The sequence below is a fragment of the Falco cherrug genome, chromosome Z, assembly GCF_023634085.1.
Source record: "Falco cherrug isolate bFalChe1 chromosome Z, bFalChe1.pri, whole genome shotgun sequence".
NCBI classification, from domain to species: Eukaryota; Metazoa; Chordata; class Aves; order Falconiformes; family Falconidae; genus Falco; species Falco cherrug.
In genome coordinates this window covers 59894157-61014763 of record NC_073720.1, presented here as the reverse complement: position 1 = coordinate 61014763, position 1120607 = coordinate 59894157, and the positions used below count along the sequence as shown (strand labels likewise).

The window sequence follows — 1120607 nt, the reverse complement described above, 5'->3', positions numbered from 1 at the left end:
TCACCGCTTCCCTTTCTATGGAAATCCCCCCCCCCCAAGCTGTTAAAACTGTAATAACACACAAAAATTTGGCCAGTAAAGTTCACTATACTTTTGCAGGAGCCAAGAAGCTTAAACTGTCGCTAAGTTTGTCCATGTTTGGAGCTTATTCCAGTATCTTATTACAGTATCTACTTGTAGGGTTTGATTCTTCCTAACTTCTCCCTCCCTTTTTACCACTGGACAAAAAGTTGGGAGTGTTTGATTCCGTGTTTGAAAGGCAGTACAGGACTCCTTCAGCTACGGGGTATGGATGTCATGAGCTACTGTGGTGGGAGTTGCTCACAGCAGAGAAACCACGTCTTGTACATGGTGCACTACTGTGCATTTAAGATATTTTAATGCAGGGGAGTGAGAAAGAGGTCGAAGAGAAAAGCAGCTGAGCAGTGGGGGCAGTACAGGGAATAACCCAGGGAAGGACATAAAGGTAGGGGCTAGCCTGTAAATGGGAAGGGACTGACAACCAGGGAAAGCTAGGAATAAGAGATGAAGCTGGTTAGGGGGTAGAGTGACAGTGGAAGGGTGCAACGCAACACTCAGTGTCAGGCAATATAGAGGAAAGATCCCAATGGGTCTCCTACAGAATCTAGAGTAAAACCCAGGATCTTTGAAACCTGACATGACTGCCGTTCAGCAAAAGGCTGTGAACACAAAGATCTTACCATTTCACATTTGCTCTATTCCCCCTCTAGTGGCAGATCCCCACAGAAAATACAATGCTTCTTGGTGCATTTATTGTTTTGTTAGTGGAGTCCAGATACCTCTGTGAATCCAAAAAATCCACCTTTGCTGTGATTTACATAAGATGTCATTTTCAAATTTCCTTTTCTTAAGAGGGAAATTATATTTAAATCTAGCAAGCTAACACTAAGATTACAAAAAATATCCTCAGGATTTGGAATAGTATGATTATAGTTGACTCTGAAGCTTTTGTTCATCTTGTGCATGATCAAATAGATATTATTTTCCCTCTGTTTTTCATGAAATATTTACCTGTTTCATTGAACAGGGTAATGGGGTGCCTAGAGGGAAAAAACAGCATTCTGAACAAACCAGCCTGCTGCAGACCTTCTGTTACACTTGTTAAAAAAGTCAGAAACTGATGAATGAGACTAGTAGCACAGAGAGACAGTAGTGGTCAGGTGGCTAAGAGAACAAATGTTGCCACAATCACACCCTGTTCTCCTCTCTGTTAGAGGGTTTCTGGGTGATACTATGTCACATGAACTGAAATACCAACAGAAAGGTGGTAAGGGTCCTTTGCTTCCTGGATTCTGTCTCAAGACATGCGTAATCTAAATCACAGAAATATGCCAAAGCTGCATTTGCAGCTGAGGTCAATGAAAGCAATGACATTAGACCCTTCCTAAAAGGATCTTTTACACATAAAACCGTAATGTATGTAATCTATGATTTCTTAGAACATCACTGAACTGTAAAGAAATGAACTGTTCTGCTGTTGGTTCATTGTTTCAGTGGTGTATGTGGAGCAATATGAGAGGTCACAAGTTATGATTACAGTAAAACTGTATTTTGAATCATAATAGTTTCAGGGAGAGCAGTCTGAATAAACCAGGGGTCAAGTGGAGACTATATCTGGTCTTTTATTTTAAAACTGTGTCATAATGTACATTTGAGGGGGCAAATGCAGGTTACTTTAAAACTGTCATAATGTGTGTGTGGACCAATTCAGGTTTTCTAGGCAACATTGTGACATGTTCTTTTCCTATTCTTGTGGTCAGAGATTTTTTTTCAGGTGACACTTAAGTTTAGATACCGTTACTTGTTTAGATACATGCTCTGTTCTGTTGTAGTAGATACACTGTAGTATTCTAATGTTTAATAGCTGATAGATAGGATAAGGGACTCAGGTAATGTGGTCTAAGACAAACTTTTAATCCAGCATCAATAACTCTGGTATGGGTGGTATCAAAGACAAGAACTACAACATTTCCAGTTCTGGTTTGTTTGGGTTTATGGTGGTTTTCTGGTTTGGGGTTTGGTTGGGGGTTTTTTTTCATACATAATGTGAAATGGATATCAGTATGATGCAGTATTAAAACCTGTGCAGAGTTCTGATTCTCCTAGAGATGTAGTGCTTGTCCCCAAAAAATCATCTCAATTAGAATTCAGGTTTCTTTGTTAGATGCCTGAAATACACAGAGCAGGTAAGAAGTGTTAGCCTCAGAAGTAAGGCTCAAAACCTGGAGCTGTTCAAAGAACTCTCCTGTGCAGTCAACAGAAAACACTAAGGACAGTCATTTGTGTGAAACCCTGCCCTTTCCCAGGATTTAGGCATGTTGATAAGTGACTGGAAATGTATATTTTCATCTACTTGGGTTATGTAATTTTGAATTTTTCTTTTGAATATGGATGTTCATAGTTTATTTTTCAAAGATTGACTATTCCCACTTTTGTAGCGTGGAAAGTAGAAAATGGTGACACCACTTTTATAAACTAACCATGTTTACATAAAGCTGTACATACTTACTTCTGTCTGTAAGAAGCCATAAATAAATACATATCATACATATTTTTATATATGTGTGTAGTTCACATGTTATGTCAATATTATGTACATTTCAGTACTGGCAAGAATACAATGTTTGAACCTTGGTCTCCTTTTTCTCATGCCAGTAACCTGTGTGCTAGGCTACAATATAGAAGGTGGATATAGCAATATTTCCAACATAATTTGGTTTTTTCTTTTCCAGTTATGTGTACCCATTCAGGATTAAATGGGAACCTGAGCACTGAGGTTGGAAAAAACATCTGCAGAAGTATGGGACCAGAACTGTAGTCATATGAAGAAGTTTCATCTTAAATACAGATAAGTCTTAAGTCATGGGCAGCTGCTGAACGGACTTTTTATAGTTCTCGGTTTTGGATTTGGGCACCTAGAGTTTGTCTAATCCCTTTCTTAGGTCTCAAATTCTTTTTCTGGATCTAACCTCTACTAGAAAGCAGAGGAAACTAGTTTTTCAATAGTTATTTTCTTACTGACCAGGCTGATGGTATCTAAATTACGTTTTCCACTGCAGAGTATGGAAACCTTATCTCTGGCTGCTAGAGAAACTGTGCAGTCAAGTAAACTCTATATGTGAAGGGATCTACCACGCAAAAAAAGGCAGAAAATTTAGGAATATTACACAGGTAAAACCTTTACAACATTCTTAACTGCATGCTAACTCATAAGAATGGATAAAGATGTAATTCTTGTTGTTAATAATACTGTAAGAAAAAATCTGCAAAAGCTTTTACGGTCAAAAGTTTGTTTCCACACCAAGTCAATGAATATTAAATCAGAGGTTAAGAGATGTTATGTCTATTTTGAATTATACATAACTTCTGTAACTAATATATATATACACATCTAGTTCTTAGAGACAAATTATTTTTTTTAGGGTACTGTAAGCATATCATCATGATATAAAACCATTGTTGGATTGGATAATTGACCAATAGTTTTTTTGAAACTGTTATTTGAAACTTGTTTGAAGTTATTTGAAAACTGTAACTAGCCTCAGAAATTTTGTAGGAACAAAAGAATTTGGCAAACTTTGCATTTTGATCTTCAATAAACTGATTTTTCTTATTTGCTTATTGAATCAAATGCTTATACATTAATGTCCATCATTTGTAGCAACAGTTGAAATGTAAGAAGAGGAGACAGCTTCTTAAATCCATAGCATACTGTGTTTTATGGGCATTTGTATTTCTGAGTATGGTACAGAAGGGCTAAATAATTTTTAGTTAGCCTATGATAATTCTTATTGGAAATGGAAGTCAGTGTTGTTACACATTCAAAACCAGTTGTGGTTGTCCTAAAATTTTTATTTCTTCTGAAGTTCCCTTGTATACTAAGCTTTTTGTGAGTGCTTTTCAATAATACAAAAACAACTGAGGTAATAGCATATGCATATATGCATGATACTATAATGAGGAAAACCTGCAAGGTATAATAATTATGGACAGTACATTTTGATGTACAGATACAAGTGCATAACTGAGAAGAATTCACTTTTATCAAAATTTGTCCTCAAGACATGAGACCCTTCCTGCCTTCCTTTGCTTTTTTCCACTAATGTTTTGGGATTTAGATTTGGTACAGACATAAGGACAATTCTCAGTTTCATTTTCTTAAGCAGCTTACCTTGTCTGAACATACATTCCTTTTTCCTTTCCCACTTCAGTACCTCTTCAGGCTGTGGATACAGTAAACTGCATTTGACAAAGATGGAATCCTAAAACCACTTCTTTCCCAGACACATGAGAAGTGGTGGCTGGGAAACAGTAGGTGACAAAGCTACACAGATACTGACCAAGAACACATTGCTCAGAACATGCTTATACTGCCCATAAGGTCACTGGAAGGCAAGGGCAAAAATGAAGGTACTATGGGAGTGAAAGTTAGCTAAAGTATTGTGTGAGGGAAGAAAGGGAGTAAATTGGAAACACTGTAAAGAAGAAAAGCAGGAAAAGCAGGAAAAACAGAGGGAATATGAAGGAGGAGAGGACTATTGTGATCAGAGATGTTTAATATTTTAGATACAGCTATAGAAAAACTATCTACAGAAAACTAAAAAAAAAAAAATCCATTAGCTGTTCATGGAGGAGCTCAGTCGAGTTAGAATTATTGTGAGCTTCCTTCTCCCTTTTCTGTTATTTTTCCCCTCTCTTTCCTGTTCACTCTCCTTCCTCTTTCCCCTCCCCCTCTCCTTCCCCTTTTTAAACCAACAAGGCTTCACATTCCTGCCAGGCTATTTTTATTTGATATTTCCTCAATGTCAGTTAAATCACTTCTATTTAAATGCAAGTGAAAAATCAACCAGGAAACAGTTTAGCAGTGCCTCATTGCCTACTATTAGTATCATGTAGCAGTACTTGCCAGTCTTTGCATTTATTGAAGGTGTAAGGCTCCAGACTGCAAAAATCAATCAACTCTCCAAGCAGTCAGGTCATTCTTCTCTAAAATATTAGTAACTATTGAAGGAAAATAAGACATTGCTTTCATCTCCATTGAATTTCTTTGCTAGTTTGGGGTATATAACTTTTAAATATTGTGCTCAATAGTTTGATTGAATCAAGGACCAGGATCATGTAATTTTTAAATAAATCATTAGTGTGTATCTATATAGAGAGATACATTTAAACACTGATGGCTTTAGAATTAGACCTAGTATAGATATTGAAACACTGTATAACAGAATGGAGCATCAGGCAGTTCACAAAGCCTCTTGTATTTTCTGAAGTTAATTGCTGCAGAAATTTGATTTTTATAAGGTACTTGTGTATCTCTGGGTTTTTTGCTCCCTTACATACAGAATTTGCCTCCAGCTGCTTTTAGAGGGCATGTTTTTAAATACATGTTTACAGTTTCTGTCTTTATTTAATAACATCTTATTTAGAGAGGGAAAAATGGTGTGGTACTTCCTTGTTAAAATCAGAACGCTGAAACTGTATCTATGCAGAAAGTTAATGTAGAGGCTGCCAATCAATTCCTTCCATTACCCTGATAGTCTAAGTAACTCAATCATATTAATCTGTTATAGATTGCATTTAACTGCAAAAGCATAGAACAAAACAAATGCTAAATGCATGTCAATTAAGGTTCATAACTCTCTTTCAAATCTGTGGAAGACTTTTTATTTGTTTACAAAGAACAGTGCTGCCCATTCTTACAGGTCAAATTAGAAGTAGATGATCCCTCTCACCAAGTGCTGTCTGACAGCCTTTTCCAGGCTTTTTCATGAACCGTATGTCTCAACCTGTATAAAGGATATTTGTCTTAAGCACTGAGTTTTTCCTAATGGATGGCCAGTTTTCCCACTGACTTTAACAGAGCCCTTTTCTACTGGAGACCCTCAAACTGAACAGTCTTGCCTTAATTCTAGATAGGCTGAGTCAAACCAGCTGGGTTCTAGCAGACAGCTTCGCAACAAGTGTTAATTTAATTATCATGGCATGACAAAAATCTAAAAGTTACCTTCAGAGAGATAAAAGCAAGCTCTGACAAGCCACATGTTGTTAAGTATGGCTAAATATGTATAAACCCACAGGAAAGATTACTGAAGTTATTACAGAATAATAATATCCATTTTGTAACAAGGAATACTCAAATAAAAAATTAAAAACAAATTAAAAATATATTGGACAAACCTTTTCGTGATGAACCTAGTCATTACACAATGTATCAATGTATTTTTGCAAAATAAAAGAATGCCTTCTTTATTTGCTGAATGTTACTGGATATCTGGTTTTTATTTGTGTACTTAGTCATGTCTTTAATTATATGGACATTCTTTAAAAAAACAGAATAAAGACAAGAAAAAATGAACAATGTATCTGCTATACATGTATTTTATTCTCAAAAGCTGTTTCTTTCAGTGTCCAATACAAAGCAAAGATGGAGCACAGAGAGAAGTCTTTATTGTAAACAACACAGCACCGGATATAAGAATAAAGCATAAACTGAACTACGGAAATAAAATCTGAATGTTGTAGAAGAGAAGTTTGGGGGACCTTTTCCAGTGTCATTCAGTTCTCAAGAAAAACAGTGATCAACCAGAGCTATTATGTAATACTAGAATTACATCTCCAAAAGAGGTATAGTCAGTTTTCTGCATCTCCAAGTATCATAAATGTACTAAATACTCTCTCTAGAAAGCATAACAGGAATGCAGTATTTAATGAAACATAAGGAATATAGTAGTATCCTCATTCTCAGCATTATCCACAACTGGGAAAACATTCTGGGAAATGCATATGCTTAAGTGCAAACATAGTTTAAAGGGAATAAAGCAACAACTAAAGGGTGGAGATAAAGTTCTGCATTAGCAACATCAAAGTAAAGAGCAGTGTCTCAGATATGTTTTAAGATGTCACATGGAAATATCAATTTAGATTTTTAATTAACTAACATTTAATGAATATAAAAAAGCAAAGAGCAACAAAAATGTTCATCAGAGCAGCAAAGGTTTTACTTGGTAAAAAGGCCCATTACAAATGTAAAATTAGTACCATCTACTTCAGAAAGTCTGTTTTATCATTTTAAGTTTGGTAACAGAAATAAATGTAAATCAAGCTTAGCTTATGTTTTGCTGATGTATTCATTTAAAAGACAATCTTGACCATCTGACTTAGCCTCTAAAGTACAAAAAATTAGTAAAATATCAGACATCTATATTCATGTAAAGATTAAATGTATTGAAGACATGTTTCATTCTTTTTGAACTTTTACCTGGGGCAAAAAAGCTAATTGTTATGGAACCTCACTAATGCTTTCATGTATGTTTTGAATCCACAGGTATTAAACCATGTGCTGTAAGAAAGCAGCTGAGCACATCCACAGCTCTCTCCCACATTATACAGTAACAGCCTAAATAGTGAGGATGGTCCAGAAGTATATTTGGTAGTGAATATTTTGCTATGCTTTGGAGTGATGCCTTGGAATGTATGTGAGCATATGGGAATGTGTTAGTTCATGGCCCACCTTGATAGAAAATAACTGCTCATTTCTACAGAAGTTCTAGATCTTTATTTGAAGAGATAATTCACTGTAACTTCAAATGCAGACAGCCCTAGGAATATGTCAAATGTTTCTAACATTTGGTATACAAACTAATAAAATCACAGCATATATTTACAGCTTTACTTTTCTTGGAATAATATTCACAATATGGAACAAAATTTGCATATGTCTATTGTTGCTTACTGCCTATTGAAAATAAAGCTTCAAAACTGCAGGAAGAAACTATGTGTTTTTTCAGATGAGATTCTGGCTCTTATTTTTTCCTTTGATCCCTTTTCAGTTCGTCTGAAAAGTACATCATGAAAAGAACAATACTAATGAACTTCACCTTTTGAGAAGTATCTTTTTCTCTTGGTTGATACAGTTGACTATGGGCAAGAAGGTTGTGAAAAACTGTCCTTAATGTGTGAGGTTCTGTAGAAAGCAACCAAAAAAACCCGTGTAGGCACCCTGACTCTAAAAAGCCAATATGTTATTAAAAGAAGACAAACAAAAATGTACAAAAAGTAACAAATGTTACAGGAGTACAGATTTCGCTAGTTACATTCCTTCACATTAAACTAATCCTTTTTGCCTTCCTAAGTTTCCCTAAAGCCTCCTAAAATAGCTACCTTTGATGCTGCTAACACACATATCTCACAAATGTGCTAAAGATTAATTGTAACTGAACCAAGCCAATAATATGACACTAACCAAAGGGATGGACAGCATGTCTCCAGCTGCCCCAGCACCCCCTACAGAAGGGGAGTACTTTCCACAGTCCCTGGCTGCTGCTATAGGCTGTTTGGGGTTGAAGGAGGTCATGTCAGCCATACCATTGCTTAGCTGGTTGAGATATAAACAGAAGCTTTTGCAGTAAATGTGTGTGCATTTGTGTGTACACTACAAAGCAATGGACACTTAAGGAACAATAATGTAGAAAAAAAATGAACCTTTAACAAGATGGCATATCGCTATATGTTGGAAAACAGAAAGAATGGCCATTAACTTGTCAAGCACCTTGCAACTTCCTCCCACAAGTCTATTTTTGTGTTCAATTTGCCACATATCAAACTCCATCAGTAAGGAGGTAGACATACTAAGGGCTACTGGGCAGCAGTACCCCTGTGCAAGAGCTCTGTAGGATGTTGAAGTATTAACTGTAAAAAAACAACCCACCACCAGCACCAAACAAAACAAACAAATAAACCACCAGAAAAAAAGGTCTTTTTTATATGCTGTAACATATTGTAACAAGCTTATATGACCCTTGCAGTACATGACCTACATTGTCAGGAGGTGCAGCACTTGGTTGCATTATTCCACTACTTCATGTCACAATTTAGAAAGAAAAACAAAGAAAGATTTTAGCACTATTTATACAGTTCTGGTGAGGATGGCCCCACAGTTCCTGTGGGAGATGCATGAAGGAAGAATTTTGTAGCATGGTGTCCTACAGTTACAGCATTTGAGAGTTTTAGTTTGAAAGTGAAGAGGGAAAGGTAGGAGGAAAGAGAGAGGCTGTTTCTGTTGGCAGCAGAACAAATAAGCCTTAGTTTCTTACCATTTTCCTCCTTCTTTCATTTGCTGTAATTTAATAAAGGGCAAGCACCATTTTCCACAGTGGGGGCATTTATTACCCTGTCTTTCCCTTAGGAAGTCTTATGTATTTAAATAGCGATTAAAGTAACTGTGAACCTTCGCCATCAGAATGTCATTAATCAGACGTCTGTCTTTGACCTCACTGTCCATTTTTATTAATTCTGTAAGACCATAATATCTTTTTTATCATTGTTTTTCTGCAACATCTGATTCATGCTTGCTAGTGCTTTTAAAAGTTACAGAAGAGAGAGGACATATGAGCCTTTTTACTATAAAATCTTATTTTTCCTCATTAAATAAGAAATAGTGGAGAGATTTTTGAGAAAATATTGTTCTCTGTCATATAAAGATTTAATAATAACTGTAGTGCCTTCCGCCACCACAGTATAGAAGATTGGAAACAAATCCTAATAGAAATATATGCTACCAAGTACTCAAGTACTGCAACTATCCTCAACTCCAGTGGTCCTCAGTTATCAAATGGCATTAAACAGGAATCGCTAAGTAGTTACGATAACATCCTGACATTGTATCTTGGCTTTTCTGTTGATAATGTTGCATTTCTTCCGCCAATGGTTAATTAACAACTTAGCTCTTTCATCTCTTTCTTTCTACTGTGAGGAAAAATGTGTGAATGATGGGGAGGAAATTATCTCCCAATCTCCTCTCTGCTGGAGGCAACAGGGAGAGGATTGACTTCTATAGCTTTTTCTTCACAGCATGCTAACTGCATCACAAGATTCACATGCTTGTCAGCCTGACCATGTGTGCTTCATGACCACATTGCCAATGTCAGCAAGAGGCAAGACTCAATTGGCACTCGCTGTGGTGATGACAAGTAATACAGGTGTCTGATCTGTGTACAGAAATTCACACACTATCATTTTACTCTTATATTTGTAGAGACGGATTTAATTTGGTTGCTCATGCTCATCATCATAGAAGGAATCTGTTCAAGTCCACAAATGTCACTTCATCAAAGTCACATGCTGCAGGTATGGATCTTTTCCTTTGTAATTATTAGGACCAAGGTCTGCTTTTCAGAAGGGAAATCAGTTTTATAGAGTTTGTGTTTCACGACTTTGTTCATTTTCTTGCTAGAAGACAACAGCAGAAACCACGCACCTTGCTTAAGGGACAGAGAAAATGGAGATGCAAAAGCTTGTCCTTTATAATAGTGTAACAACTAAAAAGGAGCATATGAGCATGCATATATAGATCAGGTACAAGATCTATACAAAAACAGAGACCTCAACAATAGGTGGGACCACTTAAGGATATAAATTTAAGATGAACAAGCACTGGCTTAGAACTTTTCCATGAAGAAAAATAAAATTAAGACATTTTTATGAGGAGCTTGCTTAGTCCTTTAATGACAGTATGCTCATACAAGAGTATGTCTTGTATGGTAATGGTCTTGAAGACCCTGCTCAGTGTATACTGACAAAGGAGACTGCAGATTAGACAGGTGCAAGAAAATTCTATCTGGTGCGGTGGTTCTACTAGTTTATGCCTGCTGTGCTTTCAGGAAACCTAAAAAACCCATGGTGCCCCTCAGATGAAGCTTTGTTTTGATGTGTGTCAACCAGATAAGAAATAATTTAACTATATGGTAATAGTGAGAGAATGCATATTCAACAACACTTACAACATTTACAATCTTGAATGAGAACACTTTAGAAAGGATTCCTGGTTTGGGATAGAATTGCAGATAACCATTATGAGAATATTTACATTTATGCATTTAAACTGCACAGCAAAAACACAGGCTGAATTATGAAGTTCCATGGAGTACTTTTGTGCTTCCAGTTACACTAAAATGATGTATATTATGAACTGTGGCAATGGCTTTGTATTTGATGTGCAACTTATCGATGTCTTGCAAGCTAAAAACTCCCATCTATTTGCCATTGTTTAAATTCTTTGATGCCCAGGAAGTGCACACGTAACTTGATGAAAGCACATGATAATTTAATTTTCTGAATCATAGTGACAATACAAATAATCAGCATTTTTTTTTCTTCTTGGCATGTTTTATTAGATACAAATAACACAGCAAGACCATTCAGTTATTAATGTGAAAATTATGTATTACATAGAATTAGAGGCAATCTTGGAATTTAACTTTGGTTTAAAATCAAGTTCTTTATTAGGATTTAAAGTACGTTTAAACTGTTACTTCAGCTACATAAACACTAAACTAGAAGGTAAATATTTGAAAACTGCTTTATAGTTAGAAAATCAAGTGATATTAGTTTCTGGTTTTAGAAACCATAAACAATCTGCCACTATCATTTACTTAATCGTATAGCACTAGTCTTCCACAGGGTGAGTTGTGGCATTTACTGAATCTTCTTCAAATTTAGGATAAAGTGACTGGTGGATCTAGAATGATAATGAATTAGTGGTTTTGAAGTTCTTACCACCTAGCAGGAAGAACCTTTCTTGTTAATTTCATCATGAAAGAGTTGTTAGGGATATGCCTAAAAAAAGTTTCTTAGATGAGAAAATAAAGCTTTATTCCAGAACCAATTTCATAGTTAAGCTGAGGCAGCAAATCTCTGGCTAGATAATATATTTGCAGAACTATTCTCTTTCCCTGTTTTTTAAGACATCCTGCTTTATTTTTATGTCTTTTATTTCTACCAGTGCTAATGCTAACCAATACATTAATTGATATTTAAGGGTTAGCCTTTCCACCTTCACCTAATTTCAAAAGAGTGGTAATTAAAGTCTACTGAATCACAGCTCAGACAGGGTGGGAAGTCAGGCCTTTAACTTACCTAAGTTGTCACTAATTCTAACAGAGTCAGTCTTGCTGTTTACCTCATTCCTGAATTTACACCACCTGTCTTGTGCCACAGCATTAAAGGTCACCATGGTGCATGGTCAGTGCAATCAGGCAACCAATGAAGCTGATACTTAAGGAAACAAAAAATAACTTGTTTTGAGCCAGCTGGGTTCCTGAATCCAACTGTCTCTGCAGAAATACTTCTGCTGGCATAAGCAAGAGAACATAAGTTTATATTGGCTTAAGCTGAATATTAAATGCCACCTTTAATTGTAAAGCAGTTTAACTGGCAAATAAAGATAAATTTACTTCCAGTTCTAACCCAGGGATGCAGTGATCTGAATTTGAGTCTATCTGGATAGCATGTAACAGTCAAACATGCAAGACTGAAATTCATTACTGGGTTCTGGATTTGTGTGGTTACTCCTGACTAATGAAAAGCTATCAATAATTCTATTCTGTTGTATCCTGCCTCTGCAGAGCTAAGATACATTCTAGACAGCTTAAGCCTTTTGGGACAACTTTTGCAGAGTCAAAGAAGAAAACAATGTGAATTTTGAATTCAAACTGTCATAATGGATTAACAGAGCATTATATATTTCTGGAGTTGGATTATTTCTTTGAAAGAAATACAATATATTGTAAAGCATCCAGAATAAGTTACAGAAAGTTGAATATCATTGAATTGTTCTGATCACACAGGATTTCTGCACTTATGGAGTTTAGAAATCATCTGCCTAACTATTCAAAAAGTATAGAACTTAGTGAAGCTTAGTGAAACTAGATAATCTATCTAAAAACAGCTTGAGTTCTGGAATGGAATTAATTCATCGAAACATACTTGAAAAGCTACAGAATTCTGGTAGAAAAATAGAAACAGATTATTTCTTTTCTCACCTAGCAGTTGAGAGGGCAGTTCCTAACCTTGACCCTAGACCAAGTGTCTGAAAAGATATGTACAATATTTTTCTGAAAGTATCCAACTTGCAATAAAAAGAGGAAAATCTGACAAATCTTAAGAAAACTTTTTATAGAGTTTTAGAGCAGAAAACTGCTTTTAGAGTGATCTGTCAGTAAAAGTAAATTTCTGAAGTTTTATTACTGCTACCTGTTCTCAGGGACTAGATAAATCTTTAACAGAATTGGGGGCACGGAGAAGTTACTTTTAATTTGCTGAATGAAATAAGTTATTAAACTCTTTCTATTAAAAAAATAGCTGAACAATAATAACAAGTCAAGTCAGAGCCTTAAGTAGCATCTACAAGTCTATGCAGAGCCTTATGCTGCCTTACTTAGGCTCCTTTTAGTATGCAATTCAATAAACACCCATCAAAATATTAGTCTTCCTCCAAAGGAGGAAAAAAAAAAAAAGAAAACCTTTGAGCCAGATTTGGCTACAGATGGCATAGAGCTGTGACCGGAGCAATTTTCAATTGTTTGATTACTCCTGGTTTCAGCTGGGGTGCAGTTAAGTTCCTTCTCGGCAGCGGGTGCAGCTGTGCTGTGGCTGTGCTGTGCGAGCAATGCTGACAGCACACGGGTGGGTTTGGCTGTGCCCGGGTGGTGTCTATCCTCAGTCAGGGACTTCTCAGTGTCTCAGGCCCGGCCAGCGAGAGGGCTGGGGGGGCACGGGGAGCTGGGAGGGGACACAGCCGGGACAGCTGGCCTGGGCTGCCTGAAGGGATATTCCATACCATGGGACGTCACGCTGAGTATATAAACTGGGGGAAGAAGGAGGAAGGGGGGGACATGTGGCACTATGGCGTTTGTCTTCCCAAGTAACCGTTACGCGTGATGGAGCCCGGCTGTCCTGGGGATGGCTGAGCACCTGCCTGCCCATGGGAAGCGGTGAATTAATTCCCCATTCTGCTTTTCTTGTGTGTGTGGCTTTTGCTTTACTTACTAAATTGTTCTTATCTAAGCCCTCGAGTTTTACATTTCTTTCCAATTCTCCTCCCCAGCCCTCTGGGTGAGGGGGAGTGAACAAGTGACTGCCTGGGGCTTGGTTGCCGGCCGGGGTTAAACCATGACAACTGCCAAGTTCTGCAAAATGCCTGTTCAATCCTTGTAAATGAATAGAAGTTCATAGATTCCATAATCTTCTCTTCTTGGTTTCTTTTTTATAATGGAAGGCTTTGATGTGATTCAAAACCTAGACAAGTTAAGCAGAGGTCCTGTCACTCTTGGACTATTTTCTAACTAAAACACTACTTTACATTTAACATCAGTTCAGGAATAGATTTGTTTTTAGCCTTGTGAAATAACATTACTATTCAGTTACAGAAAGAATTTCACATGTATCTAGAAATGTATAAATATATATTTGTAAATGTTAGCAAAGGTAAGATACAGTCAGTGAAAGAATGTATACTGCAATAGCTATGTGGCAATTGGAAAGCTGTGCATTCAAATACAGTTTATCATTACAACTACTTTTTTTTAATGTTGATAATGGCAAGTGTGGCAGAAGTAAGATACTTTAGGGAATATCAACAAGTTGAAAAATAAATTCTTAAATAGATAAGAACATTATCAGTAGCTTTTAAAGAATAATTATTTTTTTATTGTTTTGTGGGCTTTTTCTGCATTACAGTCAGCCTGGACCTGTCTTTGCTCAGTAAGACTAAATGTCACAGGTATGTTACATTCCTCAGTGAATTATTTTAAATGTCATCATGTAATCACAGAACGGTTGGGGCTGGAAGGGACCTCTGGAGACCATCTAGCCCAAGCCCCTGCTAAAAGAGGTTCACCCAGAGCAGGATGCAAAGGACCATGTCCAGGCAGATTTACAATGTCTCCAGAGATGGAGATTCCACAACCTCTCTGGGCAGCCTGTTCCAGGGCTCTGGCACCCTCAAGATAAAGTTTTTCCTCACATTCAGAAGGAACTTCTTGTGTTGCAGTTTGTGCCCGTTGCCCCTTGTCCTGTCGCTGGGCTCCACTGAAAAGAGCCTGGCCCCGTCCCCCTGACGCCCACCCTTAAGGTGTTTGTGTGCATTGGTAAGATCCCCTCTCAGTCTGCTCTGCTCCAGGCCAAACAGCCCCAGCTCCCTCAGCCTCTCCGCATCAGGGAGATGCTCCAGTCCCCTCATCACCTTCGTAGCCCTCCGCTGGGCCCTCTCCAGTAGTTCCCTGTCTCTCCTGAACTGGGGAGCCCAGCACTGGGCACAGCACTCCAGATGTGCCCCACCAGGGCAGAGCAGAGGGGGAGGATCACCTCCCTCGGCCTGCTGGCCACGCTTCTCCTGATGCCCCCCAGGATCCCACCGGCCTTCGTGGCCACCAGGGCACACTGCTGGCCCACGGGCACCTTGCTGCCCACCAGCACTCCCAGGTCCTTCTCCGCAGAGCTGCCTTCCAGCAGGTCACCCCAGCCTGTGCTGGTGCCTGGGGCTGTCCCTCCCCAGGTGAAGGACCCTGCACTTGCCTTTGTTGAGCTCCGTGAGGTCCCTCTGCCCCAGCTCTCCTGACCAGGTCTCCCTGAATGGCAGCGCAGCCTCTGGTGCATCAGCCGCTCCTCCCGGTTCTGCACCATCAGCAACGTGCTGAGGGGACACCCTGCCCCTTCACCCAGGTCACTGGTGAACAAGCTGAACAGGACTGGGCCCAGCACTGACCCCTGGGGAGCACCGTGAGCCACAGGCCTCCAGCCAGGCTCTGCAGCGCTGATCACAACCCTCTGAGCTCTGCCACCAGCCAGTTCTCAGTCCACCCCCCATCCACTCACCTGACCCACACTGCCTGAGCTCACCTGTGAGGGAGTCACGGGAGACAGTGTCAAAAGCCTTGCTGAGGTCACGGTAAACAATATATACTTCTCTCCCCTCATCTAGGGGACAGCCAGTCATTCCATCACTCAAGGCTGTTAGGTTGGTCAGCCATGGTTTTCTTTTGGTGAATCCATGTTGACTGCTCCTAATAACCTTCTTTTCCTCCACTGACCTGTGGTTTCCTGGGTGCTCCCTCTTGCCCTTTGTGAAGAATGGAGTGACATTGGCTTTCGTCTAGTCCTCAGACACCTCTCCTGTCCTGCGGGACCTTTCAAAGATGAGGGAGAGCGGCTCAGCAATAACACCTGCCAGCTCCCTTCGGCACTTGGGGGTGCATCCCACCAAGGCCCCTCGATTTGTGGGTATCAGGTTTGCTTAAGTGACCTCTAACATGATCCTCAACCAAGGGAAAATCTTCCTTTCTCCAGACTTCCTTTCCTGCCTCCAGGGCCTGGGAAACCAGAGGGCTGGCCTGGGCAATGAAGGCTGAAGGAAAGAAGGCACTCAGTAACTCCACCTTCTGTGTGTCCTTCCTCACCAGGGCACCCACCCCATTCAGCAGCAGGCCCACATTTTCCCCAGTCATCCTTTTCCTACTGATGTACTTGAAGAAGCCCTTCTTGTCCTTGACATCCCTCACCAGATTTAATTCTGAATAGACCTTAGCCTTCCTCGTTGCCTCCCTACATGTTCTGACAACATCCTTGTATTCCTCCTAAGTGGCCTGTCCCTATTTCCACAATTCATAAACTCCTTTCTTCTGGTTTGTTTTTTTTTTTGCCAGAAGCAAATTGCTCATCCATGCAGGCCTCCTGCCCACCTTGCTTGATTTCATACTCATAGGGATGCACAAATCTTGAGCCTGGAGGAAGAGATACTTGAATATTAGCCAGTTTTCTTGGACCACCGTACTTTCTAGACCCCTGACCCAAGCAGGTCCTGGAAGAGACCAAAGTTAGCTCTCCTGAAGTCCACAGCTGCAGTCCTACTTATTGCCCTGCTTCCTTCACGCAGGATCCTGAACTCCACCCTCTCATGGTCACTGCAGCCAAGGCTGCCCCCAGCCTTCACATCCCCAACCAGTCCTTCTGTGTTTGTGAGTACAAGGTCCAGGAGCACACCTTGCCTTCTTGGTTTCTCCACCATCTGCACCACAAAGTTATCATCAATGCCCTGCTGGAACCTCCTGGGCTGTGTGTTCCCAGCTCTGCTGTCTTTCCAGCAGGTATCAGGGTGGCTGAAGTCCCCCATGAGAACCAGGGCCTGCGACTGTGAGGCTGCCTGCAACTGTCTGTAGAAGGGCTCATCAAGCTCCTCTCCCTGATCAGGTGGCCTGCAGCAAACACCCACAACGGTGTCCCCCGTGCTGGCCTGCCCCTTAATGCTTTACCCATAAGCTCTCGACTCGCTCTGCATCCACCCCCAGGCAGAGCTCGATACATTCCAGCTGCTCCCTCACATGAGGAGCAATTCCACCACCTCGCCCCGCTGGCCTGTCTTTCCTAAAAGGTACATAGCCACCCATGGCAGAGTTCCAGTCGTGCGAGCTGCCCCAGCGTGTCCCTGTAATTGCAACGAGATCATGGCCCTGCGACCACACACAGATCTCTGGTTCTTCCAGTTTATTCCCCAGGCTGTGTGCGCTGGGGTACAGGCAGTGCAGAGAGGTAATCCAGCACGCGGCTTTCCCAGGAGGGATGCAAGAAGATCCAGCATAGCCATGCCCACGCTTGAGGTGTCTGGCCTTCTGGTACTAATTTTAGGAGCTGGGGAACATATATCTTACAGCTTGCTTATGATTAAAATAAAACAAACAAAAGCAAACTATTTACCCATGACAGCTGGCACACTTGCTCAAGGTCTCAGCAGAATTAAAGGTTACGGAATCCAAATGATATTTCCCACTCTTACCATTGCACTGGTCATTACTGCAGTGATTTATCAATGACACTTTAATTCTTTTAGCACAATCTGTCTGTATGCATACAGTTCTTTAAATAATTCTCATGCATTTACCAGTTAATATAAAACTGGTCCTCAAACATAAGATAAGAGCTTTGTTAGTATATTTACGTTTATGCAATGCCTAAGCAGACAAAGAACGATATCTCAGTTTAAACATTTCTCCCTCAGCGAGGCAACAATACAGCTATTCCTGCAGAAGAAGCTTTGCTGGTCCAATGTTTTAATCCTGCTTCACAGGGCAAAGTGTAGTTGAAAGCCTGGCTGTCAATTCCCAGCACAGCTTTGTGGGAACAATGCCGGCTCCACCTCGCTTTTATGCTGTTATATTCTTCAGCAAAAATATTCTGTTTCCTTAAAACATTGTTATCCACATATCCTATTGGCAATACTGTGGGTTTTTTCTTCGTATGGGAGGTGGGGAAGCCCAGAGGTACAGCAGGACAGAGTCTACGCCAACTAAAGAGAAATTGAATGCACCAGATTTACCAAGATAAGCCTGAATATTCCTATTGAGATATGCTTTTTTAGGTATTCATCACTGACATGTTAAATTGGAGCGCTGGTACCTTTCTATTAGTAATAATGGACAATGGTCTGATCTGAACTGAGCGATGTCCTTAAAATGGAGCCCATGGGAGAGAATGTTAAAGCTGTAAATGCAAATGATGTTGAGAGCAAGAGTTAAACGCTTGGAAACATCTCTGGATACAGTAAAAAAGGAATTGGAATAGATGTGATGCAGAAGTGGCTGCTTCATGAATATAGACAGCTTATTTTCTCCAAAATCCTTTCTCCACCTTCTACTCAAAATGATAGCTGTATGTACTTTCTTGTTTGAACTTGGACATTTATTTTCATTATAACATGGTACTTGATAGCAGTCAAAAATGAGACATGTTTTGCAGACATGTTTGCTAAGTAGTTAAGGTTACACTGTAAAACTGAGTAGGAAGGACTGATCTTTAGTACTTAAAGAGATCTTGCATCTTGCAGCGCAAAAGACTTAAGTGTCAAGAGTGCTCTATTGATCAAACTATCAGCAGGCTTACAGCACAGCAGCCACTTGACAATAGAGAAAAAAATTACTTCTGTCCAGGTAATGTAAAACCCTTCAGCGGGTTTTCATTCTTCCTAGAAGTATACCTATAGTCTTGCTCTGGCAGAAGATAATAAGAACTGCTATGAATAAACTTACTGTCATTCGCAATTATGCTCTGTGCGGACTATTAAACAGCAGACAGCATGCTGGCAGAAGCCAGTCTCCTACATCCTGATAACCTGACTAAACTGTGTAAGAATTAAAGGCTGGCCATTAAACCTAAATGACTGACAGGTATCCATGCTAGTTCCACCACGTGTTAATCAGTGTGCCATTTTGCGCCAGGACATAAATGCAGCAGCTCGTTTGCTGGGGCTCTCTTTGGAGTCCCAGTTGCCCAGCTGTGACTGCTGCACAGATCCGCTTTCAGCTTTTCTCGTGTGTTCCCCACAGTCTGTCCCAGGACCTGCCTTGCAGTACTACACTAGTACGGTTACTGGCAGTTGAACTGGGTGCTGGGCATGCTCCTGCCTTGCCTTGGCTTTGGCTTTTACTTCTTGGCCTTGGTCTTTTGTGATTACAGTCCTTACTTCTAGTCCTTGTATTTGTCCTGGTCAGAGCAATTGCTGTGACAGTCCATGCTTGCTTATGATCTTTTAACATCTACTGCATACGCTGATAATCTTGCATATTAATACTCCCACTTTTTAAGTAATATTTTCTAGATAATTCTAGTTCAAGTAAAAAATGAAAGTATTTTCTTTGTTCTGAGACATGTAGCTGTCAAATTTTCCAAAGCAGTTATTCCTTTTCATATTGCATAATTTCATGTTCTGTGAAACCATCATTTTAAATCTTACCTTGTCCATGTAGCAAAATATTGGCATACCTCAGATTGTTTGACACCCACAAGGAAACTGAACACCTTACCATCAGCCTTGGAGCTAGAATGTCCTCTGGGCCTCACAAGTGTTATAAAATGCAACCATGCTGCAACGGCAGGACTATCCTAAGCATAAGGCATTTTTAGCCTTCCTTCATCTTCCAAAGATACAGGCCACAACCTATGCTGGGTCAGGTGATAGTTAAATGTTACTCTGAAAATGATGGTTGTCTTTCCTGATGCTGTCATTCTGCAAACAGAAAAGTACCTCTCACCCTCTCAATATATATGAGATAATTTCACTGATCAATACAGCATTCATGTTACTAGCAGCAAGACATGTTAAGAAAGATAAATGGCAGTAAAAAGAATGGAAACAGACAGATTTCTTGGAATTTTGCCCAAGTACTCTGGCATATTTTGTGGAGCTATGCTATACATTATACCAAGCCTAAAATATAGAGAAAGAACAACGCACAGGATACTGCATCACATGCTCTTCTATGAGACACAAGGAGGCCCTAGCCCAAAGCTATATATATTTTGCTATAGTCTTTTTCTACCAGGGCTACATGAATCTGGGAAAGGCAGCCAGCTTTGATTACACTCTATTAGAAGAACTCTTCTGGCTTCATTCTGTCTGCTGGTAAAACCTCCTAGACAGTAGACAAGCATTTCTTAGGCTGAAGTGCATGATCCAAGCAGCCCTGGAAAACGAACCTCTCTGGGAAAAAGAACGTAATTCTTCAATATTCTTGCCATTTTTCACCAGCATTAAAAATCTGTTGACAGAAGGGAAAAGATGAGACTATTAGAATATTGATACATTTCCTCCATATTTTCATGTGCTTTGCAACTTTCATTCTGGTAGTATGACAGCTAAATCATGCTATCTGATGAACCTAAACAGGTTGTGAGTTTATCTTAATAAAAATACTTCTGTTAAAAGCAAACCTATTTATCTAATTACTCAATGCCTAAAGAAGTTTCCAAGGAGGAATGCATTAACATAACTATCTTTCTAAAAAGTTGCTGTTTTGAATCAGCAAAAGTGTCATTTGAGGAAATTGATATAGTAAGAAAGTATGTACTCGTATTTAAGGTTTGGAGAGGCTGTAGAAACACAGGACTGTATCACATTTATGTTCAAAGACTAAGCAGAATCCAGTATGCCTGTACCTCCACTGCAGCAGAATAATTCGCTATTGATACTAGACTTCGGTGCCTCTGAATTCTGAAAACAAAGCTGTGCTTCAAAAAGTCAGCAGAAATGGCAATGTCTTGCAATTCAAGCTTTTGGATGTTATCCAACGCATTCACTTTACAACATGATAAATATTATCTTAGCGTACTGCATTGACCTGTGTTACTTTTGTATTTTTCGTAGCTCGTGCTTAATGAATTGCCTTTATCTCGCCCATCTGTTTTCTTTTTTTGTTCAGTTATCAAGTGCCATTTACCATGAGCGCAGATAATAAAGTAAGGCCCATTCAGTACTCTCTAAACAAGCTGGACTTCCACAGAGATGTGAAAGAGAGGTGTAACCTTTCATCAGATTTCATAGGTCTGAACTAAATAATACATGTGTTTGAGTAGCTGTTAGGCTCAACATAGAAAACTGCTACTCGCCTCCTGTTTTGATCATGTCCACTGAATAATGAAATGAAAACAAGAAAGGATTTAGCTATGGTTTTCTTTAAAATACATTCTTGCTAACAATACTTTTAGTATGGCTTATGCTGAATGTATTTTCTTCACACTGAATTTATTATGGGTAACATAAATTAGTACTTATTATATGAATGTAAACAGTGCTATGATTTTTTTCTTGTTTTTATGAATGGTACTATCATTTTGTCTAATACCTCATGCATTTATGGAATAAAGCACTCGTTTTTTGAAAAAAATGACATCACATATTAAATCTAAACACTCATGATTTAGAAATAATCTAGAACATCAGACTGGATACTAAAAGTATAAATTTCTTTAATTTTACTACAGTAAGCCTCTTGTGTATACCATTACTGGCAATGCTGGCTGTAGTAATTTGGTCATCTTGAGTCACTCAGACCATTCCAAGGGTTCTTTTCCACAGCAGTCCTAAGAGGACATGATCAGCAACTTGCTCATGCAGATCCCCTACAGAAATTAGCATAACAAAAGATAAAAGAAAATGTTTTGATTTTTTTTTCCCCTCTTAGAAGTCAGTTCTGTCAAATTATCTTCATCACCACATGTTTTTTCCAGGGTCTGGTTCAAAATCCAAACAAGAGCATGGGAATTTTTCAGAGGAAATTTTTTCAGACCTGTATTCCATTTGTTGCCTAATTCTCTTCTCTCTTTATCTGTGCCCTATTTTAGCACTAAAGAAGCTACGAGTTATATAGGCCAAGACAGATGTCTATCATGTATCTAATAAGAGTTTCAGTTCTGTTGGGCCTATTCTTTCCTAATAGGAAAAACAAGTACTGTTTAAAGCTAGTGGAAGAATGATGGAACAGCGCTTATTGAACAGTAAGAGATACATACAATTAGGATAGATCCGATTAGGTGTGCATGAATGGTGATGCTTGACACTTTCTTTTCACTATCAGGGGATTAATCTAGTTTCTGTGGGGTATAGCAAAAGCAATAGTTGTTATACCTATAGTTGTCATAAATGTTTTAAGGCTATGAAGTGTAGAGAAGACAACAAAATACACTTAAACCTTTATTAAACCCTAACCTTACCAAAACATCAATATATCCTAGAAGTTATTAAAAATTGATTAGGCTTACGATCTGAATCTCTCATATATGAGGCTTCCTATTCAGTGGAGGAAAAAACAGTGTGCAGGAAGGAAGGTGCCTTGGAGAGACAGAATGCCTATTTCTCCCTCTTCCCTGGAGGCTTGGTGCCTCTCCATCCAGAACCTGTGCTCAGATTTAACCTTCATTTTATTTATGCTTTGTGCTTACTTTCCCCCCATTTATATGCAGATCTCGTTCTAAAACTGTGAATTTCAGATTATTTTAAAATAGCCTTAGTTAATCCACTCTGTATTTTCATAAATGCAATAGCAATCTAAAGTATGCTGACATAATGTATTAAGTCTGAGGCTTTTGTATTACTAGCCTTCAGTTTATTCATAGAGCTGGTTTATATCTCTTGATATCATCCCATATCAGATTTGGTTTATCTTGCCTTTTCCCCTGGACATGTCCAGTACTTTTAGGAATATTTCCAAGAAGGTGAATGCCGTAGTCTACGGTAATAAACTTTTTTTTTTTTTCTGGCATTGATTTGGCATATTTCTAGTAATCTTTCTAAATAATTCACTGGCATAGTTCAGCAACTTCCAGGGAACATTTCCTTTCAATATTCCTGATGAGACCATACTATTTTTGCATTTTTGATCTACACTGTCTTCTGTCCCCCACATTCCGTCATTTCACACCAGGCAGGCTGTGCTTCAGCAGCTTGGTATTTACAGTCCACTGCAAAGCAGTCATTTTCTCAAAGACAGATATGTCAACAGCTGTGGACTATGGAAGCACATGGGAAGATAAGTCCTTTGTGTTCCTGAGAAGCTGGGCCAGGGTCAAGGCTATTCAGGTCTGTCTAATTCCCCATTTACTGGGCAGTTTCCAGATGAGTGGGACTGGTAGAGTTTCAGGGCATGCATAGACATACTAAAGAAAATCAAGAGGGCCTACGTCAACGTCCAGGGTCAGGACTGCACACCCATTTCAGCTCAGTGTCAATATCTGCATTGAGCCGTGCCAAACTAAATCCTTAGACAAAGGTACTGCGGAGTCTCCCAAATGATGAGAAAGATCTGGAAATCAAAGGACTGCACCTTAGGAGTCTCTTCTACTCCAAGGTACTATCTTCCACTGAGATCACATCAGCAATGGATGGAGGAACTGTTGCTGCCCATCATTGTTAGTACCCCCAGACCCAGAGGTGAATTCCAGTGCAGGGGCTCCTCTGATCAATGAGAACTGGGTCTTCAGAAATGAGAGTCTGAGAGCTCCTCTGCTCCTTGCCTCCCACAGCAACTGCAGGAGGCAGAAGCACCAGCTGCTGAGAGTTACCTTCTTAGCTGCCGGCTAGACCACACTGCAGGGTCCTGCCACCGCATCTCACCTAGTGCAGTCAAAGAAAACAGAACCACACATACTTGTCTGCCAAACAAGAATGACTCTGGCAAGCATTTTTATATGGCGATGTATGTGCGCACATACTAAATCTTCAGTCCTCCTCTGCTCTGCACCCTCCCAGTAGACAACATGGTAGCAGTCTTGGAAAGTGATACTGGATAGCACAAGATCCTTCACTCACATGTATTTCTGAAAACAACACAGAGCTGATAGGTTAAAAAATAAAAGGATTGATCTGATTTATATGGCACATGGACATGTATTCAGTGCAGTAGTTTTCTCTTCACTGTGGCCCCCTTTCACTGCTCAAGCCATTTTTCTTAGCCCAGGCTCAAGGGTACTATATACAAAACCAGCAGCCTTCTCCTCAGCCCAAAGCTGCTTATCACATCCCCAACATCTTCCCCATCTTCCAGACAACCCTATCCATGCCTGATGGCCCAGCATGCCAGTAAGGGAGCGTCCATGCCTGACCCAGTACTGTAGAACAATGTGGTCACCATGTAGCTCCTTAGCCATGACAGGGCCTGGATGCATGAGAAGTAGACACACACATCCCAGGAAGGACTTCTTCCAGTATCTACATTTAAGGCTTTCCTTGGATCCTAGTCTTCTAGTAGAACATGTTCATGGCAGCTAACATGGCACCCCACAACTCAGGTGAGGTGTGTTGGTATATTTTTGCAGTCTCACAGGTAGGGCAACAACAGGAACAGCATACAGTGACTGGAGCAACCCAGCCACAGCTGGGTTAATGTACCCCACCATACCTCTTACTCCTGGATCTACATGGGCAGCAGCATGGCAGGTTGCTGCCTACCCACTGTGAATCTGCATGATGCTGAGCAACGGCCATGTGCTGTGTGATAGCTTCAGGCAAGCTGGATGATGCAAAGGGCAGCTAATAAGCTAGCATACTCAGGTTTTTCTAAAAAACATATTCTGCTTTGCAGCCGTCCTTTAGCAGCACCAGCCAGATGATTGAGTCACTACAATACAAAACAGGCTCAGCAATGAGCACTGGGAGCCTCTCATGGCTCCACTCATTCTCTTCCTAGCCCCCTTGCCCACGCCTCTCTGCCTCTCTTCCTACAGTCTTGGCAGCAGCCTGTACGCAAGAGGCACATGTCGATCAGAAAGCATGGCCCAGAATAGCTCCTCTGCTGGGAAATACTGAGATTTTTTTGGACCATCCCATCCTTACACTGACCTTACTAGAGTCAGTGCTGCTGCGTGCTTCTGAGGGATGCGATACAACTGGGCTTCTGCTATCAAGCACGGTGAGTGTAAGAAGACCAGCCTGAGTGTCCATCCAAAGCTGGTCATTCTTTGCTATTGAAGTTTTATCATTTGTAATTCAATATTTAGATTATTTTTATGCCATTTTCATTTATTTTCTGCTTTAAATTAGCATATTTTTTAACATTTGTCTATGAAAGAAAATAAAATAAAAAGGTCAAATATTTATTTAAATTTTATGGTAACATAACTTTTAAGGAAGTATAAAAATGAAAATGAGTAACCTCAATATGACCATCCGCTGAAATTGAACTTTTTATTTCACCAGCCAATTAAGTTGTTGTTTTTCAGATTAGAGATGGATGTTTGTTAATTGTTTTTGCTTACTGTTATTTTGCCCTTATTCTGTGGGAAAGTGGCACCAAACTCTCAATGTGAATTCTTCCAACTTTATACTAAACCTTACATTATCCTTGGAAAAGTATGTAATTTTCTTATTTTAAAAGTGATTTGAATTTCAAAATTGATCTCTGATCTGCCACCTTTTTTTAGTGTTCTAATAAATCTGTAAAGGTGCTTTCTCAACATTGTTCTCCCCTTTTCCTTGAAAATATAAAGCTGCCAATTCATTAAGGTCCAATAGTTACATCTCAATGCTTTCTGCACTGAACCCACGTGCAGATCCATTCTATACACGTTCACCTGTTTGTCTTATTTTTGTAGGCAATTCATCAGGCCTGTTCCCACATATCCAAAACCTGTGATGGGCCACCATGTAACCAGCCTGGATTGTTTAGCCAAGTTGTGCATTGAAGCAAAATCTTAAGTTATGAAAGAAGACTTCACCTGGATTTATATGACTCGGAACACCTGCCACAACAAATCTGTGTTCTCATCTCCTATGTTTATCGAATAATCATCAACGTGCATGGCAAAGCTAACCAAACCAAAATGTTTCCTGAACATGGCAGATGAAAGAGCCTGCAAAAATTCACCCCGTTGCCTCTCCCTTACTTCTTCTTTCCCTTTACGTCTGTCACTACTGCAAATTCCTCCATCTCCACCAGCCACATAGATAGTGCCAGGCTGCTCCTCAGGGCCGGGGGATGCTCCCCTCGGGGCCAGCAGGGAGCAAGGCAGGCCACCAGGGCAGCCAGCAGCAGCCTCAGCCCAGAGCACCAGGCACCTCCATGGGTGCAGAAATTCCCACAGTTTCAGCAGAACTGGTTGGGTTATAAATGTTACTCTCTGCTCTGAGGATAAAAAGCAATTTTCATGAATTTTCTGCATGAAGCAGCAGAGTTAAAAGCTTTGTGTGCTCCTGTCCTACAGAGTTATAGCCAATTCCCTTAGTTAGAGCAGGTGTGCTGGGTCAGTTATTTCAGGATCGGGTCACAGAATGCACTAGTGCTATACACGTTCACCAAAAGCTGCTTGCCTCCAGTTTGCTGTCCAGCATCAGAAACAACAAATAAAATGTGGCAGGTACATTTTTATCTATCTTTATCACTAAATTTTGGAGCAGCCAAATACACAAATTAAACCTCTGTGAGAATCTGAGTGTGCATTAGCTATAGTATACTTCAGTTAGGAAATGGGACTTGCTTGGACTTCATATAATGTGTCTTTAAACCTTTTTTAGGCTTATGTTGTCAATACTATTCATGTTTTACAGCAGAGAGGGAGCAATAGCTGGAAGTAAACTCTTTCTATCTTGGCCAAACAAACGGCAACTGCCGTGGAATGGCATGAAGTACATTGGAGAAGCCTGACCACACAAACACAGAGTAAACACAAAGATAACAAAGGAAAACATCTTGGATTTTTTTTTTTTCTTTTAGAAAAGATTAATTTGGGTTTTCTCCTATATTTCTCCAAAGAATAACTTGTTTTCTTCTTTGACTATTTTTAAAACATTTCACTGCCTTTAAATAAACCAAAATATTTTAGTGTCTTCCATTAACACCAGAAACAAATTAAAAAGACTTACTTTATATTCTTGATTTAATTGAAATACGGCAGGGTTGAATTCAGATTATTTAAAAGAATTAATCACTTCCAATATTTTTAAATTTTGGCCTGGTTAAAAAACCAGAAAGCAGAAAGCAGAAAGACTTGAAGGCATTGTTTTAATGAAACTAAGCTTGTATTTCTATTTGTTTAAATCCCTGCCACTCTTCCAATTAAATTAAGAAGTACTGATTGACATAGAACATTTCTCATATTTAAAAATATCCAAGTTAGACAATATTAAAATGTTTTCTTGGATGAGTGGTGAGGAGATACGAAGGACAGACTGAACATTTCTTTCACAGATGGAAAGAAATGGCTCAGCTGTTCTGTTTTACTTAACAATTTAAATATGACTTGTCAACGGCCCAGCACGAACACTAATACTTGGCTCCCTTGTGCTAGAGAAGGTCTGGTTTTTTTATCAGGGAGTGCAACGTTGCCACGCATTCTCTGACACTGTACAACACTCATTTCATTTGTGCACACAGACTCTTGCACAGGGAAGCTGGAGAAGGGGCTGGGAGTGCAGTTCTCCTCTATGGCCTGGGGCAGTGGAATGAGTTTCTACAGGCAGCAGCATCTCCCACACCCTGCTCCTGGCTGCAGTCTCCCTCCTCTGGACTGGCCTGCTGCCAGCTCTAGCACTCATCAGCCCTGTGTGATGCCAATTCTGTTACGTAAACTGACAGAAAACAAACCTAACAGTGAATTGAATACCTTCCCACCTGGCTGGTGAGTTGAGTCTGCAAGAGGGACCAGAGCCCAAGCAAGGCAGAGAGGGAGAACCTGTGGCTGGGAAGATGGACATGGGATGCAAGGGCAGGACGAGGCAGAGGAAGCAGGATCTCCTCTTCTTAGATTGTTTCAACTGTTGTGTAACTCCACCCTGGGACACAGAACACTGGCTGCAAGGCAGCAGCATTTCTTCACGTTTGCTAAACAAATGAGTTATCCTCAGACCTTCTTTGTCATTGAAAGTTACACATATGAATCAAATATTCTTTAATAGGTCATTTGTAGCTGACACAGGTACTTGTGAATGGCAAAGTGAGACATGCTTCATGATTAGGACTCTGAAAAGTTACAATATAAATAATAATTGTGGTGGGCACAGTGGATTTCTTTTACATCACTGCCAAACACACAGCTTGCAGAGTCAGGACTGGCTCAGAAATTACGATGAGCAAACTAGAATTTTCTTTCCTTTTGCTAGATCCAGCTATTTAATCATCTTTGAAGGATCAAGCCCTTTATGCTGTTTTGAGAGCAAACCAATCTCTTGGCACCGTTGGAAGAGATTGCACAGTTTCAAATGAATCTGCAAATTGCTTCAATCGGTAAAAAAAAACCAAAACCCAATGGATAACTAAGCACTTAGATCTGATGTTTTCTTTTCATACATTGTTGTCAGTCTCATTTGTGAAAGAGGATTTTGACCTATGTTCCTCATTTGTTTTCAGAAGAACTGAAGAGACTTGAAAGTAAGCGTGTAAAATTGTCTGTTTATTCCAGATTCTGAAACTTGTATTATTTTAGCCCAAAGAAACTATGATTGTTTCTAGTGCTTTGTTTCATTATCTTACACTTCTCCATACTAATGGGCATGAGCTACTTTATCAGCCTCCAAGCCTTATCCAACCTGATAATTTTCAAGCGGTTGGCTCTCTCCTCTATTTAGTGGTCCCGCCCAATTTAGCGTTATCAGCAAATTTAGGCACTTTTGAAATCACATACTCCCTTCAAGGTCATTTATGTCCACAAAGAAACCTGCAATAAAAGAATACTAATAAGATAGAATAAAAGCAATGAAATTCACTTACAGCTGAAATGTACCTTGTATGTCCTACAAAACAGGGGTACAATGCAGTGCTTTATAAAGCTGATCTGGTGGCACTTTGGTGGTTAATTTAAAGAGGCGTATGGCACATTTCAGTCTTGTTTGTGATTTTCCTTCCTCTTATTGCTTTTTTTCATGACCTTTAACCTAGCCTTAGTAAAGCAATAATAAATTAATGTCATTTCCTGGCTGATTTTGAAGCAAGAACGCCTTTGGAAAGCCACCTTTTCGTAACAGCACACCACAGGGAGAACCCGATTATATAACTTGTGTATAATGACATCAAAAGCTTCAATTTTTTAAAAATACTTACTGTATCCACCTCCTCAATACAGTTCTTTCTCTTTCTTGTATGGTAGACCTGAAAGGGGAAAGGAGTGGAAATTAGCCAAGTTTCAGGGAGAAAAGGTCAAAACCAAAGGACAATCAGGGAGATACATGTTATTAAAGATGGATATCTCCACCTACTCCATGGTGTGCCACCATGTACAGGGAGCATCTTGAATAATGGTTCCCAAATTGAGCTAGGTTTCTATGGAAAAAGAGGTTTTCTACGCAGGGAACAGATGCCCAGAGAAACAGATAACATCTCACTCCTGAAGTGACTGGCCTGTTTGAGCTGTAGATGTCTTATGTGGTGTAAGCACTTAAAAAAATAGGTTTTGTGTTGAAAAATTATTCACTGAGAATAAATTTTACACCTAAATATCTGCTTTTAAAAGTAGCTTTTGGCAGAATTTCTTTTAGAACTGATGTCAACACACACACACACACACACAGACACAGCCCCCGAATTTAACTGTCCAGCTTTTAACTCTTGGAATTATTTTACCTGTTATTGATAGTGAAAATGAACTAAACACATTGCTTCTTGTCTACCACATCTTTTTCCAAATTATTACTTGCTTGCTAGCATTCCCTTCCTTTTCCATCTGTCTGCGAGCACGGGGACCCTCAGTCCCATACCTTAGCAGCAGCAGGGGTGTCCAGGCTGGGCAAAAGGGGTTTTCTGCAGACTTCTGCTGCCATCCTGCTCGGTGGCCACCAGCAGCTTCCTTCACTTCTCCTCAGTGACAGTTTCTCCCCAAGCCACCGCAGGGGTAACTGCCCTCACCACAAAGTGCCTTGAGATCAGTCGGTGAGACACATGAGCACTGGGTGTTCCTGTCGGAAGGAACAAATCAGAGCAAGTGATTCACACTTATGGTGTCTCCCTGTCCTGAACTGTTTATTTCACGTTGCTGGCAGGCAGCAGGTGCACCCGCCAGCGCTCCCCATTTCCCTCCCATGTGCAGTGCTGTACAGCCACCATGCAGCCCTGGGCAGGCTCTGTGCCCCCTTACGTGTCGGGCAGCCCGTGCCCATTCCCAGTGTGGTCAGAGTCCAGCCGCCCTCTGAAGTGCCTTTCAGACACGCATAGGACAACTACCAGAGCTCTGCTGCCTGCCTGAACTGCAACTCCAGTCTGCTGGACAGCCTCAAAGTTGCTGTCCACAAATACTGTGGACCTTTCTTTCACTGTGCATCCTCTTTAATTCAGTTTGTTCTACCTTCCTGTGTTGCATCCTGACTATTCTTGAATATGATGCTGTTCTTAAGCATGGAACCAAACACTTTAATGAAATATGGATAGCCTTTTTTTCACTAACTCAGCAAGAAAATTAAAGATTTCAAGCACAACAGTGAGACATCTTTTTCCCCTTTAGGATATCATAATGAATGTCTGTTAGCACATTACAGTGCTATATAACTTCCTGGTTTTCTGTTTCCCAAAAATTAAGATCACAGTGGACAGAAATTCCGTGTGGTTGCAATCACTTGCTAATGAGAAGTTTGAAACCGTGTACTACTTTAGATGGTGAACCATGTTTTTTACATTTTTCCTAAAATCCCAGATAAACTTAAATTAGATTTCCTAAGCATTATAGCTATCTTTTCAGGAAATAAATACTTTTTTTAAATTATTATTTTTATGTTTCATATATATTTTAAAATTAGTTTCATTCTATTCCTTTTTCCATTCTGCAGTTGAATCCTAAAGTACACATGTAATAGCCATGTTTCAAAACAAATAAATAAATGAATGCATTCATCATAATGACCTTCCATCCCAGGACATTTTTAGCTTTGAATTTATGATGTTTCTCTTATGGCACAGGAACATCATGAAAAAATAGTAAGGGACTTAAACTTTGCAGATATTCCTCAGCAAAAGTGTACTCAGATATTACCGCTGTATAGCACATGGCTTAGACAGCTGGAATCTGTCTGCCTACCCTCCCTCCTTCCATACACTTAAAAAATATCTGATATTCATATTCTAATTCAACAACTGTTGCTTCAAGATAGTCACTAAATAGATGTGTAATAAACATTAACCTATGCAACATTTTCTCCTGTACTCTCCAGTTACTCAAATTATACATATCAATTTTTAAAATTATTCAGCTTGTTCTTAGGTGCAGTAATTTGTTGAATCAATTTAGATTTAATTTCCTATTACAGTCCTATAAATCCTTGATGTGCTCTTTTGCCTTAGTGATATTGGCTCTGTGGAAACAATTCAGGGGCTTTAGACATTTTTCAATATTCATCACTTTAAACATGATTAAAATTTTTCCCTCATATTCTTATTTGTGAGACCTTAAATTTAGGCAATAACACATTTAGGGCTCAGAATATTGCTTTCATTTCAAATATTGATGCAGCTCATTCAGGGACCTCAAACAAGTGAGAAAGCATGAAACTCATTGTTCTCAGTATATTGCATGGCAGGCTTCTGTTGCTTTTGCATAATCAATTTTCTCTCACCATAAAAATAGTGAGAAAGCCATTTTTATAATGCTTTTAATTGTACAGTTGAATACTGTTAATCTTTCATCTTGATGGGTCACAATAAGAAGGAAGAGAACATTTTAATCCAAATACAATCTGTTTCCTGATCCCTTGAATTTCAGGCAGTTTGCTGTTCCCAAGAAAGCCCACACATTTCTCCTTTGGCTGGATGTCACTGTCCTGTGCAAGCTCTGTGAGGACGGAAATAGCAGTCTTTGCAGGCTGATAGAGTCCTAAGAGATGCAAGGATCAGGCTTGTGGATTCTGCCTCTCATAGCCGTAGTCTATAGATTCTGGCTGCACATATTCATAGAAGTATTTTAACAAATAGAAGATACGTTAACAAAGAAATGTGTGTTAACATGTAGAGACAGCTGTGGGAATGCTTGGAATTTTACCATATCATTGTGTGCGTATGCAGGAAGAGACATTAAACCACCAGAGCAGACTGTGCTGTCTAAATCATCTTCCCTCAGAAGACCATGAGCTAGATGGAGCCTTTTGTAGGTGGAATCCATCCCATAATTTACAATAGCGAATGCCTCCTCCTTTCTTCAGCAAGCCTGAGCCCTGACCCCTATATGCTTCAGTGCATGAAGTGAGAAAGCAGGAATGCATTCAGTCTGACCAGGATTGATTCTGCTAGGCTGCAGCTCGCCAATCATCTGAACCTTTAATTTGTTTTCTCATAAGTTCTTACTTTTCCTTTCCTGCTTCCTTTGAAGAACATGGAATATTGGTGATCTTAAAAAGTAGTTGTGTATGAATTCTCAAAAAAAAAAAATATCGTCTTTTGAAAAGTCAGATACTGCTCCTGACTTTACAGACATGCAAAAATCTAATCAGCAGTTTTGACAGCTCAAGGAAGGTAAGACTTTTCCCTAATTATATCTTAAGTTTAACTGATCGGTAAAGACAAGCACTGATTGAAGAGCTTATAAAGAATTCATAAACTTATTAAGAAAGATTATTATAAGCTTCTTTTTTCGTTCTTCTTTTTCTAATTGAGCACTTAAAATCCTCTAAGTGCTGTATAAACAGTAGGTAAGTGATCTTCATTTACCGCACTTCCCTGAACTACATCACCCCACTTCATGGGCTTAGAAACTCAGAAGTCCTATCTACATGAAGACAGGGATTTTTGATACAGGTTTTTTTATTTCCATTTTGAAAACCAAGAAAGATTTATTTCAAACCACAAGCACATCTAAGTATTACAGATTTTTCTAATTGCTTTTGAACTCATGGAGATTTTTGTTCTGCAAAATAGTCTGCTGAACTGAGTTCAAGTTGAATGAAGGGGGACTTCTAAACATTCATTCTGTGTGTGTGAAAACTGAGTATATATTCTGTCCTTTAGTTTTTTACCTTTCAGCTGTGTGCAATCCCACTTCTTGTTTTATGACAGATTGCTTCCTTTAAGTGCTTGTGATGCCAGAGCTTCAGCATCTCTAGGACCCTTGGTTCCTTCAGAGAATCCCAGTGGTTTGTGAGTTGTGACTTCTCTTTACAAAGTTGGGTTGCCTCTTCCTCAATGTGTCAGGTACACCCATGTGCCAATTATTTTTATTCTTTGACAACATTTCTGTTGATGCATCCCATATGAGTTATGCAGTTCAGATCTATGGCTTCCCAACTCTCTGCTGGAATCTTTTAAAAAGTTAGCATCACAGTAACTACTTTCCCATTCTCTGGTACACAGCCAATTTCAAGTAAGATACTACGCTGCATGGCTGGTAATTCCTAGTGTCCCTATGGAACCTGATAGGTCAATACTATATGGTCCTAGCAATCTGTTATTGTTTGGTTTAGTCCAGTTTACCAACGTGTTCTGTAATCTCATCTACCAGCCCTCTCCCTATCACTAGTTTTGCATGTTTCTCAAGTTGTTTTTTGACCTGTGTTATGTTCCTATCCTGGACTTAAAAGAACTCGTGATTCTGTCTGTTTCGTGCACTTCAATACATCATTACATCTGCTTTTCAGGCATGCAGGCTTTCTTACAGGATTCCTAAAGGGTTTGGGTTTTGGTTTTGTAAGAAGTGGTAAATGTTTGCTCTGTGCCTCTGTTAGGATGGCTTTTAATTGTCTGTGTCACAAAGGTGTTTTTTTCTGTCCTTGCTTAACAGACCTCATTTGTATGCAACTTTGAAATAAGCATGAGATTTTTTGCTTTTGTAGTTCCTGCAAAGAATATCAAGTGCCAGTGCCCTGTGATCGCTGTGACTTTGTGCAGTAAAATTATGAACAAGGTCTTGCACGCAAGGCCAGCCGAGGTGCTGCTTGTCCTCCAACTGCTGCACAATGCAGTCGTTTATGCTATCTAAGGATTTGGTCTCAGCTTCACGACCTGATAGGATATCTGTTCAAACTATGTGGGGGTAATTGCAGTCTCCCATTACCATTGTGTTTCCTTGCCCTCTCATTCTTTGTGCTGTCATTCAGGGTTCAATCACCTATCAAGCTTATTGTCATGTCCTTATTTCCACTCTGGGCAGGTTTATCAAGACCTGTGAGATGGATTGATGCCATGTTGGTGGCTGCAGGGCTGATACCTAGGCACAGCTTAACAGGGGCTGTCAGGAGGTGTTTTCAGAGTACTGCTTGTTGTTAGAAATACTGCTTTGTGAAGAAAACGGCCTGATAAAGGAGAGGGTGTGTAGCATGGAGAAGGAATAACTTTTCTAGCCAGACTGTCAAGTACGTGCTGTGCTGCTGTCCCTGTGGTGTTGCAATTGACTGTTGTTAACAATTGAGACTGTTATTTTAAAAGGCACATCTGGTGACCCCCCCTCTTGTGCACTGGTTTTGGTTTAGTAGTTTCATATTACTACTTCATTACTAAATACATGCATGCAAATTCATATTACACCATTTGAGAACTAACCATATTTTAAAAAAATCCTTTAAGGACCTGATGGGGACACAGTTTCAGCTGTATTAGCACTGCCCTGCAGAGACATGCACCTCCATGGCTGCCGTGGTTGGCTAACCAAGCTTCATCTCACAGCAGGTTGGCCAAGTCAGCCCGGTTCAGAAAGGACCGCTTCTAATTTTTAGAGCTGAAGAATTAGCACACTCGATATACTAGTTAATCACTATAATACCTTTTGATGTATGACATACAGACTAAGAATGTGCCCAACATATCATGTGATACATGTTTTATAAAATGTTAATAAATTACTGTCTATAAAAAAATCTGGTTAGCTTGTTTGTTTTACATACATAAATATATATTGCCCACCTATAGCATGCATTAAAATCTAGTCATTGAATTTTTGTTAATGTTTATAAACTGTACTTCAGTTTGCCTGCACATACTAACTAAAGCCATGACTGATCATATAAAATTAAAAAGCTGAAAATAAGCCTAAATTAAAAATACTTAATGATTGATACAAAATAAGCATGAAATAGTTTCTGTAACTCAATTGAATTTCAGTATGATTTTTTTACACCGAAATTCAGCTATATTAAATAGAAACTTGAATAAGAACTTAGTCTTCTTCCCCTGTATCTGCTATATTTTCGGGTGTGAACAACATTTACTAATAAAAATTTCTGATTAACAATATCCATCAAATATACAGCTTGCATTGTTAGGTACAGATGCAGACATAGATACGGACATAGATATAGATATGGATATAGATAGATATATAAAGTAAAATCTCATCTTTTTATTTCTTAAAAATTGACTAATAAGATCATCAAGTACTACCGATGTTACTAATAAGATGCCATAGCCTTAGTTACAATCCACATACACAGGTGTGTTCATATATATACTTCAAACCCATTCCAAGAATCATAAATTGGTCAAGGAACTGAACAATATTATTTATATCAGTATCTCAGCTTAGGGCCCCATACTTTCTTTCTGCTTGGGAAACACACATGGGTATTTCTGTGATTCCTTCATGAATTTTTTTTTAATTATATGGCAGCAGATGCATGCTTTACAGCTGATTTTTAACTAGAGACATGAAAAATTGATTTCTTAGTAAACAGTCTTGATTTACTTTTGAATGACTGTCCATGAATGATTTTCACATATTGAATTGCTTTTGCTTCTTTTTAAGTATTCTTTACACAGATGTTATGCAGAAGTATTCAAATCACTGTAATTTTATCAATTAAAAACAAAGCATTTGAGAGTCGAACTGTTTACTATAAAAATCTGAGGAACTATAAGATAACATGTTACATAAAAATAAATTTTCATACAAAATTTGAAACTGCCAAACCATATTACCTCTATGCAAAATCTATTATCTTAAATGCAGAAAAATGCTCCAGAAAACTAAAAAAAAGAGAAAGCAAATAAAATCAAACAGAAGACTAAGATAAAAAACATAATGTATGTGGATATGTTGTCTTACCCACTGTCTTTACAAGGAGAATGTATTTTTTGTATTTGTTTCTGAGTACATAAAAGGTGTTACATTGCAATGTAAAGCAATCATCTACTTTTCAGTTTTGATTTTTAATGTATTGCAATATTGAAATTTAGAACAGAAATAATGTAGTAATCCTGTGAAATCAATGTGCCTTTCTTAGGTTTTATGTCTTACTTCATAACGGATACAGCAAATTATTATTTCAGCAATGCTTTGTAAAGAGTAAAATCATAAAACCCATTATTTTGTAGTTGAAACTGAAATCCCCATTGACATATTTCTTGACTGAACGTACAGATTTAATGAAATTAAAGCCCTTGTTCATCAGCTTGTCCACCTAAATAGCCATTCTGTGTTTAAACATTAAATACATTTAAAGTAATGTTATGGATAACTAGGCTTGTGTCAGTATGATTTAAGGACTGCCTGTACTGCTGTCTCAGTTGGACTTATCTAGAATAATGTGCTTTATAACAGCTTTTTGTGTTGTACTAAGGGTCTACTGCACATACAATGGCAACAAAATCAAATAACATATTGATAATGAATATCCACAGTTAAGAGCACTGTATAGCTAAAATATCCTGACTAATTAGATACCCAAAGGACATGACACAGTGGAGATTTAAGCACATAATGAAAATACCAAAAAATCCCCTGGGCACTAAAAGAAGAGGGCAAATAGAAACAAGTGCTTCTTTGATGTATTTTGTAGCCAAACTAATGAAATCTACATGGCTGTATGTAGGGTTAGGTGACAATTTGGTTGGGTGGTGTATTTCTAATGGAACCAGAGTTTAAAATTGAAATCAGTACTTGTCTTCCTTTGTAGTTTGTAACCTTCCGCTCAAGAGAAAAGAAGTAACTGTGAAAATATCCAAAAGTGCCAGTGACACAGAATTTGCATCATGATCTTCAGCAAGTTTAAGAAAATTTTAACATACTTTTCTTTGCTCTGAAGAGGAGCTTTGTGAGGGTATCTATAAATAAATATTATTTAAACATTTTTAAACCAGTGTGCATGAAGGAAATACTATGGGTTAACATCATACTTTAGTTACAGAAAGATTTTAATGGGTCTCTAGCACAGTAAAGAAATGGCTCGCCAAAGGCAAAGTGCCCAAATAGCACATGGTTAATAATAGTGTACAGTACATTTACTTGGAGAAATTAAATGTATAATGCAGGATGTAGTTACTTAGTCAGTGTGGGGGAAAAGTAAACCATCTCTGAAAAGTCACCTGAGATCAAATACCTGCTGGTATTTTCACCTTACCCCGAAATGGAAGGGGAAGTTGGAAAGGGTCTTATGCCACACTGCCTGGCACCTGTGCTATAGGCAATTCAGAGGAGTTTTACTCCAGATTAACACTGGTCTGAGTGCCCAATAGTCATTGCGCTGCCAAAGCTGCTGCTGTGGCCTGCCTTTCTGGTTTAGCATCACCTGAAAGAAGCACATGCCTTCCGGGAACTGTGAACTAGAGCTTGTGGGGATGAGTAGAAGATTCACTTCAAAAGTGCGCACCTATCCCCACCCCAATATGCAGGTACAGCTACAGTGACCAGGCAGCAGAGGCTGTGTGGCAGACTGGGGACATGAAGAGCCCAGCCTCTGTGTTTCCCAGAGCTGTTCTGGCAATTGCTATGCCTCCAAAAGTCTCCACTTAACCAGAGCCTGTGGTATTTGCAACACTTCCCTTCTCAGCCATTCATTGAAAAATGCATGCTTCTCTTCAGTCCCTCATCTGAGTAATTACTGGTACCAGAAATGTATCCAGCTCTTAACTCTTAGCAATATGTGCCTGGCATTGCTAATTCCTAGAAAACTGTTGGGCACCATGCTGAGTGTCTGTACAAACAACCCCTATTAAAAAATCAGCACCTTGTTTTTTGCTGTTCACATTCTTCTGTAAGTCATCAGCCACCGCAAACTGAAAAATTGCAACTAGTACCTTCTTGCTGAATAGAAGTCAGGACAACATGTTTACCCTGTGGGAAAGCTAAGACCTGGCTTACTACCTGTGTTGAAAGCACATCCAAGCTGAGTTTAATTATAACAAATGCTATCGTAAGCTGCTTTGATGGGATCCAATCACCTTGCAAGTGGGAAGGTTCAGTAGACTGCTTACAACAGTGTAGAAAAATAACCTTTGAATTTTCCATATAGTAGGATGAAATATCTGTAATACCAACTAAGAAAATAGCCTTCCTTTGAAAAGCTGGATTGAGCTGTCAGCCAATATGTAAGTCATCTTAATAAACAACAAAAAGTTTGACTGAAAGGAACAACAAAGGCAAAAAGGAAAAGAAGACCAAGAAACAGTGAGATTTCATCATTCATCAAAGTCTTTTCAACTGTTTGACAAAGAGGCATGGACAGAAAATGAGCAGGAGATGGTAACACATTTGAGTTACCCTGTACTTCTAACCTTTTCCTTACTCTGTTTAAGAGTTCACTTCTGAAAGCAGAAAACATCTTTGATGTGTGTCTAGCCCAGGAGACAAACCAATTTCTTTGAGCACTTATTGCCCCCCACACTTGTAATGGCAAGAGCAGAACCTGTCAAGGAAAGATGCAGGGTGGAGGAACTTAAATCATTTTAATCATAATTTAAATCAGTAAGCAGGAAATCTTGCTTTAATGAACCTTATTATCTTGTTTATCATTAGTAATTTTTAGTTACTTTCACAAAGGAAGGTTGATTTTCATTAATCTGCTGAAAAAAACCACCATTGTACGGCTTGTTTATGGCTAATACAAAATTTACAGTAAGTATGACACTTTTTGCTCTCTGGAAGGATCTGTAATATTTGTCTAAGCAACTATACAATTTAACATTAAATTTATCTACATTTGAATGTTCTTGTTCTATTATTAGAAAAATATTCTCCTCTACTTCCCTGATGAATAGTATTTAACTTTTCTTTGTTTATGTCTGTACCTGTAGAAATTATAAAAATGTAGAAAATTAGATGGAATTCATAAAAGAAAACAACATAAAGTAATATTTTAAATTATTTTAGTAATGATTGGAACGACATCTTTAAGTAATCTAACTAAGATAACATAGATAGCTAATGTCCTAATAGTTTCTATTTTGAACTGATGTTAGGAAAACGAATTATTACATACAGTTAGTGGACTGAAGAAATTAATATTCCCATGAAGTTTTTTAAAACCAGCATGTCCTATCTTTTCACATTTTCATCATGTAGGTAAAGGGGAGGGGGGGCGGGGAAACCCTATCTACTTTTTAAATTCACTGTAGCTTTCATAATTGTGGAACTAGTCTTTTGGCTGAGCTATACAAATAAATTAAAATGAGAAAAGTATTTTCTCAGCATCATCAAAAAAACCCTGTTGATAAGCAGAAAACTCTGGGCCTGTGTACATATTACATTTCTGTCAGTTTAGGTACAGTGGAAAAGATTTTACTTGGTGTCTTGTCTGACTTTCTGTCTAATTTCAGAAATGGCTTTCTGTCTTACTCTTTTTCTGTTAAACCAATCTATGTCAAATCCTGCAAACAGATTTAAGTGTACTGGAAACCTGGATTGTTCAACAGCATAGAGTTCTGTTCTCCCACTATTCTGAACATTTAGAGACATTCTTACTGATGTTACAGAAAATGATGGCTGGTATGCCATCAGGAATGTTGTATCGTAAAGCAGAATATGTTCTCCATCATGCCCTTTTTGCTTTAATGTTATGTATCTACCTGAAAACCTGCAAGATGGTGATGTTGTAATGATTTCCTGTTCCCATATGTTTTACTTTAATAATAACTGTAGATTACCTGGTTTAACTATTTAATTTTAGAGACAACCAGGGAATATATAGCTTGATGTAGCATATAGAAAGGTGCATTAAAATGAATTATGTATTTTAAAGCCATAATAAATGAAGTAGCAAAAAAATTACTCAGGGAGTTGACCAGTGGCCCAGATCCCAAGCTGTACTACAGTATTTGTGCAAGATACAGCTTTGGTAAAGTGTCTCTGTGGCTGATTCCAACCAGTTTATTATTTAAAACGCACAGTGATTTGACTGCTTCTTACTTTGCACTTACTTTGCTCCATTATTAATGTAATGTGTCACCATACAGTACAAAGATCAGTTGCAAAGTTCAGTAGCCAATCTCTATGGCCAGCTTCCAAACTCTTGTAGTAACTCTTGTGTGTGGGCACAGCCGATATAATACAGTAGTTTTTCATTGCAAGGTGGGTTCTGCTCTCATCTGCCAGAAATTGAAAGCTGACCTGGTCATTTTCAAATGTCTTCTTGAGTCTCTGTTTCTCCAAAAAGTAAAAAGATATATTCTATGCATTTAGTTTGACAATGACAAGTAAGTAATCAGAAAAAGTCAATATGGATTTACCAAGGGAAAATCAAGCTTGATCAGCCTGACTGCTCTCTACAATGAAATGACTGACTATGTGGATGAGGGGAGAGTGGTAGATGTAAAATATCTTGAATTTAGGAAGGCTTTTGACCCTGCTTTCTACAGCATTTTTATTTGGAAGCTGAGTTGAGATAGACAAGACAAACAGACTGTTGGATGGACTGAAAACTGGCTGGACAACCAGAATCACATGCAAGTAATCACAAAATAGCTTGATATCAGGCTGGAATACCCACTTAGCCAGGCATCTGTACTGAGGTCTTAATTGTTTAGTAGCTTCATCAGTGACCAGGGTGACAAGACAACACATCAGCAGCAAATCTGTGGATAAGACAAAGAGGGAGTTGCTGGCACATCCAACAGTAGTGCTTCAGTCCAGAGCAACCCTGAGAAACTTAAGGATTGGACCAACAAAGGATTGGTTCTACCACAAGAAGGGCAAAAATCTGTACCTGGGACAGAATAATTCCTTTCATCAGCCAAGACTGGGAACCAACTGGCTGAGCATTAGCCCTGGTGGAAAGGACCTAGGGTTACAGCAGAGTATGTTCCAGCAGTACACCTCAATCACAAAAGCCAAACAATGTAGCTACACCCTGGAAGAGTCTGATCCAGCAGATTATTTCTTTCCACATGGCTAAGGTGAGGTTGCACCTCATATATGCACCAAAATGTCCAGTTTTGGGCCCCTTGTTCAAGCTGGTTGTTGAGAAACTGGAAGGAAACCCCTGGGGCTACCAAGATGGCTAATGGCGTACAGCACGTGCCATAGGAGGAGCAGGTAGGGAGAACAAGGTTGGTTTAGTCTGGCAAAGAGGAGGTTGAGAGGCAATGTAATACCTTTCTACAACTACCTGAACAGGTGTTTCAAAGGTGACAGAACCAAATTCTTCTCTGTGGAAGCAGAAAGAAAAACAAGGGGCAGCAGCCGCTGGTTTCAACTTGAATGTTCAGATTGGACATGAAGATTAACTTCTTCAGTAGGAGAGCAGTGCAGCACTGACAGGGGGTATCGGTATGCAGAGAGACTGTGGGAAGCCCATCATCGGAGAAAAACTCATCTGGACAGTCACAGCTGGCCCAGCTCTTCTGCTGCAATAGTACTGCTTTGAGGAGGAGCAGTTCCTTCCAAACAGCATTTCTGTGAGTCTGTGATTCCCCCAAACTCTGCTTTCTGCACTAAGTTCATTTGATGATGCAGATGAATAAAATCCTCCTCATTTATCTTTCCTTCTTTTTATGTGACAGGCTGGTGGGGACTATTATGGTTTTCAGTTTGCTTTCCATGAAATTTTTCAAACCAAAAATCTTAGGCTGATGAAGAAACAACTGAAAGTACCAGATCAGTTACTATAGCTAATATCACAGAACTAAAAATTGCATAATCCCAGGCAAAACATTGTGATCCTTGGCACAAGCTTTTATTTCGAAGAGCCAATGAATACCTGATAATATGCTTGTGAAATGTACTCATAAAAATGCAGTTGGATAAAGGGTTAGCTAGCTGCACATGCAAAACCCTGGCTGCAGTGGTGGGAAGAAGGTTATATAATTTGTAACCAGCTAAAATAGTTTGGAGTTGATTTGAAATTCATGGCTTTAACCACTGTATGGAAGAGAAATCCAGTTACACTGGATTGATGGCATTGTGACACTTGAAAGATATTGAGTTGCTTTATTCATAATTCAGATAAAGCCAAGACATCCTTCTGAAAACAAAATGGTGTCTGAATATACAGTGATTACCTATTGAAAAAAAAAGACTCTCTAGGCAAGTAATATATTTCCCTAAAGTATTTTATACCATTTAAGAGACTTTAATGTAAACTATTGTGTACTGATGTGTAATATTTGTAAAAAACTGTAGGATACCACAGTGTTCAGGGCCAGACATGATAAAATACCTATGTTCTGTTCCAGTAAGTTCTATTTTTCAGATCACAGAAAATCTGCAAAGAAAATCCTGTTGAGGGAAAACTGCAGTAGATGCTAAGAAGAGGAAAGCTATCAGTTTCTAATTCTGACCTTATTAATCAGCTGTGCACTGGAGCTGCACAGTGCACTGGCATTCATACATAATGAGAAATGGGGAAATTATTCTCAGCAGACACATGGCACAGGGAATGCTGGACTATTTTAAAAGCTCACTAATGAGGATCAGGGACTTTCAAGTCCCCTTGTAGAGTTTCTACTCTCATTTGTTTAATTGTGCTAGTTCTGAGTATGATGTACTTCCCACCCTCAGCTACCGTTTCACAAAGGCATGGGTAAACCCAGCCAGCACGGACCCTGACTTGGCCCATCTCACTGTTGTGTGTTTTTTAACTGAGTGAGCACATTCAAATCAGCAAAGAAAGAATCCTGCTTTAGGCTGACTTGCATTTGTACCTGCGTGCTAAGTATTCAGTGTATCTGGAGGAATATGTGAGCATCAAGAGATACATTCCTTTGATGATATTTTCAGGAACTCATCTGGACAGGTTCATGGATTTTTCTTTCAAGGGATCAGCTGTCTCAGCATAAAATCATGTAATGTGTGGCAAGCTACTTTCACATGGGAAAATGTTAATTGCCACCATCATTCACAGAGCTGAATATAGCTTACGGATAGATTTAATTTAAGCAGAAAGAACAAAAATGCCTTTTTATGTAATGACAACCACTAGGCCACATGGGAAACACGATGAGATGTACAGCATGTGATTGGGAATGACTGGGGAGAATTACAGGCAAAGGAATTCAGGCAGTAGTGTTCCAGGTGGAGCCGCAGCTGTTGCAAGTTGAAGCTGTGTAAAACTTGGCCTCACATGATGCCACAATGTTATTGTAAATAACATTAAATTACCAATATAAAGATAGGCTCCCACCTAAGCAACTTTAAACCCCCTTTCTAGGAGTACTGATTGCCCAAATGTGCATGAGCATCAGATTGGCAACAAAAGAAAGCATGAAAGACAGATTGCAGAGATGGACCTTTTTGTGTGTGGCTGTTTGCCTGTACTATGTTCAGGGAAAGGAGATTTTAGGTACATTTGATATAAACAAAAAATAACACCAAAAAAAATCTGATTTGCATAATCAGTTTCCCTTCTAGGGCGACATTTAAAGAGAATCAAACAAACTAAACATGCTAACAGACAAACACATGCTAAACAAATCTTTTAAAGTCAATAAAGTAGATGTTTCAAGTACTAGTTAATGAGTTTCTAATCACGGTAGATCTCAGGGTTGATATTCTTCCCAGACACATGCCTCTTTAAAAGAAATAAACAATTAAAAATATTGCACTGACTTAAGAGGATGTCTGATATTCAGTGGCTACCCGTGCTGCTGATTTGTTGCCCTCCTGGTTATCAGTTTGACATACATATTACACATAAGCCCATTTTGAATATCTGCCTATCAGCACTTAGTATTTAGTTCTCAATTTCCCTAGAGTGTTGCCTATTCACAAATGACTATTTAAAAGACAGTATTCTAAAAATAGATACCATGTTAGCACTCATCAGACCATAGGAATAACAACCTATTTCTGAGGTATGGCAGAAATAAGACCATGTTATTTTACTTTGAAAGGTGGAAAAGCCTATCCTAGTGATGACTATCTAGCCCCATCCAAGTTTTGTCATTTTTGACATGTAGCTAGTTTTAACTAAATGAAAGGATGCAACAATAATAGATAAACACTTTGGCTTTAAGTGTTACTTAAAATTTGGTGATCTTTTACAGAAAAACTGGTTTCGTAGGTATATACATATATATGCATACAAACATATATAAATTTGACAGTATAAAGCTGGCCTAAAGTTAAGATCAACAGAAGTAATAGTCCAGTCAAGTAACAGGGCCATGTCAAATTCTGATTACATAAATTATTCCAATATTATCTTTTACAAATATTTGTAGTCATAATGCTCTACATTTTACAATTCAGTTAAAATACAGTAAATCTAAAATTTCAGAAAACCTGGAAGAATGTTGTAAAGAAATCGCTATCTATGCCAGTAATGCCTCTGTGTCACTACCACTGCCAGTGCAGTGGGTTGGCCAGACCCAGTACCACCAGGAACATGAGAACAGGACATCCCAGCCCTCTCCAGGGCATGAGCTACACACACCACTGCCACTGAAATGCACAGACTGACTATATGATCCCAAAGAAAAGTTTCTGATAAAGGAATAGTGATGAGGCATTATTACCTCAGATATATGCATTAACAATGAAGCTATATTAGTAACAAAGTCAATCTTTTGCTCAAAATATAAACCATCATGATTGTGCATACATACATCATATATAGACACCAAGTTAATAGCTTTAAAATACTTTCAAAAAAAGAGTATCAGAACGGCTGGGAAATTATGAAAAGAGATCTAATGAACGCAATAGTGGCACAGATTTTTTATATTGCAGCCAAGAAATGTGTTAAAAATTAATAAAAAAGAAACCAGGTAATGTAATTAACTGAATTTTTTTTCAAGTAAATTAACAAAGTCTCTCACAATCAGATATTGAAGTCAGGAGATAAAAGACAAAATACTGACTTGGGCAAAAGCTAGGAAGGAAAAAGAAAAGCAAAAAATATAAAAGGGTACACTTCACAATGACAGCAAGATAAAAGCAGATCTGTGTTAAGTTTTGGTTTTGTTTAGTGTACAGAAAGCAAGGTAATATTGCTGTTTAGTTATGTCAAAAAAAAACCCCAAAAAAACCCCACAAGGAATTTCACAGGGACCCATGGAGTGGACTGGAAATGACAGTGGGAATTCAGTGATGATAAATGCAGCAGTAATGGAAGCTGAAGGGCAAAAATGAGCTACTTGTACATATTAAGTCTAAATTAAGTATACTAACTGACAGGGACATGAGCATTACTCTGGACAGCACTATAATGAGAAGCTGCAGATAGACAAAAGATACAAACAAATATGGTAAGTGGTGATAAGGAAAACTATAGAGAAATTATCTTCTGTCGAAAAGATTGGGGCAGATGCTTACTTGCACTACTTCTGGTAAATAAAAAAAAAAATTAAATAGTTTTTTATAAGCAGATAGATAAAAGGAAACATGAAAATTATTTAATCAAGTTCTGCATTTGTACTTTCAGTAATTTTCCTGAATAGTTGTTCATTTTCATTGGCTTATATAAGCATTAAAACACAGAACCTTTACACTTAGCTGCTTTCTTTCCTGAAAATTACAACTTATATCTATTATTATTTAAATAAACAGTTCTATAGTTTCATAGGTATTTGTTCACATTATTTTTTTCTTTTCATTATTCTAGAAAGTGTTCAATAGTTCATTTATGTTTATTACATTTTCATTTTCTTCATAATTTCTTTTTCTTAAAAATTACAGTCAGATGTTTTATTCTAAGTTTGAGTCAAACTATGTTTGGATTGAAATAGGAATTCAACTGGACTGTAACAAGAAGTATTTCAGATTAGTCTAAGAGCCAGTGGAAGCTGATGCAGTTTTGAAAAGAGAACATTAAATAAGGAGCAATAACTGGAATAAAGCAAATGTTAAACACATCTTCAAAAAGGCAAACAGAAGAAATTGGAATGGGACAGGACAGTCAGACTCACCATAGTATATGGATGTCTTTACATAGCAGTTCCTGGAAACCATTTCAAAGCATGAGAAGGACAGAAAGGTTATTGGGCACAGCCACTGTGGATTTATGCAGGGGAATTTACACTTTACCAGCCTGGTTTGTTCCTATGATGAAATGGCCAGTGCTATGTACAGCTGTCATTTATCTTGACTTTCTGTACAGTCTCCCATAGTATTTTACTAGCCAAACCACAGGCTGGGAGGGCCAAAAGGGAGCTCATGGAGATCAGCAAAGTGGCATGCTGGTATACATTCAGGATGTAATAGCCCAGTGCAACCCATGATGGGCTAGGGAGCAGAACTGCAGAAAACGAGCTGGAGGTCCTGGTGGGCAAACTGAACACGAGTCAGCAGCATGTCTTTGTGGCAAGAGCACAGCCACCCATCTTGTAGTCCCTGTTTTTCTTTCAGCATCTGGAAACAGAAAACCAGAATTCTGACTCCTTCAATTTCCAGACTTTTGAAGAACTACTTTTAAGGGGGGGGGGGGGGGGGGGGGGGGGGGGAGGAAAGTATTTACTCTGAAGTAGTTCACTGCACCAAAAGAACAGGCAAAATAAAAATATTTTCCACACATAAGGATTCAAAAAGATTTTATTTTTGTGTGAAACATATCCTCATCTGCTGCAGTGGAAATACTGAAAACAATATAGGTACACTAATATATCACACCAGGATATATTCATAAAGCTTGAGCTGACTAAAAAAGTCTAATGTTCCCTAGCTTTCTGATTCTGTATGTAGTTATTCAGCCTTTAATCTTTATATCTGAGGAAGGCCATAGATGTAGCACATAACTTGATTTATTACCTAAATTGTCAAGGTTATAGTAGTTTCAGGCCTTAACAATATTGTCATGTTTTTGCATTAATTTTAAATTGTTTCTTTAAGAAATGTATTTATTTAATTTAAATGAACATAATGGTAGTTATTTAGTCTACTTTCAGTGCATTTAATATCAAACAGGATATTGGAAAATTAGAGGGGATTAATCAGAGGGGCAAGGAGGATCAATACAGATACGCAAAAACTTTGATTTGAAGAGAAATTCAAACCACTTCTCTGCAAGGAGGGGAGGCATGGTTATAAGGTACTCAGCAGGCTGCCCTGCCCAGCTCCTGCCTTCATTTCCTCCTATGAAAAGGAGTGTCTGATGCTCTCCTCCCTTCTCTTGTCCACCAGTCTTGTCCGTGTATGCACCATCAGCCATGGTGCTGCCATTTTCCATACTTGGCTGTCATGACAGGGGAACACTAAGCCTTCCTCAGCACAGGGATAGCATATATTTTGTAGTTTCCCTGTTTCTGTTAGACTTTTTATCTTGTACCCAGTCTCACATGCCTTTCAGGACCAGTCATCACTCACCTGGTCACTCTGATCTTTGAGTGTGTCCTTCTCCTGCTGTGTGAAACTTGCGATCCAGACTCATAAGACTTACGACTTACAAGCCAATTCTAATCATTTATTTAAGAAACCAGCCACAGAGACCATCAATAGGATTATGATGAAATGAGTTTATGGCATCAGTTGCAAGATTTCCCAGGCTGAATCAGAAGCAAATGGTATCCAGTTTAGTGCCTTCTTGCTGTGAGACCGACACAAAACATAACCATCTGGACTTGACCACCAGAACAGGTGTTTTGTTATTGCTTTGTTCTGACAAATACCTTGGTGCTCTTACCGACAGTGTAAGAGTTACTTGTATTTCCTTTGAAATACTAAATCTGTACCTCTTGTCATATATCCATACTGTAGGAAAAGCACATTCTGAGACTACAGACTGCATGAAAGTGTTTAGGATTTGCTAGAGCATTTTGCTGTCAGTCAGCTAGTGTTTTTCTTTAATCAGGAAGCTTTAAATCATATTAACTATACTTGTAATCTCTGCAACCATTTTTCCATCATCACCCAACTGTGAAGGAAAGTATGAGTGAGACAAGCAGTAGTCATATTTTCTGCTGCAGGCTGCATTTTAAATAACATATAAATTAAAGAAATCTTGTTAGCAATTATATAATTCATTACGCTGCTTGTTCAGTCCTTTTTCCTCTTAACAGTGTCACGGAGGAACCACAATCGCATGTAGTTTGACTCAACCACCATGACAGCCTATCTGTTTTCCTGTTAGCCATATCAGTGAGTTAAAAACTGCAGTTCGAACACCCAATACTGTCTCTGAGACTGGCAAGCACTAGGTACGCCAATGCAAAAGAGCCTTCTAGTGAGCCTGTGTGAGATAAATTACCTCTTTGAAGGCTTCATCCTAATGTTTCATAGTCAGATGCTAGTTTAAACCTCAAAGAAAGATACTTTTAACCTTTGAAATGTTTCTTAGCAATATTTTCATAACTGTGCTGTAGTTATGTGCTGTACATACAGAAAAGTCGAAAACTTCTGTGCAGCCTTCACACCTTATGGAAGGGTCCTACCCTCTAATTACAGCACATTCACACAGCACTGTGCAGCACAGTATTGGAGTATCAGTGCTGTTGATGTACCTGCAACCCTATTTTGAAGCAAAGTCTACAGCTTGCAGTATCACATTGCATGAATATTCAGCTTTAAATTATTTTCATGAGACATACTGTTTTGTTCACTTTGCCGCTTCATACTTTGTCTGTAAGTTCACATTTCCCATCATAGAATGGAAAAGATATGCAAAGAAAGAGAGTAACGCCAAGGAGTAGAGGAAAATGTAGAATACTGAAAAGGTCACAACAGTATGGCACACTATTTTAATTCGTAAAATGTGAGACAGTCTAAATGCTTCCTGACACCTCATTCTAATGACAAATACTGTAATAAGAAACATAAATAGCACAAATTATTCCATTCACTTGACAAAGATTATAAAAACAGGAAGAGGTGCAAAATTAATCCATTCTTTTTGTATAATTGTATTCATGTAGAGGTCTTTAGACATATTATTTAGAATGAACAAATAACAAATCTAACTTAGCCATTGACTGTAATAAAAGAAAATGGGGAGAGATTTTCTTTAAACTGATTATTCCAATTTTTAAATAAAAAACATTAAGGAACAGGATTACTGTTAAATCGTTTTCCATTCATTTCACTATAACTTTTTTTCTGGTGTAGTGTGTTGTATTAACTTCTTTCTTTCCAGGAAAGGCTCCACTGGAGCAAGAATCGCATTTAACTCGAGAGGTCAAAATTGATCAGAATTTATTAATAGGTTTCTTGCTGTGGCTGCTAGCATGCTGCCAGACTGTTCTTCAGTATCCTGAATATGCTAGAAAACATTTTTATTTGTACCAAATTATGTTTTACCCAGTTTTGAAAACTGCATAGAGCAAGAGTTTTTGTTAATAACAAGGCTACCCTCAGTGTAATCCATTTCTCAGAGTGGGAGCTTTGCTAGCACAGCATACAGCAAGCAGGGACTACGTACTCTCAAGCAGCCCCATGACAGTAGCTGCTGGCACTGAACTGATTAAGAGCCCTCTAACAGTGCAGCTGAGGCTTGCCACAGCCACCTCTTTGACCTTGTTAGCTCCTGGCTGCATGAATATTGCAACTGTTTTAAGATGTTTTATCATGACCCTTGCTCATATGACAAAACTCTGGTGGCTGTGAACAGCCTGTCCATGTATATTTCATAGTCCTGGTGCTCAGGTGCTCCAGGCAGTCATGCCTGTACTGTTTGGGCAGCTATATTCCCTGAAGAACATACTAAGATCTGGGTGTCCTCGGGCCTCCCTTTGTGCAACATAAAAAGGGAAGGTTACTTGTGCCTGAAGACCAGCACAATTTTGAGAACTGTGTGCCTGCTCAGTGAACATTTAAAGACCATAAGGCTTGCTACCTCTCCAGAACTGCCAACACCTGAGTAACAGAAGGATCTTGTAGAGCTCTGCAGAGGATCACCTGCCTCTGTATCATTTCTATCCAGTGACAATGGATACCTCTGCTTGAGGATGGTGAACTTATGTATGTTAGTTCCAGACTCAAAGACATGTATCTACTCAAAAAAGTTTACCAAATACTTAACTGCTAGAGCTAAGAAATACTTGATAGCTTCACTGTCCTGGTTCCAGCTGGGGTGCAGTTAAGTTCCTTCTCGGCAGCGGGTGCAGCTGTGCTGTGGCTGTGCTGTGCGAGCAATGCTGACAGCACACGGGTGGGTTTGGCTGCGCCCGGGTGGTGTCTATCCTCAGTCAGGGACTTCTCAGTGTCTCAGGCCCGGCCAGCGAGAGGGCTGGGGGGGCACGGGGAGCTGGGAGGGGACACAGCCGGGACAGCTGGCCGGGGCTGCCCAAAGGGATATTCCACACCATGGGGCGTTGTGCTCAGTGTATAAACTTGGAGGCTTAGCTGGGGCCTGGGCATTGCTGCTCAGGGACTGGCTGGGCATCGGTCAGCAGGTGGTGAGCAGTTGTACTGCGCATCACTAGTTTTCCTTTCTCCCTTTCACTTTGGATTTTATCCTTTTCCCGAGCTTCCCATTATAACTGTTGTTATTATTGTTCTTTTCTTTTTATTCTGTTTAAATTATTAAATTGTTCTTACCTTTGAGTTTTACATTCCTTTACGATTCTCCTCCCCATCCCTCCAGGTGGACAGGACTGAGCAAGCAGGCATGGTGCCTGATTGCCAGCTGGGGTTAAACCTTGACAGCCCTTTTTGTGCCCCTTCAGGCCTCTGGCTGGCAAGGCCTGAGAAACAGAAAGCAGAAAGTTAACTCCACCCCAGCCGCAACCAGGACATTGAGTAACACTCTTTGCAACACTGGCAGGACTATTAGCGGTGACAGTTTACTGTCATCGTGCTTGTCCTCACCTTCTTCCCTGTGCACTGTGCAAGGTAGATGAACCAAAGTAAAAAGGAACCATAAAAGACTCAAACATCTTATCTGTTGTTCAGTATAACCAGGATAAAAGGAGGAGGGGACACAAAGCCCGTTCATATTGCTGGCTGAAGTTTTACAAGCTTGGGTCCAGAATGCATGTGAGTCCCAGGCTTATGATCTTTTCCCCAGACATATATTCCTTTTTTTATACTTTTTTCAGGCTGAGGAACAACACTCATTCTCTTTGATTCTTACATCGGTAAGCAGTTTTCATAAACCAGAATTCACTCCTCTCATTTTACAGTGTAAGGACATGGTTTTCCACCCTGACTGCTACAGGTTTAACTAATTTTGTGTTGTAAGCCATAGCACAAGCATAGCAAGGCTGTGGCTGTTAATACATTGATGTCTCTCACTCCAGGGCTATCACACACAATAAACAATAGAGTGAGGTTGCTGGATATTCCACATTATTCTTTATAGCAAAAAGTGAGCAAGGAAGAGCTGCTAAAGTTTCTCACAGGGATTCCCTGGGATGCAGGTACAGACCCTGTCCAACCACCTTCCATAGTGGAGCAATGGTCACTTAGAAGCCATGAAGAGTCACAGAATAACAAAATAATTCAGGGTGGGAGTTCAGGAATCCTCCAGTCCAACCCCCTGCTCAAAGCAGGGTCACCTGTGAGGTCAGAGCAGGTTGCTCAGGGCTTCATCCATTTGGGTCTTGGAAAGCTCAGGTCTTGAAAACAAGCGTAGAGAGTGCTTAACCTCTCTGGACAATATGTGCCACTGCTTGACTGTCCTCATGAGGAAAAAGTTTTTTACTTTTATCCAGTCTGAATCTCTGTTGCTGCCATTTGTGTCCGTTGTCTCTTGTCCTTCTGCCATACACTGTTGTGAAGATCCTGGCTCCGTCTCCTCAACAATCTCTTTGTAAGTATTGGTTGTTATTTGGTCCCAAAAAACCCCTTTCTCTTCTTGAGGCTGAACAAGGCCAGCTTCACTGCACTTGACCATTGTCTTTCTTGCATTTCCAGCCCCATAACTGCATACAGTACCTGCTAGTCTCAAGAGTGCTGAGTAGAAGGGGATGTTGGTTTCCCTCCATCTACTGATTTTGCTCTTGTCAATACAGTCCAATATGCTGATGTCCTGTATTGCTGCATGGGGTTCTTCCTTCCCAGGTGCAGGACTTTGCATGGAATTGCTGAATTTAATGACATTCCTGTTGGCCATTTCCTCCAGTCTGTACAGGTCTCCATTCAAAGGCAGCTTTGCAGTCCTATCTGTCTCCTCAACTCTCCTGCTTGTAGAGTATGAAACTCATACAGCTGGGGAAGCTGGCTGTTTTTACTACTGCAAATAACAGTGCTTTAAAGAGAGGCTCGTAACTCATGTGCTTTTCCACTTGATGAGGACTCATAAACTTGTTCAGAACACAGCATTCCCCCTACAGAATTGCATAAATTCTCCCCGCTCCTCTACACACATGACACAGAACCCAGTAAGTCACATTTTTATTAATCTATACGCATTGCAATTTGGTCAATAAAATAAACCTTCTCCTCATTTGTCAGTAAGGATTTAATATCAAGCACTTTGCACTACCATAACCTTAAAACTACAAGCCAGAATGTGAGCATAGGGAATAGACATACATTGTTTAATGGTTATTTATGTGAAGTATCTCATATAAATCAATGAAAGTATTCATGTAATTAAAGAGATTACAGTCTAGTTCTGGAATGCTGTTATATGTGCAAAATATTGCACACAAATTTTAAGGATATGTTACAAGTACTAAGGAAGTAATGAGATCTAAACTGTAATCATCCATTCCATTATACTTTGAAATTATTTTGATACAGAATACTTGGTTTTGTCTATTTTCTGAATTCATGTAATTTCAATTTGACACATTCAGTCTTTTGAAATGGGTAGGCTGGATCTCGGTATGGATTTCAAGTATCTTCCTAAGCAAGCCACAATAGTTTCAGGAAAGTGAACACATAAATATGCATATACCTTCAAAAACCCTATTTCACCACAATGTAGGAAAACCCACACCGTTTTGGAATGAAAACCCACATACCCAAAAGCGAAGACTTAGAAGATCTCTGAAGCACCAGTACCAATATTCTAGCTACAAAAACTAAATCAGACAAACAAAAGATAATCATCTTTCTTTGAAATGGGTGTTACACAAAATGATGCATAAATCCTTCATCTCCACCTCTACCTCCTGTTCCTCCTGAAACTCCATCATCATGGTGTCAGACCTCACAGTAGCTCCTTCATCACCCTGTCTCCAGAGCAGAGAGCAGGTGAGCTCCACCCGCTCTGAAAGTCCTGTTCTTTAACAGCTATAGCTCTCACTCTGACCACTGACGGTTTCTCCTTCTCTTCTAACACTCATTTCTTCTGCGTTTTAAGGATTCTTTTTTCACCACTTATCCTCACAAGCCTTAAAACCTCTTTCTGCTATGCTGCCTGCCATTTCTGCTCTTTTTGTTTTCTCCTGTGTTATTACAGCAGTGGCACAGCGCATGCACCCCCGAACAGCATTGGCAAGAATTGTTCTGCGTGTTAAGTGTGATGGGCTACAGCAACCAGCTCAGTCCCAGGAAACTCTGGCTCTGCTCAGCAGAGTCACTGGAGTGGTGACTAACAACTGTGCTTGAATCTGGAGAGAGAGCTTTGCGTTCACTTCTTACTGTTTTTTCTTAGAGAAGAAGATGACCACAGAAATTACTGGAAGGACAAGCCAGCAGACCCGGTGTCTCTGTGGAGCTAAGGAGGAGTAAAAGGAATGGCAGCTTTTGCTGCCTGACAGCCTTCAGCCAGAGCTCCTCTGGTGTTATCAGCCAGGACAGCACAGACTGCACAAGTCAGCAAAGAGAGAATATAGGAAAATTAGATATACTGAGAGGCTAGATGAAAAATAGCAGTACTATCTCTGTTTTCCTAATCTACAAGAATTTCTCAGACTTTCTTACGCAAACTCCAGCTGTGATTGTGTCCCTCTTCTGCTCCCCTTTTCTCCTTCCTCTGTCCTAAATGCTTGAACACAGTTGCTGTGAGAATGACCATTCTTTGTTATCTCAGAGTTACACTGGTATTTCAGTAGTTTCTGTCTTAATCCACCCAAGATATTAATTCCTAAATTTAAAGAGTTCATAGTATTGAAGGCAGATCGTTCTTATTTTGAGTAGTGTGCCACAGAGGACTTCCAGTCTCTACCACAACAAAGGCAAGTTTCCCCTTCTCATTTACAAAATGTTGCCTTTGATTTCCCCCATCCTGGCCCTGTCAGTTGAGAGCCATCTACTTCTATTTCCCTCACCTTGGTCTCCTCTTGGTTCTCCCATGACTATGCAGAACTACTCTTTCCTTTGTGATTTCTCTCATACGGTTTTTCCCTTTGCCACTTTGCCTTATTTAATCTTTCCCTCACCTCTCCATTCATATTCAAGTAATAAGGACTATGCTCACGTCCAGTTTTGTTACTTCCTCCTGACACTAATATTACTCTGTCAACTCAGTTACAAAATACTTACCTCTCTCTTTTATATTTTAACTTTCATTTCTTTCTAATCTATCACAACTTTTTGTTGTCGCTTTCTGCATGCACCAAAGACACTGTTGTCAGTTCTGCAAGGTTTTATCTTGCTATTACGCTTGTCTGGCAGAAGCATTTTATGAAATTTTGTATGAATGTCATTACACAAAAATAAATTTAATTGTTACATTTTGTCATTCATGCCTCAGTGGATGTGTCTTATGAAAAAAAACATATCTGAATTTCAAAGCCTTCACAGGATTAGGATTTTCAGGGTTTTTTAATGACATATTTTAAGCATTGCCTGAAATGGAGGAACTAAAAAAATCTGGCTAAAGGAATTACATATGTGTATAAAGTAACCCAATTGGGATAATATAAAATAAATTAGAGATAATCCAAATTAGTGAGAATTATTATTATAGTGAATTAATGAGTAGGCAAGGAAACTATGACTGGGAGTCATACAAATCATTTTCTGTCAACTGGTCCAGCAATCACTTAGCTCCATAATACTACAAAATGTTACACAAGAGCATTAAACAAATGGGTGTGCACATGGCTCTCTTGCACCTATATTAAAAGAATGGAAAGGCATAACAATGTATATACAATAAACCAAAAGACAGACAATCATAGGCAAATTTGAATGTATAAAGAAAAGCAGATGTTTAGTGGGATAACAGGAAAGATCTTCAGATCAGACCCACACTCTTCAGACATGTGGTATAAAGAGACCAAGACTGCCACAAACAGAAAGTCAGATAAGGATGCAGAAATAGCATACTTACAAAAAAATAATAATAACCCTTGAAAATTACTATAATGTCAGAAATATCTGTTTCAAAATGGGAATTTCTGCTATACTCAATTTTTAAAATACTGTGAATCAATGAACAAAAATAGAACCTCAAGAAGACATTGTGGTTCACACCCTGCTCTCTGGAGGTGGGAGAACAAGCAAAATGGCAAAACACCTCTCCAGAAGCAGAATGATTGCGAGTTGAAGTCTTGTGCTCTCTCACAGTTGCTCTCTCACATCAAGTGTTGCAGAGCATGTGCCTCACGGGATACGTCAATTGAAAAGCTTCAAGCCTGCTCAGTAAAATCACCCTGCCTTCTACAGCAAAATTTACATGAAGATTTCCTTCACATGTAGTAGATTCTTCTCTTGACTGCTTTGAGGGTCCCTCTGTATCGTATGTTGCAGCTCCATGAACTTTCTATGGAGCTGGAAGAAAAAGGAACATTTGTGTTCATTTGAAACGATCTATAAAAAGCAAATATTGTCTCTTTCTTTGGAAAGGGACTTTATAAATGAATACTCCACTATCTTATCTCCTCAGCACCCTGCCTCCTTCACCAGAGGGATGTGGTTCTTCCATACTAGAACAAGCAGCTCAAAAAGAATGATTCAATGTTTTTTGGTAAGAATCAGAATATGATTGTGTTACATTGTTCTCAAAACATTTCCTATTAATGGCTAGACCATATTATTTTATTTCTTCCTTTTGATCTCTCTCACCACCACCCTTGACAGAAACCCTATCTGGGTTAAAGTTTCTAGCCCTTTACTAAGTGCTGTAGCAAAGGACAGGAACTCCTGAAGCACAAAGACTTCCTCCCTACCAGAACCACAAAAGTCACAGGATGGTCTTACAAAAAGTGGAGTTCGTATTTTGTCGTTTGCAAAGTTACAGCACACACTTTTTATTTTTTCTTTTTTTTTTTTTTTTTTAACGAAATTTTGCCCTTTGCATCAAAGAAGTAATGACAAGACCATAGATGTAATATTCTTTCAGTGTGGAGTCTATCTTTATTAAATAAGGAGGAAATATACATGTAGCTTCAAATCAAAAAATATTCCCAAGACTGCTTAGAATTGCAGGGAAGCACCTGCCATCATTATCCCCAGATTTTTACTATGCCAACATGTTAATGGCTAACATCTCATCATAAGATATTTATCATGATCAGTTAGTGTGTTATGGAGCTATCTGTGCAATACACTTCACATATCAAACAGTGGATTCCAGGTAGCTGCTACAGGAAGACATTTGTATGTATGCCTAACTAGAGCTTACAATTTACGATTTTTTTAGAATGATTCATACTGTGGTTTCAGAGTCCGGGCTTTATATAAAACATACCTGTTAGTAATAAGCTGCCTTTGAGATACAATATAATAGCTTTTCCATTTTTAAACAGCTTCAGAAAAGGTTTCCTGAGTACTAAATGCTTCATTTAGTAGGGCAGAATTTACTCTTTGACTGAAATGACCGGTTGCTTAAATGTACTTTTCAACTGATGCATAACAGTGAAAGAAAATAAGCAAAACAGCTGTAAATGATCAAAAAGAAACATGTTTATGTATGATATCATTATGTAACTACCTGTTTTCACTGTAATAGCAAGCCAAATAGCATAGACCATCTGCATGCATAAAATATTTCCACCTACATGGTATGAGGCATTTATAGTCCTTACCGGACTCCTTTTTGATTTCAAATGTAAATACGATCTAACTGCTGCGCTTTCACTTGAATTTCAGTGAGGCTTTTGTCCTGAGCAGTTTGAGTTTACTGTCATTTCTTCTAAGTAAACATGTTGCAGGAAATTTTCTCTTTTATGATCACAAATACCCCACACATGGGAGCTAACAGCTTTTTGTATGCTTCAGCTGTTTCACAGATGAATAATGATAAGACTTAAGCCTATTCTTAGCATGTGTCTTGTAAAAGTCCACTAGAAAAGTACACCAGGAGGTTGTATACTGCTCGGCAATGATTTCCACATAGAGATGTAATGGAGGTGTCCCTCTTTGTGTAGAAAATATGTTCTTCACAAACCTACCTTTAGCCTTTGTGGGAGACAATGAGCTTTCTATTACAGTGAAAGAAGACAGAGATACCTGGTGAGGCACATTAACACTTTCAAGTTGCAGGGTCCAAACATTAAGTAATTTATACATGCCTAGTTACTCTTCACTGGTTAATAAAAGACTCAGTTGGTAAACTAGCTACTGTTTAAGTGTAGGAATGCAGAACTGTTGAGATGTGGAAGTCTTCAGGCTTGCACAGGAACAGTTCCATTATTTTCTCCAGTCTTCCTCTCTGCTATGGAATTGACTGTCAAGTATTTCTTATTCCCTTTGTGCCTGATGGAGTGTCTGTGTTAATGAAGTGCTTCATGTAGTCCATGTTGTTTACATTTCCTGAATATATTCAGTATTTTCCTTGATCTAAAGAAAGAAAGTGGTTATAGCCACTGAGCTGATAGTTATTTTCTAACAGATAGTTTAATCAGATTTTTGCACACCAGTGTAGTGTTACAGTAGCCCAGATGTGAAATCTGCAAGGGGCCATGCTTGTAAGAATGAGTCCTAGCCTGATTAAGAAGTGAAAGAAAAAAACATGGAAACATTTCTCCTGATCTAAGAGTTTGTAAAGATCTGTCTCACAAAGCCTGTCTCTTAGCTCTTTCCTTTCACATTATTTGAGTTCCAGTAGGAAACATGAAAGGTGTGTAAAAATAAAAAGGATTTGACCATATTCTTGCAAGTGCTGTCATCCACTATGTCCATCACATGGAGATGACAGCCTTCACACCATCTCCATGGGGCTGAAGGGTCTTTAGGCGTATCGGTAGGAACATACTAGGCAGACATAACCTTGATCCTAAAGCCAGTCCTCCCGCCTCCAGCAGCACTTATTCTTCTTTCCCTTTTTGGCAGAACTACAAGGCTAATTTTAAAGAGCCACTGTACTGTATCCTGTAATCATGAGAATTACCACAAAAAAGATGAGTAGAAAGTGGAGAGTTCAGCAACCTCTAAATGTGTGTTTCTGCGGGAAAAGGCTTTTGTTTCTGAAATAATCCTAAAGAATCAATTTTCAGCAGGTAGACATGTGGATACATATGTCAAAACTGGACAAGAATTATAGCCCTGAACAGACAAATCAATACCTACCAAGCAGGCATTTGTGCTCAAATGCCTACCAAGTGTGTGACATCTTCAGTCACTTATTTTGCAACTACTATTGTTTGTGTGCTTTTGTACATATATCCTTTGTTGACAGACTTCGAGACTGACCAACACTTTTAATCATAGTTCTACCTGACAGTTAAGAATGGTTTATTTCTGTTGTCTGCTCAAGCATATGAACAACAATCCCTCCCCAGGCATCTTCTTATCATATAAAAAGCAAAAGGATTGTTTTGTGTTTATAATTTCTGCAACATTAGTACAATTTCAGACAATTTATGAAAGCAGATCAGAGTGTAAAATCTTTATATAGTTTTAATAACTTTTTTATAATCTTTAAAGAATTAATTTACTTGCATACCTGTTTTTATGCACAGTATGCTCAGATCAGTGGTTCACTTCACAGTGAGCAGTGTACCTTAATGCACAAGCAGCTCTAGTGACTTTAATGAGGCTTCCCATCCAATGTAGTTCAGTGCAGCAAAACAAAAATGTCACAAGCTTGTACTACGCCTACAGTCATAAATTCATGATGGGGGTTTCTGAAAGTAATTGTAAACAAATAAAGGTGATCAGTCATAGTAGTCAACAACGGGAAAATATTTTTTAAAGGATAATTGTGTATCTACAAGTATGGAGTAAGGAAATAGAGGTACATTTTGGAAGAGTTTCAGCAGTTAGTGGCATACATGCAACTGGACCCTTTGGCATTTCAGATCCAGTCTTCTGAATGAGACTAACGATAAGAAGTCACCCGGAGAAAGCTTTCACTAATATAGGTCTCAGTAAGCTTGTCAAAAGGACATGGCCACCATGAGATGTGACCACACCTGCAATTTTGAGGAAGACTATGGAAGTGTGACAGTGCAACAAGGGATGGAGGCCTATTATTGCTCTTCTTGCAATGATTTATGTTACAAAAGTCTTCAGCAAGTCTAATTTTCCCCAGATTGAGATGAAACAGACTAATTAACTGCAGCTGTCTCCCTGAAGAGCTATCTGCTGTCTGGGCTGAGGTGAATTCAGAATTCAAACAGACTACGAGAACATAAAATGAGAGCAGTTATAATGAATGACCAAGTATCCTGTCCATTTAACCCTGTCTCCTACCTCAGGCCTACATCCTAGACTGAAATGTCTAGGGATAAAACAAGAGCAGGGCAATTGTGCAGTGGTAACTCCCAAGAAGAGGTCTTTGCATCCAGTGCTTTGCAGGTTAGGAAGGCAGGACCTTCCAGGGCATGAGGTGTTCTTCTCATGCAGAATCAAGCACTTGACATGTAGGAAATAAAGGCAATTTTTTCCAAATTTAATGTCATTAAAAAAAATTGAATTTTACTTTTAATAATTGTTATAAAATAACAAAAACTAAGGCATGACATCTTTCCACCTATCAAGAAAAGCTTTTTGTTTCCTACAGATTTTCTTTTACATAAGATGCATATCCTCAGGTAACCATCAGACACAGTGCTGAAAGATGCTGAGTTTCAAAACTGCCAGTAAGAGTCTCTAGTTTGTAAGTTTATGGTAAATCATAGCTTTAGATACACAAGGTCACAATCACCTCCATCATTGTGTCCTTGAAATCCCATGGATTAATTTAGCACTGATGTAGAGTGATTTTTAGAGGAGTTTACCCAGAGAGCAATTGCTTCATGTTGGATGACATATTAAAGTCCTTTACTGCTTCTGACAAATCACTTTGCTGCCAAAGCATTTGAAAAGTTCACAGCTCTTCTGTCTCCAAGGTACAGTATATTTATCATTCAATCCTTCACTGGAATTCAAGATATAAAAGTTCTTAAGGGTCATGTTCTAAAACATTATTATAAAATTATTCAGATTCTAAAAAGCTTGTAAGATTACTTCTGAAGCTATTTTTCAGTGTCTTTTCTGTAAACTAGAAGTAAACAATTTGATCAGGCAAATAGCTGAATCATGACTCAGAAGTCTTATGCCACATTACAGTTGACAAAGCAGCCAAAACACTTGAGTGTCAATGGGCAGTACAGACCCAGGTATGCATCTGTGCATCTCATGTACTCTCTGCATGCACACATATACATACACATTCATATATATATGTAAACATGCATAGCTATGCCTTTATGTGCATATATATTAGTACTGGAAATCTCTGACAGCACTTTTGTAAAAACTTTAGTTTAAACTATTTATTTCATTACCTGACCTGTTTAAAAAAAAAATAAAATAAAAAAAAAAAGAAGACAAAAAGCCCTGGCTGATTATCATCCAAGATTCAGGCAGTCCTATTTCCCTCAATTTTTATGAACTCTCAAGAAATATGCTTTTTAGAATACAAACGTAAAAATATACATGCACAGCTGCATGTTTCATATCTCTGTTAAAATAGTATGTCGTATTTCCGTAAATCAAGTTACTTTTCCATCAGCATATCAGAAGCTAAGGAGAAAAAATGAAGCCATATTGTAACAATTTTTTTAACTTCAGATCTACTTATTAGCCTTGTCTTCTTTCCAATCAGATTTGAAAATTGTTACAAGCAAGCTTAATTACCTTTGCAATAAAAGCAATTAATTTTCTTCAGAGACTTAACCGTAGTGTTCAAAATACCATTTTGAATCTATAACTGAGACTCATGCTGAAAATATTAGTAGGCCTATTCAAAGCATAGCATACATAAACGACAATGACTGATGGAGAACTGTCTAAGACAAAGTAGTCTTCATCCTTACTTGGACGTATTTCTAATATTATAGTCTATAAATGGAATAGCAGAAAAGGATGAAAAGCACACTGTTGCATTTTTTATTATGCTTGAGAAAATACTTTTTTTATATACAAACAGAAAACTCCTAAATGATTAAATAACCTCTTCAAAAAATAAGAAAATCAGATACTTCAATGGCTGATTATATCCAGTATTCATGTATTGTTGGCTACCATACATTCACAGATATAAGAAAAAAGCTGTGTTTTATAGAATTTGCACATGTGAGGATTTTCTAATGATCTAAGTAATCCTTGTAGACACAGTCATGTATGTGTGCATGCTCATACACACTCACACATGCACATGCAGTGTATCATCTTCCTCCTCCCCTCTGTGTTCCCCACATCTGCTCACACCAGCAAGGAACTCATTCCATGGACACAGATGCTAACAAATCAGTATAGGGAGTAGTTATAATCCAATTCCAAAAGGAATTCATTACTCATAACTGCAAGTTTATCTACCAGAAAGGTAATTGGTTATGTCACACACAGAGACTACCACTGGTAGAAGGTTAGCCTTGAGGACTTGTAGGAGCCTTGAGGACTTGCAGGATGATAAAAATGTGTCGTTCCTCATTGTAGCAATGTTGTCCATCTGCAGTACAAAATATGTCGTGTCACTTTTGTCACCCAGAATCTGTACTGTTTATCTTTTCAGATGGCACAATGGCTCACAAGTCTTGCAGGTCCCACAGCTTGAGAAGACTGCACTTTTCCACAGGATGCTTCAGAAGCTCCAGCATTTGTGTAAAAGCACTAACAAAAGCTCTGGCTACGAGCCTAAACCATGATGCATATTGATCAACCAGTCACACAATGTTACTGTCTTCTCTTCTTCCCTATGCCTAAAGCTGTTAAAAGTACCCAGGTTCTTCACTGACAGAAAGCAGAAGTACCCAGAAAAAAAACTGAAACCCTCGTTAGTGTAGTTTCCACCCTATGCGTGGGGTGGGGTGTGGGGGGAGAAGCAGAGAAGGGAAGGGGAAGCAGAAAGGAGTAAATATTTTCATTAAAATGACAAGTGCAGATCCAAACTTCTGTGCTATTTCCTCTCTTCCCTTCTGTAAACAGGAGAATCAAAAGCTTTCCACAGATGAGATGCAGCCTGGGGAAAGAGAATGGGAGTCTAGGACAGGAAGGCTCAGGGCAGCTGGAGAAGAGGGGTAGAGAGATCAGAGGTGGGAGTGGGAAAAAAACAATTCTACATGCAGGGCTCCTGGAATGGGGCCCGGCAGCAGTGAGACAGTAATGTGTCATTCACTCAAAATAATACAAATGCATAATAAATAAATAATGCATTATAAATGCATAATAAATAGTAGAATGGCAAATGCCTGCCACTGCCTACCAACACAGCCTTTGAATAAATGTAAAAGCAGTTTTGGGTTTTGGTTTTCATGGACTTTGAGTATTTTGTCAGATAAAGTTAGACCTTGAATCAGATTCTTATGGCAGATTTTCTAAAAAAAGCTCATGGGAAGTTTCAATAATGTGCTCATGTTTGCTCAGGCAGCTGCTAGATTTACTAGATCTTCATGTGCAAATATTTGAGTTCTGTGCACATTCATGGACACGTAGTCATACAAACTGACATTAAAATACATTAAAGTACAGAACAGGAACTATTAGCCACCAGGCTTTCGGTGTGCCACTAGGCATACTGCTATTCAGATTATGATTAATAATTGATAATAATGAAGAAAATAATAAGAAACTTAGCTTTTAGCAGAAACTGTTACTGTCAAACGAGAAAAACAAGAAGTGAGGGGCATGACACAACACCTCTGCTTTCCTTTAAATGACTATAGAATTAAAATATTGTGGAATAAGTTCTTCCAGGAATAGTCCAATAGAATGGGATTTTCTACAGAGAAGCAGACAGAAAAAAACTGTGGCTATGACTTTCTATAGTTTGCAACTGGAGCAATCACTCATGTAAGGTGCTTCTCTTACAGAAAACAGTGTACATACCTAGCTTGTTGGCTATTAAATGCAAGAGACCTGACGAGTTATAGATAGCTTGTTGGCTATTAAATGCAAGAGACCTGACGAGTTATAGATAGCTTGTTGGCTATTAAATGCAAGAGACCTGACGAGTTATAGAATGTATCTAGCTGAAACAGGGAGACCATTTTTACATCTGTGTTTCCTTTTTGAGCCTTTATTTCTTGTCTAACAGTAAAACTACCACAAGATATTTATTACTGTGGTTGGTTTTAGGTTTTGTTTTTGTTTTAAAATATGTTTACATGAAGTATAGGCTTTGTAATACAGTATTTTCTGAAATAATTAGGTTACTAGCTTTTGCATTATACAGGACTTTAAAACATAAGCTATGTGCAAATAATACTGTACTGACTAACCATATGAGACCTCTGTGGTTTGTAACAGATGTGTGACTGATAAACATAAAAATCTGCTGTGGTTTAACAGGTGGTTGATGGAATTGAATGTCTTGTTGGCCATCTGACTTTGAGACAGTTGGAGCCAATGAGTTGTTAAGGGTTAATCCAGGTTACAAGCACTTTGCATGTCCCACCAAGCACTTCGTTAAATACAGCAAGTCCTTTGGTTCAGAAATGAACTTCACAAAGGAAGCACCTCCACGGGGTGGATGGGCTGATAGGGACTTCACCACGGGCAATGTGCTCAGCAAACTAGGGGAAAAGTAATTCCAGCAGGGGCAGATCGCAACCACCAACTCATTGACCACCAGCTCAATAAAGCCCCCAGACCCAAAAGAAGTGGAGACTGAGCATGGGGACTACTTCACATGAGAAACAAGAGAACTATTTGACAAATTGGAAATGGAGTACTGAGCAATGAAGGAGTTGGGTAACTTGTAACCAATGAATGCTGCTGTCTTTGTATGCTAAACTGTATAAATAGTGTACAGTTTTGACAGTCAGGGAGCTGGGCATCTGTGGGTTACCACCTAGCTCCCTACTTTGTGCAAACCCGAAGAAAGCAATAAGGAACACCTTGACTTGGTGTGTGAATTGGCACTGTGCACCAGGTAACGAACCCACCGATGGGACAACAACATGGCCAGATGGCTTTATGATTCTCATGTTGGCCAATATTTAGAAACATGTCTCCAAACACAGTAAGTTGACAGGTTTTTGCTGCCCATGACAATATTAATGTCCTTATAATTTTTTAAGCTTTTTCATATGTCTGCGTAGATAGTGTCTGCCCAGTAATTGACTGCCATTAGATGCAGCAATAATTCTACAAACAAACAGTGCAAGTGTTCATCTGTGTCTTACAGGCACAGTACTCATAATTCAGCAAGTGTGCTTGAATGAGTTTTAAAGTCCCTGCGGACCAGAATGAGAAAAGGATTTTTGGGAGAGGTTACATCTCATATTATACTGATACTTTTGGAAAAAAGCAGGCTATCAGACATGCAATTCATTCTTCAAGTCTGAAGGAGAAAGGTCTGAAGGTTTCTCTTCAGGATTGGAACATTTGCTATGACTTCAAATGAAATCCTTCAAGCAGTCATAAAACCAGAAGGAAAAAAAAAAAAAAAAAGGAGGAGGTGGGGTAGGGGGTGGTGGGAAGGAGCTTGCTTATATAAGAGAGCAAATAAGTTTATTATTAACAGGGGAAAAGGTGTGATAGCCCTTAGTGTTTGAAAGACAAGGGGTGGCGAGAGAGGTCTTTGGTAGCAGAGCCCTGGTAAGGGCGAGTAATTAGCTGGTGATGGGTTTTGGGAGAAATTCTAATGCATCCTAAAACCAGAGTAAAAACTCTACTGAGCTGGTAATTTTCAGTCCAATAAAATCAGAACATTTTATTTTCTAGGCTATATTGACTCACTGGGTTCAGTGCACTGTTATAGTTCAGTGGCCCAGGACAAGAGTGTATTCCAGTACAGTTTTCTTCCCAACTTGTGGGAAATAAATTACTGTTTAACTTTCCCTCATGAAGCAGATTATCTTCCACAGTCCTACCTAGCGAGCTGTTTTCCCTACGTAACAAATAACAAGAACTCTTCCCACACCTACCCCTTTCTTCTCTGTACACCCATGGTTTCAGTTCAGATGGAAATTTTTCAACAAACTACCCCACTGTTTTCCTCTCAGGACCATCACTGAAATCTGATCTACTCCTTATTCAGCAAAGAAGTCCATATGAGGACTGAAGACTTTGTTAAGTGTCTCAGAGTAAACGTAGATCGGCTTGCTTATCTGGGCTCTCCTCAGCCATGTATATTATCACCAGAATCATCACTGTTTGTTTCTGTATTTTGGATTCACTGCCACTGACAGCTGTCCACAGAGAAAATGCCCAAATCCAGTGGCAGTTTCTCTTTTTAATTTGATTTACACCATTTTCAGTCAAAGTTGCAAAGTTTTCTAATTAGCATTTATGCTCTTCAGAGTGGGTGATATGTGTAGCTATTGCTTTTTATTGTGCCCACAGCTCATATAATTTAAAACAAGTTTTAATGTTGGGTTTTTTTGGTAGGAGGGTAGACAATACAGTGGGTAAATAAAACTTACTGAATAAGTAAAAGAAATTGGAATGAAGTCCTTCACAACGCTGCATAAGAGTCCTATTTCTGCAAAGCCCCTTTCTTGGCAAAGGACTTAAACACATTTAAATCCTACTGGCTTCAGTGACAGCTGAGTACATGTTTAAGTATTTTGCTGGTGGCTGGCCACCATATTCTGTACGTTGCAGAATCTAGCTTTTAGATAGATCTGCTGGGTGCAAGAGGGAATGGGGTGAGGGTGGTGGGGATATTAAAATATAGGATGTTGGCACCCATAATATTTTATTCCAGATGCAAAGAAGAAACATTCAAGAAATACACTTTTGAAAGTGAATACTAAACTTTAAAAGTTTATAGGAAACTTTGGAAATTTGTTTCTCATATTACCACTACAAGATAGCAGTGGTAGGAAAAAATAATTATTAATCTTTTAAGATGGTATATTACCAGATGTCCTTTCTCAACTATTCAATATCCATATGGCAGCCTTTCTTAAGTGTAAGTGTGTTTGTCCATATACAAAAGCAATATCCTCAGATATTCTGGGCTATCAAAACATGACAGAAAAATGAATGTGCCCTTTTCTGTGCTCTCTTCCCTTTAAATCTGCCTCCTCAAAATAGCAGATACTTCCAACTGTATATTCATGGACTGGCTTCGCAAGTTAATTACCAGTGTTCTGGATCATTGTAAATAAAACCTAAAGGCCAGCCCAATCTACTGAGCTCCTAGAAGAGCAATATTTTTATAATGTATGACATATCTAAATACACTGTGTAATTACAGAAAGTTTTCTGATGCAGTTTAGTTTTGGCTGGTTCTGTATTTGGTGAAAACCTCATATAATATAATGATGGAGTACATTAAATATATGTATGTAATTTGCAAAAATTCCAAAAAAGAGGAATATTTTGTATGAAGACAATAATGCCCACTACAATCATATTGCACTCAGGAACATGAAAGGAATGCTAGATTAAAAACACACTACCACATACATATATGTACCTAATTGAATAGATAAAAGCAAAGAAAAGCTGTGCAAGTTTTGATATATATTCTTGCTGCGATGACTATTTACCCATAAGTCAAATGAATCTGTAGTTCTTTCCTACAGACAACCTGGTCCAGACTGTTCCTTGTACAGCCCGCATCCTGCAGTCCAATGCGATTCTTAGTTGATTTATTTTCAGTTATGATCACAGATGGAGGCAGAAGCTGATTCCCTTGACTTTGAACAGTTTGATGTTCATTTGGAACATGAGAAAAAGCTAGTGATGCCATGATAATGCCAAGACAAGATTTTAAAATGCCGACAGACAGCTTTTCTGACTCACTGGGAAGTCTGCAGAGCCAGCACAGAGACTATGCAACACACTTAGTCTTAACTGTGCTTTCAACTCAGGTTGGCAAGCAATGCAAGATTAAGCAGAACAAGTGGCATCCAAAAAGAAAAACACACAGGTGATTATGCAAAGGCAAATCTCACTCAGCAGTGGTAATACTGCTGTCCTCCTGAGATTGTTGCTTCACCATTGTATACATAACAGATTCAAAACAAATAGCTGTTCTCCAGGAACTTGCAGGTTGAAAACAGCACGCAATGCATTGTAGAAACCCACAAACGAGGCAATGACTAAGGCACCTCTCAAAAGTATCTCCCCAAAAATATCTGTTGTAATGGCTCTCACAAATACTCCCAAAAAGAGATATTCCGAAATATGGAGCAGTGTTGAGCCAGTGATTACTGGCTTCTGCCACCTAACCACAATGTGCAGCTGCACATAATAATAGTGAAATTAATTTGATGTTTATCCATGGACGTTTATCCAATGTTTCCTGGAAAATATATGCATATTGCTTCAGAACAAATATGTGAATAACTGGTCAGTTTCCAAGCACGCAAGTTTTACAGCAGCAGTAACAACTTTGTTTATACAAAGGCAGCCTTAACCTCTGATGAAATACAATGTCTTCTATCAAAGGGAAGGGCTACACTGATATATTCTGTTGAACAAGGTAGAAAGGCGATGGCAGCAGTGACTGAAGCAATAAAGATCAATAAAAGTGACAGTACAATTCAGAAATGAACATGATTTTCTGGTAGAACAAAATGGTTTGCAATAGGCACTGTAAAATGTAATTGAAAGTTCAGTATATGCCTACATGAGGGGCTTAATTCTTTGGAAAACAGTACAGTTACTCTAAATGGCAATTCATATTTCAAAAGTACTTAAACTAATAATTGTTCGATTCTGATTATATAAAAATTCATGCTATATTTCAGAAGATTTAGGAAGTAATGAGTGTGGGTTTAAGAGAAACAGAAAGTAACAGCATTGTGGAAATCCTCATTATAGGTTAGCTTTTCTGAAAGCACATCAGTACACAATGATTAGGTACAAGCTGATTTTTCTGTTCTTATTATATACAACTACTTCTACAATGTTTACTCTCACTGCTCCACAACTAGTGCTAACACGGATGACAATAACACAAGATGGAGAAGCGCAGTTTCATTTAAGCAAACCATTTTCTGTTTTCTATCATCATGCTTCTATCAGTCTGGCAATTTACCCCAAGGAACAGCACAGCTAATTGATGCCATCATAATCTGAAGACCTATTAGCCTCCAAGCTTAATTGTATGTATTAGTACAACAAAGAGCAGAAATCGTTGACTTCTGAAAATCTGAAGGCAGAACAAAGGCTGACAAATAATGAAAACTGCTCAAAAATGATTAGGTGTTATTATAAATTGAAATCTATTCCGTCAATTGCAATGAACTGGTCATATAAAGCTTATTTCAAACAAGGTACGTGTCATACAAACAGTGAATCCTCTTTGTGCTATTCCTACTGTCAGAATTTAACAAGTGGGAACTCAAAATGAGAAAGGAGGTAGTGGAAGCATTAGTTGAAATTATGTTATTTAAATAAGGAATGAGGCTAATTCTCCCATGAGGACATAAAAAACAAGCCCTAAGGGATGAAGCTGCCTCCCGGCCTGGACCTCTGAGGGGCCAGAAGCAGGCAACTAGAGCAGGACAAGAGGGCAGCACCAAGCAGGGGTATTTCGCCAGCAGCCCCTCAGGAGCTGCCCACCTCTGCCCCGGATCGGCAGCAGCACTCCTCAGTCCAACAGCCACGTGGGGACTTCATACATACAGAGAGCACTGCAAAAAATGCCGCAGAGGCAGGAGGTATCTGCACACAGACACGATTTCTAGTGTATTTGCTTTATTTTACTAGAAAGAGAACATTAAAGACTAGGGCTTGGATTTTGTGAGTCAGATGTCTGGAAAACACATGGAACTTTATTCTCATACTGTGAACAGGCTCACACACATTCTGTAGAATGCTTTATCCTTTTTGTACTTACTAGGAACAAATTTCTGGTCAGTTTTGGTGAGGATGTTGATTATACCTGGCTGAGCTGCTCAGAGTCCTAGACAACTTTACCAAGTGTCAGAAGACTGAGGGTTTGTTCACAGATTCTCGCAGGTTTTCCCATTTATCCTTGCATAATGATACTCACATAATGACCCCAATCCTAGGTAATAGGGCACACCTGCTGAGATCACTAATGCAGCTTCTCAAAGGCAATTCAGTATGAAAGGAAGCTTTTGTAGGGTGTCTGCAGTATACAGTTTAATTATGTTAAGATTAGTTTACTGTCAACCTCACTGATAGTATTAATAGTCTGGCTATGTCAGCCTTACATTTGAATATCTATTTCATTTAACTTGTAGGCTCAGGGCAAAAGAATCAGGACCTTTCTAGGTAAATGGCATATTTCCAGCACAAGACTGGTCAATATATCTACTTGATAGCATAGTCATGGGAAAATGCAGGGGAGTGGAGTGTATCTGATTTAAATCTGGACAATACATAAGTTATCTAATTTTCATCTATACTAAGTCTGTAACTTGCTATTGTACTACTGTTCTTTGGCATAGGATTATAACCAGTCTATGAGGCTGGCAGCTTCACGCTCTCTCTTCATTCCTGTTGGACAGTATTCTGCTCTAAAAACACATGTCTCTCATAAGTGTCAGGAGAAAAGGTTTGCAGCAGGGAAGAAGAGACCCCCTTACTGCTAGTAATGCAGCCAGGTAAAAGCTGGGTTAGCTGTTTGTCCCAGGAATGGAGGACAGAATCCAGTTAACGTTATGCATTAACATCTTAAATGGCACATGGGATGACACAGGACAAGCAGAGAACACACTGACTGGGGTACCACCCAGAGCTGGTCTACAGGGTTTGTTAAGGTCACCAAAGCCAATGCAATCCTGTCCTTTGGAGGCATCACCTTCTGCTAGGATCAGTTCCCAAGGAGGCCAAAGTCCTTTAAAAGGTCTTAGTAGGGCTCTCTTCTTTTCTAAGCACAGCCTCAGGAAGAGGAGTGTATGTGTCATTGAGTTTACCCTATGCATTATCCCAAGACAATACACAGAAAATGATAAAAACCATGTTGGAAGAAAACACCTGAAGCCATGCTGCCATCTAGGTCCTCCGACTACCTGTTGCACAAGACGGCACACGTCCTCTCTTGTGTTCTGCTGCATAATGACACAATTTCAGCAGGTTTCCCACCCACCTATTCTTCTAACTACAGTAGCTTATACACAGAAAGAAAGGCATAAAATGTGTGTTTGTATCTTCTGAGGGGAAGAACAGAACTGCATATGAAACCAGAAGGAAACACCACAGCTCATTTCAAAACATGAGAGCTCTGAAGCAGGCTTTCAGGATTTGTCCTGGGTCGCACCAGGTATGTCACCTTTCAGTTCATCCAGGGTCAGGTAGCAAGTTAGGATCACCCTCAAAATCCTAGCTGTACATCAAGATACACACACACACTGTCCCACTTTAGGTGTATAAATCTTCTGTAACAGGGCTCTGGCACCTCAGTTCACCAGTCAGCACTGCAAAGGAGTTAAATGGACAGGTGACTTCCTCATCACACAGAACCCACTCACAGTGGTTTTTTTGTGGAAACATCCAAGAAACAGTGATTCATCTCCAAGTTCTATCATATGGGGCCTTGTTGGCCTGGGGAAACTATATACATTGTCAATGCTAGGGTGAATATTCTTAATGGCACAGGAGCACAAGGTTGTGAATTAGATAAAGCAACTGTTCAGCTGGAAAAGCTTATGAAAAAATACTAGTCTCTAGGCTCAGGCAAATAATTTGAAGAAACATACAACTGAGAAAGATGGAGAGTTTGCTGAAGATGCAGGCATTGTAATTTGAGGTTAATACATTTCCCAAGAGTCTGAGAGTGATTCTGACATTACAGAAGTTTTCAAGCTGTTAACATAATACAATATTTATAAAATATCTTTGAAATGTTTTAAAATGGGTGTTTGGAAACCTTGATGATTTAATGTATTTTATAATGACAGTGCAGTAATTACAAATTGTTTTGTTTCCACTGAAGGTTATGAATGATCAAGACCTAGAATGAAAAGCAATTTCACAGAATTTAAAAGGAAAAATTAGCTATATCCAACCTGTATTACTTCTCCTTCAGACCCTTTAAGACCAGACTCTAGTGCCTTGTGGAATTACTGAAATATTGTACTTTTCAAAATATATTTTCCTGGCCGTTCCAGAAGCAGCTTATAAAAGAAATCTGGAAACTTATCTAAGGCAGTAAAGCCCAGTTCTAAAGCGCTGGGCCGAAAAACACTGTTTTGTGAAAAGCCTGATCTGAAAAGTTGATACTGGTCAAGGCTTCATTAAATCAGCCACTGGCTAAGACAGAGAAAACAATCACTTTATTGAACAGGCAGGAGAAGGAGGAAAAATTTCTCCTGGTTATTGTGTACATGCATGCAATTATGTGATGTCATCCATGTAGGTAAATAAAATAATAAGGTAAATCAAAATATGGTTTTGGAACAGTCACTGGGGTCTCAAAAATGCTGAGAAACAGATTAAATCCATGCTTCCAGTGGATGTTCAGGTGCTTTTGTAAAATTAACATTATATATAAACACAAGTCAGTGTTTAAGTGCCAGATGGTTAATGAAGGCCAGCCAGGCAACTTCCATAATTCACAATAATGAGCATGGTAATGAGCCTGCATTATAAACTGAACAGCTGAGTGATATGTAGTGCCTACTTGAAGTAACAAAGCGTTCACAGTGTTTGATGTTAGTGAAAAATGTTGCATTTCCACAAAAAAATGACAAGGAACATAAGTGATAGATTTAGTTAAGTTGAATGAAAGGATCCTCAAAGTTTGTTACAGATAAATTTAATCACCATTAGTAGCAAGCAACTAGAATTAAAATGAAGTGACGCAAGTTTAAACATTAAATTAGTTCCTCTAATGTGTCCAATAATGAATGGCTTTTCCATTCCAGTGGCAACACAGACTCCTACAGGTTTTGGGGGGTTTCATTCTTATGAAAGTTAAGTTTGGTACAGCCATGATAGGGGTATATCTAGTTCTTGTCTGGGATAACGGGTTGATGCAATGATCTATTTACATGTTCAGTTACAAGATGATACCTGCAGATTAGTCCTATACTGGAAACAAATCATTCCCACTGTGGTCTCTGTGTGGTTACACTTTTTAAAAGAAAACAAAGTTTAACTCTTCTGCATGACAGGGACCAGTCTGGATCATAAATCATGTCTCAGATACTTAGGAGAGGTTGGGTAAAAGGTAATGCTAAGACACTGTCATGGGGAAGAAAAGTCTTGTGGTTTTGGATGAAAGCTGATGACTTGTGCAAGGTGGTTCCACTTCTTCCATTCATGGGTGGTCTCTGTTGGGACCTCTGTATTTTCCAGGTGTCAAAATGCTGCTGCTCTTCCTTAGACACAGGCTTTTGTCCTGTCAGACTATGCCTGAACAGCTGTTTTTATCTTTGCACCAGATGCCTTTACCTTGACCCTTCTTTTTTTTCAGCCTTTTAGCCTTCTCAAATGTGCAACTGATCTAACACATCTGTTTTGCGTTTCTTTCAGAGTAACTTTCAGAGTAGCAACACTGCAATAAAAGAAAGTTTGTTTCTTTGTTGTCTTCAGGATTTTAACATCTGTTTAACCAGTACTCACATCTTCATTTTCTGACTAACAGTTCATGTGACGTACCTCTTTAAGAAGGGATAAAATCACAAGGTGCTGGCATTTTCATCATTCTACATCACTATGTTAATAAACATAGGCTGAGCAGATCTAATTTTAAAAAAATATTTTTAAATCATTTTCAAAGCATTTATTCATGGAATAGCAAAAAAAAAAAAAAAAGATGAAAAAGGATCTGGACAAAGTCTTCTATTTGAGACACAGAAATGGGGACTTGGGTGTAAATTTTTTACTGGATTCGCTAACACTTTTATCATGGATTGAAATTCTTACTTTTTCAGCAAAATTCTTGCCCCACATATTCTTGATCACTTAAAGGCATTAATGTGCCTGTAATCAATCAGTTCATCATTTTCATATCAACAGCTTTCAGGGTCTATTTGGTCACTTCCTTACACCTTGTACAGCCATCATTCGGCTGGAGCCTGTTGATTTTTCTGGAGTCTGGAGATTTTTCTGCCGTCTGGGCTGGTGAGAAATATGTTTGATACCATTGTACTAGGAGGAGTCAGTTTGGAAATGAAACTGCTGGTGAAAAAGGCTAGTGACACTCCGCTTCTTCCAACAGCTCTGTAATCTATCTCCTTTTACTAGTCTACATCCTGCTTCTTACCCTTCTGTCTTGCCAAACAGATGCCATGACACTGCATTCTCAATAGAAAGCAGTTTAAAATATGCCTATATAAAAATATCACAGTTCTGCAAAGCCAGTTCTTTCATAATGAGTGTTCAATGTACCATTTTCATTCCTTTCACAGAAGGGTATCAAGATGCAAAGATTCTCCTTTAGCCTTATGCCCTGGATCAGATGCCTAGACAAAACCCCACTTGTTTTAAAGAAGCGTCAAAGAAAAAGCAGTGGAACAATGGGGTTTGTGCAACACATTTGATTTAGCCATACTGTTCTTAAATTTCCTTACTGCTTGTCATTATTATTATTAGGCACTTCAGGAGACCATTTTTTCTGTCTGCCTCATTAATCCTTTTCTTGTATTTTATATCCTATTTCAGTCATTTCTGTACATTATTGTATGCTGTTTGTATGTTCTTCTGCACAGCATGCCTTCTATCACCCAGCTTGTTTTCCTTTTGTTTCAAGCCATGTGGTTTCCCTGGATTCCTTTCTGGATGTTGGTTGCTTTGTTGTTTCTCAGCATTTCTACATGAGTCATTTCATTCTGGCTTTTGATTCTGTTGTTCAGGTTTGATATATATTTTAGATGCATTATAATCACAAAATAATTCTACTCTAAAATTGACGACTGCCATTATGATATAAATTTATTTACTTTTAATCTAGATGTACCAAGGAAATTTTGAATATTAGTAATATGAATTCAAGCATGATTTCATGAGGAGAGGACAATATTGTGCCAGTGGTTCTGTTAGTGCCAAAGTCTGTTTGTACAGACTCTGAAAATGCTTTTTCAGTATCTTCCATACACAAACAATTTAAATGGCATAAATCAAGTTTGATGACTGCAAGATTTCTATGGAAGCTAAAGAAAAATATTAATCTTCTGTGAGAGGAATAATGATTAATTACTAGTAAGATACAAACGTTTGGGACAACATGAGAGATGACTTCAAATCCTGGCCACAACAATCTACAAGATTTCAATAGCTGCCCAAGAAGCAGTCAGAGAAGGCTAACACATTTACTGGCCAAAATAGTCTGAAACTTCAGACAGAAATTTTTATCATAAATACTGGTGGGCTGGCTTTGCTTTTTTCCTTTACTGTACAACTGCCATTCCAACTTTCTCTTTTGCTATTTCTCACTCCTCCTTTTCTTCCTGTTCCCCTTTTCTTTTTGTCCTGAATGTTTCTTCTTCTGTCATTTCACTTCTCTGTATTGACTGTTACCCACATGTCTTTTACCCACTCTGTTTTCACTGCAAGGAGAAACCAAAAATGAACGCATTGTACAAGCATGGACATCTAAGACAACACCTTGAATCACAGAATCATAGCACCATAGACTCATAGAATCATTTAGGTTAGAAAAGACTTTTGAGATCGAGTCCGATCAAAAACGCAGAACTGCCGAGCCCACCATTAAACCATGTCCCTAGAGTACCACATCTACGCATTTTTTTAACACCTCCAGAGATGGTGATTCCACCACCTCCCTGGGCAGCCTGTTCCAATGCTTGACAAAACTTTCAGTGAAGAATTTTTCCTAACACCCAATCTAAACCTCCCCTGGCACAACTTGAGTTTGTTTCCTCTTGTCCTGTCACTTATTACTTGGGAGAAGGGACAAATTCCCACCAGCCTACAACCTTCTTTCAGGGAGTTGGAGAGAGTAATAAGGTCTACCCTGAATCTTCTCCAGACTAAACAACCCCAGTTCCCTCAGCCACCCCTCATAAGACTTGTTCTCTTCGACCCTTCGTCAGAGTCGTTGCCCTTCTCTGGACACGCTCCAGCCCCTCAATGTCCCCCTTGCAGTGAGGGGCCCAGACCTGAACACAGGGTTTGAGGGGCGGCCTCACCAGTGCCCAGGGCAGGGGGACGGTCACTGCCCTGGTCCTGCTGGCCACACTGCTGGGGACACAGGCCAGGGTGCTGCTGGCCGCCTGGGCCCCCTGGGCACACTGCTGGCTCCTGCCCAGCCGGCCGTCACCCAGCACCCCCAGGCCCTTTCCCACCAGGCCCTTTCCAGCCGCTCTGCCCCAGCCTGTAGCGCTGCGTGGGGCTGGTGTGACCCAAGGGCAGGACCCGGCACTGAGCCCTGCTGAACCTCATACAACTGGCCTGGGCCCATCGCTCCAGCCTGCCCAGGTCCCTCTGCAGAGCCTCCTGCCCTCAGGCAGGTCAGCACTCCCACCCACCTTGGTGTCACCTGAAAACTTACTGAGGATGCACTTGATCCACTCATCCAGATCCTTGATAAAGATACTAAATAGGCCTGGCCCATGTACCGAACCCTGGGGAACACCACTTGTGACTGGATGCCAGCTGGACGTAACTCCATTCACCACCACCCTTTGGGTTCAGCCATCCAGCCAGCTTTGCACCCACATAGAGCACACCCGTCCAAGCCATGAACAGCCGGGTTCTGCAGCACAATGCAGTGGGAGATGGTGTCAAAGGCTTTACTAAGGTCCAGGTAGACAACACCCACAGCTTTTCCCTCATCCAATAGGCAGGTCACCTTCTCATAGAAGGAGATCTGGTTCGTCAGGCAGGACCTGCCTTTCATAACCCCATGCTGGCTGGGCCTGATCTCCAGTTGTCCTGTACGTGCTGTGTGATGACACTCAAAGTGATCTGCTCCACAACCTTCCCTGGCACCAAGGTCAGGCTGACAGGCCTGTAGTTCCCCAGATCCTCCTTCCCACCCGTCCTGTAGATGAGCATCACACTGGCTAACCTCCAGGCTGCTGGGACCTCCCCAGTTAGCCAGGACTGTTGATAAATGATGGAGGGTGGCTTGGCGAGCTCCTCCACCAGATCCCTCAGGACCGTCAGGGGGATCCCATCCAGCACCATAGACTTTTGTACATCTAAGTGGAGGAGCAGGTCACTAACCTTCCTCCTGGATTGTGGGGACTTCATTCTGCCCTTCTTCATCCCTGTCTTCCAGATCAGGGGGCTGAGTACCCTGAAGATAACTGGTCTGACTGTTCAAGGCTGAGGCACAGAAGGCATTATGTATCTCAGCTTTCTCCTTATCCTTTGAGGCAATGTTCCCCACCACATCCAATAAAGGATGGAGATTATTCTTGGCCCTCCTTTTGTTTCTAATGTATTTGTAAAAACATTTTTTGTTACCCTTTACAGCAGTGGCCAGGCTGAGTTATAGCCAGGCTTTTCCCTCTCTGATCTTCACCCTGTATAATACAGTCCCCCAGAGCTGCCTGCCCCTTCTTCCAAAGGTGGGAAACTCTCCTTTTCCCCGTGAGTTCCAGCCAAACCTCTCTGTTCAGTCTTCTGCCCCACTGGCTCATCTTTTGGCGCATGGGGACGGCCTGCTCCTGTACCTTAAGACTGCCTTCTTGAGCAGTGTCCAGCCTTCCTGGACCCTTGGCCCTTCAGGGCTGTCTGCCAAGGGGCTCTGTCAACCAGGCTCCTAAACAGGCCAAAGTCAGCCCTCCAGAAGTCCAAGGTGGCAGTTCTGCTGAACGCCCTCCTCACTTCTCTGAGAATCAAAACCTCTATTGTCTCGTGACTGCTGTGCCCAAGATGTCCTCCAACCACCACATCACCCACCAGTCCTTCCCTGTTTATAAACACCAGGCCCAGTGGGGCATCTCCCCTGTGACCACTTTCAGAACAGGATCACTCAAATTTGTACTATTATGAACTATGTTCAGCATTATTTTTCTTCTGAGTTGTTTTTTAAATTGCCGGAATATACCTGTGTCATTTTCTGGTATACATGCATTTTTTCATTTAAATGGAATGATTTTATGCTGCATTGTAATTCTAATATAGGAACATATATAACTACAACTACTACTACTAAAGTCTTTATCTAATATATTTGATATATGCAGTATATGATACTTCATAAAATGTAAGATGTAAAATTGTAAAGAAACACAATTTACCTCATAGAATACAATATTAATGGTTCTGCTAGTGTTGTTACTATGTTTGTGTAATGTGTTTGGGGGTCCTGGTAACAGTGAGCTCTGTATAGATACAGAGCAAAGAAACTGCCTTTGTTTTGAAGAATTTGTAATATATTCATTTCATTCAGCGACACATATTCCACTGAAAAGTTACATGAAGTTTATATACTGAAGATGATTTATAAAAAAATAATATTTATACCAAATGACTACAGAAATATAATTTTTAAAGTGAAATTCAATGGGATTTAGGCTTTCCTGAAATTCAAGCTTTGTGATTATAAAATAGTATTTTATTAAATGTCTCAGTTATGAATCTAAAATGAGTTGTCATTATTGCTTTTCAGAGCTGTTTGTATAATCAACTTGTTTCTTCTGAGGGAAGTCAGGGATTAGCTATTTCTTCTTTAATGCCTTCCTGAATATTCTAACACACTTTCATTGAACATGCATTTTTCTTTACCTTCCAGAGATTTTTCCTCAGACTTCTGTCTGTGAGAAAGGGATAGGAGATCAGTATAACTGCCTCATAAGACACTGCTACTTTTTTGAAGAGCATTAATTACTGTATATATAATTTAAAACATTTTAAATTAATTGTGAAGGACAGGGGAAAATTAAAAATTGATTCAGAATACAAAGAGTTTCCTATGGTTGATTTGTGAAGGAGGAAAGCGGGGAAAAAGATTGTTTTCTGTCTTATAATGATTAGATAAAAAGCAAGAATAATTACCAGCTCAGTGGGTAGGCTGGTACAAAGGAAGAAACACTCATCAAGGAGTTGTTTTTTTCAGCTTTGGCAGATTGCACACATAAACACACACACACACACCCCTTGGTGAACTTTGCTATCCTGTAAAATCTAATGAATTATTTTCATGGCACATTTTGATGCATATTATTCCATATGATCAGTTGATGTCATTTCATTTTTTATACTGTCTAAGACTTAACTAATGACTGCAATTCAAATTATGGATAACAAGGTAGATATGGAAATGATGAGTGCATTTTTCCAAGTCTTTCCAGATTAAGCTTGTTACCAGCATGAAATACAATGATGATTCTATGAATAATTCTTAATGATCTTGAGTATAAAGTGTAGACCAATCTGTATAAACCCTAGCAAAATAAAGCTTCTGTTTCCCCACTTGGTATTCTTCAGTTTGTTCACATAAGACATTGCTTCTTTTATCAACTATTCATTCAAGTAAATTTCAGAGTAGTCCTAGGAGTTCTGTAAAACTAGTACAGAGTAAACACATTAATATTGGACAGTGTGCTATTTTATCCAAAATTGCTTGACGCACCTTACTTTGTTTGTCAAAATGCTCCAAAGGGTATCATATGCATTGCTCACAGGAAGAGGACCTTTAGAAAACCAGGTTACAGAAATCCAGACTTGGTATCCAAGACAGGAATGACCTAACACGCACTTGTCAAGTCAGGTAGTTAATTCATTAATGTGTATCTGTTGGGAGTCAAATTCTCCCATAAGTGTTGTACAGACTTCTAAGTCTGAATCCACAAAAATACTGTTTCCTGTGACCCCTAACAGCATAGTTTCCGAGGCTTCAACTGGTTATAATTCTTGTTTATGTAATGGGTATCACTACCTTTAAAATAAGAATAGGATATTTACAGAAATTAATAGTGGACATGTATCAGCAAGTACGGGAGAGGAGGAACAAGAAAATTTTTAAAGTACCCATTTTCTAGTCATTTCCTTCTAGCTTGGGTGCTGTAGATTCAAGGATTAATGTCAGGAGAGAAGAAACACCTACCAAAATTCAGGGTTCACATCACCCTGGTACCAGAGCATGCTTAGAAGATGTTTGCCTCCCCTCCCCCTTTATGTTCCCTGTCACTTAAACCAATACTTTCTTCTGGTACTGGGTGCAACATACACCAAAGACTGCACATACTCTTTTTTTCTTTTTTTGTTTATTTTTTGGGGGGGGGTGGTTTTTTTTGTTTTTTGTTGTGGGTTGTTTTTTTGGCTTTTTTTAGCCCCATAAAATCTTTCATATCCTGTAATGATTTAAGGAACAATGCTATTTGCTCACTAAACTATACAGTGTAACACACAGTTAGTAGACTGTCCATGCCTCCTTCAGTGAAAGATTAAAATTATATACCTGTTTTCTTTTTCATTGGTACCAATTTTAAATCCATCATGGGAGTATTACATGACATTTTACTGTTATTCTAGTTTGTTCTTCTCATTGATGCATACCCCCTACCTGGATTTAAACAGATCTTGAACCTTAGAAACACTCAGACCCAGCATGTATTATCAGGAAACATGCATCAGCTGAATTATTTCAAGATACAAATTTGTGTAAAAATAAAGGGTCTATGTGGCAGGGAAAAGAGATGGGTGGAAAGCATGACTGTAATCCTCAAGAAGATGATGAAAGTAAAAGATTTTCCCAAAACAGAAAGTATAAACTGTCTTCTGTCGACTCACCTAATCTATGTAAATTTGCAATGTGTTCAGCAAATTTGGTCACAGTAAAGAGGTTCAGTAAACATGGTCACAGTAAAGAGGGGTGTTCCATATATGGGAAAGGCAGTGCTCATCCAGATGCTGCAAAGCTATCTTTATTTGTGGCTCCTTTAGACTAAGAACAAAGCAGATTGCCTGCAACCATAGCTACTAGTTCAAATGTCAAATTTCTCTCTTAAATGTACTATGGAGGTGGCAGCAGCTGACAGGCAATCCTAGTGTAGAGGATAAGTGGATAATGGAAATTCCAGGAGAGATCCCTTGCAACAATTGAGGAAAGCCAAAGGTGAAAGAAATGCTAGTCACTTGGGTGTGAATGTTTGTGAATATTGCTACTACATTTTGCTGTGCTCAGTGCAAATTCAGTATTGTTTCTGTCATCTTCCTGTTTCCCTGCCAGAATACACGATTTTCTTTTTTTGCCTTTATTACTGCAAACGCAGACTACAGCAACACCACCACATGGAAATCTAATCCACTCAGCAAAAAAATAAGAAATGTAGCCAGGGATTCTCAGTTACTGCCTCACATCTAAATGCACAGAAATCCCACTATCTACCCAGGTAGAGTAGAAAGCTGTAAGCTTCCTTTACTTACGGTGATCCTGCACGAATACTCCTTCACAAGTCAGCATCAGTGCCTAGCGGACTTAAAACACATAGTTTTGAATAGGTTTAACTTTCGCTCTGTTTTATACTGCTTTTGTTTGGGATAATACTAATGAAGACCTCCCATTGCTTTGGAAGGTCATTTCTATTTCTGCAACTCACCTTTGAAGGAGCAAGTGAAGACATAGTTACTTTTTACGTAGGAGTAGCTACAGAAGAGAACAGAGGAAAATTCCAGAGAGAAGTCCTGCTGTGAAGCATAGAGGTAGGGCAGAATAGTTCAGTGAGAGAGCATCATATTTTTAAATTAAGTTCCTTGTTTAATGTGAGTTTTAACCATTGTCACACTGACAGCTGGGGTGCTGAATAAACTTTTTTGGGATATGGGCTAGCATTTGCATATGTATGTGCTTATGTGTAACTAACATAGTTTTTTTGAGATACATCACAATTTGCATTACTTTTTCTAAAGTGCTTGTGATACACCAGATGGAATAATTGTGTTTCTTTTATAAAGGATTATTTTAAAACCAGATCTAGTGCATACTTTATTTATAATTACAGAGAAAAGTAAGAAACAAGACATGAGGGAACTACATGAAATACTACTTTATTTTGCCAGAGTTCTTACATAACATTTCGCCTCTGAACAATTCCAGCTTACACGGACTAAAACCCTCTTTTTTCCATATCCCAGGCTGCATTATAACAAAGTCAGTATTTGTTATATGCATTATCATTTGAAATGGTCCTTTTTCACTGGAACTGCAATGCTCTGACAGTAGTATCAGCGTTTCAAAAGAAAACACAAGTACTCCTGCAGCAAATGGCTTAAGGAAAAAAAATGTAGTTCAAGAAAAATCTCCTTTAACTAAAGGAATGGTTTGGAGTACCATAGTCCACTTTAAATAGTCTTCTGGAAGGGAAAGTCAACCATATGAAGTTTGGCTTGTTTCAGATACCCAAGATGGCTCATACGAAGCTAGTCAGGACACCTCTTTAACACATCACAAAAATTGTATACATTAGCTTTGCTTAGAAGTTCATATAACTTGTCAAATATAGTAAGGCTATAAAGTCAGTTTGTTTACTGACATAAAAAAAAAATTGTTTTCCTTTTCAACACATTCAAATTGGTTATATATCATAAACATTTGAAAAACATACTTCACAACCTATCTACAAGCTGATGGGTCTCACTAGATGGAGTAACAAGAGACACAAGCGATTTGCTCTCCAGGTTTCATTCCTACAGACTTTTGGAATATGCTGATTAGGTGACAGATTGGTATGACAAAGACACATAAATAAAATCAACAAAGAAATCTCCCACCTTAGGGCACCATCTGATCTCCCTTCAACTCTGTGTGAAAGCAGTCAAAAGACTAAATTTAAAGTGTTATCACTGCCCTTTCCCCCATATCTTCCAAAGGCCTAAATAGTGCATACCCACCTACGTACACCTCTCTAAGTCACATAGCTAAAATTATGACAGTATTCCATGGGGTTTTTGATTTCTTTTTGCTTTTTTGTTTTATGGATTCTTTTTGCTAGGTTCTACATACTTTGAGATCTGCATCATCTTCACAAAAACCAAAGAGAAATAATCCTGTTGAAACTACTTTGCAAAGGCACCCTGAGAAAAGGAATGGCATTACTTAAAATTGCTCTAAAAACTTTTTGGAAAGCTAACAACTTTGTAAAGTATGATACCGCCCAGACCCTTTGCTTGATTAAATTAAACCTTTCCCAAATAATTTTCTTTTTATTAGAAGCATGACCTATGAATCATCATACAATTAAGATTTACAGTAGATTAGGGACAAGGTAAAGTTTGCATTTGTTGTAGGTTTACAAAAATTAGCATCCTACTTATGGTAAATGCACCTGTTTCGCACATGCTCCTTAAATTTTTGTAGTAATTCCCTCCAGTGAAATCAGTGCTGAGTCATAAGGACAGCACTATTCATGGATACAAACATCAAAACCAAGGTACCCCTTTTCAGCAGAAAATTGTAGATAATGCTTTTTCATTACTTCTCTCATCCTAGGTGTACCTATAATGCAAGCTCAACTTATTTAACAAAGCAAATATGAAGTCTTGAAACAAGTCCCATTAAACCCCCTCACAATATTAAAAGATACAGGGTTTACTTTGCAGAAATTATGCCAATGGCGACAGCTGTAAAAATCTACCATTCCTGATGGTGTTGTGATGCTGAGAATATGGATAACCTATTAGCTTGCGTGTCATGCCACTATTTCTGGGCAGAGCAGTATTATTCAGAAGGAATTAACTGTAAGTATACCAGTAGGGAGGGCATTTGCATGATGAAAGGAGTGCAGATGTCAGGAAAGACTTTTTAATGTTTTGGGAACCGAGAATTTGCTAGACCAAACCTGCAGCAAAACATGTGCAAGAACTGCAGCTGGTGAAGGCAGCACTGAATCTAAGATTATGATACCATGTAGCACAAAGTATCACCAAAATATAGGAAAAGCTTACAGTACTATTGTATTTTAAACAGTGTTCTTGTAAAGTGGTTTCCCATTTTCTGGGAAGGCCATTGTTTCATTTTGTTCCTCACTAGAATGCTTAGAAAATAACTTACCCTTGAAGGATCTCTGTGGAAAAACTTGCTACGTGATCCTGAGCAGACAGTCCTAGTTGAGATATTTAGTCAAGAGGACAAGTACAGATTTAACAGTCATGGTGAAATTAGGAACAAATCGTTAAGTTCTTAGGACAACACTCTGCAGCCTTCTGGACTCTTCATAACACCAACCCATCTGTCCCTTACTGATAGCAGTAATTCGCAGATCGTAGAGTATGACCTTTGGAATGGTGACAGTACTGGGCACCACAGCTGTTACCTAACTCCTGCTGCCAGTGACAAGGCCAGTCAACTCTTAGAAGATGTGGATGGTATGGAAGAGTTTTGATAGCTATGAAATAACAGAGTACAGTGGCAGACCCATCTGTCAGCCACTTTGTTAAACTGTTCCTCAGCCACAAAGTCCTGGCTGCTTGTGATTAACATGCTCTCTCTGTCTATTATCATTAAGGAGAGAATATTCCACAGTAAATATAGCAATGAAAGTCAGTATAAGGTATATATTGCAGAAAATAAATACTGTCTTTTACGTGAATGAATTATTCTATCAGATGGAATTGAGGGAGAAAGCAATTAGTGGCACTGACATAGGAAAATGAGATATGGCATACAATGCAGTTTGAAAGAAGGGAAGTTAGCAAGATACAGATGGCAGGAAACGCAAAAAAGAAAACATTGACATTAATGGCTTGCACAGTCTGCAAAGGAAAGAAGAAAGGAAGCAGGTTAAAAAATAGGGGAAAAAAAAGGAAATTATGATGGGGAGACAAATTAGGGGCTGTATCTGCAAAGTAAACTGCAGAAAATCTGTACAGATTTTTAAAAGAAAGACAGTTTTGAACTGGATTCTTAAAGGGCTGAGGAGTCATTTCAAGGTGATATGTTTCTATTCTTAGTCTGAATGGCAAGATTAGTTCTGCATGTAAGGAGATGACAGAGGAGTTACAAGGACGACAAAAGGGAATTAAAGGGAATGTATGGACAAACAGGTTAGACTATTTCAACAGTTTTGGACAGTACACTCAAACAGAGATACGTGCTGACAGCAGGGAAAAAAGCATAGTTTGGGATTCAGGACCCCATTGCTCTGAGAAGCAAGCAGGCAGCAGTCTCCTCAGAACCCTCCTTACTGTTGCAATACAGAATCTTTATAATTTTTTGGCATTATTTCCAAATGAAGCCAGCACACCAGCCAGCAGCAGAAACCAAGTAAGTTTTGCCAGCTACCCACACTACCTGCTAATTGCAAATGGGGCCTGTAATTATGAGAATGACAATTAATCAATCAAGATTCCAGTATTATTTAACAAACTCTGGGTTTAACAACCTATCTCTAGTTTAAAAATATATTTTGAGCATTGAAACAGAGTGGCAGAGTTAAAAATATTCTGAAGTAACACCCAATATTAGTGTGTACATTCTTATTCTACACAGCAGCCTCCACACTTCAGAATACAGATGTTTTCACCATGTGCTTACATCCTGCTAAGTGAAATGCTTTGAAGTATCCAGAAGTCAGTAAGTCAGAAAGCTGGAAACAGCATAAGTACTCACTGGCCTAAGGAAGAGTTACAGTTCTGATGCACTCATGATTTCTAGCCCTCTCTTACTTTTCAGAAGACTGAAGTTGTATTGTTGCTTGAATGACATTTACTGAGCTGAAGAATTACACACAAACTTCACTCTGCCTTAAAAAAACACCAGACAAAAATATTTTTGAAATAAACTCCTCTACAGTCTTTCCAAAAAGGACTTTCTCTCTGCGTGGACACACTAGATACTTATTTGCAGCTTCCTAGTTTACAGACTTCTCCGCTATTAACTTTTTGGCCTGTCAGCCATATGAATGTTGACCTCATGGACTGTTGCCTTTACGTGTTTTAAGCATATCTCTGGCTCCCACGGCAACTGCAGTAGTGGATTATCGCAAAGGCCTTAGAGATAAGGCGCAACATCATGCACTTCTGTTACTGACTTTGCTAGCTCAGCAGTACACATACCCATACAGCCAAACACTTCATGGACTGCCTCTCCAAGCTGCTTTTCAGTTATTGCAGACATGACCCATACAATAGTCACAAATTACCCAAACACTTAGTTCTTCAACAGCAGTTCTAGTTCCAATATAAACTGCTTGTGTTACATACTCCTGTGGTACACTAAGAGCTATTATCTGCATGTGTAATCGCCTTTATGTTGTGATATAGTATAAGTCGGCTGTCTGATACTGTATTCCTATCCTCTCTGGACAAAAAAAAGGCAGCTACGTCACTGTAGTGTCATGAAATTGCAGCATATTAAGCTATTTGTATCAAAACGTTTTTGCTGCTTTCCACATTCAGAAAAATATGGATTAAATTATATTTCCCAAATCCTACCCTTGAAGGAACCAAAGTAGTATATAAGCGTATCAAAAAATCATCATCATCATACCACTCCACCAAGTTTATAGACATGCATGTAACTGCTGCACAGCTGTCAGAGCCTGCCCACAACTTTCACTGCTTTCCTACTTGTGTGAAGTGTCCCTGCACACGATGTCCTTTGAAGGTGAATGCCAGGAACATAACTTTCTTCATTAATAGCTTATGTTCCCTGGCACTGTATCAGAATCTGAACTTCTAAAAACACAACAAGGGATTGTACTACAGCAAGGGAAAATTTCACTACTGCAAGAAGGAAATGTTTACAAATAAATGGCTCTTTTATAAAGAAAAGTGCTTTTTTTTAAAATTTATAAATACCCCATTATTTCAGAGTTCCTGAGTCTTGAGTCTTGACCTCTTCTCTTTCCTATTCAGAAGAGCCCTGCATCTTTTAGAAAGTCTCCTTTAGTAAACACTGCTGTTACCTAACACGGTGCACTGGGGAGCTGAGGTTTTTCTGCCTGCTGGTGGGGGCTCCCGCAGGGCCGTCCAGGCACAGAGGCCTCACGCAGGCACAGGGTTGCCCCCCAGGCACAGCCCCCTCCCCAGGCACAGGGCCCCCCCGAAGCACAGCCCCCCCCCCCAGGCACAGGGATCCCCCCCAGGTACAGGGATCCCCCCCCAGGCACAGGGATCCCCCCCCCCAGGCACAGGGATTCCCCCCCCCCAGGCACAGGGATTCCCCCCCCCCCCAGGCACAGGGATTCCCCCCCCCCCCAGGCACAGGGATTCCCCCCCCCCCCAGGCACAGGGATTCCCCCCCCCCCAGGCACAGGGATTCCCCCCCCCCCCAGGCACAGGGATTCCCCCCCCCCCCCAGGCACAGGGATTCCCCCCCCCCAGGCACAGGGATCCCCCCCCAGGCACAGCCCCGCCCCCCCCCCGGCACAGCTTCCCCCCTGGCACGGCCCGCGCACCGGCCGCCAGCCCGGCGCCCACGACACGGTGCCATCCCCGCACCCGTGGCCTCCCGTGTCGGGGGGCGCTTCAGGCCCCCCCGCCGAGGCCGGCCCGCCGCAGGTTCGCCCGCCGACGTGGGTGCCCTCCCCTCCCCGCCCCGCCCCTCCCTCGGAGAGGCCGCGGCCCCGCCCCGCCAGCGGCCCCCGCCGTCCTGCCGGGGGAAGGGGGGCGGGGCTGGCGGGTGCGCGCTCCGTCCGCAGAGCAGCGGCGCGGCGCCACCTGCCGGCTGGCGGGGCCGGGGCGTAAGGGAGCCGAGGAGAGCGGGCGCGCGCCCGCAGCTCGGCTCAATTCGGTTCTTTAGCTACAGATGTGACGCTGCTGGCAGCGCTCCCCGGGGAGGCTTTTCCTACCCTCACCGAACGCCCCTCCCGAGGTGAAAGGCGTCCCTTCCGCAGCCAGGGCCTCGGACGCCGGAGCGGGGCCGCCCGGCCCGCCCAGCGCAGAGGCTGCCCGCCCCCGGCCGGTGCGCGGCGGTGGCTGCGGCCGCGGCTGCGGGAACGCTCGGCGGGGCAAAGTTCAGAGCGGGAAAAACATCCTGGTAACCGGCTGCAGCGCCAGGCTGCGGCACCAGCGCCGGTTGTACATTCACCCACGCAGGTGCTGTTACCGGCGCAGTGGCTGGGCGCCCAGCAAGGGCTGGCTTACCTCCTGCCGTGCTCTACGGCTCTACCCTCCTGGAGCCGGGCCCATGTGCTGGCGTCCAGATGCGGTGGTTTGCTTCTGGAGCCGAAGGTGTCAACTGTTTTACATTGGCTACAGCTGCCTTCTCGATGAGAATTGGTGGCGGGGTCAGCCAGCATATGTTTTCCCTGCACCTCAGCATATGTTTTCACCTGCAACTCAAGTCCTAAGAGCTAGATCTGCTACTGAGCGTCTTCACCTTTGACCAAAACCTCCCAATTTTGTCCCCTTTAATAGCTGGGTGCTCTGGAGCATCGTGATGGCCCATAGGCTGTGTGAGACGCTTAGAGCTACCCTTTAGTATTAGCTTTCCTTCTTCCACATGGCAGGGATGAGGTGCATATGGACACTCTGCTGGAAACCCTGACATAGTTGGCTAACGGACCCATTAGAAAGCCGTGCAATCACCGCTTGGTCCTCTATAGATCTATGCTCTGAGAAGCTGGGGAGGGCAGACTTTCAGCATGATCACTGGCTCCAGTTTGAACTGGAGTCTGCAGGAGGCTAACTGACTGTTAGTGACATGTTGCCCCAATACATTGCATACTGAATTCTTTGGAAAATATCCTTCCATTTCTAAAATTTTATATTGAAAGCATGTGACCAGTTGCCAGCCAATATTCTTCTCTTGTATGGGGACAATTACTTTCCCCTGGCTCAGTACCTTCACATTGCAGCTATTTAGGGCTGGGACAAACATTTATGGTTTGCTTTGTCTGAAACGATAGAAAACATAAAACAGGTAAGTATTCACATTATGCTATGATGCCTGCATACTCATAAAAGCTAAAGAAGTGTTCCAGGTGTGTGTATGTTTTCAGATCAGAGATGCTTGAAAGTTATCTCTGTCTTAAAAATATCAGTTTTTCAGAATGAACACCTCCACAGAAATGTTTCCATTCAGGGAAAATAACTATTTAAAATGAATAAATAAGGTTGTGGTTTCATAAGGTAAAACTGTGAAATTCCACTTTGGAAAGCAGTGTTTAACTTTTTTCCTGTTTCAAAAGCATATAGTGTCATTTTCAAATATTGTATAAAAAAAACTCATAAAAGCTAGAAATATACATTGATTTGCAAACCATCCAGAATCTTCACTCGCTCACTTTTTTTACAGCTGTATAAGGTATTGGTGAAAGCATAGTTTTCAGAGTTTTTGCAGGCAGTGTAGATCACCAGGGTATCTTTGAGGAACTTCTGCTCAAGTGAATAGCACTCCATATGTAATTGTTTAGGTCTGCAAATTTTGTGAGACACATTGTTTTATTTTATTCTAACTCTCTTTGTAATAGTGGGCTTTATTTTTAAAGTGTTCATTTTGAATAATGAGCTTCTAAAATCTTCAAATTATCGACATAAAATAATGTTGCAATATTTTCCCTGATTTTAGCATAAGAGACAAGACTTGGGAAATTTTGCAAGTTTGCTTTCTGTGTGATTTCTTGGTTAGTTTCTTCTTAAAGTCTTCTTCTGAAGGCAGATAGCCAGACTAGTACCACCATATTTATTTTCTATTCTGATTTACGTATGGACAGTAGTATTTGATCTTATTCCTTAATGTTATCTCTGGGGCACAGAGACTGAATCCTGTCTCTTCAAATCTGTTCTGTGGTGCAGCTTCTTAATCTGAGCTCACTGATAGCTTTTCCATTCCTATGCATACGGTAGGTGGAAAATATTTGAACTTCTATGTTTTTAAAGGTACAATGGTTATTGGTACTCTTTTCGTCTTTGAAATTAGATGAGACATTGCTGCAGTGAAAACATTATTTCATTGTTTATTTTCTGGATGGTACATTAAAGTATGGTTATTGGGGAAATCAACACATTTTATTTGAAAGTGTACAGAAGCAGTAAAAAAAAGATGAAGTTGAGCATAATTTTGCATGTTACAGCAATTGTTTTAAGTGAGATAACTGTTTTGTATCCTTATTAACTGGCTTATTTTGAATAAGCAATCTAACTGGCCATGGATGATTATGAACTCAATAAGTAAATAAAATTCAGGCTGTGTATATATTCCACTTTCTTTGCCAGGAAACAAATTAGCTTGAAGCATGCAATAGAATAAACAAAACAGACTTGGCTTTTGCAGTATGATCTGTGAGGGCTGCAGAAGTTACACAGAACTTTCAAATTCTGCCAACAGTCTCCTGATGTTTTACATATAAAAGATACGAGCACATCTAGGAGTTTCTGGAGGACAGGGAAGTATCTAGCAATCAATAGTATAGTAGATTATCAACAACATAACTAGGTGCTTGATTGGAAGTAGGTCAATATGTATATCCAGTTCAATATTTTCAAGTTGTCCTACACAATGACTGTATAAAAATCAATTACTTTTTTCTCCAAGATTTAGCAAAATTGCCACCTGGTTTGCTAGTTACATCAATAAAATGTTACAGGTGCCGTTACTAAAACGGAATGAAGATAACTAGCAAGATAATTCCTATAATAACTTATAGACAGATTCTGGTTGGTAGAAAACCAATCTGTAGCAAATTAACTATGCCGTCCTATTTAATTTGGAAAGTTTAAATTCTGAAATTTCAGCTCTTCTGCTAATTATGTTGTTTGTATCATTTTAAATCCATTGTATTATGAAGAAAAGAACTGTCAGGTCTGGTCTCCTGTGGATGAAAGAGCATCCACATTGTGATGCTGAACAAACATGAGAATTATTCCACTGGACTGTGGACTGTGCTGCTGTTTTCAGTGAAGTCTGTCCTACTCACTGTCTTTGGAAAAACTCTGAGGCAGACAGACCAATAATCAGATTAATTAGCAACTGATACGCCTGTCTTAAGCTCGTTTGAAAATTTTAACCACAATATCTACAGATAAGATCACCATCAGTGTAATTATCATCTAAAGTAGGCTTACCCTCTTTGTTGAGCCAGGACCTATTTTGGTACATTTGATTATGCACATATTCAAAAAGTTCTTTATAGTACTCAAATTTAGTAAGGAAAATAATCCTGAATTAGTGAAAAATAGATTCAAATCTGTACAGAGTGATGTCACTGTACTGGCTAGGGATTCTTTAACTTCAGTAGCTGAAGATGAAAAACCCTCAGTTCACTGTACCAAAAGCAAAAAAAAAAATCAATCCTTTGTTGACACAAATACATACATCCTCACAAAAACCAGGCAGTTTTCAAAATAACAGTATTTGGTAGTAATTTCTGAACAGCTATTACATACAAGTGTTGGAAAGACATTCTTGCAACAGCTACACAACTAGTTTTTTTCCACTTTAGGACCAAGTCTTCACCCACAGAACCTACTAAATAAAAGAGTGCCTTAATGCATTAGATCTGCCTTCTCTCAAGTCAGATTTTTCATTATTACAGGAAAGGAAAAGGAGTGTCTTGAGCAGTTGTGTATTCAAGGGTGTCAATAAAAAGTCTGAAAGAATAATTTAGAACTTGGAAAAAAAATACAGAGCCCAAACTTTACTGTTAGTTATGCAAATACAACTACGAGGATCACACTGTCTTTGCCAGAAATGCAGTCAGGAGTAAAAATGCATCAACGTTGTCTATTCTTGAACATGCATCTCTGCACCTGAAAGTAGAATTTGGTCCATTACTCATAAATATATCTGACAGATGACCAATAGGCTAAGACAAATTCACCTTTCATGATGGTTTAAGCTAAAATTCTAGGCTGTGGGCTGAAGATCCTGAGACACCAGTGCGTTTTCCATTACAATTGCCTGAGAAAGGTAATCTTTTCTTCTCTGAGCTTCAGAATGGCAGTCTTTATCAGAGCAACAGAAATCTTTGCACTCTGAAAATTCAGAAGACACTTTTATTGAGCCTCTGAGGAGCTTTCCAAAAGTTTGATTCTTTCTCCTTTACTAGGCTAGGCTTTATTTTTGCATTTAATCATTACCATGATACCAAGAATGATAACACAGCAGACCTCTTATCTGGATCCTAACAGATTAAACTCATTATTTACCTCTAACGCTTTGAGATCCCTCTCTCAAGAAACACACAATTGCCAGCCTTAAACTCCAAAATGGTTTCTTTTTGCCAAAACAGTGTACCAAAATTGCATTAGGGCACAGCGAGGCCTGGCTGCTCTGCAAAGGTGAGCCAGAAGCCGAGTGTGACAGCAAATAGATGGAAACAGTGTCCCCTCTGGCAGCTTTGCAGGGGTCAGGATCAGGGCTGGAGATGATGGTCACAGCCAGATGCAGTCCAGCTATGTTCTGCAGCAGGTGTAAGGCTGAGCTGGGAAGCCCAGCCAGTTGGTCCAGGTCAGGGCCAGGCTGGGGCTGGTCCGGGACTTGGTGCAGACTAACTGTTGCACAGCTGTGGCACCAGTGGTAAAGCCACATATGGAACACCCCCCGGGGGAAAGGAGGGGCAAGTCTTTCTTCGCTGCACTGGTGAAGGAGCACACCCTAGACTCAGCCAGCTGAACTCCTTCACACTGCCAGCTAAACACAAGAAGGGGTTCACATTCACAGCCCTGACAAATTGGAATTTGTGCCAAAATTTGGAGATGTAGCATACATGCCTAGACATACACTGTGCTTCAGTCAGCTCCAGAGAACACTGACAGAGTTATTTCAGCTGCTCTGGGCTTTAGGATCAGAAATATTTTGTATTTCTATTCTGAAGAGCAAAAATTAACCATTTTGGAACAATTGTTAAGCTTTTCCAATGAAGATGGTTAGCTTACTTTAAATGCCAAAGAGTGCAAACTCTTGAGCTAGTGACTGAAACATTTTGCTGTGTATCTAAAAAGTGCTCCTAGTACCACTTCATTTCTTTGAGCTGACAAACTGAATCAATCACTGTGACAGTATTCCTTTCTCTTGGTGTGCTTGCAGGTTGCGGTGTCACTGTTTCTCTGTGTTACAATATCACACTGACACACCTGAGAAATTTGGTAGAGGAGATTAGTCTTGCCCAGTTAGAAGCTTGTACCTCACCCTTTCCTTGGATCTTTCATGCCTAGTTTTAGTGTGTTGCATGCCCATGCTGTAGCAAGTCAAAGTAACAGCTGTAACTGTTACAGTAGATGAAGAGCAAGTGTAAAAGCAATTAGTTCTCTTTTAACATTTTGTTTGTTTGTTTGTTTTTTAACAGGATGGAAGGAGTTGACTGCTTCTGTTTAAACATGCTGTTACTTTAGGAAGGAGGTACGGGGAGAGACTTCCACAGCCCCAAGTGCAAGAAATACAAGAACGAAGGGAGCTAGCAGCCTTTGACTTCTGTGTGCATAGATAGGCCTTCATGCATCTGTCTGAGTACCTTCCTGACAAAAACTGTTTTCATGACTAAAGCCCTTCAAATTTTAATCCTACTGTGTGCTGGGTTGATGAATAAACAAGGATTATGTTTTTATATTGATTGGGGGAGTCTCAGGTTTGTAGCTACAGCTAGTACAGTACCTATTTGTGTAATAGATTTTTGTGGACTATGATGGGGTCTTTGGGGAGGTGTTGTTCATGTTATTTTTCCTAATACAGAACCGTTCATTAGGATCTAAACTTTGAATCAACATATCACTGCTGAATGAATTGAATTAATCACAGATATTGCTAGGAATTTAAGTTATTATTATTCTTTTTTATTTAGAGAGTATTTTAGGACACAGAAAGATTGCATGCAGTACTTTGTTCATACTTTATAGCCCACGTACATCTTAGTACATTATTATGAGATAGAAATATGTGTGGAGTGTATTCAGTCTCTTTAATGCAACTTTAATTTCTTTGGTTGCCCTGGCAATTTTCTGGTAGTGAGGATTTCATTTACTACTCTGAGTTATCCTGCAAAGCTCAGTTTTTGCTAACCCATAACAACAGGCATTTTAGGAGGCCTGGGCAATAGGAACGTGGTTGAATCACTAATACATAGTATACAGGTGAGTAAATTCCCATCTAGCAGAGGACTGGAACAGGGTTCCTAGAGCGGTGGTCAATGCCCTATGCCTGACAGCGTTTAAGAGGCATTTGGACAGTGCCCTTCATAACATGCTTTAGCTTTTGGTCAGCCCTGAAGAGGTTGAGCAGTTGGACTAGATGATTGCTGTAGGTCCCTTCCAACTGAACTGCTCTTTTCAATGCTAAATAATTGCAGTATAGAAGATGCATTTATTGATCAGTAATTGCTATGATTAACAACCATATTTTACCAATAAAGCAACCTTTTAAATAACATTATTCTTTAATAACTCGGTTAATTATTCAGCCCAATTTCAGACTATAAGAGCAATTTTTTTATATCTTATAGTTGTGGTTTAGCATCTGGGTTGGTTATCTGGACAACATGACCTAGAATAAAATCATGTTCCATTTTTGGTTTGGTTTGGTTTTGGAGATGTAAAAAAGGTCTGAGATAGTAGATAGCTTGTTTGGAAGCTCACTAGGCTACGTTCTAGTGCCATCAATAACTGACGTTAGCTACAAGAAACAGGTATTATTTTTACTAAGCTAGTTTAAAATGTTTGTTTATTTGCAGTACTATTTCATTGATTTTGATACAGAAAGAAATCTTTTGTTACATAGAAATTGCCATACTGAGTCAAGACAAAACTTAGATATTTTTAAATCTTCTTTGCAGTAGTGACAGGAATCAAAGGACCTTGGGAAGCACTCTGAAATACAAGTTTAGGGAATAATCCAGTCATGCTGAAATAATCTTCTTAATCAATTAAAAATACTTTAAAATCTCAGATTATGAAGGATTTATAATCCACCTTTCCAAAACTGGTGGTTTGTGTTTATTATCTATTCTATTGTAAACTTACCTGTTGACATTATCTATGTAATCTGCAAAGTGTACCTGGTATATATCAGAACACTTGTTCTGAGTGGTAGTAACAAATAATATTACTTATGAATAATGCTACCTTGCATAAATATCACTTGGCTAATTTTAACATTTTCCAGCAAAATTATTTTAACTGATTTAAAATCTTCTGACTTAATTTTATTAAACAGAATGGTTTTCTTGTTCTTGAGTGGCAAGTGAATTTTAGCATGATGGGATTATATTATCTGTGTTTTAAACTGGAATTTACTATGCTTTCTTGATTTTACAACCATTTAAAATTTTGGGAGAAGATTTAATTTAGAGTTCTGTGTTGTTATTGATGTTTTTACAGCTTGTTGTGCTGTAATTTCAGAGTTTTGGGGATGCATCTACATAACTACATAAACAAATTACTTGTAGAGTATATACACAGTACTTCTCATACTTCTAAGACATTTTTGCTGTGCTGTGAAGTACACGTATCTCATTTGCTCAGAAATATCTAGAAATAACCTAATGTAAAACATTCCAAACATACAACAGTAACTCCAGTTGAAGCTACCATTCATGTACACTGTAGGAATACCAAACATTGGGGGCGGGGTGAGGGGGGAACTAAATTCTTGAAAACTACTGGACAAAACTTTTGGGCAAAAAATGAGATGTATCCAAGAAAATATACAGGCATGACAGTTTATGGTTTGCAGTGTAATTTTTTTACAGGAATCATGGTATTGTTTCTCATGTCTGCTGTTCAGTACACTGTCATAATTTTCTTTGAATTCCTCTGTGACAGTGTCTCCTGGTTTTGGCTGGGATGGAGTTAGTTTTCTTCCTAGGAGCTGGTACAGTGTTTTGTTTTAGATTTAGAATGAGAATAATGTTGACAACACACTGATGGTTTTAGTTGTTTAATTAAGTTAGCTAAGTAGTGTTTATACCAAGGCAAGGACTTTTCATTTTCTCGGGCCCTGCCAGAGAAAAGGTTGGGGCCAGACGAAGCTGGGAGGGGACACAGCCATATGATGTGCAATATATAAATCAGTAGGAGTTGGCCTGGAGAGGCCATGGATCGCTGCTTACAGACTGACTGGGTATCATTCAGTGTATAGTGAGCAATTGTACTGTACATCACTTTGAGTTTTTTTCCCCTTTAAGTTTTATTTCTCTTCCTCATTTTATCTCCCTTCTCATTACAACTATTGTTATTTTTAGTATTCTATTTTATTTTATTTCAATTAAACTGTTCTTATCTCAGCCCATGGGTTTTCCCTTTTTCCAGTTGTTCTTTCCATCCCACTTGGGATGTGGGGGGAGTCAGCAAGCAGCTGCATGTAACTTAATTGTCAGCTAGGATTAAACCATGACAGTCCTTTTTGGTGCCCAGCGTGGGGTATGGAGTGTTGAGATAACAACAGATCTGAATGTTAAAACAAATTTGATAGAAGCATTCATTGTATTGGTTTAATAGTTGGTGGTCACATTGTTGGTTTATTTGCTCTCAGAGTTGTTGCTCTTATTCTCAGAGTTCCATTTTATCACACCTTACTTGCAGCATGTGTTCACTATTTTGGTATTTATCACCCTTGGTACCTAGGCTGGGGTTCTTGTTTTGTTGTACTTTGTAATACTGGTTTGTGATATGATAGAGTTGTTGGTCATGAAACTAATCTTGTATGTACACTCAGCATTGCTGTCACCTCTGTACTTCAGCAGTAGTCTAATGAGAACTATTAATAATTACACCTTTTGCCTTTTCCCCCCAGTAAGCCAACGTATGGAAGAGATATCTTCTCACATCTTCCCCTTCCCCACCAGATTAATTACAGAAGTGTTTAAGAATTCTGAAAATTTTGGATATTCTTGGGATGTTGAAACCAGCATGATCCTTTTTCTAGGAATGCTGAATATGTTCTGGGTCTTGTTTAAGGTTAAACAACTATTTAAGTATACCATCCAGAGATTTTCCCCAAAGTTGGATAGTTATGAGTGGCAGGGGGTGTAGGATAGTATGGGCAAGTACCTAGGGCAGTGGGTGACTACAGTGTTTTGGAACTTCACCCCTGAACAAGTGCAGAATCTGGAGAAACTTGTAAAATATTTGGGAAAAGTATGCTGCAATGTGCTGGTGCCTAGCCCATGCCTACTGAGCCCTGTTCAACACCTCAAGTATACCCTCAAGGAGAAATCAAAGTGTCTGGATCTGCCAGCAAAGCAACAGACACCGTGGCTACTCCAACCCTGGTGACAGGCACTGCAGCTGAACCAGAGAACCAACCTGTCCTGGTATCAGTTGCTATATGCAAGAAGAAGCGGACACAAAAGATAGCTTGTTTAGTGAAGGAGGACAAAGCAAGGACATCGCAAAAACAGGAGGAAGAGGCAGAACATCTGCCTGATCCTTATCTCTAAGTGAGCTGCAGAATATGCAAAAAGATTTTAGCCATCATGCAGGTGAGTACAATATCACCTGGCTGCTTTGATGCTGGGATCACAGGGCTAGTAGCCGGAATTAGAGTAGGGAAGCCAAGTAGCTGTGACCACTTCCTAGGGAAGGGGGCATTGACAAGATGATTGGAAGAGTGACACAAGTCCTCAGCCTCTGGAGGCAACTCCTGTCAAGTGTGGAGGAAAGGCATCCTTTCAAGGAGGATGTTATATGTCACCCAGGCAATTGGACCTCCCTGGACAGAGGTATCCATGGAGGGTACCTGAGGGAATTAACCATGCTAGAGATGATTTATTATGATCCGAAAAACACGCAGTCACCCACAGATCCAAAGTCCAATGCACACAACCCATGTAGCAGAAATCTGTAGGGCACACCATTGCTGTATGCCAACTCATTGGCAGTAATGACCTGAAGAGATGAAGAGGCACCAATAGCAGATGAAGTGGCTCATCAACTCCAGCAGTATGAAGGAAATCTCTCTTCCTTCCTACAGACTTGTGTGTTGGCTGTGGAAAAAAATGTCTGAAAGGTGTGGAAAAATGTTCCATGAGTTTCAGCAACAAAAAGAGGATAGGTTCTACTCCCCACCTGCATGGACCTGTATCTCAGCTATGAACCGTAGAGTGTTCTTCCACTCAAGAGAGAGGATACAGAAGGTACACACCGCAGGGTAGCCTGTTGTTTTTCCTGTGGAATCATGAACAGGACATAAGGAAGTGTGATGGAAAATGTACCTTGACCCTAGAGGGACAGGTACACAAATGGCAAGGTAAACCAGTCAAAAATGGGGGTTCTTCCAGGAAAATTGCTGCTCCAGTCTGCAACGGGCAGTTCCCCAGACAGCATGGAAGTGCTGACCTTACTCCTGATCCTTTGGAAAGGAAATCTAATCTGTCTTTACAAGAAGTAAGTGGAGAATCCTATGACCAGGACTAGAGGAGCCCTGTCTCCAGCCAGGTGGAGGAGAGGGACAGCTGGGTTTGCTGGACTGTGTGGATCTGATGGCCTGGCACATCAGACCCACAGGAACATAAAGCTCTAGTAGATACTGGTGCACAGTGTACTTTAATGTCATCAAACTATGAAGAGTCAGAACCATTAATTTCTGGAGTGACAGGGGGATCCCAACAGCTAACTGTACTAGAGGCTGGAATAAACCTGACTGGGACTGAGTGGCAAAATCATCCCATTGTGACTGGCCTAGAGGCTCCATGCATCCTCGGCACAAAGTAACTCAGGAGAGGGTATTTCAAGGACTGAGAATGGTACGGGTGAGCTTTCAGTGTAGCTGCCTTGGAGATGGTGGAGATTAAGCAGCTGTCTACCTTGCCCGGTCTCTTGGAGAACCCTTCTCTTGTGGGGTTGCTGAAGGCTGAAGAACAACAGGTGCCAACTGCTACTGCAACAGTGCACTGGTGGCAATATCACACCAACCAAGACTCCCTGATTCCCATCCATAAGCTGATTCGTTGACTGGAGAGCCAACGAGTGATCAGCAGGACCCACTCACCCTTCAATAGCCCCATAAGGCCAGTGCAAAAGTCTAATGGAGAATGGAGACTAACAGTTGACTACCATGGCCTAAATGAAGTCACACCACTGCTGAGTGCTGCTGTACTGGACATGCTAGAACTTCAATATGAACTGGAGTCAAAGGCAGCCAAGTGTTATGCCACCACTGATATTGCTAATGCTTTTTTCTCAATCCCTTTGGCAGCAGAGTGCAGGGCACAGTTCACTTTCCCTTAGAGGGGCATCCAATACACCAGGAACTGACTGCCCCAGGGGTGGAAACAGGCAACCTACCATTTGCCATAGACTTATCCAGGCTGCGCTGGAGAAGGGTGAAGCTCCAGAACACCTGTAATACATTGATAATACCATCGTGTGCAGCAATACAGCAGAAGTTTTTGGGAAAGGGAAGAAAATAGTCCAAGTCTTCTGAAAGTGGGTTTTGCCATAAAAAAAACTAAGGTTGAGGGACCTGCCCAGGAGATCCCATGGTTAGAAATAAAACAAGACGGATGTCACCAGATCCTAATGGATGTTATCAACAGAATAGCAGCTATTTCCCAACCAACTAATAAGACAGAAACACAAGCTTTCTTAGGCATGGTGTTTTTGGAGAATGCACGGTCACAGTCTAACTGTAAGTCCTCTCTGTCAAGTGACCTGGAAGAAGAATGATTTCAAATGGATCCCTGAGCAACAACAAGCCTTTGACCAAATTAAACAGGAGATAGATCATCCCCTTGGGACAGTCCCAGACAGGGCAAGATGTAAAATATGTGCTCTACACCACAGCTGGGGAGGCTCAAGGTTGACCTCTAGGCTTTTGGAGCTGGGAGTATAAAGAATCAGAAGCTCACTATACTCCAACTGAAAAAGAGTTTTTGGCAGCTTATGAAGGGGTTTGAGCCGCTTTGGAAATGACTGTTACTGAAGCTCAGCTCCTCCTGGTCTCTTCTACACATCATGCAACTGACACTACATGGAGTAAGTGGGTCACTCTGACCACAGAAAGAGCTCAAATAGGAACCCCCACTTACCCAGGAATCTTGAAAATGGACATGGACTGGCCAGAAGGCAAAGATTTCGGAATGTCACCAGAGGAGGAGGTGACACATGCTGAAGAGGCCCCACTGTACAATAAATTACCAGAAAATGAGAAGCAATATGATGGGTTCTGCTGTATTGTAGGAAAGCACTGGAGATGGAAATTAGCTGTATGGAGTCCCCAACAACACATAGCAGAAACTGCTGAATGAGAAGGTGAATCAGGTTATTTTGCTAAGAGGTGAAAGCTATCCAGCTGGCTTTAAACATTTATGAATGAGAAAAATGGCCAATACTTTATCTCTATACTGATTCATGGATAGTGGCAAATGCCCTGTGGGGCTGGCTGCAGCAATGGAAACAGGTCAGCTGGCAGCACAGAGGTAAATCCACCTGCACTGCCACATTATGGCAATATGTCGCTGCCCAGGTGGAGAACCTGGTTATGAAGTTAATGTCACGTGAACGCTCATGTACCCAAGAGTCAGGCTGCTGAAGAACAGCAAAACATCCAACAGGTAAATCAGGCTGCTAAGATTGAAGTGGCTCAGGTAGATCTGGACTGGCAACATAAGGCTGAATTATTTATAGCTCACTGGGCTCATGACACTTCAGGCCATCAAGGAAGAGACGCAACATATAAATGGGCCTGTGATTTAGCAGTGAACTTGACCATGAACACTATTGCACAGGTTATCCATGAATGTGAAACATGTGCTGCAATTAAGCAAGCCAAGTAAGTGATTAAAGCTTCTGTAGTATGGCAGAGAAGTGGCTGAAATGCAAATTTGAGGAGGCCTGGCAGATTGCCTATATCGCACTCCCACAGACCTGCCAAGGCAAGCGCCGTGTGCTTACAATGGTGGAAGCAACCACTAGATGGCTAGAAAGATAAGATATCCTGTGTTACGTGCCACTGCCTGGAATTCTGTCCTGGGCCCTGAAAAGCAAGTCTCATGGTGACATGGTACCCCCAAAAGAACCGAGTCAGACAATGGGACTTATTTCTGAAACAACCTCATAGACGCTTGGGCCAAAAAGCATGGCAGCGAGTTGGTCTATCACATCCACTATCATGCACCAGCCTCTACAAAAACTGAACAATATGATGGACTGTTAAAGACTACACTGAGAGCAATGGGTGGCAGGACCTTCAAACACTGGCATACACACTTAGCAAAAACCACCTTGCTAGTCAACACTGAAGGATCTGGTAGTCAGGCTTGCCCTGCTCAATCAAAACTTTTACATACTGTAGAATGGGATAAAGTTCCTGTAGTGCACATAAAACGTGCTGGGGAAGATAGTTTGCCTCAGGCAAAGGCAAACCTATCCATGGGATTGCTTTTGCTCAAAGACCTGGGTGCACTTAGTGGGGAATGTAGGAGGATGGGAAGTCCAGTGTGTGCCTCAAGGGTATTTGATTTTGGGAGAGAATAACCAATAGTTTAAATCATATGATGTTAATTGCTACATAACACTGTATATTATCACTATATGGTGGCTATATGCCCATCACCCCACTGGACACCTCATGGCACCCATCTCTGCCAGTCCAGATTTAGGGATTGGAACCCAACTTCCTTCCAGCCACCACATTAATAGAAAATGAACTTTGATGAAACCAGACAAATGCAGTGGTAATGAAATCAGAACTGGCTTCAGCATGCAACAGTCCAATACCACATGCTATTTTTCCTACCCTGAAAGACTGTTATAACAGATGGAGCCAAAAATCATGGACTAAATTGACTCAATGGACATTTCATAGAGATGGCCCACTGACTAAGGGAAAGATACCTGTGTGTATATATCAAAAGACAAGAGAGTTGATGGTGTATTGAAAAGTGTGGGACCTGGACATGATGTAAATGGTATGGAATAAGGGGTGGATACAGTCCTAGGATAGTTAACTTTCTTCCTAGTAGCTGGTACAGTGTTGTGTTTTAGATTTCGTATGAGAATAATGTTGGTAAAACACTGATGATTTTAGTTGTTGCTAAGTAGTGCTTATACTAAGTCAAGGACTTTTCATTTTCTCAGGCCCTGCCAGGGAGAAGGCTGGAAGGGCACAGGACGCTGGGAGGCAAGGCAGCCAGGGCAGCTGACCTGAACTGGCCAAAGGGGTATTCCGTACCATATGACATTATGCTGAGTAAATAAACTGGGCAGAGTTGGATGGGGGAGGACTGTGGATCTCTGCTTGGGGACTGGCTGGGCATCTTTCAGCGGATGGTGAGCCATTGTTACGTGCATCACTTCGGTTTGGGTTTAGGTTGACTCCCTCCCCCTCACCTTGGGTTTTATTTCTCTTTCTGTTTTCATTATCTCCCTTTGCATTATTATTTTTATTATTATAATTATAATTATCATCATCATCATTATTATTACTACTACTACTACTACTATTATTATTATTATTATTATTAACTTTATACTTTATTTCAATTACTAAACTGTTCTTATCTCAACCCATGGAGTTTACCTTTCTCCAGTTTTCCTCCCCATCCCACCAGGGCAAGGAGGGTAGTGAGCAAGCGGCTGCATGTTACTTAGTTGCTGGCTAGGGCTAAACCACAACAGGGAGGATGAACTTGATCATCAAAAAATTACTCTCTTGTTATAAAACCTAATAATCTAGAGATGGAAAAAGAGGTGGCATTCCTTGATATAGTGGTGTTCTGTATGTTCTTACTGAGCACTTCATCAGTATGTGCAGCTACAGTTTGGCTTGCAAGAAAAAAGCTTGGTCTGAATACTATGAAGATTAAAAACATTACAAAATTCTAAATGCTCACATGTGGCTCACACGAAAATTTTTCTATTTATGCATTTTTTAGTCTTTTGAATACAATAAGAATTGTAGCATGGATGCATCAGTGATACTGAGGTGTCTTATGCAACAGCTTTAAATTAATTAGGAAGAAACTGTTAAACTTTTGGATCATGTCTTTACTGGAGTATAATCACCACCCAGCAAAGCAAGTTTTCAGGAAGAATTCACTCTTGCTCCCCAGCTGAGAATACAAACTCAAGATGTTTGTACAGAAGTAGTACTCTTCTATTCAGACTGAGATTTTCTGCCAAAACTTTTTGTATTTCCAGGGAGTAATGGATTGATGCACCATTAAGAGTATTCACAGGGGCTAATTTTAACCTTTGGTGCCTAATTTCTCCTGTTCCCTTTTATGCCAGTCTGTGGGTGTGTGGAGTGCATTCCACTGCCAGTGACTGGTTGCCAGCCAGATGTATCCCCATTCACTGCAACTGTTTGAGGTCTGCCCTTCAGCCAAGTCTTCACCCGGCGCACTGTGTACCTACTCATCTCACAGTTGGACAACTTGTCCAGAACTATGCTGTGAGGGACAGTATCAAAAGCCTTACTGAAACCTATAAAGATTACATCCACCACTACCCTTCATCACTAGGCAGGTGACCTTATCATAGGACCATATCAAATTAGTTAAACAGGAACCTTTGTGAACCCATGTTGACTGTGCCTAATGGTTGCATCATTCCTTCAATGCCTTTCAACAGTACCCAGTATAACCTTCTCCATAATTTTTCCAGGAACTGAGGTTAGACTAACAGGTCTGTAGTTCCCTGGGTCTTCCCTCATACCTTTTTTGTAAATTTGACTTAACATTGGCTGGTTGCCAGTCAGCAGGGGCCTCCCCAGACTCCCAAGACCTTTGTCAGATGATTGAGAAAGGTCCTGCCATAACATCAGCTATCTCTTTCAGTACTCTGGGATGAATCCCACTAGGCTCCATGGGCTTGTGAACATTCAGCTGATATAGCTGGTCCCTTACCACTTCATTGTGCACAAATGGAAAGTCACTGTTCCCACACTCATTGTCCTCTGAGTCCAGAGACTGGGCAGCCCAAGGTCTGTCAGTTTTATTAAAGGCTGAGATAAAAAAAAAAAAAACAACACTGAATGCCTACACTTTTTCTTCATCCCTATTAGTTGACCATCTTCAACATAGTTAGATTTCTCAAAGTTCTGCAAAAATTAGCAGCTATGTACAGGAGGAAGCAAGCAAAGTCAGCACTTCTGTTAAGCATGAACTCTATACAGTTAGCCATTGTCATGGTTTAACCCCGGCCGGCACCGAACACTACCAGCAACCAAGCCCCAGGCAGCCACTCACTCACCCCCCGCCACCTGGACAGGTGGGGAGGAGAATCAGAAAGGAATGTAAAACTGAATGGTTGAGATAAGAACAATTTAAACAGAATAAAGAGATAAGAACAATAGTAATAACAATAACAATTATATTCTATATAATAATAATAATAACAACAATTAGGATGGAAAGGTGGGGGAAAAGGGTAAAATCCAAAGGAAGGGGAAAGGAAAAAAAAACAAATGATGCACAGTACAACTGCTCACCACCCACTGACCGATGCCCAGCCAGTCCCTGAGCAATGATCCCCCCCAGCCAACCCTCCAAGTTTCTATACCAAGCATGACATCCCATGGTATGGGATGCCTCTTTGGCTGGTTCAGGTCACCTGTCCCGGCTGTGTCCCCTCCCAGGCTCTTGTGCCCCTCCAGCCCTCTCGCTGGCAAGACCCAAGAAACCGAAATGTCCTTGACTGGGTATAAGCATCACCCAGCAACAGCTAAAACATCAGTGCTGTTATCAACATTGTTCTCACATCAGAGCCAAAACACAGCACTGTACTAGCTACTAAGAAGAAAATTAACTCCATCCTGGCTGAAATCAGGACACCATCTATATGGTTTCCTGGCTAGCAGCTGGCATGCGTGTACTGGCTAAGCTATTAGCATGTAGAAAGCTAATAACCATCCACAGTATGCCCTGTTGCTTTTCTTGTTTAAAATGAAGGGACAAGAAAAGTAATTACAGGAAACATAGAAGGGCAGAATGGCCAAAGACTGAGAAATGAATGATAATGTAAGAAAGGAGGGAAGGACTTGTAAGGAAATGCTTGACCAGGGATTCTTGTCGCGGAGTGGCAGCAGGAGTATGGGACACATTCATTGAAATTGCATTTCGTTAGGTCCAGTGTTTGCTTGTTTTCTTCTTTGGGGGTTAAGTTGATTTTCAATTTTGTCATGTTTCAGCAAGCAGGTATTTGTGTTCATAAACGATTTGTTCCTAGCTGCTATGTTTAGTGTGTACCCCCAATATGGTAATGCTGGACAACTAAAAAAAAATTATTGTAGATGGAAGCAAGCTAGGGTACCATCATTTAACACTTCCTTTACCTCTTTTTTTTTTTCTTTTTTTTTTTTTTTCAAGAACTGACTGTATTGCTGGAACAGAGTGTAAGGATACTTACACTCACAAGAATGTTGAGCAATGTAAGTTTATGCTGGATATTGATAATGAGATATTCCCCTGAGGAATTACTAATATTAATAAAAATCAATATTAAAACTTTATAAAAATAGTAGTTGAAAACAGGTGAAGTTCATCACTGTAGACAATGAGCAGCATGCCCTCTCTGGCCTTGTTTTTGAATGGCATAGTCTGTGCTCTGCCTCCATCCCAAATGCTGAGACACTCCTGCTTTCTGCACGCACAGAACGCTGTGGAGCTTGTGCATGAGGCCATTATTTTTCTCCACTTTCCTTGCTCTGCCTGCCTGTTTCCTCTGTCAGGTAGATGCCTTTCTGCTTATCTACCTCTTTAGTACAACGTGTATTGCCCAATGTTGTGCGTAAATCTTTGTCCCACCACATGCCACCCTTTCCTGCTTCTCCTCAGCAAAACGCGGGAAGGCAGGATGGCGGGATGGCGGGATGGCGGGATGGCGGGATGGCGGGATGGCGGGATGGCGGGATGGTGTTCTGCCTGCCTGCACTGCTGCCTCCGCCAAACTCTGGCAAGTGACCGGCCCGGAGCTGAACTCACTCTGCGTGATGGAACGACGGATTTAAAAGGCCCACAGTAATTCATTGAGTAACAAACAACAAATAAAGGCCAAAAACACAAACTCCGCGCGGGAACCGCACTCCCGGTGAGCAGCCGAGCAGGCGGCCGGCACTGAGGAGGCGCGCCGCCCGCCACAGCGTCCCTGCCTCGGCTGCCCCGGGTGCTCGGGGCGAGCAGGTCAGCGGCCCTCCTGCCGCGGGACAGCACCGCAGCCGGTGCGGCCACGGCCTGCAGCTACACAGCCCCCACCCCGCCCGGGACACCGCCAGGCGGCAGCCGGGACACACGGTCCCCACGGGCCGGCCAGGCCCTGCTGGGCACTGGGGTCCCGTCCCGCCGCCCGCTCCCCACCGGCGCCCCGCCCCCGCCCCGCCCCTACGCAGGCAGCAGGGCGAACCCGCTGCCTCGGATCCCGCCCCCCAGCCGGGATTGGTCGCTGCCTCCTTCACCCTGTTTAAGTACTGGCCGCCGCGGGTCGCGGCGGGCAGCTTGGCGTGGTGGTGCAGGTAAGCGGGGGAACGGGGGAGCTGGGCTCGGGAGGAGTGAGTGCCGGCGGCCTGGCCTGAGCCCTATCTGGCGGCTGCGGGCCGAGCCTCAGCTAGCCTCGGCTCAAGCCCAGCGCTCTTCGCTCCTACATGGGGGAGGGCGGTAGCGGAGCCGGGCAGGGCCGAGCCGCCGCCGGCGGTCTTCCGCCCCCGGGGCGGTCGCTTGTCCCGCGGGCCGGTGGCCTCCCCTCAGGGACGGGCTTGCGGGTAGCCGCTCAGGTGGTGCCGCGACCGGGGTCGCGGGCCGCAGCCGGCGGGCCGAGGGGGAGCCGCGGTCCCCCTCGTCTCGCTCAGTGGGCTGTGGTGGCCCGGCGTGTGCCAGTGCGTGAGGGGCCGGGGCCGTCGGTGGGCGCGGGGAAGCCGGCGGGGCACCAGCTGCAGGGCAGGCACGGGCAGATGTTCGGGTCAAAGTTTTCTGGTTTGATTTCTTGTTGTGCGTCCCCCCTACCTCCCTCTTCCCCCCCCCCTTCCCATTGTGACAGTGTCTCGGTATCCCGGGGTGGATGGGGGACCCTGCTGCACGGTGTTGAGGCTGGAGAACTGTCAGTGGTGGCAAGTGTGGGCTCTCGGCCCGGTGCTGCAAGCCCCCGAGAGCAGCCCTGCCGGTGGGGTGGGTTCTTGCTGCGCTACCTCAGACAAAATATAAATGGGTGTGAGCAGGCTCAGTTCTAAAGTAAGCGACTTGATACTGCTTGCACTCAGTTATGAAGCGCTCATGCTGCCTGTTTGCTGGAGAACTGGTCTGAGCTAGCTGTGTGCATGGCCACCCCCCAAGTTCAGTTTCAGAAGGAATATGTCTTGGGCCTGGAATCCACACACTTGTTAAGGTGCATGAGGTAAAAGCATGCGTTTTCTTCCACATGAGTAGAAATACATTAACCTGTAGGTACAGTGCACAGGATAGGTGTTGCACCTGCATGAGAGCCTTCTTCAGGGTGCTTCCTGTGTGTGCTTTGATGTCACACCTTTAGCAGGTTCACTTGAACCGCTTGGCTTAGCTGTGCTGACTGCAGTGGAACTGAGTTCTCTCAAAAAAAACCGCACTGTAGATGTGCTTGACTGGATACTGTTGGTGAATTAACACTTTCTGAAGAATATACATTGGTTACATAGCATATGTGAAGCTGTGTGGTGCACAAAGGTATAAAAAGTTATTACAACTTGATGCTGGAAAGATCCAGTTAGTATCTTGGAGATGGCATTTAGGTCCTTTTTTTATACTCTTGACCTGTTTGGATACTTCTCTTGAGTGTAGTTCTTGATTTGCACTTTTCTGTGTACACAGTTACACAATTTAGTGGAATGATTTTTGATCAAAATTCTGTGATACTGTATCTAGAAAAAATAAACTACGTCCTGTAGTGATAAAGAGTGCTGTCAGACTTACTGTTCTCTCTTAATGCACAGATCAGGGGTCCTCAAACTACGGCCCACAGGCTGGATACGCCCCCCCAGGGTCCTCAATCCGGCCCCCGGTATTTACAGACCCCCCTTCCCCCCCCTCGGGGGTTGGGGGGGGGAAACCAAGCAGCCGCAGATGGCTGCCTGCCACTGCATCCGCGCCGGCCCCTGGTTAAAAGGTGTGAGGACCCCTGGCACAGATCATGAAGACTATATACTTTGTAGTTGTAAATTTCATTTAGGAGAAGTATGCATACATAAATCTGTGTAAGCAATATATGTAATAACAAACTTACTTGCTGCTGAGTCAGACTTGTACAGAATTGATTTCCTGCTATTAGTCACCCTTTAAAGAAAGGAAATGTCAGGAAAAAGTTGTTCAGAAAAATCATTATTTTGAAGTTGCATTAAAATACAGAATCAGGAAACTTGTGTGAAATATGTGTATTTTTTTAATGTCCTTTGCCAACTCACTGCATTGCAATGTAGTGTAAGTACTGTGGAAAAGTTCTTGACAGACCAAAACCTCATCAAAATAAGACGTACAAATTATCACCTTGTTAAGCTAGCTGTTCCCACAAAGATGTTTACTTATGCAAGCAGTTTAGCATAGCGAATGAAAAATACTGATATGGTGTATTGAGTTAATTCAGCAAATACTGTTCTGGGTTTTTGTAGCAAAAAGTTAAGCTGGCGTTGCTGTCACTTTTACATTGATGCTTGGTCTATTAGGAAGGCTTGAGTAAAACAAAGTATTACTGTGAACTACAATGGTAGAGGCCAGAATCCCATTGTACCGAGGACAATAGATTGATAAGGCAGACAGTCCCTGGCTTGTACTTTGCAGTGTAATAGTGTGTGTTTGGTGCCTGAGGTAATTAGACTTGTGGATGTAATTGAAGTTGTGAGCATAAAATTTACAGTTCAATAAAGGTTTATCCTAGTATTTCTGAATAATATTTTGAACAAACAAAGTATGTGGAGCAAATTTGTTCTAATGAATTTAATCACTGATATGTTAATGATCCCCCTGCATTCCTGTGAATAAGACTGTAAGTCTGATAAGAGTCCACTGCAGACTTATAATAATGCTTCAGCAGTCTTTTAACTATATGTTTAGTAGTGATTTGGATAGGTCTCAGAGGTCTACTTTGCATTCATTTCAACTGGCAAATGTATTTAAAAACTCCAGTTAGTATCTTGAAACAACGTTGAAGTTACAGAAATGGCTCTGAATGTGGGATAAATATAGGTAAACCCAAACCACTGGGGGAGGGGAATGGTAGCTAACAGCTAATGGTAGTTCAGAGCATTCGTCAAGAAGTGGTATTTTGGATTTCCTTAAAAGACACAGTAACCTGAGCTTGGGATGGTAGTTTCATCAGTGTTTTGGAACTTAAGCTTCTGTGGCTTTGATAGCCTGAATTTGAACAAAACACACTTCATCCTGCATATCACAGGAAAATCCTCAAGCACTTGGAGCAATGCTCTACAAGTTTAGTACAGGAGCAGCTATTTGAGTTGTTAAAGTGTAAATTATAGTAGATCTTGCAAGATACCTTGGTTGCCTTATAGGCCACACCTGGCTGGGTGCTCTTGTGGGCTATAACTTATTTACACAGGAAATGGAGGTAATTATTAAAGAGCTTTTTTGTAATGAGTGGAATACTCTGCAAGGATGACAGAATGGATGGCCATGTAAATTGCTAAATGCTTATCTGTCACAGTGGGAGGAAGTATTTAGAAACTTTGCTGCCAGTGGTGGTGTTAATAATTCTGAATAGTTTTAGCACAGCTTATCAAATTTGATTAATTTCATGTGGGATATTTTTATACTAGACCCTTATACAACATTTCAGGTAACTAAATATGGGACTATGGAAACAGAAAATTCCAGCTAGCACATGCGTCTGGGTCTTTTCATATATGTTTGCAATTGTTAAAACTTGACCTAAAAGTTCGTGGTTGTTCAGATGTCAAAATCCCCCGTGGTTTTTTATGTATTGCTGTAATATTGGCAATGTTTCTCTGTTAGGTCCTAAGCAGGGAAAAAAATCCAAGGTGATAACTGATTTGAGTACAAAATGATGCAATTAGTTGAATCTATAGAAGAGTAGAATACAGAGAAACAGTTCTGAGTGGGTTGTGGGTAAGTGCTCAGGAGCATAGTGATAATTAGTTATACTAAAATGCCCTACCTGGTCAGCTTGGTGTCAGAGGTAAAATTTCTGAAATGATTGAGAGACATTTCTGTAACCCTAATTACTTCAAAACAAAAGCAAAACTCACCTTCTGTTTTAGTGGCTCTGTAGTCAACTTTATTTAACTCTTTATCCCATGTTTTCTGAACAAGATATTTGTAGCTTGGTGACAGCTTAAAGTTGTGAGGTAAGATTTTTTTTTATCAGTTCTTAGCCAGGAATCTGTAACAATATTTTTGAGGGCTAAAAGTTTGCTCCTAGGTAAGGGATCTGTAACATCTTTCCAAGATGTTGATAAAGTGGTTGTTTTTGAAAGGAGATGACAAAAAATTAGTATTTGTAACATACACAGTAAAATAGATACCCCTCAGCCTCCCTAGGAAATCTAAGTGATATATTCCTACTGGTAGAAACATTTCCTTTGTTGTTTTCTTGTGGTGTTTCCAAGTGTCAGGGAAGTCTTCCTTGATGGCATTTAAGAGTGATCTTTTGTGAAGTACAGTAAAATCTAGGATTCTGCATGTAGTTTTAACAGCATTGATCAGGATGGAAGGATTACTTTTCAGGTCTTGTAGCCTTCACTGTAGTATAGCTCCATGTGTTGCTGTTTGCCAAAACAGAGGGAAGTATTGACTTGTGGTCCTCTTTAATCCTACACTGCCTGTCTGCTTAGCTGTATGTTGCCAATTATTAACCCTTTATTAATTTGCTCAGTTGTTTATTCCTACCTGACCATAATTTTCCTGTGCTTCTTTTTTTGAGAATGATCTCACTTTCTTCATGGGTATGTCAATCACTTCACATTGTTTCTAAATTTTAACTTTTGAAGGCCTAACTAACTTCAGGTGAGCTCTCCTGTCAGTTGGTTCAGAGGCTTTTCTTACACTTGCATGCAAGGTACAGGAATCCGTTTATGAAAGGAGGAGATTAAAGCAGTGAGTTTTTACTGTTCTTCAGGAAAAAAAATTACTTCCACCACTTTTGGTAGTGGATAAGGATCCACTACATGTTTTGGGTGAATTTTGCTTTATTAAAGACAGATATGTATTTTTGCACTGTTGTCTGTTATCTTACGTCTTTGGTCTTGTTTGCTGAATTTTATCTCTTTCATGTAAGAACTTCAAGTACCTGAACTTCCACCTTGGGATTCTCTTGTCATCTCTTATTTGCTGTTTTTATCAGGGAGAAAGAAAGCGACGGTTCTAACTTTGTAAATTATTTTGAGGTCATCTGCACTGACAAAAGTAAGTGAACCTTGTCTGCTTAAAGTATAGAAAACTTTTTGCATTTTGTTTAGTACTGGCTTCTATTAGTTGTCCTTCAGCTGTAGATGGAGGCTTCTTCCTTTAGAAAGTTTGTAATTGGAACTGAAATAAAAATGCAAAATGTCAAAGTGAAAGTCATAGGCAGAGGAAGGAGAAAGACAGACATGGAGTTTTGACACTTTTTCAGTGGATGAGTACCTCAAGTGGGAGGGAGAGGAGGCGGCAGACTCCCAGTACACCTTTTAGTAAAAACAGGGACTGGATTTCTGGATGTTTTCTGAAAGGCAGTGGGTTAAAATGGCTTTTCCATGCCCTTAGTTTAGTGCATGTATTTAAATACAACTTGATGTTTGGGAAGGAGAGGGATATGAAGGTTCAGATAATGATTAAAGCCCAAAATAGTGTTCTGTATAAACAGAATGCATTGCTACAGGGGCTACTGGCAAAGTTAGGCTTTTATGTTAAAGTTGTAATGCTAACTTTCCTTAAGGGACAGTGTGCCTTGCTCTTAGTTGGTTAGTACATGACACATACAGTCCTAATCTTGAAAAACCTTTAGTACTTCAGTCTTAATCTTCAGTCTCTCAAGTTGAGGTTTGATGTGGAATTCCTGCTGAAGCTATTCATCAGGATAAAAATTAGGAGAATAATTATAATGTTAAGCCAGAGATGGCAGTTGGTAGGATAGATTTCCATGTCCTATCTGTCAGAGTAGAGTCAAAGTCAAGGAAGTGATGCATTCAAACTATTTACAGTTTTGCATGAGAAAGTAAAGAACCAGGCTAAAATTGGAGTAAATCAGTGCAGATAAGCTGGAAATAATGCAGAGTTTGAGTATAATGTTGGATCAGCTAGATCATCAGAAGACACTGGAAAAACGGTGCTGGAATGGTTATAGATCAGTGCCCAGTCAAGAGTGGGCCCATGGCTCAGGGATGCAGGGGCTTTGGCAGCAGAGTTTGTGTAGTGTTTCCTCCTTCAAGCTGCTTGCATCTGGCTCGATTCTACTGCCTCAGCTGTGTACATGTAACTATTGGCTGTGCTTTAAAAAAAGAAGGCAGAATTAGACCCTTGAAGGGAGTTTGGTGAGGCTGAGTAAGTTCATGACACCAGTTTACAGCTTGACAGCCAACAGGTGTAACCACAGCTGAAGCTGCATCAGAGCAAGCCAGCCTAACTGTGGTTCCTTGGCTGAAGTGAACAGATGAGACATCTGTATGAGGGGATTCTGTGTACCTGTGCTGGGCGGAAGAGCCTGGATGGAAGAATAGGGACCATGCAGGATCCTGAACTCTAGGAGCATGTCTAAAGATAGAAATTAACTGTACCAAGATGGTAGTTTGTAGCAACTCATCCATTCAGACACCTTTACATGGGAGGCGTGACAGGGCTCTGCTTGTAAAAGGAGTTCTGGACTTGAAGCAGTCTTGTGTCTCTTATTCATGACTTCAGTAAATACTAATTGCCCTGGGAATATATCTAGTGCATTTCATTCCAAGTAAACATTTACATTTTCCTGTGTATACTTGAGTTTGCTATTGTTTGGATAGGGCCAGCATCTCTGGCAAAATGTCATGATTTGATAGCTGTGAATTGTATATGCTGATTATAGGAGGTCATTTATCGATATTAGGAGTATTCAGACAATGTCCAAAATACTAATCAACTTTTAGCCTGCATATTAACTAATACTTTGAAAAATGCAGAAATTGAACTATTTATATTTGTATGCCTTAATGTATTGTCATATTTCAGAACTGTATTTTTGCATTTATGGCATGAAATCAGTACAAACCTGCAAATTTGCAGGGAAATGAAGAATGGAAACTTCAGTATTGACGTGGATTGAATCTGCTATCACCCTTGTTGGTGTTCGTCCTCTGTTTTAGTATTTGAAGAGACTCAATCAGTATCGGTGTTTTGCAATGATATGGCTTTTGGGGGTCTTGTTTTAAAATGTGTGAGTGGAGGTGGATGCTAGTAGTGTTTTGTTTAACATAACAGTCACCCCTTGAAATTGCCTGAAAAGGTAATAAACATATATAATGTAGTCTAACACTGACACCATGGGTAATTGTATTCATCAGTAAGGAGAGGAAGAAAGTGCTTCAAATTTGTCTTCAGATCTCTTCTGTTGAGATAGAAAGCTTGTTTCTGAAGCAGCATTTTAGAGTTTGTAGACTAAATTGTTGATTACTAACCGTTTACATTTTAAGCACACATAACATGTTTCGTAAAACATCACCGAGTTTCGTACATTAAAATGCTACTAAATAGCTGAGAGATGGGTGTCTCTTTGGTCTTATCTGTATTTTGTCTTCCCAAAGAACAGTCTCTTACTACTCTTTGGTCTGATTTGATATTCCTTGGAGACTAGGATTTTGGCCCATGATAAAAATTGTAGGGGAAGGGTGCTCTGAAACTAAATCCCTTCCCTCCCTGTCAGCCCCGGGAACGCACAACCTTTGTCGTCTTGCCTCTTAACAGATAACTGTGCATTGCCACTGTGGTTTCCAGCCCTGCTGCTGCAGGGAGCACAGTCTGGTTCTGACGGCAGCTGCTGGCAGAGCTGAAAGCCTGTGCTGTAGCCTCCCTCTAGGGACAGGGCTGCAAGGCAGGTGGGTGGGGAGGGTGTATCTGGGTGAGGACAGCACAGGACAGAGAATGAGTGATCTGCCTTAAAAGTGTCAGTACCTAATTTTGGTACGGCATACACTCAGTGTCAGAAGACCACTTTTTATTGCTATCTTACTGTTGCTAGCATTGATTCTGGTTATATCAAAACTGATAGGATCAAGCTAGTAGTATAAGTATGAACATGTTGACACCGAGTTTGTGTGCACACTTAAGTTATGAGTTTAATTTGGAGTGACTTGACAAAAGTGTGAAGAGCCCAGCAGTGTTGTTGAAGTTCACAATTATAATTTTGATTAATATTTTAATTAGCTCTCTAAATAGTGTTAAATGCAGAATTATTTTTGTCATTACAGTGGGCAAAGTGACAATAAGCATTTCTTTTATTCACAAAGGTATTTGGATCTCTTTAGTTGCCTATGCTGTATTTGCAAAGTTAGACACACAGTGGAAAAAATACCTGATTAGTGTTTGCTGAAAGGATGCTTTGTACTACTGAGATTTCAGAGACCTAAACTGGTCAATCTGTTTGAAGGTGTAGTGAGCTGCTGTTGTAGTCACTAACAAAATAATCAGTTTCTGTAATCTGAGAGATCAAAAAAGTTTTGTTTTTTTTTAAAGTGAATTTAGTGGTAGGCCAGGCTACTTCCAGACTACTTCAGACAAAGCAAAGGAACAATACTAAGTAAAAGCATTGACATAGTGGATTCTATATCTTAAAGGAGGGTGCAAAATTACCAGGAAGGTTAATGAAAAGGCGATAATTAATACATGGAAAAGAAATACTGAAGCATATTCCAGTTTCCAGTGTACATGTAGCTGAGCTGATACTGCTTATGGAAATAAACACTACTGTATTCTCAAGTATCCTAGTGAGAAGCCTAAAGTCACTGCTAAACCAAAGAGTTTAAAGAAGGAGCTTTTAGATTAATAAATATGATGCTTTAGAAAAATGTTTAATGTTTCCTTATGGTATACTGGTTTCAGCTGGGATAGTTACATTTCTTCACAGAAGCTTGTATGGGGCTATGTTTTATATATTTTTGCTGAAAATAAGTGTTGATAACACAGGGATATTTTAGTACTAGTGCTTACTCAGAGCTAAAGCTGCCTCGGCTTTTCACACTGCCCTGTCAACAAGCAGGCAAGGGGGCACAGGAAGCTGGGAGGGGACACAGCCAGGACAGCTGACTGCAACTGACCAAAGGGGTACCCATAGCATATGATCTTGTGCTCAGCAATAAAATTGGTGGGGGGCAGTGTGTGTGTGAGCAGGAAAGGAAGTTCGCCAGGCTGCTGTTAATGTTGGAACTGTGGGCACTGGTGGGTTGCTGGTGAGTGATGTGAGTTTTTCATCATTCTTTTCTTGATTTTGTTTCTTTCCTCGTTATTCTGTTTTTTCCTCTTTAAAAAATATTAAACTGTCTTAATCTCAGCCCATGAGTTTACTCACTTCTACCCTTCTGTGTCTCTCCCCATCCCACTGAGTGGGGGGGCTGAGTTGAGTGACTCTGTAGTGCTTAGCTGCCTACAAGGGTTAGACCATGACATACGGCTTTCTGAGGTTTAGGCAAATTACAGATAGTGAAGATAAATTCTAACTGAATACTCATTGTTTTGAGTAGTAATTTGCCAGTGAATGTAGTTTACAGCTTGTGAGCATAATACAATATTTGAAGAATTTCTGTTAATCTGCCCACAGTGGCAAGAGAGGGAAATTGTGACAGTAATAAATTTTTCAAGAATTTGAAACAATATCTCTCCCTTTTTGGGATTATTCCATGCCTGCCTTCCATGAACTGAAATCGAATAATCTCTCTAGCATCCTGAGCAGTCTTGGTTACAAGATTGAAAATTCTCCATTCTAATTCAGATTTCTTCTCCTGGATGCTTTCAATATCTGCAGGAAGAGAGATGTGGAATATTGGTTAGAGACAAAGAATATTGGATAATACAGTTTAAAAGATAACATGACTATTTTTATGTGCAACTTTGAGTTGATGAGGGGTATGTCTTCATTATGTTTCAGAACTTGTTAGGTAAGGGAGAAGGTGTCAAGAATGTGACCTGGTTTTAAGTTTTGCCCATTTGACAGCCAAATGCATTCATATACTTCTGGGAGTAAATGCAATTTCTGCTTTAACACATCAGCTTAGAAAACAGTAGTTGTGTCAGTATTACATGCATTCCATTTTCAAACCTTGGATGTGAGATCCCATTCTTGCCTTGTGGAATAAAATGGTTTCCATAATTCATAGATGTAAAAAAAAAAAGCAGCTGAGTAGGATAAAGGAGATTTCTTTTTCCTTCTGTGTCAAGTGTGGTGGCATTGAGATCAGAATATGCATACCTGTTCAAGAATGCTGGGAAAAATCTGAGAGTGGAGAAAGTTACAAGTTATTAAAAGGTTGGAAAAAAAATACTACTTTAAGATATTTGAAGCTTACTTTATATGTCTTAACAAAAAAGAAAGCAAGCTAAATGCCTCCTGCAGCAGAAAATTACCCTCTCTTTGGTACGAAAAATACTTGGGAGGGCTTCCCCCCCTGCCCCCTCTTCCCATGCCACAGTCCTTATTTTGTTTTCACTTTGTGAGAGATGTAATAGGCTTAGGAGATGGCTGTGTGTGTGAGTGAATGATGCCAAGGAAATAAAATCGGACATAACAGGGTGAAGAGAAGATCAGGTAAATTTGTTGGAATAATTAACTGAAAATGTTCTTGTGAGGTTTCTAGGGTTATGTGAAGTATTTTTTTTTTTAGTAGAAGTTACAAAGCTCACTTGCCTTCTCCTTAAACTACAAAAATTGCTAGGTATGTAAAGGAAGCTCTTTACTATTTCAGCTCTTGGACAAAAGGAAAGGTTTTGTCAGGACTGCGTTAGTTAAACTGATTTCTTTAATCTATATGATTTTTTTATTGTTGCTTCTATGGGTTGGACTGTGCTCCAGCAAACTGATGCTGTGTAGATCACAGCAGTTCTGGGAGTCACGAGTAAGACCAGTGTGCCTGCTCCTGTGGCAGAAAATGTAGCCCTGTTCCGGAGTTGGGTGTATGCCACAACTGGTATCTTGCATCTGCGTGAACCGTGGCAATTTAAGTAGTGTAGATCTAGATCATGTAGTCCTTGATCCCAGGAAGCTGCTTCTCTTGTTTGTGTGCAGGATGTGAGGGAGTCAAGAGGATAGAGTACAACAAAAAGTAAGGGAGAGGAGAGGAAAGGGAGGTGTTTGGGTTTCAGTGGGCCGGGACTGGGATCCTGTTAGAGGACTTGGCATATAACTGAGCAGGAAACTCCTGTGGTTCCAAATCTGGCTTCGTAAATTAGAATGGTTTGAGGATTATATATAGGATTGTGGTCAGGGGGATGGATCATTTCTGAACACTCAAGTTACAGTACTTGGTTGTCAACACATGTATGCATGTGTCTATAGTTAACCTTGAACTTGGTGCTACTTCTGGGAGAATGGTGGGTTCTTTTGTGGGAAAGGACAAGTTGGTTATGCAAGTCAGATGGTTTGGGTCTAGATTCTGAGGCTTTATACGTTACAGCTTTTAGTTTGCTGGCTCTATGAAGTGGAGTCCTTAGTGCAGTATTTGTTGAAGTAAAGAGAAAGCATGCTACTCTGCATTGGTGGTTAAGGCAGTACATGGGAAAGGCTGGACCTACCTGTTTGTGCATTGTGTGTTTTAGGAGACACTCTCTCCTGTTTTTGTTTTTTAAATCCAGCTCTTGTAATCTAAAATGCTTTTCTGCTTTACGACAGCTGCTAATGAGCCTTTGAGGAATTCAGGTAACTGTGTAGTACCCTTTGGAAAGGATGGAGGTGTGTGTGTGTATAAACATCTTTAGCCTGAGAAGTGAGTAACTATCCAGTTTCCCGTACCTTGGTTATTTAGTCACTGGTGTTTTGCATCTGTAGGACTGATCAGTTTTGTAGAACTGGTGTCCTGTCAGGAGATACTGAGTGTGTATTGCTCCATCTTCTATTCAGCTCAGTTTAATACATCTTACATCACCTTACATGGTAAAAGAAAGAAGTCAGCTCTTCAGGGTGAGAAAGAGGACAAGCGAGGAAGACATCTATCTTCATCCCTGATGACCACCAAAGGGACCCTCAACATTAAGCATGCAGACACAAGGAAAGGAACACCTATGTCAAGAACTAATCTGAACAGCCATGCCATTTCCCGGTATAACAATGAATATGTATTAGCACAATGAGCATAAAAGGGAACATGTTGTTGTATAGGGTGTGCGTGTTGGTGGAGCGCAGACTCCCTGTGCACCCAGTGCTGTTTACTTGCCTTTTACCATTTATAATAAATACTGCTAAATTCAGATTGAGTTGTATCCTCATTTGTAACAGTCTGAAAGCAAAAGTGATTATTTTTCTTTTATTGGAACTTGCATTTTCTTCTGAGGCCCTGAATCTTACACCATCATTATACTACTCATGTCTGTCTGGTTTTGGTCTGTGGAGAAGATATGGCAGACAGTATTTGGGGGTTTTTCCCCCCAGAAATTTGTAGTGCAGATTGCTAGGGAAATGTTTCCAGAATTGCTATGTTGGCAATTGTAGACCCATTTCTTTTAGAATGTTATGTGGCTGAACATCTTAAGACTAGCTTCTACTGGAAGCTGTAGCTTACAATAGACAGCTTTCTTCTATTTGTTTCTTATATTAAAGCTCTTAAGGGATCATGTGTTTTTTTCTAAGAGTGCAGCCCCAAGAAAAAGATTTCATCATTTCCCCTTGGATTTTATTTTTTATGTTGGGTAGGCAGCAACAGTTAGTTTCCTGTATGTCAGTCCTAGCAAAATGACAGCTTCAACGGTGATGCCAGTTAAAAAAAAACACAAAAAACAAAACAAAGGAAAACCCCACCTCCTTGGACTCTGATAGTTGGTACATATGTGCAGTTATGTCTCTTAGGCAGTCCACATACTGCAACTACCAGCCTTACTAGTGGCTGTTCTACTTGAAGATGCATAAAATAACTGCTAACAAATGGAGTCTTTGCATATAGTTATCCTCTTACTAAGGATAGTGAAAAATGTTTCACAGCCAGGAAAGAAAAAAAAGCTTTCTTATTTTTCTGAAGTTCAGGAAACTGTATTAATGGTTGCAAACTTTATTTTTTTGGACTTCATCTCCTTTTCAGTTTGAGTTTCAAGAATAATAAAGCTACTTAATTCCATATCTAGTAAATATCAGGAGAGACTCAAAAGGACACAAAAAAAGGCACTGAACATCTGAAATGCTGAAATTCTAGTTGCATTTGTATAAACAGCCATTGGATGTGAAACCTTGTACTACTTATCCCATGTTTTCTTGGTAAAAGCATTAAGATCCATTAATATGGAATACTGCTGTAATAGTACGAGCCATATGTGGGCAATTGCTCTGCATGGCTGTACCTGTCTGGGACTTGAGACTTTTGTTTTAAGAGATATGATTTGGCTAATTGTACTTTTGCCTTTGCAGAGATCAGCTGAGTAGGAGAGGCTGAACTGTGCTGCATTACCTGAAGGCTTTTCCACTACAGTGCTTGCAAATGTTTTTTTTGCAAGCTGACATATGTGTTGTCAGAGCTATGTGCAGAAGTGAATCGCATTCAAAAAAGTCATATGACATCTGGACTATTTTTAATTTTTTTGTAAATCCCTGTTATTGATTACAAAACCTTCAAGATGGGGGCAAGACGACTGCTTGTCTTAGTGTAGATGAAATTTGTTACATGCTTTTATAACACGAGTGTCCAGAGCTCTTCACCGTCTTAATAATTGTACTGCTAGTGCAGCTCAAGACTTTTAAGAATTGGGAGATTCCTTGCGAGAGCAATCATATCAAAGAGTTGGGGAAGAGGGTATTCATAAGGACATTGTTGTCTAATGAATCTCTATCTTTTTCTTTCCTTCGTAATCTCATGTAGCAGTGTTAAGAAGATAACAGAATAGTCTGCCACAAACTCAAGAATGTACCGCACCACTACAGATAGTAATATGGAAGAAGATATGTCTACATCCACTTTAGATGATCACAAAGGTAAGAAAGTCTGCGAACAATTAGAATTGGAAGATGTTCAGAGAAAATTATTTATGTATGTGCATATCTTTGTGTATTTACCATTACAATGCAAACTGGGTTGCTTGGGAGTAGAGGAGGAGGGCATAGAGAAATGTGAAGGGAAGAGAATAGACAAATATCATGTGTAAAGTACATTTCATATGGCTTTACAGAATGAAACTTAACATGAAGGCAAATTAGTCTATTTTAGGCTGTTTAATTTCATCTGAAGAAGGGCATTCCTGAATGAGTTAATGTTTTCTAACTATCTAAATAATTTTGTCTTCAAATTACAAATCATGTTTGGAAGAGAATACCTATTCAAACCTTCTGTTTGGAACTTGGCTATAAAATACTTGATGTACCATGGACCAGTTTGCTGTCTCTGTCAGTGGGAATTAATTTAAGCCTACAAAATATTCTTAAAGGTTCTTTTTTTATTTGTGTATACCAGTCAGACCACTTCCTTTTCTTGTTCAATGAATATTGAATGTTAATATTTCCCAAAATGTCTCTTGTGAGTTCAACACCTGAACAATAATTTCATAAAGAAATAAAAACCTGCTGGCTGGATTAGAACATATTCCCATCTTCTTAACTGTATGAGGTTTTCTGATAAAAAGTGTCACATAGCCTCAGATCTTCCAAAGTGCTGAGTCCTGCACCTGGGTCACAACAAGCCCATGCAACACTACAGGCTTGGGGAAGACGGGCTAGAAAGCTGCCCTGGAGAAAAGGACCTAGGGGTGTTTTTGACAGCTGGCCAAATACGAGCCACCAGTGTGCCCAGGGCACCAAAAAGGCCAGCAGCACCCTGGCCTGTATCAGACACAGTGTGGCCAGCAGGACCAGGGCAGTGACCGTCCCCCTGCACTGGGCACTGGTGAGGCCGCCCCTCGAACCCTGTGTTCAGGTCTGGGCCCCTCACTGCAAGGGGGACATTGAGGGGCTGGAGCGTGTCCAGAGGCGGGCAGCGGGGCTGGGGAAGGGGCTGGGGCACAGGTCTGATGAGGAGTGGCTGAGGGGACTGGGGGTGTTTAGTCTGGAGAAGGGAAGCTCAGGGAGCTTCTTAGCACCCTCTACAACTACCTGAAAGGAAGTAGTAGACAGGTGGGAGTTGGTCTCTTCTTCCAGGTAACAAGTGATAGGACAGGAGGAAACAACCTCAAATTGCACTAGGGGAAATTAGATATTAAGAAACATTTCTTCACTGGGTGAAGAGTGGTCAAGCATTGGAATGAGCTGCACAAGGAAGTGGTTGTGCCGCCATCCCTGGAGGTGTTTAAAAGATGTATAGATGTGGCTTTTAGGGATATTGTTTAGTGGTGGGCTTGGCCATGTTAGATTAACAATTGGACTCGATGATCTTAAAGGTGTTTTCCAACCTAAATGACTCTATGATTTCTATAAAGTAACATTTTTCTTATCTTTCCTTTATAAGCTATTTTGTATCTGCTTTCTCCTAATTTTCTCCTTTTATAATAGCATAGAGCTAATGTAACTTTGTCATATGTCATTCATCTTGAAGACAGCTGTGTGTTGTAGATCATATCGAGGTAATTTTATTTTTTTTGTTACTTGAACATTTTCAGTTTTATATGCTTTATATACTTTATGTACTTATATCTAGTTAGCTTGTTTCCTGTAAGGCAGTGTTGACACTTGTAGAGATCTTCCTACTGTCTAATGCTACCAACTTTCTTGTTTCACTTACTCAGAAATAAACATGCTGTTATTTTATGGTTCATAATACACTCTAAATGGCCTATTTCTTATCTCCTTGTTCTTAATGCAGTTGCTTTGTATATAAATTCTGAGTGACTTATTTTTCTGTAGTAAGTCTAATAAAAAAATGCCATGCTTTATATACTTGGTCTTTTTCTGTATTACAGACTTTCAAATCTAGCTTTGAGAAATGTTTTGGATTGATTTAAGTAGGTTACTTTTTTCCACATTTGATACTTATTTTTTTTGGTGAGGCAGTACTACCTAAAATATACTACATGTTTCCTTACTAACTGGCTTGATATCTTGGATATATCTAAGCAACTGTGGAAGATGTGTAGAAGACTATATCCTTGGAAATAATAGAAATATGACTGGACATGGTCCTTGGTAACCTACTATAGGCGATTCTGAGCAAGAGCAGCAGACTGGATGATCTCCAGAGGGGCCTGCCTTCCAGTGTCAGCTGTTCAATTTTGTGAGGGAACTTGAAGACTTTAATTAGATAAAATGTAATGTTACAGTATTGCTTCCTGCAAGCCACACCTCTAGCGCTGAGAGGCACAGCTTTTAATTCAGTGGCATGAATTCAACAACCTAGGCAAGCTCTAGCTCTTTAGATGAGATACTTTTTTCTTTTTTTTCACTTTTAATCCTGCAACACTAGTTTTGCATGGTTCCTTACCTCTAGTTGCTTTTAAAATAACATGCCAGGGAATCACTTCAGTTAACCATAGTGTCTTTTTGGTCTTGTGGTTTAAGTTACCAAATGTCTAAATACAGACTCAAAAACTTCAGATATTCTCATCAAGCTATGCACGCCTTTGTATGTTCAAAAATAGTTTGGACTATTGCCTTGATTAGGAGTTTAAAAGTTACTTGAACTAAACATTAATTTTGTAGTAGCAGCACTATACATGTGTTTACCTAACTTCTGCTGCTGGGTTTGACATTTATTGTCCCTTTATGCAAGAGGTATTGAAATGTAATATAACCAAACAATTTGCAATGATGGTAACTCCTAACTTTAATTCCACATTCATCTCTACTATTTTCTTATGAGGAATTGCACTCACAGCTTCATATACAAAATATAGTGCTATTACTATGGAATTTATAGTAGCAATAGGTGGCTTACAGAGACACAATTTAGCCTGCTAATGAATGGATAGTCCGATTTTTAACTTATGGAAAGAAGTGTTGTAGCTTTTTAACTTTCCAAGAGTTGGTTTGGTTTTTTTTTTCAGATTTCCTGTTCTCATCTTAAAATTTCCTTTTTTGTAAACAATGTAAAAATGCTGCTTATAAACATGTTCCTTTTAAAACTTGGGGTTTTTTTGCTGTCACAGGCCGAGATGAAATTGTATCACTTAAGTCTGTTTTTTATATGCCTAGCTTATATAAATGAGAAGGTAAATATTTTAGTGAAAAATGACTGCATCTGGGTTAAATGTTTCTCTAATCAAATTGCACTGGAGTCCTAGTGGACTATCTTTTCTTTTTCATAAGCAGCTGTTCTAGACAAGAATATTTCAATTTTTTATTATTTCAATGTATTGTTTTTTACATCTTTCTCTGTAGGTTGCAGTCCATTGGATCAGGTTTCTTCTGGTTTATTAAATGAGTCTTTACCCCAAAATACTGGAAACCAAGAACCCAGTTCCCAAAACACATCAAGCCAAAATTCTGAAGTGAACACACCATCTTCTCCATTCTCTGGTCTGGAAGGCATCCAAATCTCAAACCTTACAGGTCCTTTTGAGAATTCTGTTGACCTTGGAAATTATGCATCTGGAGAGTGCAATAATTTGAATGGTCAGAATGGAATTGCTTTGGTAAATAATGGCTCCTCTCAGCCAGATAGCAATGATGGAGAGGAAGATGATGATGAAGACAGAGATTTGGCAAGTGAAATGGCAAGTTTATTTCAGCAAACCCTAGATAGAATACTTTCTAAGTTAGTAGAGGAGACTATGATTTTTTCTGAGTTAAAGTCCAGTTTATTCACTCTCTGCCACGGTGTTCCTGGAGGAAGTTATGAAGAAATAGAACCAATACCTTTAATGAGAGATTCTGGCACAGATCCAGGCCTGGCATGTCTAGACAACAAGACATCTAAATCTTCTGCTGATCATCAAGCTATACAGAATATATCAAGTAAACCAAGTGGTCCCAGTCACGAAACACAGGAGGTGCAGCAAATTGTGGAGGTATTAAACTATTTTTGGTGATATTATATCAGTGATGTTGTGGCATAAGTTTTTATTACTGAATCCTTTTTCAGCATAATCTGAAAAGTGGGAGAATCAGGAGAAGTGCATTCATGTTTTAGCTTGAACTTTCAGGTCTGCAAGTTTGAAAATAAATGTTGGAAGTTTTTAAAGTGATGTAGTCATTTAAAGTAAGTCATTGATCAGTGCTACTCCTTTTAGAACGTGTTTATTTCTTAAAGGAAAAAAGTAATTCTACCATCGTAAGCATACACCATTTAAATTATTTTAAAGAATGTTGCCAGATTCCCTACATAGCTATTCATACATAGCTTTCTTTTGCTATGGGTGAATTGGTACACCTTGTTTTTTGTTTTGGTTTTTTTTTTTTTTTTGCAAGAGTACAATTGGGTATCTGATTTTTTTTTTTATTCCTCAGTAGAAGACTTTTCTGTGTTTGCCAGGTCTGGATTCTGTGTTTTTAAAATAATAAAAAAAAAAAAAAAAAACAAATCACACAAGCAGAACAAGATAAAAGCTTGTTCTGATTACTTTCTGTCTCTAACTTTGGATAAACCAGAGTACTTGTTATCAAGAACTAGCAAGGTTATGATCTTTGTCTCTTCTGGTTTACATGATGTAAGTCACTGTCATAGTGAATATGGAGCTAGCTGAAATTCAGTTTGATCCAATGTGACAATTCTTGCACTGCCAGAAGTTTCCCCTGCAGGGTATTTGTCAAAATAAGAGTTAAATGATGGGTAGACATATCATATAGTGTTACAACAATTAAAGTGAATGTTTTGTGTGTGACAACTTTAGGGGCAGCAAGGGACAGTTAGACTACTAGCTCTTAGAGGTGAACAGAGCAGATACTATGTCATAGTCTGCTTGCAGACAAAATACCAAGGACTGTTTAAAATGCTTTCTAAAGCTGATAGTTGGTGGGACAATAATAGATACTTTTCTCATATGTGCAGAATTAATGATTGCATGAATAAACTTCATGGGGGGGTTTCCAAGGGGGTGGAAGCATTGTTCCCAGAAGTTGCCAGTCATTCCGTTTCCACATAACTTGCATCCCCCAAGGTATATGGGAGGTCGATATTACTTAAGATAGAGTACCATAGGGCCTTCTCCAGCTGTGTAGCATCTTGTTAGCATTACTCATCTGGAGACACTTCAGACCTGCCTATTCATGTGTAGGAAGTCTGTTGATATCCTTACTATGAAAGCAGTATTTTGTAGTTGTATAGAGAAAATGTCTTGTCTCTTTCATAGCTGCTGGTTCTCACTTCATCAAAAACCAGAACTACAGAAGCAGTTGACCTCGTCCTTTGACCAAAGCAAGAGGAACTGTTTAGAGAGGCAAAATTAATCCGTTTTTTTTTCTTTAATCTATATGTTAACACTTGAAGAGGAGACTGAGGTTGTTAGAGCTGAGTGTTTCTTTCTTATTACTGTGTAACAACACTTCCTTAGTTACTCTGTCGGGAGAAGTATGTGCAGTCTTCACAGGCTGACCTGTAAAAGCAATCCTATGGCTATAAGTGTGGCTGACTGAGAAGATGCTGTAATTCTGTTGGTGTCATCAGGAACTGGACTGTCATTGAACAGACTTGGCAAGCAGATATGAGTGCAAAGGTCAAAGGTAGTTATTCTCAAGAACTGTGGTACAGGTTGCTGTGGATCTTGGGCAAGAAGAAAGCATTTGTGCTTTAATTTTAGCACTTACATGTCTGAAACTTTACAGTGAGCACAGAAGTCTGGCATTATTGGAATTAGTCAGCAAAAAATGGTAACTGAGTAGTAAAAGGAACAACTATATTGACTGTAACGAAATGAACAATATGGGTTTTAAGTAAGAATTCTGACTATTTCCTCCACATATCAAGCAGAATATATAGAGTGCCTTTCTTTCCAGTGTGAAGATAGGTACTAAAATTTCTTCAGAAAATAAGAGCAAGGCTTACACAGTACTGTTCAATATTTCTCCGAGGCAATATTGCAAGTACTTTTGGAAGCTGAGAGAAAGTAAGCAGAAAAAGGCTCTATAATGTCTGTCTATTCAGAGTTAATTTTGTTTGCTGAGATCCTGTATAATGACCACATCAAGATGTAGACAGGATTAGGATATAATGTTTTCTGCTTTCTAGAAAACAGGACTTGCAGATGGCTAGTCCAGTGTAACCCAGTCAAGGACATGGTCACATTATATTTTATTAAGAGATTAAGATAGATTAGGGACTTGTGTTCTTGGAAGGACATTCAGAACAGCTTTTAAACACAACTTGCCTCATTGTCAGCCAACTGTAGATAAAGATGTCGAAATGTGTTCCACAGATTTGAAATAGTAAAATCTTTCACTGAAATATTAAGTATGTCATAGTATTACAAAGCCTTTTCCTTGCCTCTGGTACTATCATCACAGTGCTTACTTAGATACCCACACTGGAAAAGTTACTTCAGTTTGACTTTTGCATCACTAAAGTATTTTTTTTTAAAAATATTTTTTTTCCCGAAAATGCTGTACACTGCATTTTGGGTAAGATATTGCTGAAAATGTCTTTGCTTTCTGCTGTGAAATGCAATTTCTGATTTTTCAATTTATAATGTGTATAGGAAATGTTTGTAATATATGACTATTTTTGTTCTGTAGTTTTATTGCAACTGTATGTATGTATCAACTAGGGAGTTAGAGGTCACTGAGAGGTACCTTAGGTCAAGGTGATCAGGTTTGAGAGCTCTTTGAGGGAGGTGAGAACTGAAACTAGTTGTAGTCTTCATGATTGGTATCTTATGCTCCTCATCCCTCTCCCCAAGAGTAAAGGGAGTGATTTCATCAGTTCTTGACATAGTTGATCTTTTGGGGATCAGGGTTTGTTCTGGTTCTGCTAGGCATTTTGCTGCATGATGATTAGTTTCACCAGAAAACTTTCTGCTTGTTCTACAACTTCAGCTCTCACCTTCCCTCTTACTGCTTGCATGTGTTTTCATTCTGTTTGAATAACTATATCCCCGGCTGGTTTGCCACTTGGCAGTTAAATACTACACATGTATTTATATTTGTCTTTCTAACAGGCTACTTGTTGCCAGTTTTGCTATTTTAGTGTTATTTAGATCTGGCTTTAGAGCACACAGCTATTACTTAAATCTTGCTTAGTCTGGTTCTACCTTATGGGCGCAACGTGCCTGTGTTTTTGCTTCAAGTTTAAAAAGCAACCCATCTGCTTTCTGCACTAAGTATTTTTACACCAGGTGTTTTGTAATGGAGAAGTCTGCGTTTTGACTAGCTTTAGGTGTTATTCTGATTCGATGAACAGGTTGGATTGAGTTTAATTATAGCATCATTAATAACCTATCTAATGACTGTGACTTCCTCCAACTTGTTACTGATTTACTTAATGCACCTCCCTTAACTTTCCCCAAATTCTCTTATCTAAAATAGGACATTCATTAATCAGGTCTTTTTCACCTATAAAAACAATTAATTTTGAGAGTCTATTATAGCTCAAATCTTTCCAAAACTTCTCTATCCAGCAAACAAATTTACTGTAGCTGTGAAACACTTGAAAGGGATGTGACATGGTAATGCATTGAAAATTCAAGTGTATTTTAATTGGGGAGGGGAGGAGGAAATCCATCATAATTGTCCCATTTGGATGGGAAAAGTAGTGAATATATCTTATATAGAACACACCTATTTTTAATAAGACTCTGCAATCCTAAAATGTAATAACCTATGAGTGACTTTTTTTACTTCCATTTCTTTTAAGGAAAGTACTTAGCCAGGAGTGTTTGGTTTATAGCATTAGCAGTATAGTGACTTCATGTGTGAACATTTCCTGTGCTGATTCACTGATGTAAGGAGGTCAAACCCTCTAGGCTATAGCACTCTTTTTAGTAGTGTCCAGCATTTGGCTTATGGTACATGGAGTGGTAAACAGTTGCATAAGTAATAAGAGGAAGGAAATAAAGGTATCTGACAAAAGTTGTAAAATGGACACTACTTTGCTCTGCTTTCATTTTGAGGATGTGGTTTTAAGCATCAGATTCATTGTGAGGCTTTGTTGGTGATGCTTTTTTGTGTAGCTTTCAAAAGCAAACAATACAATGCTTTTGAAAACTGCTTTCTGTTTCACTACTCATACTAGATATAGACAGAGGTTAGACACATGTAATACTAATCCTTCTGTCTGGAGTCTTATCTAATTTTTCCAGCTGTGGTAGTTAATCTCAGTAAGCATAGTATTTTTTCCTACAAATTAATCTCAGATCGCTGCAGCTGTAGCAAAATACAAATGTAAGTTCTAAAATCACCTTTAAGGTGGTATTGTCTGCTGTAGCAGAATTGAATGTTTTTAAGCTGTTTAAATTGGAAGAGTGTACCTATGTTGTAGATGGACTTGCATACTGCACTAGGGATAACTGTCCCAGGACTTCCTGTAAATTACCAGATTTCTAAATACGAGCCTGCGTGGCAGTAGGAGCTGTAAATATGCCTGATAGTTCACGCTGATCTCTCTGTAATGAACACTTGACTGTAGGTGCAAACCTGCTAGTTTAGATCTATGGTGGGATGGTTGCCTGAGCTACCTTACCACTGTGATAAAACTCGGGGCATGTTTTCAGGCTGTAGCTCTAGTAACTTTCTCTGAAGTTCAAGAGGAGAGCCTGTTGAAGATGTTTGTGTATAATCCAATGTTTCTCTAGTATATTTTTGGTATTTTTAGTTAAGTGTGCCCCAAACATTACAAAAATGTCAGGTTATCTTAAACTTCTTACCAAGGGAGATTGATGGCTGTTAGAATGAATAATTGCCATGCTGATTAGCAAGCAGTTGTACTTCTACGGAATGAACTAGTCACACCCGTTATGAACTCAGTGCCTCTTGTGTTCTTGGCTCTTCAGTTTCATTTCATTCTGCTGTTCAAAGATGTCTATCTAGTAAATATCTTAAGGAATATAACCAATCTGAGTTCTGTGGTGTTTTTTTCTACTGGAGATCCTTTCAGTGTCTTATGGTGTTGAATGTATGATGTAAACATCAAATCTGCCTGCTGTAGCACTGGAGTCTTAAAGTTTGTATGGTGAAAAATCTAAGTTTCAAACAGGATGACTCCAGAGGACTATGTCTTAAGTGTTTCTCATCTGTATAATGACTTATGTGGATCCGGGGGTTTTGCTGAAAATTTACATTGGTATTGTAGCTGAGGTACTTAATATTTTTGTTTGTACCTGAGTAATTTAGTGGTTGAAGCCAGGAAACACATTAACGAGGCTTTTATTTCCAGAAAGTGAAATGTAATGACAGTTTTGTATTCCTAAGCTCTGTTACACTTTTTACTTGCTGCCTCTTCTGAAACTTCATAAAATAAATAAACATTCAGTAAATAATTAAGCTGTCCTGATACTTTTGAGAAGACTTAAACAAGCTGTTACTGTTTCAACCTTGTTTCATCTCATTAAAGTGGATGTACTATTAGTCTGATAGACATAACTTCCATTTATGAAAGTAATACTATTATAATTTGATTACTTTTCTTGCTTATTTGTTTTTATATGGAATGTTACATTTGTGAGTAAGAACTTGGTCTCTGCTCAACCTTTTCAGAGTCCTGTGGAAAATCTGCAGTCGTCTGAGGTTGAACTCTTTCTTCCACCAGCTGCCAAGGAAACCATAGATTGTTTGCCACATGTTGTCATCGCAAATAATGGTATGGAAGTTAGTTCTTAATTTTTTTCCATAAAATTTATAAGAACAAATAGCTTTCTATAATGCTGTAGATGAAATACTTAAACATGCTTAATCTGCAGCTGGCAATGTTGTTCTAAGAGGTTTTGAATCTTGAATGAAACTGAATATAACTTTAGTCAGTTTGGAAAACTAATTTTTACTGGAGTGTAATTCTATCTTGTAGTCATTAGTATATTAAGATACGTATTTTAATTTGAGCTCATCTTAGATGTAGAACAAGATGATAATAATAATGCTTTTTCTTGATCATGGGTACAGGTCAAGAGCAGTGTTGTGCTATCTGTTGCAAAGGATATGTGGAAGGTGAAATTGTAACGGAGCTCCCCTGTCATCATATGTTTCACAAAATTTGTATAATTCATTTCTTACAGAAGGTAAGTGCTACAGGATTGGTGGGGTGTTGTGTTTTTTTGAGTATTTGCGTTCTTCTGGGAAGAAGAGATTTAACTTCTTGAAAATGGGATGAAATATGAAGAAATAACTAGCTGTTAATTTTATGCATTATGGAACCAAATTTGAGTGCAAATGAGAAGTAATTTATACCTGTACTTGCCTAAAGGGCAACTTCTTGAATAGAGGGGGTACTTCTGTGAGGGAAAACATGGTCTGCTTTTAGTAAGAATGAAAGAGATGGTTAAGTCATAACTAGCTTTGGTATGAGAAAATCTTTCTGTACTCTTACCTTGAAGTAAAGAAAATGGGTTGTTTTCTCTGAGAAGAGCAAAGTAATCTGTTTTGTCAGAATGTCACCATTTATAGTGACAGTTGGTCACCGTAGGTTGGTGGGAGAACTACTGCAATGCTTCTAGATTAAGTTTAAAAAAACACCTTTGGTAAATCTATATTGTATTAGATATAATTTTCATAACTTGTAATTAGTTTCCTTCCAAATGTCTTCAAAAGGCTTATCATATTGAGGCTAGACTAAAAGAACTGTAATGACTCATTTGGTATTTTTTCCTTATACTTGCACTTTATGCATAGTATGAGGCTGGACTTGCTAGTTCTCAGTGAGCTTACAGTATAACACGTAATTTCCTCAAGAGGTAAAAAAGGAAGATTGAATCAGACTAGGGAAGTCAGATCAGAACACCTCTTTTTTTGTTGGGCGGTTTTTTTACCTCCATAATATTGATTACCATGTTGATATTGCTTGTATTACATGTCTTGCCTTTTTCTGTCAAAGTAAACTGCTCTTTGAAAACTACTGTTGCTGAAAATAGTTCCTGTTAGATTTGGATTGTACCTAGTTTGTTATCCTTGCCTCAGGAAAAAAATTCCCACCTGTAAAATCAATTATTTGAAGACAAACTTACAGCAGGTTCTCTGCATCTTCCATGTAACTGGTGCAAAAGCAAAACAAAAATTTCTGAGTTTGTTAGATGACTCTTAGCTCCAGGTAGCTATGCAGTCAAATTTGTCTTTGAGACAGTGCAGTTGTGAAGACATTAAATAGTTCATAAATAATAACCTTTAGATGTTTAATAGAATTTAATGCAAACTGTGCAAATGACCTGGGCTTTTTTCCTTTTTGTTTTTTTGTAGGTGGATACGTGCCCAGTTTTTCGTGTTGTGCTCGCACCTGTGCTTCCTGAAGCTGCTGCTGCTGTTCCCTCTCCATCTGATCCTAGCTCAGCATCTTCTGTTCACGGTGCCACAGGAGCTTCAAACTGAAATTAATCTTTGCCACCAAAGTAAAAATGTAGATTTCACCTGTTTAATTACAATGCAGAAATAATGATGTATAAAATATAATCTGTAAAATACTGTCTATATTTAGTTTAGAAAGGATTCAGGACTTTCTAAACTCTTTAGATTTACAATAATACTTTGAAAATTTCAGTGGAGAGGCATGTGCAGCCTTTCTTGATAGAATTTTTCTGGTAACTGTAATGTCTAAAGCTTGTATTATGATATATTTTTCCCAAAAAATAATTGTGGCACTTTGTTCAGGTTCCTGCTGCTTGTAAGTTATGCTTATCAAGTTGAAGAAATAAACTGAACTATTTGTTTCTATCAGTTATTGCCACTGAGTGATTTTGTAATTGATCTCGTATTTGTATCAAGTGTAAAGATGTTCTGTGATGCCAGCAGTTGCAGGACTTGATTTTACTGGAAACAAATTGTGTAATGGAACAATAATTCTTACCAGTCTATTCCATAATAATTTTTTCCTTATGTGAGGAATATTATTGAATTGCTGCTTTTGGTAGGGTTTTTTTTAGTAAGTACTAGCACCATTTTAAAGTTTGTGTCCTGAATAAGTATATAAACTACAGAACTTCAACACTTGAACTTCTGAGTTTCTGAGAAGTTAAAGCTGTAAGAGCTAGGCAGCTGGTCCCTTCAGTTTGCATTTAAATTCACTTCTACTAATTGGGTCTCCTGCATGTATGTATACCATCTCTCTTTTTAAGATATTTCTACTTATTGCCTTCTAATGCAGATGAAAGGTCCTTCTAACAAGGTGTCTGGAAAAGCATATGCTAGGTCATACTCAAAAGATACCAGTAGATGTGTTTATCAAAAAGTAGAAAGTAAAAAAAAAAATCCAAACCTTTGGATCATGTCCAAATGTTTGTGTTGATTATTTTTTCATAAATCAAAACAGATTGCTGTGCAGGTTCTGTAGTACCTGCTTTAAATATTAAGTTGTTTCGTTCATAGGGGCCTGGTTCTTGAAAAGGCCCTGCAAAGTATAATGTTTCTCTAGAAAAATTTCTCTTTGCTCAAAGAAAATATTCTAGGCATTTTCAAGTACAAACATTTAGCTGCAAAAGAATCTTATTTCCTCATCTTAGGTAAAACCTAGCATTGCACAAGAATGTGAGCCCAAATGTGGAACATTAACAAACAAGCTTATTTTTTTGTCTAATATACTATATGCACTAGTATATTGGAAGCATCTAACTTAACTACATGATATAAACTGAATTAATTTTAGTATTTTTGTAAAAACATTTATATTCCAAAGTTAAATGCTTTTTTTGCTTTAAAAGACTCAACAAAAACTTTAAATTTTTTTTTCTTCCTTTCAAATTATGGCAGGTTTTGAAAGGATAGATTACTTGTTACCTGTGTGCCTAACAGCTGAAACATTTTTTTTTTTTTCTTAACTGTCACCATTATAGCTATTTAAGATAGTGTGGAAAGAACCTTCCTTCAGGTCAAAGGAGAAGTTCCCTTAGTTTTTGTGCCTGTTTATGTTTTAGGATTTTTGTTAAGGTTACTTAGTGAGCTGTCTGATAACAGCCATGGCTCTGCAGACACCTTCCTTGTTACACAATGCAGAAAGCTCCTGTTTTCCTCTGTTTCCTTACTCTGTACTTGGTTAAATACTTGTGGAAAACCAGCCTTTTGGTTTTTCTATGGATGGAGTTGCAAAATGCAATTCTTCTTTCTTACAGAAATAACTGCTTACAGGTTATTTAGCTGTTTACATGTCCTATAGAAAGAGTTTGAATTAGAATGGTTTGGTTGGAAACTACCTTAAAGATCATGTTGTACTAACGCTGCCTGCCATGGGCAGGGATACCTTCCACGGAGCAACCTGGTCTAAAGGACAATCCAACCTGACTTGACACTCCAGGGGATGGAGCATCCATAGCTTTTCAGGGCAACCTGTTCCAGGGTCTTGCCATCCTCACAGTAAAGAATTTCTTTCCAATATCTAATCTAAATCTACCCTTTTTCAGCTTAAATCCATTCCCCTTTGTCCTACCACTACATGCCCCTGTAAAAAGTCCCTCTCCCGCTTCCCTGTAGGCCCCTTTAGGTGCTGGCAGGCTGCTGTAAGGTCTCCCAGAGCCTTCTCCTCTCCAGGCTGAACAACCCCAACTCTCACAGCCTGTCTTCATGGGAGAGGTGCTCCAGCCCTCTGATCATCTTTGGCCTCTTTCTAACAGGTCCATGTCCCTCTTATATTGGTGGCCCTAATGCTGAATGCGGTGCTGCAGGTGGGATCTCATGAGAGCAGAGTAGAGGGGGAGAATCACCTCCCTTAGCTGCCCACACTTCTTTTTGACGCAGCCCAGGATTCAATTGGCTTTCTGGGCTGCAGGTGCACATTGCTGGCTATTATTCAGTTTTTCATCAAATACCCGCAAGTCCATCTCTGCTGCACTGCTCTCAATCCACATACTGCCTAACCTCTGCCATGTTTGGGGTTGCAGTGACCCAGGTGCAGGACCTTGCACTTGGCTCTGTTGGACTTCATGAGGTTTTACATGGGCTCACCTCTCCAGCATGTCTGGGTCCCTCTGGATAGCATTCCTTCCTTCTAGAGTATCAGTGACACCATTTGGCTTGTTGTCATCTGTAGACTTGCTGTGGGTACACTCAACCCCCCTGTCCATGTCCCTGACAAAGATGTTAATACTGGTCCAAATACAGACCCCCCAAGGAACACCATCCATCACTCCACCCAGACATTGAGCTGTTGACAGCAACTCTTTGAGTGAAGCCATCTGGCCAATTCCTTATCTACAGAGTGGTCCATCCGTGAAATCCACATCTCTAGACAAGGACGTTACGTGGCACAGTATCAGATGCTTTGCACAAGCTCAGGCAGATGATCAGTTGCTCTTCCCTTATTCATCAATGCTATAACCTCATCACAGAAGGCCACCAAGTTTGTGAGGCACTGTTTGCCCTTAGCAAAGCCATGTTGGCTGTCACCAATCACTTTTCTGTTTTCCGTGTGCCTTAGTGTAGTTTCCAGGAGGATCTGTTCAATGATCTTGCTAGGCACAAAGGTGAGGCTGACTAGCCTGTTGTTCCCAGATCATCTTTTTTTTCCTTTTTTAAAAACAAGGGTTATGTTTCCCATTTTCCAGTTGATGGGAACTTCACTGTACTGCCACGACTTCTTAAACATGATGAATAGTGGCTTAGCAATTTCATCTACCAGTTCCCTCAGGATTCTCAGGTATACTTCATAAGGTCCTATGGATCTGTGCACATTTAGGTTTCTTAGGTGATCTTGAACCCATGCACCCTTCTCCTACAGTGGCTGATTCTTCATTCTTCCAGTCCCTGCCCGTAGATTCTGTGAATTGAGTGCTGTGGCCAGAGCACTTGCTGGTGAAGACAGAGGCAAAAATGTGTTGAGGTACCTCAGCCTCCTCTGTGTCTGCTGTAGCCAAGTCTGCTGTTTTGCCCACTGGGTGGGGACGGTTTCTTTCACCATCCTTTGTTGTCCTATGTACCTGAAGAAACCCTTGCTATTTTATCATGTCCCTAGCAAAGTTCAGCTCCAGCTGTGCTTTGGCTTTCCTGATCTCCTCCCTGCACTGCAGGCAATATCCCTACCATCTCCCCACGATGTGTATCCTTGCTTCCACTGCCCATGTGATTTGGTTTTGTGTTTTAATTTGACTGAGAAGTCTTGACTTAGCCAAGCTGGCCTCTTGCCTGACTTCTTGCATGTTGGGTTTGAGAGTTCTTGCACACCAAGATAAATGTCTTTAAATATGTATCAGCTCATTCACTTCTTTGCCTCTGAGAGTGGCTTCCCAAGGGATCCCATGCACTAGAACCCTAAACGAGGGGTCCTCAAACTATGGCCCATGGGCCAGATACACCCCCCCAGGGTCCTCATTCCGGCCCCTGGTATTTACAGACACACACACACACACACACCCTGCCCCTGCCGGGGGTTGGGGGGGGGAAACCAAGCAGCCGCAGATGGCTGCCTGCCACTGCATCCGCGCCGGCCCCTGGTTAAAAGGTGTGAGGACCCCTGCCCTAAACAGTCAAAAGCTTGCCCTTTTGAGGTTTAGGGTCCGGACTCTTAACTTTTACCTGTCCTTTACCCCTCAAGATTAAGAATGCCACCATTTCATGATCGCTGCTGCCCAAGCTACCTCCAGTCTTGACCTCTCCAATAAATTCTTCCACATTAGTGAACAACAGGTCCAGTGGTGTCTCTCTTCTGGTAGGTGTCTCCATCACTTAGATGAGGAAGCTGTCCTCAGTGCACTCCAGCAGTTACCTGGACTGCTTGCAATTCACCATGACACTTTTCCATGTGGGTCAGGTCCCCTATTAGGATCAGGGCCTGCAAGTCTGGTTGTTCCTACACTTGAAGAAAAAAACCTCTTCATTAATCTCATCTCCTTGATCAAGTAGCCTGTAGTAGACACCAACCACAGTTTCCTTTGTTAGCTTGAACTCTTAATTTTCACCCATAAGCTTTTTGACATTCACATTGCTGTTTTTCAAAGATAGCTTTGTGCAATCAATCCCATTTTTGGCATAGAGAGTATGCCCCACCTCTCCTTCCTTCTCTGTCCCTTCTGAATAGTTTATAGCCATCAGTCATAGCACTCCCATCGTGTGATTCATCCTATCAAGTTTCTGTGATAGCAATCAGGTCATACTTGTCTCATATTCTGGAAAGAGATTGGTACCATCTGGATTCTCTTGTGGTTTTTTAATCTCCAGTATGAGGTCAAGGCAAAATCACAAATCTGGCACCCTTTTGAGGCTGTTAATCCAACAACACTCAGGAACAGCTCTGCTCTGTGTTTGCTTTAAACATTTAATCCATTTCTGTGTTGGCTCTGCCAAGACATGGAACAACCTGTTGGGTCCAAGGTAGTTTAAGTTAATTCCTCAGGTTATTTCATGTGCTTCATCAGTCATGTCTGGTCTTGGTTTGGAGTGGAACTGTTCCATTGAAACTCTTGTTGCAGGCAGTTTATCATCTGCCTGAGTTCACCAGTTGTGACTATTTCAGAACTCTGCATCACTGATTCCACTTACCGCTTGACAGCGCGCTATTAGTTCTGGTGCTTGACAGACTCAGAGCCTTAGCATGTGGTGCTGCTTTGGCCCTAGCACTTCCCTTGAATTTTCATCCTCTATGTCTAAAGTAAATCTGTCACTGGCTTTGTGTGTGATGTCATTTCCCCTCAAAATAGAGTTTTAGTGCATCACTGGTCTGACTTTTAGCTTTCCAGGCTTGAATTCACTGATCATCAGATTGACTTTTTATACTATGGGAAATTATGTGCTCAATATGTAAGGACAGCCAACCATCAAAAAACCCCGCAAAACACCAAACAATCCAAACAAAGCACAAACCCGCCCACACCCCAAACAGAACCTCTCTCAACTTAGTAGCTACAGTGTGCAAAAAGCTAATAATCTTTTTCCATTTTGAACAAGTAGTCCATTTCTGCTGTGAGCATGCTGAAAATATTTTTTTTTCTGTTCCTTTAAACGTGTTCACTTTAATTTAATTGAGAGGTAGGTGATGAAGCTTGTAGGGACAGCCTTTAGGATGAATTGTTAAATCTGTAACTATTTCTCGGATTCTACCTTTTGTGTCCATTTTTAAAGATACAAAAACTCTCTTATTCTTTAGTTTGCATAAAGAATTGCAAAGTTGTATTGTACAAATATTAGGTGTTTAAACAATAGAATTCTTCTGAAGATGAAGATACAGTATGTTGTAGTAGTTTTTGAGGTATTTTTCCTGTGGAGGTTGTTTACCGGGTTTAAATTGGAATAATGAAAAATTGAAGAATGAAATACTGTCTCATGGGAGCAGGAAACTCATTATAACTTGTTGACGTGACAATATGATTTTATATTTGTGCTCTGTTTTGCAAAGCACAGAATTTTGTAAATTTCTTTGCTTTTTTTTTGATGGCACTAGCAAGACCTACTGAGTGATCCTTGTAACTTTGCTTTTTTCTGGTTTTTGACAGACCTCCCCTGGTTGGGAATTGCTGCTTTAAATTTGATTCCTGAAAACTGTTCTAATGCTTTGATAATACTGCTTGGTTTTCTGCATAAATACCCGGATGTATGCTCACAAAATTCAGTTTGTTTGCACTTGAAGAGAATATGAATACAAAATGGGACTGGCTGGGCCTGACAGCATTTGTCCAATACATGGCTTCCTCGAGTCATCCTAAGTTCACAGGGGTTTTTGTTATGGTGGCAAAGCGGGTTGGTGGAAGAGGAAGAAGATAGTACTCTGAGTAATGGGCAGATGCGTGAGATGAGAACAGGGAATCTGAGAGTGCTACGTGTTGAGGGCTGTCTTTTACACATCTGCTCCTACCCCCTTCCGCAAACCTCTTCCACCAGCTTCCAGTCTCACTCCAGGACCAGCAAGCAGGTGCCCTTTCCTTCCCCAGTACGATGGCATTCCATGAGTACAGCTTCTTCTGTTCGTTCCCCCATCGGTGACCCTGCGTTCCTTCTTTTGGCCAGTCAGCTGGCCTAGAAATAGAAAGAAAGGCAAAGACTGTGGGCTTTGGTTACAAACCTGGGATGCTGGTGGGGGTGAGTGGATGAGGAAAGCTCTAGAGGTCATCCCATATTGCTGTAGGTGGGAGCAGAGAGGGCTTTCAGAGGCATGGATCGCCTTCGTACCTTCCCCAGCCATACTCTGCTGCGGGGAGGCAGCAGTGAGGTTGCTCCAGCTCTCTGCCTGGCCTCAGCATAAGCAGAGCGAGCAAGCTGCTGCTTTTTGCCTCTGTGTGAGCTTGCTGTAGCAGGGTAGCTGCGTAAGCATGAAGCTAGCTCCGACAAAGACTCATTCCAGACTTTCAATGGCATATAGCAGTAATGGGCTGCTTGCTTAACGGAAACTCATTAGATTTTGTGGGAATGCCTGTGTCACCATTTCAATAAAGGAATTCAAAAATTACATTTAATCCATATGAATCACTGGAAACAGTTCAGCATCTTACAGATGGAATCAGAATTTGTAGGGCTTTAGTTTTTAACAATTGAGAAGATTTATTTATACCGTAATCTCCCAATAAGACACAGCTATTGCCACTGAATGAAGTATGCTGCTATCGCTGGCAGACTTGTGCTGGCTCAGAGAGCCAAGACGACGACTAGAACAAAAGTAAGTTTCCTCTTCGATTGCCTGGCTGCTCTTTTACCTTGAAAATACTTCTTTTCCCCTCCTTCTTTGTTGTTGAGGCAGAGGTAACAAGGTTTTGTGGAACACTGGGGTTATACAAAGAGAGCCTTCTTTAAACTGAGGCTTGATTGATTATGGAGGGAGGTTCAATTAGTGAATTGTAGAGCAGCTGACAAACACCAGTGGCTAAGGCTCTTTCTCCTGTGTTATACAGGAGACAAACAAGCTGACAGTCATCTCTGTGTAGACTTTGGATGCAGGAACCTGATGGCAAAGGTTAAATGACTGTTCAGCAGTCCTAAGTGTCCCTGACTGTTGCTACCTTGTCATTGAAATCCTGTCCAAACTAACCTAAACAAAAATTGGTACCTGGCAGAATCAAGGGAGTACAAGGCTTCAACATGAGCTCATGTCACATTCTTCACATACAGTGTAATAAATTACTAAAAGAAAAAGGCTTTTTTTTCCTGGTTTTGAATGCAAAATCTGTCAGATGATTTTAGCAGAGAGAGAAGAGGCTATTTTTCTGAGAAAATGATATATTTGGTATGGATGTGATTTCAATATACACTCCCAAAGCATATTTCCAGATGCATTATCTCTTGCTTTGACCTTGCAGTGACATCACTCCTGAAAAGGCCCACTGTGTTCTAGTGAATTTAAGATTATTGCCTTAAGTGGCACATTTTAAAGCAGCAACACCAGGGTTACACTTACTTTCTCAAAAAAACAAGTGTATGCAGCTGTAGGAACCTGTTCCACATTCTCTTTTTAATAGGGCGGTGCCTCCATGGTGATGGAGGAACTTTGTGAGCACATCTGAATTGATACTGTGAATTTAGTGCTATATGTATCCTGTTGTGAAAAATGTCAGACGGGAAAAGAAAACCAACCCCAGCTCAGCAATTTGAGTTTCATATTATCTGCATGTTTTTGGAATCCACACTCTTTTTCCCTGTATTTTGTGCTGTTGAGTGCTTTAGGATATTCACAATGGAAAACAGATAGGAAAATAGTAGGCCTTTTGTCAGTGTGGTGCACACATACGACTAAGATGCATACTTATTTAGGCAAGAGAAGGAATATCACTATGTGAAAAATAAACCTTTATTCTTTATAGGCTAATAAGCAAAATCTGATTACAGATCTTTGTTGTCCTAGAATTCCACATAATTGTGAGGTTTTTTTCAGTGTTAAGCCTGTCCGTAAGTAGACAATTACCTTGCTCTGAGCCATATATTATAAATAATATCAGGCAAAACAACTAAGGATGATTATTGATGAGTAAGTATAAGGATTTAATGATGTCTTGGGGCCAAAATGTAAAGGGCATGATTTTGATTTATACCAGAGTCACTTTGCCCTCCTGAGGCATAGGTGAAGACTTTCAAGAAGAAGTAAAGGAGAATTAGGTAACAAAAAGGAAGGATAGCGTAAACAGCATTATAGTTCAGCGTTTATTCAACAACCTTTAAACCAGTAAAAACAAGCCCTTATTTCAATTGTGAAGCAGAATCGTCTTCAGCTTGCCAGACAGGAGACTGCAAAAAGACCTCAAGGAAGTAAATTCAAATTAATATGGTGATGAGAATTATATGGTCCAAGTCAGGTTAAGTATTTTATGTCAGCTCTTCTAATTGAAAAGAAGCAAGGGCTACAATTTTACTGTTGTAACAGTGGCAGTACAGATTAATAATAGCTAGGGCCCAGTGGTTCTTTGATAGCTTTGCGATAGGAAAACCTGCTGAAATAAAAATTACAAGCCAAAATATTCCTTTGTTGTATATTGAGTACTATGACCTGCTAATGTAGAAGATCATCTCTGTCAATGTGTAGAAGAGCTTCCCTGTGTATGGGTGGAATTCCTTCCTCTTACTAAAAACAGAAACATGCAAAATGCTTTTCTAACATGGTTTTAATGCTGCAGTAGGAATATGTCAGCTGCAGAAACACTGACATAGACTTGAAAATGCTGTTTGCATATTCCAGGCAGTTTGGTAGTAGCTGAATCCTATTTTAAGGTGGTAACTTTCTATTTGTTAATAAAGGAAGATGTTGTTATTAGCAGTATTGTAAATAGGCTCCTCTTAAGCTACTGCAGCCAAATGCATTGGAGCTTGTATAGAACCAGTTCTGTACATATATATGCCATATCTTCATTATTTTACATGCCTGAATTACAAGCTGTGTAAGAAAGGAGAAATTTTTGCTTTAAAGATACATAAGTTTTAGTCCTCATTATTTACATTAAAGCTATGTTGGTGCATGAGACTGTCAGACCTTTTTTCTATCAGTATGAAAGATAACCATATGGACCAACGCAAAGCAACTATAAAATCACACAAAAAATTAGCAGAGCCTAAGCTAAGAGGTTGTTACTGAATAGTGAGCATTTGGAACATGGATTAATAGCATCATTTAAACAAAGAAGTGATGCAGAAGAACAGGCAATCTTCAGCAATGTTTGTCAGCAGCGTAATAGCCAGAGTCCACCTTCAGTTCTCTTTCTCCCTGTAAGACACCAAGTATCTTGCTTGGAGCTTTTTTTAACAAGTTTTGAATTCACTGGGTTTCTGAACTTTCAGTGACAAAATGCCTTTCAGGTCCTTTCACTCCATGAAGTTTTGTTCTGAAAGTAGAGAGCAGGGAAACAAGAAATGATAGCAGAGAAATTGTGGTCTTTTCGGTGAATCTAAGTGACTTACCTTACCAACCAAGACCAAATCCAGTTGTGAACGGGTGGGGAGGGATATCACACATCCGACGCAGATGGCTATATTCTTTCCCATCCTGCTACATTTTGAAGTTATCATCAAGGTAGTATCATCAGTTAACTTGCATTAATGTTCTGGTTGCCTTGTTATGCTGTGCTTTGGAGCATACTGGAGAGTGCTAGCTATTCCCAGCTCTAGAGTGCCAAAGAACAGAAAGAACATGTTACAGTGCACAGTAGCAGCTCATCAGAAAGATTTTAGACATTATTTCCTAAAGGAAAAAAAAAGGAGTATGTCAGTTCTGATGATTTCCAGATTTTCATAGGTTTTGCTGCATAATTTCAACACTCACTGAATAATCATAATCATCTGAATATTAAGAGAGAGTACTACAAGTCTAGATTTAAGTACAATACCTAAATATTTTTTTTTATATACATAAAAACCTGCCTTTAAACCTGAGACCACACCTATGTACAATGTACAGTGGAATTTCTAGTTTATATTAAAGCTTAGGAGTTGAGTTAGAAATGCCTTCAGGATTTTCATTATCTAAATGAAAATACATCAAATATTGATGAACTTCTTGAAACATTATGATCTGTTACTACACCATGTTAAAAAAAAAACCACTTTAAAAAGAAAAGTATATATTTATATTGACTTGAGTTAAAACTGATCTCATGCAGCTTCTAGCTATCATTCTTATTAACAAATATGATTTATGTCTTCCTGTATCACACAAATTAAGTTTTGATGAATATCTGATTCTTCAGATTCTTGCCCCTCTTCCGATGCATAAAATTCAAATCTATTTGCAGCCCCAGATGCAAAAGGCTATCGCTGTTATATGACACAGATCCTTATTCAGAGGAAAATTACTTTTTTTTTTCTGAGATGGAGTGATAAGAGAGCAAAAAAGTTGCTGAGTCTTTGTCTGTTTCCTTAAATCAGCAAGTCTTTTGTCCTCTGTATGTATGACTGATTCTGCAAAGCATGAGTATGACTTAGAATGGCAAAACTTGCTGAAAGATGTTGTAGAAGTTCAGTTTGAAAACAAAATACATATTCATGGCAAAGATTCTTATATGCCTGCAAGTTTTGCATTCTTTTCTCTGCTACTTAAAAAACTAATGAAGGGAGGATAGCGTTAGATGCTTAAGCGTTAGCCTTCCAGCCTTTAAATGTCTTCATCATGGCCTTATTATGTTTTCTTAACCATGACCACTATCATTACTAGCATTTTTTCTGAGAATCTGTCTAATATAATTGGGTAGTGATTTGTAGTTTGAAGTGGGCGAGCAAGAGGAAGTTAAAAGCTGTCCCTCAGCAACAAAATAAAGACTGCAAGTGTGGAAGGGAAAAAGAAAACTGGTAAATTTCTAGAAATTAAAATAACAATGTCACCACCAGTTTTGTGGCTGCTTTTCAGGCCATATTCCCACTGAAGTCAGTGAACTGAAGTCAAATACCTTTTTTTTTTTTTTTTTTTACAGCAGTATTATTCAGTGCCGAAGTATATCAGTCATTCTAAAAGTCTGAAGACATATGCTGTTCTTTTTCTTTAGCTACTCATAAAATTTTGTATTGTGGCTTTTATAATTTTTACCTAGTAAATTTGAGAACATTTGATAAAGCGTTAGGGATCATTGTTAGCAGTACTTTCAGGAAAGAAAAACATTTCATCTCCTAAATACTTGTATAAAATAGTGTAGGATTACACAAAACATGAGACTAGATCTGTGCAGCAACAGTGGATGGACTGCGGGAGACTGAAATGGCTGCAAAGTAAATATTTTACATAAACATGAGCAGTCTTTGCTTGCCAGCTGTCAGCATTTTCAGATTGCAGAATAGCAGTCATTTCGGCAGAGTTTTTAGGAAGGATGTGAAGGAGGACAAGGCAGAAGCTTTACAGATTTAGATCGGTAGCATTGCAGAAGCACTATTGTACAAGGAGGCATCTTGGTGCTGGAGACAGAAGTCTCTGGCACTGCACCCTAGTGCACTTTACAAGTATTTGCTGCTGCATTTTGTCTTGCAAAATATTTGATCTCAAAAGTCATACTGTTTTAAGTCTTAAGTCTGTTCTGTTTTAAGCCTTTTTTAAGTCATACTGTTTTAAGGAGAGCTGCCTGAGTTTGGAGTTCTGGCTTAGTCCCCTTAGCATACTTCTTTCTTTTGGTATCTGGAAGCAGATGGTTTGTGCACAAAGAACCTCAAAGGTGCCTTTATTGCTGCATGTTACCATCACAGACTCAGTGTGCATCATTATGGGATAATATTCTCCAACAGGTGGTCACAATATACTGCTTTTAAACTGTCGAAACCATGCTCTGAATGTGTTTGAGAACTGAACTAGCATTTCTTGAAGACAAGGAAGGATTATGAACTTGTCCTCGTTTTGGCCAGGATAATTTTCTCCCTAGTAGCTGGTACAGTGGTACAGTGCTGTGTTTTGGATTTGGTATTAGAATAATGTCGATAACATGCTGATGTTTTAGTAGTTGCTAAGTAGTCTTTACCCTAACTCAAGGACTTTCCAGTTTCCCATGCTCTGCCAGCGAGCAGGTGCACAAGAAGCCGGGAGGGAGCAGAGCCTTCTCGATCTCACCTCAAACACTGGCATGCTGACCCCAGCCTCATCTCTAAGGAGCTTGGTTTCATTCCCTTCACCCTTCAAATCTAGTTTAAAGCTCTGTCAATGAGCCCTGCTAACTCCTGATCTCCTTCATCTTGCTGTGTTTCTGAAATGGATTTTGTGTATGTGTTTATTCCACAGTGCTATAATTTCCATATTTTCAGAAGAGGCCTTACTCATTTGCATAACAGCGGGATCCTGAAATGGAAATCTAGGGCAGACAGAGGGCAAAATCAGGTATCATCTTGATTTCCCTACTGATTGGATAGTTTTTTCTACGCATTTTCCTTAATGCCGAAACTAACAATAGGCAATAATTTCATTGGGTGTCAAACAAACGAGGTTTTGCCTGGTCAGTCTGCCTCTGAAATAAGGATGATGTCTGCCAGCTGTATGTGTCTCAAAGACTGGATTAGTCATAGAGAATTTGGGTTTTTCCTCTAAAGTAAGTGACTTTGCCAATAATCTTTAATGGATTTTAATTTTTTTGATTTACCAAGTCATCTAAGTTAGTCAGCAAAGTCAGATTCTAATTCTGGTGAATCTCTGAAAGAATTACCATCTGTGGTTTGCAGTTCTGTAAGCAAATGGTAACCATGTAACAGCAAACATGCAACCACAGATAACACATGTGAAATTTGGTCTTCAAGAGATTTCAAAACCTCAGACATATGCACAACATACCCTTTGACAAGGTGCTTTTACAATCTGCTGCAAACTCAGTGTAATAGTTCCACAGTTTGCCTGCAAAGTCACTGAACAAAACCCACTGCTGCACCAAATTAAACAACAGGCACCAGAAACTAGTGCTGAATCCTCATCTGGAAAACATGCAATGGCCACAGGCCACATCATACCAATTCATACTCATTTATGAAAGCACAGAATCATCAGGAATAGAAAGAAACTGAGAAGACTCTTTAAAATTTGTTTTGCATATGAAAATCAGCATTTTAAACACAATGATGTAACATGAAAACATGTGGGGCAGTTGCATTTTCCTGCACAATAAACTTTGAAAAGAAGTTCCTGTTTTCTGTTTTACTATCAAGGTAACAGAATAAGTTACTAGAGCAAACCCAAAAAGGTCCTTACTAATGCTTCAGCACTGGTAAATCCTAAGTTCTTGCATACTTTGACTGAGAAAAATGTAGTTCACAATAAATTTGTGATCAAGCATGAGTTTAGTATTTGCTTGAAACAAGAATATAAGTATGTTTCAATGTGAGAAGCTATAAGCTTGAATTAGCTCTGTGCAGTTTTGGCATGTTGATTACAGTATTAAGAATGGAAATGTAAGAGACCTACTTTGTAATGAGTTTTGTTACACAGTAGTGAGCAATATTATTCGGTTTTGCTTTTAACTGTTGCTGCCAGTGTACTCACAGAAACAGTTTATGGGATTGGTGTGTGGTTAGGTTCCTGTGCTCCCTACTGCTTACACCACAGTTTATGCCTCAGCATGCATTCCCATTTGACTTAGTGAATCTTCTTTCCACCCACAGGATCATTCTTGCTTGGAGGACCTAGCAGTCCATACCTCCCTTTTAGCCCTTCCTTGAATTAGGATTGCTCAAAACAATCACATTTTTCCACCTCCGGTCTACTGTATTTCAGCTTTTTCCATGACTCGATTTGGACTAAATTAATCTCCTGTTAAGGTTGAATTCATGTTTGGTTTTGTTTTTTGGTTTGTGGGTTTGTTTTTTTTTTTTTACAGCAGTGTTTACCCTGGGCTAGTGTTTGTAAATTGGATCTGCACAGGCACCAGTACTTCCTTTTTTTTTTTTTTTTTTTTTTTTTCCAGCTAAACAGCTTGATCCAATTTCATACCACTCTAGCTAAAGTACACCAGGATGATAGTTCGTTGCAGCGGTCAGCTGCTGTCTGACAGTTTGATCCTATTCCAAGTTACAATGCAGGGAGTTTTGAATTGATGCTGTACTTTCGTTTCCTTTTATTCTCTTATGCACCACTGGCAATGTCATGTGCATCAACACTGTGTACAAGAGTGATGGGTTGCCAGTAAAAGAGGCTTTCTAAATGACACCATTTCAGTTGTCAATATATGAACCACTTGTGAATTTTTGTAGTCATTTTAGACATTATAGAATAGAAATAGTTTAAGAAATTTTGACATTAAAATATATACAAAGTATGTAGCAATTTACAAACTCACATACACTTAAATATGCACTGCTTTGTTAAGTCAGGGGTATAAAACAAGTTATTTGATATAAGCCCCTTTCTTTGCTCTTTAGGTCTGGGAGAGGACAAAACCTTTTCCTGCTTCTGTGACATCTGGGACAGAATGTTTCATCCTCTGTTTCGTTCTTATTTGTATCACTCAAGTACTGACTGGTTAACTGGGTCTGCACTTATGGAAATACCATACCACAAGTATTCCATTGTGTACAATGGGTGCCAAAAGAGAGGAAACAGTTCTTTTTTCCTCCCTGTTGAAAATCACATTCATCACTGCTTCAGAGTAACCTGTAGAGCAGGGATGCTGCAAGTCCTTGACAGGTTTTTAACTCAAGATTATTTTCAATTATTAATCCAATTATTTTATTACGCTTTTTCTGGGCAAATCTCATAATCTTTACCTTCATAGGTAAAAGCAATAAAATGAGGCTTACTTTAACAAGTAAAGCAACAGTGTTGGTCCTATAGGAGTTATAGTAGACTATACCAGCATTTCTACAAGAAATGACAGGTCATGCTCATCTAGAGTTTCATACACACAATCCAAAAGGCATATTTTTAGAGATATATAACATTCTGTTAAAGACTTTTGAGGTCTGTCCCTAGCATTATGACAAATTATGTCACCTGTTCCTGGAAGCCATTTTGAACTCATATCATTCCAATGTGTTGGGGTTTTTTATTATTTCTGAATACTTTCTTTTCTAGCAGATGCCTGATACCTATTTTCCTCCTAATTACTTCAGAACAAGATAATTTCAGAGGCATACGTTTAGAGGTGCATAAATTAATTCTTCAGAGCATCAACTTCTGCAACATTATCTTTAAGCCTCACCTAAAAGAGAACCAGCACTCTGGGAAGGGGATGGGAAGAGAAACCAGGGTTTTCTCTTTGATGTTTTGTGGTTCTTTTGACATTTTTATTCTTTAGTGCTTAAAAAAACTAAAATGTAGTACTGCTGGTGCCTGTTAGCATTATTTATGATGATAATGTAACATCAGCTAGAACGAAAACTGAAGACTGAAAAATGTGTCACTGAAGGTGTGCACTTAAATTAGCTTTAATACCAAAATATTCTTCTGTTCGGGCCTTCTTTTTCTGTAAGCCAAAACCATGTTTTCCCACATTTTTTTTCAGGAAAGGAAATTTGAAATTAAAAGTGGTGATGGAATCTTGCCCAGAGCTGAACATAGGTATGAGATGCTTAAGCCCAGGTAAATGAAGATGTCCTTCTACCTATTGTTCAATACAAAAATTCAATAGCTTGTTTAAAGTTGATTCTCCTTTCTGCATCCATGGATTTTTACCTCTACCATTCACCTTCTCATAACATCCCAGAGAAAAAAAAGGGCTGTGACAGTGATTGCTGGGAGGAAATACCAAGAAGGTTAGGAGGAAAAAAAATATCTCATAATAAACTGAGTACAATTTCTCTTTGGTATGAGGCAATTTAGAAACTGATCATGGAATCTGGAAAACATGATTGGATACAAATTCATCCTGTGCACTGGTATGTGTTTCCAAGTGTTGCATCCAGTGAGTGATGTAGGTGATATAATGATTCATGGTGAAATGTGCCAAATTTAACTGTATCTTTCACATTCCTTTCTCACATTATTATTATTTTGTATGTGACTGTAATATTCTTTTCATTGCATCTATGCCCATTTTTTGCTGCTTATATGTGGAAGTGTTTTCCCATGTAAAATGAAATTATTATTTTTTTTAATAGAGTACACATGAAAATACAAAATGTTTATTTTTGCTTACTGCAGCTTTGTTGTTGCCATTGATCTGGTTGGTCTTAGAAAAGAATTCAGATAAATTGTCCTTATATTTGTAATGAAATGAAAAAAACTGAACCAAATTCAGCTATGCATTAACTGCGTTGATTTCAGTCTGCTTCTTTAGTTTGTTTTGGTGTGCTGTGTCCAGGCAATGCACTGTGTATTTATGCACTAGACAAATAAGTCTTTGCAGGTGTAGGAGAGAGATCAGACTGTCTTTATCAGAAACAGTTGTGTGGTGAGCATCATCAAGAAAAGGAAGAAATCATTGTGCTGAAGTGTGTAAAACGTTTTTGCTGCAGGCAATGAAAATGAAAGACAGGCAGCACATACCTATTACATCTCTTGTAAAAGTGACAGAAAGTTAAATGCTTTCTATTAACCCTTCAGTTATTACCATGTTTCTGAGCACTCAGACATGTATGAGGTGAAAGTATTTTTGAGAGCAGAAGTGAACTCTCAGGAAAAATGGAAGGCGTAAGAGAGGGGGAACATGGGTATATTATTTTTCTTTTGCTGTCCTCTGACCTTCACATCTTTCCACTATACAGTTAGAGTGCAGCAATTGTCAATATTGGATTTTCTTATAAGGTTCCTGAAAATGCAATGCATTCTGGATTTGAAAAGTAGGTCTTATTAGTTTGGGGTAATATAGTATATATATATGTTGGGAGAAGGGTTCGCCGGAGTCAAGAAGTCGCTCAATATGAGTTATGCATCTTGCTCAACTTTATTAGTTTCTAACACAACTTATATAGAACCGATACACATGCATATTCGTAAAGCAAAAATATAATTGGTTAGTAGTCTCTAAGCGCGCGCGGTTCTCACACCCCTAATTATCATGACTAAATAAGCATTCTATCCATGTAGCTAATTGTGTTGCTGTGCTTCAGCCTTGTAGTTTGTTACTCCCTATTTTCCCATACCGGTCCCTATCTTTCTTGGCCCTGCACCTGCTTTCCCAGAGCTGTAGCTTGTTACAGCCACGGCCTGTTGGCACAACATAATTACTTGGTCTCAGGATTCAAGAATAGCTCAAGGCTGCCTTTCTTGTTAACTTCAGCACAGCAACTTCAGTACAGTTCTGATTACAGGCCTGTTCTAATACCAGGCCTGGACTGTGCAGATCTTCAGAGATTCTAAGGCCACGCTTCTGCAGCCATTCTTCTACATATATATATATAATATAGTATATTTCAGAAATAGTAAAAATATAATTTTCATATTAATCCTGATATAAATTATATCATCCTCAGCTTTGGATAGGTGGAGGGTCATTGGTCATGCTGCTGTAAAGGTGGAGAGGAAAGCATTGCTTTAATCTGTTGTCTTTCTTGTACGGAGGAGCCCAGAGCTGAATGCAGTACTTCAGATGAGATCTCACCAGCACAGAGTAGAGGGCCTTGTCCTGCTGGCCACCCTTTTTTCTATGCAGCCGATGATACAGTCAGCTTTCTGGGCTGTGAGCACACATTGCCGGTTCATGTCTAGTTTTTCATCCATCAAGATTCCCAAGTCCTTCTCCACAGGGCTGCTGTCAGTCTCTTCACCCCCTGGCCTGTATTGATACCAGGGATTGTCCCAACCCAGGTGCAGGACTTTGTCCTTGGCCTTCTTGAACCTTATGAGGTTTACATGGGCCCACTTCTTGAGCCTGTCCAGGTCCCTCTCAACGACATGCTATCCCTCAGGTGTGTCAACTGCACCACTCAGCTTGGTGTCATCTGCAAACTTGCTAAGGATGCACTCAATCACACTGTCTATGTCGACAATGAAGATATTAAACAGTGTTGTCCCAATGTGAGCCCCTGAGGGACACCCCTTGTCACTGATCTCCATCCAGACATTGAGCCATTGACTGCTACTCTCTGGATACAATCATCCAGCCAATTCCTCATCCACCAAACTGTCCATTCATCAAATCCATATCTATCCATTTTAGAAAGGATACTGTGGGGGTGGACACAGCTGTTCTCACTACTGCCAGCTCCTGGAAACAGGAAACAGAATACACCAGCAACAACAGAAACAGCCATACCTGAAAACACTGACAAATGGCATCATCCAGCGTGGGAGGACTTGTGCCTGTTGCGGTCATCACCGCTCTGACCTCAACGCTCAGTACTGTGTCTCACCAGCTTATTAACAGAAAATTGTTTGCAGGGAAGGTCTCATAAGGCAAGTTACAACAAAAACCACCCAGACCCATAATAAAGGCTTTGAAGAATACCAAAGGGCCATAAAAAAAGTCATTCAGTGGTCCCTTCCGAATCACATGCACACACACACACACACACACAGATGTACAAACACATCTAGCATTAGAGGGTCTTGTATTGACAAAATGCTATGTTTTTCTTTCTTTAAGATGAAATACAGATTAAATGACTTGCTGAGTTCAGCAGTTTCAGGTTGCTAACTATAAAGTGCTCTGCTTTTAAAAACAAAACAAATCTAGGAACCATGCTGCTTTTTTTGTGCCCCTCTTCCTCCCTTTTTTGTTTTCATAGCAGGTGCTGGAAAATAAACTCTTTTCCCCTGTCAATACTGAAGTTGCTACTTAATGCTACTGTCTGGCAATAATTTAACTTTAAAAAAATTCAACAAAAAAACCCAGCAACAGCAAAACCCAACAACTTTCTGCTGTAATTCCAGAGACTTTCACATGTTCATTTAACCTCCAAGTACAGAAGGAGTAATTACCATTAGGAAGGAAAAAAAAAAATCCACTCCTATTTTAATTAAAGAGATGCTATGTTTTTGCTGGAAATTATTTCAAGAGTTTGAATTAGATATGAAATTAATTTCTTTAGTAAAACCTATAAAAAATTATACCATTAATGTGAATACCTAAAAAGGAGGAAAACAATTTTTTTTGTTTGTTCTAAAACTTTGTTGAGAACTGAAATGTGTCTGGTTTCCCATATTACTAATGGTTGTTTTCAGATGTAACTCGCAGGTGCTGTAATGTGAGATCTACAGCAAATCTTCCCCTTAATCTCATGCCACCACCAGCTGGAAATTTCTAGTTATTTTCTTTTTAGGCTTTATCTTGCAGAGGACATGAGCTCTTGTCATTGTTTTGTCCTTTCAGAAATACAGTTCGCCAAAATATCTGGCATAACATTTGAAGTTTTGAGACACTGTTTGCTTATTTACAAAAGCTAGCCAAGCTTTTATTTATGGTTTAGAGATGGTTTAATGGTAAGCGCAGCAGAGGTGTCCCCACCAGGCCTCTGAGGAGCGCTCAGCAGTGACAGCTCTTTTGCCTCATAAATCAAACTCCTTAGCAGCCACTGCAGTTCATTTTTCCCCACATGAGAGTCTTCAGTCTGAAGCTGCTTTGTGCAATGACATGAACTGTCAGACAAACCTGGACTCTGACCCAGATGGTGTCTGTGTCCTTGCAGTAATGAATCCAGTGCATGTCACCTCAGTGCTTTTCTTGTCTGCCTACTTCATTGCTCTTGCCAATAACCTCTCAAAGCCCTGTGTGTTTGGCAGCTCTCACTACTCCACTGGACACCTGCAAGTTCCAGACAATCATCCTCTGTGTAGGAAGGAGTGAGGGAAAATCTGTGCTGCACGTACAACAGGTCCCACACAGCATGGGAAGTATTAAATTTCCTTCTTGAAAACTGTAGGCAGTTACATCCATACTTATCAGTTGCAAACCCTAATAGAAAAGCTAGCATGCTTTTGGTTTATTAGTGGTTAGAACACTGCAGAAAGGCCAGTGGGATACAATAATCCAGTAGCCAAGTGCACTTCTGAGATACTGTCATTCCAGTTTTAAACATAGGAGAACTGAGTTATAGAAGAAACCCTTTCCCCAAACCCATATACTGAATTTTGACAGAATCAGAATTAAAACATCCTAGTGATGTGAATAAGTTGTAAATAATATGGTCAAGTTTGTACTCATAAACCAATATTCATTTTAGTGCATAAATAAGCTTGTAATTGTATAGCAACAAAGGGGTTAAAATGTCTGAAAGATCATATAGACTGTTCTGGCAAGAAAGTTGCAAATCTCTGAAAGGGGAGCTGTCTTCCCTATCTGCAAAGCAAGCTGCCCTACCAAGGAGATAACGGGACGGCAGGATGGCCTTGAGTAAAATTGACAAGGAGTATTGTAAAAACCCTGGGAAAGATTTCTACAAGTCTGCCAACTCATCACTTTTGAGAACTAAGGTGAAAAGTACACCATGAGGAAGACCTACGGCCTTCCTCCCATAGACCACTGCCCACATTCTAAAGACCCCGGCCCACAATTTTTGGGAGAATCTGCGCAAGCGTGAAGGACTGATAAGCTAAGGTAGGACTGAAGCGAGGGTAGGCGGGTTCAGGTGATGAATATGTATAGGCGTTAATGGAATATTCATTGTTTCATTATATAAATATAAGATAATCTGCCCCTCTGGGTGTGTACGATTGGTGGAAGGATCCCCCGTACACCCGGCGCCGACAATAAAGAATACTTAATCACTAAGAAATTCTGAAGACGTTCTTTGAAACACTAGTCTTCATTCTCTCAAGTGTTGCTGCTCACTTTTATCTGCATCTTTTCTCCTTTCCACACTGCTGCAGATTTTCTTGGCTTTGTGCTCCTTATTGCTTATTCTTTGTCCCAAAGGTGCAAAAATGTGCTTTGTCCCTTCAATTATTGCCTCTCCTTCCTCCAGGTCCCTTACCTCCCACCTTGGATCAATTGACTCATTCCTATTTCCAGACTTCAGCACAATCAAAACTAATTATTATTGTACAGCTCCCTGTATGTTTTGGGCTGAAATTGTGACTTACTAGTAATGGTACATCTGAACTGACAGAGAAAACCAAAATACTTCACAAGCTGAAGGAAGATGATTAATTTTTAAATGGATCCCCATTTCATCCTGTCCAGATTGTTAGATCATATTTTTTCTACATTTTCTTTTCCAAGCTGGAGGTACTCTTGTTTAAACGCTTTTGTCCTCCTTTGTGGGGTAGGTGGTTTTTTTTTTTCCTTTTAAAAAAATTGTCTTAAAAACCAAAAAATCTATTGATGTCACTTAAAGGATAGTTTGAATCTCTTGAACAGGCATTGAAAAGCTTGTAGTGCAAAATGCTGGCTTTCACACTGCTAACATATGACATCCCATCCTTTCTAATGATTTCTGGTAATGGGAGTCCTAGGTGGCACAGAATAAACCTGCGATGCCAGAAACCTATTAACTAAGGACTTTTAACTCCAAAACAGTGCAATTGTTGAACTATTGAGAGCTAATGTAATATGTCTTGTGTTCAAAACTTGTGTGTGACTGATCAGCCTCTGGATGGCTTGTTCCACTAATGTTCTTGTCTAAAATCACACCTTGCTTTAAACGACTCCGATGGGCATGCTGGTAAATGGTAAAGCTGTACCTACCTCGTGGTACTTAGTAGTACACATTTTGATCAAATGCAGGAAATACATGATCTACAAAAAACTAAACCAAATGTTTCTTACAGGTCCAGCTGAAGTGCACCTTGGATCAGTGAGACACGTCTGCGTGTCTCAGGATACCAAACCAGTGTCTTGAAGCACAGGGTATTGGTTGCTGTTTCCAAAAAAAGCTTCCAGACTTGATTGACAAGACTTCATAGGATCTCTAAACTAAATGAGGGCTTTAAATGGTAATTTTCATGTGAGCAGTTGGGCAACTTACTAGAAGTAGCTTTGGGATCAGATAAAGTGTGTGGAATTGTCATGTCTGATTTTGTTTCTAATGCTGTCCTTCAGCCTAAGAACAACATACTGGCTTCAGGAAGAGAAGCATACTTTATCAGAAGTTAAACACAACAAATTTGTTTTGCATCTTGTTTTTTAAGGTGGATTTGAAGCCTTTTTGAGGATATAGATCCTCTTGTCTAAGCCCTTTAATATCCTTACTTGAACAACCTGCGGTATAAGACATCTGCCACAGTGACAGCACACCTTTCTTTTTTTTTTTTTTTTTGGGGGGGGGGGAGCCGGGGGAGGATAGTCATGCTGACATTAGTGCAGCTACTTACCAAGGAAATTTGTGGGGTATCTTAATTATTGTTTGGTTTGTATGAGGAATGGGAACAGAAGCTGGTCCTTGCATATGTAACAAGCACGATTGAATCCTGCCATGGACAACACCGCTATCTTTGTCTAACTTCTTCTCCACCCCACCCCCAAAAAAACCCTCATCAAAGTGGCCCAGACTTAGGCCTTGGTGACAAATGGTACTGTCCTTTACTTTGTACAGCTCATTTTGCAGTAGCAGCTTTTCTTTTCATCTACTTCCCAGCACACTTACTGCATAAAGACCTATAATATGCATGCAGAGGTTGTTTTCCGTAGCAGATCAGCAATAATGTCCTCCTACAGCAGAATTTTTCTTTTCCCCAGCATTCCAGTCAGCACCAAAACTCTATCAAAAGTTCATTGATTGAAGTTAAACTGCACCCTAGCAGCTGTGATGCTGTCAGTCATTACAGGCTGCCTAGGAGTGATGTTTAGCATAGAAATCCTCTGTACAGCCTCCCTGTGCAGTGCTCCAGCAGACCACCTGCTTGCTCTGACTAATGACGGAATAGCCTTCACTTGAGGATAAGTTGACAAAAACGATTTTTTAAAAGCAAGAAAATGAGCAAATGAGTTAGTTGATGCAGCAAGTTCTGAAACTGATGTGGCAAACCCTAGGTTACAAATAGTACTGAAATCCTAATGCAACACTTCAGACATGTGTCATTGGGTGATGTAAATGCAGCAAAGAGGCTGTTTTATTGTTCCTTTACAACCTAGGATCAATGGAAAACAAAAGTAGAGGACATCCATCACAGCCAGGGAAAACAGTAATACTGCATGAGGAAGAGGAAAAATTGTGCAGGAATATTTCTGTAAATAGCCTGTGCAGTGCAGTTCTCATGTATATGGATCAAATAATGATATAAAGAGACAATGCAAAAGAAAATCTGTGTTCACTAACTTGATCTTGCCCTCAGACAAACGGGTAACCCCTTATATATGTCCTGTCTTAACCATACTTCCTAAATATGCAACTACAACTTTTAAAATGGGATGCTGAACTCTAACACAGGTAAATCATGCTGGCCTTCCTTAATGCTTTGTCCTGCTGTAACAGTAGTAGTGCTGATGTGGCTAGAGCAAGGGACAGCAAAGATGTAGGACAGCAAAGATTCATAGAAACAGACAGGGCTATGTGTCCTTACAAGGTACAGCTCTACTTCAAAATGTTATTATGGACATTGAAAAGGTAGTATCACAAGATTAATCACAGATAATATTTATTATGGGATAAAGTTAAGAGGCTGTGCTTCTGGACATGCACTTTAACTTTCCCATCCTTCTAACCTTCCCTGGCTCCTCTTGGTTTAGTGCTCTGCCACACCTAAAACAGGAATGCATTTTGCTAGGTGAGCTAGCGGGAAACTATAGTTTTCAACCTTCCTTAAAGTTTTGCACTTTAAAATATTGGTCCTAAATCCTCCCTAGGATTGCTCATCGAGTTGCAGATCTAAAATTCAAGCTGGCTATAAATACAGTTGGAATACCTCTTCTTACACAGGAAACAATAGTTAGAGAAATTTGTTTTTAATTGGAACTTGTGCTGCACTTGGGAGGACATGTGCCCCTTGATTAATTTTGTAAGACAGGCAATGGGTTTGCCCAGGGTGCTCCTGTATATTTCTGGGGAAGAATTAGTACATTTGTCTGCATTGTACAGCAGGTATGTCCAGAATAAGGGATGCTTTCTGTTTCAGGGAGGGATGAAGGCTGTTTTTTGAATACTATGTTGGTTCCAAGTGATTGTTCCTCTGGTTGTTTTGTTTTCAAGCAAGCAGCGTTTTACTTGAGACACTTTTTTGTTTTCTTTACTGATCTGTTCTGTCCCTGCTGGAAAGTGGAATGCAGAAATGCATGGCCAGAAAAGAGAAAGTGGAGAGTGAATGGCAAGTAGCTTTCTCAACCAGAATACAAATAACTTGCTGAGCAAAATATTTGCATTGCTAACTTGCAAAAGTGAGGAGGTGAGAACTGAAATGTTCCAGGTAGCCATAACTGCCACTTTCTGATATGCCGATTTTGGCTGAGACAGTTGGTTTTCTTTACAGTAGCTGGTGTGGGCCTATGTTTTGGATTTGTGCTGGAAACAGTGTCAATAATACAGTGATGTTTTAGTCATTGCTGGGCAGTGCTTACACAGCATTAAGGCTTTTTCTGCTCCCCACCACCCCCACCCCCATCCCCATCCCACCCCCACCAGTGAGTGGGCTGGGGGTGCACAAAGACCTGGGAGGAGACAGAGGCAGGAGAGCTGATCCCAGCTGACCAGAGGAATATTCCATACCATATGGCTTCATGCTTAGCAGATAAAGCTGGGGGAGAAGAAGGAAGGAGGTGACGTTCAGAGTGATGGCATTTGTCTTCCCAAGTAACCATTACGTGTGATGGAGCCCGGCTGTCCTGGGGATGGCTGAGCACCTGCCTGCCCATGGGAAGCGGTGAATGAATTCCTTGTTCTGCTTTGCTTGTGTGCGTGGCTTTTGCTCTATCTATTAAACCATCTTTATCTCAACGCACAAATTTTCTCACTGTTACTCTTCTGATCCTCTCCCCCATCCCACCGGACGGGGAGTGAGCAAGTGGCTATGTGGGCTGAGCTGCCAGCTGGGGTTAAATCACAACACCTAAGGATGCTACAGAAGCAGGAAAAAGTGAAGCATGATCTGAAAAACATGTAGTGGGCTATGGAGAGAAGTTGGGAATGATTCAACAGCAGCAGACGATGCTTTTCTCTGGTTCAAATACAGAAAATAAATATCAACTGCTTTATTCCTTCTTTACATAAAATAAACCTTTATTGGATAGTTAGATTTTACTTCCTGTAACATTGATTTCAAGCCTTTGCTTCCCGGAAATACTTTCTTATGTTCTTAGAAGCATCATCCCAGAGAACAAACCAAGATTGCACAAAATTTATTTCAGCCTACTTATATTATGAATTTAACAACTCTTAATGTTTGCATCTTTCCCATTTTTTTTAATGTGTGGAATATTGTTTTCTTCCTATTTCAATATATAGCGATAGTGTCCCACTGTTCTGGATATTGTATGTATGCATGTAGATGTAACCTTCTCGATGAGCAGGCAGTGTTGGAGCAAACAAGCTGTTGAGGGTCCCAGGCAAAACACAGAGGTGGGAGAAGTTAATGTAAAAACAGTGTAAGAGCAAACAAGTTGCAAGGGCAAGTATACCATTCACTGCTAAGTTCATTACTGCTATTTACCAGGGGTAAAGAATAAACGAGGCTGATCTTATGTCATGTCTAAAAATGAACTTCAGCTGATCAAGTGTGTTTTGTTTGGTTTTTTTCCTTTTGAAGTTAATCTACCACTCTGCAGGACTTGTTGGTCTCTCTCCTTGGTTACTCAAACCTTTCTCAAAGGCCTATTGGCTTGAAATGTTCTCTGTTCCCTCCTTACCAGGAAATGTCTCTCAGTCTCTCCTGGAAATCTGTAGCAATAAAGCTGTTTAATTCCATGATTCCTGCTGGAGTCTTTGAGCCCCTGTGTCAGGCACTGGACACCTTTGGCTTTCAGTGGGGATGTTAAGTTCAACAGTGAATGAACTTTGCCCCATGCTACCGTAGCTGGACTGCAAGTTTTGTCTGTGTCAATCAGCTAACACAGTGCTAGATCACTTACACCTGTGTAACAGTGACTACAGTGCATTTTTTCTCCCTCTTTTCCCACCTGAACTGGGGTAGATATTTCCCTCTCCTTTTTCTCCCTCTTTGAACGTTCGTTTTTCTTCTCCCCTCTCCATTTCACTTGCCCTGGCTTCCACCTATCCTTGCTTTCTCCTTGACTAAACTTAATCTCAGGTACTATGTTCATTTTTGTTCTCTGAGAGAGCAGGCAAGAAGATTAAGTACTGTAGAAAGGGGTTTGAACACAGAATCTTAAAATCACACAAAGAATGGTTGGGGTTGGGGTTGGAAGGGATGCCTGGATAACATCCAGTCTAACCCCCTGCTAAAGCAGGTTCACCTGGAGCAGGTAGCACAGGATCACATCCAGCTGGCTTTTCAATGTCTCCAGAGAAGACCTAACAACCTCTCTGGGCAGCCTGCTCCAGCGCTCTGTCATCGCCAGTGTAAAGTTCTTTCTCATATTCAAATGGAACTTCTTGGGTTGCCCCTTGTCCTGTCGCTGGGCTCCACTGAAAAGAGCCTGGCCCCGTCCCCCTGACGCCCACCCTTAAGGTGTTTGTGTGCATTGGTAAGATCCCCTCTCAGTCTGCTCTGCTCCAGGCCAAACAGCCCCAGCTCCCTCAGCCTCTCTGCATCAGGGAGATGCTCCAGTCCCCTCATCACCTTCGTAGCCCTCCGCTGGGCCCTCTCCAGTAGTTCCCTGTCTCTCCTGAACTGGGGAGCCCAGCACTGGGCACAGCACTCCAGATGTGCCCCACCAGGGCAGAGCAGAGGGGGAGGATCACCTCCCTCGGCCTGCTGGCCACGCTTCTCCTGATGCCCCCCAGGATCCCACCGGCCTTCGTGGCCACCAGGGCACACTGCTGGCCCACGGGCACCTTGCTGCCCACCAGCACTCCCAGGTCCTTCTCCGCAGAGCTGCCTTCCAGCAGGTCACCCCAGCCTGTGCTGGTGCCTGGGGCTGTCCCTCCCCAGGGGCAGGACCCTGCACTTGCCTTTGTTGAGCTCCATGAGGTCCCTCTGCCCCAGCTCTCCTGACCAGGTCTCCCTGAATGGCAGCGCGGCCTCTGGTGCATCAGCCGCTCCTCCCGGTTCTGCACCATCAGCAACGTGCTGAGGGGACACCCTGCCCCTTCACCCAGGTCACTGGTGAACAAGCTGAACAGGACTGGGCCCAGCACTGACCCCTGGGGAGCACCGTGAGCCACAGGCCTCCAGCCAGGCTCTGCAGCGCTGATCACAACCCTCTGAGCTCTGCCACCAGCCAGTTCTCAGTCCACCCCCCATCCACTCACCTGACCCACACTGCCTGAGCTCACCTGTGAGGGAGTCACGGGAGACAGTGTCAAAGGCTGAGGTCAAGGCAGACAACATCCACCACCCTCCCCTTGTCTACCCAGCCAATCATTCCATCACATAAGGCTATCAGGTTGGTCAAGCATGGTTTTCCCTTGGTGAATGCATGCTGACTGCTCCTGATGACCTTTTTTTCCTCCACATGCTTTGAGATGACCTCCAGGATGAGCTGTTCCATCACTTCCCAGGGATGGAGGTGAGGCTGAATGGTCTGTAGTTTCCTGAGTGCTCCTTCTTGCCCTTTGTGAAGAATGGAGTGACATTGGCTTTCCTCTCATCCTCGGGCACCTCTCCTGTCAGATGATGAGGGAGATGAGGGAGAAGATGGTGAGAAGATGAGGGACAGTGGCTCAGCAACAACACCTGCCAGCTCCCTTGGCACTCAGGGCTGCATCCCATCAGGGCCCCTGGATCTGTGAGCATCAGGTTCGCCTAAATGATGCCTAGCGTGATCCTCCTTGACCAAGAGGAAGTCTTCCTTTCTCCAGTCTTCCTTTCTCCAGACTTCCTTACCTCCAGGGTCTGGGATTCCTGAGGGGTGGCCTTAGCAGTAAAGACCAAAGCAAAGAAGGCACTCAGTAACTCCGCCTTCTCTGTGTCCTTCCTCACCAGGGCACCCACCACATTCAGCAGCAGGCCCACATTTTTCCTAGTCATCCTTTTCCTGCTGATGTACTTGAAGAAGTCTTTCTTGTTGTCTTTGACCTCCTTCACCAGGTTTCATCCAAAGTGGACCTTAGCCTTTCTTGTTGCACCCCTGCATGTTCTGACATCTCTGTACCCCTCCCAAGTGGCCTATCCCCTTTTAGATATCCTGTAAACTTCCTTCTTTTGTTTGAGTTTTGCCAGAAGCTTCTTGCTCATCCATACAGGTCTCCTGCTCCCCTTGCTTGATTTCTTACTCAGAGGGATGCACCAATTGTGAGCTTGGAGGAAGAGATGCTTGAATATTAGCCAGTTTTCTTGGACCACCGTACTTTCTAGACCCCTGACCCAAGCAGGTCCTGGAAGAGACCAAAGTTAGCTCTCCTGAAGTCCACAGCTGCAGTCCTACTTATTGCCCTGCTTCCTTCATGCAGGATCCTGAACTCCACCCTCTCATGGTCACTGCAGCCAAGGCTGCCCCCAGCCTTCACATCCCCAACCAGTCCTTCTGTGTTTGTGAGTACAAGGTCCAGGAGCACACCTTGCCTTCTTGGTTTCTCCACCACATGCATCAAAAAGCTATCATCAATGCCCTGCTGGAACCTCCTGGGCTGTGTGTTCCCAGCTCTGCTGTCTTTCCAGTAGTATTGGGTGGCTGATAAGTATAAGGTGGCCCTCATAAGAACCAGGGCCTGCGACTGTGAGGCTGCCTGCAACTGTCTGTAGAAGGGCTCATCAAGCTCCTCTCCCTGATCAGGTGGCCTGCAGCAAACACCCACAACGGTGTCCCCCGTGCTGGCCTGCCCCTTAATGCTTTACCCATAAGCTCTCGACTCGCTCTGCATCCACCCCCAGGCAGAGCTCGATACATTCCAGCTGCTCCCTCACATGAGGAGCAATTCCACCACCTCGCCCCGCTGGCCTGTCTTTCCTAAAAGGTACGTAGCCACCCATGGCAGAGTTCCAGTCGTGCGAGCTGCCCCAGCGTGTCCCTGTAATTGCAACGAGATCATGGCCCTGCGACCACACACAGATCTCTGGTTCTTCCAGTTTATTCCCCAGGCTGTGTGCGCTGGGGTACAGGCAGTGCAGAGAGGTAATCCAGCACGCGGCTTTCCCAGGAGGGATGCAAGAAAATCCAGCGTAGCCATGCCCACGCTTGAGGTGTCTGGCCTTCTTGTCCTCATCTTGGGAGGCGGCTAAGGAACATGTATCGGTGCTCTGGTTGGCCTTGCGTGTTCCGTGGTTGGATGTGATGATATGATCAGTGACACTTTGGACCCCCCCGCCCCGAGTCCTTCAGTTTATAGCCCGCCTCACCCCGCTGGGAATGATGTACATTCTTTGCATCTGCTGACTACTTCAGTGTTCCCTTCGCAATAGCAGTGGCAAATCCAGATCTGTGGTAGCTCCTCTCCGTGCTGCTGTGTCAGTTTCTGCACTGTGCCCAGAATAAGACCATGAAAGCAAGAATGTGGCTTACACTGGAGAGGCAAGTGACAGATATCTTAGGGTAGGCTCTTGCTTGATTTCTGCTTTCTTTTCCCTCCCAACAAATATGCAGGAATTCTAGCCATTTTAATCCCAACCAGAAAAAAGCAATTGAAAGGTGTGAATCTAATTATTTTCTTGAATCAGTGTGAGTTTCTACAGGGGAAAAAAACTAACCTGGCAGGAACTGGGACTATGTGGTAGACATAGGACAAAACCATTGTTGCTTTGAGTTTTGGAGAAACTGTCAGCACGCCTTTCTAGAATACATGTGTTTCTTCAGTTTCTTCATATTGATCTTTCAGATAAATCAATAGTGACTTATGATAATTGGCACCTTGAAGGGTGACATGTTGTGCTAGAACACTTGAACATGTTTTCCTTTTTCTATGTTGTCAGTTGTACCCATAAATATAGACTAAGCAGAAATTCAGTGACTAGCATAATTTAATACATTCCAGACAATTTGTATTTTACAGTGCAAGAAACTGGATTTTCTTACATTCTTTTTCCCTGCCTTTGTTGCTTATTTTGGCTACTATATAGCCTCTGGCATTCCACAGCAGAAGTCCAAGGAAGATCAGTGCTGCACATTTGTCAGCCAGAGTATTTGGTAGTTCAATGGTCCGTAGATGTTTCTGTTACAAGCAGTGTTTCAGAAGGACCTCCAGGTGTAGCTGAGAAAGATGACTGTGCGGTGCACAGGAGTTCAGAGGACATTTCATTTGTTTCAGCACTTTTGAAGCATTGCATGTGTTTATAGCAAACCTTCTTGAGACTTTTGCATGTTTCATCATTTTCTTCTTTCAAAAGCTAGATGTTCTTTCAAAAACTGGATGGTAGATGTTAACAAGTATGCATATTGAAGTAATGCAGTACCCTAAAATACCACTCTGTTTTGCTGTGTGTCATGAGGAGGAAGAAGACTCGTTGGGAAGGAAGAAGCATGGCAGACAAAAAAGTAACTTTATTACAAAACACTGTTCCCGTTTTCCCACTGGGGAACAATTACCCTTGGGGAGTAACAAGGTCTTGCCCTGAACTGTTAAGAATTCCATTTCAATGGGTATGAAAATGTTTTTTGTGCATAAGATCTGTTTTAATCTGTTACGTGAGGTGTCTAAAGTCATATAAAATAATTCAGTTTTCAAAAAATACATAATGTGAAAGGAGGAAGTTTAGTTGTGGAAAAGCAAGGGAATTAAGCCAGACAGCTGAACTGCTGCTTTCACCAGCTTGCTCTTCTGTGTCCATTTAACCTGTAGAAGGGGAGTGGCTGAATGGCCATTCAGCTGGGTTTGCAGGAGGTGGCACCCCAGTCTCAATGTGAAGGACAGCAGGGAAGAAGGACCTGCCCTCGATCCTGTCCGCTGCTGTAGCTCCAATGCTACACACTTGGCATAGTTTTCAGGGAGCAGATGTTCAAGATAGCAGAAGCATTTATTCCTACAGCCTGTGCAATGTGTATATTGCAGAAATGTATTACCTACGTGGGCGCTTTAACTACTGTTCTCTGCTGTTCTTGATTGGTGGTTTAATGATGCTGGATCAAACCCTGACGAAGGAAAGTGGCCAGGGATGGAGAGAAGGAACTTTTTCAGACGAAAGGCAATATTAGCACAAAAATAAAAAAGAGTGAATTTGTCAATAGCTAGGAAGCACCTTCTAATCAGGGCACCAGGTTCAGAAACAAATTTCCAGTACGACTAGTAAGATGCTTGAGAGCAATTATTTTTTTAAGACAGATTTTGATCAGTTTATGAGCCAAACTAATGTTTCATTTATGTAGGAGCTTAAAGTCAGTGCCAGGAGTGCCCTGAATTTTTTTTTTTTCCTTTGTGCTTTCAGTGCAAAGGTTTTAAGACTGATGTGTCCTTTTAAAATTTCCAAACTATGCACATAATAATGTTTTGTTGGAGGGGATTGTTACAGTTTATATTTGGATTTGATTACAGTGCAGGTGGATATTTTATGACAGTGTTGATGGATATATTCTAACTGTGCAGGACTTGAAACCATGAACATAAGGACATGTCAATTTTCGTAATGAATACACTAAACACTATAAGCAGTGTTTAAACAAACACTCAAAAAGAATTTTAATTCCTTATCCATGGTAGCACTATCATAAGAGGACGGATGAAAGAGAGAAAGCACTGTGGTTTGGGTGTTGTTTTGTATTTTAATGTGGTTTTCTCAGTAGACCCTCTCTTGTCTCAGAAGCGTAAATTTGCTTTTTCAATTTGGTTGTGTGGGATCTGAGAGCTTTTCAATAGTGCTGAAGCAAGAAACGGATGTGAAAGTTAGCACTTGCTGATGGTATCCATATCCATTTTTAAAAAATTAAATTTAAAACTTCTGTGTCCTTTCTGCAGCATGGATATAGGAAGGAAGGGGTTTCCTGTTCACAAGGAAAATGGTTTCTGGTACCATTGCTAGATGCTGGGGCATATGGATAGGATGCATGCAGAATTACAGGAGTAGCGACAAATCAACTGTCTTGAAGGGTCCTTGCCAAATCAGACCCCTGGCTTGCCTGGTCTCTAAAAGGAGCCCGTAATATACTTGGCCAGGCTTGAAACCTGAACCTGAAGGCAGAAGAAGCATTGAAATAACTTGCCATCAACAGCCAGGCCAATGCCAGTGACAGCAAGGGACAGTCAAAGGTACCTGGAGACAAAAGACCACTCAGTTACTTTACTCTTGCAGTCACCAGATACACAGTGTTTGAGCACTCATTGCTGGTGTAAATGAGCCCTCTGCAATCCTCCTGACAGCTGCTTTACCGGTACCAGCGGCAGAGAGAGACACCAGCTGTGAGGCAGCCTGGCTAGGACTTCCTGCTAATGATACCTCTTTCACCTGAACCAGCTTGGTGACAGCATACTTTGAAGACCCACCCGAAGCCTCTGTAATTCCTGGATGCTACTGCATTTGAAGGTGGTACAAAATTTGCCCTTTCCAAAATTCAGAAACAATTAAACTTTAACTTTTTTTGTGTGTCTTTAGCTTGTAGCTTCAGAAAATGATTTTTTTTTCAAGATGGGAACTAGTCCATATTGATTTAACAGCGACACAGAAGCAATAACAAAGCTGCACCTTCCCTCTCGTTCCCCAGAGTATTTTTTAACACATCTCTGAATGAGAGCTGACTCAGGAAATCAAATGAAGTGCTCTCTTCAGATAAAACTTTGATCGTCATGAACAAGAAATTGAAAAATGGCAGGATGCAGAGGACACTTACTGTAAAACTTCTTCCCAGTTAAGTTTGCTTTTCTGCAACAGTTTCGCTACTCTTTGGAGCCCCAGTTTACTGAAGATGGAATTGGACATCTGTAAATCCACTCACAAGTTTTAAGAATGGGTGAGGGGTGTGTGTGAAGAGTGATGGATGAAGTGATGAGACTGTCTGGCAGAAGGTTGCCACCTTACTGCTCTGAGCCAGGGTGGCCCTGATGGGTGAGAGCTGGCTGCCTGCTAAGCCCACCTGCCCTGCAGGCTGTTTCTCCTTCAAGGGCCCTGGGCAGCCCTTGGGCAGAGGTCTAACTAGTGGAAGGCCAATAGTGGCAGGCCAAGCCCCCTGCCAGGGGCAACCCAAGGCAAAGGCTCTGCCATCAGTTCCCTTGATTTAGTGTGCACTGCTGGTCCAGTGGCATCACTGTTTGGTTGGATGCTGTTAATAACAGCACTGGTCATGCCTCGCTTAAATAAGACAGGAAGTATGAATTTACAGGGAAGATAATATTTTTTTTAGAAAACTTTCTTTTGTTGCACTTTTTTTTCCCCCATACAGATTAGCACCACTAAAGCACAGCTCAATCATCCGAGCCTGATTTAGAATGCTAGTGTTTGGACAGGAGGGTATTAGGGAAGCTCTGTCTCCTCTTGCTCACCTCTATTAATAATTTGCTCTATGCCTTTTTAAAAAACTGGATATGGAGCAAGGTGACAGCCGTGTTCTGTGTGAGTGGGATTTCTCTCAAACAGAAATAATAAGCTGTCACAGGGCTCAAACACTGTAGCAGAGACTGAAAGGAGTTTCAGGAGAAAATGCATATAAAATAAACAAACTTGGAGATTGAAGTGAAATCTCTTTCTGAGAGAAGCAGTGTGTGTGCTTTAGGAAAGAATAGACAAAAATTCTTGCATTTGAAGATTTAAATACTATTTTCTACTGAGTGTTCATGTATCTTTTGTAACACTAGGACAAGCAAGGAGGCAGTTGGGACAGAGAGGATTTATGGAAGCAGGGTGGGACATCAGTGCAACATTGCGCGAATACTTCCAGATGTCTTCTGTTGCAGGCTTTGAGAAGGACTGATCTTCAGGGAGCTGTGCTCAGGCACTGATACCTGCACCTACCCATCACCCCACCTACCCTCATGAAACTTAATTGCCTTCTGTTTTGGCTGTAGTATTCACTGAGCTCACAGGTAGCAATGAAAATTCTTCGATATATTGCCTACTATGTAATCAATAACAAGAAAATTCAACCTGCATGCAGTGACAAGGGGGAAAGAAAGAGGTATGGGAAGGGAATGAAAGGTAATGGCTGCAACACCCTGTGTCTCCTGTCCCCCCTGGCTGTGCTTACCTACAGGATGCCCACAGAAGAGAAATGCCAGATCGAATAATGTTTGCACAGAAACCAACTGTAACTCCCTTGGGCAGCACAGTTAGAATGCTGTTTGTCAACGGCATGTCTTGTGATTGTAGTTCTAATGAGAGCTCTGCTGACGTGCTTTTCATCTAGAAAAACCCTACATTTTCTTGTATTCACCCTCTGTGTTAAGACTGATTGTGAGGATTGCACTGAATTGTAGAATAATCTTTGCTAATGCATAAGTAATGCACTCTGACTTACCAAAAAACATTTACTTTTTTATTAGGAAAAATAAAGAAATGGTTCATAAAGACAGCAACTCAATACTGGTTTTCACTTTCATTTTAATGTTTTATTTCCTCTTACAATCATGTAAGTTGGTGAGTGCCTTCTTGGGGGAAAAAAAAAAAGTACAAATCAAGATGGCATCTTGATGCTTGTGTTAATATATAGATCTTCTCCTCAGAAGTCTGCCTGTATTGACCATCAGATCTTTTCCTCCTTTAATCAGCAAGAAGGCCTATTGTTCCTTTGGCACACATAGTAAGGCATACCACCCATCAAAGGTAACAGTACAGCTGACCTCCTGCATGCACAGGCAGGGTAGCCAGGAGTTTTTCTTGGGTGCTTAATTATGAGCTTCTTGATGTCCTTGGTGTGAAATGGGTCTGCTGCCTTGGAGGACAAGATGCCACATGTGGGTTTTCCTGCCCTCTGCCCTGCCATCCCTACCACACAGACCAGCTGTGCAGGCAGGAATCAGGTTTGAGTAGCAGCTCTTATGAGGCATCCTGTGGCTCACAGTCCTGTGCTCCTGTATGGCGTTCAGCTTGCCCATGCACTGTAGATTACTTAACCCTACCAGCTCTTTTTCTTTAGAGCTGTATTAGTGCCAGAGATGCCTGTCTATAGACTGTTATTAACAACAAAGTTGTATTTATGCCTTTGAAAGCTGGTGGCTGTTTTTTGCTCCTCAGCATTTGCATAGATGGGCAAATAAACAAAGGTAGGAACGTAATGGCTCCTTCTTCAAAACAAGTAAAAGCAGTAAGCATTGCAAATGTCTGAAAATTTAACATCTTTTTTGCTTTTTCTTCGTGTGAGTAGTTGCATTTACATAGCTGAAGAAGAATATGCGGGGCTACAAACTCTTATTCATGACACCAACCCCTTTGAGTGAAAATGATGAAAGAGCAGCTATTTTCAGAGTTTACTGGGAAGGTGAGGCTGATGTTACTTTTCAGGTTGTGCATAATGCCTCTTACTAGCTCGCACTAGTTTGCTCCCTAAGTATTAAAAACTAGTGCTGGCTATTTATCCTGCTTGTTTGTTAAAAAGAGGAATAAAAACCGTGCAGGAAACCATTTTGATCAGGAGTACTAGCCCTAGCCAGGCACCTGTCCCCAGGTTTCCCTAGCCATTGAATAATTCTGTCCTTTCTTCTGAGCACTTCTGTGCAGCTTGACAAGGTCCTGGCTTTGCTAGTGAGCCATTCCTTTTGGCACTACTGCCACAGCCGAGTCACTGTGACATGACCTGACCCAAATGGCACAGCAGATCAGCCTCTCGTGATTTTTCCACTTGACATGCAGTGTAGTGTCTATTCTTGGAGACAACAGTAAAAGACTAAGACTTGGAAATGTGTTTTCTGAAGTACAAATCGGTCTCCCTTGAGAAAACAACCTTGCTTTCAAAAGGGAGAATGTAAATAACTGCCTGCTCGCTGCGTATGGAGTGTCAGTGCCACATAAGTACCATAAAGACCTCCTCAATCCTAGATAACGGAGCATTTCTCCCGAGGCACAGCAGAAAATACAGTAAGAACAGGGTCATTCAAATGAGGCTGTGGTAATATTTTTGAGGGAATTTTACTTCCCACATGATGAAAATCTTTAAGTTTTAGCAACAGATTGGTTCTTGTTCACAGTTCCCTTTAAAAATACACTTTAAAACCAATTTCTTAGTAGGCATGAAATGAACTTGTTTAGAAATTTAGAAACAAAGTACTTCATGACATTTTTGTGAAGTCTAGATGTTAAAAAATTGGTAGATGATCTGAGAAAAGAAATGAAGCACAGTTGAATAATCAAGAAGCAGAACGCAGAAGTGAACGGGCTACCCAGTGCCGTGAGTACTTCTATGTTGCTCTCAGTATGAGGCAAATGAGACCGAAACATTGCCTGGGACGTGCAGAGCTGAGGTCTGAGAGGAGCAACTGCTAAACTCCATGTTTGAATCCTGTGCCCCTTGTCTTCATACCTAGGGCAACAAGAGGAAGAGAAGGGATGCTCAGAGCTAAAAAGCAGGCCCTTCTACCCCTGTTTGGCTCTGCCATCTGGGATGGCTGCCAGCTGGAGGGCAGGGTGGCAGCGATGATTGGTCACTGCCGGTTTGGGAACTGCCACCAGAACAGCTGCTGTGCTTGGTTGGGATTACAGCTGTAGGTATGTCAGTAGCATAAAGCTCTGTTTCCCAGCAGGTCTTGCCAGCTTTTGGCAACGGCCGAGATCCTTAACTACATTACGAGATGGCTGCTCAAGTGTTGGGGAGACCTGAAAAAGGCAGTGTTATTTCACACAGTGTTGCCATCTGTGGCCTCAGTGCTGGAAAGAGAACTAGGTGCCAAGATCTCTGCATGGTCTTCTTTGGCTTATATACAGATGTGATGTTCCAGGTCTTCACTGACTTCATCACACCCCACGCAGCGAAAAGAGGCAAGTCACAATATGAACAGTGATATGATAGGACTGTTGGGTGCTGTGTTTAATTTTGCATTTATCTAATATCAGAAGCTTGAAGTGCCCCAAAAAAGAGTCTATGCAGAGACGATTATTGGTGTTTTGCTGAACTCATTAAAAAGTGCAGGGACACAGCAGGCCTACAGCAATGTCATGAGCCTGTGTGCTGAATTCCTGCAGCACTCATGGAGCATGAAGCCTAGCAGTATTTCTATATGCTCCCACAGGTGCACTTGTTCTTCTAGCTTATGTTGTTGCTGAATATAGCCTACAGAGCCTCCATCACTCCTGTCACAACTCTCTCCTAAATGAAACCAACACTATCAGAAAAAACCAAACCCCACAGACATCTTTGTGCCAGCTCTGAGCACTGATACCACTCTCGTTCCCTTCATGCTGTCTTCCAAACATGTCTGGTAATAAAAACCCAAAAAGTAAATGCTACTGAAATCTAATCAGGCACAGGCAGGAGCCTCAGGAAAGGCTTCCTAGCATTTGGTGAGGGAAGGACAATATTTCCTAGGGGAAGGAGGGCAGCTGAAGTGAGATTTATTTAGACACTGTGTTGTCAGAAGTACATCTGAGTATGAATGTGCCACTGTAAAGAGGGTGGGTACACAATCTCTTAGTTTCCACATTTTCTTCCTTTTCATTCTGCTTGCTTTCTCTGCTTTGTGGGGAACCGCAGGAGGTGCAGGTATGACATGCCTGCCCATTTGAAGCATTACAGTAGCCCATGGGACCTCAGAAGACCTGTCACAGTGCAGCTTTTGCTGGAGGCTATATAATGGATGGGTTATCCTCAAAGGGAATATGAGAGTCACAAATCATTTCCACACAGGGACCTGAGAAATCACATTATAGACTGAAAGGCCAGTGGAAAGTCAAAAAAATGCCCTTGGGCCTGAGCAAAATTTTGTCCTGGATCACAGAGATCACCAAGTTTGCGGGAAATAGACGTGGCATTGGAATTTGTTTTTCTGCTCCTGCAGTGAAATTTTTTTTTCAATATAAAAATAAATGCAGTGCCATTTTGCCGACATTATCAATTTGTTGGGCCAGTAAAAGACCAAGGCCAAGCGCCCTGGAGTTATGGCTGTCACCACTGAAGGCTCCACAGGGTCTAGGCAGACTGATATTCATGATCTGCTTCTGACTTGTGTGCCTAACCATGGCCCATGTCTGGGAGCCACCTCCCAGAGGTGCTGCCTCTGCTGGTGTTTGGGCATGGGTACTGCATGTAGAAGTTTGGTCCTTTAGCAGAAAAATAGGCATTAGTTTCTTTTAACATGTGAAAGAAATGAGACTCTCTCTAAACAGAATGCCAGTCATCTTCTTAAGGCAGGGTATATGTGATTCATTATTCATTTTGGTGAAATGCAGAGTGCACCTTGCTGTGCAGGCCAGCTGCTCATTTATAAAATTGATTACACATTCTCTAAAGCCATCTCTAGGGAGCAGCTAAATTGCATTCATCGCCACCAAAGACTTTGGTATCCCTGTGGCTGAAGAATATTAATAATAACCAAGAATAAAAGAAAGACAGGCTATGCTCTGATTTTTGGTGTTTGTCAAATTTTGCTTGTCTCAGAAAGTTTTAGGGGAATGTTTCTGGAGTGCAAGCTGTTCTTAACCTCACAGCAGGAGCACCTGAAGATGTCTAGGAGAGTCAAGGCTACTTTTACCGTGAAAGAAGCATAATAATTTCCCTGCTTTAAATTTTTTTCCCCACAGTTCAGGTGCTTAGTTCAAGTAATAGAATATTGGATCCCTGATTCTGTTGCTTCCATCTGAGTTCACCAACAGCCCTATGAAGTGTCAAATGGAGACAGAGGGGAAGGACCATTCACCGTGCTTTATGTAACACACTTCCCTTTAGGTGTGGAGTCCCAGGGGTGGTGCAAGGAGATGTTGCCAGCAAGACTGAGAATGGTAGGCAGCACCTGACCCCAAGCTGCATTGGAAACCACGAAGCTGTCCATCTCAGGGTGCCAGGCGCTCATACCAGGTGCAGGGGCTTCCTCCCCTATCTGGCTGTGACTGCAGCTTTTGAGCAGGGTGTGCACATCACTTTTCTCTGATGAAATGGGAGGAGAAGGGCTCCTGCCCACCTGGCAGTGCTCTGAGCACCTCTGACACAGACCAGGCTCCTAGCCCCTCTTCCCATAAACATTAGGACTGACTGTTGAAATTGGGCTTGAAGAGGTGGATGGTGTGTTTGCAGGTAACTGTCAGGGCTTAAGAAGCCTTATGAACTGGTGGTGATAACACTGTATGAAAGGCAAGATCCAGCAGTCTAGTATTCTCTCCGTAATATCAAATAGCTGTGTGTAAAACTGCCCAAACTTCGGCTTTTCTGCAATTGTTTGGCATAATTTTATTCTGAAATGTACCCTTAGTAAACTACTTTCCCCCACCCCCCACCCCCAGTACAAGCTCCTGTAAACCAGTGATGAGCATCGGACTGCAAAGCAGATACTGCTTTTAAATGGATCCTGAAGAAACTGCAGAAAACATTAAAAGGCTTTTCTCTTTTCCTACTTGTAAATTCACTTAAATCTTGTATTTCACAGTGATCTTGTAATTAGAGGAGTTCTAGCAATAAACCTAATAATCCCTGAGTGACAGACTGTGGCATATGTTGCCTATACTTTCCAAAGCCATCTAGTCTCTGGTTTCCAGGAACTGCTTTCAGGTAGTGCCTTGCAGCTTAGAGGAGAGACGGACAGCTGTATGGATGTATGCAGGATGCTGGGTGGGAGCTGCCTAGGTCCAGGTCTGCATTGTGCAGGCTACTGATGGCTACAGACACTGGTTGTTGAAGTAGCAGATTGAGCCCTGCCAGGTGAAGACCCAGTGTTGCCTCCATGCTAGCCAAGTATCTTGCATGCTTTTCTGGATGAAGCCCATTTGAGTGCCTTGAAATGAGGCTCGATGCTTTCCCCCAGTTCAGTAGCAGCAGCTGGAATTGGGTCTGCAGGGGGTGGTGATGTTTTTTGCTCACAAGGCCTTGGTAAAGCTTCCCTTGCTGCTGTGGAGGTGCAGAAAAAAACAAGGTCACAGTTGCTGGGGAGGACTTTTCTCCCCACTTGCCTCCCCTGTTGTGAAAATAAAAGCTTCACAAGGCCAGAGGAGAGGAGTGTTTATGTCTGGGCTTCCAAAGAGGTATTTTGGTGTTCATGGGAGGACTGGTTAACCTTGAGGCCCAGTGAGCATCCCAGGAACATTTAGCATTTGTATGTTTTACTCCAATGACTGTTTAATATAAACACCTATGGGGTGCTTTCACTGGTAATCAACTGGCGCTGCCCTTATCCCTCCAGCCCTATCTGAGGAACAATGCTGCCCACCTGCTTCCTCCAACCAGCGTGTCTACAGCTCTTTCACAAGGAGAATTTCAGATCCATGGGGCTGGAGTGCGAAAGTGTGATTGCTGCTGTGAGCTCCACCCTGAGGAGCTTCACATGCACTGCCTCATATTTAACTTTTTTCCCTGTGCCCTATAGTGAGTGCCTGGCAACCAGAGGCTGGCACACCCTTTCGAAGGGACCAGCTTTCAAAAAAAAAAGAAAAGAAAGGTGAGGGCAAGTGTCGACAGCTCTGTTCCTGCCTGGCTTAGCTCAGCAAGTTTTAGAAGATCAAACAGTTTCAAAGGTTCCTTGCCCAGGGTATTTTTCTTTTTTTAAATATTTTATTTTAGTCTGTCAAGTGGTTACAAGGAGGAGGTTGTTGTGCCATACTCAGTCCCTGCTCTGCAGGCTGTTCGCTTACAAGTGTACTTGTTGGGGACGGGAGCTGGTGAGTTTTGGGGGTGTTGGTGGATAACACTCTACTGCTCAGCTCATTCAGGAAACCTCATAATTGGTTACCATAGTATGTTGATTTGCCAGAAAAATGCATTTGTTGTCCCAGAAGTCTCATATAAATTCCTGTATGAAGAGTGAATCATATACATCTGTTATGTGTGTTCTGTTGTGAATGTGAATGTGTTCCCATCAGATACAAGTTCAATGGAAATTATTTTCTGTCCTGGAATGCAAGGCAATCCTACTTTCCTGTAAAGGAAAAGTGGAGATGAAACATGCTAGTTTGTACAAATAACAATTGAATTTTTTTGTTTGAGACTGTTAAAAGCATCAGTTATACCTGAAATTTCAACTACTGTGGCAAAAGGCAGCTATGGCTGACAGCTTCAAAGCTGGCCAATTGCTTCTAATAGCAGGGGGTTTCCATGGTTTTCCTCCTTAAACTTTATTGGTGGTTAAAAAAATAACCAAGCATCCCAAGCTTGACAGAGCTGCTGAGTGTGAGGGAGAGCTGGCTGAAGTAGGTATCAGGCAGGAATGCTGCTGTACACATCACAGCAAGAAAGCAGAATAGTCTGTCTCTTACGGTAGTCTGTCTCTCTTCTGTAAGAAACCTTGCTGGGACAGCAAAGGGGACTGGTTGGGAAGCTCTCCTGTATTTAAAAACAAAAAGAGGTTTTGGGGTTGAGCCTGTTCTGGCTGATCCAAGCCTACCTGAAGTTTATGGGTCACCTGTTTGTGATGAAGTACTCTAAAAGTCTTCTAACCTGATGTGATGGAAGTGCTCGCTTGCTCCTCCTGCTTTTAATGTTCATGCCAAGAGAGGACTGAGAGAGGAGGAAGACATTGCCCTGGTGCACCCGCTGCAACTTGTGCTGAAAAGAGCTGCTCTGAAAACACACCGACTCCTGCAATGAGCACACTGAAAATATTCCTCACCTCTTATCCTGGGCTTTGTGTTGGTTTGATTTTAAGCCCACTGAACACTCCTGTGTGAAACAGGCTGGGATTTTTGCATCTTGGCAACTTTGTCCCCACATGTCCACAGCTGGGGAGAGATGTTGGTGGCCCCACAGTATGGGATGCCCAAGCCCTCATTCCACAATCAGGGGAGATTTCCTAAGGGGAAGGCCAGGAGCTAGCTAGTGGGTGACACTGGGCCACGTGTGTGGCAGCAGGAGAGAGAAGTCGTGGCCCTGGCTGTGTTTTGGATAAGGCTTGCTCAGGAGGTGTGCTCTGAGTACGCCTCTGAGGTTAGCCCTGATGGTGAGAGACACAGGGACATGTCTCATCTCAGAAGCTCTGGGAGGGCCCAAGAATGAAAGCCTGGATGGTGACCTGTACCTCCACTTGTGGAAGATCTGCATGTGGTAGACTGGGTAAGGTCAAATGCAATGACTAAATCTGCAAATTTGGATTTATATAAGAGCTTACTTCTGCTTCAAATGCAAAATCAAGCATTGAGGCTTCTCAGCAAGGAAGAAGTTTGGTTTCGGTCCCCATGTCAAGTAAAATTTAGTCTTTGCCTGTAGTTTAGACTATAACTGAGCCATATATGGGTAAAAACTTGGAATTGTCCCATTTACATCACTTGTTGATTGATGGTTTTGCACCTGTGTTTTATTGAATAGCCTTATTTTTGTGCTATGTGACTTATCGAGAGACTGACTTTCTGTCTTACCCCAGGCTTCAGGTGGATTTGACCACCCCTGCCTGCTCTACCACGTCCCACCCCCTGCGTCAGGTCTGGGGAAAGACAGAAAGTCAAGGTCTCAATACATCAGCGGCATAGCACAAAAATGGCCCCTGTTCAGGCCCAGACATCAAGAGACCTTACCCTCTGGGTCCATGACTATGAGTGAAATGGAAACTACCTGTTTAGCTTGTTCATATTAGAAGGTGCTCTAATTAGATCTAGCTAGACTGAGGTCACTGCATTTTTTTCGCTTTAAACTCAGGGTTATGGAGTATTGGAAAGGCTTTTTTGAACTTGCGGGGCTGTAAGTTTAGATGAGCAAGGGTCTTTAGGAGTCAAAATTTTTATGGAACAGCTTAGTATGTGTGGGCTTAACTTTACAGTGGCTGTGACTTCCATGTGTTAGTGTTAACAGGATGGGCTTTCATACCTATTGATTGCACAGATTAAATTTTAGTAATTGGATGATCATATTAATCCTTCTCTGTGCTTCTCTTCAGTGAGTTAAACTTAGCAATGTAAGCTTCTAAGAGGAAGCAGAAAAATATTTCCATATACTCCAGCTGTTGCTAATACAATCTCATTTTTCCTTCAGCTGTCAGAGAGCTAATACATCATGAGTTGAAAATGTGTGTCAAAGACTCATGCTTCTTTCCATTAAAGAACAGTCAAATGCCAGTCCAGTTTTTTGAGGATTCAAAGCTAGCTAGTATTTGATTTTATTCTTCCCTGCCTTCTCTTTGCAGCGTATTAGGTCATTGAAGGCTGTGGGAGCTTATGCATCAGAAAATTAGAGCACAGTGTCTCATTATTCTGTATTCTCAACACAGAGCTATTTCTCCAGTCCAGATGCACTTCTGCAGACTGTTCAGCAGCAGTGCTTTTAGTGTGGCAGACTTGCAAGAAACTGGGGGGGAATGGAGGAGGAGGTGAATACTGATGAAACTGCCTTGACGAAGGGCTCTGTGCATTGCAGGGTTAGTGGTTTGTGCACATGTCATTGACTTGTGTTTCCTCTGTGGTTGTCTGTACCATGTCCTTTGAGGTGAACGGTGTACAGCTGCAATTCAGACTCTATCAGTGATGTTACTGTTTTTTTGCATTTCTTATGATGAGAACATGATTTAAGGAGGACTGAAATCTAGCTGCAGAGTAGCCTCAGTGAATTTGTGTGAGGGAGACCACACAGTCCTTCAAAGCATTTTCGTATCAGACACTTACAATTTTGGCACTGCTGGAACTTCATACTCAGTGACCTGTGATGGTCTGATGTCCTCAGGCTCCACACTGAGCAAATGTGACTTATAGCAGGTTTCCTCAGACCTGTTTTATTTTGGAGGGTAGATCCACCAAACATCTTAAATATGGGAATAGTTGGCTTTCGAGCCCTCTATGGTCCTTGGCCCGAGTTAAGCTCCCAGAGTGTGGAGGTGGTGAAGACTTAGGTACCTAGGAGTAATATTCATGGAACTCAGCAGTCCCAGTGTGCCACTAAATTCAATATGCTGGAAAGGAAAAAATCAACTCCCAAAACCAACTCTCCCACTCTCTGCTCTTCCACTAACTTCCCCAAATCCCTTTCATCAGGCTGAAGGCAGGCACGCGCTTCTGCTTGGAGTCCTCAGCTGCGACCCTCTTCTGTGTTTCTGAGCAAGACTAATGTCTCTCCCTCATTTAACAAGAACAGTATTCCTGTCAAACTGCAAGGGAGGTTTTGTACCTGAACAGCAAAAGATTGTTGCCTGTAGTACATGGCTTTAAGAGCAAGGTACATCTGCCACTTGTAGAGAGAAAGAACTGCCCTAGGTTTGACATGCAAACATTGGGTGATTAGAAAATACTGGCTGGATGGAAGCACTGCTATCCAGCACTTCTTTGCCCAGACGCCTTCTGTGTAGAGTTTTGCCAGCTGTACAGTACCTACAAGGTCAGGAGTCACAAGTCAGCTAGGCAGGAAAATGCTGTGATCTGCATTTAAAGTGGTCCTTGGGTGCCTAATGTCCTCTGGGATCTTCTGAGAAGAAGTGTTACCAACTTAATTTTTTTAACTCCAAGTCTTTTAAATCTACTTCTGAACTGTAAAAAATGCAGGACTGCACACAGGCATCGATCACCTTCAAGACTCCTTTCTTTAGCCTCATTCCTAATTAACTGCTGTGACACTTCAAATGAGGAAATTTGATGACCCTGTGCTGCCCAATGTTTGGCAGTAGCAGATTTTCAAACAACATGTTTTTATTATTTGGAGGCCAGGCATCACTGAGCAGAACAGATTTACTTGCAGTAAGCTTTTCTAAAATTATCCTGCTAATAAATTAGTCTCTCAGCAGAATTGTACCAGAGTTATGTGCAACACGCTGTGTTGTCTTCTGTTTCAGTGCACACCAGTAAATTCAGGGGATGAGGTTTGGACTTGCACCTCTCCCATTCATGATTGCTGGGAAATGGTGGGGAAAACTCCTTCAAAGTGTTTATAAGAGGGAACAATATTTTAATAATAAAAAAGTGACCAAAATAACAGGTACCTCAGTGCCACTTATGAACCAGTGCCATAAAACTGATTCTTTGCTAATTCCCTCTTCAGTCAGGCACCAAGTCTTGCAAATCACAGTATTGTGCCAGCACGCAGTGTGCTTTATTGTGCCAGCATGCAGTGTGCTTAACACTGCGTGAGGGTGCAGGTACACAAAACCCTCTCTTTCTACCCACTACTGGGTGTTAAAACAAAGTGCATCTGCAGGGAGCATAAGGTTGTAGAAGAATTCTTTCAATAGGGTATTCATACTTTACATTACCCACGAGATCTCAAAAGATTCGTTTAAATTTTTTAAGGCATAATAATGCTGATTTTTTACCTCAGTCGTAATTTTGTTATCACAGTCTTTATATGAGAAGGGATTATGGAAATCAAAGAAATGGCATCCAAGCGTGGTGAAAATGGTGATTATTATGGAGCCTGGTTTCATTCAAAGTAAATCATAAAGTAGCTTTAAACAATCTGCTTTAAAATGCAATTTGTATTTAGAATGCATTATGATTTTTTTTTAATATAAAGGGAACAGAGCACTAGATAATCTAAAAGAAACAGTATCAAGCTTGGATATGTCTTTAGATTAACTGGAAAAACTTGTAGGTTTTGCTTTGCTGTTGGAGTATAGAATATGCGTGTTTGCTTTTCAGTGCCTAGCCTCCTAACAAAACTTTGCCTTGAAGAGAAATGTGTGGTGCAACATCCTCAGAACTGCAGAGCTCCAGCCGTGAAGTTCTCAGCCTGTTTCAACATGTCCTTTCCCTTTTGCCCACTAGGTTACTCCTTTCAATACCTCCTGAAATACAAAAGGTAAACAAAACTGACAGCCAAACTCTTAAGTGAGGATCCACAGATATTATCCCGAAGTTGTCAAAAAAAAAAAAAAAATTCATATAAGATTTCTTTTTCCCTCTGTGAAATTTTGAATTGTAGCTATTCCTGGTAAGATTGATCTTTTTCTTTGTGAAATGAGTATTTTGAATTGTAGCTACTCCTAAGAGCAATGCTGCTGGAGTCCATATTCCACTTGATTACAGAAGCAAGCGAATAAACACAACCTGTAAGTACCAAATAAAATGAGACATCTTGATACAAATATTTTACATTTATTGGAAGAGTACAGTAAAAAGGGGACTGCAGACTCATTAGTGGTAACTGGTCCATAAGAAAAGACAAAGGACTACTCGAGAAAGGTCTGCAGTTTACAAGAATACTGAAATTCTGTTTTGTAACAGCCTAGGAAAATAAAAAGTTAGCTTGAGTTCAGAAGTGTAACTTTAAAGTATATAAAAAATTGGCAAATAAATAAAGTTAAAATGCAGATCTATTTAAAATTATGAAGGACAGACAACCGGCAACTGTATTAAAAGTTATCATTTTCAGACTTGCTTAAACTCACAAGCGTTATTTCCTTTTTTTTTTTTTACATGTGTACTTTTGGGAAGATGCACCCATTTCCAGTGTTATGTATTACCGATCTGTTTCACAAATATATTATTTTTAAACAAGAAAGAGTATAAAAGGTGCTTTACCTGATATTAAACTTGCTGGTGCGTACTTTGGCACAAAAGTGAAGAGAAATCTAAACATGTTTGCAAACAGTATCTGTGCCCCACTCAAGGTTACTGGTGTCAAAAGTCTTGCATGTGCCAGCAGATCAGTGAACCGACCTTCCCTCCTTCCCCTACACACCTCCTCTGTCTCCAGCTGCCTACAATTACATAAAGGAAAAGTAACACATGCAACTGAAAAAACAGTAGTCTCACTAACCTTAATTGGAAGTTTCATCCCTGGAAGTAATTTGAACATGTATACAATTACACAGAAGGGACAAGACAGGTGTTTATTGTTGTCTTTCAGTCCTCAAAATTTCTTTGCCTGCCTTTTGTGTCCTCTGTGATGAGCCTGTATCGTGATTTTTTCCCTATTGCATGATTTTTAGCATCTCAGAGAAAACTAGGTTGGGAAGCTTGGTGGAAAAATCAACTTGTCCATTGATCAGATCAGATAACGATACAATGAACCGCACAAACAGTTACGTTTCTTCTAGTTGTCCTGTCTACTGAAGACTTTGAATCTGTGACACAACCAAGTAGGAGGTGGAAGGAAGGAAGGAAATAATGCAGACTCTCCCCACTGTAGATTGCATTTGTGCATTTTGTGACAAAGAAAAAAATGTCACTATTTCTCCTTATGCACTACAACTATAGGTGATTTAAGGAATTGGCCACGCTCAGAGATATAGCAAAATTCCACTCCCCAGTGCACTGTATTTATTAGTGACTTGTAGCAACCACAGGTGTATTATAAAGAGGGGCCACGCAGACTGCAAGACCTTCTCTATGGCATCCTGGCTACATGCGCTCTACCTATCAGAATTGCTGACAGCACCTGAACTGGCTATTTGAACTCAACAGTTCCCTTCCCTGATAAACTAGAGAGGAAGGAAGGTACCGTTCTACCTTCCTGTTGAGTTCTAGTCAACTGGAAACATTACTATGGACGAGATACCTTAAGCAAGGAAAACTATTGTGCTTACTGTATAACAGTTTTTAATTGAAACCATTACCTCAGTGATACTTGAAATGCATTACATCTTTGCAACTCATGACACCTAGTGAAAGATCAGTTCCCTGTAGACTTAGCAACGCTTATCTTCTGAATTTGCAAGTCTCAGCACTTCGTGGTGGTGGTGGTGATATAATTACCACTACAAGTAACTGTTGCATGATAAACAGAAGTCAAATTTCTAAAAGCAAAATGGATGACAATAATAAAATTAACACTGGAAAGGTCTGTTAAGAAGGAAGCTTACAACGAAGCTTTGCTGGAATTAAGTCACTGCTGTTAATTTTAAAGCCATTGTTTGTATCTGGGCTGACAGCAAAAGTCTTCCTTTTTCAAGGAGTGTATTTAGCTTTACATTGTTCCATAGTAGGCATGGCATGCTCTGTATTGTAAACTAGGCTGTCAGGAATGTTGTTTTTCTGATGTCTTTTGCAATGTGGACAATTCACAATATATTTAGGGGTTTTAACTTGATTAAAAATGTGATTTGAAAAGTGTGCATCACCTTGATTCATGGTCACTTCAATTTTCATACAAATCCATTGCCACAGTTATCAAGGTTTAAAGCACTACAGTATTTCTGAGTCAAACTAAAGCAGGGATATATTTGAACTTTTCTGTCACATCAGTAACTTTTTTGAAGTATGTGAAAGGGCACCATTTGCAGTATGTGGAGCCATAAAAATTAGTAAATGTCTGAGATGCAACAGGCCAGATCGTTACAGCAGAGCTCAGCTAGAACTGTAAGCCTACCGCAGCCTTTTATAAAGAGCAGAAATATTCTTTAAGAAATGAATCAAAAGATCAGTGAAGCTGTTTACATTTCAGTAATCCAAGGATTTTGTACTACTACTGCATTTAACAATTACAGAATTCTTTATATGTTGAGAAAGACTGTGCTGACTGTATTTAAAGACAGTAGTGTGGCTCTTTCTTTTGTTAGTGGTGGATGTTTCTGGCTCGTACTTTGAATGTGTGTAATCTAGAAGGAATTGCTGATCAATCTGATTTTTCTTTTAAAAAGCATACCTGCTTTAAATTGACAAAGGGTTTCAATGGAGAAGCGTGCGCTGCCTCTTACCATAATCGCAAAACTTGTTATGTACTCATCTATGAACATTTGTAGTTCTAAAATCAGACGGACAGTTTGAAATAGTAGCAATCTAGGAGCACTTTTTTCCAAGTCTTCTTTGCTGGTAGCAATATGAGTCCTAGGTTATCATACCTGTTCACAGGGCATATTTACCTATAAACACAAAGCCAGTTATTGCAAGTTTTATTTATAAAACATTCAGTTCTGGGACGGTAAAGGAAGAAAGACTGTAGTTCATGGCTCTTCTGTGTTTTCACTGTATGACCATAGTCAACTTTATTGAAGGGCTTTATCCATTTTTTGGAAGTATGGCTAACAGTTTTTGATTTAGAGAAGGCATCCATAACCAGATCTATACATGAACTACCCTCTCACAGCTGTAATCTGAAACAGCTGCAAAACAACAATGCATGTAGCTAGCAATCATCTAACTAGTCCTTCATCTCACAAAAAAACCCCAAACTATCTGGCAATTCTAAATTAAGTCCTGCCTAGATGACATCTGAGAAAATGGTGTTCTAAAGCAGCTAATAATATACAACTTCCTGAAAATTAAACAGCTCAGAATTAATACCCAAGTTCCATACCTGGACATACATTCCAGTTAGAATTTTATGTCAAAGAGGAGACAGATGGTCAAAAAGGGACATACGGGTAAATTACGGTTATGGGTGGAGATAGCATTCCCTTGGAAATAACAGTAAATATATCTATGACCATTCCCATTTTATAGATTAGTAGTAAGGCTGAAATACAGAAATTGCTTTTGCTTATTTGACAGAGAACCAAAACCAAGTTGGCTTCTAGAGTCAAAACTGTGAAATTTTGGGGGATTAGCTGCTGATTTGAAGACAGTATCTAGCTTCCAGCTCCTGTTCTATGGGATGCTTATTAGAACGAACACAATGACACTGATAACTGAATGTGGAAACTGAGGAAAATGTGGGAGCCACCAGGCAGAACTTGCTGAACTTTTCAATGAAAGAGTCTTCCCTTCCTTGGTCTAAAAGTAAAGTAGGGTGTTAGTAGTGCACTAATATGCAATTCTGAAAAGAGCTGGGAATCACAGGTGCATTATCTGACAATACTTGAAAGACTGTTGAGAATGACAAGTGAAAGAATTCTTCTGCTTCAACTTGGAGCTTTTGGATTGTTAAGTTCCACTCCCCCTGCCCCGGAAAGCTATCCTGACGGACTTCTACTACAAGAGTACAAAAAAATATTCTTTACTGAAGTTACTCTTAAAGAAGCTTGATAGGTTTCTGAGGTTGATGGATTTTTCTTGTAAGTTATTACTGATGACTGTTTAAGGACTGCTTTTTTTTACAGTAAATCTGCAGAAGGAAACTAGAAGAAAACATTTTTAATAGACTTGACGTTCCAAATTTAGCAGGTCACTCTTGAAAACTCACGGTTGTTTGGAACTTCAGGAATACTGGACGTGCCCTGTACTTTCTAATCACTAATTAAAATCCTGTACTCCTGAAAGTGAAGGACTGCATGAATATGATTCTAGGGAGAAAAAATATGTACCTTGGTTGGTAGTATGGGTATTCTTCCCTCCATATATCCTGACTTGCCTAGCAAGAATGCTTCCAATAATATCATGTCCTTCTGTGCTTTAAGAAAAAAATAAAATGGTGAACTCTTCTTTTAATAGCAAACTATTTTATGCTCAGTCATAAAAATATTACAAATCCAATTGCACTGGCATACAAGACATTTCTATTGCCTACAAACAAGACAGCTGTTAGAGGAAGCAGATTCTCTCAATTAGCCTCTTTCTTTTTATTCCATCTTTATAATACTATCATTATTTGTGACAACCAGCCGTTTTGAGAACTACTGCTCTTGAGTACCATGTTTGATGATCCTATTTATACACTAACTCATCTCTTCAAATATTGCACTGTCTCAAGTGCGTCAATGGCATTGCCATTGAGAGGATGTGAGACAGTGAGAATAATGGCAACAAGGCTAGTAGTTAATCACTATTGTTAATATCTGTGCAGCAGCACACTAGACAATCTGGGGAGCAGGGAGACATTTTTTAAATGCTTCTGAGAGTTGGTTACTCTGTAACCTCAGGAAAGTGTTTTTTCTTTAGTATCTTTACAATGGGTGCAAAAGGGATAACAAAAGAGTTACAAAAGATAAGAAATGGGTAACTTTATAGTTTTAGTGAAGTGCAGTAAGTTTTAGCAACGTGCTTGTAGAACTTGAGTAAGCATAACAAGTGGTCAAAGACACGGATGAAAAAATACTTCAGTGTGAAGAACCTAGTAATTCTTTGACCATTTTTCTGCTTCTCATCAGTAAGATCAGGCTTATTTTAGAAACTGCAGTTCTTACTGATAGCCTCCTGGTGATGTATGTTCCAATAAAAACTTCCAACAAAATTATTAGGCAACTCTGCAAAAACGCAGATTTTTGTTAAGAAGAAATGCAATATAACTGTAGTTGCTAAAAGAAAAACTAGTCCATTGGTTTCATGAGAAACTAATGAAAATGTACGTTTCAAAGAGAATGTCTTGGTGGGATGCTGACTTTAAAAGATTACACTTTGCTGAAGCAAGGTTTGTTTTCAGACAAGACATTTTTCACTATTTTACTTTCCATAAAATCGAAAAGCTTCAGAATCGTCATGTTTTCACCAACGATGGAACTCTGAAGCTAATATATGTACTTAATTTCCACTGAAAACAAACTAAGTATGCATTTTTTGCCCTCAAAACAATCTTTCTTAAAATGATGAATGCAATTTCTTGGAAAAGGATGAAAATAACAGATAACCTGTTGAATTCCATCTTGTGTAACAGTCTGAGATATTTCAACCTGACCCTTAATAGTACTCAGAGTTTCTCCCATTTAACAATGTAAAAAATTCAGGATTCCCTCAGGGTCCCCCTAGCTGGGACACTGCCAGGGTAAGAACCTACCCGAAACACCACACTTACAAAAGAGAGTAAGTTAACTATTTTGTAAGTTCTCTAGGATAAACACAGTACATGAGCCAAATGACCAGTGTCTGGCTAACCTATAAAGAATGCAAGACTAAGTCATCAAAAGTCCACAGAAAGCAGATATGGCAGCTTTGGTTCTTGAATACTGCATTTTTTCCTTTAAATTTTGTTGTATGGTAGGTTTGTCTGTGGGAAGTCTACAAAAACTTAAAACCCAATATCTGTATGTATGGATTCCACTTCCTAAACTGTGTAATTGCAATAATTACAAATGAGACATGATGAACAAGTTCTGCCAGAAAATGTCGAATCAATGATAAGAAAACAGTTTAAATAATTGAAGAAACATGTACATGTGTTTAAATTCATTCTGTAACTATAAACTCATTCTGGTATTCTCCCAGAGTTATTATTTTTTAACTAAACTGATGCTTACTTCAGGAATAATAATAAATTTTCTTGCTGCTTTAGAAATCCCATGTATTAAAAAGTCTCTAAATTTAAACGAAGTGTGATATGAATTACAATTTCAGAATAAAATATGAGTACAATTTTTATCTTTATGTGAGAGTCAGGATGGTGACTGGTTAATTAAGACAAATAAAACAGTATTTTATTTTATAAAAATAAAACAGTATTTCTTTGCTGTCAAGAGGGCACACAGCGAAGAAACAGTTAATCTCTTTCATAGAAGAAGAATATATTAACTCTCCAGAGAAGCTATGAATGCTGACAGAGGAGACACCTTTATCCTCACCTGCAGGTTTTAGCGATGCATACATAAGGACCTGCAGTTGGATGAGTCTTGAATTTTTCCAAACAATTGTGGAATGTTCTTTAAATCTTAGTACACTTGCATTTGCATTAGCTTACTAGCAAATTAAGGCACAAACTTTGTGAACTACTTAAAAGCATGCAAATGAACAAGAATGTTTCCCATTACTCTTGAAAAATATCTTTGGGCTACTTGGAAGTACAGAACTAAGTAAATATATCCAGTAAGCTTGTAAGGAAGTTTATGCCACCAAGTTTTCCAAGCACTACACCTTCATGGGTATGTATATGCTTCCTTAGCTCCAAGAAAAAAATGACTTAAGAAATGCAAGAAACACTCATCGTTCCCTATAGCTGGATGTCGACAGCTCCACCTCAAATTCAGGTGATGTGCTCCAGCATGATCATTCATTTTTTATTTGGACACTAACGCCAATGTAACAGACAAACTCTTCTAGACTACACATATTTTGGTCACACAGAGCCCTTAAACATTACCACTCAGTACTAATATAAATACACTTCAGAGGGCAAGAATATTGTGGACAAGAGAAAAGTCACCTTAACTTAAGAAGAAAAAATGTAATGTAGCCACTGACTTCACTACATCTCAATCCCACTTTAACAATAAAATACAGGGCTAATTAACATTCCAGATGCTGTGTTACTTACAGTCCCTGTTTGTTATTTCCATTAGCAGCAACTGGCATCCCTTGATCAAAAAACCTTTAGTTAAATCTTAGAAAAATTTTAAGCACCTTAACCTTGAGACTCAGACCAGGATACTTTAATTTGTTCCTGTTTCTGTGCAGAGCCCTAGAAAATAATTCCAGCTGCAAAGAGGACCCAGAGCCACCGTAGCGAACTGTGCCTTTACTCTCTCCCTTCTCTAGTTAGTTTTTATTCTTTCTGGCAGAGTATTTTATATATATATATATACACATATATGTATGTATGTATACACACATACAAGGCTTTTATTCCTTGTGGCATTTAAAACTTACTGGTCCCCAGACTTTTGAAATCTGACTGCAATGATTTAAAAAAGTTAGAATAGAAGGTTAGTATTTCTAGTCTGCCTTGCTCAGCCTGTCAGAGGCTTTGAACGTATTTCTTTATATTGGTTGCTTGAACAATTTCCTTACGCCATACAGAAGTAGTATTTTCCTTTGGACACTATGCACAGAATGTACCTTTGCTTAGCATAAACTTTTGTAGGCTACATCTGCATTCTGAGAATTATTACCAATTTAAGGAAAAAAATCAAGATCAAAAGCAAATCCAGCAATTCACATTCTTTAACTCCTCTAAGATCAATGATATATATCTGCTGCTATCATTAGCAACACTTTTTCTGTAGGCCTACTGCTTTTACATATTCTTTGGAAGGCAGACATCCTGGAGTATTTCTTAACATGTGCAGTAAAGACTTCGTATTGGGGTTTTTGTTTCTTAAATATAGGTCATTGTAAAGGACACATATTGCTGAATTCTGATGGCTTTGTAGGAAGAAAAGGCGTGGCTTAAGTAAATCACATCAGAAGTCAGAAATATTTACTACAGTATGGTAATAAATGCACAAGAAATTCAATTTTCTACAAAAGAAAATTCTGGATTTCACCATTCAGTAACCAGATTTGCATCCAGAATCTGACCTTCATCCTTAAATCAAAGTATCACTAAAAATATCAGTTGCAGAATGAATTTTAAAAACAGAAAAGTTTCTAGTTAAAATAGTTGTCAAAACTGTCTTCAGTTTTAAGGCCAACATGTATGACAGTCACCCCTTTAGAGTGCTGCTGGTGTTGACATACAGGGCAGGGACAGCAGAGTGAGAACACAGCTTAAAGTAGCAAACCTCTGAGAAATGTCACTAGTAGTTACTTCCCGTAAAACAGACAGAAGCCACAGTCCCTTATATCTATCCTATATGCTCTTCTATTTACATGTAACCTAAATGACAATATTACTGTGACTGGATATATAGCATTTTGCAGTATACGTCTTTAATGCAGGTGCAGACATCATTGAAGATGATACACATATATATAAACCCCAAATAATTTCAAAGTAACCCTAGAAGAATATTGCAAATAATGTTGTATAAATGCATAGTGTTTGAAGGGAAAAAATTATTTCACTGGAAAATAAAGTCCCACATATTGAGTTTGGCACTTGTGTATCACTATGTCACTTTTTTTTTGATTGAAGACAGCTCTTTCTGAATCTCACTGAATTTTGGCCGGTTTTCTGGTTTGTAGTCCCAGCACCTCTGCATTATTTTATATATTTCTTCTGGACATTTTTGTGGTGTTGACATTCGGTAGCCTGGTACACAAAAAAAAAGGGGGAAAATGTTTAGCATTGAAAACGGATGCATATTGACAAACCAAAAAGGAAACAAGTGAAGTTCAAGATCATTGCATTAAAAAAGATTTTCAGGGTATATGAGGAAAGCCTTCAATATATAACCTATACAAGACAGATAATGATTAAACTAATCAAAGCTCAGGTACCAATGGCATTTAGATTGGGCATGGTAAATTATCCGTATGCTTCTCACCCCTAAGGGTAGCAACCTGTGCAGGTTTGTTTCCTGTATCTTAAAAAGTAGCTACTCTTTAGGTTTTAATTGTGTTCTGCCACCCCCCGACCCCTGTCACCCCCACCCCCACCCCCCCCCCACCCCCCACCCCCCAGGAAATCAACAATAATGATGGGGGTATATTTCTTGGCTTTTTCAGGGTGGATCAAGTTTTATTCTCATGTCTCTTCCTTTTTTGGTCTCCTTAAGAAGTTCCCTTCCCACCTGCACTTTACCCATTTATTTTTCCTCCTCCCTGTTTTCTTAAATTTTATATTTTCCCATCATCTTAACTCTTATTATTCTGGGTTGCTTAGATAGGCAGTGGCCTTCCACACCTCTCTACTGCCATCAGCTGAAGGTGATCTCTGATTTGGTGATGAGCAGGAGAATGAACAATCAGTTAAATAAATTAGCAGCTAATTATTCAGAAGCCACAGATAAGTGGCTGTTTCAGCATATTATCCATACCCTGGGCCAAAGACAGGTACTCACAGCAATAAAGGCAACTTCCGAATGAGTCGGAAGTTGGCCAAACCACCAGGACAGCATGGATGAACAAGGAATTCCTAGACAAATTCAAACATAAACCAGGTAATGTGGGAGGAATACAGAAGCACTGTCTGTGCATCCAGGGATGAAGTTAAGAAAGCTAAATCCCAAATGGGATTGAATCTGGTCAGGAATGTCAAAGACAAGAAAAAGAATGTAGGTGACAAATGGAAGGTAAAATGTGGGCCCACTGCTGAATGATGTAAGGCACCTGGAGACAACTGCCGTGGAAAAGGCTGACATACTGAATGCCTTCTTTGCCTCAGCCTTAACCAGCAAGACCTGCCTTCAGGAATCCCAGGCCCCACAGACCAGGCAGAACATCTGCAGCAAGGAAGATGTAGGCTTGGTGGAAGAGGATCTGGTCAGGGAATACTTAAGCAAAAAGGATTTGCGTAAATCCAAGGACCCTGATGGGATGCACCCACAAGTGCTGAGGGAGTTGGCTGATGTCACTGCAAGGCCACTCTCAAGAATCTTCCATCCATCCTGGTGACTGGGAGAAGTGCCTGAAGACTGGAGTGAAGCAAATGCCACCCAGGGAACTGCACGCTGGTCAGCCACACCTTGAGTCGTGGTGACATGATGGAGCAGCTAATCCTGGAAATGATTTCCAGACACAAGGTCTTTTATGCCATGAAGGACAAGCAAGTCATCAGGAGTAGTCAGCACGCATTCACTAAGGGCAAGTTATGCCCGATCAGCTTGAGAAACTTCTGCAATGAAATGACTGCGCTGGTAGATGAGAAGACTTCAGTAAGGCTTGCAACACTGTCTCCAATAAAATCCTCAAAAAGACACTGTTCAGTTCTGGGCTGGATGAGCAGTATGGTGGATGAGCAGTGAGGTGGATTGAGAATGGGCTGAATGGCTGGTCCCAGAGGGAAGTGATCAGTAGCCCAGAGTCTGGTTGGAGGCTGGTAACTATTGGTGTACCCCAGGGGCCAATACTGGGTTCAATACTGTTTCACACCTTCAGTAATGATCGTGATAATGGGGCAGAGTGCACCTCAGCAAGTTTGCAGACGACACCAGACTGGAGGAGTGTCTGTACACCAGTGGGTCATGCCTTTCAGAGGGACCTGGACAGGCTGTAGAAATGGGCTGACACGAACCTCGTGCAGTTCAACAAAGGGAAGTGCAAAGTCCACCACCTGGGGAGGAACAACCCCAGGCACCAGTAGGTGCTGGGGGCCATGCAGATGGAAAGCAGCTTGGCAGAAGGGGGCCTGAGGATCCTGGTGGACACCAAGGGTTGAACATGCACCATCAATGTGGCCTTGCAGCAAAGAAGGCTAATTGTACCCCTGGCTGCATACGAAGTGTTGCCAGCGGGTTGACAGAGATGATCTGTCCCCTGTGTTCAGTTCTGGTGAGGCCACACCTGGAGTACTGTGTCCAGTGCTGCACTCCCCAGTACGAAAGAGTCATAGACATACTGGAGAGAATCCTATAAAGGGCCACCAATACGATGAAAGAATTGGAGCAACTCTCACATGAGGAAAGGCTGAGAGAGCTGGTGCTGTTCAGCCTGGAGAAGAGAAGGCTCAGCGGGATCTCACCAGTGTATATAAATACCTGCAGGGAGGGTGCAAAGACACAGCCAGGCTCTTTTCAGTGGTGCCCAGTGCCAGGGCCTGAGGCAATGGGCACCCAGGAAACACTGGAGGTCCCCTCTGAGCATCAGGAAACACTTGTGCACTCTGAGAGTGACAGAGCACTGGCACAGGTTGCCCACAGAGGTGGTAGTCTCCAACCTTGGAGATATGCAAGAGCTGTCTGGGAATGGCCCTGGGTACCTCTTTCTAGATGGCCCTGCTTGAACACTAGGGTCGAACCAGACGACCTCCAGAGGTCCTCACAGACCTCAGCCACTCTGTGACTCTGTTTACCACATGTAGCTCTCTTAGCAAACGACAGGCAGAGGGCAATAAAGCCAGCCGGCACATAGGACTCCACAGCTAAATGCAGCTCTGTGACTCCAGACTTTCTGCACAGGTCTCTGTATCTGTCTTGTAAAAACAGAGTATAAATGACACTGGCTCATACAAAAGGTAAGTCTTGGAAATGGGGGCTGGATTAATGTATGTAATGTAAAGGAGAATGACTGAGCTCTAGGACACTTACAGACAAAATAATATGAAACAATTTAAAAATCTTTTCATATACAAGGTTTCCTCTAGAAACCACTCCTTGAAAACAGTGACAGCAGCAAGCATTTTTTGTCATTAAAGTGAAGTGATTCTATATAGTTATTTAGAATTGAAATTATCTTGGTTTAAAGCAAGCATTCAAGTGACTAAATTCACTGAAGGCTCTAACTGATTAACTGAGATAAGATCAGGAAGAGAATCTGGAGTGTCTTAGCCGACTATCCTAATGAGAGAGCTATTACATACCATACCCCAAGAAAACAGGCTGGTAAAAGAAATTAAAACTCCATTTAAAGAAAAAAAAAGAAAAGGAATCACTGATGGTCCAGTGGGACTCTTTTCCCCACATATCTGAAAATGGATAAGCATACTTCTAAATCTTTGAATTTTATCAATTTCAAGAGCTTATTATTCTCAGTGGATTAAAACAGAATCTCGGTCCTGAAGTAGTACGACTTGTTTTTACAAGCACTCCTCTGCTGTAGAGAACACTGGATTTTTTGATTTGGCCTTTTAAGAAACTCTGATGGTCATCTACAGTGTGTGTAACAAATACTGGCAATCTGTATAAATCAGCAAACTAGTTGTCTTTTTTTTTTTTTTTTTTGTAAATAATTTAGCAGTTTTACTAGCTTAGAACCTGTTTATGAATTACACAGTAGTTCTCTGTATAGGAGGAACAGTTCTGAAATGCCACTATATATTTGATGCAAATAAATCAATAAATCCTGAAATCCTCTCACAGTTACTTGCTACTTTAAATAAAAGCCTTTTGATTATTCTGTAAAAGAAAAATGTGGCTTTCAGCGCTCAACTACCTTACCATTCTCCATCATAATTGCTAAATCTTTGTCTGAAATGCTTTAATAGAGAAGATGGAATGATACACATTTTTTCTTCTGGCTCTTTAGAATATTTATACCTGCATTAGCATAATCTTAAGTAATTCATTCTGGTCAAGCCCTTGCTTTGCACAGCAGTAAATCCCTCCTCTCCATCTCACCTTTTAGTTTTGCAACAAAGAAAGTCAGCATGCTTTAAGTCTTCTGTCCTTTAAGTCACTGGTCAGTATATTCCTTTTTTCAAGAAGCCTATATATCACACTACTCCTCCTAGATAGCTAGATTCAGCATTAAAAATGTCACAGTACTTTTGCTAAAGTTGCTGGATAATTCACGCATTATTTCTTTGCTGTTTTATACTGTATATACTACATCCTTATGAATCTATACAGGATTTCTTTCACTCCCTACGAGTAACTACCTTTCTCAACTTGTTCTCGTGCTTGTTGGTTGGTCATTCCAGGGTACGGACATACTCCTAAACTGAAGGTCTCCCACAAAAGGATTCCAAAGCTCCATACATCACTCTCAGATGTGTATCTTCCTAAGAAAAGGAGAGAAAAACCTCACCTTAATGCACAGAGAAATTAAAGTTTCAGGTAATTATGGCCCCAGATTTTCTGTAAAGGCAAGGTGTTATATTGGCAAGCTTTAAGCACCACAAATCTATAGCTACTAACAATACATTCTGCAGATATCACAGTCTCCTGCATTTCAAATGATAAACAAATTATCTTCCAGGTCAATACCTAGGAATAATATAAGCTAAGTTAAAGTTCTACTATTTGACGGACCTTACCATGTCAGTAATTTTTGATACAAATTAAGAATTTCTTTCATTCTTAACGCAATTTTTTTTCTCCTTTTAATATAAAAGGACAGAAAAATGTCAGGTGTGTCCCTCCCCTGTCCCGCCCCCGCCCCCCCCCCCCAACCCTTGTTTATAATCACTTTGAATTCAAAAGATACTTTTAAAAAAATTAACTTTCCCAGGTCCCTAAAATAGCATAGCATTGAGTACTCTGAGAGAAGTTACCATCAGCGTATTTTGCAACTGCAAAAAGAGCCTGGTTTTCATGCTTTGACAAACTGTTCTCTGGAAATGGAAGTATATTGCATCAACTTGTTTAATTTGGACCCTGAAGGATGGAAGCACCCATCATTTAAAGACAAAGAAAAAAAATCTGGCCTTCTGGTGCCCTTATCTTCAGCTGTGCTTCAGAGACAGCAAAACAGATAATTGATATTGTATTCCAAACCTCTTTGTGTAATGAAAGCTTTACGTTATGGGAGAAGGGGAGATCTTGCAGCAGATATTTCTATTGTCCCTGATGGATTCACATAATGAAGAATGGATTCATATCAGAAAGTTAAGGCTCCTAACCCTTTGCAGCAGGTTCGGTGAAAGTGGCAACTTAAAAATCCATTTTCAACATTTTTCATGAGTTTTTCTTCTGTACTATTACATTCTGTATGTCTTTATTCTTTAAAATATACATGTTTGTGAATGCATTGTTTGTTCATCTCTAATCATTAAACAAAGCAAACTAAGCCACCTTCTGACTGGAAAAAAGGAAAACACATGTAAATTATAGTGAAAGTTGGTGATATGACAACTGTTCCAATGTCAGAAAGTTCATTTTACTGTTAAACCAAGTATCACTTCCAGCTGTGCTACATTAGCTTGTGTACTTCATAGATGGCAATTATGGACATTCACCATGCTTTTTGTAGTAAGATTAGTTTTCTTGTCTATATATCAACTCTCTTCAGAGTCTGGCATCCAGTAATTTAACACTTTTCATTGAAATCACTCAGTAGATACAAGATAAGCCATTAGTTTTTTGTAAAGAAAGTACACGTTCTGCACAGTTAATTCTCTTTTCCACTATGGCATTATCAGGGCAAAAAAAAAAGGCCTGTTTATTCACAAAAAGACCTCTCCACACAATAATTGATTAACATGACAAACGACTCAAAATGTTGTACTGGAAAAACATACATACTAAATGTGCATTTAATTTTGAAAGAACAGGAATCAAAAATATCCTACACTTGGCCTAAGTAAGTAATTTCATTAGGAATTTTTCAAACATTTTTTTCCACTTACTGGAAGTGATGGAAATCATCTAGCTCCAAGCAAAAACAATGGGATGGGATGGCACCAAGCAGCACCCACTAAACCAAAGGTTCAATCTCCCACAAGTTCCAGTAGCATCAGCCTGTGACTTCAGATACAGCTCCCTAACCACTTCATCTCCCCCAACCTGTTTTCTAGACTTCACAACTTGTGTGTTTCTAATTTAAAATATTTTTGTGACTGCTATTAATTTGTAATATACAGTGAACCCAAAACTTCTAAGTAGTTTCTTATGCACTGTACCATTCATGCAATGGCCAAGTGACTCTACCCTTCATTTTCTTCCAAATCTTAAATGTTGCCATTGAGGAACAACATGGACAGTAGTTCCCAACAAGTTTTGAAATATTTCAATTTTTGTCCTATTTCACTGTGATATCCTTCAATACCTTCTGCCTTACTTACACAAATTAATGCAATATTTATGACCACATTATTAGGATGGTAAATGGTAAAAGACAAACCAATTATTTTTACTCACATCTTTCAAAGGAGTGGAAAAGATCATCCTTTCAAAACACACAGAAACCTTCTCCAACATTTTGAAAGTTGAATAATGCTGAACTCATTAACAAATATTTGAGAGAGCTTATTTTCCAAAAACTACAGAAAATCACTTAGGGCTGCTTGAATATGTATGCATTTTAGGAAACACAAAATAAATAGATGTTAATCAACTATCCTCTCTTGTACTATGCAGAAAAAAAGACTCAGAAGTACAAAGTGAAGGTGTTGTCACAACAGCCCGTTTACTGTTTAATGTAGTCCACTGGACTGCATATGGCTACAAAAGATAGGTTTCCATTATATATCAAATAAACTGTATGCGTTTCTGAAATAACAAAAATAAAAATTCAAACCACTGTTTATAGTGGAACAAACACCCAAACTAGAGAGGTTTGCTCCCCCGTGAACATTAGCAACAGTAACACATCTTAGAATGATTGATCATACAGGATCAACTATGTAACTAAATGTATTAGCCTACTAATCTAATTATGAGAGGAAATATTTTGCTATAAATCGTAAGTCACAAACTTAGGATTTCCAATGCATTCTTTTTTAAAAAAAGCTTTAAGACATGGCAGAAATATTTGTAGACACTTCAAATGAAGAATTTAAAACTATTTTTTTCTAAGTACTCAACTAAAGAACTGGGTGAAAGAACTACATCCAAAATGTCTCATTGTTCATTTAACACGCTGATTCTTCACAGCCCACTTTACTTAGAAGTTACTTTTCTAGTTTCATATAAGCTAAAAAACTAAATACAGCAGCTTCTGCTTCTGTTCTGGAACTATTACCAATGTGGTATGGACCACTTCCCTCAATCAGAAATAATATTTTTTTTCCCCCCAAGACAACAGCGTAGCAATATATAAAAATGGTAAAGAAAAGCTGCAGTTAAAAAAACATATAAATCAGTGACTATACTTTTCTCCAATGCAATGATTTATCTAACAGAGTTTTCTAGTATGTTGACACTTGCTACTTTTTTCAAAGAGGTGCTAGAATAATCACTGCCATAAGTAGGCAGAACTTGCCATTCATTTTGCTAACAATCATGATTTAGATGACTGCCTAGGTAGACTAGTAGGATGAATCAGCAATATAACCAAAACATTACTTCATTGCTGCACAATAGGAGTTTTGAGATTGCTGTCTTATTCTTTTTAAAGGAAAACAGTATTTTATGTATAACTTAAATAAGACTGAAATATTACTATTATTTTAAACATTATTGATTTGAACTGTGCACTAAGAATATGTATATATATGAACAAATATTGCTGACAGCGTAGTCCTGGTGCTCCTTATGCTACCTTTTTTTTTTTTTTTTTTTTTGGCAAGAAACTGGAGGTATGTCCTTACCATAGTTGAGAGCTTCTGGAGCAGTCCACTTGATAGGAATCTGCTTTAGGCCTGACGATGAGTACACGCCATCATCCTCTTGCCGGGACATTCCAAAATCGCTTATTTTCAAAATGTTGCTTTCACCTACCAAGCAGTTCCTTGCAGCCAGGTCTCTAAGTTAGAAGAAAAAATAAACCCCCATAATTTTGCACATTTGAAAGTACTTGAAGCCTTTTAAAATGGCTCCCCTCAGCCAAGATGGTGGCACTCTCAGAAAACATATTTAAGAAAGGGTAAAAAACGCTGCACAACAGTTTTGAAAAAGAGCAGTAAGGGAGTGAAAATAAAAGTGTGAGAAATAATCCTGTGAACACCAAGGTCAGTGAAGAAGTCAGGAGAACAGGTGCTGGAGATGATGGACGTGCTCCAGGTGCTGGGGCAGAGTCCTGCAGCCCGTGGAAGGACCTACACTGGAGCAGGGAAACAGTGTGAGGCGGAAGGAGCAGCAGAGAGGAGCTGTTACGGACTTACTGCAACCCCCATTCTGCATACCTCTGCAGCCCTTGGTGGGGAGGAGGTGGAAGAGTCAGGAATGGAGTGAAGGTGAGCCTTGGAAGAAGGGAGGGGTGGGGGAAAGGTATTTCAGGTTTTGTCTCCACTTTTCACCATTCAACTCCATTTTAATTCACAGCAAATTAAATTTGTGTTCCCTAAGTTCAGTCTTTTGCTGATTGTGAGTGATCTCCCTGTTTTTATGATGACCCACAAGACTTTCTGCCTTATTTTGTCCCCTGTCCTGAGAGTGAGAGAGCAGCTGGGTGGGTGTCTGGCAGCCAGCCAAATTCAGCTCACCACAACTGAACTCTCTGAGGTCCCAGAAATAAACCCATTGAATAACAAATAAGATTTTATGCAAAATGAAACAGAATTTGAAGAAGCACTCAAAAACATGTTCCTGTATTATGAAAGATGGTGAGAAACTAGAGAACTGGCTCCATTTTCTCTCTGCCCATCTTAGCATTAGTGTTTTCATCAAAAATAAAAAGCTACGCAATATTGCAGGAAAAGGAACTTTGGCTCAGTGATGGATGAGAAGATCAGAAAACCAACACACTTTCCCTCCCTCCATCTAAAACATGTTTTTTTTAGAAGACAGCCTGTAGTAATACCTGATAAAGGACCTACTGTGGTTTCTCTACAGCATACATTTGGAATAATAACACATGCTAATAATATATTATTAACATACCATAAGTATACCATGTTTTTTTTTCCACAATGTGTTAAAATACTACACAATAGGTATTATTATTCCCATCTTAATGCAGTAAAATACAGGGAATTCTTGAAAGGAGAAAAACGTTAAGCAACAGAATTAAATTTGTAACGTTATGAACATCATGGGCATAAACTAAATTTACTATGTTTGTTTTCAGCTTAAACAGCCAATATGCTCACAAAGAGCTTGTCTTACGTGAATATGCCAGAATAATTAAATTAGCTTTAATGTTTGGATTAGAGCTGTAGCATAGTTTTGGAGCAAGTCCCCTGAGCACTTAATGCACATTTATTGGTTCTGAAGAATGATTTTGGTGCATGCAAACTAGATTACTCGTGGAAGAAACTAACCTAGAACTCTGCCTACAGTGGGCACCGAGTTTGCTTCTACAGCTAACGCAGAAAGAAAGGTCTGAACCAATGACAAACAGTTTCAAACCCTATGGATGATGGGACTTTCATGACAAAGGACTGAACTATATTTAGTGTAAAGTAGAAGTTTTGAGCCATATATAGTGATGTTAAAGCTCATACATCTACAACTACTTTGATCAACTGATTCAAGTTCATATTGCACTACATTATTTGATGTATCGACAAACCCTGCATTTGAGCATAAATACTATAACTTGATTTAAGAATTTTAACCTGTGTGACTCATATAACTCTTCTGACACTAAGTACATTTATGGCTTTTGACCTTGATGCTACAATGATATAAATGCAGTTATTCCTGGAGTTAGAGAAGATGGACCACTTTAAACCAAGTCTGAAGTCACAGGCTCCAGCTGAAGATACGCACAAATGTATAAAACAGCTCAATATGCACTAGGTTACATAGCTTGATGTTAGCATGTGGCATCGTTTGGTGAAAATAAGACAGCTGCAAAACAAAACCAGATTTCTATTGCTTATACTAAAATCTGTAAAAAGTATCAGCATGAAACTTCAAGAATTTATGCCTCAGGTTCCAATCACACTTTAGTAATTACTATTATTATTATTTTTTACTCAGTTTAGTCTAGACGTTGTGACAGACGAACATCAGAGGTGGAAAAAGTAATGAGTGATATCTCAAGAAAATTTACAGTTAATTACAATCATGGAAAACTTCTTACCTGAGTCTGACCTAGCATTTAAACAGGTTCTGAATCAGTTCACATAATTTTTGTCTGTTTCGTATGTAGCAGTTTTCTTTTTCTTTCAGAGTCATCTAGTGGAAATGTTTTTCATCATTACTGAACATTTACAAAAACATTTGCATGAGAATCAAACTGGTATTTGAGACAGCTGGTAAAGATGGTGATACTATGTTTAGGATATACATAAATTAACACTACATGTCCTGAAACACCACAGATACACGAAGTCTGTGCTTCATGAAACAGTAGTTTTCAAGCTGTCTGTTGGCTGGTAGTGAATCACACAACGACACTGTTCAAGCTGCTGCGCTGCAGACAGGTGCCAAGGGAGGAATCATGGGCCAGTGGTTAGCTAATGACCCACAACTTGTGCGGGTGGACACAACTGTCATGTCCACCATCAATCTTTCCAGGCAAAGTGCTTCTTTATGTTTGTATCAGTTTTTATTAAAAAACAAAGCATTTTCATTGCCATCTTCCACAGAGTATCAGTGACATTTTATGAAACAGTGAGTGCCGAGCTATTAACAATAAGACAGAAAAGGATGCATTATGACAACTGAAATTACTAATAAAGGCATAATGACAACTGAAATTACTAATAAAGCTACAAATAGCAATGTAAATATAGTAGTGCTGGTTAGGCATCTCACAGTATTAATATCTTCTGCTTTTAGCTAAAACTCTTTAAATTCTTGAAGCTATATTACTGTGTATTACTTTTCAGACACTGTCTATCTCAATAAAGTCTTCTGAGCACTTAATATGTTTACTTCTGACTTAAGCAAATTTGCTTTTTTTTGTTTCTCATGTGTAAGATAGACTATTCCTCTCACTTATTTAGAAAATACTTCATATGAGAACTTTTCTTTCCCTTTTTCCTTCACTTCAGTCATAGTATTTTTAAAGAATTTTTGTAATCCTCCTCTCAGGCATGTAGGTTTTTTTTTCATGATTCTTGTGAGGAGTTGGTTCTTGGAGTACATAGAAACCAACAGTGTTTAGCAGATCCAGTGGTATTTAGAATGATGCTAAATCCTGCCAAAAGTTCTGTTACTTTGCACTTTTAATAACTTGCCATTCAGTGGGGTGAAACAATATGTTTACAATTTCATTCTCAGTGCTCCACCACCAGCCACTTCAGATTCTGCAGTTACATCCACTGTAGATGCATTTTTCAGGTTCTTTTTTTTTTCCCCCTGACCTCTTACTTGTAATTTCTTCACAGTGTCTATTTGACTTACATTTATTATTTGATTCCTCAGTCTTATAAATGTCATGATAGTTGGAGTATCTTGTTAGCATTCCTGCTGTCATTTCACATGTTTTGTATTCTCAGTGATTTGTTGCTGAATCTTCCAGATTTCCTTCTATATATTTGCATGCTTAAAACCATTTTAAAAAATATTGTCACACTGAAGCCTATACATTCACCAAGCTTTTTTTTATTTTATTCTGAGGGTCCGGCTAAGATCCTTCAATAGTTTTCAAGCAATTTCTTCAATAGTTTCTCCTCATGTCTAACAGCCTCTTTTAAAAGGATGTTCATATTTTTCATTCTTGATACAGAGAAAATTACCAAAAATACAATTTAGTCACTGTGATTTGTTATAGAATTTATACCCAGAATCTGAAAAGAAGGTATCAAGAAGTATTATTTCCATTGCTTTAAATTATTAACTAAAAGCTTTACTTCTAGAACCCTAACCAGGGTTCTAATTAATTTCAATTTGCTCCAGAAAAAAAGAAAGAGCTCTAGTATAATAGTATTAAGGGGCTTATAAAAAAGCCTTTACATCTTAACATTCCATATAAAATACACACAATGGGGGTTTCATTCAAGTATGTCTGATAGATGACATGAGTGAGGGAAAACAAGAAAATGTAAACATTTAGGCTGGTGACTGAAAACAACTACGAGAAGTCAGTATTACAGTTAACTTCAGTGTTAAATATTTCTAGTACATCATGACACTTTCTACATGGCTTTTTTTCCAAAAAACCTGTATCAACTTTGCTTTGCTTGTCTTCTTTCCCCTAAAAACCCACATATATTCTATTTCTTTTCCCTTCCTTCTCCTTAACGTTCCCTGAAGCCACCACCCTGGAGAAGTACAGATGTAATTACATGGAACTAGGTGTCTCTCTCTGCCTGGGACATTGTTTTTTTTCTCATATAGAATTTGCTACTTGTTGCAGTAATTCCATAAAATCAGCATTTTTCTTTAACATAGAAAACAAGAAAATATTCTTCATTTCACAACGTGAAAGCTGTACAAATTGGGCACAAATTACACTGAGCTGCTACCAAACAAGTTCATTAGCAAAAGAAAAGCTGACTCCCACTATTTAATACCAAGATTATGTAAGTGCTTAGTGCTGTTAGAAACAAAGCATCTTCCCTCCAACTACTACGGAATAAAAAATTAATATGTAAATTGGAATTTTCATTTTTAAGCACTGCTGTGCAGTCCCTATAAACACAAACAGGATGTTGACATTAAGATGGGTTGAATATGCTGAACCTACAAGACAGAGCTCATAAGGCTTTTGCTAAAAATCCAATAGCCAGTTAAAGTGGAAGTAGAGGCAATTTCTCTGTGCTGGCAGTTGTTACCACCTGGATTCATGTCTGTCTGTAAAGACATAAGCCTCATAAACTTTTCTCTAAGGACATTTTCATACCCCCTCCCTGCTTCCTTCCACCATCCCAAAAGAATTACACAGCAAGTAATACCTAGAATGTCAATGGAATTCCATCAATTAAAGCAAATCAAAACAAGATAGTAAACTCCTCATTACTAAACCAGTAGGACAGATTGCCTCACTGAACTAATTAGCCATTTTATATCCTCTCCCTGGATCATGCAGTTAAAACACTCTTAGGTGATAAAAGCAAGTAATTAATTAGTGAACAGAATCAGTTTGTCTCCTTTGCACTTTTAATTCAATGAAAATAGTCTATTACCTGATCAAACAGGTGGCAAGTCTAAAAGTGAAACAGTTGGTTTTTAGTGGACTGTAAGACACTACCTCTCCTTCCAACACCTGAGGTAATTTCCAGTGGTGTCTAAATCAAAACACACCTATTTCAGAACTTTCTTGAGACACATATACTGCTACCTTTGCTATATGTGGAGAACATAGCAAATAGTGTGTGTCTAATAATAAACTAGGAAAATATTAGAGGGTCAGAAGCACATCCTTCCATGCATTCTATGTTGTATTCCCCCCTTACAGTTTGTTTTACTCATTTCTTCATCTTATTTAGCTGTCACATTATGCATCCTAATGGAGCAATATTAACTACTATGCTAATGGTTTCTGAGTTCCTCATATAATGCAAGTGCATCTTTATCTAAAGCAGTGCTAGGAATCCAGAGAAAGTTCTAGTTAGATGCAGTAGTCATTTCTCAATAATGTCAGGTGTTCTGCTTGCTATCCATAGTTTTGGATATTGCTCAGTTCTCAGGCACAAAATGAGTAAAATTTCCCACCTCACAGCATTAGTGCCAATCAATTATTCCTTCTAAAGCACTTTGCAAATTTCTGATGAAGGTTGTAAAAATTTTGCAAAAAGAACTAAAAAAGAAAAAAAGCAACAAAAGAAACTCCAAATAAATATTCAGTAGGTGAACAAAAGCACAAAACCTAGCTTGTATCTAAAAATGCAGAGAACCTTTATTTCCTCCAGGGTAAAACATATCCTACATTCCAGAAATGGTCTGCATTGCCCTGTTCTCTCTCACTATCATGACAGTAAGAGCTCCCACACAAAATGCTTTGTAGCAATTTGGTGAACATATTCCTGTGAGCTAAGATTAGTAAGATCACATAAATTAAAAGACAAACTTCCAGTAGCAAAGGCCAAAGAAAACAGAAGAAAATAAAAAAGCCCAATAAAGCTTAAGCATCTAAAATATGTAATACACTATAACATTGTCTAACTAAAAATTGGTTGCTAAATTGGTAAACAAAGAATCTATTCATACATGTCAGATCTTTCCAAAGTAACAAACCTGTATTAAAATACAAAATATGCTCCTTAGATACTGGGAGGAGTTGCTAAGTTTTTAAAACTCCTTTAAGGATAAACACACTGTTGAGGATCCCAGAGTTCCTAATTCAAAATGCCAAACATCTATGGATTATTATTGTCATCCCCAACCTCAAAAAATATACTTGGTAACTGTTACGCTCCTGATTTTCTCTAAGTGCTTTGTTTAATATATGATAGATTGCAGCATGGGTCACAGTAGCAGATGACAGAAAGCTGCAGCACCAGAACTACAGTGGGACACAAATGTGCCCTTGGTTCACAAGGACAAATCATATTGCTTCAGCTGTTGAGGATTGCTCAGCTCAGTAAGGAACACACCACTTGCAGTGGACTTAACACAGTCCCACCCCAAAAACCTTAATCTATTTACATTCCCACAGCAAGTTTTTGAACAGGTGACAGCTGTCCTGGACGGTACAGCAAGAAGAAACTTCTTAATGAACTGCTGTACAGAAAAATACATTAACATTTTCTGTACCACAGTTTGTTATTGCAAATGCCTTCACATACATATACTTGAAAATAAAAATAAGATATAAAGTCAGATAAAAACTTTACTTGTTGTACAGTCATTTATGATGGACAAGTATAGTATAAGAATCAGTGGATTATAGTATGTTTTATAGTCTACAAATTAGTCAGTTACTAGTAAAACCCCACACAATTACAGTAAGGTATACCTTAACGTTGGTACAAATATTGGGCATACTAAGTTAGAGATACTATTTAATTATTTCTGTAGAGGAGTAGCAGAAATGACTTTAGGACTTTGAACAGGATACTTTCTCCAATATGCTTATTTCAGAGTCAAGCTTCCTGATCATGACAGAGGTCATCCACACCTCAAAGGGCATAAAGTGTCCCTTTGGAGGTACAAAAGTGAAGCACAAATGCTACATAATTTTATCACTTCTCACAGTATTAGTTCTGGTCTCCTAATACATGGTGTTTCACATAAGGAAGTCTAGTTTTAGAGTTGAATAACTGTGTTAAGTATGAATCTGAATGTTCATTCAAAAAGAAACCATCTAAGATGGATGACTAAAGAAGACACTAGAAATGAGCTCAGAGATAAAAGAGGAATAAAAAAGTAACCCAAGATTCCTGTTTTCTGAATGTTTTGCATGTTTAAGTGATGCAGTATTTTTTTATAAAAACAAGACTGGCAATTCTATATGGAAGATATTTGAGTTGATCCAGACTCCTTCTCTGAAGAGTGACAAGGTCACTCCTGCACCTTGGAACCTTCTCACTTGCCTCCTCTGGGTACATTTTTACTAGGACTTTTTTTCTGTCACACATTATATGGCACATGTCACCTACAGAGGTGATAAAGGAGGAAAATTAAGCAATTGTAAACTTACTGTAAAGCCAGAGGTGGCTCAAGGGACTACACAGATCTACTCTCACGTTACAAAACTTTTATCTTGAATTTTATTCAGGTAGAGTTACTATTTGTCTTCCATTTTCCTAGTAGGATAAGGTTTCTGTACCAGCTATTTTAAAAGAGATAAAAGATGGGCATAGCAGACAATGAGCAGCTCCCGAAGAGAATCAAAGCAGTAGACTATGAAGATGGAAATGAAGCAATAAATTGACACATCATTTATTCCTCCCACCTTTGTCCTATTTTCTGAGGTTTTCTTCACAATGCCCGGTTCTGGGACAGAAACATTCCTATGAGCAGCATCTAAAATTTGCATTGTTTCTCAACTTTTTTTGAATGTAATAGCTATTGTCTGTATTGTTTCTGAAGAAATATTTTGATGAAAATAGCATCAGTCACTTTAGTCTATAATAGTAGTCTTTGCATTGATATCCCTGTAGATTTTTATAACCCATTTTTCCTGTGCACTGCTGATTACATGTAATGTGCTGAGCAAGATGTAAGACTCATGAATGTCTAATTTTTTTTTCTTCTTGTACTTCATTTATAACTTGAAAGAAATGCTTGCAATTCAAATTCTTTTGTGTGCTGAGTTATTTCATTTGTTTGCCAGTTAAGCTTACCTTACCTTTGTCCAATGTGAATAACTTAACAGAGTACATTATTATTCCTTGCAATTTTGTACTAATACTCAACCTTCTGTATGTTGCTGTTTTTTCCTTTCTAAAGTTAGGGGAATCAAAGATTCACAAAACACACATTTTATAGCCATGAGAAAGCCCTTTACAAATTAAGTTTGTACAGCTGAAAAGTAACCTACCCAGCCTCTTCACTTGCTCATAAAGTAATGGTTTACACCATGAGAGTGAACTCTAGAAAAAAAATTACAAAAGCAATCCTAGCAACAGTCTTAATGAAAACTAGGGGTCTGGATTGTCCTCAGACTGGATGTGAAGTAGCTCTACAGAAAACCTAGCATTAGGCCAACTGCAAAGTGGAAAAAACCTTCCAGAAATTCCCAATGACAAGATACACAGAGGAGTAATACCACTGCTGCATTCCATGCAACCACTCCTAGGCTCCTGAAGTTTTTAATAGAAACATTACAGAACATTAGAAGCACAAATATGGATAAATTTATGATATGGATAACATTTTTAATATTTCTTAAAAATCTATCTGATATTAATTGAATAATAGGGCAAATTAAGTGTCCAAAAAGTAATTAACCAAGATGGATAATTATCCAAGACGGACCAGAATGTAAGTTCATGTTTTGCGCTCCAAGAAAGTTGTAGTGGACTTAATTCATGATCACAGATGTCTTCCATTTCCAAAATCAGTTATACAAGTAGACTGTACTATTCATAGTGAAGGAAATACTATTTTCTAGCAAAAATTTCAACAAGTACAGTATCATTCACAGAAGCAACTAAAATGAAACACAACAATAGAGCATATGATTGTACTAAAACCCCTATTTTTTGTGATACCATGGTGTTATTCAACCAGTGTGATAACACAAAACTTGCTGCAATAATTGTCCTTGCCCTTTTATACAAGGAGGATGCCACAATTTAGTTCTTAATTATGTATTCAGTTCTGACTTATCTCTTCCTTATTCTATTCTATAGTATAATGACAAACCAACATAGATTTCTCCATAAAGAGGCATTAAACATTGGTTTAACTTGTTTACAAACTTGGTAAAATCTGAAGAGGCAGACCAGACGTGGTCAAAGATCGTATTCACTTGTCCATTATACATCAGTGACAGAGAAACTTGCATGCTAATTTACAGAAAATGTCTAAATCAGAGTAGCTTCTAGCACTGACTTTCTCATGATTTTTTTTAGAAAATGAATTTTTTATTTTATTCAACAACGCCGTTTTTATTGTTAATACTATTATGTATTCTATTAAGTCTAAAAAACAGTTGAAGACTAATAATGAAAGCAAAGCATGAGAAGCACACAAAACCCACTTCAAGTGCTGAAGGAACCAAGAAATTCCTAAGCATAATTGTAATATAGGTCAGTCTTTTCCACCTTTGTCATTAGAATAAAATGAACAAGCACAATGGCATAGGTCTCGGTGAAAAGGAAATATTTTTAAATCTTTCTCTTCTCAGGTCAGAATGAAGTACTTCCAATTGGTGTATATCAAAGTTAATCTGAGGCAGGCAACAAGTTTAGCCACTATGCTGTTTCAACAGGTAACACCAGCAATGTTGTATTCTGGAATAGTTTGTTAGCTCCTTTAACTTAATTCTACTTGTGCTTCTACCAGCAGTCAGGCACGGATTAAGATTTTCAGAAGTTATAGGTAAGTATGGACTAAACGTCATGGGGTTTTAGTAGATAAAGTGTTATATAGGGACTAGATCCCAAGACACTGTATTTAAAAGTTTTTTAAACTAAAAAATGAAAAGTTAATAATCAGGTTACAAAGAAATGAAGCATCCAGCGTCACTAAGGTACAAGAGATTACATAGTTACGAAAATAATAAACAAGGGATAAGAAAGAAACCAAATAAATCAGGTCTGATTACAACTCAGGAGGGAAAGACAGCAGAGAAGTAGTAAAATCAAATAGTGCAAGACAAGAGGGTTATGTTGTTGTCTAAAGCTTTGTGCCTAGAATATGAAAAAAACCCTAACCTCTTAAATTATTAAGATGAAGTCATAAAGAAAACCAGTAACAATGAGTGAGAGAAGAATCAACCACCATTTAAAACAATTATTACACTGTGGGTGTTTCTTACTTAGGAAGGGAGAAATTTCAGCAGATGGCACAGGTAAGCATTCTTAACAATGGAAACCAGTTTGACAAAGATACATACTAATAGTTCACTAATTCATAATTTTCTAATTAGATTAAAAAACATTTTGTAATTTGTACTTTACAATATCTCTTTACTTTTAATCAAAGATTACAAGTAGATTAAACAAATGATTACTGGCATGTTTAGTATTCTAAAAACAGTCTGGTTTGTAGGTGTAATAAAAGAATCTAAAGCAAAGATGAATAAAAATGAAGATGAGTAGTAACTTACTAATTGTCCTAGACAGCCGAGGAAGATTTGCAGTTACCTTATAGAAATATGTAAAAGATTTTATACGGCTAATACGCTGTTGAGAATGACATACAGAAATTGAAAGAAATAAAATGACCTACTCATTTTCTATAAACTAACAAGTTAGGAAATAAATTGAACCTCTCTCCCTTTTTGCTGCTATTACTCAAAATCTACAATAGGTTTTCTACCCCAAAATAAAACATAAAAGTGGAAGAAAAAAACTGCACTTTTTTTTGGTCACAAGAGGAATCTTGTGATGGGATCTTGACAATTTTGGTGGGGTACCTGAAGTAGGAAATGTGGAAGAAATATGAGGTGACAGCGTGCTGATTATGGACCATGATTACATCTCATATTGTATCAGCAGATGTGACAGGACTGACATAGCTTTCAGAAACTAGAAGAACTCACAGCACATGCACATTCATCATGGTAAGATTTTATAGCTGGGAAGAGTCAAGGAATACGTGTTAATATGCCCAGGAACATTAAGGTCATCATCTACTAAACTCCATCCTATTTCTCACGTTAAAACTTCATGCTATCTCGTGAAGTCATCTGTTACAAGACTGCCCTTCCTGGAAAATACAGACTTATGTATTTAGAAGAAGCCGCTCTGCCTCTGGCTGTTATCTGCCTCTGTTGAAGCACGCTCACTCATGTATAGTGTTGGTGGTCAATGGAGCTGGCGTGCTCCTGTGTCCTCTGGGGACTCAAAAGTTTGTTGGAGGTGCAGGACACAATTTCCAGTGCTTAATTTACAGACAGGAATAGAATGAACTATTAGAAAACTATTGCAAAACTATGAATTTACTATACTTGGCTATTATTCTGAAATATTTCCACACACAAAACCATTCTAGCACTACACTGTAGATACACAAGATCCTTTTTGCTATTTAACATATTATGTTCATTTTAGCATTTTCTGTGAGCAAAGGTTATAAAATAACCAAAGTTTAGCTAATCATTTGCTAAACTACTAAAACTTTCCTGCATAAAGAGATGATGGGTACACAATTTCTTAAAAGATCAGAGGAACTGTTACAGTCCATGGCAATAGACTGAAATGGTCTGTTTGCATTTAGGAGCTTTGTTAATGATCTACAAGAAAAGTCAAATAGCAATTTAATTAAATTTCCAGCAGATATCAAATTAGGAGCTGCTTCACACAACAGTGAGGGCAAAGAAATTAAAAAAATGAAAGAAAGAAAGAAAGGATGAAGAAATGTCTGTGGGAAACAAAATTAGAATTGCCCTGTAACCTTAAATTAATATATTTTGAAAAATTAAGCCTAAATAGAGACATTCAGCAAAATAAAAATACTAATACGCAATCATGTGGAAAGAAAAGAGAAGCAAACAAGGCATTTGGATTAAAACAAGGACTTCGATTAAATACAAGTAATGGAATTAAACTGAGCATAGGAAAATAAAGTCTTATTACTTACTAGACTGTGAGAAAGCTGCTTAGGAAAATTCTATTTTATTAATGCAGTTACTTAAAAAACCAAAACCAGTTAACCAGGTGTACAGACCAATGTCAGTTTCAAAGAGTCAGACTAAATAAACTAATACCACTCTTTATTGATTTAAAATAAACATGTGAATTGTCATATGTCCTGGAAACTATTATTATATTATCAGGTATATAGCACACCAAAAAAAGGTGGCAGTCAAAATAGGAACGACCCCAAGAAACATTCATTTTCTGAATGAGGGCATTTGTTTATTTTACCATATATGAAAAGATGACTTTTTCAAGAAGTATATATTTTTCTTCCACTTATAACATGAATTCCCAGCATTGTAACATGAATTGCCAGCACCTCAAACCAAAACAGCTCTACAGATTTATTTTTACTGTAAATTTATTTCATTTTCAAGTAGAATGCACAGCAACTAGTATAAGCAAATTTAAGATGGCATTTTGGTATCTTATGATAAAATAAATCAGGTAACTGTTTGCTAGCTGCTAATTAATTGATAACTGGAGAGTGACATTTTTTGAAAAAAGCTTTTAAAATAAGTTTAATGGTGGGCAAAACAAACTTCAAATGCATTTAATGACACAAACTGCTCATTTCTGTACAGAAAAGTACTACAGATGTTGCCATCTGGGTAAGGTAGGTTCCTACAAAGTCATATGTCAGAATCTTAAATCTGCTACATTGCCTATACTATTTTCATCAAAGCCTGCATCCACTGCATCTTTACTGTAATTCAGTCCCTCTATTAAAATTACTGAGCTGATGTGAACTTTGCTGCTACTAAAAGCATGCCATTTATGAAATCTCAGCATAAATACTAAAAACTCTAGACAATTTGAAAAAAGCTGCTGAGCTATGTGGTTTTAATTTTGTGAATTTTCACTCTCAACTTGAATACTATACTGATCACAACCTGCAGAAAGTTCAATGGCGGTGTACTGATGATTTGTGCTTCAAAGTGTGCCATCCCATACACAGTCCTTGTAGCACAGCAGAGGCTGCCAAGACTTCAGCATGAGTTGCCCACAGCATTATTTGCAAGGAGGTGATGAAACAGGAACTAGAAAGATGGAGGTTTTATTTTGAATTATTTTGGATCTTAATCCAAGATATTTAATAACAAGGCATGTTTGGAAGGTCATTGATATTATAGGGCAAGAGACACATCTTAATGCTTAAAAGCTCCCACACAGACAGAGCTTTGGATGGTGGATGCAGTTCTCCAAGCCCCGGGCAGCAGGGAGCATCTGGGGCCTCTCACTGATGCTAAGAGCAATGGTCCTCTGTCCTACAGTGCTGTTGTGGAGCAGTTGTGCTGCAAAGTAGGAGTTACAGGAGGAAGTGAGTAGGCCAGGAAGCATCAGAAAAGATAAAAGGGAGACAGACAGAATCTTCTCTGAGACACAATATCTTAAAGAACTCCAGGTTCCAGCTGCAGCGGAGATGTAGGCAGCGTACACCCTTAGTACTAAGGTAAGACTCTGGAGAAGATGAAGCTCATGATTTCTGCCTCCAACAGGTACATTCCTGCCCTAACAACAAAATACGGTCACCACCCTCAAAGTGGAAGAGAAGCCAGATGTGCTTTCAAGTAAAGGATTTGGGCCACCTGACCCTAAACCACGCAAGACCACCAGGAAGAAGTGAGTGACTGTAATGGGGAAGTCCCTGCTGTGGGGACCAGAGGTACCCATCTGCTGACCTGAGCTATCATTGAGAGGTTTGCTGCCTGCAGGAGGCCTGATTCACGATGATGTGAACTGTCAAAGCTTGTTCAACACTGTTACTCCTTCTTCTTCCATGTGGCCATCTGTGATACTGCCATAGACTACCTGGAGAGTAGCATAGGTGACTGCAGAGCTCTGGGGCAGAAGTCAAGGGCATTGGGGCCCAGGTAGTGTCCTCAATCGTGCTGGTGAGGGAAAGCATATGGGGAGGACAGTACTGATAGTACACAGCAATAATTGACTGTGGAGCCAGAGTTGGCAGCCGAGTTTTGGGTTCTGTGACCATGGGACCGTGCCTACAGATCAGTGTTTGCTCGGGAGAGCTGGGTCCAGTTCACTAAGTGGGGTAAAGCTATGTTTAAGAATAGGATAGCTGACCTGGTAAGGAGAGCTTCTTAACTAGGAATAATGAAAGAGGCAGGGAGTCACCAGCAATGCTGTGAAGGAGTGAACAGGATGGATGAGGAAAGGGCGAGGGGTGACGGAACAGGATGAATGCCTTCTTTGCCTCAGCCTTAACCAGCAAGACCTGCCTTCAGGAATCCCAGGCCCCACAGACCAGGCAGATCATCTGCAGCAAGGAAGATGTAGGCTTGGTGGAAGAGGATCTGGTCAGGGAATACTTAAGCAAAAAGGATTTGCGTAAATCCAAGGACCCTGATGGGATGCACCCACAAGTGCTGAGGGAGTTGGCTGATGTCACTGCAAGGCCACTCTCAAGAATCTTCCATCCATCCTGGTGACTGGGAGAAGTGCCTGAAGACTGGAGTGAAGCAAATGCCACCCAGGGAACTGCACGCTGGTCAGCCACACCTTGAGTCGTGGTGACATGATGGAGCAGCTAATCCTGGAAATGATTTCCAGACACAAGGTCTTTTATGCCATGAAGGACAAGCAAGTCATCAGGAGTAGTCAGCACGCATTCACTAAGGGCAAGTTATGCCCGATCAGCTTGAGAAACTTCTGCAATGAAATGACTGCGCTGGTAGATGAGAAGACTTCAGTAAGGCTTGCAACACTGTCTCCAATAAAATCCTCAAAAAGACACTGTTCAGTTCTGGGCTGGATGAGCAGTATGGTGGATGAGCAGTGAGGTGGATTGAGAATGGGCTGAATGGCTGGTCCCAGAGGGAAGTGATCAGTAGCCCAGAGTCTGGTTGGAGGCTGGTAACTATTGGTGTACCCCAGGGGCCAATACTGGGTTCAATACTGTTTCACACCTTCAGTAATGATCGTGATAATGGGGCAGAGTGCACCTCAGCAAGTTTGCAATGGCTCTTTTCACCACGCAAAGCAGTAACTTCCTGTAAGTTCTGGCTGGCAGCAAATGTTCCTCTCCTCTACATGGCTTAGCTCTGTTGACTTTTTTTCCAATGCAAAAAGGTTATGTACTCCTGAACAGAGGACTTACAGAAGGAGGTAAGAAATTTTGGTCCTACCATTCCATACCATTCTATACCATTCTATATGCCTACATGAAGCACTTTCCCTTTCCTTTTCTCACAGATGGTTCTCGCTACAAAAACTGGCCATTGTCAAAGTGACCCAGACGACTGTTGGATTACTGAGCCTTCCTTTCCATGGTACACCTTGTAATCTTTTAATTATCTTTTCTTCTGTGGATTTTAAAACTTATAATCTCGTGGTGGGGGTGGTGTGTCCAGCTGGAAACCATGAGATCACTTCCATTGTCTATCTGCTGACATTAAAGGAAGCCTTTCCTGACTGCAGCTACCATGCTGCAAATGAAAAGATCTGGCGATTTCTTGCATTCCTACTTTTTAGTTTTACCCTTCTAGCCCCTTCTGGACTTTATAATCACATTACTGGTGAAAAGATTTGCCTACTTTTCCTGGAACTCTATCTTTGAAAAATGTTTAGCTACAGTATATGATATATTGAGGGGAAAGAAGGGTGATCAGCAGCTGTGGCTGCTCCATTGTAAAGTGTGTGGAATAGTCTTTGCAATACACAATTTCCACAGGACTAAAGTTATATGTCATTTGGATATGCAAGTCAACTGCAAGTTTGACTGCTTAAACTATCCTTGAGAGCTGGATTTAATGATGCAAACAACCCCCCAGGAAGAAACTGACCAGTCTCTAGCTCACTGCAGAGAAGTAAGTCTGAAAGGGATGAGGTTGGAATATGAACAAGTAATGATGCTGGCATTGTGAGCCAAACCTTCCTGCACATAAACAAAAACCAAATGTTTTGTGTATACAGTTAAAAACAGTCCTGTTTCTTAACTAGCCATTTCCTGTAAATATGAGACAGTGCAAAATCCTGGTTCTACTGAAGTTAACTAACTTAATCGAATTAGGAATTCAACCATTGTTTTTAAGCTGAATTTGTTCCAACGTTTCACTAGGTTTTTCCCAACTTTGTTTTCCTAAAAGCAGATATAGTGTCTTGGGAGAAATTCTGCAAAACTACTCTGTATATGAATTAACACAGGGGAGTGACACACAGAAAACCGGGCCCCAAGAACTGTCTTGGTGATAGGACAAAGTAAATTCCCTTTTTCCACAAAGAATAAATTACTAGCTTCCTTTAGAAGCACATAGTGGTTTTTAGCTGCAACCACAGCAACTATGGCAACTAGCTTCATAAGATAAATGCATTCTCCAGCTCTAAATGGAGGTCTTCCCTAACTTGGCTCATGTTTAATTTATGGACTCCCTCCCCATATATACACAAATCCAGACTCCAATCTTCAACTTCTGTTTTCAGAATATTTTTATTAGATCAACCAATAATCCGTTCATTTTACCTTTTGTATTCTTATCATAATGCAATTTGTTACCTTATTGGATAATTTAAACCAGGGGTCCTCACACTGTTTAACCAGGGGCCGGCGCGGATGCAGTGGCAGGCAGCCATCTGCGGCTGCTTGGTTTCCCCCCCCAAGCCCCGGTGGGTGGGGGCGGGGGGGTCTGTAAATACCGGGGGCCAGACTGAGGACCCTGGGGGGCGTATCCGGCCCGCGGGCTGTAGTTTGAGGACCCCTGATTTAAATCAAACTCTTATAATCCATTACATTTTTATTACTCAGCCTTCTCTATCAGTTTTGCCTATACTTCTGTTTTTTCCTGACTTACTACTTTATTTACCACTTTCTACTATCAATGTCTAGAGCTGCATGTAGTGTTCTGTTCAATGTATCTTTCTGCTCCCTCGCAAGCTGGCACATTTGTGCTTTTTTCTACCTGTTTCTAGTACTTGGATAACTATTGCACCTCCTTATCTCTGTAAAAGAGATAGGAGTGACACAATATACTAAATATGGAATTAATTTGTCTTGGATATATATATCAGAAAATAAAAGAAGCATATGATTAATCAGTGAAATGAAATTCAGTATTTAGGCCAGAATCATAGGGAAAATACCTGGAACAACATTTCAATGTTATTTTAAAAATATTGTCAGTAGCTGCAATTAGTAACTCTATGGAGATTTGAATTATGAAGGTCAAACAGGTACCTCTACATTAGCAAATAATTCAGTGCAAGAGAAGCAGATGAACAGACTGAAGTAGCTGGTGCTGAGTCTCCTCAGGTTTTGATTACATGCAGTTACAGAAGCTTACTTGGGATTAGATGCAGCCAGGTTTCACGTGCCAAACATGACGTTTGGCTTCCTCAGCTACAGGCTGCTTTAGGGAGCACCATTTTATCCTTTCCCTTATCCCTGATAATATCAGCAGCACATCAGTGACACATCAGAGCCCCTGCTATTACTGCTCACAGAAGACTCCCCATTATTTTTGCTTCTCCTCATAGCATTTTTGAGTTATGTCATTGCACCTGATGACTGTCCTACCTTCCAGCTCCAGGTCTAGACAACATCTGCTGCAAGGGGCTCAAAACACCAGTAGAGGTGAAATGTGTAGTTTTGAAGAATAGGTTAAAAATCTCATAGAAAAATACCGGCTCACGACCAAAACTAAAAGATCACAAAGTACTGTATCAGTTGCTATAAAATACTCTCCAAAAGGAAGATGAAGCACTTCAATTTAATAGCTACTTGATAGTCAAAATAAGCAACAACTGCCTGTTTAAGGAAAAAAGAGGTCTTTATATTTGACATAGAAAAATCTTCCATAACTCAGTCTTCCAGGAGTTCTGTCTGCCTGACTCTCTCTGAAGGTTACAATGCTCTATTGCAGTGGCAAAGATGGTTATTTACATACAAACAACTAGTTCCAATTTACAGCTGAAGCCCAGCTGTTTTACAGAAGAATAAAGTTAAACAAACCCTTAGAAATTAAAATACATTAATAAATAACTAGGATAAATAAATATACCTGTAACCACAGTAATATTATTTCACACTTGAGTTTAGCTAAAATAAGACAATAGCAGCATGAGAGATATTGTCATCTCAGTTCTGCTATCTGTTTATGATACCCAGAATTTCCATTCAGGAATATGATAATCCTTGACAATTTCAAGCTAGAGAGATATTAAACTCCTATCTATGACTAGTTTGTCATCTAAGCAGTTACTCTAGCTCCCATAAGGATTATTTGCAATATGAAAGGGAGGCAAGGGTGGTCTCAGTAAAACAAAATGAGGAAGGAGTGGGGCTTTGTGTTTTCATGTATGACCCTGCAAGGAGGGCAAAAAACTTGCCCAGATAATCATGTGCAAGAGAGGATGGTCCGTGCAAGCAATAATGAGAAGAAAGGATGGCTTCCTGAATGAGAAGTCAGGAAGGTCTATGATACCAAACAGGGAATGGATATGTTTGTAACCAACTAACTATTAAGAAGCAATATTCATAGCAGGAAAGCATTTATAAGCGTACTCATCATACTGATCTCCAAAATCCTGCCCAGAAATTACTCCAAAAGCAGAAAGCCTTTTGAATCAAGTATTTTTACTTACTCTGCCATACTATTTCTGTATATTTTTTTAGAACAGGGATTTGTCCCTTATTTCACTATTTTTATTTCCCAGAACCCATGAGACTTGATGAAGTATCTGACACACAGCTTTGCCAGGAGCTGCTTCTGTCAGGCTTGAGTGACTCGGCTTAGATCTGTGAACAACATAATACTGTAACATTGATTCAACAATTCTTACAGCTCCAGGTACCCTGATGATCTCTCTCAATCTTACAAATCAGTTAACATGCCAGTAAGGCTTTCTTCACTGCCTAGTGCCTTGCATAAGGGATTCTGAAATAGCCTTTAACAAAGAGTAAGTCCATACTTCAATCAATACTCACAGTGATATTAAAATGTTTCATAAAAGCACATCCCTGTACTATAATTCTGCCAAGCAAGATAGAAAGAGGCTGAAAACTACAGAGCAATGACAAAAAGTGAGAGAACATAACATGCACTTAGCTTACTGTATGTTTTATTTTACTCATTCTCAGCAACTGCGATTCCCTTAAAATGCATTTTACTTGTTCAGAATCTTTTTGTGAGCTGTACCTATCAGAACTGAATTTACCTTTGAACTGAGCCGAACATGCAAAACTTCACCTAAGTTTCTCTTGGCTTTACCAGAAAAATATCTTGATTCTCAGGGAAACATGAACAATAAGCTGGAAAACAGCATTTTCTTTGTTATCTTGTATACCATATATGATCATGCAGAAGTCATATATTCTCTAAAACATAATGCTTTTCAGCTGCACAAACTTCAAAACTAACTTCTTGCATGAAGGCACACTAAAACCCATTTTACATTCCTCCTTCATCTGTTTTTCACTATGTACACAGCCAACACCTACGCCAAATGTAATACTTCAGTAATAAAACTACAGCAATGTAAAGCTTGGAGGCACTTCTGAAAACTCTCCTGAGACAGTGGGAAGAATAAAGTAAGGCATATCGTCACTAGTATAATTTGAAAAAAAGAGTAGATAAACTTTTTGTCAAATCCAGAAAACGTGTAACCTAGCATGCATCTATAAATGCATACATATGTATGTATAAAAACTGGAAAAGGGAAATATGATTATTTTCCCCAGGAAAGCAATATGGGAATTTATTATTCATGAATATTTACATACAGCCTAAAAATTTTTATTAAAATGAAAGTAGTTTCCTGTCTGAGACAACTGGGGTACACTCCTCTTCGGAATGTCAAGAATCATTACCAGGAAGCCAACAGAATACTGAAGTAATACATGATATCTTAGCACAACATGTATTTCCTTTTCTAGAAACACTAATTTGAATTTTCTGCTATAAGAAATAAACCAGGATAAGTTCTACACCCTAAGGAAAACAGTGTACACGAAAGCATGCTTTGGCTTTACTAAACAAAAACCGACACACATCCTCTTCTGATCAATGACCTATGCTCAAAGAACCCTGCACCTCAGTTCTGAGGTGACTGGCATTTAGTTGACTACATTCTTCTTCTCCTCCCCAGTCCAGCTTCTGGTTTTGTCTTATCCTACCACCCAACCTATTGTTTATCATCTGCCACTAACACCTCCTTTACACATGAAATCTTGCAGACCATCTTTCTTTTCTGTACAGATTATCAAAAATACAGTTTAAAGATTCTGTGGAAACACCACCATTGATACAGTTCAGCCACAAACATGGTTTGCATCTCCTGGTTGTGAAGTATTTGGTATCTGACAAGGGTGTGTCTGAACAGCCTAAGCAGATTTAGTATGAAACTTTGAACTCCAGAATACAGTAAACAGAGAAGAATTACTGCTGTAGCTTCATGGCAATGACTACAACAATTTGTTGAATAATATGTATTGGAGGTATAGCAAAAGCAGTCATTATCATCCAAGGCCCTACTTCTTTTCCAGTTGAATTCAATGACATTTTTTTTGTTGCTTTCAGCATGGCAGCTACATTTAATAAACTTACATAAACATGCAACACTGGTTTTGCAGTGTCTCCTGCACTTAAACTTCATTCTGTGGGATCAACTAATTTTTCACTACGATTTAATAGTATAATTATTACTTCAAAGATGGCAAGCAAACCACTATTCCATTTAAAATAACTAGATAGCCAGTGATAACAGCAAATTAATTTACTACTAATTCATGGAATAAAAGGATCAGACTGTTAAAATTTGCAGCTTTTTATTTACTATTAAATTCCAGTGGGAGACTGGGACCCTTAATTGAATAATGATTTCCCTTAATATCTCTTGATACTTCAGATTCACACCTTACCGTTTCCTCTTAAGATACTATAACTAAAGCTACAGTGTTCTCCAAACTTCACTTGTAGATCCATTAAAAAAACACTGATTACAGAATAGATAAATACTTCAATAAAGTGGATAATGGAGCTATTCCTGAAAAAGTATGCAAATGTTTACATTGTTCAACATTGGGTTGCATTTTTCCTTTCCGGAAGACATTAGGGAATTTCAAAGTTATTTGCAAATTATGTCTTTCCCTACTTAAAGAAACTAGTATACACAAACTAGCAAAACCTGGAGAAACACTGATGTCTGATGGCATACTGGAACTTCTTCCTCTTAAAAGCCCAATAATAAGTCACAGAAATTAAAATTCTTGTTGACAGTAGTGAAAGCTAAGAGAACATGGAACAGTTAAAAATGAGTCTTTAACAGCTACAGACGCCCACCAGCAAGGTCTGCAAGAAGAAACAGCACTAGCAGAACACTGTGGATACCATAAGAAGAAAGAGCACTTGTAGTGGGCGGTTCTCTGTTAAGGGGCATGGAGGCAGCCATCTGCCGGCTGACAGGGAGTCGTGTCAGGTATGCTGCCTTCCCCGAGCTAAGGTCCACGGTGTTGTCAAGAAGGTACCACAACTTGTCAAACAGCATGGGATATCATCCAGTGCTACTCTTTCACATGGGCACCGATGACACTGCAAGCCACAACCCGGGCAGAATCAATGAAGACTATAAAGCAAGTAAAAAATTTTCATGCCCAAGTTTTTTTTTCCATTTTACCACTAAAAGGAATGGATGCAGCCAGAAATAGATGTATAATGCAAGCCAACTTCTGGCTTCATTGCTAGTGCCATCACGAGGGTTTGCGCTTCTGAGACAACAAGCAATTCTTTGACTATAGCATGTTAGGGAGGGGTGGGATCCATCCGTCTAGAAGAGGCAAGGGGATCTCTGGCAGCGGGCTGGCCAGCGGGGTGAGGCGGGCTATAAACTGAAGGACTCGGGGCGGGGGGGTCCAAAGTGTCACTGATCATATCATCACATCCAACCAGGGAACAAGCAAGGCCAACCAGAGCACCGATACATGTTCCTTAGCCGCCTCCCAAGATGAGGACAAGAAGGCCAGACACCTCAAGCGTGGGCATGGCTACGGTGGATCTTCTTGCATCCCTCCTGGGAAAGCCGCGTGCTGGATTACCTCTCTGCACTGCCTGTACCCCAGCGCACACAGCCTGGGGAATAAACTGGAAGAACCAGAGATCTGTGTGTGGTCGCAGGGCCATGATCTCGTTGCAATTACAGGGACACGCTGGGACAGCTCGCACGACTGGAACTCTGCCATGGGTGGCTATGTACCTTTTAGGAAAGACAGGCCAGCGGGGCGAGGTGGTGGAATTGCTCCTCATGTGAGGGAGCAGCTGGAATGTATCGAGCTCTGCCTGGGGGTGGATGCAGAGCGAGTCGAGAGCTTATGGGTAAAGCATTAAGGGGCAGGCCAGCACGGGGGACACCGTTGTGGGTGTTTGCTGCAGGCCACCTGATCAGGGAGAGGAGCTTGATGAGCCCTTCTACAGACAGTTGCAGGCAGCCTCACAGTCGCAGGCCCTGGTTCTTATGAGGGCCACCTTATACTTATCAGCCACCCAATACTACTGGAAAGACAGCAGAGCTGGGAACACACAGCCCAGGAGGTTCCAGCAGGGCATTGATGATAGCTTTTTGATGCATGTGGTGGAGAAACCAAGAAGGCAAGGTGTGCTCCTGGACCTTGTACTCACAAACACAGAAGGACTGGTTGGGGATGTGAAGGCTGGGGGCAGCCTTGGCTGCAGTGACCATGAGAGGGTGGAGTTCAGGATCCTGCGTGAAGGAAGCAGGGCAATAAGTAGGACTGCAGCTGTGGACTTCAGGAGAGCTAACTTTGGTCTCTTCCAGGACCTGCTTGGGTCAGGGGTCTAGAAAGTAGGGTGGTCCAAGAAAACTGGCTAATATTCAAGCATCTCTTCCTCCAAGCTCACAATTGGTGCATCCCTCTGAGTAAGAAATCAAGCAAGGGGAGCAGGAGACCTGTATGGATGAGCAAGAAGCTTCTGGCAAAACTCAAACAAAAGAAGGAAGTTTACAGGATATCTAAAAGGGGATAGGCCACTTGGGAGGGGTACAGAGATGTCAGAACATGCAGGGGTGCAACAAGAAAGGCTAAGGTCCACTTTGGATGAAACCTGGTGAAGGAGGTCAAAGACAACAAGAAAGACTTCTTCAAGTACATCAGCAGGAAAAGGATGACTAGGAAAAATGTGGGCCTGCTGCTGAATGTGGTGGGTGCCCTGGTGAGGAAGGACACAGAGAAGGCGGAGTTACTGAGTGCCTTCTTTGCTTTGGTCTTTACGGCTAAGGCCACCCCTCAGGAATCCCAGACCCTGGAGGTAAGGAAGTCTGGAGAAAGGAAGACTTCCTCTTGGTCAAGGAGGATCACGCTAGGCATCATTTAGGCGAACCTGATGCTCACAGATCCAGGGGCCCTGATGGGATGCAGCCCTGAGTGCCAAGGGAGCTGGCAGGTGTTATTGCTGAGCCACTGTCCCTCATCTTCTCACCATCTTCTCCCTCATCTCCCTCATCATCTGACAGGAGAGGTGCCCGAGGATGAGAGGAAAGCCAATGTCACTCCATTCTTCACAAAGGGCAAGAAGGAGCACTCAGGAAACTACAGACCATTCAGCCTCACCTCCATCCCTGGGAAGTGATGGAACAGCTCATCCTGGAGGTCATCTCAAAGCATGTGGAGGAAAAAAAGGTCATCAGGAGCAGTCAGCATGCATTCACCAAGGGAAAACCATGCTTGACCAACCTGATAGCCTTATGTGATGGAATGACTGGCTGGGTAGACGAGGGGAGGGTGGTGGATGTTGCCTGCCTTGACCTCAGCCTTTGACACTGTCTCCCGTGACTCCCTCACAGGTGAGCTCAGGCAGTGTGGGTCAGGTGAGTGGATGGGGGGTGGACTGAGAACTGGCTGGTGGCAGAGCTCAGAGGGTTGTGATCAGCGCTGCAGAGCCTGGCTGGAGGCCTGTGGCTCACGGTGCTCCCCAGGGGTCAGTGCTGGGCCCAGTCCTGTTCAGCTTGTTCACCAGTGACCTGGGTGAAGGGGCAGGGTGTCCCCTCAGCACGTTGCTGATGGTGCAGAACCGGGAGGAGCGGCTGATGCACCAGAGGCTGCGCTGCCATTCAGGGAGACCTGGTCAGGAGAGCTGGGGCAGAGGGACCTCATGGAGCTCAACAAAGGCAAGTGCAGGGTCCTGCCCCTGGGGAGGGACAGCCCCAGGCACCAGCACAGGCTGGGGTGACCTGCTGGAAGGCAGCTCTGCGGAGAAGGACCTGGGAGTGCTGGTGGGCAGCAAGGTGCCCGTGGGCCAGCAGTGTGCCCTGGTGGCCACGAAGGCCGGTGGGATCCTGGGGGGCATCAGGAGAAGCGTGGCCAGCAGGCCAAGGGAGGTGATCCTCCCCCTCTGCTCTGCCCTGGTGGGGCACATCTGGAGTGCTGTGCCCAGTGCTGGGCTCCCCAGTTCAGGAGAGACAGGGAACTACTGGAGAGGGCCCAGCAGAGGGCTACGAAGGTGATGAGGGGACTGGAGCATCTCCCTGATGAGGAGAGGCTGAGGGAGCTGGGGCTGTTTGGCCTGGAGCAGAGCAGACTGAGAGGGGATCTTACCAATGCACACAAACACCTTAAGGGTGGGCGTCAGGGGGACGGGGCCAGGCTCTTTTCAGTGGTGCCCAGCGACAGGACAAGGGGCGACGGGCACAAACTGCAACAGAAGACATTCCTTTTGAATGTGACTTTGAGGGTGACAGAGTGCTGGAACAGGCTGCCCAGAGAGGTTGTGGAGTCTCCTCTGAACACACTGAAAAAGCTGCCTGGACATGGTCCTGTGCACCTGGTTGTAGGTGAACCTGCTTTAGGAAGGGGTTGGACTAGGTGATCTCTAGAAGTCCCTTCTAATCTCAACCATTCTGTGATTCTGTGAATCTACTTATACTAAAATGAAGGTATGAGGTAGAAATATCTAGATGTTGTAGGCAAGAGTAACCTAATTAGTGGTGCGCTCATAGCAGAAGTATAATACTCTCTTTTCTCTGCTTGTTTGTTCATAAGGTATATAGGTATGTCCTTTGACAACAGTTCCAGAGTGCATGCTTTTATTGACCCTGTACAACGTAAGACAGAAAATTCACAGACTGTGAACTTAAAGTTTGTTATTTCTCTCTACAGTAGATGTCCCTAAACTTTTGACATTTACCATAGGAAGTAACTATATTTCATCCACTATTCTCCATTGCAATAGGACTATGAGAGTTTAGAGAGTATTATTCATACTATGCAGGAAAGCTATCTGACTTTATGATCACCACAATGACTTTCACAAGCACTGGCTGTATGTTATTTTTATCTTAGTTTCAGTATCCTGTACTCTAATTTTTTACTTTTCACTTCTTAATTAGAGACAGCCTGTTGCTCTCATGCAGTGAGTACATTTATTATTCTAAAAATATGTTAGTCAAATGATCTTGTCTGAATAATACTTGTAAATTCCTAATATTTATCAGCAAAAACTGGTATTGCAGTTAAATTAAAACAACTCTAACACAATACCATAAATGCTACAGCTTGTTAAGCAGAATGACAGAGTCTAAGAAAATTTGCTTATATTTCTTTCAATCCTATTTGATTTATTTCTAGCAAAGAATAGTCATTTTTAAAGAGAGAGTTTTCTATATTAGGGATATCTCATGAGAAAAGATACTCTGATTCAACTCCAGAAAGGCAAAAAAAGAAGTACTACCCATAATATGTATCTTCTGTAACAAGAAAAAAACCCCTAAGCCTCCTCTGAAATTTCTTATTAATTGTTTATAACTCAAGAATTTATTCTGACTTCTTACAATAAATATAATCCTTTTTATAATTAACTTTTGACACTTAAGTTTTCTCCCCCTGTCTATAAAACAATGTTTCCTAATGCAAGATCTTTATTTTGGTTTTACACACAAGAACAGGTGTCTCACAAGAATAAAACAGACACACTTCTAAAAGATCATGTAACTGTATGAATTCTATATAATATTTTACTATGTTATATCACAGTATTTTGAAGATATACTTTGTGTTGTCCTTTTGGACCCTCTAATGAGCCTTGGGACCCAAACACAAGTTCAGAGTTGCAGAAAGACCAACCATTATCTGAGATTTCCAGGAATGTATTCACTGTTCGTCGCTTGAACATGCAAAAGCATAAATACCAGCTAGCTAGTTGAACATATGTGCTTTACCTATGCTGTAAGAAGAACAAATAGTATTTCCTTCCTAAGAAATATTCCTTTAGCAAATCTTTTTCTCATTCACATCTTAGCCAATTATTCAGTAAAACCTGGAAGGGTAGGGACAATGTAAAGTTACCAGTTCTCAGAATAAGAAGCCCTGGTCCCTCAGAAAGTAAAGTAAGTTTAAAAAGTGGGTTTAGGTGAATTGTCTTTAGAAATGGTCTCCTAAAAATGGTACATTTCCTTCATTTTATATTTGTGTAGAACATGCGTTCCTCAGCAAGGATTCTCATGCTTTTCCTTTGTGAAGCTAAATCATCTTCCCATTCTGTGTGCCAGGAACCCAGTGCCACAGTCAGTCTCACTTCTTCCTCCAAATGACCGGGCAAATGCCTGGAGAGTCATCGTCTCCCATCTCTACACTACTCCTACTGCACCCGCCCCCCAAACAGTCCAATTACAGACCCTGTATCTCAGTAATTTGCAGTCATGTTATTGTTCAGGCATTGAGGTCCTTGAACGAGGAAAGCTGACCATTTCATTAGAACAAGGATGTACATTATATGGATGTAATTCTTTAAAATTAGTTAATACTGCAAAATATTTAATTTACAAATGAGCTTGGATACATACTAATACTTAGATTATTAATTCAATATTATTACTCTTATTTTCATTATGCACATCAGGTTACATTAGGTAAATTTTGGCCTGGCAGTGTGCCCACGCATGCACTGAACAGAAAAACCAAGCTATGACCTGCCCCCCTCTGACCCCAAGTAAGAAAACTTGAGTTAGTACCATGATCTTTCAAGAAAACAAGAATGTTTTTTGGTAGTGTAAAAAAAAAAGGTGTTTTCAACTACAGATACCACCTCTGGAAGGTTATTCATTTGAATGCAGATCAGTTCTGAAAGAGGAAAAGGATGTTCCCAGCTAAGTCATAGATAGTAACTGCCATCCAATATAAATCCAGTGAGTGTGATTTTTACTTTCCATGTGGCAAACAATGTGTTATGCTTTCTTTAATGAAAAGACAGAGCAGAGAGGCTAAGAAACTCAAGTGGCCATGGAAATGCTGAAATCTAAGGAAATCTTTGGCAGGACAGGACAAGACATCAGTTGGAGTGGGCTGGCAGGGGCAGTCTGAATGGAAACCTCGTTCTGCTCTCATCCCCAGCCAAATGATTTCATTTACCAAGGCTGCTGCATTAGTTTGTTTCAGAAGTACAAAACCTGTAAGTGTTAAATTAAGGTCTCTGGTTACATATAAGTTATACATAAATACATGAAACACTTCTGGTTCCTTAAAAAGGCAATACAGAGTCAGTCGATCAGAATGAAGAATTTACCTTCCAATGGCAAATCTAACCTCTAACTGCCAACTGAAAGATGAGAGCTACCAAACCAGAACGCAAAAATGGAACCTGTTATACATTTCTAGCTATTACGAAAAATAATACATTTTCAGCTTCCCATGTATTAGCAGTTACTGGTGAATTCTATCACCCCATATATTTTCATTACAATAGTCTATTGTCAATATGGAAGTTGCATTTTTTTTAAAATAACTGCATCTACAAAGTAATTCTGCAATAACATGCCAAACACTTTATCTATTACTACCTTTAGTTTAACTCTACATGACATTTTAAATCATCATCCTCGAAAAAGTGACATATTGAAATCTTAGAGGTCTGAAATAATTGGGTATTTTCCCCATTTTACAGGGAACACATATAGGATATTCAAGCACAAGCTGAACAGGGAGCACTACAGAAAGTTTACTGTAAAGGAAAATATCAACCTCGCTGAAACCTTTAACAGACACTTCAAAACACTGATATAAAGAACTGTCTTTGGCTGATCATACAGGATTACCCCGATGCCATTCAGCTGATAAAGTAGACTGTGTATTGGTTAGATATAAGATGAAGCCTAAAGGAAATTTCAATTAAAGAAGACAAAATGTTATAACTGCCTTACCAAAAGAAAAGTCAATCATGGAAAGAAAAAAGTTCATTCTTTTTTATTTATTTCATATGAAGAAACTTCACTTTGGCATTCTAAATAGAGAAGCAGCAGAATGTAATACCCTGCAGTAAACTGGCCTCTGGGAACTATTCATTATTAATATTAGTCTCAGAATGACCACAGTTAAGCAACTTTGTTTTGCACTTGTATGAATAGATGCTTTATAATTTAATATTTAAGAAGAAGAGTAGCAAATGGTAGAGATAATTGGTGCTGGAAATTCCCAGTGGCAAATAAAATCTGTCCTAATAGCAGCCATTAAGCTAACATGATGTAACATAAAAAACCACAATTTAAATACATATTTCCTATATACTGTGACCCCTGATGACTCTGGTAACAGGACTGCATCCAGCACAATTCAGAAGTACAGGAAAGACACCACTACTTCAGTCTATTTGAGATAGCATGGTATGTTGAGATTCACAGTAAACAAAAATGTATTCAGACATTTCTCATATCACACTCTGACCATCCAAATCCACGCATCTGTTACTCTAATTACAAGCCTTCTGCAGCTGTGGCAAACATAAATCCGAGCTAACTCATTTTTAATAGTGGTTGGGGTGAACTTCAAGTAAAGTACACAAGGGGAAGTGGTATCACCTCTACAACAAATACACGGAGTCTGCAAGGAAAAACTGTATTCCTCTCCCTTTCTAGATCTTTTGTTACTCTGCCATGCCAGAATTCAATAGCTTAGGGAAACAGGTAATAGATTAGAAGGAAGCTCAATTTTTATTCAGAAGCAGCTCTTCACCATAGATCACATCCACTTACATTACAGCATATTATTGATTCAATAATATCTCTTAATTTATTATAATGAATTTAAAGTATACAATATTAATAATATTTAATTTAATGAGTTTGGATACTTAAAACTTCCCCCCCCCCCGATTTTTCCTTAATACTTTCAGATCAGACTCATACAAGCTCATTAATGAAAAAATAATCAAGTTGCTCAAATAAGATTTCAGACAACCAGAAGCAGCAACTCAGAACTGATTCAGCTTTAATTGTAAATGCATTTTTCTAGGATCAAGCCACATTTACCAATGTGACAGTGGACAGTTTTTTTCTGTGACTGCAGAAAAAAACCCTTGAAAATCTATTTTTAAAAGCTGAAACCTGGTATATAATACTCTAATCTATTCCTATGTGACAAGCAGAGTGAAAACATAGCAGTGTTCACCTGTCTCTCCTCCTAGATGACAGCAGCTGAAGAGCACTGTATTAGTTAATTTAGGGTTGGAAATACCACATTTTGAAAAAACACAGTAGTGTGAAAACCATTAAAAAGAATTTCCTGGAGCATTTGAAAGCACTGACACATTTATATTGATTAATGTTATGGTCCAGCATGCTGTTTTAATAGCCACTGATGAAAAAAGGATCATTGTACCCTTGGAGTGCAGAGACTCCAGCAGAGAGTGCTGAAGACTCCAAGCACCTTGGTACAGCATTAGCAGAATGTCAGCAAACACTGCAGCATTATGATGGTTGCAGCATTTCCTTCTTGCATTAGAAGCAAGAGTGCCAAGCAGCACCGCTAGGGGAGCAGCACCACTGCTTTGGAAAGAGTCAACACTTCCTTGATTTGCTCAGCAACAACTAAGACTCCAATGAGCTGCTCCTTGAACTTAGGTTTTTTGGAAAGACTTAGCAGACAGATCCTTAGCTACCCACCAGTAAGCTGGGAGGAGGGCTTCTGCAGTCTTCCTGTACACTTGCCATCTGGATCGTATCTCCAAATAAACACTATGCATTTGTAACTGTTCTTCCATTAGTACTTCTTATCACCAATAGACCAAACAAAAAATAATCAATAACCTGTGTAAAACCTGCAATGCTATAACTGCACAGTATCTTTACAAACTAATAAAGTCAGCAGAAATACTTGTTTTAGTGTAAAAAACCTTATTAGTTTATAGGCAACATGGAAGGCTGCATAAAGCACTTCATGTCCATATTATGAAATAAAATCTTAATACATGGCACTGTGACATGCCAGTTAAATTGAAAGTTTGACTAAAAATTATTTTATAGATATGACAGAATAAATTTTGGTAGTTTTCTCTGTTTTTTTTAAACACTAACAACATACCTACTCATAAACAACAACGCTTATAAACTGGCCTACAGAAAGCAGCAGTTTTTCATCATTTGTTGTTTTAACTTTAAATAGAATGGAAACATTTCTAATATTTATATTGTAAAAAACATGCTTTGAAACATCATTTTATATAAAGCAGAGGCATAATATTACAAATAAGACCTGAAATTATGATTATTCATTACATTTAGGTGGTGTTTCAACTGTACTACTGACAATAATTCTCTGACTTACTTGTTGAAGCATGATGAACTATAATTATTAATGCAACCGTACAGAATTTTTTGATTCAGTAATAAATGATTAAACATTTTCTGTGAAAGAAAAGCTATAGAAATGGAATCTTGCATCACCACTTGATTTTATGCATTCAGTTCTGAATGAATCATAAAAAGCTCATTAATAATGACAAATTAATGCTTACACAATAACTTTAGTGAAACACTGACACTGGGAATGTTTATTAATTGACCACTTTCAAGATTCTAACTTTTATTATAGCTCTCTCCTAATACTGCATCTTCAAATTTGTTTAATCACAAAATGGTCTGGGTTGGAGGGGACCTTCAAAGACCACTCTACCATGGGCAGGGACATCTTTCACAAGGTCAGGCTGCTCAAAGCACCATGCAACCTGTTCTTGAACATGTCCAGGGATGGGGCATCCACAGCTTCTTTGGGCAACCTGTTCCAGAGTCTCGCCACCATCACCATAAAAAATCTCTTCCTTTCAGTTTAAAACTGTTGCCCCTTGTTCTGTCACTACAAGTCCTGGCAAGAAGATTCTCTCCATCTTTCTTGTAAGTTCCCTTCATACAGTGATAGGCCACAACAAAGTCTCTCTGGAGCCTTCACTTCTCCAGGCTAAACAACCCCAACTACCCCAGCCTTTCTTCACAGCAGAGGTGTTCCAGCCCTCTGATCATTTTTGTGGCCCTCCACTGGTCTCAATCCAGCAGATCCATGTATTTCTTGTACTGGGGACCCCAGAGATGAAAGCAGTACTCCAGGTCGGGTCTCATGAGAGTGGGCCAGAGTGGGAGAAGCCCTTCTCTCACCCTGATGGCCACCCTTTTTTTGACGCCGCCCAGGACAGGGCTGGCCGCCTGGGCTGCGAGCACACATTGGCAGGTCGTGTCCAATTTTTCATAAACCAGGATCCTCAAGTCCTCCTCTGCAGGAGTGCTCTCAATCCATTCATCACTCGGCCTGTCTTGATACTGGGCATTGCCATGACCCAAGTGCAGGACCTTGCACTTGGCCTTATTGGCCTCATGAGGCTTGTATTAAATTATTTTTTAAAAAATAAACTAGTTCTTAATGTATTTGTAAAAGCTCTTAAACAAGTAAACGTCAATCTACTCCTCAAGTAAAGCAGTTAAACCATTTGCAGAACACTATCAAGGAGCAGAGCAGCTAACTGAAAAAAAAAATAAATGCTAGTTTCAATTAGAATTATACACATATTACTTGTAGATAAAGGTACCACAAAAGTCTCCCCACAGTAATATTTTCAAGACCTAACTGTACCTTTGATTTTGAAAGGTTTTACGGACTACCAAATCACACAAACAGAGGAAATCCTACACATAATTGCTTCTCAATATTAAAATATTTTTCCAATTGAGTTCCACTATGATTTGAAATATTTTCATTACAAAACAATGGCGGTAAAGAGAAGGGAAAATAAAATAATCTATAGGTATGTCCAAATTCTCTGAATTGGGTAGTTGCAGCTTTTCTCCTACGCTTCCACAGAATCAGTCTGGAAACTAAACATAAATTATGGACAAATGCATTCATTCACATGCAAATAAAATACTGGGAAAGAAGACCACTCATAAATACTTACTGAACCAACTGAAATTATCACATCTCCATACTTATCTTGTGTTTCTAATTAACAGAAAAAAAATGGAACTACTTAAACAATAGCATATGGTAAAAATGAAATGCAAGAAACAATTCTTCAACCTCATGTTAATTAAATGGAGATGAAACGACTACATTCTTCTGTGTATGTTCAACCACTCTTTTTTTATTTCTTTTAACAATGTCTTTTCACACATCTTGGTTTTTGGTGGTTTTTTTTTCCCCCTTTAAGCCCACTCATTTCTGCTTTTTAAGCAGAACAAAGAGCGAGCAAAGAACAAGTGATATCTGGATGCTAGAAGAGATGAAAATGCAGATCAAATAATCACTCACATGCATTGAGCATTCTAAGTCTGACAGATTTTAACTTAATATTTGCACCTAATGAAACACCATAGCACACACAAAAATAGAAAACAAAGCACAGATAAGTTGTTGCACTGACCCCACCACTGAAAGGCTAAGTCAAAGTATGACTCAAATAGCAATTTCAGAAAGCCAGTACAGATTTAGCTTGACTTTTAAAACATAAAGACTAAATATTGCTAGTGGAGCTACAACTAAAAAGGGGCATTAAAAATAATTTTAATAAACTGCTGAGCAGCCTTTAGTTTCACATTAACATCAAGTCAAATGTACATGGTCCTAAATTATAGTCATCTAAACTACTAAAAAAGCATGAGGATTCTGAACAAATCTTTAAAACAACAAATAGAATACTGCAGAAAAACAACAGCATGAAGGTAAACAATTTTGGTTTGCTGCAACCTACATAATTGAAACTACTTCTAATTATATATTACTGATCCTTCTTAAGTAATAATAATCAAAGCCTACGGACTTCTTGACAAAGTAAAAAAACATTCCACTGCTTAGTGCATTTTCTATCTAGTCAATTTTCTTATCTCTTTTTGACTTGAGAACCACTTTCAGTTGATGACAAAAAAGAACAAGTTTATTGTTCTTTCAAAAAAACTACGATTCTCTTTACATCCATCTTCTTTCTACTATGAATTAAATTGTTCCATTCTAATCTACATGCTCTCAACATTAAATTTATTCATGAATAATTTGTCCTACCTGACCCAAAAAGGAGGGAACAAGGGCTCCCAAATTCCTTGTACAGACCATGCAGTCATATAGCTGGACTTTCCGTGCTTGCGTAAGGAGGGGCTGAAACTCCCGTGGGGTACTGAGTCCTGAACACCTAATTGCTGGCTTACAAAGCACCGGACAGTTTGACTTTTCCCTGCCAGCCTGTCATTCCCCTGTTTAGTGTACTTGCAGCACAGCACCAAGAGTGTTGGGCCCACTAGCATGCAACAGGTTCAAAGTACCCAGCAAGCAACAGATGCTCTGTGCTTCTGTGGCAGACCAGGATTCTAGACAAACGTATCTCCAGCCATTCCCCAGTGCCCAGAAATCCTGCTCAAACTCCTCAAACAGGGAACATCCCTAGAAAAAAATTGTGTGTGCTAATCCTACTAAAATACAGTTTAGCCTTTGGTAAAACACATTTTAAAACTGCATAAGCTACCTTCCTAGAGTAAGCATTTGGCAATTAACCTGTATTAGTAACACAAAAAAACCCCACCCAGAAGTCCCTCTGTGATTACTGCTAAAATCACTAAACTTGGTTGGTTGTTGTCCTGATTCAGAAAATTTCTTTATGTTTGCCCATCATATTCAGAAGAATTAGATTATAAATATTAAAAGCATATATTATGGCTAAACAGATAAAACTTAAAAACATCCTGAATATCCCAGAAAATCAGATTGGTAAAATAATACTGGAAATGTATATTTTGATTTATTAATCCATGTGTTTCATAAAATTAAGCAGTTTTCCTGAAGATACTGTTTGCTTGCTTGGTTGTACTTTATAACTGTGGTCTTCTTCAGAATAGCTTTACTAAAAATTTTGTTTCTACTTTTAAGGAAAGTGGTAGCTCTCTCTGACAACCTCCTGTGTCAAACTGTGATAATAATACTGCTATTAAAAAATTTTGTGAACATTTTGAAAGTTAAAAGGTAAACAGGGTGAAAGAAATTTTTCCCTACTAGTACCATAGTATGTGTAATCCAGGCTGTGCGTGTTGGCAACCCTATAGCACTAATAAAACACGTCAGATTACAGCTCTTTTTCCTGCTTGAGATCTCTATGAGACGTTTGTATTTTCTAACTGGAAACAAGGAAAAAATGAAATCTTCAGATGGTAAGACATTGCTACATATATCTCCTCTGTGAAATGTATTATCTGAATCACTATTAGCTTTGTAAACATACCTTAAGAATAGCTGTTCCCATTCACTGCTATCCACCAGCGCATCTTTCAGAGCTACAATGAAGCCACATTGTAATCTATATAGTCTATAGTAATTAGAACAGTACTAATCCACACAGATGAGCAGTGTTACCCTTTTCCCAGAATTAAAATTAAGAAAGGCGGGGGGGGGGGGGGGGGGGGGGGGGCGGGGCGGGGGGGGCGGGGGGAGAACAGTACTTCTACAAAAATAATAGTTTCTAAAATTATTTATATTTTGTAGGCATCACGCTATCATTTAATGAACAAATACTGTACTCTTTTTCAGTAATTGCCATTACCAACGAAGACATTACACAATACGGTTCTAATAAATTTTAGTTCTTCAGCTATTACTTTTCCCCTCGGTTTTATCTTCTAAGAACACAGGAGTTCTAAACAGGTACTTTTGATATAACATTGATCTGACAGTTGCAGAAATTATTAGGCACTAGACCTTTCAAGATGGTCGTGTAAATCACAAGTGCTGTTATTACTTGCTCTGATTTTTATGCCATTATTTTCTTGGTAAACAGAGCCAGGCTGAAAAAAATTCTACCATGACAGAATGCTTAATCCTATTTCTTTCCATGGTGCTTACAATACTTTTGTGGGATTTCCCAAAGGAGTACTCCATAGTTTTATATCGTGAGTTAGGTGGGGATTTTTTCCTCTCAGTGTTTCTTATGTATCATGATCTTGCAGAAGTGTTTAAATCAACCTGCGTTTCAGAAAAAAATTTCCAGGTTTTGGAAACAGCATAAGATTACTATTCTATTGAAGCTTCCTTAAATCTAGCTGAACACAAAAAAGAGACTTACAATAATACTGTAATATTTTATAAATAGGGTTTGAGCTTAATCCTGTTGGAAGAATGTTTTTAAAGACAGATCTACTTCCTGACATAATCACAACTGAGCAATTAACTGTTGATAAAAATCTAAAAGAAATACCTCTCAAGGCCTCCAGTAACAACATTCATCGGAACAGTGCTAAATCTGAAATGGGCTGATTATGTAAGTGAAGTGGCATACAGTTCACCTACAAATGTTCTACAACACAAAGCAGAAATCATCAATATTATAAATGAAACTTGTTCTTCATATTTTTTCTGTAAAGTGGATTATCATCATGTTTATGTCCCATATTTCAGCCACATCATTGTATCATTGTATATACTCTGTATATAGAGAAAAATAGGTGGAAATTAAATACATTCCCTTTGATAGAAACTGAATGTAAGCAGTGCCACAGCAGCCAAACTCAAGATGAAACAGCAAAAAAGAATGGTAGAAATAGAAATAACGTACCCCAAGAGCATAATGCCTGATAATCTTCTATAATTCAGAAAGAGCTGTCCAGGAAATTAGTATCTTAATATACAGAACTCTATAGTTTTCCTCCCTTTACTACCTGAGAAACCAGTGGATCTTGACAAAACACACTCCAAATGTATCTTAACTTCTCTGTCGGCCAGCCAAATACCTGTAAACTTCAGCCAGGATATAAGCCTCACAGATTGCTTTTTGCTGTGATTGTCATTGTATGAATTATGCTGCTATAATGCAAATTATTATGGAAAAAATCATTATGAACTTACATTAATAGCAATAAACTGTATAGATCAATAATGGAGTACTTATTTTTACCCAAATGAACAGGAACAGTTTTGAATTAGACAAGCAATAATGACCTCCTCTAAGAAAAAGTGTAGCCTTTTTGGTTTTTAAATTGTAGTCATCACTGATAATAGTAAGCACCATAAACACTTAAACAGCTAGCATTTTCAATGATCAAAATTACAATATTGAGAGAAAAAAAATCTTTCTTACCTATGTATACAATTTTTAGATTCTAGATATGCCATACCAGAAGCAGCATCTAATGAAAATTTCACCAACTGTTTGGTTTTTAGCTCATCCTTCTTTTTTCTTAAAAAGGACAGGAAATCACCTCCTACAAAAACAGAAAGATGGACAGTTAGACATGACGGATAGGATACTGACAATTAATCTCTCACTAGGGTTGAGAGGCCAAACAAAATACAGCTATCAGCTGTTCTCACCAACTCATCAGTTTGAGTTTAGCCTGAGAAAAAGGAAGGGACTCACCATTCAAAATGCAGTTTCTGTAACTTAGTAGGTGCTTAAAAGTGAAAACCGCACCACAGAAAACTGCACATATGTTTTTGATATACCCGAAATCTTCACCAGGGTACATTAGATACAGACTTACATGAGAATTTCTGACAAAAATGATTGATAGTTTGTGATAAATGTAACTCTAATCACAGACTGGTCGCTGTAGGGATTTAATAAAAACTGTGAATAAAGGTTAGTTGCTTTTAGTTACATGACAGTGACTTGATTTTTAATTGATTTGCAGTGCTGTTTCTCACGTTCTACACTGATGTGTTTGGAGGGCTAAGTGTTTTACTTCTTGGGCAATATTAACTGCACATTTGACACTAACAATTCAAGGCAAAAAACCATTACTGTGACTTCACAGTCTTCTGCCTGGGGGGAATAAAGTTGATGCCCTCTTGTCTGAGGAGGCGCAAGGGTCAGCATGAAGTATTTCTAAAAAGTAAACTGCATTTGCAAAAAAAAAAAAAAAAATCCTGAAAAATTGATTTAGGACAAAAATAATCAGGAGACACATTATACAAACACTGCAATGCCATGTTCTGATTGATATAACTGAATTAAAGATCTTTTTCTAAAAAAAGATTTTACTGTTCCAGTCAAAGGCAAAAAAATCATAGTGGAGCTTTCCACATCACACTACTTATTTGCTAGCGTACAGCCAGCCATTGCTCTGGTCTTTGATTCTTTTAACTTTGCACTGAATTCACTATAGAGATTCTCTCCTGCAAATAATGCACTGCTACACAATTTTATATACTGCCTTTCTTAGCAATATGAAAAGACACTATATATTAAAGGTTTCATATGGGATTTTCTTAGGAGGGTATTTCTATTTATATTTCATACTCTAAGAAATAAGAGACTATTAAAGAAAAAAAAGTCTGCTGTTAAGACATGTAACTGTAATACCTTTAAAATACTAAGTTGAAGTAACTGTAAAAAGGATTAACACCTTAACTGCCAACTGTTTTGTTTATTCATTTTGCCTGGGATCAGGCTTTTTTTAGTACAAATAATCTGGATATGATGGCTTTATAGGCTGACCGTTAATGAAAACTCTGAGATAATAAGCACCTGATAAACTGTAGATCAAAACAACTGTTACCATTTTGCTTGATTTCCTTTATTGTAAACCTGTAATACCACAGGAAAGCCAGAAAATGCTCTATTTTCACACAATCATGTAACACTCGGGCTTCCAGGGACCTCTGGGGATTCAAACTGCCTGCTCAAGCAGGGCCACTTAAAGCTGCTTGCCTAGGACCACGACCAGATGGTCCTGGTGAACATCTCCAAGGAGGGAGACCCCACAACCTCTCTGGGCAACCTGTGTCATCCTCACAGGGAAAATAAAGTGTTCCTTCATGTTCAGGAGGAACCTCCTGTGTTTCAGTGTCTGCCCGTTGCCCTGGCACTGGGCACACACTGAAAAGACCCTGGGTCTGTCTTCTTTGCACCCTCCCTTCAGGTATTTATATTCACTAGTAAGATCCTCCTAAGCCTTCTCTTCTTCAGGCTGAACAGTCCCAGCTCTTTCAGCTTTTCATCCAAGGAAAGATGCTCCAGTTCTTTTATCATCTTCGTGGCTCTTCATTGGGCTGTCTCCACTACATCCATGTCTGTCTTGTACTGGGGAGACCAGCACTGGACACAGTACTCCAGATGTGGCCTCACCAGAGCTGAACAGCAGGGAAGGATCACCTCTAATGCAGCCCAAGATACCATTCACCTTCTTTAGAGCAGTAACACACCACTGGTGGATGTTCACTCGATGCCCAACAGGACCTCCAGGTCCATTTCTGCCAAGTTGCTTTCCAGTTGGGCAAGCACCAGTATGTACTGGTGGCCTCTCAGGTGCTGGACTTTGAACTCCTTGTTGAACTGCACAAGGTTCCTGTCAGCCCATTTCTCCAGTCTGTCCAGGTGCCTCCAGATGGCAGCATGACCCTCTGGTTTATCAGTCCCTTCTCCCAGTTTGGTGTCATAAGCAAACGTGCTGAGGGTGCACTCTGCCCCGTTACCAAGATCATTAATGAAGATGTGAAACAGTATCAGACCCAGTACTGACTGCTGGGGTAGACCAGTAGCTACTAGCCTCCAATTTTCTTAATACTCTTGATTCCAAACAAACAGGTGAATAAAATTACTGATACGTTCTTCTTCAGTGACGAACAGCAGTTTTTAAAAAGCAGTGTACATAACAGCAAAACCCAGCCTGTTTTAAAGCCTATATGGTCTATTTTCAGTTTGTAAGAGTAACAAAGGGCTTGTATAAACCACGTAATACAAAACTACTGATCATGTAGGTGTTTAAAATCAGACTGCCAGAACAATTGTTAATGTGCAAGGATGAAAGCAAAGGTGAGTAATCTTTTTTACTCACAACACAGCAAATGCTCTCATGTTGGCCAACAAGAACCCCTCAGATGGGCAGGCAAATACTGCATCCTCAGCATCATCATACTATATCGTCTGCATCATCAACAGAGCCGCTGGCACACACAGAGCCCGTGATGCCCTTCGCTCCTAGGCTGGGTAACACAGAGATGAAAAATCCAGATCTGACTGGATGCCCTTGACTCTAAAGTCAGTTTGAAATACCATGTTTTACACACATTACATCTCCAAAGTTTGACAGGGTGAATATTGTGATACTGAATTTTAAAATTCTAATGAAATCTTAGAAGAATAGAATACTACTGTAAACTGGACTGGGTAATAATTGCCTTTCCTTTGATCTGAGAGGTTACTGACATCGTTTAGTAACAGGTAAAAAGTAGGTATTGCCAGAGAGAAGGAAGGTAAACACTACATTGAAATATGTGTCATTTCTTATAGATGTGAACAGAATTATTCTGGTTACAGCAGACAGATAACAATAATTCTTAAACAATTCCCCCCTCTAATACATACAAACAAGGTGATGAAAATTATTTTGTTTATATACTGAGAACTTACTGCTCTGTACATAGGAATAATCTTTTAATTCACAAGTATGATTATACGCCTTTATGAATGTGAAGTCTTTCAAACTTGACAAACTGTGGCATTATTTGAAGGAGAACAGTAAATCAAGGAAGCTTACAGGAAAAACATGTAAGTTCAACCTAAAAAAAAAAATTATCTTTAGCCACCAATGTTCCAATATTGAAGACTAAGAATTTCTAACAATTTACTGCAGGAAGAACTGAAATAAAGATAAGCGCAGTTTGATACACTGAAGGAAAAAAAAAAAAAGCCTTCTCACATAGCCATACTAAAAATGAATGAACATGTCCTAAGTAAGAAAGGTCTCTTTATAAAAGGTGTTATAACAGCATCAGTGTGAATCTAAATTCAAATTCCTCACAGTTTGTATAAATTCTTTGGAGAAATTAGTTACTTCTTTTCAAAATCAATAGTAAAAAATCTGTTCTCAACAGATTACTAAAGATAATAAGGTATCAAAAGAAAAGCTAACCATATCCAGTAAAACATTAGAAACAATACATGTTATGAATTTGTTTCTAACATGCACAGGCAGTCAGATTAAGACCCTAATTTTCATGACATCATATCTGAACAGGATTAAATGCTGCTGAGTTCCTTCCAACAGAGTATGCTGAAATTGCACAGCACAAACCTGTAACCTCCCAATATAATCAGACCATCAAGAACTGATTTAGACTTGCTGATTTTCAGTGTTTGGCATGTACTGTATGAAATTCCAGAGTTCTGAGCAAAACCAGCACTGTATACCTCAAGTTGCATAAAAGGTATTTTATGCCTATCATCAAAACACTGTTTTCATAGTATTATCTTGCCTCAGTCTCAATGGTGAAAAAGGTCATCAAAGGTGCATTTTTGCTAGTAGTTCTGTCTTCACTTGTATCCATCCTCACACAGAGATAACAAAAATGTCTTTTAAATACTCTATTCAATATTGACTTAAAAGCACTGTTTGTTGCAGACAAAATAAATGAGCAAACTGATACACATCTCATTCTGTACAAGATATGTAATTTTAGGTTAAATCTGATTATCCTTATCATTGTGACACCAACACAGACAAGTGTCTGTCCTTCAACTAACAGAATTATTCTCATTAGTAAATTCGGAGTTTAAATGTTCACTGTGGCCAATGTCTCAGCTACTCATCTTCACAGGAAAGCATCTGCATGAATACTTTCAAAGCTGAGTTAAGCGGATTTCACTACAAACCTTTCTGTGCAGAACTATGGCTATGTAATATCTTCATGTACTTCTTAAAACAAGTTTAAATATAAAAAGCCCTAATTCACTATTTGCAGCACATAGTGTCAGAGCATTATCTCCAATATAATAGCTGTTGGTAAATAAACAGACCAATTAGACTATGAAACATCTGAAACAAACCTAGCTACCTACGTAATAGTAAGTAATGCTTTCTCTTATATGTGGAATTTCTATTGTATTCTAGACAGCTACCTGTTTTCCAGTTAATGGCACACAACACTACCAGTAAATGAGGTCTGCTCCCACCACTCTAATAACTACAGAAATAACTAGACCATTACAGTATGATCACCAAGCAGAAATCAACTGCCTGTTTTGGGTTTACAGAAAGATAAATAACAGTACTGGAGTGTCTGCTTAATATAATAGAATTATTTTACTAAATAGATGACAAAATGTAGTACATAAGCAGAAGCTCCATGAGATCAGCCCGCTATTCGTGTATTTCACTGTGAATGTGAGCTATTTATCATTACATGCAGAAATTTTAAGAGTGAAAATACCACATATAGGTATCTCCTAGTGTTGGCCATACTTTATAGCATAAACTTTATGCTGTATGTTAAGTAGTATTTTATGGCAGTATCACTGTTCACTTAATGGTGCGCACAAAAGTAAGCTAGTGTTTTGCAAGACAGAAAAACACTACCTGTGATCTCTGAGAAGAAATCAAAATGCAAGAAACAGTAATGAAATATGTTAAATCAGTTTACAAAATAATTAATTATGGTAATCTTTGAATTTAGTGGAATTTATAAGAAATTATGAGTACATACTTCAGTGCTCTCCTGAGCTGGTGCCCAAAATGTTCTAGGCACTCCTGGCAGCATTCTAATAACCAGTATTGACACTGAACGTAATTAAAACATATTTTTGAAACTTTGGTGTGAAATCTCCCACTCATTGATATCTAGATATACAGACAGACATTGTTTATATATTACATCTCTATATAGCATCACACCATTTAAATGTTATGCATAATAATTATACAAATATTAACATATATGATAGTGTAATAGCAATTATTAATAATGAATGGAATTACACATATTATTATTCACATATAGGTTTTAATAAAGTGGGATAACTTCCTTTATTAATCAGCCTTGCTAAGCAGTAGTTTGTTTGGAGTCCACTTCACTCTTCTTAAATTTATACACACATTAATCATGTAGATACGGTATGCTTCTGGCCATACCACTTAATGGTCACTTAACACAGAGAAGATCCACGACTCAATATTCGTAATTGTTTTATAAGCTCTTATAATATTATTGAAATTACTTTTAACTGCTCCTGTATTTATAAATTTGATGATTCATATGATCAGTCTTCTGACTAACCTAAAAGATATTTAGAGCATCTTTATTGCCCAGTATCTTAATCCCACATACATCATCAACAAAAAAAACCCAAACACAGCTACTTAGAATTACGAATTTAAAATAGAAAACATGCATCTGCAGCAATTCTAGAAGACAGCTTTTTAACAAAGTAAGCAGTTGTTTGACAAACCATTAAAAATGTAAGAGTTTAGAAATGCTGAAGCACTCCTTTTCCTTTTGTGTGCCTTCACTTTCAACTAATGGATCATTTGTGTGGAGTGAAGTGCTTTCATTTTTTAAAAAACCTCTTACATAAGTAGTAACAGAAACTGTAAGTAAACCCAAGGTTTTTCAACTGCCTACAGAGTACTATTGTAAAATCCACTTAAAACATCATTCTTCCTGCTAAGCAAAGCAAATTAAAGTTGCTATAATCATGTAAGGTTTTGCCATACTAATGGCCAGTGGGATCCTGGGGGGTATCAGGAGAAGCGTGGCCAGCAGGCCGAGGGAGGTGATCCTCCCCCTCTGCTCTGCCCTGGTGGGGCACATCTGGAGTGCTGTGCCCAGTGCTGGGCTCCCCAGTTCAGGAGAGACAGGGAACTACTGGAGAGGGCCCAGCGGAGGGCTACGAAGGTGATGAGGGGACTGGAGCATCTCCCTGATGCGGAGAGGCTGAGGGAGCTGGGCTGTTTGGCCTGGAGCAGAGCAGACTGAGAGGGGATCTTACCAATGCACACAAACACCTTAAGGGTGGGCGTCAGGGGGACGGGGCCAGGCTCTTTTCAGTGGTGCCCAGCGACAGGACAAGGGGCAACGGGCACAAACTGCAACAGAAGACATTCCTTTTGAATGTGACTTTGAGGGTGACAGAGTGCTGGAACAGGCTGCCCAGAGAGGTTGTGGAGTCTCCTCTGAACACACTGAAAAAGCTGCCTGGACATGGTCCTGTGCACCTGGTTGTAGGTGAACCTGCTTTAGGAAGGGGTTGGACTAGGTGATCTCTAGAAGTTCCTTCCAACCCCAAGTATTCTGTGATTCTGTGATCCTGTGACTGATAATGGTCAGCAAACTTGCCTTAGACTTAAGGTGGATCAAAGAAGCTAGAGCGTGAAGCCAGTGATCCTACCATAAAAGCCTGTCCAAAAAATGAAGTCTGTCATTATCTGCCAAGAAGTAACCAGAAATCATAGTGAGACATCAACAGCCAGCATCTCCTGTCCTTTGTGCTGCATAAAATAACACTGCCTGGACTTACTTGTACTCGTGGTATTGTGGCTATTAGTATATAGGACTATAAATGGGTGGATAGAATCTACTTCGGAAGCTAACTAAAAGGGAGATAATCTTCCCCCGGGAAGACTTCCATGCAGTTTTGTTTCATTGATGCCTATAATTGGATTATGCTTAAAAAACAATAATCACTGGCCTTGAAAATTATTCCAGATTAGAAAGTCATGACAGTCTGTGTGAAACAGACCATACATGAAGAGCAGGGTTTTTTTAACCTAAAGAAAAACTATGAACATTTAAATACAGACACATAAAAAAATATTTTTACTTAAAGAGTTTCTGTAGGTAAAGCAAAAATAATAATGTGAAGGAATTCCAAAGAAATAAGACAGATATAGACATTGTTGTAGCTATCAAAACATCTGCTGATTTTTTGTATTGGGTTGTTTTTATTTAGTTTTCAAACAGATTTTCTAGTTTCATCTACTTGCTGATTTACTTTTGTACGATCCTGATATAAAATAAAGTATCATCAAAGCCTAAAATAATTGAAAAGATAAACATCAAACTCCAGTCTCAAAAGAATACTGTACAGTGAGGCTTTGGTCTTGTTTTATCAAATAGAGAAACTCTGAGCTGCAAGGAATTTTTAATCACCACTACCTACACCCCAACAAAGGAATCTGACTGTTCCCCCTCTTCTCTTTGTATCTTCACAGCTGGAAACCATGTAGCAAATAGAAGCCCACATCAACGTACAAGACTAAGAAGGGAAGGGGGGAAGAAGAAATGGGGTCTGTATGTGTATGTACATGTGTGTGTAGTACAAGAGGACTCGGGGTGAGATGATGAAGTTGGACTTATATATGGAAGAAGGAATCCACAGGGGGGTGTATGGTTCACAGGACGATGTGCCCAACAAGAGAGAAGATGGCAGAGGTTACAGAGAAGTAGAAACAACAAAAAATGGAAGCTGGAAGCTTATTTGGGTGCAGAAGGAAAGGATACAGTAAGAGACAAAACCTAAAGAAACAGACATGGATCATATTTCTGTGAAGAGAAGCTGTAGGGTAGACAAGAATACGGCTTTAGCAACAGCTGGGTATTGAATGAGACAACTTATTTGGCTAGGTAAAAAAAAGAAAAAAAAAAAGAAGAATTGCATGGAACAATCCAGACAGTCACTATCACTGGTAAAAATCTGCACCTTATCTCTAATTTGAATTTGTCTAGCATTTGAATGACCATTTGTTGTTGTTGCACTGACTTTTGACAGCATGCAGTAAAGATTCAGGATGTGTCTGCAAGACAGAACACAGATCTGAAATTTGGTGGCGAAAGTCAGCTACTGAAGGTGTACTATACAACCAATAAGGCAGATCATGCCGGACTTCATTAAGTATTCAGGGATCTCTAAAGAGAAGCAATTGGAAAAAATCGTGAAGATCTCTCTGCCTTCAGAAGCAGGAAATAGAAAAAAAAGACACCATACAAAGTAGAAAGCACAGCAGTTAAATCACATAACATAAAATTAAAAGTTAACATTTTTTTCAGCATCAATCAGCCTTCCAGCAGACTCTTTTTGCTAGAGGGACAGAGGCACTTCTGAAAGTTCTGCAAGATCAACTGTTGAAATAGTTGCATGAAGTTGTAACTGCACCATAGGATTACACATCTATCTTCAAAATGCCCTACTCTAGAACACACAGCTCATGAACATAAAAAGTTCCTACCTCTAAACTAAGTTCTCACTTCAGGGCAAATTAAAATTCAATTCAATTAAAATGAACATGAAGAAGGAGAAGAAAAAAACTGTGGCTTGAGATTGCTTTTAGTATCTTACAGATTACATTTATTTTGGTTTGTTTTTCCCTTAAACCTAGGAAGAGAAAAAAAAATCCAAAGTTTAAAGGGACTCCCCCAGTTTGTTTTTGATTACATGGGAGACTGCATGATAAATTAAGAGCAGATGAAAACACAATTAAGTGATCCTGAGTGTTTCAGTATATTAAACCCCCTTATTCTCAAAGCAGAAATACTATAAGGTCCATGATCACTAGGAGAGAAGTTGGGACCTTCCTAAGACAGGAAGATAACAGTGAGGAAGGGTACAAGAGAAGAGTATTCTAGTTTCTTCTTTTTCCATCTTTTTCCGTGAAAAGATGCTGAGTTCACTCTGGAAGGAGAAAAGAACAGGAAGCAGGTTTTAACAACTCCTTCACCATTTTCCTGATAATCTTCCCTACACCCCATCAAAATCCGGCATCCATTTGTCTCAGGTTATCAGCCTGGATGCCGGCCAGCTTACAGATAATGCTAGCGGTATTCCAGGCAGTCTCTCTGATCATCACCTAAATTTGCTAAAAATGAGCTGTTATGAAAACTCCTCATGCCCTGTGTGGCCTTAAGAGACAATGGCAAATTGTTCTTCTCCTGTTCTGAATACCAAAGCAGTTCCTCATAATTACTTCCCTTTCCTCAGTTTTAAGGTCAACAATGCAGGATTGAAGCGCAAAAAAACCAACTGGGAAAAGAGGCACAGAGCAAATTAAAATGAATACATTAACCCAGAAAATATGAGTAAAAAGCTCTATTTTTTAGATTTATGTGGCATCACAAAAAAATTACATACTTTCTTACATACTACAAACCATACTTCTACACAAGGTTCTGCTGTTCCTCATTTTGGAAGCCAGCCCTAACAAAGGCTTATCTATACTAGAAAATTCCTGTGGTGAAGGCTATAGACTACATTCAGAGTCTCAAATATACAGCAAACCTTACTGAACTGGTAGCCCACCTTTTCTACATTACTTTTCAGTCAGGCTAGCCAAGTCCATATGACAATACAAACTCATGGCGCTATACTAACATCAAGGATTTGGCAAATCTCAACATACCTGGTTTCTTTTCCCAAAATTCATTAGCAGTTCTCACTTTAACATCTTCTGTCTGTCTTAGGATAAACTGAATACTTAAAATGTATCACAACAGATTATTAAAAAGTTACTATACTGAGTTATGAAATAATGCATATTCACATTTTCAGATCAGAAGATATCAGAAAAAAACTCCGTCAAATACTACCTTTGCAACAAACCTTACCAAACTGTCTTAGCTGACATTTCATTATAAAGTAGTAAGAAGAAAAGGAAGAATAGTACAAAGAAAATAATTTATAGCAACATATGGGATCACCAGAGTTCTTTGTAATACTAACAGGTTCCATAACCTAATGTTTCCAAGCAGCACTTTTGAAAGGTATGAAAATCCTGGACAGTATACATCAACTTGAGAGTTGTACTCTACTTTTCCTGGAGTTCATCTGAATAATTTCTGCTCCTTCAATGCAGTATTTAAAATTCACTGCATGACACTGCAATTACAGTAAGATTTATTTCACTGTATTGTAAAATCAAACATGCCTTTTTGGCATGGACTTCTCATTAGCTATATGCTAACACAGCATCTCAAATCTGCTCTGGGGCAGTGGAGACAGAAGAAGAAACTGGCAAATACTGTTTTTCACTACTCAGTAGCCTCCCTGGAGTCAGAATCAGTAGGGAGAGTTTAGCCACTGTATTCTCCCCAGGTATTGGTAAAGCTTAGGTCATAAACCAAGTTTATAGGCTTCTTATCTGCACAACAGCTTACTATCAGAACACAGTCCTCCACTGGATGCATCCCACTTACTTTGCATATGCTATGCAGATGATAAGCAAATGCTCAGCAAATTAGATGGTGCAGCTCACTCTGCAGGGAACTGAAGTTACACTGAATGTGGATCTCACATCACATGCCCTCTGGCTCAAGACATCACACCACATGTTCAAGGAGCTGAGATTACCTGAACCTCTGTATCTAGAAACCAGCACATCTGACTTACTGCAAGTGCAGAGGGCATGCACATATACATTGTTCAGGGCTATCCTAAATTAAGAGTCCTAATAGAATGTGAAGAGCAGACACTAGCAATATGAAATCAGAAAATAAAAACAAAGGTCAGCACACAGCAAAAGAGAAATTGAAGTCCAACTTTTATTAGGAACACAAAATGCATAAAAAAAATCAGCATATAAATGCATGGGTGATGTACTCCTAAAATTTTCTTTCTTTTTAATAGTCTTAATATTTTCAAACTGATAACTATAGTTGTCACAGAGAAAGAGTTAGAACTACCAAAGAAAAAGAAGAAATCTCTATGGGAAGTTCTCCATTAACAAAACGTAATACAAAGATAATTTCCAAATAGAGTTGTTTTCTCAGTTCTTAGTCTACTAAAAAATTCACAGAAAAAACTATGCCACTGTAAAATACAGATTAATTTTTCTTATAGTAGCTGGGAAGCCACACAGCCACTTCAGCATTGGGCTCTTGTAAGGATCTGGGCATTAGTTCTTTTTAGTGAATATTTCAATGTCATTTAGGTAAAAAAGAATAAAACTAAGTATTTGCTAAGAGTGCTTTAAAGGTTATTACAGATTTATCTACTATGCAATCACAAATCAACATTTTAAAACCATCTGCTTTGCCAAATTGCTTTTTCACAGCAACTAGCTAGCATAACTTAAGCCTGCAAATAAGAATTTTCTATTGTTCTCTGGTAACGTATATATACATTTTTTATATATATATATAAAAAACATAAATACATAAAATGTTTATAAGAAAAAATATTAAGGACGCTTCAAATCAGTTTCAGTGGTTATCTTAGCAATTTTGGGAAGGTAGGGGAGGGAGTACAATTTGCTTGGAATTTCAAAAATTATTGATTTTTTTTCAGTAACTCTCATTATGAATTCCTGAATGGCAGTTTTATGTCACATCTCTTCTATACATGTAAACTTCCATGTATATATGAAGGACATTGTTGCTGCTACATACATTTTAGCTTCTGTTTATATATGACAGGGAGTACTCTAATTAGTTTATTTTTTATCAATTAGAAGAATAGTTTTTAGAAAGCAGTAATAGGTCTAAATTACAGAACATATAAATACTATCTGACACAAAATAGAAGCATATACCTCCCAAAAAACGCTCTTTAGAATACTGCTTGGGATTTTCTTATTTGTAGGTAGCCACTCTATCTTACTGAGATTTTTATTTGTGGCACGTATGCAAAAAAAAATAAAAAACAACTGCCATAATGTTCTCTCCTGTATTCAAAGAAACTAGTTCTTGTAAGTCTTTACTTGGGCAATAGTACCAGTTGCTTACCTGGAAAACAGAACTCAGCTCTTTAAAAAGTATTCCAGTAGGTTTTTTTCCTATATTAAAATGCACATTCCTTAAAATAAATTTTTAAAATGTAAGAAAGAAACTTACCTAGTAATGGCCATTGGGCATATTTTATTAGATAACTGTAAAACACATCTGTATTAAAGCATTTGTTATGATTTCTGAGTTCTCAGAAGCAACGCTCTTTCACCAATTTACTGGAGTCCCTCATCTTATACAAGAATCATGCATAGCTTAAATTTAAAAAAATCATTGACTCTTACTCATTTGTTTTCAATCTAGTAGATAAAGCATCCTAAATTCATGTCATCATCAATGGTACCATTAAAAAAAATATGGTTACAGTAACAAAAAAACCCCCAAGTTCTGTCATTCCTAGCCTTTTCCTTTCTCAATTTAAAGGACTGTTTTTTTCAATAGATATTGTCTGAGAAGCCAGAAGGACTGGAGTAACCTCACCCCAACCAAACACAGAAAAAGATGTCAATATTCTGCTTACAGGATGTTCCCCCCCTTCCCACCTGTAGAGGCTCTTGCAGAAAGACCTGCAGGACAAGACTGAGAACAGGCCTGGGCCTAACAACTGAGCCAATGGCAAGGAGATAGGATGTGTTTTTCCACATACTCATCCCTTAAAGAGATGTATATAATACACAAACACATCACATTAAGCTCTTTCCCTCATTTCTTGACAGGTGGTGGATTGTAAAAAAGATTAACACAGTCTTTCTGTACTGACGTCATCTACAATGGATTGACGCTGAGTGGACACATAACAGTGAGATCAGCACAGCCACCATCAAGTAAGTGAACAGTAAGTAAATTATGCTTCTTTTTCATTAATATATATAATTTCTCATCTACCTTTTCACTTTGGCTATATATCCATAACACAATTTGCTACCTTATTTAATATTTCAGTTAATCCCTCCGAAATCATTCATCTTGAAAAGCCTTTATTGATGTGATGGCTTTAGGACACATGCCACTTGTTATGTTGACACCCCCACCCCCCCTTCCCAGGAAAAGACATCTGCCTACAAAGGGTAATTGTCTTTGACAACTTGCTTTACTTCTCTGTTATCTGTTGGCAATGTCTGGGCTATTTTTGCATGTAACACTGGATGCACAGATGCTTCAATATGCATCTGCCACCTTTCTATTGTTTTCTCTGATGACTTTATCCAGATGCATAGTTTGTAATCCCATTTACATTTGCAACAAAGGAAAAAGATTTCTCTGCAGAGACAGTTTATGACAGAATCACTAACAAAGCAGCACATTTCTACATAAAGTGCCAAGTTTCAAAATAAGTTTTTAATACCTGAACAAATTAAGAATCTGAATTGAAATCTGAAACTGGAATGAAAAGCAGAATTAGCTGCTACTGAGCCACATGACAACAGTCTCAAAAGACACAGTAACTGTATAGCCTACATGTATCTGAGATATAAAAACAGTAGAAAAAGTGCAAACATTAAACTGAACTCAGAAAACACAGGAGAAACCCCACGTTCTACAGAGATGTTTCTAATTTTTTCCTCAGGGAAAAGACTGTCAGACATTTATTAATTACATGCCTTCTTAGCCATATACTTACAGAATACAGTTCTAAGCTAAACCATGCCATTTTAAAATGATTTTTTATTATTAAATAAAAAAAAATAGTTATTAAAAAGAATGTCAGAGTAAACTGCTTGAACACCTTCAAGCATTTAAGACAAAAGACAGACAAAGCACATACTGAGAAAGTTAAGTGTTAAATGCAGGTCAACAAGCCTACCACTATTCTTTCTTCAAAGGGCATCATTAAACACCAGATCAGTGCACTAATAATTTTGTTTTTGTAGGTAATTGCACCCAAACTCGCCATTAGAAAACAGAAAACCAGTAATGTCAGAGTCACTGCTTCCCTGAAGTGATCTAAGTGTTTTGTCTTTCCTGTGCTGACTTCTTCAGAGCTGGTATCCTTATGATTTCTAGCTGATTTGGTCAGTTTCATGGCATGCTAGCACAGGTGTAAAAGAATATGGAAATATGTGACGGCTTGAACACAGTACAGTCTTTCTGAGGTAAGGCATGCATGGAAGCTACCCAGAGGACTTACAGACCAGCAAAACAGGCTAAGAATTTAGAAGTTCCTTGCAAATGCAATGAGACAGAAGAATTTTGGATAGACTCGGACTGCAAAATATGCAGGAGAATCAGAGAAAGGTTCTCACTAATTCCTCCTTAAATTGTATTAGTATGTTTCAACTACTTGTCCTAGGCTCTGAAAACCCTGAACCAGGATGATGAAAGTATTAAAAGATTATGATTTGTTTTTATCTTCAGAGATGTCTGGAGAAGCTGATTACCAAAGTATTCCTTAAAACCAGGACACTGGTTTTAGTCTCCATTTTAATAAAGTTAATCACACGTACAAATAAAATAATCTAATATAATACAACCTAATTGAATAGAGGCAGAAAATTCCATTAGGTCAAATGTTTTTCATCAGTGCTCTTGTACTAAAGCCAGTACTCAAGAATTATAAACAATTTAAGTCTTCATGAATGAAATGGTTCTTAAAAAAGGTTACTGTATAATTTTGAAGACAAATCCAGTGATATATAAACCAAATACAGTGTTGCATATTAGGTGGTACAAGAGGCTACCAAATGCACACATCTTCCAGCTGCTGAAAAAATCAACAAAGAGGTAAAACTGCCCAAAATTGTTAATCATCCCAACAACCTGAAATTGTATCCAGCCATTATTGAATAATATGAACTCAAAATTCCAAAAATAAATCAAAAGCAACCCATAAACTGAACAACATATTTTGGTAAAGAAAAAACCTCTTATATTACCATTAGATGACTCAAATCTAAGTTATCAAAACCGAAACATTACCCAGCCACAATGTTTCTTTAAATACAACCATCTTAACATTCACTGCATAACTCTATTTTAAGGGAAGTACCATGTAGTATCTTGTCAGGAGGAAAATTAAGACACAGCTGAGATACCTTTCAGCAAATTATGTTGTCTTGAATGGCTACAGAAAAACTCACAACAGATTTGTGGAGCTCACTCCACTCCAAAGTTAGTAGAACCCAATATTTCCAACGATTCATAAAACAGGTGACTTTTGAGATCACATATATAAGAATGGAGAAAAAGAAAAATAAATGTATAAACCAATACATTTTATACTATGAAAACAATACCTATGAAAATATGCTGGGGAAAAAAAAAAGGAAAAGAAAATTACCTGGAACAAGTTCCATAACAATATAAATAGGTTGTCGTTGTGTGCAAACTCCTATAAGTTTTACAATATTAGGATGATCATACTGTTTGAGTATTCTGCAAAACACACAGGAAGTTTATTATATTAATATATGGTATTGTACAAACTGATTAAATATTATATGAAAATCTTTCAAACCCTTTATGTTATTTTAATGGAACATGTCATTACTGTTATCATAAAGAAAAAACCTCTACATGACAAATCAGTCATCATTCTGTTTGAGATGGAGGGCATACTGATTCACTAATAAATCAAGATTAAACACTATATTATTCTTATTATAATTTTACCATTTGTCTACATAATGTTTGTCTATATAACTGCAAAATGGACTGAGAGATTTGCAGTTTCTCAAGAAACTTTGTAATTAGAGAGCATTTCAGTGGTGGACAAGAAGCAGAGCTACATCAAAAAGGCATGCGCAGCATGTCTCTACACTTCCCTGCTGCACTTTTTAAAAGCACATTCATTCCAATTTTACTTGAACAGATTAATTAATATAGTAAGTTTTAGAAGAATATAAGGACAGCAATTTTAATTTTGGGAATTAAACAAAAACATTTACATCTTCTTACACAAGAGTCTAATAATATTTGGAGCCTAAACCAGCATGCTATGATTTATAAGGGAAATGAAGGGCAAAGAAGAATTCTGCAGAGTCCGTGTACCTTTTTTTTTTTTTTAAGTCAGAAACAATTTCCTGACTTAAAGCATCTCCTCTTTTTCCCTTTTTTTCCTGGGATCAAAAGTAAAATACTAACCTACCTGGTAAATACATATTTAGGGAGAAATAACACATATAATGTTTTTTCAGACTAACACTGCTCCAGTAGTGGCACACTGCTTAACAAATGAAAGATCTTTGCAGTTGCCAAGTTACAAGCTGCTTAAAATTATTCAATAGATATAGTGGTCTAACTTCATTCTCTAAATGTAGATAGTATCTTTTACTTTTCCACATTGGATCATACTAGTTTGGGAGTAAAAATGACAACAGATGAAGCTTTGTAGGAAGAGGAAGCAGGTTAATTTAAACACTTCTGAAGTTATCTCAACACACCCCTCTACTCTGAGGCCTCAGAACCTACCTATCCACATCAGCTATATTCAGAATACTTAACATATTGTGGCATGACTGTCATTTGAAAAATAAGTATGCAATCACATTCTGCCTGACACAGCACAAAATATCTCCACTGAAGTGAACTCTTCTTAGAAAAAGAGTATTACTAAATGGGGTCTATATATTAACCTAGCCACATTTGATCAGCTCTATTAGTCATGCATGTCAGATAGGATTTATGACTGGTATAATCACATTTAAATTAACAGCATCTTCCAGTCTTCTTATCCCAATCCTCATGGCACATCTCAGAAGTTTTAAATGGAAGCATTTACAACAACAAAAGTGTGTTTTATAGGCATAACTTGCTCTGCTGAAGAGATAGTTTCATCAAGTGCAGATGCTACTGCATTCACACATTAAAAATGCCTATGTTTCATTACCAGGGCAACAGTTGTGGAGTGTACTGAGGGGTAGAAAGGAAGCAAAAAGTTTGACTACTGCTTTGATGGTTTTGAAGGTCAGATTTTGTAAATCCATCTAGTAACAGACCTTGAAAAAAAACCCCAATAACAAGTATATATTTCGATTAAAATCAGAGAACCTACCTGGCTTCTGACAGAAATTTTATTTTCAGTTCCTGAGGAAGATCTTCTTTACAAGTTTTTACAGCAACAGGAGTTTTATCCTTTAATGTTCCCTTATACACCTCACCAAAATTACCCTGAAAACGAGGCAGGGGGCAGGAATCATTATAAGTAAACAAAATCTTCACAAATATCCAGAATAATAATGCAAACCGCTAATGTAACTGGTACAGAACCCTGAAACGTGTTTATGAAGGCAAATGAGGTTTTCTTCCAGTATCTGCCCCTAACATAATGTATTTCACACCGATGTAGTACTATTACATGGACACAGTGTATGAGTTCTACTTTGACCTTGCTGGAAACAGAAAAATACACATTAATTGTGTAATTACAGTTTTCTCACAAAACCTCTTAGTAACTTCTACAGTCAACAGACACTGATAGTAGTACCTTTTTTCCTTATTCTTACTCCTGCTCTCTTTCATTTTCACACTATGGTATTTTATATATATAGTTTCTAATTTGCAGTCTGTAAGAGACCAGAAAGTGATCTGTGAAACTAGGATAAACTACACCAAAATAAGATAAAAAATTCTCACATATCCAAGAAAGAAAAAAATGCAAAACAAGAAACCCAAACACATTCAATATTAGTTTTGATCATAAATTAAAACTGCTGCAAAAACCCACATTGTTGCATCTGCCCTGAAAAAGCTGTGTGATCCACATTTTTTTTCAAAGCTATGCTCGGCCCTACTCTGTAAGGCATGTGTGTGAGGCCTCAGATTTTTTAGGTCTTCAACAGCATAACTCCAGGTGGGGTAAGTTGTTTATTTTTTTAGCTTTCATAGAAGAAAACAGAAATAATGAAGACCACAGAATAATCTCCATCAGATGTATTTTTTTAATTAAATAAAAGCAAATGGAAAATAAAATTAGGACACAAATTGAAGGAAGAAGGAAAGTGTGGGTTATAGAACAAAACACTGGTATCAATGAAAAAAACCAAGATAAGAAAAAGAAGAAAACTGAAGATCTCACACTTTTAGCTGAGTTTTGTATTTCCCAAAGAATAAATACACCTCGATTTTAAATCTATGCCTGATAAATTTCCACATGAATTCCACTTCTGTGTCCTGGTATCTGGGGCTGCATGTGACTTCAAAAAATAGTAAATCTCTGCTAGAAATGTTTTCCTGTCTTTCCTGACTAATGAAGATGTCATTACATTATGCATTTGAATATGGTATTTTATTGCCAAAGGAAGAAGACAGACAAGGGGAAAAAAGAAACTCACAGATGGAAAAAAGATAATGTGCTGCTAGCAACAAGGTAAGAAATTTAGGCCTAAACGCAGCTTTCCAATACTTTATATACTCTAGGATGAGGAAGACATACCTGGCAAGCAAGGCCATAACCTATGATCTACAACAGCAATCTGCCTTTCTAAAATAGCACTTCTAGAGGCCAGGACACCACCTCTGATATCTAAAGTGGCATGAGGTACCCATAGGTGAGAAGCTGTGTCATTCCCAACACACTTTTCCTCAAGCCTTCTGGTCAGAAGTATTTCACAGTGAAAGCTGAACCAATGTTAAGGACTACTTCAGTATTGAAAATGGTTTTCTTCTTTATTGAAAAGATTTAATTATTGTGCATATAGATAGATAGACAGATAGATATAGATATGTTTTTTAATAAAACATGCTCCTTTCATACAGCTTTCATTTTGTGAGTTATTATAGAATTAATAGTAAATAAACAGACCATTTACTCCTGAGGTGAAGGAAAATCTTCGTCTTTTCTAAAGTTTGCATGGTCTTCTGCCTTAGGCTTTCATGGTTTTCCTCATCTTTTCCAGGACACTCAAGACTTATAGACCCTCAGGTTTCTCACTTCCATAGTGAACAGCTGTGTAGTTTATTTAATATTCTGTCATACACATGCTGATGGTCCTTTCATTTTTACCTTTTCTAGTCTGACTGTATTTTTAGAGAGGGATGCATAACAGATTTGTACTGTGTTCCAAGACAGTTTTTATCCTGTTCTGTATTTTTTAAAGAATGTATCCTTCTACAATCACTTTTAAGCATCAAGTTGTCTCCAATCAATGTTAAAAATGCTCTGTGCCAAAAACATGCAATGCACGTGTAAATTCAGTTTAGTAAACTAATCAATTTTCAGATTGCTTTAACTTTCTTTATTCATTAAAACTAATTCATATTTACTTTTTAGCATGACAAAGTTTTTTTTAATGCCTGAAACATCTTTATTTTTCTCCCCTGATACTATTCTGTTTAACAATGTGAAGCTGTCATGGTACATTATGTATTTTGTGCAGACACAAATGCTATGCAGACCCAGCTCTACCTACCAAGAAATAATATTTTTTGTCATCTCATTGCCAAAAAGATTTTATCCTGGATAACAGAATTTTCTGACAGTACTGAATTCCCCCATTTCTTGAACAGTTTATCAATTCTTTCAGTGTGTATCATAGTAAGAAGGCAATTATTGCTTTCACTTGTCTCCCCCTCATTTAAGCCTGTTTTTCAGTTTTCGGGAAATCTTTTGGAACACTGCATCCAAAGTGGCACTTGAAACTAACATAAAAATATTAGTTATATTATTAGCATATAAATAACTAATATAAGTGAGGTATGGGGCTTACCTGACTTTAAAGACTTATAGCTCCTAAGCAGTATTTGTGACATAAACTACACTACCAAAAACTTAATTTAATACATACATGATTGTGAAGTTACATTATATTCAATAAGTCATACAAAAGCAATGAAAATTTAACAAATACTGATTTAATAATCTTACTATATCAATTTTAATATAACTTTTATTTATATTAAATATAAATATAAAATATTTATGTTTTTATATTTTGCAGCATTTTTGGTAAGACTACGTGAAGTGAAACAGCCACATCACGCTTTATAGAAATCTAGTTAGCTTATGGAAAATATGTATGCTAGTTGAACACTTTCAGCACACACATTGTATCATTTACCAGTTAATGTGACATATTTATTTAAAGCACAATGCTGTATCTTGTGTATTTAAGAATTGATATAAAAATTGCATACCACAGTAATTTAAAAGATAAGACAAACAGGAAATATCTAGTCTTAATGATTAATATATATTTATTTAAATGTTGTTCAGCTTACTTCATTACTTACCTTGCCTAGTAGTTCTCCCAGTGTGACATCTTCATGATTGAGAACCCATTTCTTATCCTACCAAAAGAAAAGGAAAGAAGAATTTTAAGTCTGTGCAAATACGTAAGGTACAGTTTCTGTAAGATACGTCTCAGTAGAAGTGGAGCTAAAGAAGCATTATATTCAGACTGCTAAATAAAAAGCTTGCCAGGAAGTTTTAAATCTAAATGTTTACAAAACAGAGTTTAGAAAACTTGCTATACAATAAAATATTGAACTATACCATATAGCAAATTTCCATCACAAGTTTAAGCCTACAATATGACAGTATGTATGTAGATAGACCACTCTGCAATTTTTCACACAAGCTCTGGAAATGGTAACTAGCACCCTGTTTTTAAAGTTACTTGAGTCAAAATCAGAAAAGAAAACTTCATTTTAGTATATAGAATAATTTATTGCTGTATCAAAAAAAAATAATATTCTCCTCAGCATGTATGAAAAAGTACTGATTTTTCTACTTATTAACAAGACACGTATTTGCACCTCTTACATCTTCTGTGGTAGCTTGAAATATTACAGGCAACTGCTTGAAAAGACAACATAACAAATGCCAGTTAAAGTATCTCTTTGCTGCTGCTGACCAACACTGCAAATATTCTTCAACAGTCTAAAGACATATGAAAACAATTATAAACTTCTTGCTGCACAGATGTATTGAATAAACACTTCCTTAAAATGCTACAGTAGAGTATTTTAAGTCTAATCCATATTTACTATTTTTCCATTTTATTTCTCTGTTAGCACCTCATCTACTTATCACCTCACATTGTTAGTGCTTCTAATGTTAGTGGTAAGGTCCTAAGCATTCTTTATTACTAATGAAAAAGGCAAATATCTAAACAAGCTTAAGCCAAGTCATTAAACGATTTCTCATTTAAGCTCACAGAAAACCAAGCCAAACTGGTGGCTCTGAAGTACACCTAACATATATCAGATTACCAGGTTTTCTGGACCATGCAGGACCTGCAGTGATCCTGACCGGAATACTGTTGTAAACCAAAGTGTCGCTGATCCATACATCAGCTAACTGGAGTGAGCACAGGTCAGTGACGCGCTGCACAACCTCGGCATCAGGATGAACTCCACCAGCACACTGCAACGGAGCCTGCAGGGAGCTCCTGCTGGGGACCAGCCATTGCACCACCTGTGTGGCCTTGCCTTCATTTGCAAGTGCTCCAACAAGTTCTCATGTGGGCATCCTTTCTGTTTGCCAGTAGAAATAATGGACAGAGTTGTTTCCTTGTAAGGAAGTCCTGTTATAGCTTAAATGACCCAAATGTGAGAATCTCTGTTACAGGCAGGGAGTGCCTGGCATGCTGCATGTGGATCAGTGGCCCATTCAATCCTACACCCTCCAGGACTCCCACTGTCTAAAGGCATGCAAGATTGTCTACGCTATTCTCTCCTTACAATCTTAACTCTATAGATAGCATTTTGAATTATACCTTACAGACTCAGAGTGCCTCTCTTACCGGGATCGTAACAGTACCTCCTGGTGCAAAACGGGAGTTTTCCAATTCGTATAAGTACCTAACAGCAGGGTATGAAGAAAAGGGAGCCAGACTCTTCTCAGTGATGCTCAATGACAGGACATGAGGCAATGGGCACAAATTAGAAAACAGGAAAGTTGTTACAAACATAAGGAAACATGTTTAGTGTGAGGGTGGTCCAACACCAGAACAAGTTACTCAGAGAGACCTTGAAGTCTTCAGCTGTAGAGACACTCAAAACCAAACTGAACACAGTGCTGGCAAATCCACAGTAGCTGAACTACTACTGCCCGAGTTGAGGAGTTGGACTACACAATCTCAAGAATACCCTTCCAACCTAAATGAGCCTGTGATTCAAAGACAGAGAAAAATCTCCTGTAAGTAAACAGACAATAGAATCACAGAATGGTTTGGGTTGGAGGGGACCTCCAAAGATCATCTAGTCCAACCACTCGGCTGTGGGCAGGGACATCTTTCACAAGGTCAGGCTGCTCAAAGCACCATGCAACCTGATCTTGAACATGTCCAGGGATGGGGCATCCACAGCTTCTTTGGGCAACCTGTTCCAGAGTCTCGCCACCATCACCATAAAAAATCTCTTCCTTTCAGTTTAAAACTGTTGCCCCTTGTTCCGTCACTACAAGTCCTGGCAAGAAGATTCTCTCCATCTTTCTTGTAAGTTCCCTTCATACAGTGATAGGCCACAACAAAGTCTCTCTGGAGCCTTCACTTCTCCAGGCTAAACAACCCCAACTACCCCAGCCTTTCTTCACAGCAGAGGTGTTCCAGCCCTCTGATCATTTTTGTGGCCCTCCACTGGTCTCAATCCAGCAGATCCATGTATTTCTTGTACTGGGGACCCCAGAGATGAAAGCAGTACTCCAGGTCGGGTCTCATGAGAGTGGGCCAGAGTGGGAGAAGCCCTTCTCTCACCCTGATGGCCACCCTTTTTTTGACGCCACCCAGGACAGGGCTGGCCGCCTGGGCTGCGAGCACACATTGGCAGGTCGTGTCCAATTTTTCATAAACCAGGATCCTCAAGTCCTCCTCTGCAGGAGTGCTCTCAATCCATTCATCACTCGGCCTGTCTTGATACTGGGCATTGCCATGACCCAAGTGCAGGACCTTGCACTTGGCCTTGTCGAGTTCACAAGGTTCCCATGGGCCTTCCACTCAAGCCTGTCAAGGCCTCTCTAGATGGGATGCCTTCCCTCTAGTGTAACAATTGACTACTCAGCATGGCGTCAACTGCAAACTTGCTGCGGGTGCACTCAATCCCACTATGTCATTAATAACAATATTGAGCATTACCAGTCCCAATATGGACCTCTGAGGTACACCACTTGTTACTGATCTTTGCCTGCAGCCATCCAGCCTGTTCCTTACCCATCAAACAGTCCATCCACCAAACCCATCTCTCTCCAATTTAGCAACAAGGGTGTTGTGTGGGGAATTTGCTTTTTTGTTATAGGAGGAACTTGCCTGTAATATGCTATGTGAAGCCATGTTATATGCTGAGAACCAAGTATTACATAAATAAGAATTCTGCCAAATACTGAATCCTAACAGAAAGCATTGCAACAGTCAACATTGCCTTTAACATTATGCATAATTATTATTTTTTTAGTTATTAGTGAGACATGTAAACAATACGGGAAATTTTGACTCCCTAGGTAAGAAAGCCATTTTAAAAATCTATCTAATATATTTATATACTCATCCCTGCCATGGCTGAATTCTAGGTCACTATTACAGAACATTACGTATGACCAGGGTACAAAGCTTTACGAACAGCCTTTTCTGTAACATAAAGCTTGAGATCACCTTAAAAGAAGGTGTAATACATTATTTTTTTTTTCAAACTGTGAAAATCTTTCTTCCCCTTCAGATGGGGGCTAAACCTTTAACAAAACGTTCCCCACTGGCAGCACTGTGAATCCAAACTATTTCCTTTGACCTACACAAACCATAAAGTCTGCTGTCAACTCCTAAGGAAGGTGCAGGCTAGTACTGACTTCTGTTTCCCTGTTTTTGCAAGGAGAAAACCATTCAGCAGGTAATCCAGAGACGTTCTGGGTAACTGAAAGAATTAAAGGATTACAGAAGATTTATGCTGCACAGTGCACCTTGCTGGGAAGGTGGCAACTCATTACTAAGATCCACATTTGACTGAGTTGAATTTAGCAGAGGAAAAAAAAGGGCAGAGGGTGGTGGTGGTGGTGAGATCATTGCTGTTGCAATGTCTATGCTTTTTTCTTATGCATAACTTCATGAAATCACACAGACCATTGTTCTTGTAAACTGTGCTCAGTGCACATTCTAGAGACTCTTGAATACCTCTATTGAGCCAAACTTCCAGCACCCAACTCCTGTCAGCCCCTCACATGAATTCTTCTACCATACCACCATGCTCTGTAAAAGGGATCCATGCTTTGCCATTCATTTTCCCTGGGTGAGGTACTGGCAGCCTTGTGAGGAACTCTGCAATAACCATGAATTTATTTTTCTCCCATACATATTATTGATTAAAAATACTGCCTCACTGATCAGACATCATAAGTAATGTATTTCCTTCATCTCCTCTTCTCAATTTTGCTAAAAATCGTAAATATTCTGTTCGCTACAGATTTTCTAGATAATTTTTTCTGATTGGATGTCTCATTCAGAAGCTGTTACACTAGAAACAGGATGTGCTATCAGACTGCACATTTTCCTTTACCAGTAAGGCTCCAGTTTAAGAAAACAATTTACAAAGGAAGCTGTAAAGAAAAAACCCACACAATGACTACTTGGAGGTATTAACATAATAGTTCTTAACAATGAAATAAGTACTGCAAAACCCAACAAGTTATAGAATTAAAATTTAATGGATTTTTTTACCACTTAATTCCAAGGATTCAGTACTTCAGTGCATGATTTTTTGAAAATATTGACATATCATTGCAAAGGCTTGTTTATGAAGAAAAAATCTGACGCATAATCATTCAGAGGACTGATTAAAGAAAACAGCACCATCAACTGGAATCAAATGATCTGTTGAAGGATTTGTTATCACTGTATCAGGAAATTATACCAGTGTAATCCATTCATTACATTATCATGGTTCTGCCAGATTTTTCACAAAGAATTATTCAAAGTTTGATCAGCTTTGTTACTGAAGTTCTTGTGCTTGGTTTAGAAAGAAAAATCTTTATTGATGAATGTATTCAAATTGTGCTGCCCTGCTAGTATCAGTTTCACAAAGTATCAGTAAATGAATATTCATCTCAATGGTACATAAATTGACAGTTTGCTGCTTATAAAAGCTTTCTATGAATGGAAATCTTTAATTACTTTTGTAGGTATACACACTACATCTTAGATTTAGGTGACTCATCATACGTGTCACTTCTACGGCTACATGGGCTACATGGCTCAGACAGCAGACTGAAAAGGTGGCAGGTACTGCTTCAACAAGCTTTCTGCTGCTGGCTGGAATCGCTTCAGAACTGTTCTTTCACTTCTCATCAGGTAACACCTGCACAGACCTCAAAAGCAGACAGCTAAAGGAAGCGATGCAATCCTTGGCATACTGCACTCTTTTTGATTGCACTTCTCGCCGTTCATTTAGTCTTTTAACTTGTATTTGCAATGGAAACTGACACCAGGAACAGACAGACAACCCACATGAGATTTGCATAAGATATGTACTGTCACACAATTAACACAACAGAAACTGTACCCCAAAACTTCTAATTTCTCTCCCCTCACCCTCCTTTCCCTGCCTCTTATATAGCCTTCACTTTGTGTGCTATCATTGAGCTTTCGGATAAAGAGATGGCAGCTTTCATAGTACATCCTACTCCTTTGAAAACTAAACTAATTCACTTGAGGATACTTTTCGAAAGAGGAGAAAAAGTTCAGGTTGCTGCAGGACATTTAGTACTGTAACGCCTATGCAGAGAGAAGTACTTAAGCCCTAGCACTAGCTAAGCCTGTAATTTTCTCCTAAGACTGTAATTTCCTCCTAAGGTACATGACCCCTTATGCACTGAGAATAGAGGCTGGAAGCCTAACTCAGAGCTTTGTATTCTGTGACGGTAGTGAAGCACTTCCAACTATGGTCCCTAAGCCCCTCTGTGAATTTAACTCTGAACCTGCAGATGGTCCCTCTGTCCCGCAGCACTACTCAAGTTGAAGAAAGCATTTCAAATATAAGCATTAAGTTAAAAAAGCTGGAGCTTCACATACATTAGTTTTATCTAGTATCTTAAGGCACTTATGCAGTGATATAACCCCTGTTAAACTGCACCAAAGCGGTTTTCTCAGCAGACAGTAACAAAGAATCTAAGAGAAGAGATGCTGTCACCTACATCATACCAGTATACAATTCTGGCATTAAAAATGAAACTAACTCAATTTTCTATTTTTCAATGTGTTAGAAATCCATTTAAATATTGTTTCAAAACAAAGTGTCACTTGTCCACATAATTAACTTTAATTAATGAACTATAATATGAACAGTACTGCAAGGTGGATAGTAACAAGGACAAGCCTGTTCCTACTGCAACTATGTTGTCTCACCAATTCTGCTCAAATAGCAGAGTTATGTCATCATTCAATATTTTCATTGCTACCAATAATTAAATAGATCAATTAAGCACACAAAGGAATGGATGCATATTAGCATATCATAAGCAAAAGTTATAAATTAAGTCATGTCTTTTGTCTTTTTTCTGTTGGTTCATAAACTACATAATCTTCTGTAAGTGCTTAACACTGATCAGGAATAGAATGTAAGTATTTCTCCAGTTAAATGCTGTTACTCTACAGATTCATCATGCGTGAGAAAGATATTGAAAGTTACAAAAGGAATGTGACAGCAAAATGGGGAATAAAAATAATCTTTAGTGTAGGTATAGATAAATAGTCACTGTAATGCCCATCAGTCTAAATCACAGAAATTCTCACTTCAGTAGAGTTTCTTCTAAACCAAATAGAGCAAATCCATACATTTCCATACCTAATCATAAACTAAGCTGAATGACAGAGGACGGGACTCCTGTTAATGTCACTATTATTCCCCCAGAAAGAAGCTGCTTACGATGTAGCCCTCTTCTTGTAAAACTACTGTAAATTTTTACCTCGTGCTTGTTCACATTTTCCTGTTGTTAATTTTGGGCACTTTAGACAAATCCAGTTACAGAAATCAGTGCTTGAGCATATTTGGTTTTGCTTTATGATATACCTTATTTCCAAATGGTATTACTTAAGAAATCCAGAAACTTTACCAAATTCTCCTTTATTTATGTTTTCTGGTTTCCCCCAGGAGGGGAAACTGAATTACATGAATGCCATACTTCTCAGCCAAGCACAAAAACTGGTGTGGCTCAGCTCAGACAGAGCTTTAGTGCTTCTTAGGAGATAACCCTTTATCAGACATGAGGACATACTTGACAAAAGCACGCCTTTGAGATTCTCTATGGAAGAATGCCAGGGAAAAGACAAGACACCTAAAGGACAGGAAGGTACTGCCTCAAAGTGCCACTTCTTTGAAGGAAAGTGAAAGACACACAAGAACCCTACTGAGACTGCTCCCGTTAGTACATGGTTGTTTCCACAGCAGGCAAAGAGGTTCCTTCTTCCCTGGATGGGAAAGGTATTAATGTCTTCTGAAGCCACATCCTCCCACCTATTTTGTTCAATGGTATTACCACTCCCTGCTTATTCTCGTTAGTTACAGAGCAGCTGGAGCAGCAGTGTGTAGGTAGAGAGGGCTGGTTGCTCCCTGGAGCTAAGCAGCTGCAGGGGACCTCAGCTGCAGGAGCCAGCAGGGCTGAGGTTCTCCAGTCAGGACCCACCGTGCTGCCCTCAGTGACAGAGCAGGGCAGCCTGAGCAGTCAACCTCAAGTTCAGATCGGCCAAGTCTGTGGTGATAAAGCAGGTCTGGGGTCAAGCTGGGAGGTCAGCCTGTGGGTCAGGGTCAGAGGGAAGGCGAGTGAGAGGGACCAGCATCAGACACAGCCCCATGACCGAGGCGGTGCTGAGGTCAGTCCAGAAGCCAGCCAGGGGTCAGGGTCCCGGCGCAGATGAACAGGGTGCATGGCCAGGCACAGGCAGGGCTGTGAGGCAGCAGAGCTGGGCCTCCGGTGGGGCTGAGCAGTACAGCCTCAGCTGAAAGCGGCTCCCATGGGACAGGGTGCGACCCTGCCTGGGACCTTCTCCCCAAGGGGGTGAAGCCTCCAGCTGAGGTCTGGAAGGAGCAGCCCTCAGCAGCATTATTGTATGTTGGTCCTGAGCCCCAGCCAGGAGTGGAGATGCTCTCAGGGTCCTTACTGAGCCAGCTGTTTACTAGTAACACGTCTGGCATCCTATCACTGTATCTAACCTTTGGATATAATGCTAGATCTGATGGCCAAACACTGAGAAACAAGTCATCAACTAGGCAATTCACACAAGTGGCCTTGACACTGCCACCCTGCCCCAATGGTCAGGTACTAGCTAACAGTCACTATACTGAGGGTTTATATAAACAACAGTCCAGTACTGAAGTACCTTTCCAGACTTTCTGAGACTGTCCAGGATACTTGTTTGTTTTCAGCAAAGACAAGCATTTTCACAGAGGAGAGTTATTTCAAGAGTTAACTGTAACTCACAAAAAATTCAAACAAACCAGTAATTAAAGAAATAAAACCTACATCGGTGAAGAAGAATACTTCAAAAATAACCAGAATTTTCTCTTTTTATTTGTAAAATGAAGTATTCTGGATATGAGATGATGTTAGTTAAGTTTCATGGTTCCCTGGACCATGGTAAGCTTCAAGCCTTGACCAACCAGCAGGGAATCAGTTGTGCATTGTCCTTTCTTCAGCGGAGGTGCAGGTACTGGAGTTGCGTGCAAGGCCACAGAGGCCATAGTATGAACAGCAGATGACCACTGTACAAGATGCAACCTCATTTTTCTTTTTCTGACCTATGAGACTGAAATGTTATCACCATTACCCAAGATTTCTTCCAAACATAAGCTCAAGTCTGAAGCAGTTTTCCTCCTGCCTATCTCCCTTCATTAGCAGAAACCACATCAAAGAAATCACAAATTATTATGCCAGGAAGAAGGCTTACAAATTAGTTGCAGTGAATTATAACAGCTTTGAATAAAATGGAAAACATAACCCAGAACGAATACTTAGTGTTCAAATTCCCCTAGCATTATTTTTCTTTAATTTTTGTTAACAATTTCAATCATGAGGAACTCTTAAAATGGTACTTTTTCAAGTTAACAACTAGCAGTAAGGCAATTAGATACTAAACATTTTTAAAACAGACATTTTGGGAATTAGATACGAATTTATGGGCCTCAGCTTAAACACTTGGTTTTAAAAATCTTACCATTTCTAATAGAAGAAAAAGGGATAAAAAGAAAATTCTATCTGGGCTTGCGCTTAGAGTACCATCAAACAAAACCAAGACTCTTACCCAGAGTCCAAAGCAAGATTTGTAAAAGAGGAAGAGTAAGCAAATCTTGATCAGGTTCCATCACAGTATGAATTTAAATAAGACTTCTACATTATCATCACTGTTATTTACTTATCTCATGTTCCCTGCCACATTTACTCCAGCTAGTTCAGACCACATTAAAATCATAAAGCTAGATTCCATCACACTAATGAAGGCAGGATCTATAGCAAGTTCTGCCACTTGTTTTCCTCTTAAGAGTAGATATAATGAAAGCAAAAAAAGGCTAAAAGCCTCTAAAAATTGGAAACCTTAGCTGATTTAGGGAGCACCAAAATGACTCAACCAAAAGCAAAACAGATTGCTTTAAGAGAACTGAAAACCTAAGACTTCCCAACCTAAGAATCTATCTGAACAGAACATATGGAATTTACCAAAAGTCTAAATATTCCTTCCCTTTAACCCAACCCAGGAAATTCATCACCAGCATGACTCGAAAAAACCCATAAAATAAAGGGATATTGTCAGAATTTCATTAGCATGGTACATAAACATGCCCTATGCCTGTTTCTTCATGCTGTAAGCAGAAACAATGCATTCAGAGAAATATTTTGAAAAGTAGTATTTTGCTTTCCTTCTTCCAAATGAAACAGAAAATATCAATAGTATGAATTACCACAGTCAAGAGCAATTCTTCCACACAACAACAAAAAATGGAAAGTCAATCTTTAATTTTCAGTATTAAGAATAATTACAGTAAGATTCCTTTTAATGGTTAAGAAAACAACAATTGCAGATAATTTTTCATCATAACTTAATGCACCAGAGAAAAGAAAAAAAAAAAAAAAAGAAAGTAACAGGTGTGTACATGTGGATAGGGCCCATCAATGCAGAAATTTTTGACGCCACCTATGCCAGTAGATCTAATGTACATATCAATTTCATGAATCATAAACTGTGTGTTTCAGGTCCTACAGATTAAGCACAGAAATTAAGGTAGCTAGTGGAAAAGATTTTTCATAAGAACAAGTCTGTTCTACAAGAGGGGTTTTGAAAATCCCCACTGACAACTTCTTTAAAACTGTTTCAGATTACTCTGAAAATAAAGCTGTAAAAATTGTAATGGAAGCTGTTCTGCATTATTATCAGCACTGTATTAAGCCACACTGATGAAACCAATGTGAGCTGTAAAACAGAATAATAGTGCAGATAGGTATAGCTCCTTGAAAAAGGTACTATTTCATCTGACTTGTTATTGTTCATAAAAAACCACTGTGAATGTCAGCCTTTCTGCTGAACTAAATTCTAAATGGCCATAAACCAAGAGGGTAGAAGTGAGATTTGCAAAAGCTACTATGTAGTGTATAAACTGTAGAAGTGACCTCAGATTAACTGCACAGCTTTTCTGTGAACAGTCTTTCCTGAAGATCAATAGACAAAATGACTGTAGAAATCAACATACAAAATCTGTTTTCTTCACTTTTTTTTGGAAGGATGTGCAGCATTTCCCCAAGTTTATATTCTCTTATTCATCAAAGGACTAGAAAGATGCTGAGGATCTTTCAGGAAAAATACCAGAAATAAAAAAAAATAAAGGAGGAAAAAAACCCCAGCAAACTGAGAAGGAAGACACAGAATTTAAATTCCTTAAGCACAGGAAAAGGAAAGTCAAGTTTATGTCAAAACCATTGTATTTCAAACACATTAAAGAAAACTAGAGCATTCCTCTCTAGTTAATAAATTCAGCTCCCAAACCAAACTACTCTGAATTGCCTGTTAACCAGATATATGCAGAGAAATTATCTGCCCTTTATCAGATATGCCCTCCAAAACAGTGACAGTCTTCTGTACGCTGAAAGACAGAGCTGTGTGATAATGTAGTTTTTCATTTAGGCATTCTGTATGATTAAAAAAGAGAGGAATGCAAAAGCACAGTCATACTAAACAGGCATCAATAAATACACTCAAATGGTTAAAATCAGCTAGGATATTTTCCCATATGCACAAACAGTTTTACTTCCACCCATGTGCATGAAGAGGTATATACTGCTGGGGTTGTGGGACTACAGATGTATATAAAAATGTCCAAGAGAGTCTCCTTGAACTATGTAAGATACTTAGCCACATTAGTTTCATTCCAATTTAACTTTAAAACATCCAGCTGTTTCCAGTTAGCTGTTTTCTCTTCCCCAGGAGATAAAAAAAGTAACTGATTCTTTTGGCAATATCGACACACTAAGGTATACTCTCTGCAAGACTGCTCCTTTACGTAGCAAACAGTCCTTCCAAAACAATTTCTATATTACAGTGATTAGTATGCAATACCTTTCAAAGAGCTGCTATTTCCATATCACAGCTTCTACTAAATTACTATTTTGTTCAAAACAAAAGCCCAAGATCCTTCATCCTATCCCTTCCTAGCCACATCTGCTTATCTTGCATCGGCCTTCATGATCTTCAGATAACATGTTAAAACCACTGAAACGGACTAGAATTAACCTGGCAAAATTTCAAATACACTGTTATATTAGCTTACTTTGTGATTGAAAAAAAGCAAGAAAAAGGCAAAGCCACACAGAAAGGAAAAGAGAGTGAGAACACCCACCTCTCCCACACATACACACCTTGGTGGCACCAGCAATCTGTTCACTTGACTCAGCTATAACATGAAACTGCAGCTTTAATTTGTGAGACATTTTTCAGTGTGAATATCAGTAAGCTCCGCCTGCATTCCAAGCAAGACAGACAATGGCTTCTGATCAGAAGTCATACAACATTACATAAAAGCTAATAGTTTAAATGAAGCATGTTGCATTTTTTACATCAGATACACATTGCTCTTTTAACAAGATATTGCTAACTTCTCACACACCACTAACTGATTAGTCAGAACATCTATGGTGGCAGAAACAGCACCAGTCAGTGAAGGACACACAAAGGGAAGAAGTGGTACAGACATACCAAGTGGCTCCCCTAAATATTAGAAGCGTCAATTATTACTCATGTACTCTTCTGAATGCTGTACTTAGCATTTTTTTTTCTCACGTATTAATGACTTCAGCTTGATAAAATTTTCCTATATGGTCTATGGCAACCTACTCTTTGTTACACCTTACTCTATCTTCTGTGTCTTTCTAAACTCGTCTGAGAATTAATTATGCAGTGTCCTCAATGCGTCAGAACTCCTTTTGAACAAAGAGATCTATAATTAAGCAAACAAATTTACTGTTCATATTTTTTTAATTTAAAATATGAACACGGTGAGATAAGGAAAAACATCTATGTCTACAATTAAACTTCTTTAGCTTGCTTTTGTTACTTGGAAAGCACTGTAAGTCTACAAGTCTTTCTGCTGGTCATTCTGTAAAACACTTTAACTTGGAAAGAATCACCCCTTTTCACTTCATTCATATGTAGAAAAGAAATCCATTGAAAGCAGTGTTTCAACTTTCAGAAGCACATCACCCTCACAGACATCTAGCCCTTCAATGTGCCTTCACAGAACCACAGAATGGTTGAGGTCTGCAAGGACCTCTGGAGGTCATCTGGTCCAACCCCTGCAGGTATTTATATACATTGGTAAGATCACCTGAGCCTTCTCCAAGGCTAAACAGTCCCAGCTCTCTCAGCTTTTCCTTGTATGAGAGATGTTTCAGTCCCTTCACCACCTTGGTGACCCTTCATGGGACTCTCTCCAGTATGTCCACGTCTGTCTTGTATTGGGGAGACCAGCACTGGACACAGTACTCCAGATGTGGCCTCACCAGAGCTGAATAGAGGGGAAGGATCACCTCCCTCAACTTGCTGGCAGTACTTTGTTTAATGCAGCCCAGGATGCTGTCTTTTTTGACACAAGAGCATGTTGCTGGTGCATGTTCAACTTGATGCCCAACACGACCTCCAGGTCCATTTCTGCCAAGTTGCTTTCCAGTTGGGCAAGCTCCAGTATGTACTGGTGGCCAGGGCTGTTCTTCTCCAGGTGCTGGACTTCGAACTCCTTGTTGAACAGCACAAGGTTCCTGTCAGCCCATTTCTCCAGTCTGTCCAGGTGCCTCCAGATGGCAGCATGACCCTCTGGTTTATCAGTCCCTTCTCCCAGTTTGGTGTCATAAGCAAACGTGCTGAGGGTGCATTCTGCCCTATCATCTAGTGCATTAATGACTATGTTAAAACAGGATCAGACCCAGTACTGACCCCTGGGGTAGACCTGTAGTTACTGGCCTCCACCTAGAGCTTGTTACACTGAACTCCTCTCTCTGAGGGTGATCTCGGGCTTAGTAACCACAGTGGATACACTATGTAAACGACTGGCAACCTTTTTAGCACTGCAACTGACTGAAAGGGCAAAACTAGTAATAGCATTATGAACTGATTATGAGATCCAGGCGTTGCACCATATAGTACACTAAATACAGTATTTGCCATGCATGTAAGGCATTCTGAAGTCCTGTCTAAACTGGCCCCTGAACTCCTCCTTAATCAGCGCTTACATACCTCTCAAACAGACATCTTGAGTATTCAGACACTATTACACACATCCGATGCACACAGCTGATTCAAGACAAGCCCTGCCTCCCTTAGTGTGGGGCTGCTTCTGTGTGCATCCTTTGCTTCTCCACATCCGAAATGTCCAAAGACAATGGACTTCACCAAATCAGTTCAATTCTTCTGTGGCTTGATCTTGTAGAATAACATATCTGTGATACATGTGATGAAATGCCAAGAAACTTAAGTGCAAGCAATCCTTAAGGAGTAATTGTATTTTTGGCAGTAACTACAAGATAGCTTCTGGAGATTCACATATATCTGTACAAGCACTATGCCACTGTAGATACTGATGGAAAAGCTTGTTTTTTTTCATAAACAGTAGCTATTTATTTAAGTATTCAAGAGCAATTTCCAACTGAACTGCTCACTTTGAACTTGCAGTGCAACAGGTATAAAAATAAGCACTATGCTAACAACAACATTTACTAGTAGAAATTCTGGGGCTCTCCCATCCTTATAAATATATCACTTGCAGATTGCTTTTTGCTCTGTTGGAACGCCAGCAACCAAAGGCTGGGAAATAAAACTGAAAAAAGGAAAGTGTAGGTACCCAGCAACCCCTGACAAAGAACACGCGGAAGGTGAGGTGCACTCACACTGTATACAGAAGGACAGAAAAGCCCCACAGCTCGACCGTTCTAGGAAACTTCCGCATGCACAACAGACAGTACACTGACAAGAGCCTCAATTACTAGCAAGTAATTTCTCTCAGTATCAGATACAATCACCTTAAACTTCCAAAACTCATTAAGACTGTTTCTTTAAAACAGACTCTGTAAATCTATGGTAACATACGTACATTCTAGCACGTATACATACCATAATCAGAATAGTTGTGACAAGAATAAATTGTGCTTCTTAGAGTTTTTGTTGGAGGACTCCTGAGGTATTTTATGTACATCCATGACTTGCTCCACTTACTGTAATGTACCGCAGATAGGAACCCAACTCAAGGGAATCTTCTATCAAAAATGACCTGCCCTATGCCTAAAACCAATATGCACTAGAGGTACAGAATCAACTCTTTTAATGATGTTTTACACATTTACGCAAGATCATTGCACATCTGGAGTGGTTAATAACAGGACACACTCCTTTGCTTTAACACTCAGCTTCAGCTTGACCTACTTTTACCTTCCACACTTAAAGCTTCACATTTGGCTGCCTTGTGGAAAGAGACAGATATACACGGTACACATAGAGAAAACACCCTCCAAGCTTCATATACACTACCAATTATATTTTTATCACCAAAATGTTTATTTTATTAGTAAGCTTTAGATGTGTTTATTGTTGGTAGTCTGCATACGAAATCTAACTCAACAGTGAAGATATTTCATGATGCTTAAAACAGACAAGCCTTAAGTCCACCGCTCTTCTACACACAGACATGCAAAAGTGAAAACTATATATTCATCAGGTTTCCTTTCATGTATGTGAATAGAGAAGACAGTTTGCATCTGAAGAAGACAATGACATGCTAAAGGGCAGTGGTATATATTCACCAGCAACACCATGGAAGGTCTAGGTACACTAAAGTTTGCAGCTACAGAAAGAACAGGCATCTATTCTCTTATGCTCTCCTACTCAGGAAATCAGGAAAAAATAGCTTGCTGTGATGCCATCACTTTCCATGCAAGTTTCTTGTAAAGGGCTTTGATGGGAGTCCATGAACCACATGCACCATCCTACTATTCCATCAGAACACATGTGCTGGCACCAAAGCACTGCAGGGTCTTTTTATGATAGGGTGATCTTCCTGAGAGGAAGTATTACTTGCTCTGAATAGCACACTCTGTTTATGATACGGCTACTGGAATTGCTAGTCCAATTTATACCCAGAATTTTAGTCTGCAAGCCCCGTGACTATCACTATCCTACTCTTCCAATATATATTGGTGGAAACCTCAGGTACTTCTGAGATAATCTGTGAAGACACACCACGGCGAATTCCAAAGCAGACAACTACTATAGCAGACACATGATTTGCTCCAATTACATAAAGCTCCACACAAACTAATCTACACCTATGTGGGGATGTAGTCAGCATTTAATACTAAAAAAGTTCAATTTTAACAATGTCAACCTAAGCACTGATTCACTACAAGAAATAGTTTTAACAGCTCTAATAGCAGAAAAAACAACTGTTCAGCACTCTTCCTCTGCCCAAATAGAAACATGACAACATACTGTTTAAGTATTTGGCCATTTTGATGTTACAACATGGTAAGCTATTTCAGCACAAGTATTTACTTATTGATAAAACCTATACAGAATTACATTCTTGATTAAGAACAACAACCCCCCCAAAAAAAACCCCAAACTATAAATTTACATGTAACATTTGTAGCTAAATTACACTTCTTTTCTTTTAGTACATTTCAGTACCTACACGAAGTCATATACAAAGATGAAGGCATCTGGTATCAAAAAAGAATAGATGAGAAAGGCAATATACTTAATGACAAAGCAAATTGAAAGAATAAAATGGAATCAAAACTCGTATTATATTCCTTACTACCATCTCTGCCAACAATCCTGTTTTTCTTGTATCTTTTGGCCACATTACAAAAGGAAAACAAAAGCAAAAAGCCTAGTTGTTGTAGTATGTATGTCTTCAGCTGATCTATATAAAGAATCTGTCCATATTAATTATCGCTTCATCATCAGAATAAGAAACATTTCTTGGCCATTCTTTTGAGCCTCTAAATAAAAAGTTGTTTCAAAATTCTACGGAGTAATGCTTCTTCTTTTTCCCAGAATAACTTGCACAATGTGGACAATGAGTATGTAGATCATACCATTATACACCTAAGGTAAAACATACCTAAAGATAACACAACTATCTTGTTTTCCATCAAGAGAGGAAAAATGCCCAATGCACTTCTGCTGCAGTATCACCACAGAAAACATGACAGTCACTCTGATGACTACTTTAAAATGTACAGTAGCTTTTACTTGTAAGTCACAGAGAACTGTAACAGAGTTCCACCTTCCCTGCTGCCTCTTTACATTCCACTCCTTTTTACCATTTTGTTCCACTTAAACTAGTGGAGGCTAAAATAGTTGGAGGCAATCACAAGCTACTTCATACTACCTCATTGTGCATAACTATAATTCTACAACGGCATTTAAAGAGCACAGACTCTGATTCTTACACTCAATATACACTGTGTTTTTTGATCCATGACAGCCTACATTCAAGTTAGGTTTCATACTTGTCAGCCACATCCTATGAAAATATTGTAAACTCAAAACATTATTTCTATTAAAGTCACACTGACAGCACTAGTACAAACAAGAACAATACATTTAGAAGCCTACATGAAATCTGTAACACACAGTCTTCTAAAAAACAATTATTATAGAATGCTGGAATTACAAATCTGGAGATATTACTTCAGCAGAAAAACAATTTACTAGTGCAACCTATCCAATTCTAATAAAATTTTATTATTATGCCATATTAATGTCTGATTATAAAGCTTCTGATGATACTGGAAAGCCACACTGCAAAGTCCCAGTGTTTACAAATGTTCCACAAAAGTGTGACTTACAGCTGGAATACTACTGAACACAGTCAATCCTTTGATTTCAAAATGTGCCTACAAAATGTTAGTAATAAAATCTAGTAAATCTGAGTCTTTGCTGAAGGATAGTTTAATAGAAGTAGTTTATTTTCCTAGTTATAACTTTTTGTCAACACCTTCATCTGAAATCTTCCACTTAATATTTTTTCTTCCCCTTCTACCAACATAGTTTGTTATTAGAATCACAGAATCATAGAACCATTTCCCTTGGAAAAGACCTTTGAGACCATCAAGTCAAACTGTTAACCCAGAATTTTCAAGTCCATCACTAAACCATGTCCCTAAGTACCACATCTACGTATTTTCTGAACACCTCCAGAGATGGTGTTCAAACCACCATGTCCCTGGCAGCCTATTCCAATGCCTGAACACCCTCTCAGTGAAGAAATTTTTCCCTAATATCCAATCTAACCTCCCCTGGTGTAGCTTAAGGCCATTTCCTCTTGTCCTATCACTTGTTATCTGGAAGAAGTGACCTACCCCCACCTGTCTACAACCTTCTTTCAGGTAGCTGTAGAGAGCAGTAAGGTCCCCGAGTCCCCTTTTCTCCAGGCTAAACACCCCCAGTCCCCTCAGCCACTCCTCATCAGCCCTGTGCCCCAGCCCCTTCCCCAGCCCCGCTGCCCGTCTCTGGACACGCTCCAGCCCCTCAATGTCCCTCTTGCAGAGAGGGGCCCAGACCTGAACACAGGGTTCGAGGGGCGGCCTCAGCAGTGCCCAGGGCAGGGGGACGGTCACTGCCCTGGTCCTGCTGGCCACACTGCTGGGGACACAGGCCAGGGTGCTGCTGGCCGCCTGGGCCCTCTGGGCACACTGCTGGCTCCTGCCCAGCCGGCCGTCACCCAGCACCCCCAGGCCCTTTCCCACCAGGCCCTTTCCAGCCGCTCTGCCCCAGCCTGTAGCGCTGCGTGGGGCTGGTGTGACCCAAGGGCAGGACCCGGCACTGAGCCCTGCTGAACCTCACACAACTGGCCTGGGCCCATCGCTCCAGCCTGCCCAGGTCCCTCTGCAGAGCCTCCTGCCCTCAGGCAGGTCAGCACTCCCACCCACCTTGGTGTCACCTGAAAACTTACTGAGGATGCACTTGATCCACTCATCCAGATCCTTGATAAAGATACTAAATAGGCCTGGCCCATGTACCGAACCCTGGGGAACACCACTTGTGACTGGATGCCAGCTGGACGTAACTCCATTCACCACCACCCTTTGGGTTCAGCCATCCAGCCAGCTTTGCACCCACATAGAGCACACCCGTCCAAGCCATGAACAGCCGGGTTCTGCAGCACAATGCAGTGGGAGATGGTGTCAAAGGCTTTACTAAGGTCCAGGTAGACAACACCCACAGCTTTTCCCTCATCCAATAGGCAGGTCACCTTCTCATAGAAGGAGATCTGGTTCGTCAGGCAGGACCTGCCTTTCATAACCCCATGCTGGCTGGGTGCTGTGTGATGACACTCAAAGTGATCTGCTCCACAACCTTCCCCGGCACCAAGGTCAGGCTGACAGGCCTGTAGTTCCCCAGATCCTCCTTCCCACCCGTCTTGTAGATGGGCATCACACTGGCTAACCTCCAGTCTGCTGGGACCTCCCCAGTTAGCCAGGACTGTTGATAAATGATGGAGGGTGGCTTGGCGAGCTCCTCCACCAGATCCCTCAGGACCGTCGGGGGATCCCATCCAGCACCATAGACTTTTGTACATCTAAGTGGAGGAGCAGGTCACTAACTTTCCTCCTGAACTGTGGGGACTTCATTCTGCTCCTCCTCATCCCTGTCTTCCAGATCAGGGGGCTGAGTACCCTGAAGATAACTGGTCTGACTGTTCAAGGCTGAGGCAAAGAAGGCATTAAGTATCTCAGCCTTCTCCTCATCCTTTGAGGCAATGTTCCCCACCACATCCAATAAAGGATGGAGATTCTCCTTGGCCTTCTTTTTGTTTCTAATGTATTTGTAAAAACATTTTTTGTTACCCTTTACAGCAGTGGCCAGGCTGATTTCCCTCTGTGATCTTCACCCTGCATAACCCTGTGACACCCTTATAGTCCCCCAGAGCTGCCTGCCCCTTCTTCCAAAGGTGGGAAACTCTCCTTTTCCCCCTGAGTTCCAGCCAAAGCTCTCTGTTCAGCCAGGCCAGTCTTCTGCCCCACCGGCTCATCTTTTGGCACATGGGGACGGCCTGCTCCTGCACCTTAAGACTGCCTTCTTGAGCAGTGTCCAGCCTTCCTGGACCGTTGGCCCTTCAGGGCTGTCTGCCAAGGGGCTCTGTCAACCAGGCTCCTAAACAGGCCAAAGTCGGCCCTCCAGAAGTTCAAGGTAATGGTACTGCTGACCCCCCTCCTTACTTCTGTGAGAATCAAAAACTCTATCACCTCGTGATCGATGTGCCCAAGATGTCCTCCAACCACCACATCACCCACCAGTCCATCCCTGTTTGTCAACACCAGGCCCAGTGGGGCATCTCCCCTGGCTGGGCACTGACCAGCTGTGTTGGGAAGCTGTCTCCCACACACTCCATGGACTTCCAGGACTGTTTTCTCTCCACGAAGTTGTATTTCCAGTGGACATCTGGTAGGTTGAAGTCCTCCATGAGAACAAGGACTAGCGATCTTGAGACCTCTCTCAGATACCTGTAGAATGTTTTGTCTGCCTCTTCATCTTGGTTCGGTGATCTACAACAGACATCCACCAGGATATCTGCCTTGGCCCTCCCCCTAATTCTTACCCGTAAACATTCAACCTTGTTGTTACCACCATTAATCATGTTAACATCATTAAGGCAGTGGAGCTACCTCACCACCTCTCCTTCCTTGCCTATCCCTTCTGAAGTTTATAGCCATCCACTGCAGCACTCCAGTCATGCAGGTCATCCCACCATGTTTCCATGATGGTGACTATGTCATGGTCTCCCTGCTACACAGTGGTTTCCAGCTTCTCCTGTTTGTTGTTGCTCATGCTTCAGGCTCTGGCATAGGGGCACTTAAGCTGTGCCATCGATCTCAATCTTGCCTCCAACCTTGGCATGCTGTCCACAGGCCCATCTCTAGTCAGCTGGTTTTTATTCATTTTCCCATTCAGTAAAAATGGCTTGCTTCCGTCTTCTGCTTCATAAATTTTGGTTCTTTTTCCTGCTTCCTAGTGATTCAGTTGTCTTTGAGACAATTTCTTTCACTAAATTTGTACTCCACATAGCAATATGGCATTCTTTAATTTTTTATACGAATGTACAAAACCCATGAATTCACATGCACCCAAGGTGCTCATTTAATATTTGTAAGACAGAGATTCTTCTTGAAGAGATTGCTCAAAAATGACACTTTGCTAGCTGAAATGGAATTAATATACTTCACAAAGTACACTTTTTTCTAGGTTTGAGCATAAGCTAATGCTTAGAGCCTTTAAGAGTGTTATCTTCCAATTTTATTCTAAAAATGATCATGGAAAGAAATACCATGAAGACAAGACTGAACCAGAAACATTCATGGGAACGGATTTTTAATGCCATGGCCTTTAGAAAAAAAATACAGAAAACTTAAATCACTGGATATAAAACAAACTTTGTCACTCTTTTTTTCAGGTAGCCTTATGTGCCTCTGTTAATACATCATTTTTTTAAGGGATTTTTTTTTTTTTTTTTAGAAAATATCCTCTAAATTTTAAAAGCAGTCAAGCTACCTGAAATTATATGTAAGTTTGGTTCACTGCTTTGTTAGCACAAAAATAAAACTACTCTTTCTGCATTTTCTCATTCAGATAAAACGCCTTGACAAGTACAGGCCACCATTATGGAAGATGCATTCCTTTTGCTACCTGACAAATACTGCAACTCTCTCTGCTAAAAAGTCTTAAAAGCAAATCCTTTACTACCTCTAAATTATGGGGAAATAGGAACACAACCGAAATGCATCTCTAGTATTAAGATATGAAACTGTTACCAAATATCAATAGCTGCAGGCTTTTCTTCAGATTTCAGGATTGAACTAAAGAACTTACTGAAAATCTGCTTAAATTCTTCTTAAAAATATACTGTCAATTTCCCTAACATATGAATCACAGGCCTTCTGGATGACCATACTACCACTGAATGGCAAATAAGTGGCAAGAGATTCATTTCATGCTTACGCAAGAAACACAGTCATTTTCTACAAGTGTATATTTTACATACCATAAATCCTTACTTTTCATTGTGGATTCCAGTTTCTTAAAGAACAGATACATTTTAACAATTAAAAATGCATATATCAGACTTGAATCATGCTCATGAGAATTACAGCTTTGAGCCAAAAACAACACATGGAGACCATAACCACCAGGGGCTTCTCAGCATTCCCACCAGCCTGGCCAGATGCACAGGTACCACACAGGAAATTCACAGTGGGATCTTCTTTGGAGCTACAAAGCTAGCCCAGGTAAAATTGCACTAACTGAATCACTCACTGCTACAGCTTGCTTCTTTCTTTCAGCTGAGATTTCTGCTCCTAAAGAGCTCTCCTCGGTCAAACAAATGCAGGATGATCTTCCCAAAAGGTAGCACCATTACTGCAGTGCAGCTGTTTCCCTTTTCAGCATCTTCATTCTTTCCTGTCACCAGAAGAGCATCTTTAATTGAATGACAGTACTACACTGTGATAAACTTGAAAGTCTCCTTGCTACGTCTCTTTGCTTCTCTCAGCAGGCCTAGGAAGGCCTGTGAAAGTGAGGATATTCAGCAACCTCCTTCAATTCCTCCATGTTGGCCTTGCTGGCCTGAGAAACACACACTACCTGCACCACCAACATGCATATTACCTGCAACAGTGAACTTCAGCTTGTTTTTGCAAAATACAGCAAAACCAAACAAAACACATGCAAGGCCAAAACTAAGGGGAGCCAAAAACCAGGAAAACAACTTTTCCTTAGCTTTGCATGTGTAAGTGTATGTTAACTAATTTCTAAAGGAGCCAACGTTAGTTCTAGGATATTACTAAGAAGCTGAAACATGGGAGCCGATAGATCATTCATGCTTTCTATCTTTTAAAACTGAGCTCAAAGAATTCTAAATACAAACTACAGCTCAAATGGGTTCAGACACTGAAAAACTAGGGTCATGTCAGACTTTTATGAGTGCATTTTCATGAAAAAAACCTACCTTTACATTCTCACTTAAATTTATATTTCTTCATCATTTCTCCATGTCTAACTTATTAACATACTCATATCTTCCAAGACAGCATCAGAGCCACACAGAATTCTCATGTAATTTGCAAATTTATTCATCAATACTAGAACCCCTCCTACAAAATCAATCTTCTTTTTCTTTTTTAACACTTCATTCATCTCACTCAACATTATTTATGGTTCATAATTTTCCCATGTACAGAAGATGTTTGAAGCTGTATCACAGGCTTCTTTTTCACATCAAAATAGATCCACAAGATTTAAATGAAAGTTACTGGCAACAAATACATACCTAACTCAACTGACAAAGTAGCGGTTCGGTTTTTTTCATGAGCTCAGAATTTGAATTTACTACAGAGCATCCAAAGACTAGGACTACATTAGCACTAGTGAAATAGTGGCAGATCTCCAGAATGAAACAGTTGGTGCTGGGCACCTGAAACACACATCTGGGGGGAAGAGAATTACTTCAGACTAGATCTCTCCTGGTTCTTAAGACTGAACTCCCTCCCATCAGCAATTGTGCTTATTCCTATTTTGTTTCAGCTGAAAGGAGTAAAGTTTGAATCCTTGGTGACTGCTCGATGATGGAAGCATAGCATCCTAAGCGACACTAGGCAGATTTGCTGCAAAGGTGATTTTCTGATCCAAACAAAAACATTAGCACAGATATATCAAAATAAAAATAGCATTCCTTATTTCCTTAATGATTCTTTTTCCTAGTAGTCAAATGAAAGCATATCCACAACTTAATACAGATTTCTTAAATGTAAAAAATGTATTTCAGAATATTAAAAAACCTCCACAATGTAAGGTCAAACATGTCAGAAAGTTGAAGTATATTTAATATGGTTAAAACAGCATTTCTACTAATAAAGTCCTTGGGTATGCACTGAGGTTACTCAGGGGGCTTTACATACTAGTCACTCCATCAATAACAAACCGAAGAACGTAACATACATTTTTTCTAAAACATTATAAATAAATATGAGAGACTTTTCCATTAAAGACATCACTTGCAGATATCTTTTTAATGTCCTCACTTTTTCTAATTCAAATTCTATTATTACAGTATCATTGAAATTCCAAGCAGGCAGATTTGGTCTACATGAAATGGGGTATGGGACAGGCCTTTTGTGACATAATTAAGACTGCTCCTTTCAAAGGCAACGTCACAGAAGGTGAGCACGAATTTTACTAATATGGTAAAGGAGGATAAATGACTAAGGGAAGGATAGGAAGCAAAACCAAACTATGTAGTGTAATTTTTCTCCTGTGAAGTTCTCTGTCATATTTAACTTTCACTTTCTAAATAGGTTATTACAGGGACAGCAATTTGCACAAAAAGATTAAAGACTGCATGAAACGTCAAAGGCTGCTTTGCAGTTATAATACGAACATGAAAAACAGTCTTTGCAGATGTCAAATGAATTTTAAGGAAATGATCAAAGATATTCTGACAATAGCACATGATGCATAAAGTACCGCCAACACTAGGTGTCAGAGTGCATACGCTATTTCTGAAAATAACTTAAAATATCTCCACTTCCCCATATGGAAGCCAGACCTCCATGCAAATTAAAAAGAAAAGCTCACAACAATCTTTTTTGTTAGTTCTGTAATACTTTTTCCCAACAACTAGTTTTTATCAGATGGGAGAACTAAAATCACAAAATCGTAGCTCAGACCAAAAGGTATTACGAAACAATTTAAATATTTTTTTAAAAACTGCTCTAAAGCAATTTAAATCATCTAGCTAGCACCCTTTTAAATACTCTTACTTGGTTCAAATTGCTGATTGTGAAGCACTAAGTACACTGTACATTGGTTTCAGTTTAAACCAAGTGTAAGTAGCAATCAGACACTCATACTCTATCTCACAAATTCTTGAAAGCTTACATACAATGTACGTAATATGCATATTTAAAAACTCCTACACCATGAAGTTTCCTTTCACCCAATACTCTTCTTAGCACTAACAGTATTACCATGGACATCCCCTCCATTATTTCACGTAACGTATCAGACTGGAAGTTGCAAAGTTCATCAACCCTGAACGAACTAGACTTCAATATTAAGACTGATGCACACCAGCACAAAGTCAGTCATACAGTGAAATAAATGGAGCCTGTGTGACTCCATTTTATGGATAGATGCCTGTTACTTGCAGCACTTTGGGAAACCTGAGCAGTCAAAAGTACTTTTGAACTGCAGCTCAAATCACCTGCCCACTGGTTATAAAAATAGCATGATCCTAGAGGAAAAATTATTTCCACTAATTTTAGTTAATACTAAGACTAACTCAAGTCAACAAATCCAGAGGGGAATGGGCCCACCTCATCTTCTCCAAAAATAAGAAAAACACAAAAGTGACTGCACCCAGTGACAACAGAAAAGCTAAAAAGTCTGTTTCAAAAATTGTTCTCCATCACTTTGTAAGAAGGTTACGGTACAACTGAATGTAGTGGTAGGGGGATGGATTCAGGTCCTGGAAAGATGCACCGCACAGTCATACATGTCTACACGGTTATCATCAATGGATTTAGACTATTCCCTATGTGTATTTAACACCTCAAAGGCCATGAGATCAAGTACAGCCATGAAGAAATGATCAGGGAAGTCACTTGGTACCACATTTCTTCCACAGTATTGGTACTAGAAAAATTCTTTGACTATAGATAATTACATAAAACTACGCATAAATTAAAACTTCACTTTATTTTACAAAATTATAGCAAAATGAAACAAAATTTATGTTTTCCACCTTCTGTTTTCTTGTATAACCTTGGCAGAGAGCAACTAAGAATAAATTCTCTTATCATTTAGTGTGTAGTACCATACTGCACTATAGTTTTACATTTGCTAAATCAGGGCTGCTCTCACAGTGTGTACATTATAAAAAGGCAGAAAAAAACCCAGGAAACAGAAAAAGCATTAAACATTTAAAACAGATAGGGTACTGTAAAAGACAAAAATTTGCAAATAGATACAAAAAGATGTCAAGTTTGACAGCCCTTTATTTTTAAGGTTTATATCAAAATACAATTAATCACAAATCAAAAATAATATCTTATGCTTTCTCATATATTTTCTAACGCATTTAAGCATTATTTTATGTTTAATAAAGTGTCGATTTGGTAATCAGCAAGACATTAACCTAAAATATGAATTTACAAAGCCTCCTTCTTTAAATTTTAAAATTAGATAGAATAGGTCGGCACAGGTAGGTGCAAAAAAATCACATTTATTTTGAGAAAGGGTATATGCTTTTATTTCTCAGGATTATTAGCAGAAAACAACTAGGACCTTGGAGTAGGAAATTAACTCTGAAATACAAATTGTTATGCTTCCTAAAATTTTGTAGAACACAGAAGGTGCTTTACACATGCTTGAAACCAGTCTTTAAAAAAAAAATAAACAAATGGCTTACTCATAGTTAAAACACAAAGGTTTAAGTAGAAAAGAGTTGGCTCACAAACGAAATATCAACTAAGTAGATACTAACTGCAAAACTACTGGAAAAAGCCAAGGAGACTCTTAGGTTTTCTAAACAGTCATATAGTTTAATATTTTGATCCCTTTTGTTTCCCTCCTGAAAGACTTTCTGCAATAGCTTACTGATTAGAAAGAGAATTTTCATTTCAAATTTGCGATGACGCTGGAATGACAGTACCTTTTTCTGTGTCTGTAGAGCTTATTTCCGAGACACAAAGTACAGACAAAATGTTCTCAAAACTCTTCCAAATTTCTTCATCACAATGTTATGGGCGATGAACTACTACTTTCAATTACTGAGCAGTGAAATGCAAATGGAAAACCAAAAACATAAGTAGGATATTTTGTGAGATGCTGAATGCCGTTCTTTCAAGATAGTAACAGGATGGAACATTATTTTAAAGGAATGTGTTGCACAGAGCAGAAAAGGTTGAAAAAGCTCACAAAGTCACAAAATGAGCAAGAATGAAAAACCTTCTAAGAGTTATATAGGAACATATCTGAAATAAAAACACAAGCCCCACCCCCCCACCCCCCCCTTCTTTTCAAACAGAGTTCTTGGAATGTATGCATTACCTTAACAACAGGATTCAGCAGAACAACACCTGATTTCTTTGTAATAACTTGCTTTGTTGTGTAATGATGTTCTATGAGCTGAGGAATAGTTGGAAACCCAGTTCCTTCAAAACGATACTGATTCTGTATGGAGGTAAAAGGAAATAATTGTTTCTCTACAAGCAATATTACAAACAAGAAACTGCAAAAGAGCATCACCAAGCCTCCCTCACTACTAACAAAAGACATGTTCACCTTCACAGAATTAGATTTCTTTTCTGATCTGTTTAATAGGTTTTCTATTGACTTAAATGGAATGATAGGAAGATGACATATTAATAAATGCAAAATTACTGCTTCATTCATTAAATGCAACATGATAAAATAACTACCTATTTAAACTTAATTTAAAGAGATAGGACACAAACTTAAACTCTTGACATAATGAAATAAAAACATTAGAAATCAGAGGAAAGAACACTAACTTCCTAATTACTTAAATTTCTAAGAATTACAGAAAACAAACTAAAAATAAACATCTGACAATAAAATAAAGAGGAGATTAGTAACACCATCTTACTCAGATCTTACTGCATTTAGAATGCTTGTTAAAATTAATAAAACCCTGGCACAGAGTATAAGATGTGTGATTGGTCTTTAAGAAGGACTATATGCCAGGAGAGTCTACAGCAGCTAAAAACAAAGGCAGGTCATGCATATAATTCATAGAGAAGCTGAGGAAGACAAAATTCCTCCCCCCTCTGCTGCATGAATTTTGAACACAATGGAAACAATTAACTCTTTTAATATTTTCTTAGAAGTATGTAACATTTTCTTTAATAAAGACTGCTATGACATTTCATTCTTTCAGCTGTTAAGTGGAAAAATGTATTTTTATTGCTTATCTTTGCCCATACACTTGAAGGGGAAAAAAGCAGTAACAAAGTGTTTATTTCATCCTCCTGGATGTCATAAATTATACACTGCAGCTGACTGGGAAACAGGGTAAAGTCTTATGCCTATAGGAGACTGCATCTACAGGTAGGGAACTCAAGTCCACAACACAGGAACTGCCATAAGCTAGCCTGACAATGGCAATCATAAACAAGTACTACAATTAAAAAAACTCAAGCACAGCAGGTAAGTCAAGTTAATTTACACAACTAGGCAATGAAAACCTCTGCCCCTGGCATGAAAGCTTCTTTCTCTCTAGTCCCCAGGGTCAACTTCCTTGCATGATGCATCGTAAGTTTCTCTTCCTTTGGGGTTAAATCATTAACTTCCTGAAAGGTGTTACTGTTGTTAGTAAAGACAGCTTGGTCGTGTCACCTATTTTTAACATTCCTGGTTCTCTATCATAAAAATGTTTTTATAGTCTGTATATTTTCTGTTGTTTATTTTGTTAACTTCATTCACTTATTGAATAGTGACTCAGCTGTGATTGACTAACAGCACTAGTTTCCATTTGTTTCAGGTAAACTTCGTATTTCTGTGCTGATGATCCAAAAAACCTGATGTCCTAAGAATCTCCCTAGCACAATAACCAGTACTGCCTATTATTTCCTCACCCCAGACCCAGCCACGTGCCCATTTGCTACCATCTATGTATGACCTCCAGGGCAGACACTGTTCTTCGACTGTGTGTTCACACAGGACCCTGACCATTATTAAAATCACTAACAAACAATTTTAAAATAGCACAGCCTCAAATAAGCAGCAGTGAAAAACAGTAGCCTTGAGTACCAGCAGAGAATTTTGATGCTTAAAGCTGAACAATGAATTAATCACATGCATATTTTATTAAGATTAGCCTTTAAAATAACAGTAAAACCAGAGAGAAACATTTATGCAATTAAGGGGCCAATGTTAAAACAGACGCATGCCCCACTGCCCCTCAGTATTTGATTCGGAAGAAAATCTCTATACAGAGACGAAGTTTGGTTTCTATACGGTGCCTGTCAGAGATCCAACAGTGTGACTTGGCCACTCACAGGGACCTGATACCACATTGTTCATACCAATGTACACAAAGTTCTTGCACTAAATTCTCCTCAAACTTCCCTACCAAAATGTTTATGAATACAATCCCTCTTGTTACATGACCAAAATGGTCCCTCTGTCTACTCATTCCTTCTAAAAGCTTAATAAGCTTTTCTTCTTTTCACAATTGACACTTTTTCCACAACAAATGCAGAAAATTCACCCCTATACGAGTGCATAAGGAAGCCTGCATTTCTTTAAGAAAAATTTTTAACTTCCATGATTGTCAAGAAAATCTGCCACAAATGAATCCCAAGAGCAGATGAACATAATGCCCTATTACAATCAGACAGATCTAGTGAGCTGATGATGTTTGGACTGTCCAAGCTCTGCAATATTAAACAGTATCAGTCTTACATTTCAAATGTAATTCCTAAGAGATAGTAGTGAAAATATGGAAAGAAAGATAGCTTGCTAGATTTTTTTTTTCTTTTTTCTTTTTTTTCTTTTTTCTTTTCTTTGCGTGTGGAAAAAACAATATAAAAAAGACTCAGCTTACAGGTAAGCCTCAAAGTAATACTTAAAAAAACCCCAACCCTCTATTTTAACTCACTTGAAAGTCCAATCTACATTTTTTTTATATCTACTTGCCACATACAATGATATACACAAAATTGTTTCAGGCACACCAAGTATACAACGTGCATTTATTTCTGCTGGATCAGGATCAGAGAACTCCAAGCATCTTGTGTCTAGGCACAGGTGATTTTATTGCTCTTATTTTCTCATTCAGCACTCTGACACATCAAAATAGTTCAAGGTCATAAAATCAAAATAAAATAAACACTGACTTTGTGTAAAGGTTCACTTCTACAAGGAAAACTCTAGGTGAAAATCAATGAAAATTCCAGCTGGACAAGTGTCCATAGTCATCGATCCTACAGAAGCCTTCCAACTTCTATGAAGCTTGCAAAATATCACTGCCTCCAATTAAAAAGAAATAGACCACGTACACAATATTGACTTCCCGCAGGCATCCTGCATTAGCTGGAGTTTTAGACAAGGGAATTTCGTCAGTGTAAACACTCATAGGCGATTAGGTTTATGCATTTTTTTTGTATGTGGGAGATTTTATTATAGGAGACTGAAATACATTTTGGCAGCATCACTCAATCAAAACTGAGAATGATTTGCTGCTAATGTCATACTTCAAGAAGAATTTCTAGTATTGTTATGAGAACTGTTATATTTTGAATGAGTTTAAAATTCTGAAAGGTAAAACCAAAAATACATACATTTGAAACCCCAAGTAATACATTAAGAAGAATAAAAAGAAATACATTGGATAAAGGCATATAAAAATTAACATACTGTTTAAAATGACCGATTTTTCCTAAGTTAGAACAAGGGGATCAGTTCTGGTCCTCAGAATCATATATGCGTGCAACATCCACAAGCACTTGTGTTGTATTGAACAAAACAATATCCATAGGGCTAAAAAGAACATATGCATCTCTAGGGCAGCAGGGACTTCAATTCCCAACTGTATAGAGACCAACACAGATTATTTTCTTCTCTGTGAATGTTTCCATTTTTCAGAAGGAATCTTTACATTTGAATTAGAAGTAGCCTACTTAGCACCAACTATGAAAATGGGTTTAAAAATAAATACAGCTACATGCATAAATTAGTAGTAACAAGTTCTGGGTTTCAAAGCATTTACAAAAATATCTTGGTTTTTAAATATAAGATAAAATATGTTGAATAACTTCATACTTCATACTGTTCCTTTGTTTCCCAAAATGATCTTTTCCCCGATTTCCACACTGATGGAAATAATTCCAACAGCTTTCCTATTTTCATATAAAGGCAAAAGCCTTTTGCCATAGTAAATTATGTAGACCCTAAATTGTTTAGCTGGAATTATAAGCTTCCTAACTTTGAATATTCAGTACTGTATCAGAGACGTACATCAGCATATTGTATGATAAAGTGTCTCCGTTGTCCATCTGAAAACACAGAAAGGACATATTCACCAGGTTTCCCGTGGCTCTCTCGCACCAAGAAGTCTCCTTGCTGTTTTAACAGCTCCTGGGCTTCTATTCTTGGAATTGCACCATGATACCAGTCTTGCTCAGCCAATGGTTTCTCAGTGGTTGAAATTACATCAAAGAACTTGGGAAAAATATTGAAGAAAAATGTTACTATAACAGTACATTTTTAGAGTTCACTTTTACATGAAAAGCATGATAACAATAATTTCTGTTTCTCTAGCTAAATTATGTATTCCTATTAACAAACAAAATCAAAGCTTTTATATTCACACAGAAGACATACTGATCACCTTTTCTATTACCTAAAAACCTAATATATAAAAAGCAGCTTATGGAAATGTCCATAAACCATGTAATATTTTTCAATTAGCCTGCTACTTCTCCTAAGCCATACCAACCAACTCCTTCTTATGCATTCTAACGTGGTATTAACAGCAATTCAAAATGAACCATTTCTTTATCCAGACAGAAACTTCTCAGACATAAAAACTTAAGATATTGATTTATATAAAGTATTTCAAATGGATAAATTCTTTTCACAGGTTTTACGAATTGCCAATTACCAAATTTTACCGATTATACAATCTACCAATTACCAATCGCAAACCAATTACTAGCTCTATAAGACATTCTTCCTAGCATTTACACTGTAGCACAGAATATACACCTGGGTGTATGGTGCTTATGAACTTTAGCATAGAGTTTATGAAGGCACAAAGATTTTAAGAAATTCTTTTCATTGGCTATAACTGGAAGCTAATGAGTTTTAAGCTATAATCTCACATATTTAACAAGCTTACATTGTTTAAGCAAACACCAAGGAAAACTTCATACTTTGTTCAATGACCTCTTCAGATGTACTTGTATAGCTAGACAGATCTTACTTAAGCTGTGTGTCATGTTAATACCACAGCTCACAGAAATTCTCACCGCCAGAGTGGTAAAGCTCTGAACAAAACAACGTAGGGTTTACCCAATCATGAGTTAAACAGATATGTGGATGTGTCCCAGGCAAGCCTGCTGAACTGCATTTAGGTAACAGCCAAACACCCACACCTCAATTAAGCATGATCAAACAGATACAGACAAAGCATAGCATATGATTCTGAATTAACCTCTCCTACTGCTCTGCCCTGATAAAAAACCAAGTTTTTCTTTGTATCATCAATGACGATACCATATTTCCCCTAGGCAGATGGGGAAAGAGAACAGGAAACGCTCCACTGGTGCATGCAAGGGAAAAATTTGATGTGGTGCAGCTACGGACATGGTGGAGCCTATCCACACATTTATGGTCTTCCTGGGGAAACATTTAGGTTAAGATGACTTAGCTAGCCAAAAAACACTAGGAATAATCTCAGACTCTCAGAGTCTGAATGAGTAGATCCAAGAAAGGGCATCTACTCAAACTTCTTCTTTCCAAATATCTGTAATTCTTCAGCACTTTCATAGTAACATTTCCGGTATAAAAAAATGCTTTTCTCTGTGGATTCCTGGCTGCCTTTCTAAGTTATACCTCGAAAGGTCTAGTTTAGTCAAGGATCCTGATGGGAAACTGGAGAACTTATTTAAGAGCCTGACAGAGCTCATATTCTCAGACATCAGCACTGGGATCTAGAGCCCTGGGCCTGCATGAAGGATAATTTCAGACATGAGATTTTAGGCCAGCACTGTAACCAACAGACTCATCACTAGAAAGAGTGAGTATGCTCTATTACAGATTTTGCTCTATTACAGATTCAGAGCCAGGAAGGGCTATTTAAGAAATAACAACAGCCTGAACATAAAGTGCACAGTCAGAGTTTTTAGGAGCAAAAGATGTACCTCAAGGAACTGTGTTTATCAGCATAGTGAACTACTAAAAGCCCAAGATATTGTTTAGCCAGGCAGGCAGTCATTTATTTCAATCCTATCAACAGTTAAATAGATCTTAGATCAGAGCTGTCTACCACTGTTAAATGATGCTGTGTCATTCTCTTTCAGAAATTTCTAAAAGAAAAAACTAGCTTTCAAAATGTTAGATAATGTTACTTATTTGGACATTCGTTGTTCAAAGATGCCAAGTATGGCTTGTCAGAAAACCCAGAAAACTATGTTATCAAGAAATGTTAAGGGGTTCAGAGTAGCAAAGCCTTTGCCAGAAAAACACATTTTTACTTGAGAGGAAGTGTTTCTAAGGATAAAAGGCCAGTTCAGGGTCAATAAAATAGTTCATGGTTTTCACAAAGGAAGGTTAAAAAAATTTAAAAATCTGACTGGCAACTCATTTAGCTCACTTAAGAGGAAGCCACCAGATAATAACACCTGCCTATGTTTAGACTGGGTCAAGTTTGAGTCACTGTTCAGACAATCATGATCACTTCGCAGATTAAAACATCTTAAAACCCTTTATGACAGAGAAAGACAAGAACAAAGCATTTTAGACATGCCTAACTATGGCGTTGTTTATGACACTAACATCAAGTTTCCCCCTGCTTTTAAATATCATTAAACTATTATTTATTACTTTAGAAGAAAACAATGAAATTTCCACAAAGTATCCTCTGCTGGTTGTCTCCTACCTTACACTACCTTTAGTTTTTGTCATATACTATGAGGCAATCATAATCAAGGTGGTTTCTCTGATGAAACAAACAGTAATTATTCATGTTGTGAGTGTAAATAAAACAGCATTGTTTCTATGAACAAGTCTTCTAACTCATATTTTCTGTATGATACAATATTCACCCTGACTGGCTATGAAAGAAAACATAGCTGAAAGCCCACAATGAAACAGTACAAATGCAAGATATGTAATCATTTTAATATTGATTTCAACTCAGTTTACACCACTTAGTGCTAACGTTTCTACTGAATTGTATAGTTAGAATTAAATGGTTTGAATACAAGAAAGGTTCGTCTTTAAGGAAGATAGAGGGAAAAAAGCCACCCACACAAAATTAAATTCACAACTTGTTTCCTTAACCTCTACTGAGTTTAAATATCATCAAGCAACTTAACATAACTAATTGGATACCTGAAAGCACAGACTTGCATTCTAGGCCTCTGCGTTTTACAATTTCATGTATGGAATAAGTTCTCTTGCTCATTTATATGTATACAACTACAGAAGCACTTTCAACAGCTTAAATGAATAAATACTAAGATTTTTGTTGTTGATTTGACTGCAAGCCAAGAATAAAATAAATAATTAACAAAACCATACAAAAGGAAAGGAATTCACATTGCTAGATTTCTACTCTCCCTCTCAACCTTTCCTTTCACTTGCCTTTTCTTCCTTCAAGTTTCCCTTTATAGACTTATTTCGCTCATGGGTTATTGGGGGTGTCTGTGTGTTGCAGGGCGTGTGACTTTATATACTTCATCACACTTTTCCTTCTGTGAGGAAGGAAATGCCCTCATATACTTCATCATGCTCCTCATGGACCTAGTACTGTCCTCTACTTACTCTGAGCCCCCCTCTCCCTATTTTTCTTCAGCAGTTTTTCTTCAACAGTAAAACAATGTAGTCCCCAGCTGCCGGCCTTATTCAAGAGAAAAATGGAGCAAAGAGCAGTGTATTATTTCTAACTTCAAAAAATGAAATACTTTTCCTGTACTTAGGTGGTCAATGAAAAGAAAATTGTAATGGAAATGATATTTTACTTTGTGTACTTCCTTATTTCCACTTTAAGCAAACAAAACATTTTGTCAAGGTATTTTTCTTTCAGTGTAAAAGAGGGGCACAGACACGAGAGAGGAAGTAAAGCAATAAATTTAGGTTGATAATTTGAGACAATTCCCTATGGAATAACCTGTCTTTACCCTCAGTGTACCTGGCTCATTCCCACATGTTAATATACCCTGTGAAACCAATATTCATTCCACCTATTAGCCTATAAACAATAAAAAAAGTTATCCTATAAACAGTAACAGATTTCTGTGCCAAGCTCGAATTCCTCAGTGGCAAAAAAACTAAACAAAACAAACAAAAAAAACCAGGCAGAAGAGCAGAAGCTGGCATTCATGATGCAATGCATTCAGACTCCTCATTCGGTTCATTCATAGCACCGTCTTACAAGAAAGTTTTCCTTGTGTTTCCTCTCCTCATTTGATTAAATGCAGGTCTCTTGGTATTATAGAAAAGTGGCTTACATTTTGTCCAAGAGAAGCCACCTGAATCCCCAGCCTTGCTGTTTTCTCTTCCAGCTATACTTCTTCCCTGTATTAGCTTCTGCCTTCCCATTCCGAGAGCAGGTGAATCATTTAAGTGCCAACATGTAAGTAACAGTTAAACTGGTTGCTTTTGGAAGTACATGGTTTCTAGACAACTTTCTTCAAATGACATAGAAAAAAAAAATCTGTTTTCTGTAATTACACACAAAATTCAGCTTTTCTTGCCAATTAAATACGAAATGGTATTTTCAGAATAGCACCACATTTAATCCAGGACAGCCTCAACTTTCAAAGTTTCAATATACTTAAAATACATAATATGAAAATAGGTAGTTAACATTTCATTTTCAGAGGATCAATACTGATCATTTTCCTACTCTGCTCTGAGATCCCTTTTTGTATTGGTGTACTTAAAAAAATATATTTTTTTATTTATGTATGCATGTATGTTATTGCTATTATTTCATATAACATCTGCAATAATCACTTCGTATACTTTGTTGACGGGTAACAAGTATCAGTTTATACATTTAGTAATAAGCACGGTTATATAATTGTCACCAGGCAAAAGCTGAGCAGCTGACCACATTAACAGCCAACTACTAATCTGTGAAACAAGTTTAAGATGTATATGCACGGTTAGTTTTTCTAACACAGAATAAAGTGCTAAATCAGAACGCAAAGCAAAACTAAAAATTTATTGGATTATAAATTTTGACTTTGAAGCTTATTTAATTGATACATTATCAAGAGTACATGGGTGACCCAGCTTTTACCGTCTGCCTCAAATGACCCAATTCCAATCTTACTTCTCCCAAACATATTCCAAGGCTTCAGCAATACTACTTAGCATGTACCTGCACCCAGGTTTACATCAATTTCCACAGAAGTTTCCTAATAGTAACACAGTTTGGAATGAAAAATTAAAAATGAGCCACGATGTTATCATGTCTGCTGATCAATCAGAAAAGTGTTTTTGTAACATTATTTTAATGTAATTTTTGTCTATGTAGATGGAAATGCATGATGCTTCCGAAAAAACGATCCTACTTAAACTGTAAAAATAACAAAATGTAGTACAACACTGTGTTATTTATACTACTTACCGATGATGACCCCAACATGGATTTTGGAGACCTTATAATTCCAGCTATGGAATGACGTATAGTGTCAAATCTTGAGACTTTGTCCTTCTTGTCCTAGGAGAAAAAAGTGGCATCTCCAGTGAAAGCAAGCAAAGTGGTACGATAACTGAATTATTAGAGAATGTGGAATATAGACATAGATTTTATTTAAATAAAAGATCAGGACTGAGCCTCTACTGATACATACTAGTAAGTGTCAACATCAGTGGGATTAAGCTAAGTCACATAAATTAAACTGCTGACAAATTCTGTAATTCCTTAAATATTTTGTGCAATTATTTTAAGTATCACTATTGTTAAGTATAAATAGTACATAAACCCTTTTGTACCCTAAAAACAAAGGACATAACTTTCAGTTCTCCTGAAATACCTATTGTTTTAAAAGGACATGGATTTGAAACCATATAAAGATAAAAAGCCCACACAGTAAAACAAAAATACGTATGTACATCATCCTTAATATATGGGGTGGGTTTTTTCCTTTTATTAACATGTTCTTCTCTAACGATACACTACTTGTAAGTATTAGTACCAATCAATGCAAGTTACAGGAACCATTTGGTTTCTGGCACAACTGCAAACCACAGGCGCAGCCACTGCCTAGTTTTTAGATTCTGTAAGAAGAGAGCTCTAATCGGAATACTGAAACAGCCTTTAAGTGACTCTTGTTCAGCATAACTCAATGTAAATTCCAAGTGCCTATAACGTGATTTAGTCCAAAGACTGTGTATTTCTTTGTAAATTCCAAGTCCCTATAACTTGATTTAGTCCAAAGACTGTGTATTTCTTAATCAGCTCTCCAAATCAGTATCAGAGAATCTTTCAGAAAAGTACAAAAATCTATTTTACACACTGACAGTTATTGTTCATAAGACACCCTCCAAAACAGCCAATATATTTTAATGAGTATTTGCAATGTAATTAAACCTGAAGAAGAGACCAGATATTAACAACCTCATTCTAACTAGCTATAGGTTACCTAAACTGTAAGAAAATGATAATGGAGACAGACTACAACTGTTTGCTAGTGTTACAAAGGAAAAACACTTCCAAGTTTTGGAAATACACCCTTGACTGAAAAACTGAATATCTGATAATGTAATAAATGCAGCTTCGTTTAGTCTAGGACTTTTGAATAAGCAACAAAATCTATTCATTCTGTATACAGAATATAATACCAGTGTTTGAAAATACTCCAAAATAGTTTAGTTTACAGGATGTAGTAAAATAAATGTATTGTTTTGGTAGCAAAATTCTGTGATGTGCAATAATTTGTATGCTGTGAAAAAAAAGTGCAAAAACCAGTCAAACAGTCAAAACACTAATAAGGAATGTATTACTCACTGAAATACTCATTAACTATGTGCCCACTTACCCATCAATATATTTTCATTCCTTTTACCAGACTCAAGTAATATTGTATGCCAACTAATTGTCTTGTAATAAAAAACTCTGTGCTGAGTCCTGATCTTTGTTTTTATAATACTGATGAATTGAACTGGCGGGACAAAACCAAACCAAACCAACAAACAACAAAAAAAAATCTCATTAGCAATAGGGGGGTAGAGAGTCTAATTTTGCTTGCATGCTGGGTGTGGAATAATCTGCTCATTTCACACATCTCTTCAGAAATGATCCATGAGGTTTACCTGCAACTAAATGTATACTTCTATGACAGGAAAAAATAAATGACCAAAAGACGCATGAATTCCACTACACTTCCTCTAAACAAATTCAGAAGTTTTCTTTCTGGTTTACATTACTAGCACACTTATTTAATGACAACATCAAACTACAAGTAAGGTTCTACAGTCACTAGTTGCTCCTTATCAAAAAACGTTTTTAACAAGAGAGGGTTTTTTTTGACTCAAAATACCAGGAAGACTCATGGATGGGGACACCAGAGGACTCTGATAGGCACCACTGAATGATATATAAAGGTTAATAGCTGCATTATATAGAATAAGCATTAAAATGCAGATGTAACAGATAAACTTTGGCTTTGTTCAAAACGTAGCACATGCCCTACTCAAACTGCAATGCATTTACAAGCACTGTTCAGTATTTTCACAGCACCTTCCCCCTGACATACTGAAATGACTCTATAGCTTACAGCAATGAAGACTCATAATTTGTCTGCACAACAGGCATTATCAACCACATGACAAACACAACTGTAGCCTGTAACGAGTTTTACTCGTAAGTATTTTTAGGGCAACCTGAATAAAACTGAATAGCAGCGAAGTTGGTTTTTTACTGTTTTGTTGGGGTTTTTTTTGTCATTGCCCAGCTGTGTTTCACCTTAGAAGGACCCATTAGATCTTGCAGGAAACCAGTTTTCACTGAGAGTATGTATTCACCACTGTGAAGAGCTTTTTTCTTATATATTAGGTCTATTTTTTTTCCTAAACTAGTGTAAGAATAGAAACCAGCTTGGCCCATCTACATTTTTATACATATATATGTGTGTCTGTGTACAGTCTTATTACTTAATAAGTCATGGTGTTAATTGAAGCCTGCTTTCCAAAATAAAAAGAAATACACATCAGAGCTATTTTTCAATAATCTCCACCCTAGCCACATTAAATTTTGAATCTCTTAGCAAAGGATTCAGTAGATGAAAGGATTATCTCAGGATTTAGGTTATTTAAAGTTTCAGAAGGAGGCTAACAGAGAGCAGAAACTCTGTGTCCTCAGGAAGAAAAGTTCATTATAAATCCCCACCACACTCATTCCAACAAATATCAGACTTCTGACCAACAAGCACAACCATGCTGGCTATGTAGTCACCACAATACGCTTCAGACAAAACTTGTAAGACATGTTACTATTTGACTAACACATTTGAGAAGGACACTGGAAAAGAATTAGGAGTTCTGCATCATGGATGCTGTAGAGAGCATTCTGGAGTAATATGCCTGCTAGCATACACGATGCAGCTACTAATATGTATTGGCTCATTCAGTTTCATTTTGGTTTAAATGAATTACTTTCAGAGATACTAGCAAAATAGTAGTATAATTTGTCACTTCCTTTATTTTATACTATACCGAATGCATTCAAAAGAGAACTAATCTGTGTGCCATAGTATTTTATGCAATGACAGAATTACTGCAGAAGAAATTACCATTTACCATAAGAAGCTAGATATGTATGAAAATATATACTGTCATTAGAGAACAATTTTGATCTGTTTCTTTGACTGTGTTTAAATGTACCTGTGGCATGAGAACACATCATGAAAGGAATTATTAAAAGTGCATTGACTGATACTATCCTTTTAGGACTAGTCATATTTCTAATCACTGTCCAGAATAAATTAAAATTAATCTCCACCAGCCCTGGAACTGGCAAGTCATGAATTTTCTATCCAGTGGACAAGTACCCCTAGAAAAACTGTTGAAAATCAAACTACTTATCCTGGAATGGTGCAAGACTGATGAACTTCTACACAGAACACAAACAGCTGTTTTATGGGTGGGACTTTTTTATCATCCTCCTCTTTGGCATATCATGCAAAGCACTACTGCTTTTATTTCCAAACAATATAGAAAGGATTTACTAAGACAAATAACTCTTATTGAGAAACTGATTGACAGCAACCGCTTGTAACAATCAGGTTAAGAGTGTTCTGTCATACTCTGCTAGCAACTGGGTTTTGACACAGCAGTGTTACAATTCTTCTGCTACAAAACAAGGAATGCCAAAACCCTCTTCCCAGTTGTATACACCTCAGTCAGCCACTCTGGTTCCACTTCTCTTTTTCCTTCTTAATAGTCAAAACAATTACCTCAGCTCTTTTCAAGAAATGTCTCAGCAGAAAACAACCACTCTGGCCCTCTTCCATTTTTCTCTTCTGACAAGATGCAGAGGGAAAAAATTAAAGCATAAGAAGCCAAAAAGCAGCGCATGATTCAGGCCAGTTGAAAAATGCACGTGAAGCGCTCCCTATTTTGCTTGAGGATTTCCTCAGGTGCGTCTTTATATATACTAGAGAGCCGAGCTTCTGGTTTTGTGTGTTCACACTGGGGGATCTTGTGCAACATGAGGTCCTGTCTATTTTAGTGGATTTTCCATTAGAATTTATCCTCTTTGGTCATGCACTACAACTGTTATGGTCTAGTGGACAAAAATACTCCTTTTGCCAGACATACATAAGAGTTCTATCACTGGGCAAAATCACGGCAGATCTTAAGAGTGCATGAAAAAACACAATACACCCAGAAGTGTGAAAAAATCAAAATGACAAGCCATACGAATCATATTCACAATGGTCTTTTGAATGAATGTAAGCAAAAACAAAGCAACAGGGCAAAATATTTTGTTCAAATTGAACTGCATAATGTAAAAGCCCAGAAAAGCATTTTAGCTGTATAAATGCAGAAAAATGTATCTTAAATGTTATTACAAAAGAAAAATAATACATACTCCTTTTAGAAAAGCAAGGAGATAAGAAGCTGAAGAGAGATCCAAGATACAGATAAAGCACAACTAATGCTTCTGAGGAACAGGCAAATAGTAACACCAACTCTACTGATCAAAAGGTGGAAGATTACCAATAAGAGGGAGAATGGACAATACAGCAAATACTGAATACTGCTAAAAACACTATCCAGACATGTACCTATAGGTGGTATAAATAGGCCAATACTTGACCACCTAATGAATCAGATACAAGCCATAAGCATGGGTATAGAAGTTGAATTGGGGCTTGCACATAAAATTAAAGAACCTTCACAGGAAATTTAGAGGAAATAAGATGAGGACTTTTCAACTGAAAGAGAAAAAACTTTCAGAATAAAAGGAAATTTTAATTAGACGAACATAAACAGTAATACCTATAAGATAAGCATGATAGTACTGTTTCTGAGTATTCTGAGAATCCTCAGAGATTTTGATGAAAACAACTTCAGTACGGTACAAGAGCTCTAAGATAAAACCAGAAGGGAGGAATTCCTGCGAGTTACTGCAAATGATATGTTCAATGAACTTACAGATAACAAAGACATACCAGACAGTATCGGCCAGAGTAGTTAAGATGCTCTCCTTTTCGTCAAGTGAATGCTAGCTTCATTTCTAGTTTGAAAATACCATTTCCCTGATGAAAAAGGTGCCATAACAACACTCAGCTTAAGGCCTCAAATTTAGATAATGGGGAGAACAAAGAAAATTTTTGCTTTTAGAAGGCTATAGATGTCTGGCATGAGAACAGAGTTTATAAGCAAAAATTCTTCAAAGACACTTTAGAAAAATTAATTTTCTGAAAATGATCCTCTGCATTGGTCACTCTAGCACTGGAGATTAAAAGTTGTTTAGGAGAGGACTCAAAAAGCACAATAAACTTAAAGACTATGACTATCATAGTAACTCTGGCCTGGCTATTGATGAGTGGATATAATAACCACAAAGCATCTGTATGTCCGTTTTACAGGTTTTAGCACATATTAAAGGAGATGTAAATGCTGACATATATCAAAACCTGAACATACAGCAGAACATGCTGGATGTCCATGAAGTCTATGATTTGATTTCAGAAGTAAGACTAATGACATACCTCAAAAGGCTTTTTTTTTTTTTTCTCCCCTCCTGATCCATGACAGACCTGGGTATTTCAGAAAGACCACACGTAGAAAACAAGATAAATGTACTATTTTTACCAAACAAAAGAGGGTATTTAAAACTGTTAACATGGCACTCACACACAGAATGAGTTGCTGGCTGAATATGAGCTGATTACTTGCGCTCAGTAAATCATCTATGTTCAGAGGACATTCTCACGAATTATAATATGCATTTTCTTAGTCTGCTATGTAGATTACCTATAATTGGAAGCAGCACTGTGCAGAGCCATGAAGATGTAACATAGTTATTAAAATCAAAACAGCCAAAGTTAATAAAAATATCTTAAGTACACAGCGAAACCAACTGAACAAAACAGCCATTTAAAAATCATTTTGGTAAGATAACATTTTCTGTTTTAAACACAAGTAACACCTTCCAAAGCAGCAGAAATGATACATAATTGACGTACACAAATGGTAAAACACTACAGTGGATGTAAATTAATGTTCCACCTTCTGAATGGCAGAGGGTAGCCTGAAAAACAAGACTTACTGGTGTGAAATTTAAGAATAGCTATATTTTCTCAGACCAAAGATATAACCCAGGCCATGCCAGTGGCCTAATGGCCTGTAAGAAAGGGAGAAAGATAATTCTTCAGAGAGTATCTTTGTCCTCTGAAGATCTGGTGTATAAGATCTGCTGTATAAGACCTGCCTTAGTCTAAGATATGATATTTCTACATGCAGCAGTCATGGAAGGATTTTCCTTCCACATATTTTTTTAGCTGCTTCCTGAATCTATATAAACTAGTACAATCCATTGCTGTAGCAACCAGTTGCAAAACATAATTACATGTTTTTGAAGAACACATTTGTCTGCTTGCTTTGAATCATCTGTCTGTTGTGGTTATTTTATGGCCCCTACTTCTTGCTTCTGAAGACAGTGAACAACCATTATTTCCTATTTACTTTCTCCACACCACCCAATATCCAAGGCATTACACATATCTTCATCACATTCCCACTCAGTCTGCTTTTTCAAGTCTAAAAAGCCCAACCTACTTATTCACTAATTTTACAGAAGCTCTTCCACGTATCTGAGCATTATTTTGCCTTTCTGAATTCTCCTACATCAATTTTGTAATTCAGGGAGCTGAAAATAAAAAGTGGTTATGTGGAGCCAGACTCTTCTCAGTGGTACACAGCAAAGGACAAGCAGCAACAGCCAATTTCCATCAAGAATAATTACAGTTAGATACTGAAAAAAAAAATCACAATGAGGATGTTTATCAAATATTGAAACAGGCTGCCAAGAGAGATTTCCATCACTGGTGCTGCTAGAACCTCAACTGCAACAAGGCGTTGTGCAGCCTGATATAGTATCAAAGATGACCCTTCTCCAAGCAAGAAGTGGGACCAGATGGCCTCCCTGAGATCTCTTCCAATTTAAATTATCCTGCAGTCCTATGGCATTTGGGAAGCAGGTGCACATCAATTTATGATTTACAATTTACATCATAACAGTGATTAATGTTTTCCTCTCTATTGTCTGTTCCTTTTCTGAAAATTTCTAGTGTATTTTTTGGTGTTGATCACTAAGTAAATAGTGACCCGATATCTTCAGAACTTATACCTTATTTTGAGTGGTAAGTCAGGGTTCGCTACTGGTATATGTGAAATCAAGCACTGTTACTACAACCTGGTCTGCAGGAATGCAATTACACAATATGATACTAATATTAAAAAAGCCCAACTGTTAGAAATAATGTGCATAATTTATTTCTGCTCTTGTGATTACTTATATGCCTATGATTACTTACATACCAGAATCATGAAGGTGCAACACAGGCCAGACAGTAATTTTTTATTTGTTTACAGAAACAACAATAAGAGCATTATTTGGAGACAAAAACCTGAAAGCCTTTGGCAGATTTTACTTAGTAAAGCCTCAGATGTCAGTAACCATTCTGTATAAATAAGTTGATTCTAAAACAGGGGCATGAATACTATGATTGACCCTTTTCTTTCTTTTTGAATGACTATCAGAACAGGATGTACAGTTAGGTTGTCTGCACTATGTTTTCTGTTTAATTAGTTTCAGAGGACCAATTTCTCAAGCTACATATAAACTGTCAAGGAAATGTCACCTTAATCTTTGACATTATTGGTCAAATCTGCCAAACACACAAATATGTATTAAGAGGTCTTTAAGGAAGTAGAGTACCTCTTAATGGGGGCTAGCAATAATGTTTCCAGAGACATGGCACATTTTAATTATTATATACTAAACAGCCCTTTTATTTTTTAAAAAGATGGGAATTTGATTTCACCTAATTATCATCAAGAATGTCAACTGTGCTCTAGAGAAGATGACTGCACCTAACTAAGAAAACGTATGGCACCTAACCTGAAGCACTGAGATCCTATCCAATAGCCGGTTTTGTTGGAGGAAAAACTAGCCAGACAAAGGCTTTTGCAAGGCAGATAGAGAGGCCCCTGAAATTCAGTAAGGAGCTCCCACTTTGCTTAGTGAATGTATCTGTACACCACTAAATCCCAATACACCTCCATCCACTGATTGCACAATGATGCCAAATAATGGAGAATTGATTTCAGTAAAGGAAATTTAACAAACTTACTCAGACCTCTGAAAGCTTAGAGCCAAATTTAGAGTTAATAAAAAAGTTTAAATGCCATTACCTTACGTAACTGGGGAAACATGTAACAGGGAAAATTAAGACTTCTGTCCCACAAAAGCCCCAAGCTGGTTTGTAAATGTTCAGATATTAATTGTTTTAACTGATTTCAAGAATAGTTACTAATCAATAATTTTGTTATTAATGTACAAATACTTTACTAATTCTTACACTATCACTTTAATAGTTTCAAGTAATCAAAACTGATCAAATTTCAGTTTGTACAGCACCTGCTATAGCTGAAAGGGAAGTATCTGGTCATAACATGATCCTTCTTCTCCTTGGTTGTCATTGCCACATCACAGTAAGAGATCCCTGAACATACACAAAAGGGCTCTCTTGCTGTAATTCTGCATATGCTTATGAGGTTGCAATGAGAGAACATAAACCAGACATAACCGAGTGCTTCTAGCTGTACTGCAATACCTCATGTTCGCAAAAGCAAGAAAACCTACATCTTCTCACATCCTCTGGCAGCTCCCATCCAAAAATATACGATGATGAACTAGCTGCCAGTCAAACTCACCGTTTGCCAGGACATCTTGCTCAACGTTAAGGCATTGCGGCTGCTTGAGAAAATTAAGAATCACAACAAGCCAAAGAGCAGTGAATGAACTACTGCCACTGTTACAGGCAGGAAGTGACCAAAACTGAACCACAGCCAAAAACAAATGAGAGGCAGAAGTATATAAATGAATGGGAATGTATTACATTACTTCAAATACTCTCCTTGTTTCCAAACATTTTCATCTTCCTAAGCCAAATACAATTTTTAGTCTACAAACCAGCGTTTATGGTTTGGCAGTTACACATACTAACAACATCAGAATAAGCAATCAGTGAATCAGTGAGATTTCACGAATGTGACTTAAAATTTCAAGACTATTACTATAAATTTAAAAACAACATATAGCTCAAAATATGATAGAGAAAAAATTTTAAGAGATCACAAAACATGCAAAGCAAATTGACCATGAGGAAATTTTATATTTCCATCATCTAAACATTAAAATTTTTCAGATGGAAAGTACACACATTATTAGCTAGAAATATAAGTGTATCAACAAATTATTCAAAGTTAACAATTCTTAGCTGTATTTTTGATGCAAAGAGGCTAGTTTTATTCTGTACTTTATAAATTTTCACTTTAATACATTTTTACTTTATATACTTTTTACTGTATACATCCAGCTGAAATAGTTTCAGGTGTGTATGACTCAAATTCTACAGAAGAACAGAGAAATACAGTAACACTAGAACTGCTACCACAGAGTTGCAATCAAGACCAACACTACAGCTGTCATTTGAAACAATGAGGTCTTCAATGTGGAATATGTTTCAAAACTGGTTATATACATGCGCACACACACACACAAATTGACCTTGACACCCCTGTTTCAAGTTAAAAAAACAAAACCTGAGCTAGAAATAAAATTATTTCTAAGGTAACAGAAGAAATTTATTTCTTTTAAATACATACATATGTTCTGCTGCATTACTGTTATTTAGAAAATTAAACTCTATTTGACTAAATTGTGATAAAACAACAGATCAGTTTTCCTCCATTGAAGATGGACATTAGTGTAGACAATTCCAGAGTTCTTACATACTCATTTTTCCACAAAACGTACAAAGGCAGACAGTAGTCTTGACACTTGTTAACAAATGACAATATTCCATAATAGCACTTCCTTAATTGAATGGTAGAGTCTTAGGCGACCAATACATAGCTAACTTTTAAATAAGTTAACATCTAACTCTTCAAACTGATCAATATTACTTAAGGACTAACAGAACTTCATTACAAACACTGACCTAATAAAAGAGGTAGAGTCATTCATCCCTGCTGACCTATGTTCAAGAGAGCCATCAAAACAGGGCACTTCTAACACAGGTAAAATTTTGTAAAAGACAGTTACATGGGCTAATAACACAAAGCCACAGGTGAAGAACTCCTAGACTACATTTTGCATGAGGCATGAACAATTTTACAGTGCAGGTGGCTGAAGTACTGAACTATGCACACAGTGCATCACAATGAACTCAGCAGATTAAGCAGATATAAATACAACTTTCAGGCATTTTTATGTGAGAGTCCAGACTGTTGAACATAAAAGGTGTTGCACAAAATGGTCAAAACCCCTCAATTCCTAATAGTCTCTACAATGGTCAGTAGCTAAATTAAGAAAATTATGAAGATCACCCACAGGTACTGCAAGCATGCTGGTAAATCCCTGGAGAGCAGTGTACGTGCCAAAGAATGCCACCTGGAACTGGAAATTATATTTACTAACCACATACTTAAAGTAACAGCCATAGGTTTGCAAGAATTCTGTGTATACTTACATAACCTACAGACCGAGAAACAAACAGTTCCCCTTTTCTCATTACGAGGAAATACCTGTGTTCTGGTTATTTTAAAATTCCAGATAGGAAGCAAAGCCACATTTCAGTAAGTCATAAGCTATTAACTGTTTTCACAGAATCATAGAATCGTTAGGGTTAGAAGAGACCTCTGGACACCATCCAGTCCAATCCCTTGCTAAAGCAGGTTCACCTGGAGCAGGTAGCACAGGATCACATCCAGCTGGCTTTTCAATGTCTCTGGAGATTGAGACTCCACAATCTCTCTGGGCAGCGTGTTCCAGGGCTCTGTTATTCTTTATACTTCAGAAGGAATTTCAGATGTTGCAGTTTGTGCCCGTTGCCCCTTGTCCTGTCGCTGGGCACCACTGAAAAGAGCCTGGCCCCGTCCCCCTGACGCCCACCCTTAAGGTGTTTGTGTGCATTGGTAAGATCCCCTCTCAGTCTGCTCTGCTCCAGGCCAAACAGCCCCAGCTCCCTCAGCCTCTCCTCATCAGGGAGATGCTCCAGTCCCCTCACCACCTTCGTAGCCCTCCGCTGGGCCCTCTCCAGTAGTTCCCTGTCTCTCCTGAACTGGGGAGCCCAGCACTGGGCACAGCACTCCAGATGTGCCCCACCAGGGCAGAGCAGAGGGGGAGGATCACCTCCCTCGGCCTGCTGGCCACGCTTCTCCTGATGCCCCCCAGGATCCCACCGGCCTTCGTGGCCACCAGGGCACACTGCTGGCCCACGGGCACCTTGCTGCCCACCAGCACTCCCAGGTCCTTCTCCGCAGAGCTGCCTTCCAGCAGGTCACCCCAGCCTGTGCTGGTGCCTGGGGCTGTCCCTCCCCAGGGGCAGGACCCTGCACTTGCCTTTGTTGGGCTCCATGAGGTCCCTCTGCCCCAGCTCTCCTGACCAGGTCTCCCTGAATGGCAGCGCAGCCTCTGGTGCATCAGGTGCTCCTCCCGGTTTTGCATCAGCTCCTTCATCCAGGTCATTGATGACTAAATTGAACAAGAATCCCCCTTTTCAATCCCTTTTTCCTGATCTGCACAGGCAAATTTCCTCTGGTCCCACTGATTACAATGGCATCAGAATCCTGAAGAAAGATGACCTCATACAGGAAATCCATCTGGCAGTTTGTAGAGAGGGAATCAGCAGGCAGCAAAGAGAAAAATCAGTTACGAGCTACAAGCAGGTGAATTATTGCTGCCATGGAGGCTAGTCAAAAGATGTTCCAGAAAAATACAGGGAATACACAGCAAAGGTAAGCAGTCAATAAAATGGACAGTTTGGGGCTTGCCTGCTAGAAATACGAAAACAAAGTTTCACCTGTCATCAACTCAAGCAAAGGTTCCCTTCAAAAGAAGATTTTCTAAGGAGGACTGCATCTCTTTCAAGGTCAGCATTTTTTATCCAAAGAAGAAGACATGGATAGACAACTGAAGCAACTACTCAGATGATGTACCAGCTGCATAAAGAGAAAACTGAAGCTATGGGAGCAAGTAGTCTGTGCATCAGCCAACAAGGCAGAGTACTGTGCCAACTGGGGCTTATGCAGCCCAAAAGATATCCAAATACAGGATTTATAAACATAGCATGAACTGAATACAGCATGCTGTTAGCGACGATGCTTCGTATACTGGTAAATTACTTTAATTAGAATGCATTACTCAGTAACCGAAGGAATGACATAATCTTTCCAGATCTCATTAAATATATATTCAAAAAGCTGTAGTTCAGATTTGGTTGCTTTTTAGTCACAGATACACACTGTAATGTCTGCTAAAGAAATGTGTCTGACAAATCTAGTGGTGGAATCCAAATTTTCATCATTTAAGACCAATAAAGTCTGGTCCCTGGAAAACAATTAGAGGTACTGAAGCAACTATAGTCTGAAGAGCCAACAGCTGCTAAGGGGAAGGAACGAACAGAGAACAAGAACATCCTCGCTACATTGCATGACCTTGAAATCCACAAGTAACCGTAAATCCTTCCTGTGTTCACAAGACACCAAGAACTAAATAGTCCATAGCTGCAGACTCGCAGCCTGGAGGCAGGGACTAGCAACCCAACTTTGGCAGAGGTCCATGCCAACCTACAGAAGACAGTACTCCTTCAGGCTGGGGGGGGAACCCCTAAGTTTCCCCCTAACCTCAAAGGAAGTTCCTAGAGGCCCATGAAGAATCCAGTCTCCCCAGCCACCCACTACATGACAAGATGCATTGTCTGTAAGTCTATTATTACTGTTCTGACCAGTTTAAGGTAATGTTTGTTGGATTCTGCCTCCTCTATACTGTCACCCAAAAACTGGTATACAGTAATGAAGATCCCTCTTATGTCTCATTGACTGGCTCTAATTGACTCAGTGACTGGCTTTAACGATGCCACCTTGGCAAATGCTACGTCAAGAGACATAAAATAGCATTACACGTTATGTGCTCTGACAGGCTATAAAGCCTTTTTCTTCCCTCAATAAATAGCATTATTAAATATGGACTGGAGATTGTATTCTGTTCTGAAAATCTTATTGTGAAGGGATGCATTTGTTTTATCACAGCAAAACAAAGCTTCATGGAGTTAAAACCTGAACAGCTTCAGTCAGATTGGACACAACAGGATCTTACCCAAACCCACATTTAAATTAGCTGTATTAAAGAATAAAACTGATCCTTTCATAATCAGAAAAGGTTTTGTAGTACAACTAGATCCAAATTTGATCAGGTATTTCTGTTTGACAGCTAGCACAGTCAGGATGTGAAGTTTGGTTTTGGTTTTCACAGATCCCTGCATCAGTTTACTAACAGAATCAGCTTGCATGTTAATAAATAAAATGATAGAACAACTTTGTGACAGCTGCAACACACAACTTTAGCAGCATATCTGATGTAGGCTTAATGAGTAATCTTCGTAGGGTGCCAATCTAAAATTAAGCTTTTATTTCTATAAATAATACATAAGTCATAACTACTGGAAATATATTAGTATTTCTGTTCAGATCAGACATGTACAATACACAAATACCCCTTACTTTTAAGGGAGACAGCAAACCAACATAGTGTTAAGAAATTATCACACATTAAGTAAACACCACCACAAGTATCTGCCAATTTAAACAACAGAAGAACAAAAATGCAAATCCGATAAATAGGCAGTGTTCAAATCCTACTCTGAGTAAAGCCTATGGTCTACTGAACTCATGTCATGCCTCAGACCACAGCTGTGTATCTAATAAAAATGAACAAGACTATTCTGGAAATAGAGACATCAAGGAGGAAAGACTCAGTGTGCAAGTCTCAGTAATGGTACCAGAGAGTACACATTTCAATCCTAGCCAAGGTGAAGTTCATAAATTGCATCTAGCACCATGAGCTGAAATAAAGCAGGTAGCATTTCTCCTGCAGAATTACAAAAATACTCTGAGTTGTTATGCTTAGTGGTAAACAGAAGGAGTCTTTTCATGTGTTTCAGTCATTACTCATTAAAAGGGGACTCTCCAACAAAGGGATCTCTCCTCAAAATTCATCAGTAGTACCTATTAAGCATTCTCAAGCTGCTTTTAAAATCAAAGGTCAGTGTCCTCTGTTACAGAATAAACTTCTTTTGCAATCCCCCCAAAAAGAATTAATAATTTCCACAGATTATGGGTATAGTTATATATGACTCAATGCATCAACTTCTTCATAAGTATGCTGAGGAAAGTACCTAAAATGATATTTCAGCCATCTTGGCTGAAAGTGGTTATTTCCTCACTATTTTTTCTTACATATTATAAAGCTACATTTCATTATCACACTGTTCCTGAGACTCTTCAACATAAAGATCAAGTTGTAGATACAATGATCCATCTAAACAACGTTAATTTATGAACGACATATATATAAATCAAACAGACTTGAACAGATCAATCACACAAAAGCAGCAAGCATCTGAAGTGGGCCAAAATCCTCTAATACACAACCACAACTTCAGCCATTTCCACAAGGGCTCTCGGCACAGCTCTGCAAACTGCATTAGGGACCTTAAAACGGATGTTTCCCCAGCCAGAACAGCCACAGAAGAAAACAATTACATTTTTCAAAAAGCTACTTCACTGCCCCATACAAAAATTACCTGAAGACAAATCATCCCTCCATTAATGGTACTTATGTACGTGTCTCATATTACTGTAGCCTGGAACTTGCATCAATGGATCACTAAAACAAGCACAATTACACTGTAATGAGATCCTATTAGGTAGGAAATACTCGCAATTTCCACCTGCAGATTTCTCTTTTTGTCCCCCCACTAGAGATAACATCTCCCTCTTATACTATAACAGCAGCTAACTTTTACAGCAAAATAGTTAACACAAGAAATTTGAATTTATTTCAGCTGTTCTAAACCTTCGTTTTCCTCGAGGATTAGGGCTTCTCCTTTAGACTGATGAAAGACTTGTGTACCTAAAACAAGAAGTTACTTGTTTAACTTTTTTTTTTTTTAATCAGAACTCTCTGAATATATCTTCCATTGCTTAAAAATAATACAAAATTCACATCCTGTTTTAGTACAATGGTATGGTCACCTCAGTGTAATGTTTGCTCAGTCACATCAGCTTCTGCACTGCGACATTCTCTGCTCACTCAGAATGAATTCAGTATAACAATTGCCAAGTTCAACTGCTCTACTGAGCTGCTAGCAGAGAGGATGAAAACTTCACATTACCACAACACAAAAATGGTCAATGCTATCAAGTACCTCATTTTAGCCCCCCTCCCCAATATATTCAAGTTTCCCTTTCTCCCTCCTACCTACAGTTCTTTGTTTTCATTTTTATCAGTCAGTAAGTAAATGCCAAACGCAGGTTTCCAGACTGAGATAATTTCAGTTATGTTAGCCATTGTGAAAGTCTGCATTGTCACAAAGTTTTGGCTAAACTAAGTTAATTTAATTTAACAGGGGAATGACAGAAGTTTGTACTACATATAAACCCAAACATTGAGTGATTTTATTTCATCTTGGTACTTGAAGTCATGATCTATAAATAAGCAATTTGCAGATATAGTTCCTAATTCTTTAAATTCTCAAACTGTATCACCTGTATCCTGTATTTTTCTTCATTATATTATTTATGCTTTGATTTAGCACCCAACGCATCACCGTGGCAACATGCGTTAATAAAGGCAAGGCCCCAGCCCGATGGAAACACTCTCTCTCATAGAATTACACTGACACCGACAACCTGTAGAACAGCAGAATCATCTTGAAATTGTCAAGTTGGCTCCATTTTCTCACCTTCCCATTTAACTAACCTACAGAGCAACTAATTAGAGCAAGTAATTTAATTTGGTAAGCAAGTAAGCTTCTATCAGAATATTAATGTGAGGGTCCTGAGGGCACCAATAGGCTTCAGTAGCCCTGACTAGCCTCACCTGGAGACTCACAGCACCCCTGCCCATGTGCCCACTAGCCCCATTACAGTCCAGCCCTGGGACTGAGTCCCGGCCTAAGCTGTACCGTGGGTACCCCATCTCCAGCTTTGTATCTGGCCCTGCCTCCTATATGGATCCTTTATACATACATTGTAGCTTTCTCCAGTCCAGCGTTTGCTTCTGTGTCCTGGACAGACTTCGGACCCACATTATCACCTTGACTCCAGCCCTGTCTCTGACCCCTTTTCCTTTTGCTCCTGACTGGACTCCTAGTTGGACTCTGAACCTGATTCACTGCTCTGCTGCCTCTGGAGCTGCCCATGGACCCTATTAACATTTGGCTCTGCCACTGTGCTCAGACCCCGCAGGATAGTACCACATCAGTGAGGGCACTGCCCAGCCTTGGGTCACCCTCATCTCCTGGATCACTCCTCCTCTTTGAGCAGCTGGCCCTCACTGCACCCCAACAACATTTACAACTCATTTCCTATCGTATCTCCGAGTACTGCCTATGCAAGGAGATTATAAAGTGCAATCAAATCTCAAAGAAAGAAACTGAGGAGACTTTCTCCCCATAATTTGATTCACGTCTCACGAGTTCCTATGATATGCTGAGACAGGAAATACCTGTAATTTCATTTCTCTCAAAATGTCATGTTTATGAAACTTAAGAAAGCTGCCAAATGTTAATAAGTCAAATGAAATACCTGTTCCAAATGGTTTTAATAACTCCCTAAAATGGCTAATAGAAAAGTAATTATTTGACCAAGAACTATACTTGCTCAAGTAAATGCTGATTAGGAACCAAAGGACCAGTGAGGAGCACCTGGTAAAGAGGTGATCTAAATTCAGCATCTCACAGATGTAAGATTTGAACTTTTTTTCCCCAGAACAACCTTCTCTTCTTTCTCTCCAGCCAAGAGAATCATCATACAACCTGGAAAAGGACGTATCTTCGGGGGTTTTGATTTTTTCAGCAAATGTGTTTTATTAATGTTTTTTACTTTTATATATATGTATATAAAAATATATATATTTATTATGTTTTTTATTAAAGGCACTGAGTGAGACCAACAAAACTTAGAGGCAGGCAAGTCATTCTTATCTACTCTATCCTGAATTTGGGATTTTTAATTTTTTTTTAATTAGTTGTACAAAACTATAACCTACTTTCCAAACAATGAACTCTTGCTTTCTGCAATTAAGAAGCTTGGAAAAGAAAATAATTAAAAAAATTACTTTGCAGAAAAAATTTGCAGTAATTCCAGAAAACAAACCTGCTTTTGACCATACAATCTTACAGATCTGGAATGTTATTTGATTAAAAATATAAGTAATTCATCACAGTTCAATACTGCCCCAAAAGTAAAGGCCTTCAATCATTTCTCAAGAATGACACATTTCCATGCATCTTGGCTGTGATCCTTCAGGCTTTCTTTCTTCTTAGGATGAGAACATTAGTTTCAGAAACTCCTGGATATCTACTGTTATGTTCATGCAAAAGTCATTGCCTTTCTCATACGACCCTGACACATCAGCCAAATAAAGGTAAGTTTCTTGCGGACTGATTCTGTACCTCCCTAAAAAGAAGTTGAGATGAGCAATCCTGTATTTTTTTTTTTTACTGGATTACAATACCTATCACCTCTCACATGGGACTTCAGCTTTTCCTACCATTAAAGACTTCTTTGAGCCAAGAACTTCAAAGTGTCTCTTGCAAAGTGGGCTTCACATGTTTGGGTATTGATATCTAGTATAATTTATGGCTTAGGTTATCCAACACATCTACACGGGACTGGCAGAAATGAGTCACAGCTTGATGTCAGGCAGGATACCCTAAGCAACCTAAAAATGGCATTCATGCTGATATTCAGGCACCTGGTTCCCAAGTTAACCAGAAATGTTTTGCATCTATCTTACTGCAGGACGACCCAAAGAAAAAAAGTATCAGTGATATCTAAAACATGCTATTTCATTTACACCACTGTTAAAGATCACTGACAGAATAAAATAAAATGGAGAACAAAAAAATATCTGGTCTGTATCTTAAAGGTAGTGCTCCAAAAAATGGATTAGATTGCCATCCTGCTTTCTCAATCTGTACCAGGTAAGAGCTTCCCCACAGCAAAAAAGAGCAGAAGCTACAAACCAAACCATAAAATCATACACTGCAAAACTGGCAACAAATCACCAGTGGCACTACATTAAACCCATAAATTCTAATTCAAAGAAATATTTAATAGTAGATTTAAGAGTTTTGGAAGCGTAATAATTGCCTTTAAGAACAAGGGTATTTTTAACTAGCCACTTAAAAAATAAAAAAAGGAGAGAGATGATTTAAAGCAGCCAAATTCTATCACATTATTTACTGTGTGTTGCCTAGAAGCTATGAGAAGTTAATAATCACACTAATTCAGTCCCATTGCTACGAAAACGATGCAAGAAGCAAATGGTGTTAATTCTGGCAGAGAATTACTACCATCCTCCCAGCACAGAGACATTCCACCACATCCTGAAACATACAGTGGTTACCAGTATATGATTTCTGTTCAAAGAGAAACTTCTGGGTAAAGCTTTCCTAATTCACAGAGAAGATTTTCACTGAAATAACAAATCCCCAGTGGGTATGCAATGCTGCAACACTACTATGATGAAGTCTTCTTCCCCAAGGAAAACTGAAAGTTCTTGAAATATTTTTGGCAGTTCAAAAGAAGTATATATACTTATCTTAAGAACATAAACTCTCATTCATACAGAGAGGGTAAACCAATTCTGCACTTAAAATACTTGGAGTTTTGTTTACTCTGAACAAGCCACCTCCCTCAGTTCTTCTCAAAGTTCACTCACACTTCTAATTTTGTCTTTCCCAAAACTAGGTTACAGCTCAACACTTTTTGATAGATAATTGCTATACCTTAAGAAATACATAGTTTCTAAGCCTTAATCTATGAAAATATTACTGTCAAGTTAATCTTTCACTTGAAAAGTTTCTAGGCATGTTCACTGGAAAGAGGCTTGACAGTTTCATTGACCTCCCATCTTGTAAATTCTGGACCAGTCAGTAATAACTACATGGGACAAAATACGACTGAGTTTATCTGCCTGTCACCTTAGTATCTTCTTTTGGACTGTTCTTCCTCTGGAACATGTCTGTCAGGCAAGTAGGATTTACAAAGAGGAGGAACAAAAGGTAGAACATACACACTCTCAGAGCAAGAGCACAGTTCCTCCATGCTTCCTAGAAGCATCTGACATTTGAGTATTTTTGCTCCATGTCAAGTTCTGGCTGTAAGCCAGAAAAACAGGTCCCAGCCAGCAAGCTTGGAAAGTGGCCCAAAGCAAAGATCACTTGGTTGAGCTTCACCTGTCCAAGCATCCAACAAATACAACTGGTTATTTCCAAGTCTTTTATGAATTAATAGCCACAAATTCTACAACATGACTGCATTGGCAGTGTCTCCTCCACTGAGACAAAAGTAAGAGAATCAGCAAGGATACCAATGCTGTACTGACTTACTTCGGTCCTGTTTTTATTCATAAGAAACTTAAAATCTTGAAATAGTACAGTGGAAGTCTACAAGGTTTATAAACATATAAATCAAATAACTGTGAAGTGCTCTCCCACCACTTCCTAAGATATGTCCTCATATAATCTTACTTTTTTATAAATGTCATGAGCCATAAATTAGTAGAGAATTACTTACACGGACAGATAAACAAGGGAGCTGTCTGGCGATGCACTACAAAGCATAGGAATGCCTCAATTCCTCTGAGTCAGTAAGAAAAAAAACCAACGAATTTTATCTCTACCATCAAGCTTTCTGCTACTGCTGCAATGGGCTGTCACAGAAGCCGTTTCCCTGCATTTGTTCGAACAAAAGGATCCTATATAACCTGAGGCAGTATGGGAAAAGGAAACCCCCTAGACTGTGGGCACATTTCTCAGCAGCTTATGTTTCAGGGACTTACGATACATCATCTAAAATGCATTTAATGAAGCATCTTTAATCACATAACCAAGTCCTATAAATGCTCTTTCATATCTATGTAACTGACTTTAAAAAATTCAAAACATACATATTGGTTAAATTAGTCAATTATCATTTTAGTGATAATCCTGAAAACATTCGCCTCAAACCCAAACCTGCAGAGAAAGGCAAAACTATTGGTTTCTTGATCACAATATTAGAAGGAGCACTGAATCATGGATTCTAGGAAGCAGGAGTGGAAATATAAAGCATTCACATTAGGAAAATAAAAAGGCACTTTTAGAATTATTTACAAAAGTGAAACTGGCACTTTAGCACTGTTTTATGCATGACTTTTCCTTCCATAACCACTGAAAGCTTTTTAGCTTTTTTTTTCTTTACCACAATCACCACAATCTCTACCACAATTACCACAAAAGCTGGCTTATCTCACTTTTAAAGTAATCACTGAGAGCAGGATCTCTGACGGCTTTTAAGGAAGAATGACAAATAGCAAAATCAATTAGATATCCACTGAACTTTTGTGGTTTGGTTCTTTTTTTCGCTTTCGGGTAATTCTGCTACAACAGATAAAACCAGAATTCAGAAATGTAATATCTCTTACTAATATCCATTTTCTGTCACCCCTCTGTGTACAGTTTTAAGCATAGCACTACTCTCCACTGACTGTATAATGGTATTACGATGCTTTAGCTTCCTTCTGCCTTGTATACCTTTCACCAGTTCACGTTACCAGAGATATTACGGTTTCCTTCTTGATTCACCTGCACTCCAGTGCCTTCCACCCTGACACCCCAGCGAAACTGTAAGTCTTTGAAGGAGCATATAGAGAAAGAACAGTGACTTTGTACTGTTGCTCCATGGGCCGTACAGCTGCACAGCTCTTTTACTTGGTTTACATGCTGTGGAAGACATGCATTAGGGTCTTTCTACCTTACAGTTGCATTTCATTATTTGCAAAAAAATCCTCAAAAAAATCAAATCAAAACAAAACAATCATTTCATATTATTCTGATGTCCAATAAATGAGAACACACATTTTTCCCCCCACATTTCTGTGTCTCACATGCCTTTTTTAAACATATGTAAAGATGAAAAATTTTGATTATTCAGTGATAACTAATCTTCTGGCACTGAGCTCCACCTGCTGACAAGTCTTTCAAGTGTTGCACAGCCTGCATACTAAGTCTGTTTTATCAGTGGTTCCAGTATAATGCTGTAGTACACAAAATAAGTCTGTATGAAATATTTCTGTAGTGAGAAAAAAATATAGTTTTAAATACATATTCTTAAAAATAATGGGTTTGCACCTTTGTAGTGTTTGTTTTTACCATGTAAGGAAACAGGAGAAAATATGTTAAAGTGGCATACATATTTCACTGTATTATTGCTAAACAAAATTAATTACTATTTTATACTAACTGTATCTATTGCCAGGCTTAAGCATGCTGCAACAATTCTGTCACAACTTTCAAGTCAATACTGATACTGTAAACTTGAAGTCTTAGTATGAAATGAAAACTACCACCATTGTACTTAATTACCTGAGTAAATGTTTAACTGGTACTGCAATATTCCAAATATCCCCAATGTTGTTATTTCTAATCAGATCATTAGACATATAAAAGCTTTGTTGTTGTTGTTTCTGTTTTAATTATGTTGGACTATTGCCATGCTCCGTGAATCACATTAATAGCAAGAATACCATATGTATCTCAGGACAAATGGCAGGCCATACATCCATTGACTGAACACCTAAGCAGTGAAGAATTAGTTCAAGCTTCCAGTTACTGGCTAATTTTCACAAAGTGACATAAAATATATAATAATTTGGATACTAAAACATTTCAGGAAAAAAAAAGCAGCTGTTTTACAAGGAACAACTAGTTTCTTGTTTCCTTGTGCCTCCTTACTTTAATGTAAGTATAGAAGAAGTGAACTATGATTCTCTCAATTACATTGTAGATAGTATCATAAATGCGTAAGACTAAGGGGCTCAAAGACATTATTTTAAACTTGTAGCACCTTTAGCATCAAAATTACCTCTGCCTTGCATGGGTATTTCAGTAGGAAGTTATAAATGCTAGAAACAAAAAATATGCTTTGTTTTTCCACATATGATGCTAAAATTGTTAAAAACAAGGTTCAGAAATAGCCAAAAATGGAATTATTTTAACTACTTGCTATGACATCATGACTGAATAAAACAGAATCATGCAGCAATTTCCTTTTTTCTTAAAATGTGTACATGGACACCAACACACAGCTAACATTCTACAAACAATAAAATATATTGGCTGAACCAAACAATACTGAAGACGCTAACAAAATATGAAACTTTCTACAGTTAACAGAGGCAAAAATGAACAAAGAAACAAAGGAAGTTATAACACACACACAACATAACACTGTCTATAGAAATACATCAAACAGCATTCCAGAATTCAATTCTTTTTTAGTATTCTATTGTGATGTTACATAATGTTAAGAGATGGAAAACAAAAGAATTTGCAAACTATTCCACTATGAAATTGGCTATATTTATATGATAACATATAAATACTTAGAGAGACATGAAACTTTATGAAGTTGTTTTTACATCATATTTTTTATTTTAAATTAAAAAAAAAATCTACTTGTGACTGAACACATGAAAATTTACTTCATATGCATGCTCACAACACAAGTCAATTATGATTTTGTCATTCTTAGGAAAAGAATTTGTAAAACAAGTGTTTACTATGGATTTCTGAAGAAGGATGAATAACCACATTCAGATGTAGTATCAGACAATATTTAGATTACATTCTTTTAGATAAAGAGGAGAAACCTAAATAGATTTATAGCTGAAGAAACAATGATTCTCTTGAATGACACCAGGATGAGCAATCAGCAGTAAGAACATTTCATTTCTGATCATTTAGCAACTGTATAATTTTAAGGAGTTTTACTTAAAAAAAATCCTATTATAAAAATCAACAGGATGCTTATTTATACAAACAGCCCATCAGTGTATTATATTTTCATCCTGAGATGAAGTCAAGACTGTCCTCTCAAAGAACAGCAATCTGAAAAAGTTTTAATTTATACTGCATTGTATCTACTGCTTTTTAGTCAATTTTACTAGCACACAGTATCAACTTCATAAGTTAAACATAACTTAAGTGGTATTTGCCTGTCTTAAATAACTTAATCAAGTAAAATTAGCCAGCCTTTAAATCACATTCCTTTATTTTTTATGCTGCATACTGCTTATAAGACAAAATCCTCAGACGCCAAAATAGCAACATTTTTCTTACTCTCAACACATTTAATATATGCAACATAGATGCAATATTCTAGAAATCTCAGTATGTACCTCCTCCAGAAAAGAAAAAAAAAAAAAGATAAGCTTTCATAGATAAATTTTACTCCAAAAAATTAAGAGGTCAGAATTCTTCACTGTGTACTGTACATATATGCAAGGATTATTTTCTTTCACCCACTGAAACAGAGATTTGGACACCAGCAGACAGACTGTAGCAACCTTGAACAGAGGGAGAAGAATACCATTCTCTTGATTAGACTCATCACCTCAACTAACACTTACAGACTATATTCACTAGCACTACTACTGGATATTACATTAAATAACTAACAAGATAGCCCACCCCAAAAAGATTCCAAACTTTCACAATCATTACCCTGATCCTTCCTTTCTCCTCCATCTTTTTGTGCTTTATCAACGCCTCCTAGATCATGACAAGCATACAAGATTCGTAAAATAATGTTTTGTACCAGTGAATATTGCAACCACCCACTAGTGCCTTGTAAATATTAACCAGTTGTTGCCGAGGGGTTGGACCAGGTGACCTTTAAAGGTCCCTTCCAACCCAAACTATTTTATGAGTCTGTGAGTCTACAAGTAGTAGTGGAAGCAAGAGAATACTGACAATTAAGTATAACTATAGAATGGGAATGGAAGAAAAAACCAAACTTGGTTGCACAAATAGAGAAAACAAAAACATTCCTCTCAGAAACAACAATTTCATTATCATTTTACTGAGCTACTGCTCTGCAGTTCAAAAGAAATGGCAAGCTAAACCTCTACAGAAAAAAAGTCACAAGCATCTTGTATATGTCAAATTAATCCTTAAAAGCAAACATTACTGCTTGTCCCTTTAGTAAACAGGTACTGCTTATTGGCTTTTTCATGTCGCCTACTATCTCTACACATAGCTGCACTGAGAAAAGGAAGTCACACAAAATCTTAGCAAATTAAAGTACATGGGGGTCTCATCACAGCACAAAAAGTTCCTTGTGATTATTAAAAGCATGTAAACATTTAAAAGTAAGTTGCAAAGAAATGTGCATTTGTTTCTGTTTGAAGAAAAATGTAAATACAGTACATTCTCAATTACACGTGCAGTGATTCCAACACCTTTTACTGTTAGTTTCCTGTCTACAAGTGTCACTGTATTTCTTCAACACAGCCAATTAAATTACCAATTTCTACTTCTCAGTTATGTTTACTAAATCTATTTAAGGGTTTACACTATTGATGATAGAAAAGTTTAACAAGAATCTAGCATCAAGTGTACAAAAGGCCAAACCAAGTCCACAGACATACAAAGGGTGTCACAAGTTATAGCAACTTCAAAAAACATCACATAACTGAACTGTTTTTCTAAACAAGTCTCCACAAATGCAAAGTGAAGTTTATTCACTTCAGTCATCCCCGTGACTATCCCTGAGACTGATGTCAGGACTAAAGTACCACAGCAAGGCTGCACAATTCAGTAAAACAGGTGTAAAACTTACCATAGAAGTCACTGATCTAGCATCTTCTTCATAGTTCACTACAGGTGGTGGCTCCTTCCCATCATTCTCTTGGACCTTTTGTTGCAGTAGTTCTTTCTGGGCTGCAAATTTTGCCTCTGAGCATCTTAATTGCTGAACTGTTTGCTTAAGTTCTTCCAGTGCTTGCTTTTGGCTTAGCAAGAGTACAATACTACAGAGAAAAATAACCATTTCAAAATACACATGATTTAAAATACATTATTTGTTCCATAAACCTAAAAAAAACCCATGAAAATTCCTCAACAGAATTATTTGTTCAAAGGCATAAACACATGAAGCGAATCTAGAAAATCTTCAAAGCTACTAGACGATGCAAGCGAACATCTACTTTGCCATTCTCTTTTCAATCTATCACAAATATGATGTAATAAATATAGATGAAACTAATACTTTCATCCTGAATTTACACTAGGGTTCCCCATCCTTTAGAGAAGCAATACATTTTTAGATATTTATTTCCAGCGATGAGAAATCCACTGCAATCCACATAGTTGTTGTAATAATAATTTGCACTATTAAAATCACTTTATATCCAGTATAAATTCATCTGCCATCAAGTTAGAGGTATCTGTTGTCTCTTCTGAACTGAAAGGTCCCTACTGCTAAATATTTCTGGACTGCAGCGTACATTCTTCTTATGAAGCTAAATAAATTGAACTCTATGAGGAGTTAAAATCAATTTTTTCTTGTCTTCTGCATGTTTTTATGACTATTCTCTGAATACCTCTCATTCCTCTGAATGCTCCATGACAGACATAATTCAATTACTGAAGGACAAGCAGACCACTTAGACCATCTACAGGTACCTAGGTGACTCTATTATCCCCAAGAACTGCCAAAACTAAATAGGAACAGAAGCCATCTGAAAGACAGAACCATCCACAGTACAATATAGACACCTTTAAAGGCATGCAACTGGAGCCCAGTGACATGCAGTCTGTAAAGAGATGCAGAGTTGTCACCATCTGCAAGAACAGATGAAGGGGTAAAGGGACCTGGACTATTAAGAATGAGGACAGTATGAAGAAAAATCACAGTATTTTGTCACCCTGTATCTTCAGCATAATCCCTGGAAGACAGACCCTCCTGCAAGCCTTACCCTTGAAGAAAAAGTCATTGAGATTGTTCCTTCACAAACAGATGCTGAGCCAAATGACTATGCAAAGAGGTTCCAAAGTGATAAGGAACCATCTGTCATAAAATTCTCATTGGCAGGAAAAGATAAAAAATGTATCCCTATAGATGAGCATTGTAGTAAGTCACCAAAGAACAGAACTCCATACAATCAGCAGAATGATCATTCATGTAAAAAGGATAATATGATGTATGAAGACACAATTAGAGGACCTGAATCTGAGAACTGGCATGAGAATGCACATATTTAAAAGCATCACACAGAGAAATGAAAAATTATCCTGGCATTATCTTCAAGATAGTAATCTTTCATCTGGTCCTCATTATGAGAGAAAAAAATAGATCACCCTATGAAAATGATGGCCCTCCACCATCAGCTGGGCTTTGGTGAATACACATTGGCTAGAATGACAAGATCCCAAACACTGAATGGTTTCAACTTACCATGATCTGCGTGTAACAAGATAGACCGTGCAAGTTAAAAAGCATGAGCTATACTCTTTCCTGAACTGTGGCAAGATGGATTATTTTCTCATTTATTTGCCCAAACCCAACACAGAATGCTCCCCATTCCATCTATGCATGAGGAATTAGAACCTATAAAATTATTTGCCTATGGCTTGCATGAGTGCAAACTTCATAGTCCTTGTGGCTAGCAAGAGCTACTAGCAAGCTCACAGAGTGAGAACTTGTGTAATTAATCCTGGCAAGCAGAACCGTCCAAAGGTTGGGAAGTAGCAAAAATATGAACTGAACCAAAACCCAAATATTCAATATGCTATCATGTTGAAAGGGCAGATGGTATACTTGACATACACATATATAAATAAAGCATAATAAAAACACTCTTGTGTTGCAGGTGATGCTGTCATTTGAAGGTGATAAAGGCATATTGGTGCCAGCATAATAGTATAAAGACAGCTAAATACTGATGAGGAACACAAAATCAGAGGCCTGCAGATAACACTGCTGCACATGCCCTAACAAAAAGTGCAGTACCTGCTAAGATCCATTTGCAGTGTTGCCAGAATTAGAGACGGAGAAATGCTTTCAAGCCCCAACTCAGACTGCCACTGCCAAGTCAGTGAAAAAATCAGAACTCGTGATTCTGAAGCTGTGTCAGAAGGGATCAGCAAGACAGCTGAAGTCCAAACTGGTTCAAGTGAAGAGACAGAAAACATGATTTTGAAGACTTTTACCATCATTCCTCCCAGATAACGCAGAGATTTCTGCAGCACTGAAGGGCAAAGCTCAGTGCCTTGGGTGAAGTTCAACAATAACACAGGGTCTAGAGCTCTTGCATTTGGAGTGGATGTCCTCACTTTATTTCCTGACAACAGGCTGGCATTGCACCAACAGAATGACCTCTGGCTCAAGAGGCAAGCTTTCATTTATTGCTCAATTACTTTTTATATTTCACCTTGCCTTGCAGCACCGAGGCCAGTGCCATATGCTATGACAGCAATCAAGAACATGCAACAGTTGGATAGGATCTTCTAGGGAACATAAGTACATGCAAAAATATCCTGATCACTCTGCACTGCAGTGAAAAGGTGAAAATGGGGTCTGCTGCAGGAAGGCATAACCAATGACAAATCAGAACTGGGCTGAATTCAGGGAAACTCTTATCTTACAACTAGAAAACGAAGACAGATTTCATGCTTTTTAATGTGACTTACATGTATTGGTGCAATCTGAACTGAAATAATCTCCTCAGCATCTCCTACAGCATCAGTCAAAGGAGTAGAAAGAAACACAGGGATGATCTGATCTATTTTCAGAGAGAGGCAACTCGTAACAAAACAATCTGGAGGCAGGGGGTAAACCCACTAAAAAACACCACAAGACTCATCTAATTCACAGCTTATCCTTCAAATAACATTCAACAAGGAAGGTAGGTCAAGAATCAAAAAAAATGGAAAATATACTGTGAGCACCTTCAACAACAAAAGAACAGGAAAGCATCTAATCAAAACACTGATACCATATACACACATATAGTTCTGGATATGAATGAAATACTACCCAATGTATCGAGTGAAAAGATGCCTTCAAGACAGGATTACCTGAGGGCTTACATTCCAATTCACCGGTATCGTAAACTAATATTTATGACCAAGTTAGTAAGGCTATGACTGATTGCAACAAGATCACTACAGACAGAAGGTGTCTTTATCTGTTGTATTAACTTCAGTTTAGACTGGAATGTGAATATTTTTTCTAATCAGAGCTAGGAGAAAAGCTGAAGAACTTGCCCAAGAATGATACTTTATAATAATGTTTTATTTATGGCACTGTAAAACACTCATTAATCCCTTGCTTTCATTATTTAATACGCAGTACTACTAGGTACCAGATCTACATTTAGTTTGTAAAGCAAATGCAAAAAGAATGAACTCAGCCTGACAAGTTCCAAACACATTATGGCCTAAGAAAGAATAAATCTTGCACACGAAAAGCAGAAAAAGATTAGTGGAGGTTATTTCTTATTTAAGTCTTAGGAACTGCATTATAGACACTTTCCCCTCGAATTACTATATTTCGATATTTCATTTCAACTTACTCAGACTTCTTTTCACAAGTCTTAGAGGACTCTTCTATCTTTTTCTCCAGTTCCAACACAAGTTCCTCTTTGCTCAAAAGGGTTTGTTGTGTCTGAATCAGTTCTTCTATTACTGTTTTTAACCTGGAAGACATAGATTTCAGAAACCTACACTGTGAATATATAAACAGTAAATATTTGGGAACCTTTTTTTTTTTTTCCTGAAGATGAAAAGGAGCATTACTTTTTATCTTACTTAGTGCTTGGTGATCTTTTTTTGTGGATATACCTTTATATTATGCTATTAACCCATAAAACTACAGATCCCACACTAGCCTCTGTATACATACAAGGTTACAGAACGATCTGCTGCCTGCAGGCTCTCCGATCAAGATTATTTTTTTCCAGAATGTGTGATGAGTTCTTTGAATTAATGCTTTCCTAATTACACTGCTAAATTATGAGACACTTTACGAAAGATGAAAGACTTCCAGCTTCTACAGTACATAAATACACAGAATCAGTAGCTGGGCTATATTCACCTCTAGAAATAAAAATACAAATTGACACTTTACGTTGTAAGGGTGATCTGTATAATTAACTTTTTTAAAGCCATACAATCTTTGGTAACGGTTAATTCAAAGGAAAGATAAAACTTTTACAAGGACACTCAATACTAACAGAGAAGGGGTTACTGCACATTAACACTTTCCAATTATACTGGCAAGCATTACAACAGCCAAAAAGACAACAAATGCACAATACCATTTGTATTTTGAACAATGCAGATAAATAGCTCACACGATGCTGACTTCCAAAATACGTATTAAAATATATCTGTTGACTTCAAGCAATTGTTAAGCCAGGAGAACAATTTTTAAAAACTAACCCAATAAATATGTACCACATCTCCTTGGCATTCACCCACCCATCTTTAACTATCTTACTCTGCTTCCTCTGTATTTTCGAGGCCCATTTTTTAAAAAAAGTTATTGAAGTAAAGAGTTAAACAAAGGCAAAATACATATAGTACTTACCACTGCACAGATGTATTGCTCAAAATCATTCTAGATTAGGGAGTGGCACTGAAGGTCAACTGAGAGTAATTTACATGGATGCTAGACATCCAGGAGAACATGTTTCGTGTCCATATATACTAAACTAAATGATCTGATTCTAAACATTGAATTAGCTCTCTCCTCCCAGTCTAATTTATACAATGTTGATTACATATGTTCTTTATTCAGACAGTCCTGGATCTTATCTTGGATGACTTAGATTACTATAAAAAAGCCATCTAGTGAACGATAAAAGTTTATTTCCCAAATGAACAAGCATCTGCATGTGTTTATCTTGAGATAAGGGAAATACTTAAAACATTTCTCTCAAAGTAATATTCCCAAAGCTCCCTTCTTAACAAACATTTTTATTGGTTTTAGGCTAGTACAGTCTGTATGCTGAACTCAGAAATGATAATTTTCTTACACTGGGTCTTCAATTCACTATCAAATTTTTTCTTTCAAAACCTTCCTAAAAAATAACTACCAATTTTGTAACTACGGATACTGGTTTTTTGATCAGCTTTCTAATCAAAATTTTAATCAACATTGTATTGGCTTAACAATTGTTTTACAGGAAGCAGATGTTACATCTCATGATCAAGGACCAATATTCAAGAAATTAAAACTAAATTAAAAAGACTGTTCGTCACTGGAAGGTATGCGTGTATACATGCAGAAACAGCGTATTAAAATATTTTAACATTTCAAAAATATTAGCTTTAATATTGCAGCATCACATTGAAATAGAAAGTTGATGTAGTTCTCCCTCAAATTTCAGAGATACCTTAGGATGTTTGTATTTATCCTCATGAAAACAAAACAAAGCAACCATATACACACTAACTTGTCTCCTTGTATTCAACCACTATTGTTTGTTTTAAAAAATTTTATTCCAACTGGCTAGAACTGACATCTCTGCATCTGCCTTGTATCATCTTGGTTGTGGTTTGTCAGAGAGAGTTTCTGGTGGCCTTTTATTTGCCTCTTGGGTAAAATCAGTTTACAAAAGGGGTTTGATTCCTAACCAGTTAGTCACTATAATACTTGTAACCTTTCAACAACCACAGAATCCCAAATTGTCAGGTTTGAACAGCATGAAAACACATGTAAATGAGACAAAACCAAATCTAGAAAGCAGATACCTTCAGATTAGGATCGGCCACCTGGAAAGCTGCCTTTCATATTTCTTTAGTCATTAGCACCCTTCTGCATCAAATATCAATAAAAATAAATCCTTGTGCTTACAGAAGATTTTTTAAATTCATTTGGACATGAATTCATATGCCCACTGATCAACACCTACTTCATTCTTGGCTGCCTCCTCTCAGTTTTTAATGCATGCATCTTTGTAGCATAAACTTTTATTATGTTACACTTTTCAGACAATCTCAATATTAGTCAGTGACAGTCATCAACATTTATCAGGACAGACCACACTTCTCTCACTGCTTAGAAAGGTTAGCTAGTCAACATTGACTTTTAGATACCTCCCTCTGTCAACACTTTATTCACAAATACAAACTTACTGAAAAATGTACAAGTGAGCCAACTTTCTCATCATGTTTCCTTAATATGCATTTTATGAAACCCTTTAAATAATAATGTATGTACAGCTGACGTTTTTCCCTCACATACTTGATAAATTAACTGATTCAACCACAAATTACTGATTCCAAATCAATATACATCTTTGAATCTGTTAAAAGTCTGTGAAATAAATTCACTATGTGTACGGCATTTATTTTCTTTGGTAAATACTGAAGGTAGTCCTCCTCTGAAGAAACATAATGATGTAGTATTTTGAAGATCCAATGCCATGATCTCAATACTAAAGACCAACAGTCAAATTCCTATTATTTCGGCACATACAAAACAGGTTCTTAAAAAGTCATCATCTTGGATAAAGGATGTAATACACTTATCTTACTTGTGAATTTCTAGTTACGAACAGTAAATTGATGCAAGTATCTGTGGGGTGGTTTGGGCTGTTGTGGTTTTAAAGCAAGATTATAACACAATATATCTTAAATTCAGTTAACAAGGTATATAGCATAGGCAGTTATAAGAGAACTAAACAATTTTAAAAGGGCTCTCATCTGTGCTAAAAAGCAATTTTTAAAAAAGGACAAAAAGGATAAGAACAAACACTTTTTACAGTGCCAGGAGCTAGTGGAGCTTTGCAAAATTCTGCACTACTTAATATGTTCATAATAATCCAAATAAAAGAACAGTTTAATAAGTGACAAAGCATGTTGACTGCACAATGTTATTTGAGGTAAGGGGAAGGGGTTGAACATTAAGAATACAAAACTATTATTCCGGATCTTATGATACTCAATAACTGGACTGCCATTTAGAAGATTAATTTCAATGCATATTGAAATAGGTGAATACACAAGGGGAAAAACAATCCAAAGCTTAATTTATGTGGTGAATGGCTCTAAGTTGACCATTACCAATCAGAAATGAGATCTTGGAACTACAGTAGAGGTTTCTGTGAAAATACTGGCTAGATATATACCACGGTCGTCATAAAATCAAACAGAACAATTCTCTACGATTTGTTACAAACAAAGCAGAACAAGGATACAGTGAAACCTCAATATGCCTTTCTCTAAACCACATCTGGATTACCTGTGCAATTCTGGTCATTCATCTCAAGGACAATACAGTAAACATTCAAAAACCTGAAAACATTCAAATAAAGATGACAACCTTGATAAAGGATATTAGTAAGTTTTGTGAAAGGACTGACTAAAGCTAAAGATGGCTCTAAAAAAAAGATCACAGATGAGAAGTATGACATGGGTCTACAATATATGCAGAAAGGAATAGATTGTTCCTATTCTCTTCCAAAACAAGTGTTTAAGGCCCATAAAATTGAACTCAGATGTAGCAGGTTCACATAATGCAACATTAAACTATGGAATTCCTTGTCTGAAAATTCTGTGGACACCAGATACTTGTACATAATGAAACTCACTGGACAAACTCATGAAAGAAAAATACTTCTAAGGCTATTATAAACAAATACTACTTCTGTGTCAAAACATTTCTGAGCTGAAAAGTAGGGGAGGCTGAGAGACCTTCTGAGGAAACAGTATTGCACAATCATCCTGTTCTTGTTCTCCTCCCTAAACTCTTCCCCATTGTCTAATGTAATAGAGAAGAAAATCGGCCAGGTCAATCTTCGATCTGACCTAAAACAGTTAAAACTTTTTTGATTGGGGTCCCAAATCCATACCAGAAAAGTGAACACCTTAAAGACAGCAACACTTAAAAAGAGCTATTTGATTCCTGTTCCAAAAAGAGTATCACACCATAAAATTTCTCTCCCAAATTCACAAAAAAAATCAAAATAGGTGAATATAAGATTTGTAACACAACACATCAGAAATGTGTGTATGTAGGCAAATACGCAAACACACGTCTAAAACACAAATAAGCATTTCATCAGAATAATTTACTAGAAAAGCAGCATTTCATCTCTTTCACTTCGACACGCTGATGTCTTATTTCTAAACAATGGGATACAGAAAACAAGCCAAACAAGAAATTATTTCTCTTTTTGAAGAATGGATGGAAGAATCTTTGAAAAACTTCAACACTACATTGAAAAGAGGGATTCAGTACATGTATTTTTCCTGTTACTGTGCTGAAGTACACCTAGATGTACAACACTTACATAATTTAAGCAGGAATAATCTTGATTTAGTAATGATGCAGAATATATTACAAACAGAAACACATATAAAGGGAAGGAAGGGGCTTTATTTATCATGGGATCCTTTCATAAGAAAGATGCAGCTGCTTCAGGACTAAAGAGGAGTCTGATAAAGGATGCTGAAACTTCATATTAAGTAGGCTATTTCCATCCCTATTAAAGAATAAATTCACAAAACTAATCAGATTGCACAAGATGATTAATGACTTCAAAAAGGAATTACTAAAATCCAGAGATTCTGCCATGTTGAGAAAATACAGGGATTAGAATAATCTGCAGAAGATACTGCAGTGTGTTTACATTTAAAATACCTCACTGCTACTACAACTCCCTATGATTGTGGTTTTTCAGAAAAACCTACAAGAAATAAGGATGATAGTTTGATTAAGCAGATCAAAATTTTTAAAAAACCCACAACACACCACTGATACCTTATTTGGATCAGTTAAGCTTTTTAAAGGAAAAAAAACAACTTCAAATAAGTAAAACATAGTCTGAAATACAGTAGAGGCAACAAAAACATCACCAACCAATGAAATTTTCCTTTTCAAATTGTTATGATCAATGTAAAAAAAGATTACATGTACAATTAATAGTTGCAGTCTCACAAGTGACTGCATTGGACCATTTTCTGTCAAAAGTTGAGGCTGATAGCATAGTAAGAAAGAACATCTTAACCTCAGCAGGAGGTTTGTCTCCCAGAAACAAATTATTAAAGGTGAAGCTGGTAAAAGTAATGGAAATATTTAACTAGGCAATATATTAACAAAACACACAGAGAGGTAGTTTATCACTCTGAATAGCTAAAAGCTCCATGAAATGTAATACAACAGCTCCATCTGTGTTAGTCAGTTAATATATTTTAAAGGTTATAATAATGAAGAATTTCCTTTGGAAAATGAAAGCAAACAGTTACAAAATGAGTGAAATAAATATATTCATTAGAATTTTCTGCATGGCAATTTAAATCACTGACTACATTACTGTACCGTGGTTTAATCAAAATATTTCAGTATTTTTCCTAGAGTGCTGAATATGGAAAGACTTTTGGGAAGATGAATCAGTACGTTCCCAAGGAGGATTCATGATGGATTTGGGCCATTGAATAAATTAACTGGCAAGGAAAGGAATATATATTCAAAGTGCTGGTAAGTTTCTGGAGGGTGGGAGAGGAGTATTTTGTGCAAAGGAACAATAAAACCGGCATGGAAAATAGTCTATAGCATGAAAATATTATTATTACAAAACGGACTTTAAAAATGCAGACACAGCTATGAGATGATCTGAGTATACACATGTATAACAGCATTTCCAAAGGATGAAAGATTCGTAAAGACTTACGTGACTTGTAAACTTTCTGCTGTTAGATTATTCCACATGATCTCATTAGCTTGAAGGTTTTCATTTTCTTCTAATAAAGACGTATCAAACTCTATTTCTTGTTCAACAACTTCTGATGACCTAATTTAGTAAATAAATGTTGTATTTTCAACATTAACATCTTTGAGTAGACCATAAAGAAAATAAACCATTTTGAATTATTTTAATAACTATAATATAGTTAAATTTACATATGAAATAAAAGAAAAAGGAGCAACTAGATACATATTCTTTTTCCTTTGAATAAATAACAAAGTCTTAAAATCCTACCAGATACTAAAATAGCATACAGTTTTTTAAATCAAGATCACAGCATAAGCAAAGTTCTCAAGGGGTATCAATGTGAACGGGTCTACTCTTAGGTGATCCTGTTATAAACCTGCATGTGACAATTACCGATTCACACATAACACCAAAAAAGATAACGCAAGAAGTATTAGGACTGTTTCTGCATATACTAATACAAAGCAGCAGTTCAATAAATGGCAAACACCGTTTACTTTTAAAGTAAAAAACTTCCTTGCATTATCTGCATACCTTGTAGACTCAGGCACTGCTCAACCTGAAATAACTGCAGAGTACAGACAGGTAGCTAGAGTTCACTTTAAACCAGTATTTGCACAATAAATAAAGCAGAGAAACTTAGTTTAGCCCAGAACGCAAAATGCATCCAAATAAACAGTAGGTCAGCTCACACTGAATCTGGACTATCATGTGTAGTCTGCTGTCAGTATCAAATTATGGCTCTTCACATCTAACAACCATAACAGGAATTTTGTTCCTCTGAAGGCAGCCAAAGAGATGGATGATTAAAGAAACAATCAGGTTAAAAACCTGACTTTCAGCCAGTTTTCTGTACGTGCAAGTAGAACACTTTTCAAACTAGGATAAAGATTTACAAGTAACAATGTAAAAGGGACCAAACAGAAACAAATTGATCACTTAAGCACTGTTGCAGTGTAATGCAAGGTTTTCTCAAAAAGAAACATGAGCATGCACACTAAGATGAAAATGTGTACCTGTGAGTATCTATGAAGTCATTATACTCAGAGTTAGGATCTATCTGTTCAACTGAGGTCTGGATCTCTTTATGGACATTCACAATCTCTTCTGTTACAAGACTAGTGATCTGGCTATACTCATCCAAGATTCCTTTTCTAGAGAGGAAAAAAAATCATAGTGTATAACATGGCACTGAAGGCATAGATAGCATTGAAGATAGTTCAAAATTTCAATTTGCTGTTTCTATAAACTCTTGTTGCAACTGGCTAAGAAGGGAAAAAATAAGACAATATATTACTTGAAGAAATAACAGATCAGCTGCGGCCTTTTTCTTAGAAATTGGCTATGAGTCAGAAGTCTCTAAAACCATACTCCTTGTATTGATTTCAGTACCTCTATAAAGGGTAGCTGAACTCAAAACTGTTAGAGATTACAAGGAAGAGGACTGTATACAGTTCATTGATGACACTCTTTCTCACAAAGGACTTAACATGCACGTTATAACCTATACTAAGGCTTGTCATGTTCTGACTGGTAATTATATTCTGGCATAAAGCAAAACAAACCACAAAACAATGTGCATTTCCTATAAAATCTGAATTTCTTTATTGTTTTAGCTATCTTGGTCACTCAAGACAAAAACAGGCATAAATCACAAGTTAGCATGTATTTACAACAAGAAACAAAATCAAGCAAGAAGTTCCTGTAAGTAAATACAAGCAACCCAACCTTATCTTTACCTGCTTCTGAGAGTGGGAAAAACAAAGCTGGTAAGAGAATAGTAAAAGAATAGGTGATATTTTGCCACTGCTCTCAATTGCATCCAGTGACATATCCTCAGTATTCTCTTGAAGTTTCAGCTTTCCACAAATTACCTGCCAAATAATTTCCTATTTGATCTTTGACAAACTTGCTAGCATGCCAGGCTGTGAAGCACAGTAGGATTTCTTAAAATACTGATGAATTTTGGCCAGCCCACAAGGACACCCAGAGAAAAAAGTATCAACAGATTTTTCTTGGATAAGATCTGAAGTTACATTTACTCTGTAAGAAAAGTTACGTGATTGGATTTTTTCAATACTTCTTAGGAGGAGAAAACAGACAAGCAAAAGCATTAACTCTTGCTTTGCCCATGAACAACATGTGTGAAAAGGTTACAGAAAATAGTCCACAGTGTGATTAAAAGATAGACAAATATCAACTACAGCAATACCATATGGAAGAGAAAGGGAATCTACAACAATTAAAAAAAAATTCATTAGCAACATTAATCTACACTTCTTCAAGTTTACTGAACCAATTTATCTGCAAAATCAAGACAATTAAGGAAGTATGTTTCACACAGATGACCACACTGAGCTCTACACCTGTAATCACCACCTCTTTTTGTACACCAAAGGTACTACAAAGCAGCAATTTTCCAATCATTCAGATCTCACAAAATATGTCTATGTAGTGACAAGAGTATTTTTTTACAGATTTTTACTCCAGACAGCAAAGGTGAGCAGTTTAAATAGGTTCTTGTTCCATCATAAAATTCCTCAGTGAATTATCATATCTCAAAATTCTGAAAAATCACCTTAATTATAACACACAAATTTAACTGCAGCCTTTTGCTGTGATTTTACATACAAAATTAAGACAAAAAAGACCATACAGAGACTACTACGAAGATCTATTTGATTTAGATACCTGCACCAGAATCAAAGGAATTAGTATGATACTCCATAGGGCAGTTAATGGTGCCTGCACCACACAAGCATGTACAGCATGAAATCCCCAACTCTCCTTCACTTCCTGTGTGCTGAAGTCAAGATGAAAGTAGACTTCTTAGAAGGTAAGAAGATGAGTTAAAGAAGAGTGCCTCATATCTGAATGAACAATACCTACAAAAAACCAGTAAGTACCCTTTCATTTAGGCTAACACAGCAGAAAAAGATCTACAAAACGGACTCCCTAACCAACTCCCATTCTTCAGGGAAGACAAACAGGCAGCATGGTGATTACAAACCAGAAAAGAGGGCTTAAAGTCCTCATTGTCTGTTCTCCAAGATCATCAGCTTGCATGTCTTCTGTAATGATGTAAAAAAAGATCTTTCAGGAAAAAGGTAATTGTATTTTTAAGGTTGGATTCCTTACAGTGAGACCAAATTTACAGTGTTGTTACTTCTCACACACACACACGATTAACCATGCATCTGCCTGGCACTCCTCCATAATGACTTTCAAGACAGTCGGCCAATTTAAACCAAATTTGTTGTTGGTGGAATTTTGTAAAAACAAGACTATTGAAGAGGCAACAGACTTGCTGTAGTATACCAGCTGAAGGACAAAACATGAGCTCAGCTATAAACACTGCAGTTAATCTGTAAGATTTTAAAGTTTTATGAGAGGACGATGCCTTGCTAGAATGTTTAAGTAATCACTCAAAATTACTGTCTGTATTATTTGGATAGACTTTTGCCAATTGAAACATTAAAACATCTTTTTTCATTACCCCCGACACACAATTAGTTAACTAGTTTATTATTTTCAAATAATCCTACAATTTAGTTAGTATACTACACATATATAAAATTTCACAAGTTAAAAATATGTAAGAATACATCTTACAGGGCTTTAATCATTTCTTCTTGCATCTTCTGTAGTGAATCAAGTAACAGAGGAAGCGTAGTATCATAATACTGGTGCTGATGTAACTGTGCTCCTTTCAGTGCCAACACATACTGATTATGCAACATATGAAGCTTCATAGTGGCTTTATCACACCGATCTTTGGCTTTTTCAGTCTCTTTTCCTAAGAGAAAAAAAAAAAAGAAAAAATCATGCGGTGATTAAAAAATATACGACTTGTAGATGACACAAATCTAGCAGATTTACGGTAAACTTGCACCTTTTTCTACAGGAGTACGAAGAAGATAAAATCTGACCATTTTCACATCATTAGTAAGACCAAATATCTTGGTTTTCTAATTAGAAGACTAAATAAGAAAAAAACTGCTGTATTTTCTTTGAGCAGAAATGTGAGAATTCTTTATCTAAAAGTATATAGAAACCACTATCTCCACAAGTATAAAAATTATACAACTATTAAGAATAAAGAACAAAACTCATACACATGACTACCATAACGCTAACCTTTTATTTGTCTCATAGCAAAAAAAACCAAACTTTTTTTTTAGGAAGAAAGAGATTTTCTAGTAAGTCAGATCCATGACTGACTGAAAATCTGTCATTCATTGTGAGCAGTAATTCTACTGTTACGTATCATTCCAATATAGCATCAATGCAGTCTACATATGGGTAGTTAAAATCTCACACTATTACTCCTGTCCAAAATGGGCAGCTTCTCCACTACAATTTAACATCTCCTTATCACTGTAAGTATTATGATCAGGAAGCTGGATCCTCAGTCTCAGCTCTATACTACTAAGAGATTCAAAGTCCTCAAGTTCATGCTGACCAGTTGAGTGCCGAACCTGAGAGCTACAAGTCACCTGTTCTATTCCTTGCCACAGTAACTGCACAACTATGTGGCACACGTTTTTACAATTTTCAAAAAAACTCCGGTGACACATAACTTTGCAACTTCCTAGTACCATTCAGGTCTAGTGCTATGCTAGCTGAAAGCATTCTCCACCTCCCTGCCCCTTCACTCTCCAATGTAAATCTTCTTTGCTTTCATGTAAACCTTTACTTCATATGTGCCATGGGTATGAAAAATAGATTCTACCATTCTCTGCAATACATCTTTTACATATTAGATTACATACTCTCCTCTTCTGCCCGATCTTCTAAACTTCATACAAACAGACCTACAGGTCTTCCCTTCTAAGTCCTGTTGTCTTTTTGCAGTTGACTGGTTCACAATCTTACACAAGTGCAACTTCATTCAAAACTCAAAGCCAATGAGTAACTTTACATTCTAGATACCTCTAGCTCATTTGAGAGAGAGTGAGAGCTTTAATACCATACAAACATAGTATCACTCATTACTTTTGCTTTGGCATCTGATCCTGCCAAGTAATACTAATTTTTAGGACTCACCTCTCATTTTTTCCAATTATTTTTAACTCTACAGCTGCCCTCCCATGCACTTTCAATGCATTCAAGGCATAGTGATGCCTGGAAATTTAACAAAACACTGAAACACTGAAACACTACCCAAACCTAACTTCAACATATATCCTGCAATGTCCCATAGGATACATTATTCTGACAGGACCTCATTAATAACCATTCTCCAAGAAGCTTTATGCAAACATTTTTGCATGTCTACTAGAATATTTTCAACTTGATCATGTATTGCCCTTCCCATAAAAGAGTATGACGTTATTTTGACATGATTCCTTACTGAGACACATATGATCTTATTCACATCCTTGTTATCTTTTTGATATTTATGAACTGTCTTAATACTTTTTCAGGAACCTAAGGCATTGTAAATGAAACCTGTATCTGCAATAATGAAATGCAGATTCACAACTACCTCCACAAGTAAGCATACACTAACTAAAGCAATCTCCTTCAGACTGCTACATTTCTTATAATCTTAAAATAGTTAAAGTAATAAAAAAGATTGTCTTCTAACATTTCTACCACCTGTCACAGAGTAGTTTTGAAAAAATAAAAAGGAAGCATTCATAGCTAAGTGGCAGAACAAAGGCTTGAGAGCAGACCTTGAAAAGCTGAAGTTGTATCACATGAGGAATATACAAATGACTATGAACTGCAATGAATTAAAATACAGAAACACATTAAGGCACGTCAAAAAAAAGTTGAGGGAAAAACCTGTAAAACAGTAACAAATCCTCTTTCATATACCTTGGAGTCAAAAGGCTTGTCAGAAAATGTAAAGGACAGTCACTATACAAAAGGAGCTGGCAGGGGGAAAAAATAATTATTTTTGCATCTGTGTTCACCATGAAAAAACTTCAGAGATTTCCATGTCTCTCAATGAAAAAGTCAATGAATCTCTCCTCATGTGTCATTAAAAGAGGTCAGAGAATAAATGAAATAAAAAGAAATTGAGGACTGGATGGTGTTTAGCTTTAGAATTTTAAAGGAAATTGAGTAAGTTTTAGCTTAAATACAATTTTCAGTTTTTACAGGAGGAAGCAGGCACTCAGTGGAGTGCCCCAGAAATATTAGTTGGGTCCTCATATATGAGGTGATACAGATGATAATGAAGATGTTGTCTGAGGGGATCAAACAGGGGAACCAGATGGGAAGAACTGGGAAAAAAACCTTAAGATGTACTGATTAAATCACAAAATGGTAATCACAGCATGAATATTTATAGATGCATATGAGGAAAAAAATACTCAAGTTTAGTAATCTGTTGTGAGCTTACCAAATGCACTCAGGCATGAGATCTTAGGGTTACTATAGAAAGATCAATGGAAATGTTAACTCAGTGTCCAGCAGTCATCAGACAAGATGTTACTTAGCAAAGGGCTAGACAGCATTATTATGCCACTTATTAGATCCACATAAAACAGCATGCAATTTTTTCACCTCAAGGAAGATATACTCAAAATGAAAAAGGTTTAGAGAAGGGCATCAAGCATCACAAAGGTAGGAAACGCACAGTATCCTGAAGGAATAACTAAAATGAGGACTGCTGAAGCACAAGGAGACTGAGGAGCAACATACGAGAAGAGAAATACAGTTAATGGACCTTCCCAATCTCCTTCAATGTAACTGTAAGGCATTATATGGAAAGAGTATGTAATTTGTTAAAAACACAGGACATTCTTCCTCAACTAGCATGTAGCTGATCTGTAAAATCTTTTGGTGAAAGTTATTGTAAGCATGAAAAACTTGTGCAGTTTCATGGTGAATGGACATGTGTACACAAAAAGAATCCTGAAGAGCTACTAAGGCAGCACTTTTGACTCAGGAATTCCCTAGGTAACTATGAAGTTGAGACAGCTGTCTGTTTGTCCTTTCATATGGCTTTCTGGACATTTACTACCTCACCACTGTCAGCTACATTTTAAACAAGAATAATAAAAAATACTTTAAAAGGATATTATATCTGTCATTTAATTGAAAACAATCTCAACTGCTGACCTAATTTTATATGTGGAAGGAACATACTTCTTACACGATAGTTTAGCTAAATGAACAAAGTCAATCTGCACAACAAAGACAAAATCCATCTCCAGAGTTGCACCAGAGGAGTATTTCTCATTTAGGTATAAATGAAATAATCCATTTTAAAAACTTCTGTAAAACTGTTTTGGAGAGACAACAATCTCAACTCTTACTAAATTTTTTGCCAGAGATAACAGGTTTTGTCTCTGTGAAACAATCAAAACTCATATTTCACTGAAAGACTGGATTTTTTCTATTTCCTCAAAACATAAAAAATTAGCATTGTTTATTTCCAAATTAAATATAGCTCATTTGAAGGAAACAACAAAACCAAAAACCAAATCCTAACACATCACACCCAGAATAACATCCTGAAAGATTCTACCAAACATGTGCATGTCTCGACACCAATGTACCAATACAATGGGATGGTATACCATCCCATTTTCACATCTGCCTTGACTAAATTCCTTCCATATATATAAAATGCCAAACCAGAATACCTCAACTACTTTCAGAATAATTCTAAGTATCATATACACTCAGTTTCTAAACACAGTAGGCTACAGTGTCAACCTGGTCATCTGCAGACCAAGATGTAGACACTGTAATGTCTTTCTGGAGAAAGAGAGGCATGTGCATGTGAAGAAATAAAAGAAAGTGACTGAAGAGGGTTTGGAGGGGACTGCATTGCACAGGGGACACAGAGGACTGGGTTTGTATAGTGAGTGGATGAAAGAGGAGAAGACAAGGCAGCTGGAAGTCAAAGCTGGAAGCACCAAGTTTTGCTTGCCCTAGCCCATTCCCTTGGGAGATACACTGGCCAGGGAAAAAGGAAGAGGGAGACAATGTGGTAGCAGACAGAGGAATGCTGGATTATTTCTTGGGTTTATTGCATGTTTGGCCACTCCTACTCAAGTATGCCCTAGAGTACATAATCCAAAATTACCTCTATATGTCATAGTTTAAAGGCTTAAAAACTACAACTTCTCCATGCATGTATTTAAAATACATCCCCTATCGGCTTTCAGCTTACCAGAAACCAGCATATGTCAAACTATACCATGTACCAGCACGGGCTTCTGACCCACAAACCACAACAAAGAGTCTTCAACAGTTAAACTGAACACTTACACTAAAAATTATCAAAAACACATAACCAGAGATTTATCAATACTATTTCTCTTTCAGAAACCTCACTAATGGCTAAACTGTCCCATTTTCCCATCTGCCTCAAGGACTGAATTCTTTTGCTATACATTATTCCTCAGCAGAACACATTGACTAATTACAAAATAAATAAAATTATCATAAACACTCAATTTTTAAATACAGCTTTTGGATCTACCATTAATATAAGAAACACAGCTACAGTATTACTCCCATATTATAATTTATTTTTTAAAGCAGCAAAACACAGTAAGGCAGAGTACACGGTTGTTCTACATGTCAATTAGCACAGATGAAAACATCCAATTTTCTTTATCTGTATACCAAATTTTATAAATAGATCTAATTATAATTCTACTGCTATCAGTTGTTGACAAAACTGTTCAATGTTTATAGAAACCGTATATACAACGTCATGCCATAAACAGAATTATGCAGCTTGAAAAGCTAATTATGAAAGTTTGACATTTGCAAAGAAAAGGCTGGCATTCTTTTTAAAACATTCTAGAGAGTCAAGTACTTCAATTTCTAATAAAAACTTTTTTAAGATTTTACTACACACAGTATAACACAGCCATCCAGAAGAAAATATTTTAGGGTATTTTCTATTAAAAAGGTAGATTTGCTATTCCACAGTTCTTACAGTTATAAGTATTAGTCTCTTGTAGCCTAATATTCACCTAAAATGGAAGAACAGAAACTGCATAAGACAACGAGACCAAATGAGAAAAAATTAAGCTCATAATGTTCACTTCCTCTTTTTCTAAGTAAGTATCAATATACAGTACAAATGCCCCAAATAAAATTCACTTGCAGAAAATAAATATTGCAAATACAGAAAATTTTCATACATATGGTGGATTACAAAGAAATAATTATACTGAAGAGCTCAGCTTTTAACACCTTAGAACTTTCTCCAATTGGTAAAAAATTGTAAGTCAAAGCTTGTATTCCTTTATAGAATCACAGAATGGTTTGGGTTTGAAGGGACCTTAAAGATCACCTATTTCCAGCCCCACTGCCATGGGCAGGGACACCTTCCACTAGGCCAGGTTGCTCAAAGCCCCGTCCAGCCTGGCCTTCAACACTCCCAGGGATGGGGCATCCACAGCTGCTCTGGGAAACCTGTTCCAGGATCTCAACACCCTCACAGTAAAGAGTTTCTTCCTCATATCTAATCTAAATCTACCCTCTTTCAGCTTACATCCATTCCCTTGTCCTACCACTACATGCCCCTGCAAAAAGTCCCTCTCCCGCTTCCCTGTAGGCCCCTTTAGGTGCTGGCAGGCTGCTGTAAGGTCTCCCAGAGCCTTCTCCTCTCCAGGCTGAACAACCCCAACTCTCGCAGCCTGTCTTCATGGGAGAGGTGCTCCAGCCCTCGATCACCTTCATGGCCTTCTATGGACTCACTCCAGCAGGTCCAGGTTCCTCTTATGCTGGGGACTCCAGGTCTGAATGCAGCACTCCAGGTGGGCTCTCACGAAAGCAGAGTAGAGCGGGAGAATCACCTCCCCCAACCTGCTGGCCATGCTTGCTGTGATGCAGCCCAGGGTACAGTTGGCTTTCTGGGCTGCAAGTGCACATTGCCAGGCCATGCTGAACTTCTCATCCCAACAGCTGTACAAGTCCTTCTCCTCTGGGCTGCTCTCTGATACGTTCACTGTTTTAGTTACCATCAATTTCAATAAAATTTAACACTTGTCTTCAAATTTGCATTATAGATTTTGATGTTTTATTCAAACAGCAAAATTCTGACTCTGTGGAATACACAGAGTAAAGCACCCACTAATTTGCAGAGGACAAGGATCCACCTCCTGAAGGTTACCCGTAACATGATGTTTAAGACTCAAGTCAAGACTTGGTATAAGCTCAGCTGTTCAGATTTCAAATTCAGCTTCATGATAGCATAGATTAAAGAAATGACAAAGGCTTACAGCTACTGTTGTTTCGGCAACAGAAAATTCCAGTTCAGCTGTTTGAGTTACAGCCCCTCAGCTAAAACTTACATGCAAGTAAATGCCCCAAAGACGACATTATTTTCTCAAAAATCTGTTCTTTTCAAAGAGAAACAGCACACAGTGAAAATCTCAGGTTTGACTAACATGAAATACAAAGCTTTCCCCTCAAAATCAGAAGCTCAAACAAAAACATTTTAAATTGGTTAACTAGAGAAACATGTCACAAAGAATTCCAGAACTGAATGTAGTAATAAGTACTTCTTTATGTCTACACTATAGATCAGCTACTAGCAAAACAGCTCAACACTATACTTCAATGGATGCACACTACCTTGAGCCCTGAACTTCTGTTTCATTATACACGTAACAAATCAGCCTTTCAGCTCAGACAAAACCCTAATGATATCCCACTGTATAGAAAGATTGTATTTTTTTGTCTCGGTGTTGCTTTGCAACAATGGTAAGGAAAACTGTCTTCAAGACCTCCTGGAAGTATCAGCTATTAAGCTATTTGTTCTTAAGTTTGTTTTGGTTTTATTTGACTTGTTTCTTTGGGACCTTTGAGAACAAGAAAGAAGAAAAAAAGTTTCAAAGAATAAAAACTTGAGAAGATATAGAAGCTAACAACTTGTCAACATCTAAGCCTGTATTCATACTTGAGATGCTCTCCCAATTTTTTGCATCTTTAAGTCTTTGCTACAAATATCATAATTGCTCTTTAAGGAGACATAATAGAAATACTAAATAGTTTGTGAAAACAACATAAACCTGTCAGAGTTAGGCACGCTTTGGAATATCTCCAATTACAAATAATTTCTTGTCTAGTTTTCATAAATCTCAGAAAAAGTCTTTCCAGAGTCCACAGTTACAGTATTTCAAGACAGACTGCTTCTTGACTCTCACTCTTTGGAACTTTAGCAATACCAATAGGTATGACCTTCGGCCATTCTGAAGTGATGACAAAGTGTTCATAAAAGAGACAATGGAGATCATTGTAAAGGTTTAATTCACAACAGATGAACTGTTTAACTTTCTGGTTTTATAGGTCCTGGCATTTACCATGACATTGGATTCAGTGCACAGTGAATGCTGTCCCATGAAGAAACACTAATGAAGATGGTGTCCATCTGACAAAGGAGAATATAAATTTAATATGCAAGTCCAGGTTTTGACAACTAATTTAATTTAGTTTCAAAAGCATGCAAAGACACACCTGACATGACAATGGAGGGTTATATCCCCAACAGAAACACAGTGAGGAACCTTAGTGGAAACAGGAAAGCAGCAGAATTACAGGACAAAATGAAAATTTGAAGGGCAAATGGAAGAGATACACATGAGTAACGGGGGGGGGGGGGGGGGGGGGGGGGGGGGGGGGGAGCGGGGAAGAAAATCTTCATACATAAATACAACTGTGACTAACAATCCCAGAAAAACCTGAGAGGACAAGAACATGTCAAGAGTTCAATAACTGCCTCTGTAGTTCAGGAACAACAAAAAGCAAATCCACCTAAATTTCTGGGTATGGGTAAACACAGAGAAAACCAGGGGAGGAGATGCTACAATAAATGTGGGCACCAATGATACTGCCAGAGGAAACCTGGACAGTATCAAAAGTAACTACAGAGCTCTTGGGGCAGTTGTCAAGGTCATTGGGGCCCAAGTGGTGTCCTCCTTAATCCTATCACATTGTAAGTAGCTGCAGAGCTGGTGCTGGCAACAAGGTTTTGGGTTCTGCCACCATATGACCCCATTTGCAGACCACCACCTGCTTGGGAGATAGGAAGCACCTTAGTAAGCTGGGTAAAACTGTTTTTGGCAAGAGCATGCCTTACCTCATTGAGAGGGCTTTAAGCTAGGAACAACAGAGGAGGGAAAGAATGACCCACAGTCCTGAGGTAGCAATGGGTGAGACTGCTGATCAAAAGGCATGGTGTGATGTGATAGGAAGGTGTCACAAAGTAAAATAAATGAGGCTTGGATGGGGTCACCTCCAGCACCTGCACACAGGCAAGGAGGTTCCTCCTTGGCATCACTCCAAGGCATCACTGTGGAAAAATCTCCCCAGATTTTCTCCAGAAACTCAACATGCTGGGGTGCCATGCTTAAGTTCTTGTATACTACTGCATGCAGCACAGAATAAACATGATGAGCTAAGAGATCTGTGTGCTGTTGCAGGGCTACAATCTTGTCAGGATCACAGAGGTGTGGTGGGATGATTCCCATGACTGCAATGAAGAGATACAGGCTCTTGGGGAAAGACAAGCCAGGCAGACAAGGAGAAGGAGTTGCCCTTTATGTGAGACAGCAGCTGGAGCACATGGAGCTCTGCCTGGAGACGGAGGAGGAGCCAACTAACAGTTTATACATTAGGATTAAAGACAGGATAGCGAAGGTCCCAGGAAAAGCCAAGAAGCTTCATTTCAGAGTTGTTGGAACTCTCTGTATTGTAACCTCACTAGAGTACCATAGCATTTGATTTCAGAAAAGTTTAAAATGAAAAAAAAATTTAAAAAAAGGGGGGGGGGGGGGAAGGGAGGGAAAGCATCATGGCTTTTGCCTTTTTTTTTTTTGAGTGAAGTAACAATCCTCCTCTGAGAAAACATGCAAATCATCAGTGTATAGTAATGTTTCAGACAGAAAAAACATTTCACCCTTGGTTTGCTTTAGAATCTTTTATTTTTGTAAATAACAGCACTACAGTATAAAGCTGTCAATGCACATAGTGATCTATCAGACATTTCACAATGTTCATGATAGCAGTTTTTCAAACAATTTCCCAGAACTGCATTCATCTTTTCATCTATGTATTTTTCAGCATTTTCAGTAACTGAGGTAATTTCTGAGTATCTTGCTGTCTCCACATTTGTTTATCAGTAACAAACCTCCCATAAAGTCACTTCCTTATTTATTTCAACTCTGGAGACACAAATTTTCACAGAGCACTATTCCATTGTGCCTGGAAAAGAGTATTCCTTTATATTATTTGTTTCCATTATTGTACTGAACATATTCATTATACTCTGGAATAAGATGACTAAGTCTTTCAAATAGGTCTTCCTCTAACAATTTTTTTAAAGCAATAAAATACTATTACATTGGAGAATCATAAAGTTTGACTTAAATCTATTTACACAGATTGATAAGTGGTTTGAATACTAGTGGGACAACAGCATGATCTTTCTCTTAAGTGAATTTTGGTAAGGACTAAGCACGTCTTAAATTAAAGCAAATAATTTTAAAACCTACATATGACAGAAAAAAAAGACTACCCTTGCAGTGATGTATCAAGCCAATGTATCTACATATATTCAGGGTAACTGATTCACAATACTGAAGAATGTTAAACAATTTACAGTGAATTCCGGACAAAAATTTATTGCCTCCTGCTTTTGCAGGCAACCCTCTAAATTCTCCATTTTTTCTACTGAGCATTTCCTCATTGTTTGTTCTATTTCCCAAGCCTTCATCATTGAATAGGAAAAACAAAGCTCAAAGAACTTGCTTTATAATTGATTATTCTCTATTACGAATTTAATTAATTTTGGGAGCTTCCTGACCCAAGTTATCTGCTTAAACTCAGTAAGTATTACATATAATGTTAGGTATGTCTAAATAGCATAGGTGATTATTAAAGTTATTTCCTCATATGAAAGTTCTTATATAAACCACTACTGACACAACTTTCATCCAGTGACATGACTTCTGAAGTGTAATGTTTCCTGTGCTGAGCATGGCTTCATTTCCCCGAGACCAGAATAGAACAGACTATTTCATTTGGAAGGGGCGTACAACAACCACCCAGTCCAACTGCTTGAACAATTCAGGGCTGACTAAGAAGTTAAATCATGTTACTCAGGGCATTGTCCAAACGCCTCTCAAACACTGACAGGCATGGGGGCATCCACCACCTCTCCAGGAAGCCTCTTCCAGTGCTTGACCACCCTCTTTTCCTCATGTCCAGTGTGAACCTCCCCTGGCACAGCTTTGAGCCCTTCCCAGGTGACCTGTCACTGGGTCCCGGGGGGGAAGAGCTCAGCACCTCCTTCTCCCCTTCCCCTCCCCAGGCAGCTGCAGAGAGCAACGGGGTGGCCCCTCAGCCTCCTGGTCTCCAAACCAGACCACCCCAAAGCCCTCAGCCGCTCCTCACAGGACATGCCTTCCAGCCCTCCCCCCAGCGACGTTTCCCCTCTCTGGGCACATTCAAGGACCCTCACGCCCTTCTTACATGGTGGGGCCCAGCCCTGCACACAGTGCTCCAGGTGAGGCCGCAGCAGCGCCGGACACAGCGGGACAATCCCCTCTCCTGCCCGGCTGGCCGTGCTGTGCTGGGGGCACCCCAGGGTGCGGGCTGCCCTCCTGGCTGCCAGGGCTCACTGCTGACCCACGCTGAGCCTGCTGCCCACCAGCACCGCCAGCGCCCTCCCTGCAGGGATGCTCTCCAGGCACCCCTCTCCCAGTTTACACTTGTGCCCAGAAATCAGAAGACTTTAAAAATAATTTATACCAATCTACAATGTAGTTTATGCAAACTGCTGCAACTAAACTAGGACAGCTTTAACTGGTAGCTCTGTCTCAGGAAGCAAACTTGGAAATTAGCAAGTGACCAGCCTTATCATCACTCTCCAAATAAAGAGATGCAAATGCAGTGGTCTTAAATGACTTGGGTTTCACAAGACCAAAACCACAAAGATAAGAGAGAAGGTAGGATCTTGGCTTTTAATCTCCAAGGTCTTTTTTCCCTTTATGTCTTGCATTTCTTCAACAAATAAAATCACCCACTCTCTTCTCCACTCATTCCTGAGAAAGGTGTAAGAAGTTTTTTGCCAAACCTTATTTAACAAATTAATGACTGCAAATAACAAATAGTTGTCTCATGAGAAAAAACTATATGTATATACTTACAGAGTTCAAATTTGCAGAATACCAGACCTAAACTTGAGTTAAGAATTACTTCAATAAAGTATCTGCTTAACGTTAAGATGAACAAATAACATAGTATAAAAATAGTAAAAATTAAAGTGCTATCTTTTGAACTTTTGTCACATGCTTGAGCTAATAAGCACCCCTAGTAAATTCTTTCAGACCTATAAGTGCTGGTGTGTGAGGACTGAGGAGAGCACACCTTGGGGTTGCATGACCATGTTGAGTGGAAACAATATACCTAAGCTGGTCCCACATCCAGAAGAAGTCTCCAAGATCTCTTGACTCTGCACTCCCCACATTTTCTGCTCTAGAAGCTTTATTGTAAACAGAAAAAACAACTCCTAGCCCTTGCAAACAGCATTGGTAGTGTCTATGAGTTGAAATGCTTACAGCAGGTTATCAATCTGAATCCCATCCAGCCTGCTGATGTTTGTGAATAGGACAAATCAGTTCGGCCAGTGTTACTTGTTTTGCCTTAAGAATGTGAGAGTTACAGTCAAAAATAAACTCAACAAATACCCTACTAGGAGTCTCCCTAATCTCAGCAACAACTGAAGGTGACACATGCTTCCAGGAAATGTAGTAGTATAATCACAATTTTACAGGCATCTCAGAATGAACGCACCAGCCATCTAATAAAAGTATTTTCTGGCCACACAGCTATTACGAAGAATAGTAGAAGAATAATTTCATTTAGCAAAAGCTTTTTCAACAGCTTCCCTATTTATCATAGATACAGCTTATCCTGTCATGCAACTTCAGTATATACCACAGAAGACACCAGTTCTGAAGTACTAAATCGCAAGAGTCGCAGGGATAGGAAAATGTTCCTCCAGCAGATGCAATGCTGTATAATATTCTAGGTGTACTCGTAATATTTCTAATCTCTAAATCACAGTGTTGTCAGGGAATACAAAGCAACCTAGGGAACCGTGGTACAATATTCTTTGCTGCTGCTGTAGCAGCAGAAAATGAGATTATGACATTAAATACTTAGAATCAATATAGTTTTCCTGTAGCATTTACTGCAGATCCATTCTGTCACATAAAAATGTTGCAACATAGTTTCTACATTCAATCAGTAATTAACTAGTAACAAGAACACAATAAACACCTGTAACAGATGTATTTACATGAAAACCGTAATTTTTGCTAAAGATTACATTGTATTAAAATCCAGTATGAACCTCCCAAACACTGGCTCTATCCCATCTTGCAATATTAACTGTTATAAGAGCAACTATTTCACACTTAAACATCTAACACCAAGATCAGCTACAAAAATAGACTAAATTGTTAAGAATGAATGCTTTAGAATATTTTTTTTAATATAAGGCAAAGAGAAAATTATTGTTTATGATTTCATGTAGTCATTTCTTGACTTAATTTTTATATAGCAGTAAGTAGTGTTTAATAAGAAAATGAAAGATGAAAACATTCAAAACAAATATTCTGAAGTACATTTAAAGATGCCAAACTGCAGAAACAAAAATAATTGTGGAAATAGCAAACTTAAGTGGAAGCTGTTACTGATCCAATCAAATGAGAATAAAATTGTAATAAGATATTACGCTTGGTGTCTCCAACTGTTCTACAGTTTCCACTCTACCATTTTCCCTTTTTTTCTACAGTATCCACTTTACTCATTATTTATGAAACTTAAAAAGCTTTGTGACTTCTTCTTGAGCCAAACAATGTCTCTATCATTTGACATAACTGTTTTTTTAATGTGTTTTCCTAAGCAGCAACATCAACATGCCACAGTCTATTTACCTTGCTACTCAGCACTGTAAGCCCAGAGTTGTACACAATCTGTGTGTTATATTGGACTGCTGTTCTAAGAAGTTTACACCATTTTTTTCTCAGTATCACACACCCAAAAGATTTCAGAGAGCTGTCCATTTCATTATGGAAAAACAATCCAGTAAGTTTTTATCTTACATTTTGCTCCAATGACCCCAACATGCTCTAATGCCCCAATTTTGCAAAGGAGCATGCTGTGCATTCCCAGTACATACTGGTTTGGGGGGACTCTTGTACAAAGCTTCCTAATCCAGAACACTATTGGAATCAATGTTCATAGTCCCAGTTGCTTAAGTATGCCTCATTAGAGAGGTATTGAACTAGTTCAGCTTGCTGACTTTACCCCCTTCTCAGCTTACTTTCTCTCACCATACATTAAAAAAACATGAAGAATTAAGGTCTGGAAAAGAGGCAAAAAACTTATCAACCAGCTGAGTAACACCAACCAGACTGCCTGACACCTGGGGTCTCCATGCCCAGGAACAACTAACTAGGCTGCATTTGTGATTCCCATGGAAATCACTGGTCCAGACAGGAGCGGTAACACATAACTAAATGGGATAAAGCTTAGAACAAACAAGATACCTCAGCCACTTGTTATTGAGACAGCATACAGACACTGGCAGCCACAACAGGCAGTGCAATCCAGCCCAAGGACCAAGTGGCAGCCAAGGCTCAGTGGCACACGCTCTGCAACACATCTGCCCCACTGCTTCCCTGATGCCCAAGCAGAAGCAGTGCTAGCAGAGGGTCCCCCAGAACAGTTCCTGAGCCAGCATTTCAGACACTTTCATCTTTCTCCAAATCTGGAGAGCACAAAGCCTTCCATAATGAAGGCCTGCATCCTTCAGAAAACAGTTCCCCTTTCCTCACCACGGAACTACAAAATTCCCACTAACTGCCTACCCATTGCCTAACACAAACAAAATCTGTAGCTAACCAGTATCATTATTCAGCGTTTAACCCCTTATTCTTGTAACTCTTTCCACAGGTCCTCTTAGTGTTTTCAGCAAAAAGTGAAAACAGCTGTGACCTGCATTAGGGCATCAACATGTTAATTCAAAGTGACCATTTTGTTAGCTGGTAGAATATACAACACAGTAATTCAAGTGTATCTGAGAATACTTTGTGACTGCACGAAAACGTAAAACCAACTCAACTACTACTGCAGCTGATCATTTTCTACTGTTTGTAACTTTGCCAGACTTTACCCTTTTCAATTAATATCCTCTACTGTGTGTTTAGCCTAGAATTTAATACTACTTTTAATAACTCAACCAGAAAACAGGGCAATAATTCTCTTCCTAAACTAGAGAACCACTTGTATGTCTCTCACTAGCAGCTCTACTAAACTTACTAACTCAACAGAAGATGGCTTTGCTATCCCAAAAAAAAAGAAAACAAAAAAGTCACTAAATTTCAAAATCACTACACTGGCAAAACAGAGAAATTTGTAAGCCACTCCTTTGTGTGATTTCCATTCTTTCCATGCTGACGAACTTGTATGAGTACTGCAAAATTTACAGGTAATTCAGCATGCACAAGCCCATGGGCAAAGGCAAAGCAATATTTCCTAAAGAGCAGCTGTCTCCAGCTCCAGAAACACAGGACCAGGCACTATCACGGAGACTTGGTTTGCCAGAGTAACTTTGTTGAGAACAGCATCCTACAGAAGTGGACCAGGACTGGATCTTTTAAAACGTTTATTGCAGGAGCTGGTGTCCAAAGATTTTAAGTTACTGAAATAATGCCGAAATAATGAAACATTACAATTTTAAGACCTGCCTAACTTGTTCACTTCACAAACTAGTCTGACAGTTTGAGAGCTCAGGAACCCTATGAAAACACCATGGCTTTAAAAACTTCAAATAGCTCAGCTGACCTACAGCTGATATACAACTGTAGTAGTTCACCAACTACACAAATACCTGTAAACAAGAACATGGCCCAGGGTGTGACAAGGGAGAAGCAATTTTGCAATTTTCGGGAGAAAAACCTGCAACATTTTTCTAGAGGTCAGCGTTCATTAAAATAGGTACACACTAAGATGTTAGGGAAAGTGCAATTAAGTACAAATTGTAGTAAGACAAATACCAAACGGAAGTCTGTAAGAGAAGGTCAAGGAAAATCACAGCAGAAAGAAGTGTCCTAAAAACAGCTTGTGTTTTCTGAAGAAATATTAATGCAGTTAATCAGAACCACATCAAATCACAGCTGCTGACAGCCAAAACACTCTTTGATTTCAACAGGGAAATTTGGTGCTTCAGGAATGGAGAACGACCACAGCTGTAACAGGAAGACGGGATAAAAAGAACTTGCTAAGATCACAGCACCCTATTATATTTTCTGTGCTCTACACTGTATGTTCCCACATTAAGTAGTTACTTGGGAATAAACCAAGTAACCAAATTAAAGTTATATATAGAAAAACTGCTAGGGAACTGGACAAAATGACCAACTGAGTATATATTCACATTTTTAAGTGAGTACGAACATCAGTAAAAGATGCAAAAAGCTGAAGCTAAACAATGCTAAGCATAATATGCTGTTTTGTGGCTGTATTCACATATCAGCTTGGGCTCCAAATTTTAGACAAATTTGGAGAGAAACAATTTTTCTCTCAGCACTGATAGCTACTATATTGCACTGTGAATTACAGTAGGACAGTAACTGCCATTTTAGGCAGCGTTGTGGTTTAACCCCTGTGGATAACTGGCTAGCTGAAAAGGGTCACATAGACATAGTCCAGCTGGCTGGACAAAAATGCACATCGCTCTCAGCTTATCTGAAGTAAAGCAAAAATACACTGTCTTTGGCTGTTCTTGTTACACAGTAACAGGAAGATTTCGGTGGGAAAAGAACGTTGCAGGTGGGAACAGATAACTACAGAAGAGAAACTAGGGGCGGGCTTGATATTTAGGCAACTAACCAATAATGAGCTTAACTTTTGTAATATGTATGAGCTAATTATAACAAGGCATAAAAGGTGACTGTAAGGGACAATAAACGAAGTCTGCTGATCACTCATATTGAGTGACTGTGTCTTCCCTCCATCGTGACAAACCCCAGCCAGCAATTAAGTACCAGGTAGCTGCTCACTCGCTCACTCCCCCCTGCAGTGGGATGGGAAGGAGAATCACAGAAAGGTAAAACCCTAGTGGTTGAAATAAAGTTTTATAATTGAAATAAAATCAAAATAATCATCATCATAATAACAACAACAAAAAAGAGAGGGAGAGAGGAATAAAACCCATGGGAAAACAAACTCGAGTGATGCCCAGTACAAGTGCTCACCACCCACTGACCGATGCCCAGCCAGTTCCTCAGCAGTGACTGCTGGCCCCTCGGCCAGCCTCCCCTGGTTTATATACTGAGCATGATGCCTTATGTTTCGGAATATCTCTTTGACTAGTTTGGGCCAGCTGTCCTGGCTCTGCTCCCTCCCAGCTTCCTGTGCACCTCCTCACTGGCAGAGGACAGGAAACTGAAAAGTCTTTGACTTGGCATAAGCACTACCTAGCAACTACTAAACATGTGTGTTAATAGCATTACTTTCATACTAAACCCAAACCACAGAACTGTACCAGCTACTAAGAAGAAAATTAACTCTATCCCAGATGAAATCAGGACAAGGCAGTCACACAAAAACTTTAAAGATAGATTTTGGAATTATATTTATAAAATGCAATCCAATTAATTTTCACTAAAGAAAGAAAAAAATCTCAGAAAGGCACAGAAGAACAATTATTAATGGTATTTCAATACATCATAGAACAAAAGCTAACCTTTATCTAATCATTAGCACAATTCAACATGAATCAAAATCCATGCAGTTTGGACACACCATTCCACAAAAATCTTTAAAATATCTCAGTTTGCAAATGAATTCTTTACCTGTTTTGCTTAAGGTTGACAAAGGTCAGATCTGTTATACTAACTGTCAGGAACTGATGCTGATGCCACTGCATCAACCATAATAGGTCACAGGATGCAAGTAAGCTGCAGCTACAATGTAGATGAGACAGAGTTGCAACCCACTTACTACTACTAACAGTTCATTTGAACAATCTTACATTTCAAATACAAGAACTTAAAATGATTACCATTTACATTAAAATAAAGACTATCCTTTATTTTATGATTTTTAGAAAGAGTACAACCAAATTCATGGCACCACCACACATGATGACAATGAGCCTGTCACTTAAGATACTAAATGAGCTTTTATATTGCAATCAAGTTGCTCAAAGTAAAAACATCATCCTGTTTCACTGTAAGAGTTTTAGCAGGTTTGAAAAAGGCACTAATAAACAGATGAAATTAACACAAGTCAGTCATACCTTTAGCCACAGCTTCTTTATATTTTTCTTTGGCAGAATTTACTTCTTTTATTAGTTGTCTATAGCTAGATTTTAGTTTCTCTAGTTCTGTCTTTGTGACCTTTAAGAAAACAGAAATATAGAAAGTATTGAAAATATTTATCCTCAACATATAAAAAACCTCATAGCATTAGTGAAAAAGAATTAACAGGTTTTATTTTCCAAAATAAGGATGTTACCACTTTCCATTGGCTTAATAGGGATGGTGGATCTAAATAGGGTATTATTAACAAGATATTACACAGTGTAACACAATCAAAATCAATAAATGCACGGAATGAAATAAAGAGGCCTGAAACGGCAATCTTCATCCACATCAGTGTAATGAACAATGTTTAGGAAATCCAGCTAATTATAAACAGTATTCCACTCCAATGACAAGGGGGGGAAAAAAACCACACCAAAAATATGCTTAATGAATCATACTAGATGAGAATGTTCTATGCATAGGAAGGAAACTCTTTAGCATCTTTTAAAAAAATAAAAGGCAAGACAGAAGAATTTTTGGATATTACAGTTCATACAAAATGGCTTAGAAACAGCAACTGTGCATGAACCAATCCAGCTGTTTTAAGATTTAAATCCCTGAAAAGGCAAAGACAACAAAGTAAAAAAAACAACCACCAGGCCAACAAACAAACAAAAAAACCCCAAGCTACAGTGGAACACAGCACTGAAAAATCTTTTTACAGTGGAAGCAACTTCACTTTTTTGGTCAAAAAGTTTAAATAAAGTTGTCTCTTCTATACCCAACTTTCATTCACTGTGTGATAGAATTAGCACGCTGTTCAGAAATAAGTACAAGTCATGAATTTGCAAGCAAAACCCAAGAACAAACCAGTCACTACAATACCAAAAGGGTGGTATATATATTAAAGAAAAGCAAAAAACTCCAACAAAAAGAAAAATAACACTCATAAAGGAAATGGTTGCAGATAATAAATAAACTTAATTTAGTGGAAGTGCTGCCCTCAATGAATGTGCAGAAAAGGAAGTCTGTTCTAGAGAAAAACTGTTCCTCTTGCACTGTCATGAAGAAGGCTGCAGTTCAAAATTCTCCCTTTTTTCGTGAGGCAAGGCCCAGACACCACTACTTTGACCCACAAGAAAAACATCTGGAAACTTAATGGGATTCCTCGAAGAGCCAACAAGGTGCTATCTACAGTTTCTATTTCTGGTCCAACTGTGCAGAGATTTAATTTAAAGGCAGGAACTTTTCTCCACATCAATCCCATACTCTTACCTCATATTTCTTCATGCTTTAAATTATACTCACAATTCTTGCTATTATAGACCAAGAGAGGTGAGGAAGGAAAAAATATGACAAACTTATAAAGACATAGCAAGAAGTTGAGAAAAAGATGAAATTAGAAAGTAGTGAACATAATTAAGATATAAGTAACAAGGAACTGCTTCTCTTACAGAAAATGGAAAATAAAAGATAGGCAATTAATATTAAGAAACCTTTGCGGGAACTGCAAAATACATTTTACTGATTCATAGACACTGTTCTTCCAACAGACAAAAACAAAACCAAGAGCACCCCTGTCCCCAAATAACACCTAAGGAGCTAAGATGTTCAAGGATTCCCTCAAACCCATTTTTTTCTGTCAGAAAGTTTTGCCCATGTAACTGGCATAGTACTCTACTTTTTTTTCCTCAAATCCCATGACAGAAAAAATACCCAATATCTTAATAGCAATTGGAATAAATATGAGTTCCAGTACATTTGTGTAAAAGATATGGTATTTCACCGTTCTTAAGAATTTTACCAAAAAGACTCCTCACCATAGGGGTGTTTAGAATAAGAACGGATGATACATACGCATTTCATCTAAAACACTTTTTTTTACCGGCATATCATAAAGGTATGAACGGCACAGACACTAACCTCCATAAGGTCTGGACAATGTCTTGGGAAATAATAGGTATTTTGCTTCTGTGTGTAACAAAACCGAAATAATACCACGGAACATGACAAGTATTTTGAATTTCTGGGAACCATTCTCTAAGTGCTCCAGTTACATAAAACCTCTGAACAAACAATGTCAGCTAACAATGAAAGAACATATCATATCTAACCAGAACGCTATTCAAATGCTTCTTAGGAAAATCAGGAAGGGGGGAACAACAACAACCAACAATGCAAGCTTATCCATCAGGATGCATAATATTTGCATGGCCATGCCGCCTACAGTTAATTAAAATCAATATGATTTGTAACCGAACCTTTGGGGACTGCTCAATATGCACTGTATTTTTTTGAAAAGCCTTATTTTAGAAGACAGATTAATTACAGATTTTATTAGAGTTAACTTATTACCAGAAAAAAAATGTTTTACACAATCTCTTTTAAAAGTATACCTGAACTTCCAGCAGTCTCATTTCATCCAGCCTCTTTCTTGTGTTTCTTTCTTTCTTTATCCATTTCTCCAATTCTCTCTATATTTAATCTCTATTATTCCTTACATACGCTACCAGTTTTTCCTTTTCCTCCACCCTGACCATTTTCAGATGCACCAATCTGTAAGTGGTTCTAAGTGATTATCTGGCCTGGAAATGTTATGACAGCCTACTGACCATGCATCAAAAAGTATGTACTCCCCACAGTCAATACCTGGGAAAGATACCAAGACCCTAGAAAATTACAGAAGCATTCCTATTACAGCCAACATTTAACTTAATATATGTTTAGTTCTAGTTTAAAGTTCTTCTCACAACCAGCCCAAGAATCTTTTACTCATCTGTCCATGACATTTGCACTGTAGTACTCAGGTGTTACATTTTAATTACACTACTCCAAATCTCAAATTCTCTGCTGGAGGAAAGAAGAAACAGTGCTTTTCCTCCTCTCAGCAGACCTTTCAAACTATCAATCTGATTTTTGACATTCACCCTTAAACCTCCCCAGAGCACCTAAATGAAACTGTGATTTCTGTCAGCTTTACTGACTAGTTAAGCTTTACTTTCAAAATAAGCAGGACAACTGACATTAATAGAAAAAGCCCTGAAGAGCTCCATCTGCAGCCTTAATGTTTGGTTTACACTTGATTTATATTTTAGAACAGGGACTAGAATCCTGTCCCCATCCAAGAGCGTGAACTGTCAAGAGCAGGGGTCCTCACACTGTTTAACCAGGGGCCGGCGCGGATGCAGTGGCAGGCAGCCATCTGCGGCTGCTTGGTTTCCCCCTCCCAACCGCCAGTGGGGGGGGGCGGGGGGGTCTGTAAATACCGGGGGCCGGATTGAGGACCCTGGCGGGCTGTATCCGGCCCGCTGGCCGTAGTTTGAGGACCCCTGGTCAAGAGCATTCATTAACAAAAGTTTTCAGTGCTGTGGTCCCAGGGATGATGAGTGGAATGAGAACAGGAAAAGAGATGGAGTAGAGAAGCGTCATACACATTCATCCTCTACTGGAATAAGAGCATTTCTAGTGCTATCTGTCCATAGAAATTTATATATGAGAGTTTTCCATCTCTGCCTTGTCAGCTAGCCAGGGAGAAAAAATGTGGAGGAAGTAACTAACATTTGAACTAGGCATTCTACATATCACAAGTCACTACTTTTACCATAGAACAAACAAAACCAGAGGAACTAAAAAAAATCCACTCTCAACATATTGTTTTTAAACATATTAAACTGTAATAAATTTCTAAAGCACAGTTGAATAAAATACCTTGTACATCTCTGCTTCTATTTGTTGATGAACACCTACGAAACTCTTCTTAACTTGCTGCTTATCTTTGATCATCATTGTAAGCCTATGCAAAGGCCCGGAATTAAGATCTTCTGCATGTGTCTTCATTATTTTGCTCAGCTGTTCTGTTTGCTGTACCACGAGCAACCAAGACTATAAAAAAAAAAACACAGAACAGGAAAGGCCATTCTTACTCTGCCTTACAAATAACCAAATGATGAACACAAACTGTGGGAAAACATGCACCACTGTTTAAAACAAATCAGCAAAAACCCAAATTTTAAACTTACACAAATGCACTTGAGATCTTCCAAAATAACATTCGTCCCGCTACAGCAAAATCTACCTCAAACTTATTCATAAAATCATAAAGCATCAGAGACAAAAATACAGTATTGTATGCTCATCCTTCAGCACTGTCCTGCACTTCTGAACACGGATGAAAGCTTTACAGCCTTTTCTGATATACATCCCCAACACCACTGACAAGCATTTGTTCTGTTTCCCAGCCACAGTTACTCTGTTCAAGCTGACTTCTCTGTCCTTGTCTAAAAACCTCATAGTAATATGCATTTGAATGGTTACTCTTACTTTAAGAGGCTATCATTCGTCAGCTGCTTCACATAACTGACAGCATCAGTCAGGCCACCAGTATCAAGGCATAAATTGCTAACAGGTTAAGACACAAGCAGTTACTCATCTGTCATAGTAACCCAAAATCTTTCTGTACCCTTACATTAATAATTTCCTTGGCCATTTTGTCAGTCAGTTTTCAGGACAGCTTAATGTGCTGTGTGTGGCTTTGAATTTTGGTTAAGAACTGTAAGGTGAACAGATAATTCCAATGCACCACAGATACAAACATGAAATTAAATTTCTGTTCAAGTAAAAGCATTTGTTACCTTAAAGATCCCTGTCATGCTTTGTTGATGGGAACAGTATTGGATTCCTTAAAGATATCTCCCTGACATTGAATGCTATCCTGTATCTAAAAATTAGAATTATCAGGTATTGAAGGCAGCTAGTATGTTAGTTTTACCAGCATTTATCACACTGTTATTAAAGACAGAAATCCACCTTAGATTATTAAAACACAGAAAAATACTTCTTTTTTGGTAGCTTTGGGGTTTCCCTACATCTATGTATAAACATATTTACATAATATTTCCATCTCTACATGACAATGCTGCAACACAAACTAGATACAGAGGGAAACAAAAGACAGTTAACTCATGTATATATTAAACCACATCTGACTTTAGCTTGTGAACATCCCGCAGACTAGCATAGAACTATCTCAGGCTGCTTAAAGTGTGCTGCTGTAAAAGGTCATGGCCTAAAGCTTCCCAGCTATGGCTGAAAACTGTTGCACCTCTCCATTACAGAACACTTTTCAAATGACATCAGAAGCCATATTGCAAAGCTGCATAGGATAAAACCAGCACTAAACTGTCTGAGAATAGTGGGTCTTGTGCTTATAGAAGAGTTTATTAGAGTGCTCTCAGAGGTGAAAATGTAGTCAGAGTTCACCATTTTTTTAAGGTTGATTTATTACTGATGAGACAAGTACTGCTTCAATCAACCCGGAAAATCACAGCAAAATATTTATCAACAGGACAAGTACTCTGAAGACATATTTAAGCTTACAATTCACCAGATGAACCTAAATAAGCTAGAAACATAGTGAAAACTTCCCTTTCCATTTAAAAAAATCAGCTGCACGTTTTTTCATTCTTTACATCCCTCTTTCCACACTGAGTAAACATCGGTTAAGCAGGATTTCTGTGTTTTGTATGATTATATTTCATTGTTTTCAAATAGGGAAAGCTGAAGTGAAAAGCTATACTTGATGACAGGCTTGAAAAATTGAGATTTGCATGGGACCGAAAAGCATCTGGGTGGGGATAACAGAGAAGACAAAGCATTCTCTTTCACAGAAAATAACCATAATCCACCAAATGCAGTAAAATATAACATTGCTTGGCTTAACAGTATTTTTTAGACATATACACACACAGAAGAGCTGTTGAGAAACAATTTAAAATACTGCTTTTCCAGCATTAGCAGTGCTGCCGCTACACCTTCCAGCAAGTTTGCTGCCTCTGCATGAAAAAAATATAGGACAGGTTTCTCCAAATACCATTTCTCTCAAGGTGCTCACTCTTCCTGTACACTAAAAAAAAAAAAAACAAACCAAAAAAAACCCTAAAAACCAAACATAAAAGATTATACAGCTTGGTATTTGGTTTTGATGCCACATAGTACCAAAAATTTAATATACAGGTATTTTAAGTCTCAGGAGATGTAGGATACCAGTTTTATGTCCTGTAATATTTGGGTCATACTTTGATTCGGTAAAATTTCAGGCAGAGAGGAAAAAGCATTATAAAATAGTAAAGTAAATTAGAATGAGGTGAGTAAATTAATCAGTAATTCAGACATTTTAACTGCTAAAACCAATAAGACAATGTGTCACTACTCAACTTTAAAATCGTGACAGTGATATTTCAAGATAAGCCTACACAAAAGATCTGTCAGTAGCATCTCAATATTTTTGCTGTTATATTAAGATGTAGAGGCCACAGATATGGCTTGACAGAAAAATGGCACCTCCTTAAAAGGGGGGGGGGGGGAAGGGAAGAACAAAAATAATCCTGAAAGAACCATTTGACTGCCTGTGTCCAAAACAAGATTTCAAATTGTGACACACGTGCCTATCTTCAGCCCAAAAAGAATATGGTTCCAGTCAGTTCTTCAGCTTTTTAAAATGTATTTGCTCACAGGAAGTGGCCATCACTGACATGAACTGCTCTAGATTGAGCCAGCTACATGAAGGTTCTGATGCCAATGCTCCTTTACTGTTCTAGGCCTAAGGCGCTGTTTCATTGCCTAAAAAAACTGCAAACCAGTTTAGCTAGCATGTAAGAGCAATTCTAGTGAGGCAGCAGAAGCAAGAATTATTAGTCACATCACCAAAAATTCTATGCAAAACTCTGGGATCCAACAGTAGAAAGCTTGAAGAAAATACCTGACTTCTGCCAATCCTAGGCTAATGACAATGTCTTAATGTTTATTTACCAAAATCACCAGAATGTGGGGCAGCTGAAGCCTGATAGCTATAGCCCACAGCTTTCAAGTCATACATGCTGCCACTTTAGTGCAGTTTAAATACTGACAGCTGCACAAGATGCCATCACATTCCTAATGCTATGCCATAGCTAGTATTCAAACAGCCACCCCATAAGCCCACTACACAAAAACTTCTTTGTCTAAAATCTAGCTTGACCTAAAAAGGGTGTTTTCCTGCAGAGGGGAGATCAGGATTCATGCCAAACTGAAGGGAACGTGTAATCACTGCTACAGCAGAAGGCCCAAGAATTTGATAAGCCATTAAAACAGAACAATTTTCTGTAGTCAGGAAGGGATTCAAGTCAGGAATGAAGCTTACAAACAGGTGAAATAGGGAAGTCTGCTTCATCGGTACTCACACTGGACTTACTCTAAATCTGAAAATTAATAATCTGGGGGAAGGACAGCCTCACCTTTATAAAAAGTCAACACAATTATTTTAAATTGGATACAAAATAACTTCACAATTATGAGAAACATCCTGAATTAATGTTTTGTTTTTACAACACACACTGCAGTGCGAATAACAGCTGGAATGCTAGGCTTTGCCTTGGTTTCCTGGCATTTTTCTATTTCTGTCACAAATTCTATATAACATGAACAATAGTTCCTATTTAACTGTCTTAAAAGAAAAGCTTACTAGAGCATACACTATTTTCAAAACACTAAACAAAGCAGCAGGCTCAACCCAGGAACCTAAAATACTGAATTTTAGAATTCAGGATTGATTCTAGTTCAGTTATTATTTTCAAAGCAAGACTGGAGCTCAACTTCTACATTGTCCACTGAGGAACTAAAGGGAGCCTATTTTACTCTTCGGCAACAATAACTCTCAAGAAGCTGAATCAACAGGAATCCAACTCAAACTAAAACAAAAATAAATCCAGTGCTGCTACTTGCAAGAATATTCCAAATTCAAAATACTTCAGTCTTACCTTGGACACATTGCTGATATAATCCAATTGACACGTGCTCTCTTTATCTACTTGATTACAAAGATTCTGTAAAGTTGAGGCATACTCCTTATCGCTTTTTACTCGCATTACCATAAATTTCTTCACCGTTTCCAGCAGTCGTAGTTCCCAGTCTTGTAGTTTTAATAAAGCATCATGAGAATACTTCAGGTCACCTCCAAACCCCATCTTTTAAGGCACTATATACAGCACAGGGGAAAATGCAGGCTTCTCACCACATCTGAAAGCAGAAAAAGATTCCTGAGACACATACCAAAAGAAAAACCTCCAGTGTGATAAAGAGCAAATATTAACGTCTAAACCTTGAAATGACTTAACCTTGAGACTAACCACGTACACACACATCCTCAAAACAATCTGAAAGGAGGACCAGAGCACTGTTTTGAAAACTCATCTATGACTGGCCCAGAACTGTCCTCCTGCAGTTTCCACCTGCAAAACGTACCTCCCTAACTTAAAGTGGAGTTATGAGTACACACATAAAAGCATCTAAAACAGATATTAAAGGCCAATTCACGTATTTAATTAAATAAGTATAACTTACTGTATCTCCAAACAAGAACTGCCACCTATACTGTTCCACTCCTGGGGAACTGCAGCATTTTGTTCCCGGTGTTCACTATCCACAGAGTCCAGAAAAATAACAGCTTTCAGGCACTGCATTTGTGGGAAATGGGTAACGAGAAACTAGTTTGCTTCTAAACACTGTTTTAGCAGGCCACTGCAGATTCAGCCTCCCCAAAATCAGAAAATATCCAACCCAGGCTCCCCATGAAACCGTTCATTGCTCCTTTGGGTCATACATTAGGACAAAGCTCTCAAGTTCGCACGATCTTCCCCTAAGGCAGTCCAGTTTTACTGTACCAAATGGACATAATCTGATAAACAGGTAAAAAATGCTGCCTTACAAAATCCTTTATCACAACTGCAGGTCAAAGACATCTGTTTGAGCTAGCACTAAACATGCAGCCACATCTTGGAAGACCTGAACCCACATATGAGTAATTTCCACAGAGTTGCATAGGTTTTGTAATGCAGGCTGAACTCTTTTCTGTACATGTACCAAAACCCTGTTCCTATACTAATCAGCTTCACACCAATTAAGACAAACTTACATAAACTGCAAATATAGCTCTGGACCGCAGTGCAGACACGGACTGTGTACTGCTTATTCACTAGTTCCTACACTCCAGCAAAGTCTTAGCTCTTTTGAATGCAGAAGTACTGATTTCTTCATAGGCTTTACGTTGCACTTAAATTAGCAGTGTGTTTTACAAATGTTAATAGATTTACATTCCTAACAGCCCATGGGGCAAAGCAGGGGTAATAATCTTATTTTCACTGAGAACTGAGACACATAAACTAATGTCAGGATTGTACCATCTAATACTGGTATGCACAAGGCTTTAAGACAGTCTTTTCAGAGTGCGTAGCATTTTTAGCATGTTAAGTACCCAGAAAAGAAAAAGATGTTATTGGCTTCAGTTACCACATAGAATTTCAGAATATTTTGCAAATCAGAATCTAAACGATCTCTAGGGTAGCCTGACTCCCAGGATCATTCCTCTCTTCCTGAAGTTCCCTGCCTCTATTAGCTCTTCCAGTAACTTATGGAAATAAGCCTCGTTCACTACGTGTTTATTTTCAGAACACAAGCTATGCTTATAAAGGAAAAAACAAAAGATCCTATAAAGAAAATAAGAATACTGCCATGGTTACTGTGCATCTACACAGTACAGACGAGTCAAGGTTGTATAAGTAACCTTAAATCTATTGCAAGCTTTCATATGCCCTTTAATTTGGAACTGTATATTTTGGTCAGATTCCTTGCTGATGACTAGGAGCTCAGTCATAAAAAGCGACACTAAGTAATTCACACTGTCTGTACTTATAAAGGATAGAGTATGTCATTATTAGTTATATTAATTATAATCTTTTCAGTTAAAATTGAAGAACAGTCTTGCAAAACCACTAATACTTTAGTAAAACGAGCAAAAGAAAAAAATCTTCCAAGTACCTACTTATTAACATGACTGGAACTGCACTTCTGATTTTTTTACACCGTTTAGACCTACACCCACTTTTGTGACCAAGCTCATTTTCCTCCTAGCAGCACATCTTAGCATATTACCTAAATATGCTAGCATGTTAGCTATGAGGAAAGCTAGTGTTTTTATTTTCTTACATTCCAGATTCAGAAGAGATGGGAACTGAATCTCAGGATGAAGTCTGGCCTTGTGCTATGAGTAAAGTGCTGGCTTGCTTGTTTTTACTCTCACCTCCGTATTTTACTGAGAGGCAGGCAGGCAAGGGAGGGAGGAAATATTCTCAGCATATGATATTTCAGGCTGCTTCCACTGACTCACTGTGGAGCTGTAAGATCACAAAAATCAATAGAATAGAAGATCCAGCAACATTTCATTCCAGTCTGCTAAGCTTCCCTTCACTAAATAGTAATTAGATTTTTTCTGATTACACTATTAGATGCCTGGGTACATAGACAAAAATTGTAACACATACTGGACTCTGGTCTTTGTTTTAAATTATTCCATTCACCGTGACAGAAACAGCACAGCACAACGTCATTTTTCAAAAGTGATGGAATTCTGACTTGGTAAGACCAACAAGCATAAAGTCTCAGAGCTGATGATTTCCAACTGGGTAAGCCTGCCTCCATATATTTTCATTGTAAATTAAGAAAATGTTCAATCAAGACATTCATTAAAACTCAAACACTCCAATATTATGGAGGCAAGGAAGTGGTGAACAAGTACCCAGGACCTGAGCCACTTAAATGTCAATAAGCTAAAACCCAATGCTTTTAAAAAAATGTTAAAAAAGTGGTTTTGATTTAATACTTTTGAACACTTTTAAACAACCAAAAACAGCACAGATCACAGAGTCACTTACTTGAGATCAAAACTGTAAGACCTACCAAGGACGAGTAGGCATTTTCTATAAAATCTGTATTTCAAATATTCTTAAAAAGCACAAGCACATTTAAAAAGGCCAGTATTCAAAGAGACAACATCTGGCACCAATACAGACAGGTGACTTGACAGCTGCCATACAGGACTGACCAACAGAGTACAATATTTCAGTTGGAAGGGACCTACAACGACCATCTGGGCACAACAACCCATTCAGATCAGCACTCTGCCTCCCACCACAGCACCAGGAGATACTGTTAAGGGCAGCAAACAAGCTGGGCTATTGTGGCATGACCTTCCTTGTGCTTCCACATGTTCACAGCTAATGGATTACAGAAGAAATACTAATAGTGCCAATTTTGGACTTTACAACATTGCAATGCTCACACTGAACATACAACAACACAAACACAGATTCCCACCCAGATTTTGAAACCTCAGACTACGGACAATACTGAGTAGCGCAACAAAATCTGAACCCAGAAAAGATTTACTGTGGAACCAGTAGGAAATATGGGGAGTTTGAGACATAAACATACTCTCTACTCCAAGGCTGAAAAGGTAAAAATACAGTGTGGAAGATAATTGGGGTGGGGGTGGGCTTTTTTTCAAAGCAGCATGGGAGAATATTTTATCTTAAAGGAAAAAAACAGAGATGGCATCACATTTTAAAGTAGCTAGGGAGAATTGATGACAACAAACATGATATGCTTAATTCATACATTAAAAAAACCTGCAGAGAACGCTTAATTTTACTGTGAAAAGACTTTTCCTACTTCTGGCAGATACCCATGAGGTTTATCTCTTTTTCCACACATGGACAATGCTTGCATAACTTGACATGCCAATGAAGTCTCAAACTGAATTCTAGCATGTTTTGTAAAAGTAATAAAATCTCAGTGGCACAAAATAGGACACATGAGTTTCAGCTAGTTTTTTTTTTTTTTTATTTTGAAATGTGTGAGAGAAGGGGAGGGAGGGAGGGAGGGAGAGATACACCCACACTACTATAAAAATTACTGGATATACAAATTAGCTATCAGTATTTGGTAAGCTTTAACAGTTAAAATATGTCTGAGCCAACTCCAAGAAAGTAAGACTTACCTTCTTTTTAGAGTCACTCTCAAAGTAACAAACTAATCACTGACAGGAAGTAAACACTCAATGTACATTTAGAAATATGCTGTGAATGAGCAATGAGACCTTCAACAGTTCTAAATTTAAGTATAGTTACTGAAGACAGTTTATGACTTGTCTCAACTGTCTCCACCCCAGCAGTGTAGTAAGATTCCAAATGAAGCAATTTTACATTTTGTCATCGTGACAGTGAGAAACTTCAGTGACAGTCCCCTCAGCAAATAAAGCTAACATCCCAGCATTAGTAGTCTTCCTGGATTCCAGCCACAACTCTGAAGAGTTCATTGTAGCCAATCTGCATTTAATTTAAAGACTGCAATCTGTCCATGACATGAGAGCAGCCATACCACGTCAGGACAAAGGTCCTGTGTTTCTGACAATGATCAAAATCAAATAAGCAGGGAAGAACAGAGCACGTATATCGTAATACTTTCCCAGGATGCTCTCCTAACCCTTTTAACAACTGGTGCCTTCTGTCACATATTGCCATGAAATGTATCCAAGACCATGATTGCTAATCTTAGAATAATGATGGATCCACATTTATCAGTTGGAACTTGTGGTTTCATAACGTCAATGGCAAGACAGGCAACTAATAAACGACAAATTAGAAGCACACCTGGCCCCCAGTTAAATTCAGAACAGGAAAGCACAACACACATCTGGCACCAGAATATGGAATGGTCATGGTATACAGAGCACACCACACTCACTCTTGATCTGCTGTCAGCTCCCTTGCTCCTAAATCTGCATGGGCTTTAAATCACTTAGCATGGCTTATATTTTGCAGATTCTTTCTAGAACTGCAGAATCAGGGAAGGATGAGGACTTGGATTCAGGAGACATATCCTCAAATTCAAGGCTCATGTACTGATTTAAAGCAATTTTACAACAGGTGATCAATTTGTTGGACAGTCCATTTCATTTTCTGAATGTGAGGCTTGTAGTAGTTGTATTCCATCAAAACAATCAAATAAATCATTCTTAGCCCTCCACCCACACCTTAAACATGAATTAGACTGTTAAAGGATTGATATTACTGTTACTGTAGGATCTATTCCTGGAATGTACAAGACCATGGAATATAATACACATGCTTTACTTACCATTTGTTTACACTAACCACATATACAAAAAATTATCTATATATGCATTTCATGCAAAATACATGGCACATGAACTAGTTGAATTAATGCTTCCATAGAGCTAGTACCATCTATAAACAAATAAAGTGGTAATCTAAAGCCAGCCTGATCATTTCAAAAATGGTCTGAAATATTAGTCTACTCAAGGCAAAATAGGCAGCTTATTTTCAGAAAACATAGCACATTTACCTTAAAAAGTTGTCCTCAAGAAATTATCCTTAGTACACTTCTCTTAATGTCAGCAGCTACTTCTGATTTTCACTTTCTGAAATATACTTTTATTTTCTGGGGTCTCTGTGAAAGAAAAACAGATAAAATTTCTTATTGTTCTTCCAGCATTTTAAAACACACTGCAAAATTTAAATTTGGGTAGGTTGCTTTGGATTTTCAGATTATTGCGAGAAGACAGATTTTTTTAAAAGAGACAGAGTCCAAGAAAACTGAAAGAGTAGACTTCTCAAATGACTGCAACTAGTAGCATGCTATCCCTTCACACACATAATTTTGAGGGAATAATTTTGTCTTTACTCATGTAACCTAAGATTTATTTCTTTTTTATGTTCTTGGAATTTCTTGTGACGCAGTGTACTGTACCAAGAAAATTAGATAATTTCATTTATTTCTGAACTTGGCCCTTAATAAAACAAAAACAAAGCCCATTAATAAGGAAAATGAAAGCATGAAAGACTCAAATTCTTTACATGAAAGACAAACTTAGTGGCAGTATTTTCACTAGAATGTAAGAATACAAGTGGCAACATGAGAAAGGGACCAATCAAGACACAGAAATGTCTTACATGGCTCTAACTACTCCAATATCTAGAATAGTAAGAGGTCAGAAAGTTAAAATGACTGCAGCACTAAAATTTCAAGTTGCAACTGTGGACTGCAACCTAGGTGAAGCAAACTGCAACAAAAAGCTGGATCTTTGAGGTTTTATGTTAAGAAAAAAATATATAAAATGTATAAAAAAATAAGAAAAAGGCCTTGCGTATATCTTACAAGTGCAGGGTATACTTTATAAGCTACGTGGACCAACGTTAAGCATTCACTCACAATCTCCTACCAGAATGTGTCATCTGAAGTTAAACCTTCAGATGAGGCTTTCAGTATTAGTTTAGCAATGCCCTTGTAAAAAAACAGAAAGGTTAAGCAAAACTGAAAGACCCGACACCATATATAAGGGTAAAGAAAAGAGAATTATTTTCAAGATCTCCATTACTTAAAGCACTAATCACAGTCACATTTGTAAAATCTCACGAAAGGATAGTTCTAGCTCATAATCAAGCGGACGTTATTCCTTTCTGGTTACTTAGTGACATTCTAGAAACAAAGTGCTGCCTAATATAAACACAAAACTTCCATTCTCCATGACCAAAAATAGAAAAAGCTGTAAGTGATGCTTACATTCAGTCACTGCAAAGAAACAACAGATACGCAAGCAGATATGAAAGGAGAAAAAAAGTGCAGCAGGCTAGAACCATTACCAAATTCACCACATTTTTAATAACAGATACAAAAATACTTGTTGCAAAGTTGCAAAACCCAAGAGAAAGTCTTCACCAGCCAAAAATCAGAAGCAAGAGCAAAACATTATAGAAAATTTGACTCCAGTCCTCCCAACACACATACAAACCAGCTGGAAACACCAGACTATCACAGGACAGGAATACTGTTTTGAACCCCTTTCCTCATTCAAACAGGACTCATGAAAGTAAAACACATGCTACCAACACCACCTGGGCACATTCAGATTTCAAGCAGATGTTAAGGAATTGCCTGTGGTAAAAATGAACCCCTTCTGAAAATTCCATTTATTACACGAAAAAACATATTGGAGCCACTTAAACACAGACGAGATGTATCTTCTTCTCTCCACACTGAGACAAAAAAGCACACTTTTTGTTTTAAAGAACTAGTCTATCACATACTTAGAATGGAGAATTTTGTCTATATAAACACAAAAATGCAAACCCAACTTTTCTTCAGAATTCCAGTTACTACTGACTTTTAATCTATGTGCATATTTTCATTTGCCTACAGGTCAGTAGCATAATTTACAACTGGTAATACAAGTCCTATACTGGTCTAATTGATAGGTGTATACTAGCTAATACACAGAAGCATAATAACAGCTTGCCAGTGAACTACACAGCCATCTGTAAGACAGCAATAAAATGTTACAAAATTCCCACTGCTGTCTCTGAGCTCAGACACAGCAGAATCTGATAGTTATGGGTGGCTTGCTACCTCAATGCAATAAACCACTAAACATATAAAACAATTGAAAGAAAGATAGTGCAGAAAACCTAAATGATCTGTTCTTTTCTGAAATTACCGCCGAGACAGTCAAAGCCAACCCCACACCAGACCCTCTTAAGACTGGGGATATATAGGGCATTCTCTCAAAACGAAGCATCAGAGGAACGTTTAAAGATTGCAAATTAATACTAAGAACTCACCAAGGCCAGATACTGTTCAGTTGAAGTGTCGAAGCACCAAATATAAAATTGCCAAACTATTAATTCTGCAAAAACTTAGGCTTAAGGTGACCCAAGTAAAGAAGAGTGGAGAGTGGAAAATGCACCAGTTTTTTTCAGAGCTTGACAAGGCAATGTGTAGAAGCACGACAAAGATGACCTGACTTTCATACGAGGCAAGGTGATTAAAACTGTAATGAAGACTGGAAAAAAAACCCCACAGCTTTTGCAGAGGAAAGTCATGCTTCACAGCTTGAAGTGTTCTTTGAAGGAATCAAGGGTCTTGTGGATGAAGGTGTTGGAACTGGTAGTGAACAAAAGACTTCTAAAAGATTTCTGCTGATGTCTCTCATAGGAAGCTGTTACAGAAGTGAAGACCTTGCTGGGTAAGATTTAAGAGACAAAGATTCACAGGGGAGAGAGTCAGAAGCATCACCAGAATTTGTGCCAGGACTTGGGCTGCTGTTCAGAATGGTCACCTGTGTATCTTTTCATTTCACACATCATCTGTGTTTGAATTTGTAAATCATACAAAATTACTAAAAGCCAAACTGACAAGTCATAAAAAAAATTAAGGGAAGAGAGAACATAAGAATATTTTATGATGCTGATACATTTGTGGTGTTACTATTCCTGTTAAATTATTCTATCTCACGAAGAACGTAAAACACCAAAAAGTACAGGTAATATTGATAACAGTATGGAGCAAGTTCTCCAGAAAGAAACTTTTTTAGTTCACAAAACAGGTAAGTATGGCAGGGTGTCAGATCAAAGTACAAAAAATATAATCATGATAGCACAAAGTGACATGGTATGACAGATGCCTGAAGTGTTTCCCAGAAGAACATGGGGACATCAAATGAAATTTTAAAAATCTGCTCTTAAGTACTTCTTTGCCTAGTAAATAATTAAATGAGCGAATTCAATGCCTAAAGACATTTTTTTGAGACCAAGAAACAAACAGGTTCAAAAACAATTCTAAAATTCATGAAGAAATCCAACCTGCCAAAGAGCAGAACTTCCATCTCAAGATATCTCTGAACTGCGCAAAAGCAGGACCAGAATTATTATTCTACCTTTGCGCCAAGAGACCCTTCTTATCTGACAGTAGCAAGTACTGAGCTAGATGGACTACACTTGATCGTGTACATACATTCTCATACAGTGCACTGTCACTCTCTCACCCCTGCACATGTAGGAAGACCAGACTTTTCCCTAGCAGCTCTTGCAGCTGTGATCTTATTAAAAATACACAAATATGACACAGCAGGCTCCCTCAAAGACTAAGATTTACACTTGTCAGTAGTTAAAAAAAAAACACAACCAACCAAAAAAATCCCCACCACCAGATAAAAGCCCAGGAACCAACTCTTAGACCCTCTGCCTAGAATTACAAGAAACGCTTCCTTTTCAAGTATACCAAGTTTTCATTTACCTGTTGGAATTCTTTTCACGCATGCAAATGGTAGTTAAAGATACAACAGAAGTAAGTCATCAACAATCATGCAGAGGTAAGGCTTATAACCTAAAGACACCATCTAATGTATTCCCTTTGCAAAGAACCACACCTACTTACCTATGGCAGAAAGATCTTTCGTCAAGACTCAGCCTTCTCAAGCTATCTGATTTAGTATTCCCCTATCCTCAGCACAACAAAAAAAAGTTCTTCAATTACCAAATCTCACCTTCTCCACCCCATGACTGAGGAAAGAAGAAACTAGCCACTTCTTTGCAACCTGAATATCCTATTTTTTTACTAGACAATTCTAATTCTTTCAGTCTTTCATTTTAAATAATTTTCTAGACCACTGCCCTCTGAACACCCTTTAATTGGTCTCTGTCTCACTTAAGAGTTCAGAACCTAAACCAGTAGGGTACTGTAGGACTCACCAACTCCGAGAAGGTCAGAGATTACTACAAATTACTTTCAAGCTCCTGCCCAAGCACTTTAACCTCTTCCCAACAGCATGATACACTGTCTTTCTTAGTTTGTGATCAAAAAATTCCACGACCTTTTCCACAGAACTCCATCTTACCCTATTTCTTTCCCCATCACATACCCATCTGTGCCAGCCTACAGATAGTCTTGTTACTTTTGTGCTCACTGACACCCTGCTTTGTTGCAGATGATGTCTCCCATTTACCAAGACTATTCTAAAGAGTAATCTCATTCTCTACCACACCTGCAGCTCTTCCCAGCTCCCCATGAACTGAAAACTTCCTCAGTGTGCCCTTCATTTTATTATCTCGGGCCTCCTGTAAAAAATGTGCAATGGGAAGAGCTGCCATTTGGTAGTGAACCAAGTGGTGGTAAGTGTTCTTTACCAATCTTTACCAATTTTGTTTCCACTCTGTAGAAGTTTCCACCTCACAGTGGCAGGCAAATAGCAAAGCAGATACTGGAGACTTAATCTCACCAGGCAGAAGAGTACAAGGTGAAAGCAGCTACAGTTTAGGAAGAGGAGAGCTAGGCTGGTGTGGTGAAAAATTATTAAATCGATTGCTGCTTATAAAAAAGTCTTCCATTAGGAATTGTTTAACTTGGACAGTGAGCTCAGGGAGCTCAAGGACAACTTTAATGAGTTGGTGGTGTTTGTCCTGAGCCCCCTGAACACACAAGACATGAGCAGGAACATCCAGACAATAATACTGTGTGCAGCTGTGTCATGACAGTAACTCCACCCCACCAGGTGTCTGGCCAACGTCCCTGGCATGTGCGAACCTTATGCATCATGAGACAGTGCACGCCTGCGCTTGCACTTAGCCTAAACTTAAAAGTTTACATATGCTAGGTATATAAATATTTTTGGTTTTCACCAAGTATAAAGGTAGGCAAGCTCCAGGACTGGGCCAGAAGCCCCACAGAGGAATATTCCCAGTTACCGACAGACTCCCAACACCAGCTGCACCAGTGCCAGGAATGTGGGCCTGGATGACACTAAGGCAGTAGTCGGTGACGTATCCTTTTCTTGGTCTCTGTAAGGCTTTGCAGTAATGATTTGATGCTTCGCTTCTATTGCTCTTTTATCATATTGTGCATAATAACTAGTACTGTTTCCTTTTATCATATTGCATGCTATTTTCCTTATTGTATTGTAATATAATAAACTGCATTTATTCTTGTATTTGATTTGGAATTCATTTTTGCTTGGTATCCAGTCAATCAGCAAAATAGTTGGCCGCCACAAGTCGTTCTGCCACCACACCTTGGGAATCAGTGCTGCACTCCTGTTAACTCTGGAAAAGGCAGTGCTGCATACAAAATAACAGACACACACACACACCCCTTGCTTTCAAAGGGTAAATGCGCCCAGTTTCTTGTTACCTTCCAAGTAAAGAAAGCTTTCCTTCCTGTATTTTTCCTGGAATTAAACTTTCTTTAAAATTTAAGTTGTAGGCTGCAAGGAAAGCCAAAGAAAAGCATGGCCTCCGTAGAGGGTACCTGACCAATGATTTTTCACTGAACTCTCAATTCTGCAACATTTATCTCCATGCTACATCTTAACAGTAAAAAGGACTGAGCAGGATGAGGCTAGTAAAAATAATTCTCATGTGGCTGGCACTGTGCTCTGGTATCTCCAACCCTGTTAAAAAGATCTGCCGGCTAAAGGACAGGACTGTGATAGAACTACAAACAAACATACAATGCTAAAACGAAAGCTGGCCACAAATTGAAAACACCTAAATAGACATATTAATGAGGCAGGGTTATTGGAAGTGTATATTAACAGGAGCAACAAAAGTCAACTGAGGTATTGCATGTTGAAGAGATTTCTTGCCTTACATTAATAGCAAAGATGGAAACAACTCAGCAAAAGTGACAAGAGTCAACACTGAAATTAAAAAGTAGATGTGGTAACTTTGTAGACTAATGAGTTAGTCTATACACAGTTACCTTATTTCTTTGCTGACTTCATTCATTCATTCAGATGCTGAATTCTCCAGTCCCAAGGTAGAAAGCGGTCTTCCTCATTTGAAAAAAAAAAACCCAAAACCTCTGAATGAAACATATTTCATATGCCTTGAGGTAAGTACATGGCAAGTCAGAATGAACACGCACACAAAAATCCAAACAAAAACCCCCTGTCCTGAGGGCACCTACTGAAATACTTCTTCAGAGAAGCCAGAGGACAGAACAATACTGTCACAGTACTGAGGGGGTGTCATCATCACAAAGCACTATGTGAGACTCCTCCCTGGAAAGATTTCAGATCACAGAACTCTCCCAGCTACTGCCATTGCATGTTTCAACATAGAAATCCAGAATGCTGCCAGGAGCTTCTGCCAGAACCACTGTATAACCTCTTGAGGTTTAAGGACAGCCATAGAAAAACAAGAATCCACAGGACATGAAACAATTTTTAAAAAGTCTAGAGGCAGTTTAATGTCTTCTTGTGGCCCAACATCAGCCAGAATTTCTCACTGCAGCCAAAACAATTAGATTAAAAATTTGCCATTAGTCTGTAATACATGACAATACTGGTCTCCTCAGGAGAAATATAATCTAGTTCAAAGTATTTATCACTCCTTCAAAAGAAATTCAAAGAGCAATCAGGTGTGGCTGTTTCTTTCCTCCTTCATTAAACTAATTACAACCTTCTGGTTCATTAAACCCTCTATTTAGTTAACTCGCTGCTCATCCAGTCTTCTTGAGGTCACTTATTTCCTTGGCACCATTGTATCACATTTTATGCAGTTCGATTATGCCGTAGTCTGTACAGAAAATCAGCCCACAAGGAACTCAGGTCCATGAGGAGACAGTCCTGCCCCTTCCCAACAGCTGACACTCCAGCCTGTGACTCTGCAGGAAATGTAACATACTGTGTGGTTCAGTGAAAGGTGCTGCTTCAAGTCTGTTCACTGTTCCTGAGCTGAATGGTTTTTCCTTTGCATGCTCCGTATCTTAAAAGACACTGTGATAACTCTTAAATGGAATACAGTTACTCTCACTATAGAATCACCAAAAAGACAGATGACTGAACTATGCATCTGCACCTTCTTAAACATTTTAAATGCATAACAAATATATAAATTTTACAAACATATACCAGGGTTAACTTCTCAGGAGAAATGAGAAAACTACCCTATCTTTTTAGATCCAGTCACTGTTGTTTGGGTATCATCAGCCTTCCCAGTTACAAACACTCCTTCTGAAGTGTATCTTTCTCATTTGAGTATGTATAAATGGATCAAGCTTTAATTAATGGATGTCACAACAAACTTTTAAAAGATGTGGATGTTTAATCTCCCAGGTCTCTGGAAAAAAGGTACTGAAGTGCACATGAGCAAAACGAGTATGCTTGGGCTCTCCACATGGGAATTTATTTGAATACATAAGATTCAGCCTAACTGGTTCTTACTGCAAGAGGGGTTGCTTTTTATACTCAGACTTTCATTCTCCATATCAAAAATATTCTTCCTAGAAATGATACCAAGCAGCTAACTTGTAATTTAAGAGGCAAAGGTTCTTCATGACAGAGCGCCATTCATGGATATTCTTCAGGAAAAAAAATATATTTAGGGATGGTAATAATGTTTGTATTGTAGGTAAGGGTTATTTAGGTCCCTCAGAATTCTTGCCTTACTGTAATCTAAGACAGTTGCAGGGAATTTGACTGACTACATCTTTAAATCTGAAATCCCAACTTAATCTGAGAAGAATTCTTTAGAAGGACATCGCCATCCTATTGTAGTAGTCAAATATTAACCACCATCTGCTTAATCGCTGCTTTGGAAATAGCGGCTCCTACCCCCTGAAAGCAGACTGACCACATCCACACTGCAGATCCCTGCATCTCCACTAGGCTTCCCCAACCTGGCTGGGGGGGACTTTGGTGATGAAATACTAGAGCACAAGAGATCACCATGTCACAGCCCATCAGAAGGATATTTTAGCAGCATGATACACACAGTATGCACTGCATGCTTTAAGAAAACATGAAGCCTTAGGTTTGAGGACACAAAGCATACACAGACAGGATACCTCCAGAACACTGCTCTGGACAGGACACAGATCTACTGAAGTGTGCATCTATACTGTGGCTGGAGCACAGTTTGGAGAAAACACGCCTGCCAGCTGTGGTCAGGTTTTCTTTCAGAGGGTACCAGCTAGCTCCAGAAGAGCAGAGCTGGAAAGCACGTGGCATGGAAAATCAAAAGACCACAGAGGAAGAGAAGGATTGAACCAAGCTGAGATCCTGATCTCAAAATGTATGTATGTAATTACTTCCTCGTATAAAAAAAAGAACCCGATACATCACATGATCTAGATGCCAATTATATTTGTTAAAATTGTAGCTTCAAATTTACTTAACACATTCACTGATGAGAGATCTCCCACTCCGATTTCAACATTCACCTAATCCAAAAGGCAGAACAGCATATTAACTGGCCGCCTTCTATCTTTGCTACAGACCTTCAACTCTTTACAATTCTTTGTTTCGGCTCCACACTTCAACTGCTAATATTTCTCTGTGTTTTGCAAATCAGGCATTTCCTTTTATCTGTTGAACTTCAGTTATCACAACTGCTGAACAGGTGAACAACCATATTGGGGGAATTACAGAAAACATACTCTCCTCAGGAGAAAACACACCATTCACTGCATCACCATACAACAAACATACTCGTGCCAACAATAAACAAGCATGTGTTTTTCCGATTCCATGCTTTATATCTTTTAACCAGTTAAAAGGTGCTCCAAAGTCACATGATTTTCCTTGAAATTGGCTCCAAAAGCAAATCTTTCAGCATTTTGCTGAAGGGAGGGGTAATTATTTCAAAATACCATTTTTTACAGTGTTTACATTGTCACATTTTTAAAGCAGCCACTGCACTTGGCTGCACCCCTTATCTGCAATTCCTGAAACTTACATGGGATACAAATACTGTGGGGTACTGTTCTACATTCATGAAAATTTCAAAGCAGAAGCCTCAATTAGGAAGTCAGACCAAAACCATTAAAGAAACCTTTAGCATAATCCACAAAAGCTGTATTTTAACAGACACTGTGGCACTACACTACACTAAACGGATTTTAACAAACTTACATAATGTAATAGCAGATAGAACAAGCTTTAGGTATTCAACGGTTTAGGTTTATCCTAAGATCCTACTCTTATGTGTTTTTATGTTCACCAATGATGAATTTTGTGATTTACTAGCCCCGTGGCTAACAACTTCCACCAGCAGAGCCATTATTAGTGTTTTATTTGTCTAAGCATCAGAGGACCAAATATTGAACAAAATTATTCCTCTCTATTAAATAATCATTAAAACCACGCCCTTTCCCACTGCAGTCTGTCTTGTACTGAGAACAACTTACTACTCCCATTCTCAGTTCAAACAGCAAACATTATAAATGTGATGATGAACTGTGTCAGTTACAATATGCTATCAATATATGGAATAAGATTTTCCAATTTTTCTAAAGCAAAAAGTTAGGTATAAACAGAGCTGGAGAAAAGCAGCAAAGCTGACAAGTACTGAAATTAAGAGATTTACAAATTGAGGATGAAAACCTAAATGCCACCCTCTTTGAAATGCATTATGTGATCATGTAATTACTTCCACAGTGCTTTTCTGCATAAATGCCTGACTCATTTATTACAGAGGATGGAGTGCTCTGGGGATGATTCAGCATTCTGTCAGAGGGGCTCATCTTGACAACTCTATCATGCTCATTGCTGTAATTATATGTCTCCTAGTTTCTAAACAGACAATTTCAGGGAACAAAGGGCTCATGATTAATATAATACTTTAACACTGTTCTGGATTCTATTTCTGCTTCTGGCAAAGAGTGCTTACATAATATGCAACAATTCACAAACTTTTCACAGGTTGTCCCTACTTAAAAGGTAATTGATTTTTCATTAGGTCTTGATTATGGTAATTTACTTTGATGCTTAAGCTTAATTTCATAAATGTATCAGCTTCTCATGTCAAACTAAATCGCTTCCAAAAACCTAGTACGAAAAAAAGGTTGTGAGACTCTAAGATCAAGTGATGACAACTACAAGAGAGCTTGCAAAAGGACTGTCTTCAGACCAAGATTTGAATACCATATAGAAAAATGTCTCATACATGGCTGAACTATTACGTAGTTATTCATCAAGCACTTTCATTACTAGCACTTGATAACACAGGATTCCAAATGGACCAGAGTACTGTGCAAGCAATACTGTAATGCATACATAAAGGACAGATCAAGAGTGCCCATACAATGTTTTTATTTCTCCCTTAACAGTTGAAAGTTTCATGTGATGATCTTAATGGAGAGCTACATCACAGAAATGTCTCACAGTACGTAACCACTCCTGTTAGTCCACATTCACCTTATCAATAACAGAAGGGCAACATGTGGCCCTAGTAGTAACTCTCTCCTCAGCAAAAAGTAGGAGCAACCATATCAAAAAGCCTAACAAAATACCCCCACTGCCCAAAGTGCAAGTTCACTACATAGACAAGATTAAGCAGCCAGAGCTCTGTTCTAACAAGCAGACTAATACATTTCAAAGATGAGGAATTCTGATAAATCTGTACAGCTGCCCAGAAAACAGTCACTGAACCACAGTACAGTTATGGAGTATAGAGATCTGTCTCTACACACTGCTATGACATTCACCTGCATGTCACGAGCAGGTTAGTGTGTCATTAGCAAGCTCGGATATGGGAAAGCAAGTTTGAAACTATGTGGTTAAACCGTTCGGCATTTTCCCTCTACTGCAGAAAGGCAGCAATGCAAAGGAAGATGGTGACTATAGAGCAAACAGTAATCTGAGATCCAAAGTAGAAAGATGTTATGAAGTACAATTCACTCACTTAAATTAGTAACAACATTAAGTCTTAATTTATTGGAAATTTATTTTTATTGTCATCAAGTAAACACACAGGACTGAAAAAAACACCTATTACTTCAGATTCATTACACTCAAAACCAACCTGAGCCCTGCATTTAAACTCACAGGAGAAATTAGAAAACATTACACTCATGCTCTCAAATATGATTTCATGCTACAAGATGAATGGAGTCAAAATTCTCCATCCCATGAAACTGTCCTAAAAGAAAAAGCTTTTTTAAAAGCACCTTTACTGCTTTTTTAAGAACCATTTCCAAAATATACTATGCACTGTATGTGACCACACATGTACATCTTGAAAAGAAATAAGTATATTCTCTCAAACCCCAGAAACAAAGCTACAAATTCCAATTCTTCACTACTAAAAAAGTTTCCAGAATAAATCTTTCCAAAGAAATGCTAGTTACCCAACACAAACGTTATACAGCACATGTTGCGTACTTGCATGCAGTGTTTTACACCCTTTAACTCCCTAATAAAACGGTGAATACTCAACAATTCCAAGACTATCTCTACTGTATAATAAACCTCTCCACTAAGCTTTCAAAATCCATTTCTATAAGGCAAATACATTAACACTGTAATTAAGATTAAATAAGTACTAAGGGGACAGGGTGATGTTAAGATATGAGCATATACAGTTTACTTCCTGCTGGAATGAATTCAGGCTTTCCTCTTCACTTGCTGGCCCTCCGCCCTCCCCCGCCCCAGCAAAATAATCCCCTTTCCTTTTCCTAGACCCACTTCTCACACACTGCAAAAAAACTCCTCCCTGTGAAGTGATGACTTCATGCAGCTAGACCATCTCCTTGTACGGAGTTTCCGGGCTTGGTGCCAGCTTTCCCCGCCTTCAGGCTGACACGGCAACATACCTTCCTTCACCCCGCTGCTTCCCAGCTGAAAGAACGTCGAGGAGCGGCAGCAAGCGGCGGGGGCAGGCCGGGTAGGAAGAGGGGGTCTCCGCACGGACAAAGAACAGGCTGCCAGATGCCTGCCCCGGACTCACGCCTAGCATAAACCTTCTTTCTATCACCACGGCATGTCTCCTCTCTGCTGCATGAAGAACAAAACTGAACTCAATTTTTAAGTACGGAGATACACCCTGCATTACCTAACTGCAGTGCAACCCCACGTAGCTGAACCTTGCTTTCCCGTGTTAAATCTTTATTCCAGTGAAGCAAATGTTACCTCTCCCCTTCTCTTAACAAAGATCCATCTAATCTTCCTTTGTATTACTCTGAAATCCTCCCACCCCTTCTTAAGCCCGTCTTTACTTTCAGTGGCTCCTCAGAATAATTTCTGCATGACCACTTTATATGCTGGCAATCCAAATACCAATCAAAAAAGAACCACCCTTGGAAAGGTTTGGTTATGATTGTTACAGCTGTTATATATATAACATATATATGAAGTTATAGCTGTAGAAAAGCAGGAAAGGATCTTGGCAATGGTTACTGAGGTTTTGCTCAGTTATGAAGTAACTTAGTACATACAAGACTCGATCTTCTCCTTCAAAGAAATATCCCCAAAGCTGAACTCTTCCAGGGTTAACGTTCTACACCTGTATATTCTTAAGTTGTAACAGTACCAACAACTGCTTCAACAAATTAAAAAGGAATTTATAACAGAGAGAACATACATTTGCCTCACCAATAATACTTATTACTGTAACTCAACCTTTAACAGGTCCATCATTTGCAATTTGCTTTGACTATGAACAGATCAGAAGTATGAACATCCCACCTTCAGTCTTGCAAAGACTAGCACATACATGTAATAAACTGTATCAGTCATCTCTTTATTGTGTATTATTTAGTAGGTACAATTAACTAAAAATAATACCCAGGAAATTCTTTTGGTCAAAAAGTTTCAGGTGTTGCCTGCGTTTTCCTTAAAAGAAGCCACATTAAAACATAACAGAAGATCAAAGTCACTCTCTGCAGGTTTGGTACAAAGTGGGGAAAAGTTATGTTAACTACTTGAAAAGCACTGCTGCTTTCTTGCAAACAGAAGACAAGTTTGTTGGCTTGTTCAGGAGTATAACAAAACCCTAGGTGTTCACACAGGACATGTCACTTCTAAGGGTGCATGCTCATGTAAATTCAAACAAAACAAAACGTACTCCAATATGAAAAGGGAAGCTTAATGCCCTTCTACATATTTTGTTCTCAAAATATCAAACGTGAACATTTAGGGTTCCTGCTAATACCAAGCCCACAAACGCGCAAAGCATTAAAATGCACATTAAAAAAGGCAGGGCAGTAGCGCTAAGAAGGCCCTGTCTATGCAGGCTCTAGATTTAATGTGTAAGTTAAGAAGGTCGCTACGTTGTACAACATCGTCACGGCGGCGAGGGCAGGGGCACAACAAAACGAGGGTCGTTGCGTTCATGGGAGCGGGTGGCCACACATCACAACGTTTCAAGCGGGGGCTGGCACGTCCTCCCCGTTATCCGCGGCGCTCACAGCCCGGCCGGCGCGCCGCGGCGCACCCGGAGCGTGGCAGGCGGACAGCCCTGCGGGCGCCGGTGGAGACGGGAGCCGCGGGCGCCGGCCCGAGCCAGCCCCTTCCCTCCTCTCGCCTGCCGGCCCGGGGCCCGCCCCGACCCCGCGCCGGGCCCCGCGCCCCCGGCCCGAGAGGTAGCGCCGGGGGCGGGGATCCGCACCCGCCGCGCTGCCTGCCCCGCCGGGGCGGAGCCGCCGCCCGGCGACGGGCGCCCCTGACGTCTCCCCGCGCTATCGCCGCGGGAGGCGACCGGATGCCGCCGCCGCCGCCACCGCCCCCTCAGCGGAACGCGTGAGCGGCGCCGGTGTCCGCCCTGCCACGCCCGCCCGCAGGTAAACCCACGCGCGGGGCCTACCAGCCCCCCTACGCCGCCGCCTGCTGGACGGGCGGGCGGCGCACGGCAAGGGGCGGGGGCGGCCACCCCCCAGCCCGGGCGCCGCTCCCGGGGCGCGGGCACCAGCGGCGGCGCCGCTGCGCCGCGCACAGCACCTACCTACCTGACAAGCCGAGCCCCTCCGCCACCGCGGGCGTCACGGCCCCACCAGCGCCACGTGACCGGCGCGGGCCAATCCGCGCCAGGCTCCGCGCTCCCTCCCGGCCAATCCAGCCGCTCCCCGCCTCCCGGTGACGCGCTGCAGCTCTGGCGGCCAGTCAGCGGGGAAAGACGCGCCACCGCTGCCGTCTCCCGGCCGGGAGCGGCGGCGCGATTGGCCAGCAGCCGTGCCGCTCCGGACCGGGGGGCGGGGCTGCCCCGCCTCTCTCCGCTCCGCCTCTGCTGCGCGGGGCGTCCGTCTCCCAGCAACGGGGTTTATCGCAACTTCTTTTTTTCTTAGACACGCCTAGAAATACCTTAGCGTTAGCAAAGGATGGCACGGGAGGTTAAATGTCAGGTTTACTGAGTGGTAAGGAATATTTACATCATGGCAACACTACGGTACCACGTACACCGGGTTTGAAGTATTGGTGTGATTTCTGTGCTGTTTATTGCTTGACCCTGGAGACGTAGGCGCAAACATTGAAGAGATGTGTGAAACTTCAAGATGGCAAATCCTGAGAAAATAACTCTATAGACGTTGCAGGTCACAGACAGGCAGACAAGGAGTCTTTGTGTTTTGTTCCTTGCCAGCTGGTAAATGAGAAGCAGAAAAGAAGGGGGGTGGGGGTGTGGGGGTGTGGAGGGGGGTGGGGTGGGCAAAGGGGGAACAATAGCCAAAAAAATAAACAAGAAAACATGAAAAATGAAAAACAGCTCTTATAGTGACACTAACTTGACAGGTTTAGGGAAACTGCATGAATATTAAAGGCTTGTAACAGCCTGTGTTTATAAAGCAAATTAAAACCTCAGTTTAATTAAGCCGCATGGCCTGGTACCACCGCGTGCACCGGGAGCAGCGTGAGCACCGTGTAACGGGTGAGATCGGGGTCGGGGACAAATCTAAAAACACCCTCTCCCAAGGGGCTGCCAGTCGCTGGTTACTTGCAAAGGTGTCTACAAAACTGGCTGTGGGCAGAGCAATCGTATTCCAACCCACAGCTCCTTTTTCATCCAGAGTGCTTTGTGCTGCACACTTTGCTGTGTGCAGTTTTCTGCTTCTGTTACAGCCATTTGTGCCTTTTTTTCTTCCAAAACATCATATAGAAACACTTTCCTTTATTTACCTGCTTATCAGATGAGAAAGAATTACATTCTTTTGTACCTCATCTGTATGCATTTTGAGGCAAGTTGAGACCCATATACAGTTAGAAGCAAGTTTGCATAATAGTACAAAAAAAGCTATTTAGTCATAGTAGAAAGTGTGTTTTTAAGATGTAATTTACATTTGGATACTTATCAATAATGTTGTATTGAGATAAATATGTTAAATCAGATGCAAATACTGAATTCTGTCCAAGATATCATTAATGACAGGTTTTATGGTAAGTGCAGTTGCAAACGTCCTGATTCAGTCTTGGTTCAGCTATATTCAAACATAACCTATTTTACTGGGCAGATACCTTGTCAGTCACACATGCCTAAAGGTCTTTTATGGTTATGTCTCTAGTTTGGTAATTTAGGTGGCCTTGAGACCTGTGAACATGCCGAAAACTGGTAGACAATGGTATGAGGATATAAAAATATCTTCTCATTAGTTTTCTGATTCGATTTTTTTAAACTTTGTTGAGAAACCTGCTTGACTTTTGAGGAAGAAAGGATTCCTTGTGCTTTTTTGTAGTCATTTTTTTCCCCTAAAGCTTTGAGATATTTGTTAGATTAAAGATGAAAAAAAAAAAAAACGTAGGACTATAATGCAGTGACTGCCCTGGAGGCATTCAGTAAATGTGTAGATGTACGTATAAGCATGGTTTAGTGGTGGACTTTTCAGTCCTGGGTTGACAATTGGAATATATGATCTCAAAGGTCTTTTTCAACCTAAATGATTCTATGATTCTAAACTATTTTGAATACCAAATTGCCAATTTTATTTAGAAATTGCAATTATTAATTGAATATGAAAAGCTTTAAAAGTATATTAACACATAAAATTAAAAGCCAAATTAACAAGTTTATTTCTGCCAGGCTGCTGATGCTAATCCTTTCCTCCCTTTCCCATCCCAGCTATCTGGTTCTGCATACATTCCTTCACTCAACCCCATATGAGATATCCTCTGCCCCATACCTACCTGGCTTGACTTAGGGTCCATTATCTAACTCCAGAAGCAGAGAGGATGAGTCCTAAAAGTATCCAAAGGATGCAAAAAGGATCAAGATAATGAACATGCTTTGCTTCAGCGCATTCTGTCAAACCCTGGACATATGTTCTTCCAACCTCTCCCCTTTGCTCCTACATGTTAAATCCTACACATTAAAGCTATAGCTTCATGCTAAACCAAAGCTGATCAAATTCAGTACTTTAAACCTGCTATTTTGCACAATGGTGTCATTGAAGTATTGTTTCAGACCTTATTGCAAAACTGCCTTCTGAGAAACTTGGCAAGCACCTGGTTGCATGACGAATTCTGTGGTGCAACACCTCAACACCTACCAGACAGAGCACTGTATGGCTCAACTACCTGAAAAAATACCAACTGTCTAGTAAAAGTACCTGAAAATTTAAGTTTAATGTCCTGGATCTTTCTTCTCCTCCCACATGACTCATCTCTAAGTTCATGCTTTAATTTCTGCTGGCTTCCCAGCTACCAGAGAATTTTAAGTCTTTCTATCATAATCTATTCACCCACCATCGTGATCCTAGAAATACCAGAGGATTTGCTCCTTAAATAGCAAAACTCTTGTCCTATTTGATTAAGCTCTATGTTTCAAGAATCCTTTTCTTTTTGTTCTGTTTGCTGAAACTCTTCTGGTACACTGCCAGTCTATAATTCAGTCAGCACATTTTCATAATTTTGAATGCTTCTTTTCTACCTTTGTCTAATTTCTTTGTTTGTGGCTCATTGCCTAAAATTCCTGGATGTGACTGGCAAGTTATCTGCTTTATACTGCTGATTCTCCTGTTGAAAAACCTTAAAGTTATTCTTAGGGGACAGATACTGTAGCATTATATTACTTCAAGAATGATAACAAGTTTAAATTAAATTACATGCCTGGAGGGGAAACATAAATGCAGGAAAGAGAGAGAGGGAAAGTTCTTCATTATCACTTCTTCAAAATGCTGAAGTAAAATGGCAGTCATTGCAAAATCCAACATAAAAAAAAGAGTTCTATTATACACAAGTCAGTAATACAGAGAAATTATTATAGAGGTATACTCAGAATAAAAGATCACAAAGAGATGTCTGTGAGGGATAAAAATAATAAATTGAGAAAAAAATCATCAGTAGTCTCAGGCTTTTGACCAATGATATGATTCCTTGATCCCCAGCATGGGCATATTAATTCCTTCCTGTTGAGTTACATTTGTTGCAGTTCCTTGATGAGTTAGAGACAAATTAGTATCTCATTCTAAACTATTGTACAGCTTTGGAAAAAAAATCATTGCAGTTTTCCATTCTACTTATTCTTTACCTATTTACTGTCACTGTTATTGTGAAGAAATATAGTAAAATGTTTAAATAACTACACAAGCTGGTATTAAGGCACTGGAGCTTTTGTGTCAAAACCAGAATGTTATGAAAATTACTCTTGTTCTTCTATTACATATCTAGATAATAACATCATAAAACTCAGGCATGTTAAAGCAATGAAACAAAGAGCATATGAGTATGTAGCTGAGCAAACAGCTGAACTCTCTTTTCACCTCTGCCATAGACATTATACTTCCACAAAGCTATATCTGCCTCAGTATTTCTATCTATAAATGGCAACATCAATACTTTCCTTGAGGGATGTTAGAAGGCATAGACTGTTAATATGTATAAAGCATTTGCAAATTGTTGTATGGAAAAGGTAAAAAAAACGCAAGTAGTATTATGCAGAAAAAGGGATATTTTAGTTAGTTAGGGAAGTCTAATTTTCATATTCTTTTTACAGTTTTTCATTACTTGCTATTTTTCTCTTCTCTATCCTTCTTTTTCTCCCACCCCCGTTTTGTAATTCATATTTTGAATTTCAATGTCTGTTGCTATGACAACACCATAATCTGACTAGTGCTGCCTTCAGACCCTTTTCAAATCTATGCTGTGCTATTTAAAACTACACATTCGTGTTTAAGGTGCCTGGAGATTTCCTTAGAATAACCTGACAGGGTTTTCCCAATCATAAGCTATGGTGAAGATATGCATTCCTAAATCCTAGTACCTGCCATTGCTTTTCTCTCCCCATACACATTACTTTGAATAATTGCCTCTCTGGGGCATGATGGCTAAATAGCAGATGGTGGGATTAACAGAAGGGAGCATAATTGTCAGTCTTTCCATGTAAGTAAGTATATATATGTACACAAACACACACACATATATATATACACAGACACATATGCAAATAGGCAGGCACACGTACATGTGTACATGCATAATTTGTTTTTCAGCTGTGTGCAGGCTGGAATCTGCAACAGAACTTCTTAGAGAAGTAAAAGAAGCCAGCAAATTCTGTTTAATTTTAAAATAATGAATTAAAACTCAACAGACATAAGGAAAGATTACCAATTATGTGAGGGAATTCAAGTCACGGTTTCATTCTTAGAAGGAGCTACTGACCCTTGCTAATCCCCAGACGCAAAAAACAAGCATGTAATGGTGGAACCACTCATAATCCAAAGCTAAGGACAAGCATTCAAATCTCTGATTTCCTAAGACTTCTTAAATTCCTGGTAAGTTTACTGCTGTTATCATTGATGAGAGTCATAAGCTGCAACCTCATAGGTGGTCACAGATACACTGCTCAAGTAGTGGAACACACTAAGTGTGGGATAAAAATTATTATCTGCATCAACTAGTGATAAGAGAGGGGACAGAATTCCTACAGAGAAGTCCCTGAGCACTTAGACCAATTTAAAAAATAATTACAGAGTTTATGCAAAGTCATTAAAAAAACTAGGCTCCCATTCCTAATATGACAAGCCCCAATTTTTTTCCTGTACATCAGATTACATTACAGACTGCTTTTATTTTCCTACCTCTAGCTCCATGGAGCAAGCATTGCTAATCCATAATATTATGGTCGTGACTAGTAAAAAAAAAAGAAGTACAATCTGCTGTGAAAATTTGTTTCAAATTCCCCTTCAGTTGCTGACCGAAGCACTAGTTACTCCCCTTAAGTTTGAGGAATAATAATGTCTCAGCTAAGTGTCTCTCCTTGAAAGTCACAGGATTTATATCTTGCTGCTTACTTACCTGGATTAGAGAAAGGTGTGAATCTTTGTGATTCACTTAGTACAGAAGACACCTTAAAAAAGTTCAGCAGGCTTAAGACAAATTAATTTTCCAGCTGCAAGAAAGCATGACAGCCATATGTGGGTCTACGAAAATAAAACCACAGTGAGCTTTCAGTTGGTATTTTCTCTCGGACCGTATTATCACAATGTGAATTTTTTGGATGCAATAGCTTAAGTCAGTATTTCTCCCTCAGCCACCCTTCCACTACCAGCTATTCCCCTCCTCGATCTTCAGCATGCCATTCCCTCACTTCTGTCCCCAGAAGTGTTTTTGCAGCTGTTCTGCAAAGTAGATAAAGGAGATGACCCAGCTTAAAAAATAGTCTTGCTATAAATTTTATCGTGTTTTTTTTTTAAACCAGGTATGTTCCTCATCTGGTTAACAGCACAGCCAGCTAGTTGGTCCGGCACAACTCTGCCACACAAGGCTAGGTATGAGCAGTCAGGGTGGATGGGTGTGGCAATACCTCAGTCTGCTATTGGCACTAAAAAGTATGATTCCTGAAAGGCTGTTACCTCTTTGGTGGCGCCATACTAGTCCTCTGACCTTGGGATTAGGAAATGCATCTCTTTTTCAGTGTGTTTGGTCACTGTCTTATCTACTCGGAGGAGGAGACAGTAGTGTAATGCACATGATAAGCTACTTTATATGCTTAAACAAATCATGGCCTTCACTGTGCACACATTTGTATGAAACCATTGTCAGTGTATTAAAAAAAAAAAACCAAACACAAACCACCCTGAGGACAAATTCCACTTAAGGTATTCCTGCCTCTCTCCCACATTGCACGTTCCTTCTCCTGTGCTGCCATATGCTACTACTCTAGGTTGTGCTGATGCAGCTGTTGGTAGGATTACGTTGTGAACAAAACTGATAAGACTAAATAAAATCCTGCAAACAAACAAAAATCTCTTAGGCAGGTTTTGTTAATCCAGTGGGATCTAGAAGTTGAGCCATTGCCTGAAGACATCAGCATGTTTTTCAGAACAGGTTGATGAGTTAATCCATCTGAAGAGGTTATGATTATACCTACTATGGTGAAGGACGGTAGTCTTTCTAAAATGTAAGCAGCAGCAGAAGATAAAGGTCAACATCTTGATTAACTTGAAAATCCCCAAGAAGGCAGACAGGAAACAGAAGGGAGGGTTTATGAGATTACATATTTCTTAGGTGTTCTTCTCTTAAGAGGAGCTTTTACGATGAAGCGTTTGTATAAATTGGTATCCACAGCACCATGGCTGATTAAATGGCTTGACATCTTTATAGACGAATGACGAAGAGAGGTGTTTCTCAGAGTTAGTGTACCAATAGATGTAACTCTTCCTCTAAATCTCTCCCTAGACCTCACATACAAGTTGCACACACCTGGTTTGTGGAATTAAATTACTCTACTTTTATTTTAATCTTTGTCTTGTGCCACAGGTAATTTCAGTATTAAAACCTGTATAAATCTTTTCCTCACTTTCTCATTTCCAGCCTTTGGAGGTTTTTTTCGGAGTGAGGTGTAAATTACCCCATATTTTAAAACTTTGATTTTGCTACCTAGATAGAGCTCAAGGAAAGAGCCAAAGTATTATATCTGACATCTGACTGATGTCAGAAGCAGCTTATTAAAATCCTGTGTCTTTTCATACCAGAACTTTCCTTTCTGGCAATATTTTTCAATACCTATTAGTAAGAGTACCTGGAGGGACACCATGTCATTGCAACTACAGAGCAGGAGAATTTAGGAAGAGACAACAGGGGAGTTCCCAAGGCAAAAAATGTCAATTTTATCATTATTTACTTTGAAGCTTTTATGGAGAGACACAGGAACTTTCTTTAGAAGGTCTCTAAAATGGAATTTCTTCTTATCAGAAACCACTTCAGATTTCTGGAGCTCAGTCCTCTGGGATACTTTACACATCATTACCTGTCTTGAAACAGAAAGTATTTCACAACTAAAATTGTCTTTTACGTATTACACAGCAGGGCAATAACTGGGTACAAAGATGTACCTGCTACACAGTTACTGTCTCTGAGAGTGCATTCCAAATGTCTTCCAACTATACAAGAGCACACGTACCCTTTATTGGAAAGACCAGCTAGTCAGGTCTGTGAATAAGCAAACATGCATTAACAAGTAGATTGTCTCAGAAAGTGAATTGGGGGGCAGCAGGGAGAAAGGGGATCGATAACTTTCTCAGATTTTAGTACAAACTCTTCTACTACACATAACTGGTAAAATTATAGCAAATTGATTAGCTCATAGCACTGGAAATTCAGCTGGTGCTTTCTGGCACATGTTGTGCCACTGGACATTCAATGAGTATTTAGCAGATTGTAACGTGTTTATATAGTTTAGATAGCTCCTGGCAGACCTACACAATCTTTTTAAGAATGAATGAGTACACATACCCTTTTTCATAAGGCCTTTGGTCAGTGAATCACACCAAAATCAGCAGTAGAATTAGCAAATGAGTTTTATGCAAAAGCAATTATGTTTTCCACCTAGTGGGAAGCTTTTCCTGTAAGGTACTGATACTTTAATGCATATTGAAGCCAATGTGTATCGACAGCGATGGAGTGGGAGCATATGCAGCACACATCACTATGAATTCCACAGCTTGCAGCAATATACACCAAATGAAAAAACAGGGAGATATCCATCTTCCAACTTTGAACACCTGCAGGTGAGGCTGTAACAAATTGATCAGTGGATTTTACTTTTTTGCCCTTGTCTAATCTGCTACAGTAAATCAATCCTGCCCTCTAGAATCCAAAGCAGGATAAGACAAGCTTCTGAATTGATTCAATTTCATTATTTAAATATAAAAGTCAGCAAAAGATATTTTAAAGGAGAAGTTTAGCAAAATAGTTTGCTTTGTCTCATATATGTTAAACTCATCTCGCTTTTATTCATATTGTATGTAATTGTAAGTAGTGTTGCTTGTAAAACACAAGATTTTTCCTTGCTCTAATAAGATATTTTAGGATTATGTTGATACCATGGTAATGATGCCATTAGTAGAAACTGCACTAAAATTGTTGATATAAGTGCACAGAATAAAATGTCTGTAGCTTATCAGCATTCCTCATTTGTTATATATCAAATTACAGAAATTGCTTGGCTGGTTTATATTAAATGTCTGGAACAGTGTGCTTACCTAAAAAATAATCTTTTTCAACTGTAGCAGATATTGGTTTTATCTGATTTATTATGATCTTGTTAGATAATTGGGCTAGCACATTTAAAGACACATTCTGTTTCATCTGAGTCTCTTTTTATATAATTTATAAATGCAACAACGTGCCTAACTTTGAAATGAGTGAATGTAGCAAGACTGGTCTTTCTGCATTATGGTGAGTTTACGTTTTGCAGAAGACTAAATGGATCTTCAAATAAAGTATATAATCAAAAATTTCCATCAGCACCTTTTCTACAGATTATCCAAATAACATTTTTAATTATCAATGTCTCATATTATTATTCTGTTTCAGCTCGAGCAAGACATGGCAGCTTTATTATCTTGAATATCCTCTATAATAATTAGGGGAGCTGTGAACCCCACAAGTATTTGTCTCTATGTGACAGGGTTAGATGCCTTGTTCCCAGGCACCTATATTTAAGCATGTGAGTTGTCAGTGCAGAGAACAAGCCACCTCAAAATGTAATCAAGACTAGCCAGATGCCAGAGCACAGTGAGAGCCATCTGCTTCCTAAGGGCCAGTATCTCCCTGAGTCCAGGGAGTTAAGGGGAATGCCAGGGCTGGCAGGGCAGGGACCTCAGCAGTCATCTCTCCACCCCAGGAGGAGAGCAGGACAGGTGACGGGATGGGGTGAGAGGTGGGGGGTATGAAGGAGGGGCAGCCCCAAGTCCAGGACATCTCACAAGTCTGTGAGGGTGGGGCAGCTCCAAGATCAAGCCAGGAAATCAGCCCACGGGGTCAGCGTTGGTGGAGTCTGTGGGCAGGAGTGGCTGAGACCAGCACTCATAGGTAGGAGCCAAAGACCCAAAGCCCAGTTTAAATGGAGTCCCTCCGCCCATGGGGCAGCGTGGCTGTCCATCACATGGGTGAGGGTCCCATGTGAGGCTAACCAGAGCCACAAAGGTCAATTAGTGCCCTACCAGGAGATTTCCAAGAAGGGATATTTGAGGGAGATAGGGACCATCTCGGTGGCCTTCTGCTTGACTTGCTCCAGTTTGTCAACATTTCTTGTACTGGTTGTCCAAAACTGGGTGCAGTAGCACACTAGATGTGCTCTAACAAGTGCTGCATAAGGTGGAATAATCATATCCCTTAATCTGTGCTTGTGTTAGTAAAGACCAGGATGTAGTTGGCCTTTGCTGCCAGAGCACACTGCTCACTCATCCTCAGCTTGCTGTATACCAGGACCTCCAGCTCTTTTCCAGCAGAGCTGCTCTCCAGTTTGTTAGCTGTTACATCTGTGACATCCTAACCTGGATACAAGAATATTGCACCTACAGCGTGTTCACAGCCTTGCCAGACTTGCAATGTAGTCAGTCAATGAAGCTGCAAACTGCAAAGAAAAAAAGTAGTTCAAAAATGTAAAGGTTAAGACAAATGAATGTTTGCCACAGCAGTTGAATTCTGTCCTTTCCTTTGTTGTGCAGACATTATGTTGAGTTTGCATGTTAACAGCAGTTCTGAGAATCACAAACTTGGTGTTTTATAAAATCATAGAACAGTTTCAGTTGGAAGGGACCTTTAAAGGTCATCTAGTCCAACCCTCCTGCAATGAGCAGTCCATCACATAGCTGAGGGTCCTGTATGAGGCTGACCAGAGCTTCAACAAGATCAACTTGCTCAGAACCCCATCCAACCTGACCCTGAATGTTGCCAGGGATGAAGCATCTACCACCACTCTGGGCAACCTAATTCAGTGTTTCACTACCATCATCATAAAAAATCTCATTCTTATACCTAGTCTGAATCTACCCTCTTTCAGTTTAGAACCACTACCCCTTGTCCTACTGCAACATGCCCTACTAAAATGTCTGTTCTCATCTTTCTTGTAAGCCCCCTTTAGGTACTGAAAGGCTGCAATAACATCTCCCTAGAGCCTTTTCTTCCCCAGTGAACAACCCTAACTCTGATCATTTTTGGGGCCCTTGTTTGGACCCACTTCAACAGGTCCAAGTCTTTCCTTTACTGAGGACTCCAGAGCTGTATATGGTACTCCAGGTGGGATCTCTCTAGGGTGGAGTAGAGGGGCAGAATCACCTCTGCCACCCTCCTGATCATACTTCTTTTGATGCAGTCCAGGACACGGTTGGCTTTCTGGACTGCAAGTGCACATTGTTGGCTCATGTCCACCTTTTCATCCACCAGCACTCCCAAGTCATTCTCTGCAGGACTGCTGTCAACCTCTTCATCCTCCAGCCTGTAGTAATACCAGGACCTTGCACTTGGCTGCCTTGAACCTCATGAGGTTCAGACGGGCCCACTTTTCAAGCTTATCTAGGTCCCTCTGGAATATGTTCTGTCCCACAAGCGTGTCAACTGAACCCTCAGCTTGGTGTCATCTGCAAACATGCTGAGGGTGCGCTCAATCCCACTGTCAATGTCAACGATGAAGATATTCAACAGTACTGGCTCCAGTAGTGTTTCCTTAGAGTACTTGATGTGACAACTTTAATGAGCTTATTTTAAGAAAAGTCTTTATATGCAATTAAACAAAATTTCACAAAGTTCACAAAGTGCTTCTCTTCCCTGCAATTCTGTATTCAATGCAGTACAGAAAAAATCTTGTAACTTAAATATAAGCAGTAATAGCTGTGTCTTTTCTGGTTTTTTCCCACTCTTCAGCTTTTTAAAACAATAGCAGTATCTAAAAATGTTTCTTTTGAAACATTTTTATGCCTTGAAATGGCATATGAATATTTCATAGTCCAGTTTCAAATCTGCATATGTCCTGCTGTCACAAGATGGCACTACAGAGAATCCAGTGTAACTCTGGTGTAAGCTACAGAGTCATATCCATCCCTAAATCTAAATTCACTTGATAGCTTAGAGATGTAGCTATCATCAAATCCAGGAATAAATCCTTTGTTGCTGTCGTCTTGAATCTGATCACTTACTTGGCACAAATTGGCTTCCATAGATAATGGATGTAAGAGTCTCACCAGTGAGCAAGCTGAAAGGTTCATTCTCTGTTGGGAAATTCTGTAACACTCCTCCAGAAGACCTGCAAAGGTTTGTGGTATATTCACCTGGATTTTGGTTTATCTTTCTTATTCTATCCCTGGAAGAAACTGGTAGACAGCTACAATTTAAAATTATTTTCTGTTGAACAGGATAAAAATAATCAAATTCATAAGTGTTTTTCCTAACTGTAACTTAACAAATAGAGAGTAAATGTAGATTTAATGGGCAATAAGATCATGAAACTGTAAAACGGTCACCAACTTAGATGAGTATCAAAGTCCAGCTGTTCATCTACTAAATTGCTTCTTTTCATTTAATTGGTAACTATGCTTTTGATTTTCACATAAAGTCACTTACACTTTTACTGAGAAAAGGGAAGATGAAATTTAGCTTAGAATCCACCTCTTATTTTAGTAGGATAAATGCCCCATGTTCCAGCTGTGCACTACATTTTTAAACTTTCTTCTCAAGTTCCTAGGTGATAGCTATGACTTTGGGCATAAACCTCTAAGACTGCATAAATCATGCAATGCTTTCTAGAATACATTTAAGTTTGGAATGCCTACTAATAAAATCTCCAAAATTTAGGTAGCACTGATCATCCCCCAGAAACAAAAAATGCTGTAAAAACTGTACACTCAGTCTTTTATTCCTGGCTCACAGTCATAGCAATGCGGTCCAGGTCTGCGGGTGAAGTAATTTTTTATAAGCCATGAAGGTTACTTCCACAGCTGTTAGATCCTAAGGCTGTTAAACTCTTTGGATATGCCTATATTAATATATTCCTTTGCGTATTTTAGTCCTGTGCCTAAAATGGCCCAATATTATCCTTGGGTATGATTTGGGAGTCAGAATTTATGGGCGCCTTCCCCACTCTGACAGGTAGTGTGCTTGCAGCCCCTCTTTTGGAGGTCTAGCTAGACACTTTACTAGAATAGCTGCAGTCATTTTGTGCCAGTTGCCCTCGATTTACAGGAACACTTCCCTGGCACATTTAATTTACTGGTGTGTTTGAAACGTCTGAGTAAACTTGGCATCAGCTGCAGTAGCCCTAGATGGTGTTTCAGGGTGCATTCACAGGTGTAGGGCAAGAGAAAGGGAAGAGGTTTGTCATTCTCATGTTTCTTCTAAAAGAAGCTTCGACTTCTGCATGCTGAAGTGATCTAAAACTTACCCATTCTCAGAATGATCTCTGCAGAGTAATATAAAAACACTTCCCAACTACTAGTTCCCTAAATATATCCCAGGCTATGAGTCCCTTAAGACTTACCTGCATTGCCCTCTGTCATTATATGCTGACACTGCAACCCCTGAAGAATATCAGCATGTCAGCATCACTCAACAGAAATCATCCTGTCCGATGTTGACTGCATACGCATACATAAATACTACATAAAACATTAGTCATGCACAAACTGTATGATGCACAGATTCTCTGATGTGTTACAGACTTTCTAATGAGGGCAGATAATAATAATAGTGATGACAGGGTTGATCATAAGCTGTTTTGCTTGGATAAAGTTGATCCTGCAGCATTTACCCTCTATCCTTCACCTGTTAATGAGGCTTCTGGGTCACAGTCCCAATGGGCTGCACCAGCAGCCAGTGGCTGAAGTACACAATTGTGATTTTCCCATGGCCACATACTAGGAATGGTAAGAAAGTATCTGGTCTAGCAGTGGACGTATCTGGTGAGGGCAAACTTAAGGTTTCTGTATGCTACTAGATTACCCAAGGCCATCTTAACAGAGTAGATTCAAATTCCAGAATTTTTTCATACAGAGGGAACGAGGGCTGTAGTTATGAATTATTTAGTCCATGCTTGCATATGGCTCCTTTTAAGCAAAGTGAAGAGCTGAGCTACACATAGCAGTAATGCTTCCAGAAGTGAAGAATTTGTTTAAGTTTATTCAAAATTTTAAAGAGTATCTACTTTTAACAAGCAGATGACAATGACAATAAGCTGTCAGGCCAAATTGTTGTGCCCCACTTTAAAAATTATACCTTTGAACAGTATATCCCTTTGAGTTTTGCACTGTAGCACGTGACCAGAAATATATTAAAGACAAAATGTCACTTCCAAAATCTCTGATAGCATTTCATTTCATACTCATTTTATTCCTCTTATCGCTGAATATAAGAACGCTTCTTGTTTCTCACAGCCAATTCCAGCAAAAAGATCATATTATGATACAAATTATGATACAAATGAGGAATATTTTAAGTAAAATTAGAAAAGTTAGGAAGAGCAAAGAATTACTAAGTGTCACTGATAAAAGAGTATTCTTCTGTTGTAATTTTTTTGCTGTTTGGCAATGCAGGGTGATGGCATAGCATACCCAGAGCTATGCTGGGTTTTTTTGCTGATACAACATTTCCAGCCACTAACAAAGTGTATTTCTATGGAAATCTTTTTTCTGCTTTATTTTCTGCCTTTTTTTCTTTTTTTTTTTTACCTTTTTCTTCACTTCTTCCAAGCTTGATATAGGTACTAACTTCCCACTGACTCTTTTTGCTTGCTCTCTAATGATATTGTTGGTTCACTGTCTTACTGTAACTATCAGTATTTTATGGCAGCTAGAGAATATTTAGATTTCCTGCCACTCCTGGACTTTTTTTGTACTGTTTTTCTAGATATGTGTTTGCAAAATTTGTATTTCTCTGACTGATAGATTCAGTCTTATGTACTTATGTAACATAGCTTATGTTACACTTCAGAAATCAAATTACGAATTTTTTCCTTGGATACCACCTGTTATCTGACAGATTTAGATAGCTGCTATTGTTTATCTCTGTGAAGGGTTGCATCCGAATAAATGTATAATTTGTGTGCTGTTCCACAGAACCATCATATGAATGAGATGCTGTATCTTACAACAGCTTTTGTAAGCATTAGAAATATCAGGAAGAAATTTTGCTATAAAACATATGTATGATCTGTTTCACCAGTGTACAATGCTTAGTTTTGTAACCTGCAGTACAAGAACCTTCCATACAGGAATTCTGACCAAACAATTTTCTATATAACTTTAAATGCTGTATTTTAAAATGAAAAGTGAGTATAATAGCTCTAAATGTCACACAATCAAACTACAAGTCACAAGGTGTTTGAATGAACTTGCAAGACACAAGGTCTTTTGAAAATCTGTATGCAACTGGATTTTTTGAAGCTATATAATGTATTTGAGATCAGTGTCCAGGGAATGCTAAAAAATCTGGTCTTTATTTGTTTGCTTCTGTGCTTTTGTAAGTTTATTGCTTTATGAAGAGAGAATCCAGTCCTTGAATCCAAATTCATGAAGATCCTCAGTAATGCCATGGAGATCCCCTCTCAGGCATGCCCAAGGTACCTAAAAACATCCATGGTCACAGAATCTTTATAAAACAAGGACAAATAGATAATGAAAAACATCACTTAAAAAAAACTTGGTATGTCTGGTCTCCTTCAGAACACTGACTCACTGAAGGACTATCGTTGTGCAAAATTACACAACACCAACATTCAAATATTCTGCAGATGCACTGGAGGGAAAGAGGATGCAATTGGCTGCATTTTCTTTGTCATAATGACTTCTTTTAAGAATTGCCTGATCTATGACTTGTTCGTAAAAAATAAATTATGCATTAGCAGACTTACAACTGGATTTCTTTGTATATCACCTGTGCATAAAATCTTCCAACCCTTTAATTATAAGTCAGTTTTTTAAAGTTTGTTTTGCTCTGTTTTTGTGGAATAATGGGGCAAAGACATATCTGATACACATAAACCATGAGTCTTCTTTTAATTTACTTAAAATATATCTAATTCATTGATTTTTTTGGTACTTTCGTAGTCCAGATTTTTCTGGTTTCAAACGAGCAAGTGCTCTGAGGTTGGAGATTATATGCTAACAGACACTCTAAAAGAATAGTTCTTCATTTTATGTAGAAAATGTACATCCAGCCTTAATAACACAGTTGTGTACCACACCTTAATAGGGGGTTCTATTACACAAGGTGTGTGAAAAATTTTATACAACTTTATTAATAATATCATAAGACTTATTTATTGCAATGTAGAGTAGAAGTTGCAAGGCATTAATAACAAGATCCTATAAAGATATAGTCACCCTCAGATATTTAGAGATGGAGCTGAAAGGAAGGAGTGAAAGAACACAAACTTATGCTTGTATGCTATTTATTTTTAAACATTTATTGAATGATTGCTCAAGTTTACTAGCAAACAGGAAGACTGAGTTACATGGACTAGTTTTTATCTATCTTCAGGCCTGGCAAAACAAGGGCACTGGCACTCTGAACTCCCTGCTCTGTTTTGTCTGTCCTGCCGTTCGGGTTTTCCGGGGTGAGAGTACATGTCCAGTGTTGTGCCTGTTCAGTGCTTGTTTCCTCTGTTAAGATCAGCCAGGCTGCTTTGTTAGTTTGGCTAAGTAATGCAGACTCTACAAGCTTAGATTCAACAACTGAGACCTCTTTCTTCGTAGTTATTTACTGGTTGCACAACAGGGCTAGGATACAAAAGAGTTCACCAAGACTTATAAATTCAGGGCACTTTTAAGTTTTTTAAATATAAAACACTTGTAAGAGTGGCTTTTGATTAAAAATGGAATAAAACAGGAGTTAAATACTGGATCTGTACATGGTGAGTTACCTGTTTCTCAGACTGAAATGTATGAATTCTCCAATGTTGAAGGAAGACATGCTTTCAGCAAAGCATGATCTATTGATACTTATACACACATTAAGGAGGATGTGAAAAACAGTCAGGCATGCTGCATCGTTGTGATTTATCTAAGCAGTTTAATTTCTAATATTATATTCATTTGTCTTGAAACCTGTCCTACACATCATTACAATGGCATTTTTGTTTGCCAAATGGGCTTGGTCATCTTTTTTCAAACAGCAGGTAACTTCTACCATCAGGATTGTGAGATCTAGGTGCGAAAGAGATATTGACAGAGTATCTTTTTAGATGTCCTACTCATTGTTTTCCAGATATCAGAATATACAGAAGTATTACAGGAAGTACAGCAAGTATCACTACTGAAACTTGTGGCCTAAAACCCACAACAATTTGCGTTGTACTAGAGGTTAGGGTTTCTGCTGAGGTCTTTTGAAACACCTGTTCTTGCACAAGGTGAAAAATTCTATCTGAATAATTGGTACAGACTTATATTCAAAAAGATTAACTCTTTTGTTACACTTAACAGACCAAGAGAGATTTCTTAACTACTCAGGCATGCTGAAGCTCATCCACTGTGTGTGGCAACTTCTTGAAGCTTCTTAGCAAACATCTGCCAGTGACTGAAATTTCTGTCTACCTCTCTAAAGCATTTAAATTTATCTAGAGCAGAGGATTCTTAAAATTCTTTGGAAATCTAAACCCCATTGTCATGCAATGAGGAAAAATTATGAGAACTTCCAACTCTATTATGGTAATTGGTGCTTTGAACAATAAATGACACGCTGTACACTGTCCCATGGTGTCTTCTTAGACCCATCTGTTTGAACTTGGTGTGGAGGATGAGTTCAGACAATCCAATGTTCAGTTCCACAGAGATGCTTTCTTCTCTCAATTATGGCTGATTTTTTACCTGTCTCATTCTAGCTTTGCTTCTTGGAAGATGCCCAGGGATTCAGGTAAAGTTAATATACTTTCCTAAATCAGGAATTCTGCTTGATCTTTCAAAAATGGAGCATTTCTCCTGTGAAGTGAGACAAACTTACTTAACTATACCATTATCTGTATTTCCATGACTTATAAAATTTTACTATTTTGACATCTATAATTTTGTTCTTCCTAGATTACAGTCATATTTGGTGTTCACATGATTCCTGTTAATGGGGGAAAAACATAAGAATCGAAGAGCACTAAACGCAGCAAATACCAGATGCCAACTACAGAAGTGTTTATTGTATTTACTGAGTAGCTATTCATGGTTGCGAAATCCAAGTAGTCTTTAAGCTGGGTCATTTAAATTCTCTTTCCCTATAATCATATTTAAAATATTTACAACTTTTAACCTTTAAACCCTTAGAATCAAATATATAAATTAAAATATACCTTACTTCTATTAAGCTTAACCTACTTTATAACTTATCAATTTGCATTAATTGTGAAGTTATGTACAGAACTACAAACTACTACATAGGTACTTTTAGCTAATAAACTAGTAATTCAACCTTCTTTGTTTCATAGGTATAAGAAATTATAGAATATGAAGATTGTTAAGTACCGTCTGGGAAAAGTGATGACCCGGGTTTATATTTTTGTAAAAAAAACCCAGTGTTCTACAAAACTGATAAATTTTAAAAATATAAGAAAAAAATCATTAAAAATACTTCCCTGTATCTGTTCTGCAGAGATCTTGAGAATAGCTCTTCCCCCTTCTAAAGAATTTTTTGAAAACAAGAAAAAGGAAATTTGTTGCTAAAGCAACATTGTCCTATATGACTAAGAATTCTTAGTCCATGTTTTATTAAAAGCTTGCTGTGAAGGAAGAGGATATAGGCTACTGGGACACTATGAAATTCATGGAATTTACTGATTGACTTCTTAAGGGACCATGCAGCAATCAGAGCAATGAAAAAAATCAGATAATCGGAGCAATGTCAACAGGAATAGAAAGGTGACTTTCTGAGGGCAAACCCGAACTGTCAGTGTGGATTTTTAATCTAGTTTTTATACTTTATAAATGCTGTAAGCAACCTTTTATTTGTTTAACTTAAGAGTGGTGGAATTGAAAAAAACACTACCGTAGTTAGGCATAACAATCTCAAGTGGGACTGATATTCTTCAAGTAATTCAGCCAGTGAATTTTAGTTTTCATTCATATAACATGTATTAGATTGGTACAATCAACTTTTTATTTATATTAACAGCATTCATTTTATGTATTACTATTACCAAAAAAATCGGTTGTCTGTGGTAGGATACTGCACATTTCCAAGAAGGTATCAAACTGACTTGAGAGAGGCAGGAAAAAGATTGCAGCAAATTTATTGAATTAGAAGATCAGCTGTAACATTAGACAAAACCATGGCCAGTTGTATCTCAGTGGAAGAAATCAAGGTAGGTAGAGGTTTTAAGCTTCTCCCATATTAAACTTAAAACATCTATTTTAAAAAAATATTACCATATATTTATAGTCAAGTACTCAACTGTTGAAATTGCCAGAATTTGGATCGTCCAGCTACTTTTATTTCCCCATCTTCTGGCATGTGTTACGAGCCTGGTTTTAATTAACTGATCACATATGGTCTGTCCCCCTGCTTCCCCCCGACCCTCACAGGACTCTTGTCTCCTGCCGTGCACAATATATAGATAATGCTCACTGAATGTGTAACTAGTCATCATTTTGTTTCTTTGTTATTGTTCACTGTATGGTCCCATGCCACATTTTTACATTCCGTTCTGAAGACAGAATTTTTAATTTCCTCCTGGGCTTTTCTGTGGTGCACATCACTACAGTGTCTGAGTGCTTTGCGAATCTTAATGAAATTATCTTCACAGCACTCCTGTGCACTGAAGAGGAATTATTATTCTAATTTGACAGAGAAAAAGAACTGAGACAGAATAAATTAGAAAATATCCACTATTTTTGACAGTCAATTTGAGGTGCATATGAGCTGATTTTTCAGATGGTTTAGTATTATACAATACAGGATACATTTAGTGCCTGTTGCCTATGTTGCAGGTGTAGGTACTTGTTGTTTTCAAACCACAGCAACTGCCTGCAGCTGCAAGAAAGAGGAACACAGAGGTAGTGACCATTTGCAAAATGTTCTGTTTGAGTGATTTGGTTGTGAGAGATCTGTTAAGAGAGAGGGGAATATAGTTCCTCAGGGCACTACTCCATTCCCTTGAATTTTCAGACCATCCTTTCTTTTCATCTAGTTTCTACTGCATCCACCACTGCACATCTTCCAGCTTCTGCAAAAGTAATGTAGGGATTATACAGCATTCTACTTTGTATAATTCCAATTTGTCCCCAGAGCAAGACTATCCAGAAAGCACTGGATGAGGAACAACTCATGTAAAATAAAGTTCCAAATTATAATGCAAAGACACAAGAGGGATTTATTAAGTTTGTGTAGGAAACTTCAGTAATGCTTTAAGCTATATTTTTGCGTGTGACCTCCTGTTTTTAAAAACAAACAAACAAAAAAAAAAAAAGCAAAGCAAAGCTGTGAAGTGTATGTCACCATACAGATACTCACCTGACTCATGCTGAGTCTCTCAACAGCTCAGAGCTGAGCTGGGGCAGCAGTCTCTTTATACTGACTGACAGTAAAGAGGATTTGCGAAGGATTTGCTGATAGCCCAGGACTATAAGATTTGGGAATTATAAGTTCTAATCTAATTTCTAAAGGAGATTGTGCCACTGTGAGCTCATGCCCCTTTTGTAAATTTGGCTCTTTCTGGTGCTTTCCCTCCAGTCTATGATAGATCCAGTGTTGTTGCTTTATTCTCATTTTGAATCCTCACTTACTATTGATGCCCCTTTCTCCCTGTTCATCACAGTTCTTATGATCTTATTCAATCTGCTCTGTCCTCTAGGGTCCCCAATCAAGCCTCAGGCTTCACAAAAACACCTCAGAAAGAATGGCTTTCAAAATACACTTTAGTGCAGTACTGTCATAGTCTTGCTTTCTAAATTATACCTGTATGCTCACAAATCCATTTGTTACACTCTGTTTAATGCATTACAATTCAAAATACTATTGCTTCTATGCTATTTTAGCTTAAACTTATTCCTTCTATTGATAAATAAACTGAAAAAAGAGAAAGATCCATAAGATTACTAACTGGAAAAAATTACATCTGGCTGTACCACGAATTTCTTTTGTGTCCTGGATAAATCACTTAAGTTTGCTGTCACTTTCTACCCCATGGACAAAACAGGGGTAACAATATTTCCATTCTTTAAACCACAGTTTTCCTTGTCCTTGACTTACATGGACATGCTTAAAATTATTACTGTGCTTAATTCCACTATTTTCACAGGGTCAGAGGCTGAAGGTATTTTTGCCCCTTGGCAGTACTTTTCTAATAGGATCCTGATCTCAGTTAGGGCCTATGGACTCTATTATATTCCAGCAAATAATAGCAGAGTGGCATCAGTTATTATATAGAACATAAACCACACACAGTGCTGCGTGAAAGATTAGCTACAGCAAAATTGCCTTTCTTTCCTGCACAGGAAAATATGCAGTGCTTCAGCTCAAAGCCTGTTTGGTAAGTCAGTCATAAGTGGATTTTAATAGTTATTGCATTTATTTTAGAAGGAGAATATTATCTTTATTCTAGAAGGAGAACATACCTGATACTGACTCTCACTATGTCATAATGGTATCTATAGCAGCAGACATATGAAAATATAGGACTGTTGAAGAACTTGAGAATTAAGTTTGTTCCAACAAAGCAAACAGTTTAGGGGGGGCAAGAAAAAAGCAGTCACTATTGTGATACCAGTTCATTCCAGTTTCAAAAAGTTAATGGTTTTGTGTGACAGTGGGTATAACAACAGCAGCACAATGCTAAAACACTATAAAACATTTGTAAGAGGAGCAGGACAGGAAGACATGTCAGGGAATTAATGCATGCAGTGAAAAGAGGCAGCCAGGAATGTTCCTTTTTCACTACTTTTTCTGTGACTATTTTATTTTATTTTATTTTGCTGGAGGATGGGAGCTGATTAAACCAACCTACACATAGTAGGAACGAATACATGGAAGATGCTTCTTAGTAACCCCTCAGGCTGCAGCAATTCTATCTTATCATTGGCCGTGTGGATGTGTTTTATCTTCCAACATAAGCAGTTAAACTCAATAATCCTATTACTGTAGCAGATCAGGATGCAAGAATCCTCCAAAGCAGAAAAAAAAGCCCAAACGAAATTAAATACATTTTTGAGACATTAAAATATCCTTTAAAAATCTGCTTTATGCAGTGTTGGGATTTTTGCATAGCTTTTTGTTATTAAATAAGCAAATGAATAATCATTAAATGATTTGTAGTTATTCTACCCTGAAGGATACTTGATGGGATTCTGTGTCATGGTACTGCTCAATTTAAGTATCAAGCAATTGCAATTAGGGCAGTCTGTGAGGAAATATGGGTAGAAACATTTTCAGGATGGCAGCATGCACTCATCTTATATCTGCAGCTCATCCTGCACAGACAGTGTGATCAAGGATCTCATTAAGAGCTTGGTAGAGACTGTGGTATGATTGAAAGCAAATTGATTAAAGTTCAGTCTGGATATTAATACTAAGATGATGAGACTGGGGAAAGCAACCAGAGGATGTGGAAAAGATGTCAGCCCTTTTACTGACGGTGTGCATCCATCAGTAGTGACTTCATCTGACTTCTGACTTCAGGGAGCATCTTACTAGATTTTCTAGAGCTTTTAAATCACCACGTAGCTGCATGGATCTGAGTGGTATTTTATTTATTTTAAACCTTAGTCAGGTCACAGTATTACAGCAGTCTCTCTGGTTTTGGAGCTGATGCAAAATTAAGCTGCTGCTTTGTAGCACACAGCATCCTACTATGAGCACCTCCTGCAAGGTTTTTTCTGTTCAACTTCTGCTAGTTCTGGATAAAGCAAGACTGCTGATTTGAGCTGATAGTATGGACCACTGAAGCTTTAACAGCATGGGATCTGACATCTATGAGACAAGAAGTAAGGAGATTGGGAGGTACTTTAGGCACATGACCTATGGACATATCACTTCTAAAATGGGAGTAATGTCACTCATTGTGGCGCTTCTTAAACAATTTTACAATCTTTAAAGAAGGCCCTATGAATTTTCTGGGTTTGATTTTTTTACAAATAAAGGGCTGATCATAACAATATTTTCTATGGAGCTGCTTGATTATGTCATTCAGGGAGCTCTCCTGTACCTCCCTCATCGAAACAAGGTCTGTTTTGGGTGGGGAGTGGGCAACAACAGGCTCTTGTGGGCAGAGACTGTGGCACTCCTGACACCATACTGATAAAATGTTAGACTGGGTGTCAGCTCTGTGATGATGAGGCTGGGGCAGGGGAAACAACGTGTAAATATATTGAGTTATCTATGTTTAACAAAAGCTGTGGTGCATTTAATAATTGGCTGCTTTTAGGTCTGAGGCTGTTATATCTAAATCCTTCCTTATCTGGGCACTAGTAATAGGCGTCACAGTGAACAATATTAAGAAATAATTCAGGCTGAAAATGTGTCTTTTCTTTGGTAAGTTTTCAGTTTCATCAGTTCCTTGGTCTGCCTCCCCACTTAGCTGCAGGATTATCAGCACCTGTATGAAGAAAAGTTTGGAAACAAATGTGAGTCTAAAAGAACAGTAGAGCTGTCATCTTAGCAACATTCATTACTAATCTATTCTTTTCCATATTCCCATATTTGAACCAGAAGCAAATATATTTATCTGCTTGGTTAATTTTTTTAAAATAGCTGATTTCTATATGCTAATGACAAATTTTTAAACAACTAGTCAAAACAAAAATATAGGGATAAAATGTCCATGAAAATATTAGAAACATTAAACTCCCCATTAAAAAAAAAAAAAATCGGTTCTATTTCAAACTTATTACACCAGAAAGGAAGAAGGAAATTTCACTGTATCAGTAACAGAAAATGCTGACTGCTGAGCTCATGTCCTTTTTCTCCCATACCTGAACACATACCTGACTGTCCTGAGAGCACAGCCAGCAGAAGCAGCAGTTTGCAAAGAAGGGTGCAAAGAAAGGCCTCAGCTGAATTTGTACCTGCATAAACCATCTCAGGTATGGTGGCGGCAAGTCACAGGGCAACCTCCCCAGCAGGTGTTGGAGCCATCTCGCTGCTCCAGCCAGAGGAGACGCTCCCACACAGACAGAGCTGCAGATGGTGGGTGCAGCCCTTCAAGCCCCAGGCTGCAGGGAGCATCTGGGGCCTCTCACTGATGCCAGGAAAGATGGCCCGCTGTCCTGCAGAAGGAGCACTGGCTTGGAGCAGCTGTGCCACCAAATGGCAGAGTTACAGGAGGAAGTGAGCAGGCTATGCAGCATCAGAGAAAGTAAAGGGAGATGACAGGATCTTCTCTGAGATGCAACAGCTTGAAGTGCCCCAGTCTTCACCTACAGTAGAGATGCAGGCAGTGTCTGGCTCTAGTATTAAAGTAAGGGTGGCCTGTGGAGGACATGAAGGATGGAATCTCATGACTTCTGGCTTCAACGGGAAGGCTTCTGTCCCACCTCAGAGCTTACAACCAGAAAACGGGTTCATTACCCTCAAAGTGGAAGAGAAGCCAGATGTGCCTTCAAGTAAAGGATCTGGGCCACCTGACCCTGAACCATGCAAGACCACTTGGAAGAAGTGGTGAGTGATTGTAAGGGGCAACTCTGCTGTGGAAGACAGTCACCTGTCTGCAGACCTGACCTGTCACTGAGAGTTTTTCTGCCTGCTGGGGGCCTGGATCCAGGATGTTGTGGAGGAACTGGCAAAGTTTGTCCAACCCTCTGACTAGTGTCCCATCTTGTTCTTCCATATGGACACAAGTGGTACTGTCAGGGCAACCCACAAGTGCATGATGACCTCTGCAGATGGGAGCAGCCTAACATTGGCGGGACTTTGTCCGCATGGGGAACTTCAGCCACCCTGCTATCTGCTGGAGAGACACAGCAGGGCATAATCCATCCAGGAGATTCCTGGAGTGCATCAATGAGAACATCCTGACCCAAGTGACAGAGGAAACAGTGATGAGAGGTGCTCTGCTGGACCTCATACTTGCCAGCGATGGGTTTATTGGGGCTGTGAAGGCTAAAGGCAGCACTGGCTACAGTGACCATGAGATGGCAGAGTTCAGGATCCTGAGAGAAGGGTCAAGGACAAAAACAAGATCACATCACTGGACTTCAGGAGAGCAGGCTGTGGCATTTTTACTTGAGAGAGTCCCACAGGATAACACCCTGGAGTGAAAAGAAGCCCAAGAAAACTGGTTAATATTAAAGGAGCACCTCATCCAATCTGAAGTCCATCCCAACAAGTAGGAAGTCAGCTAGAAATGCAAGGAGACTTGCATAAATGAAAAAGGAACTCCTGGCAAAACTCAAACATAGAAAGGAAGCATGCAGAGGGTGGAAGCAGAGACAGGTAATGTGGGAAGACTACAGAAACATTGTCCGAGCATCCAGGGATGAGGTTAGGGAAGCCAAAGTCCAAATGGACTTCAGTCTGGCAAGGGATGTCAAAGGCAAAAGAAAGGGCTTCTGTAAGTATACAGATGACAAAAAGAAGGCTAGGGCATGCTGCTGAAGGAGATGGAGGACTTAGTGGCATAGCACATGGAAAAGGCTGAAGTACTGAATGCTTTCTTTCCCTCAGTTTCTATTAGCAAGACCTGCCTTCAGGAATCCCAGGTCCCAATAACCAGGGAGAAAGTCTGGAGTAAGGAAGATGTAGTTGATCCTCTTCCTTTGTGGAAGAGGATCAGGTCAGGGAATACTTAAGCAAACTGTACTTACAGAAGTCCATGGGCCCTGATGGGATGCACCCGTGAGTGCTGAGGGAGCTAGCTGTGTCATTGCAAGGCCACCCTCAATGATCTTTGATTGATTGTGGTGACTGGGAGAAGTGCCTGAGGACTCAAGGAAATAAAACATCACTTCTGTCTTCAAGAAGGACCATAAGGATGAGCCAGGGAACTGCAGGCTGACCTCGATTCCTGGGAAGGTGAGGAAGGAGCATTTCCAGGCACATGATGGACAAGAAAGTCACTAGGAGTAGTCTAAAGGGCAAGTCATGTTTGACCAACCTGATTACCTTCTGTAATGAAATTGCTGGCTTGGTAGAAGATGGGAGGGCAGTGGGGACTGTCTGCTTGTCTTCAGTAACATTTTTTACACTGCCTCCTGTAAGATCCTCACAAAGGAGTTGTTGAAGTACAGGCTGGATGAGCGGACAGTGAGGTGGATTGAAAACAGGCCCAGAGGGTAGTGGCAAGTGGCACAAAGTCTAGTTGGAGGCCTGATTAGGGGCCAGTGCTCGGTCCAGTTCCATTGAGCATCTTTGTTAATGAGCTGGGTGATAGGGAAAAGGGTACCCTTAGCAAGTTTCCTGATAACACGAAACTGGGAGGAGTGGCTAGGTCACTAGAGGGTTGTACTGCCATCCAGAGACACCTAGACAGGCTGGAGAAATGGGCTAACAGGAACCTCATGCAGGCGAACAAGGAGAAGTGCCAAGTCCTGCACCTGGGGAGGAACAACCCCAGCCAACAGTGGATGCTGTGGGCTGCCTGGATGGAAAGCAACTTTCCAGAAAAGGACCTGGGGATCCTGGTGAACACCAAGTGTTGAACATGCACTAGCAACATGCTATTGCAGCAAAGAAGGCCTCTGGTATCCTGCTTTATGGGCTGCATTAGGAGGAATATTACCAGAAGGCTGAGGGAGATGATTCTTCCTCTCTACTCAGCAGTGGTGAGTCCATGTCTGGAGTACTGTGTCCAGTGCTGGGCTCCCCAGTACAAGACAGACATGGACACACAAGAGAGTCCTGCAAAGGGTCTATGTACTGGAGCATCTCTCTTAGGATGGAATGCTGAGAGAGCTGGGACTGTTCAGCCTGAACAAGAAAAGGGTCAGGGGGGATCTTATCAATGTATATAAAGGGCACAAACAAGACAGAGGCAGGCCTTTTTTCAGTGGTGCCCAGTGACAGAACAAGAGAAAATGGGCAGAGACCATGAGGGTGACCAAGCACTGGCACAGGTTGCCCAGAGAGGTTGTGGAATATCCCTCCTTGGAGATACTCAAAAGTTGCACATGGTCCCAGGCAACCAGGTTTAGGTGTTCCTGCTTGAGCTGGGGCATGTTGGATCAGGGCACCTCCAGAGAACCCTGCCAACCTCAGCCATTTCATAGTATGATAAAGAATAAATTGCATAGTATTTTCTGATTACTTTCTATAGCTTATATTTATTTTATAGCCCATTATAATAGATCATGTACATATAGTACTGCTATAGTAGTCTTTTCTCACACTGACAAGACACATATTTCTTGTATGTTTCTTGGAGAAAAGACTAGTGTGCGGTACTGGGTGTTTTAAAGTACTTTGCAGTTCTAAAAATGAACATAATAGGCAGGTAATTTAGAAAAAAAGTAATTCAGCAGCCCCATCTTTCAGTTCCTGAACATTTCTCTGTGACTGGTAACTGGGTTTATGCTAGGTAGATGGGAATGATTAAACCAGATAATATGAAAGCGTTCAGCTAGATGTCAGGGGGGATTGCTGTGATATGGTTGTAAAGCTCAAGAAAGGAGCACTCTTGTAGGAAGTCAGAGTGGGAATGCTAGGACAGTTTAGTACAGGAAAGAAAGGGTTACAGGTCAATGTATTCCTCTTTAAGTTCACAAAGGATGAGTCTGGAGTGACAGATGGGCTAATATTGACTGGTTGAAACTGGCTACATTTCCATTTACTGCAAACGGTGACATTTCTAATGCAAGATGGCCAGTCTGGCAGTTTTCCATTCCTCAGATAAAAAGACCTGAATGAAGAAGGACTACTTTGCTCTATTACATCATCTTCTTACATTGATTTTGTACATTTTTTTTCCCTTTGAGATGCTATATTCTGGCCATCTGGCTGCCTCTCACTTCCCTTGGCTCTGATACTGAAGTAAACAACATAGACTGTGGAAAAGACCAATATTATTTAGCACATTATTGAATCTCAAAGACATTCATACTCAAGCTTCCCACTCTTCTAATAAACTTTGTTGGAAAGAAAAGAAGCTAGAAGTTATTGCATGTGAATTTATCTGTGTTTATTTACTGTGAGTGGAATTTTCAAGCTTTCTCAGTGTGAGAGCCTGAGTCTCTTTCCAAAAAAAATGATCTCACACTGAAACCAGATTGCCAAAACTATGCATATCCCAGATCCAAAAGAATAGTTAAGCTCCTAATTATAATATGCCTGTTTAAGGCCTCAACTTTCTATTAATTTCCTTAACTAGACAGTAGGATCCTAAATATTCTGTTGGTTCTGTGACTAGTGATCTAATGCATAAATAGGCACCAACTCCTACTTTGAGAAAAATCTATGTAGAGTATGTACCTGAATGTGTAATCACCCATCTATTAATAAAACTGGAATGATTCATATGAGAGATTAAAACCAGTTGACATGATCTATTTGGAAAATGTTGATGGCTCAGAAAGAACTAGGATGTGGTACTGTATGCCAGAATTTACATCATCTGTTTCAATTCATTTACAGCCTGGAAGAAAATTATCTTGAATGCATATGCATTATTTTCCAATAGGTAAAGTCTACACCAGTGTCTTTTATACATCATATAAATGCAATATATCACTGTTACAAAAGTGCTGGGTAAGCAGCTCATTGCGCAACAATATATAATGTATAGGGTGAAAAAAAAGCCCTGAGCTACCAGTCTGAATGACATATGCCATGGGACTTGTCTACCAGTACAACATGTTTGAAAACTTTAAAAGCCCTCAAGAATAAAGTCTTAAACTTAATTCAAGATGAGGGAAGAGCATTCTATATCGGTCATTATTTTGTAATGTGGTATGTTTATTTGTGATGAAATATGAGTTTCGAACTGAATGATTGCTTATTGTAACTGATAACCATTGCATGAAAACAGAACCCAGTCCCACAACATACACTTGAGTCTTCACAAGTGGATTGGTAAGTCTTAGTGGCTGCCATGCTAAGGCACTTAAGCCTTCCAAATTCCAGGTGAGCTGCAGTTTATCACAAGGGAAATTTAAATTCAGTAACGATCTCAGTCGCTGACACTAGCATGCACTAGGTACCTAACACTGACTTCTGGGTATTCTAATACAGCTCAGCTTTTTCAGTGCTGACCAGCTTACTGCCTAGCGACTGCCAGAGCTTTCTCTGGATCCATGACCCAAACCTTGCAGAGGTGGTGCTTGATCCAGTTATTTACACACCAAACACAGTCATAGCCTAAAGAGATACAAGCTTTAAGCACACAAAAAGAGGCAGCAAAGGCTTCTAAAATTACCTTAAGTTTGCAGTATAGTTTGATGGTGAAGGTATATGTTTATGAGGGAGATGAGTGTCTGGATCTGCCTCAGGCAAAAGAGATGCTCAATGCTCTCAAAGACCAGGAAGTTTCCAGTAGGCTTTCGGAAAGACCACTCCTAATGAGGAAAAACCCAGGATATATTCCAGGTTTCATGTCCACATCTTATTTACTTAGATCCATGATAATAAGTTCATCAACAGAACTAATTAAAAGTGTATTACTGAATTGTAATTACAGGAATTGCTTTGCAATTCAACTTAAAGAATAACTTGAATTGGCTTTTTTGTATGGCACGCTAAACTGAAAGTTAGTAAAGCTAAGAAACGCTGTCGAGCAGGAACTGGCTATTGCATGTATTTAAAATTAAGGATTTTAAACTTAAATGGTGTTTGGAGTCCATAGTTCATGCTGTCCATCCTTCCAAAAAGTTACTGACAGGCATCTTGCTCACCCAGAGCCTGTAAATTAGTCTCAGGCTGCTTTTATACCGGTTTAACAATTAATAAGATCTATGATAGTTGAAAATTTAAAACATCGTTTTATTCAATTAAATTCTAAAGACAAAAGCCTTTCTTATTAATTATTAAAGCAGTATGAAAGCAGGCTGGAGACACTGGGATTTCACACTGGTTCTGTCAGAAATTTTAACTTACTATTAAATAGCTACCTGACAGAATTTTGAAAGGAAATGGTGAATGTGGGTTTTTTTAACAAAATTATTCCATTTAAGCAGACCTCTAGGTCAAGTCTTGGCCATCATTAACCAGCTGAAATTGTTAAGTTTGTATTTGACCTACAGTCCAATATTAGCTTCTACCAAATGCTTCTCTTGTTAGCTACGCAGGTCTGTTACCAACATGCATCAATTGCAAAAGAAAATGGTTGGATTTTTAAAAAGCCATTTAAATAGGTATCCTTTGCCAACATACATGTTTTTTCGTAACGGTTAAATTATTTGGATTCCGCCTTTGCCAAGATTTGCTCAGTGAGAGGAGAAGGCTACAGGACTGCAATGTCCTTTGTACCTGCTTGGAAGTCTATGTCAATTACTAAAAACCAAGAATGGCTTTAATTTAGGCCAACTGACACACCATATTCAAATGAAGGGACAGGGAAGCTATCCACAAGTTGAAGGACAAAACAGCCAGCAGCTCTGTCCAGAACCTTACATCTTTACAAACATGTTTGCAAGCAGGTGCATGTTCCCCCTTTTTCCAAAAGCATTTGAAACCAGGCGTAACTGTATTTCTAGTTATGAACAGCAAGGAAAGACATGATCAGTTTAAATTTAAGAACTGGCAAGATCTCAGTATCTGTCACTTCCTGTAGCCAGTGAGTCCTCACAGACCATGGAAACTGTCTAAAAGGAAAATCAGTCATGAATGCAATAGTCCTTGTATTCATTACTGTCATCACTGCTGTGCATACTGGCTTCCACTTCTAGCCAGTCCTTTCCATCTGCTTAGTAATTGGATCCTCTTTAGACTTGGGAAGGCTTTGAAATGTGCAATAATTGTAAATAATAGTTTGGACCATGTTAATTTCCAAATGCCATTATTTTACCAGTGAGATGATCCAGTTGTCTCCACAGCACAATCCTCCAGTCTGCTTGGCATGGGAACATAAATGCAGTCTTTTGTATTTACATGGCTTCTGCTGTGTTGTGGTGTAGCCTTGGCTGGTAACCAAGCCCCAGGCAGCCGCTCGGTCACTCCCCCTCACCCAGAGGGGTGGGGAGGAGAATCAGAAAGAAATGTAAAACTCGAGGGCTGAGATAAGAACAATTTAGTAAGTAAAGCAAAAGCCACACACGCAAGCAAAGCAGAATGGGGAATTAATTCACCGCTTCCCACGGGCAGGCAGGTGCTCAGCCATCCCCAGGGAACAGGGCTCCATCACGCGTAACGGTTACTTGGGAAGACAAATGCCATAGTGCCACATGTCCCCCCCTTCCTCCTTCTTCCCCCAGTTTATATACTCACCGTGACGCCCCACGGTGTGGAATATCCCTTTGGGCAGCCCAGGCCAGGTGTCCCGGCTGTGTCCCCTCCCAGCTCCCCGTGCCCCCCCAGCCCTCTCGCTGGCCAGGCCTGAGACACTGAGAAGTCCCTGACTGAGGATAGACACCACCCGGGCGCAGCCAAACCCACCCGTGTGCTGTCAGCATTGCTCGCACAGCACAGCCACAGCACAGCTGCACCCGCTGCCGAGAAAACCTATGCCAGCTGAAACCAGGACATGCTGACAAACATTTCCAGTGCATACACTAAGGTAATATAAAAAAACTGACACTATTAGGAACAGGGAGAGCAGGGCATTTTAATTACAGTATGTGCAGTCACTTCTGCCTTACAGGGCAGTTACAGTACTTTGAAATTATTCCTTTTCTTCTACCTTCCATGACTGCATAAAAGGTCTCTAAAAGTCTCGTATTTATACCTCTCTAAGACAGGTTATAAGACGTGCAAAGCAAAAACCTGTTTGAGGCTACAACATATAGTAAATTTATCTTGCATAAATCATGTCATCCTCCTTGCCAAACTGCCACACCAACCTATCTGTGCCCTGCCTAGCAGCAACTCGCCAAGTTCTTTCTTCGCGAGGTAAGGGTTAACCACTCTGAATTTCTTACTTAGAAATGCGAGGAACACACTTTTTCACCACTTCCTGAGAAGTGTCTTAGTTTTCTTTGTGCTGTTTGGTCAAATTAGCAATCATACCATCTTGTCTTTCGTAGAATAATAGAATCACAGAATGGTTTGGGTTTGAAGGGACCTTAAAGATTATCTATTTCCAGCCCCACTGCCATGGGCAGGGACACCTTCCACTAGGCCAGGTTGCTCAAAGCCCCGTCCAGCCTGGCCTTCAACACTCCCAGGGATGGGGCATCCACAGCTGCTCTGGGAAACCTGTTCCAGTGTCTCAGCGCCCTCACAGTAAAGAGTTTCTCCCTTATTTCTAATCTAAATCTACCCTCTTTCAGCTTACATCCATTCCCCTTTGTCCTACCACTACATGCCCCTGCAAAAAGTCCCTCTCCCGCTTCCCTGTAGGCCCCTTTAGGTGCTGGCAGGCTGCTGTAAGGTCTCCCAGAGCCTTCTCCTCTCCAGGCTGAACAACTCCAACTCTCGCAGCCTGTCTTCATGGGAGAGGTGCTCCAGCCCTCGATCACCTTCATGGCCTTCTATGGACTCACTCCAGCAGGTCCAGGTTCCTCTTATGCTGGGGACTCCAGGTCTGAATGCAGCACTCCAGGTGGGCTCTCACGAAAGCAGAGTAGAGCGGGAGAATCACCTCCCCCAACCTGCTGGCCATGCTTGCTGTGATGCAGCCCAGGGTACAGTTGGCTTTCTGGGCTGCAAGTGCACATTGCCAGGCCATGTTGAGCTTCTTGTCCACCAGCACCTCCAAGTCTTTCTACTCAGGGCTGCTCTTAATCCACTTTCTGTGCAGCCTATATTGGTGCTTGGGATTGCCCCAACCAAGGTGCAGGACCTTGCTGTTGGCCTTGTTGAACTTCATGAGGTTCACACAGGCCCAGCATTCTTTTTCTCACTGATGCTGAGGATGAAAATACTTTGGAATATCCAATGGAGTTTAATGAGTTCGGCAAAATAAAGCTACTACTGTTCCTTATTAAGTGTTCACTTTTAAATATCTTACTGTCTATTTCTTGTCTTCGCTGGCTAGCTGGTTTTGGCTACTGTTGCAGGTAAGTTATTGAGTCAGTGGACCTTCAGTCTGACTGAGCAGACCTCTGGTGTGGCTTTTATATTTGTACAGAAAATGAATAAATAAATCGTTCAGAAAACTAAAATAAGAGAGCAAACCCCACAAAACTGAGATGAGTCTTCCTTTTATTGCTTTTTCTCTGAAAATTTGGGTCAGGTGAAGCTGGGATAGAAATAATTTCAGGTGTAAATGAAGTCAGTGCGATCCCTGCCCACCCACCCACGCACCCTGCCCCCCCACCCCCCCAAGATATTCTAGAAGTTGTCAGGTCTACAGAAAACGAAGTGCAAGTTAAAAACATGGTTTATGAATCAGTGGTAGATTAAAAATGTGTGACTTACTGTAAACTATGTATTTTCATGTTGCTTATTCCTTTGTCTCTACCCTGTGTGAAGGCATCTGTTATATAAACAGTTAAATGGGAAAGGAGGACAGCATGTACAGACACTAATCTGAATTCTGAAACTTCTGTTTTGCCAAGGTTTTGGTCAGATTAGTTCCCTGGTTTTATCCACAGGATGCCCTCACAAGTAGTTGTGCTGGCAAAGGATGGGGATGGAGGGGGATTCTGTGATGTAGAAGCAGGGCCGAGTCAGCGTACTCGTTTTGGCTGAGACAGAATCAAGAAACAAGGAGCAGCTAAGTCAAAAGTAGAACTGTATCACTGCTGAGTGTAGACCTTTATTTTCAGGAAGGAGACATAACAGCAAAATATGTGCAGCCTATGGAATTTCAATCATATTAGGGCTCTGATGGTGAAATTTAGTTTATAGGATCTACTGTCTTTTCTTCTTCCTCATCTCAAACATTTCAGGATAACAAAATTATTATTTTTTCAAGCCATCAGCAGTCTTCTCTCACAATGCCTTCAATTTAAAAGGTTTGCTCATAGATCTGCTCTGATATGATACAACATCAGTGCTGGCAAAAATATAAAAATGATGCCATCTGTTGTTGAACTGGATACAGATGTCAATTTTTTTAACTGGGCAACCAATCTGAATTGTTCACAGCAGGAGTTATTCAGTTTGTCCTGAATATTCACATCCTAAATTGGCCATCATGGTGATCCAGTGGTTACTCAATTAACATTGAGTAACTTAAAACATCTAATAATCACAAATTACACATTTAACTTTTACCCTTTTGAACTTTCCAACCCTTGGAATTAAATAGGAGTATGCTTCTGGCAACTGAAAATCAGCCTGAAGGCTTTATGATCAGAGAGAATAATAACTACCAATAATACATGTGAACAAACTATTTTACAGTTATTCTATTCCTATATATCAAGCTATAATTTAGTTTTCCATCTCTCTTTCCTGCTAGTGCTTTAAAGAAGTCCATTCCTGTATCAATAAAGGTGAAAATATAAATATCACGAAGTAAGAACCAGCTCTTAAAGGTTTAATGAAAATTCCGTGAACCCAAAGAAGGCCAGGTTTAAACACAAAGATAACGTCACATGTCTTTTTTATACCATGCCAGTTAAAAATTAATACGAGAGATAATAGTGCATTACATGTAAAAAATATTATTACAGCCAGTGCATTATCTATTTTGATGTTTATTTTACATTACATTCAAATAATTTCTACACTTTTGATGAAAGCAGCTAGACAAAAGCCTGGAGTATTGCCAGTTGTTCTAATTAGGAAAAAGAGTACCGATGCCCTTTTAACAACTCCATGTATTTTATTCTAAAGTAGCCCAGTATTCTTCTTGTTTGTATTAACCCCTGTTTACCTGAATGCTGGAAGAATGTTTATTATCTTAGGCCATGTCAGCTGTGGCTACCTCAAAAGCTCATGCTCTTGACTACTTTTAGGGTTAAATCCTGGTCTTCTTCAGCTTTACCTCAGGCTGTCAAGTTTCATACCATGAACATAAGGTGCATTGGCTTTTTACTCCCAGCCCCTAACAACAGCATCAGCATCTCCTGGCTTTGAGTGTCCTGCTATGGCATCTCTCCCTGCACCTGCTGCATGCAGACCCTGAGGCAGGAAATCCTGTGGCACTGTGCGGGTAGCCAGGGATGAGCAAGCACACGCCAGTGGAGCCCAAGCTCAGGATGTCCAGCCACCACGGCCCCAAAAGCAGCTGCTTACTTTTACTGATTGAAGTTTCAGAGCACTGTTCACTAGGAAGAGATGAAAAGTGGGCGGCATACTGTGCTTGCTGAACTGTGAACAGTATGAGACCCTTGATTAGCGTAAAGAATATCCTGGAAAAGGACATAGTTGTGTGATCCCCTCGTCATGAGGATCATGTTTGATTGATCTTTTCACTTCTAGCAGCAGAGAGAAAAAGGAACAATACAGAGAGTTATAGCAGTGGAGCAGAGAATATATGCTTCCAAAAGAACTTAAATTAACCTCTGCAAGTAACTATGAACTGATTCTGGAATGCTTTTGCTTCCATTTGTGTCTCACTTAAATGTGATTGAGTATAAGTGGTTGTTCTATACAATGGACGTAGCTTTTAACAGTTACTGGCAAATTTGGGGCAAAACATTTCTAAATTAGTCTTTCCATCTGAAAATGTTAAAGGAGAAACAAATGTTTCTCAAGCCTGCTGCCTTGTAAACAGGAAGATAGCCACCCAAGTGCCTGTTCAGAACTAGGAAATTAATGTAGTTGATCTCTTTCTAGCCTCCAGCTAAGACCAGCATCTGCCAGTTTTGTGGGATATGCTGGGGTAGGTTTTCCATTGTCTCATCTGCTGAGGCACTTAGGAGCCTTTGCAACTGGAAAATTTAGATTTTCGTTAGCATTTAATTTTAAAATATTAAAAAAATAAATAGGTTATACAGCTTTAGCAGGAAAGGCTGTAAAATGGTTAATCACAACAAAGCAACTAATTGACACAGTCCAGCTAGTGACTGGTGAACCAGATTTAGCCCATAGGCTGCTCATATGCAGCCTCATATCAAAGGCACCTGAGTGCCTGCCTGCCCTGCCACAGAAACTTCAGAAAATGCTGCAGTTGGGGCTGCCATGGAGAGGTGCTGCTGCTCAGCTGTCCTTTTACCTTGCCAGAAGCAGCAGCAGCTGCACCAGGAGGATAAGGGCTCTAGCCTTCAAGTGCATCCACTTAGGGATTGCATTGGGGGTGGATGAGATACTCAGCAGTGGCTGCATATTCACACCCACAGTATCTTCTTCAGAACAAAGGAAGGTGGTTTTCAGTAATCTCCCCCAAACAATCTGATTGTAAGTATATTCAAGCATCCCTGAAAATCCCAACCCTAGCTTTATATTTAAACTCTTAAATAAAAATTCAGATCAGTATTTTTCATTTGCTTTTAAATTCTGTGTGATGATTTCCTTGAAATAGCTTACAGAAAAGGAAGGATTTAGATCTAAAAAGGCAGTCTTGCCTGTTACAGGTTGTAATGCTGAAATATAAGGAGAATGGTCTGATTTCAATCAAATGACATTTTAATTATTTAGTCTGTTTAATCTATTATTGAAAAACTCTCATAATGCAGCCTCGGAAAACCTTCCTATACTAAACTGAGGGTTTTTTCTGGCATTGTATCAGAGGTTTCCAATATTCTTGATTAATCATAGCTAGGTTATATGCCCTATAAAATTAACAATATATGAAGTTTCAATAATTCATTTGATCTTAATAAGAACAGTCCACCAGAGCCAGTGAATTTTTGAAAATAGATTAAGCTACAAAACCCAAATAATTAAACACTGATTTATTTTTAAAACCAGACCATCATTCTCAGGTTTTTTTCAGCACTTTCCACAATTAGAGTATTAGTATGTGTATGTAAGACTATTTTAAAGTTAATCCTCCCAAACACACTTCTCATGGAAAAAAAACCTATATCAATATTTACTGATTGTGCATCTATGAATTCTCCAATGATTTGGAGACCTGTAGCTCTGAAAAGATTGTTGGAAAGGAAGGTGATCCTTTAAATTCCAGCAAGCATATATTCTCATTCAGTCAAGGTCACTTATCAATCAAATGGATGTCATTTCATAAACACCCCTGAACAACTGTGTTCTATTATCTAAATGGGAAGGAGAGGTGTTAATGGGTGTCTGTGGGATGAAATCAATTTAGCTTGGAGGCACTCAGCTGTTAGAACAGTTGTGAACATGTCTGGCTGCTAATATATGCTGATTAGTATTAATATCATATGATGTCTGAAATGTGTCTGGCATGACATTTCTAAACCAATGAATGGTGATTACAACTCTGTTTTCTTTATTCTTTTATTTAAGTAATTGCTTCTGGCTGTGTGGACTATCAAGTTTGCAACACATGCAGTGCAGAGTTTGGAGATTTATACCCAGAGGCAACTTCTCGTTGCTGGGATCCTGTTGGAAAAGGAAAATAAAGAGTATTTGACCTGTTATTTACTGGCCGCAAAGGGTCCTGCAGAGCCCACTGAGAAAGTGACAAGGACCTGCACTGAAGAATTAGAAATATAAGCATATAATAGTATTCTTGGTACTTATGCTGACAACATATGATTGATGTGCTGATGCTGACAAATTATTATTATGGAGTTTTCAAGTCCTGAACTACAGAACAAACTTCAAAGGTAGTCCAGTTCATTTAGATTCAGGAATTCTCTTTATGACTCCACCTGCATCTGCCCACCCCCACCCCCCCAGCATGATACAGATATGACAGAAAAGTTTAGTGCCAGAGGGGACACAACATTGATTAAAAATATCAACAAAACAAATGTTTGGGTTTTTTCACAAAGGAGTAACTTGTCCACTGTGCCATTTCAGTAAAGGAATGCAGAGGGATTAGGAAAATATCAGGGATGCCCAGACTGCACCACTTTGGTACGTCTCAAATACGTCAGCGAAGGCACTGTGCAACAGAAGTAAACTTGGGTGTCTGTTCTAAGAAAAAAAAAAAACATCTTCCAAAAAGCCTATTCAGAAGAAATGATTAAATCAGTTCCCTGAAAACCCTTGGCTCCGATTCAAGAGTATTCAGTGATTTCTGACAAAATAGGCAACAGTCGAACTTGAGGGGGGAAAAGGAAAATATTGACTAGTTATCAAAACAGGCAAAGCTCTTCATTAAAACTAAGTAAGTGTTATAGATAAAATTGAAAGTAGAAAAAGATAGTATGCTGAGATAAGACAGGTTTTCAAATGTCTTTGTCCAAGGTTGATAGTGCAAGCTTTTTTAAGTCTGGGTCATAGAGGAGCTAATCGCTAAACTGATGAGAAATATAGATAATTCCATTTTTATACACAGGATCCTTACATGTGAAAATAAAAAAGTGTACATACTTTGTGTGCAAGGGGAAACAGTTTCCAAAAGTTTCTATATCTTCATAAGAATTTTTAAAAAACATTATAATGTATGTAAACTGTTACATAAAGCCTAATTTAAAATAAATTAATTAGACTTTATTCTAAAAAAAAAAAAAAAACAAAAAAAAAAACCACCAAAACCCCTAAAAAACCCAGAAAAGACCCTACCAGACCCTAAAACCTAAAAGACAAGGAAAAAATGCCAACAAATTGAAACAATTCAAAATTCCATTATCTGTCATATTCCAAACAGAACTCCAAGGTTTGTCTTGGGTATTAAGTTAGCCAGGATGAAACTGGAAAACATGTCCAGAAGCCTCAAAAAATAAATTGCTAAGCATCAGTTCCAAACACAGCTGTACCCTCCGCCAGAAATGAATGAGAGAAAATTATCTTTTTACCATGCTGGAATGCCATTAAGGAAGAGTTAGGGTAATGTGAGCCATGATATTACCTTGGATAAGTTATACTTTTTGTCCTGTCTATTTGTCATAGGGGGAAGAAAAGTCAATTTCAAGAGAAAAAAATTACATGGGACATAAGTAAAAAAGAAAAAAATTACTTTCACAATAACTTTGTAAGAAAACAAGGTCTCTGGTAATTGGTGGGAATCAGTCCTTAAACTCTATAGAAAGCTGGGAATAACTGCAGTTGGGTTCTCATGGAGATAATCTTCCCTTATATATTTTTTAACATGGAAAATCTATAGATCATTGTTTTTCTCAGCTTAAGGTAGCTTGCATATGCATTCATCCCCTGGCAACCTACTCCAAAGAAAAACAAAGTCTTTGCATCTTATGGGGTTTTTTAAACTATTCCAGCAATTTATGTATTTGTGTTCATTAATATTTGTATGTCAATTTGTATTAAGTATATGTATTCAGAAGGATACACTGATTGTTACTGATACAAAACCTGCGGTAACCAAGACTTTAGCATGTGGATTTCATTTGTAAATAATTATAGCCACTGTTTAATTTTGCTTATGTAATCCAGATGAAATAAATCTTACTGATTAATTTAAAAACAAAACAATTAACAGATACAGATTTGAGGCAATGCTGTAGGTAATTCAGTTGTGGTTCTTATTCCAACTTGTAAACATCATTATTCCTTTATTGTCTTTATAGTGAAACTGTTCAAACTCTGGAGCTGGGGGAAAAAAGGGAAAGCATAATACAAAAGGAGATTTAAAACAAACAAACAAACAAAATAGAAATAGAGGAAGAGATATTTTAAAAAAACTCCAACACCTCAGAATTCAATGCAGAGAAAGCAACCTCGTACTCTCGTGCCAGTATGGTAAAATTTAGTAACCTAATTTGTGCATTGTAAGATTTAAAAATTAAAGTTTTCAAAGATAATTAAGGTAATACTAAAAAGGATGGAAAGGAAACTTATTTTAAAATTAATCTACTTTCAAAACAGATTTTTGGATTAATGATGTTCAAAATAATCTGAAAAATTTATTCCGTGCTCTATTATTTCTGTTGAGAAAATGTGAAGCCTTCAAAAATCTCTCTCACATTTGGTGCAATTTGATTCAGGTGTAGAAGTGGATAGCTGGTTGTTTTAACTACTTCATCTATGCCTTAACTCACTTCACATATTGAAAACCAGGTAATATTGTTCATAACAGTATTTCTGAATAAAAAAAAAAAAATAAAAGTCAAATGAGATTTCCAGTTGCTGAGCTTATAAAAATTGGAAGAAGCAAATTATTTAATGAAGTTACAGGTCTAAGGTTTTTTCCTCTAGTTATTTTGAAAGTGTTGTTTTATTAAAAAAATGATTTTATGTATTTTCAGAGTTATGATTGCAAACCAATACAGCAATTTAACAATTTAACAGTCAGAAATGCTATTTTTCTATGTATTTAAAGTTATGCACCTATTTAAAAACTTTAAAAAAAAGGTTTTGAAAGTACAGAATGAATCTATGTTTTCAAATCAAATGGAAATAATAAGCCTTTCAGCCAGAATAAACATACATTATTTAGAAAGGACTTCAGATGATATGTTGTTAGAGTGTAATTGTTTTGCTTTACTGTAGTATTTTAAACAATACATATTTTTAAGAATATGAAATAATGGAGGTGTTAGTGAACACAGGAGGATGAGTGAGAATCATCTGGACAACTGGGTACCTTTCAACAAGGAAGGTGCCTGAGAGAAGGCAAAACTTGATTACTTGTGTCTCTGTATCTTCTCCAAGGAGACCAACACAGACCCAGGGCAGTTTCTTTGCCTCTTGAGAAAACCTGAGGCGCACAGCGAGCATACCTGTGAGCAATAGTTCAATAAAAAACAGCCCTGGGATGACATGTTGTCATCCTGGGGCACCTGTATTTCATGTTGTACCAAACACCTTAGTCTGTAACATGTGTCATCTCAATCATAACAAACCTCCATGTTCATGAAATGGCAATGCACAAATCCAGACTTCTGTGGTGTCAGTAACGTATATCATTTTATCTGTTCAAAGCTCTCTCATGGGAACCACAAGATTTTGTTCTTGTAATAAAGAATGAGCAAGGTAGGGTGTGCTTTTCTTTAAGCATTTGCAGCAGTGATAGAGGTGGATGCCCTCATTACTTGAGGGTCCATGGTGCTTCCCTTCTGCAGTTCTACTGAACGAGGTTTTATGTCACTAGTACATCCCGTGACCCATATCTTGTCCTATCTTATGGCCCATAAGAAGTCTTTCTTTGAATTCATGTGTCTTAGCCTGTTCTTTCAATAAAACTGCGACCATACAAACGGTTTCAGAAGAAATAGAAGTGTACATGATAGTAATCATATAGGCTGAGTAAAAAAAAACAAAACGAAACACCCCACGCACACACCCTACACCTCCCCCCCCCCCCCCCCCCCCCAGACACCCCAGCCCCTAATTTTTAGGGAACATTTTATTTTGCTCCAAACTTGATTCTCTATGATTAAACAAGATTGGATTCTGTGAGTACTTGGCTATGAGACTTTAAATGAAAGGCTTATTCAAAAGAAAAACTGTCTAACTGGGCTTATGAAAAAATTGTTCAGCATCACTTCTGCTCCATGATCTTCTCTGGAGTCTTACCATCCTTATGGTCTCTACAGCTACCTCAAAGGAGGTTGTAGGCAGGTGGGGGTAGTTTTTTTCCCACAGATAACAAGCATCAGGACAAGAGGCAACCGCCTCAAGTTCTGCCAGGGAAGGTTAGATTGGATAGTAGGAAAATTTTCTTCACAGAAAGTGTGGTCAATCATTGGAACAGGCTGCCCAGGGAAGTGGTAGAATCACCATCCCTGGAGTTGTTTTAAAAATGCATAGATGCAGTGCTTAGGGACATGGTTTAGTGGTGGACTTGGCAATCCTGGGTTAACAGTTGGGCTTGATGATCTCAGAGGTCTTTTCCAACCGAAACGATTCTAGGATTCTATTTCTGTAATATCTATTGGGATGCTGATGTAATGAAACGCAAGTAAATGGAATTTTAACAGGTGAAGAGGTCAGATTAGATTTAATTTCAGAGACTACTTCCATTGCCTTGACAGAATAATACTGCACTGAACAGTTTTTCCACAAAGGTCTTATGTGTGGTACCTTTACCTATTCCAAACTTCAAAAATACCACTTATGCAGAGATCGTGATTGAAAGAGCTGAAGTGTTCATGAACATGAACACAGTGAAGAAACAAAATCACAGAAGTGAAAGTAGTGTTTTTCTATCTGGTCATGCGAAGTGGATTTTCTAACATACAGCATAACATATGACATGCTGAGTGGTTGTCTGGGATGTATCAAGACAAACATCCTTTTGTATCCCTATTACCTGAGAAAAAATTGTTATAAGGTCAAGAGGCAATTTAGGGTTGTACTGTATGAAAGAGGCAATATACACCTCAATTTCATAACTTCTTATTAATGCCATGCAAGGTTATGACTTCGTATTGATTTCTTCCTTTATGAAATTTTCTCAATTTTGTTATGTTAATCTTCAGTGCTTTACGAGAAATTACCAGAGCAAAATAATTTAATAAATTAATTCTTAATTGTCATATTTCATGTGCCTAAGTATAAATGCAGTAGCAGGCTGGCAACGACCAAGACGAACAATACCACTGTGCAGCTGCCATAACCCTGGTGAATACAGACATCTGGATGTCATAATTTTCACCTTGTCTAAAAGTCGTCACATAAAAGAGATAAAGTTTGTGTCCATTTTGGCCTTAAGCAGCACATCACTGACAAAAGTTTGTCCAATTAGTTTATGCTGTGGAACAGGATTTCAATGTATTTTCTAAATCTGCAGGAAAAAAAAGACAATTGAACCTGCCAAAGTTCTCAAGCTGGTATCTCCTAAGGCTTCTGAGTTTGCAAGTAGCTAAAAACTGGCCTGTTGTGCTACACCCTAAAGCAACGCAGCAGTGTTGAAACTGTCTAATTAACCTCCAGCTAAATCTGATATGTCGTGAAGGAATATCCCTAAACCTCAAAGCCTTTTTAACTTAGTAGGTATGGATAGCACTAGTTTTTTTCTTGAATTCAAGTCAGTGACACTAAAAATTGACTAGGCAGTAATGAATAGCTAGTTTGCATTTAAAAGCTATGATTTTTCCACAAGGGAATTCTAATTTTCTCTATATTTTCAACCTAATGAGTTAGGCAGAATCTAATATGTGACATTAGTTTTCTGCTCTACAGTTTTTAAAGTGAGGTTTATTTGTAAGTAGTTGCTTTTTCCTGCTGTGGAGCTTTCCTCTCTGACATGTGCATAGAACAATTTTAATTCGTGTAAATGTGGTAAAGAGAAGTGATCATGTGTAGTAATTTTAATGTGAACGTTTCATTTATGTGTTTTAATTCTTGATCCTCAAAATGTGTATCTGGATGTCATGCAAAAATATTAATTAACATTTTTCTAGGTAGCTTAGTAAAAACAGATGAGAGGAAAAGGGAAAGCTTAGAAATGAAAATGCCCTCTATGAATCTCTGCCTGGCTGGGCAAATATTAGTTGTCGCATATTGATCTTGCACAAGTGCATCAGAAAAAAAGGGAATATGAATTTCAATATTTTAATCATTTAAGGTCAAATTTACATTTCCATATGCAAGAAAATGGATTGTTTCATTAAAATAAGATTTTTTTTTCACTGGACTCCAGGAACTCTATGAACAGGCAGGCATAGATATTGTTCTTAGGTTTGTCTGCTATTGTTTATGAATTATCTTGCCCATGTTCAAACAAATTTGTCTTGGGAGACAAATCCCTACCCCAATCCACCCACCAGCCTTCCATCACCCCTCAAAAAACCTCAAACCCTAACTGTATTTTGCTAGCAGAGAACTTAATTTTCCTCCTTCTTAAAGTATACTAGCATATGCAGTATCTTCCCAAAGCTGACAGCTGTGGAAATGGATGACCTCGTGGTCAAGGTTATGGATGAAGAGAGTGTCTGCAACTAAGAAATCTGTGGAAATACACATAACTCTTTGGAGTCCTGCAGAACACACAGAGAACCCTCTACCCACCTGTCATGACTTTCAAGCCTAAGGTGTAATAGATGAAGATGCATGTTTAGTTTGAGTGAAACAATAGCTTTCTATCTCTACTGCCTATGAAAACTTATTCACCATTCTGGGCTTTGCTTCCCTTTCCAGCTATTTTACTTTATCCAGTGCCACTGATAAAGAACACCTGAGTTAGCTCTGAAGGGTGCCAGTCTGGTCTGGCAGAGCTGATTTTCTTAGGCTTTGCAGTACAAGAAAGTGAAAATACCATTTCTGAGGTATCTTTCCACTTTTGGTTCTGGGAGGCTTTAGTAGTTTTGGACAGGCCGGACAATGCCTTTGGAGTCCTGCATGTGTGTTAATCACACACCCCAGAGCAGTGACACTGGACATAAATCTGAGTAATCAAACTTTGGTTTGGCTGAAATATTCAAGTATCATACTTAAGAGAATAAGTGGTGGGAATGAGCTTTCACACTATCAACTCAAAGTAGGTACTGCAGTTTAACAGGTATTTAAAAACCTTGCTAAAAATAGTAATTCCTTGCCAAGTTTTATAGAGCTTGGTTCATTTAACAAGTTTATTTCCATTTAATCTCCCTTTGCCTCCTTGCTCCTCCAAAAAAAAAGAAAGACCTTCTTGTTTTGAAACCTGAATTACTTTTCAGTCCTAAACCCTGAAATTGGCTGAGTTTTTCCCTTAGAAGATCCTGCATTAGTATTGCATTGGATTTGAGTGACCAAAAATAGGGAGTAAACCACTCGGCAAAATATATGTTTATTCCGCAGTGTAACAGCAAGAACTGTTGGTGTCTGAGGACTTCTGAAGTCAAAAGAAAAACACCCTATGATTTCAGATGACAAATAATATTTGGCAATTATGGGAGTTTGCCGTAATAGTCTATGTATTCTTAAAAGCATGCCATTATATTAAACACTAAAGACCATCGCAAAAGTTGCAGTAAGTGACCCTAGATACTTCTTATGGGGTTCCAAAATATTAGGAAATTAAACTTTGGTGGTATGAGCTCAGAAGGAGGAGGCACATGGTCCCAGTGAGGTCCGCAGTCTAAGAGTTCACTTAGCAGTGATAGATGATTACCAGGGATGGAAGAAATTATTAAAGAACAGATTGTAAATGTACTAGTTTGCAATGTCTGCTTATTGGAAACATGATGTGATAATTAGTCAACAATACACGTGATCACGAAGGTAAGAAGGCAACGTTTCTCCACCCATTCAGTACATGCCTCTCAAAGCTTATGCTGGGATTCCTGCATACTATTTGCTCAGAGGCTTTTTGGTTTCTCTTCAGTTACTTGCTGGAAACTTCTGTGGCACTGTCTGCAAGAAAAATGGAAGTGGGCTGTATATCAGCTGAGGGCACAAATTAATGTGAATATACATCTGCTATGTTTGCCTCTGGATTTTGAAAAAATTTTGCATTATCTTTAGAGCAAAGGGATCCTGAATTTCTGTTCTTTAATTCTATATACTAATATACTGTCTGCAAGCCTTTCTACTGAACGGTATAGGCATCAAGCGTAAGCACTGACTGTACTAATTTATCATTTATTTCATCTATGTTTATTTTTCATTGGTTACCCTCCTCCACCTAAAATACTCTCTTCACTTCATGGATGTGATGAATGGAATGAGCTTTGTAGGTTTAAGGATAGCATTAAAAGCCTGGTGATTGCTTATGTCAAAATTATCTTGTTGATTACATAGTCAAACAGCTTTTTGCTTTCATGTCATCTTTTCATTTTTACTTCTTCTTGCCCCATATAGACTATCAGATTTTAAAGAGATGTAACCACATGCTGTTTTGAGAATACTATTACTAGCTCTTTTGTGATACTTTTTTTTCAAAGAGGTTGTAATAATCTCAAGATATATAAGTGAATAGCAACTTTCACTCAAAATTAGTTTCTCATACTCAAAAATTATGGATACCTGATTTTTTTTACCAATCTCAGACAGTTACTTCCTGAGACAATGAGTTAAACTGAAAGAATATTTATAATGTAACAGTGATATTTTATTAACTCAGTTCTTCTATATTTTACATTTTACTGGCAGGTAGGTATCTGTTCAGCCTCCCAGAAGACCATGCAAAAGAGTAGGTAAAAAAAAATAATAAAATCAAGCAACTCTTATGGGACACATTGCTCTGGCTGGCTGAGTTAGATTTATAGTTCCTAGTGGGATAAATGGGTCCTGTATTTAAAATGTCTTAATTATCACCTGCTTGACAATATCCTTCTTAAATCTGGCAGATATGTGGATCTTCCATTTCTTTTGCCAGATGTTTGTATTCTGTCTTTGAAATTTGAACTCAAGTCTTACATTTACAAAGGAGTTTGTCTTCTAAACTGTTTCACATTAAAAGTAATTTTGAAACAACACCCCTTGGGTCATAACTGGAAGAAGTGAGAAAGAGAAAACTGGTGATTAAGTGTAACATAAGGGAATTGCCTTCCTTCCATTGCAGAGGCAAGGGATAAGTGGTGTGCAGTTATGCTGCCTTCCTTCCTTTCACTGCTTTCCATTGAGAGTGCTTGCAAAAAATAGGAAGAAAAAGTAAAATCAAGCAAACAAAACTAGAACATCTGCTTTACCTTTTTGACTTGGAACTTTATTTAAATACATGAACCAGGAAGTCTGAATAAGTAAGAAGCTATCCAACATGTTGAAGGTGTGCTTTGAATGGTAGGAAGTCACTGGGGCTACCCAGAACACAGCCACTGGGCCTTTGGTGAAATAAGAGTACCAACAGGTCTGCTTCAGGCCTTCAGTGGAGCTTGTGGTGCAAGGGATCCCCACACCTCCCGCCACCCCCCCATACATCTACTTTTCCTCTTATTTGTTATTGACAGGAGAGTCACGGTAAAAATGGATGTTCACCTTACACAGGGAAAGTCCTCCTTTGGAAATCACAATCTGGCTTAAGTTCATTTTTTATTGTTTGTGTACGAGAGAGTGCTTCAGCAGGTAAGGGAGCCCAGCCAACATGTTCCGTAACTGTTGTGCCAGCCAGTCTGTCAAGCACAGGACTGCCAGATTTTTAACATTTTTTGGGTTTCATTTTCTCTTTTCACCTTAAAGAAAGTCAACTCAAAAAGCAGTGGATCTGCTTGTCTTTAAAAAAAATAAACACACACACAACACACCTCAAATAACCATAATTTTATTCACCACATTCTTTTTTTATTTCATATGTATATAATGGAGGGAAACTAACACAACTGTGGGTGGAATCATGTTGCAAGACCTTGTGTGTCTACCAGAGTATCCCTTGGGTTGTGTATAAAGGCTGTAACATACTAGTTTCCAGTTGGTTTGGTGGTGGTGGGGGTGTCTTGGTTTTCTGTGGTTTTTTTTTTCCCCTGTGTATTCTGCTGATGTGACATTCTTGGAACACATCTGCATTTTAAATGCAGTATAGCTTATCAATATTTGGAAATAACAGTCCACAATATTTTCTTCCAAAGTGACTTTCACAGTTCAAAGTTTCTGAAAATCATTCCACTGTCACTTCTCTTTACTTTAAAATGCAGAGTGATTATTTTCTTTCTTACTATCAGTGTAAGTCCTTCTTTTTGGTAACTTAAGTACTAGAGCAGTAAGGCTCACACATATTTTGTAAACAGTCACGCCCCCAAAACAGTTTAAAAAAGGAAGTATCTGGCCAGAATGTTGGGAATGCAGAACAAATTACAACTCAGTTTAAAGACATCTTTGCAGTCACAGCTGAACAGTGCTGAGGCAGTAATATGTTGATCTTTCCATTCTGCACATAATGAAACAAGGTCAAATGGTATTCCAGATGCTCATTTTGCTATTCAAGATGCTAGACCATCAATGCATTCTCTGAAAACTCAAAACAGATATTAGCATTCATACTAAAGTTGGAAAGAAATCTCTTAGAAGGAATAATTATTTTTTACATCAAAGGCAGAAAGTCCGGGACAGATTTATTATGAAGAATGAGTTCAATTGTACTAAATTACATGTTTACGTAGAATATTAATGAAGTTTTTGAGGAATTGACTTAGAATTAGCTCACCCAATCAGATTGCAGGGAGCCTGTGCAGTCACTGACCCATAATGATGGGATTCCTCTCAGCTGTCCATTGTCTGTGTTCTGAGTGGTTCTAGGTCGTTGATTTGCATAACGGCAATGTTATTATTTGCCTAGTTAAATTAAAATGTGCATCTCTCTAAATGGATCACTGCAATTTCTCCACTCTGACTGGTTCCAAGCCACAATTTTAAAGCTTTTCGTTTATTTGTGTAGTCATACATTCTCTGTTTCAGCTTTCCAGAAAGTTAAAGGTAACAGACACTTGCATGAAAGTGATAGTTCAAAAGTTGAAAAGTTGAAAAATTGAAGTTTTGGTGCAAAGACTGAGAAAGAAGGACTAACATTAAAAGCAACTGCTTTTATTACACCCTTTCTCCCTCCTTTTTATCCATTTCCCTTCCTTCCAAATTCTGTTTTTATGAGTGAGTACAGGTTTTCTCTGTCAAGCATTCTTGCCTATCACAGTTCTTTGTGTAAGAAGAATCCCAGACTCAGTTCAAAAATTCTAATAAATAATAATTTATTTTTCTTTTCATATTTGATTCTGACATTTCCCTTTTTGTTGCTCTAAGATGCTAATATATTATGCATCTTCTATTTTCATAATAGTACACTTAGGTCAGTGTTAGAATCGATCTTGAAACGGATAGAGTTAAGATTAATTTAACATATTCATAACAGCCTAGACAGTGGATTTAAGACAGAAACTGGAAAAGGTGTAGGGAAAGCCTACTATAATGATCCAGGGAATGAAGGTTCCGTATTAGAAGAGGTGTCCGGAAGAACATTGCTACTTTGGCTTAGCAACATAAGAGAGAAAAAAGAGAGAAATTGCTCTTTGTAAACATGTGAATGACATGTCAGGAAAAAATTCCTTCACATATTGCTGGCAGAAGACCAAACGATTATAAACTGCTCCAAAGTATGTTTAGGTTGTAAACTAGAGGACTGCTTCTGACTATTAAAGGTGTTCTGCATCAGCTTTTTGGTAGGAATAGCCAGGGCTTGGGCTTCCTTATGGAAGTGTTATAGCATGCTTGTCTAAAACAGGTGAGGACTGGATATGACAAAATTATCTGTACAACATGTATCTCAAGCTCAAATCTGGCAACAATAAAGGGAACACTGAAAAACTTGCCTGTTTCTGGTATTTTTGAAGAATTTTATCTCCTACTGATGGGAAGTAAGTGTCTAAGAAAAAAAAGCTAGCAGAGGTTTGTCAAGCAGAGAACACCAAACAAAGTTTGTATGTGTCTTCTGACACGCAATCTCAGTGGATAAAGGCAATGCAGCATATCTGAACAAAGCTCATCTAGCTACACAGCACAGACAATCCACGGAAACAGCAAGAAAACACTGCCTCATTAGCAGTATAGAATAAGGGAGTACATTTTTTTTCATACCAGGCAAGCTCTCAGCAATGAATGTACTGATGCAAGGACTCAATAAGAAAACAAGTGTAATTCATGTATCTAGTAATGACCTAGAGGATGATGTTAATTGAACAATAATTAACTTTGGTAATAAGCAAAAGACAATTATACATCAAATACAAAATGTTCAATGTACATGTGGTCTTACTTTTCTCATCTTGTTTTGATCTATATGCTAGATAAAGCTTAAATATAAACCACCTTGCCATAATTCGTATTTTTTCTTGTAATTTTTTTTTTTTTTGTTTACAGAAATATCAATATAAACTACACCAGATGTCTGATGCCAGAGAAAAGCTTGTGAGGGAGAAATATCAGGTGTGTGATTTTTGATTCAATACTCTGGAATTAAAATATTTTAAATTTATTTTCTGCTCTTGTGACTTCATATAATTTAAGTAATTTGAATCCTAGTACATTCCACTATTTCAAAACCATGAATGCTTCTTTACTTATCTTTTTATCCAGGCTAAATTAGAAAACAGTATGAGCACTTATCAAAGCTGCTTTAGACAAAGACTCCTATTGTTAAGGAAAGGGAACTAGTTTTTACTGAATATTTTTTCATATTTTCAATTTAAAAAAATGAGGAAGATAAGCTAGATGTACTTGCCATCCTTTCTGCTTGGACAGTTGCGTGCAGGAATAACTTGAGAACCGATCTTGGAAGAAAGAGTTAACTAAAAATCAAAGCAAAGCACTGTGAAAGAAAATTTTCTGGTTTAGCTATACAGAAAAAAAACATGTATTTGATAGCTTTTGCTGCCTGCTACTTTAAAGTTTAGCTTTAAAAGGGAAAATCAAACCAATAAATATATTTGAACAGTGTTTATGAAATCTACATGTGACCTTACATTTGGAACAACCAGAATGAAAATAGATTTTATTAAAAGAATTGAGTCAATTCTGATATTGACTGAAAAATAAATCCACTGAAATTATTCCATACCACAGAAATGTAGGCTAGAGCCTCCTCATTTTATGAAGATACTTACAACTCTTGTCATGTTCAAGAGAAGAGTCCCTGCTAGAAAAGGAATGCAGCAGTTATATTTCTTCTCCATATAACTCTACATACATGTCTAGCCTAACCCAACTCAGCTTCAAAAAGTCATTCCTATAACAAAAATGTACTGTATTCAAGGTAATTTTTACTAGAGCATATCATAGGTTAATAAGAAATTCCAGACATTCTTCACTTAGCTGAACTCAAATAAATTGCTCAAATTGTCCTTTAATTGAATTTTGTACTGTCTTGCTATAAGACGGATTGCTGGAGTATGTTGTGAAAACAGAATAAACCAAATCCAAACATCATCAGAAAAAGCTAAAGCTCACCCATTATCAATGATTCTTGTTCCAATGGCAACTTTGGCACAGAACAGTACTTAAGCAATGCAAGTATAAGACAAAAACTACTGAACAGAGAAAAATCAATGTTTTTTCATCTTTTCAAGGAAACACCCTTTGGGTATAGAAAAAGAGCAAACTTTAAATAGTTTATTAATTGATGCTTCCATCTAATGCGAAGGAGTGCTGATGCTGACAAGTCAGCATGCAGCCAGCAGTGCCAAATAGCTTACTGTAGCCCAGCAGTTTCTCCATTTGGAGACATTACCCATTAGAAATATTGATGTAGGGGAACAGACATCAGTATATAACCTGCTGTTTATAAAATGCAGGGTAGACTACATAGGACAAGATACTGTTTTCAGGATTTTTCATTTCTGGAAAAGAAAGAAGCCAGCATTAAGTACTGAATGTGTAGCAAATGAAAAATTTGGATATGCTTATGGAAAAGCCTAAACGTGTAGATTGCTAAATTTAAATTCTCTTCCCTCTTCATTCCTCAAAATTATTTATTTAGAATCTTCCCCCCTTTGTATCTACTGTCACTTCTACCCTGAGCTAAAATGCGCTGATACTTCTGGAGCCAGATTGCAACCTGGTGTTTGGCAGACAGCTACTCTGTTGGTGCCTAATCCCATTATATTGAGTTTTCACCAGCCCAGTCCCCCAAAGCATAACTTCTGACTTTCAGGCATGAGCTTAGCATAACTCATAACAATGCTAAGTTTCTTGGCACCCCATCACATATATTCCAGTAGGATTTAGATACCAGATGCTCCTCCTACTGCCTCTCATTTGAGGCCAAATGTGGTAAGTATGTTCAGAGCATGCTGATTTCTGTGAATCCTGTTCAGCAGGTTCCTAATCTTCTACACACGATGAACAGGATAACTAAGACACTTAAGTTTAGATTATCAATTCCATTGGAAAAAACACTTTAAGTCTTTAGACCATTTTGTAAATGTATCCTTTTGCTTTAGCACATATAGGCTATTAGTCCAAGAAATAGCTTTTGCCAGTTTTGAAAAAAAAAATATTATTTTGAAATATAGTATAACAAAATCTTCATTCTTATATTTTATATGGTAATGTCAAACTAGCTGCAGTTTCTGGATACGTATCTTCTGCTGAGTTTCTCTTTTCAGGTACTAATCTTGGAATTACGGATACTTCCATTTTTATCTCTATTTTTTACATCTGTTTTTTCCTAAAGACACAACATACAGGAAAAGTAATAAATCAGTCTACTAACATATGTCATAAATGATAGAGTAATGACTTACCAACTTTCATCCAGTATGTAACTGCACTGTCGTGGGCAACTCCATATAGCAAGCAACCTATGTTACTAGTTTTACGATCCACAGAATCAGGTTGTCAGTCCTCAGCAAAAGGATCCTACCTTCTTCATATTTTGCTGTGTCTTCATCTGCCTATACAAAGCTACAGGCTGATGAATGCAGAGGCTTGCTGGTTCTGCCTGCTAATTTTTCTCTTCATCTATGTTATTTATAAAACTATCACATCTTTCAAACTTAATATTCCTTTTGATCTTTGCACATAGTTTTCATACTTTCCTGTAGTTACTATCTCATGTACTTCCATGTGATGCTGTATTTGTTCTTCAAGAGTGTAATTCCTCATATGGGAAGGGTTCATTTTCAGGTTACTATTTAGGCTCAATATCTACCTGAAGCCAAAGATCTGGGATCTAAAAGACAAGCAAGCAGTATCTACCAACTGACTGATGGAGAGAGGGACCCCTTACCAAAGTGGGTCGACTGTGTCATTATTTTTTTTTATTTTTTAATTTGTGGCATAACATGGATATTTGAAAAATATTTCTTATGGTACTAATTAGTTAGAGCAGGGGGAATTTTCAGAGGTGTTATACTTAATCAAGTACAGTTAACGAAGTTAACTGCTTTGCTTGTTAGCAATGGCAGCTGAGGTATATCTGTTATATTAACCGTATAATATGATAGCCACTAATAAGAAATTTATAACAAACATTTTGCAATCTTGGTTAAATGAACACGCTACCTACATACATAATGCACATGGAGAGTATTGTGATCCCTTGCTTGCTGTGTGTTTTGGGAGGGGGTTTCACTGCTGGTGTAGCAGCAGCAGCTCTTGCTGCTGGCACCACTTACCGAGCTCTGCTGCCTTCTGCTATTGTGGAGCTGCACTTCCACTTCAGGATGTCAGTTTGCAGGTGACCTCTGAGAGAACTGCAAAGGTACAACATTGATGTTATACCTCTGATGTTTAATCTTAGTAAGTCGCTATCACATAACTTCAACCAGCTGATACCGGTTAAATTCTGTACTCTTTGGGGACTGTTATTTTGAACTGTACAATGCCGGTCATGACAGCAGTACTTACTGCATATTTTTCTATTAAAATTTCCCATATTAAGTGAAGTGGAAAAAAATATTACAATTGTTAAATACAAGTATTGGGCTTGTGTTCTTTCAGAAGGGCAATAACTGTATGAACAGATAAGTCCCATTTTGCATTCGTCTAAAATACTATCCCTCTCTTTCTAGAGGGTGGAAAAAGGAGGAAATTCTTTGTTCCCATAAACCAATACTTCCATGGCTCTATTTTTGAAAACTTGCTATTGCTGGGTTACACATTGCTATAGGTAGTACTCTTCTAAGGTAAAAGTCATTACAATAAATTATCGTACAAGGAATTGACTCAGATAAGAAATGTATCTTGATCCTGCAATATTGAGGGGAGATGGCGGGCAAAGGGGAAATTATTGTTTTTCTTGTTTGGGTTTTGGTTTCATTTTTTATCCTTTATTTTCAAATTTCTGGTTAATTCTTTTTCAGGAATTTAGCATATGTGCTGTTGCAATTAGTTCCTCTGCAAACTTTTGAAAAAATGCTGCTGATGATTTGACTACTTTAAGAGAACACAGGTAGAAAACCAAGCCAGGGTTTCCCTGAGGCCCCCAAAGCATTTTTATATTTTTTTATTCTAAAATAATTCAAATTGCCTGAACTGTTCTACTGATACTTTTTTTAACTTACCATCAGTTATAGATGGTCTTACTCAATATGAAAAACCCCTCAAATCTGTAGGATATTATAACCTTCAGTATGGTTACTGCCTGGGAATAAGGCTCAATATTATTATAACCGGGGACTTGTACTTTTTATGTTCTCTTGCATTTTTTTTTTAATTGCCAATGCGTCATCTAAATGTCTTACACTATAGAATATGGCTTTAACCTTGAGCTCATTGTATCTGAAGCAGTCGCTGTCACTGAATTTTAAGTGAATATAGAATCCGTATTTATGGATAAGCTTATGGTGCAAATTGTCATCTCTCTAAAATACTAAGCAACATTTGTTCAAGATTAATCTGATAGCTTTCATGCAGCAAACTCACAGAAACGAAATAAATGTTTAAGTTAATTATTAACACATTTCTGATTCATTTCAGTGAGATCTGAGATTTCAGTCCCAGACACACGTATGTAACCTTTCATATAGTTCAAAGCTGACCTTTTCAACTTCGGGGGTTCTTCCTAAGTATTCTTACACAGCCAGTAACAAAACTGTTGAGAGTTTCTAAATATAGAAGCTTTTTTCCTTTTAAACAGCAAAAGTCTCTCCTTTTGCATGTGATAACACCCTATCGGATCTATGCAGAAATGCAGAGTTAAAGCTAAAATTTAGTGGCTGCCTGTAGTGGCAATGATCGTATTTTAAATATATTCTATGCATACAGAATGCAGTGCCAATATGCAAAAACCAAGTCTGAATCTTTTTAAAAAGACAACTAGGCTTAAAGCAACTATTATTATAAGGATTTGAAACTCTCTTAAACCAAAAAAATTGAAAAGTACCAATGAAAACTATAAATTTTCTTGAAAGATACCTTACTGAATACCAAAAGCCATTATTCCATGAACAGAAGTTAAACTGTGCAAGAAGTCATGCAAGGCAGGTGTGGTGATAGGGCATTTTTTGTGACGTATGTGCTTTTAAATAGAGTATAAAACACAGAAATTAAATGTCATTGAATATGCACCTATAATGTAAATACAGGTTCTTAATGAGGAAAATTAAATGCACATCAATGGACACTACAATCAAGGACACAACTAATTAGGCCTCCTTAAGTCCTATATTCAGATCATTATAGAGACCCCTGTCAATTCATTGTGTGAAGGTTTGGCTTTCATAGCTTAATTGGTGGAAACACCAATGCAACTCACTGAACGCTGTCTGCCACTGGTGGGACAATCCATCCATATTCAGTACCTAGCAGCTTTGGCACTACAGAGCACAAATGTGACCTTGCTCTTAGGCACTGGCTGCACCAAAGTACAGTATCCTGTGCAGGTGGAATGGGATATTACATCCATAGCTTTCAGAGCTAACGCCAAAGAGCTAAAGAATTTCCTCTAAGCGTAATCTTGTAATGTTTCAGTGACTTACCCCTGAAATGCTCAGCGCAATGAAAGCACCCAGCAAAACCAGTTCTGGGCAAACTACTGTACTATATATGCATCTTATGCCCATAGCAGCATAACTAAGTCAATGAGAGCATTGCTTTGGTAACAGATATTTGACAATAAGATGCAGATGGTGAAACTGTAGGTGGCAGTGTAGAAAAAGTAAAAGTTTCTGTTTTGATTTTGGAACAATGTTGGAGATTGTAGCTGTAAAGAATGGTATTGTGGACAGATAGATCAATCCCATATCCTTTTTTTTTTTTTAATAGAAAAAATGTTAACAGCTTTAATTCAAGATAATCACAACAGTAATACCCCTATGAAAAGCTAGTTAAGTATAGAATTGCATCTAGTCCCAGGACTGGCATCCTTGAGAGGCAGGACAGTATGATTAAAGAATGCAAAGAAAAAGGCCAAGAAACAATCAAATCTGATCAAAATAATTGCACTGTAGTTCTGTCAGAAATGTTTTTATCCAACAGGTTGACAGGGTATTGATTATTTTAAACTGGATTTTTGCAGAGGCTTTATTTAGTACCACCTCATACTTCCATTGCTTAGCACAATATTGTATCTGTCAATAGCATTTCACAATTCCTTTATGTATGTCCTACTAACACCTACTGCAAGCTACTAAAACATTCAATTGGATTAAAAATTCTTTCTGGCAGACCTTAAAATGGTATCAAGATATAAGGTCAATGAACAGGGCATGCAGATTTCTCAGGAAACAGGGACTGACCCAGGATTTTAAAATTGTTCTCAAAAACTCAGTGGAAGTCAAATCTCTACTGATAAGCTTTGATGGTAACACAGCAGGAGATGTTAAACTGAATGAAAAGTTGCTGTTCAGTTGAAATAATTTCCCCGGCTAAATGTTTGCATCCAGTGTGAGGCACGTGGATTTCTTGTTTGTGTATCAAACTCATATGCTGAGAGGAAACCAATTTCCAGGTCAGCAATTTAGATTTACTAAGTATGATAAAGAAAAAAAGTAAGCAGTATTTCACACCTTCCTTTCATAGACAGAGGCAGAACTTCCTGGGCAGGCCCACGCAAGCACATTTTGCCCAGGAACCTTCTGCCAATGCAAAGGTAGGGGCACACTTGGCACTCCTTTTCAATTATTCCACTTGTCTCATGTGTGACGTGCTCCTGGAGTCGCTGTAGCCCACCATCAAAAAATAGCTTGCATTGCAGGAGCAAAAGAGTGCAGCTGACCCGACTATCAAAGCTAATTCACATCAGCAAGGAAGAAAGTACTGTAAACTATACAGCTAACTGTAGTGACTTCTCAGAAAAGAAAATATCAGATTCTGCGCTGTGTGCACAGGTCTGCAACAGTTACCAAGCACTTGTACAATGACAATGTACAAAAACAAGACAATGGTGTCTGAGTTTGGAATGGGACTGAAGTTGTGGGTTCTCACTCTCCTTCCACCTTTTTCTTCCTATCCAGGGAGAGATCAATCTTTTTAAAAGCTGTAACACAAGGAGAAGATTTAATGTGATAGTTGGGAGAGGGGTGGGGTTTTTTTTTCTGGTGTGTAGGTCCCTACTGTAATTCACTGTAAGTTACTGAGTGTAGCAAAAAATAATTTGACATTAGCCTCTGGCCTATGGTGTTAACTCCTGTCTTCTGTGAAGCTATAAATAAAATCAGATCACCCTATTCAGTTATTTTCAGGTGGTATGTTCATTAATGATATTCCCATCCCCAGTAATAAGTTCCTTCAAAATGCTGTACAAAATACTCAGAAGATTGACTACAAATAATAAATGCATGTTAAGCAAAGAACATTATTGCCTTTTTTGAAAGCACTGTGACGCAGCAAGATGACAGAAGCAGCTAGTATATAACCTATAAAAGTACAATGCAAATGATAATAGGACCCCAGTTTAATGAGAATTTTGGAGTGCTTCCACCTGTACAAGAAAGTGGCTTTGAATGTTTAAGGCTCTCTTTCATTTGAACACAAGGTAGCATAGAGCAAAGGTTTTAGAAAGCGTGGAGAAAATGGAGACAGAGTGCAGCTAAAGGATTCATTCACAAATCCTTCCTTGCCTTGTCAAATTTTCTGGCAAGACATTCCTTTCATTTAAGCTCAACCTGAGGCAAAAAAGCTTTTACTGGCCTCCTGAGTTGCCATGGAATTTCAGGACTCTGGGCTTCTCCAAATCCTTTGGGGAAGATCATGTCTTTTTCTGTCCTTTGCCACCTACCTTCAGATGATGTTGCCCTGTTGGCTGTCTCCTGTCCCAGCCCATGCCACAGGGACCCTCAAGGGAGAGTATGGTCTTTTCCTCCAGGCACAGAGCAGCCCCTGGCTGAGCAAAGAGGCTAACTTTGTTGCTGCTGCCCAGCCACCCCACTGAACATGCCCAACTGTCAAGCATTTATATAGCAGACGCTGAATGAATAAGCAGCTCTAAAGCCACACAAATACTTAAAAGAATAATTTACACCAGAGCAAGTAGCTGTGAGGGCTGCAAAGCACTAATATACTTGCTTGATTTGCAGATTGTCTTCTCTGGCTTAAATGGCATTATAAGTACTAAAGACACTGAAAAAATTGCCACAAAAGGATATATACTGTAAGGTGATACCTTTTTGCTATGTAAAGGTTTTTGATACTGTCCCTCACAGCATCCTTCTGGACAAGCTGTCCAACTGTGAGATGAGCAGGTACACAGTGTGCTGGGCTACACCTGGCCAGTGTCCAGTCACCAGTGGTGTTCCTCAGGGCTCAATTTTAGGACTAGTTCTGTTCAATTTTTTTATCAATGATCTGGATGCAGAAGTTGAATGCACCATTAGTAAATTTGCTGATGGTACCAAACTGGGAGATGCTGTTGGCTTTCTCAAGGGACAAGAGGCCCTGCAGAGGGATCTAGATAGATTGGAGCACTGGGCAATCATCAGTGCCATGAAATTTCACAAGAACAAATGCTGGACTCTGCACCTGGGATGGAGCAACACCGGCACAAGTGTAAACCGGGAGAGGGGTGCCTGGAGAGCATCCCTGCAGGGAGGGTGCTGGCGGTGCTGGTGGGCAGCAGGCTCAGCGTGGGTCAGCAGTGAGCCCTGGCAGCCAGGAGGGCAGCCCGCACCCTGGGGTGCCCCCAGCACAGCACGGCCAGCCGGGCAGGAGAGGGGATTGTCCCGCTGTGTCCGGCGCTGCTGCGGCCTCACCTGGAGCACTGTGTGCAGGGCTGGGCCCCACCATGTAAGAAGGGCGTGAGGGTCCTTGAATGTGCCCAGAGAGGGGAAACGTCGCTGGGGGGAGGGCTGGAAGGCATGTCCTGTGAGGAGCGGCTGAGGGCTTTGGGGTGGTCTGGTTTGGAGACCAGGAGGCCGAGGGGCCACCCCGTTGCTCTCTGCAGCTGCCTGGGGAGGGGAAGGGGAGAGGGAGGTGCCGAGCTCTTCCCCCCCGGGACCCAGTGACAGGTCACCTGGGAAGGGCTCAAAGCTGCGCCAGGGGAGGTTCAGACTGGACATGAGGAAAAGAGGGTGGTCAAGCACTGGAAGAGGCTTCCTGGAGAGGTGGTGGATGCCCCCCATGCCTGTCAGTGTTTGAGAGGTGTTTGGACAACACCCTGAGTAACATGATTTAACTTTTGATCAGCCTGTAAATGTTCAAGCAGTTGGACTAGATGGTCACAGGTCCCTTCCAACTGAAATAGAATATTCTATTCTATTCTGTTCTATTCTGTGCTATGCTTTCATAGAATCAACAGAACCATTTAGATTGTAAAAGACCTTTGAGATCATCAGGTCCCGCCATAAACCCAGAATTGGCAAGTCCACTAAACCATGTCATTAAGCACAGCATCTACGCATTTTTTAAGCATCTCCAGGGATGGTGATTCCACCACCTCCCTGGGCAGCCTGTTCAAATGCCTGACCACCCTTTCAGTGAAGAATTTTTTTCTAATACCCAATCTAAACCTCCCCAGCACAACTTAATGCTGCTTCCTCTGGTCCTGTCACTAGCTATGTGGGGGAAAAGACCTACCCTCACTGTAGAGGAATTATAGAGGAATGAAGACAGATTAATTATCATTGATAATATACAGCTGTGGGCTGGCTTCAGGGGCACTGGGCTGGCTGATGTGGATAAGATGCAGCTGTGGCTGGTTCCTGATAATTAGTTAAATAGCTCTAAGGGGTATGCAAGAGGAGCTCCAGATGAAGAGAGACCTGGAAGAAGTAGAGAGAGCACCCCAGATGGAGAGGCCCCAGATGAGGAGAGGCTAGCTGCAAGAGGAGCCCAGAGAAGAAAGAATCTGGATGCAGCAGAGGCAAGAAGCAGGGTAGACTGTCCTGAAAAGGATGCAGAAACAGCATGGACAGTAGATGAACCTTTGAAACCTTGTGGGGGATTAGTGGCTGTGCTGGCTGGGGCAAGGTGTGGGAACTACTTATTGAAGTTAACCCAGTACGGGATGGTAAAAGTCTTGTTGCAGCCGGCTAGTTTTGATAGTGCTGCGACACCCCCACCTGCCTACAGCCTCCTTTCAGGTAGCTGTAGAGAGCAGTAAGGTCTCCCCTGAGTCTCTTCTCCTCCAGACTAAACACCCCCAGTTCCCTCAGCTGCTCCTCTGAAGACTGGTGTTCCAGACCCTTCACCAGCAGGACACGCTCCAGCACCTCTACATTGCTTTTGCAGTGAGGGGCCCAAACCTGAACACAGGGTTCGAGGGGCGGCCTCACCAGTGCCCAGGGCAGGGGGACGGTCACTGCCCTGGTCCTGCTGGCCACACTGTGTCTGATACAGGCCAGGATGCTGCTGGCCGCCTGGGCACGTTCCTGGCTCATGTTCAGCTACCCATCAACCAGCACCCCCAGGTCTTTTTATGCTTGGGCAGCTTTCCAGCCACTCTTCCCCCAGCCTGTAGTGCTGTGTGGGGTTGTTGTGATCCAAAGGCAGGACAGGTTCAATTTTCCTCATTGAACCTCATACAACTGGCCTGGGCCCATCGGTTCAGCCTGCCCAGGTCCCTCTGCAGAGCCTCCTGCCCTCAGGCAGATCAACACTCCCACCTAACTTGGTGTCATTGGCAAACTCGCTGAGGGTGCACTCAAAACCTCATTTAGGTCATTGATAAAGATATTAAGCAGAACTGAGCCCTGGGGAACACCACTTGTGACCTGCTGCCAGCTGGATGTAACTCCATTTACTACTACTGTTTGGGCTCAGCCAGCCAGCCAGCTTTTCACCCAGAATAGTGTACATCCATCCAAGCCATAAGTGGCCAGTTTCTCCAGGAGAATGTTAGGGGAGACAGTGTCAAAGGCTTTACTAAGGTCTGGGTAGACAACATCCACAGCCTTTCCCTTATCCACTAGGTAGGTCATCCTGTCACAGAAGATCAGGATAACAAGCAGGACCTGCCTTTCATAAATCCATGCTGGTTGGGCCTAGCTAGCATAGCTATGCTATGCTACTCTGTTCTAAACAGGTATTTATGATAGCTTCATGCATTCTTTCCAGACAACATGTAGAGCAGTCTCTAACAGAGAAACCAAAATGTTCTTCAACAGGTACTGCATTGAGTGTCTGTGCCCAGGTGCTGGCAGAGGGGGCTGCAGAGGCAGCCTCTGTATGGAGATGCTGGTGCTGCCCTGCACTAGACACAACAGATTCCATCCAGCTCCAATGGATCCACTGCAGGGCAAAGCTGAGCCCCTCAGCCAAGATGGTCTTGGTTCTGCAATAACATATTTAAGACAGAGGAAAACCATGGCACAGCAGCTGTGAGAAAGAAGAGTGAGAAAAATGTGGGAGAAACAGGCCTGCAGACACCCAGGTCAGTGAAGAGAGGGAGGGGGAGCAGGAGCTCCAGGTACTGAAGCAGAGATTCACCTGCAGCCCTCGGAGAAGACCATGCCAATGCAGGCTGTCCACCTGCAGCCTATGGAGGTTCACAGCGAAGCACATATCTGCTGATATGTGTGGAGCCTGTGGAGGACTCCATGCCACAGCAGATGGAGATGCTCTGGAGGATGTGGCAGCCTGTGGAAGCCCATGATGAAGCAGGCTCCTGGCAGGAGCTGCATCTTGTGGAAAGGAGCGCATGCAGGAGCAGGTTTCCTGGAAGGATCCATTGCGTCTGGGGGATCCATGCTGAAGTAGTTCATCGCTGAAGGACTGTACCCTGTGGAGAAGACTCATGCTGGAACAGTTCTTGAAGAAGTGCAACCCACGGGAAGGACCTGTAGAGGAATGAAGGCAGTGGGCTGGTTAGCATTGATAATACGTAGCTGTGGCCTTGCCTGGAAGGCAGTGGGTTGGTTGACCTGAACGATGTGCAGCTCTAGCTCATTCCTGCTAAGTGGTTAAATAGCCCTGAGGATTGTGGGAGAGGGGGTTGGACAGAGGAGGAGCAGTGTGGTCTGGCCTCTGGAGGAAGGAGGAACAGCACAGACAGTAGAATGTGACCAATGGTAAAAGCCTTGTTGCAGCCTACTAGTCTGTGCTGCAACAATTGGCCACAGCTGCATATTATCAATGCTAACCAACCCACTGCCTTCATTCCCCTACAAGGACCCTCTTTGAAGAAGCTGATGAAGGATCGTATCCTGTGGGAGGAACTCTATGCTGGAGCAGGGGAAAAGTTCAAGAAGGAAGGAGCAGCAGAGAGGAACTGCTATGGACTGAGAACAACCTGTGTTCCCTGTCCCTGTGCTCTGCTTGGTGCAGAGGAGGTGGAAGAGCTGGCAATGAGAGAATGAAGTTGAGCCTGGGAAGAAGGGTTGGAGGGAGGTGGCTGAGTTTTGTCTTTGTTTCTCACCATCTTATTCTACTTTTCAAACTGGCAATAAACTAAATTAATTCTCCCCAAGCCCAAGCACTTTTGCCCATGATGGTGATTCGTGATTGGTGAGTGATCTCCTTGTCTTCAATCCAGACCCATAAGCTTTGCCATCTTATTTTCTCCCCCATCAGGTTGGGGAAGGGGAGTGAGAAAGCAGCTGAGTGGGTGTCTGGCCACCAGCCAAGGTCAATGCACCACAACCACTTTCCCCAGGTCCAGACTAGAGCTTTTTTTTTCAAGCAGTTTTACCCTTATGAGTAAGTTTCTTTGAACTTTTACTTGACCCTCAGGAAGCTGTGGAGCAAGGAACATGATAAAGGCAACATCCCAATTGCACTTCCTGTCAATGTGGGCTTCAAGGACAGATGATTCGTGTGCCCACAAGTGCTATTTTCAGATCTTGCGAGCAATATACTGCTTGTGAACCAAAAGCTGGAAAATACTGATTAATACTGTAAAAGTAAAAAAAAAAAAAAAAAAAAGACAAATTCTAGTAATGACTTTAAAATGCTGTCAGATTAAATTCAGTGCAGATGAAGTAGGAGGATGGGTTTATAATTTTCCATCTACATACTAATTAAGACTCGATTTTCTTATGTACTGGAGCCTTTCATGCTGATAGATCACAAGTTGTATGTCAAGTAATAATATAAAATTGTCTGAAGACTCAAAATAAATCTCTTCAAACCGGGAAGTGTTCCCTTTTCATCTCCAAATTATTTCACACTCTTTGCAACATGAAGTCTTCAGAACATTTAATCCTAGTGAAGTTGAATCATTTCAGGCATTTTAAGACACTCCAGCATTTTAGGATTTATCTCAGAGATAGTGTTATTCAGGGAAGCACGACAGTCCTGAACACTTCTCCCCTCTTCCCTGCATGAGATTCTAGTATTAAGATGTAGAACTAAATTAATTCCCAGCCTCCATTGCAGAGGATATGAGGTAAGTAAGGGGATCATAGGAAATGACTGGCAAGTTTTGTATCCTATTTATTATTCTGCCTCAGCCTTCCTACATGACTATAGGCTGTCTTATACTGCCTGTGCCTTATATTCCCCTTCTGTGCACGTAGATAACAGTTGGAGTTTTTTCTCTCTTCATGGTAACATGAATCTGAATTCATTAATCACTTTCTCTTATAGGAGACACACTTGCTGTGTACTGCTCCCTCAGTAAATGGAAAAGGCTCACATTATTCTTTTTTCTTCTTTTCCTGCACTTTTGAAGCATTGCTATTTCAGTGTCAGCTAAAACTTCCTTTCCAAGGCAGAAGAAAAGCCCTCTGTCCTCTCAGTTGTGTCTCTGACTGCCAATGCCAACAGCAAGGCTCTTCCTTAAGAAAATCTGAGAACAGTGGACTACAAGACAGAGAAGAAGAGGTTTATCTTTTGAAATAACTTCCCAAAAGAGAAGTATTAGGTAACTGGTACTGAGGAATCCATTTTCCAGTTCATCTGTGCTTTTCCCAAAAGTGCCCCAATTGATCTATATGAAAATTGTTAACAATTAAATATGAAAAGTTGTTATCTTAGGAACAGGCAAATCAAATGATCAGCCAACAACTGATTGGAGTGGCTGGTTTGCGTAGAAATGTTAAAATGCTTTTGTTGAAAAGAAGTCCAGATTTCATGGCTTAATGGCTTCCTGGAGAAGTGTGCTTGTAAGTGGCATGCCAGGTGAAACGGACATGAGCAAACTGAAATGTTTTCTCACATTCAGATCAAAACTTTAATCTGAAGCCTCTGATTTTAATAATATTAAAATAAATTTAGAGAAAACACTTTTTAAAATAATTTGAAATATTGTTCCTCTTAGAAAAAATGCTTTGAATGTGAATTCCACATGCCTTACGGAGGAAACACAAGATTACTTTGTGCATGCCCTACTACTGCATCTGAGGACCTGAAGAGTTGTAGGTAGGACTAATAATTGACTTCCTTTCACCAGCACAGATTCACACAGGAGATAAACTTAACAAGCAATCATCCCGCAACTTGTACTGTACTATATAGCCCATCTTATTACTGACAATCCTATATCAACAAATAGCGAAACACTTTTAAGCCAATACAGGAAACAGTAAAATGAGGCAGGCCAAGTGCATCTTTCCTTTGACCTTAACTCCATGTTCCCATTGTCTTCTTATCGAAACCAGAGTTTCACCAAGCTGTTCCTACTAGTCCCTCCATTGATCCTACTTCATTGAACATAACTACAGTTCATGTAGTTAATACAGATTGATTTCATACAGGTAATTTCCAGCATCTACCACCAGAAAGTGTCATGATAGATCTGAGGCATCTGTTCAGATAATGTTTTTTGCTTTTCAAAGACTTGTCATGGCACAAAACATTCTGGAAGAGCATAAAGCACCACAGGGCAACTTTAACTCTCTGTTAGTAATATGGAAAAGTGACTTCAGCTTATTTTAGACAGCCAGGTTATGACCAAAGCATTTATTTGAGCAAAGAACTTCATTCTGAATATTTAACAGGAAACATAATCATAAGCAATTCAAATTTACACCAGTGTACAAAGTGAAGAATAAGACACAGGATAATCCACAGGGAATACAGACCTTTAATTAATGAAAATTAGGCACTACTGCCCAAATTAACTGCGGCTGAGAGAGTGTTTCTCAAGCAGTAAAGGAATATTGTATGTGACAAGCAATTTGTGCAATTACTTCTAAATAATCCCACTTTATAACAAGACTGTATGTTTCTGAAAAGAAGCTGAACAAATATTAGATTTTATAAGTATAGCTGTGTCATTCTGCAAAACTAGGTAGCATATGCTCTAGTTCTTGCAGCCACTGACATGCAGTTGCTTTGCTACTGATTTCCTGTAATAGTACAATGCTTTCTTCAGCTACCATAGATAGTTGTGTTTGCTGTCCTGTCCTTTACTTGTGCTGCAAAATGGAAGCCCTCTCTCTGAATCCTCTGACTTATATTCACCTGCAGGCTAGACAGTGTCATGCAGTGCACACACAGGTAGAAGAGGAATACGCTGAACCTTATGGATAGCAGCAATATTACTAGGAGATGCAGTCTTTGCCAAAGAAAAAAGCAAACAACACTCCTCAGGGTTCAGGTGGGCAAAAGAGTGTGCTTTCATTTACATGGGTGAGAATACTGGAAACACTCATGCAATTGAAGAACAGATTTATGGTTTGCATTAGGAACTTTAATGATCTTGGTTTTGTATGCCCAAGACACATTTTCAGACCCTGAGTTAGACATCTAGGTGATCAAGATCTACAATGAGCATCAGCTTTCAAGACTCCTCTAAAGCACTTGAATAACTTTTCAAGGTGTCTGCAACACCCTGAGCAGTTAAAGCAAGGCTGCATGTTCTGTGTAACGTTTTCAGATAGTTCTTTTGTTGATGTTTTTTCTCCTGAAGAAACCTGTATCGACCAAGCTAAACTCTTCCTGTTTTAATATTTGGAGAAAGAGTCTTCCAATGCTCCCATATTTCTGTCTTGTAGTTCCTTTAGTCTAAAGGAAGTCTCACAATTATTTTTTTTTCCCTAGCTTTTAGCCCCTGTATATTTACACATGCGTATGCAAACTGGACATTAAATCTCTGACAGAGAAGCTGAGCCTAAGTAGCAAAAAGAGCACCTCTTTTACAGCATGTTTATGCACAGGTGGGAGAGAGGCCCCTGACACTGCTCACATCCTTGAAAGAAGCATTATGGGCTTTCTCCCAGCCTGGGATCCCACTTAGTAGACATAGCCTGCTAACAGCCCAAGCCAGCTGGTTGCATCACCGGATCTTTTCACTCCATGCCCACATGACAGATATTGTTAGACGTACGCATAGGGAGAGTGAAACAACAGCAAAATTTTTTAAGTCTTGCACTTAGCACAGGAGACTGGCTATACAGAGCTGTTTCTGGCATTTCCTATCTACTTGCTGCACTTTTGCAGCAGGACCCTTCATTTAATCTTCTAGTGCAGTGGAATTGTTGCAGTATATCATTCAGGACTTGACCTTACAACCTTAAGCCTCATATAGCTATGCTAGACTTTTCACATGGATAAAAACTGGAGAGTCGGGTCCATCTATCCAACATTCAACGATGTGAGTGCAATATTGCATATAGCAACTGGGTAGCTTTATGCTGAGGCAGAACATTCATGGTTTGAAACAATCTCTATCTCTTTTGGGAAACACACCAGTAGGAAAAGTTAAAATTGTGTCCATAAAATGTGCAAAGCTTATTTTATGCATTTTTTAATTCAGTCCGTTTTGTTCCCTCCCATCCCTCAGCCATAGGACAGCATGGAACCCAAACAGGCTTGTGCACCCAGAAATGTGTGTCTTTTTCTAGCTAGGCTAGTTGATTTCATAATACATAGCACATGCATTTCCATGCCATGGTGACAGATGGAAGAAATGTGCATTTCATTCAATATGGGTCAATCTTTTAGGAATATGTCGTCCTATCTTACTAAAATGTGCAAAGTGCAGAAACATAAACTATCCTAACAGCAGCATTTATATAACCTGCCAAGGTGTCTTTCGTCTTCCTAGATGTTTTATATTTGCCTGTTAGATATTTTTTTTGTTTTAGGGATATGCATTTTGCAAGAGTACAAATGTTTAACATAGCTGCTCTTATGGGAGCAAGGTGATGAAATTTTGAGAGGTTACTGAGAGATACAGTTTCTCTGAAATGTGGTGCTGCAGCTGCTGCTTCCAGATAAAGGGCCAGTATGCCTGTAGGTTTTTGCCAGCAGTAGTTAACATGAATTCTGGCAAACGCCCCAACTTCTTTTCAAAGACAGAGACTGCAGGGAATTGGCACTGCCTAAAAATGTTGCTACAAAATGAAAGACTACCTTTTCAAAAAATCTTTTAGCCATGCTTGACTGCATTTTTCTTTTTTTAATATACATCTGCCAAGGTTTTAAGTTTATACCATCAGCCTAATAGACAGACACTAACTAGGCAGAATAATACAGCAGTGGCAGTCATCTATTTTCAGCCATTCTGCTGTTTGGCTGCTTTAAACAGAAACATTTGTGGGCAGGACAGCGAGATGAAGAAGAGTCCTTACAGGGAAGGAAGAGAATATGACAAGAATGATGTTACTGATTTATACATTTGTGAGAAAAATTTCTTACAAATTTTGCTTGAAAATGATTCTTCAAACATGTCTCTTCATGGAAAGTTATCATGAGCTATCATACTTGCTCTCCTGGAGGCTGTCAAGACAAAATCTTTGTTAAGTTGCCCCACTTTTGTCCAAAAAAATCAGAGAATCTTACCTTGGCAGGGGTTGTTCTCAGAAGGCTTTAGCATCTACTTTAATACTTAGACGTCCTATACCTAGACAGACTGTATTCACAGTCTGTGCCTGCTTGCAATTTAATTTTCCTGCAATATCACTTTTCTGCTCCTCATCCTTAGAGGTATATGGGAGAATGAGAAGTGGCATGGGTAGTATGTGGCTTATTGGTTTGTTGTTTGCTTGCTCTTGAAGGTACATGTATGAATCTTGTTTGGGAGCCACTGCCCAAAACACTTCCTGGTTGTTTGGTTGTTTGTTTTTTTTTAAATTCCTTACATTTCTTGGAACACTTCTAAATTACTGTGATTGGTTTTATTATAAATCCATTCCAAGACTGCTCTCCAACACAGATTAAACAAAGTGAAGTGTGCTGACAAGCCCTGATTAGAAATAATGACCCCAGTTAAAATTTGGAACTACTTAAAATGTCGTGTTTCTGTGCATTAAGGAATTTCCCATACAGCTTCTCCTTTCTTTTTCTTTGTGTCCTTGAAATGACTGTGATGCTTTTAGCCAAAAATCAAACACAAACCAAAAACCTTGCAAAAAAAAATTGCCCACTTTCTGGAGCACTGGGTAACAGTTCTGGTGTCTTGCCACATATTCCAGTGCAAAATTTGAGCATTGTTCTAGACTTGCTAAAAGCTTCCTCTGCTCAGTCCAGTTGTAAACCATACCAGTCACTTGGACTGCAACGTCGAAAGCTGCAGGTATAATGTTTCCCCCATCACTCCTGTGCATGGCACTGCTTACAAGAGCTCCTAGCTTCAACTATTAGTTGTGGAGACTATGTACGCTCAAGTAAAGTAAGCCTCTGAGCTTTGGATAATAATTACTGGGGTAAATGGCATGTCTACGTGGCTGACAGGGCAGAATATCATCCTGCCTACCCTGGCATATGCAGCAGAAATGAAGGGGCACAGCGGTAGTCCTGCAGCAAGCGGTCCCTTGATGGTGGGCAGGGCGGACATGCAGCTCTCCAGTGTTACCTGCCATGTCTCACTAGCAGGCAGCTGCTGGCTGTAAATGCTCATAAGCCTGTTTCAAGGTGAATTCTAATGTGACCTAAACATGACCTGTACATATTTGGCTGCATTTCATATCCAGTTTCAGCTGCGAGAGTCCTAAAAAGCTGTTGTCCTTTTCCTGACACACAGTATTTAAGTGTGACAACAGGGACGTGTTCAGCACATATGAATACATCAAACGGATGCAAACAGTCAGTGATCTTAAAAGTACCATCAGCAAGCCCAGCACAGAAAGCCAACTTCCTACATAGATTATAAGCAAGGAGCAGAAGCTGCCACACCTTTTAGACAAGGTCACATGCTTAGCCTTTACCCCTTTAAGGGATTAGAAGTACATCTGTGCCATAAAAGATGCACAAATAACCTCAAGTTTTAGAGAACTGCATTTATGAGCACAGAGTTTATCTCTGGTTATGATGAGAAGAGGATTTATGAACCCAGTATTTGGTTAGAGACCCCAAATTTACCTTCCTTCTGATCTTGCAAGACTCATAGCCCAGTTTGGGAACCACAACTCTACTTTGGAAGCAACTGTCCTAAATAATAAAAGGTGACCATATTACCAGAAACCGATTTCTCAATTTCGTAACCAGTCATGAGCATTCTAGCTACAATGTCCACGTGCGGCTTGCATTGAACCTCAGGGGTATTGTGGAGCCTTTAATCAAAGCAACAGAAAAATCTTCACACATCCATATAACCCAGTGGAGTGATTTGGGATGGTGAAAAAAGCATTTATGCATAATACAGGCAGGATTTCCACAGATAGAATAAGCCAAATATTCTATTTAAGATAGCTTTTATTTTGATTTGGGCTGGTTTTTTTGATTATTTATACTAGGTTTTCACATGATACTCTTGTAAAGAAGAAATTTGCTATAAGGCAACTCTAATGATTCTGTGAATTACTGAAAGAAATCTAGAGTGAATACTTATTATCAACTTGATTTTCTCCTAAGGTGATAGCCCCTTCAAAGCTACATGTGATTTTAACTTAAATATGGTACTTCATAACTAATCTTTTAATATCTGCACACAAAATTGTTTTTAGTACTGTAAATTCAATGTATTGTCAAATACTTAAATTTTGAAATGGAAGCAATAGGGTGCTGACATTTTTAGCATTGTCACTTCGTAATAGGGAAAATCTTAACTGGCAAATGATTAACCCCCCCCAGAAAAAACAGAAATGAAGGATTGCCTAGGACAGTGTTGCTGAAGACTGGAATGCAAGTGTTTTAATACCTGTAAATAGATTATTACTATGCGCTCACTAGAGAATCTTCATGCTGCGAGAGAAGGAAAAATTATGGCAGGTCAAAAGACTGTGAAACATGTGCCCTCTATTCTCCTACCCTCCCTTTAATTATTGACAGCCTGTCACTTAGGTGCTGTGGTACAATGAATAATAAAACAGGATCCAAATGCAATTCAGCCAGCATTTATTCTTCCAAATCAAATACTGCCATCTTCAGGCAGATCATATTTCATATTTACTAGCCAGATGGTTTTTTAATTTTAGAGTAGATCATCATCTCAAACAAACAAAAAACTTGTTACTTCTATGCTCTGACAGGTAAGGGGTGCATAAGACAGAAGGGGATCTTGAGAGGTTGCCTTCTTGCTTAGGGTATAGGGTTACCACCACCTAAACACGCCTTCCAGTTATGTTGGGCTTAATGAAACATTAATCATCGAATCACAGAAACAGAATGATTTGGGTTGGAAGGGACCTTAAAGATGAACTAATTCCAACCCATCTGCCATGGGTAGGGACACCTTGCACTAGACCAGTTTAATGAAAACATCCAACTACTTCCCTTGTTGTAATGAGAGATAAGTGGTTAAGATTATAGCCATACCTGAGACCCTAACTGCTAAACACCTTGCAATTATGCATACTGCATGCTGTCAAACACATAGGCAGGTCATTGTAGAAGCAGAGTGCAAGCTATTACAAATAACTGGGTTGAAATTATGCATCATATTTATACATTTTTTTCCCTTCCAACAAATTAGAACTTTAAGATGCCATTTGAACATCAGAAGATACGATATGCAGAACGAATTAGAAAAGGCAATTTACCCCAGCAAACATATAATTGTACAGTATAGGCTACCCAATATTCAGCAGAGCCATAACATTAACTTTTCTTTTCCTCTTACAGTGCCCCAAAGTTGAGATGACCTACTGTATTCAGCCATAAGGATCACATAATGAATTACAACAGTACAACAGCTGAAATGAATAGGTCTGTAAAGATACTGATAAGTGGCCAAGTCTTTCGTCTAAAGACCGAGACACAGATTCTTTAATTTCCTTACTAGAGTGCAAAGTTAAATACTTAGATTTTCCCAAAAATACTTTTTTTTCATCATGTGAACCACTGCTGCTATCTTACTGTACTGGCAGGATATGATACGGTAATGCACACATACTGTATTCAGCGCAAACACATCAGAATGCCAGCCAACAAAAAACAAGTCAAGAGCAGCCGGATCCTGACTGCTGTTTTCAAACAAGCATGCAAGTCAGTTAAAATTAAGTAGGCTTTTTATATTTCTTAATATCCTGTGAAGGAGAAGTCAAATTCTTGATTATGTTCTCACAGACTTTATGATGTTTCACTTCCTTTTTGTGCTGTCTCTAAAACTGAAATATGTTACTAGGTGTGAGCTCTCTGATCTCAGAGAAAGTATTTTTCTATGCTGGAATATTCTTTTATACTTTCACATATGCAGTCTCTGTGTTGGGGAACTTATCCTCTAAAGTGATTTCTCCCACCCCGCAAAGAACCAATTTTTGCATAACAGTATCTTTACAAAATTTATGATATAATTAATCAAGCATATAATGACTTCAAAAATCTTGTTCTCCCCAATTTCTCCACCTAATCCTGAAAAACATACTGAAATATGAACCTCCCACACTGCACAGGCTGAGATTTGAATTTCTACTAAGTTTTCAGGATAAGGGCTATAAGGCATTAGCCCCCTCAAATTCTGTTTCTTCTCTGAACCTACTGTAAGAGCTGGCCCTGTCTTGCCATTTTCCAAATGGTTATTTTTTCTGTTTCTGCTGAAGCTTTTGTGCCAGAAAAAGTACTATAACTTCTTGTAGTCTCTCCGAGACTCCCTTTTTAAATTTCCTTATATTATGGACAAACTTGTAAACTAGATAGATCTCTCAGGTGTTCAATAGTTGTTCTGATTTGCCTTCTTGAGTGCCTCCTTGCATTATTACAAGGTATGTAACATAGAACATGAATGCTGTTGAATTATCCTTTCAGTTAAAGTATCATCTTCCTTGAAGAATTGCCTCCTGGTCCATCAGGAGCAGGAACTTAGGACTGTTGCTGAATCTGCCTCTCCCACAGAAAGGAGAAGCATACTTCCTCTGATCCTTAGTAATTAACATTTTGCTCTTTGGAATATGAAAATTTGACATTTTAATTTGTTTTGAAGGAAAGCCAGTAAGAAATTTCAATGAATTTGTAATACTACAAAATATCAGATAGTGATACTTGTTGATGTGAGGGTGGAGAGGAGGAGAGGGAGAAATAAGGCATATTTGTGTAATCTGGAAAAGATTCAAGTGCATGGGTTTCTGTGGACTTTCAGGTAAAACTTTAAAAAGACACTTGCTTTCCCTCATGTTTTCTGTGATGAAGTATGTAAGTGATCTAAGTGTGATAACTTGTGGTATATCCTATATAATCACCACTGGCCTCAATAACCTTTATTAATCACCAACCTTTCAGCATTAGACAAATTATACATAGTAAAGGAAAATTTACCTTGTCAAAACAATTCTTTTGCAAGAACAAGCTTGGTACTTGCTTTAATGTTTGTAGAGAAAAAAACACAGACAAATGAATACAGCTAAAACTTGTCCATTGTGCTTTCCTGCAGCTGCAGCACTGGGTGAAAAATTGAACACAATCAGCCTGCTCTTACTTGAGGTGCTCAAGTAGCCCATGGTTTCACTGTGTAAAAGCACGGAAAAAGTTTGTATGCCCAAATGTACCTCCACAGTTGCAGATAAAATGAAAGACTGTGTTAGCAGTAATTTCCAGGCATGATCACAGTAATGACGTGCACTTACGCAGGTGCCATCTTCCCAGGTAATTTACAGCTAGGTCTCTGTCACTTCCTAGAACAGCCCACCAGTTTTATGCATGAGTACTGCAAGTCACCGTACATAGGGTATTTGCAGCTTCACAGTGGAGATGAATCCTGCTCTCCTTCCACAAATCTGGAAGAGCTTCTTCAGAGTTATTTTACATTTATAGATAAGAATTTAGATCTGTTTTATCAGTGGGACAAAATACACCTCCTGCCATCCGTCTTCTGTAGGAAATGAATGAAAAAGTGCCTTTACTGTCCCACACACTATTTCTGAGAGCTGCTCTGAGAAAATCCTGCTGGGTTCACTGTTTCCATCAGCACACAACACAAGAGACAGCAATGCCTTTCATTCTGCACTGCCCCTGCTTGCTCAGGGAACCAGCTCACCTCAGTTTTTACCCCAGGGCCAGGAGAAATAGGCAAAGTGAGAAAAAACTTGAAGAGGCATAATTTGAAATTAGAGGCTGAAGGAAGATATCTACTCTTGCCTTTTTCCCCTTTCCTCCCTCTTTTTTGCTCACTCCTATGCCTGAAGTTCCATACCAGTGCTCACCTGGTACAGACAGTGGACTGCCTCTCTCTCGCTGCCTTGTTGTCCTTCTCTGTGGCAAAACCAGTCAGGAGGAAGAGTACTTTCCTCATTCTCTGCACCCTGCCTAAGCAAAAGCTAGCATGATCTGGGAGGTGGGTTAACCCAAGAAAGGAGCTGGGATGGGATGGACATGGGGTGCCAGCTAGTGGAGAAGCTGCACAGGAATCTTTTTAAAAGGCAGGGCACAGGCAGGATTTTACAAATGAAGACTTTCCATGTCTCCCCCACATACCTGTCTTGGTGTGGCTGCAATCCAGGGGGTCACTAAAAGTTGCTGGGAAGATTAACTCTGGAAGAACAGAGTGCAGAAATGAGATTTATATGTACACCTTTTTAGGTCTCACCCAGCAGGTCTGAGATTTCTCTGATTAAAAGTTTGTTCTTCTTGTCTGTGTCCCAGCAAAATACAGTTGTAGAGTTGCAAAACTCCAGAAGTTTTTAGAAGTAAAAAATGCATGTAGATCCTTATCAAAATTCTGGCTGGCTCAAGTCATTATCTTAACAGGCTCACAATTTTTTGATCCCTTCAGTATCTTTGGACTTTCCACTGCTCTGGTCCTTTTGCTATTGCCTTCCCCCCCGTCTTCCCAATCTAGTCTTCTAGCTAAGGAGATCTGCTCTCCACCAGCAATACCTTACTGCTGCATATTGGTGTAACCTTTGCAGCTTGTAAATATTGTAGGTCTACAGGGATGGAGGACTGGGGAACCTCTAGGCATACTCATGTTGACTGAGGGTACTCTTTACTAAGGGTGCTCTTTTTACTGTGGTTTAACCCCAGCCAGCAGCTCAGCCCCACACAGCTGCTCACTCGCTGCCCACAGCGGAATTGGGGAGAGAACTGGAAAGGTAAAAGTGAGAAAAATTGTAGGCTGAGATAAAGACAGTTTAATAGGTAAATGTGCAATCAAAGCAAAACAAGGAATTAATTCACCACTTCCCATGGGCAGGCAGGTGTTCAGCCATCTCCAGGAAAGCAGAGCTCCATCACGCTTAATGGTTATTGGGAGGACAAATGCCGTAACTCTGAATGCACTCCCTTCCTCCAGTTTTATTGCCAATCAAAATGCCATATGGTCTTGGGTATCCCTTTGGTCAGTTGGGGTCAGCTGTCCTGGCTGTGTGTCCTCCCAACATTCTGTGCAGTCCCAAGCCCTCTCACTGTCACACAGTGTAGTGAGTGAGTGGTTTAGCTTAAATTGCTTAAAGAATCACCATCAAATGAATTAGTGAAACAGTTTTAACATGAATTTGTGGGAGTGCAATTTCACAAAGTTTGACAGCAAGGTTCACTCTGTTACTTACTACACAGATAAATCACACAAAAAGCAAATTAAAATTAAGGTGGAATGATTTACACAGAGCTTAAAGAGGTGAATGGGTAACAGAGATCCTCCCATTAAGTCACAAGGTTCAGAGTGGACCCCCTTGCATACTAAACTCTTAATAGTGCTTAGGTGTGGCTAGATCCAACCTTTGTCTCAGACTTGGTCAACAGTTTATATCTAAAGGATGTCTAAGGTTTGTTCACAACTTAAGGCTGATCATAGGAATTTAGCAGTACTTTATCATTGCCTAATTTATCATTTACAAAATGAGTCAGACAGAATTTACTGCAATCACAACAGTAAGTAACTTAATTATGGATCTGAGATGGTAATACTTACACTATACTTATTATGAGGTACCTAGATCAATTCACACACACACGCTGACACAAATGAATAGATATATATAGATATATGCACAAAGGTATACCTGTTAAAAGTTCCCTTCAGGTTCAGTGAAATACTGTGGTGGGCTGACCTTGGCCGGATGGCAGGTGCCACCAAGCTGCTCTACCACTCCCCTCCTCAGCAGAACAGGAGTGAGGGTGTGGGGAGAAAATTAGATGACAAAAAAGTTGTGGGTCAAGATATAGGCAGCTTAATGAAGCAATAACAAAAGTTGCATGCACAGAAACAAAGCAAAGCAAAAGATTATATTCTCCACTTCCCACCAGCAGGGGATGTTCAGCCACTTCCTGGGAGGCAGAGCTTCAGTATGCATAGCAGTTGCTCTGGAAGAGAAACATCGTAAATAACGAATTGTCGGGTTTCTGCAATGGTCCCCCTAGTATCGCAAACTTGGGAGCTTTGAGCTCTGAGAGGTGTCCCACTCAGAGGAAGGTGCTGTTTGCAGCCCACTGCGGTCCAGGAGAGTTCAATGGGCCTCACTTGGGACCACTGTTTATAGGATCACAGGGGCTTTAGTCAACAGTAATTTTCTGTCCTGGCCACAATCTGAGCCAGTAATTACCAGAATTTTTCAACATTCCAGTGATGTTGATACCATACCACATGGATTCAGATGAAAAGTGTTCAAAGGATTATTCAGGAATGTTATGGTTTAAACAAGGAGTGCTCCAAGGCTGTCAGGTGCTGCTGTGGTTCAGATGAGGAATGTTTCTGGTATTGGCAGCAGTTTCCCACCTCAGCCATGCAAGAGCTGCTGGTCCACTCAAAGGACACTTAACCACCCAACTCATTACACAGAGGCTAACAGGGATACCTGAGACTTTAGAGCAGCTCAAGGGAGGGGACAAGACACATCACCACAGATGGTGCGAGGAGCAGAGAAGGCACTCACACTGTAAAAACTGCTTGGCAACAACCAAAACATCCCTGTATTACCAACGCTGTTTTAGTCACAAATCCAAAACATAGCCACGTACAAGCTACTATGAAGAAATTCAACTCTATCCCAGGCAAAAACAGTACAACAGTGAAACAAGCAGGGTTTGCAAAAGAACTTTTATGCTGTTTCTAAACCCAAGGTGGAAATTCTGCTACGTCCTTCCATCTACTTCTTAATGGCATTCCTAACACACCATTTCAAAGCTAATCCATCCTTTTAAGAACCTGTTATCATGAACTGGTAATTTTATGAACTGTTGACCAGTAACAAATTATGCCAATATGGCCAAAAAATTCTTACAGACCCAGCTTCTGAAAGGTCAGTCCTAAAATCCAGATGAACATGTACTTATGAGTATCAGGATCAGATATAATAGCATAGTATTTTTAAAATTATTATTTCTTGTGTTCTTTTGTAGCTCAAAAATGAAATACCATCCTAATCTTGGATCATCAGTCTGTGTGGCCTATTTCAATATGCACAGAGATAACACTGAAAAATGTCACAATCTATTGTTATGTATGTAATAAACCTTTAATATTATAAATTGAGGGGATTTTACTGCCTAATTACTAGATCATGATAGTTATAGTAGCTTTAAGGCTCCCAATATTACTGGTTTTATGGCTTCTAATTTCACAAAATATAAGCAGTGGTAATGAAGAAATTAATTGTTAGCTATACCTTCCTTCTGACCTTAATGTGGTGAAGATTTCACAGCTGATAAAGAGATTTGGCCTTGTAATATTTCATCCTGCCTCTACAGCAAGTGAAGATTCCCTTGCACGAAGCAATAGTGACACCCAGTGTTAAAACCCTTGCACTGACCAGAAGCACCCTGCCCTTTCCTCTTTTTCTCATTTGCCATTCGCCGTTGTAACTCAAAATTTGTTCAGCTCTTGCAAGCTATCAGAAAAAGACGTCTACCATCTTGGAAAATGCTCTAAAGCCTCCCTGTATATAGGTATGTTTCTATTTAAAAAGTTTTCCATAGATTATTAAAAACAAACTAATATTTATTTATGGTAATTACACTATTCTTTCGGAATGAGATCTTGATCAGATTGAATTTGCTTCACAGTTCAGAAACTGTAGTGGATGGTGTTTTGAGAGAAATGGGTTCCAACTTCAGATGGAAAAGTGAAAGCAATGGAAAGAATGCGGCATTCTCCAGCAGCCAACAAATATTGCAAACCCTTGAGGAAATTTGAAGACTTACTTGATTGAAACAGCTGGATGACTAGACACAAACATGTCTAAGTAATAAAGATATTTTAAGAGAATGCTGTTAATTAGGATGTGGATAAAGGGTACATCTGGCCACAGCTGGTAAGTCCCTGTCCTGTCTTGCCTGCCCCATGGGGACCCCCTGTGGTCCCTGGTGCCCTGATCTCCACAGCACCCTGACAGCATCACTGGCTTGCAACTTGCCAGCTTGTGGTTCAAAAGATTTATTACAAGGGGCAACTTCAGAAATATAATTTCTGATATGCATTACATCTGCCAACTCTTTTATGACAGTGGTCCAGCTGTACAAAATATTACATTCTGAGATAATGGTGGCATAAAACTGATGAGAGGAACAATCTGCTTGGAGGGGAAATAAAAATACTGAACATATTTATGGTAAACATAGTTGTCATGGTTTAAACCCAGCTGGCAACTAAGCACCACACAGTTGCTCACTCACTCCCCTCCCCCCACCCCAGTGGGACAGGGAAAGAACTGGAAGCATAAAGTGAGAAACAAACTCATGGATTGAGATAAAAACAGTTTAATAATTAAAAAGAAATCATAACAACAACAATAATAATAGCAACAAACCATAAGGACAAGAGAGAAAGAAAAAACAAAGAGGAAAATAAGCCCTCAGAAAGACAAGTGGTGCTAATGAAAACAATGGCTCATCACCAACGTACTCATGCCCTGCCAGGCCCCAACCAGCAGCCCCCTTGCCCCCCGACTTCCACCACCCCACCCCCTCCCCAACCCCTGGGTTTATTGCTGAGCGTGACGCCAGAATATCCCCCTGGTCAGCTGCGGTCAGCCACCCTGGCTGTTTCCTCCAGGTCAGTCAGAGGAGCAGAAAAGGCCATGATGCTGTGTAAGCGCTGCTCAGCAGTAACTAACACAACCCTGTGTTACCAACACTGCTTTCAGCACAAATCCAAAACACACACCATATTAGCTACTATGAAGAAATTTGACGCTATCCCAGGCAAACCCAGTACAATAGTGAAATACTTAGGATTTTGCAAAAGAAAGCACAACGCTACCTAAGAGAATCTTGATACATAAAAAAATGACCTGCTGACACTCCATTACAGGAGATCATTCAGCTGTCTAAACATGGAATGCCATAGAGCAGCTGGTGGTCCCACCGGCTGTAACTATGCCCTCCACCACATGGCCTGCCCTTTGCAGACCGCTTAGTTGCTTGGCACATCAAAGAAAGTGCTACAACTATTTGTAGGCAGTTTAATCCCATCCTCTGAGACTGCATCCAGGTGACCATTTCTAAGTGTTTATCAGATGACCAAATGATTCTACGTATTAACAGCAGAATTGGCTAAATTGTGATCCTGACAGAGTAGTGAGATGAATTCAGTAAATTAAAATATCAATATAACAGATGGGCAGAGGAGGTGGAAAGAATGAGCAGCAGCAAGTGGAAATTAGAAGCTACCTATTACTTTAAAAATTGTTAAGGAGGTTGAAATCATTAAGAGAAATCCATGGTTTTCAAGGCTTAAAAAGTGAGATGATTATCGTACGTTATTGTCATAACCAAAAGCCCTTCTACCAACTGAATTGCTGCTGGTTTTCAGTCTGACAACTTCTAGAACAAAAAATTGCCAATGTATACAATTTATAGGAGTTAACATTTCCAACTGATTTCTTTAAAGAATTCTGAGGGATCCAGAAAATTGAAGAATGTTAAAAACAAGAATTGGTCTTTTCACAGATAAAGAGAATAAATTTGTCTTAATGTAACACTACAGAAAAGAAACATTAACTACAAAATTTATTTAATTCTTGACATGGTTTAATCCCAGCCAGTAATTAAGTGCCATGCAGCTGCTTGCTCACTCCCCCCTCACCCAGAGGGATGGGGAGGAGAATCAGAAAGGAATGTAAAACTCAATTCCTGTGCCCCTCCAGCTCTCCTGCTGGCAAGGCCAGAGAAACCAAAAAATCCCCAACCACACTGTTCTTACACCAAATCCAAAACACAGCACTGCACTAGCCACCACGAAGAAAATCCCTATCTATCCCAGCCAAAACCAGGACAGTTCTGTACTGGAAAAAAGAAGTAATTTGTAATTCTTATGATTTTTTTGTTTTTGTTTTTGTGACTGTTCTGCCATCATTTGTCATCACGTCAAAAATCTTTGTGGTATCTGTAATTTTATTGACAGTGAATTTATGTTTCACCCCTGTTGTGGATTGACCCCTGCCATCAATCAGTCTTAAACAGTGCAAAAAATACTTTAGGCAGTACTTTTAAAACCTGAGTTTCTTTTACTAGCTGAAGTAACCTGGAAAAATTCAAGTGTAACACATCTACTATTGATGGATTTCAGACAAATTGAACAACTAGTTATTTTGGATGGGATAATGTGTCCCTGGTTTGAATATTGCCATACCCTCAAAGTTCTTTCAATCTCCTACAAGTTCTGCTTGTTCTATCTGGCTTTCAGACAGAGAGCTTGGGAGATGGAAAAGCTTTTAAGAAAACCAAGAAAGCCCCCCCCACAACTTCTATTCAAAGTCCTCAGAAGGTTGAGTAAGAAAACCATCTTTGTGATTAATAGTCTCCGAAGTAGTTCATCATCCTCAGCTGAGATGAACATCATATATTTGCTTTGAATTTTCAAATAGATTATCCATACATTGGGAAATTAGCATACATATTCAAGCATGCACCCTTGCCTATTCAAATACAGCATCTAGTTAATAACATATCTCATACATTTTACCTGACATATTTATACTGTGCTGCATTTTTTCAGAGAACTCAAATGAATCATCATGCAAACATCCTTTTATGAATTCATTATGAAATTCTCTAATTTTCTGTGCTTGATCTACACTTTGTTTCACATCATGGCCACATCAAGAGGAAGAAGGAAAGTGGGGCAGGAGAGTGGGAAATACTCTTTCCTTACTTATAACTGGAAAACATTTGAGTAGAATAGCAGAAAGGATTTTCTGGTACAATTCTACTAGAAATGGAGCACAACCAGTTAACAACTTTCACAGATAAGCTCAGATTTACAATGTCTATGAACGAGCTATGAACACAGTCACAGCTTCTAAACAGCATTCATAACTGACGTAACATAGAATCATAGCATCATCCAATAATTTTGATTCAAAAAGACCCTTAAGATCATCAAGTCTAACTGTTAACCTAACACTACCAAATCCACTACTAAACCATGACCCTAAGCACTACATCTACATGCCCTTTAAATAAATACCTCCACGGATGCTTGCTCAACCACCTCCCTGGACAGCCTGTTCCAATGCTTGACAACCCTTCTGACAAAGAAATTTTTCCTAATATCCAATCTAAACCTTCCCTGGCACAACTTGAGGCTGTTTCTTCTTATCCTATCAATTGTTACTTGGGAGAACAGACTGACACACACCTGGCTACAACATCCTTTCAGGCAGCTGTAGACAGCAATTAGGTCTTGCCTGAGCCTTTTCTCCAGACTAAACAGCCCCAGTTCCCTCAGCCACTTCTCACAAGACCTGTGCTCCAGACCCTTCCCCAGCCCCGTTGCCTGTCTCTGGACACGCTCCAGCCCCTCAATGTCCCCCTTGCAGTGAGGGGCCCAAACCTGAACACAGGGTTCGAGGGGCGGCCTCACCAGTGCCCAGGGCAGGGGGACGGTCACTGCCCTCGTCCTGCTGGCCACACTGCTGGGGACACAGGCCAGGGTGCTGCTGGCCGCCTGGGCCCCCTGGGCACACTGCTGGCTCCTGCCCAGCCGGCCGTCACCCAGCACCCCCAGGCCCTTTCCCACCAGGCCCTTTCCAGCCGCTCTGCCCCAGCCTGTAGCGCTGCGTGGGGCTGGTGTGACCCAAGGGCAGGACCCGGCACTGAGCCCTGCTGAACCTCATACAACTGGCCTGGGCCCATCGCTCCAGCCTGCCCAGGTCCCTCTGCAGAGCCTCCTCCCCTCAGGCAGATCAACATGACCCCCCAACTTGGTGTCATCTGCAAACTCACTGAGGGTGCACTCAATCACCTCATTCAGGTCATTGATAAAGGTGTTCAACAGAACTGGCCCAAGTACTGAGCCCTGGGGAACACCGCTGGGACAAGCCACCACCTAGATGTAACTCCATTTACTACCACTCACTGGGCCTGGCCATCCAGCCAGCTTTTAACCCCATGTAGAGTACACCCATCCAAGCCATGAGCAGCCAGTTTATCCAGGAGAATGCTGTGGGAGATGGTGTAAAAGGCTTTACTAAAGTCATCTTGTTGCAGGAAGAGATCAGGTTAGTCAAGCAGGACCTGCCTTCATAACCCATGCTGGCCAGGCCTGATCCCCCAGTTATCCTGTACGTGCCACTTGATGGCATGCAGGATGATCTGCTCCGTGCCCTTTCCTGGCACTGAAGTCAGGCTGACAGGCCTGTAGTTCCCCAGATCCTCCTTCCTGCCCTCTATACCTACAGGTGGGTGTCACACTGGCTAACCTCCAGTCAACTGGGATCTCCCTGGTTAGCCAGAACTGCTGATAAATGGTTAAAAGTGGCTTAGTGAGCACCTCCACCAGCTCCCTCAGTACCCTTGGGTGGATCCCATCTGGCCCCATAAACTTGTGGGTGTAAGCATTGTGTAGCAGGTCACTAACCGCCCTTGGATTATGGAGGCTTCATTCCGCTCCCTGTCTCTGCCCTCCAGCTCAGAGGGCTGGGTAGCCTGATAACACCTGGTCTTACTGAAAGCATCAAGTACCTCAGCCTTTTGCTCATCCTTTGCCACTATGTCTCCCCCAGCATCCGATAAAGAATGGAGGTTCTCCTTAGCCCTCCTTTTGTTGCTAAGGTATTTATAGAAACATTTTTTTATCGTCTTTTATGGCAGTAGTCAGGTAAAAGTTCTAGCTGGATTTTGGTCCTTCTAATTTTTTCTCTGCATAACCTCACAACGTCCTTGTCCTCCCAAGTGGCCTGCCCCTTCTTTCAAAGGTGGTAAATTCTCTTTTTTTCCATGAGTTTCAGTAAAAGCTCTTTTCAGAGAGTGCTCTCTTCAGGAAGAGTTCGCCCAGGCCAGTCTTCTTCCCTGCAGGATTGTGTTTCAGCACATGGGGATGGCCTGCTCTCGTGCCTTTAAGATTTCCTTCTTGAGGAATGTCCAACCTTCCTGGACTCCCTTGCCCTTCAGTACCGTCTCCCAAGGGATTGTCAATGAGGCCCGTAAAGAGGCCAAAGCCTGCCCTCCAGAAGGCCAAAGTAGTGGTTCTGCTCACCCCTCTCCTTACTTCTCCAAAAACTGAAAACTATCATTTCAAGATCACTATGCCCAAGACAGCCTCTGACCATCTCATCACCCACAAGTCCTTCCCTGTTTGCAAAAATATAAACCTTGAGCTAAGATTATTTTGTCATTATTATGATTATTGCCTCAGTTTCTCACTCCTGCTCAGTGGACAGCTAAAACTACTTTCTCTTACCTCATGCTGGAGCAGACAAATCACATACTTTACACCAAACCAGCAGAAGTTGTTCTGCAGATATTTACAGTTCTAATATCTGCCAATAAAACTGCAGGTGGAACAGCTCTGCTGTTATCTTTAGGGTCAATATATTGTTACCATCTAAATAACAGAGCACTAAAGGAATGAGTAGCATACGAAAACTGACCGTTTATTGTCTTATCTTTCTTTCTTCCATTCTGCAATCCCCATAGCACCCACCACCCCCCCCCACAATGTCCCAGAGACCAAATTCAAGGATTAAGCTTTAGTTTTCACAAGAAAAATAACAAGAATTAGATAGGAAAATGATCTGAAATTGCTTCAGAAAGAGAAGATTAGGTGAGATGTGTCCTTGTCTATGTTCTGTACAAGTCAAAAGGAGGCAGAAGAGATTGATCATGTCAAGATAAATACTAGGGGAATGGGAAGAATTCCATATGTGAGGTCCATGTATATGTGGTGTGTGTATATCTTAAAATAACGGGCAATATATATCAGAGTATTAGACATGAAAGTGACACACAGATGTCAGGCTCCCTTGCCAGCATTTCTGCAGGAAGTACTAGCATGTGCTGATGTAAGTAAGACCATGCCACAATGACTATTCAGAAGCTGCACAGACAGATTTAAAGATGAGATTTATTTTGAATATTTGACATTGCAAGCATTTATTCTGAATGTTGTTCGATGTGAAGGCTTGACTTTCATCTTTAAATGCTGTCTCTGTTTGCTCTTATTGAAACGTATTTTTAAAATCTGAGGGAGAAAAAGACCTTGCCAAATTTTTCTGCAGTTTCTATTGATGGATCTCAGTGAGTTATAAATTCAGACAAAATATTCTATTATTCTACTTCTATCCAACAGTATGTTAAGTTTTTTTTTCATAGCAAACGTTTTTACTGAGCTGCTGAAGACTAATAATACAGGTAACAAACAAAAAATAATAGCATCACAGCTATTTTAATCCTAACATAACTTGTTCCTGGGCAAAAGGCTTCACAGTATATAACAGTGTGCATTTCTTCTGGTGCCCTTTGTTATTTAATAGTAGTATTGCACCATATATACTGTAACTATAACTTGCCTTCTCCCTCTCCAAACACCTTTTACTAAAGAAAAAATTCCACGTGTATTTAGACCTCTGTATTTAAGTCAATTTACATCAATAATTTAGAACTGAGTACTGAAACATGCAAACGAATTTTGCTAGGCATTGAGAAGAACCTTAATTAAAACATTATGGGCCACACTTGCGAATTTATACATCCTGGGCACCTGCAGCGAGCATCCCCAGGAGCAGGGCATACAGGGACAGAGGCCCCACGCGGGCCCCGTTTCTGGCTGGACAATGTCTTCAACCAGCAGAAACCAGGTATCTGCTGGAGCGGGTCGGCCAGAGGGTGGCATTGACAGAAAAAAATGGGAGAAATGCTGGTGGCCTCCGAGTTGAATTCGTGTTAGCCTGCCATTGCCAACACCCAGCCCTGTGCATGTGTGCCATCTGACAGCGGCAAACAGGAGCCCCGTCACCTTTCCCTACAAACTGTGGCCAAAATAACGCTTATTTCAGGTGTTCAAAACTGTGCAGCTACGTATTATATATATAATGACACGTGCAGATATACACTATATGCTCGCACACGCACTCTATACATCTGTAACATACGGTGAGCCCAAGCACCACGCGTACACAGTCCCTCTGGCCCACAAAGGCCGCTAGCGCAGACGGGGCGGCGGCCTGCGCCAGCCGGCGTAATCCTCACCGGCGACGCCGCGCCTGCCTGCCGCCGCTCCGAGGGGAGGCCGCCGGGGCCGCCTCTGCCGCCGCAGTCGCGGCTCCCGGCCCGGCCGCTGGCGGCAGTACCGGCGGGCGGCCACCAGGCCGCGGAGCGCCGCCCCCTCGCCTCCCCCGGGGGAGGTCAGGGCGGCGGTAGCGGAAGCTTCTCCCTCCCGGCGCCGCGTCCCGGAACCAGCCGCGCCGCCGCGTCCTGCCGTGTCCCGTGCTGTCCCGTCCCGTCCGCCCCCCCGCCACCTTCCGCCCCCGCCAGCAGCATGACAGCGCCCACCGCCGCCTCCCGCAGGTGACACCGCACGGGCCCTTGCGCTTCTGCTGCCCTCCTATATGGGCCACCTGCTCTCCAGGGAGGCAAGCAGCCTGAGCCGGGACCGCCGCTGCCGCCGGGGGGGGAAGGTGTCGCCGCGCAGCCGGAGCTGCTTCCTGCGCGGGCCCTGCATGCTCTGCTTCATCGTGCACAGCGCCAGCCCGCCCGCCCAGGAGCAGCCCCTGCCCTCCGGGGACCCGCTGCTGCCACCGCCGCCCTACGCCGCCCTCGCCGCCGCCGAGCAGCGCGCCGCCCGCCGCCTTCTCCGCCTTCCGCCCGCCGCCTGGGAGCCGCGGGGCCGCTGCCAGCGCCTCTTCCTCTCGGGCCTGCTGCCCTCGCCGGTGCGGGGCCTCCTGGGGCAGGCCAGGTTGCCCGTCGAGGTCGCCTCCGAGATGGTGTGCAAGCGCAAGGGGGCCGGCCTGCCCGCCTCTCCACCCTGCAAGCAACCGCGCTGCGGAGCCGCGGCGGAGTCCGAGGCAGCCGCTTGCCAGTGCCCGGGGGAGCCGCAGCTCTGTGCCCTGCCCGCCGCCGACAGCTGCGCGGCAGGCGGTGGGAGCGCGCCGGGCCGCGGCGCCGCCGGGGACAGCGGCGGCGGGGGGCAGCCTGTCTCGCCGCCGCCGCCGCCCGCCGCGCCGGAGGAAGGCGAGAAAGAGAAGGAGAGGGGCGGCGAGGCGGGCTGCGAGCTGCCGCTGGAGCCCCCCTGCGACTGTTGCCGAGAGCCGCTGCCGCCACCGGCCCCGGACATCAACCAGCTGCCGCCCTCTATCCTCCTTAAGGTGGGTCGGGGCGGGGGGCGTGGGCGGGCCTGTTCCCCGTGGCGGGGGAGGGAGGGCTGCGCGGAGGCCCGGGGCTGGGCCTGGACCAGCCCCCGCGGAGGCCGCCGGCGTACATGGGCGGGCTCGGTGGGGCACGGGAGCCGGGGGGAGGCGGCGGGCGCTGCCCTGAAGAGCGGCCCCGCCCCAGCCCGCGGCAGCCCGTCGCCGCCTCCCACACCGCCCCCTGCGGCGGCCGCTGGGCCGGGGGCAGCGCGGCGTCGGGCAGCGGGGTGCCGAGCCCGCCCGGCGTCGGGGCGGTGGTAATCGGGGCTGTGGGGGTGTTTTGGTGTCTTGGGTCGTTTTTGCCCCCCTTAGTTTTGGCTTGCTGTTGTAAACGAGTCATTGACCCGAGGTGAAGACACAGCTAAGGCAGAAGATGCCCCGTAAGTGGTGTGGCTCGCACCTCTTAGCTTGGTGACCAGCCCTTCGCAGGTGGCTTCTTAACCATGCCACTGGTGGGCGGTGGGGGCAAGGGGGACTGTTGCTGCATTTAGTGCTTCTGTCTAGGTCAGAACTGCAGAGACAAGTTCTCAGTGTTGATTGGAAAAAGAAAAAAAAAAAAAAAGTATTTCTATTTTGGGTCAATTTTGGCTTTACCGGTTTCACCTTCAGCCCGAGTATTTGTAGCCTTTTCGAAGTACATGCGTTTATAACCTCTTATTCCATGTTTCCAAAGAACAGTCTTGCTTTGTTTCCTGTCGCTTTTGCTGTCTTTTGGTTCCTTTAATACCGTTCTCTTTTGAGAACCACTTTCCATTTTTAAGCTACAGTTAATCTAGTTAGTACACTGACTTCAGCTAAACCTTAGCTATAAAGGTATCTGGCTGGAACTGAAGCCTGTGATGTTTTCCATAGTTACATGCAACTGCGTCTTTAAATTCTGGGGAATAGGGTTTCAGCATTACAGCAGTTTACTCCAGAGACAGATGGCAAAACTTAAAGTGGGGTGTGATAACGGAGGAGCATGAGACAGGTGATTTGTCCTGTTGTGCTTAGTATACTGCTAATTGTACAACCCCCGCGTAGAAAGTACCTCCTTCACTCTTCTGTTAAATAGTAATCTACTTGTCTGTCTTGCACATAAAATTAATTCCGTCAGGTTTTCAGTGGTTTGGTGGTGGTTTTTTTTAGGTATGCATGACTGTGTTAATAAAGGTACATCATGTTTCACAGATGCACTATTCCAATCTAAAATTCATGAACTATCATATCTGCATTAATCTCTTCTGTGATTGCAGAACTGAAACTTTGTCTTGTAGTTCTTCTAAAACACAATCCATCCATTTGCTACTACTCCTGTAAGGTAATTTTTTTTTTCCATATTCTGTTGTTGTAGGTTTTGAAAGTGGACTGACTTGGTTAGTATGGCATAAATGCTTCTTCTGATCAATGATATGGGTACTTTTCCATGATTACTTTAGTACTTGGTTTCACTTTTTCAAAAATATCAGTATATAACTCTGCCATAAACCAGTTCTTTCAACATCTAAGGTTTGTCATGCCCATCACACCTGTGAACTAGTTTAAATGTGTTTTTTCCATATGGCCTTCTATTTTATACTGATACAGTACTTCATTTGTATCTGTACTTTCCAGGCTGGGTTTTTTTGATGTTCCCCACCTGTCCCAATGGTTTTGCCTCATTAGTCTCGCTGTAGTCCAGCTCCTTCTGCAGTGTTTTTGAAAAAGCCTGCCCTTAGTTCCAGCAGCTGGAACCAACATACTCACCTGTTGTGGGTTGGTTTGTTGGTTTTTTGGTTTTGTTTTTTTTTTTTACTTTTGGGTTGTTTGTTTGTTTTTTGTTTTTTGGGTTTTTTTTACATCACACCACACCACCCCCATTTGCCCTCCAATCCTTAGCTAGACTTATGGATTAGGTTGGTTGGTTGGGGGGTTTTGGGGGGTTTGGTTTTTTGCTGCTTCCATAGCATCCTGATCTTTTATGGGTCTTTTAACTCATGATTTCTGACCAGGCATCTTTTTAACTGTATTATACGGGTGCCTAAAGGCATTCATATGCTGGGTTTTGATACAGAAAATATCCCAAATGTAATCCTTTCTCCAAAGGTGCCATTTTATTATGAGTGGGTGGGAGCAAATATACACAAAGATTTTACTAAACTTTTCAGAGTAGGTAGCAGAGACATAAACCTTACTACAAGGACAAGAGATTCCATCCTTGAAAGTCTCAGGAGCCAGATCCTGTGCAGGTTTTTTGTTTCCTTCCCTTGAGTCCCACCTCTGTGACCTCCTGATGAAGTGGTGCTAGTGTAGGAGCAGCTGTCACCTGTGTCTGTATGTGGGCTGGAGGCAACAAAAAGAAACATTACAGGAACTGCTAAGTAATAGGTGGCCACTTAAAGTTGGCTGCCACAGGCTGCTTAGGTGCTGTTCTGTTGTTAAGTCTCCCCTGAGTGAAGGATACTGGGCTGGATGGAAGAGTTTGTCAGACTGAACTTGGCCTGCAGATCATTGGAGGGGCCCTACTGAGTCGGGAAGTTCATAGTGCAGTGTGGCAGTTGATCCTGTTCCCCTGGCTGGGAAAGAGGTCTCAGTTTTGGGGGATAAAAGAACTGTGGTTCCACAGATCAATCTTACAGGTTGTTTTGCTTTTCATTTGGTCACTGAAACACATATCAGGAAAGTGTTTTACAGTGGACAGAATTTCATCGTTAATCTTTGTAGATGAGGGTGACTAACTTTGACTAAATCCATAACCTTTAAAATCTGAGGAGAAGATCTAAGGAATTATATAGATGGTCAACTTGACTGTGACCCAGACGTGTGAATGAAAAAAAAAAACCAGGGAGCTGCTTGTAAGCATGCAGTGTGGAAGATTACAAAATCTTGTGCTGTATATCACTTAAGTTTCCAAAATTTTTGTGCTATATATTACAAATCTATGCCTAGTGCAATTTCACCGCTATTTATTTCTGGAAAACAGAAATAAATCTTCATGTTTTACCAGTTACCTCTTTGCAGTGCTGCTGTTTAATCAAAAAAGTTAACTGGTATAAAGTGGACTGCAGACTGAGTGAATTTACAATTCCTATTGAAGCGCTTCAGATTTCCTTTTGGGCTGTATTAACAAGAACTGTGGAAAGGAAGTTCTCTGCTTTGCTCGGTGCTTTTAAAGCCTCTGGTAGGGTACTGCATTAGGTTGTGGGCACTGGGGTCTCCTTAAAAAAACCCACAGGCAAATCAGAGAGGCATCAAAGGAGAGCTAGAGGTCATGGAAACATGGTCTGTGATGGTAGTTGGAAGATTCTGTTCAAACTGAATGCCGCTTCTATTATGAAAGAAGGCTGAGGTGCACTCTTTATGATTCCATGACTATGTTATTGTCCTTTGTCAAATAAAAAGAAATAATAAGATTAATTTGATGCGAGAGGAATTTAGGTAAGAGACTTGGAAAATGACGCAGTGTGAGAACATTCAAGTCTTGGCAACGGTGGTTTCCTGTCTCTGAGGTTATGTGAGGAGTTGGGATTTTTATTTATTTATTATTTTTTTAACACAAGGGGGATGTCCTTACCAGGTGTGTTCGAGGTGTGCTTGAACTTGCTTCAAAACAGAAGGTTCTTTTTTGATTTCTTCTTTCTCTATTTGCTGTGTTTATTTTTATGAAGTGTGAACATATGCTGCTCTGCAGCAGAGACCCTGTCAGTTTTAGCTTAGAGCTAATGCACTATGTGGGGAAGATAAGCATGTGTGTATTTATTTAACTTAAGGTTTTCATAAATACATTATTATTATTTGAGGCACTACTGGCTCCTTTTCTTGCATCTTTACTCAGCGTTTTTTACTTATTTTTCTCATTCTTCCCTTGCTGTAATAACTCACGTTTGCTTGTGTTCCCGTAATAACTTACCTGTTTGATTTTGATAATATTAAATACAGTGTTGCTATCACTGTGCTACTAGCACTTGCTTTAAGATTTTCTGAGCAATATGAAGTGGGTTTGATAGACCAGAGCTAGGCCTTTGGTTTTGTCTTCTGGCTTCTGAATGCTGGTATTTATTTTTAATAAACTTACACCTGAAAAGACTGGATATAAATGTTATAATTGCACTGTGATTTTTTTTTTTTCTGACCTAGTCAGGAGACAGAGGCTTGGTAGGATGGTAGTTGGAACAAAAATTCTTTAAGGTCTTTCATATTGACAGTGGCAGCTGGATTAGCAGCAGTCTTCCCTATTCAATGTTTGCCATGTTCTTGTTTTAAGAACTTATATCTTTTGTTTTTCAAAGTGAAGGTGGTATTTCCACAAATGAGCATATTTATTTCCCTCTGTAGCAAAGATTAAAGTATTTTATAATGCCAGCCTTGACATCCCTCCTTAGCATTAACTGGCATCAGTCTGATGCCTGTCTAAGCATAACTTGGTTAGTATTGCGTTGTTCTCTTCCGAGGTTTTTGTAACTGTTAAAAGGTTTGGTCTCCTGTTTCATACTGGTAGTAGGAACTAAAATTTCCTACTTCTAATAACAGAATTGCAGAGAATCATCTTTTTCTATGCTTAGAATTACCCTTTTCAGTAGGAATGTCAGATGTCAAATTACTACTTACTGTTTGGTGCTTTTTCCCTGCTTGACAGGGAGTGATGGTGTTTTTTGGGTACACACCACAGCCACGTCCTTGCTCTGTGCATGTATTCACCAGTATGAAGAACTGCAGGGGGGAAGCAGGCTTTGATTGATTCATCCACACTTCTGTCTGCCGGTGTTCAACTGATTCCCTAATAAGAACCACCCGTTGACTCTTGGTAGTGGTCAGGCAAAGACCTGCAGGAAAACAGGGTTCATGCGCAGTCCTTCAGCATTGCAAGGAGTCTTACATAAGAAATTTTGAGTTTTTTCGCAGCTAGAAGAAGATGAGAGCAATAAATATTGTAAGCGTTTACAGAGGGTGGTGAGTTTGATTATTTTGCAGATCCTTGAGGAATAGTCAACTAACTTCCCTTCTCCAAGGGATCTTATCTGGATATACATACTCAAAACTGCTAAGCTAAGCCATCTCCTAGAACAGGGGGACGGTAATGGTTGTTATTGCTGACACTTGATTGTCTAGTCTGTTCTGAAGACCACCCACTGGTGGAAACTGTGGGTTACCAGGTATTTTATTACAATGCTTCATTATCCTTAGACTAACAATTTTTGAGACTGTCCTGCCCACCACAAAGATGAGTGGTGTTCTCTCTAGTTTGTTTACTGCCTTTGCCGTCCCTTTTCCTTGGTTAAACAGTCCTAGTCTTTTCTTTGAATGTTTTTACATTTTCTAGACCTCAGTGCTTTCCCATAGACGCTCTCCCAGTATTTTCAGATTTTCCTGAGCACAATGCCTGAAGATTGGCTGTTGTGATTCTCTTGGTACTTGATGCCCTCATTAGTTGAGTGGGAGGACTGTTTCATGTTTTGCACTCTGTATTCCTGTGTAGGTATCTTAATGCTGTGACTCCATTGTCTCATGTTAGGATAATATGTGGATTAAAGTTCATTTGTGGTTACAGGATACCTTCATATGTAACTCTTGATAGACCTTCTTTTTATATTTATTAATAAACAACATCACTTCTGAGGAAGGGCTGACTGTAATAAATGTAGCAACGATTTACTAGCCTGCCATGAAAGTGCAGTTTATTCTTTTTTGCAGGCTGCTATTGATAAGGAGAAATAGTGTGAAATGGGGACAATGGACATCGATCGTGATTGTGTATGTCTGCTCAAGGAATGTGGGTATGGTGACTGGTCATAGGTGTGGTGTCTGGTCACATAGCCACACAGCTTTGAGGAGACGCCTACCCTTCTTCCTCTGACAAAGGGGCTATTTATAAAAAGGATGAGAAAAGGATGAGAGACATTCCAATGTTATCTAGAGGGAGGGAGTGCTAAGGCTTCTTGCTGGAGAAGATCAGATGGTCACAAGGACATGAATCACCTACAAACCTGCAAGACCACCACATTCCAGGCAAAGGACTGATAAGCTAATTAACATACGAAGCAGAGTAAGGGGGTTTAGGTAACGAATATGTATAGGCGTTAATTGAATATTCATTTGTTTTATTGTATAAATGTGAGATGGTTTGTCACTTTGGGCATGCATGCTTGTGGAGGAGCGATCCCCTGTGCATCTGCGCGCAATAAACATACCTACTTTATAACTTTTGAGTTACAGAGTCTAATTCCGCATGTCACTATAGTGCTCAAAACCTTGGGATATAAAATGCTAATTCTGTGTCTGGTTTCCATGTATGACACTGTTTTGCTGTGCTGATCTGCTCCACCATCCCATGCCCCCTTCCCACAAGACTGATGTATTAGTACCTTTGTGTCTCTTCCTTACAATTCAGTTAAGTAATAGAAGGAAAAGTTTTCCTACCTGAATCAGAAGAGGAATGAAAACACCTTTTAAATAGCTTGTGAATAGCATTAAGCTAATATTTGTAATGGTTTAGGTATGCCATCTCAGAGACATATTTGAAACTTGGTCCAAGGAATGAGTGCTTAAGTAGGATACATACTGCTGTTGGTTGTGCTACTGTGACTTACTAATATTGTCAGCTCTTGTGAGGTGTAGATGTTTTCGTTACTGTCCTTGACTAATTGAGTCAGGGGCAAGTTCTAGAACTGTGTATTGCAAGACATGCTAATGCTTTCCTGTCTTTTACAAGACAGTTTAGTAATAAAATATTTCTGTTTCTAAAGTATCTGACAAACAATATTTTTCTTCCTTTCTTTACAGATATTTTCCAGTTTATCCCTGAATGAGCGTTGCCTTTCAGCATCATTAGTCTGTAAATACTGGCGGGACCTGTGTTTAGATTTTCAGTTTTGGAAACAACTGGATCTCAGTAGTCGTCAACAGGTATGAAGGTATCATTGCAGAAAAATTATGTTTTGATGTCTCAGAATATGTTCTCAGAATGTATACTCTTGACCAAAGGTGAACAGAAGAAACCCATAAAATGGTGATGTCTGTGGACTCAGCGATTTTTCGCTTAGACACTGAAAATGTATGGACCCTTAGATGAACTTTAACTGTAGCTTCTTTTGACTGAGATCAGTTGTTAAACAATGTGTGGATAAGTGCTGTTTGATGCAAGCAAGATGTCGATTTATTAGTGATTCTTTTACATTTATATAAGTTTCTACCTTCTACATGTTACACACTGATTGGTTAAATCTTAAGTGTGAACTACACCAATTGGTTATCTTCTAAGACACATCATTTAAACAATAGGTACTGATTAGTCTATTTTATCTTAGCAACAATCTCTATTCTAAGATTAGGAGGTTTTATTCCTACTTGACTTTCATGAATAACAAAGTTCCCTTGTCCTGCTGTATGTCCCTCTTTGTCCATCCAGTTGTCATCTCAAGAGCCTGCTGTTAACTTGTTCCTTTGTTCCCAGGGCTTATGCCCTACAAGTTCTAACATGTCTCTCTTCATCAGGCTAACAGTGCTTGGACTCTTGTCCTTGAGGCCTTGCCAACAGTGCATTACCTGTGTCACCCCTGCATCAGGTAGTGGTAGTTCCATTCATAAGAACTATCAGATCTCATACAAACTGAAAGACGTACCTGAACTTTTCTGAGGATGCTCTGGTTTGAAGAATGGTCACCTAACTGGTGCTTGTTCTGTTTGTTTTAACTAATTTGTTTAAACTAAACTAAATTTAACTTTAATTTTTCTTCAGCTGATGCGGCTTCTGCTGATCAGAAGACACATTATGTCGACAGTCTGAGGCATCTAGCTGATTCTAGAAGGCCTTTAGCTGATCCTAGAATTAAATGTGGCTGGGATTCATGGATTCCATTCAGTGAGATCCTTCAGAGCCTAGCCTTAGATTGTTAAGGGTAATTTTCTTCCTTGGAAAACTTTAAAGACGGTGTTTTTTGGCTGCCCCCTTTAGCTTTCTTGTAACTTAGTTACAGAGGTGTTTGAAACAATTTCTTGAGAGTTTCATGAAAATAAGGTGCAGGGTTACAACCACCAGAGGGTCCCATTTGAAGAAGCAGCAACATGAACTCACCTATGTTAGACATAAAGAATGTACATGGGTGTTGTGGTTTAACCCCAGTTGGCAACTACCATATAGCTGCTGGCTTACTGCATGCCCCTGCCCCCAGCAGGATGCAGAGGAGAATCAGGAAAAAGGTAAAACTTGGGGACTGAGATAAGAACAACTTAATAATTGAAACAAAATAAATGATAATAATATGGAAAAGGAGGGAGAAGGGGAAGAGGAGTAAAATCCAAAGAGAAGGGAAAAAACAAGTGATGTGCGATGCAATTGCTCACTGCCTGCTGACTGGTGCCCAGCCAGGTCCCGAACAGTGATAAGCTGGCCCTGGACAGTACCCCCCAATTTATATACTGAGCACGATGCCCTATGGTATACAGTATCTCTTTGGCTGGTTTGGGTCAGCTGCCCTGGCTCTGCTCTGTCCCGGCTTCTTGTGCCCCTGCTCGCTGGCAGAGCATGGGAAACTGGAAAGTCCTTGAGTTGCTGCTAAGCAGTGCTTACCCTAACTGAAGCATCAGTGTGTTATCAACATTATTCTAACATTAAATTCAAAACACTGAAGACAAAATAACTATACCAGCTGAAACCAGGACAATGGGATATTATTTTCAGATCACCAGTTCATAAGAAATCATGGAAGTTCTCTTGCTTCTAGAGTTACCAGTTAGCTTTTCTATGGTGGTTCAGAAATATGCTCTCTAAGATTGTCTGATTTTTCTTAAGTGACTCCAGAGCAGTAGGTAGGTGTAGGTTCTATGTGTCAAGGAAGTCTTTCTTCTCTACTGTCTTAAGGTGTAGCACTATTTCTACTACAAAGCTTTTTAGTGGTTTTGCCTACTAGGTATGTTTATCAGTTGTGGCATTGCCCTGAGAAACCTATATTGCCAATTTTTTACTGAGTTCCTAAACCAATATTAAGCACGGACGTTGTCCTTATCCATGTGTGCAGGAGGTTTGGTCGTTTGAGGGTTTGTTTTTTTTGGTTACTGTTAGGATTTTCTTTAGGCAGGGCATGGGGGTGTGCAGGTTAGTGTTTGTTTATGCATTGTTTGTGGGTTTTGGTTATTTTGGGGTGGGTGGGAGGTTTGCAGTTTGTCATGTTCTTTTAGCTAACAGCTGCCTGATGAAATAGTGAGAGAAAGGATTTGAATTGCTACAGTGGAAGGAAAACAGATTGAATGCAGCAAAGAAAGTGTTTGTTTCTCAGCTATGTAAGAGAAAAACAAAAGGGTTTCATATCCTTCTTTTGCCTTCTCCAGGCTTAAAGCTAAATTGCATCTATGCTATATGATGGATAAGTATTGCTGAACAGTTGTTAGAAAGACTTTCATCATATGTCATTTCAGGGTTTTTGAAACCGAACTTTTAAAGTGAGAGAGTTCTATGCATTGTGCCTTACCTGCTTTGGTTTTGTTTGTTTTGTTTTAACTTACAAGCTTTAGCATGAAGATTATCTTATGTGCTTTATGTGCTTTGTAGGACTGGCTGCTTTTAAAATTGTTGGCATGTTAGCTAGCTATGATGTCTACACAAAGTGGACAACCTTTTTTCTTCAAAGTAGGTCTGGCAAAATAGTGCGTGTATCAGATTTAATGGTCTTTCATAGACTAACACATAAAATACCCAAGTATTCAGTTTTAAAACTGAGCAAATAGCCGGAGGAAATTTTGGGGGTTTAATTGACTTTTTTTTTCCTTCTCGTCCCTTTGATTCACTGCTACCTTGTGTGACTGTTTTCCATTGTTAAGAAGCCCATTGTTACCTGCATCACATTGTCTGCTGGCACTTGGTTTTGGATGATTACCAAAGCTTAAGTAAAAACCTGTTGTATTTTAGAGACATATAAATCACTTATTTCTCTGTAAATTCTACCTTAGGAACATAAGTACAGTGCTGCTATAGAAGGGCAAGCATATAATTTTCTTCTAAAGGATGGAGAGATCTTTGCCTAAAATATGAAAAGGACCACTGACTATTATTCTCTCCAAGTGTTGGAACAGAATTCTTTGAAGATAACTGTAAAACTGATTATAGCACTATGTTCTTATCTTGGAAAACAAATCTTTTCATTCTCCCCATAGCTTATGGAAATGCATCTTACAAATAGCAGTTTTGGTGCTAATGAAATAAAATATATTTCTGAAAATTGTTAAATTTTAATATTTGGGTTTTCTTTGCAGGTCACTGATGAGCTGTTGGAGAAGATAGCATCAAGAAGCCAGAATATTACTGAAATCAATATTTCTGACTGTCGCAATGTGTCTGATAGAGGAGTATGCATATTAGCAATTAAATGTCCTGGACTCCTAAGGTATACGGCCTACAGATGTAAACAGCTTTCTGACACCTCTATTATTGCAGTTGCCTCTCAGTGTCCTCTCCTTCAGAAAGTGCATGTAGGCAATCAAGACAGACTCACTGATGAAGGCCTAAAGCAGGTAACCATCCATTCCACAAATTTCTTTTGTGAAATCAGTATCTATCAGTTTCTTACTAAGTGCGAAAAGGGACATGGAAGAAGGTACCCTCTTCTAGTACTTAATTAAAATCAGATCACCTCTTCTACTTTAAAAATTGGTTTATGGACATACTTTCTTGGTGCAGTAAAGGCTGTTCTCTAGAGGCTGCACTATTTTATTTTTTTTTTTTAATATTGAGGGATTAAATGATCTCTTTATGATGGACTATCTAGTTTGACATCCTGCTTTGCCTCTGGCTGATGGAGTGTTCCTGAGCTTAGTTGCTATTTGGAACCAGTATTTAAGTAACTTTTTTTTTTTTTTTTTTTTTTGCGTCATGAAAGACAAAGATGACTGAGATCTTTTCAGGCATGCATGAAGGTTTTATCAACTGTCTCCCTTGTGTTAAAGGAGCATTTAGGGTGAAGTAGTTATGTTAAATTAAATATGCTGTCAACAGTGTCGTGTACAGGCATTGTTAGATACTTAAATATTGCCCAGTAAATAACTTAGTTCTAATGTGCTGCTTTTGGCTCCGTTTTTTTGATTGTAGTTAGCAACTTCATTTTGCCATGTATGTAATTATGATCTTTCTTGTTTGTGTATAGTGCTTAAAAAAACCTGTAAAGAAAGATAATTTTTAAGGGGTGGTGGTGAAGCAGGAAAAACACAGTTCTCCAGTTCAGTCAAATCCTAGTGTTTTTTTTCCCCCTTTATTCTTAAGTACTTGCTTTGATTTCATTAATTGCAGCTGGGTTCAAAATGCAGAGAATTGAAAGACATTCATTTTGGGCAATGTTACAAGATCTCAGATGAAGGAATGATGATTATAGCTAAAGGCTGTCTGAAGTTGCAAAGAATATACATGCAAGAAAACAAATTAGTAAGTACATGGTATGATTTTTTTTTTCCCACAGCATTTTCATTAAAGTTTTTTCTTGTGTTTTTTATCTGTTTAAAACTTTCTTCTGAATAGCCATTTTTTGGCAGTGAATTGCTTAAAAATGTTCTCTCGCTGTGAAAACTTCTGATTTTGCAGAGGTAGCTCAGAGGAGGACTCGAAGTACAAGTTAAGCTAATGCTGTTCCAGATACATATTAACTTTTGGTTTCAACGTGATATTCCAGGTGTAATTGTTTGGGATGTGCCTGATTTGTGTAGGAAAATGCTTCATCCATAAAGAATGTTTCTTTTGTTGATACCAGTACACTTTTCTCCAGTAAAAAGTGCAAACGTAGGCAAACGAAAAGATTTTTGGAGGTTAGTTTCTTGATTACAAATAATGCACTCTGATAATCCTCTTGAAAGATGTCACTTTCTCATCTACATGCAGTAGATTAGCGTGCCTGTGCTATTAGAAGGCAGTTGTTGAGGAGTAATAAAACTGTCTTGTGTCCCAATTATAAGCAGTCTCTGAAATGATGGTTTCTAATGTCAAAAGCCAGTATATACTAAATGGTATAGTAAAGCAATGGTGCTTTTTTGTTTTGGTTTGTTTTTTTCTTGCAAGGAAGTTGAAAAAGCTGCTTGCAGTTGAATTCTTAACTATCAGCTAATGTCAGGGTTGTAACCTTCAGTTTGAAAAAGCTGAACTGGAACAAATTAATTGTTTTTATAAGAAAATAGCATACCTTGTATTCAGAGTCATTTGCTATTTGTCTTAAATACAAACAGATAGTAATGCCTAGGATGGTTCATTTGAGAACAGTTTCTATTTGGGGGGGGACGACACACACCCAAACACCATTTATTGGTTTCGACCAGAATTACAGGAAGCTGAGAATAGGAGGTAACGGCCAAAACTGAGATCCCAGAGTAGTTCAAATGCAGAAGCAGAAGAAAGTGTCCCCCCTCCTCCCATATCAAAACAAAATCTTGAGTACTGTCAAAACTAATCTTTGTAACATTTATCATTAATACATGACAATCTTTTAATTAAAAAAAAAAAAAAGAAAAAAAAAAAGGAAAGAGAAATGAAAATTCTGAGAAACCTGGAAGGAAGGCATTCTCCTGCAAAAATTAAAAGTATTACTTATCTGTGAATCAAAGAGGAAAAACTTGTGCATATTCAAACTTTGCAAAATCATACATTAAAGATTGCTTGATTGTATATAAACATTATTGTATGTAAAAAGACCTACGTAAGTGCATGATCATTGAAAAATATGTGGTTAGGGTGTTAATTTGACCTTCCTTACAGATACATCTCACACTTCTTGCCGCTGAAGTTTGTATTCTCTTTGTAGTCTGAAATGTCACCAAAGAAGTTGATGTTACAATTGTTAGCACTTAAAAGCCTGTGGTTTTATTATCTGTAATGAAATCTAAGTTCTCAGTTGAAACAGGACATAGGAAGTATCTTCTTGTTCTTAAGGCATTCAGGAAGGATTATCTTCACTTGCACTTTATTTGGTTGCCTTCATTATTGGAAGCGGAACTTGAATTTTTCATTGGAAATAAGACAAAAATATGTACTCTCAAATGAATAGGAAACTTAATTATTTTGTCACTTCTGAAAGTCTGTTAGGTGACATCAAAACTAACTCTGTAATTTTTCATCAGTGTGTTTGGGTTTTTTTAAATGTCTAAATTTATTTGTCTAATTTTACTTAATGCCACTGCCCAATCTTAATTTTTCAGGCAAAAATAAACTTGCAGCAAACTTAAGTCCAAATTCAGCTTTTTAAGTCTTGATCTAGAAATGTAAACATTAAATAAGTTGTAAAGCTGTTATGAACTCCAGGGTGTTGAATCTTTAGAATAAAATAACACTTGAATAATTCCATTGGATGACAAAGCTGCAGAAACTGATGTGCTTTCCCCTTGCTCGGGCAAGAGATTTTCAAATCTTACTGGAAGTGTAACTTCGTGTGATGAACCAAGACAACTTGTAAGAAATTCTCATTTAGTTGTAAAATAAAAATTTTCAGCTTCCCAAAGAAGAAAAGATAGGGTTTGTTTAATGCTGCAGAGTTAGCTTAAAAGGGAGTAATGGCTGGTGGCAAATGGTAATCCAGTGTTGGGTTTGTCAGGTGGGTTACTTTTGTTTTTAAGACTGCCTTAAATAAAATAAAACCACTGTTAATATTTGCTGTGGCACATCTTGCTTCCTACTCTTTTGGTGAAGAAGATGGTTTGGGGAAGTGTGTGTTTGTTTTCAATATAAGTTAGTATTCATTCTCTGCAATCAAAATATTCTGTGGCAAGAGAGGTGTACTTGACATACGGGGGCTTGGTTTTGTGTATTTGAAGTTCATTGATTGTCCGCCTGCTATAGGAGGAAGACCCCTTCCCTCTCTCGCCACCCCCATGTTTTTAAACAACTTTTGTACCTTCTGTGTAAATACTGTAAATCAAGTCTGTGTGTTTTGTATTTTCTTGTGTCTTCTGTTTTTGGAGGTGCTCAAAATCCTGTGACTCTTACAGGCAGTTCCCATTAATTTCAAAATGCGTAGTCTGTTATAGATGTTACCTGATGGCTAGGTTTTCATGTAGGCTTGTCTCAGACTAACGGATTTTATACTTCAAAAATACATCTCTACAGACACAACCAGCAGCTAAATAATGCCTTTGTGAGTGTTACTTTACAGTGAAATGTAGATCAGGCAACACAGTTCAGTTGCTTCATCTGTTGCTAAGTAACTCCATTATCAGACTGCTGAACAGAAATGGAGAAAGGAGAATTTATGTTCTGATTGTTTAATATGCTAGGAATTTCACAGTAGAAATAGACTCTCTCCTTTCTGTCAAATGCTGATTAAGTCATGGTAACACATGAAAGCTGTAAATATAACTGGGTGCAAAAGACATGCAAGGAAAAAGTTAACGTTGCAAGGCTAATTTAACAACACAAGGTGGTGGTCGTTTGCGTAACTGTTTGATTTGTATTTCTTCGAAATACGTTTATTATTCCTCTGTCATTTGAATGGAAGAGTAATTTTACACAAAGCCTTTTACCGGAAGCATACTGGCCTAATTGGGAACTTAATTAAAAAAAATAGTTGCAGGACTTGGAGAGTATGTCAGTATGTTGACTTGTCTTTCTTTACCTGTTCCCAAGCAGACTGATGCAATCATTCTCACAGGAATCCCGTGTAAATGGAGGAACAGACTATAACTGTGTCAGACAGTACTAGGAAGTTTCCCAGCTTCTTGACTGAGTTTAGTTGGACTTCTTAACTTCACGGTCATGGCTGGAATTGAATGCTATGAGTGGAACTTTAAATTTTGCCTCATGCGAGTGATTAATATGAATGAAGCTGGTGGAAGATGTCTTGGTTAATTTCATTGTTACCTTGCTAGCGAGCACTTTTTTGACCTTCCACCCCAGACAGACAGTACGTAGCTTCAACTGCAGAATCAGAGAACTGGTTCACACAACCAGCAGCGCTCTCACTGAGACATGGAGTGGGGCTATTCTTAACCTGAATTAGAAGAATGGAACCCTAAAAGGTTTTAAAAGTTTTGTGACATTTTCTTTGAGATGCAGAATGAGTTCGCGACTACAGTGCCCTCAAGGGGAAGGATTGCCCCCAGAAGCAATTTTGTATGAGCAATGTGTAAACTGTCTACTTGCACGTTGTGAATAGAGTAGACCTATATTTGGGAGCTCATTTTAGAGCTAGGAAAAACCTCCTCCACTTAACTGTTGATTTTGCCCACTTAATTTCTTCTTCATCGCCTTTCCTTAACCGAGTGATGTAATGGATAAAATTATAATACTATGGTTGCTGAAACTTAGCAGACAGGAGCCATAGATTCGTGCCTCCCTACTCCACCCAGTGTCTTTTTTCATGATACATTAGATACGGATGCAGAGGAGGAGGTTCTGGAGATGGAGTTTTAGATAGTATAACAGGACGACAACATTCCTACATCTATACTTTCTTCCCTTCCTCTCTTCTTGCTTTCTGAGGCTTGTTTTGGGTAGAAGGAAAATAATACTGCAACCGAGGTACTACAGTTGGAATGCTGGCAGCATTTCTTCCTTTCCCATAAAGCGACCTTGTGAAGTAGATGACTTAAAAGACAAATCATTTGTTCAATGGTTCCCAGGTATGTTCATGAAGATTATTATGGTCTAACTTGACCATGTTTCTAGTTCCTTATCTGTCTTTAGACATTGCCCAGGAGCAGTGTCTACTCTGAGTGGAAGCTGTTTAAAGGTAACAAAATTTTGACCCAATTGGCAATGTGTTTGATAACTTATTTTCATGTTTGAAGTGAGAGAACACTTCTATAATAAATATTTTACAGGTAATTATTTACTGGTGTTTTTAAAGATGAGTATTCTGTTAGTGTTCTGCCCACCTTTGCTGTTTGTAGCAGATAATACAGAGTAGAAATTAGTGTTAGTTGTGATGCCACGTTTGATACAAGGTATAATCTTAAGATATGTGAATAATATACTTTTTACTTTCAGTAAAAAAGAATATTGACTAAAACAGAGATTTCAGTTTTAATTCTGTGACATAAATACTTAACACATCCTTTTAAATAATTGACTGGAATCAACCTATCATAAAAATCTATAGGACAAAATACTGTTCATGTTTTCTGAATAGTCACAGCATAGTGTGATCTCATTTATTTATCCTTATTTTGACCTTGGGAACCAGTTCTCTTCTTTGTACATGTCAGCTACAAAACACTTAGTTTAGCAGTGTGCCCTGTGTTACGACACAAGGCAGACATGGAGAGGAGGGACTGCTTTGCTTTGAGTTTAGTCCATGCAAAATGTTTGAGAAGGAAAGTCAGTATTATGAGGCATATAAACTGCCCATCATCTGATCATGTGAACTGCTGAAGTTTACACGTAGAAATAACTTCTTCATGGGTAACAAGTATATAAAAGAGACTTCCGGGGGAAAATATTTCTAAACACTGTGATTTCCTTGCCCTACTCCCAACATATTCTATATACTATTTCAATTTTTACATATAATTACTTAAAACTGTTCTACTTGGAGAAATTTCAGAACAGTCATTTTCCCATGCCTCTTTGGAATATTTTCCCAAAATACTTTCTGACTGGCTTATTTCATTGTTTTGAGGTTTTGAAAAGAACTGTAGTTGTTCCAGACTTTTCCCCTTCAATTTTTTGATTTTTTTTTTTAAAAAAATTTTTTAATTAAAAGTTCATGGGTTGGAAGGGACCTTTAAAGGCACTCCAGGAGAGTGTTGCTGGTTTTCTTTGTAGGCGCAGAGTGCACATATAGGACTAGTTACTTGCTAAATGTATGCATACTTACTAAGGATGATTTCTCTACTGTATATCATAGCTTTGGACAATTACGCTTCATCTTCTGTCAAGTATTAAATTAGAGCTTTCTAAACCAAAAACTCCATACAGATGGCATTGTTGGCAGTGTTCACTAGCAATGATGAAGTTCCTCTTGTATTTTAGTTTCTCAGACACGTTACATATGCACCAACACCTACTAATGTACTGTAAAAATAATATTCAATGCGGTTTTAAAGCACTGAACAACTACACTGAAAACTAAACTTCCGTAAAAGCATGCTTCCAGAAGAACTGTTGGAGATAACTTTCCGATGTGGCTTTTAATACTGAACAGGTAAGTCTTTCGATAAGCCCTTCTGAAACATTCATTTTGGGTTTTATGGCAAAATAAACTGGTTCAGTCATTTCTTCAGAAATCTGGTGCACCCATATTTCTCAGAGTTTGGTTATTTTTTTTTGCTTTTTTTTGGGGGGGGTGTGGGTTAGAACTATTGCATTTTGATTTGGGTGGTTTCTGTAATACTGTTCTTAAGTTAAAACGTTCATGCCGAGTTTTATGTTAATAGAAGGAAAAAAAGAAAAGTGAAGATTATGTGCTTGAATGTAAATATGTATTTGCCGTAAAGGCAAGACTTGTATTCTCTGTATAAATGTTTCTGTAAATAATCTGGCAATAAATGCAATACTTGGTCGTCACCCGTAGGTGGCGGTATTGACTTTGTAGTGGTAAAAGGTTTTGGAGTCCTTGCTATAGCGACTTACCAGTACACAGCAGGTAACTTCTGAATATTGTGGTGGTTCCACAGATACTGTCGTCTTTTCGCTTCAGCCGCCAGGATCGCTGTCTAAGTAGTTCTTAATTGTCTTCAAACTGAGTATAACAAAGGCTACTCAACTATGTAGGGTTTGACTCTTGGAGTGTAGTTACGTGTATTCTTATTGAAGCATTTGAAGAGGTTTGCTTTGTGTAGTTCGTAAAATGTTAGCAAAGGGAAAGGAGAAAACTGATAGAATTTTGAGACGTTGCAGGGTATTTTGTGTTCTTTTAAAACAGAATGTGTTCAAAGAACTTAACAATGGAAATCTGTATATCTTGGAACAGGTTACCCAGAGAGTGTTAGACACTCTTCACCCCTGGAAACATTCAAGGTCAGGCTGGACAGGGCTCTGAGCAACCTGACCTAGCTGGAGATGCCCCTGCTCATTGCAGGGGTCTGGACTAGATGGCCTTTAAAGGTCCTTTCCAACCCACACCATTCTATGATCTGTACCAGATACACTAAATATAAACTGAATGAGTTGAAATTAACCACTACTAGCGATTCTGAGTGAAACCTTGGACAAAACCAGCTGCTGTTCCTTGAATTGCTTTTTATCCATTCCTAGATAAGACCACCTTCTGAAATGATAATGCAATTTTGAATTTTGGCTTCTTGAATGCGAAGAATGCGTCTTCTGAGGATGCATATTTAGGAGTGCAACACAGGAAACTGCTTTTTGAAGCAAATTATTTTGTGTGCACACTTGTCTAATAGTGCAGATTTTCTTATTTACCACATTCATTTTATGTTTTAAGAGTGTAAAACACAAGTATTTCAAGTGTCTCTTCAGTTATACATCAAAGCTATGTGTCAAAGAGGCAAACTATTTCTGGTTAAGCCCTTGATGTCAGATAAATCAAGAGCCTCCTAAAGAAATAGTTTTCTGTGTAATACTTAACACCACACTTTGGGTTTTAAATGCAGTACCCTGAGTTATACTGACAGTAGTTTTCTGTGTTTTATTGTTCAAAAGATACCTTCTTTCTGCAGGAGGAGATTTCAAGATCTCACTCAAGAGTTGCGTGGTGTGGGTTTTTTTTTTTTTCATTGTTTTTTAACCATTGCTAATGCTTTCATCTTTGTGTAGGATTTCTGTCCCCCCATCCTCCCCACTCCAAATAAATATTTGTTTTAAATGGAGATACTTTGTGTTTAAGCCTGTGAAAGAAAATTTCATTGTAACATGAATTCAGTGTTTGTGAAACTCTTTAGACTGACAGCATTGGAAACTGAAGTCCTATTTTTGTCCACTAAACAGGTACAGCGTGAGCAGCAGCAGCAGTGCCAGCTTCACCCCACTGCCCCACCAAAGTGCTGCAAACTCTACCCTAGAGAGAGCTCTAGCAAGGGTTAAGAGGCTTGTTCAGTCTCTATGCTCACTCAGTCATTACTGTGGCTGCCAACAGGAGTACCCATTTGTGATAGTGGATAGATATCCAGTTCACAAAAGCACCAGAAAGTGGACAGAAAGCACCAGTTTATTTAATAAAAACTACTGACCCTCTGACAAATGATTTAACTTCAGTTGGCACGGTCCTGGGCCACTGGTAGAAGTGGATGGCTCCATGTCCCATTGCCAATTACCCAAGTTCAGTCTCTTTAGAAATACTAGTGTAGTTTCTTTTCACTGTATAATACGCAGAAACAAAACGTATGTACAGACTGTAATTTCTTGTAAATCTACTTGTATATCACTTTCAAATGCTTGACTGTACATGTAAATACTCTGGCTTAATAATAAGGTCGGCTGTATGGTTTCCTTGCTCAGTGCTTTTTTTTTCTTTGTAAACACGTACTGCATTTATTGAGCTTTTTAACCAACTATTTGATGTTGTGAGTTGACTTGTCATGTACAATGTGAATGCATATATATACATTCCAAAAGCAACTAAGAACTGTAGTTGTAATCTGTATTGTTGTATTAATTATGGGTTTTGATTCTTGTTAGGTTACATGTTGTAGATTGGCTCTGCCTACCAAAAAACTGAGTTAAAAAAATTAAAATTTTAATATTGATATGAAGTATTGCACCACTTAGGCTATAATTCTTAAGGCTGAAATATTTTGGCACTTTTAATGATTATTTTATGTACAAAAACGTAATACATACACTGTAAATTAACATAATGACAAAGAACTGAGAGGTGGAATAAATAGGAGTCAAAGTGGCTGATGTAGAACTTTTTTCTACTTTTTGCTCAACATTTTAAGATGGTTATTTGTTTGATACTTGCAGATGATATATTTTGCATACAAATTTTAAAAAGGTTAAATATATATATTTTTACATTGATGTCTGCTAATGCCTGCACACTAATGACTGGCATGTTAGTAAACTTGTACATCAAACTTACAAAGTACTTTAATGAGTAAGATTCTCAGTATTGAAGGTGCAGGTACTTAAAATGCAAATACATGAATGTAATGTGAAAAACCTGAAAGCAACCTACAGCAAATTGCAGCAAGGTGGGAGTTTTAAATACAAGTCAATTTTTATGCTTTCTGTAGAGTTACTGAAAGAGCTGTTGTATATTGTGATTGAAATACATACCGAAGACAATAGCAGTACAGAAACAAATAGTATTTATAGGGTATTTCTGTATTTCTAGAGCATGCAATATTTAGTTTTTATGAAGTGCTATATCAAGCTGCAAATAGAGAGTTAAAATGTAATTAGTAGTCAGCTCAGAAGATGCCCATACAATTTCTTTACTGTTGTAGTATTTTGTCTAATTTGGCCTGTTACCATTTTATGTAAAAAGAATGAATGTAAGTAAAAGCGAATTAATAGAACATAGCTATAGCACATTGCTTTCAAAAGAGGCTTTTACTGAAGATATAAACCCTCTGTAATAATATGTTGCTGCTATACAGAAAAAGATGTATGCAGTGAATATTCACACACACACACACCAGATTCCAGTAATTAATACATTTTATGAGAAAACTTATGCTTCAGTCAGCTTACTGAAATGATTGATTGGTACTGAACCAAGCAAAATAGATGATTATGTATGGCAGATTTATAGAAATTTTAAGGGGCATAGTAGATCTTGAATTAGTGTAGGCGCATGTTTGGGGTTTTCTGTGGTTTTCTTATGTGGTTGGGGTTTTTTTGGCTTTTGTTGTTTAACAAGATATTTGAGATTTTAATCTAATTAAAAAACTAGGTGACTGCGTGTGGTAGCTGGGTACGGAGCCTTTTTGATTGTTTGAAATACCCATATTTAATTACCATTTGGATCAATGGTTACAAGTGTTACTGCGCTAACTTCAGTCACAATAGAATTCCATGATACTAGAGTGAAAATCATTCCATTAAAATTTGTTTTAATAGAATGTGTGCTGCTCACCTAAACTGAGTTGTAACAGAAACCTTCAATCTCTGGAGTTTCTTTGGGGGGGGGGGGGGGGGGGGGGGCGGGGTGGATGAGTTGTTTCTGTTTTTTTAATCTACTGATGTCTTGTGGCAAAGAGACCACTGGCAAACTCCAGATGAATCATTTACAGTTCTTCAATAGTTAAGTTGGTATCTTGACCCATGTTGTACTTCATAAAAAAACTTCAGTCATTCACTTAAGGATAGCAATAAATCAAAACTGATAATATTGCTCCCAGTGAGCTGTGATGCTTCCTGCTGAAAAAGATCTTCAGTATGATGCTGTGAAGCGAATCCTTAAAACTGTCAGTATCATTATTTTAAAATGGTGGTAATTTGCATCCATCAAAGGTAACACAAATACGTTTTTGTTTGTATAGGACAAAGACAAGATTATGCAAAAATAATGACAGACAGGCATCTTTGTTTATATCATCTGTTCCAACAAATTCCAGTTGAATTTTTTATCTTTATGAAGTTAGAAAAATGAAATTGTCAGATTTGTGAAGCTGGATGAAAGTACTTTGTTTCCTAAAGAACTTGACTGTAACTTTACATAGCTTAAAGTTTTAAGTATGAGAGATCAAATATTGTACGCAGTTAAGTGTAGTGGAAGCAAGTTTTACAAATGTCTGCATTCCCTCTCCTCATGCTGCTATAGTGACCAGTATCTGGGAACAAATATATTAATGTTCTGTCATGAATATCTTGAGGTGCTTTTCCAGGTAGTTCTGTTCACCAAAGTATTACATTGTTGGCATATTCATTACAGGGCAAATTGAGTGGGTGTGGAGAATTAACTGCTCAAACTATCCTAAGTATTGTCTTTTTTGAGTCAGGGTTAAACTGTTTTAACTTTTGAACTGCAAGATAAGTGACCCACGTGCACACATTCTTGGATATACACTTAGCTGAAGGCTTTTAATTGTTGATTTATCATCCATATCTAAAGCTGCTTTTGGTGTTCCATGTTTTACACACTTTCATCATCATAGAAATTCGAGTCTTATTTACTGTAGAGCTTGCTATGGTCTTTCAACTGTCATTGCTCCTTTTATCCAGAATGCTAATGCTTAAGAAACTGTGTGCTTTGGACATAGGTACTGTTGTACTTCTTGTATCTGATCTTGAACATCGTGTTCTTCCTTTCAGTTTTGTACAGCTTTGCCCCAGTATTTTAGAGTCCTTAGCTCAGTGTTTCTCCTTTCTTCTGTTCCGTATTTGTTTAACCCCACTCCTCCTCTGTATATTAACCATTTGAAAGTTTTGTTGTGTCTGAGGCTTTCCTACAGATTGTCTTGCTGGTGTGGTCTTCAGACGCCAACTTGTGACTGTCTTCTGGTCTCCTCATTTGCATCATGTTTTGTTTTTTCTCTATGGAGGGTTTGTACCTTCCTCTGACATTATGCAGAAATTACTGTTTTCTGAAAATACGGTATTCTTCTTAAAGGTTTGTAGATATATGTGTTATCTGGGACACGAATGCATGAGTGTAACTAAACTGACAATAGTAATGATTTTGTGAGTGTACTGGCTTTGGCTGGGATAGAGTTTAATTATTTTATAGTAGGTCATATGGTGCTAGGTTTTGGATTTGTGACCAGAAATGTTGGTGACTGAGGAGTGGTTACACAGAGCCAAGGTTGTCATCTCACCCTGCCCTGCGAGTGAGTGGGCTGGGGATGCACAAGAAGTTGGGAGGGGACACAGCGGGGAGAGCTGACCAGCTGGCCAAAGGGATATTTCATGCCATATGACATCATGCTCAGCAGTAAGATGTGGGTAAGGAGAAGAAAGGAGGGACATTCAGGGTTACAAAGTTTGTCTTCCCAAGTAACCGATACGTGTGATGGAGCCCGGCTTCCCTGGTGATGGCTGAGCACCTGCCTGCCCGTGGGAAGCGGTGAATGAATTCCTTGCTCTGCTTTGCTTGTGTGCGTGGCTTTTGCTTTACCTGTTAAACTGTCTTTGTCTCAACCCTTGAGTTTTCTCACTGTTAGCCTTCCAGTTCTCTCCCCCATACCACTCTGGAGGCAGTGGGTGAGTGGCTGTGTGGGACTGAGCTGCAGGCTGGGGTTAAACCGTGACAGTGGAAAAGATTGTGTTTGTGTTCAGTCTCCTGTCAGTGTGGTAAAATTATAAGAATGGTTTAAGGATATTTTCTGTCTAAGCTATGAAAATATAAATAAGAAAAAAATCTAGGTTACAAAAATACGGCGGAAAAGATAAAATATGAATGAGAAGTATTTATTTTTTAATATTTTTCTCCTTTAAACATAGAGAAGACATAATAGCTGTGTATAAGCTGAAATGGAAAACAGCAATAACATTTTGAAGGGTGAACAAAAAATGGTTGCTGCTATTAATATTATCTAACTAGTACTTAAATGTTGTAGGACAGAATTGCTATTTGGAGGGCTAATCTATACAAGTAATAAGAGTAAGTTTGTTTCTTTAGGCTTCAGAGTGTTAATTGAGAATGAAACAAATGCATGCAATTAAATTCTCTTAAATGAGCTTGCCTTACTGGTAAGGAGAGGGAAAAAAGGCTATCTAGCTTGTATAACTTGATGTTCCAGCTCTTAAGAGATGCATGCAGTGTAGGATGGAGGAGTATTTGTGAGCTCACTAGCTGCTTGTCTGCCATCTGCAAAAAGTAATCACAAGTTAGATCTAAGTTCTGTAAAGCAGAGTTTGTTGCAAGGAATCAGTTCCACTGCATGCTGCCACTTTCTTCCCATGTGCCATCACTGCTGTTCTGACTTGGGTAATCTCAGCCTGTGGAGTGAGGGACATAAAAAATGAGTAGTTTTCTGTGGGGATGGTAAGCTGGGCTCATCGTGCAGTGAGCTTGAGAAGGTAATAGCTCTGTCAAGCAGCACGGCTGATGTAAGGGCAGGAGCGGGCTTGAGGGTAAGCAGAAGTGGGCAGTTGTGAACTGTTAAAGATAGCTTTACTGTTTCATTAAACAGTACTGTGAATTCTGGGAACTTCCCCACACTAAAAATGAAAATTAAAAAACAATTGGTAAGGTTCTCAGAAAGTATTTTCCTTCCTCCCAAAAGAAAAAAAAGCTTCTGTTTTTGTTAAATGTAAGCCAATGGGCCAGCTTTGATGTGAGTGATTGTGCAATGGCAACTGCAGTTTTCCAGAAGACTTCCTCTGACTGCTTCCAAGGATTGCATTTTATAGCGACAATTGCACAGTCAGACAGCGCTGCTGTTAAAGGCATAGCTGTGGCTCTGCTGTTGTCTCCGTTATTAACACAAATGTCATGTGCCCAAAGGATTTATTTCTAAGCCTTGTGTGTTTCGAAATGTTATACTTCTGATGCTCAGTGATTTTGCACTCGAGGTAGAGTTAGCCATTTTACTGCAGTCAGGCTTTGCAAAAGAACATAGTTATTACAAAGGAGGTGTTTACCTTGCACAGAATGTCAGCTTTTCAGCTCTTTGAATCTGTGCAGTTCTCTTTTATTGTATTTCCAAATCTGTCCATGTTTGGAGACATTTATATTTTTGAGAAGATACTATTATAAAAGCAGCTGTATAGTTTTCTTTAAAGTAGTCTTAATACTTTTTAATACTTTTTTTGATTTGCTATTCTAAATATATGAAAACTAAAGTTTTTGGTTGCATCAAAGTGGTCTGTTTTTTTTTTTTTTTTTTTTTTTGGAGGGGAGTGATAGCTTTTCAATCCTGTGTAGCTTCTTGAAATTACCGAGGAATACTCTAAGTATATAGTAAATATCTATACTGTATAACATAAGAGATTTGTGGTTGTATTCTTGAAAATGGATTATTTCAACACATGCTACATAAATCTGTTTACATATAGTTAATCCATGAAAATGTGAATTTCAAAAATGAAAATACCTTAATGAAGGATACTTCAAAAATTTATCTTACAGACTTCAGAACACATGTATATAGTACCATTTTCTTTTATTTTTAGTACTGCCCATTGCATCTCAGAATATCTTAGAATATTTCTTCATCCAGTAGGAGTAATTCTTGTGTTAATTTCTTGGGTTTCTTTTTTTTTAAAGTCTGTTACCGCTGTACAGTCTGAAAAGCTCTGTACTGTTCTTGCTGCTTATAGATTATAATTTTTCTGGATTTTCAAGTACTTGCAACAAACTTTCAGTAACAAAGTGTTGCAGTGCATTTAATGAGACAGAAATAGTACATGTTTTAGCTGAAGTTGTTTACAGTACATATATCTTGTAGATGTTCTTTGCCTTGGTTTTTTTTTCTGCTGTAGAAGTTTCATCTCACTTGGGAAAGGTGTTGCAAATAAACTATTATGGAAGGGTTGCTACAGCTGACCTTTTGTTTTTTCAGTTGTGATGGTAGTCCTCAGTGAAATAATGTGAAATTTGTGGAACTCAGGTGGCTGTAGAGAAGTGGTTGATTTTTTTTATTTACCCCCCTTGCTGGAAGAAAATAAATCTGAACAGCAGTTTTTAAAACTTGAATGATGCTACATTGATACTTACACTATTGCAACTGAAAATAAAACAAAGAACATGATCATACTTTGGAGGAAGTAAATTTTTTTTGGCACAAGGTAACAAAGGTCTTGTGATTATATCTGTCAGGGCTGTGATGTCCTGTGAAGGTCTCTACTTGCACTTTCTATGAGCCTCATCTATGTTGTGGATGGAGTTATCTGGAAATTCAAAACTTCTTTGAAGGTAATTCCAGACATTTCAGGTAACAAGTAAGCTACAGCCATGTTGCTTTCATGCAGGTGACAGTTTAGCTGCATTGCTGTGTGGCCTCAGTAAAGGACTGGGTAACACATACTCATGTAGTAAATTGTTTCTTCTCTGGTTAAGTGCCCTCTTCTTGGACTGAAAATAATTATATAAACAAGGGATGTCCTATATTGGCATGGTGAGATACTACTGTTTTAATTTTTTTCTTGTTGCTTTTTCATGGAAGTAGTCATTCATTCTGTGGTATCTTGGACTGTAGGAAAGAGATCTAATGTATCTGTGAATCTACACTTTACTTCCCTAAACTAAAACTTGGGTGAGGTAATGCAAAAAATTGCAGTGTTAATTTTTTTCTTTTACGCAAACTTGGGATTTGCTAGTAATTTGCTCTGATGCTATGGAGATGGTGAAATTAGTGTCTAAGCATCAGATCAGACACAAGTAGAAGACTGAAAAAACTTAAAGCTCAAAGCTCCTGTTCTCCAGCTACATTTATTATTAAGGAAAATTCCCAGTACATTTTAAATAAGTGTTATATATAAACAAGAAATAACTAAATCAGGATAACTATTTTGACCATTTTTTGTCAGTTTTAAGCTATTTACTTAATAATGTATAAAAAGTGGTATCATGTGACACTAATGTCATCATTCATGAGGTGTAGGTATTTTTGTGTCTGCAGAACAATTTCTACTTGTCATTTAGTATGAGCTTTTAACTTTGAAGATTTTTGAGGTGATAAAAGTACTAAAGCATGTTAAAGATACTGAATGTACATTGAAAACAGTTGAAAACTTGGTGTTTGTGGTGGTATAAGGTTTTTTTGATCTGAAGAGTATCTTTCTGATTGCAGTTGGTTTACATTCAGATGCTACTAGAGTGTGGAAGTGTTTGTAGTGTATATATATATATATTTTTTTTTATACTGTGTGTATATATATAAACACTCCATTTCCAGCCTGTTATTTGAAGAACAATAATTCAAATATTTCACTCTGTAATATTACTAGTTTTATATTTTTGAAGAAAATGTGCAAGCAAAAATGTAATATTTTTGTCCAGTAGTTCAAAAATAAATCTTAATAGATTCTTCTTTAATTGAGCATGCCTTCTATCTTTCTATGGCCGGTATTTGCAGGAAATGGTGCTTTCAAAGAGGATAAATTCTGATGCATAATAAAAAGCAACAGACAGATGAAAGATTTGGATACCTTGGCTTAAGACTTTGTGCCCAAAATGAATTGTTCCTTTTATCTGGTGACTCTGTTAATGATGTCATTCTTTATGTATCAAATCTGCCATGCTGGAATCGTTGGTATGCTGTGGCTGTGTTTGCTAGGACAATTGACTGCTGCGATAGTTATTGTTCGTCACAGGAGAATGCAGTCCTCTTCCATCTATCTAATTTACTGGGAATATTTGTTTCTGACAGATTTTGTTGTCTTAAAAGTAACAGTAAATTTCTCTTAATTTCTAAAAGCTGAAATTAGATTTCTATTTATTTATTTAAGTAAGCACTGCAAGTTTTGTCTTTGCTGAATGCCATGGAAAGGGGACATAATTATTACTGTTATTACCTGTTAACCTGTTTGTCGTTGTATTCAGAACATGTTTGGTTATGGTTTTCTTGATTTAACCTTGTTAAGCAGGAAAGTTAGGCTTGTGAGTTTAAGGAGTTTATTTAGTTAATTACTAGTCTCTTACACACCACAAAATCAGCAGTTTTGTAAAAGCAGCTGTTGACTTTGAAAAAAGGTATTAGAAGAACTACCTGTTCGTTGCTGTCTGTGCAGTTTGCAGTACCTACATAAGTATTTCCATTTTTCGTTTTGAGACTCCAAGTTTTCAGTTACATGTAACATTCTTTCCTTGTTTACTTTGGAATTTTCCTTCTAGCTTGTAAGTGTGTGTGTAAGCAAATATTTTGCTTAGAGAAGTTTTCATTGTTCACAAAAAAGTAAGAAACCTGGATGAACGCATGTTTATGAATCATTACAAATAGTTCCTCTGTAGCAATTAGCAGGGGAAACTGCCACAGTGTGCTTTTGCTCTTTTATTGTCCTCTGAAAAATATAGCTTGCCAGTGTTCAAAACAGGGCTTGAAAAGAAACTATTATTATTTTTCAGCATATATGTTCTATGTTAAAGATAATTCATTCTGATATGGATTACTTAGCTAATGTATATAGAACAATGTAGCATTACATGGCACAAGATTAGCATTTTCTGAATAGATCTGGTAAGGCTATCTGAAATTTTTTTTCTTAGATGCTCCGGTCTGCTGTAAATGTGGGATCAAGTAAAAGCAGACAATTGTGGGTTTGTTTGGGGGTTTTGTTGGTTTATTTTTCCTCATCTATGTTTTGTACCTTGGTGGTTTTATGTGAGAAACTTGGAAAAATGAGTAAACAGGGAGGCTCTGGACTCTCTCTGATGTAGAAAATGGATGCAACAGTTTAAAAAAGAGGTTCTACTCTTCTCTGAGAGACTCCCCATCCCTGTAGCAAAAAGTAGTGGAGGGAATGTGCTGAAGAACAGACCAGTGCGATACCATAAAACTTGGTTTGGCAGCTTTAACTGAAATGCGAAGCTTTTGTGTTGGAAAAATGAAGAATAAAGTTGGTTGGGGTGGGTTTTCTGTAGTGATTTTTTTGTTTGTTTGTTTGGTCATTTTGGGGGTTTGTGTTTTTTTTTGTTGTTGTGTTTTTTTTTGTTGTTGTTGGGCTTGTTTGTTGTTTGTTTGTGTGTGGGTGTGGGTGGGTTTTTTTGTGTTTGGTTTTTTTTTTTAAGATCAATCTGGGAATATAGCCCGGGGATTAAAAAGAATGAGAAGAGTCCTGGAAGAGCCTTGCTGGTCAAGTCCTTATGATGAATAAACTACACTTGCTTTCCTAGAAGTTATGTGTTCTGTGATACTAAAAAGAGACTTTATAACAGGTGCTTTAAACTTAAATTCTACTTTTTTTTTCTGTGGATTGCCTTAAAGTTGGGACTAGGCCTAATCAGAGGATAGGTCAGTCATCTTGACTAACAATGCTGGTTTCCAAACATTCCCAGTCTTACATCCTGTTCTGCCTTTTCTCAAGTGGAAGAGAATGGGATGTAGTAGTTTAATTCCCCCCAAACCAACTTGCTGCCCCCTTCCCGATTTTCACGTTTGGAATATGTTTAAGTCTACACTGTTATTACTTCTGAAAATTATGTATAATACGTTATACATAAAGTAAATGTAAGGTACTTTTATCACAGAGGATTACTAATTCCTACTCCTTGTGATCTTGTCTTAAAAAAAATAAATAATAATACCAAAGCAATATAGAGATGTGGAATAAAAGGTGTAAGTTATGAGCATCAGACTCAGGGAAAATTCATTCTTGAGTGCTTTCCATGGTGTATAGTTTCCTCAAAATGAAAAGGTTGGAGAAGAATTACATCTTAAAACATTGTCTGCTGATTTGAATTATGAAAAATGGTTTTGAATTCATCTTGAAAAGTGAAATCTCAGACAGCTCCACAGCACAATGTAAAAAAATTAAATCACTGCTGAGCTGGAGTGTTTTGCTATAGGTAGACTTCTACCATATAGATTGTAGGTATAAACTGACACAGATATTTTCATGTTTTGTCATATGCTACCATGTCTATTTCATCAGTATTTACCAATGGATTTCAGTTATCTGAAACTGTCTTTAAAAAAGACAAATGTGTTAGTGAAGTAAAGGCTAAGAACTGGCAAGTAGGCGGGTACCCACTCAGTGATGGTGCCTCATTTATAACTTTGGGAACTTTTAACTTAATTTACATCTATTTTGATGTTTTGATGAAGCCCAGTCTATTACATTAACACTGTGATTTTTATCAGCTAAAGCAGAAATTTTTATCAGGCTGTTTTTAAACTGTTTCTATATGAATTTGAGCCAGCAGGTGCCAAAATCAGTTCTTAAGCTTTCTATATGTGAATTACACTGATAGTGAAGTTTTAAGTTACTCACTACCTAGTGGCTGCTATTTGTACAGTCTTTGACTTACTGTTGGAATTGAAGGCATTTTGTCATGCAGTGTTCATGTTGTTGCTTGGTGTCCTTTGTCAAAATACAAACATATAACATTATGTAGGTAGTATCAGTATCAATTTATAAAATACTTAGAATTGCTATGTTATAATTTACTTCGTTAAAGTAAATTTTATGTATCTGTAAGATAAAGAGCTCTACTATCTCAAAATTGAGGGTTTATTGGTCTTTCTTGGTCCTTTTTAGTTTTGTTTTGTTTTTGGCATTGGTGGTTTTTCTGTTGGCTTTGGGGTTGGTTTTTTTTGCCTTTTTGTTGTTGTTGTTTGGGGTTTTTTTTGCCCAACACACAACACTGTTTGGTGAATCTCATGAGTCATTACCAGTGTGTGTGTTCTTCTGATGGAGTGAGGCTGACAATTCAGCTTCAGTATTGTATTCCTGTTACTATGAATGTGTTTTTTCTGACCACTGTGGACTGCTTGGGATGAGGGGTGGTGAAGACAGGAGGAATTTTCTTCTACCTAATTATTGTGTATTTCAGAGGAACTATTTATTTCTTACTGTAATCAAAGTTGGACTGCAGAGTGGTTTTAGAGTCTCTTGTCTCTTTCAAAACTCTCTTAACTCTTCAGCCAAGTAAACAAAAACAGAATTCCAAAGATTCAGGTAAAGAAAAATCAAACTCAAGATCAACTGTTGATCAAGAATTTTGATTTAACAGTAGCAGTATTAAATGCTGACCTTAAAAAAAACCCAAACAAAACCCAAAAGAACAACAAACCCAAAAACCAAAACCCAAACCCAAACAAAACCCCCACAACAACCAATAAGCTTTTCTATGAAGTACAGGGTGGGTTGTTTTGTGGTTCTGTATGTTAACTGTATTTTTTTAGATCCACATTTTTTTCCTTTACCATTTTTCCTCTGAAAGTGAAATTATTTTGCAGAGGTTTTATTTTTGTTATTGAATCTAATCTAGTTGTTATACAAAATAACATGCCTTTTCTTTCAGTAACTAACTCACTTTTTTCAATACAGTGCAAGTGGTCTGTGTATCAAACATTTGTTGAAAGTTATTATTTGTCTCAAGATTTTTGATTGTTTTTATTACTCGTGTTTTGCAAACTGTTTGAAGGAGGCAAAAGGCTTCTGTCTTCGCAGACCTTAATTTCTTTTCAAATTCAAGTAGGAGATTACAGTTACGATACAACCCCTTAATTTTTACCACGTTCTTCAGTGTTATTGAGAACCTTTTAAGTTGACAGAAGTGATTTCCTTCTCTGCCCCAGCATTCCTTTTGTTCAGCAGTTTTCTCTTTGCCTGGTATACTTTCACAGTTTATTTTCAGTTTTCACTTATTGACACCAAGTTTGTTCAAGGTCAGTTGGGTTAGCTTTAAACCTGTCTGATGCCATTAAGAATGGCATCCTCCCTCCAGTGAGTACAGAAAAATAAAATTTCAAAAAGATTGCTGTTGCTCATCAGAACAAGAGTGTTAAGACTTCTGTGAAGAGGGAAAAGGAATCACCCGCAAGAATCCCTGAGTTAAGGGCACTCAGCTGACAGCAGAATCTGTTCCGCTTTGCACAAAACAGTAATGCACTAGGATGTGATCAGTAGAGGCCAAGGTGGCGTGTGGGTGGAGGGGGCTGGATTGCTGGGTTTTTTCATTTCCTCGCCCCCCCCCCCCCCCCCCCCCCCCCGCCTCAGCCCCCTGCGTGTTAGTGGCAGGTGCAAACATGCTGTGTGCGGGACGGTTAGTGAGTACATGCCATTTAGTACAGCGTTGAGTGTGTAGGCCTGGTTTACATGTAAGACAGGCTCAGACCTGGCATTATGCTGACCTAGTTCAGATTGCTTCCATTTAGTCTAAAGTAAAGATTAGCCTGAAATAAATCCTGTGTTGATACTTTATGCTCAATCATTGTAAATGTGCTTCAGTGTCCAGGCTGCAGAATCTGCACACTATTCTTATCTTGTTTGACAGGGAGAACGTCTCTCCTTCTTGCAGTTGGTCATCTATTCCCCTGAAAGTCACAATTCCAGTGGACTTTTCAACTGTTGTGGAAAAGTATCTAGCAGTCTTTAAATGCCTGCTGTCTTTCTAATTATTGCTTTCATTATCTTTAAAGATTGCTAGACTTAACTTTTGCTCTTTTTCCCCATTTTCTGAGTTCTTTTAAATTTCAGAATAGTTGAAGTATTTGCCTTCTAGGCTATGTTTGAAGTTTCATATACGTTGCCATATGCAAAGATGTCTCATTGGTTTGATTCATGTGCATTTTGTTATATTCTGTTCAGATAAGCCAAGAAGTATTGCAGATACTTTCCATTTTTTCCTTGGGTCTTGAAATGTTTTTGTCATCCTTGTGATTTTCTTTTAAAGCCTGTAGCTTTGTATTTTAATTTAAATCAGAGAGAGATCTGTTGCAGTTTAATTCTCAGAATTTTGTGTACTTGCCCTTCCTGTATTATTTTGTTCTGAAGATCTATTTTGTATCAGTTATATTCATCCAGTAACCCACTTTTTAGGTAAAAAAAAAATAAATTACAACAAAGCTGATGTAGGGATAGACAGTGACATATAGGCTAAATTGTCAGGCAAAATGTGATTGTTTTATTTGAAAAAGCTGAATTCTGGCAAGAAACCATGGTTGTATTAAAACCTCTGAGAATCATTGTCTGTCTATCTTGTCTACCAGCTTCCTTAAATATGGTCATATGATTGCAATGCTTTAGCATTCCCAGTTAGTGCCTTGCACAAAGTCTGACAAATCCACCTCTTGTAGTGTCTTCCTTTACCTGTATGCTTTTTGTCTGATCTTGCAAGGACTGACAGTAAATCATAATGATGTTAATATAGTGGCCCAGAGCTTCTTGATGAAAAGGGCTGAGCAGAGACTTAATTTTCTACGCAGTCTTTACCTTCATGTCAGGGTTATTCCAGGATGCGTGTGGGGATGTCAGCAGGTTATGATGCACTATTGCTATGGTTATCTTGACACATGAGGTTCAGCAGGCCTTGACAATATTGTTTCAGCTTTTCAAACGTCAACAGTTAGATTCTGGAGTTTGATTATTATTTTTAAGAGGACATAATTGGAAAAATGAGTTGCATTTTCAACAGAACTTAGTTAAAATGTAAATAGTGACTGGAGGTACTGATTCAGACTCATAAGCGTTAGTTGGACCTACAGCTCTTTAGAAAAATCTGGTTTCAGTTTTGGAAGTAGAGCAGTTTACATAACTGTGTTCCTGAACTCACACTTAGGTCCTCGAAAAAGTTATTTCCAAAGACCTGTACTATGCTCAGTTCCTATTAGTTTTAAAATGTGAGATGCTGCAGCACTCTGTGGAAGCCAGAACCCTTTTATTTCGGGTATCAGATGTGTAATCTTTAGGAATGGACTCTGACCCATGTCATGCAAATCTTGTTTAGATAGCAGTGGAAGAGTGAGATTGTATCCTTTGCAATGTGAGCTTCAGCTCTTTAACTGGACTTCCAGACCGAAAAAGGTTTTGTATCTTTCAAGTATGTTACCACACTGAAATTCAAACAACAATACTATTAAAATACTTGTAATTAAAAGCAAAAAAAAACCCCCAAAAACAATTTTAATATTTTTTTATTTATTCTGTGTACTACCTGTGTAGTTTTTATCCTTTTGTTACATATTCTCAGAGTGACGTGTTTTGATTTAAAATCCTCCTCTACTTTTCTTTACCTGCTGTTAAAGCACGCAATAGTTCCAGAGGAAAAATGGATATAAAGAACTTACTCATTTAACTCTCAAGTGCTTTTTGTCAATAAAACAAATCATATCCTTCCCCTCCCGCTTTCTCTGCCCTCTCAGTGCTGCCAGCCATCTGGCCTGTAGTGACCTTCTACAACATCAGTTGGAAAACTTTAATAATAATAGTTGAGAGAGGCAAAAAAAAAATGCTGTTTAGTTTAACTAGAGGACATTCAGTGGCTTTTCTTTTTTGCGGAAAGAGGATTTAAACAAACTTTCCATAACATTTGTTGGACGTGTATTTCATAGTAACCACCATGAAGTTCACTGCATTTAAGGAGACGATGAAGCCGAGATGAAAAGGTATAAATTCATGAAGGCTCAGCTTCACAGCTGGTGTATAATCCTTTCTGTTGTCACTGCTGCCCTGGCCCCGATACCCAGCAGAACAAAGGGAGCTGAATTGGAAATGGTGGGAGCTGGGGAGCCTTTCGCTGGCAGCACATCTCATGGCCATAGGCCTTGTCAGGGCGCAGTGTGATACCCTTTATTCTGGGTGACAGATGCGAGGTGGGTTCTGTGAGGGGGAAGTCATTACTAGCGCAAGGGCAGTGTCAGATCAAAAGTAACCAGCGATCAAACAAGGTAAAGGGCTGTGGAAAACAGGCTTTCTCTCTGGCCTCAGCACCTGCCTGATCACTGAGGGGACTAGTCCTTGTGTGTCAGGTTGCGTTGATTCCCTTTGATGTACGGTGAATGAGTGAAGATGGAGACTGAAGTGGAGAGGGAAGAGTTTTATTTCCCGTTTCTTCAGGGCAATTAAAGGTGCCGTGCTATGTAATGCTGACAAGGACTCTACAACTGAAAAAAATCTCTGAAAGATCCCTGTTTGAAGGGAAATGTTCAGGGCTTGGGCTTTGTTTCCAGCCTGGTGTCTCACTGATGAATTTTTCAATGGCGTTGCATTTCGATGACTGAGGGAAAAAACCGACATTAATATTTTATTTTAGTTTCTTGACGAAAAAGATGAATTCTTATAATTCTGTTACTTTTTTGAAGCTGTTTAATGAATTACTGCATACGAAAGATTAATAATTTATGGATTTGCTCAGAACTGCAGGGTTTAGATTTTCTAAATATAATTTTTTGGCGAATGTACTTATTAAGGCATCTTAGGCTCGGTTTCTGCATTCTGTTCAAAATTTCCTGAATTTATCAAAAATTCTTTGAACGGAAATGGAGGTGTAGAAGTGTATACAAGTACACAGATTTTTTTTTTTATGCATGAAGACTTTTACTACAATTCAGAAGATAAGATCTAGCTAGCTGTAAAGTAACTCTAAGTAATTACCTATTAACACTTCAAGCTTGATTATAATATGCCATACTCGATGTTCTACAAATATAGTGTTCATACAAATAAATACAAATAGTGTTTCATTTATGAAATATTTTTCTATATATACACACCTGCAAAACAGAAGTAATTTTATAGCTTTGATGGTTTTTCTTAGTGTTTCATGACATAATTCTGTAAATTATTTTATTAAGCAAACTTACTGGAATTTAAGCTGACTTCCTCAATGCTGCATGCTTTTTATTCTATTAAAGATGTTTTACAATACTTTCTGTTACGGACGGCTGTCTTTATACAGCAAAAGTAATAACAAAAAAAGAGTATTTTATTAGGAGGCATAATTGTCACGTTTCAATTATAAATCAGTTTTCCAATCTTAAAATAAGAAGTATCCAGATCATCTTGTGGAGTGTGTCTTACTGAAAATTTATCAAATCATCTATTAGAAAAAGTTTTTCAGTTTCTTTAAAAATTACATAAACCTTTTTGCTGCTACCTGTAATTTTCAGTAAAAGAGATTCCAAATTTTGCTGCCACTCCCCACCTCCATGAGCATGTGTTTTGGTGTTTTTTGTTAAATCTGGAAGTGTGACTGTTTGTATATGGCCAGATATTTCAGCGTAAAAGGATTAATTACTACCTCCCTTGATAACTTAGAATAAAACCAAAATAAAACTTGCATAAAAAACCTCCAGCAGTTTTATTAACAGTTGGAAAAGTTTACGTAGTTCAGTATTGACTACGCACAATTGAAATGTCTCCGCAGCTCTGTAAGCATTTGAAAGGTAGTGCAGAATTAACAGAGACAGTAATACCTGCACTATTGCAATGCCTAAAAAAATACCAGTGTTCTCAAATCATTCTGTACATTTGTGGCAGGCGTTTTGTTCTTTATTGTGTAATAGTTTAGCTTTCATGTAACTTTTCAGATTTTACTGTTACATTAATTGACCTCAGAGTCTTCCATTTCAGATGACCATGTGGTTTAAAATCAAAAGAATTTTCACACATACAATAGTTCCCATCAGTGACTAGTATTCTTATATCTTTTGAAGAAAAGCACATTTTAGTTTGGTTTATTCTTTTCATCTCTGAGCTACAGAGAAATAACTGTAAATCCACCAAAAATGAAATTAAAAATGCATTTATGTATTTAAATAGGAAGTTGTATATATGGTTTTCATCCTGTTGTAATCTAGATAAATGGAAATGAATTTGCTATGTATGTGTAAGGACTTTATTATTTCTATTATTGTTATTAAATAATGTGGTCCTTGAAATCTTAGAAGTTCCTGTGAGCAGTAAACTATAATAGAACTTCAGCTGTGGTTCCTGTGAGCAGTAAACTATAGTAGAACTTCAGCTGTGGTGCCTTTCGAGTCCTCATGGTAATCACTTTGGCCTAAAAGTTGCAAAGAACAGTATTACATTTTGCCTTTAGTTTTTGTTCCCCTCACAGATTTATTGTTTAACATCTAACTTTAGGTGATTTGTTTATCTTCTGAAAGTTAATGTTCCAATTGGCAAAAAATAAAACTCTAGCCAAAACAAAAATGCCTTCCTAAATTTGTTCTGCATTCTGTCTGGATTTGCAACCAGTGGGAAAAAAGCCTGTGTGAGACCTTTTTGAAGGAAATAGGCTGTTTGTCCTTTTTTTTTTTTTTTTTTTTTTTTTTTTTTTCCCCCTCTTTTTTTCTTTTCATTTGTGTGGAGTATACTAGACCTACTTAATGTGCTATACTAATTTTGTATTTTTTGTAGCTCTAGCTTTAGGCTCAATTTAAAAACCAAAAAAATAGATACCAGAAATTGCCCAGATTTTTTAAATAATGCAGCCTTTTACATTAAGCTAAATTTGTTTGCCTTAAGTTACTTATAAAGCATTGCATAATCTTAGAGGTATCTTTCATGTGTCTAGGAATTGAGATCTCTTTCATATTAGATTATTCTGAATTGTTTTTCCACCTCCCTCCACTGGTTGATTTTGTTTTGCTTCTCTTTTAGAAGAAAAAGTTTTTCCTTGTGTGCTCTTTAAAAGTAACGTGACCCTGAGCATCTGCTTTTTAATCCACAGCCTTTTACATTTTGTTCTTATATACTTATTCCATTTAAGTCTAAAACTATAATTACTTGTGACGATAAATGCATGATTAGTTGCAGGGTCCGTGAAACTCTCCAGGCTTTATGTTCTTTTGTATACTAACTCTGTCTACATTTGTTTCAAATTTAGATGCCTGCCTTGTTTTTTTCATGGCATTTCTAACTCTGTTAGAAAAGTAAAATCGAAGCTTCCTTCCATGTTTACTTTTGAAACCTTTTTAAAATTCTGAATGTACAAAGCATTATTGTTGGATCACATTTTTCCATGAAAAAGCTAAATAACTCTTTGCAGTGTTAAAATGGAAGTTCTGAATCTTACCAGGAATACTGAAATCATCTAAGCTTCTCTGGGAAGTTACCATAAAAGAAATTTAGTTGGATGTAAAGCTAAGAAAAATAATGACTACATAAAGGGTGGATGGGTATTTTTATTCTATAAATACAAGCTAATCAGAACATTAGACCTCAGAAAGAATAAAGAAGTCAATCAGCTAGCCTTTTTCAGCTGATAGTTGCTAGAAAGGTCCAAGGCAAATCTTTCTGCTCATTGAAAATGAACAGAGCCCTACAGGTCCCTTTATTTTTAGAGTGCTGTAGTTAGAGAGGAGAGTAACACTTTACACATTAACAGTGTTTTACCTAATACAGGTAAAGATCTTTTGAACTTGGGAGAAGAGGAAATTGAAGGGGAAATTAGATTTAGAACATTGAATAAAATTACTTCTAATATCTAACGTATTAGATTCACTTAAAAGACAAATAACTATTGAAATGTGTCCTAACTTAAAAGGTAGGAACTAACTGTATTCTTAAATTTGCAGTTCTGAATTACACAGAGTTGTCTAATGTTAATATCTAATTAGTCATCTAATCCCACTTACACATTCAAGATTTTTTGAAGGCAGTGGTTGGCTTTTAATTTGGTATAAGCTTTGTTTGTGCCACTTACTGTGCAAGAGCGTGGCTGTGGTATAGGAACAAAAGCAACTAATGGGAGTCAAAATGGTCATTCGGTTCTACGCCAGTTGGCTACACAGCACAAAACTTACTATAATGGCATTTGAATGTTATGTGCAGTCTTAATCTGGCACTGGTATGTATGGAGTCATCCATTAGAAATATGTGTAAATTATTTTACTTACTAAATTAATTCAGAAGTAGTTTGCATACTGACAGCTGTTTAATTCTGTAGTCGTTTGAAAATGGTATGAGGTGCTTTCCCTGTAGGTTCATGATACATAGTGTTTTGAACTCTTTTGAGCTATCTGATAAATGTATCACAGTTTGAGAAAGTGAATTAAGGTATTAATTTGGGCTGATTAATTACTTTGGATGTTTTGAGAAATGTTCAGCTGTGCCCACTGGATTTGCCTTTAAGAATAAGAGTTCTCAGTATGTGTAAGGTTATAATCTTGCTTCCAGTTTCAGGTTTTTCCCTTTTAGCAAGAACTAGACCGTATCTTGTGCCAACTGTTTCTAAGCTAATGCTGAAGAAAGCAGAACCCTCTGTGTGTGTGTGTGTTGGATGATTTAGGTAGTTACTTCAGTAAGCATTCTATAATAGTGGTACAGTTCATTTCATGAAGCAAGATAAATTCACAGGATGCTGTAACACTGTGGTTGTTAAAGCTCAAATCCAGAATTAATGGTAAACATTCATTTTAAGTTTTAGAGTATTTGAGGAAATTTGAGGAAACAAGGGCCCCAACTCAAAACCTGTGTGGTATCCTACTGATTTCAGTGTTTTGTGGGTTGGGGCTTTTTGGCAGTTGGTTGGGTTGGTCGTGTGTTTTGTGGGGTATTTCTTTTGTGTGTTGGCTGTTCTTTGTTTTGGTGGTTTTTTGCTCCTTAAAGGCACTATGCTGGCACAGTGTGCTTTCTTCAATATTGCTGTAAACGCATTTACCCAAAGTATGGTCTTCTAACGGAGGACAGAGCTCATTGTTAAATATTCAAAATTATTAAAAAACACCCATGAAATATTAAATCTGGCAAAAACAACACTGTAGTTTGGCACATCAGAAATACTGCAGATATTCAAATGAAGGGCTCTTTGATCTACAAACATCTTTTTGATGTGTCAGCTATTTATATACTGACTGAAGCTCAGATACCTCAGTTTCACATACATTGTGTAGGATGTGTGTAACTGATAAAATGGTGTGTGTTACAGTAAGATGAGCGTATCAATAGATTTCCCTTTATGATGGCATTAGTAATATATGTAGCCTGTACAAATTTTTAAGGATTCAGTTAAAAGGATTGTTCTAACATAATTTCAGTAGATTAAAGGGCTATTAAACTGATTTATGTCAATAGTAAATACACCAGTGAGAGTACTTTCAGCATAAGGAACATATTCACAATTGCAAGAAAAGGCTGCAACCTGACCTTACAAACTACACTGGAACTGCAGTATATCTTAAAAATCCTGCTGGAGCGTTCTGTATTTCAGTGAATAAAATAGCTTTGAAATCCTGAAAAAGATTATTGATATGTTTTGCGCATTTATGAATACTCTTTCACAGCTGGTGAGGTATCTGTTTGCAGGAAAATACCACTTTGGCAGTAAGGTAAGACCCTTGACGTGTGCCAAGGTGTTGACTACCACTTCAGTTTCTTATCTGTTTGCTAGAGTGCAGAGAACAAACAGGAGGGGAGGGGTGGGAAAAAGGAAAGCTTGGACAGTTTCCAAGGCCCCAGTATATGTGTATGAGAAGTTATAATTACAGGCTGTGAGGCTGACTTTTATTGGGCAGGCTTTTCTGGTGGATTTAAAGCTCCGCTCCATCCTTTCCCAGGTGGTAGCTGGCTTTCATGGGCAGAATTGCTTGACATTCTCAGACAGGGCTAAATGGGACCTCCACCCTGGGGTTCACATGCTGCCAGCTGAAAGAAAGTAACAAATGAGAAGAGATGACAAAACAGAACTGCATAGTAAGAGAGGGGAAGAAGAAAAGCAAAACCAAAAGGTAGGAATAATAAAGAAAAGGGAAATCGTAGGGGAAGAAAGGGTGCTGAAGAAATGAAATGCCATTAGATAATGAGCTCTAGGAAGTTGTATTGGTATGGTAGGCACTCATTTTGTTGCAACAAGAAATGCAGGAGAGTTAGCATTTAGTATTTTGATGGTCTTTGTTGTGCAGTGGTAGTGTGCTTTCTAATGCTAAAAGTTACCAGGATGGTGAAATTTGAGGAGTATTTAACGGTGTTTTTTTGTCAAGACCATGTGGTTGTTGACCCTCTTGTAATAATTTTGTAGAGTAGCTTGTTCATATTTGATAGAAGTTTCTTCAAATATTTGTTTTGGTCTTCTTTCTTACTTGTATAAGCTGTATGCTTGAGGTGGCAAAATCCTCTATAATATAGAGATCCACTTAACTTGCTGAATGGATATTAATGAACATCACAGAAAAATAATTTATAAAAAAACATATGAAGTTGAAATTAAAAAGAAGGGCAATAGGTCTGGAAATGAATTGAAAGGAATACTGCACTTGACATGCTAATACAGGTTCTAAATTACATGTTCTTAAATTGTGTTTAAGTCTTTGTTTACTGTTCTGAAAGGAAAGGATGCCCCTGTTTTTTAGATTAGATTGCCTTTCACACAAGAAAACTTTATTGTGGTTTAAGATACTGCTAATCCTTTTTGGTCTGCCTGAACTGTGTCGTGTATTAAGTTCTACTAATAAGTAAGAATTATTACAAATTTGAGTACTGATCTCATCTAATTAGCTGTGATTCTTAAGATGAGTAACTACTTGTAATTTAGCTTAAATCTTAAATATCACAAACATAAGAATTTTCTTACTAATATATATATTTTTTTTTTCATGCAAAAGGATTTTAAGACTCAGATGGTACCTGAGCATGGTAAATACCAGGTCATGTATGTGCAGTCTGCATTGGCTATTTTAAATGTGGTGTTTTTTGTCCCTTATATTTAAAACTATCTTGTAATACTGATTGCAACACAAACTGGGTTTATTGCATGAAACTGTAATAAATGAGGGAGAGTTTAAAATAATGTACAAGTATCTAAAATGTAAAAAGCAGTTGGTATTTAAAAAACATATGCCATGCATAACTTGACTCCTTTAGTTGTACTTTTAACTTTAGTACCAGATGAATAGAGTCTTTGTATTTTACAAATACATACTTTGGCAGAGGTGAGACCTTCCATTGGCATCTGAATTTGTAAGCTTAAGTATAAATTTCTGATGGCTGAAAAAAATAGAAAATAGCTAATGTAGACAAGTGGTGTGGATTATTCTTATACACTGTCCTTTTTTCTACATCAGGCTTCAGGACCAGCAATCCGCTGGTTAGTCATGCACTGCTAAAACACAAATAAAGATATTTTTAGGAATTGATTGAGAAGGACAAAACACAAAGCTATAATGTGAAGACAGTTGGGAATGTGGAAGTAAGTAATTTTAAATTTCCTTTGAGCAAAAGTTAAGTAACTGAGGATGGAAGAATCCTGTTGCAGCTAGTACCGCTCCAGAAAGAAAAAGTAGTTGTGAGTGGGGGATATGTGTGATCTGGCAGGTGGATTTTTAAAAGATGACTTGTTCATAAAATGCTGTGAAATCTAATACTTCATTTTCTTCGTCCATCTATTCTGTCTTTACTCTTTCTTGAAAAAAATTAATAAACATTATGGGAAAGTATAATGATAGAGCACTAGTCATACAGCACATGTTTCCAAGGTGCTGATTTCTGCTGCTCTATGTATGACTAGGCTCATCAACTCATGATATATCTAATTAGTATTACAAAGTGGTGCCAGGTCATTTTTGTACTGTCAGAAGAGCTTTCGTGGAAGTTAACAGTAAAAGTATGATCGAAGCATGTTTTTTGTTTCTCATATATAATTTAGCAGGAGAGGGTTGGAGCAGGGTCTTAGATTACAATCTTGTTTCATGTACTGTACATTAATTTTCATATTATTGGATTACCATTATGTTTTATATTTTCAAGACATATGAATGAAGTATTTATTTAAAGTGGAGAAAATACAAGAAAACAGTTGTGTCTCTCCTCCCGCTGCCATTTTTTGTGAAAGTCAATGTACTGTACATTAATTTTCATATTATTGGATTACCATTATGTTTTATATTTTCAAGACATATGAATGAAGTATTTATCTAAAGTGGAGAAAATACAAGAAAACAGTTGTGTCTCTCCTCCCGCTGCCATTTTTTGTGAAAGTCAATGCTTTTTCTTGAAAATGTTAGTAAGGTTTCACTTGGTATATTGTTTACTCATGATGATTTGATCCTTATCCCCTGAGTTTTAATTTCATTACTGTTCTGTAATTTTAATATTAAATATGAATGTAATAGAAACATATAATCAGCTATATTAGGAATTCTTGCTGTTTCGCTGGGACTTATATTAGCTGTCCGTATGTTTCATACCTTTTTGTTCTTCTGTAAGTGTATTATGTGCTTAAACAATTGCAGATGTATAGAACAAGGACTCAGCTTTTCTTTTGTAATTCTGGTAAGTCTAATGAACATAATTAACTAACTTCAAGGAAGAAACTTCTGCTTGCTTTAGTATTAAACACCACAAGTATCTACAAAGTAAAGAACAAGTGAAATAAATCCTTCAAAAGGGACATACGTTACTATCTGTATTGTATTTACTGGTTCAGAAACATTAATTTGAAGCTGAATGCCAAAACCATTAACTGAACAGCAAAGTAATAACAGAAGTGTCCTGTGTGCACTTTTCCAGTATCCTTTCTGTATTTTCAACTTCTTTTTGAGGCTGTGTTTAACTAGTAGAAAAAAATGTATATTTTTATTAAACTGCTTCAAATGCAGCCTTTTAGGTTCAATCTTTTATTAAGGAAATAGTGTTTAGATTTCTTAACTTTCTGTTTGAAATAGAAGATGCTTTTTATTTATCATTCAAGAAAATACTATTCTAAACAGTTACTATTTTGTTGGGGTTTTTTTGTGCAGGGACACTGAATGTTATGCTAAATTTATTGAGATGCTTGTTTTAAAATTTTAAATAAGTAATTTCACAATTATTAGGTTTTATTTGAATTTACTTTCACTTACCAGTATAAAATATGTTCTAATTAGTGTTCCCTTTTTCCCGTATAAAAGTTTTTATTATTATTTTATTTTAATGAAGACATGGATGCTTTTGTGTTTACTCAGCTTCCCCGTGGGCAAAGAATTTGCAGGTTATGCCAGTCCTATCTGGCAATATTATTGGTAACGTGGCAGCAACTTGAGATTTTTTTTTCTTTTCTGTTCTTAATTGGAACATTGGCGAGCAAAGTTAATGAAAGGCTACATTTTGTTCAGTGTACTTATTGCTATGTTTTGTGAAGCAAGTAAGATGAAAATTACAACATCATATTCTATGTGTGTAATAATAGTGAGCATTGACTGGTATTCTAAATATTGGTATGTGTAACAGCATCTATTCAGCAGGGCATTGTTTTGCTTTTCAATTCATATGAAAAATGACCAAAATCATACCAGTGTGCTATTACAGCAACTGTCTTAAAGCACACCTAGTATTTGATAAAATAGTATTGCAATTAGCAATCTGTGTATAATACTTACAGTAGAATCTAAAGAAATTGTAAAAAATTCAAAATATTTTTTATGTGTGCATTTAAGTCCTGAATTTAAGAATCATCTAGCTTATAAGAGGTGTCATGAGTGATTTTGCATAACAGAAAATCATTCTGTCTTTATACAGTTAAATGTATAATTAAATGTATAGGTTAATGTAAATCTGTTTATACAGAAACTATTTAGTGTTTGCACAGAGATTAATTTTTAAGTGTTATGCAGTATTTTTCAGAAACTGGAAAAAACCCTCTGCATGCAATATTGTGAACGCATTATTGAATTCCCATTAACTGTATGTTCAATATCTAACCACGCATGTGAGGGGGGGTGTGTGCCTGCCTGTGTATCTGTACCTTTATTTTAAGCTTTGTGCATGTGGCAATTCTGAGAGAACTTGTAAATTAATGCAAGGACTTAACATTTACTTTCTAATAACTTGTTGTAAAGAAATTGGGGGTATGTGCAAGTCATATATTTTGTTTGCATACAATTTAATAACTGTAAACAAGACTGTTAAAAGCCCCTGTATCTCCTTCTAAATTGAAGACAATGGTATACAGTACCTTTTCTCAATGGGCTGTTAATCACTGTAGATTGCATGTAGATTGCAATCACATGTACATTGCATCTGTAACCAAAAAGATTTTTAATGGAAAATAGTACCTTTTAAATTAAAAAAATAAAAAATGAATTAAAAATGCAGCTAATTAATCAGTATGGAGTAGTATCCAGTTAGTATGAAACAGTATTTTTCTTTCAAAATTACTCTAGCTGTTCTGAACAGTAACAGAAGACAAAATTAATAATAGAAGCTTAATAAATTTGATTTTGTTCCTGACATTTGTATGTGATTAACCATTATGTGTTGATCTTCAGAATTGTAATGTAACATATAATAAATGCAATCAGTTAAAAAATAATAGTAGTTCCAATTATTATCAACAATGCTGTGGCTCTGTAGAATAGAGTTGTTGCTGTGCTTTGAAATTGCAGAGGTAGTTTCATACTGACCGTTTGTATACGCTGTTGTCACACATTTTGGTTGTTAATCGTGCCTATACTTAATATTTTATTAATTTAACTAATGGTATTTTTGAAATACTGAAAACTAATGCATGCTATGCCAGATGCCAACAGAAGGAATATCAGAATATTTCCTATCTCCTGAGTTACAAAAATAATCTTGAGGGGCAATATGCAATCAGTTTTGGATGTGATGTTCAGTAGCTGTGTATTAAAAGTTTGTATTAAAAGTTTGTGCTAAAGTATCTAATGTAAAGTTTTTATAGCTGAAAACACTGTGGTCATTAGTTAGCAATGTAATTGTGAGGAATGGTTGAGGTGTGTTAATAAGGGAAACAGTAGCATGATACCTTGGGTGGTTTCATGCATCTTCAGATCATTAGCAATGAAAGACTGTTACTTACACCATTGCTTTTTCCTGTATGTGTAACAGGTAATTGCTTTGTTCTTGTGATAGGCTATCTTCTTGGTGCTGTGAACATTAAAGTAGCTTTTTTTTGTGAGATTTTTTTTTTCAGGTATTCTTTTCTTCTTTGTGCTCTAGAGTAGTATCTCACTTTAGGTTCACTGTTTTGTACAAATTTTCAGTGGAGCCAAAAAGAACTAATTAATACTATATGTCAGGCTGTATAGTATAAAATATATCCTTATGCAATTATGTGATAGTAGTTTTTTTGTGTAGCAGGTGTTTTGTTTGAGCAAGTCCCTTTTTTTTCCCTGTTCTTGACTAGCATTACTCTGTATGATCCGTGTAGTGCTGCAAGAGGATAGATCCATTTGCTCTACTTATAGCTCAAGTAAAACAAAACAGATTGCCACCTTATTAGTCACCATTTTTATCTCAGCATGCAGATAGTAATAAATCTGTAGAAAAAGAAGAGGTACATAAAAGAAAGCACCTCATCACAAAAAAAGGGCTCCTTTTTGAAGAGGGTCTAATCAAATGACACTGATGAAGAGGGGTCTTTGACTCTATTATCTGATGTAGATGGCTGAGATCTCAAATTTCGTACTTACGAGTCACATTTTTCAATGCAGTTTGTCAAACTAGAATGTGATTAATCTATCTGTCATTCTGAATTGATATTGGGCAGCCTTGTCAGAGTATACATAATGATGTATGACTCTGTTGGCTTTAGATAGTAATATTATATTTACAACTAACAAAATTTAAACATGCATCATTTTGACCTTGAAATGAGCTTATTCTGTTCCCTTGACTTTTGTGAAAATGTGGCTTTTGATAAAAAGGAGAACAGCACATTGCCAGAAAAATGTAGTTCATTTTAGCTTTTTGCACTCATTAATTAAGAATGCTTGTTGTTGGACATGAGCTCGTGTGCTAACAGTTTGTTTGAAATTTGATTATAATTTTTTTTTTTTCTGCCATTCCTTGCAGCCTTTGTGTATCTATCATTTGAAAGACATACAAATGTTTTGAAGTAGCATTCATATGTTCAGGTACTACCTAACGTGTCAAAATATTATTTTACAATGTTGTCAGGCAGTCCTGTGCCTAAGACAGGTTTAAAACTGAAGAGAAGCAGGCAGTGTATAGGAGATATATATATATTTTAATATATATTTATATATATATATGTTTTTTGTTTTACTTCGAAGTCAGAGTGATTTATTTTTTTTCACTGCCAGCAGGAGCTGGCTGAAAGCCTGCAGAGTGTCAAGGCAGAGGAAATACTTGTTCTTTCTCTGTGATAAGCTCTTCTAGATACTGTACCACTAGAGTTTGTGGAATAGGACAAGTTTTCCTTGTCATCTTGGGTATATCGCCTAACTCCCTTATTCATTGATTTCCCCATTGATACAGCATTGCTAATAAGAGCTACCCCATGAACCATTTGAAGAACAGTTAGTATTTTCAGTCTGCTTTAAGACTGAGATGCAGGCCTTGTGGAAGGCATTACGTGAGTTGTTCAAGTTTGACTCTTGAAAATACATTAATTTAGGTGGGAATCAGAATAGCTGTTAAAGTATATACTAAAATTTTTGGTAATAATTAACACTAAGGAAAAAGAACCTGCTTGTACAAGTCCTAGAATTGTCTGTCATAAAATCGCTTAGATTGGAATGGACCTCCAGAAAGAAGTTAGCTAGTCCAGCCTTCTGGTCAAAGCTAGAGCAGGTTCTTCAGGTCTTGTTCTCAGGTGAGTTTTGAATATCTGCAAAATGGAGATGCCACAGGCCCTCTAGGCAGCCTTTTCAATGTCTGACCATGTTCCTGCTCTTGTACTTTTGCTAGCACAGTCTGTTAGTCATTCCAGTGAGGCAAATACTTGGAATATCCATTCATCTGCTCCACCATTTCACTGGTGGAGATGGAGAATTTGCAGTCAAGCGGTTCTTCCAAGAGCTGTAGTCCAGTAATTCTGAAAATCCTCTTTTTAATGCATTTGATTATTTTTTTTTTTAAAGGACCGTATCTTCCTTTAGCTTATTGGCCCAGAGTGCTTTGAATGTAGCTCTTGTATAATTATCTGCCTTTGTAAAGCACTCTATAAATAGAGTAGTTAATCCTCTTGAAGTGTATCAATATTAAACAATGAAAAGCTTCATGAAATGCAGACTTTTTCTGATACCTCAGATCCTCAGGCCCACAAGAATTAAAACCTTTTTTCCCTTCTCATAGGATGTTTTTCTAATTGTTTTTTTGGTGGTGAATGTCTGTAATTAATGTGATTTTTTCAGATTATTATAAACACAATTGTATTCTAAGAATTTTTTTACTGCCACAAAGTCTTTTACAACTGTGGGATTGCATATGTGCTTCCTGTCCTTGTAACCATGGAACTAACTGTGACTATAGCATAATAATGGCAGGGACTTGAATAGTGCCTACTAAAACATTGATTCAGATTAAAAACATGTAACAGATTTTCTTAAGTGGTCTGTGAGATGATCACTACTACATGGAGATCTGTTAGTGCTCTAGTGCTGAGTGCCTCTAAGCCATGGTTACTAAGCAACAGAGAAGGGTGCCGGTTTATGGTTGATATGGTTAGCTGTCGGTGAATGCATTGTGGCTCTTATGGAAACTAGCAAATAACGTAGCTAGAATCAGATGCAAGCCTGCTCTCTCCAACTTTGGAGAGCGGGTGTAGCATGGTATAAAGCTGATTCAAGATCAAGGGAGTAGGACACAGTGATTACTTCTCTGTCCTGTCTTTGGACATTCTCTTTGTAGTTTGTGGTATACTTGAGGAGGTAAACCCAGTTGGGCTGTTGGGTTGTGCAGTCAGACACTCATAGCTGAAGAACCACTATGAATAATATTGATATTAAATACTTTCAGAAAGAAAGGTGCAGTTAGTGTATCTTCTGCACTACTTAGGAATATTAGACTGGAAATATCATTCCAGTATTTCTTCCTGTAATGAAAGATGCAGTTGTTTATTTTGATCTTGTCACTTCTGAATCATTCTGCTGTTGTGTAATTTTGTTTCCAAATTACCTTAGCTCATCTGAAAATTTCACATCGTATCTACCCCCAGAAGTTTCATGTTCCTGCCTTTGTACACCTTGTGTCAACATTGAATTCCTCTCTTATTTAGTTTAAAAGTGTTACTCTGTCATTACACCAAATGAATCAAGGATTAGTAGGGATTTTTCTATATTCTGAATCCGGTTCCAGTGGCAGCCTGTAGTTATTTCACTATGTAAATGTTTGCATTCTGGACTTCCTTCTGAAGTATATTTGAGAATATTTTGTGTAGCGTAACTTCCTGGGGTGCTTGCTGCTGCCCCTTTCCCCTCACCTCACCCTCCCACCTTCCCAACCTCAAGTGCAGTGTGGCATAGAAAGCGGGGAATAAATTAGATCAGTCACAGAAGGGAAGAAGTGTAAATGTAGTGTTATACTTAAGTAAAGTATTTCCTTTCCCTCTTTTTCCCAACCTTCCAAAGACCTTTTAAAAACATATTCAAGAACACCAAAATTGAGACACACATTTAGAGGATGTACTTATTTAGAAAGCAACAGAAAAAGACAAAAGTTTGAGGCAATGAGTAAACAGTACAATTTATATTAATTTGAAATCTTATCTGCTTAGCATTGCTTCTGTGAAACTACTGAAAATTTTCATGTTTAGTTTTAGAAAACAGTAACTTCATGGTTGTCTCGTTGAGAGCAGTTTTCTTAATTTAAGGCTTTCAGCAGTGTTCAGTCAATGTACATGATTTTAATAGCAATTGTATTGTCATTCTCAGTAAAATGTGGAGAATGAAGGAGAAATGAAAGTACTATATTAAATATAACATCCACAGTGGAAAGTCTTAGAATGAAGAAATGTTTCAGAAAGAGCATTTTTACTGAGGTTTCTAAACATGTTCTGTGTCAGCGTAGACGTTGTGTTGTTTTGCTTAAAATAAAACCGAAGTAAATTCTTTCTGTATTGAAAATAGTCTGTCTCATGTTTTGCTTCTGTTCTGCAGTGTAAGTTTTCATGGTAAAATTCACATTAAGCTGTGCACATGTTTTTAATTAAACCATTTATAACAAGGCAATATTTAAAGCAGAGATTAAAGAAAGGGTAATAACTTGCCAGCCTACCACAGTATAATATGAGACATATGAAAAATACTGGAAGTGGAAAAATTACTAGTGAAAGTTTCGGAAGATAACTTCTTTAACAAACTGTGGTTTTCAAACTATCACGTGCATTTAACTTTTAATCCTGTGCTTCAGAAATCTACAAGGTATTAATTTATAACATTGGGGATGAAAAGTTCAATGATCTGCCAGTGATTATTTGGCAACGTGAATGAGCATGTCTGAAGAATCCTTTTACATTTCTCTTTACCCTACTCTTAGGAAGATCAGACGGGTATAGCGAGGAAGACATTTAAAATAGCGTTGGGAAAATTATGCACCTGTAAATCCAAGCTGTTATTCTTGCATGAAGTAAGAGTGATCTGTCCTACTAGTTATTTTACTGCTCTACAGTAAGCTTATTGTATGTGAACTTGACAAGTAACAAGGTAGGATTCTTTACAGAGTTAGCAGTAATGCTTAAAGTAACTGCATACTTTAGATGTGTAATGTGTTTATAATTGGATCCTATGTTTAGTGGCAAAGTTGACTGGTCAGAAATCAGGAAAACAATTTAAGGTTGTATGTGTAGCCTTTCTTAGCCTTCTTGGCATGCATACTATGAGACAATTTTTAATTTGAAAGATCGCATTTTCCATTTCTTACTTCAGAACTTCATTTTATTCAAACACAAAATGGATGTTGCTTATATTAGTGGGAATTTAGCCAATCTTTTATTTCCATTTATTTTTCAAGTTATGGCCACTGGTCATATTTTACTGTTTGCTCCCCAGTTCATACACTCTTTGAAGGCAGAACTTTTTACCTCCTATTCACTCACAGGTGCAAGTGCCTCACAAACATTAGCTGACTAATTTAAAAAAAATTGCTGTTGAACTAAGGAGGAAGTGGGGAGAAAGTTAAGTCTAAGGGATCTAGCAATTAGGGTAAACAGGTTGGGAGCAACATTGACAAGAAAGTTTCAGCTTCACTTCTGTAGCAGTTTGCAGAAGAGAGTATGAAATGGCTGCTGCTGAAGGGTGGGGATGAAGGGATGAAGAGAATTTTCCAACCTATTTTATCTGTCTGAGTGGTGGGTTGTTTGTTGGGCTTTTTTTTGTGTGTGTGTATGTGTGATTTTATATTCTAAAGGGATTTAATGATTATTCTAAATAAATGATACCTGAATATTCTGAAGGGAGGATAATGAAAAGCAGACAAAGCTAGATGTGTCGCAATTTAAAAATATCTCAGGATAATCTAACTTTCAGATGATCTTCAGAAGAATCAGGAAACTTTACTGTTATAAATGCTTCAAGAGCCAATAGTTGCATATTGTTAATGTGTTGTAGACTGCGATTCTGTGATTCATATAGGCCCAGGAAGGAATCAAGAGTTTCATTTAGTTTTTTTGCTTCGTGTTCATTCCAGGAGCATTTTGTGAGATTGAATGATTTATGAAGAGGTGATAGTTGATGTTGTAAGGGAGAAGGCATTTTATTTCTGTGTCAATTTAGGGGAAATAATTTAAATGGCTTACTGTTTTGAATGTTAAAAGACATTTTAAAATAGTAATACAATGTAAATTTTTGCAAGAATGAAAAATTATGTAATTCTTTGACACAGGTATATAAATTTGGTCTTTCTAGGAAAACAATAGATCATCTAGGACAATGGATTGATTGTCCTTACCTTTTTGTGTTCACAAATGGTTTTCATTGTAAACAAACAGGATTTGTCTGAATTATAATTATTCTATTGTTTGATACATAACTTGAATGATAAGAATTTCTTGGTTTTTCTCAGGATCCTCAGAAACAAATGATTTGTTGTATGTCACTCTCTACTCTTCCTGGTTTCATTTTTGAGGGGAAAAAACCCCTTTATTTTCTAGAGACAGAACAGTATGTCCCAGAATGGGATGACACTATTTTAATAGGTTATTTTTTCCTCAAATAAAATTGCTTTGAATGTTAAGTTTTGTAAGCGCAACTATGGTGAGAAAGAGCTCTGTTCTCTTTAGAAATACTGCAAAGTGAGTGGAATTCAGAGACCTCATACATGCATACCTTACTTTACACTTCTTACGTTGTTCCTCCTAACTATTTTTGGCAGTGAGGTTCCACATCAGCTTAAATGGATTTGATGTTTATGGTTCCAAAACAGTGCATTAGATAAAAAATGGCTCTTCATATATATGGGAAAGAGAGAATTACATAGTTCACAGCGGGCTTCCAGAAATTTAGGATACTTTATTGGCAAGAGGTGTAGTTGAAGACATGATGTGATGATAAGTTTGTATTATGTTTGAAGCAAAGGTAAAAGTGTGTGATGGGTGTTACTGAACTATGTGCTTTGAGTTACCTATAGTAACTGGTATGTTCCGTATTAGCATAATTCTTTAATGTAATGATTCAAAAGTATGCATTTTCTAAATAAAGTTAGAGCTTTATTTTGCTGTAGGTGTAACTCCTCAAACTCTCTTGTCATCTGTCAGGGTTTGAGCAAACAAATTTTGACACAAATCAGAAAACTATGACAGTTGAGCGAGAAGCTGTCAAAGGTTCCGGATCAATCGTACAGTTTATTGCCTTAAACTGCTAAGCAGATAAATATCAGGGAAACCCCTGAAATTAATCATTACAAATACTGGAAAAAATTAAGTGATTTAAAAATAATAGATACCTAGGCTCTTAAGTTATTTCAGGTCTAGAAAGAATGTTGTAGCAATGCTTTTTATGGAAATCATCAATGCTAAATAATACTTTATATCTTAGGAAACTCAATTTGAGTATTTTCAAAGATTGTGATAAACATGAGTTAAATTTTAGGGTTTAGAAGAAGGCATGGAAATGAAAATGTCAGTAGACCATTTTCATCTCATAAATACTGTGTGTGTAACCAGGTCTAATGGGAAGGGTGAGGTTGATGCCTGAGCCCTAGTGGGTTGCTGCTGCACCCTACTCTTGGAGTCTAGCTGGGATGGAGTTAACTTTCTTCATTGCAGCCCATATAGTGCTGAGCTTTGCATTTGTGGCTGAACAGTGTTGATAACACACCAGTGCTCTGGCTGTCATTGAACAGGTGCTTGCACAGCATCAAGGTTCTATGTCTGACCCAGGCCTTCCCAAAGGTCGGTAAGCTGGGGGTGGGTGAGAGGTTCTGCTTTCCAGGAAGTTGCTGGACATTGCCTGCCAATGAGAAGTAGTGAAAGAATTCTTGATTTTGCTTCATTTCCATGTGCACCTTTTGATTTTTGTTATTAAACTTCCTTTATCTTGATCCACAAGCTCTTCCAGCTTATTTTCTCCCCCTGTCCTTTTGAGGAGGAGTAGTGAGAGAACAGCTGGATGGGCATCTGGTAGCAGGCAAGGTCAGCCCACCACACCTATGTAAGATTTCTGAATGAACAGTGTTAACAAATAGAAGACTTAAAACACAGGCTATGCCAGGGATGGTCTTACTGCAGAAAATATTAAGTAGATTTTTGTGGAGCATTAGGGTACCTTTAGTTTCAGAGATGCCCAGATATGTTGGATCCTTGTAGGCCTGGTCTCCTCTTTTCATACGTTGGTACTCATTCAGTTGAGGTTTTCATTATTTTATTATATTTTTTTTTTTAGTACTGAAACATAGGGAAGGTGTGCCTGTGTTCTTATGCTGGACTCTATCATACACACATCCCAAACTCCCCCTGCCACCAACCTACCTATATACCTACCTACAAATATATTTGCAGCCTTCCACTTTCACTATGACTTCAGTGTCTGTGTTTGCTTACTTGTAGAAACCAACATCTATAGAATGCACTAAAGACTGTTCTGCTTTTTAGCGTTGTTGTATCACTTCTTCCTGATACTGTGATCATTATGTAAGGTAAGTATGGTGTGAAAAATAAGAAAAAAGGCCAGTTCTGTGGCTGAAACAGTTATCTCTTAATTCATCAAGCCAGTTCATTATTGGTGGACTAATAAAAATCACTTTTCTGTTAGCTTTATATCTGTAGATGTTTTGCTTTTTTGAAAAAAAAAAAAAAAAATACACCTTTGACCTATTTGGTAATTCAGATTTTCCTCTTTCTGAAGAACAGAATAATTAGTTTCTGAGCTATTGCAGAAAAAAAGATTAAATGTCTTCAGTTAAAATCTCAGACTAATTCACTTAGAATTTCAGACTAATTAATTAAATCTTTCCTCAGTGCTGATTTTTTCTGGTTTTCCTTGAAGCTGATACTATCATTTTGAAACTGATCTTAAATATCTGAGTTTCAAAATTTTACAGAAAAATGTGTTCGTAGTAGGGACTTGAATTTTCAGATATGGCTGTACACTATGTCACTTCTTCCAGTTCTTTGTTGTGATATACTTCCGAAGGAATAACTGCTGAACATTCATTAGTTCAGTCACTAGAATTGCAAGTGTTCTGAAAACATTTTATGTTGGTTTAAAAATAGCATATTAATGATGAGTATATTTATTTGGAGACCTGAAGTATGAATGTAACACAAGGAATGATTTCTTTTTATAATATGACTATTTTCAAGTAAGCTTTTACAAGGTAGATTAACAGTTTTTGGGGGTTGGTTTAGACTTTCTGTATTTGCAGAAGAAGCATTTTACTTCCCGTTAGTGTAAAGCTGTTTCATGAGTTTGAATTTGCATTTATATGCATGTGAGGGGAAGTTATTTTTAACCTTGATGTCCAGCAGTTTTGTGTAACCCTAGAAAGTTGTAGTTTGTTAGCAAGAATTGCACTGGGTGCTATTTGTGTGTAAAGTTTAGGGTGACGAGGCAATCTATTTTTAAATTTACTGAGGTTTTATGAATCTAAGCTTCATGTCATAAATAAATCTCATTCATAGTGCTTTTAGAATAGCAAACTTTTTTTGAATGTTTCGGTTATTTTAAGAAAAGTTTTCAAAAAAAGTGAAAGGGGAGAAACACTCAAGATGGCAGCGGAAAAGAATGAAAGGCTAGTAGAGGCTTTTCCTTGGACAGACACTTTAAAATGTTTCAGAATCATTATTTATTATATATTTATTTTAAATTTTAGAAAGATTTTACATCTATTATGTATTTATTTTATATTTACCTGTATTTATCATAATGATGAATTCAAAGACAATCTGTCTAGGTTTCCGTTTCTAAACTAGCAGTACTAGGTACATATTTCCATTAGTTTATTAATTGAACTTATGTTGTAGCATTTAGTAAATAGAAGCTTAATAATTATATATATAAAGTATGCTGAGTTCTACTGAATGTCTGTCCTTTGCAGTAAGAAATATAAGAATTATTTTTTTTCTTAGATCTACCTAGGAAAATGCCTATCTAACCAAAATTTCAGCATCTGTCTTTGTCTTCATTTTTTTACTTTTATTTTTAATTCAGAGTAAGTTATCTGGTGCTGTTTTTTAATGATTTGAACTTTAAGATGAATTTGATTCTTTACACATAGGGAATAATATTTTAACATGGGACAAAGAAGAAAAATAGTTCTTACATTATCAAATTCTGTTGTTCTGTTGATTTTTCTAGTGCAAAGAATGTCTTCAATTTTTAAAAATTTTCAGTCTGAAAGACCGACAGGAAAATTCTCTTGAGTTTTCCATTATGTGACCACCTGGCTAAATAAAGTCTGAGATGTAATGTACGTTGAACATCTTGATGCCTTCCCCAGTATTCTCTTAACTGTGGCTTTCTTTAAAAAAAATGGTCTGTCTTTATTTGGTACTATAAAGCCATGAGAGGATGCACAAGGAAAAATAATTCTATGTATATTGAGTTTCTAATAAAATTCTGTATATGAAGACATAGATGGAATGGACATCTTCTAACCTAGATGGGAAAGAGGGAAATCAGGTCATGAAGGTAGTGATACATGCCAAGAGACTTTAGGATTGGATCAATTTAACAAAATGATCACCTCATCGTGCATAATTTTTGTAGGTAGAAATGCTAGGCTTTAACAGGAATAGTGTAGTATAGTTTCTGGTTACTAACAGCCTCACCAGGATGGTGGCACTGGCTGTATAGAATATATACAGGAAGAGAGATAAGAGCAAGAAATATAGTGGTCTGGAGGTACAGTAGTCATGGCAGACAACAGTTATGGGAGAATTTCACACTGAGATGCAACTAAAGTGAGATTCCTAGGCTGTCAGTGATAGCAAGAACTGGTCATGGAGCGTGCAGAAGGAGATTTAACCAGCGGGGGTGGTGCTGAGTGAAAAATTTTGCGAATCAATATAAAAAATGAAGGACAAAAAACCCCACCAAAACCAACAGCAGAACACACCCTCCACACCTGTTAGTGTGCACAACTTCAAGGAAATAAGTAAACCAAAACAACTTACTGAAAAGAAGGTAAGATGTACAGTTAAGAAAATTAAACCCGTGTAGTCACTGGAAGATAATTTAAGGAAGAAGAGGAAACATAAAATAAGAAAGATCTAAAGAATGGCAAAAAGTTAACAAGCAAGGTTGAACATGTTGGTGAGAAATTGCAGGAGGCAAGCACACATCCATTAAGAGTTGAAGTTACAGTCAAATGAAGGAAACAGCATCATAAAAGCTGGCAGATTAATTTTAAGTATACAGTAAAGCAGTAAAAAACAGTATGAAGAACAGTTAGCAAAAGAAGAAAGCTCTTGAACCTTTTCACAGATGACTTGGGCTTGGCAGCATGGTTGGGGAGGTTGCAGGGACCAGCCTCTACAGGTGCTAAATGAGTTTCTCACAATGCTCTTCACAGTGGAGGACTCCTAAGCCAGAGCCTCCCTTCACAGATTGCTTATCAGAGGTTGTGTTTGAAACTGAAATGCCTACAGAAGAGCTGTGGAGTGTGGGCACATACATTCCTTTTTGTAGTGAAATGAGCATAAACAAGTTGCTGGACCAGCTGGCATTCACTGCAGAGTTCTTAAGGAACTTACATATAAAAACCTCAATTACTGATAGAGGTGTATAACATCTTGCTGAGGGCTACCTTATCCACTGAGGACTGCAGGCTGACAAGTGTGCCATTAAGTATTTTTCTTGTTTATTTTCATTGTTTTAATGTTTCTGTCCATATGATCCAGGGACAGTAAACTATGAAAATGCACTGGACACAGTAGCCAAAATAATAGTAGAAAATGGAATCTGTGAATACTTGACCAAGATCCATTTAGGATGAATGTTTAAAGAGAGAATTATTTTGAGAGGATTAAAAATCATAGAAAAAACATTTGGGTTGATGTAGTCCATTTGGATTTCCAAAAGGTTTTTTTTATGGCCACCTGTGGAAAGCCTTTCAGGAAACTATTAATAGGATAAGAGGGAATACCTTTAAATGACTAATGAACACCTTAAAGCATAAGAAACAGAAGGGGAGGGGTAATGGATCATCAGCTAGGTTTAAAAAGTGAAGTTATATAAATTATTGAGCTTTATATAACTTCGAAAACGTTGTTTTATTAAGCAATAATTACTTCACTTTTTGCTGTAATCCATGTTAAGTGTAATATAGAAGCCTTAATAGTTGGAATTTATTTTATTGAAGTGACCAGAAAATGATGTGCGTTTTGTATGCACTTGGATTTGTTGATTCATTGTCGTATTTCTCTAAAGATGAATAGTGTTGCATTACTATTACACAAAGAAGAAAGTATTTTATGCCTTTGTTTATATATGACTGTAGCTAATTATATGTGGAAGAATGATTTGGTTATTGGTGGTATTGCTCTTCAATATTCTGTTGTATATTCAAAGTTAGTTTTATTAAATGCTTTATTATGTTTATTTCCTTTTATGTGCAGAGATATGTTAAGGCAGACTGGAAAAGAATTTAGTAAATTTTTTTTACTTAGTTTTATTCAATAAAATTACTTAGCATATTTCTGCATAGTTGTTACATAAGGAAGATAGTTTAACTGGGGGCATTATGTAGAAAACGACCTAAAAATATTTTTAAAAATCTTTAATACCTTCAATTTATGTGTGTCAGATTTCTAACTGTAATTTTTCTGGTTTGTCTCTTCCATTTTGCCTTTGCATTTTAAAGAAGATGTAGCAAAGTTAACATACAGTAATATGCATGAAGATTTATTTAAATTGTAGCAAGGAGTTGAGCAACAGATCACTTATTGTGAAATAAATAAATACTACAAAATATATGCTGATTTCAGGTATACGTTGAAATTATTGAGGGCATTGGTGGTTGTGTGATTTTCTAATTAGTTAATAATCTTCTCATGTTATTAGTATCTTTTATTCATAACCTGAATACTACTTCAGTTTAGGAAAATACTTGACAACAATGTATAACCAGCTATTCAGGCACTTTGTTATAAGTTGGTGAGATAGAATCATACAATAGTTTGGGTTGGAGAGGACCTTTAAGGGTCATTTAGTCCAAGCCTCTGCAGTGAGCAGGGACATCTCCAACTAGATTGGATTACTCACAATTCTCCAGCCTGACCTTGAATGTTGTCAGGGATGGATGGGGTGTCTACCACCTCTCTGGGCAACCTGTTCCAGTGTTTCACCACCTTCATTGTAAAAAAAATTCTTCCTTGTATTTAGTTTGACTCTACCCTCTTTCAGTTTAGAATCATTACACCTTGTCCTGATGCTGCAGGCCCTGCTAAGAAGTCCATCCCCATCTTTCTTATAAGCCCCCTTATTGAAAGCAATGCTGCCAAAAATAAGTGTTGTTTCTTAATGATGCTTGTATTTTTCAAATGTGAGAAGTTTGTGTTAAAAATATAAATAGGTACTATAATTAATATGGAACACTGATACATGTTTTGCATACAAAACGTTTGGTTTTGTAGAAACAATTTAGCACTTGAGAAGAAGTTCTAAATTAAGTTTACCTGAATTCAGCGGCTCTGCCAAAATCTGTGATGCCCTCCTCTGTTGTCTTGTGGTGTTGACAATGTAGCAGGCATTTTGGAAGAAAATCCCTGTAAGCTTATCCCATAAACTCTTCCAGCTGGTTTTAAGGAAAAGGAGAAGAAATGGTGCTTTTCTAAAGAAAAAGAGGCTTTGATGTGATTTCTAGTTCCTCACTGTTGGCTAATGATGAGGAGAAAGTAGTTCAGTCCTTCCCTGAGGCTATATGTCTTTTGGTGTAGGTTTTGCAAGTAAGAAGAGAGGTCTGTGTTCTTATACCTTGTATCTGCAGCAGCGAAAGGAGGTATGATTGATTTGTTTACAACAGTATGTCTTTCTGAAGTGGGAGATTTCTTGTGTTTTTGTCAAAGGCATCTATTTGGTTATCCATTCAAATCTAATCACAAGAGAATAGTGTATTTTTTGCAAGCACTTTCAAAATTATCATTGATGTTGATGAATCCCAATAATCAGATATTTGTCAGTTTTCTGAACGTTCTGGTTACCGTTTTAGCAGGCACAGCACAATATGGTCTTATTTAGATACTGTCAGTGCAGTATCCAATTATTTAACTATTTGTGCTTTTGAGCTTCAGTCTTTTAGCCATACCAGTTATCTGCAAGCACTTGAAAGATGTAAACATAGAAAGAATGACTTAAGTTGGCACAAAGCAACACAACTAGGACAAAATGCACAGAAAATAAGTGACTTATCTTCAAAAGATTGAGCAAACCAGCAGTGGTGTATTTATAGTAAATGTGTTTCACTCCATTGTTTTTGTACAGCCAAAATGTATAGCGATTTTTAGGTGGACTGTTTGGTTTTATTCTAGCCTGTGCTTTACAGTCTGTGTGCCTGCTGGGATTTCTTTGTAGCACCAACACTACATAGCATGCATGGGGCCAGCAGGTTCCTAGAAATTGTGATCCTGTAGAAAGAGCAGGATCCTTTGAGCAAGTTTGATTTGGAAAATTAATACAAAGCGAAACAACCCTGGTATTGTATGCTGACCTGTCTGAAAATGTGTCTATTCCTTGGGTAATGTGTATATAAATGATGTATTTTGTAATACAGTGTATATGCTAGATTTTTATAGATTAAGTTACTGTTATGTAGTAGTGTTTCTTGGGTTAAGATTTCATGTATAGTTTTAGATACAGCTTTGCAATGCTTTACATAGCTTCATATACTCAGGTGTTCAGAAGTGCTAAAGGGGGAAGAGTTAAGATTTACTGAGAAGCTGAAAATTATTACCACCTTAAAAGACCAGGGTTTTTTAGTACTGGGGATGTTCATAGTTTTCTTTTTAACACCACTTTCTTCTTCTGTAGTTTAGCTTCTGAAGATACTGCTTTAACCTTTAGAATAGCCTAATTGAAGTATGTGAAATTACAGTTTATAGCTGAAAATATTAATGAATAGGGTGCTGTGATTTGAACTGAGAGGTGTTTAAAGCTAAAGCAGTGCTTCAGTGGTAAAAGCAAAGGAGTGGGATTGAAGAGATTTGCAGTCTTTCGTGAGATTGCTTCGGATCAGCTCTGTGACCTGAAGCAATTGAATCTGTGTCTATATAATGGAATAATACTGCACTTTTACTAAAAACTGCGGAGACCAGCTAATGGAAGTCAGAGCCAGGTAATATGTTTTTAGCAGTATAAGCCTACAGATATAACCTTGCTATGAAATGGTTTTTGTGTATTAGAATCCAGAAGTATGGGCATGGTTTGAATCTCAACTTCCTGGAGTCAAAGGCAGTTAGAAGCGCTACTTTAGTAGTAGTCACTATTTAGAAGTCCACATCTAGTTGCAACCTTCAGATACATGATATAGTGTCTTTGTCTTGCTCCTACCTAGTCTAGAAAAGAACCTAAAAAAGGTTCTTTTCTAGTTTGTTGTTGTCGTTCATTTGTCAGTGTAGTAGGTGTCTGTGGTGAGGTGCTGGCAGTGGGGTAGCTGCAGGGAGGCCTCTGAGGGCAGAGGTTTTGGTGCAGTTTTTAGCAATCAAAGTTAGTCAGCAAATAAATTTCTGCTTTGTGACTTACTGAGGAGATCTCCTTTTAGGTCATTTGGACCTGTGACATTCATGAACCTGTCTGTAAATGAGAAACCTTCCTGATCTTATGCAGAAGACTTACTGTTATTTGTACAGAGGTAGAGTTACTTCCTAGGTATGTATCCTGAAGAACACTGTCAGCATGACCTGAATAACTGGGTTCCCGTGTGAATTAAGATGTGCTGTTTTCAAAGACTGAAAGTAAGAGAGAATTTTCATCATGCCTAGAGCCCAAATGAGTAAATGCTCTGAATCTTTTCTGGCTCCTTTCAAAGCCCTTCTGGTTATCATTGCATCATGTGGGGCACCTGAACTCAGTGTCAGGGAAAAATGGGTCAGGCACACTTGAGTAGCTCAGCAGGACAGACTGTCTCTGATCAGGTGTGTCTAGAATATGTGTGTTGAATACAATTACTTTTTTTTTTTTTTTTACTTTCCATTGAATCACATTGAATTTTACTTTTCATTGAATACAGTTGAGTTATACCTGCTACTATTCAGAATCTGTAGAATTTTCTGGCTATTCACGGTGCTGGATATGTGCAGACTAGGTTTGGATGTTATTATCCCATCACATAAAATTATGTTCTCTGCTAAAGCTCTGTCACAGCACCTCATAAGCACAAAAATTAAAAACATTTGTTAGAATGCAGTATTTTATTCTTGCATGTTATTGATCCATAAACACTTTCAGTCTGTTGTGAGATCACTGTTGAAAGACAGGAAAAAATTAAGAAACTGTACTTAGAAAAGTCATCATTATAATGACAGACAATTTAGTTTGAGGTAACTGGAGCAGTGAAGAATGCAATCAATCATATTGGGAAGTATCTTAACATTTGTCAGAGACTAATAAAATTTGTAATACAGATCATCAAGGTCATTTCATAGTGAAGCTGAGGTATTGTTTTCATGTTCTTAAAGCAACAAGAGTGCTTTGAATAAACTACATGTCCAGTTCCATGGGGTTCCTACTGTGCAGTGAAGCAGTGAGACAGGAAATAAAAACAGCTGCAAAATGAGAGACAGTCGTTTTTCCTTTTTGTGTAGGGCACATTTTCCGGCTAACTGTTCTAAGTCTGGGGGGAAACAGCCGTCTTAGTGACAGTCACTGTCAGGTACTGAGTCTTCTTATCTTTCTGGTCCCTGTTCAATGACTTTACCCTAGTGAAGCACATTCCATGGGCGTTGGGTTAATTGTATTTGCACAAGGCAATTGTTGGATCTATTTCTCACAAGAAAATTAACAACCAGACTTTGTAGCATACAGAGACAACTATACATCCCTTAGATAAGACCTCATGAAATTAAATCCCCCAGTTGAAAACACAAAAAGGTTTAATATAGATGCAATACTAACTTTTCTAATGTAAGTTTTTCAATAAATAGCAAGGGTATTGTCATTTTCCTTCAAAAAGCAAAGTCTTTTCTTATTGCACTCCCTTGAAAACTTAACCATTAAGCTTTTGATGTTGTCAAATAGGCATTTTGGGAAGATACCAAATTTGGTATTTCCTCCAACCTTACGTTTTTCTTTCTGAAACAATTTTGTTCTTATGGTTAGTTACTAATATATGTGTCTGTAGTCACTGACTGCTGAGTGAAAGTCCCAGCCTGGTGGATATAGTTGGTTTTGGGTTTGTTTTTCTTTTACTTCTTCTTTACTTTCTATATTGAAACTGATTTCCTTTCAAAAGCATTTGTCATGAACTGGAGGACTATTTGGCATTTTAAGTTATTGAGGAGTGTGAAGAAGAGTAAAAATCACTAAGCAGATCTGCTGGCAGCCATGTCTACACTTGAGTTATGTTTTTATGCTCTGAATACTATACTGCTGTTTCAGCAGGATGGCTATTACATTCTGTTCCGTATTTTTCCTGTGTAGTAGTAGTCATTGAATTCTTCCAAGTAGTCCAGACTCAGTGGAATTTCTAGTTAAATCTCAAGGTTCCTAAAGTCTATGAGATGTGGCTGAGTGTTAGCTAGTGTAAGGGATATATGGAAGCATATAGAAAAGAGACTTACTCCATCAGGGAGTCCTGTTGCTTGCTACCATAGCTAATCACATGGTCTGGTGCTGTTTAGAGGTATATCTGTTTTGATCCAAAAACTGAGAAGTTAAAATGCTGTGAAATCTCAAACTTTATTTGAATTCCTAGTCTTTTTCACCAGTCTTTCCATGTAAGATTTGTGGTTATAGTTGTCCTTAGCTAAGATAATTTTTCATTATGTTCTCACCTCCTGGTTCATATCAGGTGAGAGATCAGATCCTGGTGGTATCTTTGATAAACTGGGCTCTTTTGAAGTGTCTCGTTTGCTTTTATTCCAGTCCATGATCTTAGTACCTCTTTTTTTACATTGGTCTGGTCTGAATATGAGTGAACAGAATTGCAAAGAACTTCCTTTGCACACCTTTACTGAGTGGGTTGCAGAATTGTGTCCTTCTCTCTTGTAGGAAAACCGTACCTGATACATTTTAGGGTAGTTCATCGTTACATGGCTGCATCTAATCTGTGCTTGTAGTACTAATCTATAACTGGATACACAGTGTTTTCTCCTCTGATGTGTTTCTAGCTGATAAGATCTGAGTTTGTAAGGAAGTTCTAGTGACTTTGAGCATAATGTTCTTCGGTTTCATCCTGTTTGCTTTATTCCAGTCTTCATACTCATCCAGGTCTTCGTGAACAGGTCTGTTATTCTCATCTGTGTTGACTATACTCCCAGTTTTACCAGTAAAGTTCCTTGCATTCTGTCTCTTGGGGGTTACGTATTCTTCTTAAAACTATTTAATACCTATTCCAAGACTTGTTGCAAACTCTGCATTTAACTGTTCACTCCCACCCAGCTCAATTATTCTTTCAATCCAGTTCATTGCTATCACCATTTTAGTTCCTTTCCTGTCTTTTAATTCTTATATTGATTTCCACCTTCCTCAGTTTAATAACTTAGTCTGTGATATTCTGTGAAGGACATTACTCATACAAATTGTTGTTGCTGCTTTTTCTTCATCAAAGAAAACTCCCCCAAACAGTTGTAAAAAATACAGATGCTAAGATAATAGTAGCCTACTTTAGGTAAACATGTGCTTTAGATTTTTCATTTATTTCTGCATCCTTTTTCTTACCTTAAAATTTATTCTGGTAGTTGTCTGAATAATTTATACTAAGGAGGTGAGAAGAAGAGGAATTGAGTTAATGAGTTTGTGGAGCCAGTGTCTCTGTAAGTCTCATTTCAAGGTAATGAAGCTAAGACAGCTAAGGGTCCAACTGTTCAAGGATAAAGGAAAAAGGCAGGAGATTATTTTTATGATTGTCCAACTGGTGGTTCTGTTTTTTTCTGAAAAAGCAGGTCACCAAGGTGGGCCTGAAGAGGCCTGAGCCCCCATTTTTTTATTCTTCTGGTTCTGCAGATGTGTGAGGATGTGAGAGTGAGTTGGGGATGAAGAGAGACAAGAAAGAAAAATATGTTTCTTACAGCTTTCCAGATATTATATTGGGAACAGATATGACATAATTGCTCTTCTGTTTATAATTATGAGTAGGGGGAGCTTAATTCTTGCTGTCTCTGTCTCTCTTGCCCCCCCTGCCCCCACCCAAGAAAACTGCTGATGCAATCATTAAACAGTGTACTTTGGCACTGCTGATGATTATTTGAGAGCTGACCTAATTGATTGCTTTGCCAGAAGCTGGAGATGTTGATGATGCATTGATTATGGAAAACATTGGATCTTGCATAGTTTGCTGTTCTCACGAAATTGCAGCTGATTTGTGAAGGAATTCATTGAAAGAATTAGGAGGCTAGCAATACTGTGTGTGCTTTTCAGTAAGGTAATGGCTCATCTTCCCTTATCAAGTTACACGGCTTTTTTCACACTTCTGGCATAAAAAATTACTTTTCTGCTTGTAATTGTCATATTTACCAATAGGGAGGGGTGGGGTAGAGGTGAAGTGTGTTACATTGGCAAAGATTAGAAAGATCAGGAAAAAATAAAGGTGTTACTTCTTTCAAAAAATCTTGTTGGCTAGCTTGACTAGAATAAAAATACTTGAAATGTCTTATTTTACATGTCTAGTCAGAATTGGGTTGGTTTGAAAGCGTATTGGTTTTGGTTGGTTGGTTTTTGTTGTTGTGACTTACTTTAACCAAAGCGAGGGTTTGTGATGATACTGTGTACTGGTTTTGGCTGGAATAAGGTTAAACTTCTCCATAGGAGCTTGAATAGGGCTGTGCTTTGGATTTTTCGCTGAAAGCTGCGTTGGTAACAGGGATGTTTTCATTATTGCTGGCCAGCGCTTACACAGCCCCAAGGCCTTTTCTGCCCCTCACCCCACCCCACCAGCGAGAGGGCTGGGGGCACAAGGGGTTGGGAGGGGGAGCATCCAGGACAGCTGATCCCAGCTGACCAGAGGAATATTCCATACCATATGGCATCATGCTCAGCAGGTAAAGCTGGGGAGGAAGGCAGGGGGTTGACCAGGCTGCCATTGCTTGGGGACTGGCTGAGCATTGGTCAGTTGGTTGTGAGCAATTGTTTTGTTTGGTTTTTTTATTTTGCATAATTTGTTTTTCTTGGTTTGGGTTTTTCTCCCTTTTTATTGTTGGTTTTTTTGTTTGTTTGTTTGTTGGTTGTTTTTTTTTAACTATTAAACTCTTTTTACTCAGCCTATGAGTTTTCTCACCTTTACCGTTCTGATTATCTCCCCCATCCCACGGGGTGAGGGACAGAGCAGGTGGCTGTGTGGTGCTTAGCTGCTTACCAGTGTTAAACTAAGACATACTGACTTGGTGAGAACTTTCAAGATTTAACGTGGTTTTTTTTCCTGCTTGCTATTTTCTTATTTTGCTTTGGTTTGTTGTTTTTTTTTCCTTTTTCTTTATGATGGCCTAGGGACTGGCAGCAGTTGTGATCTGTTCTCTGAATGTGCTAAATTCTGGGAAGAGTAAGCAGGTGTTTCTTTTTCTTCTCTCCTTTTAAAACCGAGTTGCTGAACTTCAGCACCCTCTTGTGCTGGTCCTGCTGTTATCACACAGCATGCAGGGTTTCACACCAGCCTGTCAGCTGTCAGGTTGTGGATCCATGTGATGACAGGTTCTCCCATTTCAGCCTCTGCATGGAGATCTGGTTCTGCACTAGGTTTAATCAGGATTGTAGCCTGCTTCCAATCGTGACTAATACAGCAGGCCCACTTGCATTTCTCATTAGCAAGATGCTGTTCTTAAATGCATGTATGCAATGCTAGATTGAAATAATCTGAACAGGTTTTTCATATGCCTTTAGACAACATACAAGGATAAAAAAGTCACATCTAACTCATGGTCAAACTCACATCGTATCATCTACTCCTAATACCTTCTGTAATTTATCAGCTGTAGTATTCTGGGCCTGTTTTAAATTACGCCTTGATATGATGGGTAACATCCTTAATTTCTACTTTATGTATCTGTGTGCTTCTCTTGGAGCTGTAGTTTCCCATTCCTTCACTTTCTACTGTGTCAGTGAGGGCCCTTACGAGATGATTCGTCTTCCTATTTTAATCTTTGGCCTTGGAAATGTAAAATTGTTTAACCCAGATAACAAAAAGACAAATGTCTGTCATTAATATCTTTAAGTGCCTCCCTGACTGTATTTTATTTATGCTTATTGTTACATATTCTGTTTCTTTTGCCATCTGCATCCAGATGGCCTCTTTAGACTTAGCTGATAGATCAAAATTAGTGATATGAATGATGCCAGCCAGGTAGGCTATGTACATATGATTTTCTTACCAAATAACACTGAGTTCCTTGTTTGCCCAGCTTTCAGAAAGGAAGAAATCAAGACTTCTTTAAATATTATAAGAACAAACAAAAGAATTCCCCCATATTTGTTTTTTGACAAACTTATTTGATGCAAAAGTCTGTTTTAAAAAAAATCAACACGAAGAAACATGTCTGTTATGAAGAATTTTGGTAGATTTTCTGTTACCAGCTACGAAGACCTTTTCATTAATGCTTTTTTGGAGGTAATCGCTTTTCCTTGCTATTGTAATTAGGACAGAACAAAGGTTTAGGGGTTTTGGGTTTAGTTTGGGGGTTTTGTTTGGGATTTTTAGTGCAATTGTTAACAAAAATACAGTTCAGTTTCTATTTTAATATTTTAATTTTCTTGTCACAAAAGAAAGATCTGAGTAATAAAACACCAAAAGTGCAGAACTTCCACTTAAAAGAGTTTTCTTTTCTGGGCTAGAGGTGATTGCTTGCTAAAAGCTATACATTAGTTTTCCAGTGAGGTGTATGCAAGAATGTGTATATGTATCCTATGCAATACCCATTTTTATTTTAACTTTTTTGAACCAAAATGTGTTATTTGGGTCTGAGCCCTTGTGTAACATGCATATTAAAGCTCTATTTTTGCTGTTATAATTTTTTTTTATTGTTACTATGTTTGGAGTTTGCTCCTACCAGTTACTGCTGATATCAAACTGTGATTGTAATGAAGTAGTCAATCACAGTAGTGAATGCTGAAGACTACCATTTTAATGACAAATTTTCCTGCAGCTTTTCATTGTAGGCCAGTACCATTCATGTAATAAATCTCACAGGGTGTAGCGTGTTTACTTCTTACCATAAAATTTCTTGGAGAACTCTGTACCAATTTGTAAATGTAGGGACAAGCTGCTGTTAAGACAGTCATGATGTCCAGCCTGTTAAGCTAGTGTCTTTGCTGAGCAGACCATGTGTCCATTGATTGTAGTGCTGGGTAGATCAGAAAGCATGAAAACAAATGTATTTCATAGAAGTGCAGAACCTAGAGAACTATATTAAACCACATCTTCTATTAGTCTTTTCATCGTCTGATGCATTTCAAGATTTTAACTACTTTGTGATTTAAAGCTAACTCTGCTTCAGATTGATAGAATATGTCAGTTGATGTACTAGATCAGACTACTGTAACTGGTTTATTTTAAATTAAATTAGTTGAAATGCATGTAGTTCACTAAGGAAAAATGACAAAGAGGAAGTCTCTTCCTATTATTTCTAATTATCAAGTTGTATCCTTTTAATGGTAGTTCTCTTGTTTGAAGAGCATTCATAAATCAAATCAAAACCATTTCAATTTCTATGCAATGTTTCTCACTTTTACTGATGGTGAGGTAGGTTCATGCACCATTTCCTGAGTTCATCTGAACTTGTAATTTTGAATACAGGTGCTTAGAAAAAAATGGCTGCTCCAGTTGGGATTTCAATTCTGGAATATTTATAGATTTTTCATTAATGAAACTTGAAGACTTCTAGTACTGAGTTTGAGCAGGATGAATAAGCTTTGCTACTGAATACCTAATATTTATTACTGGTAGTAATAAAGATAAAATACTGTATCCATTAACCTATATTACAATAAATCCTTTTTTTCTGCACTTATAAATCGTTATATTTTCTGTTTAGAAAGACTTCTTATAGGGAGAATGTAATTTTGTTATACCACCTTACAATATCAAAAGGAAATCTGCAAGGCTGGTTACAATCTGTTTCTGTGTCCTACCTCAGAGATGCATTAAAATAAACTCAGCCAGTAACCTTGTTTATATCTGAAATTTGAATGCTATTTTGTGTGTTGTTTTCTTGTTTGTTTTAAACATAATTACATACGTATAATAAGTGTGTCACCCAAGAAGGCTAATATGTTAACTAGTGTGAGCGAGTTTTAACTAATTTAAGAAGCTTTTTTGTATCCCAATAAATGATAATGTCCATTAGATGATTTTTTTTTTGTGAGCTTCACTATGGAATGTTTGGTTTAGATATTACATACAGAGTCATTTAATGTTTTTCAGTGAAATACCTTTTCCCTTTTCTTCTTGTGCAGTAAAGTTATTAGTGTGGAAGAGGAAAACAATTATGGAATACTTTGTTTGACTTACGTGGTTGTAATCACAGGTCTTCTGCTGTGTTCATGTTAAATTGTATTTATTGCAGTGTGTAGGAAATTTTCATGTTATTTCTTCTCCTGTTTCCTATGTGACGTGGGAGGCTTTTCACCAAGTTAGAAGCCTATGCTTCACATTGAAGGGCATAATCTGCAGCATAAGACTTTTTTTTCTTCCTCCACTTAATGCATGTATTTATCCCATCAACTGTAACATATGATGATCATATGCTTCAAATGGAATCCACATAATCAGAATTGAACAGTTTCCTGGATGAAATTTATTTTGGTTGCTTGGGCAGTCAAAATTTTGCACCATAACCTATACTGGAAAATTTGGGGAAATCTTGTCTTTCTACGCTTGTAAAAGAGGAGGAGGTAATGCATCTGTGAATGGCGTGTATGGAATGCTTTAGGATGGAAATGTCTTGAGAGTGGGTTGCAAAAAAGGTTTTGGTTTTGTGCCCACTTTCAGTGTCTGCAGTAGCAATCTTTAGATATTTGCTGGTGACAGCCTTACCTATATATTACAGCTGACGATAGCAGCTTCATGATGTCATACTGTATTTCAGTTGTGTAGTTTCATGTGTGCCTAGTATGAGTAGATTTATCTTAAACCCCCCAGGGTTATCTGCATGAAAAAGGATGCAAATGCTATGATTTCTTGAGTGATTTGTATGGTATAGAATGTACTCTATGTGTACATTACATTACATTTTCAACTCCTACAAGTTTCCCTGCTTATTAATATTTCATGATATCTCTGAAACTCAAAGAAAAGATTTGAACAGGAATTGTGTAATTTTCTAGTTGTACTAAATGTTCTAAGTGTCTAATTTTTTAAAGAGAAAATGTTCACTTATTTTAAAAGATTACCTTTTTAGTGATATTTACTAACTCTTTAAATAAACATGTGATACCAATGGATAGATTCTGTTTTTCCTCTTTAAGATTTCTGGATGATTTTATAGGCATGCGTAAATACCAGATATTTGCTGTCTTTGTGTGCATATTGGCCTCAGAGGCTACGATGGCTGCATTACCAGTGTTGTATGTGTTTTTTTATTGCTATGTAGCTGTTACAGGCCTGTATTATGGATTGCATTTCATACTAGGAATATGCTTACGTGTTGGTCAGATGGAAGGACTTGGGATTTTGATTAGATATGCCACTCTTTCTGCTAGTGTTTTGGCTTGCTTCAGTTTGTTTATCACTTTGTTTGACTGAGGAAACTTCTGTAGACATAGTGAAGAATCTGGCAAATATTTATCCCCATTGCATACCACAGTGATGCATATAGTAAATTTTGGTAGGAAGAGATTTAAAGTGTGTTCATACTGTTCTGTTGCTTTGTTAATGTACAAAAGGTTTAATATGTGAAAACTGTCAGAAACTACTATTTCTGAGTTGGTATTGTGTGATAGCAGTGAGAGTGTTGCCTAAGTTGGTATTTACATTTCTTACCTGAAACAAAAATATTGAGGGAATAATAGCTTAGTTTTGCCCATGACGGTGATCTTATAGTAGAGCAAGCTTATTCTACGATCATGATGTTGCTTTTCATGAAAAGAGTATGGATTTGTCAGATTCTTGACCAAGAAAACTGAGAGGTTTTATCTGGACAGTTAGGAGGCCTTCAGAAGTTAACCAGGGTAATGAACAAAATAAAACAATGTCTTTGATATGTGAAAATGACAGTGTTCTTGGGATAAAGCAAAAGGAAGTAGACTAGCAGTGTTTAATAGATTGCAGGCATAAAGACTTTAGTAACTGAAGGTTTCTTCTGTATATCTTAACATTATCAATGCTCTTCTGGGTCTATTTTAGAGGGGAGAGTATGAGCACAAAGCAGTTGTGTGAATCTGTTACTGTAAAATGAACTTCTAGACCCATTAGAAGCCTTGAAGTCTTGGCAAACAGATAAACGTGCCAGAGTATGTAATTTTAATGGGAATGTGTAAGATCGAATTCCATAGGTGAAGTGAAAATGGAAGTTAATGTCTTTACAAAAATATTTGAAATGGGAATGAGTTCTGTTCTCTTACGCTGAACGATAAACCTGTTGAATAAACTGGGGGTTTGTGTTGTTTTTCTACTCATAATACAGAACAGGAAATGTGCTTGTATAATAGCTCTGAGAGCAGGAAAAGGGGAGATAATGCAAAGTCATCTTCTGTCACAGAAAGGATGAATATTTAGTTCGTATACTCCTTACATAAGGAGGAAAGATTAAGTGGCTGGACCAGTAAACCATGGACCTATTTTGCAGTTACATAGAAATATTGTTGTTCCTTTGCATTCAGAATGATACTGAGTGAAAATGCTGGATATGTATTTCTTAGCATGTAGACACATCAGTCTTTGATTCAGTACTATGAATAATAAAGGTTGGTTAGAAATTATTATGCATTCTTCCATTTAAAAACTATGCTGAGCAACACTTGGTTTTCCCATAACCTTTTGTGAATATATGGTATTTCTGATGTGTGGTTCTCATTGCATAATTTGTAATACTGTGGCACTATCTGTCTGCAAATTGAAATTTTAATGGTTGTCAGGTTATGTATACATGCTGAAGAGTTTTGTTTTGGAAGCAGTGTTTTGTCAATCCAGGGTAAACACATTTTGGTGCTAAATTTTGTCTTTTGGTAGGAGGGTAGTATTTTATAAACCAAAGAATTGTTTTTACGGTGTTGCAACAAACAAATCAGGGTGTGCTGATACCCTTGTTAAATATAAGTACAGTCAAACTGTACTCTATTGAATTTTGAGTTAACGGGAACCAGAGATACTTTATATTGAGAACCGAGATTTGTTTTTTAAGCTGGACAGTGAAACCATTTTGAAGATAGCAGTTGTCTATAGTTACTTACTAGTGCAAACGCTGTAGTTGTGTGTTGTGTTGTTTGGTGTTAATTCAGGGGATAAAATAGATCAATATAGGAAGAACAATTCATCTGTTTTGATGTCTTTGTCATTGGTAACAGGAAGACAGTAAGACTAAACAGTGACACGCTGTACCACAGAAATGGAACGAGTACTATTTACGACACTTAACTGAGCTACTTAGAGTTCTACATCTAAAAGTTACGTTAGATGAATTAACAAGAATCTCTCTTGCACTACTATGAAGATAAAACGGGGACACTTCTTTATAGCCAGTTGCTCAGTCCTCTTAAAAACAAGGAAGAAACACTACATCCAAATGCATTCTAAAAGGATACCTGATAACATTGATTCCTTTAGGTTGAATATTGGCCTGACTATATGGCAAAATTGTTGGGGTTTTTTGTTTGGTTTTTTTTGTTTGTTTTTGTGGGGGTTTTTTGGTGTGTGTGTTTTGTTGTGTTTGTCTTTTTTTTACATTTACAGTATTTTCAAGTAGTTGATATTACCAGAATGTGGTTGATGAGGCCAGCTGGTAAATACAACGTAAAACAAAATACTTTTTCAGCTCTTTATATTTGCCTTTGTACTCTTGTCTTGTCCTCTTGTTTTGTGGGCAGATAGTAACACTAACTCCTGAGCTAATGCATAAGGATGAGGAAAAGGATGGCAATGAAATCCTCTCTTTTCCTCCTCTCAGATGTGAAGGTGGGGTGGCATAGTGTTGCACAGCTCCTCATCAAGACTGCATTCTGATGAGGTATGAGGTAGCCATGGGTGCACAGGGCAGAAACTCCAGACATGTCACATTCTTATCTCAAGATGAGATAGCCAGAGAGTTAGTGCTTCACAGGGACAGGGCAGCAAGCACTGCCAGACCAAGTTCTGTACTTCGAATGCTGCTTCAGGCAGCTAAGGCCTCCTCTGAGGCCATGCTTTTATTATTGTGTTAGTCGTCTTTACTGTGAATTGTTGATTCTGATGGAATAGCTCATACTGGAAGGTTCACCTTACAGTACAGGCTCTGCTTCTGCATTCCATGTTTGCATTTCAGCTTAAATGGTGAGACCCATTTCAAGATGCATGTTTATGAAATAAATTAACATTTTAAAATTGTATTTATCCTTAAAATATTGTAGAATATTTTTTCCTTTTTTTGTAAAGTCATTGAAATTGGTGGACTGTTATCCCTTTCAGTTAACAATGAAACAAGATTTAACCGCCATTAGTAAGCAAGTGTTCTGTTTTATGTTATGTTACGCAGAAAGACTGCACGTTTGTTTCTTATAAAAATCTTCTTTTATAGTGAAAATAAATCAAAGCCTATAAACCCAGATTGTGAAGAGATTGAAGATCTAGCCTAAACTTTACAAACATATATTGAAAAATGGGGATCATTTCCTTTTCAGTTAGATTGTTTCCTTCAAAGATGAAGGAATAGAAATATTTATATTTCTCTATTTTGGGTCCTCATAGAAATTGGCAGCACTTCTTAAATCTTTCTTTACTACTGCAAGTTAAAGGTGACAGTTATTGAATTTCTTTTGTGATTAAGCAAATGGTTACATTTATCCGTATTTCTTACTGATCGTGAAGAAATACACAGTTTGTCCAATGGTAGTTAGTTAAGATGAGCCTTGCCTTGCTGCTGCTCACTAATGAAATTTGGGTGTCCTGAAAATGAGCATGATGACAAATTATCTGTGCCTTATTTTTGTCAACGCTCTGTAATTGCAGTATGGGGTCATGAATTAAATGCATCTTTGCCAATAATAATTACTTTGTCACAGTTTTTATGACCAATATTATTTAAGTTGATGCTTGTGGAGAGCAGGCAATGTATCACTGCTATTGAACAGGGGGAGTCTTTTCCAGTTTAAGTCTGAAATAAATCCTTTAAACATAAACTTCGTATTTCACCTCTTCTGCCTTTTGTTTTCTGGTGGAGGGAGAACAAGACAGCTCTTTATCAGGATTTGTGTGTGTGTTTGTGAGATACATTTCTGCAATATGTTTGTGCCATATTGCCTTTTAATTTAAAATTACTTGGGTTTATATTCATGGTCAATCAAATAATATGATCTGTTTCTAATAAATTGTATTATTAAAGTTAGGAACTGATGCTATTAGTGCCCTGGCATGTTTGTTGGAATGTTAGGATTAAATCTATAAGCAAATACTTTGGGTATTGCAGCCTCCTGTGGAAATGAATTTAAAACTGAAATTGAATTTGTATTTGAATTCAAAACTGGTTAAATTAAAACAATTTGCTTGTAATTTCTTGATCATTGAGTAAGGAAAATATGCATAATCTAAAATGTTTGTATGTTTTAGTTTAATAATGTAAAATGTACTAGTATTTAACTTCTGGTGTAATACTGTGATCTCTGTTTGACCCTTTGTTAAAAAGTAATTCTAAAAAATGTTAGTCAAAAGAGAGACAATGTTATCTTTCCCTGTGTGGCAAAGAGAGATCATCTGATCATAATTCCTTGCAATGACAAGCCTTTATTTACATCTTCACCTTTTGACAAAGTGCAATATATTCAACAACTTCTACCTTGCGTCTTGGCAAATTGTTGGGTGGTTATGTTTTAGTATAGAGGTAGCAATGCAAATTTTAAGCTAAGCAGGAGGAACCTATATAAACACGTATACCTATAGCAGGCAGTTTCTCGCAAAACTATTTCATTGCTGTGATTATTTTTTAAGCTTTTTATTTAATTATTTTCTTTGATGCTGATAGAACAATGGTGGCCTGGCTGCCTTTGTTTACAGTAGGTACAGATATTTCTGTATCTGAGCAGTCTTGGTGTTTAGTGTTTCTTTATTTTGTATGTATTACATCCTGGTCTATGTAATTGAGCTCACCTGTAAGCTGGTGAGCTGAGTTACTCCAGGATGGACGCCTTCGCTCTGTGTGATTTGCCTGTATCTTGTGAAATGGATGCATTTCAGGATTTTTGGTAGAAAGGAGTAAAAGTTATGTCCAAGTTATACCTAACCTAAGTTATACCTAACTGTACATTATGGCCAGTTTTGGCGTGCAAGGATTTCAGGGAAAATGTACGTTGTTCAAGTATGTCGTATAAAATCACAGTATTGGAGAACCTGGCCACGTGCTTTGTTGCTTTGTGCACAGCATGTTTCGGAGTGGGCTGTTCATGAGCCTTAGTCTGTGGTGTATAAGAACACAGAGGTAAGGCAAGAAAGTTTTAGGACTGAATTAGCAGATGAGCTTTTTGGAAAACTCAGTTTAATGTCTGAAAAGAGAGAATTTCAGCAAGTCCTCTCTGACCCTTCCCTTCCTCCTGTGCTGCCCAAAAGTGGGTATGGTTAAGCTGGTGTCTGACCAAGACAGGTAAAGGCTTATGGAGTAAAGGAATTGGGAGAAAAGGGGCTGCTTCTACTGTTACAGTTGACTTCTGCAGTGAATACTTACCTATTATATTCATGGCAGACTGTCTGCTTACATGAAAACATATTTTACTCTGTCAGGGTTTAGCCTCCTAGAAGAAAAACACCTGAGGAATATTTTACATATTTTGCAAACTTTTATTTATGCGTTTTATGTAGACAAAATCGCACATTAGAATTTTACATTGCAGTGCACCTGTTTAAATAAGAGAACGTGGTGTTCGTTCTGTGCCAGTTACTATTTACATTCCGACCTCTTTTTCAGTTATTTCTGTTTGAGGTTGTTTTTATTAATTGTGACTCTTTGTAGTTGGAATTTCAGTGTCTTATATTGTTGTACCTCAAACTTTCTTTTAGAATTATAATCTTTGCTTCAGAACTGTTCCTTTCTGCCTGTTAAGTTATTGAATAGATTGTAAAATAAACTAATACTTAGAGAATCTAACTCTGAATAGTAAAAATACTTAATTTCTTTAAAACAATGCAGAACTGGAATTCATATATATAATAGGCTTCAATACATAAAAAGAAAATGATTAAACCATATCTTACTTATCATAGATCTTTTTAATAGGAGCAAAATCTGTGCCATTAGTTCCAGACCAGCCTATTTCCCATTCACAATGCTTTAGTGCATAACTTATAAATCTGTCCTCATCATCCTATATTACTTTTTCAAAGCAAGACTAACATCAAGCAAGGCAGGATGAATGAAAGTCAATGAAGGTCGACTAGACAGTCCAATTATTAAGAATTCTTGGAAGAACAGTACTGTGATCTATAAAAGATTTGGGTGTGAATTTCTGTATCTTTGTTGACAAAGGTCATTTGTGTAGAACTGCAGTATATTTTTCTATGGTAATCTGTTTTTAGATTATGCTAGTCTAATCTGTTTGTATAGTACCTCAGTTGTTCATACTTTAAAATATTTGTTAGTTTGCAGAAGTCATATTTATAGAACACATTTCAAGTATCTGTTCTGTCTCCTGAGTTGTGGAAAGGCCTTTGAGGAAAATGTAACATACAATTCCATATTGCATTACAAAGGAACAGTGTTAAGATTCCATAATCATAGCATACGTGCCATTGCTAACTTTCCATGCACTTTTTTCATCAGTGACTTTACCTTTTTTTCATTCTGCAGAACAGGCCTTCTCTTGGGAGCATAAAGCACATTCATACAATAAGAGAGGTTTTTCTGGCACCTACTTACAGTAGAAATAGCGAGCTGGCCTGCATGTTTGAGTTAAAATGTAAATGTATATTAGCTGTCTGTACTAGACACTGCAGAGGATAAAATAGAAGAAAGTCTAAATAACAGAAGAATAGTTGTTTTCAGTCTTAGAAAGTTACTTGAGATTTAATTTTAGCTTTGTTGCTTCTATTTCAGATCTGTCTGAAACTTACATTTATTCCTCCCTTATAAAAATAGGTCAAATGAAAAATAATATTTCTGCATACTAACCTTATTATGATATGTTTTTTGAGCCATGTATAAATAAGGACAGATAGGATTCAAATATCAATTACTCTAACTGAAACCTAGGTAATTGACTATAATGCTACACATATGTTTATAAACAGATTCCAAACTACGATGTTCTTACTGTCCCTCACTCCTGAAAAAAGGAGAACAAAACAGCCTAATTTTTTTTACCTTTTCATTGGATACTTAGTTTAAAAGTGTTTTGATCTGTTATTTCTATATGCTATCTTACATTCATTTTATATGAAGCCATTCTTGTGAAATTGCAAGCATGTGTGTGCATATATAGAAATATATATGTATATTTTCCTTCCCAACTAATAGAATCACAGGAGAGTGTAGTCATGTGTTGAGAGTAGCTAACCAGAGTATCAAGTGGCATTCATTACAGGCTGTCTGAGTGGCAATCACATTATTAAAATATCAATTGCTATAAATGATACAGGGTCTCAAAAAGAAGTAATGTATTCCTAGACATTGTTGCAGTAAAGAATGCTGACTGTGAGATTACAGTGCTGATTGAGAAAATTTTTACAGTGTTTCCCAATAAAACTTGAAGTCAGCTTCTCTAGGTGTTAAGAGTTGCGGAGTTTTGAGGCTGACAGCAAAAGATAGGATCTGTTAAATGAAATGAACTTAAAAGACAGCAATAGGTTCAATGCACTGCTATTTTACTTAAGTCAAGATTTAAGAACAGAAATTGCCGTTTGCAGTAGCAAAATGCCTGTCTTGAAGTGTCTTTTCACTTCATGAAAAGTGGTGATTTCTACACAGTAGTTGTAAAGAATATTCAGGTAATCTCACACTACTTTTGACAGATTGTGAATAGTTTTTCTAAACCTGAAAAATCACGAGGCATACACAGGTAATGAAAAATCTTCTTCTGACTAGATAGATGCTGCATATCTAATGAGCACTAAAAATGTTCACTACTAATCTGTATAATATTTAATATATAGTCATAATTTACTAACTTTTACCAAAACTATTTTCACAAATTTTGTTTAGGATGCAGAAAAATCCATATAATGAACAGAAAATCTTTTAAGACACACTAATTTTATTGTTTGTATTCAAGACATGAATTTTTAAAGTCTTCATGTACCCAAATGTCAGCTATATGTAAGAAATTGTATTTGGAAGTTTTAAGCTCAGTAATGAATTTGTGAGGTTAGGCATTTATTATGTTGATTTCTCTTTACTGCATTTTCTTGCTAGTTAGGGCAAATCTGTCTGCCACAGAGAACCATACTGTCATCCTCTGTAGAGAGTGGAGGGTAGGGTTGTCAAAGGGTCCTCCTGTTAGATTGTTAGCTGAAACAGAGGATTTCATTTATCTTCTCCAAAACATTCCCCTCTGGTAGAGTGCTAAATAGTGCAAATCTGTAAGTCTTTGACTTCTGATAGTATTTGTCAAAGATTCTTAGTAGTCAGTATCTTAAAATTCCCAAATAGTTGGTGTGGCTGTCCTCAGCTGAGAGGAGTATGAAAAAATAAAAATGTAAGGTCGTGTCAGATCAAAATCAAAGAAGAAATTTCTTACTACACTGGGTGTTTTGTTCCAGACCCGAGAAATGGGTCTGTGCAGATTCAACATGATCGCTACACCATTTGTGATTGAATCTGTTCAGCTGGCCCTTTTTTCCTTCCTTTTGGCCTGCCTTTTACTTTTATTTGACAGATGTGCAATAATAAAAATATTTCCTCACTGTGAAATTGTTGGTTTGAGAAAGCTGTGTTAGAAATATAACCGTATTCAGTATCCCCATACCAATACAGCTTACATGCAGTGGTGTATCTATAGTCTTGTTGGCCTCCTTTCTCCCTGGGTTATCTTCTCAGAAATCATTTTGCTAGAGTCTTCACCAAAGTCAATATAACTGCCAGTGTGCAGTTAAGTGACATGTTGGTCAGGCAAGTTGGAATTGTAGGTAAAGGTGATCCACAGCATAGCAGGAATGATGTTCCTATGTATGTCGTCACCTGAGGCTCAGTTGTGGACTAGATACTTCAAAACTTGTTTTGTTTCCGAGTTCCGCAATAACAAGGAGGCATCCTTACAATCTCAGAATGTCCTCAGTGTTCAGGACTTTCAATTCCACACTTAGTGAGACATTCCTGAGCAGTTTGACTGGAAAATACAGTTTTTGTCCCAGAATCAATAGAGTTTTGCATTACTGTCATTTACACTGGAAATATATACTTCTCAGGAAAAAAACCCCAAACAACCAAAAACCAAAACAAGACACCAAAACCAAACCGCCCCAAAAATCAACACTGTATTTAAAGGAAGATACACAGGTATCTTACATATACCCATGTCAATATTATATTCTTCACAGAGTTCACTAAATTGTCCTTTTGAATATTTAGTCTACCTGCACAGCATTATATTTATGTAATGGATTGTGTTTTGTAGTTATTAAATTTTATTAGGCAAACTTAACTATAAAGAAAAAATAGTTGTAGAAATAAATAAACCAAGTAATAAACTAGGTAGCTTTCAACTGATAACTGACGCAATAGTATATTACCATGATATACAAGCCTGATGTGGGAAACAGATGTAGTATAATCTTCAAGTTAAAATCATCTATTGCTTTGTTTTAGCAAAAATGCTTAGAAAAGGAATATAAACTTAAAATACCACACAATTCAAATTCTGTGTAGTCAATGATGGCTATAGCATGAGTCTGCAGGATAGCAATAACATAAATTTGTTAACATTTTCATGTTTTTATATAGTTTATGGGAATAGTAAATAGAATGGTCTCTTGGGGTATTTGCAGATAAACGGGATGAAAATAATACTTGAATTTGTGGCCATCATTCTCTGTTTTCTTCCATTTCTTCTCTTACTTCAAGAAGATGATCCCTATCTGTCAGAGACTGTCTTTTTCCTTTTCATGTACCTATATAGATGTGTGTGCATATTCAATGTTTTCTCTTAAACTCTTGAAATAATTAATAGTAATGATAATAATAATGGAAGTATTAATGAGCAGCTTGCCAATGTTACGGAGAAACTGGTTAGACTGTATTGAGTATGTGCTTATATCACCTATTCAACTGCTACCTGTGTATCTTTTCTGTAGGTGACGGATCAGTCTGTGAAAGCTTTTGCTGAACATTGTCCTGAGCTACAGTATGTTGGGTTTATGGGCTGCTCTGTTACATCAAAAGGAGTCATTCACCTCACTAATGTAAGTATTGTAGCTACTTTTATCTCGTCATTAGTATGTTTGACTATTGCCAAACCACAGGTATCAGCCAGGGTAAGTTTGTATACATACGATGAGTAACAGTCATGGATAGAAATCTGACAAGGTAAATGAACATTGCATTATTTGAGCAGACGCATTCAGAATTCCCTATGTAAACCATTCAGGCCAAAAGTCTTTAAAATGCCTAGTTATACCAGATTCCATTGCAAACAAGACAGTTCCATGACTGGAAGTGCGGAATTCTTATTGCCAGAGATTTAGACAGGACCCTTAGTGCAACAGTATATCCCCTATGCACATACATTTTGTTTATGTCCATCTTTGTATTTTAACATCGATAGTATGACAGATTTTCTTTTATGTAAGAGGAGTGATGTGTGGGAGAACCAGCTTGAGTGAATCTGCAGAAAATAATGGAAGTGTTCACTAAAATGAATGACCTGGATGAGGTGGACATACAGCATATTAAAATTTGTAACTGAAAGTAGATTCAGGGATTAAGCACACATGAGGGAGAACAGAAATAAAATGCATCTGGAATAGATAAATTATTATTTATAGCTAAGAATGAATAAATGTTCAAGTACGAAAATGGAACTTAAAACTTGTAAAGATGACTGTAGAAATGGATATTGAATATGAAAAGTTCTGGTAAACATAAAGATGGTTAAAGAGACCTTGAGGTAGTAAGCGGAGAGCATATTTAGTGAAAACAGAACATGCCTGAAGAAAATATAGGTCTTTTTGATGCAGCTGTGCTGTTTTTGTGTTGTTATACAGAACCATTCAGCATATCTGCGAAATATTTTCATTGGCCTAGGACAGCTCAGTAGCTGACAATACAGAAGAATTGAAAACATTTTGGAACACATGCAAAAAGAAAAAAGCCAGAGAATTTAATTTGCATGGCGAAATTACAGCACCTCGAAGGATGCAATTTGGGAAGGACCGTGTGTATACTGAGATGATGTGTAAAAGTGGTATTTATCTGTGGGAGAGAGAGGAATAATACAATAATTTTCATGTCCTATGAAAACTATGCATGTATGACTATAGGTTATATTTACATACCTCCTACTTTTATGTTGGGTATATAATTTGGAAATCAGACAGATGGGTTATGTAGTCCAAGGCTTTGTGGGAAATTCCCACACAGATTGCTTTTCAGGTGCATGCTTTGGTTGCTGCATTATTCCGGCCTAGATTTATTGAGTATTTAATAGATGTCTTATCCTTCAACGAAGTGACTTTATAATACCATTTATTTGATTGAAGAAAAGTCAAGATCTTGATTTTTCTTATTAACATTTAGTTCTGATTTTCATGTGGTTTAATAATAATAAACTATTCAAAATCATTTACGTAGGAGTGACATTGTTGCACATAGCCCTTCAAAAAATAACAACTAAAAGAGTGCTTTGCATAAACTTGGAAAAAGTCATATGGTGTAAGTAAGTGGTGCACGTGCTTTTTGTTGGGATTTGAGACTTGGGGATTCTAATTTCCTTCCCTGAAGCTGTGCCAGTAGAAGCTTTCTGTAGGCTATTGACGCTGCAAAGACAGTGATGTGATAATCCTGAACACTAGGTGGTGTTCAGCCTGGCGAAGGGAAGGCTCTGGGGAGACATTGAAGCCTTTCAGTACTTGAAGGGGGCTCATAAGAAAGATGAGGACAGACTTTTTAGTAGGGCCTGTCGTGATAGGACAAGGCGTAATAGTTTTAAACTGAGAGAGTGTAAATTCAGACTAGATAAGGAAGGAATTTTTTATAGTAAGGGTGGTGACACACTAGAACAGGTCGCTGGGAGAGGATGCCCCATCCCTGGAAACATTCAAGGTCAGGCTGGATGGGGCTCTGAGCAACCTCATCTAGTTGAAGATGTCCCCGACCATTGCAGGGGGTTGGACTAGATGACCTCTAAAGGTCCCCTCCAACCCAAAGTATTCTATGAATCAGTGATATGACATCTTCTGTAAGGTTTGCAAAGTATTTTTTCACATACAGATGACTTCTGTGCATGATAATGAGGTATTTTTTACATTGATGGCTACTTCAATACAGGCAAGTGGGGTGCTGCCATATATTGAGGGGGAAAAAGAAGTGAGATGTTCCCAGTCATACAGTGGCTGGGCAATGGTATTGGAATTCAGTGTGCTTTACTCTAAGCTACCAACAAGGGATACCTGGTTAATCTCGCTGCAGTGACTTCAGCAGTGCTTCCATGTGGCTCCTCTGTCAGGTATTACTTCCTCATAGTACAGCAGGCAGTTTTAACAGAAACTGAATTGCACTGAAGTATCCGGCACAGACATGTTCCATTTCTACAGTTCTTTGGAGGACATAAACTCCAGCTGGGAATTAAAGCGAATACCTGTGGAGGAGCAACATGATATTCAACTCCTGGGTCTGTCTTTTTCATTACTGATCTGTTGATGACATCATTATTTTTGTTCTAACCATCAAGTATTTCTTATGGTCATTTTCTTGTTGAGTTCTTAACTGGAACTTTATATGTGCATAGTAGTAATTCCAGTCCCATGTTCTTAGAAAATGTGGAATCTGATTTTTGCTTTACGTGGCCTGTGAGTGTGTCCTGCAAGGCTGTGTAGAGCTAGTTCCCTTCTGTCCTGCTTCCTGTGTGCAAACTGGAGATAACAGCCCTGGCCTCTGTTGGAAAATTGCTTTGAGGCTGATGGATGTATAAAAAGTGAGTGGGTTATTATTACTGTATTTCCCCCCTGGTAATGTTAGCTGTCTTTAAAAATAGTGGCACTTGAAAATTCTGAATTACAGTGCTGCTGAATCACAGAGCAATTTTAATAGCTAATTTTGGAGTATGGTAGAGAAAATACATATTTTAGAAAAAGAAGAAACATTCAGGGTTTATTTTCATTATTTTTATGTTGAACATAATGACATGCAACAAAACTTACTTCTTGAACAAAACCATGTTATCACACTGCTGCCTTTTTTCCTTGAAGTTATTGTAAACTAAAAAAAAAAAATGCACCTAAAGTAAATAGTGATTATTGGCCAAGATGAGAGGCACTGCATGACACAGGGAGAGAGAAGGGGAATGAGGGGGAGTGTGAGTGTGTGTATACGCAATTCACAGTTATACTCCCAATTGAAACCAGTGGTTTGTTCTGGTGATGTAGAATGTTTTATTTTTCTTTGTAGCTGTAACCTGTACAAGTGTCACGAAAGATCTGCATGATCTGTTTTATTAGAAAAATTAGTCCTACATGTGTCAGCTTTGTTCCTATGGAGGAGGGAAGAACATATACTGGATATAGTGTTGATTCATCTTCTGTTATCAGTACATCCCCAACTATTGTTTGCTTGCTTTATTTTTTTTCTCATTCTATTATTTACTTACCTTTCCCTGCATCATTTGTATTTGTGGTTTTTTTTTTTTTTATTGTTTTCTCCTTTCCTCTCCTCACATCCTTTTTTCTTTCAAGAGTTTATTGCTGGTTATTTTTCACTTCTCACTTTCTTCTTCTCCTGTAAACATGAAGGCCTATGGAAATGTGCAAAGTACCTATGCATGTTAGGTAATTGCATTGAAGACAGAATAACCACACTGGGTCATTTTTATTCATTAACTAAATATGAAAAAGAAACTCTATATGCTAACTAGTGAAGTAGTGGTTTTTTAATTTTGTAACTTGGGCCCCAAAAGTGGTGGTCTTTTTTCCCCTCCTGTGATAATTGCTTCTCAGCAATTCAATTGTTGCACTTCTAACAGAAATTCAACAGCTGGCACCAGCAAATCTCAGCATCCAGGCATAGTTTTATTTCCAAGCCTCTTCCTTGGCTTCTTCCGTTGAGTTCTGATACATACACAAGAGTAGTTGCTTTCTAGCAGTATAACTCATCTGTGCTTCTTACCATGTATTTCTGACAGTCTGTGTCAGGTAAATTTTATTACAGACGTTTTCATCTAAATATGTGTGAATCCTTGGACAACATCTTGATAGAAAAATGTTCTAACTTACTCTTCTAATCACCAATACATGGAGTCAGTTTATCTAAGAACTTTTTTTGGAACAATGTGATCTCACTTCTGTGTCTCATAATTGTTATCTGATAGTCATGTCCAATCTAACTGACTTGTACCTGCGTCTTAGTTGGTGGCCAGTATGAAGTCAATCAAAATTCAGATTTATAGAGCAAATATTTAGGGCTCAGTGCAGACATTATTTGCTTGAGAGATATATGTAATGATACTCTACACATGAGAAAACTGATTTTTGCAGGAGCCTTTTCTAAACTGAGGTACTGTATGGTCCTTTAGTAACTGATTTGGTTTGACATGAAGTGCTTAGCTTTTTGCTCTTTGTATGGTAACATTTCAGCATACCTTCTACTCTTACAAAGTCATGCTTCCTATATGAGAACATGATTGTTCTTTGGCTAGGTCTAGAGAAAACAATTTTTTTTTAAGCAATTTATGTAATAAACTATATTTCATATGATGGCATATGATTTATTTGAATCTGTGTGCATTTAATAAGATGCCTTTTTAAATGCTAGTCTTCCAGTCATAGGAAAAAGTAAGTAATTTCTGAACATAGTGGTGTTGGGAAATTCTTTGTGAGGATTGGCTTGATACTTTAAATGGCATGGTGCTATAGACTCTGTAAGGGAACCTTTTTACATCTTGTCAAACTAAAGCTAACAATTCTGTTGAATGAACAAGAAATTCTTCTAATAATTTTTAAGGATCTAGTAGTTGTACCCAACTGCAGTTTCTTTCAAGTTGCAATGAAGTAAAAAAGGTATTGTAGAGAAGAATGATTGCATGGTTGAAAGGGTTTCAGTGCTCTGTGGGGGTGTGAAGCTTTCCAGGAAAAAAAAAGCCAAGGTTCTTTAGTGGTACTTGAGAGTAAATAACACAAAGGGAGGGTAAACTATGACTCAGCAATAGTGTAATTCAACAGCAGCTTTTAAAGTTCATAAAGTGGAGGTGAGTCTTGTAACACAGGTACTACATATGCAGTTTATATATGTGTACAAGTAGCTCCTCTGCAATGGGTCTTTATGTTTGAAAGGAGGGCAATATATTTATTTTTGTAGCATGACTTGTAAAGTATACATGCAGTACATCAAAACCCAAATTATTATTATCAATCATCTTGGAAGGAGTAGCAGCTTGAATACAAATGTCATCCACTTTAGTATTGTGTTTTGCTGTGGTACATTACAAAACAAAGGCAAATTTATTTCCTTAATCAACACATACTTTCTTTTATTCTCAGGCAAGGTTCTTTACAAATACCTATACTCTTCAAAACAGACTTTTTCTGTGTTGCTTTATTGTGAGTAATGCAAATTAAATGTGCTTATGACACTAGTTTTTAATGTGTATTTTTTATTTAAGCAATGGGAGCTCAATGTTCTGTAATATTTAAGAAATTAAATTAAAAGTTGTGCATATGCGGAACATTAAATCAGTCTATGGGAAAACAGTCTCCTCAGTAACCATTAAATCATTTTCCAATTCTTTAAACCATGTATGATTACTGTTTCAGGAACACAGTGTATCTCAATAACATAGTTCAGTTACTGAATCTCTTAAGTAAAAATTAATGTATGTGACTTTTTAAAAAATAGTTTATAGATTCTATTGACATAATAATAAAAAGAATGTGATTGGTAGTTTTCTCAGTTTGCTATTTTTTATATCCTGTGATGATACATTTGTTTTGAGGGGCTTAAATTAGAGAGCAGTTTGTTCCCTGAAGGCAAATATACACAGAGAGCATCAAGAAAATTAAGCTTAATTAGCAGAAGATGCGAGTTTAAAGCTCATTAAGTCCTTATAAACACTTTCCTTCAGAAATAATTTGGCTTTAGTTCTGAAGAGCGTTGATCTTATGTGAATTGTTTAGTGGTGAACTTGGCAGTGTTAAGTTTATGCTTGGACTCGTTCTTAAAGGCATATAATTCTATTCTATGATTTTTAAGGAAGCAGATCTCTACGGGAATTGTGGAAGAATGTGGGGAACAAAAAACAGTAAAAAATATTGCATGCTCATATTGATAGACCTCTACAATAACAGCTAAATATGCACAGGAGTTGATACATCCACACTGAAAAACTACCTGTGATAATAATTTTTTATCATCTGAAGTATAGGAAATTTATCCTAAACTTGAACAGCCTCTTTTCTCTCTCCTTTTTTTCTTTTTTTTTTGTTACGGTAGTTTTCAAATGCTCTAGCTTCTTGATTAGCATTGCATATATTTTAATATTACAAGTTCTAGTAATCAAGATAGAGGTCTTAGGAAATCCATAACATTCAGGCACACAAATAGTATGATAATCTCTGAATCTTTGAATATATCAACTGCCATAAAATGTAATTTAAACCAACTAACGAGAGTGTTGAACAAAAATGATTTGAAATATTTGAGATCCAAAAGTAGTAGGTATTTTCTTATAAATAATAGTATTTAATTTTTTAATCTTAACATGTTTTTAAAAGACATGAAGGTCTGTTTTTCAAACTTCATTTGTCCATTTTGTGATCTCAGTGGTTCTTTTGCATCTGTCATTCACAGTGGAACAATTCCCTTTCAGTACATTGTAACAGGCAATCTCCTCAGAAAACCTTCACATACTGGGCTGTCAATTCAGTCTGTAGGACTGGGAGGAAGGGACCAACATCCTGCTCCCTTCTAATCTCATTCAGCTAACCAGGCTCCCTCTGAAATTTAAATGCTATTATTATACTATCTCATAACGATTTTAACACTGAGTCAATATTCAGTAATTTCAGTAAGGTTGTTTATATATGCGGCACACACAATTAGTTTAACTGTTCTTGCTTTCTCTTAATTCTTGTATTTTATTTTCTATTTCATATTTTTAAGCCCTCTGTCTACTCTTTCCATTGTCTGTTTTATTGCCACATTAAATATTCCTCGTTCAGTTAAAGCATTTTGGCTGCTGGAGCTGAGTTCAGAGTTTAAATTCTGCTCATGCTGAGCATTCTTTGTAGAGCTATAAAATTAAGAGTTGCAAGAAAGTGTGAATATCTGTAGAAGAACGGCCCTGAAATTGCTCAATAAAATGGTGTAGCTGCATGAAGTAAATGGGGGGGAGAGGGAAGAAAAAGAAAAAATTTATTCATCCTGGTGTGCCAAGATTGAGTATTTAAGTCACAGAATATCCTTTTCCTATGGAAAAATGCTAATTAAAATTATGCTATTTTAATCTCAAGATTCATGCGTGCACTGAAGATAGGAACATCTCAACTGTCCAGTTGTCCACTTCAGAGAAGTTTAATCTTTTAAAATATCATACCACCTTAAATGTGAGGGTTAGAGGTAGAATATAAAACTTGCATAATTTTTCTTGCCATTTTCTTATAATACTAGTGATTAATAAAGAATTCAGCATTGTAGCATTAATTCCTTAAGATTATTTTTTCAGGTAAAATATAAAATGGGACATTTGTCATTGAAGTATGTATCCTGGGTGTTTTGTTTTTGTTTTGTTTTGTTTTTTTTTTTTTTTTTTTTTTAATGAAAAATGGTTACCTGTCCATTTATAACAATTTTCTGACTGGTACTAAGACGTTGATTTAAATAGGCAAAGGGGTATTCTTTTCACCTGCTATGTTCAGATCGATACAAAATCATGTCAGACGGTCCAGTACTTAAGGGAGTGTGTATCCAGTTCTGCAGCTCTTCGAAGTCATTCACTCGTCTGAAATGGCAATAGTGAGGTTGTGTAGAGCAAATTACACTTGAGGAGTTTGTATCAGTCTGAGGCAGTCTCTTCAAACTTCAAAAGGCAGTAAGGTTTTCTGGATTGACTGTTATGCTTGATAAAAAGAAGAATTAACCTACCGAGTAGGTCAGGTGTCAGGTAGGCTGTTTCAAACGAATGAATGTGACTGTAAAAAAGGCAAGTGATGGTTGAGTTACTGTATAGTGAATATAATGGTAGATCATTACTCGTATGAAGGAAGGAAACAATGAGGGAATGATCATTCTGTGACAGTAAAGGGTAAAATCTACCTTGCAAACCTTATTAATTTGGTCAATAGGAATACTAGGAATTCAATTTTGGTTTTGAGTCTACCCATCAAATGCAAAAGTCTCCGTTTTCCCTGGGAAATCACAAATTCTTTCTGCTGCATTCATCATTGCCTCAATAAAGTAGATACTCTACCATTACCTCTTACTTAAATGTCTAACATGGCCTGAAATTTAAAGAAGCGCTGACCTCCATGCATTAATTTGTCTTCAATGTAAGTTCATGTTTTTTACTCTCTAGAGTAATGACAAAAATATCATCAGTATTGTCACCTGGATATAAGAAGATTGTTGTCTTGAAAGAACATGTGTTTTCGTTAAGACTTCTGTTGTGGTTTGTTTGTTTTTTTTTTAATGGGAAGATTTTCTCTGCGTCTTTGAGGTCTTCTGGTGAATATTGGTTTACTGTCATAGAACATATCCATTGTTGAATTGTCGAATCATTCTTGTTATTGCCAACATAGTATAAAGGCTAAAGTATCTAACAGGAATAGCTGTATGGAGGTGAGGGAACCTCAAGTTGCTGTTAAGTTTCAGCACCTTCTTGTAACTTGTACAGAAAAAATGAGGGATTGATTGTGAGCATTTTTTGGGTGCATAGAAGGCAAGTCTTTTAAACTCCTGCTAGAGCAATACATATGGAATGGAGAGAGACAGAGCTGATAAAATCTGTCCATTTTACCAACACAGTATTAATCATTGTGTGTTTTTATGCCTAATAGGCAAGTAAGATTATCAGAAGTTTATATGGGATTGCAACAAGCAGCTCCACCGTACACCTGTGGTAGTGTCCTAATAATAGGAATATTACTGTCCTACTTCCTGTAGATGTACCCTGGAGTTGTTTCTCCTTAAGTTGTGTCATGTTCCTTAATTCTTATGCTTGTTCTGCAGAATTTTTGGAAGCAGTATGTGGTTTATCTTCAGCTTTAGTTTGGAGAATGTTAAGAACTTCTGGAACAAAACACTAAAACACCTGTTCCTGTAGAAGACTACCTACATGTGAAGTCCTCATTTTTTTCCTTTTCATCTCTTTTTATCACTCCCTCCCCCCCTTCCCCAGCACTGACTTAATAATTAACTACTGAAGTGGACCAATTATATGATCTCAGTTGTATGCCTTTGCTTAAGCAAATCCTTAGTGACTTAAATCACTGAACAGGATTATTTTTTTCTCTCTTGCGGGGAAGGTAGGTTTAATTAAAGTGTCAGTATTACCTAATGCAATTATTTTTCCAGAGTATAACAGAGATTATTTCAGACAGCTTAAGAAGCAAACAGCACTTGGAGGTTATTATGACTAAACTGATCTGTTTTTCAAGGATATTGCAGAAATCTGTAAAAATCTTCTTTGAATCCATAGCTAATAAAAGTAGTAAGAGGGTTTTGTTTACTTTTGAAGGACGTTGTAATGATTAACAATAGTAATAAATCAGATTAATCAGTGCATAAATCTTAATCATACTGTTCTGTGACTCCAACTGCTGTTGTTCAGAATATCCAAGTTGTTGTTGATGGCTGCACAAGTGAGACTACAGTAAAAATTCTTTATTTTCAGGGAGTCTCTAGTATTTACTTAGTTTGAAAGCCTTAGGCTCTGGCGTCTTTAATCATGTGCATTTGAATGTAAGCACAAATGTGCTGTCTCCCTTCCATGCTATGCTTTTCTTGTAACTAAATGAGCTGGTATGCTACTTTTAACTATATGGAGTGTAAGATACCAAAGGAGGAAGGTGTAGGCCCCTATTGTCGATGTATTGGAGCATGAATGAGAGTGTCCTGATTTCATGGAGTCACCGAGTGCCTGAATTCCAGATTTACTAAAGTTGGATTTTATTAATATCTTTGATATGTTTCCTTTCTGATAAAAATACAGTAATTTCATCTGTCTTGACTAGCTCACACACATTATACGTGATTCCAAGAAGTGTAACAGTTTTTATAGCAGTTATATATAAGAACAGATTTTAGATCAATTCTTTCTATTATATTTGTCTCAACAGCTAAGAAATCTTTCCAGTTTGGACCTACGTCATATCACAGAACTGGACAATGAAACAGTGATGGAAATAGTAAAGAGATGCAAAAACCTTAATTCCCTCAATCTGTGTCTGAACTGGATCATTAATGACAGGTAACTTCATTTTAGCATCTAAAACCAGTATAAGGTACATTTAACTGGTTGTATTAGTTGAGAATAATTCCTCATGGCTCGGGGGTTGCAGGGGATCAATAAATGCAAGCAGTGTTTTCTGAGTGCTTTTCTTGCTTGTTTTGTTTAAATCATCTAGATGTATTTTACAGACTGTACATTTCTGTAGCAAGGAAAAGTTTATTTATGACTAGATGGCAGCACTAATCTGTTTACTGTAGATTTAATGAGAATGCGCTCTTTACCATGTGTCATTGAATTGTACAATTGGAATTGACTCCTTCTGTAGGTAGCTAGGATTTAAACAGATTTATATGCATACAAAAAATGAAGCATATTTTTTACTACATAAGGAAAAATAAACTGCTTGTGGGTTAACTAGTGGAATTCATGTTTCTGTAGAAAACCAAAAGTCCTTCATTGTTTGGGGGAGAGACTTGCCAGGATGAGACTTGAAAGAATAACTGGGGTATTACTTCAGGCTTTTCCTTTTGACCTGAATACCTCCTATCCTGATGCATTCTGTCCTTTTGATTAATTTATTTTAACATTAAATAAATACACACAGATGATATATCAGTCTGTTGCAAATTAGATGAAAAATGAAAAAACTATTGAGAATTTAAAAAGCTGAAGTTTCCTCTTAAAATGAGAAAATACGAGAAAGCCACACCTCAAGGTGTGCAGAAGAGAACATTTTGAATTACTTAGGACAGATTGGTTTATTATAACTGGTGTTTTAAACAAAATGAAAGAAACACTTTTAACAGAGAGGGGTTCTAAAACAGTTTCATATAAACCAGAATGATGTTTTAGCAATTACACTTCTTCCCCTTGGTTGCAGATTTTTTTCTAACATACTCTCTTTCAATGTTTTCTGAAGTCTTTAAGAATTCGCTAAAGTGTAAATGAGATCTAGACTTCGGCAGAAGTATAATGTTCTAAAAATACTACAGTTCAGCTGTGAAAACAGGAAGTATGATTGAACTTTTATTGTAACTCCTTTTAGCCTTTAAGACTGTTTCTTGATTTTTGTAGGTTTAGGTCAGACCCTTAATGCAACTTCACAGGTTTTGGAAGAACTTAGTTGCCTCAGATCTTTCTGTCTGTAGGGTCTTATTTTCATATGCAGAATAAGGCTACTGTAATGGAAAATTTTAAAGTAAGTCAGAAAAAATAATAATAAGAAAAATGTAAATTTAAGACAGGCACTTTACAGGTTTTAATTAAAGTGCTTAGAAATAGTATACCTTTTCTGCATGAAAGTTTTGAGCAGGACAGTCTGCTAAGTATGATCCAAAATGACGCCAAAGTATTCTTGAAATTACTAGAATTACTAGAATAAGAAATACATCTTTTAAGTAAATGCATATAACTCTCAAACATCATATTGAATATAGTTAAATTATGAAGCTTAAAAAGAAAAGGAAACCCTTTCCAGCAATGACAGATAGCCTGCTATTGTATGTAAACTTTTAGATCATTGACTTTTGTCTCTGTAGTTCTCTGCATTTTGTCTCTATTTCTAATTATACCTGTCAGTACTTTTTCAGCATACAACTGATAACTAAAACTTGACTACAAATTTAAGTTTAGTTATTTCAATTAGCTTCTAGCTAAAAAAGCAAAGAGAGAATTTAGAAAATAGGGCCTTTGTTGAATCTTATTCATAGGCAGACATTTGGCAATTCAAGTATGTTTTTCTGTTTTACAAGTGAGATGAAGCTCCAAATACTAGTCTTAATTTTGCCTACTCCTCCTAAATGCTGAATTAAGAATTGCTGAAAACTATGTAAAAGGAACGTGATACAACCACTTGGGGTTTAATCAATGTAGACACTGGTTCAGCAGAGTATTATGAGCATACTCACTTTGAGGGTATGAGTGAGCCTTCAGATGTTCACAGGACTGTTTCAAGTGCTTACCTTGGGTAAAAAACCAAGTTGATTTAAAGTAAATTGGTTTGTTAATCATTTAAGGCAAGGCGAACTTTATCTTTTTTGTTGTTTTTATTTGATGGCTCCTAATCAAGAGGGGATGTCAGAGGAGATTTTGCATCTTCATACCCTTAAGTAAACCTTTTGCTTATTGTTGTTGCTAACACATAAGAGATAGTAGCAGTCTAATGTTTTACCTTATTCTTCGTTTCAAAACAGAGAGATCAGTTCTACCACCTCACCACCACACCTCCCACCCCCCATTATTGAGCCTGCTTACTTCTGAGATCCAACTACACAGGGATTCTATTCCAGAATTTTTTCAAACTTTACAGGACACTTTTTTGTTCTGTTTAGAATGGCTAAGGGTTGGTGGGGATTTTTTTTGTTTTTGTTGTTGTTGTTTTTTAAAGCCTTGGAAAACTGTTTCCCTCCATTCCTTTTTGCAAAGTCAAGGGAGAAAGAAAAAAAAGTTCTCAAAAAAATGGTATAGCTTAAAAAGGTATCTGTGATTTGTCTCTTAGCGGTAGTTGATTATTGGTATGTTTTAGAGCAGAAGTAAACCACTGGTTTTAAAACTTTGTTTTAGATTTCTTTATTGCTTCCAGGAATCCATAACAATTCTTCCATAAGGAAATCTGTGGCCCCAGAATATTTATAACATTCTCTTGCTTGTGACACAGTATTGGATCTAATGCTGTGATGGTTACAGCTCTTGCTAAGTAACTGAAAGTATCTGAATTACAGAGAACAAGATTCGTGCATGGCAGGCACTTACTAAGATTTTTTGGTGCTGTGATTCTTTTTCACGTGCAGAAATTAACAAGAACTATTATTTCTCTATTTTGATTAAAGCTATTTTTGTTTTTGAAAGTATGCAACTCAAAGGCTTATGTAGGGCAGTAAAAAATAATTTAATTTTACCTAAGGCAAAAGATATGTTCAGTGTGTTCAGTTGAGATACTCTTGACATTATTTTTAAAACGAAAGAAAACTCGGTCTCTTATAATGACTTGTAAAAAAAGGCTCTAAAAGTTGCGAGTTAAGCAAGATCAAAAAAAGACCTATTAAAGTAATCTAGCATAATGATTTCTTCTCAAAGAATTACAGCTCCCTCAAAAGCTTCATATACTATTTGTCATGTTGGTTAAATATGTTATAGAAACAGTCCTACTAGTTCTGTAAAATGGGAACAAAACCAAACTTGCAAATTCTTTTAGGATGCATCATGAGTAGATTATCTCAGGTCTTTGCAATTGGAAAGGAGTAAAAGTGAGTTCTCTGTACATGGTGGTGTGAATAATATATCCTAAGGCTTGATTTGAATAACCTTATGACCTTGAAGTTGTCTTAATGGTCACTGCATTTGCTCTTTTGACTTTTAATTGATACAATAAAAATACTGACATGTAGAAATAAATCTCACGGAGGATTGAGGAAAATGTAGTATGACATACTGGCAGTTTTCAGGGATGTGTGATTTTTCTAATAGTTCGAGGGATGTCTGCCATGTAGTATATCCATAAATGACCAAGGAGCAAGCAGCAAGTAATCTAACATTATTTTTTTTGTGGATCTTATCTCTGTGGGCCTTGAGTTGCAATTCACTTTGATTTCTGTATTACATAATTTACCTATAGGTAGACATTTAAGAGCTGTGCAGTGACAGTCAAGTCTTTAGAGTATTTCTGCTTCCATAAGTCATCCTTCATACTAAAACACTCCCTTAGAAATATTTGTATAGGATTGAGGATGTTTGCTAGCCCCTATTGTATCTGTGGTTCTTCTAATAAACATCATGGCATATGTACTACTGCAGATAAGGTAAGGGACTTTACCTAGTGCTACAGTGATATTTTTTTGGTGCTATAGCACTGCCAGTCATCTGCGGTAAGGTTCCACCTGCATAACAAAATTAATGATTGGTTTTGAAGCCACAGGACAATAATTTCCCAGCCATTTGAGAACATTGGTCCTTCTGTAGGTAGTGCCATGTGTTCTTGTAGTAATTGTCAAGAGAGCTGTATTTTTCACGTAAATTATCGCACACTGGTTGTAGGTGACTTTGTTAGCAGGTGCTGAGATTTGCAGAGCACCTGGAGGTTGTTGAGAGTAAGATGTGTTTTGTGACTTGGAGGCAGATAAGCAGTATCTGCATGGCACAGTGAATCAGCAAGGAATGTAGGTTGATGACCTTCTAGTAGTATCACTGCTATCAGACTTCTGATTAGTGATGTGGGACAAGGTAAGCCTTACGTGTTCCTCCTTGAGCTTTCGGCACAGGTGGGAAGCCTGGATTTGGTCTAATTATACAAGTTCTGAGAAAACTGCTGTCCTTCTGTAGTGCTTTCATGAAATACTGCTTTGGATAAAAGAGTACATGGTGTAACGGGACAGTCTCCCCATACTGTAATGATTAAGACTTGGTGAGGATTCTGGTTGGAGTCCAGGATTTGGAAATACAGACTTTTTGACAAGGGTAGTAGTCAGGAAGTCAAGATATGGAAGACATTCAGAGGAACTATGGTTGGAAGCCAGACCATAAGCCTGAAAACCAAAATGTTTACAGCAGCACAGGAGAAAGGAGCATTTTCTCCTTTGAAAGAGGCTTCATCTGCTTTGTTCTACCGGGCCACTAATGCAGCATTGTTTTCTCAGGACTGGGTATCATACTTGTTGGCATAGAGCATATGGGGGTTTCTATGTTGTTACTTAGCACAGTAAATTGTTAATGTGGTCTTCCATACGCTTTATAAGTGTTTAAAAAAATCTGTGTTGACTGCCTACCATGACTTCATGTGAAGCCATGTAATCTGCCTTGGGAGCATCTGCTATGATCTGGATGTGTTGTGGGTAGATGATACAATGCTGAAGATAGTCTCAGCACGTGATGAGTTTACTGTGTTTAGCCCCAGAACTGCTGGTGTATGTGAATGGCCCAACATTTCATGAGCAGATGTAAGCATCAAAATAGTAGCTCAATTCTTAGAATATATTATTAATAAAATGCAGGATTAGTGAATGCTAGAATTATTTTCAAGAAATGTAATAAAATGAATCTTATCTTCCTGAAAGTGTAAGCCTCTTCATACTTGATGTGGAAATTATTTTAATAAAATGACTTCTAAAATAAAAATGTATAAAGCTTTCAGCTTGCATATATTTTTGCCCAGGCAAAGATGTTCATTTTATCTGTGGTGCCTACAAATGCTAATAGAGTATCTTAGTATTCATCACTTTTAATCTGACTGAGGTGGAAATGTACTTCAGGAGCACTGATACTTATTCCTGTCGTTTTGTATAATCTGATTTTGGGGGTAAAGTAGAGCCTTCCAGAAAAGTAACTGTATTTTTATATGTTATTAGTCATGAACCATTGTAGGTGAATACCAACATTTCTTAATTTTAATTTAATTTCATCTTTTCAGTGTTATCTGAAAGATGATCTCCTTTGAGTTCTCTGCATATTTATCAGGTGTTTAGTCAGCTACATTAAAAACTTGAACTCAGTAAAAAGTTACATAATGTCACACAAATTAATTTTACTTTTAAAATTACTTATTCTTTTGAATGTCTTTTTAATGAAATTTGTAAGAAAATTGGCTTCACCCTGCAGATGTGTTTTGTAAAATGATTTGAGGCTGACTGTCAGATTTTTTTTAATTTCAAAATACAGCATAGAAGTTGGACAAAGGAAGATAATTGGCATGCTTTGGTGAATTATCAACTTTAAATTCTGGGTCGTCATTTCTTTTTTTTAAATGTTTATGAAATAATCCAGAGTGGTGGGTTAATGTTGGTGGGCTGCCAGATGCCCACCAGCTGCTCAGTCACTTCTCTCGTCCCTTCTGTGTTTGTCCCCCCACCAATAGGACAGGAGGAGAAAGTAAGATGGAAAAGCTCGTGGGTCAAGATAAAGACAGGGAGATCACTCATCAATTACTGTATGGTCGAAAAAGACTTAACTTGGAGCAGATTAATTTATTGCCAATTAAAAATAGAGTAGGATAGTGAGGAAAAAAGGGAAAAAATAAACCATCTTCCCTCACCCTCCCCTTCTTCCCAGGCTCAACTTCAGTACTTCATTCCCAGCTTGTTGACCACCTCCCCCTGAAGCCATGCAGGGCGGTAGGGAACAGGGACTGCAGTCAGTCCGTAAGACTTCATCTCTGCCACTCTATCCTCACACTATTCCTCTGCTCCAGTACGTCATCTTGCAGCATTTTAGGAGCAGGGAGGCTGCAGGGGGTGGCTTCTGTGAGAAAAAGCCAGAAAGTGCTCCTATGTCAGATAGCCAGTTCCAGCTGGCTGCAAAACAGACCCACTGCTGGCCAAAGCTGAGGCAGGCAGCGATGTGGTAACATATTTACAAAGGGTAGAAGACGCTGCACAACAGAGGGGTGAGGGAAATGGACACCAATATCAGTGAAAAAGGAGGAGGTGCTCCAGGCACTGGAGCAGAGATCCTTCTGCAGCCTGTAGTGAAGACCATAGTGAGCCAGGCTGTCCTTCTGCAGCCCATGGAGGTCTATGATGGAGCAGATATCTGCCCGTGGGGGACCCCATGGTAGAGCAGGTAGACGTGCCCTGAAGGAAACTGTGACCTCATGGAGAGCTCGTGCTGGAGCAGGCTCCTGGCAGGAAACATTAGATTGGAACAGATCACTCTCATACTGTCTGCAAAGTTTTAACAATAATAAAAATAGAAAACGCGTTCTAATAATTAAGTGTAACAGTCCTTTCATTGAGGTTTTAGCCTGCTAATTCTACTTCTCTCTATGACTGGTATTAAAATAAGTAAGTTTTTAGGAGTCATTTTCCGGTGGAAATGGATGTTATCAAACAGTAAAACTTTAAAGCTATTATCATGATTTTCCACCCTTTTTATCTTTCTTAACATACTTGAAAAAGAGGGAAAATAGTCCACTGTTGTCACACTGCTGAAATGTATGATAAATGAAGCTTTGTAAATAGTGAAAATATGAGGAGGGTGATTAAGTCTGACAATTCTCATGTAAAATACTCGAGATGATTAATGTCTACTGTGATTAGTTATTAATGTAGTGCGAGGGACTTAGCATCAGCCTAAACACTTTTATGAGTTGTGGCATTAAAAAAAAAAATTGGAAGATAGGTATGCACTTGTTAAACCAAAGGAGAAATTTCTTAGACTTGATTGCTAATAATTAAAAATGGCAGACATGACACAAATGTGGCTTGACTATTTTCTGTATGACGTTCCTTACAGAAATTAAGAAAGTGCAATGTTTCCTGAAGGCATGGAAATGACAGTGTGTTATAAATCGGAGTCCTTAGTGCATCATGAAAACGGAAAGGTTTTGCGTATATATAATTTCTGTACAGATAAAATCTATGCCGTGTTATATTTTGAAGTAGTATAAAAAATAAAAAATCCAACCTACTAATGCTCAGAAAAGATGTAGTCCTTATTGCAATTACCATTGCATTCTGAGGTTGCAACCTATAATTCACTGTGTAGTCAGAATAGACACTAGACACGGTACTTGAAAAAAAAGAGAGAAGAGATAGCTGTCGTAATGATTTACTGGTGTCGTAATGATTTACTGGTGTCGTAATGATTTACTGCACTGACTATATTGTTTAGAGACTGTCAGAGAATCCTTTAGAAATAGTATTTGAAGGGAGTATAACAGTGTTCTAAATTTGCTTTAGACTGTTCCTTGCTGCATGGGGTTAAGCTCAAAATTAAAATAATTTTGCAGGTTTTTGGTGGGATTTTTTGTGTGTAGGTGAGCATAAGACCTGTGTTATTGGTGGCATCTTGCCATCATATTAGCAGGAAATGTGTCAGCTGCTATACACTAATGGCCTTCAATCCTGATCAGATAACTCAGTGATCCCACCTTTTTCTCCTGTTGAAACCAAAGAAGGCTGGTATATGCTGAATTTTATATGAAGTTAAATGTAGTTATTTTGTGTGTTTAGATTCAAGATTAACCACTAAGTACTGAATTGTAAAGGAGATGAAAAATTTATGTACCTTTGAGAAGTCGTAGCAAGCTTGAAGAGGAAGGTGGTGATGAAATCAAAGTTGAGCTGACAGAATGTATGACTAGGTAGTTCTGGAATTAGCAGTAGTAATGTAATGAAGAAAATAAGAGTAACTTAAATTTAAAGTGATGATCATGGTGATGCCTATAGGGTAAAGTTCATGAACAAATGAGTGATGCAGAGAAGAAAAAACAGCAAACCCTTAACAGTGACATGTTTGGATTGGAGTCTCCCTGACTTCTGTGTATGCCCTGTGATTGTGATCTACTGGTTTTCAGAACTGTGGTGAAATGATCTGAGACTTCCTTCAATCTGTGCATCTCGTTTTTAATCTCATGGAGTGAGAAAGAAACTGGTATATACCACCTCTGTGTGCCACAAGGGAGCTGGGACTCAGCCAGCTTGTACAACTGACCATCAGAGGGTCAGAGTGTTTTCCAGGCCTCACAGTTCCAATACACACAGAGAAGGCAGGAAACAACCTGCCTGCTCACTAAATACAGCCTGAATTTCACTGGCAACCTTTTTTGTAACCTGTAGAGCGCTCTGTGGCATTATGCCACGTGTGGAGGACAGCGTCCGTTTCTGGGCTCACCAGTACAAGAAAGACATGGACATATTGCAAGGAGTCCCACAAAGGTGGTGAAGGGCCTGGAGCATCTCTCCTATGAGAAAAGGCTGAGAGAGCTGGGACTTCAGCCTGGAGAAGAGAAGGCTCAGGGGGACCTCACCAGTGTATATAAATACCTGCAGGGAGGGTGCAAAGACACAGCCAGGCTCTTTTCAGTGGTGCCCAGTGCCAGGGCCAGAGGCAATGGGCACCCAGGGAAACACTGGAGGTCCCCTCTGAACTTCAGGAAACACTTGTGCACTCTGAAGGGCACTGAGCACTGGCACAGGTTGTGTGAAGAAGCTATGGAGTGTCCCTCCTTGGAGACAAGGGCTCTGAGTGACCTTGGTTGAGCAGGAGGTTAGGCCAGACGGCCTCCAGAGGTCCCTGTCAACTTCATCCGTTCTGTGATTCTCGTACTAACACATGTTAGACAGTTTGTGTTGAATTATTCTGTTAAGAAAACTGGTGGTAGAATAAGTGAGCCTCACCATAGCAGTCATCTTCCTTGCTGGCTCCCAACTTTTTCAAGGCTTGTTGTGATGTGTTTGGACAGACAGTTATCTCCTAATTCTGGGAAATGAATTGGCCAAGCAGGACCTAAAGGAGGTCCCCAGGGAATATAAGACATATTATTAACATCACCATCATTGATGTTAGTGTTTACAGTGAAGAGTGAGAAAAATTTGGTTTCTGCTCTTATTCTTTCCATGTTCTCCCCCAGTACCAATTACCTCCTCTTACTTCTTTCCTTTTCCTCCCCCTCAGATTTCATCTAATAAGCATCTAATCTATGTAGCCAATGGCATTTAACAGGTGGTTGTGGACCTGTGGTAGCGGAGAGTTAGGAGCAATGACAAAAGTTGTGCACAGGAACAAGTTTGCCAGGTTGCAGTCTGTAGTATCCTAGTGTTGCAGCACCATCAGAATGTTCGTTTCCAAAGACAGATACTGTTTCCTGGATGTAATGTCATTCCTCCTCCCCTGCTCTGGCAACACTTTCCAACTTAAAGAAAAAGAAGAAAAAGAAGGACTAGGGTCTTAGTGCCATCATCACTGTCTAATCTTAAGTACTTTTGGCTTTTACCAAAGAGGACAGCTAATGCAATCTTTATATAAGCTAAAAGATTACTGGGAAAGCAGTTTCTTTACAAATTCTCTCTTGTTTCTAAAGGTCTAGAGTTAAAATAAAACTAGTTTACAAGTCCTTAGTACTTTTTAGCTCAGATTTTTGTATTTTTCTCAGTAAGTTTAGAATAATTTTGAAGGTGGTTATTGCCATTCATATGATCAGTTAGTAGTTCTGATGGAAAGCCCATTTGCATTTCACTGTTTGGTTTTACACAAGGGAAGAGCCACCTTTGCTTTGCTGGGTCTGTTTAGTTCTTTACAGCAGTACTTCTGTTTCCATTGTGAAAAGAGGTGGTGTTACCTCTTCAGATGCTGCAGCTGGCTGGATTGATGAAGATCTGCTGGCTTGTCATTTTTGAAGGCTTTTTTTCTAAATCTTTGATGAAACATATGTATCCTTAATCAAGGAAAAGTTCTCCTAATAAATAGAAAGTATCTTTGGGGTAACAGCACTGCCAATAATGTTTTCATAGCTTCTTTCTTAAGTTTTCCACAGTCAGAGAGAAAGCAATACAATAAAATATTAACCTACTTGTAAAACTGTTTAAATTGTATGGCTGGTAAGATAGATTTCTCTTTTGTTTGACTTTAGAACCAGAGTCTTCACAAGTAGAAATGACAACTCATTAATAATTAATACTGTAACTCCATTCCTAGAAAATGAGCTAGTGTACTTTTAAATGAACATTCTATTGAAGTCAGTGAAACAAGAGCCATACATGATATGTCTGACATATAAAAAGTGTGTTAAAATACACCTTACACTTGTTATCTGAGGTTAGTGAAATTCAACTTTTGGAACATTTTCTGATATATTTTGGTATTTTCTGATATATTTTGTGGTATTTTTTTTAATTTTATTTATCATCAGTTATTTTCTTTCAAAATACATACATTTTAAAGTTTATACTTTTGTTTCCTTGTTGTATTTCATATTTTTATTGTATGCAGATATGCACATATAGATACAGCGTGTATGTAACAAAAAACTTTGAATGTAATATGCTATGTTTTCTGGGTGGATGAAAAGAGATTTTTGCATTTGTGTCAGCATGCTAGTGTTGAATGAATGAATGCTGCCTATTTAGAAAAGTCTACATCTGGATAAGAGTTACATCTAGGTAAGTTTGTAAATCTGAGTTACTCTAATTTGTTCACTTCAGTAATAACATACCAGACAGCAGTATTTTTTTAGTTGAAGCCACACCATGTTCCAGTTTCAGACTTTACCAAGAGTTAGGTGTAAACCCTTTGTGCCAAAACCTGGGGTTGGATGCAGGAACTAAAAATCCGGGTTGCAAGAAAGAAACAGGTTTGCAAACCTTGCCCAGTGCAGAATAGGACAGAACCGAAAAGCTAATTTTGGTTGTCCACCTACTGTTAAACAATTTCTAAACAATGTGAATTTGTTTACAAAACCGAATTTTGAACTCAAGCATGTGTACAGTGGGTTATCTGTTAATTGTTCTGCTCTTTGATTCTTTCCTGGCTAAACTTTATTAACAGTTACACAGTACTGCCAATGGATAATGCTAAGCTCCTTGAAAGGCCCTTTCAACACTACTGAAGTTGCAGTTTACTTCTATCCAGAAAATCAAGCATAAGTTGATTTTAAAAGGGAAAAAAAAAATTCTGTATTGGAAGAATACTGAGACAAATTTGATTTTCACAATAACATGAGACAAAAGGCCTTTTATCGCTCTCAGTTTATTGAACACTAGGTATATAATATAAAATGCATTCATTCAGACATATTTCCAGCATGATTATTAATCATATGTTGATTGACCTGGGATGTAATAAACTTAATTTTTTATGGGTTTGATTGCAGTGTCTGAGAAGATATCTGTTTAGATAATTCAGAGTAAAAAGCACTCTTGAAGTATTTATTTCCTTGCTAGAATATCTTCAGGTAAATTTTACTCGCAAAGTCCAGATATCATTCAATTGTAGAAGTTGCTTTTCCATGCTGATCTTGGCAGCTATGTATCAACAAGGCATAACAATAAGCTTCTTAGACTGAACAATGTATAAAATGGCACTAAGCAACGCATGTCAGACGGCATTCAAATATTCATGCAGTCTTTTCAGATATTGAAAGTATTTCCCACTGTGAATAAAGTACTTAAAGCACAATGTCTTACGTTCAGAATTTTATAGCTCTGCTGTTCACAATCTCTGTATTTCTTTTGGCCAATGGTTTCAGTGGTTTCTTTTTCTACAAATGTATATGCAGTGGTTCTGAAGTGATCCTTTAAATTCTGACATATGTTGGCTATATTGAGACAGTACTTTTCCTCACTATTTGATATAGGCTAGATATTTTGTTATACTTGCATATTAAAAACTGTAGAAAAAATAAAAATATGAAATATTTGGTAAAAATTCAGATGATTAATAGTGTATTTTGACTATACTTGTGTTTACTGATAATATGCTCTAATTCATTGAAAATAATTTATATAGATAATGTGAATCTGTAGTCATTTAAACTCTTCTTGTATAAACACATGTAAATTCAATTTCTGTGTTCTAACAATGTTTCAAACTTTTAGCTAATAGAACAGTAATGTAATTGATCATTTAGACTTTAAAGAAAGCATTTTTCTAATCTGTATTGCAAATTGTTGCCCCATTTCTACTTTCAGACATATCAATTAAATATTGGCCAGCTGAATTTGGCTGAGAAAGTTTGTGCCACCCTTTAGCATTTCAGCAGGGGAAAAATAAAAAGTCTGTGCACAAGCTTTCATCCATTAGTTGTCTTCTGGCCTGAGAGACTGTGGCAGGAATTTACAATTATATTAGACTCCCCTGGGGCAAACAAACAAGAAGGAAAATACATTCTATGCAGCATAGTTGTGCTCAGTGGTCTCCATTTGGGCTCTTTTCCTGCCTGTTTCTGGTCTCTTTGTTGATGACTGTAGCAGCAGAATTGCCAAGAGTTGTTGTAGCTTGGAGCTGAATGTAATGGACGTTTCTAATTTTACGTAATTGCAAATCTAGCTCAGAAATTCCAAGTTACTTTCAACCTTCATTTCATTGTTGAACCACAAAAATTTGTTTTATTTCAGTACTCTAGACTTTCCAGGGAAAAATAAATATTTTTTTAAAATCTAGCATTCCGAATTCGAAAGAGAATTGAAATACAACTGAAAACTAGATTTTCTAGTAATATCTCACTCTGTCAAACATTACTTAAAAACTAAGGCTCTTGCCTTAGATGCATCTCAAACTTCAAATCATCGCATTTGCAATTATCAATTAATCATTTTGACAAACCATATTTTATGATATTTTTCGCAGCTCACTGAACTGCAGTCTACATGAATTGCATTTAAAGACTAATGGAGAAGTATTCTTTAGACAACTCATCAGAATAACGTTTTCTGTACTCCCCCTTCTTTCCTGTAATGCTGAACAGTTTTCTTGAACGTGTTCTAACCAATGTGTGTTTGCAAAAATGTGTCCAGATTAGCCCTGATCTAGATGGTAATATATTAATATATCTATGAATCTGAATAGCTGTGAGCTTTATGAAACAAATAAGGTGAAGCAACGTGAAAACTGTAATTATTTTTAAAAAGCAGTACAAAAGTTAGTTTGAATTTTCACTGTTATAGCCATTTTTTTGTATTGGCTGCAAAAATGGAAACTACTGTGTTAGAAATAATAACAGGTGCCATTTTTTTTCTTTAGATTTTGCCTTAGTCTCTGATCCTTTCATTTACATGCTTATTCAAACATTAATTATTGTTTATTTAATTTTTAATGGCTTCAATTCAGATTTGGTTGTTTACACATCTTACTGTTACAGAATTTAGCCTTCAAGATCTCTGCGTTTGTCCTGAATTTCTGTGAATTTTTTCCATTTGTATAAATAACATACTGTATAGCCTTTTTGTTGTTTTTTTGGTGCATAGATGTCTCATGGAAGAGATGATTAGTATGTTTATAAAGCATTATTCAAAATGTAGCTGAACAATGGACTTCTTCCTAGTACATTAGGACTTTTCAACCAAGCAACCGTGCTTGAAACAGTAATTATATCAGGAATTAAACCATGTTGTATTGGAGATAGAAAGCATTTTTATTTTTAAGAACATGAAACTCTGATCTAGAGATCACAGAGTAGCTATGGCTACTTGGCTGGACCAGAAGACAGTGACAGTGCTCCCACAGCCGGGAACAGTTTGAAGGCTAGAGTTGCACCTTGGCAGGAGCCATGATCTGTGGGAAAGAACTGGGATGAGCTTTAGGTGACTTGGCTGCCCCCAAACCCTCTGAATGTTATAGATTACAGTGGCATTATCTGATACTACTCTATTAGTTTCATCTCTGGGCAATTTTTTGCTCTCTGGTACTTGGCTTTTTCAGGCTATCTTCATGCACTGTCCAGGTGCTCCCAGCAATTTTGCTTAATTGTCCTTTAAAAATACTTCACTTACCAGTATTCACCATTTCCAGTTTATCTGGATATAACCCTTTGTTTGTCTTCATTGTTTTCTTTATTGTTAGTATTTTGAGTAAAGCCTGTATCTCCTGTTTGTGCAGGATTAGAGTCTTCAGCCCAGTCTTCATGGTGTCAAGACAACACTCCAGCCGTATGTCCTAGCTTGTAAGGGATGAGAAAGCAGGCTGCTGTGCCTCTGGGTCTTACTAAATCTGGCCTTGCAGTCAGAAGCCGATTCCAGACCCTGCATGCTACTGGTGGGCACTAGATGAGCAAAATCGGTGTTGTACTGTACTTCACTGGCAGTTTAGGTGATGATTTTCAAGCAAACTGCAGTCCCTAGGTCCTAACCTGAGACAAGCACTCAAAAATGAGCAGCTAAAATATGTCACTGAATCTTCAGTTTAATTATTTACTCACACTTCTCTTTCAACCTTCATTTTACATGGATCGTTTGAGTATTCAAAGGGTAAAATACAGTATTGTAGAACAAAGTAAAGCGTCTCTTTCTGAGACTGCAAATTATGCTCGTCATTTTGTCAGGAGAGCAGGACTTATAAGCACACCCCCTTCTTGGTACACTGCCTGTCACTATTAGTCTTTTTTTGGCAAATGCCTTGAAAATAATGGTATTAAATAGACACTTGCATCAAAGTAACTTTTGTTATAGGAAGTCATACAGTTCTGTAAAGATTCATATATATTGTTCAATTGCATCTTAAAAGGCCTACAGGAAAAGCAAATAGTTCATTTTTTTAGGTATTTTGAATGGGCAGCAGCTCTCCGTTTACAATACCTTAAAATCCACTGGTGGTATAGTTTAGATGAGTAACCCAGATATGTTCAAGTTAAAAGAAAACACCATTTGAATAGTAAAAAAAATAGTAAAAAAACTTGAAAATGTCTAAAGGCAAGAGCTGCACAAAAATCCCTCCACTTCTGGAAACAGTAAATATTTCAACAAATACAAGGCTAATTACTCTTACAAAATACTTTAAGGATGTGAGACTTGCATGTGATTTAAACCATTATTTTTACTCACATTGTGTAAGTACAAATTATGTTTTACAATTTTTATCATAAAGGCTTCATTATCTAATGTAATATGTTAATGTTTCCTGAAATGTTTAATGGTACTTTTTTGCATTAAGATATGAAATACTCTAACATCCATATACATAAATACATGTGCATGCCTGCATATTATGCAGAATTTGTTCAGAAACTTCAAAGTGAATTTCTGTACAGAATTTTCCGTAAAGAATATATATTTGAACATAGGAGAAGTTTTACTGATAAATGTACAGTATCGAGACTTTTAAAGTCATACGTCAAGATCTAATAGTATTCTAGAAATATTAGATTAAAGCTAATAATATTACATCATTAAATCTGTTTTATGAACTTATTCTCATGTTCATATGATTTCCCCAAGCTCATTGTAACATCACATTTAAAAACAAGATTAAAATCTTAACACACGTTCTACAAGATATTAATTTTGCTGGTTTTCCACATGTACGTTGCTAGTAGCTGTCCATGTCTGTCTTGTGAAATAATCCCTTCCTAAAATAGGATGCTCTATAATTTCCCGTTAACAATGAAGAGTATTTTGATTAATGATGTAGCAGAAAGATCAGCACATACTATTCTTTTGTCATCTCACCTTTGACATCACACAGTAAGTATGTGCAGAAGAGATGTAAAATCCAGCTGTTAGGAATAGCTAAACCTTCTTGACATCCGCAGGTGGTTTAGACTGTGTCTATGTAAAACTAGGTGCTCATTTTATTACTTGAAAAACATGGCCTCTAAGTGAGCCAAAGGATAAGTGAAAGGGTGAATTGTCAGGAAAAAACTTTTATTATGGTATTAGTAAAGGACACAAATGTTCTATTTAGGACACAGTATTTGGAGATCGGATGATGTAGAGTATTTCTTAACATAGTTTTCACTTTTCATTATAGTATAGGATTTAAGAATTTTTTTCATCCCAGTTTTCACTCATGAATGCAAGTCTAAAATGCTATTCTGCTGTAACATCAGCACGCGAAGGTGATTGAGAATCCCATACTTTCGCTTTTTATTTAGTATGTGTGGGAAACAATAGAGGTGATGATTTGTCTAATTGCTCTACTGTAGTTGCAGTTACAGAGAAAAGGTCAATCTAGTCATTGCCAATTAAACTATGAAAGAAAACACATTTATAGCCCTGAATAACCATTATGCCAATTTTATGCTGTTCATCAGTGTATAACACATTTGCTAGGATATATAAATCTTATCTTTCTTCGTATTGCGGCAGACTTGCTCTATTACAAGCACTTTGTGCTGCCGAGTAGACATAATCTTAAGTATTGTCTGTTATTTGCACATACTTTCATTGCCATGTGTGGTTTGTGCCCAGGAAAACCTGGCTGCCTTAATGAATAGCGATGGATGTGCCAGATTACAATTTGACCCTTCTGTTTTCACATAGTTAAGACGCGATGTGCGACAGGACAAAATCTCTGGCTTGTAGCTGCTATAGTTGTGTTGGCATCAAGTTTAACAAATGAATTGGGGAAACTTGCTAAAATTGCACATATTCTGTTTTACATATCCTTCCTGCCCTTTGGGAAAGTTTAATATCTCCTGTGGGTACTATTATAGGGAGTACTTCTTTTGTAAGGGCTTTGTATACTATGTTTACTCTATAGTGATAGGAGACGAGATAATGAGCAAGTACGAGAAAGTAAATCAACAATGCTGATACAATATTAAGTGAAACTTCAGCCCTTATGGTTGGCCAGTAGTTATTTTGTCTTTTTGTCTTATACTCTAGTATGATTAACAAAGTGACTCTTTTATGATGTGTTACCTCTCTTTTTCACTTTGCTGGTTTGCTCATGGGAAGTTATATCGCCTAGGAGCATATTCAGGAATAATGAACAAACGCCCTTGTTGTTGTCTGCTGCTTTGCACTGCAAGCAATCCTGTGGCTGCATTTTGGACTATTATCTGCAGCAGCAATACCATGTCCACATGTCCATCATATTGGTCTGGCTGGCTACCGCAGCCACCTCTGACTCACTTAGTCAAGTTTAGCTGTATATGCCTGGACAACATAAAAGGAGTTTGCAGTATTCTGCAGGTTTAGGGAGCAATTAGTCTTTTTTTTTTTTTTTTTTCCTCTTTTTTTTTGTTTGTTTTTGTTTTAATCTGTTGTTGCTCTGCCAGATCAAGTTTAGATCAGCCCTCATAATCAGTCTTCTGATCATAGTGGTGCAGACTGACACTTTTGGGTATGGAAGAGCTTGGCACAACCATAGGAATAATGGGAGATAGTCTTTGTGAGTTCCAGTTCCATTAGAGCAAAATTTGTCATTAAAATAGGGGAGCCTGGTAAGAAAAAGTTCTGGTTTCCAGCAGTACAGTATTTTCCAGTATTGTCTATCTCTTATGCAGCTTTTAGGAATATTTTTTATTCAGGTGGAGGTGAAAAACATGGTTTCTTGCTCATAGCTGCCAAATAACTTTTTTCTGAGTCTACTCATTGAGGATGTAGTAGAGTAGGAACAGTAACATGGAACTATTTCTTACTTACATACTAAAATATGCACAATAATCTAATAAAATTTTTTTGCCCTGTTAAAGGGAATGAGCAGTTTTATAGAAACACTCTCATTGTCTTTAAGTCATTATTTTAGCTTCTTATAACTGCATGCTGTCTTCCTCACCTGCTATCACATTTTGTAGATAAAAATTATTAAATAATAAACCTTATAAAGTCTTACAGCTTCTTAGAACTGAAGACACTGTCTTCCTTACCTGCTGTCAGACAAAAATTAAATTAGAAACCTTTCAAAGGCTTATGTTATTGCATGAGGAGATCAGATGTATGCAGTATTTTGAAATTTAAAGGATTAAGTGGTAAATTAACTAGTCTGTTTCTCCCCTCTGTGGCAGGTGTTTTCTCTGTGTGTGTGTGTGACTTTGTGTAAAGATAGTCTTTTATACACCATTAAGGGAATATTTTGCAGGTTACTCAGGAGCACAAACAACCAGTAATACAGTACTCTCTAAATGAGAGTGTGGGAGAGAAAAACAACCAACCAGCTCTTGATTAAGAATAAAATATTAAATATGTAAATAGTAAATTTAATTCAAAAATAAACAGTGAAAGTTATTGACTGCTTTGTGAAATCTGTCTGAATGCAGGAACAGCATTCAGTAATGCAGAGTAAGTTCTGTTTCAGATTTCTGTATCAATTTCACCTTGTTAAATAAAGCAGAGACTCATGTGATGCAAATACAAGCTTACGTTTGTTAGAAGACCTATTTTTTTCCTGCTTACAAAGACTTTGAGACCTCCTTAACCTTTGTATTGAACTTGCATAATCTGAAATGGTTACAGAGTTACAGCAAATGACTAGATTATCATTTATTCAAGTACTTGAACTGGTAACAAAATGTATTTTTAATGCATAGTAATGTTAAATATTGAAATACTTCAGCTAATTTTGATGTAGTACATATCAAAAAAGACAGCAGTATGTTAACGAAGACACTGTGTTTTCTGCTTTCATTTCTTTCCCTGCTCTTTCATTCTTGATCCTCTCCAAGATACATACACAAAACAGATGTCAGTTATCAGTATAATTTAAGTACACTCCTGACAGCCATATTAATTGTGCGTTATGTTTCTACATGTTGTCTTGAAAATATGTTTTGTACTAAGAAATTGTTGAGACCATTTTTTATCCAAAAAAAGTTTCAAGGACTCTCAGTGTATGGTATCATCTTATCTGTAAATTGTGTTCTTATTTAAATAATCAGCAAGGAATAAATTAATTTTAAGGGAAATCTTCAGAAATGGAAGAGCACTAAAAGTTTCATAAAATTGGAGATATTTCAAAGGAGTTGCACCAAACTGAATAGGTTGTTGAGGGGCAGGCTGACAGAAATGAGAACCAAGTCAGTGGAAACAGAAAAAATGTCTTTTAAAGATTGAAAGTTACAATCGAGGTTAAGGTTGGTACTGAAGTTGGTATTGGTTTTCTTTGTGAAGGGTTCAGCAGAGGAACGTGAAGTGATACAGCAATCTGTGGTTAAGTATTTGTGCTTTTGAAGTTCTCATTTCTTGCCTTCAATGGAAATCACTCAAGGTATGAAAAAATGAAAAAACCCCAGATGTCTGCACTGTTGGAACATAGCCAAAAAAATGAGTTTTTCTCCAAATAAGCCAATTATTAATCCACATGCCTGGAAATAACCTAAGAGAAAAGCTGAATCTTCCATCGTACCTCCAAAGTGATTGTCACTGTGTCAGATCACAGGTTGTTTCTGTAACAACACCTAATAGAGCTGTATGTGTCAAACTGGATCATTGAATTAAAATTAACAAAACAAGCAATCCATAAATTGACTTAATCTCTCAATTATGGTTTTAAGATAAAGTTGTTTTGTTTACATATGATAAGTACATGGGAAATATGAACATAGGAAGTATACTGCTGAAAGATGGTTTGCTTTTGGGCTGCATTCTCTAGCAATGTGATGGAGATATTCATGGAGGCATTCATAGCAGTGCAGGTATCCAAAATACCTAGAAGGCAAAACATGAATTACCAATGCGCCATGTTTATAAAGGGGGTCTAGAACAGTAACAAAAAGCAGAGACATAGACAGCTGCTTACAGCTGGTCCCAGAAGAACAGGAACTGTGAGCTAGCTGAATTTTTTTATCCAGGTGTGTAGACTGGCGTAATTCAAAAGAACACCTGTGACAGAATGGCTGTGCAGCTGCTGTTTCTTGTGAAGTATTTGGCCATATGTCACCTGACTGCCTGCAAGTCCCACAAGGCCCTCCATAGGTTCTTGGGCAACCTTACCTTGGTATGTTTGGTTAGAGCAGGCTTTAGGGTTATTTCAGCATCCGATTTGTTGTGTTTTGAACCAATACTTTTACCACACAGTGCATTTTTCATCACTTTATTTTCAGAGTTCATGGGGAAGTCTTCTTGAAAGGTTAAATCAGCCTTAGATGGACTATAATCTTCCGTGCTTCCGTGCTCTATGTACCCCTGCATAGCATCCTTTTTTCGTTGTGTTTATGGCTTTTTTGATTATTTTTTTTTAATTGGTTGAAATGGTGAGATCTAATAGAACTGGTGTTACAGGTGCTGTGCCTCAGGATTGCTGGTATTGTGGGTGTGAAGTAGGAGTTGAGTGAGAGTTGAGTGGGAGACTCATGAGACTAGAGTCTTCTGCTTATTTCCCAAAAGAAAGAATAAGCTGATAGTATGTGGGGCTAGACATTATGTCTAGATGTATTTGTTTTAATTTAGGTTTTTCATCCTATGTCTGTTATCATCTAGTTAGTCAACATTCTGGCAGATATCTGAGTACTTTCAGCAGAAAAGGATAGAACAACAGGTTTTAGAGAGAAGAATTGTGCCAGGGTTTGGAGGTGCTGTGACCTTTCCAATTCTCTGTTGTATGGAAAACAAAGGCCAAGGTGGAAACTCTTTAACTATTATTTCATAATCTTTGAAAGGTCATAATATGTAGGTATTTGTTGTTTGGGGACTTTTGATAGACCTTGTAAAATGATCTTCTATTACTTACTAGTGTATTTCCAAGGATCTACAAAGAAGTAGAGCCTGGACACTTGCATTTCCTTCAGCTCTTGGTACACTGAACAAGGTACTAAACTTCTGGGAGGGGTCAGTGGATTGAGACACTGAAGTTAACAAGATGAAGCAGTGTTGTATATGATAGTAGTTCACTTTTGACCCACACTTTCTGCTGAATTGTATTCATTGATTAATGTGTGCTCAAAAGTTTTTAAAGAGTAGTTGAAACTTAAAAGTTTCGAACTAGTTTGACTTTAAATGGCAGATATCTCAGGAGGAGAGGTTTTATTTTTAACATTGTTCTATATCGTAAGCAGGATAAACTTTATACTTAAGGAGGAGAGCATTATGTATTTGCATAGGAGATGGATTAAAAAAAAAAAAGAAATGCTGAGACATTTTGGGAAACTAGTACAGTCCTGTGAATATGGTATCAGTTCAGTGCTATTACAGGCTTTACTGTACCGTCTTTTTTTAGCTTAACTCATTTAAACACTCGATGACTCAATTTCTTCCTTTATAAAATAAGATGGGGAAATGATCTTTTTAAGGACTACTAATTAAAAGATCACAAATATTTATTGTTCATTTACAAAGCACAGCTAAAGTGGATAGAGATCATTCATTGTAAAAATTGGGAATTGAGTTTAAGAAAAGCAGAAATGGCTATATATCAATATCTAATAATTTGACTGTCTTAAGATTTAATATGATACATCAGATCTGTAGTATTTGTAGCTCTGCAGGATTCTTTTCATATGTTGAAAAAAGACTAAATTAAGTAAAGTGTAGTATCATTTATTTATAAAGACAGCGTTTTATAGATCAGAGATTTACTGTATTCATTTTTCACTTGTGCTGTGCTTCCCAAAAGAAGAACTAAGTATCTGTTAAATGCGTGCAGAAAGAGATCAGAATGTGTCACTTGCTGCTGTAGTACTGGGAGTTCTCTAATGCTTATCAAAAGCTGAGATTTGTAACTGTGGTATTCCCTTGCAAGGGACGTAACACATGATTGCTTGGGAAGCCTCTTCTTCCTGGGCAGCCTTGTCACATTTGTTTCTTTCTCAAGCAACAGAATAGGGACTATGAAATACCTATTTATTCATAAATTTGAAGACTAGTCTAGCTCATACTTATAAATCCAATTTTTATATCCTTCAGAATGAAGATAATATCATCTTTCTTTTACTTTAGAATGTTACTCTTATTTTTTCCATGCATTTTGCTTTCTTAATTGGAACCGAGGCTGGCATCATATATTGAAAGAGATTGGTAAGAGATCAACAGTCATTCATTATTTGGATGTGTATCTTGTAGGTGTATATTAAATTAGAGCTGGTAAGATCTGTGGATGATGCAGAAGGAGGGAAGTAGTAAATAAAAATGAACGCAAACTGTTGATGCCAAGCCATCTAGATTATTTTAGTCAACTGAGTGCATGTTGGGAATGCATTTCAATATAGCCATATACAAAATTTTATGTTGGGAAACACAGAATGCAGAATATACTTACACAATGAGGAAAGAGTTACATCTTTGAGAGCAGTGGTTCTGAAACAGATTTAGGGATTATAAAGAGTAAAGTGAACTCAAGCTACTATCTAATGTGACAAAACAGCATTTGTTGAAAGGGGCTAGCATGAAGGAGCTTGTTTCATCTTTGCATGTACCCTTAAAAAGGATAATGTGACAATATGACAAACAGTTCCCATATTATTATTTTTTTAAATAAAAAGATATGGTCTTCTAACATTTCAGAAAGATTCAAAGGCAATTCACTTAAAAACAGGTATAGAAGGGTTTTGAGATAACAGTGAAATTTTGAAATCTGTAAGTAGGTATTGAAAGAACTTGTATTTGGAAATAGACATTTAAATCTGAAATGAAGCAGATTTTAAATATTAATTATATCTTAGAACGAATTAGAAAGTGATTACTGTGTTGGTTGTTTGGTGGTGGTTTTTTTTTTTTTTTTCATTTTCAGACTGTAACTGTCTTAAATTTTCCTAAACCACTGGCTTACTAGTATAAGATATAATTAGACTACGATCATTCAGCCTGGACCTCAGGAGGCCTGTCTTCCAACCTGCTCACAGCAGGACCGGCTGTGAGATTAGACCAGGAGAGACAGGTATCAAAGTCCTTAAGGACTGGGTCTGCACAGCCTCTCTGGTCAACCTCTGTGACTGCCTGACTGTCTCCATGGGGAAAAAGTCTGAAGTAGACACCCAGTTCGGAGCCATGGTTTCAGTTTACACAGGTTTTTCTCATTCTCCCAGCATACATTCCTATTAAGAGCCTTGCTCTGTCCTGTTGGTGGCCTTGTAGGTACAGGAAAGCTGCTTTATGTCCCCCCCCAAACCATCTTTCCTCCAGGCTGAAAATGCCCCCCTCTCTCAGCCTGTCCTCGCAGGGCCTGTGCTCCAACCGCAGACCATAGTGGGGGGGTACAGTCAGCCTTTGCGGCCAGGGTGCACCGCTGGCGCATGTTCATTCTGCTTTCTGCCAAGACCCCAAGTCCTTTTATGCAGAACTGCTTCCCACTCTGTCAGTCTACAGTCCGTACCATTGCAAGGGGTCCTTCTTCTCACAGACAAGTGCAGATGAAGATAGTTAATAAATTTCAAATTGATCTACTGTAGTTATTTCGTCGCTATACACTCTGCTGATGTTTAAAAACCTTGAGAAACAGGAATTGTTCTGTAGGATCTTTGTGACATAAATGCTTTAGGATTGGTGGCCATTTGTATCAGGGGTTTGGTAGCTGCACAATGTATCATTGCTGACCTCTCTATCCTAAGATGAGCGTGTTGAACTTTGCTACAAATAGTAGCAACCAGTTCAGAAAGTTGTAATAGTGTCTTCTGTTACAAGAAGGAATATTACAAGGAGGAAAGGAATGCCAATGGATTAACTGTTGCTACCGTGTGACAGAGCTCAAAGAGTGGGTGAATGCAGAATTGTTTAGATGTATGGAACAGAAAATTTCATTTTACTACTATCCCTGAAAAAATAGTTTTTCCATAGCTACCGCAATGCACATTCTTAGCATTTTTGGAAGTATTTTATAAATAAAAGTACTGTACAAAACTCTTCTCTGGTTTTATCAGTAAATTCAAGTTAGTTTCTACCCATATTCAGGCTTTTTTAAATGTAGCATGGTGCCCTAGAACAGATGTCTGCAACTTCTCTAGGACTCTCATATGCCTGCCAAAATTGGGCAAGAATACATGTAAATTATTTTAATTCTCCTCACATACTGTCTTCCCCCCCCCCCCCCCCCCCCCCCCGTTTTCATGTAACTGAAAGCATGGCTACAGTTGGTATTATATAACCTACAGTAACCTTTAAAGGAGGTCTCATGTAATGTATGCTTTATGCAGTGATTAGCTTCATAAATTCTGGTTCACCGTACATCTCTGTAATTACTGTTAAAGCGTTAGGACATTAGCAGGACATTAAAAAGGCCATGCTGGGTTGTTTGGGTTTTTTTTCTTTACATATTGTGTAATGCTTCTGTAGTGTCTCAGAGAAAAATTGGTATTTAGATATAATTAGCCTAAAGACCTTTTAAGAGATTACAAGTCCAGCCAGGCAAAATGGCGTAAGCCCTTCATGTTTTATTAAAGAGCCTTCTTGAATGGTTTGTACTGTCCTGTGGCTGTAACAACTTAAATGTGAGATTTCTCTGTTTTGCTGGGTATAATCATGATTCTATTTCATGTTTTATGCAAGTCATGTCTTATGTAATCTTTTCATTTGAGCCTTGTGTTTAACTTATTCAGATTTAAGTTTTTCTTACGGGAAAAGAAAGAAATTCAGAAAAGAAGTCATGCAACTTAAATATTTGAGGAGGAGAATACTCAATGTCAAACTGACAAGGTTTAAATGCTTCTAGTAGGGTTTATGGGTATGTATCTTTTCCTAATTTTTTTTTTTTTTAAAGTACATTCTGCTTATTGGAATATTTGGAAGGCATTTGCAAAACACTAAGTCTGATAAGAAACTAAATGATATTAAACATACTACTTGAAAAAATAAGAAACACTTATTTTCAGTTTGCAACTAAAGGTATTTGGTGTGCTTATTTAGATAAGATGGGTGTAGTACCAGATTTTTTTTCTTTTTACAGGAAGAGGCTGATAATAATACACCAGTAAACTTTATATTTTGTGAAAAACTGGAACTTACGTACTTAACTTTAGTAGAACACACCATTTTTCAAAATAACGGATTATGCAAAATTTTGATAAAGGTGTGTTCACAGATGACACAGATTTTGTTAAAAACTTTAGTGGTCTTTACTCTTTTAATGGAGAATGATATGATTAATACAGATAAATACTTTGCACTTCTTCCTCTTACTATCACTTACGTGATAAAATGTTTCCTTGAAAAAGCTGTCAGGGTCATTTATGTATGCTTCACCCATATTATCGGTGTCTTTGGGTGTCTTTAGAAGTTTAAAATAGCATTTGGTATTGATATTACATGTGTGTTTTCATCTTCTTCCCCCACCTTTTTATTATATTTAATTTTTGTCGTCTTTATATTTGGAAATCACTATACATAGAAATTGTTTAGGGCTGCAGTTGCCTGAGTTTGGGTTTGGTTTTCCAGTAAATTGGATTTAATCTTTAGATGTAATTGCAGTGGCATAATAACTAAAAAAAAAAAAAAAAAAAAAAAAAAGCGAACCCAAACCTTTAAGAACCAGTCCCCAAAACAAAACAAAAAACAGATAAATGGAGAATTGTGTACAACATTTATACCATTACTTTTCTGTGAATATGTTACATCCTCTGATGCAGATGTATATATTGCAATGCCCAAAGGTAGTAACAGATTATTAGAAAGGGATTGTTAAAATCTAGGAAGGAACTAAATATCTAAAAAGTTGCTGCCCCATAGTTGTGTATCATTCCATAGCAATCACTTGGTGCTTTAATCATTGAAATCTGCAAGCTGGCCATGTACATACTGATAGTCCCTTGCAGGACAAAGAACAAAAGGTTCACTGTTGCAGAGTTCAGCAGAAGATTAGGCAAACTTGTTTCATTTTGGGTGGCTGAGAGCTGGCAACATGATTGTATGCTCCTTGACTAGACAAGGATGGTAGCTTAGTATTAATATGCTAGCAGCAGTCATCCATTCAGGTCCTGTGCAAATTCTAAATGAAAAACAGTATTTTGCACACAAAAGCTGGGGAGAGAGATTCATTCTGATCCCTGAAAGTGAAGGTGATTGACATCTGAGCAGAAAGAGAATACTCGCCTGATAGTTGTTCGGAAAGCAAGGCAGAAGGCTGACTCCTGCTGTGGGGCTACTCAAAGTAGTGTTGCCATGTACTGCTAAGAGGAACGTATGGTCTACCACAGAAAAAAAAGAATGCCAACATTATGTTTGTGTCTAGGGCTTTTAACCAATGCGAGGAGAATAAATTGGTCTCTATTACTATAGATTCACTTTCCAAATTAGCTTGAGTAAAATATTCCTGTATTGCTGATTGTTATTACTGTCTGAAGACTCTGCATATGGAACTTTTGTACTCTTACTGGGTAACACCTTGGATAATCCTTAAATGGAATGTAAGATTCCAGTAAAGAAAGAGCAGTGGGGGTCACTTCTTTCATGAAAAAGTCAAGAGCAAAGAGCTTTGTGGGTGCTGGAAGACTATCACAACAGGTATGTATATTCTGTTAGGAGGTTCTAACAAAATAATACTTCTGTGCCTGACAGAAGTTACAGCTCCCTCATCTGAAGTAACTAATAATCTGCTGGTTTTTCTGCTTGTTTTTGTATGACTCCAAGTCACAAATTACTTGAAAATAAGAATGTAATAATCCTGTGCTGCTTTTGATTGCTAAAATCTTGCTAATCTCATTTGAGTATATTCAAGTGGTTAACTAGAGCATATGCTGAAATACATTGCTGAATTGACTCTTAAATTGGTAGAGTGGAAGAAGGAGTTGTAATCTCCTTCTTCTACAGTACTTCATATTTCAAAAACTGGGTTTGAATGAAACTGTTATTGTGAGGAATATGTAAAAATCAACTTTTTCTTCATTGGTGAGCTGATCTAATTAAAAGAATTGCAGATGTTAGTTCAAGCACTTCACAAAGCTTTATTCAAGGATAGAACTGCTTGACAGTGACAACAAGCAAATGTTTGTGAAATATCTGTGCTAGCACTTATGGTAGTTAAATTTATATTGCTTGTGAGCCTATTAAAACCCACTTAAGCATCTTGAATTTTTATCTGTGGAGACAAAGGAAGTCAGATGTTTGTTGATTCTACAAGATCCAGACATACATGTTTCTTCAGGGCCTAAGTCTTACAACCGCAATTTGTCTTCATTCTCATAGATCTGCATTATATTAATTCCGTTGGTCCAGTTCACTCACGTCCAACTTTATCTACCCTATAAACATCACAAATTCTGATTTGTCTGCAGTGGATCTGCACTAGGTTTCCCCTCTAAACCTCTATGCCAAATGGCAGTGAGAAAGAAGTATTTTCTTCAGAAGTAGTTTTCTTGATATTATTTCCCAAAGCCTTTTTGAAAAAGAAATGGTGATACAAGATTTATTAATTTTGTTTTACCCAAAACCTGAAAATCTTGTCTTAGAGTTATATTTTAATTATATAGGTTCCAGATACCTAGAGGGCAAATAGTAGTTGTTTTTTCTTCATAATAGTGGTTGAAAAACAGCTGAAGCTAGTGCAGTATGCCAATTGTCATCTTAAAGTGTGTGTATTCACAATAAAATCATAGCTCAGTGGAACATAGACCCTTAGCTTTTATGGATGTAGTTAAAGGATGCTGGGGTTTGTCGGTATGTTTGCTTTATTTCTTCACCATCTGCTTCTCTGAGCTGTGACGACCAGGCTGTGGGGCATTGCAGGACCCCGGAGAGCAGCTGGCTCGGCCTTTGGCAAGCAGCAGCCCTGGTAGCCTCTAGGCTTCCTAATAATGCAGTATGTATATCTGGCTAAGCATATTTCCTAATGAAAAAAAAAAATCATGAAATTTAGCAACTTACTTGGAAACATGTACTGACAATTTTACTGTTCCTTCTTAATGAAGTGGTCCCAAAAGGTTTCTAAGTTGCTGTGATAAAACAAGTGGCCCAGAAGTACATGACACAAAATAATTTCAGAGAGCCTTCCAAAGAGAAAAAAATTATATTCTACCTTGATCGTAATGTTCCTGTTTCATTCAACAAAAATACCAAATCTTTTTTTGTATTACATTTTATCTATACAATACTGTGTACTAATGTAACCTACTTACCTTTCATTTCACAATCATACTACTGCATTTTTAATTCCTTAAACCACAACAAACTAACAAGGAACTACTGATGTAAAGCTTTTCTTTATTCTTGCAAATTTAAAACTTAACGTGTATTTCAGGAAAGCAATAATTGCAATTAAATTGCAAATAGATATCAAATGTCGAGGCAAAAGGAGTCAACATATTGTAAGAAACTGACATAAAAAAATAACTGCAAAGTATTCTATGGACTGAGATTGTCTCCTGAGTTTCTTTGAGTAGACTTGCAAAAAAAGATACGGAGCATTTGGACGTTTATAACACAGATAGCTTATAATTCTGGAAATGAATCAAATTTAGCTTATTAAACACCTTCTAAAACTCACCTGCTGCTGGAATAAAATGGGGGTGGGGGGGTGGGGGGATTTCCCGTAAAAGAAAGAGAAGGAAAACGTTGATGGCAAAAATAATCACTGTCACAATGTAGCTGCTAACTTTTCCCATGAAGTTGTGTTACAGCTTGCGGTAAAGTAAAACTCTGAAGAAGTATACAGATAAATAAACAGAAATATTTGTTATTAAAATACTAGATATTCTTTCCGCTATGTTGTCAGGAGATGATGATGTTAAATCCGCTGTATAAGGATCATACAGGCACAGCACATTCTGATTCTAAGCTAGATCAGTGTTTCTTAAATGAAAATCTTCCTAAGATGACACCTAATGACATAAAAATAACAACTTTGCTAAGTACAACTAAACAGAACTAATGCTAAAACTGTTCTTGAGTACAAGCTGGAAAATACTTGGGAAAAGTGTCTGACAATAGAGAATTTATGCATTAGAAGGTTTCCAAAGCCTTCTGGGACATTTCATAGATTTAGGTATTTGTAGGATTTGCAGCACATTGCTTCTTATGCAGTGTTGTTTTACCTTTCCTATTTTAGTATAAGACCCCTTTACCATTCCAAGGAACTTGTAGTTAAAATGACATTTATTTTATATTAAGACAGGGGAAGGGGAAGGTGCAGAAGGGGAAAAGTCTGTCTAGAGGCATTCTAGACTTCCATCTGTGCTGACAGTGCTGGATTGCTGTCTTTTTTTGGCTCAGATGAACTTTCACAGTAAGGATGCAAAGTTAAGGCTGCAAAGGATGCTCCCTCCCCCACCCCAACTTTTTACCTGTCAGAAAGTATTTCCAGGTGAAAAATCTGTACACAAGAAATGGATACCTACTAGATGCATAACTAGATACATATGGCCTGAAACCTGTACACATAAGTTATTTCAACATTTTAGTCTTTCACAGCTATCTCCAAAGCCTGTAAAGACGTAGACAAACTGTAAGAATTTCCTTTGCTTGCGCCCACAGAAATCTCTGCTTTTTATTCAGTGTTTTAAAATGTGATGATAGGGCAGTGCTGCCAAGTGCGTGTTACCTGATCTGATCTGCTTTCTGGATCTGCCAGCTGCAGACCAGCTGTGCTGACCTGAGTGATGCCAGGATGCAGGATGCAGTCTGCCCTGCAGAGAGGCTATGCGCAGGCAGGCAGCACCAGGGGGAGCTCAGATTAATGAAATCTGTTTGACCTCTTTTGAAGGAGTGAGGTAAGCTGGGCTGCGGTGACAGCCTGACTTGGGATCCATATGAGAAACTAGAAATCATACATGATTTCAGTAAGAACTGAATTAATCTGTTTTGGAGTTTCTCAGGAAAGCCAGACAAAATGACTGTTTGCAGTGGTAGTATCCTGGTGTTCTAGTTTGAGTGGTGCTAGCAGCACTGCCGCTTCTAATATTGGGTCCTTCTATTTTGTGTTCATCTCTCTGCTGCTGTTTTTGTTATTCCCATGGAAAAAGTTATGGTTGAAGCAGCTTAACTTTTCTTGCTTTATGATTTGTTAGGGTTTGATATATACCTGGTTTCAAAGTTCTGTGTTTGAAAATAAAGTTTCCTGTCAATCAACTCTTAAGCTGAATTTTCTCCCCTCTTGCCTGTCATCAGTACGTTAACAACAGAAGATAAGAAAGGAGGTGATGAGAGACGGGGGGGACGACTATAAGCCCAACTGCTTAATTAGATTGTAAATCCTTTGAGGCAGAGTGATAAGGAGATAAAACATAGGAACAAAACAGGTTATTCACTGATGTTACCAGAATCACCATATTAACCTGCTGTCTTCAGAAGGCATTATAAGGCTCTAATAATTGTTTTGCATCAGTGCCTCTCCCAAATTTCTTTACTGTTGATGCAATTTTTTTTCTATTTGTAGTCTTGGGACTTCTATGTGTTGACTTTTTGGGTTTTGATGGGTTTTGTTGTTTTGTTTTTAATACATAACATCTGTTGAGCTGTGAATTGTGTAAATAAACATCAGGCATGCTGCAAAGAGCAGTAATACAGTGCACCCCCCAAAAAAGCAGAGAGGTGATTGGAAGTAAACATCTTTATCATATACCCTAGCTGAAAGGCTCTGCCAAGGAACAAGCCACGTATTCTGGAATAAGTAGAGTATGTAGTTTGTTTCATCTTCACATGTTTTATACCAGGAATTCAGCTGTGTTGATAAATTCTTCTTCCTCTACTGGTCATATATTACTCCCACAGTAGAGATAGACTGGTGGAGGTCAAAATCAGACCCATTAGTGCAACTTATAAATGGCTTAACCACAGTTCTTAATGGTTTATCTTATGCTTCATCATTTGTGTGTACTGCTTGTCCTGACTAACTTCTTTCTGTGTACGTGTGCAACCACCACCACCAAAACCTAATTTTTTACACTGAGGTGCTTCTTCATATTCACTGTTTCTTTGAAAACAAGAGCAGAGAGATTTCAATATCAGTACATGGTGCAGTTGCACCAAATACTTTTACACTCGCTTGGGAAATTGCATGGTGCCTGTACCTTCCGAAAGCTATGACTTTGACCCCTATTGTCATTGGATTAGCTGCAGGCTATGAGCTTTCCGTCCTTTCTGCACTTTTTGTTATCTTGGGTATCTGATGTCATGATTGTTTTTCGTATGCTTGTCCTGCTGCTCATACCTTTTTTCTCTCTGCCTCATAATGCTGTAGTGTTTTCTTCTTGCTTTCCTTTCTCTAAATTTTGTACGTGAATATAGCTATAAAGTTCTGTGCTGTTGTGTCAACCTCCAGAACTTTCTGGTCTTTGTGTAATTTAGTGACCAGTTACTGTTTCTGAGCTGAAGAGATTTTTCTGGAGTAGTACTTTAAGTAAACTTCCCTAGATTGAGTAACATTCACATACTGTCATCAGGTTTGCATTTTCACATTTTTCCAACTTCTTCCTGTTCACTTTCACAAATGCAATTTTTCACACTCAGAATTCTTCCCTTGTCTGATGTTCTCTTTATCCTTCCCAATAGCACTGTTCTTCAAACCATCTTCTCTAACTTTTGGAAATAAAAAATAATGATGCTCTCTCCTCTCTACTGAATTTGTCTGTGTTGTTCCCCTCCATCACCTGTATGCATGTAGATTTTGTGTTCTTCACTGTTTTGAAAATAAACTCATCAGAGTGTCTTGACATTGTGGATCAACCATTGGTACCTTATCTCAGTGATACTAACTTGGTCAGTTGCATAGTGATGATGTGACAGGGTCAGGTTGTCTCTTTAGATTGCATTAGTGTCCTTTGGGATTTGACCAAACTTCCAGCAAACCTGGGCTGAGATATTTGGAAAAAGGATTTGTGAAATTTAGTTAGAAACAGTGATGCTTAGTGGCTAATACAACTGAAATTCATATTAATCAATCTAATAATATTTTATATATAGAATCATAATAATTTTAAATTATGTAGTTGCAGTCAGTATTTTAGATACATTTATTTTTCTGTGTTGGTCCATTTGTTTGTGACTGTGACTAAGTTGTATGAAATATTAATCACTCGTGCATCAGTGCCCGATTTCTTCCACTCTCTTGCACAAATCAAACTATTTAAAAACAAGTAACAGCCATTTCACTGCTTTTGAGAACCCTGGATCATTTCGTAGATCTTGCACTTGCTATCTTAAAATCTCTCAATAAATTTGATTAAGGCTACCTGGTAACTTTTATTTTCTGGAAAAGCCATGCAAGGAAGAACCAGTTTTGTCATCTTTGTTCTCCTTAAAAGATTACTTAAAGAGTTAAAATACCAAATTTTACTTAACATTGTGTAACGTCTTGTCGTAACAGTCATGACATAAGCTTTTTGTCATGCTTGTTTACGTTGCCAGTACCAGAGTTTAGACCCATTCTTTGGTGTCTTGCTTCCGGAGTGAGTGAAGGTTGCATTTTAGTTGGAAACCCATTTAAGTTGTTATTTTTCAGGTCTGAATTTCAGCCTCCTGCTGTCAGTTTTGTAAATATACAGAATTCTTACTTTTTCAACCAAAATCAATCTCCAGGCTTTTGCAGTCTTAAAAAAAAAAAAAAAAAAGAGAGAGAGAGAGAAAAATGGTAGTGTTTGAAAATCTAGAGTCATTGGAAAGCTATGCACCTTGGGGCTGACTAAATTGTTACAAAAGTTTCTGTTCTCATCCTTTTGAGTATCTGCTATCTAAGAGAAGGTACTGTCTTCCCTAGTAGTAAAAAAGGGACTACTAAAAAGAAGCCTTGGTCAAAATTGGGGAGAATCATTAAATGAAATAGAGAGTAGCATCTCAATGAATGCAGTGTTTCTTTTGGCACAGGTAACTGAAAATACTGATTGTACTAGCTAAGGAAATTAGATAACTGATTCATTTTTCTTTCTACACTGTGAAAATGCCAAGGTAACTCCAAAATATATCAGCCTCTGTGATGATGTCCCAATCTATTTTTATTCAGAATCTGCTGCTCTTGATTGTAAATGGTTGCTTAGTTGTGCCTTAGGTTGCATATACTGGTAAGCAGAAGGCTTGCACGTCTGTGGTTGGCAGGTAGTCTTATAATACATGGTAGGTTTTACTACCAGCTCTTAAAAGTTCTTCCAGCTCCTTGTTTTTCCAGCACCAGATGGCAACATCTCTGTGGGACTCCAGTGAAATCTGAGGAGCTTTGCATGATTCTAAGGGAACAGTCCCTAAGTGAATCCTAACTGATTGCAGATCTAGTTCCCAGTTCAGATATTTGTCACACAGCAAACATCGTGTGTGACAAATTGTCATGTAATGGAAAAGGAAGTTCTACATCCATATTGCATTGTATCAGTAAATTGATTTTTTTCAAAATAGCTTTTAGTTTTATAATAAAGATGTAATTCATCCAGAAAAACTCTCCAGATGAACTAATCATTTGTTAAATATCAAATAGGAAAATTTATCTTTTAAATTATATTAAACAGGGGTGCAGCAATTATCATTGGGATAGTATTGCTCTGACATTATTCGATTATGCATTTTGTAAAATTAATCTTGGTATGTTTTGTCCCTTAAACAATAACAGTTTAAAAAAAAATGTTCTTCTGAATGTATGACTTCATATTCTGAAGCTCATTGTTGGAATTATCATCATCTGTGTACTGAAGTGTTTCCCTGTTGCTTCTTTTTAACAAGTGATATAAGAGATCAACATCTTACTACCCTTAAAAAATGCGTTGAAATAAAATGGTGCTGTGGAACTTCTCATGAATTTCAGCTGTGCTTTGTGGACTTTTACTGCATTGGAAACTCTGTGAGTGAGATCACCACCACCACTGGAAGATTTCTGTTTGGGATTTTTTGGTTGTTTTTTTGTTTGTTTGTTTTATAAATATTGGAATACTAATTGCTTCAGGGCAAGTTATGGTAGGGTGAAAAACTAATGTCAGTGTGATGTTAATCCTTTCAATTCTCCATTTATTTTGCAATGCTTTTGATTTGATGATAAAGCAGTGACCAAGCTGATTGGCTGCAAGTGTCCAACTGTTTACATCTGCAGTTGTGAGATAGGAGCTGTATCCAATACTAACCAGGTGAAACTATGCTGTCTTGTTTGTACATCAGAGCTCTTGTAATCCTAACTAAATCTGTGGCTGACAGGTATGCATTTGGGAAAAATCTAAAGGAATTTTTTTGCTTCTTTAACAGGATCGTGTCGGTCATCTTACTTTAGGATGTCAGGATTTTTTTTTTTACATGGTATCTGATAATAAGACTTTAAAAAAAGAAAACAAAACCAAACGAAACAACAACAACAAAAAAACCCCACCAAAATAAAAAAAAAAAACCACTTTCACTAACTTATGCATAGCTTCTCCACAGTTATTTTATGGCACAAGAAGAAAACTTAAAAAAAAGTCAGACCTTTCACATAATGACATTTCAGTTTTGAGTTCATCAGACTTTTCTCTCACTAAAAAAAGAAATATGTTTGTGCTTGAAGACATGACAAAAAGGTTTTCTAGATATACTTTTAACTACCTTTGATTTGAGATTGAGCTGCTTTTACTGTTCTAAACAGTATTCTTGTCTAGTGGCCACCAATTTTGGCTGTTTTTCTTACTTGCTTGTAGTCCATGTACAAGAACACTGGACTTTCTGGGTCTGTAATACATGATAGCTATATTCTTAGTTCATGGTATCTGAGGACTGCTATCACTGTATAATACTACTTTTTGGAGACTCAAGAACACCAAGAGCTGTTATTGTGTTGGTGGCAAGCCTCAGACAAAGAATGGAATTTTTTCTTACCAATCTGTGGCAGGTTCTTCTGAATATTCTGCAAATTGGGTTCTTGGTGAACCGTCAAATATCAGCCCTGAACTTGCTCAAGTTTATTCCATTTCTTTATTCCATTTCTTTCGAAGAGGAAAGAATATTCCACTTGCTGTGGGAGCAACATTGGGAGCCAACACCTTTGCTACATGAGGTGTTGAAGTTCCTGAGGCAGATTTATCAGACTTCTATATAAATGTCTCTGTATGAGACCTCTTTGTTTAGTGTCTGGGTTTCTGCTTTATATTCTTGAGCATCTCAGCTTATTTGTATTGATCGTAGGAAGCTGTGTGGGAGCTTACTTGAAATGTGGTACCAGAAATGGTATCGGAAAACTCTGTATTTCTTCCTATGAAGACTTTTCTATTTCTTCAAGCAGCTGGACAAAATCTTCTGGCTCTAAGGACAGTCAGCTTTCAGGAGTAAGTTAACTATTTTAGAGAAAGCAAGCATGAGGGTTATAGCATCCCATTTCTGAGAGCTTGACTCATACATGTAGTGGAAATTCTTTTCAAGTTTTCTTTGAACGTCTTTCAGGGCTTCATTTTCTCTAGCACTACACTTGGGCATTTAGTTTGGAAAATTGTGGCCAGTTACTCTTTTATTGTTGTGTGTTCCTCCATTCCATGCAAACAGTTCTGTTCATATGGATAGCACTGAGAACATCTTTATCAGGCTGTAAAAATAAAATATTGGTGAGCGTAATGACTTATAAATGAATACTATGTAGCAATGTAGCAATATTATGCATGGGGTGGGTGGGTGTATTTTTTACACCCCCCCCCCAACATATCAACCAATATAATAGACCACTGTAGCTGGGACAGTTTCCTAAGTGAGCTCCATCTGTGGGAAAAGAGTATTTACAGTTTTTAAAAATGGTGAGTTTTCTAAAGCTGCATTGGCTAGGTTTTGTGTTGTCAGCAAGTGGAATATTGTTTTCGGCTCTTGATCTTTTAAATACTGCTGAGGGGCTTATGTACAGTATAATTGATACATGCAGAAAAAAAATAGAATTTTATATTCTTTAGTTTGCCACACTTACGTGGAAGAGAATAATGAGGCTGGGAAGGATATTTTCCTATGAGAGTAATACAGCTTATTGCCTGAATGTTTACACCTCCTAAACCTTTTTTGCAGTATATTTTCATATAGAGCTGGTTATGTAGCCAAGATGTTGTTATAGAATAGTATTTTAGGACAGAAAAGACCCTTAGACTTGTTTTGTTAATACATTTTGACACAAACCAGATTTGTGTATCCTGTTCTGATCATAAAATTATAGAAGGTGTTTTTGGACAAGAGACACTATGCCATCAGTCCTTGCCCACTGAAGGCATTGTTGTTTACCATGTAAAGACCTCATAGTTCTGCTAACCATAAACCCTTCTATTGCCACACAGTTGCTTCCAGTCGATGATCGGCTTAAGGGAGTAGATACATAGTGTGTGTACAGGCAGCAAATGATGCCTCCTTTTCATAAGGCGTTACAGCTTCATAACAAAAAAAATGCCCTTACTCCACTGTGAGGAAGCATGTAAAGGTTTGCCAGGGTGTAAAAAGAGGAAAAAGAACAGTTGCTAATTAACAGAATGCTTTGCCCATTCTGTTAATGTGTAGGAATTCTGCCTATGTGTAGGAATTTCCATGAAAACAATTTCAGTGCCTTTTCCTTACATCAGAGTGATAAACTGTTTTCAAAATGCTCCCTTCAAGGGCCATGAATCACGAATTCAAAGGCAAGTTTAGCTGAGTCCTCTGCTGTGAAGTGTGGAGAATGGAGTCTTTGATATTTGGGTCAGTGTGCTCTTCTTTTACTTACCTGTTGATACCTGTATATCCCATTGCAAAGAGAATCTGTATGACACCCTGGCAGATTAAACTATGTAGAACAGAATGTAAGTATACTGAAAGTGTATTTGTACAGTCTAGGAGGACTGATAGAAGTTAATATGAGGTAGAAGGGACTTTGTGGGTAGATGAAGAACCCACGATATTAAATGCAAACTTAAGTACTGTCACACAAACAGGAAGACTTGCATCTGTACACTTGCCCAGTTCCTTTAAATATTTTTCTCACATTGAGTTGAGATTATATAGATAAGGTACTTTGATATTAATTAAGAAGAAGCAAAATAATAAATTTGGTATGTCATACATAAAAACAGAAACAGAGGCTTGCTTTGTGGAGGGGGAATGTGTAAGTAAGCATCTTTTGTCGTTGCAGACCACACTGTGACACATCACTCAATAATTCATCATGGCTTTTGCCTCTCCTCCTTTGAACGTTCTCACACAGTGGAGTAGCAGAGAATGTTATGCTTGAGATTACTTAAAGTGAGTTCTAGATTTCATACATATTTATTTTAAAATTTTAGCCAGAGCAATACACCATATACCAGCTAAGGAGTCAGGTGGTTCAAAACCAAAATAAATGAACTAAAGGGAGGAATTATAAGATGGAATGATAGAGAATGCACTGAATTAAGGTATTATATATTTAATGCTTTATAGCGATATTTTTTTTCAGAGATAAAGAAGCATAATGGACTAATAGGTATGTTTTAGGTTCTCAATGACAGCTTTAAGTATTCCAGCAGTTAGGTGGAATAAAACCAGTGTAATCATTTTGCAGCAGAAACCACTTGGTTTATAGGTTGCAGCATTGCAGTGTGATTTCCAGCACTGAATTTTCGCTGTTTTTCTCCTTACTATTGAAAAGTAAGTGTCGCAGTCTGTTCTCTTCTGCCTTTTCTACTAAGCTTACTGGTGAAGAAGAGTATGGATTTTTAATTTATAGGAGTTACAGTTACCTCTGTTTTTCTGCACTACACATAGGTTCCTAGGTCTGTTTTTGTCCCCGTACTGGAACCGAGTTGTAGAAGAAGACAGCCTTATTTGTGTATTTATGACCAATTCCCAAAGTTCCAGTGAGGAGGTTCTCTGGTTTCCTATATGTCATATTAAAGAAGTTTAAACCAGTTTGAATAGTTGTTCAGCAAAACAAGCAAGCTTCAATGTAACTGCAGTAACCTAAAGGAAAGTACTTAATTCAGTGCTTTACTGAGCAAGAATGAACTTAATCATTGTGCTTTCCTGATTTCTTCCCCGAATGAACCAGTAGAACAATGTATGATGATGTTTTCATAACTTCACAATGTCAAGTACTTCTGGTTCTACTTTCTTCAGTGTTTGGCCTGCTTTGTCCCTTGTCTTCACATACAGTAAATGAAGGTGTCTTTCCCAATTTCCTCCTTCTGTTTTTTAGTTTAAGGCTCCCTCAGCTGATTGCAGACAGTCATATAAGACAAATTCGTCGAGAACAGTTTTCTTTTTTGTGAATATCTTCCAAATGCTAAACTTGCAAAAAATCCACATCTTGAGTTTTCATAAGTTTGTAAATTTTCCCACCTCGTATCAGAGTGGGAATAATCTCTTGTCATCAAGGAGTTTGTGTAAGTGTTACAGAGCTAATTTTAGGCTTAGATTCTTTTATCTTTCATGCTATAGCATAAAATGGAATGATTACAACATGATTTTCATATTAGAGGATACATTAGTAGTCTTGCAGTAATTCTTAATTATTTGGAAGTGACCAAACTTGTGAAATCTCCTAAAAAAAAGGTTGAAAGCCATTATGCCATTATTTGTAGCAGAGTGTTATCCTTCTCTGAATTATGAGAAAATTTCATTAAATGGATTTTTCTGCTCTACTGTTACCTACCTTTGTGTAGTCTCTTTACATTATCCCCAACCTAAAGGGAAAAAGAGGAACAAAAGGGAAGAAAACCAAATGTATGAATAAACAATACTATCATTCTCTGCCACTTATGAACTGAGTATCATATGAGTATCACAGATCTTCAGCGTTGTTAATTGTGGGATATTGTCTTCAAACTGAGTTCAGTAACACATCGTGAGACCTGTGTGCCACTGGGAATTTACAAAGGATGGAGGGAGTACCTGAATAGAGTTGAGAGTATGATACTACTGCTCTTTAAAGTGTAATTCTCTGGGAAACCACATTAGATTATGTGGTAAAGTAAGTAAAGAAGTATCCCATGCTGCTGCACTCCTGATGGCAGGCATTAGGAAAAGGAATTTTTATGTTCCATGCACAACTATTACAGCTCCTTGTACTCTTCCCACTGCCTCTGTGTTTCTCTTGAGTAGCTGTGCCTGTATGAGCAGCGTTCAGCAACCAATCAGTAGTACATTTTCATACTCAGTTAATCCAGTCAAAATCATGGCAAACCCAAACTTCCTAGTTTGTGAAGACATGCTTTTACATGTATTTTAATACTTCAGATAGTTACAGCATTCTGTGAAACACATACCGAACAGTAAGATTATTTGGTTCTAACGTAGTACTATAATTTGTTGTGGAAGGCATTTTAGTACTATTACATTCGCTCAAATTCTTATTTTATATTTTCATTTATGTGTGTTAATTTCCTAAGACAAGTAATTGAAATTATTATAAAAATCATATAAGATAAAATCAATAATGAAGGACATCATGACTTCTAGTTTTCACTTCAGACAGTTGAAAACTAAGCTATGCTTTAATTAGGTTTCAGTTCCTTAACTCTTTTTCACTTGTTTCTGTCTGTGTTCTGAAAATCTCTGTCTGCAGATAGTTGTTTGTATGTATAAAGTCCCTGGCTCATTCTAGTGCAAAACAGGTCATTCTGGAACAGTGAGAAACATCACTGAATTTCAAGCAGTTTTTGCTGCTCAAATGGCTCTGTTGAAAAGAGCTTTAGATTAGTACTTGTTTAAGGTTGCTTTGTTGTCTGCTAGAAACCTAATGCTGGTATGAATTGTCACTTGACTGCATATATGCATTATGAGAAAATACACTGTTGTAACCAAAATATTTGACTATAATATTTTTAGGGCTAAAATGTCACCCAGAGTTTTGAGGTTTTCATTTTAATTATCAAAGAAATATGTATGTCAGTCTTTGACACTTCCAGTTTCTGTGTTTTATTCTAATTTTGACCTTCTAGTCTGCAGCACCTTTTGAAATATTGAGCCCATGTCATCTGCAGAATTAAGCATCTTAAGTCCTGATTCTTCCTTCCTTAATGTTAGAAGTTACTCTGTCTTATTTTGAAATGCATGACAATTAAGTTTGTGCTTTTTATTTTATAGTATAAGCTTCTGTGTAACTTTTCTGCCTGTGGTGTTTGTGCATATGAATTTGAGAGTGGGAGGAGAGGATAGGCTACATGAGTGGGTCTCTTTTAATTTCAGTCATGTTGTACTCAGCATGAGCACCTCAACTTACCATTTCTCATGAAGCTAGAGACCAAAAAGGCTATGTGATATGCTATTTATCCATCAGTAAGCTGTCCTGTAAGCAAAAGCCTGTAGCCTGTCACTGCCTAACAGAGAATACTGAAAGCACATCAGGGGCTGTGTTGTGAGAAAGAATTTGAGAAATAAAATTATTTTTAGCTTTATTTTCAAAATTAGAGGCTAATCTTAGTGAAAAAGGTGATTTGCTGTAAAACTAACAATAAGGTACAAATCATGCCTCTTGTATAAACATTTATTTTGCCATATAATTAATCAGATGCTGCTTATTCCTTATAGAAGGTAGAGATGCATCCAGGAAATGTATTAGTAGCTATATGAGTAGCCACACATTGAAATACTAAATAATAAAGTTAGTTTTAATTAATTTTTAAAATTATATTGTAATTTGTATAAATTATATATAACTATATACATTCATAAATTTATAAATTATTACATTTATAAATAAAAAATAAAGTGTACAGTGCTCTGTTCTCATTACTATTTTCAGTTAGATGTAAAGAGATTAAATTATACCAATTTGATGGTTCATTTGGGCTATGCTTATTCACTTAGAATTTCTGAGTAATGAAAACTAGTATGTTGCTTACTTGTAAATAATAGATGTGGAGACTTTTTTATGATCCTCAGATATGATTCAGAAGAATAATCTGGCTGCCTTTTTCCCGAGGAGTATCCTGAAGGCCTACCAAAGTTGAGTAAAATCCTAATGAAGAGCAAGAGACTTTTGATGTCTTTTTTCACTGTAATTACTGATTTCTTGTTCCATAAATAATCAAATATATTTGTTAAATATAGAAATGGAAGCATTATTAAGAATCTGGAAACCAAATACTTAAAAGTCAGGAAGTCCTTAATATCATATATAAATTTCTGCCTTAATAGATTTGCTTGTGCTTATCCTCTAATGAATTAATTTTGTTTATTAAATGAGTATTGTCCAAGTTCTGTGCATCTTAGTCATGCCTGCTTTTTTTGAACAGTGCATGAGTAAAGCATATATTTTGTCTTTCGTAGTGTAGCATCCAGAGCTGCATATAATGCAAATTTAAATATGTAAATTAAAATGTAAGTGACACAAACTTAATGAAACTTTTCCCTTCTGAAATCTGAAATGGAAAGTCTTTGTTATTTCAGTCATAACATTGGATTAATTGTAGTTTATTTTATTGTCATGGTTTTTTTGAAGGGAATGAAGGAGATGAAGAATTCAGTTGAGATGCTGTCATCTGCAGATCTGCATAAAATACTCCAATCTCTAAATTTAAGCATGAAGTCCTCTTTCCTAACCATTTCTGACTTAGAGAACTTCCCAAACCCATTCTGTAAGATAATTACCTTTAGTTCCATTTTAGATCTGTACAAATCTGAGGCTTTTCCAGAGATGTGATGTTAAAGACCTGTGGCTTTGAATTAAGCTAAAATTGACAGATTTAGATATCCCAAACTTTTAAAAGTACTCAGCTTCCCCAGATAGCCTTAGTCTTGTTCTCATTTTTAAAGTCCTGCTGATGCGCGTAACACAATAAACACTGAATATTCTACTTATCTGATGAACTGAATTTGCAAAGGACAACAAATTCTTCACTTGAATTATATCAGTTTGATGTTGTAAAAGTAATTTTTAGGTTTAGACTTAAAATGGAGAATTTCTTTGGAGAACTGAATGTTTGGACATTCCAAATAATTGGTTAGGACAAACTGTAATATGGAGCTGAGCAGACACAACTCATTTCTAGTTTATCACTGGCACTTTTTAGCTCCATTGCTGGTTTCTGTCCAATAAATGTAGTTCCAGAACTTAAATATTAGTCAGATTGCTGGGCAGGGTACAGCGTGGGATTTGTATTATCCGATTTCTCCAGGTGGTAATAGAGAAATGAGCTGGTGCAAACTTTGGGGCCAGGCTGAGAATTTACCAGTGTGTGTGTTGCATATATCCCTTTCCAATACCAGGAATATGTTTTTGAAAGAAAAAGGAAACTGCCAGTCTCCTATATCACACAGAAATATATACTATGCTTTCTATGCTATAGTGCTTAGTATATGTAACTTATATTTCTTTGAAATTTGTCCTGATAGTATATGGGTTTCCATTTTCCACAGCTCGTTCTGTATTGCAAAGGAAGGGAAGTTAATTTCTTTAGGATAAAACTTTTATTTTTTAATTCAGCAATGACTTCCCTACTTATGCTGGGTGATACTGAAGTTCAAGAGAAAAGTTACTTGATATAGTTCAAAAGCCACTTTGTAAATCAGAAGAATTAACTGGGAACAGTATCACATTAATAAATTATACCAGCAGCTGAGCACACAAAACACTGGCTCATGTTCTTCTAGAGTTCCTTTGGAGCTAGCGTTCAGCTTACACTGAGTGAGCTCTGGCTGAAGCTTGGCAGGGACCAGGGAATGATGCTATGTGTTGTAATGAATAGTGGAACATGGAAAGGTTTGAGTGTGTTGGCACAACCCGTGTCTCAGTATGATGAGCTGAACTTGCATATTAGAAATTAAGTCTTGGCCAATGAATGTTAGGTCTGTGTACGCATACTGAATTTACTTGTCTTTAGACTGTGGTATTTCATTCATAATTAAATATATAAAGCAAAGTTCAAAAGAGATTCTTGAATGCGTTGTCCTTCATCTATGCCCTGAAACAAGTTGTTGATGTGAGGATGGCGTGGTTGTCTCCCTTTATTTGGTAGCATTCTTCAGTTCAATTCAGTTCACATCAAAAGCTTTAAGAACAAACTTAGAATACAACCTACATTTGCTACTACAAACTTAACACAGAAATGTATGGCTGTTGGTGTTACAGTGCTTATAAATTCTGTAGTAAAAATGAAATTTACAATTAAAAATGTAAGGTACAGCACATTTGTATCCAGAATAGCCCTGAATTTGCAGTTTCATTTCCAAGCCCACCTCAGAATAAATTTAAAGAACCTGTCTTCTAACAGAAAGCTTCTGTATGAGTGCAGAACAATATGAAAGAGAAATTATTGTTTAAGGTCATGAAAACTGATCTGTCTATTGTTTCTGAAATTCTCCTTGAACATTTCAGCACTGTTCCTTTTGTTCCCTGAATTTAGTAACTTAGCAGTATCAGATAATTGAGAAAAAGTCAGGTTAATGAATACAGGCCTTTTACTGTGCATTTCAAATATGGCTCACTGTTGTGTTTTAGTGGTTCTGCAGTCATGTAATTGTTTGTGGAAGGTGTCAGTCTTCGCTAGGTCATGCAAAACTCCCTAGATTTTATAAGAGATATTAAAATCATTTAAGGACATGTAAATCATTACTGTGCATAGATTTTGAATTCTGAGCAGACTTCTTGGTGGGGAGAGTTCCAAATGTTTAGCAACTGTTCTTACAAGAAATAGTAATACTTCTTCAAGAGATAAGTAACTTCTACAAAATGTGCAAATTCTGTATTCTCCAGAACCTTACTGAGGAAGTGGCTGAGGCATGGAAGTCATACAAATATATTGTTACATGCCTCAAGAGTATTTTTCAGTTGCATAGGAAATATTGCTGGACTTTTTTTGCTTTGAGCAAAAGTATATTTGCCTTGCAATACTTGCTGTGTAAATTCTTGAAATTGAACAATGATCCAGACAAGTAAATAATTTGTGTTTACACCTTTTGGGTTTTTTTACATATTGGAAAAATATTAGTCAAATTTATTGATCTTCCATAAATTAAACATCTCACAACTGCTTTCTAAAGTGCACCTTGCAGATTTCAAATGTTTTGTATTTTTACCATAATTTCTTTTAATTTCACTGACTAAGCTTGTAATATCTAAGGACACATGTGAAGAAGAAGAACTTACAGACGCTGTAGTGTGTCAGTATCACATTAAATGACTAAATGCCGTATTGCAGTTGAAATTCTGTTGACACTGAACTGCTTTCTTCTTCCCTTGATCATTTTAAAACGTGTTATAGCTGACTTCTGGCTTTGACCTGTTTTCAACATTCAGCCAGTACGTCTTTATATCATTTAAAGTATCGTTCTCCAAAGCAATGTGAGTTTATTATGGCCAAATTTTGTATTAAGAGTAGTTCAGGATAGGGTAGCACTGAGAATCTGTGTGGTTTAACCTGCTCTGGGGTTTTTTTGGGAGTTAAACTGTGCTGTTTTAAAGTCATTTTCACAAGCTACATACCACAGAAAGATAGCTCTGTGATCTTCCTTTGCACTATAGTGCTTGCATGAGAAGATCATGACAGTCATGATGCCTGTGTTTTATAATAGATGAAGTACTTACTAGGCGAGTACTGTGATTATTTTAAAGTGTACTCCTACCAAAAGTTATTTTGACAAATATATTTAATTGCAGTCAAGCAAAATTAGCAATAACGGATCAATGCAATGCATATTATGGGGGAATTTTAATTGACAGCATTCTTCTTGGTCACACAAAGTGACGTTCTTTATAGATTTTGAACATCATGTTTCTTATTTGTGAACAAAAAAGTTACTAGAGTGACATTCTGTAGCTAATTTCTTTCCATTTTTCAAAGCAATGTTTGTTTTTTTTAAAAGTGAAAGGAAGATCATTATTATTTTTCAGTTTTGTAATCATAAATTTATAAATGGTATTTGTAAGGATTAACCCAATAGTTTAAAATATTGTGGAGTTCAAAAACAATAGCTGGTTGCACCGTAACAAAAAGAAATTAGACTCAGTGTTAGCAATCCTTCCACATGTATGATGGAAAAATGTGTCCCTGACATGTTCAACTAGGAATGAAAAACAGTCTTTTCTGTGAACAATTTTCTTCTTAGAAAACCATTTTATAGGTAGTACAGATATTAATGTGTTTTACTCATACTTTCCCTAACTATTTACCAAGTACATAATTACTCAGACATTATAGAAGTTTGAGGCAATCACCAATGAGTATATAATTCATTTTGTTCTTAAAAAACTCTGGAGGTACATTCCACTTGTTTGTGCAGGACTGTGTTTCCCTCCTGGTTTGTCTTTTCTTTAACTCAGTAGTCTCATGGCACTCAGTTTGTATAGAATAATGGGTAAGGGAACAGCATGTTTGAGTATTAGAGGTTAGTTAATCAGACCTGTGCTTTAATGATGTGAGTCAAGAGAATTTTTATAGATGTCTGTTATTGAATAGTTCCAGATTGGCAGCACAATACCATACATTCCTTACAAAACCTTGATATATTTCTCCTAACCATTTCTAGTAAAATAGGCTGCCTATACAATTGTAACATGGAACTTAGGGGTTAATAGGTGATACTAGTATGGTGAGGATCGGAAGAATAAAAGTAAGTAAACACATAGGTTGAGATAAAGACAGTTTAAGAGGTAAAGCAAAAGCCACGCACACAAGCAAAGGACAACAAGGAATTCATTCACCGCTTCCTATGGTCAGGCAGGTGCTCAGCCATCCCCAGGGAACAGGGCTCCATCACGCGTAACGGTTACTTGGGAAGACAAATGCCATAGTGCCACATGTCCCCCCCTTCCTCCTTCCTCCCCCAGTTTATATACTCACCGTGACACCCCATGGTGTGGAATATCCCTTTGGGCAGCCCAGGCCAGGTGTCCTGGCTGTGTCCCCTCCCAGCTCCCCGTGCTCCCCCAGCCCTCTCGCTGGCCGGGCCTGAGACACTGAGAAGTCCCTGACTGAGGATAGACACCACCCGGGCACAGCCAAACCCACCCGTGTGCTGTCAGCATTGCTCGCACAGCACAGCCACAGCACAGCTGCACCCGCTGCCGAGAAGGAACTTAACTGCACCCCAGCTGGAACCAGGAAAATTCCACTTTATCTAATAATCTGTGCTTTGTTATTGGGCACAAATAGAAATTTAAATGCTCATTTTAGGAGCACTGTATGTCTTCTCATATGTTGCCTAGTGATTCTGATTTCATGTTTATTTAGATTACAGCAAACAATTCAACTGAGTTAGCTTATAGAGCATTTAAATTACATCTGAAGTTAAAGCAAACTTTAAGAGGGTGCATTTGCTTTTTCCATGCTACCTGCAGTTCTACAACATGAATTCTGTATGCCCTGAGGTATTTAAATAGATACATCTTCAGAATTCAGGATTTGAGAGCTTGTTGAACTTTATTACAGATAATACATGTGTCCTTTTGGGTTATAGTTCTCTCTGTATAGTCTTTTACTTATCAAAATGCAGCAAGAGTGCTATTTTGGAAGATGTCTTAAGTTGTCAGTGCAGCACTTATGAAAATAATCCTGCAAGAAGTTAGAAGTAGTTAGATTTATTCTTAATTACTGGGGGGGAGGGTACATAAAGAGAGAGTAACACTCAATGTAGCAGGAGAATTGTATAATTTAAGAGGATATAGCAGTACAAATTGAGTTTGTGGCTTTTAGGTAAGTTGCAAGATGAGTTTCATATTAAAATTCAAAGCAAATATTTTTTACCATGCTCGTGTTCTGTTTGCATCTTTCCTATTTTTTCTATCTATGTCAGATACTTAAAAGAAAAAAGAAAAAAAAAAGAAAAGAACTGGGATGCTTTTTTACTGTGTTATAGAATAGGACAATTCTAAGAAACAACACAAACTTCTCACTTGCAATGTTTGAATTTTATTTGTTTAAAGCATAATAGTAACTAATTACTATATAGTACCAGGATGAATGAAAAAATAGGTTGAAATTTTTTAGTTTTTTCAGCTGTCCATGGTTTTGGTTGAAGGCAAAGGTTGTTGCTGGCTGCATTTATTCTAAATTACATTTTAAAATATATTCCAGTCCATCAATAATAGAACTACAGCTTCATAGATTAATTTAGATTGGAAAACACCTGAAGTCCAACTGTTAATCTAACACTGCCAAGTCCACCACTAAACCGTGACCCTCAGTGCCACATCTACTCGTCTTTTAAACACCTCCAGGGGTGGTGACTCAACCACCTCCCTGGGCAGCCTGTTCCAACGCTTGACAATACTGTCAGTATTTTTCCTAATATCCAATCTAAACCTCCCCTGGTGGAACTTGAGGCCTTTTCCTCTTGTTCTATTGCTTGTTACTTGGGAGAAGAAACTGACACCCACCTGCCTACAGCCTCCTGTCAGGTAGCTGTAGAGAGCAGTAAGGTTCCCCCCAAGTCTGCTTTTCTCCAGACTAAACACCCCCAGTCCCCTCAGCCGCTCCTCATCAGACCTGTGCCCCAGCCCCTTCCCCAGCCCCGCTGCCCGTCTCTGGACACGCTCCAGCCCCTCGATGTCCCCCTTGCAGTGAGGGGCCCAGACCTGAACACAGGGTTCGAGGGGCGGCCTCACCAGTGCCCAGGGCAGGGGGACGGTCACTGCCCTGGTCCTGCTGGCCACACTGTGTCTGATACAGGTCAGGGTGCCGCTGGCCTTCTTGGCCACCTGGGCACACTGCTGGCTCATGTTCATCGGGCTGTTGACCAGCACCCCCAGGCCCTTTTCTGCTGGGCATCTTTCCAGCCGCTTTGCCCCAGCCTGTAGCATTACATGGCATTGTTGTGACCATGTGTTACCTTTCTTATTCCAGTGAAATGCCTCAAGATAACAATTACTCTGCTGAAATTTGTGTGAGGGGACAACACCACACTTAACAGATTTTAAAAGGCTTAGTTTGTCAATATACTTCAAAACTGGAAAATAGTTTTTTAACACAATTCAAACTTTTCAGGCTTTCTTTTTAGAAAATATTTTTTCCTCAAATTCACAACACAAATTATCTATGCGATTTGTGTTACATTATTAAATGTGGTTTTACCCTCCGGTTTACTGTATCTCCTGAAAAAAAATTAAATCATCCATCTATATGGGTTCAGTAAATACAGTTAAGGACTCCTAAAAGCATACTTCAAGTTTAACGCAGAGCAAATGAATTGTGAATTCCCCTCTTATTTCCATGAAGAAGATAATGTATCTTAACTGAGCCTCAAATTGTGATACAGAAGAGATAGCTCACTCTTCTTTGCCAGAATAATTCAAAGTTTTGTAAAAAAGTGAGTAGAAAGACCAATATTCCATTACTGTATTCCAGTGGAGAAATTATACAACATAGAGACAATACATGTGCTGTACGGATACATTTTTTTATATATTTTTTAATTTTTATTACTAAATCTGTTTCATTTGTTTCATTATACAACACTGTGGATGTATGTAATATAACAACAGAAGGTATTATAATAGCGGCAGAAGAAATGCTGTCACATGCAGAGATTTTAGGAGCAGCGTTAATGAGTGACAACAAGTCAAACGGGTTTTAATAACAGTGTTTATTGAATTGATTGAAAATATATAAGGGGACATGTAAGAATATAATCCATTGTAACCTGGTATAATGATTCTTAAAAATACAATTTTATTTCTTTGTTAAAAAATTGTCATTGCAAGTGGATGAGTTTGCAAGCTTAGTCACACTTAATTATACTAAGTTTTTAGTTTTAATTAGAGCAACTCTTTTGAGACTAAACCTTTTACCATTAGGCCGTTTAAAACCTATGAGATAAAAAAGAAGAGTTCTTTCAGAATATTATTTACATTATTTTAATTAATGATTATAATCTCCATGGTCATTTTTGAAAAAAAGCACTTAATCCCTTAACCAGTTTCCATGATTTGCATTTTGCAAAAACATGCAAGCCCTGCAGGCTTATTATCTCCAATTTTTTTCAAACCAAACTTACTTTTAGAGGATTTTATTTTGTTCCTGTTCCAAGTCCTATTTCCTATCATAACACCTGTTTCTCATGCAGAGTGAACCAATTGGCAGAAAAGTAAAGTTTGCTTCCTTTTGCCAAGACAGAACATGGCCCTTGGCAAGGTTACCTTTGAAAACAGTTTTTCATGCAGAGATGTTGTAGAAGCAGTATTGCTGTTGCCATGATCCTCTGACTAATGAAGGGTCGGAGCAATGGTGTATTCATTCTCATTGCTGGTGGCACGTATATGTAGCCACCTTCTGAGGAAAGTCACTCTGGTGTTTCAAACAGAAGCTAGAGGCTTAACCTTCTAGGAGGAAGGTCAGTGTTAGTTTTTATTGGTAACACAGAAGAAAGCAACTTTATAGCAATATGAAAGATAAATTCTATAGCAAGCTGAAACTCTTAAATTAAAACAATGAGTTTTCAGATGATTTTTAACAAAAACTAGTGGGAAAACTTGCATGTTTACAAAGTTCCTTCTTTGAATCTCAGAGCAGGCTTATGCTTAGTGTTCCATATTGATTTGGGGAACCAATTCCTAACTAGGAGGGATTAGCATATAGACTGAATTTAAAGGTCAGAACTTCAGCAGCTCACTTACAGATTAATTTTTTTCTTTTTTCCACTTAATGGAAAAATGTGTAGCAAAAAAGGTAGAATATTCCTATTAGTACCAATTGTGTTTAGAAAACCTGGCTATTTCCTTTTCCTCCAGTATGTGCAGCAAATAATCTTTTCTGTGACATAGAATGAATACTCAGGTATCTTCAACCCAGAATTTTAAAAGAAAGTTTCCAGTAAAAGTTATTTAAAATGGATAGGCTGTAATCTATTAAGGAGCCAGGAATTTCTAAAGTAAAATCTAAATTAATATATTAAGTGTCTCACAGCTAGAGAAATATTGAGTAAGTATTTATTCTAGCAACAAATGAGCAAATGAAGACAAAATGGAGGAACATATTTTAGGTAAATGAGTTAGTAGCTACTCTGTGGGTGTCCTCAGATAGTTAATAAAAGACCCTAATTCTCAGATAGTGCCTAGTGAACTTCTTGTGTACTGTGATTCTTAAGAAACCGTAGTAGTCCTTTCATATGGAGCACTCTTCAAGGTGAGGGCCTTAGTTAACGTAGCAGCCACACTCAGTGATTATAATCGGCTGCATAGAAACAGCAACTAAACCCTCCCTTTATAACTGTTTTTTCTCAAACTGTTAACTAATTTCTAGGACAAACTTCTATGTCTTAGATTACACTTAGGTCTCAGATTACACTTAACTGATTGCAGGAGAATTTTTTTTTTGTGATTATCAGAATATGGTGGAAAAATACATATTATTTTTTTTTGTTTTCATTGTCCCAAGTGTACATTTCTACACTTCAGCTTGATAGAACTTACTTTGATTGTAATAAAGTATAATAACTTATTTTCATTGCACATACATTTTTTAAGAAATCAAAGCATCCCTATCATATATCTTAGCCTTAAATAGCAATTGTGCTTTGACATTTACTCTTAAAATAGATTTTTCTAGGGAATCTTTGCTTTTCTTTTTTTTACTTGATATTTTTAATTAAACATCAGCACTGAATATGTAAACTGAGGAGTTCCTATGAGACGTAATTTTGACACAGCACTTCTTCAACTTATTACAGATATTGTCATTTTTGCTTTCAGATACAGATTCATTTGCACTCTTTGACTGAATGCACAGAAGCATCACAATGGGTAGACAAACTAAGTTTTTGCCTACTTTGAAATTGGCAGCATAGTGAAAGTGTAAACATCCCGTCATACCCAGCTTGCATTGTTATTGAACAATGCTAACCACCATTCAGTATTCCTAGGAGAATATACTTTAAGAGATGTTGTTAGGGGACAAAAAGGCGTGCTGGTAGAGACAGCAATAGCCCTCCTTACCAGGGCAAGTCTGTGGCTGCAATCCTGTTGAAAACAATACTATGTATCATAACCAATCTGAAAGAGGTCAACTTTTTAAATTCTCTGATAATCTAGTATTTTTGAACATGAGTGCTGCCTTTACATTTTAACAGGCACGTCTCTATGGGAAATTTGAAATGCCCTGTGTTGTTCTGGTAGTGTTACTGGAGACCACAAAGATGTCATTAAATGGTATTCATAAGTCTGTCCTGTTCATCAGTCTGTGCTAGAAAGGATGATATCTCACTACCTCAAATGTAGTTAGCCACTACTGAGAAAGTCTTCCAGAGAGAAACTCAAAGCTTAAAACTGCCTTGAATAGTCAGTCTCCCTCTCCCTTACCTCTTACTGATTATAAGGAGAGCCCAGAAAGCTCAGCCTTGCTGAAGTTAACCTTTGTGAATATCCCTCATGGTACTTCCATTCTTTCAGGACCAATATTCAAAATGCATTTTTTGACCAAACACCTTAAGGTACATATTTCAAGATTCATAAAATTGCTTACATACTCATTTTATGTAACTTTTAGTTTTGTGGTAGAATTTGCCCATGTGATAGAAATTGAACCTGTTTTTAGATGCAAAGTGAATCTGTACTGAGAAGCTGCAGGATCCTCTTTTCACTTTCTTCAGGGTGTGTCATTTCTTCCTTCAAACCGAGTAATATCTCTTGTTAAATAAAACTGTTTAATAACAAGGTCATGGATTGTCTGTTGTATTTAACACTTTATTGAATAACGTGCCATTGGTTTGAAACTCTCTTCATGTTAGCTTGACATGTACATACCACAAACAGTTAAGTGTATCTAAAATAATTTTGAAGCATCCTTTGTGTGCTGTTAGTGATCTTTCTAATTAAATTGACTTGGGTCTTGACTAGCAGGATAATTAGTTCATCCCTTCAGGTTTTTTTCAGATAGAATTTGGTATATATTTTCAGAATCAGTACATTTCCTTGCTTCATCGTCAGTGGTGAGGCAGACATAAAGTGCTTGCTTACAATAAGGCATATGTATTCTGTGACATGTATAAAAGAAGTACTGTAGAATCTTGAGCTTAAGATTAGTATCTTGACTTCAGATTTTAATTGGATTGTTTACTCTTGGGGCATGAGGATGAAGTGAATAACACCATAGGAACGACACCGTTTCTTGAACACAGTTAATTAATCTTTCTCAAGTTTTCTTTAAGTCATTTCTGCATAACTAGTGTAAATTGCTGTAGCTGTGTGATAAACCAGGTCCCACCCATTATCATATAACATACGATGTACCACACACTTGATAATTGTCAAAACTTTATGTGATAACCAGTAAAAGCTCTGCACTTACACAAGTAGCAGGATGAATCAATTATGTCATTCTAGTCATTGAATTAGATAGTAAATTTTGTCACTAAATGTTTATCGTAGTAGCTCTGTATTTTCAGTAAGTTTTCTCAAAACTCGTACTCTACGCAATGAGTTTTTATCAATCTGGAATACAAATAACTACCTATAAGGTATTCCCGCATCAACCCTACAGAACAAAAATAAATATGTGCAATCCCAACAGAGAAATAACAGTCTGAGAAAACCTTTAGGAAACTGGATAGTTTGTTAGTTCGGTACTATGCAGAAATCAGTTATCTTCATGACTGTTTCATTTCCCCACTAGCAAGTTGAGGTATGACCATCTGAAGTTCAAACAGCAGCTCATCTGTCAATTACCTAGCAGAACTTGTGAGAGATTTGAACCATAACTGCTGAAATCACTCAAGTAATTCCTCAGCTGATAAGCAATTCTTTATATAAGATCAGCAGTCTTTCCTTGGATAATTGGTGGCTTATTTTTTTTACAAATCCCTTCATGATGTTCCTCTGACAAATTCAAAACTCAGCTTGTATGGTTCCATTACATTATAGTATAGATGTGTATAAGAGCTGATGCTCTTTGGTTTTCACTTGCTTATTCAGTGACATTTACCCTAACATGGCAAGTGTGTTCCATGACTTGGAAGTAGTATCTAACTGAAAATCCCAAGCAACAGAAAAAAACCCCAATTATTTGGTTCCATATTTTAGACTTTAAAATACAGAAGCAACACCTGTAGCACTTCCTTCTTTTAGATATTTTAACATGTTCTGCAAGGTTGTTTAATATAATACATTTGATAACCAGCGCAGCCAGTTAAACTGAGCTTTGCAACATTAAGGTCACTGTTCTGAATTTAATATGGAATCCCAGAAAAGTCTATGCAGCAGGGGTCTGTGGGGTTCACCTGGTCCTACCTGCTTCTGAAAGCAGAGTTTTATTTAGGTTATCAAGGGCCCTGTCAAGCCAAGTCTTGAGTATTTCAACTGAGGGAGATTCCACCACTTTTGCAAAACTTACTCCAATGTTTAATTACTTTCTGGGTTGTCTTGGTCTCTTCCAGTGTAAGACTGAAAAAATACAGAGGAAAGAGAGAGGAAGCTGTGAATTTTATCTTATTCTGTGCCCTTCCCTTACCCACCCCTCCATCAAAAGGAAAACCCTAAATTAAAAAAACCTCTTTAAGAATTAGCTAAAATGCATTCCAGAGAAAGCAGGTTGTTTTAATGTTTCATTTGACTCTAATTAAAATTGCAGCCAAGGACTGGAGCTTGTGTGTTGGTTTAGTCCTTAATGTCAGCAATGACATAAGTTCAATCATACTTTCTGTCATCTTTTAATTGTTAGTAATTCATCAAAGAAAAATCACTACTCTGAACTTTGAACAGCAGTTCTTCAGGGAATTTGCTGAGATGTTCCCAATTTCAAACAGTATTGAATACCTCCTATTGAAAAAGTAATTTTTAGATCTTTTTTCTATTGTGTTTACAGGGCAGCCAAAAATACTAATTAATTTTTAAAAACATAGGTCATAAAAAGTACAATTCTTCATATTATTCGAACACAATTTCGTATTGTTTAACATATAATACAAATACAGCTTTTCTTTGAAAAATTAAAGTAGTTTTTCTATATTTAAAGGCAGCAATGAAGACCAGGTCTAACTTAGTAACTTTTTACTGATTTAAATCTAATTCTGTGTCTTTTTCCAGAAAGAACTGCTGTCTTAAGATTCAGTCTTTTAAACTTTCATCATGCAGAATGAGTAGGACACCAATAAACTAATGATAAAGCTGATTTGAGCAGAAGTTTGTACCCTTGCTTATATTGTATATAGCATTTTCAATTTGTAAATTACATTTTTAGAGTGGTAATCTATTTGGTTCTTCTGTATGTTAATCTTCTAAAGATATTTCTTTACCAAATGAAGCAATACCAAGACATGCTGTGTTGTTTTTAAACTTCATTTAATACAAGAAAAATAAAAATTTAGAGTTGGAAGAAAAATGCTATTAATGCAGCTAGTATTCAGTAACTCATTTGAAAGAATTCCATTCTTGGGCACTTTGGTGTTAGAAGCCATACGCTTTTACATGGTGTTCTCAAGTGGACTGTCAGCCATAGCTCAAGCATTTGTAAAATAGACTTTATGCTTAGAACAGTTTAACATTGGTTTTGAAAGATGTTTTGGTTTTTTAATAGAAAATTACTTGTTAAAAAGCAGTGGGTTTGTAACTTACTAGTATTCCTATTCAATAATTAATTCTTGTACTAAACTGTGACAGAAGCCTATTAATGAAGGCATTATTTCATTTTATAAACTTCCCTGTATATAATCATCACATTGTAGAAGCCCTTGATCTGAAGGTTTATTTATACCATTCTAGCTTACTACTTCCTAAGTCCTCCCTCCATAAAGTTCTCTGAAGAATTTTGTTCAGAAGTGGTTTTATTACAGTTCAGGTCCCTGCTATGCTCCCACATTATAACATGATCTTTTTAAGAGATTATTCACAAGGTAACTGGACAAGGCCTGACTAATCAAGTCTAGTCTATGGTGCTGCTTCTAAAACAGAGTGTATACAATTTTGGAAGCTTGTTCTGACCTCTTAATCACCAGATAAATTCTCTTGCATTCATTTTAAAATTCTCTGGAAAATCTGCATATCCTTTTTTAAAGCTTTGTTGATCCGTTGACTTCATAGGGTGGTCTTACAAGATTTTGTGTAACGAAATGGCTCACTACTACAACTTTTCAGCTACTTCAGATACTTTTGTGTCACAGCACTGTGCTGGTCCCTCCAGCCCACTACTGTTGTACTCCTGTATTTGGACAAGTGCAGCATATTCTAATGCACTCTCCACAGCACCACTGAAACACCTTCCTGTGTTGTGTTCTTAATCATCAGTGTTGTCTCCCTGCAGCTATTTTTAGCTTGGATTTATGTACAAATCTGAGAGGCAAGCCCAAGAACAAACTGCAGTATCTTCAGTAGTCAGTCAGAAGACAGCAGTTGAGGCCGGTGGGCAGTAGGAGCTTGGGATCTGCAGCTGCGGTGTACGACCAGGCAAAAATAAGCCTGAATTTAATATAAGTACAGGATATTTTGCACTGGATAGGGTAGTTATCAGGGAATGAAAGGCAGGATGAAAGAGGCTTGGGAGTAGCAACCATTGGGTGAGACAGGCTGTTGGGCTCTGACCTGATTTAGGGACTTACTGTAAAGGCAAATTCAGACAAGGGGCTGGAAGAACTGGGGAGCGCAGGCTGATGCTTAGGCAGTTTTCCTTTGTTGAGGTCTGTGCTAAAGTGGCGAGGCGGAATGAACATGGGAGTCACTTAGCTGAGCTAAGTGACACTTAGACAGTTGTTTCTCTGCCTTAACTGCAGGCAGGCATTTTGTTGGTTTGTTAACACTGCATGAAAACCTTGCCTACCTGTCATTGTTAATTGTGGTATGAAACAGTACTAAAATAGTATTTTATGAACAGCACTGAATAAAGAGAAAGAATTCGTTCACAAGTCTTAAAAGCTTTAGTTGGTCAGGTTATGCAACCTTACGTGCTGATTGCCTATTTTACAACATCCTAGTGTTCAGTCATCTTCAGTTTATTACAAAGTATAGTTTACGGGTTGTTTTTCGTTAAGTTACTCCCCACTTTGTATTTGCTCTGTTGAGTATTCTGTTGTGGATGTAAGAGTGATTATGGGAGCTACGTAGATTTGACTGTTGCTAAACAGAGAACTTTTCTCTTGTCTTCTTTGAATTTAATCATATATTTTAATCATTTCTGTAGTTGCTTGTTGTCATTCTGAATTATAATTCAATCATCCAAACTGCCTTTTCATTTAAAGAGCACACATTTTAGTCCATTGTCCAGGTCAGTCACAGGCTTTGTTGTTGTTGTAATTGGGTTAGCCCTCTGATCATAGGTGATTCCTTTAGTGAAGTCAGAAGTAGAAAGGGCATTTAATTCTGGTCTTTCAGTGTGATACGTTGACAGATTTCCTTAGCTATTGAATGGTCAAGCAGTCCTTTCTGGGGTCTTCCTATAACTACTGAGCATTCTTACGGCATAGTTTGTGTTGTTCTTTGTGCCTTAGTAGTTTTGTTTCAGTTTGTGCCCAGTTCTTTCTGATTTTGTCCCTAAATTGCGAGTCTATTATGCTTACTCTTTTGACACAGTATTTATTTCTACTTAATTACTTCTGAGTTCAGGATTGTTGAGGAGTTATGATTTATCCATAATGGCTTTTTCTTACTATTCTTCCTCGTTCAGATAAATTGTGCTTGTTTGACCAGCAGTTCTGTTTCCCTAATGACTGAAAAGAAAGATAGAAAAAGAGAAAGGAGACCAGTTAGTTCAAGATTTGGAATACTTGGAATATAACCAGTTCATTGTGACTTCAATTTGATCTCTTCTATCTCTTATTTCATAATGACTTCCATTACATTGTCCTAAGGTCACTAGATAAGCAGCCCTCTAGTTAAATGTGTCCTAAAAAGTCTCATTTCTAGTTGCCTCCTTTGTCAAAAACAGCCACAAAAACATTACAAAACATTAGGGAATTGTCTGATGTCTTCTGCAGTTGATGGAAGTCTCAGGTCTCCTAATTCAGATCGTTTTCGTAGAAAGCCTTGTTTGTGATGTTCCTCTCTATCACATTCTTCCCATGAAAATACGAAGTCCTTGCCTAGTCTGATTCTGTACTTCAGCAAGTTTCAAGTGAATAGGCCTCATTATAGCTATTTTTTTTTCCAGTAACATTAAATAATTTTTAGAATTTGCAAATTAGTTATTATCTTACAAGCTCAAAATGTTTTATTCAGGAAGAAGCAGCATGTATGTCCACAGTTACTGCCATAACTTTTTGTATGCTTTTATACATATAAACCACATTTGAGATACAGCAGAAGATAACACCATAACTTAACTACATATATACTTGTAATTTTTGCTCTCTTATGTTCTTTATAAGCAGTGAAAAGTCCGTAATTAATAACTTATCTCAGTATGATGATTAACCTTAAATAACTAAGAAAGTGGCATCTTGCTCAAGTTAGTAGAGAGTTGATGAGGCTGGTCTCATGGGCTCTATATTAAATACCAATTTAATGGAATCTATATTAAATACCAATTAAACAACTGTGTGAGATGGCCCTAATACTGTGAAAATACAGCTAGGAAGCTTCTTTTGGTTCCACCACTAGTGAAGTGTGATAGTTTTACATTTCCATAAGAAAGGCATTATTCATTTTTCACATAGTTTGTGTGTTAATGTATTTTCTTTTTCATATATGAGTAAATATAATAATTATCTCCTAGGTAATAAAATAAGTCTTTTTCCATTAGGAAATTATAGATTTATTTTTTTTTTCCCCCACAAATCACTTCATAATAAAACTTCTACTGGCATTTCTTGGCCTAACATAGTGGACTCAGTGATTATTATGCCATGGTTCTATCAGAGTGGCAAAACTTAAATTTTTCTAATACATAGCCTATATTTAATTTCTTTGAGAAGAAACTTCATTAGGTCTTTATGAAACAGTTTCTGGAGAAAAATTCTATTTGGGTTTTAGATTTAAAATACCCATGTAGAAGAATATTCCAACCAAATCTTACAGTAAAACTTCTTTTTAAGCCCTTATTTGCAGGAACATTTTTTCATATATATCCAGATATAAAACAGTTACTCTTAAATGGAAATTGTTAATTATAGAAGGGTTTCTGCCATTAGATAATACAGGATTGGAACAAGTGAGTATCATTCTACTTGAATTTAGAGGCTCTTTATGTTGCGAAAAGGGTATCCTCAGGATGTTTTATGTATTACAAAGCACGGAATTAAATTATAAATTAAATAAAACCATTATGTGTGCTTTAGTCACACAGTAGAACTCGTCTGTCCAACAAACCAGTCAATACGGCTGAACACTGGTAGAGTAAGTGTTTTTTAACTAAGTTACACATATGTTTCAAACAGTAATTCAGTTATAGCATAATATTTTCCTGTGCTGTTATTTAAGGTAATGCAAGTCCATCTTGTTAAGCTTTGTGAAATTAGGAATTAGAGATTACAGAGACTAGATTTTGAAAATTCATTTGATATAAAATCTGGACTGTCACAGTTTAAAAAAGGACTAAAAATGTGTCTATGTATATAAACACTTTATATTCTTGTACATATGTATAAAAGCAGAAATTTAAAACAGTGGTCAGTGGACTGCCAGTGGGTCAGCAGCCTTCTCCTATCTGCTTTCTGAAGGAACTTTCTGTGCATTGCTGACAGTATCCCTCTCAGTTGCTTGCCAGGTGGGCAGTTTGGGAGGATCACTAGTAGGGTAGGAGGGGATGTTACAGAGCTATACAGCAGCCGCTGTTGCACCCTGCCTGAACAAGGCTTCTGCTGCTGCAGGGTGCAGAGCTGGTCTCCATCCTGCATCACCACCTGCAGCAGTCACGGTGCAGCAGTTCGGGACCCTTCACAAAGGAGAGGTGCATTTGGCACAGCAAGGGGACACTGCCACAGGCTGGTTGTCCCCAGTACCCTGGAGCTGTACTGGCAGCTGAGGCGCTGAAGTCACAGTGACACTGTGCTGCCATGCATTAGGTGGGGATGCAAGACAGAGGCTAAAGGGCATGAACTGGTGCACTGGTACACTTGCACCAGTTCAGATTTCCATGCTATGGTCAAGAAGGATAGTGAGATTTATTTGGAGGTGTAAAGGTATCTTCACTGTCTTTTCCTTTCCAGAAACATTTTTGCTTACATTCAAAGCAAATACTGGGTTTTCATACTGTTATTTTGTAATGCTTCAAAGTTTATTATTAGCCTTAAAGATCGTGTGAAAGTCAGGTGTTTGATCTGGTGAGCATAATATTTGAATGATGAATCTGATAGATCGGTTACAATAAAATGTACAGAGGGACAGCAGAGCACAAGAGGAATTTTTGTTTACTCGTAGATCATGATGATTCCAATAGCTTCAACGTACTAAATAACTCTTTTATGTTCTAGTGTAGCTATATATATGTGTTTGTGAGGAGGCAAAACAACCCTGGGAACTAAGCAAAACTTATCTCAATTAGGCCTTAAGAATTTGTACTGAGCTTGTGACAGAGAACATTAAGTTCAGTGATGCCGTTAGTGAAGGAACAGAGGTATCCCACGGTGCTGTCAGTGTGGGCAGGGAGGCTGGCACAGCATGGTCCTGCTCTACTCATAGGTGTACCAGCTGTCCCCTCCCCCAGGCTCGCTGCCCTCCTTTCCTCCACTGTGCAGCGAGTTTCCCCTAACAGCTCCTGATTTTGTGAGAGAACTGCCTCAGGTAGGTGTCATGCCTGTTCTTGTGCTCGGGCAGTCTTTAGAGTTTCTATGGAACAGTTTCCATAGGGAGCAGTGTTCCTTTTATCCCCCTTTGAAGCTTTAAGGGCTAAAGCCTTGCCTTAAAGGGAATCCGCACTGAGGCGCTTATGGGGTTGTGGTGTTCCTGCAGCAAAACTATCAAGAAACAGGAAAAGAAAAAAAGTTTTGCAACATTATTTAAATTGTAGTAAATGTGGTGATAAAGGGCAGAATCACTGTGTTTAGTATTACTGAGTGCCACAGGTGCACAGTAATAAACAGGATATAATTATGGAAGTCTTAATGTGATATTAGCTATGTAGTTTCATTTCTTTTCGTACTGTAGCATAATTGTGTATTTAGGAACCCCTTCAGAGACATTTCCTTCAAATTTTAGATTTTTTTATAGACACTGAGGTTAAAAATAGAAATAATTATTTCTATAGTTAGTAAATTTATAATGCTTCAGGTATCCCTGGAACTTCTTATACCACCGCCTTATAAGTATATAGCACTGATATGTAGCAATAAAAAAGGCAAAATAGAGTAATACCATTATCTCCAATTGAAGGCAATGTTACCATTAAGAGAATCTGCCCCAAAGGTTGTATGTGTTTCTCAGATATGCCACATAAGTTTTAGATAGACTTTGTGTTGAACATGTTTCTGTGGAACAGTAGAATACTGATTTTGCCTCTGGCTTCCTTCCAATTGGCTTTTCATCTCCAGAGTTACAGTTAAAAATAATATTGGTTAAAGGCCACCTCTTGGTCTCTTCCTTTAATTGTACATCTGGGTACACCAACTTGTACTTTTAATGCCTAAGTTGCAGTATGGTTACCTCTGTCTAAAATATTAACCAGATAAGTCACTTCTAACCCTATACTAGCAACACAATGGTCTGTCTCCTTTGATGAAATACAAAATTAAAACCATTAGTCAAGACAGAGCTGTAATAACAGCATGTATCATTTGACATAGTGCTCAAACTTTGTAAAGTGTAGAAGTAATATCCTTCTTTGGTCTTCATTTAACAATCGTGTGCTTTCACAGGCTTTTCAAGAGAACATTTTAGACACTGGAAGTGCCTGGAAATCAAATCTTTATTAAATATTTATGGAGGAGGACACCTAATGACTTCTGGGGGACCCTGCAAAGAGATTCAGTATCCACAGAGTGCACTTATCATCGCTTGTTATTATTATTGTTGTTGTTATTAATTATTTAAGTGCTGGCAATTTTCTCAAAGCTGTACAAGACACAAAAAAATACTATTCCAGCCTTTTAAAACTTTGTCTCAATTAAACTAATGTGTAAAATACACTAACTCACTATGGAACAGACACTTCTGAAAAGCAAGCCTGGTTCTGAGGGAGAGCACCTTTTTTTTACTTTGCCTCACATTACCTCTTCTTTCCCTCTGCCATCCTCACTTACCTGCCTTGGAAGAGCAGAAGTTGCTGCAGGAAACAAATGCATGCTGTTAGAGAAAAAGTAAATGAAGGCCACTGTGTGCTTTCTGATGTTCACAGTAACTGTAGGTAGTTTTGATTTTTCCATCTCTCCTGTGACACCTTGCTGGAGAGGTTGGGAAGGGGCACTGTTACTGCCTTCTGAAAGAGGAGGCCTGCATACCCAAAGGCTTTGTGGACCTAAGAAAGGTCAGGGCAAGAGAAAATGGGGCCAAAGTTCTTTGTGGACTGGGTGAAAATAGAAGAGGTTGGCTGCTTGGCGTACCGGTACTGATTGTCATTGCATGGAGAGCACTTGACAGTCTGAAGGAGAGAGATTAAAAAAAGACTTAGTACCCAGTGCTGCTGGTGAAAAAAGGGGGGTTATTTTTAGGTGCTGTTCAACATCTAGGCTAAACAGATACGCATAAGATTTTTAAAAGACAAAGCAGATTAAAATTACGAGGAGGCTTGTTTTGATGGGCAATACAGTTTGACAGAAAGTGGAACATTGTAGCACGTGTGTTTCAAAATGGTTAGGTAGCAGTGATACCAAACAAGCAACTGGACAATTGATTAGCTTGTGTGGGTAGAGACAGGGAGGAGGCAACCCTGAATTGAAACTTCTGACCTTAAATAATGAGGAAATGGTGCAGAATACAATACTATCATCTTCCTTGAATAATAATTTTGTAGATCCTGATTTATGTTTTGCAAAACAAACTAGCAGAGAAGGAAGTTTGGCAGTTACCAGCATGTGAATGAATTTCCACAAGAACAGAGGATAAAATGACAAATAATTAGAAATGGGAACTACCAGTAAAATAAAATTAGAAGAAAGAGTAGGCATCACAAGATGTGACCACTGAAATCCCAGTGCCAAGGAGTGTTCAAAACCTTTGGAGAAAAAAATGACTGAGAACGAAGTGGCCTCAAGGATTTTCTAGGACAGGGAAACAGGAGCCTGTGAGAGCAATTCATTCAAACTAAACTGGAAACAAAAGTGTGCTAAACTAGATTGCACACAATTCAAATGAGAAGCAGTAGCAGATGGAGAGGTGAATATGTGTGTATTGGTTCTTGCAGGTAGCTCCTCCAAGCTGTGTTCATTACAAATTATGATGAACTCAAACCATTGTGTATATTAGGTCTTTTATGTTAATTAGGAATTGATTATGGTTTACTAGCAGTCCTGGTTTGTACATACCACACAATGTTATAACAGATCTGTGTGTGTTGTTTAATGTATATCTGTCAGCTGGCAAAAGAAAGACTTTAAATCAGTAAAACATTTGCAGTTTGGTGCAGTTACTTCTGGTTTGGACCATTATCTGATTTTTCTAATATTATTTAAAAATAGAAAGCTCTAACGTTTTAGCACCAGTGGATTCTTCTTTCAGTTTATTACACATTTCCAGATACTTTCATGTTGGATAATGTTTACTTCATTAAAAAGGATTACACTTCCTTTTAATATTCCTTTACTTTGTAAAAGGAGAACAACATCCACAGATTTGAACTGTATTTCCTGAATTTAAACAATGTAAGTTTTTTCAGATGTTAAATGCATTTAAAAATAGAGCTCCTGAAACCACACATGTGAAGAATTATCATATCTAGAATTAAATATTGAAAATCTTAGTTTATTGCAGTTTTCTACTGCAGATTAAACAGAAGCATCAAAAACTTTAAGTATAATCTTTTGCCTCAGAGTTTGAATGATGTAATCATCAATCCATCACATCACACAATCCATCCAAGTGTTCAGCCCAAATTAAGGAAAATCATGTAACATCAATGCATTGAGATTTGTTTCCCTGAACAGAAACACTAAATATGAACATAGAGTGAGTTAGATTTTTAGAAAAGTTGCTTCCTGCAAATAAGGAGGGAACAAAACAGCCTTTTAAACAAAATCTGAACAAATTGGTTCTTGCATTATTTTTTACCTTTAGAAGTGCTATATTCGGTGGGGTGCTTATTGTGTGTGAAAGAAATGCTAGTTACCTGATAACAAATTTGTATGATTGTGTGCATGGAGTAGACTGTGGAATATGGTAGGGAAAACTATGGGAAAAGACACAAAGAAAATTGTCATAATTTTAGTTTGATGATAGCCATGATAACTAATGGGAGATGAGGAGCTGTTCATTATGCTACCTGTAGTTCTATCTGGATATGGATATGTTGCGCTTTGGTAAAGTTTACAAAACTGCTTTTGCTCCCAAGTGTCATTTTGCATAATAAGGAAGGGAAGGCAGATAGCAGTTACTGAATTTTGCAAGATGAAATCAGGAGTCTTTATGAAAATTACAGGATCATAAAAATGTAAATCTGGAAGAGTAATAATTTACTTTAAATTCATTCTCTGTTCTGAGGCAATTATCAAGTATACTAGGAATATCCATCACAAAACTACGTCTAACCTCTTATACCACACTGCTTCCTAGGAAACTTGTTCTCGTGTTTAACTGTTCTGACAGTAAAGTGGGGGGACATAAGCGAAACAATCTTTGCTACAAGTGGTTTCTTTTTCTTCCAGAGGTCATGGAGAACAATATATCAGTGTCTTTTTTAATAGCTACATTTGATGTGTTGTAAATCTGTTGTTATATGGCTCCTTCATATCACACCACCTAAACCCAGTACACTCAACCTGTCATTCAGTTGCTAAAAAATCTATCTGGAAGTGATTTTACCAATTTTGAAAATGATTTTGAAATTTCCGGAGCTGGAAACAGAAGGGAGTGTGAAACAACTCCGCAATAGAAATCACCCCTTGTGCCTCGCACTTTTTAATTTCATTAATACAATGCTGAATGAGGTTCACTTGCATTGTGCTGTTGACTCCTGAATAGTCCTGTAATAAGTTTCTACCAGTCTTTGGTCTCTTTGCCTTTATCTTTACCAAAGCAGGGGAAAAAAAATACAAATCTCTGTCTGTTCGTTTTCTCTGCTTTAACCTGAAGAGGGGTCTAATTTTGTGTATATTTAGAAAGAAAACATGTTGAAATCACACTTCGGTTTTACATTATCGTATCATGAGTAATAAATTATTTTTAATTATTCAAGGCTTGCCGGTGAACTCCTGTGTACTTCTGGGCAGGATCTGAGTTATAGGGAAAAATGGGAAAATAATATTTATAGTTTTTTGTCATGTGTAAAATATAAAGTATATGTAAACTCAGTAGCCAAATAGGAGAAGTACATAAATTAATAGAAGTTCTGTTGTCAGTTGCTTGTGAGAGAGTGTGTAAGAGTAATTTTGGAAAATTGATGTGGTGGAGCATGACAGTTGTCTAAGTAGTTTGTAATCAGAAATCTTGAGTCACGTCATTGTTAATAGTATATTAAATCTGTTAAATATATATTGCTACTGCAGCTGTCAACATCTCCCTTTTCCACTTTCCTGCCATACAGACTCTCTCTTTAACTTTTCTTTCTCTCGCTGTCCTTTCTTAGGCTCCTTTCCCCGCTGTCTTTCACCCTTTCTCTTTCCCCTCTCTGTTTTTCACCTCTTGCTACACACTTGACAGTATAGCAGCAACTTTCACACCCTTGGTTGCGAGAAAGTGCAGAAGGAAACAGTCAGAAATTCTCATGGTATTTTAATATTTGCAATATGAAATAAAAATAGCTCTCCTTACAAATAAATTACCAGGAAAGACAAAGCCAAGTGACAAACTATTCTTTCTTTTAAATCACTGAATTTAAATGAAGCAAAATGTTTCGGGTCAGATGTGGGTTAAGATGGGAAAAATGAAAAAAACTTTTTGGTTGCCTAACTCTGATAAGAACTGAGAGTTCTACTGAGACAAAGTCATCATGCCCGAGACCATCAGCAGAACAGGCAGCAGGGTATACTTTCTCATCAGATAGCACCGGTTCAGGCTTATCAAAATCAAATTAGCTAGCAGGAAGCCAGAATTCAAACACTGTTGGTTGCATTTGTACTTTTAGTTCTTCACCTGATGTATCTCTTTGGGTACTAGTTACCAAAGCGTGACAATTTGTAACTAAATGGTTGTGAAGTCTATGCAGTCTATATTTATATGATACAGTGCAGTGCTCCGAGTAAGCTAGGTCACATCCTACATTAATGCAGCCCTCTGCCACAGCTGATTTGTCCTACAGAGAAGCGTTACCTGCATCTGCACAGCACTGCATTGTGCTGTGTAGATGGTGCCTACATTCTATTTGTTTCTTTGTGAGTGAGGAAGATATACTATGTACATACTGAAGTATTCACAGAACTCAGTGTCTGTTTAACTGGATTCTTATTGTTTAAATTTTATTAGACAGTTGTTAGGTTAAGGCATGAGGGTTTTCTTCTTTACTGACAGTGTGTGGGAAGCTACATTTGCATGAGCACTGGATTTGGTTGTGGTGCACAAAACAACATTTCTGATCATTTTTAATGTAGTTGATAGTTCATAATAAAATTTGCTCTTGATTTGCATCATGAATCCACAGTTAATTATGAATAGCTTTATTTCTGATGCAAAGGTGCATATAATTGCATTTTAAATAAATCAGACAAAATAATTTGAGATGTGTTTTGATATGTGATTATATATCTCTTTAAATGTATTTTAACATTTAAACCAAATCTCCTTCCATCCTCCAGGCTGAAAAAAGCAATGCATCGAAATGTTCAGCCCAAATTAAGGAAAATCATGTAACATCAATGCATTGTGATTGGTTTCCCTAAACAGAAACGCTAAATATGAACTTAGAGTTTTTAGAAAAGTTGCTTTCTGCAAATAAGGAGGGAACAAAACAGCCTTTTAAACAAAATCTGAACAAATTGGTTCTTGCATTAATTTTTACCTTTAGAAGTTCTGTGGCGTGCTTATGGTGTGAGAAAGAAATGCACACAAGAATTGTTTCATAAAGAGATGTGAAACCTGAGATAATTTATGGTTAACATTTTAATGATGGTATTTACAAAGTTACTTATTTAATTGATATGTGAACCTTAACATGTCTTGGATGCATCTGGTTCCTCATTGGAGAAAATCTCACGAGGAAGTATCAAGTTCTTTCAATGTGTTCTTCAGGGATTTCAGATTTACTTCTTGTCTTAAAAAAATTTCTGTATTATTAAAGTTTCATGCACTGTGACCTGATATTGACACCCTGGCAGGTTATTGTCTTGTGTCCTGTTTCTGTTTTCCTGATTTGCAGCATTGGAAGAGCTGTAGTGAGACAATTCTTGCTATGTATTGCTGCCCATAAATGTTTTTGATAATCGTCAGTTCAGATACTGAAATAGGTATGGAAGGGCTACTGTATTGTTACTGTTCTAGGTGATCTCTTCTAGGTTTGCTAGAGATCAGGTAAATTGCTGAAATTAGTCGGTGTGTCTGTTTTCTTTCTGTACTGTTGACTGGAGATTGTTGATCCATATGCAAATCGCATTTGTCTAAGGATAGGAAATTACTTGGATGTGTTTTTATCTCTTTAAATCTTGGTTTTGAGATTAATGGGAAAGTGCTCATGGCTGCTAGAAACGTTTTTGTATATGATTCTGTCTTGTGGTGCATGTTTTTCAATATTAAGCATTTCTTGAATAAATTAAAAAACATGGACTGTGGTGGTTTCAGTAGAAAAGATTTTACTGTGGATTGAATGAAATCCAAGCATTAATGCCAATTAATGACAGAGATACAGACCAGGCAAAAGTGAAACTGGATGTAGAAGCAAGCACAAGGCAAAGCAAGGCTTCGTGTTCTTCAGGTATCTGTCTGCCATCATTGATCTAAAAACTAATTTACTGAGGAAATCAGTAGGTGCTGAGCTGTTAACTGAAAAGACTGTAATATTTCAAAGACTCACTAGCATGTAACACTAAACAAATATGAAATAATGTTTTATTTAAAAATAGGAGGTATTTCTTCGTAACTTTGCTGTATTCATTTGTTGGTTCACTTTTTTGTTTGGAGTGCCGGGGCAGTACCTTCATGGTGCTGAGTACAGCTGTCCTTCCTACGCTTGCTTTGTCTTGGAGAAATCCTTGGGGTTTTTTGAAACAAAAATAAAGTGCAATGAATAGTGATGTTTTAAGAATCAATTGCAAACCTTTGTTTGCATGTTTATTCTTGATATTTTCTTCATACTTGGTAATTTGGTAGCCAGTATTTTTTATTAAGTCATCATATTTTTTGTAGTTCTTTTATTTTTTTAATTATTTTTCCCCATCAATTTAAATGTTTTAAAATATTATTGACACAGGAATTAAATGGTGTGATTAAAAATTGTGTGAATGAAAAAGGTTTTCAAGTAGCAACGATAATAAGTCAGTTCAATTAGCATTAAAGAATCAAACAGCTGTAGTATCCAAGTCTTATCCAGTAGCTTTACTTTTATAAAAAATTTTAAACCATCCTGCAGTATGGGTTGCTTATAATGTCTGTCAATAAGTAACTCAACAATTTCCAGCCCCTACTTAGTGAGATTTTTTTAGAATGAATGTCAGAACACAGCTTTATCATTTAACAGCTAATTCAAAAAATATTATATTTTCATATATATCAGCACATCACATATATCCCATACATCAAAAAAAGTTACATTTGTAAAATATTTTCTACTGTTACTTGGAGGTGCTAATCTCATACATTTCTCTTGGTTCATTCTAATTTAGGGTTTTTTCTGTCATATAATCATCTTTTTCTATCATTTATATCCTTCCTTCAATGTACATTTACAGTCATTACAATATAAGAGAGGATGCAGCAAGCAGTTATTTTTTTATCCTTTATTCATTCTTTTATGTCTCCACTTAAAAGTTTTAATTAGTCCAATAAGCAAATTATTGTCCTTTCTAAATATGAGCATAAATAACACTTTGATTCAGTCATTTAGTTTTCATGGGCTCAGAGTGATTAAAAAATTCATTTTTATATTAATTAGTTGCTTGATAATCAAGTCATTATTATCAATTTACTCAAAATACTGAATGGAGAAAATTAGGATGGGCATATGAAATGACGTTTTCTACTTTTCAAGCAATCCAGGAAGTTTAACAAATAACCTAATGCAGCCTTTCATCACAAAGTAAAAATGGTTGTTCTAAGAGCAACAGCTATTTTATTCACCAGCAAGAGACTTTCAAGCTTTTATTTTATACAATGTTTATTTTGTTGTTTGGGTTTTTTGTCTTTTAACACTTTTTTATTGATGAGCAGGCTGTCTCTCTCAGGTGATCACTTGGACCACAAATGTCATGTACCCTGTTTTTATTGAGTTTTATACTCACTTCTTCTGTTGACATGGTACTATTATTAAGAACATTTTAAGATTTGAGTACAGTTCTGTCATCTTCTGATATGGGTTAAAACCTTATACATAGTGACAGACACTGATCTCTGGAAATTGCTTTGTTTCAGTATATCTAATTTTCTTCCCCACATGATCTCTAGCTGTTATTGTGGCCTTTCCCCCAGTAACTCACACCAATATTCAAATGCTGTTGCTAGCCCAGCAGTGTATGAAAGATATATCTGAAGTGTAGGATTGCAGGTTTCCTACTATTGTGCTTGAAATTTGTAATGATGTGTTCTAAGGCAGGGGTCTAAATAACATTGTTTTCTGAGAATGAAGAACTGAACTATATAAAAAATTTCTTTGTATAGTATCTATTGTACTAACAAAGCATCTCAACTTAGATTATCATATATGCTTGAACTTCTAGCGGTGTAATTACCTTATATAAATTTTTATGAGTTTACAAGACTGTACTTACTGCCATTATTTCTTAATTTGTCTAGTTTGATCACATTTCAGTATTTTTCTTTTAATGTGTTCTATAATAACTTAATAATAATTCATCGCTGTTTTGTAATTGACTAGCAACTAAAAAAAAAGGCTGTAACATATATTATTTTTCTTATGATGAATGTATAAATCAGTATTAATCTGTATTAACCAGTACAATCTTTATGGCAAAATTGGCCCTTTGTAATCTGTCCTCTGTCTGGGGCAGGAAATAATTGCACATTTAAACCTGGTTGCCCTTCCTCTGCATGCTGTTATGGTTATGGTTTTAACAGCCAAGAAAGCTGAGCGGAATTGCAATTTAATTTCAGAATTCCAATTGCCAGTTTCCTATACAGCTATTTGATGGATGCCGATGATAAAGCTTATTGAGGTATAGATGAGAAAAGCCGACATTTCTCAGGTCACAGAAATTATTGAAAGCTCATGCATGTTTCAGGTTTATTTTAAATGTGACCATGCATAATATGTCCTAGTGGAAATTATTTTTGCTTTCCTTTATGGAGCAGAATTACAAAATATCTCTGTGTTTTGAGGGGTTAAATTTACATGCTATTGAATGAGCTACAGCAGCTTTCACAGGCGTATTATTTTAATAAATGCATTTGTGGTTAATTGCTCCCTTGACGATAAAGGGAATTGAATTGCCAAGCCCCAGAGCTAAAAACCTCTCCAGATTTAGCCCAACAGCCAATGCTCTGTAACTGTTGAGTTTCAGCAGCTCATAGCCTCTGTGTATTGGGGCAAAGAGGGATTTGTATTGTACATTTACTTTTGGAATAGATACCCACTTACGTTGGAGCCATAGTGCAGATATTTATCTCCCAGAGAGAACAGCTTGTCTTAAGTGAGGGAATGACTCTTTAAGTAACATGGTGACCATCGTAGGATGCCCATTGTAATAAGGCAGAAAAGATCTTCTGGTGACAGTTTGGCAGTGGAAAAAACTTAGTCGTGGATGGAGCTGTCATGCACACCAGGTGGCAGCTAAATACACTGTTCAGGAAGCCCTTTAGAAAGCCCTTCAAATCAGCCAGGATGTTGTTTAGGCATCTTAAAGTATTGTTTGGCATGTCTACTTCACCCGGTAAGGGCTTCTGTGCATAGTGTTTGCAGGAATTCTTGAAATGTCGGAGAAGCATTACTGGTTTTGGTTAACTCAGTGAACGAAGGATTACTGGCAGGTTGGGATTTTTCTCTTTAAGCATTTCTGTGGTAAGCTTGCTATGCTGTGCTGAATTAGTTCTCTGTATAGAAAATTCCCATTTTATCAGCTTTGTCTGGCTTTGAGCACTTTGGGACTCATTTTAAGTTGTAATGGTTGACAAGAAAGTGCCCAATTTATTGTGTAAAAGTAGAAAATACATAGTGTTTTGTAATACAGTTTTGTAATTCCTCTCTTCATCTGGATTGCTGATTTTAAGGGGTGAAAAACGTTTTAAGGACAGAGGGTAGGCTAGTAACATTTCAGTGTACTAAACTAAACTAAACTAAAGGTTCTTGCTGGCTTTCACTGCTTATGTTTTAACATCCTAGGTCTCAATATTGTAATACTTATGTGTGTTGTCTTTTTTCAAAAGAACAGATTTTCAATTGGCAGCTATGGTCTTCAGGGAGCACAACGAGCTTGGGCAAAAATAGTGGAGGTAGCTTTTATATCAAAAGACTTACTGGTATAGCTGGCATTTAGAGGAGTTATGAAAGGGTAAGAACCTGTAGATTGATTGTGTCTCTGCTCTTTGAAGGTGATGTGTTATATGCTGTGTTTTGCAGAAGGAGAGTTACATAGAGACTGCAAGTGTTTTGTTCTGATATATTTTTATTCTTGCAGTTGTGCATTTTTTTTACTTTGGCTTGGATAATTGCAGCTATAATTTGGAGTTGTTCAAAATTTCTTTCTGAATAGGCTTACAAGTCTCCTGACAAACTTTATTCTTCAAACTTTGAAGGCAAGGTAGTTGACTGAGGTGGGCTTTTTGTCTATATTATTGAGGATTTTTTGTAGGTTGTCCAAGACTCATGAAAGAATAAAAGTTTTTCTCCTCATGTAGGATCTAGGCTCTGATGGCTTTTGTCTGAGTTATTAATGGATGGGTTAACAGCCTAGGGAGATATTGTGGGTTCCATATTCCTCTATGGAAAGAGCCACTTGGTTGCTGTTTAGGTTCCAGCTTGTTAGAGTACAGATAAGTGGTATGCTCATCCCAGTATGAAGCTGGATGAACTGTGTATTTGTTTTCACTGGGACAGAGGAAATTTTTTTATTGTTCATTGTGAGTCTGAACTAACAACAAAGTAAATCCATAAGCTCCTGGAGGTCAAATCACAGCATTCTTTTTTATATATCTGGCAGGAAGACTTGTCAGCAGTTTTCTTTCCCATCTTTCTACTCCAACCCACTTTATATCATAGAATCATAGCATAGAAGAGCTTCTTCCAGAGCTTGTTTAGGGAAGGGCAAACTGCCAGGTGAGAAGCAGAGAATACAGCAGGCTCAGTAGTATGTTGATCAAAAGCTGGAAAGAGCCACTGGGTTTTGGATGGTTTTAAATTGTTGGCATGGCCACATAATTGAAAAAGTAAAACAACAGCATTCAACTTGGTTATAGGAAACATTTAGGTTATAGGTTTGGACACAGTTGACCCTGGTGGAAGGAGATGTTATTCCAGGATCCTCCTTTTTCTAGCATGGTACTTACACAGAGATCTCCAGGTGAAGGTCAAGGGTCCTTTATTTGCAGTATAGATGCTGATTGTCCTTTAATGTATTTTGTGTTGGTTAATTATGGTGGTGGCGTTCAGTGTGTCCCATATTTCTGTGCATGTGTTATCATTTTGTCTGGCACCAAAGTTACTCAGTGCTCATACATACTATACCTTATTTTGTACCCTATGGGTTTCTGTACCCTGGCTTTCTAGGTTGATAACTGCTACCCTTAACACTTTCTGAGCTAACTGTTAGTCTGGAGGAATTGGTGCCCTTGCTGGTAATGAAGTAAGAAATGGTGGGAATCAAATTTAAAGAGCCACTTAAACAAAAGAAGAAAATAGATAGTGAAAGTATGTATGTGACATGCTCCCTGCCCTGGGTCGTGTGCCAAAGGATCTTTGCATCAGAATATACAACACAAGAGTTGAGTGTGGTAGTCAAACTGAGGGTCATGTCTATTCTTTCTGTGACGCTGAACAAAGTTTAGATGGTTAGATATAAGACACTTGCATAAGAGAAGGGTGAAGGGGAAAATCTACTTCTTGCTGAAAATCTGTGACAAAATACTATTGCAAATATTTTTGACAAGGTGTCGGGAGTAATTTTTAGTTTTCTGGGAGTGTTCTGACCAAAGAGGAATGTCTGGTTACTTTATTTGAAATACAGAGCTCAGTATAATTGTAGATCTTCAATAATACTGATACAAAAAAAGTACACATTTATAGCTGGATATCCCACTTTCTACAGGTAATGCTTCCCCTTGTACCCTGAACTGTTTGAAACATTTGATGCTTATATAGTTTACCATGAAACACTAAAAACAAGATGTTTTCAATACCCAGCTTCAGGCAAAATGCATCTCCTTATGAGCATAGATCTCTCCAATAGTCCCCAATTTCTTTTATATGGTTTCCTCTAATGAAAGCCAGTTGTCAATCCTATTCTCAAACACAGCTTGAGGCAGTTTGTACTTATATGAGGTTTTATTAATTCTTCATTTCAGTGCAAAAGATCCTTCCTGGCTTATTACAATAGCCACTGTACTATTGAATATAAGAATATTTTTAAGATTTCAAAAATTCATGAGAAGTGGCTCAGGCATGTTCTCCTGTGTGGCATTGTATGTTGAATTATCTTAATTTTGTTGCCATAAACTGCTGTTGTGAAAAGGCTTTCTATTTATTTCAGCTGGCAAGTAACAATACTGTTACAGATCTTCCTATTTTTATGCATAAGGCAACATATTTTATCTTAGTTATAAAAACCAGACAGCTGAAGCATCTGCTTTCAATACACTTAAAAGGAATTGCATTGATGTTTTTGTTGCAGAAGGAGCAAAGAATATGTATTTTTCATATCTGAAATAAATGAACTGATGTTAAGAGGCTGTGATTTTAAAAAGGCCTACATAGAAGTGAAATCACGTTTGCTGTATTTATTTCTACAGTAAACTGGTATTGGCTCTGACACATGTCTAAATGTATGATGCACAATGTGCAGAGGTTCATTTGGAATCATGATTTTTACTGACTTTTCCTGAGGATTATAAAGCATCCTCATGTTCCCACATGAGGGTTATCTGTATGGAGCAGGCAACCTCTTAATTCACGGCTTGAAGCCCTTTGATCTGCTACAGATAGCAGCCTCTGTCATTTATATTGAACTTCCCACTTATTTTGGAAAGCTGGACTGATTTTCTCCTGTCTCATGCATTCCCGCTAGATGTTTTAAGATTCAGAATTTTAGCTGCTTTCATGACTACTGATTGCTGCCACGGTTTTCTGAAACATCAGTGCCAGCATGAAACACTTGAGGAAGTGTGGAGACATCTTTCTGGAGGACTGGAAGGAAATCTTACTTTTGAAATGAACGATAAAAAGACACTCAGTATGCTGTTATGTGTCAGTTTTCCTCGATTTTCTAAGGTCCATTCCTGTCCACCTTCCCCTCACTTCTAGATAAATGCCAAAGTAAGACAAGTCAATGTGAAATTCTTCAGATAAATTAAGTTTTGCATCTCACGTTTTGTACATGTTCTTTTTTTTTTGCCTTTTTGTCACATCTGACAGATTCTTCGATGTAACTATGCAGCAACTTGCGTTTTCAGAAACAAAATTCAATATATAATTTAAATGTATTATCATACATATTTATCTGGCTTTTATTCATAGGGCTGCTTGGGAAGCTGTGTATCTATTTGCAATTGTAGTCACATGTGTACAAACATAGATACTAACACTCGGCTCAGACTGCTGTCCAAAACCATGAACCATTACTATATTAAGGCCTCTGTAATATTTATTACATAGCCTGTATTATTATTCATTACATAGCCTGTATTAGTATAACAACTTGTATTTACTATTCAGTGATGGTTATGATAATTACTTGTATTGTTTTATCTTTGATTTTCCGTAATTACACAGCAAATAACTGTTTCGAACATCATTCAACATTAAAAAAGTATTTGTTATTTGTAATGTTCAAGATACCTAACCTGCAACAATTCTTTGTAAGATCTGTAAATCCATGTTTGATTATTCCCTAAGAGACAAAACCTTTTTTTTTTTCCTTCTTAGAATTATGTATAGTGGGTTTGGGGGTGCTTTGTATTGTTACATGTTTTTTTTTATTTGTATTTATGCTTAGTAGCATAAGCATTGATGTCCCCTGTCTGGGGATGGATAAGGAGGTGACCAAGAGCTTGTGAGTCAGGATTAAAGGCAGGGCAGGGACAGGTGAAGTTATAGTGGGCATCTGCTACAGGGTGCCTGTCTAGGAAGACCGAGTGGATGAGGCCTTCTGTTAGACCAGTAGGAGCAGCCTCATGTTCACAAGTCCTGATCCTCATGGGGGTCTTCAACCATACTGATATCTGTTGGAGGGGCAACACAGCAGGGCATAAGCAATCCAGGAGGTTTTTGGAACACGTTGATGATAACCTCCTCCTCCAAGTGGTTAGAGGAGCCAACAAGGAGACATGCTGTGCTGGACCTAGTTCTCACCAACAAGGAGGGGCTGGTGGGGAATGTGAAGCTCATGGGCAGCCTTGGCTGCACTGACCATGAAATGGTGGAGTTCAAGATCCTTAGGACAGAAAAGAGGGTGCACAGCAGGATCGCTACCCTGGGCTTCAGGAGAGGAGCCTTTGGCCTCTTCAGGGGTCATGGGATGAAGTGCTGGAATGAAGAAGGGCCCAAGAAAACTGGTTAGTATTCAAGGATCGCCTCCTCCAAGCTCACGAGTAATACATCCCAACGAAGAGGAAGTTGGAAAGAAGGGCTGGGAGACTGCACGGATCAATAAGGAGCCTCTGGACAAACTGAAAGCCAAAAAGGAAGCCTACAGAGGGTGGAAGAAAGGACTGGTAGCCTGGGAGGAATACAGAGAAATTGTCTGAGTAGTCAGGATTCAGATTAGAAAGCTAAAACCTGGATAGAATTAAATCTGTCCAGGGGCATCAAGGGCAAGAAGAAGAACTTCTGTAGGCATGTCAGTGATAAAAGGAAGACTAGGGAAAACGCAGACCCTTTCCAGAAGGAAGTGGGAGACCTGGTTAGCCAGGACATGGAGAAGGCTCAGGTATTCAATGACTTTTACCTCATTCTTCACTGCCAAGTGCTCCAGCCACACCACCCAAGTCACAGAAGGCAAAGGCAGGGACTGGGAAAGTGAAGAACTGTCTGCTGTAAGACAAGACCAGGTTTGAGACCATCTAAGGAACCTGAAGGTGCACAAGTCTGAGGGACCTAATGAGATGCATTTGTGGGTCCTGAGGGAACTGGCAGATGAATCAGTTAAGCCACTGTTCATCATATTTGAGAAGTCATGGCAGTACAGTGAGGTTCCCACTGACTGGAAGAGGGGAAATGTATCCTCCATTTTTTAAAAAGTGAAAAAAGGAAGACTTGGGGAGCTGCAGGCCAGTCAGTCTCACCTCTGTGCCTGGTAAGATCATGGAGCAGGTCCTCCTGAAAACTACACTAAAGCACATGGAAAATAAGGATGTTCTTCACTAAGGGCAAGGTGCGTCTGACGTAATTGGTGGCCTTCATAACAGGGTTACAGCATTGGTGGATGAGGGAAGAGCAAGTGATGGCACCTACCTGGACTTGTGCAAAGCATTTGATACTGTTCTGCAAGACATCTTTTACTCTAAATTGGAGAGACATGGATTTGATGGGTAGACCACTCAGTAGCTAAGGAATTAGCTGGATGGTCACACTCAAAAGAGTTGCCATCAGTGGCTTGATGTCCAAGGAGAAATGGAGAGAGAACACCACGAATGATGAGTATAATGTTCCTCAGGGGGTTGGTACTGGGACCGGAGCTGCTTAACACCTTTGTTGGGGACATGGACACTAGGATTGAGTGCATCCTCAGCAAGTTTGCTGACAGTACCAAGCTGTGTGGTGCAGTTGGCATGCTGGAGGGAGGGAGTGCCTTCCAGAGGGAACTTGACAGGCTTGAGGGGTGGGTCAATGCAATCTTCATGAAGTTCAACAGGGTCAAGTGCAAGGTCCTACGCATGGGTTGGGGCAATCTCAAGAACAAATACAGCCTGGGAAGAGAATGGTCTGAGAGCAGCCCTGAGGAGGACTTGGGGGTGTTGGTGGATGAGATCAGCGTGGCGCTGCAACACACACTTAAAGCCCAGAGGGCCAATCATATCCTGGGCTGCGTCAAAAAGAAGTGTGGGCAGGCAGTCGAGGTGATTCTCCCCCTCTACTCCCTGTTGTGAGATCCCACTCGAAGTACTGCATTCAGCTCTGGGGCTTCCAGCATAAGAGTAACATGGACCTGTTGGAGTGAGTCCAGAGGAGGCCATGAAGATGATCAGAGGGCTGGAGCACCTCTGCTATGAAGACAGGTTGAGAGAGTTGGGGTTGTTCAGCCTGGAGAGGAGAAGGCTCTGGGAGACCTTACAGCAGCCTGCCAGCACCTAAAGGGGCCTACAGGGAAGCGGGAGAGGGACTTTTTACAGGGGCATGTAGTGGTAGGACAAGGGAATGGATGTAAGCTGAAAGAGGGTAGATTTAGATTAGAAATAAGGAAGAAACTCTTTACTGTGAGGGCGCTGAGACACTGGAACAGGTTTCCCAGAGCAGCTGTGGATGCCCCATCCCTGGGAGTGTTGAAGGCCAGGCTGGACGGGGCTTTGAGCAACCTGGTCTAGTGGAAGGTGTCCCTGCCCACAGCACATGGGTTGCAACTAGGTGATTTTTAAGTTCCTTCCCAACCCATTCTGTGACTCTCTCATTCTATGATCTTAATATAAGGAGCTTGAACAGAACTACAAAGACCTGTTTTTTTCCCAGTATACAGTCTTTAAAAAAAACCACTGAAACCTTTAATGGGGACTCACAGTATGTTTGGGAAGTATATGGATATGCTAAGCAATTGCAGGGCAAAATCTGCATTGACTGTACTTTTATTCCATTGCATTTTTTCAGCAGATACAAGATACAGTATAATCATCTAGTTTATTAACTGGTAGATTCAATACACAAGTTAAAGCACTCTAATTTTACCTTTGATTTTTAATATTGCTGTTTCCAAAGGTGTTCTTTTAAACATTTTTCTTTAAATGCTTTTTGACCCTAGAGAATTCCTTTTCCTGCATAAAATTTTATATAGCTCATTTATTCTTATACTAGGAAATATGTTTTTTCCTGATACCTTAATTTAGTCCTTTTTTTATTATTTTTCTTGTCACTCAATTACTGTATTACACTGTGTTATTGACCTCATTCTCTAGTTTTGGAGGCTTTTCATGTATTACATTGAGAAACTCTTTTTTTCCCTTTCCTATAAAAGAGAAGAGCAAATAACTTTTTTCCATCAACTTAGATGTTAGTATTTGAGTGTGTTTGTACGGGAGTATAAACTATAATAATATGTTGTTAATTACATCAGTGTAATTTTCTTCAATGACCACTGCAGAACTGTTTGAGAATCCTTAAGAACAGCTGATTAAGAACCTTTATATGCCTTTGACCATAAATAGAGTGCTTTTAAAGATCAGCGGCCACTTCTGTCTTCCTTGATCTTGCTGGTTTGGGAGGTCTGCAAAGGATTATTTGAATGACTGAGATTTTGCTGGTTTACACAAATCACTGAGGTCGTAGCTGAATCGTTTTATGTGAGGCATAAACAAAATTTAGAACCATGTTATATATAAACTCAGGGAGTATATGGTTTTGATTTGTTCTTTTTGTATTCTATTTTGTTATACTAAGAGGAAAAACAGATTTTAAACGTTTTTGGATGTTTGCAAAGTGTCTTTCCCCCACCCCCCCACCCCCACCCCTGTTGCTTCAACTTTGAGAATTTCTGGGGAAAAGCTTTAATTACGTGAATATATTGCAGTAACAGGTACGGTGAACTTTACCTGTCATCTTAATGTTTCCTTTAAGTGGTTGTAGGTGTAAACTTTTCTTTTATGGCTTTTTCTAATAGACCTACCAGGTTAAGGAAGTGTTCCAAACTATGTAGGAAGTCAAATACTCCTACTGTACAAACATAATCTGAAAATTCTCCTCCTCCATGTTTGACAGACATCACTGTTCTCACCCTTAATAACTCTTGAACTTGACTTGAGCTGTTAACTTCTTGTCTTGTATCTTAAGCACAATTGGTCTGGATAAGTACGAATGAAAACGATGAGTGTAAGTAGACATGTGTTTAAGTGGACACTAGAGGGAGACTTAATGGTTAAGAAGGTGCAAAGAGAATAACTAGTTTCCCATCCTAACTCCTCAGAGTAGGAGTTGCCAACCCATCCTAGCCATTGCCTAACAATAACCAAAACTAACTATGGCCACCTCTGTTCAGTGGTTTAGTTGCTTTCCTCATTGTCAGGGAATATGCTACAGCACACAATTATTACCGAAGACAACAGAAGGAAGTGGACACAGACACCGAATTCCGTATCAAAAGCTATTCCTCTGTGGCAGCCCAAGTCTGTGTGGGCTCCTTCACCATTGCTTCTTTGTTTTTATGTGAAAGTAACAGAACAATGAAGCTTCTGGATGTTTGCAAAATGGTATCATAGGCATGTATTTAATTTGGGGACCTGTGCTGCTGGAACTGTATAGCTAGTTAAAACAGAAATGAAGCCCAAGGCCTTTGGCTCATCAGTGAGGTTTTGATACTTTTAATTGAAATAGGAGTGTAAATGTTAATGTCTTAGAATAAGAGGACATGCCATTATTTGCAGTCACTAATCAGTTGTGAAAATTTAGATTATATGATAGTGTAGGTTCATCTTAATTTCTGGGATTAAAATAATTTTAACTGCTCTTGGTTTTACATTTGTGCTGCAATCCGAACAAAAGAAAGCCATTTGACAGAGATCTTTTTAGAGGAAAAAGGTGCTATGTCAGTAGATATTACTATTGTTAATAAATATGTACAAAATTATATGTGTCAAGGCATCCTGAAGTCCCTGTGCCACAGCTCATAATCTTATTTTTGAAGTAAGGAGCCCAGATGGTGGCAGTGAAGGCAAAGTTATCCAGTTTTGTCCAAGCATTTCATACAAAGATGAGCCATACTGAAAAGTAGAGACATTTTAGAAATCACCAGGTTACCACTGGTAAAAAGAAACTGGCTGCAGTGGAAAGGGAAATTTTTTTTCTGTCTCCAGCTGCCTACGAGAGAGACACACAAGAAATCAAGATCTGAGATTACTGTAATCACTGTGGTATTTTGTGCAGGGACAGACCTTGGTTTCATAATTTCTCATACTGAAGGAAACTGAAAATGGTTCAGAATAATGTATCGGGAGTCGATGGTGGTTATGATAGCTGATGCCAGCTGATGGGCAAGAATTATGGCTGTTTCTTTATTCCTACAGTAGCAAAGTTATTAAAGGACAGAAAAGTCTCCAAATCCTGATCCAGTTGAATAGATACCTGGATTTCAGTTAGATATCTTTCTTACTTGAATACGCTTAGCGCAGTTTCAGTTTCTTACATCAAGGTGCTAAAGACTGTGGATTATTATTCTAACAGCATATTACAGTAATAAAGGTTAATGGTTTATTTTAGGATGCCTTCTATGCTGCATCCATTTCACTGAATTCTTCTAAATTATCCATTAATAACTGTTGTTTATATCCCAAATAAGATTAATAAAAATTCATTTTAGAAGAGGGACTGCCTTTTTTTAAACATGAACTGTTGACTAATTGATATTAGCTGATTATCTGGATTTGAAATTAAGGAAGTTGATGGACAGAAGATTTACATTGTCTCCAACAATTATAAAATCCTATAGAATGTCTGAGTCAGAATGACTGAAAGGTATATACTTTTGAGATTATTTCTGATGAATGCTCCAAAAATTATTTCTTGTCAAATTGTAAATTAGTTGCAGGTCTTTGTGATGTAGTCAGAGTGTGACTACAACCATATCCATCCCTGACATGAAGAAGTTTGTACTCACACTTGCAGGACTTTTTCTTAAAGAAAAAATTAGCATTGTTTTATGGACTGGTTTATAGTCACATTATTTATGTCTAATTTACGTATGCAAGGTGGCAGTGTTTTGTTTGGGAGTGATAGTAAGGGGTGGAATTAGATCATGTGAAACCGCTTCCTCTTTCCAGTATATATGCACACAATATGCTACTGTAATATCGTTAGCATTGTTTTCATATTCATATACCAGAAAAACGGAAAAACCCTACATAAATGGAAGTATAGAAAAATATGCAGATACTGTTTATCTGTTATGTTTCATCTATTCATCATCTTATTAATTCACAGTACACACAAAAATCTTTATCGGAAAAACTTGGCATTAAAGATCACAAAGACAGCAGACTGTCATAATCATTATCATTTCTATCTAAATTGATGCCTGCTGATTATTTACTTCCTTAAACGTGTAGTACTGTATTCAGATATACAATTCAGCATTCTTGATGTTGCAGTGATAATAACTGACTCTTCAATGTTAGCGGGAATATCTAAATCTTTAGCAAAACAACTCTCATCTAGCAGTTGTTAAAGTGTAATATAAATACCTGATTCAAAGATCTTTCACTTTTTGTACTTTGCTGAGACAGTGTTAACATGACCATGTCCCTCTGCTTGTAACTGTGTGATACAATGGGAGGGAATCGTTGTTAGCCAAGGTTCATCAATTACAGATTTTTAAGTGAAAATACAATACATAAGCAGGAATCAAGGGAAGTCTATTAGGAAGATTCTTAGTCAGCCAGTCACATTCTGCACTATTGCACGTTGACAGTTTTGAAAGTTTGAGAAAATCTTACTTCGTAATATTCAAATATGTAAGCAACATATTTGTAAGAAACAAGTATTTAAAAAAAAAATTATGAGCTTCAAAAAAAAAATAATTTAGTGGTGACTTAGGATTAAAGGAAGTGTTACAAATGCTTTATCTGTTTTCATACCTATGATGGTCACCATCTTGTTTGACCACATGTTAGATTGGAAGCCTGCTGAACTGGAAAACATGATTGGTGACAGCCTGACTTATAGATATGTTAGTCTGTTTCTATATCTGTAATAGAATAATGTAATCTCAGGAGAGGATACGATGTTGGTTTTCCTGTGACATGTAACCCACATTCTTCATGATCTGCCACTTCAGCTGGTTGCTCCACTTAGCACAGAAACATTTTTTCACACTGGTCTAGGTTAAGTCTCTGCTGTCAGAAACCCCATCACAGAGTAGGTAAATTTTATTCAGAAGATCCGAGGGAATGGAGTCAGCTTGAAGATGCTTAGACTTTATTTCATCATGGTGATGAACGAAATCACATCTCTAAGTGCCTAGAATATAGTGATTAATTCTGCCAGAGCCACACAACTAAGTCAAACAGGAGAGAGTGGTCACATCAAGATCAATGGAGAGAAAGATCTCAGGACATATGAGCTCTGCTTATTGAAACTCCCCTTGGTTTTGCTGCGAGAGAAATAAACAGAGCTACTGTCATAATTTTCTCAACAAAACCAGTAGAGATACTGAAAGAAGTTCAGCCACATGTGAAGAATTCATGCTGATGCCAGAGGGAAATAAGAAGCGAACTCTAGATAAAGCCCAAAGTTGCTGAAATAATAAAAAAAGGCATTAACATTCCACTTATTAATGGAGTAACCTTACTGAAAACTTCATAAATGTAATTGTGTGACAGCTGGCTAGACCGTGAGTATGAAGAGTCTGGCTCTGATTTTTGTGGCACAATTTTCAGAAGAGACTGGTGTCTTTGAGCGCTTAAATAATGTTAATTTGTTCCATTCATGGCCCCAAGCTACGGACTTAGTCTGCCATATCACTACCTACATGTTTCCTGGTATGTCTGAGACCAACATTAACTAAAACACATCTCTGCAAGCACATTGTGATGCTATTTAGTAGAGGAAATATTTCAAGATCTTGTCATCACTTTGAAGTAACCAGTAGTGGAGTTAAACCTGTCGTCAAGACAGTTTGAAGGCCTAATACTGTTTCTGGCCACATCAGAGAGAATCTGTACCTGGACTTCGAAACTACTTGCCATGGCAAAGAATTTTACATTTATGATTTATGGAGAAATGTAATTTTTCTGCCATGGGGAGGGTCATTATCTCTAAACCAGACTCATCAGGTGTACTTGATGCTGAAAGTAACAAGTGTCAGCCAAAAAATGAAGTGGGAGCAACAGGTAGAAACTCATTTTTCAATCTAATGTGAGCACAGTGCCAGTGTTTTGTGAACTGCCCTAGTTGCCAATTCACCTCCTAATGGAATTCCAATCTTGCACTTAGAAAACAAGTTTTCAGGCCTCCTGTAAGTTCTGGGACCTAAAGACAAATAGAAACTCAAGTGTACCTGTGTCTATTTTAGATCCAGGCAGGTTAGTAAGAAATATCAAGAAAGCTTTTATCTAGGTGACAATTTGAATTTATAATGTTACTGCACTATGTCTAGCAGTGAATAACAGACTCCCTTATGGGTTCTGCCAATAATCCAGGAATTATTTGAGGCTTCCATGTGAACCTTGAAAACTGTTAATTTAATCAGAACTAAGAGAGTGAGAGCATAATCTTTTCCTATTATCTCTGTCAGTGTAACCTGTGAATATCTTAGTATACACTGGAAACTTCTGAAACAAGGTGTCCTCTGACACTATTTATTCTTAAAGTACAGAATGTGCTGATGTTATTTTAGAGATTTCTTCTTACAGGTTTTCTAATGAGGTGCAGCAAATGTGGTGGCAGCCTTAGAAATTCTGAACACAATAGATGTCAGAACAACTTTAGGGAGCAATATCTGCTTTGAATTAATTTCTTAATAACCTGAAACATTGTGTTGAGTGGTGGGCATGTTTCCTCCGGCTGACCATCAGTATGCTTCTGCTGTCTAGGTTGCTCAGCTGTCTGGAAATAAAAGTGCAACTTGTTCTTATGTCTTAGTACTATTCCTTCAGTGATTTCTCAGAGTTGCACGTACGGAAAATATGTAACACTTTCCTGCTCCCCTGCTGTTTCTATCAAGCACACGCACTAGTTACTTTGCTTTTCCCCCATCTTCCCTGTTGAGTGAAAAAATGTGCCTGTGTTACCTTGATACGGAAATTACTTCTTACATAGAGAGATTGGCAATTCCAACTCTGTTCGACCTGGTTTAAGTGGCTGCCAAGTTTTAGACCTACGACTAATGTAGTAACACTGTCCTTTCCTTGTAAAGCTTCAACCATCAGCAACATTTATGATTTAGATGCAATATATGTAGAATTAAAAGGTATGTCTTTAAAGTTGTCAGTGAAATAAATGTGGCTTGCTCTAACCCTAATTTAAATGTATTACTACAGGAAAGTGGGGAAAGACAGATCTGCAGTTAAGTGATTTCATAGATTTTTTTATATTTTATGAATAATGGTTTATTAAAAATTCTATGGAATGATAGTTACATATAATGATTTATGAATACATCACAAAATTCTTGCCTGTGTTCTCCAGAGAGGCAAAAATACAACCTGTGGAAATTTCCTTGGCTTTTTGAATATGTAGACTTTGACTACATAATTTCTGATGGTTTAGACAGTTGCACCCTTGTGGGTCCAGTTGGATCAATTTAAGCAATCATTTGAAGCTGTTCCTGATTGTCTTGCAGCAGAACATAATAATCACTGTCATAGCTGAGATGCCATTAAGGAATTAGATGACTATTTCTGTTCTGTTTCAGTGCAAAGTTAGCTGAAGCCTTGCTGGAAAGACATCTAAACTTAGAGAAGATTCAGGATATTTACATTAGTGAACAGAGAAACAGCTAGAATATTATATTAATTGTTGGGTGCAATAGTTTGTTAAATGCTTCTGGTAGATTAGGAAGAAGAAATTACCAAACTCATAGAACTTCGTCAAAATCATGCTATTTGTTCTTAAGGTTTTTTTTCTTTTGTTTTGGGTGGCAATTTATTACATGTTAACAAATAAGATAGCTTTTAGCCAGTGAGACAATGTTCTGCAGATGGAAGTGCTAGCAGAAACGCTCAGTGATGTTTCTTTTACAAAACTATAAGCAATGCTATGATACACCAAATATATATAATTACCAGCATGCTCAATCCCCTCACAAAATCAGAACCATCTTAACAAGACTCAGGGGACCCTAAGACAGGGGGGACCGAAAAATGTTTCTTCACTTACATCTTACTGTGTAAAGCATCTGTCATCACATTATATAAGGTAAATTTATAATCTTCTTGTGCTTTTGGACTTCTTAATTATGCAAAGATGTTCAAGGTGCCAAAAATTGTTTCTGTTGCTGCATAACTGTCTGGGAAACTGCATTTTCTGTGAGATTCTAAGGGGTCACAGGGATCAGCATTCAGGCTCAATTAATAAAGCTAATTTTTACAGATTATGTGCATTGCATGTAAAAATATAAATCCTTGATTTAGGTAGAATATATCTTCTAGGGTTTACTTTTAGTTTACAGATTTTAACAATGGGTTAACCTACCTGTTGAAAATTGTCAGTTTTTACCTACTACAGCAATACAGACTAATTATCTGATTGATTTTTTGATGGTACTTTAAATCAGGAACAGAAAGGAATATCTCCTTCTTTTCATTTGCTAGTTATGGATTTTCCAGCTACTGAAAACTGACATGTTTTCTTCCTACAGTTTAAAAGGGTGCAGTATATCCTACTACTCTGCCTAGCCACATCATTTTCCAGTAGGATAATATGAAAAGTTGCTCTGTTGAGTGTTGAAGAACATTTAAGAATTCAATAATACTAGGTAAAGTTCGTACATTATTTGGTGGTATTAAAAACCGTATTTACAGAACATAATTGGTGATCTGCTAAGATTTTGACACATATTAACAAATACTGTTCTTTCATTTCTGGTAAATATTTTTGCTAGTATCCTTGCTGTCTTGAGTTAAAAGGAGGCAATTTTACTTAATACAAAGCACAGACAGTACCATCAGGCTTTGTTGTTGTTGTTGCTTTCTCCAAGCAGTGTACCAGCAATAGAAATGCTAGCCAGACAGCCTTATGGAAAGGAATTCATAATAATTTTGTGAAGAGGTTCTGAAATATGTCTTTAGGCATTTTTTTTTTTTTGTAAGAGTCATTGCTATCTCAGTGCATTCTCTCTAGGTTAAAGTGAAATTTCTAAGAACTTTGGCATTCTTATCAAGATTTATATAGTACTCCACAGCAAATCAAGACTTTTAATAATGTAGTAGTTATGGAGGTTTTTTCCTTGGCTGAAATTTGTATACTTAAAAATTTATTGTAACACGCTATCAGAAATATACCAGATTTCACATACAAGTTTTGCTGTGATGCTGACCTTTGAGAGAGACCTGAGTGTACTGGCCTTGCCTAGAACTGTAGAAATCAGTTATTGCTCATTCTTTAATCTCTCTTCTTAATAGCATTTGTCCAAAACCGAGCTTCATTTTTTTCTGTCATCAGTTTTACTAACATCAGCAGCATTAAATTAATGTAACATATCTACCAACTTGTTCTAATTCTTAAAATATAAAGAGAATTGGACCCCAAATCAATTCCAAAGATACATGAATTATGATGAGTACTGGGTTTTATTTTTTTCCTCTTTAATTATCTTGGCTTTTCTTCTGCTCTATCATCATTTTATATAAGCAGAAATTCTCTCCAATCTTAAATGTCCTTCAGCAGTAGAGGAGAAAGATCAGATCTGATGATAGGACTGTTTTGCAGGAAGCTTCCTTATGTCCTGTAAAAGACTTTACTTTCTTAACTGTCTAATGAAAGATATTTCCTCTCCCTGTAAACTTTGTTCATCTCATATAAATTTAGATCATGATATCTCTTAGAAATAGTACTGCTCCCAAGAATAGAATTCAGAGTATCTATCAAAATTTTATACGGATTTTATGTTTTCACAGAACCCAGCCTTTACCCATATTTAATCACTTCTGCTTACAGCACAATAAAAGATAAATTTATAGAACGTGTTTGCGTTTCAGAAAGGAGAAACTGAGGCAGAGGTTTTGCTCTTTTTTTAAAGTTAGCAGGAGAGACCCTTGGTTAAGTCCATTCTCAGTCCACATCACCCATTGACCATGATCTGCACTGCCATTTCAAGAAACAATAGTCTTTAAAGGTATACATAAAAGAATAGCTGGTTAGAGGTTAGGGTTTTATCTGGATTAGAAAAAAGTGATGCAAAGGACTGAAAGAGTAAATCTCAATAGATTACTTTAGCTGCCTGTGTGCAAAGCTCAGTGAAGTGTATCTCAGCTTCTCTGGTATGAAAATCAAGCAGTGAATGTGGTGAAATCTTCTTTCATATGTGTGCAGTCCTTGTTGAGATAAAGAAGTATAGAGCTGTATAAACACTTTATTTATAAATACTTTATTTTCAAAATACCAGGTGATTTTTTTTAATTTTTATGAAAATATTGTAAAGTTTATCCAAGTGTTCTAAAAGGACAGTATAAAGAACATTTTGAGGAAGTCAGAGCACAGCAGTACAGTTACCATTTCTTATTTTTACTGTTAAACTTTTTTTAAGGCAAGAAGGCTATTGTGCATACAGTAAAAATAAATGGATTATGGACACTCTTACTCTACATACTATACCTTAATGGGATGGCACAAGACTACTTTAAAAAAAAAAAATCTATCAAAACCAAGGCCACTGTAACTCCAGGAAAAATCTTGAGGCCTGAAGCATGTAAATATAATGTCTAAAAGGCCAGGAAGAAGTAAAGCTAGTCCTGCTCAAAGTGCAGTCTTCCCATGCAAGAAATGGTGCAACTGCGCTGTCATATGCGCTTGTGTGATTTGTGCTGGAAGAGAGTTACAGCAAACACTTCAGGCTTTCCTTCTCCTGAGTGTCTCTTCGTTGCACTCTGAAGCAGCAGCATGCGTCATGTTCTGTCTCTGAACTTCTTTCCATGTACAGCGTCAATTACTAATAATTTCAACTATTCAGCCAGAACACACATTCAGCAGCTGAATGTCATCACACCCTCTCTGTATACTGCAGTACACTTTATGTAAATAAAACCAAGGTGGTGGGACATCAAGTATCTTGTTTGAATTCACAAGGATTTATTTACATACATAGAAGTAGAATCTAGTTTGCCAACTCCTGATCCTGTCTACAGCTGCTGTGTAGTCATTATTTTCTAAATCTGTACATTTTTGTATTTGCAATTAGATAACATTATGATAGTTACCTTTACACTTGCCTTAGGAAAAGCCATCATGACATTAGCCGTGAAGAAGCAACATGTATGTAAGCAATGCCTTTTCTACACCAGCACCCTAATATAGCAAAGTAATCCAGCTGTATCATAACTGTAAAGCAAGTATATTACCAGTTTTCCAGTGGAAAGGCCCAACTGAAACAGTTCAAGAAGGAAGACTTTATTTGTTTGCATAATACAAAACAATGCTTGCTAAGAAACGTGCATTGGCTTGCTGGTATTAACAGTTCCTTGTCTTTGCTTATGATAGGTGACAAGTTGCCACAGTGGATTTAAGAAACTGTATTTGAAGTGCTGTATTAAATGGGTTTTTTCATCTCAAATCTGAATTCCAAAATATTTCAAAGTTCTTAAAAACTAAGAGATACCATTTAATTGTCTTTCAGACTTCAGCATGATTAGCTGTGGAAAATCAGATCCGTGAGGGGTTTAGAAAAAAATTATTTTTCATAGTTGTTTATTTCTGTCAAATCCATTATGGTATCTAGTTCCTCCAAGCCAGAAAGGAATCAAAGGCCACCTGAAATACTACTACATGTAGATGTCAGATAGTGGAATTAAACAATTTGCTAAATCTCTCCTTTCTTGGCTCTAATTGCTTGCTGGATTTACATGCAGTCAGGGCAACAGGAATTATAAAGGCATTTAATTTTAGATAAGACTACTAATAAATATTTGAAAATAGATATTTATTGCTGAAAGACAGGGCATTATGGCTTAAGCACAGTGCTGATTAATTTATCTGTGTAGTTCCCTGACTGGAGCTTGCTTGTGTCTGACTGGCTCAGAGCACAGGAAGACACGGTGGGACTGGTCTGCCCTTACTTCTGTAGTTTGTGAGCTCCAGTGTGAAAAAAAGCTTATCTATTTTCCTGTGCTATAAGTGGCAAAACTCTTTGGTAAACCTAATTTTAAATTACATTGATTTTCTAAAAAATGCCTCCCTGCTAATCAAAAATTAGTGACTGCCATAAGATAGTTGCTGTTAACTTGTGTAACTAGAGACACTTTGCATATCGGCTCCTGATGAAAAGTGCTTTTCAAATTCAGTTTGTGTTTTTGATTGAAAGTCTTACCCTGTGTTGCTGCTTCTGTGATTAATACTGTTTCTTATATATGCAGTTCTTGCTGTTCAAATTAAAAACAATTTTAAAATACGTATTTTGAATGTGATTGGAATACTAAAATGGCAGTAAAAATTGTATAGCGGTGTCATGGTTAACCCTGGCCGGCAACGAAGCACCATGCAGCCACTTGCTCACTCCCCCTCACCCAGAGCATGACATCATATGGTGTGGAATATCCCTTTGGGGGGTTCAGGTCACCTGTCCTGGCTTCGTCCCCTCCCAGTTTCCCATGCCCCCCCGGCCATCTCACTGGCAGGGCCCCAGAAACCGAATAGTCCTTGATTTAGTATAAACATCACCCAGCAACAACTAAAAACATCAGTGTCCTACCAACATTGCTCTCACATCAGAGCCAAAGCACAGCACTGCACCAGCTACTAAGAAGAAAACTAACTATCCCAGCTGAAACCAGGACAAGCAGGATAATGGAAAGACAAGTAAAAATCATACTACTTCTTCTTCTTCTAAAGTATTAGGAAAAAATATATTGAGATATGTTGTTCATAATGTAAATAAAGAGAGACCAATAAAAGAGAATCCTGAACCAAGGATAAGTATTCATCAGCCTATGAAGTTCATCATCTATTGTTACAAGGTTTTACAAGGAGTTACAGATCTCTCAGTAAAATGTTAGACCTTTCACTATTTTAGCCTTCAGATTATTCCCTCTGAGTGCAGAAGGCTTCAGATCACATCAGTTTCTTAAGACTCTGTATGTGCTTCTGTGGTAAGAAGTTCAGTTTAGTTATTGAAGAGACTTGGGTATTATATTACATTGTTGCCTTCCATAGGAATTTTTGAGTTATCAAAACCAATGACTATTATTTTGTAGACAGCTACTGTTTTCTGCCTGATTTTAACTTTTGAAATTCTAATTTTTGAGGAGTTCCTTATATCTCTTTGTGAAAGGTTTCTGGTTTTTCATGATATATATTTTAGTCTTTTTGTTCTTTCCAGGCTTTTTTTTTTTGGTTTCCAGTAGTGGTCTTGGTTATGTTTTGAAGGATAGTAAGGTGTTCACTTTACTGCTCAGAGACAAATATGCCAATGAAATGCAAAGAAGCCATGTAAACACTCTGATGTTAATTTTGAATCTTGCCAAGGTAGTCTGTTAATGTTTTGGATTTTTTCACCTCTGTGGTCAGTGAAGCTCACTCCCTTAAATTGTGATCTCTTAACCAGTATATAGCAACTCCAGTTAGCTTCACTTGGGGCTGCAGAGCATCTCAGGCTGTAACGAGGTCTCCCGGGACCATTTACTCCACAAATACCGTAGTCATATTTTCTCATTAGTTCCTTTCAGTTGTTACAAACATGATTTTCCAATGTTTTTAGAATTAGACCGAAAACATAAAAGCCGTGTATATGTATAGAAAACACAATGAATTTCTGTTACTCAAAGATCTTTTGTATCTTTTCTCACAGGTAGAAGCTTGCACAGTTTAAATCATTAACCTTAAGCTTTCATTTAAGTCAAAGAACGTAGGTATCAGTTGGGTAAAGAGAAGAAAATTATGGGGCTTTAAATTACTTACTTTCTGATTTTTAAGCTCTTCCATTTTGCATTACATCATGGAAGGTCAGAAACCTTGACTTTTCGAATTCATTGCACAGATTTATCTGTCAGAGCCATCCAGATGATAGTCCTAAATTTGAAGTTACCTATGCCTCAGTCATGCAGTTATGTTACTTTTGAAGAAGAGACTTGTTTGCAGAGAAGCTTTATACCAGTAAATCTTTGTACACTTAAGTAATTTTTCCGGTCCTGTATTCAGACCAGGTGGGAAGAGCAATAAATGCACGTACATATTAGTAGACAGATTTCCATAGTTTCTGTAACCCAGATTGAGAGTTTTAAATGCTGGCATTTTAGCAACATTATAATTGTATCGTTTTGTTCTTGAGATTTGTTTAGCTTTTCAAGTAGGAGGACATTTTTAGAAATTATAACAGTGAGAGACAGTCTTAACTTTGTTAGTCTCTGAACATAGTGAACTTTGGGATGTTGAAATGATGTGTTCAATATCAGTGCTGAGCAAGCTCTAGTTGTCTTACATCTCTGGTCTTGTAAGTATTTGTATTGACAGTAAGTAGTATGGTTCTAGTTATATTCTTAGTTTCTGAAATATTGTTTGATTGGCTTGTTTGTGTGGAATCAATTTCTTATCTTTGCCTTTTGCTTATGATTGCACTGTAAATTTTACAGTGTGTGATATTAATTTCTCTACTGTTAGAATCAAATGCGATAAAACTGAATTGCATATCAGTCTGTCAGAGAAAAGCATTCATAAAATATTGAGTAGATCTAGAGAAAGCTTGGCATAAGAATTTGCTGAATAATATTTTCAAGTTTAATTAATAAGCAGTTTCTTCCTAAAATAAGTATTTTATGTTCTCTGTTTTCATATTTTCATGTATTACATGGTTCTAAATAATACTGATTTATAAAATAAGAAGTGAAGAGATTTTAGCTTTGGGCAGCTCTGATCCAGAGTTGTGTATTATCAAAGCTCTAATTATAGTTTTATTTCTTTATCCTTTGGCCAGTGAACCTTTGTCTCATTTTTGGTAATAAATTACTTTGAGTGTGAAAATTACTTTTCTTCCTGGAAGAATGTTTTTATTTTAATACATTAGGAGGAAAAATATAAAAGAAATATCTGTGTCCCTGTAACTTTCTCTGCTTCCCCGAAATGTTGCATGCCTCTTTGTTATTAAAATTAGTAGGATGAGCTGATAAAAGCCTGTTCAGTAACCGTGGGTTAAGAGATTTAGAAAGATCTCCCTGCCTTGGCACTCTCTTGTTACCATGCCCAAGAGGCATCACATTAGCTACCTGGCACATAGGGGTTGGTCCCCAAGTTTTACAGGGCTCAACTATCTTTTTGCCCACTTCTGTCATTTGCTACTCTTTAAATAATAACTTAGATTCTCTTTATTTACCAGTATAATGCTGATGTGTTTTTAAGGTTAACTTCTTTGTTGTCTATATTCAACAACATTGTAAATACAAAGACTTCCAGAGAGAGATATGGCAATAATCTGATGTAATTTTGATGGATTATTACAAAAGAATTAACATGACTTGATCCTTGCTTTTTAGAAAAGGTTAATTTAATTTTGTTCTTTTAACCTTTTTCTTTGCTGTCATATTTAACAGAGATTAAAAGGTAGAAGTAATAAATACACAAGTACTCTTATTTTTCCTGATGTTGTGAAGAATCAGTTGTTACTAACAATTATGCATTGTGTGACCCTCTACCGTACAGAGGATAATGAGGCCCTATATAGTGTTTCTTCTATGTCTGCAAGTTGATTTACATGGAAATGATCTGTAGAAAGAACAACAGAAATTAAAACTGAAGTTAGATTGAGTTATGCAAGTTATAGAAGGCAGAGAAAAAAACCCCTATAAATTCAATATTTCAACTATATTTAGATTTTTTCTTCTCTAAGCTAGATATGTCATTACCTCATTCTTTTAGATGTTACATGATTGTAATATTTTCAAAAAACAAAAAGAAATGAGGCAGTCAGAGCTATATTTTTTGCCTCTTTTTTTGTTGTTTTGTTTAATAGAAATAGCTAAAGACTGTGAACATTTTCTTTTTCCATTAGGACAACATGAACAGTATTTCATTTAGACTCCAAGATGTCATTAAGAACAGGATTGAAGTCACTCAAGCCACTTGAAAAAGCTTTAACCCTTAGATCTGGCACTATATGGAAGGATTAAAGGATATAAAGGCCACGCTGGCAAGTAGTTTTGTCCTTTGTTCCTGGAATCAAGTGACTGACTGCATCTAAAATTTCTTCTCAAACACTGCATTTCTAGCACTCGTTTATTAGCTAAGAGAGGTCTGTAAATATATGCCAGCATCCTATGGGAGTGGGGACAGAAATTACAACTTCCTTTCTGCACAGTTGAAGTGATTTTGTTTGAAGCCAGAGAATGTCCAACATCCTGAGATTTAAGCATACAAGAATGCTGAAGGATGCACATGCAGATATGTCTATGCCCCAATAATAAAAAATTGACCCTGATTGATTGGAAATTTGCATAACTGAAGTGGTAGGGAAAATTGGGTAGTCTTTTATGTCATCTTGACTGTCTTCTGATATTGTTAGACACTGAGTGCTATATTTGATTTCTCATCAATTAATTGTCTCTCACTAGGCAAAAATTACCAGAATATTTTGAAAACTTGTAGAGTCATTAGATAAAATTTTCAAAATATTTTTCTAGGTTCGGAATTTTTATCCAAAGTAAGAAGTGTCTCATAATTTCAGTACTCTGTTAAATTATATATGTGATAAAAATTAATAAAAGCTTCTTTTAACAGCTGTGTCCATTCACTTTTCATTTCTAGCTTATTTGCTGAAATATCTAATGAACATACTGTCTAATAAAATACAGGTTAATAATTTTCTTTTTATTCATATTACTAATATCAATAAAAATCTCATTATTAGGACATATTTTACTAAATAAGTTTTTTTAAAAATCTTTCTCATGGCCTAGGTGATGTCAATAAGCCAATTAACAAAGGCAAGTATCCTTGTTCAAAATCATGTATTACAGGAACAGAAGTTTTTTTGACATACATAGAATGTGTTTAATGCTCTAAATCTTACCTGATTTTTAGGAAAATAACCTAATGAAAATGTATAATTTTGGGGTTAATTTACATTAAAAAGCATAGTCCTGTTGTAACTTCTAAAAGAGAAATAACTGTCATGCTTGCTGATTTTCTTAGCAGAGAAGTTGCGGGTTTAAACAAATATAGAATCTAGAGGTTAACCCTGTTTTTCTTCCCTGTCAGGGGTTACCATGTTAAATATTCTTTCCTTTCTTTGTATATTCATACAGTAAGGCAACCTCTTCCCAGTAATAAGTGTTGCAAAAGTTTTCTAAATATTATGCTCTCACAATTTTCAAGGGTTGAAAATTTATAATGGTGATAAAGGAATTATGATTAAGGTATTCTGTCAGAGGCATGCTGTTTTAGCAGTAGTAGTGAATTTTTGTTCTAGATTTTAGAAGAAGGAAGCAGGGAGTGGACAAATAGATAGGAAGGGCTATCATTCAGTTATGTTATTGTAAGCTGTAAGATTTAGGTGGTTGCTTTTAAAATCTAAAATTGGCAGCATGAACAGTTAGATTGGGAGATAATCTATTGGTGGTGGTAAGTGGAAGAAAAAGGTCCCTGAGGATGTTGGTATATTTTCCAAAAGCTATGACAAATTCAGCAGTACCTTTTTTGTTGTTGTTGGTTTTAAATTGGCAAGTAATTTAATTTTGTGTACACTAGAAGGGTTGATTTAAGAGGCAGAGTAGATGATCGGGTAATTGATCAGAAAATTAAAGAGGAATATATTGGATCAGAAGAAATTCTTAAGATTTATCCTATAAAATATACGTGTTAAATTGTTTTTATGTGTACAATAGTCATGTTGGCTGATCTAATGAACAGCAGTGCCTTTTACATTAATTGGAATAAAAATATATTTTATGAACTATATTTTTGAAGTGATACACTACAGACAATGCAGTTGCAAACATAACATTAATATAGACTTGATCACAAGTATGTAGTAACCCTGTTTTATTTCATTAATCATTTATTTAATTAATTAATTCATATTAATGTTCTTGCTTACAAGAAGTCAAACAAGATTAACAGAAAAAATCTTAACGTGTTTCATTGCAAATTCATCACAGCTGGGACAAGGCAAACAACTAAGCTCTTCTGATCTGTACAAGCTTCTCTGGCAACATATTGGAACATCAGTGGCATGTAGCATTTCATGATCTGATGCATGCTGACTCCTGCAATAATCGCTGAAGGAATACAAACATGGATTTGAAATTAATTTTCTTATCTTTTGTCCTCATTACAGTGCATTTACAGTTCTTCCCTAGAAGAAGGAACTCAAAGCTTAAATCTTTCAACAGAAGCTTTCCAAAGTTACAGACTAATAAAGAAATGGAAATTCACATTTGTGTTATTCTCCCAAGGACTTGTCTGTATATGTTTCAAGCAACTCACATATTCAAATATTTATCAAAATATTGATATAAAAGCATTCAAGATACAATAATATTTTTTGCCAGTGCATACATGTAGCCATATATATTTTCATTGAACTGTATGGAACAATTTACAAAATGAAAAAATTGAGATACAATACATTAGACTTATGGACTGTGCTTTTGCTATTTGAAAATGATCTTGTGTCTTTTAACAGTGATTTTACTGTGTGTGTCTTCCAGATGTGTGGAGGTGATTGCCAAAGAAGGCCAGAACCTGAGGGAGCTGTATTTAGTGTCCTGTAAGATCACTGACTATGGTATGTAATACAACTACATCTTTTGGTTTTGTGAAGATAGAGCTGTACTAGCTTTGCACAGGGTCTCTTATAAAAAGTGTCTGAAATTTATAGATAAAAATTTTCAAACCCTTTATCAATAAAAATAGGAAATATACAAAAAGTGACATGCCTAAAAATATCTGTGGTTAGATGTATGAAAGTCAGTGTGCATATGTGCTGCAAAGTGTTCCTTATAGAAGTGACGGTTACTGGGCAGACTGGGTGGAGTGGCCTTTGGATTGTCCTGGAAACCAGGAGAGCATTTGAGAGAAAATCAAAATATATATGTGCATTTCTGGATGGTGTAAAAGCAAAACTAAGCAGCTATGAGTGTGGATTGATTACCTATTGTAGGCTGTAAAATTTGAATAAACTTCATGATCCCTTTAAAATGCTGTTATGATAAAATAGGAGCAGCTTATGCATTAGGCTTTCTGGCTGATAGGCCACATAGAGAGGCAAAATTTGTGTCTGGAATAGGAAAGCTTCTGAGCACTTGAGTATGTTTGCGGAGGCTGCTTTATCTTTTTTTGATTTTTTCAAATGAGACACTGACCTCAAGTAAGACACTTATTTCTGCAGTAAAGTCAAATGCTCAAATTTCTCCCACTTAACATGCCTACATTTCAGTAGGCTTTACAAACTGTATCTTTGAGATGTGCGTCACAGGTTTTCAGATTTTTTAGTTTCTCATCCACTCTTTTTTTTTATTTTAACTTTTTACTCCATAGCTTTTATAAAGAATTACTATGTCAAAGTGATAAATTACCTTTGCAGTGGTCACAAACTCATTCTTTTATTTTCCCATTCATATTTTGCACTTCACTGGGGTTTGCAGGGGTGCGTTCAAGGGTACATTGGTCTGCAGAGTTCAGCTTGCCTCACATCCATGGTATTTGAACATGAGCTCACAATACAGCTGTAGGGAGAAACACAAAACACTTGTGGGAGTTTTGGGCATGGCAGAGGAGAGGGAGCATGAGTCTGTAATACTGTTTTCTCTGGTTTGCAGAGATGCGTTGTCCTTCCATGTGGAGAACAGATCTTGCCAAAGTTGAAAATTTACATTTTCTTGGCCTGGATACCACTTGGCCAAGGTGAATTTGTGAAATGGGAACTGTCTGCTGGAAATTCAGGGAGGGGAATTGACTGTAGAACACAAATGGACAATGAAGGTGCTTCTTATCAGTGCTATAGGGTCAAAAGTGCAGGACCTCAGCTGGAAGTGAGACTGTCCATTTGTGTATTGCAGGTCTGTTAGCTGTATTTTTGTCCTTTCTGACTTTGGCAACCCATGTAGAAAGAATTGTCGTAGGAATAATAGGATCTACATCTGAGGATTAATAATTTCTCAAACTGATTTCACCCTTCATTGGCTGCAGGTATTGAGAGGAAAACAGGATTTTTCCCGAAGTAGGGAAACGCACTGAGAAACTGAAGCAAAGAAATGAGGATGGGAAAGGTCTTGCTTATGAAAGAATGGAGGGAGGGGAAGGGAGTGACCATGGCCAGATGAAAACTGGGAAGCGTGTTACACAGAATGAGTAAGTGGAGAACATATGGAGAGCTTAGATGACTAGCTTGGCAACCATAGTCATCCAACCTGAGCTTCTTTTGTCTTCTGTGGACTGAGGCTCACCGATCACTAATGTGTTGGATTCTGCAGTCATTCCACATCATTGCAGTCCATTACTGGGAACTGGAGAACATTTTCAGTTGATAGTGTTGATACTAGGTTTAACTGCTCACTTAATTTTTTTAATATTTATGTTAATAAGGATCAGTAAGACATCCAGCAAAACAGCTGTGATACTGATTTTTGATACATTATTAAGACTAAGTGATTATCATCATAATCTTCAGCATATCTCAGCATGCCAGCCTGACAAATATATTCATCTGTTTCTGATAGCCGAGCTGAAAATGCAAAATAAACTGTAGCAAAGTAGAATTTATAAGCATATTTTATGCTTTGTAAGGAGTCAAAATTTTGTCTTAAAGATTAATAATGTGATAGCAAGTGAATATTAATTAGGTTAGCAGGAGTGTTGCATGGTGGAGTCAGGCTTCGCCATTTTCCTTTCTTCCTTTTTCACTTATTTCCTGATGCTTCATTGGAAGACTTTCCCACATTTGTTTGAGGTGCTGCCAAATTAAAAATGTGAGCTCCTTACAGCGCTGCAAGCTCAGCTTGTAGTTGAACTTCATTGTCAAAGAAGCTGCCTCCTTCTACAACAGGAAAAGAGCAGCCATTCTCTTCCGTAGAGGCTTTTGAAGCCTCTGCACCTTTGTGTTTGTGCCAAGTAGAGGAAATCAGCTGAGAAGCATGTGCCTGAGTTCTTGTGGGATCATTCAGGTGGTCTTGAGTGGTCTTAGAGACTCATAACTTCACATGCATAGTTGTTCAGACTGTGTGAGGCTATGACTGGGTGGAAGCATCCAGATGCATGCAACCATGCTTTTTTGTTTGATAATCCTGAGGGTGAAACACATAATTGTGCTGGCTTTGGAAATTAAAATCTTGACACCAAATTTAAGTAAATTGCAGTAAATAAATAAAATAATTACAGCAAAAAATGTAATTGTTGCCCTGCAACTAATGCTATAGTAAGTATGAGGTAATTTCATGTACTCTAGTGAAGACTATGAAGCATGAACTTCATGATTTTATTAATTTCATTCTTTTGTTTTCCAATTTCTACAATAAGATGGTATGCAGACTACCAGACAGACCTGCTTATATGCAATTAGTATTTTTAAAGTACACTAAAATACTGAGTTTTGTTTTGAAGCTTAAAAGATTAATTAAAAAGCCTACACCCTGATAATGTAGTCATAGGCAGCAGTACTTTCTCTGACATGTTGTTGCCCAGAAAAATGTTTTATTATACAAAAAGACTGACAGCAGAGGATTCAAACAAGAGCTGAAGGATGTGTTCATACTAAAAGTTGTTAATTTGTGAGAAAATAAATTTGCTGTATTTCATGTTACAAACTTGTTAATTTTTATATTTTTTTGTATACAAAGTGTGATTTCTTTACTTCTGAAAGACTTATAGAATATCTTTATTTATGTTTGTCTAGCATAATCTTCCAAAAATCCATTTTTAATAAATTATGTTTATTACAGTGTAACATGCTGTGGTGCTGGAAAATAGTTTAAAGTTTCTTTACATCCAGCACGTTGTTAAATGCCAAGTAATCACTAAAATTTACCTAGACTGACAGGAGAGACTGAATTAGTATAAGCTTTGAGATGCAAACCTGTTTGCCCAAGAACATAGAGCGAAGTTAAAGCTGACATTAGTTCCTCATATTGTTTTGCCCTTTTGTTAAACAATCATGAATTAAGCATGGATTGTCAGTGTTATCTTTGAATTTCCTGCCTTTTTTTGTTTGGTGTCACAACCTTAACATTACTTAAACATGGGGGTGGTGGGGGGTGGTGGTGTATTTAAGCTTTTACTAAGAACTAGTAAGAAAGCTAGGCTTTCTCAGCTCTGTAGAGACTGTGTGTCAAATGAATTAGGTTGATGTGAAGATGTATAGCAGTGAGCTGGGGCAGCAAGCACACACAAGAATTGTGTAACTGTCTTTTCAATTTTATGCTCTAGTTCTGGGTTTTATTGATATCCTTAGTGCTGGGAATTTGGTTTAAGTAAATTCTTACTTAGAAAGTTTGTAATGGTGCAGAATACTATGCACTCTGAACCACAGAAGAGAAATTTTGTTTTCAAAGATGAAAAGATCTGATGAGACTAGCCTGTGAAACAGGACTAGATGTTTTAAGGGTCTGATCTTGCAGTAGTGTTAGGTGTAAATTTACTAAGAATTACTTTAGAACTGCTCTCTTACTAGTGGTGAAAGATAAAAGTCTCTAATGCTTTGCTTCCACTTTCAGACCAGTGGTTTTTGCTGTATGTGCAGAATATCATTTAAAGGCAAGCCTTAAATTGCAGGTTTCCACTAACAGAGCAAAGAAAAAGAAAAACAAAAAACTCCAAAACAAACCAAACACCGCTACCCCCCCGCTACCCCCCCCCCCAAAAAAAAAAAAAACCCAACCAAAAAACCCAAAAACAATTTCTGAAAAAAGTGTTGAAGGAAATGTTCAAACTCAGCACTTTGTACAGCTGCGCCGTGGCACATCACTTAAGAAATTTCTGAAAAACGGAAGTACCCAAGCTGTCATTAGTAAGAGTGCAGTTAGCACAGTTTGCGGAATATGTTTATCTTGTAACAATTCTTGTCAAGTAACCTGCAGAAGGTGACAGTTTTCTCAATAGTTATCTTGTAGAATTTCCATTACCGAGTAGTTCTGGGTTTTGCCCAACTTAGAAGTCTCTATTTCTAGCTATAAAGTAATTGCACATAGCTTTTCAAATTAGATGCTTGGCACAAGGACGAACCACAGTATTTTGCTGATACCTTTAAGGTTCTGACTATTGAAAAAGGGGCTCACTTGGTATGTCACCTTTTTGTTTTCTAAAATGGTGAGTATTCCTTTCTCATATTGCCTCTTTTCATCATTTGCTGATATATTTAGTGTCTCTGAGGACACGAGATTTTTTTAAAAGGTTTTTCTTCTGTGAGAATGTTTGCGGAAGCAAAAATACGCATTTCAGCAAACTATAATTGAATTATTTAGTTTTTATTTTAAAATGTTATAGATGGGGCATAGCTGTTACAAGTAGATGTCAGGAGGAATAAGACAGTGTCCAGCTGTCACAAGACAAAACATAAATGTAAGTTACGGCTTTTTCTTTGTAACTGGATTATGGATTCTTTTCTGAGAGGTGAGATACAGCTAACAATGTTAAAATAGTTTTTCAAGATGCTGTTAAATTCTAATGGTTTAGTATTTCAACTACATATGCTTTCTATTTTAAAATAGAGTATTTTAATTATCAAGGGATCAGGTCTTCCTACTGAATAATACAGATAAATCCCGTGAGAGTCACTTGAGTTTTTTCTCTAGTATTTAGTGTTTGTCATATAAATCATAAAGAATAAGCATACTGTATTTCCTCACAAAAGATTGTTTCATTTCTACTTCTCACTTGGATTAGTAAATCTCTCTAATGCTTGATCTCTCTACAGCTATTTCTTTCCTAATGTTAACATTTTAAAATCTGTTTCTAAAACATCATGCCTTTTGTACAGTATTACTCTGAAGGGAGATACATTTTTTTGTGGGATAAATGCAGCACTTACGTATAGACAGAATCACACAGGTAGTAAATACCTTTTTGAGTTAAAAAGATTTCATCTTCACACATTACTGGTTTGCAATCTCTTCCTTAATTTGTACAATTTAAATAAATACAGCTTTCATTTTCTTTTTCAAAATGATTTGAATACCTGCTGTATTGAGTTCCAAGTTTTCCTTCTTCTCAAAATCAGTCTTTCCCCTATTATGTCTTACTATCCTCTGCAGATTTTCTTTCTCTTTCATACTCTTTTAATGACCCAATGTATGGAAACAGTAATCACACTGAGAACTATGTTTATGCTTGTAAGTGTACAGATAATCTTTTAAGGACCAGGGTCTCTGTCATCTTCAGTGGTTATGAATGTGAGATATATATGTATGTGTGTTTATGTGTGTATAAAATGGTGATATTATTTTATCTAATTACTTTATGTATTTATTGCTATACACATTTGAAAGAAAAAGCAGCTATATATATATTTCTTATGAAATTTTTTCTTCCTTTCTGCAAAAGCATTTTCTGCCTACTTTTTGTTCAGTTACTTCATTATTCAGAAACATGAGTTCACTAAAGTAAATCGGCAGGATTGTTGATGTTTAGTGCCAAATGTTGAGGGGTTTTGCTTAATTTTAAGATTCCTTTCCCATGGATAGCTTGCAACTTTAACTCCAGCAGACTGTAAGAATTAATTACCTGAAGAATAAGTAGGTGGTAAGCAATCTGTACCTTGTTGTGTACATTAATGTTACTTACTTCCTTTGACAAAATCTCTAGCAGCTAGTAAAGCCTTTTTGTTTGCTTTTATATTAAAATGTTCATTCTTTCAAAATTCTGAAGCAAATACTTCTCTAGAAAATCTGGTAATTATAAGGATCAGAGAAAGCTTACTCTAAGAGAAAGCTTACTCTAACAGAAGAGGTTAGTTAGAGAGTGTTAACGTAGTTTAACAAAGCAGCAATACACAGTATAACTTACTATTCCTTCCTCCGTATAAATAGCATTACTGTTTATGTTGGAGTTTGCAGAGTGAAGTTTTGCAGTCTTTTCATGTATTTCAGGACTTCTGTATGTTTCCCTCTAGCTAGGAGAAAAAAAAAAATAGAGTATATTGCTTTTGGAAGGACAGTTTTTGACTTTTTTGTTCTAAGTTTTTGTATTTCTTTTATGTTGTTTTAGTTTGGAGTAGTTGTTCATATATAGCCTTGCATGTATTGACATCTGATTTTATTTCCTTAAAGGATTCTGTTGACATTGAAACCAAGAGGATTATAAATGTAAGGATATATAGCTCTCTAGTCATGTATTTTGGGATTGGAAACCTATCAGAGGACATCATCTTTAGTTCTGTTAAGAATGTTCAAGGAGATAAGTTTAGTCACCTGGAATTTTCAGTAGAAATCATTTGTAAGACGAAGTCAAATTAAAACTTTATCAAAAGTAATCCCTGAAACAGAAAAGAGCCCTTGAACAATCTGCCAGCATCAACTATAATCTGTAACTATCAACAAGCAAATTTTCTTTGAGTTAGTTTATCATTATTCCCAATGTCACGGAAATTCTATGCAGTTTTCTTTAAAAGTTGATTTGAGATACCACCATGCATCTTCAAGACCCATACAGTGAGGTAAATTACTGCAACAGCATATTTCTGAAAGAACAGATAGTTGCAAATCCCTTGTCCTATAGTACATGTTAAAGGTTTTTCTCTTTGAGCAATGAGATGAGACAAACCTCAAACTATTTTTTGTCCTACTAGAAGACGGGTTGTCCTCCTTAACCTGTACCCTTAAAAATAGTGTAGTATAATAGCTAGTTGGAAGAAGCTGGATGTGGAATGCACTTTTGAATCCTCAGGATGAACAGAGAAGCATCCTGTGATTTGTACACAGTTTGTTCCCATAAGATTGTTCTAAATGTGGAAAATGGAAATGTATTGTACTTCAGGTATAGTTTGTCTTGTAGAGAGATCCACAGGTACTGTTGTTTTAATTTAACTTCTTCTGTGGGAACGTTAGTGGTTTGGGTTGTTATTTCAATTCTTTGGTGACAAACTTGGCAGTAGTTTATCAATCATAATAGAAAGTTTAATTTAGTGCTTTTTTACCTCTACAGAGAGGCGCTTCAGTTAATCTTTGGAAAAATGCAGCTCATTTCTGATTACCGAAATGCAAAATAGATTTCAGACAAAAATTGAAATGGCTACAACCTCTGCCTTTGTTGCCAGAAATACATTTTCAGGTTCTTGTTTATTCATTTGCTGTTATTTACTGTGTTAGGAAACTGTACTATAATACTGAACTTTCATTTGACCCAGGAACCAGCTTCTGTTCTCTTGTGATATTTGTATTTCCCTTGACCTTTAAAAAGTAACATGAAGCTTTATTCCTCTTAGTGTGGGTGTTAATCCTTATCTTGAAATCAGTGTGCTAGGTACCTCTTCAGTGAGCTAAAATGTTTTTGAAATTATTGTATCTAAAGACTTGTTGTTTGCAGCTCAATGCTGATTTAAAGGGTAAATAAATTGTATGTAAACTATGTAAATATGATCATAGTATGAACATTAGTGTCATTGCAACTTGGTTTTGTATTTGGCTAAACTCCCTCAACCATAGAAATATATTGTCATTTTACATTTTTACCTTATCTTTCATTTCAAACAGTATCTGTTAATTTTATGGTGCAATGGAGAATACTGTTCCCGAGAGAACATTTGATTTGGAGTCAGGGATAGCTTTCCTTGATAAAAAAAACCTGTGCAACTTATACTTAACATATTCATGTTAGAATATAATGTAATTCAAACATTTAATATTTTCTGACAAACACCAATAACAACTCACATTAGCACACTGTTGCTGTAGTCCAGCTTTCTATTTAAGTCATTGAACTTTTGAATTATTCTAAAATTTGTCCCTAAACCACTTTATTTGCTGAGTAGCAATTACCAGTATACTTTAAGCAATCCGTACATCAGCTGTATTTAAAATTATTCTTATAAATCTTAATGTTAGTCTCCATGGGGACTATTTAAGGTTCCCTCTCATAATTCTGAATTTAAAAGCAGTATTTGTATTTTTCTTAAGTGAGAGAAGACAGTGCAAAAAGGAAAAAAATAAGGAATTTACTGAGTCATCTTCCGTTTAATCAGTAATGATACAACTCTGGTTGGTGTAGGTTATCATACAAGTAAAGAATTGCACCATATTTTAAAGTGGCTGTGCTAGCCTGCAGTTGCAATTTATTTTTTCTAAATTCTGTTTTTGTGATCTCCTTTTTAATGCACTGTAAAATATATTTTAGCAAGTTACATTTCAAAACTAGTCTGTTACTTAAGTGTTGCCTAAATAAAAGTGATTATTTTCATCAGGCAGCATCCATGAGGGAGATAGCCATTCAGAGTGTTTAAATATGGTAACTTGTTCTTAGTAGGTGTTACAGTTGCTTCAACATAATTGCTCAAACTAAGTTAAGTCTTTAAAAATACTCATTTTTGGTGGTAGGATTGCCTTCTACATTCTAAGTTCTCTTGGCTAGTTGTTTAATTCCAGTAATACTCAGATTACTGAAAGAAAGGCTCATTTTGACCATAATGTGACTGTCTGCCTCCCTTTAAAAAAACATGTGAAGTACTTCATGGAGGTACTAATAATGCAATGATTTTGAATGCCTATGTTTAAAAAAATATATATATATTAATCATTTCAGTAGTCTCAAGGGTTGCACAGAGTCTGAATACCTGAAACGATTTTTGTCTTTAAATGCCTGAAAACATGCTGATTAAGATATTGATGTAGCCCTCTCAAACAGAAATAAACCCAAATGGCTAATGTCACAGCAATATTATAAATATTGTTTTAGAGCTTTATGGTTTTAATAAAAATTGAAAATATTTAATAAAACAGTTGAGGGGTTAAATATTTTTAAGAATGGAAAGGAGAGCATGAAAGTAATTTCTTAATCTGTTGCATCTCTGCATTGTGGTGTGTTGCTGAGACCTCTTTATGTACGTACATTTCTTGAAGACCTCTGGGGACAGAGGTTCTACCACATCTCTGTGCAGTGATTCAGTGCTGCACCTACAGTCCTAAAGATATTTTTTTCTTGTTTTCCTAATGCCCAACCTAAACCTCCCAAGCCACACTGTAGTCATTGACCTTGTTACATCTTTTGGTGAGCTCGTGAATTAACTTTCATTCCATCATTTTCATAACCACCAATACAACTCAGATCTCCAGGTTTGAACCTGAAACTTAATAACATCAGAAATGAACAAATGTTAACAAATACTCATAAAATGAACTTTCTGTTTCTTGGTTAGCCAGCCAATGGCTTTTCCTATCAGGAGCATTTTATGCTGCATATTTATCACTTTGAATTTTTCCTTAGGGCCACAAGCACTTTTTTTTACTATTTCCTTTTAACTTACTGACATACTGTTTAGAGGAAAAAACTAACGCCTTGTGAATTAATTATATTTGCTTTCTTTTTGGAGTTATATTGAAACATCATTAAAAGTCAGTGACAGTGTTGCCTATAGCTTTGTTTTATACCAGTGGGGATATTGGAAAAATAGTAAAAGCTTCTTTTGACTGCTTGGGTATTGCTGTATTTTCATGTTGGTAAACCACAAGTTCTTTAACTTTCATTTTGTTTTGAAAGCAAACAAAACAAAGAAAACTTGTATTTGAGCAGCAATACAAATCGAAGTTCTCTAACATCCTTAACCTACTAGCTTGGCTGGTAGCATCTCGTGTTACGGAAAGTGAAAGAGAAGAGTTCATAGTACTTAACAGGTGCTGCCTAGTGAAAGGACACAGAGCTTTATTAACTTAAACAGTTGCTAGTCTGGTTAACAAATCCCAAATTATGTGTTTTGCACATGTCCTATACTCCTCTCACTTTTGGTCTGAACCCCTGCTGTTTCTGTAGAAGCAGAGGTTTGTACCTCTTTTGACCATGAAGTGAAAAATAGCAGTGGAATGTAGCCTTTACTGCTAGCCCACAATTGGCTCTCTTTCTTGATTTCTACTACCATAAAACTTTGGTGTCAGATTTACTATATCAGCTTTTCTTGTATAATATTGAGGAGGAACAAAAACAGTGTAACAGAGTTTAGAAGCTATTTCCAGAACCAAAGTTGGGAAGTCAGGTTTGTAACTAACAATGTCCTCAAGTGGCATTCCTGTGCCTGAGTTCTAGGAACTTTGTCACATAGAGGAACCCAGAACTGCTGACTGGGCGCACAGTATCCATCAGGTTTTTGGGTACCTCAAATGTCCAGGCAGAAAGATGACACTACATTGAAAGTTGTTTGGAGCTACATTTTTAAGAAAAAATGAGCACAATAACATACTTAAAAATTCACTCTTTTCTTTGACCTGTGCATTTTAGTTACATCATGTTCATCTATCACACTGATCGTGGCTGGTGTATTTTGTGTTGAATTTGGTGGCACCAGCACACGTGAAGAGCCCCTGTACTGGAATGACTCCATGAAGGACTTTGGTCTTTCTTTCTGGGTGCACACAGGACTGGTTAGATCAAGACAGTTCTTGTATATGCAGAGAAAGTGGAAAATAGGGATTTTTCTATGAAAAAGAGGTAGTTTTTTGGGGGTGATACTTTTGGCAGCTGCTAACCAGCATGCTTAACGAAAATCTTGAAGTACCCATTTTTGCCTGTAAATCCTTGAAGTGATGCTGCTTGTGCCTGTCACTGAAAAAGATGATAATACCCACAGATTTCACTTTGTTTCCCTTTGATAGATTAGGGACAAATCAGTTCTTTATTTTTCCTAGATGTAGTTCAACAATTTTCTATAAACTGAAGGTGTTTTCTCTATCATGCTGTATTCTTGTCAGATAATTAAATGAGCAGCGTTAAGAAAACATTCTGATCAAATGTTATTACTAAGAAAAAAGAATAAAAAAATAGATGTATTTTGCCCTTTAATTAATAAATATGCAAGTATACCTTGCAAATAATAGAGACTGCAGACTGAAATAAATCTAATTCTTCAAGGTCTCTATTCCCCCTGCAATTCATATTTTCTTACGAGCTCTGATTTATGAACAGTGAGGGTTTACACAGGTTTTGTAGAAGGGGCTAAAAGGTACACTGGCTTTGTATCTGCACAAAACCCCTCAACTGGGAGGGGCTGCCAACAGCTGTGTGTTTGCACTTGTACACATTTAACCATAACTGCACATACATGTACAAACACGCACACAGAAAAAATACCTTGGATGAATGCTTTTTCTTTATATTTGTTTTTTATATAATCATAATTTAAACATTTTCTTTAGAGTACAGAAATAGAACACATCTTGCAAGGATTTCTTCAAGGGAAAAGAAAGAAGATTAAATAGCAGTTTAATATACTTTTTTACATATTTGACTTATTTATAATGCAGTTGAACATTTTGTAAGTCAAGTACGTTGCTGGTGAATTTATTCACACGTGTTCCTGTTATTTCTTTAATCAAAATAAAAAGGTCAACAGTGTAGTCATTCTGGTAAAATAAAGTACAATTTGATTACTTTCTACTAATGCATAATAGTATTTAATTTGATTTTAAGAAGAGGAAGGTCTCTAATGGAAGGGAAATGGACTGTATAAATTAGGTGCATCCTCTTATATTTACTTCTGTTCATGCAATTGTAAATATTGCTGCTAGTGCCAAACAAAGAAATAACAGCACTTGAATTGTAAAGAGTTTTGAGAGATATATATGAAATGTGCACGCACAAAACCTGTTTCAGATTCACAAAGTGCCTGAATCTCATTGAGGTATCTAACTGTGCTGTGGTATTTTAAAAAAAAAAATAATGAAAAATTAGAAGGTAACTTTGAAAGCTGTGAGGTCTAACGGTACAAGCCACTACAGAAGAACCCAGTTCCCCAGTTCATGGAAATAAAATTAATTATATGGGTCAGAAACCCTGTAGCACTTTTTTAGTATAGGTACACACAGCTCTTTCTTTAGATGGGTGAAGCTACCTATCCACACGTCTATGCTCTGTTCCTTATGTAAGATGTTCATGATTCTCTAATCATCATAGTTGCAACTTTGTGTATTGTCACTCATCAGATTACCAAAGATTCCAGAACTAGAGATTTTGAAGCGCCTCACAGTTTGCAGATAAAAAGTCTATAATCTTGAATCAAGATTTAACAACGAACCATTTGTGTAGCTCCTATGGGAAGTGGCTTAGAACTGCACACAGAAAGTTAAGCTTATTACTGTACTTCATAATGGAGCTACTGACAGGTCTTTTGTTGAATGAGAGTTGGTGAACATCAGATTGTGAAAGATGGAAAGCCTTGTTGGGTTTTTTTGCTGACATAGACTTTAAATCTTGAACATCTGATGATATCACATAGGGAATAAAAGCAGCTTTAGATGTATGGGAAGAAAAGCAAAAGAATTCAAAATAAAACCAGTCAGTCATAGCAATAATATGTGCAGCCACAGTTTAGGAGAAAAGTCCTTGGATTTTTGCTGTCAGCTGAAACCTTGATCTGTTCTGGAACTCAGAAAAGATTCTCTCTGCTTTTCAGAGTTTTAATTGATTATGTAAAATATTTTCAAATTGTGCTACAATGAATACAGTTTGTGGTAACTTTCAACTCTGTTCATGGTCTCAAGGCAACTGTGATGTGTTTTGGAGACATTGATCTTTATCTGTTATGTTTCAGAATCTTTGGGGGGGGGTGGAAATAATAATCAGGTGTTAACTTTGGCCATCGCAAATTTGGGATATGCATAGCTAAATTTCAGTCACTTTGTATGAGGAACGCTACTGTGGGTGCCCTTTTACGTAGAGCTGGCCTCTTTTCACTTTCCTAATATTCTTGCAAGTGCAGCGTAGGTGTTTTAAATCTCTTCCAAAGTCAAGAGCCAAACCACCTTTTCTCTGAATGGCCAAGCAAGATAGCAGGCTCACCTAGAAGCCACTAATAGGTACTGATGGCCCTTGGGATTAATGGAGGAGAAGGAGGGTCCAGGGACTTGATCACTCCAGCAGTTTGACTGGCCCACATGGAGTTAGGATGTAGTTTCAGCCAGTGGGATGTGGGCTGTGATATGAGGAGCTCTGAGGTGAGATCCTTAACAAAACCGGGGAGCAGGGGGTTCCTGGCCAGGAATAGGAGGAACAGCAGGTATGGATGTTAGAGTAGAAGGGGTAGGAAGAGGGTCTTTCAGTCAGGGTTAGGGAATACCCAGGCCACCCCTTCGCTTGAAGAAAAGAATATACACACAGGCACATGCCATTATCCTTCTGCCCTGTACAGGAATGTTAATTCCCAACCCATTCAGCTTCTCTGTGGCTACTAGAAAGGTAGTATGTTAGAGCACTTTTAATAAACATGCTGTCTCGCAAATTTAAACATTTAAGTCAGCCTTATCTCTATTATGTTTACATTCTTTCTTTTCCAGGTGAGAAACTGGAAACTAGAAAATGGTATCAGTTTGCAACAACGGTACATATGCATCATAGATTAAAAGCTTTTCTTAGAGTTGTGTGCTTTATATGATAAGTGTTTGTGAATGTTTAGAAGAAAACTGCAGAGTCTCTGTTCTGAAGTCATGGAACCTCTTACTGTCTGATGAGTTGTAGAGCCATTATTCATTTGGGTTTTAAGCTCTGTGTAATAGCAATTGTTTTTTTTAAGAAAAAAACATTTTGCTATTTTCAAAAGATAGAATATTCTAGACTGTCTGGTACAAATACTAACATGAAGAAAATTTCCATGCAGATGTGGGCTATTGGAGTCAGAAATTTACAGAAAGCCACACACTTTTCTTTTTCATTCTTTTTTCATTCTTTATGACTGTTGTGAATTCAATCATTTACATAAAAAGTCTTTAGCTAGTCTTTTGCTTTAGGACTGCTCAGTACTGAGGCCAGTCCTGTTCCATATCTTTATCAATGATCTGGATGAGGTGATCAAGTGCACCCTCAGTGAGTTTGCAGATGACACCAAGTTGGGTGGGAGTGCTGACCTGCCTGAGGGCAGGAGGCTCTGCAGAGGGACCTGGGCAGGCTGGAGCGATGGGCCCAGGCCAGTTGTGTGAGGTTCAGCAGGGCTCAGTGCCGGGTCCTGCCCTTGGGTCACACCAGCCCCACGCAGCGCTACAGGCTGGGGCAGAGCGGCTGGAAAGGGCCTGGTGGGAAAGGGCCTGGGGGTGCTGGGTGACGGCCGGCTGGGCAGGAGCCAGCAGTGTGCCCAGGGGGCCCAGGCGGCCAGCAGCACCCTGGCCTGTGTCCCCAGCAGTGTGGCCAGCAGGACCAGGGCAGTGACCGTCCCCCTGCCCTGGGCACTGGTGAGGCCGCCCCTCGAACCCTGTGTTCAGGTCTGGGCCCCTCACTGCAAGGGGGACATTGAGGGGCTGGAGCGTGTCCAGAGACGGGCAGCGGGGCTGGGGAAGGGTCTGGAGCACAAGTGTTGTGAGAAGCAGCTGAGGGAACTGGGGTTGTTTAGCCTAGAGAAAAGGAGACTCATGGGGGACCTTATTGCTCTCTCCAACTCCCTGATAGGGATGAGATAGGATAGGATGAGAGGAAATGGCCTGAAGTTATGCCAGGGGATTTATTAGGAAAAATTTCTTCACTGAAAGAGTGATCAAGCAACAGGCTGCTCAGGGATGTGGTGGAATAACCATCCCAGGAGGTATTCAAAAGACGTGTAGATGTGGTGCCTGGGGACATGGTTTAGTGGTGGTCTCGGTAGTGTTAGGTTTATGAGTGGACTCAATGATGTCCATCTCTGTTTTTAATTTACAGTGGCATTACAAACATCAGCTTTACCACACGTTCTTGTTTAGGAAGTTCGTCATTTATAGGATGAACATTTCTGCTGCCCCTGTTGTTTTGTTGGTTTTGGTTTTGTTGGTATCAAATGAGTTTCTCTAATTTGCCATTGTTAACCTGCATATTTACAGGAAATTTTCTTAGCTTGTATAGATTTAAACCACTTGTTCTGCAGATATGCCCTGTGCCCTCAGTTTTAATTTGTTCTTGAAGCAGAAGAATCACCTATTCAAAAATGGCTTCTTTGTGATGAGAAAGAAACTTAGGGGGTTTTTAGTTGTTGTTTCCAGCTCCATGCTCATGTCTGATTTCAGGTGTCAATATTTAGTACTTACATTTAGTAAGTAATGTACTAAAAGTACCAAATATTTAGTACTTACATTCCAAATGTTTTCCATCTTACCTCTTAGTGTAGAGGCACGCAAAAAAAATGCCTTCACATTTTAGCTGTGATAGTGAGGACAGAGTGCATCTGAAGTTGGGTTTTGTTTCTGTTTGCAAAAAGTAATACAATAAAAGGTACATAGGTCTTAAATATTTGCTTGTGCATTTCATGACTATAACATCAGTAATCTGACTAAAACTAGATACAGTATTTATGGGTTTTGTAAATACTCTTGCACATACAACTTTTAAGCATATTTAAGAAATACTGTTTGTGTCAACCAGCATTTGAAAGCTCTTTTGTAAGCTTCTTGTTAGTATCAGCGTTGTCAGTTTAAAAGTGGAGTTAGGTAACAGGCATTTTAAAATGCTTCTATCCAAATAGCATCTAAGTATCTAGAGAGCAATATTGATTGATAAAATATTTGTTGCTCTGTCTAGAATCTTTGGCACCAATTCATTGTTCTTACTGAAGAAAGAATAGGCTAAAATTACATAAAACTAAGTTAGGTGGGGAAAGTAACTGTATTTGTGGCAGGGATACGTAATAATCTTGGAGCTGTTTTACGTATAAGCAGTCAGAGTGACATTTTAAAGGGAAAATTAAGACTGAAAATAAAAGACGGGTATAAAACTGATGTGATCCAGAAAACTCACAAATTTATCTGTTATTCTAGTAAAAAAAACCTTCTTTCTACTTTTAATGAACAAAAGAAAACTTAGTATAAGAAAATGTAAAAATTAGGAAAAACCCTCTCTGTTAAAGGAACTTGGGAAATAATTATCTGACTGTCAAGGTCCAGGAGACATCTTTTCCATCCTGCAGGCACAGGTAAGCCTCAGACTTTCTGGCAGCAAATAAACGGAAAATTAGGCACAAAATACATGTCTGCTTTAGACTCCAAATTAGGCAAGCTGACCTGCAGAGTCACCATTTCAGAAAGAAAAATGGACACAGTCAAATGTAAGAAGCTTTGCAAATGCATTAGTCAGAGAGAAGTCACCAGCACAAGACTGAAAAATAGGAGCAGGAGAAAGAAGGATTTATTTTCTCTGCTTTGTAGAAATTGGCTTCCTGAAGTTTTGCTTTTGGATATCATAGATGACTAGAATTATTTGGAGCTTATCAAATCCCTCTTAGAAAGCAAAATCAGTAAGCATTACAATATATGATATAAAGAAGCGGACAGTTTTCATGAGAAAGATATTTTGTAACTGGAAAATACTATTTTCATAGTCCCAGATGTCAGCTACACTATACAGGCAAAAAAACAGTCCTTCATTCTGCCTAAGTGTTTCTCTATTGTCTTGAAAACTGGCATCTGTTGTTTCCTGCAACGATCTGCATTAATTATCAGGCCAAGACTCCTCCTTTTTGTCATTCTTTGGCTTCCTGCAGAATTGTAACAAAATTAATGATGAAGTAAGTTCTTGTGGTTTTTACTCTGGAAAGGTAAAGTTGCTTTAAGTGATGTGATTGGAAGAACCCTGAAAATTTTTCTTCTTGTCTGTTGCAGTAGTAGCACAGTTCTGAAGTCCCTATGTCTTGACATAAAAAATCCAAGCCTACCTGCCATGATTTCACGGTTGTCTGTGCAAAGTAGAACATTTTACGCAGTTTCTAGTCTTTTCTTCTTGCAGTGAGTATTTTTCAGTTGGGTTGTTCATTCCTGCCCACTGTTCCTGCATGTCTGACTTCTGCTCAGCCTCTCTTTATGTGGGTGATGCCATTTCCCAGATTCCTCTTTTACTGCCTCTGGTAGGAAGGGCAAATTTTGCACATTATGATATGCAGAATGATGCTTGAGGAGTTAGTAAAAAATAAGATTCAGTTTGGTCTCTCTGTTGAGAGTAATTTTTGGCTTTATATACCAGAGTAGGTCAGAAAAAAAGCAGAATCAAGTGTTATGGAGTATTAAAAGCAGAGACTGAAAGAGAAGTTTTGAAGAAACAAGAGGTATTTAAAGGAAGGTAGAGAAGGGGAGAGAGGAGGATGTATAGAATATACGACATGATTGAGAAAAATTAAATTGCGCTTTAATATCTAATCCATCTTACTTCTTTGCTTTGGAATCGTCTTCCCAGTCTTGTTACTGACTAGGAAAGACAGAGTCCAAAATTGACTGCTGTCACTTTTCCCTTTATTCTTCTTCTTCCTAGGAGGAAAAAGGATTAAAATTTTGATATTTTGAGTTATGTATATCTCTAGTAACTTACATAATAAAAAGTATACGTCCTCTACTGTTACTAGCACTTTATGCTTTATGTTCTCTATGTGTGGGACAATACCAATTATGCATACTTTGGGATGCAGGATAATTTTCTACTCAAGGACTTAATGAAGCATAAAGTACAATTACTAAATTCATACCCTAAATTATTTTGCCTTAGCTTTCTAGGTAGGCAAACCAGAAGAACTGTAGAGCTATCCTGCACCTTCTGAATTAATTCTGTATCATGAATCATCTGCCAGGCAACATACTTCATATGTAACCAAATGGTTTAATATCATCTCTTAGTCCTAGCATATAATGAGCAAAGTCTTCTACAGGTTAGAATCATAATGTTTCTTAAAGGAATGTTTCTGTGTTATATTCATGAATAATAAAACCCCCCTAACTTTCATAAGAAAAACTTACACAGCTACATGAAAAATGGAAGAAAAGATACAAAAGGAAACAGTTACTTGAGAATGAAACCTTTTTAAAACATTTTTCAAGTGCCTAAAAGGTTTTGTTGAAGAATCTTTATTTTGTTGATGGTGGTCTTCTTTTTACAAACAGCGTTCATAGTGTATGCTAGGGTAAAGCCTAAACCCCTTAAACAAAGCTTTAAAAGGGAAATTGTAACTTAACTGGTCAGCAGTTCTTTTATTTCATCACTTTAATATCTCATAGTTTCTAGGGAATACAGATGTACTAAATTGAAAAATGGGAGTATGATTTTATCGAATAAGCAGTCTGGTAATTGTGATGAGATACTTCCATGAATGGAACAGTTTTCCAGACATGCAGTGATTCTTCAGCAAATTTCTGCCATATGATTTAGACAAGTAGAAAAGTGTTTGTTGAACTAGCTAGGAAAAAGACCAATTTCTGGTATTGTAGGAGACATTTTTCTTACAAATAAATGATCTATACTGAGGTAGCAATTTATCTGGCATTGAAGAAAACAAGCTGGTTTCAGGATTTTTTAGCAGTTGGAAAAAATTATTAAAGCTAAATGTCTTCCTGCACTATGTTCACATACTGTTGTCACCAGTCCTATTTCTGTTTACTGCAAACACATTTCAGGAGAGGATTCCTGTTCACAAAAATATTGAAGTACCAGCTTCTGTGAATAGAGGTGGCTTTAAATGCAAGTTGAACTACCATCTGAAAGTAATGCTTATTTTTGCTATGTATAAAAATATTTCTAGTTATATGTGCTTCTTTATTTATTGGTGTTATTTGTTAATAGCCTTGTAGTAAGTCTATCTGAACAAGATGAACAAGTCTATCTCCAGATGATTTGTCTCCTTGTAATTTTTTCTTTACTTTATAAATGTTTATAAATGTTGTTGTTACAAAATGCAGTCCAAGCAATGGGCAGGTACTAGAAACACTTCTTAGGTCAGAAAGAGAGAAACATGGTGTGTGTACTAGAGCAAATCTTGTCTTTCATGTTTTTAAATTATGGTATAATCTGAGGTACAAGGAAATTGAAAGAGTTAGTAAAGAAAGATAAAAACATAGAAGCTTCTGCTTAGATATCTTGAACTCAGTAGCTGTCATTGATGTTGTATCTTGATTTTTGTTTCAGTGAGTATTGTTTTGATGTATGACAGGCTGGGTTTTTTTAAAGTGGAGGATAGTTATTTTCAACAAGTGCTGCAATTTTCAATGCAGATCTTATAAAAATACTCTCTATAAATACACTTTTTATAATTTATGTATAGCTATGTTATTGTGACAGTCATAACAAATAGAACTTTGCAAAATTGTCAAGATATCATCCTTTACAAAAAATTTCTAACAACATTTGTAGAATGAAAGTGTGTATGGACTAAGTAATACTTTCCCCTCCCACCTATGTAAAGCATGCCAGATACATGCAAGCAGAGGCACCCCAGGGCTATCTTTCTGTAGCATCTTAAAAATTTTTTGCACAGCTATGTCCTTGGATATTTTGTTCCATGTACACATGATCTCAAATGTATACATACCTCTACAAATGCTTCATTATGCAAGCTAATACTCTTTATGCCTGTAAGTGCCATGCTTACACAAGACAACCAACACATCACACTGATTGTTTATCCCTTATTCTGATTGTGCCACATGCAGACCATCCATTTAAGTCGCTACTTGTATTCCTCCATATGAGAAATACTTCCTATTTTCTCCTGTAGGATATACTGGGAAATATCTAAATCATTATTGTGAGCATTGCTGCTGTCTTGGTTTCTTGCTGTGGGGCAAAATTAAGAGACTCTGCTAAAAGAACTAGCAAGCAAGACAAAGACTTAAATCAGCAAACAAGTACAATACACAAGTTAGCTGTACAGAATTTAGCTGTTTGGCACCAGCAGTTATTTTAAAAGCATGTATGGAACTTCTGTAGGGAGTGTCCTATCTATTCTTCATATGTTATCTTCATAGATTGTGCTTCTAGTAGTTTTATGTTTTGATGTATATATTTGACCAGCTTCTACCATTAATTTGTATGTACTGCTGATACTACTGCTGTCAGTGGTACAAGCTGTAATGATAAAGGCTGTTCATACTTAATGCTCAGTGCAGTAGCAGTTAATTTTTGTTCAGGTGGTCCTTTATGAAAATATGAGTTATGTGCACATGCAATAGTAGATTTTTCAATAATACCTTAAAAGCTGCAGAAATAACTTTTCATTTTAACCTTGCTAGCAATCTGCTTTCTGGAAGTGAAAAAATAATGTGTAATACCAATTGATTGTCTATAAAGTTGATGTTATGTCAGTAAAAAATAACATGTTAAGTAGTGCTGTTTGCCACATTACTACATAGTCTGTAATGTAAAAGGGGAGAAAGCTCAAGAGGCCAAACTGAGATGCTTCCTAGGACAGTTTGTAGCATATCAAGAAACAACATGACTTCAGAGGAATCAGACTGTTCTCCAAGGTAACCCAAGAATAGCTACACCATCTGTACCTCATGTACTGGATTTTTAGTTTTCTCTTGAGACAGCTGGCAGTGTGCCATAACAGCCTGATGCCAAAAGTAAATGGCTCATCATCCCTAACACCCTTACATATCAGCTACAGAGGTGTGTAGCAATCTTTCAAAAACAAAAATCTGATCACAGGCTGAGACATCTTTTTTCAATTAGTTTGGTCACTGAAGTTTATCAGTCATCTTTATCCTGTAACAAGAATTTGTGATAAACCTGTTTCACATGGATAGACCTCGTTTCATGTGAAACTGGGGTGCAATGTTTTATTTTTTAGTCATTTCCTTTTTGACACTTTTGATTTAAAATTATCCATGTGGTTAAAGAGAAACCTGACATTTGCAAAACTGCTTGAGAAGGAATTGGTTTGTACCTCTGGTGTAATGACAAAGTGGGTTATAGTATTTTTCATGTTAATTTGTTCTGGTTCCATAATAAAGTTAATTTATTCTAGTTCCATGGTAGATTATGTTTCTAGGATGAAGGAGGAAGGACGGTGTGGGGCGAAAGAAGTTACAGCTAGCTCTTCGTATCCTGGTTTAAACTCTGTATGTGTTAAACAATGTCATTTATTGTCTCACAAAAACCCAAACATTAGTTGCATCATCTTCAGTATATCACACTGAATATTTAGAATTAATTTACCAGTGCTTACCATATACCTTTTTTTGACTGGGACAATTTCTGTGATAGAACAGTCTGGAATGGATATGGATGAAAACTTAAATAGACACTTTAATTTTTCAGTGGAACATCCTAATACTTCTTTCCAGCATCTTGTTCTGTAAGAATTAACTCTGCTTTTAATGAAGATGAAGCATGTTCATATGATTGTAACTGCTGCATATATAACCTGTTTTGCAAGAGATGTGTGCTAACTGGGCCAACTGAGCCACAAATGTTAACATGACCTTTTTGTTTTATATTAATTAACAAGTTTCAAGTACAGAAACCTGAGTAAACTTAATCCCGTGATACATAAGCTACAGAATTCAAGACAAATTCTTAAGTGTCCTAAGGCTAAGTCTATGATAGTAAGCGATAGCAGTAGACTTTTTATTATTATTATTTCAGTTTGGCTCCCTTTTTAATCTTTGTCATTAGTTTAATGTTGTAAGTTATTGGAATATTTTGTAAACTTCCTTTCCCATGAGTGTGCTTACAGCTGGGGTAAACATGGCCCCAGTTATTTCAAGACATACCTATATCCAAAAATGTTATAAACAGCAGATGCTTTAGCAATAATGAGACTTCTGTCTGATGATGTTACTGAGGCATTACTCAATTTTTTCAGGTTTCCCCTTTAGGTGTGGAACCTCATTACAGCTTGGCGTCAATCCTATATTTGTGTGCATTAATCTCCTTATATCAAAAAGGGGGACAATTGTTATGCAAGGAAGATGGAAAGATGTTTGGTGAATCTGAGGAATGTCACCATCGTAGATGGAGGAAGTTCTTGAAAAATATGTGCTTCCATGAGGAAGTGTGCTTGACAACTCAGCAATTAGGTAGTTAGTTGTTTGGGGGAGTTTTAAAAATTCATCCTTCTGATATTGCTGCTGCTTGTTACTAAATCTCATGATGTGCTAGGTGCTGTGTAAGTGCATACTTATTATTTAAAAGCTAACATTCACAAATTCCACATCTAATGATTTATGCCTGATGTAGGTAGAAAGTGAAGGTATTTTGTAACAGAAATATGACAGAACTTTAACTGGAAAGGCTGTGCAGGGCATTGGTGTAATTCATCACCTGTTCTGTACATTTAGGCTGTTTTCTAGAAATCCATTAACTATGATGGGAAGATGGATTGTAGTCTATTTCTGAATGACATTATAATTGGTACATACGGTAATTAAGATCAGCTTATAGAAATGTTGTCTGCAGGGTCTATCAGTTGGCTAGAAATTTGGAATAAACTGAGGTGGCTGGAACTTACTAATTTCAGAATAACTTCTAGCTGTAGAAATACATTCAGCATAAAACAGATATTTTTCTGAACTTTTGATTTCTGTTAATACATGTGTAATTTCTTCAGGACATATTAAAGTTCATAGCAATGATTCTGATGCTTAAATGTGAACCAAGGGCTTTAAAGCTGTAAAATCAAACATCCATTTACAACAACATAAAGGACAAGACTGCTGTTTAACTAATGATACCTCCTCTGTGAGTTCTTTGTGTTACTGTCTCTCAAGTGGATACCAAATAGCACAAAATTTATTGTTGTCATCATATTCTGCTTTCTTTAAGGAGACTCTAGTCCAAACAAAACAGAGAAATACGTAAAATCTAAAATGAGATATGACTGTAAGTATGTATTCTATGTCATAAAAATAATTTATAACAGAAAGTGCAGATACCTGAAAAATATATCCCTTTTGCTTGCAAGCGTAGCTTGACAAACAGGCAGTAGAGCATGTGTCAAACTACAGCATGGCTGAGGAATGACTCTGCAGTTGTTATGCATTAAAGGAAATCCACGAGTTTGTGCGCTAAGCATGTCATTGCATTCATGTTTCCGTAAATGGTAGTGTCTTGTATAAGTTTGAGCCTCAAAGAGGTTTAGCGTTATGTACAAAATGGACACGTACCTGTGTGACTGTAAATTTGGTGTGTTCTGTATGTGGTTAGTAGCCAGCCATCAAAAGGTGCAAGAGTGCTGCATTGTATTAAATTTTATTTACTTTTTAAAAAAATCTTTAAGGAGCTGCTCAGTTGTGCTTCTTTTGTTTGAAAAGGAAAACACAGCAGCTGAAAAGATGTCCAAGATCTGGAATGTGTAGTCTCCTGTAATATTCTTTCTGGCATGTTTCACAGGAAAATAAATGGGCCTCGTATCAGCCCTTGAAGTTTTATTAACACTGAATAGTTTGAACCTGAAAGAAAAGCTTCAAATAATAAATCCTGTGTAAGCCATACCCAAAGAGAAGTTTGAATATAGCAGGCATTTGTCATTATTTTGGTTCAGGTTTTGTTACTTCCCACAAGCCCCTATCCCTATGAACTAGGACCCTGTTGTGAGGTAGTGCATGACCAATGTTTACACTTTAATCTACACAAAAAGTTTAAAATAAAATAAAAACAAAAGATAGAATGTCATTTTCGTGTTCATTAACTTTACACTCAGAAAAACAGATGAAAGTTTTTTTTATAGGTGGTAGTGATAGTATCCTCTGTTACTACAATATGTTAGCATTCAATAAAACTATTGCCACATATAACATTTTACAAAGCAGTAGCTTTAGGGTTGAAATTTTGCCAAGTTTAGTATTCATCGCAGGCTAACCCTTTTGTGTAGGTCAAAGTGGTTAATTATTCTGCAGAACAGTAAAAGAAGAAAAATATTGCTTTCCCCGTGTTAAATGTTTTATAGACCTTTTTGCTTGAAATGCTGTGGCACCTGCAGACTTCAGAAGAGGGACTTGACATTTAGAGGAGCATGGTCTTAGTATGAGAGACTGCCCTCCTCTGGAAAATCCACTCAGTTAACCTAAGTTATAAATCTTTGGAGCACTGCAGCTCATACAAGCTTGTAGAATTTGCAAGACTGAAAAATATGAAGCCTTATTAGTATTAGGCGTAAGTCCCCAGTGCTCCCTGAACTGACCAGACCTACCATGGCCACAAAACAAAGAACAAACAGGGGAGAGTGCTTCAGTGCAAAGCTCGTCCTGCCTTGCCTGCGCTCCCCATTCGTGGGCTGAGCTGGGCCTGGGCATTGTCGCTGAAAGTGGAGCATTTCTCTGTTCTTCACTGGCAATAACCCTTTTGCTGACCATTTGGTGTCACGACAAAGAAAGCTCTGTTTCCAAAGCCGTGTAGCCAAAACTGTACTGAAGGGAAGGGAAAGGGCACAGGAAACAGTTCAAAGAATATGAACTGGAAGCTGGAAAGAAGGAAAACCTGGGAGTGACAGAAAGGAAGGTTGAAACAAAGATGGCAGGGGTGAACTAAGGAAGGATCAACAACGGTAGAATTAGGACCGTAAGACTGGATAGTCATGTTGGGAATAGAGAGTGGGGAGGCTGGGTGTTGTAGCCAGCTTGCACTCAGGTAATCCAGCCTCATGCCCACGCTGGCTGAAGCAGAAGGAAACTCCAGGAGCTGAACATCAAGGTTTGCTTGGCTGTGGCTAAGGTTGAGTTGGGCAGGAGCCCAGCTGTCTGAAGAAGAGGCTTGATGGGGAGTCAGTGTCAAATGCTTATAGTTTTGGTACAGGCTTCCTGTGCCAGCTGAGGGTGACTTCCGTGCAGCCTGCAACGTCCTTAAGGGGGGCAGCAGAGGGGGAGGTGCTGGTGACCAGCAGTAGGACATGGGAAATGGAATGAACCTGCTTCAGGAGAAGTTCAGACTGGACATTAGGAAAAGGTTCTTTACCGAGAGGGGGTCGGTCACTGGAACAGGCTCCTCAGGGAAGTAGTTACAGCACCAAGCCTGTCAGAGTTCAAGGAGCATGTGGATGATGCTCTTGGTCATATGGTTTACTTTTAGGCAGTCCTGTAAGAAGCACAGAGATGGACTTGACAGTCTGTATGAGTCCTTTCCAACTTGAGATAGTCTGTGACTTTATGATTCTGTAAGTATTCATGAGGTTAGAATGGATGGTACGTTAAGTGCAAAAGACTCCAAGAGCGCTGGCCCTCATGAAAGGGAGGGCCTTACTGAAACAGGTGCTGTGGAGTGGACACCAGCTTTCACCAAATATGTTGGGTAGGAAATAACTGCTTTTAAGTTAGAGCACTTTTACTTTACTTTGGCAAAGCAGTACTGACTCCTGCTTTGAAAGCTTCAGGATGCTGGAGGAGATAGAGCAGCATAAAGTTGTTGCCATCCTTTTAGAATGACTTGGTTGAAAGTGCTGAGGGTCAGGTACTACCATGTGGTTCTGGGGTTAGGAGTTATGGCCAAGAAACATCAACGTGCTGGCAGCCAAAGGTGTTCAGATATTCCGCCCATCCATTGATGAGGACAAGTTTTTCTTGCTCCTAGGAAGAGATTCAGGTGTTCGCAGCTTAGTAGCCAGATATGTATGTAAAACCATTATGAGTGACTTAAAGATGTGGGACAAATCTGTTTTTATAGTAAGTTGTGCCTTTTATTAGTCAAGATCCTGTGTCACCAGAAAGTAGTTTAAACAACTATATGACTTAACAAAAACATAGCTTATTTTTTATGTTTTTTAAGTTAGAGCACAGCAGGCATCATATTTTCTGAGTTTTTACTTGTATACCTGTGATTTGTATCAGGCACCATTTGCCTAGAAATTAGGAATACAATTTAAATGTGCAAAATCAGCATCTCATTTTTGGTGCTATTGGTTAAGTAAAACTACTTTGAATGCATGGAATGCATAAAAAAATACTTATCAAAACATGTTTCATACTAACAGTCCAAACACACTGAAATTCTTTAATCTCTAGCTTGGCAGCATTCATACTTTGCTGCCTACCTATTGCCACAGCTACTAAAAGATGAATGCGTACCAAATAATAGGATTTAAAACATGACAAAACATATCTGAAACCCTTATTTACCTTCGAAAAGATTTTCTGTTGCTTTTGAGTAAATACAGTCCCCATATGACGAAACTGGAGAATTCCTTTATTCCCTCATGTCTCCATCATATTTCTTACTGTGGATGTTATTAAGATAGTACAGGACATTCCTTAGCTAATCAAGAGCTGTCCATAGTATGATGTATTTATTTTAATATACGAAGTTGGTTTTCATTAAGAAATTGTTAGATAAAAACTAGCAGTGTGTTTGTGTGCTCTTGAAGTGTGTCTGGGCTTTACCTGTGAAGTGGTGATGTACATGAAGGACATTACAACTTAGTCATAGTAGCTTCTCTTTTCTTTCTGACAGAAATATATGTTCTGATGTTTGTTTGGGAACATTTTTTTCCCTGCAAGAATACTCAAATACAGCAAATCACTTTTTGGCTTATTTTTTCTTCTGCTTTTGAAGTAAATAGATGGCAAATGCTCATCTATATTTCACCTGGAAATACTTGTGAAAAAGCACTGTTCGGCGATTAGGGAGTGCTCACCCTGAGGATGTTGCATCTTAAAGAGTGGGCTTGCTAAACTCATTGTCCATGTAGGTAGGATAGGTGACTGACTTAACAGCCAGATTTTTAATTAAGGAATTGAAAGATACAGATAAAACCCTCATCTTTAAACTGCTTATGAAGCTTTAACCTTGGCTGATGGTCAGTTTTGAGATGTGGGAAGAGTGGCAAACTGCACTGTGGGTCCTACTCAGCATGCAGAAAGATCTGGCTTTTGAGATTTAAATAACATTGTTAAACATTTTGGAAAGTCCTGGTGCAGTACAGGAACAGGCAATTGAAAAGCTTTATAACCCACCTGACTGCTGTTTGGTTCTTCACAGTCATGTGATATCAATCGGTTGAATATCATATTATTGTGATAATGTAGTCACATTATTGTGTTGGGCCAGTTTGTGGCTTTTTCTACCATCTTCCAAGATGCCTATGCTATGACATAAATAATTTCTACCATATACAGGTATTAGGGCATGAAGCATTTCACAATATTTGATCAATTATTTCTAATGGTAAGTTAATATCTATCAGTTCTGTAACAGGATTGGCTTTTAGCTGATGTAATCCCTCCTTCAGGGGACCCTCAGTAGGTCCCACTAGGAAGCTTGTCTGCCTGCTGCCTGTGCCCTGCAGCACCTTGTTATAGTTCTTGCTGAACACCACTGGTCTTTTGACCCTTCCTTAGAGCATCTGTTGACTACCAAGACCTATTTGAGTCCTAATTGGTCTCCTGAGACCTGCTTCCAGTACTACAGATCTGGGAAAAGTTCCTTTTTTTGTTCTGTTTTTTTGATGTGTCAAATTTTGGTAAAGACTACTAAGTAAATGACAATTATCCATTCATTTTAATGCATTACATTGCATAATGCATCCATTCAGTACCAGGATGATGTACCATTTATCTGATTAAAGAGAACTTGAGAAAAAAATGTATTTGGTAGGCTAAATCATCATGGTTTTTCTTTTATGTAGATAATACTGGAGATTATTTTTTTAATATTTTCTCATTTTTAGTATTAATATTTCTTATTTTCTTTTCTTATATGGAATTACCCATTTTGAAACCATTTTGTCAGCAGGGGGACAAATAACCTTGAGATGCTGGAAAGTACTAAAGGCTAATGGTGTGGTTAGGATGCAAAGTATTGCTTCTAGCTGGTAACCAACTGTTGTGGTTTAACCCTGGTCAGCAGCTAAGCAACACGCAAGCCGCGTGCTCACTTCCAACCAGCCCTCCTGGCATGAGGAGGAGGATCAGAAAAAAGTAAAACCCATGGGGTTTGAGATAAAAACAGATTAATACTTGAAATAAAGTGACAATAACAGCTACAATAATAATTGTAATGAAGAGGAGAGGGAGAGAGAGGAGTAAGGGAAGGGGGGGGCGGGACGGGGACAAACAAAAAAACGAGTGATGCACAACACCGTTGCTTACCATTCACTGACTGATGCCCAGCCAGGCCCCGAACAGCTGTTGCCACCTCCCAGCCAACTCCCCCGAGTTTATATACTGACCGTGATGCTCTGTGGTATGGAATATCTCTTTGGCTAGTTTGGGTGAGCTGTCCTGGCTCTGCTCCCTCACGGCTTTTTGTGCACCTGCTCACTGGCAGAGCATGAGAAACTGAAAAAAAGGCCTTGACTTACAAAGCAAGCATTACTTAGCAACAACTAAAACATCAGTGTGTTATCAGCATTATTTTCATAGTAAATCCAAAACACAGTGCTGTACCAGCTACTAAGAAGAAAATTAACTCCAGCTGAAACCAGGACACCAAGCTTAGAAGTCGGGGTGTCAGTCAAGCTAACTAAGCTTGAGATAAGTATTTCGGAGAGATGTTCTGCAAAGTGCTTGATGGTCAGCAAGCATTCTTCGTTGTGGAGACATGGACTGGATAGTAACACTGTGGGAAGTGAGAATGTCCTTCTCTTCACATATGTAAGGCATTTCTAATGCTAGAATTTGGCCTTCGTCTCAGTAGCTGTCATTCATAAGTTTAAACGTACAAGGTGCTAAAAAGACAAGAAGATGAGAGGGTGGGGTGGGGGAATGGAAACCAGCTAATGGAATGGAGTGCACTGCTACTAAAGCAGGAGAAAATCTGGCAGCCTCATCAGTATTCTGTCAAAGTATTTGATTTTGTAGAACATACTGATAGAACATACCAGTGTCATTAACAGTGACGCACCTTTTGCTTCCAAACTGAATGTGTGCCATTTAGGTTTATTTCTAATGCTTGTTACTAGAGTTAATAGGTAAATGTTATTTAAAAAGATGCCCCTAAAATTTAATTATTTCAGAGCTGTTTTAATCATGTTTATAAATGCTAAAATGTTATGAATTGAACAATTGAATGAATCATTCCATCATTGTATAATTAAGACTGACTAAAAGTAAAATTATATTTTAATGGCCCTCTTCTTTTACCATCGAGGCCAACGGCAAAAGTCCCATTGACGTCAGAAAGTGCAGGATTAGGCCTTAATATGATCTGCCTTTTTTGTGACTAATCTCAATATAAAATGATCTGTCTCTTTTTTTAAAGACGTTTAGCTGACTGTTTAGTTGCTTGCTCAGAGCTTGTAGATGGAAAAAGTGCTTCTGAGCTGACATAAACACTTTTCTTAAAATCTAGCCAAAACTATCATCACTTTTTAAACCCCAAAACCATATTATTAAAATATTGATGCTATTCCTTGAGGTTTGTCAAAGACTAACTTTTTTAGTCTGTGTAGAATTATTTAGTGGGAACAACGTTAAAATTACTTGGCTTGCTTTGAGATGCGTCCATCCACCACCAAGTTCTGTTCCAGCGGCACACAGTGAAGTCCAGTGCCATTTCAAAGTGACAAGCTGGACTCAGACATTTTGGGCTCAGCTCAGCTCTTTAATTGTTGGTGCAAGTTTGGATTCACAAAACTAGAAATCTCAGTAGAATATCAAAGAGTTGACCACAGCATGGTGAAATTTGTCTCAGGGACATTAAGAATATCAGTCCAATGGACTGTACTAAAGTATGGAACTAGAGAAACGCGATTACTCTTGGGGTTTAAAATCCTTCTGCATTTTAACACGTGCTCTGGCTATAAGTGTGTGAGTTAATTGACTTTTTTTTTCAACTCCTGAAACAGAAAAGACAAAAATAATATTTTTTTTTGTTTAATGAGGTGAAACAGAACAAGTATGACATTTGTTCGATGCTGTGTTTGTTTTTTTGATGATGATTTCTCTTGCGTATTTGTATTAAAAGCAGAGAAAGGGAAGCTTCTGCTTTTTATCAGTCCAAAGCTGGACTTCTTACTCCCTTCTAATGATGCATCGCTATTTTTCATAACTAACTGAACACACTCTTAGTGTGTAAACATTTTACAGAAAATCAATTGGATCCAACTAGGAAGAATTGAGAAAGATCAAATGTTGAATATTCTATGTGGGTAGTGTTTAATTTATTATTAGAGAATGTAAGAAGTTTTCTGTCAAATTCTTGGCCTCACCTAGGTGACAGTTAAAGTTGTGCTTTGTGTATCTCAGTGATTTCTTTAACTGTGGAATTAAGATGGACAAGGAAAAGAAGAAGAAACAATAGAAACCACCAATTGATTTTCTGACAGCTTTATGCAAACAAAATGCCAACCCAAAATACTGCCCTGTTATTAGGGTGGCTGAAGCTGTTCTTTCTAAAAGGTGCTTTATTTGTCAGAAACTTTGTGTCATTTCTAAATAGAAATAATTATCTCTTATGAATCTTGGTAATGTAAAGATTGCAACTATAGTGTAAGCTAGGAGTCTTGTGTGAACCTAGAATTATCTTAATTCTTCCAAATATTATTTTCATAGAATTAGAATTCTAGAATGGTTGCAGTTGGAAGGGACCTTAAAGATCGTTTAGTTCCAACCCCGCTGCCATAGGCAGGGACAGTAGACCAGGTTGATCAAAGCCCCATTTAGCCTGTCCTTGAACACTTCCACAGATGGAGCATATACACACGCACGCACGCGCACGCATACACACACACTTTTTGAAAGGTTTTGTGTCTGTGAGAGGTTCCTTAAAATGAAACAAGAAACAGCAGTTAGATATTTTCCCTGTGAAGTGGAATATTAGTGCATAGAATAGTTCATGTCTTTGTGTTACTGAAATTAGAGATCAAAATGTGTTCTATAAAGAGCTCTTTCTTTCCAGATACTTAGTCTGAAAGAGCATTGCTATATGCATGATTTTGTAGCTGTTCTAGTGTACTACATTAAGTTTATTCCCTTCATGAAATACATTTTTTCTTATTGAAGATTTTGAAATGGGAGATTCTTTGCAGCTGACTCTCACTGCTACTGTGGTGTTAATTCTAAACCTGTATTTTTAGGTTTTAACAGTGTAAGTCAAGACATAAAGAATGCGTATCTGCGGGAAAGCTTATGGGAGAGTTGGCACATACAGCCTTTTTTGTAAATGGGGACAGAGGTCTGTAACCCAGCTAGTAAATTCACAGCTGTTAAGAAGTCCATCTTAGAGACAAGGGTGCTCAAGACAACTGGAATGAGAATGATTTGTTCAGTTCATTATTCAGTGTACATCTTACAGCAGACTGGAAAAAAAAAATAGACATAACTCAAAATTCTTCTCTTCCAGTTCAGGATGAAAAAGAAATCTGAAAGATCAGTCCAGTGTAATTCTAATCTAATACGATGTTATATTCTCTCCTTGATTTCTCTAGTATCAAAGTTTTAAAAACTCTGCTGAAGGTATCATGCAAGCTCTTAAGCCTAGGTAATTTGTTTCATATGACTTTAACATGTTTTACATATTGTGCATTTAATAATGAACAAAGTAGTTAGGCCAATAATAAACCACTACAATATAGACAAAAGAGAACACTGATTTAAGGTCATTGTGTCAAATGCAGCAAAATACTCTGTTTATAGCATGTCAGGAATGGCTTTACAATTAGCACTAATTACTGAGAAAAAAGTCAAAACAGCAGCTTTAAGGAAGGACACTTTTCAGTGCAAGATCAAAGCCATGTCTCTACAGAATAGCAAAGCTATTTAATTGCACTGAAGTGCTAATTGGATTTTGAGGTGCTTTCATGTGTTCCCCCCAATTAGCCAGTCATCCCTGACCAAATCCACCTAAGAAGAGATTATGAGTTTTAAAACTTCTGTCTCCACAGTTTCAGCTGGAGGTACCTGTGTAAAAACAGTAGTTCCTTCTTTTTATGTAAAATGAGGTCTTTCTGGTCATGTTAGTAGGCTTGTGGGGATGAATAGATAAGGAGTAAAGCAACCCCACACTATGTGGTAAACAATTATCTAGATATTCTGCCATCTAGGTACCAGTGCCAGAAAACAGAAAAGCTACAGCTAACCCCCTTTTTTGTTACTTAGTTCATTGGTACGTAGTGTTGAAAGAGAGATTTTCATGCCTGAGGAAAGTCTTGTCTTCAGAGACTTTGTCTGTGCTCTACATTTCTGTTAGTTAGACAAAATTATTTTTGTTAATATTTTTTAGGGAAAAATTTGCAGTCTTTTCCTAACTTTAAAAATAATTTAATTTGTATTTTTCAGATTTGTAAAAATTACTGCCGTTATTTTTTCACTAGCCTGCCTTATTCGTGAATTTTAATCATCATACACATTTATAAAAGCACAAAAAGTCAAGATAGTAGTGACAACTGATAGAGCTCATACAGTTTCAGAAAAACTATGATTTGTTACTAGTTGAATGGTCAAATACTCATAAACTGCAATCCTTCTAGGCAAGATTGCAGTTGCACTGTTTTCCTAAGAAGATTTCTTCTGTGTCCTGAAGAGTCTTACATCTTCCTCTTCCATATGCTTAGAAAACTTGCTCTCATCCAGTCATAACTCTAGTGAAATTTTTAGGAAGCAGAGATTTTGAGGAAGCAGAGACTTTTCAGTGTGATGGAAGAGGCACATAAAGCAGATTTGTCTAAATAAGGACATAGCAAAGCCCTAAATCAATATGCTTTTTTTATGTGCTTTGTGACTCTCCGAGTTGGAAGAGTGTGACATCATGCATCCTTGAAGAACTCTATATGAAATCCCATCACAAATTGCTCACAAAAGTCCTATTGAGATTTCTGTAATAGAGCAAAAGGATTTGTGTAAACCGGAGTCCATCCAGATTGCTGAGATCTTGCCATGCATTGTGACGGTGGGATTCATTGCATGGCTACTGTGCAAGTTACCCTACCTGAGTTCTGAGTATTCGTATTGTAAGACCCTGCTTTTGTAGTCACTCTGTCCTGCCTGGTGCTTTCTTCCTCCCTTTGTGCAACAGAGCTCCTGGGACGAGTCCACTGGCTTTTGTACTTCCTTAGGAAGAGTTTTTCTCTTCAGTTAATCAGTTAATCGTAGCAGACCTGGATCCTTTGTATGTAGTGGAGTCATTGTGGGAAGGTAGGGTGAAGTGGTCAGTAGTCAGGAACTTTAAGGTTAGATGTAGGAAGGGACTTGGGTCCAAACCAACTGAGTGCTGCAACATCTGCATTTTGACACCCTATACAGAAGGGACTGAAGATTCATGGAATCAGGAAAGTGAATAGGAACCAGCATGGCTCTATGACCCTTGGATTAGAGGAAAACATATGAGTTTGGTGACAAGTGTCCTACTTCCCTCATAAGTTTGTGCATTTTACATTAAATACGCAATTGGATGCAGAGATTTTCCCTCAAACTATGGGATTTATTATTGGTTGTGGTTACTTGGTAAATTGTAGGGTTTACTATTGCTCTGATTGAAAGTACTCCATTAAGCAAACACCCTTGACATGTCCTCATGCTGCATACTTGACATTTTATTACAATTTAAGGTCATTCACCCAAGGCTCCCATGATTTAAGAGGCAGCACAAGCAACAGGCCTGTCATGCTGATTTCAAGATTGTTTTTCTTCTTTCAGAACACTGCAAGACAATATATTCCTGATTAGTCATTTGAATATCTGCTTGACTTTAAGAGAACATATAGTTCCCTTGAAACCATGTTCTTCAAAGTTTTTGAATTGAGTTTGAATTTGAGGAACATTTATTGTTTTTAGAAACGGTTAACTTCATCTTGTAAGACCTAGTTTCATTGCTTCTTGACTGTGAGAAGACACCCAATAGAGCATATCGCTGGAATGAATTGTGTAGGATTTGCAGGCAAAAAACGTACTTGCATGTGAAGTATTCTTGAGATGTAGCTCACTTTATTGCTCTCAAACAAAAAGCCACTATGATAATGAAATGTAAGAATTTCAGAGCCCAGATCACATAATTTGCTTAGCAGACTAGACCAATAACAAATAAATCCTGCATCTAAGAATAACTAGGATAACATGCTTTACAGGAAGATACCAAGGAAATAACCTATCCATGGAGAAGATTAATTCTAACCCCAACCTGTTAGCAATCAAGCTATAGCATTTTCTAAGAAGTGGTAAATGAGGAAGATGTACATGAGGAAGTAAATGCTATACTGCAATATTGATACAGCCCCCATTGTTTATTCAAGTATTTTTAATGATACTTTTCAATTACATAATTTTAATGAAAAGTAGATAATATCACTGCTTACTCTTTTGAAAGTACTTAGCAAAATATTTAGAGTATGCACTGTAGTTGTGTCAATGGTATCATTACTAAATATACCATCTAATTACTTTTTTATTGTATTATATCAGCCTACAGTTGCTGTTTCCTTACATCAGCATGAAATTGGTTTAGGGTTATAGTCTTAGTTTTAGAACATTGTTCATTTCTACCCATAGCAGTATGTTCTGTGCTTTTACCTAATATCATCTGAAATTCTGCTAGCTTTTAGTTAGAACGTATTCATATATAAATACAGCATGAGCTGTACCCCTACCGCATGCAGTATGGCTATGTTTATCCTTTTTAAAAATCAGAACTGTTACTTATCCAAGGATAAAGTACCATGAAAACAGTAATTCCAATATAAGCTTTCAAGCAAAAGACTTCTCCCATTTTATTTTGTGTTGAATTATTCCTTTTTTTCATAAACAACTTTTGTATTAGCTCAGCTCGTGGCCTTTCCTCAGCCGAGACTGGCAACAGTTAAGAACCTATGATTTAGTAAGTTAGGATTATTTGTTAAGTAATTTAGAAGCAGAAGTGAAAAGTCTCAGCATTAATAAATTGTTTCAAATACAGCTGGGACAGCAGACATACAGTTTGTATTTTATGCTTATTCTGTTCTTTCACATATTAAAGACTATATGCTTTGCACCACAGCTTTTATGTCTGCTAATGTGTTGGAGTTTATTCACTGTTAGTCTGAGTTCAATCAGAAACATATCCTTGTATGACCTTGGTCAATAGCATTTTCATCCTTCTTTGGTGTTCAAAAACTTATTTTTAAAGGAAGCCTGAAAAGCACTAGCTTAAGTGGAGCCATAGTGCTTGGGAAAAATTCTTTCTAAAATCTATGAAAAAACTTAGCTCAGTTTGCATTAAAAGACTGAAGTGTTCCACTCCTTTGTGCCTTTCTCTTTCTTAAATGATCCAGTATTTCACAGTGTCTATGTGGACATCATTACCATATTGCTCTCAACGCTTTCAATTCTGCCAGGGTCTGAGCACAGTGAAATACAATGGAGTATAAGGATGCTTTGGAATTTTAAATTATTTCCTCATAGGAAAAGCCTTTGTTTGAAAGGCTCTGAGGATGAGCGGCCCATTTTTTATTTTTTTTTTTAAGTTCCATGAGGTCATGGTCCTTTTCAGTTTTCACCTCCCCTTCCTATGTGCTGAAGGACTGGAAGTGACTGGGAGTCCAGGCCATTCTAAGCATTTCTACATATTTTTTTTTTATTTATTCTGATGAAATTAAAGCTGAGTGCTATCTTTTTTGGTTTTTTTGTTTGTTTGTTTTTTGTTTTTTTAATGGAAATGTTCTCTGTATTTTCAATCTCAGTGTATCATGGAACCATAGAATCATAGAATGGTATGGATTTAAAGATACCTAACCCTCCTGCCATGGGCAAGGACACCTTCCACTGGACCAGGTTGCTCAAAGCCCCATCCAGCCTGGCCTTCAACACTCCCAGGGATGGGGAGTCCACAACTTCTCTGAGTAACCTGTGCCAAGTGCCTCACTACCCTCACCTCTACCGTTGTATTTTCAAGCAGTTCGTATGACTCCTGAAGAGCATCTTTGTAAGAGCAGACATAGAGGGAACTTAAGAGTACAGATCTAAATATTATCTTCAGAGAAATAAGCTCACTTTCAATGAAAGGATAGGTTTGAAATAAATAAGGCACAGATGATACTCTATCACTATGAGGCAAATTTTTTGTTTAAAATAATAAATTATGGTTTTCTGACATGTTGGAGCATTTTTCATGGAGAAGGGCTGTTGGTGACACTTTCTAAAGTGCTGCAACATTTTACTAATTTAAAAAAGTCTGCCTCAGATCGATTGCGACCTTATCAATAGGATAGTCTCATTCATCTCCTAAGCAGGCTGCTGTCGCATTGCACACTAATAGCTTTCAGCTGCAGTTACTCTTTTTAGAAGATTCAACACTTAGTAATGCTCTCAAATGAGCTTTAGAGAAGGGGAAGCAGTGTTGGTGGCTTCCTTCAAGACAATGTTTTTCATTATTAAATCCCTAAATTGCAAATGTAGCTTACTAAATCTTAAATTACATGGGAGTAGTGTTTTCTTAGAGGTGATTAAGAGAATTATGGTAGATTTGTAGTTTAAAAAAAAGTTTCCTATGCAATAATTAATACTATCAATAACATTTACTTCAAATAGTTTTCCTAGTTGTAGATGATAAGTATGGTCCATAACTATGGTTGTTTGGCAGTCTTCATTAGATAGCTGTTTTCGTTTTCTTTACAACTTGGCCAAAGCTTCGGGAATAATTCTCCATGGGAGATGTATGTTTCAGTTTAACTTTCTGAAAGACTTTCATTCTAGCAGTTCAGCAGTTTTCAAGAATTAAATTAGGTTGTTTTGTCCATTAATGTTAACCATTAATAAAATAATTTCGTTGAGTAGCTGTCATGACTTTGAAATGGCATGAAGTTCGAAGGCAGGGTCATACTGGTGTAATTGCTCTCCTTGTACAAATTCATCCACATATGGCTAAATTATAAACTTTTTTTTAAAAATTCTTCTTGCATCTATTCAGAGAAGACTTCCTAGAGATTGGCAGTAATCATTCTATAGTGGATATTGTGTATTCCTTCATAGCTGTTCATGTAAATTGTATTGAAAGAGGGAAGGTTTTTTGGCACAAGTGTTTGAGGACTCTTGGCTGATAATGGCAACTGGAAAGTAACCAACCATTTGCCCCATGGGGGAAGTCAGAGAAAAGCTTTCCTGTACGCCTTGCACTTCTTCATCCAGCATTCTGGATCCTGGCAAGGCAGAAGGTTGGAAATTATTAGGTATGGGGAGGAGAGAGTAGAGAGGTTAGAAGTGGAGGTCGAGAGAGAAGGTGTGCAAAGAAATGCTGGGAGGAGTGTAGAAGGTGGTTGCTGGAAACCTGGGAGGAGGGTAAAATCAAAGTGAAAGGGAGGTATTAGAGCTACGAAGAAGGCAGCAATACTTTGAAGGCTGAGGAGAAGAAGACAGAAAATGCTGGGAGGTAAGAATCAGGAGCTGGTCAAAGGAATAGGGGACAATGTGAGCTAGAGACAAGAAAAGAGGAGGAATCAGGACAAACAAGTCTGTACTCACTAGAGCATAAACCTCCAGAATCCAGAAATTTTGTCAGCTTAGTCTCAAGGAGAAACAGGATGTTGCATGTTTGTATGAGACCCTTTGAGGGTATTTGAATTTTTTTTTAATTCTGTCATTTTAAAAATCTTAAGAAAAATGTATGGAAAAAGGGGTATTTGGCGTTAAGATTCCAAGATACCAAATTCACCGATGATGAAAATTCTGATTTATTAGTTGTGTGGTTATTTTGTGTACTTTGTATGATAGATTTTAAATATCTGTTGCGTAATGCTTTTCATCCTCTCCCTTGAACAGGATGAGTTGTGTACTGAGGACACATTGGGCTTGCAATGAGACTGTTGTCTGTAGTACATCTGCTTCTTTCATTGCGGAAGTTGGAAAATATGTAGTGGATGAATTGGAGACTGTAGAAGAAAATATAGTGTCATGCTAAGGCAGCTGAATGCTCTGGCAGAGAACTTAACTGCTGCATGCCTCTACCAGAGGGTTCTTGTGTGCCGCTGGGCAAGTCATGTATCTAGACTTTTTACAGGCCCTTCTGTGTTCCAGTGTATTGACCTACTGTATTTAGGATGCATAGGTGAAGTTAGGGTGCTCAAGTGAGGTTCAGTGAAAACTTCTGCTGGCAGGTATTTCAGCGTTATTTGATGTTTTCAACCCTCTGGCCATTTCTGGCTTTAATCTGCATCTCAATTCTGCCTGTGTAGAATTGTGATGATAACACAATTCTGTCTAGTTCACAGACAGTTATGGACATACCATCAGATCTTAATTTTTGTGAAGAGCAATGATACAGTAGCAGTATCACCATATCCCTATGTTGTAAGCATAAAAGCATGCTGTATACAAAAATAACACTTCGTTCATGTTGAGGTTAGTAAGAAATACTAGATTCTCGTTCAGCAGCAAGCAATCTGTTCTGCACAATCAGTGTGGCAGGGGTTTGTTTGGATCTCATGCTTAATACCATTCTGTCCTCATCACATTATCTGAAAGATAAAGTCAAGGTAAGCAGCTAACTCTCAGCACTAGTTTTACATAACTTGTGTGTTTGGATTTACAGTGTTCCTTATCGCTCTGTGTTTGCTTGCATATTTGCATCTATTTTTCCCCTCCTACAAATAAATATATATTTTTAGGTTTTCAGCTAATTTAAGCTAAATCTCAGGTGTATTAAGTTCCAACAAATTTCATGAAAACAGTCTTTTCAGTAAAAGAGAGAAACACCAGCAGTTGCCCCAGTTAGCAAAATGTCCAAAATGCTATGTGCCAATTTTTATTAGATGCTCAAAGATCCAGGTAAATAGAGCTACAATGAATGCTCTGAATTGTTAGAGGGAATGCTACATTAGACATCAGAGTACTTCTTTTCTGGCTGAGTTTGTTAGTCCTTGATGGCTTTCACTTCCTATCTTGGTTCTCTTGATAGATAAAAAATTAAGAGGTTTTCCTTTGCACTCTTAGTGTAATGCAATTAAAAATTCAATTAGCAACAAAGTATTCCTTTGGAAACCAGGCTTCAAACAGAAGGTGCTGTAGCTACTTGTTTCATTTTATGTTTTGGGGGGGTGGGGGTGGGTGTCTGTTTGGTTTTTGGGTTTTTTTAATTCATTTAATTTTAAAGTACTTTGGGAGAAATGCTGAGAACCTTTTGTCATAGCGGGTTGTGCACTGCAAGAACTTGGCCTAAGGCCATTAGACCATGCACATCCCATCTGCAGTGTAGGTCTCCTAAAGACTGGGTCTGAGTCCTCCGCTAAACTGTCCAGTCTGTCACCTTGTCTAACAGTACGTTTTGTGTCTTGTTGCTTCTAAAACCAATACTGGTAAAAAAAGTCTCTGTTCCCCAGTGTTCTCACTAGTTGCTGGATTAAGGGGCCGTGTACGAGTGTATTTGGTGCAGTATAATGCCAAACTAAAGTAACTTGCCGTATTTCAAAGTATTGAATATTGTTTATTGAAACAGTTTGCTGAATTTGTTACTCCATGTGTAAGGTATCCCTTCAGTCTTTGGGGTAATGCCTGCTACCCTGATACTGTTGCTCACATTCACACTGAGCTGCACCAGAACAGTCATTAATTTGCAGTGTTACTGCACTATTCATCGCAGCACCATTAAGTAACTATAAAATCTCTAGCAGCAAACTGGGGAATCCACTTGTACAAGGCATTACTTAAAAGCAGAACAAAAAAGTCCCTGAGGTCATTGTCCTTCAGAGCTCATACTTTGTGTATAAAACTGGAGACCAGAGGTAGATAAAATGAAACTGGAAAATACACAAGAATCAATGAGGCAATCCCGGTCAACATGAAAGACAGCAGTCTCAGCATGCCAGTGATATGGCACTGATGATGGTTTCTGTCAATCCGTGATACTTCATGCACTTAAATTAGCAAACGTTACTGGAGGCTGGAGGGTAAGAAATTGTAAGAGGAGTCTGACATTTTTATTGCTCGGGTCACATGCAGTTTCTGTAGGCTGGTGCACATTTAGTAATTTGAGAATGGTTTTTCCCAAGTAGCTGTTCCTGAGTAATTTTGTGTATGATAGAGTATGCTTTACCAGATCTTTTATAAATTGTGAGACTTTTCCACCACAATTCTGAAAGCTTCCAGTGCATCCTTTAAACTGTCTCCCCTTTCTCTGATTTCTGCCACTCAGTGTTCTTGGTCAGGATTTTTCAGTATGTTCCGTTTAGACAGCATTGTTTTTTTCTTCCAACTTTTTCTGGTAAAAAATCTGTTTGGTTTCACTAGACAACAGAAATACTGAAGAGATATAAACAACTTCAGAACTCTTCCCTGTAATAAAACCTAAATTATTGTTGTTTCAGGTAATCTTTCAGTGTGTGCTGAATGTATGGAAGTGTATACTGGCTATAAGGAATTCTTCTTACATGAAATCTTCATTACATGATTTTAAAAAAAAATCATTAAAAATAAGATAATGGGGTTTTTTGTTCTCAAGAAACATGAAATAAATGTAATGCCAGGTAAGGTGGAAAGATACAAGATGATAACCTCAGTCTCATTGCTAGAAAAGATAGTGTGTGAGATTGAAAGAAAATGAGATAAAATTGGTCAGTGAATCTTGAAATCAAACAGAAACATGAATTGTTATAGACTGCTTTTAGGACAGAAAAAGAAATCGAGAAATGTGACAGTCTGGATAATTTTCTGGAATATCCTGTCAGTACATAAAATAATAAAAATGAACACGGGTAATTCAGCCAATTCTGATCTTGTTCTTCATACAAAATTTTTGTTTTAGAATTACGGAAACCATTATAAATAGTGGACGTGCCTCCAGAAACCAGTCCTTACATATTTACTTGCTTATGTAAACACATGTCGACATTGTAAGTGATTAGAATCATTGAAAATACATATGAAAGCCTTAGCAAAAAAGTGTTGATGGACTTGGACAACAGGATTGTGAGAAGTGAGTTAGAATTCTCAAAAATATTGCCTTGAACCAGCAATAAAACATGCTTTATGCCAGTAACCTCTGACTTCAGGCATGTCTAGTCTGGTGTGCTAGCAGTAGCATCTGTGTGATCCTTGCTACAAGCAAAGGTCTCCATGGCTTCTTCTGCTGTTAAATATGACCTCAAAAACAGTCAGTTCTTCAAATATGTATGTTTGTTCTACATAGAAAAGGCAACAGGTTTGAAACTCATTATTATAATTCAAACATTGCCTGTATTGATACATAGCATCTGGAATTACAGGCAGCATGTTAATCAACTAGCATGCCTTTATTTACATGTGATGATTGTCACAGGTAATGACTCAGGAATCTCTACTGTGCATGAAATATAGCTTACAATTACTCATTAATATTCTAATTATTTTCCAAGTGTTAACATGTATTTACATCTCTACATACAAAATTACATATTTATAAATTACGAAGGTACCTATACATTCCTACATACTCCTTTGCACTATCATTGTGTGTTAAATGTCTTAAATTTTAAGGAAAAACATTCCTAAAACGAGGAAGGCATAATATAGTGTCTGTGGGCAGCACCAAGAAGAAAAATACAAAATTCTTGAGAATGAAGTAACTGCAAAAAAAGCAAAAAGATTTGTACATCTAGGAAATTCTAAGCCTCTTAGATTAAATATATTTCTAGGATGACCAAATTGAAGGTGAGGAGCATCTGTATATAAATGTGTGTGCATGTATGTGTCTATGAATGTATGTACATATATACAAAATAGTTCTCAAAAGAATAGTTTTGTATTTGGCAAAGTTTGATGGCGATAACTTCTCTTGAAAAATATTTTTACTATATCTCAAAATTAGGGAAAGGGAAAACTTTTATGGCAATTATCTGTCAGCTATCTTAGAGCTTTATGCTGGTTTTGTACTAATTGACAGCTTCAGCTATATCCCCTCAGAATGTGTGATGAACTTATGACATTTATGTGTCTTTCTTTGTACAAATGTGCTATATTCCGGAAGATAATTAAGATTTATGTTCACACTGAACTCCCAAAATGATGCTTTCTTAGATTTTACCAGACTTGATCAATTACTTCATGCCAGTCAGTGTTACCTACCACCCTATGAGACAAGATGCAAAATAGGTCTTGTGATACAGTGTAGGTACAGCCCTGTTGTAAGTAGTAGAAAGTTGTATCACAGCTGATGGGCTCATACAGCAGCATTAGTTATATTGATATTATCCATTGAGTTTCCTTATGCATACCTGCTTCCTTCTTTTTCTTCTTTTTTTCTGGCTCAGAAAGGCATTTAGGGGGAAAGAAAAGGAAAAATGAACCCATTCTTCTGCATTTTGCTCCTATGTGAACATCAGAGGAGTAAAAATCATGGCTAATACTGGTAACAGTAACTTGAATATTGAGATTATTTTAGGATAGGTAGGATCTGTTTCTGTGTACTTTACCACAAAGCCATTGTTTAGTCTGGGCTAAAATGGCCAAGTTATTTAAAACTGGGTATACATCCTCTGCAAGCTGAGATTTTATGAGGCATGAGTAAAATACCACTCCTGTGCGTCACTTCAAAGATATTGAGAAGAAATCTCAAACTTCAGGTTTAGTTGTTACAGTTTTCTGTTCCATTTAATATTTGTATGTTACAGTGTATTAGTTTTAGAAAACTATTTTCTGAGCAGCACAACCAATGTGCTGTCCCTATGGATCTGCATTTGTGGACTAAGCTCATGTTAAGTCCCTGATGTCTAAAAATCAAGGATGAGCTCACACTGCAACTGTTTCCTCCATGCGAGCATGGATGGGTCCTCAGAAAACAGTTCTAAAAAAAACCTCCTAACAATTTAGCAACTTGGAGACTTTGTTGGAATTGAGTGACAAGATAGGTTCAACTGGGTCATTAGGCTTTGCAGGTTTTGTTGGTTAGTGGAGGTTCAGAAAAGGCAAACCTGGCACACAGACACACACAAGTATGGAATGTGCTTGGTTTACCCTCCATTTCCTTAGGGCACCAGGCCAAAGACCCTGTGCCAGTTGTTGGTGGGTCTGGTCTTGGCCCTGCTACCCTGAGTGACCATGCTGGCAGTATATCTAGGTGCACAGTCCACTGCAGAGAATTTTGAAGCCTGGGGTTTACCACAGCAAATTTCCCTCAGTGACACGTACATGTGGAAAGTAGTATGTCATGGCAGTCTACATAGGCTGTAATCTGTTCTTTTCTCCCAGTAAACGAATTCTGTAGTCAGTTCTGCAAATCAATTTACTTCTAGGCTTCAAAGAATCAGTTTTGGTACTGAGTGGAATACAGTGGCATTTACATTGTGGTACACAACTACTAAGAAGAAGGAACATTAATCAGTGTTAAAAATCCTTTAAAAATTTTTCAGGATTGAAACATTTAGGAAAAATGCAGGTTAATGGATTTGATTTGTTTTCTATGTTGGATTGTAAGAATATAAAGCAGGTGGCAGAAAAGGCTGTTACTGACTGTGATACTCCTTAAATTTTCTTGTAGTAAATTCCAAGTTCATTGTTTTTTTCTGCACTAATTATTTCATTTCTGAAATAAGTATTTCAATGACATATCATGAGATGTGTAGTGCAAATCGATCACAGATTATAAGTAAATTCAAAATCAGAGGCTAATACACTATTGTACATATTTTTCTTGATGGTTGTATTTTATACACAGAAATATTTTTTTTATCTTATTTTAGTAAAATACTGAGTTACTGTAGATAAGATAGGTAGTAATATTTTATTATTTATCTTCTTTGGTTCTCAAAATAAATAAAGCAGATGTCTGCAAACATAACATACTGTGTTAATACACTTCAGGGCTTTTCTGTGTAGTGATGAATTACTGTATATAAACACATATGAATGTGGGAAGTGTAACTCAAATTCATCTTCTGCTGCTGACATAAACCAAGGGCAGAATAAGAGAAATAAAATCACATTTAATATAGTATTGGGATATCTATATTTCATTTCTATATTTGGAGTTTAGTTTTGCAGATATCTTGCTAAAACTAGTACCACTGAAGTATATGTTATGTTCAGTGTGCATAAAGATGCATTTATATGCATTGATGTAAAGTTTTTTATATCTGCAGGTTTTGTAGTTACTTAGATACAGAACCTCTGCATGTATTAATTGTGTTTACAATCACGACCTTCACTGGAAATTTGTATTTCTTTTTGAAGAGAGTAGATAAAAGTGTAGCAGGATACATCAGTTACCAGGCAAAGTTGCCTTGTCCTTTACTACACTGCACTTTTATTATCATTTTCACCTTGTGTGAGTAGGAGAAGGAAAGAACATACACTATGTGATAGCTAGATAGCTCTCTGTTTAGGAGGATTGGTATTTTAGCCTGGTGTGTTTTAATTGTATAAACAATGGCATGAATCAACTGAAAATAAACTAGCTTTTGTTTTTTTTATATAGATACAACAATTAAATTGTAAGAACAGTTGTGCGTTTTTAAAGAAGCACCGCAACTGCAAAATCGTACTGCAGTTGTTGAACACCTTATTAAGTGCATACTAAACAAACAAACAAACAAACAGACAAACAGATTTTCTTTGATCTCTGTGGGAACAAGTCAAGCAATAAAACAAGAAATAGTGACATAACACTGAAACAGCACGCAAAATGTAGTTGTTGATCAATAAAAGTACATCATGCTGTGAAAATGTTACTACAAATGGCAGTAGAGAAAAGAGCTTCTGACTAGATGCTTTCACTGGACAGCTTTAATTTTTTATATATTCTGTTTAAACTCAAAACCAATGAATAAAAAAAGTGTTTAGAAAGATCTTGCAAAATCAGTACCAGTCTCATCAGTTCTCTTCTCCTTATAAGCATTAACACTTGTGTTTAGCTACACTTTACAATTTGAGACATGGCAAGGAAAACATGACATGAAAAAGTCCATAGGCTTATTTTAATTTTCCACAAGGGCATTCTTTTTTTTCCTCAGTAACATGGCGTTTCCTCTGCAACTGTATCTCAAGATGAGGGGTTGAGTCTTACAGGCTCAGAAATAGCTCAGCTCCATGAAATCTACTTCAGAGCTACAGGAATCTTAGAAGTTAATGCACTCTGCCATTAGTAGCCTATCCACTATCTTTTTCTATGCCCAGAGTGTGTCTGCATCTCTGGGAAGAGCCAGGGTGAGATGGCATGTGAACTGTATTGGTTCCAGCTGTCTCTTTGCCAGGCTGCGTGTGAGGCTTGCATGGGTTCTCTAACTAGAATGTCGGTCTGCTCTTGTAGCAAGACTGCGGGGTGGCGTAAGCAGAGAGATGTAAAAGGGTGGGAGAACAGATGGAGAGGACACTGCTCTTCCAGCCCAGTCCTGGAGAGTATAGTTTTTCAGCCTCAGGCTCATAGCCTGAGCCTGGCCTGATAGGAAGGATGGATGTTCAGAGGGTCCCACCGCACTCCTGAGCAATGCTGTGACTGCACAGAGATGCGGACTATTGAATCACCTTTAGAATTTAGGACTAAATTCAAGAGTGAATGTTCTTTTTTTCTCTGTATTACATTAATAAATACTGCTGTTCTTAGGAAAAGAAGGAGGAGCGTGCACAGTCAACACTGAAGTCAAGAAATATGTATTTTTAAAAAAATAATAATTGCAGAAATCAGACTAGAGTGTGGAAGCACTTCTAATGAGAGCACTGCACAGAGTTCAATGTAACATTAATTATTCTCATGCTACTTAATACCCACAGGTATTTCAAATGCACAGTGAGAACTACTGTAAAAATACAAGGAATTCTTTAAATTATACAGGTTTAAAAGTGAAACATATGGCTATTTCTTAGAAGATATGTTGCTAGTAGTAGAGCATATGGGTGTCCATATGGAAAGGGTTGCACTGCCAGTGCTGTAAAGATTAAACTAATGTATCACTACTAAGGAGATAGAAAAATGTGCCTTATTCATTTGCTGATTGTTGGTGTTGGTAATAGAATTTTTTGGTTTGTTTATTTTTTTAAAGGTGCAGGGTAGTTAGAACGATTATTTTGCAAAGGCATAGGTTACAAAATTGTAAAATATAGCTACAGGGTATTCATAAGCTTATCTAATTCAAGTTACTGCATTTCTGTAACTGTACTTAACTGCACTCTGCATCAAAAAATAAATCTGTTTTTATTCATTAAAACAAAGTGATTCATACTATAGCAGTTCAGTTATACTCCACAGCTTTGTTTCTTAAGCCACTCATGAAGTTCTTTGATTTATTCTGTCCTTTCAGTAGGTGAGATTCAGTGGGGTATTTGTATGCTCCCCCATTTTCATACCTGGCAAACAACCAATGCTCTCATGTAATGTTTTTCTCTACCTTACTTATTTCTTTCCTTGTTCAGACTATACTCATCTTTCGTGCTGTTTTTGGTTGATAGCATGTAGAGCAGGAGGGGTTTCCTCTCTATGAACTTGGCGATAGAAGAAAATATCCAGACTGCCTTGGCATTGCTCTGTGTCAGGAACACGAGCACTTCCCAGTAGTGTCAGGTCCAGCATGTGAGTTAACAATTTTGAAGCCTAAAATTTGTATTGTTACATATTTGATCTGTAACAGATAGAAAATGTCTCAGAAAGACACGGTAGTCAGGTACAACACATCCTTACTTATGCTTAGGATGGATATTCTCCAACATAAACTCTCAGCTGTGTGATTAGTTTGCAGCTGCACTGATTCAGAAATTACTCACATTTCTGCCCACTTTTATTTTCAGCAATCAGGGATATTAGTGATGGTGGTAAAATCAAGACTCCTGGCAGAACTTTGTAGCACTTTCATCAAAGATCTCTATCAGATTTTGTGTCAGCCTTGTTAAGGTTTTCAGTAATGGAAATGATTTTAAAGTAAAGCCATCTTTGGAAGAAACATTTATAGGATATTCTTGAAGGTGTGCTTGAAGGTAATTTTGCAGGTGAGGCTAACAAAAAGTAGTAATACTCCAGCCTGGTGATGTTAAGTCTATGCCCAGTACAAAACAACTAAGTGCCAAGCATTTGTAGTGCATGGTTTTTTTCTTTATTTTCTTTTATTTTCTTTTTTTAACCTGTATAAATGGATAATGTATTCATCTGAGGTGTGCATCTGCAGCAACCTTCTAGACAATAATACCCACCTGTAGCAATTAAAGAAAACAAATACGCCTTTGTGGTGTGCTAGTGAAATGCTAGTCATCCAAGACTTGTGTTCAGTGCTAGTCTTGCAGTGGTTCATACAAAGTCTACACTAAGATGAATGAAAACATTAAATATAGCAATATCTATAATAAAGCAAAAATGTATTTACTGAAAAAAGGTAAAATATGCAAGCAGATTTTGAGTTTGAAGTGATTAATGCTTTCTAAATGACATAAGAGGCAGGGTGAAAAACAGTTCTGCAAAAGAATCTTAGAAGCCCATTTGCTCCTTTTATAAAAAACGTATCTTCTATGAAGTTTAAACCTGCAAACTTATTACACATTGGTGCATATGCATCCCTAGCATGTATCGTATTTTAACAATGTGGATTTTGTTAAAGCAAAAAAAAAAAAATTATACTTAAAAAAATGATACTTGAGAAGTATGGCATGGCTGTTATGACCATTCCCTATGTTATGACTGTATACTATTAACAGCAGTTTTCATATAAAATATGTAAGTAATTGTTCATGTTGCTTATGTTTGCCTTCCATTTTTAGTAGGATAGTGTGGGATTCAACTCACCTTGTGTTAGCCATGAGTCTAAGCCATCTGTACCTCTTTAGCTGTCAAGGAGTGAAACCTTGGTCCCCAGGATGATTCATCTGTTTCAGGCATCTCCAGAAGTACCACTCCACTGAGCTCAATACTCACTTTTTTTAGACAACAGTAAAGATGAGAATTCTAACTCTCCATGGCTAAAATAAGATGAGGTTAATCCGTCCTTAACTTTCATTTTAAGTTTTATTACTGTACATTTAAAGAGAGAACACAATTTTATGTTGGTAAACATAAAAACAAATAAAAAACAGTAAGAAAAAAGTTCGTTAAAAGTTTGTGTGAAAAACACCCAGTGATATCATAAGCAAATATAGTCATATCTTTTATACTTAATAATATCAGTAGCATTTAACAGTGACCTTAAACCATGCAGTTAGTTATCTGATAATTTGAAAACAGCTTACCAAAAAATACTAGAATTAGCAAAGAATACCAGGTCAACTAGGTAAAGACAAACTTTGATGAAAAAACACTTAAAACACCCAGCCCCTCTTTCTCCTCACTTTTTAAAATTGCAGATGCATTTTTATGTATCCTAGTAAATTATCAAACCAAGACATACTGTAGCATTTTTACAGACTTTTTTAAACCATTAAAATCAGTAATCCAGAATTTTCTTCCAGAAACCTTAAATACAACTGTTTCTTTCATCCTCCTGAAAATGAGAGGCAATACAATATCTAGTCCAGTTGGGAACATGTTAATAAATTTCTCTAAATGCTTCAGTGTTAAGTTGATCCAATATTAACTTAGTCGTGCATTTACTGTAAGATATGTATTGGTGGGAAAGTTTGAATGCTAAAAATTAGACCATCAGAGACTAAGCAAATGGTAATGGTCATGATCTCAGGTGTTGAGGGAGAGATTCAGGCTCATCTGATTCATCTGTAGGATTGGGGTTAGAAAGGCAAAAAGACATTTAAACAGATTTTTAGCTAGAATCCTGGAGTAGGAGTCAGAGTGCCAGTAAACTTCAGGAAGAGGAGAAAGCTAGCTGCAAAATCAAAAAAGGCAGAAAGTAGTCTGGTGGAAATAGAACACAAGGAGCAGAAGTGTCACGTACAACTATGCCAGCTGCAGTGAATTTACATTATCGTCTACTTCGGTCTTAATGGGAATAAAAGCCTACCTGCTGTAGCTGCCTTCTGTATTCCGGTAGCTGTACTTTCTTTTAAAATCTTGAGCTAGCAAAGTTAAGTTAAGAGTTAATGTGGATTTGTGCAGATGCCTTCAGCTGCACTGCTTCTGCTTACATACCGAGGTGGTGGAATAGGTGTGTTTATGAGACGCGGGGGTGCAGCTGTGTTATCACACAAGGTAAGACTCTGTCACTTCTAGACTGCACAGGCTTGCTTCTCAGCCATGAGGTGTTGAGGACTTGCCCTGCACCCGTCTGTAGATCCATGCCTCCCAAAACTACCAAGGTTGATCTGGTATGAAAGTTTGCTTAAAAGCATGCAGCGGCCTCTCTTTTGGTGGGAGGGAGAAAACTAACCTTGATGCCTTTTGCCACTCGTCATCCCTCTTGTGAGGCTCACTTTAAAATACATGTGATGGAGACTACCACAACAGGAAATTCCCAGGCTAACTGAATTGATATGCAAAAGAGAAGCCTTTTTGAATACTGCACTAGTATTTTTGTAACAGATGTACAAGTTTCCATTATGGGAAGTGACTTTTTAAAAAGCCATGCCAGAATTCTACTTGTATTGTATTTCATTTATACCCAAAACAGGTTTCTTCAATTCATAACTATGTGTTCAGGATTTGGGGTTTGGTTGTTGATTTGGGTTTTTTTTCCTTTCTTGTTTTTCTACTGGTCCTAAAAAATCGTTTGGCATCTGAACATTAATCTTGCTTCTAGTGTACCTACTCCCCAGTGCCGGTTACACAGTATAGGTACCGTTTGTCAGCAGAGGGGTACCCAAGTGGAATCCAGGACTGGTTTCAGTTTCCATGCAGTACAACTACATATGCTGCTTTGCTTCTCAGCCTTGGGGATTTAAATCTTGGCCATATGAGATGTTACACTGTTTTAATTAAACTGTTTTTAAGTCAATATAGTTAAATGTGTTCAAACTCCTTATACAGAAGCACTTAAACCTGCTTAACCTTTGCTAGAATTGGTTTAGTTAACATTGATAAATTGCTAAAGTAAGCTAAATCAATTTAAGTGAGGTCTTAGCTGGGGTAAGTGCATTTACATTAGATGTTTGCACCAGTTTAACTGGATTTAAAACCAATCAGTTCAGTTAAATCAATGATTTTTTCCTTGTATAGGCATGACCTTAGTTAACTAACTTTGTTGTGTGAAGCATGGGTCTTGCAAAAAAAGCCCCATCTTCTTGAAATACATATTTTTATTTCTAAATAAATTGGCTGAAAGTTTGAGTACGTAGTTGAGCTTAGGACAGGACTGTGATATTTGCAAATGATGTTTAGCATTCCTTGGCAGTTCTGCTCAGGATGGTTTTTATTTTAGAGGGAGGCAACTGTTCACCTTTTGGAACAGAGAGGTCTAGAATCCCTGCCAGCTGACCTTGGAACTTTTTTCCATGCTTCTATCATAATGATGTGTACAAAATAACAAATAATTGCTCACTTCGCTGATTTGTCCAGGAGCAAAAATACACTTCTAGATAGATTTCACCAAAAGAAGCAGGTTTAAGTTATTAAAGAAAATAAACCTCACTGCTTTATTATCTGTTATAGTGGATTTAACTGATAACTGTAATATAATGCAGGCACATAACTTGAAATCCATGATCTTTTAAAATATAAATTCTGAGCATCAATCCAAAAAACTGACTGCTGGAATTCACATTGACAACTTTTCAACATTTCTGCTTTCTGATCCAGTATGAATTCTTACAGAATGATCTTGGGAACTCAAGTCCAATTCCCTAATGTCCTTCCAAAAAAAAATCTCAAATATCTGGAGAGAAAAAGCTGATGGCTTATATAAATATTATTCCTTCATGAGATGTGTTATCTAAATGTTGCTGTACACCTTGTCAGTAATTAAAATTTTTCAGGTTTTTTTAGTGTGTTTAGGTTAGTCACACTCTTGATTTCACAGAAGAAGCTGAAATAGATGTATAGTTTGTTTTATGTGAAGTACTTTGGGTAACAGTTTGGGAAACTGTGTTCAGCTTTACTTTGTAATCCAAAAGTACATAGTAGTAAACAAGGAAATTAATTTTTAGTTTTTTTAGTTTTGGGGTTTTTTTTATCTTCTATGCACCTAAGAGTCATTAAGAAAAATCTTAACTGTATTTTTTGCAGGGAAGCAAAGTAATCCTGATCTTTCAAGTCAGAGACTAAACTAACTACTTTTATTTTACATGCCAGAAAATTAAATTTGAATTGTGGTTTTAACAACATTTTAAATAGATATACTTTGGATGATATGATTCCATATGTTGCTAGTCATCCACCTGTAATACCTGTCAGTATTCCTGAACAAAGCTGGTCTCAGGTACCTCTGACTTCCTAGGTAAAAAAGCGATACTTTGTGACAGCTTTTAAAATATGTTTTGAACATACAGCTGTTACTTAAAATTGTTTATCTCATTGAAATTGTCAAAGACTGCATCATAAAACTTTAAATTTGTCATCTTTTTTTCCAAAAAAACCCCAAACAAACAAACAAAACCAGAAAACACCCACCTGACAGGCTGTGATCCTTTCTTAGACATAAGTTCCCAGCGAAAGTAATAGTAATTAGAGTAGTGCAGCTCTTCGGAAACAGCATTTCCAGGAGAACAGAGGATGTCCATTAGTCCTTGCAAATGGGTCTGATCTGTCATAATACCCATAGGGTTCCTCAGTTTTTTTGGATAAACCCCACAGTTTAATTCACTTCAGCTAAAATGCTAGAGCTCTCTCAGCTGGAAGACACTGGGGACCCTGTGCAAGGGGATTAGTTTGGTATTTTGTTTTCTCATCTCATGAGCTACCTTCTGCAGAAGCGAAACATTGAATAGACTTAAAATCTTCTTTTATCACCATCAAATCTATTGTTCATCTTAGAAAAAGTATATTATTTTCCTGAGTGTAAAGTTTTTTTCTTTAATTTTATATATCTCAAAATAGATCTGTGAAACTATCATATTCTAAAAGTCTTACGCCATATTATTATCTTCTTCCAACTGTCTATTAGTGTAATTAAGTTTCCATTCTATAACTCTTCTTAATAGGCTCTGGATGCTCTGCAGTACATGCTGGGTACTGGGCTTTTGCCCAGTAAAGCTTGAAATCTGAGCCGTTAGATGAATGATCCATCTCTTTTTATTTTCATCAGAGGCACTTTGTCAGGATTTCTGTTTTCATAGCAAAGTTCATGATAAGGAGTCTGCAGTACTTGTAATGTATTTGTGCTGATCTGTGTTCTATGGGTTCTTTTGGCACTACCGTGCTGAAATACCGTGTTGAAAATGTTCCAGTGAAATTTGCAGCTGTACAAATATTCATAGCACAAATGAGGAGGAAAAAAAATTGGAAAAAAACCCTGGACTCATGCAGTTTGATCCCAGACATGTGGTTAGCATCTGATTCTTAGCTTTTAACGTAGATTCTGCAGTTTGTTGTGATGGTGTAGTGAACAATTTGAGGTTGTGGCACACTCTGGCATGTATGCCGCAAGTTATTTTCCCAGCTGTTTAAATCAGCCTCTACCAAACACTCATTGTATAGGTATGAATGTTTTCATATAGTTCAGGGAGTGCTCTCACTATATGCTTGTCTTATTATATCTAATTATACTAAACTGTAGTCTCAATGTTTTCTTTTTGTTTACTACATAGTCTTTCAGGGAATTTGAAGGCAGACCACTTAGCAATGCATTTGCTTGAAACTCTTAAAACTTTTAGTAATTCATGTATTGTTTTGGGAAGAACTCCCAGGACAATGTATTTTAGAAACACAGAACTGATGTATATAAGAGTTAGGAGTGATAAAATGTTTTGACATACAATCTCTGAATCTCTTTATTCCAAAAAAAATTAATAGAAAGATCACTTGATTGGTTACGAAGTACCAGAACTTGTTATTGTGTTTTTTTCAGTCATCTGAGTGCTCTGTATTGACAGACAGGTTTCTTTTCACTGTTGATATGACAAGATACTTTGAGGGACCTATATACAGAGAGGGAGAGGGAGAAAGATTTTACCTTTCATTGCCAATATTTGTTGCTCTCCATTATATGACCTGTAGATATATAACCCATAAAAGACTGTGTTTGACAAATCAGGGTTTGAATCATTTGGTCCTTTATACCTAAAGATACTCTGTACTTTCAGTATGTGAATGTAGACATTTGCCAAGTCAAGTATCTTTTTGAGGAAGTCAGTTTAAAATGGGTAATATTTTTAAATGTCGTACTTTAAAGAACTACCTATATGCTGTTTGAATAATTGATGTAATTATAAGTAGTTGTGCAGCTAACTAAAAGGTGAAAGTGCTCATCCTGGAACTGGGAAAAGACAGCTTTCTATTCTCTTTGTAAGGAGTAATTCTAGATCAACAGTAAGCCTGTTAATGAAAAGAGATCCTTTTTCTGAAAGCATGGACCATCCATGCAGCTGCTGTCCACTTGTTTTAATGCCACTGATCAAAAAAGCTGCAGTCATTTTTAAAGACTTTTGACCTAAGTTCATTTTTAAATATTAACATCTACTGGAGAAATAAAATTGCTCTACATTCAAAGGCAGTCTACAGGTAAAATGCCATTTTATTGTTCTTGTTTAGAAAAGAGATCTCTATTGAAAATGAAATCAATGTCCTGCTTGCCAAGTCAAATCATAAAACAAAACTATCTTACATAAATACAGCATAAAAGAAGTTTTAGAGCCCTGAATTAGAAATGGATTGCTACTGTATACTCACTTCACTGCAAAGCTAGTCAAAGGTTCACTGCAAAGCTAGTCAAAGGATTCAGTTTCATTTCGCTTTTTAATCTTGATAAAAGCTATTCCCTGAGAGTTTGAACATGCACCATAGGCGTCCTATTTTCCCATTATTTGCCTCTTCGTGCTTCTTCTCTTCACAAGACTTTCTGATACAACCAGGTTTCCTACACCAGTGGTCAAAGAGAAACAATATATTCTCACACTTATTAATATTTAGAATCTCTTTTGTTATGGATGAGAGTATGTCCAAAGGCTGCTTTTCCCAGGACGCTAATGTTTTTAAATGGCCTCTGCAGGCAACCGGAACTTCAGATCTGTAAGAGTGACACATGCAGCCCTGAAATACTTTCTTTTCTGCACTTAAATGCCAAAGAAGGTCAGGTAAAAAAACCTAGGTGGAAGAAGTTTAATTCATGCTGTTGCGTGGGAAGAGTGGTAATGCTTGCAGAACAAATGCTCAGCTTTGAATTGAAAAAAAAAAAAAAAAAGCAGTGGTTTATTATTCCTGTCTTCCCTTTCTGGCATTCTGCAGCAAAACTCGAAGTGGCTATATATTGGTTTTAAAGATGCAGAGACTATTGAAGAAAAATATTAAAAGCAATGAAGAGTGCATAATAATGCCCTATAATTAGTGTCAATTAAGTTTTATTTTATGTTTATATTGTGTATGGAGAAGACAGCATGTCAAAAGACTAAATAAACTGGGGGAAAAGCATGCTTTGTTCCTGTCCCTGTCAGAGATTTCTTGATGTCTTAGGAATTACACTTAATCTGTCCTGTTCTGTTTTCCTATCTGGTAAAAACACCTTTTCTGAAAGGTTTTTTGGATGGTGTATTCTACCCATGATACCAACGCTACAGGCAAGCCTTTATTCAAGCATGTTTTATTCTAATTACATGTTTATGTTGGAATAGTGCTTCAGGACCATTACTGAGACTGAAATCTCATTTTGGTGCATCAGCTAAGTGTTCTAGTATAGGCATAGTCAAATGCTTTGGCAGTGCAACATAGCACATGAACTGCAGACTCCTATCACTTGCCACAGTGTAAACATGGCATTTAGATATGGCTTTGTTGTTACACTTGTTTTGATTTTCTGTGAGGAAATTCAGTGAAGAAAATGCTGTAAACAGGACAGCAGACAAAAGAGTGGGAAGTTGCTAGGGGATTAGCTGTGTGCATGAAGACTTTCAAGTCTTCTAAGAACTCAGACGTTTTACGTTATGTCATTAAAAGTGGAAAGTCAGGACCAAGTTTTTCCATACAAAAAGTTTCACCTATGATTCCCAGTTACAGGGATGATACGGTATCAGATACACTGCGTATGTTGTAGGAAGACACTTGTGTAAATTCCTTAGTTAACCTTGAAAAGCAATGAAGTTTTTAAAGAAGGGTCAAAACAAATGCACTATGCAAAATCTTGAGGAAAGTGGTTTTTTGATAATGGGGAAAATTAAGTTCAAAATTGTATTTGTTATTTCTCTTTTTTAATCTTTTCTGATAGTTATTTTATTTGCTATATAGTAACTAGTACTATATATTACTAGTATAGCTAGTATTTACTGGTCTAGCAAACCATTCAGGTAAGTTTATATTCTTTCCCAAATTGAAAGATAGTTTTTAAGTTGTGTAAAATAACCTGCAGTTTGTCGTCTTAGCAGAAAAAGATGAATGAATACCACAAATTAATCAGATGTGCATTTTTTCTTCTTCCTGGGAGCAAACTTACAAAATCTCTCGAGTCAAAATAAAGAGGACCTGATCCCATTCTTTTAAAAAAAAGTCAGTGGCAACTTTATAGCTGACTGTTGGAGAGGTATTGACCCCAAACACAGCACTATTTTTGTAAAATGATTTTCAGAACTCTATGCAATAGTTCATCAATTGAGGAAAAAGCCTATAATCAAAACCTATGCACATACACAAGAGGGAAATCAGCTTCATCCTGATTCTTTGACATTTTGTTGCTTTTGAGTAGATATAAATAAAAGTGTGTGTATCAGCTTTTCAGTAGTTATCCTGCAATCAGCTGGCCTAAAGAGACATTTCTCAAGTTACATTTTTCATCACTTTTGCACTGAACATTACACTTGGTCTTTTTCTTTCCCTCTGTTTCTGTCTCTATCTGTATGTATTCATAAAATATGAAGGATGCAAGAGCAAAAACATAATTAACAAAGATATCAGTTAACAAAGGAATCCAGTAAATTTAATTGTAAATTATTATTATTATTTATCTATTACTAATGCAGCTATTTGACAGTAATCCTCAAGTCTGCAACTAGAGCAGTCAGCTCAAAAAAAGACAAAAGAAAAATAAGGTATTAATTAGATCATGATTTTTCTACTCTTTGAAAGCTGTTTTATAAAGAACATACCCGTGCCTCCAAAATCTTATTTAAATACCTTAGTTTGATTTAGTCTACGCATATTTCACATTTAGATTTTAATTCTCCAGTAAGGAGAATTCTTATTTCAGCATTTTTCTGAATCATACAGGAGTTTGGATTTTAAAAAACCTGCTTGTGCAGGTGTCTCATTCACAGTCAGAAAAACACTACTACTCAGGGAAAAAGGTAATGTTTAATACGTTTGGAAGAAATTCTATGGGCTAGCTTTCTATTCTTCAGTTTTGGAGATACTAAAACTTTTTAAGTTTAAAATGCAATGTCAGATCTAAGATTTTGGTTTTGTATATAGGAAGGTCTTGAAAGGTCAGGATCTTGGTGAAAAGCAGTAGGTTTCAGGAAGAAATCAGCAAATTGTGCTTAATGAGAACTGCCTTTTCAATAGTCCACATCACAAATTGGTTTTAAATGACCTACTATTTTTCATAAATATGCTCCATTAGCTTCTCTTCTGGTCACCTTCCTGTTCTTGATTCACCTGATTACACAGGTTTCCAAGTGGTCAGTCTATCTGGTCTGTTCTAATGTGAGGTGTAAGGGTGAATTCTTTTTTGCCCAAGAATCTTCTTGCCTTTATTTCCACTGCCCTTTTGCAAATCACTTGAATGAAATTGATTGTTGAGTGGTGCATCCATACCTGTTACATTGGTGTGCATGTCCAAGTGTTAAGAAGGTATTTCTTCCAAGTTCTGGTGCCTGTTTACACTGCCCTGAGAGCTCACCCTTTTCAAGAAACCTGAAAAGTTACTTGAAATTTTATTTTCTGTAACTTTATTTTTTCTTCATTTTCATTATTTGTTTGTTGCAGTTCCCCAGAATTCTTTTGTCCAAGCCTTCAAATTTTGCTGGTTTAAGATTCTGTGCTGATATTATACACCTAAAGCAGAGCGAGGAGTCTTAATGACAGTGGTTGCTGAGGAAAGAAATGTGGGTTTGTGTGTGTTCTACTTGTCAGTAATGAGCAGTACTCTACAATCTGTTACGGGTGTGGGTAAACCTTCCTGCTGAGATAGTAGAGAAATACAGTATTTAATGTAATTTAGTGCAGCCACAAAATGGTCCGGATCTTTGGTCATGAAAATAAGATAGTACCATTGAAAACTTCAGATTATGACAGGATAGGTCTGTCTCAGTGACTGATAATGCCTATTATAATGTACTTGTGCTGCCATACTAAGATACTGGTTTCAGTGCATCTGGAAAATGGACTGTAGGTGTGACTGAGAACAAAAATGTTTAACAGACATGAAAAATTTCTCATGTTTTGCTTGAAGCAAGCTTTTCTGTGATTCAAAGGGCGTGTGCCAGCCTGTAATGATTAAAGTAACAATTCTTAGTAATGATTCTGGAGAGTACTTCTTAGGGAACATCTTTTTCTTTGGGAATAACCTTCACTTGTTGCTGAAGAATACAGCAGAAACCATTGTCTGACTACATCCATAGTTCTTCTTTTGGAAATTTTCATATAAAATATCCGTGCCAGGAGAACTGTCATTTTTGTCTCACAAAGATAACATGTAGAGCAGAACTGCTTTACACAAATGCAGAATATTTGCACACTAGGATTTTGTTAGGAGTTCATTAATCGTGGGGGAACATTAATATCAAACTCTGTCAGTTCTGCTGCCCACTTGGACGCTTAACTGGTTTGCTGCTGTAGGCATTCAGCTAAGCAGAAATGGTCACTGTTATCTCTGTAAAGTTGCTTGAGGAGAACAACATCCTGTGAAAGTATCTTAACTGAAAGGGTCGTTATCGTGCTTCTTGAACACTACAATACATTGATTTCTTGATAATATGCAAACTGAGGGTAGCTGCATACATGTTAGCTGACAAGTTGCTGCAGCAGGAGTTGTACATCTGGCACCATCACTCCAGTGACCAGCATCTCACTTCTGTATCATGTCCAGTCTATAGTAGTTCAATCAGAGCTGGTTTTTTTACTTCAGGACTGAAGTTATTTCCCATATGGCAGAGAAATTCTCTTAAGTGTCCTTTCAAAAAAATATGTATTTTACATTTACTAAACCTGAAAAAAGGAGACAAGTCTTGTTACTGTTTTGCATTAGGAAACATCATCTCATTGAGGTGATTGGCTGTAAAATCAAATTATTTTTTTCCAGTGCTTTTTTTCCCCTAGTATCTGATGTACCTAGTCTGGGGTCAAATCCATCTAAAAACCAGATGACTAAGGCAAGTGTGCTCACCAGTGTATTTTGGTGTCCTAAAACTGTGGTTAACCCACTTTTGCTAAGATTATGTGTGAGGTTTATCAGACCGTAGTCTCACTAGCTGAAAGATTTCAGAGGTTAAACAGAATCATGTCAAAATAGATTAATTTGTCTATATAGTTTGCATACCCTGTAGATACAGAGTTTGCAAGTGGGTGTAGAGATGAAGCTGGCCTTACATCTGAACTTTCTAAATCTATTGGCAGTGAACATATATTCTAGGGAGATGAGCATCATCTAACTACTTACTAAAAATGCAGGCGAGTGGGAGATAATGTGAAACCTATGCTTGGGCCCAGTGGAACTGGTAAGCACCTGTTCTAGTTGTTTTGACACAAGGAGCTTGTACAGTTTCTAGTGGAGCTGTGCAGCTGTTTCCGTAGCTTTAAAGTTGCAGCACAATCTTCTAGCACTGAGAGATTGTGCTTTGGAGGCCTGTTAAACATTTAGCCATGGTGGACACTGAATATGCCTCAGCAACAGGTTTATTGCCATGTGGAGGTACTTGTTTCAGGTTACTAGGTTGTATGTGTGGTATTGATCTGAACCAGTGAGCAGTTCAGTTGATTTAGAACAGGTTATTATATGCATTTAATTTCTGAAAATTGTCTCTGAAGTCTTGCTATGTAGTATACCTTTTCTTTTAAGAAATTGTTTCATTTAACAGTACTCTGTAAAAACATTTTGGCTACATGACTCTATTTTCTAACATTGAGCAGCAAGCCCATTAATATAAGGCTTAAGTAGCTGCGGGGGGTGTGTGTGTGTGTGTGCTTGCTCCCAGTACTGTTTGACATCTTTGAGGTATTTAGAATAAACAACAGGTAACAGGCCTAAATGTAGGTGGTTTTGCCACTGACGTCGAAGGATTTGTTAACATATTAAAGTTCTCTTTATGGTTAATGCACTCCCTTCTTTAAGGTCTTCCAGTGTTTTCTTTTAGAAGGTGAGGAAAATATGTTTACATTTTGGTTTATAATGGACTCCAAACAAGTAGTCAAGTTTGTGTTTTTCATTGAGATGAAGGAAGAAACGTATTTCTGATTCAGGTGTATAATAAGGATGGATATATGGAAGAGGGCTGCCTACACACCTATCAATTTATACTGTGTAAAAGCGATCACTTTCAGCAAAAGAAATTAGTTTAGAAGATGCAGTCAGATGATTTTATACCAATGCTACTTACATTAGCTGGTAACACGTTCTGTATATGAAAATTTCTCAGGTGTCCCCTGCCTTGAAATGATTAAATAGAAGTAAACAAGCAGGAATTGTGTTTGTTGAGGAGGCTTCAATTTTTTTTCCTGGCTGTGGCCTCCACTCCGTTAATTCTTTGTCTTCATCTGGTAACTTGAGGGCATATTAAGGCAGTGTACTCTTCTTGAAGCCACGTCTGAAACCTATTTTAAAATTCTGACTAAACAGAATATCGCTGCCTACTGTTTTGGTGGATTCTCTGCAGAATTTTTCTGTCTGTACTCCAGATTATGCTCTAGTTTTTAGGTAGTTTTTAACTGCATTCAAGATGTTGATTTTACTGTAAAACCTTGTGTGATTTTGTTCCAGATAATTTCTCTAGGCATGTTCTGACCTATAAGTTAAATTTAGTTCAACAGCTAATTTGCAACAACTAGAATAGACAAAGATACTATAGTATCTGATTGTAAAAGACTGATGATTTCATTCAATGTCTCAGGGTCCTGGACTTTAATCTCCCAATAAACCATAGAGTATCTGTCTTTGTAAGTGTAATGTTCACATTTTTATCTTTCTATTGAGTCTTTTTAAAGAAGGAGTGGGTGTCTGTGGAAGGCTTCAGGGCAGGGAGTGTTTCTTTTAAAATTTTAGAAATTTTGAGCCAAGTGATGAAGCAATTGATTCTTTGGTTGTTTTGTTAATCTTTTTAAGATGTCCATGCAGATTTATTAGTACATTTATACTTTTGTGCACTTAATAAATGCATGCTTGTGTTGAAAACTAAGCAACTTTGATATGTATAATATGGTGTATTTACTGCTTTAAATGCGACAATTTTCATCAGAGTCTTTCAGGCCTTTAATGCATTTATACAAAATATAAATGCACTTTTCTTTTAAATATACCTACATTGATGTAGATAGTGATTCATGCTGGCAGAGTTCAGCCTTCTGTAATTTGTGGATCTCTAAAAATTTTCTAATGGAAACGTGGATGTTCTGGAAATGTAGATAAATTACACCATGTCATATTTGAGTCTCTGTGAAAACTTCAGAGGTATTGCAGATTCCTACAGTCCACAGAAGACTGTTTGAAAACCACTACATTATACCAACAAAAAGCTAAGCTATGTTCATTCTCTCTTAACCACATCAGGCAGATATAACTTGAGTAGTATTATAGAATTATGGATTAGTTCAATATTGCATTTGAAAAAAATGCAGCGTAGGGAAAAAAAATATTTTTTTTCAGTACCAAATTTACAGTGTAATTTTGTTAAAACCCTTAATCATCTTGGCTGTGCTATTTTCTGTTTGTGTTATGCTGTTACCGCTGACTATTGGAAAGACGAAGGGAATTTGTATCTGGTGTAATTCAGACTTTTGCTTTTCCTTTACTGACTTTAGAATTGCAACTAAGATATAATTTGATATACAACAAGATATACTTGAACATGGCTGGATTAATTAAATGATAGTCTGCTGCTTTCTGTACTATTTATCAACCCTTACAGGGGCCATCTGCTTATGACACAGTCATGATGTCTCCTTTTAATTCATCTACCCTTCTTGTAAGTTTATCTGTAATTTTTACCATGAAAACGTAATCTTTTTTGGTTTGTTTAGGTTTTTGAAGCAGGAATAGGAGAAAAGGCTACTTTTTATTTGCACAGACATCCCAGAAAAGGAATTTCCAACAGTTTTATCTGCATGGAAACTTAAATTATTTTTTACACAAAAAGGGACCATGACTTAGTGATACATTTATAATTACAATTTAAGCCTAAATTTCTAACTTGTCATCTTAATGAAAGGTTTTCAGTGAAGAAATGTAAGTTATATTAATGGTGTGTAATAAGACCATTCTCCAGTAAAATCAGTCAGAAATGCACTCCATTTCAAAGAAAACAAGAATACAGGTGAGCTGGGGCTTTTTTCCCTGAAACAGTGACGTGAAAGTTAAGTATCTTCATCACTTGCACTAAAGTTTAGAAGACTGAAGAAGAGGTGTTGCCGTTTGGGGATTTCATTTGTAGGAATTTTCAGTTGCGAGTGACTTTGCCATAAAATCTGTGTAACCTGGAAAACAGAAGAGTAGAGAAACTTTCACATCTCCAAACCTCAAGCTAGCTTTATATTCTTTTCTCTTCTTACCACCTTTGTCATGGATCTGTCATACTTTGAAGAGTAATAGGCCAATAGCAAGGGAGAAAAAAAGTCCACAGATTTCTTCTGATTACAGTACTTTCATGGCGAAAAAGATTAGTGGGTGAGTGGAGATCATAAGCCATAATGAATTTTGTGTCTCCCACCACTAGTGAAAGTTACAGCTGCTGTGAATGTATGAAACTTTTTTCTGTATGTGAATATATAAAATATTTTTTTCCTTCCAAGATAAGGCTTGCTTTAGTGAAGCAACTTCAGTTTCCTGAATTTTTAATGTGGCTGTTTTGTGGAGTGCAGTGAGAGAGGCTTATGGGTTCTGTTCTGTTACCATTCTTAAAAGATACGTACTCCATATGCCTCTGAAATATATATGGTGCTAGCCTCTCAATGACATCTTAGTAATTTCCTGTGCGATTCTGCAACAAGTAACAGGCAGAATTGACACAAAATATTTGAAATGGCTGACTTCAGAAGGCTGGAAGAAAAGCTATCACATGTAGACTTATCAGAAGATAGTGTTATTTAGCTCCTGACTGATGTCCTAGCTAATAATGGCTTTTACAAGGTAGGTTCTATGCAGCATCTTATTTTTTGAACAACCAAAATGTTTGAGTACAAAGGATAGAGGTTTACAGCAGTGAGCACAGAGTTCTGGCACAAGTACTGTTTTGGATGAGAAGTTGTTCAAACTTTTTTTTTTAAACAATTACTGTCAATATGATTGAAGACAGAGATAGTTGAGGGAAAAAGCAATAACAAAATGTGGTGGAAGTCCATTTCAGGTTTGGGGACATATTTTCTGCAATATAGTAGAAAAAAAGACATCCAGAATAAAAGCAATGCTCACAGCTGGGAAAAACAGAGATACTGATCTATTGCAAGGATCAAAAATATTTTTTTTTACATTACATGCACAAAGGTGTGTTTGGTGTTGAAAATTATATGTAGCAGCACTGCTGATATTTCTGAGTAATATTCACAGAAATTTTGACTTGCAGAGAGAGAGGGAAAAAATACTTTAAATCCTTGACAAAATTTTGCCTTTCTTTTTCTCCTCTTACTGTTGAAGAAAAAAGGAACTTTGGATTTGAGTTTAAATGTCATTACACTGACATATTCTTGTTGCCTTCTCCATCCCTGGTCAGTAGTTTTTGAGAACACATAGTCTGGAATTTCAGTAGCATGCAGATTGAAGTTTGAAAATAACTTACCAATATATCTCCCACAAGAAAATTTCCTTTGTACATGCATACACTTGAAAATTCTTGACCCATAATATTTAGTGAGAACTGGGGACCTGTCACCCGTACACCAAGTGGTCTGTACTGGGACTGTACTGTTCTGCATTCCATTAAAAGCTGTCAGAGGACAAGCCAAAGAAGAGTGAATTGAATGCTTAGATTATGTATCTGGAAATTTCAGTTAGCAGTAGTTCAGCTTTCACTTTCATAGTCACTGTTATGCTAACAGTACAACTGTACCCTTCTGGATTACAAAACAGAGAATGATTCACCATGTTCTTGCTCATAAAATTCTAAAATTCATGCTTAGGAGTATAAATAGTATTGGAAGGAATTATTCTTCCAGCAGAAAGGAGCAAATGTGTTTCTTCAGCCTGTGTGACTGCTTACGCATCAAGAAAAGACTTCAAAACTGCTGCAGATGCGGTACAGATAAATGCTTGCCACTTTCTAACAAGATTCCATGAACCACCACTCTTCATTTGGGAGTGTTTGACTGTTCAGACCCTTCCCATGAGCTAAAATCTGCTTAATTTTTTTATGAATTTTACCTGATAATGCAACGAACAGCTTTGACATTCCCAGAAAGATTGTTCTTACAGAAGACAAGGCAAGATTCTTGATTCATTTATATGTATGATACCACTGTTGAAGGGAAGGACTTTTCCTGTGACAAAGTGGAACAAAGGGTTTGCTGAAAGGCTCAAATGTAGCTCCAATAGTTTTTTATTAGGACCGTGTTTAGACTGCAAGTTTTAAACTTTATTAATGGGTAAAGATACCAAACCTCAAAATTCCAGTGGTTGCCTGACCTAAGGTGTGTTTGTATGTGGTTATCACTATAATCACTAAGATGACTTTCACTTAAGCTTGCATTCAGTATTCTATTAATTTAAATGTATGTATGTATATAAAGGAATACATGCAGTGCCATTAAAAACTTCCGATCATTATTGAGTGATATTATATCCTCAATTTATCAGGGACCTTTTTCTTCCTCCCAAGCTTTATCACAGATAATACTGATAGGCATTACCTATCATTTGTGGCAAACATGTATTTACTATGATTTTCACACCTGCATTAAGAAAATATAATACTTTATGTATCAAAAATTGCTATTGCCATGACAGCACAAACTGAAAGGAAAAGAAATAGCTGACATGCAAATAGAATGAACCATTAGCTCCCAGTATACAGCTTTGCTTGACCTTATACTTGGGCCACTGGTTATATCCCAACTGGCAAACAGAAGAGTGTGTTTTTCAGTATTAAGGCATTCCACTTTTTGGAAAAAAACAGTACTTGATACAAAATGGGATAAATTTTTATCTTCTAAATTAGTGTTGTCTGTGTGCATTCCAGTTCTTTATCTAGCCAAGGAAAAAAAGAAAAGACAAAACCCCCCACAATTTTCACTTCATTAAAATCTTGATTTTTCTTTCAGTTTTTAGTTTCTTTTGAGCAAGGTGTTCTGAATGAAGTTATTAGGTAAGCTATTGCTTTTTTATATAAGAACATAAAAGGAGAAAAGTTCCATGTTTATATTAAGCAGTCAAAAAGAAAATTATGCCTACTAAGCATCTTAGATAAGCAGTCGCTCCAGCAGTTGGTATGGATGTGCATTTTTATTTTGTTGAAGATGTATTTATATTTTAAATTTGGGATTTTATTAATGCATAGTACTAATAACTAGAAAATATCTAAATGGCATAAACTCTTCTGTATTTTCTTATCTGGTTAGATAAAAATTCCAGATTTTGTCAGAGAGGACAGGTTCTACTGTGCCAAGCTGCTTTCCTATATAGTTCCCAAGAAAATGGCCTTTATTACTAAGGGAATCGTTTAGATGCATGAATGTGAAGTACACTGGAGAAATACTTCATAAAAAGTATTTTTCAAGCCCTTAGGAACTAACATTTTTTGTTTGCATTTCATCATGCTAATTATTGTTTAAAGAGTTCCTTAGGTGATTACACTCAGCTAATTTTATGAAGTTTCATTCTATTCATTATACAGGACAGCTAATTAATGCTGTTATATAATGCTGTAAAATGTTATTATTCTAAGGAAGATTGTATAACTGTTGAGCTACCAACATCTTGCAGATGTACTGGAGGTATCACTACTTGATGGCAGTTTGATGACTGCATTGAAATATTCTTGGAAGAAATAACAGATAAAATAATGTTTTTTTTTCGTGGAAACACAACTCCAGCTTTTGTACTAGAATATTCACAACATGTTTCAGTTATTTAACAGAGATGATCTTTAAAATCAGTTCCCTGAAAGTAGACCCTTCATTATTTTTCAGGCTTACTTGTGATAATTCACAGTATGGAACCTGTTTAAATTATCTGCATTTCTCCCTGGCAGTTGTACTCACTCTCAGCATCCAGTTGCATTGATTTAAAAGAACAACCTCAGTTTCATTAGTCATAACGAAATTAATGACAAGTTACATCACTCTTTTCTGACTGTTTGGGTTTTTTTTCAAAAGCAGAACAATATAACTGCATTGGAACGTATTAAATGTTATGTTAACAGACACAAAGTCCTGTGTTAAAGTTAATTTGTGTTGAGCTGTGGAGTGATACATGCCGACAAAAACAGAAAAATGCAAAATTGAGGCTGACAGTCTGTCCTTTCCTGATTGTATAGATTTGTTGCAGCACATGCTATATGTAACTTCATGCTGTGATTTGAGACCTAAGCAACGATTAGCACAATAGGAAACAGTCAGAGCAGTCTGTCAGCCACTACATCAAATTTTGTTGTCCTTTTCAGATCTCTTTAAAGATCTAAAAGATACTTTCAGTAATATACTTCAACTCGGCAATTTTAACAAAAGTATTGTATCAGTTCCATAATTCATAAAATTAAATTAAATACATGCTTTTACATGCAATGTATATGTATTTCAATCATACTGTGGTTTTAATTTAAAAATGACAGGAACACATCTTTACAACAGCTTAAAATATATTTTGGCAAAGATACATGTGATTCTACTATGTATTACAGCATATCTAGAAAGTTAACCTGGACCTTGAATTGGTTGTGTGAACCCTTTTCGCACCTTCTTCCGTGGGTGTCCAGTCTCCTCTGTTTGTGGAGATTTGCCTTTCCCTGACAAAATGCAGTGCTTGTGCTTCTGCTGATCACTGCAAAACCTTTAACAGCAAATGGTGTTTCCAGAGCTGTCTTAAACTCTCAGGTACAAATGTACTCTGGCATAAACAGATGTCTTCACATGCTTAAGGTTTTAAAATAGTACTATCACTGTCTATATTTGTATCATCCTGCCATATCCTACCTTCATACCTTCTCCTGTCTTACTGTGTTTTGCCTCATCAGCAGTAGAAATAGAAACAACATTGTTCCCACTATACTTGCACTGTATGTATTACTCCTGTCCCATAGCTATAGCTGTCCCAATGCTTTTGAATCACAGAATCATGGAATCATTGTGGTTGAAAAAGACCTGTAAGGTCATCTAGTCCAACCCTTAACCAACCTAACACTACCAAGTCCACCACTAAACCATGTCACTAGTATCTACACGTTTTTTAAATACCTTCAGGGATGATGAATCAACCACTTCCCTGGGCAGCCTGTTCCCGTGCTTGACAACCCTATCCAATCTAAACCTCCCCTGGCACAACCTGAGGCCATTGCCTCTTGTCCTGCCACCTCCTACTTGAGACCAACACCCACCTTAATACAAGCCTCCTTTTGAGTAGTTGTAAAGAGCAATAAGGTCTCCCATCACCCCTCAGGCTCCTTTTCTCAAGGCTAAACAGCCCCAGATCTGGGAGGCTCAGCCGCTCCTTGTAAGTCTTGTTCTCCAGACCCTTCACCAGCTCCATTGTCCTTCTTTGGATGCACTCCAGTACCTCAATATCTTTCTTGTAGTGAGAGGCTCAAAACTGATCACAGAATTCAAGGTATGGTCTCACGAGCCAGCGCTAGGTCTGTAGAGAAACTTTCTACGTATCATAGCCATATTAATGTTAGTTCCATAAATAAAAATTGTTGTGGATGAAAGAAGGCAAAGCTAGTGTATGAAGTTGGTCTTTTCCAGCTAGATAAGATAAACATTAAAAATAAAATTCAGGTATCTGAAAAGTAAGAAACCGTTGAAAGATCAGTGATGGTGCACCTGAATTATTTTGTCTGAATGTTTTATTTGAGGCTTCTTTCTTTAATGCTGTGGAAATGTCATAGTAGTATCTCAGTCACATCACTAGGTAATGTCTGTTATTGCTGCTGTTTTCCAGACAGCTTTTCTGATACAAGCGTAAGCATTCTGCATTTCTTCATTTGTTCAATATGTTTTAGACTAATCTGGAGGTTTCTACCACTGTCTGAAGCTGAGTACTTTCTTCTTTCTCTTTATGGACTTCTTGAGTCTCCTGTTTTTAAAGTAGTGGCTTTCAAACTGTCATCCTGAAGACTGGGAAGTAGCCATTGGATGGCTATTAAACACAGGTCTTTTGCAGACAAATTTGATAATCAGGATGTGATGGCTTATGGGTTGTCCTGAGGCTTGGCATTGAAGTGGTTTGTTCGTTCATGTTTTCAGCAGCTCACTGCACAGCCAAACTGTTACAGACATGCATGGGGCAAGCAAAATACAGTGTTTGATGCCAACATTATTTCTGGGGGGAGGGGGTGGGGGGGAAGCCCAGAAGTGATTATAGAGGAAACATAATGTCTCAGAGAATGATATTCCAAGGCTATAAAGAGTTTTAATAAAGATGCTACTATTTTTTGTTATTATTTATTTGTGGATTTCTGGGGGCTATACAGATAAATCTATACATGTAGGAATTTTTTCCTTTTTTTAACTTTTAAAATGTAATTTCTGCTCCTTTCTTCTTTCAATATGTGTTATATTTCACATGATCACTCACCTTCTGCCCTGCCTAGCCATTTCATAGAGCTAGATCTGTTTTTGTAACACAATCCATAGTACCTTGAAATCCACAGAAGATTTTTCATTCTGTTCAGTACTGCTCTGTCGAGCCCATATTCTGAGTTCCTAGGCCTACAGCTTTCCAAGACTATGCAACACTCCTCACCCTATTACATGAATCTCAGTTTTCCAGTCTTCACTTACCATTTTGCAAGAACTCTGAGTAAGGATAGCAAATATGAACTGGCTGAGTTAGAAAAATAAATATCTAATTCTTCATTAATAATAACTAGTACTCCTAAAGCTGAGAACTGTTTAAAATTGTATAAATATCTTAAAAAGACATTGGTTGGGTGTGCTTCTGGGAGTTAAAAAGTACTTCCTGTGTATGTTTATTGCAGTGCATGAACAGTCTGTCTGGTGTAGCATCTTGGTTTTATTGTCTGTTACTTTTCATGAGTTTTGGTGAACAGTCAAGTATCTACCCTCATGATGAGTACTGAACAGTTATACACCAGGAGTTTTACAACAAAATCCAAAATTTTCAGTAGCCATTTTTTTCCATTTTTAGATTGTAGACCTAAAATATTTTTTAAGCAATCTTTATCTTCTAGTAAGTATTTATTTGGCTTGTCTCCCTTTAAAATTAATTGTAATTAATTTTAAAATTAATTAAAATCTATGTACTAAAAATGTATCTATTACTTTCTATTTGCTGCTAAGTCCATAAAAACTTACAAGTTGTTACACTAAATCATGTTTTAAGTAGTCATTGTTATCATCAAACAGTGTGAAATGCTTTAGTGCATGGCAGAAGTAACATGTTGTCGTGTACTTATTGGATGTTCTCCTTTCTCCAGTCTTCTGGTCTTTTTGATGTGTAGTCTTTCAAATTGATAAATTTATGGGTCCTTTTTGAAAGGGCAAAATGCACAGTCCTATTGTTCTTCAGCTTAGGATCTCTGTTTTCAACATTTTGCCTCTGTGGCAGAATGAGTATAGACCTCTGTCATAGATGTCATCCTTTGTCTCAGCAAGTATTTACAGACCATTGAGCAGCCTTTTCAAAGTCAGTATTTATTAATCAGAAGAATACAGTAGCTAGAGTCCTTCGACAAGAAGGACAAAGCTAAATTTGCAAAAGGGTATGTTCCCACATCATTTAGGATTACTTTCTGTCATTCTCTAGAAAGGCGCTCTTATCTTGGCTGATCCCACAATTGAACAGGCTAAACAGTAAAATCCCTCACTGTGAAAACATCTTTTTCTGTCTCTGCCCCCTCTCTTACAATCCCACGTGACTCAGGACTAACTAAAATTATTTTTTTTTTACAGTCAGCGTCTCAGCATCCTGATTTTTATTTCTTTAGTGAAATTTGGACTTGCCAAACCCAACTCTATCAGAAGTTTGGTATAATAAGAGATGGTGAATAAGAGATTGTAATAGTATTAATTATATATATATATATATATATAACACATACTCTATATGTACAATGATACACATACTATTATCCATCACTTATAATTGTATATTAATATATTTAGTAAGCGATATAAAGTGAATTTCTGCCAGTTTATTGTCTCAACCTGTTCCAGGAAAATATTATGTGGATTTTACATCTGGTCTGTATGTGTTATTCCGCATTCTGTGACTGTCTTTATAGCATCTGAAATGCTCCAAGATCCAGCTTTCTCAAGGCATTCACAGAAGTTCATAAGCAGTGCATACACCAGTTCTCCAAACAATGCCAGATTTCAAAAAAGATTTTTTCTTTCCTATGTCTCTGGGTTATTGCATGTACCTCACATCATTGAAGATTATAGCCTTTATTTTTAATGCTGTCTAGGTCTGGGTTTTCACTGTCATCAATAATTGTGACTGTCATCTCTGAATGCTACTAAGTTCCTGCATGCAGTATCAACCTGGAGTAACAGCTTTCATATGTTAGGTGCATGTTGTTTAAACAAGCTCAAACCCCATTATCTTTCTTGAAAAGATTGTATTTAAATTCCCTTGTGTATCTTTTGTTCCTCTTTTAAGGGGTAATTTTTGGTGTCTTTGTTACCCCAAGATAAAATTTGTTTCCATCTTTGAACTGGAAAAGGAAGTAATCGTATTTCAGTCTATAGCACTTCTTCTCAATCCTCTTCTGACAAAAAAAAAATTAAAAAAATTACATATCCCTTGTCCACAGAGTCAGTCACGTCATCACAGAATAGCCATCAGTTTGACCAGGCTTCGTTTCCACATGGTAGATCTGTGCTGGCTGTTCCCCGTCATCTTTGTGTCCTTCAGATGTGGCTTCCAGGAAAATTGGCTCCATGATTTTCTTGGGGATTGAAGTCAGGCTTACTGTTTTCCATTTGCAATCAGACTGTGTCTGTGGCAATCATGGAGATTACTCCTAGGCAAAATAATGGAAAGAAGAAAAGTTATGTTTTAGTGTCCTCAGGCAAGTGAAAATAGAGCAGGTTTTAACAGCTTGGTCCACAGGGGCTATTTGTCTTAAAACCACGGGGTTAAAGCAAGCGGCAACTACCACTTTCAAGGTCCATCTCTGAAATGGGTATTCTAAAATATTTTCATGAGAGGTGTGCAGTCAGGACAGAACCAAGTATGCTGCATGGCTGCTGTTTCCAGTAGTAGTATCTTTTTGCATCCTCATCTTCAAGATTTTGGGCATTTCTTTGCTTGGGCAAACTTACAGATGTATTTAGCATTAATTCATTGTTGTCGATGTTGAAAATTTTTCTTAAAGAGTCCTGTATAAAATACAGCAAACCTTTTTGTATGATTTTGTCCATGGTTTTGCCTTGTTCTTAGTGTAGACTTCTGAGAAAACAGCTGTTAAACACCTGTTACATTAAAGGTGATTTTGAAAAATTACTCTTTTCTGCTTTTTCAATTTCATTTCTCACTTATGGCAGAGTTTTACTTGGATATATAGGACAACAGGTAGGTTTTGTTTAATCACCTTTGTAGAAATGTACTATTTTGTTTATGGTTTTGTCTGGTCAAATATGCAAGATGAAAAAGTAAAGCAAGCACTAAGATTAATTGGACTTGGGAAAATCATAGCCCTCTAATCGCCCCATGTGTCTGGGGTTTGAACTATAGAATAAAAGCTGATTTAGCAGTTGCCCTTTTTCTATGTACCAGCCAATAAAGTTGGCATTGAATACAGCACTGTATACTGTACACACTTAATGGTACCATATACTACAACCGGACCATGATGGATTAATTATATACCAATTACTTTTATGTCTCTTACAGAAAAAAAAAATACCTGTGTTAAATATATTTTATGTAGAAAAATATAAAATTAAATACTTTTCCTGCATAAAAGCAGCCTCTGCCATGTTTCCTTTCACAAGTGTTAGGTCTTTTCAGTTCCTTGGGGCTTTTCTTGCCTCCAGGCGTTATCTTTAGGCTTCCTTAGGTAACTAGTACTTTAAATAATGAGATTTTATTTTCAAAAGAGAAGCCAGAAATACATTGTTTTAAAATGTATGTGTTATCTCCTTCAAACAGATTTTTAGTCAAAATTGCAGTTGTATCACTAGTTGAGTGGTTTGCCACCATACTTCCAAATCAAGGTCAAAATACTCATCCAGAGAGAAGGGATTTAACCAGATTTCCTGAACTCTTGGAGAAAACAGATTTGCTCAAGGGATAGAGTCTGTCTCCTTTTCATTTCTGTGAGGCATCTTATTAGATTGGTTTCCCAGTGTGGTCATGCCCCTATATCTTTCTGCATTTTATTGCAGTCCCATACTTCATTCTCAAGAAATGTTGCCCATAGCCACATATGCACAAAGGTAAAACAATAAAATTATCACAGGGGACCTCAAGCAGCCTGAGGCAGGTGAAGACAATAGATAAAACAAAATACACCAAGTATTTTAAAATGCAGGCTTGCCATCCAGAGAGATGATACAGCATTCCATTGGGAAACTTTTTCAGACTGGGCAACTTTTTTTCTAACCTTTTTTAGTATTTACAAAAGCTTATGTCTTTACCTATTTACATACCTTTCTGGTTACTGTGTTCTGTGAGCACTTGCTATAAATATTAAAATAATGCTAGTATAAAATATTTTCAAATATAACACTAACAAATCTCCCTTTTGCATCACTGTCACTAGGGAAAAGGACTTAATTGCTTCCCTGTTTGCTTATTATATGGATGTGTGTACTGTAAGAAAAACTAGTTAGTGAATTAGGATTGACATCTGATTTGAGAACAGTTAAGTTCATGGTTACCTCTTCTTTTTATGTATTTACTTTTATTACAAGGGAACTGCTTATACAGATAAAGTCAGGAATGTATTTAAGTGGTTGATTATAAATGGGATTGGCTGAGTTCCCTGGTAGAAAGCCAGTTCTTGTACAAATTCTGTCTGTCTTGCTCGGCTATTTCATGGTGGCACTGAAATGTAGATGTTAGGTGAGTTCATGATGATGAAGGAAAAAATAGGTCATACTACCTGTCAACTGGACATGCTGAAGCCTAAGCAGAATTAGATTTTTGACTGGGAAACCAGCACGAACTGAAATTTTGGAGTGATATACCCGTGATACCCTTTATTTGGGAGCAGATGAACTACAGTGCTTGATGCATAAAATATATCAGTATATGATGAACAAGCATTTATTTAGTCATCGAAACACCCTTAGAAATTTGAAACAGGAGTAGATGGATTGTATAAAGAGTTGTATCATGCAGTGAGTTTTATACAAATGGTTTTCATTTAAGGCAGACGTAATGTGAGTTGTGAGCTATGATTCCTGTGCTGGGTGAGCAAAGCAGCAGAGAACTCAAGCAGTGATTTCTTCAGCTGCTGTCTGTAGGTACAGCAGTAAAACATCTTTAACAAATGGAAAGGGGATTAGGCATGTATTGCGTCTCTGCACATAACAGATGAGATAAACTGCAAGACCTCATGCAATTTGCATGGCATATAACTGTCAACCTTATCAGTGCAGGGGTAAACACAGCCCCTATCCATTGGTGGGAAAAATGATCAAACTTTTGCTTATGGCATCAAGATTTGCTCTGAAGAATCAAATTCTGTTGCCTTAATTCAGGGGAAAAAAAAGTCACTGAAAATTTTTCTGAAAAGAAGTTTTTAGAGGTTTGCATTTGTAAAGAAGAGCCTTTTCTATGTATAAGCAATATTTGTATTAACTAAATATTCAATACTTAATATGTTGTATACTGTGGTGGGTATTATTAACATATATAAGTTAATGTTCTAATTTGTAAATATAATAAAATATCAAAATTAGTTGGCAGTATATTGTCTATGTACTCAACTGTATTTTACAATTGAAAAGTGTTAGTGTCTAGTTGGGCTAATCTATAAATGCCTTTCTACATATCACTGGAAATGGAACATCAAACTAATATTGGTGACTGGTAAAGCTTCAATGCATTCAAATGTTTACAATTTATCCACAGAAATTACATCTTTCTTTTCTGTTTCTAATTCAACAGAATAATGGAAATGAAAGATGGAAAAGACTGTTTATCTTTTAAAACATTTTTCTGTAGCCTCTCCTGAGCTTTGTCCACTCATAGTTTACATAATTGAAGCAGATGAGAGCAACTTTTAACTCTACCAACAGAAGAATGTTTCACAGTCCACTAAGCTGAACTGTTAACACCATTCTCTTAACATCTAAATGTATAGTGTTCTTTACTAATTTTATTTTTATTACATCTGCTTATTGCAATTTTAACTTCCATAAGCTTCCTCCCAGTTTTTTTGTACATTAGGCTTTTCAGGAGCTAGTAGATAGTTATCAAAGCCACCTTAATAGCTTTGGCTATATAATAAATAAAAGATAATGGAAAGTTCCGTAAGAAGACTATTACTTTGTAATACTTGGTTGACTGATTGATTTCTACTCTGTGTTAAACCCTTAGAGAGGTTGGAAATTTTAAATTCTAATTCTTGCACATTTAAATGCTTTTGACATTAATGAAAAAAGAACTTAATAAACAAATGCTAGAATGTTTTTTGCATGAGTGCATGTATATATATAATGCCCTGGTGTCAGGGTGATGTCAATCATAATCAATTTTTAAAAACATTAACATCCAGTCCTCACTGAAGGCTGACCAAATGCAGTTCCTTTTCCATATGCAGTGTGTTAGGGGTTGAAAGGAGCAAAACAGCAACACAGTTAAACCTCACAGAGGTTTATTTTCAGTTAAATTGGACTAGGATTTCTTGATAAAGGAAGTACTTTATTGTGTAGTGGGTGCATGTCAGTAAAAATATGTTTGATTAGGTGTAGTTCTGCTTAATACACCGTATTTCCAAACAATTTCATTTGCTAAGATTATGCATAACCTGGAGCATTTGTTTTCAGATTTTAAAATACATTAAAATTAAATTAAGCATAGGCCAAATATCTATTGTTCATACCAAAGATATGTATGTTTTTTCCATTGTAGTGAACTTAAACTTAAGAATGGTCATGACTAAATTATAAATGTTAGATTACTGGTTTTTTTTAACATATTAGTGTAATACCTGTTTCTGATTTATTTTTTATATACACAAAATCAAGGAGGAAATCCTCAAGATGATGCACTGCCAACTGTAGTTTACCAAAACAATCCTGGAAAATAAATACAGCAGTCTCATCCCCCCAGTTTTGTTGGATGTGAGAGCTTGTTGCCTGCTTAGATCAAGTCCAGCAGTGGACCTAACCATGACAACATTCTCATTGCAACCATTTGTTTCACAGTTTGCGCACAGTTAAATGGAGATCTTTCCTCTCTGACTAAAGCAGTCATTTCTGCCTGTATTAGCAGATGCATTTAGCTATGTCAGTTTAACTTAATCAGTTTAAAATAAAATGAGACCAAATTACTATTTGCTCTTAATGGTGCTGCACTAAGGACAAAGTTTCTCTTATTTTTCCAACTATTCCAGCTGTTCAGCAACAAGATGCTACCTCTGCCTACAGAACTGGTGCTGCATAGGTCCTTTCGCCTTCTCAGCTACAACAAACTACCATTTCAACAGGAAAATATTTTTGCTTAATACAGCTCAAGCCTGTGGGATGATTTTCCAATTCCAGTTGGAGACATTACACTTTATCTTGTGCTATGTAGGAGCTGTACATCAGCTGATTTCCATTCCACCAACCTCACCCTGGAAAAGGAAACGTAAAATTTCACTTTTGCCAAAATAAATGGCAATATAAAAAAGTGAGAGAAAATAATTGGATGTATTGTTAAATATTCACACACAGAGAGGTTCATATGTCAAAGCCAGCATCTTTAAAATTACACCATGGATTTTTGTGTACCCACCTCTACTTACTTTCAATGTGTCATGTTCTTCTGTTTGGTCACTCACTATATTTTTAAGCCTGGTTGTCATTAGTATTGAAACACACCTTTGACTGTTCTTTACTGCTGATTGAGTTACAAGTTCCTAAGACACAGAATCCAGACTTGTAAGGCTTTTACTGTATGTTTTCTTGTTAAATTATTGCCAGACTTTCTGAGAACAGCAACATATTCTGATTATTGTGGGCAAATGCAGAGGAAGAAAAGCTGTTGAGCAATGCAAACATTTTCTTAGCTGAAGCTTGTGGCTTAAAGTATTTTGCTCCAACAAGCAGAAGAGCTGTGTGTACTCAAGACTTCTAAAAGAACTCAAGGATGAAATAGCCGAGCTCCTAACGGCACTGTGTAATCCTTCACTTAAACCTGCTTGACTACCACAGGACTGCTTGGCAGAGGTATTTCAAAAAAAGTTTCAGGAAAGATCAGATAAATATTAACTGATAAAACTGTGGTCTTTATAAGGCAAATTAGTAGTAATATGGAATACAATTAGTGAACACATTAATAAGTATGACATATCAGGGAAGAGCTGACACAGCTTCTGTTCTATGAGAGGTGCTGTACAATCGTATCAGACAAAGTACTTTGAAGAAGTCAGGAAGCAATAAGGAAGACCTGATTCCATACATTCTGTTGGGAACTCCAGAGAGCATTTGCAAAGGAGCTAAGCAGGCATGAAAGGTGGAAGTCCAGGATCAAGTTTTACAGCAGGTTCCAAACAAAAAAAGAGAGGGTGGTTTTCAAAAGAGAAGGTAGCTGAGCCAAGGTATGCCTTGCCACAGGCTGTTGTGGAACCTGAAAAATTTTTGTGGATTACAAGACTGATTAGATGAATTTACAGAAGTAGAGAGGCATAAATCCCAGTTCAGAAAGTCCCTAATCCACTTTTTTTTTTTTTTCTGAGAGGAAAGTTTTCTGGGAAAGTATTGTTACATTTTCACCTGTTCTCCTGGCCTTTCTTTATCTTCCACTGTTGAGTGCTGAATTGTGTCTCTTTTCTCTGACCAAGAGTGTTCTTGTGAGGATGCAGTCGCACACCTTGACATTTTCTGAAAATATAGCCATTGGTGTTTTAAAATGGCATACTCTTTTTGCGTTTGCTGGATGAACTGTTGCAATATATGACCACAGTGTAACACTGTATGCTGGTCAGAATATTCAGTTTTCCAGGAAGGTGTCCACTAATCTGGGGGCAAGGAGTTGCAAGGTACAAGATAAATATGTTACTTTCTACTAGCATATGACAGCATATTGAAAGTCTTCAGTAGTCTGTAATGCAATAATTGATTTCTGGTGTCATTTGTAATTGGATTAGAGAAATGTTGTCAATTGATTTTACGTATTGGAGAATACCCAGCTATTTAATACTGATAGACAGAAAATCTAGTATGTGCTTACAGCATCTGTGGGCTCTGTAGGAGCAGTTAGGTTGAGACAGTGGTGAGGAATGCTGCAAGGGAAAGGCCAGCCAGACAAAAATATTACCCATTCAGCAGTGCTAATCTAAAGTACACCCCAGCCATGGTCAGCCTAGGACATACCTGATGCACAGATTAAGACACACAGGTTGACTGAAGCATGAAATTTCATTCAGTTATTTGTGTATGTACAAATGTGGAACACGGGTGAAGGCAGCAGATTAACAGTTGTCTGAAAATCAGTCTGGAACTTCTGAACTGCTAAATACATTTGCTTAGAAAGCCCTGCTCCCCAAATGTCACAGCTGGAATTTTTTTAGTTTCCATTTTGTTTTTTAGGTATCATATTGATATGTAACATCCTGAGGTTTTTTTATTCCATTTTGTGTTGTTCTCGTAAATATTGTTACTTATACAAAAAAAAAACCCTGGTGGTTGTCTCATGGTATCATTGAAGTTCTGTTCTGGCTTTCCTAATAATTGATAGAATACAGTAATGACAATGTAGTCCAAAAATCATGCATACACACTTTGATGTATGGAAAATTACTCATGCTTTCCAAATCCCAGGGATTATCTTTTTCATTCTTTAATGTTTCAGAAAAGTAACACTAGTAACAATCGACTGGTTAAAGTATAGATCTTCAGAAGACAAGCATTGAAGGCCAGTTCTTCAAAGAGGCTTCACGATCTGTCATTTGATAATTATTTTGTAATTTTTTCAATAATTATTAAGTCCCTTTTCCATTATGTAGAAATATGTTCATCTTTATATTAAAAAATAAATAAAACTTAACTGAGATTTAAATAAGGTCCTACTTTAGAAATGAAATACTTTACCCACAGAAATGCCAAAACAGCTATCAAATGATGAATTTACATGTTTAAAATTATGTGTTGTTATACAACAGTTTTCTATGAATATTCTGTTGTAAAATGGTGGTTATGAGTAAGAAAGAGAATCTTCCATTCTTTCAATTTGTTTTATATGTGCATGTGAAGATACCTACATGAAATCTCATGCTTCAAACCATCTTTTTGCCACAATCAGGGCAGCTTCTTGGACTAATGATGCTTTAGTCTTCAGCTTCTGCACACAGTATAACACCCTTTTTTGGTCGCTCAATAGTATTATCCCCTACTTTCTCTCTAATCTTAAGTCTTTTAAGGGAGTTCCCAGATATGGTATCTATTTCCTTTAATGCCTTTACTAGGAAAATCCCTCAGTGTCATCTGATGATCTTTTAAGTTACTCTCATAAAAGTATTCTCTGCAGGTTTTCTTGTCTTTATCAGTTTTACATGAAGCATTGAAAATGACAGAATATGATTGTAAAATTAAAAAAACTAGCAAAAATTTAACACTATTTAAAATTTTGTTTAACTGACAGTATTTTGAATGTAATGGCAAGCTTTCAGTATTCCTGCACAATTTCAGGTCTACTTTGTGGAGTTACAATCATCTATCATTGCTACAGTGTTTGTTACTGCAAGATATTGCAGAAAGTTTCTGTCTTCCTATAATTTTTATTATAGTGGTATACTAAAATGACTCTGTAAAAAAGTACAAAGTTTATGTTCTGCTATACATATATTTACATATTTGCAAAATTAGGACTTGTTTTTTAGGGAGGTACTGGGAAGAGAACGGAAAGTTGGTATTACTCTGCAAAAATCAATGAAACCTTAATGAAACTACACAGATGATTGTATCATAACTTCATTATGTCAGTTAGAAAATTCAGTTACCTTTGCCCTTTTTGGTGAACTGCTACAGGAAAAGGAATAGGTACTACTGCACCTTCCACCACTTCTGAGAATGTATTTGGCCTCTTTTGGCTGATTTTGTCTGCCAATTAAGTCCACTCGAATATTTATAAATTATGAAATTATCCTTACTGCTGTCTACCATCAGTATAGGTCTTTGTAAAACTGCTGCAAGGTCAGGTGGGTTCTTTCTCTCTGCTTCTAGGTCTCAGTTACACCCTGATTAGCTAAGATTGACATCTGGCATATCAAGAGCTAACAGCTCTTCATAATTTTTTTTTATTATTATTTTTTTCTGACAGTAGGTTCTGTAGCATGAACAGCACTGGCCCACAGCTGCTGAAAAATCATCTCTTTAAAGATACTTGCATCGTTTAGATGAAGTCACTCATTCATCTTCCTTTTCAGCAACTGCATTATAACTGGAGTTAAAAATTGTAAACATCCTGCCCTTTGGCTACGTGCAGATGGCTGACTTCTACACCAGAAACCCTGGACTTTTTTCTTACACTGAGATTGTAGCTACTGAAGGGTGTTGCTCATTCATGTTAAGAAATCCCAAGCTGATTTAATAGTTTCCAACTCTGTATTTTCTGAAAAGTGTTCTGTAGTCCATGGTGACCAGAATGTTAGTGATTTGTGTCCCTTTCTATTATTCCAGACTAGTTGTGCCATGACAAAGCCTTCCCCACTTGTTCAGATGCCTCATGGTTTCTCCCACGTGCCATTTTTCAGTCTTTTCAGAACTTCCAGATCTTTTTCCTTTCCTTTTATAAAAATTCAGTCTTTTGTTTTAATTTTAAAAGAAGAAAACATGAGACATACTGTTGTTATTACATCATCAATATGAACAATAGGAAACAAATGCAATTTCAGAATATAGTTATAAAATGTATGACATAAGATACCTGCAGGGTTTTATAAAACTCTTTATTTTATTGACACAGAAAATTTTCTGTTATCCTCTGTGCTGTCTTAGGAATATTATTTTGCTGGAAAAGGTATTAATAGTATAAAATCAGTTAATTCTCTCAGAAGAGTGAGGTAGAATTGTTTTTATTCTATAGTTAGTTAAATTTCAGTTAACTGATCCTTGATCCTTCAAAAATAAGTAATTAAAAGAATTTTTATAGAATATCTCCACTAACTGGTCTATTTATCTTGATTGATAGAAAAATACATAGAAAGGTCTGTTTATCTATGTATGTGTTTGCACGTGTGTATTTCTAATTTGAAGAGACAGCTATTTCATAATTAAAAATGCTGAAATACAAGATTTTTTACAAGGTACATGACAACTGCTTCTCAAAATTTAATTTCAACATCATTAAGTGTATACATGGAACTGAGCTTAGTATAGCTATATAGTTCATACTTTTAATATCTTTACAGCTCTGATAGCCATTGGACGATACAGCACAACAATAGAGACAGTGGATGTTGGATGGTGCAAAGAAATCACAGACTATGGAGCCACGCAAATTGCACAAAGCAGCAAGTCTCTCAGATATTTAGGGCTGATGAGATGCGATCAGGTAAGGAGCATTTGCATGAACTGGTGCCCACTTCTGAGTGCATGTGAGACTGAGTGTTCGTGTTTTTATGTGTGAGGGAGGGAGAGGCGGGAAGATGTGTTTTTCTGTACAAACAGGTTTGGTGTTCACTACTTCAGTAACTCTTCTAGTGTACTGTGCTCACATGTTAAGCTAAAAAAGTATCTAGAGAACTAAAAAGAGCTTATATTGTGCTGACATTTTCAAAATACACCCGCAGGCTACACCCACAGCCTGGGGTGCTCACAAAAGGTTTATGTAAAAACTGCCCTCTGAGGCTTTTGAATACTTTTGGCTAAAAGTGATTGGTATGTCATGTCATTACTATGGAAGACTACTTTGTTTTTTAAAAAGAAAGAGAAAAAGAAAGAAAAGAATAATAAATATACTTAAGTGTTACTTCCAGAGTAGTTTTCTATACATGCGTTGGTATGCTCACATATAATGTTTTAAAGAACACAAGGGCAAGGATTTGGATAAAACCATAATGCTAAAAGAAAAGAAAAAACTACTACTTTCTTATTATGTAGCTTTTTTACTTGGAATATAATAAGAACGTCTGTAATTTTTAACATTTTATCATTAAAAGAAAAAAGACAAGGCAGTGCAGCTCCACCTCACCATGTATGTAGCCTTCAGGAATTGTGTCTCTGTTGAGTGAAAAGAGATCAAGAAGCCTGGGATCACAGCAGAAATAGCTAAAGTCATGGGAGATTCAGAGTCTCTGATCTCAAATCTTCAAATATGCCTGCAGGGATTGTTTCTTTTCCAGCCATCATGAATGAAATGTCCAGCTTGTGATGCCCATCATAAGCACGTCTGTCTCAGCCTTGTGAATTTCTGATTGGATACAGCCTGTGGAAACACAGGGTTTTAGTCTAAGAAACTTTATGCTCAAAACCATTCCCTTGCATCCCTTGCAGTGCTTTACAGAAGACAATTACAAAACCCAGTATTTCAGCTGGCAAGAATAATAATTTCCAGGTCAGCTGTAGAGTTAAAAACAACATTTTGCAAACCCAGCCTTAGACAGTTTCCAGTTTGAGAGGAGGTTGAGCACTTTGGAAGAATTGCTCTGTCTGTTAAAGCTGACTCCACTTAATGTCCTAAACATTAGTGTTTTATAAGAGCCAATAGACAAAAAGAGCATGTGCGTCTGATGGGTTGTAGTAAGATTATGTACTTAGAGAATGTTCAAAGGGTTACTTGACCTTGGGAATTAGATCTGACCTGAATCACCTGATCAGTTTTACATATATATTTGTTTTGTGAATTTAGGTAATGTTGAACAATCAACAAGGATCTAGTAAGTGCAATAATTCAGTCCTGTCTTCAGCTGCTATAGAAAATCAATGATCTTGATGCTGTAAACAAGTTTTACTACCTCATCAGTTAAGCTCCATGTACTACGGTCTGTATTCCTCTAATTCCTGGTTAATGCTTTCCTAGTTCTTCACAAAGGATTATGCACTGTCTTTTGTGTTATGAAAGTCAACTGCTAAAAGGAAAAAAACGTTTTTTTGAGAAAGCTTCAAGGAAGATAGAAAAGCAGCGTTGATTGCGTGTCTGCAAGTGCATGTGTGTGTGTGTGCATGTTGCACACAGGCATGTGTGCATGTGTATGAGCACCCAAGTATGGTAGCTAAAACTTGTTGTTACAGCAAACATTGTAGTAGTAGGGCTACCACTGGGAATTATTTTCTTGCTTGCAAAGCCTTGACAGGAAAAATAGCTCCACAGACAGAATGAAGTAAGTATCCTTGACTTAAGAGTTTTTGGCAGCTAGAAGATGCCAGCTCCCTTTTTCCACTGCAGATGAACAGAGAATTTACTGAACAAAATCATGTCTTCAACTGTCTCTCCCCAGTATCATGCAGAACTAATTTTTTCCAGTGGCTGCTCTATTAAATTAAAAAGTCAGTGTCCGGCACATCATTAAAAAGAATTCTTGGGTCGTGCAGAAGGGTTTATTTAAATGCCCATTGACTGAAATTCTTGTCTTTGGGCCATTGTTAGCTTGCAGTGAGGGGAAGGTTAGAAGATTTGCCCCTTCTCAACAGCCTTCCTTTTCTAAGGTACTGACTTTTATGCTAGTACTAGGTAGCATTTGTGCCTTTCTAGGAATTCCCAGGCATTGGAGGGGAAGTACTTAAACACAGTTACATAAGGAACATATGTAAGTAGACTTCAAATGGTTACCATTAAAATACTCTTTATGACCCAGGCTCTTTGGAATTTCTTTGATATGCAGTTGACATAAATTAGAGGCGTCAAGGGTCCTCCCAAGAAAGATCAGAGAGGCTGCAAGCCTGGGTAAAGGCAGGCTCTGTTTTATGCCATTGATTATATGAGTGCCTCCAGGCAATGTGCTTCAGTAGATGCAGAGCATTATTGATCCACACCATGAAAATAATCAAATTATTCATTTTTCATCAAACTGCTGTTGCCATGACCTTTCTTTTTATCGTATCTCCTGCCATCTAACACGCACACCACAGGAGCAATATGGTCTTTGCCTTAAAATAAATGTAATTCTTTTGAGAAATCTCACAAAAAAATGCTGACATTACCATGAGCTCATCATAAGGAGGGCATATATTTCAGTTGGAAGTTTTCTAATAAACCTTTTGACACTATTTTAACACTTATTTTTTCAGTTTTTAAGTGTTGCTAAGTAACAGTATAATCACTGTTTACAAATCAGTTACAGAAAAAGGTGAAATACAATTAAATATTGGAAGACTTTCAGAACTATCCATACTAGAATTTTAGTTCATAAAACATGTTTATGCTTAGATACACAAAATCTAAAAATTCTTCTCAATGTAAAAACATTAGAGGCAAGTTACTGAAGTAATGTTTCTTCTTTTTTTTTCTGATTTTCCCTAGCACCTCCATGACTTAGGCAAACTTGGCTTTACCTGCACTACATGCCAGTGGTGTCTGAGTCCCAGAGAGAGCTCTGAACAAACTGGTACTACTGGAAAGGTGCAGGGTGCTGTGGACATGTGAGCATTAGCCCTGAAAGCAGCTTAACTGCCAAAATACTACACGTTGCCCAGGAAAACTAGCATTCAGCAAGGCTTATGAGATACTGTTGTATAGATGTGGTAGTGTAACTTAATGCTTCCGTTTCCGTGAGTAGCTCAGGAAATGGTGGATTGAACTGTGCAGGGTCCTGCATCGTACAGCATAGGTACAGTGCGATGCATACCATTAGTTTTCTGTGTCAGAGAGTCTTCTGAAGTACTATGATCCAGACCTCCAAAAAGTATTTAGGTGTTCAGATAGTAGACCCTAAATATTCTTAAGTACTTGTATTTTAGACAATGAAATTCCCCAGTTGCCTGCATACCAACATCAAGACGTTGGAAGCAGCTGGGACGCTTGGCCCTTCTGATCTCTGTCGTGGTACAGGGTATCAGCTGTGTGGAAGTGTGTCTGTATGTGTGAGTCTGTACAGGCACCCGACAGCACCTGGGGCTGCACAAGTCTTGTGTTTCATTAAAACAAAATGTTGCCATTCATCTCAGTTTCTTTTGAGAGCAGTAAGAGAGAAAATCCGTAGTTACTTAAGGCCTAAGCAGAACATTTTAGAGGTTTGTAATTGGAAAGGCCTAAAAGTCATAGTATTTCTGTTGTGCATTCTGGTGTTACCACCTACACTGGTACTGTGCTGCACTCCCAGAGGCAGTGATCCAGGCTTCATTCCCTCATGTCGCCTCATCCCGATGCTCTGGCAGCGCCGTGGAACCACACACCCCCAGTTTCTCGCACAGCAGAGTGCTGTGCTTTTGCAGGCTGCAGCCCAGGGTTGTGTTTTGGGACTTGACATGGGTGTGTGGGAACACATAGCTGATTTGCATACTCCCGGGGTACACTGACGCTCTGATTCATTACCTCAGTAAATACCAAGAAAGGCAGAGAGTTGCCTCCAGAACCAGAGGTGATGTTCAATTCACCCCAGTTCAGTGCCCTGCTCCCCGCACTACCACCCCAGCAGAAAGGCAACGTGAATATCTGTTCTTCAAACCAAATTTTAATTGTAGCTCTGTATTTTTCTATCACAGCTTAGGAAAGTAGGTATCTTAAAGTGCAGTTCATCCTTGCCTTTGAGAGAGGTGTGGGCAGTTACAGGGTGCTTTTTTAAGTCATCCATAAACACTGACATCAGGATTCCTAAGAGCCATACTTGCATCCTAAGGGCTGTAATGATGCCTACATCAGATTCAGAGGTTGAAATCCACGTTTCAAGCTTATTTTTCTGAACACAATTTTACACATTCCTACCCCCAAACTGATCTAGATCATATTTACTTAATGTAGTTCTCATTATTTCTAAATATTTTATCTTTCTTATTTCAAAAATAAATCAGAGGAAGAGGGCAATGCTGTCTATGGTATTTGTTGCTAGAACTCATTTCAAAAATGCCTTTGTAGCTCTTCTTTATTGTGCTCACAACAACCCAAACAGCTTTAAATAATGGCAGCTTGAAATCTTCACCTTTGTGGAAAATGGCAGGGTATCACCTTGGAAATAGTGGCTAAAAACTTTATCTGTTTTTCTGGCTGATAGCTTGGCTGGTTGAACAATGTGTCAGAATAATCTTCCTGTGGAGTCTGCAACTTTTCTCACACAGATTTTCATATTTCAAGATCCTTTTCCTATAGCTGCGGTGCTATTTGCAATGGTTATCAGCTGTGCTACCACATAGATGCAGGAGCCATTTCTAGGGAAAATACGCAAGAAAATGACACAGAAAAACAGAGGCTACAAAATGCAACATTTACAGCTATGTGTGAATGAAATTAAGTGAGTCTGACATAGCTGGCTGTGAATGGATACACAGCTTCTGTTAATAAATCATCATGGCCTTTATTCCTTGCTTTTTTTGCTTTTTTTTCTTCTGGGTGGTTGTTGGGGTTTTTTTGGAGAAATTCAGATTGCTTTTCATGAAAATACTTCTGAAAGCCTGTAGCTTATTTCAGATGACTTTCTCAGATGAATTGTAGCATGTATTCCCTATTATAGTTTTACTGAGATGTTATAAATCAGAAATTGATGGTCAGTACTACCGACAAAAAGACAAACTCTTTTAAGTTACCACAGAGAGCAAGGAAGATAGATGACACCTAAAAATAAAAATGGTCCATCATTTGCATCTTAAGCAAGAATATTTTTTTTTTAGAAAATCAGTGCATTTTAAAAATAACTTATCCCTTTATTCTTCTATAAAATCTGTTCTAGAAATACTTGTAAATATATATCCTGTGCAAACGGCAAATCATTTTGGAGCTAAACTGTTCTTAATCAACAACAGAACAGCAAGAATACAGAGCCATCACTTGTTTTAATACAAATATCACACCAATTTGCCTTCCACCTTCAAAAAATGCTATCATTAGCCTGATCAAAAAAAATTACAAATTGCTACCATTTCTTCTTTTATATTTTAAGGCATTCATTTTGAGATTTGAAGTTACGGTTCTGTGATATTGAAGAAGACTGAAAATATCTAATCCTTCCCTTTAAGAAAAATTCTATAGCACTTACTTTCTCTTAAATCACTATAATTTGTTCAAGTTACTTTGCTGCATATTAAAAAGAACACACTGTATTTTTTAAAGTTTTATATTTATAATGTAGGAGCTGCGATTGATACATCTCTCTATGAATAATGAAGATTTTAGATTCATAAAATCTGTGAAACATTAGAAGGAAACTACATAAATCCTTACTAACCCACAACAAAACAGAAGTAGCATTTATTTCACTTCGATTTTCAATACAACAATTTTAAAAGACTGAATAATACTTTTTTCCCCCTTCCTAGCTAACTAGTATAACAGATCCATTATGCGTATGAATGAAAGCATCTGCTAAAATATAAAAAAGGATTCTTTATATAAATTGAACTTTTTGTACTTCTAGTTTAACTGTTTTTTTACCAGAAGTTTTTTAACTTCCAGGCTGACAGTTCAGCAACAAATCCGTGGCAGTAGGCTGAAGATGGAATCTTCCTGAGCTGATGAGTCTATCACGGTTTTTAAAAAGCAAACACCTGACCACTCATACTGTAATAGAAAGATGGGCCCTCAGGTACTGATCAGTGATTTAAAATCAGGATAAGGCCAACTCTCAAGGAAAAATGTAGTGTGAAGTAGCATTTTTATTAAAAAAAATTAAAAAAAAGATTTTTTTTAAAAGCATTGTCCCCTGGAACCTCCAGTCATTTTTGCCAGCTGGCAGCTTCTGAGAATGATTTCTCTGTTAGTTTCACACACCGTCATTTTGACAAGTATTTCAATAATGTGCTCAAATTATTGTTAATGTAGCAGAATAGGAATGAAAACATTCAATGCTATTCATTCAACAGGCGGAAAGTAATCCAAAAGAATATTTATCACTATATAAACAAGTACTGTCATTTCACTGCATATGGATCTCTATTAACTGCAATTTTTATCAGTTAAGAACAAAGCAACACACAGACTTCCGTCACAAATTTGAAATGCTAGCAATACTGGTAGTATTTTTATCTTGAAATCTTGTATAGGTGGAGTCTAGAAGTTCACCTGACTGAAATTAACAAAATTAGGAAACCAACCAACCAACTAAACTAAAGGGCTCCTTTAGAATGGTTTATCTGTTTTAATAGAAAAGTAAACCCTCACGATAAGCAAAGGGAACTGAGAACAAAAACTCCATCACTTACACAAATTTAATACTCAGTATGGTGTTGGCAGTGGTGATTAGGACAGCAAACCCTGAAATGATGGCTCTGCTTGAAAACTGTGCAAACTCATAGAGACCTGAAGTGGATTATTGTGTTAGTTTGCAGTAATGCAGTGACTGCAGCAATTGTGCATGGACTGGCAGTTGGAGGCAATAGCATTCACCTGTGTAAACAACCACAACAATGAATTTCATCCCTCCTGGACTCTACCTTTCTGTCAAGATTTAAGCAAAGAACTGTAAAGGAGCATAAGCAACCTTGCTAGATTTTCTGAAATCCTTCCAGAAGTGCTACCACTGAATATATGAAGGTTTGTGTATTCCATTTACCGCACTTCACACCACAGAAAAGATTACAGATATTTCTTTTTACCCACTCCTTCCCCTTTCCAAATATAAGTGGGAAATTAATTGCTAAGATTTAACACAATTACGTTGTAGAATGTCGTGATAGTAATAGTACATTAGGCAGTACTTGTCAATATCATTACTTATGAGTCCACAAATATAGTGTTTGTATGTGCATGTATGTGTTCTTTTTGTTTTTAATAACGGCATCCACTAAGTCAAAATACAGTCTTTGCTGAAATTGTAAGGGACTTTATTTGAACTACAGGATATTGTGCTAATATTGGTAGTGCTGTTATTTTATTAAAGTCCTAAACAAAGGTTCTGCCCCAGGGCTTGAGGGCAGTCACTGAAACTCTGTGGAATATGTCTGCCTTAGCTGATCAAGTGCACTTCACGCAAAACGTTTCCAGAAATCTTTAATTTTGTTATGGCTACAGGCAACAGTTATAATTGGGCCACCTGAGAATATAATTCATTCAACTATTAGCAGGAAAAAAATCAAACAAAGTGCACTTTTTATGAGACACTGACTTGAGGAAGCAAACTACAGCTTAGAAAACAGAAAGTGTGTATGAAAATGTGGTTCTTAATAACTCTAAGTGTGTATATTTGGGATTTTATTGTTAAAACATTAGAGAAATTGGAACATTAAATGTGTCCAAAATCCACGATTATGGATAGACACAATGTATAGAGTTGTCTACTACATACAAATTTGTCTTCAGTGTAATGCTGCTTTATATACAGACACAAATGCACACAAATTTCAGTACCCCTAATGCTGCAATACCACTCCATAAGCAAAAATTTCAGTAACATGATAAAAAAGCCCTTTTGGAACAAATAAATTTGCATTTCTCTTGTGTAAAGTCCATTTTTTGATCCTTTATATGCAGAAATGTAGTGATAATACTTGCGCCGTGTGGACCTTTATTATCAAACATGATCTGTATGGCAGCCCTCAAACTATTTTGGTTACTTCTCACCTACTAACAGTTACCTAAAATTATTTACAAGTACTATATCTCCAAAATTAACCTAGCAGTTCTCTATATTTTTCTACACAGATACTGCAGACTAACAATGTTACAACTTGTTATGTTTTTTCTTATTAATGGCTGGCCTATGAAGTGATATAACTAGATACCTGTATTGTCCTCAGAGCCTATGATGTCAGTGCTCTCCCAAATCAGCTAGTCACATGCCTATTCCAAGGACTAGGTTAGATTCTATGCAAAAATTCTTTCAGCAGTCCATCCCTCTATGGTGTTATGAACCACTGAGGAGCATAGGCACGTTTGCTCTAATCCAGTTTTGCAAGTCTGGTTTTTTTGCTTATAAGCCTGGGTTTGGGGGACTTTTTTTTTTTTTTAAATTATATGGCTGCTTCTTGATTTCTGTTATTAAACTGGAATGGAGATAACTTATTCTTTTCAATTATCAAGTGAATTGGATGTTACCCTGAAGCTTTTGCTTGCACAGGAAACCCTTTAAATTAACAGTGACTACTTCTTCACTGTGTAGAGCAGCATCGAATTTGCAGTCCAGATGGTGACTCTACTATCCCTTTTCAGTATTGCTGTAAATGTTGCAACACAGACATTCTCGGGACCTTTTAGTGGCTTTAGAATCAGAACTGTGTTCTAGGACTGCCCTTGGTACACCTACAGGAGGAATTTTTTAGATCAGTAGGCAGTCTTACAGATCCTCTTAGAAGTATAGTAGAGGAGTTGTCTTAGTTAAAACCAACACTTTTTAAAGCCCCTTTATGTGCCACTTGATATTCCAGTCCAAGAGAGTATCTTCTGGACATGATATCAACTAAAGGCAAGTTAACTAAAAGTAAGTAGGAAAGTCCTGTTTAGGAAGGGTCCTTAAACCTGTTTCTGTTCCTTATTTGTGAATGAAGCTATCGATCTCATTAAAGAGAAATCTCTAGTTCAGCCGGTGGTTTCACTTGTAAGCCGTAACTTATCAAAATGCGACTCCCTTGAATTTAGTAAGATCTGTCCTAGGAAGATAAAGTAAAGAAAAATAGATTGTAACCGTTTGGAATGATTTGATTTCTTTAGATAATTTCCTGATTTTAGAATCTAGAAATGAAAGAAAATGGTGCTGAAATTATCACTAGAACTCTGTCAAACTATATGGCGCATTTAAAACAAAACCTAAAAACTATCTAGTAACTATTTAAGTTTAGAGTTTGAATTTTCCATGAGTGAGAACTTGTGGAAGATGGCATAAAAGAAATTGCTCATGGTGGTCTGTGGCAGACACAAGTGATGTACCAAATCAGCAAATACTGGCAGTCAGACCAGATAAGTCCAGCATACCAAATCAAAAATCTGAGTGAATATTTTTCTGTGAGTAGCTTATTTATTGAAAACTGTATGTTCAGTTTATCCTGAACCTGAAAAATCAGCTCATAAACGCCATTTAGTTTATTCTGGGTAAAACATTTACAGACTGGAGGGGGTTTGCAAGCTTTCTATTGTAGGTAGGTCATTTTACCTAAAGGAGAGAAAGAGTTTTGAACACTGTTTTCCCATTTTTCTTAGTATTTCACCCATATTATGTGTATACCTGATAGAGTGAGATTGAAGTCCTGCAAAGAACTCCCAAAACCATTTTGTGAATATTCTTCCATTTCACATGGACTAGATGGGTGTTCGTGTTCTTCTTTCCCAGATGTATTCTTAATTATCACATGAGGAAGTAGTATTTTTCTCTAGTGCAGATAATATTTAGATACTCCCTGAACAACCACACTATCATCAGAAGAAGAAATTAAGGAGGTCCCACATCAGATAACATTTGTCACGAAGTCAAGTATATTCTTCTAGGAAATAGATGGTGTATGTTCAGTCTTTAAGCAAAAAGCATTCAGAATTCTAGGTAACTGCTCTAATTGAGTTAAAAGGAGTTGATATTACTTGGACCTGTCTGTTTCTGTAGCCCATCTTCTCCTTTGTTTTTTTTTAATCTATTCTTTGGCCTGGAATAGATTTTTATTTTGGCAAGAAAAAATAAGTTTTAAACCAATCTTTGTTGTTTTCTTTTTTCTGTTTGATGACCAGGATTCACACAAACCAATTACTTTGACTCTTAATGATAAAGACTGCATTCTTTCATTATGTGTTAAAACCTAATTGAAGGGCTATTCAAATTCAAATGAATGATTATGTATTAGATAATCTAACTAGTTTATCTTCAGACAGTAGTCTTCCTTCTGACAACTGAAAAGATGAAGATTAATGAAAGTTCTGTGGAAGAAAAATACAACATTTTAAAGTGTATTAAGAAGTGAATATTTTTAGTTTTCATTCATTGAACAAGACTGTTCAAGCTCAGAAGGGGAAAATGCCTCTGTTTGTGTAATGAATTTGTTTTGGGAATGGCATGCAGTACTTTTTATAACCAGCCAGACTGCATCTTAACAAAGAGAAGCTCGTGTTCTAACGGTTAGGTGTAAGACTTCTTTTCATCTTAATCCTACTATTAGGGTAACTGATAACAAGTATAGGAAGGGAGTTGACTTAGGTATTACTTAACTCATTCATTAACAAAGAACAAAATTTTGATTTCTCTGTTTTCCTACCTTTTAGGTAGTGCAGTTTTAGTCCAGTGCTGCAAAAACTTTAAAATACTAAAATTTTTACACTGTTGCAGTGTTTGACCTGACTTTTCTCATGATGAAGGAAAAGCTTTTAACATCATCTGATAGGAAATCATTTGTGGCTTAATTTTACACACTTGTTTCTCATCCTGGGATCCATGTAGGTTGTCCCACTGTGTATTCTTACATTGAATTCATATTGTCCAGCATAATTTTTACCTATTTGCTGTTACTTTCTTAGTGTTAACAATATTTACACTTAACTAAAAATTGCATATATTTCATCATTTCTCATGAAGCTTGGTAGGATAATTCTTTCCTCTTTCATGACAGTAAACATTTTTTAAACTGAAAGTAATTTCTTTCTGTAACTGTTATGGTTCCAAATGTGTATATAGGATTTGTCATTACTTTGCTGTTTAATACCACTCAGATTATTGTCTGAGATCAAACTAATAATTTAAAATGTTCATTTTAAAATTTATTAACATTAAAATTTAGCACTCCAGCAAAAATGCAGAAAACCTTCTACTAATCAGGTTTTGTTCATAAAATAGCAAATTTTGTCAGTGTCACTTCTGCATGGTCATGTTTATTTTGTAACGGTATATGGCACTCAATACCAGAAGTTTCTTTCTCCTGTTTAGTAAAGTAGTAATAGCAATTAGTAACAATTGTATTAATCCAGTAATAATTGTATCAGAAAACTGGGGACAAATGGCTAGTTCTGAATGGTCTGCCATAGATTTCTTCATAGTTTTTAAGGCTAAAAGATTTCATTGTAACATCATCTGCCTTCCTGAGTGTCATGCACTGCTATTTCATATCTAGCTAGACTGTAGCCTCTGTAAATGTGTTCAGTCCTGAATCAGACACCAGAACATGGAGATCATTACATGGCTTCCTGTGTCTGAACATCATCTTTGTAACAAATTTGACTTACTTGTTTCCTGTGACAGAAAATCTGCTTATGATACTGGCTCTAAAGCTATAATATCCATGCTATTCTAACAAATAAAGCCCAACAGGTGTGTGTCAAATCATAATAACTGCTATCTACTAGTAATATTTGCAGATATCTAGTAGATAAACAACATCTCTTCTTTAAGTTTCCCATTAAGAAGGGCAGAGTGAGAAGCTGTCTGTGGTAAGCATCTTCGTTGTGGCTGAGTTAACCATTAAGGGAAATTTCTGGTAGTATGATAGATTGTGCCATGGCTCTCTGCACCACAAATCTAAAGAAAAGAGGCTGTTGACTATTTTTGAATAGGCAAAATCTAGCAAATACTGCTACGTTTGGGGATTCTTGCCTTCCAAGTAATATTTCTATGAAGTGTTGCTGTCAGTTTTAAAGTATGTATTCAGCTATAAATATCAGATATTTTGGAGGACTTGTGCTATCTCTGATTTCATTTTTGATTTATTAAAAGTCACTTCTTGTTTTTCAGCACTGGAAGATGTTACTGTAACATAGCAATTTGCCAAAAGTGTAGTTTGTGCTGTGAAGGGAAGTTAAACCAGTTTTCTATCCAAGTCAGTTTCAGCTAGATGAAACTTCCAATGAAGATTGAATGTTTCTATTATCAAAGCAGAAGAACTGGATATTAAATCTTTCATTTATCCTTGTCATTGGGTGCAATCACTGTTCAGAAGGATGTGCTCCTTGTTATCTTTTAAGGACAAAAATATTATTAGATACTGTGGTCACTATGCTTTAGAATATTGTTCCCAAGATGGGTTTTTGTAATGGTAGTAAACGTTTTAGTCTCGTTTTTTACTTTTAGCCTTGACGGTGGAACACCATGGGGAAAAGCATATCAGTCATACATCCTACTGATCTAGGTGGTTCAGTATTTAAATGTAGTATTGATGCATTTTAAAATGCCCGAGTGTTCAGCAAAGATTTCAGAGAGAGCTACCTAGAAGTTGTGGTTCTTAGGTTAATCTTTTATTTATCTAAAGGCTAAAGAAAGCTGTCTACTTCTGTGATATGAACTGCAGTCATCTTAAAAATAATTGACAAATTAATCCCCTCACAGCACTGCAATTGTAAAGATGTTGGGTTTAGCTAGGCTTGTCTGATTGCCTGGTCTAATCAAGAATAAAGGTGCTACCTTTGATGTCTAAGATTTAGAAGGGACATCCCAAACCCAGCAAGCATCTATGTTTTAATTATTGATCCCACCACTTCTTCCCACAAAACCTTTTGAGCAGTATTAGCCTCACAGCAAAAGGCTAAAATAAAAACTTCTACCAGCAATGTACACGAAAATATGCAGGGCTTCTGACCTTTGGAAAAGTTGACCTATATTGGCAATTGGTAAACTAATAAATTGATTTACCTGCAATATGGAATAGTTTGCGCTCCTTTCCCCACGTTTAGTTATCTCTTATTTTTCGTTGCAACCACCTTGAGAGCTGGTGTACAGTGCAAGTGCATTTTGATAAGGTTAATTATAGAGTTACTACATAGTATGGGTAAAAATACCATAACTGTGCCATAAATTAATTAATGGATGTAATCAACTTTCATTTTCCGAAGCCAAGAAAGTCTTACATTTCAGACCTATGTCTGCTTGAGTGAGTTTGAATAAATATGCTTCTATTTCAAGATCTGTTACTCTGGGCAGCACTTCATTAGACAGGATGGCTTTTCTTTGAATAATCGGGTTTGGAGCTCTGTGAGTGGCCAGCATAGTCAAGCATGGCATGAAAATAGTTTAATAGGTTGTTAAATGTTGCTGCAGTTTTCTAAACAAAGCTGTTTGCAAATGGAGACTGTCTTTCATATTTGTTTTCAATCACAAATAACCAAACAGGACTTAGTAGAGTAAAATCAAGGTGTGGTGTGTTTTGGTTTGTTTTTTTTTTTTTCTCTAACAGATCTTTACATTCGGTATATTTGTTTTTTGTTAAGTGCACCCAAACCTATAGTATCAGCAAATGGCCCAATCCTGCAAGTCCTCCCAGGAGTTCAAGGTTCGATCATTCAATTAGCTTGCATAACGTTGCCCTTTTTATTCATGTTTTGCACATCACAGATTCTTTTCTTCAATTGCAGGTGAATGAAGCCACAGTGGAGCAGCTAGTGCAGCAGTATCCACATATAACCTTCAGTACCGTACTACAGGATTGCAAGAGGACATTGGAACGGGCTTACCAAATGGGCTGGACACCCAATATGTCTACTGCCTCTTAACCTCCTATACCTACATGACAGTTCCACTCTGCTGCATTCAGTAGATCTAATGGGGATTGCAGAGGGTTCACAACCTTTCATATGATGCAATATAATTGTGAGTTTACAGAGATTACAGTAAAATGGCAAAAGCTGTACACTGACTTTAAGTACTGTACAACTAAATACCAATATTAAAGCAAAACTTTAGAAATGCATTATGGTTTTGTTTGCATAAAAGATATAAAAGCCTCTGGCAGATTTCTTGAAGTGGTTTCTTACTAGTTCTCTGGATAGTTTGAGTTATAGAAGATGTTAAGCTTGTTTTCCTCTGTTTACATTACTTCATCTTGGTATGTGTATTTGCTTTGATTTGTAAATGGTAACTCAGTGCTAGCACTCATGCAGTTCATCAGACAGGCTTGAAACTGGGAGCTGAACTTGATGCTTATTATTTACTGAAGCTACCCCAGGAGATTTAAGATGCACAGTAATAAGAAAATGTACAAAGAATTGTGATTTTCTTATAAACATTTTGATAATTATACAAATCATTCTTCTAAACAGAAGTCTTAGTAAATGGTGGTAATGACAGAATGGATATTTACTGCACAATCTTACTTCCTTTCTGTCTATCACTTCACCAAATTGATATCTTCTTTCATTTTGTTTTGTTTAAAATAGGAGATGCTGTAGAGATTTCCAAATCTTTCCATCTTGTAATTTTTGTAGTGAGTTGAGTGCTTAACACTGATAACCAGTTCCCACTTTATAAAGTCAAACAGTAATTGAATACACCATCAAAAATAAGTTAACCGACAATGTTTAAATACCTGAGTGAAAAAAATTTTTTTCTTTTTTTTTCTTTTTTTTTTAGTGAACTTGTCTGCTCTGACTATGCTGTTATATTGTTCAGTTGGGAAATTCAGATGAATGGGTGTAAGCCAATAACAGGATTCCTCTCATTTCCTGTGTGGTTGTACTTTTACAGCAGATCTTACAATTCAGAGAGCAGTTACCTCGAGAAGGCCATCTAAACATGAGTCCCATTGTGGGTATCACTTTGTAGGATCAGATGCTTCGTAATGCAGTGTATGCAAGAAAGTACTCAGAATAAATACATAAAACAATTAATTTTCTGTGTGTCACATTGCATTTTAAGGAGTTAAATTTGACCAGGGGATACTGACAGTACAGACATTGTGGCTTCAATTTGAAGTTGCACTAACCTTTAGAGTATTACCATTTGGTTAAGAATGTTTTCAGGTGTGTAACACTGGATATTTGTTTTTAAAAGGTTACAGCATTTTTATCCAAGGTATGAAATACATAAGCTTCAGCTTGAGAGTTGCCATTATTGTCAAAATGTTTTGCTAATCCAAAAAATCTAATGCAGCATAACCTAGAAGCTTATTTAGTATGACTGTATAACTCTCTGTAAAACTGTTTGTTGATTTCCATAGCATAATTTTTTACAACAGAAACATCAGTTCACAGTTATTCCAGTGAGGTTGTTGAATGTTTTCTTATTAGACTTTAAAAATGGGGATGAAATAACTTCTCTGGAAAAAATATATGGTAAAGTTTTTAGCTTAAGTAAGTGGTACTTACGTGTGAACATGTGTAATGCTAGGCTTTTTATTTACTCATATTTACTATATTTTATTTACTCATATATTACTATATTCTGAAAATATTTACTATATTTTCAGAATAAAGCCAGTTGATTATATTGCAGATATAGTACAGAATCTTAGTCATTTCTCATTTAATGTCTTTCTATGAGTGCATTAAAACTATTCACACAATTTGTAAGTTTCTATTTTTTCGTGAAACCTTTGATCTTGCAATAGGTTTAAATAAAAGAAAAAAGAAATACATGGTGTCTTCTGTTTATCTGTGCTGCTAACTGTACTTAGACTATGCTAATAGAAAGGCTGAAATCTCCATCCGTGACTGTGCAGAACTCATCTGGACATGGTCCTGACAAACTCATCCAATAGGGCCCCATTGTGAGCGACAGAGTTTGACTAGATAACCTCCAGAGGGCTTTTTCAAGCGGGAATACTCTGCTTCTCTAAGGGTTTTTTTTTGTATATTACAGATCTAGTTGATCATCTCTTTTCACTTTTGCTATTAAGTCACTTCCAGTAGTCTTGCCTTCTACTGGCTATTCATCTCTCTCTTATTTTTCTGAGCATACTAATCTTTATAGATCTCAGTGTGGCTAATTCATTTCCGTAGATCTTGTCATTTATGTAATTTGGAAGTTTATGTGGTATAGGACAGAAATATGTTCTTCTAACTGCAGTGTCACAGGTAGCTCTTTAATTTCCTTATGATAAATCAATGTTTCCTAAGTAGTTTTATAGGAATAAATAACAATGTTGTGCACACTTTAATTTTTGAAATGTCATTTAGGGGAAGTATCATTTAGGGGAAAAAGAAAAGCTATTGCCTCATAAAAAGAGGGTTTTTTTCTTTCCCTGTTTTCTCTTCCTCAGAACTTACAGTGGATTCAAAAGCTCACAGGCAGCTTACTTGCTGGATTTCCTAGTTCCAGCAGGCCTCCTTTACTGACAAAATGTCTTTGTTCCTTCAAGATATTTGTGGGAACCTGCCATTAAGGTTGGTAGCCTGTGGCTTAGCATTTGTCATATCAGAGACCTTTCTAGGCCAGAGAAGTTGGGTTTGTTCAACCTGCAGAAGAGGTGGCTAAGGCAAGTTCTAAGTGCTTTCTTAACTAAACAATGGGTGATTGTGGAAAAAAGACAGATAACATCTACTTTCAGTCATTCGCTCTTCTAAATACAGGTATAAGTCCAGAGTTCACTTTGGTGGTTGCTCTACCCATCTATCACCACTAAAAGGCAGCGTGGAGGTGGGTGTCCTCGGGGGAAATGTCTACCATGGTGTTTCACATGCAGATCCAAATTCACTCTGCTCAGGCTCCCAGATTAGTGGGAAGTTCAGTGAATTGCCAAATCCAAGTTGGCCTATTCCTCATCTCAGCAAGCACTCTGTGTAGTACCAGGCAGCTTCTAGTCATCTCTGAGCAGGGACAAAGTGAACTTCTCTGAAAAATATCATAGATAAAGATAAACTGATCCCAGCGTGGCCACAGGTGGCTACTGGGAGTGACTTTTCAGCATTTGCAAAATGGTTGCCCAGAGGTCTTCTGTGCTACTGCTACAGCATTTGACTCAACTTTCAAAACTCAGCCATGGCCACAGAACCCCCTGGCTTCACTCACAGGAAACATTTCTTCCCTTGCAGGTACTATGAAAGAGCTTGAGCCATGCTTGACAGTTTCTTAGAACTATTAAACTTAGCAAGCTCTCTACATGTGTGTTCAGTATTTGGTAAAACAAGCTGTAATCCCTTTTCAATGAGAAAACAGCCCTAGTAAGAATAATTAACCAACAGATAATTTTTTTTCAGTCTCTCAGCTGGCTTCCATGTGAGCTCACTGATGTCCACCCAGATTCTTAAGAAATAGATATGGCCTTGCTGTTGCTTAATGAACTATGGCATTGACAGGAACAAAATCGAGAAAGGCAGCAGGTCACATACACAATGGTTACATGAAAACAGAGGCACAAAGCTCTTTAGGAGGCTGACAGGGCCTTCTTCAGGTGATGTGACCATGAACAAGAAAAGGAAAAGGACTCTTACATCTTATAAATGAGAGGAGAGGAGGGGAGAGGGAGAGGGAGGGGAGGGGGAGATGGAGAGGGAGAGGGGAGTATTTCAGTTGGAAGGGGCATACAAAAACCACCCAGTCTAACTGGCTGACCTCTTCAGGGCTGCCCAAAAGTTAAATCATGTTACTCAGGGTATTGTCCAAACGCCTCTCAAACACTGACAGGCATGGGGGGCATCCACCACCTCTCCAGGAAGCCAGGTCCAGAGCTCGACAACCCTCTCAGTAAAGAAATTCTTCCTAATAAAAGAACGCATTGCACAGTAACAATTGTAAAAGCATATGTAAAAAGGCTATGATGATGTCTGATCTTGTAAATGTTTAGATTTATATTTTAAATTAGGTGAGAGCTTATGCTGCTTATTTATGAAACTCCATATTAACAGAGTGACTTTAAAGCAGATCTATTTAAAGAGTCCTCTAAAATAAAATTATTTAAAGTGATGTTATTTTTTCACCCTGTAGTTGTTTTTCTCCCAGCCTTCTCCATGACTGACCTGCTATGTTGGCAGAATAGGTGACTGAGATTTTATTTGAAGTTCTCGTAGATTTAGAAGTGGAGTTACCAAATGGTTTTCCAAACCACAGACACCCCAGGAGATGCTCCAGGCTCGAGCATGTGATCTCCTGTATATTGTCACAACTTAAAAACCGAATAATGCTTTGTGAGAGTAGTTGTCTTTTGCCAATATCAATAGGGTGAGTACTTGGTGAATATTTGTGAGTTTTTATTTTGGTTATTTGGGTTCAGGTTTGGGGTTTTTTCTGAAAACCTTATAAAAGATACTTACTGACTGCAAAGTTTTCTTCTCCCTTCATTCTTCTTACCCTGCCTTTTTTTTTCACTTGTAATTTCTTTGTCTTTTCCCCCATTGTTATCATGTAGGGAAATGCAGAATAATCATATCATGGCTGTCTTACATAAAAATGTTGAGTTGATGAATTTATGTGGCAGTTCCCATATATGATATTGTTATGTAGGATTATGATAAATGTAGACATTTGCAAACTTGTACTTCTTTTTTTTCTTCTATTTCTCTGGTTACAGAAGTCTGCTGATCCTTAAAACTACAATTGAGTCACCTGATCAAAAAAAGTAGCATTAGCTGCTGGATTACCATATACCTCTTGGTAACCTAATTTTTTGTACAAAAGTATATCTGAAATTATCTTTTATCAGTATTGTACTTGATCTTGAGACTACAGAATATGATACAAGTTGTTTAAAAAGGGGGCTTTCTGGTTTTGAAAGGTTTTTTTTATAAGGGTGGAAGGTTCAAGTACTATTTTTCTCTGTTTTTCAGTTGTATAGACATTGATCACAAGACATTTATTTTTCATTGAGAAATATGTGAAAACTCTGCATTTAATTGGTTTGAGATTGGAGGAGAGGAATTGGAACAAGCTTGTGTTTGCCCAAATCCTGAATCAAGTTTGCAAGCTGATAAAACAGGCCTGCTTTCAGGTCAGGAACAGAACCTGTATTGGTTGGATTGTGTGGTGTTTTCATGGTTTTGCTTGATAAACAGTTCCACCCATTAAATTGTCTGTAGTTCTGCTGAGGAAGAGAAATAGTCATTTAACTGCAAAAGTCTTATCAAAATCAAGCTAAGGACTTACTAGTAAATATTTGCTAAAGTTCCCAAATCCCAGTAATCTATTCTTCAACTGCTCTTGAGCTACTATATAATTTTTTATCTGCTTCTAGTCAGTCTCAGCCTGGGAAGTAGCATTGAGCTGACAAGTAGGTATATGCAGAGCTAAAAATTGAGATTTACAGACAGATGCTTATTGATCAGACAGCTGCACAGAAATTTCCTTTCTGTTCATTCTGGTTATCTTGTTTTTTTGAGAAAGAGACACAAATGCAGAAACATTTAATGGTGGACATCAAGTCCAAAGCAAATTCCATGTCATAAAGATTAAAAAATCAGATTTTTTTAAAAGATACCTATTTTGTATATCTCGTGCTTGCAGGGCTCAATTCAAGCAAGAATAAAATAAAATACTGTTTGATAACTCCAGATCGGGATTATTAGGTAATTACAAGAATTTCAGAAATTTAATTTCTGAGTTGTTTACAGCCAAGAAATTTTGGCCAAACTGACTGCCTCCACTAAATATCTTCAACTAAACTACAGGCATCAGTAACCTCAGGGTAAGAGATTTACACTGATGTCAAATATCCATACTTCTAGCAAATTAAATTATTCATTTGCTGTTGTGTCTCTGTGATGTTCTTTCTTTATACTCTTGGGAATTATAAAACGTAGTATCTTCTTGAGCACTCCTGTTTCACTTGATCCACTGCTGCAATGCTGCAGGTCAAAAAGGGAACTGAAGGACAAAGTGAATAAGGAAACGGAGCTGTCACATGGGTAAGAGGTTACACAACAGCTGAAACAGAGAAGCCCAACATTTCATATTACAGCATGAACTATCTCATCCTAACTTCTCATACAAATGAAATGGGCTATTTCTTCTTTTGGTAGAGAAGGAAGAATAGAAAATGAGGACAGTAGTCAAATTAATTACAGGAATTCACTGCCTGTTCATTAAACAATGTTTATACCAAGAGTGCAGACAGCTCATTATTTTATGGTTTTTTATATTTCCAAGACTTGTACACAAAACTGAGGGCACTAAATGATTTGAGATTCCTTGCCTCCCTCTGTTTGGCTTCTTGCTTGGCTTGTCCACAGATGCAATCACTGTAGATGACCTGAGCTGCTGAAGGACAGTCAAATAGCTCAGCTGTTCCTCTGGATCTTTGTCTGCATTAGGCTCAGATTCACACGAATAAATAGGCTAAGTCCCACCACTGCAGCTGCGGTTGCTTGACTGGAGACATTTTCACAAGCTGGAATAAGGTAGCACTGAAATAAAGGTCTGTGTAACAGCTGCATCTCCACAGTTGTTAAAAAGGAACCCGGGCCAAAATTTTTTTATTTAGGTTGTAGGCTGCTTTTTTGTAAAGGCTGTCAGGATTATGTAAGGTAAATCCAAGTGTTCCATCTTTATAAAATTTTAGTAATGGGATTATGTTTCAAATTTATTCCTGGGAGAAAATCAACAATAACTGCAAGCTGAACTGTTTCCACTTCCATGTTCCAGGAAGTCTCTCTATATGTAGCTTGCAGAAAGTGTTTGTGTATAAATAAGCTTTAGAAGTCTTAAAATAAAAAATTTTGCAACCCAGATTACTGGACATTTCCAGCTGCTATGAAATTATAAAGGCTCCTGGACTGAAAATTGCATAATCTCATGCTTTCATCATGTACCTTATTGCAAAGTGCTATGGCCCTTTGTGTTTTCAAAATACCAATTGTTAGAGAAAGCTGCAAGAAATGTCTTCACAGCATTTAACTCTTAGTGAGCACAGGTAACTTCTCTGAGGTGTCTTGCTCTGGCTCCTTGAATCAAGTTCAACATCTCATTACTTACCTTTGATGGACTGAAAGATTGTCTTCATACTGTTATTTCAGTATATGGTCACCTCCCTGGATCACAGTAAAGTGTCTTATGTGAAGCATAGTCTCTGAACTAATATAAACTAAATAATTCCCTGCTTTACGGGATGGGTTTGTGGTTTTTTTCTCTAAAACAGGCAGCAAATTAATGTTTCTATACAAAACAAAATGCTTCGTATCCTTCTGTCCTTGGAGACAGATGAGAAACAAATGTAGTGAATGTTAATCACTTTGCTTGATGCTTTGAAAGGTGCTCAAATACTGAGGTGAATGAGCAAGACTGAAAATAGAAATAAAATATTTTTCTTGAATATTCTCTTGCCCCTTCCCTGGGAGTGTTCCAAGGCTAGGTTGGATGTGGGTTTGAGCAACCTGGTCCAGTGGAAAATGTCCTTGCCCATGGCAGGGGAGTTGGAACCAGATGATCTTTAAGATCCCTTCCAACCCAAACCAATTTGTGTGCTACAAGGAAGGATTTGATTAGGAAGCAAATGCACCTGGAAATGTTTAATAGCAACCAAAAAGGTTGCAGCTAAAGAAAAATCACTTTTGAATGACCCTGCAGAAGTGTGAAGAGAATTCCAACCTCCAAATGCCTTCATGATCTTCCCAATAGAAAAAAAAAAAGGAAGAGTTTGTTCATTACAAGTTTTCAAATGTTACTCTTTGGCTCAGGAATTAATAAAGATTAATACAGTATCTTTGAAGCAATGGAAGTAATGACAACCTAAGGAAACTGCGGAGTGTTCAGACCAGTGTAGTTTTAAATGACAGTAAGGAACTGGAGTATAGAACCGGTCTGAAATCCAGGGATGCAGCTTCAGTCTGGCAGTGGCCCTTGACTAGGCACTGTGTATTTTTCAGGATGTGACATTAGTTTCTGTGGCTACACTTGTGGTAATATGAGCAGTGCCGGGGCACTGCTGAGCTGTCAGATCACTCCAGCAGTCACCTGCATGCTCTTGGCCCATGACTACTGTTCTCCTACACAAACTCAGTGTTAGTAGTGCCCAGTAGCCATCTCCTTAGGCTCCCTGGATGCAGCCACTGCTTCCTGAGGGCAGGAAGATGTAATGGCACAGGCATGTGCTTTCCTGTACCCATCACCTCAGCACCAGAGGGTTGTCCTGGGCAAGTTTGATTTATTCATGCATAGATGCATGGCTCTGTTATTAGCAGGTCACGGTTATCTATCAGAAGCTGCTTCTGTGTCACAGGTCCCAAAGCAGAGCCCTGGTCCTGTACAGCACAGCACCCCAAGGCATCAGCTTACTTCCACAGTGGGGTACAAGCAGTACACTGCAGGGCAGCAGCCCTTTCCCAGACACCCAGTTGAGAAGAGGCCATGGAGAGCCCTCGCCAGGCCAGGCACCAGGGCCCTGCTCCACCCTTGGCACGTGGGTGACCTCAGACCCACTGTCCACCTTGCCTCCCTCCCTGGCTGCAGCTGGCTAGGCGAGCGTAGCTGCAGGATGGGATGAGGCAGCGAAGGTACCGGGGCAGGCTGGCACAAAAGGTGCGGTGACGTGGAGGCCGTGTCACCATGAGGGCTCCAGGGTTCTTACAGAGGAAGAAGCTGCTGGTAAGCTGAAGCCTGTAACTTTGCCCCATAGCTTGTCTGTGAGTTGAGTTTTCCAGCTCTAGAGCAGAAGTTGTCACCAATTCCTTCTATGGTCTGAATGGATCACTACTTTCCACAAAATTTTCTGAAAGCAGAACTTAAGGAATATTCCTGTACTTGGCGCTTCCTGCAACAGTACAGGCATTGAAGTCTTTTGCTGGTATAAAGACCAAGTAACCTGATGGCCTTTCTGTTTGAATATATGCCATTTCCTTTATGTTCTCTTGTATGTGGCTTCGGAAATGGTTAACAGTAGGAAGACTATTTGTATTGCATTAGCCAGATACAGAAGAAAAATGCATTTATGGATCAGTGTAATCCAGTCATTGGTTTATGGCTGTAAAGTCCTTCAGGGACTGTCACAAATTCCCAGCTGTCTGTAAGTGCTAGATTTTTGCAATTGCATCTCTGAGCTATCTGCAAGGCATGTAAAATCATATATAGCCAGGCAGCTCCCTATGACTTTGCATCTGCAAAGGCTTGAGAACTATTCCAGCAAGGATGTGCAGTAAATTAAGATCAAGACATTTGCCTCTGAAAAAATTGCCTCTGAAAAATAAAGATACTGGGCAAATCTTCCATGGGTGGAAGCCTCTTTAGCAGAGGTAGAGCTGAGCAAATGCGGGCAGCTGTTCAATACTGAAATAATTACCAGCCCTCGAAAACTTATCTTTCTGACCTTTGTATGTTTGTGAGTGTGAATTCAATTTTTTTAATGAAGCTCTGTTGATTTTCTTGAAAACTGGAGAGGAGTATTACATCAGAATCAAAAAATAAGAATAAAGCCATCTAACTTCCTTAAATATTCTAGAGTTCAATATACCATGACATCAGAGTAAGATTTGTTACTTGGCAGAAACAAAGATGCCTTGTGTAGGATCTTTGCCAACAGGACAGAATATGTTTGGGAAGCAGCAAGAGCAACATTATAGAAGAGAAATTCTCAGTAAGTCAGATCAGCCCATCGGTTTGTTGCTAGTCAAGGCAATTGCCCGGTATGCCTAGGGGAGGAGGAAGGTATATTTCCGTAGTGTGAATGTATGGGGCTAAGAGATATACATCAATTGGAAACACAAAAAACACCCCTCTTGGGACAGCTAATGACCATGAATGGTAACTCTTTGCATTATCAAATTGTAACAGACAAGAATCACAGATTACTGCTGGTATCAGACACCAGACAAGAATTCCAAAAGCCTTTGCGTGACTTGGTTGACTAGGTCCTTGAGGCATTTTGGAAAATTAACAGAAGATTCCCATATACTATTATGATAAGGCCCACAGAAATTTCTCTCTTCTTGTTTTTGTAAGTCAAGCCTGCATCAATAAAAGCAAAAATATGGGCTTCCTTGCTGCATGTGCATCTGCCCTTCCCTCCCCATGTTTGGTAATGTCCAATAAAGGGATGATTCTTTTCTCCTGCCAGAAAGCATAAGTAAAATAATTAAGAAACAAGTGATACGTAGATTGTGCTTCCTTTTAGGATGTCTGCAAAATGATCAGCCTAACTTTCGGGCAGCTACCTTGTGAAGACTGTTTTTTAATTTATTGACTTGCCTAAAGTCACCCCTAAAGTATTTTTTTTTCAACCAGTCTTTAAGGCTCAGTCAAACCCACTTCTAAAGCGACTGTTACTATGTTAACATTTTTATATCAGTTATCTAAAACATAGTGTGAAGGGTATTTCATCATCATTACATTAGTCTATGTACTTATATGTGTGTTAATAAGATTGATCATTTTAGTTACACCTTGTTCTTGACCCTTTGCTTAGAAAATACTTGGTGTTAAGTATGAAATACACAGAATTAGCATTTGCACTAGCACTAGCATTAGTATTAATGCTAAAATGCTCAGTGATACTGAGCTTCCATAAAAGAGTAGGGCTGCTACCCCTCTAATTTTGAGCAGCTTTGACCTTAGCCTTTTAAATAAAAATGCTATTAGTCTCATAGGTTATGTCTCAAAATTCTGGTGTCTATTGTAGTTTCCTAGTAAGTAATAATATACAGAAGCTAGCAGCTGAAAACACTAGCCAATAATGTGCCACATCTGCACTTGGATTTAATGGATCAGGCTTGAAGGAGTGGTCAAGGTCTAACCATTTGACAATCCTTCAAAATGAACATATCACAAATTTGGGCCCATTTAGCCTGAGTTGCAGTCTTAATACTCACACCACCTTGGAACTTACCTCCCTAGGTCAGAATTGGTTCCTCTAAGTGTTCATAGTCTGAGCTGAGGACCTTCGGAGTGCCAAAAAGCATTAAAAAGCCACAATAGTAAGTGTGTCTACTATTCATTCTAACTTGAGTTCTGTCAATTTCAGCAGGCTCTGAGCAGGCTGATGTTTTTGAAGCCTGTGAAAAAGCTACTGGAGAGAATAAATAACATTTTCTCATTGAGAAGCACAGCTTTTATAAAGTGCTTGATACTGAAAAGAGCAACAGGGTCTTCCTCAGGTCACTCAGGAAGTGAGAAAAGAGTTAATACTACTTTTTAACAAGTTTCCAAAGAGACTTAATAGTGGCTTATAGAAGAGAAAACATTTAGAAATTATTTTCACCCCTAAAATAAAGCTATCTCTGCAAGACATATTAATAAAGTAGATATTTAGTATAGATTACAGTTAACCTTTACTTTAAATGTTCAGACCAAGAATGTACTATTAAGTGGAATAAAACTTGTTAAACTGTTATCTATTTAAGCAGTTGATTGTATTTTGTTTTATCAAGAATTGTTGACACTACAGTGATATTAATACTGCTAACAAAACTAACAAAAGACCTTCTAAATTTGATGCTTTTTTGTGTCTGGAGTGGTTACAGAAGTAAGTTGTCTTCTTTCAAGTTGTTCTAACAAGCACAGTAGAAAATCAGCTAATCCCTTCTGAACGGGAAAAAAAACCCAACCAAACAAAAAACATACCAACAGCTGCTCACCTTTCCTAGATGCAATCTCTTCTCAATGTTCATGCTTTATGGACTTTTTTTTAAAAAAAAAAAGTATCAAAAAACCTACCACTATTATTCTCAATATTCCATTCTTAATTTCTTACTATGTTAAATGAATTTTTGTTTCTCAGATTTCATTTGTTCAATATCAAAAACAAACTATAAAACAAAGAAGCAGAAAATAATGTGGTAGAAAGCCTAATTCCACTGAAATCAACAAGACCAAGAATTCATCAGGAAAACCCATCACATGTTCCTCACCCACTCCAAATCAATAGCAGACAGCTCCTATAGTTACTGGGACGTTGTGAGTTTTCTGGTTAACAGAAAGCTATGTTACTGCTGGTACTTATGCATTTACTGAGAATGAACCTATTAAATAATATTGCTGGACACTTGCACTGTCACACCTATCAATCTAAATGAGTCTTGACACTTGAGTTTAATTGATAGACCAGATTCCTGCTGCTCTGTCTGCTCGGTTTCAGAGTCCCTCACTTCAGACTTCAAATATAACAGATTTCGGGAAAAATTAATCTTTTGTTTCAAAGCTGCATTTAATAAAATAATGAAGAAGGAAGAGACCATTTTCTCTTCTCTGGCCATCTGGAGTTCAAACTCTCCCTCGTAAATCCTGCTGTACCTATATTCAAGTTAAATTTGTTACATCCCTTGGATTCTTTAGCATCTTCCCCTCCTATCGTATTCCACTTCCTCAAGGAAAAAACCCAGGCATTTAGGGTCAGCTCTGTACAGCAGTAGTTCTTCCCTTCCAAATCCTTCTCTACTTCACTTTGTGGCCTGTGGCTGTGAAAAGGAGCACAGGTTCATGTTCTTAATGGAATGAAAATGACGGTGTGATGCTTTTTACTACCGTTTCTTCATTCCCCAAAACAGGACAACAATAGACCTTTGCCTCAGAGAAACTATAGTGGAGATTAATTTGGCCACATGTAATGAGATGAGCATTTTTGTCTTTTTAACTGCACAAACCTCTCTTTCCAGGAAAAATTTTAAACTGGTCTTTGTATAGCATTTACATTGATAAGCAAGTGGGCTTTTTAATAATTTACCCATGTTGCTACAAAGAGGGGGAGAAGGACTGCAAGTTTAAAACACGGAAGAGAAAAGTTAATTTAAAGTGATGTTTGGTAAAAAGCCCCCTTTGAGATCCTGTTGTGTAATTGAACAGATTAAGAGAACTGACAGTAACTTCACGGTATGCCTAAGTGGAGGTCTCTACGGGTCAAGTCTTGGATCTTGTACCAACACATTAAACAAGTTTGTCAATTTTCCATCAGATTGATTTTTCTCACAAGTCTGGAAGCCTCATCTCATTTCATCTTATTTCCACAGGGGTTCTTAACATTGCAAACTGCCATTTACTTTTGTCTCAAAGTGTGAGGAATGATTTTTATCTCTGAGTGGCAATCACGGCAGGCAGCTCCAACCTGCTTATAATGTCACACATTGTCCTCCCTCACCAACTGGGGTTTCTTTTGTGTTTTTCCCCTCTTTGGGAATGATGTGGATTTTTAGAATACATTCAAAATAATTATTAACAGAATGTACTTAGGACAGATGTCTGTAGTCTCTGAAGTGAACAAAAAAAGCAACAGAAACTGTGGGTTTTTTTCTTTGCAGTTTTCAGCATAATGAGGGGTCAGCTTGAGAAAATAAGATGTCTCTGGGAAGGTCACAGGGAAGAGTATTAACCTCTCTTTACATTTCCATGTCTATTATCCCCTCCTGTTAATGTCAAGGGAAGTTATGTGCACATAATACAGAGAGAGCATGCTTCTGAATAGGTGAATGCTGCTAAAGATTATAATGGTATATATTTGGATTAATTGCACTAATGACAAGAATCTACTCTTACTCTACACCAAGTTAAACAAGAGCAAAATTTGTCTGCAAGCCTGTGGGACCTGATGGTACTCACATGGTTGTACAACCATGCAGTCCCCTTGACTCAAATTAAGCTACTTGGAACTTAACAACTTGGTTGACCTAATGACCTCTTGTTGGAAGAAGACTGCCATTTATATCAGTGGTATGAGGGTAAAATCATAGGAGACCCTAAATCCCATGTTTTCTCTAGCCTGCAGCTCTGGTAGCCATTTCCACTTGTGAAAACAGGCTGTAGTTGATCATTAAAGCCGTAATCCCTGTTATAGTATTTGTAAGAATTTCTTCACAAGCATCAGTATCTCTGTCATACAAAACAACGAGCCTGATTCTGACTTTCCTTGATGCTAGTTACATCCTTTCACCATAGTGCAGAAAGACTCATCATTCTGTCTTTTGGAGTCTTGTACAATGTCAAAGTTTGAATACAAATACGAATAAGGTCCATTATTTTTTTGCCTGAAATGTGATATGCTTGACCTATTAAGTGATCAAAGACAATGTGAAAATTTACCAGATTATTTGGTTATAAACAATTCATCACTGCTTTAAAATATTTGTCACAATTCTAGAAATCTATGTGAAAAAGCATGGGGGAAAAAAACAACCAAACAACAACAAAAAAAACTTGTTGTGGTGATTTTTACCATCAGCATGACTACAAAACGAAGCAAACCTGAAGTCTGGGGCTGTTGAACTGGTGGCCCATGGGGCACTTCCAGTCCAGGAGAAACCACTGGATGCTACCCAGCACTAAGCACCTGGCATGAGAGGTACTGTCCCCTGTCAAAAGCCTTTCCATGGAACAAGTGTACCTGTGGCTTGTGCTGGTTGCTCAAGGTGTAAGGAAAGAGGTGGGTAAACCAGGAAGGCCCCAAGCAGCCTTGCAGTTGGAGCTGGACCAGACTGCCTCCTGGTTCACACTGTGGAAAAGGTGGTGAAGACCTGGACACCTCCTGGGAGGGTGAGGTGTTGCATGGGGCAAGGCTGGGGCAGGATGGTCAGATGGCCTTGAGGTCAGTGCACGGTGCGTGGTGGTGGGGAGGCCAGGGCAGAGGAACCAGGGCCACAATGAGGACGTGAGGGGCTCAGAGCAGGGGGGAGCTGAGTGGTTCTGCCCTTCCTCCTTCCTTTCCTTCTTCCTTCCCTGTTTAATGTTTAGCGGACACATGATCCAAGGGTGCCTTTCCTAGGAGAGTTGTTACTGTCTCCACAATCTGTGCAGTCCCAGATGCTCTTATGGAATTGACTTGCCAGAGACAGAGTTAACCTTAAAAATCTCTACTGAATATTGCAAATAGCAGTAAGAAAGGGATATCTAATAGATTTCCCACCACACCCCCCAAAAACTGATCTTGAGTTCTATTTTACATTCCTTGGTTACAGCCAGTAGGTGTCCCCCCAAAAAAACACCTGAGCAAAACTCCTTCCATTCCACATTGTGAGTGAGTTATTTCACCATAATGAGGGATGACTTTGCTGTGCCAATGTTTGTATCCATGACAGGTCAGCTTGGTTTGCACAAGTCAGCTCAGCAGTGTTACTCTTTAGCAAACCCTCTGGAGAGTCTCCTGGGTAAGCGCTTCCTTTTTGCCAGGATTTTCAGAAGGAACGGGCAAACTGCTGTGTTGTCTTGTTGCAGCTTGGTGTGAAAATACACAACAGCAGACTACTAGTAGAAAGACATGTAAACAAGCTATTTACAGGCTTTTGATCATGGTGTAGATGCCCCTAACAACACTGCCTGAAATGGTAATCTGTCACAGAGATGGTTTAGTGAGATAAGGTGAGATAATTTAATGAGCTTTAAAATATAAAAATAGGGGGTTTTCAGCTATTATCAGTTTCTATGTAAACACTTCCCCAAAGCTGAGCTTTCACCATCTGAATGAGGAACTGCTTCCATCAAAGCCAGGTTTGCAGAAGGGTGGAGCTAAGCAGGGCGGACCCAGATCTGCCAGCCCTCCCCTGGGGTCGGGCTGCCCAGCCCACCTCCCCTCTCCCATGTACCTGGTCACCTTTGGTCAAGGGAGAAAGCCTCCTCACCTATACCCATGTGATGGCAATAAAAAGACACCATGCCTAGGCTCTGGGCTGCATAGTAAGAACTGGGGGTTTTGTGGACTCCTTGTGTATCCCAGAAGGAGAAAATCACAGTCTTCTGGTTATTTAGGCATTTCAAACCTGGCACAAATGCTTAAAAATCTTATGGGAAGTTCACTGCAAAGTCAGCTTAATAGACACTTCTCACAATTAAATATTTCAGACATCTTACCTTTTTCCCATAATTCCAACAATAATTAGATCACAATATTGATTAATTTCTTGTCACATCCAATTTTTAATGGCAAGATGTTTTGAGGGAGTGGGAGACAAAAACAAGTTGCTGACATTTGTAAACTCTCCCTTTTGTTGAACACGTAAACATAAAATAGCTGACATTTGGCTCTTGCATCCTTCCTTTCCGGCTTGTTCAGTGCAAATATTATCCAGACGGACATGTTAAACAAATATCATATTATCTACTAACACAGATACATAAATCTCATTGCCCCGGGCAGCAGCTCAGGAGCAAGCTATCCTCCTAAGCAAGTCTGATGGGTAACTGACCTTGAGCTAATTGCTTTCCCACTCTGTTACATTAAGGTCATTATACTTTCTAATCTTACAAAGTTTATTTATTTATAGGTAGCAATACTGTATCAATACCAAAAAGGTAACCTCTAAATTACATTCATGTATTTATATAGGATGGGATGGCAGGATGATTTATAAGGAAATTCGTGACACTGTTTTTTGGTGACTGTAATTGTACAAATGTAATCAAACTATAATTAAAGTTTTTTCATCTATTCTTGGGATGGAATGGGGTGCTGAAATTGACAACTTTCTGTTCAGTGGCAGAACTACAACCTCTCTGAAAATCAGTAGGAGCTATGCCCGCTAAAACTCCATACTCCCCAGTGCAAATGTACTCAGCAGTGCATTTCTTCGGAACTTGTGTCTTGGTGCTGTCATCTTTTAAAAAATACTGCAGGAGAATTGGCTAGTACCAGAAGTGTCTGTCCTGTGCATTCATTGCTGAATGCTAAATGCTCCAGTATCTCAAGACCCCTTTAAATAAGAATGCTGCTATTTTATGCTTTAAGATTTTTGTTGATATGTGAAAATATGTATAATCAGAAAAACATATGCTTTGCTTTAATGACAAGCTGTGTTAAGTTATACGATGGCCTCTGTGGTGGCTTCTGTAAGCACTGTCAATGCTCAGCATATCCCAGGATCAAACGTCTCATGAGAAAGGACTGAATTGCTTCACTGTTTCCTGCTTTCTTATTGAATGCTTTTATTTTCCTGCTTTCCTATTGAATGCTTTTGTTTTCTTTCATAAGCAAGTAATACTCCGATCATATAAAATGAAGAGGTTATGGAGAAATGGCAAAAGTAGCTAATTAGAAGAGCCATTCTCCTCTGGGAACTGATTCTGGAAGAACTGCACACTTTAAGGCCCTGATTCAGGGACATGTGTCAATACTGTGAATAGTGCTTAATCATGAAATCAATACTTCAAATTAAGTGCATGTGCTTACCTCTTGGCCAGGAGCTGGTCTGCAATAACATTTCCATACTGTTTAAGAACACAGTGCTAATTTCCTTTGAAATGTTTTCTTACCATCTTATTGTTCATCTCTCTACAGATCTGCTTTCCCCTCATAAGCCTCAGTAAAACCTGAAGAGATTGTTACCAATTGTGACTGAACCACTTGGAGAGAGGGTTGGCAAAGCATTTAGCTGTGAACCGGTTTACAAGCCCTGACTTCCAGACTCATTCTCAGCCACTGGACACTGGTCACAGCGGCAGTGGAGGATCCCTAAATGTGTTTTCTGGTGAGCAGCAAAACTGGCCAGGACCTAGTTATGTTTGGGATTTTGTTTGCCTTTCTGACAGCATGAGCAGGCAGGAAGCCATAATGTATACATTTGGCTCGCTTGGTTTTTGTCAGAATCTGTCTGTGCAGCCAGTGTGGCAGGATAGCCACAGCAAGGCAGAGACACCAAAGCAGACTGAAAGGTTTTGAGCCTGTGCTAAGATCTACCCTGGAACTGCAAAAATTGAGAGCCAAAAAAACCTCCTAAAACCCAACAACAACCAAAAAATCCCAGCCCCAAACCTATGAGAGCAAAGCTGGTATATATGCTGAGACTGACCTGTAGATATCCCAGCTGGTCTGTGTTGCAGTGGGGCTTTCTTTTTACCTTTCCAGACTTTGGCAGCCTCCAATACCACACTTCTTTATCTTGCAAGCTGGTGACCAAGCTGTTTGTGTCAAACCCACTGCATTTATTCCATCTTGGAGACACTGGTCTGACCCTATGCTGGTCAGGAATCCAAGACACAAAAGTTTCGCTGCACAAATGGCAGGCAGATTGAGAAAAACAAACAAATGAAAGTGTACACTTCGTCTAATTCTGGGCTTTGATATAGATGTGGCAAAAATTTGACATGTAATAAAATTTGGCTAACATAAATATGTGTCTATATAAGGATATAGGGGTACACAGCAAAAACAGGATGGAGGTCTGACATCTGAAACAATGAGCCACAATAGGTGAGGATAGCAGCAGTGATAAGAAAAACATTTAGACAATAGGTCTAAATTGTATATATGTTGTCTAATAGTCTATATATATTGTCTAATAGTGTTTTCTAGAAGAAAAACACTTTTTATTTCTTACAGGCAAACCTGGCTTCTCTTAATAAATTAGTCTTCTCTCACATATAGTTTTGCATGGAAACTCTGAGAGCACATAGTTTCAGTGACATATTTTTATGTGTGTCTATAGGGCAGTTACTCTTTCCCAAGCAGGACAATTCATTTTGAAGTGGCCATTGCAGGAAAACCACATATAACTGAGCAATAGCGTATCATACGCTTGCAGTGTGCATGCAAGTGTGCTTGCTCTCAGTAGCCTCACACTGGATCTCCACCTTCTGAGACTCAAGCTGATGCTTCATATTTGCTTCAAAATTAGCAAGTGATTCATTCCAGCATGCTAGCAATGGCAGAATACCAGCCTGACGACACCTGGAGCAGCATCTCCTGCAGCTAAATGCACAGTATGTCTTAAACCCAAGTCACGATCTCATGCCTGAGACAATATTATGAGGAAAAAGATTAGGTTTAGCTAACCTGTAAAGCCCACCCAGAAATACCAGTCTGTAAAAAACAGTCCTTTGCCTGTTTGCAGGAGTGTGGGGCTGTGACAAAGCCTTTAGCATAGCCTGTGAGAATGTCATCTTATTGGCAACCTACCCCAGCCACTTGTGGTCTTACCATTTGGAAACAAGGTATGAAGACACCATGCAGAGATGCTATCTGCTTCTTATTATGAGTTACCTGATACTGCTACTCTTGTAGCCCTAGTGGCTTTTGTCATGCTGCGTACATGCTCACATGCTGGAAGCCAAGGTGCAGACAAAGTGAAATGTATTTGTGTAGTGGAGCCGGGCAGCAGCTCTGACACCATGCACTTAGGGCTACAGGGCTGACTGCGGGGTCAGGTGGCTGTGAGGCCGTAGCGGGCTGACCTTGGCTGGCCACCAGGTGCCCACTCAGACACTCTTTCATTCCCCCTCATCAACAGGATGGGGGAGGGGAGACAAGACAAGACAGAAAAGCTTGTATGGGTCGAAATAAAGACAGGAAGATCACTCACCAGTTACGGTCAGGGATAACATGGACTCAGCTTGGGGAAAATGAATTTAGTTTATTGCCAATGAAAATAAAGTGAGAAAGAAAGACAAAAACTAAAACACCTTCGTCCCCCCAGCCCTTCACCCAGGCTCAACATCTCTTCTTCATTCCCAGCTCCTTCACCACCTCCCTGCAATAACCACAGAGACAGATCCTCTCTGACACTTCTTCCTCCTCGGCAGCTTTCTTACCTTCTCTCTGACACCAGAGAGGCGCAGGCTGTATTTTCAGCCAGCCCACCTGAGCACTGAAGCTGTGTAATTACCCTGCTGGGAAAAGTGGCACATGCCTTACAGACAAAGACTTAGTAAGTGCCAGCACTCCCAAGACCCAATGGCAGCCTAAAAATGGATGTGTGCACATTTCCTTTCCTTCTAGGTTCTGTGATACTGTTTGCAACTGTTTCGGAGAAGCTGGTTTTCCCAGTGGGGAGCAGACCTCTGGTCAGCAATCAATAAAGCAATCCTTCATTATTCCTCTGACTGGGAAAAAAAAAGAGGTGTGTACTATAAATTTGTATTGAAAAGACACTGTACCCCCCTCCTCTAAGGAAGCGCCTGTGATAGAAAAAGATGGATAAACAAGTAATCCTCTGGTTTTAATGAACACATCCATTATATCAGCAATAGTTATGGCAACAGGAATTATGTACTTTGAGGCAGCATCTCTTGTGCCTTGTAAACACCTCAGCCTTCTGTCAGGGCCCCCACTGAGGCTATTTACAGCTTCAATATTACAAGGTAGCTAGTGTCTAATTATACACAACTGGATTGGTTTCTACCACTCAGGTCCTTGGTTAAACCTTAATAATAATTAATTTTTTACTGTTATGCTGTATATCAACTTAAAATTTTCAAGACGCTAAGGTGTCCCAGTAGAGTAGAAAACCTATTAAGATATCAAGACATGCATGCTTTGCAACTTCTGTTTTTGTTAGTGGTAAAAGGCCCCCCTAGAAAAAAAAAAAGAAAAAAAAAAAAAAAGAGGAAAAAAGGGAGCAGCACAAAGTCATTGGAACTGGGACTCAGAGCTTATACAACAGCACTTGCGTAGCAAGAGGCCTGTTGTCCTTATTTACTTCTGAGGTTTTTTAATGAAGAATTAGCCTGCACTCAGGACTTCATTCCAACGTATGAGTGTGTTAATCAAATCTGCATTAGGCAGTCAGTATGTGACATACAGCCCTGGCTCAGTTGGATTTGAGTTTTCCTCACTACTAAGCTTGGAGGGATTTCATTTGTCCTGTCAGTGGGGGCTGCAATCTTTATGCGGACATTTATTTAAGTCTTCTTATAAACAGAAATGGCCTGCTTAGAGGAGATGAGGTGAAGGAAAGGGAATATCTGCTGGTAGCATAGCACAGTTCTTCATAGTGATGCCCTTTGAATGATCAGAACTACCCTTGGGTCCACACCAAAAGGGCAATTAGGACCCTCTGCTCAACATGCACCCACAGACCACACTTTTACAGTGGGAGAAGCAATAGAAAAGTGTAATCTATTTCTCCCAGCATTCCTCCTTTTCCTCCCATAGCATTTGATTAAAAGAATAGGCTGGGCTGGGCTTTCTTTGTCACAGGTTGTAATCAAGCAAATCAGGGAATACACATTTCTCTCAGTCCAGGAAACATTCAGGGATATAGAAGAACAGCTGGTGAGAAGTGAATGTGGAGCCATTTGACAGGAAGGAAGATCTACCCCTGAGAGCCATTCCAGAGGAAATAAACATCAAAATGAATGACTTACAAGGCACTGTAACCACATTTGTTGGCAAATTGAATACTCTTACCAGACATAAATATTCTTGAGCAGAGATCAGGTCTTGTGGGCTCACAGTTATTAAAACAGCACAGTTTTAACAGCATGCAAGAAGAGGTTGAACAAACATCTTAGCTGTAAAACTCATTAATGAGCCATCATAAAACAGTAAATTTGAGAGTATAAATGCTAGAAAATCAAGTCAGGTCTCACAGTATTCACACATGGATGAACAGAGGAAATAGCAAGGAGAAGAGCACCTCAGGTGGGGTGAAATAGCTCTGCTGGGTGAGCTGTAAGAGGGGAGGATGCTCCTGCTGTACAGAGCAGGTTGTAGGTGCTCTTCAGCAGGAGGCAGGCACACGGGTGGATGGTGCATCAGTGCATTGCTCAGACCTGAGGGGTTTGTAGGCAGCGCATAGGCCTTCTGGGCTGATCCCTGCTGCAGTTAGATAAGCTCAGAGTACAACACAGGGATAATGACAAAATCTACGTCCAAAGCTGAGAGTAGGTAAAAAACAGATGAACTGGTAGATTCACAGTGTTATATCCAGAGTGGGACTGTGGTAGATGCTAGAATGAGAGACTGCTAAAACAGGAGGACTCTCAATTTCTTGTGCCCGTGCCTTCAGGCTAAGAAAATGTGTTTTCCTTTATCACCTAAAGGGAAGCGAATTAAAGGGAAAACAGCCTATTTTGGGTCTCTCTTGCAAGAGAAATTAAGAACACGCCTTTATTAGCTCTGGGAGCCATTTCTAGAACTCTGTGTTTTAAACAAGAAAATTATTACATTATTAAATAAACCTTTGGGTATTCATTTAAATTTGCTTTTTCTCCTTTATGTTTAAAGCTTCAACTACTGTAGCAAATGCATACAGAGGTTTGTGTCAGCCCTGACAATGCAATTTACATGATGCTTGTGTTGCATCCTCTCTTTTTAAACCCAGGAGAGAAAGCTGTGATTAATTTAATGGTAAGGCTTCCTGCATTTATCAAAATGACTAAAGCTAGGGTTTTTTCTGTGGACGCGTGAATACAGAATGTTTATTGTCACATTTTCAAAAGGCATACTTTTTAGAGAGAATAGACTTTTCAACACACAGTTGCTGTATTTCTGAGCCTAGATCAGATAACATTAATTGTATAGTTAATCATTTGCCCATGCAAATGTGGCCACTGGATGTCTACACTGGTAGATGAATGTGATCGCGTGCAAAATGAAAACCATTACAAATTCAGACTGATGTACCTGAAAATATACAAGAAAGAACAGGCTTTTTTACAGCTCTGTCCTACCGATATACTCAGTTTCTATTTCCTTCATTCATTGCAGGGAGATATTGCAACGTTTATGAGTCTTTCTAAATTTGCTAATGGACCTACCTACTAAAGCAGGACCTTGAAACACGCATGCTCATTTCTCTTAACTAATATCCTTGATAATTTTCCTCTTTGCAAAACTGCAGATGCTTGAATTTATTTAGCTATTTTCCAAAAGTATTTTGGTTTGAGTTTAATTTTTTGTTTGTATAATATGGGTCAGAGGTGACAAGAAATAGTTTGGCTGTCCTTAAATATTACCTCACAAAATTTTGCACCAACACACCAAGCAAAAGCCAGGGTAGAGGGAGAACTGCGATAGAAACAGGAAAAAAAGCAGCTCCAGAGTGTCTGGCAGTGATACAGTGTACAGCATTATAATGCCATCATACCCTCTCAGCATGCTGCTTTATATAAGTTGAAGCTGGTTTTTCACCTTCTCAGTTGCAACTTGCAAAAAGAAAAGAGTGTGTGGTAGACTTCTATCGAACACCTAAATTCACACTTTTCCTATTAAAGGTCTTTTTTATTTTTTGGCAGAAAAGCTTCAGATATCACTATTAATTATTTTTTTTCACCTTCTCCTGATTTTTCCTTTTCTGCCTATGCCTAGGCAGGCTAGTTTTTATTTCCATGTGTACTTTTACTTTTTTCCACCTTTCTATATTCCATACATTTTTGTGCTTACAAAGGTTACAGAGTGACAAAAGAATAAAAGTACTGCAGAATTTTTACTCTGCAACTTGAGAACACTGCAGAATATTTAAAAACTGGCTGAGCAGAAAGGAATGAGGGAATAATAGAAAAAAATGAAAAAAATATATTTTTTTGTTTTATTTTATACAGAAGCAACAGAGGAAAAAAAGACAATAAATACAAATTTTGGTTTTGTTTTGAATAGTCAAAAAATAATGTTTCTGTTCCCAAACTTTTCCAGAGTCCCTAGGTAAAAATCAACAATGGCATTTATAAACCAAAATAAATCTATCATCTCTTTAAAGAAGTTCTTGCATTAAGGGAACATTTAGCTGAAAACCCTTGATCCTTCCTACTAAAGCCTCTCATTCCAGTCACTAATACCTAGCTTTTCAATCATGCTTCTATTTCTGTGGTTCTACTGTAGCTGCTGATCCGAAGTTCAGTGGTCAGTTAAAACCACAACCTATTTGGTATATGCTGGTATGGTGATGCCCCATCACCCATGTTGTAAGTGGATAAATTGCAGACCTGCATTACCTTCAAGCAAAAATGAAAGTAAAACTTAATGTATAGACTAATAAAGTGCCACGTCATAAATCCTTTAATTGTTTTATTGCTTTAAAAAATTATTTAGTCAGAAATTTCTATAGGCAGGTACATAATTGTCAAATCAGACAGTTTTCATACTACCAAGCTTGCACTGTAATTTAAGACACCAGCTCAAGATTCAGACAATCTAATGTGTGTGTATCCTTGGGTTTTGTACAGGGTCCATCACTGCATTTTGTAGACTCCCTGGGTAATCTCTGTGTGGGGCAAGTCAGGTCAAAACAAAACACCAACCCAATAGCCCACTACACATTGCAGACCTTCAGCTTCAACAAGCCCTTGAAAGAAAAAGCTTGCCTTTGGGAACTTTTGGGAAAAGAGAAAAAGGTTAAATAACTGGGTGTTCATTAGGAAACTGTTTCAAGCACAGTACATGCATCAGGCATGCATCAGCTTTGGAGTTGGCAGGTGGCACAGGTACGGCATTGCTCTGCTGTCAACCCAGCTTAATAGTCATTTTGGCATCCTTGCTTCTCACTAACTGCGGATGAAATCCTACCCCCACAAAAGTCATTGGTAAAACTTGTGCCAGCATGAGCAGGGAGCAGTTTAGGTTATGCTTTCTGCAACGAAAGGGCAACGTTTTTACTCTTATTGTACTGACGAGCTAGGAATTAGATTCTGGCAAGTCTATGTTATGTCCTTGGCTTGGGTTTCATCTATCTTGCTGGCATAGTCTGTTTGTTTGTAAAATAAGTGTAAAATTGACTACTTCACAAGGCTCTTCACTGCCTTAAATGTATACTTTGGGATGAAAATGTCTCTGTAAATGCAAAGTAATAAAAACCATGTGAAAATTTTGAATTCTACTCTCAGTGTTTATATTTATGCAGCAGCAGGCTGAAAACATCACAAGATAAAAAACAAACATAGACCTCCAGAAGTCAGTTTAATTCCCCAGCTAGTGCACTCCCTAGCAGTATTCCCCTATTGCTCTGCTAGGTGCTATCAAATGATATGACAATAAACAGAGGCATTGGAAATGGAGTAACAGGGTAAAAATAAAAAGAAAAAAAATCAAGAGCTCTTCATTGCCGTATGAAAAAATATCCCCCAGTGTTTTAAATAAATTCTCATCTCCTTGAAGTCATTTTTCTATGAGATGTATTAATATATTTTTCAAAACAAGCTCTCTGCCACACTAAGTTCCTTGTTGACTCATTTGGTGGGGCCTGACAGAGCATCATGAGAGCTTTATTTGGAAGGACACTGGGGGAGGGCAGATTAAACAGGCTTCTGGCTGCATTCAATTTTCTGTACTTGGGGGAGATTTTGCACCTTTCTTGGAGATTGTATCAGCTGGGATTAGCACATTCCATTTCCTGCACTCCTCATAAGGCTGAGAACTAAAGAAAATTAAAATAAAGGTCAGTGAACTTGGCTATGCTCTTCCCTTGCTAAAAATTTGTCCATATGTTTACTTCTTTTTGTTTTGATCACATCTTGTTTTAGCAGGCTATACATATGTGCATGTAAAGGGCTTTCATGTTTTTCCGTCCCACCATGTACTGTTGTGTGGATTCATCGGATTCAGCACATTTCTATTCACTTTTTTTGTGGAAATAATTTGTATTTAACCTTGCTTTCAGTCTTTCATCAAATTTTCTTACTTAATGATTGAGGATATAATCATGGAATCATAGAATCATTTAGGTTGGAAAAGACCTCTGAGATCATCAAGTCCAACCTTTAATCCAGGACCACCAAGTCCATCACTAAACCGCATCACTAAGCACTGCATCTAAACGTTTTTTAAACACTTCCAGGATGGTGACTCAACCACTTCCCTGGGCAGCCTGTTCCAATACTTGACAACACGGTCAGTGAAGAAATATTTTCCTAATATCCAATCTAAACCTTCCCTTGGCACAACTTAAGGACGTTTCCTCTAGTCCTCTCGCTAGTTATCTGGGAGAAGAGAACAACCTCCACCTACCTACAGCCTCCGTTCAGGCAGCTGTAGAGAGCAATAAGGTCCCCCCTCAGCCTCCTTTTCTCCAGGCTAAACAACCCCAGTTCCATCAGCTGCTCCTCACGAGACCTGTGCTCCAGACCCTTCACCAGCTCCACTGCTCTTCTCCGGACACCCTCCATCACCTCTGTGTCCCTCTTGAAGTAAAACTGAAAACAGGATTTGAGGTGCAGCCTCACCACTGCTGAATACAGAGGGACAATCACTTCCCCTGTTCTGCTGGCCACACTATTTCAGATACCAGCCAGGATGCTATTGGCCTTCTTGGCCACCTGGGCACACTGCTGGCTCATGTTCAGCCAGCTGTCAACCAGCAACCCCAGGTCCTTTCCTGCTGGGCAGCTTTCCAGCAGCTCTGCCCCAGCCTGTAGCACTGCATGGGGTTGTTGTGACCCAAGTGAAGGACCCCGCACTTCTTGTTGAACCTCATGGTCCAGCCTGTCCCTCTGCAGAGCCTTCCTGCCCTCAGGCAGATCAACATTTCCCCCCCAGCTTGGTGCCATCTGCAGACTCACTGAGGGTGCACTCAATCACCTCATCCAGATTTTCCGTAAAGATAGTAAACAGAACTGGCCCCAGTACAAAGTCCTGGGAAACACCAGTTGTGGCTGGCCGCCAGCTGGTTGTAACTCCATTTACTACCACACTGTGGGCTTGGCCAGCAGCCAGCTTTTCACCCAATGTAATTTACACCTGTCCATGGCTTGGAGCAGCCGATTTCTCCAGGAGAATGCTGTGGGAGACGATGTTAAAGACTTCACTACAGTCCAGGTAGACAACATCCACAGCCTTTCCCTCATCCACTGCATGGGTCATCGTGTTGTACAAGGAGATCAGGTCTGTGAAGCAGGACCTGCTTGTCATAAAGCCCTGCTGCTTGGGCTTGATCCCCCCATTCTCCTGCACGTGTCATGTGATGGTGCTGAGGATGATCTCCTTCATAACCTTCCCCAGCACTGACATATCTAGTTTCCCAGATGCTCCTTCCTGCCCTTCTTGTAGATGGGCATCACGTTGGTTGACCACCAGTCTTCTGGGACCTCTCCAGATTGCCAGGACCATTGATAAATGATAGAGAGTGCTTGGTGAGCTCTTCTGCTAGCTTCCTCAGTACCCTCAGGTGGATCTTTTCTGGCCCCATAGACTTGTGCATACCTAATTGAAGCAGCAGGTCACTAACTTTCCTCCTGGACTGTGGGGACTTCATTCTGCTCCTCCACATCCCTGTCTTCCAGATCAAGTATATGAGTACCCAGAAGCAAAAGACTTAAGGGCTGAGGCAAAGAAGGCTTTAAGTAGCTCAGCCTTCTCCTCATCCTTTGTGGCAACATTCCCCACCACATCCAACAGAGGATGGAGATTATCCTTGGCCCTCCTTTTGTTTCTCGTGTATTTGTAAAAGCGTTTTTTGTTATCTTTTATGGCAGTGGCCAGCCCGAGTTCTAGCTGGGCTTTTGCCTCTCTAATCTTCACCTCGCATAACCTCCCACCATGGTTACAGTCCCCCAGAGCTGCCTGCCCCTTCTTCCAAAGGTGGGAAACTCTCCTTTTCCCCCTGAGTTCCAGCCAAAGCTCTCTGTTCAGCCAGGCCAGTCTTCTCCCCTGACAGCTCACCTTTTGGCACATAGGGACGGCCTGCTCCTGCACCTTTAAGACTGCCTTCTTGAGCAATGTCCAGCCTTCCTGGAACCTTGGTCCTCCAGGACTGTCTGCCAAGGGGCTCTGTTAGCCAGGCTCTGAAACAGGCCAAAGTCAGCCCTCAGAAGTCCAAGGTAATGGTTCTGCCGAACACCCTCCTTACTTCTCCAGGAATCACAAACTCTATCACCTCATGATCACTGTGCCCAGGAAGTCCTCTGACCACCACATCACCCGCCAGTCCGTCCCTGTTTGGAGGCCCAGTGGGGCATCTCCCCTGGTTGGGGCACTGACCGGCTGTGTCAGGAAGCTGTCTCCCACACACTCCAGAGACCTCCTGGACTGTTTCCTCTCCGCTGTGTTGTATTTCCAGCAGACATCCAATAGGTTGAAGCCCCCCCTGATAACCAAGGCTAGCAACCTTGAGACTTCTCCCAGCTACTTGTAGAATGTTTAATATGCCTCTTCATCCTGGTTGGGTGGTCTGTAACAGACCCACCAGGATATCTGCCCTGTTGGCCCTCCCCCTGATTCTTACCCATAAACACTCACCTTGTCACCATCATTCAGCAATAGGCAGCTGAAATGCTCCCTGACATGCAGAGCTACCCCACCACCTCTCTTACCTTGCCTATCCTTTCTGAAGAGTTTTTAGCCTCCCATTGCAGCACTCCAGTCATGTGAGTCATCCCACCACGTTTCCATGATGGTGACTATGTCATGGTCTCCCTGCTGCTCGGTGGCTTCCAACTCCTCCTGTTAGTTGCTTTTGCTTCGGGCACTGGCGTAGAGGCACTTCAACTGTGCTTTCAGTCTCGATCTCACCTCAAACACTGGCATGCTACCCGCAGGCTCATCTCTAAGGAGCTTGGTTTCGTTCCCTTCACCCTTCAAATCTAGTTTAAAGCTCTGTCAATGAGCCCTGCTAACTCCTGACGTGGGATCCTTTTCCACCTTTGAGACAGGTGAACCCCATCTGTTGTCAGCCAGCCTGCTGCCATGTAAACTGACCCACGATCAAACAAAATGAAATTTAGGATAGTTCAAGGTGTCCCATTTTCTGGCTTTGAGTTGGCAGTGCCCCCTTGCCCCTCCCCAGGAGAGATGTCCTCTCCTGCCTGGCTTGCAGGGCAGCACTGTCCTACCAGCTTGCTGTGGCCCCAAGCCTGCAGTGGCACATGCTCTGCTGTGTCCTGGAGACACACACACATGCGTACCCCATAGCCTCGCTTAGCAGGCCCAGTGCCTTAAGTGCTGTGCAAGGAATCATTGAAAGCCTCTGTGTGAGTCTCCTTTCTGCCAGCCCTCAATGCCAGCAGTGGGATTTTGGGGGCAGGTCACCTGTCTCTTTTGTTCTGGACCAAGGGCACCAAACCCATGTCACACAGCCCATCAGTCAGTCACTTGGTAGTTAATTCAGGTCATTTGAACAGGCTGGATTTAAATCAGTAAACTAATTGTCACTACCAACCTCCTGAGCCAACTGCTAATCTTTGCATATTTATACACCTGTTTTTTCTTATCATAGTTCTGAAAAAATACACAGAGGGCTTTTTTCAATATACCAACACCCACCTCTCGGAACAGGTCTGAGATCAGGCCTGACAGCTTTAAACTGGACTTGGTGGCTTATATATGTGCTTTGTAAACTATGTGGCAAACGCGTGAACAATTTCTATTGATGAGATTTCACCGCTAAAAAAAACCCGAAGTGCTGGGCAACAGGACACAGCTCCTCAGCAGTATCTGCACAACCCAAGGGAATGAGGGAGCGTGGGGGCTCCCTTAACATCCATCCATAAAGCCTATATAAAATATTAATCTCAGGACTCAGGATCATAGCACACTCCCCTTTGCTTGCCTGCAGTACACCACCCTCTCCATTTAGTTGTGTGTTCAGAGGCTTTTTGCCAGTTCCCCATTAGCGTATCATAATGAGGTTCAGCCTCTATTTGATTTCTACAATACGTCTCCGCAGCAGAGCCCAGGAGAAGTCAAATAAGGGCAGATACTTTATGCAACAGGATCTGAAGTACGGCTGAACTCGACTAAACCTAGAAGGGACAGCAAAGGGTAAAACAGCTTAAACTGGTCAGGCCTTAGTGCTTTTCTTCCTCCTGCCTCTAATTCCATGTTCTAAGCATCTTGGGCCTACAAAGAGCTTTACAGCATATGTCATCAGAAGTTCTTTTAATTTCCTTTTTTCTTTCTCACTAACATATTTCAAGTTAATTTCAAGTAAAATCTCACTAACTCAGAGTCTCCAAAAGCACCTCTTCTGCACTGCTCTCTGTAGGAATGCTTGCTCAGAGCTCTAACTTGTCGACTTCCCATTTCACAGTGAGTTCTGTCAAGTGAAAAGTCATGTCAATGCTGTTCTCTGGGATACACCACATTACCTGTAACTCATAACACAGTAAAACTTGGGAAGTGCAAAACACCTGGCTCCCATGGCTACAATTCTTGCTTCTTGCTTTATAGTGCAGTTCAAGTGAGCAAACTAAGGCATGAATTTGCAATCTGTAATTCCTGCTTAGCTAAGAGATTAAAAAGGAAGATTAGGATCACAGCGAGGGAGATTTGCAGGTATTATGGGCAGAGAAAATGTTAAATATTTGAGTAAGTAAAATACATAAATGAATGTATTTAGAGTTTAGGATTTTACTTAATTTAACATATGTCAGGAATACTCCCCAGCCAAAATTTCTGTCAGCAGTTCAGGGCTCCAGTAACAATCACTGACAAATGTACTGCAGGAGATTAGGAGCAGTTTGCAGACATTTTGTACTCAAGGTCTACTTACTCGCTTCCATTCACAGAAAACCTGGCACCAGGCTGAGCACCATCTGTGAAGCTCTGCATGACAGAGATCTGGTGAGGCACTTGGGAAGATGTCTATTTTTCATCACATGTGTAATTTTTGCTAGAAAACAGGCTGTTGGGGAAACCTGTAAATCACCAAAACATATGCTTCCAGTGGAAGGCGGGAAAAAACACTGCCCAAGTTCTGTTGCTTGGCTAGCCATTCTCCAACTGTAATATGGAAAGAGAGGTGGATTTCAAGTGAGTTGCTATAAAATGAGACACCTAGAGCACTGAATACTGCAAACATGAAAAGTAAATCATGCATACAATAGAAATGGATTATTGCCAACACACTGAAGTGCTGAGGTAGGACTGGTGGTGTAAATACATTAGTGATCAAGAAAGAAGAATAATCAAGGATATTGAGGCATTTTCATTAGTACGGATGGCACTGTGAGACACTTCAGAGGGCATGACAAAGCTAAGGCAATGAACAAATGAAATCATCTGGTGGAAAATAGATACTGGGAGGAACTTTTTAAGTGTTTTGTGCTAATTGTTAAGTTTTACAGTAACAGTACAGCACATCAGCTGATCAGCTCATCAAAACCCCGTTTGGTTACACAGCTGTGGAGAAAAATCTAGACTTGGAATACATAAGAACTGGAATAGAAACTAAAATCTAAAATTTTATCATGTCACTCTATACAGCAGCACTGAAGTACCCTCACTTGGTATTCTGCTCTGTTCATTTTCCTGTGTCAGTTACACAGCAGAAATTAATAGATTCAGAGGCTAGATATGAACTAATACGTAACTGTCCTGACACTTCTGAGTTCAAGTGACAGGCTCTCCTTTCGACTTCTTGGTGAACTGATTAATGTAACTATTAATGAAAAGAAAATGAAGCTGAGAAAAGGTAATGCCATCTCTTTCTTCCTCATCTATTAAAGAAATTATGTCTTCAATTACATAAATTAAACTATGACCACTTCTTTCCCAAGTCAACAAATACCCATGCTGCCTCCTTCTCCCTAGTCTTCACAGTTCAGAAGGAACACAGCACTGAAAAAACCCATGTGCTTCACATGCCCCTGTAACATTAACAGTTACGCTATAAAAAAACATGTCACAAAACCACTGTTTTCACTGTGGGCTCATGTGTTGGCCTGCAGCATAGTCTAGGAAAGGGTGGCAGGCAGAGCCTGAGTAATTGGAAACTGTGAAGTAGATAATGGTGGTGACGATGCACCACAGTGTGCTAAACTCATGCCCTTTAGTTACCACAGCTCTTGAAGAATGCAGCTATGGCAATCACATATATCAGGAGGCTTAGTGCAGCCAAGTGATAAATAGGGCAAATTGGGTGCAGATCAAAGGGTCTTTTCGTAGCGTCCATTCACAGGCGTGGGCAGACAATGGCTGGGTAAGTAAGGACATGGCAAGGCATGTGTGAAAAATTATCTCTGTGGCAATAATTCTACCAGTGACAGATAATCAGAAATTTAAATGTTATTCTCGTCTTCGTAGAGCTCCTAAAATAATAGAGGATGCATAAAACCATTTGTATTTGAAGAGAGATGCTAAATAATTTAATATTACAGAGCAGGATGCACAGGACTGGGCAGATAAATGATGAAATCCCACTGCAGTCTATCTTGTGCAGTTGCCACACTAATTACAGATCAATTACTTCCCAGTTGTTTGCAACCTTATCAAAGAATAGTAGATTTACCGAAAGCAAAATGTGATAAGATGTCTTTTCATTATTACAGCAGATTTGTTGAAACAGCTCTGTCATTGAGATTAATAAAAGCTTTCCCAAAGGTATTATGTTCTGTGTATATATATAGTCAGAATTTTAAAAGCTAAAAACTTGATCCTAGGCACTACCATAAAAATTTTTGCTTCTATTAATTGTTATCATGCAAGCATCCTTAATACAGAGGAGGTGGAGGAAAGAAGAAAATTAGTCTGATGATAAACTGAAAGCTTGTTATAAAAATATAAATATACCTCTTGCCTTCCACAGATCAGATAATGAATGAGAGTAAAATACAAACCCTGAGAAAATCTGCAATTCATATTTTAAGGAGGGTTACAATGCTGGAAAGGGAGTGCAGGGGAACAAGGGATGACTTTTACAGAATATTAGCATGGAGAGAAGGAAGCAGTGAACCTACAAAATGTCAAAATGACTGAAACAGAGTTTTGTAATTTGAGAAGAGCCATTACACATCAAAATGTCTTGACTTTTCCCCCCAGAATTTCCAATGTCTTGACTTTCCCCCCCCAGGATTTCTACTGACTTGCTTTGTAAATCCTGAGACCTCTCTCTACATAAGTTTGCATATCAGCAACATCAACTCACACTCCCAAAACTTGTTCTGATGGTAAACTTATACAGTTTTACTGATCCTAGGTTTCAAGATTCTGGACAATTATTATGATTGCAATGTTACTGTCTTTCAGTTCTTCTACCACTTTTTTGAGGTCTTTTGATATTGGTTTCTTTTGGACTTTTTCTGCCAAAATCAGCCAGACTTGAGAGAAAATAGAGTTTAACTTGTAGACATCCGACTGCAATAATTTAATGTTTTTGTCACTATGACAACTGCTTAAAATACCATAGCTGTTACTTGTTCCTGTTCTGCTCCTCTGGGACAATCCAGGCACTCTTACCAGGACTGAATCCTGCTATACCACCTATTACTCCAGGAGAGTTTAATGAACTTGTAAGTTCAAACAAGCCTGAAGCCTAATTTGTACACTTTCTAATGGGGCCATGGATAATGGGCTGCTAGTCTGGAAAAGCTGTAACTCTGGTGGTGTGCAGGAGGAGGAGAGATACAACTGGCCCTGACTGCTTTCATGTATGAAAGGGGACAACTCTTGGGTTGCTCTTCAGCGGATAAACTCAGGAATCTTCTGTGCTGTGTGCCCTTCCTAAATCTTGGCTTCTGAAGAAAAGACTTGGCACACAAGCTGAAATGGAGCTGGACAATTAGGAGATCAGGATCCATGGCTCACTGCAGTGCTCTCCTATTACTCAAACAAGACGCCTTTGAATGTCAATTCTCCTAAAGTGGACATAGCAGCACTACAAGATGAAGCAACCTTTCAGGGTGCCAAATTGCTGGTGGTTCAACAAGTCCAGTCCAGGTAACAACAGATTTTCCCCAGAAAATCCCATTTCTCTGTTTGTTTTTATCAGCTCAATAGCTTTTTTTAATTCTTCCAGTCATAACGTATACAGTGGAGAAGTACAGGTTTACTGATTTCTATTGGAGTTGGATCAGGCCCTCTATTAAGACTTTGCATTAATTGACCATACAGATAACTTGCATATTGAAACTAGCAATCTGCAATACCATGGCTCTGAACATTCAGAAAATAACAATTAAGATTAAGATGAGTTTTGTTCCATGGCACTCTGCCATTTATGAAAGGGCAATACAAATTAATTTGTTAATGGTGGTAAAGTGTTCTAAAGGAAAAAAAAAATAGATATGATGTATTGAGAGTGCATTTTTCTTAAAAAACTAATTAGGAAATAAAATTGCCTATTATTTTACTTAACATATATTCCAGAAAATAGAAAAAATATAAACGTTCAGTTTAGAGGGATTTTATTTTAATAGCAAATTGCAAATATGCCATAAATTTATGAAGAAGGTATTTAATCTCTTCAATAAATACAGCTTACTTTCAAACAAGTTAAAATAATTTGATACAAAGAATCAAAATCTGAGAACCTTGAAGTTCAGACTGTCTAATTCACCTGGCTCTGGCCATATTTTATCAGGATGTGTGTACTATGCCAAGAGACCTTGAAAGACACTTCAGGGTGAATCTTAAATGAATCCAGGTCCCTGAAATCTTCCTCCACATTTCCTGTTTCACTCAAGCAAATATTTCTCAGCTTTATGTCCATTCTCAGGTGCATAATTCCTTTCCTGCACTTCATTCAAGCTTGCAAGACAGGATTTAACCCCCCAAAATACCTGTGCCAGAGTTCTGTAAGGTTGGCTGTTGATATGTGCCCCAGTCTCTCCTGTGGATCTACCCCCTGAGGATCTAGTAAGGTAACATCATCAAGGTAACCTTAACCTGTGATTTCTGCTGATGAGCCTTGAATTTGGAAGACACTGTGCAGTCATGGTTGACATGTCACTACTAGGACTGTAACAACCACCGACAGTCAAGAAAATTGTGTCCCTGAAAGAAATGGAAAATAGTATTATAAATATTACATTCATGTGCAGAAAAGGTTACTTTTCACCTTTGCCTAGCTGTGGAGGATGTATCTTCAGGTATTCCCAGAGGGATTAATCACATTTTGTGAACTAGAGCTTGTGTAAGGAACTGGGACTGGTAGTTTGTCCCAACTGCTCAAGGACCTTGAAAAGTCACACTAATTTTGGGGACTTGAGCAACACCATGTGCTGTCCTAATTAATTTTTAAAGAGCAAGTGTAGCTATTGAGAATTTTCATGGTTTGGGATCACTCTTAGGTTAAATTCTTTTTTTTGCTTTAACTCCTACTCTTTGGAAGCTGAGAGTTTTTGGATGAAACGTGCAGTTCTGACTCCAGAACTGACACCAGTGCTTATTGAACTGGCTAGAGCTCTGTTGCATCTGGCCCACAGATGCTAGTAAAAAGTAGTACAAGAGAGAGCAATAGCAGGACTTGCATAAAACCTGAGACACACAACAAATACTAGGATGGTCAGATAAGAGAGGAAATTGCATTGAGTAAAATTGTTTAACTAGGCACAAAGAAACAACGGTGAAAACATGAAGGAGGTTTTCAAATAATTGCAAGGCATTTATGCAAATTGTAGTAAAACTGGAAAGCCTTTTCTTTACCTTTGCTCCACACCATGATCGATTACAAGGAAGTAAAAGTACAGTCAGAATACAAACAAGGAAATCTTGATTCTCCTGGGGAGCAGCAGTTCACTGATGTGGCAGGTGCCTGAGTTAACTACTTTGGATATTTGAAAGATGTTTATAAACTTATGACAGCTCACAGTATTTATAGTTTTGCAAATTAGAACAGCAATAAGCATAGTATAGAAGCTCTGAGAGCTGGAAGACACCCTCCTACATTCAGTGCTCTTGGGGTATCTTCCCTGCTCCCACACAGGCGCATGGAGCTCCTGCTGGAGGCTCTGGTGTGGGTTGTCAAATGAGGAGGGAAACCACTCTCAGTGGAAATGGTGCCATGATCCAGCATGGCAAATCCTTTGCTGTTAAATCAAGGCTTTAAAGCATTTTCTCAGTATTCGGAGAGGCCTTTCCTTTTTAGACAACAATGGAAAATAATCTGGATAGACCCTGACCCTTAACCCACAATAGTGAATGTCTCAAGCACGGTACAACGGATCAGAGTTGTTCTTAGTGCCCTTTGCCCTTTAGCATGTCTGAAAGGCAAACTTCTCACAGAATCAGGGATAATCACTCCTGAATGCTTAGCACCCCTGGGGTTTCAGCCTTAGGGCATGGGGGGTGGAAAGATGACCTTCTGAGGACCCTCCTGTGCTTTTCCTTATAATTCTATGATTCAAGCTGTCAACTGAAGATATTTCAATGAATTTTGAGCCAAATATAGGATGCATGTGACTTATATACCAAAAATATTGCCCAAACATTATTCATTAGCTTGTAGCTTCTATTAATGAGCCAAGTTTCACTGGTTTTGTTACTCAGTATGCTAGAAGCATCTCACACTGAGCAGAAGCGGATTTTGTGTGTGGCAGGGCCACTTCATGCCCAGGGCACTGAAAATCTAAAGTTCTTCAGAATTCTGCAAAGTCTAAAGCGCCTTTCTTGATAAGCAGATCAATAATGGTCCAAAAGTCATAGATCTGAGTAAACTGTTGATACGTTGTACCTATTACCAGACTGCATGGAATCACCCTGCCCTTCATTTTGACCAGGAGTTCTGGGTTTCCCAGCTATACGTGGGCCAGGTGGGAACTATTTAGTATGTGTGGAGGCCAGCTGATGTGCCAGAAGGGGTAAGATTGGTAAGCCTGCATTTAATTTCTCTTCTGTAGTTTTGTTGGGGGGGTATTGTCACAGTGCTCTAGAGTTCCTCAGTTTGGGGTATATGAGGAACAACATTTATAACTGAGATGTCCTTTTGTGATAAAGGAAAGCTACACAGGGCCAGCATGGATAAATAGAAACCTAGAGCCTAATGATTCAAGTCTCCAGAGGGGTGCTGTACTAGTCACCCTTACCTCTGTGCTGGATTGCATCATGTCCTCCTGTAAATGGTCTTCTGTAAGCAAAAATGTAGTCAGGAAGAAGTTTAAGTCTTTTTTCTTCACTCAGGCAAATTAAAGGGCCTGACTTTCACAATATTTAGTAGTGCAGTTCGCATGGCACTAATATATGGGAGAGAGGTTCCTCCCTTCCCTTCTTCCCTTCCCTGCTCTAAGTGGCTTCCAGATAGACATCATGGTTATGATTGCTTGCTCTGGAGTGGATTTTGGCTACTTCTCACAAGTACTGGGTGTATACAAGGAAAAAACTCTCCATGCTTTCTTTTCCAGGTCGACTTACAGAATGCATCAACAAAAAACCCTGAATAGCCCATTTCCTCACATTTTCACAAGCAAGTCAGAAGCCTATGTATCTTTTTTATATGCCTGCACAATTATCTTTCCAGATAATGGCTGTACTGTTTTTGTGTGCCCTATCTTAAAGAGGGGAGCTCTTGGAAAGTTGGTCTTTTCAGAATTTAAGTCCTTAAATTCTGCCTTGTTCCTTGTGAGAGGCAATGGGAAGTACTGGGACCCTCTGATAGCCTCCAAGGAGGAATTCAAAGGAGCTATATGAAGCGCTGAGGGGAGGATCCCCCCTCAGATCCTAGAGAGACAGGTAGGATTTGAACTGTCCCAATAGGACCCAAGGTTTGTAGAGTTTGCTATCCTGGGTTGCTGTGAATCTTCACTTGTAATTATTTTTTTTTTTTTTTTTTTTTACCAGAATGAAAATCACTATAGAATTAATGTAATGTAGTTAGAAAGTTGGATATCCCTCAGCTCCCTACATTAGATTTATGTATTAAGTTACCTAAATGGACCAGTGTCCAGTCAGGACAGCATTTTCCGGACTCCTGACTCACTGGTGGTCTGTGGCTGAAGTGAGCTAAGTAATATTGTAATAATTCTTGCAGATTATTTAACAAATATTAAATTATTTTCTTGAAAGGCCTTCTTCCGCCACTGCTGATTTGTATCATGGTGCCTGAAGTGCTCTGCTTCCATCTCAAGCTTTTTATGCCTAAGCCTCTGCCTTCTGCTGCCCTACCTGTCTTGATCTTTTTGCAGCTGCCACTTCAGAATTTGGAGATAAGGGGCCATCTAACATAGCAGGATTTTTTTTTTTCTTTCCATGGCCATTAACGTTTTTTCTTTTTTAGTACCTTTTTTTTTCCCCCCTTAAAAAGGTACCTTTGTCTGTAGCTTCCTGCTACAACTTCAAGGAAGAGACATTTATCTATTACCTTACTGCTGCACTGTAAAAGTCATGAATTATGCTCATCTACCCAGATAGATTTTCGCCCTGCTTTCAGTAGGTCTCCATTAACCCGCATCTGCCAAATTAAACTGACAGGTTTAGAAAAACTTGACACAACAGATTCTAAAATTAGGTCTGCTACAAAAATCAGAGGGATTGAGACTGTGCTTTCCTCCCTCTGTGCAGCTTTAGTTGAATCAGAGTGACATGGTAATACAAAGAGGTAAAAGGGGGAAACAATGTTTCAGTCCTCCTTTATAATAGGGTTTTGTTATTCTTGCTTTAAATTTCAGTGACAAAAGTGGTTCAGAAATCACTAACAAGAATTTTCTGACATAGATGTGCCTTGTGTTCCTTTACTGAGGGCTTTATTCCTTTTTTCTTTCCTTTTTTGTTTCTTTTTCTTTTCTTTTTTTTGGGTTGTTTTTTTTTCTTTTTTTTTGGGGGGGGGTGGGGGTGGGGGTGGGAGAGGCAGGGGGGATGTTACCATTCTGAAGACTTCCAAAGACAGTACATAGAGCGATTGTTGGGAAAGAAGGGAACATCATTTTAAAGAGCAAATGCCAAGCTTAATTGGCAAAAAATGAACACGAGCTAAAGTTCCAAAACATGAAATCCCTACAGCCAGTGTGTGTTCATAGTGAAGTGCAGTCAGTGAACTCAGGAATATTTTAAAAGGACTTTGGCCACAGTTATCAAATAATCATATGTCTTAGCTGAAGTCTCAGCAGTGAAGCCACCAACAGGCTTGAAAGCCTTCTCCATGTTGAGAACACTGGGGTGAGCCCCATGCTTGCCCCTGGTGCATGAGAACCCAGGGCAGGAACAGTCCCTGGGGTCTGGTACAATGCTGCTCGAGGTCTCCCACTGCCAACCAGTCGTAAGCATTTGTCTGGCACCTAAATATTTTAGGAAAGTCTCAGAAGGCTCTGGTCCTTCCAGCTCCCCTCTGTAGAAGTTATTTGTTTCTAATGAGAAAAGAAAGAAAAAAGAAAAAAAAAGAAGGAAGGAAAAAGGAAACAAGTAATCTTGGTGAACTACTTGAACTCCAGCATGTTCACGTGTGTTGAGCATAAGTTTACACTTCATTGCTGTGAAACATCAAGTCACCTTAGAGAGATTCCTTGCAACTATGCGAGAGGGAAACAATGTTATTAACTAAGATCTACTGTTTTCAGAAACTGAAGGAAGCAGAGGAGCTGGCACAGGGCATCCAGGCTACCCCAAGATCACACGCACCATTTTCTCTGTATTCAGAGAAGGAAGTTCACGTCCTCTCATAAAACTCCAGAATGACTTGCTTGATAGGAACACTGGATTAACAAATGTATAATCCCAAATCTTGCCCTTACTCAACATCTCTTACATTTTACCACAGAGTTCTTTATGGAGCTCCACTGCTGAGGAAGCCTCAGAAATCCTCAAGGAAATGCAAAAAGATGAATAATTTTTCTTTTCTTAAAACTTGGGAACAGTGAAACAGGCAGCACTGACTATCTAGAAATTAAAATTTAATACACAACAGATGACGCTTAATTTTCCCTTCTGAAAGTGAAAATCAAAAAAGCAAAGGAGAAAAATGGGAAAGCTGCTATGTCACAAGGCACAGTTTGAAACAGAATTTGTAAACATTTTTTTTCATCAGGTGTCCAAGAAAGACTCCTGCCATACAGCGCCTGTTCCAGTTTGCAGAAAGCTGGGCCTCTGTTGTTTTCTTGCTTCAAGAACTCCTGAGATTACTAAATCCAGGGGACCCAATTACTCCTCCCCCTTCTGATTGTTTTCTGATGTTGCTGTTTTACAGTGTCTGGGGCGGGCTGGGACCTGAGAATCTTGGTATATCTGCCTAGCAAATAATTTGGCAGTTGGTGTTTCTGTGAAGGTGAAATACGTCACTTCATAAAGAGCCAAACTGAAGCTGCAGGAAAATACCTTGGTATTCCATAATACCACTGCTTTTACCGAACAGTGGCCTTGCACTGTTCTTCACTTGAGGTGATCTTTAGTGAACTGAATGTCAATATTTTAGCATGTTTGTAATTTGTATTAACTCATTGTCAATATTTAGTTAGTTTTACAGGATTTAACATTTTATAGCAATGACCAGACCTCATATTACTACGCGGTCTCCCTGCAGTTGGCTGTATCAATACAAATGTCTGCAGCCCAATGCTTTTAATATTTTTAAATGAATGTAACAACACATGTAATTATAACAGGCTATCTGAGTGATTTTAGGTTATTTTTATCCTACACAAAATATAAAGCTGAACTATCTGGTGGTTTCTTTGTCAGACTCCAAATGAATAACAGCAGCATTGAGCAAATGACTTTTATGTTGATGTATGCTGCAACACAGTCTCACTGGACTTGTTTCTCTGGGATCACCTGTAAATGTAACATTTCCCCCTGGGTATTTCTAAGTACTAATAAAGTCACTGGGAGTTCTGCCTCCCCTTGAAAAACTGTAAGAAATTTTGATTCTAAACCAACAAATCTGCACTCAGCAGACTGGATTTTGTTTGTTGGTTTTGAGTTAGGTTTTTTTTCTCCTCCAAAATGAGTAAGGACTGTGTTGAAAATCTTATTTTGGTCAAAGATCAGTGCCAAAATTCTAGAAACTCGTTACAACCATTTAATCAAACACCTTTAAGAGCGGATTGTTATGTGTTGTCTTTCTGACTATCACACACTACATTATAGCACATGCAGAGCTCAGTATGTGTACAGATGTTCCTGTGCACATGCATACATTTAACCTGGTCTGCATAGATGTACGTGACTTATCTGTATCTCAGACAGGGTTGCACAGGACTAAAAGTAGGTCTTTCACCAAGAATATGATAATAACCTCTAGAATACTTGAGATTCAGACCCGTTAAAGCCAGAATCCCATAATCTCAGAGAGGGAGTTTTTTGTTATATAATATGTATCTCTGTATTATTGTGTGGTAAGAATACCTTCCTATAGTCCATACCATTTCTATATGTATTTATATTTTTTTTACAAAATTGTACTTCCCTGTGCAAATGTTATAAAAGCTATGCACAATAGGTTTATTTTACTATTCACTTAATTTAAAACGCCTGTGTGCTAGTCCAATTTAAACAACTGTAGGAGATCAGACTGTAACAAACAGAAAAAAATTACTTCCTCCAGTGTTGACTTTCAAATTACTTGAAGGACCCCAGAGATTAAACGATGGATGTTTGGTATCTCTCTGTTAGGATCATTTTTTATTTTTAATAGAAAATTTCTGACTGAGACAAAAAGGCCAAGCAAGTTAGTGCCTAGCAAAGTATATCTCATGTGGATAAGGCAATGGGAAAATAAAAAATCCCAAGTATCATATGGCACCTCAATCCCTTTACATGAGCCAAGCATCTTTGAAGCTAGTAGTAATTCATCCATCTATGGATCTACATCTGTTAGCTTAATAGGTGACACAGGCTGGATTTTAAATGAGTCTAACCCAATAACTAGACTTATGTAATAGGCTTTTCAGGAAGACAGAGAACCAAGCCTTAATGTTAAGAAACCCTAGCCCAAAGTATCAGTTCCCGTAGCTCCAATGGCTAACATTAAACCTTTCTGTCTGTCTGTCAGTATAACCTTCCTTTGTATTTGCTTTACCCTGGCTATCACATTTGCACTAAAGGCTCCTTTTGCCCTGCTGTTAACCTATGTGAACGCACAGGTGTGTGCATAATACAAAATGAAAGAAATACTACTGTTTCAAATAATTTATTTCTCATGGTTGACGTAGAAAAAATGCACATCACATGGCACTATTTTTCTTAATTACTTCCAAAATGTTACTGATATTATGTGTTCCACTCTCTGACACCCAAACTACACTAAAAAGCATAGTAAGGAGTAAGTTTCTGTAACTTGGTTGTTCATAATAAAGGTTGTCTCTTTCTTTTACAGGGCTGATCAGGCAGAACATGATTTTCTCTTCCTGTATGCTGGTCTAACTCCATTGACTTCAGAAGAATTACTCTTGATTTATTCTGGTGAGAGATGAAGAGGCTGCTGATTTTCTACCTTAGATGAGTTGCTGGCACAATAGCAGAAATATTTCATGTGTTGGAGAAAAAATATAGTGTGCACAGGCAGAATGTCCCACACAACTCAGTTAGTTTAACTTAAGAAATGTTTTCTCTCAGAAAATGCCAATAAACTAGAGCAACATTTTATTTAATGATGTGGAAAAATTCCACAATATAACCATATGAGAAATGTATTTAATTTTCTTTTTTTAAGCAAGTCAGCAAGTAAAGCAAGAGTGCATATTACTAAGTTTGCTAGCACAGCCTAGAAGAGCATACTGAAAGATCCCCTGTAATGCACAATTGAACGCAATGCTAAGATGGAGTGTTTTGTGCAGCTGCAGAGCACTTTGCTGAACTGATCGGTTTCAGATGCTCTGAATCTCCAACCTTGTTATTGGCAGGCATTAAAACAACAGTGTAAACCTTTTGTCTCTTATTCTTTCCTGATTATACAGGACATGGCGGGACAGAACAAACATTAGCGAGGCCTCTTTGCATTGGAGACAGTTTCAGTGATAAATACAACCCTGGCATAGGGAGGCACAACTCTTGTTGACTTCAGTCAGTGCTACGCTGGATTACTCTCAGGGTGAGTTTGATCCTCGCTGTCTTTCTAGTAATGAGTGCTCTGGCAAGAGCATTAAGCACTACAAGCAGAGAATTAGCAGCTCCAGTATTATCCATGTTGTCAACAGACATGGACAGCAAGCAGGAGGCAGAAGGAAAATACTGTGTGTGTGCTTTACTGGTTTGCAAATATGCACTGATTAAATCAGCAATACACTGACAAAGTTAGGACTTTTTTCTGCTCCCTTGTAACTGTGCATAAATAATACATATTTAATACAGTTTAAGGTGTTTTTTGAGACGTATTAACTGCAAGGAAAAGTAGGTGGTTAGCAAGGACTGTAAGGGGACTAGATGTGATGCTGTCTTCGAGAGGTATTCACAGGGCTGAAAAACATTTCATACATGAAAGTTGCAAAACAGTAGGTATCCTACCTTGAAAACAGATTGTCAATATCTTAACATGAATAAGGAAGTTCACGTTGGCAGTACAAGAAGTCTGGGAATGTTTATGTATGTTCTTGTTAAAACTGGTGTGTTTAATTCCTGTCTGAACTCCAAGTAAAGCCTTTCTGTTCAATATGATTTTATTTTATGACAGGGCAAGGAGGGTACACTCTGAGATAAAGAACTAAATTTTAATAACCTCCAAGCAGGAAAAAAAAAAAAAAAAAAAAAAAAAAAAAGATATTGAGACAGGAAAAAAAAGAGCCAGCAGCAGGCATCAAATGAGACAGAAAGAAATAAAAAAAGAAATTGGCAGCCAGAGACAGGTGAGAAAAGAATAGTAACAGACATACCAGGTTTTCAGAGACGTGTTCTCTCTCTTTCTCTCTCCTTTCCACACTTAGCAATAATCCCAGTTGCAGGCAGCGCTCCCCCTGCTCCTGGTGCATCCTTCTGGCCTGGGTCCAGCAGGACTTGGACCAAGCTGGGGGGTGAGAGGGAGGCACAGGGGAGGTAGCTGAAAGGCTGCTGGCTGCTTCCCCTCCTCTTTTGTGTGCTCCTTCTCTGCTCCACATCACAGCAAGTGGTTGTGCTTTGCCTGTGGGTCCACAAGAGCTTAATCCCAGGAAAGGGATGTCTGGGTATCCCACCTGATCAGTGCTGTCACCTGGGGAGGCAGCACTTGTACCACCAGAACTTACCCCTCTGCCACCGTGCCAAGTGGTCCTTGTCAAGGACAAGACTCTTTCTTAGTCCCAGAGAGATCTGTCTTTGAAATTTTGTGCCTTTCTGTCTTCCTCCCTCTGTTCTACTTGCTCTTTCTCCTTCTTTTCTTTTCCTCTGTGCTCCTTGGAGAACAGGCCTGATCTTTTCCCTGCATTTCTGAAGCACCAAACACTTCCTACGATGCTGGGTAAACAACAGTCTTCTGAAAAGTCCTTTTGTGGAGTCTGGAGGATAGCTCGAGTCTTTTTTTGGTGTGTGTGTGTTAATCACACATTTCCCTCTGAGTTTTGAACTCAGATGACTAGGAAAGAACACTGAAGACTGCTGTTAAGTCTGTGTTCTAGCTACACACGGGTTTCTCTTTGAAACTCAAGGAAATCATTCTAAAGATGAAAGCCATTAGACACTTTCAGACAGAGAGAATATAGTCCTAAAGTTTGTTACATTATAACACCTGAAAAGAAAGGGCTTCCAGCCACTTAAGGTTTGTTTCTGAGCTAGATGAAGCTATGCAAGCCATAAATGACCAATAGTCTTTACAGTATAATAGCACTGGGAAGTTATTCCAGGTATGTCTGTGGACTCAGTTTTGTGAGTTTATCTTTATAAACGGCTTATAGAAATAAATGTCACATTCCCTGGTAAATGGGGAAGCTTCTACCGTGAATAATGCAAGCTTACCAGAGATAAAAGAACTGATGAATTATAGCTATCATTTCCATATTTACTACTGCAAGCTCTAATATTTTATCCTATGAACAAGTAAACTGTGAAGGGATGGATTGATTTCTGATAAAACAAAAGCTGATAAAAGCCCAGGTGGAGAATGAAGTATATTTGGGTTGTTTATAGCATGCAGTTAGTTTTTCTCCCTAATCTCTGGACCTTTGCTGCTGCTACTAACTCAAGAGTATCCTCTTCTATGCTGTAGGTCTTCTACCAAGTTACAGAAGCATAATTCCTTTACTAGTCTTTTCTTTAAGGAAAAAGAGATTTAAAAGAACATTTTGAGAGTAGCTTCTGAGCTTCATCTAAATAAGTCCATTTTCATACACTGGAAATCAAACAACATCCAGCATGTCAAGAAAATTATATACTTAACCATGAGGAAGTCATTGGTTTAGAGAATGCTTGTGGGAAGGTTCCTCTGGAAGTCATCTAGTTTAGCCTCTCCCATGAAGCAAAGTTATCACTGGCTGTAGATCAGGGGAGGCATGAGTCAACCTCTTACTATTCCAGTGCTGCACTTATTATCTAGTTTAGGAATTTTCCCCAAACATTTAATCTGAACCCCCCAGCTGCAGGCAGGTGTTTACCGCTCCTTTTGATGTTATTTGCTTCTAATAGAAAGAGTTTGGCTCTATCTATGATCATAAATTCCCTTCCAGAAGTTGTAGGCTGCTATCAGACAACCTCTGCATCACACTGAACAAGTCTACCTCTCTCAGCGTCTCCTTGAAGGTCATGTGCTCTAGGCTCCTAACTATCTTGGTAGCTCCTGTTTGACACTCTTTCTCCTTACCCCTCTTGATCTAGAATCCAAAATTGGACACAATATTTTAGGTGCAACCTCACAGGGGCCAAGAGCGGTGTGTAGTAACTCCCCTTCATCGGTCAGGCTACTCCTAATAGGCAGAGTACATGTTCCCGTATTTGTGATATGATTGCAATGCTAGCTTATATTTTGCTTGGTATTCACTGCCACTTCCAGGCATTTACATCAGGGCTGCAAATCAGTTCCAGCCCATATTTGTGTATGAATTAGGGTTTCATGCCCATATGCAGAATTTACACTTCTTGGACCGCATGTCTGTTGACCAATCTTCAAGTTTCTTGAGGTCCCTTAGGCCTGAAGTTTTACTTTCCAGCTTAATAATCTCTTCCTCTTATTTACTGCTATTCACAAACTCCTTTCTTATTATCCAAGTTACTGATTAAATTATTGAAGCATATAGGCCTCAAGTCAGTTTGTTTCCATCTGCCAACCAGCCAGTGTTGATTACTACAGATTAGGTTGTCTTCCTCATTCAGCAACAGGCTCATGTTTTCTCCAAACCTCCTTTCACTACTAGCATACTTACTGAAGTTACATTATCCTCTAAGTCTAGACCTGGGTTTAGTTCCACCTGAGCTTTGGCCTTCTCCCAAAGTATTTTAGCAAACAAATTTAACCAATCACTACAGGTGTCTGAGGCATGTGACATATTTTTTCTAAAATGTTTTCCCCATTATATCCCCAGGGTTCATTGGACTTGATCCAAAGACAACTAAAAGACAAGCCTCTGATTCCATACCAGAGCTGTACCATCAAGAAGCTCCTTTATACAAGGCGCAATCCTCCCTCCCCTCCCCAAAGAAGCCTGTGCCCATGGTGCACATACTGTCTCACTCAGTCTCTGTGACTGTGCTCTGCAACCAGTCATGACCTTGAAACTCTTCCTGGCTCCATACGCTAATGTAGAGACACTAGAGGCAGGTCTCAGAATGCATGTGGCTCTGAGCACAGACTTGATTCACTGGTCAGCAGGCTCTGTCACAACAGTCCACTAGCTGTGGCAAACCCAACCAAGAAGCTGATCAAAGAGGCTTGATAGAGAAGCATACAAAAAAGGAGAAACAAAAATCTTTTCATCAGACAGTTCTGATGATTCAGAAATAGTAATTGGCCCTGGGCAATGGCTGGCCTTGATCCTGCAGAGAAGGCAAATTTTATAAGGTACCCACCACTGATACTACAGGTGGATGAGGCATGGGACACTTTTTTCTAACCTGCTTCCCTTCCCCCTTGAGTGTCTATGTGCCAAAACATGAGAGCAGACTGCCTGTCACTTGGATAACCATAGCGTCATCATGAAGTTATCACTGACAATGAGTTCTACCAAGCAGAATACACAGACTGCAAACAGTTGCTTCTTCTTTTGCTCTGTGTTTACTGGCCATTATATTCAGCTTACTCATTGGTATTTCTATGATTTGACATTTTTATTTCCTTTGGTACTCCTGGATGAGTTTTATCTGAGCCATGGATTTGCTGTACTTGAATTAAAGGACCTGCTCCCCAGGATTCACTGTAGCAATATGTCCATCACTCTGGTATGTGCATACTTGCCTGTCAAGGCTGTCACTCTCCAAAATCTGACAGAGTCCCCCCTTTTTCTCCGTAACACTTTTGGTCATCTGTGCTATTGACAGTGCTGCATTCCAGCATGTCGTTGTAGCCCCAGTATTCTCCATGACAGCTTCTCTGTGTTGCCCGCCAGCTGCTGCACAAAATTGGTAAGAATGGGTGGGGTTTGCTCCAGTCCACGCTATCTCAGACAGACTCTCTAACAACTGTTTCATAATTATTAACCTATTCACTTCAGCCCAATCCGCCAAGCGCACTGTAAAGAAGAAACAACTTCTACAAGCACTCCTCTTTCTTCTCAGACAAATTGCTCAGAATATCTGCTTTTTAGCCACATGATCAGTAAATGTAACTGTATCCATGGTCTGGTGGTTTGTGGTTTTCATCCCACCAAATAAATTAATGGAAGTGTGCCTCACTATAAACTGTTGTTGGCACCTATTCAAAGGTGATCACCCTGCCCAAGGTTGGTGAAGACTTAATAGAAACATGTCCATTTATACAAGCAAACAAATCCCCAAAGTAGTTTCTTGAAGAGCTGTTGTCATCACTGCTGTGGTTTTCAGACTGATTTAGCTGCAATTCATGGACTATTGATGTTCCTCTCTGAATTTCATGAAGTTGTAAACACAGGAGGATTATCACCTTATTCTCATCAGGCAATCCTCAGTAGTACTTAGATGAAATATTTCTTTTAATTAGGAACTCTGATAAAAGTACACAAACCTCATCTTTCTCTGGCATTAATTCCTCTGCAACAGGTTGAGAAGAAAGCTGCAGCTTCTGTTGCATTCCATGGTGTACCACAATGTACCAACATGGAGGAAGTACCTCACAAGCTTACACTATGAGTAACTTCCCTTAACATCTGCTTTTGGTTATTGACAGAGACAAGACACTGTGCTAGATGGCTTGGTCTGATTTAGCAGGACTGCTTTCATCTTACGTTCTTGCCTTCATGACTCGAAGTAGAGCATAAGAGGGTAATGCAAGGACCCTGTCTGCTACATACACTCTGTCCTACTGCAGGCAGCTGCTCGCAATGTACTGGGTTGTGCTCTACTTCCTAGGTAATCAGGTCGCTCCCTACAGAATTACAATTTTATGAAGGGAAAAAAATCTGTGAATGAGAAGCCAAATTTACTCCTGTCTGTGTTAAAGGTGACCAAGGCCACAACAGGAGAAAAGCTGCAGAGCAGAGGAGAGTGGCTGCAGTGACAGAATTCTCGATCTTCTATCCATAGATAGATGGGAGCTGGGGAAGTGGCTGAAAAGCAGTGCCTTTTGGTAAAAAGGGTGCTGTCAGCATGATCAATAGCTGTAGTGACAATCCAGACTCCTGCGGACTGCTAGCAACAAACACAAAATTTCTCCATTCAGATAAATTCCCCTGGGCGTAGGAGGCCTGTTTGGCTTAAAATATTCACTCTTTATATTTCTTTGCATGTATTGTGTTGAAATAGGCAGTATCCATTCTTATTTTGTGGTAGTAAGGCTTTGGGACTAACTGATCAGAAGACTGTACTTCAGGAATAGTATTCTACTGTATTCAGATGAATTCTTTTCCTTAATATTCACATATATTGTCTTGGGAAAACAGGACTACTAGTAAAACATAAAAATGCAAGCCAAACAATTTCTTCCCCCATTAACTTGAGGTGTCTGTCGATCCTCAGGTTTTCTTATTTAATATCATAATGACTTATTGCTTTATGAAATGTTTATGTTCTGACAGTCTTCCTCTATAGCTCTCTCTGAGGCATACTGCAAAGTCTGCCTGGTTCTTGTACTGAGCTCAGAACTGTTCTTTTACAGCAGAAATAGCAAGCATTATTTGTGCAATGGAGTAGCTCATGCTTTATGATGGTTTAAGGTAATGTGGAGTGAATGTGGTCCAACAATAAAAGCATTCTGTTTATCTGCTACAAGGTAGTGTATCACCCAGTGTGTTGCATTGTCAGCAATATTATTGTTTCATGCACTGAGCTGACTGTGCCTACCCATTCTGGCAAAATGCTTAAATATCTATACAAAAACTGGTATGTTTTTGTATCATAACACACACCCTCTCCTACAACTACAAAACCTTAATATTCTTCGCTATATTTTCTCTTAAAGTACCTGTGAAGTGCTTACTGGATTTTAGAAACATTAGATCAACAACCTAATGACCTATGTTTATCTACTGAACTGAACAGGAACAGCTTCTGAACAGATAGAGGCACTATGAAAAGTTGGACATGCTCATAAGAGATGACCTGGAAAGCCTGCACAAGTTTCCAACAGTCTCTATGTATTTCCTTTTGCCTTGTCTACCTGGAGCAAGACCTCGGCGTATACTACTGAACAGCTGATACAGCTGAAGACTTACTTGGATTTGAATTGAGCTGGTGAGTATTGCCTGTGAGCATTCACCTTCTCTATTCTAATGCAAGCTCTAAGTCAAAATTCACCTGGGGTCAGTTTCTGATAAGAAATAACATACACTTCACCAGACTTGGATGTTCCTGAGGATTCGCAGCACTGCTTTCTTCTTTCACTGTCTGGCTGAAGGATATGAGTGATGTGCTATGGTGAGAACATTTCCTAACTCTGCAGATATATAAAGGGGTCCCAGCTTTAGTTGCCACCTCCTTTAAGCACAAAATCCTCAGGAAAGAGAGTTCTTTTAACTTTTTTAACAAAGAAGCAGTTAGCTCATAGCTGGTAAAAACACACTGGGCAAACAGCACTCTCAGTGTACCGAGACTCTTGCCGTGGTAGTAGCATATGTTTAGAATGTGCAATGGTATATTTATTCACTGTGGCTAAGAAGAAATGAGTAAAAGTAACAGGAAGGCTCATTTTGTGCCTGGTAGGATGGTATCTTTTTGCTGCTGTCTATTATTGACTAGATCACATTGACGGTGATGCTTCAAACACTGTAATTCATCAGACAGATGCTGACTAGCTACTTGTTCATTGTTTATTTATGAGGAGGGAAAGATTTCCAAAAGTGTTCAGATAATTTAGAACCAGCAATCAATAAGTATATGTATCTTTTTAGGTTACAAAATAATAAACCTAAGTTAAATTATATTTTGTTGTACGAGAGAGAAAAAAATGAACAATCAAGGGGCAAACAAACTGTTGTTACTGAAAGAATTACCCATTCAGGATGGACTCAGCTGCGTAACTCCTCATTAACTATTTATCAGTTCCTTGGAAGGAAAAATCTACTATACAGTGAATTCCCATCAATTTTTAATACAGTGGTGCCTGGAGCGCTGGACTGAGTTTCTCACTTGTGTAGGCAGCATAAGCAAAGTGTATATACTGCCACATCTTTTAATGGGGGAAATCTCAGATAAATCCCAAGGCTTCCTTCTTTTGTTATGGTTTACTTTATATACTTCTTAGAATTGTTAATGACCTGTTGCTGAGCATTTTTACAGGGTTGATGCCAGTCTTTTCCTTTCACACACACAGCAAGTACACTTATTGATTATCAAGCAGTTTCATCTGAAAGCCAAAAATACACCCTATTGACTTAATGCTACCATCTTCTGGTTTGGAAAGTACCTTTGCTAGCCTCGCTAGCTGTCCATTTCTTTCAATTTTTTAATGTGATAAAACTAGCATATCTGGGTGTTTTTTTTGTCTTACTGCCCTAGTTTTGGTCCCTGATATACAAAGCACACACTATAAAAATAATTGGGCTGTCTTCATTAATATGATTTTCTTACAATTTCAGAATCATCCATCATAGTCAGAAAACTTTACCAAAACCTTGTTAGCCATCACAGAATTAAATTTACAGCTGCCAGATTACCACTAAAATGGTTTTCATCACACTTTTAGCCAAGCCTCAGTTCTCAAGCTCTTCCATTTTTCACTGTCCAAGGCCTGTTCCTGATGTAGTGTGACACTGCAGTAGGGACAAAGGAACATGTTAATTCTTTACTCTGACAGTGTCACAGCTATCTAACCTGTCCTGAAACAGAAGTGTAGGAACTTATTTTGCACTGCTCTGTGGCAGAAGGTTGTCATGACATTTGTGAAGTGGCAACTTCACAAAGTAAGATGCTGCCTACTGAAGAACACTAAATGGTCTTGGTCTCAGTACTGACAGCTATCCCCAAAAAAGGCAGTGGGGTTTTTTTTAACCTGAAGGCAGCAGAGACTGCCATAGATCAGCATCAGGTGGAAGAGAAACAGCCAAATGTGAAATTTCTAAAAGTCATAAATTAACTAAAATTACTTTTTTTTAAGGTAACCCAATCTGCCTATTCTTATTTATTCTATCACCCTGTTCACTGCAACCTAATGAGTCTACTTTGAACTGTCTGCAAAAATGCCCTGCTCTAAGCTGAAGATAACAAATATATTCTTCTTCCCAACAGATTTGTGCACAGTAGCCTATTCATTCCCACTTGGGCATGAAGTAATCTTCATTACCTAGCTACCACAGCAGTCAATGAGGCAACAGAACTAAAGAAAAAAATGTGATTTGCCCTTCTCAAAGCTATCTGTCATACACACTAATCTGCTAAAGCCTTAAGCAGCCAGTGGTGATGTGACACAAATTTGGCCCTTTTGATCTGATTTCCCTTACAACCTTGAAATATTTTGCCTTTAATTCTTTTTCTCTGGCTGCTCATATTGCTCTTTGATGATCACATTCTCTCCTTGGTTTATTTTGCAGCTATTTGGGAACACAGTGGTAACGTGCCACGAAGATTGGGTTTATTCCACTTCCTTCCACTTACCATTTGCTCTACTTCATTCTTTAGTCTCCTCAAGACTTATTAGAAAGTCTTACCTTGTGTAGCACCCAGTCCTTCTACCAGATTTACATAGAAGCTCTTAAAATCCAAAGCAATCTGTCTGTCAGAGGAGTTGCCAATGACCTTTTTACAGTGCTGTTGACCTGTTAATCTAGAGCTGTCACTCAGAATGCAGAAACTGTATTGCCGGTAAGAGATTCCCCAAGAGCACATGGTTTGACAAGAACAGCTAGAATTAGCAAAACACATAAACAACTTTTAGACTACCATTAGAAATAATGGTATATTACAAAATTTAGAAGTATTAATTACGGTATTTACCAACTGCTGCAGTTTATTTTTAGATGAGGGACTCAACTCAGAAAGCTAGTAATGCCTACATTGCTTTTCACACAGGTTTTACTTGGGGAAAACACAGTGCATGTCCAGCAGATAAATCAAGCCCTCAGATGACCATGCTGCATTTTATGAATTTGAGTTGTTGGCTGGAGAATTCTGGATACATAAATTTGTGAAAAGACTTACAGTCAACTGCAGTAAGCAGGAATACATTTGAGGGTATTATCATCAATGTCCACTTCTACTGGAAGTATCCTGCCCACTTGCCTTCCTACCTGCTAACTACGGTTTACAAACCAGAGCTTACATTTAAGTATAGCAGTTTGCCTGCTTCACAAATGCACTTGAATATTAATGAAACCTATGTAACTGTGTATGAAATGTTAGTTATGATGCATATAGAACATTTACTCACCTTCCTATCTTTCCCTCAGATAGTGAATTACAATGTGCTGAACAATTAATTTTCATGCACAGCTCATTAATTTGGAAGAAACTTGAATTTATTTTCCTGGCTCTATCATTGCAGACAAACTATTTTTCATTGGGTTTGGGCGTTATTAACACGATGAGTTTCCAGTGAGTCTTAAGAAACTCTTCAGAAACTAGCAGGACATTTCAGAATGGAAGTTTCATCTTGGAATGAATCCTCAGAAATTGGCAGCCTGTAGGTGTAATTGAGAAGCAGCAGGAGTGATGGAACACCCTTCTCTGCAACTCTATTGCATCTCAGGGATGGAGAAACAAGGAAAGACCTGTGAAATGATTTAAATCATGAAGAGTGGTTACACTTTCCACCCATCAAATACTACCTGACTCCCACATCTGGTGTGTACAGTTGGGAACTGAAGAGAACCTACACATTGTGCTATAGGAGGAGGATGGTTAAGCAGCAGTGGAAAGGGAGGGTAATTTTTTATTTGTGAGGATTCTTGCTTTTTTGTGTTCATCTGTGACTTGTTCCATGTCCAAGAATACAGCTTTTTAGTGTATATTCACTTAAATGTAGATACATAAATGCATATATTGACATACTCACTTTATATATAATAACAAAGTTACAATCTTGTTGCAGTAGCAACCGTTCCTAGCTGTGATTATGTACCACTAATATACTCAGGCATTACATGTATATGCTCTGCTCAGGTCTTCAAGTCAAATGTAATAACGCTATTATGTCAGAGTTTGGTGGAATAACTCATTTAGCCTACTCTTGCATTTGTAAAGCTATTAGAATAATTCAGTCAAGCGTACTTCCCAGAGGAATACTGTAGTCTTAGATTGGTATTTACTTTGAGATCTTTGCCTGAAAGGAGTTAAAGTAAGATTTAGCCGGGTTTATAAGCATATCAGCCTTGGTTTGTTCACCTCTACTGTTTAAGGTAATTTAAGAAAAAGGGCCATAATCCATTTAAGGAATGTATTTCTTTCAAAAGGTTTTTGGATTAAAACACTTCTCAAATTTGACTGACACTAGTTAGTGGCACTGGTGATGTTCCTATTACATTAAGAACATAAGAGCAGCTGCTCCAGGTCAGTCAAAAGGTTTGTCAGATCCAGTGTCCTGTCATGACAGTGTCGACAGGGACACTTAGAAAAAAAGCCTTAGGAAAGGATAAGCATAAAAAAAATCCTGGATGGCAAATGCACTCCAAATTCACTGTTAGAAGTACTTAGTCTAATGTATAGACCTCAACTGGATTTTTATTATGCTTTCTGCTTCTTCAGAATGGTGTGATACGTGTATAACAGCTTGTGCCATCCCTACTGTTTTCATTCCTGATGACCTCACTTGTGCATTAGCTAAAATGCACGTATCTTAACATAATTGCTTTCCTCTTTCTGTGGAAATAACTGCAAAATCACTAAGATCAGGTCACATCAACTGTAACTGATCAACGAACCCCCACAATGGAAGAAGGCTCAGAGGACATGGGCAAAGACATGCTCATGAAGCTCAGGGAAGAACAGAAGGAGTGACTACAGCTGTTGTAAAGAAAGCTGAACTTACCCCAACACAAAGGGGACATAAGAATGGCCTTTGGTTTAGACCAATGGTTCTATCAGTTGAGTGGATCAATTAGCTATGTAAATGGCCTTCGCTCAGTTAGCAAAAAAAGGTGTGAATATCTTCCCAAGCCAGACAGACAAGCATGAAAGAGGTGTACAAGTGACTCAGCCCAACACAGAGCAAAAAAATTGAGCAACCAATAGAATGAACCTTGAAGAGAGCAGCAGGCTTGAGCTGGAGTCAACCCATGTATTCCTTTCCATGGCTGGGGATGGCCAGCACCATGATGTAAGCATATAGAGACTGGTAACGGGAATCACATTTTTATTGTTAATTGGCTGTATATTGCAATTGGTTTATTATCTTTGTGTTGCAATTTCCGTAAATTGCTCAATCACTCTGATGAATCAAAATCCCATGTAATGTCAAATATCTTGAAGTAAGTAAATTTGGTATTAAAACATGAAAACTGTCCTTGTATGGAATATCTAGAAGAACCTAGTCAGAGAGCATCGGACTCTAACATCAACCTAGTCCAATAAGACATATGCAAAACTAATGTTGATCATTTTGATTTGAAACATCTTATAATTAAATTCAACCACAACCACTGCAAGACTGTAAAGCCCATGAAGGAAGAGAAATTGTTTATGGATACAGCTAGCAAGGATGGCCTAAGATTAAAATGCAACAAAATGTAGTTTGAGTGTCAGAATAAAAATCTTCATGGTTAGATCTGCAACATTATGGAATAGCTTCTGAAGAGAAGATGAAGATTCAACACATGGCATTTGAAAATCCACTGGCAAAATCACTAGGGACTTCACCAGAGGAATTTGTCTATCTCTGTGAATATTTTTTTTTAAATCTACTGTATATGCTTACAATACTGTTTCTTTCTAATATACTGACTTTTTCTAGTAGGAGTCTTTGGTTTTCTTGTCACTGATGTTACCATTTCCTTAAAAAGCGGACAAAGAAAGTCACAAATATAATTTATGTTATTAAACGGGAAACAGACATATTTTCAGGTGGAAAAAAGGCTATAGTGATCTAACTAATACAGAATAAAAGGAACTGAACAAAATGCACTTTATACATTGTTCAGATGAGTAAAAAGATGAAGGTTCCAGAGGAACAAAGCAAGGAGACAGTGTCCTTAAGGATTGTTCTAGTTAGTCTGAAAGAAAGCAAAATGCAAGAAAGGAACAGAGGAATAAAATCTGGGGAAGCAAAAATAAGGTTCTGTGAAACAAATTCTTGCTAGATGAAGTTATTGCCTGAGGATCGTACAAGTCCTAAAGTATGCAAAACTATAAAAATATGGTGCATAGAAAGGCTCCTGCTCTCCCAAAAATTTTAAATGTATCCCTGCAACAGAGGAACACATAGTTTTTTACACACTGCTCCTGTGAACGTAAAGTCTGACACATGATGCTTGAGTTGATTAAATGTAGAAAAACATTAATTTATGCTACTCTTTTTTAATGCCCAAGCAACCAAATAGAGAAAACATTGGTCATTTTAAAAGACCAATCAGCTACAAAGCTTCTCAAAAGCCACTGCTTTTTTTCTTCAGGGTGAATAATCAAGTGCTTATGAGCCTCTTTATTTATTTGATTCAACGTTACTCATTGAGATAATGCAGTTGTCAGAGGTGTAGGTAGGGGAATATTTATCTGTGAGAAGTGAGAGGATCTGTTAGTGTTATGCAGCTTGCTGAGTCCATCTGCATCCAGTTCTAGTATCTATACCAAAAAATGCTGAAAATTATGGAAATATTCTGTGAAGAACTACAGAAATTAATGGAAAACTGAAAAGCAGGTTATTATTTGAGCTCCTAGAGTCACTCAGTTGGTCCAGTTTATCAGAGCTTTTTCAGAGGGAAGCATAAGCATCAACTAGAAGAGAAGATACAGGATGAGACAGAAGATATAGAGCCGAGCACTTATACATAGCAGACAAAAGCCTAAAAGAAATCAAGAGGGATAAAAGCTGTAGCTCAGCGAATTTGATCCAGTTGTGTAACAAGTAGTTTTATAGTACTACCAGGTTACAGCTGTCTAGGAAAATCAGATTGTCCATCCCTCAAACTTTTTAAATCCAAGTACTAGAGATGATTTGAAGAGAGAGATTCTTCAGCAATCACATAGTCAAATGCAATGAATTTATAGGGACTTTAGTATTTGAGATCAGATGAATCATTAAAATAGTCCTTGCTGGCATTTAAAATTATGAGCCTAAAAGCAATTTTTATTTTTATTTTTTTTAATTTAGTGTCTTTCATCCAAGGGATTTTAAGTGCTTAACAAACACTAATTAATTAATCCCCTCAACACTTGTGAAAAGTAGGTAGTTATTACTAAATCTGCTTTGCAGATATGTAAGCTGTGGATCAGAGAGGTTAAATGATTTGTCAAAAGTTGTGCAACAAGCAAATACCAGATATGGACTGCCTGAAAATCTAGGTTGTGAGGATTCTCATAACTGTGATAACTATTATATTCTGGCTAGAACAATGTTGATCTTTAAATTCTTAGCAGTCAGTTGGTGCTAACTTAGTATTTGCAGTGGTAATGAAACAGATCTGAACAGAGGAGGTGATAGACTGGAGTGCTGATCTGTGAAGCTGAGAAGTTAGTGAAAAGATACCAACGAGAGAATAAGTTTATTTATCAAACTCCAAAACAGCTGATGATATTAATAAGGCTTCAGGTGCAGTGCCTTTTCTTTGTCTAAAAACGATGGTGGAACACATTTCTAAGGACTTTAAAGGACACTTTATTGAAGCTACTCACCACGGACAGCATGCTCTGACTTTCCACTATCTGATTAAATACAGCTTGGTGCTGCCTGGTATCAGCATGCAGGGTATTCATAAATCCTGGCCTGGATTATGCTACATTAAACTGGGCAACATTGTGATTTCATTGAAGTCAGCAGTAATACTCTTCCAGACAGCAGTCTTTTAACTTGTGTCACTCCAAACTCTCAGTCCAAATTACAGTTTTCACTGCTGTTACCTTTTATCCCCCTTTATGCTTGCCTGGGGAGTAATTTGTCCCTCTTGTTTGTAGCATCCTATTAAATTGCCTCACGGAGAACCTGTGAAAATGGAATGAAAGCTCTAAGGCATGCCTTTCACAGTGTTTTCTCTGCAGCATACTTCCTGAGTTGAGGAGCTTGGTCCTACTGCAGTTCCTAATAGAAGAGTGTTTTGGGTACCACTTGGAGAATGAAGCCAGTATAGCAGTATTCCACAGTTCTGGTTTCTTGATGGGATGGCTCCTACAAAAATCATGATACCATTAGGTAAGTCTTCCTGATGACTATTCAGGAACAGCTGAGGAAAGCAGAAAAAAGGAACTGTAGGTTTCAGAACTACAATATGAAGATGTTGTATTTATGGGTAAAAACTTGCTGTAGTGATCTTTAATTCACAGCCATCCCTAACTTCAGGGACCTACAGAAAACTCACAGCTACAGACTTAAAGCAGATGCTCCTAGAAAAGTACTGGACTCAAATGCCTCAGACCTCCCAGCCAATGAGAAGACAAGTCTTCTCTACCTTTCTTTGTAAAATAAATTTTAATTGCTGAGTACTTAAACATGGCACTTTCTAATTGGTGGGGTCACAGAGTGACCCCAAACTGTGCGGCCACTCATATTTCAGGGTGGGTTGTCAGTACCCAGTGGCGATTCTTAGCAACACGAAGAAAACAACAGAGGGAAGTATCTCCTAGGACTCAGACCATGAATTCAATGCCTTGCTACTGTAGGTAACCTTGCTTCACATTACTGCTCGAATAACCATGGGCTAGTTCATCACTGCTAGATTGTTATGACTTCTATGCCTGCTTGAATCATCTCCTGTTTGTGCATAATGTCAAGAAAAATGTTAATATGAGACTGAATGTAATGCATTATTTCATTCCAGCTCACATTCAGCCTCATATATTTTCCCTTGTTTACTACCAACTATATTTTCCACATATTCTTCTGTACGCTCCTTGAGTAAGCAAGACCTGTCTTCATACCTGCAGAATGCAAGAAATCAGATAATATTCTTTTATACTTTGGACTGAAATTTGCAGACTTCTGAAATCACTTAAAATATATACCTTTTCTTTTTTTCTGTAAGCTGCAAATAAAACGTAACTCTGTGAGGAGATCTGACACAGTATTCCGAGATTTAACACCATTGAGATGGCATATTGCAGATACTGTTTGGTGCTGTTAGGTTACTTACTCTGAGTGAAATCCAGAACTCACTAAAGTCCAGGAGGAATTTTGCCTCTATCTCTCTAAGCAGACCAAATAAAAAACTCCAACTGTAAAAGGTCTAGCTCAATACACACAACAAGTTATTGGCAAGCAAGGATGAATACTTTCAAAAAATTGTTATGCGTATGCAGTGCAAACAATAGTATACTGTGTATGTGGAAACTTTGTGCAAGTCTGACACCTTCACTGCTGCTGTATCTTTTGATGTTAAAACTGCCACTTCTTTTAAAATGCATGCTACCAAATCACAGCCAGCTCTTATAAATCAGTATCAAAAGCAAAGAGAAGCTAGAAAATATTAGAGTAATACAAGTGCAAGTATAGCTGTCAAATGTAACCTGACTTGCTTTTTAAGTGCAGTTGCTTAAACGAGTAGAAGAAAAACAGATAAATACAGTAGATGAGGAAAAGGTGAAAGGACAGTAGAAGTATCTTGGGAAAACAATACAACAAAACATCTGGGTTTTTTCAGTTCTCTAAAGGGCTGACATGCAAGGTGTTGTTCTTTTCTAACCTTTTTTCTTTTTAAATGCTTCCAAATAGCTTTAATATATTCCACCTATGCTGAGAGAAAATAATGAACTGATGAATAGATGATACTTTGAAGGGATTAACTGACTGCTGTGAAACAACCTAGATCAACTACAAGCTAACCCAAAAACCTAGTGAACTTATTATTTATAGGGCCTTGCCAAAAAAAAAAAAGCAATATAGTAAAAAATAAGTAGTCTTTCTTTGGAAATTGTAGTTATTTTGATAAACAGTGCTGTCAAAGCAACAAACGTGAATGCCACAAACTCTAGGTCATTCACTTTCATGTAAGGTTTACAAGGTTTCTTGTGAGAATACTTCATAGTTAAAGTATGTCTTCCCTTGGGGATCACACAAGCATTTAATTTTTGTTTTGGCATTAGGCCCATTGTGTTTATGAGGTTCTTTGGAGAAGTGGAATTGATGACCACAAAGGAAAATTTGAAAGTTACTTATTTTAAACCATGATTATAACCTTTCAAGATTTTCAGAAAAAGATATGCTTTCTTCCAGATATATATGTATAAAAAGGGACTTTGTTGCAAAATAGCTTTAGAGTTCCATATTTAGCCTATCAATATAAACAGTCATACCAGGCTTTATACTATAGGGTTATTTATCGTGCTGTAATGATATCCTTCGCTGTTTTGCCAGTTACACTAAATACCGTGTACTACACTTTCTTGATCTACAATGCACAGTATTTTTGTTGGCGAGCATAAGTTTACAGGTAAAACTTCAACTCAGTTGAATATTCTTCGATTTTTCACATAAGCTTTTCAATTATTAATGAAAATTTATCATACATTTTATCAATCTTCATTTCTCAACTACCACATATTTAAATTTACACTACAGATACAAGAATCCTTTAAGTCCTAAAGCCTATGCAGTGGAGCATGATCTTACAGGTACAAGCCATGCCAGAGAAACCCTGCTGTGGCACGTCTGCACGATACAGGCAGGACTGTGTTAAGTGTGTTGCTATAGCTTTTCTCAGAAGTGACTTGCAAGCCACTCTTTCTGACAATTTGCATGGATCCTGGGCACAATCAGTTATCTTTTCTACTGATACACTAATTTTATTTTACTGTAACTGACAGAAGACTCAGGCACTGGAGGCCTAATGCTGTTGAATTCAGTCCCATAAAACTCTAGGCATCCTTTACTGCACCGAAGATAATGAGAAATGAATATGCTCAGTGTGTGACAGTCTCACTCAGTGCCTTCCAGGAGCAAGAAGTTTAACTGAGCACTACTATACAGCAGTTGCAATGTTAGTGGTGCACTGTGTTTGAATAAAGAACATCCATTCTGCTGCTTATTTTTCTTTGCTGCTACACGTTTGTCATGTAGACAAATGTGGAATTTAACCTCAGAGATCTGTTAAATGGGAAGATGTGGCAATAAATTACGTGGCAAATTCCTTCTGATAAAGTTCTGATATTCTAATACATCTTGAAGGAATGTCAAACTGGTCAAATCCTAGGTAACTTAGTAATAAGAAAACCCACTATGACTGTTGACCTCAGATGTTGAGTGTCCCATTCTGGTTTGATTTGTTCAGGTTTTTTTCTTTTTCCCTTTTTTCTTGGTTGTTTTTTTTTTTCCTCTGAAGTAAAGTTTAATAGTTACACAAAATTGTTACTCCTATTTCTTTGCTCAGAGAAGATGCAGCGACATTTGCACAGCAGAAAACATCAATTGTCACTCAAAATGAAAACCTTTTTACTGTTGTAAGTGATAGCAGATCTGTTGATTTCATCAGCAGCCTTTAGAGTAATACAATTTTCCACTCTGTTTCTGCCATATGCCTGTTGACAAAGGATTTCAGAAGTATAAAACAATTACCATTTGTTTTCTTTTGTTTATGTAGAAATGCTAAATGCTCTAACACAAAGAATACACTGTGGATTTTACAAGATATTAATAATCCCTTCTAATTAAGAAGTATGCTTATGAATTCTTTTCATTATCATATTTCTACCCTTTTATGATTTATTAGTAATTGCTCAATTCTTTACTTTGGCATTTCCCCTCCATGATTGTAAGATAGTCTTACATTTCAGAACTGTTCTTTAGTCATCTGTTAGTTGAATTGTACTATCTCCTCTGGTTTCTTCACTTTGAAATGGAAATTTGATATAAATTAGTTCTGAGAAAACCTTTCCAATGTCAAATATAAGATGCATGTCACCGGAGTGTGTATGGCAAAGGTCCAAGACGAAGGACAGTAAAAGCAAATGATTGCCAAAAAGATGTGAAATTAAATTCTTAACTGTACAAGTCTTCTGTAACTTCAATTTCAAAAAGTAATATTTTCATGAACAATTTTCATTAAGCAGTGCAAATTCTGTATGAAAGCTAAGCTGAGATGGAACACATGAAAAAAAATATCATAATGAAACAAGAGGGATCATGAGTGCCAAAAGACTACTTTCTCTCATCTGAGTTTGTGACATTGTGGTCTAAGAAAATAAAATTCTATTTTCTTCTCTAATGGTTTTGCAAGGCTATGGCATGGCTCATGATAAGGAGAATAATATTCACTCAGAACTGGCACAAAGTAGATGATGTCATTTAAACCTTTGCAATGTTTTCATAAATTCATTCTCCACTACGTCCACAGGAGTTTCACTGACAATAAGACTATAATCAAAGCCTCGCTAAGCAGGCTTAAAAAATTTTAATCTTATTCCTTTTCTGCTTCTGGCTTTCCATGACGAATATCAGACTGGCACTTGTCAAGCTGACATCTGTTTTGTTGGCATAGATCACACGCGGCAGCTAATTCTGCTGTGTTTTTGTTTGGCTGAGTCTAATCTATTGGAATTCAAGAGTCAGCCAGACTTGCTATAGTGTATGCAATGGAAAAGGCTGCATATGAAATCTACAACCGAAGTGCTATGTTAGTGGGTTTCTCTGGTTTAGGAATAGAGAAGGGTAAGAAAATGTTCTCCTAGTCCCTTCTTCCATGCCTCTGTCTTGAAAGTTGCAGTTTAGCTGCTTTCCAAAATGTCTTTGATACCTTTCCTTTCTATGGTGTAATGGAATTGCAGCAAACACAGAACTGCAAATGCCAGGTACCCAGTCATGACTGTGAGATCTGCTGATTAAAAACCACTTAGGGTTCATTCTTCAAACTCTGCTCTGCAAACTGTGCAGAAATATATTTTTTTTAAATTAAAAGGTGGACTTTCTTTTAGTCTAATAACCATTTTTTTCATTAAAAACACTGTTGTAGTACAAACACTATAGCTAAAGACACTGCAAGTGCCTTCCACATTACCTAAAGTAAATGCGTTCTCTGCATTTCATCACTGAAACCTCTGAGATTTCTTTCATCCAACTAGGACCTTCCCAGGTGCATAGCTGCACACAGACCTCCCCAGAATTTGCTTGCTGATTAGTTGTAATAATATATATCAGTCTTGTTTCTGTTTGTTCTTTTAACCAGATAAGATTTTCTCCACAACACAAAGGACTTTGTTCCATTGCTGCAGTTCCAGTGCAACTGCTGTTCTACAACGTAAACGGCACTGGTGAGAAGCTACACCCAGTATCCACTGAAGTAACCTTTACGCCATGCTGACAGCCGTCTTGAAGACCACCATCTGCATACACCATGTACCATCCATGGCATATAGCAACTCACTGTCAAGTCTGTTGCTTCTGTTAAAAAAGCAGCTCCTCTGCAAATGATCCTCCAGCATGTAATGCACACAAAGCTTGTATTAGCAAAGGAGCTCTGAAGTTTCCTAAATGGAAGGACTACCTCGTGCCACTTAGCTAGCTTTGTATAGAAACTTCTTAGAGCTGCTTTTAGACTATAAAACTCTACCTATTTCTTGTGCTGCATACCAGGGCAAGTGTCTCCGGTGCTAACAGAACACGGGTGTAGCATAGTCTGTAATAACCTTCTTTGCAGTCCTTTGTTTGGGTTTGGTGTTTTCTTTATTTTTCTTTTTTTCCTGTTGATTAATTTTCGATAATGTGAGTCATGTTAGTTGATGGGTGGTGCTGTGTGAGGAGGGAATGGTGTCAAAGTCTAAGACTTGTGCTATGCCCTGGAAAATACGAACAAGCAAGTGCAGGGTATTGCAACAGATAGGAACTGTTTGTTTTATGGCTTATGATTCATACATGAAATGGACAGCAAGAATAATGGTTGCAGTTTTGCAAACTTAAATGGAAAATGAACCTGAATGTTGATTAAATTCTGAAAAGTGTTAAAGGGTATCTTGGGAATGTTTTACTCTTGCAAAGTGTGTTATTAATAACAAAAATGAATAATCATGTTTACTACATAGGGCTTGAAGGCAATCAAGTACAGGATTTCCATCATGTTTCCAGATAACAGTAGTCCACTCCTGCCTTGATTTTTTAACTTGTTTTTCTTCACTTATCTGAACATAGAAAAAAACCCTGCTAGCTGTCCATCCCATGGAACAAGACTTTAAAAAGCAATAAACAAAAGACAGCATGCCCATAAAGAGGATCAATGATTTTGTCCACTAATCAATGTATTACGACAAAACCAGGAACCACAAATACCTGCAAACACCTACTGCTTATCATACATTATTTTGAATTCAGTATTCAGTTTTATCTGCAGGTGTAGCTCTCTTGGTTTTCTGGTGTTTGGGGTTTTTGTTTTGTTTTGTTTATCTGTTGGTTTTTTTTTTTTAACATCCCCTCTGTCGATTTTTAAAAGACTGATTAAAACCAGGGTTTCTAAGTAAACACTGATGTTCTAGACCACCAGCTGCAGTTACTCAATGCAGAAAAAGCATCCTGAAAAGCTAACTTTGTCAAAAGAACTCTGGAAAAATGCAGTCTCAGCATGGGCATTTGAAGAGCAAGCAACACAAAACATTTAAAAATATCACAAGGTCAAACAGGATTATTATTTACCTTAACTGGCTTTAATACTGCCATGTCATCATTGGAGATGCACAGATGCTGAAATAGGAGCCTGCTCTTGTAACGTAATCTGTATGATGTGTATAGTGTATCTGCTCAATACAGAGCTTTTTACAGGAGTGAACAGCAATCTTTATGATACCTATATTCATATTGTCCATTGTATCTGATTGCTTTTTTTGGTCTTCAGTTTTACAATATAGTATTTAATCTTTTTTGCAACTACAATTTTTAAGTACTTGTTTCTACAGTGATAATACCAAAATTGCAGGTTTTGTAAAATACTGGCTCTGTAATAATTAAGATTGAGCAATAGCTTTCAAAAGCATTTTTAAAGCATCTTTAAATTAATGTCTTTAACTTGAAGAGAGTGGATGAAGTAGATGGCAAATAGGCAAGTTGTACATTTATCCTAGGGCCACAGGTTCTCTTGCTTTGTCTTCGTTGGTGGACTATTTCAGTTATTCTTACTGACTCAACATGAAAGACAAATCAATGCAATGGGCTCTACTTTTTGTAAAGCCATAAACTGTTCATAGGATCTTCACTGAGTAGAAATAAATGCTTTCATTTAGCTTTTCAAAATGACAGTAGTAAAAATATTTTAACTTCACAAAGGCATAAAATTAGAGCTCTTTAAAGTGTGTCAACGAACAAATTCCTCACGATTAGATATTTAGCAAACGTAAGCAAAAGTATTTGTAAAGACATACATGAACTTGAATGGCAACACACTACATCAAAGTTACTACCTATATGTATGGAGGAAACATGACACTGAACTTCACAGTAGATTCTTCTATTGTCTCAAGGGGCAGATAAGTACCCTGCTTCCATTTATGCTTTCAAAAATCTCCTACCTTGTAATTCTTTTTATTGCAAACTTTGGAAAAAAAATCATAAAATGTCAATACGAAGCCAGGAAATCTTTTGTTTTCGTCTCAAAGTTTTCCTCAATGTGTTAGCATTCTGAAGTCTCCAACTAACGTCCAGATAGTTACGTGCTGAAGAGGTCATGCCTAATTTGTGAGCGGAAGCTCTTTTGACTGCTCAGCCAGACATGCAGATTTTGAACCGAAAAACTGAAACGGGAGCAAAGCAGGTAACTGTAGATAATTTTCCTTAAGAACAATAGCAAATTCTTAAGAACCATATGCAAAAAGAAAAAGGTATGATTTCTGGACATAATAGTCAGCCTGAAAATGTTTCTAAACGATGTCACCCCAGAAGCTACCTAGAATTCATTACTGTATTTTGTGTTATGGCATTTTCTTTTTTTATACAAGGATCTCAAAGTTACTCCTTTGAAGACCTGAAAACATGATGTTATTGAGCCGCAGTACGTCACAGTAAAGTAAGCATGTATGTTATGTCTGGTTGGAGAGTGGAAAATGAGGGTTAGAGAAGTACAGGAGTTGCCAGATAGTTTAATAAAAAGAGTATCAAGAATCTTCACTTAATTCCTCTGTTCTAGCCAGCCAAAAATACTCACACACAAGTAAATACTGGCTCAGGTTTCTCTGCAGCCATAAATTGTTCTCTTCCGTAAGATTATTTCTTCCTCCTAGGAAGACAAAAGAAGAAAAAATCCATGTATGCAGTACACATACAAAGTGTCCCTCGGAGGTAAATGTATGAGAGGGAAAAAACTATCTTTAAGTTAGAGAAACCACCTGGAAAGAAAGCTCTTATCTTACTCAAGAATATTTGCAAACGATGATTACACCTCTCTATAAAGAATTCAGTGATTCTCTCTAAGTGTATTATTTATGCCTTTGGTACCTATGCCTCTCATATGGAAATTAGTCTCAGATTTTGTTCTGTATTACTCTTTGACAGCTTACAGTATCAGGGATTACAGAAAAAGATGAGAGAATCTGTAATGATTAACCACTCTGTTCAGTTATTAATTTGCAAAAGTTGAAGCTGAGATTGCTTCTAAGTCATTTTTCAGCAAGGTATTTATGAGAGCAGAGAATGATTAAAAATACAAGAAAGCATGATCATTTCAGGTCCTGAAAAACACATTTCTACGGATACCAATGATAAACAAAAAAGGTATATTTTTGTGCAGTCATTTTAACAAAACATCAAAGATGATTTAAACACGGATCAACAAGAAGTTTATTTATTTTTCTGCCTGGCTACCTTTAATCAAATTCTACTGAAATGTTAACATATGATCTAAAAATACACATTTTCACAGAAATTAGACAAAAAAGTTTTAAAATGCAGCTATATTCTTCCCTGATTTGCAGTACGCATCCATTTTTCCAGAAGGGTCTTTCCTTAATTCTCTATGTTTTAAGAAAAGGGAAAAAAACCATGGGATTTGCTTGTTCAACTCACTTAAAGACACTGGAGTTAATGCTAGAAAAAGCTGGACTGGGCCCTACTAGCTAGTTTTATGTCTGAAGCAGTACTCAAATTTATAAAAGATAAAAATCTTACACACAGGCTATAGGAAAAATGTAGAGATATCTTTGTTTTTTTCTATGCTTCATGGGTGATAAAATATCTTTGCATGACAAAGCAAATTAATTATTTTAACAATATTACCTACATTGTAATGCCAGAAGTTGCTTCTATCTGTTTAAGATACCAAATCTTAGGGAGCATTGATAGGAATACTACGTGTATTTTTAAGGGAAACCAGCAAAGACAAAAAATCTACAGATTTATTACTTTTCCCTGAAACAAAGTCTTAAGCTGTGCTTAGTTTAATTATTTTGAGGGACATGATCAGTCAGCATAGTAACTGCAGCACAGGGTATTAGTACTTGGAAATTCTGTGCAGCCACCAAGAAAGTACATGCTGTACGGTGTACGTTAAAGACACATTTACACTGCGAAGCTGGAGGTTCAGGGGCAGCTAGAGAGGCTTGTCAGGGGCAGTCTCAGGCACCTACTGTTGCATGCCTACTCCTTTTTCTAAAGGCTGTATTCAAGAGAGTTTAACTGATGTTAAACCACTTGGTAACTGTCATTACCTTTCTGCCAAAGGAAGGCTAATGCCAGAGAACACTGGTATATACAGGCAGCTCACAGCTATGATATCAATGAGTCTTTAATCATGTGGACACAAAAATGGAGAGTGGACTGTAAGCTGGCATGCTGCTGGGTATTGGGTATTTGACAGGTTCTCACGAATTGGTTGAGGTGTTACAAAAAGCTTACTTTCTGTCTATTAAAGTACTATTTTTTGTACTCACTGAATTGATTTTACTTTTATTTTGAGCCCAAAGGATTTATGTCTTTGCATTGTTCAAAACCTAATAAGATGCTGCCACTCACAACTTGCTAAGTAAAGCAACGGGAAAAAAAGTATCTTCCTGTTGTAATTAGTCTTTCTGAGAGTTTTTTTGCCATTATTAATAGTTTGACTCCTTTTCACAGCGTCGTATGTGTTAAAAAAAAGTACTGTAGGCTGCAAAGATATTCTACAATGGACTAAGCTCTGACTCTGCTATTAAAAGGTGTTTTAAGTACAACCCAACCCCTCAGTCCTTCACAAGGCATGAAGAAAGGTGGACACACACACACACACACACACAAATCAAGCTTTTCTTACAAATGTGGCTGAGGAAATTATTTGGGGAAAAAAGTGTTATTTATTCTGCTTCATGTAGGGGCAGTGATTTCCACACATCTGTCTGTACTGGAGAAAAAAGACTGAGGAAACAGTGGATGTGCCCATTCCTGTACAACGAACTTGGTTAAGGTAGCAAATAATTGGAAATGCTGGGGGGGGGGGCGGGGAGGGGGGTAATGAAAAGGGATTTTAAAAGTGTGCGTTTACGGTGCACTTTAGACTCGCTATGCACTTTAGACTGGCTGATGTACTTCAAATCCTGACACTAATTTTTAGATGCCAACGTGTTAAAAACAAGGCTGAAGGAGACCACAGGGAGACAAAATGCAGGCAAGTTTTCAGGCCTTTTATGAGAAAGATTTGAAAATCGTACAGGCCCTTTGCTAAAAAAAAAAAAAAAGTAATAAAAAACATCAAGGGATTCGAGCGTTTGTTTTTAACTTCAGCCTGTGCTCCCTCGCTTCCCGCAATCACTGCCGAGAGGAGGGCGGCCCGCAGCAGTCCCGCTGTCCCCCGGCCAAAGGCCGGATCGGTCAGGTGGTGCGGCCGATGCGGGTTGACCTGGAACCTCTTTCGGCGCCGAGAAAAACCGTGCGCCCCCCTGAACACCGAAAGGAAAGCCGAGACACTCCGGCCCCCCTCGCACGACGACGCCGAGGCAGGTGACGCCGTGCCCCGCCGCTCCCGCCGCCCTGCGGCGCCGGCCGCCGCCGCTGGGGGGAGTCGGGGCGCTTCCGAACGGCGGCGAGGCGGGCTGCGCGCCCTGGCCCAGCCCCGCGGGCCCGGCGGCGGGACGCCGCGCTGGCCGCCGTCACCCCGGCAACGCCGTCGGGGCGGGGGCGGCGGGAGCGCCCTCCCACCCGGAGGAGGCCCCGCCCCTCGCACCGCACCTCCCCGCCCCTCCCGCTCACCTGCCCGCGCCGCGCGGCTCCGCGGCTGCTGGCCGCGCTGGGGCTGCGGGGCGCGGCGCGTCCCCTCCGCCTCGTCGGAGCCGACGGTTCCCGGTGGCGGAGCCCGGCAGCCGCCGGCAGCGCGGCTCCTGCAGGAGGGGGTGGCGGGCGAAGCAGAGCGGAGTCTCCCTCCCGGCTGCGGACCGGCCGCCCGCGCGTCGGTGCCTCACGCAGCGCCCGGCCGTACGGCGCTGGCCGGCCGAGCCGCGCAGCCGGTGCCGCCGCGCAGCCTGTGCCGCGCAGCGCCCGTGGCGTACAAGCCGAGCCCCGCCGCAGGGGAACGTGGGGAAGGAGCTGCCTGTCACGTTTCAGTTGCTTGGTGTACTGCTTTTCCGTGGCAGACGGACACTCATCCGCACGCAGCCCGCGTAAAACCCTACCATAGCGTCCGGCGTGGAAACGGTTACCTTTAGCAGCAAAGCTGCACAGGAACCCCCCCGATGGCTTACTAATTCAATTAGACAGGTTTCCAGAATGTGGGGTTGGGTGTTTTTTTGGCATGGAGGAGGAGAACCTTAGGGCGACGCCTCCTTTCTCGTGTTGCAAGCCAATCAGGTCGAGGTGTAAGAAAAAAAAAAAAAAAAAAAAAAAGCAATCTGTAAGCAAACAGACGGCAGGCTGTGCCCTGACTGGCTGCGCCGGCAAATCCCCCCCTTTCCCAAGTAAACTGCATGCAAAAATCCCACATGATCAAGCAGCAGCGCCCGTGCTCCGAGCTGGCTGCCTGCACCTCCTCCTCGCCTTCATCCCTCACGCACACCGGCGCCAGATCCCGCCTCGGACACACGCGTGTGCATGTATGTATGCCTGCGTACCTCTATATACCGCGTATATATCTCTGCGGGTGCCTATCACACATACGCATGCACAGAGACAACCCAGTACGCCAGGCTCCTGGCTTTTCCAGGTTGCTGATGTCGGATTTACACGCAGTGAAGGGACCGGTCATTGCAAAAGGGGGCGTGACTGTTTAAAGATTTTTTTTTTTCCTCCCATAAAGCAATTCTTTTTTTTTTTCAAAACTGACTTTTGCCCCTCCAATCCTCGTCGCTCTTTATGATCCCTCCCTGCCTGCCGCTGCATTCAAGTTTATTTATTTGCCTGCTGGCGTGGTATATTTTTTCTTGCTGCTCTTGCTGCTGCTTCAGAGGGAAAGGGGGAGCAGCTGTTGGGCAAGACGAGAAGAATTGCGTGTTGTTCCCCCCCACCCCCTCCCCCGATCTCCTTGTGTAGTCAACTGAGGGGTGGATTCTTTTTCTCTCACCCCCTCCCTGCTCTTTCAAACTGTTTTGTCCTTCCGCAGAAGTTCATGTTCCCGGCACTGGACCCTGCTTTATCACAGAGAGGCTCCGGGAGGCTGAAGCAGGAGATTTCCGCACCTCGCCGTATCGCTCCCTTCGTCCCCCGAGCAGGAGAGGCCAGCCAAGACCAGCATCATCAGAGGAGTTTGCAGGCTTGATTTTCCACTTCTCCGAGGTTTTGCTTCTTTCCACGCCCTCTCATAAACCATTTTTTAAAAAAATGTCCATCTCTTTGGTTTCCACGCCGCAATATTTCTAGGATTGGCCGTTGTTTTTTTCTGCCCTCCTTTTTATTGCCCCCCCCCCCCCCTTTTGTTTTTTTTTGCCGCCTTTGCTGTTGCTCAGTCCTTGGTGCATCCACCGCCCAGGAACAGGAAGGACAAGAAAACCACTCCACAAAGTCTCCTTCAAGACTGTGCTGCAGAACAGGCTCCCCAACTCCACCAGCGCAGCAAACAAACTCCTCAGGGCTTTTACGCCCCCCCCCCCCCCCCTTTTTTTTTTTCCGTTTTGTTTATCATTTGCGCCGGGCGGAGAGCCGAGAAGGAAGACACAAACTTTGCACTTTAAGATCTGCGGGTACTTCTCGCCCCTCTCTCAGCCGGCGGCCTTTAATACACAGCCAGGACCCCCCCTGGGCTTCCAGAAGGAAGATCTTCCCCTCCGCCCCGTTGTTCTGTCCCCTCTCCCGCTCGCTCCCTCCATCCCCGCGCCCCCCGGCCGCCCCCGAGCCGCGGGGCCGCAGCGCCGGGGCCGCTCGCAGGGGGCGGAGGAGCGGCGCCACTCGCCCGCCCGCCCGCCGCAGCGGCGGGCCGGTGTATGTCGTGCCGTGGGCTCCGCACGGGACTCCCGGTGAATGAGCACCGCCCGCCGCCTGCCATCGCCGCCCGCCTCGGCCCCCACCTCCCCCTGCCGGGGTGAGACTCCCTGAGGGACCGCGGATCGCGCCTCCCTGCCGGCTGCCCGTCTGCGGCGGCAGGCGCCCTCCGCTCGCTGCGGCGCTGCACGCTGCGCAGCCCACCCGCCTCTGCGCCTCGCTTTTTATTTATTCACCCCCACCTCCCGCCCCGGCTCCGTCCCGTCTGCCCCCCCTCCCTCTTCTTTTTTTTTTTTTTTCCCCTTCCCGCTTTCTTATTTTTCCGCATCCCGTCTCGCCGCGCCGCCGGCCGGGCGCGATGCCGCACGTGGAGATGCTGCTGCTGGCGGCCGCGGCGCTGTGGGTGTGCGTGCGCGGGCAGGAGCCCGGCGCCAAGGCGGTGGCCGACCGCTACGCCGTCTACTGGAACAGCACCAACCCCAGGTACGCGGGGCGGCCGCGGGCACGCACCGGGCGGCGGGCGGGGGGGCTCTGCGGGGGGAAGCGGGCGGCGCCCCGGCGCCGGCTGGAGCTACCCCGGCTGCAAGACGGGGTGGAAAACTTTGTGTTCCGGAGGGTCAGGGCTACGGGCGGCGGTGGCGTTTCGCCCCTCTTGGCCCCCGCCGCCCCTCCCCGGCGCTGCACCGGGCCAGCCGCTTCCCTGGGCTCAGCCGCTGCCGGTCCGCGGGCGCCGGGCGGGCGCGCCCCCCGTGCGGCGTGTGCGCCCCGAGCCGCGGGACGAACCGCGCCTGCGGCCAAGCCCGCTCCGGGAGTTCGGGTGGGACAAGGGGGCGCAGGTGGCGGCCCCGCGGTTGTGCCGCGGCGGGTGCCTGTGGCATGCAGGGCGCGGCCCCGAGCCGCACGCCGGCGGCGGGGAGTCGGCCCCGGGCAGGGAGGCGGGGGGCTGCCCTCCCCGGCGGCACGGAGCGGGGCGCCGGGTCCCGGCTTCGCGGCGGCCCCGGGCTGGACCGCTGCCGCGGCGGAGGGGTGGCTTTCCCCCGGCCCGGCCCGCCCGGCGCGGGGCTCTTCCGGGCAGGCTAGAGGTAGCCGTGGGGAAGCGAGGTGGGTACGGCGTCCCGGGCCGGGAGGATGCCGGTGACGCCGGGGACACGACGGCGCGCGGCCGGTGTCCCCGTCGGGGCTGAGCGGTGCGGGTACAGCCTCCCCGCACCCCTCGCGCCGAACCGCGCCAGGCGGTTTCTGACACCGGGCTTTGCCTGCAGTGTACCGAGCCTTCTGCTGGAGAGAGAGGTTTCCTTTAATTTTTCTGGAGTTTTCCTTCATGCCTAGAAATGTAATTGGAAAATTACAGTCCTGCCCCAAATGGTGTCCATGTGTTTGGGTAAAAAGTCACCTGGGTATTAATTTTTTTGCCTTGTTGAAGTGCGTGTGAGCAGACTCACTTTTTTGGTTTTTTTTTTTGTTTTTGTTTTTAAACCTGTCAAGCTAGTCTAAGTAAATTTGGGGACCTTTTATCTTAGGTTATCTCTTTTTTATGCTGTTTGGTTTGAGATTAGCACATTGATTTTTGTCACAGGTCGTGTTTTTTAGTAGATCTGTGTTGCCTGCAGAAAACTCCTCTCTACTCGGTATTCCAGAGTGCCTTCAAAATAGGTGATGCAGAAGTTAATGGGCAGAATTTTCAAGTGCCCAGAGTTAGCTAGTCTGTACAGCACTTCTGATACTGTGCTCCTGGTAACAATGCCTCAGCGATAAATAGTTGGCACCAAAAGCTTGAGACAAAGAGGATTCGTCAAAGTAACAATCATGCTTGGCAACGATCAGCATCTGTAATTTTAAATGCTTATCTAAATTTTCTTCTCTTTGTGTGTGTTACTTAAAAAAAAATGCATAGAGCAAATAAGACTAAAAGTTAACATCTCACATCATACATCCCCAAAAAATCGCTTGGCTTTCAAAACCAGAGTTTTTTTCTGTTGTTAGGCAAAATTAAATGTAACTGCTGGAAAAAAAATAGTATTCTTAAATCCCACTGGGCAGATGGAGGATTGTCAGAAGAAATAGGTTTGACTACATGTGCACGCTGCTGGCATAATGGCTAAAATACTTCAAAAATAATCTTACATTCAAGATTTTTCACTTCTGCTCTCTTGTGTCTGATGAGCTTACACGGTAACTGCACAGAGGTAAAGATAGTTGAAGGTACAAGCAACACTTTCCTCGCATACCTACCATCATTACCTTGAATGGATTTGTAAAGATTTTAGTAAGTTTAATTATATTTTATTACCATTAATGGAATGCCTTCTTAGTCCCAACATTAAACATCAGCAGACTGCAAGGAAAACTTAGTTTTGTTATTCTTCCAAATACTAGAGGAAGAGTTAATTATAAGACGTCGCTAAATCTTCCCTTTTAAAAACAAACATTTCTTCTTGTCTTAAAATACTCGCTGTGCTCTCACAATGGGAGTAGCTATTTGGACATGTCATGTTTATCCATGAGTTAAAAATGTGAGAAAGAGTAGGGTGCAGATGTATTTCTCCTTTGTTTTACACAGTGTGCCAGTTTTTGTGTGCTTTCCAAGTTACACGATCATTACAGAAAAGCTGGCAAACACCTGAATGGTAGGTGCAAGAGACCCAATGAAAAGAAAACACTTCTGTTTTGAATTCGTTTTGTCAGAATCTAAGCTGAAGACAAAATTCACTTTTGTTATCAGAATTTTAGAGCAGTTAACAATGTTGCAGGAATAACTTCGCAGTGATTTATCTGCTTCCAGAAACAGACTTGGGAGGTGAGCAGTCTGTTTTTTATACACATAGAAGTAAGTAGTGATGCTTACTTGGTGATAACCATTTCAAATTAGAAGAGAAAATATACTGTCATTCTTTAAACACAAATGCCACCATTGTGCTTTAGCTTAATTCCTTATTGTATTTATTCAGAATTAAGAAACTGCTGTAGAACTAATTAATTCACTTTAAAAATGAAATATTGATCATTTTGATAGTGATTAAAAGCACTTTAAGTTTTCATGAAAACTTTGAAGAATTTAATAAGGATTGTTCTTCCCGCAGATATCAATGATGTTTAGGTTTTTAGTATGAAACTTCAGCAATTTATTGAAATGCATAAAGATCTCGTCCTTATTAAAAGACACATTAGTAAACTGATGAGTGGCCCAACTGATAAGTGCTCCTGGTGTGAATAATATTTATTAAATAAGAAGTCCTAAGAGTCTATTAGCAAAATTCATATCACATATCTTGGTTAGTTGCCAAAGTCCTGCTACAACAATTAAAAAATGTTCTGTGATCATAGCTGTTAGTGCGTATGATTAACAAAGTCATGTATTCTTACGGAGCCTAAGTCTGTTCTGAGAAATGTTTTAAGTATTCTGGTGCCTTATTTTTGTTATGTATTTAATTATCAACATACATGAAGTACCATAAATGCTGTAGTCCAATTCCAGATGAGAATATGCTAAGTATTAGGATTTGGAACTGTAACTAAGTAAGTTTTTTTAATCCTTTTTTTTTTGTGTGTGGATTGGAAATTAATCCTCAAGTAAGCTTGAAAATGTGTTCTAATATTTTTGTTATTTATGTAGGCTTAGAATTAAGTGTAAATAAATTCTAATTATCACCTTAAACCGCATTAGTCTTTCAGCACTGTTTGCATATGTGTTCTTAAATGGGACAGCAAAATATTGCTGTCAAAGAATATTGTTTTTAATGCAACACTTGAAATAGTTTGGGAAGTTTGTTTTGTAATGAAGCATATTAATTTAATCCTGGTTTACTACTGTCCTTTTAATTAGAATTCAGCCAAAATGTCATGTACCTGGGCCAGTTTTTGAAGCGGTCTACTTAGTGCTTGCTACTGCTTTTAATCTTGTAAGAATTCAAGCAGAACTACTTGCAATTATTGCTACATTTTTCAGCTTGAACGATTGTGCTTCAAGATTGTGGTTTATATTTAGGTATTTCCCCCACAAGTTGTTTCAGTGGCAGGTTATGTAGCTTCATAAATTGTTACTAGTTGCAAGGTGGTTAAAAATACTTGCATTTCAAGTCTGGTTTCTGATCATATATAGAGGCCAAACCTTGTAGTCACACGAGAACAAGTATTTTTTGTTAGGAGTATTATTGGATTTGACTGTATCTTATACAGGAAAATTGTGTATAAAGTTACATCCACAAGAGAATTACTGTAACAACATGGGATGCTGATACATTTTTCTGTTTGTGTATTTATGTGGATAATTAAATCAAGAAATCAGATGGTAATTGGAGAATTTAGATACTGAAAAATCATTTCAAGTTAAACTGGTTAGTTCCCAAAATTAAGCTGGATACCACAATTTCATCAGTACTGCTAGAGGGTGGTGTTTTTTAAGACAGGTACTCGGGAAGAGCGAATAGAAAAATGAGTGGATGCTTCTGAAAATTCGAAGCATGTACCAGAATTTCACAACTTGGATGTCTAAACATAGGTGAATTCTGTAGCTGACAATTTAGGCACTGATTCAGCAAAGGCTCTGACTCCTCTGAAGTGCATACTGACATACAAGTTCTGTTGCAGCTGTGTGGATGGATGGATGTGTACTTAAGTGCCTCCCTGAACCAGCCAAATGCGTAGAGTTAATTTTGAGAAGCTGTGGTTGTGGCTGCTCATGGACACCTGGCACTTCTCAGGAGCATGCTGGCCAGCTGGGTGGATGTCTTGAGTATTCTGCCATCCATTTGTATGTGTTTGCAGATTTCACCGTGGCATGTTGGTTGTATATGCTGATGGCATGTGGCTAGTTTTTTGTTTGCTTTGGCTTGTTTGTTTTCCATCTAGGAATAGTTCTTCCTGTGTACAGAGATTAGGGAAACCATGCAGAAATGGTTAGAATAGGGATAAGGCAGTTAGGTTAGTTAAGAACACCTTATTAATTCTTATTAAATCTTTTCCAAATTGTAGAATCTGTGCTTTAGTTCTTGGCCATCTTCCCACTGTGGTGTTTCTTCGCATGCTAGTAGTCCTTGGGTCGGTAGGTGGGCAGGTAGATAAGCAAGCATTCAGACATTAGGGATGAAGAGGGGCAAAATCAAGGCATTTGCTTTGATTTTGGTATTCCATATTATTATTATATGTGAAGGAAAGCATAAGAGCTTAAGCGCTTGGGATATGCACACACTTACATGTATATATGTAATTGTTTTGAAACAGCAGAGCTTGTATTTTTGAGAGCATTTTATCCTGCAGCTTGCTCTGAGAGCTGAAGAAATCTGACTGATTTCTTGTAATTAAAAGATCAATAGTAGAGCCTTCAATTCTTTACACTTACCTTCTGTGCTTTTAATAGCTTCACTAATACCTTGTGTGTCCAAAAGAATATTGGTGCTTATTTTAAAAGTGGGGTTTTGAGACATTCTATGAAAAAAATACATAAAGAACAATAGTTTCACTGTCTTCCACCTTTGTATGAAAGGCACCTTGTTAAGTGGTACATGGTCTTCATGAAATGCTTCTTATTAAATCTTTTCCAAATGCACATAGTGAGGACACTTCACGGCATTCTTGCTGTTAGCTCTATATCCTTTTCGAGGGGGACACATAAAGATGAGCCTTCCTTTCTCTCCCCTGTTGCTATGATCCCAGCAACCTACCAGCTTCATGCTGGGCTGAGAAAATGAATGAATGCAATTAGTCCTTCAAGAGTTTTGGATTTTGCATTCATACAGAGAGGTGTATGTAATATATATATATATACATTCATATGCGAATATGTATGCATTTCAATATAAGTATATGTATACTTATGTATATATACACATATATATGTATGTATGTATCCATGCAGTGAGGTGTGTCATTACAAGGTGATGTGGTATAGAGTAAATCAGGAGTGTTGTGTGAGGGGGGAAAAAAAATCTCTGAAAATGAAACTTTTTAATTGATAAACTAGAAAAGCAATAGCTTTACAAACTAATTCCCAGCTCCCGTCTTCCAGCTCAGACTGTTTTAAAATTAATAATTTTTAAAAAATAATTGTAGAATCTGTGCTTTAGTTATTGACCATCTTCCCACTGTGGTGTTTCTTCGCATGCTAGTAGTCCTTGGGTCTGTAGGTGGGAAGGTAGATAAGCAAGTATTCAGACACACAGTTGTAAAATTAAACAGAAAACATTACAGGGATATGCTTTGAGAATTCTCTGGGGTTTTTAGAGTACCTTGCTACTGCTTCTTCGTAAACCAGTGTGTCACTGGTTAGAGAACTGCATTGTTGAAGTATTAGACTTTAAGACAAGGCATAAAGAAGGTTGGTCATTTGGATCACCTCAGCGAAGATGCTAACAAAGATGCAACTTTCCTTGGAGGAAACATGAGTAGACAGTAGTTTGTCCATAGCTGTGAGATGTACCTCTCTTGCTTTGACTCACTTGTTTTTCCATTTTTAAAAAATGCGATTTGAAGTATTCTGGAACTGGGATTTTCTTCCAGTAATAACTCTTTGCTCTGATACCCAGTTCTGAGCATTGGGGTTCTTTAAAATGTCTTCAGTCTGATGATTAATCTAATCTTCCAGTGTTTCTGAATGGTGTAATTCACTATTGAGAATAAAGGGCTCTGTTTTGTTTAAGTTTTCATTGCACTTGTGCTTAGAATTCAGTCAGTCAGCAGCACACCAACGTAATGAAATGGAAATGTTTGGTTTGAAATAAACAGATACGTTATTGAAATTGCTTTCTGGTGGTATTACAGTTATTGTGAGTAAGCCCTACTATAATGTACTTCAGCATAGCTGAATGGAAGAAAAGAATCCTTCACACATTAGAAGTCTTCCTTGCATTTTTGCATTTTTCCTGTTCATTGTAGTGTCTACAAGCTATATTATAGTTGAGCTCACTTAAAATAGTATTATTTTATAGCGTGCAAACATGTATACATGTCTGCAATCGTCTTTTTTAAGAAACCGAGCATAGATTGTTATATTACAAAACCACAAATTCCCACTCCTACACATTTTTAAAAATAATTTGTGTTAAAATCAAGGATTTGAAAATATAATAAAAAAGGATGCAGTTCCATGAGGACTGAGATTTTATTTCTCTCCTGTAGAATGCCAAGTTTTCCAATAAAGGAATACACACACACACACCAACCCCCCCACCCCCCCCCATATATATTTATATGTATATTTATTACAGGTTTTTTTTTATCTGGGGAAACATCCTTCATATTTTACTGTTGACAGGTTGATGAAAATACATTGTTAGGTCCTAGTTTTATGAAAAAAATGAGTTTATTTTTGAGTGCTGCAAAATGTAGAGAAACGGTTAGATGCCTGTGTTCTCTTAACTGGTATGCTACGCGTTTTAGGGCCATTTCTCTGTTTAAATGCATGACCAGTAAAAATGCTGTCAAAAGAAAAATCAGCTAACAAGAAGATACACAAGAGTCTTATTAATTAGCAAGATCTGCTTAACTTGCTAATACCAATTTATAGCGGATTTTTCAGGTTTGGCAATTTTAACTTGTAAAGCCTTGAAAATTATAATTCTTATTGTTACTTGCATTATAAACTAGTGGAAGGATTTACCTGTCCATGCCAACACATAGCATGGGAAAAAAAAGGATCTTAGACTCTCAAAACCTGTAAGTACAGTATTAGTTAATTTTCACTTAATTTATTTTCTTTTCTGTCATTAAATTTGCATATTAGTCTAAGGAGGAACTGTTCAACAGTAATACAATTTTTTTTTTTACTTCAGGTTTATCACTTAGTAACTTTATATTTTTGATTTGTTTTAATCAGACTACTGAAGAACCATCTTATTTGATAGGCACCATTTTTAGTTTTTGATGTCAGTAATGAAATGGTGCTGGAGTGCAGAGAAGGCATGATTTACTTATGAATCATCTGGTGAGGTGAAAAATGGGAGTAGGATATATGTTTGCTTTGACTCCAATCACTCTTTGCTAAAATATCTTTTTGTTCCGTTCTGAAAGATAAGATTTGGCCTCATGACATCTAAAAGTATGCATATTTTGACATAATGTATTTTGTGCTGTAATTAATGTTTTCTGTGTAGCACTAACGTTCTTTGTTTGTTAAATTAATACAATTTTTCTTACCCAAAATTATTTAATTTTTTTGGTTGGGATGGCTGGTTGCAGGCATATTCTCATTGTGTGAGTAGTAGTTGAGCACTGCGGCCTTTCTCTAGTGGGTAGCAATGAAGCACTACCTTTTTGCTTTTGTGGACTTTAAAGTAGTATTTTCCATATTAATATTACAGTTGAGAGGAACTTCCTTCTTTCTACACAATTCAGATTGCATTATCTTATCAGGCATGCAGAAATATATATACATTTTTATTACAATACCAGTACGTTACATAGGATTTTTTATTTTAGTTTTTACTTCACTCTTGGTTTAATTTTGAAAATAAATATGAGTATCTTATTTCAGTCTGTGCCTTTGAAATAGGAGCTGGAGCTGAGTATGTTCTAAATTGTTGCAGATAAACTAAACAAACAAAAAAAAGAAAACAACAAATCTCTGAATGTCTAATATTTTGTTGGTTTTGTAGTGCTGTATAAGTAGAGGTGTATTTTTCATGAGGAGACAGAAAAAAGTAAGTGTTTTATATTACTTAATTGGTAGATTTGATGATGATCTTTGTAGCATGGTTCTCAGTCTGCTAGTTCATCAGTGTTGGGTAAGGACTGCTAGCAGCTTTAATAATGTTGGGTCCCTTGCAATTGTTAAAAGTCGTTGCAAATAAAATCGCTAATTAATGTTGTTAGTGAGCAGGGAAACCAGCTGCATTGTTTGGTTGTTGGTTTTTTTTGTTGTTTGTTTTTTTCTTACTTTTGCTGATGTCTGATCAGATTTTTAAAAAATAGTTATGTATTCAGCCAGGGCATTTGGTGAGCAGAAGTTAACAAAGTAGGAGCTATCAATCCTGCTCTCTTTCCTATTGTTTCCAGAAAAGAAGGAAATAAAGAGAGACTCTGGAATTTAAAAGTATTGACCTCTGACATGCACACACAGCATGGTCATTGCACTGGCACACAAAGTGCCTTAAGCCACCATAATGGCAAACTGCATTTTTGAAGTTACTGATATGAGAGCCAGCTGGATGGGGGATGGACAGCCAACATTGATTCTGCAGCTATTTGCAAGTTACCACTTTAGGGCCAGACAGCTTCACTTTTATATTCCCAAACTTACCACTTAGGAATAATGTTGCTTTGTTCGGTTTAGCCAGGGATTTGTGACTGCTACATAGACTTGGAACCGTTTGGTCCAGAATTGTGTGGTCATTCTTCATAGAGGTCTGCTTCACAAAGTAATTTTATTCATCTGGTGGTGGGGGGAGGGATGAGAAACAGTGAAGGGACATTCATATATAGCATTCTTCAAGAAAAATGTGCATCCATATTAGCTAGTTGCTTTTTTAAAAGCTTTTCAAAGATAAAGGCAGAGATTCGGATCATGTAGTTGAAAGCCAGTTCTGACCCATGTCTTCAGACTACATGTCACCTTCTGGATAGGGTCTCCACGCATAGTCTGGAAAAGACCAAATATTTTATGTACTGTATGCTCTCCCACTGCCCCCCCCCCCCCCCTTTTTTTTTTTATTTGTTTACAGTTATTGCTCCAATACACTTACACATCTCTTTGCAGTTCTCTTGGGGCTCACTTTATTAAAAATTAGTGATCCATCACTAAGTGGGGTACAGTACAAATACAGTTGCTCCCGCAAGGCAGTTTTTGTGCCAAACCAGAAGAAATAAGAGGGATACAAAAGCAGCCAAAAAGCGTGTCTCCCAGTTGCTAATTAATCAGGCAAAAAAGCACCTCAGCAACTACATCTGAATGTGGGACAGTTTTTTTTTTGATTATACATAGCAACAAATAAAATTATACTATGCCCTCTTAACATACCTTTATTCAGAATAAAAAGTCAACCGTGTACCAGACTTGGTGAGGTTATGTTAATGGCATTATCTGTGGATAGACCTCTTTCAAAAAAACTCATGTTGCTTTTGAACAAAAAAAAATACTGTTTTGTCTGTTTATTTTTTTTCTGTCTGTTTCTAATGTGGTGGTTATTAATAACATCTGTAGGCCACGAGCAAAACTTTAGAAAAGATGCTTTAAAAAATTATCTTCAGTAATCTGGGGTACAAGGTATGGGAGAAAAAAGAGCCATTGCTGTGAATATCTGGTATCCAAAGCTGCCAATCACTCTTGGCACAGCTCCCATCATGGTTGCTGTGCCCACAATTAAATGCCTGTCATTAGCGTATTTTTCCATAACATTTACAATGGAAAAGGCAAGGGGTCCTTGCAGAGCTATGGCTGTCAAGGGAACAATAAAAACTAATTACACACTCTGCTGTCACCATTGTCAGCTCTGCTTTTGGGGGGAAAGAACATGGGAAGTGTGTGCGCAATAATTATATATATAAAAATTATATACATACAATACCCAATTGGGGAAACTCAGTCATAGTGAAGTGACATTTACTTGGAAGTTTATTATTCCTGCTTTCAAAAGATCTTAATTCTAGGGGTTTATTTGTCCCTTCACTTATGCCTAAGTTGCATACACTTTTTCCTTTGCATTTCAGTCACTTTTTGCCTTTCTCTCTTTCTTTCTGTCTTGGACACTTTCTGGTGAACTGAGCTTTCCAATAAAATTGCTGAGATCAAAGCCGGTATTTGCCTGCATTTATTAAGTGGGTGCAAATCATCTTATCCTTTATATGCTTTTGCTTGTGTCCTGCATAGTAAACTGGATTAAAAAAAAGCTGAATGAAAGCAGCTAGTCTGCACATTCACTTTTTTTTCTGTTTTCAGCCCATGGTGTGCAGGTCATCTTCAGTGAAATCAGGTTAAGATTTTGGAGTACTGCAGTAGCGGCTTTAGTGAAATGTGTGCCAGTTCTATTATCAGTGCACAGATATTTCCAAATGTAAGCGTAAGTGCATAATTGCAGCGTGAATTATCTTGACTGCTGTCTTTAAAGACATTGAAAGAGTGAAGTTGTGCCCTCACAACAATAGTTGCTGATTTTTTTTTATAGTCTGTAAAATGAATAGTTTATTTAAGCAACTATTTTAGCCTACTGATTTGAGAAAGAATAGATCCTCAGAACCAGAATTTTTAATATATTTAGGTATCTAGAGTTGTAGACAGGAGCCATGTGGGATTTTTGAGGCTGCTTGGTGCCAAACTGTCTTAGATTTTATTTCCTCTTTACACCCATAAAGTCTTAAATATCTTTCAAAAAATGGTTCTTGAAGCCAGTTAAGGAAAGTAGTTTAAATAAATAACCTAGTTGTTAAACGTTGCTGAAGTCAGTAGGAGCTGATGGGTACTAGTGAGGAATGGAAGTCATCTTTATTATATGTATGCCTCGATAGATACTACAGGATCTAATGTTGGTCTTTTTTTCTTTTTTTCTTTCTTTTTTTTTTTTTAAGGCACCAGCTTTTGATGCTTTTTTCTTGGTATTTTTGGCAGTGTTCAGATCCAACTCTATTGAAGTAAAAAGATTCTCCCACTGCTTTGGATGGGGATTTATTTAGGTGCTATATTATGATTTTATGGTGTAGTTCATTAGAAAGGGTTTCTGTAATCAGGTTTGTCAGTTTTTGTGCGAGGCCACCCAATCTATGTGAATTAAATTTAGTGAGAGGGCACAGCAGCACAGGACTGTATATTCTTTTGGGTATATTTCTGCTTGGGTCTGAGTTCTAGACTGAGGTGTTTTTAACATTTTTGCAGAGTTGAGACCTCCACCTTTGGGGGGCTGGATGGGGTAAAAGTGAACCTGTTAGAATGGGTAGTTGCTTTGCTCTCAGCAGTTTCATAAAGTGGAACTGGCTTACCATATGGGATTGGCAGATAAGCATTAGTGAGACTCTGAGGTGTTGGATGCCTTATACAGTGGAGAACCACCTGGCATGTGCCAGAAAAAATTTACGAATTTAAGATCATGAAGGTAAAATTAATCAGATATAGTAGTACACCACTGGGATACAGTTTTATGTATTTTCCAAAGCACTATATACAATATAGTGCTCTCTTCTAGATAAGATTATACTTATAGACTAGATGGATCTTGTGAATGGCCAAGTAGGATAGAATTGTTTCCTTACTGAAATAATTAAAACACTGTATTTGGGAACAAACTCTCAGTTTTCTAGAAAATATAACATTAGTCTTCTACAAAACAGAAGTCCGTGTTTTGCTGCAGAATGCTACTTGTCGTTTCATATGTAAAATATAATATATAAACCATGTAATTTATCATCTGTTTACCAAAATGGTGAGCAAGGGTCTCTTGTTATGTGGTGTGTCACTGTGTTTTGAGGCTGCTGGGAGAATGAGAAAGCAATTTTTATTGATACTATTTCATTTAATGGAGTACCAAGTATTACATTTTTCTTGATTTCCACTGGACTTTCTGATGTCTCATGGCTATGAGATACGACGTAATGAGAGGAAGACACTTCTTTCAGGAAATTTGGCACATGTTTAGTTTGAGGGGACACATGTTGATGAAATAAACTTATTTTTCTTAAAATCAAGTCTTGCAAAAAATGAAGTTCTAGTTCTTGAACTGTATCCATCATCCCAATGCATACATGTGAAATTTGGTCATGTTTTGTAGTCACTGTGTTGGTAGATGCAGTTGGAAGACATTGGGCCTGCTTTAATGTTACTTGTGTGTATTCGTAGTGAGTTGCCTGCAAGGTTCCCAGAAATATTTGAAAATTTTCTGTAAAGTTGGTTTTTTAAATGTATTTCAAAAATGTCCTTTTTTGTTTAATAATTTTATGTGAATGTTTAATAGATTTTTATGTTGAGTTCACAAATGTTGTAAAGGAATGCATAATACACAGCTTTATTGAAGAACTTATGTCTTAAACAGTCCTCAAACTACCTTTACAAAAATATACTAGGAACACTTCCTGCAGAGAACATGATAATTTTGTAACATGCTTAATAGCATAATCCTCACTTAAAAACATGAAACATATATAACTCTCTCAAGTTGTATTGTAGATAGGAATTTCACTAGCCGAAGTTCTGTACATTTGTCGAGGGTTTTGAGAGTATAAAGAAATTCTTCATTAAAATAAAAACAAAATAAAAAGAGTGTAATTATTTGCAGTATCTTTAATCAAGGTGGTATGAAATTTCTCATTAAGGTTAAGATTCACATTATCATAACAAGTGACAGTGTGGGTGAAGAAGGAAAATTAATTAGAGAGGTAGATCGTACCTGTTTCTCATTATATCATGGCTATTCACTGCATTCAAATTCCAAGCAAACCCTTTCTCTATATCTCGATTATATAAAACTTACTTGTGAACAATTTATGAAGGGAATCTTCTTATTCACTGTTTCTAGTCCAAAGCACAATAGTTAGCTTTTAAAAAAATTTTTTTTAGTGATTTACAGCATCACTTTAATATTACTTTTTCAGACCCTGTCTCCAACTGAACTACATTTTATAGCTTACTGTAAAACGAAATCTCCATTTTCCATTTTTCATACTAGCTGTCTTGATTTAGTGCTGATATAATGGCTTTCTTCAGAACAAAGCATTTGGAAGAGTTTCCTGAGCGCTTTGTTTTAGGTGTAGAGTTTGGAGCTAATATATTATTACTGATGAAAGCAATTCTGCCTTTGTAACTTCTCTGAGTAAATCAGACTCAGTTGCAGTGCCCAATTAGGATTTCTGCACTGTTTTTTCTTTATGTACAACAGGAATGATTGCATCTTTTTTGTGTTTGTGTGATTATTTTCTTCATAGAACTAGTACAGTGGGTGCCTACAACACTTGGGTTTTGGATAGAATTAGGATCCAAGTATGTTTAAACCAATCTTCTTGAACTATCTGTTTTCTTTCATACTCAGCCTTACGCTTAAGACAAAATGTCCTCTGCTTTCCGCACTGTAAAGAAAATGTCAGAAACAAAGCAAGTCTTTGTAGTGTTGTAGTCCCAGAAGTATGGTGATGTACCCAGGTGACAAAGTTCTGTTGTTTTCATTTAAATGTTGCAGAGAACAGTACTGTTACCTGTGATTCCTGTTAGGGGTAGTATTCTTAATAGTTTTGGTCTGAGAAACATTCCCACCTTTGAGAAGGAAAAAAATAAATCTTTTATTTTTTAAGATAAATTCATAGGTTTTGTAACCTTTCCTGCACACTCTACTTATTGTGGACCACATCACTGCAGTAATGGTCTTATTTAATATATCAGAAGTAAGAATAGTGTTTACACAAAGACAGCTTTTATTTGGGAAATATCTGGTTAATACAGAATATCCAAATATAAGATAAAATGGAATTACTAATTACCTTTTCCTGCAGTATTCCGTAGTAAGTGATCAGGAATAGACTGTAAGTATTATTCTGCAGTATTTTTCTAATGAACAGAGGGTAAAAGAAATATTGTGTTAACATACTCTGACCAGATGCCATGCTGTATTTGCATGGAATTCCCATTGGGCTTACTGCATCATTGGGGATGTGGTGTGGGGTTTTTTAAGTTGTAGTAATAGAGGAGAAGGAAGTAAGTATCAACTGTTGAGGCGACTGTACTTCATTGTGCCAAATTCTCTTTTATTAGTCTCCAAATTTCAAAAACATTAGTAATACTAAGTTATTTTAAAAAATAGAACACAATTAAATCTCTCTAAAAAAATTTACAGTGTGTTTTCATTTACCACTTCTGCAAAGGGTATTTTACTTTTTATTTTGGTTGTTATTTACTGAAAGTTTTTTTTACTTGAAACCTTTGGTTCCATTTTAGCTAATGTTTCAATCATGGTTTTATATAATTTTGATATCTATTTTATATATATTAAATATATAATTGTATATATATTAAAGCTTATTTATCTGTATATTGCTTAAAATTTTCACCCTGCATATGGAAAAGTATGGAGAAAGTAATAGAAAAGATGAGTGAAATCATGAGAGAAATTTGTTACAGACTGACTTTGGTATAAAGGAGCCTGTACTTTGTTCTTTAGGGCTGGGAAGCCATTGAAACTTTATTCTTTGGAACTCTGTTTTGGAAACAAGCATTTGTCAGTTACTCAGGAGTCTTACCTCTGTTGAAGATGTGTTTATGTCTTCCTTTAATTGTACTTTTCCTTTCTACCTAACTTTTGGTGCTTAAAAATTTTACTGCATTCTCTTAAAGTGAGAGGAGTGGTATTGGGAATCCCATCTGATGTTATCAAATCTTAAAAATCAAACAAATGCCATGACGATAATGTAACATTCTGAAAGCAACTCAAACAATCAGAACTCCATGCATCTGGAAACTGAACATGCAAGGTGGAGAGGTGCATCTGTTCTGCTGCTGCATGCCCTTTAACCCCAAGTGCTGACATAAAATGTGTTTTTCAGAAGATCCTGACACATCTGAAGCTAAAGCTGTAATTTTTCCTGTTTTAACTGTGGTTTGTCAGACTCTGACTCAGAACTTTCAGTGGAGTCTAACGTGGGAAAGCGTGTTCAGACAAGACTCCAACCCTCTAAATGAAAGATCATGTAGCTGCCTTTTTGTTTGGATGGGTAAATGATGATTGTCGATCCAGTTGTATTTCACTGTCAGAAAAACATGATTTTGGGAGGTTAGGTTTTTTTAATTTTTTTTTTTTTATTTTGGTGGTTATGGGGAGTGAGGGAAGAAGCTGAAGAAGAAGCAGGGGGGAGATTCTGCAACTGACAACATCAGTTTTCTGCCAGGATGCTTCTTTTGGTTTTGTTCGTTGTGCTGCAGTTCTTCAAGTTTCTGGAAGTAGATGAATACTTCTACAGAGCATGATTGCAATGCAAAAAAAAAAAAATAATCCTGAGATTTTAGTTAGAAAAATGTTTATTTAATGACCTTTAATTGTACTGTTATTACATGTGAAGTCATCCTTTTCTGGGGCAAGTAATTATATCTCACATGTGACTTAGGTCTTTAATGTGAAAAATATAATTTCTAACCCTTTTTCTATCTTTGGTCTCTTGATAAACTGAAGTTGTGTTCTTCGCTTACATTGGTAAAGATCAGAAGGTTGTATCTGTGCAAAAAGGTGCATTGCTGTAATCTGTGGTCACGCTATAATCTGTGGTTATGCTGTGACCCAGGTGTTGCAAAGAGAATGAGAGCTTTAGGTTGTTGATGCGGTGGGTTTCTTTGCATACCTCATTTACTTGGGTCACTTTAAATATATTTGCATATAGTAGCTGTCTGATCTGTGATTTTCAAACTTTGCTAATCATTTCAGGGGAAAAACACTTTCCTAATTATACATGGCTGATTACTCTTCAAACTAAATTGTGGCATTGTTCAGTGTCCTCCATACCTTTCCTGTAACACTTTTTGTTGTTGTTGTTGTTGTTGTGTCACCATGAGTATTTCCAAGAAAAAGTATTTTTGTTTGTAATCTGTTTATCTCCTTATTTTTACATTGTTAGAATAAAATCATGTAAGATGTCAGGGTTCCTGACTGGTATGTTCTGCTTGGAAGGAGCCATGAAACAGTGGCTTCCAACTGCAGTAAATATTGACTGAGTCCCTGAGCTGAGCCTTGCTCAAAGGTTGCTCTGAAGACATGGAAGGCATCTATTGTTCCTTGTCAGTCAGCACTCCATAGCCAAGGCTAAAGTATGCATGTGTTAGGAGAGGAAGAAAGGCAGTGCGGGAAATTAAGCAGTGAACACAGCCGAAGGTGCAACTGCTCAGCACAGGGAAAAGGGAAGTGTCCAACAAAAAAGAGGCAAGGGCTTGCTGCAGGTTGCATAAAGCTTTGGAGAAGTGGTGTGTCCGATACCATCCACCCTCTTTCTGCGTGAAGTGCTAGATGAACGTAGCCTTAGCATCACTTAGGTAGCATGGGCAGGGGGGGATACTAGCTTTTTCCTTCAGGCGATAGTTCCTGCCAGAAATTCTGTAATCCTTTGTGAACAGCTAGGCAGTGAAGGTGGGTTCTTGGACAGCTCTCTGTCCCCCTCCGTATTTGAGGGTCTGATCAGAGCAACTATGGATGAAGTTGCTGTGCAGAAAGCAGGCAAGATGCAGAGGGTGTAGTTTAATTAGGCTACCACTTTTTATTAATTCATTTGGGAACATAGCTTGGCAATAAAACACAGACTGCAGATTGTTGTGCTTTCCTTGGCCAGTCCAACCTGATTGGAGAAGCTTCTGTCAGCCAGTGCTGGATGGGTGATGGACCCTTGCTCTGAGGCAGGATGGGGAGCTGTCCCATCTATTCATACCTTCCTGTCCCCTTTCTGTTTTTCTTAGGAGTGTTTTTTTCCTAAGTTCCTTTCAAATTCTTATTTGCCAGGGTATTTAACTTCTTTTTAGGATAAGTAGTTGTGTTGGCTGGGTGGGTAATACAGCCTACTATGTTATATTAACCTGAACCAAATCTCTATATGCATATAGATCCCTGACTTGCTGTGATGAAAGTGAAATTCTTCTCACCAGGCTTTCTAGCTCCCTCCCTCCCTTTCAGCCCAAGAAAAGCTTTCAAAGAAAAATATGATTAGCATTGTACCTGCTGCAGTCTTAAAAAAAGTAAAAATCTTCCCTGCTGATTAATTTTTGCTTCTAGATAGGTGCTCCTTGAATGTGATAAGAAAGATGTATCTTCCACATTTCACAATGGCCAGCTGTCCTGCTACCTTCCTATTTTGTATTAGTTATGTTCTCCATTCCCTCCTGTCCTTCAGTCTAGGTGATGTAAGGAAACTTCAAAGGACCCATGACCTCCTTTTCTTCCTACTAGCAAGACAAAGCCTTGCCCTCTGTGTTTAAGATCACAGAAATGACGGTGTATCTATCTCATTATTGTAAAGCATATTGGGATATTTTGAATATGAAAGGAGCTGTATAAAAGCAAATTCTGTTTACTCTCCTCAGATGGGAATAGGATTGTCTTGTTACTGCAGTGGTCCTTTATCTAAGAAGAAGTGCTTGACATACTGCTAATAACGAGTTTGCTCTGCACTTTTCTTGCACTCTCTAGCAGCACTGTAGCAGAATGAAAACCAGTCTTCAAGGTTGGGGCAGGAGGAGTTGAAACAAGGATGGGAATTGCCTGAAATATGAATATGCTGTTGATAAGAAACTTCAAGCACAGTGCCTTAAACCTAGTAAATGCATTGTTTTTCAGGCTTATAGAGAGTGGTACTATTTCAAAGCTGAAAAAAAACCCCTTTTGATAAGTAGGTAACACATTATTATAGATCGCTGTGGAGTGATATGAATGAATTTTATTTAACAAGGGTTTTCATTTCACTAGAGATCACCCGATTTGTTGTGTAGAATACTTAAGAATATAAAATCTGTTAGGTTAAGTAGATTGCTCCCACCCAAACATTTTTTTTCCTTTTTTTTTTTCTCTAATGAGAATACTCTATGTAAATTGAGTATCCTGATTGCCAGATCCTGTTAAAGTTTGTTTATCTGTTCTGAAGACAAATGCATAGTTGAGGCACTTGTAGTTGTGATGCAGAAGAGGAAGGTTTATGATTATTTTTTTCTGCAGTGAATCTGTTTTCCTTTGAACTAGTATTTTAAACACATAACAGACTTATATCTTGTTAGTTTTCCAGTTTTAACCATTACTTATGTTTTCTTCTGTCTTGGAGTTTAAACCAACAGCTGGAAAATATATTTTATTGAAAACCACTGCATCACAAACACCAACTTTAAAAAGTTAAACATCATTAGAAAGAATTTTTGTATATGCCTTGAATGCAAAGTGACTTTCAATAAAACCCGCATAAGGAAACAAGTAGCCAGACTCTTGTCTAGGCCAGTTTTCTTTTCTTTTTTAATATCCTTCTCATTTGTGTGTATGCCTCCCTTCCTTCTTCCTCACCTAACACAACAATTTTCATATTATGCTTGATGTTTTACAGACAGGAAAATTCCAAGTTACTGTTTCTGCAACAATTGGAATGCTGCTCTGTTACATGAGCAGCCGTAAGATTTTTATTTTAACGTTAAAGTATGTGTGTATGAGATAGCGTAAAATGCCTGCATTTTGGAAGGGTTTATTGCTCAGACTGGAAGACAACATATTGTACAAATTATCCCTCTTCTACTTTTAGAATTTAGTGTAGAGTTCTTTCTTTGTACCTGCAAATCCACTTTTCTAAATTACACTTACGTGTGAATTGACTGGCTTTTGTTAAGAAGGAATGACTAATCAAAATTGTAATGTATTTATGTGCTCTCTTTCCTCAGTCTCATGCTAAAAAAAAACCCCAAATTGTGTTTCTTCAATACCGTAGCTGATACTTCAACTGCAATCATGAGTTTTTTAGAAAGCTTGTAAGTCTTAGTAGAAATATGGTCTTACTTTTTTTCTGTCTCTGTAGTGCTACGTTTGCCTGACAGCTCCATAATGCAGCTTTATTCGGTACGCTAGCATTCTAACCAGCTGTTTTCCCATTTTAGCAGAAGTCAGTTTGAAAAACAGGTAGTTGTTGGTAGTTACCACTGTGCACTGAGTTGCATCTGTTTTTTTCAAACTTTTTTGATTCTCTTACTCTGTAAACGTTTATCTGAATTTCAAATTAGTACAATAACTGCACTGTATTAATGCAAAATGCTCTCCTTTGTATGTAGTCATGCCCGCTGTTTCTCTTAGAAGTTCTACAATTATCTTTCCTGTTTTATAATAAAGAAATTTTATGACGGACAATTATTATCACAAAATTGAATGGGTTTATTACAATCTTTTTATTTTATTGTTTTAAATCTAATTCTACCAGGTTTTTCTTAAAAGTCCTTCAAGTATTAAAATGTTGTAAAGGTTGGGAGGAGTTGAATTTCTGCAGCACTCTTCTTGAGAAGAGTTTTATTTTACAGTAGGAGTCTGCAGAGTGGAACAAAATCATTCAAAGACCTGTTAGCTATGTCTCTATGAAAACTGAAGCAACGGGTTTGGGAGGAGGTGGCAACATGGAGTTACATTGCTTAGTGCACTGCTAACCATTAGTTACTATTAGCTAACCATTAGTGCACTGCTAACCTTCCTATTGAAAAAGAACCACTAAGAACAAAGGGAAGAAAAACCCTTATCAACCATGCAGGTACTGATTTTTAGTTCAGCTTCACCATAATCAGTTTCCTAGCTTGATTGGTACAGCTCGTATCCTATGGCAGTGTGGCCTTTTGATGAATTATTTGAAATCACAAAACATGATTAAGAGCTGTTATTCTAGAGCGTGGGGTTTGTGCGCAGGCAGTCTGTTGCTTCAGGTAGATTAATCAGGGATATACACAACCTCTTAACTGATCACAGTTCATGTGTCTGCCTCTGTTTCAGATTCAGAAAGGAGCTGAATTTTATGTGCTTCTGTATTTGTCTATTAACCAGATTCTGCATTGGCTTGTTCATTTGTGACTAACGAAAATGTAAAATTGAGGTTTAGCAGAACTAAACTTAACTTGGCTTGGTGAGTCAGAAACAATAGCAAACAATGGTACTGTAATTGGGCAACATAATGTTATTTCTTGACAGTTGCTATATTTTAATTATAATGAGAGGGTAATTTAGGACGTGAAATTCAGGAAAGTATACACATGTATATTTTTGTTATGATACCTTTTAATTTTTTGGGGGAGGGATTACTGGAATTGCTGCTTTTGCCCACACTGAGGTTATGTGTATATAACTGCTATATATATTTCATATTTATTTAAAAAAAAAAAAGTTGTGACTTACACCTATGAAATAAAAGCAGTTTTTACCAAGCTGTTATGTCTAAGCCAATTTCCTTCTGTTTTTCTGTATCCTTCACATTAGTGTGTATGCCTTGCTTCGTTATTTCTCATCTAATATAACAGTTTTAATATTATGATTGGTGTTTTACAGCCAGCAAATTTCAGGATACATCAATGCAAATTTTTTTTGAAGCATTAAAATTTGCTTCTTTACGTTATGGAGTCCACAACATGCATGGGCATTTTCTTTTGTGTAATTACCTGTCCTATTGCAAGGTATTGGAATAGCTGCACTAAAAAAGGCATAACAAAGTATGAACCCAATGGGTTCCTGAAGGTCTCTGTTGTAGTTTATAGTCCATTATCTGAACTAAAAGTTCAAAACAACATAGTTTTATATCATTTTTGTAAACAGAATATGAAAATACTTATTCAGTCTCTGAGGATGTTAAATACAATTCCAGATCATCCTTAAAAAGCAGATGCCTGGAGAGGATACTCAGTGGTTTGACACAAGGATTTTTGCTAAAACCTGCAGTAACTGCCTCATGGAATATCAAAATTGATGCATGTTTTACAATATTCATGATATCTGGTCTAGCACTCTGCCTTAATGGAGATTAAAGAAAATGATACAGACTTACATATGTACATTTATGCATGAGAATTACTCTTATTAGTCATGTTTTTGAAAAAATGTCCTGAAATTCTGGTCTAATATCTGTAAAAATACTTCAAACATGTCATGTAAGTGCCTGTCTGATCAAGTACCTTTCTAAAGTACAGGGACATTGTAGTGTTTTAGAAAAGTGTGAAACTGTGGAGGGCTGGTTTTATTTGAATTAAGGTATTCTGTTGTTTGTGCTTAAAATAGTTTAAAGAAATGTATAACATGCTTTGTCATGAATAGTTAGTAAACGCAAGTGATCTGATTTTTCTGTCTGCTCTTTTACTTTAGCAGTCAACCTCTGTCATACTGGGAAAAAAATATTTATTTCCAAAAATGGATTTTGCAAATACAATACCTCAAAATACAAAATCTGTAAATTCCAGCTAGAGAGCAGATGTGTCATTTTATCCTTAGGGCCTTACATGATGAATTACTTAATTCATAGTATACAAAACAAATACCTTGAATGGCTTTCAACTTTATTAATGCAGAATTTCAAAATTCTGGCCTCTAGAATATTTTTTAAAACTGCATTTAAGTTATAGCAGTTTCTGAAGATATGCAAATTGCACATTCAGCTTTAGTTTGAAGTACATTTTTGTACTAAAATATAGCAATTGACCAGCTCATATTCTTCATTTTCCACAGCCTCCATTTTCCAGATAATGGAAATTATCTGGAAATATTCCAGTTCAATAATGCCTTTTCAACAGCTTGTCTAAATAATTGCTGAAATGAGAGAAAGCTTTCACTTACTTGGTGAATTGTAAAACACACATAAAAATCCCTGCACTTTGGAAGGGTTAAAGCTTTTCATGAAGGTTAATAGAAAATAAAGAAGTGTAGCAATGTAGTGTTTGTTTGAAGAATTTGAGCCAAGGTGTCTATTTATCTCTAATGGAGGATGACAATGACGGTTTTAAAAAGTCATCCCACTTATTGTCTCCCAACACAAAAACCTTCCGCCTGCATCTTTCAACTTGCTTCAACACTTCTGAAGAAGCAATGGGCAAACTGCTGAATTTTTATTAATCAGCTTAACCTAATGAGATGAAAAGACCTTTTCAGAATTACAGGGGGAAAGATATGCACATACAGAGAAAACTGTTTCTGAATGCTTTCACATCTAGAAATTTTCTTCGTACCAGCTGGGAAAAGACAGACCTCAGTTCTGCTTCTGGCTCCCTCACCTGCCTTCCTCATTTTGCTTTCCTACCTAATTTTAGATCTTCTGCAAGCATATGTTCATGAGGTGTTCCACAGCTTCCCCACTCCTTCAGGAACAAGTAAAAGGAAGACTTAATGCATTTTGGGGTGGGGATGCCTTTGGAAACTGAGGCAAGCAAGCCTAAGCTATAAAATGCAACTCTTCTGATGGGAGCCCTCTTCTAAATTCTTCTTTCCCCTTCCTCTGTCCCTCCCCCCAGCTCCCTCTCCTTTTCTCTCTCTTGTCAAGCCCACTTCATAAACGGTAGCAGCTGGAGATCTTTTTAGTGGTATTCAGGGATTACTGCCCTTCAGGATTTTAATAAGCCCCACTGCCTGAAATGCCTGTGAGGGTGCTCTCTGAGACAATTACCATTCAGGGCTGGGATTGAGGGCCCTTCATGGCCCAGATGGCCAAGGCACTGTGCAGAGACAGATAGCATTCCCCAAACAACAGATCCCTGGAGCAAAGAGAGAGTGTTGGTTTTTGGCTTTTTTTTGTTGTTGCTGTTGTGGGTTCAGATGAGGAGTGGGGAGAGGGAGAAAAGGAAGTGAATAAGGAGGTTCTATCACTTTGCAGCTAATCAAAGCTAAGTTTGCTCATCCTCTTATACATAACTGGATTTAAACTGTGACCTCTTAAGAACTGCAATTTGAGGTTACATATCCCTATTCACTGTAAGGCAGCTGTTCTTTGTAATTTAAAAACACAATACCCCTGATTATGAGGAGTATTTCTTAGCTGCCCCCACAGGAAGAAATAAACTGCAAAGGGCTAGGAGATCTCTTCTTACTTTTGTACTGGGAACAGAGGACAAAAATTGCAGGCAGAACTAATTGGTATCTGTGGATGTCTGGAACAGTCTGCGAAATACAGCTGATTAACAGAGGGGTAAATGTTTAGCCAGAAGGAGTTGCTCATTTAGGTTTGCTTCTACCTGCAGTATGTCATGGCTTCTAGACGAAGCACATGGAAATGAAGTGGTGGACTTTTCCTTGGATGAGATTTTAACCACTGAATTAAAGGAAGCGCAGTGTTTAGGACAGAAGGTTTGGAGTTTATTTTGCAAGGAACGCTCCTTAGTGACTTAAGTGCTTGCAAAGCTACTTTAAGTACAGCCAGAGCTTTTTGGTCTTGCAGTCCTGTGCAAAAAGTGGAAAATGTGGCTTATTAGCTGAACAGCTGTTCTGTGTCTGGATGGACAGACATTAATTTTTTAATCCTTGGACCCCCTGATGTCAGAAAAACCAATTTGTGCCTCTTCACATTAAAGTTAATATTTGTGATACAGAGCTCAGTTGCTGCCCATTTGCTTTTGACTTCTACAATGAATACTTCATTCTTTTAAATCATATTTAATAAGAAAATGAAATGCATCATGTCATAAAAGAGAGAAATTGCCTTAAATAAAAAGCATGCGGCTGGACTGTCTTATGGCTGAATAGTTTGGATGAATGGGACTAATTCTTTAGATATTGATCTTGAGGTTTCTTCTCTCATACCCCAGTAAGCTGAAGCAAGTTGATTTGTGGAATGGCTGAAACTCCAATTTCAAACTTCAGAAAGAGTATTTGATTGCGCTCCAAGAAAAATAATGGATATGAATTGGTGGTAGCATTTGGTATGCTGATAGTATATATGTAAACAGCTCTGCTTCATAAATGGTTGATTTCAAAGAGTTACACTGAATTGAAGTAGGATGATAATTTCTTACTCTAGAACATGTGGTGGTGACCAGGGCACAGACATAGGTTCTGCTGTTTGTTTTAACACTACTGAACTCTTCTGCTTTCCTCTGAATAGTCAGACTTCCCAAGTAGAGCAGCAGTGTTGAGAGGTATCTCTGTGATTAAGAAATAACTTGTGTCAGAAGTAGTAGTACAGGAAGCCAGTTAACCTGATGATGATGTTTCATTAGCTCCTTTCAAACTTCTAAGCGTGATTGCTTGGATATACTCTCATTATAGAACTGAGTATCAGTCTGCTTCTCACTTGCAGTCACATCAGACCCTTTTTTCCTCTGCACTTAAGTGTTACTAGGATTACAAAATTAAAAAGAATAAAACATTCATAAATCAGGGAGGACTTGATTTTAGTAATGGGTGCAGGTTGCTGAACATGTTAACAACTCTGGTATCAACGGCCAAGTGAGCCAGACAGTGCAACGCTTGCAGCAGTTTTTTTAAGTGTTACAGGTATTGAAGCAAACTGCTTGCCATACTTTGATGAGTAGACTCGTCGAAATAATTGGGAAGCTCACTAAAGTGGATAAGGTGAGTAAAATGTCTGCAGTTTTAAGAAATAATACTGTTTTATTTATTATCTTGAATTCTCAAATTCAATTTGCATGAGAGACAGCATTATAAATTAGAACAATTTATTTAACATTGCCGTTTGAGTCGTCTATTCAGTTTGAATTGGTAAGACTGGGAAACTTCAGCTAGAGATAACTTGTGTATATATTAAACCGCGCTTCAAAAAGTGGTATATGGTCTGACACTTTTGAGAATATCCCGCATATGTACTGCTGCATTTCAGTTGTAGGTTGTGGGATGTGAGTTTCATGGTAGAACATACAGGCTTTTATTTTGGTAATAGATAACGTGTAATGTTACATATAATAGCAGCTGTGTTCTTCAGGGACATCAGTGTGATTCGCTGATTACCCTAGAATTCAATGAATATAAGATGGGACTAACTGTCATGACACATCAGGCTAAAACTTTAGCTAGGATGTACAGAACTATTTAGAATAATGGTACAGTGCTTCTGTGTGTCAATGTAATGTTTAACTTGCTTTATGGAGTTGTTTTTTTTTTATATGATTTTGGATCATTTCAAGGTATTTCCAGTTTCTGGCATGTGATTTGTTTTGGGAATGGTGTATTTTCAGAAGGACTTCTTGTCCGTAAGTTAGTGCCATGTGCATCCCCTCACCTCTGGGCATTGCTATTGCAACATCCAAATATTGATCAAAATAAGTATTTAAGCTCCTATATGGTATTTCCTGTATAAGACACATGATTCCTCAGACCATGTTCAACATCTAGGTTTTTTCTCAGTGTTCAAGGTTTTGCCAAATTTTTTTTGGTCTCTATTTTTCCCCAGTACTAGGATGGGTCTAAGTTTTAATATGATTCAGAGATTAATTTCTCACTTACTGTCTTCTGTCAGTAATTCTTTGTTAATAGCAAAGAATGCTAGAGATACATGCAAAGACAGGACTTGAAAAACGGATGCCACCTTTAAAGGCCTATTTGTAACATATAAAAGCATATACTGCTGGAATATTTTTATTCCTTTCCTTCATCTTCCAGCGTGACATGTCTGATTTTAGCCTTTTCACATTTTTTTATTTTAGTGTCAGCAGACAGTGTATGTGTGGTAATTTACCTGACAGTGTCTACTGCTACCAGGTCTAGAAGCCTGATGGAGTTATGGAACAGCATTATAGTGCTTGTCATTCTAAATGTCATGGGCATTTAGCTAAGGGCTCCTACAGCCTAAGTGGATTCTCCAGTTTTTGTTTTAAGAAAGGTATAACCCTTAATTAGTATTTATGCATTTTTTCCTAGTTAATAATACATGCCATGAAATAATTATTGGATCTTAGAATCATAAAGGCAAGTGTGTAAAAAATTGTTTTCCTTTAATTTATTAACAATTTTGACTGTCCTCTGTGTTCTGTATTCCTGAGTAGTCGCAGAAATCACTGTGGAAATACTTCTTATAAGCCTAGATCAGCTGGATAAAATAAAAACAGTAAAAAGGTGGTTGATGGGCCATTACCATAATCTGTAGGTACTATTTATAAACTTAACCAGCAATTTTCAATCTCCTTCTAGTGGAATTAATAGTTTAACATGAAAATGTAATTTATTTTATTAACATGTATTTCCTTCAACTATTTTTCTGTTAAATACAGAATCACATTCTGTACGTGATAAAAAGCAGTTTCATTTCAGAACTTCTGAAATTTTGGACTTCTATCTTATGTCTTCAATGAAGTCTGTGTTTTTAGATTTCTGTTAACAGAGAAGGGTGTTGCTGTCTAAATGCCTCCATGAGCATGTCCAGACCACACTGTTCAAAATGCTGTCCCACAGCACAGTCTGAGACACTGTAAATGGCCAAGATTTTTAGGTGTCCTTTAGTGAAATGAGGTGATAGTGTTAGTCTTCATGTGTGGGAAAGTTAAGGCAATCCTAAAAATACAGTGAAATTTAGCAGTTAATAGGGATCCTTTTCAAAGCTTTTTTTTGATATAGTTTCCCATTCGTATGTTAGGGTGGATTTATTAAATTAGCAGTGTTTTTTTCCATTTTGTGAATTAAACCCATATTCTCATGGGTGAAAAAAAATAAGGGAAACAATTTTTAATGACAAAAAAAAGATGGGGGGCAAAATGTTTCAAAGAATTCATCAGAGTAAAAGTACTCTGGTAATCAGTTGGACCCTTGATATTGGGTCTGGTTTTATGCATTGGTGAACAAAAGGCACTTAATTGGTGTTTATTCACTCCAAGTGTCCCAAACAGTAAACAGGAATGAAAGTGTTCAGAAGTGTGTGCACATCATTTCCTCACAACTTGCCATGACTCCCTGGTGCTTCTGGTTTTGTCAGATTATTAGTCTGTGAAGGAAGAGATAAAGCATTTCCTTGTATTGAATTTGAGCACGCTCTGTGCTTTGGGCTGAATGAAATATTAAAGGCTGTGTGTGATATCACAGATGAGTAGGGCAGGCAAACTTTCGCACGCACATGGAAGGGGGAGGGACAGGACTGAGGCAGAGGTATCCATAGATTCCCAGATTTAGGAGATTGGTTCACGGTTGCTGGTAGTTCCCTGCAACATGCAAGAATGTTCCACCCACATTGTTTTGAATAATACTTTTAATTGTATTTGTAAGCATTCAGGACCGTATGTACTTAGTTGTTAATCCTTCCGTTGACTGTGGCTACTTGAACTATTTCATAAACACAGTAAACATCACTAATTGTAATGAACTCTTCCAATCTAGCATTTCTGAAACCGTGGAACCTGCAAGACGTGCTCCTGCAAATGAGAGGGTGTGGATGTACTGCTCTCGTTTTCATCAATGAGAGATTAATTACAGTTGAGAAGAAAACTAGTAAATGATAGAGTCCACTTGGGAAAGGAAAATACTTTGTGATCCTGTGGGGTGGTTAAAACGTAAAGGGTTGAGCATATTATCCATCTTTTTTTCTCATTTTTTATAAGTATGTGTGTTTGGTATGCATGCTTACGTAGTGGCATACTGTCATTATAGTGAGATGGTCAGAGAAGAATTTCTATAGTGTTCACTCATGTTCTTAATACTGTATAGTACTACACGAATGGTAATTGTCCTATGGAGACATGTTCATGGCTCCTTCTTGATTAAAATTACCTTACCTGTTGGCTCACTGCTGAGACCTTTCATCCCATGGATGGCTGAGGTTTACAAGTTTGGCCTTACCTGTCAGCCTGCCTGTGTGGAACCAGCTGAAATGTATCTATGTTACTTAATGAGAAACCTTGTCTTCAGTGTAAGGAAGTCTTCCACTATGAGGCTGTCAGCTACCTAATCTTAAAATCCATGATAATTACTGTGCCTATAATATGCCCCTCATTATGGCATATAAAATACTTGGCTGCAGAGAACTGCTGTGTGAAGATTGTGCGCTGCATAGCCATCAGCACAAAATAAAACTCTTGGGTAAAAAAAAATAAATAAATGCATAGACATCATACTTGGTTTCATTTGTGCATTTTTTGATGAAGGAGATTTCCAAGTTGTCTGGCAGTGGTACAGCAACATTTTCACACATGCAGTCTTCACCATAGAGGAGCTCAGTGGCACTTCCACAGTCTGGTGTGCCCTTCTGGTCTGTTACGAATAAATGTGCTGTCCCTGGAAGAAAGAGGTGCATAAGGCGTTAAGCAAGGCTATTTGCTGTTGATCAATACTGGAAAAAATATGCAGTAAGAATGTAGTAACATTCCTAAGAAGTTTCTTTGAAATATTCATGCAACAATAAAGGTGAAAATCCTCCTCTTTATTTGAAGGCAACTTAGCAAAGATGCATCTAACAGGAGGAAATATGAAAACACTTTTCCTCAATTACTGATCGTTAGCTCAAAGCAAGTAATGAAATTGTTTCAGAAAATAACTGCATGATTATTTATTGACTTTGGCCACATTGATTTGCTAAATCATATGGATGCTATTAAGGTTTGCTGTTTTAAGCAACAACACCCACTGCCCCCCTTCACCTCTTTCTTTCAATTGACATGGCCAAGTCCCAACACAGTTTTTAAACCACAGTTTGAAAGATGGTGTATTTCAGTTATACATGTAATGGTTTCATATTTCTTAATTCTGTCCCCTTCGCCATCTCTACCCTTTGTATTTTCGAGTTTTTCTGTGTAGCATGACCCTCAGTTCAGATGTGAAACTATGAACTATGTTATTTTATGTGTGCTTTTGGTTCAAAACTCATTTAACTGGAGTGTGGACTATGTTTTCCAAGTGGAAACATTCCATGTATCCTACATTACAACGTCAAATTATTCGTGGATTTTCAAAGCAAACAAAAAATGTAATTTAAAGCCATCTCTCTCAACTTCAGTTTTTTTTCAACAGTTCCCTGGTTGTTTTAAAATAGCATATGTTAGAGCTGTCCCACATCTTATTACTGTGAAGACTGGTGACAGAAATGCTGAATCATGCAAAAGTTATTCTAAAAAACTTGGAGCATACTTAAACTAATCCAGATATTGCGAAGTTGTTCCTTAGCCATTTTTATCTGAGGTGGGCCCCATTTTGACCTTTACTTACGCGTTTTGAAGGAGGTATCAGGTACTTGACCTTCGGCTGTTTGTGCGATAGCTCTGAGTTGCATAGTAGGGGCAAAATTAAACTCTCTGTCATAGAAGTTGTAAAATTTTGTATCAGTGTCCAAGTGGCAGAACTGATGTACTGAACGGCCTAGCAAAGGAAAATGGACTTTCTATAGTTAATAGTACAAAATCAGTTTTTCTGGTGTGCTGTTCCTTAAAAAGGCAGGTTTCTCCTCTACTCTTAAGTAGCCTAAGATTTTTTTACTCCTGCCTTTTATAACTTTAACATTGCACTCCCCGACTGAGACCCCATTTTTAACCTTACCTTTGAATGAGTTACAGGTAAGGGAGTCTATGTACCAGAGATGAAAAGAGTTTGCCGACTTCTCTGGACCATAGACTTTGAAACTTGCTTCTTCTCACATGTGACTGTTAGTAATTCTCTATTCTAATTAAGAAACTCTTTTTTAACCCTCTGTGTTGTTAGACCAACAGCAGCATTGTAGCAGGCTCTCCCCACCATCTGAACAGGGGACTTGTCATTACATTAAAAGGCTGAGCCTTCCCTGTGAGCGCATTGCATCCACCAGCCACGTATCACTGCTAAAAGAAACGTGGCACGCAGGTGTTTAAATTATTTACACTGATAATCGGCCTTTATGTTACATTGCTGAGCCGAGCCTCTGTTATTCTAGTGCATAATTGATAGTGCTCAGTAGTGGAAAAGTTAGAAAAGCGGAAGTAATGTGATGCGAAAGTTGAGTGAAACGGCTAGCTGGCTTCAGCCTGGAGAAGGCAGGGTTGGGACTAGGCATCGTGTCAGGGGCTTGAATTGGCATTGCAGGGGGAAAGGATTTCTTCAGCTGAGACATGTGACTAGTAAGGACTGCTTTGGTAGTTTGTTGCAAACTGCTTACGTAAAGCTTTCAGAGGAATTAGAAATCTGTATTCTCAGAAAGGGGTAGTTTAGTGTGAATCCTGCATGATTTTGCATGGTGCCATGACAGGTGTCAGTGGATGGCAAAAGGGTCGTAGCGCCCTAGTCATTCTAGTAGAGAGAATTTTATAACTAGGAGTGTTTCATAAAGGCTACAGAGCTTCAGAAATTCTGACTGTGTTGTCACACACAGGAATTTCTCACACACAACAAGTAATCCAAAGACAGCTCTGTTTTGGAATGACTTTTGTGATATTCTGGCTATCTTGGATGCAGTTTAGTACAATATAGAATACACCCAATTATTTATAAATATCAATTACATTTATTTCCGGAAGCTTCTGCTGATTTAGAAAGCAACTTAATATCTCATTTCTGACATAAATATTGAAATATTTTGTAAATAATGTATGTGATATAAAATATGAGCTCAGTTTAAAGGTTTATTCCTGCCATCCCCTCGCTTGGTGGGGCTTGTTTAAATTTCAGTCAGTGGTTTTATTTTTCTGTCTCTCCAGCATGCTACATGCGTGTCTTGTATGGTAATGCACCTCACACCATGATATGACAGAGGAGTGATTGCTTCTCCAATAGGAAAATAAATAACCTTTTTATTAAACAATAATGATCCTTGTCTGGGGCTTTGGCCTGTATGTACTAAAGTCTGTAAAAGGTTAGTACTAAATTGTTTTGGAACAGCAGTAATTCCTTTGTTGCTAGTTTTTCTAGATGAATGTCCTTATCAGAACCAACCACCCACCCCCACCCACCCCAGCATTTCTTGATGTTACCATCAGGATAAAAAAAAAAATGTTTTACTACAGAAACAAGGAAGATGGTCAGAGTAACGAAGTTAGTCAGGAAGCTATTGTGGTTTGTATTGCTGATTTCTAGGTACACTGAATTTTTTTGTAGCAGTATTTGTCTTTGAGGCCATTTGTCTTATTTAGTCACGTGGTGTAGCTGCAAGCAGAGCTCTTGTGTAACTAGAAATGAATAGTACTAATGAGCAGTACTTTCTCCACTCTCCACTGCAACTAGTGTTTAACCATGTGGTGTAGTTGCAAGCAGACTTCTTGTGTAACTGGCAATGAATAGTACTAATGAGCAGTGCTTTCTCCACTTTTGTGAAAACAAGGGCTGCAGCTTGTGTAAACACTACTGGTGTAGCTGAAATGGATATATTGTGACAATTGATGCACGGCTGAAATAAATATTTGTGCACCTCACTTATTTTGATAGAAATTGATGCACTTCTGACAGCTGGAGCCCTTGACACACACAGTCTTTAATGCACTTGGACTGATGATGTGTTTTTACACTAACAAACACACTTTCTTGTGTGCATGTTGTAAATGACCACACACTATTTAACTAAACCTCTATCTACTTACATTAACTTTGTACACAGAGCTAGTTCTGGCATTTGCATGCTAAATGCTCACTCTGACAATTCTTCATGTGATATAGTGGATAATAACTTTTATTATTATTTCTGAGCAGAGAAAATGAATGTTTCATCCCCGTTTGTTGTTAAGAATAGTGCAGAGATCCCAAATCATTTCACCGCTGTGCTTTAATAAGCTTATCTCATTAATATTTCCTATATTAATTCAAACAAACAAACAAAGAGCAAGAAAATACGAAAAAAAAAGAAATTAAGGAAATCTTGCAAAGTTTATTATGACAATAAAAATGAAAAAAAGTGTACAAAATTATATTTCATATAGAAAAGGAGGTGTTGTAACATTTAATGAAGCAACACAAATCCTTACAGCTTCTTTGATGATGGTGCTATAAAACACCCTAATAAGCTGTAAAGAAGGGAACCTGTGTCCTGTTGAAAATAATGACTATAGCAAACTCTTGTGCCACAACATTAGGGAGGCAAAAACAGAGAGAAAAGTAATTAGATGCTGAGGAAGAAAAATCCTCAAGCAATCTTTTTACCTGGCATTGCATTAAACAAGAGCTGTAAGGTTATGATATTAAGAAGCACAGTTTTTTCAATTAGAAAACATTGTGATGAATTTGATTTTGTTAAAGTTATTTGCACACCAGAAATTGTGTTCCAGAATAAGGAAATCAGTGTTTTCAGATAGGTACATACCATTTCTACATTTCTATCTATTTGTATAGATACATGATCATGTGTCTGTGTATATGTAATTGCTATAAAAACTCACAGTTTTGCAGACTCTTTCTGTAACACAAGTATATGAATATCAGTGTCTCTAAGTCAAGACTCTAGCCTACCTTTGGCTTTGGAAGGAGGAGGAGGAAGAGAAGACTTTGTGGTGTGAATTGGGGTCTGTTTTTCCTTGGCTTCCATCTTTCAATTCATTATTTGAAACATCTGCTTTAAAGAAAAAGATCTGTAGTCCTTCAGTTGGGTGAAGGATTTAGCACTGGCAGAAATTCATATCCCAGCTGCAGAGGTGTAATGGGAATAGTGACAGGCTGAGTTTTAAAGGTTGTATCGGGAAAGTTCTTGCATGCCAGCACAGTTACTATTTCTTGTGTATTATACACCTTAGTGAGTCACCAAATTTAAGTATTTACAATTTAAGAAGTCAGGTATTCGATCAAATGTTCTTGAAATGGGATATATCAATCTATGACACATTTTCAGATGTAGGCTACTAATATGTGTCGGTTTCTTAATGCATTGTTTACATCCCAGGACTTCAGCAATCTAAGGTTTTGTATCTTGTTTTTGAGTTACCTTCTGTTGCTGGGACACTTTTTCTAAGATAGCTATATATATTATTTGTAATATAAATGTGTCTATGTACACATACATAATTATATTTGTAAGATAGCTATATATTTAGTAGCTAGAAATATGTAAGGGTATGAAATTAAAGAGTCTCCTTTCTGCTTCTCCAGAAAAAAAGATGGGCTCTGTTTTCTCAAACCTGTCCAGCTATGTTCCTTGTTAAGACTGTAGGGAGAAGGCTCTGATCCTTTAATACTTAGTTGTAATTGTTAATTAGTGCTACATTGTAGTAAATCTGTCTTGTAGAACTATATTTCCTATTGATCCAAAATTAAACTGTTAATCATATAATTGTTTAGATTGGAAGCGACACTTAAGATCATCAAGTCTAACCATTAATTTAACACTGCCAAGTCCACCACTAAACCATGACCCTCAGTGCCACATCTACTTGTCTTTTAAACACCTCCAAGGGTGGTGACTCAACCACCTCCCTGGACAGCCTGTTCCAATGCTTGACAACACTGTCAGTGAAGAAGAAATTTTTTCCGAATATTCAGTCTAAACCTCCCCTGGTGCAACTTGAGGCCATTGCGTCCAGTCCTATTGCTTGTTACCTGGGAGAAGAAACTGACACCCACCTGCCTACAGCCTCCTGTCAGGTAGCTGCAGAGAGCGATGAGGTCTCCCCTAAGCCTCCTCCAAGCTAAAAAAACCCAGTTCCCTTTGCCACTCCTCAGAAGACTTTTCCTATAGACTCTTCATCAGATTCATTGCTCTTCTTTTCAGCATGCTTCAGCACCTCGATGTCCCTCTTGCAGTGAGGGGTCCAAAACTGAACACAGGATTCAAGGTGCAGCCTCACCAGTGCTGAGTACAGGGGGACAATGCCTTCCCTGGTCCTGCTGGCCACACTGTTTCTGACACAGGCCAGGGTGCTGCTGGCCGCCTGGGCCCCCTGGGCACACTGCTGGCTCCTGCCCAGCCGGCCGTCACCCAGCACCCCCAGGCCCTTTCCCACCAGGCCCTTTCCAGCCGCTCTGCCCCAGCCTGTAGCGCTGCGTGGGGCTGGTGTGACCCAAGGGCAGGACCCGGCACTGAGCCCTGCTGAACCTCATACAACTGGCCTGGGCCCATCGCTCCAGCCTGCCCAGGTCCCTCTGCAGAGCCTCCTGCCCTCAGGCAGATCAACACTCCCACCCAACTTGGTGTCATCTGCGAACTCACTGAGGGTGCAGTTGATCACCTCATCTGGACATTGATAAAGATAAGGAACAGGACTGGCCCCAGTACTGAGCTCTGGGAAACACTACTGGCACCAGCCACCAGCTGGTTGTAACTCAACCACCACTTTTTGGGCTTGGCCATCCAGCCAGCTTTTCACCCAGTGTAGAGTATACCCATCCAAACCATGAGCTGCCAGTTTCTCCAGGAGAATGCTGTAGGAAACAGTTTCAAAGACTTTATGGAAGTCCAGGTAGACAACATCCACACCCTTTCCCTTGTTCACTAAGCGGGTCACCGTGGCATAGAAAGAGATCAGGTTCATGAAGCAGGACCTGCCTTTCATAACCCCATGCTAGCTGGGCCTGATCCCCCGGTTGTCCTGTACGTGCTGTGTGATGACACTCGAAGTGGTCTGCTCCACAACCTTCCCTGGCACCAAGGTCAGGCTGACAGGCCTGTAGTTCCCCAGATCCTCCTTCCTGCCCTTATTGTAGGTGGGCATCACACTGGCTAACCTCCAGTCTGCTGGGATCTCCCTGGTTAGCTAGAACTGCTGATAAGTGGTTGGAAGTGGCTTGGTGAGTACTTCTACCAGCTCCCTTAGTACCCTTGGGTGGATCCCATCCAGCCCCTTAGACTTGTGTGTATCTAAGTGGTGTAGCACGTCGCTGATTGTGTTTACTGCTTTGACTGGAGCAGTGTGCTTAGGGGTGGTTGGTGAGAATCCAGCCTGGGGCATGGTGGTAGATGGCTAATGAGCTTTCTATCAAAAGGATGACAGTTAAATCTCAGATCACAGCACCAGCCAGGCTGGAAGGGACCTCAGGAGGTCTCTAGTGCTACCAGGTGCCCCTGAAGCCATCCCTGCTCTCAATGGACAGGGCCAACTCCACTGGCCTCTCTTTGCAGGGCCTGTGCTACAGCCGTGATGGTCTCTGTGGCCTCAAGTGCAGCTCACTCCAGTCTGTCTGGAGCAGCAATGCATGAGAGGATTACACAGAACATACATAAACCACAAGACCTTATAGTGCTGTTCCCAGAGGGGTCTGTGCAGGGTGTCCAAACCACTCATCTGTCGCACTGAACCAGGAGGGGTCAGATTGTACCTGTGTCTCCCACCTCCCAGCTGCCATTTCAAGCACTTAGGCTCACTTGAGCATCAAGCCTTTCGTCAGCACTGGGCTGGCCCTCTGCACGCCATGGCTGTCGAGGGAGCCTGCTGCTTACGCCTTGGGAAGAAATAACTAACCCGCATTGCCATTCCCGCAGTCCGCTCACCATGCAGGAGGTGGAGGCTTCTAAGAAATGTTTTGCTCTCCTTAAGTAAATCGGAACATAATTGTTTATTTTCATTTAGGGTCATTTTGAGTCTCTTTTATTAATTTTTCACATACTACTTCCTCTGCTGCCAGTCTCAGGTGTAAATCTCAAAACATCTTGACCTCAGAAGCTGCTCATTTTTTTGTTTTGTTTTGTGTGTGTGCCTGTATTTTCTTTTTTGATGTGCTTCCTGGGTTAAAAAAAAAAAGTTAAAACTGAAACAAATATTTCCAGAGGCAGGTTAAGTTACAGAAGCTGCCAGTTCCCTTCTTGGCTGCTTTTAAAATTATACTAGTTGTCTCAGAAACTTGTGTCTAAGATGTGCATTTGAGTAAGTGCCTTCTGTCACATAGCTTCCCTCTTTTCTTGGTCCTTGTATTTTTTCTTTTTGTGTCCAACAATATAGTTCTGTGTTTGACTTTGTAGGGAGAGAGGTGTCTTTAGAGGGGAGGGCATACTTATCAAAGTGTATAGCCTGTTTCTTGGGAATTGCATATCTGGATGGTCTGGATAGCTCCATGGTGTTTACCTGACTTCTTACTGGCCTTATTTATGATTTGTGCTTGTGGAGAGAGCATAAATAGCTGGGGAGAAAAACATGCAGGGAATACTATCCTGCAGATGAAGGGAGGTGGTGTATTTCTGTATTTAGCTTATCTTTCTCCACTGGAGAAGGAAGAATTAGTGTATCCTTCAGGGACATAAAAGATTTTTATTCAGAGTAATTTATAGCATGGACTAAGTACTTTTTGTAGCTGCCAAGTGTTTTTTTTTTTTAATGTTTTTGGAAGTAATAAGGCAGGATTACAAACTATAAATTATTGTAGCAGTAGCTGCTCACAAGCTTGCCCACCCATTCATGTTGCATAGTACTTTAAGGAAAGTTATATTTAATTTCACTTAATGAATACTTAGGACTGAGTCCACTCAAATGCTTTGATGGGCTGTTAAATTTACAAATGTCCTGCAGCTATAAATTACCGGTAAAGATTAGTAGAAAGAGTACATTGCCATATATTTCACAAGATTTACTTAATGCCACAGTCTTTTTCTTTTTTCCCAAACTGGAGACTCACAAATGGTACGGCAGGATATGCCCACCATCTGTGACTTTAAGGTTTAACTAATTTCTGGTGGTTTGATTATTTTTTTTCTGTTTGTTTTTCTTATAAGAAATGAGCAGAAGGATGTGTGTACATTTGTTACCTCATGGACAACAAAAGGCAATATAGTAACAATTAAATCTGAGAGAAATACCTTCTCACCTACATATGGAAGTCAGATAGTACTTTCTATTCTCAAATATTATTGAGTGTTGCTTCTAACAATAGAACACATACTAACCAAACTTAATTAAAGGCTTAGTCATGAAAATCATCTGTGTAATCAAGTAGCCATTATTCTTTGACTTGACTGATACTTTTTTAAGTGGAAAAGGTTTATTTTCACTAGTCTATGGGTTTTGGAGTTGAGCCCAAAATAATTTACTTTGTATATATAACTGAAGGGCAAATGCAGTTTGTACCTTTTTGAAACAGATTTGGTTTTTTTTTAATGTGAAGGGGACAGCTTGAACAGCAGATGAAACAATTGCATTTCTTGTCTCTTGCTTATTTTCCAAATTTGTATAAATCAGCTGTCAAGCTCTAGAATGAATTGTTCTCCTTCTTATATTCTTGAATTTCAGTTGGGTTTTAGATAAAGAAATCTGGCTGCTTTGATTATTTTTTATCTTTAACATGTCATGTTGTCCTCCCATCATCCCCTAAAAATAATCTTTCATTGCACTTGCTTTAATAAATGTAAAAGCTGTGGGTAATAGATTAGAAGTAAAAATGGTACTGATTGATAACTGTGTATGAACAGCTCACTTAAGGAGTAATAAATGTGCTTTCCTAAGAGTATTTTAAATAAGATACTTTTAAAGAATTTTTTTTGTTGATTATTTTTCTGTAAATGTATATCTGAAAATGAGTGATAGCTCTGTAGTTTTGCATGACCGAGATTTTGTGGAGGGAAACATTGTTGTGGTTAAGTGCCTTTGAGGAGAGCCCTGTATGGCTCTGAGGACTTTTTAAAAATATTGCTAACTCTCTCTTGTGTAGGACATTAGGAATTTGTGGGATATTTAATATGTTATAAAGTATAAGACCTGGAGAGTTGTCAACAAAATTTTCTTTTTTTTTTTTTTTTATTGGATGACTAATAAAATTGTGGTGCTGTTTCTAGGTAGATGCTATCTTCCTGTGAAGACAATAAAAATTACAGACAGAACGTAGGCTCCTACAAAGAATCATATGGGAGATAAATGTTTCACTGGTCGTAGATTATGGGACAGAATTCTTAGTGGGGGTCTTACAGCAGGAATTGGGTTATTAAAGTACAGTAGTTACCTTTACATGTATTAATAATTAAAGAGCTGTAAAGCCATTTTATATTATACACTAAACAAGAACATGGACTCCCTTACTATTATTTTCTCAAGAAAATAATGTTTGTTGTCTTCAGAAGAGTCTTAAGAGAAAAAAAGCAAAGCAACTTACTAAAAAATCACTGATAGGAAAGATATCCCATATATAGTTCATCCTGCTTAATTTGAACTAGATCTTTTCAGTGCTGTGTCTGATTTAAAGGACGGTTGAGGAAAGTTGGTATGTGATTTTTCAGAGGAGTTGTGTGGAAGTTTTTTTGCTTTATATGGGAAATGCAGCAAGACACTGCAGTTTTTACCTTTAAGTACTGGGGTTTTCTTATGTGGTAGGTACCAGCAAATTCTTCTTTGTATCCGATGTTCATCTGAAGTTTTGACACTGAGATAGGAGATGTATTTTAGAGGTATTTCAGAATTCACTCAATCTGAGATTTGCATCTTTTGATTTCTCTAACAGCCTGACACCAGTAGGTATTGCTATTGCTGATGTAGCTGGGGAGCAGTACCATAGGACCATATAAGAAGTTGTTTGATACCCCTCTTCAGAAACTGGGAAAGACACTTAACATGTAGGACAGGAAACCTCAGAAAAGATAATATTTAAAAGTATTTGTAGGTCAATATATTAGGATTGATGGCAAGTTAGTAAGGTCGTTGAACTGTGAGCACCGCCAGATGTTCTGATGAATAGCTTGGTGAGTAAACTATTGCAAGTCACTTGACTTTTCTCTGCCAGGAATCTCAACTGTAAAAACTAATATTAAAAGTAGGACTTATATGTGATTCTTGAGAGCTACTGCCAAATAATGATTTTAAAATTCTGTATTTGTGTTCTAGTATCAGCAAAAGAGTAGGAAGTAGATGGTAAAGGAGATAGGTGAGCCAGAAACCTCTTAAGACTAATGTGAGCGTGGTAGATTTTTCTGAAGGCAGGTAATTCTTTGGAAACTGTTAATACAAACCAGGTGGAATAATACCTGGATATTCTGAAATCTGCATGCTAAGACATTGGAATTTGGCCATTCATTAAGTAAAACAATTAAAAAAAGACAATTTTTTGAGCTTTGGTTTTGTAGGGAGAGAACTTAAGGAGACAGTTAACTGTATTTTCTCCTTAAAGATGCCATTTTCTGAAGTTCTGCTCTGCCATTTTTGACAACTATACTTTGCAGTGATCAGTCATTTCTGAAAGAGAGTAACTGAAGATTAACAAGGATATCATTAATGTCATTAATATACAGTTTTATATTTTACATCATTAATAGTAGATTTTTACTTGAAAACAAGCGATTTGCTGCCTTGTGGATAGTTTCACTTTTTAAAAAAGTATCTGAAAGTCTCCCCACAGTTTTTGTTTCTGGTCGTGGCTGATTCAACAATATTTGTAAGAGGTATGTACCCAAGGGAAGCCACACCTGTATTGATTGCACCTTATGGAAAGCAAGAATGTAAATGTTGGGTCAGTGTTTAAAAGTCAGAAGTGCAGTGTTTAAAATCCAAGAGCTGTGTCTATTGAGGGATGTTTTTAGTGCCTTCTTTAGAAGTGTGAGAGGAGCGGTAGCAGTTTGCCACACTTACACAGTTTGGTGAAGATCAGATCTTTTTGAATTCATTGCTTGTGAGTTATTATTTCTAATCACACGCTTGATTCACTCCAGCTAAATGACTCTGACTGAAAAGGCAGGGATTTAAATGTAAAACTGTAAGTATGTATTTTAACTGAAAATAGGGATCATCATGGAATGTGTTCTCAATCAGCACTTGACATTCATCTGAATATATAGCTTAAAAGGAAAAAAAAAAAAAAGGTAAGCACTGTTCTATCCTTGGGCATGAGCAGAGTGTGGAAAACTGTGATTGAGCTCTGAGGATGAAAATGGAAGCCCTGGAGGGTACATAGAAATAATAAAACTGAGGCCCCTGATGGTGTTATGCTAAGTGCAGTTAATATTGCAAATGTACTATGAGAGGAAAATCAAGTGACCCTTTGAAATCCTTTCTGAGATTGCCAAGTCATTTTGAAGTTTCAGAAAGATACCTATAAATGAGCTAACGAAAGAACTGATTTTTAGAATAAAATGGGAGTATATGCAAAAGTTATCAATGTTTGGAAGATGCACGCTACTGTTTCCCAGACAAGATGATCTTACAAGATGCAAAGGAGAGTTTTTCGTTTTGTTTAATTTTTTTAAAATAAGGGAGAAGTAATGCTACTTGCAGATTCTTTTTTTAATAGGTATTGGAATTGTTTTTTTTCCCTGTCCTTCAGATACTTGACTGTAATTTTTGTTTTATCTCATAATGCAGATGGAGATTGAAGTGTATAAGATACTGATCGAGCTCCTTCTAGATTCAACAATTTCTTGTTCTATTATTTTACAATTTAATGGTGAACAAAATGCTTTTTGTCCCAGCAAACCTGTATGCTATGGAATATTCAAGATGACAGAAGGAAATTGGCTGTTACAAGATGTGAATGTATTTGAAATTGGCAACCATAATTAAGAATAGAATTGGCAAAGTGAATCCTTTGCAAGGTCTAACAATGAAAATATCTTTTGTTTTCTTTTTAAGAGAGAAAACTGGCAGCATATGTGGATAATAAATTATGAGATCTGTTATTTTGCAATTGTTACGTCCAACCCATGATCTCATTGAAATCAGTGGAAAAAACTGCTGTTGCCTTAAGTAAAATCATAAGGATGATCTTTCGGAGAACAAAAATTGAGTTAACCTCTAATAACTCCATGTGTGTTGGGGTTTTTTTCTGGGTTTTTTTTTTGTTTGTTTGGTTTTTTTTAAGGCAAGTCACATGTGCTCAGTTTTTGCTTAGGAGATTATTATTTCTGTGAGTTCTAGCAATTTAAAAGTGAGGTGATTTATAAGGCGATTTCAGACATTTTGACTTGTTCAGAGTATTTGGTTTTCTTACAGGTAGAGGATGCTGATGGAACATTCAGCCATAACAAAACTGTTTTACATTTGCAGATGAGAGTAAGATTTGCATTTACTGGATGTCATAGATGAGAGTAAAATATGGTTCATGTTGGTGCATGTGGTAGACAGCCCCATACACCAGTAAGAGTATTTTTGTGAAGGTTGTCAGATAGTCACCACAGACAGGTGCTTGAGTGGCTGTAGGTTCTCCTGGGATCTGAAGGTTAGACAAACTGCTCCTAGGATTTAAACAGGGCAGTTGTTTCATGTCAGTTTAATTATCCTTATGTTTTGTGAAGCAGTCACTCAAGTGGTCTGGAAATATTAGGAAATTGGAGGCTTTCACAGCTTTAAGGGCAAAGTTCTGATTGGGTTTGTTTGGTATTCATTCACTTTGTGATAGTGTTAATGCAAGTGATGGGCTGTTAGAACCACAAGGCATGCTTAGTGCCAGTACAAGATGTAATCGAGACACTATCATTCAGCAGGAAATGCCTTTCAGTCCAATTTTATTTATATGAATTTACTGTGCAACTCAGTAATCTCTGCTTGGGGTCATTACTTTGATTTTAACTTAGCAATTTAACTCCTGAAGTGCTTCAAGTAAAAATATCCTTGAAGGAGTAATAAGTTTAAATAGCTCTGAATCAATTGAAAATAGTTTTTTAATGTAGTTCAGGCTGGGAGTGCAAAGTGGCAGGAAAACAAGTAGATGGAGGAGGAAAAAAGAGATTAAGCATAAATAGTCACACTGTGCCGTACAGTTAAAGAATTTAGAGATGGGGCAAAAAGGTTAAATATACCCCTTTCTAGCATCCTGGTATTAATAAATATCTAGTAACAATAAATAAAAAGTAATCACCCAAAAATATTTACTTCAGTACTTGGGTTTTTTTGTTGTTGTTTGGCTTTGATTATTTTTATGTCATTACTAATACAGGAGATATAAAAATGTAACTACTGCTTCCTAAATTAACAATTTAGTTACTAAATGCAGAGAAAATGTCTTAACATAAATAAAATAAAAATCTCTATAGTCATTTCAGCCAACCCCATTGCTTTTATAAAGCACTTGAGATTTTATTTTCATTAGCAGTGAGAGGCACTTTGAAATGAGTAACTAGCAAATAAACAGACTGAGATAATTCAAGTTTATATTGTTGAGTTAATAAAACTAATAAAATCTCTACATTTCCCAAGGTTTTCCATTATTACTATTTAATTTTTTTTATTGCAGAAGAAAATTGTTAGGGTTATATTGTCTTAAGCATCATGGAAATTTTCTTTACCCGTTTTATGTTCTTTTATGACTTGATGAAGAAAATGAGGCTTGCTTTGCAGCTTGTGAACAGGGAAAATGCATCTTTTTAGTAGTTTCATCGGGGTGATTGTTTGGTTCCTCATTGTCTTTTGCCTGATGGTGTGTGCTTGAAGGTTCATTTCTAAAGCAGCTTTCCCTCTAAGAGGATTCTGGCAGCATAGTGAAGATTTTACAGGATAGTAAGCAGAAAGTTTCTTAGGAGCTCCTTTCCTTCAGGAGTTACTCTGTTGTATTAACACCATGACCGATACAAACACCAGGAGTTGCAGTTCTGCATAAGGTGCCCCAGTCAGTCAGTTCTGTACAGTGCTGTGCTTTGCCATACTGTTGGCAGTTTTTCTCCTGTGCGGCTGCAGAAATTTTCAGATTTTTATTCTTTTATTCATTGCATCTCTGCCCCCATCTTCCTTCCCCTATGTTGTTTTCGGGTTTGTAGTGGCTTTTCTCTTTCTTTTTTTTTCTCTTTTCTTTTTTTTTCCCTTTTTTCTTTTTACCTTTTCTCTTTCTTCTTTTTTCCTTTTTCCTTCTTTTCTTTTTTCCTTTTTTCTTCTTTTTTCTTTTCCTTTTTTTCTTTTTTCCCCCATTCCCTTCCCCTTCCTCTTCCCCTTCTTTTCTTCTTTCCATACAGACTTCAGGTACACTGTGGAAGGGGAAAGATCTTAGTCAGTTAGAAATACAGAAGCCTAATTTAAAAGGACATCGATAATTTATAAAAGAGAAGTTTAAAAAAGCATTTTTTTCCCCTTACCATGTGCCTTTCTTGTGCTCATTTGGATCGCTGCCATGTAATATGTACTTTCTAGTAACAGGAAACCTTCCCTTAATCTCAACAAACAGTCTGGGAATAGACCAGATAATTTTGAAAGGTGACCTAGGGATTGTTCAGTAAGGTGAGATACTGAAGATACATAATCATCTTATTTTAGGAGAGGATATTTTTTGCATTATGCTGGGTGGCTTTTTTTCCCCATTTTTTTTTCCAGTTGTATTGTAATTTGCATTCATTATCTGACACCATTATTAAATACCTGACACTTAAATCTCAGTAAATATCAAATGAGAGGACAACGTGAATGTGAGCAGAGCAGAAATTCATACAAAATAGCCTAGCAAAGTTTGAATAACCTAAAAATATGAATACACAACAAAATACTGGAGTGTTATTTTAATTAGGTCATGGATTTTCTTTTAGTTTTTAAAATAAGTGCGCATTTAACTTATTTACTTTCCTGACTTCATGGTTAATAACACAGTTTTATGATCTGTACATTGTACCCATAAATAACTCTGTGCATATGTATGTCTATCCGAGGGTGTGTGTGTGTGCATCGCTTCTGATCTGTGTGTATATGTATATATTCTTTCAAAACAAACCAAATCAAAACTTTCTTTTTTTAGCATGGCAATGGCATTAGATTTAAATAAATGTAATTTGTATATAAATATAACAATTATTTGTAAAATATGATAATTAATTTTCACTGCTTATACAGCAGTATTTCAGAGGGAGGAAATGGAAGAGCTGAAACTGCACTCTGTTTAATGCTCCTTATTTTGATTTTCCTCCACTTTTTATTGTAGTCGAAATCCAGAGAGAACATTTTGTGCAGAAGAGGGAGGATGGCACTTCTTGAATAAGCAGATGTTTTGGTTTTTTCCACTTTGTCTTGCGGGTAGCGAGGTGGTATCCTGAACAAAGGCTTGGCTTGGGATGAGTGAGCCATCGAATGAAGGTAATTTCTTTTCAGTGTACAACTGAAGAAGAGGTTTCCCCTAACCCACTTTTTTTGGTTCAGGTCAATTCCAGTGTTTGCTGTTTCACCCCAGGCTGGGTTGCAAGTCTGATTTACAGCTCATGCCCCATTGTCAGTGCCCCTCCTTCCCCCACCCCCCCCCTTTTTTTTTTTTTTTTTGCTTTGTTTGAATGTCACATTAGTCAGTAAGGAGTTAATTTCCAATGAATACTAGACTGGAGCTCCTCCCAGGTGTTTCACGCAAGGTTTCATGTCTGTCACTGCCCCTCTTTCATGCTTCTGTGGGTATGGAAATGTTTGGAGACAGAGTGGGGAGCAGGCGCAGGGCTTGCTCCGACTGCCCGGTGCATCACCCACTGCCAGCGCCTCCCTCATGCTTCTCTGCAGTTTGTGGCACGCAATGCTCCAGGGAGAGTGGCAGAGGTAGTGCTGGCCCAGATCCACCCTTCCAGAAATTCCTCTCTGAAGCCAAGCCCTCCTCCCTCCCAGGGAGAGGAACACCCCCGTATGACAGTGTTAGGGTCATGGTAAAAGGGCCACCCAACACAAGTGATAAAATGTGGGTGACGGCAGCGGTCAGTCACATAATTGTGTTTTGTTGTGGTTGGGTTTTAATAGTCTTATTTAGTTAGATTTGATGCCCGAAACCTGTGTGCTGCGTTGAAAATGGCAGCTAGCCTGTTTTGTGGAAGTCTGACTAACAGCATAGCTCCCCAACAGTCATGCGTGTATTTTATCCTTTGTCCAACTCTCGGCAAAGTAAAACCTGAAGCACTGGGGAGGAAGCACCATGAAGCAATATGGGAGTGGTTCTCTATGTTTTTTGTGATAAGATATAAAAGGTAACAGCTCTGCAGTTTTAAGGGGTTGTCTTGCTTTCTACCTAGATTTGTTAATATGGCTTTGTTACAAAGACTGTCTTTGAATAGTGAGCCGGTTCATGCATTTGTTACACTGTTCAGGCTTTCAAAGCCTCTTCTATTGGAAAATATGGACATTCAATGATGCAGTGTTTACTAGCCTGTCTGAAATGGGTATTGTAACCTCTGAACCTAAAAGAAAAAAATAGGTCGTACTTCCTAAAGCTGTTGTGCTCAGCAGAAATTGTTTGTATATTGTGTTGTCTTCGAATGCTCAGAAATGGGAGAAACTACTAACAGTATTTTAATGAAACAAAAAAAGTCTGAAAGTTTTTATAGCTGGCACAAAGTGCTATATTTTTTTTTCCTCAAGCAAAAATTGCCTAAGTATGTTGTTTCTCTCTATAAAAAATTACAGTGGTGTGTGGTATTTTGTACCCTTATCAATCTCTATTTAAACCTAGAAGTAAAAGGGAGAGTATAACTTTAGCATGCGTTTTGAACAGAGGGGCTTTTTTTTTTCTTTTATGTTGCCATCCTGTTGGGTGTTACCTATCCGTTACTCTTACTGTCCTTACTGGTCACATTCCTTCTTTTTTATTTGTTATTTTGCTTTTACTCATTTTTTTCACTTTATTTTTTTCATTTGACAATAATAAATTGGATTTGTTACTGTAGTCTTCTGAGATGTTCAACTTGGTCATCCTTTTTTAATTAACTGTTGAATATGGAAGTAAGAAAAAAGCAGAATACAGGCTAGTGTCACATGCAAATATTTTGTTGTCTAGAAAATTACGTGCAAAACAAATAAATAAAAACTTTTTAAAATATCGATGTTTCTTATGATTCTTCAAGATTAGCTGTAGTTGACTGTATGCTGACAGAAAGCTGTTTTGCCTGTGAATCAACATGCTGCTGAATTTCCCAGCCATACTTTTTGTTGGGATTATTTGCAGTGGTGACTACAAGAATTGTTCTTACTGTTATTTTTTCTGAACAGTTCAGGCTGGCATCTCGGCTCCTTGCCAGTTTCAGCTTCATTCCACTCAGGAATTATTCACTACATTCCTACTTGAACCTGCCACTCCTGCAGCTCATGTTTGTAACAGAGATGGACAGATCAAAGGAGTCAGAGCCCCAGGAAGAGGGAAGCGGGGCAGTCCTTGTTGGCACAAAAGGCAATTAATTTTAATTGTTAGGATTATTATTTCTTTATTCTGTAGGAGGGCTTTCGTAATGGAAACTGTGTGGATTAAGTAAGTATTCTCAATGATAAATCACGATGGTTTAAGAACAATAGTTTCGTGCATGCAGACTTGGAGTTCTATCCCAGTCCTGAAAACAATACAAGCAAGGCTGCTGGCATCCCACCAGGATGAACAGGAGGACTAAAGCTAGTAGGTGCCGTGCTGCATACCATGAATTGTCACAGGGCCGAGTCCGCAGAAACTACTAGAGGCAGGTCTGTCTGTAGTGTATATGGGTTCAAGTGCTTGAAGGACCTGCTATGGAGGAGCAAGGTTTTAGCCAAAACCATTTTAATAATTGTTTTAGGTTAACACCAAACAAAGATACTTGGCTTTGGAATTATTTTCCCAGATGCTATTTTGCATAGGTCTGTGGTCTACATTGTTAGTGGAGTGAGTGTTTTGGTCAGATCCAAAGCCAGAAACCAAATGGATGGTAAGGAGGAAGAGCTACATCCTTTGGAAGAAGATGAGGATCCTTGCCTTTAATTAGCATGCCTTCTCTTCTGGTGTCTCCAGTAAGTGACATGATCAGTTTCCTTTTTCAACTGTGTCTTTGTTGTTTGAGAAGTAGTAAAAGTGGTCCAGTTGTCGCCCTTCTTCAGCCATTCTGCATCCCAAGGTGTTACAGTTGTGCTGCTTCTCTTTACTGCCACGCTGTGGAAAAAGAAGCCTAGCTTGGATGCTGTACTGTGTTTTCCACAGCATGGCAGTAAAGCAAAACATTGCAGCTTTATTTCACTCAGAAGCCGGGTTGGCTTTTCTGTGTTTTTTCTTCTCTTTTTTTTTTTCTCCTTTTTTTTTTCCCCCCTCTTTCTTCCCACTCACACTAAGCAGCCAGTAGATGCATCCTTACAGTTTTTGTCTGGGGTAAGGATTGATGTACTACTCTCCTCCCATACTGTGGCACTGTATTGACTGATAAAATCAGTATGGAAAGAAACACATTTTAAATAAAGTTATGTGCTTCGGAATTGGTCATGTAGATGTGAATTGAACTATCAGCACCATATTTGGGGATCCGTCTGGGTAAGAGTCGTGTTTCAGAGCCTGGGAGGGAAAGGCATTGTGGCAAGGGGTGCATGCTGAGGGAGGGAGAGCCTGGTGCTGTGCAGCACGTGGGATGGCTCAGCCATGGGCTGGAAATCTCCCTCATGAGGGTGCCTGTTCAGGAGGGAGCGAATGTGCTTGGACACAGTCTGTGTCGAGTGAGCTGTTTTTCATTCTTCAGCCTTGCCTCTTGCCAGATTAGCTTTTGGTGAGCAGCTGGACAGATTTACTGAATGACACTTAGGTAGTAAAAAACTGAGTGTTAGCTGTTTAATTTTAAGAGTCTGTTTCACTGCATCTGTACCATAGATGTAACTTGTCAGACAGTGAGAAGGGTTTGCCAGCCATAGTGGATTCACTGGATACTTTGTTCAGTGAAGAAAGGTACTGCTAATTGCTTTGGCTGCTCTGCTGCTCTTCCTGCATAATTTTTGCATTTATTTATTTAGGAGTTTTTGTCTTATTCCTGTCTATTTAGTAGGTTTTGTCTTATTCCTGTCTATTTCCCCTTCCTCCACTTCTTCCTTCCCTTCCGATTGGCAAAGAATCAGAGGAATGCAGGAGTAAGGATAGCGGGAACTCTTAGCCCTCCCAGTCAGTCTGCTTTGGTCCTTTCCAGGAGGGGAAGCAATGCAGGAAATGCTCAGGAAGTCAAGTCTACTCTAGGTTACTGCCATTTAAAGGCCATTCATATGCACATGAAATTTTTTTGTTTCTGTCACTCCCTTGCAAATTCTTTCAAAGACAGTAGCTAATATTTATTTCTTTTTGGCCAATCTCAGGCAGACAAGGAATAGTTGATGCCTTTAATGTAACAACAAATAGGCATAGCAGTCTAGAAAAATTTAAATTTGCTTTGTCACAAGACAAGGTCTTTTCAGAATTCAGCCTTTACAGCCCCAGCTGTCTGTGAACATCTGGGAGAATAAATACATGTGATAGCAATGCTGGGACAACTATTGGGGTTTTGTTGTTTTGTTTTGTTGTGTGAGGGTTTTTATGGGTTTTGTTTTGTTTTGTGGGGTTTTTTCTTCTTCAGAGTGATAGGGATAGCTCAGTTGCTCAGCTCTCATCCTGTTTTTTTTTTATTCTGTCGATCGAGTCTTAATTAAATGTGTGGCAGAGTGCTTCGCTGAGCATTGTACCCATGTATATGTTCATATAAATACATGTACTAAAAAGACTGAGAGGGCATGGTGTTTTCCTGTATGAGTATGTAGAAAATGTTACTCCCTTTTTGCAGAGGTTATTAGGTGTCACCTTAGAGTGGTAGTTCAAAACACCCATTTAGATCTTTTAGAATTCCTTCTACATCATAAAAGTAACAGTAGGAAGGGTAGTTACTGCAAGAAGAACCTGTAATTTAGTGTGGAAAACAGTTTTCTGTTATGTCTGTTCTTAGCAAGAAGAAATACCTTTCCTGCCTAAAGTCATTAACAGTGTTATGGTGGGATCATGAATTAGTTAACTTTATCAAGAAATTGGAAGCTAGGTGAATAGAATGCAATCATTAATTCTGGGTATGCTTTCTGTTGTTTATTGCAAAGAACACAAAAGCAAAACATTCAAAAAAACCCTAACCTGTTTCACTCTTCGTAAACTAGATGCTTTTTGTCTTGTTTCTTTCTAATTAAAACTTTTGGGTTTTAGGACTAACTGAAAGGCATGATCATTTGTTTCAAAAGATACGAGAATATATTTAATTGCAGACAGTAACAGAGGAGCAGCCTCTGACTGGGGTCCCAGGTAGCTTGCTATTGGGGATTGTGGATTTAGAACATTTTGCCAGTGTCACTGAAGTACAAAACCTCATCTTATTTTTTGTTCATATAACTTTGGGACATGCTCACAGCAAACTGAGAGCCTACTTTTAGGTGACTGCTAGACTGCAGAAAGTCATATTGTTGTAGTATTGTCTTTGTTAGCATCACCTGTTGAGGGGCTGAATGCAATGATACACTGGCAAACTAGGACCAAAGCACATAATTACATGGAAGGTGTGAACTGTGAAAGGCACGGGTGCGCTACTAAGCTTATCTCTGATCCATTCACCCAGCAGGGAAAGTCAAACCATTTGAAAAGTTAAAGGAAAATCATTCTTGAATTCATCTGTGAGCTTTGGTCAGGTGCTTGTGTTTTGTTTTTCTGTGATTGCACTTAAAACTTTTTATGCTGTTTTGCCTCTAAATTTCACCCATGGAGTGAGATCAGTTTTTCTAATGTATTCCTTCTTAAGAGGAACAGAGAGAGTGAAGTGGACTTCTTTGGCTCTGGTGCAGTTAGGTTTCTATGCCAGTTCTGATTTGCCTGGAAGTTTGAAATCCAGATATTTGCCATTTCACTTGTGGCTTCGTAGGTGGAATAAGCATGGAGGGAGAAATAAGAGGCAGAGGAAAGGTGGGGAATAACAAATGGGGAGAGGCAGAACTATCTTTGGAGGAACTGGGGATTGTCAGCTGTTCAGTGGTTTGGAACAAGTATCCTGTGCTGTGTCCCATTCATTCATTCCTTCTATCACCTCTTCTACTATCTGTGACTTTGGTGTTCATCCCACCCTAAAATGACCTGAGCTGCTATTACATGAAGACTGTGGTAAGGTACAGGGGGGCTGATATCCCTATGAGTACTGATTTAACTATTAATTAACAATAGCTATTGAACTTGTTCCCCTTGATTGCATTACATGGAGTATTATAATAGTTGGTGGGGAGGTAGTCATGAGAAGATGTGAAAGGGAAGAATTCCTTGAGGGGTTGAAATTTTCTTTATCTTTTGTATTTTTGGTACCATGTATGCATTACTTACTGTATGTTAAAACTCAAACTACTGAGAATCTTTCTTTTTTTTTTTTTCCATCTGAATAAGCAACACTTCGGTACATGGTGATGTGCCTTGTTAACAGTTGATGTTTTGATATTTAGAGGGGGAGGTGGATGAGGGAGTACAAGTTTGATCCAGCAACAGGACTGCCACTTACAAAACCCAGGTGGAGCATTAGGTCTCCAGTTCCAGATTGCAGCTCACTTCATAATTAAAACTGATGTTCTAAAATTGCAGTTTTACGGCATGTTACGATACTTGGATAAGAAAAACGTTAGTTTTTCCCTTAAATAAGTGGTTTCTACTAGTTGTTTTTATTTCTGTTACCAGGTTGCCTTTCTCATACAAACTGCATTATATTCCCGTGCCTTCTGTATGGAGAAGAGGGGTCAGTGTTGCATGCTTGCTCACTTGCTCTTGCTTATGCACATACGCATACACATGCTTACTTTCTTTCATAATATTCATAAGAGGGTTAAGGGAGGGAAAGAGAAGAATATAAACAGAAAAACCACATCCTGACAGCTGCCTCCAGTTAGTCCCATTTTTCCCCCAGACTTTTAAATCTTACAGTGGCTCCTAATTTGTCCCACATGAGTCTTCTCCCAGTGGGGCTGTTTTCCGTTTCCTTATTGCTTTCATTTGATCCAAAGTAAACAGTTAACAAAGAATAAACCAATTCAGGCAGCTGTCAATGGACCATCAACTTTCAGGTATCTCGGACAGGAAGAAGAGGGCATATTATTTTGACAGTAAGAAGGGAAAATGGGACTGAAACCTGATGCCTGCATGGATCAGAAAAGTATTTCCAGGTCAAGTCTGCTTAAGACAATGTGGCCACAGTTTGTCCAGGAGATAAATTTTGGGACGGCTGATTTTGTTTTGTGAACGTGTACAAATGTCTCCACGTGAAAAGCCTTTTAGATTAAAAATGCATGGGGTGCATGACTCGGGGGGAAATCGCAACACTTTGCCAGTAATTCATGAGATCTCAAGACACTTTTGACAGGGACTTGTTGGAGTGTGCAAACATTGCAGCTACCAAATATGGTGATGCTTAATTTGTTGGCTGATTTTTAAGATGAAGTTTCCTACAGAGTCTGAATGTGTCTGCCCTTTTGCATAAAGGAGCATTTAGGTGCGGGGGGGGGGGGGTGGGGTGGGGGGGGGTGGCAGGGAGGGGGTAACCTACCTTTCTCTTAGAGATGTATAGAGCGTGTCAGAGCAGCTTTCTCCTGCTCGTCCAGTTAGGTTAATCTCTTCTAAGTACAAATTGCTTATCATGCCTGTAAAACTCAACAAAGTCATTTATCATGTCATTGGGAGACTTCTCCAGTCTATGTTTAGGAAGGATCTAAAGGATTCCTGTGGCATTTCCTCCAAAAAAACCCAACCCAGAACAAGAATTGATGCCAAAATAATACACTTTATATTGAGGTCTCCAAAATAAATGGCATTGCAGCTAGTTGCCTGCAGGTCATTATTGGCTCTGCCTTACTGTATTAGAGTAAACCCTATCTTGCCAGCTTTCTAGGTCTGTTTGCAAAAACCTATCACTATTATTGATGCTTTGCTTCCACTGAAAGTTGGAGTTAGATCTACATAGGCTCTCTTGCTGTCATTTCCTGGCTTTGGTGGCTTGTTTTTTTCTTTTCCATCTTGTCTACAGCTTATATGAGAATGATTTTCAGAAAGATGATTCCTGGTGTAATGATACATGGTGCATTTGTGTGGTGCAGCTCTCAGGGCACAGTGCAGGTTCTCCCATTTCTCAAAAAAAGTGATCCATTAGAAGAAAGTGAACTGTGTTTCTTAATTTTGCTTTCATCATTTTCCATTATATTGAAGTAGGTAATAGGTAATGCAGAAGCCATTCTCTAATGATAAAGAATAATGCAATTGGCTTTGAGCACCTAATTCTTTCTCAGGCAAATAGCCCTGTTGGCTTCATTTGAACTTCAGGGAGAGAAGGGATCCAAGGGAGACACAGGCTCCTGAAGGGTAAAATAAGTGCAAGTCCTTGCAGTAGTCCTGTAGGAGAGCAACATAGTGAGGGCTGGCTGGGGCTTGGATATGTTTGCCAGGAAAAGTTTGATCTGCTGAAAATGAAGAGAGAAGTGTATGGCAGAAGTGGACCCTGAGGTCAGTCGGGCCTTTTGAGAGCAGGCAGGTTAGAGGGAGCTTGTGGTCAGGGCACCTCTGGGAAGATTTTTGGAGGGTTGGTGCTTGGCCGCAGCTGAGGTTGTGAACAGATAGATGGAGGCAAGCTTAAGCAAACAGTGAATTTCAGGGAAAGAAAGCAATCGAGCCTGTAGGTGGCATAAGGTGTCTCATCTGTGTTTTTTCATGAAACTGCAGGGCTGCCTACTGAAATGTCAGAGAAACATAGAGGTCTGTGTGTGTGGTGAATGCTGCTGGGGTGCTTGTGGGAGGCTGAGCTTAGGGGCAAGTACAGGTGTCTTCTGGGGTGGGGGCAGTTGAAGTATTGAACTATAGTTCAGTATAGACAGTAGGTGTGCTATGTGTATGCTGCTCACTGTTAACTACCAATTTTGTGATTTACTCTTATAAAGAAGGAATTGGTGCTTTTTCTATTTGGAATGACTGGTAAAGCTTGCATGGCATTCACGGTGAGTATTTCTGTCAACGTGTTGTCATGACATCTATCTATGTAACTTTTAATCTTAAGTTAAAATACCCCAAATTCCTCCCTGCACTCCCAGTATTTTTCAGCTTAGTGTTTATTTTGGTGAGGCGCAGCAGTGGGGCTTAGTTGAAGTACAGCAGCAGGGTTACTTTTTCTCCTCTTCCTGAAATTATGTAACTGACAAAGCGGTTCCTGAGCGGTTTCATACTAAAATGGTGTGGATATATACGCATTCTGATTATTCTTATTTCTAAACTTCTGTTGAGCCATGAACTCAGTCCACACCTTATCAGAAACGGTCGTGGTTTAACCCCAGCTGGTAATTTAAGCCCCACACAGACGCTCGCTCACTCCCCCTCACCCAGAGGGATGGGGTGGAGAATCGGAAAGGAATGTAAAAGTCATGAGTTGAGATAAGAACAGTTTAATAGGTAAAGCAAAAGCCACGCACACAAGCAAAGGACAACAAGGGATTCATTCACCGCTTCCCACGGGCAGGCAGGTGCTCAGCCATCCCCAGGACAGCCGGGCTCCATCACGCGTAACGGTTACTTGGGAAGACAAACGCCATAGTGCCACGTGTCCCCGCCTTCCTCCTTCTTCCCCCAGTTTATATACTCACCGTGACGCCCCATGGTGTGGAATATCCCTTTGGGCAGCCCAGGCCAGCTGTCCCGGCTGTGTCCCCTCCCAGCTCCCCGTGCCCCCCCAGCCCTCTCGCTGGCCGGGCCTGAGACACTGAGAAGTCCCTGACTGAGGATAGACACCACCCGGGCGCAGCCAAACCCACCCGTGTGCTGTCAACACTGTTCTCACATCAGAGACAAAACACAGCACTGCACCAGATACTAAGAAGAAAATTAACCCTATCTCAGGCTGAAATGAGGACAGAAACACAGGAATCTCCAGTTTTCTGCTGCTTTAGCAGTTCTAAAAATAGAATATGTGTGTTTCCTTATCCCACAGAAAATTTCTTGTTTAACATTTATTGAAATGGATCTTATTATGCCTGATGTGTGTCTTGTGGACAAGCAACAAGGAAGCTTTAGGGCAGAGTTGCTCTCCCTGAGGTTTTGGTTTTATCACTTTTACATAACCTAAGTGCTGGACTGTTTTTCATTTCTGCCATTTTATTGTCAAAATTGAGTGTCTGTGTATGCTCTGGTTTGGTTGTGTGCTTTGGAGAGAGGATATGGCATATTGTTTCAGTGAGCCTATCATCATATACACCAAGAAAAGCTCAGTTCCGGGGCGGGGGGGGGGGAGGGGTGGGAACCCCACCCAGAAAACAGGAGTTAGAAAAAACTTCCAGTAATGAGATGGCTAAGTTGAAGACATACTTCTGTTGGAGGTTTATGTCTAAGTGAACAAGTTATGTTGTGAACTATATGTTAATTTCCCTAGTTATATTTTTTGCTAAAGAGCAAAAAGAAATGTGATTGAGAGGGAGCAGGGCAGAGCTGGTGAAGGCGCTGGGAAGGAGGAGAGGTGTCCTCTGCAGGAGTTGGGACTTGGAGTAGAAATGCGGAGGCAGATGTGAATGAGTACTTTGTGCCAGAGAGAGAAAGCAGTGCATGCACCACATGCGCACAAAATGTATGTACACAAATGTGCATGTTTATGCGACTCTTAAGGGGTGGTGTATATTTATGCTGCTATGACAGTGGTAGGTGTTGAAATAAGTATCAACAATGCACATTTTATGGGATTTTTATCGCTGGCACCACTATTTGCCTAACTGGATATAGTAACACATGCTTGTCTACTGCAAAATACTCCTTTCATCTCCAGCTAATGCTGTTTAATGGGCCTGGATAAGGACTGCATAAACAGAGGCAGAAGCTGCGTGGTTTGTGTGTGTGTATGTGTGTGTATTTAGCTTCACTGTTTTTACTCACTCTCTCTTTTTCTCTCTGTGAAACAGCAATTAGAAAAACATCGCCTGGAATGGAGGAAGGGCCTTGTGTGAGGCTGTCATCTCTCACCTGTTTTTACATGCTCTTACTTCAGCTGCATCATTACCTTCACTTGAGTTGCCTTAGAAGTATACCCAGCACTGCTGGAATAAATCAGCTGTATCTCTACGTATTTGCTGATTTTTATGCTGAAGTGTGGGAAGAGAGAAGAGGATCAGGCAGATACTGCCAGCTGATTTTTGAGAAGATGAATGTGAGGCACCTGGTTTGGAATGAGATCTTTTGCTCTGTTATCCCCACCACCCCCCCCTTAAACCATCTTAACGTTTTTATAAGTAAAACATAGTCTGGGTCCCATTCTTGGCATGGCAGAAACTTAGAAAGAAAAAGGCGTATTTGCTAAGATCTTTGCTTTGGATTTGTTCTTTAGATTTTTCTAAGATGGTATTTATGACCCTCTCTGTCTACTTTCCCCATCACCTATCTTTCCCTCCAGCAAAAAGAACAAAAATGACCCTCCTTCCCAAGTTCTTAGAAAGCCTTGTCCTGCCTCCTACTCTGTCTTGTACCCTGAGCTGTGTGAGAGCAAGTCAGTCCAATGATGAAGACATGTCTACTGCCTTGCAGTATTTGTTAGAAGGACAGAGTAATGCATGTTCGTTAGAGATTTTCATGAAGCTGATGTGAAGGTAACTGAAACAGCTTGGAAGAATTGTAGTTTTCTGCGTGGTCTTTTTGTGTATGCTAAAGCTGAGGACACAGTCAGACCACAGCAGTCATGTACAGTGAAAGAAACTGCCACTATTCACTGTTGTTCTTGTTTCTTCTCTATTCAGTGTCTTAAGCTAAAAGTAATAGATATTGGCCTCTTGTGTGAGGTGTTTCTGTTTCTCAGTGAGTCCCTGGTCTGGTTAGTTGTTTCTGCATTTATTAAATGACACAGAGGGCCTCCCTTTGCAAAGAGTTGTTGCCTTTCCCACTACTTATGAAGATGAATTAATAATTTTTCTTTCTTAATTAGGTTCCATCTGCTGTTCCTGTCTTGAATTCTAAAGGTTATAGTTATTACCATATTCATAAAATCACCCAACTGTGTAAGAGAACTTTAACAACAATTTTAAAGCGAAGTTCCTTTATTATGCCTTATTCAGTGTACGTTTTGCTGCCAGTGACAGGGGAGATGATTGTGTGGGGCAAGTCCTGCAAATGCTTTTCTCTTGTCTCATAGCAGAAACATGCTGCTGTGCCAAGAAAAATGTGTCTGTATTTCAATAAAACTCATATAAACTAGAGCTTACAAACACAAAATGCCTAAATAGCCATAGCTCTTGGATGAAAATCTTTTTAATATTCTGGCTTCCTATAAATCTGTAGCACTCAGTATCTTGTTTCTCACTATTATAAATTGAATGCCTAAGAATATATACTGGCTTTTAGTTGGGAGCAGATTTGGCATGAACACGCAGCCTTGTCTTTCTGTCTCAACGAATCTGAAAAGAAAGCCTGGTGGACCAAGATGAACACTATGTGAGGATCGAGTGATGATGTATTTTTCCGTAAGGGGTGAAGGGCACTAGGGATGTGATCTTAATGTGTGTGTCACTTCAGGCACAAGACCTGCAGCTACAAAATAATCACATTGCAGTGTTTGGCACAAGGTTAAATTTTTCTTCTCTCATACCCTACATGTATACAACTTTTCTTACTTTCTCTGCTTTTCTCCCCTGTGCTCTCACTTAGTCCACAGCAAGTACCTGAAGGTAAAACTTAACTTTCATCTGCTTCCCAGCCATCCATTCCTTTTGATCTAGGCTTACACTGGTTATCTTTTAAATTATAGTATGTTTACAAGAAGAAAGAAAATAAAGACGTCTCTGGAATGCTTGTTTGATATAATCCCTTTCTTTAAGGAATACCTGGTTGTTCCACTGATAGCTAAATAGTATGGACACTGTCTGAAATCAGCTTTTAGAAATCAATTCCTCATTTTGCCTTGTGGGTGATTCCTCACCTCATCCTGTGGGCGGTTGCCTTTGTTTCTGTCCCATATCCTCTTTTCCCTTGCATTTTACAGTCCTGTGCAATACGCCGTGTTCCTAGGTGAATCTGCATGGAACACGCAACAGGACAGATGATCTTTGGCATCAATATCAGGCAGTTCCTACGAATCAGAGATTTGGAGGTCTGAGAGTTGAGATCTAGCAATTCTTCTCTAGCCAATTTTAATAGCTTATTTCCCCTGGCAACCTGCTTTACCCCTTCATTCAAAATTACTGGCTGTTCAGTGTGATGTATTCACTTAACCCTCTGCCAGAGGTTACCAGCTTTGTACCTAAGTGCTGAAAGGGAACATGTGCCACTTCTCCCTTCACAGGTCACTGCGTTAGTTTGAGCTGCTGAGGAGAGCGAGTGCACTGAAGACTCTGGGTGAAGATGGCTGAGGGGTTGCTCAGTGATGGAGGGGCAGGCAGGCAGCTGGTATTCAGCCATCCCAGCATGGTTTGCCAGAGACATCTGTCAGTGCCCTCAGTCCTTTGTTATAAAGGTGGTAATTTTTTGCCTGCCTGCAGCGGTGAATTACAGTACTCAACCCCTGCCTGTGTTCTTGTTTGGATCTATTTCAGAGGTTTTGTCTTCGTGTTATTTGAGAATGTCCAGGGAGCTCTGGAGCAAAGTGGGTTAAATGTTTGTTAATCACTGTTAATACTCTTTCTGCAGTTGACAATTACGCACACTTGATTCCTCTCTACCTTACATCTCAGTTGGTTCCCTACCATGCTGCCTATGTTCTTGACGGAGAGAGGCAGCAATATATACTCATCATTGTTGTCTGTAGACTGAAAACCAGTATGAACTGTGTGCACGTGGTGTGCAGACTGAGTGAGTTTGTATACTCTGAGTGACAGTTCATTCAAGTATTGAGGTACTGGAGAAATAATCTTAGCTGTGTTGCCATTTAATTAACTCTTGATGCAGCTGGGAAAGCATGCACAAGTGTAATTTACATACTGACATCTATTTCAGAAAGTAGCAATATATTATGGGAGCTAAAAATGAGACCACATTTAATTTCAGCTTTTGGTGATAGGGTTTTTTTCTGAGTCTGTTGCTAATGGTAAAAGAGCTTTGGGCATCTCCTCTGTAGATTTGTTTGTGTAGCATAAATTGTACTCACACTTGCAAAGAGAGCCCTGGGACATGGATATTTGACACTGAGCTATAAATTTCCTTTATCTAACAGGCATTTGAATGTATTTCTTCAAGCACTTCAAGAATCCCATCCTTCTCAGTGTTGCCCTTAGAGTTTAAGATTTCACAGAAGAAATGCATCCCAGAAGAAGGGTCAAATTCTGTTTGGATTTGTGAAGCTCAGATATATATTATGGGATTGGTAACACTCTGCAGTTTGTGTCTGGTTGTTTTTTTAAGCTTGATGAAATGTGTGGTTATTGCCAAATATATGTTTTCCCTAAGGCCTTTTGTGGGTGGGTAATATCTGCCTCCTCTGTCCTCAGGGGAAAGAGTGTAGTTGGATCCCATTTACAGATTAGTCAAGAGTGACTTGCTGACCTCTTGGCAAGTTGCTACATTCATCCCTGTCTCCATTGTCTCTTCTGTCTTTAAGGACCTCTTGGAATTGCAATAATTTTAGGAATTATCTCTTGGGAGGCAGAGAATAAATAGGAAGTACCTCAGCCTCCCTACATCACCTTAATTGCAGTTATTCTCATGATTTCAATTTTGCTGCGTGTCTTCCATCTCTAGGTTGTGGTTGTTATTCCAGAATTTGGTGAGGAGCTGATTTAGCATTGCCCATTTTACTGAACTGAGCAAGTCTGCCTGGGCAGGAGTTCAGTGCATGTTTGTGTAGGCAGCTGATGACTTCGTGTTTCTTTCTGAATTCAAGATGCTGCTGTACCAACCACTGGTGGGATTTTTGCATAGAATTATCAGCTCCATAGTTTAGGAGGCTGAAAAGTGGTTGAACTCATAAAGGAATGTATTTAATCTGGATGCTTTCTATTTTGAGTTGAAAATCAAAACAATTTAGATCTTACTTGAAATGTAACATACAAGAAGGTGTGGTCTTGTGTGGCTGCTGTCTTTCCTTTTTTGTGTAAAATGAATGAATGGAGAGCAAACCAGTAACACTTCTTTTTTCTGGTTTGGCTCATATGTCTAGAAAATTAATAATTAACAACTGGGAAAGACTAACATAATTTTTGGCTTACATACTGGAGTAGTTGTGACGGGGATGGCCCCCAACAAAGGTGACTGGTAGCATTTGGAATGAAATCCAGCTCTCTTGGGATTAGTAGCAGTTGCTGAAGCCATGAATAAACCAGAAGTTAAAGGCTGGTCATTTTTTAATGTTTTGGAGCAATAGTGAGGAAACAGCAGCAAAGGACTTACCTCCTTGCCCACCAAATGGAAGAAGTGCCCCTCCTTCCTTTTGCTGGAGTTCTTAGAAAGTGGGAAAGTGTTACACAAAATCTAGGTGGAAAAGTATGTTTGTGTTGCACTAAAATGTCCTTATATAAAATTCTTATGTGTTCTCTGCCATAAATGTGCTAGCAGATTTAGGTACTGCATATAGCTTAAGGCCTCATGTGAGACTATATACATTGCTGATCAAAAGGAGAAAATAAAAGATTTTCCCCCTCTCCTCCAAACAAAGGCGAATTCTGATGCAGAGCCAGTCAATGAAATGCTGCCTGTGCCAGAATGGTGTATGCATTTGTGCTTTGCCATGGAGGCAAAGCACCTGCTCCACAAGAGCCATCAGTGAAATTACTAGACGTAATTGATGTTTGTGCAAAACAGGGAGCATTTGGTTTTTTCCTTCTTGTGGTTAATGTTCAGTGTGATAATGCAAATGAATCCTCTGTACTACTCCCTACTCTACCCTGTCACATGTACTTTGTATCTTTTTCCTTTGTCTTGTGGGTACTTGCACTTGCTAAATGGCTGTTATGGAGGATAATATATTTAGGAAGCAATTTCCATTTGAGATTTTTACTGCTACCTCTCTCTTTCTGTGACCTAGGGAGTGGAAGGCTGATATAATACAGTTATCTTTACAAGTTAAGTCACTTTAAAGCATGTGCTTGTAATATATGGCTTTTAATAATCTCTTCTGCCACAAGAGCAGAAACTGGTCTCTGAATGAGGACAGCCAGATGAAACTTGCTTCCGTGTAAACATGGCTTGGGCAGAATCAGCCAATTTCAAGGCGGATTAGTGTCAGCACAGTGAAAACAGGATAAGGAAAGTATGAATATGGGGAGAGCTTGAGCATCACTTGTGAGAAAAGAAAAATCTGCATGGGATTGTTTCCCTTCCTCAGTCCCCCCAGCTCCAAAATCTTCTTGTCCTGTCTCATGAGCCTTTTGTGCGCTAAGGATAGGGCAACACAACAGGACAAAAAACTGAATGGAGAGCTGGCCTCCTGCGCAGTCAAGCAGAGCCTAGCACTGGCTGTTCTCCCATCCCGATCTGCAAGGCTGCAGGTCGGAAGCAACAGGTTTCTGTCCCTGCAGCTCCTCCCGGATGCTGCCTCTGTTTGCTGTCCTGTTTTTGACCAACCTGGGTTTCTCATTTTAAGCGTGTTGGTGTCCAGGCTGAGGAAGAAATATTTTAAAGAAAAAAGGCCTTATGGGGTAACATATTTTGAGAGATTTGTACCAGCTGTATTGACAGAGTCTTTAAGCCTGGGTTATCTAGGCACCTGCAGAGACCTTTTTTCTTAGGAGTCTATCCTGTAAATAACCTTTCACCGGGAATGCTGCGTTTAGGCAGAGGGTGCACCCTTTTGGCTCTTGGGAGAGGTCCCAGGAGCTGCAGCTCAACTTGCAGTGGTGTGTAGTATAAAAACTTGTATGCATTGCAGATTTACCTTTGAGAACCTGGCTGAGCAGCCTGGAGCTCATGTCATCGCTAACTGTTGTCTTCCCCTTTACACCTCTATGATGATAGTCCAGGACATGGTTACATGGGTTTCTGCTGCAGGTTTCATGTGCAGTGCTAACAGGGCGTTTTTATTCTGTCAAGTATATAGCGTGTCTGAATATTTTCCTCCTCCAAATTATCTTTATCCATGAAAACAGTAAAAAGTGCAATTTAATTTGGAAATCTTATTTAATGGGTTTACAAGGAGCTTACTCATTCTTAGCACTTCTCTGAGATTTGAATTTCTTTAAATGGCCTGCTAAAATTATCTGAGAATGAAGCTATAAAAGCCGAGGGTTTGCACATCTGAAATGAAGAAAAAGAACCCCACAGAAATTTCATTGTGATTTCCATATTGGGAGTGATAGCTGGGGTTTTGCCTTGAGGAACAAAAGATTAGCAAGAGACAAAGCTTTCTGTAGGAGTTTGGCAGTAATGATGTGGTTGTCCCAGCTTGCAGCAGCTCACTGAAAAGCATAAAATATATTACTGGATCAGCTTGCTCCTAGACTACGTAATTTAGGATAGCATAAATGTGTTTAATATTAAGTTGTATCTTCTGTTGATTTATTACCTGGGTAATGTCATTCTTCCTATCCAAAGTGGTGTGTTTCCAGATTCCATTTCCTACTGATCGTTAGTACATAGTTTCTCCAAGGCTGTACTGTGAAGGGACTTTCTCTTGGGATGAAACATTTCTGGAAGAAGGCTGCTTTTTGCTAAGGAGCCGCATGTTGATTGGCAATGTTTTCTAAGCAGGTTCAGCCAACAGCCTTGCACATATTTCAATCTTCAGCGATTTCTATGAAAGATAAATTCTTTTTAACAGTTGCTTTCAGTCCCCTCGGCTTTCATTTTGCCCCTCTTTGCAAATGTAAATAATCCCAAAAGGTTTCTTTTTTTTTTTCCTCCTCCTAGAAAAATGGATGCAAACCAAGAAATGAGGCATTTCTGCTGTAATATTTTGGATAAGCTTGCAGCTTTACTAACTCTATTTTATTGTAATCTTCTGTCACACACTGTAGATTTTGGCAAGCTGAAAAGTTGTGGTTCAGCTGTTGTTTCCATTTTGTTTTCTAAAGATGTGATATGTTTACCCAAATAATGAAAAGCTGTGAAAAGAGCATGATAAACTCTTTTCTGTACCTCCTTTCCTCCACCAAAGTATTTTAGGGGTGTATAAAAAAATGAAATAATTACCCTGCATCTCAGGAAGTATCCAACTACTTTGTTATGGTGGGTTAGATACAACATGGGGACTCCTTCTCTGAAACTGTAAAAGGAATCCTGACTAGAACTTACTTAAGCTGTTTTTCCAAAAAGCCAAAATTCTCCCTGTCTGTTGTTTAAAATTACTATATGGCTGTTTATGATGTTTGTCTTGCTTTATGTCTCATACTTCTTTAATACAGCAAACTGTGGCGATAAAGTAATTCTCTGTTATAATATGGAAGCAAAGAAGCAGTGATTTTACAGAATATTTTTTTTCAGAGCAGAATCTCTCAAGCAGTTAAGCTTGTTGTCATTTTAGAATCGAGTGCATGCACCGTAAGCAATAAAATTTCCAGTTCAGTGGTAAACAGTCTTTTTGAACTGAGCTGGGGAGCAAGCTGTCTAATTTAGGTCTTGAGCATGACTGTTGGTAAAGGTAGGAAAACATTGTGCTGGAAGAGTTATTTTCAAGTTGCCTAATATCTCTGATGTCTCTGAAAGGAGCGCAGAGGAGCCTAGTTAGCCTCTGTTCTAGCTATTTTAGTGTTACGCAAAATTGGTAACAGCAGTTTGCTTTCTTCTGTTGCTAATTTTGGTCTGTACTTATGCACCTGGCATTACTGCAATTGCTTTGTAAGTTTTATAAACTTGCAAGGAAGCAGTCATTAAGCATCTGTTTGTAACTATGGAAGAAACGCTGTCAATGCTTTCACAGAGAATCCATTCTTTCTGAATTTTTTTTTTACTTTGATTGTGCACAGATTAGTTTGGATAATAAGAGCAGCAGTATTGGCTCTGTCTTGCACAGAATTAGATCTTTGATTCTGGTAGTAACAATATTGAAGGCTTCTAAGGAAGTCTGTAAAAATACTGCAAATACAAAACAAAAACAAACGAAAAACAATAACTTGAAATGGAGATTCAGTTGAAGTATTGTTTAAGAATGAGATGTGGAAGCATTTTAACTTCTGATTTTGAACAGATGCTGGGGTTTTCTTTGTGTGGAACTAATTCTACGAACACTTCTGATGACCTAAAATTGCACAAAATCATTCTTTTTGTTGCCCATAGGTTTTAAAGAGTTAAAAAACAGAAGGAGAAACTGCTGGGCTCTTATGAAAAACTTGACTAGTGTTTCTATGTGTCTATGCAGTATTCTTTAAATTATTTCACGTCATTTTCCTGTGGAGTGGGGATATGAATTGTTCACCTTACCAAAGTGTATTTTGATCATGGGAAAAATGCTACATTATTTGAAAATACCTTCATCCCAAAGCCAATTAGTAGACATATTCTGATATCTTCATGGCAGTAACATTTCTGAAACTAAACATCTTGACACCATTCAAAAAGCAGAGAAAAAGTAGTACAAAAATATTAAATATTTAATATGTTATTTTAATGAATATAATTCTGACATTAAAATGGCCAGGAAATGGAACTTTAGTACAAAGGTGACCCAGAGATGAATACACTTGAAAGGTGTTTGTGTGAGTAATTTTTTATTTTTAAAACCATGGACCTTCAGTAGCAAGCAGTGTTCTGGCTGCTGTGTGGTTGTCAGGAGCTGTTGCGTGGATGTCTGTGTGGCTAAATATGCTTTCTTCCAGCTTCAAGAACGTAGCTGACTAATATGTTGTCTTTATGACAAGGCTGAGTTATTGTTCAATGCCTTGTCCAGAGCACGTAAGATCAGTTTTTATGTGCCATATAGTCGGTGATATACTTGAAACTCACAAAATATTTACTAAGAAAGACTTCAAGATTGACTATTCCGTGTCGTTTAATTGATGAGGCATTCTCTTCCTCACAAGTTACAGTTGCTATAAGCAGGGAAGAGTGAAAGTAACTGTGGTATAAAATTACTGAACAAAGCAGCAACAGAATTACAGCTTAATACAGTCTTATATACCATGTCAGAGATCACAAACTACATCTTTTAAAAGATAGGTGGAGTGCAGCTGGTGATCCAGTAGCCTCCTGGGGCTTGCTGTTGCTCCTTTTCAATTTCCCCTCATCCTGAGTTTCCAGTTTTAGTCTGGTGAGGATTTGAAGGACTTTTGCAGCTCACTGCAGGGATCTTTCAAAGATATGCATGGGAGCAGCTGAGCCATTTGAGCATAGAGAAAGCCTGAAAATGAGCTGACCTTGAACAAAACATTTTGCTTTGGTTATCATTGAAGGTAGGAGGGCTGCCTGTTAGTTTCTGCCAGATAGTTCACCCATTGAAGTGAGAACCTTAGCTTCCCCTCGGATTAGCCGTGAAGCTGGCGTACTAAGCGCTTCACTCCAGTGTGTGTACAGGTTTTTGCTTACTAGTGCAAAATCAATTTGCTTGCATCTTCCCAATTTGAGCATTGTCTTTTGCCTGACCAAAGTTTTACAAAATGTTTAGCACAGATTTCTGCCAAGCAGGATGGAGTAGCACAGTTTATTTTTTCCTTTAAAAACAAAGTGGTTGCACGTACAAAAGAGAGCAACGCTTTTCTTATCCAAAGCATACTAAAAATCTGCAGTTAAAGAGGGTGTCCCCACCCTCCACTCCAGCCAAATCCCAATTGAAAAGCCTGCAAGTTTGAAATGGGGCCCTTAAGTTGGTGTAAGCTCCAGCATGCTGAGTTTTTTCTCAGCTTTTGGGTGGTAAACAAGGTCTGTGATTTCCATTGATGATACAGTTTAACTTTTGGCAAGGTATATGGCTTTGTTCAGAAAGGAGAGGTGAGATCTGTGGCTGAAGCTACTGAGGGACACATTTTACATTTAAAGATCACCCAACTAATCTCTCTTCTCTACAAAAGCAGCTTTTTATGGAGATCAGCAATGGAAAATAAAATCTTTTTTGCCTTTCCAAAACTTGGCAAAACACAGTGCCCAGATTTCTTCTAAGTAGGGAAGAGGCCAAGCTGATCTCTCTTTATATTTTGTAATGATACTCTTTCTTGTTCTGTGTTGGACAAGTGGATTTTGGATGCCGTCCATCTGGAACATTAGGTGCATCGTAGAAACATCCCACTGTTGTGAAGAGCTGCTCTAATTTCCAAGTGCTACTAGACAAATTGCAACTCTGGTTCTGTCAACATTATCTCTTGGGGGTTTAACAGATAGGGGTCACCATCCGTGAGACAAAGGCAGGTGTGCTTTTTCCCTGTACTGAAAACACTGCTGTATAAGCAGCATCTATATAAAAATACAGAAACAAACCCTTTGTCAGAATCCCAGGGGAGCTTACTCTTCATATATTTGTGATTCATTTGTTCAAGAAAACAATAACCAAATGTGAATGATGGCTTCAGATAAACTCTGAAGGACACAAGAAATCAGAAGGCTGTTTGCTGCTTTGAAGGTGAGGATCTTGGCTTAGGTTTTGTGACCTGAAAAGAAGTGCTGGCAATGAGAGGTGAAAACCTGTTTGATTGGCCTGTGGTCTTTTTGATCTGTGAACACAATTTAGCGTACCATCTGGGGAAAATGTCTTCTACTGGCACAGAGAGAAAGCAGGCAAACCACGAACAGTGTCCAAATGCACTTTAATTTCTGTTGCTCTTGAATCTGTTCAATTTCATTTTGATGAAGGGACTAGAATTGTACATCTGCAATGCACGATGCACAGCTATCCAGCCACTGGATGCTAGATTACAGGGATATATTTAATCAAATCCCTATTACAGTCTATTACCAGGGCTTTAATGATGCCTCCTCCCTGCTTTGCCCTCAGCTTCCTCTGTCCAAAAACCATCAGAAACTTGTTTTAGATATGTGTAAAGCTGCTTCTTTTAAAAGGAGCACTACAAACTAGCAAAGAAAAATCAAGATTTGCTACTGTAAATATGTTTATTTTTATTTAGTCATTATTGAGGATGTGTACACTGCTGTCTAGATTGCATAGAAATCATAATTGAATCTTGTATCAAAGTATGTATTAATTAATTGGATATAGTGACTTACCAGGGTTCTTTTGTTAGACTGTACTATACTAGCATAGTTTTTTGTAAAACTTCAGGGGTTTGTGTAGGGTTTTTTTTTTTTACAAACATATCTGTATCTCTCTGTGTCAAGAAAGAACCTTCTAATTTAATCCTAAAATAGATTGGTTTTTTGGAACTGGAAGACAAAATGTATCCAAGGCATCTCTAGAAGCTAGTGCTCCCTCAGTAGTGGTCAAATACCAGATCTTTTCTCCCTATAAAATTCCTTACAGACATGGAGTAAATTTAGACTCCTTTGCTTCTGTTTTTGCAATTCTCTGCTGAGTATGTCTGGAAGGCATGAAATAAAAATTAAGAATTAAAGAACAGAGTAGAAATGCAGTACAACGTAACTAAAGAGAAAACAAAACTGGATGTATAGAAACTGAGGGATATATGAGAAGGAAAAAGGGAAGAGCTTAAAGCACACTTAAACAGAGATGGAGCCGAGTCTTCACAAGGGATCTGAAGACATCTGTCTTTTCAAAGGGCATTCAGAAATACTGGGCAGATGAAATGTTGTTGAAAGCAGAAAAAGAAGCTGCTGGCATAAGTAAGTTAAACATTAAAAGGAGTTAGATCTGTATGGCTTTCTTCCACCCTCTACTGTGCCAAATTAACCTTCTTCTAAATATTCCTTATTCATTAAACAAATCAAATCCTCTTGCAGAGTTTGAGAAATATCAGAAACTTCATGCTTTTAGCTGAAGCTGAATTGCTTCCCTAATTGCTTTTCATCACTTTGATGCTCTTACAGAAGGTACTGCTGCCACAGAGTTTTTGGAATAAATACTCATGTTTTGGCTAGAATAGGCTGGGTTTAAAACAAATCCTACTAGTAAATGTGTACAAGTCTGCCCTGACATACGGGCGCCATACCAGGGTGTATTGCAGAAGCAGGGGAGCGGGGGTGGTGGTGGTGGGGTGGGAGCAGCACAAGGGCTGTCACCAGCATCAGCAGCACAGGCAGAATGGGCGAAGGGTTTGGGAGAGTTTGTTTCTGACTCGTCATGAAACTGATGGACCCCTCTTGGTGTGGGACAGTCCTCTGCTAATGAGGAGGTGGAGAGCAGAGTTTGGGTGGATTTGCTATCCCCACCTGCTGGATATGGGATCAGTGTACCCCGAGACTGGCCAGGCTGGGACTGAGAAGGAATGTGGTTTAGGAGTGTGTCAAACTGCTCTCTTTTTCTCATTTGATAATCACGGAAGATTCCGGAATTGGTGCAAAATTGTAAAATACCTTGCCTGGAAAAAATCCTCCAGTCTTTTGTAAGAGACCACTTTATGGCAAATATTTTTACATCCCTGAGCCCTACTACTAATTCTAGTATTTGACCGTTCTCCAAATTATTTTTCAAACAAAACTGTAGATTTTACTCCTTCCAAAGGGAAGTTTATAAAATCATCACTTGGTGTATAATCCAGGTGTTGTTTTTTTCTCCTTTTTGGACAGTCAAGGAAAACCTGGCACTGTTTGCTTCAATAACATTCTAACATTGTAGGGCTGCAGGACTGTTCTGGCACGTGAGTCTGAGCAACACAGTTGTAAAGTAGAAAGTACTATAGATTTATCTTTACCAGTTTATATGTTAGAGGATGAAAGATGATCATGTGTAAAATGACTTACCAGAGGCAGGGGGTTGTTAGTTAAGGAAACAGTGCCATGGTAATAGTTGCTGTGTTTCTCCACATCTTACACCTAGCCAAAATGCTGATCGCTTTGAAATCTGTCCTGTGTAGAGAGCACTTGTTAAGCTTACGGTTGGAGATGATCCTTTAATGGTTGATGTCCGGTGTGCATTGAATGCTTGAGTTTACTGTGAGTCTTCAGAGACGAGTTAATTTATATGGCACAGCATATGAGGTGTTGAATGCATGTGCTGGAGGGGGTGGTGGCCCCTGGGGAATATTTCTTGCAGGGGAAAGGTTACTATGGTGATGCCAGTAAAGCAAGAAATGAGGTGATACTTTGTAATGGTTGGAGGGAGAAGTGAACGATTCTCACAGATTACTTTTTTGATACCTTGAGCACTGAAGAATATGTTTTGATATTTTTTTTAATGTTTAATCTGATAAATTGGTTATGAATTTATGTCTGCAAGAGTTACATTTCACACTGTATTTTCACCTTACGGTCCACTTTGATTAATCATCCATGTCTTCCCCTGGATGAGAAGCAATGAAAGACTCCAGTTTCTCTCTTTTCTGTATTTCAGGGATTAATGGGAAATAGTGTCATGCTTTGTCAAGGGATGATTTTTCATATTAACATTTGCAGAGCTGAGACAGTGCCCTGTGCCGTGGCTCTTTACCATATTAAACAGGAATGTCCTTCAAAGTCTTTGTCAATGATGGGTATAAATCAAAGTGAGAAAAATGATACATACTGAATTTAACATAACTGCATTTTTTAATATGTAAGTAGGCTTAACTTTTTCCCTGTCTGAAGTCCATCAAGATCAAACTCAAGCAGGCGTTCGCATCCACAATTGAAACTTGCCAACCTTTTCCTTTAAGTTAATGATAGTCCAAACTCTCCCCCACTGCTTTTGTCAATATATCTTTTAAAGGCAAGCATGAACCTTAGGTTTGCCTTAGTCTTTCTTTTCTTTATTCTTTTTTTATTCTTCTGCACAGCTTCAGGCCTAAAGACTTCTTTTAATAGACATTAGTTAAGGCCTGGAATTGAGTAGACATTTGTGAAGGAGACTTGAAGTTTGGAACAGAATTGTCCTTTATAATTTTTCCATGGAGGAAAAAAATCTTCTTACGCGAATAAAGACTTTAGCCTAATCTCTTGCCATCTGGAAAATGTAGAAGCCAGAGGTTGTTGGCACTAGGTCACATCCCTTATGTAAACTGTCAAATTCTTTTCATATTAATGGCATATCAAGTTAAACCCATGTGCTTTGTCATGGGCCAGAGCTTATTTATCGATTTCTTTTTTCTTTTTCTTTTTCTTTTTTTTTAATTTTTATTCTGTCCTGTTAGTACTTGATAGTGCCAACTGATTTTTGCTGAATGTTGGTCATCTCAGTTTAGTACAGAATTTTCTAGTCTTTCCCAGTCCGTCACTTCTCTAGTAAGTGATGATGTTTTTTAGAGCCCTTTATGTGAAATCCCCATGAAGGGGAGAATTTCCTCAAGTGACTTCTGCAGCTAATTAGCTTGAAATGAAGCTGGAGACAACTGTTAGGTGCAGTGAGATGGCCCGACACATGCCACCATATATAATTGTAGCGCTTCAAATTTCTGGATCCAGGCCAGGATCCAGTGTGGTACTTACATGTGGGTGACTTCTCCACAGCCTGAAGCACTATCAATCAAATCATGAGTTTTTTCCCCCCCTCCCCCGGAGGATTTAGCATGGTAGTTGTTGTTGCTTTTTGTTTCTTTGTTGGTTTGTTTGTTTGTTCTACTAGCAGCCAGGCTGGGGGGAGTAGGTTTGCAGTGACATCACCCTCCCCTTCTTTGTGCTCTCAACACACACATAAAAGGGGCAGCTTACCTCTGCCCATCACCGCAGGAAAACAAGGAGTGCGGCCATGGGGCAGGAACAAGGAATGTTTTTAATCATTAATTTTTCAGTCTGGGAAGGTAACTCTCTGTGGAAATTGACCCTTAAGCTCTTGGCTATATTGGCAGCTTTATTCAAAGAAGGAGCATTTGCCAACCGTTGCTGTTACCAAAGTTGATACGTATTGATTATTTTTTTGATTATTATTATTATTTTCTGAAATCTTTCAGAGCTTCCCTCCCATCCCCAAATAAAAGAGAAACTATGAACTCTGTTTTAGACCTTATGACAGGCTAAAACATTGCACTGGTGAAACCCTCGAAGACTTACTATTGCAGAAAACAGACTTTAATGTTGCATGCTGAGAATAATGGCCAATAGAAGGAAACCATAATATTTTATTGCCATACACTTTGTATCCAGAATATTTTACCAGAAAGTAAGACATGTTTGGGAGAGAAAGGCATACTTGCTTTCTGTAATACTTTCTTCTTCCCTTTCCCCCTTCCCACGTGATTAGTGTTTGATCTGAAGCAGAACAGTGAAACGAGACCAGACAAACTAATGGTTGTTAAGACCAGCGGTTTGTTTCAGCCACTCGTAGATCCTGCCTTCTCTTGGGATGTTTGGAGGAGGGAGACAGAAGGTGCGGGGCAGGGGGCAGAGGTCCCTGGGGGAGCCAGGCTGTCCTCTCCCTGCGGCGGGTTGTTCTCCCGCAGGTTGCGGAACAGGAGGGTGGGTTTTTGCCCTAGGACAGCACATCTGAAGCAGAGTAGCTAAGAGAGGGGAGGCTTTCAGGGGTGGCAGCGGCAGCCCTCGCAGTAGGTTGCCTGGTGCTCGTTTCTAGCAGTGGCATTGCCGCAGAGCAGGCAGAGCCGAGTGGAACATACTGGCAGATTTTCTTAAGTAAGCGTTTCCAATTGATGATGGTGGGAATGTGCTGGCAGACAAGCTTGCTGTCTGTGTTACACAGGATTTTCTGTCAAAACCCTGAGGTACTACAGGGTCGTTGATAAAAGGGGCCCCACTCCGGTGGTGCAGAAAACTGTTGCTACAAAATATCTTTGTCAACCCCAGCCACAAAACAATGTGAAAAGGGAGGGTTGAATTAAGTGTGGAGGTGGGATGAAGAATAAAAGCATGATGGGAGGGAGAGAAAAAGAGGCGAAACTCAGTCAGTTGCTGTACAGAGCTCTTGGTCTGTATTGCAGTAACTCCAAATAATGTGCCCTAGTGTTGACTAGCAGGACGTAAAATTGTTTTATGACTGCGCCTTGTAAATATTTGTTTATAAAATTTAAGCATTTGCTTGACTTGCTAGTTTTCAGTGAAGGGAACATGTGTGTTTCTCAGTGGTGTGGCGCTGCAGTGGGGGTGCAGAGCCAAGGGGTGCAGAGCCACAGGGCTGCAGCCTTGCTGGTGCCAGCTTGAGGTGTGTTGTCTTTGATGGTAGCTGGAGCTGGAAAAGTATTGTGGCTTAACGGTTGTTATTTTACCAAACCACTTTCTTTTCTTGTATGCCTTGGTAAGTTCTTGCAGTGGCACAGTTAGTCAGGGTACAGCTGATCAGGTTAAGGACCTTTCTGGCAAGGGAGAGTCCCCATGTTGAGGATGACAGCAGGAGGTGCCCTGGGCAATTAAAGACAGATGTGGGAAAGGTACCAGATCAGCGGAGAGAGGAAGAGTTCACACAATCCATTTCAGTTTCTCTGCTTTTGCTAAATTAATCAGCAGTTCAGCAAAACTGAAGCAATTCCACGGGTTTTCCCCATATTTCCAATCCCCTTCCCCCCCCAACCCACCCTCCAACCCACTGATACTGTTTTGCTTTTGACAGAAGCTGTGGAATTGTGCATTCTTTATAATATTTAGTATCCTGTGTCTGTTCAAAATGCATTTCAGTAGGTGGGTTCTCTATCGTCTTAGCTGGGCTGTAGGGAAATTGCTGTGTATGAATAATAAACATCTTTAGGGAACAGCCATTACTTTTCAACAGTAATACTCCCAAGTTGTGTTATAGAGTTGCTAAAATATGTCAAGCCTTTAATTCCTCTGGAGTAAGGGGAGCTTGTTCCTCTGCTGTGTGTTCCTCCACATACAGGGGTGTATGTACACTCCCTTGTCAGTATGAGAACCATTTTAAATGCCCTTACATTTGAAACATGCTAGAAATTCTAGCAGGAGAATCCCACTGAATTTTTTTCTTGTAGCTTGGTGAGGAATGTGTATTATTAGTTGTAGTATGATTTTATTCTGAAGGCAAAAGGCTGACCTATCTTTGCTGTTACATTTTAATTGGCAGATGTAGATTTCTCCCATTGCAGTTCTTAAAGCAAGTGGTAAAATTTAGCGCCAGCCCCCTGAAGCATGAGTAACTTTAAAAAATTAAATAAAATTTAAAAAATCAAAAGAGATCCCTTTTACTGGCTTTAGGTGTGTTATGCTGTATCCAGACAGCAAGCCATTTGCACAGTGAAAAGTTCACTGGTTGTGTGCTTCAAGCTCGTAACCACAATGTGTTGCTTTATCACTGAGTGCCTTGGCTTGAATGACCGACCCAGTGGGTTCCCATGCACCATCCCCCCTGTCGAATTATGCACATCCCTGATGCTGGAGTGCTTCCCGCTCTAACTGAGGCAAACCAGAAGAACAGAAGCCACGCAGCAGGTTGCACAGCTTTTGATGAAGCTTTTTGCACAGACTACTTTCCCTTTAATGGGGAATGATCCCCAATAACAGCTGCTACCAGTGCTACTATTAGTCACCCAGTTTCACTTACAGACAAATCTAATCCAAGAAGGTAATGTTAACAAAATGTACATACTGGCAGAACACTTGAAATTACATGCTGCAGACAACTCTTGCAGTGTTGTTTTTTGTGAGGGTTTTTTTTTGTTGTTTTTGTGTTTTATGTCAGGTTTTGTGTATATTGTTGTTGCAGATTTCTACTGCTTTAATTTTTAATTGCCTCCCTTTGGAAATAGTCTTGTGAACACTGCTAAGTCTGGGTAAGGCTCACACCTGTTGCTCCCTAATGTGCTCACAATTAATGAAAATGTGTCTAATGTATGTAAAGTCACCTGTTAAAATTCCCTAATATATGAGGTTTTATTGTTCACAAATTAATGTCATGAATCCATTTGGACACCAACCAGGAACTTGTTGTAATTGCTCACACATAAGTAGTCTTTCTGTGTGTTTTAATTAGTTGATGCAAGGGGTTAAGATGATTATGTGGAAGGCAGTGCAGTTTCTCTCTTAATAAATCAGGCAGTAAGGGTGCCAAATGAGCCCTCGATCCTATTTGGGCAGAGCGCTTTGATAAAGGCACCAGTCAGACCACTGAGGCTTCCTGTGGCAGCAGCAATGTAGATCATTTGGGTTTGCTGATACTGTTGATGAGCAGTGTGGCTTATTAATCAGGACTAATTATACGCACTGGCTATGAAACAAATTCAAGGCCAATGCAGGGCATGCTTCTGTTTGTAATTACTGACTTTAAGGTACTGGGTTAATTGATAGAAATTAAGAAGACCGTCCATTTACTGACACTGCATTTCAGAATACCAGCTCCTTCTTTGCAGTTTGGTCCAGTTAGTTTTAAACATGTGCCAGTATATGGTTAAGAAGACATCCATTACCCTTTGCCTATTTTTTGCTTTCTTGTTCTCTACCTTTTTAATTTTCTTGTAAACCCTACCAGAGAGGCAGCAGACAATGAAATACTTCTAATAACGATAGGCAGCATGCTCTGAGACTGCTGTGCAGAATGTCATTAGCTTATGTTGGACATTCAGAAGAATTGCTCACTCTGTTTTGTGAGCAACAGAGGGCTGCTTTTTTGATGCAGATTAGTGTATGTGCATGTTTACCATATGCATCTGATAATGCACTTCAATGTGTTTTGTTAGGGCAGCAAATGTGTGTATATATGAGATAAAATCTCAATCCCGTGCACTCTGGTATCTGTGTATCTAAGTTTGAGTCGGTGAGTCTTTCTGATAAGCTTATTCAGAGCTTACTAAGCTTATTCAGGAGGGCTGAGAGGTGATCTTAAACACTTGCCTGTGTAGATGGGAAACTGGTATAAAACGAGTTTGAGTATTCTTTGACAGAGATGATTGCAGATGCTTTTGAGTTCTTACATCTTAGTCCATCAAAGGTAAGCTAAGATTGATTACAGAATTGGATAGGACTGTCATTCAGGGCTTTAGCCAGAATAATAGACGGAGAGAAGAGAATTCAACAAGCATTCCTTTTGCTATTTATTAACTTTACTCTTCTGCAACTGTAAGTGTAAATGGAAGAGGAAGGTCTGAGTACCTGAGTTAAAGCAGATATTTCTATTTGGCTTTCATGTCCCTACTTCCTGGGCACATATTGTTTGCTGGATGAACCAAATAAAATGTAAGAGTCAGGTTTTGCTTTTTTGATGTGTTTTGTTGTCACCTGTGCAGCTATGAGAAGAACACTGTTCTGGCTCTATCAGGTCTGTTTTAATAATAATTGGTGCCAATGGTAATAGTGCCATCTTCTTTTAGTAGAAATTATTTGATTGCAGTTCACTCAGCACCATCCATAACAAGCAGGAAACTTGCTTCTGTCAAAGCCTTTTTTCTTCAAGTCTGAACTTCTGTGGCATAAATTGCTTGTAGATGGGGTGTGAGCCAGTCCATTCCCATTGTCTGTGCAGAACTAGCCACGTGAATGCCACAAATTAATCACATCTAGTGCGAGAATAGAAAGCTCTCACCCACTAACACGTTTGTGAAAGCAGCTTTGAATCTGAGGGAAAGAACCTCTCAAATGAACATGAAAAATGTTGGGCTTTTGAAGGCTGGGGAATTGTGCAGCCTGACCAGACCTGCCTGCTACCATGTGGGGGTAGTGAGGGATGGGAAGACTTACCAGCCTGGGAGGTTTTCTGCTAAATGATCTGCTTTGACTGACTGATGCTGGGGTCGTAAATGAGCTGCTGGCTGTGGCCGGGTTGGCGCTCAGAGAGCAGTGCCAGCTGTCTGCCTTGCTGGGGAACAATAGCAGTACCCTTTGGCGTGTGAGAAAGCAACATTCAGGCATAATGTTTTATTAGACTTTGGGATAACCTTTCCTTTTGCAGACCTCAGTATTCTTAGATAGGAATTATACAGTGTCATTTATAATTAACCTTTTTTCTCCATACCCATTTGTGCATAAGAATTCCTTAAAAGTTATCCGTGAATGGCCAGCATTATGTATTCTGGTCTTGTATTTCTTCTTCTCTTTTATGTTTCCTATCTGAAAACTGAGGTGATTTTGAATCATTCTCTTTTTGTAATGTAGGAGGAGGAAAGAAAACTCAAATCACCCAACAACCAAGTCAGGAGTACGTGCAAGAATAATTACTATATTTCTTTAGGGCATGCTTGTAATGCTGAGCCTGAAGAGAAGCGTATTGATGACCTTTCGCTTCTGCTCAAGTCCCCTGGACGTAAAGGGATGATATATGGAGAACTTTTGAGCCCCTTTGTTTCACAGGATTCTTGGAGTACAAATTCTTTGGAACAGAAACTGTTTCTATTTAGGTGCATGCATGAAAGCAGACACATACCAGCCACTGTCAGAACATACACATAATTATTATATTTATAGTTTATGATAACAGGACTGAACATGAACTGAAATGGTAGCTAAAGGACAACTTATTAAATGGTGTGTTAAATGCGTGGTGTTTGCCTCATCAAAAAACCTGCAGTTAAATGCTGTTTTCCCTAGTCTTTTCTTTAAACATTTACCCTGAGATGCTAAAAAATCTTTAACAGAAAAAGTGTACTTCATTGTGAAAGGCCAGAAATTATATTAGCAAAGACAATAAAAGATATGGTGACATTTACATAAAGATTATAATAAATACAAAGCATCAAGCCTGCATACTTTCTCTGGTTTTTCTGATCACCTGAACATCTTAGCTAAATTGGAAGTAATTTCTAATGTGCAGCCTGAGTTTTTGGGCTGCAGCCTTTGTATTATTTTCTTGCTTAAATCTTCATAAGGCATGTTTTCTGCATCATGTATACCTTTCTTCCTTCTTTTTGTTTTCTGTGCATAGAAAGCACACAGAACCCATGGCGTGAGGTGTGGGCTGGGGGGGAGCACGCGTCTGCTGTGCAGCATCATTTAATCATGGACTTTCCTCATGGCTTTGCCTTGGGACTGCTCTCACACCACTGCTACCCCTCAGATCTGCTGCAGCATCTGTACTTTTCCAACCTCAAGCCTCAAGTCACGCTGAAGGTCGCATTACAGCTAACCCCAGAGAGTAAAACATGAAGTAAAGGGTATACAGTTTCTCAAAGAGGTGACCCTTCTGCACTTGGCCTCTGGGAAGCTCTGGTATAATGACAGAGCATAACAGCTTGTGCTAGCGCTAGTGGCTTGGGGTTAGCCCTGTTAAACAAATGGCTGGCTCACATTACTCACTGTCTCTGTCATATTCATAAATTGATATTCAAGAAGCACACTTTAGGAAGTTATGAAAAAAAGAGGAAATAGAAGAATTGCAGAGACTTGGTGGTTCGTTACTCACAGATGTAATTTAGCAGTTTGTCCGTGTATCATTTTTTCATCTCTGCAAATAGGTTGTGGAAAATCCTGTAAGACAAAGTGAGCAGCACTGTTATCTGAAATGTTGAAAATGCTAGAAAAGAACACTTTGCAGGTACTCCAGAACTAACCAAAAGACATTTCTGAAATCAGGTCAGCCCTGAACCACACCTTTGTAGGTATAGAAATTTTATGCCAAATTCAAATGTAGTATTGTTTTAAGGAGGAATATGTGAATCAAAGTGGGGAAAGGCTGATTTTGTCACTGAGATGGAGTTAGCAGTATGATAAGAACTACTGTTAGATACTTCTGTCACCAGACCAAGTTCTGCACTGCATACATCTGTTGACAGCTGATGCTTACTTTCTATTCATAAATGATTTTGGACCACTCATATTATCACAAGCTCTTACTAGTCTCCTTATCACTTCTTGTTGAGAAACCATAGTATTCAGAAAACCATGTGGAAACCCTGATGGTGCTCTAAAGGCATGAAATACTATCCTGTTCCCTAACAAACTGTAATTCCTGTTCCCTAAGTAAACTAAAAAGCAAATCTAGAAACTGGTTCCACTTCCATCTGCAGCAATCTGAAGGAATCCTTGACAGGTAAAAAATGTGGTTGACATGTCAGAGCAGTATCCAGTGTCTGGACTTTTGGGATACCTGTGAGAAGAAGAATCTGGAAGGTTGTCATTGCTAAATAGTTGATGCAGTATCTTAGGAAGAATTTGGTGTAGTCTGGAGAGTAGAGTACGTGCTAAAGTAGCTCTGTAGTACAATGTTCACTGTAAAATGGTGTTGTTGCTGGAAAAGGCTATCTGATCTTTCCCTGTCTTCTCCCTTCTCATTACCTCTTCCTTTGTGTCAGCAGAAACATCTGTTTGCAGCACCGGGTACCTATGTCAGTTCAAAGGGATTGTGAACATGTATCATAAGTCAAGCAGTCTCTGTAGTAAAGGTGCAGATAGCTACTGACATAGTCCAGCATGGTCTCAAAGCCAGAAGAATGTTATTTCGAAACTCCCTTGTCTCAACTTAAGAATTTGGTTCGTTTGCTCTGAAAGATTTGTTTTGGGGGGGAGGTGGGTTAGTAGTTGTTGCTTGGTTTTTTTGTGTTTTTGTTTTTTTTAAGTATGGTTAGAAAAAATGTATCAGATATGGAATCATTGCACAGCTGTCAGAGGACACAGTAATTTTTATAGCCTGAGGGTTGGTGTATTGCTGTGTTTGGTTGTTTTTTTAATGTAGTTAAAACTGAAATGTCCTTTTACAACTGCTTGCATTTATATGGTTATATTTATCTATATTATATTTTTGTTAACTGTCAATGATTCTAACCTTTACAAAAGTATGGTTTGCCTCTTGTAGATTACCTAGATCCTGAGGTAGTACAGATCTTCACAGGTACGCTCTCAAACTCAGTGGAAGGCTCTTCAGCAGTGGGACATCACCATGCTGCTGTATTAAAACAGGCCTGTATTATAGGGACTGTATACGTACAGTATGTGAGCTGACTGCCTGATTCTCTCCTGTTGTCCATTACGCAAATATTTCTTATGTCAGCACTGTATTATGAATGGATAGGTTTGTACTGTAATTAATTTCATAATGTAAGAAAAATCTTTAAAAAAAAAAAGTTAAGTGCAAGGAACTTAAACCTCAGTGGTAGGAATCTAAGGAATTTAAAGTACATTTTATATAGCATCTTACAGATTTTTTTTGTATCTCAGAGTACTTCACAATAATTGGTTAGTGGTTAGAACCAGTCTGATTACATTATATCGAAAGCTAGTGTACTTATCTTGTCAATTTCAGAATCTATGTTGAGGTAAGTTATGTATATGTGCATTTCAGTTTAAAACATTCTGGATTCTTCTATTTTGAAGTTGCAACTCTAAATAAGTTTCTTTTCTAAAGGATAATGGGCTTTCCAGATATATCGGCAACCATCTTTCCTGTTCATGTTTGAGTTATAATGCGACTGACATTCTCTCTCAGTAATTCCCCTCATTATACCACAGAGATCACTACGGACACCTCCCTCTTCAGCAAAGCAGAGAGTTGTTTTTAAAAGAACTGCTTTCCAATAATTTATTTCCCCTATTTTGAGAGAAAATATTCTTTCCACTCTTTATGCTATTTAACTCAATGTACATGCTGATGAAATCCTTGAGAGAGAGTCACTCTGCATTTAGTCACAGATGGATCAGCAGTGTCACAGATTATTACTGCGTTTTGGACTAAGGAGTTGAAGAATTCACTGCATATATGTTTTCTGAAAAGGACAGATGGCACTGGAACTGTGTTTCTACCTTGTTTTTAAATATCCTTTAAGCAATGGTTGTATAGGAAAATAAGTACCTAGTCACGTTTGGTTTCATAAATCTTTGGAAACAAGCACACTGATTCTCCTTATTAAAACTCTATGGAGCAGAACCCATACACAGCTACATTTGACTTCCTCATATCCTCTAAATCCCCTAATTTTTTTTCCTTTTGAAAATAATGTTACCATATTATTTCATTTCTTTAATAGAAGTGAGTTGTTGGGGGATGAGAGGGGTATTCGCTAGCTAATATGGCTTCCAAATTCAAAATTACTGTCAAACATGGTATTTGTATGCTAGGTTTCTGCGTATTTGATGGACTACTATCTTATTTTGTGAGCAGTTTGAGATCTTTTTTATCTCTGTAGATGAGACCTACTCTGTATGGCATATAGCAGGGGCGGACAGCTAGATGGCTTTGAGTTTTCGTTCTATATCTGTTGTCCAAAATGCCCAGTATTAATATTAAGGCTGTGCTTGTGTTTCTTCAAGAAACATGTGAATGCAAAACTCAGAGCTGAGGAGTCAGTAGAAATAGGGAGTGGTTATAAGCGGTTTGTCATCTTAGTTGTTCTGGGGTTTTTCTAGGCTTCTGCCATCATTCCCCGAATCTTTTTCATGTGACACTGTTGTCCCCTCCCTGCCCTCAGCCTGGATTCCATTAAGGTTCCTCAGTGCCACAGGCAGAACACTTTTCAAAAGAGAAGTTACAGAGCTGCTTTCTACTGCTCTTGAGGTATATCCTCCGCTAGAGTAATGTGTACTGCAAGATCTGCTTTAGATGGCTCCCATTGCCGTATGTGAAGAGTGTGAGCAGATACGAGGTTTTTACCCTAGCAGTCGAAAGCATGTGCAGAAATGATGCAGCTATTGTTTTCTGAGCCCTGCTGGAGGCAGAAGAATATTCATGTAGGAACAATCAGGATATCATAGATTATGGTGCTTTTTTTGTTTTGTTTCTTTGTCTTTGCTTAAAAGAAAAGGAAGGTGAGGGAATGTGTTAACTTGATTAGTGTCAAGGGCATGCATGAATGTTCATCTCCGCAGGCTGCAGAATGAGGACGGAGTTTTCTAACTGTTAGTCTTAGCTGGGATCTAGTAACTTTTTGTCTGCAGTGTAAAGACCAGAGTATCTTCAGTGAAGAGAAGAATACTGGGTATCATTACATGTTCATATTTCATAACCACTCCTCAGCAGTGCTCCGTACACACCAGTTCCTCAGCAGACAAAAACTATAGCTTGGTTTCCTTACATTTTATGCAATACTTTGCAGCCAAAAGATGTTAAGATGACTGAGCCTGATAAAATGAGGTAGTGAATCTTTAAGCTGTTGATACTCACTGTAAATACAATGTCAAAATAATGCTTCAGGCAGCACCTTTGTTTTTGTGGCAAGGATGTCAACTTGTAAATCGCTGCAGCTCTGCAGGCTGAAGTTCAGTTGATTGTGGGTGGGAGAGACAAAGAAATAAGTCACAGTAAAATGAGATAGAAAGTAAGAACGCATAGACCCCCACTGGCAGGACCACACAGATCTGCTTTCTGGATGTCCTGCCACATGATGGGGGAGGATAGCCGTCTGAAGGTTTTGCAGGTTTTGTCATAGTAGGGTAATGGCATTGGCTGGCTGGCAGACAATCTGATTTGGGAATTCCAGCCAGCTACACACCCATGTGTTGACTAATAAGCCAGTGGCTCACTAAGCCTTGTCCTTACTTAATATGTTTTTAACAACCTGGGGCCTTGCAGGAGAGCCCTGTTTACAACTGTAGTTTCTCCATGTTTTATTCTTTTTCCCCTGCTTCAGAGCTCTGTGAGCTTCAGAAACTCGGAGGTGAAGGCTCTCGTGGGGAGATGCGCCTGCATTTCCCATGTGCTTGCGATACAGTTGTTGGTGTTACTGAGTAAGGAGGTCTGCACCCTTGACATCATACCACTTAATTGCCTGTCGAGAAAGTGGAGGCAGTATTATTACCAGTATCACCACTTTGAGAGTTTGTAATTACTGAGGCAATATAATTGCTTGATTTGTGTGGCTGAACCAAATAGCTGTTGGCATTCATTTCAATAAAGTAGGAATTCTTTTAAAGCCTTTTAAAAGGAGATTTCATACTGTCCAAATTTGAAACTTTGATCTGGGTTTCTTAGTATGACATACTATGAATACGTGTATATCGTCCAGTATTTTTCCATGTCTGCTTCTGTGGCTAAACTTTGGCATATACAAGCAGCTGCACAGGTTTTGATAGTGTTTTTTCTGCTTTGATATGCCAGTACTTTGACATGTAAATACTTGTTCGCGTGCCTAAGCCTGGTGATTTCAGTAATATGTGTCACTGATTTGTTACAGGCAGAAAACTGAGAGCCTGCAAAAACGCTTGCAAAATTCAAGGCCTGGTCAAGTCCCAATCATAGTTCAGACATTTAATTGCTTGTGTGTTTGCTGTCTTTGTAAGTTCATTCTCTGTTACATAGGAAATAATTTTTCATGTCCAAAAAAATTAAAAAGTGTTCCCTTCCAGCAAGACTTTTTTTCTTTTTATGTGAAATGGCTCATGTTTTTCCTATCAAAGAGCAAGGTAGCCAACAGAGGGAGCACAAATTCTGTCATGTTCACAGTCTTGCGTGCTGATGATAGCCTGACTGGAAGGACAACTAGCAGCCAGTTCTCATAACATATGTCACAGAGAACAGTGTTAAAATACTGCATCAGCACATTGATATTTGAATACATACAGAGTGTTGTTACTTTCCATAAGTAAAATCTATCTTGATTTTTCTTTTTCGATGAATCATCTTTAGGACACAAAGTACTACTGAGCAAATAAGACTTGAAAAAAACATATATGGAAGTTTTGTTGCTGTCTTTAGGTGGATTCAATTTAATACAACACTGCAAATGTAATGCATGCATTATTTATTATTTCTTTTCAAGATTTGTGAGGGCAGGGACAAAAGGGTAGCGTCTGTGCATAGTTTGAATACATGATTAAGGGTCATAATCTCCTCTAACTCTACTTACCTAGAAAAGCTGGACAAAAATGAGACTCTGTGACCCTTCCATTAAATGGGCTTACGAACAAATCACTATGATTTTTGTTACTATGACGTTCTGAAGTTAGAAAGTATATTAGTGTAGATAGTACCATTGTTATAATTGCTGTAGTATTTATTAAATCAGTTTTCCTTGACAGTATAAAGTTTTCCTTTTGACTTTATATTCAGTTGCAGCATTTGTGCACTTGAGCTTTAAATTATTACTTTGACAGTGTGTTTCATATTTAGTCATTTTAGCCTTATTGTGCAAATATCTAAGCACGTGTATCACTGAATATGAGTTGTTTCTCTGAAGTCAGTAGGACTGCTTGTATGCAAAAACATTTGGGCACATGTAACTTAAGCAGCATAAACTCAGTATGCTTTGCAGGGACAACGAAAACAGTTTTATTAACTTCAATTTAAAATATGCATTTCCCCATAGATGGTTTTTTAACCTCTGAATTTACAGGATGTTGTGATCAGTTTGTAATGCAGAGCGGGAACAGAGGCTTGCCAAACTCATCTTTCATGTACTTGGAGAGACTGCTAGGTATAGAAATGGCTGAATTGGGTTGCTTTCAAACTGGGGAAATCCAAAGATCTAAAAGTCTTTGTAGCTTGCTAGCAGTGCTCTGACACAGCCAGCCACCTGGCGAGTGCTAGTGTGAAACCTTTGAGAGTGGAGTCTGCTTCCCTGGAATTTTATTAAATCAAATGCTGACCTTTTTAAAGACAGTAAAGGCAAGTGTTTCCTCTATCTGGATATACAAGCAAATCTCCAGCATTATGGTCTTGCAAGCACAACTCCACAACCTGCTGCCCTACCCTTTTGTAAAAGAGGTGCCACACAGTGATGACACAAATAGTGTTGAAATCCTGTAATGGTCTCCTAAAGACCATCCTATCCCAACTGTTCTATTAATTTGTACTGAAGGAGCAACTTTAAACTACACAATAAAAAAAGGGAAAACATTGCTAGTAACAATAAGGATTCCTGTTAGTTGTAGCGAAAACTGACAGCAGCATTGTCTGGCATATACTTGAAGCTCTGCATGTGTGACCAGCATGATTTAAGCTGTAGTTTTATGGATCAGCTTGGTGTATTTATTCTGAAAGGTAGTGGGCATGGGTCTTAGCCTTGTCCTGCACAAACATGGGGGTCTGTTTTCAGTTCTCCTTGAATGGAATTGATGCAATGTCTTAGCTTCCTGAAATGTGGAAGAAATGTCAGTTTCTTGCCCCCTGGACAGTTGTGAAAATTTTGTCACTGAAAGAGGGGTATTGAACTGCACAATGGTTTTGCGTTGCCCAGTAGAAGAGATGAAACCAGAACTCCTGGGCTGCAAAGCAGGCAAGAACTGTGCTGTACGCGTATGAAGCAGACACACAGGTATTTTTGCCTTGGTGTTTTTACTTCACTTTTTTTACCATTGCAGTGTTCTTTAGCTTGTTTATTTGGAAGGCAGAGAGGAAGAAGCTCTTAGCATGCTGCAGCATGTAGAAAACATTCTGTACTTCTAGAAGAAATGGTTTCTTAAGGTCAAATTTTACTTCTTTGTCTCACATAAGCAATGATCGTAAACTCAGGGAAACCACAGTGCTTAAATTTGACACTTAGAATTGTATTTAAGTACTTTCTCTTATCTACAGGCTTTGCAAAACAATGGAAATAATGATTAGCAAGTGCTAGGCAATAAAATGGACCATGGAAAATGTAGCCTGCAAGGGTAGCTACGGTTTAGAAACAAGCAGCAGCTTTACCTTTAAGTTTATAAGGAGGGCATTTTATATTTCATCCTCTTTCAACACTTGGATCATTTATTTCCCCCTGAGCAATATGAAACTGTAATGTGAAAAGGTTCTGGCCCTTCTTCCCCATCCATATTAGTGATTAACAGAGTGAGTAATGACTTCAGGTGCCTTTGTGGCACAGTGATTGCAGGAGCAGAGTCCCACCATAGTGAAATGTGGTAACAAATGTAGTGAAGTAGGAGAAAGGCAAAATTTTAAGCACAGCCAAAACGCAGATAATATCTCTGTCCTTTTGTTGTACTTGACTAAAACGAATAGTGATTCCTTAAATGTCTTTAAAAGAAAGAAAAACAGTTTAAGAACGTCCAGGGATTCTCAAATCTTTTTATTATTGAGTTGTTCTATAAAAGTCCTATTTTCCCTTCACAGTCATTTTTTAGATTTTGATAAATTTATTTGTGTGCAAGAAATTCTCTGAGGAAAATCCATATTAACCTCATGCTAGGGAAAACCAAAACAAAGCTGAAAACATTTTATTTGAGGACTAGGAATAGGCAGGATATTGGGGTATGAAGAAAAACAATATAAAAATGCCATCTTAGCAAAGCATCATCTGTGTAATTGTAATTCCAGTTGTAATTGTAATTGGAGAGAACTCTGTAACCATGCAGCACTACACGCATCTGTTTCAATAACTTTGAATTAACTTATTTCATGTTCAGACTGCTATGGGAGAGCACTGAACTATGTGGTTGGCACTGATCAATGCTAAAATACACAGGCAGGCTGTGAAGAATTTCATGGTTTTCTTGTGTACTGAGCTATCTTTTAAAATGCATCTAATTGCTCTGCCATCTAAATTCCACTTTCTCAGTCAGGATTTTGGAACTCAGTTATATGCAGTTATATGCCCAAGTTGCAACCATGACTTCTGTCAGAACAGGAAAAACTGGTTTACTGTTTATCTGCCTATGTAGATTGTGTGTACAGCCAAGTTTGTTAAAAGTTAACAGCTGGCATGTTTAGAAGAAGTTCAGCTCACTGCACAGCTTTCCTGTCTGGCTTTTAAAACACTGATTTGAATGAGGAAAGAGGGAGATCAGTTTATTCATGCCTTGACTTCTTTGCAGAGGACTATTAGCAACACAAGACTATCTCAAAAGTAATGGTAGTACCCATGAATTGGTACCTGTCCACATGGATGAAGACCATCAACTCACTTCCTAAAGTTACTAAGATATGAATGTCAGCTAATAGGAGACCTTATGTCCTTTGTCACTATGCATGAGCAACTTGAAGTAATTTTGTGTTGCTTCTAAGCACTTCTGTATCATTTCTGAGCTGTTACAGCAGCTAAGAAGTTTGATTTATTCATAGCCCTGTGTTTGAGGAAATTTCAAGACTAAAAAAAAATGTGTATATCTTTATGGAAAGAATGTACTTAGGCCATTCCTGGGCATTACCAGTCTTAAGGCATTTTGCCCAAGAGCCTCTGAAAGAAGAACTCATTCATTTTATTTATTTCTTCTTTCCATATATTTACAGGCACATGCAGCAGACAAGTATAAGACAGGATTAATAGCCCTGGAGATGATGGGTTGCTTGTGTGTCTGGTGGCTCTCTGCCTGACTAGTGAAATGCACATTGCTGCAGCAGCCTCCATCACTCACTCACTCTGGTCTATGGTCTGCAGTTGCTGTTGCAGGATGTGATCCCAGGCCCTCTGTGCAGCACAGGGTGTGGGAAGTACAACTTACTCAGCCAGTGAAGGAAGCTCAACCTCTTGGTCCATTCTGTTTTCTGCTGCTTTGCAAAGTTGTCTTATAAATACAACAATTAATGCCACGGCTTGTTTTTTTCTGTGCCTGGTTGATTGATCTTATTCTGTGCCATGCATTCAGTTTCTTGCCGGTAGGAATAAGATTGAAGTCACTGATGAATTTCGTATAGGTCAGTAGCCTGTATTTCTAGCCGTATTTCATTTGGTCAGCAGCAATGAGGACTGTACTGAGATCAGACGCCTAGAGATTACTCTATCTCTGAGCCCTCCTGCACCCCATTAGCTGTGTTCTTGCTCCATATGTTCCACTTTTTCTGAGGAACAAAGTGAATTTGTCTCACTGTCAAAGAAAATTTTGGCTAGGTATGCTTGGATTGCAATTATCAGTGAATGTGGGAAGCTAAAGGCAGTAATTAAATATCACAGAACTGCCACAGTGGCAGCTAACGCAGCTTCCCTGCTCCAGCTCTAAGCTTCCCTTTAGGACCTTTCTCCTCCCTCGGAAAACTCTGCTAACGCTGGTGGCCAGACTCATGGCTTTGCCCTGAAAGTCGTGCTGTTAATGGATAGTAACTGTATGACTTCAGTGAAGATGCAATAAAGAAGTACAGGTCTTGATTCTGGTGACACCAGATCTCCTGCATCTCCTGCTCCTCCATGCTGGGTACCTGTGCTTGAGAGAGCACACCATGGGAAGCACTTCTAACCACAGCAGAACCTTGCTCATCTGGAGTGAACTGGGAGGTGCTAGCAGGATTTTATCCTCTGTGAAATGGAGACACTGGGTCAAGGCAGTTTATTGCTCCCCAAGGTACTGCCTGTCAGCTGTGCAGCATCGCCAGACTGCTAGGCAGTTACCTGTCTGCTGTCATAGTCATAGAATGGTTTCAGTTGGAAGGGGCCTTTAAAGGCCATCTAGTCCAACCCCCTGCAATGAGCAGGGACATCTTCAACTAGATCGGGTTGCTCAGAGCCCTGTCCAACCTGACCTTGAATGTTTACAGGGATGGGGCATCTACCACCTCTCTGGGAAGCCTGTTTCAGTGTTTCATCACCCTCATTGTAAAAATGTCTTACTTACATCTAGCCTGAACCTACCCTTTTTGAGTTTAAAACCATTACCCCTTGTCCTGTCACTACAGGCCCTACTAAAAAGTCTGTCCCCATCTTCCTTGTAAGAGCCCTTTAAGCTGCTACAAGGTCTCCCAGAGCCTTCTCTTCTCCAGGCTAAACAACCCCAACTCTTTCAGTCTGTCCTCACAGGTGAGGTGCTCCAGCCCTCTGATCATCTTTGTGGCCCTCCTCTGGACCCACTACAACAGGTCTGTGTCTTTCCTGAACTGGGGACCCCAGAGATGGATGCAGTGCTCCAGGTGAGGTCTCACTGGAGTGGAGAGGAGGGGAGAACCACCTCTCTCAACCTGCTGGCCATGCATGTGTTGATGCAGCACAGGATACTGTTGGCTTTCTGGGCTGCCAGTGCACATTGTCGACTCATGTCCAGCTTTTCACCCACCAGTACCCAGAAGTCCTTCTCTGCAGAGCTGCTCTCAATCCCTTCATCCCCCAGCCTCTATTGATAGCAGGGGTTGCCCCTGCCCAGGTGCAGCGTTGACCTTGTACTTGGCCTTGTTGAATCTCACAGGGTTCACGTGGGCCCACTTCTCAAGGTTGTCCAGGTCCCTCTGAATGACATCCCAAAACTATCTCTAAGCCTATCTATTTGAATCCCTGTTAGCATTAGAGGGGTGCATATATTTAGTGGACAGTGCAGTCCATCTCCTGGGAAACAGCTAATTGGATCTTATTATATATTCCTGTTAAATTTGTGAAAACTTGCATATCTGATAATTGTTATCCACAATCTGTGAATAAATATTATTATTGTGTGGAATATGCGTGCACTAGATGGTAGGATGTAAGTCATCCAGCTACTCTAAGGGAGGTAAATGTTATGTTATACTTACAGACTAATGAGTCTGTGTGTAGCCCAGCATCTTCGTTGGCATTACAGGCATGCCATAGCTTGTAAGTCAGGGTTTATGTGATGCTGCCTTTATTAGAAAGAGTCTTTTTTGTGTCTCAGGGTGTTGGGGGGGTGACCATTTGTGTTATTTTCAACATGTTACAATTTTCAGACAGAGAAATATGGTGCAGTATTTTCCATGCTCTGTGTTTGCAATAAGAGGAATTACACAAAGAGCTGCTTTTTCTCACAGTTTGATTGAAACAATCCTGCTTATATCGGCTAGATTGTCAGCTCAGGCTGGTCTCCAGCTCCTTTCCTGCCTCATTTTTCCATCCATCATTCCTGAGAGCACAGAAGGAGGAATAGATATACTGTTCTGTGCTTGCTTAGGCCTTGGCAAATAACAATTCATCAACATCCTAGCTTTAAAAAAGGACCATTCTTTGGCTTGAAAGAGCATTACAATTTACCCAGTTTTCCCTGGTGTCAGAAAAATCACATGACCGGATCTAAAACAAAGACAATCCTGCAATATATTCTTGGAGATATTAATAAAAATAACTGCTGTGTGGAAGGGAAAGTGTATGAAAGCCCTTGTTGGGTGACCTTGATATTTTGTGGATATTTCTTGGAGAAAAATGTTTCAAAATAATATTCCCCTTGCACGCCTCCCAAAGCAAGAACAAAAAAATTAAACCCCACAAAATGTTGCTAGGAGGTTTTCTTTCTATAGAGGCTCTTTTATTATTATATTTTCAGAGCTGTTGTTACACTGGGGAAGACTAATGTAATCAAACCAATTGGCTGCCGGAGATCTTTTTTAACGCACTGCTTTGGACACAGTACATATGCTCTGCAAATAAATACAGAATTAGTGTTCCTGTTGGAAGCACTTAGTGAGAATGAGTGATTTGTCTTCCTTATGAAAGGTGCATATATTTCTTCTGTTAGCTGTTTATCAGACTGCTGGTTTTCTGCTTATGGATTCTGAGATGGGATTCATCATTTGTCAGCTTGTGAGCAGATGTTCTCGAGACAACCAAATTGATCACAAAGATGAACTGAACAGCGGTACCAATGTTGGAGGGCAGCCTTTACAAACTATATCTCTGTCCTGTTCTGGCCCCTCCATCCTCTTATTTTCAGTCATTAACTGTCCTTCAGAAAGTTACAAGAGGAAAGAAGAACCTTGTTCGTGTGTGTGTGTGTGTGCACGTGCACAAGTTTGGTTCTATTTGGAGAGACAGTCTCAAGCACAAGACAAAAAGCAGGCAATGGCTGAGTCTGTAGGGAAATGTCTCTGCTGCAAACCAATCTATAATGCTGTCAGGGAAGGCAACGTTTAGTATCACTACTCTTTTTTTAATAAAACAAAAGAAAACAAATCCCTGGCATGCAAACTGCAGAGTTATAACTCTTTGGGAAGTATTGCTTGCTGTTTTATCAAGCAGTTGCTGTGATGATTTACTTGATTTGTTTGTCTGGTGTGCATATCAGTGCTTCAGCAAAGTTGATAGGAAGCGAGGGATAACATGTTACTTGTCAAAACCAACTTTCAAAAGTTTGATTTGGTCTTAGCGGATACAGAAAATAACTGCTGGAGCTGTGTTGATTACACAGCCATTAAAGACCTTTCTTGCCAAAAAAACCCTTCCTTTTGCGCTTGTGTGCTGTTGAAAATTGTGGGCTGGTGCCAGAGGATTGAAGAGCTAAACACATGCTGCTGAAGAGCTACATGTGGCTTTCAAATGACAGGTTTCTGACCCCAGCCTTAAGTAATTAACAGCAGCCCCTGGAATGATGCAGTACTCAGTAAGAATTGCTGAGAAGAAATACCTGTCCTTCTTCAAAAAATTGAAAGGTTTGGAAGCAGGCATTCTTCTTTATTTAGAGCTCAGAGCAGAAATGGAGTACTTTGTAACCTTTGTAAATGGATTGGGGCAGGAAGGAGAGGGGCTGTTGTGAAATGTCCTGGTCAGAATGGTGGATGAGGGAGCACATTGTGTTCAGTGCTCTACAAACAAGATTGGTATAAAAAAAAGTGTGCTTAGAAATAGTTGAATATTTGTCCTTTAGAAACTGGAAATCCTGTACATGGTTTTGTATTTAATACGGGTCTGAATGTTTTCTGCAGCATGGGGTTTTTATTTCATCATGATTTTCTTCATTTGTGCCAGAAAATAGGAGGATGAACTGCTTAACCTTTTTGATACCAGTATAATTTCATGCAGATATTCTGAAGACAACCAAATTGATCACAAAGATGAACTCAACAGCGGTACCAATGTTGGAGGGCAGCCTTTACTAACTGTATCTCTGTCCTGTCCTGGCTCCTCCATCCTCTTATTTTCAGTCATTAACTGAAGATGCACAAACACGAGGCTTTTCATACAGCAGCTGATGTAGTAAATATATATGGCTAGCAGCTGAGATCACAAAATGCATGCATCGCTTGGCATGCCAAGGCCTGATGCACACTGTCAGCTGCGTTTGTTACCACTGTACTGAAGTGTATTCAGTGCAAACAGTAAATATCATAGGTAGGCTAGTGTGAAGCCACAGGTTATAAATGAAGAGGAGATTATGGCTTTTTAGGGTGACTTCTAAGAAATTGTGTCTGTCCACAAGAAAACGGGATCCTTCCTTGATCTGCAGTCCAGTTTTCGAAAGGTTAAAAAGAATTGCTTTCAAAGTTCACAAAAATCCAATATTTGCTTTTTTCCAGGCAAACGACAGAGGTTTCTTTCTTGCTAGCTGCCTTTCCTTGAATGAACGAATATTAAGTTCAGTGTCTTGAATTCATTTTTAAATTAATACCAGGCCCAGCTCTGTCTCTGACTCGTGTCTCGATATCAATCTCTTCAAAAAATGCTTCTAAATTCTAATGTTTTCATGTTTTTATCACAGTGCCAAACTTCAGATATTTTTCTCAGATGCCTTTTTATGACTGGTGCTGGCTTTCTCAGGAGCTGAGGGTCCTCAGAATATCTTATGGCCTCTTTTTCAATGTCTCGAGTTGGGCACTCCAGACTGACGCACAGAATTAATGGACACTTTGGAAATATAGCTTTTAATCTCTGTGCCCTAGTTTCCTCTTGTAAAATGCAGGTTTATAATACTTGAATGCATCAGATGGGAATATGGGGTTGTGAGGATTAATTAGTTAATTTTTAAAAGTAGTTTACACGTGTGAAGTGCCATAGAAATGCTGATAGGAGTTCTTGCTGCTGCTGTTTTTTTCCCTTCTGCCTCCTACCTTTCATTAGTATGTTTGACCTGGTTAAAGATAAAATAAATTAGTCATCTAACCAGATTGTCTCTGTGTTCCTTCCTATATGTCTTAGATATCTCACACCTTTTTCTCCTGTTCTTCACCTTACTACTTAAGGACCTTTCACAAAAGATGAATATTCATAGCCAATTGCTTGCAGTTACCTGAAGGATTCTTGGGTCCTTCTCTTCCAAAGTAAAAACGCTGCTTTGGTTAGAAATTTTGTTGTTGAGTGATTTATTATTTTATTGATTTCCTTCACGATGTAGACCTAGTTGCAGTGGCGTCTTCTTGGACAGAAAGTGGTACAGTTTATTGTATGGTAATAAGCTACTTTATCCCCACTAGGCACAGAAGAAATATGATTTAGTAAGTGAAGTAAACTTTTTAAAAAGGGTTTCTGTGTGGTTTTAGGCAAATGGCTTAACCTAGACTTTTCACAGATGATTACTAAACTGCATGTTCTTCATTTTCTGGGTGACTTGAGTTGAAACTATGGGATCTGATCTGCAAAAATACTGAACTCTCACAGGTGCAATTGTAGTCAATGGGAACTACTCTTTGAACATGAGTGACAAAGTGCTAAACACCCTGAACCACTGCAAATTGGGGGTCCCAGATCGGTCACTCTTAGCATTATTCTTTTTCTGCCTCAATTCCATCTCTGTACAGTACGGTTAATAATACCTTTCATCTGACAGAAGTGTTAGAATCTAAGCTTTATCAATATTTGCAGCCTAAGTAAATACTGGTGTAGGAGGCAATGAGGAGTTTCTGACTTTTTTTTTGTTGCAAGGCTGTTTTTTAAATAGCGAGGGGGGGGAAACACCTCAGTTCTGTTAATTGAAATGTTTTCTGAAAAAAATTAACTGTTCCTTGAACAGACTCTTCTCACTCTCACTGATAGAGGCAGGGGTCCCATAGGACAAATAGTACTATAATCATGTGGTTACGGACTATAATGTAGTAGATGCAAACTGAGACCAAGGTAAAATGCCACATTTTTAGCATTTCCTAACTTTGAAAAGCTTGAATTTGCAATCTGGCAAACGTTTTTAACAGTGTTCTGAAGTGTGTGAGTGCATCTCTTTTTGTAACAAATCAAACTGCTGGAGATCGTTGGGAATGCTAGAATTTGTTATTCACTCCATAGTTATCTGCTATTTGAGCTAACTGAATAAATGTTAATAACAGCAGGTTGTCATATTTGCATAGTAGCACTGTGCAGGGAAGGATCTGCTGATGGGCTTTGATACCTTCTGACAGCGGGGTAGTGGTGGGAGTTGGGAATCTCCATGCCAGGCTCTATAGGGAAGCATCTTCTGATGGGCAGAGATTCTACTAGCCTTCCTTCTGCCTTCTCATCTGTACTGTCCAGTGTTAATCTTTTTTCCTGTTTAAAATACTCAACAGAAATGTTCCAATTGATGAAAATTGTGCAAAATAAGAATGATATTAAAAACTGGGGTTTATGAATGGAAAATATTGTATTATCTCCATAGATGTTGCCTCCAGTGTTACTTTCAATGTAAATGTCTTTGTGGGAAGATCTGATGTGTTTCTCAGTTGCAGTAGTTAGTTTTATATGTTATTGTTCAGTCCTGGTGCCAGGACTGTGGTAATAATAACAAACAAATTTATAAAAAAAAAGAACAGAAATCCTGGGTGTCATGCTTCCATCTGCAGAACAGTAGCTGACCTCCTGTTACGGAAGCCCATGTTATTTAGCTTGTTGTTTGGGGTTTAAATTACTGAGAAGACTATGCTCAAATGTATATGGTCCTAAATTCGAAAAAAATAGGCTGAACCCATAGCAATTAATATACCTGAAGACCATGTACGTTTTCCACATAAAATCCTTACGTAGCTATTTAAAATCTCATTCTTCTCCCGCCCCGCCACCATAAAGATGCAAAGATAAAGTGCTGAATAGCGCTATAAGTGGACACATTAAAATAAATCGGAGAGTTGCTGATGCTACTTGCAAAAGATTCAAGAGTAGGAGTGATTGTTTTTTTTCCTGTCTTCTATTTTTATATAAGCAATTCAGTTTTGTACTCAAGAAAGAGACAGAGAACCCCTGTGTCAAAGAGACACCTTTGCCAGTGCACACTGATTCTGGTCTTCAGAGCTCCAGCTATTTTCATCTTTGACCTCTCCTGAGAAGAAACTGCCAGATGTCAGCTTGCTTTAAGCTTTTTTTTTTTTTTTTTTTAATAATTTATTTTTTATCTGACATGAGTTCCGTACACCAATGAACAGTTGAATTTGCCTATTATTATTGCTTCTTACTATCTTAAGCCTCCCTCCCTTTCATGTTTATGCATGAGCTCGACTGACTTGGTTTTCCATATGAGCTCTGGTGAAGTTTCTTACATGAACAAACTCACAAGCCTTTGTGTTTGTGGGATCAGAGTAAGGGAGAAAGAGCAAAGGGATCAGGGAAGAGAGTTTGAATTCAGCTCTTCAGTCCTGAACGTTAACAGTAAAAAATACTATCTTGCCCCTCTTAAGGGGAAATGTTCTTGAACTGGATCAAAAAAATCCATTAATGACATGAAACTGAGAAATGAGTATCATAGGTATTTTCTAAGGTGCTGCACTAATCGTAAGAACGCAGGCTTGGATTCTGTTTACTTGGTGAAGCACATATGAAGGCTATTTGCTACTAGTAGACAAGGCATGCCTTTTCTATCTGCCTGCGTGATGTAGGCTTTTTGCATACATTTGAGTTTAGCATCCCTGTCTTCACTGGACCAGGTCCTGGAATCTGCATCTTCCTTTTTTTCCCCTCCTTTGGAAATGGAGACTTGTGGTCCTCTACACAGCAAGCTCTTGATGTGCCTAAAGGACTATATAAAAAGAATATTTTACATACATTTCTCTTTGTTAGTACCATGATATTATTTTGTCAAAGTATTTTTTACTTCCTGAAACCCTTTGTCATTGCTTCCCACAAGTCTTTTCCAGTCATAAAACAAAAACATAGACAAAACTGCTGTTTCAGAAGAAGATGGTTGAGAAAATATAATTAGGATATAAAATACAGTCTCCTACTGTTCTCTTTGTTCTTTTGTCCTCTCAGTGATGAGTTGTAGTCCAGGGCTGTGATGAAAAAAATTCAAGGCCATAACCCATGAAGACGGTGGCAAAACAGTGCAGGACCAGGAACATTGTTGATAGAACTGGAAAGTTTAATGTTGAATATATTGAAGTCACATTAACTTGTAGTTCTCATTACTGGGTATAATTAACACGAGTCTTTACATGCCCAATATTATACTGTAATTTGTGCAGTGAAAACCTGAAAGAGATTAGCTCTCAGGCCTAGCCTTGAACTGGGACATACAACGTAAGTTTTCTTCAAACTTAGGAAGGTGGTAATAGTAAATGCATAAAACTTAAGGAAGATCCTGAATCTCCCAAATAAATCTTCTGTTTGAAGGTGTGGCTTGAAAGGCTTTATTGTCCTCATATGCTTATAACACCTGTGAACTGGCGGGCTGTAATCCAAGAGTAGTTCACTGATAGTATGTGACTGTAGTTCTGCTTATATCTACATGCATAGGAATTGTATTTCAGCATAAGCAGCATTTCATACTACAAGAAGTGGCTAGAATTTTTTTGGTCTTTGAAATTCCCTCATTTCTGTTTTTTCATCTCAGTCTGTCAGGCCATCTGTCTCAGTGCACAGAATTTCCTAGCCTTCCTAAAATAGTTTGGAAGAAATAGTCATGGCCATAAGATAGCTAATGAGTCTTCTAGTGTGAAATGCACTATAATAGCTGTGGCTGGTACCTGCTCAAAGTGTACAAAGCAACTAAAGCTACAGACTAATTTTTTTTTGAAGGTTATTTTGAATACTCATGGTTTGAAGCTTGTTCTAATAGCAAAACAGCAGGAGCATAGCCATTGGCTGTAGTAATATATCCGTACTTGGTATGGGTTTATAAAATTATTTAGAGTATAAATGGTCCAAATCTTTTCAAGATCTTTGTAAAGCCCAGGAGGATTTTTCATAAATCCCTTTTGTGTACAGGAGTAGTTTCTTTGCAAGACAGTGATCGTGAATTGCGAACACTCCCAGGAAACTGAACTGATGTTCATTGCTGCCTCTTGCAGCTCTGCCATTAGCTCTTGAAAGATGGGCATAATTCCTTGTGCATGCAGTGCAAGCTATAGCTCCTTGCATTTTCTGTGTAAGAGCTTCAGCTCCCCTAAAAACATAATTAAATTAGCATGTGTTGTGCCCTTAAACAGTCCAGACATGTAAAGCATAGTTATCTTGCTGAGAAAATGATCACAACAACATTCAAAGAGCCCAGTATCTCCCAGCAATCTCCCAAGGACATCTCAATGTGGCGTGACCTTTTCGGGATAAATGGGATTTTAAATTCAGCCTTTTCATTAGTGTCCTCTCTGTGTATTATGTCTTGCAAGTTGGAGCGAGCTTTGAAGCTGTGAATGTTGTGGCAGTGGCTATTGTTTCTGTAGTGCATTGTTAATTGTAATAGCAGGAAATGTGCAAGCCATATCAAAACAAGTGAGAAGAGGGCAGAGACAGAAGCCCGAAGGGAGAAAACTTCAAAGTGAATGTAAACAGAAAAGGTGCAAAAACTGCAATTATGTTATAGAGGAGTGAAGCTGTATAGGCAAACCAGTCGTACACCCCACCCCCACCCCACCCCCCTGCCCCATAAGAGAGTAATATGGAAGCATCAGCAGCCAAACTATTTACATCCCTGAAACATGTTTTGCTCTGAAGGGAGTATTTAACTCTCTCTGAAGAGGTAAAGAAGAGCAAGCCATTGATCTCAGTGCAATGCAGAGCACTTGCTTGAATGCTGAAAAGATGCAGTATATATATCTGAAATACAGTGTTGATCACAGGGTTACACTGTGTATATCTGGTACCAGACATATTTTTGTAGTTAAATGAGCAAAAGTGGAATAAAGTAAGTAGTTGGAATAGGCCACTAAGCCTTTCTGCTGGCCCTATTTTGGGAAAAGGGTCGTGATCAAAGAATTATTTCACTGATTCAAATGAAGCAGACCAGAGGATCAAAACTGACTCAAAGAGCAAAGCATGGTGGTACAGAAATTATACTAATACAGACAGAAATAATGCTTGTTATTGTTATTAAGATAAAAGGAGGTGCTTAAGGAAAAGTACATTTCTATAAATGGACTAAACATACTTGAAAATATTTTACATCGACTATACTTAATAGCAAAATTGTAGCTCAAATGTGACGTGCATTTGCAAATAAGAGTTGTAGTTCTGTTAAGCTTTTGTTCATTTCTGATCTGTGCTTTGATTTCTGTGGGCTCATTGAGATTGTGGATAACTAAAGCTAGGGTATGGTGCTCCTTGAAGGCTAAAAAGAAATTGTGGGAAGAAATGACTGGGATCTTAAGAATGCTCTTCAAGCAATGTCATCAGTTTTAAAAAACATCTTCATTTGTATTTTTAAGGCCAGTTATAACATGCTCAGTCACTGTTATTTCCCACTTTCTGTTCTCTGACTGTGATGCTCACAGGTGAGAGACAGGGAGGCAGAATGTGAAGGATGCGTGTGGGTAGGCTTGGACAAACAAAATCTTTAGTTATAGAAAAAAGATAAGGTTTTTTGGAGTTCAGGGATTTTTTTCTTTCTGTTTAGGTGTTAAGATTATTTGCAAGGGTGGTTGTGAAGGGGAAGAAAAAGTGCATATTCTCGCTTTCTAATTTGAGCAAACTTTGAAATTGAAACAGTATGTAAAAGATTGTCTACATAATGTCACTTGGAGTACTCACTTTGTAACATTTAAATAACATAATTGAATGGTTAAGTAACATCACAGCTATGCAGTATTAAAAAAGGGAAAGAATCAGAAAGAAAAGAAAATGGGAGTCAGGACTCCATTTTACTTTTAATTCTGCTAGTCCATTTTTATATGGAGAGCACACAGTTAAGATTAGAAGCACTAAAAAAATAATGTATGGATAAATTTAAGAGGGTTTTTTTCACTGTTCAACTCAGATGATATTAAGACCTTTTCTAATGACTTCTCAATTATAAAGGTCTCACTGAATTTTGAGAGAATCTGGGGGTGAGGGGAAGGTATTCTAAGCAACACTATGTTGTGTGGTGCTATTTTAGTCTTTCTTTGGTTAAAGTAGGTATTTTATTTCTTAATGTCCATGATTCATTTAAAGGGATTCTCCTTATTAACACTAGTTGCCAACAGTCATTATGGTTTTGACCTGTGGGATGCATTAGTTAGATTTTATATCAACCCTTCTGTTTTGCTCTCTTCCTGTGTTCCTGCCTTTTCCTACCAAATGAACAAAATTGTATATGCTTACTAAGAAATTCTTATTCCATGTCCCTTTTATGTGCCATACCTTCGCTGTATTCCTTACTTGTTGAGTGTGTAAAAATTTAAATATTACTGCCTTATTGGAGGGTTTGGACAGCAACGGTGAGAGATAAATCATGAAGTAGATATGGGTATGAAGAATACCAGACAGACATGCTAGTGGAATTGCATGAACTGGAAAGTGGAAGTTGCTCAGATGTTAGGGAAAAGAGAAATAGATGCCCTGTATTTCTCCTGGAATTATCATGCTGGTGACAGAAGCTGTAAACATCTTCCTAAATTGAAAATGAACCTATCTCTGCTATTGGTATCAAAATTTGCAATCCAGCAGTGTTTATAGAAGTCATTAACAGCTGCTGTACTTAGTCCTGAATATCCAGTGTTTACCTTCACTCCCTATGCTATTCCCTCAGCTACGCATATGCCTCCTTCCAGTGCAGAAGAAGAGTTAGGTCCTAGGCTGTGTTCTTGATGTAGCAGAGAGCACATTATGTCTTGCCACATGTGTGTTAAACTGTATTTATGGTGAAAGTCAGGGTCTTGATATGCTCACTGTTCCCCATTTTAATTGGTTTTATCTGCTGCTATCATAACTGTCTTATCTCTGCAGACAGTTGCATGGATAATATTTGGAGATCAGAATTCAAGCCCAGCCACCCAGTGTCATCCAGCAATTAAGTGTTATTTGATAGTTCTGTCTGTGGCTCAGGTGCCGAGGAGCTCTCTTCTCTGGTTGACAGTCTTTATAGCATCATAAAACATTTATCAGGGGAAATCTGGATATGGAAGGCTTTCCGAATGGAAATGGGTTGAAAAGCCTGGGCAAAGTGCAGTTTGAGCTCTTGTGGCAGTTCAAATCATTGACTGTTGGCTAATGACCATGCAGTTCAGGTCTGGAAGATGTTTAATTATTTCTGTTATTGCGTTCAGTGAAGGAATAAAAAAGCTTCTGTCTCCGTGACATGGATGCTTAATGTGTACTATGAGAGAGAACGTTAAATGTTTCAGTATTGCTTTTCTCATGGTTAATTTAATCTTTCATATGAGAACTATGTAAAAAACATACTATGTGTATGGGAATACTGGATGACTGCAGTCTAACTGCATAAATCCAATTAATTGCAGTTGCAACTCCCCAGGTGATTCACTGGTTGATTAGGTAGTCGCTCTGTTATTTTATTGGGGTTTTGGCTTTTTTTCCCTACTATATGTTGAAAGAAACAAAAACATTTCATAAAGAAGCTGTGGAGGGAACATGACACTTGGTGTAAATAGAGTTTGCAATGACTGTAGCATTTCTTTAGATCCTTTTTTTGTACTAATACTGTTTCTTACTTCTCCCTGCCTGCCTAGGGAAAAATGAGGTAGATACACTAAGGGTTCTGTGTCTTAGATGTTTTAATTGTTCATTGTGCCTTGTAGGTGGATTAACTATTGTAGAGCCTGATTATTTCCTTCTTTTTATCTAGTGCAGATGAGGGCAGAGACAAAAGAATGACAAATGGGATTGCTGAGTGGAGCACTGATCAATAGAGAGTGCTGTCCATTTGGGTAATGGACATCTCTGTCATATCAGCTGTTAAAAGAATTCAGTTGAGATGGGTCCCTGTAGATCTACAAACTGTAAACCATCCAGTACAAGAACCATTACTCTACACCCCTAATATATAGAGGTAAATCTCAGGAGCTCTGTCTTTGAGATGCTAGGAGCTCTCATTTGCTGAATTTATTAGGGTTTTGGTGGGGTTTTTTTATAATAATCCATTGCCTGGAGACAGCACTTCTTCTCTTGAAAGGAAAGATATATTCACATACATGTTATGAAGATCATCATGCTTGTTTTGTTTAATAGAAGCAATAGCTCTCCAGTTCCCCTGTAGCCAAAGAAAGTAATAGTTTTCTTTAAGAAGACTGATAAATAGCTTTATCCTCTTGGAGCAGTTGTGAATAACTAGTATGACATTTTCTAATGATTGTTCAGGAGTCCCCTTGAGTTTGAAGGTGGCTACATTCCTCCCAAGTTACGCCAATTGGGCTGTCATCATCATCTTTGTGAAGTACATAAGCCAGTGATGTTTAGACTGGCTTTAGAATGAATCTTTTCTGATCATCGTAACATAAATCCTTCCCTGCCCATGAACGGTCAGATTTTCTGAAACTGCACTCATGGGCCCTTTGGACTGCACAAGCTCCAGGCAGAAGGCTGAATAATACAGTTCTTTTGGCCTGACACTCCCCATCTCTGCAAGATCTTCTAAAAGCCCATGCTCCAGTGTGGCTGGATCAGCTCATGAAGATCTCACAGGAGAAAGATTTCCCTGGCAGACAACTGAAGACTTTTGAGGTGAAAAAACATCTCTGTATCTCTCCATCCTTGATCACTTTTTTTGAGTTTTGTGTGATGGGATCCTCTCATCATTGGCTCCTTTTTACATGCTTTTTAGTCTTTCACATGTGCCTTCTTCAAGCTAGCAGGAGCTGTCGTGCTTAATAGGGCCTCTCCTGCCATTTGTTTTCCTTTACTCCCATTCTCATTCAGAGTATAATACTACTTTCAGTCTTGATTCTTTTTTCTATGTCCCCTGTGTTTCCATTCAACATGCTACTGCTTCTCAGCGCTCTCGTTGTTAATTCTCAGGTCAGTATATTCCATCAATGGCTTTCCTGTAACTGCTGTCCAACAAGAACCAGGAATATTCTTTCCAGATATTACTAAGCAGAGTAAATTGAATAATTCCCTCCCACTTCAGAAATGAAGGCACCAGGATGTGGTTTGTTTTTTCTAAATTTGGTGGCAAATCTACAACAGTTAAAAAGATCTGTCAAGAAAGGGTCCTGTAGCATGTGAGGAAAAAAAGTTTTGAGAAAATCTGAAAGTAAAGGGGGCTAAAATACATAGGTAAAAGTTTAAATATACCTACATTTATAAAAGAAATAATTTTAGCATTTAATTTTAGTGGGAGTGGTTTTGGATTATTGTTACTACATGCCATCTTGCCATTTTGGAGAGGCTTCTTGTTGCATGTGTAACTGTTTTCTGTGCTGATTATTCTCTCAAGTTAAATCTTTCTCTGAAGTAAGGTCCAAGGCCAAAACGGTAAGCTTTTGTTAGGCGGTTATTACTTAACTGTTGAGGTACATCTTATTTTTAGGTTTATATTGTTTACTTTTCAGATGATAAATTGAGAAGGACGTGGAATGAAGTGTGCTGTGTGGCAGTGAAGACCCAAAACTGCACTTTAGCTAAAACCTTTGTTGTACCTTAATTTCCTTTCCTCAGTTACTTCCTATTTCTTTTTATTTATCATCCTTCAGTGTTACCATCCCATCTTTGTCTGATACAGCCAGCGTTAGCCCCGACTACCGTGTTTGTATGTAAGAAACTGTTTCAAAAATTACCCCAGAGGCAGAGATTACACAATATTGAAAATATGGTGCTGGTACAAATTAGAAAAAAAGGGAGGGAAAAGGATCAAGGAAAAGGGCTGAGAAGTTCGTAATCCTTTTTGAAGCTGGAGGCTAAACTTTTGTGTTTCCCTAATTGAATTCAATGGGATAAAGTTTTCATTTGAGTCAGAGAAATTAGTTGAAAAGTGAGATTTACTTTATTGCTCTTTTCAACCTCTTATCTATTTTTCCTTTTGTCTAATTTTTCTGCATCAGCTGATTAAGTTAAACATTTCTGCTTCTGTTCATTAGCTGGAAAATCCGGGTTAGAGGGATCAACTGAAGCAAAGGTAGGTTAGTAGTTTGAGTACACAGGGTATGGTTAGTGGAAAATAATTCTACTATACTGATTATTTGTTTACTCCATCACTTTAATTCATACTTTATCTGAATTAATTAACTTTATGATTACATAAGAAGTGCTTACCTATAGATTAATAATCACATGGTGCCCTTGAACCTTAAGTAGTTTACATAGTTTGGTGTCAGCATAATGCCAGGATGATGTGGTTAGTACTTTTGTGTTTGATATAACACATTGTTCTTATTTACATCATGCTTTCTGATACCTTTTGATTTAAAGCATCCACTTTGCTGGGTACTTTATCACTGCTATGCTCTAAAGGCCTTCACATTGTTGTTTACAGATTAGCTGATGTGTGTCAGTGTATGGGGCACTGAACGTCATACTTGCTTTTCTGTGTTGTGCACTACAGAGCTGAATCTAAGAGAACTTCCATGAGCTGTATGCTAGCATATCCATCCCAATCCTTCCATCTTCTGCTGTACACATTATGGAGTACACAGAATGTAATTTTTATTTCTTCTGCTTTAATGATTTCTAGTTAAAATTAGTTGTTCTCAAGTAGCCTACAGTAACTGCTACCTGCTAAATCCATTCTCAAATGTAACCGTTGTGAAGAGTAGATTTTCACTGGGCAGTCAGATGCAGGTCATTCATTTTCAGCACTGCTGTTTGACTGTTAATGAGGTCATGACCCAAATGGCAAGAGTGATTTTACCTATCAAATGTCCTACGTATCCCAACAGGCTGCTCACTTTCAGCCAGGGGTCTTCACCAGTAATTGTCCCATGTAGCATTCTCACTCCATTGCTTTGTCTTTTATGCTTACCTTCTAAATAGTAGACAATTCCTTATGCTCCTCTCTACCATCATTTATCTTCAGCAGGACTCATAAAACAAAGCTGTCCCCATACTCCATTAATCTCCATGTCCTGAGCCTAATTGATGTACATACCTGTTTTGTCTACGGACTACCTGTTTCCCATCAGTATGTTTCTTAGCTGGCCCTTAGTTTGAGGCGCGTCACTCCCCCTTGTTACTTACCTTATACAAATGTGCTGTTCCCTTGCTCATACAACTGACATTTATTTATAGCTGACATACTGGGGGTGTGTGTGTGTGTGCGTGCGTGTGTGTGCGTGCGCGCGCGCATTGAGGGGAAGGAAAAATATGATATCCACAAAATAGGTTGCCTAGCATAACAAATGCAGGTTATGTATGGATTTTTGAAACCTTACAGAACTATGAGGTATCTTTCCTCTGGTGTGCCCTTAAGGTCCAGGGATTATGTCGAAGTACACTCTGAAAAGACAATCTTCTTGTGATTCTTCTGTTGTTTACTGTCTTTTCTGTTGCTTTTGCTGTGGCATGCAGTTTTGTACACTGGATATGGATGGTGCATATTGTGCTCTCATTTTTAAAACTGTACACTCAAAAGGAAACAGAGTAATAGTGGTATGCGTCCTGTAACTAGAACTGTGTTAAAAATAATTCGTTTTGCTTTGTATTCTGTGGCAGGCTAGCTGCATAACCTTGGATAAGCCAGTTACTTTTTTTGTTTCTCCATTCTCTGTCTGGTAAAATCGAAATTATTTTAATTCCATTTTGCACCACCAGTAGGGTGGGACAATTTATAGGTGCTTGTGGTATTTGAATGATAAGTATGGCACTGGAGCTGTCCAGATACCCAGATGATCTTAAATACTGAGACCCTGAAGAGACAGTCCCAACAAAACAGCATCCATTTCCCACAGCAGAAAGCCGTATTCTGCAGTTCTGAACCAATGCTTTTGAATTTTAGATTTTAAAATGTCTTGATTTAAAACAGACACACATGCACACACCCCAAAAACCCTAAAATAGGTATCCTAGACTTGGCTAGTAAAGTCCACACGCTTCCTCTTATGAAAAAAGTGGAGAAAGTAAGTTTTAGGCTAAACTTGTTAGAGCCCCTGTTGGAGTTAAAGCCCCTGCCATAATTCTGCAATGAAAAGAAGAAAGGTGCTAAAGACATACTAGAATCCCTACATTGACTTTTCTCATTAAAAACATATGATATCCAGTAAAAACTGCCTTGCCTTACAGTTAAGCATGTGGATTCACTGGAATACAAAGAAAGAGTAATAAAAATGGGATATTTGTGTATGTGGATTTGGCCTGTTTTTCAGCTGAACTACAGTATATTTTTCAGCTGAGTGCATTACTGTTTTCCTGGTAATATACACCTACTTCTGCAGTACTGGTCTTATAAATATGTTTGACAGAATTTGTACATTAAAAACAGGCTTCAGCATGCAAATTCATTGCAATCTGGAAAATAAAGAAGCATACAAATAATAAATCCAGGTATATAACCAGGATTTTACATGTCAACAGTGTATACATATGTTTAAATTACTGTGTGTAATACTGTCTTCTGTGCTATTTTAAGCATACAGAAAAGGTGTTTCTTACAATTATAATATTTATGGCAAATATTAAACTTTCTTTTATATATATATTGCCATGGGAACTATAACTGATCCCTGTATATATTACAGAACTTGTTTTCCGAAAGAGAATTAACAAGTTTAAATGGAACCCCACTCATATTATTAGGATCTATTTATATAGGTAAGCCCAAATCTATGGCAGAAGAGGAAATAAAACTATGACAGATAAAAGCATTAAAACTCCATATTGGGAATTCAGACTTAAGTTTGCGTTGTGAATTTTCAAAGGAATCCTAAATACAAGTATTTAAAAATTCAATTTAGATTTATGTTCCTGCACTCCAGCTTTCCTTAGCTCAGCTGCAAAATAAAACCATTATTATAGTTTTATTACAGCTAAGCATTTTGGAGGCAAGACTCCCTAGCATTTGTGTGATGTTCTTCTGCAAGTGCACTTAGAACAGGCTGCAGATAAATTCGCTTAATGATGACTGCAGTGCAAAATGAAAAAAAAGCAAAGTTTTTTGTTTACCTTGCAGAGCACACTTGCTCCGTGCAGCATACAGTATGAAAATTATGACGTGTCAGTATTTTTGCCCTGGCACACTGTTCAATACATTCTGTAATTTATGGAATGCTGTAGTTGCCTGTTTTTCTGTTTATCTGTAGCTTGCCATAGCAAGGAAAGGCTCTATTTAAAATTCAGGACTTTCCTTTGAGAGACCTCGTGTTATCCTTTCTCAAAGCAGTCTCCCTGTAGTGATGATTTGACATTATATTGGGTGACACTAGCAGCTTTGGGTCAGCCAGTTTTATTTGCTTATAAGAATATTTTCCAACATAGAGGAACATAGCTCTGATAATGATCCTTGAGAATATACACCTTTCACAGGTTAATAAGTACTTCAAGAAATCCTGGTTTGATTCCAGTAATTGTTATTCTGTTGATGCTTTTCCCATTCAGTTCTGTTCACTTGTGAAATAATACTGTTCCATTTACCTTACTTGGACTTTTAATTGTCATTTTTAGTCTTAAAAGAAAACAATTTAAAAAGACTGTCCACACATATTTAGCTTAATTTTGTGGAATCAAATTCTCTTAGAGGATGAATGTGAAAAATCTGGGAAACATGACCTGAACCCTCATTCTGAAGGTGCCCCCAGGCTTAGCATTGGATACGTTCAGGTAACTTAATCCCACCAGTGACTGTGAAGCCTAGACTGTTCCAATAACATGGGAGGTCACTTGCTGACGTAGAAGACTTCTGCTGTTGTTGGAAAGATGATATTCATGCTGATGGAGGTGAGCAGGGTTTCCTTCAAAATGTGACAAGCATTTACTCTTAACTGTTGTGTGCAGGCCATGCTTAATGATTAATGACTTTTCCAAGTGTTGTTCTTGGGAGTTCCAGTTCAAGATATGTGACCTTCCAGTTGCATGTGCTAACTTCAGTTTAACTTCTATGTCATGTGCTACTGATTTTTTATCTCCTGAGTGGATAGCACAACACTGTGGAAAAAATAAAAGCAATAGGAAATCTTTAACAATAGGTATGCTATAGCTGGGTTGCATAAAGGGAGATGACAAAAGCTCAGATGCTGTGTGATCATAGCTAGCTACAGGAGGACAGAAAAATGTCCAGAGCATTTTAGACTTTCTATTTGTATGGTAAATGATCATAAACTGAGCAAAAATGGGTCTGAACATTTCAGATGTCTCCAGGTCTGTCAAAACAGAGAGCCTGGCTATTGCCACCTGTGCCCCCAGCACCAGGTGCTGATTAAATATTGATTTTGCCAGTACTTAGCTGAGCTTGTGAACATTTCAGCTTCTGTGGGTTTTTTGGGGGTAGGGTGATTGGATTTTTTGAGGTTACACCGGCACAGCCTTGATTGCTTTCATGCCTACATTACAAACTAACATTCTAGGACAGCCCCAGACATCACATTCTAATGAGATGTTTCCAGTCTAGAAGCATATAATAGCTTTTTAAAATGCTCTCTTTAGCATAAAAAACCAATCTGTTTGTTACGTTTAGACTAATGGGTGTAGGCTTAATTCACCTGCTCTGTAAATATATGAGTTCTTACAACATGAACAATCTGAGTTTTATTGAAGACAATGAGTCAAATTCTCTGACATGTTACTAAATCTGTGAATTAGAATACTGTAATTGAGGCGATTCACAGTAATGTGTCTTTCTTGGATAGATATCACCATACAGGCTTTAAACGCTGAACAAGTAAACAGATGTATTAAAAAAATCATTAGGAAAAAATGCAATGCCTCAATATCTGATTTGAGTAACGGTAGCAAAATTAATTCCTGAAGCAGATTCACTGATACTTTCATCCACAGTGTTTGGTTTATTTTGAAGAGATAAATGTTACAGGTATGGAACAGTATTTTTTTCTGGTGAGGATGGCTAGGAATATTTTTGCAGTTAGTCTGTATATATCAACCATTTCATTCTAGAGCAAATGTTTAATGTTTCTTGCAAGATGAAGAAATGGATGTAGAGAAGGGGCATCTCTTGGATGCATCTGTCAAAATACTGATGCTGAGGGCAATCGTATATTACTTGCATACACTACATCTTGATAAGATGTCAGAATATGACTAACACCTAGGCCCTGGAATTTCTGTCTGATAATTTTCTGTATGCTAGGAATTTATATATTTTTTAAGTTTTTAAGCTGTACTGGGTGTTAGATAATTATGCATATAGGTATTTTCATCAAATCATCATTTATATTGATCATAGAGGGAAGTGCTCACCAATGTAATTCTCTAAACCCTTTCCGGATGCAATGTGCTCAATACTCAAACAGTCCAGTTGTATCTGTAAGTGTAGGTGTCAAATTAAAGAATATAAAATGTGATTGACCAGCACTTTTTCAGGAATCACAAGTGGATGGAAGGAAGGAAATACATGAATGCATTAAATTCTAGATGTCATATATCAAAGGTAGAATTTAGATGTGCTGTTCCAACTGCACCTGACTAAGGTTAAAGGTCTTATTGCTTCTAATCATGCTAATTACTGCATGTGTGGTTATGCTTCAACCTGGTTCTGTCAGTCAATCTTGAATTCCTACTAAGTGTATAAACTAACCCAGGTGATACTGAGGAATTAAGGGCTGGCTAGTTACACATTTGTTTATGCTAGAAAACCGGAGGAGAAAGTCTCCTGTGTCAGAAAGCTGAAAGTGGGGCCTGCATGAAATGTCTTCTTTATGTGGCTCAGCTTCAGCTTCTCAGCTTTGACATGGTCTATTCACCACAACAATATTATTGAAAAAATTATGCAGCTGCAATTTAATTATATGAAAGAAGACCATATACAGGTAGGACTAAAGTTATTGGTTGTCATGATACTTCTTAAAGTCAACTCTTTTAATGATGATTTTCAGATAAGAAGAAATGCATAGAACTCTCTGGTGATTCAGCAGCAGAACTCTAGTTGTTCTGCTTGTCTGTGCTTTCTTTTCCTTTTACAAAACTAAAGATGATTTTCAGTGTTTCTCCAAACATTTTCTGGAGAGAGAGATAAAGTTACCTGGTTGGTAGCATGTTTAAGAGCAGTGGAAATGTGTTGTATGCAGCAAAACTGTGTGAGTTCAGGGCACTGGAAATACACAGTTCAGGAATATTTTCTTCTAAATTGGTTTTCATTTTAACTGTTCTTCACTTAGGAACACCTAAAACTCCCACAGAGGTGTTACAGATTGTCAAGTAAATATAAAGGAATATACGCTGTCAGTCTTGCTGTCAGCATGTTTCTGTATGCTGGTTGGGTTTGTAAACTATGTTCATAACATTTTATATGCTGTTTTAACTGAGAAATGTACGGACACTGTAGCCCACCACATTGCATCTTTCATGTTAAGAGTTTCCAAGCTCAACAAAACCCAATTTGATTACATAGTCTCTTAGCAAATAAAAAAGTGGTAAAGTGTTTTAAGAGTTAAATTTGTTTAGTTTCCATGTTATAGTAGAATATATGAAAGACTATATTAAAGCTCAATTAAAATGCTTATCTTTTTGTACATAGGTAAGTACTGGTTTCAGTGATAGTGTTACATGTGAGAGGAACAGCAGTTTCCTTCAGAAATTAATACTGCATCCTGCTTCTCCACCTGTCCAGTTCTGCTCTCTAGAAACTGGACAGTTCTTTACTGCAAGGTATTTGCATCAGTCTCTGCATTCACAGCTCTTATTAACGAACAGCCTTGAAGGTAAAAATAAAAAAGCCCAAATGTCAGAAAGTGAAGATTCTTCCATTTGTGGCATAAAAGAAGAAAAAAAAAATATTTTTAGTGACAGGGAGACTGGCAAGGCACTGAAGGACAGATCAGGAAATTACTAAGAAAGCATGGACAATAAACTAAAAATGTTATATTTTCTTTTCACATAAATATGGTAATAAATAAGAGTGCTGTTATAGGAGAAGAAAAGGATGGAAAGAAATTCCAAAACACAGCCTTGTGTTGATAACCTGCGTAAATAGCTAATTTATTTTTAAATTCTGTAGGCAAAGTGTATTGTGAGAATGATGTTAGGATATTAGAATCAGCATAAAGGGTGGGGGTTATTGTTTCTATTTTTAGAAAATTCCAAAGGTACTTATGGCCTGGAGCCTTTCTTGAGCCCTTTACAATTTCTATGGATGGATTTGTGTTTGCAGTTTTAGATCTTTATATGATATAAATAGTAAATGCTCAAGAGAAGTAACGTAAAGCCATGTTTGGCTCTTCAGTTTGTTTTGTTTTTTCTTAGTTACAGTGCTTTTGAGGCTATTTAATTCTTCATAGACTATGAGGAGTGACTAATTTTGAGTTGTTGGTGTGTAAAACATTGGGGCTTTTAAACTGCAGAGGAAACTTGTGTAATTCATTTTATAATGGACAATTTAGCATTTTGGAACTAATCCTTTATCATCTTTACTCATGTGAATGTCCTCTTTGTCTTCAAGCCCCACATGACAGAAATCACAGATGCAGTCAAGACCCCTGTGCCCTTGCTGAATGAAGTCTCAGGCTATTCCTGTCGCTTTTAAAATATTTTTAAATTATTCCAACTTTTTTTTGTTAACTTTCTAATTTCTTTGTTTACTGAAAAACACATAATTTATATATTGCCATCTAAAGAACATACAAGTACATTCAGAAAATCATTTTTCTATAATAAGCTTTTGGTCATCCCCCTCTTCTTTATATTTATAATAACTACAATGAACATTTGTATTCTTCTTCACAGCCAATTTTTAATAGCATTCCTGAGCTGGTGAACTGTAGGTTATCCTGAACTCTGTAAGTGACTTAGGCCTTTGAAAGCCTATGGCAGGAATTGGTGCTGCATAAAAAATCTGAAACAGTTCCCCTCACTCCTTGTTTCTGCCTGCTCTGAGCCTGGGAATGTGTTCTTAAAAATCACTAATTTAAAAATAACTTAAGTAAAATGACAGTCACCAAAATTATACGGAGAGCTGTAGCTTTTAAACACTGTACATTGAAATTACTCTGTTATCCTAAGAAGGGTTAAAGAACTTGGTGGGAGAAGGGGGGAAGCAGGGACATCCATTTAGTTAAATTTGCCTGTAATCCCTGAGCAGTTCAGCTACCTGTGTGGATTGTCTTCTGCCAGCCAGATGTGACAGCAGCTCTGTCCCTCCTCATCTGCATACAGGCTAAGTATTAAGTCTCATTTGTTATTACAAAGGGATTTATTTCAATGAAGAAATGAAGCAGGAGGTTGGCAGATAAGGGCACTTAAGCCCTTTGAGCATTACAGCAAGCTTGTAAGAATATGGGCACTGAGCACGATAAGCCTGGCCTTCTTTGTTAGCGATAGAGCCTTACTGAGCAAACGCGGTGTGGCGTGGCCTGCGGTCGCCTTCTGTGCTTCTCTGGAAGCCTTGATCCTTGCGGAAAGCCTGGTGTACAGGTGCACTACTGAGATTTCCTTCCACTTACCGTTGAAAACAAGGACATACTGCTTCTAGTGACATAATCCATGGTGTATGTTTCGCATTCACACATACACATGCGGGCATTTCTGCTTCTCTGTTTTTATGTTGCGTCTCGGTTTGAGACTTTGAGACGATTTCTTCATTGTGGAGCTCTCTTTGTGATAGGCAAATTTAAGGGGCTGGTCAAAACATCTGGTGGCTTGATCATCCTGAAAAAAGGAAAGACATGCAACTGACTTTTGACTCTTTATCATAGTCTCAGAAACATCGTAGCTGAGCTGGCACGAGACACTCCTCTGCCTCGCCAAAACCAGACGTGCCGCAGTTGGCCTGTGCAAGGAGCCTTTCCCTGTTACTCACTTGGTTATGGTAGGGTGAGCATGGCTCCAGAAATTTAGATTTAAGGCTCCAATAAAAATATATATATAAAAAAATCAAGCTTTCTTTCCTTTCTTCCCCTGCATAGAAAGCGTTTTTTTATTTCCCATTGTGGAAGGAAAAAACCACGTTTCTGAAGGGGTGACATGGCTCTTGCATTTTGTGTCTGCAAAATGGATGGCACCTTCTGAGGAGGTGTGCTTGGGTAGCAGCAGTACAGGAGCTAATAGTAAGCATGTTGGTACATGGGTTAGCCAAACGGACTAAGGAAAGGAAGGACTGTCAAGAGTTTTACAAAAAGATGTTCAATGGAAGTGCATCACATGAGTTTAGAGCTATTTCAGAGTTAATTTATACATTTAACACATTCTCTAAAAGTATATGTGTATATATCCTGTTGTGTTAAGAGTATTTGTTCAGCTTGAAAATGATGACAGGCTGCTTGTCAGTTGCTGTTGGTTTTAGGTTCTCGGACCAACATCTGTTAAGTGATGTGAGCAGATTACTATAACACATTACGTGGCTTTGCCATCTTTATTTTTCAGAAGAGCACTGATAAGTCATCTTCAGAGATGGTATGTTTGTATTCTACTTCATCCAGTCTACCTGCTTTAAATACCCCATAAAATACATGTGCAAATGTTAGTAAGTGTAGAAATATGATAAAAGAGTATCTGAATACACATCGTACATTAAGGCAGGAGTCATTTGCTAATGTCAGATGAATGGGAAATGTTAATATCTAATTCAGTTTGACTGCCTCATTTGTCCTTTATGTATCTTTGTCAATTTAATTTTAAACAGGTACGCTTAAGTATACATACGTTCTATAAATATTTTTGTCATGCCTGCCAGCCATGCTGCTACCAAAATGAAATAATGTTGTGGCCATGGGGAACCTTCAGATAATGCACAAAGTCATGTAGCTTTTAGTTGCATGAAAGAAATTTTACATAATTTTAGAGGATTTTGTGGTTTGTCATGAGCTTACCATAATTGGATTTGTGATCTGAGGAAAAAACCAACAACTTAAACCAAGTTCTCTACATTAAAAAAAAAGGGGTTGGGGTGGGGGGGGTGGCGGGGGTTTATCTCTAAACTCTCCAGGGATTAGAAAGTGATGGTTTTCCCACGCCATAGAAACTTCTAGCTGTGAAAGGTTACAAGAAATCAGATCTTTAAATCTGTGACTTTTGCAGAACAAAATTATGCTGGGCGTAATACTAGGGTAGTTGGGAATGGATTTTTTTTTTCATATTTGGAAATGAAGAAAGATTTCTCTACTAATATGAAGCTACTGAAAGACTTTAAATTTAGGGAAAGATAAAAATGGCTGGGATTAATGGGCAGACCAACAATTAAGTACTCAGAAGTGAATGGTGAATGTGATCTACTGCGTGGACATGACGTGTGTGTGTGCGCGCGCGTGTGTGTGTGTGTGAATAAATAAACAACCAAGACTTGGAGAACAACAGATGTGTAGTGGAAATAAAAAATCGGCTAGATAGTTCAATTTGCAGAAATGGGTAAAGGTCCCTTTTTTCATAAACTTGTCCCAAAGTGGCTGTATCATGTTGCTGCAATATGGGAAGGATTTTAAATATAGTTAAATGCTTTGAAGTGTGGGCTAGAGACTTTGGAGGAGGGGAAACAAGTGCCCTACTTCCAAATGCTAAAGCACTATCTTTGTATAAATAGCCTGCCACAGCTGATGATTCCTCATGTTATGGAGCTGGAATAAAACTAAGTTTTCACAACAAGTATCACGAAGACCCCACCCATCCTTTATCACTATCAAACTAGATTAGATTAAATGAAATCATGTAGGAAAAAAAATTCCTTATAAAATTTGAAAATGAACAGCCTCAGGTGGCAGCCTTGACAGGACTGCTAACGGTATTGCAGCGGAGCAGGTACATGACAGTTACCATGGTGTGGAGCACTCTGACGAAACAGGTCTTTGTACCCTCTCCAGGGTCTTGTCATTTGAGCCATTATCTTGAACCTGGTAATCAGGGCTGGTAATACCTCATGTGGTCGGTGTCTGTGAAAGCTGTCTGTAACAGACCATATCAAGAACTGAGGAACAGTCTCTTGGTTTATTCCATTTATAGTAGTTAGTGACAAGCCAGCTGTGGTATTTGCAAACTATATCAACTAACCCATACAGAAAGGGATAACCCGGAGTATGTTACAAGAGAGCAGTTATTGTTGTAATACAGAGACACTGTGATTTATGAAACATCTGACAAACATGCCATTGAAGAAGTCTGTTCTTTGTATCTGTCTTTTGTGCTTACTTGTGTTGTCCTGGTGACATCCTGTCCCTGTACCTCCTGAAATACTTTTGAGCCCCTGCTGGAAATGAATGGAAGGCCCCTCTTTCTTTCCAAGTCGGAAAAACCAAGCTGTGAATGAGAACTTGGGAGAGAGTAGGAAAGTAAGTTACTGTGCTTTGTCAGAGTTGCACCCATTTTATCACACTTGACATGAGCTAAGCAGTATTTACAGTTCAAAGGACAAATCCAGTCCTTACTCTGGTATCACTTAGTTTCACTTCCAGAGCTGCTGAATACTAAAGTGCTTCTCAAATGTGTGCATGGCCTTTTTTTTGTTTGTTGTTGCTTTCCAAGAAAATATACAAATGAAGATTGTTTAAGCAAGACTCCATTTTTCTTTAACCTCAAGCATTTTTACCAAGTCTGTGAAATAACTGTGGCACTTCTTTAAGATCTTAATTTCACTTTTAAGAGGTACAGCCATATTTTATTCTTTTTTGGTGTTACATGCTTTCCAGGGATGCATGTGTTTTGCTGAAAATAACTACCTGGCCAAGCCTTCTAACAGTATCTTTAAAAAAAAAAAAAAAAAAAAAAGTTTAATAAGAAAGAGTATACTTTGCTGGCTCTGGTATCAATTTTCTTGTAGTGGTGAATGCATTATTTTTTCAGTGGAACTTTTTTGCTGCACTTTTATCTGTCTTGTTTCCATAGCACACTTGAACTGCACACTAGGCTTTCACAACAATATGTGGAATGAAATAGTTGAAGAGCCCAGCCTTACTCGCTGTGCTCCCCTTGTCTGCAGGACTGGACCAAGCCCTGGTTCCTTTCTGGACAGAAAAGACCAGCTGTTGGTGAAGGAAAAAAGATGAGGGCCCAGCAAGTCTTGGAAATATAACTGTGCCAAGGCTTCATGATTGTTACTAGATTTATTTTTTTTTTCAGTTTGTCACAATAGCACTAAGGAAAAGTGCGTGAGAAAAGAAATGAACAGTAGTTCTTTGTGCAATAATGGTACCCTACATGTAAGTGCCAATGCTGACTTCCTTTGTAAAATTCTATTGAGTTTTACTAGTGAAAAGTGCTAAGATCAAAGTATTGTTCTTATTGCAAGTGTGGTGCCTAAGGTGACTTCAGTAAAATAAAATAACACCGATTTTTTTTTTTCTTGCCACCTACTGTTGTTGAAAGTGTAGTCACATTTGTATTATTATTCCTCTAGCCTACGTAGAGATTCAGTAAAGCATCAAAAGCGTAGTCAATATTATCAGTCAATAGTTCTGTTTGTTGAAGGTATACATTTAAACACTGAATAGGGCTGGTTTTCCTTGGCTAAACAGACACAGCTGGCTTTAAAGTGCTAGCTGAAGTTAGATGCAACTTGAGGTGTAACCTAATGAGTTACGCCATGCCTTCAAAACAGCAAGGAAAAGTTAAAACAGCTGCAGAAGTAGATGAGCACATACACAGGAGGACAAATCCGTGGAATCACATCATAAACCACCGTTGCAAGCATGCCTGTGGAAGTAGTTTGCTGTGTTTAACCATACATAGAACAGATGAACCCCACAAGACCTGGTTTATAAAGAGAAGAAGGGAGAGTCATCATCGGCTTCCCCAGGGGTGTTTCTCCTCTTTGCGCTGCCTGAGTGGAGGCTAGGGACTGAATGGGGAGCCGCTGAGAGCTGCTGGCAGTCCAGCAATGTGCTGGGCAGCATTTGGCTGAGGCTGCAGCAAGTGCTCGGGGTGAGATCTGTTTGGAAGGAGCTCTGTCTGGCTTGAAGCCATGGTTTCCTGTCTCTGTCACACCTTATGAAACTCCAGTCTTAGCACTTAGGTTATGGTAGGATGTAGAAACTCAAGCCTTCCCGTTGTGGCTCAAATTGCTTTTCTAAACAACTTTACTGCTCTAGTAACACGTACCGCAAATTCCCTGGGGTGAGCCCAGGCATGTGCGTGCAGTAGTAAGGTGCTTGCTAAGAAGTAGCAACAAAGGTAGCTTTATGAAAATGCCTTGGAGTTGGGGGGGGGGGGGGGGAGATCTTTATTTTTAATGATATACCATGCCCTCCTGCTTTCTAATGGGTACTAATTGATAGAGAATGTAATTTGCAATCTTTCAGCCACCCTTAATTCAGGACGGTTTGCTTCCTACATTGTTCAGCCTACCGGCTGCCCTTTGCTTATTAGGCATGGTCAGTACCCAGAGGTTGCCTCTCAAGCGATGTGTATGCATTAGCAGCCCTCCTACAGGCACCAAAGGCTTGTCAATCAATGTGACCTCCAGAGCCCTCTAACCAGCCCAGCAAACAAGGCATTGAGGTTTGCAGTGGTTTTTTTTTATTTTTTTCAGTCAGGCTTTTTGGAGTGGGTTTCTCTAATTATTTGAAAGTGTATGCAAACACTGAAGGAGAATTAGGAGCATCAAGTGGGGCCTCTGCTTTTATTAGGAGACTTTTTCTTTTCTAAATAGATGTCAGACATATTCTTTACTCTTTAGACAGTTAACCTTTCATCTCTCCTGTAGCAGAAATTCCACTCTGAGGTATGCTAATTTGCTATTTGCAGCATTCTAAAGTAGAGGGGAAATGTCATTCGCAGTGCCTTCATTAAAAAGTCCTTTATCCAGATTGTACACATTTTTTGCATTCTGGTTAGTTACACTATTAAATAAAAACACCCATCTAGTCCCCTTGTCCTGGAGGAAAAAAAAAAAAAAAAAGAGTCCTAGTCATAAATGACTCACTCTAGGCTTGAATTCAGCCCAAAGTATCCCCTGGCTTCATTTACTAAGAGTCCCCCACCATCTCCAGTGTTTCTTCTACCCTTTACCGCAGACTGGAACTACAAAGCCTTCTTTCACAGATATAGTTAATATTATTAAATAAATATTTTCTATGCAAGGCAGGGTGCTAGAAGGGATAAAAATGGGAAGTAGGAGGCACAACAGGGCAAGGCTTCTGTGAAGAAATGAAGCTTCTGCTGCCTCTTTCCTAAGTGACCTTCCCTGTTCCACCTCTTCGGTTGCTCTTTGTGATACAGTAAGGTATCAGAGCCAGCTCTGGCTGCAGAAAGGAAGAGATGCCTGTCGACCTGAACTGGTGTGCTCAGACATACTGCACTGTTGGAGCTAGTGCAGATTTCCCTGTATGACACGCTGCCACCAGTAGTACCAGTGTTGTGTTGTTAGTTGCAGAGGAGAGAGAAAACTTATTTACTGCAGTTTGTTAGCAGTGCTGGATTTCGTACGGTACCAGGAACACCCATGCTGGCGGCTTCTTATTTTAATTTTAGTTGATTTTAAAAAAGGAAGGTGAAAGGAGAATGAAAAAGGCTGTCTGGTGCTTGTCAATATTGATCAGCTCTGCTGTGCTGTCTGTCAAATTAGCTGTCGTTACCTGTGGCTGTCTCCAGCACAGGTATTTTTACATGTGCGTACAAGTTTACGGCTGCTGTAGGAAGAGAGGGAGCTGTTTGAAGAACTTCCTATATGCTTTAGGGGTGCTGTTGTTACAGGCTGTGGTCAGGCAGGCTGCGGAGAAGAAGCTTGCACCATGCTGGGGGGATGGACCCTTCACACCATGCTGTTGTTTGTGGAGGAGATACGCCTGCAGAAAAACAGTAGCTGCATCTTTGATGTCATCTGTCAGGAGATAAATGTAGTGGGGTTTGTTAATTTTTTTATGCTTTTTCCTCGACATTCTCCATACTCCTCATAAAAAGACTCATGTTCAGGGGCAGCTGTGAGGTATACCACGTTGTTTAATGCCCACGATTTAATCTCGGGGGAGAAAAGATACCAAACTTCTCAAACCACTAGGTAAAATGAATAGCTCTTCCACTCAGACTCCACCTGTAATATATTTTATTTCTAGTACTTCCTTCTTTCTTGTTTTGTTTGTTTAATAGTAAGTAATTGCCTGAGCTATTCATGGATTTTGTGATGTTCCTAGCTTAGGTATTTATTTTTTTTCATTTACCACATAAAGTTAAGGAAGGAACTAGCAGCCATATGAAGGGAAAAGTAATAAAAAGTCACTTTTTTAAGCCTAAGTAGTTAAAAAACAAATGTTCTGACCATTGAAAAGCAGTCAGTCACTTGGAGAGCATCAGGTTCAATAAACAGATTCAGAGCATTTTTAGGATATGTACTTTTTTGTTTCTTTTTTCTTTTACAAGGAGTTTGTTTTCCTGACAAAGTAAGGGAATCCCTCGTTTGAGTTGTTTCTGTAAGTGCTGAAGGCACTCATGTTCTTGGGCAAATTAATTTAGCCCTTCACATGTGAACAGTCATTCCTCAGTACCATTGCTTCCTACACAGCTAAGGGAAAAATTAAAGCTTTGTAAATTTATTCAGTTTGGGGTGTTGGTATGCTGTTTCGTCTGCTTACCCTGGGAATAGGAAGGATGAAAGGGGGAGGAGAAATAATTATGGGCAAAACAGTAACCTTTTCTTCTTCTCCCAGACATTCTCATAGGCAAAGAAAAACACACAAATGTCTCCTTGCCTATCACATACTTGGACATTTTGTTAAGACAGATTTTTGTGGATTCCTAGGAGGAGACTCCCAATTTGTATTTAGTCTGAAGAGCTTGGCGGCAGGGGGCTGGGGAGTGGCACACCAGAAGCCCCGTGCAATGGTCCTCCTTTGTTTAGATCTGGAAAACTGGCTCTGCTCAGGTCTCAACGGGGGGATGTTTCCAAACAGTTTCAAGGAAAGCCGAAATATTACTGTTTTCTTTAATGATGTGGCAAAACACACAGCTTAAACAAGGAAATTGGGAACAGAGTGGCCGGTGAATGCAATGGTCACAGAAAAAACTTTTTTTTTTCTTCTTTTGTGTTGTTTTGTGGGTTACTTTGCTCCATGCAATGTGAGATGTGTTATTTTTTTCTCCCTCCTTGGTACTGGCAGTTATTTTTTATGTTTGCTGCAGATGTTCAGGAAACTAATTCCAAGGCTTGCACCTGTGTGACACTGACCTCAGTCCACCTTGCCACATCCTGCTTTTATTCTGCTGCACAGATCAATTTGCAGTTTATTCCTCATCCCTCTCTCTTTTGTCCACAAAACCATCCGTCAACCGCCTCCTCCCTCCCCACACTGCTAGTGGGGGGAGGGACTGCTCATTTCTGCGTCTCAAGGCTGCTTTGGCAGAGGAATAGAGGCCAAATTTCTGTCAGGTCAAGGTGCCATCTATTAAGACAGTGTCCACATTTTCATTATGAGACCCTGTTTGAAGGATTTATAACTTGGCTGCACAAACTTGCTGCAGGCAGAGCTTGCAATACAGAATTTCATCTGGGGAAGTATTTGCTGGTCTCTCCTAGATTCTCAGCCAAAAGCCATGCATAGGCTCTGCTTCTCCCCCCACCAGGAGGTGGAGGCAGTGGCATTGCTAGAGAGCATTTTCATTTCTGTTTTGTTTTTTGTTTTTAGACATCCGGGGGGTCTCAGCTGTGCTAACGCTTTTAGCTAAGATTGTGTTTTGGCAGGCTCTCACAGACTTTCTGAAGCCTGAAGTCAGGCTGCTGCTGCCAGCTTCCTCCTTCTGTTTTTATTCTGCTTATAACCTGAGCCCAAATTACCTTTATCTTACATTGACGTCAGGACAATAAAGAACAAAAAGTAAAGCCTCTGCTTGAGGCTTGCTGCGTGCAGCTGGAAGTGTGCTGCTGGAAGTGTGCTGAAGCAAGATGGCTGCTGCAAAGTGCTCTCAGGGTTGGGAGCCTTCAAAGCCTCAGCAGAAGCAAGGTAGCTGTGGAGTGGGAATGCCTCCTCCCAGCTGGCAGCCTCCCCTTGCCTACCCTGCAAGGGACTGCTGACATGGTCAAAGCCAGAAGTGCTCTCCAAGGCCCTGCAGGGCCGTGTCATATACTGCATTTTTATGAAGCAGACTGGGTTTGTGGCATGCAAAAGAAAGGGGCCAAGCTGGGGGACCAAGGGGAGACAGGAAAGAGTGATAGAAGCACCTCTGCTGGGCTCCTGCATGTGTGTTTGTGGATCCAGTTATGTGTGAGACCTCAGGGAATGCAAGCAAGGAGAGATCAACATTGCTAAAAAATTCTTCACTGATCCCACAACTAAGGAAACAATGATGAGTGCCTCATTAAGCAATTCCTTATCTTCCTAAAACCCAACTACCATGGATTTAAGAACAGGGAAAGGAAAACCTCCAGACACTTAAGACTGGAAAAGTCATTTTGAACTTGCCAGGGGCTGTGTGTGTTGCTGGCAGATCCACCTACCAGGAATTTAATAACATACTGGTGATAATTCATTTACTTTAGATAGGCAGATTTTCTGTGATAGCAGTGTAGCGGAGCACCTCAAGTTGAGGAATCTCCTTATCCAAGGCTACGAAGCCAAGCCGTACTTCCCAGAGAACAGGACTGCTTCTTTAATAACTTGGTCAAATAGTAGGCTTTTTAATAAGTCAGTTTGTGTGATTTTTCTATATATTGACACACTTTAGTCAAAGAAATATTGTTAATGGTTATATAGACTTGCTAACCTTACAGATTTACAAAGTTTAAAGGAAGAAAATTGTTCAATGCCAAATTTAGTAAATACCACAAAGGAGACTTCAATTTCCTTTTTTTAATTTAGGAACAGAAAAATGGCACAAGTTACAGAAAAATCCACCTAGGACTCATTTATGAAACAGCTTTATCATCTAGATTTTGTAATCAGATAGATGGAAGGTAGGTTTTGCATTTACAAATTACACATTCCTTAGGCGGATTTAGTACATGATCTGCAGTTTACACACATACATCTCGGGCTGCTCTATGCAGTCTTGAGGTTATTATTTTATCACCTTTTTTTCCAAGTAAGTGGTAAGAATTACTGCTTGGTCTTTTTACTCTATTAAATTGATATGATAATGCCAGTGCTACAGTGGCAGACATCAGCTTGCGGAGTCTTCTGCAAGTGTAAGTATTTGCCAGTTCTCTTCATAGGAAATGAATTTTGCTCTAAAAACAGAACAATAAAACTAGTTACAAAGTACGTGTGATAAATGTAGGAAAATTATACAGTAATGAATGTAGTGCCAAATTTGAAACAGGTATCTCTCAGGGAAGATGTGCTTCTCAGCCTTATTTCTATTATTCTGGAATATATCTCATCTATTTTGAAAAATGTTACTGTAGCATTGCTACAGTATTTCTTTTCTGGTTCCTTTTCATTCAATTGGGCTGTCTTTGTCACTGGCTGTTAGCATCGCAGTAACTCTTAATTTTAGTGAAATGAGTAAAAAACTTTTTGCTTTTATGCAGAGGCTTGCATTACCTGAAGCTGCAATTGGATTTGGCTACATGTTGTTATGTAGTGGACAACTAGTCTGCACCTCTTGAATGGTTTAAGTGTGGTTTCCAGTCCTGGTAACCCAGTTTTGGCACTCAGTGAAGCTACAGAGTTGAGTGGAGATGGTAGTTGTTCCCCATGTGGGACTAGTCCTGGAAGCATCTCCTTTTCCATAGCTCACTAGGAGGTATTGGTGTGCCTCTGGTTGTTCATGAAGGGCTACAGGCTTTTTGAGGGATTTGGCATCCATTACACATTATCTGTCATGGTACTTAAGCATTTGCCAACTTTCCATTATAAATTGATTAACATTTATTATCAGCTAAATCATAGCACTTAGATCTTGACTTGTTTTAAAAAAGCAAATATCTATAGCTACTTTAAGAAAAAAAAAAGAACTTAGGAGCTAAAAAGAAGTCTCATGCTAGGTACCTCTTCAAATTTGATTTTAAAAATGTTTATGACATTGACAAATATTTAGATCAAAGCCAGTATTTGTTGTGTAGCTGTGATCCTGGCAAGGATTAAAAATCATCTTTGTAGGTGGTTTTTTTTTTAAAAAAAAATCCATAGTTGTAGTCATTTGCAGTGCAGGTATGTGTACGAACTAGATCCTAGTAGATTGTAATTACTTAGTAGGAGAGTTTCTGGTCTGTAACAAGGTTACGCTCTAACCTAAAATTTTACATGGCAAAAATGGAAATGTGAAGGATCTGTTAATGACAAGCATTCAGTTTTAATCAGGTGACTGCACAAATGGTGGTGAACTTCAAGTTTGATACTGTGATACAGGATCTCCCAAAAGTTCTTTTCTAAGCCACAGCTACATGGTGTGCAGGGTTTTGACAGATTGGCTGGGTTTACGTCTAGTTTCTTACTCCTTGGCTGACTGCTGAGATCTCCCTGTAGTTGCATATTTGTCATTCTCAGTTGTGCTGACAGCTTGCCCACTATGAGATGGATCAAGGGATGATGAAGATGAAAAATAACTCTGCCTTGGGCCACCTACTGTTATTTTAACCAAATCACATATCAGGGTCCGCCTCATAGCCCCAAAAGCAGTTGTTTTGGTGCAATTAGGGGGCTACAGTTTAGGAACTCCTTTAGGTGAACAACAGTGCTGAAAACCTTGTGTCATTGAAGAACTACAGGTTCAGGAGAATGTTTTCATCATTGTGTAAATGGCCTAAATTTTACAAGGTAGGCAAAGGTACTTAAGTACTTCAAAGCTAGTTTGAATAAATTAGCTTTTATTGTGCTTACAGTGTTACATTATAGCAGATTTTGACATCTGAAGGCAATGGGATCATATAAAATGGAGCAGTGTTACATTTCATATGCATATTTTTAACCACAGAGCCGCACTGTTGTGTCATCATCGGCAATGACACTCATGACTTTGGTGTTCCATGTTTTTGTTACCTGGACAATTTGCCCTTCAAGTGATCAAATTAATACATAAAGCAGTGGTCAGTTTTGCTACAAATGAAATTTGTCCAATCACTGACACACAAATGCACATTATTTTGCATGCAATTACTTCAAGAAATCCACCGGCAAGGTTAGATCCACAGGTATAATAGTGCAGCCTGCTTGCAGGCTCAGTATTATTTTACATGTCTATGAAGAAAACTGATTTTTCTCTGGTACAGTTCACTAAAGGATTTTCTTCAGGCAGATTAGGCTGTGTTTTTTATTAAATCTTTTTATATGCAGTGTGACTACAAGAAGTTAGCATATTTAAAATTTTATTTTTGTCATTAGAGTCAGCGGATAGACCTTGACATCTCTAGCAATAAGATATGTTGTCTAATAAGGTGAAGTCGTATGAACTTTTGTTTAAAAAATGACATTTGTTTTCTGCCCAGTTAATATAAATTCATACAGAACATGCATTTGAAATTTGGTTTTTTTTTTCCTTTGCTTCTGCTTGGAATTGCTATTAGTAAGTTGTATCAGGGCATGATTCCAAACTTATATGTTGCATTCAACAAAACAGCAAGTAACTTCAAGGTAATGATGCTTTCAAGACATATACACATCCAGTCCCATGTTATAGCATAGTTTTCTGTCTTGGTAAAGGCTTTTTCAACTTTAATAGTAGTTTTTGTTTTCCTAATGGAATAAAAAGTCGACATATTGAAATACCCATGAGTTGAAGGTGATGGAAGTGTAAGATTTTGCATTAAAACATTTTTAGCAGAGTATGTCCTGAGGGGGAAAGAGGACTGTAGGAGGTAAATGACTTAATTAGGATGCAGCTAAAAATTCTCTCAAAATAACCATCTATTGTATAAGCTGAGACAATAAGCAGCATGCAGGGCAGAGCTGATTTTTGCTGACAACTTTAGATCATTGTTTTGGGATGTACTCGGGTTAACACTCTCTGTACCACCCAAGCTCCCAATTCAGTTCAGATTCAGAAAAAGCCTGTAATTGTATTTGTTTGGAGTAAATTTAGCAAGCTGCTCCTGATTACACCTTAGCCTGGGACCATCTGTTGATGGCAAGTCTCTCAATGGAGTCGTTCCTGCAGGCAATGGATGGGAAAAGGAGTGGAGCACTAGTGCTGTTAGTAAGCAGATGCGTGCTATCAGTGAACGTCCTTCCTGCCTTTCAAGCTGCCAGCTCTCAATATTGATGGAGTGTCACATGCCTGCAAGCTATTGCAGCCGAAGGCAAGGAGATGTGCTCTCTCAGGGCCCATTCATCAAGTCTTTCTGCTGGGATTTGATGAAGAGGAGTTCTGAAGGTACGATTTTCTATGTGAACAGAAGAAAAGGGCTGATTCTTCTGTGCTGTTCCCCCAATTTGCTCATGACCATGTGTGTGATTTCCAGCAGCAGGCTGTCAGAAGACTCCCATCACAAATAGCACCGTACAGCTGCTATTTGTAACAAAATGAGTAAACCCCAAAGTGTCAGGGTTAGGTTATTTTAATTCCATTTCCACTACTGAGGTTCCTGCTAGTTAATTTACTTTGGATGAAAAAGATGCCAGGTGAAATACACCGTTTTAGGGGATCACATTTAGGAAGTCTGTCCTTGACATGCTGGAGAATTTGTAACAGCTTGTTGCTGATGATAGCACTGTTAAAGGTGCTGTAAGTCTGCTGCTGGTGTGAGGTTTTTTGTTTTGGAGGGTTTTTTTCCTTTCAGTCCACTGTGAGCAGCAGCTTTGTTTTGCAGGGAGACTCAGAAAACGGGTTGTATAAGTTAGCATGAGTTGCTTCATCCTGTGTCTTGAAACAATTGGAGGAGAGAGGTAGACAGGCAGTGTGATGGACTGGATAATGAGTTGTCTGTTAAACTCTGGGAAGCCTGAACAAGATCAGTGAAGTGAAATGACTGGTTTACAGTTTGATTGTAAGTGGTGTATAGCTCACTTCAGACAACCAGCAGTGTGCTACTCATTAGAGTTAGCAGCTTCATTTAAATCTCCTTTCTGAGTCACCAAGGGTGGAAGGATAATTTACCAGTCCAGATACTGTTAATCTTGCTCAGATAACAGGGTATGCTGTAGAGGCTTCACTTGATCTACAGTTTCTGTTGATGAACCATAGAATCTGGGTGCTTCCATTAGCTCTCAGCTTCTGTGAACCAGGAAAGGCAGGGGAAAGATACAAGAAAGAAATTGTACATCCATCAAAATCTTCCTGTATCATACCCACTGCATACATTTAAAATCCATGTATCCTGGTTCAAGGCAAAGGAAAGTAGTGAGAGTCACTAAATCTTAAGCTGCTGGCAGAAGTTCCTGAAATCCTGAATTAACAATTTAATGAATGTGTATTTGATTTAGTTTTATGACAAAATGTTACGACAGCATGTTTAATATAAAATGGGTGGCTAAGGAGGTAAGGTTGCTGATCTATATTCAGTATCACCTGTCAGTAGTTCAGTATTGAATCTTTTCCCTTCTTGAAGTGGAATGAGAAGTGAAAGTGCTTGGAGCTGCTGAGTAGCCTGAGACAGTTCGGTTTGTAATGCTGGAATTCAACAAATGCAAGATTTAATCTTCAGTCATTATTACACTAGTCCAGTAAATGAGCATAATTGCTCGAAAAATGAGCCGCAACCATGGCACAAGGTGTAATTCTGTGCAGAACTGCACAAGTGTACAATGTGCCCAAAAAAATGAGACGAGTTAAATGTGTGGTTTGGGCTGATTCTTTGATAGCTTTTTCATTTTTTCTAAATGTAGTCAGATCTTATATTTAGTTATGGTATCCAGTGATTCCAAAAAAAAATGTCAAACTTCAGCTGTTTCTACAAATTATAGGAATTACTTGTGTAACAGTATCCTTTGGATTCATAAGCTGAATTAATTTGTGGTGACTGTGCTGTATTGAAGTGAGGGCTGGGCAACATGCAGGAGAGGCACAAGACAATGCTGGGGGAACAGACGTATAAAGCAGCACATTTTCCAGGGTCGTAGAGCATGTTTCTGATCAAACTGGGATTTGGAGGTAGACGACTACTCCAAGTCTAGTGGCCAGTTTGCTAGATAATGTGCCTTTCCTATCAGATATGCACCTCAAGCAAATAGAGAACTAATCAAAAGCTCTGTTACAGAGATACTCATTTTGGGTGCTAGACTTTGACCATACAACTGCTTACTGACTCCAAAACAAGGCATTTTTAGGTGTGACTGTTAGCTGGGTTCGTACTTCCCTACTAATCCCACTCTGCTTTCATTGACGGCAACATAAAAAATCTGATTTTTGGATGGAGCTGATCTTGAGCTCTTTGTAGATTTGACTGTGACATTTCAGGTCAGTCCTAGCTAATGATCCTCATGAAGTCATGCTTAGTAGCTTCCTTGAAGGCTTTCATATGCAATAGCTTAAATCATAAAACCATCTGAATAAATTGATGGACGAGGCCTTGCTTGAAAAATCTCTTAGCTACATCAAAAGGAATTGTTTTTTTGCAGGTCATGGCAGGTGGCTGTTCTTGGGAGTTTCAGTAGTATTTTGTTCTTCTGCTGCATCTGGTTTGGTGATGCATGAGGAACAGTTCAGTCTTCATTTCTGATACGGTAGTGTCAAGGTTATATGGTGCAGCACGGCCCTTACCTTGACACATTTAAAGATTGTGGTTGTAGCACAGGACCACTTCGCAAATTCTTGACTGTTGAACACAGTGTAAAACAGTAAACAAACAATGCATGTGTCATTGCCCTTGAGTACGGGTGAAGGTCTAGCATATTTGAGTTCAGGTTTTATGCCTGGCAGTATGATACAAAAGGAAAAAGAGATTTAGAAATGTAACTAGACAACAGCAGCGGAAACCCATTGGTTTTGGACATTTCTTAAGCTGGTCTGTTGAATGAAATTGCAACATACAATAGAACATAACAGCACTTGGTCAGGTAGGAAAATACAGATTAATGACATCCTGTTTTTTTCATCATAATGGAAACACATGACAGAAGTGCCAATATGAATTCTGTACCAAGTTATAAAGGATAATCTTTCTTTCCCCTGTCTCTTCCCCTATGTGGCCTTTTTTCAAAGAACCCAACCAAAACAAAGCTCAAAAAGCAGACTACTTGTTTATGATGAGCTGTTACAATCAGGAAGAGATAATGTCAACATCTGCTGATGGGACCTTGCAGCCTGGGTCAGGCTGCAAAAGTGTGGCATTTGGATTAAGGGGAAAAAAAAAAAAGGTTCTAGTCAATAGACTGTCACAGAGCCAAGTCACAGCTGCCTTGGAGCTATTGATCAGTACAATTTCACAAGGCAAATTATCTCTACCAGAATGGCTGTGGAGCACCACAGAACTGAGTCACTGACCTGTTTTTGTTTATTTTGCTTTCTCCAGATACTTTGTATGGTTTACCTGCTTTGTGATCTGTGTGTCATTCGTGCTTGGAAGATTGATCCATCTGTGTTGGTAATACTTCCACCTTAGGGCATTCGTATCTTTTCTCCCATGTTAAAGTAAAGCATTACAATAAAATGGCTTACACTGACAGGAAAAGAGTCAGTGTGGAAGAAATAAGCTCCCCATTATGGCAGCTTTAATTAAAACCAGAAAAAATCTTTTATTCTGGTGTAGTCATTAGTTGATACCTCTATATTTAGCATACATCTGGGCTAAAACTTTTGCCAGGCATCTGCTTCAAGTGTTAGGGTTTATGGGCTTCTTCGTCATTGTCTGTGCCTGTTAGTTTCAAAAGATGGTGATCACAGCTTCAGGGTGAAAATATGTCAGGATTTTTATGCTACAAAAGGCGTAAAGCAAGGGTGATGTGAATATGTGGAGAAAATGCCGCTGAATAAGAGAAGTATAAACACGTACTGATAGAAAATAAGCAAATAGGATTATTTTTGCTTGCTGAATTTGAAGTGTTCGTTGCAGATACACTATATCTTTTTAATAAGAATTAACCTGGGTACTGCTGAGTGCTCCCTGGTGGCATCCTACTTGACCCTATAAGTGAATAGCACATTGTAGGTAAGAAGCAAAGTTCCTCAATGCTAACAGCATGTGATGTTTGTCAAGGGTTTTAGAGGAGGACTGGCTGTATACTCTTTTGCATCAGCAGCTATTCTGAAGGATAACCTGTATGTTTATTTATGTAAAGTAGATCCAGACATTAAGCAGTTGCTAAAGAGCCTGCAGGCTCAAGTCACAACCTGGTGAAAATGTTAAAAAACTAGAAATGCTGTTGTAATATTTTTTGTGGAGCAACTGGTAAGCCTGAACATCAGGTCTGTTATGCATGATTTTTCTAGCGGTAACATATTTCATATATGCCAGCAGAAAAAACTTGAAAGATTTTTCTTCTCCAAACAGAGCACCCTGAAGAACAGAGGAGCAAAGGATATGCCATTAGGGAAGCACCATGTTTCTGTTGTAATTGTCACTGTTTCTAGGTCTGCTCTGTGACAATGAAACTGGAAATGGTGGTTTAGTCCCCATGCTATCTTTTTAGCATAGATCTGGAAGTATCTTCCATTGGAACAGCCACTTTACCTTATATAACGCTTGATCAAGGCAGTCTAGCTGAGCAGGCTTGGACTTCAGCAAAGGAACATTGTAATGCTCCTCAACTTCAGAAAGCTTCTCACTGGGGGCACTGGGAAGTGGACATGAATAATCTTTGCAGTATAAAGAAAGCATTATTGAATGTAACTTTTTTCCTTACCACCACCTCCCCACCCACCAAAGAAAAACCCAAAAAACAAAACACCAAACCCAAAATCATAACACCCCTGCTGAATGCGCTTGGACTGCCGTAACTGTGTCCGATGAATGGCTATTTTGGAGCAACTATTGCACTTCAAATTCATAGACTGTTGTATTCGGGAATAATTTTTCCGTGTATACAAGACCCAGGGAAGATAGAAGCAGCTGCTCATTTTACTTATGTAATTAGGAAGGTATTTCTTTGATTGCAGAATTCTTCAAGCAGGACAGACATTTTACAAGTGTTGATCAGAGAACTGATAAGCTCCAAATGTAACCATCCGAAACACAGCTTTTTATGAACCAGGTGGTTCTCTTCCACCACTACCCACCACCCCCTCTAATCTCTCCTTCATTTAACAAGCTGGAATAGGTAAGGTGTACCCAATTCTTTTATAGAGTAATTCAGTGAGAATTTTTTCTAAAGATCATGGAGAAGGTTGCAGGAGCTAAGATTTGTACCTGTGGAATAATCTTCAGTGTTGTGGAGACTTGCTTTGCGTTGTGTAAAAAAAAAAAAAAAAAAAAAAAAGTTACTTAAAATCACTACTAAATCCTGCTAAATATTAACAGTTTTATATCGCTACTAAATCCTGCTAAATATTAACAGTTTTATAATTGGTCGATTTTGCATTTCTTGTAGTGGGCTTTTAAGTAGATGATACATCATTTTAACAAAAGAAGTGTTCTGGAGGATTCAGAGCTCTGGTGAGAGTAGCCCCACTTATTTAGAATGCGTATCAGTTTGACATACAGGATTTAGAAAAAGATCAATTGCTAGAGTTTGTCTATGCAAGAATTTTTACTGATACAACCCCCCTGAATTTAGGCCATTCAAGAAAACTTAGCTGACTCTGCAGAAGGACTCACTTTCCATTTTCTTGGCTCAGCTGTGAGAGTGAATACAAGGTTTTGGCTCACCAGTGAATATTCTTACTACAGAGTAAAACGGATTAATTTCATTGCTCTTTTAGTTCATGTTGTTCCGGAAGCAGTGCAAGCCATACCAGAAAAACAAACCTCAGAACAGTCATGCACTTCTATTCTGCGGCTCTTTGTACAGGAATGTCTTGTGATGTAGCCATAGCTCTATGATTATTCTGGTATAGTAATATGATTTTATATCCTCAGATAGATAACTGTGAATATAATAATATTTCTAGATAAGTAACTTCTTTTATAGCAGTAGGCTGTCTTGCCAGAGATATGCTTGTCTAGAAGTTGTCTTTAGGTGCTAACCTCTGAGTTAGCACCAAGCAGATTTGGGCTTTTGGGGGAACTACAGTGCCTCAGAAGGTTTCAGTAAATGCATGAAGGAATGAAGCAGTGGTTAAAATCAGAGAAAATTATGCCCTTATAAATGTGGGTTTAGTTTTTCAGGAGGTTTTTGGGTTTTTTAAAAATTGATTGTTATTATGTCTTTTGTCCAACAGTGATTTCCAGCCTCAGCTGTGATTGATATTCAGGGTGGATTGGTTTAGCAGAGAGATTTAGTAGAGAGACAAGGAGGTGTGAGAGCTGGGGTCCAACTGCTTAACACATTCTGCTGCTGGGCCCTTTAATTTTTCTTACCAGCTATTCACTTAAGAATTCTGTAGCTAAAGTTGATCTTCAAGAAGAAGAAAGGGGAAGGAAACAGAGGGTTCATTGGCCTTTAGCAGCTTATTCTAAAAAGCATTTTACTCTAAATGTTCAAAAATGCCCAAAAAACTATTCTTTTGGTAGTAAACAAACAAAATGTCGAAGCTGAGGGCAAATACTGACTGAAATGTGTTTGCCTGTCCTTGGTCTCTGGCCCTATCCTTTCTTTGCTCCTTGTCACCATGGTTTTCTTGGTTTTGAGCAGTCCAATGAACAGCTACTTAAGGTTAACCCTTTCTTCCACTCAGGGCAACACATTAGGACCTGCCCTGCTCTAGCTGTCATTTGTATTCACTTCATTTTGTTCACAACTCTGCTCTCAGATCAGAGCCTTATCTTGGGAGAAGAGCATATGAGAGAATCATTAAGCAAAGCCAAGAGGTTCCTGTTTAGGACCTGCAATTATGATGATATGTAGTTGAGGAGAAATTGCAGTGCTACATAAAGATTAATTATGATTCTCTGCACACTGATGGCTTCAAATAAGAGTACTTACCTAGCTTTTTTGTTATTGTTTTTGGAAAATAATGATTATAGCGATTGTGTAATCTTCCTTTTTCACATGGTGAGATTATGCTTGTGATAGTGTGGGGATACTTAGGATGATGAGTGGTGGAAGGATGTAATTAACAAGCAGTTAGTTAATTTATTAATTTACCACACCGAGAACTCTCTACCTCTCTTGGAGAGTTGAGATATTTTTTTTCTTTTGCAGGGCTGTTGAAGTAGTTAGGTTCTAGAAAGACAATACAGGCTCATAATTATAAGCCAGCCAGATGGCCCTTTGCACCCACTGTTCTGCATGTGGTGGCTGCTTCTTTACCATTTTTCATCTCTCATGTTGTCTCTTTGTGTAATTTTGTAAGTTGTGCTTATTTAAGAGGTGCAGCTGCAGTTAGAAAGAAAAGCACATCTTGTTATTGCAGTTCACTTTAGCACATCTGCTCTCCCAGCCTTTAGTTTTGCAAACACAGGTAGGACCAGAGAAGAGCTGAATTACTTTCTGTCATTTATCAGAGGTAACGAAGTTTTAAAATTTATTTCACAGCCAGTTTCTGCTGTCAAAAGCACATACCTGTCCATTGACAGTAAAAGCACACATGGCTAAATTTTCATTCACCCAGCTATTTCTTGTTACTGGTGATGGCTGAGGTATTAAGGATCACCTCTTCTCTTCTAAATAAAGGACTGGCTTCTGAAAGAAATACCTGTTAAGTATGCATGCTGCTCAGGTTTTCTCTGAAACACCTTGAAACACATAGACAAAATCAGAATTTTTTGAAGCTACCTTGAAGCTGACCTGCATAATAAGCCAAAATATTTTTTTCTGTATCATTAGAATGTCTTTGAGTGAGATGGTCCAGATAATTTGAAAGGTAACTGGGAAATGAAACTGGGTTTTGCATGTTCTAACTTATTCTAACCAGAACATGCTGATTGGATACTTTCAAAAGATGAAATTCTTTGTCAGCTGTCGGTCATATATATGAGGTATGGTTCAGATTCAGTTATACGAAATACTGAGAGACATACAGAATATTGGAGTTAAGCTGAATCCTTCCAGTTCATATTGTGACATGAAGAAGGTTAAAGATTAGAATAATTCCATTAAATCAAAAGGATCTATAATAACAAGGAAACAGCATGTTCATATACCGATACTTTTATTTTTCTTTTTAAAATGTTCTCAAACACGAAGGAGAAAAACTAGAGAAACTTCTGCAGTTGATACAGTCTATATATTACAAAATAAATTTGCAGAATAACTACAGATTTTTTCTGATCAAATACTGACACACTGGATTAGCATCTCACAGTGTGCCTGCTCTCATAAAACAATTCACAATAGCCTAGTTCGATTTTAAAAATATATTTTACTTTTTATATATATATATAGAAAGAAAGGGTTTAGTACAAGAAACACTAAAAGTGTATCCATATCTAAATACATATTGGATTATTATGAGTTAAACCTATAGGTTGTTAAGGTAGAAATATTATTTCTGATAACAGTTATCATTAACTGAAGCCACAGATGATGGCTGTAGTAGGAATTTTGTCATTGTTCTTGTGACTGGCAAAATAATGATTTATGCCATATTGTTACTACACTAGGCTCATTAGATTTATGCTGTCAAGCATTTCAAGTAAAGAAAATTCCTATTTATTCTCTGTTTCTATTCACATAGTTAAATATTTTCAAGACTTTTTATTTACACGCATAGAAATGTGAGGGTGACATATAATTGCAGTGGGTATTTTTTTAGATAAACCTTCTTTATTTCTCTTATCATTTTTAGCTTATGTTCCCTTTATTCCTGAGACCTACAATATCTTTTTACCTACATTAATTCCTACCTGAGCTGGTAAAAATTATCAGGTTCAGGCATTACCGTAGCCACCACTGGTGCCAGGACCTAACAGTTTTCTTTTTACCAAGGTAGAAAGAGTACCAGCCGTCAATTACTTGGAATAGTCTGAAAAATCTCAGAGCATTAACTCAGCCAGAAACATAATTCACAGCAGCAATTTCAGTCTAATTTATTATCTTCTGGGCTCTGAGCTTTGAAGAGAGTTTGTGCACATCTGAATATAGTCCTGCACTACTTCTTTATGGTAACAGAGGGACTTTATGGAAAAGAGAAGATGGTGTTTTTAAAGATCAAAACACAGCTTTGAGAAGCAAGCCTTACTGTAGGAGTGCTGTTCTTTTACTGGTGTAAAGCAGATAGTTTTCAAACACAAAGTGAAAAGCTGAAATGAGGCTGGACAGGTGGATTACAAACAGCAGTAGACAAGAGAGAAGTTTGAGTGCTCATATTAAATAAGTTTATTTTAAAACATCTTGCAACACTTTTTACTTCCATAACCCTTTGGGGAAGGTGTGTGGCATCTGTATTTTCTTGTAAGTAAAACTGTTACAAGCTAAAGACTGTTGCGGGTGTGAGATTTTTTATTAGTGTTCAGCAAGCACCTTTGACTGATACTTGTGAAGCAGCTTGATCAGTAATCAACAATCTGATGCCCATAAACACAGAGTGCAAACCCCAGTAGTGTTGCTTTGTGATAAAACTGCAGCAGGAGAGGACAAGTAACAGTTCCTTTCTCAATTATTTCGCAATTACCTTTTTATTATTTTTATTTTTAATACCATACCTGAGGAGCTGCATGTAGTTGTCTGTGCCACTAGTGGGATTTACTGATGTGTGCATAAAACTTGAGTTGTGTAAGAAACCGTTCAGATCTGAAATTGGTGGTGGGAGCCTCTCCTGCTGATGTGCAGAGCACGACAGTCCTGCAGCGCAGGGGGAGATTTTCCGCAGTGAAGGGCAAGCAGAGCTTGTAGCATTCGCCCTTTCAGGCAGAGTGGGGTGTGTGTAGTCTGAGTGTGAAGAGAGTGAGAATTCCTTTGGGAACGAGCAGCTATAACACAATATATGTAGTGCAGAGCTGTGTAAAGCGTTTCTTAGGGAGAAAAATGGTGGATTTTTTTCTTCAAATGTAATCAAGGCTGAAATCCTTCCCACAGTAATTGTGCTCTATATCATTCAATTTATGTTGTGTTTCCTAACTTTGGAATTGGATAAGGGTAAGTACAATAGCTGCGGGTGGATACATCTTTTATAATAACAACTGTCTTTGGAATATAATTTCTGGGCTTCATTTGTATTTGTAGGTATCTTAGCAATTCTTAATGGAGTCAGTCTTGAAACAAACTGCTCTCAGTCAAGTGAGGAGGTGTTAGCAGTGGCCACTGCTGGCCTGGGAGAGTTCCAGGTATGGTGCATGGACTGTGATTTAAACTATGATAGCAGGTGCAGTCAGAGCTAGCAGTCATCAGGGACAAAGCACAAATTGTGCTTTGTCAGAAAAAAAACCAAAACCAAAACAAAAATCAGAAGGTAGGAAGAAACCTCCAAGAAACAGTAATGGGACATCACATACATGGAATCTAGCCAAGCTTTGGCTAGTGATTTTAAAAAAAAAAAAAAAAAGGTGAGGAGATATTAAGTACTATTTTTGTTTGATAAGAAAGTAGGTAAGTTGAGGGGTTGCATTTAATAGGAACGGTGCTTGATGGATTTCTATCACATGGCTATTTAATGAGAAGTCTTGTCTGTAGACTTTAATTAAAGAGAATGAAAAACCTGTGAGCTCTCCCAGATATGCATAGATGTTTTCTGGCCATGGTAAGTCATGTACCTATTTACTCTTAAATAAATAATAATAAAAAAATAATAAAAAAGACAATTCATCAGGAATGTGCAAGGATGAAGTTGAGAAATAAAACAAAACATGAAATACTGTATAAGTATTTAATCCACTTGAATACATTTACTATGACACTTTATAATCTTTTGTCGATCACAGTAATAGGTTCAGAAAAATCAGAAAAAAACAAACTAAAAAACCTCATCTGTGAAGATGAGCCTACAGAGATTTGACTTTTCTGCTGCAGAATGAAATTTCCTGCTGACCAGAAAAAAACCCGTTGCCAAATTGGTCTTATCCAGTCTTAGCTGATGCAATTAATTTTCTTAAGAAGTATGGCAAACATAAAAAATTTGCCTGTTTTATCAGCTCCCGTGAGTCACGCTATTTTTTTCTGGGAAGAAAACTCTTTCCTTGTGAACAAAAGGTTAAAGCTTTTTAGAGGGTGTTGGAATATATTAGTGGATTATATTAAGAGTAATAACAGTTCTGCTTCATATATTGCTAAGTATTAAATGTAAATTGAAAAAATACATGCTTTTTGCTTTAAATGAGAGAAAAGAAGTGGAACAATTGCCTCTCTAGCATCCTGCTCCAATCCTCATTAAATTAGTCCAAAACTAAACCATAAAATGAGAGAAATTAAGAAGCTTTCAAAATCTTCCTGTGAATAAAGGGTTACAAAATTATGTGCTTATGAAGCTTTATTGTTTCACATCTTTCATTCCTTCCAGCCTGTTTACTGGTACCAGTCTGTGTCGAATAGAAAAGCCTGCATATATTATAATATTGGAAAGTGCATGTGTTCTTAAAGAGAAAATTTGTAAGCAAAACTTCAACCCATAAAGTTTTAATCCAGTAAATTAGGATGTAAATTGAAGGTTAATGGAAGTTAATATCGCATTAATATTTTTCACGCTTTTGACGCCTTTACAAAGTTTGTTCCTGTAAACTTTCAAGCATTCAGAAATAATGCAAATGGTCTACAGTCACTAAATCCCTGAGTAGCTGGGAGATTTCAGGTATCGTCAGTTAAGCAGCCTGTGCAGTTGCTGGCTCCCAGAGGAGTCATAGGCATTAACCTTGGGGGAGAAGGGAGAAGTCCCTTGAGCACAACAGGACAGAGTTCTTGCTGGTGTTCTTGCCCTCGTGAAGCCTCAGCGGTCACCTCTCTGTACTAATTAAGAGTTACTGAGAATCCAACAGCTAAGGACAGCGTGAACTTTAACGTGGATAAGCATGCTGGGGAGACAGCAGACAGTTCTAAAGCAGGGAAAGAATCAGAAAGTAAAATAATGTTGACTGCGTATACTTCAACAATCTGCATCAAATGAATGTCCAAGTACAGGACTGGTCACTGTTGACAAATGGTGCATCCTTGTGAGAGAGCAGTATCAAGGACAAGGTTTAGGCGCTTACCAACTAAACACCGAGATGTCTTAACGTCTTGCTTAGAGTTAAAACTGTTCAAAAGTATGGAAGAGTTTGTTTTCCTCTCTCACCTTGTGGCTGGAGCATTGTTTTCATGTTTTCAGGATGGTTTGTGCATTTTACATCAAGCAGCCTTTGTGTAAAATCAGAAATAATATCAAAGGCAGGAATATGTGTGTACAGTACTTGTAGAACATGCAACTACACTGCTGGATAAAAGGCATGTACTACAATCTCCCTTTCCCTACTTTAAAAAGACAGTTGCTGCGACTGTTGCAGAAAGTCCAATGCTGGCTGTATGTGTTGGGCACAAAAGACAATCCTCCCGTGACCCTGGCTGGAGTCACCTAAAAACCTGCTGTCCCCAGCTGCCCATTAATAAGCTTGAACATATGTTTTGACTGGAAAATCTAACTAGCTCTCTGAGAAAATCTGATCTTTACCTATTGGTTTACTAAACCTATCTTCAACATTGGTTGCATGCAGCCGCAGCTTGGTATGCACCTGGCAGCTTTTTGCTGATTTTGCTTATCACACAGTAATGGCAAGAGGCAGAATGACCAGGTGGGACAGTAACACCTTGGTCTCTGCAGATGACATCCTGCATCCCTACTGGGTCAAGCTTTTCAAAAGACTCGCGCACGTTTTTGGACCCCAATGTGAAATAGGGAGGGTGGTAGTCAGATGTTGTGGTTGAACTAGCTCCAGCCGTGCCTGCAGTCCTGCACTACACCAAAGGCACTTTTAAGGGACCTGGGAAAGAGCCCCACTTCCAGGCTCCTGAATAGGCATTATTTGGTTGGTTTATTTATATGTTTTCTTCTAATTCAAGCCACTTGTTGCTGATGAAAGTGAAACGATGAACCAGCTTCACATTTAAAGGTCTGCTTGGTTAATTTTTAACTGGTTATTATTAGCTTTTCCAGTACTTTTTAAAACAAGTGGAACAAAGATTGTAAGCTATGGACAGTCTCCGATTACTAGGACCCATGAGGGAGAAGAGTTTTATTTTCAGAGGAAAACAAATACAGTTGCTTTCTGAGGGATAGTAAAGATGAGAAATTAAATGAACTCGATAAGATTATTAAAAAAAAAAAAAGGAAAAAGTATAGCACAAAAAAAATCTTGAAGATATTTGAAAAACAAATGAATTGGTGCTGTTTATATTGTTCTCCCCAAGAAGAAAAGTAGGGAAGGGTAGGGTAGTTTGATGGCTAAACGAAATAATCTCCAGGAAAAAAAGAGATTATATTTGTTAAACTGTATAAGAAAAAAAAGAGAAGATAATATGGCTTTGTTTGCAGTATTACATAAAGAAGATTAAAGACAGGAAACAAGCTGCTTAAACACTGTAAACTAATTAGTTCAACGAATTGTTTTCCCGAGGTTCATGAGATATGAAACATTGGCACCAGTGCATGAAATACACTCTGCCTCAGTGCTCTTTTCAATTTATTTTTCTATTAGTGTCATATGTGTATATAAAAAAAGAGCAGCCAAAAAGAAAGAGGTTACAGAGGGAGACCAAAGCCTGTCAGATGATTGAAGCTGACGTTTTGTCATCTTAAGCCCGATATGGGAGGGCCCCTTTCTAATGCCCGTGTATAAATACTGGCTTCATTTTCTTCTGTCACAGGCTACACTGCCCAAATGATGTCATGATGAGGCCCAAAGGGATTCCTGTTGTTGCCCTGTGCCCAGCTCCATGCTAAGCTATGCACAAGCGAGCTGACAGGTTGCTAATTAGCTCACCCAGCATCAGGGTGGTTGGGGGTGAGGCAGGTGGACAGGGACACTGCACAGGCTTTGGCTGTGCATTGTGAGAGGTTGGCTGGATGGGGTATAGCAATGGCAGGTGTTAGGCATGGTAAGTGTTCCAGCAGCTTTGGATTTTTTTCTTTTGTCAGTTGACACATGAATTGGGTAACAGGCTGAATTATGCAAATGTTCCAATACTCTGTAGAACACAAATTTGTCTATGTGCTGAAGTGGCTTTCCTTTAGGAAGCCAGTAGCTTTAATAAATATAATTATTTATCACTATAGTTTGATAAGTATAACTTGTTAAATTATGTTTTAGTAAACTATTTGTTTTGTTCTGTGCCGTACCTAAACACTTGATGAGATGTGTCCACTATTGTCATGTTTGTAAGAAGATACTTCTATCTCTTGATATGGGACAGAATACATAGAATCTGGCTGCTCTACAGAAATAAAGCAATATAGATTCCTCATTTTCACTTATTTTCTTTTTTTTCTCCTTCAATGCATATAGCATTATGTAGGATATGACCATATGGAACCGTACGTAAACTTTCATATCAGGTGAGAATGTCAGAGAGTAGTGCTTGGGGGTACTGCACAAGTACAAGAATAGTTTTGCTTAGAGAAAATTACAAGGGAGAAATCCCATTGTGACTTCAGGTTGTATTTTTAATAGTACTGAAACACTGAGGATAGTGAACATTTCAATTTAGACAATAGCCCGAGGGGTTTTAAGTAATATCTGAGGGGCACTGAATATATAGCTGAGGTAACGTAGTAAGGATATAGTGGATACATCATTTAGCTGAGGCTTCATCAGTTGCTTTCTGGAGGTGAGGGGAGAAGGAGATTTGATTTTTCCTCTGGGTTTCGTAATGATTTTTGCTTTCTATGGGACACACATGACATTCTCTTGTATATAACTAGTGCAGAACTTGGGACTTGTTGATATTTACACTGCTACCTCTGGAAAGAAGTCTGTCTGTCTAGCTGGTTTTGTTTTGTTATTTTTTAATGAATACAAATCTTTTTGCAAATGTTATGTCTTAGGTGGTAATCACCTGCTGTGTTTGAGGTTGAGTTTCTGAAGTATGCTGCTATGGAATATAGGTTTGTAGCTTGAAAAACAAAGCAATGGGTTTGGAATGGAAAAAAGGAACCAGGGAAAGGAAGGGAGGAGGGAAACGCTCTCAGAACCAGTTACTGTGTCATGCCCTACTTTCTAAAGCTCCCTGGTAATGCCTGTTTGGCAGCAGGGGTACCTATCTGGTTCTGCAGTGGCACCTTCAGCAAAAAGCACCTCACTTGAGCACAAATCATTTGGCCGGAGTAACAGAGGGCAGGGGTGCATGAACAGACCTCTTGCTCCCACTTGCTCTTGGGTTTTTGAGCTGTTGAGGTCAGTACATCAGTTCCTAAACAATGAAACCAGCCTGGGAGTCTTGGTTGCATGGGTTCTGCTCGATTACAGCTTTTAAATAGGCAAATCAGATTCTAACTAGTGCCACAGTCAGGACAAAGTGCTGTTTTTATTACCCAGTACAATGCATTTGCTTACCCTGCAGTTACAGATGTGTTATTATTTGTTTTCATTGGTCACAAGGGTAGCATTTGTTACTTATGATTTCTTCAAGTTACCAACCTGAGTGACACTATAAAATCATTGTTCACAAAAACATGAACAAGCATACTTGTCAATATTATGTCAGGCCCAATGAACTAAAGATCTGCCTGGAGAGGATGATTGCCTCCTTGTAGAGGTGACAGTACAGCCTTGTCTTTCCCCTGGCATGGTGATGGAAAAGACGTGTTCATATTCTGCAGTAAAGTAGAAATTTGGAAGTGAAAGCTCTTGATCTTAATTTGACATTTTCTTCAAAATCTGGAGCTAGTATATGGCCTAATGCCACGACCAATTTTTTTGTTACATGCTTCTCCTAAGAAACTCGTTTTCTGTTACTCCCATTAAGATATAGTGTTTAAGACTACTTAGTAATACTCCCTTGGAAGAACATATGGTACATAGGATTCTATCATGTCAATAAGAAACCAACCTTAGCTTCTTAAAAGGAGTGTATTTCAATTTAAAATTGTATCCGATGAAGAATGAGCTAATCTGTTGAGGAATAAAAGGGAATTATACCACAGATTTTTTTTCAGAAATAATTAGATACTTAGGGACCTTTATGGGTTCCAGAAGTAAACCCATGTGATCCTGTCCTATTTATTAAGGCTGATGAACTCTTGTTAGTGTATTTACCATTTACCTCGTGCATTGCCACAGTTTTACAAGCTGCCTAGAAGGTTGCAACTTCTGCGCCATGTATTTTTTTGCCATCTGACTTTCATGACTTTTTGCGTAGAATTTATTGGTTGTGGAAGTCTTACGAAATTCTAAATTCTTAATGGTTCTGGCTGTATCCATTGTATAGTCCTTTTTTTTTTTTTTTCCTTTACCCCCTGCCCCCCACCGCACCCACCCACCATCTGTGTAGATCTCTTATGAAATTTACAAAACCTTTGTGATTAATCCCATAGGCTGACCTACACACTGAAATCTACCACTGTTTGTTGCTGCTAATTATTCTGGGTAAACCTGTGGGAATCAGGCCCTTTCTTAATGAGTTTGGGAAAGAACTAAAAGATTTCCTTCGCTCTCAAGATTACTTACCTCATCTTTGTGACTTCAGTTTAGGGTAAAACCTGTGTTCTGCATAGAGGCGGTGTCAACAAAACTGCTAGTTTAATTTTGTTCTTTGTTAATTTAGAGTGAGAAAGAGGGAAAGATAGGGGCTGTATTTGGCACTGCAGTGTAACAAAAACAGCTGTGTAATGTGGCACAAATAGGTTATTAGATAGGACATAATGTGTAGTATTTCTATCATGGCATTATATATCTGTCAGGGCTTTTGGCAGTCAATTTTTCCTGAGTTTGAAGTCCTTCTTATGTATTTTCAGTGGGTATCAGTTAAAATATCCAGAAATCCCTCTGCAACCAATCAGTTTTGCTTCTTCTAAATATCTGCCTTTAATTGATGGCTTGTTAAACTGAGTTAGGAAGCCATGGGGAGCTCAGACTACACTGTGTGGACAGTCATAACAACACAGAGAGTATGGATTTGGAAAGGTTTAGTCAGCATGGGTACATCCAGATAACTTTTTTTGTAATTAGAAATCTGTGTAATTGGACACCTGACACATTTTTAATTACTCTTGTGGTCAGGAATGCATGCTATACCTGCATGTTTTGAAAATACTATATATGTCTATTTTCTAGTGACTGTTAGAGAAGAAACACATGAACAACAGGGGTTTTTTTTGGTTTTTTTTTTTTTGTTTCCTTGTAATTGCACAGGCAATTGGTTTTGAAAGCAGTTGAAACAGCCAGCAGTCTGTGGTGGTGTGAAAGATATTTTCCTTCCACTTTTTTTTGCCAAAAGGAGATACCAAAAAATACCCCAAAACAACCCCCTGAAAAATCTGTTCCTACTTTTGCATATCTTTGCTTTATGTAGTCTATGTATCAGCAAGTGTCTTTTTTAGGTACCTTATTAAGACACACACTGATACCCTTGTTCTTTTAAGTATTTATGCAGTGGTATGTGGTGCAGACATTTCAGAACAGCAAAATTGATCTGGAAAAAGAAAATGTTACTGCATTTCAGCACAGCCTATTGGTTTTATGCCAGGATGTACCTTACATGTAGTAGAATGTAAAAGGAGTGTCCAAATACTGAGGTCCTTCTTGACTTCCTGCCAGGGATTTTAGGGCCACACTACAAATGTGAATGAACTGGTGAGATTTTACCCATACTAAACTGCTGGTGGCATTTTTTTGGATAAAAATGAGACACTAAACCCATAACTTTTGCATTCTGCTCAACCACTCTGCAGCTTTGTGTTGCTTCAGGCTGTGCTGCAGAATTCAGTAACATTACACTTGGAGTTATCAGTAACCAAAGTGAGTAAATCTTTGCAGTCTTGAGTAGCTCCGCAGTTTTACCAAGCACTAAAGTGGTTACTTCCAGCTGTTATTTCATGCAGCTCTGTATATTGCTCGTAAGTGCTGAGAACTTTTCTTTTATATATATATATGTATAAAAAAGCTCTTTTTAAAAAGTGTATATATGTCAAAGTCTGATAATGAGTTGTTTAAGTGTCATGACTATAAATTGTTCCTTGGCAATGTGGTAATACAAACCCCTCTAAATTTCTAAGTGGTTAAACAAGAAATTGGATTGAAAGAAGAAAAAGAGCAGTGTGATGAGTAAGTACAAATGGACTGAAGAAGGGCTGGAACTTCTTGAGGTTTGAAACAGAAGACTGTCTGAAGTGGGACTGCTGGACACAAGAGAGAGGGTGTAGGACTACAGTCAGCAGATAGGGATTCCTCTGGAAGTTTGGGGGTGATCTTGTTTTTACAAAGATCCTTAGGGAAATTTACATTTCTAACAAACTGCCTTCAACAAATGTAGCTTTGATGATGTGAGGTCTTGCTGCCCACAGCTGGCCATCATACCTTGCTGTCAACCCTGGTGCAGCAGCGAAGGTGGCAGAAGGTGCCCATGCCCTGGGGCTCTGGCTTACCTCATCAGGCAGCCCACGAAATCTGGTTGTGCTAAGGTAGTGGACAGGCATTCCCGAAGTGTGCACCTGCTGATTCATGGGCAAGTGTTTCTGTATGCCACCACTTGCATGGTAACAGGCAGCTTTTGAGGGCTGAGGTGTGCTGGGGCCACAGACACATAAGTAGCTGCAGCTGCTTCCTCAGGGGATATATGCTGAGGGCTCAAGGGTCAGCAACGTTATCAAATTAAAATTAAGTAGAGAATAAGTCCTTCAGAAAATGCCTGCCAAAAATTGTTTACGGATTTATATTGTGATCATGTGATTTGCTTATGCAATTTTTCATGCTCACTTTGAGGACTTTGCATCCTGTTTTTCTTTAATGATGTATCTTACAGATTAAAAAAAATGAATTCTTCTGTTTGTTTTCTTTAATTTTATTTCTTTTCTCTGACAAGTTTTGATGTGTCCAGGCATGGAAGCAGTCTGTGTGGTTGAAAACAGGAAGGATCAGCCTAAAAGTTTGCAGCTATTCTACACTAATTTATTGAAAAAATTTCATTATTGATTTCTTGGATTCTAACGGGGATGTAGAAGGACAAAGTCGCAGGAATGCAAAGTTCTCTGAGTTGTATTTGTGCATGTGCATAACTCTGCCAAGTTCTCTTCCAGCCATAATCTTATTTTACCATTTGAATTTCTTGAATTCTATTTGGTGTATAATATTCGATCATTCAGCTCCGAATTGTCACAAATCATCTTGGATAGACTGAAAGATCTGTGCTTTGGGGGTGGGAGAAATGAAATTTCTAGTTACATCTGTAACAGAGACTTTTCCCAAAGTATGTCTTGTTTTGGGAGGAGGACGGAATTCACAGTTAGAAGGATTTGCTTGCCATAAACTGTAGTAGCAAGAACTGTGAGTAAACAAATCAGCATTTTTAGCTTAACTTAAGGTCCTTAGCAAAAATATAAGATGAAGTCAATGTACTTCTCAGAGGAACTTGTGGCACAGTCTGCACCATAATGTCTGAACAGATGAATGACATTTTGCGTGTCATTGGAGAATTGTTCTCACTGTAAAGATTCCAGTAAGTCAGTTTGCCAATGTTACAGTTAAGGCTTTTCATCAGTCTTGCATTTGTGTAACTTAGGTAGTTCTATTTCAGAAGTACGTATAGCTCAGGTAACTGATCAGGTTCATGTAACTGATCTGTGTCTGTGATTCTACCCTCTTTACCTCCCACATGAGTTGTACCTTTTTTTGTGCAAATAAGCTGTCCCTTCTGCCTCTGCTTGATCTCTATACTACAGATGTTTCTCATTAACTCTACTGTGACAGGCCAGGAGTATACAGTTACAGAGGTTGACAGGTCCCAGAATCTTTGGAGGCACTGTTCTGTCACCTGATGTATTCCTTGTGCTAACATCTTTTTGGCAAGCTTTCCTAATTATTATAGCCAACCAGTACCTCTGTGTTTAATATGGAGAGTGTGGAGTGATAGCATCTAAAAAGTCAGCAAAGAATGTGGGCTTCTGAGAACCAAAGGGTTTCACTGTTTTGTGTTTAGAGGTATTGGTTCTGCCATTATGCCTGATTTTGGGTTCTTTCTGCATTGTTTTTCTTTGCACCAAAAATGCACTTAGGCTTTTTTTTGCTGTTTAAATTCTCAGGTAAGATTCCCTTCCCCTCCCTGAACTTATCAAAGCTTGATACCCACAAGAAGGACTGTGATATTCTTGCTTTCTTGGAAGATGTAGCTTGTAAAGATCATTGATAGCCAAGCATTGGCATGCAAGTTACTATGGGTCACCTTCATTGCATTGCAAATATTAAGTTGTGATTGTGCTATGTGATGCACTTGCATCTGTCCCCACATGATGTTTTTTCCTCAGACAGGATCAGAGAACCATCAACCGAAGAGTACTTGCATACAAGAGGAATCTGTTGTGTTAAATGAGCATGTTTTTTGATTCTGGGTGAACTTTGCATTTGGAGGCATCTGGAAGAGGCAAACAGTGTTGGTGAGGAGGATATTGCACTTGCATCTAGAGGTAGATGGGTGTCCTGAAAATGTCTTTAGCTCACTGCTTGATATTATCAAACAGAAGTGAAGGTGCACGCATACTTCAGTAATGAAAGACAGGAGATAGCTTTCCAATAAAGAAAAACTGATTACATCTTAGACAAGGAAATGTGATGTGAGCTGCCCGTCTGATGAATTTAAGTTTGGGAGTCTTATTCTCTTAGATCTATCACTTGAGAATAAGAGTAATTATTTCCTATTGCTCTTCATGGAATACAGTTATAATTGCCTTACTGTAACAGTGTTCACTTTAACACTTAATTGTTAATGTCCTCCTAATTTGAGGAAATCATCACCTCTTCATATTTCATCACCAGAGAACGTTTTTACATTGGGAAGAGCGTTTAGAATCACTGAATAAGGAAAGACTACATTTGACATATCTTTAGCAGGGAAGGTATGATTTAGATACATATCTTCATTTTCTTGAAATTTGTTTCTATTGTCTTTTGGGTAGTCAAAGTTTTAGAAGCTAAATTGCACTGACAAAATTGTTTATTGTACAGAAACAGGAACTCTTGGGTAGTGTAAATACTGTAATGGTGTTCACTGGCAGAAAAGGGCAGTGGCTTTCTTTATCTCATTTGTACATTCTTTCTTGTGCTGAAAGACACATTAGTAAGGACAGAAAAATTACTTAGGGGCAAGGTCTGGCTAATGGTCATCTGCAGTTTTCCGCTTCCAGATGACTGCAACTTGTTCCTTTGTACCAGACTCAAAATTATTTATGGACACAGCCCTTAGGCATGGATTTGACTGTACACTGAGCACCAGTGTATATTGCATATTCATATGTGCTGTAGAAAGGTAGGGAATGGTCACAATGTCTCTTTGCTTTGTCAAAACAAGCTAATGCTTGCTTTGAGAGCACTGAAGGATTGCTGTCTTCAGTCAGTAAGATCAACTCATCAACCTTAGCAATGGCCACATGGTTCGAGTGCCATTTTGTCTGATGAGACTGAAGAAAGAGAAAAAGAAGTATGGAAGTCTGTAAGTGTAAGTAGCTGTACACCAAAGCAACACACATTTAACATAGTCCACTTCCTAAATACAGTGGAGAGAATATTCATGAAGACGACAGTGGAGCAGCATACTCCTCATGTTTTTGTGCCAATCTGTGGACTGTCCATTGCTGTTGTTTGGACCAGCTAGGGTGGAAAAATATGTGCCTAACTAGCACTGCATACAAATGGGTGACAGGTTACCTGGTGTTTCCCTCTTGTATTTGTTGTTTCAAAAGAAAATTCGTCAAAAATATAGTTTGAGTCTTTAGCATGACAGAGGCCATAGGAGGCTGGAAAGGGAAATGGAAAGAATGAATGGTGAATTTCTTGCCCGAAAAACTCTTTCCTTCCCCTTCAAGTTGCCTTACCTACTGTCTGGAGAGGTTCCTTGCAGGGGTGCCCTTCTGTTTTGCTGCTTCTTCAGACTTCACTAGGATGTTCTCCCGTAACTGTCTGAGATGGGAAAACTTCCTGGACCAGGGAGAACAAGAAAGAAAGGAAAAACAGAGGAGAAGGGAAAACTAGCCTTGTCTTACTAGCTTTTTGTTCATTTCCTTCTATTGTTGACTAGAGATTAGCAGACATTGTATTTTGAGGATATTAATTTCATATTAAAAACTGTGTTTGTCCACCAGCTGCACCAACAAATACAAAAAGTGTTTGTCCACCACTAGAGCCAATGCTCTGTAATGCTGTTTTTACTACCATTCACTTACATTTCAACAATTCCCTTTAGGTCCATTTTCACTAAATAACAAAGCACATTGCAGCTGTGTTCTCTTTTGCTGGAGTACAAATGGTTAATCTTCAGTCATGTGGATTTTAGCGTATAATTTCAGTTCTTAGATCTGTCAGAGCTGCTGATTCAAAGTTGGTTCCTAAAAACAAAATACGTGTGTGTGTAAAAGGAGGAAAGGTTTTATTGTAGGACCCCAGGGAACTCCTTGTATTGTAGGAGTGTGATAGCTGAATACTGGAGTATTTCAAAAACACCTTTGGAAAGTGAGCCGACTCCTCTAAATAACGTTGATTGGCACAGTTATGATTCAAGAATGTCTGTGAAAAGATAGCTTCTAGCATGAGCTGATCTCTTATGAAGTAGTTCCCTGACAAGTGAGAAACTATACAATTAATTTTCTTCTACTCTCATACTAATACACTCATTAGTTTGTTTTCTCATCCACATCTTTTCCCCCACCTTTTATTGAAAGTTCATGCTAAAAATATTATCATTAAAAGCAATTTTTTTTTCTTTTCTGCCTAAGGAAGATTGTTTAAAATGAAATCTTCATTATTTTTTTTATGAGATAGGTCTTGCCTGTTTAAATTTGTGTTATAATCCTGTTTTATTTGGTGATAAACTGGTTTTCAACTTTCAGGCTTTGTGAGAAAAAACGTTTTCAATAGTTCTTCTACTTAAATAAATAAATAAGCACTTGTGGTTTAATGTCCCTTTAAGTATAACTCATGACAGATTTCATGTAGATATATTTGTTCCATCTAATCTATACTAGCTGTGCACCTGACGTGCATATTAGTTTTCTGTTTCAAGACAAACACAAGTGGAATTCTGTAGAGACCAAAAGAGAAATAGTGAAGCACATCCTTCTCATCAGAAAAGCTAGGCAAGGCAAGTAACCCCTTATTAAGAACCTAGCAAACCTATTTCTTAGAAAATACATGTAAAATAATATGAGGAGTAGATGCTAACCACATGAGATACGAAATGAGATTTTAAGTAATGGGTGCTGTACATTTTTCTAGCTTCAGTCCACTAGTAATATGTGCTTTTCTGCTCTAGTATGTGCAGTCTGGAAAAAATCTGTTTCTGTAAAACAAGTGCTTATTATTTTTCCTCCTGATTCTCTATGATTTATGCTGTACTGTTGCATCTGCTGGAACACTCTCTTCTAACATCCATGCAAATTGTAATTTGTGCTGGCTTCACAATTGTGCAGGTGATTGTCACAGCAACTGCTAGATTAATGTGCTTTGTGTGTGCACAAGTGCAATATATCCTAGCCAACATAAAAGAGAAGTAATCCCCAGCGAGAAATATTAAGAAATAAAGATCAGTGTGTGCACATTTTGGCTTTCCATATTTGAATTAAAAGATTTAAGTGGGATGTTGAGTTTTACTTTGGCTGTGTTTAGGCTTGTTCACAGTCCCTGACATGGTACGTATGGACTCTTCAACAACTACAGAGCCTGACCTGAGATTCTCTACCGTAGCATGTATGCGTATACATATGGTTGCTCATTCATTCACTTTAAACATTTTTTCTGGGCCCCAGTTACAGTTTCATAACTGTTATTATAGTCACAAGATACACACTGTGATCTCTGTGACTTTTCTCCAGCGAACGGTGTAGGAGGCAAGGGGTGTAAAGATCGTGGCTATGTATTCTCTCCCTGGGTATCTGAGAGGACTGTTTTGCCATGACCTTGGTCTGGTTTTTCTCTACATTCTTTGCTGTCCCCAAGCTGTGAGACTGATGTGTTTGGACAAACTCATTTTGTTAAGTGGAAATCCCCTTAGAAAACTAGGAATAGAAATTGATGGGAACTCGACATGATTAAGTGTTCTGTGAATTTTTTCTGCAACCTATGATAAATTTACTTAGGAGCAAAGTCTAATAAGTATTTTGATTATCTGCTTCATATGCTTTCAGCTGAAGTACTGTAAATTCTTTCTATAGTTACTGTGACACATTAGTTAACAGTCTGGCTTAGTCAATGTGTTAAGCCACATTTGCGGAAAGAATACATCAATAATTTTCCTTTGCCAAAGGTTTTGTTTTCAGTTTTAAATAGCTATCATAAGAGAATCTTAAATATGTTGCATTTTTCTCTCTCTTTTTAAAGAGGAAAAAGAAGCTGAAAAGGTTTTCAAGGGAATAGAAAGAGGGATAGAGGGAAGTGCTGGTTCACTGCTGTGTAATTCTTAAGCCAACGAGAGACTATGCTAGCCTACAGAAGCAATGCAGTCAGTAGAAGAGCAAGCTCTATTTTTAAAAAGGAATAGTTTCACTTATATTCCTGTCTTTATAAAACGTAGTCACCTGCTTGTCCTGTGAAAATACCAAACTGGTGGAAAGGAAAAATATGTATTATAAAGCAGTCACTGAAAAAATGTGGGCTGCTAATGTTTGGGTCATAGGTATAATACCTTTTGGTGCTGTTTTGCCCACAGCTCCATGAACTGGCACCAATAATAACTGAGAAATTGAGGAAGTTTATTTCAGCTGGGTTCTTTCCATTTGGTTGAGGACATGCAAGTTGCAGCAACTTTCTTTCCAAATTTAGGACAGCTAATGTGGTGGAAGCCTGAGTTTTATTGGCTCACTTTAATACCTCAGTCAAGAAGTACCAGGCACGGAACAGAAAGCTACAACATTTTAAGGGTGAAGCCATGGCCAAAATACTTTGTGGTAACTTGCTCCAGTGCAAGAGTGCCTCTTATTTGTATCTCAGTGAAATTGTGTGTAATAAATTTCCTACTGATGCTGTATCAGCAAGTAATTACTTTTACTGTATCTTAAAAGCTTTTCATACTTTAAGTTCTTCAGTGCTCTTTAAATTTTCTGTATTGCTTTGAATGACTTTCCTTCATACTTAAACCCGCTCCTGCTTCCAGCCTTACTGAAAGTGAACCCTGCAGAAGAAAATTACTGCTGTGCTTAAAAGAGGTTTGCCAGCTAAACACTTCATTCCCAGGTATATAGCTTAATAACTGCATCCTTACACCTTTAAAACAGATCATGAGTCATGTACAATTGTAGGGTTTTCAGATTAAAATCTCTTGCTCCCTTTCCTCTCCATATTGTTTCCCTCCCCCTTCCTCAAAAGGAAAGAGAAAATGGGATGTGGGGAGGTTTGTGGAATTATTTAAAACTATGTAAAACATAATATTCAGCTGTTGTGTGAGGAAACGTATCCAGCTATATTATCCATAGATCAATTCTGGCAGGAGTTTTCTTAACCATATACTCTAGATCTAATCATTCCATTGGTTACAGTTCTGTTTTATATCAGTATTACATTCTTACACTATCTGCAGTGTTAAGCCCAAGTGATTTTATTTCTGAATACTTTTTTAGAAAACATATTTTTAGCTGTGTCTGTTTTCTTGCTACATAGTGATTTAAGAGGTATTTGATCCATTTCTCTAATTTTTGGCTGGGAAGAGGCTTGTGGGATCGTTCAGAGGAAGGTCATACACTTAAAAGCAGCAGTAAGTCTCAAAGATACAGAAAGAGGATCACTCCTTAATGGAAGCAATTCCATGTGCATACTTATATATGCTAAAAAAACCTACTTTTTTTGTAGGCAGCGTGTTGGCATCTTGGTGTATGTTGGTTTTCTGTTTTCCTTTTCTTCAAGCTGCCTTAGTGTACAACAAAAAGTTTCTCTGTTTAGTCAAGTGGCTAGAGGCTGCTCTTAAACGTGCAAGAAAGGAGCACACATGAGACTCATCAGAAAATCACAAGTAAAATTCTAGCCTCACAGGTGCTGATTATTTTTTTTCTTTTTTAAATCTGCAGCCAAAAAGCAGAGGTATTGAGGAATCTTATTTAAGATAGTGGTAGAATTCCCAGTGACTTTTAACAGAAAAGGTCTTCAGTATTAATTTGTTGTCTCTTACACAGCATTGTGGGTGGCTTGCTTGGAACAAAGTTTGCAATTGAATTTACAGTACTAACACCAAATTGTCAGTGGAGCAGATGTTTTATTTTCTGTTTATTTGCACCTTTCTTCAATGCAAGCCTTGGTGTTTTGGCCAAAACTTATTACATGCATCTAAAATGCTTGTGTCTTAGTCTGACAAATAGCTGCATGCAGTTAAGATCTTCAGCATGAAGTGCAATTATTATAGTTTCATTGATCATCTGATACACCCAAGGCATATCAAGGCAAACCTAAAAAACATTTTGATAGGTTGCAGGAAATAATTGATCAAGAGGTTACAGTATGTAGGAGACACTGAAATTTGTGTAGTCTGAAGAAGAATTTTTTTTCTTCCTTTCAAGCCTTTTTGCAAACCTCTGAAAGTGTTTGGTGAGGGATTCAGAAATCAGTTTAACTGATTTAAACTCTGAGTCTACAATATTGCAGGAGCTGTTGCATCAGTTAGATGGTTATTTAAAGGTATTGCCTGTATTAGATAATTGCTTTTTTTTTAAGTCAGCTTGATTAAATCAGTTAATCGGCTTATTGCTGTATCTGTTTAATGTCTGTTGTGCTTTACGTTGATTGTTACAGTGGTCTTCTGCAAAAGGAGGTAGCCTTGACTCTACCATATTCCATCATCACTGAATAGCTTCTCAGTGGTACTATAATTGTCAGCTAAAGTGACAACTAGCAGTGGGATGACAAGCGAGTCTGTATGGTTGCCTGGATGCAGGCACAGTCACCTGGCCAAGCAGCAAGTAGCTGGTGTGGCACTGAGATGTCCACTCCTTTCTGGGAAGCTGTGGCCGGTGCCGGTGGTGAATGAGGGAAGTGGCTGTCTTGGTGGTGAGGGTGGGTGGGTCACAGCCAAGCTGGTTACTTCACCCGGTGCAATATTGTGAGCGGTGCACGGCAGCAGGAGAGCGGGTGCTGGGCTGCAGAGTAGGAGGGCTGATCAGAGCTGTGCTGCCCTGGGCCATCCATTGTCAGCCTGTTGGGTTGCGGGGTTCCTTCTGGAGTGGCGAGGGAGAGAGGCTAGGCGGTATGTGCAAGCATGAGCTGCCAAGGGAACAGTATTTCTGGGGCAGAAGGTTAGCAGAGACACTCGTCCTGCCTTCAAGTCTTATCTAATGTGCCTTAAGACCCAAGAGATTGATTCAATGTCTGCTGAGTGCCTCTGGAGCCAGGGTAGGGCTGACAAAGCTGTGCTAATGCATGGCTAGTGGGACATTATGAAACCGAGAGAATATATTGAAGTAAAATATCCTGTGGTACGTTACCCATAACGCTTTTCTATTACCCATAGCATTTGCTTGCCTCTTACCTTAGGTAATTCGGAGATGAATTACCCTATTATACTGAACAGCTTGAATGGTTAGTCACAGCAAAATACTGTCCGTGAGTATGTAAAAGGACTACATCCTTGACTGAAAATAAATTGGTGTCCAGTGTGCACAGCTTGTGAATTGGTCAGAATGAAATAATGTTGCTTATTGTTCTCATTTTGAGTAATGACCTTGTCAGAGTTTAGAAATAGCTGTGAAGGATCTAGATAACTGGAAGTTAAATGACAAGATATTCAGATAGAGCTGCTGCTTTTTCTGGAGTGTTTCACACCAATGAAAAATCTCTTTCAGAAGAACTTCAGTTTAGTTGGTAATAAAGATTACCTGGGCAAGATGATCTCAGTTTTTCATTTGCTGTTCTCAAAGTTAATTGTAAGGGGAATGCTATTCAGAGTAACTTTAAATACTATTTTTACCAGCAAACAATGTTTTAAAAATGCAAACGAAAATTTTATCATGTTATTCTTTTATAGTTTTCCTTTGCTGAATTATACGTTACTCCATCAACTTTAAAAAAAATAATCAGTTACATTGATACACTTTCTGTGTAGTGGGCTACAACTGAACCTCATTATTCATACAATATATCTGTGTAATGTTACCAAATCAATTTGTGCTGTAACCATTTTGTGCTTATTGGATAGTTTGCACTCTCTTACGAGCAGAAGTAGTCAGCTGGCAATAGTAGAAGACAAAGCAAAAAATGGATGGAATCCACAACCCTTTTCTATGTGGCAGTAGGTCCTTCGTTCATCCACTTTCATTTTTTTCCTTGTCTCATCAGTATGTACAAATCGGATGCTAAATCAGAAAGTAGATACACTCTTAGTCCTTTATAAATCAATGTTTTACGTTGTAAAAGGCAGAAAGTTAAATGAGGGTAGGGAAAGGTCTCTATCTTTTCTGACTGGCAGAAAAAGGGCCATGCCTAACTGTAATTGCTTATTGGGTGTAATTCTGTTCAAAGGCATTGACTTGGCAGACCAGTCTTGCCAGAGCCCAGGCTAGTGTAAAAGCACAGGGTATTTCTTGTGTGGCTGAGATGCAGTTCGCAGCATGCGTGAATGAAGGAACAATATGTTGTTACAAGATTAGTAAATAAAGAGAAAAAGAAATACAAAGAAAAAGAAAAAGTCTTACTGGCGTATAGCATATGTTTGGGAATTGGGGAGTGTGTGGTCTGTGATAATTTCGTACTCTTACTGTCCAGTTCTGTTCCCTGATTTATCTCAGAAACCTTTTTTCACAAGTTGGAAGTAAGATGGCAACTTGAAAGGACAGGATATGAAATCGATCAGAAGAGGATGTCAGAATGACTTCTGCAGTTACGGGAGTGCAGCTGGACGCAGTGCGGTTACTGCTTCTCTCTGCTTTGTTCCTTGTTCACTTCCTTTGTGAAGTACACAAGCACATCATTGACCTTTGGCAGCTGATGCTATAAATGTGTCCAGTGAGTGCAAATTCCAGTGTAGTCCTTCACTGCCAGTTGTCACCCACCTCTCTGATGCTTGGAGCTCATGTGTGCCTTCTCTGGAGTGAGGCTTCACTGTCCCTCATTAAAAAGACAAAAACTTTTTTTTCTTTTTTTTCCTCACTGCCTGATGAAACTTGCTCTCTGAAACTTAGTTTGATTTTATTTCTAATTCTCAGCTGTGCTAAATGCACTGGGAAATAAATTAACAAAGCCAATGTTACCTCATGTTCTGCAAACTAGCTCCCTGAGGCATTCCATCTCTGTGCACACTTGAGACTTTAGTGTGCTGCAGCAGGGCTGTAAAGTGCCTAAACAAAACATTATTAAGTTATTAAAATGAAAATAAAATAATAGTAAAAGAACAGGTTAAAAGGGAGAGAAACTCTTCCAGCCAGGTTTCTAGGCAGAACTGCCAAGTGCCACATATCCCTGGTGATGCGCGTTTGGCAAGCAGGTCCTGGACTCCTGATGCAGTCTGCAGGGAGGCGGCAGGGATTGCCCTGTGATTCATTCTGCCCACCGAGCAGTGCTGTTCTCCCCGCTGGACGCCACGGCCAGGGGTGTGGAGGGAATAGAAGAGGGACATACGCTGCTCCCCTCTGGAGGGGTCCCTCGCCACGAAGCAGTAAGGCAGCAGCAGTGGGGGTTAGCTCCAGGCATCTTTTCTGGGGTGAAACACTGTGCAGAAGCAGGCATGGAGAAAGAAGAGGAGGTTGCTTTGGACTCCTTTTGACCACTGAGCCCTAGCCCAGCTGAAACTGATCTGTCAACAGCAAGTTCTCGTCCTCTGTTAACGTGATCGTGCGCTCCAGCTTCTCATTGCTCCTTTTCTGTATTACGATCACCCACTAATAGGGATCTTGAGTATTGTTTTTGTTATTTTTTGTATTAAATTCTTGATCACGATCTCCACTTGTATGAGGAGAGTTGTGCCTGTTGTGAAAGGACCTGACCAAACTTATGTTTGGCTCTTGAAGCTTCTGTTCAGAACTTATTGAGAGAGGAAGAAAGTAAAATTGTGTGTTTTACTGAATTCTATTCAGCTGTTTTTCTGTGCATTAAAATAATAATTAAAAATCAGATTCAGGTCAACTAAAGGTATTCCTAAATTCATGTTCAATTCTTTGAGTGGTTTAGGCAAAACAGTTGCAAAAGATGAAGCAGTCATTTCAGCATTTAAAAAGAAAATTAAATCTTTAAGAAATGTTAATTAAATTATGAGTTAAGCTTTTCCTGTGTTCCAAAACTAAAAGTTACTTGCACAGCAGTAATGCATACATATTTATTCATCCTACACACCACAGCTAGTTCTTCCAGCCAATTCCAATGGTGACTGCTTCAGTGAGGAAATGGTCTTGTGCAAGCCCCTGCATCCAACTGCATGAAGAGCTTTGGGTGAAGTTCAGGTTACAGAAGCTACTCCTGGTGCTGACAGATCTCCTGGCTGTGCAGCTGCTCAAAATCCATTGCAGAAAGCAAAACTGGATATTGAGATTGCAGGAACAGCAAGATAAATCCGATAATTGGATGTACGGCTCATCTCATTTCCCTAATTAGATATTTATGTGGCCTCATACTATACAAATGACTCAGTCTTCAGTGGTTATCTACCCACAGCAATGCAATACTGCTGTTTTTAACCAAGGAGAACCTGAGGTAGGACAGCATACAGCAGATCTGTTATTAGGCCAGCCCTGGACAGTGTTGTTAATATACCTAATCTACTGCTCCATGCCTTGTTTTCTCTCACCGAGGCTGTCTATCTGCCTTTTTGTTGCAGGCCATAATGGACAAGAATGAGTACTATTAAAAAAATAATGTGGACGGTCATAGTAGGGTCTAACTTTTTGTGTTTCTTAATGCATCCCATTCGTCAGGTGTCTCAAAATGCCTTGATGAGCTCCTGCTTCTTTATGTTAAAATTGTGCAGAAGCTTGCTTCTTGGCAGGAGAAGACAAGGTAGACAGGGTAACAGGGAGCCCCGGCAGTGTCAGCAGTACTGACACTGATCATCAACTGATGAGTCTCAGCATATATGTAGTCAGGTGCTAAGTGGCTGGGAGGAGCAGTACTCAGTGCATTCAAGTTCCTGATAAAAGGTCTGCAAGTGTGGGGAAAGGCTTCATTGCACTTTGCCAGCGGGTAAGTTAGAGGGGCAGAGCCTTACAAGCTGTCTTCTGTTGCTTATCTTTCCTGCTGTGGGAGCTCTGAGTCAAAGGAGCACTGCTCTGAAGAATGCCATCTGGGTGGAAAATAACACAGACTTGAGTTGTCAGAGCCTTAGACCAAAAAAATAAGAGTGTGGAATACTTGCCTCCATCCTAAGATTAGGACCAGTAGGACTCCATACAGGTATTCTGCTGAGTGTCAATGACGATGTTTCACGCTGACCTGCAAAATCCTTCAGAGAAGGCTGGAAACAAAAATGAGAGCAGTTTTGTAGATGCTGGATGTAACCTTTCCAGCCCATTCCAAACCACCTCTGCAGGACGTTTATCGGTGTTGTAAATCTAAGGCTTACTGACAGGGCAGGGGGATTTACAGTACAAAAACCTAAGTTATTTCCTGAAAGTGTAATAAGTCAGTGGCAAAGGCAAGTGTTTTGCACTGACACTCGTGTGAGACTGCTTTTGGGTCATCAGTGGTTTGGTTAAGCTCATAGGAACATTTGTTTACACTGAGATTTTTACTGTGTTCCAAGAGGATGTTTACATTTTCTGCAGTCTTAATGGGTACTGAAAGGTCTGGAATGTGTCTTTAGCTGAAGCAGACATTGATTGCATATTGCTAGTGTTACAAACCTTGAAAGCAGTGCAACTGCATTCTCTTACTTGTTCAGACAAACCCATCTTGGCTATGTGGCAGTTATGAGAGGAGCTGGCTTTTCTGCCACCTGTAGTGTTGCTGTGTGCTCCCAGTACTGTACCTTGGTTTTGTGGGATGGGGGAGGCCTTTAGCTCAGAGACCAGTTTGTGGGTTTGAGGAGAGTGCTACAAACGCTTCTGCAGAAGAGGTCCACCATCATCTCTGTGGAGACTGGGAACCAGGTGCTAGACAGAGGAGCAAGATCCTGAGTGGGCTCAGATCTGGCAGTGACCAAGCTTTGTGGGAGCATAGGCAGTGCCCCTGACCACTGCTACCAGTCACATCAATGTAAACCAGCAGACATCAACAAAGTTAATAAATGAATAAAGCAGTGCAGTCAAAAGTTGATTTAATTACCTGTTGGTTCTAATTAAAGTGTTGAGTGCCTTACTGGATTTCATATCAGAAGAGCAGTTGGAATACTATATGTATGTATAGGTAAGGTATAGGAGGTGCATGTGCATGTATGCATTAAAAATTGAGTGAAAATCCTGCTAGCAAAACAAAATGATGCAGGTGAACGTTATGTGCTGAAGACTCAAAATTGGAGGTTCTGCTTCAGTAAGGCAGTGTGGCCGTCTATTACAAGAGCTGGGATGCCAATGTTAACCGAACCAAAATGTTGGTTTTACAGTTCATTAGCAGCCTTGGTGAAAAAAGCAGCTTGCACTGAGCAGTCTGAAAAAATTTGTTTCTAGAATGCTCTGAGCCCCAGCTATAACACTGAGGAAAGACAGCAGATATTTTGTCAGTCAACATTTGTTTGAACGGATGGACTTGGGGGTAGGAAAAAAGTATTTTCTCTTTCAGTACTTGCACAACACTGTGAGAGCAGGGAGCGGTTGTTGTTTCAAGACAATTTCTATTTGGCAAAAACATATGGTGGCCTGACACATAGAGGATCTATATAAACTAGGTCTCCAGTAAGCTCTTTCACACATTTACTCATTCCTTCTTTGGTTAAACGATTGCCGGCAGCATGCTTGACAGTTGTAAATGTAAGGGTCCTGCACATCTCTCTGTGGACAAGACCTGTTAGCAGCATGAGCGGGTCTGGGCACAGATATGCACAGCTAGCTGATTCTTGCTTATCCTGACAAGAGGAATGTAAAAAATGTGCCAGCTTTCCAGGGTCAGAGGCTAAAATATGGATGTGTTTATTGCATATTTTGGTTGTCCCTTTAATAGACAGTTTGACACATTCTTTCGGTGAACTTTCTGGAAGACAAATAGCTCAAAATGGACACAGGAGAAATTGCTCCTGTCAGGATTCCCATACATGTAATTACCTTCAGGTGTCAAGTGTACTTAGTAACTGTTGATTATTATTATTTTTTTTTGCTGTTCAGACATTTATACCTTGTTGTCAGTGAGGTATTTGATTTTATTAATGTGGACATTCTTAAAGGGAGGACAGGAAAGATCAGTTGTTTCAGACTTTGCTTTCCCTTATGAAATGGCTGGTATCACATTGTAGATAATTCTTTTGAAGATACGCTTTTGGTCTACTTTTTTGGTCAGCCGTGTGGAAGGATGCCTAGATCTCCTTGCATAACTTAAGCACTGAAAGCTGCTCTTAAGCCTCTCCTTCTATGTGTATGATAGCTAGATCATTATGAAGAACTGTTTCGAGCTCCTTTGTTCCTTTGCTTTTAAGTTTCTTGTGTGTGATATGCTTAACAGTTTTAGAAGTTATTAAATCAGCTAATCTACCATGGTGCAAAAACAGTGGCAAGACGTGCTTCTTAAAATGACTAGCCTGGGAATATAATTGTCAATACATACTACTCTGCATTCAAATGAATACTCAGGTTTTTTACAGCAGCAAGCAGCTAAAGCAAGGATGAAATTATTGTAGTTGTAAACCAGAAGTCTCAGAACTGAGAAGAGAGCAGTGCTGAGAAAACTTAGTATGAAATCTGTGTTGAGTATGTCTGGCTTAAAGTTTTCCTGATGACTGGGGTTGAAAATTGTGGACCAAAAAACCTGGGAGAGACAATTTAGTCAGTTACAGAAAGGAAAATGGATGTTTTATTGTGGATGCACATATTCAAATAAAATCAGTGATAACACCACTACAAAAATAATTCAGATTAGTTTGTATCATATGCAGCCAGCTCTTAATAATTTAATTTAACATTAGATAACCTTTTGCTGATCAGGGACCACTGGAATATTGGAATATCACAACTGTTGTTTGACAGTCACAAAGTATGACTGGTTTTCCATATCCATGAAAAACTGGAGACCACTATTTTTTTAGTCTACATGAATGCAATCTCAAAATGACAGAAGGAGAATATTCAAGCTAATTACGGAGGAAATTATTGGCTTTGTTCATATAGGATCCCCTTTAATATATGAAAGAGTGGTTTAATGATGTGATCTGGCATCCATTCTGCAGTGCATCATCATCATCAAACAGAAAAAAGAAAACAGAAAAATAAAGCCCTCCGTTGGTGTTTAAGGGCTGCTGAGAGCTGATTATTCTTCTAATCAGGACGATCACAATCAATGCAGACAATTAGCTAGGTTAGGTCTTTGCTGATTTCTTCTGTGGCCCTAAGCGTCAGGTGGTCTTGAGCACTCTTGAATCCTATCAACAAGTATTTGAGTAATACCTGTTTTGTTCCACCTGTTGTCATTAAGATCCTCTTTTCTTCTATTGAAGTGTTTGGTTGTGTGCATGCTTATTTATATTACACTGATCCCAGAAGGCATTAGCTGTCCTTCAAAAGAGAAAGCTTACTAGACTGAGCAATAGAGAGTTTAAGTTTCAGGTGTGTAGTATAAAATTGTAGACACTATCTTTATATACCACAAATGTGTACCTAATTCTGTATTGTTATCAGTAACATTTCTATTATTTCAACAGTCAGCTACGTAAGCGAATATACAATTTGGGCGTGTCATGGGTGAACCTCTGTGTCTGTAAATGGCCACATGCTCCTTCTGCCAGCAGCCTGCTTCAGTCATTAATTCTGTTTCTTCCCTGCCCCCCCCCCCCCCCCCCCCCCCCCCCCCCCCCCCGTTACTTTTGCACAGAGCTGATGCTGTTCTGCTTAATTGGACTTGTCTACCCGGTGGTCTACTTGATACCTGTTTGAACTAAATATTACAGTTAGTAGGCCTGATTTCATCCTATTCAACCCATGTATTTACATGCTGAAACCAGGGAATTGCTCCCTGTTTTGCCCCACTGCAGCAAAAGGTGAAACTTGACCCAGCAGTTCTTGCAGGGTGGACGTTTTTGTCTACAGATAACTGTGTAACTGAAGTAAATTGCAAGCTGTCACATTAACTTAATAATCCCTTCTCTCTGCTGTATTCATATAACCCCTTCATAACTAAACAATGCTTTCCTTCCTTCAGCTTCTAGTCTCCTTTTGTATACTGTGTGGTTTACTGTTGTTAAAAAAATGAGACAAGACCAATTGTATTTAAAATGTAAAAGGCATGTTTAGCTTATAGCTAACACAGGCAAAGAAAAGGTAGACCACAGAAGGTGACTGAACGGGTAATTCACCTCAACATGTGCCATGACTCTCTGAAGCCTGTTGGTACTATTCATGTATATTTCATAATATTTCTTTAGCATAAAAATTATGATGAAGTGATGAAAAAAATTGGGATTTTTTTTTTTTTCAGAGTGTGTATTCCTGTAGTTATTATTGAATATAAGAATTTCTTCTTGGGACAGTCTGAGAGTTTTACACCAAATTTAATCCATTCTTAAAAGTAATTATTTATGTCAAGGTGGTTCTTTTTCTGTATTTGTTGACGAAGACCTCAGCTTGCTATGTGGCTGTGTTTTAGCTGTGTGATCTCACTGCCACTGGGACTGAACAAAATTCTGGGAACAGGAACTGTTTTTTGGAGTGTTGGATCACAGTATGGAGATTCTTGAGTTTTATCTATTTTGAAGAATTTAAGTAACAGTGTTCAGCAGACAAAAAGATGTAATTTTAAGGTTATAGAAATGAGTGAAACAATGTTTAGCCAATCAACCCCAACATATTAAGAAGTCATCTTCTTCTCTGTTGTGCTGCACTGGAAAATGATCTCTGTGTTTCAGGTTGAGAAGTTTAAAATAATTTATTTTGAAAGGGAGAACAGGGTTCAAATAGCCTTAATGCAAGTTTACTCATTTGTAATGCATTAAGAAGTAGATATTCCATACCCCATGTGTTATGAGCACACACATTTTAACAGGCTCTATGTTTCTATGCAACACACACATACATAACTCATACTAACCAGCGGAGCTGATTTAGTCTCTTGCTGTCTGGGTATTTAATCAAGAGCATCATCTCAGCACATAAAAGCGAAAAAATTAAATGGGTGAAGTGAATTAAGCTTTAATGTTTGGACACATAAGAATTACGTGCTGCCACATGCATTCAGGTTACTGGTAAGATCAATGGTAGCGTATTGCTAGAGTCTCAGGTCATTTTTTATCTTGCTTAGTGCGGGGATAGTGGTGGTGATGTCATGACCTTCTAATGGACCAAAGAACCATATTTAAAATGTTAATCCTGGTAAGAATTTTTTCTTTTGTGCTAAAAAAGGTGCCCGATTATTAAAGTAAAAGCTTTTTAACCCTTTCCCTCTGTGGAGTAAGAGTCAAATACTGACCGCTAAGGTATCTGTAGTTCAGTTTCCCGGAGATGGAATAATTAAATAAAAGTCATAAGAGGTATTACTGTAATAATTTTGGTAATGAATGATTCTCACTATGAAGTTACTCATTATCATGCTTCATATCATTAAATGCTGTGTTCACACATTCCTCTTTGGCTGAGGTAGTTCTCCTCTGACATCAGCATAATAATGAATAATTTTACACCACTTTGTAGTCCATGCAGATTCACTGCTTTGTTGAATGCTTTCTGCACAGTTAGCCCTCAATTCAGGAAAGCATTTAACCATTTACCTAAATCCTTTGGCTTAGTATGTACTTAATTCTAAAGCATCAGCTTAATTGCTGTCTTGAACAGAGCTGCTTATTAGAACAGAGGATCCTAATAGCCACATATCTGTAACCTTTTGGGAACTTTGGAGATACTGTGTCAGGATGTATTTTTTACATCAGTCATAGCTACGATTTAAATAAAGAATAAATATTCATGCACTGTTACTTGGACCATTCTTTAATCTAACAAAAGATCTCTGAATATATATTTGAGTGCATTTAAATGCCTAAGTTAAAACATGCCAAGGTGTAAGGGGGAAAATGCACTAAAAAGCTGAAGATGCTTGATAGTTAACAGAACTAGTATATAAACAAAGGTAAAATAACTGATGAAATGGGGAAAAATGTAGTTAAACAGCTTGATTCAGCAACTCAGCAAAAACAGTCTAATAGCTTAGCAAAAGGCAGTAATTTTCTGTTGGCTTTTTTCTTTCTGTAATCCAAAGAACTGTTAACCTTTTTTTAAAGGATTTGGAAGGTTCAGGCTTTGTTTCTTTGATGTAAAAGCTAAAGTAGATAGATAAATTACTAGATTTAAGTTAACATCATAATAAATTAAAACTTCTATGATGATATATTTAAAACCAAGATTTGTATTTCATTTGACTTATTTAATGTACAAAATTACTAAGTTTTTTTCCACTTCATTGATGAAGGGAAAAATTAGGGTATCAAAGCAAATGGCCTCCAGCTGTGCAGCACATTTGTCTGCAAGTCTGGCGAACACCAAAGCCTGAAATTGCCTTTTGCTGCTGGGAACTTGGAAGGCATAATTTAGGAGAAGATTTTTTTATGAGAGAAGGAAGTAGAGGTCTCTACAGATGTTTCTTGCCATGCGGTAAGAAAAAGTGGGTGTAAACAAGTTTGACTGTTCTTCACTGTAAAATTATTGTAGCACACCTTTGGGTATAGATAACCTCCCAACAACCTTAGAAAGCAAGCTTGGGCAGTAGAAGAGTTTTCCTAAAGAATTGACCATCTGATTATGAAGTGTACATCTCTAAAAGCACAGGACAAGATGAGCAATATAAATGTCTATTGAAGTGCAATAAAAGACTTTTCGGTCGTATTATTTTTGTTATGAGTCATAACATGCAAGGTGAAAGGACAAATCTTGGGGTCTGTATTCTATTTCAGTTAATCCTTAGCTAAACTTGTATTGCAGACAGTAGGAAACTAAGCAGCCTTCATTTGTCTAGGCTTTTTTATGTAGCAGCCTCCTTGGAGAGCAGGTGAGATACGTTCAGAGATTTTAGTATAATGTTTTATGTAAGGTTTTATTTTGCTTAAAATTAGGTACTGGAATAATGGAAATCAAGATCTAACTTTTCTCCAATTAATAAATCTGTCTCCAAAAAAGAATCTTGTCTCTGAGGGTTGACAAGGTACACTCTTGCCTCTGATAGTTACAGGCAGCAAAGGTGAAAATGTTCAACTGATAAACATTTGAGGACTAGGCACTTGTGATCAGCTTTATCATTTCTTACCACCCTTCTTCTAAGCAGTACAGCATCATAGATTATATGTTACTTTCTTAGCTATGAAATTCATGGTAAAATTGTATCTCTGGTAGAATTTGTCAGGTATCAGGCTCAAATGCACAGGAGCAGGTAAGCTGCACAACTTGGCAAGCAAGCTGTACAACTCAGTGTCCACAGACTAGTACACCTAATTCCAGAAGTTTCTGGGGGTTCAAAAAATGATCAGGCCTGGTCAAGAAAAATCCACCATTCTGTTAAGCACAGAGAGCCTAAACCTCTGGCTATGCAAAAGATTGGTGGCTGTTCTGAGAATACACTGGGGAGATCTATCTGTGTAGGTATTTAGTGTAGTCTAGACATCTTCCATTGGCCAGTGTTGGGACTGTTTTGTTGGCCTTGATGGGAGTTTGCTCTGAACCAGGATGAGTACTGTCATTGCTTGCATCTCACATTCTTTAACTGGGATTTTACCCACGCAGTTGGTCTAAGTTGTATGTGCTGTCTGTCTAGCCTCAGATTATGTGTTTATGCTCCAACTATGTGCTTAAGTTATGAACGCTTCGTTCTTGAATTGTAGGGTCTGTTTTGTTTCCGTATTGCTAAACTAGTACTTAAGATTAGAATGAAAGGAAGAAATAGCTCATATGCTCAATAATTCATTTTAAGATCAAAGGAGTGATGGAAGGCTTCCCAATAGACTAATGGTTCTTGCCCAACCTATGCAGTCCCTTCCTCATACCTGCCTGCTGCTGTCTTTATAGTAAGTAGGAAGAAGAAAGGAGGGCAGGGGAAAAAAACTTCTGTTTAATTTGTCTGTGGTATTCTCTGCTTATCTTAAACCTTAGTGTCTGTACTTTTAAAAATAGTTACTCTGGTTTATGCAGACAAGATCATTGTTCAGTTGTGAGTGAAGTGATCTCACTACTGGTTGAAGATTAGAATTCATTTAAGATTAATTTGGAAACACTTTTAGACAAAATGCATTAGGGAAATTAAGAGAATAGCTTCAGTTTTACCTCTCTGAATTTTTTGATTATCTGAGAGCAGTGCCTTCTTTTGCTCTCTATTTTTCTCCCTATATGAATATTTTACACATGCATATGAAAGTAAATGACCAGGTTTTGCACCTTTTATCAAGTCGAGCTTCATTTATACATATTGAAAAACTGTTTTTGTCACTTTTGAAGAAATAAATTCCCAAACCCCATAATAGGAACCATATTATGGGGACTTTGTAATTTGAAAAGGGGACAGGGCAGGGAGGGGATAATATAAAAGCTGCATTGAATTCCACCATTTGTCAATCTCATTCAGTCAAAAAAAAATAATTGTTGCCCATCAGATTGTAATCTTTGTAATGTCTTAGGTGTTTTACAAACTAATTGGCAGCTTTTCAGATTATATTTGTAAACCGAGAAACTGATTTGGATCAGGACCTGCCTTGTTCATATGACATACAAAGCTTAAGATGAATTTCTCTAGGTAAAAAACATTTTTTTTAAGTCCTGTTGTTCAGAGACCAAGTGTATCAAGATTAATCTTGAAGGAAAATTGTATTGTCTATGTGCTCTAAGTCTTTTGAAGAAATAACAGGAATTAAAAGAAAAAAATTCTAACATTTGTAAAATGTGCTACTTGGTGCTGCTGCAGCCTGTCATCTAAAACTCTGCTTGCTCTTCTTTTGCTAGTTTGCCCAGCATAAGAGAGAAACTAATATGGAAAGGTAACAACAACATGGTTAAATTATTAGATTTCACCATGGAACTTTCTCCAAAATGCTGTTTCTGTGTCAGGAAAGGAAATATTTTTCCTATGGATCTCTTAAATAAACACAAGGCAATTGTTTAGCAAGAAATTTAAATTCATTGATTGAAGCCCTCTTTCCTGAGAGTGAATTGTCTGCAAATATAGTTATGCACTTGTTAGCTATTCTAGCTTTGTTTTTACGTGAACAAGTTCAAATAGCTTCTGAGAATGTATTTGAATATATAGGTTATTCATGTTAATAGCAAGTCATGTTTTGATGCTGGTGAGTCTGTGATTGCTGGGTTTTTATCCTCTGTATTTTGCTCAGGCTATTTGATATTGCATCTGGATTCATTCCTTTTAGCTGGAAGGTGTGTATTATGACCAGAGCTCATTGAAACATACACAGTTGAAATACAAAAAGACTGTGAAACATCTTGAGGATTAGTTTCATTTTATACACTTACATATTGGGAAATTAAGGGGTAGTTTTTTCCAGTTGCAATTCATTAGGATGTCAGAGTCTCCAAATTCTAATTTGATCACAAAATATTTATATTGAGTTTGTTGGCAGATTGATAGATTAGTAATAAACAGCTATAGCTTAATGTCATCGAAAATTATTTCTAATGCAACAGCAAGTGTAGGTGTATATGCAACAGACAGGCACTTTTATCAGAATGTTTCTTCTCAAATACTGCCCATATATTTACTTGCACAAATTGATGCAGCATTTTTTCCCTAGGAGTATGGAAGGGATGGATATTTGAGCTTATGAGTTAGCCATCACTCTGCTTTTAATATATTAGTGGGATAATAAATTTGCGAAACTGACTCCTGTTATGTACACTTCCTCATGGAAACAGACAGCAGTTTATCTCAATTATTCAGTGTGCAGGTCAACATGCTTGTGGGGCAAGTGTTCTTTTCTTCATTTTGTGAGTGTGAGAAGCAAGACCTTTCTGCAGATAGGGCATTGTTCTCCATGTCCATTAACAGATGTCAGCACATGCCTCAGGCTTACAGTAACCCTGTCTATATAACAGTCACAGAATCACATTCCATCCAGGCTGATAGACTGTGTCTTCTGGGTTAGACACATGGTCAACACATGTTGTTAGAGTCCAGTTTTCAGACTTTTTAGTAGTACTCCTACCTGTGGGGTTTTTTTAATTATTATTTTATTTTGGTTTGTTAGACTTTAAACTCTGAATAGGTTTTTTTCTCCCAAATGTGTTTGATAGTAAAGTGTGTGTTAGTACAGCAGAGATCAGGTCAGATTTTCTTGCTTTTCTAAGGTATATGCTAATGAATCAGAAAACTGCAGTTTTTCAGTATAGGCCAGAGGTAGCTGAGGTGGGGTTTGTATTTTCAAGCAAAAGCATGGAATAAAAGATGAAGCTGGCATCTTGTGTGGTGTTAGTGACTACAGCAGACAAATGGAGAGTCATGCATGGATGGTGCTGATGACCATGTTTAAAAATATGAGGGTAGTAATTACCAGATCTCCTCATGCCACCTCAGATAAAGTGGGATAAATGTTGCTGGTGAGCTCCAGAGTAGTACAAATGGGAACACAAGTAATAAGCTTGTGTTCACAAATCAACTTAACAAAGAGACAGCTTCAGCTCACACATTCTGGATTCACTGTGTGGATATAGGCTCCAAACACAAGTATCAGGCTGCCTTTAGTATCTGGTTCTGTATGGTATCTTTCAGATGATGTTACTAGGGTCTTCAACACTGAGGTTTGTCCTGTAAGTCTTAAGTGATGCCTTTAACAGCATAGTAACTCTTCCTTTACCTTCCCCTCCCTCCTTCACTCTTCATCCATCTCTACAAGTTAAATGCCCACAGCAATAGAAAATCAATAAGCAGGTAGAGTCTGTAGTCATGGGGATTAAAGCTATCAGAGCTGGGACAGCTGAGAATGAGAGCCTAACCTCTTTGGGAGCAATGCTGTGACATGTTGAACCACTTTATCACCCTTATCATCCACTGCATGACTGTGTCACCCAAGCCCCCAAGATGCAATGCATGCTTCACGTCAGAAGTTGCAGCAAAAGAGAAATTCTGAGAGATCAGGTGAAAGTCATGTGTGCCAGCTTTGAACACATTTTACAAATACAGAGTCTGAGGAAACAGTTTTAATAAACAGAATGAAAAATGTCCAGCTCATCGATTAGGAGGTGCAGAATGATGGGAAGTTAAGTGCGTGAGGGTGTTGGAGTACTTGAGAATCTCTGGAGTACTCCAATTTATAGGTGGGAAATAAATGTTGATTTGTTTATTCCCTCCCTCCCTCGTATCTTCTCAGGGAAGAGCAATTAGTTTCTATTTTTTAATGTTTGCATTATCATTGAACATATATCTTTCTGCAGTGCCAGCTATAAAAAGCCAATACAGGACCCAGCTGTACAAATGAAAACAGTTATGACTGTAAGGATAAAATTATTAACAGTAAGTGGAGTAAACACGGTTTTGCAGAATTTATTTCTTAAAGAGCTTTTAAGCATAAAAATAAATAAAAGATGTGTCTATACTTTAAATTCAGTGTCATTGCTAACTGTTATGATGCAACTGAATTTTTTGTTCAGCAACAGAATCAGAGAAAAAGGTATTTCAGGTCTTTCAGGTTAATGGAATTAAAACAACATGTCATTCAGAGAACTCTTACATTTTAAATAGGCTATATCCTTTTCCCATTCAAATCTAGTCCTTTCCTTCTGTGTTTTGCAGTCTTTTTTGCCTTGATTTTGCCTGTAGAATCCCCTTCCTTCTGAGTGCAGGCTTTCTTTGCAAAGGGTGTGTTTGAGGGAACATTAGGAAGTTTCCAACAATCAGATTTTATTTAAAAAAAAAAAAAGGTGGAGATTTTTAAATTTGTATTTTATTTTATTTTCCAGAAAGTCAAAGACTTTTAACCAGACGGGTTTTGAGGAAGTTTCTTGGTTCTGGAAGTTAGGAGAATTAAAAGTTGGTCACCTGCAGGATACCTGTAAACTTCAATAGCTTGATTCTTCACAGCTGCTCAGTACTTAATGAGTTCTTTTCTTTAAAAACCTAAATGCTAGCTCAAACTTACTTGTTTCACATTTCTTCCCATGTTCTAGTCCCTATAGCAGATCATTTGTCTCATTTAAATAGGCAGTATGAAGTACCAGATACAATGGTAACTGATCAGAAACTGTTATTTAACAAGAAAAAACCCAGCCCTCCGAACAGGAAGGCACAATGTCTGTCTTGTACTGTTGGCTGATAAGAAGGGCTAAAGACATGAGATTCTCCAGGGAGACAAGTCACATAAAACTGACTCTGTTCTTGCTGATTTTCATTTGTTTGTGGTTTTTGCTTTCGGACCCATCCAAGCAGTGTGAAAGATCTTCCAGGCGAGAGGGACATAAGCAGGAATAAGAGAGGAAGGTAAGATCTCTGACAGATGTATATGAAGTGAAATGCAGGAGGATGGCTCAGCTCTTTGAAGAAATGTGATAGGCTCTTGCAGCCAGTTGTGAAACAGTAATTTGAAGTCTGATGAACTCTTTCAAGTGCAGGAGCCTGATTCTGCTCAGCTGTGTAATTGTGATGGAAGGCAGCCAGCTGAAGGCAGAGACCTGGGCGCAACCTTTTGGGAGGCTTGTTCTGGCAGAGTGGGTGGGAGAGTAAAATGAAGATTGATAATGAACTAGTAATAAGTGGCCTTATTATAGTAATAAGTTTCCCATGGAAGCCCGGTGATTGCAGAGAAGCCTTAGCTGAGAGCATGTGACCGCATCTTATTTTGATCAGCTGTAGCACACAGCAAAGCTGTGTAATTATCATAATCTAACAATTAGCCTGGCATCCTTTCCCAGTGTTTAATTACTCCAATAAATGGTAATTGAATAGAGGACTTAATGACAAGAGAATAAGTTTCTTTCTACGTTGTGTATTTAACTTGCAGTCTTTTCTAGGAATGATTTTTGAATAGTGTTTTTTTGAACAACAGCCTTGATTAGTTGTTTCTCCTTTGTTTTGTCAGTCAGTATTTTGCTTCCTACGTAGTGTTTTCTCGTGGTGTTTTGAACTTGTCTTAACTTGTGAAACTGTAACCTAAGGACTGAAGGGTCATAGAAAGCTCCTGTATATTACAGGAGTTTTTTTTTTGCTTGGGTAGCAATATCCTGCTAGAGATCTAAAATATCACTGGCTTGCTACTGTTAGCAAACCCACTTCTCTTAGCATCTGGAAAACGTTGAATTTTCTTTTGGTTTGAATAGAGCTAAAATTAAAATAGCTCTTTGATTACTTCATTGTTTGTGCATCAGTATCATTGTTGATGTCAGCAGAGCTATGGGAACAGAGTTTATTAAATGTTGTGACAGAGCCAGTAAAAAGAGCAGAAAAGCATTGAAGAGGTTATTTTTGCATAGCACAGAAATAGCATTTTTAAAATTATCTGCAGTAAAATGGTACACTTAATCCCACAACCCCTCAGATACTTAACAACCGCATGATTTCCCCCATCACAGTTAACGGTTTTAAGTTATTTGAAATGTGGGGGCTTGCTTGAACTGTGTAAAAGAATGACGAGGCACAAGTTACCCTGCTGTGTTCCAGCCACAGCTTGTGAGTTGAGTGGAATAGCCTAATGTGCTGCACTTGTCACCTAAACAGAGGCAAAAGCTTGTGAGCAAGCTCAGTAGTGTGGAATGGTAAATAACTGACTTCACCACATCCTAAGAGCAATTTATATGTTGTTCTTTTAAAGGATGTTAACATTTTCCAGAAAATGTTTGGGTTTTGTGTATTATTGCATATGCAAATACCTACACTATTTTCATTCCTCTGTTATTAATAATTTTAGCAAATAGTTTCATAACTAGCTAATAGAAATAAACTTAATTTCCAATCTATTTACGTATTCTTCCAGTTGAAGTTTTTCCTGTGTTTAGTACTTTTGTGAGAGGTGTTTCTATATTCCAATAACATTTAATCTGCTGGCAGTCGTTTCTATATTCTAATAGAAATATTTAACCTACTGGTGCTTCAGCCTTTTGGTATATTTATGGGATCTTCTGATCTGGCTGCTTTTTTCATGATGCTTGTATGAATGGACTTCTATCTGGGACCTCTCAATCTCCGTTAAATTTAGTTAAAATGGCTTAGTGGCTGTGAAAGCAAAAAGGAGGAGCTGGGTGAGCAGCAGTTACAGGGGTATGGACATGTGCTGCTCAGAGAAGCCTTTTTTTACTTGGGGAACAGAACAAGTAACTTTTTGCTATGCTCTTTCTGGAGAACTATGGGTAATTATAGTTTGTATTTACCCCAAGAATAAATCAATTCAGTGAATTTTGTTAATGTTGCCTTGCATTTCAGATTGCAATTTGAGAGCAAGGCAGCTGGTGTAAGGTGTTTAGCAATGGCAGTGTCCTCTGTGCATTGGTGTTACAGGCTGTGCAGGCTCCAGGCAGCAGATTTGCATCTGATCCCTTCTAATGCACGACTGAAGACCAGAATTTTGTAAATCATTGTTGGAGCAGTTATTTGAAGTCTTTTCTGGTTCACAATGAAGCCTTGCCACATACATTTGACAGAACAGACTCCAAATAAAGAAAGGTTGACATAGTAAAAGCAAAATTTTCCAGTACACTTACCTTGAAGCAGAGCATCTGGTGTGTCAATTTTGCAGGAAGGGTGATAGAATATAACTAATAAGATTGGTATGGGAGGCAACAAGCAGAAGCTATTGCATTTTTTTATCTATCTAAATGGTAATGGTCAATTAGTGTTATTTGTGCTGTTCTTAACCTGGATTTTTATAGTGCTTATTCCAAGCAAGAAAGGAAGAAAGAAACAAGAAACAAGCAAACAACACTGTTACTGCATTCTAAATATCTGTTTAAACAAATCATCACTTGTTTCAGTGACCAGCAAAGTTATTAAATTCAAGACAAGCCACTTATGCTTCAGATGGGCTTAAAATGATGAAGAGAAACATGCACACAGACTGTGTACTTTCACTTGTGTTAATGGATAAACAGAACACAGAAGACATTAATTACTTTGAAATGTTTTGCTAGTCTTGTGTTTCTGTGGTTAAAATTGCCATGAAGTTCTTTCTCTGCATCCTCAATACATGGAAATGTCATCGCTGGCACTTGACACAGAAACATCCACATGATTGTCTTTGCTGGAAACAGTATGCGAGTTTTGTGTAGCGAGCTGATGTTCGTTGGTTATGGAAACGTTTAGGTTTAGAAGGTACTTTTACTATCCACCTCTGTTTTCAAAGTGACTTTTAAAGCCCTACTGCCCAATAGCTAGCTTTGTAGTATGCACATTTCCAAGACACTGTTTGAATGCCACCTGACAAAAAAAAAAGGTTCATTATATTTGAGGAATAGCTGTGTTTTGCTGTCTGTAAGCCAGAGTGCACAGACACAAATGACATTATTGCTAAAAGGTTTGTAGATCCTCTCAGAGTTTTGGAGAAGCCTTTTGGGCTGGTTTCTACCACAACACAATGTTCTTTTATGCAAAATCCAGATAGGACTGATTTTTTCCTTGTAGTGGGATTTCTATGAAGACCCTGATCACTGCATGGTTTCAGAAGGGCATGGGAGTCCAGATGAGGATCTGCCAGAACAGCTGGAAGACCTAACCTAGAAAAGGAAAAACACAGGAGTAGCATTACTAGAGAGTGTTGGAAAACAAGCTTTCTGTTCTGAGTGGGAGTGCAAAAAGGGACAAACTCATTAAACCTTAAATGCAGACAACAGGAGACTTGTTATTCTGGTTATCTCCACCAATCTGTTAATGGATTCCACCTTCCCTTTATATGTTGTGTTCCTTAATATATGTAGGTGGCTTTGGTACACATCGATAGACGCTTTCATTTGAAGTGGAACTTTTGTTTCACTCTAATACCTGACATTACACTATTTATAAGAGGGTTTCAGCCTGTAAATGTTAAGTGCTTTTCTCTCTGTTGTGGTTTTAAATTCTTGGAAGTGTGTTTCTGAACTGTTTCCTCTAATGGCTTTGAGGAGTATGAACTGATGGATTTTTTTGTGAGTTGTTCATGGCCATCCCTTGCCTTTCTGTTCACATTAGAGGTCTTTGTGTTTCCTCTTCAAGAGGTAAATACAACACACTGCCTTGTAGCTAGAGAGAAGCGAGAATGGTCTCAGTTTGCTCCAGGAGGCACACTGGACATGTTGTAGCCCCTTTTGGAAAAACAAAATTAGTTCTACAACTCTTCAGTACGCATGCTGAGGTTTTGATTACTGACTTCTTTAAGATATTACATGAGGAGAAATAAATACCAGCTTTCTGCTTCTTAGTTGGCTAATAATCTCTTTTCAGTATTGCTGTTACTATATGGAGTGAAGAGACTTCATTTCAGAGCTGCTTGGTAAATACCTCGGTACATTTTTCCATGGAGCAGGGTCACCGCTGTGCCAGGAGTATCAGTTAAAGGCCAGTTTAGATCACTTAAAATATGCACCACCTCCTTCCCTTTTCAGACATGTAAATGTAAACACTTTCTGGCTACAGTGAATGACTTTGGAATGAAAATATTGGGAGGGCAGGGGAGCTGGGAGGGAAGGATACTGGGGTAAAGAGGACTTGGTTGTGCGCTTCGCCTGCAGACCTGCTTTTGCATTTGCTTGGTTTTTGCTTTCCACCTGTTTGACAGGCAAGGGTGTGCTGGGGCGAACGAAGACTCTCAAGTGTTTCAGCACTTAAGGAAGCAAAAATAAGAATGAATCTACTAAAATACCAGTGATCAAAGAGGACAGTTGTGTTGTGGTTTCGCTGGTTTCGCAGGAGCGCAATAGGGGACTTTGGCAGCAGGGAGTCAGATGACCTCTGTGTGCAGTGTTCGGTAAAAGAGCTCACTGGTGCAGATGACAAGGTTGATTTCATTGCTAACAGGGATTTAAAGTGTGATCACAAATTTAGTTGCCTATCTTTTTGTATTTATCATTTCCATTATCATAGACTGTGTGGTCGGATTCTTTCCTTCAAATTCAGCTGTTCACAGACTGTGTCTGGGAAATGTCTGTCTAGACTCTCCTTTTGGTTAAAGGAGAAAGATAGCTGCCTCTGGAGTGTGCTCCATCTCATTCCAGCCTACCTTGGGCCTAAACAGGCCAGATGAGTTGGACTGGAGAAGTTCCTGTTTCTCTCCATTGACTTAAGAGAGAATGTGGAGGATCAGTTCACATAAGGCTGTAAGAGTCTGATGTTAAGGAGACCACTCGGATCCTGAATGTCTGCATTTACGTAAATGTAGTTGTGAAAGCATATAGTCTCTGTCACAAAACCGTAATCCGGCATTACTGTGAAGGCACAGGCTGATACAAGAGGTAACCTTGAGAATCTCTTGAGAAAATTATATTGTCTGTCATCTGCATGGTTGTAAAAAAAGCATGCACACACACAGAGAGATAAAATATATATTAATTTTTACTTACTAAAACTGTAATTAAAACCCCCTAAAAAATAATAGAGCTATGGTTGCCAGGATGTGGCTTCTCTAGTCATAATTTAGAAGATACTCTTTTTCATTACCTGTAAGAAATGGCATACTGTTAACTGATACAGAGAACAGACAGCAACTTGAAAACAATATGTTCTTGTAAATGTGTTGATAGTACCTGTTCAGGTGACAGTTTTTGAAAGCACTGGTGTGCAAAAGTATATTTTTAACTAACAGTTCAGATACATGTAAATTCTCCTGGAAGAACTGTGGTACAGAGAGACTTTTCCATGTTACAGAATGGAGCCATGAGACTGTGCACTGGCTGAAATTATACAGATACATCATGCTTTGATGCATGTTCAGTTTTTTGTCTTTAAAAAGCTATTTTATTGAAGTTAAATTATTGTAGGGATATGAAAAGGTGTAGTTAGCTCTGAATTTATCCTTGGAGGGCCAGCAGATCATTGCTTTTTCTCTGAAATTAGATAGAAGGATCCAGATGGCAGATTTCAAGCCCATCAGGTGTTTAAAATATGCCCCTCAGCTAAAAAGAAGTATTATAGTTAAATCTGTCATGGCCTTTTTATTGCTCTGTGGTACACTTGACAACTGGAGCCGTCAAAGAGAGAAGCTACAAGTAGCTCAGTCAGCCTGAAGTGGAGTAGGTCAGTGGTTGGTTCCTTTGGCTGCCCCAGGGAGTTTGATAGACGTACAGACCTGGTTTATGGAATCATTAAATCCATCATGGTATAAGCTCCCATGGAGGCAGTGAATTTGTTCCCATAGTTTCATCCAGATACTGTGGTAGGCGTTAGAGAAGTAATGTAAGTGTAATGTGGAGGGGAGGAAAAAGGACACCCTCTCCACCCCCAACAAAACAAGAATCTCACATCTCTAAGGAGTCCTCAATGATAATAACAACAGTAATAATAAAGTGCATCTGGGCCCGTGCCTTGCGCTGCATTTCTCAGCTGGCACTCATTCAGAGCTGTCACATTAGGCTGAGTGCTGATAATTCATATCCCAGAATCCTTTTATCTGAACAGAGAGCAATGTCTCCACTGTGTATTTTTGGCAAAGGAGATGCACTGCTTTTCAAATATCTTTAAAAAGCAGTACAGGCTTTTCTTTGCATCTTGACAAACTGCTGCTAATCATGAAGAAAGAGGAAACCTGTTTGTGCTCTTGTAGTAACTATAAGTACTTGCAGTCAAATCAGCTATAAGCACAGGGGTGATTACTGCCTGATTCAGAGAAGAGGATTTGTTTGGGTTATTTATTTGCATGCATATGTAGATGTTTATATAGACACTGATTTGGGGAGGCTGATACAATTTTGGCTTCTTTGCTGCTTCTTGCTTCTTTCTGCAATTAAAAAAAAAAAAAAAGGCAAAATACAACCAAATAAAGCAGACAGTTTCTTTGTTTATTCAATAAGCCATAGGGAAAGATAGCCTATATCTTGGGGTGTGTTAGCAACAACTCATTTTGTAAGAGAAGAGAGCAAAACCTTTATCCAGAAGGTCGTATGATTATAGTTCTGCATAAGCAGTCTCTGATAGCTCTGGTGAATTGTAAGGGTTATTTCTGAGAGTCGATGTGCATGGCTGGAGTGAAATTAAGTGCCTTTAGTGATGCCCATCTTATGAGAACATTACCCTGCAACAAGGTCATCCTGACTTAACTGTGCTTATGTCTGAACTCTTCCTGTGATTTCAGATTCCAGCGGGGCGACTACCACATCGATGTCTGCATCAATGACTACCTGGATGTGTTCTGCCCTCACTATGAAGACTCAGTGCCAGAAGATAAGACCGAACGCTATGTTCTATACATGGTGAACTTTGATGGCTACAGCTCCTGTGATCACACCTCCAAAGGGTTCAAAAGGTGGGAGTGTAATCGGCCACATTCCCCGAATGGACCATTGAAGTTCTCGGAAAAATTCCAGCTGTTCACACCCTTCTCACTAGGATTTGAGTTCAGGCCAGGCCGGGAATATTTCTACATCTGTGAGTATACAGAGATTTACCACTGTTGCACAGCAGGTGCAAGAAACCCAGCTAATTTTTCACCTAGGCTTTGTGCAAATACAGCGGGCCAAACCATATATAATGCAGATGTCTTACAGTGAATGCAGACTTAACCATCCCCAGATAGATTAGCTAGCAATCTAGCTAGTGAAAATAAGATTAAATCACAGCTTCTTTTCTCACATGAAATAGCATAGCAGCCTTGTTCACTGAACCGTGGCTGACTTTTAGAGCAAAATGCACTATTACATTTATTCCAGCACTCTGAGGAGGAGGAGGGGGCAAGAGGGGTAGGAGGGAAGCTGTCCCCAAAGATGAGAAAAAATAATTAATCTTCTGCATGTGAAATTCCTGAATTTTCTTATTTGGTCAGATGAAATACTCTTTGTAATATTTATCACCCAAGGAAAGTGGGGTCTGCCAAGTTTGTAAGTGGTGTAGCTGCTGATGTCAGTAGTCCAGTGGTATTTATAGTTATATTTACTTAGGATGAATACTTCTAGCATCAGACCAAGTGGCTCCTTTTTTAATTCCTCCCCTTTTCCCCTCCTGCCTTTTTCTTGGACAAGCTGTTGATGTCAGCATGGGCGACAGGGGGTGCCGTGGGAGCAGGTGGCAAGCAGAGGAGGGTGGATGGGTTCTTGCACTTTCCCACTTGCTCCCTGAAGCAACGGGGAGCACCCTTCCAGGGCTCGAGGGTCTCCTCCGTGGAGGCCTCCATCAGGGCTGCTCTGGGCACCCAGTGGAGATGCAGGACGACATCTGAGTCTAAGGAAGTAAAAAAAACCTGGGAGGTTAAAAAACAGTGGGTTAAGCAGACTGATTCCCTGACCCCACTGTGCAGTTGATACTGCTTCAGCTGTCTCATCTCTTTAATCCTCCAGCAAAGATCTTATTTCATCAGTTTGGTTTGTACCTGAATCTTCCACTCCTAACAAGTTTTGTTTGCTCGCTTCAGCAACGTATTTTTTTCCTGTTTTTAGTGTCAGACTAGAGAGTTGAAAGCTTTAGACAAGACTGTAGATCCCAATAAATACTGCCTTCATATGTGTAGCTGGCCTTTCTACTGTGAAACGGTCATTCCACCTCATTTCACTGAGTATATGTGATCCCTGTTTTTCAGCCTCATTTCTTCAGCATTGAGATTTTTCTTTGCCTTTCGTAATCTGTAGGGAAATACATTCCTAGTGGATAGTTTTCCATTCATTTCTTTTTCTTCCAGCAAATAAAACCCGCTAATGAGTGGTGGTTCAGCATCAGAAGAACAGTGCCTTGTTCCTGTGCTGAAGTACAATAACAACAACAATAATAATAATAATAAACTGAAATGTTACTTAAAACTGTTTTTTAATATGGTTATGAGAAGTTGTGTTATCTGTCAGAGTTAAGTGGATAATGTTGTAGGATAAATAAATCTGCACTGTGTAGAACCAGTCCTGCTTCTGTCAGGACTTAACTCACAAAAGCTTCCCGTTAATTTCAACAGGAGTTTTGTGTCATTCAAACTCTAATACTAGGCCCCCTTGGAACACTGGATTTTTGGTGCCTTTTTTTTTGGTTGGTTTTGGGGTTTTTTTATTCCATTCCTGAGCATCATCAGTAAAACAAGCAGGAATACTTAACTAAGGAAAGCAATCTTTACCATCGCATGATCACAATAAAATGCAGCACAGGGATGGCGTCAGTAGCTGCAAGCATAAAAAAACACCCAACCCCACAAAAAAAACCCAACCTACAATAAAAAAATTTGTTTTCTAAAAAAAGAAAAAAAAGGAAAGAAACTAAAGGTGAAAACCAAACATGAAAGTGAAGGAAAAAAATATGAGAAATATCAGCTTGGTCTGTCTAGCTAATGGCTTCATTGTTAAAACATACAAAAGCCATTGAACTCTCAAGCAAGACATTATTATTCAAATACACCCAGGTTGCTTATGCCTGGTTTTCTTCATTTGTGGTTAAATTCAATATTTCACTAAAAACCATTATGTGTCTTCTATAACATTCATTTAACGGAGTCATTTAACTGTCAAGGGCTCCCTTCAAAATAATTGTTCCAAAGTGCTTTAAAATATGAAGAGTTTTATGATATTCAAATGCATTTAGATGGAATTATTTTTTTTTAATGAAAGTTAAAATAGCAAAAAAATAGCAGCAAATAGGTGTTCATGTACTAGTAGCTTACTGGCCTGGTATTCACTGAAATCAAATTTTTAGGCACGTTTCAGAGACACAAAAGCACTTTTCCTTCTTTTCCGTAATTTATTTTTTGCCTTCATGTTTCACTCTGCTGAGAGCAGTAACAAGGTTGGCATTGCCACAGTTGCAGGGAAGCACTGTACACTAAGTTAATTACAGGTAAACCTTCTCAGGGGAGAGTTGTCCATCCTGGGATGTTTTTATCTTAGTTTCTTGAAGAAACAAGCTGGTGAGATGTTGTTCCTTGTTTCCTCATCCAAACTGTAAACAGGCTTTGGTCCAGGCTGCAGACACCACCCTTGTTACCTTTCTATATCTGCATGTTGAAGAAATCACTCCTTCAGCATGGAAGGTTTCCTTTCCTCAGCAGATCTGAAACCTTTGTCCTCTGTGCAGGGGAGAGGGAAGGCTCACTATGTAGCATCAGTCTGGTATATTCTGTTTAAGGGTTAGAAAATACTTTGTGTAGTCTAGACCTCTGGAAAGACAGAAATAAGAAGTGGTTGGATAGATGTTTAGCTTAATTGCTGTCTGGTGCTTTTTTGAAAATCTTTGCAGTTTACCTTTTAAGAACATGACTTGCCTCTTGCTTCAATTATTTTTAGAAACTGCAGTAATCTGAGAAAAATCACTGTCTTTTTTTCTGACCTATTGTTTGGAAAATGCCACTTTCCTTTGTTATGTCATTGCCTTCATATATTGCTTAGATGAACTTGGATCTCCCTTCTTTGCATGTTCATTCTAGGAAAATACAAGGAAAAAATATCTTTCTGATATCAAATTTGCATTAAAGAAGAGGAGTCAGCATCACAGACATGCAGTCAACAAGTACTGATTGAGTTACTTTTTAAAGAGGAAAAAGTTATTAAATATTTTCAGAGAAAATTAACTTTTATTTACTTAGGGGTTGCACAGTAGTGGGCTTGGGAAAGTAAAGATTACATCATGACCTAAAGTCTCAATTTTTACTTAGTTCTTAACAGGTGCTCATCAGGTCAGTGTACATTAGCCTGAAAACAGACAAAATAATACTACTGCTGAAACAGAAGCAAATGAAATATAGAGAAAGCAAAACCTAAATATTTGCTGGTACAACAGTGATTTTAATGTCCTTCAGAAGGGAGCATAGGTTTGGGTACGCAGGTTAAGGTGGGACACTGTGCAAGGGGAGACAAACACAAAAGCAAGGAAGGGGTAAAAAAAGATCCTAAAATGTATAATGTTATATAATTAGATAATTCAAAATACAGGTATAATTTTCATTACTTTAATTGCGTGTGGTTTATTTTTATTAATGTGCTAAGTGTTCAATAAAATACTAGTAACAACTTGGCAAATATACATCAGGGCTGTTGAAATAAAAAAAAATTAAGACATTACTATAACCGGATCAGTACGGATTACTGCAGAGTCCTGACTGCGGTTTCGGAACCAAGCTCCTGTGTCAATTTAAGCTGGACCACATTGCTTTCTTTCTTGAAAACTATGTATCATTGGTGTAGTGTCAGAAGTTGTACTGATACTAAGCTGCAGCATATGCTTTTTTCTGAGTGATAGGTCCAGTTATTCCATCAAATAATTTGGTATTTGACATGATTTATCCTTGAAAATCTATGCTGGTTTTATCATGTCCTTCAAGATTTTATATGGATTGTTTATTTAGTCGTTTGGTCACTGTTATTATTGTAATTTATATTTGCTTCTACCCTTTTCTCAGAATGGCCAGGTAGGTTTACCCTTGCTCACAGTTCTCTTGCAGCTCTGCTGTTCTCTTGGAGGTTTTTGCTGGCAGTTAGCGGGCTTTAGGTTAATGTAGCTAAACATAAAGTGGTTCTTTCTCCATTCTTACTGAGAAAAGAGTTAGTTTCATCTTTTTAAAATCCTATTTTCCACCAGGGATTTATTTATGTAACCATTTTTTGTTACTGTTTCTTTCTAGTTTGAGTTCATGCATGTGTCTTTCTCATTTTGTTTCAAAATACTTGTGCTGTTTTTTTGTATTGCCTTTAATAATGTATCTTTATCACGATATATTCATTGTCACCATTTATTTGCATGCATCTGCTGATTGTCAATTCAGGAAACTTTCATTGTAACCATATTGCTCCTGAACACACCAGGATAGTATACTTCTGTGACTTTGATGTAATTATGGTTGCAAATAATACTTTTAATAGTTCTTAAATTTGTGATTAACTTAAGAAACTGAGTTTATGAGGTTGTACATACGGTTGTATATACCCTTCTTCTTAATAACATCCAGCTCTCCTGTACTCCTTTTCCTCATAGAATACATCGCTAGAGAACCCGCTGTTACCTATTTCCTTGATTTTCTTCAGGTTTGCATTTGTTCCCTAGCATTCTTGTTTCTCTGCACTATTTCCTTCTTTTCCTGAAATTTTTGACTCTTACCTCCTGAGGGCTTTTCTTCAAATGGTGTTCCACCCTAACAGTCTTAGCTGCTGCTTCTATAGGATAACCTGTGATTTTTCATAATTTTGAATATAAAATTATCTCTCTTCTGGTAGCTTGTTCCATCTCTGTGACTGGAAGTCATCCTCACCATGGTCCAAAATCCATGGAACTGTTTGAATCCTGCTGTCATTTTTCTCTAACAGCTGTCAGGTAGCTGGACCATCTCTACAACCATCTGCACACCTCTGGAAGCTTCTCTGATTCAAAAGATCTTAAGGAAAAAAAGAGTAGCAGAAAAAAGTGTTTCTAATACCTCCACTTCTTTTTGTCTTTCTTTTGCCTATTAATTAGGTAGGTAGCTCATCTTACCACTAAGGTCCTGTAGCTGAAGTCTTGTTGAGGGAGTAACAGTATCTGATGACAGTTAAGCTGAACTTAGCCTCTCTTCTCCCTTCTGCTATGTTTTGTGAAGTGTGTGTTTAAGTGTTTTGTGTTTGCTTGTGCTGTTATTTTCCTTTAGTTTCTCTTGCAATCCTCTAGCAGTTTCTCTGTTCCATGCAATTCCATGTTCCATGACCAAGTCAATTTTTGGGAGGGTGACTGGCTTTTTGTCCCAAAGCTGTAAGCATATTTTAGAATCAGTATCATCAAGTTGCCTCGTTCCTGTTCCCTCCTTTCCACCTGAGATGTTTGCAGTAGAACCTGTACTGGAATGCTTTCTCCAGGTGGCCTAGCCACTGAATTTTGGAGATGGGGATGGACACAGAACTACCACTGCTTGGTGGTGGTCATGGTAAGGATTTTTGGTTGTTAATGAAGAATTATTGACAGAGTTTAGAAGTCTCAACTCACAGGGAGGAACTGTGCATATCCCTGTACAAATCAGCAGTTAGCATAGGAGGGTACTGTCCTCTTTTTGTGGAAGTTAACACAGATCTAACAAAAGCTTTCCGTGACTAAGAACCTGGGATGGCTTCCCAGATTGCCAGCTCAGCTGTTATTTTTTCAGGATTGGTTTCAATACAGCAGAATTAAGAAAGGGGATTTGATAGAGGCAAAGCTGAGTAGCCTGTGATACTATACAGGAGAAAACTACTGAGAAATCTTTACACTATAGTTTATTAACTGTTACTTGATACTTTTCATGTGCTCAAGAAATGGTATTAAACAGCTGCATAGAGTTCATTGCTTTTGCTTGAGCACCAGTGTAATATTAGTGGGTATCAATGTTTTGCATGAACAGACACAACTCACTGTAAGGTGATTATTTGATTTAGGTATCTCTGCATTTTTGCCAGAGGTTTAGATCGATGTAATGGGAGCACAAAACAGAAAAACTATGAACTGCAATCTTGACCTATCAGAAAGGGTAAATGTGAGTCCTGCCCAAAAATTATACTTCTCTTTTTTTTTTTTTTTTTTTCATCCTGTTATAGACCTGGAAATCCTGCCTGTCCAGAAGCAGTTGGTGTTGCCAGTACAGCAGTCTATACCACTGACTGTAGGTCTGCTGGTAGGAGGTGCTGTCTGAGGGCATATGTACAGTATTCCTCAGACTTTGAGTCTGACTTGTTTGAGGAAATCCCTGCTGGAAAAGGAGATAACCTAAAGAAACCACTGTGACTGCTCAGTTGCATCCTGGAGAGTATTAGAATCAATCAAAGGTTACTGTAGGCAGCTTGGCTAATGGTTAGGTTAGGTTACATTACTTTTTTTTTTGGAGGAAGTCAGCTGTTTCTTTTGTTACTGTATTCCAGCTGGGTTAGCACAGTAATATTTAATCAGTAATACTTTAGAAACACTTTTTTCTTTTTTTTTTTCCTCCAACGCTTAGAATATATGGTTTCTCTGTAAGCAGTCATACCAGTAAAGACAAATCTCTTAACCAGCAAACTGACCTCATTGTAAGGGGCAAATTATACCATCTTGAAAATGCAAAGAAAGCACAATGGATGTTTTATCTATGCATTTGCCACTATAATTGTAAAGACACTGTCAGTCTGATTTTAAAGTTGCCTTTATGTAAAAGAGAATTGCTTCTTGATGTTCACCAATGCCCTTAATACTGATTCTTCTTCACAGTGTCCTTACAGTTATGGGGAATAAATTACTTTCCATTTAATTGCATTACTTTGTATTTCTGGGAATTTCTGTTCTTCTGTTTGTAATTGTGATACGGAGTGGGTATCTCTTGCAATCACCCATCGCATACCCTGTGTATCTGCTTGTTCAGACAGTTGGTCATTTTGTACTCTTCTAATGCTACTTGTCTCACAAGGTCCTTGGCTAAATCTCTATTTTGCTTCTTGACCAATACCCATGGTACATTTTTCTGTAGGACAAAATAAGACTATCCATACATGAGAACAGGTTATTTTGCTTTTTCCACTGAACACAATTTATGATTGTATGAGAAGACCTTCCAGCAAAACACCTGTTTGGATGTTTTTTTCCCCTCGTATCAATAACTTATATGCTGTAAAAGGCTTGCTTTGGGTATTTCCTCCCCTTGAGTCTGTCAATACCAGGACTCAAAGTCAAAGATTTGACTTGGGGCACAGTTTGGACTTTAGCTTTAGAGAGCTGTGTGACCTCTGGAGAAATGAGTAGAGCAGATTGATGGTAAGTCTTGTCATGCCATACTCAGCTTATACCAGGGACAGTGGAGTCATTGTATTTACTCTGTAGGCTAGACTGTTATTAAAATTTTTTTTCCTTGTTGAAATGGTTGACTTAAATAGCAGATATTTTGTTTTGAAAGTGAAGATGGGACTTGTCTCTCAGCAAGTGTAAAAAGGCCATCTGTCTTCAATTCAGGAGGTGTTGGTTAATGCAGGTGCTGCTCGTGTTGTGTTTTCTTGTTGCTTTTTGAAGACATGAGGTCAGAAGATCCCTTTTGGAACTCTCTCTCTCTCTCTGGACATCCTGGCTCTCACCAAAAGCTAAAAAATGAAGGCTGACTAAAGAGTGTTATTAAAGGATGCTGAGAGAATTACAAACATTTTTAGTGTGTTAATTGCACTTTCCTTTTGGGGAAACATTGTTTATTGCCAGGTCTTCCATTAACCTTTCAATCAAGATCTGATCAGCATAAACACTGATGCTACTTTGACAGCAGTGGGCTCAGACATGCCACTCTACTACAAATCCTGCTTTGATGGCTGGTTTACCAGAATCACTCTAGATGTTATGGATGAAATCAAAGCAATTGAAAGGGTTTGATAAATGTGTACTTAAAAAAAATATTTTTGTTTGATAACATTAGACAGACAAGGAAGGTGACCTTTAAAAGGGAATTCATGCTTAGCCTAGTGTGTAGATTAAAGGACTGGTTTCTGTTAGAAAGCATCAGAAGAATCAAGTGCTGGTCCGGCTAAAAAGAAAGCAGAAACAATCACCAATGTCTAATAGATTTTGACATCGGTAGAGTTCTTAGGCTCCTCAAAGGGAGCATTAAAAGCTGTGGAATAATTTGGGACTCGGGAGAAATCCATAAATGAAAATGAAGAGAGAACCCATGGAAGTGCTGATCTCATTTGTTTGAGTTTTTCAAAGGGAATGAATGTCTTTCAGATAAGTTTAAAGAAGATGATTTGGATTCATGTGCTTTAAAAATTCAAGTGCTGTTAAGATCCTAATAGCAGCAGAAATATAAAAGAGGGGAGGACATACTACACATCTGCAACTTTGAAAGCTGTCTCATGAGCATATTGTATAAGGTCCTGTGGGAAGACCAGTGCCTTGTATTGCTTTCTACTGAGGTACTGATTTCAGATGTTAGAGCAATGAGGGAGTGCCCACAGACAGAAAGGGTGAGGGACAAGGTTTTCTTTCTTCTGTCTTTTTTCTTTCTCACCAAACATACTCAATGAAAGCCAGTTCATTTTGTAGGGTAAAGCGTGTATTAAATATTGTTGTATGATCATCAAATCACAGATGTTAAAAAGATAGATTGGTTAGAACTTAGATAAAAGACCTCCAAGGAGCATTAAGAACTTGATAAGGCCATATGTGACACACCTGCCCTAAACGAAATGGTGACTGAATGTTCCATACTGGTGGCTATGGATTACTGTAATTTTTAACATTTGTGGTTCTAGTAGAAATCCCATTGCAACTTTCTTAAAAGTAAGTATTTAAATTCCAGTGTTCTGCTGGAAGTACAATTGAATGAACTGCACACAGTCCTTTAAATCCTGATGGTCCTTTCATCATTCCTTGCTTTAAATCAGTTTTGATGTTCAACACTACAACTTAACATCTTGGTGGTGACTGCATTTCAGTGGTGGGTGGGCTTTTTGCAGTGGTACTTCACTGGGATGTTATGAGATTAATAAGATGAAGCATGCGGATTCCTTGAATGGAAGAATTCATAGGAGTGGAGAGTATTATTAATAATTATCTGAGGACTTATAACTCTGTAACAGTGTTCTAATTTGATTTCTGAGCAAACTGAAACCTGTTTAATGAGCTGTTGTATTGGAAGTATGTGTTTTGTAACACGGAGCAGATGCCAACAGAAATTAAAATAACATAGCAGTGACACTTGGAATAACAGTGTTGTACTTCATTGCCTCCATGTCATCATCATGTTAGTCTCCCTGTTCCTCAGGCTAATTCACCAAGGCAACACTTTCTCTGGTGGTACTGTGTCATGATACAGAGTTATATATGCATGCCTGCAAGCAATAGACCAAACCCAGACTCCCTCAATGAAAAAATGCATCCGCATGCTGACTAATTGGTTGATGATCTTGTTTCATAAATTAGTATTCAACATTCAAGTCCATATTTTCATAAATACTTGGATTTAGAAGAAGCAAATCTGTTTCTAAGTTACTTAACCCTCTGATATTAAAGGAGGCTGTAAAATAGAAGAGTGTTGCGGAATTCTCAATAACTTTTTCTTTTTATTCCACAGTAATGCATACTATTCAGACAAGGTAGCCAAGACTCTAGGCTCCGGACAGGCTGGACCAATGGGCTGAGGCCGACTGTATGAGGTTCAGCAGGGCTCAGTGCCGGGTCCTGCCCTTGGGTCACACCAGCCCCACGCAGCGCTACAGGCTGGGGCAGAGCGGCTGGAAAGGGCCTGGTGGGAAAGGGCCTGGGGGTGCTGGGTGACGGCCGGCTGGGCAGGAGCCAGCAGTGTGCCCAGGGGGCCCAGGCGGCCAGCAGCACCCTGGCCTGTGTCCCCAGCAGTGTGGCCAGCAGGACCAGGGCAGTGACCGTCCCCCTGCACTGGGCACTGGTGAGGCCGCCCCTCGAACCCTGTGTTCAGGTCTGGGCCCCTCTCTGCAAGGGGGACATTGAGGGGCTGGAGCGTGTCCAGAGACGGGCAGCGGGGCTGGGGAAGGGTCTGGAGCACAGGTCTGATGAGGAGCGGCTGAGGGGACTGGGGGTGTTTAGTCTGGGGAGGAGGATGCTCAGAAGGGACCTTACTGCTCTCCACAACTCCCAGACAGGAGGCTGTAGGCAGGTGGGGGTTGGTCTCTTCTCCCAGGTAACAAGTGATAGGACAAGAGGAAATGGCCTCAAGTTATGCCAGGGGAGGTTTAGATTGCACAGTAGGAAAAATTTCTTCACTGAAAGGGTGGTGAAACATTGGCACAGGCTGCCCAGGGAGGTGGTGGAATTGCCATCCCTGGAGGTATTTAAAAAACATGTAGATGCAGTGTTTAGGGATGTGGTTTAGTGATGGACTTGGCAGTTCTGGGTTAAAGATTGGACTTGATGATCTCAAAGGTCTTTTCCAACCTAAATGATTCTAGGATTAAAAGCATATGCAGTTAATACTGCTATCTCCAAGATTCTTGACAAGTCAATATAAATCACATAGAATAAGACTCTTCACAGAGTATTCAGAAATGCATAGAAGTGCTTTAGTCTGAAAAATTACAGAAAAGTCTTTTCAGACTTCCAAATGTTTCTACTTTCCCTCAGGAAAGCAGTAGGTCATCCTCAGATCTATGTTATTGGTCAAATGAGATTTTTACTGCCTCTAAAATCTCCCTGGCTTCCCTTTTACATCATAGATATTTAATATTAAAAGTATCAAGTGGTATAGCCAGCTAGATACAGCACTGCTTTGGGGAATTAAGAATGGCCTGAAGGTGTATCAGAGTCTCACTTGTGTGGTACCTCTGTGCACAAAGGTAACCAGGCTCCTCATGATGGATATGGGGAATAACGTTGCAGTTGCTGATCTTCTGGGGGTGAAATTATCTTAATTATTTGAAGGATAATCAGAATGGGAGCATATTAATCAATTTAAAGAGCCTTGACAATTCAGTTGTAGTGGTGTTTAAAATGTGTTCGGGGAAAAATACACTAGAAGGGCTTAACATACATTATGTTTTAAGAGTTGTAAGTGGGGATATTGTGAAGATAGGGGCTTGGATTTCTTCCTACGTAGTTTTTTTTTGACACCTCTGCTTTTAGTAATACTGGGTCATCTTCCTGTATCTTGATGCCTATATCATTAAAAACTGTGGACTACTTATCTCTAATATTTTAGGGGTTTGCAGAAGATGTTCAGCTGTGAGGCATTGAAGAATGAATTATCCTGCAGCAAAGCCCTCTGTTGAGACTGAAGTCAAGGTCTCTAGCAGCAGCTGCAGCAGGTCTTGCTGTCTGTACACATGTGAATGTGTTTCTGCCTGAGAAATCTTGAGCAGAAATAAAGTAGCCTTAGGCTGAAAAAGAGACGTCTGTCTTCAACATCTTGGGGACTGTAAAAGAATGCAGCCTCTCCTCTTGAAGAGGGCTTGGTATTAACACCTCTCTGCTTCTGGCTGGTGATGCACAGAAAAGTCATGAACCTGTTTTTACCCAGGGAAATGGAGTTATCTGTGCAGTTCTCATTCATGCTTCGTGGAGGTGGGATCTGGCTTCCTTAGGTCCTTTCTGTAAATAGCATCAAGAAGTAGAAGGGAGGAATGGCATAGTGAAAAGTCCATAGGCACATCAGCAAGGTAGAAAATGTGTTTCTTTATCAGAGAGAAGTGCAGAAGCAAAACATGTTTTGTCAGAAATAAAGATATGTTCCAGTGAGGGTGATGACAGTGTTGTGGAGTTCAGATGTGAGCAAATGACATGGGTAGGTTATTGTTTAGCAATCTGTTCTCAAATGTTCTTAGATTTTGTAAGACTTTTAAAATTATTTTATTAATATGTTGAATATAAGCAGGCAAATTATAATGCAGCTGGAGTTTTGAATTAATAATCATGTGTAAGAACATTTATATCACATTTATTTCAAGACAAAGATTTCTGTTGTCAAACCAGTTGTCTGAAGCCTTGAAATATGGATATTATTTATTTTTCACCATTGATAGTGCTGTATATCTTACCTGGGTCTCACTAGAGTAGTTGTGCAATCACAAACTGCCTCTGAGGAATGAAGCAGCTCCTTGACAGCTGCTCAGTGGTGTGCTGCGAAGTGCCCACATTCCAGCCCACATGCTTTGCTGCAGTACTGAGTTTTGAACTTAAGTTGGTAGGAGTTTAGCTGTCTTCCATTGCAGCACTAAAAAATGCTGCCGACTAATTAACAGCCACCTCACAGCCTCAGAGTTTGTTGTAACTGGCTCCCATGTCTGTACAAAATCTGCCACTTTCAACTTACATAGAAGCTTTCACCACTGACCCTTTCCCCCTGGCCCAAGCAGAGCATTAGCCAGTATGCTGAGAAGCTGTTGCCAGAGGTAGGGTTTCTCATCTGTCGTGCTGCACCTGTGGTAGCTTTGCTTAGAAACGTACACCAGTGCAACAACGTTTTTTGTTTGCAGTCCCACTTGTCATTGCTCAGTGGCAGCTCAGGCGAAACTGTGTAAATTAGTCACTGTCACGTTTAGGCATTAAAAGTGGAATTAGTTATTTATATTAATCACAAATGTTTCTCCAGGTTTTATTAACAAGCAGATTGGCTGCCAAAATGCTTTCTGGAAGACATTTTTTTCTCCCAACTGCCACAGAGAACAAAACAGCTATTATGGGCATTTAGATAAAGATTTAACGGTTTCAGCAATTCATTTGAGGAAAACTGTCTTTTACTATACATGCCACTTGAGTGTTGACTGTCACTGCCAGCATGATTTGTCACCTCTGATAAAATTATACAGCAGAGACACAAGATGGTGTAATTAGTTTTAAGAGCAGAAACAGGTTAATCAACAAAGCAGAATGACGTTAAAAAAAACAGACCCACATATCTTTTTTGGCAAGTCCAGATTTCCAATAGGGGAAGTTAGATGTCTATCTAACTGCTGTTTTAGCACATTTTGGTTCATTTTGTCTTCAAGCTTTCTTCTTTCTTTGACTGCACCCTGCTTTTCTTTTCCTCAAGATGGTTTCCTGTGCCCTGTTTAGATCTCCAGGAGAAAGTAGTACAGGTGACTGCTTCATATTCTGTGCATCTGCAAGTAGTTCTGTGGAAAACTGTAGGACTGGTCCGTGAACTCAGTACATGGTGTGAAGAAATGACTAGAATGATAAGAAAGAGGTCAACATGAATATTGCAGGGTTTAACAGCAATGCAGGGCAGGCTGCCAACATGACCTTCACACTTTCACGTGTTTTGGACAGGAAAAAATCCATTTCCTAGCGTACTACTTTTTGAGCTTATCATGTTCCAAAGAATTGAAGACTAGGCATGCTATATGTTGTTCTGACTAGCTTCCGTTTTTCTTCCACTTCAGCATTTTAGGGTGGTATAAAATGAAGGAAATGAAAACACAAGTGAAAAATCAGCTGTTTGCTACAAAGGAGGCAAACAAGGGTTAAAGGAGGAAAAAACTCATTACAGAGAGATTAGAAAATTAATTGATTGGTGGCTCTGACAGTTCCCATTGGATGTCTAAGGATCCTGTGAAAAGAATGTATAGTCTCAAACATAACATTTCTTCCTATTATTGCTTTTTCCCGCATAGAGACTCCTCTGAAGCATCATTAGGTTCCAATTATTTTCAGTGAAGTATTTCACAAGGAAAGGGCATGATAAAATCGGTAGAGGTAGTGTTATTCCCCTGAGAAACTTACTATGGCTAATACTCAGACTGTAATAGGGAAGGCTTCTGTTCAGCATCCAACTTAAGAGATTTCAGCAGGGGTGATTGTGTTTCATGGAGGTTTTGGAACTCCTGTGACACAAAGTTAATGTGCCCCCTCTTCCCCCAGAAGTAGTACAGGGCAGCTGATTAATTCAGTGGAGTCTGAGAACTTGATCATATCCATGGCTTAATATAACCATGTCTGACATTTGCAGTGAATCTATTTAGTGAAAGATCTATTTTTTAATTTTTTTTTCCCTAAGGCCGAGTGTTGGCTTAGAGGTACTGTTCTTTCATAAATGACAAAATATTTGTAACTGTTTTCTTTGCCACCAACTGACCTGTTTTCCTATATTTATCATGTATTTATTTAGCAGCTATGTGTGTATGAGTTGTATGCTCTTTTATATAAATACATATACACACATATATAAAAATAGTAATTTGAAAAAGTCACGTATTAGTTAAATCTTTGATAAAAAGTAATCTTTTGTGTTAAAGGCTTTAGCTATTGTGATTATGAAATACTGTCGTGGTTTAACCCTGGTGGTGACTTAGCCCCAGGCAGCCCCTCGCTCCCTCCCCCCACAGTGGGATGGTGAGAAGATCAGAAGAATAAAAGTCAGAAAAATCAAGGGTTGAGATAAAGACAGTTTAATAAGTAAAGCAAAAGCCGTGCACGCAAGCAAAGCAGACCAAGGAATTCATTCACCACTTCCCGTGGGCAGGCAGGTGCTCAGCCATCCCCAGGACAGCCGGGCTCCATCACGTGTAACAGTTACTTAGGAAGACAAACACCATAATGCTGGATGTCCCCCCCTTCCTTCTAACTTCTAACCCCCTTTAACTCTGCTGAAAGGTAAGATGTTTGTAATATAAAATGCCAGTGCCTCCTGGCCCTTGTATTACACTTTGACCAGGTTATCTTTCTCCTCTACAGGCTGAGCTGACCAGTTCTTTCTTGCCCTTGATAACATGTCCTTGGGATGTGAAATATAAAATGTTCGTTTTCAGTGGAGTTCTCCAAACTATTTGTCATGCCATGCTATCGCTGCCTTCTTAACTGAGGGAGAAACTGCCTTTTCCAGTAGCTTTGCAGTTACCTGGCACCTCATTCTATGTAACAATCAGTGTTTGCTGTGAGGGGTGAGTTGAGGTGCTGTGCACTCTCAGACCCTTAAACTTCTCCCTACACAGCCACACCAGCTGCTCATTCTCATCAGAAACGATAGCATTGCTTCTAACCAAATTATGGGATAATTTGGAAATGCAATTATTTGTTCTAGGTTTAGCACAGGTCTAAAAGATGTATAGTAAGAGTTAGCTTGGGAACATGCTTAATAGGCTAACCTAGCTGAGAAGAGCTATTTCTACCTAGGACTTCTTTGTAGTCAACTAGACAATATTTTGAGTGAAAAATAAGGCAAAATTAAGTATTTTGGGGAACTGGTGCCACATCTAAGATGCAGGCAGAAAAGGAAGAGAAAATTTTCAGCACTGTGTCACCTATGAGGATGAGGGACACTGTGCTTTAGAAATGTATGTTAAAATTGGACTTTTGGTACTTGTATGAGTACACAAGTTTTTCACTGGATTTTCCACAAGGATATATGTGTTTCACAGAGTGCTTGTGAACAGCATATGGTATTCTGTGTGCTAACAAGTACATTTAAATCTGCACTTCACCCTTATCAAAATGAGGTGAAATTTTAAGTGCAAGTGTATTCTACAAAGAAGTCAGCAACAAAAGCCACACAAATAAAACAACAACAAAACTCTCCCAAAATTGCCCTAGCTCTTCAGCAACTGTGCTTTAGGCTGAAGGAGGAAGACCCTGAAATAATAATTTTCTGTGAGGGGAGGGGGAAAAAAGACAAAAATTAGTGGTGTTTTTTTGTGATATTTCATGAAGAAACAGCTTTTTTATTTATAGACATGAATGTCACAGTGATAGTTTTGCTTTGGGTTTGAAAAGTAAATAGAGATAGCATATGTGCATTGAATGCTAAAAATTATCAATTTGATTCATTTTCAATGGACTTGTAAAAAAAAAAATCTGACAACTGTGTACGCAGATTATTTGATCATCATGGTCTTTTTTGACTTGACCATCAGTCAAGTCAGTGTCATTGAAAATGACATAGATTTCGGTGTATCTACATTTAAGTGGAATCTGGACTTCAGGGGCCTGATCTGAAATGCACCTGAATACACAAATTTTCAAAAAAGAAAAAAAAAAGAAAATGAAAAAAAAGCAACCACCAGCAACACAACTAAACCCAGGGTAAATGCAATATCTGTTATTTGTTCCATGTAAATTGCACATATGCAACTTTAATTCTGTTCTTCCTTGATCCTAGTCCAAAAATAGGTAAAATAAATAGATGGCATATTACAGGCCATATGTCAGAAGTGCTTAGCATTCCCAATTAGAGTCATAATTTTAGAAGTACTTAGCTGTCACTTAGGTATCCAAAGATTTGGCCTGGTTTCTAAAATGCTTTTCACATGAAGCACTGAGTTCTTCTGAAAATGTGATCTCTATTGCAGATTGTAAACATCTTGAAAGCTTGTCAGTAGGTTCTTTTGAATGGTATGTTTGTATTTTACCTTTTTTGTTTGTTTGGGTGTTTTTTTAATGTGCAAATACAATATTCTTTATCACCTTGAGCTCCATTTCTGCTTTCCCATAATCAAGAGCAAAGATAGTCTAGTATTGTTAGCGGTTTCTTCCTTTTAACACAAAGTGCAACTGTTAGCTTAGAAACACATAAAAGAGTCATTGTAGTGTTGATGGGGATGGAAACTGACTTGAAAGTACAAGGTTTCTTTTACCTTTAACTACTTTCAAACAGCTATCTCTCAAGAGCAAGTGTGTGTCTCTAGACAGGTAATGCTTTAATCAGACAGAAACATCTAGATGGAGAGACCAATAACAGGGTGCTGGAGCATTGGGCTGTCTTGGCCTTTTGCTGTGGTGCCATCTGAGTCCTGCCATGCTCCACAGAGGTGCTGAGAGCAGGGCTTGTACCCTCTCTTGGTATGAAAATGCTCCACTACTCAGCAGTGGGATCTCCTGTAGTGCTTTTGTCATAAATTGTGTAGCAGAGCCCTGACATTTAGCTGATGAGATTTTTTTTTAGGTTTTTTTTTAGAGGCTGTAGGTGGGCCTTTTATCAGTAGTCATATCTCAGGTGGGAAAATACTAAAGAAAAATATTTTTAACCCCGCCACCTTTGTTGTAAGCTGCTAATGGCTGTGGTCTGTGCATACAGACGTAGGAAGCTTCTCCTCCCCCAAGCAAGTGCACACGATTTCTGTAATTGGAGCTGATGGAAACTTGTCTTTACAAACACCATCATCTTCCATTGGAAGTGGCTCCCACATGTCACTGCTGAGGCTTGGGCTGAAAAGCAGACCTAATGAAGGAGTTTTCCAGTCCTTGGTGCCTCTCTGGCATTTGCTTTCCCTGCTGTGCTGAATAGTGCACCGGCCATTTGTTGGCAAGTTCATATTTCACACTGCAGGGAATTGAAATGATTGAACAGACAGGAGAAGAGTTTTATTTGCCGTAGTCTGTGTATCCCTAGACTCTGATTTGGCATAAACATCTGCTTCATGATCTGTTTCAAGGCCAGCTCCCTTCCACTAACAAAGGTTATGACTTCAGGCAAGCTGTGCCTTCACTGGTGGGGGGAGATTTGGCTGACAACTTGATTTAGTTAGAATCAAAGCATCCTGCCATAGAAATCCTTTTTTCAATTACTTCTGAAAAAGCAGACAGAAAGTAAATGTATTAACATATTAAATGGTGAGTAAAGGAGACTTCTGACTTTTGTTGTATGGGTTTTTGTGAGAAGTTGATATAAACCATATCTGTGTGCATGTAGCTAAGAATAAACATTCATTATTGTTCTAACAGTAAAAGAAGTGACAGACACTCTACATGCACCTGCTTAACGAGCAGAGTCAGTACGTAAATCTATTGGTTTCAACTACAGTTTATACATATTTTTGATTTACAAAGTTAATTGGTGTGAATTGATATAGTTTCTGTTAAAATCTAGGGAGTAGGCCCTACAAGAGGCAATATTTGGAGACAAATTGATGCTTTAAATCTTTTTTGTATTCATGGTGGGGACCTAATTTCAGGGGGGGTTGTCTTCTTACCAAAAAGTCAATTTTTAAAGATGGATACAGATTTCTTTGCAGAAGTGTCATCTTGATCCACACTTACCTATGTACAAACAAAATCCATGTTGCCTCTTGCAATAACATAGTTAGATTCAACCTTTATTGCAGCGAGCAGCGTATTGCCATCTATGTACTTCACTGCCATTGATGCACCGTCTTTGCAATATATGGCTATTTTTCCTCCTCCTCCTCAAAAAAAAATCCTTTCTCAACTTAAAAAAATAGTAATCGAATATTTGCATATCTCCAAGGAGCCACGTGGGTTAAACTATGCATTCATCTTTTGCAGTTCTTAGGCTGCTTTTAGTTTAAGAGTAGGAACTATTGCTTTTATGAAGTGCCTTTTTCTATAAAGTCAAAACCTCACAGCAGTGCACAGAAAGCCAATGCTATAAAGGAGCCAAGTAGAGTCTTTAATAGAGAGAGCTAGGTTGTAAGTGTTTTTGTTCCTATGGAGCAGATAGATTTGGTTCCATCTGTTCCATATTCATAACAAAGGAGCTCACTTGCAGGAGGACTGACTTCCTGGGAGTAGCATGGTAATGATCCTTTCACCACAGATTGAAAGGATCTGAAAATGGTCACTTCAGCTCAGCAGAAAGCAGCTAGCACTGGTAGTCATTCAGACCTACTACAATTTTTCTGCAGCTATGTGTCAACATGCATGATTTTTTCGAATAAAACAAAACAAAACCATAAACCTTGATCTCCTTTCCCCCCCGCCACATCAGTCATCCTTCTGAGGAGTTCAGGATGTTTTCTCACACAAAAATGGTACAATATGTTACAAATACAGTGTCATTTTTTCTTTATTTGATCTTGGTATTAAAGGCAGAAATGAAAAGTGATTCACTTCGAATCTGGGTTCTGTCTCCTGAACTTTTCTCATGATCTCTACTTTCTCAGCAAGAAGATTCAGTGAACAAGAAATCTGAAGTCCACAAAATGTGTGCAAAAGTTCCTTGCTGGGTTTTGTAATTAGGATGCTCCAGTGCCAGCTTTGATTACACACCTCATGGGCTTTAAAAAAAACACACACAAAAAAAAACAACCAACAAGAAAACAAACTTGATCCAAGAAAAAAATATTCTTGTCTCTGCAGGATATTTCACTAGGGGAGAACAGAAAAATGCAGCAGTGTACCACAAGCACTCTTGCTTGGCTAAAGAACAAATTATTCAGTGACCCCTAAAAGATGAACTGAAAACTTAAAGAGATCCTAAAAATTAACTAGCAACACAGAATGAGAAGAATGCCTCTGTGTCATTGATTCTGATTATGCGGTCTCCAAAAGAGGCCATGAGACAGACCCAGATTCACTGTTGTCCTGGCTGGAAGTCCTGCTGGGGCATGCTGGATCCCATGTGTCTCCATGCTCCAGGACAGTAGGCACCTGAGGCAGCTGTGAGAGCGGGATGGGCAAGCAGCAGGCTTGCACAGCCTGCCTTACCTGGTACTGCAGCATCCATGTAGGCATCCTCAGGACTTTTGACATCCAGCCAACATAACCATATCATATAATTCATAGATGTGTATGGAGGCATCTGCTACCCTTGTTTAAGACTCCAGATCAAACAGCGTGCATGTATTTGCAGACCTGATGCTTTCTCCCACCCCAAAGTGAGAGATTTGATCTCAGACAAGTGTTTTGTTTGTTCAGTTGGGAATTTCTCTGAGTGCTGCATGTTTTGCTGCAGTAACTCCAGGAGATGGTACATGGACTTAGAGTGACTCTTTTCCATGCTAAGGTAAATGCATGTATCCAGGCTTCTTTAGAGAAACTCAGTACACTGAACCTTCTTGTAAACATGAGAGGAAAGAAGCATTTGATGCACACTGTTGTGCAGCTCTGCGCAGCTACCAGAATTATATCCAGTGCAGATGTTCTTTGATATGGACTAGCCAGGAACTGAGATACAAATGTAAGTAGCTCTTCATAATTACAGAACATGGGATAGGTGTTGTGCAGTTGACTACCAGTGTTGCTCCAGTATGGCCAGGCTTGAAGGCTCCACCCACTGAGGAGTGAAGACATCACATTAGGTCAGAGGCACTTAAATCAAGCAGTGATAGATACGGTGTGGTTGAGAGAAGTTAACTTGGCAGAGTTTTTGTCCATCTCTTTTGAAGTGAAATATGTTTCAGCAAGGAGGTTTCAAGTATGTGGTTTTGTGTTATCGCATAATGTTTTCCGTATGTATGATCTTAGATACATATGGGAAGCACGTATTAGAAGCCGCTCACAGCTTGGTTACACAAGTTCCTTTAACTGGTTAAAATGTAAAGAGTAGAGGAGCAAACTTGCAGTTGTGAGGTGCTCACTTAGATCAGAAAGTAGCAGGTGGCAAAGAGAAATGGCAATTCCCAATCTGCTTGGGTGGGTTGTTAGTGTGAAATGGGCTTTTCTGGAAGACAGGTGGAGAAATGCTTCTGTTCTGAAAGAGCAATTGTTACAGCATTCAGGAAGAGAAAAGCTCAAGAGGTACCTGTGTATTTCAGCAGTCTGATGTGGTATTCATTGCTTTTAAGAAATTATTTCCAAGCTACCAAAGTTTTTGAGTCCCAGTTGTAGAAAAGTGTACAAATATATATATATAATTTTGAGTTCATCTGGGAATGATCACTGGAAATAGGGCTAAACATCCTGTGGTATATATTAATCTTAAAAAAAAAAAAAAAAACACAGAAGGAAATAATTTGTGGAGAGTAAAATGAAAGGTTAGCTGTCCCATGGGTGTTTTAGACTTTTCCCACAGTCATAGTTATGACAGTCTACAGTCCTTTTGTGGCACAGGTGAAACATTTAGAATTCCTGACAAGGCAGCAGTTTTACTTGATGAGGCTGGGGCTATTCTCACATAGGTTGGCTTTTTTTAAATATGGATTTCAAAGCATGAGTGTGACTTGTGGCACTGAACAGAAGCTAGACAAGTGAAAGAAAGAAGCAAGGATCCAGAAGTTTAAAACTGCTATTGCCTGGTACACTGGACAAATTTTTGTTAAAGAGAAAACTTCAGCTTGATGTGTTCCAGAAGTTTTCATGGTAAAGGTGACAAAACGAAGAGTTAAGAAAGATAAAAATTTCTGGCTCATATGGTACAGTGATTGAAGGTTCAATAGTCCCTCTGCAGGACATGAGCAAACTGGGAATTCACCTGATAGAGATGTACTGGTATTAATATAGTGCTGGCATCTGTTACTGTGTTTGTACTCTACTCGGTCATGACCAGGGACCCCACCATAGTAGGTGTAATGAAACAGACAGTCTCTGCCTTGAGAATCTTTACTTTTCAGCGTAGCTTGAGTTACAGTGGTCTGTCATGTGCCTTACAAACCTTACCTTTCCAATTTCATATCTGGTTTTCATCCTGCACAAATTTGGATTTATTGATGTAAGAGCTGACTGTGCACATAAAGGCATTTTTTGTAAAGGCTGTGCCAAGGCACTGTTAGAGCTTTACCAAGAGAAAAAGCCCTTCAGAAATCTTTTGAGCAATGGTATTCTCTCTAAGCAGCATTTGCAAAGTTCTGGGCATGCATGAGCACTCAAACACATTCAGACTTGCGTTATTCACACTGCTTGCCTTCATTTTAAATAACAACAAAATACAACCTCTCTGTCTGTGCTTTTCTTTCCGAATTTCCCCTGACCCTAAGGCAGCTTCTTGAAGATCTCTTCCTGACTTTACATCATCTTCCCCCTTCACAAAACACAAACAAGGTATTTTGTTGCTTTGCTTAGGAGAGGCAGCAGAGGTAACTTTTCATGTGTATGTACATGTCACACACCTAGCATAATACAACATTTATAATTACTTCTGTATTTTTATAAACTGACAAAATTTACAAGCATAGCATAGGAAGCTAGAAATGTTTCTAAATATTTTAAAGATAGTGGCAAGCCCATGAAGATGGACTAGAATAGAATGCTTCTCTCTGCTTTGATTATACTGTCAGCAGTGGTAGAGCTAGACATGGATAATATGAAGTCCATTAAAGTATATAAGGTTTAGTAATATGATACAAAACCCACAAATTCCATGTGGGTGAACATGTTGCTTTAAAGATCAAAAAGAGAAGGTCATTTCTAATAAGACTATAATGTCTCTTCAAAGGATTTACTTATGCCTAGCTCTTAGAGATGGAAATTAGCAAAACAGATAGCCTGCTTGAAGAAAAACATTTTGTTTCTAGTGATACTAAGGGAAAATCAAAGTACAAAAGTGCTTATGAAAAGTATGAGGAGGATATATTTTTCTCTAAGTGTTCTATTTGATAGTATTAACTTGTTTTATTAGCAATTTACTCTAATACAGTCTTAATATTGTACAATAACTGTATTTGGTTTTGTTAATGCTGCTGAAAACAGTAATGAGATCTGAGGTTTTTATTTCATTCTAGTTAATAAGTGTTGGTTTGTTGCAATAGAAAAGTATGACATCAGTAATTTATATTGTGCTAGTGCAGAAACGTTAGCCCTAATTTTATGGTATGTAACACAGTTTGCATTTATGAAAGAGAAAGCTCCTTATATGAGAGGAAGACCTGCAAATATTTTGTGTGTAAGCAACTATATGATCTTTTCTTCATCTGTAGCTCCTTATATTTCACAACTAAAAGTCCATTCAGGGTAGGATATGCCTTTCATTTATTTCCAGCTGAGCTTTGTTTGTTTTTTAATGAGAAAAAGTACCACAGAGGCAAGAATGATTCTCTAGGAAGCTCAGGCAGCAGTTAGTTGACAGCTTTGCCCTGGTTCATAAACAAACATAACTGTTCTTGCTTTTATGAAAAAAAAAAAAAAAAAAAGTCTTTGTCAAGAACAGCTGAGCTTAGTTCTTGTGTTGGTTCAGGGCTTGGTTTAGGAGAACAGCTGAGACAGGGCTGGGTCCTTCTGCAGCTGAAATGTCTGCTTTGTCCTCCTGAAGGTGTGAAGGATATCGGCTGCCCTGCACTGAGGTGATTTTGTATTTTCCTGAACTCAACTGGACTTGGCAACTTGAGAGGACAGATGATAACAGTATGACTATAATAAACATTTGGACAGGATCCAAAGTGATGCTGTCTGCCTCAGATGAGCCCTCAGCTGCTGGTCACCTCTGGAGGTACCCAGCACTGTGAAGGAGTGGGCTTTGAGATGCTTTGATGTTCTGCGCTTTAGAAGTCTGACTTCAGTACACCAGCCAGGCCAACACAGAGAAGTCTCGTCATTGAATCACCCTCTAGAGCAGATAAGGGACCTTCCTGAGAGAGATGCAGGTCTGCATCATGCCAAGAGGAAGTACTGGGCAAATGGCTTAATTAAACTGCATGTCCATGGTTTACATCTCTTACCATACATGTTGATTTTGTTTTGTATGACTTTGATCTGAAACCTACTTCCCATACATGCAGCCTTCAACTAGGTGTATAACCTGCAATGGATTAGGAACTGCAAGAAACAGTATATTCTTTCTGGCCAAGCAGTTGCAATAGGTCGGTTAAATCAACATTAAGTGCTAATGCAGAAACAGTAACTATGTATTGCTTTCTTCCAAGAACTCTCACTAAAATAGCATTTGTATGGCAAGTCATTTCCATTTCCTAGGCTGCTTTTAGGTGGTCTCAGAAATATAGTCACTTGTGACAGAGGCCATAATAACCCAGTGCTTTTACACAGTTCAAAGCCAGTGCAAATTAGGTATAAGACATTAGGAAATAAAAGTAGTATTTCACAATCTTTTTTCTCTTTGTGTTGTGCACACAGCTTTTATCAAGTCTTTTTCTCCATTGTGGTGCACTTCATGATTTATATTTTGCATAAAGTGCAGAATATGTCTGTATGTGTGTAGGCATGTATATACACACACACGGAGTTGAGTACAGAAATACAATAGGATTTTTTTTACCTTCATACAGAGGTAGTTGAGCATGCAGAATGAAAGCGAAATACGCATTTGTATTAAGTGCCCTTCTAATACTATGAATTTTAAAACTTCATTTGGATAGTATCCATAGTACTTTTGTCTGTACTAAGCCATAAGCAGTATTAGCTGTGACCTTGCATCTGTTTGTTTATTTCTTTTCCTTGTTAGGTAATTTTTCTTAGTTTTCAAGCGTTGTTGGCCGTCCTAGATCAGGTGGTTTTCCAGGCAATATTCTTTCTTTGTCTCTTGGCTTGAGATTTCTGAGACTTGAACTTGCTCAGTATTTTTTTTTTTGTGTGGTCTCATCTTGGTGATGACTAAATATAGACACATGGTAGACTCAGCAGTAGCAAAGATACAAATAAGCTCAATTATGATTTACTGAGGAAGTGTGCTTAATTATTAGGTCTGAGGAATGAATAAGTCATGGATATTCAATATTTCAATTTTCTCAGAATAGAGTCATGTTTATGCTACCAGAACAAAACTTTTGCTGGTATGTTGGAATGAAAGAGCAGACATGCAAAGACTCTTTCAAATTAAACTCAAGTATTGGTAGAAGCTGGAGTTTCCATTGGACCAGTATTTATCTATTTTTAATTTTTTATTAACATTTACAAGGATAAAATTATGAGTAAATAATTTCAGGTAGCTTCTTTTTTTGATTAATAATTTTGAAGACCACTTTGTTGTCCTTAGATATGGATCTTACTTCATGTATGTGCACAAAGGAGTGTTTTATTAAATTCTAGCAGACTTTTTCAGTTGTAACATTTATGCAAATTTGTAACTTTTTTCTATCTAAAGTCTGAGAAGAATATTAATAACTAATCCTGCATTTACCTGGCTAATTTGCATACATTTGTGCTGTATGGTAAATCACACGAAAACCTACAAGGGAAAGGCTCAGCTCTTCTAACAACTAATAGGCTATTTTTTTCTTTTGACTTGCACAAATCGAGAAATATTGCCTGTGGCAAACATAATGGAAAACTGCATTTTTAATGCTCTCACACATACTGATTTCTTTACAAAGAAAGAAGCAGATGACTGTTCTTAAAAATAAAACTTTCTAAAGCTCTGTAGCTGACAGAAGATATTGGATGCTGAAACACTTCACGTTGGTGGAATTATGATTTGCAGGTTGTATAAGGTTACCTGGATATTGCATTTGACTAATGGGAGTGGTATTGTGCCTGAAAGGGCTAGAGGCAAATCACAGCTATAAATATTTTCTCCTGAAGAGATTGTAACTTGCAAGACTGGGAGAGTGGGAGGACTGCATAAACATTGAGTTTCTGGTTTACAACACACAGTGTCCTGTGTGTGGGGTTGCTGCAGGTTCTCTTTTTGAGGTGTTTCTCAGGTGATTACAGAAGTTACACATGCAACCCTTTTAACTGGGCAGCAAGTGTTAGGTGTTTACTCCAGCTAAATGCATGTGGCATCTCAATTTAGTGTGCTAGGGATAAGTTCAAAATTAATTCCCTATTGGCTTCCGAAGTAGTTCTCTTAAGTGCTTGTGGTTGTGAAGCACTTACCAGTGCCAGAATTTGTGTAACACAGAAAGGGTGCTGGTAGTAGTAGATCTGCAGTGAACTGAGGTGAGATCTTGGTGTCATTTGTCAGACCTTCTCTACAAGAAGTTTTTTGCAGGGCATCTTAGCAGAAAGCAGAAGAAAACATTCAATTCAGTTAAAAAAAAATAGTGAGAACAGACTTGTGTCTGCAGTGTTTAATGAGCACTGCTTCAGAGAATACTCAAAGAAACTTGAAATACAAAGTAGTAAGACAATTATTATCTGCAGAACGTCTGCAGCATGTTATATCAGGGCCACGAGAAGATGCAGTGAGGGGTGTTGGGTTTCCATGTGAGGAAAGGACGCTTCTTTACCAGTGTCCCCTCATTCTAAAACCAAGTCTGAGTGACTTAGATAAAGGCAGCACTATTTGTACACTGAACGGTTCCAGTTTTGCTGTCTAATAGGGCCCATAGCGGATTGTGCTTTGAATATTAAAAATATTTGTAGTCCTGAATGAGGATTTGAATTGCATGTATTATTTCTTTTTTTCTATACCAGGACTTGCGTTTTAGGAAAAGGTGCAATGCTGTAATTAGAAAGCTAAGAATGAGTGAGGAAGCAAGGAGAGGAAGCTACTGATTACATGTGAATATCAGTAAATAGGATGGTTGAGACAGATTTTGTATGCGGCAGCCTAATAACTTGCTCTTAGGTTAGGAACTGAGCCTCAGTTGCCAGCCGAACTGCTGCCTGTCTCAGGAAAGGGAATACTTAATTACTGCTTTTGTCACATGACTAGCAGGTCCTCATAACCAAGTTACTTTTGAAATTTTAATACCTTTTTTGTGTATTTACTTTTTAATTAGCTTACTTTGTAAGTTGATTGGGCCATATCTTGATGACTCCTTTAAGGAGTTTTTGGGATTCAACATAGTAAATGCAACTGCAAAACTGTTGGGGAAACCCCCCCACACACACTGTTTTCTGTGTATGTTACTTCTTGTTCTCTATTTGGGGCTTCCTGCAGTCACTGAATAACTCCTCTAAGCCATTTCAGACTGAGGAAGGACCTAACCTGTTATTTATATCTAATATATTAAGAATGTGCCATGTGTTTTCTAGCAGAGGACTGTTTAGTAGTGGGATGAAGGGAGCAGGATTTCTTTTTTTCCCCAATATTTAAATATAGCTAGCAAATACTGAGATATTTATGGTTTGGCTTTAGATGAGGAAAGAATAATTTTCTTCACTCCCTTTCCTTACAGGGTATAAAAATGGTAACCAGAATTGGTTCAGTTTTGTCATATGATTTGTCTTTATGGGCCATTTTTTTGATCCAGCTTGGATCTAGTCCTATGTGCATTAGTTCATTGCATGGGTGGTTTGTGGTTTTTTTTCTAATTCAACTAAAAGAGGTGAAATTTTCATCTCAAGAACACGGAGATCATTACTTGAATGTCTCCTGAACCGTGGATTTGTCTTATTGGGAGAAAAAAAAAAAAAAAAAAAAGAGAGACCAAACCAGTTATTTTTATAATAATTGAGGTGTTTTCATATATATCTTTTCATTTCAGAGGGATTTTAGTATGTACTTCCTTCTAATGCCAAGTCTTTATGCAACCATGAAGTCTGTAACATGTTCTTTAAAAGAGAGACTCAGGAGATTGTCATGAAGTTGCTGGTAAAGGTGAAATAGGGGAGGGGAGAAGTGAAGTGTCACAGGAATTGTAATGACATACAGGAACCAGCAGCTCAAACCAGCAACACTACGGAGTCCCCCCTCTGATTTTCATTGTGATTCATCCTGACATGAACTAAACCAGTTAGACCTTTTTTATTCTAATATCATTCATGGGAAAAAAGAGAGGATATAACCTCCTTTGCTCCTTATAAGGGATCTTTTTTTCCAGAAGTTTCTTTTTGCTGTGCAGCAAGGTTTCAGGGTTGGTTTTTTTTTTTTTCCCTTGGGAATTTTGGCTTTTGAAATGGAAAGTGTTGCATGGGACAGGTTCCATTAGCATCAGAGGCTTCCTACTTTTAGAACTGGCCTCTATTTTATAGCTAGTACCACCTTTAAAATGGACAAGTAGAAAAGCCTTATACCAAAGCCTTAGGGGCTCACCTGGTTTTGTGCAGAAAGGAGAATGAAATTTCTCTTTGCACCACCTAGAAAGGACATCTTTTCATATACTGTAGCTAATTTCAGTGGAATGTAGCAACAGGAACAGTTGGTTTACCTGGGGAGCAACTAGAACAGATCCCATCTGACAGCGAGCTGTTCTCTTTCTGTTTTTCCAGCGTTCAGCAATGTTGCTCTCTTGCAAGCATGCAAGAGAGTGTCAGAGAGTTTGCCAGACTCTGCTGCATTGGAAACCCATCTTTCCTGAAAGGAAAACAACTTAAAATCACTGAACTTTCTTCTGCTAAAGCACTTCCCTACCCTTAGGTCCTGAAGTCAAGACCTGAATTTTTCCAGTTGCAGTCAGTTTGATAGGAGAGCTTTGGCTTAAACTGATCCCACAATTTTTCATGTAAGCCTAGCTTTTGTTAGCTCACAGCTGCAGCATTATGGCTGCTCCAGAAAAAACATATTTAGCATTCATTCTTAGTAAATGTTTATATGTGCAGTGTATCCTTTCTACTGTATTGCTTTGGTCATTTGGTGTTTCTTTGTAGCTCTTAGTCAACTACTGTCAAACGTACCACCCTGATTTGGAGTTTGTCCTCTTTAGCAAGGGTTTGCCATTAAAGCTACTTTAATGTAGAAGAGTAGGACTTAAAAACTTCAACTTTAGTTCAAGCTTTGAGGCATTAACTTACAAAAAACCCCAGATTTAATGAGGGCTCTTGGCTTTCCATAGTAGAAAGCATGTGTTATGTGCTGAACATTTGGAGAAAAAATACCTTGAGCTAGAGGGTTAAAAAAAATATTCCAGCTGTTGCTGTCATATCCTGGACATCTTAGTTCAACAGGCATGGTTTTCATAGGATATTGTTCAAAATATTGCAGAATAAAGAAGACAGAAAAGAGAACAGAACAATACTGACAAAGTAACTGTGACGTGTGTGAGAGGAGGACAAATGATATGAGCCAACCTGACTCTTCCCTGTGGGTGATACATCCGGTCTTAAGGCAAAAACTTCAACTGGTCTGTGTTTTTTCTTTTAAGATGAAAAGAAGAAGGGAGAGAGAGAGAGAGGCAAAGAAAAGGAAATAAAAAGCCAAATTTATTGCAGTCATGCTTCTTGGCAAGCAGTTCTTAATTTCTCAGGAAGGCCAAAGGTTATAGCATATCCCTTCATCACCTTGGTCTTGGTTGTTGAGGCAGATGTGAGAGAATAGTTTTTCATGATATTTTGTTTTATTATTATTCATTATTATTCCTTCAGAAGGAGTAAAACACTGATTAAAGAGGAATCCTTCTGGGTTTACTGCAGACATTGACAGTACATAATTTCCTTGGAAAGGAAAAAAGCCCCACTTTTTCATACTTATTGCTAAAACAGTGTCAGTTTCTGGGATGATGACTGAAATGCAAGTGCTGTGGTTGCAGTAGGACTGCAGTTCATTAGATAGTCTATAGTTACAAACCCATGTGAGGACTGGTGGAAAAAGATTTAAGCAGGGAAGAGATTTTAATATTTTTCTTCCAAACAACATGGCCAATCACTAGCTGTTATAGCTAGTTAGTCACTGACTAACAGACTATTCTAGTAAACAGCAGTGAGCAAAACATGCTTATTTTATGGACATAAACAAAAGCATGTAGGCATCAAAGCTAGAACTTGCCTTTAAAAAAATGTGTGTCGTGAGCACTTCTGAAATAACTTCTGAGCAGGAAAAATCCATTAGTGATAAAATTACTGTAGGGACATTTTGGCTAATGTTGCAAATGTTACTTCCACCTTTATGCTAGTAATGTGGTAATGACTATAGTATTCTTATCTTTTGAGAAATCTACAACTGTCTGTTTACGCTGAGCAAAGCATTTAGCCAGTTGCATATATTCAATGAGGGCCACAGAAAGGACACAATTTCCTGACTGTAACCACAGAGTGCAAATATTGCGCCCTAAATAACACACCAGTTACTGTAAATGTTAGTAGAGGGAGTTTTGTTGACTTTGATTTAGTAAAAGCCTATAGCAAAGCCAGCTGTTAACACTTCTTAACTGCTTGTCATTGTGAAGGGGGAGCATCATTTCTGCACACTTTTGTCTTTTGATTAAAAGAAGGAAACAATTTTTCAAGCACTTACCAACAGGTGCAGAACCACAGCATTAGCTGTATTGGACTCTTTAATTTGCTCCTTTTTTTGTGTTTGTACGGAGTTTGCTGGTTCTTTTTAGGAAAAAGCTGACGCCTGCCTTGGAAACACATCATCAAAGACTAAGGGAATTTATTTCAAGTTAGTTGAGGAGCGCTTCAAGTGTGAGCTGAGCATGAAGACAGAGTGTGCATTCATATGTCTGTGTACAACACGTTTTAGTTATTTGTCACAAACAGGGACAGAATTAATAAAAATTTATGGAACATGAAAAACAGAACAAACTAATATCTTGCTGGCCCAATCATCTTTTGTAAATCAAGACAGCTTCCAATAGTTGCCATTTGCCACAAAATGGAACTTGTTCTGCTCTAATACATAGCTTTTTGAACGATGGAGGAGACTATGCAATGAAATAAAAATTACTTTGCAGTGCTCCAGGCAATATTTTTCAGCTATAGCTTGGATGATTTTTGGAAGGGTAAAAAAAAAAGTGTATGCAAATCGTCTTTTGCAATGGAAAGTCTGCATGCCCAAGTCAAGTTGCTTGGTTGCCAGCATGCATGTTGAATGGCAGGGCAATGTGCAATTTCAAAATTGCAGATGTTGGTGAAGGTTACCAGTATGTTCAGACTGGCAGACAATACACTAGGGAGTCCAGTCTGTGGTGGCAGGCGGTCTGGTTTCCCTATGGTCATGGATTTTGAGGCAAGCACCATTCTAAAAAGGAAGTTTGCACAGCAGCACTTGTTCCTGGGAAATAACTAGGTGGTGACACTAATCCTATGTGTATGATCTTTAGCATTAGTGCTAGCCATGTTGTTTTCACTTACTCTTTTTCTTCTGATACAGTAGGTACTCTTAAAATGGAATACTTTGAATGGGAAATGATGGGGGAGAGCAGAAAGAAGGAATAAGCTGGTTTTGATCTGTTATGTAACATAAGGAATCATGTTTTTACTGAAGCAGGTATTTTCTCAGCAAAGGCAGATGTATTGGAGCTTATGGAGGCTGACTTTGCTATAGACTTTAATGGTGTGTATTTCTGCTTTTGTGGGACTATATACATAGTTCTGTTTTTAGCATTGTCACCTTCCATGTGATTTTGTTTTTTCATCCCTTTTTGTGTTGCTGAAGCCTATGGCCTAGTGTTTCAAGACTAGCTTTTCTCTAAGTGATCTTAATTATTCTGAAGTGTAATTTTTCAGAGTAGACATCTGCATTACAGCAGAAACTGTATTAAACAACCTCTTGAGAAAAAGGTGTGGAAAGGTGAAAGGAGATAATGAAACATTGAAAATACCACGTGCTTCACTTCTTCAATGTAAAAGAATCAAAAAAGGGGTTAGAATAAAATCTGCAGTTCTTCCCCTGCTTTTGCATATGTGGTGGTTGGATGCCAGGTGCCCACCAAAGTGGCTCTATCACTCCCCTCCTCAACTGGACAGGGGAGAGGAAATATAATGAAAGGTTTATGGGTCGAGATAAGGACAGGGAGATCACTCAGCAATTACCGTCACAGGCAAAAAAGACTTGACTTGGGGAAATTAGTTAAAATATATTACCATTCACATCAGAAAAAAAAAACCACCTTGCCCCCAACCCTCCCTTCTTCCCCGGCTTAATTCCTGTTTCTCTACCTCCTCCCCCAAGCGGCACAGGGGGACTGAGAATGGGGGTTACGTTCAGTTCATCACATGCTGTCCCTGCCACTCCTTCCTCCTCACACTCTTCCCCTGCTCCAGCGTGGGGTCCCTCCCATGGGAGACAGTTCTCCATGAGCTCCAATGTGGGTCCTTTGCCTGGGCTGCAGTTCTTCACCCACTGCTCCTGGCTGGGTCCCTTCACAGGGTGCAGTCCCTTAGGAACAAACTGCTCCAGCATGGGTCCCCCATGGAGTCACAAGTCCTGCCAGCAAACCGGCTCCAGCATGGGCTTCCCACAGGTCACATCCTCCTTCAGGCATCCCCCTGCTCTGGCGTGGGGTCTGCCATGAGCTGCAGTGTGGGTATGTGCCCCTCCATGGGCTGAGAGGCACAGCCTGCCTCACCACGGGCTGCAGGGGAATCTCTGCTCTGGTGCTGGGAGCACCTCCTGACCTCCTTCTTTGTTGGCCTGTGGGTCTGCAGAGTTGTTGCTCTCACATGGTCTCACTCCTGTCTTCCACTAGTGCAGATATTATTTTTTTCCCCCTTCTTGATGTGCTATCCCAGAGGCACCACCACCATCGCTGATGGGCCAGCGGTGGATCCATCTTGGAGCCGACTGGTGTTGGCTCCATTGGACATGGGGGAAACCTCTTGGCACCTTCTCATGGAAGCCACTTCTGTAGCTCCCCCACTACCAAAACCTTGCCATGCAAACCCACTGCAGCACAGCAAAGCTACTTTGTGCTCCTGGAGACTTTACATGCAGAGGCTGTATAATATGTCCAGCCCTTCAGATGAAGGAAGAATAAGGGATATTTCATTTTAGCACAGAAGATGATTTCCATTCTCACTCACTTACTCGTCCACTTGTCTTTCCTTCTTCCCCATTTACAGCTTCTGCGATCCCAGATAATGGAAGGAGATCCTGTCTAAAGCTTAAGGTCTTTGTGCGACCAGCAAGTAAGTTCTTCCGATAAAGCTTTCAAGGGTGGCTTTGTAGTGCATGCTTTATTGCGTGGTCTGGTAAACAGCAGTAAATCTTTTTTTTTAACTGTTAAATCTTGTGTATCTGTTCTGTACAGCAACATTTGTGTTATGATTTTCATCGTATTTTCTTACCATTTTTCATAAAACTTTGTTTTAAATACATGGCAGTTGCTAACTTGTTGTTTCTTAAACTGTTGTACAAATGCAAGACTATACTGGCATTTGGACAAGTGCCACAAACTTTAAAATATAAATATGCTTAATTATATATAGTAAATAGATAGAAAAAAGGAAAGTGGGGAGTTGTAAGGGTGTCTTACTAACATATTTGGCTGTTATCTCTATTTTTGTTATAGACAGCTGTATGAAAACTATAGGTGTTCATGATCGTGTTTTTGATGTTAACGACAAAGTAGAAAATTCGTTAGAACCAGCAGGTTAGTATGCTTAGAGAATCTCTTCTAATGAATTTGTGTACCCCTCTGATGCTTCAGTACTTTTTTTCCTCTTCTCTCTGCATGCTTTGTATGGTACAACTGCTCAGCTTTTGCACATTTCTAGCAGTGCTAGTATCACTTATGATATATTTTCTGTATCCTTTATTAATGCCGGGGAGGAACAGTATTGCTTTATTTGTTTTTGGGATGATGTGGTTTAATAAAATACAGGGTGTGCCAGTGTAAAGTTTTCACCAGCATCCTGAAATTACTGGCCCTTCCAAATCAAACACTCAGCATGTTGGAAAAACACTCTACTTAGTAACTGGGCCCAAAGTTCTAGAAATAGAGTCGATGGGCACAATTCATCTAGTTTCAAAAGACTATCTGAACTACTGCTTGTTTACTGCTGGTGCATGACACAGGCATGCAGCTGACACACACACACTCTGAGGTCTATATATACACACATATAAAAATATAAATAGAAATATATATATACACACATATTTATATATAAAAATTCCTATTCTGTTTTTATTAAAGCAAACTGAAGTTTGGGGGGGGGATGTGTATCTTTTTTTGCAAAACACTGTTTTAAGAATGAGAATAAGAATAATGCTTGCAATGTAAAACCCCTCATCTGCCCAGGGCAAAGTTAGATCAACTTCCACCATCAATCAAGCTGATGTGTCACTATGTAGAAAATGTATTGTTTGTATGGCTCAGGTTTATGACAAATAGAAGCATGTTTAATTCTAGGGGTGTGATTAATCCCACCAACTTCAATGGGATAGCTTATAACACTAAAATTAGGCAGGTATATAGGAGAAGTATTTGCAATAGTAGTAATACCGGTTTGTTTTATGTGTACCTACGCTGCGTATACAGTGTTGTATTCAAGTCTCAATAATTAAAACACACAGTTAAATTAACAAATTATACCAGAAAAAAATCACATACCATTTAGCACATACCCTTAAGAACAGATTGCCGAGATAGTTGTTTTTTTTTTTTCTCTTATGCTATTTGAAAGAGACTTCCCCTTTGGTATGAAACAACATACTATTTTTTTGCTCTTTATTATTTGCAGTTCCTTCAACTGAAAGTCATTATTTATACAGAAGTATCAATAAGGCTTTCACAAGTTACCCAGTTATTTACCTATGAATATGCGATAGATTTTATTCTTCTTCTTTAAGAGGATTTTCAGAACTCTCTTAGAAGTGGGGTTTTTTTTGAGAATTGAAGGTGTTCTCTTAGCAAATCTAAATGCAAGGAGAGTGCATTTACATTAGGTACATTTGTACTTTTATTAACAGTGTTCTTCTACAGAAGACATTGGGATGATCTTTCCCTATCTTTAGATAACCCATGAATCTAGAAACTCAGTGCACTTTTTTACATTTTGTGATGTGGTGAACATGGGCTTATTAATGTGTATTTCTCCTGTTACTGGTTTACCAAAGAGATCATCTGAGTAATAAAAGCCTGCTTTTAGTGAACTTGCTGAGCATTTCTTTTCAGCAGTGCTGCTCACTTCCCACTGAATGGTTATACCTAACTAGCACCATCACAAAAGCATATCGTTAGAAAGCAGCAGGCAAAACATGGAACCAATATCATACAAAGAACATCCTGCTGTCTAAGATGAAATATTGGTTCTGTTACCAGGAGGAAATAATAGCTTTAATGAGAAGATTTGAAACCAAAAATTTCTACTCCTGACATCAGTGTATATTTGCATTATTATTTGGACCAGTCACCATTAGATAAACAGCTATTCCCAGATCTGCCAGCTGCTGTCACACTTTTCTGCCACTGCCTCGTTGGATCTTGTTGCATGTGATCTGTGCCATGTACTAATTTACCTGCCTCTGATGTGCATCTTCTGCTTCTGTGCTCTCCCCTAGCCTGCCACTGTCTTCTTCCACAGTAGACAGAAGAGTTGAGAGGCAGGAGGGTAATGTTCAGTGGATTATTTACTGTCACCTTTCTTTTAAAAATCACCCTTTGCGTGATCTTTGAACCCTTGTAATTTCACTGGATTTGTTTGGGAATTTGTAGGAAACTGGTCTATAGAGACCACACACTTGTTTCAGAGGTGTTGACAGTAATTGGCCCTATTCCTATCCCTATCCTCCCCTTCTCTTCCTCCTTAACAATAAAAATAAAAAGTCCCTAAACAAAAATTGCAGCTGTGCCTGTCGGGCAAAATTATACCTGAAGCATGTGATCTCAAAAATTCATAGCTCTCAAATTAATTCTTTTCCTAATTACTACTGGCATTCCCAGTCATTAGCAGTGACCTTCCAAATTTTACTCAGGAATTTTGTCCTCTTCATCACTTGCCTTCAGTGTTTAAAATAAAGCAAAACCTTTTCCCCAAGCATTAAAGGTTGTGCAACATTACAACTGTGCACCTCCAAGGAAAATCATATTTGTAAAGTGACTTTAAGAACCACAGATTAATTGTGTGCTCTAATATACAAGTTCAGAAACCTTGGGACTGAGCTGGGAGAAAACTCAGATGATTTCTTGAAAGAAACCCTTTAATGTTACATGCAAATTAGTTCTTCTGTCAAGAATGGCTCTATAAAAATGACATCATAGAAGACCTCCGTATTTTTCATTTAAGAGAAGTAATCTGTTTAGTTTAGGGCTTTTTTGTTGAATTTTTTCAGCAGTAACCAGTGTTCTAGTCGTGGCAGTATCTGATAGTCAAAGAGAATGAGGATTTATTACTGCTCTAAACTAGTTCTGCCCTACTGTGTTTTAATGCTGACTCATGGAGGTAATTAGGACAAAACTGTTGACATTCAATGTTGCAAATTCAGAGTTATTTGCAATTTTATTGATGATGCAAGAGGTAGAAAGCAATGCACATCATTCTCTTCTGTAGTTTTAGTTCATCAGCAGTGAGTAAATGTTTCCAAACTGGGAAGAGCTGACTCTATATGAAAGGAGGTAGAGCTGACAGTTAGAACAGGGATATTTTTCCCTGTAACATTTTAGAGTATGATTTAATTGGAAAGCTGCTCTTGTGAAGTACTTTATTCTCATTGTGGTGTTACCAAAGTACTAGAGTGTAGCTCAGAAGTGAAATGTGAAACAGCTTTTTGTACTGACAACCACTGGAGCTGGCACTTTTCAGGAGCCAACATTCACTGAAATTTTTAGATGCCTTTGGAGTAATTCTGGAGGAAGAATATTAGGGCCTTGTTCAGGGCCCAAGTGCCTGGGAGGGTCTCCTGGCTGTGCATGGTGAGGAACTGTAACCAAAGTAAATCCAGCCAGTCTTTTCCACAGACGTCAGTGAGACTTTCATGTGATAATGTCTCTTTCTTACAAATGTGAACATATTTAAAGCTGATCAGCACTCGTTTTTCATACTTTTACCTTGAGCAGCACTGAAGACCTGTTGATAAGCTTGATGTAATTGTAGCATCAATTAGTGCTGGAAAAAAACAGGATAAATTGCTAATCCAGTTTACCGTGCACCTTGCTGTGTAACTGAACTAGAGCTGAAGAGCCTATTAACCTAAATGATGCTAAGTGCTCTACCTGCTTTTGTGCTAGGTGTCAAGGGTATGAAGGGGAGGGAGCTTGCTTCTAGCTAAAGCTAAGTAACATGAAAGGCTTTATACCAGTGTGGCATGGTGATCCCAGTGTCCTGACTCCTGCTTCCCTTAGTGCCTTTAATTGGAATTGCACCGCTCTCACCCAGTGTAATCCTGGCAGTGCATTTTGTTGAGATGGGAGCTACGTGACAGATATATCATAGATACATCAACATCTCTCATAAAATGGGGAAGCTTATTAAACTAAGTAGTGAGATACTATTAATTTTCCTGGAAACTTAGGCACTCTAAAATAACTTATGAATACCTTCTGAAGCCACTTCACACTTTCTAAAAAGGTTTAGCTTGTTTCATTCATTTAGTACTAAGAAAATTCAAACCCACAGCTGGCTTTTTGTGGCAAGCCTCAGACAGATTACTTTTAAAATAGCCAAGTTAGATAGCTGTGGATATGGATGGCTTTGAAGAGAAAAAAACCACACCTGTAACAACACTGATGGTGAATTTGATTTTGCCTGCCTTTTTTTATGTTACAAGCTGTGGCTTTAAAGCTGATCTTCAGTTTACAAAAACTAAAAGCTTTATTTGGTATCATAACTTTAGTATTTGCTGCTGTGTTCTCTTCTGCCACTAATGTATAAGCACATTTTTTTCCCAAATCAGCTGATTCATTTTTCATTAGTTTTAGCAGCATATTTGTAAATCTGCATTTTTTTGTTCCATAAAAGATAGTCTCTAACCTATGAGGTTTTCCAGATTGAGTATGTATTCTGTAAAATCAGAGATTGCAACGTGTTAGCCTTTAAAATTTTTTTTCAAGAAAGGGAGACTGCCCTTAGCCCTGTGCATCCCCAGATGCAGTATACTTCAGTGGAAATTTTATGTGTGGAAGTGGAACTTATGCTTGGGCTTACAGGCTGTCATTTCAAATTCAGGAGCCAAAATCTGTAACTCAGTAAGGGGATTAACTGTGAAATTAATTCTGAGCACATGCTACTCTTTCTTCAAGCCTTTTTGAAAACTGGGTGTTTTTATTTAGCTGCCTCCCTATTGACATTGCTATCTAATGAGCCATCCAAAGCTAAAGCTACAGTCTTTTATTAGAAGAGGAATCTTTCATTCCTCAATCTGCTGAAATCAGACTTACTTTCTGCTCCTCTGGTCTTCAGTGGGAGTTTTGCCAGTAAGAAATGCAGGACTTGGCCCCAAGTTGGTTACATAATGAGGTATTACACGCTTGTGAAAGTCAATGACAGCACAAGGTTCATTGCCCTATTTCATAAAGGCACTGAAATCTACTTACAGTTGTCGGCTCAGTGAGAGTTTATTAAGGATGCAAAATCTCATTGGAATGTATGCTTTCTGTTTGAACAGATGATACCGTACATGAGTCAGCCGAGCCATCCCGTGGTGAGAATGCGGCACAGACACCAAGGATACCCAGCCGGCTTTTGGCAACTCTATTGTTCCTCCTGGCAATGCTTTTGATATTATAGCACAGTATGCTCCGGCAACCTGTCGCAGAAAATATCAGGGTCTTGGAACATCAAAGATCCACCTAACTGCTCATCCCAGGAAAGGGACTTTATTGTTTTTGCAGATGTCAAATTGTTATTTTTCCCTTTTCCCTTTTCTTCTCCCTTTTAGCCTGAACTCAGCAAAAATTTGAAGGGGATAACTAGCTTCAGCACCCATCCCTACCTACCCTATGACTTTCTTAACCCCTCCATATAAATAAAAGGACTCCAAATGAAAATGCCAAACTATAATAGTGACACTAGTGATTCTTATTCTCCTCTGCATTCTCCTTTAAGAAGTCACCTCTGTTAGCTCACTGTGTCATCCATGTGGACAAGGAATAGTGGCAGACATAGTCAGTGAAGGATAATGAAAGTGAATGAAAGCCTGAGAGAATTTTTCTCTCTGATACAACATTTATGCCTTCTCATTCAGCACTGTAAGATGATCATGCAAGGCATCGTGTCACCATGTCAGGACTGGAAGGGAAATATTAAGAATAGATATAACACCATTTCCTCCAGGAGTTTCTAAATGAACAGGCTTCTGAAAGGGAAATGGGATGTTTCTTACAGGACTGTTTTGAAACATTCTTTGACAGTAGAGTTTGTGCTCATGAGTAGAAATGCTGTCTTCGGTGAGAGGAAGAAGTTAGTATTTAGGAATGTTAGCACACAGCAGGCAAGGTCAGGTTTAGGAAACTTCACTGGGGGTGTGAGTGCCTCTGTTATTTCGTTTTAAGGGGATAATGCACACCGGATTATTTTATTTTAAAACAAATCACCGTGGTGCTACAATTTTTTTCTTGAAATGCAGAGGCACTTTTGAGAATAAAGTGACCTTCCCCAGCGCTGACTTAGTAGCTGATAGCCTTGGATGCTGCTCTGGGTGTTAATACATACTGAGAGAGGATGTCAGTGGCCAGAGGAAATATGTTTAGGACACAGGATCTCCAGTGTGCTCTTGATTTGTCTCTCCTGCAAGTTCCTCAGTCATGGGAATAAACCATATGTAGAAAAATATCCAGGACAGTCTAGTAGCATTGTTTGGTTGGGGGGGGGGGGGGGGGGAAAGAAGTGTGGAATATGAATTCAAGTGTTGATTTTCTTATCTTTTCCCCTTCCAGCACAGTTTGAAGAGTAGAGGAAATGTGTTTATCAGCCAGAGATAAACTAGATGGGCTCCCAAAGACTTAACAAAATATTTTTTTAAAAATCCACTAGAATAGAAAATACATTATTTAGATATACTTTATGCTGAGAGTGAGTATATATGCTTGTCCTATTTAAACATGTGAGAGAAGTGGTAACCCTTGATGCAATTAGGAAATGGGACTGTCTTGTTTGGTGGAATTAGGAGTGACCCTGTTTAAGGAATCTAAGCCTTGGCTAACATAGAACTTTTACAAGTCATTTGCCAGGAAGTGCAAGCCTTGGGGTGTTTTTTGGCTAGGCTGCTATGAAATTTGGACTGCTAAGCATAGCTAGGGAAATATCAGACGAAGACTGAAGCAGAGCTTTTCTAACAAAAACTGTGATAATTACATTAAATGTGAAATTAAACATGGAGCGCATTCAAGCCAAACAAGGATTTTCCGAATTAATTCTGAAGAAAAACGCTGCCATAACAAAACTCAGTGATACCATTAACGGACAGCACTTTGTGAGCTTTTTTTTAATGATGAAAAGCTTTCCAGAAGTTGAAGCAGCCCGCTATTCAAACAAGGAGGAAAGGGGGAAGTGATTTTAAGGTGTAAAGGGAGGTTTGTGCATGCTAAACTATGATCTGGGCTTGCCTGATGTCATACACCATGGTCATTAATGCAGGGCTTGTGCTTACAGGAGGAATGCAGGAAATTTCCTGTAGTGTGAAGTGCACACAGTCTAAACAATGAGGGAAGTCAACATCTCATTGCAGGCTGTCTGGTACTTTTCTCTGTTTAATGTGGATGTGCTTGGTACACACAGTAATACTTCCTGTAGGAAGGAATTAAAAAGCTTTGGATGAGGTGAGATTCATCAAAATGCACCTTATCAAATGGATTTTTAACCAAAAGTACAGATACTATTGTGTGATTGGTAACCATATCAAAATGACTTTTAGCAATTGCAGGCAGTCATATCGATAGTGCCAATTTAATGTAGAAGTGGTGACTTCATTTTTCATCCTTTGTCCCTGGATGGTGTTGGAGTTCAAGATGTATGTTTATCCACAGAAAAGGATTTTCACTAGTCTTACTCCTGGTGAAATTCACCCCTTTGTTTTATCACAGAGCCGTCCTGAGCAGCTAAGGGACAACACACATGAGGCAGCTGCAAGGCAGCCACAAAACCAGGTGGTGTGGCTGGGAGTGTACTAGACACTGTCAGTTTGATGGTTGATGGCATCAGGCAATCCCAATCATACCAAGTGCATAAATGCTGATGGGCTTTGTGTTGCATTGCAAATCTCTGGATGGTTTAAATGCAGATATTGGTGCAAATTAAGAGGATTTCTGCACCCTTCCCGTTTATCTTCCCCAGCTTAAGTCTGAGGGACTGGTTCTCCCTCAGCCTAGGTGGCTTACTTACTGCCATGAGCTGCACTCCTGGCTGCCAAGGGCACTGCAATGCGAAGCAGGGAAAATAGGGATCGGTGGGTTTAGTGGATACTATGTATCCTTTAATAGACAAGGTAACATTTCGTGTTAGTTTAGAATATTGTTTTGTACTGTACTTACTTGGATGGTGAGGAAAGACAAGTAAAGCTATGTTCTTTAAATTCTGTATTATTAGCAACCTCTGTTGTATATAGTGTTTGATAATAAAGTATTAATTTGTCTTTTGTAAGTGAGAACAATAGACTTTCAGGATATTAAAATCACGTGTTGATTACAAGACAGAGCTTTGAAGCATCAAGTGTGATCATGGCTGAGAACTGAGAGACAAGTGGCCATGACACTGCAGCATACAGAACTCATCTTTGAAAATCATTCATCTATTGCAAGACTTCACAATGTCAAGACCTGGAACAACATGACTTTTGATGATCAATGTTTTGTCCTCAGTGTTTAAAGGTCTGATGTTGGAGCCCTGTGGTTTCTGTGTTAGTTTTTGTTCTTTTGTATCATGTTTGTTTCTAAAAAGGCTTTGGGGATATAACAGCTCTTCTGTTATTTTTTTTTCTTTATTTTTTCTTTAATTTTTTTCTTCCTGTTTTCCTTCTGCTTTTGTTTCCAGGAATAGTTTTTTCTAGAAAGGATCTTGCCAGTGTCATGTGCGATATATGTATGTACCTGGTTCCAAAAGAACTAGAAACAAATTTGGGAGATACTGAGAGTAGATGGGTAGATTGTTTCCTTTCCTATATAACTTTGGAAGGAAAATGGTTGTATTTGTACGTGTTGATTCCCATCCCTAGCCCTCAAAACTGAACTTAATCCATTGCCTTCTGAGAGCAATGGTTCAGTTGTTTTCAGAGGCTTAGAGTTAACTCTTCCCCTCCTTTCATTACACTTGGATTTTGTAATCACCAGTTTTAATGTACAACCCTCCACGCTTCCCTCTTCTTGCCCTTCCTCCTCTCCCACCCTCCTCCTTTTTTTAATTTGGAGCTGTGAATGGGCAGATCTGTTTCTGGTCTGGCATCACTGAGTTTTTCCCATGCATTTGCCCTCGAGCTTCTCGGATGTGAGACAAATCTCCCTACAATAGGCTTGCTGCCATTGTCTGTACAGTTTAATAGATGCTGGCATGTTGGAGGTTACCCATGAGTCTGCGAAATCCGCTTTCCATGCTTACTCTTGACACCCCATTGAAGACACTCATTGTGTATGCATCTGGGTATGAAAGTCCAGCTCAGTGTGGTCCTGTGCTTGTACTGCCCTGCTTTGCAGTTTCTTTGCACTTACTCATTGAGTGCTGTTTTTGAAATGCTTACATTATATGAACTTAAAAGAAAATGTTTAAAAGAACAAAACCCCACACACACAAAAAAACAAAAACCACCCCAAATCCCTGCCCCGTAAGATCTGTATTTGTATATACACGTGTCCGTACAATTATACCTAAATAAAATTAAAGATTTTCATCATTTTAATTGGTTCTTTTAGGCTACATTTTTCTTCAATTAATTACGTCTTTATTTTGGGAGCTATTTGTACCTACCTTACATAGAATCATAGAATGGTTTGGGTTGGAAGGGACCTTTAAAGGTCATCTAGTCCAACCCCCTGCAATGAGCAGGGACATCTCCAGCTAGATGAGGTTGCTCAGAGCCCTGTCCAACCTGACCTTGAATGTTTCCAGAGGTGGGGCAAGCAGTGAGGAGGATGATTGGGAGTGTGAAGAATGCAGTGGGCATAACAACTGACTGTCTAGAGCTGTAACTGCCGTGACCTGGCTGATATAAAGCCTGGCTGCTCTGCTCTTCACTTTTATTTAATGTGTTCATAGCTCTTTCAAATACTTAGAAGAGTAAGGAATTACATCAACCAAGTGCTGGAGCATTACATGTTTTCTACCATCACTTTTGCCCTTCTCTGGGCCTCCTGAGCAGACTTTATTACTCCCCTGGGTAACAGGTGGTTGTACAGCTGTAACTTTTGCTTCTTGACGAACAGAGCCAGGCACAGAGGTGTGCAAACAGGACAGTTGCACACGGTGCCCCTCAGACTGACAAAAGAGACGGGGTTGGAAGTGGCTTTGAAATTGCAGCCATGTTTTTTTTACAAACGGAGGAAAAGGTCAGAGAGCAGATGGGATAGTTCGAGCAAGGGTGCCTCCTGAAGGGAAGGAGAAGGATAGGGAAGTGAGCAACTGGCTGGCTGTTTCTCCTCCCCGTCCTTCCACCCCTGCCCCCAGAGGCTGACGTAGTGCCTCTAAAATTGCACAGGATTGGATTGGGGTTGACTTGTATTTAGATCTGAAATGGTTGTCTTTGGCAGTGCCAGCTCGCTGATCATGTGATAGGTTTAACCTGAGAATTTAGGTCATTGAAGGTGGGGGGCACATACCAAAACCTATAGTACATACACCATGCATTCAAAACTCAGCTGTAATTACACCATGTTAGCATTAAGCTCACTGAAAGCTTTTTATTAATTTAATTAGTTGACAGGGCAGCAAGTACTAATTATAACTTATTCTAACCTTCCTTACAAATAAGAAGTGACAGCTTGGTAAGAGGAGAAGTGTGTGTAGTATTTGATAGAAAGAATTGATGCACCAGACTTTTTTGCTCTCGAGCTGTGATGCTACAGCAGGGCAGGGTTATAAGTGACACGTTTGGTATGTCTTAACATAATAGCCATGTCCAGAAAATATCCTGCTTTGATTTATATAGGTTAGAGATGTGGTAATCAAATGGGATGGTCAAAAAATTTACAAGCTTCAACAGCTCAGGATTGAAAAGTACCTCCTTCCTTATAACTCTTAGTTTTGTTAGCATTTGCCCTTACTAGGAAGTTTAAAACAAGATTTAACTTGATATTACAGGTGTATGCCTAAGAGCCCAGATCAAGACTCAGTCTTCACTGTAAAGGCTGCAGTACAGACAGCTCTTGTACAAGATGGCTATTTATGTTTGCTTTCAGCACAATTTTGATTTGCTGCTACAAATCAGAGTTAACTGAAGTATTACCAATTTTAAACTTTTGTTAGAATTTTCTTCTAGAGCACAGAGAGGCTTTTAAAACAAAATATTTATTAGATGCAAAAATATCCTTTAAAGAAAATTCAAAATGGAAGTGACACTGCAAAAAAAAGTTGAAGAGCTAAGCGGGTTTTTTGTTGGTTCCCTCCTCCTATATAAATTTGTTAGCTGACTGATACTGTCAGTCATATTCAATTTGGAAGAATTCAAACCACAAGATAACTCTTGTAGCCACCAGCACATCTTGAAACACTCATTTTTCCTATGATAGTTCTTCAGGCAAGTTTTCATGTAATTTGATTACACAAGATGGAATATAAATACGAGAAATTGAAGGGTGGCAAGCTAGATGTCTGCTCTGAGAGAAAGAAGAATTTTCTGTTTTGCCTAGAATTTTACAAAAGCGTACACTTCATTCAAGATCAGGAGTACAGAGGGATTTCTAGATCTTTATCCACCTTGTAACGTATCTCTGAAGTAAAGAAAGAAAGGCAGAAAGGTACCTGTACCTTTTTCTGTATATACAATCTTAAATGCATTCTTCCACACAGCTGTCTTTCAGTTCTTATGTTCAAAGCATGCTCTAAGTGCTGCTGTGTGTGAAACACTTGCCCACTTCGCAATTCATATTTTGCAGTACTAATTTTAACATTTAAACACATTTCTTTAGCCACAGACAAAACTGCTTTTGGCAAAACTGAAGTTTTTGTCTGGCTGATACTTGTAAAAGGTCAACTAAATCGATAGGATGCTGTAGGTATAAGCATCCCTCTGTTCCTGCTACTGCTGAGAATCAATTGTGCCTTTTGTTCTCATGTACCGTAACTTGCTGTATCTTGACTAAAGGTTCAACTAATCACTGACTACCTAGTCCAAGAAGTTTAGGAGGCTTCTTTGGTTTGTTTGTTGAGGTGTTGGGGTTGTTTTATTATTCTCTCCTCACTGTCACTGCCTCTTGCAAAACAAAGGAATAAGAAATCTAGAAATTGAATGTGATGAAAGCAAAGCATCTTTAGGCCTAAAGTCACAACCCTGATGTGATACCGAAGTTTTGTACTTGGGTATTGGGAATAAATGGAATGCTACATATTGCATATGGCAAGCTGTTGTCCTGCAGCAACTGTCCTTGCCTGAGAAGGGTTAGAAGAATCAGGCCCTTGGCTGGGTGTGAATGCTTCAGTGGAAATTTGGCATGCTGTGCATTACGTAGCACTGCGTGTATCCCAGTGCTTCTGCTTTCTACAGTGGGGATGGAGAAAGGGTAGGGAAGAAAGAGAGAGCTCATTCAGTCACAGATGGCGAAGCAGCAGTGGGAAGTATACAGCAGAATTTGAACCAAGGAAATGGCTACTGGTGTAAACTGTCCACAAGTAAAAGTCCTGCTTACTTGTTGATATTCATAAAAACATTATACAGAAAATCTGCATTGTGCCAGATTGTGTTCTCTAGAAGTAGTTCTCTGGTAAAGTGCTGTACTTGTCAAAGTCAGGAAAAGATTTTCATTCAGTCAGGCCAGTATCAGTTTTGAAAACCCACTAGCATTTAAAAACATACACCTCACCTTGCCATTCTAAAACAGGAAAAACTTGAAATCTTGCAGTCTGAAAGGCCCCTCGAGGCTGTATCAGGAACTGTTGCATGTGGAGCTGTTAGGTCAGGATTTTAAAGAATCAGGCCATTTTGAAAGGTCTCCCCTCATTGCTGACTACTCTGTGTAGTGAATAATGGTGGCTTTTAAACTTGGTTTTGGGAGTAACTTTTTTTGGTTTTAGGATGACTACAAAAAGAACAAAGACTGCTCTGCCTTAAAAAGGATTAACAAAAGCATGGATCATGCATGATGTTAATGGTTAGATGTTAAATGTGAGGCAAAACCTGACAAACCCATGCAGTGATGCTTATCAGGCTTTGTACATTAGTTTTACAATATCCTGGTTCCTGCACATACTTGCATTACAAAAGGCCTTGTGTTTCCCTTGACACAGAAGCCAAAACAAATGCATATCATCCTTCTGAGAGAATACGGCCCCTTTTGTTGCTGTTTATATAATTAGCTGTTCTGCATTTATTTGCAGGTAAAAAGAAAGGAAAACCCATGCACACTTCCTGTGCTCTGGTCTCATTAACCAGATTTCCTGAAAACTCTTGTACACCAGAGAAGTTTTGCCAAGTGGCTAAATGAAATGCACATAGTATGAATATTTATGCTGTTTTAATGATGGGGTTTTTGCATTCATGAATAATAAAGGTTTTAATAGGAACAGATAACGAGATTGGCACAAAATAGTGAAGTGGTTAATATAAGCACCCTCTCCATGAGGAGACTCCATTGAGATCACCAGGCAGTGCATGCCTCCCTCCCCTTCCTCGTCCTCCAGCACCAAAATTAGTCTGATGAGACTTGCAGATCTTCCAGACAGCTTTGCAGAAAGCAGGTGCTTTATCTATGCTTTTTGCTATGGCTACCTCTTACAGGCTTCATTTGAGAAAGCTCAGCACTTTTCTGAGAGAGGACCTTCAACTTTTGAACATGATTTTTATTTCAGGTACTCTTCAGCAGTGTTTGCATTTGAATCTGAAGCTTTGTCTTTTCAGGAGCAACTGACTGACAAGTATTTACAAGATTCAGAGCTTTGGGGGCTGTAAGCCAAAGCAGCACAGTTTTCATGAGCTGAGGCAGGGAAGGGCAATCTCTGCTCCTCCTTGCTACAGCTGAATGATGCTGAAGGGGGATTGCTTTAAAGTCTCATCTTTGGTGAGATACAGGGAAGCTGCAAGGGTTACCACAGCCCTCTTTGTACTTGTCTACAGCCACAATTATTACAAGCCTGATTAGTGTCAAAGTGAGATGCTGTAAGGTCAGATAATGGCATGCTTGGAGGGAATGCTGAGCATTTTTTAGAGCAAAGGTTTATTAGGTGTTTACTACACCTAGGTGTGCTGGACCTGTGGGAGCAAGTGCCGGGCTATTCACATGTAGACAAGTATTGTCAAAGAAACAAAAACACCCTCTTAAAAGAGCTGTGTGCTCACCCTTTCTCACTTAGGCAGCTGTTCAGCACTGTCCTGTTGTCAGACTGCTTTGCTGCCATCCCTGCTGCCCCTCTCCCAGCAAAAATGCTCTGTTCAAGGGTTGGTTTGATCATGGGTAAATGCCATCATTCCATATTTTTTCCACTTGGAGATACCAAAAACCATTTGCCTGAATCTTGACTTTTGGCCAAACCTGTCCTTCAGGGCTGCTGTTCAGGGCTGTGCTCCATTGCTCATCGTGAAGTTGCCTGCCACAGCTCACTATACATCTTGAGTATATATGGATATATACTCAATATACACGGATCAGGCCTCCAACTGGGCCATTGCCAGCAGCCTTGCTCTCAAAGTAGGAGCCAAAAGATGCTTAAGTAAGAGCTGGACTGGAAAAGCTGCAGAGGGCTAGGCTCCGGGGTCTGTGTGAGTCAGAGAGACAGATGTTATCACATGCATTTTAGGCAAAATAAAGGAATTATTTATTATATTAAAACTGCTTTTTGTAAAAAAAAAAAAAAAAGAAAAAAGAAAAAAAAAGAAAAGGAAATAGAATTTAAAACAAAACAGTGACTTGAAAGAAGGCACAGCTGAGTGCTTTTAAAAATATTTATTTAATTTGCTTGAATGGACATTCAGGGAAATAAAAGAAGACTTTTGATCTTCAGTGCAGACTAAAATAAATCAACATAGATTTTATGTTACTTTCTTGCCATATTCTCCATATGGAAGTTTATTTGGTGTTATATCTAACACTGTCAAAGTGAAGAGAAGAAAAATTCTTTCAGATTTTTAACAGCTAAACTATTTTTAAACTGTTTTTAAAACTTTCATCAAGGGTCTATAAGCTCACTATGAAACAGGCAGTTCTTTTTCTGTGTTGACACACACCAGTATTATGGAACAAGTTATCCCTGGTGTTATTATCTGGATGTCACCGTTCTTTTCAACTGTTTGTTCTTTTTGCATCCTTTCAGTGAAAACGTGTCCCAGAAGCCACCACAAAAGCTATTTACTTTGTTTCAAACATAATTAAAACAAGAAAATCACAAAGGAGTAAATGGAAGATTACAGCCACTACCCTAGTTTTAGCAGTTCAGACAACAAACTGTCTTAAATGTGTGGTTTAATACACTGAAGAATAATAAAACTCTTCTATTTTGAGAATTAATGCAGCTTGCTAGCTGGTTGTGTTTCAGGAGACTGAGTACATTAAAAGAACTTTGCATTTTGTTCTTTCTCTCCTGAATAGAGAAGTCTGGAGAAACTGCTGTGGAAAAGACAAAAATGAAAACACACACCTCTGCCGTGTGAAGCTTCTGTTGTATCTCCAGGAGCAGGGAGAAGACATAACCCAGGACAAGCCCTCAGAATATATATCCCAGACACTAAATCTGGGATTGAGGAACTGAAAACCACGATGTTTTCAGAAATGGAAAAGCAAAATACACACAGTATAGCAATGCAGTTTGGGGGATTAAAAAATGAATCAAAAGAATGTCCTAATTGAGCATCCTACAGAGAAATAAAAAAAGAAAGCCATTCTTGTGGTAGAGCAGCAGGGTGTGGGGACTCCCGAGATGAATCTTCTGAAGGAGGGAGAAAACACAGAGTGACTCACTGGGCAAGTAGCTTCCATTTGGAAAAATTAAGCAAGAAACTAACACGCCAGATTTGGGAGCTGTTTACATCCACACAATAAACTGCTTATTGTATGTACAGGGTGAGTGATGCCAAGCCTGTTAACCATCATGTCTCATATAACCTCAGAGTATCCACTGTTAGTTGAAAAGGACAAGTGAGAAACAATGCAAGTGTTTGAAATCTAGCAATAAACAGAGAGGAACTTTATGAACCGGGCACCTGGTGCTGTGCTGTGATCTCTGGCTTTTCATTTCTGGTCTATCTCCAACTAAATTAGAAGAGAAGGTAGCATATCTAATAGCAATTCTGTCTGTAGGGCATGAGGAAAGGAACAGAATTTAAACACCGTATTACCACACAAAGTGTGTCTTGTAGACAGTTGTTCTAGCGCAGCTACCAATATACTCACACACTGCTGCGCTGTATGTATTCAGCTGTGTAATTTGCCTCTCTACTTATTTGCTGGAAATTATTACCTCCACCATTAGGAATGAAAATTAATACCTAAGTACAGAAGTTGAATCTTTTGAAACACAGCTGCTGAATAGACTGGGAGTAAGAATGGGTGGGAAACTACCATAAAGCTAAGGAAATGCTTTGGCTTTTCCTTGTGAGCCACTGCACACTCTCCCTTTTGCCCAATCAGAGCAACCAGTCATTTCTTAGTAAATGAACCTGAAAACATTCCCTTCATTACCTAGTACTGTAGGACAGGTGGCCAGGAGAGATACTGTGACAAACGTGTTTGGGCAGAGTGCTAGGTATGGGTACATACCTGTGGCTGAAAAGACTGCACAGGCAAAAATTCACATGATGTACTGTTTTTAACAGAGGAAGGTGTCCATGACTATGACAGACTGCATGTTCATGGCCAAGAGTGCTCCAGGCCCTAAGGAACATTGTAAACCAATTGCCAGTCTGTGCTGAGCCTGGCTGTTAAACATAGGAAACAGAGGTCCATTTTGCCCAAAAGTGTTAAATGCAATGGGCCGTGGGTCCACTGGGGACATGCTGGCAGGGTGAGGACAGAGGCAACAGGCACTCTGGGCACTGCTGCATTTCCAGTTCAACACAGCCTTAGATTTTCCCTTATGAACCCCATCTGGCACTCCACACAGAAACACGGAGTCAGGAAAGCCCCCTAAGACAAAGATACTTCAGCTTTCAGATCAGCGTTGGCATTGCTCCCTGGCCAGTTCCCAAAAAGCTTTTTAAGATGCAATTTTTCTGCTCTCTCCCCTCACCCCACTCAACCCTGCTTCTTTGAAACTCTTTATATATAGCAATCAACTCTGCCTCGGCCAGGCTTTTGTTAGGGTGACAGGAAGGATGGAGCATTTTGTGCAGTGGGTAAATATTCCCCAAATCGGGAGGCCCTCGTAAGATATAGGTTACATGGAGTAAGTTACACAGCTACAAAAAGATGGTGACAAGTAGTGTGGTCTCTTTAAATGGCTCCTAGGCACTGTCTCTTGCCAGACCAAAGATCTGGGGTTTTTTCTTGATCAGAATTCATTGACCTCTCACTGAATTTGTTTACACAAATGTGATTTCCATCAGATGGATAGTGACCTTGTTTTCTTCTTCAAACCTTTTCTTTAAGTCTTGTTTCAAACTCAATTCTGTGCTGTCACATCACATGCAGCTTTTGCCAGCCCCATCTGCTGAAAGACACAGCTGGGAGGCTAAAGCCACTTGTGATGCCTCACACTCAAGAAACACTCATCTTGAAACAAATCTCTGTAAAATATTCTGCCGAATGGCATCTTTGTAAATCTCTCTGTCTACTGTCACAGAAAGAAGCAGACACCAGAAGCTCCATGTGCACAAGGAGAAGCAGTCAGTAGCCACCCACCTGAAGCAAATAAGAAAAACTCTGTAATTCGGAGTGCTTTACTGATCTACCCACTTCTGGTTTTATGTGGCAATATAAATCCCGTTTGAATGGCTGTTAAAACTAAAAACTTGGAGTAATAGGAATGGTTCAAAGGGGTAAAAAATGATCCGAGAGTTTGAACAATGCTATATAATTCTTCACTCACTCTGTAAGCAGTCATTGGCCTATTTTAAAATTAGCTGTAATTTGCATAACATATTGTACTGTTATAACTCATTGTCTGTATTTATAGCCATGTCAAAACAATCCAGTGTTTTCTTTTTATTTTTTCTTTTGGCTCAAGTTTATGATCTGTATGAAAACCGAGTGTAAGTCATGCACTGTTTGTTTCAAAAGCACAAGCCAGATGAAGAGACATTGGGTTGTCGCAAGTTTGGAGCACTGTTTGATATGATAATTACAGTCTCCAAGACTTAGCCTCACCATCTCTTGCTTTTTGCCTCTTAACTAAACAAAGTGAACCTTTTGGAGTGACTAATAGTTTGAAATAGCACGACACTTTTATTTTTACATATTGATCCAGAAACAAAAGGCGGCACTGAATGCCGATGTCCTGCAGAAATAGTCAGCTACAAGGCCTGAAAATCACTACAGGAACACACTGCTGCAACAGAGCAAACCGAAGAAAAGGTCATTTCACTGCCTTTGTTATTTTGGCAGGATTTAAACTCAGCACAGATAGGTCTTTGCTTTCCAGTAGAATTGCCACTTTGCAACAGTTTTGAAGCTTACATCAGCAAAGACGGCTAGACCAAAATTGCCAGAACAAAATTCTCACAGGCCATGTGTGGAGGCTTCAAACAACAAAAGCTGTACTGAGGAGACATCTCAGCCTGTCAGGCCATGAAGCATAAGCATATGTTGATAAGAGACATGAATATAATTTTTGATTGGTTTGATTTGTGTGAAACTTTTGCTGTTCATGTGTTCGCCATGAGCCCAGCTTTTCATAGATGTTTCAAACAAATATGTTTATTAGCATGTCCATAGCTTGCTCTTCTTCAGCGTTCTGTCTGCCTACAAAATGTGTTAAAGGAGAAGCTGTGAAAATGTTTCTGAGAAGTTTTTGGTGTGTGTCTTCTCCATTTTTCTGAGAAGTAAAGTTGAGCAAATTTTAGTGGCACAGGTGTGAAGCTGGCAGGTTTATCTGGCCAATGGCAAAACTACACATCAGGGTTGCTTCCTATAGAAAGAAACATTTACAAGGCAGCAAGTCTTTCAGGCTGTGTCTGATAAACACAGAAGACCCTGGGTCTCTCATTCTTCACTGTTCACCGTCACCTTCATCATTCAACAGGCAGACAGAAAATGCAAAATAAAAGTGGACAGAACAACAAACTGAGATATATATGTAGGATATACCTATCTTGTCAGGTTTGAATTTCAGTATGTGACCAGTTAACACTGATCCCTTGGATATATTTATGTGATATGATACTGGGTTCTGTAACATCTGGCTGACTGGGGTAACGGCAACAGCATAGCTGTGCTAGGGTACCAAAAAAAAAAAAAAAAAAAAAATCAGCTGAGCAAGCCTTCCCAACATCTTGGGAGCCAAGCAGACAAGTGTGTCGGACAGGCTGCTGTGTTAAAACAGACATACTAGTGCCTAAAACTGTCCTGTTCACCGTTATCTTTGATGTTTTTTCACAACGTTGTATTTGTATGGAGACATGCTTTTTGTTCTCTACAGTCCGCTGTTCTTGGAATAAGCCACTTTTTTTCTCGCAGAAAACCCTTTGTAAAGCAGATGAGTAAGCTTGCTTGCAGGTCATCATCCTGCTGTGTTAGATGATCATTTACGTGTACTAAGGTATATATGTTTTTGTGGAAGTAGTCAGGCAGAGGAGGAGATGATAGTCACCTCTAAGTCCTGTTTCAGTATTTTCTTAGCTAATGAGATATGTGGGGAGGAGACATTAAGTAATTTCTAATGTGCAATTCAAATATCAGGCCGATGTCCTTCTTGCCTTCCTGGCTGAACGCCAGACAAATGAAAGAAACAAAACAAAGCAAGCTCCAGACCCTTATATACCACGAGATAATTGGGCAAAATGAGAAAAACCCCCAAACTACACAGCACACTGCCAAGTTTGCAAAAGCCCAGCTGGGGATTAGCCAACAGAATACAGTGCAGCTGGCACCATATCTTTCTAAGAACCTGGTGTCTCCTATGATCTTGTTATCTTGTGCAAAACTTCCTTGTGATGATATTACCAGCTGTGGTGGGTTGACCTTGGGTGGATGCCAGGTGCCCACCAAGCCACTCTATCACTCTCCCTCCTCAACTGAGTAAGGGAGAGAAAAAATAACCAAAGGTTTGTGGGTTGAGATAAGGACAGAGAGATCATTCACTGGTTACCATCATGGGCAAAACAGACTCAACTTGGGGAAATTAATTTAATTTGTTACCAATCAGATCAGACCAGGGTAATGAGAAACAAAACCAAATATTAAAACACCTTCTTTCAACTCCTCCCTTCTTCCTGGGTTTAACTTCACTTCCAGTTTCTCTGCTTCCTCCCTGCAAGCAGCACAGGGCACTGGGAAATGGGGTAACGGTCAGTTCATCACACAGTGTCTCTGCCACTCCGTCCTCTTCACACTCTTCTCCTGCTCCAGGTCCTTCCCATGGGAGACAGTCCTCCACAAACATGGTTCCTTCCCCTGGATACAGTTCTTCACACATTGCTCCTGCATGGGTCCCTTCCATGGGGCGCAGTCCTTCAGGAACAGGCAGCTCCAGTGTGGGTCCCCCATGGGGACACAGGTCCTGCCAGCAAACCTGCTCCAGCATGGGCTCCGATTTCCATGAGGCCACAGGCCCTGGCAGGAGCTGCTCCAGCGTGGGCTGCCCACAGGTCACAGCCTCCTTCGGGCATCCCCCTGCTTTGGCATGGAGTACAGCACTGGCTGCAGGTGGGTACCTGCTCCACCATGAGCCTCCATGGGCTGCAGGTGGGTGCCTGCCCCACGGTGTGCCTCCATGGGCTGAGGGGCACAGCCTGCCTCACCGTGGGCTTCACCACGGGCTGGGGGGAATCTCTGCTGCGGCCCCTGGAGCCCCCCCCACCCCTCCTGTGGTGCTGGCCTGGGGGGCTGCAGGGCTGTTGCTCTCACATGGTCTAGCTCCTCTCTCCCAGCTGCTGTTTTTCCCCTTCTTAAATGTGTTATCACAGAGGTGCTACCACCGTCACTGATGGGCTGGGCCTTGGACAGCGGTGGGTCTGTCTTGGAGCTGGCTAGCACTGGCTCCATCAGACATGGGGGAATCTTCTGGCATCTTCTCACAGAAGCCACCCCTATAGGCCTCCCCACCTCCGCTACCAAAACCTTGCCCCGTAAGCCAAATACACCAGCCAACATTGCAAGGAAAGAGTATGGCTATTTCAGGGCATACTGTGACAGAGTACTGAAAGTGGTTTGCTGTCCACAGACTCGGCCTACAGCTCCTAAAAGACATGTCTGTCTGACCCTTGAGAATATGACATTGCTTGTGCTAAAAATTACAGTTTGAGTGTCTAAGGATATTTGGATAAGCCAAACTGCTGAAAATAGCCCATTTCCTCTTCTTCACCTTCTTCTCACATATGATTGTGTATATGCTGAACACTGAATGGATTCTTGTAATGTTCTAAAACTACCAATATGCGCTAACTGCAGCATCTTCCATTTGCCTTGAAACTGCTTCATGTTTCTAGTCAACACTGGGCTAAAAGCTAGTTCCCAATCTGCAGGTTTGGGCGGTAGGATTATTTAAAAGTTTGGGGTTTGGCTGATAGCAGCTTTTTATTTTTATTGCTGTAAGGAGTAGGTGCAAGGGAAGGAAAAGTACTTTCCTGTTCAACTCTTTGTTTTAAAAGGCTGCCCTACAACAAATGTACCTACCTGGTGTCAAGCGCTGTAAAAAAATCAAATATGAAAGGTAATCTAAAAGCTATAGCCTGGTGTAAATCTATGCACCAATGGAGTTCCCTCAATTTGCCTTGCAAAATATAGTCAATTCTTCTATTTCTCTTTCTTGTGCTAGCTTTATAATTCTTAGATAGCTTGGCTGCCCTCAGTGTTGTGGGAAGATAGCTATTGGGGATCAAGTTCATCACAGGTACCAAAAAGACACGAGAGTTTTTGTTTGCTCTCTGAGAGATGGTCATACTCAGGGTGACTTCTAGCCATTAATTTATCTGAGGTCATTCAGGATGAAACCCTCCCACTGCTCTGTTTGTGTGCTTGTAAAATTCAGTTCAGCCTTTATGGGTGGACCCCTCTGCAAAATATGGTGTCTGGGGCACTAAATTGTTAACACTGATCAATCTTGCAGATACTAATTGTGATTTGATCTTATGACCCCTGAACAACCAGGCAACGGACAACAGGTGACATTAAGCCTACTATGACCACTTTATCATTGTTTTGGACAGCAAACACACTGACTTGGGATATTCAGAAATTGGGGGTAGTTGGGAGTAAGAACTTGAATACAATGTGTCAATTCTGCATTGTTATGTGGGACACACTAAAAGATCTAAGGAGGTCATGTTTAAAAATAGAGCAATAAAATTAGTACAGTGCTGTCTACCCTGCAGGGCTGACATGACCTGACTTGATGAAGCTGCACATACAGAATGGCTTTTATTTTTATGGCACTCTATCTGGGATAACAATGACTCTGCTCATAGTGAAGCAGTGGGTATAGTTTGTCTTGATGGCTGGCACTTATGCCTGAAAAGAACAGAATAGCATATTTAAACTGTCAGGCCTTAATTGTTTCATTAGACAGTGGTACCTTTTGCAAAGGAGCAAAGGGAGCTGCTTACAAAAAGAGCAAGGGAACTGCTGAAAGGAAGAATGATGAACAGCAATTCTGGAAGGGCACAAAGGTGCTGCAGGAGTTACTTCTCTTTCTTTGTTTCTTCCCCGTTCATCTCTGACACAAGAAGAAGTTTCATTTTTTAACATAATGACTGTTATTAAAATCAGCTTGAAGAATTTCATGAGCACTATGGTATATATCTCCTATTTTCAGATACAAACAAATTAAAAAAAATGTTCATGCTTCTGAATTTGGCTTTTGTGTCTCCAACATCCAATTTACTAATAATAATTATGTTTTGCATTTCTGAATGTGTCTTTTATCTTGTAGGATCCCAAAGTGTTTTTAGAGACATAATATATATGCACAAATCACCTACTATGGGAAGTTTAGTCAACACTGAGGTGTCAGCTGTTTGTGCAAAACAACACAAGAAAACAGCTTGAGCTAGAAAGTGAAGAACATTAATCATAATCAAACAAAATTATTACAGAGCACCCACACTCTGAGGGCCCTAATAATACAGGCAGTAATTGGGTGGTGGCACCAGCGCTGACCATCAAAGCTCTGAACTTGCATACTGTCTGAAAGGACAGCTTAAGAGTATACTCAGGCTGCAAGAAGTCTGTACATATTTCCGCCTCCATTGCTGGAAGGTATCCTGAAACAGAGAGATTTGATGGAAATATTTCCCTCTGTAAAACAGAGAAACACAGCTAACTGCCCACTTATACAGACACAGGGATTCAGAACCTCTCCAACAAAGAGGTGGTTATATTTCATCATGAAATGTGATCCCAAAGGTAGGTGTTTTTTCTCAGTCATATTATTCCCTCCCTGCAGCCACCCCGAGTAGTTTTTCCTCAGATACAAAGGGTGGAATGTGATTAATGCCTCCTCAACTCCCACGCGTGCTACTCTGGAGAAACTGAAGGGAGGACTTTTTTACAGATGTCCTCTTTTATCCCCTGGAATGAGGATGGCAGTAGTTTGGCTGCTTGTCCTGCGTGGGTTGTGCTTCTCTGCCTTTTAAGATGAGTTAGCTGATTTATTTTGCATTCCATTTTTTAATTAGTTCTCTTTAAGTAGGATGGTATCTTCTGAGTCCAGTCTGACTCTCAGTTAAGTCTTAGTGCGTGCAGACATATCCATAGCTGAGTTATACAAGACTGAGGGATCCTGGGCCTGATTCTTATCTATACTGAATGCTTGAATACATTGTTCTGGCAGTGTAAATTGGTTAAAACCATCCCTAGCATTCATCCTACACGTACCAGAGTTCTGGAAAAGGCCTGGTTGTGACAAAAATTTGGCTATCTGATACTTGGAGAATAATTTTAAAAATTAGTTGTGTTGCTTCTGAGTGGTATGGTACGGTTTTAGCCTTGTTTCAGTACTGGGTCTCCAAAAAGACATAGTTAAGGGAACAAAAGCTTGTTTTGCATCTGTTCTTGCAGAGCAAGTAGAAGAGCAGGGTGCAGGGAAAGTGGATGCACCCTGCAGCTTTCCACGAAATGCCCACTTCTCACAGACTCAAACTCAGCAACTCTATGGAACTCAGTTTAGTTGCTCACAATTTAAAATGATGAGAGGACTGAACAGAGCAGGAAAGGGAGGAATACCCTAGAGAAGTCTGGGCAAATGAGAATGCCTTTGGAAGCGTCCTCTGGGAGTGCTGTGCCTGAAAACCGGAATTTTCAGAAAGCTGTTGCAGAGAGCAAAGGAAATAAAAAGAGAAATACTGTTGCAGAGCGAGAAACTGTCTTCACATACTGTAGTGGTATTACCTGCTGCATTTGCATTTACATTGAAAGAGAGCATAGGAAAAGAAGGTGAGTTGCAAGAAGAGTCCCTAGGTTAGTAATACAAGATACTGGGCAGGGTTAGCTTTCTATAATGAGCTTGCTACAATACAAAAGCTGATGTCAGTATTTTATGGCTCCCTCCACCCAGAGGTCCAAGCCACTAATTTTTGCTTTGAAGTTGAGTTGCAGTTTCTGCCAGGTGATTCACTGTGTTGCCTAGACCAGTGTGATGCTCGCTTGCTCATTTGAAATCTTCACAGCCCTTTAGATCTAGTTTTTTAATACTTAAAGTATTGCACCTTATTAAGGTTTTAGGTTTCTGTTTAAATAGGTGTTAGCGTTATTTGGCAGCCAGATTATTCGTAGTTAACAAAATGGTTCATGTCATACCATGATTAGGAAAGGATACTGTTACATATCCTATATAGTTAGTGTGTGAATCCTTCTATAGGCAGACCAAAGCAGCTGATAACCTTACGGTGCAAAACCATGGAAGTTCACAAACTGGAAAAGGTTGAGAAACATGGTGAGAACTTGGCCTATATCAGATTATGCTTTTTGTTCTTCTGTTCTCTCGTTCTGCAGTGGCACATGGTTTGTTCTGTTTACTTCAGTAACTGTGAACACTAACAATCTTTGAGTTGAAAATTATTCATTTGGTCTTGGATACACTGTTTCTGTTCTCTGCTCTGAATTCTTAAATGTTAGTTTCACATGTTTCTGACTGGGTTCCTGTCCATTAGCTTCTACTGTCTTTGCATCCTTTTCTTCGGATTGGGATTAACATCCAGATTAAAATATCTGAAATCAGGTATCTGTGGTAGCTCTTCTACAGTATACTTGATGTAGGTGCCTACTTTAAAGTGTGTTTGTGTGTGTGTGGTTTTCTAGACTCTTCTGACCAGAGTGTCATTGACTATAATGGGATTTTGGACAGTGAGGCTTCTGCATAGCTGTGCATACTCACATTTAGCTGTGTGTACTTTGTCTTGGAGCCAAATTGAACTCAGGTGAATGAAATTGAAAATTTGGGGGTTGATTGTGTTGTGTAAGCACAGGTATTTAGATACCCTAAAGTATCTAACGCATCTGCCTGAAGTGATAGGTACAACACATGAGGAGTCCTGCAGCCTTCTGGTGACACAGATGGAGGCTGAGTGGTATACAGCATCACATTTGACGTGGCACCAGACACCTAAGAGATGGCAACCGAGTCAGGGCCTTGGAGCCCATTCAAATAACCTCAGATGGTACTCCTTCTGGAGCCTTGGTCTTCACATTTAGGCCCATTATTTTTAACTCATCCAGTGGCTGAGATAAGGACATTATTATATTAAAAAGCTTTATACTAAGTCTGAAGGTGGTCAGTATGGCAAAGCATTTTGTTGAGGGCATTGTACAGACCATACTTCTTGAAGTAAAAACAGTGCACTTGGATGTTGGTAATTCCTGTACAGAGCATAATTCACAGCTATAGGATTTTCTTCCTTGGTTATTTTTATACTAGTAATGGATTTCTTGGTGTTCTCTCTGTCTCTCTCTTACTCCCGTATATAAAATATATGTGCATGACAGTAAATAGGTTTTGGTCACTGTCCATCAAAGCCACTTGTCAAGGCACATGGCACCATTCCACATGATGCAATAACTCCTTCTTCCTTACATCTGAGTTGCACCTGCCTTTCTGTAAACCACACCAGCCTGATCTCTGCCAGTTTAAACAAAGTTATTAGCTTTATGACCAGCATGCCTAACAAGATACAGACATTGTGAGAAACACAGAATACTCTCTGCATGGTGGGTTAAAGCTTTCAGAGAGCTGGGGTTGGCAGCCTGCCCTGGGAGACGGTACACGTTCTGGAGCTGCTTTATTAGGATTTCTCCTCTGGTGAACTTATTCTGTAGTCAGCTTCAGTTTTCTCTGCCTCTAGACAAGTGATGAGTTCCTGATTTACCACTCCTTATATGCTGCTCTTAACCCACGACCCTTGTCTTTGTTCAATTCCTCGCTTTCAGTTTATCATAACTTTTCTTTCCTATGTCATCCATTAGTCTTTCTCTCACTATAAGTACTTCAACATAGACATGTTTCAGCAGAAAAAAATCCTACGGCAATTCTGCATGTTCCAAAGCCTCAACATGTTAGTTTTCCTATTTTCTCTAAGATCTTTACATGTGCTCCCCACCTCACCTATTTGTAAAGCATCATTTCTTGGGCTTGATAGAAGCTAGGTTTGACTGAGAGTTTTGTAACCTTGACAGATACTCATTTTTTAATGTGTACTTACTGTTGTCTTTTCTTTGACAGCTTCATTCCACTTTGAAAACAATTTTCAAAACAACAGGTGGATATAAAAATTCAAAGTTAACCATGAGGACTGGTAAGAAGTCAGTATTTTAAATACATGAAGGCATATCCATTAAATTGGAAAGCAAAAACCGGCAAATATGCAGGAAAACACTTTCAGTGACAGCTACAGGAGTACAGAGATTTTTAAAAACAAAGTATTCTGTGTAACTTAAACCTGATAAAGTTAATTACATTGTTGAGATGATCTGATGCCTAAACAACTGTTTATATATGCAGAAGAGAATTGCTGTTCAGTTTTCCTTTGCTTGTTTAAAGTCGGCAGAAGACAGCAGTTCAAAGCAAAGCAGAAAAAGAACAATTCGAGAGCTTCAAGTTTCTAACAAACTTGGATAAGACTGCATGTTGCAATATTTTTTTCTTCTTGTGGTTGCTTATGATGAGTCTATGTATATGTATACTGTATACATACTTTTCTAATCACATAGTGCACTGCAGTCATACAATATTAAATTGCAAATGGTTAGAGGTGGACAAAACATGGACTGTTGCTTAACTATGCATATAAATTACTGTGTTCAATGCACTTTTAAAAGTCCTCTCATACAGCTGCTGATCTGAGAGATTTTATTTATGAAGGTTGAGTTGAACTAGAACTCCCAAGGGAATTTAGAAGCAAGCTACTAGAGAACTTATTTAGGGATGTGAGAGTTATTAGAAATCTATGGGATCCTCTGTCAATGCATTTACCTAATCCTTAAATTGTTGTCTTCTTTCTGCATCTATGAGGTAACTGCTGGCTAACAGAGGCAGACTTTCTCTTATTGTGAAAGAAAATGGAAGGAAAATGTCATCTTTCATCTAGGGCCAGGCTACTGGAAAATGACAGGCAAGGGACACAGTTTATGGCATACAGAGAAACCCAAGAGAGTGAGAGACTGGATCCATGGATCATTTACATGCTTCATCTCTACCTTGCCTGGCAGAAAATGCTTGGCTTTTTTCAGCCACCGTAGTATCACTGACTCCCTTGAAGAATCCAGGAAGACTCCAAGACTGTATAACTGAAGTTAATGGCTGTGTCTTTTCGTATTAACTTAAGATGAATGTGCTAGAGTTAATAGCCAGCAGCCACTTTTTTTTCTATTCAGTCAGTTTTCTGTAGTTGTTTATTCAGTATTTTCTGCAGGCAAGGTACTCATGGTACTCACTGAACACTTTCATTCCAAAAGAATAAACCCCTGAAAATAGCTTTGTGGTGGAATATTTATGAACAAAGATACTTCTCAGTCAGTATATATTATGCATTGCTCTTTATGTTTTTGTCCAGAGTTCATACCACCTCTCTTGTCAAATCAAACTAGTCTGAAAATAACTAGATGGTATCAAGATTCATTGCCTTTTCAGACTGCAAGGGTTTGGCTGAAGGACTGAAACCATAACATACCAAACTGAAATTCTTCCCCAGGTCCTGAGCAAGTAAAATTCATACTTAACTGAGTGGATTTTTGTCTTAATGAGAGCCACAAAAAGATTTTGAGATGTGGCTCTGAATCAACACAGAGAATTACAGGTACTGCTCCTGAAGTTCCTGGCTGTCTGAATTTAATTAGTTTGTGACATCCAATTGCCTCAGTCACCAAATGACTAAAACTGAAAGAGAATAACTTGTTCTCCCAATACTAAAATTCTGCAAATATAAGTTAATTTACTGTAAGATCTGTTTGCAATTGTGAAGAGAAATACTAACTTGAGAATCTGAATGCAGCTAGCAGCAGAACTGTTGAAACACACCTACAAAATAAAGGCTGAAGGAGTGAACTGCAATAACAAAAGTAATGTTACTGTGAAGAAACATTGATGTTAATGCCAGTAAAAGTGCTTCCTCAACTAGCAAACACATTAGCAATTTCTTTTTTCCTTCTGTAGTCATAAATTTTTTTCTAGCACTATCTTCTTAGCAGTGGTAAATAAAAATTAAAAAATGTGTTCCAAAGACTTCTTTTCTGTGTATATTGTTATGCTTCAGTAAGTTATTAATCAGCCTATTCAGGAGGCTAGGCCATGGTAGTGGTCAGCTATCAGACAGCCCCTTGTAAACTTAGCACATTGGTGTGATACATGTCTCCACAACAGGTTAGATAAGCGTTATTTTTCTGCTTAGTTCTTATAATTAAAGAAATCAGTCTGAAATAAAAAAAAAACCAACCAAACAACAACAAATAACCCAGGCTAAAACATATAAATGCCCCATGCCAGAGACTTTCTTTTATTAAATATTATTCTTTGCATTTGTTTAAGTACTTCTCAAATATAATGGACAAGGAAAATTCAGTATTATGTCTTTGGAAGGGAAGGTAAGCACATAGCTCCAAAAGGTGCTGTTTGATCAGCTTCTTCAATACACTGTTGCTGAGGTGTATTTTCAGTGTATTATTACTAAACATAAAACTGTCTTAAAATGCAAGTAAGAACAAAAAATGTGTGTAGACCACAAGCAGGATTCCACACAAAAAAATGCTGCCAGAATTTGATCTGTCCCAGGTTACAAGCAACACCTTGAGGAGAGCATTTAGCTGATAGTATGGTTCCGGTTTCTGAAATCATGTAATGTCCAGCCTCAGGTAGACTTTATTTTTCTTCCCAGACTATTCACTCATGCACCCTGAAATCCTTTAGTATTCAGGTATCATCACTCCTTTTGAAAGCTTCTTGTGGTTGAATGTTTAAGTGCTCTAAGAACTGAAAGGTATTTAAATGTTATAATGATTCCTTATAATTAGATTTGCTCCTTTTAATCAAGGATGCAAAACAGTATTTCTAGCTCTTAATGAATCTTCTGTTGAGACAGCAAATGTGGAAAAACAACTGAATCTGCTTTTACACATTAGAAACTGTGCATCTCACTTGACTAGTTCTTATTATTCCCTAATGTTCTTCTTTGTGAACAATTATTTTTAGGGATGATTACATAGCTCCATACTTATGTACACATATATATTTGTGTATATAAACACCTCTTACCAAAATTTCAGCTAAGAAGAATGTCAGCCTAGCAGCAATGTGACTTGTACCATGAAAAGAATGATGTTTGAGCAGGCGAAGTGAGTGAGGAGAATATTGGCAAGGAGAACAAGATGATGCTTTTGAGAAAAGTGGAGCTGCATCTAGCTTTTGCATTTGGAAGATTCAACACCTGTCACATAGAAGCCAACAAAAGCAGGATATTAGAATGCAAAATTGTTGTTTCTTTTAGAACTGTTATGGACTCAGTAAAGATCTCTTTCCTAAAACATTCATTTTAGCTAAAATGAATTTGTCGAGTTCAGAAACCAGTTTCCAGCTCCAGATGAAAAATGAACTTGTTTTGATTTATGTATTTAATATCTCACACTGAAAATGTAAAACTACAGCAGTTATTTTATAGTGACTGAGATCACAAAATATAGGGGTAATTTATTATATTTATTATTTTGCTTTATAAAACTATAAATCAACATTATTGAAAATTAAATGTATGTTAGACTGTGAGGGACTTTTGACGTATAACAATGTTTTACATATGACTTTTGAAGACATGACGTTAATCTGAATTATTCATGGGAACCTTGGATTTTTCTTTGACTTAATCAAATTAATAAAATAATTTCATTTCTAAAACTTATGATGGTCTGCAGGAGGAAAGCAACAGTAATGAATTTATCTTTAGTGGGGTTTTTTTCTTTGTTTTCTATAGGACTGTAAGCAAACAAAAGAGAATGCAATAATCCTAGGGGTTTTATACTTCGCTTTGTAGTAGAACTTGATTGTAGGGCTACTGTTTAGGATCTGTCACTAGTCCTGTTATAAACTCTATAGTTCAGGAATTATTTCAGCTGTAAAAATTGATCAGGACAGAAACTGCAATGGAGGTCTCAGAATAAATGCAATTTTTAAAATCAATTATTAAAAAACCACATTAATTTACAAATGTCAATATCCATTTACTAGAGTAGATTGGTTATTTCAAGTGTTCCATTGTGGTTTGGGTTTTTTTTCTTATTTTCTTCTTTTTTTTTTTTTTTTTTTTTTTTTAATTGTGGGAGTGTTTTATGGTCTTAGTAAAAATGAGATGTGAACTACAAAACCAGCTTACTCTTTACTGGCCCAGATTTAGGTACGATATTGCCAATGTGTTTTCAAATCTGGCCTGTGTACACTCAGGCCATTCCAGTGATAAGTTTCTTGTACTTGCACACCCAGACATGTTATTTTGCTTCCCTGTACATCCCATACTGCAGTCAGATCAAATATGCAACTCTCTAAAATGGACCTTTAAAAGGCTCTGTAGATGTAGCTTTGCTGCAGCACATACTTGTCTCTATCATACATTATCCTGCAAAGGAATGGCATGTCCAAGAGTACAACATATGGCATTTTAAGTCTATTTTAATTTTCAAGAGATGGTAGTCCACATTAGTGTATTCTGTATTTTTAAAATAACCAATACGATGAAAAGGATCACATGTGTGATTAGAAGCAATATTTCTAAAAATATGTGTCCAATGTAAAACTTCAAAGTTTACGCTTCGGCTCCAGGACCCATATTTAGCTAAATATGAGAGCTCTTAGGGAATTAAATACTAAAAAATCCAGATTACTTATTCAAATGATTGAATACAGATTTAAGATAGAATCCTGGGACCGTGGAGGTCAATGGGAATTAGTTATAGATTTGGACAGAGATAGGTTTTTAGCCTTAGTTCTTAAGAAAGAGAATTTAAAGATGCTTAGCAGCTAAACGTGCAGACAGAGAGCCAGCAGGATTTTCAGTAGCATTCTGCTGCTTATGTCCATATGGCATCAAGGGGAACTGAATACCCACATGCATTTGAAGATCTCTCCCCAACTTTATGTACACTACCTACAGTCTGAATATTGTGCATGTTTTTACCCAGCTAAAGGACTCATTCAAACACAGTTATGGGAATTTAAGTGTTAACCTCTCATTTTTTTGAAAATGTTGGTTGTGTATCCCTTCATAACATGTCATCATAACACCCATGTCTTCTTCCTGGTGAGAAGACGAGCAGAGGTGAGATTGCTTAGCCAAGAGAGAAGCCTGTCAGATGTCTCCTCCATGCTGGATAGACAGGATGCTGCCAGAGGATGGGCATATACTCGAAGAGGCACACAAGCCCTCCCACACAGTGGGAAACATTGCCTTGTGAGGGTCATCCACTCTGGGTGAGCTATTATTTGGTAAGCAACCTTTCACACTGAGCAAAGATTTGTGCAGGTTGGTGGTGCAGAGACCCCTGGGGTAAACAGGCATATAAGCTGACCTACTGCTGGACCCACAGTTGTGGAGTTACAGCAGGCTGGATGAGCGGTCTGGATCAGCAGCTGGAGCCTCCAATGGGCATGGGGAATTGGTGCTGAGCAGGTGTGCTGGTAGCTGTGTCTTTGCTCTCACACTGTATTTCCCTTCCAGATCACGGCTAGAACACAGTTTAAGACAATTTTTCTGTAGTTTGGGCTTTCTGTTTAAGGCATATTTGGGCATATTGTATTGTTACTGGGATTTTATGGGTGAATGTCCTTTAATAGTCTCTCTTCCTGATTGCTATGTTGTCTGTTCCCTTCAGGTGGCAGAAGCACCTATCTGTGTGGTGTGGTTTTGAATAAAACCATGCCTGGAACCCCCAAAAGTTACATAAGAGAGTCCAGAAAAGATCAATATACTTCACCGTTAGACCCTGGACTGTGGGTTTTGGGTTTCAAAACTACAGTGTGAACTTTAGTTCTGCGACTGCATAGAGAAAACTGGATTGAGCAAGAAATGGATCTTCCAAATGCCTTCCTGTGCTCTAATTGACTTCAGGAGAAAAGAAATTATTCCTCAGAGATGACTTGTCAGCTGTCCTTCATCACATCATCAGTTGTACTCAAATAGAAGGTTCCTTTTGGCACATACTCCATACTGCAATCTCTTAACTGATAATTAAACTCGCATTTCTGAAAAATTTCCATGAGTTGCAGCACGTTTCATAGTTTTAAGGGACTTATTTCAACTTATGGTCTTGGCATGGCTGCTGGAAAACATAAGGAAATAGATGATTAGCTACAGCCTTCCCAGTAATTTCGAAGCCTTCATGAACACTAGCTCAAATTGTAGTGAGTACTAGAAGAAGAGTAACGTATTGAAAGCTTGACTGTTGCTTTCCATGTAAATTAGAAAAATAACAAGTCTTCTAGGCTAGCTATTACCTTTATTTTTATATAAATCATGTGTCTAATAGTTATAAGGGGGTTTACATTTCTGTGCAAAAAAGAAATCATAACAACAAATTTAGAGCAGGACATGTAATCCATCTCTACAACTCTCCTGTGGAGTCTTCAAATGGGAACACAGACAAGCAGAAGATAGTCTAGGTTTGCGGGGATGTGGGCAAAACTGAGTGCTGGAAAGGTACAATGTGTTAAGGCCAATCTTTACTAGAAGAACACATGGACCTGCAGTCCACTAGTGGAGAACCAGCTGACTTTGACTCTTCTGATTTTTTCCTTCCAGACACAGACGATGCCTTGCATGCTGACTCCAGTAGAGTTGTAGTTGTTTGGGCTGAGGGACAAGTCTTGCATTTCTTCTCATGCTTATCTCCTCTGTTGGCACAAATGAGGCAGACAAAAGCCCATGACTTTACTGGAGTTATCTTGCCTCTTCTGGCCATATGCTGCCTAAACAACTTGCTTTGCCTGCACTTTTGTTTCATTCTTCATTATTTAGTGTCATCTTAGTTGTCTTTCACTTCCTGTTTGTGATGCTGTAAGTAGCAATGCTACTCCTGTTTGTCCTTCTTGTAGTTTGCCAGGCTCCTGAACATTAACAGTACTACTGTCATTTGATTCAGACACTGAAATCTTTTGATAAAATGAGAGGGGAAGCTGCCAGGTCTGAAAGGGTCTGATGAAGGTACAAGACCAAGGAAACACTCAGTGTCCCCCAAAGATAGTAAATTCAGCACAGAAAAAGAAATACTTTTTTCTATCTTGCAGAGTTAACTCTTACTACCACAGGATGTTGTTGAGATCCAGAATTTAGAGACAGTTTGGGATTAAACAGCTAATTTGACGTAGATATAAAATACAATTCCAAAGACAGAAACATTAACAGAAAAACTTCTATTTCAGAGTTTATTTCTGGGTATCAAGGTTGGAATATAATCTTGATTGCCAGGAGGAGGTGAGGAAGATATTCTGTCATGGGGAGATAATAGGATAGCTGCCTACCTCTGAAGCTTCTCATGTTGACCAATGCTGGAGACAGAATACTGGGGCAGATGGACCACATTTCTGGTTTTTGTGTAGAAGTTCTAATTTCTTCTGATATGATAGATGAAAATCTGAATATCTAAATGTGGCTGTATCTTAATAGTTAAAACTTCAACACAAAAGAAACATGCATTTTCATGCAGTTCTTTGAAAAATGTGTTTTTCCTTTTTCTTTGCCCAAATACAATGAGATAAAATAAAACCATTTAGCTAACCATTACAACTAATCACTGTTACACTGAAAGAATTGTGTTAGTGCCAAGCCCTGAGGTAAGCTTATGGGTGGAGTTCTTTCTGCCTACTGTAATACTAGTATTATTATAATAGCAATGTCACAGAATATTTTCAGTATTTCAAACTATCAATGAGTTATAGGCAAACTTTTATGTATTCCAGAACTGATTCTTTGCCCTTTGTCTCAAAACCCGGTAACTGGATGACTCTTGTGAATGGCTTCTTGAATTAGTCAATATTTTCAAAGTAAGAAAATTTCACACTTTCATTCCATAGGGGGGAGAAAAAAAAGCAAAACAACAAAACACCCAAAGGAAAAAAGAAAGGAATGCTAAATTCCTGTAAAGTGCTTGATGGAGCAACAAAGTGAGGAAACTCCTAATTGCCTCTCTTAGCTAGTCCAAGCATGCTTTGTTATTACAGCATGCAGATTGCATTAAGCAGGGTTCCAAGATTTCAAGCTACATGGAGGGAATCTCAGGCTCTTTGTGTGTACATATGCTTTACAAGCAAATGTTGAGTAGCTTTGTTGTGGTTTCGTGAAAATATTTTCAAGTACACATTGAAATAGAGTGACTAGCTGTAAAATCTACCAGTGGCTTGTTTTTATCATTTTACACACAGAGTAGTCTTCTTAACCATAGCTGGTTTGTTTTTAATGTAGGTAAAGGAACAGGGTTTGCATGGCTGTGCTGCATTAAGACACAGAAGAAATTCAGAGCAGGCTGTGGAGGCTGGGATTGTGCTATAAGCTTTGTTCACTCGGGCTCCTGAAAGATTCCTTGTGAGGAGAGTCCTAGTGACTGTGTTCTGCAACCATATGGCTGATCTATATGTTTTCCCTACTGAATACTGATCTGTGCCACTACCCAAATATGCAGTACAAATGAACAGAGAATGTCATTCCTCCTCCTAACCTTTACCCCACGTTATAGAGTTCAGATGAGACAGAGAACTTCCTACTGACTTTCTGCACCAGCTAATTTTAATCTTTAAATACCTAAAGGGGAAAATGCATATGCATTTCTCAAAAAGCAGGCTTTACTTTTTGACTGAAACTCTGGAATAAAGTACCAGCCATGGAAATGGCACTGAGGGAGCAATACAAGGCAGGCAAATGTAATTACAGCCTAGGCAGAGGTGAGGTATGGAGGGGCTGAAGAAGCCCCCTAGCCAATAACCCTATGTGTGGGTTATCCATGCCTCCATTTGTTTGTTCTTCATTATTTGTATTACATGCCATAGTACCGTGGCAATGGGGATAATGAAATCCTTGTATTGGATGGACTGCTGCAAGGGAAGAATGAGAGAGCATCTAAAAATGCTCTTAACCAGAGCCTTATCACAGAAAAACAATAACTCCTACTGCTCCCTCACAGGCTCCCTGTCAGCAGAACATTAGGAGGAGAGATTTCACCAGGATACGTCTGGTGCAGAGCCATGCCTTTTGTCACACATTAAGCAGATTTTGCTGAATTTAGCTTCCTGCATCAATGTAACCACCTACCTGGTTTAGTATGAACCAGACAAATACAGTTATAACAGGTTTGGAACATTTGGAACACTCCCCATCAGGGATGTGTATTTGATAAGGAAAATGCTAGAGCGTGGGTAAATTTATCTTAAGCCATGACAGACAATGGTCTGTCACTAACCAATACCAAGAAGAAAAATGTGGTAGATCAGCTATCAGATAAAATATTGGACAATGACTTAATCCAACTCTCTCAATTTTATCTCCTATTCATGAGGTGCTGAACTTTTGAGTCTAATCTTCATTTTCCTGTAATCACAGTCAGACAATAGTGATTTAAACCAGAGCATATGATCTTCCTGGTCTGTATCACTCAGCTAGCAAACAACCAATACTGAATCATCTTCCTTAATAAATCAGTGGATTTAGAAAAAGCCTGGGCAGAGTGGACTAGCAGCTCTTAGAAAAGTGTTTCTTAAACAGGCAGGGACAGCTTACGAACTGATAGGCCTCCAGTGAAGAAAGGCGCAGTGTTATTGATTAAAGTCCAAGTACAACATACTTGACTGGAGCTTTTGTAAATTTCACTGCTCCTTTGCTTCACTTTAACCTTAGGAGGATATACACAAAATACTATTTTTAGGTATACTGTTTGTTCCTTAAGGGAACAAAGAGAAAGTCTTCTTCTTTGACCTGATCCTATATTTCCGGAGGGGTACACTTTTATTTGAGTTGCCAGATCAAATTACTGACAATCCATTATAATATTATTATTAAGTAAATAAGTGAATGCCTCAAGTAAAAATCTTGATTGTGTTTATTGTCTTCTGAGCTCAGTAAGCCAGTTTTATTTATATAATGTATAAAAATATTTGGTCAATAAGCAAACACTACTAAATAACTCTTCAGGAACAAGGAACGTCTTTAATTGTTTGTTTTTTAAAGCCAGACTGTTTTACTTACTTCTGGAGCTGGTGCCAAGAAAGAGAGGCAGATCAGGAGAATGGGTGCCTGTTGTGAGCAGTAACAGGATGCCAGAACTGATTCACCTTTGTCAAACCTGTAGTTGTTCATGTAGGGCAAAGTACTGGCTTTTTGTTTGAAAACATATGTTGAGAAATGGGCAGAGGATATACTCTTCCGTTCTCTTTGTTCTCTTCAGTGTTGGGGTTTTTTTGACAAATTTGGTCTTTACAGGATTGGCTGCAGTGGACTAGCAAGGCAGATAGTGCTGTGCAGCCCATAAGACTCAGCACTGCTGTAGAAGGAGGAGGAGGGAGGAGCCCTTCTGTTTTTCTTTCATTTAAATTCATTGCATGTTTACCAAGGTGAAAGGATTAGTGCCTTGGAGATCACTTGCTTTCATAAGCTTTAAACTAGAGTAGAAGAAGTTTCAGGTCTTGATTCTCTTCCAACAGCCCGCTCTCTCTCAGCAAGGCATATAGGAGCAAGCTGAGACATATTGATTGCCAGCAGACTCTTCCAACAAAATTGCCCTGTCTCAATCAGTTAAACTGGGTGGGAAGAGATAACTTTTGCCAGTTTTCTCCCATCATCTCTCTTAGTATGTGGTGAAACACCCAGGGCATTCCTTAGGGTTTTATAATCAAGACGAAATACTCCAGATTTCTCTATCCAAATAATGTCAAAACTCTAGCACAAATGTAGCTATACTTCACATAGCTTGTGGCCTTTTTGTGTCTTATACAACTTGCTGAAATATATTGGTTCTCTTCATGTTTCATAGAGGGGAAAAAGTTTAAAACCAGACAGGAAATAGGAATTTTTATTTCCTTTTTGTCCCTATTTAAACCTAATGTGAATGGTAGGTAATGTTTAAATTGTTGCTCTCCTGAAATACACTTCTGGTGGGATGTATGTGTGACTGATAGCAATGAAAAAAAAAAGCCAAGCCCAAGTCATAAAAACTATCTGACTCACACAGTTAATTCCATCCAGAACACACTGAACTCCAGAGCAGCAAACTTAAAACTGACTGAATTTAACCAGATTGCTTTCTCTGACTAACATTTTCAGAAAATTATTATAATATTTTTCATGGTGATTGTTTTAAAGCAACAGCCAGCAATGATGGTTTGTTTACTGATTTGAAACAAAATACTCTGAAGGTATTTAAGGGACAATAAGAGGAATCTCTTACTTTACTAGAGAATAATCCAATTTCCAGTTCCCAAATGGATTAACTACCAGACTGAAGGTCAGATGTTTTGCCTAATCAAGGCTACTGGATCACTGCTGAGGCAATCAGAGCTGCCTTTCTGCTTCTGGCACTGTCTAATGGGTCTAATTCTTATTGGAAGAAAAATTAAGATTCCTTGCAACCAGCTTGTCCATTGCATTTTAAGTGCTCAATGATAACATTTTTTTTTTTTTTCTCTACAGTGGCAGAGAGAAAACCCCAGCACAAGGGATCTGGAGCACGAAACAACCTTATAAAAGCAAACCAGTGCAGAGTGCAGTCTATTAGGCAGTTTGGTCTTGAGAGCAGGGAGTCAAGAGTTTCCAACTCCTGGTTATAGTTCCACCACTGACTTACTGGGTGCCCTGGGCGAGTTATTGCCTCTCTTTGTGTCTCTCTAGAATAGCAATTACAATGCCTAACTGTGCCTCAGTAATGTTAAGCAGATTAATTGAATGCTGTATTAATCTGTTGTCATGATTGAATCTGAACAGTTCTTTCCTATATCAACAGTCCCAATTCGCTACCTGATTCAAACCTGGAGTAGTGCACTGCAAAACCCTTGATCTCTATGACCTCTTATAAACCCACTGGTAGCTTCTCATAGGCATGGAGGGTAACTTCTTCCTACTTTCTAGAGTAAAGGAAAGAGAGTGTTGTAGAAATTAATGAAAATTATTTTTCCGCTTCTGTAATAATGATGGTGCACCTTTTTCTATGAGGAAATTCATGAGCCAAAGATGGCTCAAAGCCAGAAGTTGAATGGCATCCTTTTTCCTGTTTTCTTCCTTATTTGCTATCTTTTAATGCACTCTGGTTTAAATGTGATCATGGGTGAGCTTCCACAGCTTACCAGGTCAAAGAGTATTGACTTTTTGTCTAGTATGTAGTTCAGCTTCTTTGTTACTGCAGAAAACCCAAAATTAGCCTAGTGTAGAAAGATTGTTCCAAAAGCCCATGTAAATTACATTTCTGCTGAGCAAGACTAATGTAGCTGAGCTAGGACAAAGCACATTACTGTAGACACAATATGGTTTTATTTACAATTACTTATTGTGAAAAACACTTCCCCCCCCCCCCCCCCCCGCCCCGTTCTAACTAGATTTTCGTGTATCAGTGCTGCATTCTGAATAGAGAGATACAATAGGGATTACATTATTGTTTTATGTATAAGAATAAATACCAGAGTCAGCATTATTTAAACCTGGAGAGATGTTTTCTCTACAGAGGAGTTAGGTGCTGCAAATACTTATTTATTTTCTCTAAGAAGATGTTAAATGGAAACTTCACGCTGACAGTTATTTGCATCATGGTGCAACCTGTGTTAGAATCATTAGTGGTTTAAATGTCATTACCCTATTACTAAGGAGGCAATGACTCTCCAGGTGTTGAAATTTCAGGATAGTGGATTATAACCAGAGTTGTTCAGCAAATATTGAAGCGTTTCCCCGTATTTAAGCCTCCATATTTTTTACTTCAGTGGCTGTGAAGGTAGTTACTCTGTAAATCAATATGCTGCGGTTTTGTTGGTTCCATAGTCCAGAGACTGAAACAAAAGGTGTGAAGTTACCCTATTCATCTTAATGGGGTGTTAATGACTTCAAAGGCTGGTTGTGACCATTTAAATGTGAATGCTATTAATCACCAGGATAAAACACAAACACCCAGCTTGAGTCATGGAAATGTAATTGCACAGGGCAGAGGGGTCCAATTTTGGCTGCTGAATGAACATGCATGTTTGGAAATAGAAATGAGGGGGCTGGAAATCCCTTTTTGCTTTGACAAAACAAAGGTGAAAAAAAACCCCTAGCTAATGCTTCACTGCAGTTCTAGAAACGTATTGCTACCACAATCACAAATTAGGTAGTCTGCAGGAAACGAGTAACTCTCAGCAGTGCTGTCATTTTGATTATTGGTACAAGACAGCAAAATACAAAATTAAATTTCCTTCCAAACAGTTCTCCTGTGTACTTTGATCGCAAAGTTCATTTTAATAGCTGTGTCCCCCACAGCCCCGCTTTTGGGATTGTTGGGGAAGATTTTACTAGCCATTATTTGAGTGGTAATTTTTTTGATGCCATATAGGCTCAGTGACTTCAACCTGTATTATACTTGCAACATCGTATGGTTTGGGGGTGGGAGTGGTGGAATGATGCTGACATTTTCTGTCAATTTGGACACACAGGGTATACCAGTACTTACTTTTCAAGAGCAGCAGTATTTGGAAGGTTTTGAGGGGGGCGGAAGCAGTCAGCAACTATGCTGCTGTGGGTGCTTAATGGCCTTATTGTGACTATTCCATTCGATTTTGTGCTCCTCCCTCTTGATGTTACTTCTTGCGCTGTCTCTGCTGGAAAAGGGCCCATTCCTCTGTGGTCTGCTGACACAGGGAGGAACTGACTGGTGATTGTGAGCTCCACAGTTGTGTTACTAGTAAAAACGACTATACATTTCATCTCTCATTTTCCTGCCTTTTCCTCCTTTTCTACGTGTGAACATGGTTGAACCATATAACTATTTCAACTTCACTTTTCGCTAAACCTAGCACATCTGTCACAGTTTCAATATCCTGCAGAGTCACAGCCTTTTTAAAGGAATCACAATTTATATAAACTGTGGGTGGTGAGAGATGTATTCTGCATACAGTTTAGGGAGAAAAGCAAGAAAAAGCAGAATCACTTATCCTGCACGGATGATAAGGGAGGGTTTCCACGTGAGGTGAAGCTAGTAGAGTGGAGCAGACCAATGCCCATTTTATCCTTCTCACAGGTTTGTTTGGAAGTGGCAGAATCTGCTGCAGTTCAATACCATGACCTTATGCAGCTCCTACCTTTCTACTGTTTTTCTCCCTTTTTGTTTTATTTTTTTTTCTTTCTGTTTTGTTTTGTTTTGTTTTGTTTTGTTTGTTTGTTTGTTTGTTTTCAGGACAGGATTTACTGCGGGAACTCTCCCTGCCTGAGCTCCTCTGTTCATAAAGCAGGTGGCCTATGGCCAGGCTGTTCTCACCATGGGTGCTGAGAGCCTCTGCTCTTCTCTATGATTGCTTGTGCACCCTTTTTAGTGGATGCCCCCTCAGTCCTACTCTGTTCCCCTGCCCTGGCTTTTCTTCAATCTCTGGATGATGTTTCCAGTATCAGTTTTTCCCAGACACTTCCATTCTGACATGCTTCTTGTTTCACTTACTGATGCACCATCCCTGAACAAACACTTATTATTTTTGGTCTGGAACCAGGTGTTTTGCATGAGGGATTTGCCTAAGAGCTCTGGTGTCATCTTTCTCTTGCCAGGTGATATGGCCTGTAGCCTCATGATCGAGATTGGACTACATTATCTGTTTTAAAGTGACCTGCATTCTTTTCAACTAATTTATCCATGTAGTAGGTCTTTTGAGAGAATGGCATTTTTACAGTCTTTTTCTCTGTGTTTATGATATAAGGACCTGAAAGGGCTGTTAGTAAACATGTATCTTAAATAATTACTGGAACAAAATCACATTTGTCATGATTTCCTATTGTTGGAAAGTGTAATTCTGTTACAAGACATAATTTCTATACAAATTACGTTTTTTCTCCTGTTGTTTCCTGCTCTATACACGGTCTCCTAGCAGCTTCCCAGAGACTCCTCTGGACCAGGGCTGGAGACAGTCTTGGCTAGGCTAGCTATTGTATAGCTCTGGAGCTTGAACACTTTGAAGTGGTGAACCAGATAAGATATAGAAATATAGCTTCTTTTCATTCAACTCCTCCTACAGAACAGTCCTCCACAGCTGATTGAAGCAGAGCTGTCAACATCTTCATGGCTATGTCATGCACATATCACATGGGCCACTGTGTGAGGAGAGGAGAAACCACACCAGTAGTTGTTACAGTGGGGACAGTTACACGTCATGTAGTTTGGACTAACATAATCATAAGTGTTACCTACACATAAAGCCATCCTCTTGCATCTCCTTGACCACCTTTGGATTCAGCCAACAGGGAGCCATTCTGAAGTCACTAACTTTTGGCTTCACAAGAAAATCTTTGTTCTGATGCTGATATGACTTCTGGCTGGTTTGTTTTGAAGATAAGGCACTATTGGGTTTTTTGTGTCTCTTTCAGAAACAAGGTGCTGTGCCAGAAATTATTTTTTTTATAATTATAACATCTTCTGTTGAGAAACCTTCCAGGTTACTGCCCACTTTCTTCCAGAGGTAAACAGTAGGATTCTTCAGAGGAGAGAAACAGGAAATTTACTCCATGCAATCTGCTTCAAATTATCCTGTAATGACTTTTGAATCAGAGAAAGCTTCCGTGTCTTTTAATATATTTTATTGCTTCATTGGCTGCTTGTCAAAATTTGCATCTTGTTTAAAAAACAGAAAACGAACCTTTCTGAGAGAGGAATGCTAAATTGCCCTCAATGATCGTGAGCGTTTCTTCAAAATAGTTTTGTAAGTGTTTATTAGGGAAAGTTTTTACTCTTCTGAAGAAGTTTTGCAAGTGCCTGCTTTCCAAAATATTCTTTAATTTTTACCTAATTTTAGATGTAGTTGCTCTGAGAGATTTCCACCACTGTTGATATTTCTCTTCATTAATGTGGAAGTCTAAAATCTATGATATGCATTATTTCTTTTATGTAAACTGAATCTCAGTTTCAATATTATCAAATATTATACTAATCTGTCCGTTTTCCACTAATGCTTCCTACAGTGTTACATTGATCTACTTGAAACTGGCAGGCAGTCCTCTCTTTTCCTTTCATTAAACGATCTGCCAAGTCCATTAGATGTTTCTGTGGGGTGATTGGATATAAGCAACATGGCCATCAATCCACACCAGGGTAGCTGTAAGACAGATACTATAAATTCAAGTTCAGGGGTTATGTGTAACCAAATTTTTATGACTGACTTTAGGAAGTAGAAGAGGTTATAAGAAAATGATCTATTTTGTAGAGCAACAGCAACAACATCCAAACAAAAAACCGAGGCTGAGTGAACTCAGAAAGGGTCCATATAAATAAACTCTTGCAGAGCTTTAATGGGAAGGGAAAATGATCTACAGTTCCTTTCCAGAATCCACCTACATTCTGGATTCCTGTTTTTGGGATCTTCAACAGAGCAGCTGTCCTGGGATTTTCTTTGGTTTTAACTCCCACTAAGGTCTTCCAACCTTAAACACAGGTCTTCCACTGCAGACAAGCCTTAAAAGAAGAATAATATGGCATTAAGAGTGTTCATGTTGACAGATACTATCAGGCTGGTAAGCCAATACATATACTCTCATGAGGCTCTACCGCCCTTCCAGCCTAGCACCACACACTCTCCTCTCCTCTGTCTTCTCTGCCTCCCCCACTCACATCCCTGGAGGCTATTGAAGGAGTGGTAATATGGTCACCTGTTCCACCTGAGCTCATCCCTGCTTAGGCTGTGGGGCAGGAGACTGCCCTGACATTCCAGGGAGGTTAATCAGCCCAGCCTCAAAGCCTTTGAACTAAAGCTTCTCTACACATTAGTTCTGAATTTGGCTTTATGGTATTGTCAGGTAGCCTTAAGGTAAAGGACAGTCAAGCTGGTACAAGCTCTTGTTGAATTATAATCAGATGGAATTTATTAGTACTTTTTTTTTGGCATTGCTGACATACTGGCTTTGCATGCCTTGAAAACATCAAAGCTTACAAATGAGCAAGAAACAGCAATGCCAACAGCACCACAGAAAGGAACAGGAAAAGGCTGAATTAAAAAAAAAAAATCATGAAGGGACCGGTACCAGCAAGTGAGTCAGCAAAACCTGTTGTATCTGACAGGTTTCCTGCATCGTCCATGAGAGCTTCCTGCTGCTTGGGAGGCTGGGAGTAGGGCAATGCCAGTTCTGTGGTCCTCCATGGTACCGTCCCTCCTGCCCAGGCTATGGCTCCTTGTTACCACCTCACTGCTAGGCTGTATGCAGCTGTCAGTGAAAGCTATGGTGTCTTTCCACTGTGGGTTGGAAAGCACATGTTTTCAAATGTAAACAGGGAAGGAATTTTTAGATCAGTTGATCCATTATTTTGGAATTATGTTAGGAGTTCAAGTATAAAAAGAACATGTGGAAACACAGCTGAGCAGTTCTACTGTGGGCCCAAACAGCAGGAAGAAATAAACACTTGTAGTAAAGTGATAAAATAAGGAAGGCATAAACTGGAAATATATTTCCTCAAGTGGAATGGCTTATTTTCTTTTAGAAGAAAGTGGTAGAACAACAGTTTTTAATTTCCATGTCAGTCAGAAGGATGATGGAAAATTGTCATAAAGGTTCAACAATGACTCACTTTAGTGACCAGTTTTGTGAGATTTACCGTAAACAGAGCTTAGACCGTCATCGATCAGTATTGTAAAATACAACCTATACATCATGCACATTTATTAGAGCAGACAAAATGAAACAGGAGGTTGAAATTAAAAGTGTCCACCAAAGTGCACAGGGATAAATGGCAGACCAGGGGTCTGCTTGGTAGAAGTCGCTGAGAGTGCAGAATCTGGGCTGTATATGGTCAAGTGAGAAAAAAAATTCCTCTAATAGTCAAGATATCAGTATTTAATATGGACGCTGGCGATAATATTTTAAGGAATGAAAATTGTTACAGCTGTTGGAGGCTAAAGAGCTGTAAGTAGCAGGGCCACAAAAAGTCCTGACTTTAAGGGAAAGAAGACAATCTGTCTAGAAATGATCAGTCATCCCTGAACTAAATGCTAACCTTCTTTCGACACGCATGTGAAGTGCCCTGGTTTTATATGCTGTGACGTCCTTGTGCCTCACCTGTCTGACTAAGGGGGCTGGCAGGGGGAGCCCTGGTGGCTGGTGTGGTGCGTGGGTGTTTGTTGCTTCCCTACGCTGCTGTTACTGCCCCTGTGGGAAAAGCAGTGGGAGTGAATCTAGGAGTCTGGTGTGGTAGTCTAAACCACCTTCCATTTCAGTTTAAGTTGATACACCGAGTTGTAAGCCACGGCTGCTGAGTATCTGGCTCATACCTCTTTCTGGTAATTCCAGCAGAAGAGCAGGATAAACACCTGGAGATGTCTAATACATAAATCCGTTCCTACAGCAAGACTTGTCTGTTAGTTCCCTCAGATGTGAAATGGAAAAAAAAGAAAAAAGATTCATACTAAGTTTTTTCCTGACTCTCTATAAAGAAATCATTGATTAACTAAAAGCTGGTGAACAAGAGATGCCTGGACCAAAGAGAAGGTAGAAACTAAATAATAATGCTTCAATGACTTAAGCATACTCAATGGCAGTCACTAGGTTTCTCTCCCTCAGTTCTATAACCCCATGTTCAGATTTTAGCTGAAAACCCCCACAAAATTAATGAACTAATGTATTTAATAAATTGATTAGGAAATCATAAATATGTTGGATCAAACTCAAGGTCCCATTATTAATCTTCAAGACCACTGATGAACAGGACTCAAAATTTCCCTGGGAGGACTTTTCTCTTTGTATTGATGACATCCTTTGACAACAACATTCTGTCAGAAACTACGAGCTTGTCAGCCTCAAGGGTGAAGCTTGTGGGAGCTGGAGATGGGGCTTCCTTGGCACCAAGGCAAGTGGTTTGGATCTCATTATCAGAGGAAATAAGAAAGGCCACATATCTCATTGCCTTCAGAAAAAAGTCCGAGGCTCACTTTTTCATCTTCACTTTTCCAAAGCTGCTGCTAAAAAATACCCAGGAAGAAGAGACAAAGGCAAAAGGGGAGGCGGGGGGTGGGTGCGTGGAGAGGGGTGGGGAAGAAATATCAAGGCAGAGAAAACAACCTGATTTTGTTTCCAGCTAGCTGTGGGAAGTAGGAAGAGAATTATGTATCTACTGTCCACTATTAATTTAGTGATAATTTATTGTGGGTTGGCATGGATAATTTTATAAGAATCTAAATAGGAAAACATGTATAGATCCATAGTGATTTTTCTCTTGCTTTCAGTTTCAATGTTAAACACCCTAATCACCCAGGTAATCAAAAGAGTGATTGGTAATAACAGATTAGCTACTTGAGAAACTGATCTGTAGCTTTATCAGGGGTGACTGAGGGCACCTTTCCCTGTTGGATACTTCATAATTCTTCGTCTTACTGACGCATTTCTGTATGACTGCCACTGTAACTGCGGCATATGCATGGTAACCTATGAGATAAATTCCTGAGCACTGTTAGCCTTATCATCCTGTCCCATTGTAGTCCTTTCTTAATTACTTCAAAACTCTGGCTTTGGTTGCTGATTTAGAGACATCTTTCAGCTTTCATCTCTCAAATTGAGAAATTTGTTGAGCTACTGATCATTCCTGACTCAATATGGACTTAGTTACAGGGTCTGTAGATGCTGGGGATATACCTGCATTTCACAGTGGAGTCTGGTCCAGTCACAGCCAAGATAACATGATTAAACCAGGACTGCATCCAGAAACAGTGTAGACCCCCACCAGCGCAGCACAGCACTAATGGTAATTCAGTTTGCTGAGCAGCAGGACTGATGGGTTTGGACATGATACTGCATAGAATCACACCGTCAGCAAGTGTCTCCAGTAGGCCCTGTGCCCTGCCTTTGCCGTTGTCTGCTGACATCTTCAAAAATACCAGTGTCCTCCCACCTAACCCAACAGGTTCCTGAACTCCTTTACACGTAACTTTCTACTTGTTGGCATGTGGGCATGAGAAACACTCATGTTTCAGGTCCTTATCTTTGCTTGCTCAGTGATCACCTCTCCTTGTGGCATTTTCTCCTGTCAGGAAGAGATGATTCAGCTTTCAGGCTTCTGTGAACTCCATTCATCTGGATTAGACTCAAAGACCCCCTGCTTGTTGCAGAGGTGGAAATTCCTATGGCAAGAAGATAGCTACAAAATGATGGCACAATTTTTAAACTGATCCATCTCATTATGGGGACAAGCTTTGATTCTTTCTGGACATAGACTATTTCTGGAACAAATACGTGCCTAAAACTAGTTGGGTCACATTTCATTTTAGACACATATGTAGACTCCCTTGATTTCATACATTTGAATATGTCTCTTAGACCTTGTTGGCTATATGTGAATACAGAATAATGGTTATAGGTAATGATTATTTGTTCCTGTAGTAATTTCCTTCTTCATCTTTCCCCTATTATGAATACAATGAGTTTCCCCAGCTGGAAAACAGCTTTGCAGGAAAGGGCTTGGGAGTTCTGGTGGACACCAAGTTGAATATAAGCCAACAACATTCCCTTGCATTAAAAAAGGCTACTGCTATTCTGGGCTGCATTAAGAAAAGCATTGCTAGCAGGTCAAGGGAGATGATCTTTAGCCTCTGCTTAGCCGTGATGAGGCTACACCTGGACTGATCTGTGTACAATTCTGGACTCCCCAGTTTGAGACATGGACATACTGAAAAGAGTCCAGTGAAGAACCATGAAGGTGATTAAGGGACTGAAGCACCTCTCCTATAAGGAAGAACTGTGTGAGGTGGGACTGTTCACCCTGGAGAAGAGAAGGCTCAGGGGCAACGTCATGAATGTGTATAAACATCTGAAAGGACGATTCAGAGAAGACAGCGCTAGACTTGTTTCAGTGGTGCCCAGTGTCAGGACCAGAGGCAATGGGCACACACTGAAATGCTGGAGGTTCCTCCTGAACATCAGGAAACACTTTTTCACTGTGAGGGTGACTGAGCACTGGCACAAGTTGACCAGAGCGGTTATGAAGTCTACCTCCTTGGAGATATTTAATAGCTGTCTGGACGTGGTCCTGGGCAACTGACTCTAGCTGGCCCTGCTTGAGCAGAGTGTTTGGACCAGAAGACCTCCAGAGGTCACTTCCATCCTCAACCACTTTGCAATTATATGTCTCTGTGTGTGTGCATGTGATATATGAATCGCACATTAAAATCAGTCAATGGATTTTCTAATGGGTCGTAAAGGCCTAAAGAAAACCTTTCAAGGACTATCTGAGTAGCTAAAAATGGTATGATTGGTCTTGGAAAGGTGTTTATCAAGCTTTTGGCAGTTTTTACTGTCATTAACCTACTTTCTTTCTCTGATCATAACTAACTAGTATTTCTGCATTTGTATCATTGTTCCTCTAAATGGCTAGTTGCTTCTGCCAAGGATCAAGCCTTTGATGTAAAAATCTCTAGCCTTTGGAAATGTGCCTTGGGTTCTAGTATAAATTGCAACTGTAAGATGCAGGTATGATGTATGATGAAACTGAGGTATCTTGCTGTAATGTGATTTTATTTGATATGGCTGTAATCTGCTTAGAGGCATGTCTCTTATCTGCAACCAAGCTTAGGAAAGATATATTAATTTTGCTGTGGTGAATTTCAGGAAGTGTATCTAGATTTTTTTAATGTTGCAGTCCCAGAATTGTTTACCTGGTGTTTAAAAAAAAGTAAGTTCATAGTCTTGGTGAATGTTGTATCTGTCTTCATCTTAACCAGAACCCTTTAACTGCCTGTGTACTGATGTGTCATATTTCCTTTTATGATTAAGCCATTTAGCAGAGCAGAGAGATGTGGGTCTACCATTGCATCTGACTCAGGAAAATGTGTGGGTCTGACAAAGATGGGACAGATACATGCACAGTTCTTTTGGGAGCAGCTACCTAACAAGCAGGGAGGTGATCAGCGAGCTGTTTTTTTCCAAACACAGAACCTAGCTGCCACCTCGTGCTGAGGTGGAAGCTCCAGTAGTCTAGTAGACAAACTAAATTTTATTAATAAAACATTATAGTCTAAATTAGATTGAAATTTTGGAGTTACCAGAAACATGACACTGACAGTAAACTTGATATGAATGTTTATTTCATTCAACATAAAGAGTGTGGTCTCTAATTAAGAATGTGTTTCTTCTGTCCAGTCATGACAAATGTGTTTCTTATCTTAAGAATGACCAGTAAATAAATTCTTACTTTGTTACTGGGTATTCTGTGAATATAGAAATTCTCTTCTGAGGGTAATAACAATGCTAATACTGCATTAATAAAGATAAAGACATAAACCACAATGCTGCAATAAATATGTCTTGCTCAATGCAGGGACACTACTCTAGCTGAAAATTGTCTCAGAACACCTTAATGCTTTCTATTGCTACAGCTGCAGAATTAGTAAAAGCACATTGCTAAGGGAACCTCTATTAATGAGATTTATAAGAACACTAATAGGTAAATCTAAAGCTATCAATGGTAACACAAATTAAAACAACTCAGACTCTTCACAATTCCGGATTATAAATATTCATAATTGTCCTGTGCTCTCATAGGTATGAGTATTTCTGAGCATATTTATATATTCAATATTTGTATCCCTATGCAAAGATAAAATAGGTCCAAATATGTCTGTCCTATACCACTGAGGAGATACTACATCAGCTCAGTGTGTAAGGATTAAGTCATGTCACTTTAGTTATTAATAAAGCAGATTTTATAATTTATACATATAATTAAAGTACATTTATACCTCAAAGTGATATTTATGTTATTTAAACCTTTTTTTCACTTGCTGCACACAGTATTAATATGTTCTTTTTTGCCTGCTTTTCTTTTTCCTGTTCTTAAAGAGATGAAGATGAAAAAGGAGCTTAATGTTAAAGGTACTGGAAATCGAAACAGTATTAGAAAGACAAAATATTTAATGGTGTCATATGGTTATAATATGGTAAATTAATGTCAATTACATGGTGATAATATCAATGTATGTAATATTATGTTTATAATATGCTGTAGTGTTGCACAAAGTGAAAGTTGTCTAGTTTATAAATATCAGTTGAATATCTGCAGTATTAAAATCAGCTTAATTGGCCTATATTTAAACTTACTGTCTGTTCAAACTCAAGGGAGTGCTCACTTAGCTATTTCAGAGCACTCATCTGAAAACTTGTGTTTTTTTTTTTAAACAGCACTAGCTGAAGGGCTAATTTTAATCCTATTTTCTCTCTACAGAAAAATAGGTGGGAATTTCCATTTTCAAAAGACTAGACTCAGTCTAGTTCTGATCTCACTCAAGTAATTGGTAAATAAATTATTTTTTCCAAACAGATTCTTAGTGTTTTTCTTCTGTTATCAATTTCAGACTTTCTCAGAATTAATTTCTTATTTTGCAATAGGCATCTGACACATAATTTCACTGCAAAGTGCTTTTTCTTTTACTTTCTTTCACTACTTTTCTCCAGAAAAACTCATTTTTCACCTGCCATTTACCCTCCTACTTTGTGCATTCTGAGTTTCTTCGCTTTTGGCAAGGTCAGCACTCAAAATGTCTTATTTCTGAACTCCTAGTTCTTATAAACATTGCAAAAGGTGGTAGTTTGGCTCTTAGGATCAGCAGCTTCGCCCTGAGAATGCTTCACAAGATAATGCAGTAGAACATACGTGATTTCTTCTTTATATTTTTATTGAAATAAGAAACAAGGAATATATTCCACTGCAAAATGACAAAGGTTTGTTGTTGTTGCTTTTGGTTGTTTTTGGTTTTGGGGTTTTTTTTGAGCTTTTTAGTTCATAAATAGCTTTGAATCACTTCACCTAACTTCTGCAGAAAAACTTGATGCCTTAGTGAAGAATAAAAGACATTGTGAGGACTGTCAGCCAATGTGTGATATCCCCAGACCGCCACCCATGTACATCACACATCTGCTGTAGTGTGAGTAAGCTCAACAGTACACAGATGTACACAGAAACAATTTCAATGATTTTCTTTGACTGCCTTTAACTATTTCTGCTAGAGTCCTTTAAGCAGCACACACCAGCAACACTGAATCAGGAAAGAGCAAAGGGGAAACCAGTAATGAGATACAGCAAGAAAATCCACAATCAGCACCAGCTGTTGCCCAATTAAACTCAACATTTCACAGGTGTTCACAAGAGGATACAGAGTTTTGCCTATGCCAAAGTACCTTTCTAAATAACCCTTATAAGAACAATACAAAATTAATTTTCTTTACATATTTTTAAAGCTTTAAAATTTTGATATGTCAATAGTAACAATTTTAAAAACTAAATGTCTCTCTCTCCATTTTTGACATCATACTCAAAACAAAAAATGTCAGAGTTAATAGCTGAAGTGTCTATCATTCTTGTCTTGGCTTTTCTGAGCTACATTATCTTTTCTACTGCCATTCTTAGTTAATATCTTTCTAAGCAGTTTTTATTACTATTGCTTTGTATTTATAAGTCCCAAAAGTTGACGATCCATTTGGACATCAGGATATTGCATGTGGCTTAAATGGATATGTTTATCTATGTCCAGATACGGCCTGATTTTTGAAACAGCAAATTAATGTACAGTACAATCCTCTCACACCTCTGCATGTGGGCACTACTGATGATTTAGCAAGTATGCATTGATGCTGCTTTGTGATATGCTTGCTTTGTGATTGCACAGAGGACCTTGGTCTCCAGGGCTGGCATTTTAATAGCTTTAGTTAGCATCTTAAAGCATGAAAATCAACAGCAAGAATCAGAGAGAAAACTAGTAGTCCTGCTATTTTTTATTCATTCCTTTTCAGGAAAACCTTCCAAGTCTTGGAATTTCTGTATGGGTAGACACTGATTTGAATTTCACAATATAAAATTAGGGGCTTAAAAACTAAGAGGTTTGCACTTGATCCACACAGTTTGTATTTACATTGTGTATTCTTAAAGCAAAAGAAATTTAAACATGAATTTATTATTTGCTTCCTTTTGTAATACAAAATTACCTTACAAAGTTCCTTGGCAATTACAGTATTTTGGCTGTCAACTACCTGTTTAGCCCATGGCTGGGAGGTTGGAAGCCCAGGGGAGCTTTATCTCTGCAGTGTAAATGAGATACATATGGTGTCGGTGCTTTAAAGGTTAAATTTGCAACAGAGACCAGTTCTCAGATTTAACCTACAGGGAAACATTTATGATGTTCTCTGTCTCCAATTTATTTTAATAACACTTAATAATACTAACTTGCTCTTAACCAAAGTAATGCCTTTCATGCAAAGATCTCAAAGCACTTTCTGCATAGGAATTAATTTTCACCGCACCCTAATGAGAAAGAGAAGGGGTATTTTACCTGCTTGCAATTTCTCTTTATTAAACTTACCTTCAGTCTAACGTTAAGAGCTTTAGGAGATGGTTAGAGTTTGTATTTTTATACTCCAAGTTTCATTAGCTCTGAACTGGCTATAGTCCTGATGAGCTTTTGTATCTGGAAATTAAGATGGGTCTTCTCTAGAAACAACCAGGCAAAAACTTCCAGGCAACACTGACAGAAAACATAAACGAATAATGAAACACATGATAAAATAGAACAGAGTCATTTGGGGCTTAGAGTCTGATAATTCCTTTTTTTTCTTTTTTTTTTAACTTTCAGAATAAATGTGTTGTTTTTTTTTAAATCTGTCCATGCTGAGCTTTAGAAGGTTAGCTTAGCGGTAGCTCAGCTTTCAGACATGCTTTTCTGTGAAAATATTAATGTAATTCAAAACATTTCAAAAATACAGTACTAGGTATTTAAAATCCTGGTGTGATGCATGCAGAACACAGAGTAGTAACAGTAGGCTAGCAAAAATGCAGCCTATTCGCAAAGGTGAAAGATCAACCTTCACAGTTTAGGGGAAAATAATTGTGGCTTCTTGTCACTTTTTCCTTCTTTTTTTCTCTCATTTTTTTGCCTCTAGTCACAGCAGGATAACATCTGTTCTCAGACAGGAGACAGAAATTTGGCCTATTATACATGTATACAAAAACCATTCACGTAGGGGCTGGTATTCCCGAGTGAAGTATTTTCCTTGAATAGAAAGTCAGAGTGCTTACTGTCAATGTGAGGTAGACCTCTGTGGGGGGTTTTGAGGTAAAATGCAAATTCCTGAAACAATTGTTATGCAGCCCCTCAGAGGGATTACTGTCCCCTGTTGCCTGAGGAAGGCTGGTTACTGCTGCTCTGCTCGGTCAGGAGGAAAGCAGGACTCAGCAGACATGAAATTTTTTGATTGTGTCCCTGCTTATGAGTAAACTTCAGCTCTTGTCTATTGTCTATTTCACCAGTCTACCCTGAGCTATCTTAAGGCTATTATATGTTACAACTGGGCTTTTTCATTTCTGTAGCTGAATCACACATTTGCTTAATCCATCATGGTCATTCTCTGCATTAAAAGAGATTAAGGAAGGCCCTATTGCCAAGAAAGGAGGGGTTTGGTGTAGAAATAAAGAGACAAAATGTTAAGGCTTGCTGTTTATCCAAGCTAAATAAAATTTCCCACGTCTCTGGATGTTAGTTCACTGATGATTTGTGCTATTACAAGAAGTAATTTATTATGCCTGTGTGCTACGTACAAGTAGGGCCAGCAGGTAGTGTGATAATCCCTTCTGCTCTCCTGCTAATGAAAGAGGAGCCTACTGAACAAGGTAGATGGTTTCAAATTTAGTGAGAACCTAAACCAGAAAGCCTAGAAAAGACATGGAGGGGAAAAAGGCTGTGGATAGCAGAGTATCAGACCCAGCAACAGAAGCACCAGATTGTTCTACAATCTCACCTGGGTTGCTCCTTACACAGTGTTTCTCCATTTGCTATTTCTTCCTTTCCATGAGGTTAGGCATTAACTGTTTCTGTTGTTTCACCTTGAACTTTTTTTTTTTTCCCTTGGACATGAATAAAACCCTAAAATGGCAAGTGAAAGCCTTTGCTGACTTCCCCGTGTTTTTCTGCTTTTAATGTGAATAGGCACTGACACAGGATAAAATTTATGCCAGTGAAGAGACCCTGACCGCTGCTGGAATACCATCAAAGTTTCCTCTTCCTCTTCAGGTACTCTGCAAGGAAGAGAATTATTCATGCTAGTCTTGTGGTGGATACACTTACAATATGCACAAAAGAATACACAGCTGGCACAGTTTTCCAAAGAATAAGCAGGACCAAGGGTTTTATGTGAAAATTGGCTATGTCCTAAAAGATGTTCTGCTTCATTAAGTGTCAGGTTTTATTCAGGCCTCATTGGGATAAATTCTTTATAGCCTGTGGTAGATGTAAATGTATGATCATAACTAATGATCCCTCTTGGCCCTAAAAATCTATGAATTTACAGTAATACACTAGGGTTGGATACACCTGAACAGATCCTTTAACACGATCCAGGTCCCAAGGAGCCCCAGTTACTGCTTTCTTGTGCTTTTGGGTTTTACTCATTCTTCCTTGTAATTGTTTCTGAGAAGTCTGAAAAAAATAATTTAATTCCCTGCTCTTTATTTCCTTTTTGGTTTGGCAGGCATTCAGGCTTTTCTTCCATTTGTTTGCATACAAGTATGCAGAGCTACAAGCAACCACACAAACATGTCACTTAAAATGGTAGAATGAGATTACCATAACTAATACAGTTCTTTCTTAATACAATTTTAGATGCAAAGATTGCTAAACTGAAGTGTTAAATGCAAGAATTAAGTGTCATTTGCAGAACCAGATTTTTGCTTTTGTTCCTTTTCCTCATGGGGAACATATGAAGGGTGATCAAACTAGTGTCCCTGAAATGGCTAAGTGTCAATCAATCATGGGGAGTTTGCCTTTCCTTTGTTGCCAGGTTTGGAGCATGGTGATTATCCAGGTGCCATCCCTGCATGCTCTGAGTAGCTGGAGGCATGGAAATGTTTTAAACTGGATGGGTGTTTGATGCAAAATCGGCACAAAGCTTTTGGGCTGTTTTGTGCTCAGCTGCAGGATCTTGAACTTGCACATTGTGTTTTTGTGAGCTTAAATACTAGTAGGTAGAATTTAACTCTATGTATTCAAAATGGCATGAAAGTGTGGGATTTTTTTCCCCTTTTTACATTCCAGTCCTTTGGTTTTCACAGTGCCAGTGCACTCATTTGCCTTAACATGAGCTGTGCTTCTATGTGGACTACATATCTGCACCCTTAGCTGTGAAAAATCTGCGCTTTCCTGTGGACAAGTATTTCATTCAGTTGCATTGCCTTTCAGTCTTCTCAGTCTTCTCCTTTTTGTTTTGTTTGTGTGTGTTTATTGTGAAAATATAAAACACCAAAAAGCACCACTACAAAGCGTATTGTGTGATGCAGGGCATAAAGAGCAAAGTTTATTCCCCTCCCTCCTCTTTGCCAGTTTTTGGAAGGAATGTTACTATTTCCAGTTCAGAAATAGGAGTACGGACTGGCTCTTTCTAGCTGCATATAAGGGCAGTGGTGCCATGCTCTTCTGAATGCTACAATAAATCTCTTCTTTCTGTTTACAGTTCTTAAGTGATTGATTTTAGATGCTTTTAGAGTGTGTCCAATGGCCAAGACTATCCTCAAGTCCTAGCCCATTCTGTAGCTTGATGCTCGTGGTAAAATCGTATGACTCATTTAGGTGTGAATCGGATGCTATTAACTTGTACTTCTAATGGAACCCCTTCCACACAGAAGGTTAAGCTGTGGAGCTTTTTTGTGGTTGAAGATTTCATGATTATTACAAAGAGAGTAATGGTGTCCTTGATGCTTTTCATCTTCATTGTTAAAAGAAATCAAATACATCTGTAAATTAACTATATTTCGCAGAACTTTATGTAACTCTTTCATAGGTTTTATAGATTGCACTGAGGAACAAAAGTAATTTTTATATATATAATAATATATATGTATATGTGTGTTTTAAAATAATTCTGTATGATAGCAGGGAAACCTAACATCTGGGTCTGTATTTCTCAACATCTTGCATAGAATTTCCTGCTGCCACAGGCTTCAGCATTATTGGGAATCTTTGCAGCAAGCCTCAAGTAAGGTAAAGTGGTAAAGTACCTTTGGACTCCAGTGAAGGTCTCTCCACACTGACAGATCAGGACTAGAGACAGATGTGTGCGAGAGAGCACTTGGCTGTGATTTACAGCACCCTTCTTCCCAGCTGACACTGCACTGCTCTTGTGTAATGTTTTGGGTTTGATCTGTCTCTGTTTAAAATATGAAACACATTTTTTGGAAAAAGTAACTTGATGCTGGCATTGTTTTCTACATCTCACATAATTTCTTTAAGTGTATTTGGTTTTGGTTTTAGTTTTGTTCATTAACAGCAGAAATAACAAAGGTGAAACCCTAAATCTTTATTTAGACTACAGCAGCTTCCAGGAAGCACTTATAGACATGACTGTAATGCAAATAAAACAGTAAAGATAATGTTATGGGAAGGCATGATTGCTGCTTTCTGAGCACTGCCTAAAGATGCCAGCTAAGAGTCCCCAACCACTTTTGCCTGAGCAAGTTTATTTTTATTAGAAAGCACTTATATTGACTAACAAGTGTACCTCAGTAAGACATTCATTTGGGCTGTATCATAGTCCTAGTTGCTTATGTATGACACAGCTTCACACCAGCAGAAAAGTTAGATAAGAGCTCCAGATCTCTGAAATGCTTATAAAAGCAGAAAAACCAAACTCACTTGGCTTAATATTTTTTTACAAATTCAGGCCAGATTTTAACCAAGGTTCCCATCAGTTCATGGCTTCTTCAAATTAAACTATGGTTTGGGGTTCTGCATTGAAACTGGAGATAATCTTGAGGTGCAGGTACATCTGAATAATGATTTTTCTGTGTGTTCTTAATCCATGCTTCATTTTTTTCCCATCATACAGTCAGGGATTAGTTGCAAATGTGAGATTCTAAACTTTAATTTGCCACAGGAAGAAGATACTTATCTATGTGAGTCAAGATGAGTAAAAGTACTCCTTGAGTGCATTGTTTATGTATATGTATAAGTATATGGCTGGTAACTTGTAAAGGTATATCTGAATTTCTTTTAATATGTATTTCAGCTGCAAGTTATTGATTAAAAGTTGGTATCTCCTATAAGAAAAGATACTGATTTAACAAAGAAAAAAAAATGAAGAATGCCAATTTTACTTTCAAATGAACATACACAAAATTCTAATGACTCTTCAAAGTCTTAAAAATATAATTTCATATAACAGAATAGGTGTGTCATAGCTCACACACTGATGAGTGTTTCCTACCTTTCAAGTATGTTGTACCTTTTAGTCTCTCTTTTTCTATTGTTTTTTTTCTTTTGGGTGAACAGCTACCTAAAAATCTACTACTTAGATACCTGCAAAGAAGACTGGGCCTGTAGTATCTCTGTTTTTCTTATAACAGAAGATTCTAATGCCTTCAATGTATTTGAACACGTGTATCCTTAATGTTTGTAAAGAAATGACTTCATGAAGAAAAAACAGAAGTAAAGATTCAGGCATGATTTTTTATTCATTGGATTATTCTATTTGTACAAATGCATACAACCTAATCTTTACAGTGTGCTGGAAGTGTAAAATAATGATAGCCCTGCGGCAGCTGGTACACTTGTGTCCTTTTAATTGTGCTTCTGTCAGACAGTGCTGGTGGACTGGGCTGTGGGACTGGGTTGGTCAGCCGAGTGTCCAGCACATTACAGTTCACTGTGTGCTGCACGTCTGCCTTTCACATTTCATTTCCCCTCCAAAGCATAAGGTGACCAAATAGCAGAATCACTTAGATAAGTCAACGTGGCGTGGTGCATTGCCCCATAATAATATCACGAATGAACTCACTGAGTGGAAGCCACAGCTTTGTGTTAGTGTGGTGCCCTGCCTTGGCATGTAGAGCCTGCCCCCAGGAGCAGCTCCTTAGCCCCTACAAACCCCAGCTAACGCAGCTGGCCCACTGCCAGCTTCCAGCTAGCATCCTTAGAGCTAACATGAGTGACCTTGCCTGGCACTGCAATTTGTTACATAGACATATCCCGACTGAGAAACTGTAATGCACTCACGATCTAGCCCTCTATTAGAAAGTCAAATATCTTGTTCTGTATAGTACCATTTTTGGAAATGTCAGAGACACAATTATATCTATGATTGTCTGGTTTTTTTATGTGTTTATTTTCAGAAAATCTCAGGAGTCCCAAGTTAGCCAAGACTCTCCAAGCCAGCATAAATTACAAACCCAAGCAAAGTGGAGACAAAGTGTTGTGGAGAACCACCTTCCCTCTGTACTTTACATGTGAGTATTTAGGATTATTTAACTTTTATGCCACAGAACATGACCATGCTTCTTAAAATCAAAGGTTATGACCTTCTGGTCATGTTGCTGGCATCAAAGATGGCATTTTTTTTTTTTTTAAAAATTGTAATACTGGAGACACAGTTGCTGACTTTGCCAGAAAAATGTTGTGCTAATATGTTCCCTTACAAGCTGTCCTTCCTGAGACAGAGTGTGAAAAGAGCGGGGAATGTGAGGCAAGGGTTTGAGGAAGGTGAAGATGAGACGTTGGAGATTAATATCTATAGGATCACATTTATCTAAATTATCTCCATTTATTATACACACAGAGCTTGTGTTGTGGGTAAGGACACAGATAAAAATGTCCAGCAGACCACCTGATACTGGATGGGTCAGGAAGAGACCCAAGATATCCTTGGCTCATGAGGAGAAACAACAGCATGAATGCACATTCAAGACCTGTACCCTGTCCGATTCTTTGGGTGAAAGAAAAATGATCTGTGGCAACCCCACCAAAAAACAAAAATAAACTGTTGTAGGCACAGGGAGCTGTACTTCCTACTTGCTGGTTGCATGAATGTTTAAATGTAATACTGAAATCTGAGGAAAAGTGTTAATAACTTTACACAGGTGAAGGGCTCATTACAGAGTGGGGCACAGAATATGAAGTGCTGTGGATGGCCAAACTGCAACTAGGGCAAGAAGTACTCAAGGCAAAGAAGGGGACAATGTGGGTACTTGTCACTGAAAGCATAGCTTTATTTGTTTTTTCTTGTGCTCCCAGGTGCTTTATCCTTCCTCTCTACCTGTCAAATCAGATCATGCATGGGCCAGGAATAAAGTAACTGTTTTTGAAATGGTTAGAAGACACATTCAGAGCAAATACTGGCAGCCTGATGCCACTCTCTCCCCTGAATCTTCCAAGGGACTATCTAAACAGAGAAAAAGAACTTCTAAATTATCTAGTAGTTTTGGATGCATTGAAAACCTCATAGAACAAAAATCACGCACGTAGAATTTATTACTTTAAAAAATGAAAAAAAATTCATTCTAACAAGCACCTGAGCATTCAAATTAAAACATGAACTGGCTACTTAAATGACTTCGCAGAAATAATTTTAGTAAATATATTGGAAATTTTTTCCTTGCACAGTGCAAATAAACTTTGGTAAAAAGCAGAACATTTGTCAGGCTTAGAAAGCTTCAGTTGGAACAGGTAATCTAACTAACTACACAGCAGAATCTGAGAGAAGCTTCTGGTTTATTTTAGCACAATCAACCTTTGCCTGCTGGCATAATTTCACTGCTATATCAAATAAAGCTGTTGTGATTTTTGCATTTGGGGAAAACAAGCTCAGTTTTACTTTACTGGAGAAAACTTTTTGATGTTGCTTTTCAACAAGGTCTGAGAGCAACATCACTGTGAAGAGGCTGGTAGTCTGTGATCCTACTATCTCAGACAGCTCTGAGTACTTCAGGCTTCCTATGTTTTAACACATTGCAACCCAACCCGTATGTCCTCTAATATCATATAATCAACATATCATTGCCTGTAAGAAGCTTATCTAGCTACTTAATATATAACTTCATCCCAAGTAATGAAGGCAAGAATATATAAATAAATTCTAACAACATCTCTGTGGACACAATATTCAAAATCTCACATATTCCAGGAAGTATATTTTATAACTGCAGTATTTGTGGCTTTCCTGCCTGTCTGAAAAAGAAATGGTTAGTCTTGCTACAGCATTAAGTTAGATCAGTGCAGATACCCTAATGTAGATGCAGTTATGCTAGGGTAAAGAAGATTTTATAACTTAAAAAAAATGCAACACGAATCCCACCGAAATTGCATTATTTCTTGTGAGGTAGAAATAGGCAAGTGTGGGGATAATGATGAAATCCTCATTTGTACCTGGAAAAGGAAGGGAAGAAGTGGGCTGTGCTAGTGAGGTGAAAAAGTAGGAGCCCAAAGAGAAAAAAAGAGCTTAAAAGGGGAGAAAACTCAAGCAGCTTCCAGATCTTTTTCACAGGTCTCTCATCGCTGCGTCCAGCAGTTCCTACTGCTCAGTTTCCTCCCCCCACTATCAGCTGCTCTGCTGCTGCTGCAAGGCGGCACTTCCCCTCTGCCTTGGGGGAAGCAGCTGTCTCAGGAAGGTTCTGCCGAGAGGAACTGAGAAATGACCGTTAAGCACAAGGGATTCAATGAAATCTAAGTAATTGTTCCAAATGCTGGGAGGCACAAACGGACAAACTAGGTATTCCTCAGGTTTTGGAAATCTGGAAAATCTGGCGGTGGTGGTTTGCACCCAGTGCAGCATGTAGAGACTATTAAAAATTGTTCTTCAGATCCCGTGGCACTTTGTCATGCAGTTTGTTAGTTTAAATATTTGTAGAAAGTGAGCATCAAAATGCAGTACAAACATGATCAAAGATGTTTAACTTACTTTCACTTAGGTGAGTATTTCCCACCTAATAAACACAAAAGTGTTCCCTCAATTTTGTGAATGGCAAACCTACGCATTCAGATTTTTTAATGTAAGTGCAAGCACAGGAAATTCTGCCATAAGCAAAGGTATGTGCAGACTTTTGTAGATCTGAAGAGTTTGATGGGGTGTAACTCCACCACTACACGATGATAAATTATTTAGACTATTCTATGGAGAATATGGATCACAGCTGTGGTCTTTCCCTTACTCTGTAAGTATTCTTATGGTGAGAGCTGCAGCAAAATGATGGAAATGTAAGGATTGAAACTATGGTTTTCCCAGTCAGTGAACCAATCCAATTTTTATTCCTAGAGGACATTATAGCAGCTGTTGTATGAAATAGTAAGTGGTTCATCACCTTACTACACCAATCTAAGTCCTTTTGGGTTTTTTTTGGTTGTTTTTTCTTTTTCCTAGGGATTCCAAATAAAGTCTTGCAAACTGAAAAAACCCAGGATATTCAATGTACAGCAGACTTTGTATTTTTGAAGGAAATGGCTAAAACTACTTTGAAAACAAAAACAACCCCCAGCAAGAAGGAAATGGACTGTTTTGGCTTCCTTACCGATGCATTGCTGTATTTGATTTGAGATGCACAATGAGAAGATATTTTGGCAGGTCACTAAATAGTACCTGCATCTTCTACCTTCAAAGATACATCACTAATAACGTGTGTTCTTTTTCTTGTATGCTGGATTACAGAAGGCTTGAGTCTGCCAATTGCCACCCTCATATTACCCACAACCTTGTCATTACTGTTCAGAAGCAGGCACAGGGCTGTTTATCTTCAAATAAGTTCTGTTTTTATTGGTTGGTGTATCATAGATGCACATGATACTGGTCTGGCAATGAAGGCAACAAACTTTTGGTGCTGGGGTTGGCAGTCTACAAAGTTAACAGGAAGAGATGTCAAGAATACAATGTTTTACTGTTTAAGGTCAGCCTCTTCAATTCAGAGCTGCAGGAAGAATAATTTTTTAATTATTATTATTATTTATTAGATTTAGGAAGTTGATTTGTCCATGTCTGTTTTCTTGACATTATCAGAAAACTATCAACAGCAAAGAGTTATTAACACGACTTTTGGAAAAGCAGAGCTGGGAAGCGGTAAGGAAACACAGGCAGCAGAGCTTGCCCTGTGAGTGTTGGTTTACAAAAATCTCAAACGTTATCTGAAATCAGTATATTTGCATTTAAAATGGCCACTGCATGTCATCTTGTAGCAAGCTCTGTAGATAATCCTTGCTTTCTTCAGCACTTTATTGCTTTTGCTGTGCCAGGATTCTTACTGATGGTTTTTGTGGGCATCACTAATAACAAACTCCTCATTATTTTCTTTTGATTTACTCCTATCTGTGGCTCTGGCTGACATCAGTTAAGTAGGAATGGAGTCACTCTGCTGGGTGTGCTCAGCGGACAACTTTTCAGGCATGTCAGCACCTAGCTGTCAGCTGCTGTTTCTCTAAGTACAAAACACAGTATCGTAATATGATCTATGCTGTCCTTTCTGAGAAAAAGGATTGCATATATTTGTGGAAGGGAAAGCAGAAGGAGGAGAGCCAGCCAAAGAACACTTAATATTACATTACAGTTTTAATTATTAATTTCATGTTATTTAACATCATAAATATTTAGAAATATTACATTTAGTGTACTTGTACTTGAAAAGATGCCTAAAGATGGAGCTTATTGCCATTGGCCTCATGTCACAAAACTTTGTCAATAAACTAGAAGAAGACACTCACCCATCATAAAAAAAAAAAGAAATAACATGGAATTTTAAAGCAATTATGTGTGGGTTTTGACTAACAGAAACTGATTTTGTAGTGAAGCAATAGGTTGTTTGTACTATTATTTTTTTTATTATAAAATCAAGCAGATGTACCACTCATCTTCAAATAAGACAAACCCATGCTAACAAAGCGCCTATGTAAACATCCTTAAGGAAAGCTCTTCCTGAATTTCCCAGTTAAGACAGGTGGAGAGAGGTGAACACAGGTCATCCAATCTGCAATTTGTTTTGTTCTAAAACCTATGCATTCTGATTTGATGCACTGAAAGGATCTTGAAACTGAGTTTATGTATGGTTTTTTTTTTAACATGAAAAGTCTAGACATAAAATAAAGTTGGATTATAGTAAAGATATATATACAAATAACTGTGGATTTATGAAATGGTGAAGTATAAAGACTCGCGACAGACATAGAGTTTACTTTAGTGGCACTGGATTTGCACTTAATCTGCTTTCCACAAATGTTTGAATAATCTTCAATTATCTGCAAAAATCTGTTATTATGAACCTCATAATTTATCAGAGATTAAAAGAGCAATGTTTTGACAACATAGCTGTTTTAAGTGCAACTCATTATTTGTACTTCATTAATCCAAATTGATTAGCACCCAAATTTTCTGACCCTGGTAAATGTATCCCAGCTGTTTGCATTTTGGGCAATTGATATTTCTTTTACTATGCATGTTGAAGTTCAAAGCTATCTTATGTCAAGTATGTATGTTTTGGAAACTGCTTTTGTCTCTATCTTGTGAGAGTCAAGGTTTCATAGCTTTTCAGAAATCAATCAGCATGCTGTGGCTGATTTCTGAAACCAAAAATAAACCTCCTGCAAAATGAAGTTGCTGCTTATCCTAGAATTACAGGTCCCTAGGAGACAGGGGGTGGTATGACATTATTTACTTAACAGGTTTACTAAATAACGTAACAAAATAAAGCATTTAAAAAAAGATAGGGTGAAGAAATCCTTTTAGATAATTGTAATTTTCTTTGAAGCCAGCATTTGAGAAGAGATTGTGAACTTCTCACATTTTTGTTCAAAGAGTTCTTACTTTCCTTTGTTACAGGAACTTGAAACTAAAAGGTAGAGATGGACTTTTCCAACTGCAAGCTCTCTGCTATTACTATTGCAAAAAAATCATTAGCAAATAGAATTTCTTCAGAAGAATTAATGAGATAAAGCTTTGAAAGATCGCTTATGATTTCAGCATTTTAAATTTTGAAGTTTCAGCTTAAAAGACCTGAAAAACTTGTCAAAGTTGATTTCAATCATGGAATGTTATTTAGTATCTTAAGTTGAACATACAAAATGGAAGAACTAAAACTCAAGTTATTTTTTCCAAACAACTCACTTCTAATTTATATTTGTGTGGCTTTTATCTCCTCTTACTTTTATTCTGTAAGGAAGCGTAACAGATGCACTGTTTTATCACATGATGTGCAAATGTAAAATACCTTAAGAAAATTGTGCTGATTAATCTTCAGTCTCAGTTGACAGATGGTTTCTGCATTGTTTCACTTTTCAACAATTTTACTGCAAATCCAAATAGATGATGCAGTTCGAAAGAACAATTTTGTGGTACCAGGAAGATAGAGTTATTTCTATTATATCTGAAGGTGTTGTAGGTTCCAATGCAAAAATAGAGACTTAAGCAACATTCCATATAACTTCTGGTTACCAAAAACCCTGAAATCTACTGTTTCCCAAATTGGCAATATCATCCACAAAGGTTGATACAGCAGCGATTCAATTTTATAGTATCTGCTTTCCCTGGGTATTCATTTATCTGCCCTGTTCTTTCCTAATGTTTCCTACAGAGCTCTCTGTGGTTTTCAATATCCTGCTGGCACTGTTTCTTCATATATGGCATACAAAATTTTAGATACTAAACCATTTCCAAAAGATCAAATCAACTTGTCTAACATATCATACCTGCTAGTGTCTTTAGTATGAGTGATGAGTCTGTGCTTTGCGATTTTAGAAGCATTTGTAAGTATGCTTTTTGGCTCTGAGCATCCCAAAGACTGTATTCAGGCTACAATACGATGACTAGATGGAAGAAAATGAAGAGTGCTGCCCCATCTGTTATCGTCTTTACAGTTTCTGGTGTGAAATGGAGAAATGAAAACATATTCCTACTTATTATGAGTTATAATGCAGTACAAGCAAGGCTCAAGGCTCTCCTTTCTTCCTGCTAGTGAAGTCTGTCACTGCCTGAATGTAGGGTACCTTCTCTGGATGGATGTCCTTGGTAGCCAGGCAATTAGCATATCACAAGCCAGTCAAACTAACAGGAAGCAAGAGCAGAGGTATCTGGAGAATGGTGTTCTGTCACTAGCTGGCATAGAAGAGGCAGCTGCAGAGTGCAGGCTCAGCTGCTAGTACATCTGAATTCTATTTGTCTCTCCTGTCTTAATTGCATCGATTTCAGTTTTGCATTTTAGAGTACTTTCTAAATTGAACATTAATGACTGATACTCTAACTTAGCAGTCTTGCAATATGCAGGGCAAACTATTAAATTCTGTAAGTATACTCCTTGTTTTAAAAAATCCTGCTGTTTCACTGCTATATGTGTAACATTTATTCAGAACATTTTAAACTGTGGCAGCATTTATATAAAAAAGACAAAACAAACCTGACTAAGTATCTAAATCAAAGTCCAAATGGACCCAGATATCTTGGTATAGTATTTTGTGAGTATTGTAATACAATACAGGTTATTCTCATAACTGAACTTTGTTTATAAGAGAGGGCGGAGAAGGACCTTGTCTATATTCAATTAAGCAAAAGGAAACATTAAATTAATTGAAGGATAGCTCTCACTCAGTTGTGTTATGTCATGTGTTGGTCACACTAGCACAACTTTATTAAAAATAATGGTGAAGATCTAAAGCATTATACAAGAAAGGAAAATAATAAACATTACAACAGAGAAAAGATGCAAATTAAAGATTCAAAAGGAGTGAAAGAAAAATTGTTGAATTGAACAAGTGATGAAGAAAAAGCTAAATAAAATTGCCTTAATCTTGGAAATAAAAAAGATGGATGGGAAGCTAACAAGTAAAGAGGCAAAAAATAAATAGTACAGCAAAAGCAGCGTGATAGTTACATGGATGCACAGCACAGTTAAAAAAAATGGGTCTCTTACCTGCCATAGTCTAATCTTTAAGCTCTTGCTTACCAGGATAGAGTCACTGAAAAGCTGCAGTATCATGGAAATGACTACAGAATGAAGCTTCTAGAAAAAATACTGTGGAAGCCTGTGGTACAAAGAATATGCTGAAATATTTCAACTTTATATTTATGGTAAGCAGAACATATAAATTGCCAATCATCCATTCTTTCTGGTGACTTGGTTCTGATAACAGCCAGTGCCATGTTAGAGGAAGGTGTCAGACCTGGTATGGAAACATCTCCCAAAGACAGGCTATCTGATCCTCACTCTAACCATCTAAAACTACATTTAAATGTAAAGAACCTAACTTCCACTCATTTGACAAAGGAAGTTATGACTGTCACAGGAAAAAAAAAAAAGCGAATGGAAAGACCTGTGCCTTAAGACATGCCTAAGGTAAACTAGGCTGTACAGGGATTTTTCACAGATGATATTTAACAGTATGGGAGTTCCCATCATCTAATACTAAGTCCTGAAAGGCAGGTCCTTCTGGTCAAACCAAAAAAAGGGTGCCTCTTACAAGGTCCCTCCTATAAGGCCCAAGTGGCAGAGGAAAAGATGGCTCTTGGCAAGCCTGGAAGAACTGGGACAGTCACTGTGTCCTCCTATACACTCCCTCCAGTCCCTGTAGTACTATGCAGAGATCTTTATAATGCTGTCTTCACAGTTTCAGTGAAGTAGTTGTGTTTTCAGCATGTGCCACACAATCCAGACTATAGGCATACATAATGTGTATGCCCTTTCAAAAGCAAAGATGTAATATAACCCAAGATTTGTCATTTATTACTGGTGGAGATCATAAATCATTTTCCACTAATAATGAAAATCCATCAGGAGAACGATGATGGAAATAGTCACTTTATCAGAAGTATAATGCCAGCCTGAGGAGGGAACAGGATCAGCAATGGAAGAGAAATTGGGCACATCTTAAAACAGTAAAAGACGGAAAATTCTGCTAGTTTTATTACCATATCTTTAGACATTCATTGCTTTATTACCAATTTTATTATTACCATATATTTATTTTTATATATTATTTTATTACCAATTTTATTATTACCATATATTTAGATACTTATTGATTGCAATGAGTGATTGCAACTAATAAGGTCACTGAATTCTCACATCTATCCCTAAAACATTCAAAATGTATTTTGGAGTTCTATTATCTGTTTCTTCATACTCTTCCAGGTCTACTTGATGGTATCTACTTGCCTTTTTCTGTAAGCTGTTTTGGGTATGGACTCTGTTTTGCTCTGTGTTTATGCAAAGAAAAAGACACTAACATTTCTCATTCACAGCCAGGATCCCTATCTACTCCAGCAAAAAAAGTCCTATTTAATTCTTCATATTATTTTTTGTGGTTTATATTAGTTTGCTGTAGAAATCCTGCACCTCAGGTATAGGATTCTATGGATCTCCCTTGCTTAGCTCTACTGCCTGGAAAACAAAAGAAAAAAATAAAAAAACTTGGCACAGAGAACGTGGGGCAACTGGTGAATCTGTACTTGGGGTATGTGAATGTGAGAATTATCACCACTGCTCCATCGTTTCCTCAATTCCATACAACCTGGAGACAATGCATACCTAAGCCATGGTATCCATGCAGGGCAAAACTGAAATGTAAATTCTTTGTACCTTTCTAGCATTATTGGCACTTGTTGAAACATTAAAATAAGCACTTTTTTTTTTTTTTTTGTTTATAAAATCCCTTGGAGATGGTTGTAGTTTCTCAGGGCAAAAAAATACGTCTCCATGCCCTTACCATTAGGAATATGCAGAAAACCAGACATAGCAGAGAACCCAGAAGAGGACATCATTCCAGGAAACACTTTGATGAACACGGATAATATACCTGTATTTAAGTAAAATAGTGACACAGCCCATATCCCTGCATCACCTAGTGATTCCCATTCACTTTGATATGTGAAATAATTTTGCCACAAATACTATAGTAGCAAGACAGCAATAATATATTAGACCTCTCTCACATTTGTATTGTGAAAATTGCTACTTGATGGGGCCCAACAGTGGGACCATTTTCCCAAGTTAGGAAAGATGGATTGGTCCAATTTTTTTTTTAATGAATGGTGAAACTAATGAATTAAGAACTGCAGGAGTTCATGGTGCCTGAAAACACGGGTTTTTTAAAGGCTGGAAATGTGTATAAGCTTCCTTTAGCTTGGTTAAACCTGCTGCTTCATAGGTAGATGCACAGGAATTCTGCTGTTCTTTTGCACGGGACTGAATTAGACCTCAGTTGATGTTACAGTCAATTGCTTTGCTGGACCTATTCTTTTTCCAGCAGGTATCTCAACAGCATTTTAAAATTCAGGCGTCAATGTTTCTCAGAACCAATGAGAAAGGTGCTCCACCTTTTCCTCTAATGTAATAGGGCCCAAGTATATATTTAAGAAGGGTAAAAAAATATTATTTCTGCTACTCACAGCAGTGAATATATAATTAAAACTGCACAAAATTACCTTTGTAATGTTCCCAACTGTATTTTATTAGTAGGCCCTTAAGGATTTGATGAACAAAGCATTTTAATGCATTCCTTAGCCCTTAAAATGGCCTAACAGCTATTGGATACGTTTCACCCCCGTCCTCCTCTTTTTGTGTGAAATCCCTTGCCTGAAACCAATAGCAGGAACAGCAGCTCCTCCTGATTCCCATGTACTACATTATCATTGTGATGGTGATGATGATTTCCTGATGTTTCACTGAGTGTGATGCAAATGAGACTATACCCAAGATCACTCAGTCCTAATGTCTTAATCCATACCTTTTATTCAGCCCAAGCAGTGAATATCAAGAGTCTCTTGAGAAAGAAAGGCATCCTCTGCATGATTAAGCAATAGACAGATGACCAGTGCATGCCAGAACACTAAATTATGACTTTTATTTGTACAGCAAACCTGATGCATTAAGATTGTGCCCACATCCTTGCCCACACAACACATAACAAAGCAGAAGAAACTTTTTTTGCTATTTCACAAAAAATCTTTGGGCGGTTAATCCCACAACAAGTAAAGATGGGAACTGCAAAACTATTTAAAGTTCACTATCCCTTCCTCAGGAAGGGAGTCTCTCAATACAGTGTTTTTATTTGAAACTGTAGCTCCATATTCATATTCTACGTTATCAGTTAAACACAACTTTTGCTTTTTATTGGTGACCATCTGTGCTCTGAGGACTAGTTGCGTTGCGCATACTTTCAATCTGCACAGCCTGTCTGGGGTGAGTCAGGACAAACCTCTACACCTTGTAATATTCAACTCGCTAAGCAGTGATCAGCAGGACACTTCTGGTCTTGCTCCCTTCAGTGCTTGGGGGTATAGCCATTTAGCTATCTTTTTTTTATCATTGGACTTCTGAAACATACCTCACCATCTATCTGCATATCTCTGGCACCCTATTAACAGGCACATTATTTTTCATTATATTCTTAAGACCAAGCAAAAGAGAACTCTATGGTAACTGTCCTTTCCACTCTTGTAGTAACAACCATCTCATTTTGGTTGCTTACATGCTGATTATGTGGAAAAGGTGGAGAAATATACCGATGTTTTCTTTGTTATTTAACAGCTTAAAAATTTTACTTTAGCTTCACTGACTTGCAAAATAATTTATGTTGAACCTATTAAACATTTATACCAAGTTTACTTTCACTTTTTTCTTTTTCTTGCGTGAGATTTAATTGTACTACATAGCAGTCTATGGCTCATTAAATTGCAGGTTGACCCTGTGAGTTTTGGAAGCTTGAATCTTTGATTTGGTTTGCATAAACCCAAGGTATGTGAAACACAGAGCTGCATAATTTATATTGGCTTATTTTGTTTCTAGAAGTATGCAGGAAGTGTTGCATTTTGGGTGGTTTACATTTACTAACCCTGACTAAAACCATTCAGTTAACTTCCCTGTCAGAGCTCAAGTAGCCATGTGTATTTTAGTGATGTTCATATTGCTTCCCAGTAAGTATGTTCTGTGAACAGCTCTGGTAACCTAACATTTTGGGATATATTTTATACCTGGATGCATGTTTCGCTTCTCCCTCATATGTCCTAAAATGCATACATGATAGATTAGAGATGTCTTGGGCTAAAACAGACACTGAAAAATAGTCCTTTAGAGATTCAGGCACATACTATGTATTTCATATAATACTGGCCTACTGAATTTGCTTTAGAGTAGGGTAGGGTTCTTTTAGTGGTTCTTCATTGGATATTTTAAAAATAATGTATCTTCTGCCAGCTGGTTTCTTTTATTAACAGTAGATCGTAGAAGTTTGGGACTGGACTGGGAAAACACAGCAAGAATGCAACAGTGGAGGTGTTTCCTGGGTATCAATTAAATAACCATGGAATCCCATGTAAATTCTGGTTTATGAAATAGAAAAAAAGAAAATCAGTTATCAAGAGCTTAGTTACTGTGATGCAAATGTTCAGATTCATTAGTGATCCTATGAAGAGATCAACCATTCATTGCTTAATAAATATTTGGATCATATCTTTGGATTTCAGAGGTTTTTCTTTCATGTTTTATGCATGTCAGAAATCAGAAGAAAAGTGAGTCTGCTCTTTCCTTTTATGTGCTGTTGCTTGACATTGTATTGTTTGATGAACGTATATTTTACTTGTCTTTGAAAGTGTCACTGTGTACGTTAATGCTATTTCAGAAGTGGTTATCTAATTCTTGCATTTAAAGTTTCCCTTTCACACTTAGGAGTGATGTGCTCATCTAAGTAAGTGAGGAAATTAACAGAATTGGTTTAACTTAGATATGACCTATAGCAGACATAGGTCATGCTATGTTGCCCACTGTAACGCACCCCAAGAATATTTTGAAATTTCTTGCTTATTTGATGTCTTATCTTGAAAAAACGACTGTCAAACAGACAGAAGTGAAAGACAGTTTTATGATGTGGTAAAAACAGTTTTTCCACTTTGATTTCAATACATCTGTAGAACAGCATACATGACTGGTAAGATTGTGACACTGGAATTCCCTCAGACAACCTGAAATACAATTTATTTGAGTCTTTGAGTATACTGTAATCTGTGTGGTTTCAGAAAAAAAAGTCTACATTTGTACTGATATGACTTTATAACTTTATTAATATCAGTATTGATGTAACACTGTAGCAGTTGTCTGTAGTATTTTCCAGCTACTGACATGCAGCCTGATTAGATTTGTGTATTGTCTGAAACTTGGTAGATACTGATCTATATAGAAAGACAATTACATATCTGTCTGTACTAATGTGTGAGAGTAAGTAAGTGCAGTCTACCCTCTTTATAAGCCATCAAAGTAAATATCAAAACAAAACAAGTGTCATTTACCAAGTTGTTATAAGCCAGCATGTTCTATGTAGCTATGTAAAAGAAAATTCTCCTAATTTTTCCCCTTCTAATGAATGCTGGGTTTGATTAAGCATTATAGCAAAATATGGTAAAATATCCTCAAAACAAGATATAACTCTTTTTCTGGGCTGGTGCTGAAAAGATTATGGCTGTGTACATGGAGTCTAATATTATTGACCTTAGTAGGAATCCGGTAGCTAGAAAGTATCTTTGGAATATAACACTTTTTTAAAGCTTTGTTTTAGGTGACCATGAAAGCTCACTTTCACCATGAATTAAAACAGAGGACAGATTAAGAAAAAATGTTGGCAGTTGGTAAGCATGTACAGTTTAGTTTCTACTGGCCTCAGTGCACATCATCTCATTAAGTCTGTACATTATTCCGAATAACCTAAGGAAAGAAGTGAGACAAAGAGTGAAAGAAGCATAAAGAACAGGAGAAGAGGAAAGGTGTAAAAAGACCGCATTATATATTAAAAATTTTTAAACGTTGTTCTTTTCCCCAAGAATGAATGTGGTCTGAGGGCCCATATCTTTCTATTCCTTGTGTACCTTCAGTACTGCAATGCAGTCAGATGTGCTCTGTGTTTGCACTATTCAAAGCATCCTCAGGCTTGTTCAGCGAATGTTCACATCTGTAATTTAGGCTGAGGACTAGTTTAGCCGCTGTGATTTTATGGAGAAGGGCAAAAAACTGTGTGAAGCCATAAAACCACCTGTCGTAGCTGAAACACTGTTCTGGAATGGTCACAGCTGGATTACTGAGGTGTAGGGAAACATTTTCTTTGTTTCGTTCTGTTGGGCAAGGTCCTATTTCACATCCTTCCTTTGTTGCTGTGCCTTCCCCCTATGTCTCTGATAAACCTGTCTCCTATTACCTCCCTTTGTCAAAAAAGGCAGCCAAGGATCAGCAGTGAGGTGAGGGGAAACATGAAACTCTCTCTGGATCTCTGCACCATGTCCTCTGCTTGACTGACACTCTGCTCCCTACATGTATCCTTTAACCTACAAACCTGAGTTTTCTATCCCTTGCAATATATGAAAGAATTCCATAAGGTATTTTGTTTGGGCTTTTTTTTTTTTTTTTTTTTTATCCTCGTTGATGGCTAATTTGATAGACTCTGTGAACTTTGTTGGGCAAATTTCATTTTCTAACAGGTTGTCACAAATGTTTTATGTCAACAACCAACAAAGCGGTTCTTCATAAAACAGAACAAATGAACGCATATGCTTGATGTTTCTTCTGTATGAGTCATTCATAAAAGCCTGGGTAATAATTATAACAGGAGTGGATGGGCAGTGGTAGATATAAAATGGGAAGAACAAGTTTAGGAGGAAGATGGTTTGCTGAACTGCCAGGCAAACTGAAATAAAAAGAACCCTACCCGTGTAACTGGGAAACAAGAAACAAGAGTCTCTTTCAAAGGCCTGTGGTGGTAGCACATTTATTGTTAATTATTTCAGCCTTGACGCCAAAGGATCTGCTTTCATGAAACCAGAACAGACATGTGTCATTATTTCTGCCTGTTAAGAGGACAGCTTTGTTAAGTTCATATTCACACAATTCACAATGGGAACTCATGTTGTCTAGAAAGCACAAGACAAGTGAACCAGATTTTGATTTCTAAATTGATCAGTATATCTTTATTGTTAGGTCCTATGTATGGCATTTGGTGAGATCATAACCCCCTGCATGATTAATCATGTGTAGACTTGTCAGGGTTTACCATCTTTGCCAGTCTGCTAAATAACATAGATCTATATACTTAATGTGGGCCAAGTCTGAGAAGATTCAGAGCTTTGATTTGATTTAGAATTCACATCCTGAAACACATTTAGGGTGAGATTAAACTGGGAGGTTGTCACATGGCCGGGCAAATAAATATATATATGTTTAAATTGATTGAGAAAGGCTCTTTTGTTTGCTGATTGCCCCTGTGCAGCTTATATTCTTCACATTCATTCATTGAGTAAAATATTATAATGTATTTTGTGGGAAGGGATGTTGAAAAATCATCTAGTTCAACTTCCTCCTCAAATCAGTGCCTACTACGCCTAGCTGCCTTGGGCTTTGCGGAGTCAGGTTTGAATATCTCTTAGGACTAAGATTTCATAGCCTTTTTGGGCCCCTGCTTCAGTGTTTGATTAGTCTCACTGTGATTAGTGCCAATTAGCCTCACCTCTAAAATCTAATCATAATTCCCTTTTTTGCAGCTTGTGACTGTTTTCTTCCAGCCTCTCAGTGTTCATCTCCAAGAGGTGCCTTGCTCTTTGCTTGTCTATCTCCTTCCACTGGGTAGTGCCAAAGACCAAAAAGGTCCCCTTTAGACGACTTCTCTCCAAGCTAAAAAACCCCAGTTCGCTCAGCTTCTCTTCCTACAGTAGGCAACCCAGCCCCATAAGCATCTTTGTGGCCCTCCACTGGACTAGCTCCGGTAAGAGAGTGTACTTGTGCTGGGGAGTGCAGAACCATGCAGAGCACTCCCGATGTGGCCCATCCATGCCAAATAGAAGGGAAAGATCATGTCCTTCCACCCACTGGTTACACTTGAGCTGACACAACACAGTATGTGGCCCATTTTGATATTGTCTACAGAATGATTTGCACAACCAATATTAGTTTATTCTCCTTAGTTGGGATGATTCCCCTACCTTTGTGTCATCACAAAGGAACTAAAATAAAAATGCAGATTGATGTTTATATAAAAATTCTTACTGTGTACTGGACAGGCTGAAGTAGCTTTCACCTCAGCCATTGTGCTGTACACACAAGGGGTACACTCAAAATCCAGCCATTAAAAGTATTTTGCCACCCACACTCTTTCTACCGGAAGGACTGCTGCCATGGTGTTGCTCTGTACTGTCTTTCTGTCTTGGTACTCAGGTTTCATTTTCTTGTCACAGAAGAATAAATGATACTTCTGTTGTCAACACCTTTTCTTAATCACTACTGGCCAATGCACACTTCCATGGTTTTGTGCAGACTGTGGCATTCCCACTGGGAATGAGAGGAAATATGAATAAAATTCTTAATGTTTTCGTTGCTGAAGTGTCTCTTTCCAGAAGTTGAGTCATGTCAGGGCTTTTACTTCAGTACTTCTTCATCTCACACTCCTGTCCTGAATAGCAGAAAAAAATAATCAGCTCTATGAAAAGCTATTTCTAATTAGAGCATTTCATGATTGTTTCTGCATAAAGACTCAGATTACCTCAGAAGGTTTCCCATCTACTTTCATTCTAGTTTTGTCTTTGCATTTATTTCCTTCTTTTCCCTTAACTCATTGCTTTAAATGGCTTTTACCACACTGGCTGCAATTTTTTTGCAGCGTCCTTCACAAACCCTGGGACTAAACCCAAAGATGCCCTATTCCAGCCCAAGCCTGGCTGATGCACCTTGGACAAAAAAAGTCTGTTGGTTAAAATCTTGCTTAAGAGTCACAAAATCTTGAGTTATTTTGATTTAAAAGACACACACATCTTCACACCAGGAAAATATAAGGACCCCACCCCTCACCTTATTTGAAATGAATTAGAGCTGGCAGGCTTCTGTGTCTAGTGTTAACTTATGGCACTCAGTACTAAAATGTAGCCCCTTGAAATCATTATAATAAATTAAAGCCACTGTCAGAGGCTGAAGACATCAAACTAGAGCAAAAAATATATTGCCAACTCCTAACTTTTGTGTTGTAAAAAGAATTCCATTCTTCAGCAAGTTGACAGTAAAAATAGACAAAACCAATATTTTAGGATGTTGTGCCAAAGACCATGTGTGAAAGTCTGTGAGTGCCTTGCTTAAAGCTGTGAGTTATAGCTGCTCAGTCTTGAGGAGTGACAAACGGCATATTTCTTGAGGCTCTTAGGACATGCAAGCTATATACTGCTCTTTTATCGAATGACAATACGGTCAAACTCTTCAGCCAGCAACATGTTTGTGTGTTTTTTACTTTTTCAGTTGTCTTTTATGTATGATATAAAGTTGCTATTAATTTAAAATCTGTCACTTTACAGAAGGTGGGAAAGAAAGACCAAATGAGACAAGCATTCAATAACTGAAACTGGTATCCTGAGACAGGTGATAATTTGGTACAGCTAATTATAATTTTTCCCATATGAAATAATGTCAGAAACATAGTAAGTTGGTTTTGCTTTGATAAAGCATATTTTAAAGCCTGCAGTCAATGATGACTTTGTCATATAACCCTGCTGCTTGTTTAAAAGAAATAAAAGGACCAAAGAAAAAACCACCAAAGACAGTGACTGTGAATTTTCTTAGTGATGATTCATTCTTCACCTAGCCCTGACCTTGTGAATCATATTGACCACTGTTATTTCAAGTTAGTCCCTTGTATTAATGGTAAAGATCTGAGTTTGTTAAGCTGTCCAAATGATATAATTTGAGCAGCTTGTTCTTGAGTTTGAAGGGAAGAGTAGGTGTATACACATTTTTTAACAGCTCTTCCATGTATGTTTGGTCTAATTGTTTCTGGTTTTTTATGGGTTTGTGTTTAATCTTATTATGTTATTGCTGATCACCTCCCTCTCATATTCCTGAGGATATCTGTTGCTGGTGTCACGTGAGTATGTTTTTTGGACAGCCATGCTTCAGAGAGAGGGAATGGCTCAGTCCCTGCAACTGTATTCCTGGGGACTCTGGAATACGAGTCCCTTACTCTTATCCAGCAAGGTGCTCAGTTCCACATGACTTCAGGACCTTCATTATCTTCCTATTTTTTACTGGTCAGATGAATTTGGGTAAGTTTACACTCTGAACATTAGTAGGTGGTAGACAGATATCATGCATACAAACACCTAAAGAAACAATGCTAAAACAGTTTTAACTTCATAGCTGTGTATTACAAACTTCACTTCCTGCTCCTTTCTTTCTTCTCTAGTATGCTCAGACTCTGTAGAAACTTGCTCTGAACATCTAAGATGACCTGTTCAATTTTGCATTCCATTTGGCTAGAAATATTCACCTGTGTAAAATTATGCATGTATTTTAATTTTTAAAGGATCAAGCCTCCTGGCAGAAAGATTCATATAATTGATGTGGTCCTTAGGTCCCCTAGGTTCTATCTACTTTCTGAAAATCCATGGAATTCTTTGCTTAACAATTGTTGATCAATTGACCTGGTTTTCTCTATTTAAATTCCTACCAGCCTTGCTATAAATCATTCTGGATGATTCATCAGTTTAGACTTTTGTGTCTTTGAGCTGTGCTGTATCAGGGTTCTATATTACTTGCAATTACTATAACTAAACAATAAATGTTCATATCATTCTATATAAACAAACAGTTCTGGAACTTACCACTGTCAATAAAAAATCCAAAAAAACAGTTTTGTGTTTCTGGCTTAAGCATTTGGCGTGCTGTTATATTATTAGTGACAGAATGCTAACTTCTGTGCAAAAATTAGTTTAATCAGTGCTTGTCACAATTATCATAGGCTTTATATAGTCCTTTCACTGTAGGATTGTTTCTGAATTTACCTCTGGTGATGTTCCAGCAGTAAAAAGTATTATGAAGAAAGTCTGTAACAAGAATTATTTCTGTAATGCAAGAATTATTTAAAACCATTATTTTCTTCTCTAAAGTAATCTTCTTATGAACAGACATCCTTTGACACCCTTTATGCTTGATATTGCATAGTTGTGCATTTTCTACAGTTTGCAAGCTTGTGTCAGTTTATCTTTCTCCCCTCTTGACATTTACTAACTTGTGATTTTGCGCTGTCTTGGAAACTGACCTATTTTTACACATAGCTACTTCGACACTCAAGAAATCACACATATTTAACTACCTCACAGGCTTATTACTGAATTCATTATTTTCACTTTGTGTTACAAAATGCCTCTTGCCTTATTCAGTTTTGATTTCCTGGGAATAAGAACAAGTATGCTTTAGGTGGTAGATGTTCAGGCCAGAAAGTTATGACTTCATGACACCGGCAATGTAGTACATTTTTACAAGAGTAAGGTGGTACTCTGGAGCCTGGTATTTTTAACCTAGTTTCTAAAGCCTTCCAACCCCCTTGCTTCTTTACACGAATGATCAATGTTTTCATGAGATAGCTATTGTCTGAAGAGCAGTAATAATCTTACAAAGCTAGAAAGATGTCTGGTTTAACCTGTGCTATTTTTTGAGGTGTATCTTCCAGTCACAATGGGAGCTTTTCCAGCTTTTCTGCCTTTCCAACCATCATAAGTACAATATACAACATGAAAAGATTATGTTTTACAGTATTTGTTGTGTATAAACCAGTATTTGTTTATTTTACGGTATTTGTGTATTTTACAGTATTTGTTTGTGTAACAAACCAACAAAAAACATCTTTTTTTTTTTTTTAAATGTGATTTGAGTTCTCCAAACACAGAAGGAAATTAGAAAGTCAATCTCTCTGGTTGAAACTGAAATCATAACATCTTTGTCTATGTATTTGTTGTTCACATTAGATACATTCAGAATGAAGCTTAGCATCACAGTGGCAACTGAGTTTGCGTCGATTGTCGCAATGAGAAGCAATGTCTACCACAATATACAGATCTAGGACCATTCATTTTGTGTCTGTCTTTTTTATGTTTGTAAAACGTTGTGTACTTTTCTTACATACTACAATTGCTAATTAATGTATGTTGCTGAGCTGTTTCTGTCCTCTCTTTCTCATTTTCCCTTCTTTCCACCTGCTTTTCTATTCCTGAATGTTTTTCCATTTAGAACAGGAGTTGAAAACACTCATGTCACAAGTTGTGGAAAAAGATTTGACATGTAAACTGCAAAATTCCATTGGAACTCTTATTTCAGTTCTAAATTTCACCTATACTATTTACAAAATTTGGAGCAAGTCCTGCTGGGATGTCCTTCACAGAGATCAAGGAATTAAACAGTGTTACTACTAACAAGCTGAGGGAATTGGGGAATGCTGAGGAATGGCTGCCAAATAAATCAGTAATATTCATTTACTATTTTGATATTTGAATATTTTAGCCATATACCTAGATTTTATCTTCTCATTCCATTTTGAAGATGGTGATGATCATTCCCACTTAAGCTGAGTAGCCAGACTTTCAGACACATATTTTGTATGTGGATTCAGTTGTCAGTGGCTAACGGTAGTCATGCTACTAATCAACGCATACATAATCTTTAAAGAAAGTTATCTGATAGTCATGCTACTAATCAACGCATACATAATCTTTAAAGAAAGTTATCTGAATAACCACTAAGAGAATTAAATTATTTTCCTGATGCTTTTATTGCTTCTTCCACACTGCTCAATCTTCAAGAAGTTAATTTACACCTTGTATCCCTTACATAAGTAAAGTACCTTTCACCTAAAAGTCTGAGCTGTTCCTTTTCAGAAACAAATAGATGCTCTGCTTGCCAGGCATCTAAACTGATCTTCAGCTTCTCAGAATTCTCTAAAGCACTTTTCTGTCTTAAAGTAAAAGTATCCTCATTAATTCTTCACATAAAAGTCCAGAACGGTAGTGTGAGACTTACAATTTATATACCTTACCCTATTTTTATCAGAAAAATATGTGACAGCAGAAACGTATCGGGCAATTGCAGAAGACACATGAGGCAAGTTGAAGAATGGAAAACCGAACTCTGCTTTCTCTGAGGCATGCCTGTTGTGTTTTGCTTGGTGAATGGCAGTAACGGCAATACAGCTGTGAATTTATACTCATCTTTCTACCATGTGTACCCCTTCTGCTTATGTCCACATATACCCAACACACCAAACCATGCACCCCACTCTTACTCATTTTGCAATTCTAATTAAGCTATTTCCCCATTTTTCTACTTCATTCTTTTCTTAGAAAGAAGATGTGAGAACACTGTTACCTAGAAACTCTTCCCAAACTGAGTGACTATGTTTCATTTGGTATTTTCTCATCCCGTCCTGGAACCACACCCCTGTAAGAAGCAAAGGTTTCCCAGCTAGTTCTCTGAAGGCAGCTCCTTTCCCCTCATTATTCTTTCTGCTAATAAGAACTCTCCTTTATGCTTCCTCTATGTCATCAGGACAGATTTTAAGTTGTTGGGGTCTCATTTTGCATTGCCACTGGGAGTTCATACAGCTGGCCATTGTGGCTCCCATTTCAAAACATGACTTATACAAAAGGTATGGGTACTATGCTGTCTTCATATCAAGTGCAGATATGAAACCGGTGTATTGTTAATTTCTTTCTTTTAAAGTGCTAAGGGAAGCAAACACAGACTATCACACCTTTTGAATATGGTAGTTAAAGAAATGCCACATGGAAAAAGGATAAAGAGCTACTTCTGTTGGATTTCTTTTTCACAAAGACACAGTTGAAAATCTCACTTACGCAGATGCACTCATTTGTACCAAGTTGCAGGGCTGAATTTTGGTAAATAAGCCACTATGTGTATAAAGACTATTTGTTGTTTAAGTGCATTACATTTTGATTTTCACTTTTTAAGCAGTAACTGTCAATAGTGTCATTTTAAATATTCTCTTTTTGTAGTCTGGGGTACTTTAATGGCTATTCTGCAGAACTAGTTTTTACTTTAATAGTTATTCCTGATTTCCTGATGTGGTTGTGTACTGAACATTAGAAATTATCTGCAGAGAGAATTAGAGGGCGTAAGTGTGATTGTCTGAGTCACGTAAATGCCAAAAGATTTTTGTGACATTTTTCAGACTTTAAAAATGGAAATATGTTATTTGCACATTGGCTTCTGATGGAATATGACACACTGCAGGCATGCCATGAGTTTAAGTCTGGGCTTTAGGCCATTAGGGGCTGTGTGTATGGGGGCCACATGCTTCTAGAAATAAAGGCAATGATCTTTTTGCATGGACATCCCTTCTTGATGAGCCCCAGAAACTCCATCAGGTCAATGAAAACTAATAAGATTTATGGACTTGCTGAAGCCTGTTATTCAGAGTCAAAGCTTATGGAGCATAATTTAGACTTGATGTAACTTTTGTCTTTTCTCCCAGATGAGTTTCAACATCCTTGTATTTGCCTGTGAAATTTTAATGTTGTCCAGTACAGTGTTTAAATGCAGAAATCTGAGCTGTATTGTATTTTAAATTTGTACGAAGGACCACCATCCTCTTAAATCTATGACCTTTAAGCACTCCACATCCTCCAATGTATTAATAGTTTCCCTTAAATTAGTCCCAAAAGATTTTTTTTTTTCATGTATTTTGTTACCTATTTTGCTGGGTTGCATGCATATAACAGAGAGTTTTTCCAGTGCTGCTTTTCTGCCTTCTCCAGGCCTTCCTCAAAATCATGATGGAAATGACAGAGGATGACACTTAAGCACCTGGAAGTTCTCAGAGAGAAATACCTGGTGGCACTCCGTAACACAGATCAACACCAGAGCCATGCCACTGAAATTTGGTACCAACTGTATACTCATAGGATCCCAAATTGTTTGTTTCTGGATATACCCTTGATGAGGTTAGTCTATAATTTTATTGCTGTTTGCTTTTACAATTTCTTCTCTTCAGAATTATGATGTGATAGGAGCATGAGGATAAGATGTATTTATGGTCCTTTAGCCTATTCATTTTCTGATATCTAGAAAGGATGAACACTGCTCAAATGCACTGCCAGAGCTGATGGGTGTGGGTTGTTGATGAGTCATATATACAATGACTCCAGTGCATGTCAGCTACTAATATTAAATGTTCTCAACACACCTCAGGATTAGGGTGTAAACATGAGTTTTGTCTAGCAGGCACATTTGCAATTTGGAAACAAATATCCCTTGAGGTCTCTTATGTGTATTAATAAACTTTTTTGGTCTGTTTTTATGTGGCAAAAAGGAACTAGATGGATGTAATCCCTCAACATACAGTATTTAATTTTCTGTTGGTGAGATGGGTTGACCTTGGGTGGATGCCAGGTGCCCACCAAGCCGCTCTATCGCTCTCCCTCCTCAACTGAACAGGGGAAACAAAATATAACCAAAGGCTCATGGATCAAGATAAGGACAGGGAGATCACTCAGCAATTACCATCACAGGAAAATAAGACTCAACTCAGGAAAATTAATTTATTATTTAAAATATTTCAATATATATTATATAATACAATAATTATTATGATATATAATTTATAATTTTTTATATAATTATAAATACATTTTATATTTTATATATAGTACAATACCAATATATATAATATAATACAATAACTATAATTTAATCATATCAGAGTAGGGTAATGAGAAATAAAACTAAATTTTAAAACACCTTGTCCCAACCCTTTCTTTCCTCCTGGGCTTAACTACACTCTTGATTTTCTCTACTTCCTCCCCCTGAGCAGTGCAGGGGGATGGGAAATGGGGTTACAGTCAGTTCATCACACATTGTCTCTGCCGCTCCTTCCTCCTCACACTCTTCCCCTGCTCCAGTGTGAGGTCCCTCCCACAGGAGACAGTCCTCCACAAACATGGTTCCTTCCCCTGGATACAGTTCTTCACACATTGCTCCTGCATGGGTCCCTTCCATGGGGCGCAGTCCTTCAGGAACAGGCAGCTCCAGTGTGGGTCCCCCATGGGGACACAGGTCCTGCCAGCAAACCTGCTCCAGCATGGGCTCCGATTTCCATGAGGCCACAGGCCCTGGCAGGAGCTGCTCCAGCGTGGGCTGCCCACAGGTCACAGCCTCCTTCGGGCATCCCCCTGCTTTGGCATGGAGTACAGCACTGGCTGCAGGTGGGTACCTGCTCCACCATGAGCCTCCATGGGCTGCAGGTGGGTGCCTGCCCCACGGTGTGCCTCCATGGGCTGAGGGGCACAGCCTGCCTCACCGTGGGCTTCACCACGGGCTGGGGGGAATCTCTGCTGCGGCCCCTGGAGCCCCCCCACCCCTCCTGTGGTGCTGGCCTGGGGGGCTGCAGGGCTGTTGCTCTCACATGGTCTCCCTCTCTCGTAGCTGCTGTTGTGCAGCAGTTTTTGCCCTTTCTTAAATATGTTATCACAGAGATGCTACCACTGCTGGTGGTGGAATCAGCTTTGGCCAGCAACATGTCAATGTTGGAGCTGGTTGACACTGGCTATGTCAGACATGCGGGAAACTCTTAGCAGCTTCTCACAGAAGCTACCTCTTCAGCCCCTCCATTACCAAAACCTTGCCATGCAAACCAAACAGAATTGGTAAACATTTTCTTTTTAGCCAGACATATCTTTCTAATTTTTACTTACTAGATGAAGAAAACCCTCCATGCACATATATGTAAAGTGTGAGTAAGGAAACAATACAGAAGCAGAAATCAGGTTATCTACATCTACTAACTGCCCTCATTTCCTGATGCAGTTCCTGCTCTTTAATCTTCAGTGAAGAGTGGCTTTTACAAGCAATCAAGAAAGCAGCCATGACTTCCAACACATTCTGTTGCTTTGCCTTCTAAAACTAAGGACTCTCTAGAGAGTACATGCAGCTCACAGTTAATACTTTCTGTTGAACCTGTAACAAACATAAGGAAATGAACACCTTCAGAAAACAACTATTACATGAAAACTTGATATTAAAAAGAAGCACACTAGCAGAAAGGTGGTTGGTTGTCACTCCTTCTTCATAGATATTTAGCAACAAAAATGAGATGCCTGCAAAGTATTGGCTTTATACAGACCTTCCACAGAAAAGGGCATTGTCAGAAAGTAATGATTTCAAGCTTTTCATGTACCTTGTGAAGAAGAAGAAGAGGTTGGCTTCAGATCATGAGAATACTTTGTGTTCTTGCTAGATGATCTGAGGTCCGTCCATCATTATTCTCAATCTCATTTCAGCCAATCACTTGTATATTATTGTACTTCACTATAATTCTAATTATTGCTCATCTCAGTAGCTGGTAGCTTTTCTGTTATTAAATAATCATCTGTTGGCCCTGTGGCAGTCCCGTAGCTTCCAGGTCTTTCTAGTGATGTTGCATCAGATTATCTGCCTTTATTAAAATTTAGATTTAACCCAAAGTAGGAGTAGGAAAATGTACTCCTAGTGTCTATATACCTAAATATATATCACTGCATGTTTTGAGCACCTGAGTTGCACAGCAAACTGTACCACTCTGACTTAGGGAAAATAAAGCATATTAGTGTTATAGATGAGATAAACATCATGGGAGGGATTTCTGTTGCACACATTCTTTAAAGTAATTGACAATCATTTTTGTGTGTTGCATGTGGATAGCAAAATTCATGTTTTGAATATGTTAAGCTGACTGCAGGTAATACTTCGATTAATAAGAAATGCTGTATGGACCCTTATCCAAATATTCATAAAGTGAATCGAAAGTTATCTAGTTTTGGTGCATAAAAGATCTAGCAAGATATATTATAGTTAGCAATGGCATTGTGTAGTAATAACATGTGATGTCACAGGACTAAAATTTCAGACTCCATAATGGAGTCCTGATTTAAAATCATAATCTGCTTTGAAATTGTCATGTGCACCATGATAATTAAAAAAGACATTTGATAATTTTGGATTACTTTGTATTTTATAGTAAGCATGTATATTAAAGAAAGTATAAATGCAAAATATGTATTTTTCATAACATTATCTTCAAGAATAATTCTGTCCTCAAGGAATTACACAGAGCTGTCTGAAATGGTATAAAAGACCACAAATGAGTGTGGGACATAAATTCACCTAGCGTTTGTTGTAAGTTCACTAGACTTTATTTTTGTTGAATGGAGTAGGTTTTACGGACAATGGGAGGTTTTATACTCTGTTCTTTACTTTTCTGTGTTTCCTCTCTATTTTGTAGCCTGTATCTTAGTCCTTTATAAGCTGTTCTGTGGCTATCACAAAGCAGTAAGGATACAGCAAAGTATTCTTGCAGATCACATTCATCTCTTTGGAGAACAGGAGAATGCAATATTAAAGTTATGGATATTAAAGCTATGAATGACTTTTACCAAAATTATCAGAATATGGCAGTCATTGTCCTGTTTTTTTTTAGCTAACAGTGTCAATCATAGAATAAAGTGAAGAGGTTAAGTGCTTGCAATGGACAGGGTGTGAACTCTACTCAGATAATATGGCAAAAGTGAAATAGTACCTTCCTTTAGCTCTGAGTGAATCCTGATTTCAGTCTGATACATGGCTATTGAGAGAACTAACAGCCTGCAGTTCTCATTAAAATAGGAAAAACCTGTGTTATTATGCCTGATCACTGCATTTGTATTTCCTTCTCATGCTGGCATCATTAGCTCTAAAGTGAGTCAATTTACTTACAGGGGAGAACTACAGCTCAGGCACACAACTGAGTTGCACAGGATTAATACATTTCTATGCATCAGCGGCGCCATGGTAACTGCTGTTAACTGCCTGTGCAGATGTTTTGAGCTCACTACAGTTGCAAGGCTAAGTGATTTATCTACAATCCTGGAAGAAGTTTCTAGTAAGCTACATTACTTTTTCAATTGGTAATAGCCTGTGGAGCAGTGAGGGACTGAATGTTTCCAAGATACAGAGGCAAGGGTGCAATTGGGTCCCAATGGATGTGAGGGGAAGGGCAGCCCAGAGGAAAGGTCAGCACCACAATGGAAACCCAGGAGGAGAGGGTTGCGTTTGGTGGGTGTGAGGCCCGTGAGGGTGAGCCAGCCTCAGCTAGGTGGCCTGACTAACGGCACTGGGTGTGAGCAGCAGGCTGCTGAGGCCATCCTGCCTCCCTGCTCTTTAGGCTCCTGAACAAGACCATTGCAGTCCAAAATACCTGGGTGAATTTTGTTGTTAAAGTTGCATGAATATTTGGTGAATGAAGATGCTATAACTACCCAAAGAAAATTAACAATCCCTACTGGTGTCTTGCTCAGTTATAACCATAAAATTGTGCTGAAAAGGGTTATTGGTAGGATTTCAAGGGACAGATCAGTTGATTTCAAGCATTAAAATGCCTGAGCCAGTACTCCTTCTGTAAGACTATCTGAAAATTCATTTTACTACTCTTAAAATAATAAAGATTTTTTGGGAATGTTTGATTTGGCCACTGGCTTGTGTGTCTTGGATGTACCTCAGTAACATTTTCTGCTACAAGGCCTTAAAAACAGAAGCTGATTTTAACCCTGAGATGTCTCCAGGATCAGGGATTTTTTAAATAAAAAAGAAAAATAAATCCCAAATAAGTAAAAGGTGGTAATTCTGAACAGAGAATTAATCTTAAAGATTATGATAACTGCAAATTTTGTACTTGTTATGGTCATAATCAGTTTAAAATGATGTCGAGATTTTATACTGAAAGTTCTCCCTTCCCTTCCCTTCCCTTCCCTTCCCTTCCCTTCCCTTCCCTTCCCTTCCCTTCCCTTCCCTTCCCTTCCCTTCCCTTCCCTTCCCTTCCCTTCCCTTCCCTTCCCTTCCCTTCCCTTCCCTTCCCTTCCCTTCCCTTCCCTTCCCTTCCCTTCCCTTCCCTTCCCTTCCCTTCCCTTCCCTTCCCTTCCCTTCCCTTCCCTTCCCTTCCCTTCCCTTCCCTTCCCTTCCCTTCCCTTCCCTTCCCTTCCCTTCCCTTCCCTTCCCTTCCCTTCCCTTCCCTTCCCTTCCCTCCCCTCCCCTCCCCTCCCCTCCCCTCCCCTCCCCTCCCCTCCCCTCCCCTCCCCTCCCCTCCCCTCCCTTTCAAGAAGGCTGAAGGAAAGCCTTATCCAGACTAGTTTACTTGCTTTATGCAATCAAGGAAGACATGTTCATTGCATCACTAAAGATTTTCACCATTAAGGTACAGCCAGTGTCTGAAGATGTGAAGGTTTATTAGAGCAGCAGCAGCAATTAGATTGAAATCCTCTTCTTCTATTTCTTTTCCTTTACATGTCTGACTTCTGCAATGGAGAAAGTTCCTTGTCACACAGGCATCTACTTTGATCTTCTAGACTTTTCTACACTAAAACATTTTTTTTGCCTCTTCTCACTATGTAAGATTTGACTATTTACAATTTAAAGAGAAAGGTCGTTTTTTTCTTACTGTTAGTCTGTCTTTTAACTTTATGTCCCCTCATGGCTGCCGGTTGTGTTTTTTTTTTTTTTTTTAAAAAAACACATTATTTCTAGTAGAGTACACTTATTTTCCCCTTCAACCTCAACCGTCTTTTCTTAATCAACATAACACCAAGCAAAATAGTGAAAGAACTGCTACAGACTTGATTAACAAAGGATTTAAGAAGTGTAATACAATTAATAACAATCAATATAGTTTTATGGAAATTGAATCTGTCAGATGAACTTCATAATGATATATATGTGTGAGATCACAAATTTAGTTGATAACAGTCACATTGTTGATATAATCGGCTCCTGTGTGATTTGATACAGCATGTTTTGACAAATAAGAATGGTACAAAACAACATGTTATACGTGGCATGGATAAATAATTCAGTTAGCTTATATGTTTCCAAAGGTGACTGGAAACTGAAAGTAGATCTGAATGTGAATTAGAGACCTCTTGCTAATATAAAGCTATTAAGTGTCCCAGTCGATGACTGGGAAGATTAGTGAAACTTTGCTGATCTACTCTGCAGAAGACATTAATATTCTGGTACCTGCAAGTAAAAGGAAGTAAAAATGCAGAAAATAGTTTTTAGTAGATCATCAGTGGCAGTTTTTCAGGGGTGGCCAATTGAATGGTCACCTACTTAGAAAACTGGGTGGTTGTCTACTTGGAAAAAGGACTGAGTCTGGCTTGTTAGATAGAGAAAGACCTGCTATTGAAAAACAGTATCCTTGTGTCAGAAATGAGGATATGTTTAGGGAGGTGTAACACATTCTTACTTTGCTGTGGTTTTCCTGGACCCTCCTCTTACTCACCAATTAAAAAAAAAAAAGAAAAAACCCTACTTAGCTTAGCTTGAATTTCTTGATTTCTTTTCTAATCCTTAATCGTTTCTTCAGTTACATTATTAGGAAGCATAGTTTGAAATTGCCGTTCAATTAATGAAAATATTTTGTTTGTTCTAAAATTTCAAAACAGTTTGTATTTTAATAACTCTCCACTTAATTTCAGGGAATTTCACATACATTTTCTTGATAACATTTGAACTCTTCAACAAGAAAGATGCTATGTCAAAAGATTTTCCTGTCTTTGAGTACAATACTTACCTATTGGCCACTGATGCTGTCCATTTATTCCAATTTCCCAGTCCAAAAATAACTCTTACAATCCATTAGACTACACTGCCAAGGGGCAAAGGACTGGGAAAAAATATCTTTTGAATAAACATTTTAAGGGCTAAAAATCACCATATTTTTACTTTAATGGAAGAAGGTTGACTGGATCAATTTGTGAGTACGTGCTGGAGAATGGAAACTTGATTATAACACTTTTTTTAACTTATTAGAAAAGGTCCAGATTAGTACCATCTGGAAATGAGGAATCAACTTTAATAGTAAGTAGCAGCAAACAGCATATCAAGATTTCTATTAAATTCTTTATTATTAGAAATGTTAACACTAATATTGTATATTTTGCTGAGATGAGCTTTCACTCCATTTGGAATTACTGCCATAGCCCCTTCTATTTTAGAAGTCTGGAATCTAATCTAGAGATTTGGTAATCTATCATTTCTGTGGTTAAATCAGCCACTAAATTGGGGTGTCATTTTATATTCTGAGCAGTGTCTAAAGCATCCTCTCTGAGCTATTTCTACGTCTTACTGATTATTTCTGGCTAATGGTATCAAGAAACAAATGTTTAGCTACCCACAAAACTGAAAGTCTCATCCAAGCTCTCATCCTTGCAAAATGCTTTCCACTAGGCTTGAGAAACACAACACTCTCCTGCTTTTATCCATCCTGAGTGCTTATGAAAGGACCATTTTTGTATGATCACTTCAGTCTGTCATTTTGCTCATAATACTCTTTGTATATGCAAAGTTCCTTGCATACCATCTGGCTCCTTGTTATCTCCTGTATCCAACACAGGCTGCCTGTTTTACCATTCAAAGGCTTTCCTGACCTATCCTTAGTACACATCAATTAATTGTCAAAATATTGACTGTAGATTCTACACTGACTGGGATGCCAGCTTCCATTTTCTACTTCTACTTGTCTAAGTATCTGTCATGATTGGGAAAAGCTGCCTATAAGCATTCACTCCGCTTGTTCTCCTCTTTTAATGCCTTTCTTTATAATAAACTCCTCAATGGCTTGCTTCTTGTCAGTAAAGAGTGGCTGGAGCACAGAAGACAGTTTTTGTCAGGCTGAACATCATTTCAATGTTTCTTTGCATTTCCCCGCCTGCCTTTAATGTTATAATCTATCGCTTCATTTTATAAAGTCCTGCGGTTTTATAGGGAGGGGTAGGGACGTAAGGGATGTTTCTAAGTGCTTCAGTGTGGAAAACCTTGGAACAGATAAACTTGCAGGGCAGCCCTACCTATGAGCTTTAAATATTCCTCATGTGGTACTCACAGTCTCTGGGAACACGAGGGCCCCAGTATTGGCATATACTGTTTTGTTCCTCTCTGTACCAGCTGTGGTACTGAGTGGCTGTTTTGTCAGGCCAGTACAGAAATCCACAGCTTTGTACCTGTGCCTCTCCTAGCATTCCTGGTCAAAGCTGTCCCTTCAGAGATGTGCTGTGGCTGGGCTGTGCTCCAGGGCAGGGACAGGCTGAGGCTGAGGCTGGTGCAGGGTCTGCCCAGGCTGCCCCAGCTGTGCCCAAGCCTGTTCAAGGTGATACTGGGGCTGCAGGAGGAGCTCAAGGCTCCTGCTCTAATACCATCTAGCTAAATCAAAGGATTAACATCATTAATTCTAATTTAAACCCAGTTTCCTTTAAACAACACTGTAAAGAAGCACAGATTCCTATCCTCAAACCATCACCTTCTCACTGTGATTTGAATGTAAATCCATTTTTCTTTGCTGCGGAAGTTAATCTAAAATTCAACAGTCGAAGAGTAGTACAGGTTAGTAAAATACTCCCAGAGTCTTACTGCTCTGAGTTACTTTGTTGCTCTTCCCAGATAGTAGAACTAATAAAACAAGTGATTTGTATATGCATTGCTTATTCAAACCAACATTCATTTTTTTTACAGGAGCTTAACAAAACAAATAAGCTACTGACTGGATTTACAAAATGGGTGAATAATTTTATGGCCACTAATAATAGATATAGCTGTGTAACTTAATGAGAAAGTTAATCAGCTTTCACACTTCTAGGGCAAACCTGATAACCTAATTTAAAGTGTTGTGCCTTCCTCTTAGTCCTTGAATATGATCACTGCTGGAGGAGGGGTGCAAGGCTTGAAACAACAGTAAACCAATCTGGCATATATTTCAAATCCTTCAGGCAATATTCATTACTTCCTATCTAGAACATCACTGAATTCTACTTCCTATCTAGAATATCACTGAATTCAACCCTAGGAAGTGATGGGCAGAATATAGTCAGGCTATGAGTTAAAGTAAGAGATATGATGAAAGTAGAATAAACATTTTGTTTTGATCCAAATTCAAGCATGTGTATAGTATGGATGCTATAACATACACACTGATATGTATAATATGCATGGAACTCAATTCCTGGGTAGCTTGTAGTAGAGATAAAATTTTACCTAATATCTGGCCTTGCTTATTGGAAAAATAAGGAACAGATCCATGCATAAAGTTTTAGTTCTGTCCTTAATGAAACTTTTCAAAATTATTTTGAATTCCCTTCCATTACATCTGAGAAAGACCATTTTATAAGCCTGGAAACTAAAAATAGATGAAGATTTAAAAGAACAGTTTGAGGAGTATCAAGAAGGATTACAGAGCCCTGGGAGTGATGGTAAGGGACTTGGGAGCCCAGGGAGTTATTTCACCAGTCCTCCTGGTCAAAGGGAAGGGGTTTGAAAGGGCTAGTCAAATCTGGCAAACCAACAAATGATTACAGGACTGGTGTCACAGGCAGGCGTTTGGCTATTTAGACCACGGGACTCGCTTTCGAGGAACCTGGTCTGCTGGGGGCTGATGGGGTCCATCTGTCAGAGGAGGGGGAAAGCATCTTTGGTCATAGGCTTGCCAACCTGGTGAAGAGGGCTTTAAACTGAAGTTGCCAGTAGAGAGGAATCTGAGTCCATCCTACTCCTACCCCTTTGCTGCCAGTTACAGCAGGAGAGCAACTGAAAAGTAGCACAAAGGAATTCCAGCCACTCCAGCCGGCAAGTGAGCTTTGTTGGGGGCCCAACTTAAATTACTCTGTGCAAATGCATATATCATGGGGTATAAATAAGAGAAGCCAGAGATGTCCACACACCTGCAGGGCTACAATCTTACTGGCATCACAGAAACGTGGTAGGATGGCTTCTATGACTGGAGTGTTGGAATAGAGGGATGCAGACTCTTTAGGAAGGACAGACAAGAGAGGTAAGGAGGGTGTGTCACCCTCTATGTCAATGACCAGCTGGAGTGCATGGAGCTCTGCCTGGGGATGGATGAGGAGTCGACAGAGAACTAATGTGTCAGGATTAAAGGGAGGACAGGGACAGATGACATTATTGTGGACATCTGCTACAAATGCCCAATCGGGAAGACCGAGCAGATAAGGCCCTTTATACACAGATAGGAGCAGCCTCGTGTTTACAAGTCTTAGTCCACATGGGGGACTTCAGCCACCCTGATATCTGCTGGAGGGACAGCACAGCAGGCCATAAGCAATGCAGGAAGTTCCCAGAATGCATTGACAATAACTTCCTCCTCCAAGTGATTAGAGGAGCCAACGAGGAGATGTGCTATGCTGGACCTTGTTCTCACCAACAAGGAGGGGCTGGTGGTGAATGTGAAGCTCAAGGGCAGCCTTGGTGGCACTGACCATGAAATGGTGGAGTTCAAGATCCTTAGGACAGAAAAGAGGGTGCACAGCAGGATCGCTATCCTGGGCAAGTGCAAGGTCCTGCACCTAGAGAGAGACAACCCTGTGCCTCAGTACAGGCTAGAGGTTGGCCTCCTGGAAGGCAGCTCTGTGGAGAAGGACCTGGGAGTGCTGGTGGACAGCAATTTGCCCATGAGCCAGCAGTGTGGTATCCATCATATTTGAGAAGTCATGACAGTTTGGTGAAGTTCCCTCTGACTGGAAAAGGGGAAATATAACCCCTGTTTTTAAAAAGGAAAGAAAGGAAGACTTTGGGAACTGCAGTCAGTCAGTCTCACCTCTATGCTTGACAAAATCATGGAATAGATCCTCCTGGAAACTGTGCTAAGGCACATGGAAAATAAGGATGTGATTTCTGAGAACCAGCACGGCTTCACTAAGGGCAAGTTGTACCTGACAAATCTGGTGGCATTCATGATGGGGTTAAAGTGTTGGATCAGGGAAGGGCAACTGATGGTATCTACCTGGACTTGTGCAAAGCATTTGACAGTGTCCTGCATGACATCTTTGTCTCTAAACTGGACAGACATTAATTTGATGGATGGACCCTTTGGTAAATAAGGAATTGGCTGGATAGTCACACTTAAAGACTTGCGATCAATGTCTTGATGTCAAGGTAGAGACCAGTGATGAGTGGCGTTCCTCAGGGGTTGGTACTGTGACCGGAGCTGTTTAATATCTTTGCTGGGGACACAGACACTGCAGTTGAGTGGACACTCAGCAACTTTGCCAAAAACACCAAACTGTGTGGTGCAGTTGACGTGCTGGAGGGAAGGGATGCCAACCAGAGGTACCTTAACAGGCTTGAGAGGTGGGTCAGTGCAAACTTCATGAAGTTCAACATGGCCAAGTGCAAGGTCGTGCACCTGTGTCAGGGCAATTCAAGAACAAATACAGACTGGGGCAGGGAACAGATTGAGAGCAGCTCTGAGGAGAAGGACACGAGTATGGTGGTGGACAAAAAGCTCAGCATGGCCCTGCAACGTGTGCTTGCAGCCTGGAAAGTCAACTATATCCTGGCCTGCATCAAAAGAAGCGTGGCCAGCCAGCCGTGGGAGCTGATTCTTCCCCTCTACTTGGCTTTCATGAGATGCTACCTGGAGCTCTGTGATCAGCTTTGCAGCCCCCAGTATAAGAAGTACATGGACTTGTTCGGCTGAGTCCAGAGGAGGCCACGAATGTGATCAGAGGGCTGGAGCACCTCTCCTGTGAAGACAGGTTAAGAGAGTTGGGGTTGTTCAGCCTGGAGAGGAGAAGGCTCTGGGGAGACCTTATAGCAGCCTGCCAGCACCTAAAGGGGCCTACAGGGAAGCGGGAGAGGGACTTTTTGCAAGGGCATGTAGTGATAGGACAAGGGGGGATAGTTTTAAACTGAAAGAGGGTAGATTTAGATCAGGTATAAGGAAGAAGTTCTTTACTGTGAGGGTGTTGAGATGCTGGAACAGGTTTCCCAGAGAAGCTGTGAATGCCCCATCCCTGGAAGTGTTGATGTTGGATGAGGTTTTGAGTAACCTGGTCTAGTGGGTGGTGTCCCTGCCCATGGGGAGCTGGAACTAGGTGATCTTTAAGGTCCTTTCCAATTCAAACTGTTCTATGATTCTATGGTTCTGTGAACCTGACTTTGCCAATGAAGTCCAAAGCTGAGATTTGGAATGACACATTCAGAGGTGGTCTAGTCCATATTTGTCACCACAAAAAAGAATTCTAGGGGATTTCTTAAAAAAAAAAAAAAAGTAATCCAAAGATCTTGTAGATATGGCTTAAAGGAGCTGCCATCTCAAAAGTACTGGCAGTGAGCAAAAAACTATGCCTGTTTTGGGATGAAATCTGAGTGAGTGTCAGGCAGGTAGTTCATGAATGTAATTTTAACCAAGACAGGGTTTTCTGATAGGTTTTCATGTTCCTCTAGGAAATTCTCTACATCTCTTACAGATTAAGAATTTTTAACAATTTCAATTTAATCTTCCCACTAATGAGACTGGCATGAGAAAGTCTTTGAAATCTTTGGGTAATTCAGCAGTGTTTACAGCAGATGGCTTCCTCTTTGAAGATTTGACACATTATTAGTAGGTTAGTATTGAGTTCTGACAAAACTTCAGTGAAGATATTTTGGTTCTAAATCTAAATTAAAATCCTTTGATAGCAAATCTGATCTGATCTTCTTGGATCAATTGCTTCAAATTGGATTATTGTACTGAGCAAGTGATTGTAATGCAGCATATCAGGATTGATTTGCTATACAAGAGTTTATCTCACTTTAATTAGATAAAGGGAAATATGTTATCACTTCAGACTTTTACTAGTTTTGATATATAATGGGTTTTGATCTATAATGATGTTTTATGCAAAACTGCATCTGGTGGTTTACTGAAGTGAATTACTATTACCTACTGCGTTATGACACATGGCACATAGATTCTGATTCTATGATATTAAAAAAAAAATATGTAATACCCCCCCCTCCATTTATGCTTTATGTGTACATTGGCTAGATGCAAATTATTCCTACACACCTGCTGTGTGCATAATTTTGGGAACTCTGAAGATCACATTAATGAAATTTGTCATAAATAGTCTTTAAACAACTTTGCTCATGGAATAGTTTGTTTAGAGCAAACATTCTGTTTTATTTTCTGTGGTGTTTTGTCATCTGTGGTTTATTTTTTTTTCCCATGATATTGGTGGTAGAGACAATAAGGAAACTCAAGAAACACCTAGAAGGTTAGATTTATGAATGAAACTCTCTCCCCTCAAAAGCTAAGTGATCAACTTGAAGATGCTTCTAGGCAGCTGTACGTTCCTAGCTGCTGCTTTTATGCCAGATTGCAGAGACTGCCTTTGGCAACATTTCCTGCTTCAGATTTCCACAAGGATGAACTGTTCTTGAAGACTTTTTGACTGTTTTTTTCACTCTGTTTTTACTTCTGAATGAAGGACTGGAACTTCATGGGAACTCTTAATTTTGGGTGAGTCTCTGTCACCTAGCACTTTGCTATTTTTTAGATGTTTAGTTGTTCTTCAGAGCCACTGCCTGTTTATAGATCCCCTCAAGAGCTAAAAAAGGTCATGAATAGAGCCACAGGGAAACTACCCAGAGAAATCCTTTGGATTGCAGTGATAAAATTCTCTGAAATGGACTCGATTTGTTAAAGCAGAGAATTGATGCAGTTAAAAAAGAAAAGAAAAAAATCCTTAATGAATTCTGATAGAAACTGATTCTTCATGTGAAGGTTCCACAGGAAAATTGTGCCTGAACATACCATCTTTTTAGTTTAGGGTGGAAATAAGACTGAGGTTATCTAGGCTTTCATATTTGTAAAACAATCCGGTAGATTCAATCTTTGTTTTCTATGACCCACCACTTTTTTTTTTTTTTCTTTTTCTTTTCATCCTTTTCTGGCCTGTTTGTTTGAATTTGGATTTTATATGATTGTGAGATAATTTCCTGCTGATGACTCTTTACCTTGATTTTAGGACTGTGCAAATAAGAAAATATTCACACACTTGTCTCTGGACCACGTAAGTATGAAATACACAAATATGTAGTAAGTGTATTGAAAGTTTAGCAGAACGTGTTAAGCTAGACTCCATTACCACAAATGCAGCTTTTTTAGACTTAAAATTTTTCAGCTATTTTTTAAAGAGATGAGAAGAACATTTCTAAGCTTGCAGCTTGCAGCAAGGCAGCACCACCATAGCTAGCATGAGCTTGTTGTTCTCATCTCAAGTCTTACCTTCCAACAGCAGAAGTGCTACACTGTCTTTAAAAAACACTCATTGACGTTAATTAATAGTGGTGTCTTCTTTTGAGCACATAAGTGATATTTCTGAAATGCAGTCCAACATTGTGCTATACATCTAATTGTCCAGCTCCTTAGCTGTGTCCAGTTGCTTACCATTGTCCAGTTCCTCACCTGTGATGATGTCGCTGGTGTTGTTGGTTTTGCTGGTAAACTTGTAACCATGATTTATCTTTCCTTCAATTTCACTGATTTCCTGAAAGAGAAGAGCTGTGGGACTTTTGATTTGCATAAATTTGAAACCTGTTCCACATGCATCTCTTGACAATTGATTAATGTAGTAGCATTTAGCATTAAGATTCATGTGTAATTTGAACATAGGGTTGCTTTTGATATAAGATATTTTTACAAACCAAATCTAAAGTAAAATCTGATTAAAACCTTGAAAAGTAATCAATTTTTTTTTTTAAACAATTTTCGTAAGAAATTTTAGCACACACCCAAAGACATGGCTAAATTGCAGGTGCCATGCAGCTGCAAATGTCTTTTAGATAAGTGATTCATAAATACAGGCTCATTTGGTTGAGAAGGATGACACTGATGTACCCAGCAGACAGCTACAGGACCACAGTATTTATTTTAACAAAATCTGTCTGAAATACAAACTGTAGTGTATTTATCCAAGAGAAAAAAAATATTTTATAAAGTTTGTGTAAATTTTTCTTTGTAGTGCTTTAACTTGTGCAGTCGTAGTGTGATGCTGATGCCGTACACGTTCAGCATATTAAAAGGACTGGGGAGGAATAAATACAAAGTGTATATACATATGTATATGTATATAAAATGCTAAACACCCCCGTAAGATCTTATAAAGGTTTGGCATGGATTCATTTATTTATTAGTGTTAAGAATGACTGTTTACCATAAGGTTGCTTTCTTAAAGGTTTAAAAGATCTGTACCTGATGTAAGACAGCATAATGCAGTCTGGCTTTTTTCTCAGGAATTAGTGAAGTCACACAATGAAGGCTGTACTTCTCATTATTTTTTCTGTTCACTGGCAGGAAAACATGTACTTTCAGTCTAGATTACTTTTATTTTAAATGAGAGAGAAAAGTAAGCAGATGGAGAGCAATTATAAGTAATCCCACAAAACTGAAATGCCAGTTGTTGACCTCAAATATTCCCCACCTTGAAATCTCTTAAAGTCTTGCTGCTGGTATATCCCACTTCTTTAAAGGTGTAAGTGGCAGAGAAGATGATGAGAGCCCTTTTCTGGCAAGATGTTTCCACTATTCATTAAGAGACTTCCCCCTGCTTCAAGAACTGCATTCCTTTCCTCTCCCACAAACCTTTAATTTTTCATTTTGCAGTAATGACAAAGAGTTAATATCATGTATTGCTCATTCTGCGTTCTGGGCAATAACACAGAACTCAACTGGCTCTCTGAAGTTAGCATCCAGGTTATGTGCTCACAGGCACTGGGGACATTTCCAGACCATCACCCAAGCTCAAGTGCTACTGAGAGTAAAAAACATGAGCAATTGATGGCTGTCAGGTCTACCAACACAACAGTTGCTGGAGGTATTGCCAGTTTTCAGGTGGTGATGAATAGTGGTTTCAGGTAGGATTTTGTTTCTAGAGTCCTGCAGTTTTAAGAGATAACTTTATAAGAAAATTACAAGTTGCAGAAGATGTATCCTTTTTCCTTGCCTTCTGTTTCTACAGTTTCTGTGAAAGTTCAGCTGCTGTTGCCATTTGGAAACATTATTTTTGGTGTAGTTGCATTTATCTCAAAAACTTCATCTATAGATAATCATCAGCTGTTTGAGAAGCAGAAGATATACATGAATAGTAAAATATTTTTAGCTTATACACAGATACATGTATTTTCTACCGTAGCTACTCCTGTTGCATTTCCCATTTGCAGGTAGGAAAGAATGCTGATATTTTCCTGCAGACTCATTCAGAGTTATGAAATACTTTTACCACCTGTTTTAATATTATACCTTATAACTATTACTGTATTCTTGTAACAGTTTCCCACTGACTTATTAAAGTCTTTGTTTTTCCTCTTGGATTCTTTTCCCATGGGCAAAATCAGTTTGTCCTCCTGGTCTGTGCATACTCATGATAATTTAAATCTGAAAATACAGTATTCTGGTAGTAAAAATCTACCCATATCCCCTATTTCATTCTTTTTATATGTTGTTTGATTTTATTCTTAATACCATTCAATTCACAAATGTGGTCACTAAATGTCTGTCTTTACATTCATGGTCTTTGCCATTTGGTGTTGTGAGGGAATCTTGTGTCTGCAAATTCAGATGGGCTCTTGAACAGTGCAGACATTACAGAAATAGCTGACCAGTGTAGCAGTTGGCCAAGACATTTGAATGCAGATGTGCTACCTTTCTACTTGCATTTTTTCCACTTCCCAGCTGCTGTGCTAGTTACTATGCAATTGTATCCAAAACAAAGTAAGTGCATGAACTTAACCCTGGCTCTTGGAACTTCCTGAGCTGAAGAAAGGATATGGCAGCTCTTGACCACCCACTGCCTCCCTGAAAGGCTGCTGTCAGGTCCAGCTGCTGCTCCTGGGCAGCGGGACAAGGCCATGTGCAGGGAACATGACTGGTGGCAGCCAGCGCTGGCTGCTCATGCTCACACCAAGGCAGAGCACCCTGTCGATCACTGCTGTGCAGCTGCCAGATAAATCAAGCACCTGGTGTAAATCCAGGCACATGAGGCAATACCTGGCGTTTCCTGTACTACCTGGGCTTCCTGGAAAAGCAAATGGATTAAAACAGTGTAGAACTGACTACTGTTATTCTTTTTCTGTCAATGCTTATAAAGCACCTATAGAATACGTATAGTAATTTTTTTTTTTTTAATAAACATGTTCAGAGATCTTTGGGACAAACAATTTAACATATTTAAACAAAAAAATTGTTCTGCTTGAATGAAGAAAAATGGTAATTTTCTTCTTGTAACACTGTACTTCTGATTGTATTTTAACTAAATCATCAGTGTGGGGAAACTAAAGTGAAAGCTTTAAGTTTCTTTCCTGTCATGGTATTTATAGTCTGCTGGGATACTTCACTTCTGTCCACTCTCTAAGAACCAAACCAGCAATGAGGAATAGTATGAGTAACTCAGTTTTATTTGTTGTTTTTCCAGCTGTATCTCCAAATATTTGCAATGCTGAGGAAACGGGTTGGAAGTAAGTTCTAATTCTCAGACCCATGCAATGATGGAATCTGTTGTCTTTCATGAAAGATCTCACAAAATTTCTTCTGATTTGCCACATAAATATAGGGAAACCAAACTATAGGGGTGTGGCTTCCTTCGGTGATATACAAGTGTAGTTAACTTAGCAGCAAAAAATATCTGTTGATAAAACACTCAGACACAAAGCAGGATTATTCTGCCTCCAAGTTGCTTAAATACCTTGTTCAGGCGAAACTTTCTTGATTGTATAAATTATGAAAATAAAAATTAAAATCACCATCTGTTAAATAACTTCTAGATTTATCCATTCTTTGCAGCTCTTCCTACAATGTTCCTACAATGAGGAAGGAAATAATTAAGTAAAGTTGGATAGAATAGTGTTTTTAATATAGAAATATTTTAACATCTTGATCTTTTTTATTTCTAGAAATTACTACCTCATAAAATGTTTCCAGTTAAATATTACCTGCTTTATTTGAAATTCCTTTTTTCTGCCCCCAAGATCAGTGTTCTCACATCATTTGAAGACAATGATTGTTGATGCAGGAACTCAATTAATGGATAAGGAAGAAGGAATTATTCCTTTCTGTTGTGATTAAGATACATTTTTTAAAAAACTATCTTAAGATATGCCTTTTTTTTGCTCTCTGTTGTCATGATATTGATGATTAGAATATTTCTATACCTTGGTTTTTTTAAAATTATTATTATCTACATTAATCTGGATTATAATCACTTCCTGATACCTGTTTCATGTTTTCTATTTGAGCCTGGCCTGGAAATCGCTGTATTGCTGTGTTAAATTAAGAATTTCCTTTCACTTGCTTCCATTCTTGGAATACCATAAATATCCTAGTCATATTCTATCCATCTTGATCCCTGAGCAATAAAAACTAGCTTAGTTAGACATTCCTAACCTTATCCAAATATTTTTATAACAGATTCTCCCACTTTATCACTTACTGTTTTCAATGAGTGCTATAACTCTTTCCTCACATGATTTAGGCCGCATTTTTCAAGCTTGTGAGTCTTACATTAGGCATGTTGGTCTATGTGCCCAGAGCAGTTGTTTGAATATTGAGCCTCAACCTAAATGTCTGAACATAGGCAGCTGCATTTTAAAGTTAAGCTCAGAAATTACACGACTGGGGATTTGTCCTTGTAGGTCATTCAGAAGTCAGTATTAATTAAGTGGGCTGTGCTAGCATTATGTATGCACCATATTTGTCTTAGCAGTGGAGGTGGATTGGAGTTTCAAAATTTCACTTGCAAATTTGTTTTTATGTAGTATAATCTGTGTTTAATGAATCTAATTGACTGTATAATGGTAGGAAATTATCTGTATGTCTGGAAAACATGCTTTAGTCTTCTAAATCATCTTGCAGTGGAGATTTCAATATTTGAATGATTTATGATTATCTGTAACATGTACTCTGTTTTTGAAATGCAAGACACCAAGAAAGGAATGAGAGAATTAAAGTAACAGAACGTATTCCTTATGAAGAATAGTCAAACTTCTTGCAACTGGATTCATGTAAACAACTTCTAAGAGAGATCTTAATTATCGGTGTGTCTGCCACCTCTTGCTATTTTATTCCGTGTAGGGCTCCCTTTTTTTTTTACCCTCATGAGAGTTAACATCTTCATTTTCCAAATGATAAAACCCCCAACATTATTTGTACATTTTATGACACTGCAGCCTTTCCATCTGTCCTGGGTGTCACTGCCTGCATTCGTGCACCACCATGTAATGAGGTATGTTTTAGGAGCTAAAATCCCCCTTTCCTCTTCATTATGCATGTGGCATGCAATGCAATTTACTACATAACAGATGTCATAGCTAAGTACCCAGGCTCATGTCATGATTCATTCATTTGAAGACAATCTGTTGCAACAAAGTTGAGCTTTTCAAAACCTAGGCAAAATTTTGTGTTTGCCTGAGCGCTCCAGGTTTTGTGCTGTACTGTGTTAAGTTGGATAGGCTAAAACATCAGGGATAAGAAGACTTGTGCTGGGGCCTAGAATCCAGGTTGGAAATTTGACATTTGAGTATGTATCTGCTTCTTTGGCTTTTTACCTTGCCTCAAAAATAATCCTATTTCTAAGTTACAGTGATTATCTTCTTTTAAATTTTGTCTTGATTCAACTGTTACTTCTCCAGACTCCTATAAAAATAAATTACACAGTTAAAAATTCACTGGTGCAGTTATTGGAAGAACTTTGTGGATCTTAAAAAATAAGAGTTTGATGTCTAGACAAATTTGGTGGAACATTATTACACTGCCCTTTTAAAGCTAGACGAATTCATAGCAGGTGGTATTTTATAGAAGATTGCCATTAAACATTGTCTGTCTTTAGGGGAAAAGGTAGACAATAGTAAGTTATATAGGAATGAAGAATTACCTGAATCTGAGATGAAGTTGCAAATTGGGTAATTCAAATCACTATTATGGTTATAAATACAATCGACATATGAATAGAGCAAAATTTTAAGTCTTCACCAGGCACTGCAGATTTCACCAAGAGGCATCCAGCACTTCTGGCAGATGCTCAGAATTTGTGATTGGAAGTATGCAATGACAATAAAACAGTTTTGAATCTCTACAGATTATATAAAATTTTGGATTTCTAGTTTATACCAGTAAGAGAAAACCATTTCTGTGCAGGAGTTTAATAGGAAAAAAAGAGATGTGTCTCATACAGACATATCCAAGTGGGATAACTCACCAGAATCTGACATCTCCACTGTGTGTGAAAACTACAGTTGTCTCACTCAAGTGGATGACAAAGCTTCTTTGAAAAAAGAGAAAATATTAGTTTTTTAAAAAAAATATTTTTATTTTGATGATTAAGAAGCCATGTGCAGTAGCTGAAATGAAGTCCATAGATTGTGTTTGTCCATTTAATATTGTTCTGGTTCTTGCAAGGGACAATGCAAAAACCCAGCAGGAGAGTTTCTCACTGGGAGTTGTTCGGAACACTCTCCTGAGAATATAGAAATTGATTTCCCATCTGCATTTGAGGAAGCCTGGTGGGGGGTATTTTTCTTGTGATTGTGCTGTCAACTGCTGTCTGCAAGCATCTCTAATGATAGGTTGTAGTGCCCACCAACACATAGTTTCAACAAGAATGGGTCCAAAGTCTACAGAAAATCCTGTATATCAGATGGAGTTCTGGTTGTGCAGGCTTTATTAATACCAATAAAGATTTTACATACTCTTCTCCAGAAAACAGCTGGAATGCTATTCAGTGTAGAACTGTCACACTGTGTATATAACATTATCTAGAAAAACCTTTTATATCAGTAATACTCATCTACTGAACCTCCAGATTCCTTTGTGAAAAATTATTATCCTGTTTCATCAGAATAGTTTTGATGATGTGTTCAAGACAGATTAGCATGATACCTTAAGGGCCTGTTTTTTTCAGCATTTGTATTATAATGCTTCAAAATAGATTTCTGATGAGCTCATTCCATTAGTTTCTACTTTACTTTATCTGTACTTAAGGTAAAAGATGTCCAGGAAATGTGACAATAATGAAAGTCTGCTGATAGCACAGCGGGAAAAAAATAATCCCTTCTCACCTTTCCCACTAAAGCTGTAGTGGTAGTTTTAAGCACAGCTGATAAAGAAGCGAATTTCAGTTTTGTGGGAAACTCTGGCCTGCTGGCGTTGCACTTCGCTCTGCATCAGAAGAGAAAGTGAAGATGGATAATTTCCCAATGGCACGGGGTGATGACCTTTTGAGGAAGCCTGTGGGTGATGGGTGCGTGGGGCAGGCCCCTGAACGGCAGCAGGCTGGCCAGCAGGCCGTGGAGCCAGCAGGCAGGGAGCTGGGGAGCTCTGTGCCCAGGGATGGAGCAGCGCTGTGCCTCCAGCAAGCTCTCCCAGTGTGCAGGAAAGGGTAGTGGGAGCAGGTGTTTCAGTTCCAACAGCTGAGTGTTTTCAGACAAACAATGCCATCAGAAGACTTCCCCTCCCAGAGTTTTTGATCAACTGTGATTTTTAAAAAAGTCAGATGCACAAAATATCTTTTGCTGCTGTTTCAAGCTGGTGCCGGAAACACCAGAACTTAACGATTTCTCCTACATTACAACTAGGGGAAGATAGCCTCAGAAATCCCCTCTGAATTCTCACATCTGAGGCTCTGGGAAATGTGGACTCTGAAAACAGCATGTCCAAAATTGAAGTAGATTCTTGGTCCAGGCTGGAAGTTGAGGCATTGGCACTACTGGCTCTGTGCATTTAGCAGTATGGTTCCCTTTTCAGTTCCGTTAAATCAAGTCATAGTCTCCTTTGCTTGTATACTTCCTAACCATGCTAGTATTGCAATAGCACATCCCTGTTTACCTACAGAACAGTTATAAAATTCTCCACATTTAAACGCTGAAATCGTTTGCAGTTTTTTTTTTCCAGTGAGTTCCTATGCAGAACTTACTGAACAAAGAAAGCATTAGCTTGTTTTTCTACCCACCTTAAAATTTCCAATTAAGACAATTCTTTAAATAGATTTTCTTAGCCCTAGGATATTTTGAAAGAAGGGGTTTCTTCTCTGCTAGTTTTTCTGTTTAAGACGTGGTATGCTTTAGTGTAAATATAATGTATAAACTACCTAAGCTTCGTCAGTATCTGCATCTCTGATTTTAACAACAACCTTTGCTATCATAGAGGCAAGTGTTGTTTAACACTAACACAGAAATAATATTTTGTTCTTAAATAGTTATAAATAGTCATGTGAAAATGAGATGATAGCCATGACTGATTTTTTTTTTTTTGTGATGCACAAATTTATCTCCCTTGGGCTAGGGCTATACTTCAATTTGTTCTGTGTGTATTAGGCAAGGAATATTACTCCAGATGGAGACATATGTCTACATATGTCTGTATGTGACAGTCTTGAAAGAAACTAGATGACTGAAATTTGTATAGAATTTCATTTAGTTCAGCAAACAAAATGAACAAAATTGGGAAGATTTTCGTAACTGAGATTTAGTTGTATACTCCTGTGAACTAATCTTGACTGTAGTTTAAATAGCATAGTTTAAAAAGGTGATTGACAGGTTGGGTTTAGTTTCTTCATAAAGGTGAATTTCACCCTTTTGGTAAAAGAAAATACACTTCTTTTTCTTGAGAAGAAACGTATGTGAGAAGATAATCTAGTCTAGAAATAAGAGAAAAATATCAGAATGATGTAAAAGAGATCTATTGTTGCCTTATTTTAGGCTTCATTTCTTTTGTTAATGGATTTTTTTTTTTTTTTTAGTGTAAAATCTTAGTGGTACATGAAGAACTTTGACTCTAGCTCCAGGGTTTTTACAAGGAACAGCTACTGTTGTGGGGAAGAAAAACAGTGAAGAAGAATAGTATACTGAGATTATTATTGTTTTATTTATTATTGTTTTATTTTATATATATATAAATAAATAAATAAATATATATATTTTAAAGTACTAGTGTAAAGCTGTACTGGGCATTGCTGTTACTAGACAATGGAGTATAGGTAAAACACAATTTCTCAGTTCAGACACCCACTATGTGCCTTTGGCACTAGAAATTAAATAACAGAATTTCAGAACTAGAGTATTTTTAAAAAATATTCTGTTGCTTTTGCATGTTACTTGCTACTCTCACCTATCCATTACTTCAGGCTATCTGCCACACTGTTGGTTTATCTTCTTTTAACCAGGGAAATTGCAAAAGCAGCATATGAGTGTACACCCAGCTGTATGATGAAGTCAGTAGTGCTTTCTGATGTGACATCATTTGAATGCACATAGAGTATTGCTGTGATAAAAGAAAAATGTACGGTGAGATAGTTCATTCTAATTTATACATACTGAATTTTTTTTTTACTGTATTTTATATTTTGGACATATAGGGAGTGCCTCTGATTTTAAAACCTGTGTTACCTTTCATTATTCCAGCAATCACTGCCATATCATTAACTCTGGAACAATTTATTAATTTGCTACTCTGCAGAGTGCACAGGCTCTGCAGTATGATGATTTGCAAACTCAAAGGTAAAGACAGCAAGAGATGTACAGCATAGCGGCTCTGAGCTATCTTCTGTGGACAATTTGACAACCTGGAAAAGGGTCTTTGAAGATGTGATGACTGCAGTTGTCTGAGAATCTCCTTGGAGCTATACTACACACCTTCAAGAAGCACACATGCCTGCCCATCTAGCCCAGGTAGTTTGAAAAGGGAATTGTCACCATCATCCTATGAAAACTGTGAGGCTGTGGCATAGCAGGGGTGTGAGTGCATGAGGGGGAAGAAGCAAGGGGTGGGTGAAGGAATTTCAGAGTAATGAATTTTATGGCTAGAAAATCCTTTCTCTGTGTGGATTTATTAGCCTCACCAGAGAGTTGCCAACCTATAAATCCTATTCCTCATTTCCTGCTCCTGTTTCTACAGAAGCCGTGACCTGTAGTGTGTGCTAGACATGGAAATGTAGGCTTTTTCTGACCACTGTCATAGGGCAGGCAGCACACGGCAAATACAAACTTACACTCTGGTGAAACAAAAACCCATAACTTTTTTGTATATGATAGATGAGCAAGTTAAAACCAGAAAAGTGGAACAATTTCTAATGAAGGAATTACCACTTTCTCATATTAGGTGCATTGTTGCTAGCATGTCTTAAAATTTGTAACTTATCAACATGAAATTTTTCAGCAAAAAAGGGGCATATTTTTATATTGACCTTTTTTTAAGCTTACTGCATTTTAGCCCATTTTTTCCAGACTGTATATCTCATAAACCCAGATTTTTCTTAGAAAATTAATATGTATGTAAGCCTGCTAATGTGCCTCCTTTGTAAGTTTACACTAGGACTGAATGCAGTATTATAGGAATATTCTACTTACCATGTTGATTAAGTTCCCACTGTTTTGGGATCATCCTATTCTTGTTAGTGAAGAGTACAAGATCCTCTACACAAGGAAACTATTTACACTACAGTGTGAAATTACTTTTTTGTTTATTTGCAGAGGAAGCTTCTCTTCTAAAAAAATAGGAAGTTAACAGGTTAGTAACAGCCTGGAATATATGGGAATTATAATGTCTGAGTGTGTTTTTGTTTTTGTTTATGCTTTTTTATTTTCCTAATAGGAACTCGTACTACTGTAGGAAAAAATGTTGTGCCTTGTACCAGATATTTTCAGTGCAATGTTAAGACAAATATTCTATGCAACCTGCATCAAATAAATACATTCAGAGTGTTATTTTCAGGAAAAAATACAGAGATGTGCTTCTGTAAAACTCAAAACTTGGTATCTGTGAGAAAAAAACCAGAAATATATCTCCACAAGGTCCTACTGGTTCCCTGGAGAGCTGACATACCGAAATAAATCAGACAAACACTGTATAGTTACTGCAATAATATGGTGGGTTTAAAAATAATGCTGGGTTGCTACTACTTTTCTTAATAATGTTAGGTTGGTTTTGAACTGATACATGCTTGTGTGTGTGTGCGCTTACATAAAAATTCAGAAACATATAGAAAACACATACACATATTGCAAAATATTTCACTCAAGTACAATAAACAATAAACTACTATGTGACATGTAATACAGGAATGCGTAGTTCGTGAAGTCATAAATTTCTATCCCATTGCTCCTGCACCATCAAAGAAACTGATATGACAATAATGGACAAAATGTCTGTATCTACAATACATTTATTTGTTCCTTGTGAAAGAAAATAAAAGAAAACTGAACAAACCCCCACACCAAAAAGCTAACAAACAAAAACACCAAGCAACAACCCCCCTCCCCTTAGAATAGTGTGATTTTTTTCCCCATTAACATTGTAATTATCTAGCTGATGCAGACATCATGTTTCCCATGGTGCCCCTGTTGGGTAGATGTGAGACCTTTCTCTCTGTATTACAGGTTCTGTAAACTATAGTTTAGATGTAAACTGGAGGTTACATCAGTGAGGTTTCCAGTTGTTCGGCTTCAGTGTCATTGAGCGTTATCACTGTGAGGTATCAAGGTAATAGTGAATCTTTAGCTGTCCGTGTATTCGGATCCATCTCTCTCTCAGTATTGATACCACTTTACACCTCTGCGGTTTTGCGTGTGCATATATGTGTATGTATACACATACATATATATAGTTATCTCCATACATTAGATGTTTATGTAAGTGCAGGCTATTCTCTGTAATAATGAGGAAATGTATATGTTGAAACAAAGAAAAAGGATATCCATTTACATGGATAGAAAACCAGGGAACCTATGAAAATATCTGGGACACATGTATGAGGAAAGGTCTTTGAAACAACAAATTAAAAACCTACCTTTTGAAAAGTGAGAACATTTACCTCCTTTAAAAGACAAAAGAGGATGAAATGTATATGTTCTGTTTTAACTCTCTAATGGTGCTCCCAGATGATGAGCTTGATAGAATGAGTACATCAAACATTTAAACCTATCTACTCACTTTGTAAAAGGCCAGTGCTTTCTTAGCCTTGTAATAACAGAAGGGTATCTCTCTCATTCTTTCTTTCTTCCTCCCTTTTTTCTTTTCCCTTTTCTATTTTTTCTTTTTCTTTTCTTTTATTTTTAATTTTTTTTCTCTTTCTCTTTCTCTTTCTCTTTCTCTCTCTCTTTCTCTGTCTTCTTGTAATATAGTTTTCCAGCACAGCTGCTGCTGATATGACTCTTTTGATGCTTTTGGACAGCACTCTGTTGTCCAATGATAATTTTATTCCTTGAAGGGATACAGATAGAAACTTAAAGTGTGAAAACAATAATAATTATCCCCAAATCTAAATGCCTCAAATATTTTTCTTCTATTTAGTTCCACTATGTTTTCATGTAAAAAAAGCCAATAGCCCCCAAAAGCAAACTCCTCTCTGCCAAAACCCCAAAACCTAAGCATAGTTTTATACTATATATTAAATTTAAATAGCACTGAATTGAACTCTGATAATTTTCTGACTTATTCCTACAGTTGTCTGACAATATCTACTTGGTCTAATACATGTTTAGTAGTTTTTACATCCAATTGATTGAAGACACATTAAATGGAGAATCATAATCATCTTGAACAATGATTTGGGAAACCAGGAAATGGCTTGAATACAGTGGGTTGATGAAAGAGGGGAAGTACTCATGAACAGTTGAAATAACTGTTTTCTGCTCTTCAGATATGAAAAGGAAACTTACCTTGACTATCACTGCCTTTTTAACCTTTTTTCTCTACTTCATTTTGGAATTATTTCTGCTCACTTATTTTTCCTCGGTTAAAAAGCAGACAGGAGAAATGGTAAATTAGAGCATGAAGATGGGAGAAAAGGGAAAATTATTTTTAAAATGGTGAGAAATTAAGACAGGTTCTGTTGTATGTTTTCACTTTTAGTGGGAGACCTACTAGGAAAGCTTTGGAAATAATTTTTTTAATAAAAGAGAGCTTCATTCAAAATCCTGCAGGTAGCTGTACATTGGCAGAATACAACAGACAGGTCTGTGAGGCTGTACTCTGATAAGGTAATCTTAGCTAACTACTGTCTTTCTTGTGAACTCATAATCCATCTGACTGAATATCAGACTGCTCCATGCAGAGCAGGGTTTGTTAATGTGGGCTCCCCTCTGTTGCAGTTAGGAACATATTTATTATTGTTAAGTCCCACATAAGTAATTGGCTGCTAGTTGTCAAGAAAATCTTCTTTGCAAAATGATGGATTGGAAAAATGTGAAAGTATCTCTGTGCCTGAAATTTAAGGCCATGACAATAACAATATTTGCAATTGATTTAGTTGCAAAGGTAACACTGTTAATGGTCTCTGGGCTACAAAATTTGCATGATCCAATGTGAAAACATGTGCTATTGTTGTTAACATGTGTGCTATAGGTAGGCATATTTATTTTCCAGAGTGTCAAAGTACTTTTTAGTCATACAAATAGGTGTTATGTAGGATTTATCAATACTTTCCAGTGCAATGAAGTCTACCTTAATTGCCTTGCAGCCAAAACTCTAAATTTAGTCCTCTATAGTGAGGGGGTGTTAAGTCATCCCACAAAAACCTTGGCAGTGGTAGTCGCTAGATTGTATGTCAGCTCTGCATGACCTGCATCTCTAATTGGTATGAAAGGTGGCTGCAGCCCCCACTAAGCAGAGGAATCCACAGAAAGCACAAAATACCTTTGCTATGGGGCCTGCTCTGATACCAGATGGGTGGGAGGTCATGTCCATGTGCATGCCTTTCTTACTACATTTCCTACAATCTGAGGCAGTGATGCTGAATCTCCACTAGTATGTTACTAGTAACAAGGGGTGTCAGGAAGCACCAGGAGTTCCTAATGGCCTGCACCCCTACTCTAAAAGAGTCTGGGTTTAATATCAGGGCATGCAGGTGGGTGGATGTCTTCACATAGCTTTGGAAAAGAGGAAAGCAATATGAAAAATAGGTGATTGTCTTATTTTTGATTTTTACAAATGTTTCTTGGAGGAAAAAGAATGAAGTTATTGAACTTCCCATTCCATTTTATATTTCTGGTTAAGTGACAGATACTCAGAGATTTTCTTCTTTCTCTGAACTCAGAGAAAAGAAAAAAAAATCAAATAGAAGATCAGGCCGGATGTCTATATTTCTGTCACACATTGTTTTATTGACATGTAATGGTAGTGAATTGACATTGGCTGGCCACCAGCTGCTGCAACCCAGCCACACTGCCACCCCTCTCCTCAACAGGACAGTGGGGAGACAGTGAGATAGAAAAGCTTGTGCGTAGAGATAAAGACAAGGAGATCACTCACCAGCTAATCATGGGAAAAAGAGACACAGCTTGGAGAAAATGAATTTAATTTATTGTCCATAAACAGAAATTTGGATGGTGAAACAAAAAGGCAATAAAAATTAAAGGCTGAGGTACTTAATGCCTTCTTTTCCTCAGTCTTCGATAGCAAGACCAGTTACGCTCTGGGTAATCAGCCCCCTCACCTGGAAGGCAGGGATGAGGAGGAGTGGTATGAAGTCCCCACAGTCCAGGAGGAAAATGCTGCTCTGTTTAAACACACATAAGTCGATGGGGCCAGATGGGACCCACCCAAGGATACTGACAGAGTGGCTCACCAAGCCACTCTCCATCATTTATCAACAGTCCTGGCAAACTGGAAACGTCCCAACAGACTGGAGGTTAGACAGTGTGATGCCCATCTACAAGAGGGGCAGGAAGGAGCATCTGGAAAACTACAGGTCTGTCAGTCTGACCTCGGTGCCAGGGAAGGTTATGGAGCAGATCATCCTCAGTGCTATCATGCAGCACGTGCAAGACAACTGAGGCATCAGACCCAGTCAGCATGGGTTTATGAAAGGCAGGTCCTGCTTTTTGAACCTGATCTCTTACAAGATGACCCACGTAGTGGATGAGGGAAAGGGTGTGGATGTTGTCGATCTGGACTTTAGTAAAGCCCTTCACACCATCTCCCACAGCATTCTCCTGGAGAAACTGACCATCTCAAGCCATGGACAGGTGTACTCTACGCTGGCTAAAGAGCTGGCTGGACGGGAGGAGCCCAGAGAGTGGTGGTGAATGGGCTTACATCCAGCTGGCAGACGGTGACAAGTGATGTTCTGCAGGGCTCAGCATTAGGGCCAGTTCTGTTAAATATCTTTATCAACGATCTGGATGAGGGGGTCGAGTGCACCCTCGGTGAGTTTGCAGGTGACACCAAGTTGGGGCCAGTGTTGAGCTGCTTGAGGGCAGGAAGGCTCTGCTCAGAGGGATCTGGACAGGCTGGTCTGATGGGCCAAGGCCAATTGTGTGAGATTCAACAAGGAGAAGTGCCAGGTCTTGCACCTGGGTCACACCAACCCCACGCAGCGCTACAGTCTTGGGGAAGAGCGTCTGGAAAGCTGCCTCGTGGAAAAGGACCTGGGGGTGCTGGTTGATGGGCAGCTGAACATGAGGCAGCAGCGTGCCCAGGTGGCCAAGAAGGCCAACAGCATCCGCGTCCTGGCTTGTATCTGAAGCAGTGTGGCCAGCAGGACAGGGGAAATGAGGCCTCGCCTTGAGCCCCATATTCAGTTTTGGGCCCTTCACTTCAGGAGGGACGTAGAGGTGCTGGAGTGTGCCCAGAGAAAGACAATGAAGCCGGTGAAGGTTCTGGAGAACAAATCTTCTGAGGAGCAGCTGAGGCAACTGGGGTTGTTCAGCCTGGAGAAGAGAAGAGTCGGGGGGGGTCCTCACTGCTCTCATCAGCTACCTGAAAGTAGGTTGTAGGCAGGTGGGGATCAGTCTCTTCTCCCAGATAACAAGTGACAGGACAAGAGGAAACCTCCTCAAGTTACACCAGGGGAGGTATCCAATAGATTGGATATTAGGAAAAATGTCTTCACTGAAAAGGTGATCAAGCATTGGAACAGGCTGCCCAGGGAGGTGGTGGAATCACCATCCCTGGAAGTGTTTAAAAACATTAGCAATGGACTTGGCAGTGCTGGGTTAACAGTTAGACTTTATGATCTCAAAGTTTTTCTCCAATCTCATCGATTCTACGTTTCTATGTTTCTATTATTCTATGAAAATGTCTCACTCCGCCCACCTCTACTTCTTCTGAGACTCACCTTCACTCCTTGATTCCTGAATTCTCCACCTTCTCTCATCCGAAGGGTGCAGGGAGCTGGGGAATTGGGGCTGGGGCCAGTCTATCACAGCCCCTCTCTGTTGCTCCTTCCTCCTCACACTGTTCCACTGCTCCGTGTGCGTCCTGTCTACGGGCTGCAGGGGAATCTCTGCCTGGAGTACCTCATCTCCTTCTTCTCTGACCTTGTTGTCCACAAGGTTCTTTCTCACAGTTTTTTAACGTCATATCTCTCAGAAGCTGCCAAGCAACATTTTTTTACCCTTTCTTACACATAGCCAGAGGTGCCACCATCTTGGCCGAAGGTCTCAGGTGTGCCCTGCGGCAGGTGGGCTGGATCCGGCTGGAACCGGCTGTGCCTGGCAGGTGGCAGCCGCAGCCCCCCTGAGGGAGACGCCCTGCAGCCGCCCACCAGCGCCTGGGCACCGGCACCCGGTGTAGTAAAACACGTCAGGTTTGCACTGAAATGCACTGGCCCAGGAGCAGAAGTATCCCTCCTTGACAGTCACCATTAATTAATGATAATAAACAAAGCCCCCATATTGACTAAATATATTTACTCGTCAATGAAGAAAATTGCTTTCTGAAGGGTGAACAGAGGATATTCTTTTGAATTGTATGTAGACATCTCTGTGTAAGTGCACATGTTCTTCCACACAGGAGAGATACAGGTTTTGCCAAAATACTGAGGGGCACGAGGCAACTGAAAGAAAAATCTCAGCTGCAAAGGATGATGCATTTTGCAGCTTTGACAGTGCAAGTACAAAGGACTGGAGTTCCATTCCAATTTTGGGAAAGAAATACAACATTTTGAAAAATAGTATTTTCAGTGAAAAGTGATTGAAAGATTGGAATTTCATGCTTACTTGCAATGCTGATGTACCATTAAAGCTAAAGTAAAATAAAGGAAATTAGGGCTCTCAGCATATTCAGCAGTGGATCAAGAAGAAATCAGTTATGTTGCAAATTTATACTTGCTAGCAAATCAGAGTTTTTCTTTTTAATTAGCAACTTAAGACTAAATTTTGTTAGTAACAAAAGCAGGAAATTTTCAAGTAAAATAAGTATTTTGGTTTAGATTCTTGGTTTTATCTTGCTCCTCTGCATATGTAAGAAGGGAAGTAGTTGTGCAGTTTCCAATGGCGCAGACAATCAAGTATCATTTGCAAACTGAGTTGATGGTCATATGCTTTTTGTATTCCTTCCAGCCATAGTTTTACCCCTTTTGGATACAGCAGCATTTTCACAAGATGGAGTAGACTGCATGCCAGATTAGCATTTTACAATCTTTGACTCTTACCCTGCTTCAGCTGCTGCCGTTGGCAAAACGTTTGTTGAATGAAATGAGACCAGTATCTGATTTTTCTGATTGATTTGTGAACATTATGCCCTTAACAGATTGCTTTTCTTTAAAGTCTCTGCTAGAATGAGTTAAGGGAAGGAAGTTGCAGGGAGAATGGTATTGTTTCTCCCTCTTAGAAAGAGCAGTAGGCCAGCTTCCAGCTCCACAGAGTACACAGATAAACTAAACCATTCATACATTGTGGTTCCTGTTTTCATCAGCTCATGGTTCCTTGTGAGTTCGTGCATTTTGACTGTAGAGTTTACATCAAAAGCATTCCAGTGCACTAGAGGCTTTGGACTGCTTCCCTGCTGCCATGTGAGAGATAGTACAGTTTAAAACCAGAACCCAAGAAAACAAAAGTGTGGGAGTGTTTAGGTTTTATAAAGACCTCTAAGAAAGAGATATGCTTATCATTTCAGTAATCCTTTATGTGGAATGGCAAGTGCTTCATTCTCTGTCAGATACATCACCTATCAACATTTCAAAAAAACCAAACCACTGCACTGAAGTGATAAGATATTTCTAAAATAATGAATGATACATTAATAGAAATGTGTGGTTTGTATAATTTAAAATGCAGTTTTACATATTCCACTACATGGAAGATTTGTAGGACCTGACATACATCAGGCGTTGGTCAAATGACATGCAAATATCAAAGTATTAAAGTGGATTGTGTCTTGTCTTGTAGCTTGTGCCAGTATTTTTTCTGTTTTCTTGGGAGAGAAATTATCCTGTTGCCCCTGCTGGGAATTATAATGTACTGATGCAGCAGACCTGGCATGCTGTTTTCTTTTCTAGTGGAATTACTACTGTAATCTCTATTACCCTCTATTTGCTCATATTGCTTACAATGTATCAGACAGTGTGCAACATAAAATCACTTTTCCCACTCACCCAAAAACAAAGATGAAGACTGGGTGTGGAGGAAGTACATAATTAATAAAGCAATCTCTCAGTAATGACACATCTTTCTACATCTTGTCTGTATATATATTTTCATGTAGGTTTGACTTATATTTATGCAGAAGGACAAGTAGGCAGATCAATACATACAAAAAAAATATTGTTGTAGGTGCCTTAGCTCTTACAGAGCCTTGAGAGATGAATGGCTTAGAGTGATCTCTCTACAAATGTTCAAAATAAAAGAAGTTCACCTATTGAACCAGAAATTCAGTATACCACCCCTGAAGGATGGAAAGAAAGGGGAGTGGGTTTTCAGATTTTCCCTTCCACACCTCAGCAGAACTATTTTCTATAAACTTGCAGATGGTACACAAAACGTTTGGGCGTTGCTACTGATAGGCATTAATTGCTGGGAAATACATATTTAAACAGCTCATATTTTAGAACAATTGAGAGATCATAGGACTTCAAACTGCTTCCACTTCAGGTTGACATCTCAGCAGTAGCAAAGCTAGCAAAGTGTGATGTGAAATATTCCATATGCTAGGCTGAAATAATCACAAATGAAAGCCATTACATAATCAGAGCTGCTTTGGCTGGGGTTGATTGACAGTGCTTACTATTCAATTAAGAAGCATGTTATTGGGCTCAGATGCTGATGCAAATCTAAAAGAAAGCTTAATTTGTTTGACCTTTGTAACCCACCAGCTTTGATTTTATTGGAGACTGTGCTTAATGCATTTTATGTATCCAAGGAACAGATTATTTCATCATAAGAAGGAGATTTCCAGTTGCTACACTACAACCCTACTTAAGTTTTGTTAGCATAATGATTTATTAAAAAAAAAAAAAAAAAGGAAACAGGCTTAGAGAACCTTTAACCTTCATTTAATCTTTTTTTATCTGCTAACCTAAACAAGAACTAATCATTGGTGCAAAGGATTAACAGACACAGGAGACCAGATTATACATTTTTAAGTTTTGCTTTTGAGTCTTGAGGGAATCCTATAGTGTGGAATTGGATTAACCTTTCTGACACTTCTTCTAATAACCCAAAAGCTACAGTATAAGACTTATTCTCCTGACAATCAGCATGGTTGCTTTGCTTACTGTGTAGATTCTACATTCATATGTGTGAAGGTGTATGTTATCGAGCACAGCATGAACAATAAGGAATATCCAGAGTCTGCAGTGAATATTCATTCTTTATACATTAGACACAGTATTTGCAAATGATGGCCAGGTACCAGAAAATGTTAGTAGTAGCAATATTGATAGGATCTGAAGTGATCACTCATGTTTTCTCAATGAACTTTTTTAAGCAGATTTGTGTATGACCTATCTAAGTGAAAGTGATCACTTATAAATGTCATTCTTTCTCTTATGAGTCTAGTCTTCCTCATTTTCTTTCAAAACAGCTGGCACTAACTTAGCTGGAACTCACTTTTTAAAATATGATCTTCTTCCATTTTAAGAGTGTAAGACAATCAAGAGCAGTTACACGTGGGATGAATCTGAAGTCTAAGACAGGAGTTCATAAAGTCTGTGTGAAAAGTTATGCCTTTATTAAAATCTCAGCAAACTTCATTCTTTAAATCAATAGAACGAGAAAGGACAAAAGTAAGATCACAGAATCATTTAAGTTGGAACTCTGAGAACTCTGAGATCACCAAGTCCAATCATTAACCCAGGACTGCCAAGTACATCACTAAATCATGGCCCTAAACACTGAATTTACAGATTTTTAAACACCTAAAGACATCCACCCACCTGCATGCCCTGATACTAAACCCAGACTGATTACCCAGAGGGTAATTTACTGTTAAAGACTGAGGAAAAGAAGGCAAGTACTTCAGGCTTTTCCTCATCCTTTGCACTATGTTCCCCACCATATCCGATGAAGGATGAAGGCTATCCTTGGCCCTCCTTTTGTTTCTCGTGTATTTGTAAAATTTTTTTTTGTTACCTGTTATGGCAGAGGTCAGCCTGAGGTCTAGCTGGGCTTTCACTGCTCTAATCTTCAGCCTGCATAACCTCCTGACATGGTTATAGTCCTGAGCTCCAGCTACATCTCTCTGTTCAGCCAGACTGGTCTTCTTCCCTGTCAGCTCAGTTTTAAGGACTTGGGGACAGACTACTCCTGTGCCTTTGAGATTGCCTTCTTGAGCAATGTCCAGCCTTCCTGGAACCCTTGGCCATTCAGAAATGTCTGCCAAGGGACTCTGTTGATCAGGCTCTTAAACAGGCCAAAGTCCATCCTCTGAAAGTCCAAGGCAGTGGTTCTGCTAACCCCCCTCCTTTGAGAACTGAATACTCTATCATCTTGTGATTGCTATACCCACTTGCATCAACCACTACACCACCCACCAGTCCTTTCTTGTTTGTAAATGGCAGGTCCTGTGGCATATCTCCCCTGCTTGGGGCACTGACCAGATGTGTCCAGAAGCTGCCTCCCACACAGTCCAGGGACCTCCTGGACTGTTTCCTCTACTGCAGTACTATATTTCCAGTGGACATCCAGTAAGTTGAATTCTCCCATGAGAACAAGGCCTAGAGATCACAAGACTTCTCTCAGCTGTCTGCAGAATATTTCATCTGCCTTTTATTCTGCTTGGGTGGTCTATAACAGACTCCCACCAGGTTATCTGCCCTGTCGACCCTCCCCCTGATTCTTATCAGTGAACACTCAAATCCTACTGTCACCACCATTCAGCTCTAGGCAGTGGAAATGCTCCCTGACATACAGAGCTACGCCACTGCCTCTCCCTCCTTGCCTATCCCCTCCAAAGTGTTTGTAGCCATCTGGAGCAACACTCCAGTCATGAGAGGCATCCCACCACATTTCTGTGATGGTCACTATGTCATCATCTTCCTGCTGCACTGTGGCTTCTAGCTCCTCCTGTTTGTTGCCCATGCTTCAGGCATTGGCATAGAGGCACTTTAGCTGTGCTGTTTTGCTGGTGTAATTAAAACTGCTGTATATCCAGATTTACCCTAGGTATGTCTCCTCTTTTCCAAATGGGTAAAAAAACCACAACAAAACCACAACAAAACCAGGCAGTATTATTGTTCTGGAAATCTGGACAAATCTGGCAGTCTGTAGCTTACATGGCTGTCA

The 1120607-nt window shown here is 38.5% G+C and overlaps 4 protein-coding genes and 3 long non-coding RNA genes across 15 annotated transcripts; 3 read left to right on the top strand and 4 right to left on the bottom strand.

The window, feature by feature from the left end:
* Positions 1 to 10034: 10034 nt before the first annotated feature.
* On the bottom strand, positions 10035 to 21405 carry LOC129734667 (uncharacterized). Its single transcript, XR_008730154.1, has 2 exons — positions 17548 to 21405; positions 10035 to 10276 (listed from the first exon to the last, which is right to left on the bottom strand). It is a non-coding gene; the product is annotated as an uncharacterized LOC129734667 (long non-coding RNA).
* Positions 21406 to 28205: 6800 nt separating this feature from the next.
* Positions 28206 to 30622, bottom strand: LOC114014790 (uncharacterized). Its single transcript, XR_003558421.2, has 4 exons — positions 30181 to 30622; positions 29804 to 30001; positions 29151 to 29198; positions 28206 to 28767 (listed from the first exon to the last, which is right to left on the bottom strand). It is a non-coding gene; the product is annotated as an uncharacterized LOC114014790 (long non-coding RNA).
* Positions 30623 to 118853: 88231 nt separating this feature from the next.
* PJA2 (praja ring finger ubiquitin ligase 2) lies at positions 118854 to 130722 on the top strand. The gene is made up of 5 exons (XM_014276774.3): positions 118854 to 118992; positions 122320 to 122948; positions 128563 to 128665; positions 128965 to 129080; positions 130252 to 130722. Exons 1-5 carry the CDS (start codon positions 118923 to 118925, stop codon positions 130378 to 130380), a joined length of 1047 nt encoding a protein of 348 aa, XP_014132249.1. The 5' UTR covers positions 118854 to 118922; the 3' UTR covers positions 130381 to 130722.
* Positions 130723 to 176624: 45902 nt separating this feature from the next.
* Positions 176625 to 369449, bottom strand: FER (FER tyrosine kinase). 6 transcript variants are annotated; one of them, XM_055698687.1, is made up of 21 exons: positions 369372 to 369449; positions 367242 to 367422; positions 355221 to 355325; positions 349781 to 350039; positions 345696 to 345869; positions 341981 to 342080; positions 324298 to 324481; positions 321702 to 321839; positions 320644 to 320763; positions 314539 to 314661; positions 310803 to 310992; positions 285961 to 286053; positions 280617 to 280820; positions 276687 to 276809; positions 250360 to 250416; positions 247184 to 247299; positions 245471 to 245565; positions 229844 to 229967; positions 193080 to 193234; positions 189489 to 189611; positions 176625 to 185264 (listed from the first exon to the last, which is right to left on the bottom strand). In XM_055698687.1, exons 4-21 carry the CDS (start codon positions 349985 to 349987, stop codon positions 185122 to 185124), a joined length of 2469 nt encoding a protein of 822 aa, XP_055554662.1. In that variant the 5' UTR covers positions 349988 to 350039; positions 355221 to 355325; positions 367242 to 367422; positions 369372 to 369449; the 3' UTR covers positions 176625 to 185121. The 6 variants fall into 6 exon arrangements, 5 of the variants coding, with proteins under 5 accessions (XP_055554662.1, XP_055554663.1, XP_055554664.1 ...); XM_055698688.1 differs by having other exon boundaries at positions 367242 to 367419; positions 369372 to 369398; XM_055698689.1 differs by lacking the exon at positions 367242 to 367422 and having other exon boundaries at positions 369372 to 369428.
* An 82158-nt stretch (positions 369450 to 451607) lies between these two features.
* Positions 451608 to 733192, top strand: FBXL17 (F-box and leucine rich repeat protein 17). 4 transcript variants are annotated; one of them, XR_008730168.1, is made up of 9 exons: positions 451609 to 453929; positions 460710 to 460832; positions 464175 to 464432; positions 465205 to 465336; positions 532717 to 532824; positions 542902 to 543032; positions 637530 to 637606; positions 639010 to 639171; positions 717273 to 717405. XR_008730168.1 is itself a non-coding variant. In XM_055698555.1 (9 exons), exons 1-9 carry the CDS (start codon positions 453174 to 453176, stop codon positions 731333 to 731335), a joined length of 1866 nt encoding a protein of 621 aa, XP_055554530.1. In that variant the 5' UTR covers positions 451620 to 453173; the 3' UTR covers positions 731336 to 733192. The 4 variants fall into 4 exon arrangements, 3 of the variants coding, with proteins under 3 accessions (XP_055554532.1, XP_055554531.1, XP_055554530.1); XM_055698555.1 differs by lacking the exon at positions 639010 to 639171 and adding an exon at positions 731198 to 733192 and having other exon boundaries at positions 451620 to 453929; positions 717273 to 717415; XM_055698556.1 differs by lacking the exons at positions 465205 to 465336; positions 639010 to 639171 and adding an exon at positions 731198 to 733192 and having other exon boundaries at positions 451610 to 453929; positions 717273 to 717415.
* On the bottom strand, positions 706838 to 799860 carry LOC129734687 (uncharacterized). Its single transcript, XR_008730169.1, has 3 exons — positions 799340 to 799860; positions 796329 to 796400; positions 706838 to 707729 (listed from the first exon to the last, which is right to left on the bottom strand). It is a non-coding gene; the product is annotated as an uncharacterized LOC129734687 (long non-coding RNA).
* Positions 799861 to 800052: 192 nt separating this feature from the next.
* EFNA5 (ephrin A5) lies at positions 800053 to 1014796 on the top strand. Its single transcript, XM_055699591.1, has 6 exons — positions 800053 to 800175; positions 800682 to 801979; positions 972683 to 972975; positions 1005091 to 1005156; positions 1005540 to 1005620; positions 1010576 to 1014796. Exons 2-6 carry the CDS (start codon positions 801855 to 801857, stop codon positions 1010695 to 1010697), a joined length of 687 nt encoding a protein of 228 aa, XP_055555566.1. The 5' UTR covers positions 800053 to 800175; positions 800682 to 801854; the 3' UTR covers positions 1010698 to 1014796.
* Positions 1014797 to 1120607: the final 105811 nt, after the last annotated feature.

Bases quoted from the DNA above. Each gene is read 5' to 3' on its own strand.
- PJA2 (XM_014276774.3), top strand. From the start codon at position 118,923: ATGTACCGCACCACTACAGATAGTAATATGGAAGAAGATATGTCTACA. The intron at 118,993-122,319 runs GTAAGAAAGTCT...CTTTCTCTGTAG, and splicing joins CACTTTAGATGATCACAAAG to GTTGCAGTCCATTGGATCAG. The intron at 122,949-128,562 runs GTATTAAACTAT...CAACCTTTTCAG, and splicing joins AGGTGCAGCAAATTGTGGAG to AGTCCTGTGGAAAATCTGCA.
- FBXL17 (XM_055698555.1), top strand. From the start codon at position 453,174: ATGGGCCACCTGCTCTCCAGGGAGGCAAGCAGCCTGAGCCGGGACCGC. The intron at 637,607-717,272 runs GTATGTAATACA...ATATCTTTACAG, and splicing joins CTGTAAGATCACTGACTATG to CTCTGATAGCCATTGGACGA. The intron at 717,416-731,197 runs GTAAGGAGCATT...CTTCAATTGCAG, and splicing joins GGCTGATGAGATGCGATCAG to GTGAATGAAGCCACAGTGGA.
- FER (XM_055698687.1), bottom strand. From the start codon at position 349,987: ATGGGGTTTGGAGGTGACCTGAAGTATTCTCATGATGCTTTATTAAAA. The intron at 342,081-345,695 runs GTATTTTATTCA...GTTTTCTTAAAG, and splicing joins TAGAAGCAGAGATGTACAAG to GTCACAAAGACAGAACTAGA. The intron at 247,300-250,359 runs GTAAGTAATGAA...CCTCGTTTTCAG, and splicing joins TGGGAGAACTACTAGGCAAG to GGTAATTTTGGTGAGGTGTA.
- EFNA5 (XM_055699591.1), top strand. From the start codon at position 801,855: ATGCCGCACGTGGAGATGCTGCTGCTGGCGGCCGCGGCGCTGTGGGTG. The intron at 801,980-972,682 runs GTACGCGGGGCG...CTGTGATTTCAG, and splicing joins TGGAACAGCACCAACCCCAG to ATTCCAGCGGGGCGACTACC. The intron at 1,005,157-1,005,539 runs GTAAGTTCTTCC...TTTTTGTTATAG, and splicing joins GGTCTTTGTGCGACCAGCAA to ACAGCTGTATGAAAACTATA.